The sequence below is a fragment of the Pithys albifrons genome, chromosome 7 (assembly GCF_047495875.1).
Source record: "Pithys albifrons albifrons isolate INPA30051 chromosome 7, PitAlb_v1, whole genome shotgun sequence".
Lineage (NCBI taxonomy): Eukaryota > Metazoa > Chordata > Aves > Passeriformes > Thamnophilidae > Pithys > Pithys albifrons.
Window position 1 is genome coordinate 57,272,802 of NC_092464.1, and position 1,022,988 is coordinate 58,295,789.

At 52.1% G+C, this 1,022,988-nt stretch overlaps 46 protein-coding genes and 4 pseudogenes across 65 annotated transcripts in view; 22 read left to right on the plus strand and 28 right to left on the minus strand.

Moving 5' to 3' along the window:
• LOC139673844 (class I histocompatibility antigen, F10 alpha chain-like) overlaps nt 1-3,853 on the minus strand; it is a 4,741-nt gene extending 888 nt beyond the window's left edge. For all 3 annotated transcript variants that reach the window (XM_071559716.1, XM_071559715.1, XM_071559717.1), the window contains exons 1-5: nt 3,742-3,853; nt 1,667-1,930; nt 666-941; nt 202-474; nt 1-85 (exon numbers count right to left, since the gene is read on the minus strand). The exon at nt 1-85 is cut by the window's left edge and continues 23 nt beyond it. In XM_071559716.1, the coding sequence (XP_071415817.1) occupies nt 1-85; nt 202-474; nt 666-941; nt 1,667-1,930; nt 3,742-3,817 (974 nt within the window). In that variant the 5' untranslated portion in view covers nt 3,818-3,853. The remainder of the gene's footprint in view (nt 86-201; nt 475-665; nt 942-1,666; nt 1,931-3,741) is intronic.
• An 8,949-nt stretch (nt 3,854-12,802) lies between these two features.
• LOC139673837 (class I histocompatibility antigen, F10 alpha chain-like) lies at nt 12,803-18,538 on the minus strand. Of its 4 annotated transcripts, none has more exons than XM_071559678.1 (8): nt 18,415-18,538; nt 16,032-16,295; nt 14,343-14,618; nt 13,886-14,158; nt 13,663-13,770; nt 13,526-13,564; nt 13,371-13,403; nt 12,803-13,041 (listed from the first exon to the last, which is right to left on the minus strand). In XM_071559678.1, the coding sequence occupies exons 1-7, from the start codon at nt 18,500-18,502 to the stop codon at nt 13,390-13,392; spliced, it is 1,062 nt and encodes a 353-aa protein (XP_071415779.1). In that variant the 5' UTR covers nt 18,503-18,538; the 3' UTR covers nt 12,803-13,041; nt 13,371-13,389. The 4 variants fall into 4 exon arrangements, with proteins under 4 accessions (XP_071415779.1, XP_071415778.1, XP_071415780.1 ...); XM_071559677.1 differs by having other exon boundaries at nt 12,803-13,044; XM_071559679.1 differs by having other exon boundaries at nt 12,803-13,107.
• A 15,339-nt stretch (nt 18,539-33,877) lies between these two features.
• On the minus strand, nt 33,878-35,160 carry LOC139674667 (olfactory receptor 14J1-like). Its single transcript, XM_071561274.1, has 2 exons — nt 35,062-35,160; nt 33,878-34,915 (listed from the first exon to the last, which is right to left on the minus strand). Exons 1-2 carry the CDS (start codon nt 35,158-35,160, stop codon nt 33,878-33,880), a joined length of 1,137 nt encoding a protein of 378 aa, XP_071417375.1.
• Nucleotides 35,161-43,988: 8,828 nt separating this feature from the next.
• LOC139674668 (olfactory receptor 14C36-like) lies at nt 43,989-44,945 on the plus strand. Its single transcript, XM_071561275.1, has one exon. It carries the CDS (start codon nt 43,989-43,991, stop codon nt 44,943-44,945), a length of 957 nt encoding a protein of 318 aa, XP_071417376.1.
• Nucleotides 44,946-52,603: 7,658 nt separating this feature from the next.
• LOC139674669 (zinc finger protein ZFP2-like) lies at nt 52,604-54,076 on the minus strand. The gene is made up of 2 exons (XM_071561276.1): nt 54,025-54,076; nt 52,604-53,677 (listed from the first exon to the last, which is right to left on the minus strand). The coding sequence occupies exons 1-2, from the start codon at nt 54,074-54,076 to the stop codon at nt 53,085-53,087; spliced, it is 645 nt and encodes a 214-aa protein (XP_071417377.1). The 3' UTR covers nt 52,604-53,084.
• A 7,934-nt stretch (nt 54,077-62,010) lies between these two features.
• Nucleotides 62,011-62,979, minus strand: LOC139674670 (olfactory receptor 14J1-like). The gene has a single exon (XM_071561277.1). It carries the CDS (start codon nt 62,977-62,979, stop codon nt 62,011-62,013), a length of 969 nt encoding a protein of 322 aa, XP_071417378.1.
• A 10,132-nt stretch (nt 62,980-73,111) lies between these two features.
• LOC139674671 (olfactory receptor 14C36-like) lies at nt 73,112-76,119 on the plus strand. The gene is made up of 2 exons (XM_071561279.1): nt 73,112-74,035; nt 76,030-76,119. Exons 1-2 carry the CDS (start codon nt 73,112-73,114, stop codon nt 76,117-76,119), a joined length of 1,014 nt encoding a protein of 337 aa, XP_071417380.1.
• A 22,524-nt stretch (nt 76,120-98,643) lies between these two features.
• On the plus strand, nt 98,644-99,582 carry LOC139674672 (olfactory receptor 10AG1-like). Its single transcript, XM_071561280.1, has one exon. It carries the CDS (start codon nt 98,644-98,646, stop codon nt 99,580-99,582), a length of 939 nt encoding a protein of 312 aa, XP_071417381.1.
• Nucleotides 99,583-129,545: 29,963 nt separating this feature from the next.
• LOC139674673 (olfactory receptor 14A16-like) lies at nt 129,546-141,584 on the minus strand (annotated as a pseudogene).
• Nucleotides 141,585-142,422: 838 nt separating this feature from the next.
• Nucleotides 142,423-148,471, plus strand: LOC139673828 (class I histocompatibility antigen, F10 alpha chain-like). Its single transcript, XM_071559649.1, has 8 exons — nt 142,423-142,645; nt 145,212-145,475; nt 146,663-146,938; nt 147,129-147,401; nt 147,510-147,617; nt 147,716-147,754; nt 147,870-147,902; nt 148,168-148,471. Exons 1-7 carry the CDS (start codon nt 142,438-142,440, stop codon nt 147,881-147,883), a joined length of 1,182 nt encoding a protein of 393 aa, XP_071415750.1. The 5' UTR covers nt 142,423-142,437; the 3' UTR covers nt 147,884-147,902; nt 148,168-148,471.
• A 10,464-nt stretch (nt 148,472-158,935) lies between these two features.
• LOC139673833 (class I histocompatibility antigen, F10 alpha chain-like) lies at nt 158,936-163,954 on the plus strand. Of its 4 annotated transcripts, none has more exons than XM_071559664.1 (8): nt 158,938-159,042; nt 161,058-161,321; nt 162,141-162,416; nt 162,602-162,874; nt 162,983-163,090; nt 163,189-163,227; nt 163,352-163,384; nt 163,713-163,954. In XM_071559664.1, exons 1-7 carry the CDS (start codon nt 158,967-158,969, stop codon nt 163,363-163,365), a joined length of 1,050 nt encoding a protein of 349 aa, XP_071415765.1. In that variant the 5' UTR covers nt 158,938-158,966; the 3' UTR covers nt 163,366-163,384; nt 163,713-163,954. The 4 variants fall into 4 exon arrangements, with proteins under 4 accessions (XP_071415766.1, XP_071415765.1, XP_071415764.1 ...); XM_071559663.1 differs by having other exon boundaries at nt 163,716-163,954; XM_071559665.1 differs by having other exon boundaries at nt 158,936-159,042; nt 163,189-163,384; nt 163,716-163,954.
• A 33,673-nt stretch (nt 163,955-197,627) lies between these two features.
• Nucleotides 197,628-198,560, plus strand: LOC139674674 (olfactory receptor 14J1-like). The gene has a single exon (XM_071561281.1). It carries the CDS (start codon nt 197,628-197,630, stop codon nt 198,558-198,560), a length of 933 nt encoding a protein of 310 aa, XP_071417382.1.
• A 24,404-nt stretch (nt 198,561-222,964) lies between these two features.
• LOC139673818 (zinc finger protein 850-like) lies at nt 222,965-413,346 on the minus strand. Its single transcript, XM_071559639.1, is given in 6 exon segments — nt 222,965-223,720; nt 347,886-347,889; nt 350,108-351,112; nt 410,397-411,081; nt 411,270-411,348; nt 413,207-413,346. Coding segments are annotated over 4 exon segments (1,971 nt in total). The 5' UTR covers nt 410,855-411,081; nt 411,270-411,348; nt 413,207-413,346; the 3' UTR covers nt 222,965-223,216.
• On the minus strand, nt 225,407-232,752 carry LOC139674159 (olfactory receptor 14C36-like; annotated as a pseudogene).
• On the plus strand, nt 242,728-243,693 carry LOC139674160 (olfactory receptor 14C36-like). Its single transcript, XM_071560308.1, has one exon. It carries the CDS (start codon nt 242,728-242,730, stop codon nt 243,691-243,693), a length of 966 nt encoding a protein of 321 aa, XP_071416409.1.
• Nucleotides 255,627-957,063, plus strand: LOC139673814 (zinc finger protein 850-like). The gene is given in 8 exon segments (XM_071559633.1): nt 255,627-255,758; nt 257,613-257,691; nt 257,880-258,558; nt 485,994-486,337; nt 590,420-591,007; nt 625,128-625,854; nt 627,365-627,368; nt 956,389-957,063. Coding segments are annotated over 7 exon segments (2,898 nt in total). The 5' UTR covers nt 255,627-255,758; nt 257,613-257,639; the 3' UTR covers nt 956,893-957,063.
• Nucleotides 309,930-310,907, plus strand: LOC139674161 (olfactory receptor 14A16-like). The gene has a single exon (XM_071560309.1). The coding sequence runs from the start codon at nt 309,930-309,932 to the stop codon at nt 310,905-310,907; it is 978 nt and encodes a 325-aa protein (XP_071416410.1).
• LOC139673889 (olfactory receptor 14J1-like) lies at nt 325,156-327,131 on the minus strand. The gene is made up of 2 exons (XM_071559823.1): nt 327,046-327,131; nt 325,156-326,093 (listed from the first exon to the last, which is right to left on the minus strand). The coding sequence occupies exon 2, from the start codon at nt 326,068-326,070 to the stop codon at nt 325,156-325,158; it is 915 nt and encodes a 304-aa protein (XP_071415924.1). The 5' UTR covers nt 326,071-326,093; nt 327,046-327,131.
• On the plus strand, nt 333,285-334,340 carry LOC139674162 (olfactory receptor 14A16-like). Its single transcript, XM_071560310.1, has one exon. It carries the CDS (start codon nt 333,285-333,287, stop codon nt 334,338-334,340), a length of 1,056 nt encoding a protein of 351 aa, XP_071416411.1.
• LOC139673871 (olfactory receptor 6F1-like) lies at nt 341,037-342,326 on the minus strand. Its single transcript, XM_071559801.1, has one exon. It carries the CDS (start codon nt 342,197-342,199, stop codon nt 341,216-341,218), a length of 984 nt encoding a protein of 327 aa, XP_071415902.1. The 5' UTR covers nt 342,200-342,326; the 3' UTR covers nt 341,037-341,215.
• On the plus strand, nt 366,371-367,360 carry LOC139674163 (olfactory receptor 14J1-like). Its single transcript, XM_071560311.1, has one exon. It carries the CDS (start codon nt 366,428-366,430, stop codon nt 367,358-367,360), a length of 933 nt encoding a protein of 310 aa, XP_071416412.1. The 5' UTR covers nt 366,371-366,427.
• Nucleotides 387,388-388,350, minus strand: LOC139674164 (olfactory receptor 14C36-like). Its single transcript, XM_071560312.1, has one exon. The coding sequence runs from the start codon at nt 388,348-388,350 to the stop codon at nt 387,388-387,390; it is 963 nt and encodes a 320-aa protein (XP_071416413.1).
• Nucleotides 398,321-400,959, plus strand: LOC139674169 (olfactory receptor 14A16-like; annotated as a pseudogene).
• On the minus strand, nt 419,251-420,219 carry LOC139674182 (olfactory receptor 14J1-like). Its single transcript, XM_071560359.1, has one exon. It carries the CDS (start codon nt 420,217-420,219, stop codon nt 419,251-419,253), a length of 969 nt encoding a protein of 322 aa, XP_071416460.1.
• On the minus strand, nt 435,870-525,037 carry LOC139673885 (zinc finger protein ZFP2-like). The gene is made up of 3 exons (XM_071559819.1): nt 524,426-525,037; nt 436,692-437,250; nt 435,870-436,042 (listed from the first exon to the last, which is right to left on the minus strand). Exons 1-3 carry the CDS (start codon nt 524,808-524,810, stop codon nt 436,030-436,032), a joined length of 957 nt encoding a protein of 318 aa, XP_071415920.1. The 5' UTR covers nt 524,811-525,037; the 3' UTR covers nt 435,870-436,029.
• On the plus strand, nt 449,823-450,791 carry LOC139674193 (olfactory receptor 14J1-like). The gene has a single exon (XM_071560377.1). It carries the CDS (start codon nt 449,823-449,825, stop codon nt 450,789-450,791), a length of 969 nt encoding a protein of 322 aa, XP_071416478.1.
• LOC139673835 (class I histocompatibility antigen, F10 alpha chain-like) lies at nt 455,724-461,387 on the plus strand. 2 transcript variants are annotated; one of them, XM_071559667.1, is made up of 8 exons: nt 455,724-455,832; nt 457,910-458,173; nt 458,968-459,243; nt 459,353-459,625; nt 459,741-459,848; nt 459,952-459,985; nt 460,112-460,144; nt 460,480-461,387. In XM_071559667.1, the coding sequence occupies exons 1-8, from the start codon at nt 455,757-455,759 to the stop codon at nt 460,532-460,534; spliced, it is 1,119 nt and encodes a 372-aa protein (XP_071415768.1). In that variant the 5' UTR covers nt 455,724-455,756; the 3' UTR covers nt 460,535-461,387. The 2 variants fall into 2 exon arrangements, with proteins under 2 accessions (XP_071415768.1, XP_071415769.1); XM_071559668.1 differs by lacking the exon at nt 460,112-460,144 and having other exon boundaries at nt 459,947-459,985; nt 460,477-461,387.
• LOC139674201 (olfactory receptor 14J1-like) lies at nt 472,681-480,335 on the minus strand. Its single transcript, XM_071560388.1, has 2 exons — nt 480,317-480,335; nt 472,681-473,660 (listed from the first exon to the last, which is right to left on the minus strand). The coding sequence occupies exons 1-2, from the start codon at nt 480,333-480,335 to the stop codon at nt 472,681-472,683; spliced, it is 999 nt and encodes a 332-aa protein (XP_071416489.1).
• On the minus strand, nt 486,364-495,237 carry LOC139674204 (olfactory receptor 10AG1-like). Its single transcript, XM_071560390.1, has 6 exons — nt 495,226-495,237; nt 490,668-491,578; nt 487,961-488,052; nt 487,147-487,202; nt 486,744-486,861; nt 486,364-486,473 (listed from the first exon to the last, which is right to left on the minus strand). Exons 1-6 carry the CDS (start codon nt 495,235-495,237, stop codon nt 486,364-486,366), a joined length of 1,299 nt encoding a protein of 432 aa, XP_071416491.1.
• On the minus strand, nt 571,122-572,045 carry LOC139674205 (olfactory receptor 14A16-like). The gene has a single exon (XM_071560392.1). The coding sequence runs from the start codon at nt 572,043-572,045 to the stop codon at nt 571,122-571,124; it is 924 nt and encodes a 307-aa protein (XP_071416493.1).
• LOC139674206 (olfactory receptor 14J1-like) lies at nt 581,510-582,478 on the plus strand. The gene has a single exon (XM_071560393.1). The coding sequence runs from the start codon at nt 581,510-581,512 to the stop codon at nt 582,476-582,478; it is 969 nt and encodes a 322-aa protein (XP_071416494.1).
• LOC139674208 (olfactory receptor 14A16-like) lies at nt 598,088-599,044 on the minus strand. Its single transcript, XM_071560396.1, has one exon. The coding sequence runs from the start codon at nt 599,042-599,044 to the stop codon at nt 598,088-598,090; it is 957 nt and encodes a 318-aa protein (XP_071416497.1).
• On the minus strand, nt 630,058-630,996 carry LOC139674211 (olfactory receptor 10AG1-like). Its single transcript, XM_071560400.1, has one exon. It carries the CDS (start codon nt 630,994-630,996, stop codon nt 630,058-630,060), a length of 939 nt encoding a protein of 312 aa, XP_071416501.1.
• LOC139674212 (olfactory receptor 14J1-like) lies at nt 640,015-640,980 on the plus strand. Its single transcript, XM_071560401.1, has one exon. It carries the CDS (start codon nt 640,015-640,017, stop codon nt 640,978-640,980), a length of 966 nt encoding a protein of 321 aa, XP_071416502.1.
• On the minus strand, nt 661,040-670,323 carry LOC139674213 (olfactory receptor 14C36-like). Its single transcript, XM_071560402.1, has 3 exons — nt 669,373-670,323; nt 663,631-663,682; nt 661,040-661,710 (listed from the first exon to the last, which is right to left on the minus strand). Exons 1-3 carry the CDS (start codon nt 670,321-670,323, stop codon nt 661,040-661,042), a joined length of 1,674 nt encoding a protein of 557 aa, XP_071416503.1.
• Nucleotides 692,960-693,862, plus strand: LOC139673911 (olfactory receptor 14J1-like; the record flags this gene model as incomplete). The annotated part of the gene is made up of 1 exon (XM_071559845.1): nt 692,960-693,862. A coding segment is annotated over one exon (903 nt), but the record flags the coding sequence as incomplete, so codon positions are not given.
• LOC139673860 (class I histocompatibility antigen, F10 alpha chain-like) lies at nt 716,108-721,167 on the plus strand. 6 transcript variants are annotated; one of them, XM_071559767.1, is made up of 8 exons: nt 716,108-716,207; nt 718,278-718,541; nt 719,381-719,656; nt 719,766-720,038; nt 720,154-720,261; nt 720,360-720,398; nt 720,525-720,554; nt 720,824-721,167. In XM_071559767.1, exons 1-7 carry the CDS (start codon nt 716,132-716,134, stop codon nt 720,533-720,535), a joined length of 1,047 nt encoding a protein of 348 aa, XP_071415868.1. In that variant the 5' UTR covers nt 716,108-716,131; the 3' UTR covers nt 720,536-720,554; nt 720,824-721,167. The 6 variants fall into 6 exon arrangements, with proteins under 6 accessions (XP_071415868.1, XP_071415867.1, XP_071415869.1 ...); XM_071559766.1 differs by having other exon boundaries at nt 720,887-721,167; XM_071559768.1 differs by having other exon boundaries at nt 720,890-721,167.
• Nucleotides 725,119-726,496, minus strand: LOC139674214 (C-type lectin domain family 2 member B-like; annotated as a pseudogene).
• Nucleotides 730,640-736,810, plus strand: LOC139673855 (class I histocompatibility antigen, F10 alpha chain-like). Of its 4 annotated transcripts, none has more exons than XR_011698220.1 (9): nt 730,640-730,750; nt 732,477-732,740; nt 734,337-734,612; nt 734,804-735,076; nt 735,192-735,296; nt 735,395-735,433; nt 735,549-735,581; nt 735,917-736,443; nt 736,523-736,810. XR_011698220.1 is itself a non-coding variant. In XM_071559754.1 (8 exons), the coding sequence occupies exons 1-7, from the start codon at nt 730,675-730,677 to the stop codon at nt 735,560-735,562; spliced, it is 1,047 nt and encodes a 348-aa protein (XP_071415855.1). In that variant the 5' UTR covers nt 730,640-730,674; the 3' UTR covers nt 735,563-735,581; nt 735,914-736,810. The 4 variants fall into 4 exon arrangements, 2 of the variants coding, with proteins under 2 accessions (XP_071415855.1, XP_071415854.1); XR_011698221.1 differs by having other exon boundaries at nt 735,917-736,247; nt 736,329-736,810; XM_071559754.1 differs by having other exon boundaries at nt 735,914-736,810.
• On the minus strand, nt 742,820-748,545 carry LOC139673850 (class I histocompatibility antigen, F10 alpha chain-like). 3 transcript variants are annotated; one of them, XM_071559737.1, is made up of 8 exons: nt 748,434-748,545; nt 746,101-746,364; nt 744,354-744,629; nt 743,890-744,162; nt 743,683-743,790; nt 743,546-743,584; nt 743,369-743,419; nt 742,820-743,058 (listed from the first exon to the last, which is right to left on the minus strand). In XM_071559737.1, the coding sequence occupies exons 1-7, from the start codon at nt 748,507-748,509 to the stop codon at nt 743,406-743,408; spliced, it is 1,050 nt and encodes a 349-aa protein (XP_071415838.1). In that variant the 5' UTR covers nt 748,510-748,545; the 3' UTR covers nt 742,820-743,058; nt 743,369-743,405. The 3 variants fall into 3 exon arrangements, with proteins under 3 accessions (XP_071415838.1, XP_071415837.1, XP_071415836.1); XM_071559736.1 differs by having other exon boundaries at nt 742,820-743,151; XM_071559735.1 differs by having other exon boundaries at nt 742,820-743,419.
• On the minus strand, nt 748,638-754,363 carry LOC139674215 (olfactory receptor 14A16-like). The gene is made up of 2 exons (XM_071560403.1): nt 753,413-754,363; nt 748,638-749,090 (listed from the first exon to the last, which is right to left on the minus strand). Exons 1-2 carry the CDS (start codon nt 754,361-754,363, stop codon nt 748,638-748,640), a joined length of 1,404 nt encoding a protein of 467 aa, XP_071416504.1.
• On the minus strand, nt 779,985-790,308 carry LOC139674216 (putative olfactory receptor 1F12P). Its single transcript, XM_071560404.1, has 4 exons — nt 789,271-790,308; nt 785,655-785,747; nt 782,577-782,628; nt 779,985-780,655 (listed from the first exon to the last, which is right to left on the minus strand). The coding sequence occupies exons 1-4, from the start codon at nt 790,306-790,308 to the stop codon at nt 779,985-779,987; spliced, it is 1,854 nt and encodes a 617-aa protein (XP_071416505.1).
• LOC139674217 (zinc finger protein 3-like) lies at nt 879,963-881,076 on the minus strand. Its single transcript, XM_071560406.1, has 2 exons — nt 881,025-881,076; nt 879,963-880,836 (listed from the first exon to the last, which is right to left on the minus strand). The coding sequence occupies exons 1-2, from the start codon at nt 881,074-881,076 to the stop codon at nt 880,166-880,168; spliced, it is 723 nt and encodes a 240-aa protein (XP_071416507.1). The 3' UTR covers nt 879,963-880,165.
• LOC139674218 (olfactory receptor 14J1-like) lies at nt 883,112-890,757 on the minus strand. Its single transcript, XM_071560407.1, has 3 exons — nt 889,720-890,757; nt 886,099-886,191; nt 883,112-883,192 (listed from the first exon to the last, which is right to left on the minus strand). Exons 1-3 carry the CDS (start codon nt 890,755-890,757, stop codon nt 883,112-883,114), a joined length of 1,212 nt encoding a protein of 403 aa, XP_071416508.1.
• On the plus strand, nt 900,869-901,783 carry LOC139673895 (olfactory receptor 14J1-like). Its single transcript, XM_071559829.1, has one exon. The coding sequence runs from the start codon at nt 900,869-900,871 to the stop codon at nt 901,781-901,783; it is 915 nt and encodes a 304-aa protein (XP_071415930.1).
• On the minus strand, nt 931,424-932,392 carry LOC139674219 (olfactory receptor 14A16-like). The gene has a single exon (XM_071560408.1). The coding sequence runs from the start codon at nt 932,390-932,392 to the stop codon at nt 931,424-931,426; it is 969 nt and encodes a 322-aa protein (XP_071416509.1).
• On the plus strand, nt 942,201-943,169 carry LOC139674220 (olfactory receptor 14C36-like). The gene has a single exon (XM_071560409.1). It carries the CDS (start codon nt 942,201-942,203, stop codon nt 943,167-943,169), a length of 969 nt encoding a protein of 322 aa, XP_071416510.1.
• Nucleotides 957,064-964,530: 7,467 nt separating the features above from the next.
• Nucleotides 964,531-965,487, minus strand: LOC139674675 (olfactory receptor 14C36-like). Its single transcript, XM_071561282.1, has one exon. The coding sequence runs from the start codon at nt 965,485-965,487 to the stop codon at nt 964,531-964,533; it is 957 nt and encodes a 318-aa protein (XP_071417383.1).
• Nucleotides 965,488-992,326: 26,839 nt separating this feature from the next.
• LOC139674676 (olfactory receptor 14C36-like) lies at nt 992,327-993,682 on the plus strand. Its single transcript, XM_071561283.1, has 2 exons — nt 992,327-992,983; nt 993,674-993,682. Exons 1-2 carry the CDS (start codon nt 992,327-992,329, stop codon nt 993,680-993,682), a joined length of 666 nt encoding a protein of 221 aa, XP_071417384.1.
• Nucleotides 993,683-1,001,144: 7,462 nt separating this feature from the next.
• On the minus strand, nt 1,001,145-1,007,931 carry LOC139673826 (zinc finger protein 436-like). The gene is made up of 3 exons (XM_071559646.1): nt 1,007,205-1,007,931; nt 1,003,652-1,003,735; nt 1,001,145-1,003,463 (listed from the first exon to the last, which is right to left on the minus strand). Exons 2-3 carry the CDS (start codon nt 1,003,701-1,003,703, stop codon nt 1,002,298-1,002,300), a joined length of 1,218 nt encoding a protein of 405 aa, XP_071415747.1. The 5' UTR covers nt 1,003,704-1,003,735; nt 1,007,205-1,007,931; the 3' UTR covers nt 1,001,145-1,002,297.
• Nucleotides 1,007,932-1,022,988: the final 15,057 nt, after the last annotated feature.

Below are 1,022,988 nucleotides of genomic sequence, written 5' to 3' on the forward strand. Positions count from 1 at the left end.
AATCCCATGAGGCTGATGATGATGATGGCAGCGATGACGGACAGGGCGACCACCACTGGGGTGGAATTCCAGATGGATTCTGGCTCTGGGAAAGGGTGGAAGTGTGAGGAGGGAAAGGGGAACCCCCATCTCACTGCTCCACATTCCCAAATTCTCTGTTCCCAAATGCCCAGTTCCCACATTCCACATTCCCAGCCTCACCCCAGGCAAAGATCCCGGGCTCCGGCATCCCGGCGTGCTCCACCCGGCACCGGTACTGCTCCCACTCCCCCGGCAGCGCCTCGATCCTGGCCCGGCTGTGGAAGGTGCCGTCGCTGTTGGGAACGATCCCGCCCCACTCTGTCTCCTGATCCCGGATTTCATCCCCCTTCATCCAGCTGATACCGATGATCCCGGGGTAGAATCCATATGCGTGGCAGGACAACATCAGAATCCCGTGTTCCTCTTTGCCGGACACATGGACATCAGGGGGCTCTGGAATGGGATAATGGTGACATCCAACCATGGAATTCCCATGAGCATGGGGAGATGATGTGATCTGCCCATGGAATTCCCATAGCAATGGGATGGGGCTGAGATCCACCCATGGAATTCCCATGCAAATTATCACATTCCCAAGTCCTCCATTCCCAAATCCCACATTTCGATGGAAATTCCATCCCCACCTTTGCGCTCCAGCGCCTCCCGCCCGTATCCAACGTATTTCTGGAGCCATTCTGGACAGATGTGCTCCAGGTAATTTGTCCACTTCTCTGCCACGATCCCTTCGTGTTCCCATTTCCTCTTGGTGACCTGGGCAGCGCCGTCGGCTGCCACGAAGCTCTTGGATCCCAGCTCGAAGGAGATGAAATCCCGCCCGTCGTAGCCAATCCGGGAGGATCCACGGACGGTCCCGTCGGACAGGAGGTCACAGCCATAAACCTGCTGCCGAGTGTGAACACCTGGGGGAGAAACGGACCCACAGAGACCCCTGGAATTGTGTCCCAGCCCCACAGAACCCCATCCAGAGTGTGATGGAGACCCACAGAGCTTCATCCCAGCCCCATGGATTCCCACCTAGCCCCACAGATCGCCGCCAGCCCCACAGATGCCCCCCAGCCACACAGGTCCCACCCCAGACCCACAGATTGCTCCCAGCCCCACAGAGCCCATCCCAGTCCCACAGACCCATATCCCAGTCCCACAAATCCTATCCCAGCCCCACAGATGCACCCCAGCCCCACAGATCCCATCTCAGCCCCACAGATCCACATCCCAGCCCCACAGATCTCCGCCAGACCCAGAGATTCCCCTTCCAGCCCAGAGATCTCTCATAGCTCCATGGATGGCAATCCAGCCCCACAAATACGTCCCAGCCCCACAGATCCCTCCCAGTCCCAAAGATCCCAGCCGAGCCCCAAAGATCCCTCCCAGCCCCACACATCCTCCCCAGCTCTAAAGATCCCCTTCCAGCACACAGATCTCTCATAGCACCACAGATTGGATCCCAGCCCCATAGATCTTCACCAGCCCCACAAATCCCATGCCAGTCCCACAGATCCCCCATAGCCCCACAGATCCCATCCCAGCCCCACAGATGCACCTCAGCTCCACAAACCCCATTCCAGTCCCATAGACTGTATCCCAGCCCCACAGATCCCCCCCATTCCCAGCTGCCCCCACTCACCCCCGCTCTGGTTGTACCGGCCCCGCTGTGTCTCCAGGTTGGCAGCATCAATGTGCTGGTTCCTCTCGTTGATCTCAGTCTGTCCATCCCAATATCCCGGCTCGGCTCCCTTCTCCATCCACGGCGTCTGTGGCTCCACCCGGCCCCGCTCGCTGTTGTAGCGCACAAAGGGGATCCCATCCAGGAACCCCATGGACATGTACTGGGGGATCCCCGGGCTGGGCTCCAACACCGCCACATTCAGGTACCGCAGAGAGTGGAGAACTGGGGGGACACAGAGATTTGGGTGTCTTGGGGGTCACAAGTAAAGGAAAGGGGGAACTGGGAGAGGCAGGAAGGGGCTTTGGGGATCCCAAGGAAGTTGGTGCAGGGAGTGTCGGTGCCAGGGTAGGGGGTCCCACTGCACAGGACTGGGGGCTCAGGGGGGTCCCAGAGTCAAGGAAAAGGAGGGTACAGGGATTGGGAAAGGTGGGATTTGGAGTCCAAGAGATACCTGTGTCCAGGAAAGGGGGATCCAGGGGCCCTCAGGGTCAGGGAAAGGGAATCACAGGGTGAGGAGACCCAGAATGGCTGAGAAAGGGGGTGCAGGGGGGTATTGGTGCAGGATAAGGGAGTGCAGGAGAGTCCTAATGTATGGGACTGGAATCTCAGGGGGGGTCTTGCTGCCACATAGGGGGGTGTAGGAGGGTACCCGTGCCCAGGAATGGGGGTACAGGGGGGTTCCAGTGCCCAATAAGGCTGTGCAGGGGGTCCCAGTCCCAAACAAAGGGGTTCAGTGGGGTCTGGGTGCTGACTAAGAGGTGCAGGGAGGTCCCCATGCCCAGGACTGGAGATTCAGGGGTGTCCCAGTGTCAAGTAAAGGGGAGTGAGGGCACGGGGAGATGTGTGATGGAGGTTCAGGGGTCCCTGTGCCCCTGAAAGGGCAATCCAGGGATCCCCCGGTTTGAGGAAAGTGGGGTCTGAGGGCTGGGAAAGGCAGGAATGGGGGTTCAGGGGGTCCCAGGGTCAAGGAAAAGGGGGGCTGGAAGACGTGGGATGGCTGGAAAAGGGAGCACAGGGTGATACTGGTGCAGGATAAGGGGGGTTTGGGAGGGTCCTGGTGCTGAACAAGGGAGAATCCAAGGGGATCCAAGGGTAAAGGAATGGGGGTGCAAGGACTGGAAGGGGTGAAATGAGAGGTCCAGGGGTCCCTGTGCCCAGGAAAATGGGGGTCCAGGGCTCCCCAATGTCGAGAAAACACAGGTCACAAGAAAGGAAGACCTGGGATGGCTGGGAATGGGGGTCCTAGAGATGCTTGGTGCAGATGAAAGGAGGGACTTCGGGGTGGGAAAGGCTGGAGTGGAGGTCAGAAGGTCTTAGGATCAAGGAAAAGGAGGGTCTGGGAGAGGTGGGATGGCCAAGAAAGGAGGTGCAGGGAGGTATTGGTACAGAATAAAGAGGTGTAGGACAGCCCTGGTGCTGGATGAGGGGGTTGCAGAGCATCCTCGTGCCAGGGAATGGGGGTGCAAGGGGGTCCAAGTGCCCAGGAACTGTAGCCGAGGGGGTTCCAGTGCCTGGGACCCCTTGGAGGAAGTACAGGAAGTGGAGAACTGGGGGGACCCTGAGACTGGCTGGCCTGGGAGGTTCAAGGAAGTGGAACTGGGTGAACTGGGAGAGCCAGGAAGGGTCCAAGGTTCAAGAAAAGAGGGGGATGGGACTGGGAAAGAAGAGACAGGGGGCCCAGGGGGTCCCTGCGCCCAGGAAAGGGCAGTCCAGGGGTCCCAGTGTTGAGGAAAGTGGGTCTGGGAGCTGGGAAGGGCAGGAATGAGGGTCCAGGGGGTCCCAGGGTCAAGGAAAAGGGAGGATTAGGGGGCTGGGAGAGGCAGGATGGCTGGAAAAGAAACTGCAGGGGAGTATTTCTTCAGAATAAAGGGGGTCAGGGGGGTCCTGGAGCCGGGGAGGGGGAGCAGGGGGGTTCCCTGTGCCCGGGAATGGGAGTTCAGGGAGGTTCCTGTGCCCGGGCATAGCGGTTCAAGGGATTCTCGGTGCCCAGGAATGGCAGTTCCGGAGCTCCCCACTCCGAGGGTCCCACTTACCCTCCGTCGCCCCCCCCGGGGCCCCCAGGAGCCCCAGCAGCCCCAGGAGCGCCCCCAGACCCAGCGCTGGGGCCATCGCGCTGCTCCGCTGCGGCCCCGCCCGGCCCGGACCCGTCCCTGGCCCCGCCCACAGAGCCGCCTCCGGCCGCACGATTGGCTCCGCTGTTTCTTGATCGCCAATGGCAGCCCGATATGCCTGTGACGTCATCAGTCTCCGGGCAGATCCTGGTGTTGCAGGTTGTGAGACGGGAAAGCGAAAGTGTCCGAGGGCGCGCGGGGGGGACGGGGACGGGGGAATTCCCGGGAATTCAACCGGATCTCCTTTGGGGCCCCTCCTGGGACCCCTCTGGATCCCCCCGGGACACTCTGGGACCTTCCACGGCCACGAATTGCGGGACCCCCGGGCCGGGCTGGGCTGGGCTGAACTCCCGCGCCCTGCGGTGAAACTCGGCCTTAAACCCGCTGGTTCGGGGGCGGGATCGGGAAAGGGCGGCGGTGCCGGGAAGGGACCGGGACGGAGCGGGACAGGCTGGGATGGACTGGGGTGGACTGGGATAGACTGGGGCACCGGGACCCAACGGGACCAGAACTGGGGAAACAGAGATCATACTGGGAACAACTGGGACCACACTGAGGGCAACTGCGGTCATACTTGCATCATACTGGGAGTGACTGGGAGCATTCTGAGAGCAGATGGGACCATGTTGGGGGCACCTGAGGTCATGCTAGAGGTGACTGGGATCATATGGGGGTGAGTGGGGCCACACTGGAGGTGACCGGGAGCCACTGGGCTCATGCTGGGAGTGCCCTGGGCCCCACTGGGTGGAACTGGGCGACTCTGGCCCAGCTGGGGCTCAGGGTTGTTCTCTCCCAGGGCCCCTCGGGCCCGGCCGGGGCCGCAGTTCTGAGCCAGGGTCGAGCAGGGACCCCCCGAGATCCACTGACACCCCCAGCCCTGCAGAGCTGAGGGACAGGGAATGGCTCAGGGACAGGGAATGGCCAGGGATAGGGAATGGCCAGAGACAGGGAATGGCCAGGGATAGGGAATGGCCAAGGATAGGGAATGGCCAGGGATAGGGATTGGCCAAGGATAGGGAATGTCTCAGGGAGAGGGCATGGCCAGGGACAGGAAATAGCCAGGGATAGGGAATACCCAGGGACAGGGAATAGTCCAGGGACAAGGAATGGCCAGGGATAGGGATTGGTCAGGGACAGGGAATGGCCAGGGACAGGGAATGGATAGGGATAGGGAATGGACAAGGACAGGGAATGGCAAGGGAATAGGGAATGGCCCAGGGATAGGGAGTGGTCCACGGACAGGGAATGGCCAGGGATAGGGAATGGCCAGGGACTTTGTTATGGGTTCACCGAGGTGGGCCAGATTTGGACTCTGAAGTCTGGACTAGGCCGAAGCTGTCACCTCACTTGAGCTGGGCTGAGCTAACAGCTGACCTCTTCTAGCCAGTAAGTTTGTATTCCATACCACATTATGACATCATCTCCAGGGAAGTAGGAACCAGTGTGGGAGTGGTTAAGGCAGTCGCTTCTCAGCCCTCCTCTTGGGAGGACACACGATGCTGTCCCAGGGGGGATGGAGAGGACCAGGCCCACCACTGGCTCACTGGGTACCTCAGGAAAGTAAATCGTGTTGTTCTGGGTCTCTCCTTTCTGCTTGAGTTTGTCTCCCTGGGGAATAAGTATGTTCTTAAGTAATGTGTAGTTAGGACAGTAGAATTTGTGTGTTTGTTGTGAAGTTGAAGTGGGGAACTTGTTGTTGCAGACTTGTGTGAGTGAATATTTGTACTCTCTTCTAATTGTCTCTTTCTTTCTGTAAAAATATATGTAGTTTTAGTATAAACGTGGTTTGAATTGTTTTTTTCCTTTCCCCTCTCTTTTCCTCCCTTTCCCTGGTGTTAGGAGGGAGGCTTTTCTCTCTGTGCTTGGGGGGGTTGGCAGTTGCTTATCTCGAACCAAGACAGTTACTGTTGCCGAAACCCGGGAGAGACAGAGGACCTTGGCGGGTGCCCCAGAATCTTGGCAGGCTTCCCGGGAGGATTGTTGTAGAAACACAGACTGATAACTGCCTTCTTTAGGTGCACCCAGAACAGAAAATGTAAACAACTCTCCCTTACTGCTGAATGCTCGTTTTCACTGTTTCACTGTCTTTGTGAGTTCAAACAGCTCGACTGGTGCCTGCTCTGACTGTAGCCACTGCAGAAAAGAGAGGCCCATGTAAGCTGTTCGTGTGTGGCAAGACACGGCTGTTTGAGTTGAATCCCTGAGGACTCATCATGTGAATGCTGATGTGCCCAGGAGCCGAGCTGATGAGGAGCATCTCACCTGGACTGGCATGGGGAGGAGTTGTTCCTGGCTCAATGGGCCCATCGTGCCTCAGGCCACCTGTAGGTGGATAAAGTCGAGGGGTGGATTTAACCGTGAACACTATTCTTAAGGTTATCCACAGTTGTGAAGTGTGTTTGCCATTGTGAGACCCCAGTGAACGGGGAAAAGAGGAGCTGCGGAACCCCCTGCAGAGAACCCGACAGATGTGGTGCCCGGAACCAGCGCCCGCAGTGCTGAGCGACCCGCAGGAGCCAGAGCTGTCGCTGGCGGGGCTGCCACCAGGGCTGCGAGCGAGCCGGGGGAGGCTGCGAGCCGTGAGAGGCTGTGAGCTGTGAGAGGCTGTGAGCTGTGAGAGGCTGCAAGCCATGAGAGGCTGCAAGCCATGAGAGGCTGTGAGCCGTGAGAGGCTGCGAGCTGTGAGAGGCTGTGAGCCATGAGAGGCTGCAAGCCATGAGAGGCTGCAAGCCATGAGAGGCTGTGAGCCGTGAGAGGCTGCGAGCTGTGAGAGGCTGTGAGCCATGAGAGGCCGTGAGCCGTGAGAGGCTGTGAGCCGTGAGAGGCCATCAGCCATGAGAGGCTGTGAGCCGTGAGTGGCTGCAAGCCGAGCCAGGGCTGCAAGCGAGCCAGGGCTGGCGAGCCGCCAGGGCTGCTTCTGCCTCTGCTGCTTGCTTGTGCTGCTGTTGGGGCTGCTTCCGAGGCTGCCAAAGCTGTTAGGACTGCTGCTAAGGGGGATGGGTCACATGGTAAACTGTAGTACTGCTGTGTGACTGAGGAGAAAGACATGAAGAGAAGCCTGTGTAAGCTGTTGATGTGTGGTGGGACACTGCTGTTTGAGTTGAGTCTTTGAAAACCCGTTGTGTGAGTGCTGATGTGCCCAAGGGCCGAGCCAATGAAGAACATCACACCCTGCACTGGCTGGGGGAGGGTTGTTCCTGGCTCGATGGGCCTATGATGCCTCAGACCACCTGTAGGTGGATGAGGGCAAGGGGTGGATCTGACTGTGAACACTATTCTAACCCCAGTGGGAAACTAGAGACTCCTGAGGAGAGGATGGTGACCCTAGTGAAAGACATGAACCATCAGATAAGATGACCTGAGTTGAACTGCTTTGTTCCCATCTGAAATATCTACCCCATCCTAATGGACTCTTAGACACATTATGGAGGGGTGGGAAACAGCCCTGGAAAAATAGAGTGTTTAAGCATGAGAACCTAAGATATGAGTGACATAATATGGTATGGAATAAGGGGTGGAGAATGTTATGGGTTCACCCAGGTGGGCCTAAATTTGGGCTCTGAAGTCTGGACTAGGCCGAAGCTGTCAGCTGACTTGAGCTGGGCTGAGCTAACAGCTGACCTCTTCTAGCCAGTAAGTTTGTACTCCATACCACATTATGACATCATCTCCAGGGAAGTAGGAACCAGTGTGGGAGTGGTTAAGGCAGTCGCTTCTCAGCCCTCCTCTTGGGAGGACGCACGATGCTGTCCCAGGGGGGATGGAGAGGACCAGGCCCACCACTGGCTCACAGGGTATCTCAGGAAAGTAAAATGTGTTGTTCTGGGTCTCTCCTTTCTCCTTGGGTTTGTCTCCCTGGGGAATAAGTATGTTCTTAAGTAATGTGTAGTTAGGACAGTAGAATTTGTGTGTTCGTTAAGAAGTTGAGGTGGGGAACTTGTTGTTGCAGACTTGTGTGTGTGTATATTTGTACTCTCTTCTAATTGTCTCTTTCTTTCTGTGAAAAATATATGTAGATTTAGTATAAATGCAGTTTGAAGTGTTTTTTTCCTTTCCCCTCTCTTTTCCTCCCTTTCCCTGGTGTTAGGAGGGAGGCTTTTCTCTCTGTGCTTGGGGGGGTTGGCAGTTGCTTATCTCAAACCAAGACATCTCCCCATAATTAAAGGTTTCTCCCCAATCTTACTTTTCTCCCCCAACTAAAATCTTCTCTCTCCGAGTAAAGCTTTCTCCCCTCATGATAGTTTTCTGCCCCAATTAAATTTCCTCTCCAGTTAAAATAATCTCCCCACATTAAAATGCCATCAATTAAAATTTCTCCTCATAATTAAACATTTCTCCTGCAATTAAATTTTCTCTTTCAACCCACCTGTTTTGGCTCCTCCCGGCACTGACCTTCAACAAAACCAAACCAGGAAGTATTCAAAGAATTAAAAATTATTTTGATTTATTCTTAATGGAATTTTTTCTTTTGGAGAATTTTCCTGCAGCTCCACCCTCCAGCTCCAGCTTCTTTTCAGCCCTTTCCCAACTTTTCCAGCTTTTCTCCTCAGCTGGGCAGGGCAGATTATCCAAAAATGTAGATTTGGGGGTGCAGGAGGGGGTCGCTCTGCTCGGAGGGTCCCCGAGGTGACCCCAGAGCGGCCACGAGGACCCAGCGCGGTTCCCTCCAGCCCTTTTGATCATTTCCTTAATGTAAACCCTTCAAAAATAAGTGTTTTGTAACTAAATCACCCACTGCGGGGTTTAACCACAAAGCCTCATTTATTTTAAATAGTTTTTGAGGTTTTTCTTGCAATCCGTGGCCTGACAGCACCAAAGAAAGGCTGTGGGAAGGGCAGGTCAGCACAGCATCTTCTGTAAGGGTGTAAAGGTGAACGTGAGAGGAAGAAAAATAAGAATAAACTTGAGAGTATGGGAAAAATACAAACTAAAAATGAAAAAAAATGAACACAAGACTAAAAAATAGAATGAAATATAACGACATAATAAAAAGAAATTATAATAAACTTTTAAAAAATAAAAGTAATGGCATAGTTTTTCCTACTGGGATTTTGGGGTTATCCTCTTTTATCCCGTTTCCTGCTACTGGAAGAAACTGGGGCAAATTCCTACTTTTACTTTTTTTTCCCGTTTTTTTCTTTCAAGTTTTGGATACATGAGGGAAAAAAATAGAAGTATTTTTACCTCTATAAAAAGATGGTTCTGGGCGTTCTGGGACTGGCCCTAAACTGGGATTACCACCCAAAAACGTGAAGAAAAAGGAGGGGGCAAGGTTGGGAATTGGTCATAAAATGGTCCAAGTGTCCCATGGATTTGGGATTCACATTTACTCCGTGGCTTTGCATCCCACAAAACTCTCCCCAGAGAGATTTTTGGAACAACTGGTCACCTCCATTCCCAGGAGAACCCCAAGGCTGTTCCAGGCAGGAACCTGCAGCCAGTGTGGGTTGGAGTGAGGGCAGGGCAGGAGTGGAGACGGGTGAACAACACACCCAGCACCCCCCAGGGGGGACTGTCCCAGGCCTGTTGGGATAAAAAGCAGTTTTGCTTCATTTCAGACCCATTTTGTGCCCTGATCCCTCTCCCTGAGTTTTTGGGGGTCCCTTTTGGATGCCTCACCTTGTCCCTGCAGCAGCCACACCACGATGCCCACCAGGACCAGTGTCCCAACCCCTCCAGGTCCCAGCAGAGCCCAGAACCAGTGAGGACCTGCAATGGGACCATACTGGGAGCGAGGGAGGAAGCAGCTCTTCTTCCTCTGTGCTCCATGCTCTGCTTTTAATGCTCTGCCTCAGCTGCAGGTCCCCCACATCCCTCTGCTCAGCGAGGAAACCTGCCCAGAGCTTACAAACATCTTTAACATTCTCAATCCTTCCCCCTCACAGCTCCCCGAGCTCATTTTTGCTGCCCACAACACACTAAACTCAACCACAACCCCAAAACAAGAACTGGTTCTTACTGGTCCCTTCCTCTGCCCTCCCCTGCAGTGTCTCCTTTGCAGCAGGTGAGACATCACTTGTGGAAACCAAGTGAATTCCTGCTCAGGGTGGGATTTGAGGAGTGGGAAATGCCTGATTTGGGGAATTTTCTTTCCAGGAATATCAAGCACTGTTTTCCCTTTGCCGGGTTTGGGTGATTTCAGCCTTCAGAGAACCAGCACTCATTTTCTTTTCCCAGCTCAGCCTTGGCTCTGCCATCTCTGTGACCTGGAAAGATTTTGTCTCAAGGACTTGCACAGCTGTGAGGTGTTTTCAGTCCAGGCCCCCTGGGTGACCCCACAAGGTGCTTCAGCCCCACCTGAGCCCACCCCCTGTCTCCCCACCCTGTGCAGGGCAGCTCATGGAGCCCCCAGGACAGGGGATGGTCCCTCTGGACCTGCCTCTTGAGGGGCTTCTGCCACCCCTGAGGGGCACAGAGGGGACAGGGGCACCCTCAGCTCCTCCTGCCACCCCTGGGGGGCACAGAGGGGACAGGGGCACCCTCAGCTCCTCCTGCCACCCCTGAGGGGCACAGAGGGGACAGGGGCACCCTCAGCTCCTCCTGCCATGAGCTGATCTCAGACAACACCCCGAGCTCTCAGGGCCTGCACAGCTCCTGCTCCATTTGCTCCTGGAATGGATGCGAGAGGTCTCCCAGATGATCTGATTCTCATTTGTGGACAAAGAGCATGGAAAGGTATCCCAGGAAAAGCTGTTGGAGGCCCTTATACCTTTGGATAATTAACTTTATTTCACCCACATAAATCAAAGCAAAAAAGACAAAAGCACAATACACATAAATTCACTCCAGACTGATTCTGATCTGGAATATAGCTCAAAGAATATCTGCAAATAGAAGTGCTCAGATGGGGACTGCTCAAGCTTTAGCTTCTTAAAATAAATTAGGATGCTGGTTGGCCAAAGAAGCCAATGCTGCCTCTGTAGCTTTAAGTGCCTTGTTTACAGATGTGGATTCAGTCAGGCATGCAAGTTGACAAAACAGAGCTGCTGTCGACTTTCCATTATCAGCACAAGGGCACAGTTGCCACGATTTCGAAGGCATGTGCTGCATGAATTTAAGTGACCATTCTGTCTGTCCATGCTGGCATCCAGAAATTAAAAGCCCCTACTCCCCAGTTACATGTTAACAACGAATAGAACCCCATCAGTGAATGGAAATGGGGGTGGCCCTGGTTACAAAAAGTGCTGTCAGGCTTGTTCCTAATTGCTTGTGTACTGATGTGTATTTTGTGTGTGCTTCCCTGTGTGCTGACCCCTGTACACCGTATGTTGAACACTCTGATACACACATTGCACTCTCGAGTAGTGCTGTATCACCCTCGGGCTACCCCTGATCACACGCTGGCATGTAAGGGGGTACTTTTAATTTATCTGATCAATGGAGCATAGAAGGGTGAGAAAGTACTTACACCGTGCTGGGAATCCAGGCAGAGTAACTGTGTAACACTGGATGTTCTCTATTATCAAGGCTCTCTGTTCCTCTCTGACTTGGCTGAGCCTCAGGATAGATACAAATACCCTGGGAACACAATGGTGAGGGTCTTACAGTGGGGTGAGGAGGCTGATGATGGAAGAATAGGTGGGCAGGGGTCGTACGACCACTACCCAACAGGTGACATGCACAGACTGTTGTCACTTACGCAATGAACAGGCGGTGTTTGGCTGCCTCCCAGGCATCACCTTACACTGTGTCCTGGCCCTCTGCAGTATGATGGATGGCTGATAAACAGGGACACAGGAGTGGGGGAGCTGAGCCACACCCACCCTTGCACCCAGCCCGTGTTGGCTCCGCGGGGACGCCGCTGAGCATGGATGGCGTCCCGCTGCTGCCGGGCCTGGCAGTGCTGGCCTGTCTGCTCGAGGGAGCATCGGGGATAGGGAGCAACCGCTGCAGCATCAACTATTTTGTATCCTTTTATTGATTTTTAAAGGATTTTATATTTTTATTCTCTTTTGTAGTAAGTATTTTATCCTTTTTATTCTCTTTTGCTAGTTGGTATTGCAATAAATGCTGTTTGTGGTATTTTATGACTGTGATTATCTTAATTCCAGACATATCTCCAAAATGAACTGGTACAAACTCCTGTCTGTTGAAACTCTTCCCAAAAAGGGATAGTCCATTGTAGGAATTTTCTACAGAGGCACTGATAAGCTGTACTAGTGAGGGATAGAATGAGCTCTTAGAGCTGCAAGGGCAACAGCTTCAGGTGGGAACACTCAGCTGTTCCAGGTGGGAACACACAGCTATTCCAGGTGGGAATACTTGGCAGCTCCAGGCATGAACACATGGTTGCTCCAAGTGGGAACATGCAGCTGTTCCAGGTGGGAACACGCAGAGCTCCAGGTGGGAAGCTGCGGTCACTCCATGTTGGAACACGCAAGTGTTCCAGGTGGGAATATGGAGAGCTCCAGGTGGGAACACACAGCTGCTCTGGGCTGCAGGAGCTGGGGGAGCTCCCATGGCAGGTTCACAGCCAGAGAGGGGCAGAGCCGGGAGCAGCATCACCTTTTACTCTTCCCATTCCCGAGCAGTTCCCGTGGGACCGTCCCCTGCTCCACTCACCCCTGCCCTGTCCGTGATTGGCCCCAGCCCGGTCCCGTTATTGGTGTCTGTGCCCTCATGGTGGTTCGGGGGATTACAGGAGACCCCAAACTAAAACCTGGGACACCTCCACCTCTGGGGTCCCCATCCCTGTTCCCATTCCCATTCCTGGTGTTTCCATTCCTGTCCCCATTCCAATTCCTGTCATCCCCCTTCCCATTCCTGCTGTTCACAATCTGCCGCCGATGGCCACAATCCCATTTCTGGTGTCCCCATTCCCATTCCTGGGGTTCCTATCCCATTCCTGGTGTCCCCACTCCCAGTTCCCGGTGTCCCCAAACTGCTTCCTGTGTCCCCATTCCTGGCCCGAGTGTCATCATATCCCTATCCCATTCTTCATGTCCCCATTGCCATTCCTGGTTCCTAAAGAGGAATTGCTGGATGCCAAAGGAGGGAAGAAGGATTTATTGCCAAAACAGGAGACTTAATTGAAGCATTGGGAATAATTGTGGTTCTTGATTTTCAGACAAGAAAAAGCAGGAAGTTGATCCATTGGGAAGAGGCACGGCAGTGCCAGGGTGGGTGGGAGCAGTGGGATGAGCTCTGCCAGCAGCTCCTGGCCTTCCCCAGGAAGAGGGAAGGGGCTGGATCCAGCTCCATGGATTGCTCAGGTGGTGATTCCTGCTGGGATGAGAGTAGGGGACAGAGTCACCATGTCCCTGTCCTCATCCCATGGGATTGATCCAGCTGTGGAAGACCATGGAGAGCAGGAGCTTCTCTGGAATCCATCATCATCTTGCTCCATCCATCCCACTCAGTCCCACTCTGGAATCCCATCTGTCTCACTCCATCCATCCAGACTGATATCGTTCCATAATCCCTGATCTCACTCCATAATTCTTTCTGATTTCACTCTGGAATCCTGCCCTGATCTGGAATCCCATCCCAATCCTTCTCCATCCATTATGCCCCGATTCCCCTTGGAATCCCACCTGGGTCCCACTCCATACCTGCTGGGGAGCCATCGGTTTATGCGTCTACTCCTGTGGAAAAAGATCTGTGAGATTCTGGCCTGGATCACACACCTGGATCCATCCTGGGATCCATCATGGGATCCACAAGGAGAAGATGTGGATTTGTATCCAGACACACTGCTGGTACTCACTGTTGGGTGTCGTGTTGTATCCCTTCTTCTCCCTCCTCCCTATGGAAATAAAGCGGGATCAGCACCTCTGGCACAGGATCCCTGGAATGCCACCGAGTGGATCCGTGCCTGTTCCCCACCCCCATCCCGTGAGTTACCAGACTGGAGCTTCCAGACACCGAATCCCATGAGGCTGATGATGATGATGGCAGCGATGACGGACAGGGCGACCACCACTGGGGTGGAATTCCAGATGAATTCTGGCTCTGGGAAGGGTGGGAGCGTGAGGAGGGGAAGGGGAACCCCCATCTCACTGCTCCACATTCCCAAATTCCCTGTTCCCAAATTCCCAGTTCCCACATTCCACATTCCCAGCCTCACCCCAGGCGAAGATCCCGGGCTCCGGCATCCCGGCGTGCTCCACCCGGCACCGGTACTGCTCCCACTCCCCCGGCAGCGCCTCGATCCTGGCCCAGCTGTGGAAGGTGCCGTCGCTGTTGGGAACGATCCCGCCCCACTCTGTCTCCTGATCCCGGATTTCATCCCCTTTCATCCAGCTGATCCCGATGATCCCGGGGTAGAATCCATAGGCATGGCAGGACAACGTCAGGATCCCGTGTTCCTCCTTGCCGGAGACATGGACATCAGGGGGCTCTGGAATGGGATAATGGTGATATCCAGCCATGGAATTCCCACGAGCATGGGGAGGTGATGAAATCTGCCCGTGGAATTCCCATGGCAATGGAATGGGGCTGAGATCCATCCATGGACTTCCCATGCAAATTACCACATTCCCAAGTCCTCCATTCCCAAATTTCGATGGAAATTCCATCCCCACCTTTGCGCTCCAGCACCTCCCGCCCGTATCCGACGTATTTCTGGAGCCATTCTGGACAGATGTGTCCCAGGTAATTTGTCCACCTCTCTGCCACGATCCCTTCGTGTTCCCATTTCCTCTTGGTGACCTGGGCAGCGCCGTCGGCCGCCACGAAGCTCTTGGATCCCAGCTCGAAGGAGATGAAATCCCGCCCGTCGTAGCCGTACCGTTCGGATCCACGGACGGTCCCATCGGACAGGAGGTCACAGCCAGAAACCCGCTGCCAAGTGTGGAGACCTGGGGGGGAAACGGACCCACAGAGACACCCCCTGGAATTGTGTCCCAGCCCCACAGAACCCCACCCAGAGTGGGATGGAGTCTTATCCCAGCCCCTTGGATCCCTATGGATTCCCACCCAGCCCCACAGGTAACATCCCAGCCCCACAGATCTCATCCCAGCCCCACAGATGCCCCCTAGACCCACAGATCTCATCCCAGCCCCACAGGTCCCAACCCAGCCCCACAGGTCCCATCTCAGTCCCACAGATCCCCCCCAGCCCCACAGGTCCTCCCTGGCTCACAGATTCATCCCAGACTCACAGATCACATCCCAGACCAACAGATCCATATCCCAGCCCCACAGGTCCCATCTCAGCCCCACAAATCCCAATCGAGTTCCACAGATCCTATCCCAGACCCACAGATGCCCAGTAGACCCATAGATCTCATCCCAGCCACACAGATCCCCCCAAGCCTCACAGATCTCATCCCAGCCTCACAGATCTCATCCCAGCCACACAGATCCCCCCAAGCCTCACAGATCTCATCCCAGCCTCACAGATCTCATCCCAGCCACACAGATCCCATCCCAGCCACACAGATCCCCCCCAAGCCTCAGAGATTCCATCCCAGCCCTAGAGATGTACCCCAACCCTACAGATCTCCCCCAGCCCCAAAGATTCCCCCTCCAGCCCAGAGATCTCCCATAGCTCCACAGATGGCATTCCAGCCCCACAAATACATCCCAGCCCCATAGATGCATCTCAGCCCCACAGATCCCATCTCAGTCCCACAGATCCTATCCCAGACTCACAGATCCCTCCCAGTCCCACAGACCCCATCCGAGCCCCACAGATCCTGCCCCCCGCTGCCCCACAGACCCCCTCCAGCCCAGAGATCTGCCATAGCACCATGGATTGCAACCCAGCCCCACAGATCCCATCTCAGTCCCACAGATCCCCTCCAGCCTCAAAGATCCACCTCAGTCCCACAGGTCTGCCCCAGACCCACTGATGGCCCTCAGCCCCTCATATCCCCCCAGCCCCACAGATCCCAGCCCAGCCTCTCATATCGCCCCCCCAGCTCCACAGATCCCAGCCCAGCCCCACAGATCCCCTCCCCCGACTTACAAACCCCATCTCCAGCAGCCCAGATGCCCCCCAGACCCACAGATGCCCCCCAGACCCACAGATCCCATCCCAGCCCAAGATCCCAGCACAGCCCCACAAATCCCCCTGACCTTCAGATCTAAGCCCAGACCCAAAGACCTCCTGAGACCCACAGATCGTCCCCAGACTCAAAGATCCCCCTCCAGTCCACAGATCTCTCATAGCACCACAGATCCCATCGCAGCCCCACAGATGCACCTCAACCCCACAGACCCCATCCCAGCCCCACAGATCCCCCCCATTCCCAGCTGCCCCCACTCACCCCCGCTCTGGTTGTACCGGCCCCGCAGTATCTCCAGGTTGTCAGCAGTCACGTGCTGGTTCCTCTTGCTCATCTCAGTCTGTCCATCCCAATATCCCGGCTCGGGTCCCTTCTCCATCCACGGCGTCTGTGGCTCCACCCGGCCCCGCTCGCTGTCGTAGCGGTCAATGGGGATCCCATCCAGGAACCCCATGGACATGAACTGAGGGATCCCCGGGCTGGGCTCCGACACTGCCACGAACTGGTACCGCAGGGAGTGGAGAACTGGGGGGACATAGAGAGTTGGGGGCCTGGGGGATCACGGGTAAAAGAAAGGGAGAACTGGGAGAGGCAGGAAGGGGCTTTGGGGATCCCAGGGAAGTTGGTGCAGGGAGTGTCGGTGCCGGGGTAGGGGGTGCAAGGGGGCCCCACTGAACAGGACTGGGGGCTCAGGGGGGTCCCAGAGTCAAGGAGAAGGAGGGTATAGGGACTGGGAGAAGTGGAACAGGGAGTCCAAGAGGTACCTTTGTCCAGGTAACGGGGATCCAGGGGCCCTCAGGGTCAGGGAAAGGGGATCACAAGGTGGGGAGATCCAGAATGGCCAAGAAACAGGGTGCAGGGGTTGTTGGTGCAGGATAAAGGAGTGCAAGGGGGTCCCTGTGTCCGGGAATGGAAGCTCAAGGGGGTCTTGCTGCCATATAGGGGGGTGTAGGAGGGTGCTCGTGCCCAGGAATGAGAGTACAGGGGTGTCCCAGTTGCAAACAAAGGGGTTCAGGGGGGTCTGGGTGCTGAATAAGAGGTGCAGGGAGTCCCCATGCCCAGGAATGGAGGTTCAGGGGGGTCCCAGTGTCAAGGAAAGGGGAGTGAGGGCACAGGGAGATGTGTGATGGAGGTTCAGGGGTCCCTGTGCCCCGGAAAGGGCAGTCCAGGGATCCCCAGTATTGAGGAAAGTGAGGTCTGAAGGCTGGTAAAGGCAGGAATGGGGGTCCAGGGGGTCCCAGGATCAAAGAAAAGGGGTGCTGGGAGAGGAAAAATGGCTGGAAAAGGGTGCACAGGACAATACTGGTGCAGGATAAGGGGGGTTCAGGGGAGTCCTGGTGCTGAACAAGGGAGGATCCAAGGGGATCCAAGGGTAAAGGAATGGGGGGTGCAGGGACTGGGAGACGTGGAATAGGAGGTCCAGGGGGTCCCTGTGCCCAGGAAGAGGGGAGGGGGGGAAGGGGTCCAGGGGTCCCCAGTGTTGAGAAGAGGGAAGTCATGAGAAGGAGAGACCTGGGATGGCTGGGAATGGGGGTCCTGGAGGTCCTTGGTGTAGAGGAAAGGAGGGGCTGGGGGCTGGGAAAGGCTGGAGTGCGGGTCAGGGGGTCTTAGGATCAAGGAAATGGAGGATCTGGGAGAGGTGGGATGGCCAGGAAAGGGGGTGCAGGGGGGTACTGGTACAGGAAAGGGGTGTAGGGGAGTCATGGTGCTGGATGAGAGATTGCAGAGGGTCCTGGTGCCAGGGAATGGAGGTGCAGCGGGGCCCCAGTGCCCAGGAATTGCAGCAGTTACAGTGCCTGGAACCCCCTGCAGGAAGAGCAGGGAGTGGAGAACTGGGGGAACTGTAAGATTGGCGGGTTTGGGAGGTCCAATGGTCAAGAAAGTGGGACTGGGAGAGCCAGGAGAGTCAGGAAGGGTCCAAGGTTCAAAGAAGGGGGGGGATGGGACTGGGAAAGGAGAGACAGAGGGCCCCGGGGGTCCCTGTGCCCAGGAAAGGGCAGTCCAGGGGTCCCCAGTGTTGAGGAAATTGGGATCTGAGGGCTGGGAAGTGCAGGAATAGGGATTCAGGGGGTCCCAGGGTCAAGGAAAAGGGAGAATGAGGGGGCTGTGAGAGGCAGGATGGCTGGAAAAGGGATTGCAGGGGGGTATTTGTTCAGAGTAAAGGGGCTCAGGGGGGTCCTGGAGCCGGGGATGGGGTGCAGAGGGGTCCCTTGTTCGGAAAGGTGTGTTCAGGTGGTCCAACTGAGGGATAAGGTGGCTCAGGGTGTCCCAGGAATGGGGGCTCAAGGGGTTTCCTGTGCCCGGGAATGGGGGTTCAGGGAAGTCTCCTTCCCAGGAGTGGAGATTTAGGGAGGATCAAGGGGGTCCCCATGTCCAGGAATTGCGGTTCAGGAAGTTTCCCGTGCCCAGGAATGGGCGTTCAGGTGTCCCGGTGCTGGACGAAGGTATTTAGGAGGGTCCCGGTACTGCGGGAGGGAGTTTGGGGAGAGGGGTTCCAGTGCCCAGGAATAGGGGGTTAAGGGGGTCCCGGTGCCCGAGAATGGGGGTTCAGGGAGGTTCCCGTGCCCGGGCATGGAGGTTCAAGGTGTTCTCGGTGCCCGGGCATGGCAGTTCAGGAGTTCCCCGCTCCGAGGGTCCCACTTACCCTCCGTCGCCCCCCCCGGGGCCCCCAGGAGCCCCAGCAGCCCCAGGAGCAGCCCCAGGAGCGCCCCCAGACCCAGCGCTGGGGCCATCGCGCTGCTCCGCTGCGGCCCCGCCCGGCCCTGACTCGGACCAGGCCCCGCCCACAGAGCCGCCTCCGGCCGCGCGATTGGCTGCGCTGTTTCTTGATCGCCAATGGCAGCCCGATTCACCTGTGACGTCATCTGTATCTGGGCAGATCCCGGCGGCGCAGGTTGTGAGACGGGAAAGCGAAAGTGTCCGGGGGAGCGCGGGGCGGGGGGGGGGGGGCCGGGGACGGGGGAATTCCCGGGAATTCACCTGGATCCCCTTTGGGACCCCTCCTGGGACCCCTCTGGATCCCCCCGGGACACCCCGGGACTCTCCATGGCCACGAATTGCGGGACCCCCGGGCCGGGCTGGGCTGAACTCCCGCGCCCTGCGGTGAAACTCGGCCTTAAACCCGCTGGTTCGGGGGCGGGATCGGGAAAGGGCGGCGGTGCCGGGAAGGGACCGGGACGGAGCGGGACAGGCTGGGATGGATTGGGGTGGACTGGGATACACTGGGACCAGAACTGGGGCAACAGGGGTCATACTGGCATCATACTGGGAGTGACTGGGAGCATTCTGAGGGCAGGTGAGACCATGCTGAGGGCACCTGAGATCATGGTGGAGGGGACTGGGATCATATGGGGGTGAGTGGGGCCACATTGGAGGTGACCGGGAGCCACTGGGCCCATGCTGGGAATGCCCTGGGCCCCGCTGGGTGGAACTGGGCGGCTCTGGCCCAGCTGGGGCTCAGGGTTGTTCTCCCCCAGGGCCCCTTGGGCCCGGCCGGGGCCGCAGTTCTGAGCCAGGGCTGAGCAGGGACCCCCCGAGTCCCACTGACACCCCCGGCCCTGCAGAGCCAAGGGACAGGGAATGGCTCAGGGACAGGGAATGGCCAGGGATAGGGAATGGCCAGAGACAGGGAATGTCCAGAGACAGGGTATGGCCAGGAATAGGGAATGGCCAGGGATAGGGAATGGCCAGAGACAGGGAATGGCCAGAGACAGGGTATGGCCAGGGATAGGGAATGGCCAGGGATAGGGAATGGCCAGAGACAGGGAATGGCCAGAGACAGGGTATGGCCAGGGATAGGGAATGGCCAGAGACAGGGAATGGCCAGGGTTAGGGAATGGCCAAGGATAGGGAATGGCTCAGGGACAGAGAATGGCTCAGGGAGAGGGCATGGCCAGGGACAGGAAATAGCCCAGGGAAAAGGAATGGCCAGGGATAGGGATTGGTCAGGGATAGGGAATGGCCAGGGACAGGGAATGGACAGGGATAGGGAATGGACAAGAACAGGGAATGGCAAGGGAATAGGGAATGGCCCAGGGATAGGGAATGGTCCAGGGACAGGGAATGGCCAGGGATAGGGAATGACCAGGGATTTTGTTATGGATTCACCTAGGTGGGCCTAAATTTGGGCTCTGAAGTCTGGACTAGGCCGAAGCTGTCAGCTGACTGAGCTGGGCTGAGCTAACAGCTGACCTCTTCTAGCCAGTAAGTTTGTATTCCATACCACATTATGACATCATCTCCAGGGAAGTAGGAACCAGTGTGGGAGTGGTTAAGGCAGTCGCTTCTCAGCCCTCCTCTTGGGAGGACGCACGATGCTGTCCCAGGGGGGATGGAGAGGACCAGGCCCACCACTGGCTCACAGGATACCTCAGGAAAGTAAAATGTGTTGTTCTGGGTCTCTCCTTTCTGCTTGAGTTTGTCTCCCTGGGGAATAAGTATGTTCTTAAGTAATGTGTAGTTAGGACAGTAGAATTTGTGTGTTCGTTAAGAAGTTGAGGTGGGGAACTTGTTGTTGCAGACTTGTGTGAGTGAATATTTGTACTCTCTTCTAATTGTCTCTTTCTTTCTGTAAAAATATATGTAGTTTCAGTATAAATGCCATCTGAAGTGTTTTTTCCTTTCCCCTCTCTTTTCCTCCCTTTCCCTGGTGTTAGGAGGGAGGCTTTTCTCTCCATGCTTGGGGGGGTTGGCAGTTGCTTATCTCAAACCAAGACAACTGTCTGCTCTTTTCTATGGGTCTGAATCCTGGGTCATCTACCGCCACCACCTGCGGCTCCTCGAACGCTTCCATCAGCGCTGCCTCCGTTCAATCCTAAACATCCACTGGTCTGATTACGTGACCAATGTGTCTGTTCTGAACAGGCAGGGTCACCAGTATGGAGGCCATGCTGCTGAGAACGCAGCTGTGCTGGGCAGGGCACGTCTCCAGGATGGAGGATCACCCACTGCCCCCTGAAGATTGTGCTCTATGGAGAACTCGCCACCGGCTGCCACAAGAGAGGAGCCCTGAAGAGGAGATACAAGGACTGCCTGAAACAACACCTCAGCCTTGGCCATATTGCCTGCCCCAATGGTCCACTCTGGCCTCCAATCAGGATTCATGGAGACACACCATTCACGACGCTGCTGCTTCCTTTGGGAACGCAGCACAGTCAGTCTGGAGGAGAAAAGACAACGCAGACAGAACTGTTCCTTGCCAATATGGCCAAAGGAGACCTTCCCCTGTGCCTTTTGTGACCAGACTTGTCTATCTCGCATCGACCTTTTTAGCCACCAGCAGCTTGCAGCAAGCGTGGGTAGTGACCTTCCCAAATCTTTGATCACAAAGCCTGGCCATGAGAATGCTTTATGCTTCAGGGCTGACCCCCAAGACACTCCTTCAATCAATCTCTTCAACAGTGCAAAGTCTCCCTGCTATCAGTCCAAGCTGTCAGTTCTGCTGCCCCTTCCTTCAGTCAGAATGGAAAATTCCATTATTTCATATTCTTTGTGCCCAACATTGCCCTGCCCACCATGTCACCCACAAGTCACAGAATAATAGAATGGTTTGGGTTGGAAAGGACTTTGAAGAGCATCTAATTCCCATCCACTGCCATGGGCAGGGACATCTTCCACTAGACCAGGTTGATCATCCAACCTGGCCTTGAACAACTTCTGGGGATGGGGCAGCCAGAACTTCTCTGAGCAACCTGTGCCAGGGCCCCACTTCTTTCCCAGTAAAGATTTTCTTCCTGATATCCCGTCTAACCGTTCCCTCTATCAGTGTGAAGCCATTGCCCCTTGTCCTGTCACTCCAGGCCCTTGTAAACAGTCTCTCTCCATCTTTCTTGTTGGTTCCCTTCAGGCACTAGAAGGGCACAATTAGGTCACTCCAACGCACAATTCTCTCAGCCTTCCCTCATGGCAGAGCTGCTCCATCCCTCTGATCATCTTGGTGGTCTCCTCTGGACTCGCTCCAACAGCTCCATGTCCTTGCTGTGCTGGGACCCCAGAGCTGGAGTCAGCTCTGCAGGTGGGGCAACATCCAACCAGGTGTGTTCCAGCAAGGACAGTGTGGAACCTCCTGGAACCAAAGGGGACATTGTGACACCACAGAACCTCCTGGAAGCAAAGGGGACATTGTGACATGGCACAACCTTTCAAAGCAAGAAGGGACCATGGACACTGCAGACTATCCTGGATTCAAGAAGCCCATTGAGGCACTTTTGAGGCTCATGAGACTGAAAGAATCCTGGGACACTCATCACAGACCAGCCCCTCCTGATGACAATTCTCCAACACTGGTTTGTTCCCCACCACTGAGAGGTGGTTTGTTCCTTCCCAGAGGGACATCAAGAGAGTGGGACAGAAGTCCAAGAGTTCCCAAGTCTTTGTCCCCTCGGGCACAGCATCATCTGTGCCACCAAGGGCTGTGAGCAGACCTCTTGTCCTGAGGCTCTGGGGCCTCATGGCCTCCTGGCACAGCGCCAGGAAGGCTGGGCACTGTCACCCCTTGTCCTGCCCTCAGCATCACCCCCCATGCCAGTGCCCCTGGCAGAGACCTGAGCAAGGTGTGAGGGACAGGATGTGCCTTCCCTGGGCTGGGGGTCAGGGCTGGGCCTTTCTGCTGCCTCCAGCCAAGCCAGGCTTTGCTCAGCACCTGAGCTGCTGCCCAGAGCCTTTGCCTCCCTGCAGTCGTGGCCTCCAAGGGTCTGCTGAGATGAGTCCCTGGGGAGGCTTTGTCAGGATTGGCCCTTGAGGGGCTCCTTAAAGCTTCAAGGGCTGCAGGTTTTTCAAGGTGCTTTGGGTTTTGGTTTTGACTTGGAATTGGTGAGAAGTTTGTACAATCATGACCTCCAATGATCTCCTGAGGGTCACAGGACTGGGAGGGAGCAGGGCCAGGACAGCTGAGCCCAACTGGCTCAAGGGATGTTCCCTTTGATGCAGGGCTGTGCTCAGGGTGTTAATGGAGGGTTGGTCAGGAAGGGTTGATCTGTGTCTGGGCTGGGCTGGGCATTGGACACTGAATGGTGAGCAATAGAGCAATGGTGATGTGCACCTCATGTGCTTCTTGTGGGGTTTATTGTTATAGTTCCAGCTTTTATTACTGCTGTTGTTGTCATGGGTAGCAACAGTGTGTTCACTGAGGGTAACACAGAACACTCACCAGATCATTTTCCCTGTTTCCTGCTGTAGCCCCTGCAGTTACAGGGCTCTGTTTGCTGGTTCACATGCAGATTTAGAGCCCCTGGAGAACAAGCAAACAAGGAGCCTCTATAGAGTCTATCCCTTGGCATGTTCTTGAGAGTGACTTTGCAAAAAGCCCTAAGACTGCATGTCCTGAGCTAAGGAGAAGCCCTTTCCTGATGGAACTGCTGTTGTGGAGCCCAGCTGTGTCCCAGCAGTGCCCATGGCCTGTCCCTGCCTGTGAGCTCAGGATGGACATGCAGCAGGTCTGTGTCCCAGCTGGCAGAGGACCAAGGCCTTAGTCCAGCCCAGGGGCTCTGCAGGAGAGTGTGCAAGTGGAAAGACAGCAGGTCAGCAAAGGCCCAGTGCTGGTGGTCCCTGGCAGTGCTGCTGTGCTGGGACTCTTTTGCCCTTCTCTGCACACATGAAACTGTACAGTAGGTCCCTGAAATTGTCAAAGGAAAAGTCCAATGATCTGCAATGATCTCCTCAGACACACAAGACTACAGCAAGAGTGCTTATTATGTTTAAATATAAAGCTGGCAAAATTACTTAGTGTCTCGGTTTGAGGCGAAAAAACCAAAATGTTTTACCCACAAGCAGGGGAGGGGCCTCCTCCACAATAATCACACCACTCTTTATCAAATTTAAGAAAAGGAATTTTAATACAAGAAGGATAACTACTATATATATATATATGTAAACAGACTAGTACAACCCACTTCCCCAACACCACAAGAGAGGAAAAAAAAAACAAACCAAAAGAAACAAAACAACAACAAAACCCAGCAGGTTTTTTTCTCTGGGAGAAAAGGTTATACTTAAGTGTCCTTGTCACAGCCCGGCTGGCTGCAGAGTGAGTTTCAGTCCCTCTCCAGCGAAACAGACGAGCAGTGGGCTTTCAGATGGACTCAGTCTCTTCCCCCTGTGTTCCCCGTCCAAGAAGCAGAAAAGGTACGAGCAACCAGCAGCAAATCCAAGGCAGGTAGCAACAGCAGCGCGGCACGAAAAGTAGTCCGAGGTGGGCAGCGGCAAGACAGCCGGGAAAAAACCCCAGCAGTAACCAGCAGGGCAGCCTGCCTCCTTCGAGCCCCCACTCCCCCGTTCCGCCGAGCCAAGACTCCCAAGAAATCCAAAAAAAAAAGAAACCAAAAGAGACAAACCTGCCCCCACCCCAGCCATCAACAGTTAACTACTTCTTTTGTTAACCGCTGGCCTGGGCAGTTAAGTGGCAGGGGAGAGAATTTACATAATAATCCCAAACTACAACATTATCCACCCCTAAATTCTCTTCCATGCCGATACTCTACATTAAACTTAAATTTTCTTTCAAATAATTAAGTGTTTACAAATACAGTAATATGAGTCGTTTACCCAGAGATAAGTTCCCCTTGAGGTACACATCGTGTCTCTCCATCTTCCTGCATCACCCACCAGGTGGAACCAGATCCTTGAGCAAAGACAACCCCACGAATGGGTTTGCCTTTGCCTGAGGCAGGGTTGATCCAGACTGTTTTCCCTAGCATACCTCTCAGGTGTATTACAGGGACTTTGTCTCCATCTACAGTGTGAAGGGGTTCTGATTGGGCAGGGCCGGCTCGATTGACAGAGCCTCTAGTGTTGACTAGCCATGTAGCCTTTGCTAAGTGTTGATCCCAGTGTTTGAAAGTCCCTCCACCCAACGCCTTCAAAGTGGTTTTCAACAGTCCATTACACCGCTCAACTTTCCCGGCAGCTGGTGCATGGTAGGGGATATGATACACCCACTCAATGCCATGTTCTCTCGCCCAGGTAGCAACTAAGCTGTTTTTGAAATGAGTTCCATTATCTGACTCAATTCGTTCTGGGGTGCCATGTCGCCACAGCACTTGTTTTTCCAGGCCTAGGATGGTGTTCCGAGCAGTGGCGTGAGGCACTGGGTGTGTCTCCAGCCACCCTGTGGTTGCTTCCACCATGGTGAGCACATAGCGCTTGCCTTGGCGGGTCTGTGGCAGTGTGATGTAGTCAACCTGCCAGGCCTCCCCGTACTTATACTTATCCCAGCGTCCACCATACCACAGGGGCTTCACTCTCTTAGCCTGCTTAATGGCAGCACATGTCTCACAGTCGTGGATAACCTGAGAGATAATGTCCATGGTTAAATCCACCCCTCGGTCTCGTGCCCATTTATAAGTGGCATCTCTGCCCTGATGGCCCGAGGCATAATGGGCCCATCGAGCCAAGAACAGCTCTCCCTTGTGCTGCCAGTCCAGATCTGTCTGTGATACTTTCACTTGCGCAGCTCGGTCTGTCTGTTGGTTGTTGAGATGTTCCTCATTGGCCCGATTTTTGGGCACGTGTGCGTCTACGTGGCGGACTCTCACAATCAGCTTCTCTACTCGGGTGGCAATATCTTGCCATATATCGGCAGCCCAGATGGGTTTCCCTCTGCGTTTCCAATTGGTTTTCTTCCATCGGTCTAACCATCCCCAGAGAGCATTGGCCACCATCCATGAGTCGGTGTAGAGGTAAAGCTTTGGCCGTTTCTCTCGTTCAGCAATGTCCAGGGCCAACTGCACGGCTTTAAGCTCTGCAAACTGACTCGACCCACCTTCTCCTTCAGTAGCTTCTGCAACTTGTCGTGTGGGACTCCATACAGCTGCTTTCCATTTGCGATTAGTCCCTACAATGCGACAGGAGCCATCGGTGAAGAGGGCGTAGCGTATTTCCTCTTTTGGCAATTGATTGTATGGTGGAGCTTCTTCCGCACGTGTCACCTGCTCTTCCTCTTCATCTGCTAGACCAAAATTTTCACCTTCAGGCCAGTTTGTGATGATTTCCAGGATCCCAGGGCGATTTGATTTTCCTATACGGGCACGCTGCGTAATCAGGGCAATCCACTTGCTCCAGGTAGCATCAGTGGCGTGATGTGTAGAGGCAGCCTGTCCTGACAACATCCACTTCAGCACTGGTAGTCGAGGTGCCAGAAACAGCTGTGCTTCTGTGCCAATCACCTCTGAGGCGGCTTGAACTCCTTCATAGGCGGCTAGGATCTCTTTCTCTGTGGGGGTATAGTTGGCTTCAGATCCTCTGTAGCCTCGGCTCCAGAATCCAAGTGGTCGGCCTCGAGTCTCACCAGGCACCTTCTGCCAAAGGCTCCAAGACAGGCCATTATTCCCGGCGGCGGAGTAGAGCATGTTCTGTATGTCTGGTCCTGTCCTGACTGGTCCCAGGGCTACAGCCTGAGCAATCTCATGCTTGATCTGGTCAAAGGCTTGTTGCTGCTCAGGGCCCCAGTGGAAATCATTCTTCTTACGGGTTACCAAGTAGAGAGGGCTTACGATCTGACTGTATGCTGGGATATGCATCCTCCAGAACCCTATGGCACCCAGGAAGGCTTGTGTTTCCTTTTTGCTGGTAGGTGGAGACATTGCTGTGATCTTATTGATGACTTCTGTTGGAATCTGACGGCGTCCATCCTGCCACTTCACTCCCAGGAACTGGATCTCTTGGGCTGGTCCCTTAACCTTACTCCGTTTGATGGCAAAGCCAGCTCCCAAAAGGATCTGGATGATTTTCTCTCCTTTCTGAAAAACCTCTTCTGCTGTGTCCCCCCACACAATGATGTCATCAATGTATTGCAGGTGTTCTGGAGCCTCACCCTTCTCCAGTGCAGTCTGGATCAGTCCATGACAGATGGTGGGACTGTGTTTCCACCCCTGGGGTAGTCGGTTCCAGGTGTACTGCACACCCCTCCAGGTAAAAGCAAACTGTGGCCTGCACTCTGGTGCCAGAGGAATGGAGAAGAACGCATTAGCAATGTCAATAGTGGCATACCACTTTGCTGCCCTGGACTCCAGTTCATACTGGAGCTCCAGCATGTCCGGCACAGCGGCACTCAGCGGTGGGGTAACTTCATTCAAGCCACGATAGTCCACAGTCAATCTCCATTCTCCATCAGACTTATGCACAGGCCAGATGGGGCTGTTGAAGGGTGAGTGGGTTTTGCTGACCACCCCTTGGCTCTCCAGTTCACGGATCATCTTATGGATGGGGATCACAGCATCACGGTTCGTTCGGTATTGCCGACGGTGCACTGTCGTGGTGGCAATTGGCACTTGCTGTTCCTCAACTTTCAACAGTCCAACAGCAGAAGGACTTTCTGAGAGACCTGGCAATGAGTTCAATTGTTCAATCCCTTCTGTCTGTACAGTGGCTATTCCAAAAGCCCATCTATGCCCCTTTGGGTCCTTAAAATATCCATTCCTGAGGTAGTCAATGCCCAGGATACATGGGGCGGCTGGACCAGTCACAATGGGGTGTTTCTGCCAATCTCTCCCTGTCAAGCTCACTTCAGCTTCTAGCACAGTCAACTCTTGAGATCCCCCTGTCACCCCAGAAATAGAAATAGTTTCTGAGCCCACATGTCCTGATGGCATTAATGTGCATTGAGCGCCAGTATCAACCAAAGCCTTATACTTTTGTGGGTCTGATGTACCAGGCCATCGAATCCACACAGTCCAATAGACACGGTTGTCCCGTGCCTCTACCTGGCTAGAGGCAGGGCCCCTCTAACACTGATCCTGGTCATAGCGGTCAGAACCTTTTCTCGATGAGTACACCTGGGAGGTGCCCTCCTGTGGGTCAGATTCTTGCCCGTGGGAAACTGGGACTGCACTTACTCTCACTGACCTTCTTCCATTCTCCTTCAGTTCTTGTACTCGGGCTGCAAGGGCACGGGTGGGTTTCCCATCCCACCGTCCCATGTCTTCTCCATGTTTGGCCAGGAAGTACCACATCTCAGTTCGTGAGGTCTGTCCACTTCCTCTGGCTGGGGGGCGTCTGGCTCTGACTTCAGAGGTTCTCATTCGCACTGGTGCCACTTGGAGACTTTCCCTAATTTCCTCTCTGATCGCTTTTACCTCTGCAGGCAGCGTCTTGAGACTCTCAACCAATGTCTCTACAGCAGAAATACGGGCCTGCATTGGGCTGTGGGTCATGCCTTCATATATCCGGAGCTTATTTGCTACAGCGCCCACTGTTTCTTGGTTCTCTTCCCTATACATGGATGCCAGGAAATCGGTGTATTCAGCTGGCCCCGTGCGTGAAAGGATCCACCACATATGTGGTGTGCATCTGACCTTGTCAGGGTCATTATTGGCTTGCCCACCTCTTCCAAAAAGCACGTCCATCATTGCCATCTCCCTCAGACGTAAAATTCCTTCTTCCATCGTCTTCCAAGTCTTCCTAATATGATGTTCCTGCAGGATTTCTCTATAAACAAACTTCTCTCTTACACTCGTTAGAAGTCGTGCCCAGAGTGAAAGGGGCTTTGATTCCCTCACGAACACCTGTTCAATAGCCACATCCTGGGCCAGAGCCCCCAAAAACCTGGCTTCAGCACCATCCAGTTGTAAGGTTTCACCCATAAGGTCCCAAACTCGGATCAACCAAGTCAGGATGGGCTCACCCGGGTGTCGAGCAATGTCTTTCCGCAAACTACGGAGATTATCAAATGACAATGACTCAGTGATGATCTCAGGCTCTGGGTCTGCTTGCTGTGGAGGTGCAGCAGCCCCCTCATCGTCCGCTGGATGGTCTAATTTGGTCTTATATTTCCTTTTCTGGATAGGGGCAACTTCCATAGGCTTGGCCTGTCCTCCTGGTTTAGCCTCATCCTGCATCACTGTAACATCAGAGGTTTTACCCTCTTCCCTTTTTTTAGCCCCATCCTGCATCACTGTAATGTCAGGGGTTTTACCCTCTTCCTTCTCCCTCTTCACTGTAACGTCAGGGGTTTTATTCTCTTCCTTTTCCCCCTTCACTGTGGCATCAGGGGTTTTATTCTCTTCCTTTTCCCCCTTCACTGTGGCATCAGGGGTTTTATTCTCTCGCTTTTCCCCCTTCACTGGGCTAGGTTTCTGAATGCATTCTGGAAAAACCCTGGCCCTACCTTCAAACATTCTGTAAGCCGCAGGGATACAACCTTGCAGAAAAACCATAAAGAGCAAGATATCTCTGGCATCCAGGGAGAATTTAAACATCTCAAAAGCTGTTGTAGCAGACTTGAATGGGGAATGGACAAAGGGTTGGGAGAAGAGATTCCCCTTTGTTCCTTCCCAAGGGTCCGTACTATTATCACTGAATCCCCAGAGGTAGCAGCTTAGGTTGCGGCAGGAAAACAGCCTGGAGAGCACCACCCACATGACATCCAAAGGCATCGAATTCATGGCACCATAAATCCAGAGTAAGAACTCAATAATAATTGCGGCTATTTGAGTTTTGCTCATTGATTTGTTGATAAGACTTAAACCTGCCGCTCCTTTTGGCATGAATTTGTACCAACAAAAAGCCAATATATTATACAGGATGGTCCTGATGAACCCTAAGCTCAAGACCCACATGGTGCCACAAAATAGCAGTTATCCTTCTTTGTTTACAAGCCCCACACGTTGGGCGCCAAGAAATGTCTCGGTTTGAGGGGAAAAACCAAAATGTTTTACCCACAAGCAGGGGAGGGGCCTCCTCCTCAATAATCACACCACTCTTTATCAAATTTAAGAAAAAGGAATTTTAATACAAGAAGGATAACTGCTATATATATATATATATATATATATATATGTAAACAGACTAGTGCAACCCACTTCCCCAACACCATAAGAGAAAAAAACAACAACAACAAAACCCAGCAGGTTTTCCTCCGGGAGAAAAGGTTATACTTAAGTGTCCTTGTCACAGCTCGGCTGGCTGCAGAGTGAGTTTCAGTCCCTCTCCAGCGAGACAGACGAGCAGTGAGCTTTCAGATGGACTCAGTCTCTTCCCCCTGTGTTCCCCGTCCAAGAAGCAGAAAGGTACGAGCAACCAGCAGCAAATCCAAGGCAGGCAGCAGCACGGCAGGAAAAAGTAGTCCGAAGTAGGCAGCGGCAAGACAGCCAGGGAAAACCCCAGCAGTAACCAGCAGGGCAGCTGCCTCCTTGGAGCCCCCACTCCCCCGTTCCGCCGAGCCAAGACTGAGGAGAATATCCAAAAAAAAACCAAAAGAGACAAACCTGCCCCCACCCCAGCGATCACAGTTAACTGCTTCTTTTGTTAACCGCTGGCCTGGGCAGTTAAGTGGCAGGGGAGAGAATTTACATAATAATCCCAAACTACAACAGAGGGCAAACTCAGAAAGAGCCATGATCTGTTAGGACTTGCTTTATCTTAACAAGCCCCGTGGTGCATTTGGTGCTGAGCCCTTGAACCTCAGGACCTGAGAGGAAATTGCACAAACCTTTCCATAAGTCAAAGCCAGAAGAAAATCACAAAGTATCTCAAAGCACTAATGGGTCCCACTGAGGGCCATTCCCAATACAGGCTCTTCACTGACTGGTAGGAGGAGATAATTGGAAGCCTTGATTGAACAAACCTCTAATAGACTCAGTTTCAAAAGGAAAGTATCTTAATAAATGTTGAGTCCCTTGAAGCATTAACAAGCCTCACCTTGGGCTGTTACTGACAAAGCCTCTCAAGGGACTAATTAAAGCAGATCATTGCAGGCCATGATTTCACAAACCTCTCACAGAATGGGTGTCAAAAAGAAGCACCTCAATAAGCTTTGAGTCCCTTGAAGCATTAACAAGCCCCACTGAATCTTCATACTGATCAAAAATCTCAGGGGACTCGTTACAGCTGATAATTGGAGGCCTTAATTGAGCAAACCTCTCAGAAACTCCAAACCAAAAGCAAAAGTCAAAGTACTTTGAAAATCCTGCAGTCCATTGGAGCTTTAAGTAGCCCCCAAGGGCCATTCCTGACAAAGCCTCCCCAGGGATTTGTCCCAGCAGATCCTTGGAGGCCACGACTGCAGGGAGGCAAAGGCCCTGGGCAGCAGCTCAGGTGCTGAGCAAAGCCTGGCTTGGCTGGAGGCAGCAGAAAGGCCCAGCCCTGACCCCCAGCCCGGGGAAGGCACATCCTGTCCCTCACACCTTGCTCAGGGTTCTGCCGGGGGCACTGGCATGGGGAGTGATGCTGAGGACAGGACAAGGGGTGAAAGTGCCCAGCCTTCCTGGGGCTGTGCCAGGAGGCCACGAGGTCCCAGAGCCTCAGGACAGCAGGTCTACTCACAGCCCTTGGTGGCACAGATGATGCTGTGCCCGAGGGGACAAGGACCTGGGATCTCTTGCCCTTCTGGCCCAGTCACTTGATGTCCCTCTGGGAAGGAACAAACCACCTCTCAGAGGTGGGTGACAAACCAGTGCTGGGAATGCTCACTGGGAGGGGCTGGTCTGTGATGGATGTCCCGGGACACCTTGAGATGAAAACAAGGCCAGTCTGGGCCACTCTCCATGGGAGGCTTTTCCCACTTGTCCCTCTAAACTCACCTCAGTCTCTAACACACACAGTTCCTGGCATCCCCTGCCACTCCAGAGATCCAGAGGGTTCTGCACTCCTGTGCTCTGATGCCATCAGTGTGCACTGGGCACCAGTGTCTACTAAAGCTTTACACCTCTGTGGATCTGCTGTGCCAGGCCATCGAATCCACACAGTGCAGTGTGCCTGGTCATCCCTTTCCTCCTCCTGGCCAAAGGCAGGGACCCTCTATTCCTGTTCTTCGCCAGAGTATTCACTGTCTGACCTCTGTGATGCCAGACCACGAGTCCTCTCACTAGGATCAAATGCTCTCATTTTGTCTTTTTATGCCTGGGAGATCCCTGATTGTCTTCTTGTGTCCCTGCAGCAACTACATGGACATCCTCCTTGGCTGACCCCTTCTCCACAGCTCTCTTCCCTCTCAGTTCACCTCCATGGGCTCCCAGCTCAAAGGTGGGTTCACCATCCCACTTCCTCATGTCTCCCTCTGGCCATGCAGAAAGAACCAGAGATCACCACGTGGCCTGTGCTTGGGACTCCCTTTCCCTCTTGTTGGGGCAGGAGAGGACTGATCTCCTGGGCTGCCCCTGAGAGCTGAGCTGCTGGGCCATGGGGATGAGGAAGTGCCCAGAGTTTCTACTACATTTCAGAGCCAGGAGGGTGCCATCTCCTGGTGTATCCCTTTGGGGGGAATACAATGCCATCAGGCTGTTGGAACGTGATCCAGGAGTTCTTTGAACCTCCTCATGCCCATTGTGCAAGGAACATCCTCTGAGTCTTTAGGGGTGTTTTCACTTTTTAGGTCACTATAGATGATTTCCAGCACAGGTAATTCCCTCAAGTACTGGATACCTTTGTTTTCAGAGCTCCACTTTCCTGGGGAGTTCACAACATCTTCCTGAAATGGATCTCTTGCCCTCACGCTTGAGAAGAGTCATCTCCAGAGACTGTAAATTTCTCCTCCTTTCCAATTCCTCTTTCAATTTCCTAATCTCTAGCAAAGGAATCTCAGCTTTTGGGCTTCATGACCTTGCAACTGCTCACTATCAGCCCCACTGTCCCAGCATGGAAGCAGCCAGGTGGAAATCCACTCACCTGGCTGGCAGCTGGAGTCTTTTCACAAGTTTGAAAGTTTTGTTGAGTTCAGGCACCAGGTAACTTGGGTTTCCTGTTTTCATTTGTGTCAATCCTTTCAATTCCTTTGTTGAAAGACTGGCTTCTTGATCTGCCCCGTCCCCTCCTGATTCTCTTTATCTTGTCCTGCCCTCAGCATCACCCCCCATGCCAGTGCCCCCAGCAGAGCCCTGAGCAAGGTCTGAGGGACAGGATGTGCCTTCCCCAAACTGTGGGTCAGGGCTGGGCCTTTCTGCTGCCTCCAGCCAAGCCAGGCTTTGCTCAGCACCTGAGCTGCTGCCCAGAGCCTTTGCCTCCCTGCAGTCGTGGCCTCCAAGGATCTGCTGGGACGAGTCCCTGGGGAGGCTTTGTCAGGATTGGCCCTTGGGGGCTCCTTAAATCTTCAGGGGCTGCAGGTTTTTCAAGGTGCTTTGGGTTTAGGTTTTGACTTGGAAGCTGTGAGAGGTTTGTTCAATCATGGCCTCCAAAGATCTCCTCAGGGTCACAGCACTGGGAGGGAGCAGGGCTAGGACAGCTGAGCCCAACTGGCCCAAGGGATGTTCCCTTTGATGTAGGGCTGTGCTCAGGGTGTTAATGGGGGGTTGGTCAGGAAGGGCTGATCTGTGTCTGGGCTGGGCTGGGCATTGGGCACTGAGTGGTGAGCAGTGGAGCAATGGTGTTGTGCACCTCATGTGCTTCTTGTGGGGTTTATTGTTATAGTTCCAGCTTTTATTACTGCTATTGTTGTCATGGGTAGCAGTAGTGTGTTCACTGAGGGTAACACAGAACACTCCACCAGATCATTTTCCCTGTTTCCTGCTGTAGCCCCTGCAGTTCCAGGGCTCTGTTTGCTGGTTCACACTCAGATTTAGAGCCCCTGGAGAACAAGCAAACAAGGAGCCTCTATAGAGTCTATTCCTTGGCATGTTCTTGAGAGTGACTTTGCAAAAAGCCCTAAGGCTGCATGTCCTGAGCTAAGGAGAAGCCCTTTCCTGATGGAGCTGCTGTTGTGGAGCCCAGCTGTGTCCCAGCAGTGCCCATGGCCTGTCCCTGCCTGTGAGCCCAGGATGGACATGCAGCAGGTCTGTGTCCCAGCTGGCAGAGGACCAAGGCCTTAGTCCAGCCCAGGGGCTCTGCAGGAGAGTGTACAAGTGGAAAGAGATCAGGTCAGCAAAGGCCCAGAGCTGGTGCTCCCTGGCAGTGCTGCTGTGCTGGGACTCTTTGCCCTTCTCCGCACACATGGAACTGTACAGTAGGTGCCTGAAAGTCTCAAATCAAAACCCCTAACCAGCCAGGCAGGGCTATTGCAAGAGAGTTTGTTTAAAATAGAGATAGTACAATTACTCAAGTACAGATTTAAAAGAGTAAAATTAATGAAAATAAAAAATTAATTAGATGAGATGATGAATAATTTAATTGAGCACAACATTATGACAAAAAGAACCTACTGACCAAGAAAAACCTGGGAAGGCAAACTGAGCCTGTCATGAGTTTTATTCTGAACAATGTACAGAAGAAAACTGGCAGGTTCTTGCTGCTGAGAAGCATCCAGTCATCATTTTCCTCAGGGCATCCTTGAGCTCCTGGTTCCTCAGACTGTAGATGAGGGGGTTCAGTACTGGAGGAACCACCGAGTACAGAACTGACAGTGCCAGATCCAGGGATGGGGAGGAGACGGAGTCAGGCTTCAGGTAGGAAAATGTGCCAGTGGTGACAAACAGAGAGACCACGGCCAGGTGAGGGAGGCACGTGGAAAAGGTTTTGTGCCGTCCCTGCTCAGAGGGGATCCTCAGCACAGCCCTGAAGATCTGCACATAGGAGAAAACTATGAAAATGAAACAACCAAAAGTTAAACAGATACTAACCACAAGAAGCCCAACTTCCCTGAGGTAGGAGTGTGAGCAGGAGAGCTTGAGGATCTGTGGGATTTCACAGAACTGACTTAGGGCATTGCCCTGGCACAGGGGCAGGGAAAATGTATTGGCTGTCTGCAGCAGAGCATTGAGAAATCCACTGGCCCAGGCAGCTGCTGCCATGTGGGCACAAGCTCTGCTGCCCAGGAGGGTCCCGTAGTGCAGGGGTTTGCAGATGGCAACGTAGCGGTCATAGCACATGATGGTGAGGAGGGAAAACTCTGTCACAACGAAGAAGACAAAGAAAAAGAGCTGTGCAGCACATCCCATGAAGGAGATGGTTGTGGTGTCCCAGAGGGAGTTGTGCATGGCTTTGGGGACAGTGGTGCAGATGGAGCCCAGGTCTGTGAGGGACAGGTTGAGCAGGAAGAAGTGCATGGGGGTGTGCAGGTGGTGGTCGCAGGCTACGGCGCTGATGATGAGGCCGTTGCCCAGGAGGGCAGCCAGGGAGATGCCCAGGAAGAGCCACAAGTGCAGGAGCTGCAGCTGCCGCGTGTCTGCCAATGGCAGGAGGAGGAACTGGCTGATGGAGCTGCTGTTGGACATTTGCTGTTTCTTGGTGCGAGGACCTGTTCTTGGGGGAAAAGACAGGGAGAAGTCAGAAGATGCATCTTTGAGCTAAACCGTGGCAAGTCAGGGTAGACATTTCTTAGATAAATCAAAACTCTTTCCCAATACCCCTCTCCCTCCTGCACACATCCATCACTTTTCGTATTTCAGGAAACTTCTTCTGATCCATGTCTGGAGCCCTGCTTGGTGCTCACTACATTTCCCATGAGGAGCAGTCCCTCTGCCCACTGGCTGGGAGGGTCAGCCCTGCTCTGCTCCAGTGGGGTCATGGGCATGGTGGGGGCAGGACCCATCCGGGTCTTCAGCTGTGTCAGATGAAACTGCTCCTAGCAAAACTGCTTGTCACCATCTGCATTTCCAGTTTCTGAGAAGAATCAGGATTTCAGAAGACAGTTTCAGAGTTTTTGGTGTTTTGTTTCTGACCCAGCTAATCTTCCCTGTGGAGTTTTCCTGGATGGCAGAACCCCTCACCATTTGTGCTGCCCTCAGGGAGAGCACAGCAGGTCTTGACAGGCAGGATGATTGTCTCTGGCTTAGTGCAGAGTGAAGGGAGTTGCTCTGTCCCTCTGCCTTGTTCCAGCTGCCCTGGACTTGAACTTTCCTCAGACAGAGAGTGATCACACTCCCATTTTTGTCTGAAATGCCACCAGACACTGTTGAGAGCAGAGAGATCCATCACAGAGCACTCAATGTCTCAGCCTGGCTCAAGGTCTCAAGGACACACATGGCTCATCTCACCAACTCAACAGCATTTCCTGGGATGGGCACAGCATCTCTGCCCCTCTGTACTGGGGATTTCAGATAACACAATTGTGTTGAGGGTGATTTGCATTCTTGAGGGCAGCTCCCAGCTTGGAAGGACATCTCAGAGAAGAGCCAAGTGTCCTGACAATGGGGTTTGATTCTGGGAAACACACCTCATTCTCCAGACACACAGAATTCACTACTGACAGCCCCACAGGTCAGAGGAAAATTGGAATGTCTCATTCCCAGGCACCCACCTGCCTGAGGGGGTAAACAGGATCAGTGATTGTAGCTTGAACTCCCATTCCCAGTGAACCTGACTGAGAGAAGGAGGAAAGAACCCCAGCAACATGAGGAAGTTGAGGAAAAAGGAAATGCACACTGAGGGTCCGGCTGAGAGAAGCCAGGACAGAACTAGGTGGACACTCAGGGCAGTGTCACCCTGAGCCAACTGTGCCACCTCCCAGACACCAACAATGCCAGGTAGTTCTCAGCCCCTGTGCAGCTTCTCACAGTTATTTCTGAATGAGAAACCAGCAGGCATGTGGCTTGAGAGCTTGATAGAATTCCCTCCTTTCACGTTCTCCTTGAAGTATCCCCTGGAAAATATCCTCCAGTGCTCTGGTTCTGTAAGCAGTCCTCACCTATGAAACTCTCATTTGATAGCTGAACAAACCTGCCCTGCCCTGCCCTGCCCTGCCCTGCCCTGCCCTGCCCTGCCCTGCCAGGGTTTGCTCTTTCCACCCACAGCCTCTCTCCCAGCACTGAGGGAGCTCCCCAGACCAGCTGAGAGCTGCCCCTGGCAGGTGGCAGAGCTCCTGCCCTGGCACAGCACCCTGGGGTGCAGGACCTTGATCTGCAGGACAGTTTGGGGCAGCCTGGGTGGTACACCCGGGTTTCAAGCCCTACAGCCATCCCTGGGAGGAGGGAACCCTGCTGGGATGTCCCTGGGATGGTGCAGCAGAGAGTCCCTGCTTTGCAGCCCGTCCTCCACTTCAGCACCAGAGACACTGTGATATCCCACATTAGAGACCCCCCAGGCTGTGGGATGTGCCAGCGTTGGGAGATCTTCCCACAGACTGCACATACATTGCCCTTCATGCAGACTTACCGTGTGAGAGTCTGGAAAGATTCCTCTTCTGTGGATCTTCCTCTCAACTTTCCTCACAGCCCAGACTGTGTGTAACCTCTCTCTGCCGTGCTTTTCTGCCCTCGGTGTGTGCAGGCAGTGCCCTGAGCCCTGCTGGGCTGTGCACAGGAGCTGCTCCTGGGCAGAGCTGTCTCTCTGCAGCGCTGCCCGCTTGCCAGGAGCTCCCTGTGTGCCAGGAGCCCGGCCCAGCTCAGCAGCACAGCAACAGCCCAGGGCATTTAATGGCCCTCTGGGGGGTTTGGTGCTGAGTCCCTGAACATCAGACCCTGAGGAAAGGTGCAGGAACCTCTTGAGAAACCAAAGTCAGAATCAACCTTTAAACTTTCTTTTGTTGTTAATGGGTCCCTCTGAGGGACATAACTGAGAAAGTGTCCCCAGATTCCAGTTAGAAAACAAAGAGACAATGTTGATAATTATGGACTAGGAAAGAAAGGTCACTCTGATGCTGAGGAAAGTAGGAAGCATTTCATTAACCCAAAGGTCCCAGCCCTGGGAAGGGAGATCCTGTCCATCCCTCATTCCTCGGGGCTCTTCCTTGGACACCGGGGTGTAGGATGTGGAAAACCAGGGACAGGATGCTGAGCGGGGACAAGGAGGCAATGAGGCCCCAGAGCTGCAAGGCTCACTTGTCTCCTCATGCCATCAGGGGCACACACAGCAGCCATGGCCAAAGGCCTACACAACTTGGCTCTGACAGCACCTTTCAGCTTCTGCACATCCCTGTCTCCTCTCCAGCCCAGGCTGTCCTACGGTGTCCATGCCCTGCCCCTTTCCCTGCAGGCTGTCGGCATCCCCCGGCTGCCCCACCTCGCTGGCCCCTTCCTGCACTGACATCTCTCCCTCCTCCCTGGCTCTGCCTTGGCACACAAAGCCTTGAGCGGATCCAGACTCCTTCTGGGTGATGCTTTGTATCAGAGCACTTTTCTTGGAGGGAAATTTCTTTCTTCCCATGTCCAGTCTGGACCTTCCCAGATGCCATTGGTGACATTATTTTTTTCTCATTCTATTTCTGACCACAAAAAGAAAAGCTCCACCATCTCTGACACCACCACTGTGACACTGTGGAACCTCATGGAATGAACAGCCCAGTGTGACACTGCAGAGTCTTATTGATACAATGGATTCATTGTCACTCTGTGGAACCTCATGGAATCAAGGGGTCATTTCAGGAATTATAGAGGGGTGATTGAATCACTTTTCCTCACAGGTTTTAATGATGGCAAATCAGATCTACTTATATAAATTGCATTATATATTATGATAAATGAGCAGACAGAACAGCAGACAAGTGAACGGATATATTCTTAAATATTTAATACACTGTGGAAAAGCTAAAGCCTCCTAGTAGAGTATATTATAGCATAAAATAGTGCAGTGCACTGTATCAAAACAATTATTTTAATGCAGTTGATCAAAAGCAGCAAAAATAAACAATCATTAAAAAGGGACTGATGTAACTCTCACACAACTAAATAGGGCAGATCTCTCTCCTTCCCTTAACCCCTGGGCAGTGACCATGAAGAGCCATCCCTGCTTCATGGGAGAAGCTCCACATGCTTCAAGACAGTCTGTGGAAGGATCTGCCATATGGAAGCTGGACTGAGCTTTTATAGTTACACTGTCAGGGATTGTTAGTCACATGTTTCCAGGCCAGTGAGCAGCTTCTCTGTCCAATGGTGCTTCAAAATGCAGGGTGAGCATTTGCAGTTTGGTGAACCAGGCTGGTTTTAGCAGAATTCAACACCAAATCAGCCCCTTGGTGCCAACAGTAACTCAGCCCAGAGAGCCTGCATTGTTTGCATTCTCTGAGTGGATTCTGGGCCTGATCAGGGCAGAACATCCTGCCATGGTCCATAAAGCTCTGCAGTGTCACAATGGCCCCTTGGTGCCATGAGGTTCCAAAATATTCTGGGGTTCATTTGGTTTCAGGAGTCCCCACAAGTCACAAAGGCCCCTTGGTTCCATGAGGTTCCACAGTGCCCCAGGGTCCCTTTGGCTCCATAAGGCTCTTCAGTGTCAAAATGGCCCCTTGATTCCAGGAGGTTTCAGTCTCCCAGGGTTCTTTCAGTTCCATTAACCCCTGCAGTATCACAATGGACTTTTGATTCCATGGTGTTCAGCAGCGGTCCCAGGGTAGTTTGGGCTCCATAACCCTCCGCAGTGTCACAAAGGCCCCTTCATTCCTGGAGGATCCAAAATATCTCAGGGTTCCTCTGGATCCATGAGGCCCAGTTTGTCACAATTGTCCTATGATTCCATGAGGTTCTGTGGTCTCATAATATCCCTTGAGTTCCAGGAACTTCTGTGGTGTCACAATGGCCCTTTGGTTCCAGGAGGTTCTGTGGTGTCACAATGTCCCTTTGGTTCCAGGAGGTTCCACACTGTCCTTGCGGGAACACACCTGGTTGGATGTTGCCCCACCTGCAGAGCTGCCTCCAGCTCTGGGGTCCCAGCACAGCAAGGACATGGAGCTGTTGGAGCGAGTCCAGAGGATGCACCAGGAAGATCAGAGGGATGGAGCAGCTCTGCCATGAGGGAAGGCTGAGAGAATTGGGATTGTTCAGCCTGGAGAAGAGAAGGCTCTGGAGTAACTTAATTGTGGCCTTCCAGGACCTAAAGGGAGCCAACAAGAAAGTTGGAAAGAGACTATTTACATGGGCCTGGAGTGACAGGACAAGGGGGAATGGCTTCACACTGATAGAGGAAAGGGTTAGATGAGATATTGGTAAGAAATTCTTTATGGTGAGTGTGGTGAGGCCCTGGCACAGGTTGCTCAGAGATGTTCTGGCTGCACCATCCCTGGAAGTTGTTCAAGACCAGGTTGGATGGGGCTCTGAACAACTTGGTCTAGTGGAAGGTGTCCCTGCCCATGATGGAGGTTGGAACGAGCTGTTCTTTAAGGTTCCTCCCAACACAAACCATTCTGTGATTCTGTGACTGGTGGGTGATGTGGTGGTTGGGGCCATCTTGGGCACAGAGACACTGAATGGCAGCATTTTCCATTTGGGTGAGGAAGGAGGGGGCAGCAGAACTGACACCTGGCACTGATGGTGGGCAGACTGTGGCCTCCCTGGGAGATTGATTGATGGAATCCCTTGGGAGTCAGTCCTAAAGAACAGAGGAGTCCAGGAAGGCTGGAGCTGCTTTAAGAAGGAAATATTAAGCTCCAGGAACAGGCTGTGTCCTAAAACAAGCAAGGGGGTTTGGTGAAACCGACAACTTAGTTTGGACCTCAGGGGGATAAAAAAGAGAGTGGAAGGAGGGACAGAAAACCTGGGGGACTACAGGGGTATCGTGAGGTTATGTTGGGGGAAAATATGAAGGGGCAGATAGAAACAGGGACATAGTTTGTCCACTGCAAATAAAGATAACAAAAAATGTGTCAATGAGACCCCCACAAGTCCCTGGCCTAGATGGGATGCACCTGAGGGTACTGAGGGAGCTGGAGGAAGAGCTGGCCAAGCCACTTTCACTCATTGCCCAGCAGTCCTGGTGAACTGGGGAAGTTCCAGCTGAAAAGAAATCAGAAACTGTGATTTACAGGCAGGGCCAGGAGGAGGATCTGGACAACTCCAGGCCTGTCAGGCCTGACCTTGGTACCAGGGAAGTCCATTGAGGAGATCATCCTGAGTGCCATCAGACACACAAACAGGACAGCCAGGGGATCAGGCCCAGTCAGTGTGGGTTTGGGAAAGGCAGGTCGTGCATGACCAAACTGATCCCCTTCTATTACAAAATGACCCACTCAGGGAGGGAAAGCTGTGGATGTGTCTCTCTGAAATTCAGTACAGCCTTTGGCACCACCTCCCACAGCATCTCCTGCAGAAACTGGCTGCTCATGGCTGGGATGAGGGAACTGTTTGCTGGGTGAAAAACTGGCTGATGGCCCAGAGAGTGGTGGGGAATGGAAACAAATCCAGGTGGGTTGGTCACTAGTGGTGTTCCCCAGGGCTCAGTGTTGGGGCTGGTCCTGTTTGACATTGTTTTAATGATCTGGATAGGGGGATCAAGTGCACCCTCAGAAAAGTTGTGGACAACACCAAGGTGGGAGTGATTGTGGATGTGCTGGAGGGCAGGAAGGCTCCGCAGAGGGATGTGGACAGGCTGGATAGATAAGGTCAAGAGTCAGATCCTGTCCTTGAGTCACAACAACCCCATGGAATGTTCCAGGCTGTGAGCAGAGTGGCTGGAGAGCTGCTGAGCAGGAAAAGACTTGGGGCTGCTGCTTGAGAGCAGCTGGGTATGAGCCAGAGTATGCCCAGGTGGACAAGAAGGCCAAAGGCATCCTGGCCAGTATGAGGAATAATGTGGCCAGCAGGACCACGGCAGGACTGTCCCCGTGCACTGGGCACTGATGAAGCCCCACCTTCAGTGCTATGTCCAGTTCTGGGCCCCTCACTTAAAAAAAGGACATTGAGGGCCCGGAGCATGTCCAGAGAACGGATTCGAGCTGGGAAGGGTCTGGAAAACATGTTGGATGAGGAACTGGCGTTTTTCAGTCTGGAGAAGAGGAGACTCAGGGAGGACCTTGTTGCTCCTCTACAAACACCCAAAAGGAGGTCTTAGTGAGGGGATTCTCCCTCGCTTCTGCAAAACCTATATGGACAGAAAGTGAGGAAACAGACTAGAATTGCATAGGTCAAGGTTCAGATTAAATGTTAAATAAAACTTTTATTCACTGAAAGGGTGCTTAGGCAATGAAATAAGTAGCCCAGGGTGGTGGTGGTATCTCCAAGTGCTCAGGTGGTGTTTGGATGTGGCACCTTGGAATACAATTTAGGGGTGATTGTGGGGGTGCTGGTTGACAGTTGGACTAGAAGATCTTGAAGGTGTCTTCCAACCTTGATGATCCTGTGGTTCTCTGACCTGTAACCACTGCCTCCATGTTTCTGCTCCAAAAATATCCTGGGGATGTTTTCTCAGTTGTGTCGCTCAGTGGGACCCATTTGCACTGCAAGAAACTTTTTACAGTTTGAATCTCACTTTAACTTTCCTCAGTATCTCATGTTCAGGGATTCAGCACCAAACCCCCCAGAGGGCCATTAAATGCCCTGGGCTGTTGCTGTGCTGCTGAGCTGGGCCGGGCTCCTGGCACACAGGGAGCTCCTGGCAAGCGGGCAGCGCTGCAGAGAGACAGCTCTGCCCAGGAGCAGCTCCTGTGCACAGCCCAGCAGGGCTCAGGGCACTGCCAGGGCAGCTCAGGGACACCAGCAGGGCACAGACAGAGCTTAAAGGGGCTCAGCATTGGGAGGATGACTCAGAGCTCATGGAGGAGAAATCTTTTCAGTGCTGGACACGGTGAGTCTGTGGGTGCAGGGCAATGTAGGGGCAGCACCTGGAGGCATCTCCTCAAGCTGGCACATCCCCAGCTGATGTGATGTGTGAGGAGGGGGCTGTTGGGGGGCACTTTGGAATAGCTGTGGAGCCAGGGGGTGCAGCCAGGTGTGCCCAGGGCTGTGGTGCACAGCAGGGTCCTGCAGCCCAGGGTGCTGTGCTGGGACAGGGACTCTGTTGCCTGCCAGGGTCAGCTCTCAGCCAGCCTGGGGAGCTGCTCACAGGGCTGGGGAAGAAGGGCTGTGGGGAAGGAGCGATGGCTGAGAGCTGGGTCCTTATGTGAATAAGGTTCTCTGTGGTTTGAAGGTGCTCAGAGCTGGACAGCAGTGCAGGAGATTTCACAGGATATTTTTCAAGAAGCACAGAAAGGCAGGGGCTGCTTCAAAGGGAATTATCCTGTTCTTACTTTTTTTTGTGGGCTATCTGGCCCATAAAAAGTAGAAATTAATTTCTTATTTCAGGAGGAGGCACTTCCATTTCAAATCGTTTACACCTACTGATGAATAAACCTGGGAGGATCAGAAATCTGCCAGGTACACACATCAACAGTGTTGCTTTTCCATTCTCCTCAGGGTTGCTTTGACATTGCCAGCAGAGCCTGCTCAGGCAGAGCTGTCCCTGGGCAGTGCCCTGTGCTGGGAGGGCTCTGCAGGGCAGAGCTGAGCACCCAGGGCTGGGATGGGCTCTGGGAGCACTGCCAGGGAAGCAGCTGCTGGCAGGGACAGCTCCAGGCAGCAGAGCCCTGGACAGGGAGTGAGAGGGAGCTGCTGCTGAGATGCTGTGGCAGAGGGGCTAGAGCAGCTCTGGGCCATCCCTGCTCTGCAGATTTCTGCCCAGAACAAGCCCCTGATCTCATCCACCACCCAGCAGAGTCCTTCCCTTTGGCCATCTGTAGGGTCTCCATAGGAGTGTGGAGGAATTTCTCTATTTTCCCTTCCTCTTCATGCTGCCTTTGCTCCCAGCTCAGGTGGGAGTTCTGGGCAATGGGTCTCCTGGACTCTCCAGTCAGGATGTAACATCTTTAGGACATTCAGTTCTTTCCCTGGATGATCCTGCTGTCCTGCAGGATACCTTCCTGAGGGGCAGAGCTGTGCTATTGCAGCTCTGTGTTCCCCACAGCCCCTCAGCACTGAGGCCATGGCAGTGGGGCTGCAAGGTGTGTGCAGGCAGCTGCAATGAGCCCTCTGTGCCCCTGGTGGGAGGGGAGAGCTGAGATATCTCTCTTCTGTAGGATGAGACAGGATGAGGAGTTTGAAGATGTGCCCTTGGAAACTGGAGTCACCAGCTCTCAGCAGTGTCCAGGTTCTCCTCAGGGGAACCCCTGGGTGCCTTTGACCTGCAGAACAGAGAGGTGACAGCCTTGGGCAGATGAGAGCAGGGCTGATGGAAACGCTGTCTGACCCACAGTGCAGGAATGGATGATCTCTTTGCCTTACAGGACACACAGGTTGTCTCTTAGATAGAAGTATAAATACCAAGGATTCCTGCCCCAAAAATTTCACTACTTGTGTTGGAGCAAATAGAAGCAAAAAAACAAAACTTTGCCCCCACAGCTCTGCTCTGCATTGGGGTGAAATGGGAGTGACAATGTTGAGAAGCTTTTTAGTACCATGGATGGCTTAAAACTAACATCAGTCTCAGTTCCTATTTGTCTTTTATTGTAGGACAGAACTGAGTATACCAGAACATAATCAGAGCTCCTTTTTCCCTGGAGCTTTCTGAGCCAGGCCTCAACAGAAGTCGTCAAATGGACCAGCTAAAGGGTTTTTGTGAAAAAGAAGAGGTGATCTGAGGGTGTTACATAAGGACTGGAAGAGTTTTTTTCTGAAACATGTACTGTCACTTGTTACTATATTTTTCTCCTTGGACAGGTGCTATACCCAGGAGAAGCTCATGTTCAACAGCAGCTCCGTCAGCCAGTTCCTCCTCCTGCCATTGGCAGACACGTGGCAGCTGCAGCTCCTGCACTTCTATCTCTTCCTGGGCATCTCCCTGGCTGCCCTCCTGGGCAACGGCCTCATCATCAGCGCCGTAGCCTGCGACCACCACCTGCACACCCCCATGCACTTCTTCCTGCTCAACCTGTCCCTCACAGACCTGGGCTGCATCTGCACCACTGTCCCCAAAGCCATGCACAACTCCCTCTGGGACACCGCAACCATCTCCTACATGGGATGTGCTGCACAGCTCTTTTTCTTTTTGTTCTTCATTGTCACAGAGATTTCCCTCCTCACCATCATGTGCTACGACCGCTACGTTGCCATCTGCAAACCCCTGCACTACGGGACCCTTCTGGGCAGCAGAGCTTGTGCCCACATGGCAGCAGCTGCCTGGGCCACTGCGTTTCTCAATGCTCTGCTGCACACAGCCAATACATTTTCCCTGCCCCTGTGCCAGGGTAATGCCGTGGGCCAGTTCTTCTGTGATCTGCCTCAGATCCTCAAGCTCTCCTGCTCACACTACTACCTCAGAGAACTTGGACTCATTGTGGTTACTGTCTGTTTAGTGTTTGGTTATTTTGTTTTCATAATTTTCTCCTATGTGCATATCTTCAGGGCTGTGCTGAGGATCCCCTCTGAGCAGGGACGGCACAAAGCCTTTTCCACGTGCCTCCCTCACCTGGCCGTGGTCTCCCTGTTTATCAGCACTTCCATGTTTTCCTACTTGAAGCCTCCCTCCATCTCCTCCCCATCCCTGGATCTGACATTGTCAGTTCTGTACTCGGTGGTGCCTCCAGCACTGAACCCCCTCATCTACAGCCTGAGGAACCAGGAGCTCAAGGATGCTGTGAGGAAAATGATGACTGGATGCTTTTCAGCAACAATAACCTGTCTGTTTTCTGCCCTATAGAGTTTGTAGTGTAACGCATTAGAAGCCCAGCACGCCTTCCCAGGGTTTTGGTGATGGTCAATTGGCTCTTCTTGTCAGGATGTTGTGCTCAATAAATTTTTTTATTAAATTCTTTTGTCATTCTTTGTTTTTCTGTGTGACTCAAAATCTCTGAGGAATTGTGTTCTCTTTATAGTCAAAGAAAATAAATTATCCTGAACTGTTCTTGTTCATCTGTGATCCTAACTGTGGGACCTTCATAAAGCTGCAGGGCAATTTCATATGTGCAGAGGAGAAGGGGAAAGAGTCCAGCACAGCAGCACTGCTGGGGACCAGCAGGACTATTTAGAGTTGCTTCCTTTCCACTTCCACACTCTCCTTCTAAGACCCCATGTTGGTGTAAGATCTGAGTGCTCTGCCAGTTTGGTCGGGCTGTTTCTGTGTGGTGATGCCCAAAGGGGCACAAAGAAACTGCTTAGAGACAGATTTTAATCTTTAAGCAGCAAGGTATTTATTGAAGCAACGTTGGGGAACCGTCCGATTCTCGTCGGACAATAGAGTTCCGAAGTCAGCAGTGTGAAGCCAGAGTATTTATACAGTTTCTGTGAGAGATTACATCATTTTTACATGCATATTCATGTTATTGCAACACTTGGTTATAATATATAGAGCAGGCGGAGTCCAGGCGGAGTCAGGGGTGGAGTCGTCATTTTGAGGAATATTATGGTGGGAGTTCCTGTTACCTCATCTGGTAGGGGTCTCATTTCACCTCCTCATCCTCGGTGAACTTTTCAACTTCTACTGAATTTTGCTGATTTTAATATAGATCGTGGCAAAATGCTGTGTTTGAAATTTCTTGTCTCTTCCTGCAGGTCACCGTGCCCTGTGCTCGGGCTGTGCTTCTCCCTTATATGTTATTGCCTGCATATTTCGTATTGGTTTGGACGGACCTCATGACCACCTTTGGAAGGCTCCCAAACCTGGTTTCTATCCAGCTATATTTCCTGTGGCTGGCTTGAGAGACTGTTTTGTGTTAATTCTTTGGGTCCTGTGCTTGCTCTGCTTCAGTGGGAGTGCTGTGACTGCCAGCAGACAATGGGCATTTTTGTGGCAGAGTTGGCCTCAAAACAGCAGTTCCATCATGAAAAGGGATCTCCTCAGCACAGTGTCTGCAGGCTTAGGTCTTCTTCTAAAGTCACTCTGAAGAACATGCACAGATAATGGACACTAAAGAGGCTCCTTTTTTGGCTTGTTTTCCAGGGGCTCAGTGTGATGAGATCAGGGGCTCAGGGTGGCCTTCGAGAAAATTAGATCTGCTTTTGCTTGTTGATGGCCAGAGCCCAAGCAGATGGAGAATGATCTGGGATTAACATTCCTGGGTCTCTGTAGCTTGTGACAGGAATGATGGCAGGAGAATGTTTTATTGAAGAGACCTGGGAACAGCCAGAAGAACTCAAAGGACCTGCAGGGACAGTTTGTGCCAAGGAGTCAGCAGGAAATTCAGCCCAGTGAGCATAGGCCTGTCAAGTGTGGGGTCACTCCATGATTATATTCTATATCTGGGTGTAAACTGAAAAACAAGAGCTCTGCAGATCCAGGGGACACATCAGGTACAGGGAAAGGAGTCTAAGTGACCTGTCTTACCCTCAGTGAAATTCCACCATTGGATCCAGTGTAGTACCCAGACCCATCTCCCAGCACTGGAACAAGGCAGGGCCCCTCTGAGCACCCTCCATGGCCACACAAGAGCTTGTGTGGCAGGGGGTCAGTGGCAGGGACCACCATCAGCTGGCTCTGCCTCCCAGCCTGACCAGCACAGCCCAGCAGAGCCCCCCATGGCCCAAGGCACCACAGCCCCTGTGCCCTGCAGAGCAGCACCCCCAGCTCGGGGGCTGTGGGGAGAACAGGGAGGGGCTGCAGGAATGGCTGGTCAGGCCAGCACAGACGTGTTCCCCTGGGGAAAGGCTCTGTGGGGAGATGGGATGTGCCAGGAGAAGAGCAGGACAGGTTGTGGGTGCCCATGAGGGTGGAAAGAGAAACACTTTGCTGAGGGTCCCAGCTTTGGGAAGGCTGCCCTGTCCCTTGAGCTGCCTGAGGAGCTGCTGGGTCAATTATCTCACTCCCCTGGGGAGCAAGTTTGGCTCTGGGGGCTGTGAAAGGCCTGGGGTGGGGAATTAAAGTAAACAATAAATAAACCACAGAGGAACTGGATCATTGTGATCAAGTGAATGCCCATTTGTTACACACTACACACTGTTTATATGGACCTAAGCCTCGTACTATTGGCTACATTGAACCTCACACCATATAACTGCAAATCCCAATTGGTTATAACCCATATCTCACAAGTCCAATGTTTACATTATCTCATCCTCCATGTTTTCAGGTGCACCTCTAGAATCCTGTGTGAAAGTCGAGGCAGTCCCATGAGAAACCTCTAGGGAGTTGCCAACTCCTCCAAGCAGCTGTGACTGTTTATTCTTAGCTGCCTTCAGTCTCACAGGGTTGATGCAGGCTGGATCGTTCATGAGCCCATTTTCTGAAAGAAACCCCTCAACATATCCCCTCTCTTTATTTTGAGTGATCCAGGCCTGCTCCACAGACTTGTGAACTGTATTAACAACACATTGCAATATACAAGGCAAGAAAACCAAAGCAGCTACAAAAAATACAAAAATTGTTTGGCCCTCTTTCAAAAAATCAAATGACCAACCATTAAATCCCAACTTTTTCAACCAATCACCAAAAGCAGATGTTGTTACACTCAGCTTTTTCATTTTGTCCTTCAACTGTCTCAAATGTGCATAAATGGACACAGAATGGTCTGATAAATTCATGCAGTACATCTATGAAATTCCTCAAAACTAAGGCCTTGAGGTAAAAGCTGTGCTGAAAGCAAAGACAAGCAAAAGCAACTCTATTTTGCAGTAATGCACGACTAATACTGTCTGCATCAGTGGCAAGACAAGGCATCTGCATTCTACAGGTAGTTCTTTGGTCCTTAAGGATGCATTGATCAGTCATTGCAGACGTCAGAGGAGACACAGAAACACACACACAGACACACAGACACACAGACACACAGACACACACACAGACACACACACAGACACACAGACACACACACACACACAGACACAGACACACACACAGACACACACACAGACACACAGACACACACACACACACACACACACAGACACACACAGACACACACACAGACACACACACACACACACAGACACACACACACACACACACACACACAGACACACACACACACAGACACAGACACACACAGACACACACAGACACACAGACACACACACAGACACACACACAGACACACAGACACAGGCACACACAGACACACACACAGACACACACACAAACAGACACACAAACAGACACACACACAGACACACAGACACAGACACACAGACACAGACACACAGACACAGACACACACACAGACACACACACAGACACACACACAGACACACACACAGACACACAGACACAGACACACAGACACAGGCACACACAGACACACACACAGACACACACAGACACACACACACACACACACACACACACACAGACACACACACAGACACACACACAGACACACACACAGACACACACACAGACACAGACACACACACACACAGACACAGACACACACAGACACACACAGACACACACACAGACACAGACACACACACAGACACACACACAGACACACACAGAGACACACACACAGACACACACACACAGAGACACACACACAGACACACAGGCACACACACACACACACAGACACACAGACACACACACACACACACAGACACACAGACACACACAGACACACAGACACACAGACACACACAGACACACACACAGACACACACACACACACAGACACACACACAGACACACACAGAGACACACACACAGACACACACACACACACAGACACACACACACACAGACACACACACACACACACAGGCACACACACACACAGGCACACACAGGCACACACACACACAGGCACACACACACACACACACACAGGCACACACACACACAGGCACACACAGGCACACACACACACAGACACACACACAGGCACACACACACACAGACACACACACACACAGACACACACACAGACACACACACAGACACACACACAGACACACACACAGACACACACACACACACACACAGACACACACACACACAGACACACACACACACAGACACACACACAGACACACACACACACACACACAGACACACACACACACAGACACACACACACACAGACACACACAGACACACACACACAGACACACACACAGACACACACACACAGAGACACACACACAGAGACACACACACACACACACACAGACACACAGACACACACACACACACACAGACACACACACACAGACACAGACACACACAGACACACACACACAGACACACACACACAGACACACACACACAGACACACACACAGAGAGACACACACACACAGAGACACACACACACAGAGACACACACACACAGAGACACACACACACAGAGACACACACACACACACACACACACACACACACACACTGTCAGCCTGACAATTCTCTCTAATTGTGCCACAAGATTGGCAGCAGCACTTCAGCATGGGCCCTTAGCAGAAGGCTACTACATCTGATGTTAACTGCAGCACAATTGTCACAATCACAGAAGGCACAAAAAAATCTATCTATTGTTCATCCTTAAAGCAATTTGTTTATCTAACTTCATCTATCATTCATTCATCACTTACTTTTTCACTTCTATTTTCTTTTTCTCTTTTTAATTTCATTATTGTTGTCCCTCGGAGTTTTTTTGTGAACCCTTTTTCATTTTTTCTTTTTCTCTTTTTTCTTATTCTTTTTTTTTCCACTGTTCATGCCCCCTTTTTATTTTTTGAACCAGGAACAGACACTTAATTGCTGCTCTGTTCTGTAATGTAGCAAGCTTAACCCTATTTACTATCAGTACCAGTTAACAGTACACTCAAAGCTACAAATGTAGCCTTACTCTAATGATTTAAACCTTTACCAAATTAACATTACTCTGCCGACTCAATTAACACTTTAAGTCTTAACATTAGTCTCCTTAACTTCTTAACCTCTTAACAAATTAAAAACACTATTGCAATAACTGAACATCCTCATTTGCTTAAGAAATGACAAACATTATTCTATTAGCTTAACAACTTAATTTTCTTAACCAAAGAAAAAACATTATTCTATCTGCTTAACGTCATTATTTCCTGAACAAATGAAAAAACATTCCTGCAGGCACTGTCATTGGTGCACCAAAGAGCTTAAAAACCTTATCAGAAATAAACCAACACCAAACAACATTATTTCTATAAACTGGTTATGTTGCATTAAGTCCTACATTCATAAGAACAGATCTTAACACGTCTAATTCTCATAATTCTAGTGTTACTTGTGGTAAATATGCATTTCTGCATCTAAAAGAACAAATCTTAACCAATCCAATGCTATATAACTAAAACCATTTTCTGCGTCAATTCACTTTGGTACTCCTACAAAGAGCTGTTTGAAAATGCTTAATACCATCAAATGGAAATACATCAATTACTATTTGGTGTTATGAATATGAATCTGAGGGATCAAATTAAAAACTTAGTCAGTCACTCAAAAGTTCTGCGGAAACAGCTGTTTACATCCATCTCTGATTTCAACCTGTGGAGAAAAAAATAGAACTTTTCTCCAAATTATTAAAAGCTTACAACACTCTATAACTTTTAAACAAGAGCCAAGTTAACAAAGGAATAAGTTCAAAAGGAGATTCCATCTAGGCTTCTTTGTTGCTCTCGGAATCTCTTGAGGAAGATGCTGCATTCTGACCTTGCATGATTCATTGTAGGTCTGTGACCGAAGGGTACAGGTGTCTGTGTTTCACTTGTGACAAAGACAGACTTTGGCTGGTATTTGTTAAAGTGAGTCCATTCAAGCCGCCTGCTTTTGCTAAACTGACAGGCTTTGAGACCCTTAGGTGTATGCTGGAACTACAACACCCAGAATCCTTTACAAATGGACTACATTACCCAGGAGTCTTTGCAAAAACTTGATGACGTGCAAAGCTCCACCTGACCAAACTACAATAACCATCAGTCGTTGTGAGACTCACGCACATGGCAAGAAGCTCGGTGACGTCATGCGAGGGAGCCCACCCTCTGCCTCGGGGGAGGCTGACCCCTCCCTACTCAAAGCAGGAAATCGCCATTTTTAAACTGCTCAGCAATAATTCTCTCCCATTGGCAGGGTAGAAAATGGCTGGAAACAAACTTTTGCAGCCTCCAAAGATGGGAAAAAAAGCAAAACAGTTGAGAGCAATTTTCGGCAACTTACGGCTTTTTAGCAGGCTGAGGAGAAAATGTGGAGCTTGAAGACAGAACAGGACAAAGCCCACGTGCTGTGAGATGGCCAACAGCTGCATTCAGGGTTATATTGTCCCTTGCAAGTACAGATTTGTGTCCCATTTCCCATTTTATGATGTCTGTCTTTCTATTGCCAACTCTGGAAGCCCCTGCACAGCTGTAGGGGGCTTGGGGGGCAAAAATCGGTGTTCCCAAGGCTACGAGAAACAGCAATGGCAAGCGGGAGGTGGGGAGGAAGCAACATTCCCAAGGCAGCAGGAGCTGAAGCCATGGCATGGCCGGAGCAGGCGGCGAGCTGGTGGAGAGCGGGAGTGGGGAAGCGGCGGCGGTGGCCAGGGCTGGGGGGAGGAGGTGGTGGCTCTGACAGCGAATGGAGCCGGACCCACGGCGTGCCCGGGGCGAGCAGAGAACGGTGCTTGGGGAGACGAGACCGGTGCTGTATGGCGGCGGCAGCCGACGGGAGGTGGGGCGGGACGGCAGCCCACAGAGAGACCAGGGCTGGAGCCGCAGCAATGGTGACCACAGGGTGGCAACCAGCAGGGAGGGTGGCGGTGGGAGCGGGAGCCGTTTGCAGCCAGCACAGAAAACACGTCAGTCCCTTCGGTTTTATTTCCCGCAACAAATCCCTTGTACCAGAGGCTTCTCCTCATGGCCTCCCACGTAAACAACTTAAACACTGTATTAACATTGGGGAAAAAGTCTCTATTTTGTGCCCACTTTAAAAAATATTTCAAAGCCCAAAAATTATGGCAAATCCCTTTCTCAGAACAGATGCATTGGAAGAGCTCACCCCCATCACCTCCCCAACTGCTCGCTCACCTGAATTTTTGAGCGAGATTTCCAGATGACTTGTCGTCACTCCGAGGTGCACCCCTTAACTCCAGACTCAATGGGGCACTGCAGGCCTGCTGACTGCCAGGGCAGCAGTCTCTTTGGTTGGAAAACTTCTCCGCTTTTTTCCTCTCATTCTACTGCTTCTTTTTCAGGATGCAGGGGTCGGGGATGCAGCAATCCAAGGGAAAATATTCATCTGTTATGAGAATCCACTGCCATTCGGGCACCAGTTAAAGTAAACAAAAAATAAACAGCAGAGGATATGGACACCACACACAGATCATTATGATCAAGTGAATGCAGATTTATTACACACCACACACAGTTTATATGGAACTAAAGCTACATACCATTGGCTAAATTGAACCTCACACCATGTGCCTGCAAATACCAGTTGGTTATAACCCATAACTCACAAGCCCAATGTTTATATTATCTCATCCTCGATCTTTTCAAGCACCTGCAGAGTCCTGTGAGAAACTACTGTGTGAATCCCTGGGGAGTAACCTCCTCCCTATCACCTACCAGCAGCTGTGCTCCTTGCTGCTTCTCAGCTGATAGCTACCCCAGTCTCACAGGGTCTGTATAGGTCTGAATTGCTCACCCCTGAATTTTCTGTACCTACAGGTCACCAGGGCTGTGCCCAGCATGGATCACCTGGAACGTGGGTCACCACGTCTGTCCTAAACAAGACTCATCAAGAATGTTGGTCATCAAATCTTTACCCAACATGGGTCACAAGGTCTGTGCCCAAAATGAGACACTGTGGATCATCCAACATGGGTCCTCCAATGGATGATGGAGATGGAGCAGCAGATAAAGCTTGTCCTGCAGTCGGGGCACTTGTAGGGCTTCACTTACTGGTGGGTCCGTTGGTGTAAAGTCAAGTGAGTGCTCCGGATGAAGCTCTTCCCACACTCCAAGCACTTGTCAGGCCTCTCCCCTGTGTGGATAAGCCAGTGGGAGATGAGGTGGGAGTTGCGTTTGAAGCTCTTCCCACACTCCCCATACTCATATGGCCTCTCCCCAGTGTGGATGCCCTGGTGGGTGATGAGGTGGGCCTTCTGGTTGAAGCTCTTCCCGCAGTGGGTGCAGCGGAAGGGCCTCTCCTCCGTGTGTGTGCGCTGATGCAGGAGGAGAGCTGAGCTGGTCTGAAACCTCTTCCCACACTGGGAACACTCGTAGGGACGTTCCCCAGTGTGGACCATCTTGTGCTGTATCAGGTTGGAGCTGGATCTGAAGCTCTTCCCACATTCCCCACAGGTGTAGGGCCGTTCCCCACTGTGGATGTGCTGGTGGCGAAACAGGTCGGAGCTGCTGCTGAAGCTCTTCCCACATTCCAAGCACTTGTAGCACTTTTCCTTTGTGTGAAGATTCTGCTGCACCACCAGGTTGGAGCTCTGGCTGAAAGTCTGGCTGCCTTCCTGCCTCTGGCTGCTTCTTTCCTCCTCTGAGCACAGTGGGCTGGGTTTGGAGCCCCTCCTGGCAGATCTCCGTGGATTTTCCTCCCCAGTGACTTCCTGTTCCCTGGAGCTGTTCAAAACAGCCTCTGCCAGCAGGTTCTGCCGGGGGGATTTGTCCTCCGTGCTCTCCGTGCTCAGCTCGGAGCCTGGGGCAGGAAGGAACAAGGACAGGCAGGGCATTTGCCTCCGGCCCACAGGGAAGGCCAAGGACATCCCCCCAAACCCAGCCCCGGCAGGACGGCGTCGGCAGCGGGGTTGTCCTGCAGCCGGGGCCATGCTGGGCTGGAAGATGCAGCACAAGGGAGGGGCAAAGGGGCACTGACTTCCTCCTCACCTGCCTGGGGGTCCTGCGGCATCTTCCTCTTCCTCGCAGCCTCTTCCTCCATCCTGACAAGCTTTGGGAAGGAGAAATCCTGGTCTGGGGCGAAAAATAAGGTTGGGGGATCCTCCTGCCCAAGTTCATATCTGGAATTCACCAGGCATCTTGTGCCCTTAAAACCCTCCAAAACAGTAAGATTAAGTAAAAAAAATCCCCTCTCAGGAGTTTCCTCTCTCTGGTCTCTTTACTTTGGGGTTCTGGGGGTCTCCCCTGTCTTGGCCGCTGGGGGTCCCACGTCAATTGAGGGTTCCCCCTCTCTGGGGTCCCTGCCCTCTCCAGGCTGCCGGGGGTCCTGGGAATCAAAAGGGGTCCCTCCTCTCTGCTCTCCCCACTTTGGGTTTCTTGGGGTCCCTCCTCTCTGGGGTCCCCCAGTTTGGGGATAGGGCCCCCCCTCCCCAGGATGCCAGGGGTCCTGAGGGTGCCCCATTTCCAGGGTCTCCTTTTTGGGATCCCAGGGGATCCCCGAGCACCCCGAGCAGAGAGTCAGGGCATAGGGGACCTCTGGCACCCTTGGCATCCCTAATTGGGACCCTCGAGAGGAGGAATCCCAGAACCCCAAAGGGGTCAGATCACAGAGTGGGGGACCTCTGGCATTCCCAGGATCTCCAGCAGCCTGGAAAAGGCAGAACCCCAGAGAGGGGCACCCAAAACACACGGCACCCCCAACAGCCTGGACAGGAGGGACCCCCAGAACCCCAAAGTGGAGAAACCAGAGAGAGTAAATTTGGAGGTGAATTTTGGTGCTTTGAATTTCTTTGGCCTTAATCTGCATATTTTGGAGGGGGTTTTGGCCAAATCTTGATGGTTTGGGGTTTTAGGGGTTCTGTGCCAGGCACCTCCATTTGAGGGCATGGGAGGATCCCAGGATTTTCCAGCATCCAGGGATGCTCCCCAAGCAAAGTCCCTTTGGGGGTGACTCCCTTTGTTCCCCACACTGAGGTCACTCCTCACTCGCTCACACCGATCCCTTTTCCAAGAGCATCATCCCCAATTTCCCCCTTTCAACTTCTAGAAATAAACAATAAATCAATCCCATTTTCCAGTTTTTTTGGACTGCCCACGTGTCTCACTCAGCTTCAGTTCTCTCTGTTCCAGCTGTCACTTCCAGATCCCAGTTTGGGGCTCCTGAGGTGTTTTAGGGGCCTCTTGGGGCAGTTTGGGGGTCCTGGGACAGTTTAGGGGGGTCCTAGGGTTGTTTTGGAGGGTCTGGCAGCAGTTTAGAGGTCCAGAAGTACTTTGGAGGGCCAGGGAAGGGTTTGGGGGGTCCTGGGGTGGTACGGGGGGGATCTGAGGGCATTGTGGGGGTCCTGGGAAAGGTTTGGGGGACCCAGGGATGCTTTGGGGGGATCTGAGAGCAGTATGGGGGTTCTGGGAGGGGGTTTAGGGGGATCCTGGCCTAGTTTGGGGAGTTCTGGAAGTAGTTTGAGGGCCTTGGGGCAGTTTGGAGAGACTGGGAGAGAATTTAGGAGGGGTTTGAGGTAGTTTGGGAGTCTTGGGGCAGTTTGGAGAGGTCTGGGTGGGGGTCTGGGGGGAGGTTGAGGGAATTTGGCAGGTCTGGTTGCTTCAGAAAGGGATTTTGGCGGGTCCTGCGGTGGTTTGGGGGGTCTGGGAGGAAATACAGGATAGCCTGAGGGTAGTTCGGTGGGTTCTGGGCAGTTTAGACGCTCTGAAAGAGGTTGGGGGGGTCTAGGAGGGGGTTTAGGGGGTCTCTGAGGCGTTTAGGTGGGGGCGAAGTGTTTCAAATGCTCCAGAGAGTTCAGAATGCGATTTGAGGCATCCTGGGGGGCCGAGACAGTTTGGGAGGTCCCAGGTGGGCGGTTTGGGGTCTCAGGGATTTTTTTGGGTGATTTTGGGGGGTCCCGAGGCGGATCCCGGGGTGGGGGGAGGGGCTTACCCGGCTCCTTCACCGTCACGGCCAACACGGCCCCGGGGGGGTCCCGCGGGTCTGTTGGGGGTGGGTGGGTCGTGAGGGATCCCCAAAGCCCGCCCCGAGTCCCCGAATATTTCCTAAATGTTCTCAATTATCTTCCAAACCTCCCTATGGCGCCGCCAGTGCTCATCTCTCCCGGCAGCGCCGTTGAGTCCCGCCCTCCGTCTGCGCTCCCTCTGATTGGGCGATGCGCCTGCCCGTCACCGCCTGCAGCCAATCAGCGTTCAGGAATGCAGCGGGCGGTGACGGGACATGGAGTCCGCGCCATTTTGAGCCTGTCCCGTACTACATCTCCCGTCATGCACCGCGGCCCGTTCTGGCCAATCACAGAGAGGACTACAACTCCCGCCCCCCCCCGCGCCCAATCGGGTCGGTCCCACCCCCATTGCAGCCCCCCAAGTGTCCCCCGGACCCCAAACTGCCCCAGAAGGGCCCCAGGAACCCCAAGTGCTCCCCCAATACCCACTCAGACTCCCAAATCACCTCCCTGGACCCCCACCTGACCCCCAAGTTCCTTCAGGACTTACAAGTGACCCCTAAAATCCTCGTTGGACCCCCAGATTCCGTGCCTGGACCCTCGAGTGACCCCCCAAGGGTCCCCTCGGACACCCAAGTTCTTTCCCAGTGCCCCATAAATGCCCCTCACACCCCAATGGGACCCCCAAGTGCCCCCCAAGTGCCTTCCAGGCCCCCAAATCCACCCCAACCTCCCCAAAGACCCGCAATCCCCCCTTCCCATGGGCCCTTTCCCGGGATTTGGGGCTCCAAAGGGACACTTGGGGGTCGGGGGGATTTGGGGGCACTTGGGGGGCTGTTGAGATGGGGAAGGGATTTTGTGTGGAATTGAGGGAATTCAGAGTGGAATTCAGTGGATTTGGGGTGAAATTAGGAGAGGTTGGGTGGAATTAAAGGAATTTGGGATGTAATTAAATAATCCTTATGTGAAATTAAGGGGATTTCTGTGGAACCTTCAGGATTTGGGATGAATTACTTCGGATTGTAAGAGGGATTAAGGTATTTTTGAGTGGAGGTCAGAGATTTGGGATGGGATTAGGGATATGTTGGGTAGAAATAAGGAAATTTTGCACGTAGTTAAGAAGATTTGAGGTGGAAATAAAGAGAATTGAGAAATTTTAGGTGAAATTAAAGTAATTTTTGGTGAAATATATGGGATTGGGGAGGTTATAGATGGAATTAAGGGAACTCTGGGCAAAAATAATGGAGATCTTCAGGAAAATTAAGTGGATTTGGGGGTAAATGAGAGGAGTTTTATGTGGAATTAATAGAATTTTGGGTGGAAGACACGGGAGATTTGGGGCAAAATCAGCAGGACTTTGATGGGTTTATAGAGATATGAGTTGGAATTAAAGCAACTTGGAGTAGAACCATTGTGGTATGAGGGGAAAATCAGGGTATCTTTCGGTGGAATTAAAGGAATTTTGAGGGTAATTATGGGATTTTGAGTGGAATCCTGGGGATTTGGGGTAAAATTGGGGGGATTTGAGGTGAAAGTCCGAGGAGTGTGTTTGTTTTCAATGGTGAAACTTATGAGTTTCAGATTGCAGGAAAAATAGAGGAAAAATCCCTCTTGCCTGTGTTCAGCCAGTTCTCAGAGCAAAGCAGGTCCCAGTTGACTGATGAGAGACATGATGGGGCTGGGGAGGTGTGGAGCAAGGTTGTCCACACTGTCAGACCTCAAGGGATCGCTCTCCAATTAGTCCAAACCTTTTCAGGAGGGAACCTTGGTCAACATCAATCAGAGAATGCTGCAATCACCTCTTCTCTAAAAAGAAAAGTAATTATCCATATAATTTAAAATAGAAATGCACATTTATTAGAAGCTCTTTGAAATCTTCCTTTAAAATTGTATTAGGGAAATTACTTAATTAACTCTCCTTGATTAGAGGGCAAACTCAGAAAGAGCCATGATCTGTTAGGTCTTGCTTTATCTTAACAAGCCCCCTGGTGCATTTGGTGCTGAGCCCCTGAACCTCAGGTCCTGAGAGGAGATTGCACAAACCTTTCCACCAGTCAAAGTCAGAAGAAAATCACAAAGTATCTCAAAGCACTAATGGGTCCCACTGAGGGCCATTCCCAATACAGGCTCTTCACTGACTGGTAGGAGGAGATAATTGGAAGCCTTGATTGAACAAACCTGTCATAGACTCAGTTTCAAAAGGAAAGGAAAAGTACCTTAATAAATATTGAGTCCTTTGAAGCCCTAACAAGCCTCACTGTGGGCTATTACTGTCAAAGCCTCTCAGGGGTCTAAATAAAGCAGATCATTGCAGGCCATGATTTCACAAACCTCTCACAGACTGGGTGTCAAAAAGAAGCACCTCAATAAGCTTTGAGTACCTTGAAGCATTAATGAGCCCCACTGAGTGTTGATACTGACTAAGACTCTCAAGGGACTCGTTACAGCTGATAATTGGAGGCCTTAATTGAACAAACCTCTCACAGACTCCAAACCAAAAGGAAAACTCAAAGTACTTTGAAAAACCTGCAGTCTCGTGGAGCTTTAAGGAGCCCCCAAGGGCCACTCCTGAAGAATCCTCCCCAGGGACTCGTTCCAGCAGACCCTTGGAGGCCACGACTGCAGGGAGGCAAAGGCTCTGGGCAGCAGCTCAGGTGCTGAGCAAAGCCTGGCTTGGCTGGAGGCAGCAGAAAGGCCCAGCCCTGGCCCCCAGCCTGGGGAAGGCACATCCTGTCCCTCACACCTTGCTCAGGGCTCTGCTGGGGGCACTGACATGGGGGGTGATGCTGAAGGCAGGACAAGGGGTGACAGTGCCCAGCCTTCCTGGGGCTGTGCCAGGAGGCCACGAGGCCCCAGAGCCTCAGCACAGCAGGTCTGCTCACAACCCTTGGTGGCACAGACGATGCTGTACCTGAGGGGACAAAGACTTGGGATCTCTTACACTTCTGACCCAGTCACTTGATGTCCCTCTGGGAAGGAACAAACCACCTCTCAGAGGTGGGTGACAAACCAGTGCTGGGAATGGTCATTGGGAGGGGCTGGTCTGTGATGAGTGTCCTGGAGCACCTTCAGCAGAGTGTCCAGAAAACAATGCCAGTCTGGGCCAGACACAATGTGGGGCTTTTCCCACTTGCCCCCTCCTAAACTCACCTCAGTCTCTAACACAGACAACTCCTGCCATCCCCCTGCCACGCCAGAGATCCAGAGGGTTGTGCACTCCTGTGCCCTGATGCCATCAGTGTGCACTGGGCACCAGTGTCTACTAAAGCTTTACACCTCTGTGGATCTGCTGTGCCAGGCCATCGAATCCACACAGTGCAGTGTGCCTGGTCATCCCTTTCCTCCTCCTGGCCAAAGGCAGGGACCCTCTATTCCTGTTCCTGGCCAGAGTATTCACTGTCTGACCTCTGTGATACCAGACCAGAAGTCCCATCACCAGGATCAAAAGAGTTGATTTTAGTCCTTTTATGCCTGGGAGATCCCTGATTGCCTTCTTGTGTCCCTGCAGCAACTCCATGGACATCCTTCTTGGCTGACCCCTTCTCCACAGCTCTCTTCCCTCTCAGTTCACCTCCATGGGCTCCCAGCTCAAAGGTGGGTTCACCATCCCATTTCCTCATGTCTCCCTCTGGCCGTGGACAAAGAACCAGAGATCACCACGTGGCCTGTGCTTGGGACTCCCTTTCCCTCTGGCTGGGGCAGGAGAGGACTGATCTCCTGGGCTGCCCCTGAGAGCTGAGCTGCTGGGCCATGGGGATGAGGAAGTGCCCTGAGTTTCTACTACATTTCAGAGCCAGGAGGATGCCATCTCCTGGTGTATCCCTTTTGGGGGGAATACAATGCCATCAGGCTGTTGGAACGTGATTCAGGAGTGCTTTGAACCTCCTCATGTCCATTGTGCAAGGAACATCCTCTGAGTCTTTAGGGGTGTTTTCCCTTTTTAGGTCACTATAGATGATTTCCAGCGCAGGTAATTCCCTCAAGTACTGGATACCTTTGTTTCCAGAGCTTCACTTTCCTTGGGAGTTCACAACATCTTCCTGAAATGGAACTCTTGCCCTCATGCTTGAGAAGAGTCATCTTCAGAGATTGTAAATTTCTCCTTCTTTTCCAATTCCTCTTTCAATTTCCTAATCTCTAGCAAAGGAATCTCAGCTTTTGGGCTTCATGACCTTGCATGACTATCAGCCCCACTATTCCTGCATGGAAGCAGCCAGGTGGAAATCCACTCACCTGGATGGCAGCTGAACTCTTTTCACAAGTGTGAAAGTTTTTATGAGTTCAGGGACCAGGTAACTTTGGTTTCCTGTTTTCATTTGTGTCACTCCTTTCAATTTCTTTGTTGAAAGATTGTCTTCTTGATCTGCCCCCTCCCCTCCTGATTCTCTTTCTCTTGTCCTGCCTTCAGCATCACCCCCCATGCCAATGCCCCCAGCAGAGCCCTGAGCAAGGTGTGAGGGACAGGATGTGCCTTCCCCGGGCTGGGAGTCAGAGCTGGGCCTTTCTGCTGCCTCCAGCCAAGCCAGGCTTTGCTCAGCACCTGAGCTGCTGCCCAGAGCCTTTGCCTCCCTGCAGTCGTGGCCTCCAAGGGTCTGCTGGGATGAGTCCCTGGGGAGGCTTTGTCAGGAATGGCCCTTTGGTGGGGCTTGTTAATCCTCCAAGGGACTGCAGGTTTTTCAGGTGCTTTGGGTTTTCCTTCCCACACTGAATGTCTGAGAGGTTTGTTCAATCATGGCCTCCAATGATCTCCTGAGGGTCACAGGACTGGGAGGGAGCAGGGCCAGGACAGCTGAGCCCAACTGGCCCGAGGGATGTTCCCTTTTATTCAGGGCTGTGCTCAGGGTGTTAATGGGCAGTTGGTCAGGAAGGGCTGATCTGTGGCTGGGCTGGGCTGGGCATTGGGCACTGAGTGGTGAGCAGTGGAGCAATGGTGTTGTGCACCTCATGTGCTTCTTGTGGGGTTTATTGTTATAGTTCCAGCTTTTATTACTGCTATTGTTGTCATGGGTAGCAGTAGTGTGTTCACTGAGGGTAACACAGAACACTCACCAGATCATTTTCCCTGTTTCCTGCTGTAGCCCCTGCAGTTACAGGGCTCTGTTTGCTGGTTCACACCCAGATTTAGAGTTTTATCTGTGTCAAGACCCTGGACAGGTCTGTGCTCACTGGCCTCCATTTATTGCTGATCCCTGGCACACACTGTCCCTGCAGGTCCCCTATGTTCTCCTGGCAGCTCCCACCTTGGTTCACTTAAACATTCACCTCCCACCACCACTGTCACCTTCTCTAAAGCCACTGAGAGAATGAAAATGATGATTTGCCGTCTCCATGCTCACTGGCCACCAACAAGCAAAACCTGAAGCAGACTTGAGTCCCTTGAAGGCCACACTAGGACCCCTATCTCAGCACAATGAGGCCGTGGAGAACAAGCCAAACAAGGAGCCTCTATAGAGTCTATCCCTTGGCATGTTCTTGAGAGTGACTTTGCAAAAAGCCCTAAGACTGCATGTCCTGAGCTAAGGAGAAGCCCTTTCCTGATGGAGCTGCTGTTGTGGAGCCCAGCTGTGTCCCAGCAGTGCCCATGGCCTGTCCCTGCCTGTGAGCCCAGGATGGACATGCAGCAGGTCTGTGTCCCAGCTGGCAGAGGACCAAGGCCTTAGTCCAGCCCAGGGGCTCTGCAGGAGAGTGTACAAGTGGAAAGAGAGCAGGTCAGCAAAGGCCCAGTGCTGGTGCTCCCTGGCAGTGCTGCTGTGCTGGGACTCTTTGCCCTTCTCTGCACACATGGAACTGCCCAGTAGGTGCCTGAAAGTCTCAAAGGAAAAAGATCAGATAATCAAGGCTACTGCAAAAGAATTAATTTTGTTTAAATATAAAGATAGCACAATTACTAAAAGATTTAAATATTCAAATTAATGAACTAGAATTAAGATGAGAGGATGAATAAAATAATTTCATTGACCACAACATTATGACAAAAAGAACCCTCTGACCATGAAGAAAAACCTGGGAAGGCAAACTGAGCTTGTCATGAGATTTATTGTGAACACTGTACAGAAGAAAACTGGCAGGTTCTTGCTGCTGAAAAACATCCAGTCATCATTTTCCTCAGGGCATCCTTGAGCTCCTGGTTTCTCAGGCTGTAGATGAGGGGGTTCAGTGCGGGAGGCACCACCGAGTACAGAACTGACAGTGCCAGATCCAGAGACTGGGATGAGATGGAGGGAGGTTTCAGGTAGGAAAATGTGCCAGTGCCGATAAACAGGGAGACCACGGCCAGGTGAGGGAGGCACGTGGAAAAGGCTTTGTGCCGTCCCTGCTCAGAGGGGATCCTCAGCACAGCCCTGAAGATCTGCACATAGGAGAAAACTATGAAAATGAAACAACCAAAAACTAAACAGATACTAACCAAAAGAAGCCCAGCTTCCCTGAGGTAGGAGTGTGAGCAGGAGAGCTTGAGAATCTGTGGGATTTCACAGAAGAACTGGCCTAGGGCATTACCCTGGCACAGGGGCAGGGAAAATGTATTGGTTGTGTGCAGCAGAGAGTAGAGAAAGCCACTGGCCCAGGCAGCTGCTGCCATGTGGGCACAAGCTCTGCTGCCCAGGAGGGTCCCATAGTGCAGGGGTTTGCAGATGGCAACGTAGTGGTCGTAGCACATGATGGTGAGGACACAATACTCTGTTGTTATGAACAACATAAAGAAAAGGAGCTGTGCAGCACATCCTATGAAGGAGATGGTTGTGGTGTCCCAGAGGGAGTTGTGAATGGCTTTGGGGACAGTGGTGCAGATGGAGCCCAGGTCTGTGAGGGACAGGTTGAGCAGGAAGAAGTGCATGGGGGTGTGCAGGTGGTGGTCGCAGGCTACGGCGCTGATGATGAGGCCGTTGCCCAGGAGGGCAGCCAGGGAGATGCCCAGGAAGAGCCACAAGTGCAGGAGCTGCAGCTGCCGCGTGTCTGCCAATGGCAGGAGGAGGAACTGGCTGATGAAGCTGCTGTTGGACATCTGTTTCCTCAGGGTATGGTTATCTGTTGAGAATGAAAAAGCAGAACTGAGTTAGGCCAGACGTCCTCAGCAAAACATATTGCATGTGTCATGGCAACTCTACATTCAGGGTCTTTTTTTCTTAAGAAGCCCTCTCTGCATCCCCCTCTCCTGAGCTCTGGTCCTTTCTGGCTGAGGGGGGCATTGGGAGCAGGGACCCTGTAATTGGCTCCTGAGAAGTCTTTGCTCTGCAGAGAGGGGGAACTTGAAATGCAGAGTGATCTCAAATTTAATGGACTTGGGATTCATCAAAGAGCTGTTCAAATTTTGTCCAAATTTAGAATTGATTTTAAGGAATTCTTTGTATTTGTTGATCTAGTTGCACCCACTACATTTAGCAGCTGTTGTGGATGTTTGAAATCCCTGAAATTTCTACTGCACTGCAGGTCAAGTCATGTGGGTCCTGAGGGTCAAAGGAAGGCTCCCTTAGGGCAGAGAGAAGAGCTGCTCTGCCTATCAGAGCTGTTCTCAGTTGCCCTGGGCTGACAGCTTGGAGCTGGATGAGCATCATGCTGGACTGTTCTCCTAAAACAAAACTGCACACTGCTGAGAGGAGAGGAATCCAGGAATCCAGGGTCAAAGAGCAGAGTGACAGACTCCTCACCTCTTTCATCCCACTGCTCCCAAATTGAGACTCAGAGCAATCCTTGCAGTTGCCAAGCAGTTCCATGGATTTAGCACAGAGGTGTTTTTCCGTGGGGATCAAAGGCAGCACTTTGTGAGACCTATGCCCCTCTAGAGTGCACCCTGCAGCCCTGCAGGACACCCAGGGAAGCAGCTGAATGTCCAAAAGTTGCCTGGAGGGCACTTGGGCACTTGGCTCCCACAGACATATTCCTCCCACAGGTCCAAAAGGGTTTGTGTCTGAACAGGAATCTGCCACCCCCAACCACCCTATATGGGCTCAGAAAAGCCAATGGTGAGAACAAGGACAGCACAGACAACAGGGGATGGCAGTGAAATGCCACAATGCCCCTGCCAAGGGAGGAGGGACACACAGAGACGGATGGAAATCAGAGGCTTATCCTTCCCTGGTCTCTGGCTGCTGCAGGGCAATGCCCACCTGAGCCCCCACGGGCCTGAGGGCAGAGGCTCTGCTTAGGCTGGGAAAGGAGCCCAGGGAGGAGTTGGTCAGGGGAAGGTGTCTGTGCCACAGGGCCAGCAGGGAGGTGCCCAGATGTCCCTTCCCAGCATTTGTGGCAGCAGGTCCCTCTCCCTCCCTGCCTGTCTGTGCTGTGAGGAGCTGTTCCTGCCAGCAGCCACCTCCCTGTGCCCAGCTCAGCTCCCTCCAGTGCTCACACAGCCCATGCCCATCCCACTGCCCAGGGGCAGCTCTGCATGTGCAGGGGCTGGAGAGCAGATCCCAGACAAGCTGAAGTGTCTGGGAAGGGGAAGGTGTTCTGAGTGGATGTGCTTCCTGAGAAGTGCCCTTGGACATGGCAGCAGGTAGAGCTGAAGGTGAGAGAAGCCCAGAGCCATTGCAGCTGAAGGACCCTGCCCTGCCCTGCTCAGCCCTGCCCTGCCAGGAGGGGGTCACCCCTTCCACCCACACCTTCGCCCTGCAGGGCCATGGGGAGCTCCTTGGCCAGGCTGAGCTGACCCTGGCAGGCAGCAGAGTCCCTGCCCCAGCAGACAAAGCCCTGGGCTGCAGGACCCTGCCCTGCAGGACAGCCCTGGGCACCCCTGGCTGCACCCCCACCCTCACACCCAACAGCCATCCCTGGAAGAAGGGAACCTTCTTGCCCTGTGCCTCTGATGCTCCACACCAGAAAATCCAGGAGAGCCATCCTGGCAGGTCTTCTCAGTGCTGGCATTTGGCAGGTGTAAGAGACACTTCAGGAACTCACCTGCACTGCTCTGCAGCCAGAGACTTACCCTGGCAAAGGGCTGTGAAGATTCCTCTCCTGACGAGCTCTGACCTGTCCTCCAACCCCAGGATACCTAAACCTCTTTCTCACTTCCCTTGTTTGCATTTAAAGCCTACAGGTCTTGCCCTGCTCTGCCATATGGCCACCTCCTCTCCACTAGAGGAACTGTGGGAGTCCTTCTGAAAGATCCTGGATGCTGTGGGATGTGCCAGCTTTAGGAGATCCTTGCAGGAAGAGAAGATTAACTTTCCTTAGTCAGAGAACTCTTCATTCAAATACTGTGGAGGTTTCTCCTGTAGTGAGAGCTCAGTCTCCTCCCAGCCCAGGCTGCCTCTCACCTCTGTCCCTTCTCTGCTATGCCCTCGGTGTGTGCAGGCAGTGCCCTGAGCCCTGCTGGGCTGTGCACAGGAGCTGCTCCTGGGCAGAGCTGTCTCTCTGCAGCGCTGCCCGCTTGCCAGGAGCTCCCTGTGTGCCAGGAGCCCGGCCCAGCTCAGCAGCACAGCAACAGCCCAGGGCATTTAATGGCCCTCTGGGGGGTTTGGTGCTGAGTCCCTGAACATCAGACCCTGAGGAAAGTTGCAGGAACCTCTTGAGAAACAAAAGTCAGATTCAAACTGTAAAGTTGCTTGCAGTGCTAATGGGTCCCACTGAGGAATCAAACTCAGAAAACTTTTCCAGTTTCTTGTAAAAGCACAAACCTGGAAACAGTGATGACAGGTCACAGAATCACAGAACCATCAGGGTTGGAATAGACCTTCAAGATCCTCTGGTCCAACTCTGAATGAAAAACCACCATAATCACCCCTAAACCACTTCCCAAGGTGCTAATCCAGATGCCACGTGAACACTTCCAGAGACACCACCACTTCACTGAGCTACTTATTCAAATGCCTATACACTCAGTGAAAAAACAATATAATATCTAATCTAAACCTCAACTGACGCAATTAAGAGCAGTTTTCTCTCATCTGGTCACTAACCCCTTGATAGCACAGAACAAATCCAACCCCACTAAAACCCCCTTTTGGGTCTTTGTAGAGAGGAATGACACCGTCTCTGGGCGTCTTCTTCTCCAGACTCCAGAACACCAGTTCCTTTAGCCATTCCTCATGACACATTATTTCCAGACTCTTCCCAAGCTCCACTCCCTTCACAGGACACACTCCAGGCCCTCAATGTCCTTTTTGCAGTGAGGGGCCCAGAATAGGACACATGACTTGAGGTGGGGCCTCACCAGTGTCCAGTGCAGATGGACAATCTCTGTCCTGGTCCTGCTGGCCCCACTATTTTCCATACAGGCCAGGACACCATGGGGCTTCTTGCCCACATGGGCACTCTCTGGCTCATATTCTGCTGCTCTCAAACAGACATCCCAAGGTCCGTCCGGCTGATCAGCTCTCAAGACACTCTGCCCACAGCCTGGAGCATTCCATGGGGTTGTTGGGACCCAAGGGCAGGACCTGACACTAGGCTTTATTGATCCAGCCTGTCCAAATCCCTCTGCAGAACCTTCCTGCCCTCCAGCAGATCCACAGTTAAATCGACCTTCGTCTTGGCCACAAATTTACTGAGGGTGCACTCCATCCCCTTGTCCAGATCATCAATAATGGTGTTAAAAAGGACCAGCCCCAACACTGAGCCCTGGGGAACCCCACTGGTGACCAGCCCCACCTCGATTTAGTTCCATTCCCCACCACTCTCTGGGCCATCAGACAGTTTTTCACCCAGCAAACAGTTCCCTCATCCCAGCCATGAGCAGCCAGTTTCTGCAGGAGATGCTGTGGCAGGTGGTGCCAAAGGCTTTACTGAATTCCAGAGAGACACATCCACAGCCTTTCCCTCATCTCCTGAGTGGGTCATTTTATAATAGAAGGGGGTCAGTGTGGTCATGCAGGATCTGCCTTTCCCAAACCCACAGTGACTGACCCTTATTCCTTGAGTTCCTTCACGTGCCGTGTGATGGCACTCAGGATGATCTGCTCCATGGACTTCCCTGCTACAGAGGTTGGGCTGACAGATCTTGAGTTATTCAGGTCCTTCTGGCTCTCTCTGTAAATGGGCATCACAGTGTGTCAGCTGGAACTTCTCCAGTTCACCAGGACTGCTGGGCAATGAGTGAGAGTGGCTTGGCCAGCTCTTTCTCCAGCTCCTTCAGCACTCTCAGGTGCATCCCATCTGGGCCCAGGGACTTGTGGGGGTCTCATTGGCAGAGCAGGTCACTCACGTTTTCCTCCTGGATTGCAGGGTCTTCACTCAGACTCCCATCACCAACTTCTAGTCAGGGAACTTGGGTATCCAAAAGACAACTAAGTTTCGGTGTTAAACACCAAGGCAAAGAAGACATTCATTCTCTCAGCCTTTTCCTCCTGCCCTGGCCCTGTCCTGCCTCTACATCCAGCAAAAAACAAAGACTCTGCTGAGCCCTCCTTTTGCTGCCCATGGGTTTAGACACACATTTTTTGCTGTCTTTAACTGCAGTGGCCAAATTCAGTTCCAGTTTGTCTTTGACCCTTCACATTTTAACCCTCCATAACTTCACTATATCCTTGTGGTGCCCCCATGGTTTCTGTCCCTCTTTCCAGTGGTGATACACTCTCTTTTTTTTTTTCCTGACATCCAGCCCATGGTCTGTGTTTAACCAGGCCATTCTCTTTGCCCCCTGGCTTGTCTTAGGTCACACAGGCACAGCTCTTGGAGCTTTGAGATTTCCTTCTTAAAACACCTGCATCCATCCTGCACTCCTTTCTCCTTCAGAACTGACTCCCAAAGGGACTCCATCCATCAGTTTCCCAAACTGGCCAAAGTCTGTCAGCTCTCAGTCCAAGGTGTCAGTTCTGTTGGTGCCCCTCCTTCCTTCACCCACAATGGAAATCCCCATTATTTCATGGTCTCTGTGCCCAAGACAGCCCTGACCACCACATCACCCACCAGCCACAGAATCACAGAATGCTTTGGGTCATGAGGGACCTTAAAGAGCATCTCGTTCCAACCCCAGGGGCAGGAACACCTTTGACTAGACCAGGTTGCTCAGAGCCACATTCTGCTTGGCCTTGAACAACTTCTAGTGATGGAGCAGCCAGAACGTCTCTGAACAACCTGTGCCAGGGCCTCACCACCCTCACTATAAAGAATTTCTTACCAATATCTCATCTAACCCTTCTCTCTATCAGTGTGAAGCCATTTCCCCCTTGTCCCGTCACTCCAGGCCCTTGTAAAGTCTCTCTCTGCATCTTTCTTCTTGGCTCCTTCCAGGTCCTGGAAGGCCACAATTAGGTGACCCCAAGGCCTTCCCTTCTCCAGGCTGAACAATCCCAATTCTCTCAGCCTTCCCTCATGGCAGAGCTGCTCCATCTCTCTGATCATCTTGGTGGTCTCCTCTGGACTCGCTCCAACCGCTCCATGTCCTTGCTGTGTTGGGACCCCAGAGCTGGAGGCAGCTCTGCAGGTGGGGCAACATCCAACCAGGTGTGTTCCAGCAAGGACAGTGTGGAACCTCCTGGAACCAAAGGGGACATTGTGACACCACAGAACCTCCTGGAACCAAAGGGGATATTGTGACACCACAGAACCTCCTGGAACCAAAGGGGACATTGAGACACTTTAGGGCCTCATGAGAACAAAGTAATCCAGGGAGACAGTGGAACCTCATGGAATCAAGAAGTCATTGTGACACTCCAGGGCTTTTGGAACCCAAGGAAACCTGGGACACTGTGGATCCTGACGGAGCCATGGCGAAATTGTGACATGTGGGAACCAAAGGAATCCTCAGATATTTTGGAACCTTCTGGAATCAAGGGGCCATTATTACTCTTCAGGGCCTCAAGGAACCAAAGGAACCCTGGAACATTTTGGAACCTCATGGAATGAAGAGGCCACTGTGACACCTGAGGCCTCATCAAACCAAATGAACACAGGGACACTGTGGAACCTCTTGGATATGAGGGGCCATTGTGACACTGCAGGGCCTCAGGGAACCCAGGGAACACTGAGACATTTCAGAACCTTCTGGAACAAGGGGCTGTTGTTACACTGAGGAGCCTGATGGAATGAAGGGGCTTTGTGACACTGCAGGGCATCATGGAGCCAAAGGGACTCTGGGGCACTGTGGAGCCTCATGGAATCAAAGGCCATTGTGACATTGCAGGGATTAATGGAACCAAAGGAACCCTGGGAGACTGGAACCTCATGGAATCAACAGGCCTTAGTGACTTGTGAAGAGCCTTATGGAGACAAAGGGACCCTGGGGCACTGTGGAACCTCATGGAACCAAGGGGCCCTTGTGACTTGTGGGGACTCCTGGAATCAAGTGAACCTCAGGACATTTTGGAACCTCATGGCATCAAGGGGCCATTGTGGCACTGCAGAACCTTATGGACCATGGCAGGATGTTCTGCCCTGATCAGGCCCAGAATCCACTCAGAGAAGGCAAACAATGCAGACTCTCTGGGCTGAGTTACTGCTGGCACCAAGGGGCTGTTTGGGTGTTGAATTCTGCTAAAACCAGCCTGGTTCACCAAACTGCAAATGCACATCCTGCTTTTTGGAACAGGATCTGACAGATAAGCTGCTCACTGGCCTGGAAATTCATGACTAGCAATCCCTCACTGTATAACTCTAAAAGCTCAGTCCAACTTCCATATGGCAGATCCTTCCACAGACTGCCTTGAAGCATGTGGAGCTTCTCCCATGAAGCAGGGACGGCTCTTCATGGTCACTGCCCAGGGGTTAAGGGAAGGAGAGAGAACTCCCCTCTTTAGTTGTGTGAGAGTTACATCAATCTCTGCTTAATGATACTTTCTTTTTGCTGGTTTCAACACAACTGTTATAAAATAACTGCTTTGACACAGTGCACTGCACTATTTTATGGTATAATATTCTCTAATAGGAGGTTTTTAGCTTTTTCACAGGATAGTAAATATTTAAGTAAAGGATTAAGATCTTTTATCTGTTCATTTGTCTGTTCTTTTGTCTACTCATTTGCCATAATAAGTAATTCATTTTACATAAGTATATCTGATTTGCCATCACTGAAACCTGTGGGAAAAAGTGATTCAATCACACCTCTATAATTTACACTGCACAGTAAATCTGAGGCTAAGATTGGATCCAGTCACACTCAGGCTCCTCTCTGAGAAGGAGTTTAGAAAGCAAGGGGTCCTTTCAGCCCCTCACAGCTCAATGAGGCAGCTTCTCTAGTAAATGTTGTCTGAGATTTCTATTTCCACCATCACCCCATGAGGTTCCACAGAGTCCCAAGATTCTTTTGGTTCTCTGAGTCCCTGCAGGGTCACGATGACCCTTTGATTCCATGAGGTTCTGCAGACAAACAATGATCCCTTTGGATCAGTAAGACTCTTCAGTGTCACACAGGGCCATTCATTCCATGACGTTCCACAGTGTCACACTGGTCCCTTATGCTCCACAAGACCCTGCACTGTTATAATGGCCCCCTAAATCCATGAGATTCCACAGTGATCCTTGGATTCCATGAGGTTCTGCAGTGTCACAATGTCCCTTTTTTTCCATGAGGCTCCGAAGAGTCACAATGACCCTTTGATTCCATGAGGTTGCACAGAGTGACAATGATCCCTTTGGATCAATGAGACTCTGCAGTGTCACAATTCCGTGAGGTCCCACAGTGTCACACTGGTCCCCTGTGCTCCACAAGGCCCTGCACTGTGACAAAGGTCCCTTAAATCCATGAGATTCCACAGTGACCTCGTGATTCCACAAGGTCCTGTGTCGGGGTAAGGTTGATTTACGGCGGTCAGAGGAGGCAGAGACAAACTCAGGCAGCAGTTAAATCAGAAGGCTTACACTGAAGACAAAGGACTTTATTTTTAGTTACAGCTTTACTTTTATCTACTTTCTTCCACAGCAAGTCATCTCAGAACTGGTCAGTCAGCTCAGTTAAGCATCCATGGAAATATTCTACTGGCCAAAAGGTCTCCTGCATTCTGTAGGTGGCTCCTTCCCCCTTAAGGGTGCACTGCAAACTTCTTTCATTCAAGAATACAATCTGAACTGCACCATATCAATCTCTTAATCAATTACCTCAGACATTCGCGGGTTCACAGATCCACTGAGTTAAACCCCGTAGTCCTGCAGTGTCACAGTGGTGGTTTCAGAGATGGTGGAGCTTTTACTTTTGTGGTCAGAAATAGAATGAGAAAGAAATAATGTCACCAAGGGCAGCTGGGGAGGAACAGCCAGGGAGGAGGGAGAGATGTCAGTGCAGGAAGGGGCCAGCGAGGTGGGGCAGCTGGGGGATGCCGACAGCCTGCAGGGAAAGGGGCAGGGCATGGACACCGTAGGACAGCCTGGGCTGGAGAGGAGACAGGGATGTGCAGAAACTGAAAGGCCCCAAGAGAGCCAACTTGTGCAGGCCTTTGGCCATGACTGCTGTGTGTGCCCCTGATGGCATGAGGAGACAAGTGAGCCTTGCAGCCCTGGGGCCTCATTGCCTCCTTGTCCCTGCTCAGCAGCCTGGGAGGTGCCACCCCATCCTACTGCCCTTGGCATTGCACATTCCCACATTCCAAGTGCCCCAGGAAGGGCCTGGAGGAAGGAGGGAGGGCCAAGATCACCCTTTCCAGGGCCTGTTGGTCAGGCCTTAGCCCTTTGAATTCTAAAACACAGCCAGTTTTATTGAAGATGAGAGTCATCTTTCCCTTCCTTGTCTATACTTGCCATCACTCCTTCCAGTTTTCTGCTCTAGCTGGAATCTGGGGACAATTTCTCAGTCTTGTCCCTTAGTGGGACCCATTAGCACTACAAGAAACTTTAGAGTTTCAATCTGCTTTGACTTCTTGAAAAGTTGTTTGAACTTAGTCTGATGGACTGAGTCTGTTGTAAACAACACAAACCCCCCAGAGGGCCATTAAATGCCCTGGGCTGTTGCTGTGCTGCTGAGCTGGGCCGGGCTCCTGGCACACAGGGAGCTCCTGGCAAGCGGGCAGCGCTGCAGAGAGACAGCTCTGCCCAGGAGCAGCTCCTGTGCACAGCCCAGCAGGGCTCAGGGCACTGCCAGGCCAGCTCAGGGACACCAGCAGGGCACAGACAGAGCTTAAAGGGGCTCAGCATTGGGAGGATGACGCAGAGCTCTTGGAGGAGAAATCTTTGCAGTGCTGGACACGGTGAGTCTGTGGGTGCAGGGCAATGCAGGGGCAGCTCCTGGAGGCAGCTCCTAGAGCTGACACAGCCCCAGCTGATGGGATGTGTGAGGAGGGGGCTGTTCGGTGACACTTTGGATTAGCTGTGGAGCTGGGGTTGCAGCCAGGGGTGCCCAGGGCTGTGGGGCAGAGCAGGGTCCTGCAGCCCAGGGTGCTGTGCTGGGGCAGGGACTCTGCTGCCTGCCAGGGTCAGCTCTCAGCAGCCTGGGGAGCTGCTCACAGGGATGGGGGAGAAGGCCTGCATGGAATAAGTAAACACTAATATCGGGGGCAAGGGTCTTTCATCTTTGGAGAGCAGGTTGCAGGGCTGGGGGCTGCTCACAGCTCTGTCTTAGAGAACATTTCCCAGGGATCTTTTTGAGAAGTGCAGCAGGTCAGGGGCCACCTCTAAGAGAAGGACCATATTCTTTCAGCCTTCTGTCCTGAGTATTAAGACTGGGACAGAAGCCTTAAAAATTGTCTAAGTTCAGGAAACTTCAAACTTATTATTTTTAGAGAAGAATAGAGTGAGAAATGTCAGTCATCAACACACCATGCCGTACAGACAGTGTCAGTGTCCCTTTTGCAGCCTCCTCAGGGTCATTCTTATGTTGCCATCAGAGTCTCCATAGCCAGAGATGCCACTGGACAGCTCCCTGCTGCTCCTTGGAGGAATTTTTACTTCTAAAAGGAACAATCAAGAGATGTTAAAGTGGAATACATAAAAAGTAGACTAAAGCCTTTCTTCTGCAGCCCAAAATCTTCCAAGTCATGGGAGCAGAGGCTGAATTTCCCACTGCAGGTGGGTTACATGCAACACCCATTGTGATTGTCAATGGTGCCACAAACCACCTCCATGTCCCCAGTGCAGCAAGGCAAAGCTGAGTGCTTGGCAGCACATGGCCAGAGCTCCTACTCCTCACACCACCCTCAGCCAGTAGAAACCAGAGAAGGGAATTACATCTCTGCTAGAGGAGATTTCTATGAAAAAAAGTGGCTTTTTGACAGGAATCTGTTTTACTTTTTCCCCTTCCTTTCCTGTGTTTGAACAGGCTCCATGCCAAGAAGCAGCAAATGTCCAACAGCAGCTCCATCAGCCAGTTCCTCCTCCTGCCATTGGCAGACACGCGGCAGCTGCAGCTCCTGCACTTGTGGCTCTTCCTGGGCATCTCCCTGGCTGCCCTCCTGGGCAACGGCCTCATCATCAGCGCCGTAGCCTGCGACCACCAGCTGCACACCCCCATGCACTTCTTCCTGCTCAACCTGTCCCTCACAGACCTGGGCTGCATCTGCACCACTGTCCCCAAAGCCATGCACAACTCCCTCTGGGACACCACAACCATCTCCTACATGGGATGTGCTGCACAGCTCTTTCTGTTTACGTTTTTTATGTCAGCTGAGTTTTTCCTCCTCACCATCATGTGCTATGACCGCTATGTTGCCATCTGCAAACCCCTGCACTATGGGACCCTCCTGGGCAGCAGAGCTTGTGCCCACATGGCAGCAGCTGCCTGGGCCAGTGGCTTTCTCAATGCTCTGCTGCACACAGCCAATACATTTTCCCTGCCCCTGTGCCATGGCAATGCCCTGGGCCAGTTCTTTTGTGAAATCCCACATATTCTCAAGCTCTCCTGCTCACACTCCTACCTCAGGGAAATTGGGCTTCTTGTGGTTAGTGCTTTTCCATTTGTGGGATGTTTCATTTTCATAGTTTTCTCCTATGTGCAGATCTTCAGGGCTGTGCTGAGGATCCCCTCTGAGCAGGGACGGCACAAAGCCTTTTCCACGTGCCTCCCTCACCTGGCTGTGGTCTCCCTGTTTCTCAGCACTGGCATATTTGCCTACCTGAAGCCTCCCTCCGTCTCTTCCCCATCTCTGGATCTGGGTCTGTCAGTTCTGTATTCGGTGGTTCCTCCAGTCCTCAACCCCCTCATCTACAGCCTTAGGAACCAGGAGTTTAAGGTAGCTCTCAGGGAAGTAATGACTGGATGCTTTACAGTGTTTTCTATTTCCCACAGTAGCATTCAGAGTTCTGTACTTTGCCTTAGGAGCTGGAAAGGTGCTTATAACACACCAGTGTTTCTGGTGCTGCTCAGCAGAGCTTGCACAGCACCAGCACTGTCCCTTTAACATTTCCACCATCAGGAGGCTGGAAAGGAGACATATCTAGGACATATAACCCAAATTAGCCAAAGGGATAGTCTGGACCGTATGACATCATTTGAGGAATAAAAGCTAAGGAAAGAAGGGGTGGACATTCATTATTTACAGAGTTTGCCTTCCTAAACAACCACCTCATATCCTGAAGCCCTGCTTCCCAGGAAGTACTGGACACTGCTAATGGGAAACAGAGAATATGGATTTTCTCTCTGTTTGGGCATGCAAACTTCTACTTTTGCTACAGTAACCTGTCTTATATGAGCCCATGAGTCATTTTATGAATTATTTTCTCTCTCATGTTGGTCTGGGAATGGAGAGTTGTCAGAACAGTTTGGTGGGCAGCTGTCATCCAACCAAGTGAACCGCCAGACTGCTTGAGTTCCTCTGTCAGTAGCCCCCAGTGTGTGTCACTGCAGGACAAGGCTCTCTCGTTTCTTTTTTTTAAATTTTTTTCCCTTTCTGATGCTGTTGTCTTCACAGAAGTGCTTCATCCCCTCCAACTTAATGATCCCTCCTTCCTGTGTAACCAAGACCCTTTCTGTATACAAGGAATCTCACTTTGTATTTAAGTGAAATAAATGAACGTGTATCAACTTTTTTCTGTTATTGTTTTTACTATCCTTAACAGAGCAGGAATGAACTGGAAATGAGAACAGCTTTCTAGCTGCCTGAGCCTTGGGATGCACCCTGTGCCTGGAGCAGGAAAAGCTCTCGAGGGCCACAAGGGTTGGGGGTTTTGTTCTATCCTGGGAAGATGGGATGGCAGAGAGAGGCTGAGAGCTCTCAAGATCTCTTGCAGAGGAGTGCAGGGCACACAGGTGCCTCCTGTTCCTCTTGCCAAGCACATTCACCACCAGTGGGGCTGAGCCCTCTCTGAGCTCCAGGTGCTGCTGTGCCTTCCCAGGGGCTGGGCTGTGGTGCCACTGCCCAGAGCACCCTGCCCTGAGCAGGGCTGTGGGGCCAGACCCACCTGGGCTGTGCTGGGAGAGGCCCTTGGTGCTGGAGAGAGCCCAGGGCAGGTGGGAGAGCTTGGAGGGAGCTGGACTGGGCTGGGATGGACCTGGGAGAGAAAACCATCCGTGTATCTCTGAAGTGCTGAGGCCTGAACAGGCCCTGAGCCAGAGGTGATCTTGAGATGAACATTCCAACCTAATGTTGAGTTGAACATTCCAACCAAATGCCCATCTTGGCAGGAACCTCCTGCAATGGCAGAGGGACACATGGCAGTGTGTGCCCCTGCAGGGCACTGCCCTGGCCATGGCACAGGCTGGGAGCTGCCTGGCTGGGAGCAGCCCCGTAAGGCAGCTGTGGGTGGGCAGGAGCTGGGCAGGAGGCAGCCGTGTGCCCTGGCAGCAAGGGAGGCCAGGAGCACCCTGGGCTGTGGGACCAGCACAGCAAGGACGTGGCTTATCCTGGTTGCTGGGGCTGAGGAAAGCTGCACAAAGAGCTGTGGAGTTTAGAAATTGTATCCTGTTTAATTTGTACTGTGGGCAATGAAGGGAAACTTTCTGTGCCTCTGAGTGTCACCAGTTCCTCATCCCCTAAAAAGCACAAACCTGATGGATTGTGGTTCCTACTCCAGTGGCACTTGGATCTCACTCCATACCCAGAGTATAAAGCTCCCTTATTCCAACAAGATCCTTGAAATGGAGGGATTAAGGACACAGGACAGGATGTGGGGAACAGTTACAGGGCATGACCAAGGATTTGGGGTAGTTGTGACCCCAGGGCAGGACCCAGCACTTGGCCTCGTTGAACCTCATCCAGTTGGCCTGGGCCCATTGATCCAGCCTGTCCAGACCCCTCTGCTCAGCCTTCCTGCCCTCCAGCAGATCAGCAATCCCACCCAGCCTGGTGTCATCTGCAAACTGACTGAAGGTGCACTTGATCTCCTCATCCAGATCATTGATAAAGATGTTTAACTGAACTGACCCCAATACTGATCTCTGGGAAAAATCCTGGATGTAATTCCATTCCTCACCAGTCCTTGGGCTTGGCCATCCAGACAGATTTTCCCCCACTGAACAGATGCTGCAGAGAGTGTCTGATAAAGTTCTTGTAACCCCAGAATATTGGGATTGATGCAGATTTAACTCAGCAGAATGCAGAATTTCATTCTCTTTCTCTCTTTTCCTCCCTCTCTGGATCAAGGGAAATTCTGACTGCAGTGTGTGACCTGTGTGTGAAGAGCAAATATGGACAGAATCGGGACAGGAAGTGTTTGGGAATATCTTGTGACCTGTACTTGACACAGAACATTTTCACCTTTGGTCTAAGACTACCTATTGTGGAAAGTGAACTTCAGTGGAAGCAACGTGGGCTTAACGTGCAGCTAAGGAAGGAGTTGTGGGGTTTGGTTTGTTTGTGCCTTCCTTTGTTTTGGTTTTTCTTTCTTTTTTTCTGAAGTAAATGAACATCCCTCTGTGTCTCCTGCAGCTCTTTCTCCAAGTACAGCAGGTGGGAGTTGGTGCCCAGGAGCTGAAACCTGCAGGTCCAGCCTTTAGTGGAGGAAGCTCAGATTGCACAAGGCTGCTTTGAGTGCCAGGCATGTGATGAGGGAAATGGTGGGGTGGGGATTAGGGATAACATTTGATTAAATGTAAGACATAAAGGGTCTTGATTTTCATACTTATTTAGACTGCATTAATTGGTACTCATGATCAAAGTAATTTGGGGATTGCTGACATTAATGTATAAACAGGAAAAAATAAAGAGGCCACAAAAATGCATCTTTTCTCTTTATTTTAATATAAGATATTCACTTTGAATGCATTTCTGAGATCTCTGTAACTGACCACAAAAGATTTGAAAATTTAAAAGAAAATTATTCCCAGGGGCTTGTCTTGTTGAAGATGCCATCACTGAGAAGAGACTATGGAGGGAACAAGCAGACAAGGAGACCATCTCTGGTGCTTGGGAACAATATAAATTAGGGATTGCTGCTATCAGTGTATAAACAGGAAAAAGGTAAACAGGACAAAAAGAAATCTTTGTTCATGCCTTTTGTTAATGTAGTACACTCACTTTGAATACACTTCTGAAATCTGTCTAATTAACCACAGAAGAATAGAAGAAAATAATAAATTATTCCCAGAGGCTTGTCTTGTTAAGATGTTTTAAATGTTAATGAGGCCTCTGGCACTGAATTCCTTAACTGAAGATTTGAAGACAGAACAAGTCTCTAAAAAAGTAAAATTCATCAGCAAACCTCCAGGTTCCTGAGGATGTCAGCAAGCTCTGCTCAGGCCATCACTGAAAAGAGACCCCAGAGGGGAAGAGCAGACAAGGAGAGCATTCCTGAGGACTGGGGAAGCAGCAACTCAGAGTCAGTGGTTACAGGTGGAAAATGGACTGTGGAATGTGGCTGTGAAAGTGCCTGATGGACTTTGCCAAGCAGGACAGCCAAGCCCTGCCACCCATCTCTGGTTCCTCACAGGATGCTCCTGGAGCAGAGTGATGTGGGGTGTGGAATGGGGAGTGCAGGAGAGCAGTAGGACACCTCCACAGCTCTGTGGAGTGGGTGAGGAGGTGACAAGCTCTGGGGCTGTAAGGAACTGGTGTCTTCTCATAGGCTGTCAAGCCCCAGGAAACTGCCCTGTTGCAGAAAAGCACAGTGAAGAGCCAAAGTGTGTGAGAGCAGGAGAGGGCACAGCAGTGTCCCTTCCACAGCCAGGCCTCCAGGGACACACCTGAAGGAGCAGCAGAGCAGGGTCTGGGCTTTGTCTTTGTTTCCTGGACACCCTGGGCAAGGGGCCCCAGGGCAATTGTCACAGATCACCCCCTGCAAACACCATTCCCAGCACTGGCCTCTCACCCACCACTGACAGGTTGTTTGTCCCTCCATGGGGACACCAAATGAGCAGCTCACAAGGCCATGCTGCAATTGTACAGAGGAGACTTCAGCATTCACAGTGTGTGTGTGGGGGAGATGAACCCAAGAGAACACAAAGACCATCAGCTAATCCTGGAGATGCTGGGAAGGGCTGTGGGACACACAGTGTCTCGAGGTCACTTCACTCTGGGCCCCACATCCCCTGGAAAACCCCCAGGATGCAGCACTGGGATGTGCTTCTGAGCACAGAGCTCCCCCTGTGTCCATCCCTCAGGCCGTGGGGCATCTCAGAGAGGGGCAGAGCAGGTGACACCCCACAGGGCTGAGGTACTTCCAGCCCCCAGCAGTGGCAGTGAGAGCCCAGGGAGAGACTGTGACTCCTGCAATGATCTCCCCATGGGTGTAAAAGGGAAAGACTCTCTGATCACCCCTGGGTGCATGAGAATCCCACAATCCCAGTTCAGAGGTGGATGCCTTGCTGGGCCTTGACATTTGTGTGAGTGACTCCAGGAACAAACTCCACTGGCCCAGTGAGATTCATCTCCGTGGTCTTGGACAGTTCATTGCAAGTGCTCCTGAATTGCTGCATCACCCCTGCCTGGGATTCTGGACTGTGCTCTCAAAAGGGCCAGAGCAATCTGAGAGGTTCTGGGGTCCTTGGAAAAGGCAGATGCCAAGCCCATCTTTAAGAGCAAAATGAGAATGGGGAAAATTTCTGCAGTGTCCCAGGGTTCCTTGCAGTCCATGAGGCCCTGGAGTGTCACAATGATCCCTGGATTCCATGAGGCTCCACAGGGTCACAGTGGGCTTCTGTTTCCTTGAGGTCCTGCAGAGTCACAATGGAACTTTGATTCCATGAGGTTCCCAAGTGTCAGAATGGCCCCTCTGTTGGCCAAGCCCCCCTTCCCTCCCCCAAATATCCCATCCCTTTTGTCCCAGTTCCTCCTGACCTCCCCAAATCCTTCAGCTGGATGGGCTCAGCTTTGTGACGCCCTTCATGACCCCTGAGCATCTGCCTGCCCAGCTTGGTCAGTCAGTTCTGGGAACACAACTGACAGCCCAGCCCCCAAGGGCACAGGATGTTCTGCTGTGCTGGAGAGGACCCTCCTCAGCCTGGCCAGCAGTGCTGCAGGGGGGGATTCCCTGCCCCTCCCCAGCTGGTCCTTCCTGCCCAGCAGCTCCTGCTCCAGAAGGGCTCACAGACACTCTGGGGGACTTTTCATACTTGGGTCCTTGAGCTGCCCTGGGGCATCTCTGGGGCAGTGGCCAACTCTGTGACTGCTCTGGGAAGTCATGGCCTGAAGCCAGGAGTGTGGGTTTTAGGAGGTAGTCGAAACCTCTGCAGACAAGAAATCCTGGTAATTGTTGAAGACTTTCTTGCCTATCATTATGATGTGCTGTTTATTTTTAATTTCAAGATTTTTTCATAATTTTCTTTTTACTGACAACACCACACACTTGTTCTATTAATCTGATTCACTCTCTGTTTATGTGAAAATATTTGTGCAGCTATTTATCAGAGTACATTTCCTACCAGTGTTTTGAATGCAGAAACATTGCTCAGAGGAGCTACTGAACTCTTTGGGATGGTTTCATATCCCTAATTTTGCCTCTTCTGTTCTTCCTCTCCCAATTTGCCTTCCAAGATCTCTCCAAGCTGTGTGTGCCTGGGAATGTTTTCACAGTCCTGAGCTCTGGGCCATGTCAAAGGGGACAAATGCACCTTCTGGAGAACACTGTCACTCCTGCTCACAGAGCCTCTCTGACTGCACAGGGGAGATTCCCCCAGGCTGTTTCCTGGTGTGGGAAGAAAGGGACATAAAGGCAGAGGAGAGGGATGGAGGAGACACGGACATTTGCATGCTTAAGGCTGATGAGATAAATGTCCCTGGGACAGGGAGGTTGTTCCTGCAGTCACACCCAGATATGTCAGGGCTCTGACAGGTGCCCACACCAGAGCTGGGCTCATGCCCTGCTCACACTCCCAGGGCTGTTCAGTGACCCGAGTCCTTCCCTTGCACACACACAGACAGTTCCTGGCAGCAGGTGCAGTGTCTCCCTGGGCTCCTCCTGCCACTGCCTGGGGCTGGAGGCACCTCAGCCCTGCAGAACCCCCACACTGCACACTCACACACTTCAGCTCAACATTGGGCTTTCCCTCTTCCTGGCATGGCCCAGTCCAACCTCCTCCTGGTCTCCCCATCTCCCTGTGCCTGTCCCAGCCCAGCAGAGCAGCACAGTCATGTCTGGCCCTCCAGCGAGAAATGAAGGAAATGGAGGTCAGGGACAGTGACCCTGTCTGTGGAATGCTCAGGAGATCTTCAGGTCAGGCATCTCCTACAGCCCCAGGGACAGGACAGCCTCTTTCCATGACTCCTCTGCACCCACAGCCTGTCCTGCTCTTCTTCTCACACATCCCATCTCCCCACAGAGACATTCCCCAGGGGAACACGTCTGTGCTGGCCTGACAAGCCATTCCTGCAGCCCCTCCCTGTGCTCCCCACAGCCCCTGAGCTGGGGGTGCTGCTCTGCAGGGCACAGGGGCTGTGGTGCCCAGGGCCATGTGGGGGCTCTGCTGGGCTGTGCTGATCAGGCTGGGAGGCAGAGCCAGCTGATGGTGGTCCCTGTCACTGAGCCCCTGCCACACAAGCTCTTGTGTGGCCATGGAGGGTGCTCAGAGGGGCCCTGCCTTGTTCGAATGTTGGGAGATGGGTCTGGGGGCTGCACTGGATCCAGACCATGAATGTTTATGGAAAGTAAAATGAATCACAAGACTCGTTTCCCTCAATCTGCTGTATTCCCTGGGGTTGCAGGGCTCTTTTCTTTCAATTCACACTCAGATGTAGATTATTATCTCTGGGTGACTCCGAGCTGGACAGGCCTGTTGTCCTTGGGCTCTATTCACTGTCAGCTCCTGCTCACACTGTTGCTGCAGGTCTCGTGTTCTCCTGGCAGCTCCAAAGTGTCTTAAGCAAACCACTTACCTGCCATCAGCCCTGTCACAAGCTGTTGAGCCCCAGGAAGGTTAATCTCATCTGCATGGTCTCTGGCCACCAACAAGTAAAACCTGAACCAGAACTAAGTCCTTTGAAAGTCACACTGGGACCCTGATCTCATCACACTGAGCCATGGGCAGACAAAGCAGCACAAGGAGCCTCTTGAATGTCTCTTCCTTAGGTATGTTCTTAAGATCAACTTCAGAGGAAGCCCAAAGCCTTCCTGTCCTGCTCTCAGGAGATGCCCTTTCCTGATGGAGCTGCTGTTGTGCAGCCCAGCTGTGTCCCAGCAGTGCCCATGGCCTGTCCCTGGCTGTGAGCCCAGGATGGACACATAGCAGGATGTGACCAACCTGGCAGAGGACCAAGGCCTTGGACCAACACAAGGGCTTAGGAGAGTGTGGAAGCAGAAAGGGCACCTCTGAAGAGTCCCCTCCTCTATGTAAACATGCACTGTCCTGCAGTGAGCTGTCCTTTCTGAATGCCTAAGAAGAAGGATCAAACAAGTCACTGCACTGTCCCTTATTTTGTGTAACTGCTCAAGTGGAACAAATCCTCATTTAGACCAGTCTATGGGTCAAACTCCAAAGAAAAACACTAGATTAGAATGGAGATTAATTGTGCACACACTTATCACAAGATGAACCCATGACCCCCAACAAATGCTGAGAAAACAGGATGGGGCTGTAATGAGTTGCAGTCCGAATACTATGCAGTCAGCAGCAGAAACAACAGTTTTATGTTTTTGGAGAGCATCAAGTCATCATTTTCCTCACAGCATCCTTGAGCTCCTGGTTCCTCAGGCTGTAGATGAAGGGGTTCAGTGTTGGAGGAACCACCGAGTACAGAACTGACACCACATCCAGAGATGGAGAGGACATGGAGGGAGATTTCATGTCGGCAACCACATCAGAGCTGAGAAACAGGGAGACCACGGCCAGGTGAGGGAGGCACGTGGAAAAGGCTTTGTGCCGTCCCTGCTCAGAGGGGATCCTCAGCACAGCCCTGAAGATCTGCACATAGGAGAAAACTATGAAAACAAAACAACCAAACACTAAACAGGCAGTAACCAGAAGGAGCCCAGGTTCCCTGAGGTAGGAGTGTGAGCAGGAGAACTTGAGGATCTGTGGGATTTCACAGAAGAACTGGCTCAGGGCATTGCCCTGGCACAGGGGCAGGGAAAATGTATTGGCTGTGTGCAGCAGAGCATTGAGAAAGCCACTGGCCCAGGCAGCTGCTGCCATGTGGGCACAAGCTCTGCTGCCCAGGAGGGTCCCGTAGTGCAGGGGTTTGCAGATGGCAACGTAGCGGTCGTAGCACATGATGGTGAGGAGGGAAATCTCTGTTCCAATGAAGAAAATAAGGAAAAAACCTGTGCAGCACATCCCATGTAGGAGATGGTTTTGGTGTCCCAGAGGGAGTTGTGCATGGCTTTGGGGACAGTGGTGCAGATGGAGCCCAGGTCTGTGAGGGACAGGTTGAGCAGGAAGAAGTGCATGGGGGTGTGCAGGTGGTGGTCGCAGGCTACGGCGCTGATGATGAGGCCGTTGCCCAGGAGGGCAGCCAGGGAGATGCCCAGGAAGAGACAGAAGTGCTGGAGTTGCAGCTGCCGCGTGTCTGCCAATGGCAGGAGGAGGAACTGGCTGATGGAGCTGCTGTTCGACATGAGCTTCATCTGGCAATGGAGCACTGTCCAAGAAGGAAAAGATAGTGACAATTTAGGACAGATTTCTAAGGACAAAATCAGCCAATATCTCATAGAATTTCCAGCCCACTCCCCCAGTTTCGGATTCTCTTGGTCTCTCTGGGCTGATTGTGGTGCTCCAGCGGGTTAGGTCAGCCCTGACGCAGTGGGTACACAGAATCTGGCTTGTGAAAGCTCCAGTACTCACAAGGAGTTCCAGGTGTAAGAACATTTCACTCTCTGCTCTTGTGGCAGAAGATTCTGTGCTGCAGAAACAGGTTTAGCTGAACGTAATAGCGAGTTTGTGATAAGCGAGAACGCCACAAAAATAACTGCTAAGAGAAGGTGTTTGCACCCGTTAGCAGCAGGTATTTATTTCTGCGAAGGAAGCAAGGCAGCAAAACTTCAAGCAGAGGCTTGCTCACCTGGCAGGTGTCAAAGGGGGCTGTATTCTAACTTTGAACATAATTGATTACAACATCTCATTGCATATTGATTACAGGTGGGGTCTGGGTGGAGCTGGGGCGGTGTTTTCTTCTGGCATCAGTTCTGTGGAGGGGTCCTTCTGTTCTTCATCCCCAAAAGGAGGGTCCCAGGTAGTCTTCCTCTTCTTGACCCAGCTTGGTTCCTTTCATAGGTGACCCAGCCAAAACTAGTAGAAAAAATCTTGGCTAGCTACCATTTTGCTCTATTCAACTGTCCACCATTACCTGATTAATTCGGCTCCAGGTTACAGTACAGAGAACTGAACAACAATCATGTCCTAAGAAAGAGAACAGAACATGCTTGGTAGTAAGGCTGGAGCAAACAGGTCTGGAACTTATGGAGGGGGTTTGGTTATTGGCCCTTGTTCCTTCTTGGTTTCTTTGAGGTTTTTGTTCTAGTTGTTTGATTTGTTGTTTTTTTTTCCATATCAATCAAGTGGTATTATTAAGTCTAGAAATTCTAATTTTTGGTGAATGAAAGTGTGAACATCCTTAGGACGGGACAGATAATAGTGCTCAGCTCTCAGTGTTTTAGTTCATAGTCAGCACAGATAGAAACAGTGTTGAATGCTCTGTTTCCCATCTGCCCTGCACTTCCATTTGTGGTGCCTCAGAGCTGATGAAAGAGAAAAATATCTGTTCAGGTTCTGGTGACAATGTCAGAGCAACCCTGAGGAGGCTGGAAATGTGTGCTGGTTTGAAGGTGAACCAGCAAGGGAAAATGAACTTACCACGAGAGAGATTATAAGTCAGAGCTAAAGTTTAATAATAATATTATTATAACAACACTGACACACAAGGGAAATTGCTTTCAACTCACAATACCCCAGCAGTATAACCCAGTGTCCTGGGGCACAAACCCAAGGGGGTTTGTTTGCCCTTGTGCTGAGACCCCTGTGGCTCCCCCAAGTCCAGAGCAAAAGGAAAAGAAAAACCTTTTGGTGCAGGCGAGGGCTGTGGTCTGGGCGAGAGCGGGGATCTCCTGCTGTCGAGGTCCTGCTGCTGCTCTGGATCCGACGAGAAGTACCCGAGGTCTTCTTACCCACCACTTATGTACCCTCAGGGAGCACTCAGTCCCTCCCCCTGGGCGGGGACTCACACAATGGGTGATTGACTCTGGGAGCCAGGGGGTGTTGAGCTGTTGATGGCCCATTAGCAGCTCCGCCCCCCTCAGGCTGGGTGTGAAGTGATAATGGCTCCCTGGGCAGCTGCTGCTAATGGCCCATTGTCCTTGGGGAATGAATAGAGGGGGTAGAATACACAGCTTTGATCACCCCCACACAGTGTTAACTGGTCCCTCCTGCTGAACTAGGACATTATCCACCCCTTATTCTACTCCATCTAGTCATTCCCAAATTAATCCCCTTTTTACCTATACATATATATATATATACATATATGCAATGAAACATTACAAACTCTTCTCGCTCAAAATTAGGTCCCCTTGTGGTACACAACGTGTTTCTCCATCTTTTTGCATTACCCACCAAGTGCAACCAGGTCCTTGAGCAAAGACAATCCCTCGGATGGGTTTGCCTTTGTTTGAGGTGGGACTAACCCAAACAGTCTTTCCTAACATACCTCTCATATGGACCACAGGGACTTTATCTCCATCTACAGTATTCAAGAGTTCTGATTGGGCAGGGCCAGCTCGATTGATGGAGCCCCGAGTGTTGACCAACCAGGTGGCCTTTGCCAAATGCAGCTCCCAGTGTTTGAAAGTTCCCCCACCCAACGCCTTCAAGGTTGTTTTCAGCAGTCCATTACATCGCTCAACTTTCCCGGCAGCTGGAGCATGGTAGGGGATATGATACACCCACTCAATGCCGTGCTCTCTGGCCCAGGTGTCTATGAGGCTGTTCTTGAAGCGGGTGCTGTTGTCAGACTCTATTCTCTCTGGGGTGCCGTGTCTCCACAGGACTTGTTTCTCAAGGCCCAGGATGGTATTCCGGGCAGTGGCGTGAGATACGGGGTATGTTTCCAGCCATCCAGTGGTTGCCTCTACCATGGTCAGCACATAGCGCTTGCCTTGGCGTGTTTGGGGAAGTGTGATGTAATCAACTTGCCAGGCTTCCCCATACCTGTATTTCGACCACCGTCCACCATACCATAGAGGCTTCACCCGCTTGGCCTGCTTGATGGCAGCACATGTGTCACAGTCATGGATAACCTGTGAGACACTGTCCATGGTTAGATCCACCCCTCGGTCACGAGCCCATCTGTATGTCGCATCTCTGCCCTGATGACCAGAGGCATCATGGGCCCATCGGGCTAGAAATAAGTCACCTTTATGCTGCCAATCCAGATCTACCTGAGAGACTTCAATCTTGGCAGCTCGATCCACCTGCTCGTTGTTACGATGCTCCTCATTAGCCCGGCTCTTGGGTACATGAGCATCTACGTGACGGACCTTCACACTCAGCTTCTCTACCCGGGCAGCGATGTCCTGCCACATCTCAGCCGCCCAGATGGGTTTCCCTTTGCGCTGCCAGCCGGCCTTTCTCCAGCGCTCCAGCCATCCCCACAGAGCATTGGCCACCATCCACGAGTCAGTGTAAAGGTAGAGTCTTGGCCACTTCTCTCGTTCAGCGATATCCAAAGCCAGCTGAACAGCTTTCAGCTCTGCAACCTGACTTGATCCACCTTGTCCTTCAGTCGCTTCTGCAACTCGACGTGTAGGACTCCATACAGCTGCTTTCCATTTCCGGCTTGTCCCTACAATGCGGCAAGAGCCATCTGTGAAGAGAGCATATCGCTTCTCCTCTTCTGGTAGCTGGTTATATGGTGGGGCCTCCTCAGCTCGTGTCACCTGCTCCTCTTCTTCTTCAGAGGACAATCCGAAACTCTCACCTTCTGGCCAGTTGGTGATGATTTCCAAAATCCCAGGGCGATTAGGATTCCCTATCCGGGTTCGCTGCGTGATCAGAGCGATCCACTTACTCCATGTGGCATCAGTGGCGTGATGGGTAGAAGGAGCTTTTCCTTTGAACATCCAGCCCAACACTGGTAGTCGGGGTGCCAGGATGAGCTGTGCCTCAGTGCCAATCACTTCTGAGGCAGCTCGAACTCCTTCATAAGCTGCCAGGATCTCTTTCTCAGTTGGGGTGTAGCTGGCCTCAGATCCTTTGTATCCCCGACTCCAGAATCCCAGCGGTCGTCCTCGAGTCTCCCCAGGTACTTTCTGCCAGAGGCTCCAGGATGGGCCATTCTCCCCGGCTGCAGTGTAGAGCACATTCTTCACATCCTGTCCTGTCCTGACTGGCCCCAAGGGCTACTGCATGGGTAATCTCCTGTTTAATCTGCTCAAAGGCTTGTTGTTGTTCAGGGCCCCACTGGAAATCATTTTTCTTCCGTGTCACAAGGTAGAGAGGGCTTACAATCTGACTGTACTCAGGGATATGCATCCTCCAAAAGCCCACGGCGCCTAGGAAAGCCTGAGTTTCCTTCTTGCTGGTCGGTGGGGACATAGCTGCTATTTTGTTGATCACCTCTGTTGGAATCTGACGACGCCCGTCTTGCCACTTCACTCCTAGGAACTGAATTTCCTGAGCAGGTCCCTTGACCTTACTTCGTTTAATGGCAAAACCAGCTCTTAGGAGAATCTGGATTATCTTCTTTCCTTTCTCAAAAACCTCCCCTGCTGTGTTCCCCCATACAATGATGTCATCGATGTACTGTAGATGTTCTGGAGCCTCACCCTTTTCCAATGCAGTCTGGATCAGTCCATGGCAAATGGTGGGACTGTGTTTCCACCCCTGGGGCAGTCGATTCCAGGTGTACTGCACCCCCTTCCAGGTGAAAGCGAACTGCGGCCTGCACTCTGCTGCCAACGGAATGGAGAAAAAGGCATTGGCAATGTCGATGGTGGCATACCACTTGGCTGCCTTGGACTCCAGCTCATACTGAAGCTCCAGCATGTCCGGCACAGCGGCACTCAGGGGGGGTGTGACCTCATTGAGACCACGGTAATCCACCGTCAGCCTCCACTCTCCACTGGACTTTCGTACTGGCCATATGGGGCTATTAAAGGGTGAGTGAGTCTTGCTGACCACCCCTTGGCTCTCCAGCTCACGAATCATCTTGTGTATGGGGGTCACAGAGTCTCGGTCAGTGCGGTATTGCCGACGGTGCACTGTGGCTGTGGCCAGCGGTACCAATTGTTCTTCAACTTTCAGCAGTCCTACAGCAGAAGGGTCCTCTGAGAGGCCAGGCAAGGTGCTCAGCTGTCTGATTTCCTCTGTCTCCACAGCAGCTATGCCAAAGGCCCAACGCAGTCCCTTTGGGTCTTTGAAATATCCATTCCTCAGGTAGTCTATGCCAAGGATACACGGGGCTTCTGGACCAGTCACAATGGGGTGTCTATGCCATTCCTTGCCAGTCAAGCTGACTTCAGCTTCCAGTACAGTCAGCTGTTGGGATCCCCCTGTTACCCCAGAAATAGAGATGGATTCTGCCCCGACGTATCCTGATGGCATCAACGTGCATTGTGCGCCAGTGTCCACTAAAGCTTTGTATTTCTGTGGGTCTGATGAGCCAGGCCACCGAATCCACACAGTCCAATAAACCCGATTGTCCCTCTCCTCTACCTGGCTAGAGGCAGGGCCCCCCTAGTTCTGGTCATGGTATTCACTGCGCTCTCCCTGTGAATATGACCGGGAGGTTCCTTCAAGAGGATCGGGCATAACATCATCATTCCTATACTGTCTGGAGCCTTGCCCACGAGAGACCGGAGCAGCCTTCAAGCTTGAAGAATTCCCTGTGTTAGTTGTGCCTCTTTGCAATTCACGTACCCGAGCTGCTAAGGAAGAGGTGGGTTTCCCATCCCACTTCCTCATATCTTCTCCATGCTCATGGAGGTAAAACCACAGATTGCCGCGTGGAGTGTACCCTTTCTCCTTAGCTGGAAGATGCCTGCTTCTGATGGCGGAGACTCTTGTTTGTTCTGGAGAGATATGGAAGAGTCCTTCCTTAATCTTCTCTTCCAGTTCAGCCAGTTTTGTTTCCACAGCTGAGACATGGGCTCGTAATGGAGCAGTGACAGTGTCTTCATAAATCCTGAGTTTGCTGACCAGTGCACCCACCTTGTCTTCTCCCTCTCTCCACTGCAATGTTGCAAGGTAGCGAGAATACATTTCTGGCCCAAGTCGTGCAAATTTTAACCACATCTGGGATGTGCACTGGACACCATCTGGACTTTTAGGGAATCTCTCATCCTCTGAAAAAATTATCTCCAGTACGGCTAATTCCCTTAAGCACCGGATACCTTGTTCCATCGTGTTCCACTGTCCCTGCTGTACGTGGAGGTCCTCCTTACAAAGATATCTCTCCCTCACGCTTGACAACAGTCGCCGCCAGAGGCTGAGAGTTTCCTGTCTCTTTCCAATGCCCTGATCAATGACAACATCTCGAGACAGGGATCCCAGCTGCCTTGCCTCACTCCCATCTAAAATGGTATCATTGGCTGCAGCATCCCAGATTCGAAGTAGCCAGGTCAAGATGGACTCATTTGCCTGTCGTGTGAACTCTCTCCGGAGCTCACGCAGCTCTCCCAGGGATAGGGACCGGGTGATTATTTCTGGCTCCATTTCTTCTGCTTGAGATGAAGGTCCTGACTCTTCCTCGTCATGCACTATATGAACTGATTTGGTCTTTGATTTTCTTTTCTGGACAGGGGCAACTGCTATCGGTTTCTGTTGTCCTTCTGGCTCCTCCATGGTTTGTGTGGACATGGTGCTGGTTGATGTATCTCTCTTCCTCTCTGGCTCAGTCATGGTCTGGGTGGACATGGCGCTAGTTGATGTATCTCTCTTCCTCTCTGACTCAGCCATGGTTTGGGTGGACATGGCGCTAGTTGATGTATCTCTCTTCCTCTCTGACTCAGCCATGGTTTGGGTGGACATGGCGCTAGTTGATGTATCTCTCTTCCTCTCTGACTCAGCCATGGTTTGGGTGGACATGGCGCTAGTTGATGTATCTCTCTTCCTCTCTGACTCAGCCATGGTTTGGGTGGACATGGCGCTAGTTGATGTATCTCTCTTCCTCTCTGACTCAGCCATGGTTTGGGTGGACATGGCGCTAGTTGATGTATCTCTCTTCCTCTCTGACTCAGCCATGGTTTGGGTGGACATGGCGCTAGTTGATGTATCTCTCTTCCTCTCTGGCTCAGTCATGGTCTGGGTGGACATGGTGCCTGGGGATTTGCTCCTTTTCTCCTCCTCCTGATGATGCTGTACCACACCAAGCAGTGTGCGGTAGGCAGTGGCCAGGGCCCAGCAGGTTGCTGTGAGCTGCACATCTCTGGGACTACCAGAGCATCTTCCTTTCACATAGCTTAGCATTTTGGCAGGGTCCTGCAGTTGTTCCGGGGTGAATTTCCAGATCATTTGAGGAGAGAAGGTCTCCAAATACTGGCCTATATCTTCCCACTTCCCATGCCACTCAACATCATCCGCTCCCAGGGCAGGCCTCCAGCAAGTCTCCTTAGAGAGCCCAGTTCTGACCCTAAACATGGTGTATACAGTACAGAGGAGACAAAGCAAAACTAACAGGACTAACAGTAGGATTATACTGTCCCTAACATCAAAAGGAAGCTCAATATTTTCAATGATTGTTGTAGCAGAGGTGAAAAGGTGGAAGTAACCATCTCCGCCTGTTTTCCCCACAGTCTGGGTGCTATTTTTAATGAGACCCCAGAGGTAACAACCCAAACCAGGACAGGCACACCAGACTGAATATACATTCACAATGAAATTCATTGCTTCTGATGTTATGACAACATAAACATAGTATATTAATAAAGCAATTTTGATCCTTCTCCCTGGTATTAAAGAGAGCATCAAAACAGGCACATAGTTCCCCATGTGTCGAAATATGAACAGGCCCAGATACACCATCCACATGAATACATCAAGCAACATGGTAGTCAGGGAGTTTCTGTACCCAAATACACAAAATGAAATTGTAGTTCTGACTTCTCTCTCGTGCCCCACGTTGGGCGCCAAAAGATGTGCTGGTTTGAAGGTGAACCAGCAAGGGAAAATGAACTCACCACGAGAGAGATTATAAGTCAGAGCTAAAATTTAATAATAATATTATTATAACAACACTGACACACAAGGGAAATTGCTTTCAACTCACAATACCCCAGCAGTATAACCCAGTGTCCTGGGGCACAAACCCAAGGGGGTTTGTTTGCCCTTGTGCTGAGACCCCTGTGGCTCCCCCAAGTCCAGAGCAAAAGGAAAAGAAAAACCTGTTGGTGCAGGCGAGGGCTGTGGTCTGGGCGAGAGCGGTGATCTCCTGCTGTCGAGGTCCTGCTGCTGCTCTGGATCCGACGAGAAGTACCCGAGGTCTTCTTACCCACCACTTATGTACCCTCAGGGAGCACTCAGTCCCTCCCCCTGGGCGGGGACTCACACAATGGGTGATTGACTCTGGGAGCCAGGGGGTGTTGAGTTGTTGATGGCCCATTAGCAGCTCCGCCCCCCTCAGGCTGGGTGTGAAGGTGATAATGGCTCCCTGGGCAGCTGCTGCTAATGGCCCATTGTCCTTGGGGAATGAATAGAGGGGGTAGAATACACAGCTTTGATCACCCCCACACAGTGTTAACTGGTCCCTCCTGCTGAACTAGGACAAAAAGGGACACTGATGTGCCTGTAGGGCACAGTGTGGTGATTTCTCATATTGCCTGTTTTATTCAGTTCTAATTGTAGAAGATGGAGAATTTTTGTGCCTGCTGCTGGACTGAGAAATTAATTTCTGTGTCCCATTGCCTACCTGGGCAAGCCAGAGCAGAAGACATAAAGAGCAGTATCAATTCCAGTCATGTGTCACAAAACCTTCTGTGCTTCTTTAAAACTCCATTCTTGAATGTCCTGTTGTGATTTGGAGCTGTGAGCAACCAGCCACCTTCAGCACCCTGAGAGTGGAAGGATCCTGCCATCACCAATCCTGGTTTGTTCCTTCTCCCCTAGCCCTGTGAGCAGCTCCCCAGGCTGGCTGAGAGCTGATCCTGGCAGGCAGCAGAGTCCCTGCCCCAGCACAGCGCCCTGGGCTGCAGGACCCTGCTCTGCCCCACAGGCCTGGGCACTCCTGGCTGCACCCCCCAGCTCCACAGCTATTCCAAAGTGTCCACCAACAGCACCCTCCTCACACATCACATCAGCTGGGGCTGCGCCAGCTTTAGGAGATGCCTCCAGGAGCTGCCCCTGCATTGCCCTGCACCCACAGACTCACCGTGTCCAGCACTGCACAGATTTCTCCTCCAAGAGCTCTGAGTCATCCTCCCAGTGCTGAGCCCCTTTAAGCTCTGTCTGTGCCCTGCTGGTGTCCCTGAGCTGCCCTGGCACTGCCCTGAGCCCTGCTGGGCTGTGCACAGGAGCTGCTCCTGGGCAGAGCTGTCTCTCTGCAGCGCTGCCCGCTTGCCAGGAGCTCCCTGTGTGCCAGGAGCCCGGCCCAGCTCAGCAGCACAGCAACAGCCCAGGGCATTTAATGGCCCTCTGGGGGGTTTGTGTTGTTTACATGAAACTCAGTCCATCAGACTAAGTTCAAACAACTTCTCAAGAACTCAAATTGACAATTAAACACTGAAGTTTCTTGTAGTGCTAATGGGTCCCATTGAGGAACAGGACTGAGAAAGTGTCCCCAGATTCCAGTTAGAGCAGAAAACTGGAAGGAGTGATGGCAAGGATAGACAAGGAAGGGAAGATGACTCTCATGGTTAATAAAACTGGCTGTGTTTCAGAATTCAAAGGGCTTAAGGCCTGAACCCCAGGACCTGGGAAGGGAGATCTTCGCCCTCCCTCATTCCTCCAGGCCCTTCCTGAGGCACTGGGATGTGGGATGTGCAATGCCAAGGGCAGCACAATGGGGTGGCACCTCCCAGGCTGCTGAGCAGGGACAAGGAGGCAATGAGGCCCCAGGGCTGCAAGGCTCACTTGTCTCCTCATGCCATCAGGGGCACACACAGCAGCCATGGCCAAAGGCCTGCACAAGTTGGCTCTCTTGAGGCCTTTCAGCTTCTGCACATCCCTGTCTCCTCTCCAGCCCAGGCTGTCCTACGGTGTCCATGCCCTGCCCCTTTCCCTGCAGGCTGTCGGCATCCCCCGGCTGCCCCACCTCGCTGGCCCCTTCCTGCACTGACATCTCTCCCTCCTCCCTGGCTCTGCCTTGGAACACAAAGCCTTGGACTGATCCAGACTCCTTCAGGGGGATGTGTTGCACCACAGCACTGCCCTTGGGCAGAAATTCCTTTCTCCTTGTGTGCAGGCTGGACCTCCCCAGTTGCCCTTGAAGTCCTCTCAAGTTTCTCTTGTTCCTTCTGAAATCTCAACACCACTTGTCCCACAGCTTGTGCTTGAGGTCTCCAAACCCCTCTCTGGTCACTCTCCAAGATGTTTAGCCATGAAAATGTGGTGCTCTTAGTGCAGGAGAAACAGAGTGACACTTTTTGCCAAGGGTTGTATTGGCAGAACAGGCACAGGAACTGGAACTCAATGAGGTGATGCCGTGAGTGCCCCCCACAAAGCAGGACTCTGAGCCAAGTAAATGTGGGATAAGATAAAAAGGTACATTCTTTAATGCCCAGGCTTAGGGATTGTAGGAATACATGATGACATCTTCGTGCACCCTCTCCTCAGAACACTGATTTCCATGGTTTTTATAATATTGCCCACCCAATCCCCAGTTTACACATCTCTCAGTCCAGCCCCAGTCCCACCCCTGTGCCATCTCCCAGGATTTGGGGGCTGGGGTCAGTGGGACCCTCTGTCTTCATTCGCTTCTTCCTCGGGCTTTGGAGTTTTTCCAGTGTTCTTAGACTCAAGGTTGTTGGTTTATGTTTGGTCTTGTTCTGCAGGCCTTTCTGATAGTCTGCACCTCTTGCATCTTGAAGAGAGCCTAAAGAGCTAAAAGAATTTGAGCTACTAGTCTGTGGTAGGGGTTAGGATGTATAAACAATGAACTTAAGCTGTTACAAATATGAACACTACATTTGCTACAGTTACTGTGTTCTTAAAATCTATAAAAGTGAAGAATCAGAAACCACTTCGGCATCAGAGTGGAGATTTGCACTGGATTTAAGGAAGAAATATTTTGTGCTGAGGGTGGCAGGAACCTGGGCCAGGTTACAAAGTGGAAACCCCATCTGTGAAGCTGTCCAAGGGTGGGATTTTTGTGCAGTCTGAACTTGTGGAAGGTGTCCCTGGCTAATGGAAGTGGACTTGGACTAGTGGTTGTTTTAGCTCTCTTCCAGCCCAAAAAGTTTTATTATTCTTTTATTCCTATGTCCCCAGTTCCTTCTCCACAGGGCTGCAAATACCTACATGCACCATGTTGGCATTTTAATGTGACCTAATCCCCAACACTTTGTGAAAATGGAAAAATTGGCATTTTAGGGTTATGAGGTTCTATGTTTTTGGAGGAACCTTTCAAAATTCAAAAGTTTCCATGAAACCAATAGAGATTTCCAACATCTCTGCATGAAAGGCTCCCCAAGTGATCAGTGATGGCCTTGCAGCTGAGGTTGGGGGTTTTCTCACTCAGGTACTGAGAGTCAGGATGGGCAGCCAGAATGTGCATTTGGGGACAGTGCAAGACTTGTCATGGGAAGTCTAGGGAAAGACCAAAGTGATTTGTGAAGGAACAGGTGTGAGTAAAGAGAGAGAAAAGGGGATGGAAGGAGCTGATCATGTGCAAACAGGTGACTGGTCAGTGACCGTCCCTGGCCATGCCCTGCAACTGACCTAATTGCCTGTCCCATTTTCTTAATCCCTCCATTCCCAAGAAATCTCTGGGACAAAAGAACTCTGTGTTCTGGGAACAGACGGCGGTTCAAGTTTCACTGGAGTTGGAACCACAAATCACCAGGTCTTGTGTCCTTTTTGTGCCCAGACACTGGTGAGACTGGTGTGTGTGCCTGTGGATATACCTTCCCTGGAAGACGAGGAAGAAACAGGCAGAAGTTTAGGTTTAGTTCACACTGTTCTAACCTGGTTCTGTTAGTCTGCATTGAGTTCCAAGCTTCCCGGGGAGGCTCCGTCCCTGTGTTGCCATGGTGACATCAAGGGATCCTGCCCGGTCCCCACCGAGCCCGGGACTGCCCCCGATGGGGGGGTCCCCCTGCCCACGTGTTCAGGTGGGGGCGGCTGGTGGTGGTGGTGCCCCGGGGGGAGCCGCCGGCCCCGGGATCGGCTGAGGTGTAGCGATAGCAGCGCCACACGGGGCCGCGGCAGATAAAAGCTGCGTAAAAGCTGCCATGGATGGCGCTGGCCCCGGTGGGGTTTGTGGGGGTTACGGACCCCCCAGGGCCCCCAGCGCCGGGCCGTGCGGTGTGGCACGGGCCCTGCTGGACCGGTGCTGGCTCTGAGGACCCAACAATGGGCTGCGGCGGGTCCCGGCCAGACAGAGACGCACGGCCGGCCGGCAGAGCCGGGTTGCACCCACCATGACCTCGCTACCGCCACGCGGTTTCACCTTCTCCACCAGTTTGGAACCCCCGTCCCGGAGTCAACCCCCAAGGGACTTGTTATTGGTTGTATTAAGTTATTGACTCTTGCATTGTCAAACCTCTTTCAAGTTTACACCCCTTTTGCCAAGCCACTCCCTCATCCTTGTCCTTATGCCTAGTCCCAAACCGAAAGAAAAGGCTTTTGGCAATTTTCCACCACTCCTCGTGTGCGTCTGGATTATTTCCCGGGAGCCGCTTCCCGATTCGGATCCCGAGACCCCTGTAGTACCACAGGATTTCTGTCCCTCCTTCCACAGGTAATATACTCTCTTTTTCCCGCTGAGTTCCAAACTAAGTTCTCTGTTTAATAAAGCCCCCTCATTTCTTTTAGGGTACATGGGGACACAGCCTGTTCCTGGAGCTTAATATTGCCTTCTTAAAGCAGGTCCAGCCTTCCTGGACTCCTCTGTTCTTTAGGACTGACTCCCAAGGGATTCCATCAATCAATCTCCCAGGCAGGCCACAGTCTGCCCACCATCAGTGCCAGCTGTCAGTTCTGCTGCCCCCTCCTTCCTCACCCAAATGGAAAATGCTGCCATTCAGTGTCTCTGTGCCCAAGATGGCCCCAACCACCACATCCCCCACCAGTCAGAGAATCACAGAATGATTTGTGTTGGGAGGAACCTTAAAGAACAGCTCGTTCCAACCTCCATCATGGGCAGGGACAGCTTTCACTAGACCAAGTTGTTCAGAGCCCCATCCAACATGACCTTGAACAACTTCCAGGGATGGTGCAGCCAGAACTTCTCTGAGCAACCTGTGCCAGGGCCTCACCACACTCACCATAAAGAATTTCTTCCTAATATCTCATGTAACCCTTTCCTCTATCAGGGTGAAGACATTCCCCCTTGTCCTGTCACTCCAGACCTGTGTAAATAGTCTCTTTCTAACTTCCTTGTTGGTTCCCTTAAGTCCTGGAAGGCCACAATTAGGTCACCCCAAAGGTCTTCCGTTCTCCAGGCTGTACAATCCCAATTCTCTCAGCCTTCCCTCATGGCAGAGCTGCTCCATCCCTCTGATCATCTTGGTGCCTCCTCTGGACTTGCTCGAACAGCTCCATGTCCTTGCTGTGCTGGGACCCCAGAGCCGGAGGCAGCTCTGCAGGTGGGGCAACATCCAACCAGGTGTGTTCCAGCAAGGACAGTGTGGAACCCCATGAAAACACCACAGAACCTGCTGGAACCAAGAGGCCCATCTGACATGTGGGGTCTCATGGAATCAAAGGAACCCTGAGAAACTGTGGAACCTCGTTGAATCAAGGGGTAATTGTGACACTTCAGCGTCAAATGGTCCTTGTCAAACTGCAGGGTGTCATGGAACCAAAGGAATTCTGGAGCACCACAGACCTCATGGATCCAAGGGGCCCCTGACACACTGCAGATACCTACGGAGCACAAGGAACCTGAGGACAACATGAAATACCATAGAAGCAAAAGGCCATTGTGACACTGCAGGGAGTTATGGAGCTGAAAAGGAAACCTCATTACCAGCACAGGCTCCTCATGGACTCACTGGAGGAGATCATTGGAGGCCATGATTGCACAAACCTCTCAAAAACTCACTATCAAAAGGAAAGCCCAACTAGCCCTAAAAAACTGAAGCACTTTGAAGAACTAATGAGCTCCACTGAGTGTCATTACTGACAAAGCCTCTCAAGGGACTAATTAAAGCAGATAATTGGAGGCTATAATTCCATAAATGTCTCATGGACTTAGTGTCAAAAAGAAAACTTTAATAAACCTTGAGTACCTTGAAGCATTAATGAGCCCCACTGAGTGTGGTTATTGACAAAAGAATCTCAAGGGATTCTCTACAGCAGGTCACAGGAAGACAAAATTGCACAAACCTTTCAGAGACACAAAGTCAAAAGCAAAACTCAAAGCAGTTTGAAAAACCTGCAGGCCCTTGAAACATTAAGGAGCCCACCCTGCCCCCAGGGGCCATTCCTGACAAAGCCTCCCCAGGGACTCCTTCCAGCAGATCCCTGGAGGCCACGATTGCTGGGAGGTAAAGGCTCTGTGCAGGCAGCTCAGATGCTGAGAAAAGCCTGGCTTGGCTGGATGAAGTTTCCTTAATTCCTTTTCACACTTCCTTCAGCATTAGGAAATGCTGTCAGTGAGACTGGCACCCCATAAGAAGGGCTCTGGCAGATTGCTGGGAGCAAAGACAGCCTGCCCTGGGCTCCACCCATGAGCTTGGCAGCACTGAGACACCTGAGAGTTAAAAATAGTAGGCTGTATCTTTGAGAACATTTGGCAACAAGCAGGGATTGCTGGTATGTGGATAACCTGCATGGAAATGTTTGCTTTGAGTTAAAGCATTACATTAAAATAAATGTGAGTATCTCAATGTCTTGGGTTGCAAAGAGAATATTTATTTTTTCTGTATATTTGTATCATTCAGTTGGTAGTTTAGAAAACAATCATGTGGTGAGTTTACTCTCATGTGAAGTCTGATTTTATATTGTAATTTTTGAATCACATCTCAATGAGACAGATAAAACTCACAGGAAAATGGCACAAGTACTATGGGAAAATAAGCAAAGTATTAGGACCATGTGTTTGTGTGAATTCAGGATTTTCTCTTGAAGAAATGCCCTGTGCTAATTGGACGCTCTCTTGCATGTTCTCTGACCTGCTTCTCATCAGTAATACCTCAGAGTTTAAGAAGACTTCTCCAAGGGTGTTGCTGCTGGCTGAGAGATGCAGCAGCATCCTCAGTCCTCACCTGGGAGAGGATATTCCCTCCCCAGGTCAAACTGAGTTTCTGAAACACCTCTCAGCTGAGCTGTCACTTCTTTAGAAGAAACCTGTGATGGAGGTGCTGCCTTGTAGCTCACACCCTGTCTGTGTGCCCTGCAGGGAGTCTCTGTGCTCTGGGAGGGTGGGGAATGCAAAGGAAAGGCTCAGCTCCCCAGGCAGCAAGAACATTGCTCTGCCTCTGTGGGGGCTTGCACGGGTCTGCAAAGTGTTGCAGGGCTGGGATCAGAGGGAATGAATCTCTGGCTGGATTTGTAAGGGGTCAGGAATCCAAGTGACAGAGAAGGAAGGTTAGGAATGTTGAACTATCTGTGATTCATCCAGAAATTATAAAAGCCTGACCTGTACAGGAAAATTGGATATTGTGGGGAAATCACCCACTTTGAAGCATTTCTTCCCTAAATGACTTGAAAAGTGCATCACTGAAAATGGGCATTGCTTGCAACAACCTGTGAAAACTTTTTATTTAGACATAAACTGTTGCTTATTTGTCTTGCTAAAATGCCCTGGGGATGCATCAGAGTAACCAAATTCACTGCAAGAGAGATGTCCCTGCCCAGGTAAAAGGGAAGGATTCAGATCTACAACGGTCTCCCAAATCTTTGTGGTCTGACAGAGCACCAGGGGGTGAGCTCTTACATGTGACGAGAGCTGGAATTAATCTCTCTGCCTAAGGTCTAAGAACTGAGTCATGCCTTGCCTTGCAGTGTTAGGATTGCCTCTCCTCCCCAGCCTTGCGTTGCTTTGTCTTCCCCGTTTTCATCACTTTCCTGCTTTTTCACCCTGTTTCTACTCAATGTTCTTACATTAAATGCATCTCTTAAAGATCTGGACAAGGAATGTAAACAACAGGGTTTTGCAAGGGACTGGTATTTATCCATTTCCTTCCGTTTTTCTCTTTTGTCCCCAGGCATCCTATTTAATAAAATCACCTCTGAAAAAGCAAGGCAAGATTCTCTTCTCTCTGTGGCATCGCCGGGTCCTGCAGGCTCAGGGATTCTGTTCCTCTCTCTCTCCCTCTGCAATCCTCCCTGCAGCAAACAGCCCTGTTAGATTTCCAGCTCTCCTGCAGCCACCTGTGTGTGGTGTTTGGAGTCTTTCTCTGGCCTTCAGGTGCGTGTGGTGGCAGAGAGGCCACAAGCACCCTCTGAGAGCTGCTGCTTGGATTGCTCTGCAGAGGGAAAATGTCCCAAAGGAGAGGCTTGGAGAACCACACCGTTGGATCTGGATTCGTTCTTCTGGCATTTTGTGACCACTCCAGCCTGCAGGGCCTGTGCTTCACTGTGCTCCTGGTCACCTACCTGGTGGTGCTGGCAGGGAACAGCCTGATTGCCCTCATCACAGTGCTGGACTGCAGCCTGCACAGCCCCAAGTACTTCTTCCTGAGGAACTTGTCCTTCCTGGAGATCTGCTACACCTCAGTCACTCTGCCAAAAATGCTGGTGGGTGTCCTGAGGGCAGATGGCAGGATCTCCTTCCTTGGCTGTGCTGCCCAGCTGTATTTCCTGGTCCTGTTGGGCAGCACCGAGTGCCTTCTCCTGGCTGCCATGGCCTACGACCGCTACGTGGCCATCTGCCACCCCCTGCACTACCCCCTGGCCATGAGCAGGGGGCTCTGCACCAGGCTGGTGCTGGGCTCCTGGGGGGCTGTCACACCAGTACAGGTAGGGCAGACCTACCAGCTGTTCACTTTGCCCTTCTGTGCCTCCCACGACCTTCGTCACTTCTTCTGTGACGTCCCTCCACTGCTGGACCTGGCCTGTGCAGACACATTCTGGAACCAAGTGGTGCTGCACACCATCATCCTGGGTTTTGCAGTTCTTCCCCTCTGCCTAATAGTTCTGTCTTATATCCAAATTATCAGGGCAATTCTGAAAATCCCCTCAGTTCTGGGCAGGCACAAAGCCTTTTCCACCTGCTCCTCACACCTCATGGTGCTGACACTCTTCTATGGCTCAGCCACAGTCATCTACTTAAAGGGACACTCGAGGGATTCTGGAGATCCTGACAAATACTTTGCCTTGTTTTACACAATTGTGACTCCCATGTTTAACCCTCTCATCTACAGTCTGAGGAATAAGGAAGTGAGAATTGCCCTGAAGAAACTCCTGTGGACAAAGTGATCCCACAGTGGATCCCAAACACAACTTTGTCAAGCTGTGTCTGACCAATGTCATGTGAGGTAGAAATAGTGCAATTGTGGCCAGTCATCAATGAGCCCCAGAGGGTGAGACAACCCATGAGGAGGTGACTCCTCTTGGATTTGAGCAATCACTTCCTAGACCTCATGGACTATGGGCAGTGTCCCTGCATGGAATCAGCTTCAAATGCTAAAAGATATGAAGGGCAACTTCCCCTGCTGTGATGTCTTGCACTGAGATCTGTAAAGCCGGACTACTTTATCATAAAGAATAAAAAAATAATAATTTTAAAAACCCATCAAGGGAACAATTCAGCACTGGAATAGCATCCCAGACACCTGTGGAGTTTCCATTTGTCAAGGTTGAGCAATGTCAGCCAGTACCTGAGCACTGCACAGTCGCTCACTCCCTTCTCATCAGTGGGATGGGGGGGAGAGTCAGAAGTGTAAAAGTAACAAAACTTCTGGGTTGAGTTAAAGTCATGCACACATGCAGAGGAAAACCAGGAATTCATTCCCTGCTTCCCATGGCTGGGCAGGTGTTCAGCCATCTCCAGGAGTGCAGGGCCCCATCCTGTGAAAGGGTGACTTGGAAAGACAAACACCATCACTCGAAACTTCCTCCCTCTTCAGATAGTGAGTGTGATGTCATATGGTCTAGGGCACCCCTGGGCTGGGAATGTGGAAATTGGAAATTGGGAATTTGGGAATGTGGAGAAGTCGCATGGGGGTTTCCCTCCCGCTCCTCACCATCCCAGACTTCCCAAAGCCAGAATCAGGATGAAATTTCATCCCTCATCTCTGCCATCATCATCCTCATCCTCATCGGATTCGGTGTCTGGAAGCTCCGAACCGGGAACACGTAGGATGGGGGTCAGGAAGGGACATGGATCACCCAGCAGCATCCCAGGGATCTCCCACCACATTTGCTGATCCCTCTTTATTTCCACAGGGAATAGAGAGAGGAATGGATACAACATGGTTCCAGTGGCACATCTGGCTCTGGATCCTCTCCATGTGGATCATGGAATGGATCCAGGGGTCTCCAGGCTGCCAAAGAGCCATGAGGTCCCACACTGTCCCAGGGGCTCCCTGGTGACCTCCCAGGGGTCTCTGGGGGTGACAAAGAGCTGTGTGGTCAGAGGCTGTCACAGCAGTTCCATGGTGACATCCCAGGGGACTTTGGGCTGCTCCAGCACCAACCTGTCTCAGGCACTCACAGGGCCTCCAAGGGACATTCCAAGGGTCTCCAGGTTGCCAAAGGACAGGGAGGTCACAGACAGTCACAGGGGCACTGTGGGGACATTCCAAACATCTCCAGGCTGCCAAAGGACAGAGCGGGTACAGTCACAGGATTCCTGTCACAGGCAGAGAGGGAGCTGCAGGCATAGTCTCTTAGAAAAGGTCCCGTTCAGTCACATGAAGCAGAAAGGACCCCCAACACCACCAGAGACCCCGAGTGCCTCCCAGCACCCCCTGGGTTTCTAAAGTCCTTCTCCCAGAGGAGCCTGGAAGTGGCTGCATCCAATCCCAGCCCCAGACTTTGTCAATGGTTTCTGTGTAAAGGATTATACAGGTGAGACTGAACCTTTGTACAACTTTGTCCTGCACAATCAAGGATGGAAAACCAGATATAGAAATGTATATGATTTACTATGGTAATGATTAGACAAAAAGATCTGACTCAGATTTATTCACTAGACAGCACAGAAGCTTTAGGAACTATTATCATACACTGCACTAGGAAGCAATATTGAAACACTTGGATTGAAGCAAACCCAATCATTAAGCAGAGAGTGATGTCACTCACCAAGACCAACGACCCTGGACAAAGCTCTTTGGCTCAGCCTCGAGGAGTGACCCCGAGGGGCATCCCCGCTCCAGGCAGGAACCTCCACACACACCCCAAGAAGGGATATGTCAGAAGACCCAATCTCTAAAATTTAGGCCTGGGCTTTTATAATAGAAAGCGCTGGCCTGTCAGTCAGGTGTGTCCAGGTTGTGCCAGCTCAGCAGCTTTGGAGTTCTCAGGGGTGTAACTTGTTAGTTCCTTTATCCAGGAATTTCCCAGCTCTGCCACATCTTCCCCTTCCTCTCAGGATGTTTCACTTTGGGAGTGTTGGTTGACTCAGGCCGCTTTCAGCTTTGTTCAACCCCAAAAGCAGGGTGACCCCCTTCTTCATTTCCCACTGGGGGCTTTGCAAACTGGGCCTTGTAGTAGTTATTTTCCCCCATTCCAGGCAGACCATGCTGCTACAGGACCCCCAAGATGCCCCTGCCCAGTTACCCACCTCTCCTTTCCCCACTATACCACTCCTTTCCCATTGTCTCAACAATCCCAAATTCCCCACACAGCTCATGTTGGGGGTGTCCCCCCCTGCTTGGTTTTGGGGTCTAAGCCCATTTCTGCTCAGTTTGGGGGTCCAAAGCCTTCCTTTTCCCCCCCTCTCCCCTCCTTTTCCTGTAAGACTTCAAACCCCTCCTCCCTCAGAGTGTGGTTTACAGCTGTCCCCCTCCCACTAAATTTGGGTGTCCCAACCCCCCTTTTCAATTGTCCCCCCAATCCCCAACCTCCTTCCCCCATTCCTGGTTTTGGGGGTTCCCACTCCCTTTGCAGCCCCACACCCAGTTTTTGCCCCCTTTTCCCCCCAGTTTCCACTGCCCCACCCCCCTTTCCCCACCCCCTCCCCCAAGAGCTCCTCACCCTCAACCAGGGGGGCTCCCAGCACCACCAGTGCCACCAGTATGGCCCCAGCTCCTCCCAGTCCCAGCATCAGGCTTTAAAATCAATATATATTGGTGATAAATAAAGTGTTATCCTTAAATCACACTTGGCCAGCATTTATCAAAGTTGTCTTAAGGTATTTTTGTGGGAAGAACTTGTGAAAAGTACCAGAACTTCAAGTTTTGATAAATTAACTCTGATCTGCCTCAGTGAACAAAGCCTGGAAGAGAGAGATGGGTGGTTGAGGTTGGACATCTGGAATGCAGAACATACAGACCACAGGGACATTTGGCAGAAACCAAAAGATGAGGCTACGAAAGACCCAGTATTTATTTTGGAAAGTCCCTACCCAAGAAAAAAGATACTGAAAACACTAAAAAATAATATAGAAAGCAAGAAATCGATAACCAACAGAGGAGAGACTACTAATTAATGAAAGGGAATTATCTAATTTAGAACCAATGAACATTTATTTGTTTGCTGAAAAATGTATAAATAGGTGAAAAAGTCTTCTCTCGGTGTCTCTGTGGAAGCTGCAATTTTGTCAGTCAAAGCCAGAATAAAGGAACGTCTGACTCTTCAACACTGAAAAGATGGTGTTGAGGGTTTATTGCCCCAATGGTTTCCAAGGATTTCAGTAACATTATAAAGGCAGAGTATGGGAGAGGTGGTGCTGGACATGGGGTCAGCTGCCAGCAAGATAAATGTTTATTTAATATTTCTATCTGCACAGGAACAGACGTGGTGGGACCAGACCCCAGTGTCTCCACTTTTCAGGGGATGGAATGCTGATGGTTCATGGCTCCAACATTATCCAGTTGCAAAAGCAGAGGGTGCTTTGCTGCTCATGGGCAAAAGAACCACCCAGGGGCAGAGTGAGGCACACCCACCCCTGGAGGGGACAGGCTGGGCTTGGAGCCAGGGAAGGGAAGGGTTATTTTTATGCTTTTATGTCACTACAGACAGGAAACAAAACTGCTCCAAACCTACTTTACATGCAAACAAAACTGTTCTAAACCCTACATATACATATATATTGATAAAGTAAATCTAATCTACTCCAAAGGTTGGGTTAACAAGAACCTGGGTCAGCCTCACCTTCAGGGGGGTCTGGACAGGTGCTGTACAAGGGGGAAGCTTCTGACAGCCGCTCACAGAACCCATCCCTGGAGCCCCCCCCCTACAAAATCTGGCCACACAAACGCAGTGCACTGCCCAGCATGGATCACCTGGAACGTGGGTCACCAGGTCTCTGCTAAACAGGCCTCATCAAGAATGTTGGTCATCAACTCTTTACCCAACTTGTGTCGTCAAGTCTGTGACCAACATGGGTCACTGTGGATCATTCAAGGTGGGTCGTCCAATGGATGATGGAGTTGGAGCAGCGGATGAAGATGTTCCTGCAGTTGGGGCACTTGTAGGTCTTCCTTTACCGGTGGGTCCGTTGGTGTTGAGTCAAGTTACGTCTAAAGTTGAAGCTCTTCCCACACTCCCCACAGTCATAAGGCCTCTCCCCGGTGTGGATACGCCGGTGGATGGTGAGGGTGAAGTTTCGGTTGAAGCTCTTCCCGCAGTCGGTGCAGCGGAAGGGCCTCTCCTCTGTGTGTGTGCGCTGATGCCTGAGGAGAGTTGAGCTCCTCTGATAACTCTTCCCACACTCCTCACACTTGTAGGGTCGCTCCTCTGTGTGTGTCTGCTGATGTTTGAGGAGATCTGATCTGCTCAGAAACATCTTCCCACACTCCCTACACTTGTGTGGTCTCTCCCCGGTGTGTTTGCACCGGTGGGTGATGAGGGTGTCATTGCGGCTGAAGCTCTTCCCGCAGTCTGTGCAGCGGAAGGGCCTCTCCCCGGTGTGTGTGCGCTGATGTGTGAGGAGATGCGAGATGGTCTGAAACAGCATCCCACACTCGGAACACTCATAGGGACGTTCCCCGGTGTGGATCATCTGATGGCGGATCAGGCTGTAGCTCTGGCTGAAGCTCTTCCCACATTCCAAGCACTTGTAGCGCTTCTCCTTTGCGTGAAGGTGCTGCTGCATCATCGGGTTGGAGCTCCGGCTCAAGCTGTGACTGCCTTCCCAGGAGATGGAGGGTTTCTCCTCTTTGGAGCACCCTGTCCTGAGTTTGGAGCTCCTCCTCCTATGGGATCTCCATGGATTTTCCTCCCCAGTCACTTCCTGTGCTGTAGAGCCACTCAAATCGACCTCTGCCAGCAGGTTCTGCCGGGGGGATTTGTCCTCTGTGCTCTCCATGCTCAGTTCGGGGCCTGGGACAGGAAGGAACAAGCACAGACAGGGCATTTGCCTCCAGCCCACAGGGAAGGCCAAGGACATCCCCCCAAACCCGGCCCCGGCAGGACGGCGTCGGCAGCGGGGTTGTCCTGCAGCCGGGGCCATGCTGGGCTGGAAGATGCAGCACAAGAGAGGGGCAAAGGGGCACTGACTTCCTCCTCACCTGCCTGGGGGTCCCGGGGCATCTTCCTCTTCCTCGCAGCCTCTTCCTCCATCCTGACAAGCTTTGGGAAGGAGAAATCCTGTTTTCTGGGGAAAAACAAGGTGTGAGTGCCTTGGGTTGGGGGTTCCTCCTCCCAAAGACCATCTCTAGAACTCGCTGAGCTTCCTGAGTCCAGAAAAATCTCCGAAATTCCAAGATTCAGGCAAGAAAACAATGAGAGGAGCTCCTCCTCTCTGGTCTCTCCATTTTGGAGTTGTGGGGGTCCCCCCTGTCCTGCCTGCTGGGGGTCTCCTGTCTGTTCAGGGTCCTCCCTCTCCAGGCTGCCGGGGCTCCAGAAACCCCTGCCCAGCCATTCTCAGGTTTCCTGTCCCCACACCCCTTAATTCTGTGACTCCAGGAACACCCTGACCCCCCTTTCCCACCCATCCTACACTCCCTTTTCCTTTAACCTGCCATCCCCTGGACTCCCCTTTTAGGGGCACAGGGACCCCCTGGACCCACCAACGCCCTCTCCCCACCCCAGTCCTGCCTGTCCTTCACCTTGGCACCCTCCTGATTGCCCACTCCCAGGCACTGGGATCCCCCTGCACCCCCTTATCCTGCACCAATACTCCCCTGCATACCCTTTCCTGGCCATTCCACCTCTTCCAGCTCCCACACCTCCTGTTTGTTATTTTTTTCACTCAGGGACCCCTGGATTTCCCAGACCACAGACTCCCCCTTCCCTTTTTGGAACACTGGGGGACCCTTTCAATCCCTTTCCCTGGACACTCTGGATCTCCCTACCCCATGATTCCCCTTTTCCCCAACCCCTGGACCCCCCTTTCCAGGGCACAGATTCCCCTGGACTCCCCATTTCCCTTCTCCAAGCTGCTACATCCCCCCTTCCTTGGACCTGTGGCCCCCTGAAAACCCCCTTCCCCAGCTCTGTGTCCCCCCTGCACAACAAAAGATTCAGCCCCAAAAAAGCCTCCCAGAAGTTCCTGCTCTCTGATCTCTCCACTTTGGGCTCTGGGGGGTCTCCCCTAATGGGCTTGCTGGGGGTCCTACAGGTATTGGGGGTCCGCCCTCTCCAGGCTCCTTGTTTTAGTGTTCCAGGGGGGTCTCTGAGCACCCCGAGCAGAGACTCAGGGCAGAAGCCGCCCCTGGGACCCTCGGCATTCCTTGGAGGGGTTTGGAGGGCCCTGGAGTTGTTTTGGGAGGTCTGGGAGGGAGCTTTGGGGGGATCCTGGGATAGTTGGGGTAGGTCTGGAAGCGGTTTGGGGGACCTGGTGTGGTTTGGAGGGACTGGGAGAAAGAATAGGGGGGGCCCTGAAGAGGTTTAGGAGGGTCTGGGTGGGGGTCTGGGAGGAGGTTGAGAGAATTTGGGCAGGTCTGGGTGCCCTAGAAGGGGGTTTGGTGAGTCCTGCGATTGTTTCGGGGGTCTGGGAGCTGAATTTAGGTGAGTATGGGGGCATTTTAGGGGTCCTGGGCAGTTTAGACGGTCTGGGAGAGGTTTGGGGGGTCTGGGAGGGGTTTAGGAGATCTCTGGGGTGTTTGGGGCAGCCCGGGGTGTTTCAGGGGCTCCAGAGAGTTCAGGACGGGATTTGGGGCATCCTGGGGCTCCAGGGCAGTTTGGGGGGTCCCAGGCGGTGGGTTAGGGGGGTCTCAGGGGTATTTTCGAGGGGGATTTGGGGCGTTCTGAGGCGCATCCCGGGGTGGGTGGAATGGCTTACCCGGCTCCTTCACCGTCACGGCCAACACGGCCCCGGGGGGGTCCCGGGGGGTCTGTGGGGGTGGGTAGGCCGTGAGGGACCCCCAAAACCCGCCCCGAGTCCCCGAATGCCCCCGAAATGCTCCGAAACTTTCCGAAATTACCCCAAAGTCGCCGCCATTGCTCAACTCTCCCGGCAGCGCCGTCCAGTCCCGCCCTCCATCTATGCCACCTGTGATTGGGCGTTACGCCTGCCCGTCACCGCCGGCAGCCAATCAACATTTAGGAATGCAGGGGGGCGGTGTCGGGACATGGACTCAGCGCCATTTTGAGCCTTTCCCGTACTACATTTCCCGTCATGCACCGCGTTCCGCTCTGGCCAATCACAGACGGGACTACAACTCCCGCCCCCCCCCGCGCCCAATCGGGTCGGTCCCACCCCCATTGCAGCCCCCCAAGTGTCCCCCGGACCCCAAACTGCCCCAGAAGGGCCCCAGGACCCCCAAGTGCTCCCCCAATACCCACTCAGGACTCCCAAATCACCTCCCTGGACCCTCACGTGACCCCCAAGTTCATGCAGGACTTACAAGTGACCCCTAAAACCCTAGCTGGACCCCCTGATTCTGTCCCTGGACACTCGAGTGACCCCCCAAGGGTCCCCTCGGACACCCAAGTTCTTTCCCAGTGCCCCAAAAATGCCCCTCAGACCCCAATGGAACCCCCAAGTGCCCCCCAAGTACCTTCCAGGACCCCAAATCCACGCCAACCTCCCCAAAGCCCCCCAGCTCCCCCTTCCCATGGGCCTTTTCCCGGGATTTGGAGCTCGAAAGGGACACTTGGGGGTCGGGGGCGATTTGGGGGCACTTGGGGGACTGGTGAGTTGGGGAAGGGATTTTGTGTGGAATTGAGGGAATTCAGAGTGGAATTCAGTGGATTTGAGGTGATATTAAGAGAGGTTGGGTGGAATTAAGGGAATTTGGGATGGAATTAAATAATCCTTATGTGAAATTAAGGGGATTTCTGTGGAACCTTCAGGATTTGGAATGAAATACTTGGGATTGTAAGAGGGATCAAGGTATTTTTGAGTGGAGGTCAGAGATTTGGGATGGAATTAGGGATATGTTGGGTAGAAATAAGGAAATTTTGCATGTACTTAAGAAGATTTGAGGTGGAAATAAAGAGAATTGAGAAATTTTAGGTGAAATTAAAGTAATTTTTGGTGAAATATATGGGATTGGGGAGGTTATAGATGGAATTAAGGGAGCTCTGGGCAAAAATAATGGAGATCAGGAAAATTAAGTGGATTTGAGGGTAAATCAGAGGAGTTTTATGTGGAATTAATAGAATTTTGGGTGGAAGACACGGGAGTTTTGGAGCAAAATCAGCAGGACTTTGATGGGTTTATAGAGATATGAGTTGGAATTAAAGCAACTTGGAGTAGAACCATTCTGGTATGAGGTGAAAATCAGGGTATCTTTCGGTGGAATTAAAGGAATTTTGAGGGTAATTATGGGATTTTGAGTGGAATCCTGGGGATTTGGGGTAAAATTGGGGGGATTTGAGGTCAAAGTCCGAGGATTCTCGGAGGGATTAAGGGACTTTTGAGTGGGATTAAGGGATTTGGGTTGGAATCAGGAGGCTTGATGCCACCAGAAGTAGTGATGGGAACGAGCAGGTGAGATTTTTGGGGTGTAAAGTCAACAAATCCAGTGATCCCAATGAATTCCCAATATCTGTCTGTGTCCTGATGGATGTTCCTCCCCCTGCACTCACCCAAGTGCCCACAGGGAACCAGGAGGGTGTGGAGTCCTCCAGCCAGGTGTGCTCCCAATGTGGGTCACTGGGAATGTGGGTCCCCAGGTGTGTTCCCAACGTGGGTCAGTGGGAATGTGGCTCCCAATGTTCCAGGTTCAGGACGATTCCCAGCACAAATTAAAAGACACAGAACCACAGCTGAGGCAGCAAAGCAGATATATTGGTGAGCAAAGCAAAAGGATCCTGTTCCCTGGCACACAAACAGCACATCCCCAGCCCTGCAATCTCCCCAAGCCAATGGATCCTGTTCCTTGGGACACACACAGCACATCCCCAGCCCTGAAATCTCCCCAAGCCAATGGATCCTGTTCCTTGGCACACAAACAGCACATCCCCAGCCCTGCAATCTCCCCAGGCCAATGGATCCTGTTCCTTGGCACACACACAGCACATCCCCAGCCCTGCAATCTCCCCAGGCCAATGGATCCTGTTCCTTGGCACACACACAGCACATCCCCAGCCCTGCAATCTCCCCAGCCCGTGGGGCAGGAGCAGCAGGTGCAGCGGCACTGGCACCAGGGCAGGCAGGCAGTGCCCCTTCAGGCCCTGCCCTGCACCAAACCAGGCCCAGCGGGGCCTCCTCACCCCCAGCCCAGCCCACCCCTCCTGTCCCCTCTCTCTGCAGGGCAGCTTTGCCAGCTGCAGCACCAGCCCCTGCGTGCCCATCGCACCAGCCCAGGCTGCAGCAGCTCAAGGGCTGACTCCGGGACAACAACGGCTCTGCCCTTTATTCTTCCTGGGGCACAGCCCAAGCTCTCAGCACTTCCAGCTCACACTGATGGGTCTTTCTCCAGGCCTGAGTTCTCCACAGGCAAACTCTGCAGTGTTTTCTCACACCAAATCAACAAGCACAAGCACAGACCAAACATGACAGGCCCAGAGACAACTCTGGTCCCTGACACAAAACCTCCTCAGAATACAAACCTTCCTCTGCCTCTGGGGATTTGGAGGATAAGGCTTAGCCACAGTCTGTTCTATTTCCATGCATTAGAGTTTGTCACATGATTATGGAGCACAAACACAGGCTGGGTGGAGAATGGACTGAGAGCAGCCCTGAGGAGAAGGACCTGGGGTGGTGATTGATGAGAAGCTCAGGCAGCCCTGCTTGGCTGGGCAGGGAAGCCACTGGCAAGAGCCCAGTGGTCCCTGAGCATCCCAGCGCGGGCAGTGGCTCCTCTGGGCCAGCGAGGGGCTGGGAGAGGGGTCTGGGGCAGTGTCAGAGCCCAGAGGGACCCCCCAGCAGAGATCAGATGGTGTAACTCCAGTGTGCTGGTGGGACCTGCTGGCAGCTGCCTGTCTCTCACTGAGAACTCTCTGGGCTCTCCCTCATTCAATCTCCTTTCAGAACGGGATTTAGGGAACAGATCTGAAGCCTCACTGCAGGGTCCCCTTTACTCCTGCAGCCCCTGACGCTGCAGGTGTGACAATGATGGGCTGAGCAGCACTTTCGGGCTCCCATGGAACCACAGGAACATCCATCTAAAACAGGCAGTGCACAAAGGCATTTCTGGAACAGATCTGATTTCTGTTAATAAAACTTTATGCTGTATAAATTTAGTTTTTAATTTTTTCCCCATGGCTACTGGTTGCCACCTGAATTTTATCAGTAAAATTGCAATTGCCTCTTTTGATCAGAGCCACCAGAGTGCATTTGTGACAGTGAGCTCGGTGTTTCTGTCTCAGCTGTCGCCATCAGCAGACATTGGAATGCCCACAAGCCCCTGAGCACTAAGTCAAGGACAATTAGGGCCATACAGGCCTCATTGCCAGCACTCAAACACAGCCCTGTTGCTGGTGCTCTTGAAATAGAATAAAATTCCAGAGGCCACCCCAGAAATTGCCTCTGTAGTGTCAAAAAAAATTAAAATATCTACCCTCCCCTCCTAGATGGACCTCTGGCCAACAGTTCCTGCCCACTCCTGTGCTGGTTGCTCCTGAATGACCTTGCTGGCAGGTCCTAAACAGATCTTTTCAAGGGTTCCTTGTTTAGAACCTACACCCTGACACCTTTGCCTTCACCAGAGATGTGTGAGAAAGGGCAGTGCTGGTGGCAGTCAGGGCAGGGCTGAACACTGGGGTGACTTGGAAGCTCCCTCTGCACTGTCTGTGCCACCTGGATTCCTTTGGGAAATATTTCTGCCTCCAAATGGAACACAACAGTGGCCTTTTGGACATGCTGCCCCCAAGGGGGTAACTCTAAACATTTGGAATAAAACAATGACCCCTGCCAAGAGCCAAGGAAAGCTTGTAGCTGTTTCCTAAAAGCATCATGTGTGGTGTCCCCAGTTGTGTCTCGGGGCCTGGTCTGGAGGGGCTGCTTTGTGCAGGGCAGCTCTGGGGGCCCATTGCCATGGGCAGGGCTGCACTCTGGGGGTCGAGGCTTTGGTTCTTTGGTGTCCAGGGGAGGATGGGGAGGATGGGGAGGGTGGGCTGTGCCATCCCAGAGGAGCTGCTGCCATGGTCAGCTCTGCAGGGATGGAGAGGAGGGGCTGTGCCATCCCAGAGGAGGTGCTGCCATGGGCAGCTCTGCAGGGATGGAGAGGAGGGGCTTTGCCATCCCAGAGCAGCTGCTGCCATGGGCAGCTCTGCAGGGTCCAGCAGGGCAGCTCAGTGTGGGGGTGATGCTGAGGGGCCCCCAAGGGAACCAGCACTGGGGGTGTCTGAGAAGGGGCAGCACAGGGGCTGGGGAGGGCCCTGGTCCTGCTGTCAGGGGCAGCAATGGGGTGTTCCCTTAGGATTTTATGGATCTGTAGATTTTATATAGCTATGGAGTTCCTTACCTTTAAAGTAGGAACTGGCAGCTTCTCAGCCCTGAGCTACATTCCTGCATTTTCTGTCTTGAGGCTCAGAGAGCAACTAGAATATATTCTAGTCCAAATAAGGTACCATTTAATCCTAGCAACACAGGCCCAGAAACCAGGCTGGCTGTGCCACTGCCTGGTCACTGTGGTTACCTCCCTCTCCTGCAAAGTTACTGCCAAAGTCAGCAAAGGGGGGGCAAAGAAGGTTTTGTTGCCATGGTTACAAGCACCATTGTTTTCTAAGGGTTTTACTGTCAGTTTAAACAGGCCAGAAAGGAAGTGGAAAGACTCCCAAAGGATGGATGGCTAATCTAATTCTAATAATATTGTCAAAACACCAGACAATACAGTGATTGTTAATTACTGTATTTCAGGTGTCTTTCATTGCTCTCCAGACTTTGACTGTTAGTTTGATTATTTGTGAACCTCCTTACACTGAACTGAGTTTTCCTTTTGCAGCTGATTCATGAAGAAGATAATGGAGCAATAGAATTGAAAGCTTGTATTGTTTTGTGATATTGATTATTTGCAGTGTTCATATTTTGTATATATTTTGTCCCAATAGTTTTGCAGCATTTTGTGAACACCATTGGGAATATTCCTGTGTCCTCTCCGATTGCTGCAACTTGTGAAAAAGACTGCCCTGAATTCAGTTTGAGAGTCAACACAAAAGTTCATGAGATTGTAAGATCAAATTCATCTACCTTGAATTTGTCTCTAAAATATTTAGTCATCTACTCAAACAGCGTGTGAGCTCACAGAAGCCTCACAGAGGAAGAGACCTGTGTTAAAAAGCACCAAGTGGTTTGTTTGCCACACTGCAGCTGAAGGATTAGTTTTGTGGACTCTCCCATGAGCACTGCCTCACATCCTGTTTGCAATCTTGGAGATAAATTGGTACCATCATGGTTTCCAATGGTTTGTTTAGCTTGTACCCAGCTGAAATGAATGCCCTGACTGGCTTTAATGTAATACCCAGTTACTGTGGTGTCTATCCCAGACACCAACATGTGAAAATGCCAAAGTCAGTGGCCAATTGGATACTGACTGGTGTGCCACGATAACACACACATGAGCATTTTGGTATGGATGGGGATGCTTTTCTAGCATGGAGGCAAGAGGGCCCTGCACAGCCACTGCAGGAGACAGAGAGAGGGTTGAGCACAGTCAGAGGGCAGAGTGTGGCAGGAGGGTTTGCCCTCCATGAGGCCTGGAATCTGCACAGAGAATGCAGGCTCTCTGTGGGAAGCAATTCTGAGGACCAAGATGTTGTTTGGTGTTCATCAAACTGCAGACACATCCTGCCTTCAGTGAGGTCCTAACGAGCATATAAATGTGTGGCTGGCACTCAACCACTCTAATTCTAGAAAAGCTTCATCCCTCGTCTTCTGAGAAACATTCATCTGAAAGGGAAAATTAATTTGAAACATTATTTAATGGTTTAGACTCTGTTTTGCAGAAACCCCAGAGATTCATTGTGTTATCCACACCCAAAGGATTGGACACTCCTGTTCATCTGTTCCAGCCTGAGGACTGAGTCTGTGTGAAATGGTGAGATAATGATCCCCTACAAGCCAGATGGAAGAGACTGTTCCAGGTTCTGTCAACTACCCACACCACAGTCAGAGACAGAAGGGAACTCCTGTGATTCACCTCACAGAGCCCATGGAAGATTAGCAACTTGATGTCATCTTGAGTAACAAAAGGATTATTTTGCATAGCTGGTTTCCTTCTCGAGTGGATCTCTGGACTTACTACTCTAGAGCTAAGGAGACCTCTGTTCCTGGAATGGGTGTAACAACAGAGACTGTTACAGATAGAAAAATGTGTTTTAAATTACTCTTTCTCTATGTATTGTTTATTGGTAGTAATCATGAATCAGATTTGGAATAAAAATTTGCATTTTGCTCTAGCCCCAAAGATAAAAAATAAATTATTAAAATTGTTATGAATTTGGCCAAAATTTGGAAACAAATGTGAGTTCTAAACCAGTGAACTCTTGGAGGTGTCTCACTGAGCTTGGAAATATCTTTGGCAAGGTTGTTCCATGGTTGCCAAACTGGACTTGGATAAAAGAGCTGATCATATTAATCATATTTGTTGTTAATGTTTGCTGAATAGCTGCAGGATCCAATGCTACTGTAGTCGCTCATTCTTATGCAACAATCTTAAGTAGAAGTAGAGAGACTCCACCAAATTCTCTCTTTTGCCAAGGCTTCAAGGGGAAAAAGGCTGCCATGGGATTTTATACATCTGTAGATTTTACAAAGTTATGTAGTTTCTTACATTTAAAGTAGGAACTGGCACCTTCTCAGCCCTGAGCTACATTCCTGCATTTTCTGTCTTAAGGGTCAGAGAGCAACTAGAACATACTCTAGTCCAAAGCAGGTACCATTTTAGTCGTAGTGACAGAAGGCCCAGAAACCCCTGGAGAAGCTCCAATAAGAGAAAGTGTCCTGAAGATGATGATGATGATGATGGATGAAGTAAGGGGTCCTGAGACCTCCCACTCAGTTCTAGGAGGGTGTACCAAGGGGCAGACCTAAGAGAGGTTCTGGAAACAGACCATTATTAGATTGGATGGAACCTTTAGTTATGATAATCAAGTAGTGTTATAAATCAGTAAAACCCATAGTGGTGACAAAGAGGGTGGAGGTGAAAAAGAGGTGCAGAAGTGAGGGAAGGCAGTGGGCTCGTCTGCCCATCCTCAGCACATCCACATCCTGGGGGGCTCCACCCTGCCCTGGGCGAGCCGTGAGGAACCTCAAGTCCTGCTTGAAGAAAATCAGGCTGGTACTGGGGGCAGGGTGTGCATCTCTCTGTGTGCTTTCCATCCTCTGTACACATCAAACCCTGTAAGTAAAGAACTCCTCTTGACCCTACTCAGAGAATGTGTCTCGGAAAGTTTTTCCAGAAATTCCAGGCAACAGGGGAAGGCGGGATGGCCTCGTTCTTGGTGGCCACCTGGGGTGGGGTGGGAGCCCGAAGAGGAAGGGAGCAGGCAAGATTGGGAAATTATGGGGAAGAGAATTGGGAAGGGAGAGGGCAGAGGAAAGGGAAAGGGATCCCAGGACACAGTGGAACATCATGGAATGACAGGGATATTGTGACTACAGAGGAACCTCATGGAACTGAAGGAACCCTGAGATGTGGAACCTCATGGAATGAAGGGGCCAGTGTGACACTGTGGAACTCATGGAGTCAAAGGGACCCTGGGACACTGGTAAAAACATGGAACTAAAGGAATCCTGGGACACTGAAGAACCTCATGGAGTCAAAGGTGCCCTGCGACACTGTAAAAAAATATGGAATCAAAGGTACCCTGAGACACTGCAGAACCACATGGATACTGACGGTCAGACAGAGGAGCTGCCTGAAATCCTGAGACATTTGACACATGTTGAAAAGTCTGAGCTTGATCTGATCAGCTGGAACAATGGAACACTTGTCATAAAATATTTGTGTTCTCTCATGGGATCACAAAGAGATGTTTTCAGGATGTGCATTAACAGCAAGGGCAGGACTGTTGCCCTCCCACCCTCTTGGCACTGTCAGCATTCTGTCCTTTGGGCTGCACATTTCACCTCCCTCACCTTTCACCTCTTCCCACCTGTCCTGCCTGAGCTGCCCGTGGCTGAAGTCCCCTTCCCAGCAGCCTGTCTGCACAGCAGCACTTGCCAGTGCTCTCTGCATTTCCCTTCCCCTCACTCTTGGGTTGCTCACACACCTCTCAAAGACCAACTTTGGGCTTTGAGCTTCAGGGAGTTAAAAGTTTGCCTGTCCCTCAGTAATTGGTCTAATTATGTATTCAGACAGCTTTGTAGTTGTGTTTGTTTCATTTCTTTTCTCTCTAATACATTTCATGCACAGTTTTGCTTTGGTGACGGTGAAGGCCAATGGTGGCACCTTGGACCTGGCACAGGGTTGAGGAGTGTGTTTGTTTACAATGGTGAAACTTATGAGTTTCAGATTGCTGCAAAAAGAGAGGAAAAATCCCTCTTGTCTGTGTTCAGCCAGTTGTCAGAGCGAAGCAGGTCCCAGTTGACTGATGAGAGACATGATGGGGCTGGGGAGGTGTGGAGCAAGGTTGTCCCCACTGTCAGACCTCAAGGGATTGCTCTCCAATGAGTCCAGACCTTCCTAGGAGAGAAACTGGGTCAATATCAATCAGAGAATGCTGCAATCACCTCTTCTCTAAAAAGAAAAGTAATTATCCATATCATTTAAAATAGAAATGCAAATTTCTTAGAAGCTCTTTCTAACCTTTCTCCAAAACTATATGAGGCATCTTTTTTAATTAACTCTCCTTGATTAGAGGACAAACTCAGAAAGAGCCATGATCAGTAGGGAATTGCTTTATCTTAACAAGCCCCATGGTGCATTTGGTGCTGAGCCCCTGAACCTCAGGACCTGAGAGGAGATTGCACAAACCTTTCCATAGGTCAAAGCCAGAAGAAAATCACAAAGTATCTCAAAGCACTAATGGGTCCCACTGAGGGCCATTCCCAATACAAGTTCTTCAGAGACTGGTAGGACGAGATAATTGGAAGTCCTGATTGAATAAACCTCTCATAGACTCAGTTTCAAAAGGAAAGGGAAAGTATCTTAATAAATGTTGAGTCCTTTGAAGCATTAACAAGCCTCACCTTGGGCTGTTACTGACAAAGCCTCTCAAGGGACTAATTAAAGCAGATAATTGCAGGCCATGATATTGCAAACCTCTCACAGACTGGGTGTCAAAAAGAAGCACCTCAATAAGCTTTGAGTCCCTTCAAGCATTAATGAGCTCCATTGAGTGTTGATACTGACTAAAGATCTCAAGGGACTCGTTACATCTGGTAATTGGAGGCCTTAATTGAACAAATCTCTAAGAAACTCCAAACCTAAAGCAAAAGTCAAAGTACTTTGAAAACCTGCAGTCCCTTGGAGCTTTAAGGAGGACCCCAAAGGGCCAGTCCTGACAAAGCCTCCCCAGGGACTCATCCCATCAGACCCTTGGAGGCCACGACTGCAGGGAGGCAAAGGCTCTGGGCAGCAGCTCAGGTGCTGAGCAAAGCCTGGCTTGGCTGGAGGCAGCAGAAAGGCCCAGCCCTGACCCCCAGCCTGGAGAAGGCACATCCTGTCCCTCACACCTTGCTCAGGGCTCTGCCGGGGGCACTGGCATGGGGGGTGATGCTGAGGGCAGGACAAGGGGTGACAGTGTCCAGCCTTCCTGGGGCTGTGCCAGGAGGCCACGAGGCCCCAGAGCCTCAGCACAGCAGGTCTGCTCACAGCCCTTGGTGGCACAGACGATGCTGTGCCCGAGGAGACAAGGACTTGGGATGTCTTGCACTTCTGGCCCAGTCACTTGATGTCCCTCTGGGATAGAACAAACCACCTCTCAGAGGTGGGTGACAAACCAGTGCTGGGAATGGTCATTGGGAGGGGCTGGTCTGTGATGAGTGTCCTGGAGCACCTTCAGCAGAGTGTGCAGAAAACATGGCCAGTCTGGGCCAAACACAATGTGGGGCTTTTCCCACTTGTCCCCTCCTAAACTCACCTCAGTCCCGAACACAGACAGCTCCTGGCATCCCCTGCCACTGCAGAGATCCAGAGGGTTCTGCACTCCTGTGCCCTGATGCCATCAGTGTGCACTGGGCACCAGTGTCTACTAAAGCTTTACACCTCTGTGGATCTGCTGAGCCAGGCCATCGAATCCACACAGTGCAGTGTGCCTGGTCATCCCTTTGCTTCTCCTGGCCAAAGGCAGGGAACCTCTATTCCTGTTCTTGGCCAGAGTATTCACCGTCTGACCTCTGTGATACCAGACCACAAGTTCCGTTACCAGGATCAAAAGAGTTGATTTTAGTCCTTTTATGCCTGGGAAATTTCTGATTGTCTTCTTGTGTCCCTGCAGCAACTCCATGGACATCCTTCTTGGCTGACCCCTTCTCCACAGCTCTCTTCCCTCTCAGTTCACCTCCATGGGCTCCCAGCTCAAAGCTGGGTTCACCATCCCACTTCCCCATGTTGCCCTCTGGCCATGGAGAAAGAACCAGAGATCACCACATGGCCTGTCCTTGGGGTTCCCTTTCGCTCTGGCCGGGGCAGGAGAGGACTGATCTCCTGGACTGCCCCTGAGAGCTGAGCTGCTGGGCCATGGGGATGAGGAAGTGCCCAGAGTTTCTACTACATTTCAGAGACAGGAGGATGCCATCTCCTGGTGTATCCCTTTTGTGGGAATACAATGCCATCAGGCTGTTGGAACGTGATCCAGGAGTGCTTTGAACCTCCTCGTGGCCACTGTGCAAGGAACATCCTCTGAGTCTTCAGGGGTGTTTTCACTTTTTAGGTCACTATAGATGATTTCCAGCACAGGTAATTCCCTCAAGTACTGGATACCTTTGTTTGCAGAGCTTCACTTTCCTTGGGAGTTCACAACATCTTCCTGAAATGGATCTCTTGCTCTCACGCTTGAGAAGAGTCATCTCCAGAGACTGTAAATTTCTCCTTCTTTTTCAATTCCTCTTTCAATTTCCTAATCTCTAGCAAAGGAATCTCAGCTTTTGGCCTTCATGACCTTGCAACTGCTGACTATCAGCCCCACTATCCCAGCATGGAAGCACCCAGGTGGAAATCCACTCACCTGGCTGGCAGCTGGAATCTTTTCACAAGTCTTAACGTTCTGATGAGTTCAGGGACCAGGTAACTTTGGTTTCCTGTTTTCATTTGTGTCACTCCTTTTAATTTCTTTGTTAAAAGACTGGCTTCTTGATCTGCCCCGTCCCCTCCTGATTCTCTTTCTCTTGTCCTGCCCTCAGCATCACCCCCCATGCCAGTGCCCCCAGCAGAGCCCTGAGCAAGGTGTGAGGGACAGGATGTGCCTTCCCCAGGCTGGGGGTCAGGGCTGGGCCTTTCTGCTGCCTCCAGCCAAGCCAGGCTTTGCTCAGCACCTGAGCTGCTGCCCAGAGCCTTTGCCTCCCTGCAGTCATGGCCTCCAAGGTTCTCTGGGACGAGTCCCTGGGGAGGCTTTGTCAGGAATGGCCGTTGGGGGGCTCCTTAAAGCTTCAGGGTCTGCAGGTATTTCATGGTGCTTTGGGTTTTGGTTTTGACTTGGAATCTGTGAGAGGTTTGTGCAACCATGGTCTCTAATGACCTCCTGTGGGTCACAGGACTGGGAGGGAGCAGGGCCAGGACAGCTGAGCCCAACTGGCCCAAGGGACGTTCCCTTTGATGCAGGGCCATGCTCAGGGTGTTAATGGGCTGTTGGTCAGGAAGGGCTGATCTGTGTCTCGGCTGGGCTGAGCATTGGGCACTGAGTGGTGAGCAGTGGAGCAATGGTGTTGTGCACCTCATGTGCTTCTTGTGGGGTTTATTGTTATAGTTCCAGCTTTTATTACTGCTATTGTTGTCATGGGTAGCAGTAGTGTGTTCACTGAGGGTAACACAGAACACTCACCAGATCATTTTCCCTGTTTCCTGCTGTCGCCCCTGCAGTTACAGGGCTCTGTTTGCTGGTTCACATGCAGGTTTAGAGCCCCTGGAGAACAAGCAAACAAGGAGCCTCTATAGAGTCTATCCCTTGGCATGTTCTTGAGAGTGACTTTGCAAAAAGCCCTAAGACTGCATGTCTTGAGCTAAGGAGAAGCCCTTTCCTGATGGAACTGCTGTTGTGGAGCCCAGCTGTGTCCCAGCAGTGCCCATGGCCTGTCCCTGCCTGTGAGCCCAGGATGGACATGCAGCAGGTCTGTGTCCCAGCTGGCAGAGGAGCAAGGCCTTAGTCCAGCCCAGGGGCTCTGCAGGAGAGTGTACAAGTGGAAAGAGAGCAGGTCAGCAAAGGCCCAGTGCTGGTGCTCCCTGGCAGTGCTGCTGTGCTGGGACTCTTTGCCCTTCTCTGCACACATGGAACTGCCCAGTAGGTCCCTCAAAGTCTCAAAGGAAAAATCCAATGATCTCCAATGACCTCCTCAGACACACAAGGCTACTGCAAGAGAGTTTATTTTGTTTAAATATAGAGGTAGCACATTTACTCAATTAAAGATTGAAAGAGTTAAATTAATAAATGAGACAGTGATTTAGATGAGAGGATGAATAAAATAATTTCATTGAGCACAACATTAGGAAAAAAACCCAACCACTGACCACCAAGAGAAACCTGGGAAGGCAAACTGAGCCTGTCATGAGTTTTAATATGAACACTGTACAGAAGAAAACTGGGAGGTTCTTGCTGCTGAAAAGCATCCAGTCATCATTTTCCTCAGGGCATCCTTTAGCTCCTGGTTTCTCAGACTGTAGATGAGGGGGTTCACTGCTGGGGGAATCACTGCATAAAGAATTGACACCACCAGGTTCAGGGATGGGGAGGAGATGGAGGGAGGCTTCAGGTAGGCAAACATGGCAGTGCTGAAAAACAGAGAGACCATGGCCAGGTGAGGGAGGCACGTGGAAAAGGCTTTGTGCCGTCCCTGCTCAGAGGGGATCCTCAGCACAGCCCTGAAGATCTGCACATAGGAGAAAACTAGGAAAATGAAACATCCCACAAATGGAAAAGCACTAACCACAATAAGCCCAAGTTCCCTGAGGTAGGAGTTTGATCAGGAGAGCTTGAGGATCTGTGGGATTTCACAGAAGAACTGGCCCAGAGCATTACCCTGGCACAGGGGCAGGGAAAATGTATTGGCTGTGTGCAGCAGAGAGTAGAGAAAGCCACTGGCCCAGGCAGCTGCTGCCATGTGGGCACAAGCTCTGCTGCCCAGGAGGGTCCCGTAGTGCAGGGGTTTGCAGATGGCAACGTAGCGGTCGTAGCACATGATGGTGAGGAGGGAAAACTCTGCTGAGATGAAAAAGGAAAAGAAAAAGAGCTGTGCAGCACATCCCATGAAGGAGATGGTTGTGGTGTCCCAGAGGGAGTTGTGCATGGCTTTGGGGACAGTGGTGCAGATGGAGCCCAGGTCTGTGAGGGACAGGTTGAGCAGGAAGAAGTGCATGGGGGTGTGCAGGTGGTGGTCGCAGGCTACGGCGCTGATGATGAGGCCGTTGCCCAGGAGGGCAGCCAGGGAGATGCCCAGGAAGAGACAGAAGTGCAGGAGCTGCAGCTGCCGCATGTCTGCCAATGGCAGGAGGAGGAACTGGCTGATGGAGCTGCTGTTGGGCATGAGCTTCCCGTTGGTATAGCACCTGTCCTAGGAGAAAAATATAGTAACAAGTCACAGTACATGTTTCAGAAAAAAACTCTTCCAGTCCTTATGTAACACCCTCAGATCACCTCTTCTTTTTCACAGAAACACTTTAGCTGGTCCATTTGAGGACTTCTGTTGAGGCCTGGCTCAGAAAGCTCCAGGGAAAAAAAAGCTCTGCTGATGTTCTGGTATACTCAGTTCTGTCCTACAACAAAAGATAAATAGGAACTGAGACTGATGTTAGTTTTAAACCATCCATGGTACTAAAAAGCTTCTCAACATTGTCACTCCCATTTCACCCCAATGCAGAGCAGAGCTGTGGGGGTACAGTTTTGTTTCTTTCCTTCCATTTCCTCCAACACAAGTACTGAAATTTTTGATGCAGGAATCCTTGGTATTTATACTTCTATCTAGGAGACAACCTGGGTGTCCTGTGAGGCAAAGAGATCATCCATTCCTGCAATGTTTGGCAAGATCCATCAGCCCTGCTCTCATCTGCCCAAGGCTGTCACCTCTCTGTTCTGCAGGGCAAAGGCACCCAGGGGTTCCCCTGAGGAGAAACTGGACACTGCTGAGAGCTGGTGACTCCAGTTTCCAAGTGCACATCTTCAAACTCCTCATCCCGTCTCACCCTACAGAAGAGAGATATCTCAGCTCTCCCCTCCCACCAGGGGCACAGAGGGCTCATTGCAGCTGCCTGCACACACCTTGCAGCCCCACTGCCATGGCCTCAGTGCTGGGGGGCTGTGGGGAACACAGGGCTGGAATGGAACAGCTGTGCCCCTCAGGAAGGCATCCTGCATGACAGCAGGATCATCCAGGGAAAGAACTGAATGTCCTAAAGATGTTACATCCTGACTGGAGAGTCCAGGAGACCCATTGCCCCAGAGCTCCCACCTGAGCTGGGAGCAAAGGCAGCATGAAGAGGAGGGGAAAATAGAGAAATTCCTCCACACTCCTATGGAGACCCTACAGAGACAATCAGATGGCCAAAGGGAAGGACTCTGCTGGGTGGTGGATGAGATCAGGGGCTTGCTCTGGGCAGAAATCTGCAGAGCAGGGATGGCCCAGAGCTGCTCTAGCCCCTCTGCCCAGCATTTCAGCAGCAGCTCCCTCTCACTCCCTGTCCAGGGCTCTGCTGCCTGGAGCTGTCCCTGCCAGCAGCTGCTTCCCTGGCAGTGTTCCCAGAGCCCATCCCAGCCCTGGGTGCTCAGCTCTGCCCTGCAGAGCCCTCCCAGCACAGGGCACTGCCCAGGGACAGCTCTGCCTGTGCAGGATCTGCTGGCAATGTCAAAGCAACCCTGAGGAGAATGGAAAAGCAGCACTGATGATGTGTGTACCTGGCAGATTTCTAATCCTCCCAGGTTTATTCATCAGTAGGTGTAAACGATTTGAAATGGAGGTGCTACCTCCTGAAATGAGAAATTAATTTCTACTTTTTATGGGCCAGATAGCCCACAAAAAAAAAGTAAGAACAGGATAATTCCCTTTGAAACAGCCCCTGCCTTTTTGTGCTTCTTGAAAAATATCCTGTGAAATCTCCTGTGCTGCTGTCCAGCTCTGAGCACCTTCAAACCACAGAGAACCTTATTCACATAAGGACCCAGCTCTCAGCCATTGCTCCTTCCCCACAACCCTTCTCCCCAGCCCTGTGAGCAGGTCCCCAGGCTGGCTGAGAGCTGACCCTGGCAGGCAGCAGAGTCCCTGCCCCAGCACAGCACTCTGGGCTGCAGGACCCTGCTCTGCACCACAGCCCTGGGCACCCCTGGCTGCAACCCCCGGCTCCACAGCTATTCCAAAGTGTCCACCAACAGCCCCCTCCTCACACATCCCATCAGCTGGGGCTGGGCCAGCTTTAGGAGATGCCTCCAGGAGCTGCCCCTGCATTGCCCTGCACCCGCAGACTCACCGTGTCCAGCACTGCAAAGATTTCTCCTCCAAGAGCTCTGAGTCATCCTCCCAATGCTGAGCCCCTTTAAGCTCTGTCTGTGTCCTGCTGGTGTCCCTGAGCTGCCCTGGCAGTGCCCTGAGCCCTACTGGGCTGTGCACAGGAGCTGCTCCTGGGCAGAGCTGTCTCTCTGCAGCGCTGCCCGCTTGCCAGGAGCTCCCTGTATGCCAGGAGCCCGGCCCAGCTCAGCAGCACAGCAACAGCCCAGGGCATTTAATGGCCCTCTGGGGGGTTTGGTGCTCAGTCCCTGAACATCAGAACCCTGAGGAAAGTTCAAGTGAGATTCAAACTGTGAAATTTCTTGTAGTGCTAATGGGTCCCACTGAGCGACACAACTGAGAAAACATCCCCAGGATATTTTTGGAGCAGAAACATGGAGGCAGTGATGACAGGTCAGAGAATCACAGGATCATCAAGGTTGGGAGAAACCTTCAAGATCTTCTAGTCCAACTGTCATTCAGCACCCCCATAATCACCCCGAAATCATATTCCAAGTTGCCACATCCAAACACCACCTGAGCACTTGGAGATACCACCACCACCCTGGGCTACTTATTTCATTGCCTAAGCACCCTTTCAGTGAAAAAAAGTATTATTTAATATCTAATCTGAACTTGACCTATGCAATTCAAGTCTCTTTCCTCTCTTTCTGTCCCTATAGGTTTGGCAGAAGAGAGGGAGAATCACCTCACTAAAACCTCCTTTTGGGTGTTTGTAGAGGAGCAACAAGTTCCTCCCTGAGCCTCCTCTTCTTCAGACTGAAAAACGCCAGTTCCTCATCCAACATGTTTTCCAGACCCTTCCCTAGCTCCGTTCCCTTCTCTGGACACACTCCAGGCCCTCAACATCCTTTTTTTCAGTGAGGGGCCCAGAACTGGACATAGCACTGAAGGTGAGGCCTCATCAGTGGCCAGTGCACAGGGACAGTCCTGCCCCAGTCCTGCTGGCCACATTATTCCTCATACTGGCCAGGATGCCATTGGCCTTCTTGTCCACCTGGGCACACTCTGGCTCATACCCAGCTGCTCTCAAGCAGCAGCCCCAAGTCTTTTCCTGCTGAGTAGCTCTCCAGCCACTCTGCCCACAGCCTGAAACATTCCATGGGGTTGTTGTGACTCAAGGACAGGATCTGACTCTTGACCTTATCAATCCAGCCTATCCACATCCCTCTGCAGAGCCTTCCTGATCTCCAGCACATCCACAATCACACCCACCTTGGTGTTGTCCACAACTTTTCTGAGGGTGCACTTGATCCCCTTATCCAGATCATTAAAACAATGTCAAACAGGACCAGCCCCAACACTGAGCCCTGGGGAACCCCACTAGTGACCACCCCACATGGATTTAGTTCCATTCCCCACCACTCTCTGGGCCATCAGACAGTTTTTCACCCAGTAAACAGTTCCCTCATCCCAGCCATGAGCAGCCAGTTTCTGCAGGAGATGCTGTGGGAGGTGGTGCCAAAGGCTGTACTGAATTCCAGAGAGACACATCCACAGCCTTTCCCTCATCTCCTGAGTGGGTCATTTTGTCATAGAAGGAGATCAGTTTGGTCATGCACGACCTGCCTTTCCCAAACCCACACTGACTGGGCCTGATCCCCTGGCTGTCCTGTTTGTGCTGTGTGATGGCACTCAGGATGATCTGCTCCATGGACTTCCCTGGCACCAAGGTGTCGCAAGCCTGCTCTAGCGGAGACTGCAGACACCAACGTGATGTAAAGCAAATCCCAAGTTTATTCAAAAACACAGGTATATATGACCTTAAGTGACCCCGCCCCAGGTGCGGTGGTCTGACTCCAATTGGTTGAGGCTGGAAACATGTCCTTTTAAGGGGAAAACGAAACCTGTAATGTGGTCACTCCAGACCCACCTGAATCGGGCTGCAACATCTCCCCCTTTTGTTTCAAAGAACAAAGCAAAAATGCAAAGAACATAATACACATCATGCATATTGCAACTTGAACAGAAAGGCTGAAAATTTTGAAAATTGAGAAATAACATTTTGAAAATCTCAAATTTTGCTAATTCAAGACTTAACAGGGTATTTGCAGGTTACACATACCTACTTCCCCCTCTCTTTTCAAAACAGAACTTTTGGAAGGAGGTACAGTAACCTTTGTAAACTAACACAAACTAATACATGACTAAGACATGTATGTTTGGAATTTGCAAACTTACAACTAGTGCAAAACAAGAAACTTTTCTTTTACGCGTGAAATTGTGGTCCTTCCTGTGCAGTCGTCACCGCACAGACCACTGTAAACAAAGTAGAATTTTATTAAACTTTGTGCAAAGTGTCCAAAAGTGCAGAGTGACTTAACTTAGCAAAGAAGCAAGTTCAGTCCAGCTGAACTAAATCTCCTTATGTTCAAGGTCCATTCTCAGAACTTCTGTGTGGCCATCACAGAGGTTTGAGAATGAAGCTTTGATTTTTAGTCCTTATACACCCTTGGTAAAGCAGCAAACAAGTGTGAATTCACAGAGGAAATTCACAAAGGCTAAACATAACTAACACTGAAAGAGAGTAAGTACTGATGATCTTACGCTCTCTAGAACATGTTCAGCAGCTTAGGGGGGCAGGTATCCTTACCCCTGCAGCCTGCTGGGCAACTTGGCAGTGCAATAAGCTCAAATCTGCACTTTAACTGAAAGTTAACAGAATTTCAAAATACAGGCTAAACAACATGTTAACTTGAACTGGACTGTTCTTGTTTGATTGGACAGTTAACGACTAGTCCTAGGCTATTGCTGCTTGTGGTTGTGGTTGCCATATGGGGAAGGCAGCCTGGCTCCAGTTTCCATGAGATATTTGACTGGCTGCGCCCCATGGCTTGCAGCCCCTCTGGTTTTTTGGAGGTCCAGCTCCCCACCCCATGTTTGTTAGAGGAGTACCATCCTTTTTATATTTAGAATGACAATCTTGGGCTTTGTGACCAAGTCTGTGACAACGGTTACATTCTCCAGTGAACCTTTGAGTTCTGCTATATTTTGGTTGTGCTGGACAAGATTTTGTTGTTAAACTCCAGGGTCTTTTCCCCCTTTTTTGGGTGGATTGTTTGCTAAGAGCTGTGGCTAGAGCAGAGGCATGTAGCTTTGCTTTTTCCTCCTCTTCTACCCAGGGCAACCTGGCACAGGCTTCTATTAACTGTACCAAAGTAGCTGTGGCTGGTAGAGAGGCTATGAGCTGTTTGCATTGAGGATTGGCATTATTAATTACCAGATCTTTCAATAAGGCTGGTTTAATGTCAGGGGTAATATTTGGAGCAGCATCCAAAGCTTCTGTTACTTTATCTACAAATTCCATGAATGTCTGTCCAGGTTTCTGCATTATTTGCATATAGGGTAGAGAAGGTTTTCCCTTCTTAGGCAGATTAGAGAATGCAGTCAAAGCAGCATTCTTTGACTGTTGCAAAATATGAAAATGTAATGCAGCTTGTGTTTGTGGGTCTTCATAAGCTCCTGATCCCATTAGCTGGTCTAAAGATGCTAATCTTAAGGGATGTCCAGTTTCTAAGTGTATATTTTTTGCCTGTTCCTCCGTTAACTGCTCTTTCCATTTCTGTAGAAATATCATATAAGCAGTAGGAGGTAGAATAAACTCCATTAAAGCCTTAGTGTCTGCTGGGATTAGGTTATTGTATTTTATGCAGGCTGTGATTTGGTTTTTTACCAAGGCATTGTCATAGCCGTATTGAAAGACTACACTGTGTATTTTTTGTGCAATTTTTCCAATCAAGTGGCTCCCATTTTGAGCCTTGTGTAGTGTTAATCACAGGCGCAGAAACCAGGGGTTGCAGGGAAGGTGAGGGTGTACCTACTTCTGCAGCTATGGATACTAACTCTTTGTACCTTTGCTGGGTATTAAATGTGAGGTCGCGAGGTGACTTTGTGACTCCATCTGCAGAATCTGGTACCTGGGTATCAGAAAGCTTTGAAATTAAGTTAGCAGCATTGCGATTCTCATCTGCCCCCAGCATATTCCAAACAGAGGCTTCTTTTTCTTTTGCTCTCCATTCTGGGATACTGCTGGTGGGTGTGGCTGTCGGTGATGGAGGCTGCAGGTACCAGGTTGCCGGCGCAGGGGCAGTCTCTACCGGCGCGGGGGGTTCCAGTGCCGGTGTTGGCAGCTGCGGGCAGCGCACGGCTATCGGGGAGGGAGTCCCCGCTGGTGCTGCAGAACTTGTCTCCTGCGCGACCGGCGCTGTGGGAACTCGCTCTCGGGACACTTGCGCTATGGATGGCAGGCAGTGAATGGAATGCACAGGGGGAGCTCCGGTGGCTCCGCTGCACTGGGGAGGAGTCTCTCCCCTCTCCATGACGCGGTCGATCCAAGGAGGAGGTGGTGGGGGTGGCGCGGGAACTGATTCGACCCCGGCCCCTGGAGGCTGCGGCGGACCCGCGCCTGGCGCATGCGCTGTGATTGGCAGGCAGTAGGGAGGGGGGTTGGGTGGTCCTTGCGCCTCGTGGTCAGGGCGCGCCGTTCCTTTGTTTGATTTCGCGGGCTTTGCCATCACGTGGTCTCTTTGTTTTCCTGGCCACGCGGTTATGCCGGGCGGCTGTAGCCCTGTTGGAATGTCTGCCTCAACAGTCTCCTGACGCAACAGAGCGACTCCGGCGTACCCACGGGGCGGCGGGGAGCGCGGCGGTGGGGAGACCCCAGCCCCGAGGTACCCGCAGGGCATTGGCGGCAGCGGTGGCGCCGAAGGTGGATGGACAGGGAGAGAACTGCCTTCCCTCATCTCTCTCTCGGCTGAGGGCATCCCCCATCACGCCTTCTCGGAGTTAGGATTTAAATAAAAGTCACTCATGGTTTGGTTTTCTGCGGCGTGTCTCGTGGGGTTCCAAGGTTGCTGCTGAGGTCCGGCCGCTTCTACAGCGGCAGCTGGTGGTCTCATTTGCTGTGCATAGGCTGTTTCTTGGTAGTTGTAAGGCGGTGCAAAGACGACTTCTTGGCTTTTCGCGGTGACGAACGGCGTTGAAAAGCTTTGATTCCATGGTTGCTGTGGTCTTGTCGGGTTTTCAAGAATGGGAGAGGGCGGTGCCGCGTGTGGGTACCGCGGCAGGGGGTCCCACAGGTGGCACGGGCGGAGAGGGGTACCGTGGCAGCGTTTCTGTGAGCGGCGGTGCCCATGGCGGTGTAGAAGGATGTTCAGGGGAAAAACTGCTCTGTAGAAACTGACTTTTTTCCCTTCTCTCTGGTAGCTCGAGGTTCTTACGGGCTCGTTCTACCTCTAACAGCATTTTCCTTACAGCTGCATATGATGGAATGAGCTGCAAAAATTCTTCAGGTGCAGTTTGCACTAAATTCCACAAATCTGCCCCAATTTTTTCCCATAATTCTATGGAAAGCGTGGAATTGGCATCTGTTAAGTGCCCTCGAATGAAACACCAATCCAAAAATTCCTGTAATGCTTGTCTTTCAATGTTTGTTTTGGTAACATGAGCTAATTTTTCAAATTTATCAAGCAATAAGTTCATTTTAGTCAACTTGGAATTTCCCATGTTTCTTTAACTCACCGGTTCGAAGGTCGTGGTTCCTTCAGTCCACGTTCTTCCAGCAGCTCTCAAGGCCACTACACAAAACTCCCAAGTTTCCGGGACACAGAAGCTCTTGGAGGCTTCTCCACAAAGCACCCAAAAAAAAAAACTGGGGCACAGCAGCTCTCAAGAGGCCACTTCTTAAGGCTCTAGGCAGGTCTGCAGGTGGCTTCATGTTCTGAGACACGTCGGGGTCCACCATTTGTTGCAAACCGGCGCTAGGGAGGACTGCACACACCAATGTGATGTACAAGCAAATCTCAAGTTTATTCAAAAACACAGGTATATATGACCTCAAGTGACCCCACCCCAGGTGCGGTGGTCTGACTCCAATTGGTTGAGGCTGGAAACATGTCCTTTTAAGGTGAAAACAAAACCTGTAAGGTGGTCCTTCAGACCCACCTGAATCAGGGCTGCAACAGTTGTGGACAGTCCCCATTTCGACCAGTAAAACCTCTGGGGCTGATGTCTGAATTTCCCAGTCCTTTTTATCAATGGAAATATTTACTCTTCCCTTTAACTTCTTTATCTCCTTTAAAATCTTCGTGTCCCCTCTGCCCTGCTTGGACACCTGTGACTGAGAGCATTTGTTTCTCTGTTGGGTGCTCACTGAAGCTGTGCAGGCAGCTCAGAGGGGTGACCCATGGAGGTGTGTGTGCCTCTGGCTGCATCCCACTGCCCAGCTGTGCTCTGTGCTCTGGGAAAGGGCAGGAATGTTACCTGCTGGAGGGCAAAGCTGCTCCTGCCTGCAGAGCCCTTTCTGCCTGCACAGGGGAAATGCTGCCCAGCCAGGCTGGTTTGCTGCTGGGAAGGGAAAGGGACAGGCCAGAAGGCAGGACAGGGAGATACAGAAGACATGCTGAAGTGCAAAGCAAACATGGACCTCTGACCTTGACATCCCTTCATGGAGACACAACCAACTCTTGCAGGTTGGATGAGAGGCCAGAGCTGGGAATGGGGCTTGCAGTAATTAGTCTGTGACAATTGCTGTGGGGCACCTCTCAAGACTCTCCAGGGAACAAAGAAATAGCCCAGACCCTGCTCTGCTGGTCCTTCAAGTCTGTCCTAGGACCTCTGGCTGTGCAAGGAAACTGCTACAAGCCCACATCCTGCACGCTCACACTCTGCAACTGGGCACTGGGATTTGCTTTGCCAGGGAACTTCCTTGGACACATTCCTGACAGTGACTATGGAAGAGGAGCAAAGCCTTCCTGCCCTGCCCTCAGGAGAACCCCTTTCCTGATGGAGCTGCTGTTGTGGAGCCCAGCTGTGTCCCAGCAGTGCCCATGACCTGTCCCTGCCTGTGATCCCAGGATGGACATGCAGCAGGATGTGACCAAGCTGGCAGAGCACTTGGGCCTGGCACCAAAATAAGGGCTGAGAAGGAGAGTGTGGAGCTGGAAAGAGAAGATGTGGAAAGAGTAAGTGCCCTTGTCCCTGGTTTTGCTGCTATGCTGGGATTTCTTCCCTCCCCCTGTGCACGCAGACACTGACCCTGCAGCACAGAGAAGGGTTTAGGAAGCATCTTGGACACCACAAGTCAGTGCAGGGAAGTTTATTTCATTAAAAATCACAGGACTCATGACTTTTGAACAATAACTGAATATCCGGAGACTTGTAGATATTGTGGTAACATTAATCATTATTTAGACATAACGTTCTTTTATGGAAACATTATGTTAACTAAGAAAAGAGAAAAAGAAAAACTAGCAGAAATAAAACAAACACAAAAGAGGACATGTGGCTAAAAGCAGACAGGGCTTGTAACGAGTTACATTCCGAATGCTCTAAGAAGAAAACTGGTACTTCATTATTTCTGAAAGAAACCAGTCATCAATTTCCTGAGACAATGCTTGAGCTCCTGGTTCCTCAGGCTGTAGATGAGGGGGTTCAGTGATGGAGGCACCACCGAGTACAGAACTGACACCACCAGGTCAAGGGATGGGGAAGAGATGGAGAGAGGCTTCAGGTAGGCAAAAAATGATGTGCTGACAAACAGGGAGACCACGGCCAGGTGAGGGAGGCACGTGGAAAAGGCTTTGTGCCGTCCCTGCTCACAGGGGATCCTCAGCACAGCCCTGAAGATCTGCACATAGGAGAAAACTATGAAAATGAAACAGCAAAAAGCTAAAATAAAACTAAACAAAAGAAGCCCAATTTCCCTGAGGTAGGAGTGTGAGCAGGAGAGCTTGAGGATGTGGGGGATTTCACAGAAGAACTGGCCCAGGGCATTGCCCTGGCACAGGGGCAGGGAAAATGTATTGGCTGTGTACAGCAGAGCATCGAGAAAGCCACTGGCCCAGGCAGCTGCTGCCATGTGGGCACAAGCTCTGCTGCCCAGGAGGGTCCCGTAGTGCAGGGGTTTGCAGATGGCAACGTAGCGGTCGTAGCACATGATGGTGAGGAGGGAAAACTCAGCTGACAGGAAGAAGACAAAGAAAAACACCTGAGCAGCACATCCCGTGTAGGAGATGGTTGTGGTGTCCCAGAGGGAGTTGTGCATGGCTTTGGGGACAGTGGTGCAGATGCAGCCCAGGTCTGTGAGGGACAGGTTGAGCAGGAAGAAGTGCATGGGGGTGTGCAGGTGGTGGTCGCAGGCTACGGCGCTGATGATGAGGCCGTTGCCCAGGAGGGCAGCCAGGGAGATGCCCAGGAAGAGCCACAAGTGCAGGAGCTGCAGCTGCCGCGTGTCTGCCAACGGCAGGAGGAGGAACTGGCTGATGGAGCTGCTGTTGGTCATCTGCTGCCTCTGGGTATGGGGACCTGTTCATGTGGAAAAAGTCAGGGAGAAGTCAGAACATGCTTCTTTGAGCTAAACCCTGGCAAGTCAGGGCAGACGTTTCTCAGATAAATCAAAACTATTTCCCAATACCCCTCTCCCTCCTGCACACATCCATCACTTTTCGTATTTCAGGAAACTTTGCTTCATATCCATGGCTGGAGCCCTGCTTGGTGCTCACTACATTTCCCATGAGGAGCAGCCCCTCTGCCCACTGGCTGTGAGGGTCAGCCCTGCTCTGCTCCAGGGGGGTCATGCCCATGGTGGGGGCAGGGCCCATCCTGGTGTTCAGCTGTGTCAGATGAAACTGCTCCTAAAGCAAAAGTTCTCATGGGCATCTGCACTCCCAATTTTGAGAAGATTTCAGGATTCCAGAAGACAGTTTCAGAGGTTTGGGTGTTTTGTTTCTGACTCCCCTCATCTTCCCTGTGGAGTTTTCCTGGATGGCAGAACCCCTCAGCATTTGTGCTGCCCTGAGGAAGAGTAGAGCAGGGCTTCCCAAACAGGACCATGTCTGTGGCTTAGTGCAGAGTGAGGGGAGCTGCTCTGTCCCTCTGCCTTCTTCCAGCTGCCCTGGACTTGCACCTTCCTCAGACAGAGAGTGATCACACTCCCATTTTTGTCTGAAATTCCACCAGACACAGTTGAGAGCAGAGAGATCCATCACAGACCACTCAATGTCTCAGCCTGGCTCAAGGTCTCAAGGACACACATGGCTCATCTCACCAACTCAACAGCATTTCCTGGGATGGGCACAGCATCTCTGCCCCTCTGCACTGGGGATTTCAGATAACACAATTGTGCTATGAAGATGATTTGCATTCTTGAGGGCAGCTCCCAGCTTGGAAGGACATCTCAGAGAAGAGCCAAGTGTCCTGACAATGGGGTTTGATTCTGGGAAACACACCTCATTCTCCAGGCACACAGAATTCACTACTGACAGCCCCACAGCTCAGAGGAAAATTGGAATGTCTCATTCCCAGGGACCCACCTGCCTGAGGGGGATCACAAGATCAGTGATTGACTCTGTAGCTTGAACTCCAATTCCCAGTGAGCCTGACTGAGAGAAGGAGGAAACAACCCCAGCAACATGAGGAAGTTGAGAAAAAAGGAAATGCACACTGAGGGTCCGGCTGGGAGAATCCAGGGCAGAACCAGGTGGGCACTCAGGGCAGTGTCACCCTGAGCCAGCTGTGCCACCTCCCAGACACCAACAATACCAGGTAGTTCTCACCTCCTGTGCAGCTCTTCAGTGTTCCCTCTGCATGACACACCACCAGGTATGTGGCTTGAGAGTTTGACAGAAATCCCTCCTTTCACCTTCTCCTTGATGAATCCCCTGGAAAATATCCTGCAGTGCTCTGGTTCTGTAAGCAATCCTCACCTATGAAACTCTCACTTGATAGCTGAACAAACCTGCCCTTCCCTGCCCTGCCCTGCCCTGCCCGGCCCTGCCCTGCCCTGCCAGGGTTTGCTCTTTCCACCCACAGCCTCTCCCCCAGCACTGAGGGAGCTCCCCAGAGCAGCTGAGAGCTGCCCCTGGCAGGTGGCAGAGCTCCTGCCCTGGCACAGCACCCTGGGGTGCAGGACCCTGCTCTGGAGGACAGTTTGGGGCAGCCTGGGTTGCACAGCCTGGATTCAAGCCCTGCAGCCATCCCTGGGAGGAGGGAACCCTGCTGGGATGTCCCTGGGATGGTGCAGCAGAGAGTCCCTGCTTTGCAGCTCGTCCTCCTCTTCAGCACCAGAGAAACTGTGATATCCCACATTAGAGCCCCCCCAGGCTGTGGGATGTGCCAGCATTGGGAGATCTTCCCACAAACTGCACATACATTGCCCTTCATGCAGACTTACCTTCTGAAAGCCTGGAAAGATTCCTCTTCTGTGGATCTTCCTCTCAACTTCCATCACACCCCAGACTGTGTGTAACCTCTCTCTGCCCTGCTTTTCTGCCCTCTGTGTGTGCAGGCAGTGCCCTGAGCCCTGCTGGGCTGTGCACAGGAGCTGCTCCTGGGCAGAGCTGTCTCTCTGCAGCGCTGCCCGCTTGCCAGGAGCTCCCTGTGTGCCAGGAGCCCGGCCCAGCTCAGCAGCACAGCAACAGCCCAGGGCATTTAATGGCCCTCTGGGGGGTTTGGTGCTGAGTCCCTGAACATCAGACCCTGAGGAAAGGTGCAGGAACCTCTTGAGAAACCAAAGTCAGAATCAAACTTTAAAGTTTCTTTTGTTGTTAATGGGTCCCTCTGAGGGACATAACTGAGAAAGTGTCCCCAGATTCCAGTTAGAAAACAAAGAGACAATGATGACAAATATGGACTAGGAAAGAAAGGTCACTCTGATGCTGAGGAAAGTAAGAAGCATTTCATTAACCCAAAGGTCACAGCCATGACCCCCAGCCCTGGGAAGAGAGATCCTCTCCCTCCCTCATTCCTCCAGGCCCTTCCTGGGGCACTGGGATGTGGGATGTGCAATGCCAAGGACAGGAGGATGGGGTGGCACCTCCCAGGCTGCTGAGCAGGGACAAGGAGGCAATGAGGCCCCAGGGCTGCAAGGCTCACTTGTCTCCTCATGTCATCAGGGCACACACAGCAGCCATGGCCAAAGGCCTGCACAAGTTGGCTCTCTTGGGGCCTTTCAGCTTCTGCACATCCCTGTGTCCTCTCCAGCCCAGGCTGTCCTACGGTGTCCATGCCCTGCCCCTTTCCCTGCAGGCTGTCGGCATCCCCCGGCTGCCCCACCTCGCTGGCCCCTTCCTGCACTGACATCTCTCCCCCCTCCCTGGCTCTGCCTTGGAGCACAAAGCCTTGGACTGATCCAGACTCCTTCAGGGGGATGTGTTGCACCACAGCACTGCCCTTGGGCAGAAATTCCTTTCTCCTTGTGTGCAGTCTGCACCTCTCCAGTTGCCCTTTAACTGCTCTTCAGCCCTCTCAGCTTCTCCTGTTCTTTCCTCAGTCTCCACAGCACTGGGTCCAGGGCTTGTGCTTGAGGCCTCCAAACCCCTCCATGGGATGTTTCTGGTCCCTCTCCAGGATGTTTATCCATGAAAATGTAGTGCTCTTAGTGCAGGAGAGACAGAGTGACACTTTCTGCCAAGGGTTGTATTGGCAAAACAAGGCACAGGAACTGGAACTGAATGAGGGGAGATTTCCATTGGATGTCAGGAAGAAATATTTTGTGATGAGGGTGGCAGGAACCTGGGCCAGGTTACAGAGTAAGTGGAAACCCCATTCCTGGAGCTGTCCAAGGTTGGGGGTTTTGTACGGCCTGAACTTGTGGAAGGTGTCCACGGCTAATGGAAAGGAGTTGTACTAGGGTCTGGTTTAGGTCTCTTCCAAACTAAAGAGTGTTTATTATTCTTTTATTTCTATGTCCCCAACTCCTTCTCCACAGGGTTGCATATACTGACATGCACCATGTTGGCATTTTAATGTGACCTAATCCCCAACACTTTATGAAAATGGAAAAACAGTCCTTTTAGGGACATGAATTTCAATGACTTTGGAGGAACCTTTCAAACCTCAAAAGTTACAAAGGAACTAATAGAGATTTCCAACATCTCTGCATGAAAGGCTCCCCGAGTGATCAGTGACAGCCCCCAAGATGACCTTGCAGCTGAGGTTGGGGGTTTTCTCACTCAGGTACTGAGACTCAGGGTGGGCAGCCACAAAGTGCATTTAGGGACTGTACAAGACTTGCCATGGGATGTCCAGGAAATGACCAAAGTGATTTGTGGAGGAAGATGTATGAGCAATCAGAGAGAAAAGGGTATGAAGGAGCTGGGCATGTGCAAAGAGGTGACTGGTCAGTGCCTTTTTCTGGCTGTGCCCTGTAACTGATCCCACAGTCTGTTCCATTTTCCTAATCCCTCCACTGCCAAGAACTTTCTGGGACAAGGGATCTCTGTACTCTGGGTATGGAGGGAGGTCTAAGTGCAAACGACTGCCAGGGGAAATTTAAGTTGGATATCAGAAAAAAATTTTTTACAGAGAGAGTAATCAGGCATTGGAATGGGCTGCCCGGAGAGGTGGTGGATTCACCATCCCTAGAGATCTTTAAATGCAGATTGGACGTGGCGCTGGGTGCCATGATCTAGTAAATGAGCTAGAGTTGGACCAAGGGTTGGACTCGATGATCTTGGAGGTCTTTTCCAACCCAATCGATTCTATGATTCTATGATTCTATGACTGGAGTGGGAGCCACAATACCATCAGATCTTGTGTTCTCTGGGGGCCCAGACACTGGTGAGACTGGTGTGTGTGCACAGAACACTGGTGGGGGTGGGGGTGGGTGGAACCACCAGAGAACATCAAACCAGAGAAACCAGTGACTGGCAGAGGCCTTGGAGCCCCTGTCTGAGATCATATCCTGAAGGATCCACATTGTCTGGATGTCTCTGGAGCTCTACGTCTTCTCCTGACATGGCAGAGCACACAAACAGCCCATCCTTGTGTCCCTTTCTCCACTGACTGTGCTTTGGCCCAGAAACCTCTTGAGGTCTCTTCCAGGATGATTCCCTGTGCATTTCCCTCTCCATGGGGCCTTCCCTTCCTGATGCAGCATCTGTGGGGCAGCAGAGCTGGGTCAGTGCAGGGCCAGGGCTGGCTGTGACAGGGGCCATGAAGCCCCTGCCAGGAGGTGACAGCAAGGACAGTTTGCAAAATAAAAAATTAGAAATGGCGACTCTTTTTGAGGGAGGGAAGGTTTGACTGGAGCTGGCATGTGAAGAGGATGAAAGACAAGGGGTGTTGAGGGAAACAGGGAATGCTCAGCCTGGAGATGAGGAAAAGACTTTTCCCCAGTTTCAGGGCCAGTGCAGAGCAGGGTGGCCACAAGCCCAGGCTGCCTTCCTGCCTGCCAGGGTTGGTGGGGTTGTGTGACAGAGCTGCCCCCAGAATCAGAACCTGGGGGCTCTCCCACCTGCCCCACTCTTTCACCTCCCCAAGGATGGAATTTCTGTTGTGTGGGTTCCCTGATGTGCTGGATGACCTCACAATGCTCCCTGGCCAGAATGTCTCCTGAGGGCCACCCAGGCTGCTGCAGTGGAAGTGACCTCACAACCACCACATTCCAGCCATATCCCCATGCCTGGCCTCCCCTTCCCTCTGCCCCTGTCTGATCTCTGCTCAGATTGTAGGAAATGATATAACTTTTCTAATTTCATCATGGTTTTAATTAGCCTTTTAATGAACTGCTTGAATTAAAGACAAGTTGTGTGTTGGGCCTTAAATCTCTTTCAGCCAGCACTCAGCAGAATTTAACCTACCACTGTGAGAACACAGCTTGGGAAAAGTACTAATTCTCTAAGTTTTGTTAAGTGAACCTTGATATGCTTTGATGAACAAAGCCTGGGATAGAAAGATGTACTGTTGATGTTGGACATCCGGAATGCAGAATTTATGGACCACAAGGACACTTGCAGAAACCAGCAGATAAAGAAGATGGCTAACAAGGACTTAGTAGATGTGATGGAAAGCCCCAACCAGGAGAAAAAGACTAAAAATATGGACTAATTAGCACAGAGAGGGAGAAGTCCATAACCAGTAGAAGATAAAAATTAATTCAATATTAATTCAAAATTACTTCAATAAAATTATGTCATTTAGATCCAATGAACATTGATTTCTTTGTGATGCATTGGTGTCTGTGTGAAAGGATTTCTGTTGGACACACAGAGAGAGCACTGGGAATAAAGTGATTCCTACCTTTGTAACACCAAATATGCAGTGTTAGGGGGTTTTATTACCCCAATCATTTCAGAGGGGTTTGGCAACAGCATGAGCAGGTTTGGATTAATATCTTGTCTCCAAGTTACTGGGGCCCAATTGCTTCCCCATGAGGCTCCTGTAGCAGAAGTGGCTTTGCAGAGCCCAGCAAGAAAGAACACCCTTAACCAGCAGCTCTGCAGTGCTGCCCACCAGGCTGGGCTGGCAAGGGAGGGCTTCTGGCCATGGACTGGCAGGACCTGCTGCTGCCAAGATGCATTTGGGGTTTCAGGCTCTCCCTGGCAGAGGTGCCACCAAGTCACTCTGCAGTTTTGCCTGTGGCCTTCAATGTGCTGGGCCTGGCCTGGGACTTTTCCTGCAGTGGGATGTGTCCTGGTCCTGGCACAGGAAAGGCAGTTCCTCCCCCAGCAATCTGCTCCTTCTGCGTGTCAGGCCCCCACTCACTGCCCCTCACTCTGCTCAGTGTTTGCCTTGGCTCATGGGTGCACTTGATCAGATCTGCTTGAGTGTTCTGAGGCACAACCCAACACCTACTGCCTTCTGCACCCACAGCATAAGAAATATGACTTTCCTTTTCTATGGGGCTGGACCTGATGGGTCTTTGCATTACTGACTTTAATTTCCATTTCTTGAAAATTACCTTTTCCCCAGTTGGGTCAAGATGTTGGGCTCTTTCACAGTTGCCTGAAGTAACTCAGAATCACAGAGTGTCCTGAGTTTCAAGGACCTTCAAAGATCATCTAGATCCAACCTCTGTGACATGAACAGGGGCACCTTGCACTAGACTGGGTTGCCCAAGAGCTCTGCCCAGCCTGGCCCTGAACACTCCAGGGATGGGGCATCCACAGCTTCTCTGGGAAACCTGTGCCAGCACCCTCAGAGGGAAAAATTTCTTCCTAATACCTCATCTAAACCTTCTGATTCAGTCATTCCCCTTTTTCCTGTCACTCCAGGCCCTGGTAAATAGTCTCTCTCCATCTTCCTTTTTGTTCTTTAAGGTACTGGAAGGCCACAGTTAGGCCACCCCAAAGGTTTCCTTCTCCCAGCCAAACAATCCCAGTTCTCTCAGCCATCCCTCATGGCAGAGCTGCTCCATCCCTCTGATCATCTTGGTGCCTCCTTTGGACTCACTCCAACAGCTCCATGTCCTTGCTGTGCTGGGACCCCAGAGCTGGAGAGAGCTCTGCAGGTGGGGTCTCACCTGAGAGGGCAGAATCCCCCTCCCCTGCTGCCCAGGCTGCTTTGGAGGCAGCCCAGGACACCACTGGTCACCACTTGCCTTGGTGACCAAAGATCCAGGAACACATCCCCCCTGGAAAGGCCTCCTATTACCTGGGTCAGGAAGTTTCCCCCCATTCCTTCCAGGAGTATCCCTTGACTGTTCCAGGTGTGTGGTGAAGTGTCCCTTGACTGTGCCAGGTGCTCCTGTATGATAAAGGTGGAGACAATCCTGACCATAACAGGTGGGGATCACAGGATAATCAGCCACTCTCTGAAAGCCTTGGAACATTCCCTACATGAATTGTATGTAGCAGAAGTGGAACAATTCCCAAACATTTTGGAATCTCCAGGAATTACTGACATGAGGATGGAAATTCAGCAGAGAACTAAAGCCAGTCACCCTGTGACCCCACAAACAGAGGTCCTGAGGGAGGCCCCTGGAGCTCCCCAGCACCTCCCTCTCAGTGGGCACCTCTGGGAGCCTCTCGGAGCTCGGGAACCCTCAAGTTTGCAACACTCCAAAGAGCGTCACTGATGTCCAGGACAATTCTCATCCCCCCTCAACAAACACACCTCTCCAGGTGCCCCCCTTGTCTCTTGGGAAACACAAAGGGATGGGATGGGAGTGTTTCACTGACAACCAGGAGAATTGTGGATGGGCACCTTTACACACACAGATATTGATGTGTCCACACATCTCTGCCTGTGTGTGTGTGAATTGAGTGTGGTGTGAATGTTGTTGTTGTGAATCTATAACTGAGTCACTGTTAAAATTATAGCAAATGGTGTCAATTCACTTGATAACTGTTAAACTTGTCAATGATAAAGAACTACTCTTCTGTTTTAACTCTTTTGTATCCAAATCCTTTGTATCCTGACCCTCTTGCAGCTCAACTCTGTGTAAATCATTCCCTTTAATGAAAAAAAAAAATTTTTGGCAGTCCACTTTGAAATTTCCTCCTTAGCAAAACTACAAAACAACTCCAATTAGTACAAGTCTTGAAGACGTGAAAACAATTAAAGAAAGAGAAATAAATTGTTTTTCTGTGTTTTAATGAGCCCCACTGTGTATTTGGAGATGAGTCCATGATCCTCAAGTAGTGAGACAAAGTTTGAAATACTGCTCAAGAAGTCAGAAGCCAAACTCCAAGTCCCTTGAAGCATCAATGGGCCCCACTGAGGGGAGGCACTGACAAAGCCTCCCCAGGGACTCCTTAGAGCAGATCCCTGGAGGCCCTGATTGCAGGGAGACAAAGGCTCTGTGCAGGCACCTGCAATGCTGAGAAAACCCTGGGCTGGTTGGAGGAAGCACAAAGGCCAAGGCCTGAGCCCCAGGCCCTGGGACAGCAGGTCCTGTCCTTCACAGGTGGCTCAGGGATGTTTGTGGGGCAGTGGGGTGGGAGGGGGAAGAACAACAAATGTTCAAATCTGTCACTCCCTAAAGTAAACAAACTTTCGTGGAGAGAAAGGACTTCACCAACAAGCTTATGAAGTTTATAGTGAAGCCCTTTTATTTCACACAGCACACGGTTTATACAGGGTTAGAGATACATCTTATTGGCTAAAAGAGTCTCACCCCAACACCCTAGAACTTCCAATTGGTTAACAGCCCATCTCTCACAAGCCCAGTGTTTGCATTATCTCATCCCGATGTTTTGAGGTCCATGTCCGGAGATCAGGAAGGCAGTTGAGACGTTCCCATGAAAACACTTGCAAGGAGTGACCGTCGCCTACAGGACAAACAGCAGGTGTGTGTCCTTGCAGGCTGAAGTATCAGCGTGATTCTCACGGAGCTGAAGCAGTTTGGATTGCTCAGAAATTCACTTTTTGCAAGCAATCTCACAACACTTTCCCTGGCCATGCTCTACCCCCAAGACAAAGTTAAAAATTAACAGGTTCAGCAAACCAAAACTGACCCCATGAGAACAGTTTGTAGAATCTTTATAAGAACATAAACAGAGAAAGAGGACAAGAACCCACTGGCACAGAATGTGGATGCTGCTGGTGGGTCACTGGGAGCTGCAAAGAGTTTCCACATTAATTAAAATTATACATAAACCCTGACATCAACAAATTCCAATTATTACCAGTCCTTATCCAGCAGTTCCTCCACAGGTAAATATTCTCCAGGTAAGAACCATCTACCTGTGCCTGCAAAGTAGGAACCAAATGGATACTTTTTCCCACCCAAACACTTGATTTTGAATAAGGTTTAATTGATGCAGAGTTTTTACTGTTCTCAGCCCCCAAATTCCTGCTGCCCCAGGCTGCACTTTAGGGCATTTTGGGGTGAAAAACAGGTGGGGGAGGAAGAGGAGGAGAAAACAGATCTAGTGGGGAACAGCAGAGAAACTTGTCATGGAAAATACTCCCAAAGACTCTGAGTTTGGAGCAAATACAGGACTTTTGTGCCCCAAAGAGCATTTCAAAACTATTACAGCCCAATATAGTTGTGGCCTTTTGTTTTGCTGCCCAGGGAAGGGAAATGAGTCCACAAGTGCATGTGGGAATTATTCAAAGGGGCTTTTCTCCAGTGACCAAAAGAGAGAGAATCCAAACAGTCGACAGGAATGTCCACTTTTTATCAGAAAACAAAAGAGTAATTCAGCCCTTACCTGAGGTGTCCCTGCAAGGAGACACCTGGGGGGGTCACTGGGACCCCAAGGTGGGACCCACAGGCTGGGCTGGGCTGGAGGGGGAGGGCCAGGGGAGATGGAGCAGGACATGGAGGAGAAATCTGCCTATTATTGCTCCCCTAGTGCCACATCCTCCTTCCCCCTCACAAATTCTCTCTGGATATGGCACAGCAATCTTGAGAACTGAACTCAAACCCAAACTTGCTTTATCCTGGTCCAGCCCAGCCCCCAGAGCCCCGATCCATCCCACATCCCCATCCCGCTCCATCCCACACCCCATCCCAGTCCATCCCAGCCCCCATCCCAGTCCATCCCACATCCCCATCTCGGGTCCATCCCAGACCGTGTCTGTGTTTCAGTCCCAGCATGGCTTGGGTTGGGAGGGACCATAAAGCCCACCCCGCCCCACCCGTGCCCCGCCGGGGACACCTCCCACCAGCCCAGGGGGCTCCAAGCCCGGTCCCACCGGCCGGGGACACTCCCGGGGACGGGGCGGCCAAACCTGTCGGGCCGAGCGGAACCGGGACGGGCCAGCGCTGCTGCGGCCCCGGCTCCGAGCGAGGGGGAAGGAGGAGCCCTCGGGCAGCCGCTCCCTCCGCGGGCCTGGGGAGGGGACACGGGGGGACACGGGGGGCGAGCCCTTCGGGTTCCACCTGCGCCGGGGCCGCGGCCGAGCCGAGCCGAGTGCCCGCCCCCCGCCCGCACTTTGTACAGAACCCGCCTCCCTCTCCGAAACCCCCGCGGTTTGCGGGAAAGAGCCTGGCGATGTGTCCGGAGCCGTCCCTGGAGCATTCCCACCCTGGCGATGTGCCCGGAGCCGCCCCTTGAGCATTCCCAGCCCTGGCGATGTGCCCGGAGCCGCCCCGTGAGCATTTACAGCCCTGGCGATGTGCCCGGAGCCGCCCCTTGAGCATTCCCATCCTGGCGATGTGCCCGGAGCCGCCCCTTGAGCATTCCCACCCTGGCGATGTGCCCGGAGCCGCCCCTTGGGCATTCGCACCCTGGCGATGTGCCCGGAGCCGCCCCTTGAGCATTCCCACCCTGGCGATGTGCCCGGGCTCCGGGAGCGCAGGGAATCGCTGCTATTCCGACCCGGCTGGAGCTCCGTGTCCCCTTGATCTGGAGCGACTGTGCCCTGCGGAGGAGCCCGGGATGGGGCAGAGACCCCCCCGCAGCCGGGGAGGAGCCCAGGCCGGAGCAGGGGATGCCCCAAGGAGGCCGAGGCCCCGGCGGGAGCCCCTGCAGAGCCCGAGGAGCAAAGCCCTGGTGTCCAGGGCTGCCCTCCCGGCCCAGCGGGGCGGGTTTAACCCCAAACTCTGCAGCCAAGCCTGTCCCGGGGCAGCGGCCGCTCCGTGACAGCGACACGGCCCGGAGCGGTGCCGGCAGGGACTGAGGGCAGGGGGGCACAGGGACCCTCCAGCGCCCCTCGCTGCCCACGGGGGAAAACGAACGTTCCCGGCGGTGACATCCAGGGCAGGAACCAGCCATGCCATGGCCCTCGGCTGCTCCCTGTCCCCGGGGCCATTCCCTGTCCCTGGCCATTCCCTGTCCCTGGCCATCCCCTGTCTCTGGCCATTCCCTATCCCTGGCCATTCCCTGTCCCTCAGCTCTGCAGGGCCGGGGGAGTCAGTGGGACTCGGGGGGTCCCTGTTCGACCCTGGCTCAGAACTGCAGCCCCGGCCGGGCCCGAGGGGCCCTGGGGGAGAACAACCCTGAGCTCCAGCTGGGCCAGAGCCACCCAGTTCCACCCAGTGGGGCCCAGGGCACTCCCAGCATGGGCCCAGTGGCTCCCAGTCACCTCCAATGTGGCCCCACTCACTCCCATATGATCCCAGTCCCGTCCACCATGACCTCAGGTGCCCTCAGCATGGTCTCACCTGCCCTCAGAATGCTCCCAGTCACTCCCAGTATGATGCCAGTATGACCTCAGCCACCCTCAATGTGGTCCCAGTTGTTCTCAGTACGATCCCTGTTGTCCCAGTTCTGCTCCCGGTGTATCCCGGTGTCCCAGTCTATCCCAGTCCACCCCAGTCCATCCCAGCCTACCCCGCTCCGTCCCGGTCCCTTCCCGGCACCGCCGCCCTTTCCCGATCCCGCCCCGAACCAGCGGGTTTAAGGCCGAGTTTCACCGCAGGGCGCGGGAGTTCAGCCCAGCCCGGCCCGGGGGTCCCGCAATTCGTGGCCGTGGAGGGTCCCAGAGTGTCCCAGGGGGATCCAGAGGGGTCCCAGGAGGGGTCCCAAAGGGGATCCAGGTGAATTCCCGGGAATTCCCCCCCCCGCGCTCCCTCGGACACTTTCGACTTTCCCGTCTCACAACCTGCGCCACCGGGATCTGCCCGGAGACTGATGACGTCACAGGCGGATCGGGCTTCCATTGGCGACCAGGGAACAGCGGAGCCAATCGCGCGGCCGGAGGAGGCTCTGTGGGCGGGGCCAGGGCCCGGGCCGGGCCCGGCGGGGCCGCAGCGGAGCAGCGCGATGGCCCCAGCGCTGGGTCTGGGGGCGCTCCTGGGGCTCCTGGGGCTCCTGGGGGCCCCGGGGGGGACGACGGAGGGTAAGTGGGACCCTCGGAGTGGGGAGCTCCTGAACTGCCATGCTCGGGCACCGAGAACACCTTGAACCCCCACGCCGGGGCACGGGAACCTCCCTGAACTCCCATTCCTGGGCATTGGGACCCCCCAGAACCCCCATTCCCGGGCAGGAGAATTCCCCTCCACCCCCATTTCCGGGCACTGGGACCCTCCTGCAGCCCCTCCCGCAGCACTGGGACCCCCCCTAAACCCCCTTATCTGGCACCGAGACCCCTGAAACCCCATTCGTGGGCACGGGAAACCTCATGAAGTGGAATTCCTGGACATGGGAACCCCCTTGAACCTCTGTTCCTGCGAAGGCAACTCCCCAAACCACATTCCCGGGATGGAGGCCCCCTGAAACCCCGTTCCTGGCCACGGGAAACCCCTTGAGCCCCCATTCCGTGGGCACGGAGACCACGGTGCACCCCCTTATCCAGCACTGGGATGCCCTGGATCCCCATTCCTGGGCAACGGGACCCCCCTGAGCCCCCATTCCCGGGCACAGAGAAATCCCTGAACCCCCATTCCCGGGCACCGGGACCCCCTTAACCCCCAATTCCTGGGCATTGGAACCCCTCTCCCCAAACTCCCTCCCGCAGTACCGGGACCCTCCTAAACACCCTTGTCCAGCACCGGGACCCCTGAACGCCCATTCCTGGGCACGGGAAACCTCCTGAACCGCAATTCCTGGACATGGGGACCTCCTTGATCCTCCCTAAATCTCCACTCCTGGGAAGGAGACTTCCCTGAACCCCCATTCCTGGGCACAGGAAACCCCTTGAGCCCCCATTCCTGGGCACTGGGACACCCTGAGCCACCTTATCCCTCACTTGGACCACCTGAATCCCCGTTTCCGAACAAGGTCCCCCATGCACCCCATCCCCGGCTCCAGGACCCCCCTGAGCCCCTTTACTCTGAACAAATACCCCCCTGCAATCCCTTTTCCAGCCATCCTGCCTCTCCCAGTCCCCTGATCCTCCCTTTTCTTTGACCCTGGGACCCCCTGAATCCCTATTCCTGCCCTTCCCAGCCCTCAGATCCCACTTTCCTCAACACTGGGGACCCCTGGACTGCCCTTTCCTGGGCACACGGACCCCCTGGACCCTCTGTCTCTCCTTTTCCAGTCCCATCCCCGCCTTTTCCTTGAAGCTTGGACCTTTCCTGACTCTCTTGGCTCTCCCAGTTCCACTTCCTTGACTCTTGGACCTCCCAAACCTGCCAGTCATGGGGTCCTCCCAGTTCTTCACTCTCTGCTCTTCCTGCAGGGAGTCCCAGGCACTGGAACCCCCTTGACCACAATTTCTGGGCACTGGGACCCCCCTTCACCCCCATTCCCGGGCACCCTCTGCAACCCCCTCATCTGGCACCAGGACCCCCCTATACCTGGTTATCCTGTACAAATATTCCTTGCACCCCCTTTCCTGGCCATCCCACCTCTCCCAGACCCTCCTTTTCCTTGATCCTAAGACCCGCTGACCCACACTCCTGCCTTTCCCAGCCCCCAGCCCCTCCTTCCCTCTACACCAAGGACCTCCAGGACCCCCATTCCCAGCCATCCCAGGTCTCTCCTTCTCATGACCTCCCTTTTCTCAACACTGGGGACCCCTGCCCCCCCTTTCCAGGGCCTAGGGACCCCCTGGACCTCCCATTCCACCTCTCCCAGTCCCTGCACCCCCCATTCCTTTACCCTTGGATCCCCTTGGATCCTCCCTTGTTCAGCACCAGGACACCTCTGACCCCCCCTTATCCTGCACCAGTATCCCCCTGCACCCCCTTTCCCAGCCATCCCACCTCTCCCAGCTCTCCTTTTCTTTTACTTTGGGACCCCCTGGACCCCCATTCCTACCCTTTCCTAGCCCTCAGACCCCACTTTCCTCAACACTGGGGACCCCTGGACTGCCCTTTCCGGGGCACAGGGACCCCTGAACCTCCATCACACATCTCCCCGTGCCCTCACTCCCCTTTCCTTGACACTGGGACCCCCCTGAACCTCCATTCCTGGGCATGGGAACCCTCCTGCATCTCTTATTCAGCACCCAGACCCCGTCTGAACCCCTTTGTTTGGGACTAGGACCCCTTGCACAGCCTTATTGGGCACTGGAACCCCGTGTACCCCCATTCCTGGGCAGGGGCACCCTCCTACATCCCCCTGAACTTCCATTCCCATACACAGGGACGCCCCTGCACCCCCTTATCCTGCACCAACACCCCCTTGCACCAGTTTTCTCGACCATTCTGGGTCTCCTCACCCTGTGACCCCCTCTCCCTGACCCTGTGGGCCCCTGGATTCCCGTTTCGTGGACACAGGTACCTCTTGGACTCCCCGTCCCAGCTCTCCCAATCCCTGTACCCTCCTTTTCCTTGACTCTGGGACCCCCCTGAGCCCCCAGTCCTGTGCAGTGGGACCCCCTTGCACCCCCTACCCCGGCACTGACACTCCCTGCACCAACTTCCCTGGGATCCCCAAAGCCCATTCCTGCCTCTCCCAGTTCCCCCTTTCCTTTACTTGTGACCCCCCACACCCCCCAAATCTCTGTGTCCCCCCAGTTCTCCACTCCCTGCGGTACCAGTTCGTGGCAGTGTCGGAGCCCAGCCCAGGGGTCCCCCATTTCATGTCCATGGGATTCCTGGATGGGATCCCCATCACCCGCTACGACAGCGAGCGGGGCCGGATGGAGCCACAGACGCCGTGGATGGAGAAGGGACCCGAGCCGGGATATTGGGATGGACAGACTGAGATCAACGAGAGGAACCAGCACGTGACTGCCGATAGCCTGGAGATACTGCGGGGCCGGTACAACCAGAGCGGGGGTGAGTGGGGGCAGCTGGGAATGGGGGGGATCTGTGGGGCTGGGATGGGATCTGTGATGCTATGAGAGATCTGTGAGCTGGAGGGAGATCTGTGGGGTTGGGGGAATCTCTGGGTCTGGGGGGATCTGTGGGGCTGGTCTGGGATCTGTGGGACTGAGAGGGGATCTGAGGGACAGGAAGGATCTGTGGGGCTGGTGGAGATCTGTGGGGCTGTGCTGGGATCTTTGGGTCTGGGGGGGCATCTGTGGGGCTAGGGTTTGTGGATCGGGGAGGGGATCTGTGGGACTGGGCTGAGATCTGTGGAGCCGGGAGGGGGAAAGGTGGGGCTGGCCTGGGATGTATGGAGCTGGGCTGGGATCTGTGGGACTGGGGGCCATCAGTGGGGCTGGGATGGATCTTTGAGGCTGAAAGGGGGATCTGTGGGACTGAGGTGGGATCCATGGGGCTGGGGTGCATCTGTGGGGTTGGGTTACAATCCATGGGGCTACGGGAGATCTCTGGGCTGAAGGGGGAATCTTTAGGACTGGAGGAGATCTGTGGGGCTGGGATCTAGGGAGTTGGGATGGGATCTGGGGATCTGGGAGGCATTTCTAGCGCGGTGAGGGGATCTGTGGGGCTAGAATGAATTAGTGGGACTGGGATGAGATCTGTGGGGCTATGGGGGATCTCTGGGACTGGGATGGGATTTGTGGGCCTGGGATGCAATCTTTGGTGCTACGAGAGATCTATGGGCTGGAGAGGGATCTTTGGAACTGGGGAGGATCTGTGGGTCTGGCTTGGGATCTGTGGGTCTGGGAGGGATCAGTGGGGCTGGGATAGGATCTGTGAGACTGAGATGGGATCTATGGGGCTGAGATGCATCTGTGGGGCTGGGATGTATCTGTGGGGCTGAGTTGTGATCTGTGGTGCTATGGATGATCTCTGGGCTGGAGGGGGAATCTTTGGGGCTGGGGGAGATCTGTAGGGCTGGAGTGCATCTGTGGGGCTGGGATGCATCTCTGGGGCTGGGATGTGGATCTGTGGGACTGGGATATGGATCTGTGGGGCTGGGATGCATCTTGGGCTGGGATGTGGATCTGTGGGACTGGGATGCAGTCTGTGGGGATGGGACCTGTGTGGCTGGAGTGAATCTGTGGGGCTGGGACACAATTCCAGGGGGTGTCTCTGTGGGTCTGTTTGCCCCCCAGGTCTCCACACTTGGCAGCGGGTTGTTGGCTGTGATGTCCTGTCCGATGGGACCGTCCGTGGATCCGAACGGTACGGCTACGACGGGCGGGATTTCATCTCCTTCGAGCTGGGATCCAAGAGCTTCGTGGCGGCCGATGGCACTGCCCAGGTCACCAAGAGGAGATGGGAACACGAAGGGATCATGGCGGAGAGGCGGACAAATTACCTGGAGCACATCTGTCCAGAATGGCTCCGGAAATACGTTGGATACGGGCAGGAGGCGCTGGAGCACAAAGGTGGGGATGGAATTCCCATCAAAATGTGGAATTTGGGAATGCAGGATTTGGGAATGTGGTAATTTGCATTGGAATTCCATGGATGGATCTTAGCCCCATCCCATTGTCATGGGAATTCATGGGCAGATCGTATTGCCACCCCATGCTCGTGGGAATTCCATGGTTGGATGTCACCATTATCCCATTCCAGAGCCCCCCGATGTCCATGTCTCCGGCAAAGAGGAACACGGGATCCTGACGTTGTCCTGCCACGCGTACGGATTCTACCCCGGGATCATCGGGATCAGCTGGATGAAGGAGGATGAAATCCGGGATCAGGAGACGGAGTGGGGTGGGATCGTTCCCAACAGCGACGGCACCTTCCACAGCTGGGCCAGGATCGAGGCGCTGCCGGGGGAGTGGGAGCAGTACCGGTGCCGGGTGGAGCACGCCGGAATGCCGGAGCCCGGGATCTTCGCCTGGGGTGAGGCTGGGAATGTAGGAACTGGGAATTTGGGAACAGGGAATTTGGGAATGTGGAGAAGTGGGTTGGGGGTTCCCTTCCCCCTCCTCACACTCACACTCTTCCCAGAGCCAGAATCCATCTGGAATTCCACCCCAGTGGTGGTCGCCCTGTCCGTCATCGCTGCCATCATCCTCATCAGCCTCATGGGATTTGGTGTCTGGAAGCTCCAATCCGGTAACTCATGGGATGAGGGTGGGGAAGGGGCACAGATCCACCTGACAGCATTCCAGGGATCCTGTGCCACAGGTGCTGATCCCGCTTTATTTCCATAGGGAACAGGGAGAGGAATGGATACAACACAACACCTATCAGTGAGTACCAGCAGTGTGTCTGGATACAAATCCAGATCCTCTCCTTGACGGATCCCAGGATGGATCCAGGTGTGTGATCCAGGCCAGAATCTCATGGATCTTCTGTTTTCCACAGGAGCAGATGCTTGAACTGATGGCTCCCGTGCAGGTATGGAGTGGGATCCAGGTGGGATTCCAGAGGGGAATCAGAGCATAGTGGATGGAGCAGGATTGAGATGGGATTCCAAATCAGGGCAGGATTCCAGAGTGAGATCAGAAGGAATTCTGGAGTGGGATCAGGGCTGGATTATGGAGCAGGATCAGGCTGGCTGGCTGGGGATAGAGGTGGGATTCCAGAGTGGGATTGGGTGGGATGGGTGGAGCAAGATGATGCTGGATTCCAGAGGAGCTCCTGCTCTCTGTGGGCTCCACAGCTGGATCCATCCTGTGGGATGGGGACAGGGACATGGTGACTCTGTCCCCCACTGTCATCCCTGCTGGAATTACCACCTGAGCAATCCATGGAGCTGGATCCAGCCCCTTCCCTCTTTCTGAGGAAGGCCAGGAGCTGCTGGCAGAGCTCATCCCGCATCTCTCACCCACCCTGGCACCCCATGGCTCTTCCCAATGGATCAACTTCCTGCTTTTTCATGTCTGAAAGCCAAGAACCACAATTATTCCTAATGCTTCAATTAAATCTCCTGCCTCGGCAATAAATTCTTATCCCCTCCTCTGGCATCCGGCAGTTCCTCTTTAGGAACCAGGAATGGCAATGGGGACATGAAGAATGGGAATAGGGATATGGAGACACTCGGGACAGGAATGGGGACACAGGAAACAGTTTGGTGACACCAGGAACTGGGAGTGGAGACACCAGGAACTGGGATGGGAACACAGGGGATGGGAACAGGGACACAATGGGGACAGGGATGGGGACACTGGGAGCAGGTTGGAGACACCAGGAACTGGGAGTGGGGCACCAGAATTGGGATAGGAACCCCAGGAATGGGAATGGGGACAGGGGTTGGGACACCAGAAATGGGAACGGGGCCATCGGCAGCAGGTTGTGAACAGCAGGAATGGGAATGGGAACGACAGGAATTGGAATGAGGACAGGAATGGGAACACCAGGAGACAACGGGACTGGGATGAAAACACCAGGAACGGGAATGGGGACAGGGATGGAGACCCCAGAGGTGGAGGTGTCCCAGGTTTTAGTTTGGGGTCTCCTGTAATCCCCCAAACCACCATGAGGGCGCACACGCCAATAACGGGACTGGGCTGGGGCCGATCACGGACGGGGCAGGGGCGAGCAGAGCAGGGGACGGTCCCACGGGAACTGCTCGGGAATGGGCAGAGTCAAAGGTGGTGCCGCTCCCGGCTCTGCCCCTCTCTGGCTGTGAACCTGCTATGGGAGCTCCCCCAGCTCCTGCAGCCCAGAGCAGCTGCATGTTCCCATCTGGAGCTCTGTGTGTTCCCACCTGGAGCTGTTGCCCTTGCAGCTCTAAGAGCTCATTCTATCCCTCACTAGTACAGCTTATTAGTGCCTCTCTAGAAAATTCCCAAAGTGGACTTTATCCCTCTTTGGGAAGAGTTTCAACAGACAGGAGTTTGTATCAGTTCATTTTGGAGATATGTCCAGAATTAAGATAATCACAGTACAAATAACCACAAACATCATTTATTGCAATACCAACTAGCAAAAGAGAATAAAAAGGAGTCACGGGCCGGCAGGGACCCCTCGGTGCCGCTTATCGAACCTTCACACCCCCCGGGGCCGCTCTTCAAGGTACCGGGTGGCACAACCCCCTTATCGCAAATGTTTTATTTTGTATATTTTTTTCTGTATATGTTATTCTATTTACACCTCGTAGGTCCTGCTGTGCAGGTCCTTCAGTGACACGGGGCGGCGGAGACTCCCCAGTGCGGTTCTTTACTTGTATTTTATTCAATGTTTTGTATTTCGTTCACACTTCCCGTCCCTCCGTGCCGCCCTTCTGTCCCCGCCCAGTGATGCGGCTTTTTCGGGGACACCGAACACCGTCCGACCTCCACGGTGCCATCCCCGCCGCTCCCTCGGGGCAGCTCTTTTTAGATACGGAGCGGAGACCGCTCGGCGCAGGTTTTTATTCCATTTATTTTATTGTCTCTAATCGATTGTATTCACAGCTCGCCTGTCCCGCTGTGCAGCTCCTTCAGTGACACGGGACGGCCGGGACGCCTCCGTGCCGGTCCCCAGCCCCTCACAGTCCCTGCTCCCTCGGGGCAGCTCTTTTAGGTCCGGGGCGGCGGGGACCCCCCGAGCGCGGCTTTTGATTCTATTGATTTTATTCTCTGTGCTTAATTCCAGTCACCCCTCGCCCTCCCCTCGGTGCGGCCCTTTGACAACACCCGAGAGCGGGTCCCTCGGGGCAGCTCTTCGGTGACTCGGGAAGGCTCTTTTAGTGTATTTTATTCTACTCTCTCTATTTTATTCCATTCCATTTTATTCCCGCACCCCACCCAGGGCGACTATTTCACCGCCGCTCCTCCTCGCTCGTCTCGCCGTGCAGTTCTTTCAGTTATTGGGCGGCGGAGACTCCTCCGGTGCGGCTCTTTTGTTTTACTTTGTTTTGTCCACTGCATTTTATTCTGTTCCGACCTCGCCCCCATCTCCGGTGACTCCCGACAGGGCCCGTCCCGCGGGGCGGCTCGTCAGTGCCGGCCGGGCCCCCTCAGTGCCGATCTCTGTTCCATTTCCTTCATTATGTGCTTTGTATTCGCACTTCGCTCGTCCCGCGGGGCGGCTCTTCAGTGACACGGCCTGGCGGGGACCCCTCGTAGCGGCGCCCCCAGGGCCCTTTCCCTTTCCCTCTCCCTCTGCCTCTCCTTTCCCCTTCCCCTTCCCCTCCCCGTTCCCGCCCGGCTCCCCCTCCCGCCCCTCCCCGTCACGACCCGGCGGTGCCGCTGCCGGAGCCGGAGCGGCTGCGACGCGACTTCCCCGCGCTCCAGGGCCCGACGGAGGGGGTCTCGCCTCAGTTCTCTTTGGTTTGTTCTTCCCAAGCTGGGGAAAAAGTTTTATGGTCCTTTCTTACGCAAGTCTGTTCCCTCCTCCGCTCGGCCAAAGGGATCTGCGGCTGTTTTCCCTTTTGGGGGCAAATAAAACCAATGCCCTGAGTGCTGGCAAGAGCAGCAGCCCTGCAGCCTGTGGAGCCCGTGCTGGCCTGTGCCTGTCAGACGAATAGAGAGTAATGAATCAGTGGTTAATTAACCTAATAAAGTGCTCCTAATTAGAGGGCAGGATAAAGGAGTCCCCAGGGCTTCCACTGAGCGTGTACCAGTTCCACAACACTCTTTTTGTATATTTTTTTTAAATAGACCTGACATTTCATTGATTCCAACATTTTATGAGTCTTTCAATTATATTTTATTGATTCTTCTCTCTTAGCCTTCAGAATCAACACCCTGATCTTTTATTTTCACCATTCTGGAAAGTGAGAAATACTTTTTTCCTCTTGGTACCTTGTGCTGGAACTCCTTGTCCTTTCTCCTGGTTTTCCTCCCTCTGGATACAAACCCCCCAGGCCCCATCCCAGGGGTGCAGGGACTGGGGGTCGTGTCTGCTGGCCCCCCAGATTGGTGGGGCAGAGGAACTCGAGGGGATGCTGATGGGGGTGGGCTAATGCCACCCCTTGGGTCCCCAAGGGCTGCTCAGGGTGGGCAAACTGAGGCCCGGACTGAGGGAGAAGGGGCTGGGGGGGCTTTTCTCCAGGCTCTGATTGGCTGCTGTCCCACCCCCCATGCTGGGACCCCCAAAGGAGATTTTTTTGGGAATGCTCAGCTCCTCCTGCCCCTGCTCAGGGGGGCTGCAGGGACTTGGGGTGTCTCCCCAGGGAGCTTTGCCCCAGGACACCCTGCCTCGGGCTCTGGGGGTGGGGAGTGATGGATGCCTTGAGTCTCTCCCTTTCCTATGCCTCTTCATTGAACAGGATCTGGCATTCCAGAGCCCGAGGGGTCCTTATCGCAGCCCGCCCCCCCCCCAACCCCCGCCACTGTCCCCACTGTCCCCTCGGGGCCCTCACGGCCACCCTGGTGCTCAGCACCCACAGCTGGGGCTGAGCTGGGGCTGCTTTTCTTTGCCCTCTTGTGCTGGGAGAGAGAAGGAGCCTTTCCCTGGAGCAGAGGGCCTGCCCAGGGCTGGGAAATGGTTCTGGGTGGGGAAGGCTGGTGGGTTCCATCCCCTGACCCACTGGGGGCTGGTGGGGGAAGGGCTGGAGGGGCCCTTGGGAGGGGTTTGGGAGCTGCTGTGCCCCCACCCAGAGGAATCTCCTGGAGCTTTGATCCAAAACAGGCCTGGGGGTGGGTGGGAGTCAATCAATCTGGGAGAGAGGAAAGGAGGGGAAATGTCTGAGGGAGAGACATTTCTGTGCCTCTATCAACTTTTTTCAACCTCTTTCCCCCCCACACTTGGTTTTCACTCCAAAATGCCCCAAGCTGCAGCCTGGAGCAGGAGGGATTTGGGGATGGGGGACAGGAACAAAATGCTGCATCAGTGAAACCTTATTAACAATTCCAGCATTTGGACAGGGAAAAACATCCTTTTGGGTCTTCCCTTTACAAACACAGGCAGGGGGTCCTCACCTGGAAAATCTTTACCTGTGGGGGAAGTACCAGGTGCAGGGGCTGGGAATAATTTTATTTACTGTGGTGATCGTAAGAACACCTGCTGGGCATTGATGGGGGGGGTTTATAGAGTTTTAATAAGTACAGAAACCCTTGCAGTTGCCACTGACTCGACAGCAGCAGCCACAGGTATTTCCGCTCTGTGTCAGTTGGTCCTCGTTCTGGTTTTTTGATTTTTATTTTTTCTTACAAATATTACAAGGATAACTTCTAGGGGATGAGTTTTCCTTTCCTGAGGAGAGCTGTGAGTGCCTGGGGGCATTATCAGCTCTCTGTGCTTTATTTTAGGAGCACAGGAGCATCCTGGCAAAGCCCTGGGCTGGAGCAGGAGCTGTGCAGGCCCCGGGAGCTCGGGGTGTTGTCCGAGCTGAGGTGGTGGCAGGAGGAGCTGAGGGTGCCCCTGTCCCCTCTGTGCCCCCCCAGGGGTGGCAGCGCCTTCCCCAGCCCTTCCTCCCTGCGGGCTGGCCTTGCCCAGCTGCCAGGCTGTGGCTCCAGGCCTGGCTGGCCCCGGGAGGGGCTGGCACTGCCTCCTGCTCCGGAGCAGCGCTGGGACCCCGGGGCACGTTCATCCCCCCGGGCTCTGCCTTGCCCAGGGTGCCCTGGGCGGGAGCACAGCCAGGCTGGTGCTGAGGGTGTCCCCGGGGCAGGAGCAGCTGGGAGGGTCCCAGCCCCGTGCTCAGCACCCCCCACACCCCACCCTGGCCTGGTTTAACCCCGGGGGCAGCTGATCCCTCCCAGCTGCTCACACACTCTGCTCCACCCTGGGCTGGGGGACACAATCCAAGGGGGAAATGCCAATCCCCACGGGCTCAGCTGGGACAGTTTAATAAGGAAACCAAACCCAATCACATGATGGAAAAAGCCACAGGGGCTCCATCCCCAGCTCATTTTCCACCCCCCAAACTCACATTTTCCTCAGATTTGAGACACTTGGACCATTTCATGAAACAACCACCAATTCCCAACATTGTCCTCTCCTTTTCCTTCATGTTTTTGGGTGTTAAGCCCAATTTTGGGCCAGCCCTGGAACCCTCCAGCAGTTCCTGTTTATAGAGGTAGAATGGGTTTTTACCTTATGTATCCAAAAGCTGGGGGGAAAAAATGGGAAATAAAAATCAGGACATTTCCGCAGTTTGTTTCAGCATCAAGAAAGAGGATAAAAGAGGATAATCCCAAAGCCACAGGGGAGCAGGGCAAGGATTCCAACCCCTCTCCCTGAGCAGCAGCACCAACAACTGGCTGGGCCCCCCATTCCCAGCTCCCTGCCCCGCTGAGGGGGGAGGAGGAGAACTGGGAAGGAGGGAGGGGTGGGGGGAAGGGCTTGGTCGGGTTTAGTTCTCCTTCTCCTGCTCTCATTCCGGGAGTACCAATTGAATTCCCACGCCCACTGGGAGTCTGATTTGCCCGCGCTGGTGCTCGGGGAGGGATCTCTCCCGCTCCCCACGCCAAGGGCCGAGCCCTCCGTTGGATTTTCCCTGCCCTGCCCGCCGGCAGAGGGAGGGAGAGCGGCTTTCGTGGGTGCCGCCCCCAGGCAGGGCCCCCGCGCCCCCCGAGCTGTCCCGCAGCTCCCTCCTCAGCCGGCCCGGATCCATCTGCTGGCAGAGCCCGGGCAGCATCTCGGCGGCTCCGCAGGGCACTCGCTGCTCCCTGCGGGCTCCCAGGGACCCCCCCGGCCTCCCCTGTGCCCCCCGCAGCCCCTCCCTGCCCATCCCCTCGGAGCGCCGAGCCCGGCCCCGCTCGCGGCTCCCTCGGCCCTCGACAGCAGCAGCGGAGCCCGCGGGGCCCGACCCAGCGCCAGGCCCGGCCCGGCAGCGGCGGAGCGGGGGCTGCGGCGGGGGGAGCGCCCGGGGCACCGCGGCGGGACTGACCGATCCTGCCTTACCCGGCCCTGTCTGGCCCTGCCCGGCCCCATCTAACCCGGCCCGGCCCTGCCCGGGCTCTTCTGCCGATCGGGGCGGGCGGGGAAGTTCCGCCCGGGAAACGATGGGCGGGCCCAGCGGGGCGGGGCTGGAAGAAAGCGCCGAACGCCCATTGGCTGCTGTGCCTGTCACTCTTCCGTCCTGAGTGTCTATTGGTTATTTCCGCCGTCACTCCTCGCATTTCCCGCGGTCCCGTCCCGGAGCTCTCCCCGGTCCCTCCCGCAGCTCCTTCTCGGACCCACAGCCTGACCCACAGCCTGTAAACAATTTAAACCTTCTTAATCCTTCTTTAACCTTCTTAATCCTTCCCCACAGCTGGCAAACAACCTTCACATTCTCTATCATTCCCCCTCACAGCTCTCTGATCCAATTTTAGCTGCCCTCAAAACCCTAAACCAGAACTCCAAAACAAGAACTGGTTCTTACTGGTCCCTTCCTCTGCCCTCCCCTGCAGTGGCTCCATCGCAGCAGCTGAGTCTCACCTGTGCAAACTAAGCCAGTTCCTGCTCAGGGTGGGAATTGGGGAGTGGGAAATGCCTGATTTGGGACTCTTTCCTCCCAGGAAAGTCAAGCACAATTTTCCCTTTGCCGGGTTTAGGTGATTTCAGCCTTCAGAGAACCAGGACTCGCTTTGTTTTCCCAGCTCACCCTTGGCTCTGCCATCTCTGTGTGCCCTGGAAAGATTTTGTCTCAAGGACTTGCACAGCTCTGAGGTGTTTTCAGCCCAGGCCCCCCAGGTCACCCCACAAGGTGCTTCAGCCCCACCTGAGCCCACCCCGTCTCCCCACCCTGTGCAGGGCAGCTCGTGGAGGCCCCAGGACAGGGGATGGTCCCTCTGGACCTGCCTCCCAAGGGGCCTCTGTCACCCCTGGGGGGCACAGAGGGGACAGGGGCACCCTCAGCTCCTCCTGCCACCCCTGGGGGGCACAGAGGGGACAGGGGCACCCTCAGCTCCTCCTGCCATGAGCTGATCTCAGACAACACCTCGAGCTCTCAGGGCCTGGACAGCTCCTGCTCCATCCCGGGGCTGTCCCATGATGCTCCCATGGCCGAAATATAAACCCACAAAAAGCTGATAATCCCCCAAACTCTCCCCCCACAGACATTTTTCTAAGCCTGTTTCTTTCCTCAAGGCTGTTTTTTGTTCAGTGTTTCCTGTCCCAGCCTGTGCTCAGCCCTGTTATTGCTGTGACCTCCCACATCAGCACATTTTCCCACCTTCTTCATTGCTTTTCCTAAACTCATTTCCTGCTTTCCCTGGCCATGCACTATCCCCAAGCCAAAGTTAAAAATTAACAAGTTCAGCAAACCAAAACTGACCCCATGAGAACAGTTTGTAGAATATTTATAAGAACATAAACAGAGAAAGAGGACAAGAATCCACTGGCACAGAATGTGGATGCTGCTGGTGGGTCACTGGGAGCTGCAAAGAGTTTCCACATTAATTAAAACTATGTATAAACCCTGACATCAACAAATTCCAATTATTACCAGTCCTTACCCAGCATTTCCTCCACAGGTAAATATTCTCCAGGTAAGAACCATCTACCTGTGCCTGCAAAGTAGGAACCAAAAGGATCGTTTTTCCCACACAAACACTTGATTTTGAATAAGGTTTCACTGATGCAGTGATTTTTACTGTTCTCAGCCCCCAAATTTCTGCTGCCCCAGGCTGCACTTTAGGGCATTTTGAGGGAAAAAACAGGTGGGGGAGGAAGAGGAGGAGAAAACATCTAGTGGGGAACAGCAGAGAAACTTGTCATGGAAAATACTCCCACAGACTCTGAGTTTGGAGCAAATACAGGACTTCTGTGCCCCAAAGAGCATTTCAAAACTATTACAGGCCAATATAGTTGTGGCCTTTTGTTTTGCTGCCCAGGGAAGGGAAATGAGTCCACAAGTGCATGTGGGAATTATTCAAAGGGGCTTTTCTCCAGTGACCAAAAGAGAGGGAATCCAAACAGTCAACAGGAATGTCCACTTTTTATCAGAAAATAAAAGAGTAATTCAGCCCTTACCTGAGGTGTCCCTGCAAGGAGACACCTGGGGGGTCACTGGGACCGCAAGGTGGGACCCACAGGCTGGGCTGGGCTGGAGGGGGAGGCCCAGGGGAGATGGAGCAGGACGGGGAGGAGAAATCTGCCTATTATTTCTCCTCTAGTACCACATCCTCCTTCCCCCTCACAAATTCTCTCTGGATATGGCACAGCAATCATGGGAAGAGAAAACTAAACTCAAATCCCAGTTTGCTTCATCCTAGTCCAGCCCAGCCCCCACAGCCCCAATCTGGCCCACACCCCCATCCCGGTCCATCCCACACCCCATCCCGGTCCATCCCACACCCCCATCCCGGTTTATCCCACACCCCCATCCCGGTCCATCCCACACCCCATCCCGGTCCATCCCACACCCCACCCCGGTCCACCCACACCCCCATCCCAGTCCATCCCACATCCCCATCTCGGGTCCATCCCAGATCGCGTCTGTGTTTCAGTCCCAGCAGGGCTTGGGTTGGGAGGGACCATAAAGCCCACCCCGCCCCACCCGTGCCCCGCCGGGGACACCTCCCACCAGCCCAGGGAGCTCCAAGCCCGGTCCCACCGGCCGGGGACACTCCCGGGGACGGGGCGGCCAAACCTGTCGGGCCGAGCGGAACCGGGACGGGCCAGCGCTGCTGCGGCCCCAGCTCCGAGCGAGAGGGAAGGAGGAGCCCTCGGGCAGCCGCTCCCTCCGCGGGCCTGGGGAGGGGACACGGCGGGGCACGGGCGACGAGCCCTTCGGGTCCCACCTGCGCTGGGGCCGCGTCCGAGCCGAGCCGAGCCGAGTGCCCGCCCCCCGCCCGCACTTTGTACAGAACCCGCCTCCCTCTCCGAAACCCCCGCGGTTTGCGGGAAACAGCCCTGGCGATGTGCCCGGAGCCGCCGCTGGAGCATTCCCACCCTGGCGATATGCCCGGAGCAGCCCCTTGAGCATTCCCAGCCCTGGCGATGTGCCCGGAGCCGCCCCGTGAGCATTCCCACCCTGGCGATGTGCCCGGAGCCGCCCCTTGAGCATTCCCACCCTGGCGATGTGCCCGGAGCCGCCCCTTGAGCATTCCCACCCTGGCGATGTGCCCGGGCTCCGGGAGCGCAGGGAATCGCTGCTATTCCGACCCGGCTGGAGCTCCGTGTGCCCCTGAGCTGGAGCGACTGTGCCCTGCGGAGGAGCCCGGGATGGGGCAGAGACCCCCTCGCAGCCCGGGAGGAGCCCAGGCCGGAGCAGGGGATGCCCCAAGGAGGCCGAGCCCCCGCGGGAGCCCCTGCAGAGCCCCAGGAGCAGAGCCCTGGTGTCCAGGGCTGCCCCCCCGGCCCAGCGGGGCGGGTTTAACCCCAAACTCTGCAGCCAAGCCTGTCCCGGGGCAGCGGCCTCTCCGTGACAGCGACACGGCCCGGAGCGGTGCCGGCAGGGACTGAGGGCAGGGGGGCACAGGGACCCTCCGGCGCCCCTCGCTGCCCACGGGGGGAACGAACGTTCCCGGCGGTGACATCCAGGGCAGGAACCAGCCATGCCATGGCCTCAGCTGCTCCCTGTCCCCGGGGCCATTCCCTGTCCCTGGCCATCCCCTGTCTCTAGGCATTCCCTTTTCCTGGCCATTCCCTATTCCTGGCTATTCCCTATCCTTGGCCATTCCCTGTCCCTGGCCATTCCCTGTCCCTGGCCATTCCCTATCCCTGGCCATTCCCTATCCCTGGCCATTCCCCATCCCTGGCCATTCCCTATCCCTGGCCATTCCCTGTCCCTGAGCTCTGCAGGGCCGGGGGTGTCAGTGGGACCCGGGGGGTCCCTGCTCGGCCCTGGCTCAGAACTGCGGCCTCGGCCGGGCCCGAGGGGCCCTGGGGGAGAACAACCCTAAGCGGCTCTGCCCAGTTCCACCCAGTGGGGCCCAGGGCACTCCCAGCATGGGCTCAGTGCCTCCCAGTCACCTCCAGTGTCGCCCCACTCACTCCCGTATGATCCCAGTCCCCTCCAGCATGATCTCAGGTGCCCTCAGCATGGTCTTACCTGCCCTCAGAATGCTCCCAGTCACTCCCAGTATGATGCCAGTATGACCCCAGCCACCCTCAATGTGGTCCCAGTTGTTCCCAGTACGATCTCTGTCACCCCAGTTCTGGTCTCGGTGTATCCCGGTGTCCTAGTCTATCCCACTCCACCCCAGTCCATCCCAGCCTGCCCCGCTCCGTCCCGGTCCCTTCCCGGCACCGCCGCCCTTTCCCAATCCTGCCCCCGAACCAGCGGGTTTAAGGCCGAGTTTCACCGCAGGGCGCGGGAGTTCAGCCCAGCCCGGCCCGGGGGTCCCGCAATTCGTGACCGTGGAGGGTCCCAGGGTGTCCCGGGGGGATCCAGAGGGGTCCCAGGAGGGGTCCCAAAGGGGATTCAGGTGAATTCCCGGGAATTTCCCAGTCCCCGCCTCCCCCGCGCTCCCTCGGACACTTTCGCTTTCCCGTCTCACAACCTGCGCCGCCGGGATCAGCCCGGAGTCCGATGACGTCACAGGCGGATCGGGCTTCCATTGGCGATCGGGAAACGGCGGAGCCAATCGCGGGCCGGAGGCGGCTCTGTGGGCGGGGCCAGGGACGGGTCAGGGCCCGGCGGGGCCGCAGCGGAGCAGCGCGATGGCCCCAGCGCTGGGTCTGGGGGCGGTCCTGGGGCTGCTGGGGCTCCTGGGGGCCCCGGGGGGGGGGACGAAGGGTAAGTGGGACCCTCGGAGTGAGGAACTCCGGAACTGCCATGCCTGGGCACTGGGACCCCCCTAAACCCCCCATTCCCGGGCACTGGGACACCCCCCCCCCCCCCCCCCCGCAGCACCAGGACCCCTCTAAACCCCCTTATCCGCACTGGGACCCTTGAACGTGCATTCCTGGGCACGGGAAACCTCCTGAACCGCAATTCCTGGACAGGGGGACCCCCTTGAACCTTCTTTCCCGCGAAGGGAACCTCCCCCAAACCCTATTCCCAGAAGGGAGGCCCCCTGATACTCCATTTCTGCCCACGGGAAACCCCTTGAGCCCCCATTCCTGGGCACTGGGACCACCCTGCACCCCCTTAACTGGCAGTGGGACCCCTTGGATCCCCATTCCTGGGCATTGGGACACCCTGAACCACCTTATTCCTCACTGGGACCACCTGAACTCCCATTTCCATATACGGGGACCCCCCTGCACCCCATCCCCGGCTCCAGAACCCCCCAGAACTCCTTTACTCTGAACAAATACCCCCCTGCAATCCCTTTTCCAGCCATCCTGCCTCTCCCAGCCCCCTGATCCTCCCTTTTCTTTGACTCTGGGAACCCCTGAGTCCCTATTCCTGCACTTCTCAGCCCTCAGATCCCACTTTCCTCAACACTGGGGACCCCTGGACTGCCCTTTCCTGGGCACAGGGACCCCCTGGGCCCTCTGTCTCTCCTTTCCCAGTCCCATTCCCGCCTTTTACTTGAACCTTGGACCCTTCCTGACTCTCTTGGCTCTCCCAATTCCACTTTCTTGACCCTTGCACCTCCCAAACCTGCCAATCTCAGAGTGCTCCCAGTTCTTCACTCCCTGCTCTTCCTGCAGGGGGTCCCAGGCACTGGAACCCCCTTGGCCACAATTTCTGGGCACTGGGACCCCCCTTCACCCCCATTCCTGGGCATGAGGACTCTCTGCAGCCCCCTCATCTGGCACCAGGACCCCCCTATACCTGGTTATCCTGTAGCAGTACCCCCCTGCACCCCCTTTCCTGGCCATCCCACCTCTTCCAGACCCTCCTTTTCCTTGATCCTAAGACCCCCTGACCCGCACTCCAGCTTTTCCCAGCCCGAAGTCCCTCCTTTGGTCTACACCAAACACCTCCAGGACCCCCATTCCCAGCCATCCTGGGTCTTCCTTTCTTGTGACTTCTGTTTTCTCGTCACTGGACGCCTGGACCCCCATTTTCCTGGGAACAGAGACCCCTGGACCTCTCATTTCACCCCTCCCAGTCCCTGCACCCATCATTCCTTTATCCTTGGATCCCCTTGGATCCCATCTTGTTCAGCACCAGGATCCCTCTGACCCCCCCCTTATCCTGCACCAGTATCACCCCCTGCCCCCTTTTCCAGCCATCCCACCTCTCCCATCCCCCCTTTTCCTTGACTCTGGGACCCCCTGAACCCCCATTCCTGGGCATGGGGACTCCCCTGCATGTCTCATTCAGCACCCAGACCCCCATAACCCTTTTTTTTTGGGACTGGGACCCCCTGCACATCCTTACTGAGCACTTTGACCCCCCTGTACCCCCTTTCCTGGGCACAGGCACCCTCCTACACCCCCCTGTGTACCAGCAAGACCCCCCTGAACTTCCATTCCCATACACTGGGACCCCCCTACAGCCCCTTATCCTGCACCAATACCCTCTGCACTCCCTTTCTCTACCATTCCGGGTCTCCCCACCCTGTGACCCCCTTTCCCTGACCCTGAGGGCCCCTGGATCCCCCTTTCCTGGACACAGGAACCTCTTGGACTCCCCGTCCCAGCTCTCCCAATTCCTGTACCCTCCTTTTCCTTGACTCTGGGACCCCCCTGAGCCCCCAGTCCTGTGCAGTGGGACCCCCTTGCACCCCCTACCCCGGCACTGACACTCCCTGCACCAACTGCCCTGGGATCCCCAAAGCCCTTCCTGGCTCTGTCAGCTCTCCCTTTCCTTTACCCTTGACCCCCCAGTTCCCCCAAATCTCCGTGTCCCCCCAGTTCTCCACTCCCTGCGGTACCAGCACATGGCGGTGTCAGAGCCCAGCCCGGGGGTCCCCCAGTTCCTGGCCATGGGATTCCTGGATGGGATCCCCATTATGCGCTATGACAGCGAGCGGGGCCGGATGGAGCCACAGACGCCGTGGATGGAGAAGGGACCCGAGCCGGGATTTTGGGATGGAGAGACCAAGATCGCTGAGGTGCACCAGCACTGGGCTGCCGACAGCCTGGAGACACTGCGGGTCCGGTACAACCATAGCAGGGGTACGTGGGGACAGCTGGGAATTGGAGAGTTCCATGGGGCTGGGCTGGGATCTGTGGGGCTGAGATGTGATCCATAGTGCTAGAAGAGATCTCTGGGCTGGAGGAGGATCTTTGGGTCTGGGATGGGATCTGTGGGCCTGGGGGGGGTCTGTGGGTCTCATGAGGATCTGTGGGACTGGGATGAGATTTGTGGGGCTGACGGACATTTTTGGGGCTGGAATGGGATCTGTTGTGCTATGAGAGATGTGTGGGCTGGAGGGGGATCTTTGGGGCTGGGGAGGATCTGTGGGTCTGAGATGGGATCTATGGGGCTGAGGTGCATCTGTGGGGCTGGGATGTATCTGTGGGGTTGGGTTGCAATCCATGGTGCTATGGGAGATCTCTGTGCTGGAGAGGGAATCTTTGGGGCTAGGGGAGATCTGTAGGGCCGGGGTGCATCTCTGGGGCTGGGATGTGTATCTGTGGGGCTGGGATGGAACCTGTGAAGCTGGGATGAATCTGTGGGCCTGGGGGACCTGAGGGGCTGGGGGCAATCTGTGGGGCTGGGCTGGGATCTTTGGGGCTAGGAGCGATCTGTGGGGCTGGGCTGGGATTTGTGGGTCTAGGGGGCATCTGTGAGTCTGGAATGGGATCTGTGTGGCTGGGCTGGGATTTGTGGGGCATTTGTGGGGCTGGGGGTGATCTGTGGGGCTAGGTGGAAATCCATGGGGATCCAAGGGGCTGGGATGAGGCTCTGTGGGTCTCCATCACACTCTGTATGGGGCTCTGTGGGGCTGGGACACAATTCCATGGGTCTCTCTGGGTCTGTTTGCCCCCCAGGTCTCCACACACTGCAGTGGGTTTCTGGCTGTGACCTCCTGTCCGATGGGACTGTCCAGGGATCGGACCGGTACGGCTACGACGGGCAGGATTTCCTCGCCTCCGAGCTGGGATCCAACAGCTTCGTGCCAGCCAACATCGCTTCCCAGGTCACCAAGAGGAAAGGGGAACACGAACAGATCGAGGTGGAGCAGTGGATAAAATACTTGGGGCTCACCTGTCCAGAATGGCTCCAGATATTCATCAGATACGGGCAGGAGGCGCTGGAGCGCAAAGGTGGGGATGGAATTCCCATCAAAATGTGGAATTTGAGAATGGAGGACTTAGGAATGTGGTAATTTGCAGGGGAATTCCATGGATGGATCTCAGCCCCATTCCCTTGCCTTGGGAATTCCAGATCACATCATCTCCCCATGCTCGTGGGAATTCCATGGTTGGATGTCGCCATTATCCCATTCCAGAGCCCCCTGATGTCCACGTGTCCAGCAAAGAGGAACACGGGATCCTGACGTTGTCCTGCCGTGTGTATGGATTCTACCCCGGGGTCATCGGGATCAGCTGGATGAAAGGGGATGAAATCCGGGATCAGGAGATGGAGTGGGACGGGGTCGTTCCCAACAGCGACGGCACCTTCCACAGCCGGGCCAGGATCGAGGCGCTGCCGGGGGAGTGGGAGCAGTACCGGTGCCGGGTGGAGCACGCCGGGATGCCAGAGCCTGGGATCTTTGCCTGGGGTGAGGCTGGGAATGTGGGAACTGGGAATTTGGGAACAGGGAATTTGGGAATGTGTCGTAGTGAGATGGGGGTTCCCCTCCCCCTCCTCACACTCCCACCCCTCCCAGAGCCAGATTCCATCAGGAATTCCACCCCAGTGGTGGTCGCCCTGTCCGTCATCGCTGCCATCATCATCATCAGCCTCATGGGATTCGGTGTCTGGAAGCTCCAATCTGGTAACTCACAGGATGGGGGTGGGGAAGGGGCACAGATCCACCTGACAGCATTCCAGAAATCCTGTGCCACAGGTGCTGATCCTGCTTTATTTCCATAGGGAACAGGGAGAGGAATGGATACAACACAACGCCTATGAGTGTACCAGCAGTGTGTCTGGATACAGATCCAGATACTCTCCTTGATGGATCCCAGGATGGATTCAGGTGTGTGATCCAGAATCTCATGGATCCAGAATCTCATGGATCTTCTGTTTTCCATAGGAGCAGATGCTTGAACTGATGGCTCCCCTGCAGGTATGGAGTGGGATCCAGGTGGGATTCCAAGGGGAATCAGAGCATAGTGGATGGAGCAGGATTGGGATGGGATTCCAGATCAGGGCAGGGTTCCAGAGTAGGATCAGAATTCTGGAGTGCTATCAGGGCTGGATCCATAGGTCAGGATCAGGCTGGATGGATGGAGTGGGATAGAGGTGGAATTCCACAGTGGGATTGGGTGGGATGGCTGGAGAAAGATGATGCTGGATTCCAGAGGAGCTCCTGCTCTCTGTGAGCTCCACAGCCAGATTCACCCCTTGGGATAAGGACGGAGACATGGTGACTCTGTCCCCCACTCTCATCCCAGCAGGAATCACCACCTAAGCAATCCATGGAGCTGGATCCAGCCCCTTCCCTCTGCCTGGGGAAAGCCAGGAGCTGCTGGCAGAGCTCATCCTGCTGCTTCCACCCACCCTGGCACCCCCGTGCCTCTTCCTGATGGATCAACTTCCTGCTTTTTCTTGTCTGAAAATCAAGAACCACAATTATTCCCAATGCTTTAATTAAATCTCCTGTTTTGGCAATAAATTCTTATCCCCTCCTCTGGCATTCGGCAGTTCCTCTTTGGGAACCAGGAATGGGATTGGGACACCAGAAATGAGAACGGGGCCAGTGGCAGCAGGTTGTGAACAGCAGGAATGGAAATGGGGATAACAGGAATTGGAATGGGGACAGGAATGGAAACACCAGGAGACAACGGGACTGGGATGGAAACACCAGGAATGGGAATGGGGACAGGGATGGGGACCCCAGAGATGGAGGTGTCCCAGGTTTTAGTTTGGGGTCTCCTGTAATCCCCCAAACCACCATGAGGGCACAGACACCAATAATGGGACCGGGCTGGGGCCAATCATGGACAGGGCAGGGGCGAGCAGAGCAGGGGACGGTCCCACGGGAACTGCTCGGGAATGGGAAGAGTAAAAGGTGATGCCGCTCCCGGCTCTGCCCCTCTCTGGCTGCGAACCTGCTATGGGAGCTCCCCCAGCTCCTGCAGCCCAGAGCAGCTGCGTGTTCCCATCTGGAGCTCTGTGTGTTCCCACCTGGAGCTGTTGCCCTTGCAGCTCTAAAAGCTCATTCTATCGCTCACTAGTACAGCTTATTAGTGCCTCTCTAGAAAATTCCTAAAGTGGACTTTATCCCTCTTTGGGAAGAGTTTCAACAGACAGGAGTTTGTATCCGTTCATTTTGGATCTATGTCCAGAATTAAGATAATCACAGTCATAAAATACCACAAACATCATTTGTTGCAATACCAACTAGCAAAAGAGAATAAAAAGGTGTCACGGGCCGGCGGGGACCCCTCGGTGCCGCTCATCGCCCCCTCACACCCCCCGGGGCCGCCCTGCTGATCGCTCGGGGCAGCTCTTTGAGGTACCGAGTGGCACAAACCCCTTGTCGCAAATGTTTTATTCCGTATATTTTTTCGCTATATTTTATTCTATTTACACCTCGTAGGACCTGCCGTGCAGGTCCTTCAGTGACACGGGGCGGCAGAGACTCCCCAGTGCGGTTCTTTACTTGTATTTTATTCAATGTTTTGTATTTCGTTCACACTTCCCGTCCCTCGGTGCCGCCCTTCTGTCCCCGCCCAGTGATGCGGCTTTTTCGGGCACACCGAACACCGTCCGAACTCCACGGTGCCATCCCCGCCGCTCCCTCGGGGCAGCTCTTTTTAGATACGGAGCGGAGACCGCTCGGCGCAGGTTTTTATTCCATTTATTTTATTGTCTCTAATCGATTGTATTCACAGCTCGCCTGTCCCGCTGTGCAGCTCCTTCAGTGACACGGGACGGCCGGGACCCCTCCGTGCCGGTCCCCAGCCCCTCACACTCCCCGCTCCCTCGGGGCAGCTCTTTTAGATCCGGGGCGGCGGGGACCCCCCGAGCGCGGCTTTTGATTCTATTGATTTTATTCTCTGTGCTTAATTCCAGTCACCCCTCGCCCTCCCCTCGGTGCGGCCCTTTGACAACACCCGAGAGCGGGTCCCTCGGGGCAGCTCTTTCGGTGACTCGGGGCAGCTCTTTTAGTGTATTTTATTCTACTTTCTATATTTTATTCCATTCCATTTTATTCCCGCACCCCACCCAGGGCGACTATTTCACCGCCGCTCCTCCTCGCCCGTCTCGCCGTGCAGTTCTTTCAGTTATCGGGTGGCGGAGACTCCCCCGGTGCGGCTCTTGGGTTTTACTTTGTTTTATCCTCTGTATTTTATTCTCTTCAGACCTCGCCCCCATCTCCGGTGACTCCCGACAGGGCCCGTCCCGCGGGGCGGCTCGTCAGTGCCGGCCGGGACCCCTCAGTGCCGATCTCTGGTCCATTTCCTTCATTATGTGCTTTGTATTCGCACTTCGCTCGTCCCGCGGGGCGGCTCCTCAGACACGGGGGGGGGACCGGGGACCCCTCGGTGCAGCGTTTTGTTTCACTTATTTTATTTTCTTTTCTGTAGTTTCCTCCATCCCCACCCCGCCGGTCCCTCGGGCAGCTCTTCCAGGCGCGGGCGGCGCAGACCCCCCGGGGCGGCTCTTTGGTTGTATTTCCCTCTGCTCGGTATTTCATTCCATCCCCTTCCGCCCGTCCCGCGAGGCGGCTCATTCAGTGCCACGGCCCGGCGGGGACCCGGCGGGGCGGCTCCCCCAGGGCCCTTCTCCTTCTCCTTCTCCTCGTTCCCGCCGGGATTCCCCGCCCGCCCCTCCCCAGCACGACCCGGCGGTGCCGCTGCCGGAGCCGGAGCCGAGCCGGGCCCTTCCCAGTACTCCCAGTCTGCCCAGCCATCGCCGAGCGCCCCAGGGAGGGCTTCGAGTGAGGACGGCATAGGAGCTGCTGGGGGGTCTCACCGCGGTTCTCTTTGGTTTGTTCTTCCTAAGCTGGGAAAAACACATTTTTGGAGTTTTCTGCCACAAATGTGTTCCCTCCTCCGCTCACCCAAAGGGATTTGGGGCTGTTTTCCCATTTTGGGGCGAATAAAACCAGTGCCATAAGTCTGTGCAGGACGCAGCATCCCTGCAGCCTGTGGAGCCTGTGCTGGCTTGTGCCTGGCAGTGGAATAAAGCGGGTCAGGGACCAATGAATCAGTGGTTAATCAGCCAAATAAATGGCTCCTAATTAGGGGGCGGGAGAAAAGAGACCCCAGGGCTTCTGCTGAATCGCTGCTCCCCAGCCGGGTATGAGCCCCACAACACGGTATTTGTGTCTATTTCTAAATAGGCATTTCATTCATTAATGTCTATTTCTAAATAGGCATTTCATTCATTAATTCTTGATATTTTATTCCTCTTTTATTGACATATTTTTGACTTTCTTAGAGATCAGTATCAACATCTTGCTCTTTCATTTTCCCCATTCTTGGGGAGCGAGGAGGTTTTTCCCTCTCAGTCTCTCGTGCTGCAGCTCCTTGTCCCTGCCCCGGTTTTCCTCCCTGTGCACACAAACCCCAGACCGGCCCCTCGGTGCCCTCCCCGGGCCGTCAGGGCGAGTCCCCCCGCACTGTGGGGCTGTGGCTGGGCAGGGAGCTCGGGCCCCGCTGCCAGTTCCCCCCAGGCCGGGCCAGCGCGGGGTCAGCGGGGCTTTGGCTCCCCGTGCCCTCCCCCGTGTCCCATCCCCGTGTCCCCAGCCCGGGTCTGTGTCCCCACCCTGTGCCCCCCCGGCTGTGCCGCCACATGCAGGACCAGGACGCCTGCAGGGTCTGAGCCCGACGGGGCAGGTGGGGGCTGCGGGGAGCCCCCCGTGCCCCCGGAGTGCAGGGACTGGGGGGTCGTGTCTGCTGGGCCCCCCAGATTGGTGGGGGAGAGGAACTGGAGGGGGTGCTGATGGGGGTGGGGTGATGCCACCCCTCGGGTCCCCAAGGTCTGCTCAGGGTGGGCAAACTGAGGCCCGGACTGAGGGAGGAAGGGCTGGGGCGGCTTTTCTCGAGGCTCTGATTGGGGGTCCCACGCTGGGACCCCCAAAGGGGAGAGGAGAGGGGTTTTGGGGGACACTGAGCTCCTTCTGCTCCTGTGCAGAGGGATGTGCAGGGACGTGGGAGGTGTCACCAGGGAGCTTTACCCCAGGACACCCTGCCTTGGGCTCTGGGGTGGGGGGATGACGGGTGCTCTTGAGTACCCTCTTTTTCCATGCCCCTTCCTTGAACAGGATCTGGCATTCCAGAACATGGGGGGTCTTCACCGCAGCCCCCCCCACTGTCCCCTCGGGGCCCTGATGGCCACCCTGGCGCTGTCCCTTGTGCTGGCAGAGGAGTTGCCCCCAGGGGCTATTCGGGGGGACGCTGCCCCTTCCCACCCGATCCCTGATGTCCCTGACGGGGCTCGGCATCCCCCTCTGCAGTGTCCTGGTGGGTGGCACAGAGGGGACAGCCCGCTTGTCCCAGCCTGAACGGCATCTCCGGGAGCTGTGCAGGATCCTGTGTCCCCTGCCAGGTCACCCACCCCCCCGGGGTCCCCTCAAGGCAGGGACAGGGTGTGACAGCCCGGGGAGAGCTCAGGGTCACACGGAGCCTGGAGAAAATGGGGCTGGGACAGATGCTCAGGGGGGATGTGGGAGCTGAGTAAGGGAATGTGGGAACCAGCGCTGCCATCCCTGTCCAACAATCACCTGCACAAACAAACGAGGCCCTTTCCTGGCTCTGCTCTCTGGTGGCCTCAAGCACCTGATGAACAGGGAGCAAAATCCCCTGACACCCTCCCACGTCCCTTCCCGGGGGTTTCTTCCCACCCCCCACCCCCGTGGGGTGTGTCCCACAGCTGCTTCCAGGGCTGCTGCAGCAGCACCTTTGGGGGGTCAGGGTTAGGGGTCCCTGAGAGCCCCGGATGCAGCCCCAGGTGAGCAAAGCCCCCCTGAGCACAGCCAGGGGTGTCCCCGCCCTGCTGCAGGGACAGACCCCCGGCCCCAGCACCACCTCTGCCCTCCCCAGCTCTGCCCCTCCTGCCCCTCCCTCTGCACTGGGCAGAGGGCACAGGAAGCATCTGCATCCCCCTCCTGCTTCCCAGCCCAGGAACAGCTTTGGAGCTGCAGCTGCTGCTCAGCACCCACAGCTGGGGCTGCGCTGGGGCTGCTTTTCTTTGCCCTCTTGTGCTGGGAGAGAGAAGGAGCCTTTCCCTGGAGCAGAGGCCCTGCCCAGGGCTGGGAAATGGTTCTGGGTGGGGAAGGCTGGTGGGTTCTATCCCCCTGACCCACTGGGGGCCGGTGGGGGAAGGGCTGGAGGGGCCCTTGGGAGGGGTTTGGGAGCTGCTGTCCCCCCACCCAGAGGAATCTCCTGGAGCTTTGATCCAAAACAGGCCTGGGGGTGGGTGGGAGTCAAGAAATCTGGGAGAGAGGAAAGGAGGGGAAATCTGTGAGGGAGAGACATTTCTGTGCTTCCATCACCTCTTTCCCCCCCTTCCCACCCCTTGGTTTCCACTCCAATATGCCCCAAGCTGCAGCCTGGAGCAGGAGGGATTTGGGGATGGGGGACAGGAACAAAATGCTGCATCAGTGAAACCTTATTGAAAATTCCAGCATTTGGACAGGGAAAAACATCCTTTTGGGTCTTCCCTTTGCAAACACAGGCAGGGGGTCCTCACCTGGAAAATCTTTACCTGTGGGGGAAGTACCAGGTGCAGGGGCTGGGAATAATTTTATTTACTGTGGTGATCGTAAGAACACCTGCTGGGCATTGATGTGGGGGGTTTATAGAGTTTTAATAAGTACAGAAACCCTTTGCAGTTGCCACTGACTGGACAGCAGCAGCCACAGGTATTTCTACTCTGTGTCAGTTGATCCTTGTTCTGTTTTTTTGAATTTTATTTTTCCTTACAAATATTACAAGGATAACTCCTATGGGATGAGTTTTCCTTTGCTGAGGAGAGCTGTGAGTGCCTGGGGGCATTATCAGCTCTCTGTGCTGTATTTTAGGAGCACAGGAGCATCCTGGCAAAGCCCTGGGCTGGAGCAGGAGCTGTGCAGGCCCCGGGAGCTCGGGGTGTTGTCCGAGCTGAGGTGGTGGCAGGAGGAGCTGAGGGTGCCCCTGTCCCCTCTGTGCCCCCCCAGGGGTGGCAGCGCCTTCCCCAGCCCTTCCTCCCTGCGGGCTGGCCTTGCCCAGCTGCCAGGCTGTGGCTCCAGGCCTGGCTGGCCCCGGGAGGGGCTGGCACTGCCTCCTGCTCCGGAGCAGCGCTGGGACCCCGGGGCACGTTCATCCCCCCGGGCTCTGCCTTGCCCAGGGTGCCCTGGGCAGGAGCACAGCCGGGCTGGTGCTGAGGGTGTCCCCGGGGCAGGAGCAGCTGGGAGGGTCCCAGCCCCGTGCTCAGCACCCCCCACCCCCCACCCTGGCCTGGTTTAACCCCGGGGGCAGCTGATCCCTCCCAGCTGCTCCCACACTCTGCTCCACCCTGGGCTGGGGGACACAATCCAAGGGGGAAATGCCAATCCCCACAGGCTCAGCTGGGACAGTTTAATAAGGAAACCAAACCCCAACACATGATGGAAAAAGCCACAGGGGCTCCATCCCCAGCTCATTTTCCACCTCCCAAACTCACATTTTCCTCAGATTTGAGACACTTGGACCATTTCATGAAACAACCACCAATTCCCAACCTTGTCCTCTCCTTTTCCTTCATGTTTTTGGGTGTTAAGCCCAGTTTTGGGCCGGCCCTGGAACCCTCCAGCAGTTTCTGTTCATAGAGGTACAAGGATTTATTTTCTCATGTATCCAAAACCTGGGGAAAAAAAAAGGGAAATAAAAATCAGGAAATTTCCGCAGTTTGTTTCAGCATCAAGAAAGAGGATAAAAGAGGATAATCCCAAAGCCACAGGGGAGCAGGGCAAGGACTCCAACCCCTCTCCCTGAGCAGCAGCACCAACAACTGGCTGGGACCCCCATTCCCAGCTCCCTGCCCCGCTGAGGGGGGAGGAGAAGAACTGGGAAGGAGGGAGGGGTGGGGGGAAGGGCTTGGTCGGGTTTAGTTCTCCTTCTCCTGCTCTCATTCCGGCAGTACCAATTTAATTCCCACGCCCACTGGGAGTCTGATTTGCCCGCGCTGGTGCTCGGGGAGGGATCTCTCCCGCTCCCCACGCCAAGGGCCGAGCCCTCCCTTGGATTTTCCCTGCCCTGCCCGCCGGCAGAGGGAGGGAGAGCGGCTTTCGTGGGTGCCGCCCCCAGGCAGGGCCCCCGCGCCCCCCGAGCTGTCCCGCAGCTCCCTCCTCAGCCGGCCCGGATCCATCTGCTGGCAGAGCCCGGGCAGCATCTCGGCGGCTCCGCAGGGCACTCGGGTGTGGGGGGGGGAGCGGCACAGACGGCGCAGCGGGGCATGACGGGAGTTGTAGTACCCGGGAACCTCAACATGGCGCGGGGCTCCGGGCTCCGCCCCGACCGCTGCAGTTCTGAACGCCGATTGGCTGCGAGCGCTGACGGGCGGGGGCGGCGGCCAATGGGAGCGGCGCAGGCGGAGGGCGGGACGTGGGAGCGCCACGTGGAGCGGAGAGGGGAGAGCGGCGAGTTTGGGGGGACTCGGGGCGGGTTTTGGGGGTCCCTCCTGACCCCCCCCACAGACTGCGGGACCCCCCGGGCCGTGTGGGCCGTGACGGTGAAGGTGGAGAAGCCGGGTAAGCCCCTCCCCCCACCCCGGGACTGCCGTCAGGGCCCTCCTAACACCCCCCAGAAATACCCCTGAGATCCCGAAACACCCACGTGGGACCCCCAAAACTCCCCCAGGATGCCCCAAATCCCCTCCTGGGCCCTTCAGAGTCCCCCGAAACACCCCAGAACCCCCTAAAACACCGCAGAGAACCTTCCAGATACTCAAAAACACCGCAGAGCCCCCCCCAAACTTTCGTCCAGATCCTGCAAACCGCCCCGGGCCCATCCAACCTCCCCACAGACCTCCCCAAGTTCCATCAACCTCAGGCTAAAACTTGGTGGTTTGAATTCCCTTGGCCTTAATCTGCATATTTTGGAGGGGGTTTTGCCTAATCTTGATGGTTTGGGGTTTTAGGGCATCTGTGCCAGGCGCCTCCATCTGGGGGGATGGGAGGATCCCAGGATTTTCCAGCATCCAGGGATGCTCCCCAAGCAAAGCCCTTCGCAGCCCAGACAAGGGAGAGCCCCCAGAACCTCAAAGTAGAGACACCAGAGAGGGGAAACTCTTGGCAGACCTTTTCGGGGCTTAAACTTCCTGTTTTGGGGTGACTGTTGTGGGTGCAGGGGGGACACAGTGCTGGGGAAGGGGGTTTGAAGGGGTCAGAGGGCCAAGGAAAGGGGGTCCAAGGGGACCCTGTGCCAAGGAAAGGGGGGTCCGGGAAAGGGGTTCGTGGGTTAAGGAGACCCAGAGTAGCCAGAAAAAGGGGTTCAAGGGGCCCCCCAGTGTTTCAAAAAGGGGAGGTCTGTGGTCTGGAAAATGCAGGATTGGGGGACCCAGGGGTCTCAGAGCGAAGGAAAAGCGGGAAGTGGGGGCGTGAAGAGGTGGAATGGCCAGGAAAGGGGTGCAGGGGGAGTGTTGGTGCAGGATAAGGGGGTGCAGGGGCATCTCAGTGCCTGGGAATGGGGGAACAGCAGGGTCCCAATGTCCAGGAAGGGCAGGACTGGGGGTGGGGAGAAGTGTTTGGGAAGTCCAGGGGGTCCCTGTGCCCAGAAAAGGGGAGTGCAAGGGGTGCCAGGGTAAAGGAAAAGGGAGCGTGGAGTCTGGGAGAGGCGGGATGGGTGGGAAAGACGGGGCAGGGAGGAGGGGTCCTAGAGTTAAAGAAACGGGGTCTGGTGTGAGGTGACCTGGGATGGCTGGGAATGGCGGCCAGAGGGTCCCTGGGATCAAAGAAAAGAGGGATCCAGGAGCTCAGAAAGGCAGGATGGGCAGGAAAGGGGGTGCAGGAGATCCTGGAGTGAGGAAAAGAGGTGTGTGGGGGCTGGAAAACCAGGAATGGCTGGGCAGGGGGATTCCAGTGCCCATGAAAAGGATGTTGTTGAAGTTTTAGTCTTAATGGAATTCTCTCTCCCTGCGAACACGGAATTTGGGAGCTTAGAAGTAGCCAACTTCTTTGAATTCCAACTTGACTGGTGAGAAGGTGAGGGGGGACGGAGAGGTGTCTGTGAGGGGCCCTTGGATTCTGCTACAGATTCCTTGTCCTGAGCCAGCTTTTCCATCTGCAGAGGAGTGTCTGAGTGCCAGCACCGCCAGCCCCTGTCCCCAGCCTGTCGTCCCTGACCAGAGGACGAGGAGAGGACTCTGCACTGCCAGAGGGTTCCACCCCATCCTCTTCTGTGACCTCCATCTCCCACCTGGGCTATTCGAAGCAGTCAGCACCTCACCTTTCCTCTTTGTTTTCCTGGAGGATCCTGAGTGACTTCTCGGCCAGGCGAGGCACAGCAGCACCCCCTGCTGTCTGCAAATATAATTGCACCAAAGGAAGTAGAGACAAAATATTCAGTTTTGTTTAAAGGGTTTGTTCTTCTCCTTGGGGATACGGTGTAGTTGTTTGTTCTGTCCTAGTTTTGGTTATATATATATTTGTATTTGTACTTAAGAACAGTTATCTTTTTTTCTATAATTTTTTCTGACTGAAACTCCTAAATTTCAAAGCTGGGGTGACTTTGTGGGAGGCCCTTCTTTTCTGGTCCTTGTACATATCTTGGTTTTCTTCTAAACTGAGAGATTAATTGGCTCCCAACGTGCAGCTTGAGCAAAGAAGGGTAACTGTTCTTGTGCCACCATGTGTGCACTGAGTTTAGGGTCCATCAGGACCATCCTGTACAATTTAATGGCTTTTTGTTGGTATAAATTCACGCCAAAGGGCGTGGCAGGTTTAAGTCTCATTAACAAGTCAATGAGTAAAACCCAAATAGCTGCAATTATTATTGAGTTCTTAGTCTGGATTTATGGTGCTATGAATTCAGTGCCTGTGGGTCTCATTTGGATGGTGTTCTCAAGGCTGTTTTCCTGCCCTAACCTAAAGTGTTACCTCTGGGGGTTTAGTGACAGTGGTATTGACCCTTGGGAAGGAACACAGGGGAGTGTTTTCTCCCAACCCTTCACCCATTCCCCTCTCAGGTTTGCTACAATGGCTTTTGAGAAGCTCAAAGTCTCTCTGGATGCCAGAGATACCTTGCTCTTTGTGGTGAGTCTGCAAGCTTGTGTCATTATGGCCTGTCTCATGTTTGGAGGTAGGGCCAGGGCTTTTTGGGAGTGCACTCAGAGGCCCAGCCCAGCACAGGGGGAAAAAGAAGAGAGTAAAAGCCCTGATGTCACAGTGAAGGGGGAAAAGGAAGGCAATAAAACCCCTGATGTCACAGTGAAGGGGGAAAAGGAGGAGAATAAAACCCCTGATGCCACAGTGAAGGGGGAAAAGGAAGACAATAAAACCCCTGATGCCACAGTGACACAGGATGGGGCTAAATCAGAAGCAGGATCCAAACCAACGGTAAGTGTCTTTATCCAGAAAAGGAAATATAAGACCAAACCAGCCCGTCCAGAGGACGATGAGGGGGCTGCTGCATCTTCACAGCAAGCAGACCCAGAGCCTGAGATCATCACTGAGTCATTGTCATTTGATTATCTCCGTAGTTTGCGGAAAGACATTGCTCGACACCCGGGCGAGCCCATCCCAACTTGGTTGATCCGAGTTTGGGACCTCATGGGTGAAACCTTACAACTGGATGGTGCTGAAGCCAGGTTTTTGGGGGCTCTGGCCCAGGATGTGGCTATTGAACAGGTTTTTGTGAGGGAATCGAAGCCCCTTTCACTCTGGGCACGACTTCTAACGAGTGTAAGAGAGACGCTGGTTTATGGAGAAATCCTGCAGGAACATCACGTGAAGAAGACTTGGAAGACCATGGAAGAAGGAATTTTACGTCTGAGGGAGATGGCAATGATGGATGTGCTTTTTGGAAGGGGTGGGCAAACCAATAATGACCCTGACAAGGTCAGATGCACACCATACATGTGGTGGATCCTTTCACGCGCGGGGCCAGCTGAATACACCGAGTTCCTGGCATCCATCTACAGGGAAGAGAACCAAGAAACAGTGGGCACTGTAGCAAATAAGCTCTGGATATATGAAGGCATGACCCACAGCCCAATGCAGGCCCGTATTTCTGCTGTAGAGACATTGGTTGCAGAGGTAAAGAATGAGCAAAGGAAACTTAGAGAGGAGATGAGAGAGATTAGAGAGGAGATCAAGGAAAGCCTCCAAGTGGCACCAGTGCCATTCAGAGCCTCGAAGGTCAGAGCCAGACGCCCCCCAGCTAGAGAAAGGGAACAGGCCTCATTAACTGAGATATCGTATTTCCTGGCCAAACATGAGATAAATTTCCTGTAATGCACCTGAGAGGTTTGTTAGGGGAAACAGTTTGGTTTAACTCTGCCTCAAGCAAAGGCAAAGCCATTTGTGGGACTGTGTTTGCTCAAGGATGAGGTTGCACATGGTGGGTGATGCAGGAAGGTGGAGAAACATATTGTATACCTGAAGGGGACCTTATCTCTGTAAACTCCCCACAGTACTGTACCTGTATGTCTGTATCTGCAAACGTGTATATACTTGAAATGTGTAAGTTTGATATGGGGTGTTGGTATGGAAGAGAATTCAGGGTGGATAATGGTGCAGTTTTGGCTGTTAAAGAAATTCTCTCTTCCTACCAGCACAGAATTTCAGGAGCTAAAGCCCAACCCCCATACCACTAGATTTAAAAAGAAGTAGCCAACTGCTTTGAATTCCAGCTTGATTGCTGAGGGGGTAACTGTGGAGGGAGAGGGGTTTGTTTTGGGGGGGAGTGGAACGACATCACTCTTCTTGGCCAGCTGCGGTGAGTGCAAGCCACCGTTTGCTGGACTCGTGAAGTTGTTTGGAGGGAGGCGAGTTGTCCTGGTTTTGGCCACCCACGACCCCAGCTCAGCTCTGGTGCTCTGTGCTGCTCATTGGAGGGAGAGAGAGGGAAGAGCCGTGGCCACTGCCCTGGATTCTTGCTACAGATCCCTTTCCTGAGCCAACTTTCAGTCTGCAGAGGAGTGAGCAGCAGCACCGCCAGCCCCTGTCCCCAGCCTCTCATCCCTGGGCAGAGGACAAGGAGAGGACTCTGCACTGCCTGCCAGAGGGTTCCACCCCATCCTCTTCTGTGGCCTCCATCTCCCACGGGAGTTATTTGGAGGAGTCGGCGCTTCACGGACCACCTTTCGTCTTTGTCTTACCAGAGAAACTGCGAGTCACTTCTCTGCCAGCCAAGGCTCGGCATCAGCCCCTGCTCCCATAAATACAATTGCACCAAGGGAGCAGAAACAAAAGATTCATTTAAAGGGATTTGTTCTTCTTTTTTCCTTTCAGGCTGCAGTGTAGTTGTTTGTTTTGTCCTAGTTTTGGTTATATATATTTGTAGTTAAGAACTGTTATTCTTTGTTCCTATACACTTTTTTTTTTTCCGATAAAAAACTCCTAAATTTCAGAGCTGTGGTGATTTTTGGGGAAGCCCTTCTTTTCTGGTCCTTAGAAATATCTTAGTTGTCTTCTAAACTAAGACAACCGTGCAGAGCATCACATCTGGTTTTGGTCTTGTGTGGGGGGCTGGCCCTGGGTGGACACCAGGGACCCACCACAGCTGCTCCCTCCCTCCTCTCTGCAGCTTGGCAGAGGACACAAAACACAACAAGGGATTCAGGAGTTAAAGGCTGGAGAGAGAGCACTTTAGGTGGAATTTTCAGTGGATTTAAGAGAATTTTGGGTGGATTTAAGGGAATTTTCTGTGAAGGTAAGAGGATTTTAGTGGAATCTTGAGGATTTGGAGTGAAATTCTGAGGATTCTAGGAAGGATTAAAGGTCTTTTGACTGGAATGATGAGATTTGGGGGCAATTAGGCATATGTTATGTGGAATTAAGTGAATTTGGGTGGATCTAAAGGGATTTGGGGTAAAATCAGCAAGATTTTGACAGGAATGTAGGGATTTGAGGTGGAATTAGGACAACTTTGAGTAGAACCGTAGTGATATGAGGTGAAAATCTGGGGAGTTGAAGTGGAATTAGGGAAGTTTTGGTCGAAAGAAAAGAACTTTGAGTGGAATTAAGGGGAGTTCCTGTGGAATGCTGGGGCTTTTAGATGAAATTGGGGGAATCTGGGATGAAAATTTGAGGGTTCTGGAAGGTATAAAGGGACTTTTGAGTGGAATTCAGTGATTTGGAGTGGAATTAGGGGGCTCAGTGCCCCAGAAGAAATGATGGGACGGAGCAGGTGTGTAAAGTCAACAGATTTGCTCTTCCCAATGAATTTCCAATGTTGGTCTGTGTCCTGATTAATGTTCCTCCTCCTGCATTCACCCAAGTGCCCACAGGGAACCAGGAGGATGTCAAGACCACCAGCCAGGTGTTTTCCCAACGTGGATCACTGGGAATGTGGGTCATCAGGTGTGTTCTCAGTGTGGGTCCTCCAGTGCATGATGGAGTTGGAGCAGCAGATGAAGCTCTTCCAGCAGTTGGGGCACTTGTAGCGCTTCCCTTATTGGTGGGTGTGTTGATGTCTCGTCAAGGTGCAGCTTCAGTTGAAGCTCTTCCCACACAACTGTAGGGCCTCTCCCCAGTGTGGATGAATCAATGCCTGACAAGGATGGATTTCTGGTTGAATCTCTTCCCGCAGTCGGTGCAGCAGAAGGGCCTCTCCCCCCGTGCGTCTGCTGATGCACGAGGAGATGGGAGCTGGTCTGAAACCTTCTCCCACACTCGGAACACTCATAAGGACGTTGCCTAGTGTGGATCTGCTGGTAGTGGATCAGGGTGAAGCTCTGGCAGAAGCCCTTCCCACATTCCCCACACATAGAGGCCCATTCTCCAGTGTGGATGATCTGCTGTTGAATTGTAAAAAAATGGATTGGGAATTGGTCACAAGTCAGTGTTTGAGTTGCTGAATATTTTGGATAGTTTACAGTTTGCACAGTTCTCTCAGTTTCACACAGTTTCATGTTTTAATAAAGAATTAATAAAGGGTAATAGAAAGGGGGGAGTGTGGAAGGGTTTGAGGGGAGGTGGGGTTTATCCCTTTAGCCAGGCATGAGGGCGGGAAGGCTGTGAGGTAACAGCTCCAATCAGGGGCTGTTGCCAGGGTCCAGGCAGCTGGGGATAGAGGTTGGAAGGGCAACAGGGCCACAAGTTACAATTAATGTCACAGTAAAAATTGGCCATGAATAGATCTCCAATCCAAAGACTGGACCAGCCCAGGGGCAGGAACAGGGCGGGGAAACAACAGTATAAAAGCAACAGTTTCTCTTTGGTTCAGGGGCTCCTGGAGCAGCTCTAGTGAGCTAGCCAAGCTGCTGCAGGTGTTTCCCAGAGTTCCCCAGTGCACATTGTTAAATAAGTTTTTCCTATTTCACTTCTATTTGGATTCTGCCTCTAAATTTTTGGATCGAGGGATTTTTCCCGCAGGTGGGGGCTCATCTGGGATCCAAAGTCCACTGCCCTGACTGGGAATTCAGAGGACCCGCATGGTGTGCCCCGCCAAATTCGGCGGTCCGGGGACCCAAATTCCTTCTTGGAGCAGAAGCGAACTGAGAACCTGAGACTGCTGGCATGAAATAGGAAATTATTTTAAACTAAAGTCTGGATCCAGTGAAGATAAAAGACCAGGAAGATGGATGATGATGGATTGGGTAGGAAGGGGATAAATTCCCAGGGTCTCTGGGAAAGGGAAGGTGGGAGGGTTAAAGTGATGGGAGTGCATGCAGTGTGGATGAGAGGAGACCTGGTCCCTCAGTGAGTGCAGAGCCCTTCTAGGTGCGATTCTGCACCCCAGTGATGGCCACCGAAGAGGTGAAGTGAGTGGACAGTGGTGCCTGTGTGAGCTCCTTCAGGAAGGGAGGGGAACGGGGAGATGACCCAATCCCTGGGTTTGAGGTCCAAGAGATGGTCCAGAGAAGGGGGGAAGCCTGTAAAAGGGCAAGTGGTCCCTGACGGGTTCTCAGGGTGGACTGTCCAAACTCCATCCTTGGGATTCTAATAAAGATTGACGGGTCTCCACGGGCTGTCCTGAGGCGGGTTGGTGGTACCTGGGACAAGCCATGTGTGTGTCTGTTTCTTTTGTTGGAGAACAGTTGGGTGGAGGTGTCTGAGGTCTAGAAGGGACAGCTTCCATTGATCGCTGCGGGAGGTCAGTTGAGTACCCCAGGGGTGGGACTCCGGGGACTGGCGGGTGGAGTCCTGGTCGTTGAGGGTGTTGCCCAAAATCCAGGGAAGGCAACCAGGAGGGGGTGGTGCCAGTAGTAGGCAAAGGATGGAGACGTAGCGGAGCAGGGGTGGGCTGAGGAAGGCCCATTGTGGGTAGGCACAACCCACCAGGAGATCACCAGCGAGGGGTGGGGGGGTACCCACCCATAGGCACACAGGCTGAGGCCAGGTCCTTGAGCGGTGGTGTGAGGGTGAATGTGAAGTGTGAGTGTGTGTGTCAGCTATTGGGGGAATAATAGGAAGGTGTGGAAGTAAAATGGGGTTTAGGAGAAGGCAAGGGGAAAGGGGAATGAGAAAGGGATTAACAGAAATACCATACGATAGTCCGTTAGGATGGATGTCAGATGGGTGGGAAAAGCACAATGGGCCAAGAACTTGAGGAAATGCAAAATGATAGAGTATTGTATTGCGGTAGGGGTGAGAGAGCCAATTCGGAGTGACGGTGTGATGTGGCCAGAATATGGATCGAGTGAGTTTTGGTTGTGTAAAGCCTTGAATCTGTATGTGAAAAGGAAGTGTGATATTGGGGATCAGGAAATTGTATACGCTGAGTGTTGGGTGAAATCAGTGCGGGTGTTTGTGGTGTGATTGGGAAAGGGTGGAGATGCAAATGACAGAAGTGATAAGAGAGGAAAGGGAAAGAATAAGAGAAAGAATGATAAATGGGACCCATTGAACTATCTCCTGGGAGAAGGGCCTCCCAATCCTCCACCTTATAACCTGAGATTTGAGGAGGATTCAGGGGAAGAGGAGTGGGGAGGGATCCCTGAGTCACCTAAGATTAGACCATCTAGGAACCCTAGCCCATCTTGTTCACCCTGCTATTAAGCAGATCCTAATCCAACCCCTTGTCCAGTAACTCAGTCCACCTTGACAGCCAGTCACTCGTAGTGCTGCTTGAAAAGAATGCAAAGGGGACGATGTGGCGGTAGAAATAGGGGAGTTGTATCCATTATGAGAAGTGCCCATGCAAGGGGCCCCAGGGGGAATCGGATTTGTAAGTGCTCCTCTCACGAGTTCTGAAGTAAGGGAGTTTAAGTCCACCATGAAAAAGTTGTTGGAGGATCCCCTTGTGCTGGCCGAGGAGCTTGATCAGTTCCTTGGCCCAAACAAATACACATGGAATGAGTTACAGTCCATTGCAGGTATCTTGTTTTGTTCTGAAGAAACAGAAATGATACAAGTGGCAGCAATTAGGGTTTGGAACCAAGGCCATCCCTATGATTGTGCAAGAGGAGAAGAAAAGTTCCCATTAGGCCGCCAATGTGGAACCAAAACACGATGAAGGGCAGACAGAATATGATGAATTATAGGATATACTTGATTAAAGGTATGAGAGAGGCGGCTCCCCGGGTTAAGAACATGCCATGGGCTTCTGAAGAGCAGCAAGAGAAGAATGAGACCTGGATGGAGTGGGTAGAGAGGTTGAAAGGGGCCATCCAGAAATACTCTGGTGTATCCATTGACACTCCAGAGGGGCAACAACTGCTAAAAATGTGTTTTGTTACTCATGCCTGGCCCAACATAAGAAGAAAATTAGAATAGTTAGATTATTGGAATGAGAGGGAGCTCAGTGAATTGCTAAAAAAGGCAGGGTTAGAGGGAACGTGGAGAACAGTGATTAACACGCTAAAAGTTATGAAAGCTGAATTGAAAGTGGCAGCTGCAGCTGTTACTGTACTTGCCCCAGAAAGGGAGAAGCGGGTTGAGCCTTCGACACCCCCGCTCCTGGCGGCGGAGCACGGAAAGAGCTGGAGGGCATTTCTAGGAATAGAGGGAAATGGCTTTGCTGTGAAAGGTATGACAGGGAAGATGCACCAATCTGTGAGCGAGTTCTTGTCCGATTGTGGCGCAGCAGCTTCTGATGAGGAAGTGAGCGGACCCACGGCTCCAAGCGAAGTTCCGAACAATATGGAAGTGACTACTGGGGCCATGGCTGAAGTGGGCAGTCCTAGCTGCCATCCCAAGGTTCCGCCTGCTGCTCCACCTCCACCAGAAGAGCCTGAGACCCCTGTGGGGAGGTCTAGAGGCAAACAAGAACAGACACTGACTCCATTGGAACAGCAGATGAGGGAGTTGTTAGAACAGATGTCTGAATCAAATAGACAAGCCATGAAAGCCCTTGAAGAAAAAGCAAAAGTACCACAATCACTGCCTAGAACGCTACCGTCTACTTTTCAAATGTATCGAGCCCCCTCTCTGACCTCAGGGGATGAGGAAGTAGGAGCACTTTGTCTGCCCCCCCGGAAGTCCAGAGAAACAGCAACAATGAGTAACGGACAGCCCTGATTGGGCCGATGGACCGGCTTTGTCCGAGATGCTGTGCTGGAAGAAGAATGGTCAGCTGCTGACTTTGTAGTGTGCCCCATTATAGTAGATAATAATGCACCAAAATATGAGCAGCATGACTGGAAAGTGCTGCAACAAGCAAAAGAGACTCTAAAGGAAGGAGGAATAAAACCAGAGAATGAGCGTGCAGTGTTAGATTGGCTCTTCACAGCAGATACTAATAGCCCTCATGACTGCAAAAATCTTGCACGCTATTTACTCACACCCTCTCAGCAAATAATTTGGCATAAGGAATGGAAACAACTTGCGCAACTAGAAGCTGCTCGCCCTTGTCCGGCCGGAGACCCTTTAGCAGGAGTTACTACAGAGATGTTTATCAGTGACGGAGCATATGAAAGTGTGCAAGTGCAGTTACACTATAGCTCCCAGCAAATATCACCCATACAGGAGGTACAAGTAACATACAAGGACTCAAAACAGGTCAGTGGGTAGGTCCTAAGCCTCTGTTATTCACTGGACGAGGTTATAGTTCTGTCTCCACAGATACTGGACCTGTGTGGGTGCCCAGCAAATGGACTCGACCTGCTTTAGCTGCCGCATCTCCGGATAAGCCTGCCCACACATCAAGCGCCAACGAGTGATACAGCAGCTGGCTGAGGAAGTGGCCGAATCCACCGGCATACCAGGCCTCTTCAGCGTAGACCCACGTGTCGTGACTTTAAAGACCCTTGGAGATGGGGGACCGGGTGGAGTGTGGGAATTAAACAGAGAATTATATAAATGGCGCAATCGCGTATGTCCCGCCTGTAAAGAGCGTTTGCTGCTACAGATACAGTGTGGTAAATGTAAAGCAATAATATTGTGTCACACATCAGCAATTGCCACCCAGGGCAGCCTTTGTGAAAGGTGCTGTGGAGACAGCCTGTCTGAATTTTATGGTGTAACTGGAACTCTTTACAATATCCCAGTTAAAGAAGTTAATCTCGCAACTTTTGGGGATTCCCAAGACTTTGAGCAAGCTCAACAAATATTTGCATTGAAGCTGGCTTTGTTGCAGGTACAATGGGCAAAGAAATCATCAATTGTTTCTGTCGTATGTGCTTGTTGTGGATCTTAGTTAGCCCCGGTACAGCCACAACCCTCCAAAAAATAGAGCCTAATAGCAACATTTTGGTTACTATTGCTAACGAAACTGGAGAAGATTCCTTTTGTCTCTCTATGGCAACACCCGGAGACCTGTTTAGGACATGTTTAATAGGAGTCCCAACATTTGCCCCTGAATGGTTTAAGGGATATGTAAATAATGAAACATTGTGTACAATGAATGATACCCCGGCCAAAGCCACCAAACCAATATCTGCACAAAATTACACCGCTTGGTGGCAAGGTGCATTGATTATAGCACTAAACAAGACTATGGTAGACCCACAAGGGTTAGATCTCATTGCATCAACACCCCCATGTTTTGGAGCTGTGCAGTTTAAAGGAAATGAAGAAATTGCCGCCCAATTAATTTCCAGTAGTGTTCGATCACCGAGATCCTCCATCTATAAAGAGATTAAAGAAGACGGCTATTGTCCTCCAAAATGTCTGTACTCCGACGTTTGGGGAAACAATACTATAGGACTGGCCTTACCAAGAGGATTGGTTTTGATCTGTGGAGATAGAGCATGGCCTGGTATCCCTGGTAATCCAGTAGGAGGCCCTTGCTATCTTGGTAAACTTACTCTGTTCAAACCTACCATATCGCAGATGTTGGATGATAACCTATGGAACTGCACCAGGGCATTGCGTAGTAAATGATCAGTGTACCAGCTTGGGTCAAAGTGTGATAGCAAAGTGACCTTTTGGAGCACTCCCGTCAATATCATTGCATCCATAGTATCTGGAATAGGCACTGCGAAATCTTTAAGGTTAATTCAACAACTGGCTTGTTGAACAGCAAAGGAACTAAACATAACATCAAAAATCCTTTCAGAATTGACCACTCATGTGAATAGCATCAAACATGCAGTTTTGCAAAATAGGGTGGCCATAGACCTCCTGCTGTTAGCTCAAAGCCATGGATGCAAAGACTTTGAAGGAACGTGTTGTATGAATCCCTCTGATCATTCCCAATCTGTACACAAGAGCCTTGAGCAACTCCAGGAAGGTTTTCGACAATTGACAGTTTCAACTTCTCCCTTCAGTGATTGGCTCGAATAGTTGGGCATTACTGGGAGGCTACAAAATTTACTTAAGCAAAGTGTTATGTGTTTAGTTACCATTTTAATCTGCTTGCTTGTGCTTAGCTGTGCCTTAAGTTGTGTAAAACGATTATTGTTGAAGGTACAACCAGGCCTGGGTTGTGCAAAAAGAAAAAGGGGGATTTGTAGAGAAATACTTGAACAGCCCAGGCCATGGCATGCTGCTAGAGGCCTGCATGCACAACCCAGCCTTTGGTGCAAGCTGTAAGGACACTGTGTCCTTGAGCTAGTTTCAAGAGGAGACAAATATGCAGTAAACAACTAAAGCAGACGGGCAGCAAGATGCAGGAGCTCGTGAAACAGGCAGGGACAGCGACGCAGAGGCGCATGGCTTGGAAGGAAGCACCAATTGAAAGGTTAGGTTAGGCGTGTGTACTGGGGGCAGGAGCCAATCAGGTTGTGCTGTGAGGCACATGCACACTGGCTATTAACCAATGATGTGCCTGTACTATTCACATGTTTAAGAAATATGTGATAAAAGTGTTTAGGTAAATAAAGTGAGCATTGATCATAACTCTATGAGGACTCATCTTTGACTCTGTGCCAAACTCCCAGGGCTCCTTACTTTTAAGAGGTCATTGTGACATTCAGGTATCTCATGGAATCAAGAGGTTGCTGTTACACTACAGGGTATGATGGAGCCAAAGGGGCCAAGGGACACTACAGAACCTCGTGGGAACAAAGAAGCACAGGGACACTGTGAAGGCTTGTGGAATCAAGGGGCCATTGTGACACAGGGCAAGCTCATTAAATGAAGGGGATTTTGTGGCACTGAGGGGCCTCATGGAGCCAAAGGAACCCTGTGACATGTTTGTAGCTTCGTGGATTGGAGGGGCCATTGTCACACTGCAGAACCTCTTGGAATCAAGGGGCCATTCTGGCACTGAGGAACCCTGTGGACACAAAAGGCCACTGTGACACTGGGGGCCCTCATGGAACCAAAGGAACCTGGGACTCAGTGGAACCTCATGGAACCAAAAGGTCATTGTGATGCAGAAAATCATGGAATCAAGGGGCCATTGTGACACTACAGGGCCTCATGGAACCAAAGGAATATGGGGACAGTGAGATATCTCAGGGAATCAGGGGGCCATTGTGACATGCAGAGCCTCATGGAAGAAAAGGGACACTGAGGCATTTCAGAACCTCAGGAACCAAGGGGCCACTGTGACCCCAGAACTGCATGGGATCAGCAGACCCGCTGCCTCCTTCCAGTGCCACCCGGACCAGAGTCACGACTCTGCTGCTTCTTGGGCCCCTCTGGAGTCAGCATTTGCTTCAGCAGCACAACTTGCCTTGGATGAGATAGTTTTCGGATTTTGCTTTGTCCCCTCTTTCCCGTGGTTTTCATAGAATCATAGAATCATAGAATCGATTGGGTTAGAAAAGACCTCCGAGATCATCAAGTCCAAACCTTGGTCCAACTCCAGTCCCTTTACCAGATCATGGCACTCAGTGCCACGTCCAATCTGTGTTTAAAAACCTCCAGGGATGGGAATCCACCCCCTCTCTGGGCAGCCCATTCCAATGCCTGATTACCTTCTCTGTAAAGAATTATTTTCTAATATCCAACTTAAATTTCCCCTGGCAGAGCTTAAGCCAGTGCCCCCTTGTCCTATTGGTGAGTGCCTGGGAGAGGAGACCAACCCCCACCTGGCCAGAACTTCCCTTCAGGTAGTTCTAGACAGTGATAAGGTCACCTCTGAGCCTCCTCTTCTCCAGGCTAAACAAACCCAGCTCCCTCAGCCTCTCCCCATAGGGCTTATGCTCCAGTCCCTTCTCCAGCCTTGTTGCTCTTCTCTGGACCCGCTCCAGCCCCTCAGACTCTTCCCTGAACTGAAGGGCCCAGAACTGAACACAACACTCAAGGTGTGGCCTCCCCAAGGCAGAGTCCAGGGGAAGCGTCACTGCCCTGGGCCTGCTGGCCATGCTATTTTTGATCCAGGCCAGGATCCCATTGGCCTTCTTGGCCACCTGGGCACACTGTTGGCTCCTGTTGAGCTTCCTGTCCCTCAGTCCCCCCAGGTCCCTCTGCCTGGCTGCTCTCCAGCCACTCTGTGCCCAGCCTGGAGCGCTGCAGGGGGTTGTTGTGGCCAAAGTGCACAAATCTTTCCTCTCTGTTGGCCAAGCCCCAATTCCCTTCCCCAGATATCCCATCCTTCTTGTCCCAGTTCCTCCTGACCTTCCCAAATCCTTCAGCTGCATGGACTCAGCTTTGCAATGCCCTTCATGACCCCTGAGCATCTGCCTGCCCAGCTTGGCCAGTCAGTTCTGGGAACACACCTGACAGCCCAGCCCCCAAGGGGACAGGATGTTCTGCTGTGCTGGAGAGGACCCTCCTCAGCCTGGCCAGCAGTGCTGCAGGGGGGGATTCCCTGCCCCTCCCCAGCTGGTCCTTCCTGCCCAGCAGCTCCTGCTCCAGAAGGGCTCACAGACACTCTGGGGGACTTTTCACACTTGGGTCCTTGAGCTGCCCTGGGGCATCTCTGGGGCAGTGGCCAACTCTGTGACTGCTCTGGGAAGTCATGGCCTGAAGCCAGGAGTGTGGGTTTTAGGAGGTAGTTGAAACCTCTGCAGACAAGAAATCCTGGTAATTGTTGAAGACTTCCTGGCCTATCATTATGTTGTGCTATTTATTTTTAATTTCATGATTTTTTTCATAATTTTCTTTTTACTGACAACACCACACACTTGTTCTATTAATCTGATTCACTCTCTGTTTATGTGAAAATATTTGTGCAGCTATTTATCAGAGTACATTTCCTACCAGTGTTTTGAATGCAGAAACATTGCTCAGAGGAGCTACTGAACTTCTTTGGGATGGTTTCATATCCCTAATTTTGCCTCTTCTGTTCTTCCTCTCCCAATTTGCCTTTCAAGATCTCTCCAAGCTGTGTGTGCCTGGGAATGTTTTCTCAGTCCTGAGCTCTGGGCCATGTCAAAGGGGACAAATGCACCCTCTGGAGAACACTGTCACTCCTGCTCACAGAGCCTCTCTGACTGCACAGGGGAGATTCCCCCAGGCTGTTTCCTGGTGTGGGAAGAAAGGGACATAAAGGCAGAGGAGAGGGATGGAGGAGACATGGACATTTGCAATGGGCATGCTCAAGGCTGGTGAGATAAATGTCCCTGGGACAGGGAGGTTGTTCCTGCAGTCACACCCAGAAATGTCAGGGCTCTGACAGGTGCCCATACCTGAGCTGGGCTCATGACCTGCTCACACCCCCAGGGCTCTTCGGAGATATGAGTCCTTCCCTTGCACACACACAGACAGTTCCTGGCAGCAGGTGCAGTGTCTCCCTGGGCTCCTGCTGCCACTGCCCGGGGCTGGAGGCACCTCAGCCCTGCAGAGCCCTCACCCTGCACACTCACACACTTCAGCTCAACACTGGGCTTTCCCTCTCCCTGGCATGGCCCAGTCCAGCCCCTCCCTGGTCCCACCAATCCACCTGCCCCAGCCTCAGCCCCACAGAGCAGCACAATCATGTCTGGCCCTGCAGCAAGAAATGGAGGCAATGGAGGTCAGGGACAGTGACTCTGTGTCTGGAATGTTCAGGAGACCATCATCTCAGGTATCTCCTGCAGCCCCAGGGACAGGACAGCCTCTTTCCATGGCTCTTTTGCACACACAACCTGTCCTGCTCTTCTCCTGGCACATCCCATCTCCCCACAGAGCCTTTCCCCAGGGGAACACGTCTGGGCTGGCCTGACCAGCCATTCCTGCAGCCCCTCCCTGTGCTCCCCACAGCCCCTGAGCTGGGGGTGCTGCTCTGCAGGGCACAGGGGCTGTGGTGCCCAGGGCCATGGCGGGGCTCTGCTGGGCTGTGCTGGTCAGGCTGGGAGGCAGAGCCAGCTGAGGGTGGTCCCTGCCACTGACCCCCTGCCACACAAGCTCTTGTGTGGCCATGGAGGGTGCTCAGAGGGGCCCTGCCTTGTTCCAGTGCTGGGAGATGGGTTTGAGGGCTGCGCTGGATCCAGACCATGAATGCTTATGGAAAGTAAAATGAATCACATGCCTCCTTTCCCTCAACCTGCTGTATTCCCTGGGGTTGCAGGGCTCTTTTTTTTCAGTTCACACTCAGGTGTAGAATATTATCTCTGGGTGACTCCGAGCTGGACAGGCCTGTTCTCCTTGGGCTCTATTCACTCTCAGCTCCTGCTCACACTGTTGCTGCAGGTCTCGTGTTCTCCTGGCAGCTCCAAAGTGTCTTAAGCAAATCACTTACCTGCCATCAGCCCTGTCACAAGCTGTTGAGCCTCAGGGAGGTTAATCTCATCTGCATGGTCTCTGGCCACCAACAAGGAAAACCTGAACCAGAATTAAGTCCTTTGAAAGTCACACTAGGAACCTGATCTCATCACACTGAGCCATGGGCAGACAAAGCAGCACAAGGAACCTCTTGAATGTCTCTTCCTTAGGCATGTTCTTAAGAGCAACTTCGGAGGAAACCCAAAGCCTTCCTGCCCTGCCCTCAGGAGTTGCCCTTTCCTGATGGAGCTGCTGTTGTGCAGCTCAGCTGTGTCCCAGCAGTGCCCATGGCCTGTCCCTGGCTGTGAGCCCAGGATGGACACACAGCAGGATGTGACCAACCTGGCAGAGGACCAAGGCCTTGGACCAACACAAGGACTTAGGAGAGTGTGGAAGCAGAAAGGGCAGCTCTGAACAGTCCCCTCCTCTCTGTAAACATGCACTGTCCTGCAGTTAACTGTCCTTTCTGAATGCCTAAGAAGAAGGATCAAACAAGTCACTGCACTGTCCTTTATTTTGTGCAACTACTCAGAGAGGAAAATGTTTCATTTAGACAGTCTCTGGGTCAAACTCAAAACATAGAGACTATATTAGAATGGAGACTAATTTAAAACTTAAATTGTGCACAAACTTATTCAGAAGATGAACCCATGACCTCCACAAAAATGCTGAGAAAAGAAGATATGGCTGTAATGAGTTTCAGTCTGAATGCTATGCAGACATCAACAGAAACAACAGTTTTGTGCTTCTGCAGAGCATCCAGTCATCATTTTCCTCACAGCATCCTTGAGCTCCTGGTTCCTCAAGCTGTAGATGAGGGGGTTCAGTGATGGAGGCACCACCGAGTACAGAACTGACAATGCCAGATCCAGGGATGGTGAGGACATGGAGGGAGGCTTCAGGTAGGAAAATGTGCCAGTGCTGATAAACAGGGAGACCACGGCCAGGTGAGGGAGGCACGTGAAAAAGGCTTTGTGCTGTCCCTGCTCAGAGGGGATCCTCAGCACAGCCCTGAAGATCTGCACATAGGAGAAAACTATGAAAATGAAACAGCCAAAAAATAAACAGGTACTAACCACAAGAAGTCCAATTTCCCTGAGGTAGGAGTGTGAGCAGGAGAGCTTGAGGATCTGGGGGATTTCACAGAAGAACTGGCCCAGGGCATTACCCTTGCACAGGGGCAGGGAAAATGTATTGGCTGTGAGCAGCAGAGCATTGAGAAAGCCACTGGCCCAGGCAGCTGCTGCCATGTGGGCACAAGCTCTGCTGCCCAGGAGGGTCCCGTAGTGCAGGGGTTTGCAGATGGCAACGTAGCGGTCGTAGCACATGATGGTGAGGAGGGAAAACTCTGTTCCAACAGAGAAAATAAGGAAGAAGAGCTGTGCAGCACATCCCATGTAGGAGATGGTTGTGGTGCCCCAGAGGGAGTTGTGCATGGCTTTGGGGACAGTGGTGCAGATGGAGCCCAGGTCTGTGAGGGACAGGTTGAGCAGGAAGAAGTGCATGGGGGTGTGCAGGTGGTGGTCGCAGGCTACGGCGCTGATGATGAGGCCGTTGCCCAGGAGGGCAGCCAGGGAGATGCCCAGGAAGAGCCACAAGTGCAGGAGCTGCAGCTGCCGCGTGTCTGCCAATGGCAGGAGGAGGAACTGGCTGATGGAGCTGCTGTTGGACATCTGTTGCCTCTGGGCATGGGGACCTGTTCAAGGAGGAAAGACAATTTAGGTTTGAATTCACTGTGAAAATTTAAAGCCCTTTCTCACCCAGCCATCCTTGCCACTCAATGTGTCTGCCTTTTCCGTGTCTGCCTTTTCCATGTCTAGGAGACCTTCCTTCACCTTGGTTGCTGTATCCCTGATTGCTGCTGGCCAAGGTTTCTGTGAGGAACTGGACCTCAGCCTGCAGCACAGTGGGGAGTCAGCCCTGCTCCTCCCAGGCAGTGCATGGGAATAGGGAGGAGAAGAGCCAGTCCTGATAGATGAACTTAGACAAGGAATGTGCTCCTAAGGCAGTGGAGCTTGTCAACAACAGCCTTGCCAGCATGAAGGAACAGGGATGGCAGAAGGCAGAATGAGAGATATTTCTGCACACAGGGAGAACAGTGAGCCCTGTGAGGCAGGAGGATTGTCTGAGGCTCAGTGTGGAGTGAGGGGAGCTGGTCTGTCCCCCTGTCCTCTTCCCAGCTGGTCTGGGCACACACCTTTCTGAGATCCAGTGCAGTTACACTCCTGTGTTACCCTGGAAAGACACTGCTGAGAGCAAGGCCATCCCAGGCAGAGAAATTTGCTCCCCATTTTTATAAAGTCTGGACAAATCGACTTGTTCCCAGCCTCCCAGAGCTCCACGGGGCAGAAGGAGCTTGGACACCTCATTGCTGTGCTCAAACCTGCACAGGAGGAGCCACAGGGGCTGGTACTGACTCTGCAGCTAAAACTGCCATTCCCAGAGAGCCTGCCAGCAATAGCAGGAGCACCTGAGCAAGGCAATGAGAGACAGATGAGCCCTAAAGGAAAGTCCTTCCCTTCCCAGCTCTGCACAGCCCCTCCCAGACAGCACCAGTGCAGGACAGTCCCCTCAGGGCCTGGTCAGCAGGAAATGGGCACTTTGCAGCAGAGATGCCCTTCATCCCCTTGTGCTGCTCTGCTGGCCCAGCAGGTGCCTGAGGGCCGAGAGCCCCCGGGCTGAGTCTGTGCTGGCTGGATGGGGACACAAGAACTGTGCTGCTCAGGGCAAGTGTCTGCACTGCAGGGTACGGCTGGGAGGTGCCACATGAGCCCTGCAGCAGGGCTGCCCTCAGCATTCCCTCCCTCCCTGCCCTTGTCTCTGCTGCCTGGAGCTGTCCCCGGTGCCTTGGTCCTGTTCCTTGGTCCTTCTCTGTCAGTGTTGCCAGAGCCGAGCCCAGCCCCTGAGCGCACAGCTCTGCCCTGCAGCCACTCCGAGTGTGCAGGGATTAAAGAACAGCTCACCCAAGCCTGGGGACAATGGGAAGGGGACCCTGACTGGATCTGCAGGCTCGTGGGGGCTGAAGGCACTTGCTGAGGTTCCCAGAAAACATCAGTCTGATGGTTTAAGAGTCTCAGCCCCTGCTCTAATCTGCCCAGCTGGGATTCCATTCCCACCAAACTGAGGCAGGAAAAGTGGAAGCACAGATTCAGGAAAGCAAGACTCAGGCAGAAAACTCCTGTCCTGAATGTGCTCATAAAAAGTCCTCTCAGAAATGGACTGGACATCTACTAGAGCTGTGAGACCTGAAACATGTAAAATAGTCTCAAAAGCACCGGGACCCAGCTCCACCATGACTTCCTCCTTCCACCCACAGCCTCTCCTCATTGCACTGTGTGTATCTCCCCGGGCAGGGCAAGAGCTGATGCTTGAGGCAAAGAGTCCCTTGCCTGGCACATAAAATCCTGGGCAGCAGGACCCTGCTCTGCAGGACAGCCCTGGGCACCCCTGGCTGCACCCCCACCCTCACACTCCACAGCCAGCCCTGCCAGAAGCAGCCACCCTGCCCTGTCCCTCTGATGGTGCCACAAGGAAGCCCTGCCCTGGAACTCATTCTCCTCCTCTGTAACACAAAAACTGTCAGAGTCCTCCTGACAGATGCCCAAAGCTCTAGGATGGGCCATCTTTAGGAAAATCTTCCAGGAACAAAAGAGACATTGCCTTGCATCCACATACTTACCAAGTACAGGCAGTGAATGTCTCTCCTCACTCTGCCTCACTCCTCTCCTCTCAGTGCCTGCAGGCAGTGCCCCAGCCCTGCTGGGCTGTGCAGAGGAGCTGCTCACCAGCAGAGCTGTCTCTTTGAAGCTCTTCTCGGTTGCCAGGAGCTCCCTCTGTGCCAGGAGCCCAGCCCAGCTCAGCAACACAGCAACAGCCCAAGGCAGCACTTTGCCCTCTCAGCCTCCCTCCAGGTGTCCCTGGGGCTCCAGGGGAACCTGCTGTAGAACAGGCTGAAGGAAGCAAAGATGTTCCCTCCCTCAGCTGGGAGAGACATTTCTCCTGTGCTGTCATTTCTCCCACTAGACTGAGTGAGATCCAAGAATCACCTTGTCATTGACTATCTTTAGTCAGAACATCAGACAGGGATGGGCAATTAGCCCAACTACTGATGAGGGAAGGGATCCAGCCCCCATTCATGACTGCAGTCCTTAGCTTCCTCACACACACACAACCTCACAGGAGGCAGGATTGCTCCTGCCTCAGGTCAGGTGTGCACACAACAGTCACCTGCCTGGGTGCCCCTGTTTCAGCTCCTGTGGGAATGGCTGGAGATATTAAGGTGCAAAGACCTGGTGACACTTGAGGTGCCGGGGTGGTCTAAGATACCTGGAGCTCCCTGCAAGCCTCAGCTGAGCAGTGCTGGGAGACAGGGCAGCACCTGTGGCAGGTTCTTGGAGGCTGGTGGAGAATCTCTTTGGTCAGTTGAGATGAGATCAGGTGCCCACCCTTTGAGCAGTAGAAATTGTTATGTTCTGGTCAGCCTTTTTCTGTACTTGATCTCTCCATAGGGAGAGCCAGGTTGATCTCTGTCTTTTCCATCAACAGGTTGATCAGATCTCTTTGACTATAATGGCAGTGGTGTCATGGACATCCTCACATGACCCAATCAAACCCAGAGCAGTTCCTCTATTTAACTCCAAACACAGCCCTAGAGTGGTACCTGAGGTTCCCAGGCTCTCACACACAGACATAGGTGGGTTCAGGGACACCACTGGTCCCGTATAGGAAAGACATCCCCATTCAGAGAGAATGACCACTTGAATCCATGAGATTCCACAGTCTCCAAGTGTTCATTTGGTTCTATGAGGCTTCAGTGTCACAATGGCCCCTTGGTTCTATGAGATACTGAAATGTCTCAGGGTTTCTTTGGTTTCATGAGGCCCTGACATGCCACAGGTGCCCCTCAATTCCATAAAGCTCCACAGTGCCGTGGTGGACCCTTTATACCAGGAGGTTCCACAGTTTTCCAGGTTTTCTTTGCATTCATTGAGCTCTACAGTGTCCCAGTGGCCCTTTCATTCCATGAGGTTCCACTTTGTCCCAAGGTTCCTTTGCTTCCATGAGCCACTGCATTGTCACAATGTCCCCTTGATTCCACAAGGCCCTGCAGTATATTAATGCCCTCTTTATTCCTTACTCCTTCAGTTCCATGAGGCTCTGCAGTGTCAAAATGGCCCTTTGATTCTATGGTGGTACCAAGTGTCACAAGACTCTCTAAGGTCTCTGGGGACCTGCAGTGTCCCAATGACCCCTTGATTTTCAGAGGTTCCACGGTGTCCCTGGGCCCATTTGTTTCCAGGAGGTTCCAGACTGTCACAATGGCTCATTGATTCCCACCAGTTCCACAGTGTTGCAGAGTTCCTGTGGTTCAAAGAGGCCCCACATGTCTGTATGGCCACTTGATTCCATGAATTTCCACAGTTTCAGAGTTTTCCTTTGGTTTCATGAGGCACTGCAGTGTCACAATGGTTCCTTGATTCCAGGTGGTTCCACAGTGTCAGAGACTCCCTTTGGTTCCATGAGATTCTCAGAGTCAAAAGGACTCCTTCATTCCATGAGGTTCCAAATTTTCTCAGTGTTCTTTTTTGTTCCATGAGGCTGTGAGAATCTGAATTGCCCCTTGATTCCAGGAAGTTCCACAGTGTCCCAGGGTTCGTTCCATGAGGCCGTGCAGTGTCACAATGGCCTCTTGATTCCATGATGCTCTGACAAGTCTCAAGTTTAATTTAGTTCCAGTAGGCCCTTGATTGTAGCAATGGCCTCTTGGTTCCATGAGGTACCGCAGTGTCCAAGGATTCCTTTGGTTTCATGAGGGTCTGGAGAGCTACAACAGACCCTTGACTCCTGATGCCAAGAAAAGGCTGGAATGAATCCTGCTAAGAGAAAATTTTATCTATTAGCACAAGGTATTTATTCGCTGTGCAGGGGAAGTGAAGCAGTGAGTACTGCTGGAGGCTCACTTCCAACTTTGGGTAGGAATTGGGGGGATTCTATACAGGGTTAGTATGGGGTGATGACATTTTCCATGCATATCCATAACAGGTGGAGTTCAGGCGGAGTTAGAGGAGGAGTTTTGCTAGAATATTCTTTTAGGGGACATATCTAGGGGTTGTTCCAGTTCTTCAGCTTCTCCTGGGGGTCTTCTTACTCATCTTCATTTTGAACTTTTCAACTTTGTTCACTTGACTCATGGTGCTTGACATTAGGGAGTTCTTCTGATTCATGTTCTCTTAAGTTAACATCTTATCAGTCTGTGACTGTAAGGATGTTTAAGTACATTCCTGTCATCAATCTCTAGGATAGAATGAGCTGATATTCACATAGTGCTGATGGTACAAGGCACAGTTCTTAACATGGAATGTGAATTTTACAGCATTTCAGTTAACTCTTTAAAATCAAATGCCTGTTTCACTCCATGGCTTTACACAGTGTCATAATGGTCCCTTTACTCCATGAGGTTCCACAGTGCTACACTGGCATCTTTAGTCCATTATGGTCCAAAATGTCTCAGGGTTCCTTTTGTTCCATGTCTCTCCACATTTCAGAAGGGTCCCTTGGTTCCATGAGGTTCTGTGGTGTCACAATGTCCCCTTTGGTTCCAGGAGGTTCTGTGGTGTCACAATGGCCCTTTGGTTCCGGGAGGTTCTGTGGTGTCAAAATATCTCTTTGGTTCCAGGAGGTTCTGTGGTGTCACAATGTCCCCTTTGGTTCCAGGAGGTTCCACACTGTCCTTGCTGGAACACACCTGGTTGGATGTTGCCCCACCTGCAGAGCTGCCTCCAGCTCTGGGGTCCCAGCACAGCAAGGACATGGAGCTGTTGGAGCGAGTCCAGAGGAGACCACCAAGATGATCAGAGGGATGGAGCAGCTCTGCCATGAGGGAAGGCTGAGAAAATTGGGATTGTACAGCCTGGAGAAGAGAAGGCCTTGGGGTGACCTAATTGTGGCCTTCCAGGACCTCAAGAGCAAACAAGAAAAATGGAGAGAGAGTATTTACAAGGGCCAGGGTTGAATGAGAAATGTAGTCCAGTGGAATGTGTCCAGACTCAGTTGTCCTCAAGTGATGGGGGTCTGAGTGAAGTCCCCATAATCCAGGAGTATATGCTCAGTGTCAGTGAGACCCCAGAAGTCCCTGAGCCCACATGAGATGCACCTGAGGGTACTGTGGGAGCTGGAGAAAGAGCTGGCCAAGCCACTTACACTCATTGCCCAGCAGTCCTGGTGAACTGGAGAAGTCCCAGCTGACTGGCAATCAGCAATTGTGATGCCCATCTACAAGAAGGGTTGCAAGGAGGATCTGGAAAACTCCAGGCCTGTCAGGCTGACCTTGCAGCCAGGAAAGTCCATGGAGCAGATCATCCTGAGTGCCATCAGACAGCACAAACAGGACAATCAGGGAATCACACCCAACTAGTGTGGGTTTGAGAAAAGCAGATCCTGCCTGACCAACCTGATCTCTTTCTATGACAAAATGACCCACTCAGGAGATGAGGGAAAGGCTGTGGATGTGTCTCTCTAGAATTCAGTACAGCCTTTGGCACCACCTCCCACAGCATCTCCTGCAGAAACTGGCTGCTCATGGCTTGGATGAGGGAACTGTTCGCTGGGTGAGAAGCTGTCTGATGGCCCAGAGAGTGGTGGGGAATGGAACTAAATCCATGTGGGGCTGGTCACTAGTGGTGTTCCCCAGGGCTCCGTGTTGGGACTGGTCCTGTTTAACATTGTTATTGATGATCTGGACAAGGGGATCGAGTGCACTTTCAGTAAATTCATGGTCAACAGCAAGGTGGGTGTGATTGTGGGTCTGCTGGAGGGCAGGAAGGTTCTGCAGAGGGATCTGGACAAGCTGGATCAATAAGACCAAGTGTCAGGTCCTGACCTTGGGTCACAACAACCTCATGGGATGCTCCAGGCTGGGACAAAGTGTCCTGAGACCTGCTCAGGGACTGCTGCTTGAGAGTGGCTGGATATAATTCAGAGTATGCCCAGGTGGACAAGAAGGCCAAAGGCATCCTGGCCAGTGTCAGGAATAATGTGACCAGCAGGACCAGGGCAGGACTGTCCCTCTGCACTGGGCACTGGAGAGGCCCCACCTTCAGTGCTGTGTCCAGTTCTGGGCCCCTCACTGCAAAAAGGACATTGAGGGGTTGGAGCATGTCCAGAGAAGGGAACGGAGCTGGGGAAGGGTCTGGAAAACATGTTGGATGAGGAACTGGTGTTCTTGAGTCTGGAGATGAGGAGGCTCAGGGAGGACCTTGTTGCTCTCTACAAAGACCCAAAATGAGGTTTTAGTGAGCAGGGGTCTCCCTCTCTTCTGCCAAGCCTATAGGGACAGAGAGGAAAGAGACTTGAATTGCATAGGTCAAGATTCAGATTAGATATTAAATAATACTTGTTTTCACTGAGAGGGTGTTTTAGGTAATGAAATAAGTAGCCCAGGGTGGTGGTGTTATCTCAAAGTGCCCAGGTGGTGTTTGGATGTGGCACCTGGAATACGATTTAGGCGTGATTATGGGGTGCTCGTTGACAGTTGAACTAGAAGATCTTGAAGGTGTCTTCCAACCTTGATGATCCTGTGATTCTCTGACCTGTCATCATTGCCTCCATGTTTCTGCTCCAAAAATATCCTGGGGATGTTTTCTCAGTTGTGTCCCTCAGTGGGACTCATTAGCACTACAAGAAATTTAACAGTTTGAATCTGACTTTGGTTTCTCAAGAGGTTCCTGTAACTTTCCTCAGAGTCTGATGTTCAGGGACTGAGCACCAAACCCCCCAGAGGGCCATTAAATGCCCTGGGCTGTTGCTGTGCTGCTGAGCTGGGCCGGGCTCCTGGCACACAGGGAGCTCCTGGCAAGCGGGCAGCGCTGCAGAGAGACAGCTCTGCCCAGGAGCAGCTCCTGTGCACAGCCCAGCAGGGCTCAGGGCACTGCCAGGCCAGCTCAGGGACACCAGCAGAGAACAGACAGAGCTTAAAGGGGCTCAGCATTGGGAGGATGTCTCAGAGCTCATGGAGGAGAAATCTTTGCAGTGCTGGACACGGTGAGTCTGTGGGTGCAGGGCAATGCAGGGGCAGCTCCTGGAGGCATCTCCTAAAGCTGACAGAGTCCCAGCTGATGGGATGTGTGAGGAGGGGGCTGTTGGGGGACACTTTGGAATAGCTATGGAGCCAGGGGTGCAGCCAAGAGTGTCCAGAGCTGTGGGGCAGAGCAGGGTCCTGCAGCCCAGGGCGCTGTGCTGGGGCAGGGACTCTGCTGCCTGCCAGGGTCAGCTCTCAGCTGGCCTGGGGAGCTGCTCACAGGGCTGGGGAAGAAGGGCTGTGGGGAAGGAGCAGTCAATGATAGGTGAGGGCAGGATCCTTCCACTCTCAGGGTGCTGAAGGTGGCTGGCTGCTCACAGCTCCAAATCACAACAGGACATTCAAGAATGGAGTTTTAAAGAAGCTCAGAAGGTTTTGTGACACATGCCTGGAATTGGTCCTGCTCTTTATGTCTTCTGCTCTGGCTTGCCCAGGTAGGCAATGGGACACAGAAATTAATTTCTCAGTCCAGCAGCAGGCACAAAAATTCTCCATCTTCTACAATTAGAACTGAATAAAACAGGCAATATGAGAAATCACCACACTGTGCCCTACAGGCACCATCAGTGTCCCTTTTCCAGCCTCCTCAGGGTTGCTCTGACATTGCCATCAGAACCTGTACAGATATTTTTCTCTTTAATCAGCTCTGAGGCACCACAAATGGAAGTGCAGGGCAGATGGGAAACAGAGCAGTCAGCACTGTATCTGTCTGTGCTGACTATGAACTAAAACACTGAGAGCTGAGCACTATCATCTGTCCCGCCCTAAAAATGTTCACATTTTCATTCACCAAAAAATAGAATTTTTACACTTAAAATTAGCATGTGACAGATATGACAGTAGAAAAAAATTAAGGGAAACAAGTAGAACAATACTCTGACAAAATCACTAATAAGTTCAGCTAACCCTGTCTTCTGCAGTCCAGATTCTTCTGCAATAAGAGCAGATAGCTTAATTCTGTTACACCTGCCATCCCTCGGGATTTCTGGAACTTTCATGAGCCAGCCTCCATGTGCCCACTGCAGCAGGGCTGAACGAGCTCTTTTTGGGCAGCATAGTCAGACCAGAGAGAGAAAATGAATCCAAAATTAGTGAAGTAGACGGGAAATTCTATGAGATATTAGCTGATTTTTTCCGTTAGAAGTCTGTTCTAAATTGTCTCTATCTTTTCCTTCTTGGACAGTGCTCCATTGCCAGATGAAGCTCATGTCCAACAGCAGCTCCATCAGCCAGTTCCTCCTCCTGCCATTGGCAGACACACGGCAGCTGCAGCTCCTGCACTTGTGGCTCTTCCTGGGCATCTCCCTGGCTGCCCTCCTGGGCAACGGCCTCATCATCAGCGCCGTAGCCTGCGACCACCACCTGCACACCTCCATGCACTTCTTCCTGCTCAACCTGTCCCTCACAGACCTGGGCTCCATCTGCACCACTGTCCCCAAAGCCATGCACAACTCCCTCTGGGACACCACAACCATCTCCTACATGGGATGTGCTGCACAGCTCTTTTTCTTTGTCTTCTTCATGTCAGCCGATTTTTCCCTCCTCACCATCATGTGCTACGACCGCCACGTTGCCATCTGCAAACCCCTGCACTACGGGACCCTCCTGGGCAGCAGAGCTTGTGCCCACATGGCAGGAGCTGCCTGGGTCAGTGGCTTTCTCTACTCTCTGCTGCACACAGCCAATACATTTTCCCTGCCCCTGTGCCAGGGAAATGCCCTGAGCCAGTTCTTCTGTGAAATCCCCCACATCCTCAAGCTCTCCTGCTCACACTCCTACCTCAGGAAGTTTGGGCTCATTGTGGTTAGTGCATGTTTATTATTTGGTTGTTTCATGTTCATAGTTTTCTCGTATGTGCAGATCTTCAGGGCTGTGCTGAGGATCCCCTCTGAGCAGGGACGGCACAAAGCCTTTTCCACGTGCCTCCCTCACCTGGTCGTGGTCTCCCTGTTTGTCAGCACTGGTGTGTTTTCCTACCTGAAGCCTCCCTCCATCTTCTCCACATCCCTGGATCTGACATTGTCAGTTCTGTACTCAGTGGTGACTCCAGCAATAAATCCCGTCATTTACAGCCTCAGGAACCAGGAGCTCAAGGGTGCTGTGAGGAAAATGATGACCAGATGCTCTCCAGATGCATGACACTAACTTTTGTTTTCTGCATAGTATTCAGAATGGAACTCATTTCAGGTCCATCCTGCCTTCTCAGCATTTTGATGCGGGGCATTGGTTCATCTTGTCATGAGTTTGTGCATAATTAATTTTTTTAATTAATCTCCAGTCCAGTCCAGTATCTTCCTTTTGTATTTGACCCAGAGACTGTCTAAATGAGGAATAGTTCTTGAGTAGTTACACAAAATAAAGGACTGTGGAGTCACTTGTTTGATCTTCTTAGGCATTTACAAAGGACAGGTCACTGCAGGGCAGTCCATGTTTACAGAGAGGAGGGGTCTGTTCAGAGCTGCCTTTTCAACTTCCACACTCTCCTTCTGAGTCCCTGTGTTGGTCCAAGGCCTTGGTCCTCTGCCAGGTTGGTCACACTCCTGCTGTGTGTCTGTCCTGGAATCACAGGTAGGGACAGGCCATGGGGACATTTGGGACACAGCTGGGCTGCCCAACAGCAGCTCCATCAGGAAAGGGCATCTCCTGAGGGCAGGGCAGGAAGGCTTTGGGCTTCCCTCAAAGTTGTTACTAAGAACATGCCAAAGGAAGAGACATTAAAGAGGCTCCTTGTGCTGCTTTGTCCTCCCTGGGATTCAGTGTGATGAGATGATTGTCCCAGTTTGGTCCTCAATGGACTTAGTTCTGCTTCAGGTTTTGCTTCCTGGTGACCAGTGTCCATGCAGACAGGAAATGGTTTATGATGGTCTATCCTGGGTTTCCATGGCTTTGTGACAGGGGTGATGGCAGGTGAATGTTTTTCCTAAAGACTTGGGAGCTGCCAGGAGAACTCAGGGGACCTGCAAGGACAATTTGTGCAGGGAGTCAGCAGGAAAGTTTTGGCACTGATCATGAGCCTGTCCAGCTTGGTGTGATCCAGTGATAAAATTTTAAAGTCTTGGTGTGAACTGGCAAATGGCTCTTCATGGATCATAGGCTGGATCCAGCGCAGCCCCCAGACCCACCTCCCAGCACTGGAACAAGGCAGGGCCCCTCTGAGCACCCTCCATGGCCACACAAGAGCTTGTGTGGCAGGGGGTCAGTGGCAGGGACCACCATCAGCTGGCTCTGCCTCCCAGCCTGACCAGCACAACCCAGCAGAGCCCCCCCATGGCCCTGGGCACCACAGCCCCTGTGCCCTGCAGAGCAGCATCCCCAGCTCGGGGGCTGTGGGGACCACGGGGAGGGGCTGCAGGAATGGCTGGTCAGGCCAGCACAGATGTGTTCCCCTGGGGAAAGGCTCTGTGGGGAGACGGGATGTGCCAGAAGAAGAGCAGGACAGGCTGTGTGTGCAGAGGAGCCATGGAAAGAGGCTGTCCGGTTCCTGGGGCAGTAGGAGATGCCTGAGGAGCCCCAGCACTGATTCTCTCCTGCTGTCCTGGGGAGTGGGGCTGGCCCTGGGGCTGCAGGAGATGCCTGAGATGATGGTCTCCTGAACATTCCAGACACAAAGTCACTGTCCCTGACCTCCATTGCCTCCATTTCTTGCTGCAGGGCCAGACATGATTGTGCTGCTCTGTGGGGCCGGGGCAGGTGGATTGGTGGGACCAGGGAGGGGCAGGACTGGGCCATGCCAGGGAGAGGGAAACCCCAGTGTTGAGCTGAAGTGTGTGAGTGTGCAGGGTGGGGGCTCTGCAGGGCTGAGATGCCTCCAGCCCCGGGCAGTGGCAGCAGGAGCCCAGGGAGACACTGCACCTGCTGCCAGGAACTGTCTGTGTGTGTGCAAGGGAAGGACTCGTGTCTCTGAACAGCCCTGGGGGTGTGAGCAGGGCATGAGCCCAGCTCAGGTGTGGGCACCTGTCAGAGCCCTGACATTTCTGGGTGTGACTGCAGGAACAACCTCCCTGTCCCAGGGACATTTATCTCACCAGCCTTGAGCATGCCCATTGCAAATGTCCATGTCTCCTCCATCCCTCTCCTCTGCCTTTATGTCCCTTTATCCCACACCAGGAAACAGCCTGGGGGAGTCTCCCCTGTGCAGTCAGAGAGGCTCTGTGAGCAGGAGTGACAGTGTTCTCCAGAAGGTGCATTTGTCCCCTTTGACATGGCCCAGAGCTCAGGACTGTGAAAACATTCCCAAGCACACACAGCTTGGAGGGATCTTGGAAGGCAAATTGGGAGAGGAAGAACAGAAGAGGCAAAATTAGGGATATGAAACCATCCCAAAGAAGTTCAGTAGCTCCTCTGAGCAATGTTTCTGCATTCAAAACACTGGTAGGAAATGTACTCTGATAAATAGCTGCACAAATATTTTCACATAAACAGAGAGTGAATCAGATTAATAGAACAAGTGTGTGGTGTTGTCAGTAAAAAGAAAATTATGAAAAAAATCTTGAAATTAAAAATAAACAGCACATCATAATGATAGGCAAGGAAGTCTTCAACAATTACCAGGATTTCTTGTCTGCAGAGGTTTCAACTACCTCCTAAAACCCACACTCCTGGCTTCAGGCCATGACTTCCCAGAGCAGTCACAGAGTTGGCCACTGCCCCAGAGATGCCCCAGGGCAGCTCAAGAACCCAAGTATGAAAAGTCCCCCAGAGTGTCTGTGAGCCCTTCTGGAGCAGGAGCTGCTGGGCAGGAAGGACCAGCTGGGGAGGGGCAGGGAATCCCCCCCTGCAGCACTGCTGGCCAGGCTGAGGAGGGTCCTCTCCAGCACAGCAGAACATCCTGTCCCCTTGGGGGCTGGGCTGTCAGGTGTGTTCCCAGAACTGACTGGCCAAGCTGGGCAGGCAGATGCTCAGGGGTCATGAAGGGTGTCACAAAGCTGAGCCCATCCAGCTGAAGGATTTGGGGAGGTCAGAAGGATCTGGGACAAAAGGGATGGGATATTTGGGGGAGGAAAGAGGGGCTTGGCCAACAGAGAGGAAAGATTTTGGTGAGGTAAAACCAAGTTCAGGTAATGCTGAGGGTGTTGAAACACTGACTGTGCAAACACTCCTGATGGACCTTTACCTATAATTTGTGTACCATTGCAACTTCTGTGAGGATAACTTGATACTCCTAATTTCACCCCCAGCAATCTTCTCTCAGGAACCAAAGGGACCCTGGGACTCTGTGGAATGCCTTGGAACCAAGGGGCCATTCTGACACTTGGGAACCTCATGGAATCAAAGTTCCATTGTGACCCTGCAGGACCTCAAGGAAACAGAAGCCCATTGTGACCCTGTGGAGCCTCATGGAATCCAGGGATCATTGTGACACTACAGGGCCTCATGGACTGCAAGGAACCCTGGGACACTGCAGAAATTTTCCCCATTCTCATTTTGCTCTTCTTAAAGATGGGCTTGGCATCTGCCTTTTCCAAGGACCCCAGAACCTCTCAGATTGCTCTGGCCCTTTTGAGAGCACAGCCCAGAATCCCAGGCAAGGGTGATGCAGCAGTTCAGGAGCACTTGCAATGAACTGTCCAAGACCACTGAGATGAATCTCACTGGGCCAGTGGAGTTTGTTCCTGGCGTCACTCACAGAAATGTCGAGGTCCAGCAAGGCATCCACCTCTGAACTGGGGTTGTGGGATTCTCATGCACCCAGGGCTGATCAGAGAGTCTTTCCCTTTTACACCCATGGGGAGATCATTGCAGGAGTCACAGTCTCTCCCTGGGCTCTCACTGCCACTGCTGGGGACTGGAGGCACCTCAGCCCTGTGGGGTGTCACCTGCTCTGCCCCTCTCTGAGATGCCCCACGGCCTGAGGGATGGACACAGGGGGAGCTCTGTGCTCAGAAGCACATCCCAGTGCTGCATCCTGGGGGTTTTCCAGGGGATGTGGGGACCAGAGTGATATGACCTCGAGACACTGTGTGTCCCACAGCCCTTCCCAGCACCTCCAGGATTAGCTGATGGTCTTTGTGTTCTCTTGGGTTCATCTCCCCCACATACACACTGTGAATGCTGAAGTCTCCTCTGTACAATTGCAGCATGGTCTTGTGAGCTGCTCATTTGGTGTCCTCATGGAGTGACAAACAACCTGTCAGTGGTGGGTGAGAGGCCAGTACTGGGAATGGTGTTTGCAGGGGGTGATCTGTGACAATTGCCCTGGGGCCCCTTGCCCAGGGTGTCCAGGAAACAAAGACAAAGCCCAGACCCTGCTCTGCTGCTCCTTCAGGTGTGTCCCTGGAGGCCTGGCTGTGGAAGGGACACTGCTGTGCCCTCTCCTGCTCTCACACACTTTGGCTCTTCACTGTGCTTTTCTGCAACAGGGCAGTTTCCTGGGGCTTGACAGCCTATGAGAAGACACCAGTTCCTTACAGCCCCAGGGCTTGTCACCTCCTCACCCACTCCATAGAGCTGTGGAGGTGTCCTACTGCTCTCCTGCACTCCCCATTCCACACCCCACATCACTCTGCTCCAGGAGCATCCTGTGAGGAACCAGAGATGGGTGGCAGGGCTTGGCTGTCCTGCTTGGCAAAGTCCATCAGGCACTTTCACAGCCACATTCCACAGTCCATTTTCCACCTGTAACCAGTAACTCTGAGCTGCTGCTTCCCCAGCCCCAGGGAGGGTCTTCTTGTCTGCTCATTCCCTCCGGGGTCTCTTTTCACTCATGGCCTCAGTGGGGCTTGCTGACACTCTCAGGAACTTGAAGGTTTGATGATGAATTTTGCTTTTTTAGAGTTTTTTTCAGTTTTCAAAGCTTCAGTTCAGGAATTCAGTGCCAGAGTGCTCATTAACATTCAAAACATCCTAACAAGACAAGCCTTGGGGAATAATTTAATATTAAGGCTTCAATTCTTCTCTGCTTCATTAGACAGATACCAGAAGTGTATTCAAAGTCAGTGTACTCCAGTGACAAAAAAATGAAGAAATATAACTTTTTGTCCCATTTCCTCTTTCCTGTTTATACACTGAGAGCAGCAAACCCTAATTGATATTGTCCCCAAGCACCAGGGATGGTCTCCTTGTCTGCTCATTCCCTTCATGGTCTCTTTTCACTGATGGCATTTTAACAAAACAAACCCCTGGGAATAATTTACTTTTACATTTTCAAATCCTCTGTGGTCAATTACAGAGATCTCAGAAATGCATTCAAAGTGAATATTTTATACTTTAAAAAAAAAAAAACCAAAACACAAGCAAAAATATGTCTTTTTTGTGGCCTGTTTATTTTTTCCTCTTTAAACATTATTATCAGCAATTCCCTATTGATATTGACCCAGAGCATCTCCTAATTCAGTGTGAATAAATATGAAAACCAAGACCCTTTTTGTCTGACAATCCATCAGACTTTATCCCTAATCCCCACCCCACCATTTCCTTCATCACACCCCTGGTACTCAAAGCAGCCTTGTGCAATCTGAGCTTCCTCCACCAAAGGCTGGACCTGCAGGTTTCAGCTCCTGGGCACCAACTCCCACCTGCTGTACTTGGAGAAAGAGCTGCAGGAGACACACAGGGATGTTCATGTATTGTCAGCAAACAAAACCAAAGGAAGGCACAGCTCAAAAATAGAAGAAATTCCTCTGCTGTATTTTAAGTTCACATCACTGACGTCCACCTTCCACAGCAGGCAATTTTAGACCAATGGAAAACATGTTATTTGTCAAGTACAGATCTAAAGGTCCCTCCAAGTGCTCCCTACCCCAATTCTGTCCATTTTGCTCTTTGCACAAAGTGAGTCACACACTGAAGTCAGAAGTTCCCTTGATCCAGAGCGGGAGGAAAAGAGAGAAAGTGAATGAATTACTTTGTTGTGCAGAGCTAAATCTCCACTAATCCAAATATTTTGGGGTTACAGGAACTTTATTGGGCATGTTCTGCAGCATTTGTTCAGATGACACCAGGCTGGGTGGGATTCTTGATCTGCTGGAGGGCAGGAAGGCTCAGCAGAGGGGTCTGGACAGGCTGGATCAATGGGCCCAGGCCAACTGGATGAGGTTCAACAAGGCCAAGTGCTGGGTCCTGCCCTGGGGTAACAACCACCCCAAATCCCTGGCCATGCCCTGCAACTGATCCACACAGTCTGTCCTGTGTCCTTCATCCCTCCATTTTCAAGAACTTTGAGGGACAAGGGAGCTTCATGCTCTGGGTGTGGAGGAAGATCTAAGTGCTACTGGAGTGAGAACCACAACTCATCAGGTTTGTGCTCTTTGGGAGGACCAGAAAGTGCTGAGATTTAGACCCATAGAAAGTTCCTTTTCATGGCCAAAACACAAAAATTAAAGAGGATACAATTTCTAAACTCCACAGCTCTTTGTGCAGCTTTCCTCAGCCACAGCAACCAGGATAAGCCACGTCCTTGCTGTGCTGCTCACACAGCCCAGGGTGCTCCTGGCCTCCCTTGCTGCCAGGGCACACGGCTGCCTCCTGCCCAGCTCCTGCCCACCCACAACTGCCTTACAGGGCTGCTCCCAGCCAGGCAGCTCCCAGCCTGTGCCATGGCCAGGGCAGTGCCCTGCAGGGGCACACACTGCCATGTGTCCCTCTGCCATTGCAGGAGGTTCCTGCCAAGACGGGCTCTCCTCCTCCCTGAAGCTTTCCCTGAGCACAGAGGCCTGAGCGACCTTTCCAGTAAAGACTCAGGCAGAGAAGCCATGGAGTCCCTCAGCCCCACAGCAGTGTCTGCTGGAATTAAATCCCCCTCCCCATCCCACAGCAGCCCTGCATTTCCCTCCTTCAGCCTTGGTCTCCAGCACAGCCACTGAGGCTCTTTTGGCTCTTGGCTTTTCCTGCAGCCACCAACTCCACGGGAGCTTTGTCTTCCCCACAGTCCCACGTGCACAGCACAGGCAATGCCCAGGAATTCCTTGTCTGTGCCTGGCCTTGCTGTCACCCCCTGGCAGAGATTCCATGGCCCCTTTGTGCCCCACTGCCCCACAGCTGGTCCCACAGTCCTCTGTGTACCCCCAGCTCAGGGCAGGAGCTTCCAGGGTGGGGAATGGCTCCTCTGATGGGATGCCCAGGGCAGTCCTTGGCCTTGGTCACAAAAGACTGGGTGGCTAATTAACGGGGATAAAATTAATAGTTACTTTTTTTTATTTGATAACAGCAAAGTTAGAAGGGAAAAAAAAGGAAAATTATATAAGTGTACAGATTTCGTCTCTCATGAAATGCACTGGGCGTCACTGACAGAGCAAAGCAGGCAGTCTCCTCCTGCTGAAAAGCATCCAGTCATCATTTTCCTCACAGCATCCTTGAGCTCCTGGTTCCTCAGGCTGTAGATGAGGGGATTCACTGCTGGAGGCACCACCGAGTACAGAACTGCCACCACCAGATCCAGGGATGGGGAGGACATGGAGGGAGGCTTCAGGCAAGCAAATGAGGCAGTGCTGAGAAACAGGGAGACCACGGCCAGGTGAGGGAGACACGTGGAAAAGGCTTTGTGCCGTCCCTGCTCAGAGGGGATCCTCAGCACAGCCCTGAAGATCTGCACATAGGAGAAAACTATGAAAATGAAACATCCCATAAATAAAAAAAAACTAGCCACAATAAGCCCAAATTCCCTGAGGTAGGAGTGTGAGCAGGAGAGCTTGAGGATCTGGGGCTCTTCACAGAAGAACTGGCCCAGGGCATTCCCCTGGCACAGGGGCAGGGAAAATGTATTGGCTGTGTGCAGCAGAGAGTAGAGAAACGCAGTGGCCCAGGCAGCTGCTGCCATGTGGGCACAAGCTCTGCTGCCCAGGAGGGTCCCGTAGTGCAGGGGTTTGCAGATGGCAACGTAGCGGTCGTAGCACATGATGGTGAGGAGGGAAAACTCTGCTGACATGAAGAAGACAAAGAAAAAGAGCTGTGCAGCACATCCCATGTAGGAGATGGTTGTGGTGTCCCAGAGGGAGTTGTGCATGGCTTTGGGGACAGTGGTGCAGATGGAGCCCAGGTCTGTGAGGGACAGGTTGAGCAGGAAGAAGTGCATGGGGGTGTGCAGGTGGTGGTCGCAGGCTATGGCGCTGATGATGAGGCCGTTGCCCAGGAGGGCAGCCAGGGAGATGCCCAGGAAGAGCCACAAGTGCAGGAGCTGCAGCTGCCGTGTGTCTGCCAATGGCAGGAGGAGGAACTGGCTGATGGAGCTGCTGTTGGACATTTGCTGCCTTGGGGGAATGTTGTCTGTTGAGGAGGAAAAGGCAGAACTAAGTTAGCTGTGACTATTGTAGCAAAACACATTGTCTCACAGCAACTTGACAATAAGGGTCTCTCTTTTTAAGACCTCCCTGCATCCTGCTCACCTGAGCTCTGGGTTTTGTTGGCTGATGAGGCCATTAAAACAGGGACACTGTAATGGACTCCTGAGGAGTCCTTTTTGCCTTGCAGAGAGAGGGAACTCAGAATGCAGGGTGAGCTCAAATTAATGTACTCGTGATACATCAAAGAGCTTCCAGCCCTACTGGTTGCAATTTGCCCAGCTGAGGAATTCGGCTGAGGGTATTCTTTGTATTTTTTCACCCAGTTCTACCTGCCACAATTACCAGTGGTTGTGGGTGTCTGAAATGCCTGAAATTTTTATTGCACTGCAGGTCAAGTCTTGTGGGTCAAGAGACATGACCCACATCCCTGCCCTGCTCATCCCTGCCCTGCCATGAGAGGGTCACTCCTTCCACCCACACCTTCTCCCTGCAGGGCCATGGGGAGCTCATTGGCCATGCTGAGCTGTCCCTGGCAGGGAGCAGAGCCCATGCCCCAGCACACAGAGCCCTGGGCTGCAGGACCCTGCTCTGCAGGACAGCCCTGGGCACCCCTGGCTGCACCCCCACCCTCTGCCACATCCCACAGCCATCCCTGGGAGAAGGGAACCTTCTTGCCCTGTGCCTCTGATGCTCCACACCAGGAAATCCAGGAGAGCCATCCTGGCAGGTCCTGTCAGTGCTGGCATTTGGCAGGTGTAAGAGACAATTCCAGGAACTCACCTGCACTGCTCTGCAGCCAGAGACTTACCCTGGCAAAGGGCTGTGAAGATTCCTCTCCTGATGAGCTCTCACCTGTCCTCCCACTCCAGGACACTTTAAAACTCTTTCTCACTTCTCTTGTCTGCCCTTGGTGCCTGCAGGTCCTGCCCTGCTCTGCCATATGGCCACCTCCTCTCCACTGAAGAACTGTGGGAGTCCTTCTGAAAGATACTGGATGCTGTGGGATGTGCCAGTTTTAGGAGATCCCTGCAGGAAGGGAAGATTAACTTTCCTGCAGACAGAGAATTCTTCATTCAAATACTGTGGAGGTTTCTCCTTTAATGAGAGCTCAGTCCCCTCCCAGCCCAGGCTGCCTCTCATCTCTGTCCCTTCTCTGCTGTGCCCTGGGCGTGTGCAGGCAGTGCCCTGAGCCCTGCTGGGCTGTGCACAGGAGCTGCTCCTGGGCAGAGCTGTCTCTCTGCAGCGCTGCCCGCTTGCCAGGAGCTCCCTGTGTGCCAGGAGCCCAGCCCAGCTCAGCAGCACAGCAACAGCCCAGGGCATTTAATGGCCCTCTGGGGGGTTTGGTGCTGAGTCCCTCAACATCAGACCCTGAGGAAAGTTAAAGTGAGATTCAAACTGTAAAGCTTCTTGCAGTGCTAATGGGTCCCACTGAGGAACACGACTGTGAAAACATCCCCAGGGTTTTTTTGAGCAGAAATTTGGAGGCAGTGATGACAGGTCTGAGACTCACAGATTCATCAAGGCTGGAAGAGACCTTCAAAGTCTTCTAGTCCAACTGTCATCCAAGCACCACTATAATCATCCCTAAATCGTATTCCAAGATGTCACATCCATACACCACATGAGCACTTCAAGATACCACCACCTCCCTGGGCTAATTATTTCATTGCATAAACACCCTCTCAGTGAAAAACATATTTTTAATATCTAGTCTGATTCTTGACATACTCAAGTCAAGTCTCTTTCCTCTCTTTCCCTCCCTACAGGGTTGGCAGAAGAGAGGGAGACCCCTGCTCACTAAGACCTCCTTTTGGGTCTTTGAAGAGAGCAATGAGGTCCTCCCTGAGCCTCCTCTTCTCCAGACTCAAGAACACCAGTTCCTCATCCAACATGTTTTCCAGACTCTTTTCCAGCTCCATTCCCTTCTCTGGACATGCTCCAGCCCCTCAATGTCCTTTCTGTAGTGAGCGGTTCAGAACTGAGCACAGGACTTGAGGTGGGGCCTCAGCAGTGCCCAGCACAGAGGGACAATCCCTGTCCTGGTCCTGCTGGCCACATTAGTCCTTACACTGGCCAGATGCCTTTGGCCTTCTTGCCCACTTGGGCACACTCTGACTCATATCCAGCCACTCTCCAGCAGCACCCCCAAGTCCCTTCCTGCTGAGCAGCTCTCAAACCACTCTGCCCACAGCCTGGAGTATTCCATGGGGTTGTTGGGACCCAAGGTCAGGATCTGACACTTGGTCTTATTAATCCAGCTTGTCCAGATGCCTCTGCAGAACTTTCCTGCCCTGCAGCAGACCCACAATCACACCCACCTTGGTGTTGTCCACCAATTTACTGAGGGTGCACTCCATCCCTTTTTCCAGATCCTCAATAATGATGTTAAACAGGACCAGCCCCAACACTGAGCCCTAGGGAACACCACTGGTGACCAGACCCATCTGGATTTAGTTCCATTCCCCACCACTCCCTGGGCCATCAGTCAGTTTTTCACCCAGCAAACAGTTCCCTCATCCCAGCCATGAGCAGCCAGTTTCTGCAGGAGATGCTGTGGGAGGTGGTGCCAAAGGCTTGACTGAATTCCAGAGAGACACATCCATAGCCTTTCCCTCATCTCCTGAGTGGGTCATTTTGTCATAGAAGGGGATCAGGTTTGTCAACCAGGACCTGCCTTTCCCAAACCCACACTGACTGTCCCTGATCCCCTGGTTGTCCTGTTTGTGTGTCTGATGGCACTCAGGATGATCTGCTCCATGGACTTCCCTGGCACCAAGGTCAGGCCTGACAGGCCTGGAGTTGCCAGATCCTTCTGGCCCTGCCTATAAATGGGTGTCACTTTGGCTGATTTCTTTTCAGCTGGGACTTCCCCAGTTCTCCAGGACTCCTGGGCAATGAGTGACAGTGGCTTGGCCAGCTCTTTCTCCAGCTCCCTCAGTACCCTCAGGTGCATCTCATGTGGGCAGGGACTTGTGGGGTTCTCATTGACACAGCAGGTCACTGACCATTTCTCTCTGGGTTATGGGGGCTTCACTCAGCTCCCCATCACCACCTTCCAGCCCTGGGATCTGGGTATCCTGAGCACAACTGTATTTGGTGTTAAAAGACTGAGACAAAGAAGTCATTAATTCCCTCAGCCTTTTCCTCCTGCCCTGACCCTGCGCTGCCTCTGCATCCAGCAAAGAATGGAGACTCTCCTGAGCCCTCCTTTTGCTGCCCATGGATTCAGAGACACATTTTTTGCTGTCTTTAACTGCAGTGGCCAAATTCAGTTCCAGTTTGTCTTTGGCCCTTCACATTTTAACCCTCCATAATTTCACCATATCCTTGTAGTCCCCCCAGGTTTTCTGCCCCTCTTTCCAGAGGTGATACACTCTCTTTTTTTTCCTGACATTCAGCCCATGGTCTGTGTTAAACCAGGCCAGACTTTTTGACCCCTGGCTTGTCTCAGGCCAGAGAGGCACAGCTCCTGGAGCTTTGAGATTTCCTTCTTAAAACACCTGCATTCATCCTGCACTCCTTTCTCTTTGAGGACTGACTCCCAAGGGACTCCATCCATCAGTTTCCCAAACTGGCCAAAGTCTGTCAGCTCTCAGTCCAAGGTGTCAGTTCTGCTGGTGCCTCTCCTTCCTTCACCCACAATGGAAATCCCCATTATTTCACGGTCTCTGTGCCCAAGACAGCCCTGACCACCACATCACCCACCAGCCACAGAATCACAGAATGCTTTGGGTCATGAGGGACCTTAAAGAGCATCTCGTTCCAACCCCAGGGGCAGGAACATCTTTGACAAGACCAGGTTGCTCAGAGCCACATTCTGCTTGGCTTGAAGAACTTCCAAGGATGGAGCAGCCAGAACTTTTCTGAGCAACCTGTGCCAGGGCCTCACCACTCTCACCATAAAGAATTTCTTACCAATATCTCATCTAACCCTTCTCTCTATCAGTGTGACACCAATGTCCCTTGTCCTGTCTGTCCAGATCCTTGTAATCAGTCTCTCTTCATCTTTCTTGTTGGCTCCCTTCAGCCACAATTAGGTCACCCCAAGGCCTTCCCTTCTCCAGGCTGTACAATCCCAATTCTCTCAGCCTTCCCTCATGGCAGAGCTGCTCCATCCCTCTGATCATCTTGGTGCCTCCTCTGGACTCGCTCCAACAGCTCCATGTCCTTGCTGTGCTGGGACCCCAGAGCTGGAGGCAGCTCTGCAGGTGGGGCAACATCCAACCAGGTGTGTTCCAGCAAGGACTGTGTTAACCTCCTGGAACCAAAGGGCCATTGTGACACCACAGAACCTCCTGGAACCAAAGGGGACATTGTGACACCACAGAACCTCCTGGAACCAAAGGGGACATTGTGACACTTTAGGCCCTCATGAGAAAAAAGGAATCCAGGGAGACTGTGGAACCTCATGGAATCAAGAAGTCATTGTGACACTCCAGGGCTTTTGGAACCCAAGGAAACCTGGGACACTGTGGATCCTCACGGAGCCATGGGGCAATTGTGACATGTGGGAATCAAAGGAATCCTCAGATATTTTGGAACCTCCTGGAATCAAGGGGCCATTGTGACACTTCAGGGCCTCATGGAACCAAAGGAACCCTGGAACCTTTTGGAACCTCATGGAATGAAGAGGCCACTGTGGCACCTGAGGCCTCATCAAACCAAATGAACTCAGGGACACTGTGGAACCTCTTGGATATGAGGGGCCATTGTGACACTGCAGGGCCCAGGGAACCCAGGGAACACTGAGACATTTCAGAACCTTATGGAACCAGGGGCTGTTGTCACACTGAGGAGCCTGATGGAATGAAGGGGCTTTGTGACACTGCAGGGCATCATGGAGCCAAAGGGACTCTGGGGCACTGTGGAGCCTCATGGAATCAAAGGCCATTATGACATTGCAGGGATTAATGGAACCAAAGGAACCCTGGGAGACTGGAATCAATGGGCCATAGTGACTTGTGAAGAGCCTTGTGGAGCCAAAGGGACTCTGGAGCACTGTGGAATCTCATGGAATCAAAGGCCATTGTGACATTGCAGGGATTAATGGAACCAAAGGAACCCTGGGAGACTGGAACCTCATGGAATCAACGGGCCATAGTGACTTGTGAAGAGCCTTATGGAGACAAAGGGACCCTGGGGCACTGTGGAATCTCATGGAACCAAGGGGCCTTTGTGACTTGTGGGGAATGCTGGAATCTAATGAACCTCAGGACATTTTGGAACCTCATGACATCAAGGGGCCATTGTGACACTGCAGAGCCTTATGGACCATGACAGGATGTTCTGCCCTGATCAGGCCCAGAATGGCTCAGAGAATGCAAACAATGCAGGCTCTCTATGCTGAGTTACTGCTGCCACCAAGGGGCTGTTTTGGTGTTGAATTCTGCTAAAACCAGCCTGGTTCACCAAACTGCAAATGCTCATCCTGCTTTTTGGAACAGGATCTGACAGATAAGCTGCTCACTGGCCTGGAAATTCATGACTAGCAATCCCTCACTGTATAACTCTAAAATCTCTGTTCAACTTCCATATGGCAGATCCCTTCACAGACTGTCTTGAAGCATGTGGAGCTTCTCCCATGAAGCAGGGATGGCTCTTCATGGTCACTGCCCAGGGGTTAAGGGAAGGAGAGAGATCTGCTCTCTTTAGTTGTGTGAGAGTTACATCAATCTCTGCTTAATGATAGTTTCTTTGCTGGTTTCAACACAACTGTTTTAAAATAACTTCTTTGACACAGTGCACTGCACTATTTTATGCTATAATATACTCTACTAGGAGGTTTTCAGCTTTTCCACAATGTACTGAATGTTTAAGTAAAGGATTAAGATCTTTCATCTGTTCACTTGACTGTTCTTTTGTCTGTTCATTTCTCATAACAAATAACTCATTTTTTAGATCTGACTTGCCATCATTAAAACCTGTGGAAAAAAGTGATTCAGTGACACCTCTATAATTCCTGAAATTTAAATTGCAGAGTAACTCTGAGGCTAAGATTGGATTCAGTCACCCCCAGGCTCCTCTCTGAGAAGGTGTTTAGAAAGCAAGGGGTCCTTTCTGTCCCAACAGCTCAATGAGACATCTTCTCTAATAAACTCTGTCTAAAACATCTATTACCTCTGTGACACCATGAGCTTCCACACTATCCAAGGATTCCTTTGGTTCTATGAGGCCCTGCAATGTCACAGTGATCCCTTCATTCCATGAGGTTGCAGAGTTACAATGATCCCATTGTTTCAATAAGACTCTGCAGTGTCACAATTCCATGAGGTTCCACAGTGTCACACTGGTCCCTTGTGCTAATCAAGGCCCTGCACTGAGACAAAGGTCCCTTAAATCCATGAGATTCCACAGTGACCCCGTGATTCCATGAGGTCCTGCAATGTCACAGTGGTGGTGTCAGAGGTGGTGGAGCTTTTATTTTTGTAATTAGAAAGAGAATGAGAAAGAAATAATGTCAACAAGGGCATATTGGAGGTCCAGACTGGACATGCAAAGAAAGGAATTTCCCTCCAAGAGAAATGCTCTGATACAAAGTGTCACAAAGATGGAGTCTGGATGAGCCCAAGGCTTTATGGAGGAGGCAGGGAGGAGGGAGAGATGTCAGTGCAGGAAGGGGCCAGCGAGGTGGGGCAGCCGGGGGATGCCGACAGCCTGCAGGGAAAGGGGCAGGGCATGGACACCGTAGGACAGCCTGGGCTGGAGAGGAGACAGGGATGTGCAGAAGCTGAAAGGCCCCAAGAGAGCCAAGTTGTGCAGGCCTTTGGCCATGGCTGCTGTGTGTGCCCCTGATGGCATGAGGAGACAAGTGAGCCTTGCAGCCCTGGGGCCTCATTGCCTCCTTGTCCCTGCTCAGCAGCCTGGGAGGTGCCACCCCATCCTCCTGCCCTTGGCATTGCACATCCCACATGCCAGTGCCCCAGGAAGAGCCCTGACCAATGAGGGAGGGAATGGATCTCCCTTCTCAGGGGCTGGAGGTCAGGGCTAGGACCTTTGAATTCTGAAACACAGCCAGTTTAACTCAGCATGAGAGACATCTTTGACTTGCTTGTCCGTAACTGTCATCACTGCCTCCAGTTTTCTGCTCTAACTGGAATCTGGGGACACTTTCTCAGTCCTGTTCCTCAGTGGGACCCATTAACACTACAAGAAACTTCAGTGTTTCAATCTCAATTTGAGTTCTTGAGAAGTTGTTTGAACTTACTCTGATGGACTGAGTTTAATGTAAACAACATCAACCCCCCAGAGGGCCATTAAATGCCCTGGGCTGTTGCTGTGCTGCTGAGCTGGGCCGGGCTCCTGGCACACAGGGAGCTCCTGGCAAGCGGGCAGTGCTGCAGAGAGACAGCTCTGCCCAGGAGCAGCTCCTGTGTACAGCCCAGCAGGGCTCAGGGCACTGCCAGGGCAGCTCAGGGACACCAGCAGGGCACAGACAGAGCTTAAAGGGGCTCAGCATTGGGAGGATGACTCAGAGCTCATGGAGGAGAAATCTTTGCAGTGCTGGACACGGTGAGTCTGTGGGTGCAGGGCAATGCAGGGGCAGCTCCTGGAGGCATCTCCTAAAGCTGGCGCAGCCCCAGCTGATATGATGTGTGAGGAGGGTGCTGTTGGTGGACACTTTGGAATAGCTGTGGAGCCAGGGGCTGCAGCCAGGGGTGCCCAGGGCTGTGGGGCAGAGCAGGGTCCTGCAGCCCAGGGCGCTGTGCTGGGGCAGGGACTTTGCTGCCTGCCATGGTCAGCTCTCAGCCAGCCTGGGGAGCTGATCACAGGGCTGGGGTAGAAGGGCTGTGGGGAAGGAGCAACCCCTGGTAGGGAAGGGCAGGGTCCTTCTGCTTTCAAAATTGTGCTGTAGGGGCAAGGGCTACTTATAGCTCCAGATCAATGCAGAAAAATTCCCAGGGGCATTTGCAGGAAGCACAGCATGAGGGAGGTTGCCTTATGGGGAAAACTCCTTTTCTTACAGTTTTCCCCTCTGGATTGTCTGGGTAGGAAATGAGACAGAAATTCATCTCGGAGCTGAGCAAGAGACACTAAAACCTGTAAATTGTTGCTTTTAGAGGTGCAGAAACCAGGGAATATCACAAACCACCACAGAGTGGCTCACAGGCAGCATCAGTGTTGCTTTTGCAGATTCCTCCAGGTTGCTCTGACACTGGCATCAGAGCCTGCCCAGCCAGAGCTTTCCCTGGGCAGTGCCCTGTGCTGGGAGGGCTCTGCAAGCCAGAGCTGAGCACCCAGGGCTGGGATGGGCTCTAGGAGCACTGCTAGGGACCAGCCCTGGGCACAAAGGAGCAGCTGCTGTCAAGGACAGCTCCAGGCAGCAGAGCCCTGGGCAGAGAGTGGGGCAAAAGTTACCCCAAACATTCCTGGGGGAGGGGGCATACAGGTCATTTTGGGGGCCCGTCCCTACAGTTCTACTGGGCACTGTGTGCTGGGCCAGGAAAATGAGGATTTCTCCAGGGGGACAGAACCTTCACCAGATGTGTCTTTTGAGTCATGAATGCAGAGGTGGAACTTTTGCATTCAAGGTGGGTTCCATCTGAATGTCCCTTTTGAATGTCAGAGCTGTAAGAAAAAATTTCCATGTCAGCAGATTGACTCCTTGACAGAACATTTGGTAACATTTGTCACATTGATTTTGGTTAAAAACAGACTGGTTTTGTCAGAGAGCTTTAGGCTTAATTAATCCCTGTGTTTTCCTTTTCGGAACAGACCGTCTTCTAAGAAACAACACATGTCCAACAGCAGCTCCATCAGTCAGTTCCTCCTCCTGCCATTGGCAGACACGCGGCAGCTGCAGCTCCTGCACTTGTGGCTCTTCCTGGGCATCTCCCTGGCTGCCCTCCTGGGCAACGGCCTCATCATCAGCGCCGTAGCCTGCGACCACCACCTGCACACCCCCATGCACTTCTTCCTGCTCAACCTGTCCCTCACAGACCTGGGCTGCATCTGCACCACTGTCCCCAAAGCCATTCACAACTCCCTCTGGGACACCACAACCATCTCCTACATGGGATGTGCTGCACAGGTCTTTTTGTTTACATTTTTTATGTCAGCTGAGTTTTCCCTCCTCACCATCATGTGCTACGACCGCTACGTTGCCATCTGCAAACCCCTGCACTACGGGACCCTCCTGGGCAGCAGAGCTTGTGCCCACATGGCAGCAGCTGCCTGGGCCAGTGGCTTTCTCTACTCTCTGCTGCACACAGCCAATACATTTTCCCTGCCCCTGTGCCAGGGCAATGCTCTGGGCCATTTCTTCTGTGAACTGCCTCAGATCCTCAAGCTCTCCTGCTCACACTCCTACCTCAGGGAAATTGGGCTTACTGTGGTTAGTGCCTGTTTAGTTTTTGGTTGTTTTGTTTTCATGGTTTTCTCCTATGTGCAGATCTTCAGGGCTGTGCTGAGGATCCCCTCTGAGCAGGGACGGCACAAAGCCTTTTCCATGTGCCTCCCTCACCTGGCCGTGGTCTCCCTGTTTGTCAGCACTGGCACATTTTCCTACCTGAAGCCTCCCTCCATCTCTTCCCCATCCCTGGATCTGACCTTGTCAGTTCTGTACTCGGTGGTGCCTCCAACACTGAACCCCCTCATCTACAGCCTGAGGAACCAGGAGCTCAAGGATGCTGTGAGGACAAGGATGACTGGATGCTTTTCAGCAACAATAACCTGTCTGTTTTCGTCTCTATAGAGTTCATAGTGTAACTCATTAGAAGCCCAGCATGCCTTCTCAGGTTTTTGGTGATGCTCAATTGGCTCTTCTTGTCAGGATGTTGTGCACAATAAATTTTTTTATTAATTTCTTTTGTCATTCTTTGTTTTCCTGTGTGACCCAGCATCTCTGTAAATGAGGAATTGTGCTCTCTTTATATTCAAAGAAAATAAATTATCCTGAACTGTTCTTGTTCATCTGTGATCCTAACTGTGGGACCTTTATAAAGCTGCAGGGCAATTTCATATGTGCAGAGGAGAAGGGGAAAGAGTCCAGCACAGCAGCACTGCTGGGGACCAGCAGCACTATTTAGAGTTGCTCCCTTTCCACTTCCACACTCTCCTTCTAAGACCCCATGTTGGTGTAAGATCTGAGTGCTCTGCCAGTTTGGTCGGGCTGTTTCTGTGTGGTGATGCCCAAAGGGGCACAAAGAAACTGCTTAGAGACAGAGTTTTAATCTTTAAGCAGCAAGGTATTTATTGAAGCAACGTTGGGGAACCGTCCGATTCTTGTCGGACAATAGAGTTCTGAAGTCAGCAGTGTGAAGCCAGAGTATTTATACAGTTTGTGTGAGAGATTACATCATTTTTACATGCATATTGATGTTATTGCAACACTTGGTTATAATATATAGAGTGGGTGGAGTCCAGGCGGAGTCAGGGGTGGAGTCGTCGTTTTGAGGAATATTATGGTGGGAGTTCCTGTTACCTCATCTGGTAGGGGTCTCATTTCACCTCCTCATCCTCGGTGAACTTTTCAACTTCTACTGAATTTTGCTGATTTTAATATAGATCGTGCCAAAATGCTGTGTTTGAAATTTCTTGTCTCTTCCTGCAGGTCACCATGCCCTGTGCTCGGGCTGTGCTTCTCCCTTATATGTTATTGCCTGCATATTTCGTATTGGTTTGGACGGACCTCAAGACCATCTTTGGATAGCTCCCAAACCTGGTTTCTATCCAGCTATATTTCCTGTGGCTGGCTTCAGAGACTGTTTTGTGTTAATTCTTTGGGTCCTGTGCTTGCTCTGCTTCAGTGGGAGTGCTGTGACTGCCAGCAGACAATGGGCATTTTTGTGGCAGAGTTGGCCTCAAACAGCAGTTCCATCATGAAAAGGGATCTCCTCAGCACAGTGCCTGCAGGTTGTGGTCTTCTTCTAAAGTCACTCTGAAGAACATGCACAGAGAATGGACTCTTAAAGAGGCTCCTTTTTCGGCTTGTTCTCCAGGGGCTCAGTGTGATGAGTTCAGGGGCTCAGGGTGGCCTTTGAGAAAATTAGATCTGCTTTTGCTTGTTGATGGCCAGAGCCCAAGCAGATGGAGAATGATCTGGGATTAACATTCCTGGGTCTCTGTAGCTTGTGACAGGAATGATGGCAGGAGAATGTTTTATTGAAGAGACCTGGGAACAGCCAGGAGAACTCAAAGGACCTGCAGGGACAGTTTGTGCCAAGGAGTCAGCAGGAAATTCAGCCCAGTGAGCACAGGCCTGTCAAGTGTGGGGTCACTCCATGATTATATTCTATATCTGGGTGTAAACTGAAAAACAAGAGCTCTCCAGATCCAGGGGACACATCAGGTACAGGGAAAGGAGTCTAAGTGACCTGTCTTACCCTCAGTGAAATTCCACCTTTGGATCCAGTGTAGTACCCAGACCCACCTCTCAGCACTGGAACAAGGCAGGGCCCCTCTGAGCACCCTCCATGGCCACACAAGAGCTTGTGTGGCAGGGGGTCAGTGGCAGGGACCACCATCAGCTGGCTCTGCCTCCCAGCCTGACCAGCACAGCCCAGCAGAGTCCCCACATGGCCCTGGGCACCACAGCCCCCGTGCCCTGCAGAGCAGCACCCCCAGTTTGGGGGCTGTGGGGAGCACGGGGAGGGGCTGCAGGAATGGCTGGTCAGGCCAGCACAGACGTGTTCCCCTGGGGAAACGCTCTGTGGGGAGATGGGATGTGCCAGGAGAAGAGCAGGACAGGCTGTGGGTGCCCATGAGGCTGGAAAGAGAAACACTTTGCTGTGGGTTCCAGCTTTGGGAAGGCTGCCCTGTCCCTTGAGCATCCTGAAGAGCTGTTGGGTCAATTCTCTCACTCTCCCCTGGGGAGCAAGTTTGGCTCTGGGGGCTGTGAAAGGCCTGGGGTGGGGAATTAAAGTAAACAATAAATAAACCACAGAGGAACTGGATCATTGTGATCGAGTGAATGGCCATTTATTACACACTACACACTGTTTATATGGAGCTAAAGCTACGTACTATTGGCTACATTGAACCTCACAACATATAACTGCAAATCCCAATTGGTTATAACCCATATCTCACAAGTCCAATGTTTATATTGTCTCATCCTCGATGTTTTCAGGTGCACCTCCAGAATCCTGTGTGAAAGTCGAGGCGGTCCCATGAGAAACCTCTAGGGAGTTGGTAACTCCTCCAAGCAGCTGTGACTGTTTATTCTTAGCTGCCTTCAGTCTCACAGGGTTGATGCAGGCTGGATTGGTCATGAGCCCATTTTCTGAAAGAAACCCCTCAACATATCCCCTCTCTTTATTTTGAGTGATCCAGGCCTGCTTCACAGACTTGTGAACTGTATTAACAACACATTGCAATATACAAGGCAAGAACACCAAAGCAGCTACAAAAAATACAATTGTTAGGCCCTCTTTCAAAAAATCAAATGACCAACCATTAAATCCCAACTTTTTCAACCAATCATCAAAAACAGATGTTGTTACAGTCAGCTTTTTCATTCTGTCCTTCAACTGCCTCAAATGTGCATAAATGGACACAGAATTGTCTGATAAATTCATGCAGTACATTATGAAATTCCTCAAAACTAAGGCCTTGAGGTAAAAGCTGTGCTGAAAGCAAAGACAATCAAAAGCAACTCTATTTTGCAGTAATGCACGACTAATACTGTCTGCATCAGTGGCAAGACAAGGCATCTGCATTCTACAGGTAGTTCTTTGGTCCTTAAGGATGCATTCATCAGTCATTGCAGACGTCAGAGGAGACACAGAGACACACACACAGAGACACACAGACACACACACTCACAGACACACACACACACACACAGACACACACACACACACACAGACACACACACACACACACACACACACACACACACACACACAGACACACACACACACACACACAGACACACACAGACACAGACACACACACACACACACACAGACACACAGAGACACACACACACAGACACACACACAGACACACACACACACACACACACACACACAGACACACACACAGACACACACAGACACACACACACACACACACACACGCACACACACAGACACACACACGCACACGCACACACACACAGTCAGCCTGACAATTGTCTCTAATTGTGCCACAAGATTGGCAGCAGCATTTCAGCACAGGCCCTTAGCAGAAGGCTACTGCACCTGATGTTAACTGCAGCACAATTGTCACAATCACAAAAGGCACAAAAAAAATCTATCTATAGTTCATCCTTAAAGCAATTTGTTTATCTAACTTCATCTATTATTCATTGATCACTTCCTTTTTCACTTCTATTTTCTTTTTCTCTTTTTATTTTCATTATTGTTCTCCCACAGAGTTTTTCTGTGAACCCTTTCTTTATATTTTTCTTTTTCTCTTTTTTTCTTATTCTTTCTTTTTCCACTGTTCATGCCCCCTTTTTATTTTTTGAACCAGGAACAGACACTTAATTGCTGCTCTGTTCTGTAATGTAGCAAGTTTAACCCTATTTACTATCAGTACTAGTTAACAATACACTCAAAGCTATAAATGTAGCCTTACTCTAATGATTTACACCTTTACCAAATTAACATTACTCTGCCGACTCAATTAACACTTTAACTCTTAAAATTATTCTGCTTAAGTTCTTAACCTCTTAACAAATTAAAAACATTATTGCAATAACTGAACATCCTTATTTGCTTAAGAAATGACAAACATTATTCTATTAGCTTAACAACTTCATTTTCTTAACCAAAGAAAAAACATTGTTCTATCTGCTTAACGTCATTACTTTCTTAACAAATGAACAAACCTTCCTGCAGGCATTGTCATTGGTGCACCAAAGAGCTTAAAAACCTTAACAGAAATATAACACCACCAAACAACACTTTGTCTATAAACCGATTATGTTGCATTAAGTTCTACATTCATAAAAACAGATCATAACACGTCTAATTCTCATAATTCTAGTGTTACTTGTGGTAAATATGCATTTCTGCATCTAAAAGAACAAATCTTAACCAATCTAATGCTATATAACTAAAAACATTATCTGTGTCAATTCACTTTGGTACTCCTACAAAGAGCTGTTTGAAAATGCTTAATACCATCAAATGGAAATACATCAATTACTATCTGGTGTTATGGATATGAATCTGAGGGATCAAATTAAAAGCTTAGTCAGTCACTCAAAAGTTCTGCGGAAACAGCTGTTTACATCCATCTCTGATTTCAACCTGTGGAGAAAAAAATAGAAATTTTCTCCAAATTATTAAAAGCTTACAACACTCTATAACTTTTAAACAAGAGCCAAGTTAACAAAGGAATAAGTTCAAAAGGAGATTCCATCTAGGCTTCTTTGTTGCTCTCGGAATCTCTTGAGGAAGATGTTACATTCTGACCTTGCATGATTCATTGTAGGTCTGTGACCGAAGGGTACAGGTGTCTGTGTTTCACTTGTGCCAAAGACAGACTTTGGCTGGTGTTCATTAAAGTGATTCCATTCAAGCCGCCTGCTTTTGCTAAACTGACAGGCTTTGAGACCCTTAGGTGTATGCTGGAACTACAACACCCAGAATCCTTTACAAATGGAATACATTACCCAGGAGTCTTTGCAAAAACTTGATGACGTGCAAAGCTCCACCTGACCAAACTACAATAACCATCAGTCGTTGTGAGACTCACGCACATGGCAAGAAGCTCGGTGACGTCATGCGAGGGAGCCCACCCCCTGCCTCGGGGGAGGCTGACCCCTCCCTACTCAAAGCAGGAAATCGCCATTTTTAAACTGCTCAGAAATAATTCTCTCGCATTGGCAGGGTAGAAAATGGCTGGAAACAAACTTTTGCAGCCTCCAAAGATGAGAAAAAAAGCAAAACAGTTGAGAGCAATTTTCGGCAACTTACGGCTTTTTAGCAGGCTGAGGAGAAAATGTGGAGCTTGAAGACAGAACAGGACAAAGCCCACGTGCTGCGAGATGGCCAACAGCTGCATTCAGGGTTATATTGTCCCTTGCAAGTACAGATTTGTGTCCCATTTCCCATTTTTTGGTGTCTGTCTTTCTATTGCCAACTCTGGAAGCCCCTGCACGGCTGTAGGGGGGTTGGGGGACAAAAATCGGTGTTCCCAAGGCTACGAGAAACAGCAACAGCGGGCGGGAGGTGGGGAGGAAGCAGCATTCCCAAGGCAGCAGGAGCCGAAGCCATGGCATGGCCGGAGCAGGCGGCGAGCCGGTGGAGAGCGGGAGTGGGGAAGCGGCGGCGGTGGCCAGGGCTGGGGGGAGGAGGCGGTGGCTCTGACAGCGAATGGAGCCGGACCCATGGCGTGCCCGGGGCAAGCAGAGAACGGTGCTTGGGGAGACGAGACCGGTGCTGTATGGCGGCGGCACCCGGCAGGAGGTGGGGCGGGACGGCAGCCCGCAGAGAGACCAGGGCTGGAGCCGCAGCAATGGTGACCACAGGGCGGCAACCAACAGGGAGGGTGGCGGTGGGAGCGGGAGCCGTTTGCAGCCAGCACAGAAAACACGGCAGTCCTTCGGTTTTATTTCCCGCAACAAATCCCTTGTACCAGAGGCTTCACCTCATGGCCTCCCACGTAAACAACTTAAACACTGTATTAACATCGGGGAAAAGGTCTCTATTTTGTGCCCACTTTAAAAAATACTTCAAAGCCCAAAAATTATGGCAAATCCCTTTCTCAGAACAGATGCATTGGAAGAGCTCACCCCCATCACCTCCCCAACTGCTCGCTCACCTGAATTTTTGAGCGAGATTTCCAGATGACTTGTCATCACTCTGAGGTGCACCCCTTAACTCCAGACTCCATGGGGCACTGTGGGCCTGCCGACCGCCGGGGCAGCCGTCTCTTTGGTTGGAAAACTCCGCTTTTATTCCTCTCATTGTACTGCTTCGTTTTCAGGGTGCAGGAGTCAGGGATGCAGCAATCCAAGGGAAAATCTTCATCTGTTATGAGAATCCACTGCCATTCGGGCACCAGTTAAAGTAAACAAAAAATAAACAGCAGAGGATATGGACACCACACACAGATCATTATGATCAAGTGAATGCAGATTTATTACACACCACACACAGTTTATATGGAACTAAAGCTACATACCATTGGCTAAATTGAACCTCACACCATGTACCTGAAAATCCCAATTGGTTATAACCCATAACTCACAAGCCCAATGTTTATATTATCTCATCCTCGATCTCTTCAAGCACCTGCAGAGTCCTGTGAGAAACTACTGTGTGAATCCCTTGGGAGTAACCTCCTCCCTATCACCTACCAGAAGCTGTGCTCATTGCTGCTTCTCAGCTGATAGCTACCCCAGTCTCACAGGGTCTGTATAGGTTGCTCACCCCTGAATTTTCTGTACCTACAGGTCACCAGGGCTGTGCCCAGCATGGATCACCTGGAACGTGGGTCACCACGTCTGTCCTAAACAAGACTCATCAAGAATGTTGGTCATCAAATCTTTACCCAACATGGGTCACAAGGTCTGTGCCCAAAATGAGACACTGTGGATCATCCAACATGGGTCCTCCAATGGATGATGGAGATAGAGCAGCAGATAAAGCTTGTCCTGCAGTCGGGGCACTTGTAGGGCTTCACTTACCGGTGGGTCCGTTGGTGTAAAGTCAAGTGAGTGCTCCGGATGAAGCTCTTCCCACACTCCAAGCAGTTGTAAGGCCTCTCCCCTGTGTGGATGTTCCAGTGGGAGATGAGGTGGGAGTTGCGTTTGAAGCTCTTCCCACACTCCCCACACTCACAGGGCCTCTCCCCAGTGTGGATGCCCTGGTGGGTGATGAGGTGGGCCTTCTGGTTGAAGCTCTTCCCGCAGTGGGTGCAGCGGAAGGGCCTCTCCTCCGTGTGTGTGCGCTGATGCAGGAGGAGAGCTGAGCTGGTCTGAAACCTCTTCCCACACTGGGAACACTCGTAGGGACGTTCCCCAGTGTGGACCATCTTGTGCTGTATCAGGTTGGAGCTGGATCTGAAGCTCTTCCCACATTCCCCACAGGTGTAGGGCCGTTCCCCAGTGTGGATGTGCTGGTGGCGGAACAGGTCGGAGCTGCTGCTGAAGCTCTTCCCACATTCCAAGCACTTGTAGCGCTTTTCCTTTGTGTGAAGATGCTGCTGCACCACCAGGTTGGAGCTCTGGCTGAATGTCTGGCTGCCTTCCTGGCCCTGGCTGCTTCTTTCCTCCTCTGAGCACACTGGGCTGGTTTTGGAGCTTCTCCTCCTGGCAGATCTCCGTGGATTTTCCTTCCCGGCGACTTCCTGGTCTGTGAAGCCCTTCAAAACGGCCTCTGCCAGCAGGTTCTGCCGGGGGGATTTGTCCTCCGTGCTCTCCGTGCTCAGCTCGGGGCCTGGGGCAGGAAGGAACAAGGACAGGCAGGGCATTTGCCTCCGGCCCACAGGGAAGGCCAAGGACATCCCCCCAAACCCGGCCCCGGCAGGACGGCGTCGGCAGCGGGGTTGTCCTGCAGCCGGGGCCATGCTGGGCTGGAAGATGCAGCACAAGGGAGGGGCAAAGGGGCACTGACTTCCTCCTCACCTGCCTGGGGGGGACCCAGGGACGGGACATCTTCCTCTTCCTCACAGCCTTTTCCTCCATTCTGACAAGCTTTGGGCAGGAGAAATCCTGATTTGGGGGGAAAAATAAGGTTGGGTGATCCTCCTGCCCAAGTCCATCTCTGGAATTCACCAGGCATCCTGTGCCCTTAAAACCCTCCAAAACAGTAAGATTAAGTAAAAAAAATCCCCTCTCGGGAGTTTCCTCTCTCTGGTCTCTTTACTTTGGGGTTCTGGGGGTCTCCCCTGTCTTGGCCGCTGGGGGTCCCACGTCAATTGAGGGTTCCCCCTCTCTGGGGTCCCTGCCCTCTCCAGGCTGCCGGGGGGCCCAGGAATCAAAGGGGACCCTCCTCTCTGGTCTCCCCACTTTGGGTTTCTTGGTGTCCCTCCTCTCTGGGGTCCCCCAGTTTGGGGATAGGCCCCCTCCTTCCCCAGGATGCCAGGGGTCCTGAGGGTGCCCCATTTCCGGGATCTCCTTTTTGGGATTCTAGGGGGATCCCCGAGCACACTGAGTAGAGAGTCAGGGCATAGGGGACCTCTGGCACCCTCGGCATTCCTAATTGGGACCCTGGAGAGGGGGAATCCCAGAACCCCAAAGGGGTCAGATCACAGAGTGGGCGACCCCTGGCATTCCCAGGATCTCCAGCAGCCTGGAAAAGGCAGAACCCCAGAGAGGGGCCCCCAAAACACAAGGCACCCCCAACAGCCTGGACAGGGGGGGACCCCCAGAACCCCAAAGAGGAGAGACCAGAGAGAGCAAATTTGGAGGTGAATTTTGGTGCTTTGAATTTCTTTGGCCTTAATCTGCATATTTTGGAGGGGGTTTTGGCCAAATCTTGATGGTTTGGGGTTTTAGGGGATCTGTGCCAGGCACCTCCATTTGGGGGGATGGGAGGATCCCAGGATTTTCCAGCATCCAGACATGCTCCCCAAGGAAAGCCCCCTTTGGGGATGACTCCCTTTGTTCCCCACACTGAGGTCACTTCTCATTCACTCACACCGTTCCCTTTTCCAAGAGCATCATACCCAATTTCCCCCTTTCAACTTCTAGAAATAAACAATAAATCAATCCCATTTTCCATTTTTTTTTCAGGCTGCCCACGTGTCTCACTCAGCTTCAGTTCTCTCTGTTTCAGCTGTCACTTCCAGATCCCAGTTTGGGGCTCCTGAGGTGTTTTAGGGGGCTCTTGGGGCAGTTTGAGGGTCCTGGGACAGAGTTTAGGGGGGGTCCTATAGTTGTTTTGGAGGGTCTGATGGCAGTTTATAGGTCCAGAAGTACTTTGGAGGGCCAGGGAAGGGTTTGGGGGGTCCTGGGGTGGTACAGGGGGGGTCTGACAGCAGTGTGGGGGTCCTGGGAAAGGTTTGGGGGACTCAGAGATGGTTTTGGGGGATCTGGGAGCAGTATTGGGGTTCTGGGAGGGGGTTTAGGGGGATCCTGGCCTAGTTTGGGGAGTTCTGGAAGTAGTTTGAGGGCCTTGGGGCAGTTTGGAGAGACCGGGAGAGAATTTAGGAGGGGTTTGAGGTAGTCTGGGAGTCTTGGGGCAGTTTGGAGAGGTCTGGGTGGGGGTCTGGGGGGAGGTTGAGGGAATTTGGCAGGTCCGGTTGCTTCAGAAAGGGATTTTGGCGGGTCCTGCGGTGGTTTGGGGGGTCTGGGATGAAATACAGGATAGCCTGAGTGTAGTTCGGTGGGTTCTGGGCAGTTTAGACGCTCTGAAAGAGGTTTGGGGGGGTCTAGGAGGGGGTTTAGGGGGTCTCTGAGGCGTTTGGGGGGGGGCAAAGTGTTTCCAATGCTCCAGAGCGTTTAGAATGGGATTTGGGGCATCCTGGGGGGCCGAGGCAGTTTGGGAGGTCCCAGGTGGGCGGTTTGGGGGGTCGCAGGGATTTTTTTTGGTGATTTTGGGGGGTCCCGAAGCGGATCGCGGGGTGGGGGGAGGGGCTTACCCGGCTCCTTCACCGTCACAGCCAACACGGCCCCGGGGTGATCCCGCGGGTCTGTGGGGGGTGGGTGGGTCGTGAGGGATCCCCAAAGCCCTCCCTGAGTCCCCGAATATTTCCTAAATGTTCCCAATTATCTTCCAAACCTCCCTATGGCGCCGCCACTGCTCATCTCTCCCAGCAGCGCCATTTTGAGCCTGTCCCGTACTACATTTCCCGTGATGCACCCCAGCCCGCTCTGGCCAATCACAGGCGGGACTACAACTCCCGCCCCCCCTCGCCCAATCGGGTTGGTCCCACCCCCATTGCAACCCCCCAAGTGTCCCCCAAACCCCAAACTGCCCCAGAAGGGCCCCAGGACCCCCAAGTGCTCCCCCAATACCCACTCAGGACCCACAAATCATATCCCTGGACCCCCAAGTGACCCCCAAGTTCCTCCAGGACTTACAAGTGACCCCTGAAATCCTCTTTGGACCCCCAGATTCCATCCCTGGACACTCGAGTGATCCCCCAGGGGTCCCCTCGGACACCCAAGTTCTTTCTCAGTGCCCCATAAATCCCCCTCAGACCCCAATGGGACCCCCAAGTGCCCCCCAAGTGCCCTCTAGGCCCCCAAATCCACCCCAACCTCCCCAAAGCCCCCCAGCCCCCCCTTCCCATGGGTCCTTCCCCAGAATTTGGGGCTCCAAAGGGACACTTGGGGGTTGGGGGGGATTTGGGGGCACTTGGGGGGCTGGTGAGTTGGGGAAGGGATTTTGTGTGGAATTGAGGGAATTCAGAGTGGAATTCAGTGGATTTGAGGTGAAATTTGGAGAGTTTGGGTGGAATTAAAGGAATTTGGGATGGAACTAAATAATCCTTATGTGAAATTAAGGGGATTTCTGTGGAACCTTCAGGATTTGGGATGAAATACTTGGGATTGTAAGAGGGATCAAGGTATTTTTGAGTGGAGGTCAGAGATTTGGGATGGAATTAGGGATATGTTGGGTAGAAATAAGGAAATATTGCACGTAGTTAAGAAGATTTGAGGTGGAAATAAAGAGAATTGAGAAATTTTAGGTGAAATTAAAGTAAATTTTAGTTAAATATATGGGATTGGGGAGGTTATAGATGGAATTAAGGGAACTCTGGGCAAAAATAATGGAGATATTCAGGAAAATTAAGTGGATTTGGGGGTAAATGAGAGGAGTTTTATGTGGAATTAATAGAATTTTGGGTGGAAGACACGGGAGATTTGGGGCAAAATCAGCAGGACTTTGATGGGTTTATAGAGATATGAGTTGGAATTAAAGCAACTTGGAGTAGAACCATTGTGGTATGAGGTGAAAATCAGGGTACCTTTCGGTGGAATTAAAAGGATTTTGAGGGTAATTATGGGATTTTGAGTGGAATCCTGGGGATTTGGGGTAAAACTGGGGGGATTTGAGGTGAAAGTCTGAGGAGTGTGTTTGTTTTCAATGGTGAAATTTATGAGTTTCAGATTGCAGCAAAAATAGAGGAAAAATCCCTCTTGCCTGTGTTCACCCAGTTCTCAGAGCAAAGCAGGTCCCAGCTGACTGATAAGAGACATGATGGGGCTGGGGAGGTGTGGAGCAAGGTTGTCCCCACTGTCAGACCTCAAGGGATTGCTCTCCAATTAGTCCAAACCTTTTCAGGAGGGAACCTTGGTCAACATCAATCAGAGAATGCTGCAATCACCTCTTCTCTAAAAAGTAAAGTAATTATCCATATCATTTAAAATAGAAATGCACATTTGTTAGAAGCTCTTTGAAATCTTTCTTCAAAACTGTATTAGGGAAATTACTTAATTAACTCTCCTTGATTAGAGGGCAAACTCAGAAAGAGCCATGATCTGGTAGGACTTGCTTTATCTTAACAAGCCCCGTGGTGCATTTGGTGCTGAGCCCTTGAACCTCAGGACCTGAGAGGAGATTGCACAAACCTTTCCATAAGTCAAAGCCAGAAGAAAATCACAAAGTATCTCAAAGCACTAATGGGTCCCACTGAGGGCCATTCCCAATACAGGCTCTTCACAGACTGGTAGGAGGAGATAATTGGAAGCCTTGATTGAACAAACCTCTCATAGACTCGGTTTCAAAAGGAAAGGGAAAGTACCTTAATAAATGTTGAGTTCCTTGAAGCATTAACAAGCCTCATTGTGGGCTGTTACTGACAAAGCCTCTCAAGGGACTAATTAAAGCAGATCATTGCAGGCCATGATATTGCAAACCTCTCACAGACTGGGTGTCAAAAAGAAGCACCTCAATAAGCTTTGAGTACCTTGAAGCATTAATGAGCCCCACTGAGTGTTGATACTGACTAAGAATCTCAAGGGACTCAATACAGCTGATAATTGGAGGCCTTAATTGAACAAATCTCTAAGAAACTCCAAACCTAAAGCAAAAGTCAAAGTACTTTGAAAATCCTGCAGTCCCTTGGAGCTTTAAGGAACCCCACAGGGCCATTCCTGACAAAGCCTCCCCAGGGACTTGTCCCAGCAGACCCTTGGAGGCCATGACTCCAGGGAGGCAAAGGCTCTGGGCAGCAGCTCAGGTGCTGAGCAAAGCCTGGCTTGGCTGGAGGCAGCAGAAATGCCCAGCCCTGACCCCCAGCCTGGGGAAGGCACATCCTGTCCCTCACACCTTGCTCAGGGCTCTGCTGGGGGCACTGGCATGGGGGGTGATGCTGAGGGCAGGACAAGGGGTGACAGTGCCCAGCCTTCCTGGGGTTGTGCCAGGAGGCCACATGGCCCCAGAGCCTCAGCACAGCAGGTCTGCTCACAGCCCTTGGTGGCACAGGTGATGCTGTGCCCGAGGGGACAAAGACTTGGGATCTCTTGCACTTCTGGCCCAGTCACTTGATGTCCCTCTGGGAAGGAACAAACCACCTCTCAGAGGTGGGTGACAAACCAGTGCTGGGAATGGTCATTGGGAGGGGCTGGTCTGTGATGAGTTTCCTGGAGCACCTTGAGCAGAGTGTCCAGAAAACAAGGCCAGTCTGGGCCAGACACAATGTGGGGCTTTTCCCACTTCTCCCCTCCTAAACTCACCTCAGTCTCTAACACACACAACTCCTGGCATCCCCCTGCCACTCCAGAGATCCAGAGGGTTCTGCACTCCTGTGCCCTGATGCCATCAGTGTGCACTGGGCACCAGTGTCTACTAAAGCTTTACACCTCTGTGGATCGGCTGTGCCAGGCCATTGAATCCACACAGTGCAGTGTGCCTGGTCATCCCTTTCCTCCTCCTGGCCAAAGGCAGGGACCCTCTATTCCTGTTCCTGGCCAGAGTATTCACTGTCTGACCTCTGTGATACCAGACCAGAAGTCCTGTTACCAGGATCAAAAGAGTTGATTTTAGTCCTTTTATGCCTGGGAGATTTCTGATTGCTTTCTTGTATCCCTGCAGCAACTACATGGACATCCTTCTTGGCTGACCCCTTCTCCACAGCTCTCTTCCCTCTCAGTTCACCTCCATGGGCTCCCAGCTCAAAGGTGGGTTCACCATCCCACTTCCTCATGTCTCCCTCAGGCCATGCAGAAAGAACCAGAGATCACCACGTGGCCTGTGCTTGGGACTCCCTTTCCCTCTGGTTGCGACAGGAGAGGACTGATCTCCTGGGCTGCCCCTGAGAGCTGAGCTGCTGGGCCATGGGGGTGAGGAAGTGCCCAGAGTTTCTACTACATTTCAGAGCCAGGAGGGTGCCATCCCCTGGTGTATCCCTTTGGAGGGAATACAATGCCATCACGCTGTTGGAATGTGATCCAGGAGTGCTTTGAACCTCCTCATGGCCACTGTGCAAGGAACATCCTCTGAGTCTTTAGGGGTGTTTTCACTTTTTAGGTCACTATAGATGATTTCCAGCGCAGGTAATTCCCTCAAGTACTGGATACTTTTGTTTCCAGAGCTTCACTTTCCTGGGGAGTTCACGAAATCTTCCTGAAATGGATCTCTTGCCCTCACGCTTGAGAAGAGTCATCTCCAGAGACTGTAAATTTCTACTTCTTTTCCAATTCCTCTTTCAATTTCCTAATCTCTAGCAAAGGAATCTCAGCTTTTGGGCTTCATGACCTTGCAACTGCTGACTATCAGCCCCACTATCCCAGCATGGAAGCAGCCAGGTGGAAATCCACTCACCTGGCTGGCAGCTGGAGTCTTTTCACAAGTTTGAAATTTTTGTTGAGTTCAGGGACCAGGTAACTTTGGTTTCCTGTTTTCATTTGTGTCACTCCTTTCAATTTCTTTGTTGAAAGACTGGCTTCTTGATCTGCCCCCTCCCCTCCTGATTCTCTTTATCCTGTCCTGCCCTCAGCATCACCCCCCATGCCAGTGCCCCCAGCAGAGCCCTGAGCAAGGTGTGAGGGACAGGATGTGCTTTCCCCGGGCTGGGGGTCAGGGCTGGGCCTTTCTGCTGCCTCCAGCCAAGCCAGGCTTTGCTCAGCACCTGAGCTGCTGCTCAGAGCCTTTGCCTCCCTGCAGTCGTGGCCTCCAAGGGTCTGCTGGGGCGAGTCCCTGGGGAGGCTTTGTCAGGATTGGCCCTTGAGGGCTCCTTAAAGCTTCAGGGGCTGCAGGTTTTTCCAGGTGCTTTGAGTTTTGCTTTTGGTTTGGAGTCTGTGAGAGGTTTGTGAAATCATGGCCTCCAATGATCTTCTCAGGGTCCCAGGAATGGGAGCAGGGCCAGGACAGCTGAGCCCAACTGGCCCAAGGGATGTTCCCTTTGATGCAGGGCCGTGCTCAGGGTGTTAATGGGGGGTTGGTCAGGAAGGGCTGATCTGTGTCTGGGCTGGGCTGGGCATTGGGCACTGAGTGGTGAGCAGTGGAGCAATGGTGTTGTGCACCTCATGTGCTTCTTGTGGGATTTTTTGTTATAGTTCCAGCTTTTATTACTGCTATTGTTGTCATGGGTAGCAGTAGTGTGTTCTCTGAGGGTAACACAGAACACTCACCAGATCATTTTCCCTGTTTCCTGCTGTAGCCCCTGCAGTTACAGGGCTCTGTTTGCTGGTTCACATGCAGGTTTAGAGCCCCTGGAGAACAAGCAAACAAGGAGCCTCTACAGAGTCTATCCCTTGGCATGTTCTTGAGAATGACTTTGCAAAAAGCCCTAAGACTGCATGTCCTGAGCTAAGGAGAAGCCCTTTCCTGATGGAGCTGCTGTTGTGGAGCCCAGCTGTGTCCCAGCAGTGCCCATGGCCTGTCCCTGCCTGTGAGCCCAGGATGGACATGCAGCAGGTCTGTGTCCCAGCTGGCAGAGGACCAAGGCCTTAGTCCAGCCCAGGGGCTCTGCAGGAGAGTGTACAAGTGGAAAGAGAGCAGGTCAGCAAAGGCCCAGTGCTGGTGCTCCCTGGCAGTGCTGCTGTGCTGGGACTCTTTTGCCCTTCTCTGCACACATGCAACTGGCCTGTAGGTGCCTGAAAATCTCAAAGGAAAAATCCAATGATCTCCAATAACCTCCTCAGACACACAAGGCTACTGTAAGAGAGTTTATTTTGTTTAAATATAAAGATAGCACAATTACTCAATTAAAGATTGAAAGAGTTAAATTAAAAAAAGAAACAGTGATTTAGATGAGAGGATGAATAACAAAATTTCATTGAGAACAACCTTAGGAAAAAAACCAAACAACTGACCACCAAGAAAAACCTGGGGAGGCAACTGAGCCTGTCATGAGTTTTATTGTGAACACTGTACAGAAGAAAACTGGCAGGTTCTTGCTGCTGAAAAGCATCCAGTCATCATTTTCCTCAGGGCATCCTTGAGCTCCTGGTTCCTCAGGCTGTAGATGAGGGGGTTGAGTGCTGAAGGAATCACTGCGTAAAGAATTGACACCACCAAGTCCAGGGATGTGGAAGAGATGGTGGGAGGCTTCAGGTGGGCAAACATGGCAGTGCTGAGGAACAGGGAGACCACGGCCAGGTGAGGGAGGCACGTGGAAAAGGCTTTGTGCCGTCCCTGCTCAGAGGGGATCCTCAGCACAGCCCTGAAGATCTGCACATAGGAGAAAACTATGAAAATGAAACAGCCGAAACCTAAACAGACACTAACCACAATGAGCCCAAGTTCCCTGAGGTAGGAATGTGAGCAGGAGAGCTTGAGGATCTGAGGGATTTCACAGAAGAACTGGCCCAGGGCATTGCCCTGGCACAGGGGCAGGGAAAATGTATTGGCTGTGTGCAGCAGAGCATTGAGAAAGCCACTGGCCCAGGCAGCTGCTGCCATGTGGGCACAAGCTCTGCTGCCCAGGAGGGTCCCGTAGTGCAGGGGTTTGCAGATGGCAACGTAGCGGTCGTAGCACATGATGGTGAGGAGGGAAAACTCTGTACCAATGAAGAAGACAAAGAAAAAGAGCTGTGCAGCACATCCTGTGTAGGAGATGGTTGTGGTGTCCCAGAGGGAGTTGTGAATGGCTTTGGGGACAGTGGTGCAGATGGAGCCCAGGTCTGTGAGGGACAGGTTGAGCAGGAAGAAGTGCATGGGGGTGTGCAGGTGGTGGTCGCAGGCTACGGCGCTGATGATGAGGCCGTTGCCCAGGAGGGCAGCCAGGGAGATGCCCAGGAAGAGCCACAAGTGCAGGAGCTGCAGCTGCCGCGTGTCTGCCAATGGCAGGAGGAGGAACTGGCTGATGGAGCTGCTGTTGGGCATCTGCTGCCTCTGGAGGTGGGGCACTGTCCAAGAAGGAAATAACAGTGACAAATCAGATGAGATATTTCTGAGAATAATCACAGATATATCCCAATACCCCTTTCCCTTCTGCTCACGCTCCCCACTTTTCCTTTTTCAGGAAACTTTGCTTCATATCCATGGCTGGAGCCCAGCTTTGTGCTCACTACATTTCCCATGAGGAGCAGCCCCTCTGCCCACTGGCTGTGAGGGTCAGCCCTGCTCTGCTCCAGGGTAGGTCATGGCCATGGTGGGGACTGAGCCCATCCTGGTGTTCAGCTGTGTCAGATGAAACTGCTCCTAAAGCAAAATTTCTCATGGGCATCTGCACTCGCAGTTTTGAGAATATTCCAGAAGACAGTTCAGAGGTTTGGGTGTTTTGTTTCTGACTCCCCTCATCTTCCCTGTGGAGGTTTCCTGGATTTCAGAACCCCTCAGCATTTGTGCTGCCCTGAGGAAGAGCAGAGCAGGGCTTCCCGAACAGGACCATGTCTGTGGCTTAGTGCAGAGTGAGGGCAGCTGCTCTCTCCCTCTTCCATGTTCCAGCTGCCCTGGACTTGGACCTTCCTCAGAGAGAGAGTGATCACACTCCCAGTTTTGTCTGAAATTCCACTAGACACTGTTGAGAGCAGAGAGATCCATCACAGACCACTCAGTGTCTCAGCCTGGCTCAAGGTCTCAAGGACACACATGGCTCATCTCACCAACTCAACAGCATTTCCTGGGATGGGCACAGCATCTCTGCCCCTCTGCACTGGGGATTTCAGATAACACAATTGTGCTATGAAGGTGATTTGCATTCTTGAGGGCAGCTCCCAGCTTGGAAGGACATCTCAGAGAAGAGCCAAGTGTCCTGACAATGGGGTTTGATTCTGGGAAACACACCTCATTCTCCAGGCACACAGAATTCACTACTGACAGCCCCACAGCTCAGAGGAAAACTGGAATGTCTCATTCCCAGGGACCCACCTGCCTGAGGGGGATCACAGGATCAGTGATTGACTCTGTAGCTTAAACTCCCATTCCCAGTGAGCCTGACTGAGAGAAGGAGGAAACAACCCCAGCAACATGAGCAAGTTGAGGAAAAAGGAAATGCACACTGAGGGTCTGGCTGGGAGAAGCCAGGGCAGAACCAGGTGGGCACTCAGGGCAGTGTCACCCTGAGCCAGCTGTGCCACCTCCCAGACACCAGCAATGCCAGGTAGTTCTCAGCCCCTGTGCAGCTCCTCAGTTTTCCCTCTGCAACACAAACCACCAGGTATGTGGCTTGAAAGCCTGATAGAAATCCCTCCTTTCACCTTGTCCTTGAAGTATCCCCTGGAAAATATCCCTGAGTGCTCTGGTTCTGTAAGCAGTCCTCACCTATGAAACTCTAACTTGATAGCTGAACAAACCTGCCCTGCCCTGCCCTTCCGTGTCAGGGTTTGCTCTTTCCACCCACAGCCTCTCCCCCAGCACTGAGGGAGTTCCCCAGACCAGCTGAGAGCTGCCCCTGACAGGGGGCAGAGCTCCTGCCCTGGCACAGCACCCTGGGGTGCAGGACCCTGCTCTGCAGGACAGTTTGGGGCAGCCTGGGTGGCACAGCCTGGATTCAAACCCTACAGCCATCCCTGGGAGGAGGGAAACCTGCTGGGATGTCCCTGGGATGGTGCAGCAGAGAGTCCCTGCTTTGCAGCCCGTCCTCCTCTTCAGCAACAGAGACACTGTGATATCCCACATTAGAGACCCCCCAGGCTGTGGGATGTGCCAGCGTTGGGAGATCTTCCCACAAACTGCACATACATTGCCCTTCATGCAGACTTACCTTCTGAAAGCCTGGAAAGATTCTTCTTCTGTGGATCTTCCTCTCAACTTTCCTCACACCCCAGACTCTGTGTAACCTCTCTCTGCCCTGCTTTTCTGCCCTGGGTGTGTGCAGGCAGTGCCCTGAGCCCTGCTGGGCTGTGCACAGGAGCTGCTCCTGGGCAGAGCTGTCTCTCTGCAGCGCTGCCCGCTTGCCAGGAGCTCCCTGTGTGCCAGGAGCCCGGCCCAGCTCAGCAGCACAGCAACAGCCCAGGGCATTTAATGGCCCTCGGGGGGGTTTGGTGCTGAGTCCCTGAACCTCAGACCCTGAGGAAAGTTGCAGGACCCTCTTGAGAAAGCAAAGTCAGAATCAAACTTTAAAGTTTCTTTTGTTGTTAATGGGTCCCTCTGAGGGACATAACTGAGAAAGTGTCCCCAGATTCCAGTTAGAAAACAAAGAGACAATGATGACAAATATGGACTAGGAAAGAAAGGTCACTCTGATGCTGAGGAAAGTAAGAGGCATTTCATTAAGCCAAAGGTCACAGCCATGACCCCCAGCCTCTGGGAAGGGAGATTCATTCCCTCCCTCATTCCTCAGGCTCTTCCTTGGGCACAGGGGTCCTGGGATGTGGAATAGCAGGGGCAGGAGGATGGGGTGGCACCTCCCAGGCTGCTGAGCAGGGACAAGGAAGCAATGAGGCCCCAGGGCTGCAAGGCTCACTTGTCTCCTCATGCCATCAGGGGCACACACAGCAGCCATGGCCAAAGGCCTGCACAACTTGGCTCTCTTGGGGCCTTTCAGCCTCTGCACATCCCTGTCTCCTCTCCAGCCCAGGCTGTCCTACGGTGTCCATGCCCTGCCCCTTTCCCTGCAGGCTGTCGGCATCCCCCGGCTGCCCCACCTCGCTGGCCCCTTCCTGCACTGACATCTCTCCCTCCTCCCTGGCTCTGCCTTGGCACACAAAGCCTTGGGCTGATCCAGACTCTTTCTGGGCGATGCTTTGTATCGGAGCACTTGTCTTGAAGAGAAATTTCTTTCTTCACATATCCAGTCTGGACCTTCCCAGACGCCATTGGTGACATTATTTTTTTCTCATTCTATTCTGACCACAAAAACAAAAGCTCCACCATCTCTGATACCACCACTGGGACACTGTGGAACCTCATGGAATGAGCGGCCCAGTGTGACACTGCAGAGTCTTATTGATACAATGGATTCATTGTCCCTCTGTGGAACCTCATGGAATCAAGGGGTCATTTCAGGAATTATAGAGGGGTGATTGAATCACTTTTCCTCACAAGTTTTAACGATGGCAAATCAGATCCACTTATATAAATTGCATTATATATTATGATAAATGAGCAGACAGAACAGTAGACAAGTGAACAGATATTTTCTTAAATATTTAATACACTCTGGAAAAGCTAAAGCCTCCTAGTAGAGTATATTATAGCATAAAATAGTGCAGAGCACTGTATCAAAACAATTATTTTAATGCAGTTGATCAAAAGCAGCAAAAAGAAACAATCATTAAAAAGGGACTGATGTAACTCTCACACAACTAAATAGGGCAGATCTCTCTCCTTCCCTTAACCCCTGGGCAGTGACCATGAAGAGCCATCCCTGCTTCATGGGAGAAGCTCCACATGCTTCAAGACAGTCTGTGGAAGGATCTGCCATATGGAAGTTGGACTGAGCTTTTATAGTTACACTATCAGGGATTGCTGGTCACATGTTTCCAGGCCAGTGAGCAGCTTATCTGTCATATCCTGTTCCAAAAAGCAGGATGAGCATTTGCAGTTTGGTGAACCAGGCTGGTTGTAGCAGAATTCAACACCCAAACAGCCCCTTGGTGGCAGCAGTAACTCAGCCCAGAGAGCCTGCATTGTTTGCATTCTCTGAGTGGATTCTGGGCCTGATCAGGGCAGAACATCCTGTCATGGTCCATAAGGCTCTGCAGTGTCACAGTGGCCCCTTGGGGCCATGAGGTTCCAAAATGTCCTGAGGTTCATTTGATTCCAGGAGTCCCCACAAGTCACAAAGGCCCCTTGGTTCCATGAGGTTCCACAGTGCCCCAGGGTCCCTTTGTCTCCATAAGGCACTTCAGTGTCAAAATAGCCCCTTGATTCCAGGAGGTTCCAGTTTCCCAGGGTTCTTTCAGTTCCATTAATCCCTTCAGTATCACAATGGACTTTTAATTCCATGGTGTTCAGCAGCAGCCCCAGGGTAGTTTGGGCTCCATAACCCTCTGCAGTGTCACAAAGGCCCCTTCATTCCTGGAGGTTCCAGAATATCTCTGGGTTCCTCTGGATCCATGAGGCCCCATTTGTCACAAGGTTCTGTCATCTCATAATATCCCTTGAGTTCCAGGAGGTTCTGTGGTGTCACAGTGTCCTCTTTGGTTCCAGGAGGTTCTGTGGTGTCACAGTGTCCCCTTTGGTTCCAGGAGGTTCCACACTGTCCTTGCTGGAACACACCTGGTGGGATGTTGCCCCACCTGCAGAGCTGCCTCCAGCTCTGGGGTCCCAGCACAGCAAGGACAAGGAGCGGTTGGAGCAAGTCCAGAGGAGATCACCAGGATGATCAGAGGGATGGAGCATCTCTGCCATGAGGGAAGACAGAGAGAATTGGGATTGTTCAGCCTGGAGAACGGAAGGCCTTGGGGTGACCTAATTGTGGCCTTCCAGGACCTGAAGGGAGCCAAGAAGAAAGATGCAGAGAGAGTATTTACAAGAGCATGGAGTGACAGGAGAAGGGGGAAATGGCTTCACACTGATAGCGGGAAGGGTTAGATGAGATATTGGTAAGAAATTCTTTATGGTGAGGGTGGTGACCCTCTGGCACAGGTTCTCAGAGAAGTTCTGGTTTCTCCATCACTAGAAGTTGTTTATGGCCAAGCAGAATGTGGCTCTGAGTAACCTGGTCTAGTGAAACTTGTTCCTGCCCCTGGGGTTGGAACGAGATGCTCTTTAAGGTCCCTCATGACCCAAAGCATTCTGTGATTCTGTGGCTGGTGGGTGATGTGGTGGTCAGGGCTGTCTTGGGCACAGAGACCATGAAATAATGGGGATTTCCATTGTGGGTGAAGGGAGGGGCACCAGCAGAACTGACACCTTGGACTGACAGCTTACAGACTTTGGCCAGTTTGGGAAACTGATGGATGGAGTGCATTGGGAATCAGCCCAGAAAGAAAAAGAAGTCCAGGAAGGCTGCAGGTGTTTTAAGAAGGAAACCTCAAAGCTCCGGGAGCTGTGCCTGTGTGACCTAAGACAAGCCAGGGGGCAAAAAGTATGGCCTGGTTAAACACAGACCATGGTCTGGAAGTTAGGAAAAAAAAAAGAGAGTGTATCACGTCTGGAAAGAGGGACAGAAATTATGGGGGCACCACAAGGATATAGTGAAGTTATGGAGGGTTAAAATGTGAAGGGTCAAAGACAAACTGGAACTGAATTTGGCCACTGAAGTTAAAGACAGCAAAAAAATGTGTGTCTAAACCCATGGGCAGCAAAAGGAAGGCTCAGGAGAGTCTTTGGTTTTTGCTGGATGTAGAGGCAGGACAGGGTCTGGGCAGGAGGAAATGGCTGAGAGAAAGAATGTCTTCTTTGCCTTGGTGTTTAACACCAAAACTTAGTTGTCTTTTGGATACCCAAGTTCCCTGACTAGAAGTTGGTGATGAGAGTCTGAGTGAAGCCCCTGCAATCCAGGAGGAAAATGTGAGTGACCTGCTCTGCCAATGAGACCCCCACAAGTCCCTGGGCCCAGATGGGATGCACCTGAGAGTGCTGAGGGAGCTGGAGAAAGAGCTGGCCAAGCCACTTTCACTCATTGCCCAGCAGCCCTGGTGAACTGGAGAAGTCCCAGCTGACAAACTGTGATGCCCATTTACAGACAGGGCCAGAAGGACCTGAACAACTCCAGACCTGTCAGCCCAACCTTCGTACCAGGGAAGTCCATGGAGCAGATCACCCTGAGTGCCATCACACGGCACGTGAAGGAACCCAAGGAGTAAGGGTCAGTCACTGTGGGTTTTGGAAAGGCAGATCCTGCATGACCACACTGACCCCCTTCTATTACAAAATGACCCACTCAGGAGATGAGGGAAGGCTGTGGATGTGTCTCTCTGGAATTCAGTCAAGCCTTTGGCACCACCTCCCACAGCATCTCCTGCAGAAACTGGCTGCTCATGGCTGGGATGAGGGAACTGTTTGCTGGGTGAAAAACTGGCTGATGGCCCAGAGATTGGTGGGGAATGGAACCAAATCCAGGTGGGGCTGGTCACTAGTGGAGTTCCCCAGGGCTCAGTGTTGGGGCTGGTCCTTTTTAACACCATTATTGATGATCTGGACAAGGGGATGGAGTGCACACTCAGTACATTTGTGGTCAAGACGAAGCTGGATTTAACTGTGGATGTGCTGGAGGGCAGGAAGGTTCTGCAGAGGGATTTGGACAGGCTGGATCAATAAAGCCTAGTGTCAGGTCCTGCCCTTGGGTCCCCACAACCCCATGGAATGCTCCAGGCTGTAGGCAGAGTGTCTTGAGAGCTGCTCATCAGGAAGGGACTTGGGATGTCTGTTTGAGAGCAGCAGAATATGAGCCAGAGAGTGCCCATGTGGGCAAGAAGCCCAATGGCATCCTGGCCTGTATGGAAAATAGTGTGGCCAGCAGGACCAGGACAGAGATTGTCCATCTGCACTGGTCACAGGTGAGGCCCCACCTCAAGTCCTGTGTCCAATTCTGGGCCCCTCACTGCAAAAAGGACATTGAGGGCCTGGAGTGTGTCCAGTGAAGGGAGTGGAGCTTGGGAAGAGTCTGGAAATAATGTGTCATGAGGAATGGCTAAAGGAACTGGTGTTCTGGAGTCTGGAGAAGAAGACGCCCAGAGACAGTGTCATTGCTCTCTACAAAGACCCAAAAGGAGGTTTTAGTGGGGTGGGATTTGTTCTGTGCTATCAAGGCTGTAGTGACTAGATGAGAGGAAACGGCTCTTAATTGCATCAGTTGAAGTTTAGATTAGATATTAAATTTTTTTTTCACTGAGTATATAGGCATTTGAATAAGTAGCTCAGTGAAGTGGTGGTGTCTCTGGAAGTGTTCACATGGCATCTGGATTAGCACCCTGAGAAGTGGTTTAGGGGTGATTATGGTGGTTTTTCATTCAGAGTTGGACAAGAGGATCTTGAAGGTCTATTCCAACCCTGATGGTTCTGTGATTCTGTGACCTGTCATCACTGTTTCCACGTTTGTGCTTTTACAAGAAACTAGAAAAGTTTTCTGAGTTTGATTCCTCAGTGGGACCCATTAGCACTGCAAGCAACTTTACAGTTTGAATCTGACTTTTGTTTCTCAAGAGGTTCCTGCACCTTTCCTCAGGGTCTGATGTTCAGGGACTGAGCACCAAACCCCCCAGAGGGCCATTAAATGCCCTGGGCTGTTGCTGTGCTGCTGAGCTGGGCCGGGCTCCTGGCACACAGGGAGCTCCTGGCAAGTGGGCAGCGCTGCAGAGAGACAGCTCTGCCCAGGAGCAGCTCCTGTGCACAGCCCAGCAGGGCTCAGGGCACTGCCTGCACACACCGAGGGCACAGCAGAGAAGGGACAGAGATGAGAGGCAGCCTGGGCTGGGAGGGGACTGAGCTCTCACTACAGGAGAAACCTCCACAGTATTTGAATGAAGAATTCTCTGGCTGTAGGAAAGTTAATCTTCCCTTCCTGCAAGGATCTCCTAAAGCTGGCACATCCCACAGCTTCCAGGATCTATGAGAAGGACTCTCACAGTTCCTCTAGCAGGCAAGAGGTGGCCATATGGCAGAGCAGGGCAGGACCTGCAGGCAGTAGAGACACAAGGGAAGTGAGAAAGAGGTTTAGATATCCTGGGGTTGGAGGACAGGTGAGAGCCCTTCAGAAGAGGAATCTTCACAGCCCTTTGCCAGGGTAAGTCTCTGGCTGCAGAGCAGTGCAGGTGAGTTCCTGGAAGTGTCTCTTACACCTGCCAAATGTTACCACTGAGAAGACCTGCCAGGATGGCTCTCCTGGATTTCCTGGTGTGGAGCATCAGAGGCACAGGGCAAGAAGGTTCCCTTCTCCCAGGGATGGCTGTTGGGTGTGAGGGTGGGGGTGCAGCCAGGGGTGCCCAGGGCTGTCCTGCAGAGCAGGGTCCTGCAGCCCAGGGCTCTGTGTGCTGGGACAGGGGCTCTGCTGCCTGCCAGGGTCATCTCAGCCTGGCCAAGGAGCTCCTCATAGCCCTGCAGGGCAAAGGTGTGGGTGGAAGGGGTGACCCCCTCCTGGCAGGGCAGGGCTGAGCAGGGCAGGGCAGGGTCCTTCAGCTGCAATGGCTCTGGGCTTCTCTCAGCTTCAGCTCCACCTCCTGCCATGTCCAAGGGCACTTCTCAGGACGCACATCCACTCAGAACACCTTCCCCTCCCCAGCCACCTCACCTTGTCTGGGATCTGCTCTCCAGCCCCTGCACATGCAGAGCTGCCCCTGGGCTGTGTGAGCATTGGAGGGAGCTGAGCTGGGCACAGGGAGGTGGCTGCTGGCAGGAACAGCTCCTCACAGCACAGACAGGCAGGGAGGGAGAGGGAGCTGCTGCCACAGATGCTGGGGAGGGGCATGTGGGCACCTCCCTGCTGGCCCTGTGGCACAGAAACCTTCTCCTGACCAACTCCTCCCTGGGCTCCTTTCCCAGCCTAAGCAGAGCCTCTGCCCTCAGGCCCATGGGGGCTCAGGTTTGCATTGTCCTGCAGCAGCCAGAGCCCAGGGAAGGATAAGCTTCTGATTTCCATCTATCTCTGTGTGTCCCTCCTCCCTTGGCAGGAGCATTGTGGCATATCACTGCCATCATCTATTGCCTGTGCTGTCCTTGTTCTCACCATTGGCTCTTCTGAGCCAGTGCAGGGGTTTGAGGGTGGCGGGTTCAGTTCCTGTCCGGGCACAAACCCTTTGGGTCCTGCTGTAGTGATGTTTCTGTGGGAGCAAAGTGCCCAGGACCCCTCCAGGCAACTTCAGGATATCCATCTGTTTCCCGGGGTCTCCTGCAGGGTTGCAGGATGCCCTCCAAAGGGGCACAGCTCTCCCACAGTATCTCTGTGCTGTCTAGGAACTCCATGGAGAAATCACCTCAGTGCTATATCCATGGAAATGCTCTGGGCATCTGCAATGATTGCTCTGTGTCTCAGCCTGGGAGGAGAGAGATGAAAAAGGTGAGGAGTTTGTCTTTCTGCTCTTTGGACCCAGATTTCTGGGTTCCTCTGCTCTCAGCCGTGTGCAGTTTTGTTTTGGGGGAACAGTTGTGTGTGATGCTCATCCAGCTCCAAGCTGCCAGCACAGGGCAGGTGAGAACAGCACTGATGGACAGAACAGCTCTTCTGTCTCCATTAAGGGACTGTCCCTTTGCCTCTCAGGATGCACAAGACTTGACCTACAGAGCAAATAGATTGTCAGTGATTTCAAGCATCCACAACCATTACTAACTATGGCAGGTGCAACTGGGTGAACAAATAGAAATAATTCCCTCAGCTCAGTTCTTCAGCTGGCAAAGTGCAAACAGCCATGCTGAGAAGCTCTTTGAAGTATCACAAGGGAGGAGAAAAAGGAAGGAGAGATACTGATCTCTTCTCTGTCACTGGCCAGTGACAAAACCCGAGGGAATGACTGAACATTCCAAGGGAAGTTAAGGTTGGATATTAGAAAAAGGTTCTTCTCCCAGAGAGTGATTGGGCACTTGAAGAGGCTCCCCAGGGCAGTGGTCACAGCACCAAGGCTGATAGAGCTCAGGATGCACGTGTAGAAAGCTCTCAGGACATGCTGTAATTCTTGGGAATGATTCTCTGCAGGCCTAAGGGTTGGACTCCATGATCCTTGAGGGTCCTTTCCAGCTCAGAATATTCTGCGATTCTGTGAGTACATTCAGAGATCACCCTGTGTTCCAAGTTCCCTCTCACTGATAAACAAGAAGGACTCCTCAGGAGCCCATCACAGAGTTACTGGTTCCAGTGGGCCCCTTATGTAGCAAACCCCAGAGCTCAGGGGAAGGAGCTGCAGGGAAGTGTGACTGTGGGGAGAGAGCCTGAGAGTGGAGTGGCTGTGACATATGCAGTGTTTTGCTTGTAGAAATCTGGCCTAAATAATTCCTGTCTTTTCCTCCTCAACAGATCAAAATATTCTGAGGAACAAAATGTCCAACAGCAGCTCCATCAGCCAGTTCCTCCTCCTGCCATTGGCAGACACGCGGCAGCTGCAGCTCCTGCACTTGTGGCTCTTCCTGGGCATCTCCCTGGCTGCCCTCCTGGGCAACGGCCTCATCATCAGCGCCGTAGCCTGCGACCACCACCTGCACACCCCCATGCACTTCTTCCTGCTCAACCTGTCCCTCACAGACCTGGGCTCCATCTGCACCACTGTCCCCAAAGACATGCACAACTCCCTCTGGGACATCACAACCATCTCCTACATGGGATGTGCTGCACAGGTCTTTTTCTTTGTCTTCTTCATGTCAACAGAGTTTTCCCTCCTCACCATCATGTGCTACGACCGCTACGTTGCCATCTGCAAACCCCTGCACTACGGGACCCTCCTGGGCAGCAGAGCTTGTGCCCACATGGCAGCAGCTGCCTGGGCCACTGGCTTTCTCAATGCTCTGCTGCTCACAGCCAATACATTTTCCCTGCCCCTGTGCCAGGGCAATGCCCTGAGCCAGTTCTTCTGTGAAATCCCTCAGATCCTCAAGCTCTCCTGCTCACACTCCTACCTCAGGGAACTTGGGCTTGTTGTGGTCAGTGCCTGTTTAGTTTTTGGTTGTTTCATTTTCATAGTCTTCTCCTATGTGCAGATCTTCAGGGCTGTGCTGAGGATCCCCTCTGAGCAGGGACGGCACAAAGCCTTTTCCACGTGCCTCCCTCACCTGGCCGTGGTCTCTCTGTTTATCAGCACATCCCTTTTTGCCTACGTTAAACCTCCCATGATCTCCTCCCCATCTCTGGATCTGGCATTGTCAGTTCTCTACTCAGTGATTTCTCCATCACTGAACCCCTTCATCTACAGCCTGAGAAATAAGGAACTCAAGGATGCTGTGAGGAAAGTAATGACTCGATGCATTTTTAAAGTAAATACCTGCCTGTTTTCATGTGCAAATCACTCATAAAGAAACTCATTACCTGTCCAAACATCTGTCTCAGGTTTTGGGTGATGATTATGGTGCTTATTTTTTCTTTTTTCTTTTTAAGCTCTGTGCAACTAAACTTTATTTTTGATCCTCAGTTTTTCTTTAATCCTTAAACTTTTGTGTTTTACTTGGAGATGGTGTAAATGAGAGAATGATCATTTTAATATTTAAAGCAAATAAAAGATATTGGTGCAATTTGTTTGTTCCAGTTCCTTCTTTTGTGGCCACAGGAAGGCCAGTGGCAGTGCCTGTGTGCAGAGGGAGAGAGTAAGACTATCACAGTGCAGCAGCATTGCCAGGGAGCACTAGCACTTTGTCTTTTTATATCTGCTCCTTTTCCACTTCCACACTCTTCTTCCAACCCTACTGTTGCTATAAGGCCTCAGTGCTCTTGCAGCTTGGTCACATCCTGCTGCATGTCCGTCCTGGGCTCACAGGCAGGGACAGGCCGTGGGCACTGCTGGGACACAGCTGGGCTGCACAACAGCAGCTCCATCAGGGAAGGGCATCTCCTGAGGGCAGGGCAGGAAGGCTTTCAGCTTTCTCCAAAGTTGCCAATAGGAATGTGCTCAAGGAAGTGTCCTGGTAACGTAAATCCCAGTGCCCAGTTGCAGAATGTGAGTGTGCAGGGTGGGGGCACAAAGCAGTTTCCTTGCACAGCCAGATTTCCTGGGATGGGTCCAAAGCACCAGCAGAGCAAGGTCTGGCCTGTGTCTTTGTTCCATGGACAGCCTGGGAAGGTGACCCAGAGCAATTCTCACAGACCAGCCCCTGAGAACACAATTCCTGGCACTGGCCTCTCACCCCACCTGCAAGAGGACATTTATCTCTCCACAGAGAGGCATCAAGGGATCAGGTCAGAAGTTCGTTTTGCTCCATACAGAGGTGACTTCAGCATGTATATCATGTCTGTGTGGGGACATGAACCTGAGTGAGCACAAACACCATCAGCTGTTCCTGGGGTGCCATAAATCTAATGGGACAGGCAGTGTCCTGATGTCACTTCCATTTTAGACTCATGTGCCCTGGGAAACCCCCTGGATGCAGCCCTGGGATGTGCTTCTGAGCACAGAGTTCCACGTGTCCATCCCTTGGGCCGTGGGGCATCTCAGAGAGGGGCAGAGCAGGTGACACCCCACAGGGCTGAGGTGCCTCCAGCCCCTGGCAGTGGCAGCAGGAGCCCAGGGAGACACTGCACCTGCTGCCAGGAACTGTCTGTGTGTGTGCAAGGGAAGGACTCGTGTCTCTGAACAGCCCTGGGGGTGTGAGCAGGTCATGAGCCCAGCTCAGGTGTGGGCACCTGCCAGAGCCCTGACATTCCTGGGTGTGACTTCAAGAATAACCCACTCTGTCCCAATAAGATTTCTCCCACTTGCCTCCTCAAATACACTGGACGTTTCCCTGTTTGTTCTGTCCCCCTGCCCTCCCTTCTGGCCTGTCCCTTTCCCTGCCCAGCAGGAAACCAGCCTGGCTGGGCAGCATTTCCCCTGTGCAGGCAGAAAGGGTTCTGCAGGCAGGAGCAGCTTTGCCCTTCAGCAGGCAGCATTCCTGCCCTTTCCCAGAGCACAGAGCACAGCTGGGCAGTGGGATGCAGCCACAGGAACACACCTCCATGGGTCACCCCTCTGAGCTGCCTGAACAGCTTCAGTGAGCACCCAACAGAGAAACAAATGCTCTCAGTCACAGGTGTCCAAGCAGGGGAGAGGGGACATGAAGATTAAAGGAGATAAAGAAGATAAAGGGAAGAATAAATATTTCCATTGATAAAAGGGATTAGGAAATTCAGACATCATCCATGGAGTTTTTACTGTTTGAAATGAGGACTCTCCACAACCTTCAGAAAATCTTGTTGTCTCCCTCATGGCCTGCCCCATGACTCTGTTGGGAACAGCCTCATCATGAGGCTGCAAGAGGAAAACTTTCAAACCTGTCACAGTTCCACTACCCTGAGTGTCCCCTGGCTGGGGACAGCAGAGTCTCTTCTCCCAGCACTGTCCCTGCCATTTCCTGTACCTTTGGCACATACAGAGTGTTTCCTGCTGGTGGCCACATCCCATGACCAGCACTGGGCTGTGTGCCAGCCCTGCTCTCTGCAAGACTCATGGACTGGAAGGGTTGTCTCCAGCAGAGCTGCACCCTGGCTCGAGGGAGTTCTGTCATCCACAGTCATGGTATCCTTTTTGTCCCACACACTGTTTGTGGCCCTGACTTTCTGCATCACGTCTTCTGTGGCCTGGTCGAGGTGTTGGAACTCTCCTGCAGTGACACCATGACACTCTTGCTCTGCTTTCCCAGCCTGATTTTTAGCTCCAGTCTTCCTTTTCCATTTACAGGAGCATCTTGTGTGTGCTTCAGAGCTGCCATCCTGGGGCAGCTCCTGCCCAGCACAGGCAGCCACAAGGTCTCTCCACCTGTCCCTCTCACCTCACCAGGGCCACTGTTTTCTGCAGCATCCCCATCCTTGCCCAGCACAGCCCTCCTGGGGTAGTTTCACACAGCCCTTGCTCTACATCATCCTCCTGCACCTGCTCACCCCCCTCACCTACAGCCTGATGCCCAGAAACATTCAGGGCAGGGAGGCACCAGGGAAAATGCTCAGGACAGTCATGGAGTGCACAGAGAGACCATTGGAGTGGTGTGTCTGTAGGAAGAAATCCCTGCTGCCTCCCTTCTGAATGGCTCCAAGGATCTGGCAAGGCTTGTATTCTTTTCTGGGCACTAAACTGGAACTGTGGGATATGGAAAAGGCCTTTGGTGCCAGGGATATTGAGCAGGCTGGGCAGGGTCATTGTGAGACCTCTCTCAACCCCTTGGGAAAGGCCAGATCCATCCCAGAGATTCTCAGGGACTTGGGAAAGGCAGACATGACAGCAGTTTGCAAACAGGGCAGGAGGGAGGATTGGGAGAGTTCCAGACTGGTCAGACTCAGCACTGAAGGGAACATGACAAGTTCTCCTGTAGCCATCTTCAGGCATGGGAAGGACAAGGGAAGGATTGCAGAACCCATGTGGAATGGAAAAGAAGGGGATGTTGTGTGCCCAGACTTTAGGAAGGCCTTAGACATGGTCTCCTGTGGTCTCCTTATGTCCAGATTGGTGACAGCTGGTCTGAAGAAATGGAACATGTGATGGGTGGGAATTTGACTGAACAAAGAGTGTCAAGTCAAATCCATGGTACAAAGTCTTCTTGGCAGCAACTTCCTGGTGAGACCCATCAGTGATCAGCCCTTGACCACAAATGCAGAACATCTTTATTATCTCTCTGTCCAATGGGACAAACTGCATTTTCAAGTCCTTAGTGGATGTTACCAAATTTCAGGGAGCCCTTGAGCAACCTGTCTTGGTTTAAAGACCAATATTGGAATGGGAACTCCAATAAAATGAACTCACTCCCCTTTTATTCACCATCAATATAAGAAGACAAAATACAAGGACATGTAAGTGAAATAATCATTTTACTGGCAGGAAATACTAGAAGCAAAACCAACACTATCAAGAGTGCAAATCAACAACACAGAGAGAAATCACTTTGTCTCTCCTCCCCCAACTCCCATTTGTGTACAAATAGAGCAGGGATCAACATGTGCTTCCAATCCCCCTTTTCCCCCCTTTTATGGGTTTGGCCAAATGGGCCTAAATTTAGGTGTTAAAGATCAGCTAGGCCTGGGATTGTCAGCTGACTTGAGCTGGGCTGAGCTAGCTAACAGCTGACTTCTTCTAGCCAATAATATTGTATTCCATACCATACTACATCATCTCAAAGGGTGTAAAACCCAGTGTGTGGGAGTGGCTTGGTTAGTTCCATCATGGCTGCACTAAGAGGAGGATGTCTGGCAGCTCCTCTACTATGCTGGGCCCTGCTCCTGTTGCCTCTGCTTGCATTTTGTTTGAGTTCAGGGAAGCAGAAATATTTTATTCTTGTACTTTCTCTTTCTTGCAGAGTGTCTTTTAGAGAGCTTATAGATTTAGAGTAATACACTTTGTATTACTGGGGAGTGGGAAGTTATGTCTTGTTATACCACACATAACTTGTGTAAGTGTGTGTTATATTGTAGTTTTCTCCTAACTTTCTCTTTTCTGTATAAATACATGTAGTTAGTTTCAGCATAAACCTGGTTTGAGGGGGTTTTTTCCTCTCCCTCTTCTTTTTACCATTAGCTGGTTGGGGGGGAGGAGGAACCCTCTTCACTCTGTCCTGGACAGTTGGCGTTTTGACAGCTCAACCCAAGACACTGTGGAAGGATCTGCCATATGGAAGTTGGACTGAACTTATATAGTTACACTGTCAGGGATTGCTGGTCACATGTTTCCAGGCCAGTGAGCAGTTTATCTGTCAGATCCTGTTCCAAAAAGCAGGATGAGCATTTGCAGTTTGGTGACCCAGGCTGGTTTTAGCAGAATTCAACACCCACACAGCCCATTGGTGCCAGCAGTAACTCAGCACAGAGAGCCTGCATTGTTTGCATTCTCTGAGTGGATTCTGGGCCTGATAGGGCAGAACATCCTGTCATGGTCCATAAGGCTCTGCAGTGCCACAATGGCCCCTTGATATTATGAGGTTCAAAAACGTCCTGAGGTTCATTTGGTTCCAGGAGTCCCCACAAGTCACAAAGGCCCCTTGGTTCCATGAGGTTCCACAGTGCCCCGGGGTCCCTTTGGCTCCACAAGGCTCTTCAGTGTCAAAATAGCCCCTTGATTCCAGGAGGTTTCAGTTTCCCAGGGTTCTTTCAGTTCCATTAACCCCTGCAGTATCACAGTGGACTTTTGATTCCATGGTGTTCAGCAGCGGCCCCAGGGTAGTTTGGGCTCCATAACCCTCTGCAGTGTCACAAAGGCCCCTTCATTCCTGGATGTTCCAAAATATCTCAGGGTTCCTATTGATCCATGAGCCCCCATTTGTCACAACTGCCCTATGATTCCATGAGATTGTCATCTCATAATATCCCTTGAGTTCCAGGAGGTTCTGTGGTGTCACAGTGTCCCCTTTGGTTCCAGAAGGTTCCACACTGTCCTTGCTGGAACACACCTGGTTGGATGTTACCCCACCTGCAGAGCTGCCTCCAGCTCTGGGGTCCCAGCACAGCAAGGATATGGAGCTGTTGGAGCGAGTCTAGAGGAGTCACCAGGATTCTCAGAGGGATGGAGCAGCTCTGCCATGAGGGAAGGCTGAGAGAATCGGGATTGTACAGCCTGGAGAAGGGAAGGCCTTGGGGTGACCTGAAGGCAGCCAAGAAGAAAGATGCAGAGCGAGTATTTACAAGGGCCTGGAGTGACAGGAGAAGGGGGAAATGGCTTCACACTGATAGAGGGAAGGGTTAGATGAGTTTTTGTAAGAAATTCTTTATAGTGAGGGTGGTGAGGCCGTGGCACAGGTTGCTCAGAGAAGTTCTGGCTGCTCCATCCTCGGAAGTCATTCAAGGCCAAGCAGAATGTGGCCCTGAGCAACCTGGTCTAGTGAAAGTTGTTCCTGCCCCTGGGGTTGGAACAAGATGCTCTTTAAGGTCCCTCATGACCCAAACCATTCTGTGATTCTGTGGCTGGTGGGTGATGTGGTGGTCAGGGCTGTCTTGGGCACAGAGACCATGAAATAATGGGGATTTCCATTGTGGGTGAAGGGAGGGGAGCCAACAGAACTGACACCTTGGACTGAGAGCTGACAGACTTTGGCCAGGCTGCAGGTCTTTTAAGAAGGAATCTCAAAGCTCCAGGAGCTGTGCCCACGTGGCCTGAGACAAGCCAGGGGCAAAAATTATGGCCTGGTTAAACAGAGAACATGGGCTAAAACTCAAAAGGAAAAGAAGAGTGTGTTGCCTCTGGAAAAAGGGGCAGAAATCTTGGGGGAACTACAAGGATATGGTGAAGTTACGGAGCGGGGAAATGTGAAGGGCCAAAGACAAAGTGGAACTGAATTTGGCTACTGCAGTTAAAGACAGCCAAAAATGTGTCTCTAAATCCATGGGCAGCAAAAGGAGGGCTCAGGAGAGTCTCCATCCTTTCCTGGATGCAGAAGAAGCACAGCGTCAGGGCAGGACAGAAAAGGCTGAGGGAATTAATGCCTTCCATGCCTTGGTGTTTAACACCAAAACTTAGTTGTCTTTTGGATACCCAAGTTCCCTGATGAGAAGTTGGTGATGAGAGTCTGAGTGAAGCCCCTGCAATCCAGGAGGAAAATGTGAGTGACCTGCTCTGCCAGTGAGACCCCCACAAGTCCCTGAGCCCAGATGGGATCCACCTGAGGGTACTGTGGGAGCTGCAGAAAGAGCTGGCCAAGCCAGTTTCACTCATTGCCCAGCAGTCCTGGTGAACTGGAGAAGTCCCAGCTGACAAATTGTGATGCCCATTTACAGACAGGGACAGAAGGATCTGAACAACTCCAGACCTGTCAGCCTGACCTCAGTACCAGGGAAGTCCATGGAGCAGATCATCCTGAGTGCCATCACACGGCATGTGAAGGAACCCAAGGAATAAGGGTCAGTCACTGTGGGTTTGGGAAAGGCAGGTCCTGCATGACCACACTGATCTCCTTCTATGATAAAATGACCCACTCAGGGAGGGAAAAGCTGTGGATGTGTCTCTCTGGAATTCAGTACAGCCTTTGGCACCACTTCCCTCAGCATCTCCTGGAGAAACTGGCTGCTCATGGCTGGGATAAGGGAACTGTTTGCTGGGTGGAAAACTGTCTGATGGCCCAGAGAGTGGTGGGGAATGGAACTAAATCCAGATGGGGCTGGTCACCAGCAGTGTTCCCCAGGGCTCAGTGTTGGGGCTGGTCCTGTTTAACATCATTATTGATGATCTGGACAAGAGGATCGAGGGCACCCTCAGTAAATTAATGGACAACACCAAGGTGGGTGTGATTGTGGATGTGCTGGAGGGCAGGAAGGCTCTGCAGAGGGATCTGAACAATCTGGATCAATAAAGCCAAGTGACAGGTCCTGTCCTTGGGTCCCAACAACCCCATGGAATGCTCCAGGCTGTGGGCAGAGTGTCTTGAGAGCTGCTCATCAGGAAGGGACTTGAGATGTCTGTTTGAGAGCAGCAGAATATGAGCCAGAGAGTGCCCATGTGGGCAAGAAGCCCAATGGCATCCTGACCTGTATGGAAAATAGTGTGGCCATGTTGTAGTTTGGGATTATTATGTAAATTCTCTCCCCTGCCACTTAATTGCCCAGGTCAGCGGTTAACAAAAGAAGCAGTTAACTGTTGATGGCTCGGGTGGGGGCAGGTTTCTCTCTTTTGGTTTTTTTTTGGATATACTTCCCAGTCTTGGCTCGGCGGAACGCGGGAGTGGGGGCTCCAAGGAGGCTGCCCTGCTGGTTACTGCTGGGTTGTTTTTTTTTCCTGGCTGTCTCGCTGCTGCCTACCCCGGACTACTTTTCGTGCCGCGCTGCTGCTGCTGCCTCCCTTGGATTTGCTGCTGGTTGCTCGTACCTTTCTGCTTCTTGGACGGGGAACACAGGGGGAAGAGACTGAGTCCCTCTGAAAGCTCACTGCTCATCTGTCTTGCTGGAGAGGGACTGAAACTCACTCTGCAGCCAGCCAGGCTGTGACATTGACACTTAAGTATAACCTTTTCTCCCGGAGGAAAACCTGCTGGGTTTTGTTGTTGTTTTTTTTTTTTCTCTTATGGTGTTGGGGAAGTGGGTTGCACTAGTCTGTTTACATATATATATATATATATAGCAGTTATCCTTCTTGTATTAAAATTCCTTTTCTTAAATTTGATAAAGAGTGGTGTGATTATTGTGGAGGAGGCCCCTCCCCTGCTTGTGGGTAAAACATTTTGGTTTTTCCCCTCAAACCGAGACACACCACACATGATGCTTTTAGGAAACAGCTACAAGCTTTCCTTGGCTCTTGGCAGGGGTCATTGTTTTATTCCAAATGTTTAGAGTTACCCCCTTGGGGGCAGCATGTCCAAAAGGCCACTGTTGTGTTCCATTTGGAGGCAGAAATATTTCCCAAAGGAATCCAGATGGCACAGACAGTGCAGAGGGAGCTTCCAAGTCACCCCAGTGTTCAGCCCTGCCCTGACTGCCACCAGCACTGCCCTTTCTCACACAGCTCTGGTGAAGGCAAAGGTGTCAGGGTGTAGGTTCTAAACAAGGAACCCTTGAAAAGATCTGTTTAGGACCTGCCAGCAAGGTCACTCAGGAGCAACCAGCACAGGAGTGGGCAGGAACTGTTGGCCAGAGGTCCATCTAGGAGGGGAGGGTGGATATTTTAATTTTTTTTGACACTACAGAGGCAATTTCTGGGGTGGCCTCTGGAATTTTATTCTATTTCAAGAGCACCAGCAACAGGGCTGTGTTTGAGTGCTGGCAATGAGGCCTGTATGGCCCTAATTGTCCTTGACTTAGTGCTCAGGGGCTTGTGGGCATTCCAATGTCTGCTGATCACTACACCTGAGACAGAAACACTGAGTTCACTGTCACAAATACACTGTGGGTGGCTGTGATCAAAAGAGGCAATTGCAATTTTACTGATAAAATTCAGGTGGCAACCAGTAGCCATGGGGAAAAAATTAAAAACTAAATATATACAGCATAAAGTTTTTAATAACAAAAATCAGATCTGTTCCAGAAATGCCTTTGTGCACTGCCTGTTTTAGATGGATGCTCCTGTGGTTCCATGGGAGCCCAAAAATGCTGCTCAGCCCATCATTGTCACACCTGCAGCGTCAGGGGCTGCAGGAGTAAAGGGGACCCTGCAGGGAGGCTTCAGATCTGTTCCCTAAATCCCATTCTGAAAGGAGATTGGATGAGGGAGAGCCCAGCGAGTTCTCAGTGAGAGACAGGCAGCTGCCAGCAGGTCCAACCAGCACACTGGATTTACACCATCTGATCTCTGCTGGGGGGTCCCTCTGGGCTCTGACACTGCCCCAGACCCCTCTCCCAGCCCCTCGCTGGCCCAGAGGACCCACTGCCCGTGCTGGGATGCTCAGGGACCACTGGGCTCTTGCCAGTGGCTTCCCTGCCCAGCCAAGCAGGTCTGCCTGAACTTCTCATCCATCAACACCCCCAAGTCCTTCTCCTCAGGGCTGCTCTCAATCCATTCTCCACCCAGCCTGTGTTTGTGCTCCATAATCATGTGACAAACTCTAATGCATGGAAATAGAACAGACTGTGGCTAAGCCTTATCCTCCAAATCCCCAGAAGCAGAGGAAGGTTTGTATTCTGAGGAGGTTTTGTGTCAGGGACCAGAGACGTGTCTGGGCCTGTCATGTTTGGTCTGTGCTTGTGCTTGTTGATTTGGTGTGAGAAAACACTGCAGAGTTTGCCTGTGGAGAACTCAGGCCTGGAGAAAGACCCATCAGTGTGAGCTGGAAGTGCTGAGAGCTTGGGCTGTGCCCCAGGAAGAATAAAGGGCAGAGCCGTTGTTGTCCCGGAGTCAGCCCTTGAGCTGCTGCAGCCTGGGCTGGTGCGATGGGCACGCAGGGGCTGGTGCTGCAGCTGGCAAAGCTGCCCTGCAGAGAGAGGGGACAGGAGGGGTGGGCTGGGCTGGGGCTGAGGAGGCCCCACTGGGCCTGGTTTGGTGCAGGGCACGGCCTGAAGCGGCAGTGCCTGCCTGCCCTGGCGCCAGTGCCGCTGCACCTGCTGCTCCTGCCCCGCGGGCTGGGGAGATTGCAGGGCTGGGGATGTGCTGTGTGTGTGCCAAGGAACAGGATCCATTGGCCTGGGGAGATTGCAGGGCTGGGATGTGCTGTGTGTGTGCCAAGGAACAGGATCCATTGGCCTGGGGAGATTGCAGGGCTGGGGATGTGCTGTGTGTGTGCCAAGGAACAGGATCCATTGGCCTGGGGAGATTGCAGGGCTGGGGATGTGCTGTTTGTGTGCCAAGGAACAGGATCCATTGGCCTGGGGAGATTGCAGGGCTGGGGATGTGCTGTTTGTGTGCCAAGGAACAGGATCCATTGGCCTGGGGAGATTGCAGGGCTGGGGATGTGCTGTGTGTGTGCCAAGGAACAGGATCCATTGGCCTGGGGAGATTGCAGGGCTGGGGATGTGCTGTGTGTGTGCCAAGGAACAGGATCCATTGGCCTGGGGAGATTGCAGGGCTGGGGATGTGCTGTGTGTGTGCCAGGGAACAGGATCCATTGGCTTTGCTCACCAATATATCTGCTTTGCTGCCTCAGCTGTGGTTCTGTGTCTTTTAATTTGTGCTGGGAATCCTCCTGAACCTGGAACATTGGAAACAACCTGGGGACCCACATTCCCAGCGACCCACATTGGGAGCACACCTGGCTGGAGGACTCCACACCCTCCTGGTTCCCTGTGGGCACTTGGGTGAGTGCAGGGGGAGGAACATCCATCAGGACACAGACAGATATTGGGAATTCATTGGGAACAGTGGATTTGTTGACTTTACACCCCAAAAATCTCACCTGCTCGTTCCCATCACTACTTCTGGTGGCATCAAGCCTCCTGATTCCAACCCAGATCCCTTAATTCCACACAAAAGTCCCTTAATCCCTCTGAGAATCCTCTGACTTTCACCTCAAATCCCCCCAGTTTTACCCCAAATCCCCAGGATTCCACTCAAAATCCCATAATTACCCTCAAAATTCCTTTAAATCCACCAAAAGATACCCTGATTTTCACCTCATACCACAATGGTTCTACTCCAAGTTGCTTTAATTCCAACTCATATCTCTATAAACTCATCAAAGTCCTGCTGATTTTGTCCCAGATCTCCCGTGTCTTCCACCCAAAATTCTATTAATTCCACATAAAACTCCTCTCATTTACCCTCAAATCCACTTAATTTTCCTGAAGAACTCCATTATTTTTGCCCAAAGTTCCCTTAATTCCATCTATAACCTCCCCAATCCCATATATTTCTCCAAAAATTACTTTAATTTCACCTAAAATTTCTCAATTCTCTTTATTTCCACCTCAAATCTTCTTAAGTACATGCAAAATTTCCTTATTTCTACCCAACATATCCCTAATTCCATCCCAAATCTCTGACCTCCACTCAAAAATACCTTGATCCCTCTTACAATCCCAAGTATTTCATTCCAAATCCTGAAGGGTCCACAGAAATCCCCTTAATTTCACATAAGGATTATTTAATTCCATCCCAAATTCCCTTAATTCCACCCAACCTCTCCTAATTTCACCTCAAATCCACTGAATTCCACTCTGAATTCCCTCAATTCCACACAAAATCCCTTCTCCAACTCACCAGCCCCCCAAGTGCCCCCAAATCCCCCCCAACCCCAAAATGTCCCTTTGGAGCCCCAAATCCCGGGAAGGGCCCATGGGAAGGGGGGGCTGGGGGGCTTTGGGGAGGTTGGGGTGGATTTGGGGTCCTGGAAGGAACTTGGGGGGCACTTGGGGGTCCCATTGGGGTCTGAGGGGCATTTATGGGGCACTGGGAAAGAACTTGGGTGTCCGAGGGGACCCCTTGGGGGGTCACTCGAGTGTCCAGGAACAGAATCTGGGGGTCCAAAGAGGGTTTTAGTGGTCACTTCTAAGACCCGGAGGAACTTGGGGGTCACTTGGGGGTCCAGGGAGGTGATTTGGGGGTCCTGAGTGGGTATTGGGGGAGCACTTGGGAGTCCTGGGGCCCTTCTGGGGCAGTTTGGGGTCCGGGGGACACTTGGGGGGCTGCAATGGGGGTGGGACCGACCCGATTGGGCGTGGGGGGGGGGGGGGGCGGGAGTTGTAGTCCCGCCTGTGATTGGCCAGAAAGGGCCGCGGTGCATGACGGGAGATGTAGTGCGGGACAGGGTCAAAATGGCGCATACGCCATGTCCCGTCACCGCCCGCTGCATTCCTGAACGCTGATTGGCTGCAGGCGACGACGGGCAGGCGCAGCGCCCAATCAGAGGCGGCGCAGACGGAGGGCGGGACTCGACGGCGCTGCCGGGAGAGGTGAGCAATGGCGGTGCCATAGGGAAGTTTGGAAGATAATTGGGAACATTTAGGAAATATTCGGGGACTCGGGGCGGGCTTTGGGGATCCCTCACGACCCACCCACCCCCCACAGACCCGCGGGACCCCCCCGGGACCGTGTTGGCCGTGACGGTGAAGGAGCCGGGTAAGCCCCTCCCCCCACCCCGGGATCCGCCTTGGGACCCCCCAAAATCACCCAAAAAAATCCCTGAGACCCCCAAACCGCCCACCTGGAACCTCCCAAACTGCCTCGGCCCCCCAGGATGACCCAAATCGCATTCTGAACGCTCTGGAGCATTTGAAACACTTCGGCCCCCCCCAAACGCCTCAGAGACCCCCTAAACCCCCTCCTAGACCCCCCCCCCCAACCTCTTTCAGAGCGTCTAAACTGCCCAGAACCCACCGAACTACCCTCAGGCTATCCTGTATTTCCTCCCAGACCCCCCAAACCACCGCAGGACCCGCCAAAATCCCTTTCTGAAGCAACCAGACCTGCCAAATTCCCTCAACCTCCCCCCAGACCCCCACCCAGACCTCTCCAAACTGCCCCAAGACTCCCAAACTACCTCAAACTCCTCCTAAATTCTCTCCCAGTATCTCCAAACTGCCCCAAGGCCCTCAAACTACTTCCAAAACTCCCCAAACTAGGCCAGGATCCCCCTAAACCCCCTCCCAGAACCCTCATACTGCTCCCAGATCCCCCAAAACCATCTCTGGGTCCCCCAAACCTTTCTCAGGACCCCCACACTGCTCTCAGACCCCCCCATACCACCCCAGGACCCCCCAAACCCTTCCCTGGCCCTCCAAAGTACTTCTGGACCTCCAAACTGCCGTCAGACCCTCCAAAACAACTATAGGACCCCCCAAACTCTGTCCCAGGCCCCCCAAACTGCCCCAAGAGGCCCCTAAAACACCTCAGGAGCCCCAAACTGGGATCTGGAAGTGACAGCTGAAAGAGAGAGAACTGAAGCTGAGTGAGACACGTGGGCAGCCTGAAAAAACTGGAAAATGGGGTTTATTTGTTTTTTTTTTCTGCAAGTTGAAAGGGAAAAATTGGGGATGATTTTCTTGAAAAAGGGAACGGTGTGAGTGAGTGAGGAGTGACCTCAGTGTGGGGAACAAAGGGAGTCACCCTCAAAGGGGCTTTGCTTCGGGAGCATCTCTGGATGCTGGAAAATCCTGGGATCCTCCCATCCCCCCAAATGGAGGTGCTTGGCACAGATCCCCTAAAACCCCAAACCATCAAGATTTGGCCAAAACCCCCTCCAAAATATGCAGATTAAGACCAAAGGAATTCAAAGCACCAAAATTCACCTCCAAATTTGCTCTCTCTGGTCTCTCCACTTTGGGGTTCTCGGGGTCCCCCCTGTCCAGGCTGTTGGGGGTGCCTTGTGTTTTGGGGGCCCCTCTCTGGGGTTCTGCCTTTTCCAGGCTGCTGGAGATCCCGGGAATGCCAGGGGTCCCCACTCTGTGATCTGACCCCTTTGGGGTTCTGGGATTCCCCCTCTCCAGGGTCCCAATTAGGAATGCCGAGGGTGCCAGAGGTCCCCTATGCCCTGACTCCCATCTCCGGGATCCCCCGTGGGATCCCAAAAAGGAGATCCCGGAAATGGGGCACCCTCAGGACCCCTGGCATCCTGGGGAGGGGGGACCCCAAACTGGGGGACCCCAGAGAGGAGGGACCCCAAGAAACCCAAAGTGGGGAGACCAGAGAGGAGGGACCCCTTTGATTCCCAGGACCCCCGGCAGCCTGGAGAGGGCAGGGACCCCAGAGAGGGGGAATCCTCAATTGACGTGGGACCCCCAGCGGCCAAGACAGGGGAGACCCCCAGAACCCCAAAGTAAAGAGACCAGAGAGAGGAAACTCCTGAGAGAGAATTTTTTTTTTTTACTTAATCTTACTGTTTTGGAGGGTTTTAAGGGCACAAGCTGCCTGGTGGATTCCAGAGATGGACTTGGGCAGGAGGATCCCCCAACCTTATTTTTGCCCCCAAACCAGGATTTCTCCTTCCCAAAGCTTGTCGGGATGGAGGAAGAGGCTGCGAGAAAGAGGAAGGTGCCCCGGAACCCCCAGGCAGGTGAGGAGGAAGTCAGTGCCCCTTTGCCCCTCCCTTGTGCTGCATCTTCCAGCCCAGCATGGCCCCGGCTGCAGGACAACCCCGCTGCCGACGCCGTCCTGCCGGGGCCGGGTTTGGGGGGATGTCCTTTGCCTTCCCTGTGGGCTGGAGGCAAATGCCCTGCCTGTCCTTGTTCCTTCCTGCCCCAGGCCCTGAGCTGAGCACGGAGAGCACAGAGGACAATTCCCCCCGGCAAAACCTGCTGGCAGAGGCTGTTTTGAACGGCTTCACAGACCAGGAAGTGAGTGGGGAGGAAAATCCACGAAGATCTGCCAGCAGGAGAATCTCCAAAACTAGACCTGTGTGCTCTGCGGAGGAAAAACCAACCCAGTGCCTCAAAGATGGCCGTGGCTTGAGCAGGTGCTCTGACCCAGTGATGCAGCAGCGACATCACTCAAGGGAGAAGCGCTACAAGTGCTTGGAATGTGGGAAGAACTTCAGCCAGAGCTACAGCCTGATCCGCCACCAAATGATCCACACTGGGGAATGGGCCTACAAGTGTGGGGAATGTGGGAAGGGCTGCAGCTGCACCTCTGAGCTGATCCGCCATCAAAGGATCCACACCGGGGAACGTCCGTACGAGTGTTCGGAGTGCGGGAAGAATTTTAGGACCATCTCACAACTCTTCTCACATCAGCGCACACACACGGAGGAGAGGCCCTTCTGCTGCACCCACTGCAGAAAGAGATTCAAACAAAACTCCCATCTCGTCACCCACTGGAGCACCCACACTGGGGAGAGGCCATACAGGTGTGAGGAGTGTGGGAAGAGCTTCACCCGGAGCTCTGTCTTGACCAAACACCAACGGACCCACCAATAAGGGAAGCCCTCAGAGTGCCCAAACTGCGGGAACAGCTTCGTCTGCTGGTCCAGCTCCATCACCCATTGGAGTACCAATGTTGAATGATCCACAGTGACCCACATTGAGCACAGACTTGGTAACCCATGTTGGGTAAAGACCTGGTGACCCACTTAGGGTAGAGTCTTGGTGACCAACATTCCTGGTGACTCACATTGGGAAAACACCTGGCTGGTGGTCTCCTCATCCTCCTGGTTCCCTGTAGGCACCTGGGTGAACAGAGTGGGAGGAACATCCATCAGGACACAGAGCTGACCTTGAAAATCCTGTGGGATGAGGGGATTTGATGGCTTTAGGCCTGTGGCAAGACATCCCTCATTGGAATGTCCAAGCAAACAATGCCCTGTTTGCAAATGTATCAGTGGTTGGCTGAGGGGACTCCACTCTGGTTTCAACCCCAGATTAACATCCTGATGGTGAGGCAACCCCAGGAGTCAAATGGCTGTCAGTCAATTCCTTTATACTCTAAAGGTCCAATCCCCTTTCACAGGGGCAGGTTCTTCCAACATATCCCTTCTTGGGGTGTGTGTGTGGAGATTCCTCCCTTAGGGTGGGAACCCCCACCAAGGTCACTCCTCGAGGCTGAGAGCAGAGATCTCCCCAGGTCCCTTGGGCTGGGTGAATTCCATTAATCTCTACTTAATAATTCTTTCTTTTGTGATAGCTTTAGTAGAATTGCTTCATCAGTTGCTGTAGAATGGTGCACTGTCCTGTCTCACACTATACTGCTGGTAGGTTTAGCATTTATATTGTGTAGTAAATAATTTTGATTGACATCTTCCTTTCCCCCTGCCCCAGGGTGCCTCCCCCTCTCCAGCAGCCCCAGCACCCCACACAGGTTGGGAGCTCAGGGAGACACCCCAGAGCCCCCTTTTCCAATCCCCCCTCTGCCCAAAGACCCCCATGGGACTGTCCATCCTGCCAGCCCAATCCCCATTTTCCACCCTTCTGCCTATTCCTCCCTTTTCCCATTGTCCCCTCAATCCCCAGCCCCCCCAAGATCAGTTTGGAGGTCACAGCTCACACTTTCCCTCTTCTCCCACCCCTTACAAGTCATGCCCCCAGTGTCCATCCACCTCCTGATCAGTTTTGGGGGTCCAACCCTCCCTTTTTTCCCACTTTTCTGACCTCCCCCATCCCTTTTCCCGTTCTCCCCAGTCCTCAGTTTCCAGCCCCACTCTGTTTTCAGAGGGGTCCCACTCCCCTCCCGCTCACTGTGGGAATCCAACCGCCCCTTTTATCCCGTTCCCCTCAGACCTTTCCCACCATCCCCTCCTCCCACCCCCCACCCTGCTCACCCAAGAGCTCCTCACCTACAGCCGGGAGGGTCCCAGCACCACCAGTGCCCCTAAAGGTCCCCCCAGAAGGGGGTTTGGTGGGGACCTTGGTGGGCTCTGAGTGTGTTTGGGGGGTCTTTGCATGTTTTGTGGCAGTTTAAGGGGGTGCAGCTAATTGAGAAGTATTTGGTGAGATTTGATGTATTTCTGGAGGATTGAGAGTTCTTTGAGAGTTCAGGGGGATTTGGGGGGAGTTCAGTGGTGTTTTAGAATAATTAAGAAATATCTGGGAGACCTCAGGTGTTTTTGGAGTGTTTGGGGAAGAATCAAAGGATTTTTGGGGAAGAATCAGGTATTCCAGGAGGTTTCAGTTATTCTGGGAGAATTCCGATACTGGGGGAGGGATCAGAGTTACTGTGGAATGAATTCAGGGATATTTTGGGATAATTGGTTTCTATTGGGATACTCCCACATGTGAGTCTCTGTCTGTGCTTCCCTCCCAGCTCAGATCTGCTCTGGCAGTCCCTGAGCCCTCAGTCCTGCCCCAAACTGCGGCCCTGGGGGCAGCTCTTTGGGTGATGTGGGGCAGCAGAGACCCCCCGGTGCGGCTCTTTCAGTGCAGGAAAGCCCAGGAGGGGCTGGAATCTCCCTTATCCCGGGCCATGGGATGGAGGGCCCGGCACAGCATCCTCGGGGCTTTGGCAGAAAGGCTGCAGTGGGGAGGGACAGAGCGAGGGGGAGGGACTGACACACACCACTCATCTCTTGTTTGTGCCACTGGTGTGACACCCCCTTGTCCCCCTGAGCCCCGAGACAGATCCAGCAGCTCAGCACCTGCTCCGCGCTCAGCCCCAAGCCCGGGATGGGCCGTGGGGTCTGGGACACAGCCCCGCTCTGGGGGGCACAGCCCCGCTCTGGGGGGCAGAGCCGCTGCTGGGGGCACCGGGAGGGCCGGGGGGCCTTTATCCCCCTGGTGCAGCTCCGAGCGCCCGAGGGCACAGCCCTGGTTTGTGGGGCTGAGTCACAGCAACCCACCCAGGGCCGCACTGTGAGCCAAAGTGCCTTTATTGACACCGTGGGCAGGCACAGGGGCTGTGTCTGACACGATGCAGCTCCCCAGGAGTCAAATTTGGGTCGATTTAGGAGGGGAATTTCAGTGAGGACACCGGACATTCCGTGGTGCAGATCCATCTGAGTGACATCAATCACTGCACATCCTTCCAAGGTACACAAACATCTTGTGAATCACCTGAGACACACATTTTTAGGGCTTAGGCAAATGGTTAAAAGACTGAATGTCTTGTGTCTATGCATTTCTTTTCTAACTAGACATTGTTTACTGGTTGCAGCCTCTGGGACAGAGGTGTTTTGATTTATTTCTTCCAAATGCAGGACTAAACTCTTTCAAGGTTTTCTTTATCTAAAACTCTGTATGGTTAAAAAAAATTTGTTTTATCGTTTTACTGTTGTTTGTTCAGAAATTCCTGTCTCCTGCTTATCTTTGATAGAAAAACAGAAAACATTTGTCTTTTCCCAGGGTTCAGGCCAGTTCCTAATGAACAAACCCTTCTAAGTCGCTCTCAGCAAGTCCCACTATAGCAAGCCTGGCTTCAGGGCTGCCCTCCCACCCCCAGGTTCCAGCTGGTTTGGGGGCTGCAGCCCTGCTGGGGATCGGGGCTCGCTGCGGGCAGGGGGGGGCAGGAGCGGGGTCCCCAGTGTCCCCCCGTGTCCCCTCCCTAGGGGCTGTGTCCCCCCAAGTCCCCCATGTCCCCTCCCCAGATACCATGTCCCCCTGTGTCCCCTCTGTATCCTCCCATGTCCCCCCGTGTCCCCTCCCCAGATCCCGCACAGGGAGTGGCTCCCCAACCTCTCCTTCCTGCGGACCCCCCGGCGGGCTCGGAGCGAGTTTGTGCCTCGGGGATGGCCGCAAACATCGCGTTCCTTCCCGGGTGTGACAGGCCGAGAGTGACACGCTCGGGACAGACATCGATTCTTTGTTACTGCAGAGCTGGCCCGGGGCTGCTTCACAAATTCAGCACCAACTGGCAAAGCTTTTTACCATTTCTACATCTTGGCAAACAAAGCTAAACAAGCTTGGAAGCATCTACGAGACATTAAAGCTCAACAGAACGCTTGTTATTTCAGGCTCAGCTCTTTCCCTCCTGCATCTTCTGGGAAAGGGGTCTCAAAGCACAAACTCTGCTCTGATCCTTCCAGGCGTTTCCTTCCTCTTGGAAGAAGCAGCTCCTGACCCTGAACAGGCTCCTGTGCCCTCGCAAACACTTCAGCTCCCTTTGAACTGTGAGCAGACAGTGACTTCTCTATTTATTTGAAATTTAAACTTGCCTTTTTCTCTTTTCTGTTTGTCTTTTTTGCCTCTTGATCTTTTTCAATCTCTCTCCCTCCCCTCTCTTTCCCTCCCCTGCCTTTTCCCCTCCCTCTGTCCTTTCTGCCACCTCCTCCCAGCACTGCCTGTTCAGCTCAGGGCAAACCCTGCCCTGCCAGGGCTTCCCGAGGTGCCTCTTGCCCCTCCAGCCCAGGGGCTGCAGAGCCCCAGCCAGGCTGTGCTGGCTCCATGGGATGTGGCACACGCGGGGGCTCGGCTGCCTGCAGGTCTCCTCAGCCTCTGCCTTGGCACAGGCGCCCCAGAGGATTCACCTGCAGGGGCCAGGAACGCCAGCCCTGGGCTCTGAGGCTTCTCTGCCACAAAGGGAAAAGAAACCCAGGAGACAAAGTGTTCAGGCCAAGAGGAAGCGTTGAACCCCTGCAGTGATCCGGAGGAACAGTCCAAGTGGGGTAATGCTGGGAAAACCAACTCCCTGGGTGAGGGCAGGGGGTGGGAAGAGCATCTCTCTCTTGGGAAGCACCAGTGGGATGGGGATGGAGCCCTGGGGTTGGTGTGGAGCACTCAAATTCCAGGCTGTGGTGACCTCTGGAGGCTGAAGATCCATCTCCATGTCCTCAGACACACCTTGGTGCCTGTGAAGGACCCGCCTCAGCTCTTTTGCCCTCTTGAGCCCCAAGAGGGTCCCTGTCCTGGATGGGGCTCAGGATGGACTGAGGATCCAGCACGGGAGGCCACAGCAGAGGGGAGAGGACCCAGCCCAGCCTTGTTCTGCTCTTCCCTTCCCCAGGGCCAGACTGGGAAACATCCCACCCGGTGTGTGTTCTCCTCCCTCTGAGTGTGTTCCTGCGAAGCCTCAGCTTCAGCCTGGCTGTGGCCCTGACTGGTGAGTCCCACCCAGGCACCCTCGTGGGGAGGATCTGGGCCAGGCACCTCCATTTTAGGGGATGGGAGGATCCCAGGATTTTCCCAGCATCTAGGCAGGCTCCCCAGGCAAAGCACCCTTTTGGGGTGACTCCCTTTTTGCCCTAAACTGTGGTCCAGGTGTCTGCTCCTCACTCCATCACAGGAATATCATTCCCAGTTTCTCCTTTACAGCTGCAAGGAAAAACCCCAATAAATTAATCCCATTTTCCTGCTTTTTAGGGCTGCCCATGTGTCTCCCTCAGCTTTCTCTATTTCATTCCTTGGAGACGCCATTTCCCTCAACCGGAATTCTGCTGTGTGTGCTCAGACACTTGGCCTGGTTTCGAAGGAAAATGCTGTTACTTTTCTGAGGCTGAGGGCAACTGGACCACAAGCCAGGAAAGGTGCAAGTCCCTGGAAGCTTCACTGGCCATGAGAAGCACCAGGGGTGAACTGGTGAGGACTGGGCTTGAGCCTCTGTGCCAGCACCAGAGTGGGAAATGTGGAGAAATAAAGAGTATAAACTGAGCCCCAAACCTGCCTGGCCCCAAACTGGTCCCAGTGCTGGAGCCTGGAGCCAAGCCCTTGGGAAAAGCCCCATCTCTGGGTGGGGGATGGACACAGGTGGGAAAGAGGAGGGGGGGAAGGCAAGACTGGCCACCCCTGATGTTTCTTTGCTTTACACAAGTTCATTCTATGCTCTATTACTGGCTTGTAAGAACATAACTAAGCCCTAAGAGCCACAAAGCTGATGGAAGACTTCCTGAGGTGCAGCTTGTATTCTTCAAACTGCCTTCCAGCCCCAAAAGCTCAGCAGCCTCTGTAAAGCAGGATGTGAAGCACTGCAGAGCTGCTTCTGTGTCAGCAACGAGGGTGGCACTGTCAGCAAAAAGCAGCTCTGGACAAGGTGATTCAGGGGCTTGGTGTGGGCCTTCAGTCACCTCAGGCTGAATGGGCTTCCATCGGTACGATATCGGATGGAGATGCCGTTTTCTTCATCGACCTCTGCCGTGGCTCTTTGGAGCATCATGCTGAAGAAGATTGTGAATAGACTTGGTGCAAGAACACAACCTTGTTTCACACCACTGGTTTTTGGGAAGGGCTCAGAGAGTGCATTGCCAGAATTGACTTGTCCACACTGATCCTCAGGATCCTCAGGATGATCATTTGGAGAAACCTGGGGGGACATCCTAAACATTCCAAGATCTGCCACAGGCCTTTTCTGCTCACAGCGTCCAAAGCTTTGGTGAGGTCAAGGAAAACTGCATGGAGTCCTTTGTTCCATTCCCTACACTTGCGAATCAGAGCGTAAGTCAGTCCAGCAGTTCCCCTACCTGGGAAGCATCATTTCCTCGGACAGTAAGATTGACAAAGAGACAACAGGCCAGCAATAGCTTACAGAGCCTTCTGAAAACTCCATAGAAGACCCTGGTCCAAAAACACCTGAAGAAAAGCACAAAGATCAGTGTCTACAGAGTCATTGTACTGTCTGCTCTTTTCTATGGGTCTGAATCCTGGGTCATCTACCGCCACCACCTGCGGCTCCTCGAACGCTTCCATCAGCGCTGCCTCCGTTCAATCCTAAACATCCACTGGTCTGATTACGTGACCAATGTGTCTGTTCTGAACAGGCAGGGGTCACCAGTATGGAGGCCATGCTGCTGAGAACGCAGCTGTGCTGGGCAGGGCACGTCTCCAGGATGGAGGATCACCCACTGCCTCCCGAAGATTGTGCTCTATGGAGAACTCGCCACCGGCTGCCACAAGAGAGGAGCCCCGAAGAGGAGATACAAGGACTGCCTGAAACAACACCTCAGCCTTGGCCATATTGCCTGCCCCAATGGTCCACTGTGGCCTCCAATCAGGATTCATGGAGACACACCATTCATGACGCTGCTGCTTCCTTTGGGAACGCAGCACAGTCAGTCTGGAGGAGAAAAGACAACGCAGACAGAACCGTTCCTTGCCAATATGGCCAAAGGAGACCTTCCCCTGTGCCTTTTGTGACCGGACTTGTCTATCTCGCATCGACCTTTTTAGCCACCAGCAGCTTGCAGCAAGCGTGGGTAGTGCCCTTCCCAAATCTTTGTTCACAAAGCCTGGCCATGAGAATGCTTTTTGCTTCAGGACTGACCCCCAAGACACTCCTTCAATCAATCTCTTCAACAGTGCAAAGTCTCCCTGCTATCAGTCCAAGCTGTCAGTTCTGCTGCTCCTTCCTTCCTTCACTCAGAATGGAAAATTCCATTATTTCCTATTCTTTGTGCCCAACATTGCCCTGCCCACCACATCACCCACCAGTCACAGAATAATAGAATGGTTTGGGTTGGAAAGGACCTTAAAGATCATCTAATTCCAATCCCCTGCCATGGGCAGGGACACCTTCCACTAGACCAGGTTGCTCATCCAACCTGGGCTTGAACAACTTCCAGGGATGGGGCAGCCAGAACTTCTCTGAGGAACCTGTGCCTGGGTCCTACCTCTTTCCCAGTAAAGATTTTCTTCCTGATATCCCATCTAACCGTTCCCTCTATCAGTGTGAAGCCATTGTCCCTTGTCCTGTCACTCCAGGCCCTTGTAAACAGTCTCTCTCCATCTTGCTTGTTGGCTCCTTTCAGACACTAGAAGGGCACAATTAGGTCACCCCAACGCCCAATTCTCTCAGCCATCCCTCATGGCAGAGCTGCTCCATCCCTCTGATCATCTTGGTGCCTCCTCTGGACTCGCTCCAACAGCTCCATGTCCTTGCTGTGCTGGAACCACAGAGCTGGAGTCAGCTCTGCGGGTGGGGCAACATCCAACCAGGTGTGTTCCAGCAAGGACAGTGTGGAACCTCCTGGAACCAAAGGGGACATTGTGACACCACAGAACCTCCTGGAACCAAAGGGACATTGTGACATGGCACAACCTTTGCAAGCAAGAAGGGACCATGGACACCGCAGAATGTCCTGGAATCAAGGAGCATTTTGAGGCACTTTAGAGGCTCATGGGAACAAAAGAATCCTGGGACACTGGTCATAGACCAGCCCCTCCCAATGACCATTCCCAGCACTGGTTTGTCACCCACCCCTGAGAGGTGGTTTGTTCCTTCCCAGAGGGACATCAAGTGACTGGGCCAGAAGTGCAAGAGATCCCAAGTCTTTGTCCTCTCGGGCACAGCATCATCTGTGCCACCAAGGGCTGTGAGCAGACCTGCTGTGCTGAGGTTCTGGGGCCTCGTGGCCTCCTGGCACAGCCCCAGGAAGGCTGGGCACTGTCACCCCTTGTCCTGCCCTCAGCATCACCCCCCTTGCCAGTGCCCCCAGCAGAGTCCTGAGCAGGACGTGAGGGACAGGATGTGCCTTCCCCAGGCTGGGGGTCAGGGCTGGGCCTTTCTGCTGCCTCCAGCCAAGCCAGGCTTTGCTCAGCACCTGAGATGCTGCCCAGAGCCTTTGCCTCCCTGCAGTCGTGGCCTCCAAGGGTGTGCTGGGGCGAGTCCCTGGGGAGGCTTTATGAGGAATGGCCCTTTGAGGTCCTCCTTAAAGCTTCAGGGGCTGCAGGTATTTCATGGTGCTTTGGGTTTGGGTTTTGACTTGGAAGCTGTGAGAGGTTTGTGCAATCATGGCCTCCAATGATCTCCTGAGGGTCACAGGACTGGGAGGAAGCAGGGCCAGGACAGCTGAGCCCAACTGGCCCAAGGGATGTTCCCTTTGAAGCAGGACCGTGCTCAGGGTGTTAATGGGGGGTTGGTCAGGAAGGGCTGATCTGTGTCTGGGCTGGGCTGGGCATTGGGCACAGAGTGGTGAGCAATGGAGCAATGGTGTTGTGCTCCACTTGTGCTTCTTGTGGGGTTTATTTGTTATAGTTCCAGCTTTTATTACTGCTATTGTTGTCATGGGTAGCAGCAGTGTGTTCACTGAGGGTAACACAGAACACTCACCAGGTCATTTTCCCTGTTTCCTGCTGTAGCCCCTGCAGTTACAGGGCTCTGTTTGCTGGTTCACATGCAGGTTTAGAGCCCCTGGAGAACAAGCAAACAAGGAGCCTCTATAGAGTCTATGCCTTGGCATGTTCTTGAGAGTGACTTTGCAAAAAGCCCTAAGACTGCATGTCCTGAGCTAAGGAGAAGCCCTTTCCTGATGGAGCTGCTGTTGTGGAGCCCAGCTGGGTCCCAGCAGTGCCCATGGCCTGTCCCTGCCTGTGAGCCCAGGATGGACATGCAGCAGGTCTGTGTCCCAGCTGGCAGAGGACCAAGGCCTTAGTCCAGCCCAGGGGCTGTGCAGGAGAGTGTACAAGTGGAAAGAGAGCAGGTCAGCAAAGGCCCAGTGCTGGTGCTCCCTGGCAGTGCTGCTGTGCTGGGACTCTTTGCCCTTCTCTGCACACATGGAACTGTACAGTGGCTCTCTGAAAGCCACCAAGGAAAAAGATCAGATAATCAAGGCTACTGCAAGAGAATTTATTTTGTTTAAATATACAGATAGCACAATTACTCAAAGATTTAAATATTCATATTAATGAACCATATTTAAGATGAGAGGATGAATAAAATAATTGAATTGAGCACAACATTATGACAAAAAGAACCCACTGACCACCAAGAAAAACCTGGGAAGGCAAACTGAGCCTGTCATGAGTTTTATTGTGAACACTGTACAAAAGAAAACTGACAGGTTCTTGCTGCTGAAAAGCATCCAGTCATCATTTTCCTCACAGCATCCTTGAGCTCCTGGTTCCTCAGGCTGTAGATGAGGGGGTTCAGTACTGGAGGCACCACTGAGTACAGAACTGACAGGGCCAGATCCAGGGATGGGGATGAGATGGAGTCAGGCTTCAGGTACAAAAATGTGCCAGTGCTGACAAACAGGGAGACCACGGCCAGGTGAGGGAGGCACGTGGAAAAGGCTTTGTGCCGTCCCTGCTCAGAGGGGATCCTCAGCACAGCCCTGAAGATCTGCACATAGGAGAAAACTATGAAAATGAAACAGCCAAAAGCTAAACAGGCACTAACCACAAGAAGCCCAACTTCCCTGAGGTAGGAGTGTGAGCAGGAGAGCTTGAGGATGTGGGGGATTTCACAGAAGAACTGGCTCAGAGCATTGCCATGGCACAGGGGCAGGGAAAATGTATTGGCTGTGTGCAGCAGAGAGTAGACAAAGTCACTGGCCCAGGCAGCTGCTGCCATGTGGGCACAAGCTCTGCTGCCCAGGAGGGTCCCGTAGTGCAGGGGTTTGCAGATGGCAACGTAGCGGTCGTAGCACATGATGGTGAGGAGAGAAAATTCTGCTGACATGAAGAAGACAAAGAAAAAGAGCTGTGCAGCACATCCCATGTAGGAGATGGTTGTGGTGTCCCAGAGGGAGTTGTACATGGCTTTGGGGACAGTGGTGTAGATCCAGCCCAGGTCTGTGAGGGACAGGTTGAGCAGGAAGAAGTGCATGGGGGTGTGCAGGTGGTGGTCGCAGGCTACGGCGCTGATGATGAGGCCGTTGCCCAGGAGGGCAGCCAGGGAGATGCCCAGGAAGAGCCACAAGTGCAGGAGCTGCAGCTGCCGCGTGTCTGCCAATGGCAGGAGGAGGAACTGGCTGATGGAGCTGCTGTTGGACATTTGCTGCTTCTGGAGGTGGGGCACTGTCCAAAGAGGAAATAACAGTGAGAAATCAGATGAGATATTTCTGAGAATAATCACAGCCATTTCCCAATACCCCTTTCCCTTCTGCTCACACTCCCCACTTTTCCTTTTTCAGGAAACTTTGCTTCATATCCATGGCTGGAGCCCTGCTTGGTGCTCACTACATTTCCCATGAGGAGAAGCCCCTCTGCCCACTGGCTGTGAGGGTCAGCCCTGCTCTGCTCCAGTGGGGTCATGCCCATGGTGGGGGCAGGGCCTATCCTGGTGTTCAGCTGTGTCAGATGAAACTACTCCTAAAGCAAAAGTTCTCATGGGCATCTGCACTCCCAGTTTTGAGAAGATTTCAGGATTCCAGAAGACAGTTTCAGAGGTTTGGGTGTTTTGTTTCTGACTCCCCTCATCTTCCTTGTGGAGTTTTCCTGGATGTCAGAACCCCTCAGCATTTGTGATGCCCTGAGGAAGAGCAGAGCAGGGCTTCCCAAACAGGACCATGTCTGTGGCTTAGTGCAGAGTGAGGGGAGCTGCTCTGTTCCTGTGCCTCCTTCCAGCTACGCTGGACCTGGGCCTTCCTCAGACAGAGAGTGATCACACTCCCATTTTTCTCTGAAAAGCCATCAGACACTGTTGAGAGCAAAGAGATCCATCACAGACCACTCAATGTCTCAGCCTGGCTCAAGGTCTCAAGGACACACATGGCTCATCTCAACAACTCAACAGCATTTCCTGGGATGGGCACAGCATCTCTGCCCCTCTGCACTGGGGATTTCAGATAACACAATTGTGCTATGAAGATGATTTGCATTCTTGAGGGCAGTTCCCAGCTTGGAAGGACATCTCAGAGAAGAGCCAAGTGTCCTGACAATGGGGTTTGATTCTGGGAAACACACCTCATTCTCCAGGCACACAGAATTCACTACTGACAGACCCATAGGTCAGAGGAAAATTGGAATGTCTCATTCCCAGGGACCCACCTGCCTGTGAGGAATCACAGGATCAGTAATTGACTCTGTAGCTTGAACTCCCATCCCCAGTGAACCTGACTGACAGAACAAGGAAACAATTCCAGTAACATGGGCAAGTTGAGAAACAAGGAAATACTGCTGGGAGAAGCCAGGGCAGAGCGCACTGGACATTCAGGGCAGCCTCGCCCTGAGCCAGCTGTGCCACCTCCCAGACAGCAACAATACCAGGTAGTTCTCAGCCCCTGTGCAGCTCCTCACAGTTCCCTCTGCAACATAAACCACCAGGCATGTGGCTTGAGATCGTCATAGAAATCCCTCCTTTCACCTTCTCCTTGAAGTATCCCCTGGAAAATATCCTGCAGTGCTCTGGTTCTGTAAGCAGTCCTCACCTATGAAACTCTCACTTGATAGCTGAACAAACCTGCCCTGCCCTGCCCTACCCTGCCCTGCCCTGCCCTGCCAGGGTTTGCTCTTTCCACCCACAGCCTCTCCCCCAGCACTGAGGGAGCTCCCCAGGCCAGCTGAGAGCTGCCCCTGGCAGGTGGCAGAGCTCCTGCACTGGCACAGCACCCTGGGGTGCAGGACCCTGCTCTGCAGGACACTTTGGGGCAGCCTGGGTGACACAGCCAGAGTTCAAACCTTTCACCCTAGGAGAAGGGAACCCTGCTGGGATGTCCCTGGGATGGTGCAGCAGAGAGTCCCTGCTTTGCAGCCTGTCCTCCTCTTTAGCACCAGAGAAACTGTGATATCCCACATTAGAGACCCCCCAGGCTGTGGGATGTGCCAGCGTTGGGAGATCTTCCCACAAACTGCACATACATTGCCCTTCATGCAGACTTACCTTCTGAAAGCCTGGAAAGATTCCTCTTCTGTGGATCTTCCTCTCAACTTTCCTCACACCCCAGACTGTGTGTAACCTCTCTCTGCCCTGCTTTTCTGCCCTCGGTGTGTGCAGGCAGTGCCCTGAGCCCTGCTGGGCTGTGCACAGGAGCTGCTCCTGGGCAGAGCTGTCTCTCTGCAGCGCTGCCCGCTTGCCAGGAGCTCCCTGTGTGCCAGGAGCCCGGCCCAGCTCAGCAGCACAGCAACAGCCCAGGGCATTTAATGGCCCTCTGGGGGGTTTGGTGCTGAGTCCCTGAACATCAGATCATGAGGAAAGTTAAAGAAACCTCATGAGAAACCAAAGTCAGAATCAAACTTTTCGTTTCTTTTGTTGTTAATGGGTCCCTCTGAGGGACATAACTAAGAAAGTGTCCCCAGATTCCAGTTAGAAAACAAAGAGACAATGATGACAAATATGGACTAGGAAAGAAAGGTCACTCTGATGCTGAGGAAAGTAAGAAGCATTTCATTAACCCAAAGGTCACAGCCATGACACCCAGGCCTGGGAAGAGAGATCCTGTCTCTCCCTCATTCCTCAAGGCTCTTCCTTGGGCACAGGGCTGCTGGGATGTGGAATACCAGGGTCAGGAGGATGGGGTGGCACCTCCCAGGCTGCTGAGCAGGGACAAGGAGGCAATGAGGCCCCAGGGCTGCAAGGCTCACTTGTCTCCTCATGCCATCAGGGGCACACACAGCAGCCATGGCCAAAGGCCTGCACAACTTGGCTCTCTTGGGGCCTTTCAGCTTCTGCACATCCCTGTCTCCTCTCCAGCCCAGGCTGTCCTACGGTGTCCATGCCCTGCCCCTTTCCCTGCAGGCTGTCGGCATCCCCCGGCTGCCCCACCTCGCTGGCCCCTTCCTGCACTGACATCTCTCCCTCCTCCCTGGCTCTGCCTTGGCACACAAAGCCTTGGGCTGATCCAGACTCCTTCAGGGGGATGTGTTGCACCACAGCACTGCCCTTGGGGGGAAATTCCTTTCTCCTTGTGTGCAGTCTGGACCTCCCCAGCTGCCCTTTAACTGCCCTTCAGCCCTCTCAGCCTTCTCCTCTTCTTTCCTCAGTCTCCACAGCACTGGGTCCAGGACTTGTTCTTGAGGCCTCCAAACCCCTCCATGGGATGTTTCTGGTCCCTCTCCAAGATGTTTAGCCATGAAAATATAGGGCTCTTAGTGCAGGAGAGACACAGTGACACTTTCTGCCAAGGGTTGTACTGGCAGAACAAGGCACAGGAATTGGAACTGAATGAGGGGAGATTTCCATTGGATGTCAGGAAGAAATATTTTGTGCTGAGGGTGGCAGGAACCTGGGCCAGCTTATTAAGTAACTGAAAACTCCATTTCTGGATCTGTCCAAGTTTGGGAATTTTGTACAGCCTGAACTTGTGGAAGGTGTCCGTGGCTAATGCAAAGGTCCTTGGACTAGTGTCTGGTTTAGGTCTCTTCCAATCCAAACAGTTTATTATTCTTTTTTCATATATCCCCAACTCCTTCTCCACAGGGTTGCAAACACCTACATGCACCATTTTGGCATTTTAATGTGACCTAATCCCCAACACTTTATGAAAATGGAAAAACAGTCCTTTTAGGGACATGAATTTCAATGACTTTGGAGGAACCTTTCAAACCTCAAAAGTTACAAAGGAACTAATAGAGATTTCCAACATCTCTACATGAAAGGCTCCCCAAGTGATCAGTGACAGCCCCCCAGGATGGCCTTGCAGCTGAAGTTGGGGGTTTTCTCACTCAGGTCCTGAGACTGAGGGTGGGCAGCTAGAAAGTGCATTTAGGGACTGTACAAGACTTGCCATGGGATGTCCAGGAAATGACCAAAGTGACTTGTGGAGGAACAGACATGAGAAAACAGAGAGAAAAGTGTATGAAGGACCTGGGCATGTGCAAAGAGGTGACTGGTCAGTGCCTTTCCCTGGCTATGCCCTGTAACTGATCCCACAGTCTGTTCCATTTTCCTAATCCCTCCACTGCCAAGAACTTTCTGGGAGAAGGGATCTCTGTGCTCTGGGTTCGAAGGGAGGTCCAAGTGCCAACCACTGGAGTGGGAGCCCCAAAATCATTAGATCTTTTGTTCCTTGGGGGCCCAAACACTGGTGAGACTGGTGTGTGTGCACAGAACACTGGTGGGTGTGTGGGTGGGTGATTGGGTGTAACCACCAGTGACCATCGAACCAGAACAAACAGGGATTGGCAGAAGCCTGGGAGTCCCTGTCTGAGATCATATCCTGGAGGGATCCACATTGTCTGGGTGTCTCTGGAGCTCTACATCTTCTCCTGACATGGTAGAGCACACAAACAGCCCATCCTTGTGTCCATTTCTCCACTCACTGTGCTTTGGTTTGGCCCAGAACCCGCCCGAGGTCCCTTCCAGGATGAGTCCCTGTGCATTTCCCTCCCCCATGGGCCTTCCCTTCCTGATGCAGCATCTGTGGGGCAGCAGGGCTGGGTCAGTGCAGGGCCAGGGCTGGCTGTGACAGGGGCCATGAAGCCACTGCCAGGAGGTGACAGCAAGGACAGTTTGCAAAGAAAGTGTTAAATATGGGGACTGTTTTTGAGGGAGGGAAGGTTTGGCTGGAGCTGGCATGTAAAGAGGATGAAAGACAAGGGGTGTTGAGGGAAAGAGGGAATGTTCAGCCTGGAGATGAGGAAAAGATTTTTCCCCAGTTGCAGGGCCAGTACAGAGCAGGGTGGCCACAAGCCCAGGCTGCCTTCCTGCCTGCCAGGGTTGGTGGGGTTGTGTGACAGAGCTGCCCCCAGAATCAGAACCTGGGGGGCTCTCCCACCTGCCCCACTCCTTCACCTCTCCCAGATGGAATTTCTGTTGTGTGGTTTCCCTGATGTGCTGGATGACCTCACAATGCTCCCTGGCCAGAATGTCTCCTGAGGGCCACCCAGGCTGCTGCAGTGGAAGTGACCTCACAACCACCACATTCCAGCCATATCTCCTTGGCCTGAGTCTCCCCTTTCCTCTGCCCCTGTCTGGTCTCTGCTTCTATTGTAGGAAATGATATAACTTTTCTAATATCATAATGGTTTTAATTAGCCTTTTAATGAACTGCTTGAATTAAAGACAAGTTGTGTGTTGAGCCTTAAATCTCTTTCAGCCAGAACTCAGCAGAATTTAACCTACCACTGAGAGAACACAGCTTGGGAAAAGTACTAATTCTCTAAGTTTTGTTAAGTGAACCTTGATATGCTTTGATGAACAAAGCCTGGGATAGAAAGATGTACTGTTGATGTTGGACATCTGGAATGCAGAATTTATGGACCACAAGGACATTTGCAGAAACCAGTAGATAAAGAAGATGGCTAACAAGGATTTAGTAGATGTGATGGAAAGTCCCAACCAGGAGAAAAAGACTAAAAATATGGACTAATTAGCAAGAGAGGGAGAAGTCCAAAACCAATAGAAGATAAAAATTAATTCAATATTAATTCAAAATTAGTTCAATAAAATTATGTCATTTAGAACCAATGGACATTGATTTCTTTCTTTGCTAACAATTTATAAATAGGTGAAAAAGTGATGCATTGGTGTCTGTGTGAAAGGATTTCTGTTGGACACACACACAGAGAATGGGAATAAAGTGATGCCTTCCATTCTAACACCAAACATGCAGTGTTAGGGGGTTTTATTACCCCAGTCATTTCAGAGGGGTTTGGCAACAGCATGAGCAGGTTTTGATTAATATCTTGTCTCCAAGTTGCTGGGGCCCAATTCCTTCCCCATGAGGCTCCTGTAGCAGAAGTGGCTTTGTAGAGCCCAGCAAGAAAGAACACCCTTAACCAGCAGCTCTGCAGTGCTGCCCACCAGGCTGGGCTGGCAAGGGAGGGCTCCTGGCCATGGACTGGCAGGACCTGCTGCTGCCAAGACGTATTTGGGGTTTCAGGCTCTCCCTGGCAGAGGTACCACCAAGTCACTCTGCAGTTGTGCCCGTGGCCTTCAATGTGCTGGGGCTGGCCTGGGGCTTTTCCTGCAGTGGGATGTGCCCTGGTCCTGTCACAGCAAAGGCAGTTCCTCCCCCAGCAATCTGCTCCTTCTGTGTGTCAGGCCCCCACTCGTTGCCCCTCACTCTGCTCAGTGTTTGCCTTGCCTCCTGGGTGCATTGACCAGATCTGTTTGAGTGTTCTGAGGCACAACCCAACACCTACTGCCTTCTGCACCCACAGCATAAGAAATATCATTTTCCCTTTCTGTGGGGCTGGATCTTATGGGTCTTTTTGCATTCCTGCTTTAATTCCCCTTTTTGGAAGGTGACGTTTTCCCCAGTGAGATGAAAATGTTGGGGTCTTTCATAGTTGCTTCAAGAAATTCAGAATCCTAAAATGTCCTGAATTTCAGGGACCTTAAAATATCACCAAGTTCCATCCCCAGTGATAAGAACAGAAGAACCTTCCACTAGACCAGGTTGCCCAGAGCTCTGTCCAATCTGGCCTTGAACACTCCAGGGATGAGGCAGTCACAGCTTCTTTGGGAAACATGTGCAAGTTCCTCCACACCCTTAGAGGAAAAAATTACTTCCTAAAGTCTCATCTAAACCTACTCTTTGTCAATGTCAAGCCACTCCCCCTTGTCCTGTCACTCCTGGCCGTTGTAAACAGTCTCTCTCCATCTCTTTGTTGGCTCCTTTCAGGTCCTGGAAGGCACAATTATGTCACCTCAAAGGTTGTCTTCTCCAGGCTGAACAATCCCAGCTCTCTCAGCCTTCCCTCTTGGCAGAGCTACTCCATCCCTCTCATCATCTTGGTGCCTCTTCTGGACTCACTCCAACAGGTCCATGTCCTTGCTGTGCTGGGACCCCAGAGCTGGAGGCAGCTCTGCAGGTGGGGTCTCACCTGAGAAGGCAGAGGGGCAGAATTCCCCTCCCGTGCTGCCCAGGCTGCTTTGGAGGCAGCCCAGGACACCACTGGTCACCACTTGACTGGGTGACCAAAGATCCAGGAACACATCCCCCCTGGAAAGGCCTCCTCTTACCTGGGTCAGGAAGTTTTCCCCCATGCATTCCAGGAGTCTCCTGCAGTGCCCAGAGCCCTCCTTGCTGCTTTCCCAGGAGGTGTTCAGAGGATTGAATTCCCTCAGCAGGACAAGGGCCTGTGAGCTCGATGCCTCCTGTGAGCTCCAAGTGAGACCATTCCCACCTATTTCATCTCCTAAACCAGAGTCACACATCCTGTACCCTGGAGGGGATGGAAAGGAAAAGTGATTTGATGATTTAGGGAGTCTTACAGGAAGCCACTGTAACAAATGTGTGAGATGAGTGCAAAGTTGATCATCCAAACCCCAGGGGTGTCACTGACACTGGTCACTGCTCCCCTGTGTCAGGTGAGAGAGCTCCACCTCAGAAACCTCAGGGAACTCCTTGTGTGAGGTGGGGCAGGGGCAGTGATGGGCAGAAAGGGTTTATCTGGGACACTGGGCACTTTCCTAGGCAGAAAGGTACCCAAAAACCATCCAGAGGGAAGAAAATGTTAAGCTCTTAATATTCTTTTTGATTCTTCTCCTTGTCTTACCAGGACACAGATACCTGATGCTCTTATGTAGGTTCCCTGGGACCCTCTGCCCAGGTTCCATCTGCAGCTTCAAAGAGATCCTGATGTCCTGCAGGTCCTCTGTGACAGCTGCCAGTGCCAGGCAAGGACCTCAAATACACCTGAGCCTCCAGCAGCACTGGGTACTGATGGTCAGTCAGTGCAGCTCAGTCTAAAAACTAAAGACTATTCTTTCATATTTTTAGTTTTAAATAGCATATTTTTATCAATTGAAATGCTTCAATACATTCAAGGAAATGTCTATACCATTTCTGTCATATCAGAATGTGATTGCAGGAGAAGAATTATCAAAATCATAGAGTTGATGAGTCATTGCATCAGAGAATCACTGAGGTTGGAAAAGGCCTCCAAGGTCACCGAGTCCAACCACAATCCAGCACTGCCAAGTCCACCAATAAACCATGTCCCCAGGTGTCACATCCACACCCCTTGTAAGCCCCTCCAGGGATGGTGACTCTGCCAGGTCCCTGGGCAGCCTGTTCCAAGGCCCAGCCCCATCCTCGGGCCTGACCTCAGAAGCTCCTCCTAAGCCTTGACTGACCCAGCTGAGCAGGGAAGTGTTCCTGGACTGTTCCAGTCAAGCCAGGAGGGACTCCCTGATGGCACCAGGAGCTCTTGCATGGTAGAGGTGGGAACAGGCAGAAACAGAAGGGGCCAAGAAGGGTGGGAAACCAAGGATGAGTCATTAGCCCTTGTAACCCTGATGAACTGTTTACCTGACTTGTAGCCCAAGTGGATCAGCACCACTGGGAATTGTTGTCACTGGAAATCAGAGGGAGTGTGGTGCAGAGCCAAGGCTTGTGGAAGGGATTGAAGACATGAGAGTGTCAGAGAGGAGGAACAAATGCCTCAAGGGATAACTATTTCAAGGCCAAAAAGGATGATCTTCCCTGAAAGAGCTGCCAAGCATTGAGTGAGTCTGCCCAGGGAAGGGGCTGAGCCACCATCCCTGAAAAAGTCCAAAAGATGTCTGGACATGGCACCTGGGGACATGGTTTAGTTGTTGGTGAAGGTGACAGTGATGATAACTTGTGTTCCATGATCTTAGAGGTCATTTCTATCCTTAACCACTCTGTGATTCCATGGTGACTCAGTCACTTCCCTGGACATTCTCTTCCAATGCTTGATAACCTCAGTTGCACAGACCCCACAGGCAGCCGAGCCCTGTCCTGCCAGCCTGCACAGCCCAGCTCTGCATCTCGCTGACCCTGGGGACAGCAGGGATTACTCCTTGGGGACACCTCAGTTGCTCTTTCATTGCCACCCACTGTTGCAAACCAGGGCCTAGGGAGACTGCACACACCAATGTGATGTAAAGGAAATCCCAAGTTTATTCAAAAACACAGGTATATATGACCTCAAGTGACCCCGCCCCACGTGCGGTGGTCTGACTCCAATTGGTTGAGGCTGGAAACATGTCCTTTTAAGGTGAAAACGAAACCTGTAAGGTGGTCCTCCAGACCCACCTGAATCAGGGGCTGCAACATCTCCCCCTTTTGTTTCAAAGAACAAAGGAAAAATGCAAACAACATAATACACATCATGCATATTGCAACTTGAACAGAAAGGCTGAAAATTTTGAAAATTGAGAAATAACATTTTGAAAGTCTTAAATTTTGCTACTTCCAGACTTAACAGGGTATTTGCAGGTTACACATTCCTACCTCCCCCTCTCTTTTCAAAATAGAACTTTTGGAAGGAGGTACAGTAACCTTTGTAAACTCACACAAACTAATACATGACTAAGACACGTATGTTTGGAATTTGCAAACTTACAACTAGTGCAAAACAAGAAACTTTTCTTTCACACGTGAATTTTTGGTATTTTGTGCAGTCGTCACCACACACACCACTGAAAACAAACTACAAATTTTATTAAATTTTGTGCAAAGTGTCCAAGAGTGCAGAGTGACTTAACTTAGCAAAGAAGCAAGTTCAGTCCAGCTGAACTAAATCTCCTTATGTTCAAGGTCCTTTCTTAGAACCTCTGTGTGGCCATCACAGAGGCTTGAGAATGAAGCTTTGATTTTTAGTCCTTATACACTCTTGGTAAAGCAGCAAACAAGTGTGAATTCACAGAGGAAATTCACAAAGGCTAAACATAACCAACACTGAAAGAGAGTAAGTCCTGATGATCTTACGCTCTCTAGAAAACGTTCAGCAGCTTAGGGGGCAGGTATCCTCATCCCTACATCCTGCTGGGCAACTTGGCAGTGCAATAAGCTCAAAATATTCCTTTAAACTCATCACATTGGTAACCATGAATCATCAACAAGAATCTTAGGGCTTCTCTGTTTTGTAATACTGCTTGTTCTATCCTATCAGCATCTGTTGAGAAATCATTAAGCATTTTGGCAATGATGTTTAGTTGCTCCTGCACCCAGTAGTTAAGCATTTGCACTAAACGTAATGCTCTGTCTACACCAACTGGGGAAAAAACTGCTGCTAGCAAATTTCCTGTATCACTCCAATGTTCTATGGTGTTTTCCTCAGCTTGAGGACTAGACCACTTAACATGCTCTTGTATTGATTGTGTAAATTTGGTCAGCTGGCCTAAGTAACAAGGTCCACTTTTTACCTGGGCAGGTATTCCAGGCCATGCTCTATTACCACAAATTAAGAAATATCCAGGAGGCAACGCTCTTCTCTGGTTACCTTTTGTGTGAACCAATCTTGTTTTGGGGTAACTTGTATTTTGTGAACCAATAACATTCCAACACCAACTGCTATTGGTGTAACTCTTATTATGAGGAGTGACATCTGTGCTTCCCACATGAAAATATTGCTGTGACCAGTGTTTGTTTGACCATTCAGATACACTGAAATGCACAGGGTGAAATTCAACACATGACTCATTTCCAGGGAGAGCTCCTACTAACCTTAGCTCTTGCGGATCTCTCTCTAAGTATTCAATTGTCATATGATATCTGCTATGGTTTCTCCAGTACCACTGCAGGACACTTTTGCTTCCTCAATACCAAAAGGAATGAAATCTTTGATGTTATGATAAGGTATTCCTATAAGGCACACTTTGTTTGGTTCTCCTGCTTTAACCATGTTATCTGAGCAGAAATTTTTTAGATTTTCCTGTTGAGAAAGCATTATCCATACATTTTGATTAGTAACAGCAACAAGACAAGTTACAAATGCAAGAGATACACTTAGATACTCTCTGGATTTAACTACCCTTTGAATTATGGTGGCTAGATGCTTTCCATCTGGCTTCACCATAGCTGTGAAGGCTTCTGAAATGGCCTTTTGAGTTACCAGAGGCTTCCCTGTTCTAGGAAGGTTAGAAAAGACAGCTAAAGCAGCATTTTTGGATCTTTCAAATCCCTTTTTTACTACATCGTGATTCCCAGCTCCCCCCAGCATGTCCCAAACAGAGGCTTCTTCCTGCGCTGTTGTTGAAGACTGCAGGTGCCAGTTTTCTGGCGCGGGGCAAGTCCCTACGGGCGCTGAGGGTTCCAGTGCCTGTGTTGGCAGCTGCGGGCAGTGCACGGCTATCGGGGAGAGGGTCCCCGCTGGTGCTGCAGAGCTTGTGTTCTGCGCGACTGGCGCTGTGGGAACTCGCTCTCGGGGCGCTCGCGCTGTGGATGGCGCACAGTGAAGGGAACGACCAGGGGGAGCTCTGGTGGCTCCGCTCCACTGGGGAGGAGTCTCTCCCCTCTCCATGACGCGGTCGATCCACGCAGGAGGTGGTGGGGGTGGCACGGGAACTGATCCGCCCCCCATCCCTGCAGGCTGCGGCGGACCCGCGCCTGGCGCATGCGCTGTGATTGGCAGGCAGTAGGGAGGGGGGTTGGGCGGTCCTGGCGCCTCGTGGTAAGGGCGCGCCGTTCCTTTGTTTGATTTCGCGGGCTTTGCCATCACGTGGTCTCTCTGTTTTCCTGGCCACGCGGTTATGGCGGGCGGCTGCAGCCCTGTTGGAATGTCTGCCGCGGCAGCCTCTTGCCGCAAGGGAGCGACTCCGGCGTGCCCTCGGGGCGGCGGGGAGCGCGGCGGCGGGGCGACCCCAGCCCCGAGGTACCCACAGGGCATTGGCAGCAGCGGCGGCGGAGCCGGCACCGAAGGTGGATGGACAGGGAGAGAACTGCCTTCCCTCATCTCTCTCTCGGCTGAGGGCATCCCCCATCACGCCTTCTCGGAGATAGGATTTAAATAAAAATCACTCACGGTTTGGTTTTCTGCTGCGTGTCTCGTGGGGTTCCAAGGTTGCTGCTGAGGTCTGGCCGCTTCTACAGCGGCAGCCGGTGGTCTCATTTGCTGTGCACAGGCTGTTTCTTGGTAGTTGTAAGGCGGTGCAAAGACGACTTCTTGGCTTTTTGCGGTGACGGACGGCGTGGAAAAGCTTTGATTCCATGGTTGCTGTGATTCCGTCGGGTTTTCCGGAGCGGGAGCAGACGGTGCCGCGTATGGGTACGGGAACGGCACAGCGCTGGCTCCGCGGCTCGGCTCCAGGTTCCGCTCTTGTGGATAGGGCGACAGCGATGCCAAAGGGAACGGCAGCGGGGGTCCAACGGACGGCGCGGGCGGAGAAGGGTACCACGGCGGGGGTTCCGCGAGTGGCACAGGCGGCAGCGGTGTGGCAGAGGGGTACCGTGGCGGGGGTCCGACTGGCGGCACAGGCGATGCCGAAGGGTACCACGGCGGGGGTTCCGCAAGCAGCGGTGCCCGCGGCTGTGCAGAAGGATGTTCAGGGGAAAAACCGCCCTACAGAAGAGGCTTTTTTCCTTTCTCTTCTGTAGCTCGAGGTTTTTGCGGGCTCGTTCTACCTCTAACAGCATTTTCCTTATAGCTGCATATGACGAAACGAGCGGCAAAAATTCTTCGGGTGCAGTTTGCGCTAAATTCCACAAATCTGCCCCAATGTTATCACACAATTCTATGGAAAACGTTGAATTGGCATCGGTTAAATGCCCCCGACTAAAGCACCAATCCAAAAATTCCTGTAATGCTTGTCTTTCAATGTCTGTTTTTGTAATATAGGCTAGTTTTTCAAATTTATCAAGCAATAAGTTCGTTTTAGTCGAGTTGGAATTTCCCATGTTTCTTTAACTCACCGGTTTGAAGGTGGTCATTCTTTCAGTCCACGTTCTTTCAGCAGCTCTCAAGGCCACTACACAAAACTCCCAAGTTTACGGGAGACAGAAGCTCTCGGGGGCTTCTCCACAAAGCACCCAAAAAAACTGGGGCATAGCAGCTCTCGGGGGCCACTTCTTAAGGTTCTAGGCAGGTCTGCAGGTGGGTTCCATGTTCTGAGACACGTTGGGGTCCACCAATTGTTGCAAACCTGCACTAGAGGAGACTGCACACACCAATGTGATGTAAAGCAAATCCCAAGTTTATTCAAAAACACAGGTATATATGACCTCAAGTGACCCCGCCCCAGGTGCGATGGTCTGACTCCAATTGGTTGAGGCTGGAAACATGTCCTTTTAAGGTGAAAACGAAACCTGTCAGGTGGTCCTTCAGACCCACCTGAATCAGGGCTGCAACAGCCCATGGCAGATGGTAGGACTGTGTTTCCACCCCTGGGGCAATCGATTCCACGTGTACTGGATGCCCCTCCAGGTGAAAGCAAACTGCGGCCTGCACTCTGCGGCCAAGGGAATGGAGAAGAATGCATTAGCAATGTCAACAGTGGCGTACCACTTTGCTGCTTTGGTCTCCAGCTCATACTGGAGCTCCAACATATCTGGCACGGCGACACTCAATGGTGGCGTGACCTCATTCAAGCCACGACAGTCCACTGTCAGACTTCATTCTCCTTCTGGTTTGTGTACAGGCCAGATGGGGCTGTTGAAGGGTGAATGTGTTCTACTGACCACCCCTTGACTTTCCAGCTTCTTGATCAACCTATGGATGGGGGTCACAGCATCTCGGTTTGTCCGATACTGTCGCCTATGTACAGTTGTGGTGGCCATTGGTACTTCTTGATCTTTGACTCAGAGTAATCCCACAGCAGAAGGGTCTTCTGAGAGGCCAGGAAGAGCAGACAACTGTTTGGACTTGTCTTCAATCACCGTGGCTACACCAAAAGCCCACCGGTACCCCTTTGGGTCCTTGAAGTGTCCTCTTTTCAAGTAGTCTATACCCAGGATGCAAGGGGCTTCTGTCCCTGTCACAATGGGATGTTTTTCCCATTGGTTTCCTGTCAAGCTCATGTCGGCCTCTACCACCGATAGGTCTTGAGACCCCCCCGGTTACTCCAGAAATAGAAACAGTCTCTGTACCCTCATGTTCCGATGGCATCAATGTACACTGGGCGCCAGTGTCGACCAGAGCTCGGTATCTCCGAGGAGCCGATGTGCCAGGCCATCGAACCCACATTGTCCAGAAAACTCGATTGTCCCTTTCCTCCTCCTGGCCGGAGGCAGGGCCCCTCTATTGCTGCTCCTGCTCCGAGCACTCGCTATCTGACCTCAGTGATGTTCTATCAGAGACTCCTCCATCGGAGGTGATGGAGTCTCTCCTTTTACGTCTTGGGGACTGATGTTTCCTTTGCAGGGTCTCTGCCTCAACTATATGGACAGCCTTTTTGCCAGCTTTCTTCTCTATTAACTCTTGCAACCGGGCTCCGAGCTTAAAGGTGGGCTCACCATTCCACCTTTCCATGTCTTCCCCCAGTGCACGTAGACTAGTCCACAACCATCCACGTTCACTACGTGGTTTACTCTTGGGGCTTCTCTTCTCGTGTGCACTACGAGGGGAATGCGGACGAGACCGGGATCGAAAATGAGACCGAGACCGTGGCCTTTCCTCGGTTCTGTCTTCGTCAGAGGTATCGGAGGGCACCCTTCTCTCAGTGACCTGTCGGCCACGAGACCTAGGGCTGCCCCTAGAGTCTGGAAGATCAGCCCGTAGAGCGTCAAGCCCCTCTTCTGTAGTCCGTAGCCAACTGCACATGTCACCCACTGTCCGGGGTACATGGTCACCACTCTTGGGAAGAACTGTTAGCAGGCAGCTGACTAACGATGGAGGGCAACCTTGTATTACTTTCCTCCACATTGGCATCATGCAGGGGACATGCTCTGGGTTAGTGGTAGCAAGTCCGTCCAGAGGATCAGCATAGAGAAGCTCTAACAGCGCCAGTTCCCGTAGGTATTGGCTGGCCTCATCTATGGTTGTCCACTTCTGTGGGGAACTCTGTAAAGACTCCCTATACGGGTATGCCCCAGTCACACCTCCAAAGAGTCGCAACAACAAATTGCAATCGCCCTCTGTCTTTGCCATCTCCTTTTGAATTTTATCATCTCTTGCAATAGTGCCCAGGTGTTGTGTTTCTTGACCATTCAACACGTAAGACCCAGCTCCTCCATCTCGGCATCGGAGCACCCATGTAAGAATTCGTTCACCAGGCAGGCGCCTGTATTCCTTCCGTATGTCCCGAAGTTCTGCTGGCGTCAGTGATCTGGATATTATGGTCTCCTGTCTAATTCCCCTTGGCCGTTCCTGTTTCCCAGGTGATTGTTTGGCCCCCTCTGTTGAAGGCCCTGCACCTGTATCATCTGTTGAAAAACTCGCACTTGTCCCCTCACCAGCTCCTTCTCCTACTGTTGCTCCCTCTCCTAATGTTGCTCCCTCTGATGTCCCTATCCATGACTTCCTTTTCACTACAGGAGCAATAATAGTTTTTCGCTGATTGATCTGGGCACCTGTCTGGTTTGGGGTGTCTGTAGTGTCCCCCACAATCTGGGTCCCTGTGTCCTCCCTTGTACCTTTTTGGCAATGCTCTATTGCAGCTCGGTAGGCATGGGCCAAACCCCAATAGAAGGCAAGCAGCTGGTGGTTTGGGTCAGAATAAGCAAGGCATCCTTCCTTCAGGCAATGTGCCAGCTTGTTAGGGTCGAGCACCTCCTCCGGAGTAAATTGCCAGGTAACAGGAGGTGCCAAACGTCCTATTAACATGCCCAGGCTACTCCATCTTCCCTGCCACCCAGGCAGTGGCTTCTTCAAGGGACATCCCAATAACGGTCTTTTAAAACCCCGATTTGAAGCTTGCTCTGGCCTGGACCAAAACCACCAGCATAACACCACCTTTTTCAAACCTATCAATGCACCAGGGGTTTTCACCAGTCCCACGATTGTCATCAAAAACACCAAGTAAGAACCCCCAAAAACTGTGTATGCTCCTGCTATGAAATCTTCTATGTTGAAATCAGGCAGATCTTGGAGGGAGAAAAGAAAATTGAAGTCAAAGGTTGTACCAGGCAGAGTAGCTCTCACCATGTGAAATAGTATAAGCACTATCACAGGCAAACTGACAGTTATAACTAAGAAAGGAATTAACAAAAGGCCTATTACCAATTTGCTCTCCATTTTGTTTTACGTTCAATGCCCAACGTGTTCCCAAAACACAAGATAATCTACACTAGTTTACCTAAACAATCCCCAGGAACACAGCCAAGCTCCCGGGAAACTTGCCAACACCCTTGGTCAGTTCCCGGGTTTCGGCACCAAAAGAATGTTATAGTTTGAGCTGGCAAAATGCCAACTGCCTGGTACCCAGTCAAAAAGTCCACTCCCAGAGCAGGAGAGTGAGGGAAAACAGCAGAAACGAGGCTTTAAACACAGTGAGGTTTTTATATTTATACAGAGAAGAGGAGAGCTTAACACAGAATATGAAATAGCACATAGTGACAGGAAACAACAACAGGCTCACCGAGGTCGCCCCAGCTAAAAGGTGAAACTCCAAACCAACCAAACCCCCTCCCCAAAGGAAACCTCCCAGCAAGAGGGAAAGAGGAATTAACAGGAATGTGCTCACGTCCCCAGCTAAACAGACGTGCCGACTGGCAGCAGGGCCTGATATCAGCAGTCAGGGAGCGGGAACCGTCCTGGTCAGAAGCATGGACCAGAGAGCGCAGAGACTCCTCCCACCTTGCTTGTTATACTCCCCGACACTTCCTGATGATGTCAGATGATATGAAATACCTCTATGGCTGCTTAAGTCAGATGATACCTGTCCCCTCTAATCTGTGTCACAACCTTTGAGGCCTGCTAAAAACTGAGGCCTAAATGGGGACCTATGCTGACTAAAGCCAAAACTACTACAATATCCACCCCTAAAGTGGATCTAAAGTGGATCCAGATCTAAGTGCCACTGGAGTGGGAACGACAACCCATCAGGTTTGTGCTCTTTGGGAGGACCAGAAAGTGCTGAGATTTAGACCACAGAAAGTTCCTTTTCATGGCCAAAACACAAAAGTTAAAGAGGATAAAATTTCTAAACTCCACAACTCATTGTGCATCTTTCCTCAGCCCCAGCAACCAGGATAAGCCACGTCCTTGCTGTGCTGGTCCCGCAGCCCAGGGTGCTCCTGGCCTCCCTTGCTGCCAGGGCACACGGCTGCCTCCTGCCCAGCTCCTGCCCACCCACAGCTGCCTTACAGGGCTGCTCCCAGCCAGGCAGCTCCCAGCCTGTGCCATGGCCAGGGCAGTGCCCTGCAGGGGCACACACTGCCGTGTGTCCCTCTGCCATTGCAGGAGGTTCCTGCCAAGATGGGCTCTCCTCCTCCCTGAAGCTTTCCCTGAGCACAGAGGCCTGAGAGACCTTTCCAGTCAAGACTCAGGTAGAGAAGCCATGGCGTCCCTCAGCGCCACAGCAGTGTCTGCTGGAATTAAATCCCCCTCCCCATCCCACAGCTGCCCTGCATTTCCCTCCCTCAGCCTTGGTCTCCAGCACAGCCACGGAGGCTCTTCTGGCTCCTGACTTTTCCTGCAACCACCAACTCCAGGGAAGCTTTGCCTTCCCCACAGTCCCACGAGCACAGCACAGGCAATGCCCAGGAATTCCTTGTCTGTGCCTGGCCTTGTTTTAAATCCCTGGCAGAGATTCCATGGCCCCTTTGTGCCCCACTGCCCCACAGCTGGTCCCACAGCCCCCTGTGCAGCCCCATCCCAGGGCAGGAGCATCCAGGGTGGGGAATGACCCCTCTGATGGGATGCCCAGGGCAGTCCTTGGCCTTGGTCACAAAAGACTGGGTGGCTAATTAACTGGGATAAAATGAATAGTTACTTTTTTTTTTTTTTGATAACAGCAATGTTAGAAGGGAAAAAAAGGAAAATTATGTAAGAGGACAGACTTGGTCTCTCATGAAATGCACTGGGTGTCACTGACAGAGCAAAGCACGCAGTCTCTTCCTGCTGAAAAGCATCCAGTCGTCATTTTCCTCACAGCATCCTTCAGCTCCTGGTTCCTCAGGCTGTAGATGAGGGGATTCACTGCTGGAGGCACCACTGAGTACAGAACTGCCACCACCAGATCCAGGGATGGGAAGGACATGGAGGGAGACTTCAGGCAAGCAAATGTGCCAGTGCTGAGAAACAGGGAGACCATGGCCAGGTGAGGGAGGCACGTGGAAAACGCTTTGTGCCGTCCCTGCTCAGAGGGGATCCTCAACACAGCCCTGAATATCTGCACATACGAGAAAACTATGAAAATGAAACATCCCATAAATAAAAAAAAAAAAACTAGCCACAAGAAGCCCAAATTTCCTGAGGTAGGAGTGTGAGCAGGAGAGCTTGAGGATCTGTGGGATTTCACAGAAGAACTGGCCGAGGGCATTGCCCTGGCACAGGGGCAGGGAAAATGTATTGACTGTGTGCAGCAGAGCATTGAGAAAGGCACTGGCCCAGGCAGCTGCTGCCATGTGGGCACAAGCTCTGCTGCCCAGGAGGGTCCCGTAGTGCAGGGGTTTGCAGATGGCAACGTAGCGGTCGTAGCACATGATGGTGAGGAGGAAAAACTCTGCTGACATGAAGAAGACAAAGAAAAAGACCTGTGCAGCACATCCCGTGTAGGAGATGGTTGTGGTGTCCCAGAGGGAGTTGTGAATGGCTTTGGGGACAGTGGTGAGGATGGAGCCTAGGTCTGTGAGGGACAGGTTGAGCAGGAAGAAGTGCATGGGGGTGTGCAGGTGGTGGTCGCAGGCTACGGCGCTGATGATGAGGCCGTTGCCCAGGAGGGCAGCCAGGGAGATGCCCAGGAAGAGCCACAAGTGCAGGAGCTGCAGCTGCCGCGTGTCCGCCAATGGCAGGAGGAGGAACTGGCTGATGGAGCTGATGTTGGACATTTGCTGTTTCTTAGCAATGGTTCTGTTTAGAAAAGGAAAATATGGGGAGTATTAAGGGCAGAGCTCTCTGACAAAGCCAATCTGTTTTTAACTAATATCAGTGTGTCAAACTATTACAAAATGTGCTGCCAAGGAGTCAATGTTCCTCTGCTGAAGTGGGACATGGAAATTTTTTATTACAGCTCTGACATTCAAAAGGGACATGAGATTGAACACACCTTGAATGCAAAAGTTCCATCTCTGCACTCATGACTTAAAAGAGACAATGGATGAAGGTTCTTTTCCACTGGAGGAGTCCTCATTTTCATGGCCCAGCACACAGTGCCCAGCAGAGCTGCACGGAAGAGCCCCCAGAGTGACCTGAATGCCCCCTCCCCCAGGGGTGCCTTGGGGGCACGTTCCCCCACTCCCTGCCCAGGGCTCTGCTGCCTGGAGCTGACCCTTCCAGCAGCTGCTTCCCTGTGCCCAGGGCTGGGCACTGGCAGTGCTCCCAGAGCCTATCCCAGCCCTGGGTGCTGAGCTCTGCCCTGCAGAGCCCTCCCAGCACAGGGCACTGCCCAGGGGCAGCTCTGGCTGGGCAGGCTCTGATGACAATTTCAGAAATCGGTAAGGAGATTAGAAAACAGACACTGATGCTGCCTGTAAGACACCATGTGCTGATTTGTTATACTGCCTGGTTTGTTCACCTCTGAATGGGAGAGAACTAGAATTGCAGTGTCTCCCCTTAAATGAGAAATTAACTTCTACTTTTCATTGGCCATGAAATAAAAAAAAGCATAAGGCTGAAAGAGCAGAATGATTCCCTCTGAGACTGCCTCTGCCTTCCTGAGCTTGTTGAAAGTCTCCTGTGAAATCTCCTGTTGTGCTTTGAAGCTGCAAACAAAAAAGATGCAGGGAACAGCATATTGATATAGGGACCCAACCCTCCAAATGGTTCCTCCTTCCCCACAGCCCTTCTCCCCAGCCCTGTGAGGAGCTCTGCAGGCCGGCTGAGAGCTGACCATGGAAGCAGCAGAGTCCCTGCCCCAGCACATCACCCTGGGCTGCAGGACCCTCATCTGCCACACAGCCCTGGGCACCCCTGGCTGCAACCCTGGCTCCACAACTATTCCAAAGTGTCCCCCAACAGCCTCCTCCTCACACATCCCTTCAGCTGGGGCTGTGCCAGCTTTAGGAGATGCCTCCAGGAGCTGCCCCTGCATTGCCCTGCACCCACAGACTCACCGTGTCCAGCACTGTAAAGATTTCTCCTCCAAGAGCTCTGAGTCACCCTCCCAGTGCTGAGCCCCTTTAAGCTCTGTCTGTTCCCTGCTGGTGTCCCTGAGCTGCCCTGGCAGTGCCCTGAGCCCTGCTGGGCTGTGCACAGGAGCTGCTCCTGGGCAGAGCTGTCTCTCTGCAGCGCTGCCCGCTTGCCAGGAGCTCCCTGTGTGCCAGGAGCCCGGCTCAGCTCAGCAGCACAGCAACAGCCCAGGGCATTTAATGGCCCTCTGGGGGGTTTGGTGTTGTTTACAATAAACTCAGTCTGTCAGATTAAGTTCAAACAACGTCTCAAGAAATTCAAAGTCCTATTGAAACACTGAATTTTGTTGTAGTGCTAATGGGTCCCACTGAGGGACACAAGAGAGAAAGCGTCCCCAGATTCCAGTTAGAGCAGAAAGCTGCAGACAGTGATGACAAGTTTAGACAAGAGAAGGAAAGATGTCTCTAATGCTGAGCAAACCTGTATGTATTTCACAATGCAATGGGTCAAGCGCTGACCCTCAGACCATGGGAAGAGATATCCTGTCCCTCCCTCATTCCTCAGGGCACTTCCTTGGGCACTGTGGTGTGGGATGTGGAATGTCAAGGGCAGGAGGATGGGGCGGCACCTTCCAGGCTGCTGAGCAGGGACAAGGAGGCAATGAGGCCCCAGGGCTGCAAGGCTCACTTGTCTCCTCATGCCATCAGGGGCACACACAGCAGCCATGGCCAAAGGCCTGCACCAGTTGGCTCTCTTGGGGCCTTTCAGCTTCTGCACATCCCTGTCTCCTCTCCAGCCCAGGCTGTCCTACGGTGTCCATGCCCTGCCCCTTTCCCTGCAGGCTGTCGGCATCCCCCGGCTGCCCCACCTCACTGGCCCCTTCCTGCACTGACATCTCTCCCTCCTCCCTGGCTCTGCCTTGGAATACAAACCACTGGTCTGATGCAGACTCCTTCTGTGTCACATGTTGCACCACAGCACTGCTGTCAGAGGGAAATTCCTTTCTCCTCATGTCCAGCCTGGACCTCCCCAGCTGCCCTTGTTGACATTATTTCTTTCTCATGCTGTTTCTCACTACAAAGAGAAGCTCCACCATCTCTAGGGGAGAGCACTTCAAGCACTCTCAGCCTTCTCCTGTGCTCTATTCAGTCTCCACACCACTGAGCCCAGGGCTTTCAGTCCTTGTATATTGCTCATGTGTTTGAGGCCTCCAAATGCCTTCATGGGCCCTCTCTGTGTCCTCTCCAAAGTGTTTAGCCATGAAAATGCAGTGCCCCTTGTCCAGGAAAGGCAGAGTGCTTTTTTTTTTGCTAAGGATTTTTTTGGCAGAACAAAACACAGTAATTGAAACATAATGAGGGGAGATTTACATTGGATGTCAGGAAGAAATATTTTCTCATGAAGGTGGTTGAAACCTGGAATAGGTTGCCCACCATGTGGAAATCCCATCCCTGGAGGTGTCCAAGGTGAGGAACTTTGTGCAGCCTGAACTGGTGGAAGGATTCCCTCGTTAATGGAGGGGAAGTTGGACTGGAGGTTCCTTTAGGTCTCTTTCAACCCAAACTATTTAATCATTCTTTCATTCCTGTATCTCCAATTCCTTCTCCACAGGGCTGCAAACACCTACGTACACCATGTTGAGCATTTAATGTGACGTAATCCCCAACACTTTATAAATATGAAAGAACTGCCATTTTAGGGACATGAATTTTCAGGTTTTTGGAGGAATGATTCAAAACTCAAAATTTCAAATGAAATAAGAGGGATTTCCAACCTCTCTGCATGAAAGGCTCACCAAGGGTTCAATGGCAGAGCCTCCCAGGATGACCTTTCAGCTGAGGTTGGCCATTTCTGTCTCAGAGTCTGAGAGTCATGATGGGCAACCAGAAAGTACATTTGGGGACTGTGCAAGACTTTTTTGGGGACATTTAGGAAAAAAAATCCTAGAATGGAAAGGGTGGGGGGAACATTGATGTCCTTGGTGCAACAAGCATAAGAAAACAGACAAAAAGGAGATGGAAGGAGCTGATCATGTGTTAACAGGTGACTGGGCAGTTCCTGTCCCTGGTCACGCCCTGCAACTGATCCCACTGCCTGTCCCATTTTCTGAATCCCTCCATTGTCAGAAACTTTCTGGGACAAGGGATCTCTGTGCCCTGAGTATGAAGGGAGGTCCAAATGCCAACCACTGGAGTGGGAGCCACAAATCATCAGGTCCTATGTCCTTTGTGGTGCCAGACACTGGTGAGACTGGTGTGTGTGCACAAAACACTGGGGGGGGCTGTGGGTGGGTGTAACCACCAGTGACCATCAAACCAGAGCAACCAGCGAGTGGCAGAGGCCTGAGAGCCCCTGTCTGAGATCATCTCCTGAGGGATTCACATTGTGTGGGTGTCTCTGGAGCTCTGCCTCTTCTCCTGACGTGACAGAGCACACAAACAGCCCATTCTTGTGTCCCTTTCTCCACTGAGATTTCCTCGACCCTCCATGATTTGTTTGTCTATCAGGGTCCCAGGAAATCCGTGACCCTCGTGCCCCACCAGTCTGTCAGTGTCCCGTTCTGGGGACCCTTCACCCAACAGTCCTGTGGGATTGGAGGGGGATTCGACTTCCCTTTCCAGGGGGCTGAGGCAACAGCACAAGGGAGACCCCTCAGTGTGTCTTCCCACTTTATTCCAGTGTGTTCCTGCTGGAGGAGCTGCAGTGCCCAGGAAGGACTCACAGAGACATTTCCCAGAATAACACTCTTTATGAATGTAAAATTGTGACAGGTTAAGGTTCAAAGGTTGTCAGTGACAGAATATGAGTGTAAATATGTATTTAGAGCAATACCCAGACCAGCTCTAATCCCAATAAAAGTATTCAGTGTGTGCAGAGCACAGTTCCTGCCCAAGAGGCCCCTGTGGGGCAGAGACAGGTCCAGCCCTGCAGTTATGATTAACTCTTCTCTTTCTTTTCTTCCATTCTCGAGTTACTTTTATACTATTTCTTTATGTTTAGGTGGAGCATGAGTGATTTTAGACACAAAGACCTTTGTTTATGGTTTGCATGAAATTGTCTCACTTTGCTGTTAAGGACAGAGGCAAAAAAATGCCCAGTGGTTGGTGGTTGTACCTTGGAGGGGCATAACTCGAGGTTGGAGGTGTGTGTTAATATTACAATTAGGCTTTAATGAACCAAGTTCACCTGAGGACAGAGATCTCCCCACAGCTGTTGGCTCAGCAGCAGGACATCTCCTCCTTTGCCCTTGGGCTGGCAGGGGCTGTGCAGTTTATCAGCTGCAAAGTCCCCTCGAGTTCCCCTCCCTGCAGGGATTCCCACAGAGCCCCCTGAGGAGTCTCCACTCCCCCCACCCTCCATTCCATCCCCTGGGCAGGTGTTGACTCTTGTGTGAGGAATCCTCATGGAGCTGCCCCCACATCCCATCCAGGGAGCAGCAGCTGCATTTTAGCCTGGAATTTCTGTATCACTACAACTTCTTTTGGGATGTGAATAGAACTGGAATCCCCTAATTTCACCCTCAGTAATCTTCCCTCAGGAACCAAAGGGACCATAGGAGTCTGCAAAACTTCATGGAATGCACTATGACACTCCAGGGCATCATGGAATCAAAGGAATCATTGGAAATATGGCGCCTCATGGAATCATCAGGCAATTGTGACATTGTGGAATGTCATGGAACCAAAAGGCCTTAGGGACACTGTGGAGCCCCATGGAATCACAGATGCCTTTGTGACACTGCAGAACCTCATGGACTCACGGGATCATTGTGAAACTACAGGGCCTTATGGAACCAAAGGAACCCTTGGACACTGCAGTGACCCCTGGAATCAAACAGCCTTTGTGACACTGCAGGGCCTTATGGAGCCAAAGGGACCATTGTGACACTCTGGAATATAAATGGTCTATTGTGACACTGTGGAATCTCGTGGAATCTAAAGGGCCATTGTGACACTCCAAGCCCTCATGGATTCAAAGGAATCCTGAGACACTTTGAATCCAGAAGTAATCATGAAAGAATTGTGAAACTATGGAGCTTCATGGAATCAATACAATTCATCCTTATATTAATTATGTATTATTATATTTATTATTTGCTTGAACCAACTCAAGTCTGTTTGTGGGGTTAAAGGGAAAAGTCCAATTTCCCAAACTGATGTAGTGCCCTGTTCCATACCCAGCCCCTTGGAACTTCCTTGGGCAGCCCTGGAGCAGCTGTCAGTGAAAAAGAGTCTGGGAGTACTGCCCCATAGCACTGCCCCATAGCTGTGCCCCATAGTATTGCCCCATAGCACTGCCCCATAGCTCTGCCCCATAGCACTGCCCCATAGCCCTGCCCCATAGCACTGCCAAATAACACTGCCCCACAGCACTGCCCCATAGCACTGCCCTATAGCACTGCCCCATAGCTCTGCCCTATAGCACTGCCCCACAGCACTGCCCCAAAGCACTGCACCATAGCCCTGCCCCATAGCACTGCCCTATAGCACTGCCCCATAGCCCTGCCCCATAGCACTGCCCTATAGCCCTGCCCTATAGCCGTGCCCCATAGCCCTGCCCCATAGCACTGCCCTATAGCCCTGCCCTATAGCCCTGCCTAATAGCACTGGCCCATAGCACTGACCCAGAGCACTGCCCTATAGCACTGCCCCATAGCTGTGCCCCATAGTATTGCCCCATATCACTGCCCCATAGCTCTGCCCCATAGCACTGCCCCATAGCCCTGCCCCATAGCACTGCCAAATAACACTGCCCCACAGCACTGCCCCATAGCACTGCCCTATAGCACTGCCCCATAGCTCTGCCCTATAGCACTGCCCCAAAGCACTGCCCCAAAGCACTGCACCATAGCCCTGCCCCATAGCACTGCCCTATAGCACTGCCCCATAGCCCTGCCCCATAGCACTGCCCTATAGCCCTGCCCTATAGCCGTGCCCCATAGCCCTGCCCCATAGCACTGCCCTATAGACCTGCCCTATAGCCCTGCCTTATAGCACTGCCCCATAGCACTGACCCAGAGCACTGCCCTATAGCACTGCTCCACAGCACTGCCAAATAACACTGCCCCACAGCACTGCCCCATAGCCCTGCCCCACAGCACTGCCAAGTAACACTGCCCCACAGCACTGCCCCACAGCACTGCCCCATAGCAGTGTCCCATAGCCCTGACCCATAGCACTGCCCCATAGCACTGCCCAGAGCACTGCCCCAAAGCACTGCCCCACACCACACCCTCTGGAACTCCTAATCCAGCCCCACACTGGCTATGCCACACCAGGAGCACTGCCCATCATCCTCCCCAGAGCCCCACAGTGGCCACTGGGCCAGAAGTCCCCCCTAGGGGATGTGGGTTGGGGTGGCCACAGGGAGCAGAACAAATAAAATGAACACTGTGTGGCCATTGCATGGTCAGACCCTCTCACCTGGACAGGTGGAAGCTGGACTTGCATGGGACTGTGGGTGGTAGCTCTAATTCTGTCTTTTTCTCTCTCTCTTTCTTTACATCACCTTCTCTTAAATCTCCCTTCTTCATTTTTAGGGTAACATAAAACCAAATGGGTTGGATTTTGCTGACTTGTATGGCTCAGCATGTGCTCAGTCAGTGCTCTGTGGGATGCTCTGTTCTGGTTGAATGCTGCCCTTTAAACTTTTGCCAAGCTCCCTCATTTTCTAAAATTTGCCAGTAAAAGTGTGTTATTTGACCTCCTGAGAAAAGGTGTAAATTTTCTCCCTTGTGGGGCCTCTCAAGATATTAAAAGAACTAAAGGACCTTTTAAAATAACTGATGGGAGAATATTTTTGGTGCCTTGTATATTTTTTAAACTAAAACCCCTGGGATGAGCTCATAGCTCAAACCTGGTGTCCTACAGTCACCATCTCTGGAAGTGTTCAAAAAACATGGAACTGTGACACTTGGGGACACGGTTCAGTGGGGAAGATGTCAGTGTCAGGTTAATGATTGGACTCCATCACCTTAGAGGTCTTTTCCAACCTTAACAATTCTATGATTCTTAATGATTAAGATCTTTCATCTTGTCACTTGTCTGTTCTTTTGTCTGCTCATTTGTCATAATAAATAATTCATTTTACATAAGTATCTGATTTGCCATTGTTAAAACCTTTGGGAAAAAGTGATTCAATCACACCTCTGTAATTTACACTGCAGAATAAATCTGAGGCTAAGATCGGATCCAGTCACACCCAGGCTCCTCTCTGAGAAGGAGTTTAGAAAGCAAGGGGTCCTTTCTGCCCCTCACAGCTCAATGAGGCAGCTTCTCTAATAAACTCTGTCTAAGTTTTCTATTTCCACTATCACCCTGTGAGGTTCCACACAGTCCCAAGGTTCCTTTTATCCTGTGAGCTTCCAGAGTGTCCCAGGATTCCTTTGGTTCTCTGAGGCCCTGAAGGGTCGTGATGATCCCTTCAATTCATGAGGTTCTGCAGATGACAATGACCTCTTTGGATCAGTAAGACTGTGCAGTGTCACACAGGGCCATTCATTCCATGAGTTTCCACAGTGTCACACTGGTCCCTTGTGCTCCACAAGGACCTGCACTGTTATAATGGCCCCCTAAATCCATGAGATTCCACAGTGATCCTTGGATTCCATGAGGTTCTGCAGTGTCACAATGTCCCTTTTGTTCCATCAGGCTCTGAGGAGTCACAATGATCCCTTGATTCCATGGGACTCTGCAGTGTCACAATTCCATGAGGTTCCACACTGGTCCCTTGTGCTACTCAGGGCCCTGCACTGTGACAAAGGTCCCTTAAATTCATGAGATTCCACAGTGACCTCGTGATTCCATGAGGTCCTGCAGTGTCACAGTGGTGGTGTCAGAGATAGTGGAGCCTTTACTTTTGTGGTCAGAAATAGAATGAGAAAGAAATTATGTTACCAAGGGCAGTTGGGGGAGGTCCAGACTGGACTTGTGCAGAAAGGAATTTCCCTCCAAGACAAGTGCTCCGATACAAAACCTCACCAAGAAAGAGCCTGGGTCAGTCCAAGGCTTTGTGTGCCAAGGCAGAGCCAGGGAGGAGGGAGAGATGTCAGTGCAGGAAGGGGCCAGCGAGGTGGGGCAGCCGGGGAATGCCGACAGCCTGCAGGGAAAGGGGCAGGGCATGGACACCGTAGGACAGCCTGGGCTGGAGAGGAGACAGGGATGTGCAGAAACTGAAAGGCCCCAAGAGAGCCAACTTGTGCAGGCCTTTGGCCATGGCTGCTGTGTGTGCCCCTGATGGCATGAGGAGACAAGTGAGCCTTGCAGCCCTGGGGCCTCATTGCCTCCTTGTCCCTGCTCAGCAGCCTGGGAGGTGCTACCCCATCCTCCTGCCCTTGGCATTGCACATCCCACATGCCAGTGCCCCAGGAAGAGCCCTGGGGAATGAGGGAGGGACAGGATCCCTCTTCCCAGGGTATGGGGCTCAGGGCTTGGACCTTTGAATTCTGAAACACAGCCAGTTTAACTCAGCATCAGAGACATCTTTGACTTGCTTGTCCCTACTTGCCATCACTGTCTGCAGTTTTATGATCTGACTGGAATATGGGGACACTTTCTCAGTCGGGTCCCTCAGTGGGACCCATTAGCACTACAAGAAACTTCAGTGTTTCAATCTCACTGATACTTCTTGAGAAGTTGTTTGAAGTTACTCTGGTGGACTGAATCTGATGTAAACAACACAAACCCCCCAGAGGGCCATTAAATGCCCTGGGCTGTTGCTGTGCTGCTGAGCTGGGCCGGGCTCCTGGCACACAGGGAGCTCCTGGCAAGCGGGCAGCGCTGCAGAGAGACAGCTCTGCCCAGGAGCAGCTCCTGTGCACAGCCCAGTAGGGCTCAGGGCACTGCCAGGGCAGCTCAGGGACACCAGCAGGGCACAGACAGAGCTTAAAGGGGCTCAGCATTGGGAGGATGACTCAGAGCTCTTGGAGGAGAAATCTTTGCAGTGCTGGACACGGTGAGTCTGTGGGTGCAGGGCAATGCAGAGGCAGCTCCTGGAGGCATCTCCTAAAGCTGGCCCAGCCCCAGCTGATGGGATGTGTGAGGAAAGGGCTGTTGGAATAGCTGTGGAGCCGGGGGCTGCAGCCAGGGGTGCCCAGGGCTGTGGGGCAGGGCAGGGTCCTGCAGCCCAGGGTGCTGAGCTGGGGCAGGGACTCTGCTGCCTGCCAGGGTCACCTCTCAGCTGGCCTGGGGAGCTGCTCACAGGGCTGGGGAGAAGCTGTGGGTGGAAGGAGCAACCCTGAGCAGGGCAGGGTCCTGTTGCTGAGAGGGAGCTGTGTGGGTCAGGGATGCTCACAGCTCCAGGTCTGTTTGGGGATGGGTATGGATGATGCTTCCCAAGAAGATGGTAAGTCAGGGATTATGGTAATGATAGGAAAATTTCTTGAGTATGTTTTCAATTTTCTTACTTGGAGAAGGGTGAGATGGTTTGGCAATGAAAGAAGAACAATAGGAGTTGCAATCACAGAATCAGACAATCTTCTGACTTGGAAGAGATACACAAGTAACCTCAACACAATGTTTGAACATTAACTGAGACTGCTGATGTGTAACTTTGAGTCAGTCAGTTTTCTGGGAGCCTTCTGAAGTGCCTCAGCTATGGACAGCACAATGATCACCTTTTCTGGGCCCATCAGGAATGGTCTGACCAGCCCTTTCCCACCTGCAGACAGAACATGCCCCAGGCAGTGCCCTGCAGACAGGCAGGTTCCTGTAGGGCCAGGGTGAGTGCACAGAGGTTGGGATGGGACTGGGAGTGCTGATAGGGAAAAGGCACCTCTCAGGAGGACATGTCCAGGCAGCAGGGACATGATCAAAGCATGCAGGGGAGCTAAAAAGAGAAATGCTGTGGGAAGGAGGGCACTGTTGGTGTCTGGCAGGTGGCACAGCTGGGTCAGGGTAACACTGTCCTCAGGGCCTGCTGTCTCTTCCCTGGCTTCTCACACAGAGTAGCATAATATTTTTCCCTTGTCTCTCCACTACTCTGATATTGTTCTTGTTGCCTTGTTCTCTCAGTGAGACTCTGGGATTTGCAGCTCCTGAGTCTGGCACTGCCCTTGTGAATCCAGCCATGCAGGTGGGTCCTTAGGAATGGAATGTCCAAGCTTTCCTCTAACTGGTGAGCTGTGAGCCAAGCAGTGTGTGTGACAGGAGAGTGAGCTGACTATCCTTTAATGACATACCATCCTCAGGGCACTCAGGTATCTCCTTGTCCTAATGTTCTGTAGCACACTGGTGTTACCTGAATGCCCCATGGTGATGTACAAAGACCTTACAACTGAGGAAATGCTGCTGAATTTGTCAAATGAACTTAGTATGTCTTTGGCAGAATTGAGTCTTCCTCAGGGACCTTAAGAAAGGCTGAGACATTTAGGGATCCCTCTTCTCTCAGAAGAGTCTGGTTGCTTGACAGTGTAACGTGTGAGGGTGATTGACCTCTGATCCTCGAAGGTCAAACACAGAGCAGTTGGGAACAAGCCTGTCCAGCCACTCACCTTGTCCTAAGCCACAGGAATCCCTTTGCCTCCCACACCTCTCAGGGTCTCACTCCAAGTGCAGCAGAAATGCTGTGGATTTCTGACCTTCGAGAACCAGGCATGGAAAATGGGTAGGAAAAAATTCCCTAAATCCACTTTGTGCCACCCACCTGGTTTAGACCTGGGAGTGGAGACGGTAACCAACCTTTCTGCATTAGGAGTGATTCCATGTGACAAATTCTGAATATCCAGCCTAGTCCCTCTGCCATGTAACCACAAACCCACGGCAGAGGTGCAGGGATGGCTCCTCCAGAGCCCACACACAATGGCCTGGCTGCTCATGGCACTCCCAGAAAGCACAAAGTAAGCTCAAGTTAGGGAGCTGGATGAAGGATTTTCCAAGAGAGGTAACAAGGGTGGATGAGTCAAAGTGAGACAGTCTGTGGGAAATGGCATCATTTAGCTCAAGGAAGCATGACATAACTTGTCTCTGTCTTTTTCTCCATGAACAGGTCCCCAAGCCCAGAGGCAGCAAATGCCCAACAGCAGCTCCATCAGCCAGTTCCTCCTCCTGCCATTGGCAGACACGCGGCAGCTGCAGCTCCTGCACTTGTGGCTCTTCCTGGGCATCTCCCTGGCTGCCCTCCTGGGCAACGGCCTCATCATCAGCGCCGTAGCCTGCGACCACCACCTGCACACCCCCATGCACTTCTTCCTGCTCAACCTGTCCCTCACAGACCTGGGCTGCATCTGCACCACTGTCCCCAAAGCCATGCACAACTCCCTCTGGGACACCACAACCATCTCCTACATGGGATGTGCTGCACAGGTCTTTTTTTATTTCTTCTTTATTTCAGCGGAGTTTTCCCTCCTCACCATCATGTGCTACGACCGCTACATTGCCATCTGCAAACCCCTGCACTACGGGACCCTCCTGGGCAGCAGAGCTTGTGCCCACATGGCAGCAGCTGCCTGGGCCACTGGCTTTCTCTACTCTCTGCTGCACACAGCCACTACATTTTCCCTGCCCCTGTGCCATGGCAATGTCCTGGGCCAGTTCTTCTGTGAAATCCCTCAGATCCTCAAGCTCTCCTGCTCACACTCCTACCTCAGGGAAGTTGGGCTTCTTGTGGTTAGTTTCTGTTTAACTTTTGGTTGTTTTATTTTCATAGTTTTCTCCTATGTGCAGATCTTCAGGGCTGTGCTGAGGATCCCCTCTGAGCAGGGACGGCACAAAGCCTTTTCCACGTGCCTCCCTCACCTGGCCGTGGTCTCCCTCTTTGTCAGCACTGGCACATTTTCCTACCTGAAGCCTCCCTCCATCTCCTCCCCATCCCTGGATCTAGCCCTGACATTTCTGTACTTGGTGGTGCCTCCAATACTGAACCCCCTCATCTACAGCCTGAGGAACCAGGAGCTCAAGGATGCTGTGAGGAAAATGATGACTGGATGGTTTTCAGCAGCAAGAACCTGCCAGTTTTCTTCTGTACAGCATTCACAATAAAACTCATGAGAGGCTTAGTTTGACTTCCCAGGATTTTCTTGGTGCTCAGTGGGTTCTTTCTGTCATAATGTTGTGCTCAATTAAATTATTTTATTCATCCTCTCATCTAATTAATTTTTTATTTTCCTTAATTTTTGTCCTTTAAATCTGTACTTGAGCAATTGTGCTATCTCTATTTAAAAAAAAACAACTCTCCTGCAACAGCCCTGGCTGGCTGCTTAGGGTTTTTTGATTTGAGACTTTCAGGCACCTACTGGGCAGTTCCATGTTTGCAGAGAAGGGCAAAGAGTCCCAGCACAGCAGCACTGCCAGGGAGCACCAGCACTGGGCCTTTGCTGACCTGCTCTCTTTCCACTTGTACACTCTCCTGCAGAGCCCCTGGGCTGGACTAAGGCCTTGGTCCTCTGCCAGCTGGGACACAGACCTGCTGCATGTCCATCCTGGGCTCACAGGCAGGGACAGGCCATGGGCACTGCTGGGACACAGCTGGGCTCCACAACAGCAGCTCCATCAGGAAAGGGCTTCTCCTTAGCTCAGGACATGCAGTCTTAGGGCTTTTTGCAAAGTCACTCTCAAGAACATGCCAAGGGATAGAGTCTATAGAGGCTCCTTGTTTGCTTGTTCTCCAGGGGCTCTAAATCTGAGTGTGAACCAGCAAACAGAGCCCTGTAACTGCAGGGGCTACAGCAGGAACAGGGAAAATGATCTGGTGAGTGTTCTGTGTTACCCTCAGTGAACACACTACTGCTAACCATGACAACAATAGCAGCAATAAAAGCTGGAACTATAACAAATAAACCCTACAAGAAGCACATGAGGTGCACAACACCATTGCTCTATTGCTCAGCACTCAGTGCCCAATGCCCAGCCCAGCCCAGACACAGATCAGCCCTTCCTGACCAACACCCCATTAACACCCTGATCACGGCTCTGCTTTAAAGGGAACATCCCTTGGGCCAGTTGGGCTCAGCTGTCCTGGCCCTGCTCCCTCCCACCCCTGTGACCCTGAGGAGATCTTAGGAGGCCATGATTGCACAAACCTCTTACAGACTCCAAGTCAAAACCCAAACCCAAAGCACCTTGAAAAACCTGCAGCCCTTGAAGCTTTAAGGAGCCCCTCAAGGGCCAATCCTGACAAAGCCTCCCCAGGGACTCATCTCAGCAGACCCTTGGAGGCCACGACTGCAGGGAGGCAAAGGCTCTGGGCAGCAGCTCAGGTGCTGAGCAAAGCCTGGCTTGGCTGGAGGCAGCAGAAAGGACCAGCCCTGACCCCCAGCCCGGGGAAGGCACATCCTGTCCCTCACACCTTGCTCAGGGCTCTGCTGGGGGCATTGGCTTGGGGGGTGATGCTGAGGGCAGGACAAGGGGTGACAGTGCCCAGCCTTCCTGGGGCTGTGCCAGGAGGCCACAAGGCCCCAGAGCCTCAGCACAGCAAGTCTGCTCACAGCCCTTGGTGGCACAGACGATGCTGTGCCCGAGAGGACAATAACTTCGGATTTCTTGGACTTCTGGCCCAGTCTCTTGATGTCCCTCTGGGAAGGCAGAAACCACCTCCCAGAGGTGGGTGACAAACCAGTGCTGGGAATGGTCATTTGGAGGGGCTGGTCTGTGATGAGTGTCCAAAGATGTCTTTGGTCTCACCAGGCTCTAAAGTGCCTCACGGGCTCCTTGATTCCAGGACATTCTTCAGTGTGCACGGTTCCTTCTTGCTTGCAAAGGTTGTGCCATGTCATGGTGTCCCTTTGGTACCAGGAGGTTCTGTGGTGTCACAATGGCCCTTTGGTACCAGGAGGTTCTGTGGTGTCACAATGGCCCTTTGGTTCCAGGAGGTTCTGTGATGTCACAATGTCCCTTTGGTACCAGGAGGTTCTGTGGTGTCACAATGTCCCCTTTGGTTCCAGGAGGTTCCACACCGTCCTTGCTGGAACACACCTGGTTGGATGTTGCCCCACCTGCAGAGCTGCCTCCAGCTCTGGGGTCCCAGCACAGCAAGGACATGGAGCTGTTGGAGCGAGTCCAGAGGAGACCACCAAGATGATCAGAGGGATGGAGCAGCTCTGCCATGAGGGAAGGCTGAGAGAGCTGAGATTGTTCAGCCTGGAGAACAGAAGGTCTTGGGGTGACCTAATTGTGGCCTTCCAGGACCTGAAGGGGCCAACAAGAAAGATGGAGAGAGAGACTGTTTACAAGGGCCTGGAGTGACAGGACAAGGGGCAATGGCTTCACAGTGATAGAGGGAAGGGTAAGATGAAGTATTAGAAAGAAAATCTTTACTGGGAAAGAGGTGGGGCCCTGGCACAGGTTGCTCAGAGAAGTTCTGGCTGCCCCATCCCCAGAAGTTGTTCAAGGCCAGGTTGGATAATCAACCTCGTCTAGTGGAAGGTGTCCCTGCCCATGGCAGGGGATGGGATTTAGATGCTCTTCAAAGTCCTTTCCAACCCAAACCATTCTATTATTCTGTGACTGGTGGGTGACATGGTGGGCAGGGCAATCTTGGGCACAAAGAATATGAAATAACGGAATTTTCCATTCTGAGTGAAGGAAGGAAGGGGCAGCAGAACTGACAGCTTGGACTGATAGCAGGGAGACTTTGCACTGTTGAAGAGATTGATTGAAGGAGTGTCTTGGGGGTCAGTCCTGAAGCAAAAAGCATTCTCATGGCCAGGCTTTGTGAACAAAGATTTGGGAAGGGCACTACCCACGCTTGCTGCAAGCTGCTGGTGGCTAAAAAGGCCAACACGGGATAGGCAAGTCCGGTCACAAAAGGCACAGGGGAAGGTCTCCTTTGGCCATATTGGCAAGGAACGGTTCTGTCTGCGTTGTCTTTTCTCCTCCAGACTGACTGTGCTGCGTTCCCAAAGGAAGCAGCAGCGTCGTGAATGGTGTGTCTCCATGAATCCTGATTGGAGGCCACAGTGGCCCATTGGGGCAGGCAACATGGCCAAGGCTGAGCTGTTGTTTCAGGCAGTCCTTGTATCTCCTCTTCGGGGCTCCTCTCTTGTGGCAGCCGGTGGCAAGTTCTCCACAGAGCACAATCTTCGGGAGGCAGTGGGTGATCCTCCATCCTGGAGACGTGCCCTGCCCAGCACAGCTGCGTTCTCAGCAGCATGGCCTCCATACTGGTGACCCCTGCCTGTTCAGAACAGACACATTGGTCACGTAATCAGAGCAGTGGATGTTTAGGATTGAACGGAGGCAGCGCTGATGGAAGCGTTCGAGGAGCCGCAGGTGGTGACGGTAGATGACCCAGGATTCAGACCCATAGAAAAGAGCAGACAGTTGTCTTGGTTTGAGATAAGCAACTGCCAACCCCCCCAAGCACAGAGAGAAAAGCCTCCCTCCTAACACCAGGGAAAGGGAGGAAAAGAGAGGGGAAAGGAAAAAAACACTTCAGATGGCATTTATACTAAAACTACATATATTTTTCACAGAAAGAAAGAGACAATTAGAAGAGAGTACAAATATTCACTCACACAAGTCTGCAACAACAAGTTCCCCACCTCAACTTCTTAACGAACACACAAATTCTACTGTCCTAACTACACATTACTTAAGAACATACTTATTCCCCAGGGAGACAAACACAAGCAGAAAGAAGAGACCCAGAACAACACATTTTACTTTCCTGAGATACCCAGTGAGCCAGTGGTGGGCCTGGTCCTTTCCATCCCCCCTGGGACAGCATCGTGTATCCTCTCAAGAGGAGGGCTGAGAAGCGACTGCCTTAACCACTCCCACACTGGTTCCTACTTCCCTGGAGATTATGTCATAATGTGGTTTGGAATACAAAATTACTGGCTAGAAGAGGTCAGCTGTTAGCTCAGCCCAGCTCAAGTCAGCTGACAGCTTCGGCCTAGTCCAAACTCCAGAGCCCAAATCTAGGCCCACCTCGGTGAACCCATAACATTCTCCACCCCTTATTCCATACCATATTATGTCACTCATATCTTAGGTTCTTGTGCTTAAACACTCCTCATTTTTCCAGGGCTGTTTTCCACCCCTCCATAATGTGGCTAAGAGTCCATTAGGATGGGGTAGATATTTCAGATGGGAACAAAGCAGTTCAACTCAGGTCATCTTATCTGATGGTTCATGTCTTTCAGTAGGGTTACCATCCTCTCCTCAGGAGTCTTTAGTTTCCCATTGGGGTTAGAATAGTGTTCACAGTCAGATCCACCCCTTGGCCTCATCCACCTACAGGTGGTCTGAGGCATCATAGGGCCATCGAGCCAGGAACAACCCTCCCCCAGCCAGTCCAGGGTGTGATGTTCTTCATTGGCTCGGCTCTTGGGCACATCAGCACTCACACGACGGGTTTTCAAAGATTAAACTCAAACGGCAGTGTCCCACCACACATCAACAGCTTACGCAGGCTTCTCTTCATGTCTTTCTCCTCGGTCACACAGAAGTACTACAGTTCACCATGTGACCCATCCCCCTTAGCAGCACTCCTAACAGCTTTGGCAGCCTCGGAAGCAGCCCCGACAGCAGCACAAGCAAGCAGCAGAGGCAGAGGCAGCCCTGGCTCGCTCGCAGCCCTGGCTCGCTCGCAGCCCTGGCTCGGCTTGCAGCCTCTCACGGCTCACAGCCCCTCACGGTTCACGGCCTCTCACAGCTCGTGGCCTCTCACAGCTCACGGCCTCTCACGGCTCACAGCCTCTCACGGCTCGCAGCCTCTCACGGCTCACGGCCTCTCACGGCTCACAGCCTCTCACGGCTCGCAGCCTCTCACAGCTCACAGCCTCTCACAGCTCACAGCCTCTCACAGCTCACAGCCTCTCATGGCTCACAGCCTCTCACAGCTCACAGCCTCTCACAGCTCACAGCCTCTCACGGCTCACAGCCTCTCACGGCTCACAGCCTCTCATGGCTCGCAGCCTCTCATGGCTCACAGCCTCTCACGGCTCACAGCCTCTCACGGCTCACAGCCTCTCATGGCTCACAGCCTCTCACGGCTCGCAGCCTCCCCCGGCTCGCTCGCAGCCCTGGCAGCAGCCCCGCCAGCGACAGCTCTGGCTCCTGCGGGTCGCTCAGCACTGCGGGCGCTGGTTCCAGGCGCCACATCTGTCGGGTTCTCTGCAGGGGGTTCCGCAGCTCCTCTTTTCCCTGTTCACTGGGGTTTCACAATGGCAAACACGCTTCACAACTGTGGATAACCTTAGGAACAGTGTTCACGGTTAAATCCACCCCTCGACTTTATCCACCTGCAGGTGGCCTGAGGCACCATGGGCCGATCGAGCCAGGAACAACTCCTCCCCATACTAGTCCAGGTGAGATGCTCCTCATCAGCTTCTGGGCACATCAGCATTCACATGATGAGCCCTCAGGGATTCAACTCAAACAGCCGTGTCTTGCCACACACGAACAGCTACATGAGCCTCTCTTTTCTGCAGTGGCTGCAGTCACAGCAGGCACCAGTCGAGCTGTTTGAACTCACAAAGACAGTGAAACAGTGAAAACGAGCATTCAGCAGTAAGGGAGAGTTGTTTACGTTTTCTGTTCTGGATGTACCTAAAGAAGGCAGTTATCAATCTGTGTTTCTACAACAATCCTCCCGGGAAGCCTGCCAAGATTCTGGGACACCCGCCAAGGTCCTCTATCGCTCCCGGGTTTCGGCAACAGTAACTGTCTTGGTTTGAGATAAGCAACTGCCAACCCTCCCCAAGCACAGAGAGAAAAGCCTCCCTCTTAACACCAGGGAAAGGGAGGAAAAGAGAGGGGAAAGAAAAAAAAACACTTCAAACCGCATTTATACTAAAACTACATATATTTTTACAGAAAGAAAGAGATGATTAGAAGAGAGTACAAATATTCACTCACACAAGTCTGCAACAACAAGTTCCCCACCTCAACTTCATAATGAACACACAAATTCTACTGTCTTAACTACACATTACTTAAGAAGAAGCTTATTCCCCAGGGAGACAAACACAAGCAGAAAGGAGAGACCCAGAACAACACATTTTACTTTCCTGAGGTATCCTGGGAGCCAGTGGTGGGCCTGGTCCTCTCCATCCCCCCTGGGACAGCATCGTGCATCCTCCCAAGAGGAGGGCTGAGAAGCGACTGCCTTAACCACTCCCACACTGGTTCCTACTTCCCTGGAGATGATGTCATAATGTGGTATGGAATACAAAATTACTGGCTAGAAGAGGTCAGCTGTTAGCTCAGCCCAGCTCAAGTCAGCTGACAGCTTCGGCCTAGTCCACACTTCAGAGCCCAAATCTAGGCCCACCTAGGTGAACCCATAACAACATGGTTGGATGTTTCCCCACCTACACAGCTGCTTCCAGCTCTGGGGTCCCAGCAAAGCAAGGAGATGTGTGATGGCTGCGGTTGCCTTGCTGTTGTGGGGTGATTGGGATATTCCCAAAGGTTATTAAGATGAGGGGAGGCTTCCTGACCCCACAACCCTGGATGAGATGCTACAGAGAGAAACCCACACCAACAAAACAGGAACCAAAAGCCCTTTATTGAGGCGAACTGCCTCCTTATATAGAGTTGGGAACAGAACGGTGGGTGGTACCCTGATCCTCATTGGATAAGAAGAGGATCAGGATACACACCAATAACAGAACAAATAAGAGCTTAAGTTACGAATGAGAAATGAACTATAACAGCCAATCACAGAACACGGCAGGAAAAAGTGGCAGGAAAGAGAGCCCAGCAGGGGATGGTGGAAGAAGAACCTGAATAGGGAATGACTAAGAGAAAAAACAACTGGGGAAGCCATATTAAACTTGTGATGCAGTTTATATTAAACAATTGCTGTGACCATCTCCTGGTCCTCTTCTGGAGCAGGTGCAGCCAGCTGATCATCATCGCTGGAAACCCATCGTTTGTAGTAGTGATTCCACTGTTGATAACAGAGGTCTTCTGCCACAAACATAGAGCTGTTGGAGCGAGTCCAGAGGAGACCACCAAGATGATCAGATCAGAGGGATGGAGCAGCTCTGCCATGAGGGAAGGCTGAGAGAATTGGGATTGTTCAGCCTGGAGAAGAGAAGGCCTTGGGGTGACCTGATTTTGGCCTTCCAGGACCTGAAGAGCCTACCAGAAAGATGGAGAGAGACTTTACAAGGGCCTGGAGTGAAAGGACAAGGGGGAATGGCTTCATACTGAAAGAGGGAAGGGTTAGATGAGATATCAGGAAGAAACCCTTTATAGTGGTGGTGGCACAGGTTACTCAGAGAAGTTCTGGCTGCCCCATCACTGGAAGTTGTTCAAGGCAGGGTTGAATGCAAAACATGGTCCAGTGGAAAGTGTCCAAACTCAGTTGTCCTCAGGTGATGGGGGTCTGAGTGAAGCCCACATAATCCAGGAGTATATGCTCAGTGCCAGTGACACCCCAGAAGTCCCTGGGCCCAGATGGGATGCACCTGAGGGTACTGAAGGAGCTGGAGAAAGAGCTGGCCAAGCCACTTTTACTCATTGCCCAGCAGTCCTGGTGAGCTGGAGAAGTCCCAGCTGACTGGAAATCAGCAAATGTGATGCCCATCCACAAGAAGGGTTGGAAGAAAGATCTGAGAAATTCCAGGCCTTTCAGGCTGACCTTGGTGGCACAGAAGTCCATGGAGCAGATCATCCTGAGTGCCCTAACACATCACAAACAGAACAAACAGGGGATCAGGCCCAGCCATTGTGGGTTTGGGAAAGGCAAGTCCTGCCTGACAAACCTGATCCCCTTCTATGACAAAATGACCCACTCAGGAGATGAGGGAAAGGCTGTGGATGTGTCTCTCTGGAATTCAGTACAGCCTTTGGCACCACCTCCCACAGCATCTCCTGCAGAAACTGGCTGCTCATGGCTGGGATGAGGGAACTGTTTGCTGGGTGAAAAACTGTCTGGTGGCCCAGAGAGTGGTGGGAAATGGAACTAAATCCAGGTGGGGCTGGTCACTAGTGGGATTCCCCAGGGTTGAATGTTGGGGCTGGTCCTGTTTGACATTGTTATTGATGATCTGGACAAGGGGATAGAGTGCAAACTCAGTATATTCATGGACAACTCCAAGTTGAGTGTAGTTGAGGATCTGCTGGAGGGCAGGAAGGCTCTGCAGAGGGATCAGGGCAGGTTGGATCAATTAGGTAAAGTGTCTGGTCCTGCTTTTGGGTCACAACAACCCCATGGAATGCTGGGTGCAGAGTGCCCTGAGAGCTGCTCATCAGGAAGAGACTTGGGGGTGCTCTTGAGAGCAGCTGGGTATGAGCCAGAGTGTGCCCAGGTGGACAAGAAGGCCAATGGCATCCTAGCCTGTATTGATACTAGTGAGGCCAGCAGGACCACGACACAGATTATCCATCTGCACTGGGCACTGGTGAGGCCACATCTCAAGTCCTGTGTCCAGATCTGGGCCCCTCACTGCAAAAAGGTCATTGAGGGACTGGAGCACGTCCAGAGAAGGGAATGGTGCTGGGTGAGGGTTTGGAAAAACTGCCTGAGGAAGAACAGCTGAGGGAATTGGTGTTCTTGAGTCTGGAAAAAAGGAGGCTCAAGGAGGAGCTCATTGCACTCTAGAAAGACCCAAAAGGAGTTTTTGGTGTTGTGGGGCTTGGTCTGTTCTACCAAGGCTACAGTGCCAGAAAGAGATGAAATGGCCCTAAATTGTGTCAGGAGAGGTTCAGATTAGATGTTTAAAAAGTTTTTTTTTTTCCCTAAGGCATTGAAATAAGTAGCCCAGGGAAGTGGTGGAGTCTCTGGAAGTCTTCACATGGTGTCTGGACGTAGCACTCTAGGATTTGGTTTAGGGGTGATTAAGGTGGTGCTGACTTGACAGTTGGACTAGAAGTTCTTGAAGGTCTCTTCCAACCCTGATGGTTCTGTGATTCTGCGACCTGTCATCACTGTTTCCAGGTTTGTGCTCTAACCAGATCCTGGGGATGTTTTCTGAGTTGGATTTCTCACTGGGATCCATTAGCAATAAAAGAAAATTTACAGTTTGAATCTCACTTTGGTTTCTCAAGAGGTTCCTGCATCTCTCTTCAGGGTCTGAGGTTCAGGGACTCAGCACCAAGCCCCCCGGAGGGCCATTAAATGCCCTGGGCTGTTGCTGTGCTGCTGAGCTGGGCCGGGCTCCTGGCACACAGGGAGCTCCTGGCAAGCGGGCAGCGCTGCAGAGAGACAGCTCTGCCCAGGAGCAGCTCCTGTGCACAGCCCAGCAGGGCTCAGGGCACTGCCAGGGCAGCTCAGGGACACCAGCAGGGCACAGACAGAGCTTAAAGGAGCTCAGCATTGGGAGGATGACTCAGAGCTCTTGGAGGAGAAATCTTTGCAGTGCTGGACACGGTGAGTCTGTGGGTGCAGGGCAATGCAGGGGCAGCTCCTGGAGGCATCTCCTAAAGCTGGCCCAGCCCCAGCTGATGGGATGTGTGAGGTGGGGGCTGTTGGAGGGCACTTTGGAATAGCTGTGGAGATGGAGGGTTGCAGCCTGGGGCGCCCAGGACTGTGGAGCAGAGCAGGGTCCTGCAGCCCAGGGTGCTGTGCTGGGGCAGGGACTCTGCTGCCTGCCAGGGTCAGCTCTCAGCCAGCCTGGGGAGCTGCTCACAGGGCCGGGGCGAAGGGCTGTGGGGAAGCAGCAAACTATGTTAGGGACAGGAAGATCCTTCTGCTGTCAGAAGTGAGCTGCAGGGGCAAGGGCTCCTTACAGCTCCAGATCAATACAGAAAATTTCCCAGGGACATTTTCAGGAAATATAGCATGAGGGGGGATACCTTATAGGGGACCCTCCTTTTCTTTCAGTACCATCTTCTGGATTGTCTAGGTATGAACTGAGACAGGAATTCATCTCTGAGCCCAGCAGAATACTCTGAAACCTGTAAGATGTTGCTTTTAGAGGTGAAGAAACAAGGGTCTATCACAAACCACCACAGAGTGGCTCACAGGCAGCATCAGTGTTGCTTTTCCAGCCTCCTCCGGGTTGCTCTGAAACTGGCATCAAAGCCTGCCCAGCCAGAGCTGCCCCTGGGCAGTGTCCTGTGCTGGGAGGGCTCTGCAAGGCAGAGCTGAGCACCCAGGACTGGGATGGGCTCTGGGAGCACTGCCAGGGCCCAGCCCTGGGCACAGGGAAGCAGCTGCTGGCAGGGACAGCTCCAGGCAGCAGAGCCCTGTGCAGGGAGTGGGGGGAAAGTGCCACTAAGGGATCCCTGGGACAGGGGGCATTCAGGCAGCTCTGGGGGCCCTTCCCTGCAGCTCTGCTGGGCACTGTGTGCTGGGCCATGAAAGTGAGGATTTCTCCAGTGGGTCAGAACCTTCACCAGATGTGTCTTCTGAGTCATGAGTGCAGAGGTGAAACTTTTGCATTCAAGGTGGGTTCCATCAGATATCACTCGTGAATGTCAGAGCTGTAATAAAAAAATTTCATGTCCTGTTGCAGCACAGGAGCACTGTCTCCTTGGCAGCACATTTGACAAATTGATTTTAGTTAAAAACAGACTGTTTATTTCAGAGACCTCTCCTCAATTAATCCCTGTGTTTTCCTTTTCTGAACAGAACGTCTTCTAAGAAACAGCAAATGTCCAACAGCAGCTCCATCAGCCAGTTCCTCCTCCTGCCATTGTCAGACACGCAGCAGCTGCAGCTCCTGCACTTGTGGCTCTTCCTGGGCATCTCCCTGGCTGCCCTCCTGGGCAACGGCCTCATCATCAGCGCCGTAGCCTGCGACCACCACCTGCACACCCCCATGCACTTCTTCCTGCTCAACCTGTCCCTCACAGACCTGGGCTGCATCTGCACCACTGTCCCCAAAGCCATTCACAACTCCCTCTGGGACACCACAACCATCTCCTTCATGGGATGTGCTGCACAGGTCTTTTTCTTTTTGTTCTTCATCGTGACAGAGTTTTCCCTCCTCACCATCATGTGCTACGACCGCTACGTTGCCATCTGCAAACCCCTGCACTACGGGACCCTCCTGGGCAGCAGAGCTTGTGCCCACATGGCAGCAGCTGCCTGGGCCACTGCGTTTCTCACTGCTCTGCTGCACACAGCCACTACATTTTCCCTGCCCCTGTGTCATGGCAATGCCCTGGGCCAGTTCTTTTGTGAAATCCCACAGATCCTCAAACTCTCCTGCTCACACTCCTACCTCAGGGAAATTGGGCTCCTTCTGGTTACTGCCTGTTTAGGATTTGGTTGTTTCTTTTACATAGTTTTCTCCTATGTGCAGATCTTCAGGGCTGTGCTGAGGATCCCCTCTGAGCAGGGACGGCACAAAGCCTTTTCCACGTGCCTCCCTCACCTGGCTGTGGTCTCCCTGTTTATCACCACTGGCTGGTTTACCTATTTGAAGCCACTCTCTGTCTCATCTCCAACACTGGACCTTGTGGTGTCAGTTCTGTACTCAGTTGTTTCCCCATCACTGAACCCCCTTATCTACAGCCTGCGGAACCAGCAGCTCAAAGAAGCTCTCAGGGAACTGATGGCTGGATGCATTTCAGTGTTTTTATTTTGCAGCAGACCTCACCGTGCTGAGCTTTGCCTTAGGAGCTAGAAAGGTGTTTATAACACACCAGTGTTTTGTCTGTTCCTGAGCAGAGCTTGCACAGCACCAGCCCTGTCTCCCCAACATCAATAGACTGGGGGTGGGCAACATCCTTGGGGAAACATATCTAGGCCAGCTCACCCAAATTAGCCACAGGGATTATTTCAGACTATATGATTTCATTTGAGATATGAAAGCTGAGGAAAGGAGGGGGAATAAGGGACACTCATTATCTACAGTGTTTGCCCTCCTGACCAACTGCTATATTTCCTGAAGTCCTTCTTTCCAGGAAGTGCTGGACATCACTTGCTGATGGGAAGCAGAGAATAAAACTGTATTTTTCTCTTTGCTTGTGCACACAAACTTTGCTTTTACATCAGTAAACCACCTTATCCCAACCTATGAGTTGTTTTTTGTATTATTTTTTCTCCCATGTCCATCTGGGAAGGGAGACTGTTAGAGTGGTTTGGTGGGCACGTGGCATCCAGCCAAGTGAACCCACTGCAAGTACCCACAGACTGCCTGCTTTCTTCTATCATTAACACCCCATGCATGTCAACACAGGGCTGTTATTTTTTTTTCCCACTTTCTGATGCTGTTGCCTTTATGCAAAAGCTTCATCCCCTCCAACTAATTATACCCCCTGCTGCGTGACCCACAGACTTTCTGTGAACAACGAGTCTCACTTTGTATTTAAGTGAAATAAAGGAACCTAATGCAGCTTGTTATCTTAGAGCTATCCTCAGCAGAGCAGGAACACACACAAAATGGCAACAGTTTTCTGGCTGCCCCAACTTTGGGACAGACACTGTACCTGGAGCAGGAAAAGTACTTGAGAGACACAAGGGTTGGGGGTTTTGTTCTGTCCTGGGGAGATGGGATGGCAGGGAGGGGCTACAGAGCTCTCAGGACCTCCTGCAGAGGAGAGCAGGGCACACAGGTGCCTCCTGTTCCTCTGGCCAATCATGTTCACCACAGGTGGGGCTTCCCTCTCTGAGCTCCAGCTGCTGCTGTGCCTTCCCAGGGGCTGGGCTGTGGTGCCACTGCCCAGAGCACCCTGCCCTGAGCAGGGCTGTGGTGCCAGACCCAGCTGGGCTGTGCTGGGAGAGGTCCTTGGTACTGGAGAGAGCCCAGGGCAGGTGGGAGAGCTTGGAGGGAGCTGGGCTGGGCTGGAAAGGACCTGGAAGAGAAAACCATCCATGCATCTCTCACAGTGTGACTGTGCAGGTGCAGGACTCAGCCCAGGGCTTGTGGTGCAGAGCCAGGACCTGTGGAAAGGATGGAAAACATGAAGTGCCAGAGAGAGGAGGCTGGTCTGTGCTCTAAGTGGCAGGAACAGACCAGGAAGGTGGCCCAGGACACTTGTCACCCCCAGCCTCTCTCTCCAGTCATTTCCAACCTTGGCTGCTCAGCCCAGGGTTATGGGTGGATTTTGCTGTGCCCACCTCCCCCCTCCTGCTGGCTCAGGGGTTGTCCCAGGGCAATGGCCAGCCCTGCCCAACCCCTCTCCTGGCCCAGAGCCTGGCAGAGCCTGAGCAGGGCTGTCTGTGAAGCCCCACAAGTGACAGAGCATCTCCAGGGACTGGGAGAGGTGTGGAACAAGATGGCCATGGGGTGACAAATCACATAGACTGCCCTGGGCATCCCATCAGAGGGGCCATTCCCCACCCTGGATGCTCCTGCCCTGGACTGGGGCTGCACAGGGGCCTGTGGGACCAGCTGTGGGGCAGTGGGGCACAAAGGGGCCATGGAATCTCTGCCAGGGGTTGACAGCAAGGCCAGGCACAGACAAGGAATTCCTGGGCATGGCCTGTGTTGTGCACGTGGGACTGTGGGGAAGGCAAAGCTCCCCTGGACTTGGTGCCTGCAGGAAAAGTCAAGAGCCAAAAGAGCCTCAGTGGCTGTGCTGGAGACCAAGGCTGAAGGAGGGAAATGCAGGGCTGCTGTGGGATGGGGAGGGGGATTTAATTCCAGCAGACACTGCTGAGGGGCTGAGGGACTCCATGGCTTCTCTGTCTGAGTCTTTACTGGAAAGGTCTCTCAGGCCTCTGTGCTCAGGGAAAGCTTCAGGGAGGAGGAGAGCCCATCTTGGCAGGAACCTCCTGCAATGGCAGAGGGACACATGGCAGTGTGTGCCCCTGCAGGGCACTGCCCTGGCCATGGCACAGGCTGGGAGCTGCCTGGCTGGGAGCAGCCCTGTAAGGCAGCTGTGGGTGGGCAGGAGCTGGGCAGGAGGCAGCCGTGTGCCCTGGCAGCAAGGGAGGCCAGGAGCACCCTGGGCTGTGGGACCAGCACAGCAAGGACGTGGCTTATCCTGGTTGCTGTGGTTGAGGAAAGCTGCACAAAGAGCTGTGGAGGTTTTAAATTATATCCTGTTTAATTTTTTACTGTGAGCAATGAAGGGAAACATTCTGTGCCTCTAAATGTGATCAGTTCCTGATTCCCTAAAGAGCACAAACCTGATGAGTTGTGCTTCTACTCCAGTCACACTTGGATCTCCCTCCATACCCAGAGTATGAAGCTCCCTTGTCCCATAGAGTTCTTGGAAAGGATGGATGAAGGACACAGGACAGGCTGTGGGGTTTAGTTGCAGGGCATGGCCAGGGATTTGGGGTGGTTGTGACCCCAGGACAGGACCCAGCATTTGGCCTTGTTGAACCTCATCCAGTTGGCCTGGGCCCATCGATCCAGCCTGTCCAGACCCCTCTGCAGAGACTTTCTGCCCTCCAGCAGATCAACAATCCCACCTAACCTGTTGTCATCTGAACAAATGCTGCAGAACATGCCCAATAAAGTTCCTGTAACCCCAAAATATTTGGAGTAGTGGAGATTTAGCTCTGCACAACAAAGTAATTCATTCACTTTCTCTTTTCCTCCCGCTCTGGATCAAGGGAACTTCTGACTTCAATGTGTGACTCACTTTGTGCAAAGAGCAAAATGGACAGAATTGGGGCAGGGAGGGTTTGGAGGGACCTTTAGATCTGTGCCTGACACATAACATGTTTACCATTGGTCTAAAATTGCCTGCTGTGGAAAGTGGACGTCAGTAATGTGAACTTAAAATACAGCAGAGGAATTTCTTCTATTTTTGAGCTGTGCCTTCCTTTGGTTTTGTTTGCTGACAATACATGAACATCCCTGTGTGTCTCCTGCAGCTCTTTCTCCAAGTACAGCAGGTGGGAGTTGGTGCCAAGGAGCTGAAACCTGCAGGTCCAGCCTTTGGTGGAGGAAGCTCAGATTGCACAAGGCTGCTTTGAGTGCCAGGGATGTGATGAGGGAAATGGTGGGGTGGGGATTAGGGATAAAGTCTGATGGATTGTCAGACAAAAAGGGTCTTGATTTTCATATCTATTCACACTGAATTAGGAGATGCTCTGGGTCAATATCAATAGGGAATTGCTGATAATAATGTATAAACAGGCAAAAATAAACAGGCCACAAAAAAGACATATTTTTGGTTTTTTTTTTGTTTTTAAGTATAAGATAATCACTTTGAATGCATTTCTGAGATCTCTGTAATTGACCACAGATGATTTGAAAATGTAAAAGTAAATTATTCCCAGGGGTTGGTTTTGTTAAAATGCCATCAGTGAAAAGAGACCATGAAGGGAATGAGCAGACAAGGAGACCATCCCTGGTGCTTGGGAACAATATCAATTAGGGTTTGCTGCTCTCAGTGTGTAAACAGGAAAAAGGAAATGGGACAAAAAGTTATATTTCTTCATTTTTTTGTCACTGTAGTGCACTCACTTTGAATACACTTCTGGTATCTGTCTAATGAAGCATAAAAGAATTGAAGCCTTAATATTAAATTATTCCCAAAGGCTTGTCTTGTTACGATGTTTTGAATGTTAATGAGCACTCTGGCACTGAATTCCTGAACTGAAGATTTGAAAACTGAAAAAACCTCTAGAAAAGCAAAATTCATCATCAAACCTTCAAGGTCCTGAGAGTGTCAGCAAGCCCCACTGAGGTCATGACTGAAAAGAGACCCCAGAGGGGAAGAGCAGACAAGAAGACCCTCCCTGGGGCTGGGGAAGCAGCAGCTCAGAGTCAGAAGTTACAGGTGGAAAAGGGACTGTGGAATGTGGCTGTGAAAGTGCCTGATGGACTTTGCCAAGCAGGGCAGCCAAGCCCTGCCACCCATCTCTGGTTCCTCACAGGATGCTCCTGGAGCAGAGTGATGTGGGGTGTGGAATGGGGAGGGCAGGAGAGCAGTAGGACACCTCCACATCTCTATGGAGTGGGTGAGGAGGTGACAAGCCCTGGGGCTGTAAGGAACTGGTGTCTTCTCATAGGCTGTCAAGCCCCAGGAAACTGCCCTGTTGCAGAAAAGCACAGTGAAGAGCCAAAGTGTGTGAGAGCAGGAGAGGGCACAGCAGTGTCCCTTCCACAGCCAGGCCTCCAGGGACACACCTGAAGGAGAAGCAGAGCAGGGTCTGGGCTTTGTCCTTGTTTCCTGGACACCCTGGGCAAGGGGCCCCAGGGCAATTGTCACAGATCACCCCCTGCAAACACCATTCCCAGCACTGGCCTCTCACCCACCACTGACAGGTTGTTTGTCCCTCCATGGGGACACCAAATGAGCAGCTCACAAGGCCATGCTGCAATTGTACAGAGGAGACTTCAGCATGCACAGTGTGTATGTGGGGGAGATGAACCCAAGAGAACACAAAGACCATCAGCTAATCCTGGAGGTGCTGGGAAGGGCTGTGGGACACACAGTGTCTCGAGGTCACTTCACTCTGGGCCCCACATCCCCTGGAAAACCCCCAGGATGCAGCACTGGGATGTGCTTCTGAGCACAGGGCTCCCCCTGTGCCCATCCCTCAGGCCGTGGGGCATCTCAGAGAGGGGCAGAGCAGGTGACACCCCACAGGGCTGAGGTGCCTTCAGCCCCCAGCAGTGGCAGTGAGAGCCCAGGGAGAGACTGTGACTCCTGCAATGATCTCCCCATGGGTGTAAAAGGGAAAGACTCTCTGATCACCCCTGGGTGCATGAGAATCCCACAATCCCAGTTCAGAGGTGGATGCCTTGCTGGACCTTGACATTTCTGGGAGTGACTCCAGGAGCAAACTCCACTGGCCCAGTGAGATCCATCTCAGTGGTCTTGGACAGTTCATTGCAAGTGCTCCTGAACTGCTGCATCACCCTTGCCTGGGATTCTGGGCTGCGCTCTCAAAAGGGCCAGAGCAATCTGAGAGGTTCTGGGGTCCTTGGAAAAGGCAGATGCCAAGCCCATCTTTAAGAAGAGCAAAGTGAGAATGGGGAGAATTACAGGCTGCCCATCAAGGTGCTCTATCACTGCCCTTCCCAGATGGACTGGGGAGAGAGAATAAGTTGGAAAATGACTGGTGGGTTGGGATAAGGCACTTTACTAAATCAAAAGTCAAAGTTTGCACACAAACAAGGAGGAAAATGACAAGATTTATTCTCTACTTCCCATCATCAGTGATGTCTGGCCATGTCCCAGCAAGCCAGGCTTCAGCACACGGAGCAGCTGCTCAGCAGGCAAACATTGGAAACAGTGAATGTCCCCCTTCCTTCTCCTTTCCTCAGCTTTTATATCTGAGCTGATATCCCATGGTCTGGAATATCCCTCTGGTCACTCTGGCTCAGCTGGCCTGGCAGTGTCCCTTCCCAGGACCTTGCCCTCAGTTGGGGAAGGAACGTTGCAGTGCTGGGGTTGTGCCAGCCCTGCTCAGCAGTAGCCAAAATATTGGTGTGTTCTCAGCACCTTTCCAGCTCCCAACACAAAGCCCAGCACTGGGAGGGCTGCTGTGGGGAAATGAGCTCCAGCTCAGCCAGACCAAAAATATTTCCATAATGTTCCATAGTGTTCCAGAATTCCTTTAGTTCTGTGAGGCCCTGCAGTGTCCAGGTGGCATCCTGGTTCCCTGAGGTTCCACAGTGTGATAATGACCCCTTGATTCTATTAAGTTAAAAACTGTCTCAAGACCCCTTTTGTTCCATGAGGCCCTACAAGTCACAATGAACCCTTTGGTTCCGTGAGCTCTGCAGTGTCCCAGGATACCTTTGGTTCCTTCTGGCCCTGCAGTGTCCCGAGGGCCCCTTGTTTCCATGAGTTTCCACAGTGTCCCAGGGTCCCTTTTGTTCCATGGGGCCCTGAAATGTCAAAATTGCCTCTTGGTTCCATAAGTTTCTGTAGTGTTACAATTGCACGATGATTCCATCAGATTCCAAAATATTCCAGGATTCCATTGAATCCATGAGACCCTGCGGAGTCATCATGGCCCCTTGATTCCATGAATTTCTGCAGTGTCCCAGGGTTCATTGGAGTCCATGAGGCCCTGGAGTGTCACAATGATCCCTGGATTCCATGAGGCTCCACAATGGGCTTCTGTTTCCTTGAGGTCCTGCAGGGTCACAATGGAACTATGATTCCATGAGGTTCCCAAGTGTCAGAATGGCCCCTTGGTTCCAAGGCTTTCCACAGTGTCCCAGGGTCCCTTTGGTTCCTGAGAGAAGATTGCTGGGGGTGAAATGAGGAGTATCAAGTTATCCTCACAGAAGTTGCAATGGTACACAAATTATAGGTAAAGGTCCATCAGGAGTGTTTGCACAGTCAGTGTTTCAACACCCTCAGCATTACCTGAACTTGGTTTTATCTCACCAAAATCTTTCCTCTCTGTTGGCCAAGCCCCCCTTCCCTCCCCCAAATATCCCATCCCTTTTGTCCCAGTTCCTCCTGACCTTCCCAAATCCTTCAGCTGGATGGGCTCAGCTTTGTGACACCCTTCACGACCCCTGAGCATCTGCCTGCCCAGCTTGGCCAGTCAGTTCTGGGAACACACCTGACAGCCCAGCCCCCAAGGGCACAGGATGTTCTGCTGTGCTGGAGAGGACCCTCCTCAGCCTGGCCAGCAGTGCTGCAGGGGGGGATTCCCTGCCCCTCCCCAGCTGGTCCTTCCTGCCCAGCAGCTCCTGTTCCAGAAGGGCTCACAGACACTCTGGGGGACATTTCACACTTGGGTCCTTGAGCTGCCCTGGGGCATCTCTGGGGCAGTGGCCAACTCTGTAACTGCTCTGGGAAGTCATGGCCTGAAGCCAGGAGTGTGGGTTTTAGGAGGTAGTTGAAACCTCTGCAGACAAGAAATCCTGGTAATTGTTGAAGACTTCATGGCCTATCTTACGATGTGTTGTTTATTTATTTTTAATTTCATGAATCTTTTTCATAATTTTCTTTTTACTGACAACACCACACACTTGTTCTATTAATCTGATTCACTCACTGTTTATGTGAAAATATTTGTGCAGCTATTTATCAGAGTACATTTCCTACCAGTGTTTTGAATGCAGAAACATTCCTCAGAGGAGCTACTGAACTTCTTTGGGATGGTTTCATATCCCTAATTTTGCCTCTTCTCTTCTTCCTCTCCCAATTTGCCTTCCATGATCTCTCCAAGCTGTGTGTGCTTGGGAATGTTTTCACAGTCCTGAGCTCTGGGCCATGTCCAAGGGGACAAATGCACCTTCTGGAGAACACTGTCACTCCTGCTCACAGAGCCTCTCTGACTGCACAGGGGAGATTCCCCCAGGCTGTTTCCTGGTGTGGGAAGAAAGGGACATAAAGGCAGTGGAGAGGGATGGAGGAGTCATGGACATTTGCAATGGGCATGCTCAAGGATGGTGAGATAAATGTCCCTGGGACAGGGAGGTTGTTCCTGCAGTCACACCCAGAAATGTCAGGGCTCTGACAGGTGCCCACACCTGAGCTGGGCTTATGCCCTGCTCACACCCCCAGGGCTGTTCAGAGACACGAGTCCTTCCCTTGCACACACACAGACAGTTTCTGGCAGCAGGTGCAGTGTCTCCCTGGGCTCCTGCTGCCACTGCCCGGGGCTGGAGGCACCTCAGCCCTGCAGAGCCCCCACCCTGCACACTCACACACTTCAGCTCAGCACTGGAGTTTCCCTCTCCCTGGCATGGCCCAGTCCAGCCCCTCCCTGGTCCCACCAATCCACATGCCCCAGCCCCAGCCCCAGAGAGCAGCACAGTCATGTCTGGCCCTGCAGCAAGAAATGGAGGAAATGGAGGTCAGGAACAGTGACCTTGTCTGTGGAATGCTCAGGAGATCTTCAGGTCGGGCATCTCCTACAGCCACAGGGACAGGGCAGACTCTTTCCATGGCTCCTCTGCACACACAGCCTGTCCTGCTCTTCTCCTGGCACATCCCATCTCCCCACGGAGCCTTTCCCCAGGGAAACACGTCTGTGCTGGCCTGACCAGCCATTCCTGCAGCCCCTCCCCGTTCTCCCCACAGCCCCCGAGCTGGGGATGCTGCTCTGCAGGGCATGGGGGCTGTGGTGCCTGGGGCCATGTGGGGACTCTGCTGGGCTGTGCTGGTCAGGCTGGGAGGCAGAGCCAGCTGATGGTGGTCCCTGCCACTGACCCCCTGCCACACAAGCTCTTGTGTGGCCATGGAGGGTGCTCAGAGGGGCCCTGCCTTGTTCCAATGTAGGGAGATGGGTCTGGGGGCTGCGCTGGATCCAGACCATGAATGCTTATGGAAAGTAAAATGAATCCCAAGACTCCTTTCCCTCAACCTGCTGTATTCCCTGGGGTTGCAGGGCTCTTTTTTTTCAATTCACACTCAGATGTAGAATATTATCTCTGGGTGACTCCGAGCTGGACAGGCCTGTTCTCCTTGGTCTCTATTCACTGTCAGCTCCTGCTCACACTGTTGCTGCAGGTCTTGTGTTCTCCTGGCAGCTCCAAAGTGTCTTAAGCAAATCACTTTCCTGCCATCAGCCCTGTCACAATCTGTTGAGCCCCAGGAAGGTTAATCTCATCTGCATGGTCTCTGGCCACCAACAAGTAAAACCTGAACCAGAACTAAGTCCTTTGAAAGTCACACTGGGAACCTGATCTCATCACATTGAGCCATGGGCAGACAAAGCAGCACAAGGAACCTCTTGAATGTCTCTTCCTTAGGCATGTTCTTAAGAGCAACTTCGGAGGAAGCCCAAAGCCTTCCTGTCCTGCCCTCAGGAGATGCCCTTTCCTGATGGAGCTGCTGTTGTGCAGCCCAGCTGTGTCCCAGCAGTGCCCATGGCCTGTCCCTGGCTGTGAGCCCAGGATGGACATACAGCAGGATGTGACCAAGCTGGCAGAGGACCAAGGACTTGGACCAACACAAGGCCTTAGGAGAGTGTGGAAGCAGAAAGGGCAGCTCTGAACAGTCCCCTCCTCTCTGTAAACATGCACTTTCCTGCAGTAAGCTGTCCTTTCTGAATGCCTAAGAAGAAGGATCAAACAAGTCACTGCACTGTCCTTTATTTTGTGTAACTGCTCAAGTGGAACAAATCCTCACTTAGACAATCTCTGGGTCAAACTCCAAAGAAACATACTAGATTATAATGGAGGTTAATTAAAAATTTAATTTTGCACATACTTATCACATGACCGCCACCAAAATACTGAGAAACCAGAATGGGGATGTAATGAGTTCCAGTCCGAATGCTATGCAGACAGCAACAGAAACAACAGTTTTATGTTTCTGGAGAGTATCAAGTCATAATTTTCCTCACAGCATCCTTGAGCTCCTGGTTCCTCAGGCTGTAGATGAGGGGGTTCAGTGTTGGAGGCACCACCAAGTACAGAACTGACACCACATCCAGAGATGGAGAGGACATGGAGGGAGACTTCAGGTGGGCAAACGCATCAGTGCTGATAAACAGGGAGACCACGGCTCAGAGAATGCAAACAATGCAGGCTCTCTGTGCTGAGTTACTGCTGCCACCAAGGGGCTGTTTGGGTGTTGAATTCTGCTAAAACCAGCCTGGTTCACCAAACTGCAAATGCCCATCCTGCTTTTTGAAGCACCATTGGACAGAGAAGCTGCTCACTGGCCTGGAAACATGTGACTACCAATCCCTGACAGTGTAACTATAAAAGCTCAGTCCAACTTCCATATGGCAGATCCTTCCACAGTGTCTTCGTTTCAGCTGGCAAAACGCCACCTGTCCAGGACAGAGTGAAGAGGGTTCCTCCTCCCCCCAACCAGCCAAGGGAAAAAGAAGAGGGAGAGGAAAAAAAACCCTCAAAACCAGGTTTATGCTAAAACTAACTACATGTATTTGTACAGAAAAGAGAAAGTTAGGAGAAAACTACAATATAACACACACTTACACAAGTTATGTGTGGTATAACAAGACATAACTTCCCACTCCCCAGTAATACAAAGTGTATTACTCTAAATCTATAAGCACTCTAAAAGACACCCTGCAAGAAAGAGAAAGAATAACAACAAAATATTTCAACTTCCCTGATCTCAAACAAAATGCAAGCAGAGGAAACAGGAGCAGGGCCCAGCATAGTAGAGGAGCTGCCAGACATCCTCCTCTTAGTGCAGCCATGATGGAACTAACCAAGCCACTCCCACACACTGGGTTTTACACCCTTTGAGATGATGTAGTATGGTATGGAATACAATATCATTGGCTAGAAGAAGTCAGCTGTTAGCTAGCTCAGCCCAGCTCAAATCAGCTGACAATCCCAGGCCTAGCTGATCTTTAACACCTAAATTTAGGCCCATCTGGCCAAACCCATAAAAGGGGGGAAAAGGGGGATTGGAAGCACATGTTGATCCCTGCTCTATTTGTACACAAATGGGAGTTGGGGGAGGAGAGACAAAGTGATTTCTCTCTGTGTTGTCGATTTGCACTCTTGATAGTGTTGTTTTTGCTTCTAGTATTTCTTGCCAGTAAAATGATTTTTTCACTTACATGTCCTTGTGTTTTGTCTTCTTGTATTGATGGTGAGTAAAAGGGGAGTGAGTTCATTTTATTGGAGTTCCCATTCCAATATTGGTCTTTAAGCCAAGACAGGTTGCTCAAGGGCTCCCTGAAATTGGTATCATACACTAAGGATTTGAAAATGCAGTTTGTCCCATTGGACAGAGAGGTAATAAAAATGTTCTGTATTGCTGGTCAAGGGCTGATCACTGATGGGTCTCACCAGGAAGTTGCTCCCAAGAAGACTTTGTACCATGGATTTGACTTGACACCCTTCGTACAGTCAAATTCCCACCCACCACATGTTCCATTTCTTCAGACCAGCTGTCACCAATCTGGACATAAGGAGACCACAGGAGACCATGTCTAAGGCCTTCCTAAAGTCTGGGCACACAACATCCCCTTCTTTTCCATTCCACATGGGTTCTGCAATCCTTCCCTTGTCCTTCCCATGCCTGAAGATGGCTACAGGAGAACTTGTCATGTTCCCTTCAGTGCTGAGTCTGACCAGTCTGGAACTCTCCCAATCCTCCCTCCTGCCCCGTTTGCAAACTGCTGTCATGTCTGCCTTTCCCAAGTCCCTGAGAATCTCTGGGATGGCTCTGGCCTTTCCCAAGGGGTTGAGAGAGGTCTCACAATGACCCTGCCCAGCCTGCTCAATATCCCTGGCTCCAAAGGCCTTTTCCATATCCCACAGTTCCAGTTTAGTGCCCACAACACAACACAGGCCTGTCCAGCTCCCTGGGGTCATTCAGAAGCGAGGCAGGAGGGATTTCTTCCTACAGACCCACCACTCCAATGGTCTCTCTGTGCACTCCATGGCTGTCCTGAGCATTTTCCCTGGTGCCTCCCTGCCCTGAATGTTTCTGGCCACCAGGTTGTAGGTGAGGGGGGTGAGCAGGTGCATGAGGATGATGTAGAGCAAGGGCTGTGTGAAACTATCCCAGGAGGGCTGTGCTGGGCAAGGATGGGGATGCTGCAGAAAACAGTGGCCCTGGTGAGGTGAGAGGGGCAGGTGGAGAGACCTTGTGGCTGCCTGTGCTGGGCAGGAGCTGCCCCAGGATGGCAGCTCTGAAGCACACACAGGATGCTCCTGTAAATGGAAAAGGAAGACTGGAGCTAAAAATCAGGCTGGGAAAGCAGAGCAAGAGTGTCATGGTGTCACTGCAGGAGAGTTCCAGCACCTCGACCAGGCCACAGAAGACGTGATGCAGAAAGTCAGGGCCACAAACAGTGTGTGGGACAAAAAGGATACCATGACTGTAGATGACAGAACTCCCTCGAGCCAGGGTGCAACTCTGCTGGAGACAACCCTTCCAGTCCATGAGTCTTGCAGACAGCAGGGCTGGCAAACAGCCCAGTGCTGGTCATGGGATGTGGCCACCAGCTGGAAACACTCTGTACGTGCCAAAGGTACAGGAAATGGCAGGGACAGTGCTGGGAGAAGAGACTGTGCTGTCCCCAGCCAGGGGACACTCAGAGTAGTGGAACTGTGACAGGTTTGAAAGTTTTCCTCTTGCAGCCTCATGATGAGGCTGTTCCCAACAGAGTCATGGGGCAGGTCATGAGGGAGACAACAAGATTTTCTGAAGGTTGTGGAGAGTCCTCATTTCAAAGAGTAAAAACTCCATGGATGATGTCTGAATTTCCTAGTCCATTTTATCAATGAAAATATTTATTCTTCCCTTTACCTTCTTTATCTCCTTTAATCTTCATGTCCCCTCTGCCCTGCTTGGACACCTGTGACTGAGAGCATTTGTTTCTCTGTTGGGTGCTCACTGAAGCTGTGCAGGCAGCTCAGAGGGGTGACCCATGGAGGTGTGTGTGCCTCTGGCTGCATCCCACTGCCCAGCTGTGCTCTGTGCCCTGGGAAAGGGCAGGAATGCTGCCTGCTGGAGGGCAAAGCTGCTCCTGCCTGCAGAGCCCTTTCTGCCTGCACAGGGGAAATGCTGCCCAGCCAGGCTGCTTTGCTGCTGTGCAGGGAAAGGGACAGGCCAGAAGGGAGGGCAGGGAGACAGAACAGACAGGGACATGTCCAGTGTATTTGAGGAGGCAAGTGGGAGAAATCTTATTGGGATAGAGTGGGTTATTCTTGAAGCCACACCCAGGAACGTCAGGGCTCTGGCAGGTGTCCACACCTGAGCTGGGCTCATGACCTGCTCACACTCCCAGGGCTGTTCAGAGACATGAGTCCTTCTCTTGCACACACACAGACAGTTCCTGGCAGCAGGTGCAGTGTCTCCCTGGGCTCCTGCAGCCACTGCCAGGGGCTGGAGGCACCTCAGCCCTGTGGGGTGTCACCTGCTCTGCCCCTCTCTGAGATGCCTCATGGCCCAAGGGAATGACACGGGGAACTCTGTGCTCAGAAGCACATCCCAGGGCTGCATCCAGGGGGTTTCCCAGGGCACATGAGTCTAAAATGGAAGTGACATCAGGACACTGCCTGTCCCATTAGATTTATGGCACCCCAGGAACAGCTGATGGTGTTTGTGCTCACTCAAGTTCATGTTCCCACACAGACATGATATACCTGCTGAAGTCCCCTCTGTATGGAGCAAAATGAACTTCTGACCTGATCCCTTGATGCCTCTCTGTAGAGAGATAAATGTCCTGTTGCAGGTGGGGTGAGAGGGCAGTGCCAGGAATTGTGTTCTCAGGGGCTGGTCTGTGAGAATTGCTCTGGGTCACCTTCCCAGGCTGTCCATGGAACAAAGACACAGCCCAGACCCTGCTCTGCTGGTGCTTCAGACCCATCCCAGGAAATCTGGCTGTGCAAGGAAACTGCTTTGTGCCCCCACCCTGCACACTCACATTCTGCAACTGGGCACTGGGATTTATGTTACCAGGACACTTCCTTGAGCACATTCCTATTGGCAACTTTGGAGAAAGCTGAAAGCCTTCCTGCCCTGCCCTCAGGAGATGCCCTTCCCTGATGGAGCTGCTGTTGTGCAGCCCAGCTGTGTCCCAGCAGTGCCCATGGCCTGTCCCTGCCTGTGAGCCCAGGACGGACATGCAGCAGGATGTGACCAAGTTGCAAGAGCACTAAGGCCTTATAGCAACAGTAGGGTTGGAAGAAGAGTGTGGAAGTGGAAAAGGAGCAGATATAAAAAGACAAAGTGCTGCTGCTCCCTGGCAATGCTGCTGCGCTGTGATAGTCTTACTCTCTCCCTCTGCACACAGGCACTGCCACTGGCCTTCCTGTGGCCACAAAAGAAGGAACTTGAACAAACAAACTGCACCAATATCTTTTATTTGCTTTAAATATTAAAATGATCATTCTCTCATTTACACCAATTCCAAATAAAACACAAAAGATTAAGGATTAAAGAAAAACTGAGGATCAAAAATAAAGTTTAGTTGCACACAAATTAAGAAGAAAAAAGAAAAAATAAGCACCATAATCATCACCCAAAACCTGAGACAGATGTTTGGACAGGTAATGAGTTTCTTTATGAGTGATTTGCACATGAAAACAGGCAGGTATTTACTTTAAAAATGCATCAATTCATTATTTTCCTCACAGCATCCTTGAGTTCCTTATTTCTCAGGCTGTAGATGAAGGGGTTCAGTGCTGGAGGAACCACTGAGTACAGAACTGAGAATGCCAGGTCCAGAGATGGGGAGGAGATCGTGGGAGGCTTAAGGTAGGCAAAAAATGATGTGCTGATAAAGAGGGAGACCACGGCCAGGTGAGGGAGGCACGTGGAAAAGGCTTTGTGCCGTCCCTGCTCAGGGGGGATCCTCAGCACAGCCCTGAAGATCTGCACATAGGAGAAAACTATGAAAATGAAACAGCCAAACAGTAAACAGACACTAACCAAAATGAGCCCAACTTCCCTGAAGTAGGAGTGTGAGCAGGAGAGCTTGAGGATCTGAGGGATTTCACAGAAGAACTGGCCTAGAGCATTGCCCTGGCACAGGGGCAGGGAAAATGTATTGGCTGTGTGCAGCAGAGCATTGAGAAAGCCACTGGCCCAGGCAGCTGCTGCCATGTGGGCACAAGCTCTGCTGCCCAGGAGGGTCCCGTAGTGCAGGGGTTTGCAGATGGCAACGTAGCGGTCGTAGCACATGATGGTGAGGAGGGAAAACTCTGTTGAGATGAAGAAGACAAAGAAAAAGACCTGTGCAGCACATCCCATGTAGGAGATGGTTGTGGTGTCCCAGAGGGAGTTGTGCATGGCTTTGGGGACAGTGGTGTAGATCCAGCCCAGGTCTGTGAGGGACAGGTTGAGCAGGAAGAAGTGCATGGGGGTGTGCAGGTGGTGGTCGCAGGCTACGGCGCTGATGATGAGGCCGTTGCCCAGGAGGGCAGCCAGGGAGATGCCCAGGAAGAGCCACAAGTGCAGGAGCTGCAGCTGCCGCGTGTCTGCCAATGGCAGGAGGAGGAAGTGGCTGATGGAGCTGCTGTTGGACATTTTGTTCCTCAGAATATTTTGGTCTGTTGAGGAGGAAAAGACAGGAATTATTTAGGCCAGATTTCTACAAGGAAAACACTGCACATGTCACAGCCACTCCACTCTCAGGCTCTCTCCCCACAGTCAGACTTCCCTGCAGCTCCTTCCCCTGAGCTCTGGGGTTTGCTGCATAAGGGGCCCACTGGAACCAGTAACTCTGTGATGGGCTCCTGAGGAGTCCTTCTTGTTTATCAGTGAGAGGGAACTCGAAACACAGGGTGACCTCTAAATGTACTCACAGAATCACAGAATATTCTGACCTGGAAAGGACCCTCAAGGATCATGGAGTCCAACCCTTAGCCCTGCAGAGAATCATTCCCAAGAATTACACCATGTCCCTGAGAGCTTTCTACAAGTGCATCCTGAGCTCTGTCAGCCTTGGTGCTGTGACCACTGCCCTGGGCAGCCTCTTCAAGTGCCCAATCAGTTTCTGGGAGAAGAACCTTTTTCTAATATCCAATCTTAACTTCCCTTGGAATGTTCGGTCATTCCCTCGGGTTTTGTCACTGGCCAGTGACAGAGAAGAGATCAGTATCTCTCCTTCCTTCTTCTCCTCACTGGTGATACTTCAAAGAGCTTCTCAGCATGGCTGTTTGCACTTTGCCAGCTGAAGAACTGAGCTGAGGGAATTACTTCTATTTGTTCACCCAGTTGCACCTGCCATAGTTAGTAATGGTTGTGGATGCTTGAAATCACTGACAATCTATTTGCTCTGTAGGTCAAGTCTTGTGCATCCTGAGAGGCAAAGGGACAGTCCCTTAGTGGAGACAGAAGAGCTGTTCTGTCCATCAGTGCTGTTCTCACCTGCCCTGTGCTGGCAGCTTGGAGCTGGATGAGCATCACACACAACTGTTCCCCCAGAACAAAACTGCACACGGCTGAGAGCAGAGGAACCCAGAAATCTGGGTCCAAAGAGCAGAAAGACAAACTCCTCACCTTTTTCATCTCTCTCCTCCCAGACAGAGACACAGAGAAATCATTGCAGATGCCCAGAGCATTTCCATGGATTTAGCACTGAGGTGATTTCTCCATGGAGTTCCTAGACAGTACAGAGATACTGTGGGAGAGCTGTGCCCCTTTGGAGGGCATCCTGCAACCCTGCAGAAGACCCCAGGAAAGAGATGGATTTCCTGAAGTTGCCTGGAAAGGTCCTGGGCACTTTGCTCCCACAGAAACATCACTACAGCAGGACCCAAAGGGTTTGTGCCCGGACAGAAGCTGAAACTGCAACCCTGAATCCCCCTCATTGGCTCAGAAGAGCCAGTGGTGAGAACAAGGACAGCACAGGCAACAGGGGATGGCAGTGAAATGCCACAATGCTCCTGCCAAGGGAGGAGTGACACACAGAGATAGATGGAAATCAGAGGTTTATCCTTCCCTGGGCTGTGGCTGCTGCAGGGCAATGCACACCTGAGCCCCCACGGGCCTGAGGGCAGAGGCTCTGCTTAGGCTGGGAAAGGAGCCCAGGGAGGAGTTGGTCAGGGAAAGGTGTCTGTGCCACAGGGCCAGCAGGGAGGTGCCCACATGCCCCTCCCCAGCATTTGTGGCAGCAGCTCCCTCTCCCTCCCTGCCTGTCTGTGCTGTGAGGAGCTGTTCCTGCCAGCAGCCACCTCCCTGTCACTCCTTCCACCCACACCTTCTCCCTGCAGGGCCATGGGGCAGCTCCTTGGCCGTGCTGAGCTGTCCCTGGCAGGCAGCAGAAGCCCTGTCCCAGCATGCAGAGCCCTGGGCTGCAGGACCCTGCTCTGCAGGACAGCCCTGGGCACCCCTGGCTGCAACCCGACCCTCACACCCCACTGCCATCCCTGGGAGAAGGGAACCTTCTTGCCCTGTGCCTCCGATGCTCCACACCAGGAAATCCAGGAGAGCCATCCTGGCAGGTCTTAGTGTTGGCACTTGGCAGGATTTAGAGACACTTCTAGGAACTCACCTGCACTGCTCTGCAGCCAGAGACTTACCCTGGCAAAGTGCTGTGAAGATTCCTCTCCTGATGAGCTCTCACCTGTTCTCCCACCCCAGGAGATGTAAACCTCTTTCTCACTTCTCTTGTCTGCCCTTGGTGCCTGCAGGTCCTGCCCTGCTCTGCCATATGGCCACCTCCTCTCCACTGAAGAACTGTGGGAGTCCTTCTGAAAGATCCTGGATGCTGTGGGATGTGCCACCTTTAGGAGATCCCTGCAGGAAGGAAAGATTAACTTTCCTGCAGCCAGAGAATTCTTCATTCAAATACTGTGGAGGTTTCTCTTGTAGTGAGAGCTCAGTCCCCTCCCAGCCCAGGCTGCCTCTCACCTCTGTCCCTTCCCTGCTGTGCCCTCGGTGTGTGCAGGCAGTGCCCTGAGCCCTGCTGGGCTGTGCACAGGAGCTGCTCCTGGGCAGAGCTGTCTCTCTGCAGCGCTGCCCGCTTGCCAGGAGCTCCCTGTGTGCCAGGAGCCCGGCCCAGCTCAGCAGCACAGCAACAGCCCAGGGCATTTAATGGCCCTCTGGGGGGTTTGGTGCTGAGTCCCTGAACATCAGACCCTGAGGAAAGTTGCAGAAACCTCTTGAGAAACCCAAGTCACATTCAAACTGTAAACTTTCTTGTAATGCTAATGGGTCCCACTGAGGAATCAAACTCAGAAAACATTTCCAGCATCTTGTAAAATCACAAAGCTGGAAAGAGTAATGACAGGTCACAGAATCACAGAATCATCACGGTTGGAATAGACCTTCAAGATCCTCTGGTCCAACTCTGAGTGAAAACCACCATAATCACCCCTAAACCACTTCCCAGAGTGTTACATTGATGCCAAAGTGGTTTTTGGTTTCTGATTTTTCACATTTTGTAGATTTAGGAACACAGTAGCTATAGATTTTTTGTAGGTTAATATTTCTAGCTTAAGTTTAATGTCTTTCTATCTCTACCCCTGCCCCAGAACAGGTAGCAAGATTCTCTAGCTGTTTAGTCTCTTTTCCATGGTAAAGAGCTGAAGGATATCAGAAAGCCTACGGAATGAAACATAAACACATGTCAGAGTGACCCAGAGGTCAGGACTGGAAGAACTTCAAAAGACCTTTGTGTGCCCGAAGAAGAGGAGGTGGATAAAGACAGAGGGTCTTGACCATCCCAGACCCAGTTCCAAGGGGTGGAACAGGGGTGGAACCAGGGCTGGACTGAGAAATATGTAAAGCAATGATTGGAGAGATCTTACTATAAAAGCCATGGAAACTAGAACTGGAGGGCACGTGCATGTCATGTATTCCTGTGGGCCGTAGGCCTGTGATATTAAAGGACCTTTACATTTTATCTTACCCTACACTAACGTGGCTTAGAGTCCTGCTATGGGGGGGCACTCATGGCATCAACACCCAGGTGCCATGTGAACACTTCCAGAGACAACACCACTTCACTGAGTTACTTATTCAAGCCTATACACTCAGTGAAAAAAACAATTAATATCTAATCTGAACCTCAACTGACACAATTAAGGGTCATTTTCTCTCATCTGGTCACTACAGCCTTGATAGAACAGAACAAATCCCACCCCACTAAAACCTCATTTTCAGTCTTTGCAGAGAGCAATGAGGTCCTCTCTGAGCCTCTTCTCCTCCAGACTCCAGAACACCAGTTTTTTAGGCATTCCTCATGACACATTATTTCCAGTCTCTTCCCAAGCTCCATTCCCTTCACTGGACACACTCCAGGCCCTCAATGTCCTTTTTGCAGTGAAGGGCCCAGAACTGGACACAGGACTTGAGGTGGGGCCTCACCAGTGTCCAGTACAGATGGACAATCTCTGTCCTGGTCCTGCTGGCCCCACTAATTTTCATACAGGCCAGGATGCCATTGGGCTTCTTGCCCACATGGGCACTCTCTGGCTCATATTCAGCTGCTCTCAAACAGACATCCCAAGTCCCTTCTGGTTGAGCAGCTCTCAGGACACTCTGCCCACAGCCTGGAGCATTTCATGCGGTTTGTTGGGACCCAAGGGCAGGACCTGACACTTGGCCTTATTGATCCAGCTTGTCCAGATCCCTCTGCAGAGCCTTCCTGCCCTGTTTTAAAATAAATGCTTTGACACAGTGCACTGCACTATTTTATGCTATAAGATACTCTACTAGGAGGTTTTTAGCTTTTCCACAGGAGAGTAAATATTTAAGTAAAGGATTAAGATCTTTTATCTGTTCACTTCTCTGTTCTTTTGTCTGCTCATTTGTCATAATAAGTAATTCATTTTACATAAGTGTATCTGATTTGTCATTGTTAAAACCTGTGGGAAAAAGTGATTCAATCACACCTCTATAATTTACACTGCAGTGTAACTCTGAGGCTAAGATTGGATCCAGTCACACCAGGCTCAACTCTGAGAAGGAGTTTAGAAACCAAGGGGTCCTTTCTGCCCCTCACAGCTCAATGAGGCAGCTTCTCTAATAAACATTGTCTGAGAATTCTATTTCCACCATCACCCCATGAGGTTCCACAGAGCCCCAAGATCCTTTTGGTTCTCTGAGTCCCTGCAGGGTCAAGATGACCCTTTGATTCCATGAGGTTCTGCAGACAAACAATGATCCCTTTGGATCAGTAAGACTCTTCAGTGTCACACAGGGCCATTCATTCCATGACGTTCCACACTGTCACACTGGTCTCTTGTGCTCCACGAGGCCCTGCACTGTGACAAAGGTCCCTTAAATCCATGAGATTCCACAGTGACCTCGTGATTCCATAAGGTCCTGTGTCGGGGTAAGGTTGATTTACGGCGGTCAGAGGAGGCAGAGACAAACTCAGGCAGCAGTTAAATCAGAAGGCTTACACTGAAGACAAAGGACTTTATTTTTAGTTACAGCTTTACTTTCATCTACTTTCTTCCACAGCAAGTCATCTCAGAACTGGTCAGTCAGCTCAGTTAAGCATACATGGAAACCTTCTACTGGCCAAAAGCTCTCCTGCATTCTGTAGGTGGCTTCTTCCACCTTCAGGGTGCCCTGCAAACTTCTTTCATTCAAGAATACACTCTGAACTCTTACATATCAATCTCTTAATCAATTACCTCAGACATTCAGGGGTCCACAGACACACTGAGTTAAACCCCCTAGTCCTGCAGTGTCACAGTGGTGGTTTCAGAGATGGTGGAGCTTTTACTTTTGTGGTCAGAAATAGAGTGAGAAAGAAATAATGTCACCAAGGGCAGCTGGGGAGGCAGAGCCAGGGAGGAGGGAGAGATGTCAGTGCAGGAAGGGGCCAGCGAGGTGGGGCAGCCGGGGGATGCCGACAGCCTGCAGGGAAAGGGGCAGGGCATGGACACTGTAGGACAGCCTGGGCTGGAGAGGAGACAGGGATGTGCAGAAGCTGAAAGGCCCCAAGAGAGCCAACTTGTGCAGGCCTTTGGCCATGGCTGCTGTGTGTGCCCCTGATGGCATGAGGAGACAAGTGAGCCTTGCAGTCCTGGGGCCTCATTGCCTCCTTGTCCCTGCTCAGCAGCCTGGAAGGTGCCACCCCATTGTCCTGACCTTGGCATTGCACATTCCCACATTCCAAGTGCCCCAGGAAGGGCCTGGAGGAATGAGGGAGGGCCAAGATCACCCTTTCCAGGGCCTGTTGGTCAGGCCTTAGCCCTTTGAATTCTAAAACACAGCCAGTTTTACTAAAGATGAGAGTCATCTTTCCCTTCCTTGTCTATACTTGCCATCACTCCTTCCAGTTTTCTGCTCTAACTGGAATCTGGGGACAATTTCTCAGTCTTGTTCCTTAGTGGGACCCATTACCACTACAAGAAACTTCAGTGTTTCAATCTGCTTTGACTTCTTGAAAAGTTGTTTGAAGTTACTCTGATGGACTGAGTCTGATGTAAACAACACAAACCCCCCAGAGGGCCATTAAATGCCCTGGGCTGTTGCTGTGCTGCTGAGCTGGGCCGGGCTCCTGGCACACAGGGAGCTCCTGGCAAGCGGGCAGCGCTGCAGAGAGACAGCTCTGCCCAGGAGCAGCTCCTGTGCACAGCCCAGCAGGGCTCAGGGCACTGCCAGGGCAGCTCAGGGACACCAGCAGGGCACAGACAGAGCTTAAAGGGGCTCAGCATTGGGAGGATGACTCAGAGCTCTTGGAGGAGAAATCTTTGCAGTGCTGGACATGGTGAGTCTGTGGGTGCAGGGCAATGCAGGGGCAGCTCCTGGAGCCCCAGCTGATGGGATGTGTGAGGAGGGGGCTATTGGGGGACACTTTGGATTAGCTGTGGAGCTGGGGTTGCAGCCAGGGGTGCCCAGGACTGTGGTGCAGAGCAGGGTCATGCAGCCCAGGGCGCTGTGCTGGGGCAGGGACTCTGCTGCCTGCCAGGGTCAGCTCTCAGCCAGCCTGGGGAGCTGCTCACAGGGCTGGGGAGAAGGCCTGCATGGAATAAGTAAACACTACTATGGGGGGGAAGGGTCTTTATCCTTTGGAGAGCAGGTTGCAGGGGTGAGGGCTGCTCACAGCTCTGTCTTAGAGAACATTTCCCAGGGATCTTTTTGAGAAGTGCAGCAGGTCAGGGGCCAACTCTAAGAGAAGGACCCTATTCTTTCAGCCTTCTGTCCTGAGTATTAAGACTGGGACAGAAGCCTTAAAAATTGTCTAAGTTCAGGAAACTTCAAACTTATTATTTTTAGAGAAGAATAGAGTGAGAAATGTCAGTCATCAACACACCATGTCGTATGGACAGTGTCAGTGTCCCTTTTGCAGCCTCCTCAGGGTCATTCTTATGTTGCCATCAGAGTCTCCATAGCCAGAGATGCCACTGGACTGCTCCCTGCTGCTCCTGGGAGGAATTTTTACTCGAAAAAGGAACAATCAAGAGATGTTAAGGTGGAATACATAAAAAGTAGACTAAAGCCTTTCTTCTGCAGCCCAAAGTCTTCCAAGTCATGGGTGCAGAGGCTGAATTTCCCACTGCAGGTGGGTTACATGCAACACCCATTGTGATTGTCAATGGTGCCACAAACCACCTCCATGTCCCCAGTGCAGCAAGGCAAAGCTGAGTGCTTGGCAGCACATGGCCAGAGCTCCTACTCCTCACACCACCCTCAGCCAGTAGAAACCAGAGAAGGGAATTAAATCTCTGCTAGAGGAGATTTCTATGAAAACAGAGTGGCTTTTTTGACAGGAAGCTGTTTTACTTTTTCCCCTTCCTTTCCTGTGTTTGAACAGGCTCCATGCCAAGAAGCAGCAAATGTCCAACAGCAGCTCCATCAGCCAGTTCCTCCTCCTGCCATTGGCAGACACGCGGCAGCTGCAGCTCCTGCACTTGTGGCTCTTCCTGGGCATCTCCCTGGCTGCCCTCCTGGGCAACGGCCTCATCATCAGCGCAGTAGCCTGCGACCACCACCTGCACACCCCCATGCACTTCTTCCTGCTCAACCTGTCCCTCACAGACCTGGGCTGCATCTGCACCACTGTCCCCAAAGCCATTCACAACTCCCTCTGGCACACCACAACCATCTCCTACATGGGATGTGCTGCACAGCTCTTTCTGTTTACGTTTTTTATGTCAGCTGAGTTTTTCCTCCTCACCATCATGTGCTACGACCGCTACGTTGCCATCTGCAAACCCCTGCACTACGGGACCCTCCTGGGCAGCAGAGCTTGTGCCCACATGGCAGAAGCTGCCTGGGCCAGTGGCTTTCTCTACTCTCTGCTGCACACAGCCAACACATTTTCCCTGCCCCTGTGCCATGGCAATGCCCTGAGCCAGTTCTTCTGTGAAATCCCACAGATCCTCAAGCTCTCCTGCTCACACTCCTACCTCAGGGAAATTGGGCTCATCATGGTTAGTGCTTTTCCATTTGTGGGATGTTTCATTTTCATTATTTTCTCGTATGTGCAGATCTTCAGGGCTGTGCTGAGGATCCCCTCTGAGCAGGGACGGCACAAAGCCTTTTCCACGTGCCTCCCTCACCTGGCTGTGGTCTCCCTGTTTCTCAGCACTGGCATATTTGCCTACCTGAAGCCTCCCTCCGTCTCTTCCCCGTCTCTGGATCTGGGCCTGTCAGTTCTGTATTCGGTGGTTCCTCCAGCCCTCAACCCCCTCATCTACAGCCTGAGGAACCAGGAGTTTAAGGTAGCTCTCAGGGAAGTAATGACTGGATGCTTGACAGTGTTTTCTATTTCCCACAGTAGCATTCAGAGTTCTGTACTTTGCCTTAGGAGCTGGAAAGGTGTTTATAACACACCAGTGTTTGTGGTGCTGCTCAGCAGAGCTTGCACAGCACCAGCACTGTCCCTTTAACATTTCCACCATCAGGGGTCTGGGAAGGAGACATATCTAGGACAGATAACCCAAATTAGCCAAAGGGATAGTCTGGACCATATGACATCATTTGAGGAATAAAAGCTAAGGAAGAAGGGGTGGACATTCATTATTTACAGAGTTTGCCTTCCTAAACAACCACCTCATATCCTGAAGCCCTGCTTCCCAGAAAGTGCTGGACACTGCTAATGGGAAACAGAGAATATGGATTTTCTCTCTGTTTGGGCATGCAAACTTCTACTTTTGCTACAGTAACCTGTCTTATATGAGCCCATGAGTCATTTTATGAATTATTTTCTCTCTCATGTCAGTCTGGGAATGGAGAGTTGTCAGAACAGTTTGGTGGGCAGCTGTCATCCAACCAAGTGAACCACCAGACTGCTTGATTTCCTCTGTCAGTAGCCACCAGTGTTTGTCACTGCAGGACAAGGCTCTCTCGTTTCTTTTTTTTAAATTTTTTTCCCTTTCTGATGCTGTTGTCTTCACAGAAGTGCTTCATTCCCTCCAACTTAATGATCCCTCCTTCCTGTGTAACCAAGACCCTTTCTGTATACAAGGAGTCTCACTTTGTATTTAAGTGAAATAAATGAACATGCATCAACTTTTTTCTGTTATTGTTTTTACTATCCTTAGCAGAGCAGGAATGAACTGGAAATGAGAACAGCTTTCTAGCTGCCTGAGCCTTGGGATGCACCCTGTGCCTGGAGCAGGAAAAGCTCTTGAGGACCACAAGGGTTGGGGGTTTTGTTCTATCCTGGGGAGATGGGATGGCAGGAAGGGGCTGAGAGCTCTCAAGATCTCCTGCAGAGGAGTGCAGGGCACACAGGTGGCTCCTGTTCCTCTTGCCAAGCACATTCACCACCAGTGGGTCTGAGTCCTCTCTGAGCTCCAGATTCTGCTGTGCCTTCCCAGGGGCTGGACTGTGGTGCCACTGCCCAGAGCACCCTGCCCTGAGCAGGGCTGTGGGGCCAGACCCACCTGGGCTGTGCTGGGAGAGGCCCTTGGTGTTGGAGAGAGCCCAGGGCAGGTGGGAGAGCTTGGAGGGAGCTGGACTGGGCTGGAACAGATTTGGGAGAGAAAACCATCCGTGTATCTCTGAAGTGCTGAGGCCTGAACAACAGGCCCTGAGCCAGAGGTGATCTTGAGATGAACATTCCAATTTAATGTTCTATTTAGCCTTGTGTCTGCTTATTGGCCAAAGCCTGTATATCCTCAGTGAAATACATAAGGCTGCACCTGTGTAAACATCTGTGCTTGTTAGTGAGATACATTGGTATTCACTTATTAGGGAAGATTAGGATCTGTTCTTTGATGAGATATGAATAGATCTGTCTTTCTGTATTTAGAGACAGGTCAAGGCCATGGCAGAGATGGCTGGGCTCGATTGACAGCAGATGGTCCAAACTGACTCCCTGATTTTCCTCTGAAGCCTTGGCCAGGATTTGGGTGAAAAACAAGGAGAGAAGAAAGTCAGATATTTTCCACACTGAATAAGTGATATAAGCTTGTTTGTTTAACATATAAAAGTTGGGCTCTTTTCACAGCAAAGATGGAGAGCTCACCCAGGAGTGGATGCACCAAGTGGGATTTCCCAGTTCCCGATAGTGGCTCTCTGACCCTCCACTACTATTGCGGCTCCGGGCAGGTCTGTGCTCTTGGTGGAAGGAACACACCAGGAAGGTGGCCCAGGACACTTGTCACCCCCACTATCTCTCTCCAGTCATTTCCATCCCTGGTTGCTCAGCCCAGGGTTATGGGTGGGTTTTGCTGTGCCCACCTCCCCCCTCCTGCTGGCTCAGGGGCTGTCCCAGGGCAATGGCCAGCCCTGCCCAGCCCCTCTCCTGGCCCAGAGCCCGACAGAGCCTGAGCAGGGCTGTCTGTGAGGCCCCACAGGTGACACAGTCTCACCAGGGGCTCGGAGAGGTGTGGAATAGGACAGGCATGGGGTGACCAAGCCCAGGAACTACCCTGGGCATTCCATCAGAAGGGCCATTCCCCACCATGGATGCTCCTGCCCTGGGCTGGGGCTGCACAGGGGGCTGTGGGACCGGCTGTGGGACCAGCTGTGGGGCAGTGGGGCACAAAGGGGCCATGGAATCTCTGACAGGGGGTGACAGCAAGGCCAGGCACAGACAAGGAATTCCTGGGCATGGCCTGCGTTGTGCATGTGGAACTGCAGGGAAGGCAAAGCTTCCCTGGAGCTGGTGTCTGCCAGAAAAGTCAAGAGCCAAAAGAGCCTCAGTGGCTGTGCTGGAGACCAAGGCTGAAGGAGAGAAATGCAGGGCTGCTGTGGGATGGGGAGGGGGATTTAATTCCATCAGACACTGCTGTGGGGCTGAGGGGCTCCATGGCTTCTCTGTCTGTCTTCACTGGAAAGGTCTCTCAGGCCTCTGTGCTCAGGGAAAGCTTCAGGGAGGAGGAGAGCCCGTCTTGGCAGGAACCTCCTGCAATGGCAGAGGGACACATGACAGTGTGTGCCCCTGCAGGGCACTGCCCTGGCCATGGCACAGGCTGGGAGCGGCCTGGCTGGGAGCAGCCCTGTAAGGCAGCTGTGGGTGGGCAGGAGCTGGGCAGGAGGCAGCCGTGTGCCCTGGCAGCAAGGGAGGCCAGGAGCACCCTGGGCTGTGGGACCAGCACAGCAAGGATGTGGCTTATCCTGGTTGCTGTGGCTGAGGAAAGCTGCACAAAGAGCTGTGGAGTTTAGAAATTGTATCCTCTTTCATTTGTACTGTGGGCAATGAAGGGAAACTTTCTGTGCCTCTAAGTGTCACCAGTTCCTGATCCCCTAAAGAGCACAAACCTGATGAGTTCCTACTCCAGTGACACTTGGATCTCCCTCCACACCCAGAGTACAAAGCTCCTTTATTCCAAAAGGTTCCTTGAAATGGAGGGATTAAGGACGCAGGACAGGATGTGGGGAACAGTTACAGGGCATGACCAAGGATTTGGGATAGTTGTGACCCCAGGGCAGGACCCACCACTTGGCCTTGTTGAACCTCATCCAACTGACCAGGGCCCATCGATCCAGCTTGCCCAGGCCCCTCTGCAGAGCCTTCCTGCCCTCCAGCAGATCAGCAATCCCACCTAAACTGTTGTCATCTGCAAACTGACTGAAGGTGCACTTGATCTCCTCATCCAGATCATTGATAAAGATGTTTAACTGAACTGACCCCAATACTGATCCCTGGGAAAAATCCTGGATGTAATTCCATTCCCCACCAGTCCTTGGGCTTGGCCATCCAGACAGATTTTCCCCCACTGAACAGATGCTGCAGAGAGTGTCTGATAAAGTTCTTGTCACCCCAGAATATTGGGATTGATGCAGATTTAACTCAGCAGAAGGCAGAATTTCATGCTCCTTCTCTCTTTTCCTCCCTCTCTGGATCAAGGGAAATTCTGACTGCAGTGTGTGACCTGTGTGCGAAGAGCAAATATGGACAGAATCGGGACAGGAAGTGTTTGGGAATATCTTGTGACCTGTACTTGACAAAGAACATTTTTGCATTTGGTCTAAGACTACCTATTGTGGAAAGTGAACTTCAGTGGAAGCAACGTGGGCTTAATGTACAGCTAAGGAAGGAGTTGTGGGTTTTGGTTTGTTTGTGCCTTCCTTTGTTTTGGTTTTTTTTCTTTTTTTTTTTTTTTTTCTGAAGTAAATGAACATCCCTGTGTGTCTCCTGCAGCTCCTTCTCCAAGTATAGCAGGTGGGAGTTGGTGCCAAGGAGCTGAAACCTGCAGGTCCAGCCTTTAGTGGAGGAAGCTCAGATTGCACAAGGCTGCTTTGAGTGCCAGGCATGTGATGAGGGAAATGGTGGGGCAGGGATTAGGGATAACGTTTGATTAAATGTAAGACGTAAAGGGTCTTGATTTTCATACTTATTTAGACTGCATTAATTGGTACTCATGATCAAAGTAATTTGGGGATTTCTGACATTAATGTATAAACAGGAAAAAATAAACAGGCCACAAAAAATACATCTTTTCTCTTTATTTTAACACAAGATATTAACTTTGAATGCATTTCTGAGATCTCTGTAATTGACCACAGAAGATTTGAAAATTTACAAGCAAATTATTCCCAGGGGCTTGTCTTGTTGAAGATGCCATCACTGAGAAGAGACTATGGAGGGAACAAGCAGACAAGGAGACCATCCCTGGTGCTTGGGAACAAAATCAATTAGGAATTGCTGCTATCAGTGTATAAATAGGAAAAAGGTAAACAGGACAAAAATAAATATTTCTTCATGCATTTTGTTAATGTAATACACTCACTTTGAATACACTTCTGGAATCTGTCTAATTAACCACAGAAGAATTGAAGACTTAATAATAAATTATTCCCAGAGGTTTGTCTTGACTGAACCAGCCTTTAGAAAAGGAAAATTCATCAGCAAACCTGCAGGTTCCTGAGGATGTCAGCAAGCTCTGCTCAGGCCTGGGCCGTACCTGTTCCCTTGCACACTTTATCTATCCCCTCTGCTTTTCAGCCTCACTCAGACCCAGGAACTCCTCAGCTTTACTGGCACCTCTCTGTTCTTGCTGTGTCTGTCTTCCAACATATTTTCTGAGTATCCGTCAGTTCCTGTGTTTCCCACAACTCACTCAGCTTCTTCCTGAGCTTTGCTAATGCTCCCTAAGCATCCACAGTGCCCTTGCCACTCCGTATCTCCACACAAATATCCTTCTGCTGCTTCAATTTACAAAATCATCAGCCTGTTTCAGTTCAGCATGAGCCCACCTCACCCTGCCAGTTCAGCTCTGTCCCCACCTTTAGCACCCCTGCAGCTGCACACACTCTGCTCTCTCTGCACTGTGCATTTAGGAAAGAGTAAAGCTGGGCACACGTGTAAGCTGGGAGAGGTGTGGCTGGAAACAGCCCCACAGAGAGGGACCTGGGGGTGCTGGTGGGCAGCAGGGTCAGTGTGAGTCAGCAGTGTGCCCTGGCAGCCAGGAGGGCAAACAGCACCCTGGGGAGCATCAAACAGTAAAACCAGCTGGTCACTGAGGTGATTGTCCTGCTGTGTTCAGTGCTGGGGTGGCCTCACCTTGAGTACTGTGTGTAGTCCTGGGCCCCACAACTTAAGAAGGATGTCAAGGTCCTGGAATGCTGCCAGAGAAGGGCAACAAAGCTGCTGAAAGGGCTGGAAGGCATGTTCTGTGAGAAGCATCTTAGGACTCTGGGCTGCTCTAGTTTTGAGTAAAGGAGGCTGAGACTCTCTACAGCTTCCTGAGGAGGGAGCATGGAGAGAGAGGTGCTGATCTCTTCTGCCTGGTATCCAGTGATAGAACATGTGGGAATGATTCAAAGCTGCACCAGGGAACGTTTAGTTTGAACAGGAACTATTTCTTTACTGACAGTGTAGTGAAACTCTGGAACAGACTTCCCAGAGAAGTGGGGGATACTCCAAACCTGTCAGTGGTTAAGAGACATTTGGAGAGTGCCCTTAATCACATGCTGTAATTTTGGTCCACACTGAAGGGGTCAGGCAGTTCGTTCATTGTAGATCCCTTTTAACAAAATTATTCTCATGTAGTCTGAACTCCTCTATTGCACAGGTGTACCTGTGCATGGTGGATCCCTCCAGCAGCTGTGCTCAGTCACCCACCTGCTCAGCAGCTTACACCAGTCTCACCAGTGGCAGACATTTGGACACATGAGCCCCTGGGGCCACAGTCCCATTCCAGGTGCCGGTACAGACCCTGCCAGTGACACATAGACACACAGAGACAGACACACACAGACAGACACAGACAGACACACACAGACAGACTCACACACACAGACAGACTCACACACACAGACACACACACAGAGACACACACGGGCAGACACACACACAGACACACACACACACAGACACACACAGATGGACTCACACAGACACACACAGACACACACAGACGGACTCACACACACAGACGGACTCACACACACACACAGACTCACACACAAAGACGGACTCACACACACACACACAGACACATAGACACACACAGACACAGACACACACACAGACACAGACACACACACAGACACACACACACACACACACAGACACACACACACACACACACACAGAGACACGCACACACACACACACACAAACCCTCAATTCCAGTCCCTCTGGTTGTTCAGTTTCACGTATTGACATACGGGCTGTTTGATGTCCTGGCCCTCCTCCAGCTGCTGCTCTCACACCCCCAGGCTCACACACTCATGCAGATTAGAGATTTGCTCACACAGGAGTTGCAGAATAGTTTAACTCCTACACAAAGAAGTTAAAAATTAAGTTTAATGAGAAGACAGGACAGGCTGCATGGATTGGGATCCTTCCCTCAACTTCCCACAAGTCCTGGGCTATCCAAAAATGCTCTTCCCCTGCATTCCAGAATGTGTCCTACACTCCTAGGCAACAATCCCCTTAATCCAAGTGGTGATCTGCTCTCACTGACTTAGAGGTTTCAAACTGAGACAACAGGGCTGACGACTCTCCCAGGGCAGCCTTGGAAGGAGCTGGGACAAGGAGTCCATTTCTCAGGAGCCTGTAATCTGGACTGTCACTCGGCACAGTTCCTCTGTGCTCTTCTCTGCTTGGGAGATGGATTCTTAGACACCTTATGGCTCCCCATTGATGGGTCTGGCAGCAGCCAGGGCAGAGGATTAAGTGAGTTACTCCTCCTACCACTGTTAGTGCCCTGTCTGTGTGTGGAGAGGAGCTTCTTATCACTTGGCCTGACACAGTCTGACAAGAGATTAAATCTCCCAAGGCATCCATGCGTGGTGGTTACATACATGGCATTGTTGAACATAGGATAGCATGTCCTTGGCATTTCTGTCCAGAAATGCATCCTGATTAGGGGAAAAGCTTTATTATTGTCCTGGCAAGGAATTTGTTCAGTGCCAGTATCACAGCCCTGTTCCTCAGGCTGTATATGAATGGATTTAAGAATGGGTACAGGACTGTGTTCAGCAAAGTCACAATTTTGTTGGTCTTCAAGGAAGCATCTTCTGAAGGACACATGTAGAGAGCAATACAGCTCCCATAGGCAATGGATAAGGTGATGAGATGGGAAGAACAGGTAGCAAAAGCTTTCTTCCTCTCAGAGGCTGCTGGAAGATGCAGAATACAGAAAAGGATGCACATGTAAAATGCCAGAGTGAAGCACAAGGAACCCATCAGGACACACGATGAGAAAACAGAGTCTATTTTCCAAAGCAGGCTGGTGTCAGAGCAGGACAGTTTGAACCAGGGGGTGTTGTCACAAAGAAAGTGGGGGATCCTGTTGGAGCCACAGAAAGACAGCTCAGGGAGGAAGAGCAGGCGGTAGCTCTGGAGGCTGAAGCCGATGGCCCAGGCAGCAACGAGCAGGCAGAGGCAGAGCTGAGGCTCCATGAGGGCAGCGTAGTGCAGGGGTTGGCAGATGGCAACACAGCGGTCACAGGACATGACCACAAGCAGGATGAACTCTGTGCAGCCCAGGGCAAAGTAGAAATAGGATTGGGCAAAGCAGCTGCTCAGTGAGATGGTTTTCTGATCAGAACTCAGGATTGCAAACAATTTGATGCTTGTGGAGGATGTAAACCAGATTTCCAGGAAGGCCAAGTTGCTGATGAAAAAGTACATGGGGGTTTGCAGGTGATGATCCACACACACAAGGAAAATGATGGTTGCATTCCCCAGCACTGTTGTCAGGTACATGAGCAGAAGGACCAGAGAGAGAAACAGCTGCAGTCTTTGATCAAGCCCTGGGAAACCCTCTAGGATGAACTCAGTAACTGCTGTTTCATTTTCTGGGCCCAGGCTGAATTTCAATCCATCCTGCTGAGACAGGAACATGGCAAAACTAAGGGTGATAATTTCACAGTCTGGACAAAAGTTCTATCCTTGCCTCTCTGCTCCTTTCTGTCCTGCAGTCTTCTGACATAGCACAGAGATTGTCCTTCAAGCAATTCTCACACCCTGAGTTTTCTGTTTCACATTTCACTTAAGAGTCCTCAGAGATTTTGTTGTCTTCTTTCTACCTCTTCCAAACACTCACAAAGAATTGTTCCACCAAAAGAGAGGATTTTAAGGGGACTGTTGGCTATTTCACCCCATTCCTGGGAAATTCCAAGCTCACTCAGACCTGTTGCAAACATCTGTCACACCTGCCCGCCAAAAGCCTCTCTTCTACTGCACAGATGCTAAACCACAAAATCACATCCACTCTGTATGTTTCTACTTTTCAGTACTTGCCTTTTGCACTGGGAATCCCTGAGAATCCATTCATTTCAAAATAAGCCATATCAAGTATTTTGCAATGCCCTGCTTTCTTCCACAGCTTCTTGCTGGCTGGTTCTTCAAGAAAGGAGAGTGGAGGGCAGAATAGGAACCAGGTATATCTTGTATTTTTAGTACTCTTCACAATCACTGGAATCTATTATGGATGACAGAGTGTTCCACACAGTCCCACCTCACACCTGTCTGCACCAGAATGCTCTTGTTTCCATTCAGCTGCTCATTGCTATTGCTGTCAGATGTTCTAACCTAAATGCAGGGCAAGAGAAGTGTGCCAGGAAGAGATTTGTAACCTTCCCTTTGCATGCCAGTTTTAGATTCAGAGAACTCAGACTCCAGAGTCTTGTCTTGTCTGCACTGACTATGGAGGGAGCCTGGAGAAAACAAGTTCCCATGAGTGCCTGCAGTGGAGTAAACTCACTATTCAAGCCTCAAATCTCTGATTAATTAAGTTGTTATGCTTTTAAATCAAAATACACAGTTCACAGAAGGAAGCATGAGGAAAATATATGCAGTAAAGTCTGGTGTTTTTCCTTTTATCTTTTGATTTTGTTTTTACACAGAGAGGAGCAGAGCAGATGACTCCAAAAACAGGGTGATTCAAAATGCCAGGGGGAGGAGAGGAGATGGTGGGTTTGAAGCAGTGAAACAAAGCTGTGTTGATGTGCCAGCAGAGCACTGAAGCCATTTGTCCCCTGGGTGGTGCAGGGACTCTCCCAGCTCATTGTGCACACAGACGAGAGGAGAGACTGAGCTGGGACAGTCTGTCAACTGGAAACCAAGTGATGGAGTTCAGTCAAGATCCTTCACAATTAACCAACTCCAAAAGGAGCATAAATGAGTCACTTTCCAAAGTAACTGTTGGACTGAATTGTGGGGGACCTCTCCAGATGGGAACTCCAGACAGTCCCAGGGATGAGCAGATCCTGCTGTGTCCAGGCCTGTTCTTGTGCATAAATGTAGTGATTCCATCCTGGGTGGAGAATCTGAGAGACTGAGATGTTTCAGAGATCCCTGTAACAGCTTCTGCTGCACAACTGAGTGAAGCTGAATAATTTGGAAGGATCTGACACCTGTCAGAGAGAAAAAGTGAGGAAGAAGTAGAGATACAAAATGTGCTGATACTAATTGAGAAGGTCCTCTGAGCATTGTTTCACCACCCAAACTGTTATAGGAACAGTATTTGGGAAAGCACTGCATAAAGAACAGTGAAGTACCTGGAAAGGGAGACTTGTCCAAAGAGTACATAAAAGTCTTCTTGTCAGAGGGTTCCACTACTTCCTAAAATTTACATTCAGGGCTAGAGTCAGTTGTTTGCAGAGAGCTCAGCCCCTTTCCAGGGAGGTGCCCCCCAAATCCCCCCGTTTCCTGAGCATTCCTGTGCCAGGCACTGGCACATCCCAGGCAGCCCCTGCCCAAAGCAGCCAGGAGTGGGGCCAGGACCAGGTTGGGGCAGGGGGGGCTGGAGGCTGTGGGGGCTTTGGCAGCGGCAGTCAGGATGGATCACAGAATGCCAGAATGTGCTGAGTGGGAAGGGACCCACAAGGATCATGGAGTCCAACTCTCAGCCCTGCACAGAACCATCCCTAAGAGTCACACCCTGTGCCCCAGAGCATCATCCAAACACCCCTGGGGCTCTGTCAGCCTTGGGGCTGTGCCCACTGCCCTGGGGAGCCTGGTCAGTGCCCACCACCCTCTGGGGGAAGAACCTCTTTCTAAAATCCAACCTAACCCTGCCCTGACACAACTCCAGGCCATTCCCTGGGTGCTGTCCCTGGTCCCCACAGAGCAGAGATCAGTGCCTGCCCCTCCTCTGCCCCTACCAAGGAAGTTGTACCTGCACTGAGATCTCCCCTCAGTCTCCTCTTGTGCAGCTCAACACACCAAGTGCCCTCAGCTGCTCCTCACACGCTTCCCCTGCAGGCCCTTCCCCATCTTGGTTGCCTCCTTTGGACACTCTCTAATGGCCCATTATCTTGCCTCTGTTGTGGTGCCCCAAAGTGCCCCATACTGCAGGTGAGGGAACTGCCAGGGCTGTGTGATGTGGGGCCTGAGGGTGCCCAGGGGACACTGTGACACTGCAGGGGACATTGTGACACTGCAGGCCCAGGGCACAAATCCTCTCCAGTCTGATTGGAGCAGTGTGGGGCTGTCACCTGGGATATCAAGTACAACCTCAGAGAGGAAAAGATTGGGAGATGCCCAAAGGAGTCTGCAGTGGATCCCAAAATAGAGAGCCACTTCCAAAAGGGCAAAACCAACTTGGAAGCTTCCCTGGAGGAGTTGAGGGCTGTTATCTGGGATTTCAGAGTCCAAAGTCAGGGACTGAGGCTCCAAGAGATGTCTGGGAGGAGTCTCAGGTGGATCCTGGAAGATGGAAGTCCCAGGAAAAAAAAGCAAACTCATCTCAGGTACCTGCCCTGGAGGAGTCTGGGGGTGTTCCCTGGGATCTCACCTGCCCTGAGGGGGGGGCAGGGCAGGGGCTGGGCCTGGGGAGGGGAATGAACTGAAGAATAATCAGGAAATTGTTGTTTTTTATTCTTCCTGTGTGGAAACCAAAGGCTTAATATGATGGAGGGAGGTAAAAATAGCATGAAATGACAACTTTGAGGACTCTGTCTGTGGTGTAGTAATTGTTCATAGTTAATAGTTATTAATTAGAACTAATAGAATTAATAGTATTATTACTTTGTTCATCTATTAATATGTTTCTATAGAATTATACCCAATACAACCATTGTACCTGTTACTGGTCATTGCCTGGGGACCTATAAAAGATCAGGTGACCTTGATGGGACATAAACAAGGGACATAAACAAGGGGTGTCAGGGGAATATCTGAGTGGAAATGGCCTCAAGTGGTTCCAGGGCAGGTTTAGGTGGATATCAGGAAAATGTTTCCATGGAAAGGGTTTTCCAGCCCTGGCTCAGGGCAGTGGTGGAGTCCCCATCCCTGGAGGTGCCCAAGGACACGTGTGGAGGTGGCACTTTGGGACGTGGTTCATTGGTGGCCATAGCAGGGGTGGGTTAATGGTTGGACTTAATGACCCCAGAGGGTTTTTCCAGCCCTGACCACTGAAGGGTCCTGAACACGAGACGGTCGTGACCATGAGATGATCATGAGATGACCATGAGCATGATGTGATCAGACCCATGAGAGGACACCGACCATTTGGCCATGAGGTTTACACTGACCATTTGACCATGAGCTGTGTCTTGGGTTGAGCTGGTAAAATGCCAACTGCCCAGTACAGATCCAGTCTCCCTCCCCTTCTTGCTGAGAAAAGGGAGGAAAAAAACCCCTCAAAGATTTAAACTTAATTATATGTATTTATACAGAAAAAAAAAAAGAGAAAACTATTAATATAAGACACATCTAGACAAGTTAGATATAACAACAATTTTCTACCTCCCATCAAAACAGACCTCATCACTCCATAAAGCACCTCAAAAGACACCCAGCAAGGCAAAAGAGAGAGAATGACAATAAAATGTTTTACTTCCCTGAACTCAAACAAAATGGGAAGTAGCAGTGGGCAGCAGCCAAGGCCCACTCCACCAAGGCAGCAGCTGCGTGTCTTGCCTCTACTTCGGCCAAGATGGGAACTGAGAGAACACCTCCTACTCTACTGCACTTCTATCTCAGTTTTGCATCATTGAGGATGAAATATTTCTTTGGTTGCTCATGTCAGGTGACACCTGCCCCTCCTAATCTACATAACATTATCAGGGCCTGCTAAAGGTAAGGCCCACATCTAGGCCTAACTAAAACTACTACAATCATACCAAAGGACATCAAACCCATATTCTACATCTGTCTATTTCATGTGCTTAAACAGTTTTTGTTTTTTCAGAGCCATCTTCCACCCCTCCATATTGTGGGCATTAGTCCATTAGGTGGGGTATTTGGGGCAATAAAAGAACAGTTCATCATTGGACACCAACATTGGTTCAGCTCAGGTCTTCTTCACCTGATGGTTCATGTCCTGCAACACACAACTCAAAATGCAAGTTATTTTGTTCTCCCAAGGTTAAATGTCCTTGAGGCACACACTGGGTCTCCATCCCCTTCTCAGGGGTCACCATCCCCTTCTCAGGGGTCACCATCTCCTCACTGGGGTCACTACATCCTCTTCAGGGGTTTTCACAATAGCAAGCACATGTTTCACAGCTGTGGATAACCTTAGAAATTGTGTCCATGGTTAAATCCACCCATCGGTCTTGCCCACCTACAGGTGGCCCAAGGCATCTGGGCCCACCAAGCCAGGAACAACTCTCCCTTATTCTAGTCCAGGTGTGATGTTCATTAGCTCTCAACACTTCCAATTGGTCTTCTTCCATCAATCTAGCCATCCCCACAGGGCATGGGCTATCATCACCAAGTCAGTGTAGAGGTAAAGCCTTGGCCACTGCTCTGGTTCTGCAATGTCCCACAGTCTCAGTTGTCCCTCTCCTCCTCCTGGCTGGAGGCAGGGCAGCCTTATTGCTGCTCTTGGCTCTTTTCTGAGGTCTCTGCGTCAACTACGTGGACAGCCTTTTTACCACCTTTCTTCCATTTTATATACAGAACTAGATCCACTGTCCCACCACCTCATGTCTTCCCCCATGTCACACAGGAAGGACCACAGTTCACCACATGACCCACACTTGGGGTTTGCTCTCTGTCTGGGTGGAGCAGGACAGAAAGCACAGTCTCTTCATCTGTACTCATATTCTTGGGGTGTTGACACAGGAAAGGTGTCTGAACTTAGAAGGGCAGTCAAAAGAGAGGTTAACACAAGCATCCAGCAGGGAGAAACCATTGTTTATGTTTTGATGTTCCACATGTACTAAAACTATGACAATAACTAGGTATGTTTATATAAACAAGGTCTGGTACAGCAGCCACAGCTCCCGGGAAGCCTCCAAGCTCCTGGGAGGCCAGCCAAGGTCCACTGGCCAAAACTGGGTAGACACACCAATCTTTGTTTTGGTTCGAAAGGTTGGCAAGATGCCAAGTATGAACCAAAGTGACAAAGACCCCTCTTCCCCACCCCGCCAAAAAAAAATGGAAAAAACCCTCAGAAACTTACACTTAACTTGTTTCTAGAAAGAGAGAAAATTAAAAGTAAACTACAATACAATACTCGCTCACACAAGTTAGATATAATGAACAATTTTTTCATCTCCCCACCCAACAGAAAACTGAACTTCTCAGGACACAAATCTCACTATTCTGGTTGCAAAATCACCCAAGAGAACTCCACCCCCCTAGGGACAGACCCAAGCAAAGAGAAAACTAAGAATAAACATTTCACTTTCCTGTAGGTAACATAGAGGTGAGGTGGTTCTGGACCCAACTCAGCGGATGACAGCAGCAGCATCCTGCCACTACCATGGCCAAGACCAAAGAGACAAGCACCTCCTCCTACACTGCATTTATATTTGAGATGACAGCAGAATATGGTACAGAATACCACTGGCCAGAAGAAGACAGCTGTCAGCTGGCCTGACCCAGCTCCAGTCAGCTGATAATCCCAGGCCTGCTCTAAAAACTAAAGCCTAAATTTAGGCCTACACCTACTTAAACACAGGACATGCAAGAACCTTAGTGACCCCTCCAAGTCAATACAGCAGAGCATTAAAAAGCTGAAAGAGTTTACTGTTCAACTTGAGAAAAGTGATGATCGAGGGATGAGCAGTTTAACTGGCCTGATACGTTTGACACAGGACCATGGTTAAAGAAAGCATTTATTGTTACATCAATGAGTTTGTTTGTGGTTTTTGCTATTATGCTTTGTGTTCTGTCTTTGTTTTCTTGCATGCAGCATATGATTAATCACAGTTTTGCACAAGTCTCTGTGTTACAGCCCAAAAATAAAAAGGGGGAGAGGTGGGACTGCAAGTATGGCGTGAAACCACAGAGATGCTTGCAGATGTCAGCAGGAAGCCATGGGCTTTGAGCAGAAACAAAGAAGAGCTGTTTGCACTCCAGATCTTAAGTCTGACCCTTTCTGTCTCAGAGTTTTGTCCTGCTTGCTGTATTTGTGGTGCTGCGCATGGCTTAAAAGACCGTTAACTTTCCTGGGTAGTGGAAAAGTACCAGCTGGCATGTCTCTCCCCCTAGTTTGCATGCTCCTCTCTCAAACCCTACAAATTGCAGAGTTCGTAACTAGTGAGGGTCTCAGTTTGTACAAGCAACCTGAGCCTGTGCCTCAGTTGCCAAAAAACAGCTTACAAGTCAGCAAAAACTACAAGCCACCAAAGCCTGCCCCCATCGAGACACCCAAACCAACCCCATGGTGGCAAAAGCCTCAATAAAACCAGCTGTAAAATTCTGACTTTTGGAGTTTATCGCCCCCTTCCCTTCAATGTGCCACATTTAATTAATCAGGTGGTTATTTCAACCCCTCAAAGACAAGACTATGATCTGGATGCTCAGCCTTGGCCCAGCTCCGGCATCGCTCCAGCCAGTGCTGACTCAACCAGCCCTGAGTTCTCCAGCCCAGAGTTCTTTTCAAGAACTCCCCCTCACAGTGGAGCTCAGGAGACTGGGATCAGCTTCCTGGTGCTGCTTAAACAGGAGCTCATGGAGACTGGGAGGAGACTTTTGGTACTGAGTAAGTTATTGGCACACCCAGAAAAGACACGAGAAATCACTAACCAGGACAGGAATTCCTTCTCAGTGGCCACAGTTGAATATTCGGGTGTTCCCCAGCAGCTTTGTAGTTCTGTTCTCAGTGTGTTTCCTTGCCAAAAGAAAGGGGTACGGAAACCAGCAGCAGAAACAGTTGTCTGCCTTAAACTTGATGTTTAAAAGTTTCTGACCAAGGGAGATGTGACTGGAATGTTCATGGTTCGTGGCTCCAACATGCTCCAGTTGCAAAAGCAGTGGGTGCTTTGCTGCCCTTGGGCAAAGGAACCACCCAGAGGCACAGGGGGGAACATCCAACCCCGGAGGTGACAGGCTGGGCTTGGAGCCACAGAAGGGAAGGGTTATTTTTATGCTTTTATATCACTACAGAAAGGATCCAAAACTGCTCCAAAGCTACTTTACATGGAAACAAAGTGTTCTAAACCCTACATATACACATATATCGATAACGTAAATCTAATCTGCCTCAAGGGGTGGATTAAAAAGTACCTGGGTCACCCTCAGCTTTAGGGGGGTCAGGACAGGTTCCAGACAAGGAGGAAGCTTCTGGCAGCTGCTCACAGAACCCACTCCTGAAGCCCACCCTGCTACCAAAATCTGGCCACACAAACCCAATGCACTGCCCAGCATGGATCACCTGGCAGGTGGGTCTCCAGGTCTCTGCTAAACAGGCTTCATCAGGAAGGCTGGTCGTCAAGTCTTTACCCAACATGGGTCATCAGGTCTGTGCCCAACGTGGGTCACTATGGATCATCCAACATGGGTCCACTGATGGAGTTGCAGCAGTGGACGAAGCTCTTCCTGTAGTCAGGGCACTCGGAGGGCTTCCCTTACTGGTGGGTCCGTTGGTGTTGGGTCAAGGTAGAGCTCTGGGTGAAGCTCTTCCCACACTCGTCACACCTGTAAGGCCTCTCCCCAGTGTGGATACGCCGGTGGGTGATGAGGCTGGAGCCCTGCTTGAAGCTTTTCCCACACTCCCCACACTTGTACGGCCTCTCCCCAGTGTGGATACGCTGGTGAAGGATGAGTTCGGAATTTTGGTTGAATCTCTTCCCACAGTCGGTGCAGAGGAAGGGCCTCTCCTCTGTGTGCCTCCGCTGATGCACAAGAGCTTCTGAGCTGGTCTGGAACCTCTTCCCACACTCAGAACACCTGTAGGGCCTCTCCCCAGTGTGGATGCGCTGGTGGGTGACGAGGGCGGAACTCTGCTTGAAGCCCTTCCCGCAGTCGGTGCAGCGGAAGGGTCTCTCCTCTGTGTGGGTCCTCTCATGCACGAGGAGATGTGAGCTGGTCTGAAACCTCTTTCCACATTGCCCACACTTGTATGGCCTCTCCCCAGTGTGAATGCGCTCATGAGTGATAAGGCCAGAGATATTCCTGAAGCTCTTCCCACATTCCCCACATGCATAGGGTCGTTCCCCAGTGTGGATGCGACTGTGGTTGATGAGGGTGGACTTGTCACTGAAGCTCTTCCCACATTCCGTGCACGTGTAGGGCCGTTCCCCAGTGTGGGTGCGCCGGTGAGTGACGAGATTGGAGTTGTGCTTGAAGCGCTTCCCACATTCCCTACATGTGTAGGGCCTCTCCCCAGTGTGCAGGCGCAGGTGGCTGAGGAGGGCAGAGCTGTCCCTAAAGCTCTTTCCACATTCCTTACATGGGTAGGGCCGTTCCCCACTGTGCATGCGCTGGTGCCGGAGCAGGTTGGAGGTGTTCCTGAAGCTCTTCCCACATTCCCTACATGTGTAAGGCTTTTCCCCAGTGTGGATGCGCTGATGGCAGATCAGCTCGGAGCTCTGGCTGAAGCTCTTCCCACATTCCAAGCACTTGTAGCGCTTCTCCCTTCTGTGAAGCCGCTGCTGCATCACCAAGTCAGAGCTCTGGTTGGAGCTCAGGCCGCCTTCCCGGGACAGGGTGGGTTGTTTATCCTCAGAAAGCCCTGGGCTAGGCTTGGAATGTCTCCTCCTGGCAGATCTCCGTGGCTTTTCCTCCCCAGTGACTTCCTGTGCCCTGGAGTCGTTCAAAACGGCCTCTGCCAGCAGGTTCTGCTGGGGGGATTTGTCCTCCGTGCTCTCCGTGCTCAGCTCGGGGCCTGGGGCAGGAAGGAACAAGGACAGGCAGGGCATTTGCCTCCGGCCCACAGGGAAGGCCAAGGACATCCCCCCAAACCCGGCCCTGGCAGGATGGCGTCGGCAGCGGGGTTGTCCTGCAGCCGGGGCCATGCTGGGCTGGAAGATGCAGCACAAGAGAGGGGCAAAGGGGCACTGACTTCCTCCTCACCTGCCTGGGGGTCCCGGGGCATCTTCCTCCTCCTTGCAGCCTCCTCCTCCATCTGGCCAAGGCTGAGGAATGAGAAATCCTGCTTTGGGGGGAAAACATGGTGTGAGTGCCTTGGCTTGGGGGATTCTCTTGCCCAAGTCCATGTCTAGAAGTCACTGGGCATCTTGTGATCCTAAAAACCTCCAAAACATCAAAATTTAGCCCAAAACAACCTTTGATTATACTGGCAGTAACTGGACATAACTGGGATCATCTGGGGCAATCTCTGGAACCATATTGGCAGTGACTGGGAACAAGTGGGACTATGCTGGAAGGGAACTGGGACCACACTGGGGGCAACTGGGAGCAAGTGGGAGTGGTTGGGTCTATACTAGTGGCTACTGGGCATGACTGAGACCATGCGAGACAGACTGGGGTCAAACTGGGAATGTACTAAGGGCAACTGAGGGGTATCAAATTGGGAGGACCAGGGAGCAAGTGGAACCATGTCGGGGGCAACTGGCATCATACTGGGCTCATACTGGGAGTGACAAGGAGCATGCTGGAGGATATTGGGACCCTGTTGGGTGCAACTGGGAGAAACTGGGAGCAAATGGCATCATGTTGGAGGCGATTGGGATCATACTGCAGGTGACTGGGAGCATGATGGTGGCACCTGCAATATACTGGGAGTGAGTGGAACCATACTGGGGATAAAAGGGAGTAACTGGAAGCATGTAGGGGGAACTGGTTTAATAATGGGAGCAACTGGATGCACACTGGAGTCATACTGGGGTCATACTGAGAGTATCTGAGAGTGTCGGATTATACTGGCAATGACTGGAAAAAACCTGGGAGTACACTTGGAGCTCATGGCATGATACTGGGCTGATACTGGAAGGAAGTGGAACCATGTTGAAGGCAACTGGGATAACACTAGGAGGAGCTGGGCCCAAGCTGGAGGACACGAGGGGCAGCAGGAGGCCTTGTGGGACCACCTTGTACTACCTGGGGTGGCTCTGGGGGGCCCTCAGCTACTCGGGGCTCTTCCTGCAGCCACAGAACTTGCAGGGACCCTCCTCCAGGTGGGTTCTCCATGTGTTCCAGGAGCTTTGGGCTCCTCCTGGCACAGACTGGGGCCAATTGGGATCATCCTGGCATCATATAGGAGCATGTCACAGGCAATTAGGACCCTCCTGGGGTTAACCAGAAGAATCTGGGAGCAAATGACATCATGCTAGAAGTGAGTGGGAGCATGATGGTGGTAACTGGGATACACTGGGGATGAATGGAATCATAGAATGGATTGGGTTGGAAAAGACCTCCAAGATCATCAAGTCCAACCCTTGGGCCAACTCCAGTCCATTTACCAGATCATGGCACTCAGCGCCACGTCCAATCTGCATTTAAAAATCTCTAGGGATGGTGAATCCACCACCTCTCTGGGCAGCCCATTCTAATGCCTGAGCACTCTCTTTGGAAAGAATTTTTTTCTGATATCCAACTTAAATTTCCCCTGGCAAAGCTTAAGCCAGTGCCCCCTTGTCCTATTGCTGAGTGCCTGGGAGAAGAGACCAGCCCCCACCTGGCTATAACTTCCCTTCAGGTAGTTATAGACGGTGATGAGGTCACCTCTGAGCCTCCTCTTCTCCAGGCTAAACACCCCCAGCTCCCTCAGCCTCTCCCCATAGGGCTTGTGCTCCAGCCCCTCAATATCCTTCCTGAATCATAGAGGAGGTAAAAGGAAGCAACTGAAAGCATGTGGGGGGCAACTGAGTTAATACTGGGAGCACACTGGGAGTGACTGGCACCATACTGGGGCCAATTTGGACAATGTTGTGGGCAAGCGACATCCAGTAGGAGCCACTGGGCTCATATTGGAGGTGACTGGGCTTTGAGAAGCACATGATGGGCAGCAGGGTGAGGGCGACCCCCCTCCCACTGCTCTGCATTCCCAAAATCCTTGTTGCCAGTTCCTGCTCTGGCCCTGAACACCAGATCTGCTCTGGGATCCCTTTCCCTGGGGACACCTCCCTGCCCTCTCCCCACCTTCATGCCTCTGGAAATCAGCACTTTGGGGCCTCATCTCACTGCTTTCTCCTTCTCTTCCCTATTATTATCATGATCCCCCTGCACCTCCTTTTCCAGGGCTCTGGGACACCCCTCTGTGGCCGTTCCCTGTTTTCCAGCCCCCACACCCCCCTTTCTTTGACTCCAGGATCCTCCTGCACCCCCTTTCCTGCCCATCTTGCCTCTCCCAGCCCCTGCATCCCCCTTTTCTTTGGCTCCAGGGACCACCAGGCCGCCATTCCCAGGCATCCCAGCTCACCTCACACCCACATTCCCCTTCTTTGGCTCCAGGACCCCCCTGCCCCCGCTTTCCCACTCATCTGTTATACACCAATAACTGAGAAATGGAATAAATATTATTCCCCCACTGTTCCCCTGTCATAAACATCCTATCAAAGAATTTTCTGGCAGCAGTTTGACAGAAAGCCACAATCCTCTTACAAACAAACACCTGCCAAAGCCTTTCACCAAGCTTCCTGCAAGTCATGGCAGCAAATTCAGCCAAACCTCTTGCCTGCTGAGAACTCACACAAGCATCCTCTTGTTGTAATAACTGGGCTAAAACTATATCCTGCTTCTGTGAAATTTGCAAGCTACGTGTAAAAATCAATGTCTGAACTGTCTTGGACTCCATAAAAGCTCCAGAAGAACCAGAAGAACACCTTGGAATTTCAGTGCATAGGGAGCGTGGAGAATGGAGAGAGAGAACCACAGTCAAGAACCTCTCCCACCTCCCCCTGCCTCACCCATCTCACCTTCTTACCCTCCTCCTTCCCCACCCAAGCTGCTTGCCTGCCTGCCCCTGCAGACTAAGGAGAAAGCTGAGCTCTGCCTTGCTCCCTGCGTCAATTCTGCTCCTGCTGACCCAGCCCTGGCCCTGTTCAGCCTGGGGTGGCTGCGCCGCTGCTGCCCGTGAGCGACAGCTCCGCGGAGCCTGAGAGCTCTGCAGAGAGCGAGGAGCAGCCCTGCTGCACAAGGGAGAGCAGCACAGACTGAGCATCACATCTGCACTGCAAGAGCTGCATTCCACACCTCTGCCTACAGGAACAGACACAACATCGCTTATCCCCCACACACACTAAGATGACGGAAAAATACTTTGTTTTGGTGGTAAACTCTTTTTTTTTGCTTCTCAAAAGTATTCTTATTGTTTTCCTAGCTGTTCTTATTTCCCTCTCCTGAATTTCTTAGCAATTCCTTAATAATAAAAAATCAGGCTTTTGAATTAACAGAGAACTTAGTTTAATTTTGTTGGGGAAAATATTTTGAACCTAACTTCTTTCAGTGATATTTAAGCAGTTTGTAACACCATCCTGCCTCTCCCAGACTCCACACTCCCTTTTCTTTTTCCCTGGCACCCCCTGGACTCCCCCTTTCTGGGCACAGAGACCCCCTGCACTCCCAAACCACCTCTCCCCACCCCTAATCCTTCCTTGTCCTTCAGCTTGGCACCTTCCTGATCCCAATTTCCTGAACTGGGACGTTCATGCACCCTCTTATCCTGCACACCCTTTCCTGGCCATCCCACCACTTCTCGCCCCCACACCCCCCTTTTCCTTGACTCTGGGACTCCCAGGATCCCCACTCCTGCATTTCCCAGACACCAGGCACCCCTTTTCTGAACAATGGGTGACATCTTGAACACCCTTTCCTGGCCATTCTGGGTCTCTGTAACCCATGATCCCCTTTCCCCAACATCGGGGAACCCTGGACCGCCCTTTTCTAAGCACAGGGTCTGCCTGGACCCCTCAACCCACTTATTCAAGCCCCTGCACCCCCCTTTCCTTGGCACTGGGACGCCCTGGAATATTTTTTTCCAGTACTGTCTTCCCCCTGCACCCCCGAAATTCAACCCAAAAACCACAAACATTGAGACTCCCAAAAAACCCTGCTAGGAGTTCCCCCTCACTGGTCTCCCCACTTTGGGGTTTAGGGTATCCCCCTCTCCGGGCTGCCAACGAAGGACCTGACCCAGGCACAACAATCCCCCAAGGGGGGTCCCCGCATCCCCCCGCCCACCAAGGGGCTCTGCCGGGAACCGACACTGGCACCCCCAATATCCCAAATAGCCCCCAGGGGGCATTGGCGGCTCAGCTTTGGGGTCCCTCAAGCCCCACCTATCCCCCCGAACACAACCCAACCCCCCAGAGCCCACCCAGGCTATTCAGGGCTCGGCTCGGGGGTCCCGCAGCACTTTGTCGGGGCCCTTTGCCGTCCCTGTGTGCAGCTCCGGCCCCGCCCCGCGGCAGCCCCAGCGCGGGCTCCAAGGAGCGGCACATCCTGGTGCCCTTGGGGGCTTTGGCCGGGCCCATCCCGGCTCTCGTGTTCCATGGCACAGCCCGCACGGCCCTTGGGGGGGCACTGTGCAGTTTGGGGTCCCAGCCCCTCTTTCCCCCTCTGCCCGTTTCCCCCCCCCCCCGTTTTCCCGCTCACCCGAGAGTTCCTGGCGCGCACTCGGAGCGGTGGAAAGGAAGAGGAAGAGGAGGAGCGTGGGTGTCCCCTCCCCTTGTGCCGGGGGTGTTCCTGGATTGGCAGCGCCCACTCCGTTGGAAGGCGGTCCCGGTGGGGCGGCCGGAGCGAGTTTGGGAGCGGCTGTGGGTGGCAGTGTGAGAGAGAACAGGTCTACCCGCCCGCCGCCGCTACCAGGTCTACCCGTGGACGCCCAGGCTCCGGAAACCAGCGGCTGAAGCGCAAAGTCCGGCGGAGACAGCAGGTCTACCGGCTGAGCTTAGAGAACAGATCTACCCGCCGCAGTGAAACAGGTCTACCCTCTGGACTGAGGTAGTGATCAGGTCAACCCGCCAGACCAAAAAGGCTTCCCGCCGGACTGGAAAAGTGAACAAGTCAACCCGCCGGACTAGGAGAGAGACCAGGTCTACCTGCCCCACTGAGCGAACAGTACTAGCCGTGCTTAGAACAGGTCTACCCGTCGGGCTGAGGAGTACCCGCTGGACGGGAAGAGAGAACAGGTCTACCTAGAGACTTGAAAATACCCGCCGACTGAGAGCAAACAGGTCTACCCACAAAACTGAAAGAGAACAGGTCTACCCGCCGGGCTGAGAGAACAGACATCCCCGCTGGAATGTTCAAGCAAACAATGCCCTGTTTGGACATGTATCCATCTGACTTCAGCACCTAATTAACATCCTGATGGTGAGGCAACCACTGGACTCAAATGACTGTCAGTCAATCCCTTTATACTATAGAAGTCCAGACTCCTTTCACAGAGGCAGGTTCTTCCCAGGTAACCCCTCCTGGGGGGTGTGTGTAGAGATTCCTCCCTTGGGTGGGGACCCCAGCTGAGGTCACTCCTGGAGGCTCAGAGCAGAGATCTCCCATGCAGCCTTGGGCTGTCTGAGCTACATCAATTGCTAATTAATAATTATTTCCTTTTTGGTAACTTTAGTAGAATTGCTTCAATAATTGCTTGAGGACAGTGCACTGTCCTCTCTTATACCATAGTTAATGAAGTTTTAGCATTTCTATTGCCTAGTAAATAATTTTGATTAATGTCTTTGATCTCATATTTGTAATAATAAGTAATTCCTTTGTTATAAACTTTGTCTAAGCTTTCCACTCCCCACTGCCCCAGCATGCCCGCCCACCCCCCACCCCGCAGCAGCCCCAGCACCCCACAGCAGGCTGGGAGCACAGGGAGCCAACCCTGAATCCCATTTTCTAAGTCCCCTCTGCCCAAAGACCCTCATGGGACTGTCCACCATAAAAGCCCACCCCTCCTTTTCCACCTTTCTGCTTATTCCCCCCTTTCCCATCATCTCCTCAATCCCCAAGCCCCCCAAGATCAGTTTGGGGGTCACAGCTCCCACTTTCCCTCTTCTGCAATCCCTTACACACCATCCCTCCAATGCCCATCCACCTTCTGATCAGTTTTGGGGGTCCCACCCTCTCCTTTTCCCTGCTCTTCTCACCTCTCCAACTTCTTGCCCACCATGAGTGGCAATGCTGTGAGGAGTCAGCTGGGCCTCAGCATCTCCAGGGGGCCATGGCTGGGAAGGGGCTGCCAGGTCACATCTGTCACCTCCCTGACAGGCAGCAGCAGCCTTGGGCACCCAGAGGCAGCTGAGCCACCTGTGCACACACCCTGAGAGCTGCCCCAGCTGGGAGTCCCTCTCAGGGGCCCTGAGGAGCTCTGGGCTCTGGCAACACAAACCTGCTGGAGTTTTAGAAGACAAAGAGGCCAGTCCTGCCCTGGGGACACAATGACCCAGAGAGGAGGGCAGGGACCTGAAAAGCTCTAGAGTGACCCTGAGGAGGAGGGCTGGGCTCTGTGAGGGATGCCCTAAGGCACAGGACATCAGGATCAAAGTTAATAAGGACAACAGAACATGGGAGGGAGTGTGGCAACCCAGACAAGGGAGGTGTCACCCCCTTGGACTGAGCCCTGGGGTAACACATCTGGACTGATGTGTCTGGGTTTGAGGTTCCCGATTGTGGAGGAATGAGGAAGAACTGGAGATGGTCCAAGGAAGATCTGGTTGGGCATTCGACAGTCACCCTGGGGCACTGGTCACAGCACCAAGCCTGACAGAGCTCAAGCAGTGCTTGGATGATCCTCACATGGTGTGACTCTTGGGGATGTTCCTGTGCAGGGTTAAGGGTTGGACTCAATTATCCTTACAGACCCCTTCCAACTAAGCATATTCTGCGATTCTGCCAAGATGACAGAGCTTTTCTTGGTACTGGAAAGAGGAAGAAAGTCACAAAGTGCAGCTTAGGAGTTTCTGAGTAGAAGGGAGGAAAAAGAAATGTCACACAGAGAGGAGCCTTGTGGTGCAAGGTTTCACCATGAGGGAGTCAGTATCATCCCATGGCTTTGTGTTCCAGGGAACAGCCAGAGATGGTGCAGAGACATCAGTGAGGGCACAGAAATGCTGCTGGGAGGGCTGGTGGCAAAGCAGGATGGGTGTGTGCAGCCTGCAAGGCCAGAGGAGCAGCAGGGACAGGGCAGGACATGCTGCAGGACAGATGGCCAAGGGCTCTGGCAGGGCTGGAAGGCACAAAGGCACCCAGGCCTTTGTCCCCTGGGCTCTGGCAGCTGCCTCTGCCACTGAGAACAGCAGAATGAACTTTCCTTTGAGGGTTCTGGACTTTGTTTCTTCCTCACCTCTCCCTGAGGAGGCTGGGAGGGGTTGCACAGGTATTGACATTTGTTGTTCCTCCCTCTCCCATCCCACTGTCCCACAAACAGCCCTGAGCCACCTGTGAGGGACAGGACCTGCTGTCCCAGGGCCTGGGGCTCAGGCCTTGGCCTTTGTGCTTCCTCCAACCAGCCCAGGGTTTTCTCAGCATTGCAGGTGCCTGCACAGAGCCTTTGTCTCCCTGCAATCAGGGCCCCCAAGGATCTGCTGTAAGGAGTCCCTGGGGAGGCTTTGTCAGTGCCTGCTCTCAGTGGGGCCATTGATGCTTCAAGGGACTTGGAGTTTTCCTTCTGACTTCTTGAGCCACTTTTTCAATCTCCTCTCACTTCCCGAGAATCATGGACTCATTTCCAAATACACAGTGGGGCTCATTAAAACACAGAAGAAAAAATTATTTCTCTTCCTTTGTCTTCAAGTCTTGAAGACCTGTAGTAAATGGAGTTTGGTAGTTTAAGTAAGAAGGAAAAGTTCAAAGTGAACCTCAAAAAGCCCATATATTTTTGAAGGAAAGGGGATGATTTACAGAGACTTGGGATGGAAGAGGGTCAGAAAGCAAAGGGTTTGCATACAAAAGGGGGAAAAGGGATTAATAGCACTTAATCATTGACCAATGTAACACTTACCAAGGGATTACACAGAATTTGCTGCAATCTCAACAGTGACTCAATTATAGATTCACAATAACAACATTCACATCACAGTCAATTCACACACACAAACACAGGCAGAGATGTGTGAACAAAACAATATCTGTGTGTGTAAAGGTGCCCACCCAAAATTCTCCTTGTTGTCAGTGAAACTCTCCCAGGGACCTGGGATGTGGACCTGGGGAAATTGGTGGACTTGGCAGTGCTGGGTTATGGTTGGACTGGGTGACCTTGGAGGGCTTTTCCAACCCAAGTGATTCTCTGATGCAATGACTCATCACCTCTATGATTCTGATAAATCCTCTCCTGCAATCAACACACATCCTGAAAATTCTCATTCTGACATGGCAGAAATTGTATTGACATTTCATTGAAAGTATTGAATCATTTCAATTGATAGAAAGAGGTTACTGAAAAATCAAGATATTGAAGGATACTGTTTGGGTTTCAGGCTGAGCTGCACTGACTGACCATCAGTACCCAGTGCTGCTGGAGGCTCAGGTGTATTTGAGGTCCTTGCCTGGCACTGGCAGCTGTCACAAAGGACCTGCAGGACATCAAGAGCTTTTATGGAGCTGCAGATGGAACCTGGGCAGAGGGTCCCAGGGAACCTACATAAGAGCATCAGGTATTTGTGTCCCTGTAACACAAGGAGGAGAACTAAAAAGAATATTAAGAGCTTAACATTTGTTTCCCTCTGGATGATTTTTTGTTACATTTCTGCCTAGAACTGTTCTCAGTGCCCCAGTTAAACCCTTCCTGCCCATCACTGCCCCTGCCCCACCTCACACAAGGCGTTCCCTGAGGTTTCTGAGGTGGAGCTCTCTCACCTGACACAGGGGAGCAGTGACCAGTGTCAGTGACACCCCTGGGGTTTGGATGATCAGCTTTGCACTCATCTCACACATCTCTTACAGTGGCTTCCTGTAAGACTCCCTAAATCATCAAAACACTTTTCCTTTCCATCCCCTCCAGGGTACAGGATGTGTGACACTGACTTAGGAGATGAAATAGGTGGAATGGTCTCACTTGGAGCTCACAGGAGGCATCGAGCTCACAGTCCCTTGTCCTGCTGAGGGAATTCAATCCTCTGAACACCTCCTGGGAAAGCAGCATGGAGGGCTCTGGGCACTGCAGGAGACTCCTGGAATGCATGAAGCAAAACTTCCTGACCCAGGTCAGGAGGCCTTTCCAGGCGGGATGTGTTACTGGATCTTTGGTCAGCAAGGCAAGTGGTGACCAGTGGTGTCCTGGGCTGCCTCCAAAGCAGCCTGGGCAGCAGGGGAGGGGGATTCTGCCCCTCTGCCCTCTCAGGTGAGACCCCACCTGCAGTGCTGTATCCAACTGTGGGGTCTCAGCACAGCAAGGACTTGAACCTGTTGGAGTGAGTCCAGAAGAGGCACCAAGATGATCAGAGGGATGGAGCAGCTCTGCTGTGAGGAAAGACTGAGAGAGCTGGGATTGTTCGGCCTGAAGAAGAGAAGGCCTTGAGGCGACCTAATTGTGGCCTTCCAGGACCTGAAAGGAGCCAACAAAGAGATGGAGAGAGACTGTTTACAAGGGCCAGGAGTGACAGGACAACGAGGAATGGCTTCACATTGAAAAAGAGTAGGTTTAGATGAGGCTTTTGGAAGTATTTTTTTCCTCTAAGAGTGCGGAAGAACTTTCACAGGTTTCCCAAAGAAGCTGTGACTGCCTCATCCCTGGAGTGTTCAAGGCCAGATTGGACAGAGCTCTGGGCAACCTGGTCTAGTGGAAGGTTCTTATATTCATATCACTGGGGATGGAACTCAGAGATATTTTAAGGCCCCTGAAATTCAGGATATTTTATGACTCTGAGTTTCTTGAGGCAACTGTGAAAGACCCCAATGTTTTGATCTCATTGGGGAAAAGGTCACCTTCCAAAAAGGGGAATTAAAAGCAGGAATGCAAAAAGACCCATAAGATCCAGCCCCATAGAAAATGACATTTCTTATGCTGTGGGTGCAGAAGGCAGTAAGTGTTGGGTTGTGCCTCAGAACACTCAAGCAGATCTAATCAATGCACCCACGAGCCAAGGCAAACACTGAGCAGAGTGAGGGGCAGTGAGTGGGGGTCTGACATGCAGAAGGAGCAGATTGCTGGGGGAGGAACTGCCTTTCCTGTGCCAGGACCAGGGCACATCCCACTGCAGGAAAAGCCCCAGGCCAGCCCCAGCACATTGAAGGCCACGGGCACAACTCAGAGTGACTTGGTGGCACCTCTGCCAGGGAGAGCCTGAAAGCCCAAATGCATCTTGGCAGCAGCAGGTCCTGCCAGTCCACGCCCAGGAGCCCTCCCTTGCCAGCCCAGCCTGGTGGGCAGCCCTGCAGAGCTGCTGGTTAAGGCTGTTCTTTCTTGCTGGGCTCTGCAAAGCCACTTCTGCTACAGGAGCCTCATGGGGAAGCAATTGGGCCCCAGCAACTTGGAGACAAGATATTAATCAATACCTGCTCATGCTGTTGCCAAACCCCTCTGAAATGATTGGGGTAATAAAACCCCCTAACACTGCATGTTTGGTGTTAGAAAGGAAGGCATCACTTTATTCTCATTCTCTGTGTGTGTGTCCAACAGAAATCCTTTCACACAGACACCAATGCATCAATTATTCACCTATTTATAAATTTTTACCAAACAAAGAAATCAATGTTCATTGGTTCTAAATGACATAATTTTATTGAAGTAATTTTCAGTTGATATTGAATTAATTTTTATCTTCTATTGGTTATGGACTCCTCCCTCTCTGTGCTAATTAGTCCATATTTTTAGTCTTTTTCTCCTTGTTGGGACTTTTCATCATATCTACTAAGTCCTTGTTAGCCAATTTCTTCATCTGCTGTTTTCTGCAAATGTCCCTGTGGTCCATAAATTCTGCATTCCAGATGTCCAACATCAACAGTACATCTTTCTATCCCAGGCTTTGTTCATCAAAGCATATCAAGGTTCACTTAACAAAACTTAGAGAATTAGTACTTTTCCCAAGCTGTGTTCTCTCAGTGGTAGGTTAAATTCTGCTGAGTGCTGGCTGAAAGAGATTTAAGGCCCAACACACAACTTGTCTTTAATTCAAGCAGTTCATTAAAAGGCTAATCAAAACCATGATGATATTAGAAAAGTTATATCATTTCCTACAATCGAAGCAGAGACCTGAGGGTGGCAGAGGAAAGAGGAGACTCAGGCCAAGGAGATATGGCTGGAACGTGGTGGTTGTGAGGTCACTTCCACTGCAGCAGCTTGGGTGGCCCTCAGGAGACCTTCTGGCCAGGGAACATTGTGAGGTCATCCAGCACATCAGGGAACCCACACAACAGAAATTCCATCTGGGGAAGGTGAAGGAGTGGGGCAGGTGGGAGAGCCCCCCAGGTTCTGATTCTGGGGGCAGCTCTGTCACACAGCCCCACCAACCCTGGCAGGCAGGAAGGCAGCCTGGGCTCGTGGCCACCCTGCTCTGCACTGGCCCTGAAATTGGGGAAAAAGGCTTTTCCTCATCTCCAGGCTGAGCATTCCCTGTTTCCCTCAACATCCCTTGTCATTCATCCTCTTCACATGCCAGCTCCAGCCAAACCTTCCCTCCCTCAAAAAACCAAGTCACCATATTTAATTTTTTATTTTGCAGACTCTCCTTGCTGTCACCTCTTGGCAGTGGCTTCATGGCCCCTGTCACAGCCAGCCCTGGCCCTGCACTGACCCAGCTCTGCTGCCCCACAGATGCTGCATCAGGAAGGGAAGGCCCATGGGGGAGGGAAATGCACAGGGACTCATCCTGGAAAGGACCTCGGGCGGGTTGTGGGCCAAACCAAATACAGTCAGTGGAGAAATGGACACAAGGATGGGGTGTTTGTGTGCTCTGCCATGTCAGGAGAAGATGTAGAGCTCCAGGGACAACCAGACAATGTGGAATTTTCCGGAGATGATCTCAGATAGGGGCTCCCAGGCCTCTGCCAGTCACTGGTTACTCTGGTTTGATGGTCACAGGTGGTTACATCCACCCATGCATACACCCACCAGTCTCACCAGTGTCTGGGCCCCCAAAGAACGCAAGATCTGATGATCTGTGGCTCCAACTCCAGTGGCAGGCACTTGGATCTCCCTGCAAACCCAGGGCACAGAGATCCCCTGTCCCAGAAAGTGGGGCGGTCCGGACTGCACACAAGGAGAAAGGAATTTCTGCCCAGGGGCAGTGCTGTGGTGCAACACATCCCCCTGAAGGAGTCTGGATCAGTCCAAGGCTTTGTGTGCCAAGGCAGAGCCAGGGAGGAGGGAGAGATGTCAGTGCAGGAAGGGGCCAGTGAGGTGGGGCAGCCGGGGGATGCCGACAGCCTGCAGGGAAAGGGGCAGGGCATGGACACCGTAGGACAGCCTGGGCTGGAGAGGACACAGGGATGTGCAGAAGCTGAAAGGCCCCAAGAGAGGCAACTTGTGCAGGCCTTTGGCCATGGCTGCTGTGTGTGCCCCTGATGGCATGAGGAGACAAGTAAGCCTTGCAGCCCTGGGGCCTCATTGCCTCCTTGTCCCTGCTCAGCAGCCTGGGAGGTGCCACCCCATCCTCCTGCCCTTGGCATTGCACATCCCACATCCCAGTGCCCCATGAAGAGCCCTGAGGAATGAGGGAGGGAGAGGATCTCTCTTCCCAGAGGCTGGGGGTCACGTCTGTGACCTTTGGGTTAATGAAATGCTTCTTACTTTCTCAGCATCAGAGTGACCTTTCTTTCCTAGTCCATATTTGTCATCATTGTCTCTTTCTTTTCTAACTGGAATCTGGGGACACTTTCTCAGTTATGCCCCTCAGAGGGACCCATTAACAACAAAAGAAACTTTAAAGTTTGATTCTGACTTGGGTTTCTCAAGAGGTTCCTGCAACTTTCCTCAGGGTCTGAGGTTCAGGGACTCAGCACCAAAGCCCCCAGAGGGCCATTAAATGCCCTGGGCTGTTGCTGTGCTGCTGAGCTGGGCCGGGCTCCTGGCACACAGGGAGCTCCTGGCAAGCGGGCAGCGCTGCAGAGAGACAGCTCTGCCCAGAAGCAGCTCCTGTGCACAGCCCAGCAGGGCTCAGGGCACTGCCTGCACACACCGAGAGCAGAAAAGCAGGGCAGAGAGAGGTTACACACAGTCTGGGATGTGAGGAAAGCTGAGAGGAAGATCCAGAGAAGAGGAATCTTTGCAGGCTTTCAGAAGGTAAGTCTGCATGAAGGGCAATGTATGTGCAGTCTGTGGGAAGATCTCCCAACGCTGGCACATCCCACAGCCTGGGGGGTCTCTAATGTGGGATATCACAGTTTCTCTGGTGCTGAAGATGAGGACGGGCTGCAAAGCAGGGACTCTCTGCTGCACCATCCCAGGGACATCCCAACAGGGTTCCCTTCTCCCAGGGATGGCTGTAGGGTTTGAACCCTGGCTCTGCCAACCAGGCTGCCCCAAACTGTCCTGCAGAGCAGGGTCCTGCACCCCAGGATGCTCTGCCAGGGCAGGAGCTCTGCCACCTGCCAGGGACAGCTCTCAGCTGGTCTGGGGAGCTCCCTCAGTGCTGGGGGAGAGGCTGTGGGTGGAAAGAGCATACCCTGGCAGGGCAGGGCAGGGCAGGGCAGGTTTATTGAGCTATCAAGTGAGAGTTTCATAGGTGAGGACTGCTTACAGAACCAGAGCACTCTGGGATATTTTCCAGGTGATACTTCAAGGACAAGGTGAAAGGAGGGATTTCTATCAGGCTCTCAAACCACATACCTGGTGGTTTGTGTTGCAGAGGGAACACTGAGGAGCTGCACAGGGGCTGAGAACTACCTGGCATTCTTGGTGTCTGGGAGGTGGCACAGCTGGCTCAGGGTGACAATGCCCTGAGTGCCCACCTGGTTCTGCCCTGGCTTCTCCCAGCTGGACCCTCAGTGTGCATTTCCTTTTTCCTCAACTTGCTCATGTTGCTGGGGTTGTTTCCTCCTTCTCTCAGTCTGACTCACTGGGAATGGGAGTTCAAGCTACAGAGTCAAACACTGATCCTGTGATCCCCCTCAGGCATGTGGGTCCCTAGGAATGAGACATTCCAATTTTCCTCTGACCTGTGGGGCTGTCAGTAGTGAATTCTGTGTGCCTGGAGAATGAGGTGTGTTTCCCAGAATCAAACCCCATTGTCAGGACACTTGGCTCTTCTCTGAGATGTCCTTCCAAGCTGGGAGCTGCCCTCAAGAATGCAAATCATCTTCATAGCACAATTGTGTTATCTGAAATCCCCAGTGCAGAGGGGCAGAGATGCTGTGCCCATCCCAGGAAATGCTGTTGAGTTGGTGAGATGAGCCATGTGTGTCCTTGAGACCTTGAGCCAGGCTGAGACATTGAGTGGTCTGTGATGGATCTCTCTGCTCTCAACAGTGTCTGGTGGCATTTCAGACAAAAATGGGAGTGTGATCACTCTCTGTCTGAGGAAGGTCCAAGTCCAGGGCAGCTGGAAGAAGGCAGAGGGACAGAGCAACTCCCCTCACTCTGCACTAAGCCACAGACAATCGTCCTGTTTGGATGCCCAGCTCTGCTCTTCCTCAGGGCAGCACAGATGCTGAGGGATTTTGACATCCAGGAACACTCCACAGGGAAGATGAGGGGAGTCAGAAACAAAACACTCAAACCTCTGAAACTGCCTTCTGGAATCCTGAAATCTTCTCAAAACTGGGAGTGCAGATGCCCATGAGAACTTTTGCTTTAGGAGCAGTTTCATCTGACACAGCTGAACACCAGGGTGGGCCCTGCCCCCACCATGGCCATGACCCCCCTGGAGCAGAGCAGGGCTGACCCTCACAGCCAGTGGGCAGAGGGGCTGCTCCTCATGGAAATGTAGTGAGCACCAAGCTGGGCTCCAGCCATGGATATGAAGCAAAGTTTCCTGAAAAAGGAAAAGTGAGGAGTGTGACCAGAAGGGAAAGGGGTATTGGGACATGGCTGTGATTATTCTCATAAATATCTCATCTGATTTGTCACTGTTATTTCCTCCTTGGACAGTGCCCCACCTCCAGAAGCAGCAAATGCCCAACAGCAGCTCCATCAGCCAGTTCCTCCTCCTACCATTGGCAGACACGCGGCAGCTGCAGCTTCTGCACTTGTGGCTCTTCCTGGGCATCTCCCTGGCTGCCCTCCTGGGCAACGGCCTCATCATCAGCGCCGTAGCCTGCGACCACCACCTGCACACCCCCATGCACTTCTTCCTGCTCAACCTGTCCCTCACAGACCTGGGCTGCATCTGCACCACTGTCCCCAAAGCCATGCACAACTCCCTCTGGGACACCACAACCATCTCCTACATGGGATGTGCTGCACAGGTCTTCTTCCTTATTTTCTTCATTGGAACAGAGTATTTCCTCCTCACCATCATGTGCTACGACCGCTACGTTGCCATCTGCAAACCCCTGCACTACGGGACCCTCCTGGGCAGCAGAGCTTGTGCCCACATGGCAGCAGCTGCCTGGGCCGTTGGCTTTCTCAATGCTCTGCTGCACACAGCCAATACATTTTCCCTGCCCCTGTGCCATGGCAATGCCCTGAGCCAGTTCTTCTGTGAAATCCCTCAGATCCTCAAGCTCTCCTGCTCAGACTCCAAACTCAGGGAAATTGGGCTCCTTCTGGTTACTGCCTGTTTAGTGTTTGGTTGTTTTGTTTTCATAGTTTTCTCCTATGTGCAGATCTTCAGGGCTGTGCTGAGGATCCCCTCTGAGCAGGGACGGCACAAAGCCTTTTCCACGTGCCTCCCTCACCTGGCCGTGGTCTCCCTGTTTCTCAGCACTGATGTGTTTGCCCACCTGAAGTCTCCCTCCATGTCCTCTCCATCTCTGGATGTGGTGGTGGCAGTTCTATACTTGGTGGTGCCTCAAACACTGAACCCCCTCATCTACAGCCTGAGGAACCAGGAGCTCACGGATGCTGTGAGGAAAATGATGACTGGATGCTCTCCAGAAGCATAAAACTGTTGTTTCTGTTGATGTCTGCATAGCATTCGGACTGGAACTCATTACAGCCCCATCCTGTTTTCTCAGTATTTTGGTGGGGGTCATGTGATAAGTTTGTGCACAATTAAATTTTTAATTAACCTCCACTATAATCTAGTATGTTTCTTTGGAGTTTGACCCAGAGACTGTCTAAATGAGGATTTGTTCCACTTGAGTAGTTACACAAAATAAAGGACAGTGCAGTGACTTGTTTGATCCTTCTTCTTAGGCATTCACAAAGGACAGCTCACTGCAGGACAGTGCATGTTTACAGAGAGGAGGGGACTGTTCAGAGCTGCCCTTTTTGCTTCCACACTCTCCTAAGCCCTTGTGTTCGTCCAAGGCCTTCGTCCTCTGCCAGCTTGGTCACATCCTGCTGTGTGTCCATCCTGGGCTCACAGCCAGGGACAGGCAATGGGCACTGCTGGGACACAGCTGGGCTGCACAACAGCAGCTCCATTAGGAAAGGGGATCTCCTGAGGGCAGGGCAGGAAGGCTTTGGGCTTCCTCCGAAGTTGCTCTTAAGAACATGCCGAAGGAAGAGACATTCAAGAGGTTCCTTGTGCTGCTTTGTCTGCCCATGGCTCAGTGTGATGAGATCAGGTTCCCAGTGTGACTTTCAAAGGACTTAGTTCTGGTTCAGGTTTTACTTGTTGGTGGCCAGAGACCATGCAGATGAGATTAACCTTCCTGGGGCTCAACAGCTTGTGACAGGGCTGATGGCAGGAAAGTGCTTTGCTTAAGACACTTTGGAGCTGCCAGGAGAACACGAGACCTGCAGCAACAGTGTGAGCAGGAGCTGAGAGTGAATAGAGCCCAATGAGAACAGGCCTGTCCAGCTCGGAGTCACCCAGAGATAATATTCTACATCTGATTGTGAACTGAAAGAAAAGAGTCCTGCAACCCCAGGGAATACAGCAGGTTAAGGGAAAGGAGTCTTGTCATTCATTTTACTTTCCATAAACATTCCTTGTCTGGATCCAGTGCAGCTCCCAAACCCATCTCCCAGCACTGGAACAAGGCAGAGCCCCTCTGAGCACCCTCCATGGCCACACATGGCCCCCATGGCAGGGGGTCAGTGACAGGGACCACCATCAGCTGGCTCTGCCTCCCAGCCTGACCAGCACAGCCCAGCAGAGCCCCCCATGGCCCCAGGCACTACAGCCCATGTGCCCTGCAGAGCAGCATCCCCAGCTGGGGGGCTGTGGGGAGCACGGGGAGGGGCTGCAGGAATGGCTGGTCAGGCCAGCACAGACGTGTTCCCCTGGGGAAAGGCTCTGTGGGGAGATGGGATGTGCCAGGAGAAGAGCAGGACAGGCTGTGTGTGCAGAGGAGCCATGGAAAGAGGCTGTCTGGTCCCTGGGGCAGCAGAAGCTGCCTGAGGAGCCCCAGGACTGATTCTCTCCTGCTGTCCTGGGGAGTGGGGCTGGCCCTGGGGCTGCAGGAGATGCCTGAGATGATGGTCTCCTGAACATTCCAGACACAGAGTCACTGTCCCTGACCTCCAATGCCTCCATTTCTTGCTGCAGGGCCAGACATGATTGTGCTGCTCTGTGGGGCTGGGGCTGGGGCAGGTGGATTGGTGGGACCAGGGAGGGGCTGGACTGGGCCATGCCAGGGAGAGGGAAACCCCAGTGCTAAGCTGAAGTGTGTGAGTGTGCAGGGTGGGGACTCTGCAGGGCTGAGGTGCCTCCAGCCCCGGGCAGTGGCAGGAGGAGCCCAGGGAGACACTGCACCTGCTGCCAGAAACTGTCTGTGTGTGTGCAAGGGAAGGACTCGTGTCTCTGAACAGCCCTGGGACTGTGAGCAGGGCATGAGCCCAGCTTAGGTGTGTGCACCTGTCAGAGCCCTGACATTCTGGGTGTGACTGCAGGAACAACCTCCCTGTCCCAGGGACATTTATATCACCAGCCTTGAGCATGCCCATTGCAAATGTCCATGTCTCCTCCATGCCTGTCCTCTGCCTTTATGTCCCTTTCTTCCCACACCAGGAAACAGCCTGGGGGAATCTCCCCTGTGCAGTCAGAGAGGCTCTGTGAGCAGGAGTGACAGTGTTCTCCAGAAGGTGCATTTGTCCCCTTTGACATGGCCCAGAGCTCAGGACTGTGAAAACATTCCCAGGCACACACAGCTTGGAGAGATCTTGGAAGGCAAATTAGGAGAGGAAGAACAGAAGAGACAAAATTAGGGATATGAAACCATCCCAAAGAAGTTCAGTAGCTCCTCTGAGCAATGTTTCTGCATTCAAAACACTGGTAGGAAATGTACTCTGATAAATAGCTGCACAAATATTTTCACATAAACAGTGAGTGAATCACATTAATAGAACAAGTGTGTGGTGTTGCCAGTAAAAAGAAAATTATGAAAAAATCTTGAAATTAAAAATAAACAGCACATCATAATGATAGGCAAGGAAGTCTTCAAGAATTACCAGGATTTCTTGTCTGCAGAGGTTTCAACTACCTCCTAAAACCCACACTCATGCCCTCAGGCCATGACTTCCCAGAGCAGTCACAGAGTTGGCCACTGCCCCAGAGATGCCCCAGGGTAGCTCAAGGACCCAAGTATGAAAAGTCCCCCAGAGTGTCTGTGAGCCCTTCTGGAGCAGGAGCTGCTGGGCAGGAAGGACCAGCTGGGGAGGGACAGGGAATCCCCCCCTGCAGCACTGCTGGCCAGGCTGAGGAGGGTCCTCTCCAGCACAGCAGAACATCCTGTCCCCTTGGGGGCTGGGCTGTCAGCTGAGTTCCCAGAACTGACTTGCCAAGCTGGGCAGGCAGATGCTCAGGGATCATGAAGGGTGTCACAAAGCTGAGCCCATCCAGCTGAAGGATTTGGGGAGGTCAGGAGAAACTGGGGCAAAAGGGATGGGATATTTGGGGGAAGGGAGGGGGGCTTGGCCAACAGAGAGGAAAGATGTTGGTGAGGTAAAACCAAGTTCAGGTAATGCTGAGGGTGTTCAAACACTGACTGTGCAAACACTCCTGATGGACCTTTACCTATAATTTGTGTACCATTGCAACTTCTGTGAGGATAACTTGATACTCCTCATTTCGCCCCCTACAATCTTCTCTCAGGAAGCAAAGGGACCCTGGGACACTGTGGAAAGCCTTGGAACCAAGGGGCCATTCTGACACTTGGGAACCTCATGGAATCAAAGTTCCATTGTGACCCTGCAGGACCTCAAGGAAACAGAAGCCCATTTTGACCCTGTGGAGCCTCATGGAATCCAGGGATCATTGTGACACTACAGGGCCTCATGGACTGCAAGGAACCCTGGGACACTGCAGAAATTCATGGAATCAAGGGGCCTTTATGACACTACAGGGTCTCATGGATTCAAAGGAATCCTGGAATATTTTGGAATCTGAGGTAATCATTGTTCAATTGTAACACTGCAGAAACTTATCGAACCAAGAGGCAATTTTGACATTTAAGGGCCTCATGGAACAAAAGAGACCCTGAAACACTGTGGAAACTCATGGAAACAAGGGGTCAATGGGATACTGCAGGGCCTGAAGGAGCCAAAGGTATCCTTGGACACTGCAGAGCTCACGGAACCAAAGGGTTCATTGTGACATGTGGGGCCACTTGGAACAAAAGGGGTCTTGAGACAGTTTTTAACCTCATAGAATCAAGGGGTCATTGTCACACTGTGGAACCTCAGGGAACCAGGATGCCACCTGGACACTGCAGGGCCTCACAGAACTAAAGGAATCCTGGGACAGCACCGAACACTGGAAATATTTTGGGTCTGGCTGAGCTGGAGCTCATTTCCCCACAGCAGCCCTCCCAGTGCTGTGCACTGTGTTGGGAGCTGGAAAGGTGCTGAGAACACACCAATGTATTGGCTACTGCTGAGCAGGGCTGGCACAGCCCCAGCACTGCAACGTTCCTTCCCGAACTGAGGGCAAGATCCTGGGAAGGGACACAGCCAGGCCAGCTGTGCCAGAGTGACCAGAGGGATATTCCAGTCCATGGGATGTCAGCTCAGATATAAAAGATGAGGACAGGAGGAGGAAGAGGGGCATTCATTGTTTACAATGTTTGCCTGCTGAGCAGCTGCTCCATGTGCCGAAGCCTGGCTTGCTGGGACATGGCCAGACATCACTGATGATGGGAAGTAGAGAACAAACCTGTTATTTTCCTCTTTGTTTGTGTGCAAACTTTGGCTTTTGATTTAGTAAAGTATTTTATCCCAACCCATGAGTCATTTTCCACCTTATTCTCTCTCCCCTGTCCATCTGAGAAGGGCAGTGATAGAGCGGCTTGATGGGCAGCCTGTAATTCTCCCCATTCTCATTTTGCTCTTCTTAAAGATGGGCTTGGCATCTGCCTTTTCCAAGAACCCCAGAACCTCTCAGATTGCTCTGGCCCTTTTGAGAGCACAGCCCAGAATCCCAGGCAAGGGTGATGCAGCAGCTCAGGAGCACTTGCAATGAACTGTCCAAGACCACTGAGATGAATCTCACTGGGCCAGTGGAGTTTGTTCCTGGAGTCACTCACAGAAATGTCGAGGTCCAGCAAAGCATCCACCTCTGAACTGGGATTGTGGGATTCTCATGCACCCAGGGGTGATCAGAGAGTCTTTCCCTTTTACACCCATGGGGAGATCATTGCAGGAGTCACAGTCTCTCCCTGGGCTCTCACTGCCACTGCTGGGGGCTGGAGGCACCTCAGCCCTGTGGGGTGTCACCTGCTCTGCCCCTCTCTGAGATGCCCCACGGCCTGAGGGATGGACACAGGGGGAGCTCTGTGCTCAGAAGCACATCCCAGTGCTGCATCCTGGGGGTTTTCCAGGGGATGTGGGGCCCAGAGTGAAGTGACCTCGAGACACTGTGTGTCCCACAGCCCTTCCCAGCATCTCCAGGATTAGCTGATGGTCTTTGTGTTCTCTTGGGTTAATCTCCCCCCACATACACACTGTGCATGCTGAAGTCTCCTCTGTACAATTGCAGCATGGCCTTGTGAACTGCTCATTTGGTGTCCTCATGGAGGGACAAACAACCTGTCAGTGGTGGGTGAGAGGCCAGTGCTGGGAATGGTGTTTGCAGGGGGTGATCTGTGACAATTGCCCTGGGGCCCCTTGCCCAGGGTGTCCAGGAAACAAAGACAAAACCCAGACCCTGCTCTGCTGCTCCTTCAGGTGTGTCCCTGGAGGCCTGGCTGTGGAAGGGACTCTGAGTTGCTGCTTCCCCAGCCCCAGAGATGGTCTTTTTGTCTGCTCATTCCCTCCGGGGTATCTTTTCAGTCATGACCTCAGTGGGGCTTGCTGACACTCTCAGGAACTTGAAGGTTTGATGATGAATTTTGCTTTTTTAGAGGTTTGTTCAGTTTTCAAATCTTCAGTTCAGGAATTCAGTGCCAGAGTGCTCATTAACATTCAAAACATCCTAACAAGACAAGCCTTTGGGAATAATTTAATATTAAGTCTTCATTTCTTTTATGCTTCATTAGACAGATACCAGAAGTGTATTCAAAGTGAGTGCACTACAGTGACAAAAAAATTAAGAAATAGAACTTTTTGTCCCATTTCCTTTTTCCTGTTTATACACTGAGAGCAGCAAACCCTAATTGATATTGTTCCCAAGCATCAGGGATGGTCTCCTTGTCTGCTCTTTCCCTTCATGGTCTCTTTTCACTGATGGCATTTTAACAAAACAAACCTCTGGGAATAATTTACTTTTACATTTTCAAATCTTCTGTGGTCAATTACAGAGATCTCAGAAATGCATTCAAAGTGAATATCTTATACTTTAAAAAAAAACACACAGCAAAAATATGTCTTTTTGTGGCCTGTTTATTTTTGCCTGTTTATACATTATTATCAGCAATTCCCTATTGATATTGACCCAGAGCATCTCCTAATTCAGTGTGAATAGACATGAAAATCAAGACCCTTTTTGTCTGACAATCCATCAGACTTTATCCCTAATCCCCACCCCACCACTTCCCTCATCACATCCCTGGCACTCAAAGCAGCCTTGTGCAATCTGAGCTTCCTCCACTAAAGGCTGGACCTGCAGGTTTCAGCTCCTGGGCACCAACTCCCACCTGCTGTACTTGGAGAAAGAGCTGCAGGAGACACACAGGGATGTTCATGTATTCTCAGCAAACAAAACCAAAGGAAGGCACAGCTCAAAAATAGAAGAAATTCCTCTGCTGTATTTTAAGTTCACATTACTGACGTCCACTTTCCACACCAGGCAATTTTAGACCAATGGAAAACATGTTATGTGTCAGGCACAGATCTAAAGGTCCCTCCAAGCACTCCGTACCCCAATTCTGTCCATTTTGCTCTTTGCACACAAGAAGTCACACACTGAAGTCAGAAGTTCCCTTGATCCAGAGCAGGAGGAAAAGAGAGAAAGTGAATGAATTACTTTGTTGTGCAGAGCTAAATCTCCACTAATCCAAATATTTTGGGGTTACAGGAATTTTATTGGGCATGTTCTGCAGCATTTGTTCAGATGACAACAGGTTAGGTGGGATTGTTGATCTGCTGGAGTCCAAGAAGGCTCTGCAGAGGGGTCTGGACAGGCTTGATTTATGGGCCCAGGCCAACCGGATGAGGTTCAGCAATGCCAAGTGCTGGGTCCTGCCCTGGAGTCACAACCACTCCAAATCCCTGGTCATGCCCTGTAACTGTTCTCCACATCCTGTCCTGTGTCCTTAATCCCTCCATTTCAAGGAACGTTTTGGAATAAGGGAGCTTTGTACTCTGGGTATGGAGTGAGATCCAAGTGTCACTGGAGTAGGAACTCATCAGGTTTGTGCTCTTTAGGGGTTGAGGAACTGGTGACACTTAGAGACACAGAAAATCTCCCTTCATTGCCCACAGTACAAATTAAACAGGATACAATTTTTAAACTCCGCAGCTCTTTGTGCATCTTTCCTCAGCCACAGCAACCAGGATAAGCCCCGTCCTTGCTGTGCAGGTCCCACAGCCCAGGGTGCTCCTGGCCTCCCTTGCTGCCAGGGCACACGGCTGCCTCCTGCCCAGCTCCTGCCCACCCACAGCTGCCTTACAGGGCTGCTCCCAGCCAGGCAGCTCCCAGCCTGTGCCATGGCCAGGGCAGTGCCCTGCAGGGGCACACACTGCCATGTGTCCCTCTGCCATTGCAGGAGGTTCCTGCCAAGACGGGCTCTCCTCCTCCCTGAAGCTTTCCCTGAGCACAGAGGCCTGAGAGACCTTTCCAGTGAAGACTCAGGCAGAGAAGCCATGGAGTCCCTCAGCCCCACAGCAGTGTCTGCTGGAATTAAATCCCCCTCCCCATCCCACAGCAGCCCTGCATTTCCCTCCTTCAGCCTTGGTCTCCAGCACAGCCACTGAGGCTCTTTTGGCTCTTGACTTTTCCTGCAGCCACCAACTCCAGGGGAGCTTTGCTTTCCCCACAGTCCAACGTTCACAACACAGGCCATGCCCAGGAATTCCTTGTCTGTGCCTGGCCTTGCTGTCAACCCCTGGCAGAGATTCCATGGCCCCTTTGTGCCCCACTGCCCCACAGCTGGTCCCACAGCCCCCTGTGCAGCCCAAACCCAGGCCAGGAGCATCCATGGTGGGGAATGGCCCCTCTGATGCGATGCCCAGGGCAGTCCTTGGCCTTGGTCACAAAAGACTGGGTGGCTAATTAGCTATGATAAAATTAATAGTTACTTTTTTTTTTATAACAGTGAAGTTACAAGGAGAAAAAAAAGGAAAATTGTATAAGAAGAGAGACTTGGTCTCTCATGAAATGCACTGGGTGTCACTGACAGAGCAAAGCAGGCAGTCTCTTCCTGCTGAAAAGCATCCAGTCATCATTTTCCTCATAGCATCCTTCAGCTCCTGGTTCCTCAGGCTGTAGATGACGGGATTCACTGCTGGAGGCACCACTGAGTACAGAACTGCCACCACCAGATCCAGGGATGGGGAGGACATGGAGGGAGGCTTCAGGTAGGAAAACATACCAGTGCTGACAAACAGGGAGACCACGGCCAGGTGAGGGAGGCACGTGGAAAAGGCTTTGTGCCGTCCCTGCTCAGAGGGGATCCTCAGCACAGCCCTGAAGATCTGCACATAGGAGAAAACTATGAAAATGAAACATCCCATAAATAAAAGAACACTAGCCACAAGAAGCCCAAGTTCCCTGAGGTAGGAGTGTGAGCAGGAGAGCTTGAGGATCTGAGGGATTTCACAGAAGAACTGGCCCAGAGCATTGCCCTGGCACAGGGGCAGGGAAAATGTATTGGCTGTGTGCAGCAGAGCATTGAGAAAGCCACTGGCCCAGGCAGCTGCTGCCATGTGGGCACAAGCTCTGCTGCCCAGGAGGGTCCCGTAGTGCAGGGGTTTGCAGATGGCAACGTAGCGGTCGTAGCACATGATGGTGAGGAGGGAAAACTCTGTCGACATGGAAAAGGAAAAGGAAAAGACTTGTGTGACACATCCTGCATAGGAGATGGTTGTGGTGTGCCAGAGGGAGTTGTGAATGGCTTTGGGGACAGTGGTGTAGATCCAGCCCAGGTCTGTGAGGGACAGGTTGAGCAGGAAGAAGTGCATGGGGGTGTGCAGGTGGTGGTCGCAGGCTACGGCGCTGATGATGAGGCCGTTGCCCAGGAGGGCAGCCAGGGAGATGCCCAGGAAGAGCCACAAGTGCAGGAGCTGCAGCTGCCACGTGTCTGCCAATGACAGGAGGAGGAAGTGGCTGATGGAGCTGCTGTTGGGCATTTGCTGCCTCTGGATGTGGGGCACTGTCCAAGGAGGAAATAAGAGTGACAAGTCAGGGGAGAGGGTTCTGAATGCCGACAGACACTGTTAAAAGCAGACAAAGCCATCACAGGCCACTAAATATCTCAGCCTGTCTCAAAGTCCCAAGATCCCAAGGATACACATGGCTCATATCACCAACCCAACAATATTTCCTGGGATGGGCACAGCATCTCTGCTCCTCTCTACTGGGGATTTCAGATAACATAATTGTGCCATGAGGATTATTTGCATTCTTGAGGGCAGCTCCCATCTTGGAAGAACACCTCAGGAGAGACACAAATGTCCTAACAAAGGAGATTGATTCTGGGAAAAACACCTCATTCTCCAGGCCCACAGTCTTCCCTGCCTATAGCCCCACTGGTCACAGGAAAATTGAAATGTCTCATTCCCAGGGAGAAAATTTTGAGGGGGATCACAGGATCAGTGATTGAGTCTGTAGCTCGAACTCCCCTTCTCTGTAAGCCTGACTGAGAGAACAAGGAAAGAACCTCAGTAACAAGGGCAAGTTAAGAAACCAGGAAATACACAGGGAAGGTCCAGTGGGGAGAGACCAGGGTAGAGCTCACTGGAAACTCAGGGCAGCATCACCCTGAGCCAGCTGTGCCACCTCCCAGATACCAGCAGTGCCAGGTAGTTGTTCTCAGCACCTGTTCAGCTCCTCAGAGTTCCCTCTGCTATTCAAACCACAAGGTATGTGGCTTGAGAGCTTGATAGAAATCCCTCTTTTCACCTTGTCCTTGAAGTATCCCCTGGAAAATATCCTGCAGTGCTCTGGTTCTGTAAGCAGTCCTTAACTATGAAACTCTCACTTGATAGCAGAGGAAACCTGTCCTGCCCTGCCCTGCCCTGCCAGGGTTTGCTCTTTCCACCCAGAGCCTCTCCCCCAACATTGAGGGAGCTCCCCAGACCAGCTGAGAGCTGCCCCTGGTAGGTGGCAGAGCTTCTGCCATGGCACAGCACCCTGGGGTGCAGGACCCTGCTCTGCAGGACAGTTTGGGCAAGCCTGGGTGGCACAGCCAGGGTTCAAACCCTACAGCCATCCCTGGGAGAAGAGAACCCTGCTGGGTTGTCCCTGGGATGGTGCAGCAGAGAGTCCCTGCTTTGCAGCACGTCCTCCTCTTCAGCACCAGAGACACTGTGATATCCCACATTAGAGACCCCCCAGGCTGTGGGATGTGCCAGCGTTGGGAGATCTTCCCACAAACTGCACATACATTGCCCTTCATGCCGACTTACCTTCTGAAAGCCTGGAAAGATTCCTCTTCTGTGGATCTTCCTCTCAACTTTCCTCACACCCCAGACTGTGTGTAACCTCTCTCTGCCCTGCTTTTCTGCCCTCGGTGTGTGCAGGCAGTGCCCTGAGCCCTGCTGGGCTGTGCACAGGAGCTGCTCCTGGGCAGAGCTGTCTCTCTGCAGCGCTGCCCGCTTGCCAGGAGCTCCCTGTGTGCCAGGAGCCCGGCCCAGCTCAGCAGCACAGCAACAGCCCAGGGCATTTAATGGCCCTCTGGGGGGGTTGGTGCCGAGTCCCTGAACCTCAGACCCTGAGGAAAGTTGCAGGAACCTCTTGAGAAAGCAAAGTCAGAATCAAACTTTAAAGTTTCTTTTGTTGTTAATGGGTCCCTCTGAGGGGCATAACTGAGAAAGTGTCCCCAGATTCCAGTTAGAAAACAAAGAGACAATGATGACAAACATGGACTAGGAAAGAAAGGTCACTCTGATACTGAGGAAAGTAAGAAGCATTTCATTAACCCAAAGGTCACAGCCATGACCCCCAGCCCTGGGAAGGGAGATCCTGTCCCTCCCTCATTCCTCAGGACTCTTCCTGGGGCACTGGGATGTGGGATGTGCCGTGCCAGGGGCAGGAGGATGGGGTGGCACCTCCCAGGCTGCTGAGCAGGGACAAGGAGGCAATGAGGCCCCAGGGCTGCAAGGCTCACTTGTCTCCTCATGCCATCAGGGGCACACACAGCAGCCATGGCCAAAGGCCTGCACAAGTTGCCTCTCTTGGGGCCTTTCAGCTTCTGCACATCCCTGTGTCCTCTCCAGCCCAGGCTGTCCTACGGTGTCCATGCCCTGCCCCTTTCCCTGCAGGCTGTCAGCATCCCCCGGCTGCCCCACCTCGCTGGCCCCTTCCTGCACTGACATCTCTCCCTCCTCCCTGGCTCTGCCTTGGCACACAAAGCCTTGGACTGATCCAGACTCCTTCAGGGGGATGTGTTGCACCACAGCACTGCCCTTGGGCAGAAATTCCTTTCTCCTTGTGTGCAGTCTGGACCTCCCCAGTTTCCCTTCAAAGCCTCTCAGGCTTCTCTGGTTCTTTCCTCAGTCTCCACCACACTGGGCCCAGGGCTTGGAGGCTTCCAAACCCCTTCATACGATATCTCTGGTATTTAGCCATGAAAATGTTGTGCTCTTTGTGCAGGAGAGACACAGTGACACTTTTGGCCAAAGGTTGTATTGGCAGAACAAGGCACAGGATCTGGAACTGAATGAGGGGAGATTTCCATTGGATGTCAGGAAGAAATATTTTGTTCTGAGGGTGGCAGGAACCTGGGCCAGGTTACAGAGTAAGTGGAAACCCCATCTCTGGAGCTGCCCAAGGTTTGGAATTTTGTACAACCTAAACTTGTGGAAGGTGTCCCTGAGTAATTGAAGTGCACTTGGACTAGTGGCTATTTTAGGTCTCTGCCAACCTAAACAGTTTATTATTCTTTTATTCTTATATTCCCAACTCCTTCTCCACAGGGTTGCAAATACCTACATGCACCATGTTGGCATTTTAATGTGACCTAATCCCCAACACATGAAAATGGAAAAACAGTCCTTTTAGGGACATGAATTTCAATGACGTTGGAGGAACCTTTCAAAACTCAAAAGTTACAAAGGAACTAATAGAGATTTCCAACATCTCTGCATGAAAGGCTCCCCAAGTGATCAGTGACAGCCCCCAGGATGGCCTTGCAGCTGAGTTTGGGGGTTTTCTCACTCAGGTCCAGAGACTCAGGATGGGCAGCCAGAAAGTGCATTTAGGGACAGTGTAAGACTTGTCATGGGTTGTCTAGGAAATGAATGAAGTGATATGTGGAGGAACAGGCATGAGAAAATAGAGAGAAAAGGGTATGAAAGGAGAAGAGCATGTGCAAGCAAGTGACTGGTCAGTGCCTTTCCCTTGCCATTTCCTGCAACTGATCCCAAAATCTTTCCCATTTTCTTAATCCCTCCATTGCTAAGAAATCTCTGGGACAAGGGATCTCTGTGCTGTGAGTGTGGGGGGACATCCAAGTGCCAACCTCTAGAGTGGGAGTCACAAACCATCAGGTCTTGAGTCTTTTGAGGGTCCGGACACTGGTGAGACTGGTGTGTGTGCACAGAACACTGGTGGGGGTGGGGGTGGGTGGAACCACCCGTGAACATCAAACCAGAGTAACCAGTGACTGGCAGAGGCCTGGAAGCCCCTGTCTGAGATCATCTCCTGAGGAATCCACATTGTCTGGGTGTCTCTGCAGCTCTTCCTATTCTCCTGACATGGCAGAGCACACAAACAGCCCATCCTTGTATCCCTTTCTCCACTCACTGTGCTTTGATTTGGCTCAGAAACCTCCCAGGGTCCCTTCCAGGATGAGTTCCTGTGCATTTCCCTCCCCATGGGCCTTCCTTTCCTGATGAAGCATCTGTGGGGCAGCAGAGCTGGGTTAGTGCAGGGACAGGGCTGGCTGTGACAGGGGCCATGAAGCCACTGCCAGGAGGTGACAGGAAGGACAGTTTGCAAAGACAAAAATTAAATGTGGGGATTTTGTTTTTTAAGGAAAGGAAGGCTTGGCTGGAGCTGGCATGTGAAGAGGATGAAAGACAAGGGATGTTGAGGGAAATGGAATGCTCAGCCTGGAGATGAGGAAAAGACTTTTTCCCAGTTGAAGGGCCAGTGCAGAGCAGGGTGGCCACGAGCCCAGGCTGCCTTCCTGCCTGCCAGGGTTGGTGGGACTGTGTGACAGAGCTGCCCCCAGAATCAGAACCTGGGGGCTCTCCCACCTGCCCCACTCCTTCACCTCCCCAAGGATGGCAATTTTTTGTTGTGTGGGTTCCCTGATGTGCTGGATGACCTCACAATGCTCCCTGGCCAGAATGTCTCCTGAGGGCCACCCAGGCTGCTGCAGTGGAAGTGACCTCACAACCATCACATTCCAGCCACATCCCCATGCCTGGCCTCCCCTTCCCTCTGCCCCTGTCTTGTCTCTGATTATATTGTAGGAATGGTTTTAATTAACCTTTTAATGAACTGCTTGAATTAATGACAAGTTGTGTGTTGGGCCTTAAATCACTTTCATCCAGCACTCAGCAGAATTTAACCAAAGCTGCCATTGTGAGAACACAGCTTGGGAAAAGCCTCCCTGAGTGGTCTGAGGCACAATCCATTGCCTTCTGCACCCACAGCACAAGAAATATCAGCTGCCCTTTGTGCCAATGGATCTGCAGTGTCTGGAAGGGAAGAAGTCTTGTCAGAAATGGACTTGTGAAGAAGATGAAAAAGCTTGCCCAAATGCCTTAAAAACAGAACTTTTACTGTTGTATAAATGCATGTCACAACATGGATTCTTTTGTTCTCTTTTGCCTAGTCACTGTCCTCTTCCCAAAATCCCACAAGATAACCGTTTCCTCGTCACTCAGGAATGCATGCAGTGTCCTGGAGGAAGCTTCAAGTTTTCTTATTGGTTCTTATTTACTCTTTGTCTTGGTTGTTAACCCTGGATTTCTATTGGTAATAGTCCAAATCCCCCCTTGCTCACTATTGGTGGTATTTTGAGTCCCCCAAAACCTTTATATACCCCTACCCTTTATCAATAAACTCTCTCTCTCATTCCTCTCCTGTGGTCTCTGTGTGGCTCTTTTTGGGCTCCCTGGAGACCTCGTGGTGGGGGACAGAGTGGGAGCACATCCCCTCCAGGTAACAGGCTGACTCCCGGGACCTGGAGTCCCTCTCAGCCATTGCATCCCTTTCTATGGGGCTGAACCTGGTGGGTCTTTCTGCAATACTCCCTTTAATTTCCCTTTTGGAAGGTATATATTTTCCCCAGCTGGGTCAAGATGTTGGGGTCTGTCACAGCTGCCTGAAGTAACTCAGAACCATAGAGTGTCCTGAGTTTCAGGGACCTTAAAAGATCACCTGGGTACAACCTCAGTGACATGGACATGCACAACTTCCACTAGACTAAGTTGCCCAGAGCTCTGCCCAGCCTGGTCTTGAACACTAGAGATGGAGCAGCCACAGCTTCTCTGGGAAACCTGTGCCAGACTCTCAGCACCCTCACAGGGAAGAATTTCTTCCTAATACCTCATCTAAACTTACTCTCTGTCAGTGTGAAGCCATTGCCTATTTTCCTGTCACTCCAGGCCCTGGTAAATGGTTTCTCTCCATCATTCTTGTTCTCTTGTTTCAGGTTCTGGAAGGCCACAATCAGGTCACCCCAAAGATTCTCTTCTCCCAGCCGAACAATCCCAGCTCTCCCAGCCTTTCCTCACAGCAGAGCTGCTCCATCCCTCTGATCATCCTGGTGCTTCATCTGGACTCACTCCAACAGGTCCAAGTCCCTCCTGTGCTGGGACCACAGAGATGGAGGCAGCACTGCAGGTGGGGTCTCACCTGAGAGGGCAGAGGGGCAGAATCCCCCTCCCCTGCTGCCCAGGCTGCTTTGGAGGCAGCCCAGGACACCACTGGTCACCACTTGCCTTGGTGACCAAAGATCCAGGAACACATCCCCCCTGGAAAGGCCTCCTCTTACCTGGGTCAGGAAATTTTCCCCCATGCATTCCAGGAGTCTCCTGCAGTGCCCAGAGCCCTCCATGCTGCTTTCCCAGGAGGTGTTCAGAGGATTGAATTCCCTCAGCAGGACAAGGGCCTGTGAGCTCGATGCCTCCTGTGAGCTCCAGGTGAGACCATTCCCACCTATTTCATCTCCTAAACCAGAGTCACACATCCTGTATCCTGGAGGGGATGGAAAGGAAAAGTGTTTTGATGATTCAGGGAGTCTTACAGGAAGCCACTGTAAGAGATGTGTGAGATGAGTGCAAAGTTGATCATCCAAACCCCAGGGGTGTCACTGACACTGGTCACTGCTCCCCTGTGTCAGGTGAGAGAGCTTCACCTCAGAAACCTCAGGGAACTCCTTGTATGAGATGGGGCAGGGGCAGTGATGGGCAGGAAAGGTTCAACTGGGTCCTGGGAACATTTCTAGGCAGAAATGTATCCAAAATCATCCAGAGGGAAACAAATGTTAAGCTCTTAATATTCTTTTTAGTTCTCCTCCTTGTGTTTCAGGGACACAAATACCTGATGCTCTTATGTAGGTTCCCTGGGACCCTCTGCCCAAGATCCATCTGCAGCTCCATAAAATCTCCTCACGTCCTGCAGGTCCTCTGTGACAGCTGCCAGTTCCAGGCAAGGACCTCAAATAAACCTGAGCCTCCACTGGCACTGGGTACTGATGGTCAGTCAGTGCAGCTCAGCCTGAAACCCAAACAGTGTCCTCCAATATCTTGATTTTTCAGTTACCTCTTTCTATCAATTTAAATGATTCAATACTTTCAATGAAATGTCAATACAATTTCTGCCATGTCAGAATGTGAATTTTCAGGATGTGTGTTGATTGCAGGAGAGGATTTATCAGAATCATAGAGCTGATGAGTCATTGCATCATAGAATCACTTGGGTTGGAAAAGCCCTCCAAGGTCACCCAGTCCAACCATAACCCAGCACTGCCAAGTCCACCAATGTCCCCAGGTCCACATCCCACGTCCCTGGGAGTGTTTCACTGACAACAAGGAGAATTTTGGGTGGGCACCTTTACACACACAGATATTGTTGTGTTCACACATCTCTGCCTGTGTTTGTGTGTATGAATTGACTGTGATGTGAATGTTGTTATTGTGAATCTATAATTGAGTCACTGTTGAGATTGCAGCAAATTCTTTGTAATCCCTTGATAAGTGTTACATTGGTCAATGATTAAGTGCTATTAATCCCTTTTTCCCCCTTTTGTATGCAAACCCTTTGCTTTCTGACCCTCTTCCATCCCAAGTCTCTCTGTAAATCATCCCCTTTCCTTCAAAAATATATGGGCTTTTTGAGGTCCACTTTGAAATTTTCCTTCTTACTTAAACTACCAAACTGCAATTACTACAGGTCTTCAAGACCTGAAGACAAATAAAGGAAGAGAAATAATTTTTTCTTCTATGTTTTAATGAGCCCCACTGTGTATTTGGAGATGAGTCCATGATTGTCAGGAAGTGAGAGAAGATTGAAAAAAGTGGCTCAAGAATTCAGAAGCCAAACTTCAAGTCCCTTGAAGCATCAATGGGCCCCACTGAGGGCAGGCACTGACAAAGCCTCCCCAGGGACTCCTTAGAGCAGATCCTTGGAGGCCCTGATTGCAGGGAGACAAAGGCTCTGTGCAGGCACCTGCAATGCTGAGAAAACCCTGGGCTGGTTGGAGGAAGCACAAAGGCCAAGGCCTGAGCCCCAGGCCCTGGGACAGCAGGTCCTGTCCCCCACAGGTGGCTCAGGGCTGTTTGTGGGGCAGTGGGATGGGAGGGGGAGGAACAACAAATTTCAAAACCTGTGCAACCCCTCCCAGCCTCCTCAGGGAGGGCTGAGGAAGAAACAAAGTCCAGAATCTCAAAGGAAAGTTCTTTCTGGTGACCTCACTGGCAGAGGCACCTGCCAGAGCCCAGGGGACAAAGCCCTGGGTGCCTTTGTGCCTTCCAGCCCTGCCAGAGCCCTTGGCCATCTGTCCTGCAGCCTGTCCTACCCTGTCCCTGCTGCTCCTCTGGCCTTGCAGGCTGCACACACCCATCCTGCTTTGCCACCAGCCCTCCCAGCAGCATTTCTGTGCCCTCACTGATGTCTCTGCACCATCTCTGGCTGTTCCCTGGAACACAAAGCAATGGGATGATACTGACTCACTCTTAGTGAACTCTTGTACCACAAGGCTCCTCTCTGTGTGACATTTCTTTTTCCTCCCTTCCACTCAGAAACTCCTAAGCTGCACTTTGTGACTTTCTTTCTTTCCACTACCAAGAAAAGCTCTGTCATCCTGGCAGAATCACAGAATATGCTGAGTTGGAAGGGATCTATAAGGATAATTGAGTCCAACCCTTAGCCCTGCACAGGACCATCCCAAAGAGTCACACCATGTGAGGATCATCCAAGCGCTGCTTGAGCTCTATCAGGCTTGGTGCTGTGACCAGTGCCCTGGGGAGCCTGTCGAATGCCCAACCAGATCTTCCTTGGACCGTCTCCAGTTCTTCCTCATTCCTCCACAATGGGGAACCTCAAACCCAGACACATCAGTCCAGATGTGCTACCCCAGGGCTCAGTACAAGGGGCTGACACCTCCCTTGTCTGGGTGGCCACACTCCCCCCATGGCAGCCTCATGTTCTGTTGTCCTTATTCACTTTGATCCTGAGCCCCTGTGCCTCAGGACATCCCTCACACAGCCCAGGCCCTTCTCCTCAGGGTCACTCCAGAGCTGTTCAGGTCCCTGCCCTTATTGTGCCCCCAGGGCAGGACTGGCCTCTTTGCCTTCCAAAACTCCAGCAGGTTTGTGTTGGCAGAGCCCAGAGCTCCTCAGGGCCCCTGAGAGGGACTCTCAGCTGGGGCAGCTCTCAGGGTGTGTGCACAGGTGGCTCAGCTGCCTCTGGGTGCCCAAGGCTGCTGCTGCCTGTCAGGGAGGTGACAGATGTGACCTGGCAGCCCCTTCCCAGCCACGGCCCCCTGGAGATGCTGAGGCCCAGCTGACTCCTCACAGCATTGCCACCCATCTGCTCCTTGTGTGCCATGAGCTGATCAGGTCCAGGTCACCTCACATTCCTCTCCAACACCTTGTGCCTGCTCTGGGCCCTCAAGGTCCTTGTCCTGCTCCCAGTACATGTTTGGGAGTAGTTAATGGTCAAGGGTTGGAGTTTAGAGCTCAGGGTAGGGATTAGGCAGAAGTTTAGGAGGTTTGGGGTTCTGCTGACAGAGTGTGGTTCATGATTAGGGGGAAAGATTTTTGGTCTGGGTTATGATTAAAGCTTGGGGGATTCATAATAATACTGCAGGTGTAGGTTTGGGATGGGCATTAGAGTACAAATAAGAGTCTGGAGTGCTGGGTTTGGCCTTTTCCTTTGAGGTCAGATTGAGATTGGGATTAGAGCAGTGGATTCCTTTGAATGGGAGTAGCAGCACTTTTAGGTTGGGGCTTGAGATTAGAAATTGGGTAAAGGTCTGTCAGAAGTGTTTTCAAAGTCAGCGTTTCAGAACCCTCAGCATGACCTGAACCTGTTTTGACATCATCAAAATGTTTCCTCTCTGTTGTCCAAGCTCTTCTTTCCTTCCTCAATTATCTCAGTTCCTCGCAGTCTCCCCAGAACTCCCATCTGGATGGGCTCAGCTTTGTGATGACACTGTGCAACCTCATGGAGTCAAAGGGCCATTGTGACATGCTGGGCCTCATGGACAAAATAACTGAAATGTTTCAGAACCTTATGGAATCAAGGGGTCATTTTGACACTGCTGAGTGTCATGGAAATAAAGGAACCCCGGAACACTGAGGAGCCTTTTCAAATCAAGAGGCAATTGTGGCACCACAGGGCCTGATGGAGCCAAAGGAACCCAGGAATGGTGTGGAAGCCCATGGGACCAGGAGGGCATTGGACATTCAGGGTGTCATGGAACCCGAGTGGCCTTGTGACATGGAGTAACCTCATGGACTCAAGGGGCCACTGTGACACTGCAGGGGCTCATGGAACCAAAGGAACCCTGGGACACAGTGGAACCTCATGAAATCAATGCCCCATTGTGACACTGCAGGGGCTCATGGAACCAAAGGAGTATGGGGACAGTGAGATATCTCAGGGAATGAAGGGGCCATTGTGACATGTTGGTCCTCATGGAAGAAAAGGGACCCTGAGTCATTTCAGAACCTCAGGAACAAAGGGGCCACTGGGACCCCAGAACTCCATGGGATCAGCAGACCCGCTGCCTCCCCCCCACTGCCACATGAACCAGAGTCGCGGCTCTGCCACCCCTTGGGCCCCTCTGGAGTCAGCGTTTGCTTCAGCAGCACAACTTGTCTCATATGAGGCATTTTCAAGATTTTGCTTTGCCCCCTTTCCTGTGGCTTTACTTTTTGTTCTTTGTTCCTCCAGAGGGGCAAAGGGGAATGGGAAGCACGTGTTGATCAGCATTTCTATCTGTACACAAAAGGGAGTTGGGACAAGGGTGGGGGAGAAATAAAAGCTATTTCTCTCTCTCTGTTGTTGGTTTGAACTGTTCCCTTGGTATTGTTGCTTTTGCTGCTGCATTTCTGGTCACTAAACTTATTTTTTTCATTTAATACCTCCTTGTATTTTGTCTCTGTGTATTTGTGGGGAATAAAAGGGGAGAGAGTTCATTTTCTTGGAGTTCCCATTCCAATATTGGTCTTTAAACCAAGGCTGGTGCTCAAGGGCTCCCTGAAATTGGTATCATACACAAAGGATTTGAAAATGCAGTTTGTCCCATTGGACTGGTGCTTCAGACCCATCCCAGGAAATCTGGCTGAGCAAGGAAACTGCTTTGTGCCCCCACCCTGCACACTCACATTCTGCAACTGGGCACTGGGATTCACGTTACCAGGACACTTCCTTGAGCACATTCCTATTGGCAACTTTGGAGAAAGCTGAAAGCCTTCCTGCCCTGCCCTCAGGAGATGCCCTTCCCTGATGGAGCTGCTGTTGTGCAGCCCAGCTGTGTCCCAGCAGTGCCCACGGCCTGTCCCTGCCTGTGAGCCCAGGACGGACATGCAGCAGGATGTGACCAAGTTGCAAGAGCACTAAGGCCTTATAGCAACAGTAGGGTTGGATGAAGAGTGTGGAAGTGGAAAAGGAGCAGATATAAAAAGACAAAGTGCTGGTGCTCCCTGGCAATGCTGCTGTGCTGTGATAGTCTTACTCTCTCCCTCTGCACACAGGCACTGCCACTGGCCTTCCTGTGGCCACAAAAGAAGGAACTGCAACAAACAAACTGCACCAATATCTTTTATTTGCTTTAAATATTAAAATGATCATTCTCTCATTTACACCATCTCCAAGTAAAACACAAAAGATTAAGGATCAAAGAAAAATTGAGGATCGAAAATAAAGTTTAGTTGCACAGAGCTTAAGACGAAAAAAGAAAAAAACTAAGCACGATAATCATCACCCAAAACCTGAGACAGAAGGTTGGACAGGTAATGAGTTTCTTTATGAGTGATTTGCACATGAAAACAGGCAGGTATTTACTTTAAAAATGCATCGAGTCATCATTTTCCTCACAGCACCCTTGAGTTCCTTATTTCTCAGGCTGTAGATGAAGGGGTTCAGTGCTGGAGGAACCACCGAATACAGAACTGACAATGCCAGATCCAGAGATGGGGAGGAGATCATGGGAGGCTTAAGGTGGGCAAATACAGCAGTGCTGATAAACAGGGAGACCACAGCCAGGTGAGGGAGGCACGTGGAAATGGCTTTGTGCCGTCCCTGCTCAGAGGGGATCCTCAGCACAGCCCTGAAGATCTGCACATAGGAGAAAACTATGAAAATGAAACAACCAAAGACAAAAAAGGCACCAACCACAACAAACCCAAGCTCCTTGAGGTAGGAGTGTGAGCAGGAGAGCTTGAGGATCTGTGGGATTTCACAGAAGAACTGGCCCAGGGCATTGCCCTGGCACAGGGGCAGGGAAAATGTATTGGCTGTGTGCAGCAGAGCATTGAGAAAGCCAACGGCCCAGGCAGCTGCTGCCATGTGGGCACAAGCTCTGCTGCCCAGGAGGGTCCCGTAGTGCAGGGGTTTGCAGATGGCAACGTAGCGGTCGTAGCACATGATCGTGAGGAGATAAAACTCTGTTCCAATAAAAAAGAATAGAAAGTAGACCTGTGCAGCACATGCAGTGGAGATGGTTGTGGTGTCCCAGAGGGAGTTGTGCATGGCTTTGGGGACAATGGTGCAGATGGAGACCAGGTCTGTGAGGGACAGGTTGAGCAGGAAGAAGTGCATGGGGGTGTGCAGGTGGTGGTCGCAGGCTACGGCGCTGATGATGAGGCCGTTGCCCAGGAGGGCAGCCAGGGAGATGCCCAGGAAGAGCCACAAGTGCAGGAGCTGCAGCTGCCGCGTGTCTGCCAATGGCAGGAGGAGGAACTGGCTGATGGAGCTGCTGTTCGACATGAGCTTCATCTGGCAATGGAGCACTGTCCAAGAAGGAAAAGATAGTGACAATTTAGGACAGATTTCTAAGGACAAAATCAGCAAATATAGAATTTCCAGCCCACTCCCCCAATTTCAGATTCATTTGGTCTCTCTGGGCTGATTGTGCTGCTCCAGCGAGTTAGGTCAGCCCTGATGCAGTGGGCACACAGAATCTGGCTTGTGAAAGCTCCAGTACTCACACCGAGTGCCAGGTGTAAGAACATTTCACTCTCTGCTCTTGTGGCAGAAGATTCTGTGCTGCAGAAACAGGTTTAGCTGAACGTAATAGTGAGTTTGTGATAAGGGAAAAAGCCACAAAAATAACTGCTAAGAGAAGGTGTTTGCACCCGTTAGCAGCAGGTATTTATTTCTGAGCAGGAAGCAAGGCAGCAAAACTTCAAGCAGAGGCTTGCTCACCTGGCAGGTGTCAAAGGAGGCTGTATTATACATTTGAACATAATTGATTAAAACATCTCATTGCATATTGATTACAGGTGGAGTCTGGGTGGAGCTGGGGCAGTGTTTTCTTCTGGCATCAATATTGTGGAGGGGTCCTTCTGTTCTTCATCCCCAAAAGGAGGGTCCCAGGTAGTCTTCCTCTCCTTGACCCAGCTTGGTTCCTTTCATAGGTGACCCAGCCAAAACTAGTAGAAAAAATCTTGGCTAGCTACCATTTTGCTCTATTCAACTGTCCACCATTACCTGATTAATTCGGCTCTAGGCTACGGTACAGAGAACTGAACAACAATCATGTCCTAGTAAAGAGAACAGAACATGCTTGGTAGTAAGGCTGGAGCAAACAGGCCTGGAACTTAGGGAGGGGATTTGGTTATTGGCCCTTGTTCCTTCTCAGTTTCTCTGAGGTTTTTGTTCTAGTTGTTTGCTTTGTTTCTGTTTTTTTTTTCTATTGCCATATCAATCAAGTGGTATTATTGAGTCTAGAAATTCTAATTTTTGGTGAATGAAAGTGTGAACATCCTTAGGACGGGACAGATAATAGTGCTCAGCTCTCAGTGTTTTAGTTCATAGTCAGCACAGACAGATACAGTGCTGACTGCTCTGTTTCCCATCTGCCCTGCACATCCATTTGTGGTGCCTCAGAGCTGATTAAAGAGAAAAATATCTGTGCAGGTTCTGATGGCAACGTCAGAGCAACCCTGAGGAGGCTGGAAAAGGGACACTGATGGTGCCTGTAGGGTACAGTGTGGTGATTTCTCATATTGCCTCTTTTATTCAGTTCTAATTGTAGAAGAAGGAGAATTTTTCTGCCTGCTGCTGGACTGAGAAATTAATTTCTGTGTCCCATTGCCTACCTGGGCAAGCCAGAGCAGAAGACATAAAGAGCAGTATCAATTCCAGTCATGTGTCACAAAACCTTCTGTGCTTCTTTAAAACTCCATTCTTGCAAGTCCTGTTGTGATTTGGAGCTGTGAGCAGCCAGCCACCTTCAATACCCTGAGAGTGGAAGGATCCTGCCCTCACCTATCATTGATTGCTCCTTCCCCACAGCCGTTCTCCCCAGCCCTGTGAGCAGCTCCCCAGGCTGGCTGAGAGCTGACCCTGGCAGGCAGCAGAGTCCCTGCCCCAGCACAGCACCCTGGGCTGCAGGACCCTGCTCTGCCCCACAGCCCTGGGCAGCCCTGGCTGCACCCCCAGGCTCAATAGCTATTCCAAAGTGTTCACCAACAGCCCCCTCCTCACACATCGCATTAGCTGGGGCTGGGCCAGTTTTAGGAGATGCCTCCAGGAGCTGCCCCTGCATTGCCCTGCACCCACAGACTCACCGTGTCCAGCACTGCAAAGATTTCTCCTCCAAGAGCTCTGAGTCATCCTCCGGGTGCTGAGCCCCTTTAAGCTCTGTCTGTGCCCTGCTGGTGTCTCTGAGCTGCCCTGGCAATGCCCTGAGCCCTGCTGGGCTGTGCACAGGAGCTGCTCCTGGGCAGAGCTGTCTCTCTGCAGCGGTGCCCGCTTGCCAGGAGCTCCCTGTGTGCCAGGAGCCCGGCCCAGCTCAGCAGCACAGCAACAGCCCAGGGCATTTAATGGCCCTCTGGGGGGTTTGTGTTGTTTACATCAGACTCAGTCCATCAGTAACTTCAAACAACTTCCTAAGAAGTCAAAGTGAGAGTGAAACTCTGAAGTTTCTTGTAGTGCTAATGGGTCCAATTAAGAGACAAGACTGAGAAAGTGTCCCCAGATTCCAGGTAGAGCAGAAAACTGCAGACAGTGGTGACAATTATGAAGAAGCAACGAAAGGTGTCTCTCATGCTTAGGAAACCTCTATATGTTTCCTTATTCCAAAGGGCCAAGCCCTGACACCCAGCCCCTGGAAATGCATATCCAGTCCCTTACTCATTCTCACGCCTTATCCTGGGGCACTGGGATGTGGGATGTCCAATGCCAAGGGCAGGAGGATGGGGTGGCACCTCCCAGGCTGCTGAGCAGGGACAAGGAGGCAATGAGGCCCCAGGGCTGCAAGGCTCACTTGTCTCCTCATGCCATCAGGGGCACACACAGCAGCCATGGCCAAAGGCCTGCACAAGTTGGCTCTCTTGGGGCCCTTCAGCTTCTGCACATCCCTGTCTCCTCTCCAGCCCAGGCTGTCCTACGGTGTCCATGCCCTGCCCCTTTCCCTGCAGGCTGTCGGCATCCCCCGGCTGCCCCACCTCGCTGGCCCCTTCCTGCAGTGACATCTCTCCCTCCTCCCTGGCTCTGCCTTGGAGCACAAAGCCTTGGACTGATCCAGACTTCTTCTTGGTGATGCTTTGTATCAGAGCACTTGTCTTGGAGGGAAACTCCTTTCTGCATATGTCCAGTATAGACCTTCCCAGATGCCATTGGTGACATTATTTCTTTCTCATTCTATATCTGACTACAAAAAGAAAAGCTCCACCATCTCTGACACCACCACTGGGACACTGTGGTACCTCATGGAATGAACGGCCCGGTGTGACACTGCAGAGTCTTATTTATACAATGGATTAATTGTCACTCTGGAACTTTCCTGCACTGATGTCTCTCCCTCCTCCCTGGCTCTTCTTGAGAGATAAAGCCATGGGCTAATTCAGACTTCTTGGTGTTGTGTTGCACCAAAGCACTGCTCTTGGAGGGAAATTCCTTTCTCCTCATGTCCGACCTGGACCTCCCCGGCTGCCCTTGGTGACATTATTTCTTTCTCATGCTGTTTCTCACTACAAAGAAAAGCTCCACCATCTCTAGGGGAGAGCACTTCAAGGACTCAACCTTCTCCTGTGCTCTACTCAGTCTCCACACCACTGAGCCCAGGGCTTTCAGTCCTTATACATTGGTCATGTGCTTTAGACCTCCAAATGCCTTCATGGCCCCTCTCTGGTCCCTCTCCAAGGTGTTTAGCCATGAAAATGCAGTGCCCCCTGTCCAGGAAAGACAGACTGACACACTTTGCCAAAGGTTGTATTGGCAGAACAAGGCACAGTAACTGCAACTCAGCAAGGGGAGATTTACATTGGATGTCAGGAAGAAATATTTTCTGATTAAGGGAGCAGGAACGTGGAGCAGGTTGCCCACTAAGTGGAAACCTCATCCCTGGAGGTGTCCAAGGTGAGGAACTTTGTGCAGCCTGAACTGGTGCAAGGATTCCCTCGTTAATGGGCAGGAAGTTGGACTGGAGGTTCCTTTAGGTCTCTTTCAACCCAAACTGTTTCATCATTCTTTCATTCCTGTATCTCCAATTCCTTCTCCACAGGGCTGCAAACACCTACGGACACCTTGTCAGCATTTTTATGTGACCTAATCCCCAAAACTTTATAAATGTGAAAGAACTGCCATTTTAGGGACATGAATTTTCAGGTTTTTAGAAGAATCATTCAAAACTAAAAGGTTACATGGGAACTAATAGAGATTTAAAACATCCCAGCATAAAAGGCTCTCCAAGTGGTCAATGGCAGAGCTTCCCAGAATGACCCTGATCTGAGGTTGGCCATTTGTGTCTCAGAGTCTGAGAGTCATGATGGGAAACCAGAAAGTGCATTTGGGGACTGTGCAAGACTTGCCATGGGACATTTAGGAAAAAAAATACTGGATTGGAATGGTTGGGGGGAACACTGTTGTCCATGGTGCAACAAGCATAAGGAAACAGAGACAAAAAGATGATGGAAGAGCTAATTATGTGTAAGCAAGTGACTGCTAAGTGTCTTTCTCTGGCCTTGCCCTGCAACTGATCCCACAGCCTGTCCTGTTTTCTCAATCTCTCCATTGTCAAGAACTTTCTGGGTCAAGGGATCTCTGTGCTCTGGCTAAGGAGGAGATCCAAGTGCCAATCACTGGAGTGGGAGCCACAAATCATCAGGTCTTCTGTTCTTTGGGGCCCAGACACTGGTGAGACTGGTGTGTGTGCACAGAACACTGGTGGGGGTGTGGGTGGGTGGAACCACCAGTGACCATCAAACCAGAGCAACCAGCACGTGGCAGAGGCCTGGGAGCCCCTGTCTGAGATCATCCCCGGGAGGGATCCACATTGTCTGGGTGACTCTGGAGCTCTGCATCTTCTGACATGGCAGAGCACACAAACAGCCCATTCTTGTGTCCCTTTCTCCACTGAGATTTCCTCGACCCTCCATGATTTATTTGTCTGTCAGGGTCCCAGCAAATCCATGACCCTCGTGCCCCACCAGTCTGTCAGTGTCCCGTTCTGGGGACCCTTCACCCAACAGTCCTGTGGGATTGGAGGGGGATTAGACTTCCCTTTCCAGGGGGCTGAGGCAACAGCACAAGGGAGACACCTCAGTGTGTCTTCCCACTTTATTCCAGTGTGTTCCTGCTGCAGGAGCTGCAGTGCCCAGGAAGGACTCACAGAGACATTTCCCAGAATAACACTCTTTATGAATGTAAAATTGTGACAGGTTAAGGTTCAAAGGTTGTCAGTGACAGAATATGAGTGTAAATATGTATTTAGAGCAATACCCAGACCAGCTCTAATCCCAATTAAAGTATTCAGTGTGTGCAGAGCACAGTTCTTACCCAAGAGACCCCTGTGGGGCAGAGACAGGTCCATCCCTGCAGTTATGATTAACTCTTCCCTCTCTTTTCTTCCATTCTCGAGTTACTTTTATACTATTTCTTTATGTTTAGGTGGAGCATGAGTGATTTTAGACACAAACACCTTTGTTTATGGTTTGCATGAAATTGTCTCACTTTGCTGTTAAGGACAGAGGCAAAAAAATGCCCAGTGGTTGGTGGTTGTACCTTGGAGGGGCGTAACTCGGGGTTGGAGGTGTGTGTTAATATTACAATTAGGCTTTAATGAACCAAGTTCACCTGAGGACAGAGATCTCCCCACAGCTGTTGGCTCAGCAGCAGGACATCTCCTCCTCTGCCCCTGGGCTGGCAGGGGCTGTGCAGTTTATCAGCTGCAAAGTCCCCCTGAGTTCCCCTCCCTGCAGGGATTCCCACAGAGCCCCCTGAGGAGTCTCCACTCCCCCCACCCTCCATTCTATCCCCTGGGCAGGTGTTGACTCTTGTGTGAGGAATCCTCATGGAGCTGCCCCCACGTCCCATCCAGGGAGCAGCAGCTGCATTTTACCCTGGAATTTCTGTATCACTACAACTTCTTTTGGGATGTGAATAGAACTGGAATCCCCTAATTTCACCCTCAGTAATCTTCCCTCAGGAACCAAAGGGACCATAGGAGTCTGCAAAACTTCATGGAGTGCACTATGACACTCCAGGGCATCATGGAATCAAAGGAATCATTGGAAAATGTGGCACCTCATGGAATCATCAGGCAATTGTGACATTGTGGAATGTCATGGAACCAAAAGGCCTTAGGGACACTGTGGAGCCCCATGGAATCACAGATGCCTTTGTGACACTGCAGAACCTCATGGACTCAAGGGATCATTGTGAAACTACAGGGCCTTATGGAACCAAAGGAACCCTTGGACACTGCAGTGACCCCTGGAATCAAACAGTCTTTGTGACACTGCAGGGCCTTACGGAGCCAAAGGGACCATTGTGACACTCTGGAATATAAATGGTCTATTGTGACACTGTGGAATCTCATGGAATCTAAAGGGCCATTGTGACACTCCAAGCCCTCATGGATTCAAAGGAATCCTGAGACACTTTGAATCCAGAAGTAATCATGAAAGAATTGTGAAACCATGGAGCCTCATGGAATCAAAACACTGGATCAATATATTAATTATGGATTGTTATATTTATTATTGGCTTGGACCAACTCAAGTGTGTTTGTGGGGTTAAAGGGAAAAGTCCAAATCCCAAAACTGAGGTAGTGCCCTGTTCCATACCCAGCCCCTTGGAACTTCCTTGGGCAGCCCTGGAGCAGCTGTCAGGGAAAAACAGCCTGGGAGTACTGCCCTATAGCACTGCCCCATAGCACTGCCCCATAGCACTGCCCCAGCACACTGCCCCACAGCACTGCCCCATAGCCCTGCCCCATAGCCCTGCCCCACAGCACTGCCCAATAACACTGCCCCATAGCACTGCCCTATAGCACTGCCCCATAGCACTGCCCCATAGCCCTGCCCCATAGCACTGCCCTATAGCCCTGCCCCATAGCCCTGCCCCATAGTTCTGCCCTATAGCTCTGCCCTATAGCACTGGCCCATAGCTCTGCCCTATAGCTCTGCCCTATAGCACTGGCCCATAGCTCTGCCCTATAGCACTGCCCCATAGCACTGCCCCATAGCACTGCCCCATAGCACTGCCCCATAGCTCTGCCCTATAGCACTGCCCCATAGCCCTGCCCCATAGCTCTGCCCTATAGCACTGCCCCATAACACTGCCCTATAGCACTGCCCTATAGCACTGCCCCATAGCCCTGCCCCATAGCCCTGCCCTATAGCCCTGCCCTATAGCCCTGCCTTATAGCACTGCCCCACAGCACTGCCCCACAGCACTGCCAAATAACACTGCCCCACAGCACTGCCCCATAGCCCTGCCCCACAGCACTGCCCCACAGCACTGCCCCACAGCACTGCCCCATAGCACTGCCCCATAGCACTGCCCAGAGCACTGCCCCAAAGCACTGCCCCAAAGCACTGCCCCACACCACACCCTCTGGAACCCCTAATCCAGCCCCACACCGCCTATGGCACACCAGGAGCACTGCCCCTCACCCTCCCCAGAGCCCCACAGTGGCCACTGGGCCAGAAGTCCCCCCTGGGGGGTGTGGGTTGGGGTGGCCACAGGGAGCAGAAAAATAAAATTAACACCATGTGGCCATTGCATGGTCAGACCCTCCCACCTGGACAGGTGGAAGCTGGACTTGCATGGGACTGTGGGTGGTAGCTCTAATTCTGTCTTTTTCTCTCTCTCTTTCTTTAATCACCTTCTCTTAAATCTCCCTTCTTCATTTTTAGAGTAACATAAAACCAAATGGGTTGGATTTTGCTGACTCGTATGGCTCAGCATGTGCTCAGTCAGTGCTCTGTGGGATGCTCTGCTCTGGTTGAATGCTGCCCTTTAAACTTTTGCCAAGCTCCCTCATTTTCTAAAATTTGCCAGTAAAAGTGTGTTATTTGACCTCCTGAGAAAAGGTGTAGATTTTCTCCCTTGTGGTCCCTCTCAAGATATTAAAAGAACTAAAGGACCTTTTAAAATACCTGGAGGGAGAATATTTTTGGTGCCTTGTATATTTTTTAAACTAAAACCCCTTGGATGAGCTCATAGCTCAAACCTGGTGTCCTACAGTCACCATCTCTGGAAGTGTTCAAAAAACATGGAACTGTGACACTTGGGGACACGGTTCAGTGGGGAAGATGCCAGTGTGAGGTTAATGATTGGACTCCATCATCTCAGAGGTCTTTTCCAACCTTAACAATTCTATGATTCTTAATGATTAAGATCTTTCATCTTGTCACTTGTCTGTTCTTTTGTCTGCTCATTTGTCATAATAAATAATTCATTTTACATAAATATATCTGATCTTTCATTGTTAAAACCTGTGGGAAAAAGTGATTCAATCACACCTCTATAATTTACACTGCAGAGTAAATCTGAGGCTAAGATTGGATCCAACCACACCCAGGCTCCTCTCTGAGAAGGAGTTTAGAAAGCAAGAGGTCCTTTCTGCCCCTCACAGCTCAATGAGGCAGCTTCTCCAGTAAACTCTGTCTATGTCTTCTATTTCCACCATCACCCCGTGAGGTTCCACACAGTCCCAAGGTTCCTTTTATCCTGTGAGCTTTCAGAGTGTCCCAGGATTCCTTTGGATCTCTGAGGCCCTGAAGGGTCGTGATGATCCCTTCATTTGATGAGGTTCTGCAGACTGACAATGATCCCTTTGGATCAATAAGACTCTGCAGTGTCACACAGGGCCATTCATTCCATGAGTTTCCACAGTGTCACACTCGTCCCTTGTGCTCCACAAGGCCCTGCACTGTGACAAAGGTCCCTTAAATTCATGAGATTCCACAGTGACCCCTTGATTCCATGAGGTCCTGCAGTGTCACAGTGGTGGTGTCAGAGATGGTGGAGCTTTTACTTTTGTGGTCAGAAATAGAATGAGAAAGAAATAATGTTACCAAGGGCAGCTGGGGGAGGTCCAGTCTGGACTTGTGCAGAAAGGAATTTCCCTCCAACACAACTGCTCCCTTACAAAACCTCACCAAGAAAGGGCCTGGGTCAGCCCAAGGCTTTCTGTGTCAAGAAGAGCCAGGGAGGAGGGAGAGATGTCACTGCAGGAAGGGGCCAGCGAGGTGGGGCAGCCGGGGGATGCCGACAGCCTGCAGGGAAAGGGGCAGGGCATGGACACCGTAGGACAGCCTGGGCTGGAGAGGAGACAGGGATGTGCAGAAGCTGAAAGGCCCCAAGAGAGCCAACTTGTGCAGGCCTTTGGCCATGGCTGCTGTGTGTGCCCCTGATGGCATGAGGAGACAAGTGAGCCTTGCAGTCCTGGGACTCATTGCCTCCTTGTCCCTGCTCAGCAGCCTGGGAGGTGCCACCCCATCCTCCTGCCCTTGGCATTGCACATCCAACATGTCAGTGCTCCAGGAAGAGCCCTGGGGAATGAGGGAGGGACAGGATCCCTCTTCCCAGGGTATCGGGGTCAGGGCTTGGACCTTTGAATTCTGAAACACAGCCAGTTTAACTCAGCATCAGAGACATCTTTGACTTGCTTGTCCCTACTTGCCATCACTGTCTGCAGTTTTATGATCTGACTGGAATATGGGGACACTTTCTCAGTCGGGTCCCTCAGTGGGACCCATTAGCACTACAAGAAACTTCAGTGTTTCAATCTCACTGATACTTCTTGAGAAGTTGTTTGAACTTACTCTGAGGGACTGAGTCTGATGTAAACAACACAAACCCCCCAGAGGGCCATTAAATGCCCTGGGCTGTTGCTGTGCTGCTGAGCTGGGCCGGGCTCCTGGCACACAGGGAGCTCCTGGCAAGCGGGCAGCGCTGCAGAGAGACAGCTCTGCCCAGGAGCAGCTCCTGTGCACAGCCCAGCAGGGCTCAGGGCACTGCCAGGGCAGCTCAGGGACACCAGCAGGGCACAGACAGAGCTTAAAGGGGCTCAGCATTGGGAGGATGACTGAGAGCTCTTGGAGGAGAAATCTTTGCAGTGCTGGACACGGTGAGTCTGTGGGTGCAGGGCAATGCAGGGGCAGCTCCTGGAGGCATCTCCTAAAGCTGGCCCAGCCCCAGCTGATGGGATGTGTGAGGAGGGGGCTGTTGGTGGACACTTTGGAATAGCTGTTGAGCCGGGGGGTGCAGCCAGGTGTGCCCAGGGCTGTGGTGCAGAGCAGGGTCCTGCAGCCCAGGTTCCTGAGCTGGGGCAGGGACTCTGCTACCTGACAGGGTCAGCTCTCAGCCAGCCTGGGGAGCTGCTCAGAGGGCTGGGGGAGAAGCTCTGGGTGGAAGGAGCAACCCTGAGCAGGGCAGGTTCCTGTTGCTGAGAGGGAGCTGTGTGGGTCAGGGATGCTCACAGCTCCAGGTCTGTTTGGGTATGGGTCTGGAGGATGCTTCCCAAGAAGATGGTAAGTCAGGGATTACGGAAATGATCGGAAAATTTCTTGAGTATGTTTTCAATTTTCTTACTTGGAGAAGGGTGAGATGGTTTGGCAATGAAAGAAGAACAATAGGAGTTGCAATCACAGAATAAGACAATCTTCTGACTTGAAAGAGATACACAAGTAACCTCAACACAATGTTTGAACATGAACTGAGACTGCTGATGTGTAACTTTGAGTCAGTCAGTTTTCTGGGAGCCTCCTGAAGTGCCTCAGCTATGGACAGCACAATGATCACCTTTTCTGGGCCCATCAGGGATGGTCTGAGCTGCCCTTTCCCACCTGCAGACAGAACATGCCCCAGGCAGTGCCCTGCAGACAGGCAGGTTCCTGTAGGGCCAGGGTGAGTGCACAGAGGTTGGGATGGGACTGGGAGTGCTGACAGGGAAAAGGCACCTCTCAGGAGGAAATGTCCAGGTCGCAGGGACATGATGAAAGCATGAAGGGGAGCTAAAAAGAGAAATGCTGTGGGAAGGAGGGCACTGTTGGTGTCTGGCAGGTGGCACAGCTGGGTCAGGGTAACACTGTCCTCAGGGCCTGCTGTCTCTTCCCTGGCTTCTCACACAGAGCACTATAATATTTTTCCCTTGTCTCTCCACTACTCTGATGTTGTTCTTGTTGCCTTGTTCTCTCACTGAGGCTCTGGGATTTGCAGCTCCTGAGTCTGGCACTGCCCTTGTGAATCCAGCCATGCAGGTGTGTCCTTAGGAATGGAATGTCCAAGCTTTCCTCTAACTGGTGAGCTGTGAGCCAAGCAGTGTGTGGGACAGGGGAATGAGGTGACTATCCTTTAATGACATACCATCCTCAGGGCACTCAGGTATCTCCTTGTAATGTCCTAATGTTCTGTAGCACACTGGTGTTACCTGAATGCCCCATGGCAATGTACAAAGATGTTACAACTGAGGAAATGCTTCTGGGTTTGTCAAATGAACTTCGTATGTCTTTGGCAGAATTGAGTCGCCCTCAGAGACCTTAAGAAAGGCTGAGACATTTAGTGATCCCTCTGCTCTCAGCAGGGTCTGGTTTCTACTCAGGGTAACGTGTGAGGGTGATTGACCTCTGATCCTCGAAGGTCAAACACAGAGCAGTTGGGAACAAGCCTGTCCAGCCACTCACCTTGTCCTAAGCCACAGGAATCCCTTTGCCTCCCACACCTCTCAGGGTCTCCCTCCAAGTGCAGTAGAAAGGCATAGAAAGTGGGTCAGAAAAAATTCCCTAAATCCACTTTGTGCCACCCACCTGGTTTAGACCTGGGAGTGGAAATGGTAACGAACCTTTCTGCATTAGGAGTGATACCATGTGACAAATTCGAATATCCAGCCTAGTCCCTCTGCCCCATGGCCACAAACCCACTGCAGAGGTGCAGGGATGGCTCCTCCAGTACCCACACACACAGGCCTGGCTGCTCATGGCACTCCCAGAAAGCACAAAGTAAGCTCAAGTTAGGGAGCTTGATGAAGGATTTTCCAAGAGAGGTAACAAGGGTGGATGAGTCAAAGTCAGACAGCCTGTGGGAAATGGCATCATTTAGCTCAAGGAAGCATGACATGACTTGTCTCTGTCTTTTTCTCTATGAACAGGTCCCCAAACCCAGAGGTAGCAAATGCCCAACAGCAGCTCCATCAGCCACTTCCTCCTCCTGCCATTGGCAGACACGCGGCAGCTGCAGCTCCTGCACTTGTGGATCTTCCTGGGCATCTCCCTGGCTGCCCTCCTGGGCAACGGCCTCATCATCAGCGCCGTAGCCTGCGACCACCACCTGCACACCCCCATGCACTTCTTCCTGCTCAACCTGTCCCTCACAGACCTGGGCTCCATCTGCACCACTGTCCCCAAAGCCATGCACAACTCCCTCTGGGACACCACAACCATCTCCTACATGGGATGTGCTGCACAGGTCTTCTTCCTTATATTCTTCCTTGGAGCAGAGTTTTATCTCCTCACCATCATGTGCTACGACCGCTATGTTGCCATCTGCAAACCCCTGCACTACGGGACCCTCCTGGGCAGCAGAGCTTGTGCCCACATGGCAGCAGCTGCCTGGGCCAGTGCCTTTCTCAATGCTCTGCTGTACACAGCCAATACATTTTCCCTGCCCCTGTGCCAGGGCAATGCCCTGGGCCAGTTCTTCTGTGAAATCCCCCAGATCCTCAAGCTCTCCTGCTCACACTCCTACCTCAGGGAACTTGGGCTTATTGTGGTTAGTGCCTGTTTAGCTTTTTGCTGTTTCATTTTCATAATTTTCTCGTATGTGCAGATCTTCAGGGCTGTGCTGAGGATCCCCTCTGAGCAGGGACGGCACAAAGCCTTTTCCACGTGCCTCCCTCACCTGGCCGTGGTCTCCCTGTTTGTCAGCACTGGCATATTTTACTACCTGAAGCCTGACTCCATCTCCTCCCCATCCCTGGATCTGGCCCTGTCAGTTCTGTACTCGGTGGTGCCTCCAGTACTGAACCCCCTCATCTACAGCCTGAGGAACCAGGACCTCAAGGATGCCCTGAGGAAAATGATGACTGGATGCTTTTCAGCAGGAGGAACCTGCCAGTTTTCTTCTGTACAGTGCTCACAATAAAACTCATGACAGGCTCAGTTTGCCTTCCCAGGTTTTCCTTGGTGCTCAGTGGGTTCTCTCATAATGTTGTGGTCAATGAAATTATTTTATTCATCCTCTCATCTAAATCACTGTATTCTTTATTAATTTGACTCTTTAAATATTTAATTGAGCAACCGTGCTATCTTTTTATTTAAACAAAATAACACTTTTGTAGTTCCCTTGCATACCTTGGATTTTTCCTTTGAGACTTTCAGGCACCTACTGGGCAGTTCCATGTGTGCAGAGAAGGGCAAAGAGTCCCAGCACAGCAGCACTGCCAGGGAGCACCAGCACTGGGCCTTTGCTGACCTGCTCTCTTTCCACTTGTACACTCTCCTGCAGAGCCCCTGGGCTGGACTGAGGCCTTGGTCCTCTGCCAGCTGGGACACAGACCTGCTGCATGTCCATCCTGGGCTCACAGGCAGGGACAGGCCATGGGCACTGCTGGGACACAGCTGGGCTCCACAACAGCAGCTCCATCAGGAAAGGGCTTCTCCTTAGCTCAGGACATGCAGTCTTAGGGCTTTTTGCAAAGTCACTCTCAAGAACATGCCAAGGAAGAGACTCTATAGAGGCTCCTTGTTTGCTTGTTCTCCAGGGGCTCTAAACCTGCATGTGAACCAGCAAACAGAGCCCTGTAACTGCAGGGGCTACAGCAGGAAACAGGGAAAATGATCTGGTGAGTGTTCTCTGTTACCCTCAGTGAACACACTACTGCTACCCATGACAACAATAGCAGTAATAAAAGCTGGAACTATAACAATAAACCCCACAAGAAGCACATGAGGAGCACAACACCATTGCTCCACTGCTCACCACTCAGTGTCCAATGCCCAGCCCAGCCCAGACACAGATCAGCCCTTCCTGACCAACACCCCATTAACACCCTGATCACGGCTCTGCTTTAAAGGGAACATCCCTTGGGCCAGTTGGGCTCAGCTGTCCTGGCCCTGCTCCCTCCCAGTTCTGTGACCCTGAGGAGATCTTAGGAGGCCATGATTGCACAAACCTCTCACAGATTCCAAGTCAAAACCCAAACCCAAAGCACCTTGAAAAACCTGCAGCCCTTGAAGCTTTAAGGAGCCCCTCAAGGGCAAATCCTGACAAAGCCTCCCCAGGGACTCATCTCGCAGACCCTTGGAGGCCACGACTGCAGGGAGGCAAAGGCTCTGGGCAGCAGCTCAGGTGCTGAGCAAAGCCTGGCTTGGCTGGAGGCAGCAGAAAGGCCCAGCCCTGACCCCCAGCCCAGGGAAGGCACATCCTGTCCCTCACACCTTGCTCACGGCTCTGCTGGGGTCATTGGCTTGGGGGGTGATGCTGAGGGCAGGACAAGGGGTGACAGTGCCCAGCCTTCCTGGGGCTGTGCCAGGAGGCAACAAGGCCCGAGAGCCTCAGCACAGCAAGTCTGCTCACAGCCCTTGGTGGCACAGACGATGCTGTGCCCGAGAGGACAATAACTTCGGATTTCTTGGACTTCTGGCCCAGTCTCTTGATGTCCCTCTGGGAAGGCAGAAACCACCTCCCAGAGGTGGGTGACAAACCAGTGCTGGGAATGGTCATTTGGAGGGGCTGGTCTGTGATGAGTGTCCAAAGATGTCTTTGGTCTCACCAGGCTCTAAAGTGCCTCACGGGCTCCTTGATTCCAGGACATTCTTCAGTGTTCACGGTTCCTTCTTGCTTGCAAAGGTTGTGCCATGTCATGGTGTCCCTTTGGTACCAGGAGGTTCTGTGGTGTCACAATGGCCCTTTGGTTCCAGGAGGTTCTGTGGTGTCACAATGTCCCCTTTGGTTCCAGGAGGTTCCACACTGTCCTTGCTGGAACACACCTGGTTGGATGTTGCCCCACCTGCAGAGCTGCCTCCAGCTCTGGGGTCCCAGCACAACAAGGACATGGAGCTGTTGGAGCAAGTCCAGAGGAGACCACCAAGATGATCAGAGGGATGGAGCAGCTCTGCCATGAGGGAAGGCTGAGAGAGCTGAGATTGTTCAGCCTGGAAAACAGAAGGTCTTGGGGTGACCTAATTGTGGCCTTCCAGGACCTGAAGAGGCCAACAAGAAAGATGGAGAGAGACTGTTTACAAGGGCCTGGAGTGACAGGACAAGGCACAATGGCTTCACACTGATAGAGGGAAGTGTTAGATGAGATATTAGGAAGAAAATCTTTACTGGGAAAGTTCTGGGGCCCTGGCACAGGTTGCTCAGAGAAGTTCTGGCTGCCCCATCCCCAGAAGTTGTTCAAGGCAAGGCTGGATGATCAACCTTGTCTAGGTCCTTTCCAACCCAAACCATTCTATTATTCTGTGACTGGTGGGTGACATGGTGGTCAGGGCAATCTTGGGCACAAAGAATATAAAATAATGGAATTTTCCATTCTGAGTGAAGGAAGGAAGGGGCAGCAGAACTGACAGCTTGGACTGATAGCAGGGAGACTTTGCACTGTTGAAGGGACTGATTGAAGGAGTGTCTTGGGGGTCTGTCCTGAAGCAAAAAGCATTCTCATGGCCAGGCTTTGTGAACAAAGATTTGGGAAGGGCACTACCCACGCTTGCTGCAAGCTGCTGGTGGCTAAAAAGGCCGATACGGGATAGGCAAGTCCGGTCACAAAAGGCACAGGGGAACGTCTCCTTTGGCCATATTGGCAAGGAACGGTTCTGTCTGCGTTGTCTTTTCTCCTCCAGACTGACTGTGCTGCGTTCCCAAAGGAAGCAGCAGCGTCGTGAATGGTGTGTCTCCATGAATCCTGATTGGAGGCCACAGTGGACCATTGGGGCAGGCAATATGGCCAAGGCTGAGCTGTTGTTTCAGGCAGTCCTTGTATCTCCTCTTCGGGTCTCCTCTCTTGTGGCAGCCGGTGGCGAGTTCTCCATAGAGCACAATCTTCGGGAGGCTGTGGGTGATCCTCCATCCTGGAGACGTGCCCTGCCCAGCACAGCTGCGTTCTCAGCAGCATGGCCTCCATACTGCTGACCCCTGCCTGTTCAGAACAGACACATTGGTCACGTAATCAGACCAGTGGATGTTTAGGATTGAACGGAGGCAGCGCTGATGGAAGCGTTCGAGGAGCCGCAGGTGGTGGCGGTAGATGACCCAGGATTCAGACCCATAGAAAAGAGCAGACAGTACAATGGCTCTGTAGACACTGATCTTTGTACTTTTCTTCAGGTGTTTTTGGACCAGGGTCTTCTATGGAGTTTTCAGAAGGCTCTGTAAGCCATTGCTGGCCTGTTGTCTGTCTCTTTGTCAATCTTACTGTCTGAGGAAATGATGCTTCCCAGGTAGGGGAACTGCTGGACTGACTTAAGCTCTGATTCGCAAGAGAAGTGGAGGGAACAGAACAAAGGACCCATAGAACTTTGCTTGACCTCACCAAAGCTTTTGACACTGTGAGCAGAAAAGGGCTGTGGCAGATCTTGGAATGTTTCGGATGTCTCCCCAGGTTCCTCCAAATGATCATCCTGAGGATCGTGAGGATCAGCGTGGACCAGTCAGATCTGGCAATGCACTCTCTGAGCCCTTTCCAGTAACCAGTGGTGTGAAACAAGGTTGTGTTCTTGCACCAACTCTATTCACAATCTTCTTCAGCAGGATGCTCCAAAGAGCCACGGCAGAGCTCGATGAAGAAAACGGCATCTCCATCCGATATCGTACCGATGGAAGCCCATTCAGCCTGAGGCGACTGCAGGCCCACACCAAGCCCCTGAATCACCTTGTCCAGACCTGCTTTTTGCTGACGGTGCCGCCCTCGTTGCTCACACAGAAGCAGCTCTGCAGCGCTTCACATCCTGCTTTGCAGAGGCTGCTGAGCTTTTGGGGATGGAAGGCAGCTTGAAGAATACAAGCTGCACCTCAGGAAGTCTTCCATCATCCCCACATCACCGTAGGCAAATCAAGCTCAAGTCAGTCCAGCAGTTGGTTTTCTCTATTGCAAAATTTAACCCCAGAACTGCTCCAGAAACCCTCTGTGTGAGCATGTCCTGCAGCACTGTGTATTCCTCCTGCAAATCCCCTGGGAGGGAATTTCTTTGTGATTATTCCATGTCTAGTTAGTGGCACACAAACTGCCCATCTTTGTGGCTCTTAGGGCTTAGTTATGTTATTACGAGCCAGTAATAGAGCATAGAATGAACTTGTGTAAAGCAAAGAAACATCAGGGGTGGCAGGTCTTGCATTCAGCCCCTCCTCTTTCCCACCTGTGTCCATCCCCTACACAGAGATGGGGCTTTTCCCAAGGGCTTGGCTCCAGGCTCCAGCACTGGGACCAGTTTGGGGCCAGGCAGTTTTGGGGATGGGTTTATTCTCTTTATTTCTCCACATTTCCCACTCTGGTGCTAGCACAGAGGCTCAAGCCCAGTTCTCATCAGTTCACTTGTGATGCTTCTGATGGCCAGGGAAGCTTCCAGGGCCTTGTACCTTTCCAGGCTTGTGGCCCAGTTGCCCTCAGCCTCAGAAAAGTAACAGCATTTTCCTTGGAAACCAGGCCACATGTCTGGGCACACACAGCAGAATTCCGGTTGAGGGAAACGACATCTCCAAAGAATGAAATAGAGAAAGCTGAGGGAGACACATGGGCAGCACTAAAAAGCAGGAAAATGGGATTAATTTATTGGCATTTTTCCTTGCAGCTGCAAGAGAGAAACTGGGGATGATATTCCTGTGATAGAGTGAGGAGCAGATGCCTGAGCCACAGTTTAGGGCAAAAAGGGAGTCACCCCAAAGGGTGCTTTGCCTGGGGAGCCTGCCTAGATGCTGGGAAAATCCTGGGATCCTCCCATCTCCTAAAATGGAGGTGCCTGGCCCGGATCCTCCCCACGGGATGCCTGGGTGGGACCCACCAGTCAGGGCCACAGCCAGGCTGAAGCTGAGGCTTCCCAGGAACACACTCAGAGGGAGAACACGCACCAGGTGTGATGTCTGCCATTCTGACCCTGGGGAAGGGAAGAGCAGAACAAGGCTGGGCTGGGTCCTCTCCCCTCTGCTTTGGCCTCCCTTGCTGGATCCTCAGTCCATCCTGAGTCTTACCCAGGACAGGGATCTTCTTGGGACTCAGGAGGGCAAGAGAGCTGAGGCAGGTCCTTCACAGGCACCAAGGTGTGTCTGAGGACCTGGAGATGGATCTTCAGCCTTCAGAAGTGACCACAGCCTGGAATTTGAGTGCTCCACACCAACCCCAGGGCTCCATCCCCATCCCACTGGTGCTTCCCAAGAGAGAGATGCTCTTCCCACCCCCTGCCCTTCCCCAGGGCATTGGTTTTCCCAGCATTGCCCCACTTGCACTGTTCCTCGGGATCACTGCAGGGGTTCAACGCTTCCGCTTGGCCTGAACACTTTGTCTCCTGGGTTTCTTTTCCCTTTGTGGCAGAGAAGCCTCAGAGCCCAGGACTGGTGTTCCCGGCCCCTGCAGGTGAATCCTCTGGGGCGCCTGTGCCAAGGCAGAGGCTGAGGAGACCTGCAGGCAGCCGAGCCCCCGTGTGTGCCACATTCCATGGAGCCAGCACAGCCTGGCTGGGGCTCTGCAGCCCCTGGGCTGGAGGGGCAAGAGGCACCTCGGGAAGCCCTGGCAGGGCAGGGTTTGCCCTGAGCTGAACAGGCATTGCCGGGAGGAGGGGGTAGAAAGGACAGAGGGAGGGGAAAAGGCAGGGGAGGGAAAGAGAGGGGAGGGAGAGAGATTGAAAAAGATCAAGAGGCAAAAAAGACAAATAGAGAAGAGAAAAAGACAATTTAAATTTTAAAGAAATAGAGAAGTCACTGCCTGCTCACAGTTCAAAGGGAGCTGAAATTTTTGCGAGGGCATAGGAGCCTGTTCAGGGGCAGGAGCTGCTTCTTCCAAGAGGAAGGAAACACCTGAAAGGATCAGAGCAGAGTTTGTGCTTTGACACCCCTTTCCCATAACCTGCAGGAGGGAAAGAGCTGAGCCTGAAATAACAAGCGTTCTGTTGAGCTTTAATGTCTCGTAGCTGCTTGCAAGCTTGTTTAGCTTTGTTTGCAAAGATGTGGAAATGGTAAAAAGCTTTGCCAGTTGGTGCTGGATTTGTGAAGCAGCCCCGGGCCAGCTCTGCAGTAACAAAGAATCGATGTCTGTCCCGAGCGTGTCACTCTCGGCCTGTCACACCCGGGAAGGAACGCGATGTTTGCGGCCACCCCCGAGGCACAAACTCGCTCCGAGCCCGCCGGGGGGTCCGCGGGAAGGAGCGGGCAGAGAGCCGCTCCCTGTGCGGGGTCTGGGGAGGGGACACGGGGGGACATGGGAGGATACGGAGGGGACACAGGGGGACATGGTCCCTGGGGAGGGGACATGGGGGACTCGGGGGGACACAGCCCCTAGGGAGGGGACACGGGGGGACACTGGGGCCGAGCTCCCCAGAGCCCGCTCCTCCCGCCCTCACCCGCACCAAGCCCCGAGCCCCAGCAGGGCTGCAGCCCCAAACCAGCTGGAACCTGGGGGTGGGAGGGCAGCCCTGAAGCCAGGCTTGCTATAGTGGGACTTGCTGAGAGCGACTTAGAAGGGTTTGTTCATTAGGAACTGCCCTGAACCCGGGGAAAAGACAAATGTTTCCTATTTTTCTATCAAAGATAAGCAGGACACAGGAATTTCTGAACAAACAACAGTAAAACGATAAAACAAATTTTTTTTTAACCAAACAGAGTTTTAGATAAAGAAAACCTTGAAAGAGTTTAGTCCTGCATTTGCAAGAAATAAATCAAAACACCTCTCTGTCCCAGAGGCTGCACCCAGTAAACAATGTTTAGTTAGAAGAAAAATACATTGCCAAAAGACATTCAGTCTTTTAACCATTTGCCTAAGCCCTAAAAATGTGTGTCTCAGGTGATTCACAAGATGTTTGTGTAGTTTGGAAGGATGTGCAGTGATTGATGTCACTCAGATGGATCCGCACCACAGAATGTCCGGTGTCCTCACTGAAATTCCCCTCCTAAACTGGCCCAAATTTGACTCCTGGGGAGCTGCATCGTGTCAGACACAGCCCCTGTGCCTGCCCACGGTGTCAATAAAGGCACTTTGGCTCACAGTGCGGCCCTGGGTGGGTTGCTGTGACTCAGCCCCACAAACCAGGGCTGTGCCCTCGGGCGCTCGGAGCTGCACCAGGGGGATAAAGGCCCCCCGGCCCCCTCGGTGCCCCCAGCAGTGGCTCTGCCCCCCAGAGCGGGGCTGTGCCCCCCAGAGCGGGGCTGTGTCCCAGACCCCTCGGCCCATCCCGAGCTTGGGGCTGAGCGCGGAGCAGGCGCTGAGCTGCTGGATCTGTCTCGGGGCTCAGGGGGACAAGGGGGTGTCACACCAGTGGCACAAACAAGAGATGAGTGGTGTGTGTCAGTCCCTCCCCCTCGCTCTGTCCCTCCCCACTGCAGCCTTTCTGCCAAAGCCCCGAGGATGCTGTGCCGGGCCCTCCATCCCACGGCCCGGGATAAGGGAGATTCCAGCCCCTCCTGGGCTTTCCTGCACTGAAAGAGCCGCACCGGGGGGTCTCTGCTGCCCCATGTCACCCAAAGAGCTGCCCCAGGGCCGCAGTTTGGGGCAGGACTGAGGGCTCAGGGACTGCCAGAGCAGATCTGAGCTGGGAGGGAAGCACAGACAGAGACTCACATGTGGGAGTATCCCAATAGAAACCAATTATCCCAAAATATCCCTGAATTCATTTCACAGTAACTCTGATCCCTCCCCCAATATAGGAATTCTCCCAGAATAACTGAAACCTCCTGGAATACCTGATTCTTCCCCAAAACAACTTTCATTCTTCCCCAAATACTCCAAAAATACCTGAGGTCTCCCAGATATTTCTGAATTGTTCTAAAATACCCCTGAACTCCCCCCAAATCCCCTGAACTCTTAAAGAACTCTCAATCCTCCAGAAATACATCAAATCTCACCAAATACTTCTCAATAAGCTGCACCCCCTTAAACTGCCACAAAACATGCAAAGACCCCCCAAACACACTCAGAGCTCACCAAAGTCCCCACCAAACCCCCTTCTGGGGGAACCTTTAGGGGCACTGGTGGTGCTGGGACCCTCCTGACTCTGGGTGAGCAGCTCTTGGGTGAGCAGCGTGGGGGGTGGGAGGAGGGGATGGTGGGAAAGGTCTGAGGGGAACGGGATAAAAGGGGTGGTTGGACCCCCACAGTGAGCGAGAGGGGAGTGGGACCCCTCTGAAAACAGAGTGGTGCTGGAAACTGAGGACTGGGAACAACGGGAAAAGGGATGGGAGAGGTCAGAAAAATGGGGAAAAAGGGAGGGGTGGACCCCCAAAACTGATCAGGAGGTGGATGGGCACTGGGGGGATGAGTTGTAAGGGGTGGGAGAAGAGGGAAAGTGTGAGCTGTGACCCCCAAACTGATCTTGGGGGGGCCTGGGGATTGAGGGGACAATGGGAAAGGGGAGGAATAGGCAGAAGGGTGGAAAATGGGGATTGGGCTGACAGGATGGACAGTCCCATGGGGGTCTTTGGGCAGAGGGGGCATTGGAAAAGGGGGCTCTGTGGTGGCTCCCTGAGCTCCCAACCTGCTGTGGGGTGCTGGGGCTGCTGGAGAGGGGGGGGCACCCTGGGGCAGGGGAATTATGGAAGGCTTAGGGTTTATTTATTATTACAAGTGATCAGATAAAAGATGTCAATCAAAATTATTTACTACACAATATAAATGCTAAACCTACCAGCAGTATAGTGTGAGACAGGACAGTGCACCATCCTAGAGCAACTGATGAAGCAATTCTACTAAAGCTATCACAAAAGAAAGAATTATTAAGTAGAGATCAATGGAACTCACCCAGCCCAAGGGACCTGGGGAGATCTCTGCTCTCAGCCTTGAGGAGTGACCTTGGTGGGGGCTCCCACCCTAAGGGAGGAATTTCCACACACACACCCCAAGAAGGGATATGTTGGAAGAACCTGCCCCTGTGAAAGGGGACTGGACCTTTAGAGTATAAAGGGATTGACTGACAGCCATTTGACTCCTGGGGTTGCCTCACCATCAGGATGTTAATCTGGGGTTGAAACCAGAGTGGAGTCCCCTCAGCCAACCACTGACACATTTGCAAACAGGGCATTGTTTGCTTGGACATTCCAATGAGGGATGTCCTGGCACAGGCCTAAAGCCATCAAATTCCCTCATCCCACAGGATTTTCAAGGTCAGGTCTGTGTCCTGATGGATGTTCCTCCCACTCTGTTCACCCAGATGCCTACAGGGAACCAGGAGGATGAGGAGACCACCAGCCAGGTGTTTTCCCAATGTGAGTCACCAGGAATGATGGTCACCAAGACTCTACCCAAAGTGGGTCACCAGGTCTTTACCCAACATGGGTCATCAGGTCTGTCCTCAACGTGGGTCACTGTGGATCATCCAATGTGGGTACTCCAATGGGTGATGGAGCTGGAGCAGCAGACGAAGCTCTTCCCGCAGTTGGGGCACTCTGAGGGCTTCCCTTATTGGTGGGTCCGTTGGTGTTGGGTCAAGGCAGAGCTCCGGATGAAGCTGTTCCCACACTCCTCACACCTGTCTGGCCTCCCCCCAATGTGGATGCGCCGGTGGGTGATGAGGTTGGATTTGCGGTTGAATCTCTTCCCGCAGTCAGTGCAGCAGAAGGGCCTCTCCCCGGTGTGTGTGCGCTGATGCCTGAGGAGAACTGAGCTGGTCTGAAACCTCTTCCCACACTCGGAACACTCATAGGGACATTCCCCAGTGTGGATCCTTTGATGGCAGATCAGCTCAGAGCTGCAGCTGCAGCCCTTCCCACATTCCCCACATGTGTAGGCCCATTTCCCACTGTGGATCATTTGGTGGCGGATCAGGGTGGAGCTCTGGCTGAAGCTCTTCCCACATTCCAGACACTTGTAGCGCTTCTCCCTTGAGTGGTGTTGCTGCTCCATCACCAGGTCAGAGCACCTGCTCAAGCCACGGACACCTTTGGGGCACTGGGTTGGTTTTTCCTCCTCAGAGCACACAGGTCTAGTTTTGGAGCTTCTCCTCCTGGGGTATCTCCGTGGATTTTCCTTCCCGGTGACTTCCTGGTCTGTGAAGCCATTCTAAACAGCCTCTGCCAGCAGGTTCTGCCGGGGGGATTTGTCCTCCGCGCTCTCCGTGCTCAGCTCGGGGCCTGGGGCAGGAAGGAACAAGGACAGGCAGGGCATTTGCCTCCGGCCCACAGGGAAGGCCAAGGACATCCCCCCAAACCCGGCCCCGGCAGGACGGCGTCGGCAGCGGGGTTGTCCTGCAGCCGGGGCCATGCTGGGCTGGAAGATGCAGCACAAGGGAGGGGCAAAGGGGCACTGACTTCCTCCTCACCTGCCTGGGGGTCCTGGGGCACCTTCCTCTTCCTCGCAGCCTCTTCCTCCATCCTGACAAGCTTTGGAAAGGAGAAATCCTGGTTTGGGGGGAAAAATAAGGTTGGGGGATCCTCCTGCCCAAGTCCATCTCTGGAATTCACCAGGCATCTTGTGCCCTTAAAACCCTCAAAAACAGTAAGATTAAGTAAATAAAAAACATCTCAGGAGTTTCCTCTCTCTGGTCTCTTTACTTTGGGGTTCTGGGGGTCTCCCCTGTCTTGGCCGCTGGGGGTCCCACGTCAATTGAGGGTTCCCCCTCTCTGGGGTCCCTGCCCTCTCCAGGCTGCCGGGGGTCCTGGGAATCAAAGGGGTCCCTCCTCTCTGGTCTCCCCACTTTGGGATTCTTGGGGTCCCTCCTCTCTGGGGTACCCCAGTTTGGGGATAGGGGTCCCCCCTCCCCAGGATGCCAGGGGTCCTGAGGGTGCCCCATTTCCAGGGTCTCCTTTTTGGGATCCCAGGGGATCCCTGAGCACCCCGAGCAGAGAGTCAGCGCATAGGGGACCTCTGGCACCCTCGGCATTCCTAATTGGGACCCTCGAGAGGGGGAATCCCAGAACCCCAAAGGGGTCAGATCACAGAGTGGGGACCCCTGGCATTCTCAGGATCTCCAGCAGCCTGGAAAAGGCAGAACCCCAGAGAGGGGCACCCAAAACACAAGGCACCCCCAACAGCCTGGACAGGAGGGACCCCCAGAACCCCAAAGTGGAGAGATCAGAGAGAGTAAATTTGGAGGTGAATTTTGGTGCTTTGAATTCCTTTGGCCTTAATCTGCATATTTTGGAGGGGGTTTTGGCCAAATCTTGATGGTTTGGGGTTTTAGGGGATCTGTGCCAGGCACCTCCATTTGGGGGGATCGGAGGATCCCAGGATTTTCCAGCATCCAGAGATGCTCCCCAAGCAAAGCCCCCTTTGGGGGTGACTCCCTTTGTTCCCCACACTGAGGTCACTCCTCACTCACTCACACCGTTCCCTTTTCCAAGAGCATCATCCCCAATTTCCCCCTTTCAACTTCTAGAAATAAACAATAAATAAATCCCATTTTCCAGTTTTTTCGGGCTGCCCACGTGTCTCACTCAGCTTCAGTTCTCTCTGTTTCAGCTGTCACTTCAAGATCCCAGTTTGGGGTGCCTGAGGTGTTTTAGGGGGCTCTTGGGGCAGTTTGGGGGTCCTGGGACAGTTTAGGGGGTCCTAGGGTTGTTTTGGAGGGTCTGGCGGCAGTTTGGAGGTCCACAAGTACTTTGGAGGACCAGGGAAGGGTTTGGGGGGTCCTGGGGTGGAACGGGGGGGATCTGAGGGCATTGTAGGGGTCCTGGGAAAGGTTTGGGGAACCCAGGGATGCTTTGGGGGGATCTGAGAGCAGTATGGGTGTTCTGGGAGTGGGTTTAGGGGGATCCTGGCCTAGTTTGGGGAGTTCTGGAAGTAATTTGAGGGCCTTGGGGCAGTTTGGAGAGACTGGGAGAGAATTTAGGAGGGGTTTGAGGTAGTTTGGGAGTCTTGGGGCAGTTTGGAGAGGTCTGAGTGGGGGCCTGGGGGGAGGTTGAGGGAATTTGGCAGGTCTGGTTGCTTCAGAAAGGGATTTTGGCGGGTCCTGCGGTGGTTTGGGGGGTCTGGGAGGAAATACAGAATAGCCTGAGGGTAGTTCGGTGGGTTCTGAGCAGTTTAGACGCTCTGAAAGAGGTTGGGGGGGTCTAGGAGGGGGTTTAGGGGGTCTCTGAGGCGTTTAGGTGGGGGCGAAGTGTTTCAAATGCTCCAGAGAGTTCAGAATGCGATTTGAGGCATCCTGGGGGGCCGAGGCAGTTTGGGAGGTCCCAGGTGGGCGGTTTGGGGTCTCAGGGATTTTTTTGGGTGATTTTGGGGGGTCCCGAGGCGGATCCCGGGGTGGGGGGAGGGGCTTACCCGGCTCCTTCACCGTCACGGCCAACACGGCCCCGGGGGGGTCCCGCGGGTCTGTGGGGGGTGGGTGGGTCGTGCGGGATTCCCAAAGCCCGCCCTGAGTCCCCGAATATTTCCTAAATTTTCTCAATTATCTTCCAAACCTCCCTATGGCACCGCCATTGCTCAACTCTGCCGGCAGCGCCGTCGAGTCCCGCCCTCCGTCTGCGCTCCCTCTGATTGGGCGATGCGCCTGCCCGTCACCGCCTGCAGCCAATCAGCGTTCAGGAATGCAGCGGGCGGTGACGGGACATGGAGTCCGCGCCATTTTGAGCCTGTCCCGTACTACATCTCCCGTCGTGCACCGCGGCCCGTTCTGGCCAATCACAGGCGGGACTACAACTCCCGCCCCCCCCGTGCCCAAGCGGGTCGGTCCCACCCCCATTGCAGCCCCCCAAGTGTCCCCCGGACCCCAAACTGCCCCAGAAGGGCCCCAGGACCCCCAAGTGCTCCCCCAATACCCACTCAGACTCCCAAATCACCTCCCTGGACCCCCACCTGACCCCCAAGTTCCTTCAGGACTTACAAGTGACCCCTAAAATCCTCGTTGGACCCCCAGATTCCGTGCCTGGACCCTCGAGTGACCCCCCCAAGGGTCCCCTCGGACACCCAAGTTCTTTCCCAGTGCCCCATTAATCTTCCTCACACTGCAATGGGACCCCCAAGTGCCCCCCAAGTGCCTTCCAGGCCCCCAAATCCTCCCCAACCTCCCCAAAGCCCCCAGCCCCCCCTTCCCATGGGCCCTTCCCGGGATTTGGGGCTCCAAAGGGACACTTGGGGGTCAGGGGGGATTTGGGGGCACTTGGGGGGCTGGTGAGTTGGGGAAGGGATTTTGTGTGGAATTGAGGGAATTTAGAGTGGAATTCAGTGGATTTGAGGTGAAATTAGGAGAGGTTGGGCGGAATTAAAGGGATTTGGGATGGAATTAAATAATCCTTATGTGAAATTAAGGGGATTTCTGTGGAACCTTCAGGATTTGGGATGAATTATTTGGGATTGTAAGAGGGATCAAGGTATTTTTGAGTGGAGGTCAGAGATTTGGGATGGAATTAGGGATATGTTGGGTAGAAATAAGGAATTTTTGCACATAGTTAAGAAGATTTGAGGTGGAAATACAGAAATTGAGACATTTTGGGTCAAATTAAAGTAATTTCTGGTGAAATATATGGGATCGGGGATGTTATAGATGGAATTAAGGGAACTTTGGGCAAAAATAATGGAGATCTTCAGGAAAACTAAGTGGATTTGGGGGTAAATGAGAGGAGTTTTATGTGGAATTAATAGAATTTTGGGTGGAAGACACAGGAGATCTGGGGCAAAATCAGCAGGACTTTGATGGGTTTATAGAGATATGAGTTGGAATTAAAGCAACTTGGAGTAGAACCATTGTGGTATGAGGGGAAAATCAGGGTATCTTTCAGTGGAATTAAAGGAATTTTGAGGGTAATTATGGGATTTTGAGTGGAATCCTGGGGATTTGGGGTAAAACTGGGGGGATTTGAGGTGAAAGTCCAAGGAGTGTGTTTGTTTTCAATGGTGAAACTTATGAGTTTCAGATTGCTGCAAAAATAGAGGAAAAATCCCTCTTGCCTGTGTTCAGCCAGTTCTCAGAGCAAAGCAGGTCCCAGCTGACTGATGAGGGACATGATGGGGCTGGGGAGATGTGGAGCAAGGTTGTCCCCACTGTCAGACCTCAAGGGATTGCTCTCCAATTAGTCCAAACCTTTTCAGGAGGGAACCTTGGTCAACATCAATCAGAGAATGCTGCAATCACCTCTTCTCTAAAAAGAAAAGTAATTATCCATATCATTTAAAATAGAAATGCACATTTGTTAGAAGCTCTTTGAAATCTTCCTTCAAAATTGTATTAGGGAAATTACTTAATTAACTCTCCTTGATTAGAGGGCAAACTCAGAAAGAGCCATGATCTGTTCAGTTTTGCTTTATCTTAACAAGCCCCGTGGTGCATTTGGTGCTGAGCCCTTGAGCCTCAGGTACTGAGAGGAGATTGCACAAACCTTTCCATAATTCAAAGTCAGAAGAAAATCACAAAGTATCTCAAAGCACTAATGGGTCCCACTGAGGGCCATTCCCAATACAGGCTCTTCACTGACTGGTAGGAGGAGATAATTGGAAGCCTTGATTGAACAAACCTGTCATAGACTCAGTTTCAAAAGGAAAGGAAAAGTACCTTAATAAATATTGAGTCCTTTGAAGCCCTAACAAGCCTCACTGTGGGCTATTACTGTCAAAGCCTCTCAGGGGTCTAAATAAAGCAGATCATTGCAGGCCATGATTTCACAAACCTCTCACAGACTGGGTGTCAAAAAGAAGCACCTCAATAAGCTTTGAGTACCTTGAAGCATTAATGAGCCCCACTGAGTGTTGATACTGACTAAGACTCTCAAGAGACTCGTTACAGCTGATAATTGGAGGCCTTAATTGAACAAACCTCTCACAGACTCCAAACCAAAAGGAAAACTCAAAGTACTTTGAAAAACCTGCAGACTCTTGGAGCTTTAAGGAGCCCCCAAGGGCCACTCCTGAAGAATCCTCCCCAGGGACTCGTTCCAGCAGACCCTTGGAGGCCATGACTGCAGGGAGGCAAAGGCTCTGGGCAGCAGCTCAGGTGCTGAGCAAAGCCTGGCTTGGCTGGAGGCAGCAGAAAGGCCCAGCCCTGACCCCCAGCCTGGGGAAGGCACATCCTGTCCCTCACACCTTGCTCAGGGATCTGCTGGGGGCACTGGCATGGGGGGTGATGCTGAGGGCAGGACAAGGGGTGACAGTGCCCAGCCTTCCTGGGGCTGTGCCAGGAGGCCACGAGGCCCCAGAGCCTCAGCACAGCAGGTCTGCTCACAACCCTTGGTGGCACAGACGATGCTGTACCTGAGGGGACAAAGACTTGGGATCTCTTACACTTCTGACCCAGCCACTTCATGTCCTTCTGTGAAGGAACAAATCACCTCTCAGAGGTGGGTGACAAACCAGTGCTGGGAATGGTCATTGGGAGGGGCTGGTCTGTGATGAGTGTCCTGGAGCACCTTGAGCAGAGTGTCCAGAAAACAAGGGCAGTCTGGGCCAGACACAATGTGGGGCTTTTCCCACTTGCCCCCTCCTAAACTCACCTCAGTCTCTAACACACACAACTCCTGCCATCCCCCTGCCACTCCAGAGATCCAGAGGGTTCTGCACTCCTGTGCCCTGATGCCATCAGTGTGCACTGGGCACCAGTGTCTACTAAAGTTTTACACCTCTGTGGATCTGCTGTGCCAGGCCATCGAATCCACACAGTGCAGTGTGCCTGGTCATCCCTTTCCTCCTCCTGGCCAAAGGCAGGGACCCTCTATTCCTGTTCCTGTCCAGAGTATTCACTGTCTGACCTCTGTGATACCAGACCAGAAGTCCCATCACCAGGATCAAAAGAGTTGATTTTAGTCCTTTTATGCCTGGGAGATCCCTGATTGCCTTCTTGTCTCCCTGCAGCAACTCCATGGACATCCTTCTTGGCTGACCCCTTCTCCACAGCTCTCTTCCCTCTCAGTTCACCTCTATGGGCTCCCAGCTCAAAGGTGGGTTCACCATCCCACTTCCTCATGTCTCCCTCTGGCCATGCAGAAAGAACCAGAGTTCACCACGTGGCCTGTGCTTGGGACTCCCTTTCCCTCTGGCTGGGGCAGGAGAGGACTGATCTCCTGGGCTGCCCCTGAGAGCTGAGCTGCTGGGCCATGGGGATGAGGAAGTGCCCTGAGTTTCTACTACATTTCAGAGCCAGGAGGGTGCCATCTCCTGGTGTATCCCTTTGGAGGGAATACAATGCCATCAGGCTGTTGGAACGTGATCCAGGAGTGCTTTGAACCTCCTAATGGCCACTGTGCAAGGAACATCCTCTGAGTCTTTAGGGGTGTTTTCCCTTTTTAGGTCACTATAGATGATTTCCAGCGCAGGCAATTCCCTCCAGTACTGGATACCTTTGTTTCCAGAGCTTCACTTTCCTTGGAAGTTCACAACATCTTCCTGAAATGGAACTCTTGCCCTCACACTTGAGAAGAGTCATCTTCAGAGATTGTAAATTTCTCCTTCTTTTCCAATTCCTCTTTAATTTCCTAATCTCTAGCAAAGGAATCTCAGCTTTTGGGCTTCATGACCTTGCATGACTATCAGCCCCACTATTCCTGCATGGAAGCAGCCAGGTGGAAATCCACTCACCTGGATGGCAGCTGAACTCTTTTCACAAGTTTGAAAGTTTTTATGAGTTCAGGGACCAGGTAACTTTGGTTTCCTGTTTTCATTTGTGTCACTCCTTTCAATTTCTTTGTTGAAAGATTGGCTTCTTGATCTGCCCCCTCCCCTCCTGATTCTCTTTCTCTTGTCCTGCCCTCAGCATCACCCCCCATGCCAGTGCCCCCAGCAGAGCCCTGAGCAAGGTGTGAGGGCAGGAGGTGCCTTCCCCAGACTGGGGGTCAGAGCTGGGCCTTTCTGCTGCCTCCAGCCAAGCCAGGCTTTGCTCAGCACCTGAGCTGCTGCCCAGAGCCTTTGCCTCCCTGCAGTTGTGGCCTCCAAGGGTCTGCTGGGATGAGTCCCTGGGGAGGCTTTGTCAGGAATGGCCCTTTGGTGGGGCTTGTTAATCCTCCAAGGGACTCCAGGTTTTTCAGGTGCTTTGGGTTTTCCTTCCCACACTGAGTGTCTGTGAGAGGTTTGTTCAATCATGGCCTCCAATGATCTCCTGAGGGTCACAGGACTGGGAGGGAGCAGGGCCAGGACAGCTGAGCCCAACTGGCCCGAGGGATGTTCCCTTTTATTCAGGGCTGTGCTCAGGGTGTTAATGGGCAGTTGGTCAGGAAGGGCTGATCTGTGTCTGGGCTGGGCTGGGCATTGGGCACTGAGTGGTGAGCAATGGAGCAATGGTGTTGTGCATCTCATGTGCTTCTTGTGGGGTTTATTGTTATAGTTCCAGCTTTTATTACTGCTATTGTTGTCATGGGTAGCAGTAGTGTGTTCACTGAGGGTAACACAGAACACTCACCAGGTCATTTTCCCTGTTTCCTGCTGTAGCCCCTGCAGTTACAGGGCTCTGTTTGCTGGTTCACAACCAGATTTAGAGTTTTATCTGTGTCAAGACCCTGAACAGGTCTGTGCTCACTGGCCTCCATTTATTGCTGATCCCTGGCACACACTGTCCCTGCAGGTCCCCTATGTTCTCCTGGCAGCTCCCAACTTGGTTCACTTAAACATTCACCTCCCACCACCACTGTCACCTTCTCTAAAGCCACTGAGAGAATGAAAATGATGATTTGCCGTCTCCATGCTCACTGGCCACCAACAAGCAAAACCTGAAGCAGACTTGAGTCCCTTGAAGGCCACACTAGGACCCCGATCTCAGCACAATGAGGCCGTGGAGAACAAGCCAAACAAGGAGCCTCTATAGAGTCTATTCCTTGGCATGTTCTTGAGAGTGACTTTGCAAAAAGCCCTAAGACTGCATGTCCTGAGCTAAGGAGAACCCCTTTCCTGATGGAGCTGCTGTTGTGGAGCCCAGCTGTGTCCCAGCAGTGCCCATGGCCTGTCCCTGCCTGTGAGCCCAGGATGGACATGCAGCAGGTCTGTGTCCCAGCTGGCAGAGGAGCAAGGCCTTAGTCCAGCCCAGGGGCTCTGCAGGAGAGTGTACAAGTGGAAAGAGAGCAGGTCAGCAAAGGCCCAGTGCTGGTGCTCCCTGGCAGTGCTGCTGTGCTGGGACCTTTTGCCCTTCTCTGCACACATGGAACTGCCCAGTAGGTGCCTGAAAGTCTCATAGGAAAAAGATCAGATAATCAAGGCTACTGCAAAAGAATTTATTTTGTTTAAATATAAAGATAGCACAATTACTAAAAGATTTAAATATTCAAATTAATGAACTAGAACTAAGATGAGAGGATGAATAAAATAATTTCATTGACCACAACATTATGACAAAAAGAACCCTCTGACCATGAAGAAAAACCTGGGAAGGCAAACTGAGCTTGTCATGAGATTTATTGTGAACACTGTACAGAAGAAAACTGGCAGGTTCTTGCTGCTGAAAAACATCCAGTCATCATTTTCCTCAGGGCATCCTTGAGCTCCTGGTTTCTCAGGCTGTAGATGAGGGGGTTCAGTGCGGGAGGCACCACCGAGTACAGAACTGACAGGGCCAGATCCAGAGATTGGGATGAGATGAAGGGAGGTTTCAGGTAGGAAAATGTGCCAGTGCCGATAAACAGGGAGACCACGGCCAGGTGAGGGAGGCACGTGGAAAAGGCTTTGTGCCGTCCCTGCTCGGAGGGGATCCTCAGCACAGCCCTGAAGATCTGCACATAGGAGAAAACTATGAAAATGAAACAACCAAAAGCTAAATAGACACTCACGACAAGAAGCCCAAGTTCCTTGAGATAGGAATGTAAGCAGGAGAGCTTGAGGATCTGTGGGATTTCACAGAAGAACTGGTCCAGGGCATTGCCATGGCACAGGGGCAGGGAAAATGCATGGGCTGTGTGCAGCAGAGAGTAGAGAAAGCCACTGGCCCAGGCAGCTGCTGCCATGTGGGCACAAGCTCTGCTGCCCAGGAGGGTCCCATAGTGCAGGGGTTTGCAGATGGCAACGTAGCGGTCGTAGCACATGATCGTGAGGAGGAAAAACTCTGCTGAGATGAAGAAGACAAAGAAAAAGACCTGTGCAGCACATCCCATGTAGGAGATGGTTGCGGTGTCCCAGAGGGAGTTGTGCATGGCTTTGGGGACAGTGGTGCAGATGCAGCCCAGGTCTGTGAGGGACAGGTTGAGCAGGAAGAAGTGCATGGGGGTGTGCAGGTGGTGGTCGCAGGCTACGGCGCTGATGATGAGGCCGTTGCCCAGGAGGGCAGCCAGGGAGATGCCCAGGAAGAGCCACAAGTGCAGGAGCTGCAGCTGCCGCGTGTCTGCCAATGGCAGGAGGAGGAACTGGCTGATGGAGCTGCTGTTGGGCATCTGCTGCCTCTGGAGGTGGGGCACTGTCCAAAGAGGAAATAACAGTGACAAATAAGATGAGACATTTTTCAAAGAGTCACAGCCATTTCCCAATACCCCTTTCCCTTCTGCTTACACTCCCCACTTTTCCTTTTTCAGGAAACTTTGCTTCATCTCCATGGCTGGAGCCCTGCTTGGTGCTCACTACATTTCCCATGAGGAGCAGCCCCTCTGCCCACTGGCTGTGAGGGTCACCCTGCTCTGCTCCAGTGGGGTGATGGGCATGGCGGGGGCAGGGCCCATCCTGGTGTTCAGCTGTGTCAGATGAAACTGCTCCTAAAGCAAAAGTTCTCATGGGCATCTGCACTCCCAGTTTTGAGAAGATTTCAGGATTCCAGAAGACAGTTTCAGAGGTTTGGGTGTTTTGTTTCTGACTCCCCTCATCTTCCCTGTGGAGTTTTCCTGGATGTCAGAACCCCTCAGCATTTGTGCTGCCCTGAGAAAGAGCAGAGCAGGGCTTCCCAAACAGGACCATGTCTGTGGCTTAGTGCAGAGTGAGGGGAGCTGCTCTGTCCCTCTGCCTTCTTCCAGCTGCCCTGGACTTGGGCCTTCCTCAGACAAAGAGTGATCACACTCCCATTTTTGTCTGAAATGCCACCAGACACTGTTGACAGCAGAGAGATCCATCACAGACCACTCAGTGTCTCAGCCTGGCTCAAGGTCTCAAGGACACACATGGCTCATCTCACCAACCCAACAGCATTTCCTGGGATGGGCACAGCATCTCTGCCCTCTGCACTGCGGATTTCAGATAACACAATTGTGCTATGAAGATGATTTGCATTCTTGAGGGCAGCTCCCAGCTTGGAAGGACATCTCAGAGAAGAACCAAGTGTCCTGACAATGGAGTTTGATTCTGGGAAACACACCTCATTCTCCAGGCACACAGAATTCACTACTGACAGCCCCAGAGGTCAGAGGAAAATTGGAATGTCTCATTCCCAGGGACCCACCTGCCTGAGGGGGATCACAGGATCACTGATTGACTCTGTAGCTTGAACTCCCATTCCCAGTGAGCCTGACTGAGAGAAGGAGGAAACAATTCCAGTAACAAGGGCAAGTTGAGGAAAAAGGAAATGCACACTGAGGGTCCAGCTGGGAGAATCCAGGGCAGAACCAGGTGGGCACTCAGGGCAGTGTCACCCTGAGCCAGCTGTGCCACCTCCCAGACACCAGCAATGCCAGGTAATTCTCAGCCCCTGTGCAGCTCCTCAGAGTTCCCTCTGCTACTCAAACCACCAGGTATGTGGCTTGAGAGCTTGATAGAAATCCCTCCTTTCACCTTCTCCTTGAAGTATCCCCTGGAAAATATCCCTGAGTGCTCTGGTTCTATAAGCAGTCCTCACCTATGAAACTCTCCCTTGATAGCTGAACAAACCTGCCCTGCCCTGCCCTGCCCTGCCCTGCCAGGGTTTGCTCTTTCCACCCACAGCCTCTTCCCCAGCACTGAGGGAGCTCCCCAGACCAGGTGAGAGCTGCCCCTGGCAGGTGGCAGAGCTCCTGCCCTGGCACAGCACCCTGGGGTGCAGGACCCTGCTCTGTAGGACAGTTTGGGGCAGCCTGGGTAGCACAGCCTGGATTCAAACCCTGCAGCCATCCCTGGGAGGAGGGAACCCTGCTGGGATGTCCCTGGGATGGTGCAGGAGAGAGTCCCTGCTTTGCAGCCCGTCCTCATCTTCAGCACCAGAGAAACTGTGATATCCCACATTAGAGACCCCCCAAGCTGTGGGATGTGCCAGCGTTGGGAGATCTTCCCACAAACTGCACATACATTGCCCTTCATGCAGACTTACCGTGGGAGACCCTGGAAAGATTCCTCTTCTGTGGATCTTCCTCTCAACTTTCCTCACACCCCAGACTGTGTGTAACCTCTCTCTGCCCTGCTTTTCTGCCCTGGGTGTGTGCAGGCAGTGCCCTGAGCCCTGCTGGGCTGTGCACAGGAGCTGCTCCTGGGCAGAGCTGTCTCTCTGCAGCGCTGCCCGCTTGCCAGGAGCTCCCTGTGTGCCAGGAGCCCAGCCCAGCTCAGCAGCACAGCAACAGCCCAGGGCATTTAATGGCCCTCTGGGGGGTTTGGTGCTCAGTCCCTGAACATCAGACCCTGAGGAAAGTTCCAGAAACCTCTTGAGAAAGAAAAGTCAGAATCAAACTTTTAAATTTCTTGTGTTTTTAATGGGTCCCTCTGAGGGACATAACTGAGAAAGTGTCCTGAGATTCCAGTTAGAAAACAAAGAGACAATGATGACAAATACGGACTAGGAAAGAAAGGTCACTCTGATGCTGAGGAAAGTAAGAAGCATTTCATTAACCCAAAGGTCACAGCCCTGGGAAGGGAGATCCTGTCTCTCCCTCATTCCTCGGGGCTCTTCCTTGGACATCGGGTTGTAGGATGTGGAAAACCTGGGGCAGGAGGATGGAGTGGCACCTCCCAGGCTGCTGAGCAGGGACAAGGAGGCAATGAGGCCCCAGGGCTGCAAGGCTCACTTGTCTCCTCATGCCATCAGGGGCACACACAGCAGCCATGGCCAAAGGCCTGCACAAGTTGGCTCTCTTGGGACCTTTCAGCTTCTGCACATCCCTGTCTCCTCTCCAGCCCAGGCTGTCCTACGGTGTCCATGCCCTGCCCCTTTCCCTGCAGGCTGTCGGCATCCCCCGGCTGCCCCACCTCGCTGGCCCCTTCCTGCACTGACATCTCTCCCTCCTCCCTGGCTCTGCCTTGGAGCACAAAGCCTTGGGCTGATCCAGACTCCTTCTTGGTGATGCTTTGTATCAGAGCGCTTGTCTTAGAGGGAAATTTCTTTCTTCCCATGTCAAGTGTGGACCTTCCCAGATGCAATTGGTGACATTATTTTTTCCTCATTCTATTTCTGACCACAAAAAGAAAAGCTCCACCATCTCTGACACCACCACTGGGACACTGTGGAACCTCATGGAATGAACAGCCCAGTGTGACACTGCAGAGTCTTATTGATGCAATGGATTCATTGTCACTCTGTGGAACCTCATGGAATCAAGGGGTCATTTCAGGAATTATAGAGGGGTGATTGAATCACTTTTCCTCACAGGTTTTAATGATGGCAAATCAGATCCACTTATATAAATTGCATTATATATTATGATAAATGAGGAGACAGAACAGTAGACAAGTGAACAGATATTTTCTTAAATATTTAATACACTGGTAAAGCTGAAGCCCGCTAGTAGAGTATATTATAGCATAAAATAGTGCAGAGCACTGTATCAAAACACTTATTTTAATGCAGTTGATCAAAAGCAGCAAAAATAAACAATCATTAAAAAGGGACTGATGTAACTCTCACACAACTAAAGAGGGCAGATCTCTCTCCTTCCCTTAACCCCTGGGCAGTGACCACGAAGAGCCATCCCTGCTTCATGGGAGAAGCTCCACATGCTTCAAGACAGTCTGTGGAAGGATCTGCCATATGGAAGTTGGACTGAGCTTTTATAGTTACACTGTCAGGGATTGCTGGTCACATGTTTCCAGGCCAGTGAGCAGCTTCTCTGTCCAATGGTGCTTCAAAAATCAGGATGGGCATTTGCAGTTTGGTGAACCAGGCTGGTTTTAGCAGAATTCAACACCCAAAAAGCCCCTTGGTGCCAGCAGTAACTCAGCCCAGAGAGCCTGCATTGTTTGCATTCTCTGAGTGGATTCTGGGCCTGATCAGGGCAGAACATCCTGCCATGGTCCATAAGGCTCTGCAGTGCCACAATGGCCCCTTGAAGTTATGGGGTTCCAAAATGTCCTGAGATTCCTTTGGCTCCAGGAGTCCCCACAAGTCACAAAGGCCCCTTGGTTCCATGAGATTCCACAGTGCCCCAGGGTCCCTTTGGCTCCATAAGGCTTTTTAGTGTCAAAATGGCCCCTTGATTCCAGGAGGTTCCAGATTCCCAGGGTTCTTTCAGTTCCATTAATCCCTGCAGTATCACAATGGACTTTGGATTCCATGGTGTTCAGCAGCGGGGCCCAGTTTGGGTTCCATAACCCTACTCAGTGTCACAAAGGCCCCTTCATTCCTGGAGGTTCCAAAATATCTCAGGGTTCCTCTTCTATGACAAAATGACCCACTCAGGAGATGAGGGAAAGGCTGTAGATGTGTCTCTCTGGAATTCAGTCAAGCCTTTGGCACCACCTCCCACAGCATCTCCTGCAGAAACTGGCTGCTCATGGCTGGGATGAGGGAACTGTTTGCTGAGTGAAAAACTGGCTGATGGCCCAGAGAGTGGTGTGGAATGGAAACAAATCCAGGTGGGGCTGGTCAATAGTGGGGTTCCCCAGGGCTCAGTGTTAGGGCTGGTCGTGTTTGACATTGTTTTAATGATCTGGATAAGGGGATCAAGTGCACTCTTAGTAAATTTGTGGAGAACAACAAGGTGGGTGTGATTGTGGATCTGCTGGAGAGCAGGAAGGCTCTGCAGAGGGATGTGGACAGGCTGGATTGATAAGGTCAAGAGTCAGATCCTGTCCTTGAGTCACAACAACCCCATGGAATGTTTCAGGCTGTGAGCAGAGTGGCTTGAGAGCTGCTCAGCAGGAAAAGACTTGGGGCTGCTGCTTGAGAGCAGCTGGGTATGAGCCAGAGTGTGCCCAGGTGGACCAGAAGGCCAAAGGCATCCTGGCCAGTATGAGGAATAATGTGACCAGCAGGACTAGGGCAGGACTGTCCCTCTGCACTGGCCACTGATGAGGCCGCACCTTCAGTGCTATGTCCAGTTCTGGGCCCCTCACTGCAAAAAGGACATTGAGAGGCTGGAGCATGTCCAGAGAAGGGAATGGAGCTGGGAAAGGGTCTGGAAATCATGTTGGATGAGGAACTTGTGTTCTTGAGTCTGGAGAAGAGGAGGCTCAGGGAGGACCTTGTTGCTCTCTACAAACACCCAAAAGGAGGTCTTAGTGAGGTGATTCTCCCTCTCGTCTGCCAAGCCTATAGGGACAGAAAGAGAGAAAACAGACTTGAATTGCATAGGTCAAGGTTCAGATTAGATATTAAATAATAATTTTTTCACTGAGAGGGTTTTCAGGTAATGAAATAAGTAGCCCAGGGTGGTGGTGTTATCTGAAAGTGCTCAGGTGGTGTTTGAATGTGGCACCTGGAATAAGATTTAGGGGTGATTATGGGGTGCTGGTTGACAGTTGGACTAGAAGATCTTGAAGGTCTCTTCCAACCTTGATGATCCTGTGATTCTCTGACCTGCCACCACTGCCTCCATGTTTCTGCTCCAAAAATATCCTGGGGATGTTTTCTCAGTTGTGTCCCTCAGTGGGACCCATTAGCACTGCAAGAAACTTCACAGTTTGAATCTCACTTCAACTTTCCTCAGGGTGTGATGTTCAGGGACTGAGCACCAAACCCCCCAGAGGGCCATTAAATGCCCTGGGCTGTTGCTGTGCTGCTGAGCTGGGCCGGGCTCCTGGCACACAGGGAGCTCCTGGCAAGCGGGCAGCACTGCAGAGAGACAGCTCTGCCCAGGAGCAGCTCCTGTGCACAGCCCAGCAGGGCTCAGGGCACTGCCAGGGCAGCTCAGGGACACCAGCAGGGCACAGACAGAGCTTAAAGGGGCTCAGCATTGGGAGGATGACTCAGAGCTCATGGAGGAGAAATCTTTGCAGTGCTGGACACGGTGAGTCTGTGGGTGCAGGGCAATGCAGGGGCAGCTCCTGGAGGCATCTCCTAAAGCTGGAATAGCCCCAGCTGATGGGATGTGTGAGGAGAGGGCTATTGGGGGACACTTTGGAATAGCTGTGGAGACGGGGTTGCAGCCAGGGGTGCCCAGGGCTGTGGTGCAGATCAGGGTCCTGCAGCCCAGGGTGCTGTGCTGGGGCAGGGACTCTGCTGCCTGCAAGGGTCAGCTCTCAGCCGGCCTGGGGAGCTGCTCACAGGGCTGGGGGAGAAGGGCTGTGGGGAAGGAGCGATGGCTGAGAGCTGAGTCCTGATGTGGATAAGGTTCTCTGTGGTTTGAAGGTGCTCAGAGCTGGATAGCAGTGCAGGAGATTTCACAGGATATTTTTCAAGAAGCACAAAAAGGCAGGGGCTGTTTCAAATGGAATTATCCTGTTCTTACCTTTTTTTGTGGGCTATCTGGCCCATAAAAAGTAGAAATTAATTTCTCATTTCAGGAGGTGGCACTTCCATTTCAAATCGTTTACACCTACTGATGAATAAACCTGGGAGGATTAGAAATCTGCCAGGTACACACATCATCAGTGCTGCTTTTCCATTCTCCTCAGGGTTGCTTTGACATTGCCAGCAGATCCTGCACAGGCAGAGCTGTCCCTGGGCAGTGCCCTGTGCTGGGAGGGCTCTGCAGGGCAGAGCTGAGCACCCAGGGCTGGGATGGGCTCTGGGAGCACTGCCAGGGAAGCAGCTGCTGGCAGGGACAGCTCCAGGCAGCAGACCCCTGGACAGGGAGTGAGAGGGAATTGCTGCTGAAATGCTGTGGCAGGGGAGTTGAGGCAGCTCTGGGCCATCCCTGCTCTGCAGATTTCTGCCCAGAACAAGCCCCTGATCTCACCCACTACCCAGCAGAGTCCTTCCCTTTGGCCATCTGATTGTCTCTGTAGGGTCTCCATAGGAGTGTGGAGGAATTTCTCTATTTTCCCTTCCTCTTCATGCTGCCTTTGCTCCCAGCTCAGGTGGGAGCTCTGGGCAATGGGTCTCCTGGACTCTCCAGTCAGGATGTAACAACTTTAAGACATTCAGTTCTTTCCCTGGATGATCCTGCTGTCCTGCAGGATGCCTTCCTGAGGGGCAGAGCTGTGCCATTCCAACCCTGTGTTCCCTACAGCCCCTCAGCACTGAGGCCATGGCAGTGGGGCTGCAAGGTGTGTGCAGGCAGCTGCAATGAGCCCTCTGTGCCCCTGGTGGGAGGGGAGAGCTGAGATATCTCTCTTCTGTAGGATGAGACAGGATGAGGAGTTTGAAGATGTGCACTTGGAAACTGGAGTCACCAGATCTCAGCAGTGTCCAGTTTCTCCTCAGGGGAACCCCTGGGTGCCTTTGCCCTGCAGAACAGAGAGGTGACAGCCTTGGGCAGATGAGAGCAGGGCTGATGGATCTTGCCAAACATTGCAGGAATGGATGATCTCTTTGCCTCACAGGACACAGAGTTTGTCTCTTAGATAGAAGTATAAATACCAAGGATTCCTGCCTCAAAAATTTCAGTACTTGTGTTGGAGCAAATAGAAGCAAACAAACAAAACTTTGCCCCCACAGCTCTGCTCTGCAATAGGGTGAAATGGGAGTGACAATGTTGAGAAGCTTTTTAGCACCACGGATGGCTTAAAACTAACATCAGTCTCAGTTCCTATTTATCTGTTGTTGTAGGACAGAACTGAGTATACCAGAACATCAGCAGAGCTCCTTTTTCCCTGGAGCTTTTTGAGCCAGGCCTCAACAGAAGTCCTCAAATGGACCAGCTAAAGGGTTTTTGTGAAAAAGAAGAGGTGATCTGAGGGTGTTACATAAGGACTAGAGAGATTTTTTCTGAAACATGTACTGTCACTTGTTACTATATTTTTCTCCTTGGACAGGTGCTATACCCAGGAGAAGCTCATGTCCAACAGCAGCTCCATCAGCCAGTTCCTCCTCCTGCCATTGGCAGACACGCGGCAGCTGCAGCTCCTGCACTTGTGGCTCTTCCTGGGTATCTCCCTGGCTGCCCTCCTGGGCAACGGCCTCATCATCAGCGCTGTAGCCTGCGACCACCACCTGCACACCCCCATGCACTTCTTCCTGCTCAACCTGTCCCTCACAGACCTGGGCTGCATCTGCACCACTGTCCCCAAAGCCATGCACAACTCCCTCTGGGACACCACAACCATCTCCTTCATGGGATGTGCTGCTCAGGTGTTTTTGTTTCTGTTCTTCATGTCAGCTGACTTTTATCTCCTCACCATCATGTGCTACGACCGCTACGTTGCCATCTGCAAACCCCTGCACTACGGGACCCTCCTGGGCAGCAGAGCTTGTGCCCACATGGCAGCAGCTGCCTGGGCCAGTGGCTTTCTCAATGCTCTGCTGCACACAGTCAATACATTTTCCCTGCCCCTGTGCCATGGCAATGCTCTTGCCCAGTTCTTCTGTGAAATCCCACAGATCCTCAAGCTCTCCTGCTCACACTCTGATCTCAGGGAACTTGGGCTTCTTGTGGTTAGTGCCTGTTTAGCTTTTGGTTGTTTCATTTTCATAATTTTCTCCTATGTGCAGATCTTCAGGGCTGTGCTGAGGATCCCCTCTGAGCAGGGACGGCACAAAGCCTTTTCCACGTGCCTCCCTCACCTGGCCGTGGTCTCCCTGTTTCTCAGCACTTCCATGTTTTCCTATCTGAAGCCTCCCTCCATCTCCTCCCCATCCCTGAATCTGGCACTGTCAGTTTTGTACTCCGTGGTGCCTCCAGCACTGAACCCCCTCATCTACAGCCTGAGGAATCAGGAGCTCAAGGATGCTGTGAGGAAAATGATGACTGGATGCTTTTCAGCAACAATAACCTGTCTGTTTTCTGCCCTATAGAGTTTGTAGTGTAACGCATTAGAAGCACAGCATGCCTTCTCAGGTTTTTGGTGATGGTCAATTGGCTCTTCTTGTCAGGATGTTGTGCACAATAAAATTTTATTAATTTCTTTTGTCATTCTTCGTTTTTCTGTGTGACTCAAAATCTCTGAGGAATTGTGCTCTCTTTATATTCAAAGAAAATAAATTATCCTGAACTGCTCTTGTTCATCTGTGATCCTAACTGTGGGACCATCATAAAGCTGCAGGGCAATTTCATATGTGCAGAGGAGAAGGGGAAAGAGTCCAGCACAGCAGCACTGCTGGGGACCAGCAGGACTTTTTAGAGTTGCTCCCTTTCCACTTCCACACTCTCCTTCTAAGACCCCATGTTGGTGTAAGATCTGAGTGCTCTGCCAGTTTGGTCGGGCTGTTTCTGTGTGGTGATGCCCAAAGGGGCACAAAGAAACTGCTTAGAGACAGAGTTTTAATCTTTAAGCAGCAAGGTATTTATTGAAGCAACGTTGGGGAACCGTCCGATTCTCGTCGGACAATAGAGTTCCGAAGTCAGCAGTGTGAAGCCAGAGTATTTATACAGTTTCTGTGAGAGATTACATCATTTTTACATGCATATTCATGTTATTGCAACACTTGGTTATAATATATAGAGCAGGCGGAGTCCAGGCAGAGTCAGGGGTGGAGTCGTCGTTTTGAGGAATATTATGGTGGGAGTTCCTGTTACCTCATCTGGTAGGGGTCTCATTTCACCTCCTCATCCTCGGTGAACTTTTCAACTTCTACTGAATTTTGCTGATTTTAATATAGATCGTGCCAAAATGCCGTGTTTGAAATTTCTTGTCTCTTCCTGCAGGTCACCGTGTCCTGTACTCGGGCTGTGCTTCTCCCTTATATGTTATTGCCTGCGTATTTCGTATTGGTTTGGACGGACCTCAAGACCACCTTTGGATAGCTCCCAAACCTGGTTTCTATCCAGCTATATTTCCTGTGGCTGGCTTCAGAGACTGTTTTGTGTTAATTCTTTGGGTCCTGTGCTTGCTCTGCTTCAGTGGGAGTGCTGTGACTGCCAGCAGACAATGGGCATTTTTGTGGCAGAGTTGGCCTCAAACAGCAGTTCCATCATGAAAAGGGATCTCCTCAGCACAGTGCCTGCAGGTTGTGGTCTTCTTCTAAAGTCACTCTGAAGAACATGCACAGAGAATGGACACTAAAGAGGCTCCTTATTTGGCTTGTTCTCCAGGGGCTCAGTGTGATGAGATCAGGGGCTCAGGGTGGCCTTCGAGAAAATTAGATCTGCTTTTGCTTGTTGATGGCCAGAGCCCAAGCAGATGGAGAATGATCTGGGATTAACATTCCTGGGTCTCTGTAGCTTGTGACAGGAATGATGGCAGGAGAATGTTTGATTGAAGAGACCTGGGAACAGCCAGGAGAACTCAAAGGACCTGCAGGGACAGTTTGTGCCAAGGAGTCAGCAGGAAATTCAGCCCAGTGAGCACAGGCCTGTCAAGTGTGGGGTCACTCCATGATTATATTCTATATCTGGGTGTAAACTGAAAAAACAAGAGCTCTGCAGATCCAGGGGACACATCAGGTACAGGGAAAGGAGTCTAAGTGACCTGTCTTACCCTCAATGAAATTCCACCATTGGATCCAGTGCAGCCCCCAGACCCACCTCCCAGCACTGGAACAAGGCAGGGCCCCTCTGAGCACCCTCCATGGTCACACAAGAGCTTGTCAGTGGCAAGAGGGGGTCAGTGGCAGGGACCACCATCAGCTGGCTCTGCCTCCCAGCCTGACCAGCCCAGCCCAGCCCAGCAGAGCCCCCCCATGGCCCTGGGCACCACAGCCCCTGTGCCCTGCAGAGCAGCACCCCCAGTTCGGGGGCTGTGGGGAGAACAGGGAGGGGCTGCAGGAATGGCTGCAGGAATGGCTGGTCAGGCCAGTACAGACGTGTTCCCCTGGGGAAAGGCTCTGTGGGGAGATGGGATGTGCCAGGAGAAGAGCAGGACAGGTTGTGGGTGCCCATGAGGGTGGAAAGAGAAACACTTTGCTGAGGGTCCCAGCTTTGGGAAGGCTGCCCTGTCCCTTGAGCTGCCTGAGGAGCTGCTGGGTCAATTCTCTCACTCTCCCCTGGGGAGCAAGTTTGGCTCTGGGGGCTGTGAAAGGCCTGGGGTGGGGAATTAAAGTAAACAATAAATAAACTACAGAGGAACTGGATCATTGTGATCGAGTGAATGCCCATTTATTACACACTACACACTTTATATGGAGCTAAAGCTACGTACTATTGGCTACATTGAACCTCACACCATATAACTGCAAATCCCAATTGGTTATAACCCATATCTCACAAGTCCAATGTTTATATTGTCTCATCCTCCATGTTTTCAGGTGCACCTCCAGAATCCTGTGTGAAAGTCGAGGCGGTCCCATGAGAAACCTCTGGGGAGTTGCCAACTCCTCCAAGCAGCTGTGACTGTTTATTCTTAGCTGCCTTCAGTCTCACAGGGTTGATGCAGGCTGGATCGTTCATGAGCCCATTTTCTGAAAGAACCCCCTCAACATATCCCCTCTCTTTATTTTGAGTGATCCAGGCCTGCTCCACAGACTTGTGAACTGTATTAACAACACATTGCAATATACAAGGCAAGAAAACCAAAGCAGCTACAAAAAATACAATTGTTTGGCCCTCTTTCAAAAAATCAAATGACCAACCATTAAATCCCAACTTTTTCAACCAATCATCAAAAGCAGAAGTTGTTACGGTCAGCTTTTTCATTTTGTCCTTCAACTGTCTCAAATGTGCATAAATGGACACAGAATGGTCTGATAAATTCATGCAGTACATCTATGAAATTCCTCAAAACTAAGGCCTTGAGGTAAAAGCTGTGCTGAAAGCAAAGACAATCCAAAGCAACTCTATTTTGCAGTAATGCACGACTAATACTGTCTGCATCAGTGGCAAGACAAGGCATCTGCATTCTACAGGTAGTTCTTTGGTCCTTAAGGATGCATTGATCAGTCATTGCAGATGTCAGAGGAGACACAGAGACACACACACACAGACACACACACACAGACACACACACAGAGACACACACACAGACACACACAGACACACAGACACACAGACACACACACAGACACACAGACACACAGACACACAGACACACAGACACAGACACACACACAGACACACACACACACACAGACACAGACACACACACAGACACACACACAGACACAGACACAGACACACAGACACACACACACACACAGACACAGACACAGACACACAGACACACACACACACACAGACACAGACACAGACACAGACACACACACAGACACACAGACACAGACACAGACACAGACACACACACACACACACACACACACACACAGACACACACACACACAGACACAGACACACACAGACACACACAGACACACAGACACACACACAGACACACACAGACACACACACAGACACACAGACACAGGCACACACAGACACACACACAGACACACACACACACACAGACACACACACAAACAGACACACACACAGACACACACACACACACACACAGACACACACACACACACAGACACAGACACACACACAGACACACAGACACAGACACAGACACACACAGACACACAGACACAGGCACACACAGACACACACACAGACACACACACAGACACACAGACACACACACAGACACACACACAGACACACACACAGACACACAGACACACAGACACACAGACACAGACACACACAGACACACACAGAGACACACAGAGACACAGGCACACACAGGCACACACAGACACACACACAGACACACACAGACACACACACAGACACACACACAGACACACACACAGACACACAGACACACACACACACACAGACACACACACACACAGACACACACACACACAGACACACACACAGACACACACACACACACAGACACACACACAGACACACACACAGACACACAGACACAGACACACAGGCACACACAGGCACACACACACACAGACACACACACACACAGGCACACACAGGCACACACACACACAGGCACACAGACACACACACAGACACACACACAGACACACAGACACAGACACACACAGACACACAGACACACAGACACACACACACACAGGCACACACAGGCACACACACACACAGGCACACACACACACAGACACACACACAGACACACACACAGACACACACACACAGACACACACACACACAGACACACACACACACAGACACACACACACACACACACAGACACACACACACAGACACACACACACAGACACACACACACAGACACAGACACACACACACACACACAACCTGACAATTCTCTCTAAATGTGCCACAAGATTGGCAGCAGCACTTCAGCATGGGCCCTTAGCAGAAGGCTACTACATCTGATGTTAACTGCAGCACAATTGTCACAATCACAGAAGGCACAAAAAATCTATCTATTGTTCATCCTTAAAGCAATTTGTTTATCTAACTTCATCTATCATTCATTCATCACTTACTTTTTCACTTCTATTTTCTTTTTCTCTTTTTAATTTCATTATTGTTCTCCCTCGGAGTTTTTTTGTGAACCCTTTTTCATTTTTTCTTTTTCTCTTTTTTCTTATTCTTTTTTTTTCCACTGTTCATGCCCCCTTTTTATTTTTTGAACCAGGAACAGACACTTAATTGCTGCTCTGTTCTGTAATGTAGCAAGCTTAACCCTATTTACTGTCAGTACCAGTTAACAATACACTCAAAGCTACAAATGTAGCCTTACTCTAATGATTTAAACCTTTACCAAATTAACATTACTCTGCCGACTCAATTAACACTTTAACTCTTAACATTATTCTCCTTAACTTCTTAACCTCTTAACAAATTAAAAACACTATTGCAATAACCGAACATCCTTATTTGCTTAAGAAATGACAAACATTATTCTATTAGCTTAACAACTTATTTTTCTTAACCAAAGAAAAAACATTATTCTATCTGCTTAACGTCATTATTTCCTTAACAAATGAAAAAACATTCCTGCAGGCATTGTCATTGGTGCACCAAAAAGCTTAAAAACCTTATCAGAAATAAAACAACACCAAACAACATTATTTCTATAAACTGGTTATGTTGCATTAAGTCCTACATTCATAAAAACAGATCATAACATGTCTAATTCTCATAATTCTAGTGTTACTTGTGGAAAATATGCATTTCTGCATCTAAAAGAACAAATCTTAACCAATCCAATGCTATATAACTAAAAACATTATCTGTGTCAATTCACTTTGGTACTCCTAAAAAGAGCTGTTTGAAAATGCTTAATACCATCAAATGGAAATACATCAATTACTATCTGGTGTTATGGATATGAATCTGAGGGATCAAATTAAAAACTTAGTCAGTCACTCAAAAGTTCTGCGGAAACAGCTGTTTACATCCATCTCTGATTTCAACCTGTGGAGAAAAAAATAGAACTTTTCTCCAAATTATTAAAAGCTTACAACACTCTATGACTTTTAAACAAGAGCCAAGTTAACAAAGGAAAAAGTTCAAAAGGAGATTCCATCTAGGCTTCTTTGTTGCTCTCGGAATCTCTTGAGGAAGATGTTGCATTCTGACCTTGCATGATTCATTGTAGGTCTGTGACCGAAGGGTACAGGTGTCTGTGTTTCACTTGTGCCAAAGACAGACTTTGGCTGGTGTTCATTAAAGTGATTCCATTCAAGCCGCCTGCTTTTGCTAAACTGACAGGCTTTGAGACCCTTAGGTGTATGCTGGAACTACAACACCCAGAATCCTTTACAAATGGACTACATTACCCAGGAGTCTTTGCAAAAACTTGATGACGTGCAAAGTTCCACCTGACCAAACTACAATAACCATCAGTCGTTGTGAGACTCACGCACATGGCAAGAAGCTCGGTGACGTCATGCGAGGGAGCCCACCCCCTGCCTCGGGGGAGGCTGACCCCTCCCTACTCAAAGCAGGAAATCGCCATTTTTAAACTGCTCAGCAATAATTCTCTCGCATTGGCAGGGTAGAAAATGGCTGGAAACAAACTTTTGCAGCCTCCAAAGATGGGAAAAAAAGCAAAACAGTTGAGAGCAATTTTCGGCAACTTACGGCTTTTTAGCAGGCTGAGGAGAAAATGTGGAGCTTGAAGACAGAACAGGACAAAGCCCACGTGCTGTGAGATGGCCAAAAGCTGCATTCAGGGTTATATTGTCCCTTGCAAGTACAGATTTGTGTCCCATTTCCCATTTTTTGGTGTCTGTCTTTCTATTGCCAACTCTGGAAGCCCCTGCATGGCTGTAGGGGGGTTGGGGGGCAAAAATCGGTGTTCCCAAGGCTACGAGAAACAGCAACGGTGGGCGTGAGGTGGGGAGGAAGCGGCATTCCCAAGGCAGCAGGAGCCGAAGCCATGGCATGGCCGGAGCAGGCAGCGAGCCGTCGGAGAGCGGGAGTGGGGAAGCGGCGGCGGAGACCAGGGCTGGGGGGAGGAGGCGGTGGCTCTGACAGCGAATGGAGCCGGACTCACGGCATGCCCTGGGCGAGCAGAGAACAGTGCTGGGGGAGATGAGACCGGTGCTGTATGGCGGCGGCAGCCGACGGGAGGTGGGGCGGGACGGCAGCCCACAGAGAGACCAGGGCTGGAGCTGCAGCAATGGTGACCACAGGGCAGCAACCAGCAGGGAGGGTGGCGGTGGGAGCGGGAGCCATTTGCAGCCAGCACAGAAAACACGTCAGTCCCTTCGGTTTTATTTCCCGCAACAAATCCCTTGTACCAGAGGCTTCTCCTCATGGCCTCCCACGTAAACAACTTAAACACTGTATTAACATTGGGGAAAAAGTCTCTATTTTGTGCCCACTTTAAAAAATACTTCAAAGCCCAAAAATTATGGCAAATCCCTTTCTCAGAACAGATGCATTGGAAGAGCTCACCCCCATCACCTTCCCAACTGCTCGCTCACCTGAATTTTTGAGCGAGATTTCCAGATGACTTGTCGTCACTCCGAGGTGCACCCCTTAACTCCAGACTCCATGGGGCACTGCAGGCCTGCTGACCGCCAGGGCAGCAGTCTCTTTGGTTGGAAAACTTCTCCGCTTTTTTCCTCTCATTCTACTGCTTCTTTTTCAGGATGCAGGGGTTGGGGATGCAGCAATCCAAGGGAAAATCTTCATCTGTTATGAGAATCCACTGCCAGTCGGGCACCAGATAAAGTAAACAAAAAATAAACGGCAGAGGATTTGGACACCACACATAGATCATTATGATCAATTGAATGCCGATTTATTACACACCACACACAGTTTATATGGAACTAAAGCTACGTACCATTGGCTAAATTGAACCTCACACCATGTGCCTGCAAATACCAGTTGGTTATAACCCGTAACTCACAAGTCCAATGTTTATATTATCTCATCCTAAATCTTTTCAAGCACCTGCAGAGTCCTGTGAGAAACTACTGTGTGAATCCCTGGGGAGTAACCTTCTTCCTATCACCTACCAGCAGCTGTGCTCATTGCTGCTTCTCAGCTGATAGCTACCCCAGTCTCACAGGGTCTGTACAGATCTGAATTGCTCACCCCTGAATTTTCTGTACCTAGAGGTCACCAGGGCTGTGCCCAGCATGGATCACCTGGAACGTGGGTCACCACGTCTGTCCTAAACAAGACTCATCAAGAATGTTGGTCATCAAATCTTTACCCAAAATGGGTCACAAGGTCTGTGCCCAAAATGAGACACTGTGGATCATCCAACATGGGTCCTCCAATGGATGATGGAGATAGAGCAGCAGATAAAGCTTGTCCTGCAGTCGGGGCACTTGTAGGGCTTCACTTACCGGTGGGTCCGTTGGTGTAAAGTCAAGTGAGTGCTCCGGATGAAGCTCTTCCCACACTCCAAGCACTCGTACGGCCTCTCCCCTGTGTGGATCAGCCAGTGGGAGATGAGGTGGGAGTTGCGTTTGAAGCTCTTCCCACACTCCCCACACTCATAGGGCCTCTCCCCAGTATGGATGCTCTGGTGGGTGATGAGGTGAGCGTTCTGGTTGAAGCTCTTCCCGCAGTGGGTGCAGCGGAAGGGCCTCTCCTCCGTGTGTGTGCGCTGATGCAGGAGGAGAGCTGAGCTGGTCTGAAACCTCTTTCCACACTGGGAACACTCGTAGGGACGTTCCCCAGTGTGGACCATCTTGTGCTGTATCAGGTTGGAGCTGGATCTGAAGCTCTTCCCACATTCCCCAGAGGTGTAGGGGCGTTCCCCACTGTGGATGTGCTGGTGGCGGAACAGGTCGGAGCTGCTGCTGAAGCTCTTCCCACATTCCAAGCACTTGTAGCGCTTTTCCTTTGTGTGAAGATGCTGCTGCACCACCAGGTTGGAGCTCTGGCTGAAAGTCTGGCTGCCTTCCTGGCTCTGGCTGCTTCTTTCCTCCTCTGAGCACAGTGGGCTGGTTTTGGAGTTTCTCCTCCTGGGGTATCTCTGTGGATTTTTCTCCTCACTCACTTCCTGCACCCTGGAACCGTTCAAAACAGCCTCTGCCAGCAGGTTCTGCCGCGGGGATTTGTCCTCCGTGCTCTCCGTGCTCAGCTCGGGGCCTGGGGCAGGAAGGAACAAGGACAGGCAGGGCATTTGCCTCTGGCCCACAGGGAAGGCCAAGGACATCCCCCCAAACCCGGCCCTGGCAGGACGGCGTCGGCAGAGGGGTTGTCCTGCAGCCGGGGCCATGCTGGGCTGGAAGATGCAGCACAAGAGAGGGGCAAAGGGGCACTGACTTCCTCCTCACCTGCCTGGGGGTCCCGGGGCATCTTCCTCGCAGCCTCTTCCTCCATCCTGACAAGCTTTGGGAAGGAGAAATCCTGGTTTGGGGGGAAAAATAAGGTTGGGGTATCCTCCTGCCAAGTTCATATCTGGAATTCACCAGGCATCTTGTGCCCTTAAAACCCTCCAAAACAGTAAGATTAAGTTAAAAAAATCCCCTCTCAGGAGTTTCCTCTCTCTGGTCTCTTTACTTTGGGGTTCTGGGGGTCTCCCCTGTCTTGGCCGCTGGGGGTCCCACGTCAATTGAGGGTTCCCCCTCTCTGGTGTCCCTGCCCTCTCCAGGCTGCCGGGGGTCCTGGGAATCAAAAGGGGTCCCTCCTCTCTGGACTCCCCACTTTGGGTTTCTTGGGGTCCCTCCTCTCTGGGGTCCCCCAGTTTGGGGATAGGGCCCCCCCTCCCCAGGATGCCAGGGGTCCCGACGGTGCCCCATTTCCAGGGTCTCCTTTTTGGGATCCCAGGGGATCCCCGAGCACCCCGAGCAGAGAGTCAGCGCATAGGGGACCTCTGGCACCCTCGGCATTCCTAACTGGGACCCTCGAGAGGGGGAATCCCAGAACCCCAAAGGGGTCAGATCACAGAGTGGGGGACCCCTGGCATTCCCAGGATCTCCAGCAGCCTGGAAAAGGCAGAACCCCAGAGAGGGGCACCCAAAACACAAGGCACCCCCAACAGCTTGGACAGGAGGGACCCCCAGAAGCCCAAAGTGGAGAGACCACAGAGAGAAAATTTGGAGGTGAATTTTGGTGCTTTGAATTCCTTTGGCCTTAATCTGCACATTTTGGAGGGGGTTTTGGCCAAATCTTGATGGTTTGGGGTTTTAGGGGATCTGTGCCAGGCACCTCCATTTGGGGGGATCAGAGGATCCCAGGATTTTCCAGCATCCAGAGATGCTCCCCAAGCAAAGCCCCCTTTGGGGGTGACTCCCTTTGTTCCCCACACTGAGGTCACTCCTCACTCACTCACACCGTTCCCTTTTCCAAGAGCATCATCCCCAATTTCCCCCTTTCAACTTCTAGAAATAAACAATAAATAAATCCCATTTTCCAGTTTTTTCAGGCTGCCCACGTGTCTCACTCAGCTTCAGTTCTCTCTGTTTCAGCTGTCACTTCAAGACCCCAGTTTGGGGTGCCTGAGGTGTTTTAGGGGGCTCTTGGGGCAGTTTGGGGGTCCTGGGACAGTTTAGGGGGTCCTAGGGTTGTTTTGGAGGGTCTGGCGGCAGTTTGGAGGTCCACAAGTACTTTGGAGGGCCAGGGAAGGGTTTGGGGGGTCCTGGGGTGGAACGGGGGGGATCTGAGGGCATTGTGGGGGTCCTGGGAAAGGTTTGGGGGACCCAGGGATGCTTTGGGGGGATCTGAGAGCAGTATGGGTGTTCTGGGAGTGGGTTTAGGGGGATCCTGGCCTAGTTTGGGGAGTTCTGGAAGTTGTTTGAGGGCCTTGGGGTAGTTTGGAGAGACTGGGAGAGAATTTAGGAGGAGTTTGAGGTAGTTTGGGAGTCTTGGGGCAGTTTGGAGAGGTCTGGGTGGGGGTCTGGGGGGAGGTTGAGGGAATTTGGCAGGTCTGGTTGCTTCAGAAAGGGATTTTGGCGGGTCCTGCGGTGGTTTGGGGGGTCTGGGAGGAAATACAGGATAGCCTGAGGGTAGTTCGGTGGGTTCTGGACAGTTCAGACGCTCTGAAAGAGGTTTGGTGGGGTCTAGGAGGGGGTTTAGGGGGTCTCTGAGGCGTTTAGGTGGGGGCGAAGTGTTTCAAATGCTCCAGAGAGTTCAAAATGCGATTTGAGGCATCCTGGGGGGCCGAGGCAGTTGGGAGGTCCCAGGTGGGCAGTTTGGGGACTCAGGGATTTTTTTGGGTGATTTTGGGGGGTCCCGAGGCGGATCCCGGGGTGGGGGGAGGGGCTTACTCGGCTCCTTCACCGTCACGGCCAACACGGCCCCGGGGGGGTCCCGCGGGTCTGTTGGGGGTGGGTGGGTCGTGAGGGATCCCCAAAGCCCGCCCCGAGTCCCCGAATATTTCCTAAATGTTCTCAATTATCTTCCAAACCTCCCTATGGCGCCGCCATTGCTCAACTCTGCCGGCAGCGCCCTCGAGTCCCGCCCTCCGTCTGCGCCGCCTCTGATTGGGCGATGCGCCTGCCCGTCACCGCCTGCAGCCAATCAGCGTTCAGGAATGCAGCGTGCGGTGACGGGACATGGAGTCTGCGCCATTTTGAGCCTGTCCCGTACTACATCTCCCGTCATGCACCGCGGCCCGTTCTGGCCAATCACAGACGGGACTACAACTCCCGCCCCCCCCGCTCCCAATCGGGTCGGTCCCACCCCCATTGCAGCCCCCCAAACTGCCCCAGAAGGGCCCCAGGTCCCCCAAGTGTTCCCCCAATACCCACTCAGGACCCCAGATCACCACTCCGGAGTCCCAAATGACCCCCAAGTTCCTTCAGAACTTACAAGCAACCCCTAAAATCCTCGTTGGACCCCCAGATTCCGTGCCTGGACCCTCGAGTGACCCCCCCAAGGGTCTCCTCGGACACCCAAGTTCTTTCCCAGTGCCCCATTAATCTTCCTCACACTGCAATGGGACCCCCAAGTGCCCCCCAAGTGCCTTCCAGGCCCCCAAATCCTCCCCAACCTCCCCAAAGCCCCCAGCCCCCCTTCCCATGGGCCCTTCCCAGGATTTGGGGCTCCAAAGGGACACTTGGGGGTCAGGGGGGATTTGGGGGCACTTGGGGGGCTGGTGAGTTGGGGAAGGGATTTTGTGTGGAATTGAGGGAATTCAGAGTGGAATTCAGTGGATTTGAGGTGAAATTAGGAGACTTTGGGTGGAATTAAGGGAATTCGGGATGGAACTTGATAATCCTTATGTGAAATTAAGGGGATTTCTGTGGAACCTTCAGGATGTGGGATGAAATACTTGGGATTGTAAGAGGGATCAAGGTATTTTTGAGTGAAGGTCAGAGACTTGGGATGGAATTAGGGATATGTTGGGTAGAAATAAGGAATTTATGTACATACTTAAGAAGATTTGAGGTGGAAATACAGAAATTGAGATATTATGGGTCAATTAAAGTATTTTTTGGTGAAATATATGGGATTGGGGAGGTTATAGATGGAATTAAGGGAACTCTGGGCAAAAATAATGGAGATCTTCAGGAAAATTAAGTGGATTTGGGGGTAAATGAGAGGAGTTTTCTGTGGAATTAATAGAATTTTGTGTGGAAGACACGGGAGATCTGGGGCAAAATCAGCAGGACTTTGATGGGTTTATAGAGATATGAGTTGGAATTAAAGCAACTTGGAGTAGAACCATTGTGGTATGAGGTGAAAATCAGGGTATCTTTCGGTGGAATTAAAGGAATTTTGAGGGTAATTATGGGATTTTGAGTGGAATCCTGGGGATTTGGGGTAAAACTGGGGGGATGTGAGGTGAAAGACCGAGGAGTGTGTTTGTTTTCAATGATGAAACTTATGAGTTTCAGATTGCTGCAAAAATAGAGGAAAAATCCCTCTTGCCTGTGTTCAGCCAGTTCTCAGAGCAAAGCAGGTCCCAGCTGACTGATAAGAGACATGATGGGGCTGGGGAGGTGTGGAGCAAGGTTGTCCCCACTGTCAGACCTCAAGGGATTGCTCTCCAATTAGTCCAAACCTTTTCAGGAGGGAACCTTGGTCAACATCAATCAGAGAATGCTGCAATCACCTCTTCTCTAAAAAGAAAAGTAATTATCCAAATCATTTAAAATAGAAATGCACATTTGTTAGAGCTCTTTGAAATCTTTCTTCAAAACTGTAGTAGGGAAATTACTTAATTAACTCTCCTTGATTAGAGGGCAAACTCAGAAAGAGCCATGATCTGGTAGGACTTGCTTTATCTTAACAAGCCCCGTGGTGCATTTGGTGCTGAGCCCTTGAACCTCAGGACCTGAGAGGAGATTGCACAAACCTTTCCATAAGTCAAAGCCAGAAGAAAATCACAAAGTATCTCAAAGCACTAATGGGTCCCACTGAGGGCCATTCCCAATACAGGCTCTTCACAGACTGGTAGGAGGAGATAATTGGAAGCCTTGATTGAACAAACCTCTCATAGACTCAGTTTCAAAAGGAAAGGGAAAGTATCTTAATAAATGTTGAGTCCTTTGAAGCATTAACAAGCCTCACCTTGGGCTGTTACTGACAAAGCCTCTCAAGGGACTAATTAAAGCAGATCATTGCAGGCCATGATTTCACAAACCTCTCACAGACTGGGAGTCAAAAAGAAATACTTCATTAAGCTTTGAGTACCTTGAAGCATTAATGAGCCCCACTGAGTGTTGGTACTGACTAAGACTCTCAAGGGACTTGTTAGAGCAGATAATTAGAGGCCTTAATTGAACAAACCTCTCAGAGACTCCAAGTCAAAAGCAAAACTCAAAGTACATGGAAAAACCTGCATTCCCTTGAAGCTACAAGGAGCCCCCCCCAGGGGCCAATCCTGACAAAGCCTCCCCAGGGACTCGTCCCAGCAGACCCTTGGAGGCCATGACTGCAGGGAGGCAAAGGGTCTGGGAGCAACTCAGGTGCTGAGCAAAGCCTGGCTTGGCTGGAGGCAGCAGAAAGGCCATGCCCTGACCCCCAGCCCGGGGAAGGCACATCCTGTCCCTCACACCTTGCTCAGGGCTCTGCTGGGGGCACTGGCATGGGGGGTGATGCTGAGGGCAGGACAAGGGGTGACAGTGCCCAGCCTTCCTGGGGCTGTGCCAGGAGGCCACGAGGCCCCAGAGCCTCAGCACAGCAGGTCTGCTCACAGCCCTTGGTGGTACAGACGATGCTGTGCCCGAGGGGACAAAGACTTGGGACCTCTTGCACTTCTGACCCAGTCTCTTGATGTCCCTCTGGGAAGGAAGAAACCACCTCTCAGAGGTGGGTGACAAACCAGTGATGGGAATGGTCATTGGGAGGGGCTGGTCTGTGATGGATGTCCTGGGACACCTTGAGATGAAATCAAGGCCAGTCTGGGCCACTCTCCATGGGAGGCTTTTCCCGCTCTTCCCTCTAAACTCACCTCTGTCTCTAACACAGACAACTCCTGGCATCCCCCTGCCACTCCAGAGATCCAGAGGGTTCTGCACTCCTGTGCCCTGATGCCATCAGTGTGCACTGGGCACCAGTGTCTACTAAAGCTTTACACCTCTGTGGATCGGCTGTGCCAGGCCATCGGATACACACAGTGCAGTGTGCCTGGTCAGCCCTTTCCTCCTGTTGGACAAAGGCAGGGACCCTCTATTCCTGTTCTTGGCCAGAGTATTCACTGTCTGACCTCTGTGATGTCAGACCAGAAGTCCCATCACCAGGATCAAAAGAGTTGATTTTAGTCCTTTTATGCCTGGAAAAGTTCTGATTGCCTTCTTGTGTCTCTGCAGCAACTACATGGACATCCTTCTTGGCTGACCCCTTTTCCACAGCTCTCTTACCTCTCAGTTCACCTCCATGGGCTCCCAGCACAAAGGTGGGTTCACCATCCCACTTCCTCATGTCTCCCTCTGGTCACGCAGAAAGAACCAGAGATCACCACATGGCCTGTGCTTGGGGCCCCCTTTCCCTCTGGCTGGGGCAGGAGAGGACTGATCTCCTGGGCTGCCCCTGAGAGCTGAGCTGCTGGGCCATGGGGATGAGGAAGTGCCCAGAGTTTCTTCTACATTTCAGAGCCAGGAGGATGCCACCTCTAGAGCTGGTGTATCCCCCTGGAAGGAACACAGTGCTGCCAGGCTGTTGGAATGTGATGCAGGGGTGCTTTGAACCGCCCTCCTCCCCATGCCCTTTGTGCAAGGAACATCCTCTGCATCTTTAGGGCTCTTATCACCTCTTAGATTACTACAGGTGATTCCCAGCACTGCTAATTCTCTCAAGTACTGGATACCTTTGTCTGCAGTGCTCCACTTTCCTGAAGAGTTCACAAGGTATCCCTTCAATGGATCTCTTGCCCTCACTCTGGAGAAGAGCCAACTCCAGAGACTGCAAATTTCTCTTTATTTTCCAACTCCTCTATCAATTTTCCCTTCTCTAGGAAGGGATCCCAGCTTTTGGGCTACATGACCTTCCAGTTGCTCACTATCAGCCCTCTTATCATGGCATCAAAGCAGCCAGGAAGGGATCCACTCACCTGGCTGGCAGCTGGAATCTTTTCACAAGTCCTGATGTTCTAATGAGCTCAGGGATTGGGTAACTTTGGTTTCCTCTTAGATTTGTCTCACTCCTTGACATTTCTTTGCAGTAGAACTGGCTTCTTGATCTCCCCCCTCCTCTCCTGATTCTCCTTCTTCTTGTGATTCTCCTTCTTCTTCTTCTTCTTCCTCCCTTACTAATTGATGATTCAGACCTGTCACTCACCTTACCCATCTTTTTCTTTTCACTTCTGGGGCAATTACTGTAGTTGTGATTTGAGTCTGTGTTTCAGCCACAGTGTCCTCCAATGCAGTTTGGGTCCCTGCCTCCCCTACAGTCCTCTGAGGGTACTCAACTGTGGCTCTACAGGCACAGGCCAGGCCCCAGGACAGGGGGAGAAGCTGCTGGTTTTCACTGGGGCAGGCAGGGCACCTTCCATCAGGTGACAGGTCAGTTGGCCAGGATTGATTATTTGTTGAGGTGTGAAGTCCCAGGTGATGGGAGGTGATAATTGCCCCAGGAACCTGCCCAAATCCTCCCACACCACCTGCCACTCAGGAACTGGATGACTCAGGACACATTTCAATATAATATCACCTAAAGTTTCTTTTCTCTTACACCAGGATGACACACCAGAATCCACAAACCCCACAGTGTGCCAACAGTATTAGTTAATATTATTACCAGTATCAAACAGCTCACATAAGGATGAGCAAAGACCATGGGAGACTTCATTATAAAGCCATTCACATCAATCTCAGGCAGGCAGGGAGGGTGAATTCCTCCATCATCCCCAGAAGATGCTTCCCCCAGCAGGACAAGGCCATCAGTGTATGGGCAAAGCATAGAGCCCTTGTTTATGCTGCTGTGTTCCCAAACTCAGCACAATAAAGAGATGAGCAGCCCAGCTGACAAACTCTGTGTCCAGTGACAAAAACACTGTGGTGGGTTGACTGATGCAGGGCTGTGAGGGCTGGTGTGGGGAAATGACCTCCAGCTCAGCCAGACCCAACACACATGGGGGTCTGAAATATCTCAGGGTTTGTTTGGTTCCATGAGGCCCTGCAGTGTCACATTGTCCCCTTCATTCCATGAGGTTCTACACTGCCCCAGGGTTCGTTTTGTTCCATGGGTTCCAGGGTGGCCATGGGTTCCTGTCGTTCTATGATAGAGGGCAGTGCCCTCTCTCGTAATGTTTTGCACTGTCCCAGAGTTGCTTTGGTTCCATGAGGTTCTGCACTTCCCCAGGGTTCCTTTGATTCCATGAGGTTTCTCAGTGTCCCACAGTTCCTTCACTTCCATGAGACCCTTCAGTGTCAAAATGGTCTCCTAGTTCTGTGAGGTTCAGCAGTCTCAGAATGGCCCCTTCCTTCTATGACGTTTCAAAACGTCTCAACATTCCTCTGGTTCCAGGAGGACCAATGGCCCTTTGTTTCCATGAGGTTTCACAGTGTCCCAGGCTTCTTTTGATTCACTGAGGCCCTACAGTGTCACAATGAGCCCTTCATTCCATGAGGATCCAAAGTGTGACCAAAATTCCTTTGTTTCCATGAGGCCCTGCAGTGTCACAATGACTCCTTTGGTTCCATGAGGTTCTGTGGTGTCACAATGTCCCTTTGGTTCCAGGAGGTTCTGTGGTGTCACAATGTCTCCTTTGGTTCCAGGAGGTTCCACACTGTCCTTGCTGGAACACACCTGGTTGGATGTTGCCCCACCTGCAGAGCTGCCTCCAGCTCTGGGGTCCCAGCACAGCAAGGACATGGAGCTGTTGGAGCGAGTCCAGAGGAGACCACCAAGATGATCAGAGGGATGGAGCAGCTCTGCCATGAGGGAAGGCTGAGAGAATTGGGGATATTCAGCCTGGAGAAAAGAAGGCCTTGGGGTGACCTAATTGTGGCCTTCCAGGACCTGAAGAGCCAAAAAGAAAGATGGAGAGAGAGTATTTACAAGGGCCTGGAGTGACAGGACAAGGGGGAATAGTTTTACACTAATAGAAAGAGGGTTAGATGAGATACCAGGAAGAAACTCTTCATGCTGCTGGTGGCACAGGTTGCTCAGTGAAGTTCTGGCTGCCCCAACCCTGGAAGTTGTTCAAGGCAGGGTTGAATGAGAAAAGTAGTCCAGTGGAATGTGTCCAAACTCAGTTGTCCTCAGGTGATGGGGGTCTGAGTGAAGCCCCCATAATCCAGGAGTATATGCTTAGTCACAGTGAGACCCCAGAAGTCCCTGTGCCCACATGAGATGCACCTGAGGGCACTGAGGCAGCTGGAGATAGAGCTGGCCAAGCCACTTTCACTCATTGCCCAGCAGTCCTGGTGAACTGGAGAAGTCCCAGCTGACTGGAAATCAGCAATTGTGGTGCCCATCCACAAGAAGGGTTGCAAGGAGGATCTGAAAAACTCCAGGCCTGTCAGCCTGACCTTGGTGCCAGGGAAGTCAATTCATGAGATCACCCTGAGTGCCATCACATGGCACGTGAAGGAACCCAAGGAATAAGGGTCAGTCACTGTGGGTTTTGGAAAGGCAGATCCTGCATGACCACACTGACCCCCTTCCATTACAAAATGACACACTCAGGAGATGAGGGAAAGGCTGTGGATGTGTCTCTCTGGAATTCAGTCAAGCCTTTGGCACCACCTGCCACAGCATCCCCTGCAGAAACTGGCTGCTCATGGCTGGGATGAGGGAACTGTTTGCTGGGTGAGAAACTGTCTGATGGCCCAGAGAGTGGTGGGGAATGGAACTAAATCCAGGTGGGGCTGGTCACTAGTGGGGTTCGTCAAGGCTCAGTGTTGGGGTTGGTCCTGGACAAAGGGATGGAGTGCACCTTCAGTAAATTTGTGGACAACACCAAGGTGGGTGTGATTGTGGGTCTGCTGGAGGGCAGGAAGGCTCTGAAGAGGAATCTGGACAAGCTGGATCAATAAGGTCAAGGGTCAGGTCCTGCCCTTGAGTCCCAAGAACCCCATGGGATGCTCCAGGCTGGGGCAAAGTGCCCTGAGACCTGCTCAGGGACTGCTGCTTGAGAGTGGCTGGATGTGACCCTAAGTGTGCCCATGTGGACAAGAAGGCCAAAGTCATCCTGGCCAGTGTCAGGAATAATGTGGCCAGCAGGACCAGGACAGGGATTGTCCCTCTGCACTGGGCACTGGAGAGGCCCCACCTTCAGTGCTATGTCCACTTCTGGGCCCCTCACTGCAAAAAGGACATTGAGGGGCTGGAGCATGTCCAGAGAAGGGATCCGAGCTGGGGAAGGGTCTGGAAAACATGTTGGATGAGGAACTGGCGTTTTTCAGTCTGGAGAAGAGGAGGCTCAGGGAGGACCTTGTTGCTCCTCTACAAACACCCAAAAGGAGGTCTTAGTGAGGGGATTCTCCCTCGCTTCTGCCAAACCTATTGGGACAGAAAGTGAGGAAAGAGACTTGAATTGCATAGGTCAAGATTCAGATTAGATATTAAATAATACTTTTATTCACTGAAAGGGAGCTTAGGCAATGAAATAAGTAGCCCAGGGTGGTGGTGGTATCTCCAAGTGCTCAGGTGGTGTTTGGATGTGGCACCTGGGAATACAATTTAGGTTTGTTTAAGGGGGTCCTGAATGACAGTTGGACTAGAAGATCTTGAAGGTTTCTCCCAACCTTGATGATCCTGTGATTCTCTGACCTGTCATCACTGCCTAAATGTTTCTGCTCCAAAAAAACCCTGGGGATGTTTTCTCAGTTGTGTCCCTCAGTGGGACCCATTAGCACTACAAGAAAGTTCACAGTTTGAATCTCACTTTAACTTTCCTCAGGGTCTGATGTTCAGGGACTCAGCATCAAACCCCCCAGAGGGCCATTAAATGCCCTGGGCTGTTGCTGTGCTGCTGAGCTGGGCCGGGCTCCTGGCACACAGGGAGCTCCTGGCAAGCGGGCAGCGCTGCAGAGAGACAGCTCTGCCCAGGAGCAGCTCCTGTGCACAGCCCAGCAGGGCTCAGGGCACTGCCAGGGCAGCTCAGGGACACCAGCAGGGCACAGACAGAGCTTAAATGAGCTAGCATTGGGAGGACGACTCAGACCTCATGGAGGAGGAATCTTTGCAGTGCTGGACACGGTGAGTCTGTGGGTGCAGGGCAATGCAGGGGCAGCTCCTGGAGGCATCTCCTAAAGCTGGCACAGGCCCAGCTGACGGGATGTGTGAGGAGGGGGCTGTTGGGGGACACTTTGGAATAGCTCTGGAGCCACGGGGTGCAGCCAGGGGTGCCCAGGGCTGTGGTGCAGAGCAGGGTCCTGCAGCCCAGGGTGCTGTGCTGGGGCAGGGACTCTGCTGCCTGCCAGGGTCAGCCCTCATCCGGCCTGGGGAGCTGCTCACAGGGCTGGGGAGAAGGGCTGTGGGGAAGGAGCAATGGCTGAGAGCTGGGTCCTTATGTGAATAAGGTTCTCTGTGGTTTGAAGGTGCTCAGAGCTGGACAGCAGTGCAGGAGATTTCACAGGATATTTTTCAAGAAGCACAAAAAGGCAGGGGTTGTTTCAAAGGGAATTATCCTGTTCTTACTTTTTTTTCTTCTGTGGACAATCTGGCCCATAAAAAGTAGAAATTAATTTCTTATTTCAGGAGGTGGCACCTCCATTTCAAATCGTTTACACCTACTGATGAATAAACCTGGGAGAATCAGAAATCTGCCAGGTACACACATCATCAGTGCTGCTTTTCCATTCTCCTCAGGGTTGCTTTGACATTGCCAGCAGATCCTGCACAGGCAGAGCTGTCCCTGGGCAGTGCCCTGTGCTGGGAGGGCTCTGCAGGGCAGAGCTGAGCACCCAGGGCTGGGATGGGCTCTGGGAGCACTGCCAGGGAAGCAGCTGCTGGCAGGGACAGCTCCAGACAGCAGAGCCCTGGACAGGGAGTGAGAGGGAATTGCTGCTGAGATGCCGTGGCAGAGGAGTTAAGGCAACTCTGGGCCATCCCTGCTCTGCAGATTTCTGCCCAGAACAAGCCCCTGATCTCATCCACCACCCAGCAGAGTCCTTCCCTTTGGCCATCTGATTGTCTCTGTAGGGTCTCCATAGGAGTGTGGAGGAATTTCTCTATTTTCCCTTCCTCTTCATGCTGCCTTTTCTCCCAGCTCAGGTGGGAGCTCTGGGCAATGGGTCTCCTGGACTCTCCAGTCAGGATGTAACATCTTTAGGACATTCAGTTCTTTCCCTGGATGATCCTGCTGTCCTGCAGGATGCCTTCCTGAGGGGCAGAGCTGTGCCATTGCAGCCCTGTGTTCCCCACAGCCCCTGAGCACCGAGGCCATGGCAGTGGGGCTGCAAGGTGTGTTCAGGCAGCTGCAATGAGCCCTCTGTGCCCCTGGTGGGAGGGGAGAGCTGAGATATCTCTCTTCTCTAGGATGAGACAGGATGAGGAGTTTGAAGATGTGCACTTGGAAAATGAAGTCACCAGTTCTCAGCAGTGTCCAGTTTCTCCTCAGGGGAACCCCTGGGTGCCTTTGCCCTGCAGAACAGAGAGGTGACAGCCTTGAGCAGATGAGAGCAGGGCTGATGGATCTTGCCAAACATTGCAGGAATGGATGATCTCTTTGCCTCACAGGACACACAGGTTGTCTCTTAGATAGAAGTATAAATACCAAGGATGCCTGCCTCAAAAATTTCAGTACTTGTGTTGGAGCAAATAGAAGCAAACAAACAAAACTTTGCCCCCACAGCTCTGCTCTGCAATAGGGTGAAATGGGAGTGACAATGTTGAGAAGCTTTTTAGCACCATGGATGGCTTAAAACTAACATCAGTCTCAGTTCCTATTTATCTTTTGTTGTAGGACAGAACTGAGTCTTCCAGAACATAATCAGAGCTCCTTTTTCCCTGGAGCTTTTTGAGCCAAGCCTCAACAGAAGTCCTCAAATGGACCAGCTAAAGGGTTTTTGTGAAAAAGAAGAGGTGATCTGAGGGTGTTACATAAGGACTAGAAGAGATTTTTTCAGAAACATGTACTGTCACTTGTTACTATATTTTTCTCCTTGGACAGGTGCTATACCCACGAGAAGCTCATGTCCAACAGCAGCTCCATCAGCCAGTTCCTCCTCCTGCCATTGGCAGACACGCGGCAGCTGCAGCTCCTGCACTTGTGGCTCTTCCTGGGCATCTCCCTGGCTGCCCTCCTGGGCAACGGCCTCATCATCAGCGCCGTAGCCTGCGACCACCACCTGCACACCCCCAGGCACTTCTTCCTGCTCAACCTGTCCCTCACAGACCTGGGCTCCATCTGCACCACTGTCCCCAAAGCCATGCACAACTCCCTCTGGGACACCACAACCATCTCCTACATGGGATGTGCTGCACAGGTGTTTTTTTATTTCTTCTTCATTTCGGCAGACTTTTGCCTCCTCACCATCATGTGCTACGACCGCTACGTTGCCATCTGCAAACCCCTGCACTACGGGACCCTCCTGGGCAGCAGAGCTTGTGCCCACATGGCAGCAGCTGCCTGGGCCAGTTGCTTTCTCTACTCCCTGCTGCACACAGCCAATACATTTTCCCTGCCCCTGTGCCAGGGCAATGCCCTGAGCCAGTTCTTCTGTGAAATCCCACAGATCCTCAAGCTCTCCTGCTCACATTCCTACCTCAGGGAAGTTGGGCTCCTTGTGGTTAGTGCCTGTTTAACTTTTGGTTGTTTAATTTTCATAGTTTTCTCCTATGTGCAGATCTTCAGGGCTGTGCTGAGGATCCCCTCTGAGCAGGGACGGCACAAAGCCTTTTCCACGTGCCTCCCTCACCTGGCCGTGGTCTCCCTGTTTGTTAGCACTGGCATATTTTCCTACCTGAAACCTCCCTCCATCTCATCCCCATCCCTCGATCTGGCACTGTCAGTTCTGTACTCAGTGGTGACTCCAGTACTGAACCCCCTCATCTACAGCCTGAGGAACCAGGAGCTCAAGGATGCCCTGAGGAAAATGATGACTGGATGCTTTTCAGCAGCAAGAACCTGCCAGTTTTCTTCTGTACAGTGTTCACAATAAAACTCATGACAGGCTCAGTTTGCCTTCCCAGGTTTTCCTTGGTGCTCAGTGGGTTCTTTTTGTCATAATGTTGTGCACAATGAAATTATTTTATTCATCATCTCATCTAATTAATTTTTTATTTTCCTTAATTTTACTCTTTTAAATCTGTACTTGAGTAATTGTCCTATCTCTATTTTTAAACAAACTCTCTTGCAATAGTCCTGCCTGGCTGCTTACTAGTTTTGATTTGAGACTTTCAGGGACCCACTGGGCAGTTCCATGTGTGCAGAGAAGGGCAAAGAGTCCCAGCACAGCAGCACTGCCAGGGAGCACCAGCACTGGGCCTTTGCTGACCTGCTCTCTTTCCACTTGTGCACTCTCTTGCAGAGCCCCTGGGCTGGACTAAGGCCTTGGTCCTCTGCCAGCTGGGACACAGACCTGCTGCATGTCCATCCTGGGCTCACAGGCAGGGACAGGCCATGGGCACTGCTGGGACACAGCTGGGCTGCACAACAGCAGCTCCATCAGAAAAGGGCTTCTCCTTAGCTCAGGACATGCAGTCTTAGGGCTTTTTGCAAAGTCACTCTCAAGAACATGCCAAGGAAGAGACTCTGTAGAGGCTCCTTGTTTGCTTGTTCTCCAGGAGCTCTAAATCTGAGTGTGAACCATCAAACAGAGCCCTGTAACTGCAGGGGCTACAGCAGAAAACAGGGAAAATGATCTGGTGAGTGTTCTGTGTTACCCTCAGTGAACACACTACTGCTACCCATGAAAACAATAGCAGTAATAAAAGCTGGAACTATAACAATAAACCCCACAAGAAGCACATGAGGTGCACAACACCATTGCCCCTCTGCTCACCACTCTGTGCCCAATGCCCAGCCCAGCCCAGACACAGATCAGCCCTTCCTGACCAACCCCCCATTAACACCCTGAGCAGGGCCCTGCATCAAAGGGAACATCCCTTGGGCCAGTTGGGCTCAGCTGTCCTGGACTTGCTCCCTCCCAGTCCTGTGACCCTCAGGAGAAAATTGGAGGTCATGATTCTACAAACGTCTCACAAATTCCAAGTCAAAACCCAAACCCAAAGCACCTTGGAAAACCTGCAGCCCCTGAAGCTTTAAGGAGCCCCTCAAGGGCCAATCCTGACAAAGCCTCTCCAGGGACTCATCCCAGCAGATCCTTGGAGCCCATGACTGCAGGGAGGCAAAGGCTCTGGGCAGCAGCTCAGGTGCTGAGCCAAGCCTGGCTTGGCTGGAGGCAGCAGAAAGGCCCAGCCCTGACCCCCAGCCTGGGGAAGGCACATCCTGTCCCTCACACTTTGCCCAGGGCTCTGCTGGGGGCACTGGCATGGGGGGTGATGCTGAGGGCAGGACAAGGGGTGACAGTGCCCAGCCTTCCTGGGGCTGTGCCAGGAGGCCACGAGGCCCCAGAGCCTCAGCACAGCAGGTCTGCTCACAGCCCTTGGTGGCACAGACGATGCTGTGCCCGAGGGGACAAAGACTTGGATCTCTTGCACTTCTGGCCCAGTCACTTGGTGTCCCTCTGGGAAGGAACAAACCACCTCTCAGAGGTGGGTGACAAACCAGTGCTGGGAATGGTCATTGGGAGGGGCTGGTCTGTGATGAGTCTCCCAGGATTCTTTCAGTCCCATGAGCCTCTAAAGTGCCTTAATGGGCTTCTTGAATCCAGGACATTCTGCAGTGTCCATGGTCCCTTCTTGCTTTGAAAGGTTGTGCCATTTCACAGTGTCCCTTTCGTTCCAGGAGGTTCTGTGGTGTCACAATGTCCCCTTTGGTTCCATGATGTTCTGTGGTGTCACAGTGTCCCTTTGGTTCCAGGAGGTTCTGTGGTGTCACAGTGTCCCTTTGGTTCCAGGAGGTTCCACACTGTCCTTGCTGGAACACACCTGGTTGGATGTTGTCCCACCTGCAGAGCTGCTTCCAGCTCTGGGGTCCCATCACAGCAAGGACATGGAGCTGTTGGAGTGAGTCCAGAGGAGACCACCAAGATGATCAGAGGGATGGAGCAGCTCTGCCATGAGGGAAGGCTGAGAGAATTGTGCGTTGGAGTGACCTAATTTTGGCCTTCTAGTGCCTGAAGGGAACCAACAAGAAAGATGGAGACTGTTTACAAGGGCCTGGAGTGACAGGACAAGGGACAATGGCTTCACACTGATAGAGGGAATGGTTAGATGAGATATTAGGAAGAAAATCTTTACTGGGAAACTGCTGGGGCCCTGGCACAGGTTGCTCAGAGAAGTTCTGGCTGCCCCATCCCTGGAAGTTGTTCATGGCCAGGTTGGATGATCAACCTCGTCTAGTGGAAGGTGTCCCTGCCCATGGCAGTGGATGGGAATTAGATGATCTTTAAGGTCCTTTCCAACCCAAACCATTCTATTATTCTGTGACTGGTGGGTGACATGGTGGGCAGGGCCATTTTGGGCACAAAGAACATGAATTAATGGAATTTTCCATTCTGAGTGAAGGAAGGAAGGGGCAGCAGAACTGACAGCTTGGACTGATAGCAGAGAGCGTTTGCGCTGTTGAAGAGATTGATTGGAGGAGTGTCTTGGGGGTCAGTCCTGAAGCAAAAAGCATTCTCATGGCCAGGCTTTGTGAACAAAGATTTGGGAAGGGCACTACCCACGCTTGCTGCAAGCTGCTGGTGGCTAAAAAGGCCAATACGGGATAGGCAGGTCCGGTCACAAAAGGCACAGGGGAACGTCTCCTTTGGCCATATTGGCAAGGAACGGTTCTGTCTGCGTTGTCTTTTCTCCTCCAGACTGACTGTGCTGCGTTCCCAAAGGAAGCAGCAGCGTCGTGAATGGTGTGTCTCCATGAATCCTGATTGGAGGCCACAGTGGACCATTGGGGCAGGCAATATGGCCAAGGCTGAGGTGTTGTTTCAGACAGTCCTTGTATCTCCTCTTCGGGGCTCCTCTCTTGTGGCAGCCGGTGGCGAGTTCTCCATAGAGCACAATCTTCGGGAGGCCGTGGGTGATCCTCCATCCTGGAGACGTGCCCTGCCCAGCACAGCTGTGTTCTCAGCAGCATGGCCTCCATACTGGTGACCCCTGCCTGTTCAGAACAGACACATTGGTCACGTCATCAGACCAGTGGATGTTTAGGATTGAACGGAGGCAGCGCTGATGGAAGCGTTCGAGAAGCCGCAGGTGGTGGCGGTAGATGACCCAGGATTCAGACCCATAGAAAAGAGCAGACAGTTGTCTTGGTTTGAGATAAGCAACTGCCAACCCCCCCAAGCATGGAGAGAAAAGCCTCCCTCCTAACACCTGGGAAAGGGAGGAAAAGAGAGGGGAAAGGAAAAAAACACTTCAGATGGCATTTATACTAAAACTACATATATTTTTACAGAAAGAAAGAGACAATTAGAAGAGAGTACAAATATTCACTCACACAAGTCTGCAACAACAACTTCCCCACCTCAACTTCATAACGAACACACAAATTCTACTGTCCTAACTACACATTACTTAAGAAAAACCTTATTCCCCAGGGAGACAAACTCAAGCAGAAAGGAGAGACCCAGAACAACACAATTTACTTTCCTGAGATACCCTGTGAGCCAGTGGTGGGCCTGGTCCTCTCCATCCCCCCTGGGGCAGCATCGTGCGTCCTCCCAAGAGCAGGGCTGAGAAGCGACTGCCTTATCCACTCCCACACTGGTTCCTCCTTCCCTGGAGATGATGTCATAATGTGGTATGGAATACAAAATTACTGGCTAGAAGAGGTCAGCTGTTAGCTCAGCCCAGCTCAAGTCAGCTGACAGCTTCGGCCTAGTCCAGACTTCAGAGCCCAAATCTAGGCCCACCTAGGGGAACCCACAACAAAGTCCCTGGTCATTCCCTATCCCTGGCTATTCCCTGTCCCTGAACCATTCCCTATCCCTGGGCCATTCCCTATTCCCTTACCATTCCCTGTTCTTGAACATTCCCTATCCCTGTCCATTCCCTCTCCCTGGCCATTCCCTGTCTCTGGCCATTCCCTCTCCCTGGCCATTCCCTCTCCCTGGCCATTCCCTGTCTCTGGCCATTCCTTGTCTCTGGGCATTCCCTGTCTCTGGGCATTCCCTGTCCCTGACCATTCCCTCTCCCTCGGCTCTGCAGGGCCAGGGGTGTCAGTGGGTCTCGGGGGGGTCCCTGCTCAACCCTGGCTCAGAACTGCGGCCCCGGCCGGGCCCGAGGGGCCCTGGGGGAGATAAACCCTGAGCCCCAGCTGGGCCAGAGCCACCCAGTTCCACCCAGTGGGGCCCAGGGCACTCCCAGCATGGGCCCAGTGGCTCCCGGTCACCTCCAATGTGGCTCCACTCACTCCCATATGATCCCAGTCACCTCCACCATGATCTCAGGTGCCCTCAGCATGGTCTCACCTGCCCTCAGAATGCTCCCAGTCACTCCCAGTATGATGCCAGTATGACCCCAGTCACCCTCAATGTGGTCCCAGTTTTTCCAAGTACGATCTCTGTCACCCCAGTTCTGGTCCCAGTGTACCCCAGTCCACCCCAGTCCATCCCAGCCTGTCCCGCTCCGTCCCGGTCCCTTCCCGGCACCGCCGCCCTTTCCCGATCCCGCCCCCGAACCAGCGGGTTTACGGCCGAGTTTCACCGCAGGGCGCGGGAGTTCAGCCCAGCCCGGCCCGGGGGTCCCGCAGTTCGTGGCCGTGGAGGGTCCCAGGGTGTCCCGGAGGGATCCAGAGGGGTCCCAGGAGGGGTCCCAAAGGGGATCCAGGTGAATTCCCGGGAATTCCCCCGTCCCCGGCCCCCCCGCGCTCCCTCGGACACGCGTTTCCCGTCTCACAACCTGCGCCGCCGGGATCTGCCCGGAGACCGATGACGTCACAGGCGGATCGGGCTGCCATTGGCGATCAAGAAAGAGCGGAGCCAATCGCGCGGCCGGAGGCGGCTCTGTGGGCGGGGCCTGGTCCGGGTCAGCGGCCGGCGGGGCCGCAGCGGAGCAGCGCGATGGCCCCAGCGCTGGGTCTGAGGGCGCTCCTGGGGTTCCTGGGGCTCCTGGGGGATCCGGGGGGGCCGACGGAGGGTAAGTGGGACCCTCGGAGTGGGGAACTCTGGAATTGCCATGCCCGGGCACGGAGAACTTCCTGAATCCCCATTCCTTGGGCATCGGGACCCCCCTGTACCCCATTCCTGGGCAGGAGAATTCCCCTTCCCCCCATTCCCAGGTACTGCGACCCCCCTGCACCCCCTCCCGCAGCACCGGGAACCCCAGCCCCTCCTCCCCTCCTTAGCCGGCACCGGGACCCCTGAACCCCCATTCCTGAGCACGGGAAACCTCCTGAACCGCAATTCCTGGACATGCGAACCCCCTGCAACCTCCGTTTCCAGGAAGGGAACCTCCCCCAAACCCCTATTCCAAGAAATAAGCCCCCCTCAACCCCCATTCCCGGCCACGGGAAACCCCTTGAGCCCCCATTCCTGGGCACTGGGACAGCCTGCACCCCCATTTCCGGCACTGGGACCCCCCCGGATCCTCATTCCTGGGACACCTTGGACCATCTTGTCCCTCACTGGGACCACCTGAACCCCCATTTCCGAAAACAGGGACCCCCCTGCACCCCATCCCCGGCTGCAGGACTCCCCGGAACCCCTTTGCTCTGAACAAATACTCCCCTGCAATCCCTTTTCCAGCCATCCTGCCTCTCACAGCCCCCTGATCCTCCCTTTTCCTTGACCCTGGGATGCCCTGAAACCCTATTCCTGCCCTTCCCAGCCCTTAGATCCCACTTTCCTCAACACTGGGGACCCCTGGACTGCCCTTTCCTGGGCACAGGGACCCCCTAGATCCTCTCTCTCTCCTTTCCCAGTCCCGTCCCCGCCTTTTACTTGAACCTTGGACCCTTCCTGACTCTCTTGGCTCTCCCAGTTCCACTTTCTTGTCCCTTGGACCTCCCAAACCTGCCAATCTGAGAGTCCTCCCAGTTCTTCACTCTCTGCTCTTCCTGCAGAGGGTCCCAGGCACTGGAACCCCCTTGGCCACAATTTCTTGGCACTGGGACCCCCCTTCACCCCCATTCCTGGGCATGAGGACTCTCTGCAGCCCACTCATATGGCACCAGGACCCCCCTATACCTGGTTATCCTGTAGCAGTACCCCCCTGCACCCCCTTTCCTGGCCATCCCACCTCTTCCAGACCCTCCTTTTCCTTGATCCTAAGCCCCCCTGACCCGCACTCCAGCCTTTCCCAGCCCGAAGTCCCTCCTTTGGTCTACACCAAACACCTCCAGGACCCCCATTCCCAGCCATCCCAGGTCTTCCTTTCTTGTGACCTCTGTTTTCTCGTCACTGGGGACGCCTGGACCCCCATTTTCCTGGGAACAGAGACCCCTGGACCTCCCATTCCACCTCTCCCAGTCCCTGCACTCACCATTCCTTTATCCTTGGATCCCCTTGGATCCCATCTTGTTCAGCACCAGGATCCCTCTGACCCCCCCTTATCCTGCACCAGTATCACCCTGTGGCCCTTTTCCAGCCATCCCACCTCTCCTATCCCCCCTTTTCCTTGACCCTGGGACCCCCTGAACCCCCATTCCTGGGCATGGGGACTCCCCTGCATGTCTCATTCAGCACCCAGACCCCCATAACCCTTTTTTTGGGGGACTGGGACCCCCTGCACATCCTTACTGAGCACTTTGACCCCCCTGTATCCCCTTTCCTGGGCACAGGCACCCTCCTACACCCCCCTGTGTACCAGCAAGACTCCCCTGAACTTCCATTCCCATACACTGGGACCCCCCTACAGCCCCTTATCCTGCACCAATACCCTCTGCACTCCCTTTCTCAGCCATTCCGGGTCTCCCCACCCTGTGACCCCCTTTCCCTGACCCTGAGGGCCCCTGGATCCCCATTTCCTGGACACAGGAACCTCTTGGACTCCCTGTTCCACCTCTCCCAATCCCTGTACCCTCCTTTTCCTTGAGTCTGGGACTCCCCTGAGGCCCCAGTCCTGTGCAGTGGGACCCCCTTGCACCCCCTACCCCGGCACCAACACTCCCTGCACCAACTTCCCTGGGATCCCCAAAGCCCTTCCTGGCTCTGTCAGCTCTCCCTTTCCTTTACCCTTGACCCCCCAGTTCCCCCAAATCTCCGTGTCCCCCCAGTTCTCCACTCCCTGCGGTACCAGCACATGACGGTGTCAGAGCCCAGCCCGGGGGTCCCCCAATTCCTGGCCGTGGGATTCCTGGATGGGATCCCCTTTATGCGCTATGACAGCGAGCGGGGCCGGGTGGAGCCGCAGACGCCGTGGATGGAGAAGGGACCCGAGCCGGGATTTTGGGATGGACAGACCAAGATCGCTGAGGTGCACCAGCACTGGGCTGCCGACAGCCTGGAGACACTGCGGGTCCGGTACAACCATAGCAGGGGTAAGTGGGGACAGCTGGGAATTGGAGAGTTCCATGGGGCTGGGCTGGGATCTGTGGGGCTGAGATGTGATCCATAGTGCTAGAAGAGATCTCTGGGCTGGAGGAGGATCTTTGGGTCTGGGATGGGATCTGTGGGCCTGGGGGGGATCTGTGAGTCTCATGAGGATCTGTGGGACTGGGATGAGATTTGTGGGGCTGACGGACATTTTTGGGGCTGGAATGGGATCTGTTGTGCTATGAGAGATGTGTGGGCTGGAGGGGGATCTTTGGGGCTGGGGAGGATCTGTGGGTCTGAGATGGGATCTATGGGGCTGAGGTGCATCTGAGGGGCTGGGATATATCTGTGGGGTTGGGTTGCAATCCATGGTGCTATGGGAGATCTCTGGGCTGGAGAGGGAATCTTTGGGGCTAGAGGAGATCTGTAGGGCTGAGGTGCATCTCTGGGGCTGGGATGTGTATCTGTGGGGCTGGGATGGAACCTGGGAATGGAACCTGTGAAGCTGGGATGAATCTGTGGGCCTGGGGGAACCTGAGGGGATGGGGGGAATCTGTGGGGCTGGGCTGGGATTTGTGGGTCTAGAGGGCATCTGTGAGTCTGGAATGGGATCTGTGGGGCTGGGTTGGGACTTGTGGGGCATTTGTGGGGCTGGGGGTGATCTGTGGGGCTAGGTGGAAATCCATGGGTATCCAAGGGTCTGGGATGAGGCTCTGTGGGTCTCCATCACACTCTGGATGGGGCTCTCTGGGGCTGGGACACAAGTCCATGGGTCTCTGTGGATCTGTTTGCCCCCCAGGTCTCCACACACTGCAGTGGGTTTCTGGCTGTGACCTCCTGTCCGATGGGACTGTCCAGGGATCGGACCGGTACAGCTACGACGGGCGGGATTTCCTCGCCTCCGAGCTGGGATCCAAGAACTTTGTGGCGGCCGACGTCGCTGCCCAGGTCACCAAGAGGAAAGGGGAATACGAATGGATCGAGGTGGAGGAGTGGACAAAATACCTGGGGCTCACCTGTCCAGAATGGCTCCAGATATTCATCAGATACGGGCAGGAGGCGCTGGAGCGCAAAGGTGGGGATGGAATTCCCATCGAAATGTGGAATTTGAGAATGGAGGACTTAGGAATGTGGTAATTTGCATGGGAATTCCATGGTTGGATGTCACCATTATCCCATTCCAGAGCCCCCCGATGTCCATGTCTCCGGCAAAGAGGAACACGGGATCCTAACTTTGTCCTGCCACGCGTACGGATTCTACCCCGGGATCATCGGGATCAGCTGGATGAAGGGGGATGAAATCTGGGATCAGGAGATGGAGTGGGGCGGGGTCGTTCCCAACAGCGACGGCACCTTCCACAGCCGGGCCAGGATCGAGGCGCTGCCGGGGGAGTGGGAGCAGTACCGGTGCCGGGTGGAGCACGCCGGGATGCCGGAGCCCGGGATCTTTGCCTGGGGTGAGGCTGGGAATGTGGAATGTGGGAAATGGGAATTTGGGAACTGGGAATTTGGGAATGTGTAGTAGTGAGATGGGGGTTTGTCTCTCTCTCCTCACACTTCCACCCTTCCCAGAGCCAGAATCCAACTGGAATTCCACCCCAGTGGTGGTCGCCCTGTCCGTCATCGCTGCCATCATCAGCAGCAGCCTCATCGGATTTGGTGTCTGGAAGCTCCAATCTGGTAACTCACGGGATGGGGGTTGGGAAGGGGCACAGATCCACCTGACAGCATTCCAGGGATCCTGTGCCACAGGTGCTGATCCTGCTTTATTTCCATAGGGAAGAAGGAGAGGAATGGATACAACACGACGCCTATGAGTGAGTACCAGCAGTGTGTCTGGATACAAATCCAGATCCTCTCCATGTGGATCCAGTGATGGATCTCAGGATGGATCCAGGTGTGTGATCCAGGCCAGAATCTCATGGATCTTCTGTTTTCCACAGTAGCATATGTGTGAACCGGCGGCTCCCCTGCAGGTACAGAGTGGGATCCAGGTGGGATTCCAGAGGGGAATCAGAGCATAGTGGATGGAGCAGGATTGGGATGGGATTCCAAATCAGGGCAGGATTCCAGAGTGAGATCAGAAGGAATTCTGGAGTGGGATCAGGACTGGATTATGGATCAGGATCAGGCTGGCTGGATGAAGGGGGATAGAGGTGGGATTCCACAGTTGGATTGGGTGGGATGGATGGAGCAGGATGATGATGGATTTCAGAGGAGCTCCTGCTCTCTGTGGGCTCCACAGCTGGATCAATCCCATGGGATGGGGACAGGGACATGGTGACTCTGTCCCCCACTCTCATCCCAGCAGGAATCACCACCTGAGCAATCCATGGAGCTGGATCCATCCCCTTCCCTCTTTCTGAGGAAGGCCAGAAGCTGCTGGCAGAGCTCATCCTGCATCTCTCACCCACCCTGGCACCCTGTAGCGTGTAAACAAGTCAAAAATATGTTTCTCCATTGTTTTCTGCCTCTCAGTACATTCTGCTAACATTGCTATGGCAGCTTTAGTGGAAAAGCTTTCTCAAGGAAATACTTCCTGCCAGAAGATCCTGCCTATGTGATCAGTTTCCCACATCTGGATGTGACTACGTGCCAAAGAACATGTGTAGAGATTAGGAAAGCATTATAAAAACCTGAAGGTGAATTCAGAAGTTGGAGGAACAAGAGACAAGGAGAAACCAGGACGCCTTGCCTAGTCTTCTTCTGATCTCTCTTCTCAGCTCGTCTTACTTTCCTTCCAACACCACCAGCCGTCATCTGCCGAGAGAGAGAGAGAGAGAGAGACTGCTTGTCAGCCTGGAGAGAGAGCATCGGCCTAGAGCGAGACTGCCTGGCAGCCTGAATGGTCTGTGACTGTCTGTGGAGGTATATCCTTTCTCTGAATTTTTCTCTTACAGGCTAAAATAAAGCACCCTCTTTTGCAGCTACTCCAGAAGCCGGTCGGGTTGTGAGGGGAAAAAAGGGCATTTTCATTTCAAAGACTCACCATCCTCTTGCAGCCATGAGATAACATCGTGGCAGAAACAGAGAGAGCATCTGCATCCCCCCCTTCCTCTCATTACATGGATAAGGCACTCAAGTAGTTTTTCATGGTGGTTTCTTTTCTCTGCTTCTATAAATAATCTTAAGCATTTTTCCTAACTTTTCTTATTTTTCCTCTTTTCCTTTCGCATCTCTCTCACAATCCATTAATAAAAATCAGTTTTTGGTATTTACAGATAACTTGAATTTTAATTTTGCTCAAGAGAATGATTCGAACTTGTAGTTCAATCTGCATCAAAAATTAAGCAGATCTGAACGTCACACCCCCAAATAGCCCCTGGGGGCAACTCCCTGCCCAGCACAAGGGACAGCACCAGGGTGGCCATCAGGGCCCCAAGGGGACAGTGGAGGGGATGCGGTGAGGACCCCCCATGTCGTGGAATGCCAGATCCTGTTCAAGGAAGGGGCATGGAAAAAGGGGGGGACTCAAGGCAACCATCACCCCCCACCCCCAGAGCCCGAGGCAGGGTGTCCTGGGGCAAAGCTCCCTGGGGAGACCCCCCAAGTCCCTGCAGCCTCCCTGAACAGGGGCAGGGGGAGCTGAGTGTCCCCGAAAAGACCTCTCCTCCCTCTTTCGGGGTCCCAGCTTGGGGGGTGGGACAGCAGCCAATCAGAGCCTGGAGAACAGCCCCCCAAGCCCCTCCTCCCTCAGTCTGGGCCTCAGTTTGCCCACCCTGAGCAGCCCTTGGGGACCCGAGGGGTGGCATCACCCCACCCCCATCAGCACCCCCTCGAGTTCCTCTCCCCCACCAATCTGGGGGCCCAGCAGACACGACCCCCCAGTCCCTGCACCCCTGGGATGGGGCGTGGGGGGTTTGTATCCAGAGGAAGGAAAACCAGGGGAAAGGACAAGGAATTGCAGCACAAGGTACTGAGAGGAAAAAAGTATTTCTCACTTCCCAGAATGGTGAAAATAAAAGATCAAGGTGTTGATCCTGACCTCTAAGAGAGGAGAATCAATAAAATATAATTGATTTATAAAACGTTGAAATCAAACAATAAATATTAGATGTATTTAAAAAAATATACAAACACACTGTTGTGGAACTAGCACGTATTCAGTTCAAGCCCTGGGGAATCCTTTTGCCTGCCCTCTAATTAGGAGCACTTTATTAGGTTAATTAACCACTGATTCATTACTCTCTATTCGTCTGACAGGCACAGGCCAGCACAGGCTCCACAGGCTGCAGGGCTGCTGCTCCTGCCAGGACTCAGGGCATTGGTTTTATTTGCCCCCAAAAGGGAAAACAGCCCCAGATCCCTTTGGCCGAGCGGAGGAGGGAACAGATTTGCGTCAGAAAGGACCATAAATCGTTTTTCCCCAGCTTTGGAAGAACAAACCAAAGAGAACTGAGGCGAGACCCCCTCAGTTGGGCCCTGGAGCGCGGGGAAGTCGCGTCGCAGCCGCTCCGGCTCCGGCAGCGGCACCGCCGGGTCCTGACGGGGAGGGGCGGGCGGGGAGGGGGAGCCGGGCGGGGAATCCCGGCGGGAACGAGAAGGGGAAGGGCAAGGGGAAGGGCCCTGGGGGAGCCGCTCCGAGGGGGCCCCGCCAGGCCGTGGCACTGAAGAGCCGCCCCGCGGGACGAGCGAAGTGCGAATACAAAGCACATAATGAAGGAAATGGAACAGAGATCGGCACTGAGGGGGCCCGGCCGGCACTGACGAGCCGCCCCGCGGGACGGGCCCTGTCGGGAGTCACCGGAGGTGGGGGCGAGGTCTGAAGAGAATAAAATGCAGAGGATAGAAATAGTAAAACAAAAGATCCGCACCGGGGGAGTCTCCGCCGCCCGATAACTGAAAGAACTGCACGGCGAGACGAGTGAGGAGGAGCGGCGGTGAAATAGTCGCCCTGGGTGGGGTGCGGGAATAAAATGGAATGGAATAAAATAGAGAGAGTAGAATAAAATGCACTCAAAGAGCCTTCCCGAGTCACCGAAAGAGCTGCCCCGAGGGACCCGCTGTCGGGTGGTGTCAAAGGGCTGCACCGAGGGGAGGGCGAGGAGTGACTGAAATTAAGCACAGAGAATAAAATCAATAGAATCAAAAGCCGCGCTCGGGGGGTCCCCGCCGCCCCGGATCTAAAAGAGCTGCCCCGAGGGAGCGGGGAGTGTGAGGGGCTGGAGACCGGCACGGAGGGGTCCCGGCCGTCCCGTGTCACTGAAGGAGCTGCACAGCGGGACAGGCGAGCTGTGAATACAATCGATTAGAGACAATAAAATAAATCGAATAAAACCCTGCGCCGAACGGTCTCCGCTCCGTATCTAAAACGAGCTGCCCCGAGGGAGCGGCGGGGATGGCACCGTGGAGGTCGGACGGTGTTCGGTGTGCCCGAAAAAGCCGCATCACTGGGCGGGGACAGAAGGGCGGCACCGAGGGACGGAAAGTGTGAACGGAATACAATACATAGAATAAAATACAATAAAAGAACCGCACCGGGGAGTCTCCAGTGCCCCGTGTCACTGAAGGAGCCGCACAGCAGTAACTACAGAATAAAATATAACGAAAAATATAAGGAATAAAACATCTGCGACAAGGAGTTTGTGCCGCCCGGTACCTCAAAGAGCTGCCCCGAGCGATCAGCGGGGCGGCCCCGGGGTGTGTGAAGGGGTGATGAGCGGCACCGAGGGGTCCCCGCCGGCCCGTGACACCCAAAGAGCCGCCCCGAGGGACCGGCCGGGGCCGAACGGCGGCAGAGCCGGAGCCGGGAAGCGACTGGAGCGGCGGAAACGAGCGGGGTGTGCCCAGCCGGCTCCGCTCAGCCCGAGGGCACCGGGGGGACATCGGGGGGTTGTTCCCAGCCGGCTCCGCTCAGCCCGAGGGCACCGGGGGGACATCAGGGTGTTGTTCCCAGCCGGCTCCGCTCAGCCCGAGGGCACCGGGGGGACATCGGGGGGTTGTTCCCAGCCGGCTCCGCTCAGCCCGAGGGCACCGCGCTGGGGCCGCCCCCCAGTTCCCAACCAGCTCCCCCAGCACGGCCCGGGCCCCGCCGAGCCGAGACACGCCGGGAAATCGCCTCCATGTACTAAAACCCCTTTCAATAAACGGTTTATCCCGTGACCTGCCCGGCCGAGCAGCCGCATCTCAGTGCCACAGCCCGGGCGGGGATTGGAGCAGCGGGGGAACCGCTGGCGGCAAATTCGGGGCACAACAGCGGCTTTGGATCGACTTGGGCAGGTTCGAGCTGGGAGGGAAGCGCGGACAGAGACCCACAAGTGTCTCGAGAGCCCTGAAGAATTCCTCCAAAATACACCCGAATTCCTCCCAGAATAGCTCTGAATTTCTCCCTCTCCGATATCTCTGAATTCTCACCAAATAACAGAAACCTCCTCAAATACTTGCGAGTGCTCCGAAATATTTGAAAGCTCCCGAAGTACTTCGGAATTCTCCCAGTATACCCCTGAATTCTTCCCAAAGCCGTCTCAGCTCCGCACAGGCTCCCACAGAGGCTCCTGTGTCTCTACGAGCGGGATTCGAGGGAGAATAAACAGAAGTTTCCTCCGAACGATTAAATTTACCCCCCGCCCCGAAATTAAAGTTTCATTATAATGATCAAACTTCCTCATTTTCTGCCTCCAATTAAACTTTTTGTTCCATAATTAACGTTTTCTCACTCAAACATTTTTCCTCCAATAAAGTTCCCCCCCCCGAAATAAAATTTCCTTTCTAATTACAACTAACTGAAAATTAAACTTTCTCCCCATAATTAAAGAGTCCTCCCCAATCTTACTTTTCTCTCCCAATTAAAATCTTCTCTCTCCAAGTAAAGTTTTCTCCCCTCATTAAGGTTTTCTGCCCCAATTAAATTTCCTCTCCAGTCAGAATAATCTTCCCGCATTAAAATCCCGTCAATTAAATTTTCTCCTTAATATTAAGTATTTCTCCCCCAATTAAATTTTGTCTTTCTAACCCCTCTTCTGGCTCCTCCTGGCCCCGACGTTCTGCAAAACCAAACCGAGAAGTATTCAAAGAAATAATAATTATTTTGATTTATTCTTACTGGAGTTTTTTCCTGGGGAATTTTCCTGCAGCTCCACCCTCCAGCTCCATCTGCTTTTCAGCCCTTTCCCAACTTTTCCAGCTTTTCTCCTCAGCTGGGCAGGGCAGATTATCCAAAAATGTGGATTTGGGGGTGCAGGAGGGGGTCGCTCTGCTCGGAGGGTCCCCGAGGTGACCCCAGAGCGGCCACGAGGACCCAGCGCGGTTCCCTCCAGCCCTTTTGATCATTTCCTTAATGTAAACGCTTCAAAAATAAGTGTTTTGTAACTAAATCACCCACTGCGGGGTTTAACCACAAAGTCTCATTTATTTTAAATAGTTTTTGAGGTTTTTCTTGTAATCCGTGGCTTGACAGCACCAAAGAAAGGCTGTGGGAAGGGCAGGTCAGCACAGCATCTTCTGTAAGGGTGTAAAGGTGACTGTGAGTGAAAGAAGAATAAGAATAAACTTGAGAGTATGGGGAAAATACAAACTAAAAAAGGAAAAAAATGAAAAAATCAGAAAAGTAAAAACTAGAATGAAATATAAAGACATAATAAAAAGAAATTATAGTAAACTTTTAAAAAATAAAAGTAATGGCATAGTTTTTCCTACTGGGATTTTGGGGTTATCCTCTTTTATCCCGTTTCCTGATACTGGAAGAAACTGGGAAAATTCCTACTTTTTCTTTTTTTCCCTTTTTTTTTTCCTTCAGGTTTTGGATACGTGAGGAAAAAAAATAGAAGTATTTTTACCTCTATAAAAAGATGGTGCTGGGCGTTCTGGGACTGGCCCTAAACTGGGATTACCACCCAAAAACGTGAAGAAAAAGGAGGGGACAAGGTTGGGAATTGGTCATAAAATGGTCCAAGTGTCCCATGGATTTGGGATTCACATTTCCTCAGTGGCTTTGCATCCCATCAAACTCTCCCCAGAGAGATTTTTGGAACAACTGGTCACCTCCATTTCCAGGAGAACCCCAAGGCTGTTCCAGGCAGGAACCTGCAGCCAGTGTGGGTTGGAGTGAGGGTAGGGCAGGAGTGGAGACGGGTGAACAACACACCCAGCACCCCGAGGTGGGACTGTCCCAGGCCTGTTGGGATAAAAAGCAGCTTTGCTTCATTTCAGACCCATTTTGTGCCCTGATCCCTCTCCCTGAGTTTTTGGGGTCTGTGCAAAGGTTTCCTGTTCCTCTGGCAACGCTCTGCAGACCAAGGGCTGGGGGCACAGGGTACAGTGGGGTTGGTTATTTGGTGTATGGGGGGCACAGGGCACAGTGGGATAATAATTAATCAACAAAAATTTAAAAATGCATAATTTAATTAAGAATACATTTAATAAGTCACAACTAAAGAAATTATAGATTGAATTTATCTGTGAATAAAAATGAATTATTAAAATAAAGAAATTAATTAAATAAAATATATAAATATATAAAAGGTATAAAAATATATAAATAACTAGGAAAATAAATAAATAACTAATAAAAAATCACATACTGAAAAGATAATCAAATACTTCGAATTAAAGTATTAGCAAAACTAGAATTTTATTTTATATATATTAAAATATATAAATAAATAAAGCAAATTATGCAATGAAAATATAATCAAATAATTAGAATTAAACTATATTTAAAATAGTATTTTAGTAATATTCTAATAAAATAACAATATTTCAGTAAGTATAATAATTATAGAATAATATGTAATATATTTACATCATAATGTCTATATTACTCCATGTCACTGAAAGGGAGGAGGAAGAAGAGGAGGAGGAGGAGGTGGGGGATGTACCTCCAGGAGCCCTTTCAGCTCCTTCCTCTCTCCCCCCACAGCCCCTTCACACCCCCCGGAGCAGCTTCACCCTCGGCAGTGGCTCTTTGTGGCTCCTGCGGCCGCGGTGACACATGGACAGCGACTCAGAGCCTGGAGGGACACGAGCCCACTCCCCTGCCGGGCTCTGCTCCTGCTCCAGAGAGGCCAAACCCCCCGTTATCCCGGATCCCAATGTCCCGGGGGCAGGGACAGGGCACTAACCCCCATCTGTGCCAGCCCTGCTGTGCCCCGGAGGGGCCCCGGTGAGTGACGTCCCTTGGCCCCTCTGCCCCATCCCAGGGGGGCTCTGCTTGGGGGGGGCGGGTTTGGAGGGGCCAATGTCCCTGATGGGGCTGGATCCCTTCCCTGCAGGAAATGCTGGGCAAGAAAAGGACCTTCTGTGCCTTTTCCTGAGCTGCTGGTGGCCAAACCCCAATGCTTTGCCCTCCAGAGGGTTTGCTGCCCACCCCCAGCCTGGGGCACAGTGTTGGCACCAGCAGGTTTTGTTCTTCTCACCCCATTTCCTTCGGAAGGATGGAAAATACAGCCAGTGCCCACGGACCCCGTGCAGGGCTTCACCTGCTCAGCAGGGCTGGGGGGCCCTGCAGCCCCCTCTGGGATCACTCCAAACATCCCCAGGGCTTGGCTTGGGGGTCTCTCCATCCCCAGGACACCTCTGGGTGCAACTCAGGGCAGGAGAGGGAGGGACTGAGCTCTGAGGCTCTGCAGCTTTGCTGGGACAAGTGAACAAAGAGGCACCTTGTGGAATTTCTGGGCTCCCAGAGAGCCTTGTGAGGTTTCCTCACTGAGCAGAGGGATGTGGGGGACCTTCAGCTGAGGCAGAGCATTAAAAGCAGAGCAGGGAGCACAGAGGAAGAAGAGCTGCTTCCTCCCTCGCTCCCAGTATGGTCCCATTGCAGGTCCTCACTGGTTCTGGGCTCTGCTGGGAGCTGGAGGGGTTGGGACACTGGTCCTGGTGGGCATCGTGGTGTGGCTGCTGCAGGGACAAGGTGAGGCATCCAAAAGGGATAAACCCCCCTTGAGTCCATGGTAAAATTCCCCAAATCCATGAGAGCCCAGCTCCAGGCAGGGACTGGAGCAGATTCCCCCTGAATTTCCAGCAGGGAGCAGCTCCTGGGCAGTGTCAATCCCTGAGGGGCAGGAGGGGAGAGCTGCCAGCAGGGGCTGATTGATGTGGGTTTGGGGGCTGAGCAGCTGCAGGTCCCTCTCTCCACCCTGATGGTGCTTGCAAATACCCAGGATTCCCTCTGTGTTGTCGCCAGGAGGAGTTTCCAGTGCTCCAAATTAAAAGTTAAATATAAACCAGAGGGAGACTCAGAGTTGTGTGAGATTAAGGGCAGCTGGTGGTGGATCTTTGTCAAGAGGGAAGTTTCAGGTGGAATTCTGGGTTCCTGGATCCTTCCAAACCCCACTGGGGCTCCTCTAGGGGTGGCTGCAGATGGAGAATTTCCTCTGGGAGCACCAGTCTCTGCTGATCCCATGGGAGTTGGTGTAGGCACATTGGCCATTGCCCTGGATGCCAAACCTGCACCCAGAACACAGCCAGAGCTCAGGGAAGGATTCCCAATCCCAGGGAGTGCTGCAGGAGCAGGGACCACCCTCCCCAGCAAACCTCCCCCAGGCAGAGCCCAAACTGCCTCCCACCCCTCAAAGGAGGGGATATTCCCATGGGCTTCATCCCGGCATGGCCTCAACCCCCACCAGCACCTGCATCCCACAAATCCATGGGCTGTGTCCCAGGGCTTTGGCACAACCAGGAAAAGCAGTTCCCACCTCCTTAGATCTGGACCTACCTGTGCCTTCCTGCACTCAGCCCCAGCCCAGCTCAACATTTTGCTCTCCAGGAGAAGATGGAATGTACAGGGCATTGAAGAGGGACCCATTGAACCATTCCCAAGGTTTGGAACCTTCCCTCTGGAGACCAATCCAGTGGTGCACAGACCTCCTGTAGCACAAGAGGAGAACCAGAGAGAACCAGAGAACCAGGACTTGCTTTGTTTTCCCAGCTCACCCTTGGCTCTGCCATCTCTGTGTGCCCTGGAAAGGTTTTGTCTCAAGGGCTTGCACAGCTGTGAGGTCTCGTCTCCCCCAGCACCGTTCTCTGCTCGCCCCGGGCACACCGCAGGTCCGGCTCCGTTCTCTGTCAGAGCCACCGCCTCCTCCCCCCAGCCCTGGCCAACGCCGCCGCTTCCCCACTCCCACTCTCCACCGGCTCGCCGCCTGCTCCAGCCATGCCATGGCTTCGCCTCCTGCTGCCTTGGGAATGTAGCTTCCTCCCCACCTCCCGCTTGCCATTGCTGTTTCTCGTAGCCTTGGGAACACCGATTTTTGCCCCCCAAGCCCCCTACAGCCGTGCAGGGGCTTCCAGAGTTGGCAATAGAAAGACAGACATCAAAAAACGGGATATGAGACACAAATCTGTACTTGCAAGGGACAATATAACCCTGAATGCAGCTGTTGGCCATCTCGCAGCACGTGGGCTGTGTCACATTCTGTCTTCAAGCTCCACATTTTCTCCTCAGCCTGCTAAAAGGCCGCAAGTTGCCAAAAATTGCTCTCTTGACTCTGTTCTGCTTTGTTCTTTCCCCTGGGAGGCTGTGTGTGTGTGTCTGTGTGTCTGTGTGTGTGTGTGTGTCTGTGTGTCTGTGTGTGTGTGTCTGTGTGTGTCTGTGTGTGTCTGTGTGTGTGTGTGCTTGTGTCTGTGTGTTTGTGTGTGTGTGTCTGTGTGTCTGTGTGTGTGTGTGTGTGTCTGTGTGTGTGTTTGTGTGTCTGTGTGTCTGTGTGTGTGTGTGTGTGTGTGTGTGCGTGTGTGTGTGTGTGTGTCTGTGTGTCTGTGTGTGTGTGTCCTAGTTCAGCAGGAGGGACCAGCTAACCCTGTGTGGGGGTGATCAAAGCTGTGTATTCTACCCCCTCTATTCATTCCCCAAGGTCAATGGGCCATTAGCAACAGCTGCCCAGGGAGTCATTATCACTTCACACCCAGCCTGAGGGGGGCAGAGCTGCTAATGGGCCATCAACAGTTCAATAACCCCTGGCTCCCAGAGTTAATCACCCATTGTGTGAGTCCCCACCCAGGGGGAGGGACTGGGTGCTCCCTGGGGGTACATAAGTGGTGGGTAAGAAGACTTTGGTGACTTAACGGTCAGATCCAGAGGAGCAGCAGGACCTCAAACAGGAGGAGATCACCGCTCTCGCCCAGACCACAGCCCTCGCCTGCACCAACAGATTTTTCATTTCCTTTCGCTCTGGATTTGGGGGAGCCACTGGGGCCTCAGCACAAGAGCAAACAAACCCCTTTTCGGTTTGCGCCCCAGGACACTGGGTTATACTGCTGGGTTTTTGTGAGTTGAAAGCAATTTCCCTTTTCTGTCAGTGTTTTTATTGTAATATTATTATTAAATTTTAGGTCTGACTTCTAATCTCTCTCATGGTGAGTTTATTTCCCCTGCTGGTTCGCCTTTAAACCAGCACAGTGTGTGTGTCTCCGTGTGTGTGTCTCCGTGTGTGTGTCTCCGTGTGTGTGTCTGTGTGTGTCTCCTGTGATGTCTGCAATGACTGATCAATGCATCCTTAAGGACCAAAGAACTACCTGTAGAATGTAGATGCCTTGTCTTGCCACTGATGCAGACAGTATTAGTCATGCATTACTGCAAAATAGAGTTGCTTTGGATTGTCTTTGCTTTCAGCACAGCTTTTACCTCAAGGCCTTAGTTTTGAGGAATTTCATAGATGTACTGCATGAATTTATCAGACCATTCTGTGTCCATTTATGCACATTTGAGGCAGTTGAAGGACAGAATGAAAAAGCTGACTGTAACAACATCTGCTTTTGATGATTGGTTGACAAAGTTGGGATTTAATGGTTGGTCATTTGATTTTTTGAAAGAGGGCCAAACAATTGTATTTTTTGTAGCTGCTTTGGTTTTCTTGCCTTGTATATTGCAATGTGTTGTTAATACAGTTCACAAGTCTGTGGAGCAGGCCTGGATCACTCAAAATAAAGAGAGGGGATATGTTGAGGGGTTTCTTTCAGAAAATGGGCTCATGAACGATCCAGCCTGCATCAACCCTGTGAGACTGAAGGCAGCTAAGAATAAACAGTCACAGCTGCTTGGAGGAGTTGGCAACTCCCCAGAGCTTTCTGATGGGACCGTCTCGACTTTCACACAGGATTCTGGAGGTGCACCTGAAAACATGGAGGATGAGACAATATAAACATTGGACTTGTGAGATATGGGTTATAACCAATTGGGATTTGCAGTTATATGGTGTGAGGTTCAATGTAGCCAATAGCACGAAGTTTTAGCTCTATATAAACAGTGTGTAGTGTGTAATAAATGGGCATTCACTTGATCACAATGATCCAGTTCCTCTGTGGTTTATTTATTGTTTACTTTAATTCCCCACCCCAGGCCTTTCACAGCCCCCAGAGCCAAACTTGCTCCCCAGGGGAGAGTGAGAGAATTGACCCAACAGCTCCTCAGGCAGCTCAAGGGACAGGGCAGCCTTCCCAAAGCTGGGACCCTCAGCAAAGTGTTTCTCTTTCCACCCTCATGGGCACCCACAGGCTGTCCTGCTCTTCTCCTGGCACATCCCATCTCCCCACAGAGCCTTTCCCCAGGGGAACACGTCTGTGCTGGCCTGACCAGCCATTCCTGCAGCCCTTCCCCTTGCTCCCCACAGCCCCAGGTTTGGGAGCTATCCAAAGGTGGTCTTGAGGTCCGTCCAAACCAATACGAAATATGCAGGCAATAACATATAAGGGAGAAGCACAGCCCGAGCACAGGACACGGTGACCTGCAGGAAGAGACAAGAAATTTCAAACACAGCATTTTGGCACGATCTATATTAAAATCAGCAAAATTCAGTAGAAGTTAAAAAGTTCACCGAGGATGAGGAGGTGAAATGAGACCCCTACCAGATGAGGTAACAGGAACTCCCACTATAATATTCCTCAAAACGACGACTCCACCCCTGACTCCGCCTGGACTCCGCCTGCTCTATATATTATAACCAAGTGTTGCAATAACATGAATATGCATGTAAAAATGATATAATCTCTCACAGAAACTGTATAAATACTCTGGCTTCACACTGCTGACTTCGGAACTCTGTTGTCCGACGAGAATCGGACGGTTCCCCAACGTTGCTTCAATAAATACCTTGCTGCTTAAAGATTAAAGCTCTGTCTCTAAGCAGTTTCTTTGTGCCCCTTTGGGCATCACCACACAGAAACAGCCCGACCAAACTGGCAGAGCACTCAGATCTTACACCAACATGGGGTCTTAGAAGGAGAGTGTGGAAGTGGAAAGGGAGCAACTCTAAAAAGTCCTGCTGGTCCCCAGCAGTGCTGCTGTGCTGGACTCTTTCCCCTTCTCCTCTGCACATATGAAATTGCCCTGCAGCTTTATGAGGGTCCCACAGATAGGATCACAGATGAACAAGAACAGTTCAGGATAATTTATTTTCTTTGAATATAAGGAGAGCACAATTCCTCATTTACAGAGATTCTGGGTCACACAGGAAAACAAAGAATGACAAAAGAAATTAATAAAAAAATTTATTGTGCACAACATCCTGACAAGAAGAGCCAATTGACCATCACAAAAACATGAGAAGGCATGCTGGGCTTCTAATGAGTTACACTATGAACTCTATAGATCAGAAAACAGACAGGTTATTGTTGCTGAAAAGCATCCAGTCATCATTTTCCTCACAGCATCCTTGAGCTCCTGGTTCCTCAGGCTGTAGATGAGGGGGTTCACTGCTGGAGGCACCACCGAGTACAGAACTGACAATGTCAGATCCAGGGATGGGGAGGACATGGAGGGAGGCTTCAGGTAGGAAAATATGCCAGTGCTGACAAACAGAGAGACCACGGCCAGGTGAGGGAGGCACATGGAAAAGGCTTTGTGCCGTCCCTGCTCAGAGGGGATCCTCAGCACAGCCCTGAAGATCTGCACATAGGAGAAAACCATGAAAATGAAACAACCAAACACTAAAGAGATACTAACCACAATGAGTCCAAGTTCTCTGCGGTAGTACTGTGAGCAGGAGAGCTTGAGGATCTGAGGCAGATCACAGAAGAATTGGCCCACGGCATTACCCTGGCACAGGGGCAGGGAAAATGTATTGACTGTGTGCAGCAGAGCATTGAGAAAGCAACTGGCCCAGGCAGCTGCTGCCATGTGGGCACAAGCTCTGCTGTCCAGGAGGGTCCCGTAGTGCAGGGGTTTGCAGATGGCAACATAGCGGTCGTAGCACATGATGGTGAGGAGGGAAATCTCTGTGACAATGAAGAACAAAAAGAAAAAGAGCTGTGCAGCACATCCCATGTAGGAGATGGTTGTGGTGTCCCAGAGGGAGTTGTGCATGGCTTTGGGGACAGTGGTGCAGATGCAGCCCAGGTCTGTGAGGGACAGGTTGAGCAGGAAGAAGTGCATGGGGTTGTGCAGGTGGTGGTCGCAGGCTACGGCGCTGATGATGAGGCCGTTGCCCAGGAGGGCAGCCAGGGAGATGCCCAGGAAGAGCCACAAGTGCAGGAGCTGCAGCTGCCGCGTGTCTGCCAATGGCAGGAGGAGGAACTGGCTGATGGAGCTGCTGTTGAACATGAGCTTCCCCTTGGGTATAGCACCTGTGCAAGAAGAAAAATATAGTAACAAGTGACAGTATATGTTTCAGAAAAAAACTCTTCCAGTCCTTATGTAACACCCTCAGATCACCTCTTCTTTTTCACAAAAACCCTTTAGCTGGTCCATTTGAGGACTTCTGTTGAGGCCTGGCTCAGAAAGCTCCAGGGAAAAAGGAGCTCTGCTGATGTTCTGGTATACTCAGTTCTGTCCTACAACAAAAGATAAATAGGAACTGAGACTGATGTTAGTTTTAAGCCATCCATGGTACTAAAAAGCTTCTCAACATTGTCACTCCCATTTCACCCCAATGCAGAGCAGAGCTGTGGGGGCAAAGTTTTGTTTGTTTGCTTCTATTTTCTCCAACACAAGTACTGAAATTTTTGAGGCAGGAATCCTTGGTATTTATACTTCTAAGAGACAACCTGTGTGTCCTGTGAGGCAAAGAGATCATCCATTCCTGCAATGTTTGGCAAGATCCATCAGCCCTGCTCTCATCTGCCCAAGGCTGTCACCTCTCTGATCTGCAGGGCAAAGGCACCCAGGGGGTCCCCTGAGGAGAAACTGGACACTGCTGAGAGCTGGTGACTTCATTATCCAAGTGCACATCTTCAAACTCCTCATCCTGTCTCATCCTACAGAAGAGAGATATCTCAGCTCTCCCCTCCCAGCAGGGGCACAGAGGGCTCATTGCAGCTGCCTGCACACACCTTGCAGCCCCACTGCCATGGCCTCAGTGCTGGGGGGCTGTGGGGAACACAGAGCTGCAATGGCACAGCTCTGCCCCTCAGGAAGGCATCCTGCAGGACAGCAGGATCATCCAGGGAAAGAACTGAATGTCCTAAAGATGTTACATCCTGACTGGAGAGTCCAGGAGACCCATTGTCCAGAACTCCCACCTGAGCTGGGAGAAAAGGCAGCATGAAGAGGAAGGGGAAAATAGAGAAATTCCTCCACACTCCTATGGAGACCCTACAGAGACAATCAGATGGCCAAAGGGAAGGCCTCTGCTGGGTGGTGGATGAGATCAGGGGCTTGTTCTGGGCAGAAATCTGCAGAGCAGGGATGGCCCAGAGCTGCTCTAGCCCCCCTGCCACAGCATTTCAGCAGCAATTCCCTCTCACTTCCCTGTCCAGGGCCCTACTGCCTGGAGCTGTCCCTGCCAGCAGCTGCTTCCCTGGCAGTGCTCCCAGAGCCCATCCCAGCCCTGGGTGCTCAGCTGTGCCCTGCAGAGCCCTCCCAGCACAGGGCACTGCCCAGGGACAGCTCTGCCTGTGCAGGATCTGCTGGCAATGTCAAAGCAACCCTGAGGAGAATGGAAAAGCAGCACTGATGATGTGTGTACCTGGCAGATTTCTAATCCTCCCAGGTTTATTCATCAGTAGGTGTAAACGATTTGAAATGGAAGTGCCACGTCCTGAAATGAGAAATTAATTTCTACTTTTTATGGGCCAGATAGCCCACAGAAAAAAAAAGTAAGAACAGGATAATTCCCTTTGAAGCAGCCCCTGCCTGTCTGTGCTTCTTGAAAAATATCCTGTGAAATCTCCTGCACTGCTGTCCAGCTCTGAGCACCTTCAAACCACAGAGAACCTTATTCACATAAGGACCCAGCTCTCAGCCATGGCTCCTTCCCCACAGCCCTTCTCCCCAGCCCTGTGAGCAGCTCCCCAGGCTGGCTGAAAGCTGACCCTGGCAGGCAGCAGAGTCCCTGCCCCAGCACAGCACCCTGGGCTGCAGGACCCTGCTCAGCCCCACAGCCCTGGGCACCCCTGGCTGCAACCCCGGCTCCACAGCTATTCCAAAGTGCCCCCCAACAACCCCCTCCTCCCACATCCCATCAGCTGGGGCTGTGCCAGCTTTAGGAGATGCCTCCAGGAGCTGCCCCTGCATTGCCCTGCACCCACAGACTCACCGTGTCCAGCACTGCAAAGATTTCTCCTCCATGAGCTCTGAGTCATCCTCCCAATGCTAGCCCATTTAAGCTCTGTCTGTGCCCTGCTGGTGTCCCTGAGCTGCCCTGGCAGTGCCCTGAGCCCTGCTGGGCTGTGCACAGGAGCTGCTCCTGGGCAGAGCTGTCTCTCTGCAGCGCTGCCCGCTTGCCAGGAGCTCCCTGTGTGCCAGGAGCCCGGCCCAGCTCAGCAGCACAGCAACAGCCCAGGGCATTTAATGGCCCTCTGGGGGGTTTGATGCTGAGTCCCTGAACATCAGACCCTGAGGAAAGTTAAAGTGAGATTCAAACTGTGAACTTTCTTGTAGTGCTAATGGGTCCCACTGAGGGACACAACTGAGAAAACATCCCCAGGGTTTTTTTGGAGCAGAAACATTTAGGCAGTGATGACAGGTCAGAGAATCACAGGATCATCAAGGTTGGGAGAAACCTTCAAGATCTTCTAGTCCAACTGTCATTCAGCACCCGCATAAACAAACCTAAATTGTATTCCCAGGTGCCACATCCAAACACCACCTGAGCACTTGGAGATACCACCACCACCCTGGGCTACTTATTTCATTGCCTAAGCACACTTTCAGTGAATAAAAGTATTATTTAATATCTAATCTGAATCTTGACCTATGCAATTCAAGTCTCTTTCCTCACTTTCTGTCCCTATGGGCTTGGCAGAAGAGAGGGAGAATCCCCTCACTAAGACCTCCTTTTGGGTGTTTGTAGAGGAGCAACAAGGTCCTCCCTGAGCCTCCTCTTCTCCAGACTGAAAAACTCCAGTTCCTCATCCAACATGTTTTCCAGACCCTTCCCCAGCTCGGATCCCTTCTCTGGACATGCTCCAGCCCCTCAATGTCCTTTTTTCAGTGAGGTGCCCAGAAGTGGACATAGCACTGAAGGTGGGGCCTCTCCAGTGCCCAGTGCAGAGGGACAATCCCTGTCCTGGTCCTACTGGTCACATTATTCCTGACACTGGCCAGGATGACTTTGGCCTTCTTGTCCACATGGGCACACTTAGGGTCACATCCAGCTACTCTCAAGCAGCAGTCCCTGAGCAGGTCTCAGGGCACTTTGCCCCAGCCTGGAGCATCCCATGGGGTTCTTGGGACTCAAGGGCAGGACGTGACCCTTGACCTTATTGATCCAGCTTGTCCAGATTCCTCTGCAGAGCCTTCCTGCCCTCCAGCAGACCCACAATCACACCCACCTTGGTGTTGTCCACAAATTTACTGAAGGTGCACTCCATCCCTTTGTCCAGGACCAACCCCAACACTGAGCCTTGACGAACCCCACTAGTGACCAGCCCCACCTGGATTTAGTTCCATTCCCCATCAGTCTCTGGGCCATCAGACAGTTTCTCACCCAGCAAACAGTTCCCTCATCCCAGCCATGAGCAGCCAGTTTCTGCAGGAGATGCTGTGGGAGGTGGTGCCAAAGGCTTGACTGAATTCCAGAGAGAAACATCCACAGCCTTTCCCTCATCTCCTGAGTGGGTCATTTTGTCATAGAAAGAGATCAGGTTGGTCAGACAGGATCTGCTTTTCTCAAACCCACACTAGTTGGGCCTGATCCCCTGGTTGTCCTGTTTGTGCTGTGTGATGGCACTCAGGATGATCTCATGAATTGACTTCCCTGGCACCAAGGTCAGGCTGACAGGCCTGGAGTTTTTCAGATCCTCCTTGCAACCCTTCTTGTGGATGGGCACCACAATTGCTGATTTCCAGTCAGCTGGGACTTCTCCAGTTCACCAGGACTGCTGGGCCATGAGTGAAAGTGGCTTGGCCAGGTCTTTCTCCAGCTGCCTCAGTGCCCTCAGGTGCATCTCATGTGGGCACAGGGACTTCTGGAGTCTCACTGTGACTGAGCATATACTCCTGGATTATGGGGGCTTCACTCAGACTCCCATCACCTGAGGACAACTGAGTTTGGACACATTCCACTGGACTACTTTTCTCATTCAACCCTGCCTTGAACAACTTCCAGGGTTGGGGCAGCCAGAACTTCACTGAGCAACCTGTGCCACCAGCAGCATGAAGAGTTTCTTCCTGGTATCTCATCTAACCCTCTTTCTATTAGTGTAAAACTATTCCCCCTTGCCCTGCCACTCCAGGCCCTTGTAAATACTCTCTCTCCATCTTTCTTTTTGGCTCTTCAGGTCCTGGAAGGCCACAATTAGGTCACCCCAAGGCCTTCTTTTCTCCAGGCTGAATATCCCCAATTCTCTCAGCCTTCCCTCATGGCACAGCTGCTCCATCCCTCTGATCATCTTGGTGGGCTCCTCTGGACTCGCTCCAACAGCTCCATGTCCTTGCTGTGCTGGGACCCCAGAGCTGGAGGCAGCTCTGCAGGTGGGGCAACATCCAACCAGGTGTGTTCCAGCAAGGACGGTGTGGAACCTCCTGGAACCAAAGGGGACATTGTGACACCACAGAACCTCCTGGTACCAAAGGGACATTGTGACACCACAGAACCTCCTGGAACCAAAGGCCCATTATGACACCACAGAACCTCATGGAACCAAAGGAGTCATTGTGACACTGCAGGGCCTCATGGAAACAAAGGAATTTTGGTCACACTTTGGATCCTCATGGAATGAAGGGCTCATTGTGACACTGTAGGGCCTCAGTGAATCAAAAGAAGCCTGGGACACTGTGAAACCTCATGGAAACAAAGGGCCATTGGTCCTCCTGGAACCAGAGGAACGTTGAGACGTTTTGAAACGTCATAGAAGGAAGGGGCCATTCTGAGACTGCTGAACCTCACAGAACTAGGAGACCATTTTGACACTGAAGGGTCTCACGGAAGTGAAGGAACTGTGGGACACTGAGGAACCTCATGGAACCAAAGGAACCCTGGGGAAGTGCAGAACCTCATGGAACCAAAGCAACTCTGGGACAGTGCAAAACATTACGAGAGAGGGCACTGCCAGGGCTCATAGAACGATAGGAACCCACGGCCACCCTGGAACTCATGGAACAAAAGGAACCCTGGGGCAGTGTAGAACCTCATGGAATGAAGGGGACAATGTGACACTGCAGGGCCTCATGGAACCAAACAAACCCTGAGATATTTCAGACCCCCATGTGTGTTGGGTCTGGCTGAGCTGGAGGTCATTTCCCCACAGCAGCCCTCACAGCCCTGCATCAGTCAACCCACCACAGTGTTTTTGTCACTGGACACAGAGTTTGCCAGCTGGGCTGCTCATCTCTTTATTGTGCTGAGTTTGGGAACACACCAACATAAACAAGGGCTCTGTGCTTTGCCCTTACACTGATGGCCTTGTCCTGCTGGGGGAAGCATCTTCTGGGGATGATGGAGGAATTCCCCCTCCCTGCCTGCCTGAGATTGATGTGAATGGCTTTATAATGAAGTCTCCCATGGTCTTTGCTCATCCTTATGTGAGCTGTTTGATACTGGTAATAATATTAACTAATACTGTTGGCACACTGTGGGGTTTGTGGATTCTGGTGTGTCATCCTGGTGTAAGAGAAAACAAACTTTAGGTGATATTATATTGTAATGTGTCCTGAGTCATCCAGTTCCTGAGTGGCAGGTGGTGTGGGAGGACTTGGGCAGGTTCCTGGGGCAATTATCGCCTCCCATCACCTGGGACTTCACACCTCAACAGATAATCAACCCTGGCCAACTGACCTGTCACCTAATGGAAGGTGCCCTGCCTGCCCCAGTGAAAACCAGCAGCTTCTCCCCCTGTCCTGGGGCCTGGCCTGTGCCTGTAGAGCCACAGTTGAGTACCCTCAGAGGACTGTAGGGGAGGCAGGGACCCAAACTGCATTGGAGGACACTGTGGCTGAAACACAGACTCAAATCACAACTACAGTAATTGCCCCAGAAGTGAAAAGAAAAAGATGGGTAAGGTGAGTGACAGGTCTGAGTCATCGATTAGTAAGGGAGGAAGAAGAAGAAGAAGGAGAATCACAAGAAGAAGGAGAATCAGGAGAGGAGGGGGAAGATCAAGAAGCCAGTTCTACTGCAAAGAAATGTCAAGGAGTGAGACAAATCAAAGAGCAAAGCAAAGTTACCCAACTGCTGAACTCATCAGAACTTGGAGACTTGTGAAAAGATTCCAGCTGCCAGCCAGGTGAGTGGATCCCTTCCTGGCTGCTTTGGCGCTGGGATACCAGGGCTGATAGTGAGCATGTAGCCCAAAAATTGGGATCCCTTGCTAGAGATGGGAAAATTGAAAGAGGAGATGGAAAAGGAGACATTTGCAGTCTCTGGAGATGGCTCTTCTCAAGAGTGAGGGCAAGAGATCCATTTAAGGGATATCTTGTGAACTCTTCAGGGAAGTGGAGCACTGCAGACAAAGGTATCCACTGTTTGAGAGAATTAGCAGTGCTGGGAATCACCTGTAGTAATCTAAGAAGTGATAAGAGCCCTAAAGATCCAGAGGATGTTCCTTGCCCAATGGGCATGGGGAGGAAGGTGGTTCAAAGTGCCCCTGCATCACATTTCAACCACCTGACAGCACTGTGTTCCCTTCAAAAACATACACGAGCTCTACAGGTGGCATACTCCTGTCTCTGAAATGTAGGAGAAACTCTGGGCACTTCCTCACCCCCACAGCCCAGCAGCTCAGATCTCAGGGGCAGTCCAGGAGATCAGTCCTCTCCTGCCCCAAGCGCAGGCCATGTGGTGATCTCTGGTTCTTTCTGCTTGACCAGAGGGAGACAGGAGGAAGTGGGATGGTGAACCCACCTTTGAGCTGGGAGCCCATGGACGTGAATTGATAGGGAAGGGAGTGTGGAGAAGGGGTCAGCCAAGAAGGATGTCCATGGAGTTGCTGCAGGGACACAAGAAGACAATCAGAAATCTCCCAGGCATCAAAGGACTAAAATCACCTCCTTTGATCCTGGTGATGGGAATTCTGGTCTGGCATCACAGAGGTCAGACAGTGAACACTCTGGCCAGGAACAGGAATAGAGGGTTCCTGCCTTTGGCCAGGAGGAGGAAAGGGCTGACCAGGCACACTGCACTGTGTGGATCCGATGGCCTAGCACAGCAGAACCACAGAGGTGTAAACCTTTAGTAGACACTGGTGCCCAGTGCACACTGATGGCATCAGGGCACAGGAGTGCAGAACCCTCTGGATCTCTGGAGTGGCAGGGGGATGCCAGGAGTTGTGTGTGTTAGAGACTGAGGTGAGTTTAGGAGGGGACAAGTGGGAAAAGCCCCTCATTGTGTCTGGCCCAGACTGGCCTTGTTTTCTGGACACTCTGCTCAAGGTGCCCCAGGACACTCATCAGAGACCAACCCCTCCCAATGACCATTCCCAGCACTGGTTTGTCACCAGCTCTGCGAGGTGGTTTGTTCCTTCCCAGAGGGACATTAAGAGACTGGGTCAGAATTTCAAGAGATCCCAAGTCCTTGTCCCCTCAGGCACAGCATCATCTGTGACACCAAGGGCTGTGAGCAGACCTGCTGTGCTGAGGCTCTGGGGCCTCGTGGCCTCCTGGCACAGCCCCAGGAAGGCTGGGCACTGTCACCCCTTGTCCTGCCCTCAGCATCACCCCCCATGCCAGTGCCCCCAGCAGAGTCCTGAGCAAGGTGTGAGGGACAGGATGTGCCTTCCCCGGGCTGGGGGTCAGGGCTGGGCCTTTCTGCTGCCTCCAGCCAAGCCAGGCTTTGCTCAGCACCTGAGCTGCTGCCCAGAGCCTTTGCCTCCCTGCAGTCGTGGCCTCCAAGGGTCTGCTGGGACAAATCCCTGGGGTGGATTCTTCAGGAGTGGCCCTTGGTGGGCTCCTTAAAGCTCCACGGGACTGCAGGTTTTTGAAAGTACTTTGAGTTTTGCTTTTGGTTTGGAGTCTGTGAGAGGTTTGTTCAATTAAGGCCTCCAATTATCAGCTGTAACGAGACCCTTGAGATTCTTAGTCAGTATCAACACTCAGTGGGGCTTGTTAATGCTTCAGGGTACTCAAAGCTTATTGAGGTGCTTCTTTTTGACACCCAGTCTATGAGAGGTTTGTGAAATCACGGCCTGCAATGATCTGCTTTAATTAGTCCCTTCATGGGCTTTGTCAGTAACAGCCCAAGGTGAGGCTTGTTAATGCTTCAAGGGACTCAATATTTATTAAGATACTTTCCCTTTCCTTTTGAAACTGAGTCTTTGAGAGGTTTGTTCAAGCAAAGCTTCCAATTATCTCCTCCTACCAGTCAGTGAAGAGCCTGTATTGGGAATGGCCCTCAGTGGGACCCATTAGTGCTTTGAGATACTTTGTGATTTTCTTCTGACTCTGACTCGTGGAAAGGTTTGTGCAATCTCCTCTCAGGACCTGAGGTTCAAGGGCTCAGCACCAAATGCACCACGGGGCTTGTTAAGATAAAGCAAGACCTAACAGATCATGGCTCTTTCTGAGTTTGCCCTCTAATCAAGGAGAGTTAATTAAGTAATTTCCCTAATACAGTTTTGAAGAAAGATTTCAAAGACCTTCTAACAAATGTGCATTTCTATTTTAAATGATATGGATAATTACTTTTCTTTTTAGAGAAGAGGTGATTGCAGCATTCTCTGATTGATGTTGACCAAGGTTCCCTCCTGAAAAGGTTTGGACTAATTGGAGAGCGATCCCTTGAGGTCTGACAGTGTGGACAACCTTGCTCCACACCTCCCCAGCCCCATCATGTCCCTCATCAGTCAGCTGGGACCTGCTTTGCTCTGAGAACTGGCTGAACACAGGCAAGAGGGATTTTTCCTCTATTTTTGCAGCAATCTGAAATTCATAAGTTTCATTATTGAAAACAAACACACTCCTTGGACTTTCACCTCAAATCCCCCCAATTTTACCCCAAATCCCCAGGATTCCACTCAAAATCCCATAATTACCCTCAAAATTCCTTTGATTCCGCCGAAAGTTACCCTGATTTTTACCTCATACCACAATGGTTCTGCTCCAAGTTGCTTTAATTCCAACTCATATCTCTATAAACCCATCAAAGTCCTGCTGATTTTGCCCCAGATCTCCCGTGTCTTCCACACAAAATTCTATTAATTCCACATAAAACTCCTCTCATTTACCCCCAAATCCACTTAATTTTCCTGAAGATCTCCATTATTTTTTCCCAGAGTTCCCTTAATTCCATCTATAACCTCCCAAATCCCTTATATTTCACCAGAAATTACTTTAATTTCACCTAAAATTTCTCAATTCTCTTTATTTCCACCTCAAATCTTCTTAACTACATGAAAAATTTCCTTATTTCAACCCAACATATCCCTAATTCCACCCCAAATCTCTGACCTCCACTCAAAAATACCTTGATCCCTCTTACAATCCCAAGTAATTCATCCCAAATCCTGAAGGTTCCACAGAAATCCCCTTAATTTCACATAAGGATTATTTAGTTCCATCCCAAATTCCCTTAATTCCACCCAACCTCTCCTAATTTCACCTCAAATCCACTGAATTCCACTCTAAATTCCCTCAATTCCACACAAAATCCCTTCCCCAACTCACCAGCCCCCCAAGTGCCCCCAAATCCCTCCCGACCCCCAAGTGTCCCTTTGGAGCCCCAAATCCCGGGAAGGGCCCATGGGAAGGGGGGGCTGAGGGGCTTTGGGGAGGTTGGGGTGGATTTGGGGGTCTGGAAGGAACTTGGGGGACACTTGGGGGTCCCATTGGGGTGTGAGGGGCATTTATGGGGCACTGGGAAAGAACTTGGGTGTCCAAGGGGACCCCTGGGGGTCACTCGAGTGTCCAGGGACAGAATCTGGGGGTCCAAAGAGGATTTTAGGGGTCACTTATAAGTCCTAGATGAACTTGGGTGTCACTTGGGGGTCCGGAGAGGTGATCTGGGTGTCCTGAGTGGGTATTGGGGGAGCACTTGGGGGTCCTGGGGCCCTTTTGGGGCAGTTTGGGGTCCGGGGGACACTTGGGGGGCTGCAATGGGGGTGGGACCGACCCGATTGGACGCGGGGGGAGGGGGGAGTTGTAGTCCCGCCTGTGATTGGCCAGGACGGGCCGGTGCATGACGGGAGATGTAGTGCTGGACTCCATGTCCCGTCACCGCCCGGTGCATCCCAATCAGAGGCGGCGGAGACGGAGGGCGGGACTGGACGGCACTGCTGGAGAGTTGAGCAATGGCGGCGAGTTTGGGGTAATTTCTGAAAATTTGGGAGCATTTCGGGGGCATTCGGGGACTTGGGGCGAGTTTTGGGGGTCCCTCAGGACCCACCCACCCACCACAGACCCCCCGGGACCCCCCCGGGGCCGTGTTGGCCGTGACGGTGAAGGAGCCGGGTAAGCCCCTCCCCCCACCCCGGGATGTGCCTCAGAACGCCCCAAATCCCCCCCGAAAATACCCCTGAGACCTCCCTAACCCACCGCCTGGGACCCCCAAACTGCCCCGGAGCCCCAGGATGCCCCAAATCCGGTCCTGAACTCTGCGGAGCCCCTGAAACACCCCGGGCGGCCCCAAACACCCCAGAGATCTCCTAAACCCCTCGCAGACCCCCCAAACCTCTCCCAGACCGTCTAAACTGCCCAGGACCCCTAAAATGCCCCCATACTCACCTAAATTCAGCTCCCAGACCCCTCAAACCACCGCAGGACTCACCAAACCCCCTTCTAGGGCACCCAGACCTGCCCAAATTCTCTCAACCTCCTCCCAGACCCCCACCCAGACCCTCCTAAACCTCTTCAGGACCCCCCCTATTCTTTCTCCTAGTCCCTCCAAACCACACCAGGTTCCCCAAACAGCTTCTAGACCTACCCCAACTATCCCAGGATCCCCCCAAAGCTCCCTCCCAGACCTCCCAAAACAACTCCAGGGCCCTCCAAACCCCTCCAAGGAATGCCGAGGGTCCCAGGGGCGGCTTCTGCCCTGAGTCTCTGCTCGGGGTGCTCAGAGACCCCCCTGGGACACTAAAACAGGGAGCCTGGAGAGGGGGGACCCCCAATACCTGTAGGACCCCCAGCAAGCCCATTAGGGGAGACCCCCCAGAGCCCAAAGTGGAGAGATCAGAGAGCAGGAACTTCTGGGAGGCTTTTTTGGGGCTGAATCTTTTGTTGTGCAGGGGGGACACAGAGCTGGGGAAGGGGGTTTTCAGGGGTCCACAGGTCCAAGGAAGGGGGGATATAGCAGCTTGGAGAAGGGAAATGGGGGGTCCAGGGGATTCTGTGCCCAGGAAAGGGGGGTCCAGGGGTCAGGGAAAGGGGAATCATGGAGTAGAGAGATCCAGAGTATCCAGAGAAACTGATTCAAGTGGACCCCCAGTGTTCCAAAAAGGGGGAGTCTGTGGTCTGGGAAATTCAGGAGTGGGGGTTCCAGGGGACCCAGAGTGAAAAAAAACAAAACAAAACAGGAGGTGTGGGAGCTGGAAGAGGTGGAATGGCCAGGCAAGGGTATGCAGGGGAATATTGGTGCAGGATAAGGGGGTGCAGGGGGATCCCAGTGCCTGGGAGTGGGCGATCAGGAGGGTGCCAAGGTGAAGGACAGGCAGGACTGGGGTGGGGAGAGGTAGTTGGTGGGTCCAGGGGATGGCAGGTTAAAGGAAAAGGGAGTGTGGGATGGGTGGGATAGGGGGGTCAGGGTGTTCCTGGAGTCAGAATTAAGAGGTGTGGGGACAGGAAACCTGAGAATGGCCGGGCAGGGGTTTCTGGAGCCCCGGCAGCCTGGAGAGGGAGGACACTGAACAGACAGGAGACCCCAAGCAGCCAGGACAGGGGGTACCCCCAGAACCCCAAAATGGAGAGGTCAGAGAGGAGGAGTTCCTTTCAGTATTTTCTTGGCTGAATCTTGGAATTTTGGAGATTTTTATGGACACAAGAAGCTTGTTAAGTTCTAGAGATGGTCTTTGGGAGGAGGAACCCCCAACCCAAGGCACTCACACCTTGTTTTTCCCCAAACCAGGATTTCTCCTTCCCAAAGCTTGTCAGGATGGAGGAGGAGGCTGCGAGGAAGAGGAAGATGCCCCGGGCCCCCCAGGCAGGTGAGGAGGAAATCAGTGCCCCTTTGCCCCTCTCTTGTGCTGCATCTTCCAGCCCAGCATGGCCCCGGCTGCAGGACAACCCCGCTGCTGACGCCATCCTGCTGGGACCGGGTTTGGGGGGATGTCCTTGGCCTTCCCTGTGGGCCAGAGGCAAATGCCCTGAGTGTCCTTGTTCCTTCCTGCCCCAGGCCCCGAGCTGAGCACGGAGAGCACGGAGGACAAATCCCCCCAGCAGAACCTGCTGGCAGAGGTCGATTTGAGTGGCTCCACAGCACAGGAAGTGAGTGGGGAGGAAAATCCATGGAGATCCCATAGGAGGAGGAGCTCCAAACTCAGGACAGGGTGCTCCAAAGAGGAGAAACCCTCCATCTCCTGGGAAGGCAGTCAGAGCTTGAGCCAGAGCTCCGACCCGGTGATGCAGCAGCACCTTCACACAAAGGAGAAGCGCTACAAGTGCTTGGAATGTGGGAAGAGCTTCAGCCAGAGCTACAGCCTGATCCGCCATCAGATGATCCACACCGGGGAACGTCCCTACGAGTGTTCAGAGTGTGGGATGCTGTTTCAGACCAGCTCGCATCTCCTCACACATCAGTGCACACACACTGGGGAGAGGCCCTTCCGCTGCACCGACTGCGGGAAGAGCTTCAGCCGCAACGACACCCTCATCACCCACCGGCGCAAACACACCGGGGAGAGACCATACAAGTGTAGGGAGTGTGGGAAGATGTTTCTGAGCAGATCAGATCTCCTCAAACATCAGCAGACACACACAGAGGAGCGACCCTACAAGTGTGAGGAGCTCAACTCTCCTCAGGCATCAGCGCACACACACAGAGGAGAGGCCCTTCCGCTGCACCGACTGCGGGAAGAGCTTCAACCGAAACTTCACCCTCACCATCCACCGGCGCATCCACACCGGGGAGAGGCCTTAAGAGTGTGGGGAGTGTGGGAAGAGCTTCAACTTTAGAAGTAACTTGACTCAACACCAACGGACCCACCGGTAAAGGAAGACCTACAAGTGCCCCAGCTGCATGAACATCTTCATCCGCTGCTCCAACTCCATCATCCATTGGACGACCCACGTTGGATGATCCACAGTGACCCATGTTGGTCACAGACTTTGCGACACAAGTTGGGTAAAGAGTTGATGACCAACATTCTTGACGAGGCCTGTTTAGCAGAGACCTGGTGACCCACGTTCCAGGTGATCCATGCTGGGCAGTGCACTGCGTTTGTGCAGCCAGATTTTGTAGTGGGGGGGCTCCAGGGATGGGTTCTGTGAGCGGCTGTCAGAAGCTTCCCCCTTGTACAGCACCTGTCCAGACCCCCCTGAAGGTGAGGCTGACCCAGGTTCTTGTTAACCCAACCTTTGGAGTAGATTACATTTACTTTATCAATATATATGTATATGTAGGGTTTAGAACAGTTTTGTTTGCATGTAAAGTAGGTTTGGAGCAGTTTTGTTTCCTGTCTGTAGTGACATAAAAGCATAAAAATAACCCTTCCCTTCCCTGGCTCCAAGCCCAGCCTGTCCCCTCCAGGGGTGGGTGTGCCTCCCTCTGCCCCTGGGTGGTTCTTTTGCCCATGGGCAGCAAAGTACCCTCTGCTTCTGCAACTGGATAATGTTGGAGCCATGAACCATCAGCATTCCATCTCCTGAAAAGTGGAGGCACTGGGGTCTGGTTCCACCACACGTGTTCCTGTGCAGATAGAAATACTAAATAAACATTTATCTTGCTGACAGCTGACCCCATGTCCAGCACCACCTCTCCCATACTCTGCCTTTATAATGTTACTGAAATCCTTGGAAACCATTGGGGCAATAAACCCTCAACACCATCTTTTCAGTGTCGAAGAGTCAGACGTTCCTTATTCTGGGTTTGACTGACAAAATTGCAGCTTCCACAGAGACAGTGAGAGAAGACTTTTTCACCTATTTATACATTTTTCAGCAAACAAATAAATGTTCATTGGTTCTAAATTGCATAATTCCCTTTCATTAATTAGTAGTTTCTCCTCTGTTGGTTATCGATTTCTTGCTTTCTATATTATTTTTTAGTGTTTTCAGTATCTTTTTTCTTGGGTAGGGACTTTCCAAAATAAGTACTGTGTCTTTCGTAGCCTCATCTTTTGGTTTCTGCAAAATGTCCCTGTGGTCTGTATGTTCTGCATTCCAGATGTCCAACCTCAACCACCCATCTCTCTCTTCCAGGCTTTGTTCACTGAGGAAGATCAGAGTTTATTTATCAAAACTTGAAGTTCTGGTACTTTTCACAAGTTTTTCCCACAAAAATACCTTAAGACAACTTTGATAAATGCTGGCCAAGTGTGATTTAAGGATAACACTTTATTTATCACCAATATATATTGATTTTAAAGCCTGATGCTGGGACTGGGAGGAGCTGGGGCCATACTGGTGGCACTGGTGGTGCTGGGAGCCCCCGTGGTTGAGGGTGAGGAGCTCTTGGTAAAGGGGGTGGGGAAAGGGGGGGTGGGACAGTGGAAACTGGGGGGAAAAGAGGGCAAAAACTGGGTGTGGGGCTGCAAAGGGAGTGGGAACCCCCAAAACCAGGAATGGGGGAAGGAGGTTGGGGATTGGGGGGACAATTCAAAAGGGGTGTTGGGACACCCAAATTTAGTGGGAGGGGGACAGCTGTAAACCACACTCTGAGGGAGGTGGGGTTTGAAGTCTTACAGGAAAAGGAGGGGAGAGGGAGGAAAAGGAAGGCTTTGGACCCCCAAACTGAGCAGAAATGGGCTTAGACCCCAAAACCAAGCAGGGGGGGACACCCCCAACCTGAGCTGTGTGGGGAATTTAGGATTGTTGGGACAATGGGAAAGGAGTGGTATAGTGGGGAAAGGAGAGGTGGGTAACTTGGCAGGGGCATCTTGGGGGTCCTGTAGCAGGATGGTCTGCCTGGAATGGGGGAAAATAACTATTACAAGGCCCAGTTTGCAAAGCCCCCAGTGGGAAATGAAGAAGGGGGTCACCCTGCTTTTGGGGTTGAACAAAGCTGAGAGTGGCCTGAGTCAACCAACACTCCCAAAGTGAAACATCCTGAGAGGAAGGGGAAGATGTGGCAGAGCTGGGAAATCCCTGGATAAAGGAACAAACAAGTTCCACCCCTGAGAACTCCAAAGCTGCTGAGCTGGCACAGCCTGGACACACCTGACTGACAGGCCAGCGCTTTCTACTATAAAAGCCCAGGCCTAAATTTTAGAGATTGGGTCTTCTGACATATCCCTTCTTGGGGGGTGTGTGGAGGTTCCTGCCTGGAGCGGGGATGCCCCTCAGGGTCACTCCTCGAGGCTGAGCCAAAGAGCTTTGTCCAGGGTCGTTGGTCTTGGTGAGTGACATCACTCTCTGCTTAATGATTGGGTTTGCTTCAATCCAAGTGTTTCAATATTGCTTCCTAGTGCAGTGTATGATAATAGTTCCTACAGCTTCTGTGCTGTCCAGTGAATAAATCTGAGTCAGATCTTTTTGTCTAATCATTACCATAGTAAATCATATACATTTCTTTAAGTATATCTGGATTTCCATCCTTGATTGGGCAGGACAAAGTTGTACAAAGGTTCAGTCTCACCTGTATAATCCTTTACACAGAAACCATTGACAAAGTCTGGGGCTGGGATTGGATCCAGCCACTTCCAGGCTCCTCTGGGAGAAGGACTTTAGAAACCCAGGGGGTGCTGGGAGGCACTAGGGGTCTCTGATGGTGTTGGGGGTCCTTTCTGCATCATGTGACTGAACGGGACCTTTTCTAAGAGACTATGCCTGCAGCTCCCACTGTGCCTGTGACAGGTATCCTGTGACTGTCTGTGACTGCTCTGTCCTTTGGCAGCCTGGAGACCCTTGGAATGTCCCTTAGAGGCCCTGTGAGTGCCTGAGACAGGTTGGTGCTGGAGCAGCCCAAAGTCCCCTGGGATGTCACCATGGAACTGCTGTGACAGCCTCTGACCACACAGCTCTTTGTCACCCCCAGAGACACCTGGGAGGTCACCAGGGAGCCCCTGGGACAGTGTGGGACCTCATGGCTCTTTGGCAGCCTGGAGACCCCTGGATCCATCCCAGGATCCACGTGGAGAGGATCCAGAGCCAGATGTGCCACTGGAACCATGTTGTATCCATTACTCTCTCTATTCCCTGTGGAAATAAAGAGGGATCAGCAAATGTGGTGGGAGATCCCTGGGATGCTGCTGGGTGATCCATGTCCCTTCCTGACCCCCATCCTACGTGTTCCCAGTTTGGAGCTTCCAGACACCGAATCCGATGAGGATGATGATGATGATGGCAGAGATGAGGGATGAAATTTCATCCTGATTCCGGCTTTGGGAAGTCTGGGATGGTGAGGAGCGGGAGGGAAACCCCCATGCGACTTCTCCACATTCCCAAATTCCCGATTCCCAATTTCCACATTCCCAGCCCAGGGGTGCCCTAGACCATATGACATCACACTCGGTATGTCAAGTGGGAGGAAGTTTGGGGATTTGGTGTTTGTCTTTCCAAGTCACCCTTTCAAAGGATGGGGCCCTGCACTCCTGGAGATGGCTGAACACCTGCCCAGCCATGGGAAGCAGGGAATGAATTCCTGGTTTTGCTCTGCATGTGTGCATGACTTTAACTCAACCCAGAAGTTCTGTTACTTTTACCCTTCTGACTCTCAACCCATCCCACTGATGAGAAGGGAGTGAGCGACTGTGCAGTGCTCAGGTACCGGCTGACATTGCTCAACCTTGACAAATGGAAACTCCACAGGTGTCTGGAATGCTATTCCAGTGCTGAATTGTTCCCTTGATGGGTTTTTAAATTATTATTTTTTTATTCTTTATAATAAATTAGTCAAGCTTTACAGATCTCAGTGCAAGACATCACAGCAGGGGAAGTTGCCCTTCATATCTTTTAGCATTTGAAGCTGATTCCATGCAGGGACACTGCCCATAGTCCATGAGGTCTAGGAAGTGATTGCTCAAATCCAAGGGGAGTCACCTCCTCATGGGTTGTCTCACCCTCTGGGGCTCATTGATGACTGGCCACAATTGCACTATTTCTACCTCACATGACATTGGTCAGACACAGCTTGACAGAGTTGTTGTGTTTGGGATCCACTGTGGGATCACTTTGTCCACAGGAGTTTCTTCAGGGCAATTCTCACTTCCTTATTCCTCAGGCTGTAGATGAGAGGGTTAAACATGGGAGTCACAATTGTGTAAAACAAGGCAAAGTATTTGTCAGGATCTCCGGAATCCCTGGAGTGTCCCTTTAAGTAGATGACTGTGGCTGAGCCATAGAAGAGTGTCAGCACCATGAGGTGTGAGGAGCAGGTGGAAAAGGCTTTGTGCCTGCCCAGAACTGAGGGGATTTTCAGAATTGCCCTGATAATTTGAATGTAAGACAGAACTATTAGGCAGAAGGGAAGAACTGCAAACCCCAGGATGATGGTGTGCAGCACCACTTGGTTCCAGAATGTGTCTGCACAGGCCAGGTCCAGCAGTGGAGGGACGTCACAGAAGAAGTGACGAAGGTCGTGGGAGGCACAGAAGGGCAAAGTGAACAGCTGGTAGGTCTGCCCTACCTGTACTGGTGTGACAGCCCCCCAGGAGCCCAGCACCAGCCTGGTGCAGAGCCCCCTGCTCATGGCCAGGGGGTAGTGCAGGGGGTGGCAGATGGCCACGTAGCGGTCGTAGGCCATGGCAGCCAGGAGAAGGCTTTCAGTGCTGCCCAACAGGACCAGGAAATACAGCTGGGCAGCACAGCCAAGGAAGGAGATCCTGCCATCTGCCCTCAGGACACTCACCAGCATTTTTGGCAGAGTGACTGAGGTGTAGCAGATCTCCAGGAAGGACAAGTTCCTCAGGAAGAAGTACATGGGGCTGTGCAGGCTGCAGTCCAGCACTGTGATGAGGCCAATCAGGCTGTTCCCTGCCAGCAGCACCAGGTAGATGACCAGGAGCACAGTGAAGCACAGGCCCTGCAGGCTGGAGTGGTCACAAAATGCCAGAAGAACGAATCCAGATCCAACGGTGTGGTTCTCCAAGCCTCTCCTTTGGGACATTTTCCCTCTGCAGAGCAATCCAGGCAGCAGCTCTCAGAGGGTGCTGGTGGCCTCTCTGCCACCACACGCACCTGAAGGCCAGAGAAAGACTCCAAACACCACACACAGGTGGCTGCAGGAGAGCTGGAAATCTAACAGGGCTGTTTGCTGCAGGGAGGATTGCAGAGGGAGGGAGGAACAGAATCCCTGAGCCTGCAGGACCCGGCGATGCCACAGAGAGAAGAGAATCTTGCCTTGCTTTTTCAGAGGTGATTTTATTAAATAGGATGCCTGGGGATAAAAGAGAAAAACGGAAGGAAATGGATAAATACCAGCCCCTTGCAAAACCATCTTGTTTACATTCCTTGTCCAGATCTTTAAGAGATGCATTTAATGTTAGAACATTGAGTAGAAACAGGGTGAAAAAGCAGGAAAGTGATGAAAACGGGGAAGACAAAGCAAGGCAAGGCTCGGGGAGGAGAGGCAATCCTAACACTGCAAGGCAAGTCATGACTCAGTTCTTAGACCTTAGGCAGAGAGATTAATCCCAGGTCTCCTCACATGTAAGAGCTCACCCCCTGGGGCTCTGTCAGACCACAAAGATTTGGGAGATTGTTGTAGATCTGAATCCTTCCCTTTTACCTGGGGAGGGGCATCTCTCTTGCAGTGAATCCGGTGACTCTGATGCATCCCCAGGGCATTTTAGCAAGACAGATAAGCAACAGTTTATGTCTAAATAAAAAGTTTCAATAGTGTTAAGACACAGGTTGGTGCAAGCAATGCCCCTTTTCAGCAATGCAGTTTTCAAGTCATTTAGGGAAGAAATGCTTCAAAGTGGGTGATTTCCCCACAATATCCAATTTTCCTGTGCAGGTCAGGCTTTTATAATTTCTGCATGAATCACAGATAGTTCAACATTCCTTACCTTCCTTCTCTGTCACTTGGATTCCTGACCCCTTACAAATCCAGCCAGAGATTCATTCCCTCCGATCCCAGCCCTGCAACACATTGCAGACCCATGCAAGCACCCACAGAGGCAGAGCAATGTTCTTGCTGCCTGGGGAGCTGAGCCTTTCCTTTGCATTCCCCACCCTCCCAGAGCACAGACTCCCTGCAGGGCACACAGACAGGGTGTGAGCTACAAGGCAGCACCTCCATCACAGGTTTCTTCTAAAGAAGTGACAGCTCAGCTGAGAGGTGTTTCAGAAACTCAGTTTGGCTTGGGGAGGGAATATCCTCTCCCAGGTGAGGACTGAGGATGCTGCTGCATCTCTCAGCCACCAGCAACACCCTTGGAGAAGTCTTCTTAAACTCTGAGGTATTACTGATGAGAAGCAGATCAGAGAACATGCAATAAAGTGTCCAGTTAGCACAGGGCATTTCTTCAAGAGAAAAACCTGAATTCACACAAACACATGGTCCTAATACTTTGCTTATTTTCCCATAGTACTTGTGCCATTTTCCTGTGAGTTTTATCTGTCTCATTGAGATGTGATTCAAAAATTACAATATAAAATCAGACTTCACATGAGAGTAAACTCACCACATGATTGTTTTCTAAACTACCAACTGAATGATACAAATATACATAAAAAATAAATATTCTCATTGCAACCCAAGACATTGAGATACTCACATTTATTTTAATGTAATGCTTTAAGTCAAAGCAAACATTTCCATGCAGGTTATCCACATACCAGCAATCCCTGCTTGTTGCCAAATGTTCTCAAAGATACAGCCTACTATTTTTAACTCTCAGGTGTCTCAGTGCTGCCAAGCTCATGGGTGGAGCCCAGGGCAGGCTGTCTTTGCTCCCAGCAATCTGCCAGAGCCCTTCTTATGGGGTGCCAGTCTCACTGACAGCATTTCCTAATGCTGAAGGAAGTGTGAAAAGGAATTAAGGAAACTTCATCCAGCCAAGCCAGGCTTTTCTCAGCATCAAAGCTGCCTGCACAGAGCCTTTACCTCCCTGCAATCGTGGCCTCCAGGGATCTGCTGGAAGGAGTCCCTGGGGAGGCTTTGTCAGGAATGGCCCCTGGGGGCAGGGTGGGCTCCTTAATGTTTCAAGGGCCTGCAGGTTTTTCAAACTGCTTTGGCTTTTCCTTTTGACTTTGTGTCTCTGAAAGGTTTGTGCAATTATGGCTTCCTGTGACCTGCTGCAGAGAATCCCTTGAGATTCTTTTGTCAATAACCACACTCAGTGGGGCTCATTAATGCTTCAAGGTACTCAAGGTTTATTAAAGTATTCTTTTTGACACTAAGTCCATGAGAGATTTATGGAATTATAGCCTCCAATTATCTGCTTTAATTAGTCCCTTGAGAGGTTTTGTCAGTAATGACACTCAGTGGAGCTCATTAGTTCTTCAAAGTGCTTCAGTTTTTTAGGGCTAGTTGGGCTTTCCTTTTGATACTGAGTTTTTGAGAGGTTTGTGTAATCATGGCCTCCAATGATCTCCTCCAGTGAGTCCATGAGGAGCCTGTCCTGGTAATGAGGTTGCCTTTTCAGCTCCATAACTCCCTGCAGTGTCACAATGGACTTTTGCTTCTATGGTATCTCATGTTGTCCTCAGGTTCCTTGTGCTCCGTAGGTATCTGCAGTGTGTCAGGGGCCCCTTGGATCCATGAGGTCTGTGGTAATCCAGAATTCCTTTGGTTCCATGACACCCTGCAGTTTGACAATGACCATTTGACCCTGAAGTGTCACATTTACCCCTGGATTTGATGAGGTTCCACAGTTTCTCAGGGTTCCTTTGATTCCATGAGACCCCACATGTCAGATGGGCCCCTTGGTTCCAGCAGGTTCTGTGGTGTTTCCATGGGGTTCCACACTGTCCTTGCTGGAACACACCTGGTTGGATGTTGCCCCACCTGCAGAGCTGCCTCCGGCTCTGGGGTCCCAGCACAGCAAGGACATGGAGCTGTTGGAGCGAGTCCAGAGGAGGCACCAAGATGATCAGAAGGATGGAGCAGCTCTGCCATGAGGGAAGGCTGAGAGAATTGGGATTGTTCAGCCTGGAGAAGGGAAGGTCTTGGGGAGACCTAATTGTGGCCTTCCAGGACCTCAAGATCCAACAAGAAAGATGCAGAGAGAGTATTTACAAGGGCCAGGGTTGAATGAGAAATGTAGTCCAGTGGAAAGTGTCCAGACTCAGTTGTCCTCAAGTGATGGGGGTCTGAGTGAAGTCCCCATAATCCAGGAGTATATGCTCAGTGCCACTGAGACCCCACAAGTCCCTGGCCCACATGAGATTCACCTGAGGGTACTGAGGGAGCTGGAGAAAGAGCTGGCCAAGCCACTTACACTCATTGCCCAGCAGTCCTGGTGAACTGGAGAAGTCCCAGCTGACTGGAAATCAGCAAATGTGATGCCCTCCACAAGAAGGGTTGCAAGGAGGATCTGGAAAACTCCAGGCCTGTTAGGCTGACCTTGGAGCCAGGAAAGTCCATGGAGCAGATCATCCTGAGTGCCATCACACAGCACAAACAGGACAACCAGGGGATCAGGCCCAACTAGTGTGGGTTTGAGAAAAGCAGATCCTGCCTGACCAACCTGATCTCTTTCTATGACAAAAAGACCCACTCAGGAGATGAGGGAAAGGCTGTGGATGTGTCTCTCTGGAATTCAGTCAAGCCTTTGGCACCACCTCCCACAGCATCTCCTGCAGAAACTGGCTGCTCATGGCTGGGATGAGGGAACTGTTTGCTGGATGAAAAACTGTCTGATGGCGCAGAGAGTGGTGGGGAATGGAACTAAATCCATGTGGGGCTGGTCACTGGTGGGGTTCCCCAGGGCTCAGTGTTGGGGCTGGTCCTGTTTAACATCATTATTGATGATCTGGACAAGGGGATCGAGTGCACCCTCAGTAAATTCATGGACAACACCAAGGTGGGTGTGACTGTGGATCTGCTAGAGGGATCTGGACAAGCTGGATCAATAAGACCAAGTTTCAGGTCCTGTCCTTGGGTACCAACAACCCCTTGGAATGCTCCAGGCTGGGGCAAAGTTCCCTGAGACCTGTTCGGCAGGAAGGGTCTTGGGAATGCTGCTTTAGAGTGGCTGGATGTGACCCCAAGTGTGCCCATGTGGGCAAGAAGGCCAAAGACATCCTGGCCAGTGTCAGGAATAATGTGACCAGCAGGACCAGGGCAGGACTGTCCCTCTGTACTGGGCACTGGAGAGGCCCCACCTTCAGTGCTATGTCCAGTTCTGGGCCCCTCACTGCAAAAAGGACATTGAGGGGCTGAAGCATGTCCAGAAAAGGGAATGCAGCTGGGGAAGGGTCTGGAAAACATGTTGGTTGAGAAACTGGTGTTCTTGAGTGTGGAGAAGAGGAGGCTCAGGGAGGACCTTGTTGCTCTCTACAAAGACCCAAAAGGAGGTCTTAGTGAGCAGGGGTCTCCCTCTCTTCTGCCAAACCTATTGGGACAGAAAGAGAGGAAAGAGACTTGAATTGCATAGGTCAAGATTCAGATTAGATATTAAATAATACTTTTATTCACTGAAAGGGTGCTTAGGCAATGAAATAAGTAGCCCAGGTAGATGGTGGTATCGCCAAGTGCTCAGGTGGTGCTTGGATGTGGCACCTTCGAATACGATTTAGGGGTGATTATGGGGTGCTGGTTGACAGTTGGACTAGAAGATCTTGAAGGTTTCTCCCAACCATGAAGATCCTGTGATTCTCTGACCTGTCATCACTGCCTCCATGTTTCTGCTCCAAAAAAATCCTGGGGATGTTTTCTCAGTTGTGTCCCTCAGTGGGACTCATTAGCACTACAAGCAATTTTAAAGTTTGAATCTGACTTTTGTTTCTCAAGAGGTTCCTGTAACTTTCCTCATGGTCTGATGTTCAGGGACTCAGCACCAAACCCCCCAGAGGGCCATTAAATGCCCTGGGCTGTTGCTGTGCTGCTGAGCTGGGCCGGGCTCCTGGCACACAGGGAGCTCCTGGCAAGCGGGCAGCGCTGCAGAGAGACAGCTCTGCCCAGGAGCAGCTCCTGTGCACAGCCCAGCAGGGCTCAGGGCACTGCCAGGGCAGCTCAGGGACACCAGCAGGGCACAGACAGAGCTTAAAGGGGCTCAGCATTGGGAGGATGACTGAGAGCTCTTGGAGGAGAAATCTTTGCAGTGCTGGACACGGTGAGTCTGTGGGTGCAGGGCAATGCAGGGGCAGCTCCTGGAGGCATCTCCTAAAGCTGGCCCAGCCCCAGCTGATGGGATGTGTGAGGAGGGGGCTGTTGGGGGACACGTTGGAATAGCTGTGGAGCTGGGTGTGCAGCCAGGGGTGCCCAGGGCTGGTGTGCAGAGCAGCGTCCTGCAGCCCAGGGTGCTGTGCTGGGGCAGGGACTCTGCTGCCTGGCAGGGTCAGCTCTCAGCCAGCCTGAGGAGCTGCTCACAGGGCTGGGGGAGAAGGAACAAACCATGATAGGTGATGGCAGGTTCCTTCCACTCTCAGGGTGCTGAAGTTGGCTGGCTGCTCACAGCTCCAAATCACAACAGGACATTCAAGAATGGAGTTTTAAAGAAGCACAGAAAGTTTTGTGACACATGACTGGAATTGATACTGCTCTTTATGTCTTCTGCTCTGGCTTGCCCAGGTAGGCAATGGGACACAGAAATTAATTTCTCGGTCCAGCCGCAGGCACAAAAATTCTCCATCTTCTACAATTAGAACTGAATAAAACAGGCAATCTGAGAAATCACCACACTGTGCCGTACAGGCACCATCAGTGTCCCTTTTCCACTCTCCTCAGGGTTGCTCTGACATTGCCATCAGAACCTGCACAGATATTTTTCTCTTTAATCAGCTCTGAGGCACCACAAATGGAAGTGCAGGGCAGATGGGAAACAGAGCAGTCAGCACTATCTGTCTGTGCTGACTATGAACTAAAACACTGAGAGCTAAGCAATATTTCCTATCCCATCCTAAAAATGTTCACATTTTCATTAACCAAAAATTAGAATATTTACACTTAAAATTAGCATGTGACAGATATGACTGTAGAAAAAAATTAAGGGAAACAAGTAGAACAATACTCTGACAAAATCACTATTAAGTTCAGCTAAGCTTGTCTTCTGCAGTCCAGAATCTTCTGCAATAAGAGCAGATAGTTTAATTCTGTTACACCTGCCATCCCTTGGGCTTTCTGGAACTTTCATGAGCCAGTCTCCATGTGCCCACTGCAGCAGGGCTGAACTAACTCTTTTTGAGCAGCATAGTCAGCCCAGAGAGAGAAAATGAATCCAAAATTAGTGAAGTAGACGGGAAATTCTATGAGCTATGGGCTGATTTTTCCGTTAGAAGTCTGTCCTAAATAGTCTCTATCTTTTCCTTCTTGAACAGTGCTCCATGCCCAGGGGAAGCTCATGTCGAACAGCAGCTCCATCAGCCAGTTCCTCCTCCTGCCATTGGCAGACACGCGGCAGCTGCAGCTCCTGCACTTGTGGCTCTTCCTGGGCATCTCCCTGGCTGCCCTCCTGGGCAACGGCCTCATCATCAGCGCCGTAGCCTGCGACCACCACCTGCACACCCCCATGCACTTCTTCCTGCTCAACCTGTCCCTCACAGACCTGGGCTGCATCTGCACCACTGTCCCCAAAGCCATGCACAACTCCCTCTGGGACACCACAACCATCTCCTACACGGGATGTGCTGCACAGCTCTTTTTCTTTGTCTTCTTCATTTCAGCAGAGTTTTCTCTCCTCACCATCATGTGCTACGACCGCTACGTTGCCATCTGCAAACCCCTGCACTACGGGACCCTCCTGGGCAGCAGAGCTTGTGCCCACATGGCAGCAGCTGCCTGGGCCAGTGGCTTTCTCAATGCTCTGCTGCACACAGCCAATACATTTTCCCTGCCCCTGTGCCAGGGCAATGCCCTGGGCCAGTTCTTCTGTGAAATTCCACAAATCCTCAAGCTCTCCTGCTCACACTCCTACCTCAGGAAGTTTGGGCTCATTGTGGTTAGTGCATGTTTATTGTTTGGTTGTTTCATTTTCATAGTTTTCTCCCATGTGCAGATCTTCAGGGCTGTACTGAGGATCCCCTCTGAGCAGGGACGGCACAAAGCCTTTTCCACGTGCCTCCCTCACCTGGCCGTGGTCTCCCTGTTTATCAGCACTGCTGTGTTTGCCCACCTGAAGCCTCCCTCCATCTCCTCCCCATTCCTGGATCTGGCCCTGTCAGTTCTGTACTCAGTGGTGACTCCAGCAATAAATCCCATCATTTACAGCCTGAGGAACCAGGAGCTCAAGGATGATGTGAGGAAAATGATGACCAGATGCTCTCCAGATGCATGACACTAACTTTTGTTTTCTGCATAGTATTCAGAATGGAACTCATTTCAAGTCCATCCTGCCTTCTCAGCATTTTGATGGGGGGCATTGGTTCATCTTGTCAAGAGTTTGTGCACAATTAATCTTTTTAATTAATCTCTATTCAAATCCAGTGTCTACCTTTTGTATTTGACCCAGAGACTGTCTAAATGAGAATAAAGGACTGTGGAGTCACTTGTTTGATCCTTCTTAGGCATTCACAAAAGACAGCTCACTGCAGGACAGTGCATGTTTACAGAGAGGAGGGGTCTGTTCAGAGCTGCCTTTTCCACTTCCACACTCTCCTTCTGAGCCCCTGTGTTGGTCCAAGGCCTTGGTCCTCTGCCAGCTTGGTCACATCCTGCTGTGTGTCCATCCTGGGCTCACAGCCAGGGACAGGCCATGGGCACTGCTGGGACACAGCTGGGCTGCACAACAGCAGCTCCATCAGGAAAGGGGTTCTCCTGACGGCAGGGCAGGAAGGCTTTGGGCTTCCTCCAGAGTTGTTCTTAAGAACATGCCAAAGGAAGAGACATTCAAGAGGCTCCTTGTGCTGCTTTGTCCTCCCTGGGATTCAGTGTGATTAGATGATTGTCCCAGTTTGGTCCTCAAGGGACTTAGTTCTGCTTCAGGTTTTGCTTGCTGGTGACCAGTGTCCATGCAGACAGGAAATGGTTTATGATGATCCATCCTGGGTTTCCATGGCTTGTGACAGGGCTGATGGCAGGTGAATGTTTTTCCAAACAGACTTGGGAGCTGCCAGGAGAACTCAGGGGACCTGCAAGGACAATTTGTGCAGGGAGTCAGCAGGAAAGTTTTGGCACTGATCATGAGCCTGTTCAGCTTGGTGTGATCCAGAGATAAAATTTTAAAGTCTTGGTGTGAACTGGAAAACGGCTCTTCAACCACTGGGACTACAGTGAGTTCAGGAGAGGCATTCTTTCAAATGATAATTTTCTCTTCATGGATCATAGGCTGGATCCAGTGGAGCCTCCAGACCCATCTCCCAGCACTGGAACAGGGCAGGGCCCCTCTGAGCACCCTCCATGGCCACACAAGAGCTTGTGTAGCAGGGGGTCAGTGGCAGGAACCACCATCAGCTGGCTCTGCCTCCCAGCCTGACCAGCACAGCCCAGCAGAGCCCCCCCATGGCCCCGGGCACCACAGCCCCTGTGCCCTGCAGAGCAGCACCTCCAGCTCGGGGGCTGTGGGGAGCACAGGGAGGGGCTGCAGGAATGGCTGGTCAGGCCAGCCCAGAGGTGTTCCCCTGGGGAAAGGCTCTGTGGGGAGATGGGATGTGCCAGGAGAAGAGCAGGACAGCCTGTGGGTGCCCATGAGGGTGGAAAGAGAAACACTTTGCTGTGGGTCCCAGCTTTGGGAAGGCCGTCCTGTTGTTATATGTTTGGAACTTTCCTCCATTTTTTTCTCTCTACCAACACGAAGGTTTTGGAGGCTGCAGCCCTGCCCCCCAGCGCCCACCCTTGGGGCTGGCTAACAATAGAATGGTTAATTGATGGGCATTCCAATTTGATTCCTGGGGGAGATGGAGTAGGGTGGGGATGGAGAAAGGGGTTTTTTTCAGGTTTTTTTGTGACAGTTCTCTGCTGCTTTCAGCTGCAGTGTGGGTAAGAGCTCCATTCTTTGCTGGTCTTGCAGAGGCATTTAGGGCTCTCTTAGTTCAGCTTCCCCCATCAGCTCGGCATGTCCGGTGCAGTGCTGTGCAGAGACAGAGAGCAGTCTCTGCTACCTTAGATTGACTGCAGACTTTCAGCTGTGGAGGAGTTACAAAGAACCACCACCTTCCACCCTGGCTTTTCTTTCTCTGAGAGGGGGAGGAGGAGTCCCTGTCCCCTTTTGCAGCCCACATTTCCAGGTGAGTCATCAGAGCCCGCATCCCTCCCGCCCTTTTGTCTCCACCTTGACAGGAAAAAGCAGGGACTGACCCGAGGTGAGAGATTGCCACTGCTGTCCGTGAATAGAACTGCACCGAAGGGACAGACAGCTCCAATGGACAGACGGATTCAGTCATATATATATTTGTAGTTAAGAACTGTTATCCTATTTTATACATTTTCTGATTAAAACCTCTGAAGTTCAAAGATTGTGGTAATTTTTGGGAGAAGACCTCTTTTTCTGGTCCATATAAATGTCTTAGTTTTCCTCAAAACTCAGAGACCTTTCTCTGGAGCTGCCTGGGGAGCTGGTGGGTCAATTCTCTCACTCTCTCCTGGAGAGCAAGTTTGGCTCTGGGGGCTGTGAAGGGCCTGGGGTGGGGAATCACTTCAGCCTGTGGCGGAATGCACATTCTCACTGACCTCCAGTTCCTGATGTGGGACCAGCACCAGTAAGCATGTTCTGCTGAGTTTTTCTGGGGTGAAGACAGGGAGGGGGCAAGATTCAGTGAAGAGTTGAGATGTCCAGGCTGGGAAATGTCCTGGGGAAGGAAAGCTTAGGGAAAAGTTCCTCTGCCCTCCCTTCTGGCCTGTCCCTTTCCCTGCCCAGCAGCAAACCAGCCTGGCTGGGCAGCATTTCCCCTGTGCAGGCAGAAAGGGCTCTGCAGGCAGCAGCAGCTTTACCCTCCATCAGGCAGCATTCCTGCCCTTTCCCAGAGCACAGAGTACAGCTGGGCAGTGGGATGCAGCCAGAGGCACACACACCTCCATGGGTCACCCCTCTGAGCTGCCTGAACAGCTTCAGTGAGCACCCAACAGAGAAACAAATGCTCTCAGTCACAGGTGTCCAAGCAGGGGAGAGGGGACAGGAGGACATAAACTTTCCATGGAAAGAGGACTAGGACAATCAGACATTGTCAATGAAGTTTCCCCTAGTGGGTATGGGGAATTTTCCCAACCTTCAGATAAATGTCTTCCTCCCCCTGTCATGACCTCCCCTGTATTGGGTTTGGGAACAGCCTCAGCCTGGGGCTAATGTTGGCTCAGGGAATTTAGGTCACCTACAGTTATCATTTCTTTTTTCCCAGATACATTTTGTGCCTCTGACAAACTGGACCACTTTTTGTGTGATTTTGTTCACCCCAGTGCCTGAAATCTCCTATAGTGACACCATGACACTCATGCTCTTTGTTTTCATAAGCTACTTTTTAGATCAGCCTTCCCCTTCTTGTTCATACTGTTGATTAACTGAGGAGGAAAATGAGAGGTAGTCTTCCCTTTTTAGCTCTTGAACATTACTTGTTGGAATCTCAGTTTAAGTTGAACAGTATTATGATTACTGGACTTCTGAAACATTCCAGTAATTATTGTCTTGGATTCCAGATAGGGATGACTAAAGCCAGTAAGTGATCCTACAAACAGCGCTCCTAAGTGAGACCCTTTGGGCTCTCCTGGGCTGCAGCAGCTGCACCAGAAGCTCCCTCTCAGTGGACACCTCCCAGACCTCCCAAGATCTCAAGTTTGAGATACCCAAAGGTCCATCCCTGAATGCTGACGAAGGGGCCTGGGCTGATGCCCTCACTCTTAAAGGCTCAACCCACACATTTTGAGAAGTTCAAATGCATTAGACCTGAGAATGTCACTGAACCCCAGAGGAAGTTCTAATAGGCAATTTGGTACATCGGTACATCCTTATGCAGATATACAGCTCTGTGTCTCTGTGTGCACATGCGAAGTGATTCAAGCACCCTCTGGCAAGTCCTGTTGCCATTTCAGATCTATAGTTAAGTCACTGCAGTTTTAGAATATCACAGAATCAGACTGGCAGAATGGTTCAGGTTGGAAAGAACCACTGGAGGACACCTTTTCCAACCTCCCTGCTCAAGCAGGATCCTCTCCAGCTCATTACTCCACACCCTCTCTGGGCAATCTGTTCCAGGGCATGGAACTCCACAGAGTTGTCACTCCCTGGACTCAGCACTGCTGTGGCCACGTCTGGACTGGTGTGTCGGGGAGTGGGGCTCCCCGTTCTGCAGGAATGAGGAGAAACAGGAGGGGCTCTGCAGGACTGACAAGATGGGGTTTGGGGCCTGTGTGGAGAAGCTGAGGGAAATGGGCTGCTGTACCTTTGGAAGGGGGTGCTCAGGGCTCTTTCTGCAACTGTTTGAAGGAGTGTGTCAGAGATACTGGAACTTTTCTTGGTAGTGGGAGAAGGAGGAAATATCCACAAAGTGCCACTTGGGTAGTTGAAGATGTAGGTGAGGAACAAAAATCCCATAAAAAGCATAGTTGTGTAGTATAAAGTCACCCAGAGGGTGTCAGTATCATCCCATGGCTTTGTGTTGCAGGGAAGAGCCAGAGATGGAGCAGAGACATCAGTGAGGGCACAGAAATGCTGCTAGGAGGGCTGGTGGCAAAGCAGGATGGGTGTGTGCAGCCTGCAAGGCCAGAGGAGCAGCAGGGACAGGGCAGGACAGGCTGCAGGACAGATGGCCAAGGGCTCTGGCAGGGCTGGAAGGCACAGAGACACCCAGGCCTTTGTCCCCTATTCTCTGGCAGGTGCCTCTGCCACTGAGGCCACCAGAAGGAACTTTCCTTTGAGGTTCTGGACTTTGTTTCTCCCTCAGCCCTCCCTGAGGAGGCTGGGAGGGGTTGCACAGCTTTGACATTTGTTGTTCCTCCCCCTCCCATCCCACTGCCCCACAAACAGCCCTGAGCCACCTGTGAGGGACAGGACCTGCTGTCCCAGGGCCTGGGACTCAGGCCTTGGCCTTTGTACTTCCTCCAACCAACCCAGGGTTTTCTCAGCATTGCAGGTGCCTGCACAGAGCCTTTGTCTCCCTGCAATCAGGGCCTCCAAGGATCTGCTCTGAGTCCCTGGAGAGGCTTTGTCAGTGCCTGCCCTCAGTGGGGCCCATTGGTGCTTAAAGGGACTTGGAGTTTGGCTTCTGACTTCTTGAGCTGTATTTCAAATTTTGTCTCACTACTTGAGGATCATGGACTCATCTCCAAATACACAGTGGGGCTCATTAAAACACAGGAAAACAAATTATTTCTCTTTCTTTAATTGTTTTCAAGTCTTCAAGACTTTTACTAATTCGAGTTGTTTTGTAGATTTGCTAAGGAGGAAATTTCAAAGTGGACTTCACAAAAAATTTATTTTTTTAGTGAAAAGGAATGATTTACACAGAGACTTGGGATGGAAGAGGATCAGGGTACAAAGGATTTGGATACAAAAGGGAGCAAAAGAAATTAGTAGTACTTAATCACTGAACAACTGAAGAGTTATCAAGTGATTCAATAGCATTGATTAGCAATGCTAACAGTGAATTAATTATAAATTTTCAATAACATTCACACCACACTCAATTCACACACAGACAGGCAGAGATGTTTGGACACATCAATATCTGTGTGTGTAAAGGTGCCCATCCACAATTCTCCTGGATGTCAGTGAAACACTCCCATCCCATCCCTTTGTGTTTCCCAAGAGACAAGGGGGGCACCTGGAGGGGTGTGTTTGTTGAGGGGGGATCAGAATTGTCCTGGGCATCAGCGACGCTCTTTGGAGTGTTGCAAACTTGAGGGTTCCCGAGCTCCGAGAGGCTCCCAGAGGTGCCCACTGAGAGGGAGGTGCTGGGGAGCTCCAGGGGCCTCCCTCAGGACCTCTGTTTGTGGGGTCACAGGGTGACTGGCTTTAGTTCTCTGCTGAATTTCCATCCTCATGTCAGTAATTACTGGAGTTTCCAAAATGTTAGGGAATTGTTCCACTTGTGCTACATACAATTCATGTAGGGAAATGTTCCAAGGCTTTCAGAGAGTGGGTGATTGTCCTGTGATCCCCACCTGTTATGGGCAGGATTGTCCCCACCTTTATCATACAGGAGCACTTGGCACAAACAAGGGACACTTCACCACACACCTGGAACAGTCAAGGGACCTTTCCTGGCTCATCTGGTTTGGACAAGGCTTGTCAGGAGCACCTGAAAGACTTTTCAGTAGGGCCTGGGCAGATGAGCTTGATGGGCTTGATGAGACAAGAGATAACAGTTTTAAACTTACAGAGGGCAGATTTGAACTAGATATAAACAAGAATCTTTTACACTGAGGGTGGTTGTCCAGAGCAGTGGTCGGTGCCCCACCCTTGGAAACATTCAAGGGCAGCTTAGATGGGGCTCTGAGCAACCTGACCTGGTTGAAAATGTCCCTTTTCACTGCAGGGAGTTGGATTGGACGACCTATAAGGGCCCTTCTGACTCAAACTGTTTATGATTCTGTAGTTCCTTATTGTCCTACAGGAGCCAAGGCTGACAAGGCTTACAGAGGTTTCAGCATCCCCTTTGCTGGCCCAGGTGGCAGCTCTGCTAAAAAGCTGCTGCAAAGAACCTCCAGACCTAAAGGAGCTTTTGTGCTGAGCTCAGCTGTGACTGTCAGGGACTGGGAGGTTGATGTGACTTCCTGGTGCCCACTGAGGATCTTTTTCACTCCTCACTGGAACACAGAAAGCTGGTACCAAGTGCCCAAAATCCCAGGCAAGCAACAGGTTTGCTCCAGAGCCTGCTGGGGTGGGTGGCAATGAAAGAGCAACTGAGGTGTCCCCAAGGAGTAATCCCTGCTGTCCCCAGGGCCAAAGAGATGCAGGGCTGGGCTGTGCAGCCTGGCAGGACAGGGCTTGGCTGCCTGTGGGGTCTGTGCAACTGAGGGTTGTAGAGCATTGGAGGAGAATGTCCAGGGAAGTGACTGAGTCACCATGGAATCAGAGTAGTTAAGGTTGGAAATGACCTCTAAGATCATGGAACCCAAGTTATCATCACTGTCACCTTCACCACTAAACCATGTCCCCAGGTGCCATGTCCAGACATCTTTTGGACGTTTGCAGGGATGGTGACTCAGCCCCTTCCCTGGGCAGACTCTTTCAATGCTTGGCAGCTCTTTCAGGGAAGATCACCCCTTGTGGTCTTTAAATATCCATTGAGGCATTTGTCCCTCCTCTCTGACACTCTCATGTCTTCAATCCCTTCCACAAGCCTTGGCTCTGCACCACAATCCCTCTGATTTCCAGTGACAACAATTCCCTGTGGTGCTGCTTCACTTGGGCTACAATTCAGGTGAATGGTTCACCAGGGCTACAAGGGATAATGACTCCTCCTTTGTTTCCCACCCTTCTTGGCCCCTTCTGTTTCTGCCTGTTCCCACCTCTACCATGCAAGAGCTCCTGGTGCCATCAGGGAGTCCCTCCTGGCTTGACTGGAACAGTCCAGGGACACTTCCCTGTTCAGCTGGGTCAGTCAAGGCTTAGGAGGAGCTTCTGAGGTCAGGCCCCAGGATGGGGCTGGGCCTTGGAACAGGCTGCCCAGGGACCTGGCAGAGTCACCATCCCTGGAGGGGCTTACAAGGGGTGTGGATGTGACACCTGGGGACATGGTTTGTTGGTGGACTTGGCAGTGCTGGATTGTGGTTGGACTTGGTGACCTTGGAGGGCTTTTCCAAGCTCAGTGATTCTATGATGCAATGACTCATCAACTCGATGATTCTGATAATTCTTCTGCAATCACATTCTGATATGACAGAAATGGTATTGATATTTCCTTGAATGTATTGAATCATTTCAATTGATAAAAATATGTTATTTAAAACTCAAAATATCAAAGAATATTCTTTGGTTTTCAGGCTGAGCTGCACTGACTGACCATCAGTACCCAGTGCTGCTGAAGGCTCAGGTGTTTTTGAGGTCCTTGCCTGGCACTGGCAGCTGTCACAGAGGACCTGCAGGACATCAGGAGCCCTTTGGAGCTGCAGATGGAACCTGGGCAGGGGGTCCCAGGGAAACTACATAAGAGTATCAGGTATTTGTGTCCCTGTAACACAAGGAGGAGAACTAAAAAGAATATTAAAAGCTTAAAATTTTCTTCCCTCTGGATGGTTTTTGGATACCTTTCTGTCTAGGAAAGTGCCCAGTGCCCCAGTTAAACCCTTCCTGCCCAGCACTGCCCCTGCCCCACCTCACACAAGGAGCTCTGTGAGGTTTCTGAGGTGGAGCTCTCTCACCTGACACAGGGGAGCAGTGACCAGTGTCAGTGACACCCCTGGGGTTTGGATGATCAGCTTTGCACTCATCTCACACATCTGTTACAGTGGCTTCCTGTAAGAGTTCCTAAATCATCAAATCACTTTTCCTTTCCATCCCCTCCAGGGTACAGGATGTGTGACACTGGTTTAGGAGATGAAATAGGTGGGAATGGTCTCACCTGGAGCTCACAGGAGGTATCGACCTCACAGGCCCTTGTCTTGCTGAGCGAACCTGCTCGACATCTCCTGGGAAAGTAGCATGGAGGGCTCTGGACACTGAATGAGACTCCTGGAATGAAAGGGGGAAAACTTCCTGACCCAGGTAATAGGAGGCCTTTCCAGGGGGGATGTGTTACTGGATCTTTGGTCACCAAGGCAAGTGGTGACCAGTGGTGTCCTGGGCTGCCTCCAAAGCAGCCTGGGCAGCAGGGGAGGGGGATTCTGCCCCTCTGCCCTCTCAGGTGAGACCCCACCTGCAGTGCTGTTTCCAGCTGTGGGCTCCCAGCACAGGAAGGGCATGGAACTGTTGGAGTGAGTCCAGAGGAGGCACCAAGATGATCAGAGGGATGGAGCAGCTCTGCCATGAGGGAAGGCTGGGAGAGCTGGGATTGTTTGGCTGGGAGAAGGGAACCTTTGGGGTGGCCTAACTGTGGCCTATCAGTACTTTAAAAAACAAAAAGAAAGGTGGAAAGAGATTATTGACCAGGGCCTGGAGTAACAGGAAGAGGGGGAATGACTGAGGGAGATGGTTTAGATGAGGTATTAGGAAGAAACCTTTCCCTCTGAGGGTGCTAGCACAGGTTTCCCAGAGAAGCTGTGGATGCCCCATCCCTGGAGTGTTCAAGGCCAGGCTGGGCAGAGCTCTTGGGCAACCCAGTCTAGTGAAAGGTGCCCCTGTTCATGTCACGGAGGTTGGATCTAGATGATCTTTGAAGGTCCCTGAAACTCAAGACACACTATGATTCTGAGTTACTTCAGACAGCTGTGAAAGAGCCCAACATCTTGACCCAGTTGGGGAAAAGGTAATTTTCAAAAAATGGAAATTGAAGACAGTAATGCAAAGAGACCCATAAGCTCCAGCCCCATAGAAAATGATATTTCTTATGCTGTGGGTGCAGAAGGCAGTAAGTGTTGGGTTGTGCCTCAGAACACTCAAGCAGATCTAATCAATGCACCCAGGAGCAAAGGCAAACACTGAGCAGAGTGAGGGGCAGTGAGTGGGGGCCTGACATGCAGAAGGAGCAGATTGCTGGGGGAGGAACTGCCTTTCCTGTGCCATGACCAGGGCACATCCCACTGCAGGAAAAGCCCCAGGCCAGCCCAGCACATTGAAGGCCACAGGCACAACTCAGAGTGACTTGGTGGCACCTCTGCCAGGGAGAGCCTGAAACCCCAAATGCATCTTGGCAGCAGCAGGTCCTGCCAGTCCATGGCCAGGAGCCCTCCCTTGCCAGCCCAGCCTGGTGGGCAGCACTGCAGAGCTGCTGGTTAAGGGTGTTCTTTCTTGCTGGGCTCTGCAAAGCCACTTCTGCTACGGGAGCCTCATCGGGAAGAAATTGGGCCCCAGCAACTTGGAGACAAGATATTAATCAAAACCTGCTCATGCTGTTGCCAAACCCCTCTGAAATGATTGGGGTAATAAAACCCCCTAACACTGCATGTTTGGTGTTACAAAGGAAGGTATCACTTTATTCCCATTCTCTGTGTGTGTGTCCAACAGAAATCCTTTCACACAGACACCAATGCATCACTTTTTCACATATTTATAAATTTTTAGCAAAGAAATCAATGTTCATTGGTTCTAAATGACATAATTTTATTGAACTAATTTTGAATTAATATTGAATTAATTTTTATCTTCTATTAGTTATGGACTTCTCCCTCTCTATGCTAATTAGTCCATATTTTTAGTCTTTTTCTCCTGGCTGGGACTTTCCATCACATCTCCTAAGTCCTTGTTAGCCATCTTCTTTATCTACTGGTTTCTGCAAAATGTCCTTGTGGTCCATAAATTCTGCATTCCAGATGTCCAACATCAACAGTACATCTTTCTATCCCGGGCTTTGTTCATCAAAGCATATCAAGGTTCACTTAACAAAACTTAGAGAATTAGTACTTTTCCCAAGCTGTGTTCTCACAGTGGTAGGTTAAATTCTGCTGAGTGCTGGCTGAAAGAGATTTAAGGCCCAACACACAACTTGTCTTTAATTCAAGCAGTTCACTAAAAGGCTAATTAAAACCATTATGAAATTAGAAGAGTTATATAATTTCCTACAATCTAAGCAGAGACCAGACAGGGGCAGAGGGAAGGGGAGGCCAGGCATGGGGGATATGGCTGGAATGTGATGGTTGTGAGGTCACTTCCACTGCAGCAGCCTGGGTGGCCCTCAGGAGACATTCTGGCCAGGGAGCATTGTGAGGTCATCCAGCACATCAGGGAACCCACACAACAAAATTTGCCATCCTTGGGGAGCTGAAAGAGTGGGGCAGGTGGGAGAGCCCCCCAGGTTCTGATTCTGGGGGCAGCTCTGTCACACAGCCCCACCAACCCTGGCAGGCAGGAAGGCAGCCTGGGCTTGTGGCCACCCTGCTCTGCACTGGCCCTACAACTGGGAAAAAGTCTTTTCCTCATCTCCAGGCTGAGCATTCCCTGTTTCCCTCAACACCCCTTGTCTTTCATCCTCTTCACATGCCAGCTCCAGCCAAGCCTTCCTTTCCTCAAAAAACAAAGTCCAAATTTCTATTTTTATTCTCTGCCAGCTGTGCTTGCTGTCACCTCCTGGCAGTGGCTTCATGGCCCCTGTCACAGCCAGCCCTGGCCCTGCACTGACCCAGCTCTGCTGCCCCACAGATGCTGCATCAGGAAGGGAAGGTCCATGGGGGAGGGAAATGCACAGGGACTCATCCTGGAAGGGACCTCGGGCGGGTTCTGGGCCAAACCAAAGCACAGTGAGTGGAGAAGGGGACACAAGGGTGGGCTGTTTGTGTGCTCTGCCATGTCAGGAGAAGATGTAGAGCTCCAGAGACACCCAGACAATGTGGATCCCTCCAGGAGATGATCTCAGACAGGGGCTCCCAGGCCTCTGCCACTTGCTGGTTACTCTGGTTTGATGGTCACTGGTGGTTACACTCATCCACACCCACCAGTGTTCTGCGCACACACACCAGTCTCACCAGTGTCTGGGTCCTCAAAGAACGTAAGAATTAATGATTTGTGGCCTCCACTCCAGTGGCAGGCACCTGGATCTCCCTCCATACCCAGAGCATAGAGATCCCTTCTCCCAGAAAGTTCCTGGTAATGGAGGTATTAGGAAAATGGAACAGCCAGTGGAGTCAGTTGCAGGGCATGGCCAGGGAAAGGCACTGACCAGTCACCTCTTTAAACATGTTCAGCTTCTTTCATCCATTTTTCGCTCTCTTTTCTCAGGTCTGTTCCTCCATAAATCACTTTAGTCATTTCCTGGACATCCCATGGCAAGTCTTGTACAGTCCCTAAATGCACTTTCTGGCTGCCCATCCTGAGTCTCAGGACCTGAGTGAGAAAACCCCCAACCTCAGCTGCAAGGCCATCCTGGGGGGCTGTCACTGATCAGTTGGGGAGACTTTCATGCAGAGATGTTGGAAATCTCTATTAGTTCCTTTATAACTTTTGAGTTTTGAAAGGCTCCTCCAAAGTCATTGAAATTCATGTCTCTAAAAGGACTGTTTTTCCATTTTCATAAAGTGTTGGGGATTAGGTCACATTAAAATGCCAACATGGTGCATGTAGGTATTTGCAACCCTGTGGAGAAGGAGTTGGGGATATAGGAAAAAAGAATAATAATCTGTTTGGGTTGGAAGAGACCTAAACCAGACACGAGTCCAAGGACCTTTGCATTAGCCATGGACACCTTCCACAGGTTCAGGTTGTACAAAATTCCCAAACTTGGACAGATCCACGGATGGAGTTTTCAGTTACTTAATAAGCTGGCCCAGGTTCCTGCCACCCTCAGCACAAAATATTTCTTCCTGGCATCCAATGAAAATCTCCCCTCATTCAGTTCCAGATCCTGTGCCTTGTTTTGCCAATACAGCCCTTGACAGAAAATGTCACTGTGTCTCTCCTGCACTAAGAGCACAACATTTTCATGGCTAAACATCTTGGAGAGGGACCAGAAACATCCCATGGAGGGGTTTGGAGGCCTCAAGCACAAGTCCTGGACCCAGTGGTGTGGAGACTGAGGAGACGTTTGAGAGGGCTGAAGGGCAGTTAAAGGGCAAATGGGGAGGTCCAGACTGCACACAAGGAGAAAGGAATTTCTGCCCAAGGGCAGTGCTGTGGTGCAACACATCCCCCTGAAGGAGTCTGGATCAGTCCAAGGCTTTGTGTGCCAAGGCAGAGCCAGGGAGGAGGGAGAGATGTCAGTGCAGGAAGGGGCCAGCGAGGTGGGGCAGCCGGGGGATGCCGACAGCCTGCAGGGAAAGGGGCAGGGCATGGACACCGTAGGACAGCCTGGGCTGGAGAGGAGACAGGGATATGCAGAAGCTGAAAGGCCCCAAGAGAGCCAACTTGTGCAGGCCTTTGGCCATGGCTGCTGTGTGTGCCCCTGATGGCATGAGGAGACAAGTGAGCCTTGCAGCCCTGGGGCCTCATTGCCTCCTTGTCCCTGCTCACAGCCTGGGAGGTGCCACCCCATCCTCCTGCCCCTGCTATTCCACATTCCGCACCCCTGGGCCCAAGGAAGAGGCCCGAGGAATGAGGGAGAGACCTTTAGGTTAATGAAATGTTTCTTAGTTTCCTCAGCATCAGAGTGACCTTTCTTTCCTAGTCCATATTTGTCATCATTGTCTCCTTGTTTTCTAACTGGAATCTGGGGACACTTTCTCAGTTATGGCCCTCAGAGGGACCCATTAACAACAAAAGAAACTTTAAAGAGACTTTAAAGTTTGATTCAGACTTTGCTTTCTCAAGAGGTTCCTACACCTTTCCTCAGGGTCTGATGTTCAGGGACTCAGCACCAAACCCCCCAGAGGGCCATTAAATGCCCTGGGCTGTTGCTGTGCTGCTGAGCTGGGCCGGGCTCCTGGCACACAGGGAGCTCCTGGCAAGCGGGCAGCGCTGCAGAGAGACAGCTCTGCCCAGGAGCAGCTCCTGTGCACAGCCCAGCAGGGCTCAGGGCACTGCCTGCACACACCGAGGGCATTAAAGCAGGGGAGAGAGAGGTTACACACAGTCTGGGGTGTGAGGAAAGTTGAGAGGAAGATCCACAGAAGAGGAATCTTCCCAGGCTTTCAGAAGGTAAGTCTGCATGAAGGGCAATGTATGTGCAGTTTGTGGGAAGATCTCCCAACGCTGGCACATCCCACAGTCTGGGGGGTCTCTAATGTGGGATATCACAGTTTCTCTGGTGCTGAAGGTGAGGACAGGCTGCAAAGCAGGGACTCTCTGCTGCACCATCCCAGGGACATCCCAGCAGGGTTCCCTCCTCCTAGGGATGGCTGTAGGGTTTGAACCCTGGCTGTGCCACCCAGGCTGTCCCAAACTGTCCTGCAGAGCAGGGTCCTGCACCCCAGGGTGCTGTGCCAGGGCAGGAGCTCTGCCACATGCCAGAGGCAGCTCTCAGCTGGTCTGGGGAGCTCCCTCAGTGCTGGGAGAGACGCTGTGGATGGAAAGAGCAAACCCTGGTGGAGCAGGGCAGGGCAGGGCAGGGCAGGGCAGAGCAGGTTTGTTCAGCTATCAAGTGAGAGTTTCATAGTTGAGTACTTCTTACAGAGCACTCAGGGATATTTTCCAGGGGATACATCAAGGGGAAGGTGAAAGGAGGGATTTCTATCAGGCTCTCAAGCCACATGCCTGGTGGTTTGAGTAGCAGAGGGAACTCTGAGGAGCTGAACAGGAGCTGAGAACAAATACCTGGCATTGTTGGTGTCTGGAGGTGGCACAGCTGGATCAGGATGGCAATGCCCTGAGTGCCCACCTGGTTCTGCCCTGGCTTCTCCCAGCCGGACCCTCAGTGTGCATTTCCTTTTTCCTCAACTTGCCCTTGTTACTGGGGTTGTTTCCTCCTTCTCTCAGTCAGGCTCACTGGGAATGGGAGTTCAAGCCACAGAGTCAATCACTGATCCTGTGATCCCCCTCAGGCAGGTGGGTCCCTGGGAATGAGACATTCCAATTTTCCTTTGACCTGTGGGGCTGTCAGTAGTGAATTCTGTGTGCCTGGAGAATGAGGTGTGTTTCCCAGAATCAAACCCCATTGTCAGGACACTTGTCTCTTCTCTGAGATGTCCTTCCAAGCAGGGAGCTGCCCTCAAGAATGCAAATCACCTTCATAGCACAATTGTGTTATCTGAAATCCCCAGTGCAGAGGGGAGAGATGCTGTGCCCATCCCAGGAAATGCTGTTGAGTTGGTGAGATGAGCCATGTGTGTCCTTGAGACCTTGAGCCAGGCTGGGACATTGAGTGCTCTGTGATGGATCTCTCTGCTCTCAACAGTGTCTAGTGGAATTTCAGACAAAAATGGGAGTGTGATCAGTCTCTCTCTGAGGAAGGCCCACGTCCAGGGCAGCTGGAACAAGGCAGAGGGACAGAGCAGCTGTCCTCACTCTGCACTAAGCCACAGACATGGTCCTGTTTGGGAAGCCCTGCTCTGCTCTTCCTCAGGGCAGCAAAAATGCTCAGGGGTTCTGCCATCCAGGAAAACTCCACAAGGAAGATGAGGGGAGTCAGAAACAAAACACCCAAACCTCTGCAACTGTCTTCTGGAATCCTGAAATCTTCTCAAAACTGGGAGTGCAGATGCCCATGAGAACTTTTGCTTTAGGAGCAGTTTCATCTGACACAGCTGAACACCAGGATAGGCCCTGCCCCCACCATGGCCACGACCCCACTGGAGCAGAGCAGGGCTGACCCTCACAGCCAGTGGGCAGAGGGGCTGCTCCTCATGGGAAATGTAGTGAGCACCAAGCAGGGCTCCAGCCATGGATATGAAGCAAATTTTCCTGAAAAAGGAAAAGTGGGGAGTGTGAGTAGAAGGGAAAGGGGTATTGGGATATGGCTGTGATTATTCTCAGAAATATCTCATCTGATTTGTCACTGTTATTTCCTCCTTGGACAATGCCCCACCTCCAGAAGTAGCAAATGCCCAACAGCAGCTCCATCAGCCAGTTCCTCCTCCTGCCATTGGCAGACACGCGGCAGCTGCAGCTCCTGCACTTGTGGCTCTTCCTGGGCATCTCCCTGGCTGCCCTCCTGGGCAACGGCCTCATCATCAGCGCCGTAGCCTGCGACCACCACCTGCACACCCCCATGCACTTCTTCCTGCTCAACCTGTCCCTCACAGACCTGGGCTCCATCTACACCACTGTCCCCAAAGCCATGCACAACTCCCTCTGGGACACCACAACCATCTCCTACATGGGATGTGCTGCACAGCTCTTTTTCTTTTTGTTCTTCATCGTGACAGAGTTTTATCTTCTCACCATCATGTGCTACGACCGCTACGTTGCCATCTGCAAACCCCTGCACTACGGGACCCTCCTGAGCAGCAGAGCTTGTGCCCACATGGCAGCAGCTGCCTGGGCCACTGGCTTTCTCCATGCTCTGATGCACACAGTCAATACATTTTCCCTGCCTCTGTGCCATGGCAATGCTCTGGGGCAGTTCTTCTGTGAAATCCCCCACATCCTCAAGCTCTCCTGCTCACACTCGTACCTCAGGGAAATTGGGCTTCTTGTGGTTAGTGTCTGTTTAACCTTTGGTTGTTTCATTTTCATAGTTTTCTCCTATGTGCAGATCTTCAGGGCTGTGCTGAGGATCCCCTCTGAGCAGGGACGGCACAAAGCCTTTTCCACGTGCCTCCCTCACCTGGCCGTGGTCTCCCTGTTTGTCAGCACTGGCACAATTTCCTACCTGAAGCCTGAGTCCATCTCATCCCCATCCCTGGATCTGGCACTGTCAGTTCTGTACTCAGTGGTGCCTCCAGCAGTGAATCCCCTCATCTACAGCCTGAGGAACCAGGAGCTGAAGGATGCTGTGAGGAAAATGATGACTGGATGCTTTTCAGCAGGAAGAACCTGTCAGTTTTCTTCTGTACAGTGTTCACAATAAAACTCATGACAGGCTCAGTTTGACTTCCCAGGTTTTCCTTGGTGGTCAGTGGGTTCTTTTTGTCATAGTGTTGTGCTCGATTAAATTATTTTATTCATCCTCTCATCTAATTAATTTTTTATTTTCATTAATTTTACTCTCTTAAATCTGTACCTGAGTAATTTTGCTATCTCTATTTTAAACAAACTCTCTTGCAATTGCCCTGTCTAGCTGGTTAGGGTTTTTGATTTGAGAGTTTCAGGCATCTACTGGGCAGTTCCATGTGTGCAGAGAAGGGCAAAGAGTCCCAGCACAGCAGCACTGCCAGGGAGCACCAGCACTGGGCCTTTGCTGACCTGCTCTCTTTCCACTTGTACACTCTCCTGCAGAGCCCCTGGGCTGGACTAAGGCCTTGGTCCTCTGCCAGCTGGGACACAGACCTGCTGCATGTCCATCCTGGGCTCACAGGCAGGGACAGGCCATGGGCACTGCTGGGACACAGCTGGGCTCCACAACAGCAGCTCCATCAGGAAAGGGCTTCTCCTTAGCTCAAGACATGCAGTCTTAGGGCTTTTTGCAAAGTCACTCTCAAGAACATGCCAAGAAATAGACTCTGTAGAGGCTCCTTGTTTGGCTTGTTCTCCAGGGGCTCTAAACCTGTGTGTGAACCAGCGAACAGAGCCCTGTAACTGCAGGGGCTACAGCAGGCACAGGGAAACAGATCCAGTGAGTGTTCTGTGTTACCCTCAGTGAACACACTGCTGCTACCCATGACAACAATAGCAGTAATAAAAGCTGAAACTATAACAAAGAAACCCCACAAGAAGCACATGTGGAGCACAACACCATTGCTCTACTGCTCACCACTCTGTGCCCAATGCCCAGCCCAGCCAAGACACAGATCAGCCCTTCCTGACCAACCCCCCATTAACACCCTGAGCATGGCCCTGCATCAAAGGGAACATCCCTTGGGCCAGTTGGGCTCAGCTGTCCTGGCCCTGCTCCCTCCCAGTTCTGTGACCCTCAGGAGATCATTGGAGGCCATGATTGAACAAACCTCTCATACCTTCCAAATCAAAACCCAAACCCAAAGCACCATGAAATACCTGCAGCCCCAGAAGTTTTAAGGAGCTCCCACGGGCCATACCTGACAAAGCCTCCCCAGGGACTCACCCCAGCAGATCCTTGGAGGCCACAACTGCAGGGAGGCAAAGGCTCTGGGCAGCAGCTCAGGTGCTGAGCAAAGCCTGGCTTGGCTGGAGGCAGCAGAAAGGACCAGCCCTGACCCCCAGTTTGGGGAAGGCACATCCTGTCCCTCACACCTTGCTCAGGGCTCTGCTGGGGGCACTGGCATGGGGGGTGATGCTGAGGGCAGGACAAGGGGTGACAGTGCCCAGCCTTCCTGGGGCTGTGCCAGGAGACTACCAGGCCCCAGAGCCTCAGCACAACAGGTCTGCTCACAGCCCTTGGTGGCACAGACAAAGTTGTGCCCGAGAAAACAAAGAGTTGGGATCTCTTGTACTTCTGGCCCAGTCACTTGATGTCCCTCTGTGAAGGAACAAACCACCTCTCGGAGGTGGGTGACAAACCAGTGCTGGGAATGGTCATTTGGAGGGGCTGGTCTGTGATGAGTGTCCCAGGATTCTTTTGTCCCATGAGCCTCTAAAGTGCCTCAAAGGGCTCCTTGATTCCAGGACATTCTGCAGTGTCCATGATCCCTGCTTGCTTTGAAAGGTTGTACCATGTCACAGTGTCCCTTTGGTTCCATGAGGTTCTGTGGTGTCACAGTGTCCCCTTTTATTCCAGAAGGTTCCACACTGTCCTTGCTGGAACACACCTGGTTGGATGTTGCCCCACCTGCAGAGCTGACTCCAGCTCTGGGGTCCCAGCACAGCAAGGACATGGAGCTGTTGGAGCGAGTCCAGAGAAGGCACCAAGATGATCAGAGGGATGAAGCAGTTCTGCCATGGTGGAAGGCTGAGAGAATTGGGCGTTGGGGTGACCTAATTGTGCCCTTCTAGTGCCTGAAAGGAGCCAGCAAGCAAGATGGAGAGAGACTGTTTACAAGGGCCTGGAGTGACAGGACAAGGGGCAATGGCTTCACACTGATAGAGAGAACGGTTAGATGGGATATCAGGAAGAAAATCTTTACTGGGAAAGAGGTGGGACCCTGGCACAGGTTGCTCAGAGAAGTTCTGGCTGCCCCATCCCCGGAAGTTGTTCAAGGCCAGGTTGGATGAGCAACCTGGTCTAGTGGAAGGTGTCCCTTCCCATGGGAGGGGATTGGAATTAGATGATCTTTAAGGTCCTTTCCAACCCAAACCATTCTATGATTCTGTGACTGGTGGGTGACATGGTGGTCAGGGCCATCTTGGGCACAAAGAATATGAAATAATGGAATTTTCCATTCTGAGTGAAGGAAGGGGCAGCAGAACTGACAGCTTGGACTGATAGCAGGGAGACTTTGCACTGTTGAAGAGACTGATTAAAGGAGTGTGTTGGGGGTCAGTCCTGAAGCAAAAAGCATTCTCATGGCCAGGCTTTGTGAACAAAGATTTGGGAAGGGCACTACCCACGCTTGCTGCAAGCTGCTGGTGGCTAAAAAGGCCGATACGGGATAGGCAGGTCTGGTCACAAAAGGCACAGGGGAACGTCTCCTTTGGCCATATTTGCAAGGAACGGTTCTGTCTGCGTTGTCTTTTCTCCTCCAGACTGACTGTGCTGCGTTCCCAAAGGAAGCAGCAGCGTCATGAATGGTGTGTCTCCATGAATCCCGAATGGAGGCCAGAGTGGACCATTGGGGCAGTCAATATGTCCAAGGCTGAACTGTTGTTTCAGGCAGTCCTTGTATCTCCTCTTCGGGGCTCCTCTCTTGCGGCAGCCAGTGGTGAGTTCTCCATAGAGCACAATCTTCGGGAGGCAGTGGGTGATCCTCCATCCTGGAGACGTGCCCTGCCCAGCACAGCTGCGTTCTCAGCAGCATGGCCTCCATACTGGTGACCCCTGCCTGTTCAGAACAGACACATTGGTCACGTAATCAGACCAGTGGATGTTTAGGATTGAACGGAGGCAGCGCTGATGGAAGAGTTCGAGGAGCCGCAGGTGGTGGCGGTAGATGACCCAGGATTCAGACCCATAGAAAAGAGCAGACAGTACAATGGCTCTGTAGACACTGATCTTTGTACTTTTCTTCAGGTGTTTATTGGACCAGACTCTTTTATGGCGTTTTCAGAAGGCTCTGTAAGTCATTGCTAGCCTGTTGTCTGTCTCTGTCAATCTTACTGTCTGAGGAAATGATGCTTCCCAGGTAGGGGAACTGCTGGACTGATTAAGCTCTGATTTGCAAGAGAAGTGTAGGGAACAGAACAAAGGACTCCATGTAATTTTCCTTGACCTCACCAAAGCTTTTGACACTTTGAGCAGAAAAGGGCTGTGGCAGATCTTGGAATGTTTAGGATGTCCCCCCAGGTTTCTCCAAATGATCATTCCGAGGATCCTGAGGATCAGTGTGGACCAGTCAGATCTGGCAATGCACTCTCTGAGCCCTTTCCAATAACCAGTGGTGTGAAACAAGGTTGTTTTCTTGCACCAACTCTATTCACAACCTTCTTCAGCAGGATGGTCCAAAGAGCCACGGCAGAGCTCGATGAAGAAAACGGCATCTCCATCCGATATGGTACCGATGGAAGCCCATTCAGCCTGAGGCGACTGCAGGCCCACACCAAGCCCCTGAATCACCTTGTCCAGAGCTGCTTTTTGCTGACGGTGTCGCCCTCGTTGCTGACACAGAAGCAGCTCTGCAGTGCTTCACATCCTGCTTGGCAGAGGCTGCTGAGCTTTTGGGGCTGGAAGGCAGCTTGAAGAATACAAGCTGCACCTCAGGAAGTCTTCCATCAGCCCCACATCACCGCAGGCAAATCAGAGCTCAAGTCAGTCCAGCAGTTGGTTTTCTCTATTGCAAAATTTAACCCCAGAACTGCTCCAGAAACCCTCTGTGTGAGAATGTCCTGCAGCACTGTGTATTCCTCCTGCAAATCCCCTGGGAATTTGTGATTATTCCATGTCTATTTAGTGGCACACAAACTCCCCATCTTTGTGGCTCTTAGGGCTTAGTTATGTTATTACAAGCCAGTAATAGAGCATAGAATGAACTTGTGTAAAGCAAAGAAACATCAGGGGTGGCAGGTCTTGCATTCAGCCCCTCCTCTTTCCCACCTGTGTCCATCCCCTACACAGAGATGGGGCTTTTCCCAAGGGCTTGGCTCCAGGCTCCAGCACTGGGACCAGTTTGGGGCCAGGCAGTTTTGGGGATGGGTTTATTCTCTTTATTTCTCCACATTTCCCACTCTGGTGCTGGCACAGAGGCTCAAGCCCAGTTCTCACCAGTTCACTTGTGATGCTTCTGATGGCCAGTGAAGCTTCCAGGGCCTTGCACCTTTCCTGGCTTGTGGCCCAGTTGCTCTCAGCCTCTGAAAAGTAACAGCATTTTCCTTGGAAAGCAGGCCAAATGTCTGGGCACACACAGCAGAATTCCAGGTTAGGGAAATGGCATCTCCAAGGAATGAAATAGAGAAAGCTGAGGGAGACACATGGGCAGCCTGAAAAAGCAGGAAAACGGGATTAATTTATTGTTTTTTTCCTAGCAGCTGCAAGGGAGAAACTGGGAATGATATTCCTGTGATGGAGTGAGGAGCAGACACCTGGACCACAGTTTAGGGCAAAAAGGGAGTCACCCCAAAGGGTGCTTTGCCTGGGGAGCCTGCCTTGATGCTGGGAAAATCCTGGGATCCTCCCATCCCCTAAAATGGAGGTGCCTGGCCCGGATCCTCCCCATGGGGTGCCTGGGTGGGACTCACCAGTCAGGGCCACAGCCAGGCTGAAGCTGAGGCTTCCCAGGAACACACTCAGAGGGAGGAGAACACGCACCAGGTGGGATGTTTGCCAGTCTGAACCTGGGGAAAGGAAGAGCAGAACAAGGCTGGGCTGGGTCCTCTCCCCTCTGCTTTGGCCTCCCTTGCTGGATCCTCAGTCCATCCTGAGCCCCACCCAGGACAGGGAACCTCTTGGGGCTCATAAGGGCAAGAGAGCTGAGGCAGGTCCTTCACAGGCACCAATGTGTGTCTGAAGACCTGGAGATGGATCTTCAGCCTCCAGAGGTGACCACAGCCTGGAATTTGAGTGCTCCACACCAACCCCAGGGCTCCATCCCCATCCCACTGGTGCTTCCCAAGAGAGAGATGCTCTTCCCACCCCCTGCCCATACCCAGGGTGTTGGTTTTCCCAGCATTGCCCCATTTGGACTGTTCCTTGAGATCACTGCAGGGGTTCAACACTTCCCCTTGGCCTGAACACTTTGTCTCCTGGGTTTCTTTTCCCTTTGTGGCAGAGAAGCCTCAGAGCCCAGGGCTGGCATTCCCGGCCCCTGCAGGTGAATCCTCTGGGGCGCCTGTGCCAAGGCAGAGGCTGAGGAGACCTGCAGGCACCTGAGCCCCCGCGTGTGCCACATTCCATGGAGCCAGCACAGCCTGGCTGGGGCTCTGCAGCCCCTGGGCTGGAGGGGCAAGAGGCACCTCGGGAAGCCCTGGCAGGGCAGGGTTTGGCCTGAGCTGAACAGGCATTGCCGGGAGGAGGTGTCAGAAAGGACAGAGGGAGGGGAAAAGGCAGGGGAGGGAAAGAGAGGGGAGGGAGAAAGATTGAAAAAGATCAAGAGGCAAAAAAGACAAATAGAGAAGAGAAAAAGACAAGTTTAAATTTTAAATAAATAGAGAAGTCACTGTCTGCTCACAGTTCAAAGGGAGCTGAAGTTTTTGCGAGGGCACAGGAGCCTGTTCAGGGTCAGGAGCTGCTTCTTCCAAGAGGAAGGAAACGCCTGGAAGGATCAGAGCAGAGTTTGTGCTTTGACACCCCTTTCCCAGAACCTGCAGGAGGGAGAGCTGAGTCTGAAATAACAAGTGTTCTGTTGAGCTTTAATGTCTCGTAGCTGCTTGCAAGCTTGTTTAGCTTTGTTTGCCAAGATGTAGAAATGGTAAAAAGCTTTGCCAGTTGGGGCTGGATTTGTGAAGCAGCCCCGGGCCAGCTCTGCAGTAACAAAGAATCGATGTCTGTCCCGAGCGTGTCACTCTCGGCCTGTCACACCCGGGAAGGAACGCGATGTTTGCGGCCACCCCCGAGGCACAAACTCGCTCCGAGCCCGCCGGGGGTTCCGCGGGAAGGAGGAGCCCGTGGGGAGCCGCTCCCTGTGCGGGGTCTGGGGAGGGGACATGGGGGGGCACGGGGGGATACGGGGGGGGGCACGAGGGGGCATGGGAGGATACAGGGGGTCCACGGGGCGACACAGCCCCTAAGGAGCGGACACGGGGGGACACTGGGGCCGAGCCCCCCAGACCCCGCTCCTGCCCCCCCCGCCCGCACCAAGCCCCGAGCCCCGGCAGGGCTGCAGCCCCCAAACCAGCTGGAACCTGGGGGTGGGAGGGCAGCCCTGAAGCCAGGCTTGCTATAGTGGGACTTGCTGAGAGCGACTTAGAAGGGTTTGTTCGTAAGGAACTGGCCTGAATCCTGAGAAAAGACAAATGTTTTCTGTTTTTCTATCAAAGATAAGCAGGAGACAGGAATTTCTGAACAAACAACAGTAAAACGATAAAACAAATTTTTTTTTAACCATAGAGAGGTTTAGATAAAGAAAACCTTGAAAGAGTTTAGTCCTGCATTTGGAAGAAATAAATCAAAACACCTCTGTCCCAGAGGCTGCAACCAGCAAACAGTGTCTAGATAGAAAAGAAATGCATAGACACAAGACATTCAGTCTTTTAACCCTTTGCCTAAGCCCTAAAAATGTGTGTCTCAGGTGATTCAGAAGATGTTTGTGTAGCTTGGAAGGATGTGCAGTGATTGATGTCACTCAGATGGATCCGCACCACGGAATGTCCGGTGTCCTCACTGAAATTCCCCTCCTAAACCAGTCCAAATTTGACTCCTGGGGAGCTGCATCGTGTCAGACACAGCCCCTGTGCCTGCCCACGGTGTCAATAAAGGCACTTTGGCTCACAGTGCGGCCCTGGGTGGGTTGCTGTGACTCAGCCCCACAAACCAGGGCTCTGCCCTCGGGCGCTCGGAGCTGCACCAGGGGGATAAAGGCCCCCGGCCCCCCTGGTGCCCCCAGCAGCGGCTCTGCCCCCCAGAGCGGGGCTGTGCCCCCCAGAGCGGGGCTGTGTCCCAGACCCCACGGCCCATCCCGGGCTTGGGGCTGAGCGCGGAGCAGGTGCTGAGCTGCTGGATCTGTCTCGGGGCTCAGGGGGACAAGGGGGTGTCACACCAGTGGCACAAACAAGAGATGAGTGGTGTGTGTCAGTCCCTCCCCCTCGCTCTGTCCCTCCCCACTGCAGCCTTTCTGCCAAAGCCCCGAGGATGCTGTGCCGGGCCCTCCATCCCACGGCCCGGGATAAGGGAGATTCCAGCCCCTCCTGGGCTTTCCTGCACTGAAAGAGCCGCACCGGGGGTCTCTGCTGCCCCACATCACCCAAAGAGCTGCCCCCAGGGCCGTAGTTTGGGGCAGGACTGAGGGCTCAGGGACTGCCAGAGCAGATCTGAGCTGGGACAGAAGCACAGACAGAGACTCACATGTGGGAGTATCCCAAAAGAAACGAATTATCCCAAAATATCCCTGAATTCATTCCACAGTAACTCTGATCCCTCCCCCAATATCGGAATTCTCCCAGAATAACTGAAACCTCCTGGAATACCTGATTCTTCACCAAAAATCCTTTGATTCTTCCCCAATTACTCCAAAAATACCTGAGGTCTCCCAAATATTTCTGAATTATTCTAAAACACCACTGAACTCCCCCCAAATCCCCCTAAACTCTCAAACAACTCTCAATCCTCCAGAAACACATCAAATCTTATCAAATACTTCTCAATTAGCTGCACCCCCTTAAACTGCCACAAAACATGCAAAGACCCCCCAAACACACTCAGAGCCCACCAAGGTCCCCACCAAACCCCCTTCTGGGGGGACCTTCCAGGGCACTGGTGGTGCTGGGACCCTCCTGGCTGTGGGTGAGGAGCTCTTGGGTGAGCAGGGTGGGGGGTGGGAAGAGGGGATGGTGGGAAAGGTCTGAGGGGAACGGGATAAAAGGGGTGGTTGGATTCCCACAGTGAGCGAGAGGGGAGTGGGACACCTCTGAAAACAGAGGGGGCTGGAAACTGAGGACTGGGGACAACGGGAAAAGGGATGGGAGAGGTCAGAAAAGTGGGGAAAAAGGGAGGGTTGGACCCCCAAAACTGATCAGGAGGTGGATGGACACTGGGGGGATGAGTTGTAAGGGGTGGGAGAAGAGGGAAAGTGTGAGCTGTGACCCCCAAACTGATCTTGGCAGGGGCTGGGGATTGAGGGGACAATGGGAAAGGGGAGGAATAGGCAGAAGGGTGGAAAATGGGGATTGGGCTGACAGGATGGACAGTCCCATGGGGGTCTTTGGGCAGAGGGGGGATTGGAAAAGGGGGCTCTGGGGTGGCTCCCTCAGCTCCCAATCTGCTGTGGGGTGCTGGGGCTGCTGGAGAGGGGGGGCACCCTGGGGCAGGGGGGAAAATGGAAGGCTTAGGGTTTATTTATTATTACAAGTGATCAGATAAAAGATGTCAATCAAAATTATTTACTACACAATATAAATGCTAAACCTACCAGTAGTATAGTGTGAGACAGGACAGTGCACCATCCTAAAGGAACTGATGAAGCAATTCTACTAAAGCTATCACAAAAGAAAGAATTATTAAGTAGAGATCAATGGAACTCGCCCAGCCCAAGGGACCTGGGGAGATCTTTGCTCTCAGCCTCGAGGAGTGACCTTGGTGGGGGTTCCCACCCTAAGGGAGGAATCTCCACACACACCCCAAGAAGGGATATGTTGGAAAAACCTGCCCCTGTGAAAGGGGACTGGACCTTTAGAGTATAAAGGGATTGACTGACAGTCATTTGACTCCTGGGGTTGCCTCACCATCAGGATGTTAATCTGGGGTTGAAACCAGAGTGGAGTCCCCTCAGCCAACCACTGATACATTTGCAAAGAGGGCATCGTTTGCTTGGACATTCCAATGAGGGATGCCCTGGCACAGGCCTAAAGCCATCAAATCCCCTCATCCCAAAGGATTTTCAAGGTCAGTTCTGTGTCCTGATGGATGTTCCTCCCACTCTGTTCACCCAGGTGCCTACAGGGAACCAGGAGGATGAGGAGACCACCAGCCAGGTGTTTTCCCAATGTGAGTCACCAGGAATGTTGGTCACCAAGATTACCCTAAGTGGGTCAACAGGTCTTTACCCAACATGGGTCACCAGGTCTGTGCTCAATGTGGGTCACTGTGGATCATTCAACATTGGTACTCCAATGAGTGATGGAGCTGGAGCAGCAGACGAAGCTCTTCCTGCAGTTGGGGCACTCTGAGGGCTTCCCTTATTGGTGGGTTCGTTGGTGTTTGGTCAAGTTAGAGCTGTCAGTGAAGTTCTTCCCACACTCCTCACACCTGTATGGCCTCTCCCCAGTGTGGATGCGCCGGTGGGTGACGAGGTGGGAGTTTTGTTTGAATCTCTTTCTGCAGTGGGTGCAGCAGAAGGGCCTCTCCTGTGTGTGTGTGCGCTGATGTGAGAAGAGTTGTGAGCTGGTCCTAAAATTCTTTCCGCACTCCGAACACTTGTAGGGCTGTTCCCCAGTGTGGATCCTTTGATGGCAGATCAGCTCAGAGCTGCAGCTGCAGCCCTTCCCACATTCCTCACATGTGTAGGCCCATTCCCCACTGTGGATCATTTGGTGGCGGATCAGGTGGGAGCTGAAGCTGAAGCTCTTCCCACATTCCCAGCACTTGTAGCGCTTCTCCCTTGAGTGAAGTCGCTGCTCCATCACCAGGTCGGAGCACCTGCTCAAGCCACGGCCACCTTCGGGGCACTGGGTTGGTTTTATCTCCTCAGAGCACCCAGGTCTAGTTTTGGAGATTCTCCTCCTGGGGTATCTCTGTGGATTTTCCTCCCCACTCACTTCCTACACTCTGGAGCTGTTCAAAACGGCCTCTGCCAGCAGGTTCTGCCAGGGGGATTTGTCCTCCGTGCTCTCCGTGCTCAGCTCGGGGCCTGGGGCAGGAAGGAACAGGGACAGGCAGGGCATTTGCCTCCGGCCCACAGGGAAGGCCAAGGACATCCCCCCAAACCCGGCCCCGGCAGGACGGCGTCGGCAGCGGGGTTGTCCTGCAGCCGGGGCCATGCTGGGCTGGAAGATGCAGCACAAGGGAGGGGCAAAGGGGCACCTGCCTGCGGGTCCCGGGGCATCTTCCTATTCCTCACAGCCTCCTCCTCCATCCTGACAAGCTTTGGGAAGGAGAAATCCTGGTTTGGGGAAAAACAAGGTGTGAGTGCCTTGGGTTGGGGGTTCTTCCTCCAAAAGACCATCTCTAGAACTTACTGAGCTTCTTGTGTCCAGAAAATTCTCCAAAATTCCAAGATTCAGCCAAGAAAATACTGAAAGGAACTCCTCCTCTCTGGCCTCTCCATTTTGGGGTTCTGGGGGTACCCCCTGTCCTGGCTGCTGGGGGTCTCCTGTCTGTTCAGGGTCCTCCCTCTCCAGGCTGCCGGGGCTCCAGAAACCCCTGCCCGGCCATTCTCAGGTTTCCTGTCCCCACACCTCTTAATTCTGTGACTCCAGGAACACCCTGACCTCCCTTTCCCACCCATCCCACACTCCCTTTTCCTTTAACCTGCCATCCCCTGGACCCACCAACTACCTCTCCCCACCCCAGTCCTGCCTGTCCTTCACCTTGGCACCCTCCTGATCGCCCACTCCCAGGCACTGGGATCCCCCTGCACCCCCTTATCCTGCACCAATATTCCTCTGCATACCCTTGCCTGGCCATTCCACCTCTTTCAGCCCCCACACCTCCTGTTTTGTTTTGGTTTTTTTCACTCTGGGTCCCCTGGAACCCCCACTCCTGAATTTCACAGACCACAGACTCCCCCTTTTTGGAACACTGGGGGTCCACTTGAATCAGTTTCTCTGGATACTCTGGATCTCTCTACCCCATGATTCCCCTTTCCCTGACCCCTGGACCCCCCTTTCCTGGGCACAGAGTCCCCCTGGACCCTCCATTTCCCTTCTCCAAGCTGCTATATCCCCCCTTCCTTGGACCTGTGGCCCCCTGAAAACCCCCTTCCCCAGCTCTGTGTCCTCCCTACACAACAAAAGATTCAGCCCCAAAAAAGCCTCCCAGAAGTTCCTGCTCTCTGATCTCTCCACTTTGGGCTTTCGGGGGTACCCCCTAATGGGCTTGCTGGGGGTCCTACAGGTATTGGGGGTCCCCCCTCTCCAGGCTCCCTGTTTTAGTGTCCCAGGGGGGTCTCTGAGCACCCCGAGCAGAGACTCAGGGCAGAAGCCGCCCCTGGGACCCTCGGCATTCCTTGGAGGGGTTTGGAGGGCCCTGGAGTTGTTTTGGGAGGTCTGGGAGGGAGTTTTAGGGGTATCCTGGGATAGTTGGGGTAGGTCTGGAAGCGGTTTGGGGGACCTGGTGTGGTTTGGAGGGACTGGGAGAAAGACCGGGGGGGGTCATGAAGTAGCCTGGGGGTCCTGGAGAGGTTTAGAGTGGTCTGGGTGGGGGTCTGGGAGGAGGTTGAGAGAATTTGGGCAGGTCTGGGTGCCCTAGAAGGGGGTTTGGTGAGTCCTGCGATGGTTTCGGGGGTCTGGGAGCTGAATTTAGGTAAGTATGGGGACATTTTAGGGGTCCTGGGCAGTTTAGACGGTCTGGGAGAGGTTTGGGGGGTCTGGAAGGGGTTTAGGAGATCTCTGGGATGTTTGGGGCGGCCCGGGGTGTTTCAGGGGCTCCGCAGAGTTCAGGACGGGATTTGGGGCATCCTGAGGCTCCAGGGCAGTTTGGGGGGTCCCAGGCGGTGGGTTAGGGGGGGTCTCAGGGGTATTTTCGGGGGGGATTTGGGGCGTTCTGAGCCGCATCCCGGGGTGGGGGGAGGGGCTTACCCGGCTCCTTCACCGTCACGGCCAACACGGCCCCGGGGGGGGTCCCGGGGGGTCTGTGGGGGGTGGGTGGGTCGTGAGGGACCCCCAAAACCCGCCCCGAGTCCCCGAATGCCCCCGAAATGCTCCCAAATTTTCAGAAATTAGCCGAAACTCGCCGCCATTGCTCAACTTTCCAGCAGTGCCGTCCAGTCCCGCCCTCCGTCTGCACCGCCTCTGATTGGGCGCTGCTTCTGCCCGTCACCGCCTGCAGCCAGTCAGCGCTCAGGAATGCAGCGGGCGGTGATGGGATATGGAGTCCAGCGCCATTTTGAGCCTGTCCCGTACTACATTTCCCGTCATGCACCGCGCTCCCGCTCTGGCCAATCACAGGCGGGACTACAACTCCCGCCCCCCCCGCGCCCAATCGGGTCGGTCCCACCCCCATTGCAGCCCCCCAAGTGCCCCCCGGACCCCAAACTGCCCCAGAAGGGCCCCAGGACTCCCAAGTGCTCCCCCAATACCCACCAGGACCCCCAAATCACCTCCCTGGACCCCCACGTGACCCCCAAGTTCATCCAGAACTTACAAGTGACCCCTAAAATCCTCTTTGGACCCCCAGATTCCGTTGCCGGACACTCGAGTGACCCCCCAGGTGTCCTCTCGTACCCCCAAGTGCCCCATAAATGCTCCCACAGACCCCCGTGGGATTCCCATTGTTTCCCAAGTGCCCCCCAGACGGCAATTCCACCCCAATCCCTCCAAAGCCCCCCAGCCCCCCGTTTCCCGTGGGGTTTTTTCCCAGGATTTGGCTCTCCAAGGGGGCACTTGAGAGGCCAGGGGGGATCTGGGGCCACTTTGGGGGCTGGTGAGCTGGGGAAGGGATCTGGGGTGGGGTTAAGAGATTTGAGGTGCGATTATAGGAATTTTGGGTGGAATTCAGTGGTTTTAGTGCAGAATTAAATGGGTTTATAGTGACATTAGGAGAGATTGGGTGGAATGAAAGGAACTTGAGACGTAATTCAATATTCCTTGTGTGAAATTAAGGGGATTATAGTGGAATCTTAATGATTTTGGATGGAATACCAGGGATTCTAAGAGGGATTAAGGAATTTTGGGGTGCAACTAAGAAATTTGGGGTAGAATTAGGAATACTTTGGGAAGAAATAAGAAAATTTTAGATAGAAAAAATGAGATTTTAATTGGAAATATGAAGATTTGGGGAATTTTAGGTGGAATTAATAGAATTTTCAGTAAAATAAATGCAATTATGAAGATTTTAAATGAAATTAAATGATTTGTGAGAAATATTATTAGGGATTTTCAGTAAAACTAAGGGGATTAGGTTTAAAATTCGTGATTTGGGTAGATATGAGAAGAATTTTATGTAGAATTAAGAAAATTTTGAATCAAATTCAGGGGATTTGAGGAAAAATCAGCAGGATTTTGATGGGTTTATAGGGATTAGAGGTGGAATTAAGGCAACTTTGAGGAGAATCAGTGTAAAATAAGGTGAAAATCAGGGAATGTTTTGGTGGAATTAAAAGAAATTTGGGATAGAATTAAGGGAACTTTGAGTGGAATCTTTAGGGGGTTTGGAGTAAAACTGGGGTGATTTGGGATGAAATTCTGGGCATTTCAGGAGACGTTCAGGGACTCTTGAGTGGAATTCAGGGATTTCAGGAGGAATTAGGAGGCTGGATGGCACCTTAAGAGATGATGGGATGGAGCAGGTGACATTTTTAGGGGTGTAAAGTCAATAAATCCCCTCTTCCCAATGAATTCCCAATGCTGGTCTGCGTCCTGATGGATGTTCCTCCCCCTGAACTCACCCAAGTGCCCACAGGGAACCAGGAGGGTGTGGAGTCCTCCAGCCAGGTGTGCTCCCAGTCTGGGTCACTGGGAATGTGAGTCCCCAGGTGTGTTCCCAACGTGGGTCACTGGGAATGTGGCTCACCAGGTTGTTCCCAATGTTCCAGGTTCACTAGGATTCCCAGAACAAAATACAAGACACTAAAACACAGCTGAGGTAGCAAAGCAAATTTATTGGTGAGCAAAGCCAATGGATCCTGTTCCTTGGCACACACACAGCACATCCTCAGCCCTGCAATCTCCCCAGGCCAATGGATCCTGTTCCTTGGCACACACACAGCACATCCCCAGCCCTGCAATCTCCCCAGGCCAATGGATCCTGTTCCTTGGCACACACACAGCACATCCCCAGCCCTGCAATCTCCCCAGGCCAATGGATCCTGTTCCTTGGCACACACACAGCACATCCCCAGCCCTGCAATCTCCCCAGGCCAATGGATCCTGTTCCTTGGCACACACACAGCACATCCCCAGCCCTGCAATCTCCCCAGGCCAATGGATCCTGTTCCTTGGCACACACACAGCACATCCCCAGCCCTGCAATCTCCCCAGGCCAATGGATCCTGTTCCTTGGCACACACACAGCACATCCCCAGCCCTGCAATCTCCCCAGGCCAATGGATCCTGTTCCTTGGCACACACACAGCACATCCCCAGCCCTGCAATCTCCCCAGGCCAATGGATCCTGTTCCTTGGCACACACACAGCACATCCCCAGCCCTGCAATCTCCCCAGGCCAATGGATCCTGTTCCTTGGCACACACACAGCACATCCCCAGCCCTGCAATCTCCCCAGGCCAATGGATCCTGTTCCTTGGCACACAAACAGCACATCCCCAGCCCTGCAATCTCCCCAGCCCGCGGGGCAGGAGCAGCAGGTGCAGCGGCACTGGCGCCAGGGCAGGCAGGCAGTGCCCCTTCAGGCCCTGCCCTGCACCAAACCAGGCCCAGCGGGGCCTCCTCACCCCCAGCCCAGCCCACCCCTCCTGTCCCCTCTCTCTGCAGGGCAGCTTTGCCAGCTGCAGCACCAGCCCCTGCGTGCCCATCGCACCAGCCCAGGCTGCAGCAGCTCAAGGGCTGACTCCGGGACAACAACGGCTCTGCCCTTTATTGTCCCTGGGGCACAGCCCAAGCTCTCACCACTTCCAGCTCACACTGATGGCTCTTTCTCCAGGCCTGAGCTCTCCACAGGCAAACTCTGCAGAGTTTTCTCACACCAAATCAACAAGCACAACCACAGACCAAACATGACAGGCCCAGACACGTCTCTGGTCCCTGACACAAAACCTCCTCAGAATTTATCCTTCCTCTGCTTCTGGGGATTGGGAGGATAAGGCTTAGCCACAGTCTGTTCTATTTCCATGCATTACAGTTTGTCACATGATTATGGAGCACAAACACAGGCTGGATGGAGAATGAACTGAGAGCAGCCCTGAGGAGAAGGACTTGGGGTGGTGATTGATGAGAAGCTCAGGCAGCCCTGCTTGGCTGGGCAGGGAAGCCACTGGCAAGAGCCCAGTGCTCCCTGAGCATCCCAGCACGGGCAGTGGCTCCTCTGGGCCAGCAAGGGGCTGGGAGAGGGGTCTGGGGCAGTGTCAGAGCCCAGAGGGACCCCCAGCAGAGATCAGATGGTGTAACTCCAGTGTGCTGGTTGGACCTGCTGGCAGCTGCCTGTCTCTCACTGAGAACTCTCTGGGCTCTCCCTCATCCAATCTCCTTTCAGAACGGGATTTAGGGAACAGATCTGAAGCCTCCCTGCAGGGTCCCCTCTACTCCTGCAGCCCCTGACGCTGCAGGTGTGACAATGATGGGCTGAGCAGCATTTTCGGGCTCCCATGGAACCACAGGAACATCCATCTAAAACAGGCAGTGCACAAAGGCATTTCTGGAACAGATCTGATTTTTGTTAATAAAACTTTATGCTGTATAAATTTAGTTTTTCATTTTTTCCCCATGGCTACTGGTTGCCACCTGAATTTTATCAGTAAAATTGCAATTGCCTCTTTTGATCACAGCCACCCACAGTGCATTTGTGACAGTGAACTCAGTGTTTCTGTCTCAGGTGTAGTGATCAGCAGACATTGGAATGCCCACAAGCCCCTGAGCACTAAGTCAAGGAGAGTTAGGGCCATACAGGCCTCATTCCCAGAACTCAAACACAGCCCTGTTGCTGTTGCTCTTGAAATAGAATAAAATTCCAGAGGCCACCCCAGAAATTGCCTCTGTAGTGTCAAATAAAATTAAAATATCCACCCTCCCCTCTTAGATGGACCTCTGGCCAACAGTTCCTGCCCACTCCTGTGCTGGTTGCTCCTGAATGACCTTGCTGGCAGGTCCTAAACTGGTCTTTTCAAGGGTTCCTTGTTTACAAACTAAACCCTGAGATCTTTTTCTTCACCAGAGCTGTGTGAGAAAGGGCAGTGCTGGTGCCAGTCAGGGCAGGGCTGAACACTGGGGTGACTTGGCAGCTTCCACTGCACCGTCTGTGCCACCTGGATTCCTTTGGGAAATATTTCTGCCTCCAAATGGAACACAACAGTGGCCTTTTGGACATGCTGCCCCCAAGGGGGTAACTCTGAACACTTAGAATAAAACAATGACCCCTCCCAAGAGTCAAGCTTAAACCTAAGTTTAAGTCCACCTGGCTAAACCCATAACAAGCTTGTAGCTGTTTCCTAAAAGCATCATGTGTGGTGTCCCCAGTTGTGTCTCTGGGCAGGTCTGGAGGGGCTGCTTTGGGCAGGGCAGCCCTGGGGGCCCATTGCCATGGGCAGGGCTCAGGGATGGACAGGAGGGGCTGTGCCATCCCAGAGGAGCTGCTGCCATGGGCAGCTCTGCAGGGATGGAGAGGAGGGGCTGTGCCATCCCAGAGGAGCTGCTGCCATGGGCAGCTCTGCAGGGATGGACAGGAGGGGCTGTGCCATCCCAGAGCAGCTGCTGCCATGGGCAGCTCTGCAGGGCCCAGCAGGGCAGCTCAGTGTGGGGGTGATGCTGAGGGGCCCCCAAGGGAACCAGCACTGGGGGTGTCTGAGCAGGGGCAGCACAGGGGCTGGGGAGGGCCCTGGTCCTGCTGTCAGGGGCAGCCAATGGGGTGTTCCCTTAGGATTTTATGGATATGTAGATTTTATAGAGCTATGGAGTTCCTTACATTTAAAGTAGGAGCTGGCACCTTCTCAGCCCTGAGATACATTCCTGCATTTTCTGTCTTAAGGCTCAGAGAGGAACTAGAACATATTCTAGTCCAAATAAGGAGCCATTTCAGTCCTGGTGACAGAATGCCCAGAAACCAGGCTGGCTGTGCCACTGCCTGGGCACTGTGGTTACCTCCCTCTCCTGCAAAGCTACTGCCAAAGTCAGCAAAGGGGGGGCAAAGAAGGTTTTGTTGCCATGGTTACAAGCACGATTGTTTTGTAAGGGGTTTAATGTCAATTTACTTTGAAACAGCCCAGAAGGGAAGTGAAAAGACTCCAAAAGGATGGATGGCTAATCTAATTCTAATAATATTGTCAAAACACCAGACAATACAGTGACTGTTAATTACTGTATTTCAGGTGTCTTTCATTGCTTTCCAGATTTTTACTGTTAGTTTGATTATTTGTGAACCTCCTTACACTGAACTGAGTTTTCCTTTTACAGCTGATTCATGAAGAAGATAATGCAGCAATAGAATTGAAAGCTTGTATTGTTTTGTGATATTGATTATTTGCAGTGTTCACATTTTGTATATATTTTGTCCCAATAATTTTGCAGCATTTTGTGAACACCATTGGGAATATTCCTGTGTCCTCTCCGATTGCTGCAACTTGTGAAAAAGCTTTCCCTGAATTCAGTTTGAGAGTAAAAACAGAAGTTCATGTGATTGTAAGATCAAATTCATCTACCTTGAATTTGTCTCTAAAATATTTTGTCATCTACTCAAACAGTGTGTGAGCTCACAGAAGCCTCACAGAGGAAGAGACCTGTGTTAAAAAGCACCAAGTGGTTTGTTTGCCACACTGCAGCTGAAGAATTAGTTTTGTGGACTCTCCCATGGGCACTGCCTCACATCCTGTTTGCAATCTTGGAGATAAATTGGTACCATCATGGTTTCCAAGGGTTTGTTTAGTTTGTACCCAGCTGAAATGAATGCCCTGACTGGCTTTAATGTAATACCCAGTTACTGTGGTGTCTATCCCAGACACCAACATGTGAAAATGCCAAAGTCAGTGGCCAATTGGATACTGACTGGTGTGCCACGATAACACACACATGAGCATTTTGGTATGGATGGGGATGCTTTTCTAGCATGGAGGCAAGAGGGCCCTGCACAGCCACTGCAGGAGACAGAGAGAGGGTTGAGCACAGTCAGAGGGCAGAGTGTGGCAGGAGGGTTTGCTCTCCATGAGGCCTGGAATCTGTTCAGAGAATGCAAGCTCTCTGTGGGAAGCAATTCCGAGGACCAAGATGTTGTTTGGTGTTGCATCAAACTGGGTACTGGGGGTAGGGTGTGCATCTCTCTGTGTGCTTTCCATCCTCTGTACACCTCAAACCTTGTAAGTAAAGAACTCCTCTTGACCCTACCCAGGGAACGTGCCTTGGAAAGCTTTTCCAGAAATTCCAGGCAACAGGGGAAGGCAGGATGGCCTCGTTCTTGTTGGCCAGAAGGGGTGAGGTGACAACCTGAACAGGAAGGGAGCAGGCAAGATTGGGAAATGGTGGGGGTGGGAATTGACAAGGGAGAGGGCAGAGAAAAGGGAAAGGGATCCCAAGACACAGTGGAATGTCATGGAATGAAAAGGATATTGTGAATACAGAGGAACCTCATGGAACTGAAGGAACCGTGAGATGTGGAACCTCATGGAATCAAGGGGCCAGTGTGACACTGTGGAACTCATGGAGTCAAAGTTACCCTGAGAGACTGGAAAACATCATGGAACCAAAGGAGTCGTGGGAAACTGCACCACCTCATGGAATCAAAAGGACCCTGGGACAATGCGGAACCACATGGATACTGATGGTCAGACAGAGAAGCTCCTGAAATCCTGAGACATTTGACACATGTTGAAAAGTCTGAGCATGACCTGATCAGCTGGAACAATGGAACACTTGTCATAAAATATTTGTGTTCTCCCATGGGATCACACTGAGATGTTTTCAGGATGTGCATTAACAGCAAGGGCAGAACTGTTGCCCTCCCACCCTCTTGGCACGGTCAGCATTCTGTCCTTTGGGCTGCACATTTCATCTCCCTCACCTTTCACCTCTTCCCACCTCTCCTGCCTGAACTGCCCATGGCTGAAGTCCCCTTCCCAGCAGCCTGTCTGCACAGCAGCACTTGCCAGTGCTCTCTGCATTTCCCTTCCCCTCACTCTTGGGTTGCTCACACACCTCTCAAAGACCAACTTGGGACTTTGAGCTTCAGGGAGTTAAAAGTTTTCCTGTCCCTCAGTAATTGGTCTAATTCTGTCTTCAGCCAACATTTTATTTGTGTTTGTTTCATTTCTTTTCTCTCTAATACATTTCATGCATGGTTATACTTTGGGAAGTTGAAGCCCAATGGTGGCATCTTGGACCTGGCACAGAGTTGAGGAGTGTGTTTATTTACAATGATGAAACTTATGAGTTTCAGATTGCTGCAAAAAGAGAGCAAAAATCCCTCTCTGCCTGTGTTCAGCCAGTTCTCAGAGCAAAGCAGGTCTCAGCTGACTGATGAGACACAGGATGGTGCTGGGGAGGTGTGGAGCAAGGTTGTCCACACTGTCAGACCTCAAGGGATCACTCTCCAATTAGTCCAGACCTTCTTAGGAGAGAAGGTGGACCAATATCAATCAGAGAATGCTGCAATCACCTCTTCTCTAAAAAGAAAAGTAATTATCCACATAATTTAAAATAGAAATGCACATTTATTAGAAACTCTTTCAAACCTTTCTCCAAAACTCTATGTGGCATCTTTCTTAATTAACTCTCCTTGATTAGAGGACAAACTCAGAAAGAGCCATGATCTGTTGGGACTTGCTTTATCTTAACAAGCCCCGTGGTGCATTTGGTGCTGAGCCCTTGACCTCAGGTCCTGAGAGGAGATTGCACAAACCTTTCCATAAGTCAAAGTCAGAAGAAAATCACAAAGTATCTCAACGCACTAATGGGTCCCACTGAGGGCCATTCCCAATACAGGCTCTTCACTGACTGGTAGGAGGAGATAATTGGAAGCCTTGATTGAACAAACCTTTAATAGACTCGGTTTCAAAAGGAAAGGGGAAGTACCTTAATAAATATTGAGTCCTTTGAAGCATTAACAAGCCTCACTGTGGGCTGTTACTGACAAAGCCTCTCAAGGGACTAATTAAAGTAGATCATTGCAGGCCGTGATTTCACAAACCTCTCACAGACTGGGTGTGAAAAAGAAATACTTCAATAAGCTTTGTGTACCTTGAAGCATTAACAAGCCCCACTGAGTGTTGTTACTGATGAAGAATCTCAAGGGACTCGTTACAGCTGATAATTGGAGGCCTTAATTGAACAACCTCTCAGAGACTCCAAACCAAAAGCAAAACTCAAAGTACTTTCAAAAACCTGCAGTCCCTTGGAGCTTTAAGGAGCCCCCCAAGGGCCACTCCTGAAGAATCCTCCGCAGGGATTTGTTCCAGCAGACCCTTGGAGGCCACGACTGCAGGGAGGGAAAGGCTCTGGGCAGCAGCTCAGGTGCTGAGCAAAGCCTGGCTTGGCTGGAGGCAGCAGAAAGGCCCAGCCCTGACCCCCAGCCTGGAGAAGGCACATCCTGTCCCTCACACCTTGCTCAGGACTCTGCTGGGGGCACTGACATGGGGGGTGATGCTGAGGGCAGGACAAGGGGTGACAGTGCCCAGCCTTCCTGGGGCTGTGCCAGGAGGCCACGAGGCCCCAGAGCCTCAGCACAGCAGGTCTGCTCACAGCCCTTGGTGGCACAGATGGTGCTGTGCCTGAGGGGACAAGGACTTGGGATCTCTTGAAATTCTGACCCAGTCTCTTAATGTCCCTCTGGGAAGGCAGAAACCTCCTCTCAGAGATGGTGACAAACCAGTGCTGGGAATGGTCATTGGGAGGGGCTGGTCTGTGATGAGTTTCCTGGGGCACCTTGAGCAGAGTGTCCAGAAAACAAGGCCAGTCTGGGCCAGACACAATGTGGGGCTTTTCCCACTTGTCCCCTCCTAAACTCACCTCAGTCTCTAACACAAACAACTCCTGGCATCCCCCTGCCACTCCAGAGATCCAGAGGGTTCTGCACTCCTGTGCCCTGATGCCATCAGTGTGCACTGGGCACCAGTGTCTACTAAAGTTTTACACCTCTGTGGATCTGCTGTGCAGGCCATCGAATCCACACAGTGGAGTGTGCCTGGTCAGCCCTTTCCTCCTCCTGGCCAAAGGCAGGGACCCTCTATTCCTGTTCCTGGCCAGAGTATTCACTGTCTGACCTTTGTGATGCCAGACCAGAAGTCCCATCACCAGGATCAAAGGAGGTGATTTTAGTCCTTTTATGCCTGGGAGATTTCTGATTTTCTTCTTGTGTCCCTGCAGGAACTACATGGACATCCTTCTTGGCTGACCCCTTCTCCACACTCTCTTCCCTATCAATTCACGTCCATGGGCTCCCAGCTCAAAGGTGGGTTCACCATCCCACTTCCTCATGTCTCCCTCTGGTCACGCAGAAAGAACCAGAGATCACCACATGGCCTGTGCTTGGGGCTCCCTTTCCCTCTGTCTGGGGCAGGAGAGGACTGATCTCCTGGGCTGCCCCTGAGATCTGAGCTGCTGGGCTGTGGGGGTGAGGAAGTGCCCAGAGTTTCTCCTACATTTCAGATCAAGGAGGATGCCACCTGTAGAGCTCGTGTATGTTTTTGGAGGGAACACAGTGCTGTCAGGTGGTTGAAATGTGATGCAGGGGCACTTTGAACCACCTTCCTCCCCATGCCCATTGGGCAAGGAACATCCTCTGGATCTTTAGGGCTCTTATCACCTCTTAGATTACTACAGGTGATTCCCAGCACTGCTAATTCTCTCAAACAGTGGATACCTTTGTCTGCAGTGCTCCACTTCCCTGAAGAGTTCACAAGATATCCCTTAAATGGATCTCTTGCCCTCACTCTTGAGAAGAGCCATCTCCAGAGACTGCAAATGTCTCCTTTTCATCTCCTCTTTCAATTTTCCCATCTCTAGCAAGGGATCCCAATTTTTGGGCTACATGCTCACTATCAGCCCTGGTATCCCAGCACCAAAGCAGCCAGGAAGGGATCCACTCACCTGGCTGGCAGCTGGAATCTTTTCACAAGTCCTGATGTTCTAATGAGCTCAGGGATTGGGTAACTTTCGTTTCCTCTTAGATTTGTCTCACTCCTTGACATTTCTTTGCAGTAGAACTGGCTTCTTGATCTCCCCCCTCCTCTCCTGATTCTCCTTCTTCTTGTGATTCTCCTTCTTCTTCTTCTTCTTCCTCCCTTACTAATTGATGATTCAGACCTGTCACTCACCTTACTCATCCTTTTCTTTTCACTTCTGGGGCAATTACAGTAGTTGTGATTTGAGTCTGTGTTTCAGCCACAGTGTCCTCCAATGCAGTTTGGGTCCCTGCCTCCCCTACAGTCCTCTGAGGGTACTCAACTGTGGCTCTACAGGCACAGGCCAGGCCCCAGGACAGGGTGAGAAGCTGCTGGTTTTCACTGGGGCAGGCAGGGCACCTTCCATCAGGTGACAGGTCAGTTGGCCAGGATTGATTATCTGTTGAGGTGTGAAGTCCCAGGTGATGAGAGGTGATAATTGCCCCAGGAACCTGCCCAAATCCTCCCACACCACCTGCCACTCATGAACTGGATGCCTCAGGGCAGATTTCAATATAATATCACCTAAAGTTTCTTTTCTCTTACACCAGGATGTCACACCAGAATCCACAAACCCCACAGTGTGCCAACAGTATTAGTTAATATTATTACCAGTACCAAACAGCTCACATAAGGATGAGCAAAGACCACGGGAGACTTCATTATAAAGCCATTCACATCAGTCTCGGGCAGGGAGGGAGGGTGAATTCCTCCCTCATCCCCAGAAGATGCTCCTCCAGCAGGACAAGGCCATCAGTGTAAGGGCAAAGCACAGAGCCCTTGTTTATGTTGGTGTGTTCCCAAACTCAGCACAATAAAGAGATGAGCAGCTCAGCTGACAAACTCTGTGTCCAGTGACAAAAAATCTGTGGTGGGTTGATTGTGGTTGGGCTGTGAGGGCTGCTGTGGGGAAATGAACTCCAGCTCAGCCAGACCCAACACACATGGCGGTCTGAAATATCTCAGGGTTTGTTTGGTTCCATGAGGCCCTGCAGTGTCACATTGGCCCCTTCATTCCATGAGGTTCTGCACTGTCCCTGGGTTCCTATAGTTCTATGAGCCCTGGCAGTGGCCCTTTGATTCCCTGAGGTTCCACAGTGTCCCACAGTTCCTTCAGTTCCATGAGGCCCTAAAGTGCCTAAATAGTCCCTTCATTCCATGATGTTCTCCTGTGTCCCTTCTTGCTTGCAAAGACTGTGCCATGTCAAAATGGCCCCTTTGGTTCCATGAGGTTCTGTGATGTCACAGTATCCCCTTTGGTTCCAGGAGGTTCTGTGGTGTCACAATGTCCCTTTGGATCCAGGAGGTTCTGTGGTGTCACAATGTCCCCTTTGGTTCCAGGAGGTTCCACACTGTCCTTGCTGGAACACACCTGGTTGGATGTTGCCCCACCTGCAGAGCTGCCTCCAGCTCTGGGGTCCCAGCACAGCAAGGACATGGAGCTGTTGGAGCGAGTCCAGAGGAGACCACCAAGATGATCAGAGGGATGGAGCAGCTCTGCCATGAGGGAAGGCTGAGAGAATTGGGATTGTTCAGCCTGGAGAACAGAAGGTCTTGGGGTGACCTAATTGTGGCCTTCCAGGACCTGAAGGGAGCCTAAAAGAAAGATGGAGAAAGACTACTTCCAAGGTCCTGGAGTGACAGGAGAAGGGGGAATGGTTTCACACTGACAGAAGGAAGGGTTAGATGAGATATTTAGAAGAAATTCTTTACAGTGAGGATGGTGAGGCCCTGGCACAGGTTGCTCAGAGAAGTTCTGACTGCCCCATCCTCAGAAGTTCTGGATGAGGCTCTGAGCAACCTGGTCTAGTGGAAGGTGTCCCTCCCCATGGCAGGGGGTTGGAAGGAGATGCTCTTTAAGGTCCCTTCTAACCCAAACCATTCTATGATTCTGTGACTGGTGGGCGATGTGGTGGTTGGGGCCATCTTGGGCACAGAGACACTGAATGGCAGCATTTTCCATGGTGGGTGAAGGAAGGAGCGGGCAGCAGAACTGACTCCTGGGACTGATAGCAGGCAGAATTTGGCCTCTTTGGGAGAATGATTGATGGAGTCCCTGGGGAGTCAATCCTCAAAGATGGGGTCCAGGAAGGCTGGAGGTACGTTAAGAAGAAAAATCTGAAAGCTCCAGGAGCTCTGCCTTTGTGCCATAAGACAAGCCAGAGGGCAAAAAGCATGGCCTGGTTAAACAGAGAACCCAGGCTGGAACTCAGGGTGGGAAAAAAGAGAGTGTGTCACCTCTGGGAAAAGGGGCAAGAAACATAGGGGAGTACAGGGATATTGTGAGGTTATGTTGGAAAAAAAATTAAAGGGCCAAAGGAAAATAGGAACTGAATTTTGCCACTGCAGTTAAAGACAGCAAAAAATGTGTCTCTGAATCCACAGGCAGAAAAAGGAGGGCTCAGGAGAGTCTCCATCCTTTGCTGGATGCAGGGGCAGCAGAGGGCAAGGGGAGGAAGAAAAAGCTGAGGGACCTCATGCCTTCTTTGCCTCTGTCTTTAACACATAACCCAGTTGTCCTCAGGATACCCAGATCCCAGGGCTGGAAGTTGGTGATGAGAGTCTGAATGAATCCCCTGTAATCCAGGAGGAAATGATGAGTGACCTGCTCTGCCAATGAGACCACCACAAGTCCGTGAGCCCAGATGGGATGCACCTGAGAGTGCTGAGGGAGCTGGAGGAAGAGCTGGCCAAGCCACTTTCACTCATTGCCCAGCAGTCCTGGTGAACTGGAGAAGTCCCAGCTGACTGGAAATCAGCAACTGTGATGCCCATTCACAAGAAGGGTTGGAAGGAGGATCTGGACAAGTCCAGGCCTGTCAGGCCTGACCTTGGTGGCACAGAAGTCCATTGAGGAGATCATCCTGAGTGCCATCAGACAGCACAAACATGAAAACCAAGGGATCAGGCGCAGCCCATGTGAGCTTGGGAAAGGCAGATCCTGGTTGACCAAACTGATCTCCTTCTATGACAAAATGACCCACTCTGGAGATGAGGGAAAGGCTGTGGATGTGTCTCTCTGGAATTCAGTACAGCCTATGGCACCACCTCCCACAGCATCTCCTGCAGAAACTGGCTGCTCATGGCTGGGATGAGGGAACTGTTTGCTGGGTGAAAAACTGTCTGATGACCCAGAGAGTGGTGGGGAATGGAACTGAATCCATGTGGGGCGGGTCACTAGTGGGGTTCCCCAGGGCTGAATGTTGGGGTTGGTCCTATTTGACATTGTTATTGATGATCTGAACAAGGGCATCATGTTCACCCTCAGAAAAGTTGTGGACAACACCAAGGTGGGAGTGATTGTGGATCTTCTGGAGAGCAGGAAGGTTCTGCAGAAGGATGTGGACAGGCTGGATTGATAAGGCCAAGAGTCAGATCCTGTCCTTGAGTCACAACAACCCCATGGAATACTCCAGGCTGGAGGCAGAGTTGCTTGAGAGCTGCTCAGCAGGAAGGGACCTGGGGGTGCTGGTGGAGAGTGGCTGGATATGAGTCAGAGTGTGCCCAGGTGGGTAGGAAGGCCAAAGGCATCTGGCCAGTGTAAGGAATAATGTGGCCAGCAGGACCAGGGGAGGGATTGTCCCTCTCAACTGGGCACTGCTGAGGCCACACTTTGAGGGCTGTGTTCAGTTCTGGGCCCTTCCCTGCAACAAGGACATTGAGGGGCTGGAGCATGTCCAGAGAAGGGAATGGAGCTGGAAAAGAGTCTGGAAAACAAATTGGATGAGGAACTGGTGTTCTTGAGTCTGGAGAAGAGGAGGCTCAGGGAGGACCTGAATGTTCTCTTCAAAGACCCAAAAGGAGGTCTTAGTGAGCAGGGGTCTCCCTCTCTTCTGCCAAGCCTATAGGGATGGGAAGAGAGGAAACAGACTTGACTTGAGTATGTCAAGGATCAGATCAGATATTAAAAATATGTTTTTCACTGAGAGGGTATTTATAAAATGAAATAATTAGCCCAGGGAGGTGGTGGTATCTTGAAGGGCTCACATGGAGTTTGGTCGTGAGATCTTGGAATATGATTTAGGGATGATTATAGTGGTGCTTGGATGAGAGTTGGACTAGAAGACGTTGAAGGTCTCTTTCAGCCTTGATAAATCTGTGAGTCTCAGACCTGTCATCACTGCCTCCAAATTTCTGCTCAAAAAACCCCTGGGGATGTTTTCACAGTCGTGTTCCTCAGTGGGACCCATTAGCACTGCAAGAAACTTTACAGTTTGAATCTCACTTTAACTGTCCTCAGGGTCTCATGTTCAGGGACTCAGCACCAAACCCCCCAGAGGGCCATTAAATGCCCTGGGCTGTTGCTGTGCTGCTGAGCTGGGCCGGGCTCCTGGCACACAGGGAGCTCCTGGCAAGCGGGCAGCACTGCAGAGAGACAGCTCTGCCCAGGAGCAGCTCCTGTGCACAGCCCAGCAGGACTCAGGGCACTGCCTGCACACACCGAGGGCACAGCAGGGAAGGGACAGAGGTGAGAGGCAGCCTGGGCTGGGAGGGGACTGAGCTCTCATTAAAGCAGAAACCTCCACAGTATTTGAAAGAAGAATTCTCTGGCTATAGGAAAGTAAATCTTCCCTTCCTGCAGGGATCTCCTAAAGCTGGCACATCCCACAGCTTCCAGGATCTTTCAGAAGGACTCCCACAGTACCTTTAGTGGAGAGGAGGTGGCCATATGCAGAGCAGGGCAGGACCTGCAGGCACGAAGGGCAGACAAGAGAAGTGAGAAACAGGTTGAAGGTGTCCTGGAGTGGGAGGACAGGGGAGAGCTCTTCAGAAGAGGAATCTTCACAGCACTTTGCCAGGGTAAGTCTGGCTGCAGAGCACTGCAGGTGAGTTCCTGGAATTGTCTCTTACACCTGCCAAATGCCAGCACTGACAGGACCTGCCAGGATGGCTCTCCTGGATTTCCTGGTGTGGAGCATCAGAGGCAGAGGGCAAGAAGGTTCCCTTCTGGCAGGGCTGGCTGTTGGGTGTGAGGGTGGGGGTGCAGCCAGGGGTGCCCAGGGCTGTCCTGCAGAGCAGGGTCCTGCAGCCCAGGGCTCTGTGTGCTGGGGCAGGGACTCTGCTACCTGTCAGAGACAGCTCAGCATGGCCAGTGAGCTCCTCATGGCCCTACAGGGAGAAGGTGTGGGTGGAAGGAGTGACCCCTCATGGCAGAGCAGGGATGAGCAGGGCAGGGATGTGGGTCATGTCTCTTGACCCACAAGACTTGACCTGCAGTGCAATAAAAATTTCAGGCATTTCAGACACCCACAACCACTGGTAACTGTGGCAGGTGCAACTGGGTGAACAAATACAAAGAATACCCTCAGCTGAATTCCTCAGCTGGGCAAATTGCAACCAGTAGGGCTGGAAGCTCTTTGATGTATCACGAGTACATTAATTTGAGCTCACCCTGCATTCTGAGTTCCCTCTCTCTGCAAGGCATAAAGGACTCCTCAGGAGTCCATTACAGTGCCCCTGTTTTAATGGCCTCATCAGCCAACAAAACCCAGAGCTTAGGTGAGCAGGATGCAGAGAGGTCTTAAAAAGAGAGACCCTTATTGTCAAGTTGCTGTCAGACAATGTGTTTTGCTACAATAGTCACAGATAACTTAGTTCTGACTTTTCCTCCTCAACAGACAACATTCCCCCAAGGCAGCGGATGTCCAACAGCAGCTCCATCAGCCAGTTCCTCCTCCTGCCATTGGCAGACACGCGGCAGCTGCAGCTCCTGCACTTGTGGCTCTTCCTGGGCATCTTCCTGGCTGCCCTCCTGGGCAACGGCCTCATCATCAGCGCCGTAGCCTGCGACCACCACCTGCACACCCCCATGCACTTCTTCCTGCTCAACCTGTCCCTCACAGACCTGGGCTCCATCTGCACCACTGTCCCCAAAGCCATGCACAACTCCCTCTGGGACACCACAACCATCTCCTACATGGGATGTGCTGCACAGGTCTTTTCCTTTTCCTTTTTCATGTCAGCAGAGTTTTCTCTCCTCACCATCATGTGCTACGACCGCTACGTTGCCATCTGCAAACCCCTGCACTACGGGACCCTCCTGGGCAGCAGAGCTTGTGCCCACATGGCAGCAGCTGCCTGGGCCAGTGGCTTTCTCTACTCTCTGCTGCACACAGCCAATACATTTTCCCTGCCCCTGTGCCAGGGCAATGCCCTGAGCCAGTTCTTCTGTGAAATCCCACAGATCCTCAAGCTCTCCTGCTCACACTCCTACCTCAGGGAACTTCGGCTTCTTGTGGCTAGTTTTTTTTTATTTATGGGATGTTTCATTTTCATAGTTTTCTCCTATGTGCAGATCTTCAGGGCTGTGCTGAGGATCCCCTCTGAGCAGGGACGGCACAAAGCCTTTTCCACGTGCCTCCCTCACCTGGCCGTGGTCTCCCTATTTCTCAGCACTGCCTCATTTGCTTGCCTGAAGCCTCCCTCCATGTCCTCCCCATCCCTGGACCTGGTGGTGGCAGTTCTGTACTCGGTGGTGCCTCCAGCAGTGAATCCCCTCATCTACAGCCTGAGGAACCAGGAGCTCAAGGATGCTGTGAGGAAAATGATGACTGGATGCTTTTCAGCAGGAAGAGACTGCCTGCTTTGCTCTGTCAGTGACACCCAGTGCATTTCATGAGAGACCAAGTCTCTCCTCTTATATAATTTCCTTTTTTTCCCCTTCTAACATTGCTGTTATCAAAAAAAAAAAAAGTAACTATTCATTTTATCCCCGTTAATTAGCCACCCAGTCTTTTGTGACCAAGGCCAAGGACTGCCCTGGGCATCCCATCAGAGGGGCCATTCCCCACCATGGATGCTCCTGCCCTGGGCTGGGGCTGCACAGGGGGCTGTGGGACCAGCTGTGGGGCAGTGGGGCACAAAGGGGCCATGGAATCTCTGCCAAGGTTGACAGCAAGGCCAGGCACAGACAAGGAATTCCTGGGCATGGCCTGTGCTGTGCACGTGGGACTGTGGGGAAGGCAAAGCTCCTCTGGAGTTGGTGGCTGCAGGAAAAGTCAAGAGCCAAAAGAGCCTCAGTGGCTGTGCTGGAGACCAAGGCTGAAGGAGGGAAATGCAGGGCTGCTGTGGGATGGGGAAGGAGATTTAATTCCAGCAGACACTGCTGTGGGGCTGAGGGACTCCATGGCTTCTCTGCCTGAGTCTTCACTGGAAAGGTCTCTCAGACCTCTGTGCTCAGGGAAAGCTTCAGGGAGGAGGAGAGCCCGTCTTGGCAGGAACCTCCTGCAATGGCAGAGGGACACATGGCAGTGTGTGCCCCTGCAGGGCACTGCCCTGGCCATGGCACAGGCTGGGAGCTGCCTGGCTGGGAGCAGCCCTGTAAGGCAGCTGTGGGTGGGCAGGAGCTGGGCAGGAGGCAGCCGTGTGCCCTGGCAGCAAGGGAGGCCAGGAGCACCCTGGGCTGTGGGACCAGCACAGCAAGGACGGGGCTTATTCTGGTTGCTGTGGCTGAGGAAAGCTGCACAAAGAGCTGTGGAGGTTTTAAATTGTATCCTCTTTAATTTTTGTGTTTTGGCCATGAAAAGGAACTTTCTGTGGGTCTAAATCTCAGCACTTTCTGGTCCTCCCAAAGAGCACAAACCTGATGAGTTTTGGTTCCCACTCTAGTGGCACTTAGATCTTGCTCCACACCCAGAGCATGAAGCGCCCTTGTCCCTCAAAGTTCTTGGGAATGGAGGGATGAAGGACACAGGACAGACTGTGGGGATCAGTTGCAGGGCATGGCCAGGGATTTGGGGTGGTTGTTACCCCAGGGCAGGACCCAGCACTTGGCCTTGTTGAACCTCATCCAGTTGGCCTGGGCCCATCGATCCAACCTGTCCAGACCCCTCTGCAGAGCCTTCCTGCCCTTCCTGCCCTTTCTGACCTCCAGCCAGGTGTGATCTGCAAACTGACTGAGGGCGTATTTAATCCCCTCATCCAGATCATTGATAAAGATGTTTAACTGAACTGACCCCAATACTGATCCCTGGGAACACCCCTGGGTGTAACTCCATTCCCCACCAGTCCTTGGGCTTGGCCATCCAGACAGATTTATCCCCACTGAACAGATGTTGCAGAGAATGTTTGATAAGGTTCCTGTAGCCCCAGAAAATTGGGGTAAGTGCATATTTACCTGTGTACAATAGATAATTTCATTCACTTTCTCTTTTTCCTCCCTCTATGGACCAAAGGATCTTTTGACCTCTGAGTGTCACTTTCTGGGTGCGAAGAGCAAATATGGGCAGAATTGGGGACAGGGCGTATTTGAGGGGACCTTGGGATCTGGGCTTGACACAGAAGGTGTTTGCCATTGATCTAAGGCTGCCTTTTGTGGCAAGTGGACTTCAGGGGACGCAATGTAGAGTTAATATACAGCAGAGGAAGGACTTTTTATTGAGCTGTACCTGCCTTTGGTTTTGTTTGCTGACAATACATGAACATCCCTGTGTGTCTCCTGCAGCTCTTTCTCCAAGTACAGCAGGTGGGAGGTGGTGTGCAGGAACTGAAACCTGCAGGTCCAGCCTTTAGTGGAGGAAGGTCAGATTGCACAAGGCTGCTTTGAGTGCCAGGGATGTGATGAGGGAAATGGTGGGGTGGGGATCAGGGATAAAGTCTGATTGATTATCAGACAAAAAAAGGTCTTGATTTTCATATCTATTCACACTGAATTAGGAGATGCTCTGGGTCAATATCAATAGGGAATTGCTGATAATAATGTATAAAGAGAAAAAAATAAACAGGCCACAAAAAAGACATATTTATTGCTGTGTGAGCTTTTTTTTTAAAGTATAGGATGTTCACTTTGAATGCATTTCTGAGATCTCTGTAATTGACCACAGAAGATTTGAAAATGTAAAAGTAAATTATTCCCAGGGGTTTGTTTTGTTAAAATGCCATCAGTGAAAAGAGACCATGAAGGGAATGAGCAGACAAGGAGACCATCCCTGGTGCTTGGGAACAATATCAATTAGGGTTTGCTGCTCTCAGTGTATAAACAGGAAAAAGGAAATGGGACAAAAAGTTCTATTTCTTCATTTTTTTGTCACTGTAGTACACTGACTTTGAATACACTTCTGGGATCTGTCTAATGAAGCATAAAAGAATTGAAGCCTTAATATTAAATTATTCCCAAAGGCTTGTCTTGTTAGGATGTTTTGAATGTTAATGAGCACTCTGGCACTGAATTCCTGAACTGAAGATTTGAAAACTGAAAAAACCTCTAAAAAAGCAAAATTCATCATCAAATCTTCAAGTTCTTGAGAGTGTCAGCAAGTCCCACTGAGGTCATGACTGAAAAGAGATCCCAGAGGGGAAGAGCAGACAAGGAGACCCTCCCTGGGGCTGGGGAAGCAGCAGCTCAGAGTTACTGGTTACAGGTGGAAAAGGGACTGGAATGTGGCTGTGAAAGTGCCTGATGGACTTTGCCAAGCAGGACAGCCAAGCCCTGCCACCCATCTCTGGTTCCTCACAGGATGCTCCTGGAGCAGAGAGATGTGGGGTGTGGAATGGGGAGTGCAGGAGAGCAGTAGGACACCTCCACAGCTCTATGGAGTGGGTGAGGAGGTGACAAGCCCTGGGGCTGTAAGGAACTGGTGTCTTCTCATAGGCTGTCAAGCCCCAGGAAACTGCCCTGTTGCAGAAAAGCACAGTGAAGAGCCAAAGTGTGTGAGAGCAGGAGAGAGCACAGCAGTGTCCCTTCCACAGCCAGGCCTCCAGGGACACACCTGAAGGAGCAGCAGAGCAGGGTCTGGGCTTTGTCTTTGTTTCCTGGACACCCTGGGCAAGGGGCCCCAGGGCAATTGTCACAGATCACCCCCTGCAAACACCATTCCCAGCACTGGCCTCTCACCCACCACTGACAGGTTGTTTGTCCCTCCATGAGGACACCAAATGAGCAGCTCACAAGGCCATGCTGCAATTGTACAGAGGGGACTTCAGCATGCACAGTGTGTATGTGGGGGAGATGAACCCAAGAGAACACAAACACCATCAGCTCATCCTGGAGGTGCTGGGAAGGGCTGTGGGACACACAGTGTCTTGAGGTCACTTCACTCTGGGCCCCACATCCCCTGGAAAACCCCCAGGATGCAGCACTGGGATGTGCTTCTGAGCACAGAGCTCCCCCTGTGTCCATCCCTCAGGCCGTGGGGCATCTCAGAGAGGGGCAGAGCAGGTGACACCCCACAGGGCTGAGGTGCCTCCAGTCCATGGCAGTGGCAGTGAGAGCCCAGGGAGGGACTGTGACTCCTGCAATGATCTCCCCGTGGGTGTAAAAAGGGAAAGACTCTGTTATCAGCGGTTTGTAAATAGCCCACTGATATGGTGAAGAGGTTTCTGCTTCCAGGAGCAAGGCTAGGAAAGCGGCAAGCAGGGCTCCCTAGGATCAGACCCCTTAGAAGCGAGGTCGGCTCCTCCCGCCCCCGGCCCGGCGACGGCCCCGAACGGATCAAGCCCGCACTTGCCAGGAGTCCATGAGGAAAAGCCAAGTTTATTGCCACGCGCCAGCTTTTGAGGAGAGCATGGGAATTCCCTGGATGTAGGTGGGGAAGAGGGGCGGAGATGGGGCGGAGTAACACAGTTCATTGGGTACATGCAAACGAAGGGAAGGAGGGAGGGGAGGAGCGGCAAAAGGACCAATGGGAGAATGAGATGGGCGGGGAAAGTCTACCATAGGGCTTGCGGCACTTCGAGGCAGGGACAGCCCCTGCCCAGGCTCGAGCGGCGCCTCATGGGCGCCCCACCGGCAACCACCCCCATGGCCGGGTCGGGCCAGGACAGGGGGATGCGACCCGGACGGTTTTGTGGGAAGAGGAAACTTGGATAAGGAACGACTAAGGGAAAAATAACCAGGGTAGCCACATTAAAGGTATAACATTTAGACTGGGGAAGCATCAATATAGGGTGTGAGCTTATTAGAGTCCTTATAAATCTCTCACAGAGCTTCCATATTTGGGGAGCCGGGTTCCTGGACTTCGGCGTCCTTGTCTATCCATCTCTTGTAGTATTTTTGCCACTGTGTAAACCCCGGGTCTCCTCCGACATCTCCTCCTTTTTTATCTTTTAATGCCGGGTAGGCACGAGGAGCCTGAAAAGCTTTAAAAACTTTGAAAAGACTTAAACATTCAAGGAAAAATACAGCAACGAGTAAGCAATATCCTTAACTGGAATAAACTGGGGCAGGAATTGGGTTTACAAATCATTGTAGGCTTGAAAAAGTAATCAGTTTTAAATAAAATTACATGAGGCATTAACTTATACATTAAAAAAATTAACGATATGTAAAGAAACACTGCAGATTCCGACTTAAATTTCTGATAAAAGGCAATACATGTAAATGAAACTCGAATGATAGCTGTCACTCTTCAGATATGTTCTTCTCTTCACAACCTTTTAATACTTCTTATCATTAACATTTTCATCAAACCTGTATCCCTTCTTTTTCTTTTTTCTCCTTTCTTTTTCTACCTCTCAGGTTCTTTCTCCTGCTCCTCTCTCCAACCTATACTTGCACTGGCCATCCTTATCTTACCCTACACAAACAAGCTTTCTTCTACCCTTTCACAGACCGTCTTTTGACCTGCTAACACTTTATTTTATTAAATCTTTACTCCAACCAAAAGGCTGTCAATAAAAAGAAGTCAAATGCATATAAAGTAAATGTTAGTACAATTAAAATGAGATATAAGTACTTGATTTAGGCAACGGTAAATTATGTTCAAGAAGTATTGATAATAAAGAAAATGTAGAATTACTAATTGAATTTAGATGGGTAAAGTTCAGTGAAATGCATGTGGCCATCAGAGAGCACCTCTAGGAAAACCATAACATTCACACAGGGGTGATAAATATAATAAGTGTAGGGATACATCTATACTTCAACCTTACTATCTCATTCACACTGGTGGCCACCACATTCAAGCAATCACACTCACAGACCTAAATGCATTCCTAGTACACCCATTTATGGCCCATGTTAATGATTATATGTTGTTCAGAGATCTGCAAAACATAATTAAAAGACAGTTACAATATGAACATATACAGGAAAAAATTCTCAACAGAAGACTTGTGCTTTCCAAACAGGATTTAAGCAAGATCATTGTCCTTCTCCTTTGCATGATGGCTTTTCTGGTGTTGTGATGGAGACAATCTACGTCGGTAACAACATCTCTGATAACCCAGGTACTTCTGGTCCATGGGCGCAGCCATCTTGGGCCGGATGTTGACAAAGGGAGGGGGTGGGGCCACTGTGGGAAAGAGGAAGTTGGGTGTGGCGTAAGGGCTCCCAGGGACCGCCTACCACAGAGATCGGCCCCTCCCCTTTTGACACCACGCCCAGGGGGTGGGCATCGGCTGCCTCCTCCCCCTTCCCCCAACCTCCATTTTGTGGCGGCCCTTCACCACGCTCTCCGTCGCCATCTTGTGGGCACCTAACACGTGCAAGTGGAGAGGCCCCAACCGCGGCCGTCACCGTGCTAGCAATAGATCCAGGGTTCGCCGGTGGATCGGTGGAGGGGGGCCCCTGAAACCGCGACGCAGGTACCGCGCTTTGACCGCAACTCCCTGCGCTACTCTGTCCTGGGGCCCCCTGGATCCCTGCGGCCTGGTCTGCTTCTAGGAGTGAGTTCATCAGTGTCCATCCTACTAATGCATGCGAGGCGTGTTTGCCGTTTCTGTTAGCCGCCGCCCACAATTTTCGTCTAAAACAGTCCCACTCCGTTGTAGTAAGATGAAAAGGCAGGGAGTAGTTCTCTTTAGCCATGTATTTCATTAACGATTTTACTGCTGCCTTGTCCACTTTACAGTTCGCCTGAGTTAGAAGGGACTTCAGGCGGCGGTAAGTCTCTTTTTCTCTCTTAGAGAGAAGTTTCCCCATTTTTAATAAATGAAATAAGGGTGATAGGGAGCAGGGTCTGCTCGGAGGGCTACCTACCCAGGGTAAAGGTAGGCTGAGGGTCAGTCCTTCGGTCCCACGTCGAAACAACGAGGGATTGCCAGCCGATAGCTGAAGAAATGCCGAGGTGCTCTGCCCGATCGCTTCCTCCGAGGTCCACTGATGACCGAGGGGCTCACCCGTCCCGCGGCTTATGCTGCCTTCGGCGTAGTGGGTACCACCACCGCATTGGGCGTCAATTATCAGCGGATTAAAAATAGCCCACCGATACGGTGGAGAGGTTTCCGCCTCCAGGAGCCAGGCTAGGAAAGCGACAAGCAGGGCTCCCTAGGATCAGGCCCCTTAGAAGTGAGGGACGGCTCCTCCCGCCCCCGGCCCGGCGACCGTCCCGAACGGAACAAGCCCACACTTGCCAGGAGTCCACGAGGAAAAGCCAAGTTCATTGCCGCGTGCTGGCTTTTGAGGAGAGCATGGGAATTCCCCGGATGTAGGCGGGGAAGAGGGGCGGAGGCGGGGCGGAGTAACACAGTTCATTGGGTACATGCAAACGAAGGGAAGGAGGGAGGGGAGGAGCGGCAAAAGGACCAATGGGAGAATGAGATGGGCGGGGAAAGTCTACCATAGGGCTTGCGGCACTTCGAGGCAGGCACAGCCCCCACCCGGGCTCCAGTGGTGCCCCATGGGCGGCCCCGCCGGCAACTGCCCCCATGGCCGGGTCGGGCCAGGACAGGGGGCTGCGACCCGGAGGGTTTTGTGGGAAGAGGGAACCCGGACAAGGAACTACCAAGGGAAAAACAACCAGGGTAGACACATTGGGGTGTATAAGATTCAAGCTGGGGAAGCATCAATATAGGGTATGAACATTAGAGTCCTTATAAATCTCTCGCAGAGTTTCCATATTCGGGGAGCCGGGTTCCTGGACTTCGGCGTCCTCGTCTTTCCATCTCTTGTAGTATTTTTGCCAGTGTATAAACCCTGGGTCTCCTCCGACACATGAGATTCCACAGTGTCCCAGTGGTGGTGTCAGAGATGGTGGAGCTTTTCTTTTTGTAGTCAGAAATAGAATGAGAAAGAAATAATGTCACCAAGGGCATCTCGGAAGGTCCAGACTGGACATGTGAAGAAAGAAATTTCCCTCCAAGAAAAGTGCTCTGATACAAAGTGTCACCCAGAAGGAGTCTGGATCAGTCCAAGGCTTTGTGCTCCAAGGCAGAGCCAGGGAGGAGGGAGAGATGTCAGTGCAGGAAGGGGCCAGCGAGGTGGGGCAGCCAGGGGATGCCGACAGCCTGCAGGGAAAGGGGCAGGGCATGGACACCGTAGGACAGCCTGGAATGGAGAGGAGACAGGGATGTGCAGAAGCTGAAAGGCCCCAAGAGAGCCAACTTGTGCAGGCCTTTGGCCATGGCTGCTGTGTGTGCCCCTGATGGCATGAGGAGACAAGTGAGCCTTGCAGCCCTGGGGCCTCATTGCCTCCTTGTCCCTGCTCAGCAGCCTGGGAGGTGCCACCCCATCCTCCTGCCCTTGGCATTGCACTTCCCACATCCCAGTGCCCCAGGAAGAGCCCCGAACAATATGGGAGGGACAGGATCAGCCTTCCGAAATCCTGGGGGTCACGGCTGCGACCTTGGGATTCATGAACCGCTTTCTACTTTCCTCAGCATCAGAGTGACCATGTCCATATTTGTCATCATTTTCTACAACTTTATGTTCTAACTGGAATCTGGGGACACTTTCTTAGTTATGTCCCTCAGAGGGACCCATTAACAACAAAAGAAACTTTAAAGTTTGATTCTGACTTTGGTTTCTCAAGAGGTTCCTGCACCTTTCCTCAGGGTCTGATGTTCAGGGACTCAGCACCAAACCCCCCAGATGGCCATTAAATGCCCTGGGCTGTTGCTGTGCTGCTGAGCTGGGCCGGGCTCCTGGCACACAGGGAGCTCCTGGCAAGCGGGCAGCGCTGCAGAGAGACAGCTCTGCCCAGGAGCAGCTCCTGTGCACAGCCCAGCAGGGCTCAGGGCACTGCCTGCACACACCGAGGGCAGAAAAGCAGGGCAGAGAGAGGTTACACACAGTCTGGGGTGTGAGGAAAGTTGAGAGGAAGATCCACAGAAGAGGAATCTTTCCAGGCTCTCACACGGTAAGTCTGCATGAAGGGCAATGTATGTGCAGTCTGTGGGAAGATCTCCCAACGCTGGCACATCCCACAGCCTGGGGGGTCTCTAAAGTGGGATATCACAGTTTCTCTGCTTTTGATGATGAGGACGTGCTGCAAAGCAGGGACTCTCTGCTGCACCATCCCAGGGACATCCCAGCAGGGTTCCCTCCTCCCAGGGATGGCTGTAGGGTTTGAACCCCAGCTGTGCCACCCAGGCTGTCCCAAACTGTCCTGCAGAGCAGGGCCCTGCACCCCAGGGTGCTGTGCCAGGGCAGGAGCTCTGCCACGTGCCAGGGGCAGCTCTCAGCTGGTCTGGGGAGATCTTTCAGTGCTGGGAGAGAGGCTGTGGGTGGAAAGAGCAAACCCTGGCAGTTCAGGGCAGGGCACAGCAGGTTTATTCAGCCATCAAGTGAGAGTTTCATAGGTGAGTACTTCTAACAGAACCAGAGCACTCAGGGATATTTTCCAGGGGATACTTCAAGGGGAAGGTGAAAGGAGGGATTTCTGTCAGGCTCTCAAGCCACATGCCTGGTGGTTTGTGTTGCAGAGGGAACACTGAGGAGCTGAAGAGGAGCTGAGAACAACTACCTGGCATTGTTGGTGTCTCGGAGGTGGCACTGCTGGATCAGGGTGACAATGCCCTGAGTGCCCACCTGGTTCTGTCCTGGCTTCTCCCAGCTGGACCCTCAGTGTGCATTTCCTTTTTCCTCAAATTGCTCATGTTACTGGGGTTTTTCCTCCTTCTCTCAGTCAGGTTCACTGGGAATGGGAGTTCAAGCTACAGAGTCAAACACTGATCCTGTGATCCCCCTCAGGCAGGTGGGTCCCTGGGAATGAGACATTCCAATTTTCCTCTGACCTGTGGGGCTGTCAGTAGTGAATTCTGTGTGCCTGGAGAATGAGGTGTGTTTCCCAGAATCAAACCCCATTGTCAGGGCACTTGGCTCTTCTCTGAGATGTCCTTCCAAGCTGGGAGCTGCCCTCAAGAATGCAAATCACCTTCATAGCACAGGAGGGTCCCGTAGTGCAGGGGTTTGCAGATGGCAACGTAGCGGTCGTAGCACATGATGGTGAGGAGGGAAAACTCTGCTGAGATGAAGAAGACAAAGAAAAAGACCTGTGCAGCACATCCCGTGTAGGAGATGGTTGTGGTGTCCCAGAGGGAGTTGTGAATGGCCTTGGGGACAGTGGTGAGGATGGAGCCCAGGTCTGTGAGGGACAGGTTGAGCAGGAAGAAGTGCATGGGGTTGTGCAGGTGGTGGTCGCAGGCTACGGCGCTGATGATGAGGCCGTTGCCCAGGAGGGCAGCCAGGGAGATGCCCAGGAAGAGCCACAAGTGCAGGAGCTGCAGCTGCCGCGTGTCTGCCAATGGCAGGAGGAGGAACTGGCTGATGGAGCTGCTGTTGGACATTTGCTGTTTTTTAGCAATGGTTCTGTTTAGAAAAGGAAAATATGGGGAGTATTAAGGGCAGAGCTCTCTGACAAAGCCAATCTGTTTTTAACTAATATCAGTGTGTCAAATTATTACAAAATGTGCTGCCAAGAGTCAATGTTCCTCTGCTGAAGTGGGACATGGAAATTTTTTATTACAGCTCTGACATTCAAAAGGGATATGAGATTGAACCCACCTTGAATGCAAAAGTTCCATCTCTGCACTCATGACTTAAAAGAGACAATGGATGAAGGTTCTTTTCCACTGGAGGAGTCCTCATTTTCATGGCCCAGCACACAGTGTCCAGCAGAGCTGCACGGAAGAGCCCCCAGAGTGACCTGAATGCCCCCTCCCCCAGGGGTGCCTTGGGGGCACGTTCCCCCACTCCCTGCCCAGGGCTCTGCTGCCTGGAGCTGACCCTTCCAGCAGCTGCTTCCCTGTGCCCAGGGCTGGGCACTGGCAGTGCTCCCAGAGCCTATGCCAGCCCTGGGTGCTGAGCTCTGCCCTGCAGAGCCCTCCCAGCACAGGGCACTGCCCAGGGGCAGCTCTGGCTGGGCAGGCTCTGATGACAATTTCAGAAATGGCTGAGAAGATTAGAAAACAGACACTGATGCTGCCTGTAAGACACCATGTGCTGATTCGTTATACTGCTTGGTTTGTTCACCTCTGAATGGGAGAGAACTAGAATTGCAGTGTCTCCCCTTAAATGAGAAATTAACTTCTACTTTTCATTGGCCATGAAATAAAAAAAAGCATAAGGCTGAAAGAGCAGAATGATTCCCTCTGAGGCAGCCTCTGCCTTCCTGAGCTTGTTGAAAGTCTCCTGTGAAATCTCCTGTTGTGCTTTGAAGCTGCAAACAAAAAAGATGCAGGGAACAGCATATTGATATAGGGACCCAACCCTCCAAATGGTTCCTCCTTCCCCACAGCCCTTCTCCCCAGCCCTGTGAGGAGCTCTGCAGGCCGGCTGAGAGCTGACCATGGAAGCAGCAGAGTCCCTGCCCAAGCACATCACCCTGGGCTGCAGGACCCTGCTCTGCACCACAGCCCTGGGCACCCCTGGCTGCAACCCTGGCTCCACAACTATTCCAAAGTGTCCACCAACAGCCCCCTCCTCACACATCCCTTCAGCTGGGGCTGTGCCAGCTTTAGGAGATGCCTCCAGGAGCTGCCCCTGCATTGCCTTGCACCCACAGACTCACCGTGTCCAGCACTGCAAAGCTTTCTCCTCCATGAGCTCTGAGTCACCCTCCCAGTGCTGAGCCCCTTTAAGTTCTGTCTGTGCCCTGCTGGTGTCCCTGAGCTGCCCTGGCAGTGCCCTGAGCCCTCCTGGGCTGTGCACAGGAGCTGCTCCTGGGCAGAGCTGTCTCTCTGCAGCGCTGCCCGCTTGCCAGGAGCTCCCTGTGTGCCAGGAGCCCGGCCCAGCTCAGCAGCACAGCAACAGCCCAGGGCACTTAATGGCCCTCTGGGGGGTTTGGTGTTGTTTACAATAAACACAGTCTGTCAGATTAAGTTCAAACAACGTCTCAAGAAATTCAAAGTCCTATTGAAACACTGAATTTTGTTGTAGTGCTAATGGGTCCCACTGAGGGACAGAAGAGAGAAAGCGTCCCCAGATTCCAGTTAGAGGAGAAAGCTGCAGACAGTGATGACAAGTTTAGACAAGAGAAGGAAAGATGTCTCTAATGCTGAGTAAACCTGTATGTATTTCACAATGCAATGGGTCAAGCCCTGACCCTCAGACCATGGGAAGAGATATCCTGTCCCTCCCTCATTCCTCAGGGCACTTCCTTGGGCACTGTGGTGTGGGATGTGGAATGTCAAGGGCAGGAGGATGGGGCGGCACCTCCCAGGCTGCTGAGCAGGGACAAGGAGGCAATGAGGCCCCAGGGCTGCAAGGCTCACTTGTCTCCTCATGCCATCAGGGGCACACACAGCAGCCATGGCCAAAGGCCTGCACAAGTTGGCTCTCTTGGGGCCTTTCAGCTTCTGCACATCCCTGTCTCCTCTCCATTCCAGGCTGTCCTACGGTGTCCATGCCCTGCCCCTTTCCCTGCAGGCTGTCGGCATCCCCCGGCTGCCCCACCTCGCTGGCCCCTTCCTGCACTGACATCTCTCCCTCCTCCCTGGCTCTGCCTTGGAATACAAACCACTGGTCTGATGCAGACTCCTTCTGTGTCACATGTTGCACCACAGCACTGCTGTCAGAGGGAAATTCCTTTCTCCTCATGTCCAGCCTGGACCTCCCCAGCTGCCCTTGGTGACATTATTTCTTTCTCATTCTATTTCTCACTACAAAGAAAAGCTCCACCATCTCTAGGGGAGAGCACTTCAAGCACTCTCAGCCTTCTCCTGTGCTCTACTCAGTCTCCACACCACTGAGCCCAGGGCTTTCAGTCCTTGTATATTGCTCATGTATTTGAGGCCTCCAAGTGCCTTCATGGGCCCTCTCTGTGTCCTCTACAAGGTGTTTAGCCATGAAAATGCAGTGCCCCTTGTCCAGGAAAGGCAGAGTGCTTTTTTTTGCTAAGGTTTTTTTTGGCAGAACAAAACACAGTAATTGAAACATAATGAGGGGAGATTTACATTGGATGTCAGGAAGAAATATTTTCTCATGAAGGTGGTTGAAACCTGGAATAGGTTGCCCACCATGTGGAAATCCCATCCCTGGAGGTGTCCAAGGTGAGGAACTTTGTGCAGCCTGTACTGGTGGAAGGATTCCCTCGTTATTGGGCAGGAAGTTGGACTGGAGGTTCCTTTAGGTCTCTTTCAACCCAAACTATTTAATCATTCTTTCATTCCTGTATCTCCAATTCCTTCTCCACAGGGCTGCAAACACCTACATACACCATGTTGAGCATTTAATGTGACCTAATCCCCAACACTTTATAAATATGAAGGAACTGCCATTTTAGGGACATGAATTTTCAGGTTTTTGGAGGAATGATTCAAAACTCAAAATTTCCAAATGAAATTAGAGGGATTTCCAACGCCTCTGCATGAAAGGCTCACCAAGGGGTCAATGGCAGAGCCTCCCAGGATGGCCTTGCACCTGAGGTTGGCCATTTCTGTCTCAGAGTCTGAGAGTCATGATGGGCAACCAGAAAGTACATTTGGGGACTGTGCAAGACTTACCATGGGACATTTAGGAAAAAAAATCCTAGAATGGAAAGGGTGGGGGGAACATTGATGTCCCTGGTGCAACAAGCATAAGAAAACAGAGAAAAAGGAGATGGAAGGAGCTGATCATGTGTAAACAGGTGAGTGGGCAGTTCCTGTCCCTGGTCACGCCCTGCAACTGATCCCACAGCTTGTCCCATTTTCTGAATCCCTCCATTGTCAGGGACTTTCTGGGACAAGGGATCTCTGTGCCCTGAGTATGAAGGGAGGTCCAAATGCCAACCACTGGAGTGGGAGCCACAAATCATCAGATCTTGTGTTCTTTGGGGCCCAGACACTGGTGAGACTGGTGTGTGTGCACAAAACACTGGGGGGGGCTGTGGGTGGGTGTAACCACCAGTGACCATCAAACCAGAGCAACCAGCGAGTGGCAGAGGCCTGGGAGCTCCTGTCTGAGATCATCTCCTGAGGGATTCACATTGTCTGGGTGTCTCTGGAGCTCTGCATCTTCTGACATGGCAGAGCACACAAACAGCCCATTCTTGTGTCCCTTTCTCCACTGAGATTTCCTCGACCCTCAGTGATTTATTTGTCTATCAGGGTCCCAGGAAATCCGTGACCCTCGTGCCCCACCAGTCTGTCAGTGTCCCGTTCTGGGGACCCTTCACCCAACAGTCCTGTGGGATTGGAGGGGGATTCGACTGCCCTTTCCACGGGGCTGAGGCAACAGCACAAGGGAGACCCCCACAGTGTGTCTTCCCACTTTATTCCAGTGTGTTCCTGCTGCAGGAGCTGCAGTGCCCAGGAAGGACTCACAGAGACATTTCACAGAATAACACTCTTTATGAATGTAAAATTGTGACAGCTTAAGGTTCAAAGGTTGTCAGTGACAGAATATGAGTGTAAATATGTATTTAGAACAATACCCAGACCAGCTCTAATCCCAATTAAAGTATTCAGTGTATGCAGAGCACAGTTCCTACCCAAGAGGCCCCTGTGGGGCAGAGACTGGTGCAGCCTTGCAGTTATGATTAACCCTTCCCTTTCTTTTCTTCCATTCTCGAGTTACTTTTATACTATTTCTTTATGTTTAGGTGGAACATGAGTGATTTTAGACACAAAGACCTTTGTTTATGGTTTGCATGAAATTGTCTCACTTTGCTGTTAAGGACAGAGGCAAAAAATGCCCAGTGGTTGGTGGTTGTACCTTGGAGGGGCGTAACTCGGGGTTGGAGGTGTGTGTTAATATTACAATTAGGCTTTAATGAACCAAGTTCACCTGAGGACAGAGATCTCCCCACAGCTGTTGGCTCAGCAGCAGGACATCTCCTCCTCTGCCCCTGGGCTGGCAGGGGCTGTGCCGTTTATCAGCTGCAAAGTCCCCCTGAGTTCCCCTCCCTGCAGGGATTCCCACAGAGCCCCCTGAGGAGTCTCCACTCCCCCCACCCTCCATTCTATCCCCTGGGCAGGTGTTGACTCTTGTGTGAGGAATCCTCATGGAGCTGCCCCCACGTCCCATCCAGGGAGCAGCAGCTGCATTTTACCCTGGAATTTCTGTATCACTACAACTTCTTTTGGGATGTGAATAGAACTGGAATCCCCTAATTTCACCCTCAGTAATCTTCCCTCAGCAACCAAAGGGACCATAGAAGTCTGCAAAACTTCATGGAATGCACTATGACACTCCAGGGCATCATGGAATCAAAGGAATCATTGGAAAATGTGGCACCTCATGGAATCATCAGGCAATTGTGACATTGTGGAATGTCATGGAACCAAAAGGCCTTAGGGACACTGTGGAGCCCCATGGAATCACAGATGCCTTTGTGACACTGCAGAACCTCATGGACTCAAGGGATCATTGTGAAACTACAAGGCCTTATGGAGCCAAAGGAACCCTTGGACACTGCAGTGACCCATGGAATCAGTCTTTGTGACACTGCAGGGCCTTATGGAGCCAAAGGGACCATTGTGACACTCTGGAATATAAATGGTCTATTGTGACACTGTGGAATCTCATGGAATCTAAAGGGCCATTGTGACACTCCAAGCCCTCATGGATTCAAAGGAATCCTGAGACACTTTGAATCCAGAAGTAATCATAAAAGAATTGTGAAACTATGGAGCCTCATGGAATCAATACAATGCATCATTATATTAATTATGTATTATTATATTTATTATTGGCTTGGACCAACTCAAGTCTGTTTGTGGGGTTAAAGGGAAAAGTCCAATTTCCCAAAACTGAGGTAGTGCCCTGTTCCATACCCAGCCCCTTGGAACTTCCTTGGGCAGCCCTGGAGCAGCTGTCAGTGAAAAAGTGTCTGGGAGTACTGCCCCATAGCACTGCCCCATAGCTGTGCCCCATAGTACTGCCCCATAGCTGTGCCCCATAGCTCTGCCCTATAGCACTGCCCCATAGCCCTGCCCCATAGCCCTGCCCCATAGCACTGCCCTGTAGCACTGCCCCATAGCTCTGCCCCACAGCACTGCCAAATAACACTGCCCCACAGTACTGCCCCATAGCACTGCCCTATAGCGCTGCCCCATAGCCCTGCCCCATAGCACTGCCCCATAGCACTGCCCTATAGCACTGCCCCATAGCTCTGCCCTATAGCACTGCCCCACAGCACTGCCCCAAAGCACTGCACCATAGCCCTGCCCCATAGCACTGCCCTATAGCACTGCCCCATAGCCCTGCCCCATAGCCCTGCCCCATAGCACTGCCCTATAGCCCTGCCCTATAGCCCTGCCTTATAGCACTGGCCCATAGCACTGACCCAGAGCACTGCCCTATAGCACTGCCCCACAGCACTGCCAAATAACACTGCCCCATAGCACTGACCCAGAGCACTGCCCCACAGCACTGCCAAGTAACACTGCCCCACAGCACTGCCCCACAGCACTGCCCCACAGCACTGCCCCATAGCAGTGTCCCATAGCCCTGCCCCATAGCACTGCCCCGTAGCACTGCCCAGAGCACTGCCCCAAAGCAGCGCCCCACACCACACCCTCTGGAACTCCTAATCCAGCCCCACACTGGCTATGCCACACCAGGAGCACTGCCCCTCACCCTCCCCAGAGCCCCACAGTGGCCACTGGGCCAGAAGTCCCCCCTAGGGGATGTGGGTTGGGGTGGCCACAGGGAGCAGAAGAAATAAAATGAACACCATGTGGCCATTGCATGGTCAGACCCTCCCACCTGGACAGGTGGAAGCTGGACTTGCATGGGACTGTGGGTGGTAGCTCTAATTCTGTCTTTTTCTCTCTCTCTTTCTTTAATCACCTTCTCTTAAATCTCCCTTCTTCATTTTTAGGGTAACATAAAACCAAATGGGTTGGATTTTGATGACTTGTATGGCTCAGCATGTGCTCAGTCAGTGCTCTGTGGGATGCTCTGTTCTGGTTGAATGCTGCCCTTTAAACTTTTGCCAAGCTCCCTCATTTTCTAAAATTTGCCAGTAAAAGTGTGTTATTTGACCTCCTGAGAAAAGGTGTAGATTTTCTCCCTTGTGGTCCCTCTCAAGATATTAAAAGAGCTAAAGGACATTTTAAAATACCTGGAGGGAGAATATTTTTGGTACCTTGTATATTTTTTAAACTAAAACCCCTTGGATGAGCTCATAGCTCAAACCTGGTGTCCTGCAGTCCATCTCTGGAAGTGTTCAAAAAACATTGAACTGTGACACTTGGGGACACGGTTCAGTGGGGAAGATGTCAGTGTCAGGTTAATGATTGGACTCCATCACTTTAGAGGTCTTTCCAACCTTAACAATTCTATGATTCTTAATGATTAAGATCTTTCATCTTGTCACTTGTCTCTTCTTTTGTCTGCTCATTTGTCATAATAAATAATTCATTTTACATAAGTATATCTAACTTGCCATTGTTAAAACTGTGGGAAACGTGATTCAATCACACCTCTATAATTTACACTGCAGAGTAAATCTGAGGCTAAGATTGGATCCAGTCACACCCAGGCTCCTCTCTGAGAAGGAGTTTAGAAAGCAAGGGGTCCTTTCTGCCCCTCACAGCTCAATGAGGCAGCTTCTCCAGTAAACTCTGTCTAAGTCTTCTATTTCCACCATCACCCCGTGAGGTTCCACACAGTCCCAAGGTTCCTTTTATCCTGTGAGCTTCCAGAGTGTTCCAGGATTCCTTTGGATCTCTTGAGGCCCTGAAGGGTCATGATGATCCCTTCATTTGATGAGGTTCTGCAGACTGACAATGATCTCTTTGGATCAATAAGACTCTGCAGTGTCACACAGGGCCATTCATTCCATGAGGTTCCACAGTGTCACACTCGTCCCTTATGCTCCACAAGGCCCTGCACTGTTATAATGGCCCCCTAAATCCATGAGATTTCACAGTGATCCTTGGATTCCATGAGGTTCTGCAGTGTCACAATGTCCCTTTTGTTCCATCAGGCTCTGAGGAGTCACAATGATCCCTTGATTCCATGGGACTCTGCAGTGTCACAATTCCATGAGGTTCCACAGTGTCACACTGGTCCCTTGTGCTCCACAAGGCCTGGGCTGTGCTGGGAGAGGCCCTTGGTGCTGGAGAGAGCCCAGGGCAGGTGGGAGAGCTTGGAGGGAGCTGGGCTGGCTGGAATGGACCTGGGAGAGAAAACTATCCGTGTATCTCTGAAGTGCTGAGGCCTGAACAACAGGCCCTGAGCCAGAGGTGATCTTGAGATGAACGTTCCAATTTAATGTTCTATTTAGCTTTGTGTCTGCTTATTAGCCAAAGCCTGTATATCCTCAGTGAAATACATAAGGCTGCACCTGTGTAAACATCTGTGCTTGTTAGTGAGATACATTGGTATTCACTTATTAGGGAAGATTAGGATCTGTTCTTTGATGAGATATGAATAGATCTGTCTTTCTGTATTTAGACACAGGCCAAGGCCATGGCAGAGATGGTTGGTCTTGATTGACAGCAGATGGTCCAAATTGACTCCCTGATTTTCCTCTGAAGCCTTGGCCAGGCTTTGGGTGAAAAACAAGGAGAGAAGAAAGCCAGATATTTTCCACACTGAATAAGTGATATAAGCTTGTTTGTTTAACATATAAAAGTTGGGCTCTTTTCACAGCAAAGATGGAGAGCTCACCCAGGAGTGGATGTACCAAGTGGGATTTCCCAGTTCCTGGGAGTGACTCTCTGACCCTTCACTGTTACTGCGGCTCCGGGCAGGTCTGTGCTCTTGGTGGAAGAAACAGACCAGGAAGGTGGCCCAGGACACTTGTCACCCCCACTATCTCTCTCCAGTTATTTCCAGCCCTGGCTACTCAGCCCAGTGTTATGGGTGGGTTTTGCTGTGCCCACCTCCCCACTCCTGCTGGCTCAGGGGCTGTCCCTGAGCAATGGCCAGCCCTGCCCAGCCCCTCTCCTGGCCCAGAGCCTGGCAGAGCCTGAGCAGGGCTGTCTGTGAGGCCCCACAGGTGACAGAGCCTCTCCAGGGGCTGGGAGAGGTGTGGAATAGGACAGCCATGGTGTGACCAAGCCCAGGGACTACACTGGGTATTCCATCAAAGGGGCCATTCCCCACCCTGGATGCTCCTGCCCTGCGCTGGAGCTGCACAGGGTGCTGTGGAACCAGCTGTGGGGCAGTGGGGCACAAAGGGGCCATGGAACCTCTGCCAGGGGATGACAGCAAGGCCAGGCACAGACAAGGAATTCCTGGGCATGGCCTCTACTGTGCAAGGAGGAAGGCAAAGCTCCCCTGGAGTTGGTGGCTGCAGAGAAAGACAAGAGCAAAAAGAGCCTCAGTGGCTGTGCTGGAGACCAAGGCTGAAGGAGGGAAATGCAGGGCTGCTATTGGATGGGGAGGGAGATTTAATTCAGGCAGACACTGCTGTGGGGCTGAGGGACTCCATGGCTTCTCTGTCTGAGTCTTCACTGGAAAGGTCTCTCAGGCCTCTGTGCTCAGGGAAAGCTTCAGGGAGGAGGAGAGCCCGTCTTGGCAGGAACCTCCTGCAATGGCAGAGGGACACATGGCAGTGTGTGCCCCTGCAGGGCACTGCCCTGGCCATGGCACAGGCTGGGAGCTGCCTGGCTGGGAGCAGCCCTGTAAGGCAGCTGTGGGTGGGCAGGAGCTGGGCAGGAGGCAGCCGTGTGCCCTGGCAGCAAGGGAGGCCAGGAGCACCCTGGGCTGTGTGACCAGCACAGCAAGGACGTGGCTTATCCTGGTTGCTGTGGCTGAGGAAAGCTGCACAAAGAGCTGTGGAGTTTAAAAATTGTATCCTGTTTAATTTGTACTGTGGGCAATGAAGGGAGACCTTCTGTGTCTCTAAGTGTCACCAGTTCCTGGTCCCCTAAAGAGCACAAACCTGATGGATTTTGGTTCCACTCCAGTGCCACTTGGATCTTGTCCCATATCCAGAGCACAGAGCTCCCTTGTCCAACAGAGTTCTTGGAAATGAAGGGATTAGAGACACACGACAGGCTGTGGGGTTCAGTTCCAGGGGATGGCCAGGGATTTGGGGTGGTTGTGACCCCAGGGCAAGACCCAGCACTTGGCCTTGTTGAACCTCATCCAGTTGGCCTGGGCCCATTGATCCAGCCTGTCCAGACCCCTCTGCAGAGCCTTCCTGCCCTCCAGCAGATCAGCAATCCCACCCAGCCTGGTGTGATTTGTGAGCTGACTGAGTGAGGCGCACTTGATGTCCTCATCCAGATCATTGATAAAGGTGTTTAACTGAGCTGACCCCAATACTGATCCCTGGGAATACCCCTGGGTGTAACTCCATTCCCCACCATTCCTTGGGCTTGGCCATCCAGACAGATTTATCCCCAGTGAACAGATGTTGCAGAGAATGTTTGATAAAGTTCCTGTAGCCCCAGAATATTGGGGTAAGTGCATATTTAGCTCTGTACAATAGGTAATTTCATTCACTTTTTCTCTTTTCCTCCCTTTGTGGACCAAGGGACCTTGTGACCACTGAGTGTGACTTGCTTGTGAAAGAGCAAATATGGGCAGAACTGGTGACAGGGAGTGTTTGAGGGGACCTTGGGATTTGGGCTTGACACAAAGTGTTTGCCATTGATCTAAGGTGTGGCAAGTGGACTACAGGGGATGCAAGGTAGACTTAATATACATCAGAGGAAGGACTTTTACTTTTAACTGAGCTGTGCCTTCCTTTGGTTTTGTTTGCTGACAATACATGAACATCCCTGTGTGTCTCCTGCAGCTCTTTCTCCAAGTACAGCAGGTGGGAGTTGGTGCCCAGGAGCTGAAACCTGCAGGTCCAGCCTTTAGTGGAGGAAGCTCAGATTGCACAAGGCTGCTTTGAGTGCCAGGGGTGTGATGAGGGAAATGGTGGGGTGGGGATTAGGGATAAAGTCTGATGGATTGTCAGACAAAAAGGGTCTTGATTTTCATGTCTATTCACACTGAATTAGGAGATGCTCTGGGTCAATATCAATAGGGAATTGCTGGTAATAATGTTTAAAGAGGAAAAAATAAACAGGCCAAAAAAAGACATATTTTCACTTGTGTTTAATTTAATAGTATAAGGTATTCACTTTGAATGCATTTCTGAGATCTCTGTAATTGACCACAGAAGATTTGAAAATGTAAAAGTAAATTATTCCCAGGGGTTGGTTTTGTTAAAATGCCATCAGTGAAAAGAGACCATGAAGGGAAAGAGCAGACAAGGAGACCATCCCTGGTGCTTGGGAACAATATCAATTAGGGTTTGCTGCTCTCAGTGTATAAACAGGAAAAAGGAAATGGGACAAAAAGTTCTATTTCTTCATTTTTTTGTCACTGTACTACACTGACTTTGAATACACTTCTGGTATCTGTCTAATGAAGCACAAAAGAATTGAAGACTTAATATTAAATTATTCCCAAAGGCTTGTCTTGTTAGGATGTTTTGAATGTTAATGAGCACTCTGGCACTGAATTCCTGAACTGAAGATTTGAAAACTGAACAAACCTTTAAAAAAGCAAAATTCACCATCAAACCTTCAAGTTCCTGAGAGTGTCAGCAAGCCCCACTGAGGCCATGACTGAAAAGAGACCCCAGAGGGGAAGAGCAGACAAGAAGACCCTCCCTGGGGCTGGGGAAGCAGCAGCTCAGAGTCACTGGTTACAGGTGGAAAAGGGACTGTGGAATGTGGCTGTGAAAGGGCCTGATGGACTTTGCCAAGCAGGACAGCCAAGCCCTGCCACCCATCTCTGGTTCCTCACAGGATGCTCCTGGAGCAGAGTGATGTGGGGTGTGGAATGGGGAGGGCAGGAGAGCAATAGGACACCTCCACAGCTCTATGGAGTGGGTGAGGAGGTGACAAGCCCTGGGGCTGTAAGGAACTGGTGTCTTCTCATAGGCTGTCAAGAGCCAGGAAACTGCCCTGTTGCAGAAAAGCACAGTGAAGAGCCAAAGTGTGTGAGAGCAGGAGAGGGCACAGCAGTGTCCCTTTCACAGCCAGGCCTCCAGGGACATACCTGAAGGAGCAGCAGAGCAGGGTCTGGGCTTTGTCTTTGTTTCCTGGACACCCTGGGCAAGGGGCCCCAGGGCAATTGTCACAGATCACCCCCTGCAAACACCATTCCCAGCCCTGGCCTCTCACCCACCACTGACAGGTTGTTTGTCCCTCCATGGGGACACCAAATGAGCAGCTCACAAGGCCATGCTGCAATTGTACAGAGGAGACTTCAGCATGCACAGTGTGTGTGTGGGGAGATGAACCCAAGAGAACACAAAGATCATCAGCTAATCCTGGAGGTGTGGGGAAGGGCTGTGGGACACACAGTGTCTCGAGGTCACTTCACTCTGGGCCCCACATCCCCTGGAAAAGCCCCAGGATGCAGCACTGGGATGTGCTTCTGAGCACAGAGCTCCCCCTGTGCCCATCCCTCAGGCCGTGGGGCATCTCAGAGAGGGGCAGAGCAGGTGACACCCCACAGGGCTGAGGTGCCTCCGGCCCCCAGCAGTGGCAGTGAGAGCCCAGGGAGAGACTGTGACTCCTGCAATGATCTCCCCATGGGTGTAAAAGGGAAAGACTCTCTGATCACCCCTGGGTGCATGAGAATCCCACAATCCCAGTTCAGAGGTGGATGCCTTGCTGGACCTCGACATTTCTGTGAGTGACTCCAGGAACAAACTCCATTGGCCCAGTGAGATTCACCTCAGTGGTCTTGGACAGTTCATTGCAAGTGCTCCTGAACTGCTGCATCACCCTTGCCTGGGATTCTGGGCTGTGCTCTCAAAAGGGCCAGAGCAATCTGAGAGGTTCTGGGGTCCTTGGAAAAGGCAGATGCCAAGCCCATCTTTAAGAAGAGCAAAATGAGAATGGGGAGAATTACAGGCTGCCCATCAAGCCGCTCTATCACTGCCCTTCCCAGATGGACAGGGGAGAGAGAATAAGGTGGAAAATGACTCATGGTTTGGGATAAGATACTTTACTAAAGCAAAAGCCAAATTTTGCACCCAAACAAAAAAAGAAAAAAATAACCAGGTTTTTTTTCTACTCCCCATCATCAGTGGTGTCTGGCCATGTCCCAGCAAGCCAGGCTTCAGCACACGGAGCAGCTGCTCAGCAGGCAAACATTGTAAACAATGAATGCCCCCCTTCCTCCTCCTTTCCTCATCTTTTATATCTGAGCTGACATTCCATGATCTGGAATACCCCTCTGGTCAGTCTGGCTCAGCTGGCCTGGCCGTGTTTCCTCCCAGGACCTTGCCCTCAGTTGGGGAAGGAACGTTGCAGTGCTGGGGCTGTGCCAGCCCTGCTCAGCAGTAGCCAAAACATTGGTGTGTTCTCAGCACCTTTCCAGCTCCCAACACAAAGCACAGCACTGGGAGGGCCACTGTGGGGAAATGAGCTCCAGCTCAGCCAGACCCAAAATATTTCCACAGTGTTCGGTGCTGTCCCAGGATTGCTTTAGTTCTGTGAGGCCCTGCAGTGTCCAGGTGGCATCCTGGTTCCCTGAGGTTCCACAGTGTGACAATGACCCCTTGATTCTATGAGGTTAAAAACTGTCTCAAGACCCCTTTTGTTCCATGAGGCCCCACATGTCACAATGAACCCTTTGGTTCCATGAGCTCTGCAGTGTCCCAGGATACCTTTGGTTCCTTCAGGCCCTGCAGTGTTTCAATGACCCCCTTTTTCGAAGAGTTTCCACAGTGTCCCAGGGTCCCTTTTGTTCCATAAGGCCCTTAAATGTCAAAATTGCCCCTGGGTTTCTGCAATGTTACAACTGAGCAATGATTTCATCAGATTCTAGAATGTTCCAGGATTCCTTTGAATCCATGAGGTCCTGCAGTGTCATAATGCCCCCTTGATTCCATGAATTTCTGCAGTGTCCCAGGGTTCCTTGCAGTCCATGAGGCCCTGTAGTGTCACAATGATCCCTGGATTCCATGGGGCTCCACAGGGTCACAAAGGGCTTCTGTTTCCTTGAGGTCCTGCAGGGTCACAATGGAACTTTGATTCCATGAGGTTCCCAAGTGTCAGAATGGCCCCTTGGTTCCAAGTCTTTCCACAGTGTCCCAGGGTCCCTTTGGTTCCTGAGAGAAGATTGCCGGGGATAAAATGAGGAGTATCAAGTTATATTCACATCCCAACAGAAGTTGCAATGGTACACAAATTATAGGTAAAGGTCCATCAGGATTGTTTGCACAGTCAGTGTTTCAACACTCTCAGCATTATCTGAACCTGATTTTACCTCACCAAAATCATGGAATCATAGAATAGATTGGGTTGGAAAAGCCTTCCGAGATCACCAAGTCCAACCCTTGGTCCAACTCCAGTCCCTTTACCAGATCATGGCACTCAGGGGTACGGCCAATCTGCGTTTAAAACCTCCAGGGATGTGGAATCCACCCCCTCTCTGGGCAGCCCATTCCAATGCCTGAGCACTCTCTCTGCAAATAATTTTTTTCTGCTCTCCAACTTCAATTTCCCCTGGCAGAGCTTGAGCCCACCGTGCCCCCTTGTCCTATTGCTGAGTGCCTGGGAGAAGAGACCAACCCCCACATGTCCAGAACTTCCCTTCAGGAAGTTCTAGACAGGGGTAAGATCGCCCCTCAGCCTCCTCTTCTCCAGGCTAAACACCCCCAGCTCCCTCAGCTTCTCCCCACAGCACTTGTGCTCCAGTCCCTTCTCCAGTCTCGTTGTTATTCTCTGGCCCCACTCCAGCCCCTGAATATCGTTCCTGGACTGAGGGGCCCAGAACTGAACACAACACTCAAGGTGTGGCCTCCCCAGTGCAGAGTCCAGGGGTAGGGTCACTGCCCTGGGCCTGCTGGCCACGCTAGTTTTTATCCAGCATAGGATCCCACTGGCTGTCTTGGCCACCTGGGCACATTGTTGGCTCATGTTGAACTTCCTGTCAGTCAGTCCCTCCAGGTCGCTTTCTGCCTGGCTGCTCTCCAGCCACTCTGTGCCCAGCCTGGAGCGCTGCAGGGGGTTGATGTGGCCAAAGTGCACAAATCTTTCCTCTCTGTTGGCCAAGCCCCCCTTCCCTCCCCCAAATATCCCATCCCTTTTGTCCCAGTTCCTCCTGACCTCCACAAATCCTTCAGCTGGATGGGCTCAGATCTGTGATGCCCTTCATGGCCCCTGAGCATCTGCCTGCCCAGCTTGGCAAGTCTGTTCTGGGAACACACCTGACAGCCCAGCCCCCAAGGGGACAGGATGTTCTGCTGTGCTGGAGAGGACCCTCCTCAGCCTGGCCAGCAGTGCTGCAGGGGGGGATTCCCTGTCCCTCCCCAGCTGGTCCTTCCTGCCCAGCAGCTCCTGTTCCAGAAGGGCTCACAGACACTCTGGGGGACTTTTCATACTTGGGTCCTTGAGCTGCCCTGGGGCATCTCTGGGGCAGTGGCCAACTCTGTGACTGCTCTGGGAAGTCATGGCCTGAAGCCAGGAGTGTGGGTTTTAGGAGGTAGTTGAAACCTCTGCAGACAAGAAATCCTGGTAATTCTTGAAGAATTCCTTGCCTATCATTATGATGTGCTGTTTACTTTTAATTTCAAGATTTTTTTCATAATTTTCTTTTTACTGACCACACCACACACTTTTTCTATTAATCTGATTCACTCACTGTTTATGTGAAAATATTTGTGCAGCTATTTATCAGAGTACATTTCCTACCAGTGTTTTGAATGCAGAAACATTGCTCAGAGGAGCTACTGAACTTCTCTGGGATGATTTCATATCCCTAATTTTGCCTCTTCTGTTCTTCCTCTCCCAATTTGCCTTCCAAGATCTCTCCAAGCTGTGTGTGCCTGGGAATGTTTTGACAGTCCTGAGCTCTGGGCCATGTCAAAGGGGACAAATGCACCTTCTGGAGAACACTGTCACTCCTGCTCACAGAGTCTCTCTGACTGCACAGGGGAGATTCCCCCAGGCTGTTTCCTGGTGTGGGATAAAGGGACATAAAGGCAGAGGAGAGGGATGGAGGAGACATGGACATTTGCAATGGGCATGCTCAAGGCTGGTGAGATAAATGTCCCTGGGACAGGGAGGTTGTTCCTGCAGTCACACCCAGAAATGTCAGGGCTCTGACAGGTGCCCACACCTGAGCTGGGCTCACGCCCTGCTCACACCCCCAGTGCTGTTCAGAGACACGAGTCCTTCCCTTGCACACACACAGACAGTTCCTGGCAGTAGGTGCAGTGTCTCCCTGGGCTCCTGCTGCCACTGCCCGGGGCTGGAGGCACCTCAGCCCTGCAGAGCCCCCACCCTGCACACTCACACACTTCAGCTCAGCACTGGGGTTTCCCTCTCCCTGGCATGGCCCAGTCCAGCCCCTCCCTGGTCCCACCAATCCACTTGCCCCAGCCCCAGCCCCACAGAGCAGCACAATCATGTCTGGCCCTACAGCAAGAAATGGAGGCAATGGAGGTCAGGGACAGTGACTCTGTGTCTGGAATGTTCAGGAGATCATCATCTCAGGCATCTCCTGCAGCCCCAGGGCCAGCCCCACTCCCCAGGACAGCAGGAGAGAATCAGTCCTGGGGCTCCTCAGGCAGCTTCTGCTGCCCCAGGGACAGGACAGCCTCTTTCCATGGCTCCTCTGCACACACAGCCTGTCCTGCTCTTCTCCTGGCACATCCCATCTCCCCACAGAGCCTTTCCCCAGGGGAACACGTCTGTGCTGGCCTGACTAGCCATTCCTGCAGCCCCTCCCCGTGCTCCCCACAGCCCCCGAGCTGGGGATGCTGCTCTGCAGGGCACACGGGCTGTGGTGCCCAGGGCCATGGGGGGGCTCTGCTGGGCTGTGCTGGTCAGGCTGGGAGGCAGAGCCAGCTGAGGGTGGTCCCTGCCACTGACCCCCTGCCACACAAGCTGTTGTGTGACCATGGAGGGTGCTCAGAGGGGCCCTGCCTTGTTCCAGTGCTGGGAGATGGGTTTGGGGGCTATGCTGGATCTGTACTATGAGTGTCCAAGAAGAATAAATGAATCACTTACAAGACTCCTTTCCCTGTACCTGCTGTGTCCCATGAGTTTGCAGAGCTGTTGTTTGTCAGTTCACACTCAGATGTAGAATATTATCTCTGGGTGACTACACCCTGAACATGCCTGGGCTCATTGGACTCTATTCACTGCTGACTGCCTGGCACCTGCTGGCACATCCCCTGTGTTTTCATGGCAGTTCCCAAGTCTCTTAAGAAAACATTCACCTGCCATCAGCCCTGTGAGAAACTGTAGAGCCCCAGAAAGGTTAATCAGAAACCATTCACCATCTACATGGGTTCTGGCCACCAACAAGCAAAACTTGAACCAGACCTGAGGCCTTGGAAGGCCACACTGGGACCCTGATCTCATCCCACTGAGCCCCTGGAAAACAAGCCAAACAAGGAAAGTCTTTAGAGTCGATTCCTTGAGCATGTTCCTGAGACTGATTTGCAAGAAGCCCAAAGCCTTCCTGCCCTGCCCTCAGGAGATGCCCTTTCCTGATGGAGCTGCTGTTGTGCAGCCCAGCTGTGTCCCAGCTGTCCCCATGGCCTGTCCCTGCCTGTGATCCCAGGATGGACACGCAGCAGGATGTGACCAACTTGTCAGAGTACTCAGGCCTTACAGCAATAACAGGGCTGGGAAGGAAAGTGTGAAAGTAGAAACAGCAGCTCTGAAAAGACCAAGCACTGCTGCTCACTGGCAGTGCTGCTGTGCTGGGACGCTTTTCCCCCTCCCCTCTGCCAACAGGCACTGTCCTGCAGTGACCTTTAAGAACTGCTGTGAATAAGAATCAAAATAGTTACAACAGAGTCACTTCTTTTGTTTAATTATTTAGACAGTCTCTGGGTCAAAATCAGTAGTGAGAAAAAAGATTAGAAGGGAATTTATTATCAAATTTCAGTGGGCACAATATTGTGACAAGATGAACCAAATGACCTCCACCAAAACCTGAGAAGGAAGGATGGGCCTGTCAGGAGTTCCATTCTAAAGGCTATGCAGAAGACAACTGGAAGTTTGAAGCTTCTCAAGACCATCCAGTAATCAAATTCTGCACAGCACCCTTGAGTTCCTTGTTCCTCAGGCTGTAGATGAGGGGGTTCAGTGTTGGAGGAACCACTGAGTACAGAACTGCCACCACCACATCCAGGGATGGGGAGGAGATAGAGGGAGGTTTCAGGTAGGCAAACACACCAGTGCTGATAAACAGGGAGACCACGGCCAGGTGAGGGAGACACGTGGAAAAGGCTTTGTGCCATCCCTGCTCAGAGGGGATCCTCAGCACAGCCCTGAAGATCTGCACATAGGAGAAAACTATGAAAATGAAACAACCAAAAGCTAAACAGACACTAACCACAATAATCCCAAGTTCCTTGAGGTAGGAGTGTGAGCAGGAGAGCTTGAGGATCTGAGGGATTTCACAGAAGAACTGGCCCAGGGCATTGCCATGGCACAGGGGCAGGGAAAATGTATTGACTGTGAGCAGCAGAGCATTGAGAAAGCCACTGGCCCAGGCAGCTGCTGCCATGTGGGCACAAGCTCTGCTGCCCAGGAGGGTCTCGTAGTGCAGGGGTTTGCAGATGGCAACGTAGCGGTCGTAGCACATGATGGTGAGGAGGGAAAACTCTGCTGAAATGAAGAAGACAAAGATAAAGAGCTGTGCAGCACATCCCATGTAGGAGATGGTTGTGGTGTCCCAGAGGGAGTTGTGCATGGCTTTGGGGACAGTGGTGCAGATGCAGCCCAGGTCTGTGAGGGACAGGTTGAGCAGGAAGAAGTGCATGGGGGTGTGCAGGTGGTGGTCGCAGGCTACGGCGCTGATGATGAGGCCGTTGCCCAGGAGGGCAGCCAGGAAGATGCCCAGGAAGAGCCACAAGTGCAGGAGCTGCAGCTGCCGTGTGTCTGCCAATGGCAGGAGGAGGAACTGGCTGATGGAGCTGCTGTTGGACATTTGCTGCTTCTGTACATCGGGACCTGTACAAGTAGGAACGACAACTTAGATTTGAATTCACAGTGAAAATTCAAAGCCCTTTCTCACCCAGCCATCCTTGCCACTCAATGTGTCTGCCTTTTCCGTGTCTGCCTTTTCCATGTCTAGGAGACCTTCCTTCACCTTGGTTGCTGTATCCCTGATTGCTGCTGGGCAAGGGTTCTGTGAGGAGCTGGACCTCAGCCTGCAGCACAGTGGGGAGTCAGCTCTCCTCCCCCCAGGCAGTGCATGGGAATAGGGAGGAGAAGAGCCAGTCCTGATAGATGAACTTAGACAAGGATTGTGCTCCTAAGGCAGTGGAGCTTGTCAGCAACAGCCTTGCCAGCATGAAGGAACAGGGATGGCAGAAGGCAGAATGAGAGATATTTCTGCACTCAGGGAGAACAGTGAGCCCTGTGAGGCAGGAGGATTATCTGAGGCTCAGTGTGGAGTGAGGGGATCTGGTCTGTCCCTCTGTCCTGTTCCCAGCTGGCCTGGGCACACACCTCTCTGAGATCCAGTGCAGTTACACTCCTGTGTTACCATGGGAAGACACTGCTGAGAGCAAGGCCATCCCAGGCAGAGAAATTTCCTCCCCATTTTTATAAAGTCTGGACAAATCGACTTGTTCCCAGCCTCCCAGAGCTCCACGGGGCAGAAGGAGCTTGGACACCTCATTGCTGTGCTCAAACCTGCACAGGAGGAGCCACAGGGGCTGGTACTGACTCTGCAGCTAAAACTGCCATTCCCAGAGAGCCTGCCAGCAATAGCAGGAGCACCTGAGCAAGGCAAGGAGAGAGACAGATGAGTCCTAAAGGAAAGTCCTTCCCTTCCCAGCCCTGCACAGCCCCTACCAGACAGCACCAGTGCAGGACAGTCCCCTCAGGGCCTGGTCAGCAGGAAATGGGCACTTTGTAGGAGAGATGCCCTTCATCCCCTTGTGCTGCTCTGCTGGCCCAGCAGGTGCCTGAGGGCCGAGAGCCCCCGGGCTGAGGCTGTGCTGGCTGGATGGGGACACAGGAGCTGTGCTGCTCAGGACAAGTGTCTGCACTGCAGGGCACGGCTGAGAGGTGCCACATGAGCCCTGCAGCAGGGCTGCCCTCAGCATTCCCTCCCTCTCTGCCCTTGTCTCTGCTGCCTGGAGCTGTCCCCGGTGCCTTGGTCCTGTTCCTCGGTCCTTCTCTGCCAGTGTTGCCAGAGCCGAGCCCAGCCCCTGAGCGCACAGCTCTGCCCTGCAGCCACTCCGAGTGTGCAGGGATTAAAGAACAGCTCACCCAAGCCTGGGGACAATGGGAAGGGGACCCTGACTGGATCTGCAGGCTCGTGGGGGCTGAAGGCACTTGCTGAGGTTCCCAGAAAACATCAGTCTGATGGTTTAAGAGTCTCAGCCCCTGCTCTAATCTGCCCAGCTGGGATTCCATTCCCACCAAACTGAGGCAGGAAAAGTGGAAGCACAGATTCAGGAAAGCAAAACTCAGGCAGGAAACTCCTGTCCTGAATGTGCTCATAAAAAGTCCTCTCAGAAATGGACTGGACATCTACTAGAGCTGTGAGACCTGAAACATGTAAAATAGTCTCAAAAGCACCGGGACCCAGCTCCACCATGACTTCCTCCTTCCACCCACAGCCTCTCCTCATTGCACTGTGTGTATCTCCCCGGGCAGGGCAAGAGCTGATGCTTGAGGCAAAGAGTCCCTTGCCTGGCACATAAAATCCTGGGCAGCAGGACCCTGCTCTGCAGGACAGCCCTGGGCACCCTTGGCTGCACCCCCACCCTCACACTCCACAGCCAGCCCTGCCAGAAGGAGCCACCCTGCCCTGTCCCTCTGATGGTGCCACAAGGAAGCCCTGCCCTGGAACTCATCCTCCTCCTCTGTAACACAAAAACTGTCAGAGTCCTCCTGACAGATGCCCAAAGCTCTAGGATGGGCCAGCTTTAGGAAAATCTTCCAGGAACAAAAGAGACATTGCCTTGCATCCACATACTTACCAAGTACAGGCTGTGAATGTCTCTCCTCACTCTGCCTCACTCCTCTCCTCTCAGTGCCTGCAGGCAGTGCCCCAGCCCTGCTGGGCTGTGCAGAGGAGCTGCTCCCCAGCAGAGCTGTCTCTTTGAAGCTCTTCTCGGTTGCCAGGAGCTCCCTCTGTGCCAGGAGCCCAGCCCAGCTCAACAACACAGCAACAGCCCAAGGCAGCACTTTGCCCTCTCAGCCTCCCTCCAGGTGTCCCTGGGGCTCCAGGGGAACCTGCTGTAGAACAGGCTGAAGGAAGCAAAGATGTTCCCTCCCTCAGCTGGGAGAGACATTTCTCCTGTGCTGTCATTTCTCCCACTAGACTGAGTGAGATCCAAGAATCACCTTGTCATTGTCCATCTTTAGTCAGAACATCAGACAGGGATGGGCAATTAGCCCAACTACTGATGAGGGAAGGGATCCAGCCCCCATTCATGACTGCAGTCCTTAGCTTCCTCACACACACACAACCTCACAGGAGGCAGGATTGCTCCTGCCTCAGGTCAGGTGTGCACACAACAGTCACCTGCCTGGGTGCTCCTGTTTCAGCTCCTGTGGGAATAGCTGGAGATGTTAAGGTGCAAAGTCCTGGTGACACTTGAGGTGCCGGGGTGGTCTAAGATACCTGGAGCTCCCTGCTAGCCTCAGCTGAGCAGTGCTGGGAGACAGGGCAGCACCTGTGGCAGGTTCTTGGAGGCTGGTGGAGAATCTCTTTGGTCAGTTGAGATGAGATCAGGTGCCCACCCTTTGAGCAGTAGAAATTGTTATGTTCTGGTCAGCCTTTTTCTGTACTTGATCTCTCCATAGGGAGAGCCAGGTTGATCTCTGTCTTTTCCATCAACAGGTTGATCAGATCTCTTTGACTATAATGGCAGTGGTATCATGGACATCCTCACATGACCCAATCAAACGCAGAGCAGTTCCTCTATTTAACTCCAAACACAGCCCTAGAGTGGTACCTGAGGTTCCCAGGCTCTCACACACAGACATAGGTGGGTTCAGGGACACCACTGGTCCCGTATAGGAAAGACATCCCCATTCAGAGAGAATGACCACTTGAATCCATGAGATTCCACAGTCTCCAAGTGTTCATTTGGTTCTATGAGGCTTCAGTGTCACAATGGCCCCTTGGTTCTATGAGATACTGAAATGTCTCACGGTTTCTTTGGTTTCATGAGGCCCTGACATGCCACAGGTGCCCCTCAATTCCATAAAGCTCCACAGTGCCGTGGTGGACCCTTTATACCAGGAGGTTCCACAGTTTTCCAGGTTTTCTTTGCATTCATTGAGCTCTACAGTGTCCCAGTGGCCCTTTCATTCCATGAGGTTCCACTTTGTCCCAAGGTTCCTTTGCTTCCATGAGCCACTGCATTGTCACAATGTCCCCTTGATTCCATAAGGCCCTGCAGTATATTAATGCCCTCTTTATTCCTTACTCCTTCAGTTCCTTTGGCTCCATGAGGCTCTGCAGTGTCAAAATGGCCCTTTGATTCTATGGTGGTACCAAGTGTCACAAGACTCTCTAAGGTCTCTGGGGACCTGCAGTGTCCCAATGACCCCTTGATTTTCAGAGGTTCCACGGTGTCCCTGGGCCCATTTGTTTCCAGGAGGTTCCAGACTGTCACAATGGCTCATTGATTCCCACCAGTTCCACAGTGTTGCAGAGTTCCTGTGGTTCAAAGAGGCCCCACATGTCTGTATGGCCACTTGATTCCATGAATTTCCACAGTTTCAGAGTTTTCCTTTGGTTTCATGAGGCACTGCAGTGTCACAACGGTTCCTTGATTCCAGGTGGTTCCACAGTGTCAGACAGTCCCCTTGGTTCCATGAGATTCTCAGAGTCAAAAGGACTCCTTCATTCCATGAGGTTCCAAATTTTCTCAGTGTTCCTTTTTGTTCCATGAGGCTGTGAGAATCTGAACTGCCCCTTGATTCCAGGAAGTTCCACAGTGTCCCAGGGTTCGTTCCATGAGGCCGTGCAGTGTCACAATGGCCTCTTGATTCCATGATGCTCTGACAAGTCTCAAGTTTAACTTGGTTCCAGTAGGCCCTTGATTGTAGCAATGGCCTCTTGGTTCCATGAGGTACCGCAGTGTCCAAGGATTCCTTTGGTTTCATGAGGGTCTGGAGAGCTACAACAGACCCTTGACTCCTGATGCCAAGAAAAGGCCGGAATGAATCCTGCTAAGAGAAAATTTTATCTGTTAGCAGAAGGTATTTATTCGCTGTGCAGGGGAAGTGAAGCAGTGAGTACTGCTGGAGGCTCACTTCCAACTTTGGGTAGGAATTGGGGGGATTCTATACAGGGTTAGTATGGGGTGATGACATTTTCCATGCATATCCATAACAGGTGGAGTTCAGGCGGAGTTAGAGGAGGAGTTTTGCTAGAATATTCTTTTAGGGGACATATCTAGGGGTCGTTCCAGTTCTTCAGCTTCTCCTGGGGGTCTTCTTACTCATCTTCATTTTGAACTTTTCAACTTTGTTCACTTGACTCATGGTGCTTGACATTAGGGAGTTCTTCTGATTCATGTTCTCTTAAGTGAACATCTTATCAGTGTATGACTGTAAGGATGTTTAAGTACATTCCTGACATCAATCTCTAGGATAGAATGAGCTGATATTCACATAGTGCTGATGGTACAAGGCACAGTTCTTAACATGGAATGTGAATTTTACAGCATTTCAGTTAACTCTTTAAAGTCAAATGCCTGTTTCACTCCATGGCTTTACACAGTGTCATAATGGTCCCTTTGCTCCATGAGGTTCCACAGTGCTACACTGGCACCTTTAGTCCATTATGGTCCAAAATGTCTCAGGGTTCCTTTCGTTCCATGTCTCCCCACATTTCAGAAGGGTCCCTTGGTTCCAGGAGGTTCTGTGGTGTCACAATGTCCCCTTTGGTTCCAGGAGGTTCTGAGGTGTCACAGTGTCCCTTTGGTTCCAGGAAGTTCTGTGGTGTCAAAATATCCCTTTGGTTCCAGGAGGTTCTGTGGTGTCACAATGGCCCTTTGGTTCCAGGAGGTTCTGTGGTGTCACAATGTCTCCTTTGGTTCCAGGAGGTTCCACACTGTCCTTGCTGGAACACACCTGGTTGGATGTTGCCCCACCCGCAGAGCTGCCTCCAGCTCTGGGGTCCCAGCACAGCAAGGACATGGAGCTGTTGGAGAGAGTCCAGAGGAGACCACCAAGATGATCAGAGGGATGGAGCAGCTCTGCCGTGAGGGAAGGCTGAGAGAATTGGGATTGTTGAGCCTGGAGAACAGAAGGTCTTGGGGTGAACTAATTGTGGCCTTCCAGGACCTGAAGAGCCGACAAGAAAGATGGAGAGAGAGTATTTACAAGGGCCTGGAGTGGCAGGAGAAGGGGGAATAGTTTTACACTAATAGAGAGAGGGTTAGATAAGATACCAGGAAGAAACTCTTCATGCTGTTGGTGGCACAGGTTGCTCAGTGAAGTTCTGGCTGCCCCAACCCTGGAAGTTGTTCAAGGCAGGGTTGAATGAGAAATGTAGTCCAGTGGAAAGTGTTCAAACTCAGTTGTCCTCAGGTGATGGGAGTCTGAGTGAAGCCCACATAATCCAGGAGTATATGCTCAGTGCCAGTGAGACCCCACAAGTCCCTGTGCCCACATAAGATGCACCTGAGGGCACTGAGGGAGCTGGAGAAAGAGCTGGCCAAGCCACTTTCACTCATTGCCCAGCAGTCCTGGTGAACTGGGGAAGTCCCAGCCGAAAAGAAATCAGAAACTGTGATTTACAGGCAGAGCCAGGAGGGGGATCTGGACAACTCCAGGCCTGTCAGGCCTGACCTTGGTGCCAGGGAAGTCCATTGAGGAGATCATCCTGAGTGCCATCACACAGCACAAACAGGACAGCCAGGGGATCAGGCCCAGTCAGTGTGGGTTTGGGAAAGGTAGGTCGTGCATGACCAAACTGATCTCCTTCTATGACAAAATGACCCACTCAGGAGATGAGGGAAAGGCTGTGGATGTGTCTCTCTGGAATTCAGTACAGCCTTTGGCACCATCTCCCACAGCATCTCCTGCAGAAACTGGCTGCTCATGGCTTGGATGAGGGAACTGTTTGCAGGGTGAAAAACTGTCTGATGGCCCAGAGAGTGGTGGGGAATGGAAAGAAATCCAGGTGGGGCTGGTCAATAGTGGGGTTCCCCCAGGGCTGAATGTTGGGGCTGGTCCTGTTTAACATCATTATTGATGATCTGGACAAGGGGATCGAGTGCACCTTCAGTAAAATCATGGACAACACCAAGGTGGGTGTGATTGTGGGTCTGCTGGAGGGCAGGAAGGCTCTGCAGAGGGATCTGGACAAGCTGGATCAATAAGACCAAGTGTCAGGTCCTGACCTTGGGTCACAACAACGCCATGGGATGCTCCAGGCTGGGACAAAGTGCCCTGAGACCTGCTCAGGGACTGCTGCTTAAGAGTGTCTGGATATGACTCAGAGTATGCCCAGGTGGACAAGAAGGCCAAAGGTATCTGGCCAGTGTCAGGTATAATGTGACCAGCAGGACTAGGGCTGGACTGTCCCTCTGCACTGGGCACTGGAGAGGCCCCACCTTCAGTACTGTGTCCAGTTCTGGACCCCTCACTGCAAAAAGAACATTGAGGGGCTGGAGCATGTCCAGAGAAGGGAACGGAGCTGGGAAAGGGTCTGGAAAACATGTTGGATGAGGAACTGGTGTTCTTGAGTCTGGAGATGAAGAGGCTCAGGGAGGACCTTGTTGCTCTCTACAAAGACCCAAAAGGACATTTTAGTGAGCAGGGGTCTCCCTCTATTCTGCAAAGCCTATAGGGACAGAGAGGAAACAGACTATAATTGCATAGGTCAAGATTCGGATTAAATATTAAATAATACTTTTTTTCACTGAGAGGGTTTTTAGGTAATGAAATAAGTAGCCCAGGGTGGTGGTGTTATCTCAAAGTGCCCAGGTGGTGTTTGGATGTGGCACCTGGAATACGATTAAGGGGTGATTATGGGGTGCTGGTTGACAGCTGGACTAGAAGATCTTGAAGGTTTCTCCCAACCTTGATGATCCTGTGATTCTCTGACCTGTCATCACTGCCTCCATGTTTCTGCTCCAAAAATATCCTGGGGATATTTTGTCAGTTGTGTCCCTCAGTGGGACCCATTAGCACTACAAGAAATTTCACAGTTTGAATCTCACTTTAACTTTCCTCAGGGTCTGATGTTCAGGGACTCAGCACCAAACCCCCCAGAGGGCCATTAAATGCCCTGGGCTGTTGCTGTGCTGCTGAGCTGGGCCGGGCTCCTGGCACACAGGGAGCTCCTGGCAAGCGGGCAGCACTGCAGAGAGACAGCTCTGCCCAGGAGCAGCTCCTGTGCACAGCCCAGCAGGGCTCAGGGCACTGCCAGGGCAGCTCAGGGACACCAGCAGGGCACAGACAGAGCTTAAAGGGGCTCAGCATTGGGAGGATGACTCAGAGCTCTTGGAGGAGAAATCTTTGCAGTGCTGGACACGGTGAGTGTGTGGGTGCAGGGCAATGCAGGGGCAGCTCCTGGAGGCATCTCCTAAAGCTGGAATAGCCCCAGCTGATGGGATGTGTGAGGAGAGGTCTATTGGGGGACACTTTGGAATAGCTGTGGAGCCTGGGGGTGCAGCCAGGGGTGCCCAGGGCTGTGGTGCAGAGCAGGGTCCTGCAGCCCAGGGCGCTGTGCTGGGGCAGGGACTCTGCTGCGTGCCAGGGTCAGCTCTCAGCCAGCCTGGGGAGCTGCTCACAGGGCTGGGGAGAAGGGCTGTGGGGAAGCAGCAATGGCTGAGAGCTGGGTCCTTGTGTGGATAAGGTGCTCTGTGGTTTGAAGGTGCTCAGAGCTGGACAGCAGTGCAGGAGATTTCACAGGATATTTTTCAAGAAGCACAGAAAGGCAGGGGCTGTTTCAAAGGGAATTATCCTGTTTATTACTTTTTTTTGTGGGCTATCTGGCCCATAAAAAGTAGAAATTAATTTCTCATTTCAGGACGTGGCACTTCCATTTCACATCTTTTACACCTACTGATGAATAAACCTGGGAGGATTAGAAACCTGCCAGGTACACACATCATCAGTGCTGCTTTTCCATTCTCCTCAGGGTTGCTTTGACATTGCCAGCAGATCCTGCACAGGCAGAGCTGTCCCTGGGCAGTGCCCTGTGCTGGGAGGGCTCTGCAGGGCAGAGCTGAGCACCCAGGGCTGGGATGGGCTCTGGGAGCACTGCCAGGGAAGCAGCTGCTGGTAGGGACAGCTCCAGGCAGCAGAGCCCTGGACAGGGAGTGAGAGGGAATTGCTGCTGAAATGCCGTGGCAGAGGAGTTAAGGCAACTCTGGGCCATCCCTGCTCTGCAGATTTCTGCCCAGAACAAGCCCCTGATCTCATCCACCACCCAGCAGAGTCCTTCCCTTTGGCCATCTGATTGTCTCTGTAGGGTCTCCATAGGAGTGTGGAGGAATTTCTCTATTTTCCCTTCCTCTTCATGCTGCCTTTGCTCCCAGCTCAGGTGGGAGCTCTGGGCAATGGGTCTCCTGGACTCTCCAGTCAGGATGTAACATCTTTAGGACATTCAGTTCTTTCCCTGGATGATCCTGCTCTCCTGCAGGATGCCTTCCTGAGGGGCAGAGCTGTGCCATTGCAGCCCTGTGTTCCCCACAGCCCCTGAGCACCGAGGCCATGGCAGTGGGGCTGCAAGGTGTGTTCAGGCAGCTGCAATGAGCCCTCTGTGCCCCTGGTGGGAGGGGAGAGCTGAGATATCTCTCTTCTCTAGGATGAGACAGGATGAGGAGTTTGAAGATGTGCACTTGGAAAATGAAGTCACCAGTTCTCAGCAGTGTCCAGTTTCTCCTCAGGGGAACCCCTGGGTGCCTTTGCCCTGCAGAACAGAGAGGTGACAGCCTTGGGCAGATGAGAGCAGGGCTGATGGATCTTGCCAAACATTGCAGGAATGGATGATCTCTTTGCCTCACAGGACACACAGGTTGTCTCTTAGATAGAAGTATAAATACCAAGGATGCCTGCCTCAAAAATTTCACTACTTGTGATGGAGCAAATAGAAGGAAAGAAACAAAACTATACCCCCACAGCTCTGCTCTGCAATAGGGTGAAATGGGAGTGACAATGTTGAGAAGCTTTTTAGCACCATGGATGGCTTAAAACTAACATCAGTCTCAGTTCCTATTTATCTTTTGTTGTAGGACAGAACTGAGTCTTCCAGAACATAATCAGAGCTCCTTTTTCCCTGGAGCTTTTTGAGCCAAGCCTCAACAGAAGTCCTCAAATGGACCAGCTAAAGGGTTTTTGTGAAAAAGAAGAGGTGATCTGAGGGTGTTACATAAGGACTAGAAGAGATTTTTTCAGAAACATGTACTGTGACTTGTTACTATATTTTTCTCCTTGGACAGGTGCTATACCCACGAGAAGCTCATGTCCAACAGCAGCTCCATCAGCCAGTTCCTCCTCCTGCCATTGGCAGACACGCGGCAGCTGCAGCTCCTGCACTTGTGGCTCTTCCTGGGCATCTCCCTGGCTGCCCTCCTGGGCAACGGCCTCATCATCAGCGCCGTAGCCTGCGACCACCACCTGCACACCCCCATGCACTTCTTCCTGCTCAACCTGTCCCTCACAGACCTGGGCTGCATCTGCACCACTGTCCCCAAAGCCATGCACAACTCCCTCTGGGACACCACAACCATCTCCTACATGGGATGTGCTGCACAGGTGTTTTTTTATTTCTTCTTCATTTCGGCAGACTTTTGCCTCCTCACCCTCATGTGCTACGACCGCTACGTTGCCATCTGCAAACCCCTGCACTACGGGACCCTCCTGGGCAGCAGAGCTTGTGCCCACATGGCAGCAGCTGCCTGGGCCAGTTGCTTTCTCTACTCCCTGCTGCACACAGCCAATACATTTTCCCTGCCCCTGTGCCATGGCAATGCCCTGAGCCAGTTCTTCTGTGAAATCCCACAGATCCTCAAGCTCTCCTGCTCACATTCCTACCTCAGGGAAGTTGGGCTCCTTGTGGTTAGTGCCTGTTTAACTTTTGGTTGTTTCATTTTCATAGTTTTCTCCTATGTGCAGATCTTCAGGGCTGTGCTGAGGATCCCCTCTGAGCAGGGACGGCACAAAGCCTTTTCCACGTGCCTCCCTCACCTGGCCGTGGTCTCCCTGTTTGTAAGCACTGGCATATTTTCCTACCTGAAACCTCCCTCCATCTCATCCCCATCCCTCGATCTGGCACTGTCAGTTCTGTACTCAGTGGTGCCTCCAGTACTGAACCCCCTCATCTACAGCCTGAGGAACCAGGAGCTCAAGGATGCCCTGAGGAAAATGATGACTGGATGCTTTTCAGCAGCAAGAACCTGTCAGTTTTCTTCTGTACAGTGTTCACAATAAAACTCATGACAGGCTCAGTTTGCCTTCACAGGTTTTCCTTGGTGCTCAGTGGGTTCTTTTTGTCATAATGTTGTGCACAATGAAATTATTTTATTCATCATCTCATCTAATTAATTTTTTATTTTCCTTAATTTTACTCTTTTAAATCTGTACTTGAGTAATTGTCCTATCTCTATTTTTAAACAAACTCTCTTGCAATAGTCCTGCCTGGCTGCTTACTAGTTTTGATTTGAGAGTTTCAGGCACCTGCTGTACAGTTCCATGTGTGCAGAGAAGGGCAAAGAGTCCCAGCACAGCAGCACTGCCAGGGAGCACCAGCACTGGGCCTTTGCTGACCTGCTCTCTTTCCACTTGTACACTCTCCTGCAGAGCCCCTGGGCTGGACTAAGGCCTTGGTCCTCTGCCAGCTGGGACACAGACCTGCTGCATGTCCATCCTGGGCTCACAGGCAGGGACAGGCCATGGGCACTGCTGGGACACAGCTGGGCTCCACAACAGCAGCTCCATCAGGAAAGGGCTTCTCCTTAGCTCAGGACATGCAGTCTTAGGGCTTTTTGCAAAGTCACTCTCAAGAACATGCCAAGGAAGAGACTCTGTAGAGGCTCCTTGTTTGCTTGTTCTCCAGGAGCTCTAAATCTGAGTGTGAACCAGCAAACAGAGCCCTGTAACTGCAGGGGCTACAGCAGAAAACAGGGAAAATGATCTGGTGAGTGTTCTATGTTACCCTCAGTGAACACACTACTGCTACCCATGACAACAATAGCAGTAATAAAAGCTGGAACTATAACAATAAACCCCACAAGAAGCACATGAGGAGCACAACACCATTGCCCCTCTGCTCACCACTCTGTGCCCAATGCCCAGCCCAGCCCAGACACAGATCAGCCCTTCCTGACCAACCCCCCATTAACACCCTGAGCACGGCCCTGCATCAAAGGGAACATCCCTTGGGCCAGTTGGGCTCAGCTGTCCTGGACTTGCTCCCTCCCAGTCCTGTGACCCTCAGGAGAAAATTGGAGGTCATGATTCTACAAACGTCTCACAAATTCCAAGTCAAAACCCAAACCCAAAGCACCTTGGAAAACCTGCAGCCCCTGAAGCTTTAAGGAGCCCCTCAAGGGCCAATCCTGACAAAGCCTCTCCAGGGACTCGTCCCAGCAGACCCTTGGAGGCCACGACTGCAGGGAGGGAAAGGCTCTGGGAGCAGCTCAGGTGCTGAGCAAAGCCTGGTTTGGCTGAAGGCAGCAGAAAGGCCCAGCCCTGACCCCCAGCCCGGGGAAGGCACATCCTGTCACTCACACCTTGCTCAGGGCTCTGCTGGGGGCACTGGCATGGGGGGTGATGCTGAGGGCAGGACAAGAGAAAGAGAATCAGGAGGGGAGGGGACAGGTCAAGAAGCCAATATTTCAACAAAGAAATTGAAAGGAGTGACACAAATGAAAACAGGAAACCAAAGTTACCTGGTCCCTGAACTCAACAAAACTTTCAAACTTGTGAAAAGATTCCAGCTGCCAGCCAGGTGAGTGGATTTCCACCTGGCTGCTTCCATGCTGGGATAGTGGGGCTGATAGTCAGCAGTTGCAAGGTCATGAAGGCCAAAAGCTGAGATTCCTTTGCTAGAGATTAGGAAATTGAAAGAGGAATTGTAAAAGAAGGAGAAATTTACAGTCTCTGGAGATGACTCTTCTCAAGCGTGAGGGCAAGAGATCCATTTCAGGAAGATGTTGTGAACTCCCAAGGAAAGTGAAGCTCTGGAAACAAAGGTATCCAGTACTTGAGGGAATTACCTGCACTGGAAATCATCTATAGTGACCTAAAAAGTGAAAACACCCCTAAAGACTCAGAGGATGTTCCTTGCACAATGGGCATGAGGAGGTTCAAAGCACTCCTGCATCGCATTCCAACAGCCTGATGGCATTGCATTCCCTCCAAATGGATACACCAGGAGATGGCATCCTCCTGGCTCTGAAATGTAGTAGAAACTCTGGGCACTTCCTCACCCCCATGGCCCAGCAGCTCAGCTCTCAGGGGCAGCCCAGGAGATCAGTCCTCTCCTGCCCCAGCCAGAGCGAAAGGGAGCCCCAAGCACGGGCCACGTGGTGATCTCTGGTTCTTTCTGCGTGACATGAGAAAGTGGGATGGTGAACCCACCTTTGAGCTGGGAGCTCATGGAGGTGAACTGAGAGGGAAGAGAGCTGTGGAGAAGGGGTCAGCCAAGAAGGATGTCCATGGAGTTGCTGCAGGGACACAAGAAGACAATCAGAAATCTCCCAGGCATAAAAGGACTAAACTCAACTCTTTTGATCCTGGTAACAGAACTTCTGGTCTGGTATCACAGAGGTCAGACAGTGAATACTCTGGCCAAGAACAGGAATAGAGGGTCCCTGCCTTTGGCCAGGAGGAGGACAGGGCTGACCAGGCACACTGCACTGTGTGGATTCAATGGCCTGGCACAGCAGATCCACAGAGGTGTAAAGCTTTAGTAGACACTGGTGCCCAGTGCACACTGATGGCATCAGGGCACAGGAGTGCAGAACCCTCTGGATCTCTGGAGTGGCAGGGGGATGCCAGGAGATGTCTGTGTTAGAGACTGAGGTGAGTTTAGGAGGGGACAATTGGGAAAAGCCCCACATTGTGTCTGGCCCAGACTGGCCTTGTTTTCTGGACACTCTGCTCAAGGTGCCCCAGGACACTCATCACAGACCAGCCCCTCCCAATGACCATTCCCAGCACTGGTTTGTCACCCACCTCTGAGAGGTGGTTTGTTCCTTCACAGAGGGACATCAAGTGACTGAGACAGAAGTGCAAGACATCCCAAGTCTTTGTCCCCTCAGGCACAGCATCATCTGTGCCACCAAGGGCTGTGAGCAGATCTGCTGTGCTGAGGCTCTGGGGCCTCGTGGCCTCCTGGCACAGCCCCAGGAAGGCTGGGCACTGTCACCCCTTGTCCTGCCCTCGGCATCACCCCCATGCCAGTGCCCCCAGCAGAGACCTGAGCAAGGTGTGAGGGACAGGATGTGCCTTCCCCAGGCTGGGGGTCAGGGCTGGGCCTTTCTGCTGCCTCCAGCCAAGCCAGGCTTTGCTCAGCACCTGAGCTGCTGCCCAGAGCCTTTGCCTCCCTGCAGTTGTGGCCTCCAAGGGTCTGCTGGGATGAGTCCCTGGGGAGGATTCTTCAGGAGTGGCCCTTGGGGGGCTCCTTAAAGCTTCAAGGGACTGCAGGTTTTTCAAAGTACTTTGAGTTTTTCTTTTGATTTGGAGTTTCTGAGAGGTTTGTTCAATTAAGGCCTCCAATTATCAGCTGTAACGAGTCCCTTGAGATTCTTGATCAGTAACAACACTCAGTGGGGCTTGTTAATGCTTCAAGGTACTCAAAGCTTATTGAAGTATTTCTTTTTGACTCCCAGTCTGTGAGAGGTTTGTGAAATCACGGCCTGCAATGATCTGCTTTAATTAGTCCCTTGAGAGGCTTTGTCAGTAACAGCCCAAGGTGAGGCTTGTTAATGCTTCAAGGGACTCAACATTTATTAAGGTACTTTCCCTTTCCTTTTGAAACTGAGTCTATGAGAGGTTTGTTCAATCAAGGCTTCCAATTATCTCCTCCTACCAGTCAGTGAAGAGCCTGTATTGGGAATGGCCCTCAGTGGGACCCATTAGTGCTTTGAGATACTTTGTGATTTTCTTCTGACTTTGACTGGTGGAAAGGTTTGTGCAATCTCCTCTCAGTACCTGAGGCTCAAGGGCTCAGCACCAAATGCACCACGGAGCTTGTTAAGATAAAGCAAAACTGAACAGATCATGGCTCTTTCTGAGTTTGCCCTCTAATCAAGGAGACTTAATTAAGTAATTTCCCTAATACAGTTTTGAAGAAAGATTTCAATGAGCTTCTAACAAATGTGCATTTCTGTTTTAAATTATTTGGATAATTACTTTTCTTTTTAGAGAAGAGGCGATTGCAGCATTCTCTGATTGATGTTGACCAAGGTTCCCTCACAAGAAGGTTTTGACTAATTGGAGAGCGATCCCTTCAGGTCTGACAGTGGGGACAACCTTGCTCCACACCTCCCCAGCCCCATCATGTCTCTCATCAGTCAGCTGGGACCTGCTTTGCTCTGAGAACTGACTGAACACAGGCAAGAGGGATTTTTCCTCTATTTTTGCAGCAACCTGAAACTCACAAGTTTCACCATTGAAAACAAACACACTCCTCGGACTTTCACCTCACATCCCCCCAATTTTACCCCAAATCCCCAGGATTCCACACAAAATCCCATAATTACTCTCAAAATCCCTTTAATTCCACCGAAAGATACCCTGATTTTCACCTCATACCACAATGGTTCTACTCCAAGTTGCTTTAATTCCAACTCATATCTCTATAAACCCATCAAAGTCCTGCTGATTTTGCCCCAGATCTCCCGTGTCTTCCACCCAAAATTCTATTAATTCCACATAAAACTCCTCTCATTTACCCCCAAATCCACTTAATTTTCCTGAATATCTCCATTATTTTTGCCCAGAGTTCCCTTAATTCCATCTATAACCTCCCCAATCCCATATATTTCACTAAAAATTACTTTAATTTCACCTAAAATTTCTCAATTCTCTTTATTTACACCTCAAATCTTCTTAACTACGTGCAAAAGTTCCTTATTTCTACCCAACATATCCCTAATTCCATCCCAAATCTCTGACCTCCACTCAAAAATACCTTCATCCCTCTTACAATCCCAAGTATTTCATCCCAAATCCTGAAGGTTCCACAGAAATCTCCTTAATTTCACATAAGGATTATTTAATTCCATCCCAAATTCCTTTAATTCCACCCAAACTCTCCAAATTTCACCTCAAATCCACTGAATTCCACTCTGAATTCCCTCAAATCCACACAAAATCCTTTCCCCAACTCACCAGCCCCCCAAGTGCCCCCAAATCCCCCCCAACCCCCAAGTGTCCCTTTGGAGCCCCAAATTCCGGGGAAGGACCCATGGGAAGGGGGGGCTGGGGGGCTTTGGGGAGGTTGGGGTGGATTTGGGGGCCTAGAGGGCACTTGGGGGCCACTTGGGGGTCCCATTGGGATCTGAGGGGCATTTATAGGGCACTGAGAAAGAACTTGGTTGTCCGAGGGGACCCCTGGGGGGTCACTCGAGTGTCCAGGGATGGAATCTGGGGGCCCAAAGAGGATTTCAGGGGTCACTTTTAAGTCCTGGAGGAACTTGGGGGTCACTTGGGGGTCCAGGGAGATGATTTGTGGGTCCTGAGTGGGTATTGGGGGAGCACTTGGGGGTCCTGGGGCCCTTCTGGGGCAGTTTGGGGTTTGGGGGACACTTGGGGGGTTGCAATGGGGGTGGGACCAACCCGATTGGGCGAGGGGGGGCGGGAGTTGTAGTCCCGCCTGTGATTGGCCAGAGCGGGCCGCGGTGCATCACGGGAAATGTAGTACGGGACAGGCTCAAAATGGCGCTGCTGGGAGAGATGAGCAATGGCGGCGCCATAGGGAGGTTTGGAAGATAATTGGGAACATTTAGGAAATATTCGGGGACTCAGGGCGGGCTTTGGGGATCCCTCACGACCCACTCACCCCCCACAGACCCGCGGGACCCCCCCGGGGCCGTGTTGGCTGTGACGGTGAAGGAGCCGGGTAAGCCCCTCCCCCCACCCCAGGATCCGCCTCGGGACCCCCCAAAATCACCAAAAAAAATCCCTGAGACCCCAAACCGCCCACCTGGGACCTCCCAAACTGCCTCGGCGCCCCAGGATGCCTCAAATCGCATTCTGAACTCTCTGGAGCATTGGAAACACTTCGGGCCCCCCCAAACGCCTCAGAGACCCCCTAAACCCCCTCCTAGACCCCCCCAAACCTCTTTCAGAGCGTCTGAACTGTCCAGAACCCACCGAACTACCCTCAGGCTATCCTGTATTTCCTCCCAGACCCCCCAAACCACCGCAGGACCCGCCAAAATCCCTTTCTGAAGCAACCAGACCTGCCAAATTCCCTCAACCTCCCCCCAGACCCCCACCCAGACCTCTCCAAACTGCCCCAAGACTCCCAAACTGCCTCAAACCCCTCCTAAATTCTGTCCCAGTCTCTCCAAACTGCCCCAAGGCCCTCAAACTACTTCCAGAACTCCCCAAACTAGGCCAGGATCCCCCTAAACCCCCTCCCAGAACCCCAATACTGCTCCCAGATCCCCCAAAACCATCTCTGAGTCCCCCAAGCCTTTCCCAGGACCCCCACACTGCTGTCAGACCCCCCCTGTACCACCCCAGGACCCCCCAAACCCTTCCCTGGCCCTCCAAAGTACTTCTGAACCTCTAAACTGCCGTCAGACCCTCCAAAACAACTATAGGACCCCCCAAACTCTGTCCCAGGACCCCCAAACTGCCCCAAGAGGCCCCTAAAACACCTCAGGAGCCCCAAACTGGGATCTGGAAGTGACAGCTGAAAGAGAGAGAACTGAAGCTGAGTGAGACACGTGGGCAGCCTGAAAAAACTGGAAAATGGGGTTTATTTGTTGTTTTTTTCTGCAAGTTGAAAGGGGAAAATTGGGGATGATTTTCTTGAAAAAGGGAACGGTGTGAGTGAGTGAGGAGTGACCTCAGTGTGGGGAACAAAGGGAGTCACCCTCAAAGGGGCTTTGCTTGGGGAGCATCTCTGGATGCTGGAAAATCCTGGGATCCTCCCATCCCCCCAAATGGAGGCGCCTGGCACAGATCCCCTAAAACCCCAAACCATCAAGATTTGGCCAAAACCCCCTCCAAAATATGCAGATTAAGACCAAAGGAATTCAAAGCACCAAAAATCACCTCCAAATTTTATTTCTGTGGTCTCTCCACTTTGGGGTTCTGGGGGTCCCCCCTGTCCAGGCTGTTGGGGGTGTCTTGTGTTTTGGGTGCCCCTCTCTGGGGTTCTGCTTTTTCCAGGCTGCTGGAGATCCTGGGAATGCCAGGGGTCCCCACTCTGTGATCTGACCCCTTTGGGGTTCTGGGATTCCCCCTCTCCAGGGTCCCAATTAGGAATGCCGAGGGTCCCAGAGGTCTCCTATGCCCTGACTCTGCTCTGGGATCCCCCTGGGATCCCAAAAAGGAGATCCCGGAAATGGGGCACCCTCAGGACCCCCGGCATCCTGGGGAGGGGGGGGCCCTATCCCCAAACTGTGGGACCCCAGAGAGGAGGGACCCCAAGAAACCCAAAGTGGGGAGACCAGAGAGGAGGGACCCCTTTGATTCCCGGGACCCCCGGCAGCCTGGAGAGGGCAGGGACCCCAGAGAGGGGGAACCCTCAATTGACGTGGGACCCCCAGCGGCCAAGACAGGGGAGACCCCCAGAACCCCAAAGTAAAGAGACCAGAGAGAGGAAACTCCTGAGAGGGGATTTTATTTACTTAATCTTACTGTTTTGGAGGGTTTTAAGGGCACAAGATGCCTGGTGAATTCCAGAGATGGACTTGGGCAGGAGGATCACCCAACCTTATTTTTCCCCCCAAATCAGGATTTCTCCTGCCCAAAGCTTGTCGGAATGGAGGAAAAGGCTGTGAGGAAGAGGAAGATGCCCCGGGACCCCCAGGCAGGTGAGGAGGAAGTCAGTGCCCCTTTGCCCCTCCCTTGTGCTGCATCTTCCAGCCCAGCATGGCCCCGGCTGCAGGACAACCCCGCTGCCGACGCCGTCCTGCCGGGGCCGGGTTTGGGGGGATGTCCTTGGCCTTCCCTGTGGGCCAGAGGCAAATGCCCTGCCTGTCCTTGTTCCTTCCTGCCCCAGGCCCCGAGCTGAGCACGGAGAGCACGGAGGACAAATCCCCCCGGCAGAACCTGCTGGCAGAGGCTGTTTTGAACAGCTCCAGGGAACAGGAAGTCACTGGGGAGGAAAAGCCACGGAGATCTGCCAGGAGGGGCTCCAAACCCAGCCCACTGTGCTCAGAGGAGGAAAGAAGCAGGGCCAGGAAGGCAGCCAGACATTCAGCCAGAGCTCCAACCTGGTGGTGCAGCAGAATCTTCACACAAAGGAAAAGTGCTACAAGTGCTTGGAATGTGGGAAGAGCTTCAGCAGCAGCTCCGACCTGTTCCGCCACCAGCACATCCACACTGGGGAACGGCCCTACACCTGTGGGGAATGTGGGAAGAGCTTCAGATCCAGCTCCAACCTGATACAGCACAAGATGGTCCACACTGGGGAACGTCCCTACGAGTGTTCCCAGTGTGGGAAGAGGTTTCAGACCAGCTCAGCTCTCCTCCTGCATCAGCTCACACACACAGAGGAGAGGCCCTTCCGCTGCACCGACTGAGGGAAGAGCTTCAACCAGAAGGCCCACCTCATCACCCACCAGAGCATCCACACTGGGGAGAGGCCCTATGAGTGTGGGGAGTGTGGGAAGAGCTTCAAACGCAACTCCCACCTCATGTCCCACTGGCTTATCCACACAGGGGAGAGGCCTTACAAGTGCTTGGAGTGTGGGAAGAGCTTCATCCGGAGCACTCACTTGACTTTACACCAACGGACCCACCGGTAAGTGAAGCCCTACAAGTGCCCCGACTGCAGGACGAGCTTTATCTGCTGCTCTATCTCCATCATCCATTGGAGGACTCATGTTGGATGATCCACAGTGACTCATTTTGGGCACAGACCTTGTGACCCATGTTGGGTAAAGATTTGATGACCAACATTCTTGATGAGTCTTGTTTAGGACAGACGTGGTGACCCACGTTCCAGGTGATCCATGCTGGGCACAGCCCTGGTGACCTGTAGGTACAGAAAATTCAGGGGTGAGCAATTCAGACCTGTACAGACCCTGTGAGACTGGGGTAGCTATCAGCTGAGAAGCAGCAAGGAGCACAGCTGCTGGTAGGTGATAGGGAGGAGGTTACTCCCCAGGGATTCACACAGTAGTTTCTCACAGGACTCTGCAGGTGCTTGAAAAGATCGAGGATGAGATAATATAAACATTGGGCTTGTGAGATATGGGTTATAACCAATTGGGGTTTGCAGGTACATGGTGTGAGGTTCAATTTAGCCAATGGTATGTAGCTTTAGTTCCATATAAACTGTGTGTGGTGTGTAATAAATCTGCATTCACTTGATCATAATGATCTGTGTGGTGTCCAGTTCCTCCGACGTTTATTTTTTGTTTACTTTAACTGGTGCCCGAATGGCAGTGGATCCTCGTAACAGATGAAGATTTTCCCTTGGATTGCTGCATCCCTGACCCCTGCATCCTGTAAAAGGAGCAGTAGAATGAGAGGAAGAAAAGTGGAGAAGTTTTCCAACCAAAGAGACCACTGCCCCGGCGGTCAGCAGGCCTGCAGTGCCCCATGGAGTCTGGAGTTAAGGGGTGCACCTCGGAGTGACGACAAGTCATCTGGAAATCTCGCTCAAAAATTCAGGTGAGCGAGCAGTTGGGAAGGTGATGGGGGTGAGCTCTTCCAATGCATCTGTTCTGAGAAAGGGATTTGCCATAATTTTTGGGCTTTGAAGTATTTTTTAAAGTGGGCACAAAATAGAGACTTTTTCCCCAATGTTAATACAGTGTTTAAGTTGTTTACGTGGGAGGCCATGAGGTGAAGCCTCTGGTACAAGGGATTTGTTGCGGGAAATAAAACCGAAGAGACTGCCGTGGTTTCTGCACTGGCTGAGAACAGCTCCCGCTCCCACCGCCACCCTCCCTGCTGGTTGCCGCCCTGTGGTCACCATTGCTGCGGCTCCAGCCCTGGTCTCTCTGTGGGCTGCCGTCCCGCCCCACCTCCCAGCGGCCACTGCCACGATACAGTGCCGTTCTCATCTCCCCCAGCACTGTTCTCTGCTCGCCCTGGGCACACCGCAGGTCCGGCTCCATTCACTGTCCGAGCCACCACCTCCTCCCCCCAGCCCTGGCCACCGCCGCCGCTTCCCCACTCCCGCTCTCCGCCGGCTCGCTGCCTGCTCCGGCCATGCCATGGCTTCGGCTCCTGCTGCCTTGGGAATGCCGCTTCCTCCCCACCTCCCGCCCGCCGTTGCTGTTTCTCGTAGCCTTGGGAACACCGATTTTTGCCCCCCAACCCCCCTACAGCCGTGCAGGGGCTTCCAGAGTTGGCAATAGAAAGACAGACATCAAAAAATGGGAAATGGGACACAAATCTGTACTTGCAAGGGACAATATAACCCTGAATGCAGCTTTTGGCCATCTCGCAGCACGTGGGCTTTGTCCTGTTCTGTCTTCAAGCTCCACATTTTCTCCTCAGCCTGCTAAAAAGCCGTAAGTTGCCGAAAATTGCTCTCAACTGTTTTGCTTTTTTTCCCATCTTTGGAGGCTGCAAAAGTTTGTTTCCAGCCATTTTCTACCCTGCCAATGCGAGAGAATTATTGCTGAGCAGTTTAAAAATGGCGATTTCCTGCTTTGAGTAGGGAGGGGTCAGCCTCCCCTGAGGCAGGGGGTGGGCTCCCTCGCATGACATCACCAAGCTTCTTGCCATGTGCGTGAGTCTCACAACGAGTGATGGTTATTGTAGTTTGGTCAGGTGGAGCTTTCCACGTCATCAAGTTTTTGCAAAGACTCCTGGGTAATGTAGTCCATTTGTAAAGGATTCTGGGTGTTGTAGTTCCAGCATACACCTAAGGGTCTCAAAGCCTGTCAGTTTAGCAAAAGCAGGCGGCTTGAATGGAATCACTTTAATGAACACCAGCCAAAGTCTGTCTTTGGCACAAGTGAAACACAGACACCTGTACCCTTCGGTCACAGACCTACAATGAATCATGCAAGGTCAGAATGCAGCATCTTCCTCAAGAGATTCCGAGAGCAACAAAGAAGCCTAGATGGAATCTCCTTTTGAACTTATTCCTTTGTTAACTTGGCTCTTGTTTAAAAGTTATAGAGTGTTGTAAGCTTTTAATAATTTGGAGAAAATTTCTATTTTTTTCTCCACAGGTTGAAATCAGAGATGGATGTAAACAGCTGTTTCCGCAGAACTTTTGAGTGACTGACTAAGTTTTTAATTTGATCCCTCAGATTCATATCCATAACACCAAATAGTAATTGATGTATTTCCATTTGATGGTATTAAGCATTTTCAAACAGCTCTTTTTAGGAGTACCAAAGTGAATTGACGCAGAAAATGTTTTTAGTTATATAGCATTGGATTGGTTAAGATTTGTTTTTTTAGATGCAGAAATGCATATTTACCACAAGTAGCACTAGAATTATGAGAATTAGACGTGTTATGACCGGTTTTTATGAATGTAGGACTTAATGCAACATAACCAGTTTATAGAAATAATGTTGTTTGGTGTTGGTTTATTTCTGATAAGGTTTTTAAGCTTTTTGGTGCACCAATGACAATGCCTGCAGGAATGTTTTTTCATTTGTTCAGGAAATAATGACGTTAAGCAGATAGAACAATGTTTTTTCTTTGGTTAAGAAAATTAAGTTGTTAAGCTAATAGAATAATGTTTGTCATTTCTTAAGCAAATAAGGATGTTCGGTTATTGCAATAATGTTTTTAATTTGTTAAGAGGTTAAGAAGTTAAGGAGAATAATGTTAAGAGTTAAAGTGTTAATTGAGTCGGCAGAGTAATGTTAATTTGGTAAAGGTTTAAATCATTAGAGTAAGGCTACATTTGTAGCTTTGAGTGTATTGTTAACTGGTACTGATAGTAAATAGGGTTAAGCTTGCTACATTACAGAACAGAGCAGCAATTAAGTGTCTGTTCCTGGTTCAAAAAATAAAAAGAGGGCATGAACAGTGGAAAAAAAAAGAATAAGAAAAAAGAGAAAAAGAAAAAATGAAAAAGGGTTCACAAAAAAACTCCGAGGGAGAACAATAATGAAATTAAAAAGAGAAAAAGAAAATAGAAGTGAAAAAGTAAGTGATGAATGAATGATAGATGAAGTTAGATAAACAAATTGCTTTAAGGATGAACTATAGATAGATTTTTTGTGCCTTCTGTGATTGTGACAATTGTGCTGCAGTTAACATCAGATGTAGTAGCCTTCTGCTAAGGGCCCGTGCTGAAGTGCTGCTGCCAATCTTGTGGCACAATTAGAGAGAATTGTCAGGCTGACAGTGTGTGTGTGTGTGTGTGTGTGTGTGTGTGTGTCTCTGTGTCTCTGTGTGTGTGTCTGTGTGTGTGTGTGTCTGTGTGTGTGTGTGTCTGTGTGTGTGTGTGTCTGTGTGTGTGTGTGTGTGTGTGTGTGTGTGTGTGTGTCTGTGTGTGTGTCTGTGTGTGTGTCTGTGTGTGTGTCTGTGTGTGTGTCTGTGTCTGTGTGTGTCTGTGTGTGTGTCTGTGTGTGTGTCTGTGTGTGTGTGTGTCTGTGTGTGTGTCTGTGTGTGTGAGTGTGTGCCTGTGTGTCTGTGTGTGTGAGTGTGTGCGTGTCTGTGTGTGTGTGTCTGTGTGTGTGTGTCTGTGTGTGTGTGTCTGTGTGTGTGTGTATGTGTGTGTCTCTGTGTGCCTGTTTGTGTGTGTCTGTTTGTGTGTGTCTGTGTGTGTGTGTATGTGTGTGTCTGTGTGTGTGTGTGTGTCTGTGTGTCTGTGTGTGTCTGTGTGTCTGTGTGTGTCTGTGTGTGTGTCTGTGTGTCTGTGTGTCTGTGTGTCTGTGTGTGTGTGTGTCTGTGTGTGTGTCTCTGTGTCTCCTCTGACATCTGCAATGACTGATCAATGCATCCTGAAGGACCAAAGAACTACCTGTACAATGCAGATGCCTTGTCTTGCCACTGATGCAGACAGTATTAGTCGTGCATTACTGCAAAATAGAGTTGCTTTGGATTGTCTTTGCTTTCAGCACAGCTTTTACCTCAAGGCCTTAGTTTTGAGGAATTTCATAGATGTACTGCATGAATTTATCAGACCTTTCTGTGTCCATTTATGCACATTTGAGGCAGTTGAAGGACAAAATGAAAAAGCTGACTGTAACAACATCTGCTTTTGATGATTGGTTGAAAAAGTTGGGATTTAATGGTTGGTCGTTTGATATTTTGAAAGAGGGCCTAACAATTGTATTTTTTGTAGCTGCTTTGGTTTTCTTGCCTTGTATATTGCAATGTGTTGTTAATACAGTTCACAAGTCTGTGGAGCAGGCCTGGATCACTCAAAATAAAGAGAGGGGATATGTTGAGGGGTTTCTTTCAGAAAATGGGCTCATGAACAATCCAGCCTGCATCAACCCTGTGAGACTGAAGGCAGCTAAGAATAAACAGTCACAGCTGCTTGGAGGAGTTGGCAACTCCCCAGAGGTTTCTCATGGGACCGCCTCGACTTTCACACAGGACTCTGGAGGTGCACCTGAAAACATGGAGGATGAGACAATATAAACATTGGACTTGTGAGATATGGGTTATAACCAATTGGGATTTGCAGTTATATGGTGTGAGGTTCAATGTAGCCAATAGTACGAGGCTTTAGCTCCATATAAACAGTGTGTAGTGTGTAATAAATGGGCATTCACTTGATCACAATGATCCAGTTCCTCTGTGGTTTATTTATTGTTTACTTTAATTCCCCACCCCAGGACTTTCACAGCCCCCAGAGCCAAACTTGCTCCCCAGGGGAGAGTGAGAGAATTGACCCAGCAGCTCCTCAGGCAGCTCAAGGGACAGGGCAGCCTTTCCAAAGCTGGGACCCTCAGCAAAGTGTTTCTCTTTCCACTCTCATGGGCACCCACAACCTTTCCTGCTCTTCTCCTGGCACATCCCATCTCCCCACAGAGCCTTTCCCCAGGGGAACACGTCTGTGCTGGCCTGACCAGCCATTCCTGCAGCCCCTCCCCGTGCTCCCCACAGCCCCCGAGCTGGGGGTGCTGCTCTGAAGGGCACAGGGGCTGTGGTGCCTAGGGCCATGGGGGGACTCTGCTGGGCTGTGCTGGTCAGGCTGGGAGGCAGAGCCAGCTGATGGTGGTCCCTGCCACTGACCCCTGCCACACAAGCTCTTGTGTGGCCATGGAGGGTGCTCAGAGGGGCCCTGCCTTGTTCCAGTGCTGGGAGGTGGGTCTGGGGGCTGCACTGGATCCAATGGTGGAATTTCATTGAGGGTAAGACAGGTCACTTAGACTCCTTTCCCTGTACCTGATGTATCCCCTGGATCTGCAGAGCTCTTGTTTTTCAGTTTACACCCAGATATAGAATATAATCATGGAGTGACCCCACACTTGACAGGCCTGTGCTCACTGGGCTGAATTTCCTGCTGACTCCTTGGCACAAACTGTCCCTGCAGGTCCTTTGAGTTCTCCTGGCTGTTCCCAGGTCTCTTCAATAAAACATTCTCCTGCCATCATTCCTGTCACAAGCTACAGAGACCCAGGAATGTTAATCCCAGATCATTCTCCATCTGCTTGGGCTCTGGCCATCAACAAGCAAAAGCAGATCTAATTTTCTCAAAGGCCACCCTGAGCCCCTGATCTCATCACACTGAGCCCCTGGAGAACAAGCCAAAAAAGGAGTCTCTTTAGTGTCCATTATCTGTGCATGTTCTTCAAAGTGACTTTAGAAGAAGACCACAACCTGCAGGCACTGTGCTGAGGAGATCCCTTTTCATGATGGAACTGCTGTTTGAGGCCAACTCTGCCACAAAAATGCCCATTGTCTGCTGGCAGTCACAGCACTCCCACTGAAGCAGAGCAAGCACAGGACCCAAAGAATTAACACAAAACAGTCTCTGAAGCCAGCCACAGGAAATATAGCTGGATAGAAACCAGGTTTGGGAGCTATCCAAAGGTGGTCTTGAGGTCTGTCCAAACCAATACGAAATATGCAGGCAATAACATATAAGGGAGAAGCACAGCCCGAGCACAGGGCACGGTGACCTGCAGGAAGAGACAAGAAATTTCAAACACAGCATTTTGGCACGATCTATATTAAAATCAGCAAAATTCAGTAGAAGTTGAAAAGTTCACCGAGGATGAGGAGGTGAAATGAGACCCCTACCAGATGAGGTAACAGGAACTCCCACCATAATATTCCTCAAAACAACGACTCCACCCCTGACTCCGCCTGGACTCTGCCTGCTCTATATATTATAACCAAGTGTTGCAATAACATGAATATGCATGTAAAAACGATGTAATCTCTCACAGAAACTGTATAAATACTCTGGCTTCACACTGCGGACTTCAGAACTCTGTTGTCCGACGAGAATCGGACGGTTCCCCAACGTTGCTTCAATAAATACCTTGCTGCTTAAAGATTAAAACTCTGTCTCTAAGCATTTTCTTTGTGCCCCTTTGGGCATCACCACACAGAAACAGCCCGACCAAACTGGCAGAGCACTCAGATCTTACACCAACATGGGGTCTTAGAAGGAGAGTGTGGAAGTGGAAAGGGAGCAACTCTAAAAAGTCCTGCTGGTCCCCAGCAGTGCTGCTGTGCTGGACTCTTTCCCCTTCTGCTCTGCACATATGAAATTGCCCTGCAGCTTTATGATGGTCCCACAGTTAGGATCACAGATGAACAAGAGCAGTTCAGGATAATTTATTTTCTTTGAATATAAAGAGAGCACAATTCCTCAGAGATTTTGAGTCACACAGAAAAACGAAGAATGACAAAAGAAATTAATAAAATTTTATTGTGCACAACATCCTGACAAGAAGAGCCAATTGACCATCACCAAAACCCTGGGAAGGCATGCTGTGCTTCTAATGCGTTACACTACAAACTCTATAGGGCAGAAAACAGACAGGTTATTGTTGCTGAAAAGCATCCAGTCATCATTTTCCTCACAGCATCCTTGAGCTCCTGGTTCCTCAGGCTGTAGATGAGGGGGTTCAGTGCTGGAGGCACGACGGAGTACAAAACTGACAGTGCCAGATTCAGGGATGGGGAGGAGATGGAGGGAGGCTTCAGATAGGAAAACATGGAAGTGCTGAGAAACAGGGAGACCACGGCCAGGTGAGGGAGGCACGTGGAAAAGGCTTTGTGCCGTCCCTGCTCAGAGGGGATCCTCAGCACAGCCCTGAAGATCTGCACATAGGAGAAAACTATGAAAACGAAACAACCAAAAGTTAAACAGGCACTAACCACAAGAAGCCCAAGTTCCCTGAGATCAGAGTGTGAGCAGGAGAGCTTGAGGATCTGTGGGATTTCACAGAAGAACTGGGCAAGAGCATTGCCATGGCACAGGGGCAGGGAAAATGTATTGACTGTGTGCAGCAGAGCATTGAGAAAGCCACTGGCCCAGGCAGCTGCTGCCATGTGGGCACAAGCTCTGCTGCCCAGGAGGGTCCCGTAGTGCAGGGGTTTGCAGATGGCAACGTAGCGGTCGTAGCACATGATGGTGAGGAGATAAAAGTCAGCTGACATGAAGAACAGAAACAAAAACACCTGAGCAGCACATCCCATGAAGGAGATGGTTGTGGTGTCCCAGAGGGAGTTGTGCATGGCTTTGGGGACAGTGGTGCAGATGCAGCCCAGGTCTGTGAGGGACAGGTTGAGCAGGAAGAAGTGCATGGGGGTGTGCAGGTGGTGGTCGCAGGCTACAGCGCTGATGATGAGGCCGTTGCCCAGGAGGGCAGCCAGGGAGATACCCAGGAAGAGCCACAAGTGCAGGAGCTGCAGCTGCCGCGTGTCTGCCAATGGCAGGAGGAGGAACTGGCTGATGGAGCTGCTGTTGGACATGAGCTTCTCCTGGGTATAGCACCTGTCCAAGGAGAAAAATATAGTAACAAGTGACAGTACATGTTTCAGAAAAAATCTCTCTAGTCCTTATGTAACACCCTCAGATCACCTCTTCTTTTTCACAAAAACCCTTTAGCTGGTCCATTTGAGGACTTCTGTTGAGGCCTGGCTCAAAAAGCTCCAGGGAAAAAGGAGCTCTGATTATGTTCTGGAAGACTCAGTTCTGTCCTACAAAAAAAGATAAATAGGAACTGAGACTGATGATAGTTTTAAGACATCCATGGTGCTAAAAAGCTTCTCAACATTGTCACTCCCATTTCACCCTATTGCAGAGCAGAGCTGTGGGGGCAAAGTTTTGTTTGTTTGCTTCTATTTGCTCCAACACAAGTACTGAAATTTTTGAGGCAGGAATCCTTGGTATTTATACTTCTATCTAAGAGACAAACTGTGTGTCCTGTGAGGCAAAGAGATCATCCATTCCTGCAATGTTTGGCAAGATCCATCAGCCCTGCTCTCATCTGCCCAAGGCTGTCACCTCTCTGTTCTGCAGGGCAAAGGCACCCAGGGGTTCCCCTGAGGAGAAACTGGACACTGCTGAGAGCTGGTGACTCCAGTTTCCAAGCGCACATCTTCAAACTCCTCATCCTGTCTCATCCTAGAGAAGAGAGATATCTCAGCTCTCCCCTCCCACCAGGGGCACAGAGGGCTCATTGCAGCTGCCTGCACACACCTTGCAGCCCCACTGCCATGGCCTCAGTGCTGAGGGGCTGTAGGGAACACAGGGTTGGAATGGCACAGCTCTGCCCCTCAGGAAGGCATCCTGCAGGAGAGCAGGATCATCCAGGGAAAGAACTGAATGTCTTAAAGTTGTTACATCCTGACTGGAGAGTCCAGGAGACCCATTGCCCAGAACTCCCACCGGAGCTGGGAGCAAAGGCAGCATGAAGAGGAAGGGAAAATAGAGAAATTCCTCCACACTCCTATGGAGACCCTACAGAGACAATTAGATGGCCAAAGGGAAGGACTCTGCTGGGTGGTGGGTGAGATCAGGGGCTTGTTCTGGGCAGAAATCTGCAGAGCAGGGATGGCCCAGAGTTGTCTTAACTCCCCTGCCACAGCATTTCAGCAGCAATTCCCTCTCACTCCCTGTCCAGGGGTCTGCTGCCTGGAGCTGTCCCTGCCAGCAGCTGCTTCCCTGGCAGTGCTCCCAGAGCCCATCCCAGCCCTGGGTGCTCAGCTCTGCCCTGCAGAGCCCTCCCAGCACAGGGCACTGGCCAGGGACAGCTCTGCCTGTGCAGGATCTGCTGGCAATGTCAAAGCAACCCTGAGGAGAATGGAAAAGCATCACTGATGATGTGCGTACCTGGCAGATTTCTGATCCTCCCAGGTTTATTCATCAGTAGGTGTAAACGATTTGAAATGGAAGTGCCACCTCCTGAAATAAGAAATTAATTTCTACTTTTTATGGGCCAGATAGTCCACAGAAAAAAAAAAAGTAAGAACAGGATAATTCCCTTTGAAACAGCCCCTGCCTTTTTGTGCTTCTTGAAAAATATCCTGTGAAATCTCCTGCACTGCTGTCCAGCTCTGAGCACCTTCAAACCACAGAGCACCTTATCCACACAAGGACCCAGCTCTCAGCCATCGCTCCTTCCCCACAGCCCTTCTCCCCAGCCCTGTGAGCAGCTCCCCAGGCTGACTGAGAGCTGACCCTGGCAGGCAGCAGAGTCCCTGCCCCAGCACAGCACCCTGGGCTGCAGGACCCTGCTCTGCACCACAGCCCTGGGCACCCCTGGCTGCACCCCCAGGCTCCACAGCTATTCCAAAGTGTCCCCCAACAGGCCCCTCCTCACACATCCCGTCAGCTGGGCCTGTGCCAGCTTTAGGAGATGCCTCCAGGAGCTGCCCCTGCATTGCCCTGCACCCACAGACTCACCGTGTCCAGCACTGCAAAGATTTCTCTTCCATGAGCTCTGATTCATCCTTCCAATGCTGAGCCCCTTTAAGCTCTGTCTGTGCCCTGCTGGTGTCCCTGAGCTGCCCTGGCAGTGCCCTGAGCCCTGCTGGGCTGTGCACAGGAGCTGCTCCTGGGCAGAGCTGTCTCTCTGCAGCGCTGCCCGCTTGCCAGGAGCTCCCTGTGTGCCAGGAGCCCGGCCCAGCTCAGCAGCACAGCAACAGCCCAGGGCATTTAATGGCCCTCTGGGGGGTTTGGTGCTGAGTCCCTGAACCTCAGACTCAGAGGTAAGTTAAAGTGAGATTCAAACTGTGAACTTTCTTGTAGTGCTAATGGGTCCCACTGAGGGACACAACTGAGAAAACATCCCCAGGATTTTCTTGGAGCAGAAACATTTAGGCAGTGATGACAGGTCAGAGAATCACAGGATCATCAAGGTTGGGAGAAACCTTCAAGATCTTCTAGTCCAACTGTCATTCAGCACCCCCATAAACAAACCTAAATTGTATTCCCAGGTGCCACATCCAAACACCACCTGAGCACTTGGAGATACCACCACCACCCTGGGCTACTTATTTCATTGCCTAAGCACACTTTCAGTGAATAAAAATATTATTTAATATTTAATCTGAATCTTGACCTATGCAATTCTAATCTGTTTCCTCACTTTCTGTCCCTATAGGTTTGGCAGAAGAGAGGGAGAATCCCCTCACTAAGACCTCCTTTTGGGTGTTTGTAGAGGAGCAACAAGGTCCTCCCTGAGCCTCCTCTTCTCCAGAATGAAAAACGCCATTTCCTCATCCAACATGTTTTCCAGACCCTTCCCCAGCTCGGATCCCTTCTCTGGACATGCTCCAGCCCCTCAATGTCCTTTTTGCAGTGAGGGGCCCAGAACTGGACATAGCACTGAAGGTGGGGCCTCTCCAGTGCCCAGTGCAGAGGGACAATCCCTGTCCTGGTCCTACTGGTCACATTATTCCTGACACTGGCCAGGATGACTTTGGCCTTCTTGTCCACATGGGCACACTTAGGGTCACATCCAGCCACTCTCAAGCAGCAGTCCCTGAGCAGGTCTCAGGGCACTTTGCCCCAGCCTGGAGCATCCCATGGGGTTCTTGGGACTCAAGGGCAGGACCTGACCCTTGACCTTATTGATCCAGCTTGTCCAGATTCCTCTGCAGAGCCTTCCTGCCTTCCAGCAGACCCACAATCACACCCACCTTGGTGTTGTCCACAAATTTACTGAAGGTGCACTCCATCCCTTTGTCCAGGACCAACCCCAAAACTGAGCCTTGACGAACCCCACTAGTGACCAGCCCCACCTGGATTTAGTTCCATTCCCCATCAGTCTCTGGGCCATCAGACAGTTTTTCACCCAGCAAACAGTTCCCTCATCCCAGCCATGAGCAGCCAGTTTCTGCAGGAGATGCTGTGGGAGGTGGTGCCAAAGGCTTGACTGAATTCCAGAGAGAAACATCCACAGCCTTTCCCTCATCTCCTGAGTGGGTCATTTTGTCATAGAAAGAGATCAGGTTGGTCAGACAGGATCTGCTTTTCTCAAACCCACACTAGTTGGGCCTGATCCCCTGGTTGTCCTGTTTGTGCTGTGTGATGGCACTCAGGATGATCTCATGAATTGACTTCCCTGGCACCAAGGTCAGGCTGACAGGCCTGGAGTTTTTCAGATCCTCCTTGCAACCCTTCTTGTGGATGGACATCACAATTGCTGATTTCAAGTCAGCTGGGACTTCTCCAGTTCACCAGGACTGCTGGGCAATGAGTGAAAGTGGCTTGGCCAGCTCTATCTCCAGCTGCCTCAGTGCCCTCAGGTGCATCTCATGTGGGCACAGGGACTTCTGGGGTCTCACTGGCACTGAGCATATACTCCTGGATTATGGGGGCTTCACTCAGACTCCCATCACCTGAGGACAACTGAGTTTGGACACATTCCACTGGACTACTTTTCTCATTCAACCCTGCCTTGAACAACTTCCAGGGTTGGGGCAGCCAGAACTTCACTGAGCAACCTGTGCCACCAGCAGCATGAAGAGTTTCTTCCTGGTATCTCATCTAACCCTCTTTCTATGAGTGTAAAACTATCCCCCCTTGCCCTGCCACTCCAGGCCCTTGTAAATACTCTCTCTCCATCTTTCTTTTCGGCTCTTCAGGTCCTGGAAGGCCACAATTAGGTCACCCCAAGGCCTTCTTTTCTCCAGGCTGAATATCCCCAATTCTCTCAGCCTTCCCTCATGGCAGAGCTGCTCCATCCCTCTGATCAACTTGGTGGGCTCCTCTGGACTCGCTCCAACAGCTCCATGTCCTTGCAGTGCTGGGACCCCAGAGCTGGAGGCAGCTCTGCAGTTGGGGCAACATCCAACCAGGTGTGTTCCAGCAAGGACAGTGTGGAACCTCCTGGAACCAAAGGAGACATTGTGACACCACAGAACCTCCTGGAACCAAAGGGGACATTGTGACACCACAGAACCTCCTGGAACCAAAGGCCCATTATGACACCACAGAACCTCATGGAACCAAAGGAGTCATTGTGACACTGCAGGGCCTCATGGAAACAAAGGAATTTTGGTCACACTTTGGATCCTCATGGAATGAAGGGCTCATTGTGACACTGTAGGGCTTCAGTGAATCAAAAGAAGCCTGGGACACTGTGAAACCTTATGGAAACAAAGGGCCATTGGTCCTCCTGGAACCAGAGGAACGTTGAGACATTTTGAAACGTCATAGAAGGAAGGGGCCATTCTGAGACTGCTGAACCTCACAGAACTAGGAGACCATTTTGACACTGAAGGGTCTCACGGAAGTGAAGGAACTGTGGGACACTGAGGAACCTCATGGTGTCCTAGTTCAGCTGGAGGGACCAGCTAACCCTGTGTGGTGGTGATCAAACCTGTGTATTCCACCCCCTCTATTCATTCCCCAAGGACAATGGGCCATTAGCAGCAGCTGCCCAGGGAGCCATTATCACTTCACACCCAGCCTGAGGGGGGCGGAGCTGCTAATGGGCCATCAACAGCTCAACAACCCCTGGCTCCCAGAGTTAATCACCCATTGTGTGAGTCCCCGCCCAGGGGGAGGGACTGAGTGCTCCCTGAGGGTACATAAGTGGTGGGTAAGAAGACCTCAGGAACCTCTCGTCAGATCCAGAGCAGCAGCAGGACCTTGACAGGAGGAGATCCCCGCTCTCGCCCAGACCACAGCCCTCGCCTGCACCAACAGGTTTTTCTTTTCCTTTTGCTCTGGACTTGGGGGAACCACAGGGGTCTCAGCACAAGGGCAAACAAACCCCCTTGGGTTTGTGCCCCAGGACACTGGGTTATACTGCTGGGGTTTTGGTGAGTTGAAAGCAACTTCCCTTGTCTTTCAGTGTTGCTATTGTAATATTATTATTAAATTTTAGGTCTGACTTATAATATCTCTCGTGGTGAGTTCATTTCCCCTGCTGGTTCACCTTCAAACCAGCACATCTTTTGGCGCCCAACGTGGGGCCACGAGAGAGAAGTCAGAATTACAATTTCATTTTGTGTATTTGGATACAGAAACTCCCTGACTACCATGTTGCTTGATGTATTCATGTGGATGGTGTATCTGGGCCTGTTCATATTTCGACACATGGGGAACCATGTGCCTATTTTGATGCTCTCTTTAATACCAGGGAGAAGGATCAAAATTGCTTTATTAATATACTATGTTTATGTTGTCATAACATCAGAAGCAGTGAATTTCATTGTGAATGTATATTCAGTCTGGTGTGCCTGTCCCGGTTTGGGCTGTTACCTCTGGGGTCTCATTAAAAATAGCACCCAGACTGTGGGGAAAACAGGCGGAGATGGTTACTTCCACCTTTTCACCTCTGCTACAACAATCATTGAAAATATTGAGCTTCCTTTTGATGTTAGGGACAGCATAATCCTACTGTTAGTGCTGTTAGTGTTGCTTTGTCTCCTCTGTACTGTATACACCATGTTTAGGGTCAGAACTGGGCTCTCTAAGGAGACTTGCTGGAGGCCTGCCCTGGGAGCGGATGATGTTGAGTGGCACGGGAAGTGGGAAGATATGGGCCAGTATTTGGAGACCTTCTCTCCTCAAATGATCTGGAAATTCACCCCAGAACAACTGCAGGACCCTGCCAAAATGCTAAGCTATGTGAAAGGAAGATGCTCTGGTAGTCCCAGAGATGTGCAGCTCACAGCAACCTGCTGGGCCCTGGCCACTGCCTACCGCACACTGCTTGGTGTGGTACAGCATCATCAGGAGGAGGGGAAAAGGAGCAAATCCACAGGCACCATGTCCACCCAAACCACGGCTGAGCCAGAGAGGAAGAGAGATACATCAACCAGCAGGATGTCCACCCAGACCATGACTGAGCCAGAGAGGAAGAGAGGTACATCAACCAGCACCATGTCCACCCAAACCATGGCTGAGTCAGAGAGAAGAGACACATCAACCAGCACCATGCCCACACAAACCACAGCTGAGCCAGAGAGAAAGGGAAACAAATCAACCAGCACCATGTCCACACAAACCATGGAGGAGCCAAAAGGACAACAGAAACCGATAGCAGTTGCCCCTGTCCAGAAAAGAAAATCAAAGACCAAATCAGTTCGTATAGTGAATGACGAGGAAGAGTCAGGACCTTCATCTCAAGCAGAAGAAATGGAGCCCGAAATAATCACCCGGTCCCTATCCCTGGGAGAGCTGCGTGAGCTCCGGAGAGAGTTCACACGACAGGCAAATGAGTCCATCTTGACCTGGCTACTTCGAATCTGGGATGCTGCAGCCAATGACACAATTCTAGATGGGAGTGAGGCAAGGCAGCTGGGATCCCTTTCTCGAGATGTTGTCATTGATCAGGGCATTGGAAAGAGACAGGAAACTCTCAGCCTCTGGCGGCGACTGTTGTCAAGCGTGAGGGAGAGATATCTTTGTAAGGAGGACCTCCACGTACAGCAAGGACAGTGGAACACGATGGAACAAGGTATCCGGTGCTTAAGGGAATTAGCCGTACTGGAGATAATCTTTTCAGAAGATGAGAGATTCCCTAAAAGTCCAGATGGTGTCCAGTGCACATCCCAGATGTGGTTAAAATTTGCACGACTTGGGCCAGAAATGTATTCTCGCTACCTTGCAACATTGCAGTGGAGAGAGGGAGAAGACAAGGTGGGTGCACTGGTCAGCAAACTCAGGATTTATGAAGACACTGTCACTGCTCCATTACGAGCCCATGTCTCAGCTGTGGAAACAAAACTGGCTGAACTGGAAGAGAAGATTAAGGAAGGACTCTTTCATATCTCTCCAGAACAAACGAGAGTCTCCGCCATCAGAAGCAGGCGTCTTCCAGCTAAGGAGAAAGGGTACACTCCACGCGGCAATCTGTGGTTTTACCTCCATGAGCATGGAGAAGATATGAGGAAGTGGGATGGGAAACCCACCTCTTCCTTAGCAGCTCGGGTACGTGAATTGCAAAGAGGCACAACTAACACAGGGAATTCTTCAAGGTTGAAGGCTGCTCCGGTCTCTCGTGGGCAAGGCTCCAGACAGTATAGAAATGATGATGTTATGCCCGATCCTCTTGAAGGAACCTCCCGGTCATATTCACAGGGAGAGCGCAGTGAATACCATGACCAGAACTAGGGGGGCCCTGCCTCTAGCCAGGTAGAGGAGAGGGACAATCGGGTTTATTGGACTGTGTGGATTCGGTGGCCTGGCTCATCAGACCCACAGAAATACAAAGCTTTAGTGGACACTGGCGCACAATGCACGTTGATGCCATCAGGATACGTCGGGGCAGAATCCATCTCTATTTCTGGGGTAACAGGGGGATCCCAACAGCTGACTGTACTGGAAGCTGAAGTCAGCTTGACTGGGAAGGAATGGCATAGACACCCCATTGTGACTGGTCCAGAAGCCCCATGTATCCTTGGCATAGACTACCTGAGGAATGGATATTTCAAAGACCCAAAGGGACTGCGTTGGGCCTTTGGCATAGCTGCTGTGGAGACAGAGGAAATCAGACAGCTGAGCACCTTGCCTGGCCTCTCAGAGGACCCTTCTGCTGTGGGACTGCTGAAAGTTGAAGAACAACTGGTACCGCTGGCCACAGCCACAGTGCACCGTTGGCAATACCGCACTGACCGAGACTCTGTGACCCCCATACACAAGATGATTCGTGAGCTGGAGAGCCAAGGGGTGGTCAGCAAGACTCACTCACCCTTTAATAGCCCCATATGGCCAGTACGAAAGTCCATTGGAGAGTGGAGACTGACGGTGGATTACCGTGGTCTCAATGAGGTCACACCCCCCCTGAGTGCCGCTGTGCCGGACATGCTGGAGCTTCAGTATGAGCTGGAGTCCAAGGCAGCCAAGTGGTGCCACCATCGACATTGCCAATGCCTTTTTCTCCATTCCGTTGGCAGCAGAGTGCAGGCCGCAGTTTGCTTTCACCTGGAAGGGGGTGCAGTGCACCTGGAATCGACTGCCCCAGGGGTGGAAACACAGTCCCACCATTTGCCATGGACTGATCCAGACTGCATTGGAAAAGGGTGAGGCTCCAGAACATCTACAGTACATCGATGACATCATTGTATGGGGGAACACAGCAGGGGAGGTTTTTGAGAAAGGAAAGAAGATAATCCAGATTCTCCTAAGAGCTGGTTTTGCCATTAAACGAAGTAAGGTCAAGGGACCTGCTCAGGAAATTCAGTTCCTAGGAGTGAAGTGGCAAGACGGGCGTCGTGAGATTCCAACAGAGGTGATCAACAAAATAGCAGCTATGTCCCCACCGACCAGCAAGAAGGAAACTCAGGCTTTCCTAGGTGCCGTGGGCTTTTGGAGGATGCATATCCCTGAGTACAGTCAGATTGTAAGCCCGCTCTACCTTGTGACACGGAAGAAAAATGATTTCCAGTGGGGCCCTGAACAACAACAAGCCTTTGAGCAGATTAAACAGGAGATTACCCATGCAGTAGCCCTTGGGCCAGTCAGGACAGGACAGGATGTGAAGAATGTGCTCTACACTGCAGCCGGGGAGAATGGCCCATCCTGGAGCCTCTGGCAGAAAGTACCTGAGGAGACTCGAGGACGACCGCTGGGATTCTGGAGTCGGGGATACAAAGGATCTGAGGCCAGCTACACCCCAACTGAGAAAGAGATCCTGGCAGCTTATGAAGGAGTTCGAGCCGCCTCAGAAGTGATTGGCACTGAGGCACAGCTCATCCTGGCACCCCGACTACCAGTGTTGGGCTGGATGTTCAAAGGAAAAGCTCCTTCTACCCATCACGCCACTGATGCCACATGGAGTAAGTGGATCGCTCTGATCACGCAGCGAACCCGGATAGGGAATCCTAATCGCCCTGGGATTTTGGAAATCATCACCAACTGGCCGGAAGGTGAGAGTTTCGGATTGTCCTCTGAAGAAGAAGAGGAGCAGGTGACACGAGCTGAGGAGGCCCCACCATATAACCAGCTACCAGAAGAGGAGAAGCGATATGCTCTCTTCACAGATGGCTCCTGCCGCATTGTAGGGACAAGCCGGAAATGGAAAGCAGCTGTATGGAGTCCTACACGTCGAGTTGCAGAAGCGACTGAAGGACAAGGTGGATCAAGTCAGGTCGCAGAGCTGAAAGCTGTTCAGCTGGCTTTGGATATCGCCGAACGAGAGAAGTGGCCAAGACTCTACCTTTACACTGACTCGTGGATGGTGGCCAATGCTCTGTGGGGATGGCTGGAGCGCTGGAGAAAGGCCGGCTGGCAGCGCAAAGGGAAACCCATCTGGGCGGCTGAGATGTGGCAGGACATCGCTACCCAGGTAGAGAAGCTGAGTGTGAAGGTCCGTCACGTAGATGCTCATGTACCCAAGAGCCGGGCTAATGAGGAGCATCGTAACAACGAGCAGGTGGATCGAGCTGCCAGGATTGAAGTCTCTCAGGTAGATCTGGATTGGCAGCATAAAGGTGAATTGTTTCTAGCCCGATGGGCCCATGATGCTTCTGGTCATCAAGGCAGAGATGCAACATACAGATGGGCTCGTGACCGAGGGGTGGATCTAACCATGGACAGTGTCTCACAGGTTATCCATGACTGTGACACATGTGCTGCCATCAAGCAGGCCAAGCGGTTGAAGCCTCTATGGTATGGTGGACGGTGGTCGAAATACAGGTATGGGGAAGCCTGGCAAGTTGACTACATCACACTTCCCCAAACACGCCAAGGCAAGCGCTATGTGCTGACCATGGTAGAGGCAACCACTGGATGGCTGGAGACATACCCCGTATCTCACGCCACTGCCCGGAATACCATCCTGGGCCTTGAGAAACAAGTCCTGTGGAGACACGGCACACCAGAAAGAATAGAGTCTGACAACGGCACCCACTTCAAGAACAGCCTCATAGACACCTGGGCCAGAGAGCACGGCATTGAGTGGGTGTATCATATCCCCTACCATGCTCCAGCTGCCGGGAAAGTTGAGCGATGTAATGGACTGCTGAAAACAACCTTGAAGGCGTTGGGTGGGGGAACTTTCAAACACTGGGAGCTGCATTTGGCAAAGGCCACCTGGTTGGTCAACACCCGGGGGTCCATCAATCGAGCTGTCCCTGCCCAATCAGAACTCTTGAATACTGTAGATGGAGATAAAGTCCCTGTGGTCCATATGAGAGGTATGTTAGGAAAGACTGTTTGGGTGAGTCCCACCTCAAACAAAGGCAAACCCATCCGAGGGATTGTCTTTGCTCAAGGACCTGGTTGCACTTGGTGGGTAATGCAAAAAGATGGAGAAACACGTTGTGTACCACAAGGGGACCTAATTTTGAGCGAGAAGAGTTTGTAATGTTTCATTGTATACATGTGTATATATATGTATAGGTAAAAAGGGGGGTTAATTTGGGAATGACTAGATGGAGTGGAATAAGGGGTGGATAATGTCCTAGTTCAGCTGGAGGGACCAGCTAACCCTGTGTGGTGGTGATCAAACCTGTGTATTCCACCCCCTCTATTCATTCCCCAAGGACAATGGGCCATTAGCAGCAGCTGCCCAGGGAGCCATTATCACTTCACACCCAGCCTGAGGGGGGCGGAGCTGCTAATGGGCCATCAACAGCTCAACAACCCCTGGCTCCCAGAGTTAATCACCCATTGTGTGAGTCCCCGCCCAGGGGGAGGGACTGAGTGCTCCCTGAGGGTACATAAGTGGTGGGTAAGAAGACCTCAGGAACCTCTCGTCGGATCCAGAGCAGCAGCAGGACCTTGACAGGAGGAGATCCCCGCTCTCGCCCAGACCACAGCCCTCGCCTGCACCAACAGGTTTTTCTTTTCCTTTTGCTCTGGACTTGGGGGAACCACAGGGGTCTCAGCACAAGGGCAAACAAACCCCCTTGGGTTTGTGCCCCAGGACACTGGGTTATACTGCTGGGGTTCTGGTGAGTTGAAAGCAACTTCCCTTGTGTTTCAGTGTTGCTATTGTAATATTATTATTAAATTTTAGGTCTGACTTATAATATCTCTCGTGGTGAGTTCATTTCCCCTGCTGGTTCACCTTCAAACCAGCACACATGGAATCAAAGGAACCCTGGGGAAGTGCAGAAGCTCATGGAACCAAAGCAACTCTGGGACAGTGCAAAACATTACGAGAGAGGGCACTGCCAGGGCTCATAGAACGATAGGAACCCACGGCCACCCTGGAACCCATGGAACAAAACGAACCCTGGGGCAGTGTAGAACCTCATGGAATGAAGGGGACAATGTGACACTGCAGGGCCTCATGGAACCAAACAAACCCTGAGATATTTCAGACCCCCATGTGTGTTGGGTCTGGCTGAGCTGGAGGTCATTTTCCCACAGCAGCCCTCACAGCCCTGCATCAGTCAACCCACCACAGTGTTTTTGTCACTGGACACAGAGTTTGTCAGCTGGGCTGCTCATCTCTTTATTGTGCTGAGTTTGGGAACACACCAGCATAAACAAGGGCTCTATGCTTTGCCCATACACTGATGGCCTTGTCCTGCTGGGGGAAGCATCTTCTGGGCATGAGGGAGGAATTCACCCTCCCTCCCTGCCTGCCTGAGATTGATGTGAATGGCTTTATAATGAAGTCTCCCATGGTCTTTGCTCATCCTTATGTGAGCTGTTTGATACTGGTAATAATATTAACTAATACTGTTGGCACACTATGGGGTTTGTGGATTCTGTTGTGTCATCCTGGTGTAAGAGAAAAAAAACTTTAGGTGATATTATATTGAAATCTGCCCTGAGACATCCAGTTCCTGAGTGGCAGGTGATGTGGGAGGATTTGGGCAGGTTCCTGGGGCTATTATCACCTCCCATCACCTGGGACTTCACACCTCAACAGATAATCAATCCTGGCCAACTGACCTGTCACCTGATGGAAGGTGCCCTGCCTGCCCCAATGAAAACCAGCAGCTTCTCACCCTGTCCTGGGGCCTGGGGCCTGGCCTGGGCCTGTAGAGCCACAGTTGAATACCCTCAGAGGACTGTAGGGGAGGCAGGGACCCAAACTGCATTGGAGGACACTGTGGCTGAAACACAGACTCAAATCACAACTACAGTAATTGCCCCAGAAGTGAAAAGAAAAAGATGGGTAAGGTGAGTGACAGGTCTGAATCATCGATTAGTAAGGGAGGAAGAAGAAGAAGAAGGAGAATCACAAGAAGAAGGAGAATCAGGAGAGGAGGGGGGAGATCAAGAAGCCAGTTCTACTGCAAAGAAATGTCAAGGAGTGAGACAAATCAAAGAGCAAAGCAAAGTTACCCAACTGCTGAACTCGTCAGAACTTGGAGACTTGTGAAAAGATTCCAGCTGCCAGCCAGGTGAGTGGATCCCTTCCTGGCTGCTTTGGTGCTGGGATACCAGGGCTGATAGTGAGCATGTAGCCCAAAAATTGGGATCCCTTGCTAGACATGGGAAAATTGAAAGAGGAGATGAAAAGGAGACATTTGCAGTCTCTGGAGATGGCTCTTCTCAAGAGTGAGGGCAAGAGATCCATTTAAGGGATATCTTGTGAACTCTTCAGGGAAGTGGAGCACTGCAGACAAAGGTATCCACTGTTTGAGAGAATTAGCAGTGCTGGGAATCACCTGTAGTAATCTAAGAAGTGATAAGAGCCCTAAAGATCCAGAGGATGTTCCTTGCCCAATGGGCATGGGGAGGAAGGTGGTTCAAAGTGCCCCTGCATCACATTTCAACCACCTGACAGCACTGTGTTCCCTCCAAAAACATACACGAGCTCTACAGGTGGCATCCTCCTTGATCTGAAATGTAGGAGAAACTCTGGGCACTTCCTCACCCCCACGGCCCAGCAGCTCAGATCTCAGGGGCAGACCAGGAGATCAGTCCTCTCCTGCCCCAGCCAGAGGAAATGGGAGCCCCAAGCACAGGCCATGTGGTGATCTCTGGTTCTTTCTGCGTGACCAGAGGGAGACATGAGGAAGTGGGATGGTGAACCCACCTTTGAGCTGGGAGCCCATGGACGTGAATTGATAGGGAAGGGAGTGTGGAGAAGGGGTCAGCCAAGAAGGATGTCCATGTAGTTCCTGCAGGGACACAAGAAGACAATCAGAAATCTCCCAGGCATCAAAGGACTAAAATCACCTCCTTTGATCCTGGTGATGGGAATTCTGGTCTGTCATCACAGAGGTCAGACAGTGAACACTCTGGCCAGGAACAGGAATAGAGGGTCCCTGCCTTTGGCCAGGAGGAGAAAAGGGATGACCAGGCACACTGCACTGTGTGAATTCGATGGCCTGGCACAGCAGATCCACAGAGGTGTAAAGCTTTAGTAGACACTGGTGCCCAGTGCACACTGATGGCATCAGGGCACAGGAGTGCAGAACCCTCTGGATCTCTGGAGTGGCAGGGGGATGCCAGGAGCTGTCTGTGTTAGAGACTGAGGTGAGTTTAGGAGGGGACAAGTGGGAAAAGCCCCACATTGTGTCTGGCCCAGACTGGCCTTGTTTTCTGGACACTCTGCTGAAGGTGCCCCAGGAAACTCATCACAGACCAGCCCCTCCCAATGACCATTCCCAGCACTGGTTTGTCACCATCTCTGAGAGGTGGTTTGTTCCTTCCCAGAGGGACATTAAGAAACTGGGTCAGAATTTCAAGAGATCCCAAGTCCTTGTCCCCTCAGGCACAGCACCATCTGTGCCACCAAGGGCTGTGAGCAGACCTGCTGTGCTGAGGCTCTGGGGCCTCGTGGCCTCCTGGCACAGCCCCAGGAAGGCTGGGCACTGTCACTCCTTGTCCTGCCCTCAGCATCACCCCCCATGTCAGTGCCCCCAGCAGAGTCCTGAGCAAGGTGTGAGGGACAGGATGTGCCTTCTCCAGGCTGGGGGTCAGGGCTGGGCCTTTCTGCTGCCTCCAGCCAAGCCAGGCTTTGCTCAGCAGCTGAGCTGCTGCCCAGAGCCTTTCCCTCCCTGCAGTCGTGACCTCCAAGGGTCTGCTGGGACAAATCCCTGGGGAGGATTCTTCAGGAGTGGCCCTTGGGGGGCTCCTTAAAGCTCCACGGGACTGCAGGTTTTTGAAAGTACTTTGAGTTTTGCTTTTGGTTTGGAGTCTCTGAGAGGTTGTTCAATTAAGGCCTCCAATTATCAGCTGTAACAAGTCCCTTGAGATTCTTGATCAGTAACAACACTCAGTGGGGCTTGTTAATGCTTCAAGGTACACAAAGCTTATTGAAGTATTTCTTTTTCACACCCAGTCTGTGAGAGATTTGTGAAATCATGGCCTGCAATGATGTGCTTTAATTAGACCCTTGAGAGGCTTTGTCAGTAACAGCCCACAGTGAGGCTTGTTAAAGCTTCAAGGGACTCAACATTTATTACGGTACTTCCCCTTTCCTTTTGAAACTGAGTCTATGAGAGGTTTGTTCAATCAAGGCTTCCAATTATCTCCTCCTACCAGTCAGTGAAGAGCCTGTATTGGGAATGGCCCTCAGTGGGACCCATTAGTGCGTTGAGATACTTTGTGATTTTCTTCTGACTTTGACTTATGGAAAGGTTTGTGCAATCTCCTCTCAGGTCCTGAGGTCAAGGGCTCAGCACCAAAAGCACCACGGGGCTTGTTAAGATAAAGCAAAACTGAACAGATCATGGCTCTTTCTGAGTTTGCCCTCTAATCAAGGAGAGTTAATTAAGAAAGATGCCTCATACAGTTTTGGAGAAAGGTTTGAAAGAGTTTCTAATAAATGTGCATTTCTATTTTAAATTATTTGGATAATTACTTTTCTTTTTAGAGAAGAGGTGATTGCAGCATTCTCTGATTGATATTGGTCCACCTTCTCTCCTAAGAAGGTCTGGACTAATTGGAGAGTGATCCCTTGAGGTCTGACAGTGTGGACAACCTTGCTCCACACCTCCCCAGCACCATCCTGTGTCTCATCAGTCAGCTGAGACCTGCTTTGCTCTGAGAACTGGCTGAACACAGGCAGAGAGGGATTTTTGCTCTCTTTTTGCAGCAATCTGAAACTCATAAGTTTCATCATTGTAAATAAACACACTCCTCAACTCTGTGCCAGGTCCAAGGTGCCACCATTGGCCTTCACCTTCCCAAAGTATAACCATGCATGAAATGTATTAGAGAGAAAAGAAATGAAACAAACACAAATAAAATGTTGGCTGAAGACAGAATTAGACCAATTACTGAGGGACAGGAAAACTTTTAACTCTCTGAAGCTGAAAGCCCAAAGTTGGTCTTTGAGAGGTGTGTGAGCAACCCAAGAGTGAGGGGAAGGGAAATGCAGAGAGCACTGGCAAGTGCTGCTGTGCAGACAGGCTGCTGGGAAGGGGACTTCAGCCATGGGCAGTTCAGACAGGACAGGTGGGAAGAGGTGAAAGGTGAGGGAGATGAAATGTGCAGCCCAAAGGACAGAATGCTGACAGTGCCAAGAGGGTGGGAGGGCAACAGTTCTGCCCTTGCTGTTAATGCACATCCTGAAAACATCTCAGTGTGATCCCATGGGAGAACAGGGACATTTTATGACAAGTGTTCCATTGTTCCAGCTGATCAGGTCATGCTCAGACTTTTCAACATGTGTCAAATGTCTCAAGATTTCAGGCAGCTCCTCTGTTTGACCATCCGTATCCATGTGGTTCCAGAGTGTCCCAAGGTCCCTTTGACTCCATGAGGCTCCACAGTGTCACACTGGCCCCTTGATTCCATGAGGTTCCACAGTGTCTCAGGGTACCTTTGACTCCATGAGGCTCCTCAGTGTCACACTGGCCCCTTGATTCCATGAGGTTCCACATCTCAAGGTTCCTTCAGTTCCATGAGGTTCCTCTGTATTCACAATATCCTTTTCATTCCATGACATTCCACTGTGTCTTGGGATCCCTTTCCCTTTCCTCTTCCCTCTCCCTTGTCAATTCCCATCCCCACCATTTCCCAATCTTGCCTGCTCCCTTCCTGTTCAGGTTGTCACCTCACCCCTTGTGGCCAACAAGGATGAGGCCAATCTGCCTTCCCCTGTTGCCTGGAATTTCTGGAAAAACTTTCCAAGGCACGTTCCCTGGGTAGGGTCAAGAGGAGTTCTTTACTTACAGGGTTTGAGGTGTACAGAGGATGGAAAGCACACAGAGAGATGCACAGCCTGCCCCCAGTACCCAGCTTGATGCAACACCAAACAACATCTTGGTCCTCAGAATTGCTTCCCACAGAGAGCTTGCCTTCTCTGAACAGATTCCAGGCCTCATGGAGGGCAAAGCCTCCTGCCACACTCTGCCCTCTGACTGTGCTCAACCCTCTCTCTGTCTCCTGCAGTGGCTGTGCAGGGCCCTCTTGCCTCCATGCTAGAAAAGCATCCCCATCCATACCAAAATGCTCATGTGTGTGTTATCGTGGCACACCAGTCAGTATCCAATTGGCCACTGACTTTGGCATTTTCACATGTTGGTGTCTGGGATAGACACCACAGTAACTGGGTATTACATTAAAGCCAGTCAGGGCATTCATTTCAGCTGGGTACAAGCTAAACAAACCATTGGAAACCATGATGGTACCAATTTATCTCCAAGACTGCAAACAGGATGTGAGGCAGTGCCCATGGGAGAGTCCACAAAACTAATTCTTCAGCTGCAGTGTGGCAAACAAATCACTTGGTGCTTTTTAACACAGGTCTCTTCCTCTGTGAGGCTTCTGTGAGCTCACACACTGTTTGAGTAGATGACAAAACATTTGAGAGACAAATTCAAGGTAGATGAATTTGATCTTACAATCACATGAAATTCTGTGTTGACTCTCAAACTGAATTCAGGGAAGGCTTTTTCACAAGTTGCAGGAATCAGAGAGGAGACAGGAATATTCCCAATGGTGTTCACAAAATGCTGCAAAACTATTGGGACAAAGTATATACAAAATGTGAACACTGCAAATAATCAATATCACAAAACAATACAAGCTTTCAATTCTATTGCTGCTTTATCTTCTTCATGAATCAGCTGTAAAAGGAAAACTCAGATCAGTGTAAGGAGGTTCACAAATAATCAAACTAACAGTAAAAATCTGGAAAGCAATGAAAGACACCTGAAATACAGTAATTTACAGTCACGGTATTGCCTGGTGTTTTGACAATATTATTAGAATTAGATTAGCCATCCATCCTTTTGGAGTCTTTTCACTTCCCTTCTGGGCTGTTTAAAAGTAAACTGACAGTAAACCCCTTACAAAACAATCGTGCTTGTAACCATGGCAACAAAACCTTCTTTGCCCCCCCTTTGCTGACTTTGGCAGTAACTTTGCAGGAGAGGGAGGTAACCACAGTGACCAGGCAGGGGCACAGCCAGCCTTGTTTCTGGGCCTTCTGTCACCAGGACTGAAATGGCTCTTTATTTGGACTAGAATATGTTCCAGTTGCTCTCTGAGCCTCAAGACAGAAAATGCAGGAATGTAGCTCAGGTCTGAGAAGGTGCCAGCTCCTACTTTAAATGTAAGGAACTCCATAGCTCTATAAAATGTACAGATCCATAAAATCCTAAGAGAACACCCCATTGGCTGCCCCTGACAGCAGGACTAGGGCCCTCCCCAGCCCCTGTGCTGCCCCTGCTCAGACACCCCCAGTGCTGGTTCCCTTGGGGGCCCCTCAGCATCACCCCCACACTGAGCTGCCCTGCTGGGGCCTGCAGAGCTGCCCATGGCAGCAGCTCCTCTGGGATGGCACAGCCCCTCCTCTCCATCCCTGCAGAGCTGCCCATGGCAGCAGCTCCTCTGGGATGGCACAGCTCCTCCTCTCCATCCCTGCAGAGCTGCCCATGGCAGCAGCTCCTCTGGGATGGCACAGCCCCTCCTCTCCATCCCTGCAGAGCTGCCCATGGCAGCAGCTCCTCTGGGATGGCACAGCCCCTCCTCTCCATCCCTGCAGAGTTGCCCATGGCAGCAGCTCCTCTGGGATGGCACAGCCCCTCCTCTCCATCCCTGCAGAGCTGCCCATGGCAGCAGCTCCTCTGGGATGGCACAGCCCCTCCTCTCCATCCCTGCAGAGCTGCCCATGGCAGCAGCTCCTCTGGGATGGCACAGCCCCTCCTCTCCATCCCTGCAGAGCTGCCCATGGCAGCAGCTCCTCTGGGATGGCACAGCCCCTCCTCTCCATCCCTGCAGAGCTGCCCATGGCAGCAGCTCCTCTGGGATGGCACAGCCCCTCCTCTCCATCCCTGCAGAGCTGCCCATGGCAGCAGCTCCTCTGGGATGGCACAGCCCCTCCTCTCCATCCCTGCAGAGCTGCCCATGGCAGCAGCTCCTCTGGGATGGCACAGCCCCTCCTCTCCATCCCTGAGCCCTGCCCATGGCAATGGGCCCCCAGGGCTGCCCTGCCCAAAGCAGCCCCTCCAGACCTGCCCAGAGACACAACTGGGGACACCACACATGATGCTTTTAGGAAACAGCTACAAGCTTTGCTTGACTCTTGGGAGGGGTCATTGTTTTATTCTAAGTGTTCAGAGTTACCCCCTTGGGGGCAGCATGTCCAAAAGGCCACTGTTGTGTTCCTTTTGGAGGCAGAAATATTTCCCAAAGGAATCCAGGTGGCACAGACGGTGCAGTGGAAGCTGCCAAGTCACCCCAGTGTTCAGCCCTGCCCTGACTGCCACCAGCACTGCCCTTTCTCACACATCTCTGGTGAAGGAAAAGATCTCAGGGTTTAGTTTGTAAACAAGGAACCCTTGAAAAGACCAGTTTAGGACCTGCCAGCAAGGTCATTCAGGAGCAACCAGCACAGGAGTGGGCAGGAACTGTTGGCCAGAGGTCCATCTAAGAGGGGAGGGTGGATATTTTAATTTTATTTGACAGTACAGAGGCAATTTCTGGGGTGGCCTCTGGAATTTTATTCTATTTCAAGAGCACCAGCAACAGGGCTGTGTTTGAGTTCTGGGAATGAGGCCTGTATGGCCCTAACTCTCCTTGACTTAGTGCTCAGGGGCTTGTGGGCATTCCAATGTCTGCTGATCACTACACCTGAGACAGAAACACTGAGTTCACTGTCACATATACACTGTGGGTGGCTCTGATCAAAAGAGGCAATTGCAATTTTACTGATAAAATTCAGGTGGCAACCAGTAGCCATGAGTAAAAAATGAAAAACTAAATTTATACAGCATAAAGTTTTATTAACAAACATCAGATCTGTTCCAGAAATGCCTTTGTGTACTGCCTGTTTTAGATGGATGCTCCTGTGGTTCCATGGGAGCCCAAAAATGCTGCTCAGCCCATCATTGTCACACCTGCAGCGTCAGGGGCTGCAGGAGTAAAGGGGACCCTGCGGGGAGGCTTCAGATCTGTTCCCTAAATCCCGTTCTGAAAGAAGATTGGATGAGGGAGAGCCCAGCAAGTTCTCAGTGAGAGACAGGCAGCTGCCAGCAGGTCCAACCAACACACTGGAGTTACACCATCTGATCTCTTCTGGGGGGTCCCTCTGGGCTCTGACACTGCCCCAGACCCCTCTCCCAGCCCCTTGCTGGCCCAGAGGAGCCACTGCCCGTGCTGGGATGCTCAGGGACCACTGGGCTCTTGCCAGCGGCTTCCCTGCCCAGCCAAGCAGGTCTGCCTGAACTTCTCATCCATCAACACCCCAAGTCCTTCTCCTCAGGGCTGCTCTCAGTCCATTCTCCATCCAGCCTGTGTTTGTGCTCCATAATCATGTGACAAACTGCAATGCATGGAAAAAGAACAGACTGTGGCTAAGCCTTATCCTCCCAATCCCCAGAAGCAGAGGAAGGATAAATTCTGAGGAGGTTTTGTGTCAGGGACCAGAGACGAGTCTGGGCCTGTCATGTTTGGTCTGTGGTTGTGCTTGTTGATTTGGTGTGAGAAAACTCTGCAGAGTTTGCCTGTGGAGAGCTCAGGCCTGGAGAAAGAGCCATCAGTGTGAGCTGGAAGTGGTGAGAGCTTGGCCTGTGCCCCAGGGACAATAAAGGGCAGAGCCGTTGTTGTCCCGGAGTCACCCCTTGAGCTGCTGCAGCCTGGGCTGGTGCGATGGGCACGCAGGGGCTGGTGCTGCAGCTGGCAAAGCTGCCCTGCAGAGAGAGGGGACAGGAGGGGTGGGCTGGGCTGGGGGTGAGGAGGCCCCGCTGGGCCTGGTTTGGTGCAGGGCAGGGCCTGAAGGGGCACTGCCTGCCTGCCCTGGCGCCAGTGCCGCTGCACCTGCTGCTCCTGCCCCGCGGGCTGGGGAGATTGCAGGGCTGGGGATGTGCTGTGTGTGTGCCAAGGAACAGGATCCATTGGCCTGGGGAGATTGCAGGGCTGGGATGTGCTGTGTGTGTGCCAAGGAACAGGATCCATTGGCCTGGGGAGATTGCAGGGCTGGGGATGTGCTGTTTGTGTGCCAAGGAACAGGATCCATTGGCCTGGGGAGATTGCAGGGCTGGGGATGTGCTGTTTGTGTGCCAAGGAACAGGATCCATTGGCCTGGGGAGATTGCAGGGCTGGGGATGTGCTGTGTGTGTGCCAAGGAACAGGATCCATTGGCCTGGGGAGATTGCAGGGCTGGGGATGTGCTGTGTGTGTGCCAAGGAACAGGATCCATTGGCCTGGGGAGATTGCAGGGCTGGGGATGTGCTGTGTGTGTGCCAAGGAACAGGATCCATTGGCCTGGGGAGATTGCAGGGATGGGGATGTGCTGTGTGTGTGCCAAGGAACAGGATCCATTGGCCTGGGGAGATTGCAGGGCTGGGGATGTGCTGTGTGTGTGCCAAGGAACAGGATCCATCGGCTTTGCTCACCAATAAATTTGCTTTGCTACCTCAGCTGTGTTTTAGTGTCTTGTATTTAGTTCTGGGAATCCTCCTGAACCTGGAACATTGGGAACAACCTGGTGAGCCACATTCCCACTGACCCACACTGGGAGCACACCTGGCTCGTGGGTCTCCACACCCTCCTGGTTCCCTGTGGGCACTTGGGTGAGTGCAGAGGGAGGAACATCCATCAGGACGCAGACCAGCATTGGGAATTCATTGGGAAGAGGGGATTTATTGACTTTACACCCCTAAAAATGTCACCTGCTCCATCCCATCATCTCTTAAGGTGCCATCAAGCCTTCTAATTCCTCCTGAAAACCCTGAATTCCACTCAAGAGTCCCTGAACGTCTCCTGAAATGCCCAGAATTTCATCCCAAATCACCCCAGTTTTACTCCAAACCCCTAAAGATTCCACTCAAAGTTCCCTTAATTCTATCCCAAATTTCTTTTAATTCCACCAAAACATTCCCTGATTTTCACCTTATATTACACTGATTCTCCTCAAAGTTGCCTTAATTCCACCTCCAATCCCTATAAACCCATCAAAATCCTGCTGATTTTTCCTCAAATCCCCTGAATTTGATTCAAAATTTTCTTAATTCTACATAAAATTCTTCTCATTTCTACCCAAATCACCAATTTTAAACCAAATCCCCTTAGTTTTACTGAAAATCCCTAATAATATTTCTCACAATTCATTTAATTTCATTTAAAATCTTCATAATTGCATTTATTTTACTGAAAATTCTATTAATTCCACCTAAAATTCCCCAAATCTTCATATTTCCAATTAAAATCCCATTTATTCTATCTAAAATTTTCTTATTTCTACCCAAAGTATCCCTAATTCTACCCCAAATGTCTTAGTTGCACCCCAAAATTCCTTAATCCCTCCTAGAATCCCTGGTATTCCATCCAAAATCATTCAGATTCCACTCTAATCCCCTTAATTTCACACAAGGAATATTGAATTATGTCTCAAGTTCCTTTCATTCCACCCAATCTCTCCTAATGTCACCTTAAACCCATTTAATTCTGCACTAAAAACACTTAATTCCAACCAAAATTCCTATAATCCCACCACAAATCTCTTAATCCCACCCCAGATCCCTTCCCCAGCTCACCAGCCCCCAAAGTGCCCCCAGATCCCCCCCGGCCTCTCAAGTGCCCCCTTGGAGAGCCGAATCCTGGGAAAAAGCCCCACGGGAAAGGGGGGCTGGGAGGCTTTGGAGGGATTGGGGTGGAATTGCCATCTGGGGGGCACTTGGGACACAAAGGGAATCCCACGGGGGTCTGTGGGGGCATTTATGGGGCACTTGAGGGTACGAGAGGACACCTGGGGGGTCACTCGAGTATCCAGGGACGGAATCTGGGGGTCCCAAACAGGATTTTAGGGGTCACTTGTAAGTCCTGAAGGAACTTGGGGGTCACTTGGGGGTCCAGAGAGTGATTTGGGAGTCCTGAGTGGGTATTGGGGGAGCACTTGGGGGTCCTGGGGCCCTTCTGGGGCAGTTTGGGGTCCGGGGGGCATTTGGGGGGCTGCAATCGGGGTGGGACCGATCCGGTTGGGCGCGGGGGGGGGGGGCGGGAGTTGTAGTCCCGTCTGTGATTGGCCAGGACGGGCCGCGGTGCATGACGGGAGATGTAGTACGGGAGAGGCTCAAAATGGCGCGGGAGTCCGTGGCCCGTCACCGCCCGCTGCATTCCTGAAAGCTGATTGGCTGCAGCTGGTCACGGGCAGACGCAGCGCCCAATCAGAGGCGGCGCAGTCGGAGGGCGGGACTCGACGGCGCTGCCGGGAGAGATGAGCAATGGCGGCGCCATAGGGAGGTTTGGAACATAATTGGAAACATTTAGGAAACAATCGGGGACTCGGGCGGGCTTTGGGGATCCCTCACGACCCGCCCACCCCCCACAGACCCACGGGACCCCCCCGGGGCCGTGTTGGCCGTGACGGTGAAGGAGCCGGGTAAGCCCCTCCACCCACCCCGGTATCCGCTTCGGGACCCCCCAAAATCACCCAAAAAAATCCCTGAGACCCCCAAACCGCCCACCTGGGACCTCCCAAACTGCCTCGGGCCCCCAGGATGCTCCAAATCGCATTCTGAACGCTCTGGAGCATTTGAAAAACTTCCGGCCCCCCAAACGCATCAGAGACCCCCTAAACCCCCTCCTAGACCCCCCCAAACCTCTTTCAGAGCGTCTAAACTGCCTAGAACCCACCGAACTACCCTCAGGCTATCCTATATTTCGTCCCAGACCGCCCAAACCACCGCAGGACCCGCCAAAATCCCTTTCTGAAGCAACCAGACCTGCCAAATTCCCTCAACCTCCCCCCAGACGCCCACCCAGACCTCTCCAAACTGCCCCAAGACTCCCAAACTACCTCAAACCCCTCCTAAATTCTCTCCCAGTCTCTCCAAACTGCCCCAAGGCCCTCAAACTACTTCCAGAACTCCCCAAACTAGGCCAGGATCCCCCTAAACCCCCTCCCAGAACCCCCATACTGCTCCCAGATCCCCCAAAACCATCTCTGGGTCCCCCAAACCTTTCCCAGAACCCCCACACTTCCCTCGGACCCCCCTGTACCACCCCAGGACCCCCCTTCCCTGGCCCTCCAAAGTACTTCTGGACCTCCAAACTGCCATCAGACCCTCCAAAACAACCCTAGGACCCCCCCTAGACTATCCCAGGACCCCCGAAACTGCCCCAAGAGGCCCCTAAAACACCTCAGGAGCCCCAAACTGGGATCTGGAAGTGACAGCTGAAACAGAGAGAACTGAAGCTGAGTGAGACAGGTGGGCAGCCCGAAAAAACTTGACAATGGGGTTTATTTATTGTTTTTTTCTGCAAGATGAAAAGGGGAAATTGGGGATGATGCTCTTGGAAAAGGGAACGGTGTGAGCGAGTGAGGAGTGACCTCAGTGTGGGGAACAAAGGGAGTCACCCCCAAAGGGGCTTTGCTTGGGGAGCATCCCTGGATGCTGGAAAATCCTGGGATCCTCCCATCCCCCCAGATGGAGGTGCCTGGCACAGATCCCCTAAAACCCCAAACCATCAAAATTTGGCCAAAACTCCCTCCAAAATATGCAGATTAAGGCCAAAGGAATTCAAAGCACCAAAATTCACCTCCAAATTTTCTCTCTGTGGTCTCTCCACTTTGGGGTTTGGGGATCTCCCCTGTCCAGGCTGTTGGGGGTGCCTTGTGTTTTGGGTGCCCCTCTCTGGGGTTCTGCCTTTTCCAGGCTGCTGGAGATCCTGGGAATGTCAGGGGTCCCCCACTCTGTGATCTGACCCCTTTGAGGTTCTGGGATTCCCCCTCTCCAGAATCCCGATTAGGAATGCCGAGGGTGCCAGAGGTCCCCTATGCCCTGACTCTCTGCTCCGGGATCCCCCTGGGATCCCAAAAAGGAGATCCCGGAAATGGGGCACCCTCAGGACCCCCGGCATCCTGGGGAGGGGGGGGCCTATCCTCAAACTGGGGGACCCCAGAGAGGAGGGACCCCAAGAAACCCAAAGTGGGGAGTCCAGAGAGGAGGGACCCCTTTGATTCCCAGGACCCCCAGCAGCCTGGAGAGGGCAGGGACCCCAGAGAGGGGGAACCCTCAATTGACGTGGGACCCCCAGCGGCCAAGACAGGGGAGACCCCCGGAACCCCAAAGTAAAGAGACCAGAGAGACGAAACTCCTGAAAGAGGTTTTTTTTTTACTTAATCTTACTGTTTTGGAGGGTTTTAAGGGCACAAGATGCCTGGTGAATTCCAGAGATGGACTTGGGCAGGAGGATCCCCGAACCTTATTTTTCCCCCCAAAACAGGATTTCTCCTTCCCAAAGCTTGTCAGGATGGAGGAAGAGGCTGCGAGGAAGAGGAAGATGCCGCGGGACCCCCAGGCAGGTGAGGAGGAAGTCAGTGCCCCTTTGCCCCTCTCTTGTGCTGCATCTTCCAGCCCAGCATGGCCCCGGCTGCAGGACAACCCCGCTGCCGACGCCGTCCTGCCGGGGCCGGTTTTGGGGGGATGTCCTTGGCCTTCCCTGTGGGCCGGAGGCAAATGCCCTGCCTGCTCTTCTTTTTTCTTCCTTCTTTTTCTCTTTGTTCCTCCCTCTTCTTCTTCCGTCTAATTTTTCCCTTCCTCTTTTCCTTCTTTTCTTTCTTTCCTACTTTTTTCTTTTTGTTCCTTCCTCCCTTTTTTTTTCATTGTTTCTTTTTCTCCTTTCTCATTCCTGCCTTTCTTCTTTCTCTTTGTTCTGTCTTCTTTCTTTTTCTGTTTCTTCCTTTTCCTATTTCCTTCATCTTGTTCTTCTCCTCCTCATTCCTTCCTCTCCCTCCTTTGTCTTTCTTATTCCTTCCTGTTCCTTCTTTCTTCTCCCACTTCCGTCTTCTTCTTTCTCCTTTATTGTCATCCTTCCTTTTCCTTCTCCTTTTTCCCTTCCTTTCCATATTCATTTCTTCTCCCTTCCTTTCCTTCATTTTCTTCCTTCTTACCTTTCCTTCTCCTCTGTCCTTCTTTCCTTCCTGCTTCTACTTGTTTTTCTTATTCTCCTTTCTTTTCATGTTCCTTCTTCTCCTTCTTCCTTTTCCTTCTGTTCTTTTTTTTTATTCTTAATCTTCCTTCTCCTTGTTCCTTTCTGTCTTTGTTTCTTCTTCTTTCTTTTCCTTGTTCCCTCCTCACCTTTTCCTTCTTTCCTCAGGCTCCAATCTGAGCACGGAGAGCACGGAGGACAAATCCCCCCGGCAGAACCTGCTGGCAGAGGCCGTTTTGAATGGCTCCAGGGCACAGGAAGTCAATGGGAAGCAAAAGCCACGGAGATACCCCAGAAGGAGAAGCTCCAACTCCAGCCCAGGTTGCTCCAAGGTAAAAACGCCAAACCTGTCCCAGGAAGGCAGGCAGAGTTTCAGCCAGAGCCCTGACCTGGTGGTGCCGCAGCAGCTTCACACAATGGAGAAGCGCTACAAGTGCTTGGAATGTGGGAAGAGCTTCAGCCAGAGCTCCAACCTGATCAAGCACCAGCACATCCACACTGGGGAACGGCCCTACACCTGTGGGGAATGTGGGAAGAGCTTCAGACAAAGCTCCAACCTGATCCAACACAAGATGGTCCACACTGGTGAACGGCCCTATGAGTGTTCTGAGTGTGGGAAGAGGTTTCAGAGAAGCTCAGATCTCCTCATGCATCAGCGCACACACACCGGGGTGAGGCCCTTCTGTTGCACCGACTGCGGGAAGAGATTCAGCCGCAACGACACCCTTGTCATCCACCGGCGCACCCACACCGGGGAGAGGCCGTACCAGTGTGCAGAGTGCGGGAAGAGGTTTCAGAGCAGATCAGATCTCCGCAAACATCAGAAGACGCACACAGGAGAACGACCTTACAAGTGTGAGGAGTGTGGGAAGAGGTTTCGGAGGAGTTCAGTTCTTCTCAGGCATCAGCGGACGCACACGGGAGAGAAGCCCTTCCACTGCACAGACTGCGGGAAGAGCTTCAACCGAAACTTCAGCCTCACCATCCACCGGCGTATCCACACTGGGGAGAGGCCTTATGAGTGTGGGGAGTGTGGGAAGAGCTTCACCCAGAGCTCTATCTTGACCCAGCACCAACGGACCCACCAGTAAGGGAAGCCCTACGAGTGCCCTGACTATGGGAACAGCTTCGTCCACTGCTGCAACTCCATCACCCACTGGAGGACCTACGTGGATGATCCACAGTGACCCATGCTGGATAAAGACTCGATCACACACATTCCTGAATAGGCCTGCTTAGCAGAGACCTGGTGACCCACATTCCAGGTGATCCATACTGGGCACAAGACCTGGTGATCCACGTTCCAGATGATCCATGCTGGGCAGTGCACTGCGTTTGTGTGGCCAGATTTTGTAGTGAGGGGGCTCCAGGGATGGGTTCTGTGAGCAGCTGTCAGAAGCTTCCCCCTTGTCCAGCACCTGTCCCCAGCCCCCTGCAGGTGAGGCTGACCTAGGTTCTTGTTAACCCAACCCTTGGGGCAGATTACATTTTCTTTATCAATATATATGTAGATGTAGGGTTTAGAACAGTTTTGTTTGCATGTAAAGTAGGTTTGGAGCAGTTTTGTTTCCTGTCTGTAGTGACATAAAAGCATAAAAATAACCCTTCCCTTCCCTGGCTCCAAGCCCAGCCTGTCCCCTCCAGGGGTGGGTGTGCCTCCCTCTGCCCCTGGGTGGTTGTTTTGCCCTTGGGCAGCAAAGCACCCACTGCTTTTGCAGCTGGATAATGTTGGAGCCATGAACCATCAGCATTCCATCCCCTGAAAAGTGGAGACACTGGGGTCTGGTTCCACCACACGTGTTCCTGTGCAGATAGAAATACTAAACAAACATTTATCTTGCTGACAGCTGACCCCATGTCCAGCACCACCTCTCCCATACTCTGCCTTTATAATGTTACTGAAATCCTTGGAAACCATTGGGGCAATAAACCCTCAACACCATCTTTTCAGTGTTGAAGAGACAGACGTTCCTTATTCTGGCTTTGACTGACAAAATTGAAGCTTCTACAGACACACCGAGAGAAGACTTTTTTACCTATTTATACATTTTTCAGCAAACAAATAAATGTTCATTGGTTCTAAATTAGATAATTCCCTTTCATTAATTAGTAGTCTCTCCTCTGTTGGTTATCGATTTCTTGCTTTCTATATTATTTTTTAGTGTTTTCAGTATCTTTTTTCTTGGGTAGGGACTTTCCAAAATAAATACTGGGTCTTTCGTAGCCTCTTCTTTTATCTTTTGGTTTCTGCAAAATGTCCCTGTGGTCTGTATGTTCTGCATTCCAGATGTCCAACCTCAACCACCCATCTCTCTCTTCCAGGCTTTGTTCACTGAGGCAGATCAGAGTTTATTTATCAAAACTTGAAGTTCTGGTACTTTTCGCAAGTTCTTCCCACAAAAATACTTTAAGACAACTTTGATAAATGCTGGCCAAGTGTGATTTAAGGATAACACTTTCTTTCTCACCAATATATATTGATTTTAAAGCCTGATGCTGGGACTGGGAGGAGCTGGGGCCATACTGGTGGCACTGGTGGTGCTGGGAGCCCCCCTGGTTGAGGGTGAGGAGCTCTTGGTAAAGGGGGTGGTGAAAAGGGGGGTGGGGCAGTGGTAACTGAGGGGGAAAAGGGGTAAAAAGGGGGTGTGAGGCTGCAAAGGGAGTGGGAACCCCCAAAACCAGCAATGGGGGAGGAAGGCTGGGGATTGGGGGGACAATTGAAAAGGGGGGTTGGGACACCCAAATTTAGTGGGAGGGGGACAGCTGTAAACCACTCAGAGGGAGGAGGGGTTTGAAGTCTTACAGGAAAAGGAGGGGAGAGGGGGGAAAAGGAAGGCTTTGGACCCCCAAACTGATCAGAAATGGGCTTAGACCCCAAAACCAAGCAGGGGGGGACACCCCCAACCTGAGCTGTGTGGGGAATTTGGGATTGTTGGGACAATGGGAAAGGAGTGGTATAGTGAGGAAAGGAGAGGTGGGTAACTGGGCAGGGGCATCTTGGGGGTCCTGTAGCAGGATGGTCTGCCTGGAATGGGGGAAAATAACTACTACAAGGCCCAGTTTGCAAAGCCCCCAGTGGGAAATGAAGAAGGGGGTCACCCTGCTTTTGGGGTTGAACAAAGCTGAGAGTGGCCTGAGTCAACCAACACTCCCAAAGTGAAACATTCTGAGAGGAAGGGGAAGATGTGGCAGAGCTGGGAAATCCCTGGATAAAGGAACAAACAAGTTACACCCCTGAGAACTCCAAAGCTGCTGAGCTGGCACAGCCTGGACACACCTAACTGACAGGCCAGCGCTTTCTACTATAAAAGCCCAGGCCTAAATTTTAGAGATTGGGTCTTCTGACATATCCCTTCTTGGGGGGTGTGTGGAGGTTCCTGCCTGGAGCGGGGATGCCCCTCAGGGTCACTCCTCGAGGCTGAGCCAAAGAGCTTTGTCCAGGGTCGTTGGTCTTGGTGAGTGACATCACTCTCTGCTTAATGATTGGGTTTGCTTCAATCCAATTGTTTCAATATTGCTTCCTAGTGCAGTGTATGATAATAGTTCCTACAGCTTCTGTGCTGTGTAGTGAATAAATCTGAGTCAGATCTTTTTGTCTAATCATTACCATAGTAAATCATATACATTTCTATAAGTTTATCTGGTGTTCCATCCTTGATTGTGCAGGACAAAGTTGTACAAAGGTTCAGTCTCACCTGTATAATCCTTTACACAGAAACCATTGACAAAATCTGGGGCTGGGATTGGATCCAGCCACTTCCAGGCTCCTCTGGGAGAAGGACTTTAGAAACCCAGGGGGTGCTGGGAGGCACTAGGGGTCTCTGATGGTGTTGGTGGTCCTTTCTGCATCATGTGACTGAACGGGACCTTTTCTAGGAGACTATGCCTGCAGCTCCCACTGTGCCTGTGACAGGAGTCCTGTGACTGTGACCGCTCTGTCCTTTGGCAGCCTGGAGATGTTTGGAATGTCCCCACGGAGCCCCTGTGACTGTCTGTGACCTCCCTGTCCTTTGGCAGCCTGGAGACCCTTGGAATGTCCCTTGGAGGCCCTGTGAGTGCCTGAGACAGGTTGGTGCTGGAGCAGCCCAAAGTCCCCTGGGATGTCACCATGGAACTGCTGTGACAGCCTCTGACCACACAGCTCTTTGTCACCCCCAGAGACCCCTGGGAGGTCACAAGGGAGCCCCTGGGACAGTGTGGGACCTCATGGCTCTTTGGCATCCTGGAGACCCCTGGATCCATCCCAGGATCCACATGGAGAGGATCCAGAGCCAGGTGTGCCACTGGAACTTTGTTGTATCCATTACTCTCTCTCTTCCCTGTGGAAATAAAGAGGGATCAGCAAATGTAGTGGGAGATCCCTGGGATGCTGCTGGGTGATCCATGTCCCTTCCTGACCCCCATCCTACGTGTTCCCAGTTTGGAGCTTCCAGACACCGAATCCGATGAGGATGATGATGATGATGGCAGAGATGAGGGATGAAATTTCATCCTGATTCTGGCTTTGGGAAGTCTGGGATGGTGAGGAGCGGGAGGGAAACCCCCATGAGACTTCTCCACATTCCCAAATTCCCAATTTCCAATTTCCACATTCCCAGCCCAGGGGTGCCCCAGACCATATGACATCACACTCAGTATGTCAAGTGGGAGGAAGTTTGGAGTGATGGTGTTTGTCTTTCCAAGTCATCCTTACACAGGATGGGGCCCTGCCCTCCTGGAGATGGCTGAACACCTGCCCAGCCATGGGAAGCAGGGAATGAATTCCTGGTTTTGCTCTGCATGTGTGCATGACTTTAACTCAACCCAGAAGTTTTGTTACTTTTACCCTTCTGACCCTCCCCCCCATCCCACTGATGAGAAGGGAGTGAGCGACTGTGCAGTGCTCAGGTACTGGCTGACATTGCTCAACCTTGACAAATGGAAACTCCACAGGTGTCTGGGATGCTATTCCAGTGCTCAATTGTTCCCTTGATGGGTTTTTAAATTATTATTTTTTTATTCTTTATGATAAATTAGTCCAGCTTTACAGATCTCAGTGCAAGACATCACAGCAGGGGAAGTTGCCCTTCATATCTTTTAGCATTTGAAGCTGATTCCATGCAGGGACACTGCCCATAGTCCATGAGGTCTAGGAAGTGATTGCTCAAATCCAAGAGGAGTCACCTCCTCATGGGTTGTCTCACCCTCTGGGGCTCATTGATGACTGGCCACAATTGCACTATTTCTACCTCACATGACATTGGTCAGAAACAACTTGACAGAATTGTTGTGTTTGGGATCCACTGTGGGATCACTTTGTCCACAGGAGTTTCTTCAGGGCAATTCTCACTTCCTTATTCCTCAGACTGTAGATGAGAGGGTTAAACATGGGAGTCACAATTGTGTAAAACAAGGCAAAGTATTTGTCAGGATCTCCGGAATCCCTGGAGTGTCCCTTTAAGTAGATGACTGTGGCTGAGCCATAGAAGAGTGTCAGCACCATGAGGTGTGAGGAGCAGGTGGAAAAGGCTTTGTGCCTGCCCAGAACTGAGGGGATTTTCAGAATTGCCCTGATAATTTGAATGTAAGACAGAACTATTAGGCAGAGGGGAAGAACTGCAAAACCCAGGATGATGGTGTGCAGCACCACTTGGTTCCAGAATGTGTCTGCACAGGCCAGGTCCAGCAGTGGAGGGACGTCACAGAAGAAGTGACGAAGGTCGTGGGAGGCACAGAAGGGCAAAGTGAACAGCTGGTAGGTCTGCCCTACCTGTACTGGTGTGACAGCCCCCCAGGAGCCCAGCACCAGCCTGGTGCAGAGCCCCCTGCTCATGGCCAGGGGGTAGTGCAGGGGGTGGCAGATGGCCACGTAGCGGTCGTAGGCCATGGCAGCCAGGAGAAGGCTTTCAGTGCTGCCCAACAGGACCAGGAAATACAGCTGGGCAGCACAGCCAAGGAAGGAGATCCTGCCATCTGCCCTCAGGACACTCACCAGCATTTTTGGCAGAGTGACTGAGGTGTAGCAGATCTCCAGGAAGGACAAGTTCCTCAGGAAGAAGTACATGGGGCTGTGCAGGCTGCAGTCCAGCACTGTGATGAGGGCAATCAGGCTGTTCCCTGCCAGCACCACCAGGTAGATGACCAGGAGCACAGTGAAGCACAGGCCCTGCAGGCTGGAGTGGTCACAAAATGCCAGAAGAATGAATCCAGATCCAACGGTGTGGTTCTCCAAGCCTCTCCTTTGGGACATTTTCCCTCTGCAGAGCAATCCAAGCAGCAGCTCTCAGAGGGTGCTGGTGGCCTCTCTGCCACCACACGCACCTGAAGGCCAGAGAAAGACTCCAAACACCACACACAGGTGGCTGCAGGAGAGCTGGAAATCTAACAGGGCTGTTTGCTGCAGGGAGGATTGCAGAGGGAGGGAGGAACAGAATCCCTGAGCCTGCAGGACCCAGCGATGCCACAGAGAGAAGAGAATCTTGCCTTGCTTTTTCAGAGGTGATTTTATTAAATAGGATGCCTGGGGATAAAAGGGAAAAGGAAGGAAATGGATAAATACCAGCCCCTTGCAAAACCCTGTTGTTTACATTCCTTGTCCAGATCTTTAAGAGATGCATTTAATGTAAGAACATTGAGTAGAAACAGGGTGAAAAAGCAGGAAAGTGATGAAAACAGGGAAGACAAAGCAAGGCAAGGCTCGGGGAGGAGAGGCAATCCTAACACTGCAAGGCAAGGCATGACTCAGTTCTTAGGCCTTAGGCAGAGAGAATAATCCCAGGTCTCCTCACATGTAAGAGCTCACCCCCTGGTGCTCTGTCAGACCACAAAGATTTGGGAGACTGTTGTAGATCTGAATCCTTCCCTTTTACCTGGGGAGGGGCATCTCTCTTCCAGTGAATCTGGTGACTCTGATGCATCCCCAGGGCATTTTAGCAAGACAGATAAGCAACAGTTTATGTCTAAATAAAAAGTTTTCACGGTGTTAAGACATAGGTTGGTGCAAGCAATGCCCCTTTTCAGCAATGCAGTTTTCAAGTCATTTAGGGAAGAAATGCTTCAAAGTGGGTGATTTCCCCACAATATCCAATTTTCCTGTGCAGGTCAGGCTTTTATAATTTCTGGATGAATCACAGATAGTTCAACATTGCTAACCTTCCTTCTCTGTCACTTGGATTCCTGACCCCTTACAAATCCAGCCAGAGATTCATTCCCTCCGATCCCAGCCCTGCAACACTTTGCAGACCCGTGCAAGCCCCCACAGAGGCAGAGCAATGTTCTTGCTGCCTGGGGAGCTGAACCTTTCCTTTGCATTCCAACCCTCCCAGAGCACAGAGACTCCCTGCAGGGCACACAGACAGGGTGTGAGCTACAAGGCAGCACCTCCATCACAGGTTTCTTCTAAAGAAGTGACAGCTCAGCTGAGAGGTGTTTCAGAAACTCAGTTTGGCCTGGGGAGGGAATATCCTCTCCCAGGTGAGGACTGAGGGTGCTGCTGCATCTCTCAGCCAGCAGCAACACCCTTGGAGAAGTCTTCTTAAACTCTGAGGTATTACTGATGAGAAGCAGGTCAGAGAACATGCAATAAAGTGTCCAATTAGCACAGGGCATTTCTTCAAGAGAAAAACCTGAATTCACACAAACACATGGTCCTAATACTTCGCTTATTTTCCCATAGTACTTGTGCCATTTTCCTGTGAGTTTTATCTGTCTCATTGAGATGTGATTCAAAAATTACAATATAAAATCAGACTTCACATGAGAGTAAACTCACCACATGACTGTTTTCTAAACTACCAACTGAATGATACAAATATACAGAAAAAATAAATATTCTCATTGTAACCCAAGACATTGAGATACTCACATTTATTTTAATGTAATGCTTTAACTCAAAGCAAACATTTCCATGCAGGTTATCCACATACCAGCAATCCCTGCTTGTTGCCAAATGTTCTCAAAGATATAGCCTACTATTTTTAACTCTCAGACGTCTCAGTGCTGCCAAGATCATGGGTGGAGCCCAGAGCAGGCTGTCTTTGCTCCCAGCAATCTGCCAGAGCCCTTCTTATGGGGTGCCAGTCCCACAGACAGCACTTCCTAAAGCTGAAGAAACTGTGAAAAGGAATTAAGGAAACTTCATCCAGCCAAGCCAGGCTTTTGTCAGCATCTGAGCTGCCTGCACAGAGCCTTTGCCTCCCTGCAATCATGGCCTCCAGGGATCTGCTGGAAGGAGTCCCTGGGGAGGCTTTGTCAGGAATGGCCCATGGGGGGGAGCTCCTTAATGTTTCAAGGGTCTGCAGGTTTTTCAAACTGATTTGGGCTTTGCTTTTGACTTTGTGTCTCTGAAAGGTTTGTGCAATTATGGCTTCCTGTGGCCTGCTGTAGAGAATCCCTTGAGATTCTTTTGTCAATAACCACACTCAGTGGGGCTCATTAATGCTTCGAGGTACTCAGGGTTTATTAAAGTATTCTTTTTGACACTAAGTCCATGAGAGATTTATGGAATTATAGCCTCCAATGATCTGCTTTAATTAGTCCCTTGAGAGGATTTGTCAGTAATGACACTCAGTGGAGCTCATTAGTTCTTCAAAGTGCTTCAGTTTTTTAGGGCTAGTTGGGCTTTGCTTTCGATAGTGAGTTTTTGAGAGGTTTGTGCAATCATGGCCTCCAATGATCTCCTCCAGTGAGCCCATGAGAAGCCTGTCCTGGCAATGAGGTTGCCTTTTCAGCTCCATAACTCCCTGCAGTGTCACAATGGCCTTTTGCTTCTATGGTATTTCATGTTGTCCTCAGGTTCCTTGTGCTCCGTAGGTATCTGCAGTGTGTCAGGGGCCCCTTGGATCCATGAGGTCTGTGGTGCTCCAGAATTCCTTTGGTTCCATGACACCCTGCAGTTTGACAATGACCATTTGACCCTGAAGTGTCACAATTACCCCTTCATTTGCTGAGGTTCCACAGTTTCTCAGGGTTCCTTTGATTCCATGAGACCCCACATGTCAGATGGGCCCCTTGGTTCCAGGAGGTTCTGTGGTGTTTCCATGGGGTTCCACACTGTCCTTGCTGGAACACACCTGGTTGGATGTTGCCCCACCTGGTTGGATGTTGCCCCAGCTGCCTCCAGCTCTGGGGTCCCAGCACAGCAAGGACATGGAGCTGTTGGAGCGAGTCCAGAGGAGGTACCAAGATGATCAGAGGGATGGAGCAGCTCTGCCATGAGGGAAGGCTGAGATAATTGGGATTGTACAGCCTGGAGAAGGGAAGACCTTTGGGGTGACCTAATTGTGGCCTTCCAGGACTTAAGGGAACCAACAAGGAAGTTAGAAAGAGACTATTTACACGGGCCTGGAGTGACAGGACAAGGGGGAATGTCTTCACCCTGATAGAGGAAAGGGTTAGATGAGATATTAGGAAGAAATTCTTTATGGTGAGTGTGGTGAGGCCCTGGCACAGGTTGCTCAGAGGAGTTCTGGCTGCACCATCCCTGGAAGTTGTTCAAGGTCATGTTGGATGGGGCTCTGAACAACTTGGTCTAGTGAAAGCTGTCCCTGTCCATGATGGAGGTCGGAATGAGCTGTTCTTTAAGGTTCCTCCCAACACAAACCATTCTGTGATTCTGTGACTGGTGGGGGATGTGGTGGTTGGGGCCATCTTGGGCACAGAGACACTGAATGGCAGCATTTTCCATTTGGGTGAGGAAGGAGGGGGCAGCAGAACTGACACCTGGCACTGATGGTGGGCAGACTGTGGCCTGCCTGGGAGATTGATTGATGGAATCCCTTGGGAGTCAGTCCTAAAGAACAGAGGAGACCAGGAAGGCTGGGCCTGCTTTAAGAAGGAAATATTAAGCTCCAGGAACAGGCTGTGTCCCCATGTACCCTAAAAGAAATGAGGGAGCTTTATTAAACAGAGAACTTAGTTTGGAACTCAGGGGGAAAAATAGAGAGTATATTACCTGTGGAAGGAGGGACAGAAATCCTGGGGTACTACAGGGGTCTCGGGATCCAAATCGGGAAGCGGCTCTCGGGAAATAATCCAGACGCACACGAGGAGTGGTGGAAAATTGCCAAAAGCCTTTACTTTCGGTTTGGGACTAGGTATAAGGACAAGGATGAGGGAGTGGCTTGGCAAAAGGGGTGTAAACTTGAAAGAGGTTTGACAATGCAAGAGTCAATAACTTAATACAACCAATAACAAGTCCCTTGGGGGTTGACTCCAGGACGGGGGTTCCAAACTGGTGGAGAAGGTGGAACCGCGTGGCGGTAGCGAGGTCATGGCGGGTGCAACCCGGCTCTGCCGGCCGGCCGTGCGTCTCTGTCTGGCCGGGACCAGCCGCAGCCCATTGTTGGGTCCCCAGAGCCAGCACCGGTCCAGCAGGGCCCGTGCCACACCGCACAGCCCGGCGCTGGGGGCCCTGGGGGGTCCGTAACCCACACAAACCCCACCGGGGCCAGAGCCATCCATGCCAGCTTTTACACGGCTTTTATCTGCCGCGGCCCTGTGTGGCGCTGCTATCGCTACACCTCAGCCGATCCCGGGGCCGGCGGCTCCCCCCGGGGCGCCACCACCACCAGCCGCCCCCACCCGAACACGTGGGCAGGGGGAGCCCCCCCAGTGGGGGCAGTCCCGGGCTCAGTGGGGACCGGGCAGGATCCCTTGATGTCACCATGGAAACACAGGGACGGAGCCTCCCCGGGAAGCTTGGAACTCAATGCAGACTAACAGAACCAGGTTAGAACAGTGTGAACTAAACCTAAACTTCTGCCTGTTTCTTCCTCGTCTTCCAGGGAAGGAATATCCACAGGCACACACACCAGTCTCACCAGTGTCTGGGCACAAAAAGGACACAAGACCTGATGATTTGTGGTTCCAACTCCAGTGAAACTTGAACCACCGTCTGTTCCCAGAACACAGAGTTCTTTTGTCCCAGAGATTTCTTGGGAATGGAGGGATTAAGAAAATGGGACAGGCAATTAGGTCAGTTGCAGGGCATGGCCAGGGACGGTCACTGACCAGTCACCTGTTTGCACATGATCAGCTCCTTCCATCCCCTTTTCTCTCTCTTTACTCACACCTGTTCCTTCACAAATCACTTTGATCTTTTCCTAGACTTCCCATGGCAAGTCTTGCACTGTCCCCAAATGCACATTCTGGTTGCCCATCCTGACTCTCAGTACCTGAGTGAGAAAACCCCCAAACTCAGCTGCAAGGCCATCACTGATCACTTGGGGAGCCTTTCATGCAGAGATGTTGGAAATCTCAATTGGTTTCTTTGAAACTTTTGAATTTTGAAAGGTTCCTCCAAAAACATAGAACCTCATAACCCTAAAATGCCAATTTTTCCATTTTCACAAAGTGTTGGGGATTAGGTCACATTAAAATGCCAACATGGTGCATGTCGGTATTTGCAGCCCTGTGGAGAAGGACTGGGGACATAGGAATAAAAGAATAATAAAACTTTTTGGGCTGGAAGAGAGCTAAAGCAACCACTAGTCCAAGTCCACTTCCATTAACCAGGGACACCTTCCACAAGTTCAGACTGCACAAAAATCCCACCCTTGGACAGCTTCACAGATGGGGTTTCCACTTTGTAACCTGGCCCAGGTTCCTGCCACCCTCAGCACAAAATATTTCTTCCTTAAATCCAGTGCAAATCTCCACTCTGATGCAGAAGTGGTTTCTGATTCTTCACTTTTACTGATTTTAAGAACACAGTAACTGTAGCAAATGTAGTGTTCATATTTGTAACAGCTTAAGTTCATTGTTTATACATCCTAACCCCTACCACAGACTAGTAGGTCAAATTCTTTTAGCTCTTTAGGCTCTCTTCAAGATGCAAGAGGTGCAGACTATCAGAAAGGCCTGCAGAACAAGAACAAACATAAACAAACAACCTTGAGTCTAAGAACACTGGAAAAACTCCAAAGCCCGAGGAAGAAGCGAATGAAGACAGAGGGTCCCACTGACCCCAGCCCCAAAATCCTGGGAGATGGCACAGGGGTGGGACTGGGGCTGGACTGAGAGATGTGTAAACTGAGGGTTGGGTGGGCAATATTATAAAAATCATGGAAATCAGTGTTCTGAGGAGAGGGTGCACGAAGATGTCATCATGTATTACTAAAATCCCTAAGCCTGGACATTAAAGAATGTACCTTTTTATCTTATCCCACATTAACTTGGCTCAGAGTCCTGCTTTGTGGGGGGCACTCACGGCATCACCTCATTGAGTTCCAGTTCCTGTGCCTCGTTCTGCCAATACAACCCTTGGCAAAAAGTGTCACTCTGTTTCTCCTGCACTAAGAGCACAACATTTTCATGGCTAAACATCTTGGAGAGTGACCAGAGAGGGGTTTGGAGACCTCAAGCACAAGCTGTGGGACAAGTGGTGTTGAGATTTCAGAAGGAACAGGAGAAACTTGAGAGGCCTTCAAGGGCAACTGGGGAGGTCCAGACTGCACAAAAGGAGAAAGGAATTTCTGCCCAAGGGCAGTGCTGTGGTGCAACACATCCCCCTGAAGGAGTCTGGATCAGTCCAAGGCTTTGTGTTCCAAGGCAGAGCCAGGGAGGAGGGAGAGATGTCAGTGCAGGAAGGGGCCAGCGAGGTGGGGCAGCCGGGGGATGCCGACAGCCTGCAGGGAAAGGGGCAGGGCATGGACACCGTAGGACAGCCTGGGCTGGAGAGGAGACAGGGATGTGCAGAAGCTGAAAGGCCCCAAGAGAGCCAAGTTGTGCAGGCCTTTGGCCATGGCTGCTGTGTGTGCCCCTGATGGCATGAGGAGACAAGTGAGCCTTGCAGCCCTGGGGCCTCATTGCCTCCTTGTCCCTGCTCAGCAGCCTGGGAGGTGCCACCCCATCCTCCTGCCCTTGGCATTGCACATCCCACATCCCAGTGCCTCAGGAAGGGCCTGGAGGAATGAGGGAGGGCGAAGATCTCCCTTCCCAGGTCCTGGGGTTCAGGCCTTAAGCCCTTTGAATTCTGAAACACAGCCAGTTTTATTAACCATGAGAGTCATCTTTCCCTTCCTTGTCTATCCCTGCCATCACTCCTTCCAGTTTTCTGCTCTAACTGGAATCTGGGGACACTTTCTCAGTCCTGTTCCTCAATGGGACCCATTAGCACTACAAGAAACTTCAGTGTTTAATTGTCAATTTGAGTTCTTGAGAACTTGTTTGAACTTAGTCTGATGGACTGAGTTTCATGTAAACAACACAAACCCCCCAGAGGGCCATTAATTGCCCTGGGCTGTTGCTGTGCTGCTGAGCTGGGCCGGGCTCCTGGCACACAGGGAGCTCCTGGCAAGCGGGCAGCGCTGCAGAGAGACAGCTCTGCCCAGGAGCAGCTCCTGTGCACAGCCCAGCAGGGCTCAGGGCACTGCCAGGGCAGCTCAGGGACACCAGCAGGGCACAGACAGAGCTTAAAGGGGCTCAGCATTGGGAGGATGACTCAGAGCTCATGGAGGAGAAACCTTTGCAGTGCTGGACACGGTGAGTCTGTGGGTGCAGGGCAATGCAGGGGCAGCTCCTGGAGACATCTCCTAAAGCTGGCGCAGCCCCAGCTGATATGATGTGTGAGGAGGGGGCTCTTGGGGGACACTTTGGAATAGCTGTGGAGCCGGGGGGTGCAGCCAGGGGTGCCCAGGGCTGTGGGGCAGAGCAGGGTCCTGCAGCCCAGGGCGCTGTGCTGGGGCAGGGACTCTGCTGCTTGCCAGGGTCAGCTCTCAGCCAGCCTGGGGAGCTGCTCACAGGGCTGGGGAGAAGGAACAAACCAGGATTGGTGATGGCAGGATCCTTCCACTCTCAGGGTGCTGAAGGTGTCTGGTTGCTCACAGCTCCAAATCACAACAGGACATTCAAGAATGGAGTTTTAAAGAAGCACAGAAGGTTTTGTAACACATGACTGGAATTGGTCCTGCTCTTTATGTCTTCTGCTCTGGCTTGCCCAGGTAGGCAATGGGACACAGAAATTAATTTCTCAGTCCAGCAGCAGGCACAAAAATTCTCCATCTTCTACAATTAGAAATGAAGAAAACAGGCAATATGAGAAATCACCACACTGTGCCCTACAGGCACCATCAGTGTCCCTTTTCCAGCCTCCTCAGGTTTGCTCTGACATTGTCACCAGAACCTGCACAGATATTTTTCTCTTTCATCAGATCTGAGGCACCACAAATGGAAGTGCAGGGCAGATGGGAAACAGAGCATTCAACACTGTATCTATCTGTGCTGACTATGAACTAAAACACTGAGAGCTGAGCACTATTATCTGTCCCATCCTAAGGATGTTCACACTTTCATTCACCAAAAATTAGAATTTCTAGACTTAATAATACCACTTGATTGATATGGAAAAAAAAAACCAAATCAAACAACTAGAACAAAAACCTCAAAGAAACCAAGAAGGAACAAGGGCCAATAACCAAACCCCCTCCATAAGTTCCAGACCTGTTTGCTCCAGCCTTACTACCAAGCATGTTCTGTTCTCTTTACTAGGACATGATTGTTGTTCAGTTCTCTGTACTGTAGCCTAGAGCCGAATTAATCAGGTAATGGTGGACATTTGAATAGAGCAAAATGGTAGCTAGCCAAGAATTTTTCTACTAGTTTTGGCTAGGTCACCTATGAAAGGAACCAAGCTGGGTCAAGGAGAGGAAGACTACCTGGGACCCTCCTTTTGGGGATGAAGAACAGAAGGACCCCTCCACAGAACTGATGCCAGAAGAAAACACCGCCCCAGCTCCACCCAGACTCCACCTGTAATCAATATGCAATGAGATGTTGTAATCAATTATGTTCAAATGTATAATACAGCCTCCTTTGACACCTGCCAGGTGAGCAAGCCTCTGCTTGAAGTTTTGCTGCCTTGCTTCCTGCTCAGAAATAAATACCTGCTGCTAACGGGTGCAAACACCTTCTCTTAGCAGTTATTTTTGTGGCGTTCTCGCTTATCACAAACTCACTATTACGTTCAGCTAAACCTGTTTCTGCAGCACAGAATCTTCTGCCACAAGAGCAGAGAGTGAAATGTTCTTACACCTGGCACTCGGTGTGAGTACTGGAGCTTTCACAAGCCAGATTCTGTGTGCCCACTGCATCAGGGCTGAACTAACTCGCTGGAGCAGCACAATCAGCCCAGAGAGACCAAATGAATCTGAAACTGGGGGAGTGGGCTGGAAATTCTATGAGATATTTGCTGATTTTGTCCTTAGAAATCTGTCCTAAATTGTCACTATCTTTTCCTTCTTGGACAGTGCTCCATTGCCAGATGAAGCTCATGTCGAACAGCAGCTCCATCAGTCAGTTCCTCCTCCTGCCATTGGCAGACACGCGGCAGCTGCAGCTCCTGCACTTGTGGCTCTTCCTGGGCATCTTCCTGGCTGCCCTCCTGGGCAACGGCCTCATCATCAGCGCCGTAGCCTGCGACCACCACCTGCACACCCCCATGCACTTCTTCCTGCTCAACCTGTCCCTCACAGACCTGGGCTCCATCTGCACCACTGTCCCCAAAGCCATGCACAACTCCCTCTGGAACACCACAACCATCTCCTACATGGGATGTGCTGCACAGCTCTTCTTTCTATTCTTTTTTATTGGAACAGAGTTTTCTCTCCTCACGATCATGTGTTACGACCGCTACGTTGCCATCTGCAAACCCCTGCACTACGGGACCCTCCTGGGCAGCAGAGCTTGTGCCCACATGGCAGCAGCTGCCTGGGCCAGTGGCTCTCTCAATGCTCTGCTGCACACAGCCAATACATTTTCCCTGCCCCTGTGCCAGGGCAATGCCCTGGGCCAGTTCTTCTGTGAAATACCACAGATCCTCAAGCTCTCCTGCTCATACTCCTACCTCAAGGAGCTTGGGTTTGTTGTAGTTGGTGCCTTTTTTGTCTTTGGTTGTTTCATTTTCATAGTTTTCTCCTATGTGCAGATCTTCAGGGCTGTGCTGAGGATCCCCTCTGAGCAGGGACGGCACAAAGCCATTTCCACATGCCTCCCTCACCTGGCTGTGGTCTCCCTGTTTATCAGCACTGCTCTATTTGCCCACCTTAAGCCTCCCATGATCTCCTCCCCATCTCTGGATCTGGCATTGTCAGTTCTGTATTCGGTGGTTCCTCCAGCAGTGAACCCCCTCATCTACAGCCTGAGAAATAAGGAACTCAAGGGTGCTGTGAGGAAAATGATGACTCGATGCATTTTTAAAGTAAATACCTGCCTGTTTTCATGTGCAAATCACTCATAAAGAAACTCATTACCTGTCCAACCTTCTGTCTCAGGTTTTGGGTGATGATTATCGTGCTTAGTTTTTTCTTTTTTCGTCTTAAGCTCTGTGAAACTAAACTTTATTTTTGATCCTCAGTTTTTCTTTGATCCTTAATCTTTTGTGTTTTACTTGGAGATGGTGTAAATGAGAGAACGATCATTTTAATATTTAAAGCCAATAAAAGATATGGGTGCAGTCTGTTTGTTCCAATTCCTTCTTTTGTGGCCACAGGAAGGCCAGTGGCAGTGCCTGTGTGCAGAGGGAGAGAGTAAGACTATCATAGCACAGCAGCATTGCCAGGGAGCACCAGCACTTTGTCTTTTTATATCTGCTCCTTTTCCACTTCCACACTCTTCTTCCAACCCTACTGTTGCTATAAGGCCTCAGTGCTCTTGCAACTTGGTCACATCCTGCTGCATGTCCGTCCTGGGCTCACAGGCAGGGACAGGCCGTGGGCACTGCTGGGACACAGCTGGGCTGCACAACAGCAGCTCCATCAGGGAAGGGCATCTCCTGAGGGCAGGGCAGGAAGGCTTTCAGCTTTCTCCAAAATTGCCAATAGGAATGTGCTCAAGGAAGTGTCCTGGTAACGTAAATCCCAGTGCCCAGTTGCAGAATGTGAGTGTGCAGGGTGGGGGCACAAAGCAGTTTCCTTGCTCAGCCAGATTTCCTGGAATGGGTCTGAAGCACCAGTCCAATGGGACAAACTGCATTTTCAAATCCTTTGTGCATGATACCAATTTCAGGGAGCCCTTGAGCACCAGCCTTGGTTTAAAGACCAATATTGGAATGCGAACTCCAAGAAAATGAACTCTCTCTCCTTTTATTCCCCACAAATACACAGAGACAAAATACAAGGAGGTATTAAATGAAAAAAATAAGTTTAGTGACCAGAAATGCAGCAGCAAAAGCAACAATACCAAGGGAACAGTTCAAACCAACAACAGAGAGAGAGAAATAGCTTTTATTTCTCCCCCACCCTTGTCCCAACTCCCTTTTGTGTACAGATAGAAATGCTGATCAACATGTGCTTCCCATTCCCCTTTGCCCCCTGGAGGAACAAAGAACAAAAAGTAAAACCACAGGAAAGAGGAGACAAAGCAAAATCTGGAAAATGCCTCATACGAGACAAGTTGTGCTGCTGAAGCAAACGCTGACTCCAGAGGGGCCCAAGGGGCGGCAGAGCCGCGACTCTGGTTCATGTGGCAGTGGGGGGGAGGCAGCGGGTCTGCTGATCCCATGGAGTTCTGGGGTCCCAGTGGCCCCTTTGTTCCTGAGGTTCTGAAATGACTCAGGGTCCCTTTTCTTCCATGAGGACCAACATGTCACAATGGCCCCTTCATTCCCTGAGATATCTCACTGTCCCCATACTCCTTTGGTTCCATGAGCCCCTGCAGTGTCACAATGGAGCATTGATTTCATGAGGTTCCACTGTGTCCCAGGGTTCCTTTGGTTCCATGAGCCCCTGCAGTGTCACAGTGGTCCCTTGAGTCCATGAGGTTACTCCATGTCACAAGGCCACTCGGGTTCCATGACACCCTGAATGTCCAATGCCCTCCTGGTCCCATGGGCTTCCACACCATTCCTGGGTTCCTTTGGCTCCATCAGGCCCTGTGGTGCCACAATTGCCTCTTGATTTGAAAAGGCTCCTCGGTGTCCCGGGGTTCCTTTATTTCCATGACACCCAGCAGTGTCAAAATGACCCCTTGATTCCATAAGGTTCTGAAACGTTTCAGTTATTTTGTCCATGAGGCCCAGCATGTCACAATGGCCCTTTGACTCCATGAGGTTGCACAGTGTCATCACAAAGCTGAGCCCATCCAGATGGGAGTTCTGGGGAGACTGCGAGGAACTGGGATAATTGGGGAAGGATAGAGGAGCTTGGACAACAGAGAGGAAACATTTTGATGATGACAAAACAGGTTCAGGTCATGCTGAGGGTTCTGAAACACTGACTTTGAAAACACTTCTGACAGACCTTTACCCAATTTCTGATCTCAAGCCCCAACCTAAAAGTGCTGCTACTCCCATTCAAAGGAATCCACTGCTCTAATCCCAATCTCAATCTGACCTCAAAGGAAAAGGCCAAACCCAGCATTCCAGACTCTTATTTGTACTCTAATGCCCATCCCAAACCTACATCTGCAGTATTATTATGAATCCCCCAAGCTTTAATCCTAACCCAGACCAAAAATCTTTCCGCCTAATCATGAACCACACACTGTCAGAAGAACCCCAAAAATCCCTAAACTTCTGCCTAATCCCTACCCTGAGCTCTAAACCCCAACCCTTGACCATTAACTACTCCCAAACAGCCCTTGGGAGCAGGACAAGGACCTTGAGGGCCCAGAGCAGGCACAAGGTTTTGGAGAGGAATGTGAGGTGATCTGGACCTGATCAGCTCATGGCACACAAGGAGCAGATGGGTGGCAATGCTGTGAGGAGTCAGCTGGGCCTCAGCATCTCCAGGGGGCCGTGGCTGGGAAGGGGCTGCCAGGTCACATCTGTCACCTCCCTGACAGGCAGCAGCAGCCTTGGGCACCCAGAGGCAGCTGAGCCACCTGTGCACACACCCTGAGAGCTGCCCCAGCTGAGAGTCCCTCTCAGGGGCCCTGAGGAGCTCTGGGCTCTGGCAACACAAACCTGCTGGAGTTTTGGAAGGCAAAGAGGTCAGTCCTGCCCTGGGGGCACAATGACCCAGAGATGAGGGCAGGGACCTGAACAGCTCTGGAGTGACCCCGAGGAGAAGGGCCTGGGCTGTGTGAGGGATGTCCTGAGGCACAGGGGCTCAGGATCAAAGTTAATAAGGACAACAGAACATGAGGCTGCCTTGGGGGGAGTGTGGCCACCCAGACAAGGGAGGTGTCACCCCCTTGGAATGAGCCCTGGGGTAGCACATCTGGACTGATGTGTCTGAGTTTGAGGTTCCCCATTGTGGAGGAATGAGGAAGAACTGGAGACGGTCCAAGGAAGATCTGGTTGGACATTCGACAGGCTCCCTGGGGCACTGGTCACAGCTCCAAGCCTGACAGAGCTCAAGGAGGGTTTGGATGATCCTCATATGGTGTGACTCTTTGGGATGGTCCTGTGCAGGGCTAAGGGTTGGACTCAATTATCCTTATAGAACCCTTCCAACTCAGCATATTCTGTGATTCTGCCAGGATGACAGAGCTTTTCTTGGTACTGGAAAGAGAAAGAAAGTCACAAAGTGCAGCTTAGGAGTTTCTGAGTGGAAGGGAGGAAAAAGAAATGTCACACAGAGAGGAGCCTTGTGGTGCAAGAGTTCAATAAGAGTGAGTCAGTATCATCCCATTGTTTTGTGTTCCAGGGAACAGCCAGAGATGGTGCAGAGACATCAGTGAGGGCACAGAAATGCTGCTGGGAGGGCTGGTGGCAAAGCAGGATGGGTGTGTGCAGCCTGCAAGGCCAGAGGAACAGCAGGGACAGGGCAGGACACGCTGCAGGACAGATGGCCAAGGGCTCCGGCAGGGCTGGAAGGCACAAAGGCACCCAGGGCTTTGTCCCCTGGGCTCTGGCAGGTGCCTCTGCCACTGAGGTCACCAGAAAGAACTTTCTTTTGAGGTTCTAAACTTTGTTTCTTCCTCAGCCCTCCCTGAGGAGGCTGGGAGGGGTTGCACAGGTTTTGACATTTGTTGTTCCTCCCCTTCCCATCCCACTGCCCCACAAACAGCCCTGAGCCACCTGTGAGGGACAGGACCTGCTGTCCCAGGGCCTGGGGCTCAGGTCTTGGCCTTTGTGCTTCCTCCAACCAGCCCAGGGTTTTCTCAGCATTGCAGGTGCCTGCACAGAGCCTTTGTCTCCCTGCAATCAGGGCCTCCAAGGATCTGCTCTAAGGAGTCCCTGGGGAGGCTTTGTCAGTGCCTGCCCTCACTGGGGCCCATTGATGCTTCAAGGGACTTGGAGTTTGGCTTCTGACTTCTTGAGCCACTTTTTCAATCTTCTCTCACTTCCTGACAATCATGGACTCATCTCCAAATACACAGTGGGGCTCATTAAAACACAGAAGAAAAAATTATTTCTCTTCCTTTATTTGTCTTCAGGTCTTGAAGACCTGTAGTAATTGCAGTTTGGTAGTTTAAGCAAGAAGGAAAATTTCAAAGTGAACCTCAAAAAGCCCATATATTTCTGAAGGAAAGGGGATGATTTACACAGAGACTTGGGATGGAAGAGGGTCAGAAAGCAAAGGGTTTGCATACAAAAGGGGGAAAAAGGGATTAATAGCACTTAATCATTGACCAATGTAACAGTTATCAAGGGATTACACAGAATTTGCTGCAATCTCAACAGTGACTCAATTATAGATTCACAATAACAACATTCACATCACAGTCAATTCACACACACAAACACAGGCAGAGATGTGTGAACACAACAATATCTGTGTGTGTAAAGATGCCCACCCAAAATTCTCCTTGTTGTCAGTGAAACACTCCCAGGGACCTGGGATGTGGACCTGGGGACATTGGTGGACTTGGCAGTTCTGGGTTATGGTTGGACTGGGTGACCTTGGAGGGCTTTTCCAACCCAAGTGATTCTATGATGCAATGACTCATCACCTCTATGATTCTGATAAATCCTCTCCTGCAATCAACACACATCCTGAAAATTCACATTCTGACATGGCAGAAATTGTATTGACATTTCATTGAAAGTATTGAATCATTTCAATTGATAGAAAGAGGTTACTGAAAAATCAAGATATTGGAGGATACTGTTTGGGTTTCAGACTGAGCTGCCCTGACTGACCATCAGTACCCAGTGCTGCTGGAGGCTCAGGTGTATTTGAGGTCCTTGCCTGGCACTGGCAGCTGTCACAGAGGACCTGCAGGACATCAGGAGCCCTTTGGAGCTGTAGATGCAACCTGGGCAGAGGGTCCAGGGAACCTACATAAGAGCATCAGGTATTTGTGTCCCTGTAACACAAGGAGGAGAACTAAAAAGAATATTAAGAGCATAACATTTGTTTCCCTCTGGATGATTTTTGATACATTTCTGCCTAGAAATGTTCCCAGTGCCCCAGTTGAACCCTTCCTGCCCAGCACTGCCCCTGCCCCACCTCACACAAGGAGTTCCCTGAGGTTTCTGAGGTGGAGCTCTCTCACCTGACACAGGGGAGCAGTGACCAGTGTCAGTGACACCCCTGGGGTTTGGATGATCAGCTTTGCACTCATCTCACACATCTGTTACAGTGGCTTCCTGTAAGACTCCCTAAATCATCAAATCACTTTTCCTTTCCATCCCCTCCAGGGTACAGGATGTGTGACTCTGGTTTAGGAGATGAAATAGGTGGGAATGGTCTCACCTGGAGCTCACAGGAGGCATCGAGCTCACAGGCCCTTGTCCTGCTGAGGGAATTCAATCCTCTGAACACCTCCTTGGAAAGCAACATGGAGGGTTCTGGACACTGCAGGAGACTCCTGGAATGAATGGGGGGAAACTTCCTGACCCAGGTCAGGAGGCCTTTCCAGGGGGGATGTGTTACTGGATCTTTGGTCACCAAGGCAAGTGGTGACCAGTGGTGTCCTGGGCTGTCTCCAAAGCAGCCTGTGCAGCAGGGGAGGGGGATTCAGCCCCTCTGCCCTCTCAGGTGAGACCCCACCTGCAGTGCTGCCTCCATCTCTGGGGTCCCAGCACAGGAAGGACTTGGACCTGCTGGAGTGAGTCCAGATGAAGCACCAGGATGATCAGAGGGATGGAGCAGCTCTGCTGTGAGGAAAGGCTGGGAGAGCTGGGATTGTTCGCCTGGGAGAAGAGAATCTTTGGGGTGACCTGATTGTGGCCTTCAAGAACCTGAAACAAGACAACAAGAAAGATGGAGAGAGACTGTTTACCAGGGCCTGGAGTGACAGGAAAATAGGCAATGGCTTCACACTGACAGAGAGTAAGTTTAGATGAGGTATTAGGAAGAAATTCTTCCCTGTGAGGGTGCTGAGAGTCTGGCACAGGTTTCCCAGAGAAGCTGTGGCTGCTCCATCTCTAGTGTTCAAGACCAGGCTGGGCAGAGCTCTGGGCAACTTAGTCTAGTGGAAGTTGTGCATGTCCATGTCACTGAGGTTGTACCCAGGTGATCTTTTAATGTCCCTGAAACTCAGGACACTCTATGGTTCTGAGTTACTTCAGGCAGCTGTGATAGACCCCAACATCTTGACCCAGCTGGGGAAAATATACACCTTCCAAAAAGGGAAATTAAAGGCAGTATTGCAGAAAGACCCACCAGGTCCAGCCCCATAGAAAGGGATGCAATGGCTGAGAGGGACTCCAGGTCCCGGGAGTCAGCCTGTTACCCGGAGGGGATGTGCTCCCACTCTGTCCCCCACCACGAGGTCTCCAGGGAGCCCAAAAAGAATCACACAGGGACCACAGGAGAGGAATGAGAGAGAGAGTTTATTGATAAAGGGTAGGGGTATATAAAGGTTTTGCGGGACTCAAAATACCACCAATAGTGAGCAAGGGGGGATTTGGACTATTACCAATAGAAATCCAGGGATAACAACCAAGAGAAAAGAGTAAATAAGAACCAATAAGAAAACTTGAAGCTTCCTCCAGGACACTACATGCATCCCTGAGTGCCGAGGTAACGGTTATCTTGTGGGATTTTGGGAAGAGGACAGTGACTAGGCAAAAGAGAACAAAAGAATCCATGTTGTGACATGCATTTATACAACAGTAAAAGTTCTGTTTTTAAGGCATTTGGGCAAGTTTTTCATCTTCTTCACAAGTCCATTTCTGACAAGACTTCTTCCCTTCCAGATACTGCAGATCCATTGGCACAAAGGGCAGCTGATATTTCTTGTGCTGTGGGTGCAGAAGGCAATGGATTGTGCCTCAGATCACTCAGGGAGGCTTTTCCCAAGCTCTGTTCTCACAATGGCAGCTCTGGTTAAATTCTGCTGAGTGCTGGCTGAAAGTGATTTAAGGCCCAACACACAACTTGTCATTAATTCAAGCAGTTCATTAAAAGGCTAATTAATACCATTCCTACAATATAATCAGAGACCAGACAGGGGCAGAGGAAAGGGGAGGCCAGGCATGGGGGATATCTCTGGAATGTGATGGTTGTGAGGTCACTTCCACTGCAGCAGCCTGGGTGGCCCTCAGGAGACATTCTGGCCAGGGAGCATTGTGAGGTCATCCAGCACATCAGGGAACCCACACAACAGAAATTCCATCTGGGGGAGGTGAAGGAGTGGGGCAGGTGGGAGAGCCCCCCAGGTTCTGATTCTGGGGGCAGCTCTGTCACACAGCCCCACCAACCCTGGCAGGCAGGAAGGCAGCCTGGGCTTGTGGCCACCCTGCTCTGCACTGGCCCTTCAACTGGGAAAAAAGTCTTTTTCTCATCTCCAGGCTGAGCATTCCGTTTTCCTCAACACCCCTTGTCTTTCATCCTCTTCACATGGCAGCTCAGCCAAACCTTCCTTTCCTTAAAAAACAAAGTCCCCACATCTAATTTTTTTCTTTGCAAACTGTCCTTGCTGTCACATCCTGGCAGTGGCTTCATGGCCCCTGTCACAGCCAGCCCTGTCCCTGCACTGACCCAGCTCTGCTGCCCCACAGATGCTGCATCAGGAAGGGAAGGTCCATGGGGGAGGGAAATGCACAGGGACTCATCCTGGAAGGGACCTCAGGAGGTTTCTGAGCCAAACCAAAGCACAGTGAGTGGGGAAAGGGACACAAGGATGGGCTGTTTGTGTGCTCTGCCATGTCAGGAGAAGATGTGGAGCTGCAGAGACACCCAGACAATGTGGATCCCTCAAGAGATGATCTCAGACAGTGGCTCCCAGGCCTCTGCCACTCGCTGGTTACTCTGGTTTGATGGTCACTGGTGGTTACACCCAGCCACACCCACCAGTGTTCTGTGCACACACACCAGTCTCAGCAGTGTCTGGGCCCCAAAGAACACAAGACCTGATGATTTGTGGCTTCCATTCCAGAGCCATGCACCTGGATCTCCCTCCATACCCAGAGCACAGAGATCTCTTGTTCCAGGAAATTCCTGGCAATGGAGGGATTAGGAAAATGGAACAGCCAGTGGAGTCAGTTGCAGGGCATGGTCAGGGAAAGGCACTGACCAGTCACTTCTTTAAACATGTTCAGCTTCTTTCATCCATTTTTTGCTCTATTTTCTCATGCCTGTTCCTCCACAAATCACTTTGGTCATTTCCTGGACATCCCATGGCAAGTCTTGTACAGTCCCTAAATGCACTTTCTGGCTGCCCATCCTGAGTCTCAGGACCTGAGTGAGAAAACCCCCAACCTCAGCTGCAAGGCCATCCTGGGGGCTGTCACTGATCACTTGGGGAGCCTTTCATGCAGAAATGTTGGAAATCTCTATTAGTTCCTTTGTAACTTTTGAGTTTTGAAAGGTTCCTCCAACGTCATTGAAATTCATGTCCCTAAAAGGACAATTTTTCCATTTTCATAAAGTGTTGGGGATTAGGTCACATTAAAATGCCAACATGGTGCATGTCAGTATATGCAACCCTGTGGAGAAGTAGTTGGGGATATAAGAATAAAAGACTAATAAACTGTTTGGGTTGGAAGAGACCTAAACCAGACACTAGTCCAAGGACCTTTGCATTAGCCACGGACACCTTCCACAGTTCAGGCTGTACAAAATTCTCAAACTTGGACAGATCCAGGAATGGAGTTTTCAGTTACTTAATAAGCTGGCCCAGGTTCCTGCCACCCTCAGCACAAAATATTTCTTCCTGACATCCAATGGAAATCTCCCCTCATTCAGTTCCAGTTCCTCTGCCTTGTTTTGCCAATACAACCCTTGGCAGAAAATGTCACTGTGTCTCCCCTGCACTAAGAGCATAATATTTTCATGGCTAAACATCTTGGAGAGGGACCAGAAACATCCCATGGAGGGGTTTGGAGGCCTCAAGCACAAGTCCTGGACCCAGTGGTGTGGAGACTGAGGAAAGAAAAGGAGACGTTTGAGAGGGCTGAAGGGCAGTTAAAGGGCAAATGGGGAGGTCCAGACTGCACACAAGGAGAAAGGAATTTCCCCCCAAGGGCAGTGCTGTGGTGCAACACATCACCCTGAAGGAGTCTGGATCAGTCCAAGGCTTTGTGTTCCAAGGCAGAGCCAGGGAGGAGGGAGAGATGTCAGTGCAGGAAGGGGCCAGCAAGGTGGGGCAGCCGGGGGATGCCGACAGCCTGCAGGGAAAGGGGCAGGGCATGGACACCGTAGGACAGCCTGGGCTGGAGAGGAGACAGGGATGTGCAGAAGCTGAAAGGCCCCAAGAGAGCCAACTTGTGCAGGCCTTTGGCCATGGTTGCTGTGTGTGCCCCTGATGGCATGAGGAGACAAGTGAGCCTTGCAGCCCTGGGGCCTCATTGCCTCCTTGTCCCTGCTCAGCAGCCTGGGAGGTGCCACCCCATTGTGCCGCCCTTGGCATTGCACATTCCACATGCCAGTGCCCCAGGAAGAGCCCTGAGGAATGAGGGAGGGAATGGATCTCCCTTCTCAGGGTCTGGAGGTCAGTGCTAGGACCTTTGAATTCTGAAACACAGCCAGTTTAACTCAGCATGAGAGACATCTTTGACTTGCTTGTCCATAACTGTCATCACTGCCTCCAGTTTTCTGCTCTAACTGGAATGTGGGGACACTTTCTCAGTCCTGTTCCTCAGTGGGACCCATTAGCACTACAAGAAACTTCAGTGTTTCGATGTCAATTCGAGTTCTTGAGAAATTGTTTGAACTTACTCTGATGGACTGAGTCTGTTGTAAACAACACAAACCCCCCAGAGGGCCATTAAATGCCCTGGGCTGTTGCTGTGCTGCTGAGCTGAGCCGGGCTCCTGGCACACAGGGAGCTCCTGGCAAGCGGGCAGCGCTGCAGAGAGACAGCTCTGCCCAGGAGCAGCTCCTGTGCACAGCCCAGCAGGGCTCAGGGCACTGCCTGCACACACCCAGGGCAGAAAAGCAGGGCAGAGAGAGGTTACACACAGTCTGGGGTGTGAGGAAAGTTGAGAGGAAGATCCACTGGAAGAGGAATCTTTCCAGGCTTTCAGAAGGTAAGTCTGCATGAAGGGCAATGTATGTGCAGTTTGTGGGAAGATCTCCGAACGCTGGCACATCCCACAGTCTGGGGGGTCTCTAATGTGGGATATCAGAGTTTCTCTAGTGCTGAAGAGGAGGACAGGGTGCAAAGCAGGGACTCTCTGCTGCACCATCCCAGGGACATCCCAGCAGGGTTCCCTCCTCCCAGGGATGGCTGCAGGGTTTGAATCCAGGCTGTGCCACCCAGGCTGCCCCAAACTGTCCTGCAGAGCAGGGTCCTGCACCCCAGGGTGCTGTGCCAGGGCAGGAGCTCTGCCACGTGCCAGGGGCAGCTCTCAGCTGGTCTGGGGAGCTCCCTCAGTGCTGGGGAAGAGGCTGTGGGTGGAAAGAGCAAACCCTGGCAGGACAGGGCAGGGCAGGGCAGGGCAGGGCAGGGCAGGTTTGTTCAGGTATCAAGCGAGAGTTTGATAGGTGAGGACTGCTTACAGAACCAGAGCACTGCAGGATAGTTTCCAGGGGATACTTTAAGGGGAAGGTGAAAGGAGGGATTTCTATCAGGCTCTCAAGACACATACCTGGTGGTTTGTCATGCAGAGAGAACACTGAGGGGCTGCACAGGGGCTGAGAACTACCTGACATTGTTGGTGTCTGGGAGGTGGCACAGCTGACTCAAGGTGACACTGCCCTGAGTGCCCACCTGGTTCCGTCCTGGCTTCTCCCAGCTTGACCCTCAGTGTCCATTGCTCAGTGATCAGTGATTGACTCAGCTACAGAGTCAATCACTGATCCTGTGATTCCCCCTCAGGCAGGTGGGTCCCTGGGAATGAGACATTCCAATTTTCCTCTGACCTGTGGGGCTGTCAGTAGTGAATTCTGTGTGCCTGGAGAATGAGGTGTGTTTCCCAGAATCAAACCCCATTGTCAGGACACTTGGCTCTTCTCTGAGATGTCCTTCCAAGCTGGGAGCTGCCCTCAAGAATGCAAATCATCTTCATAGCACAATTGTGTTATCTGAAATCCCCAGTACAGAGGGGCAGAGATGCTGTGCCCATCCCAGGAAATGCTGTTGAGTTGGTGAGCTGAGCCATGTGTGTTCTTGAGACCTTGAGCCAGGCTGAGACATTGAGTGGTCTGTGATGGATCTCTTTGCTCTCAACAGTGTCTGGTGGCTTTTCAGACAAAAATGGGAGAGTGATCACTCTCTGTCTGAGGAAGGTCCAAGCCCAGGGCAGCTGGAAGAAGACAGAGGGATAGAGCAGCTCCCCTCACTCTGCACTAAGCCACAGACATTGTCCTGTTCAGGAAGCCCTGCTCTGCTCTTCCTCAGGGCAGCACAAATGCTGAGGGGTTCTGACATCCAGGAAAACTCCACAGGGAAGATGAGGGGAGTCAGAAACAAAACACCCAAACCTCTGAAACTGTCTTCTGGAATCCTGAAATCTTCTCAAAATTGCGAGTGCAGATGCCCATGAGAACTTTTGCTTCAAGAGCAGTTTCATCTGACACAGCTGAACACCAGGATGGGCCCTGCCCCCACCATGGGCATGACCCCCCTGGAGCAGAACAGGGCTGACCCTCACAGCCAGTGGGCAGAGGGGCTGCTCCTCATGGGAAATGTAGTGAGCACCAAGCTGGGCTCCAGCCATGGATATGAAGCAATGTTTCCTGAGAAAGGAAAAGTTGGGAGTGTGAGCAGAAGGGAAAGGGGTATTGGGAAATGGCTTTGACTCTTTCAGAAATATCTCATCTGATTTGTCACTGTTATTTCCTCTTTGGACAGTACCCCACCTCCAGAAGCAGCAAATGCCCAACAGCAGCTCCATCAGCCAGTTCCTCCTCCTGCCATTGGCAGACACGCGGCAGCTGCAGCTCCTGCACTTGTGGCTCTTCCTGGGCATCTCCCTGGCTGCCCTCCTGGGCAACGGCCTCATCATCAGTGCCGTAGCCTGCGACCACCACCTGCACACCCCCATGCACTTCTTCCTGCTCAACCTGTCCCTCACAGACCTGGGCACCATCTGCACCACTGTCCCCAAAGCCATGCACAACTCCCTCTGGGACACCACAACCATCTCCTTCACTGGATGTGCTGCACAGGTCTTTTTCTTTTTGATCTTCATCGTGACAGAGTTTTCCCTCCTCACCATCATGTGCTACGACCGCCACGTTGCCATCTGCAAACCCCTGCACTACGGGACCCTCCTGGGCAGCAGAGCTTGTGCCCACATGGCAGCAGCTGCCTGGGCCAGTGGCTTTCTCTACTCTCTGCTGCACACAGTCAATACATTTTCCCTGCCCCTGTGCCAGGGCAATGCCCTGGGCCAGTTCTTCTGTGAAATCCCCCACATCCTCAAGCTCTCCTGCTCACACTCCTACCTCAGGGAAATTGGGCTTCTTGTGGTTAGTGTATGTTTAGCTTTTGGTTGTTTCATTTTCATAGTTTTCTCCTATGTGCAGATCTTCAGGGCTGTGCTGAGGATCCCCTCTGAGCAGGGACGGCACAAAGCCTTTTCCACGTGCCTCCCTCACCTTGCCGTGGTCTCCGTGTTTCTCAGCACTGCATTTTTTGCCTACCTGAAGCCTCCCTCCATCTCCTCCCCATCCCTGGATCTGGCCCTGTCATTTCTGTACTCGGTGGTGCCTCCGGTACTGAACCCCCTCATCTATAGCCTGAGGAACCAGGAGCTCAAGGATGCTGTGAGGAAAATGATGACTGGATGCTTTTCAGCAGCAAGAACCTGCCAGTTTTCTTCTGCACAGTGTTCACAATAAAACTCATGAGAAGCTCAGCTTGCCTTCAAAGGTTTTCTTTGGTGGCCAGTGGGTTCTTTTTGTCATAATGTTGTGCTCAATTAAATTATTTTATTCATCCTCTCATCTAATTAATTTTTTATTTTCATTAATTTTACTCTTTTAAATCTGTACTTGAGTAATTGTGCTATCTCTATTTTAAAAAACTCTCTTGCAATAGCCCTGCCAAGCTGGTTAGGGGTTTTGATTTGAGACTTTCAGGCACCTACTGGGCAGTTCCATGTGTGCAGAGAAGGGCAAAGAGTCCCAGCACAGCAGCACTGCCAGGGAGCACCAGCACTGGGCCTTTGCTGACCTGCTCTCTTTCCACTTGTACACTCTCCTGCAGAGCCCCTGGGCTGGACTAAGGCCTTGGTCCTCTGCCAGCTGGGACACAGACCTGCTGCATGTCCATCCTGGGCTCACAGGCAGGGACAGGCCATGGGCACTGCTGGGACACAGCTGGGCTCCACAACAGCAGCTCCATCAGGAAAGGGCTTCTCCTTAGCTCAGGACATGCAGTCTTAGGGCTTTTTGCAAAGTCACTCTCAAGAACATGCCAAGGAATAGACTCTATAGAGGCTCCTTGTTTGCTTGTTCTCCAGGGGCTCTAAATCTGAGTGTGAACCAGCAAACAGAGCCCTGTAACTGCAGGGGCTACAGCAGGAAACAGGGAAAATGATCTGGTGAGTGTTCTGTGTTACCCTCAGAGAACACACTGCTGCTACCCATGACAACAATAACAATAATAAAACTGGATCTGTAGCAAATAAACCCCACAAGAAACACATGAGGAGCACAACACCATTGCTCCACTGCTCACCACTCAGTGCCCAATGCCCAGCCCAGCCCAGACACAGATCAGCCCTTTCTGACCAACCCCGCATTAATACCCTGAGCACGGTCCTGCATCAAAGGGAACATCCCTTGGGCCAGTTGGGCTCAGCTGTCCTGGCCCTGCTCCCTCCCAGTCCTGTGACCCTCAGGAAATCATTTGAGGCCATGATTGCACAAACCTCTCACAGATTCCAAGTCAAAACCCAAACCCAAATCACCATGAAATACCTGCAGCCCCTGAAGATTTAAGAAGCCCTCAAGGGCCAATCCTGACAAAGCCTCCGCAGGGACTCGTCCCAGCAGACCCTTGGAGGCCACGACTGCAGGGAGGCAAAGGCTCTGGGCAGCAGCTCAGGTGCTGAGCAAACCCTGGCTTGGCTGGAGGCAGCAGAAAGGACCAGCCCTGACCCCCAGCCTGGGGAAGGCACATCCTGTCCCTCACACCTTGCTCAGAGCTCTGCTGGGGGCATTGGCATGGGGGGTGATGCTGAGGGCAGGACAAGGGGTGACAGTGCCCAGCCTTCCTGGGGCTGTGCCAGGAGGCCACAAAGCCCCAGAGCCTCAGCACAGCAGGTCTGCTCACAGCCCTTGGTGGCACAGACGATGCTGTGCCCGAGAGGACAATAACTTCGCATTTCTTGGACTTCTGGCCCAAACTCTTGATGTTCCTCTGTTAAGATAAAAACCACCTCTCAGAAATGGGTGACAAACCAGTGCTGGGAATGGTCATTTGGAGGGGATGGTCTGTGATGAGTGTCCAAAGATGTCTTTGGTCTCACCAGGCTCTAAAAGGGCTCCTTGATTCCAGGACATTCTTCAGTGTGCACGGTTCCTTCTTGCTTGCAAAGGTTGTGCCATGTCATGGTGTCCCTTTGGTTCCAGGAGGTTCTGTGGTGTCACAATGGCCCTTTGGTTCCAGGAGGTTCCACGCTGTCCTTGCTGGAACACACCTGGTTGGATGTTGCCCCACCTGCAGAGCTCCCTCCAGCTCTGGGGTCCCAGCACAGCAAGGACATGGAGCTGTTGGAGAGAGTCCAGAGGAGACCACCAAGATGATCAGAGGGATGGAGCAGCTCTGCCATGAGGGAAGGCTGAGAGAGCTGAGATTGTTCAGCCTGGAAAACAGAAGGTCTTGGGGTGACCTAATTGTGGCCTTCCAGGACCTGAAGGGGCCAACAAGAAAGACGGAGAGAGACTGTTTAGAAGGGCCTGGAGTGACAGGACAAGGGACAATGGCTTCACACTGATAGAGGGAAGGGTTAGATGAGATATTAGGAAGAAAATCTTTACTGGGAAAGTTCTGGGGCCCTGGCACAGGTTGCTCAGAGAAGTTCTGGCTGCCCCATCCCCAGAAGTTGTTGAAGGCAAGGCTGGATGATCAACCTTGTCTAGGTCCTTTCCAACCCAAACCATTCTGTGATTCTGTGGCTGGTGGGTGACATGGTGGTCAGGGCCATCTTGGGCACAAAGAATATAAAATAACGGAATTTTCCATTCTGAGTGAAGGAAGGAAGGGGCAGCAGAACTGACAGCTTGGACTGATAGCAGGGAGACTTTGCACTGTTGAAGTGATTGATTGAAGGAGTGTCTTGGGGGTCAGTCCTGAAGCAAAAAGCATTCTCATGTCCAGGCTTCATGAACGAAGATTTGGGAAGGGCACTACCCACGCTTGCTGCAAGCTGCTGGTGGCTAAAAAGGCCGATACGGGATAGGCAAGTCCGGTCACAAAAGGCACAGGGGAACGTCTCCTTTGGCCATATTGGCAAGGAAAGGTTCTGTCTGCGTTGTCTTTTCTCCTCCAGACTGACTGTGCTGCGTTCCCAAAGGAAGCAGCAGCGTCGTGAATGGTGTGTCTCCATGAATCCCGATTGGAGGCCACAGTGGACCATTGGGGCAGGCAATATGGCCAAGGCTGAGGTGTTGTTTCAGGCAGTCCTTGTATCTCCTCTTCGGGGCTCCTCTCTTGTGGCAGCCGGTGGCGAGTTCTCCATAGAGCACAATCTTCGGGAGGCAGTGGGTGATCCTCCATCCTGGAGATGTGCCCTGCCCAGCACAGCTGCGTTCTCAGCAGCATGGCCTCCATACTGGTGACCCCTGCCTGTTCAGAACAGACACATTGGTCACGTAATCAGAGCAGTGGATGTTTAAGATTGAAGGAAGCAGCTCAAGCCCAGTCCTCACCAATTCACCCCTGGTGTTTCAGATGGCCAGTGAAGCTTCCAGGTCCTTGCACCTTTCCTGGCTTGTGGTCCAGTTGCCCTCAGCATCCGAAAAGTAACAGCATTTTCCTTGGAAACCAGGCCAAGTGTCTGGGCACACACAGCAGAATTCCAGTTGAAGAAAATGTCATCTCCAAGGAATGAAATAGAGAAAGCTGAGGGAGACACATGGGCAGTCCTAAAAAGCAGGAAAATGGGATTAATTTATTGAGGTTTTTCCTAGCAGCTGCAAGGGAGAAACTGGGGATGATATTCTTGTGATGGAGTGAGGAGCAGACGCCTGGACCACAGTTTACAGGGAAAAAAGGGAGTCACCCCAAAGGGTGCTTTGCCTGGGGAGCCTGCTTTGATGCTGGGAAAATCCTGGGATCCTCCCATCCCCCTAAATGGAGGTGCCTGGCCTGGATCCTCCCCACGGGGGTGCCTGGGTGGGACTCACCAGTCAGGGCCACAGCCAGGCTGAAGCTGAGGCTTCCCAGGAACACACTCAGAGGGAGGAGAACACGCACCGGGTGGGATGTTTGCCAGTCTGAACCTGGGGAAGGGAAGAGCAGAACAAGGCTGGGCTGGGTCCTCTCCCCTCCGCTTTGGCCTCCCTTGCTGGATCCTCAGTCCATCCCCAGCCCCACCCAGGACAGGGACCCTCTTGGGGCTCATGAGGGCAAGAGATCCGAGGCAGGTCCTTCACAGGCACCAATGTGTGTCTGAGGACCTGGAGATGGATCTTCAGCCTCCAGAGGTGACCACAGCCTGGAATTTGAGTGCTCCACACCAACCCCAGGGCTCCATCCCCATCCCACTGGTGCTTCCCAAGAGAGAGATGCTCTTCCCACCCCCTGCCCACACCCAGGGCGTTGGTTTTCCCAGCATTGCCCCATTTGGACTGTTCCTTGAGATCACTGCAGGGGTTCAACACTTCCCCTTGGCCTGAACACTTTGTCTCCTGGGTTTCTTTTCCCTTTGTGGCAGAGAAGCCTCAGAGCCCAGGGCTGGCGTTCCTGGCCCCTGCAGGTGAATCCTCTGGGGCGCCTGTGCCAAGGCAGAGGCTGAGGAGACCTGCAGGCAGCCGAGCCCCCGCGTGTGCCACATCCCATGGAGCCAGCACAGCCTGGCTGGGGCTCTGCAGCCCCTGGGCTGGAGGGGCAAGAGGCACCTCGGGAAGCCCTGGCAGGGCAGGGTTTGCCCTGAGCTGAACAGGCATTGCTGGAAGGAGGTGGCAGAAAGGACAAAGGGAGGGGAAAAGGCAGGGGAGGGAAAGAGAGGGGAGGGAGAAAGATTGAAAAAGATCAAGAGGCAAAAAAGACAAATAGAGAAGAGAAAAAGACCAGTTTAAATTTTAAATAAATAGAGAAGTCACTGTCTGCTCACAGTTCAAAGGGAGCTGAAGTGTTTGTGAGGGCACAGGAGCCTGTTCAGGGGCAGGAGCTGCTTCTTCCAAGAGGAAGGAAACGCCTGGAAGGATCAGAGCAGAGTTTGTGCTTTGAGACCCCTTTCCCAGAAGATGCAGGAGGGAAAGAGCTGAGTCTGAAATAACAAGCGTTCTGTTGAGCTTTAATGTCTCGTAGCTGCTTGCAAGCTTGTTTAGCTTTGTTTGTCAAGATGTAGAAATGGTAAAAAGCTTTGCCAGTTGGGGCTGGATTTGTGAAGCAGCCCCGGGCCAGCTCTGCAGTAACAAAGAATCGATGTCTGTCCCGAGCGTGTCACTCTCGGCCTGTCACACCCGGGAAGGAACGCGATGTTTGCGGCCATCCCCGAGGCACAAACTCGCTCCGAGCCCGCCGGGGGTTCCGCGGGAAGGAGAGGTTGGGGAGCCGCTCCCTGTGCGGGATCTGGGGAGGGGACACGGGGGGACATGGGAGGATACAGAGGGGACACAGGGGGACATGGTATCTGGGGAGGGGACATGGGGGACTTGGGGGGACACAGCCCCTAGGGAGGGGACACGGGGGGACACTGGGGACCCCGCTCCTGCCCCCCCCTGCCCGCAGTGAGCCCCGAGCCCCAGCAGGGCTGCAGCCCCCAAACCAGCTGGAACCTGGGGGTGGGAGGGCAGCCCTGAAGCCAGGCTTGCTATAGTGGGACTTGCTGAGAGCGACTTAGAAGGGTTTGTTCATTAGGAACTGGCCTGAACCCTGGGAAAAGACAAATGTTTTCTGTTTTTCTATCAAAGATAAGCAGGAGACAGGAATTTCTGAACAAACAACAGTAAAACGATAAAACAAATTTTTTTTAACCATACAGAGTTTTAGATAAAGAAAACCTTGAAAGAGTTTAGTCCTGCATTTGGAAGAAATAAATCAAAACACCTCTGTCCCAGAGGCTGCAACCAGCAAACAATGTCTAGTTAGAAAAGAAATGCATAGCCACAAGACATTCAGTCTTTTAACCATTTGCCTAAGCCCTAAAAATGTCTGTCTCAGGTGATTCACAAGATGTTTGTGTAGCTTGGAAGGATGTGCAGTGATTGATGTCACTCAGATGGATCTGCACCACGGAATGTCCGGTGTCCTCACTGAAATTCCCCTCCTGAACCGGCCCAAATTTGACTCCTGGGGAGCTGCATCGTGTCAGACACAGACCCTGTGCCTGCCCACGGTGTCAATAAAGGCACTTTGGCTCACAGTGCGGCCCTGGGTGGGTTGCTGTGACTCAGCCCCACAAACCAGGGCTGTGCCCTCGGGCGCTTGGAGCTGCACCAGGGGGATAAAGGCCCCCGGCCCCGCCGGTGCCCCCAGCAGCGGCTCTGCCCCCCAGAGTGGGGCTGTGCCCCCCAGAGCGGGGCTGTGTCCCAGACCCCACGGCCCATCCCGGGCTTGGGGCTGAGCGCAGAGCAGGCACTGAGCTGCTGGATCTGTCTCGGGGCTCAGGGGGACAAGGGGGTGTCACACCAGTGGCACTAACAAGAGACGAGTGGTGTGTGTCAGTCCCTCCCCCTCGCTCTGTCCCTCCCCACTGCAGCCTTTCTGCCAAAGCCCCGAGGATGCTGTGCCGGGCCCTCCATCCCACGGCCCGGGATAAGGGAGATTCCAGCCCCTCCTGGGCTTTCCTGCACCGAAAGAGCCGCAAGACCTCCAAACTGATCTTGGGGGGGCTGGGGATTGAGGGGACAATGGGAAAGGGGAGGAATAGGCAGAAGGGTGGAAAATGGGGATTGGGCTGACAGGATGGACAGCCGCATGGGGGTCTTTGGGCAGAGGGGGGATTGGAAAAGGGGGCTCTGGGGTGTCTCCCTGAGCTCCCAACCTGTGTGGGGTGCTGGGGCTGCTGGAGAGGGGGAGGCACCCTGGGGCAGGGGGAAAATGGAAGGCTTAGGGTTTATTTATTATTACAAGTGATCAGATAAAAGATGTCAATCAAAATTATTTACTACACAATATAAATGCTAAACCTACCAGCAGTATAGTGTGAGACAGGACAGTGCACCATCCTAGAGCAACTGATGAAGCAATTCTACTAAAGCTATCACAAAAGAAAGAATTATTAAGTAGAGATTAATGGAACTCACCCAGCCCAAGGGACCTGGGGAGATCTCTGCTCTCAGCCTCGAGGAGTGACCTTGGTGGGGGTTCCCACCCTAAGGGAGGAATCTCCACACACACACCCCAAGAAGGGATATGTTGGAAGAACCTGCCCCTGTGAAAGGGGATTGGACCTTTAGAGTATAAAGGGATTGACTGACAGCCATTTGACTCCTGGGGTTGCCTCACCATCAGGATGTTAATCTGGGGTTGAAACCAGAGTGGAGTCCCCTCAGCCAACCACTGATACATTTGCAAACAGGGCATTGTTTGCTTGGACATTCCAATGAGGGATGCCCTGGCACAGGCCTAAAGCCATCAAATCCCCTCATCCCACAGGATTTTCAAGGTCAGCTCTGTGTCCTGATGGATGTTCCTCCCACTCTGTTCACCCAGGTGCCTACAGGGAACCAGGAGGATGAGGAGACCACCAGCCAGGTGTTTTCCCAATGTGAGTCACCAGGAATGTTGGTCACCAAGACTCTACCCAAAGTGGGTCACCAGGTCTTTACCCAACATGGGTTACCAAGTCTGTGCTCAATGTGGGTCACTGTGGATCATTCAACATTGGTACTCCAATGGGTGATGAAGCTGGAGCAGCAGACGAAGCTGTTCCCGCAGTTTGCGCACTCTGACGGCTTCCCTTATTGGTGGGTTCGTTGGTGTTTGGTCAAGTTAGAGCTGTCAGTGAAGCTCTTCCCACACTCCTCACAGCTGTGAGGCCTCTCCCCAGTGTGGATGCGCCGGTGGGTGACGAGGTGGGAGTTTTGTTTGAATCTCTTTCTGCAGTGGGTGCAGCAGAAGGGCCTCTCCTCTGTGTGTGTGCGCTGATGTGAGAAGAGTTGTGAGCTGGTCCTAAACTTCTTCCCGCACTCCGAACACTCGTACGGACGTTCCCCGGTGTGGATCCTTTGATGGCGGATCAGCTCAGAGGTGCAGCTGCAGCCCTTCCCACATTCCCCACATGTGTAGGCCCATTCCCCACTGTGGATCATTTGGTGGCGGATCAGGTGGGAGCTGAATCTGAAGCTCTTCCCACATTCCCAGCACTTGTAGCACTTCTCCCTTGAGTGATGTCGCTGCTCCATCACTGGGTCGGAGCACCTGCTCAAGCTACAGCCACCTTTGGGGCACTGGGTTGGATTTTCCTCCTCAGAGCACACAGGTCTAGTTTTGGAGATTCTCCTCCTGGGGTATCTCCGTGGATTTTCCTCCCCACTCACTTCCTGCACCCTGGAGTCGTTCAAAACAGCCTCTGCCAGCAGGTTCTGCCGGGGGGATTTGTCCTCCGTGCTCTCCGTGCTCAGCTCGGGGCCTGGGGCAGGAAGGAACAAGCACAGGCAGGGCATTTGCCTCCGGCCCACAGGGAAGGCCAAGGACATCCCCCCAAACCCGGCCCCGGCAGGACGGCATCGGCAGCGGGGTTGTCCTGCAGCCGGGGCCATGCTGGGCTGGAAGATGCAGCACAAGAGAGGGGCAAAGGGGCACTGACTTCCTCCTCACCTGCCTGGGGGGCCCAGGGCATCTTCCTCTTCCTCGCAGCCTCCTACTCCATCCTGACAAGCTTTGGGAAGGAGAAATCCTGTTTTCTGGGGAAAAACAAGGTGTGAGTGCCTTGGGTTGGGGGATCCTCCTCCCAAAGACCATCTCTAGAACTTAACAAGCTTCTTGTGTCCAGAAAAATCTCAAAAATTCCAAGATTCAGCCGAGAAAATACTGAAAGGAACTCCTCCTCTCTGGCCTCTCCATTTTGGGGTTCTGGGGGTACCCCCTGTCCTGGCTGCTGGGGGTCTCCTGTCTGTTCAGTGTCCTCCCTCTCCAGGCTGCCGGGGCTCCAGAAACCCCTGCCCGGCCATTCTCAGTTTTCCTGTCCCCACACTCCTTAATTCTGTGACTCCAGGAACACCCTGACCCCCCTTTCCCACCCATCCCACACTCCCTTTTTCTTTAACCTGCCATCCCCTGGACTCCCCTTTTAGGGGCACAGGGACCCCCTGGACCCACCAACTCCCTCTCCCCACCCCAGTCCTGCCTGTCCTTCACCTTGGCACCCTCCTGATCACCCACTCCCTGGCACTGGGATCCCCCTGCACCCCCTTATCCTGCACCCATACTCCCCTGCATACCCTTTCCTGGCCATTCCACCTCTTCCAGGTCCCACACCTCCTGTGCTGCTTTTGTATTTTTCACTCTGGGACCCCTGGAACCCCCACTCCTGAATTTCCCAGACCACAGACTCCCCCTTCCCTTTTTGGAACACTGGGGGACCCTTTCAATCCCTTTCTCTGGACACTCTGGATCTCCCTACCCCATGATTCCCCTTTCCCCGACCCATGGACCCCCCTTTCCTGGGCACAGATTCCCCTGGACCCTCCATTTCCCTTCTCCAAGCTGCTACATCCCCCCTTCCATGGACCTCTGGCCCCCTGAAAACCCCCTTCCCCAGCTCTGTGTCCCCCCTGCACAACAAAAGATTCAGCCCCAAAAAAGCCTCCCAGAAGTTCCTGCTCTCTGATCTCTCCACTTTGGGCTCTGGGGGGTCTCCCCTAATGGGCTTGCTGGGGGTCCTACAGGTATTGTGGGTCCCCCCTCTCCAGGCTCCCTGTTTTACTGTCCCAGGGGGGTCTCTGAGCACCCCGAGCAGAGACTCAGGGCAGAAGCCACCCCTGGGACCCTCGGCATTTCTTGGAGGGGTTTGGAGGGCCCTGGAGTTGTTTTGGGAGGTCTGGGAGGGAGCTTTGGGGGGATCCTGGGATAGTTGGGGTAGGTCTAGAAGCGGTTTGGGGGACCTGGTGTGGTTTGGAGGGACTGGGAGAAAGACTAGGGGGGGTCCTGAAGAGGTTTAGGAGGGTCTGGGTGGGGGTCTGGGAGGAGGTTGAGAGAATTTGGGCAGGTCTGGGTGCCCTAGAAGGGGGTTTGGTGAGTCCTGCGGTGGTTTGAGGGGTCTGGGAGCTGAATTTAGGTGAGTATGGGGGCATTTTAGGGGTCCTGGGCAGTTTAGACGGTCTGGGAGAGGTTTGGGGGGTCTGGGAGGGGCTTAGGAGATCTCTGGGGTGTTTGGGGCGGCCCGGGGTGTTTCAGGGGCTCCGCAGAGTTCAGGACCGGATTTGGGGCATCCTGGGGCTCCGGGGCAGTTTGGGGGTCCCAGGCGGTGGGTTAGGGGGGTCTCAGGGGTATTTTCGGGGGGGATTTGGGGCGTTCTGAGGCACATCCCGGGGTGGGGGGAGGGGCTTACCCGGCTCCTTCACCGTCACGGCCAACACGGCCCCGGGGGGGTCCCGGGGGGTCTGTGGGGGGTGGGTGGGTCGTGAGGGACCCCCAAAACCCGCCCCGAGTCCCCGAATGCCCCCGAAATGCTCCCAAATTTTCAGAAATTAGCCAAACTCGCCGCCATTGCTCAACTCTCCAGCAGTGCCGTCCAGTCCCGCCCTCCGTCTGCGCCGCCTCTGATTGGGATGCAGCGGGCGGTGGCGGTTCATGGAGTCCAGCACTACATCTCCCGTCATGCACCGCGCTCCCGCTCTGGCCAATCACAGGCGGGACTACAACTCCCGCCCCCCCCGCGCCCAATCGGGTCGGTCCCACCCCCGTTGCAGCCCCCCAAGTGTCCCCCGGACCCCAAACTGCCCCAGAAGGGCCCCAGGACCCCCAAGTGCTCCCCCAATACCCACTCAGGACTCCCAAATCACCTCTCCGGACCCCCAAGTGACCCCCAAGTTCATCCAGGACTTACAAGTGACCCCTAAAATCCTCGCTGGACCCCCAGATTCCATTGTCGGACACTCGAGTGACCCCCAGGGGTCCCCTCGGACACCCAAGTTCTTTCCCAGTGCCCCAAAAATGCCCCTCAGGCCCCAATGGGACCCCCAAGTGCCCCCCAAGTGCCTTCCAGGCCCCCAAATCCACCCCAACCTCCCCAAAGACCCGCAATCCCCCCTTCCCATGGGCCCTTTCCCGGGATTTGGGGCTCCAAAGGGACACTTGGGGGTCGGGGGGATTTGGGGGCACTTGGGGGGCTGTTGAGATGGGGAAGGGATTTTGTGTGGAATTGAGGGAATTCAGAGTGGAATTCAGTGGATTTGGGGTGAAATTAGGAGAGGTTGGGTGGAATTAAAGGAATTTGGGATGTAATTAAATAATCCTTATGTGAAATTAAGGGGATTTCTGTGGAACCTACAGGATTTGGGATGAATTACTTAGGATTGTAAGAGGGATTAAGGTATTTTTGAGTGGAGGTCAGAGATTTGGGATGGGATTAGGGATATGTTGGGTAGAAATAAGGAAATTTTGCACGTAGTTAAGAAGATTTGAGGTGGAAATAAAGAGAATTGAGAAATTTTAGGTGAAATTAAAGTAACTTTTGGTGAAATATATGGGATTGGGGAGGTTATAGATGGAATTAAGGAAACTCTGGGCAAAAATAATGGAGATCTTCAGGAAAATTAAGTGGATTTGGGGGTAAATCAGAGGAGTTTTATGTGGAATTAATAGAATTTTGGGTGGAAGACACGGGAGATTTGGGGCAAAATCAGCAGGACTTTGATGGGTTTATAGAGATATGAGTTGGAATTAAAGCAACTTGGAGTAGAACCATTGTGGTATGAGGTGAAAATCAGGGTATCTTTCGGTGGAATTAAAGGAATTTTGAGGGTAATTATGGGATTTTGAGTGGAATCCTGGGGATTTGGGGTAAAACTGGGGGGATTTGAGGTGAAAGTCCAAGGAGTGTGTTTGTTTTCAATGGTGAAACTTATGAGTTTCAGATTGCAGCAAAAATAGAGGAAAAATCCCTCTTGCCTGTGTCCAGCCAGTTCTCAGAGCAAAGCAGGCCCCAGTTGACTGATGAGGGACATGATGATGCTGGGGAGGTGTGGAGCAAAGTTGTCCACACTCTCAAACCTCAAGGGATTGCTCTCCAATTAGTCCAGACCTTCTTAGGAGAGAACCTGGGCCAATATCAATCAGAGAATGCTGCAATCACCTCTTCTCTAAAAAGAAAAGTAATTATCCAAAGCACTTAAAATAAGAATACACATTTTTTAGAAGCTCTTTCAAACCTTTTTCCAAGACTGTATGAGGCATCTTTCTTAATTAACTCTCCTTGATTAGAGGACAAACTCAGAAAGAGCCATGATCTGTTAGGACTTCCTTTATCTTAACAAGCCCCGTGGTGCATTTGGTGCTGAGCCCTTGACCTCAGGTCCTGAGAGGAGATTGCACAAACCTTTCCATATGTCAAAGTCAGAAGAAAATCACAAAGTATCTCAAAGCACTAATGGGTCCCACTGAGGGCCATTCCCAATACAGGCTCTTCACAGACTGGTAGGAGGAGATAATTTGAAGTTCTGATTGAACAAACCTCTCATAGACTCGGTTTCAAAAGGAAAGGGAAAGTACCTTAATAAATGTTGAGTCCCTTGAAGCATTAACAAGCCTCACTGTGGGCTGTTACTGACAAAGCCTCTCAAGGGACTAATTAAAGCAGATCATTGCAGGCCATGATATTGCAAACCTCTCACAGACTGGGTGTCAAAAAGAAGCACCTCAATAAGCTTTGTGTACCTTGAAGCATTAATGAGCCCCACTGAGTGTTGATACTGACTAAGAATCTCAAGGGACTCAATACAGCTGATAATTGGAGGCCTTAATTGAACAAATCTCTAAGAAACTCCAAACCTAAAGCAAAAGTCAAAGTACTTTGAAAAACCTGCAGTCCCTTGGAGCTTTAAGGAACCCCACAGGGCCATTCCTGACAAAGCCTCCCCAGGGACTGATCCCAGCAGATCCTTGGAGGCCATGACTCCAGGGAGGCAAAGGCTCTGGGCAGCAGCTCAGGTGCTGAGCAAAGCCTGGCTTGGCTGGAGGCAGTAGAAATGCCCAGCCCTGACCTCCAGCCTGGGGAAGGCACATCCTGTCCCTCACACCTTGCTCAGGGCTCTGCTGGGGGCACTGGCATGGGGGGTGATGCTGAGGGCAGGACAAGGGGTGACAGTGCCCAGCCTTCCTGGGGTTGTGCCAGGAGGCCACATGGCCCCAGAGCCTCAGCACAGCAGGTCTGCTCACAGCCCTTGGTGGCACAGATGGTGCTGTGCCCGAGGGGACAAAGACTTGGGATCTCTTGCACTTCTGGCCCAGTCACTTGAAGTCCCTCTGGGAAGGAACAAACCACCTCTCAGAGGTGGGTGACAAACCAGTGCTGGGAATGGTCATTGGGAGGGGCTGGTCTGTGATGAGTTTCCTGGAGCACCTTGAGCAGAGTGTCCAGAAAACAAGGCCAGTCTGGGCCATACACAATGTGGGGCTTTTCCCACTTCTCCCCTCCTAAACTCACCTCAGTCTCTAACACAGACAACTCCTGGCATCCCCCTGCCACTGCAGAGATCCAGAGGGTTCTGCACTCCTGTGCCCTGATGCCATCAGTGTGCACTGGGCACCAGTGTCTACTAAAGCTTTACACCTCTGTGGATCGGCTGTGCCAGGCCATGGAATCCACACAGTGCAGTGTGCCTGGTCATCCGTTTTCTCCTCCTGGCCAAAGGCAGGAAACCTCTATTCCTGTTCCTGGCCAGAGTATTCACTGTCTGACCTCTGTGATACCAGACCAGAAGTCCCGTTACCAGGATCAAAAGAGTTGATTTTAGTCCTTTTATGCCTGGGAGATTTCTGATTGCTTTCTTGTATCCCTGCAGCAACTACATGGACATCCTTCTTGGCTGACCCCTTCTCCACAGCTCTCTTCCCTCTCAGTTCACCTCCATGGGCTCCCAGCTCAAAGGTGGGTTCACCATCCCACTTCCTCATGTCTCCCTCTGGCCATGCAGAAAGAACCAGAGATCCCCATGTGGCCTGTGCTTGGGACTCCCTTTCCCTCTGGCTGGGGCAGGAGAGGACTGATCTCCTGGGCTGCCCCTGAGAGCTGAGCTGCTGGGCCATGGAGATGAGGAAGTGCCCTGAGTTTCTACTACATTTCAGAGCCAGGAGGGTGCCATCCCCTGGTGTATCCCTTTGGAGAGAATACAATGCCATCAGGCTGTTGGAATGTGATCCAGGAGTGCTTTGAACCTCCTCATGGCCACTGTGCAAGGAACATCCTCTGAGTCTTTAGGGGTGTTTTCAATTTTTAGGTCACTATAGATGATTTCCAGCGCAGGTAATTCCCTCAAGTACTGGATACCTTTGTTTCCTGAGCTTCACTTTCCTGGGGAGTTCACGAAATCTTCCTGAAATGGATCTCTTCCCCTCACGCTTGAGAAGAGTCATCTCCAGAGACTGTAAATTTCTCCTTCTTTTCCAATTCCTCTTTCAATTTCCTAATCTCTAGCAAAGGAATCTCAGCTTTTGGGCTTCATGACCTTGCAACTGCTGACTATCAGCCCCACTATCCCAGCATGGAAGCAGCCAGGTGGAAATCCACTCACCTGGCTGGCAGCTGGAATCTTTTTACAAGTTTGAAAGTTTTGTTGAGTTCAGGGACCAGGTAACTTTGGTTTCCTGTTTTCATTTGTGTCACTCCTTTCAATTTCTTTGTTGAAAGATTGGCTTCTTGATCTGCCCCCTCCCCTCCTGATTCTCTTTCTCTTGTCCTGCTCTCAGCATCACCCCCCATGCCAGTGCCCCCAGCAGAGCCCTGAGCAAGGTGTGAGGGACAGGATGTGCCTTTCACTGGGCTGTGGGTCAGGGCTGGGCCTTTCTGCTGCCTCCAGCCAAGCCAGGCTTTGCTCAGCACCTGAGCTGCTGCTCAGAGCCTTTGCCTCCCTGCAGTCGTGGCCTCCAAGGGTCTGCTGGGGCGAGTCCCTGGGGAGGCTTTGTCAGGATTGGCCCTTGAGGGCTCCTTAAAGATTCAGGGGCTGCAGGTTTTTCCAGGTGCTTTGAGTTTTGGTTTTGACTTGGAGTCTGTGAGAGGTTTGTTCAATCATGGCCTCCAATGATCTTCTCAGGTTCCCAGGAATGGGAGGGAGCAGGGCCAGGACAGCTGAGCCCAACTGGCCCAAGGGATGTTCCCTTTGATGCAGAGCTGTGCTCAGGGTGTTAATGGGGGGTTGGTCAGGAAGGGCTGATCTGTGTCTGGGCTGGGCTGGGCATGGGGCACTGAGTGGTGAGCAGTGGAGCAATGGTGTTGTGCACCTCATGTGCTTCTTGTGGGGTTTATTGTTACAGTTCCAGCTTTTATTACTGCTATTGTTGTCATGGGTAGCAGTAGTGTGTTCACTGAGGGTAACACAGAACACTCACCAGATCATTTTCCCTGTTTCCTGCTGTAGCCCCTGCAGTTACAGGGCTCTGTTTGCTGGTTCACACTCAGATTTAGAGCCCCTGGAGAACAAGCAAACAAGGAGCCTCTACAGAGTCTATCCCTTGGCATGTTCTTGAGAGTGAACTTGCAAAAAGCCCTAAGACTGCATGTCCTGAGCTAAGGAGAAGCCCTTTCCTGATGGAGCTGCTGTTGTGGAGCCCAGCTGTGTCCCAGCAGTGCCCATGGCCTGTCCCTGCCTGTGAGCCCAGGATGGACATGCAGCAGGTCTGTGTCCCAGCTGGCAGAGGACCAAGGCCTTAGTCCAGCCCAGGGGCTCTGCAGGAGAGTGTACAAGTGGAAAGAGAGCAGGTCAGCAAAGGCCCAGTGCTGGTGCTCCCTGGCAGTGCTGCTGTGCTGGGACTCTTTGCCCTTCTCTGCACACATGGAACTGGCCTGTAGGTGCCTGAAAATCTCAAAGGAAAAATCCAATGATCTCCAATAACCTCCTCAGACACACAAGGCTACTGCAAGAGAGTTTATTTTGTTTAAATATAAAGATAGCACAATTACTCAATTAAAGATTGAAAGAGTTAAATTTAAAAAAGAGACAGTGATTTAGATGAGAGGATGAATAACAAAATTTCATTGAGAACAAGCTTAGGAAATAAACCAAACAACTGACCACCAAGAAAAACCTGGGAAGGCAAACTGAGCCTGTCATGAGTTTTATTGTGAACGCTGTACAGAAGAAAACTGGGAGGTTCTTGCTGCTGAAAAGCACCCAGTCATCATTTTCCTCACAGCATCCTTGAGCTCCTGGTTCCTCAGGCTGTAGATGAGGGGGTTGAGTGCTGAAGGAATCACTGCGTAAGGAATTGACACCACCAGGTCCAGGGATGTGGAAGAGATGGTGGGAGGCTTCAGGTAGGCAAACATGGCAGTGCTGAGGAACAGGGAGACCACGGCCAGGTGAGGGAGGCACGTGGAAAAGGCTTTCTGCCGTCCCTGCTCAGAGGGGATCCTCAGCACAGCCCTGAAGATCTGAACATAGGAGAAAACAATGAAAATGAAACAGCCAAAACCTAAACAGACACTAACCACAGTGAGCCCAATTTCCCTGAGGTATGAATGTGAGCAGGAGAGCTTGAGGATCTGAGGGATTTCACAGACTAACTGGCCCAGGACGTTGCCCTGGCACAGGGGCAGGGAAAATGTATTGGCTGTGTGCAGCAGAGCATTGAGAAAGCCACTGGCCCAAGCAGCTGCTGCCATGTGGGCACAAGCTCTGCTGCCCAGGAGGGTCCCGTAGTGCAGGGGTTTGCAGATGGCAACGTAGCGGTCGTAGCACATGATGGTGAGGAGAGAAAATTCTGCTGAAATGAACAACATAAAAGAAAAGACCTGTGCAGCACATCCCATGTAGGAGATGGTTGTGGTGTCCCAGTGGGAGTTGTGCATGGCTTTGGGGACAGTGGTGCAGATGCAGCCCAGGTCTGTGAGGGACAGGTTGAGCAGGAAGAAGTGCATGGGGGTGTGCAGGTGGTGGTCGCAGGCTACGGCGCTGATGATGAGGCCGTTGCCCAGGAGGGCAGCCAGGGAGATGCCCAGGAAGAGCCACAAGTGCAGGAGCTGCAGCTGCCGCGTGTCTGCCAATGGCAGGAGGAGGAACTGGCTGATGGAGCTGCTGTTGGGCATTTGCTGCCTCTGTAGGTGGGGCACTGTCCAAGGAGGAAATAACAGTGCTAAATCAGATGAGATATTTCTCAAAGAGTTACAGCCATTTCCCAATACCCCTTTCCCTTCTGCTCACACTCCCCACTTTTCCTTTTTCAGGAAACTTTCCTTCATATCCATGGCTGGAGCCCTGCTTGGTGCTCACTACATTTCCCATGAGGAGCAGCCCCTCTGCCCACTGGCTGTGAGGGTCAGCCCTGCTCTGCTCCAGGGTAGGTCATCATGGCCATGGTGGGGACTGAGCCCATCCTGGTGTTCAGCTGTGTCAGATGAAACTGCTCCTAAAGCAAAATTTCTCATGGGCATCTGCACTCGCAGTTTTGAGAAGATTTCAGGATTCCAGAAGACAGTTTCAGAGGTTTGGGTGTTTTGTTTCTGACTCTCCTCATCTTCCCTGTGGAGTTTTCCTGGATGGCAGAACCCCTCAGTATTTGTGCTGCCCTGAGGAAGAGCAGAGCAGGGCTTCCCAAACAGGACCATGTCTGTGACTTAGTGCAGAGTGAGGGGAGCTGCTCTCTCCCTCTTCCATGTTCCAGCTGCCCTGGACTTGGACCTTCCTCAGACAGAGTGATCACACTCCCATTTTTGTCTGAAATTCCACTAGACACTGTTGAGAGCAGAGAGATCCATCACAGACCACTCAATGTCTCAGTCTGGCTCAAGGTCTCAAGGACACACATGGCTCATCCCACCAACTCAACAGCATTTCCTGGGATGGGCACAGCATCTCTGCCCCTCTGCACTGGGGATTTCAGATAACACAATTGTGCTATGAAGGTGATTTGCATTCTTGAGGGCAGCTCCCAGCTTGGAAGGACATCTCAGAGAAGAGCCAAGTGTCCTGACAATGGGGTTTGATTCTGGGAAACACACCTCATTCTCCAGGCACACAGAATTCACTACTGACAGCCCCACAGGTCAGAGGAAAATTGGAATGTCTCATTCCCAGGCACCCACCTGCCTGAGGGGGATCACAGGATCAGTGATTGACTCTGTAGCTTGAACTCCCATTCCCAGTGAGCCTGACTTAGAGAAGGAGGAAACAACCCCAGCAACATGAGCAAGTTGAGGAAAAAGGAAATGCACACTGAGGGTCCAGCTGGGAGAAGCCAGGGCAGAACCAGGTGGGCACTCAGGGCAGTGTCACCCTGAGCCAGCTGTGCCACCTCCCAGACACCAACAATGCCAGGTAGTTCTCAGCCCCTCTTCAGCTCCTCAGTGTTCCCTCTGCATGACAAACCACCAGGTATGTGGCTTGAGAGCTTGATAGAAATCCCTCCTTTCACCTTGTCCTTGAAGTATCCCCTGGAAAATATCCCTGAGTGCTCTGGTTCTGTAAGCAGTCCTCACCTATGAAACTCTCACTTGATAGCTGAACAAACCTGCCCTGCCCTGCCCTTCCCTGTGAGCGTTTGCTCTTTCCACCCACAGCCTCTCCTCCAGCACTGAGGGAGTTCCCCAGACCAGCTGAGAGCTGCCCCTGGCAGGGGGCAGAGCTCCTGCCCTGGCACAGCACCCTGGGGTGCAGGACCCTGCTCTGCAGGACAGTTTGGGGCAGCCTGGATGCCACAGACAGGGTTCAAACCCTACAGCCATCCCTGGGAGGAGGGAACCCTGCTGGGATGTCCCTGGGATGGTGCAGCAGAGAGTCCCTGCTTTGCAGACCGTCCTCCTCTTCAGCACCAGAGACACTGTGATATCCCACATTAGAGACCCCCCAGGCTGTGGGATGTTCCAGCGTTGGGAGATCTTCCCACAAACTGCACATACATTGCCCTTCATGCAGACTTACCGTGTGAGAGCCTGGAAAGATTCCTCTTCTGTGGATCTTCCTCTCAACTTTCCTCACACCCCAGACTGTGTGTAACCTGTCTCTGCCCTGCTTTTCTGCCCTCGGTGTGTGCAGGCAGTGCCCTGAGCCCTGCTGGGCTGTGCACAGGAGCTGCTCCTGGGCAGAGCTGTCTCTCTGCAGCGCTGCCCGCTTGCCAGGAGCTCCCTGTGTGCCAGGAGCCCGGCCCAGCTCAGCAGCACAGCAAGAGCCCAGGGCATTTAATGGCCCTCTGGGGGGTTTGGTGCTGAGTCCCTGAACATCAGATCATGACGAAAGTTGCAGCATCCTCTTGAGAAACAAAAGTCAGAATCAAACTTTAAAGTTTCTTGTGTTTTAATGGGCCGCTCTCAGGGACATAACTGAAAAGGTTTCCCCAGATTCCAGTTAGAAGAGAACATTATAGACAATGATGACAAATATGAAGAAGCAAAGAAAGGTCACTCTGATGCCGAGGAAAGTATAAAGCATTTCATTAACCCAAAGGTCACAGCCATGCCACCCAGCCTCTGGGAAGAGAGATCCTCTCCCTCCCTCATTGCTCTGAGCTCTTCCTGGGGCACTGGCATGTGGGATGTGCAATGCCAAGGGCAGGAGGATGGGGTGGCACCTCCCAGGCTGCTGAGCAGGGACAAGGAGGCAATGAGGCCCCAGGGCTGCAAGGCTCACTTGTCTCCTCATGCCATCAGGGGCACACACAGCAGCCATGGCCAAAGGCCTGCACAACTTGGCTCTCTTGGGGCCTTTCAGCTTCTGCACATCCCTGTCTCCTCTCCAGCCCAGGCTGTCCTATGGTGTCCATGCCCTGCCCCTTTCCCTGCAGGCTGTCGGCATCCCCCGGCTGCCCCACCTCGCTGGCCCCTTCCTGCACTGACATCTCTCCCTCCTCCCTGGCTCTGCCTTGGCACACAAAGCCTTGGGCTGATCCAGACTCCTTCTGGGTGATGCTTTGTATCGGAGCACTTGTCTTGGAGGGAAATTTCTTTCTTCCCATGTCCAGTCTGGACCTTCCCAGATGTCATTGGTGACATTATTTCTTTCTCATTCTATTTCTGACTACAAAAAGAAAAGCTCCACCATCTCTGACACCACCACTGGGACACTGTGGAACCTCATGGAATGAACAGCCCAGTGTGACACTGCAGAGTCTTATTGATACAATGGATTCATTGTCACTCTGTGGAACCTCATGGAATCAAGGGGTCATTTCAGGAATTATAGAGGGGTGATTGAATCACTTTTCCTCACAGGTTTTAATGATGGCAAATCAGATCTACCTATATAAATTGCATTATATATTATGATAAATGAGCAGACAGAACAGTAGACAAGTGAACAGATATTTTCTTAAATATTTAATACAATGGAAAAGCTAAAGCCTCCTAGTAGAGTATATTATAGCATAAATTAGTTCAGTGCACTGTGTCAAAACAATTATTTTAATGCAGTTGATCAAAAGCAGCAAAAAGAAACAATCATTAAAAAGGGACTGATGTAACTCTCACACAACTAAAGAGGGCAGATCTCTCTCCTTCCCTTAACCCCTGGGCAGTGACCATGAAGAGCCATCCCTGCTTCATGGGAGAAGCTCCACATGCTTCAAGGCAGTCTGTGGAAGGATCTGCCATATGGAAGTTGGACTGAGCTTTTATAGTTACACTGTCAGGGATTGTTAGTCACATGTTTCCAGGCCAGTGAGCAGCTTCTCTGTCAAATGGTGCTTCAAAAAGCAGGATGTGCATTTGCAGTTTGGTGAACCAGGCTGGTTTTAGCAGAATTCAACACCGAACAGCCCCTTGGTGCCAGCAGTAACTCAGCCCAGAGAGCCTGCATTGTTTGCATTCTCTGAGTGGATTCTGGGCCTGATCAGGGCAGAACATCCTGTCATGGTCCATAAGGCTCTGCAGTGCCACAATGGCCTCTTGATGACATGAGGTTCAAAAATGTCCTGAGGTTCATTTGGTTCCAGGAGTCCCCACAAGTCACAAAGGCCTCTTGGTTCCATGAGGTTCCACAGTGCCCCAGGGTCCCTTTGGCTCCATAAGGCTGTTCAGTGTCAAAATGGCCCCTTTATTCCAGGAGGTTCCAGTCTCCCAGGGTTCTTTCAGTTCCATTAATCCCTTCAGTATCACAATGGATTTTGATTCCATGGTGTTCAGCAGCGGCCCCAGGGTAGTTTGGGCTCCATAACCCTCTGCAGTGTCACAATGGCCACTTCATTCCTGGATGTTCCAAAATATCTCAGGGTTCCTCTGGATCCATGAGGCCCAGTTTGTAACAATTACCCTATGATTCCATGAGGTTCTGTTGTCTCATAATATCCCTTGAGTTCCAGGAGGTTCTGTGGTGTCACAATGTCCCTTTGGTTCCAGGAGGTTCCACACTGTCCTTGCTGGAACACACCTGGTTGGATGTTGCCCCACCTGCAGAGCTGCCTCCAGCTCTGGGGTCCCAACACAGCAAGGACATGGAGCTGTTGGAGCGAATTCAGAGGAGGTCACCAAGATGATCAGAGGGATGGAGCAGCTCTGCCATGAGGGAAGGCTGAGAGAGCTGAGATTGTTCAGCCTGGAGAACAGAAGGTCTTGGGGTGACCTAATTGTGGTTTTCCAGGACCTGAAAGGAGCCAACAAGAAAGATGGAGAGAGACTTTACAAGGGCCTGGAGTGACAGGACAAGGGACAATGGCTTCACACTGATAGAGGGAAGGGTTAGATGAGATAGTAGGAGGAAATTCTTTACTGTAAAAGTGGTGAGGCCCTGGCACAGGTTGTTCAGAGAAGTTCTGGCTGCTCCATCCTTGGAAGTTTTTCAGGGCCAAGCAGAATGTGGCTCTGAGCAACCTGGTCTAGTCAAAGGTGTTCCTGCCCCTGGGGTTGGAACAAGATGCTCTTTAAGGTCCCTCATGACCCAAAGCATTCTGTGATTCTGTGGCTGGTGGGTGATGTGGTGGTCAGGGCTGTCTTGGGCACAGAGACCATGAAATAATGGGGATTTCCATTGTGGGTGAAAGGAGGGGAGCCAACAGAACTGACACCTTGGACTGACAGCTGACAGACTGCAGGTGTTTTAAGAAGGAAATCTCAAAACTCCAGGAGCTGTGCCCACGTGGCCTGAGACAAGCCAGGGGCAAAAATTATGGCCTGGTTAAACAGAGAACATGGACTAAAACTCAAAAGGAAAAAGAGAGTGTGTCACCTCTGGAAAGAGGGGCAGAAATCTTGGGGGAACTACAAGGATATGGTGAAGTTATGGAGGGGGAAAATGTGAAAGGCCAAAGACAAACTGGAACTGAATTTGGTCACTGCAGTTAAAGACAGCAAAAAATGTGTCTCTGAATCCATGGGCAGCAAAAGGAGGGCTCTGGAGAGTCTCCATCCTTTGCTGGATGCAGAGGCAGCGCAGGGTCAGGGCAGGAGGAAATGGCTGAGGGAATTAATGCCTTCTTTGCCTCAGTCTTTTAACACCAAATACAGTTGTGCTCAGGATACCCAGATCCCAGGGCTGGAAGGTGGTGATGGGGAGCTGAGTGAAGCCCCCATAACCCAGAGAGAAATGGTCAGTGACCTGCTGTGTCAATGAGAACCCCACAAGTCCCTGCCCACATGGGATGCACCTGAGGGTACTGTGGGAGCTGAAGAAAGAGCTGGCCAAGCCACTTTCACTCATTGCCCAGCAGTCCTGGTGAACTGGAGAAGTCCCAGCTGAAAAGAAATCAGCCAAAGTGACACCCATTTGCAGGCAAGGCCAGAAGGATCTGGACAACTGCAGGCCTGTCAGGCCTGACCTTGGTGCCAGGAAAGTCCATGGTGCAGATCATCCTGAGTGCCATCACACAGCACAAACAGGACAACCAGGGGATCAGGCCCAGTCAGTGTGGGTTTGGGAAAGGCAGGTCCTGGCTGACAAACCTGATCCCCTTCTATGACAAAATGACCCACTCAGGAGATGAGGGAAAGGCTGTGGATGTGTCTCTCTGGAATTCGGTCAAGCCTTTGGCACCACCTCCCACAGCATCTCCTGCAGAAACTGGCTGCTCATGGCTGGGATGAGGGAACTGTTTGCTGGGTGAAAAACTGTCTGATGTCCCAGAGAGTGGTGGGGAGTGGAATGAATCCAGGTGGGTTGGTCACTAGTGGTGTTCCCCAGGGCTCAGTGTTGGGGCTGGTCCTGTTTAACATCATTATTGACGATCTGGACAAGGAGATGGAGTGCACCCTCAGTAAATTGGTGGACAACACCAAGGTGGGTGTGATTGTGGGTCTGCTGGAGGGCAGGAAAGTTCTACAGAGGGATGTGGACAAGCTGGATCAATAAGACCAAGTGTCAGATCCTGACCTTGGGTCACAACAATCCCATGGAATACTCCAGGCTGGAGGCAGAGTTGTTTGAGAGCTGCTCAGCAGGAAAGGACTTGGGGGTTGTTATGGGCTCACCTAGGTGGGCCTAGATTTGGGCTCTGAAGTCTGGACTAGGCCGAAGCTGTCAGCTGACTTGAGCTGGGCTGAGCTAACAGCTGACCTCTTCTAGCCAGTAATTTTGTATTCCATACCACATTGTGACATCATCTCCAGGGAAGTAGGAACCAGTGTGGGAGTGGTTAAGGCAGTCGCTTCTCAGTCCTCCTCTTGGGAGGACGCACGATGCTGTCCCAGGGGGGATGGAGAGGACCAGGCCCACCACTGGCTCACTGGGTATCTCAGGAAAGTAAAATGTGTTGTTCTGGGTCTCTCCTTTCTGCTTGAGTTTGCCTCCCTGGGGAATAAGTTCTTTCTTAAGTAATGTGTTCATTGAGAAATGGGGAATGTGTTGTTGCAGACTTGTGTGAGTGTATATTTGTACTCTCTTTTAATTCTCCCTTCCTTCCTGTAGAAATATATGTAGTTTTAGTATAAACGTGGTCTGAAGTGGTTTTCTCCTTTCCCCTCTCTTTTCCTCCCTTCCCTTAGTGTTAGGAGGGAGGCTTTTCTCTCTGGACTTGGGGGAGTCTGGCAGCTGCTTATCTCAAACCAAGACAGGGGTGCTGCTGGAGAGCAGCAGAATATGAGTCAGAGTGTGCCCAGGTGGGTGCAAAGGCCAAAGGGATCCTGGCCTGTGTGGAAATAGTGTGGCCAGCAGGACCAGGACACTGATTGTCCATCTGCACTGGTCACAGGTGGGGCCCAACCTCAAGTCCTGTGTCCAATTCTGGGCCTCTCACTGCAAAAAGGACTTTGAGGGCCTGGAGTGTGTCCAGAGAAGGGAATGGAGCTTGGGAAGAGTCTGGAAATAATGAGTCATGAGGAATGGCTAAAGGAACTGGTGTTCTGGAGTCTGGAGGAGAAGACGCCCAGACAGGACCTCATTGCTCTCTGCAAATACCCAAAATGAGGTTTGGGTGGGGTGGGATTTTCTCTAATCTATCAAGGCTGTAGTGACCAGATGAGAGGAAATGACCCTTAAATGCCTCAGTTGAGGTTCAGGTTAGATATTAAAAATATTTTTTCAATAAGTATATAGGCATTTGAATAAGTAGCTTAGGGAGGTTGTGGTGTCCCTGGAAGTGTTCACATGGCACCTGGATGTAACACTCTGGGAAGTGGTTTAGGGGTGATTATGGCGGTTTTTCATTCAGAGTTGGACAAGAGGATCTTGAAGGTCTATTCCAACCCTGATGGTTCTGTGATTCTGTGACCTGTCATCACTATCTCCGGGTTTGTGCTTTTACAAGAAACTGGAGATGTTTTCTCAGTTGGATTCCTCAGAAGGACCCATTAGCACTACAAGAAACTTTAAAGTTTGATTCTGACTTTGGTTTCTCAGGAGGTTCCTCAGGGTCTGATGTTCAGGGACTCAGCACCAAACCCCCCAGAGGGCCATTAAATGTCCTGGGCTGTTGCTGTGCTGCTGAGCTGGGCCCGGCTCCTGGCACACAGGGAGCTCCTGGCAAGCGGGCAGCGCTGCAGAGAGACAGCTCTGCCCAGGAGCAGCTCCTGTGCACAGCCCAGCAGGGCTCAGGGCACTGCCTGCACACACCGAGGGCACAGCAGGGAAGGGACAGAGGTGAGAGGCAGCCTGGGCTGGGAGGAGACTGAGGTCTCATTAAAGGAGAAACCTCCACAGTATTTGAAAGAAGAATTCTCTTGCTATAGGAAAGTTAACCTTCCCTTCCTGCAAGGATCTCCTAAAGCTGGCACATCCCACAGCATCCAGGATCTTTCAGAAGGACTCCCACAGTTCTTCAGTGGAGAGGAGGTGGCCATATGGCAGAGCAGGGCAGGACCTGCAGGCATTAAAGACAGACAAGGGAAGTAAGAAACAGTTTAAAGTTGTCCTGGAGTGGGAGGAGAGGTGAGAGCTCATCAGGAGAGAAATCTTCACAGCCCTTTGCCAGGGTAAGTCTCTGGCTGCAGACCAGTGCAGGTGAGTTCCTGGAAGTGTCTCTTACACCTGCCAAATGCTACCACTGAGAAGACCTGCCAGGATGGCTCTCCCGGATTTACTGGTGTGGAGCATCAGAGGCACAGGGCAAGAAGGTTCCCTTCTGGCAGGAATGGCAGTGGGATGTGGCAGAGGGTGGGAGTGCAGCCAGGGGTGCCCAGGGCTGTCCTGCAGGGCAGGGTCCTGCAGCCCAGGGCTCTGTGTACTGGGGCAGGGGCTCTTCTGCCTGCCAGGGACAGCTCAGCCTGGCCAAGGAGCTCCCCATGGCCCTGCCGGGAAGAGGTGTGGGTGGAAGGAGTGACCCCCTCCTGGCAGGCCAGGGATGAGCAGGGCAGGGCTGAGCAGGGCAGGGAGGGTCCTTCAGCTGCAATGGCTCTGGGCTTCTCTCAGCTTCAGCTCTACCTCCTGCCATGTCCAAGGGCACTTCTCGGAAAGCACATCCACTCAGAACACCTTCCCCTCCCCAGACACCTCAGCTTGTCTGGGATCTGCTCTCCAGCCCCTGCACAGGCAGAGCTGCCCCTGGGCAGTGGGGTGGGCATGGGCTGTGTGAGCACTGGAGGGAGCTGAGCTGGGCACAGGGAGGTGGCTGCTGGCAGGAACAGCTCCTCACAGCACAGACAGGCAGGGAGGGAGAGAGAGCTGCTGCCGCAAATGCTGGGGAGGGGCATGTGGGCACCTCCCTGCTGGCCCTGTGGCACAGACACCTTCCCCTGACCAACTCCTCCCTGGGCTCCTTTCCCAGCCTAAGCAGAGCCTCTGCCCTCAGGCCCGTGGGGCTCAGGTGTGCATTGCCCTGCAGCAGCCAGAGCCCAGGGAAGGATAAGGCTCTGATTTCCATCTATCTCTGTGTGTCCCTCCTCCCTTGGCAGGGGCATTGTGGCATTTCACTGCCATCCCCTGTTGCCTTTGCTGTCCTTGTTCTCACCATTGGCTTTTCTGAGCCAATATAGGGCGGTTGGGGGTGGCAGATTCCTGTTCAGACACAAACCCTTTTGGACCTGTGGGAGGAATATGTCTGTGGGAGCAAAGTGACCAAGTGCCCTCCAGGCAACTTTTGGACATTCAACTGCTTCCCTGGGTGTCCTGCAGGGCTGCAGGGTGCACTCTAGAAGGGCAGAGGTCTCCCAAAGTGCTGCCTTTGATCCCCATGCAAAAACACCTCTGTGCTAAATCCATGGAAAGGCTGATTGGCAACTGCAAGGATTGCTCTGAGTCTCAATTTGGGAGCAGAGGGATGAAAGAGATGAGGAGTCTGTCACTCTGCTCTTTGACCCTCGATTCCTGGATTCCTCTGCTCTCAGCAGTGTGCAGTTTTGTTTTAGGAGAACAGTCCAGCATGATGCTCATCCAGCTTCAAGCTGTCAGCCCAGGGCAACTGAGAACAGCTCTGATAGGCAGAGCAGCTCTTCTCTCTGCCCTAAGGGAGCCTTCCTTTGACCCTCAGGACCCACATGACTTACCTGCAGTGCAGTAGAAATTTCAGGGATTTCAAACATCCACAACAGCGGCTAAATGTAGTGGGTGCAATTAGATCAACAAACACAAAGAATTCCTTAAAATCAATTCTAAATTTGGACAAAATTTGAACAGCTCTTTGATGAATCCCAAGTCCATTAAATTTGAGATCACTCTGCATTTCAAGTTCCCCCTCTCTGCAGAGCAAAGACTTCTCGGGAGCCAATTACAGGGTCCCTGCTCCCAATGCCCCCATCAGGCAGAGAAGACCAGAGCTCAGGAGAGGGGGATGCAGAGAGGGTTTCTTAAGAAAAAAAGACCCTGAATGTAGAGTTGCCATGACACATGCAATATGTTTTGCTGATGACGTCTGGCCTAACTCAGTTCTGCTTTTTCATTCTCCACACATAACCATACCCTGAGGCAACACATGTCCAACAGCAGCTCCATCAGCCACTTCCTCCTCCTGCCACTGGCAGACACGCGGCAGCTGCAGCTCCTGCACTTGTGGCTCTTCCTGGGCATCTCCCCGGCTGCCCTCCTGGGCAACAGCCTCATCATCAGCGCCGTAGCCTGCGACCACCACCTGCACACCCCCATGCACTTCTTCCTGCTCAACCTGTCCCTCACAGACCTGGGCTGCATCTGCACCACTGTCCCTAAAGCCATGCACAACTCCCTCTGGGACACCACAACCATCTCCTACATGGGATGTGCTGCACAGGTCTTTTTCTTTTTGTTCTTCATCGTGACAGAGTTTTCCCTCCTCACCATCATGTGCTACAACCCCTACGTTGCCATCTGCAAACCCCTGCACTACGGGACCCTCCTGGGCAGCAGAGCTTGTGCCCACATGGCAGCAGCTGCCTGGGCCAGTGGCTTTCTCAATGCTCTGCTGCACACAGTCAATACATTTTCCCTGCCCCTGTGCAAGGGCAATGCCCTGGGCCAGTTCTTCTGTGAAATCCCACAGATCCTCAAGCTCTCCTGCTCACACTCCTACCTCAGGGAACTTGGGTTTATTGTGGTTAGTGCCTGTTTAGCTTTTGGTTGTTTCATTTTCATAGTTTTCTCCTATGTGCAGATCTTCAGGGCTGTGCTGAGGATCCCCTCTGAGCAGGGACGGCGCAAAGCCTTTTCCACGTGCCTCCCTCACCTGGCCGTGGTCTCCCTGTTTCTCAGCACAACTGTGTTTGCCCACCTGAAGCCTCCCTCCATCTCCTCCCCATCCCTGGATCTCACCCTGTCAGCTCTGTACTCGTTAGTTCCCCCAGCACTGAACCCCCTCATCTACAGCCTGAGGAACCAGGAGCTCAAGGATGCTCTGTGGATCACGATGACTGTACTTTTTCAGAAGAAATAAACTGTTCCTTTTTCTTCTGCAGAGCATTCAGAATTTAATGCATTTCATGTCTCAGCCTTAATTTTTTTTATTCGGTATTTTATTCTTTTGTGCATTTTCTTGTTCTTTTTCTACTTTTATAATAGTATTCACAAATGTATGTCATTACTCAGAATTTCTACATCAATATCTACCATTCTTTCGTAATGCAAAGAGTTTCAAACGGTTTGTTCTCTTTTCATTTGAGTTAAATAAACACCCTGCCCTGCTTTCTGTGTGTCCAAGATTCATTTGCCCCCTGACTACAGCATCAGTGCTTGTGTGCAGAGATGGGGCGAAGAGACTCCCAGCACAGCAGCACAACCAGGGCCAAGGGCACTTGCTCCTTCCACATCTGCTTTTTCCAACTCCACACTCTCCTTTCCAGCCCTGCTGGTGGTGCCAGGCCTGATTGCTCTGCCAGCTTGGTCACATCCTGCTGCATGTCCATCCTGGGATCACAGGCAGGGACAGGCCGTGGGCACTGCTGGGACACAGCTGGTCTGCACAACAGCAGCTCCATCAGGAAAGGGCATCTCCTGAGGGCAGGGCAGGAAGGTTTTGCTCTTTCTCCAAAGTCACTGTCAGGAAGGTGCCCAAGGAAGTTCCCCGGGAAAGCAAATCCCAGTGCCCAGTTGCAGAGTGTGAGTGTGCAGGATGTGGGCATGCAGCAGTTTGCTTACACAGCCAGAGCTGCTGGGACAGACCTGAAGGACCAGCAGAGCAGGACCTGGGCTCTGTCTTTGTTCCATGGACAGCCTGGGAAAGTACTCCTGGGCAGGTGACCCTGCAACTCCCATTACCAGCACTGGCCTCTCACCCCACCTACAAGAAGTTGGTTGTTTCTCCCTGGAGGGACATCAAGTAACCAGGTCAGAAGTCCATGTTTGCTTTGTACTGAGTTGACTTCAACATGTGAATTGTGTGTGTGTGTGGGAGATGAACCTCAGTGAGTAGAAACAACATCAGCTATTCCTGGGGGTGGGACAGGCAGTGTTGTGAGGTCACTTCACTTTGAGAGTCACATCCTCAGGGAAGCCCCCTGGATGCAGCCCTGGGATGTGCTTCTGAGTGCAGAGCTCCCCATGTCCATCCCTCAGGCCATGGGGCATCTCAGACGGGGCAGAGCAGGTGACACACAGCAGGGCTGAGGTGTCTCCAGCCCCTGGCAGTGGCAGCAGGAGCCCAGGGAGTCACTGCACCTGCTGCCAGGAGCTGTCTGTGTGTGTGCAAGGGAAGGACTCGTGTCTCTGAACAGCCCTGTGTGTGTGTGAGCAGGTAATGAGCCCAACTCAGGTGTGGACATCAGTCAGAGCCCTGACATTCCTGGGTGTGAATTCTGGAACAAGCCCCAAGATCCCAATCAGCTTTCTCCCACCTGCCTCATCCAGTTCACTGCAAACGCCCCTGTCTGTTCTGTCCCCCTGCCCTCCCTTCTGGCCTGTCCCTTTCCCTGCCCAGCAGCAAACCAGCCTGGCTGGGCAGCATTTCCCCTGTGCAGACAGACAGAGCTCTGCAGGCAGCAGCAGCTTTGCCCTCCAGCAGGCAGCATTCCTGCCCTTTCCCAGAGCACAGAGCACAGCTGGGCAGTGGGATGCAGCCAGAGGCACACACACCTCCATGGGTCACCCCTCTGAGCTGCCTGCACAGCTTCAGTGAGCACCCAACAGAGAAACAAATGCTCTCAGTCACAGGTGTCCAAGCAGGGCAGAGGGGACATGAAGATTAAAGGAGATAAAGAAGGTAAAGGGAAGAATAAATATTTCCATTGATAAAAGGGACTAGGAAATTCAGACATCATCCCTGCAGTTCTTACTGGTTGAAATGAGGACTGTCCAGAACCCTCAGAAAATCTCCTCCTCCTCTCTCTCTTGATCTGCCCCATGACTGTGCTTGGGAACAGCCTCATCATGGGGCTGCTGGAGGAAAACTTTCAAACCTACTCCAGCTCCAGCACCACTGCTGTAATCCCAACCTCAACCTGACCTCAAAGGAAAAGGCCAAACCAAGCATTCCAGACTCTTATTTGTACTCTAATGCCCATCCCAATCCCACATTTGTAGTATTAGTATGGAACCCCAAGCTTTAATCCTAATCCAGACCAAAAACTTGGTGTCTAAATATGAACAGTCAGTGTCAGTAAAACACCAAACCTCCCAAAACTTCTGCCTAATGCCTACCCTGAGCTCTAAACCCCAACCCTTGACCATTAACTGCCCACACACAGCCCTTGGGAGCAGGGTAAGGACCTTGAGGACCCAGAGCAGGCACAAGGTGTTGGGAGAGGAATGTGAGGTGACCTGGACCTGATCAGCTCATGGCACACAAGGAGCAGATGGGTGGCAATGCTGTGAGGAGTCAGCTGGGCCTCAGCATCTCCAGGGGGCCATGGCTGGGAAGGGGCTGCCAGGTCACATCTGTCACCTCCCTGACAGGCAGCAGCAGCCTTGGGCACCCAGAGGCAGCTGAGCCACCTGTGCACACACCCTGAGAGCTGTCCCAGCTGAGAGTCCCTCTCTGGGGCCCTGAGGAGCTCTGGGCTCTGGCAACACGAACCTGCTGGAGTTTTAGAAGGCAAAGAGGCCAGTCCTGCCCTGGGGGCACAATGACCCAGAGATGAGGGCAGGGACCTGAACAGCTCTGGAGTGACCCCGAGGAGAAGGGCCTGGGCTGTGTGAGGGATGTCCTGAGGCACAGGGACTCAGGATCAAAGTTAATAAGGACAGCTGGACATGGGGCTGTCCCGGCAACAGTGTGACAACCCAGACAAGGGAGTTGTCACCTCCCTGGACTCAGCTCTGGTGTCACCACAGATGGGCTGGTCTGTCTGTCAGTGACGTTTCCCATTGTGGAGGAATGAGGAAGAACTGGAGAGGGTCCAGAGCAGATCTGCCAAGATGGAGCTTTTCGTGGTAGTGGAATGGGAAGGAAACCCACAAAGTCAAACTTGGATGCTTCACAGTAGGGGTGTGGAAAAAGAAATGTAATTCAAAGTGTAGTCTTGAGGTGCAAGAGGTCACCCAGAGGGTGTCAGTATCATCCCATGGCTTTGTGTTCCAGGGAAGAGCCAGAGATGGAGCAGAGACATCAGTGAGGGCACAGAAATGCTGCTGGGAGGGCTGGTGGCAAAGCAGGATGGGTGTGTGCAGCCTGCAAGGCCAGAGAAGCAGCAAGGACAGGGCAGGACAGGCTGCAGGACAGATGGCCAAGGGCTCTGGCAGGGCTGGAAGGCACAAAGGCACCCAGGCCTTTGTCCCCTGGGCTCTGGCAGGTGACTCTGCCACTGAGGCCACCAGAAGGAACTTTCCTTTGAGGTTCTGGACTTTGTTTCTCCCTCAGCCCTCCCTGAGGATGCTGGAAGACGTTGCACAGATTTTGACATTTGTTGTTCCTCCCCCTCCCATCCCACTGCCCCACAAACAGCCCTGAGCCACCTGTGAGGGACAGGACCTGCTGTCCCAGGGCCTGGGGCTCAGGCCTTGGCCTTTGTGCTTCCTCCAACCAGCCCAGGATTTTCTCAGCATTGCAGGTGCCTGCACAGAGCCTTTGTCTCCCTGCAATCAGGGCCTCCAAGGATCTGCTCTAAGGAGTCCCTGGGGAGGCTCTGTCAGTGCCTGCCCTCAGTGGGGTCATTGGTGCTTCAAGGAACTTGGAGTTTGGCTTCTGACTTCTTGAGCAGTATTTCAAATTTTGTCTCACTACTTGAGGTTCATGGACTCATCTCCAAATACACAGTGGGGCTTATTAAAACACAGAAAAACAATTTATTTCTCATTCTTTAATTGTTTTCAAGTCTTCAACGCTTGTACTAATTGGAGTTGTTTTGTAGTTTTGCTAAGGAGGAAATTTCAAAGTGGATTGCAAAAAAAAAATTTTTTTTTTTAGTGAAAGGGAATGATTTATACAGAGACTTGAGCTGCAAGAGGGTCAGGGTGCAAAGGATTTGGATACAAAAATGTTAAAACAGATTAGTAGTACTTTATCATTGATGAGTTTATCAGTTATCAAGTCAATTGACACCATTTGCTACAATTTTAACAGTGACTCAATTATAGGTTCACAACAACAATCATTCACACCACACTCAATTCACACACACACAGGCAGAGATGTGTGGACACATCAATATCTGTGTGTGTAAAGGTGCCCATCCACAATTCTCCTAGTTGTCAGTGAAACACTCCCATCCCATCCCTTTGTGTTTCCCAAGAGACAAGGGGGGCACCTGGAGGGGTGTGTTTGTTGAGGGGGGATCAGAATTGTCCTGGGCATCAGCGACGCTCTTTGGAGTGTTGCAAACTTGAGGGTTCCCGAGCTCCGAGAGGCTCCCAGAGGTGCCCACTGAGAGGGAGGTGCTGGGGAGCTCCAGGGGCCTCCCTCAGGACCTCTGTTTGTGGGGTCACAGGGTGACTGGCTTTAGTTCTCTGCTGAATTTCCATCCTCATGTCAGGAATTACTGGAGTTTCCAAAATGTTTGGGAATTGTTCCACTTGTTCTACATACAATTCATGTAGGGAATGTTCCAAGGCTTTCAGAGAGTGGGTGATTGTCCTGTGATCCCCACCTGTTATGGGCAGGATTGTCCCCACCTTTATCATAGAGAAGCACCTGGCACAGTCAAGGGACACTTCACCACACACCTGGAAAAGTCAAGGGATACTCCTGGAAGGAATGGGGGAAAACTTCCTGACCCAGGTAATAGGAGGCCTTTCCAGGGGGGTTGTGTTACTGGATCTTTGGTCAGCAAGGCAAGGGGTGACCAGTGGTGTCCTGGGCTGTCTCCAAAGCAGCCTGGGCAGCAGGGGAGGGGGATTCTGCCCTCTCAGGTGAGACCCCACCTGCAGAGCTGCCTCCAGCTCTGGGGTCCCAGCACAGCAAGGACTAGGAGCTGTTGGAGCGAGTCCAGAGGAGGCACCAAGATGATCAGAGGGATGGAGCAGCTGTGCCGTGAGGGATGGCTGAGAGAGCTGGGATTGTTTCGCTGGGAGCAGGGAACCTTTGGGGTGGCCTAAGTGTGGCCTTCCAGTACCTTAAAGAACAAAATAGAAGATGGAGAGAGACTATTTACCAGGGCCTGGAGTGACAGGAAAAAGGGGAATGACTGAATCAGAAGGTTTAGATGAGGAATTAGGAAGAAATCTTTCCCTCTGAGGGTGCTAGCACAGCTTTCCCAGAGAAGCTGTGGATGCCCCATCCCTGGCGTGTTCAAGGCCAGGCTGGGCAGAGCTCTTGGGCAACCCGGTCTAGTGCAAGGTGCCCCTGTTCATGTCACGGATGTTGGATCTAGATGATCTTTGAAGGTCCCTGAAACTCAGGACACTCTGTGATTCTGAGTTACTTCAGGGAACTGTGAAAGAGCCCAACATCTTGACCCAACTGGGGAAAAGGTAATTTTCAAAAAGTGGAAATTAAAGTCAGTAATGCAAAGACCCATCAGGTCCAGCCCCATAGAAAAGGAAAGTGATATTTCTTATGCTGTGGGTGCAGAAGGCAGTAGGTGTTGGGTTGTGCCTCAGAACACTCAAGCAGATCTGATCAATGCAGCCACGAGCCAAGGCAAACACTGAGCAGAGTGAGGGGCAGTGAGTGGGGGCCTGACATGCAGAAGGAGCAGATTGCTGGGGGAGGAACTGCCTTTCCTGTGCCAGGACCAGGGCACATCCCACTGCAGGAAAAGCCCCAGGCCAGCCCCAGCACATTGAAGGCCACGGGCACAACTCAGAGTGATTTGGTGGCGCCTCTGCCAGGGAGAGCCTGAAACCCCAAATGCATCTTGGCAGTAGCAGGTCCTGCCAGTCCATGGCCAGGAGCCCTCCCTTGCCAGCCCAGCCTGGTGGGCAGCACTGCAGAGCTGCTGGTTAAGGGTGTTCTTTCTTGCTGGGCTCTGCAAAGCCACTTGTGCTACAGGAGCCTCATGGGGAAGCAATTGGGCCCCAGCAACTTGGAGACAAGATATTAATCAAAACCTGCTCATGCTGTTGCCAAACCCCTCTGAAATGGTCAGGGACAATAAAACCCCCTAACACTGCATGTTTGGTGGTACAAAGGAAGGCACCACTTTATTCCCAGTGCTGGGTTTGTGCATGGCCAGCAGAAATCCTTTCACAGAGACACCAATGCATCACTTTTTTACCTATTTATACACTTTTAGCAATCAAAAGAATCAATGTCCATTGGTTCTGAATCACAAAATTCCCTTGAATTAATTAATATTCTATCTTCTATTGATAAGTATTTCTTGCTTTCTCTCCTAATTAGTTGATGATTTTACTAGATTTTAGTATCTTTTTCTTCTAGTTGGGACATTCCATCATATACACCAAGTCTTTGTTAGTCATCTGATTTCACTGCTAATTTTTGCAAAGTATCTCTGTGGTCCAGAAATTCTGCATTCCAGATGTCCAACATCAACAGTACATCTTTCTATCCCAGGCTTTGTTCATTGAAGCATGTCAAGTTTAGCTTAACAAAACTTACAAATTTAGTGGTTTTTCCAACCTGTGTTCTCACAATAGCAGCTCGTGTTAAATTCTGCTGAATGCTGCCAAAAAGTAATTTAAGGCCCAACAGAGAACTTTTGATTAATTAAAACAGATAATTAAAATGTTAATTTAAACTGTTCAAAAATTAGTGAAGTTACATTATTTTCCACAATCTGAGCAGAGACCTGAGAGGGGCAGAGGAAAGAGGAGACTCAGGCCAAGGAGATATGGCTGGAACGTGGTGGTTGTGAGGTCACTTCCACTGCAGCAGCCTGGGTGGCCCTCAGGAGACATTCTGGCCAGGGAGCATTGTGAGGTCACCCAGCACATCAGGGAACCCACACAACAGAAATTCCATCCTTGGGGAACTGAAGGAGTGGGGCAGGTGGGAGAGCCCCTCGGGCTCTGATTCTTTGGGCACCTCTGTCACAGAACCCCACCAACCCTGGCAGGCAGGAAGGCAGCCTGGGCTTGTGGCCATCCTGCTCTGCACTGGCCCTGCAAATGGGGAAAAGACATTTCCTCATCTCCAGGCTGAGCATTCCCTGTTTCCCTCAACACCCCTTGTCTTTCATCCTCTTCACATGGCAGCTCCAGCCAAACCTTCCCTCCCTCAAAAAACAGTCCCCATTTCTAATTTTTTATTTCGCAAACTGTCCTTGCTGTCACCTCCTGGCTGTGGCTTCATGGCCCTTGTCACAGTCAGCCCTGGCCCTGCACTGACCCAGCTCGGCTGCTCCACAGATGATGTATCAGGAAGGGAAGGCCCATGGGGGAGGGAAATGCACAGGGAATAACCCTGGAAGGGAACTTGGGAGGTTTCTGGGCCAAAGCACAGTGAGTGGAGAAAGGAACACAAGGATGGGCTGTTTGTGTGCTCTGCCATGTCAGGAGAAGACGTAGAACTCCAGACACATCCAGACAATGTGAATCCTTCAGGAGATGATCTCAGACACCGACTCCCAGGCCTCTGCCAGTCCCTGTTTGCTCTGGTTTGATGGTCACTGGTGGTTCCACCCACCCCCACCAGTGTTCTGTGCACACACACCAGTCTCACCAGTGCCTGAACCCTCAAAAGACTCAAGACCTGATGGTTTGTGGCTCCCACTGTAGAGGCTGGCACTTGGATCTTCCCCCATACCCACAGCACAGAGATCCCCTGTCCCAGAGATTTCTTAGCAATGGAGGGATTAAGAACATGGGAAAGATTGTGGGATCAGTTGCAGGACATGGCAAGGGAAAGGCACTGACCAGTCACCTCTTTGCACATGCCCAGCTCCTTTCATACCCTTTTCTCTATTTTCTCATGCCTGTTCCTCCACAAATCACTTTGGTCATTTCCTGGACATCCCATGGCAAGTCTTGCATAATCCCTAAATGCACTTTCTGGCTTCTCACGCTGAGTCTCAGTATCTGAGTGAGAAAACCCCCAACCTCAGCTGCAAGGCCATCCTGGGGGCTGTCACTGATCACGTGGGGAGCCTTTCATGCAGAGATGTTGGAAATCTCTATTAGTTCCTTTGTAACTTTTGAGTTTTGAAAGGTTCCTCCAAAGTCATTGAAATTCATGTCTCTAAAAGGACTGTTTTTCCATTTTCATAAAGTGTTGGGGATTAGGTCACATTAAAATGCCAATATGGTGCATGTAGGTATTTGCAACCCTGTGCAGAAGGAGTTGGGGATACAGGAAAAAAGAATAATAAACTGTTTAGGTTGGCAGAGACCTAAAATAGCCACTAGTGAAAGTGCACTTCAATTACTCAGGGACACCTTCCACAAGTTTAGGTTGTACAAAATTCCAAAACTTGGGCAGCTCCAGGAATGGGGTTTCCACTTACTCTGTAACCTGGCCCAGGTTCCTGCCACCCTCAGCACAAAATATTTCTTCCTCACATCCAATGGAAATCTCCCCTCATTCAGTTCCAGTTCCTGTGCCTTGTTCTACCAATACAACCCTTGGCAAAAAGTGTCACTGTGTCTCTCCTGCACTAAGAGCACAACATTTTCATGGCTAAATACCAGAGATATCGTATGAAGGGGTTTGGAAGCCTCCAAGCCCTGGGCCCAGTGTGGTGGAGACTGGGGAAAGAACCAGAGAAGCCTGAGAGGCCTTGAAGGGAAACTGGGGAGGTCCTGACTGCACACAAGGAGAAAGGAATTTCTGCCCAAGGGCAGTGCTGTGGTGCAACACATCCCCCTGAAGGAGTCTGGATCAGTCCAAGGCTTTGTGTGCCAAGGCAGAGCCAGGGAGGAGGGAGAGATGTCAGTGCAGGAAGGGGCCAGCGAGGTGGGGCAGCCGGGGGATGCCGACAGCCTGCAGGGAAAGGGGCAGGGCATGGACACCGTAGGACAGCCTGGGCTGGAGAGGAGACAGGGATGTGCAGAAGCTGAAAGGCCCCAAGAGAGCCAAGTTGTGCAGGCCTTTCGCCATGGCTGCTGTGTGTGCCCCTGATGGCATGAGGAGACAAGTGAGCCTTGCAGCCCTGGGGCCTCATTGCCTCCTTGTCCCTGCTCAGCAGCCTGGGAGGTGCCACCCCATCCTCCTGTCCTTGGCATTGCACATCCCACACCCCGGTGCCCAGGGAAGAGCTCAGAGCAATGAGGGAGGGACAGGATCTCCCTTCCCAGGGCTGGGGGTCATGGCTGTGACCTTTGGGTTAATGAAATGCTTCTTACTTTCCTCAGTATCAGAGTGACTTTTATTTCCTGGTCCGTATTTGTCATCATTGTCTCTTTGTTTTCTAACTGGAATCTGGGGACACTTTCTCAGTTATGTCCCTCAGAGGGACCCATTAACAACAAAAGAAACTTTAAAGTTTGATTCTGACTTTGATTTCTCATGAGCTTCCTGCACCTTTCCTCAGGGTCTGATGATCAGGGACTCAGCACCAAACCCCCCAGAGGGCCATTAAATGCCCTGGGCTGTTGCTGTGCTGCTGAGCTGGGCCGGGCTCCTGGCACACAGGGAGCTCCTGGCAAGCGGGCAGCGCTGCAGAGAGACAGCTCTGCACAGGAGCAGCTCCTGTGCACAGCCCAGCAGGGCTCAGGGCACTGCCTGCACACACCGAGGGCAGAAAAGCAGGGCAGAGAGAGGTTACACACAGTCTGGGGTGTGAGGAAAGTTGAGAGGAAGATCCACAGAAGAGGAATCTTTCCAGGATCTCACACGGTAAGTCTGCATGAAGGGCAATGTATGTGCAGTTTGTGGGAAGATCTCGCAACGCCGGCACATCCCACAGCCTGGGGGGTCTCTAATGTGGGATATCACAGTGTCTCTGGTGCTGAAGAGGAGGACGGGCTGCAAAGCAGGGACTCTCTGCTGCACCATCCCAGGGACATCCCAACAGGGTTCCTTTCTCCCAGGGATGGCTGTAGGGTTTGAATCCAGGCTGTGCCACCCAGGCTGTCCCAAACTGTCCTGCAGAGCAGGGTCCTGCACCCCAGGGTGCTGTGCCAGGGCAGGAGCTCTGCCACCTGCCAGGGGCAGCTCTCAGCTGGTCTGGGGAGCTCCCTCAGTGCTGGGGAAGAGGCTGTGGATGGAAAGAGCAAAGCCTGGCAGGGCAGGGCAGGGCAGGGCAGGGCAGGGCAGGGCAGGGCAGGTTTGTTCAACTATCAAGTGAGAGTTTCATAGGTGAGGACTGCTTACAGAACCAGAGCACTCAGGGATATTTTCAAGGGGATACTTCAAGGACAAGGTGAAAGGAGGGATTTCTATCAAGCTCTCAAGTCACATACCTGGTGATTTGTGTTGCAGAGGGAACACTGAGGAGCTGCACAGGGGCTGAGAACTACCCGGCACTATTGGTGTCTGGGAGGTGGCACAGCTGGCTCAGGGTGACACTGCCCTGAGTGCCCACCTGGTTCTGCCCTGGCTTCTCCCAGCTGGACCCTCAGTGTGCATTTCCTTTTTCCTCAACTTGCTCATGTTGATGGGGTTGTTTCCTCCTTCTCTAAGTCAGGTTCACTGGGAATGGGAGTTCAAGCTACAGAGTCAATCACTGATCCTGTGATCCCCCTCAGGCAGGTGGGTGCCTGGGAATGAGACATTCCAATTTTCCTCTGACCTGTGGGGCTGTCAGTAGTGAATTCTGTGTGCCTGGAGAATGAGGTGTGTTTCCCAGAATCAAACCCCATTGTCAGGACACTTGGCTCTTCTCTGAGATGTCCTTCCAAGCTGGGAGCTGCCCTCAAGAATGCAAATAACCTTCATAGCACAATTGTGTTATATGAAATCCCCAGTGCAGAGGGGCAGAGATGCTGTGCCCATCCCAGGAAATGCTGTTGGGTTTGTGAGGTGAATCATGTGCGGCCTTGAGACCTTGAGTCAGGCTGAGACATTGAGTGGTCTGTGATGGATCTCTCTGCTCTCAACAGTGTCTGGTGGCTTTTCAGAGAAAAATGGGAGTGTGATCATTCTCTCTCTGAGGAAGGTCCAAGTCCGGGGCAGCTGGAACAAGGCAGAGGGACGGAGCAGCTCCCCTCACTCTGCACTAAGCCTCAGACATGGTCCTGTTTGGGAAGCCCTGCTCGGTTCTCCCTGAGGACAGCACAAATGCTGAGGGGTTCTGCCATCCAGGAACACTCCACAGGGAAGATGAGGGGAGTCAGAAACGAAACACCCAAACCTCTGAAACTGCCTTCTGGAATTCCAGTTCTTCTCTGAAACTGGGAGAGCAGCAGTTGACAAGCACTTTTGCTTTAGGAGCAGCTTCATCTGACACAGCTGAACACCAGGATGGGCCCTGCCCCCACCATGGCCATGACCCCCCTGGAGCAGAGCAGGGCTGACCCTCACACCAGTGGGCCAAGGGGCTGCTCCTCCTGGGAAATGTAGTGAGCACCAAGCAGGGCTCCAGCCATGGATATGAAGCAGTTTCCGGAAAAAGGAAAAGTGGGGAGTGTGAACAGAAGGGAAAGGGGTATTGGGACATGGCTGTGATTATTCTCAGAAATATCTCATCTGATTTTTCACTGTTATTTCCTCCTTGGACAGTGCCCCACCTCCAGAAGCAGCAAATGCCCAACAGCAGCTCCATCAGCCACTTCCTCCTCCTGCCATTGGCAGACACGTGGCAGCTGCAGCTCCTGCACTTCTGTCTCTTCCTGGGCATCTCCCTGGCTGCCCTCCTGGGCAACGGCCTCATCATCAGCGCCGTAGCCTGCGACCACCACCTGCACACCCCCATGCACTTCTTCCTGCTCAACCTGTCCCTCACAGACCTGGGCTCCATCCTCACCACTGTCCCCAAAGCCATGCACAACTCCCTCTGGGACACCACAACCATCTCCTTCATGGGATGTGCTGTACAGGTCTTCTTCCTTATTTTATTCATTGGCACAGAGATTTCTCTCCTCACCATCATGTGCTACGACCGCTACGTTGCCATCTGCAAACCCCTGCACTACGGGACCCTCCTGGGCAGCAGAGCTTGTGCCCACATGGCAGCAGCTGCCTGGACCACTGCTTTTCTCAATGCTCTGCTGCACACAGCCAATACATTTTCCCTGCCCCTGTGCCACGGCAATGCTGTGGGCCAGTTCTTCTGTGAAATCCCACAGATCCTCAAGCTCTCCTGCTCAGACTCCAAACTCAGGGAAATTGGGCTTCTTGCGGTTACTGTCAGTATACTGTTTGCTTGTTTCATTTTCATAGTTTTCTCCTATGTGCAGATCTTCAGGGCTGTGCTGAGGATCCCCTCTGAGCAGGGACGGCACAAAGCCTTTTCCACGTGCCTCCCTCACCTGGCCGTGGTCTCCCTGTTTCTCAGCACTGATGTGTTTGCCCACCTGAAGTCTCCCTCCATGTCCTCTCCATCTCTGGATGTGGTGGTGTCAGTTCTGTACCTGGTGGTGCCTCCCACACTGAACCCCCTCATCTACAGCCTGAGGAACCAGGAGCTCAAGGATGCTGTGAGGAAAATGATGACTTGATGCTCTCCAGAAGCATAAAACTGTTGTTTCTGTTGATGTCTGCATAGCATTCGGACTGGAACTCATTACAGCCCCATCCTGTTTTCTCAGCATTTTGGTGGGGGTCATGTGATAAGTTTGTGCACAAATAAATTTTTTAATTAACCTCCATTATAATCTAGTATGTTTCTTTGGAGTTTGACCCAGAGACTGTCTAAATGAGGATTTGTTCCACTTGAGTAGTTACACAAAATAAAGGACAGTGCAGTGACTTTTTTGATCCTTCTTCTTAGGCATTCAGAAAGGACAGTTCACTGCAGGACACTGCATGTTTACAGAGAGGAGGGGACTGTTCAGAGCTGCCCTTTCTGCTTCCACACTCTCCTAAGCCCTTGTGTTGGTCCAAGGCCTTGGTCCTCTGCCAGGCTGGTCACATCCTGCTATGTGTCCATCCTGGGCTCACAGCCAGGGACAGGCCATGGGCACTGCTGGGACACAGCTGGGCTGCACAACAGCAGCTCCATCAGGAAAGGGCATCTCCTGAGGGCAGGACAGGAAGGCTTTGGGCTTCCTCTGAAGTTGCTCTTAAGAACATGCCTAAGGAAGAGACATTCAAGAGGTTCCTTGTGCTGCTTTGTCTGCCCATGGCTCAGTGTGATGAGATCAGGTTCCCAGTGTGACTTTCAATGGACTTAGTTCTGGTTCAGGTTTTACTTGTTGGTGGCCAGAGACCATGCAGATGAGATTAACCTTCCTGGGTCTCAACAGCTTGTGACAGGGCTGATGGCAGGTAAGTGATTTGCTTAAGACACTTTGGAGCTGCCAGGAGAACACGAGACCTGCAGCAACAGTGTGAGCAGGAGCTGACAGTGAATAGAGCCCAATGAGAACAGGCCTGTCCAGCTCGGAGTCACCCAGAGATAATATTCTACATCTGAGTGTGAACTGAAAAAAAAGAGCCCTGCAACCCCAGGGAATACAGCAGGTTGAGGGAAAGGAGTCCTGTGATTCATTTTACTTTCCATAAGCATTCATGGTCTGGATCCAGTGCAGCCCCCAGACCCATCTCCCAGCACTGGAACAAGGCAGGGCCCCTCTGAGCACCCTCCATGGCCACACAAGAGCTTGTGTGGCAGGGGGGCAGTGGCAGGGACCACCATCAGCTGGCTCTGCCTCCCAGCCTGACCAGCACAGCCCAGCAGAGCCCCCCCATGGCCCTGGGCACCACAGCCCCTGTGCCCTGCAGAGCAGCACCCCCAGCTCGGGGGCTGTGGGGAGCACAGGGAAGGGCTGCAGGAATGGCTGGTCAGGTCAGCACAGACGTGTTTCCCTGGGGAAAGGCTCTGTGGGGAGATGGGATGTGCCAGGAGAAGAGCAGGACAGGCTGTGTGTGCAGAGGAGCCATGGAAAGAGGCTGTCCTGTCCCTGGGGCAGCAGAAACTGCCTGAGGAGCCCCAGGACTGATTCTCTCCTGCTGTCCTGGGGAGTGGGGCTGGCCCTGGGGCTGCAGGAGATGCCTGAGATGATGGTCTCCTGAACATTCCAGACACAGAGTCACTGTCCCTGACCTCCATTGCCTCCATTTCTTGCTGCAGGGCCAGACATGACTGTGCTGCTCTGTGGGGCTGGGGCTGGGGCAAGTGGATTGGTGGGACCAGGGAGGGGCAGGACTGGGCCATGCCAGGCAGAGGGAAACCCCAGTGTTGAGCTGAAGTGTGTGAGTGTGCAGGGTGGGGGCTCTGAAGGGCTGAGGTGCCTCCAGCCCCGGGCAGTGGCAGCAGGAGCCCAGGGAGACACTGCACCTGCTGCCAGGAACTGTCTGTGTGTGTGCAAGGGAAGGACTCGTGTCTCTGAACAGCCCTGGGGGTGTGAGCAGAGCATGAGCCCAGCTCAGGTGTGGGCACCTGTCAGAGCCCTGACATTTCTGGGTGTGATTGCAGGAACAACCTCCCTGTCCCAGGGACATTTATCTCACCAGCCTTGAGCATGCCCATTGCAAATGTCCATGTCTCCTCTATCCCTCTGCTCTGCCTTTATGTCCCTTTCTTCCCACACCAGGAAACAGCCTGGGGGAATCTCCCCTGTGCAGTCAGAGAGGCTCTGTGAGCAGGAGTGACAGTGTTCTCCAGAAGGTGCATTTGTCCCCTTTGACATGGCCCAGAGCTCAGGACTGTGAAAACATTCCCAGGCACACACAGCTTGGAGAGATCTTGGAAGGCAAATTGGGAGAGGAAGAACAGAAGAGACAAAATTAGGGATATGAAACCATCCCAAAGAAGTTCAGTAGCTCCTCTGAGCAATGTTTCTGCATTCAAAACACTGGTAGGAAATGTACTCTGATAAATAGCTGCACAAATATTTTCATATCAACAGTTAATCAGATTAATAGAACAAGTGTGTGGTGTTGTCAGTAAAAAGAAAATGATGAAAAAATCTTGAAATTAAAAATAAACAGCACAACATAATGATAGGCAAGGAAGTCTTCAACAATTACCAGGATTTCTTGTCTGCAGAGGTTTCAACTACCTCCTAAAACCCACACTCCTGGCTTCAGGCCATGACTTCCCAGAGCAGTCACAGAGTTGGCCACTGCCCCAGAGATGCCCCAGGGCAGCTCAAGGACCCAAGTGTGAAAAGTCCCCCAGAGTGTCTGTGAGCCCTTCTGGAGCAGGAGCTGCTGGGCAGGAAGGACCAGCTGGGGAGGGGCAGGGAATCCCCCCCTGCAGCACTGCTGGCCAGGCTGAGGAGGGTCCTCTCCAGCACAGCAGAACATCCTGTCCCCTTGGGGGCTGGGCTGTCAGGTGTGTTCCCAGAACTGACTGACCAAGCTGGGCAGGCAGATGCTCAGGGGTCATGAAGGGTGTCACAAAGCTGAGCCCATCCAGCTGAAGGATTTGGGGAGGTCAGAAGGAACTGGGACAAAAGGGATGGGATATTTGGGGGAGGAAAGAGGGGCTTGGCCAACAGAGAGGAAAGATTTTGGTGAGGTAAAACCAAGTTCAGGTAATGCTGAGGGTGTTGAAACACTGACTGTGCAAACACTCCTGATGGACCTTCACCTATAATTTGTGTACCATTGCAACTTCTGTCAGGATAACTTGATACTCCTAATTTCACCCCCAGCAATCTTCTCTCAGGAACCAAAGGGACCCTGGGACACTGTGGAAAGCCTTGGAACCAAGGGGCCATTCTGACACTTGGGAAGCTCATGGAATCAAAGTTCCATTGTGACTCTGCAGAACCTCAAGGAAACAGAAGCCCACTGTGACCCTGTGGAGCCTCATGGAATCCAGGGATCATTGTGACACTCCAGGGCCTCATGGACTCCAAGCAACCCTGGGACACTGCAGAAATTTTCCCCATTCTCATTTTGCTCTTCTTAAAAATGGGCTTGGCATCTGCCTTTTCCAAGGACCCCAGAACCTCTCAGATTGCTCTGGCCCTTTTGAGAGCACAGCCCAGAATCCCAGGCAAGGGTGATGCAGCAGTTCAGGAGCACTTGCAATGAACTGTCCAAGACCACTGAGATGAATCTCACTGGGCCAGTGGAGTTTGTTCCTGGAGTCACTCACTGAAATGTCAAGGTCCAGCAAAGCATCCACCTCTGAACTGGGATTGTGGGATTCTCATGCACCCAGGGGTGATCAGAGAGTCTTTCCCTTTTACAGCCATGGGGAGATCATTGCAGGAGTCACAGTCTCTCCCTGGGCTCTCACTGCCACTGCTGGGGACTGGAGGCACCTCAGCCCTGTGGGGTGTCACCTGCTCTGCCCCTCTCTGAGATGCCCCACGGCCTGAGGGATGGACACAGGGGGAGCTCTGTGCTCAGAAGCACATCCCAGTGCTGCATCCTGGGGGTTTTCCAGGGGATGTGGGGCCCAGAGTGAAGTGACCTCGAGACACTGTGTGTCCCACAGCCCTTCCCAGCATCTCCAGGATTAGCTGATGGTCTTTGTGTTCTCTTGGGTTCATCTCCCCCACATACACACTGTGCATGCTGAAGTCTCCTCTGTACAATTGCAGCATGGCCTTGTGAACTGCTCATTTGGTGTCCCCCTGGAGGGACAAACAACCTGTCAGTGGTGGGTGAGAGGCCAGTGCTGAGAATGGTGTTTGCAGGGGGTGATCTGTGACAATTGCCCTGGGGCCCCTTGCCCAGGGTGTCCAGGAAAAAAAGACAAAGCCCAGACCCTGCTCTGCTGCTCCTTCAGGTGTGTCCCTGGAGGCCTGGCTGTGGAAGGGACACTGCTGTGCCCTCTCCTGCTCTCACACACTTTGGCTCTTCACTGTGCTTTTCTGCAGCAGGGCAGTTTCCTGGGGCTTGACAGCCTAGGAGAAGACACCGGTTCCTTACAGCCCCAGGGCTTGTCACCTCCTCACCCACTCCATAGAGCTGTGGAGGTGTCCTACTGCTCTCCTGCACTCCCCATTCCACACCCCACATCACTCTGCTCCAGGAGCATCCTGTGAGGAACCAGAGATGGGTGGCAGGGCTTGGCTGTCCTGCTTGGCAAAGTCCATCAGGCACTTTCACAGCCACATTCCACAGTCCCTTTTCCACCTGTAACCAATGACTCTGAGCTGCTGTTTCCCCAGCCCTCAGGAATGGTCTCCTTGTCTGCTCTTCCCCTCTGGGGTCTCTTTTCAGTGATGGCCTGAGCAGAGCTTGCTGACATCCTCAGGAACCTGGATGTTTGCTGATGAATTTTACTCTTTTAGAGACTTGTTCTGTCTTCAGATCTTCAGTTAGGGAATTCAGTGCCAGAGGCCTCATTAACATTCAAAACAACCTAACAAGACAAGCCTCTGGGAATAATTTACTATTAAGTCTTCAAATTTTTGTGGTTAATTAGACAGATTTCAGAAGTGTATTCAAAGTGAGTGTAGTACAGTAACAAAAAAAAAAGGAAGACTTCTTTTTGTCCCGTTTACTTTTTTTCCTGTTAATACACTGAGAGCAACAATCCCTAACTGATATTGCTCCTCAGCACCAGGAATGGTCTCTTTTTCTGCTCATTCCCTCCATTTATTCAGTGATCTTAATCAGATAACCCCCAGGGAATAATTTACTTTCAATCTTTCAAATCTTCTGTGGTTAAATTCGCAGATAAAAGAAGCACATTCAAATTTAATATCTTACACTATTAAAAAAAAAGAGAAAATAAGTCTTTTTTGTAGCCTGTTTATTTTTTACTGTTTAAACATTAATATCAGCCATCCCCAAATGATAATCCTGAGTGTCTCTTAATGCAGTCTAAATAGACATGAAAATCAAGATATTTTATGTTTCACAATCAATGAAACATTATCCCTAATCCCTGACCGACCATTTCCCTCATCACATCCCTGGCACTCAAAGCAGCCTTGTGGAATCTGAGCTTCCTCCACTAAAGGCTGGACCTGCAGGTTTCAGCTCCTGGGCACCAACTCCCACCTGCTGTACTTGGAGAAAGAGCTGCAGGAGACACACAGGGATGTTCATGTATTGTCAGCAAACAAAACCAAAGGAAGGCACAGATCAAAAATAGAAGAAATTTCTCTGCTGTATTTTAAGTTCACATCACTGACGTCCACCTTCCACAGCAGGCAATTTTAGACCAATGGGAAACATGTTATATGTCAGGCACAGATCTAAAGGTCCCTCCAAGTGCTTCCTACCCCAATTCTGTCCATTTTGCTCTTTGCACAAAGTGAGTCACACACTGAAGTCAGAAGTTCCCTTGATCCAGAGCAGGAGGAAAAGAGAGAAAGTGAATGAATTACTTTGTTGTGCAGAGATAAATCTCCACTAATCCAAATATTTTGCGGTTTCAGGAACTTTACTGAGCATGTTCTGCAGCATTTGTTATGATTACAACAGGTTAGGTGGGATTGTTGATCTGCTGGAGGGCAGGAAGGCTCTGCAGAGGGGTCTGGACAGGCTGGATCGAGCCAGGGATGGGGAGTTCCTGTCAGTGCTGGCATTTGGCAGGTGTAAGAAACACTTCTAGGTACTCACCTGCACTGCTCTGCAGCCAGAGACTTACCCTGGCAAAGGGCTGTGAAGATTCCTCTCCTGATGAGCTCTCACCTGTCCGCCCACCCCAGGACACCTTCAACCTCTTTCTCACTTCTCTTGTCTGTCTTTAATGCCTGCAGGTCCTGCCCTGCTCTGCCATATGGCCACCTCCTCTCCACTGAAGAACTGTGGGAGTCCTTCTGAAAGATCCCGGATGCTGTGGGATGTGCCAGCTTTAGGAGATCCCTGCAGGAAGGGAAGATTAACTTTCCTATAGCCAGAGAATTCTTCTTTCAAATACTGTGGAGGTTTCTCCTGTAATGAAAGCTCAGTCCCCTCCCAGCCCAGGCTGCCTCTCTTCTCTGTCCCTTCTCTGCTGTGCCCTCGGTGTGTGCAGGCAGTGCCCTGAGCCCTGCTGGGCTGTGCACAGGAGCTGCTCCTGGGCAGAGCTGTCTCTCTGCAGCGCTGCCCGCTTGCCAGGAGCTCCCTGTGTGCCAGGAGCCCGGCCCAGCTCAGCAGCACAGCAACAGCCCAGGGCATTTAATGGCCCTCTGGGGGGTTTGGTGCTGAGTCCCTGAACATCAGACCCTGAGGAAAGTTAAAGTGAGATTCAAACTGTAAAGCTTCTTGCAGTGCTAATGGGTCCCACTGAGGAATCAAACACGACTGTGAAAACATTCCCAGGGTTTTTTTGAGCAGAAATTTGGAGGCAGTGATGACAGGTCTGAGACTCACAGATTTATCAAGGCTGGAAGAGACCTTCAAAGTCTTCTAGTCCAACTGTCATCCAAGCACCACTATAATCATCCCTAAATCGTATTCCAAGATGTCACATCCATACACCACATGAGCACTTCAAGATACCACCACCTCCCTGGGCTAATTATTTCACTGCATAAACACCCTCTCAGTGAAAAACATATTTTTAATATCTAATCTGATCCTTGACATACTCAAGTCAAGTCTGTTTCCTCTCTTTCCCTCCCTACAGGGTTGGCAGAAGAGAGGGAGACCCCTGCTCACTAAGACCTCCTTTTGGGTCTTTGAAGAGAGCAATGAGGTCCTCCCTGAGCCTCCTCTTCTCCAGACTCAAGAACACCAGTTCCTCATCCAACATGTTTTCCAGACTCTTTTCCAGCTCCATTCCCTTCTCTGGACATGCTCCAGCCCCTCAATGTCCTTTCTGTAGTGAGCGGTTCAGAACTGAGCACAGGACTTGAGGTGGGGCCTCAGCAGTGCCCAGCACAGAGGGACAATCCCTGTCCTGGTCCTGCTGGCCACATTATTCCTTACACTGACCAAATGCCTTTGGCCTTCTTGCCCACCTGGGCACACTCTGACTCATATCCAGCCACTCTCCAGCAGCACCCCCAAGTCCCTTCCTGCTGAGCAGCTCTCAAGCAACTCTGCCTCCAGCCTGGAGTATTCCATGGGGTTGTTGGGACCCAAGGTCAGGATCTGACACTTGGTCTTATTAATCCAGCTTGTCCAGATGCCTCTGCAGAACTTTCCTGCCCTCCAGCAGACCCACAATCACACCCACCTTGGTGTTGTCCACCAATTTACTGAGGGTGCAAACAGTTCCCTCATCCCAGCCATGAGCAGCCAGTTTCTGCAGGAGATGCTGTGGGAGGTGGTGCCAAAGGCTTGACTGAATTCCAGAGAGACACATCCACAGCCTTTCCCTCATCTCCTGAGTGGGTCATTTTGTCATACAGGGGGATAAGGTTTGTCAACCAGGACCTGCCTTTCCCAAACCCACACTGACTGCGTGATGGCACTCAGGATGATCTCCTCAATGGACTTCCCTGCAGACTGAGGAGAAAGCTGAGCTCTGCCTTGCTCCCTACGTCAGCTCCTGCTGACCCAGACCTGGCCCTGTTCAGCCTGGGGTGGCTGCGCCGCTGCTGCCCGTGAGCGACAGCTCCACGGAGCCTGAGAGCTCTGCAGAGAGCGAGGAGCAGCCCTGCTGCACAAGGGCGAGCAGCACAGACTGAGCATCACATCTGCACTGCAAGAGCTGCATTCCACACCTCTGCCTACAGGAACAGACACAACATCGCTTATCCCCCACACACTAACTTGGCAGAAAAATAGTTGGTTTTGATGATAAACTCTATTCTTTTGTTGTTCTAAAAAGCATTCTTAGTGTTTTTCTAACTGATCTTATTTCCCTCTCTTTTTGAATTTTTTAGCAATTTCTAGATAATAAAAAAATCAGTTTTTTGAATTAACGGAGAACTTAGTTTTAATTTTGATGGGGAAAATATTTTGAACCTAACTTCCTTCTGTGATATTTAAGCAGATTGTAACACCATCCCACCTCTCCCAGACTCCACACTCCCTTTTCCTTTTCCCTGGCACCCCCTGGACTCCCCTTTTCTGGGCACAGAGACACCCTGCACCCCCAAACCACCTCTCCCCACCCCTAATCCTCCCTGTCCTTCAGCTTGGCACCTTCCTGATCCCAATTTCCAGAACTGGGACGCTCATGCACCCCCTTATCCTGCACACCCTTTCCTGGCCATCCCACCACTTCTAGCCCCCACACCCCCCTTTTCCTTGACTCTGGGACTCCCAGGATCCCCACTCCTGCATTTTCCAGACCCCAGGCACCTCTTTTCTGAACAATGGGGGACATCTTGAACACCTTTCCTGGCCATTCTGGGTCTCTGTAACCCATGATACCCTTTCCCCAACATCGGGGAACCCTGGACCACCCTTTTTAAGCACAGGGTCTGCCTGGACCCCTCAACCCAATTATTCAAGCCCCTGCACCTCCCTGTCCTTGGCACTGGGATGCCCTGGAATATTTTTTTTCCAGTACTGTGTTCCCCCTGCACCCCCGAAATTCAACCCAAAAACCACAAACATTGAGACCCCCAAAAACCCTGCCAGGAGTTCCCCCTCACTGGTCTCCCCACTTTGGGGTTTAGGGTGTTCCCCCTCTCTGGGCTGCCAACGAAGGGCCTGACTCAGGCACACCAACCCCCCAAGGGGGGTCCCCGCATTCCCCCGCCCACCAAGGGGCTCTGCCGGGAACCGCACTGGGACCCCCAATATCCCCAATAGTCCCCAAGGGGCATTGGCGGCTCAGCTTTGGGGTCCCTCGAGCCCCAACCATCCCCCCGAACACAACCCAAACCCCCAGAGCCCCCCCAGGCTATTCGGGGCTCGGCTCGGGGGTCCCGCAGCACTTTGTCGGGGCCCTTTGCCGTCCCTCTGTGCAGCTCCGGCCCCGCCCCGCGGCAGCCCCAGCGCGGGCTCCAAGGAGCGGCACATCCTGGTGCCCTTGGGGGCTTTGGCCGGGCCCATCCCGGCTCTCGTGTTCCATGGCACAGCCCGCACGGCCCTTGGGGGGCACTGTGCAGTTTGGGGGTCCCAGCCCCCGTTTGCCCTCTCCCCCTTTCCCCCGCTGTTTTCCCGCTCACCCGAGAGTTCCTGGCGCGCAGGCCGAGCGGTGAAAAGGAAGAGGAAAAGGAGGAGCGTGGGTGTCCCCTCCCCTTGTCCCGGGGATGTTCCTGGGTTGTCAGTGCCCACTCCATTGGAAGGCGGTCCCGGCGGGGCGGCCGGAGCGGGTTTGGGAGCGGGTGTGGGCGGCGGTGTGAGAGAGAACAGGTCTACCCACCCGCCGCCGCTACCAGGTCTGCACGTGGACGCCCAGGCTCCGGAAACCAGCGGCTGAAGCGCAAAGTCCGGCGGAGACAGCAGGTCTACCGGCTGAGCTTAGAGAACAGATCTACCCGCCGCAGTGAAACAGGTCTACCCTCTGGACTGAGGTAGTAATCAGGTCAACCCGCCAGACTAAAAAGGCTTCCCGCCGGACTGGAAAAGTGAACAGGTCATCCCGCCGGGCTAGGAGAGAGACCAGGTCTCCCTGCCCCACTGAGCGAACAGTCCTAGCCGTGCTTAGAACAGGTCTACCCGTTGGGCTGAGGAGTACCCGCTGGACGGGAAGAGACAACAGGTCTACCTAGAGACTTGAAAATACCCACCGACTGAGAGCAAACAGGTCTACCCACAAAACTGAAAGAGAACAGGTCTACCCGCCGGGCTGAGAGAACAGACATCCCCGCTGGAATGTTCAAGCAAACAATGCCCTCTTTGCACATGTATCGGCCTGACTTCAACACCTAATTAACATCCTGAAGGTGAGGCAACCACTGGACTCAAATGACTGTCAGTCAATCCCTTTATACTATAAAAGTCCAGATTCCTTTCACAGAGGCAGGTTCTTCCCAGGTAACCCCTCCTGGGGGGTGTGTGTAGAGATTCCTCCCTTGGGTGGGGACCCCAGCTAAGGTCACTCCTGGAGGCTGAGAGCAGAGCTCTCCCCAGCAGCCTTGGGCTGTCTGAGCTACATCGATTGCTAATTAATAATTATTTCCTTTTTGGTAGCTTTAGTAGAATTGCTTCAAGAATTGCTTGAGGACAGTGCACTGTCCTGTCTTATACCAGAGTTACTGTAGTTTTATCATTTCTATTGTGTAGTAAATAATTTTGATTAATATCTTTTATCTCACCATTTCTAGTAATAAGTAATTCTTTTGTTATAAACTTTGTCTAAGCTTTCCACTCCCCCCTGCCTCAAGTTGCCCCCTCCCCCCAGCAGCCCCAGCACCCCACAGCAGGTTGGGAGCTCAGGGAGCCACCCCTGAGTCCCCTTTTCCAAGAACCCTCTGCCCAAAGACCCCCATGGGACTGTCCATCCTACCAGCCCACCCCTCCTTTTCCACATTTCTACCTGTTCCCCCCCTTTCCCATCATCCTCTCAATCCCCAAGGCCCCCCTAAGATCAGTTTGGGGGTCACAGCTCACACTTTCCCTCTTCTCCCATTCCTTACACATACCCCGAATGCCCAGTCACATTCTGATCAGTTTTGCGGGTCCCACCCTCTCCTTTTCACTGATCTCACCTCTCCAGCTTCTTTCCCATCATGGGTGGCAATGATGTGAGGAGTCAGCTGAGCCTCAGCGTCTCCCGGGGCCCGTGGCTGGGAAGGGGCTGCCAGGTCACATCTGTCACCTCCCTGGCAGGCAGCAGCAGCCTTGGGCACCCAGAGGCAGCAGAGCCACCTGTGCACACACACTGAGAGCTGCCCCAGCTGAGAGTCCCTCTGTTGTAGTTTGGGATTATTATGTAAATTCTCTCCCCTGCCACTTAACTGCCCAGGCCAGCGGTTAACAAAAGAAGCAGTTAAGTGTTGATCGCTGGGGTGGGGGCAGGTTTGTCTCTTTTGGGTTTTTTTTTTGGATATTCTTCCCAGTCTTGGCTCGGCAGAACGGGGGAGTGGGGGCTCGAAGGAGGCAGGCTGCCCTGCTGGTTACTGCTGGGGTTTTCCTGGCTGTCTTGCCGCTGCCTACTCCCGACTACTTTTCGTGCCGCGCTGCTGCTGCTGCCTGCCTTGGATTTGCTGCTGGTTGCTCGTACCTTTCTGCTTCTTGGGCGGGGAACACAGGGGGAAGAGACTGAGTCCATCTGAAAGCTCACTGCTCATCTGTCTCGCTGGAGAGGGACTGAAACTCACTCTGCAGCCAGCCGGGCTGTGATATGAACACTTGAGTATAACCTTTCCTCCCGGAGAAAAAACCTGCTGGGTTTTGTTGTTGTTTTGTTTTTTTGTTTTTTTTTTCCTCTCTTGTGGTGTTGGGGAAGTGGGTTGCACTAGTCTGTTTACATATATAAATATATATATATATATATATAAGTTATCCTTCTTGTATTAAAATTCCTTTCCTTAAATTTGATAAAGAGTGGTGTGATTATCGTGGAGGAGGCCCCTCCCCTGCTTGTGGGTAAAACATTTTGTTTTTTTCCCCTCAAACCGAGACATTTCTTGGCACCCAACGTGGGGCTTGTAAACAAAGAAGGATAACTGCTATTTTGTGGCACCATGTGGGTCTTGAGCTTAGGGTTCATCAGGACCATCCTGTATAATATATTGGCTTTTTGTTGGTACAAATTCATGCCAAAAGGAGCGGCAGGTTTAAGTCTTATCAACAAATCAATGAGCAAAACTCAAATAGCCGCAATTATTATTGAGTTCTTACTCTGGATTTATGGTGCCATGAATTCGATGCCTTTGGATGTCATGTGGGTGGTGCTCTCCAGGCTGTTTTCCTGCCGCAACCTAAGCTGCTACCTCTGGGGATTCAGTGATAATAGTACGGACCCTTGGGAAGGAACAAAGGGGAATCTCTTCTCCCAACCCTTTGTCCATTCCCCATTCAAGTCTGCTACAACAGCTTTTGAGATGTTTAAATTCTCCCTGGATGCCAGAAATATCTTGCTCTTTATGGTTTTTCTGCAAGGTTGTATCCCTGCGGCTTACAGAATGTTTGAAGGTAGGGCCAGGGTTTTTCCAGAATGCATTCAGAAACCTAGCCCAGTGAAGGGGGAAAAGCGAGAGAATAAAACCCCTGATGCCACAGTGAAGGGAGAAAAGGATGAGGCTAAACCAGGAGGACAGGCCAAGCCTATGGAAGTTGCCCCTATTCAGAAAAGGAAATATAAGACCAAATTAGACCATCCAGCGGACGATGAGGGGGCTGCTGCACCTCCACAGCAAGCAGACCCAGAGCCTGAGATCATCACTGAGTCATTGTCATTTGATAATCTCCGTAGTTTGCGGAAAGACATTGCTCGACACCCGGGTGAGCCCATCCTGACTTGGTTGATCCGAGTTTGGGACCTTATGGGTGAAACCTTACAACTGGATGGTGCTGAAGCCAGGTTTTTGGGGGCTCTGGCCCAGGATGTGGCTATTGAACAGGTGTTCGTGAGGGAATCAAAGCCCCTTTCACTCTGGGCACGACTTCTAACGAGTGTAAGAGAGAAGTTTGTTTATAGAGAAATCCTGCAGGAACATCATATTAGGAAGACTTGGAAGACGATGGAAGAAGGAATTTTACGTCTGAGGGAGATGGCAATGATGGACGTGCTTTTTGGAAGAGGTGGGCAAGCCAATAATGACCCTGACAAGGTCAGATGCACACCACATATGTGGTGGAACCTTTCACACTCGGGGCCAGCTGAATACACCGATTTCCTGGCATCCATGTATAGGGAAGAGAACCAAGAAACAGTGGGCGCTGTAGCAAATAAGCTCCGGATATATGAAGGCATGACCCACAGCCCAATGCAGGCCCGTATTTCTGCTGTAGAGACATTGGTTGAGAGTCTCAAGACGCTGCCTGCAGAGGTAAAAGCGATCAGAGAGGAAATTAGGGAAAGTCTCCAAGTGGCACCAGTGCGAATGAGAACCTCTGAAGTCAGAGCCAGACGCCCCCCAGCCAGAGGAAGTGGACAGACCTCACGAACTGAGATGTGGTACTTCCTGGCCAAACATGGAGAAGACATGGGACGGTGGGATGGGAAACCCACCCGTGCCCTTGCAGCCCGAGTACAAGAACTGAAGGAGAATGGAAGAAGGTCAGTGAGAGTAAGTGCAGTCCCAGTTTCCCACGGGCAAGAATCTGACCCACAGGAGGGCACCTCCCAGGTGTACTCATCGAGAAAAGGTTCTGACCGCTATGACCAGGATCAGTGTTAGAGGGGCCCTGCCTCTAGCCAGGTAGAGGCACGGGACAACCGTGTCTATTGGACTGTGTGGATTCGATGGCCTGGTACATCAGACCCACAAAAGTATAAGGCTTTGGTTGATACTGGCGCTCAATGCACATTAATGCCATCAGGACATGTGGGCTCAGAAACTATTTCTATTTCTGGGGTGACAGGGGGATCTCAAGAGTTGACTGTGCTAGAAGCTGAAGTGAGCTTGACAGGGAGAGATTGGCAAAAACACCCCATTGTGACTGGTCCAGCCGCCCCATGTATCCTGGGCATTGACTACCTCAGGAACGGATATTTTAAGGACCCAAAGGGGCATAGATGGGCTTTTGGAATAGCCACTGTACAGACAGAAGGGATTGAACAATTGAACTCATTGCCAGGTCTCTCAGAAAGTCCTTCTGCTGTTGGACTGTTGAAAGTTGAGGAACAGCAAGTGCCAATTGCCACCACGACAGTGCACCGTCGGCAATACCGAACGAACCGTGATGCTGTGATCCCCATCCATAAGATGATCCGTGAACTGGAGAGCCAAGGGGTGGTCAGCAAAACCCACTCACCCTTCAACAGCCCCATCTGGCCTGTGCATAAGTCTGATGGAGAATGGAGATTGACTGTGGACTATCGTGGCTTGAATGAAGTTACCCCACCGCTGAGTGCCGCTGTGCCGGACATGCTGGAGCTCCAGTATGAACTGGAGTCCAGGGCAGCAAAGTGGTATGCCACTATTGACATTGCTAATGCGTTCTTCTCCATTCCTCTGGCACCAGAGTGCAGGCCACAGTTTGCTTTCACCTGGAGGGGCGTGCAGTACACCTGGAACCGACTACCCCAGGGGTGGAAACACAGTCCCACCATCTGTCATGGACTGATCCAGACTGCACTGGAGAAGGGTGAGGCTCCAGAACACCTGCAATACATTGATGACATCATTGTGTGGGGGGACACAGCAGAAGAGGTTTTTCAGAAAGGAGAGAAAATCATCCAGATCCTTTTGGGAGCTGGCTTTGCCATCAAACGGAGTAAGGTTAAGGGACCAGCCCAAGAGATCCAGTTCCTGGGAGTGAAGTGGCAGGATGGACGCCGTCAGATTCCAACAGAAGTCATCAATAAGATCACAGCAATGTCTCCACCTACCAGCAAAAAGGAAACACAAGCCTTCCTGGGTCCCATAGGGTTCTGGACGATGCATATCCCAGCATACAGTCAGATCGTAAGCCCTCTCTACTTGGTAACCCGTAAGAAGAATGATTTCCACTGGGGCCCTGAGCAGCAACAAGCCTTTGACCAGATCAAGCATGAGATTGCTCAGGCTGTAGCCCTTGGACCAGTCAGGACAGGACCAGACATACAGAACATGCTCTACTCCGCTGCCGGGAATAATGGCCTGTCTTGGAGCCTTTGGCAGAAGGTGCCTGGTGAGACTCGAGGCCGACCACTTGGATTCTGGAGCCGAGGCTACAGAGGATCTGAAGCCAACTATACTCCCACAGAGAAAGAGATCCTAGCCGCCTATGAAGGAGTTCAAGCCGCCTCAGAGGTGATTGGCACAGAAGCACAGCTGTTTCTGGCACCTCGACTACCAGTGCTGAAGTGGATGTTGTCAGGACAGGCTGCCTCTACACATCACGCCACTGATGCTACCTGGAGCAAGTGGATTGCCCTGATTACGCAGCGCGCCCGTATAGGAAAATCAAATCGCCCTGGGATCCTGGAAATCATCACAAACTGGCCTGAAGGTGAAAATTTTGGTCTAGCAGATGAAGAGGAAGAGCAGGTGACACGTGCGGAAGAAGCTCCACCATACAATCAATTGCCAAAAGAGGAAATACGCTACGCCCTCTTCACCGATGGCTCCTGTCGCATTGGAGGGACTAATCGCAAATGGAAAGCAGCTGTATGGAGTCCCACACGACAAGTTGCAGAAGCTACTGAAGGAGAAGGTGGGTCGAGTCAGTTTGCAGAGCTTAAAGCCGTGCAGTTGGCCCTGGACATTGCTGAACGAGAGAAATGGCCAAAGCTTTACCTCTACACCGACTCATGGATGGTGGCCAATGCTCTCTGGGGATGGTTAGACCGATGGAAGAAAACCAATTGGAAACGCAGAGGGAAACCCATCTGGGCTGCCGATATATGGCAAGATATTGCCACCCGAGTAGAGAAGCTGATTGTGAGAGTCCGCCACGTAGACGCACACGTGCCCAAAAATCGGGCCAATGAGGAACATCTCAACAACCAACAGGCAGACCGAGCTGCGCAAGTGAAAGTATCACAGACAGATCTGGACTGGCAGCACAAGGGAGAGCTGTTCTTGGCTCGATGGGCCCATGATGCCTCGGGCCATCAGGGCAGAGATGCCACTTATAAATGGGCACGAGACCGAGGGGTGGATTTAACCATGGACATTATCTCTCAGGTTATCCACGACTGCGAGACATGTGCTGCCATTAAGCAGGCTAAGAGAGTGAAGCCCCTGTGGTATGGTGGACGCTGGGATAAGTATAAGTACGGGGAGGCCTGGCAGGTTGACTACATCACACTGCCACAGACCCGCCAAGGCAAGCGCTATGTGCTCACCATGGTGGAAGCAACCACAGGGTGGCTGGAGACACACCCAGTGCCTCACGCCACTGCTCGGAACACCATCCTAGGCCTGGAAAAACAAGTGCTGTAGCGACATGGCACCCCAGAACGAATTGAGTCAGATAATGGAACTCATTTCAAAAACAGCTTAGTTGCTACCTGGGCGAGAGAACATGGCATTGAGTGGGTGTATCATATCCCCTACCATGCACCAGCTGCCGGGAAAGTTGAGCGGTGTAATGGACTGTTGAAAACCACTTTGAAGGCGTTGGGTGGAGGGACTTTCAAACACTGGGATCAACACTTAGCAAAGGCTACATGGCTAGTCAACACTAGAGGCTCTGTCAATCGAGCCGGCCCTGCCCAATCAGAACCCCTTCACACTGTAGATGGAGACAAAGTCCCTGTAATACACCTGAGAGGTATGCTAGGGAAAACAGTCTGGATCAACCCTGCCTCAGGCAAAGGCAAACCCATTCGTGGGGTTGTCTTTGCTCAAGGATCTGGTTCCACCTGGTGGGTGATGCAGGAAGATGGAGAGACACGATGTGTACCTCAAGGGGAACTTATCTCTGGGTAAACGACTCATATTACTGTATTTGTAAACACTTAATTATTTGAAAGAAAATTTAAGTTTAATGTAGAGTATCGGCATGGAAGAGAATTTAGGGGTGGATAATGTTGTAGTTTGGGATTATTATGTAAATTCTCTCCCCTGCCACTTAACTGCCCAGGCCAGCGGTTAACAAAAGAAGTAGTTAACTGTTGATGGCTGGGGTGGGGGCAGGTTTGTCTCTTTTGGTTTCTTTTTTTTTTGGATTTCTCGGGAGTCTTGGCTCGGCGGAACGGGGGAGTGGGGGCTCGAAGGAGGCAGGCTGCCCTGCTGGTTACTGCTGGGGTTTTTTCCCGGCTGTCTTGCCGCTGCCCACCTCGGACTACTTTTCGTGCCGCGCTGCTGTTGCTACCTGCCTTGGATTTGCTGCTGGTTGCTCGTACCTTTTCTGCTTCTTGGACGGGGAACACAGGGGGAAGAGACTGAGTCCATCTGAAAGCCCACTACTCGTCTGTTTCGCTGGAGAGGGACTGAAACTCACTCTGCAGCCAGCCGGGCTGTGACAAGGACACTTAAGTATAACCTTTTCTCCCAGAGAAAAAAACCTGCTGGGTTTTGTTGTTGTTTTGTTTCTTTTGGTTTGTTTTTTTTTTCCTCTCTTGTGGTGTTGGGGAAGTGGGTTGTACTAGTCTGTTTACATATATATATATATATAGCAGTTATCCTTCTTGTATTAAAATTCCTTTTCTTAAATTTGATAAAGAGTGGTGTGATTATTGTGGAGGAGGCCCCTCCCCTGCTTGTGGGTAAAACATTTTGGTTTTTTCGCCTCAAACCGAGACACTAAGTAATTTTGACAGCTTTATATTTAAACATAATAAGCACTCTTGCTGTAGTCTTGTGTGTCTGAGGAGATCATTGGAGATCATTGGACTTTTCCTTTGACAATTTCAGGGACCTACTGTACAGTTTCATGTGTGCAGAGAAGGGCAAAAGAGTCCCAGCACAGCAGCACTGCCAGGGAGCACCAGCACTGGGCCTTTGCTGACCTGCTCTCTTTCCACTTGCACACTCTCCTGCAGAGCCCCTGGGCTGGACTAAGGCCTTGGTCCTCTGCCAGCTGGGACACAGACCTGCTGCATGTCCATCCTGGGCTCACAGGCAGGGACAGGCCATGGGCACTGCTGGGACACAGCTGGGCTCCACAACAGCAGTTCCATCAGGAAAGGGCTTCTCCTTAGCTCAAGACATGCAGTCTTAGGGCTTTTTGCAAAGTCATTCTCAAGAACATGCCAAGGGATAGACTCTATAGAGGCTCCTTGTTTGCTTGTTCTCCAGGGCCTCTAAATCTGCATGTGAACCAGCAAACAGAGCCCTGTAACTGCAGGGGCTACAGCAGGAAACAGGGAAAATGATCTGGTGAGTGTTCTGTGTTACCCTCAGTGAACACACTACTGCTACCCATGACAACAATAGCAGCAATAAAAGCTGGAACTATAACAATAAACCCCACAAGAAGCACATGAGGTGCACAACACCATTGCTCCATTGCTCACCACTCAGTGCCCAATGCCCAGCCCAGCCCAGACACAGATCAACCCTTCCTGACCAACCCTCCATTAACACCCTGAGCACAGCCCTGCATCAAAGGGAACATCCCTTGGGCCAGTTGGGCTCAGCTGTCCTGGCCCTGCTCCCTCCCAGTCCTGTGACCCTCAGGAGATCATTGGAGGTCATGATTGTACAAACTTCTCACCAATTCCAAGTCAAAACCAAAACCCAAAGCACCTTGAAAAACCTGCAGCCCTTGAAGCTTTAAGGAGCCCCTCAAGGGCCAATCCTGACAAAGCCTCCCCAGGGACTCATCTCAGCAGACCCTTGGAGGCCACGACTGCAGGGAGGCAAAGGCTCTGGGCAGCAGCTCAGGTGCTGAGCAAAGCCTGGCTTGGCTGGAGGCAGCAGAAAGGCCCAGCCCTGACCCCCAGCCCAGGGAAGGCACATCCTGTCCCTCACACCTTGCTCAGGTCTCTGCCAGGGGCACTGGCATGGGGGGTGATGCTGAGGGCAGGACAAGGGGTGACAGTGCCCAGCCTTCCTGGGGCTGTGCCAGGAGGCCATGAGGCCCCAGAGCCTCAGGACAAGAGGTCTGCTCACAGCCCTTGGTGGCACAGATGATGCTGTGCCCGAGGAGACAAAGACTTGGGAACTCTTGGACTTCTGTCCCACTCTCTTGATGTCCCTCTGGGAAGGAACAAACCACCTCTCAGTGGTGGGGGACAAACCAGTGTTGGAGAATTGTCATCGGGAGGGGCTGGTCTGTGATGAGTGTCCCAGGATTCTTTCAGTCTCATGAGCCTCAAAAGTGCCTCAATGGGCTTCTTGAATCCAGGATAGTCTGCAGTGTCCATGGTCCCTTCTTGCTTTGAAAGGTTGTGCCATGTCACAATGTCCCCTTTGGTTCCAGGAGGTTCCACACTGTCCTTGCTGGAACACACCTGGTTGGATGTTGCCCCACCTGCAGAGCTGCCTACAGCTCTGGGGTCCCAGCACAGCAAGGACATGGAGCTGTTGGAGCAAGTCCAGAGGAGACCACCAAGATGATCAGAGGGATGGAGCAGCTCTGCCATGAGGGAAGGCTGAGAGAATTGGGCGTTGGAGTGACCTAATTGTGCCCTTCTAGTGCCTGAAAGGAGCCAACAAGCAAGATGGAGAGAGACTGTTTACAAGGGCCTGGAGTGACAGGACAAGGGGCAATGGCTTCACACTGATAGAGGGAACGGTTAGATGGGATATCAGGAAGAAAATCTTTACTGGGAAAGAAGTGGGGCCCTGGCACAGGTTGCTCAGAGAAGTTCTGGCTGCCCCATCCCCAGAAGTTGCTCAAGGCCAGGTTGGATGAGCAACCTGGTCTAGTGGAAGATGTCCCTGCCCATGGCAGTGGATGGGAATTAGATGCTCTTCAAAGTCCTTTCCAACCCAAACCATTCTATTATTCTGTGACTTGTGGGTGACATGGTGGGCAGGGCCATCTTGGGCACAAAGAATATGAAATAATGGAATTTTCCATTCTGACTGAAGGAAGGGGCAGCAGAACTGACAGCTTGGACTGATAGCAGGGAGACTTTGCACTGTTGAAGAGATTGATTGAAGGAGTGTCTTGGGGGTCAGCCCTGAAGCAAAAAGCATTCTCATGGCCAGGCTTTGTGATCAAAGATTTGGGAAGGGCACTACCCACGCTTGCTGCAAGCTGCTGGTGGCTAAAAAGGTCGATGCGAGATAGACAAGTCTGGTCACAAAAGGCACAGGGGAAGGTCTCCTTTGGCCATATTGGCAAGGAACAGTTCTGTCTGCGTTGTCTTTTCTCCTCCAGACTGACTGTGCTGCGTTCCCAAAGGAAGCAGCAGCGTCGTGAATGGTGTGTCTCCATGAATCCTGATTGGAGGCCAGAGTGGACCATTGGGGCAGTCAATATGGCCAAGGCTGAGGTGTTGTTTCAGGCAGTCCTTGTATCTCCTCTTCAGGGCTCCTCTCTTGCGGCAGTCGGTGGCGAGTTCTCCACAGAGCACAATCTTCGGGAGGCAGTGGGTGATCCTCCATCCTGGAGACGTGCCCTGCCCAGCACAGCTGCGTTCTCAGCAGCATGGGCTCCATACTGGTGACCCCTGCCTGTTCAGAACAGACACATTGGTCACGTAATCAGACCAGTGGATGTTTAGGATTGAACGGAGGCAGCGCTGATGGAAGCGTTCGTGGAGCCGCAGGTGGTGGCGGTAGATGATCCAGGATTCAGACCCATAGAAAAGAGCAGACAGTTGTCTTGGTTTGAGATAAGCAACTGCCAACCCCCCCAAGCACAGAGAGAAAAGCCTCCCTCCTAACACCTGGGAAAGGGAGGAAAAGAGAGGGGAAAGGAAAAAAACACTTTAGATGGCATTTATACTAAAACTACATATATTTTTACAGAAAGAAAGAGACAATTAGAAGAGAGTACAAATATTCACTCACACAAGTCTGCAACAACAAGTTCCCCACCTCAACTTCATAACGAACACACAAATTCTACTGTCCTAACTACACATTACTTAAGAAAAACCTTATTCCCCAGGGAGACAAACTCAAGCAGAAAGGAGAGACCCAGAACAACACATTTTACTTTCCTGAGGTACCCTGTGAGCCAGTGGTGGGCCTGGTCCTCTCCATCCCCCCTGGGACAGCATCGTGCGTCCTCCCAAGAGCAGAGCTGAGAAGCGACTGCCTTAACCACTCCCACACTGGTTCCTACTTCCCTGGAGATGATGTCATAATGTGGTATGGAATACAAAATTACTGGCTAGAAGAGGTCAGCTGTTAGCTCAGCCCAGCTCAAGTCAGCTGACAGCTTCAGCCTAGTCCAGACTTCAGAGCCCAAATCTAGGCCCACCTCGGTGAACCCATAACAAAGTCCCTGGTCATTCCCTATCCCTGGCCATTCCCTGTCCCTGGATGATTCCCTATCCCTGGGCCATTCCCTATTCCCTTGCCATTCCCTGTCCTTGAACATTCCCTATCCCTGTCCATTCCCTCTCCCTGGCCATTCCCTGTCTCTGGCCATTCCCTGTCTCTGGCCATTCCCTCTCCCTGGTCATTCCCTGTCTCTAGCCATTCCCTGTCTCTGGCCATTCCCTGCCCCTGGCCATTCCCTGTCCCTGGCCATTCCCTGTCCCTGAGCCATTCCCTGTCCCTCGGCTCTGCAGGGCCAGGGGTGTCAGTGGGTCTCGGGGGGTCCCTGCTCGACCCTGGCTCAGAACTGCGGCCCTGGCCAGGCCCGAGGGGCCCTGGGGGAGAACAACCCTGAGCCCCAGCTGGGCCAGAGCCACCCAGTTCCACCCAGTGGGGCCCAGGGCACTCCCAGCATGGGCCCAGTGGCTCCCAGTCACCTCCAATGTGGCTCCACTCACTCCCATATGATCCCAGTCACCTCCAGCATGATCTCAGGTGCCCTCAGCATGGTCTCACCTGCCCTCAGAATGCTCCCAGTCACTCCCAGTATGATGCCAGTATGACCCTAGTCACCCTCAACGTGGTCCCAGTTTTTCCAAGTACGATCTCTGTTACCCCAGTTCTGGTCCCAGTGTATCCCAGTCCACCCCAGTCCATCCCAGCCTGTCCCGCTCCGTCCCGGTCCCTTCCCGGCACCGCCGCCCTTTCCCGATCCCGCCCCCGAACCAGCGGGTTTAAGGCCGAGTTTCACCGCAGGGCGCGGGAGTTCAGCCCAGCCCGGCCCGGGGGTCCCGCAATTCGTGGCCGTGGAGGGTCCCAGGGTGTCCCGGGGGGATCCAGAGGGGTCCCAGGAGGGGTCCCAAAGGGGATCCAGGTGAATTCCCGAGAATTCCCCCGTCCCCGGCCCCCCCGCGCTCCCTCGGACACGCGCTTCCCGTCTCACAACCTGCGCCGCCGGGATCTGCCCGGAGACCGATGACGTCACAGGCGAGTCGGGCTGCCATTGGCGATCGGGAAACAGCGGAGCCAATCGCGCGGCCGGAGGCGGCTCTGTGGGCGGGGCCTGGTCCGGGTCCGGGCCGGGCGGGGCCGCAGCGGAGCAGCGCGATGGCCCCAGCGCTGTGTCTGGGGCCGCTCCTGGGGCTGCTGGGGCTCCTGGGGACCCCGGGGGGGGCGACGGAGGGTAAGTGGGACCCTCGAAGTGGGGAACTCTGGAACTGCCATTCCCGGGCACGGAGAACTTCCTGAATCCCCATTCCTTGGGCATCGGGACCCCCCTGTACCCCATTCCTGGGCAGGAGAATTCCCCTTCCCCCCATTCCCAGGTACTGCGACCCCCCTGCACCCCCTCCCGCAGCACCGGGAACCCCAGCCCCTCCTCCCCTCCTTATCCGGCACCGGGACCCCTGAACCCCCATTCCTGAGCACGGGAAACCTCCTGAACCGCAATTCCTGGACATGCGAACCCCCTTGAACCTCCGTTCCCAGGAAGGGAACCTCCCCCAAACCCTATTCCCAGGAAATAAGCCCCCCTCAACCCCCATTCCCGGCCACGGGAAACCCCTTGAGCCCCCATTCCTGGGCACTGGGACAGCCTGCACCCCCATTTTCGGCACTGGGACCCCCCCGGATCCTCATTCCTGGGACACCTTGGACCATTTTGTCCCTCACTGGGACCACCTGAACCCCGATTTCCGAAAACGGGGACCCCCCTGCACCCCATCCCCGGCTCCAGGACCCCCCAGAACCCCTTTACTCTGAACAAATACCCCCCTGCAATCCTTTTTCCAGATATCCTGCCTCTCCCTGATCCTCCCTTTTCCTTGACCCTGGGACCCCCTGAATCCCTATTCCTGCCCTTCCCAGCCCTCAGATCCCACTTTCCTCAACACTGGGGACCCCTGGACTGCCCTTTCCTGGGCACAGGGACCCCCTGGATCCTCTCTCTCTCCTTTCCCAGTCCCATCCCCGCCTTTTACTTGAACCTTGGACTCTTCCTGACTCTCTTGGCTCTCCCAGTTCCACTTTCTTGTCCCTTGGACCTCCCAAACCTGCCAATCTCAGAGTCCTCCCAGTTCTTCACTCTCTGTTCTTCCTGCAGGGGGTCCCAGGCACTGGAACCCGCTTGGCCACAATTTCTGGGCACTGGGACCCCCCTTCACCCCCATTCCTGGGCATGAGGACTCTCTGCACCCCCCTCATCTGGCACCAGGACCCCCCTATACCCGGTTATCCTGTACCAATACCCCCTTGCACCCCCTTTCCTGGCCATCCCACCTCTTCCAGACCCTCCTTTTCCTTGATCCTAAGCCCCCCTGACCCGCACTCCAGCCTTTCCCAGCCCGAAGTCCCTCCTTTCCTCTACACCAAGGACCTCCAGGACCCCCATTCCCAGCCATGCCGGGTCTTCCTTTCTTGTGACCTCTGTTTTCTCGACACTGGGGACACCTCGACCCCATTTTCCTGGGAACAGAGACCCCTGGACTTCCCATTCCACCTCTCCCAGTCCCTGCACCCACCATTCCTTTATCCTTGGATCCCCTTGGATCCCATCTTGTTCAGCACCAGGATCCCTCTGGCCCCCCCTTATCCTGCACCAGTATCAACCTGTGGCCCTTTTCCAGCCATCCCACCTCTCCCATCCCTCCTTTTCCTTGACCCTGGCACCCCCTGAACCCCCATTCCTGGGCATGGGGACTCCCCTGCGTGTCTCATTCAGCACCCAGACCCCCATAACACTTTTTTTTGGGGACTGGGACCCCCTGCACATCCTTACTGAGCACTGGGACCCCCCTGTACCCCCTTTCCTGGGCACAGGCACCCTCCTACACCCCCCTGTGTACCAGCAAGACTCCCCTGAACTTCCATTCCCATACACTGGGACCCCCCTACAGCCCCTTATCCTGCACCAATATCCTCTGCACTCCCTTTCTCCACCATTCTGGGTCTCCCCACCCTGTGACCCCCTTTCCCTGACCCTGAGGGCCCCTGGATCCCCCTTTCCTGGACACAGGAACCTCTTGGACTCCCTGTCCCACCTCTGCCAATCCCTGTACCCTCCTTTTCCTTGACTCTGGGACCCCCATGAGCCCCCAGTCCTGTGCAGTGGGACCCCCTTGCACCCCCTACCCCGGCACCGACACTCCCTGCACCAACTTCCCTGGGATCCCCAAAGCCCCTTCCTGGCTCTGTCAGCTCTCCCTTTCCTTTACCCTTGACCCCCCAGTTCCCCCAAATCTCTGTGTCCCCCCAGTTCTCCACTCCCTGCGGTTCCAGCACGTGACGGTGTCAGATCCCAGCCCGGGGGTCCCCCAGCACTTGTCCGTGGGATTCCTGGATGGGATCCCCTTTATGCGCTATGACAGTGAGCAGGGCCAGATGGAGCCACAGACGCCGTGGATGGAGAAGGGATTTGAGCAGGGATTTTGGGATGGACAGACCAAGATCGCTGAGGTGCACCAGCACTGGGCTGCCGACAGCCTGGAGACACTGCGGATCCAGTACAACCAGAGCAGGGGTAAGTGGGGACAGCTGGGAATTGGAGAGTTCCATGGGGCTGGGCTGGGATCTGTGGGGCTGAGATGTGATCCATAGTGCTAGAAGAGATCTCTGGGCTGGAGGAGGATCTTTGGGTCTGGGATGGGATCTGTGGGGCTGGGATGGGATCTGTGGGCCTGGGGGGGATCTGTGGGTCTCATGAGGATCTGTGGGACTGGGATGAGATTTGTGGGGCTGACGGACATTTTTGGGGCTGGAATGGGATCTGTTGTGCTATGAGAGATCTGTGGGCTGGAGGGGGATCTTTGGGGCTGGGGAGGATCTGTGGGTCTGAGATGGGATCTATGGGGCTGCAGTGCATCTGTGGGGCTGGGATGTATCTGTGGGGTTGGGTTGCAATCCATGGTGCTATGGGAGATCTCTGGGCTGGAGAGGGAATCTTTGGGGCTAGGGGAGATCTGTAGGGCCGAGGTGCATCTCTGGGGCTGGGATGTGGATCTGTGGGGCTGGGATGGAACCTGTGAAGCTGGGATGAATCTGTGGGCCTGGGGGACCTGAGGGGCTGGGGGGAATCTGTGGGGCTGGGATGGGATCTCTGGGGCTAGGAGCAATCTGTGGGGCTGGGCTGGGATTTGTGGGCCTAGGGGGCATCTGTGAGTCTGGAATGGGATCTGTGGGTCTGGGTTGGGACTTGTGGGGCATTTGTGGGGCTGGGGGTGATCTATGGGGCTAGGTGGAAATCCATAGGGATCCAAGGGGCTGGGATGAGGCTCTGTGGGTCTCCATCACACTCTGGATGGGGCTCTCTGGGTCTGGGACACAATTCCATGGGTCTCTGTGGGTCTGTTTGCCCCCCAGGTCTCCACACACTGCAGTGGGTTTCTGGCTGTGACCTCCTGTCCGATGGGACTGTCCAGGGATCGGACCGGTACGGCTACGACGGGCGGGATTTCCTCTCCTCCGAGCTGGGATCCAAGAACTTCGTGGCGGCCGACGTCGCTGCCCAGGTCACCAAGAGGAAAGGGGAACACGAACGGATCGAGGTGGAGCAGTGGACAAAATACCTGGGGCTCACCTGTCCAGAATGGCTCCAGATATTCATCAGACACGGGCAGGAGGCGCTGGAGCGCAAAGGTGGGGATGGAATTCCCATTGAAATGTGGGATTTGGGAATGGAGGACTTGGGAATGTGGTAATTTGCATGGGAATTCCATGGTTGGATGTCACCATTATCCCATTCCAGAGCCTCCTGATGTCCATGTCTCCGGCAAAGAGGAACACGGGATCCTGACATTGTCCTGCCACGCGTACGGATTCTACCCCGGGATCATCGGGATCAGCTGGATGAAAGGGGATGAAATCCGGGATCAGGAGATGGAGTGGGACGGGGTCGTTCCCAACAGCGACGGCACCTTCCACAGCCGGGCCAGGATCGAGGCGCTGCCGGGGGAGTGGGAGCAGTACCGGTGCCGGGTGGAGCACGCCGGGATGCCGGAGCCCGGGATCTTCGCCTGGGGTGAGGCTGGGAATGTGGAATGTGGGAAATGGGAATTTGGGAACTGGGAATTTGGGAATGTCTAGTAGTGAGATGGGGGTTTGTCTCTCCTTCCTCACACTCCCACCCTTCCCAGAGCCAGAATCCATCTGGAATTCCACCCCAGTGGTGGTCGCCCTGTCCGTCATCGCTGCCATCATCATCATCAGCCTCATGGGATTCGGTGTCTGGAAATTCCAATCCGGTAACTCACGGGATGGGGGTTGGGAAGGGGCACAGATCCACCTGACAGCATTCCAGGGATCCTGTGCCACAGGTGCTGATCCTGCTTTATTTCCATAGGGAAGAAGGAGAGGAATGGATACAACACAACGCCTATGAGTGAGTACCAGGAGTGTGTCTGGATACAAATCCAGATCCTCTCCATGTGGATCCAGTGATGGATCCCAGGATGGATCCAGGTGTGTGATCCAGGCCAGAATCTCATGGATCTTCTGTTTTCCACAGTAGATGTGTGAACCGGCGGCTCCCCTGCAGGTATGGAGTGGGATGCAGGTGGGATTCCAAAGGGGAATCAGAGCATAGTGGATGGAGCAGGATTGGGATGGGATTCCAAATCAGGGCAGGATTCCAGAGTGAGATCAGAAGGAATTCTGGAGCGGGATCAGGGCTGGATTATGGAGCAGGATCAGGCTGGCTGGATAAAGGGGGATAGAAGTGGGATTCCACAGTGGGCTTGGGTGGGATGGGTGCAGCAAGATGATGATGGATTTCAGCGGAGCTCCTGCTCTCTGTGGGCTCCACAGCTGGATCGATCCCATGGGATGGGGACAGGGACATGGTGACTCTGTCCCCCACTCTCATTGCAGCAGGAATTGCCACCTGAGCAATCCAGCCCCTTCCCTCTTCCTGGGGAAGGCCAGGAGCTGCTGGCAGAGCTCATCCTGCATCTCTCACCCACCCTGGCACCACTGCACCTTTTCCTGATGGATCAACTTCTGCTTTTTCATGTTGGAAACTGTCTTGGTTTGAGGGGAAAAAACCAAAATGTTTACCCACAAGCAGGGGAGGGGCCTCCTCCACGATAATCACACCACTCTTTATCAAATGTAAGAAAAGGAATTTTAATACAAGAAGGATAACTGCTGTATATATATTTATATATATATTTATATATTTATATATGTAAACAGACTAGTGCAACCCACTTCCCCAACACCACAAGAGAAAGAAAAAAACAACAACAAAACCCAGCAGGTTTTCCTCCAGGGGGGGAAAAGTTATACTTAAGTGTCAATGTCACAGCCTGGCTGGCTGCAGAGTGAGTTTCAGTCCCTCTCCAGCGAGACAGACGAGCAGTGGGCTTTCAGATGGACTCAGTCTCTTCCCCCTGTGTTCCCCGTCCAAGAAGCAGAAAAGCACGAGCAGCCAGAAGCAATTCCAGGGCAGGCAGCAGCAGCAACGGGGCCAGAACCAGTCAGGGGAGGCAGCAGCAGCAGCAGCAGCAGCAGCAACGCGGCCAGAACCAGTCAGGGGGAGGCAGCAGCAGCAGCAGCAGCAGCAGCAACGCGACCAGAACCAGTCAGGGGAGGCAGCAGCAGCCGCGTGGCCAGAACCAGTCAGGGGAGGCAGCAGCAGCAGCCGCGTGGCCAGAACCAGTCAGGGGAGGCAGCAGCAGCCGCGTGGCCAGAACCAGTCAGGGGAGGCAGCAGCAGCCGCGTGGCCAGAACCAGTCAGGGGGAGGCAGCAGCAGCAGAAGCGCAGCCAGAACCAGTCAGGGGGAGGCAGCAGCAGCCGCGTGGCCAGAACCAGTCAGGGGAGGCAGCAGCAGCAGCGCAGCCAGAACCAGTCAGGGGGAGGCAGCAGCAGCAACGTGGCCAGAAAGCAGTCCGGGCACAGCGGCAGCGAGACAGCCAGGAAAGCCCCAGCAGTAACCAGCAGGGCAGCCTCCTCGGAGCCCCCACTCCCGCGTTCCGCCGAGCCAAGACTGGGAAGAATATCCGAAAAAAAAAACCAAAAGAGACAAACCTGCCCCCACCCAAGTGATCAACAGTTAACTGCTTCTTTTGTTAACCGCTGGCCTGGGCAGTTAAGTGGCAGGGGAGAGAATTTACATAATAATCCCAAACTACAACATAAAAACTGGAATGAAATATAAAGACATAATAAAAAGAAATTACAATAAACTTTTAAAAAATAAAAGTAATAGCATAGTTTTTCCTACTGGGATTTTGGGGTTATCCTCTTTTATCCTGTTTCCTGCTACTGGAAGAAACTGGGAAAATTCCTATTTTTCCTTTTTTTTTCCTTTTTTTTTCTTTCAAGTTTTGGATACATGAGGGAAAAAAATAGAAGTATTTTTATCTCTATAAAAAGATGGTGCTGGGCATTCTGGGACTGGCCCTAAACTGGGATTACCACCCAAAAACGTGAAGAAAAAGGAGGGGGCAAGGTTGGGAATTGGTCATAAAATGGTCCAAGTGTCCCATGGATTTGGGATTCACATTTACTCCGTGGCTTTGCATCCCACAAAACTCTCCCCAGAGAGATTTTTGGAACAACTGGTCACCTCCATTTCCAGGAGAACCCCAAGGCTGTTCCAGGCAGGAACCTGCAGCCAGTGTGGGTTGGAGTGAGGGCAGGGCAGGGGTGGAGACGGGTGAACAACACACCCAGCACCCCCCAGGGGGGACTGTCCCAGGCCTGTTGGGATTAAAAACAGCTTTGCTTCATTTCAGACCCATTTTGTGCCCTGATCCCTCTCCCTGAGTTTGTGGGGTCTGTGCAAAGGTTTCTGTTCCTCTGGCAACGCTCTGCAGACCAAGGGCTGGGGGCACAGGGCACAGTGGGGTTGGTTATTTGGTGTATGGGGGGCACAGGGCACAGTGGGGTTGGTTATTTGGCATATGGGGGTCATGGGGCACAGTGGGGTTGGTTATTTGGCATATGGGGGGCACAGGGCACAGTGGGGTTGGTTATTTGGTGTATGGGGGGCACAGGGCACAGTGGGGTTGGTTATTTGGCATATGGGGGTCATGGGGCACAGTGGGGTTGGTTATTTGGCATATGGGGGGCACAGGGAACAGTGGGGTAAAAGTTAATCAACAATTTAAAAATAAGTCAACAACAGCTTTAATAAGTGGAAAAAATAAATATTGATTTAATTAATAATTGCATAAAAAAATTATTTAAATAAATAAATAATAAACTTTAAATACATAAATATATAAATTATAAAAAGATTATTACAATATAATAAAAAATTGAAATAAATAAATAAGAAACATAAACTATGCAATGAAAGTATAATCAAATAATTCTAATTAAAATGTTATTTGAAATCATATTTTACACACAAAATATATAAAATATACTAATAAATACATAAGATTATGCAACGAAAATATAATAAAAAAATTTAAATAAACTGCTATTGAAAATATTTTATTAATATTCTAATAAAATTTTTATATTTTATTTAGTATAATAATGATAGAATAATATAGATAATACATAATATATATTATATTCACATCATAGTATCGATATTAGTGCATTCCAGTGAAAGGGAGGAGGAAGGGGATGAGGATGAGGAGGAGAAGAATTTGGGGGATGTACCTCCAGGAGCCCTTTCAGCACCTTCCTCTCTCCCCCCACAGCCCCTTCACACCCCTCGGAGCAGCTTCACCCTCGGCAGTGGCTCTTTGTGGCTCCTGCGGCCGCGGTGACACAAGGACAGCGACCCAGAGCCTGGAGGGACACGAGCCCACCCCCCTGCCAGGCTCTGCTCCTGCTCCAGAGGGGCCAACCCCCCCGTTATCCCGGATCCCAATGTCCCGGGGGCAGGGACAGGGCACTGACCACCATCTGTGCCAGCCCTGCTGTGCCCCGGAGGGGCCCCGGTGAGTGACGTCCCTCAGCCCCTCTGCCCCATCCCAGGGGGGCTCTGCTTGGGGGGACGGGTTTGGAGGGGCCAATGTCCCTGATGGGGCTGGATCCCTTCCCTGCAGGAAATGCTGGGCAAGAAAAGGACCTTCTGTGCCTTTTCCTGAGCTGCTGGTGGCCAAACCCCAATGCTTTGCCCTCCAGAGGGTTTGCTGCCCACCCCCAGCCTGGGGCACAGTGTTGGCACCAGCAGGTTTTGTTCTTCTCACCCCATTTCCTTGGGAAGGATGGAAAATACAGCCAGTGCCCACGGACACTGTGCAGGGCTTCACCTGCTCAGCAGGGCTGGGGGGGCCCTGCAGCCCCCTCTGGGATCACTCCAAACATCCCCAGGGCTTGGCCTGGGGGTCTCCCCATCCCCAGGACACCTCTGGGTGCAGCTCAGGGCAGGAGAGGGAGGGACTGAGCTCTGAGGCTCTGCAGCTTTGCTGGGACAAGTGAACAAAGAGGCACCTTGTGGGATTTCTGGGCTCCCAGAGAGCCTTGGGAGGTTTCCTCACTGAGCAGAGGGATGTGGGGGACCTGCAGCTGAGGCAGAGCATTGAAAGCAGAGCAGGGAGCACAGAGGAAGAAGAGCTGCTTCCTCCCTCGCTCCCAGTATGGTCCCATTGCAGGTCCTCACTGGTTCTGGGCTCTGCTGGGATCTGGAGGGGTTGGGACACTGGTCCTGGTGGGCATCGTGGTGTGGCTGCTGCAGGGACAAGGTGAGGCATCCAAAAGGGATAAACCCCCCTTGAGTCCATGGTAAAATTCCCAAAATCCATGAGAGCCCAGCTCCAGGCAGGGACTGGAGCAGATTCCCCCTGAATTCCCAGCAGGGAGCAGCTCCTGGGCAGTGGCAATCCCTGAGGGGCAGGAGGGGAGAGCTGCCAGCAGGGGCTGATTGATGTGGGTTTGGGGACTGAGCCGCTGCAGGTCCCTCTGTCCACCCTGATGGTGCCTGAAAATACCCAGGGACTCCCTCTGTGTTGTCGCCAGGAGGAGTTTCCAGTGCTCCAAATTAAAATTTAAATATAAACCAGAGGGACACTCATGGTTGTGTGGGAATAAGGGCAGCCAAAAACAAGCTCTAAACCAGCCCTAAAACCTGCCCTAAAACTCCTGGTTGTGTGAGATTAAGGGCAGCTGGTGGTGGATCTTTGTCAAGAGGGAAGTTTCAGGTGGAATTCTGGGTTCCTGGATCCTTCCAAACCCCACTGGGGCTCCTCTGGGGGTGGCTGCAGATGGAGAATTTCCTCTGGGAGCACCAGTTGCTGCTGATCCCATGGGATTTGGTGTAGGCACATTGGCCATTGCCCTGGATGCCAAACCTGCACCCAGAGCACAGCCAGAGCTCAGGGAAGGATTCCCATTCCCAGAGAGTGCTGCAGGAGCAGGGACCACCCTCCCCAGCAAACCTCCCCCAGGCAGAGCTCAAACTGCCTCCCACCCCTCAAAGGAGGGGATATTCCCATGGGCTTCATCCTGGCATGGCCTCAACCCCCACCAGCACCTGCATCCCACAAATCCATGGGCTGTGTCCCAGGGATTTGGCACAACCAGGAGAAGCAGTTCCCACCTCCTTAGATCTGGATCTACCTGTGCCTTCCTGCACTCAGCCCCAGCCCAGCTCAACATTTTGCTCTCCAGGAGAAGATGGAATGTACAGGGCATTGAAGAGGGACCCATTGAAGCATTCCCAAGGTCTGGAACCTTCACTCTGGAGACCAATCCAGTGGTGCACAGACCACCTGTAGCACAAGAGGAAATTCTGGAGGTGGGCAAAACAAGGATCACAGGCACCTCCACCCCACTCCCCACAGGGAATTCCCAAACCTGCTCCCCCAAAACCATCCCACACTGGGGATTCCTCTCCCCAGCTCCTCACAGGTATTGATGGTGGTCAGGTGGGCTGGGTGGGAGAGGCAGGAGGCCTCATTCCCGTTCCATCCCATTCCTGCTCCATGACATAAAAGAACTTGCCCTCGAGGCCAATCCCACTCTCCAGGCAGCCAGGCAGGGCAGGACTGGGGCAGGATGGGCATTTCTTAGCTGGAATCAAGGACAGTGCACCCACCAGGTGGATTACTCCAGGGGGTTTGCCAGGAGGAGGCTGTGGGGTGGCTCCTCCACCCTCAGCACTCACCCAGCTGGGCAATGAGGGTGAGGAGCAGCCCCACAACGAGCAGGGTGACCCTGATGGGCACCTTTTTGTCCTTGATGCACTTTCAACACCTCCTCCCAACACAGCTCAAAGCACATGGGGGGCTCCAGGCTAGGTTTGAGGGGGGCCCATTCCATTTTTGGGGCTGCATTCCCTTTGTGCCCCTCTCCACCATGGGATGGGCACCATCCCCCTGACCCACAGCCTGTAAACAATTTAAACCTTCTTAGTCCTTTTCCACAGCTGGCAAAGAACTTTAACATTCTCAATCATTCCCCCTCACAGCTCTCTGAGCTCATTTTAGCTGCCCTCAAAACCCTAAACCACAACCCCAAAACAAGAACTGGTTCTTACTGGTCCCTTCCTCTGCCCTCCCCTGCACTGGCTCCATCGCAGCAGCTGAGTCTCACCTGTGCAAACTAAGCCAGTTCCTGCTCAGAGTGGGAGTTGGGGAGTGGAAAATGCCTGATTTGGGGCACTTTCCTGCCAGGAAAGTCAAGCACAATTATCCCTTTGCCAGGTTTGGGTGATTTCAGCCTTCAAAGAACCAGCACTCATTTTCTTTTCCCAGCTCAGCCTTGGCTCTGCCATCTCTGTGTGCCCTGGAAAGGTTTTGTCTCAAGGACTTGCACAGCTGTGAGGTGTTTTCAGCCCAGGCCCACCAGGTCACCCCACAAGGTGCTTCAGCCCCACCTGAGCCCACCCCCTGTCTCCCCACCCTGTGCAGGGCAGCTCGTGGAGGCCCCAGGACAGGGGATGGTCCCTCTGGACCTGCCTCCCGAGGGGCTTCTGCCACCCCTGGGGGGCACAGAGGGGACAGGGGCACCCTCAGCTCCTCCTGCCACCCCGGGGGGCACAGAGGGGACAGGGGCACCCTCAGCTCCTCCTGCCACCCCTGGGGGGCACAGAGGGGACAGGGGCACCCTCAGCCCCTCCTGCCATGAGCTGATCTCAGACAACACCCCAAGTTCTCAGGGCCTGGACAGCTCCTGCTCCATCCCGGGGCTGTCCCAAGATGCTCTCATGGCCGAAATATAAAACCACAAAAAGCTGATAATCCCCCAAACTCTCCCCCCACAGGCATTTTTCTAAGCCTGTTTCTTTCCTCAAGGCTGTTTTTTGTTCACTGTTTCCTGTCCCAGCCTCTGCTCAGCCCTGTTATTGCTGTGACCTCCCACATCAGCACATTTTCCCACCTTCTTCATTGCTTTTCCTAAACTCATTTCCTGCTTTCCCTGGCCATGCACTATCCCCAAGACAAAGTTAAAAATTAACAGGTTCAGCAAAGCAAAACTGACCCCATGAGAACAGTTTGTAGAATATTTATAAGAATATAAACAGAGAAAGAGGACAAGAATCCACTGGCACAGAATGTGGATGCTGCTGGTGAGTCACTGGGAGCTGCAAAGAGTTTCCACATTAATTAAAACTCTATATAAACCCTGATATCAACAAATTCCAATTATTACCAGTCCTTACCCAGCAGTTCCTCCACAGGTAAATATTCTCCAGGTAAGAACCATCTACCTGTGCCTGCAAAGTAGGAACCAAAAGGGTCATTCTTCCCACTCCAACACTTGATTTTGAATAAGGTTGAATTGATGCAGTGATTTTTACTGTTCTCAGCCCCCAAATTCCTGCTGCCCCAGGCTGCACTTTAGGGCATTTGGGGGTGAACACCAAGTGGGGGAGAAAGAGGAGGAGAAAACATCTAGTGGGGAACAGCAGAGAAACTTGTCAAGGAAAATACTCCCAAACACTCTGGGTTTGGAGCAACTACAGGACTTTTGTGCCCCAAAGAGCATTTCAAAACTATTACAGCCCAATATAGTTGTGGCCTTTTGTTTTGCTGCCCAGGGAAGGGAAATGAGTCCACGAGTGCATGTGGGAATTATTCAAAGGGGCTTTTCTCCAGTGACCAAAAGAGAGGGAATCCAAACAGTCAACAGGAATATCCACTTTTTATCAGAAAATAAAAGAGTAATTCAGCCCTTACCTGAGGTGTCCCTGCAAGGAGACACCTGGGGGGTCACTGGGACCCCAAGGTGGGACCCACAGGCTGGGCTCGGCTGGAGGGGGATGCCCAGAGGAGATGGAGCAGGATGTGGAGGAGAAATGTGCCTATTATTGCTCCTCTAGTCCCACATCCTCCTTCCCCCTCACAAATTCTCTCTGGATATGGCACAGCAATCTTGAGAACTGAACTCAAACCCATACTTGCTTTATCCTGGTCCAGCCCAGCCCCCAGAGCCCCGATCTGGCGCACACCCCCCCACCCCGGTCCATCCCACACCCCCATCCCGGTCCATCCCACACCCCATCTCGGTCCATCCCAGACCGCGTCTGTGTTTCAGTCCCAGCATGGCTTGGGTTGGGAGGGACCATAAACCCCACCCCGCCCCACCCGTGGCCCGCCGGGGACACCTCCCACCAGCCCAGGGGGCTCCAAGCCCGGTCCCACCGGCCGGGGACACTCCCGGGGACGGGGCGGCCAAACCTGTCGGGCCGAGCGGAACCGGGACGGGCCAGCGCTGCTGCGGCCCCGGCTCCGAGCGAGGGGGAAGGAGGAGCCCTCGGGCAGCCGCTCTCTCCGCGGGCCCTGGGAAGGAGACACGGCGGGGCACGGGGGGCGAGCCCTTCGGGTCTCACCTGCGCCGGGGCCGCGTCCGAGCCGAGCCGAGTGCCCGCCCCCCGCCCGCACTCTGTACAGAACCCGCCTCCCTCTCCGAAACCCCCGCGGTTTGCGGGAAACAGCCCTGGCGATGTGCCCGGAGCCGCCCCTTGAGCATTCCCAGCCCTGGCGATGTGCCCGGAGCCGCCGCTGGAGCATTCCCACCCTGGCGATGTGCCCGGAGCCGCCCCTGGAGCATTCCCACCCTGGCGATGTGCCCGGAGCCGCCGCTGGAGCATTCCCACCCTGGCGATGTGCCCGGAGCCGCCGCTGGAGCATTCCCACCCTGGCGATGTGCCCGGAGCCGCCCCTGGAGCATTCCCACCCTGGCGATGTGCCCGGGCTCCGGGAGCGCAGGGAATCGCTGCTATTCCGACCCGGCTGGAGCTCCGTGTGCCCCTGAGCTGGAGCGACTGTGCCCTGCGGAGGAGCCCGGGATGGGGCAGAGACCCCCCCGCAGCCCGGGAGGAGCCCAGGCCGGAGCAGGGGATGCCCCAAGGAGGCCGAGCCCCCGCGGGAGCCCCTGCAGAGCCCCAGGAGCAAAGCCCTGGTGTCCAGGGCTGCCCCCCCGGCCCAGCGGGGCGGGTTTAACCCCAAACTCTGCAGCCAAGCCTGTCCCGGGGCAGCGGCCGCTCCGTGACAGCGACCCGGCCCGGAGCGGTGCCAGCAGGGACTGAGGGCAGGGGGGCACAGGGACCCTCCAGCGCCCCTCGCTGCCCACGGGGGGGAACGAACGCTCCGGGCGGTGACATCCAGGGCAGGAACCAGCCATGCCATGGCCCTCAGCTGCTCCCTGTCCCCGGGGCCATTCCCTGTCCCTGGATATTCCCTGTCCCTGGCCATTCCCTGTCCCTGAACATTCCCTGTCCATGTCCATTCCTGGTCCCTGGCCATTCCCTGTCCTCCGCCAGTCCCTGTGTCTGGCCATTCCTTGTCCCCAGGGCCATTCCCTATCCCTGGCCATTCCCTGTCCCTGGCTATTCCCTGTCCCTCGGCTCTGTGGGGCCGGGGGTGTCAGTGGGACCCGGGGGGTCCCTGCTCGGCCCTGGCTCAGAACTGCGGCCTCGGCCGGGCCCGAGGGGCCCTGGGGGAGAACAACCCTGAGCCCCAGCTGGGCCACAGTCACCCAGTTCCACCCAGTGGGGCCCAGGGCACTTTCACCATGGGCCCAGTGGCTCTCAGTCACCTCCAGTGTGGTCCCACTCACCCCCATATGACCTCAGTCACCTCTAGCATGACCTCAGGTGCCTCCAACATGGTCCCATCTGCTCTCAGAATCCTCCCAGTCACTCCCAGTATGATGCCAGTATGACCCCAGTTGCCCTCAGTGTGGTCCCAGTTGTTCCCAGTACGATCTCTGTTACCCCAGTTCTGGTCCCGTTGGGTCCCGGTCCTGGTCCCGGTGTATCCCGGTGTCCCAGTGTATCCCAGTCCACCCCAGTCCATCCCAGCCTGTCCCGCTCCGTCCCGGTCCCTTCCCGGCACCGCCGCCCTTTCCCGATCCCGCCCCCGAACCAGCGGGTTTAAGGCCGAGTTTCACCGCAGGGCGCGGGAGTTCAGCCCAGCCCGGCCCGAGGGTCCCGCAATTCGTGGCCGTGGAGGGTCTCAGGGTGTCCCGGAGGGATCCAGAGGGGTCCCAGGAGGGGTCCCAAAGTGGATCCAGGTGAATTCCCGGGAATTTCCCAGTCCCGCCTCCCCCACGCTCCCTCGGACACTTTCGCTTTCCCGTCTCACAACCTGCGCCACCGGAATCTGCCCAGATACCGATTGCGTCACAGGCGGATCGGGCTGCCATTGGCGGTCGAGAAACAGCGGAGCCAATCGCGCGGCCGGAGGCGGCTCTGTGGGCGGGGCCTGGTCCGGGTCAGGGCCGGGCGGGGCCGCAGCGGAGCAGCGCGATGGCCCCAGGGCTGGGTCTGGGGGCGCTCCTGGGGCTGCTGGGGCTCCTGGGGGCCCCGGGGGGGGCGACGGAGGGTAAGTGGGACCCTCGGAGCGAGAAACTCCGGAACTGCCATGTCCGGGCACCGAGAACCTCCCTGAACTCCCATTCCTGGACATCGGGACCCCCTTGAACCCCCATTCCCGGGCAGGAGAATTCCCCTCCACCCCCATTCCCGGGCACTGGGGCCCCCCTGCAACCCCTCCCGCAGCACTGGGACCCCCCATAAACCCCATTATGTGCCACCGGGACCCCTGAACCCCCATTCCTGGGCACGGGAAACCTCCTGAAGGGCAATTCCTGGACATGGAAACCCCCTTGAACCTCTGTTCCCGGGAAGAGAACCCCCAAGACCACATTCCCGGGATGGAGGCCCCCCTGAAACCCCATTCCCGGCCACGGGAAACCCCTTGAGCCCCCATTCCGTGGGCACGGGAACCATGCTGCACCGCCTTATCCAGCACTGGGATGCCGTAGATCCCCATTCCTGGGCAACGGGACCCCCCCTGAGCCCCCATTCCCGGGCACAGAGAAATCCCTGAACCCCCATTCCCTGGCACCAGGACCCTCTGCAACCTCCCATCCAGCACCATAACTCCCCTAAACCCCGTTATTCTGTACCAGTACCCCCCTGCACCCCCTTTCCTGGCCATCCCACCTCTTCCAGACCCTCCTTTTCCTTGATCCTAAGACCCCCTGACCCGCACTCCTGCCTTTCCCAGCCCCTCCTTTCCTCTACACCAAGAACTTCCAGAACCCCCATTCCCAGCCATCCCAGGTCTCTCCTTCTCATGACTTCCCTCTTCTCAACTCTGGGGACCCCTGGACCCCTCCACCCCCCCTTTCCTGGGCACAGGGACCCCCTGGACCTCCCATTCCACATCTCCCAGTCCCTGCACCCCCCATTCCATTACCCTTGGATCCCCTTGGATCCTCCCTTGTTCAGCACCAGGACCCCCCTGAACCCCCCTTATCCTGCACCAGCATTGTCCTGTGCGCCCTTTTCCAGCCATTTTTCATCTCCCAGTACCCCTTTTCTTTGACCCTGAGACCCCCTGAACCCCCATTCCTGCCTTTCCCAGCCTTCAGACCTCACTTTCCTCAACACTGGGGACCCCTGGACTGCCCTTTCCTGGGCACAGGGACCCCTGAACCTCCATCACACATCTCCCCGTGCCCTCACTGCCCTTTCCTTGACACTGGGACCCCCCTGAACCTCCATTCCTGGGCATGGGGACCCCCCTGCACCTCTTACTCAGCACCCAGACCCCCTAGCCCCCTTTGTTTGGGACTGGGACACCCCTGTACTCCCATTCCTGGGCACAGGCACCCTCCTACACCCCCCTATATGGCAGCAAGACCACCCTGAGCTTCCATTCCCTTACACAGGGACCCCCTTGCACCCCTTTATCCTGCACCAACACCCCCTGCACCCTGTTTCTTGGGCATTCTGGGTCTCCCCACCCTGTGATTCCCTTTCCCTGACCCTGAGGGCCCCTGGATCCCCCTTTCCTGGACACAGGAACCTCTTGGACTCCCTGTTCCACCTCTCCCAATCCCTGTACCCTCCTTTTCCTTGACTCTGGGACCCTCCTGAGCCCCCAGTCCTGTGCAGTGGGACCCCCTTGCACACCCTACCCAGGCACTGAGACTTCCTGCGCCAACTTCCCTGGGATCCCCAAAGCCCCTTCCTGGCTCTCCTAGTTCCCCCTTTCCTTTACCCATGACCCCCCAGGCCCCCAAATCTCTTTTTCCTCCCAGTTCTTCACTCCCTGTGGTACCTGGATGTGGCAGTGTCGGAGCCCAGCCCGGGGGTCCCTCAGTTCTTGTCCATGGGGTTCCTGGATGGGATCCCCTTTGTGCGCTACGACAGCGAGCGGGGCCGGGTGGAGCCACAGACGCCGTGGATGGAGAAGGGAGTCGAGCCGGGATATTGGGATGAAGAGACCGAGATCAACGAGGGGAACCAGCACTGGGCTGCTGACAACCTGGAGATATTGCGGGGCCGGTACAACCAGAGTGGGGGTGAGTGGGGTCAGCTGGGAATGGGGGAGTTCTGTGGGGCTGGGATGGGATCTGTGGGGTTCAGGTGCATCTGTGGGGCTGGGATGGGATCGGTGGTGCTATGTGAGATCTGTGGGCTGGAGGGGGATCTTTGAGGCTGGGGATGATCTGTGGGTCTCGGGAGGTCTTTGGGTCTGGGCTTAGATCTGAAGGTCGGGGGGTTTTGTGGGGCTGTGCTGTGATCTTGGGCTGGGCTGGGATCTTGGGCTGGGCTGGGATCTGTGGGTCTGGGGGCTATCTGGGCTGCTGGAGATGGGGTTTGTAAGTCGGAGGAGGGGATCTGTGGGACTGGGCTGGGATCTGTGGAGCTGGGGGCGATATGAGAGGCTGGGCTGGGATCTGTGGGGGTGGGGGGATATGAGGGGCTGAGGGCCATCAGTGGGTCTGGGGCAGACCTGTGGGACTGAGGTGGATCTTTGAGGCTGGAGTGGATCTGTGGGACTGAGATGGGATCTGTGGGGCTGGGTTGCAATCCATGGTCCTATGGCAGATCTCTGGGCTGTAGGGGGTCTGTGGTGCAGCGGGGGGCAGGATCTGTGGGGCTCAGATGGGGTCTGTGGGACTGGGAGGGATCTGTGGGGATGGGATGGGATCTGTGGGGCTGAGATGGGATCTGTGGGGCTGGAATGGGGTCTCTGGGGCTGGGTTGCGATCCATGGGGCTACTCGAGATCTCTGGGCTTAAGAGGGAATCTTTAGGACTGGAGATCTGTGAGGCTGGGATGTGGATCTGTGGGACTGGGGTGCATCTCTGGGGCTGAGATGTGGATCTGTGGGACTGGGATGGGATCTGGGGGGCATTTCTAGGGCTGTGAGGGGATCTGTGGGGCTGGTATGGGATCTGTGGGGCTGGGATGGGATCTGTGAGACTGGGAGGGATCTGTGAGTCTGGGATAGGTTCTGTGGGACTGAGATGGGATCTGTGGGGCTGAGGTGCATCTATGGGGCTGGGATGTATCTGGGGGGCTGGAATGCCATCTGTGGACCTATGGGAGATCTCTGGGCTGGAGGGGGAATCTTTGGGGCTGGGGGAGATCTGTAGAGTTGGGGTGCATCTCTGGGGCTGGGATGGAATCCGTGAGGCTTGGGGGAATCTGTGTGGCTGGGATGGGATCTGTGTGGCTGGGATGAGATCTATGGGTCTAGTAGGCATCTGTGGGTCTGGGATGGGATCTGTGGGACTTGAATGGGATTTGTGGGGCTGGGATGGGACCTGTGGGGCTGGGATATGGATCTGTTGGTCTGGGATGTGATCTGTTCAGTCTGGGATGAATCTGTGGGGCTGACGGGGATCTGTGGGACTGAGATGGGATCTGTGCGGCTGGGGTGAGACCTGTGGGGCTGGGGTGAGATCTGTGGGTCTAGGGGGCATCTGTGGGGCTGGAATGAGACCTGTGGGGCTGGAATGAGATCTGTGGGGCTGGGGTGTTACCTGTGGGGCTGAGTGGGTATCCATGGGGATCCAAGGGACTGGGATAAGACTCCATCACACTCTGGGTGGGGCTCTGTGGGGCTGGGACACAATTTCAGGGGTCTTTGTGGCTCCATTTCCCCTCAGGTCTCCACACACTGCAGCGGGTTGTTGGCTGTGCCCTCCTGTCTGACGGGACCGTCCGTGGATCCTTCCGGCATGGCTACGACGGGCAGGATTTCATCTCATTAGAGCTGGGATCCAAGAGCTTTGTGGCGGCCGACAGCGCTGCCCAGGTCACCAAGAGGAAATGGGAACACGAAGGGTTCGAGGCGGAGAGAATAACAAATTATCTGGGGCACATCTGTCCAAAAGGGCTCCGGAAATACGTCGGATACGGGCAGGAGGCGCTGGAGCGCAAAGGTGGGGATGGAATTCCCATTCAAATGTGGAATTTGGGAATGGAGGACTTGGGAATGTGGTAATTTGCATAGGAATTCAATGGATGGATCTCAGCCCCATCCCATTGCCATGGGAATTCCATGGGCAGATCGCATTGCCACCCCATCCTTGTGGGAATTCCATGGTTGGATGTCACCATTATCCCGTTCCAGAGCCCCCTGATGTCCATGTCTCCGGCAAAGAGGAACACGGGATCCTGATGTTGTCCTGCCACGCGTACGGATTCTACCCCGGGATCCTCGGGATCAGCTGGATGAAAGGGGATGAAATCTGGGATCAGGAGACAGAGTGGGGCGGGGTCGTTCCCAACAGCGACGGCACCTTCCACAGCTGGGCCAGGATCAAGGCGCTGCCGGGGGAGTGGGAGCAGTACCGGTGCCGGGTGGAGCACGCCGGGATGCCGGAGCCCGGGATCTTCGCCTGGGGTGAGGCTGGGAATGTGGAATGTGGGAACTGGGCATGTGGGAACAGGGAATTTGGGAATGTGGAGAAGTGGATTGGGGGTTCCCTTCCCCCTCCTCACACTTCCTCCCTTCCCAGAGCCAGAATCCAACTGGAATTCCACCCCAGTGGTGGTCGTCCTGTCCGTCATCGCTGCCATCACCAGCAGCCTCATCGGATTCAGTGTCTGGAAGCTCCAATCCGGTAACTCACGGGATGGGGGTTGGGAAGGGGCACAGATCCACTTGACAGCATTCCAGGGATCCTGTGCCACAGGTGCTGATCCTGCTTTTTTTCCATAGGGAACAGGGAGAGGAATGGATACAACACAACACCTATCAGTGAGTACCAGCAGTGTATCTGCTTCCAGATCCAGATCCTCTCCATGATGGATCCCAGGATGGATCCAGGTGTGTGATCCAGGCCAGAATCTCATGGATCTTCTGTTTTCCACAGGAGCAGACGCTTGAACTGACGGCTCCCCTGCAGGTATGGAGTGGGATCCAGGTGGGATTCCAGAGGGGAATCAGAGCATAGTGGATGGAGCAGGATTGGGATGGGATTCCAAATCAGGGCAGGATTCCAGAGTGAGATCAGAAGGAATTCTGGAGTGGGATCAGGGCTGGATTATGGAGCAGGATCAGGCTGGCTGGATGAAGGGGGATAGAGGTGGGATTCCACAGTTGGATTGGGTGGGATGGATGGAGCAGGATGATGATGGATTTCAGCGGAGCTCCTGCTCTCTGTGGGCTCCACAGCTGGATCAATCCCATGGGATGGGGACAGGGACATGGTGACTCTGTCCCCCACTCTCATCCCAGCAGGAATCGCCACCTGAGCAATCCATGAAGCTGGATCCATCCCCTTCCCTCTTTCTGAGGAAGGCCAGAAGCTGCTGGCAGAGCTCATCCTGCATCTCTCACCCACCCTGGCACCCTGTAGCGTGTAAACAAGTCAAAAATATGTTTCTCCATTGTTTTCTGCCTCTCAGTACATCCTGCTAACATTGCTATGGCAGCTTTAGTGGAAAAGCTTTCTCAAGGAAATACTTCCTGCCAGAAAATCCTGCTTTTGTGATCAGTTTCCCACATCTGGACCTGACTACGTGCCAAAGAACATGTGTAGAGATTAGGAAAGCATTATAGAAACCTGAAGGTGAATTCAGAAGTTGGAGGAACAAGAGACAAGGAGAAACCAGGACGCCTTGCCTAGTCTTCTTCTGATCTCTCTTCTCAGCTCGTCTTACTTTCCTTCCAACACCACCAGCCGTCATCTGCCTCGAAGGAGAGACTGCTTGTCAGCCTGGAGAGAGGGCATCGGCCTAGAGCGAGACTGCCTGGCAGCCTGAATGGTCTGTGACTGTCTGTGGAGGTATATCCTTTCTCTGAATTTTTCTCTTACAGGCTAAAATAAAGCACCCTCTTTTGCAGCTACTCCAGAAGCTGGTCTGGTCGTGAGGGGAAATAAGGGCATTTTTCATTTCAAAGACTCACCATCCTCTGGCAGCCATGAGATAACATCGTGGTGGAAACAGAGAGAGCATCTGCATCCCCCCTTCCTCTCAGTTACATGGATAAGGCACTCAAGTAGTTTTTTATGGTGGTTTCTTTTCTCTGCTTCTATAAATAATCTTAAGCATTTTTCCTAACTTTTCTTATTTTCCCTCTTTTCCTTTCGCATCTCTCTCGCAATCCATTAATAAAAATCAGGTTTTGGTATTTACAGATAACTTGAGTTTTAATTTTGCTCAAGAGAATGATTCGAACTTGTAGTTCAATCTGCATCAAAAATTAAGCAGATCTGAACGTCACACCCCCAAATAGCCCCTGGGGGCAACTCCCTGCCCAGCACAAGGGACAGCACCAGGGTGGCCATCAGGGCCCCGAGGGGACAGTGGAGGGGCTGCGGTGAGGACCCCCCATGTCCTGGAATGCCAGATCCTGTTCAAGGAAGGGGCATGGAAAAAGGGGGGGACTCAAGGCAACCATCACCCCCCACCCCCAGAGCCCGAGGCAGGGTGTCCTGGGGCAAAGCTCCCTGGGGAGACCCCCCAAGTCCCTGCAGCCTCCCTGAACAGGGGCAGGGGGAGCTGAGTGTCCCCGAAAAGACCTCTCCTCCCTCTTTTGGGGTCCCAGCTTGGGGGGTGGGACAGCAGCCAATCAGAGCCTGGAGAACAGTCCCCCAAGCCCCTCCTCCCTCAGTCTGGGCCTCAGTTTGCCCACCCTGAGCAGCCCTTGGGGACCCGAGGGGTGGCATCACCCCACCCCCATCAGCACCCCCTCGAGTTCCTCTCCCCCACCAATCTGGGGGCCCAGCAGACACGACCCCCCAGTCCCTGCACCCCTGGGATGGGGCGTGGGGGGTTTGTATCCAGAGGAAGGAAAACCAGGGGAAAGGACAAGGAGTTGCAGCACAAGGTACTGAGAGGAAAAAAGTATTTCTCACTTCCCAGAATGGTGAAAATAAAAGATCAAGGTGTTGATCCTGACCTCTAAGAGAGGAGAATCAATAAAATATAATTGATTTATAAAACGTTGAAATCAAACAATAAATATCAGATGTATTTAAAAAATATACAAACACAGTGTTGTGGAACTGGCAGGTATTCAGTTCAAGCCCTGGGGAATCCTTTTGCCTGCCCTCTAATTAGGAGCACTTTATTAGGTTAATTAACCACTGATTCATTACTCTCTATTCGTCTGACAGGCATAGGCCAGCACAGGCTCCACAGGCTGCAGGGCTGCTGCTCCTGCCAGGACTCAGGGCATTGGTTTTATTTGCCCCCAAAAGGGAAAACAGCCCCAGATCCCCTTTGGCCGAGCGGAGGAGGGAACAGATTTGCGTTAGAAAGGACCATAAATCGTTTTTCCCCAGCTTTGGAAGAACAAACCAAAGAGAACTGAGGCGAGACCCCCTCAGTTGGGCCCTGGAGCGCGGGGAAGTCGCGTCGCAGCCGCTCCGGCTCCGGCAGCGGCACCGCCGGGTCGTGACGGGGAGGGGCGGGCGGGGAGGGGGAGCCGGGAGGGGAATCCCGGCGGGAACGAGAAGGGGAAGGGCAAGGGGAAGGGCCCTGGGGGAGCCGCTCCGAGGGGGCCCCGCCAGGCCGTGTCACTGAAGAGCCGCCCCGCGGGACGGGCGAAGTGCGAATACAAAGCAGAGAATGAAGGAAATGGAACAGAGATCGGCACTGAGGGGGCCCGGCCGGCACTGACGAGCCGCCCCGCGGGACGGGCCCTGTCGGGAGTCACCGGAGATGGGGGCGAGGTCTGAAGAGAATAAAATGCAGAGGATAGAAATAGTAAAACAAAAGATCCGCACCGGGGGAGTCTCCGCCGCCCGATAACTAAAAGAACTGCACGGCGAGACGAGTGAGGAGGAGCGGCGGTGAAATAGTCGCCCTGGGTGGGATGCGGGAATAAAATGGAATGGAATAAAATAGAGAGAGTAGAATAAAATGCACTCAAGGAGCCTTCCCGAGTCACCGAAAGAGCTGCCCCGAGGGACCCGCTGTCGGGTGGTGTCAAAGGGCCGCACCGAGGGGAGGGCGAGGAGTGACTGAAATTAAGCAGAGAGAATAAAATCAATAGAATCAAAAGCCGCGCTCGGGGGGTCCCCGCCGCCCCGGATCTAAAAGAGCTGCCCCGAGGGAGCGGGGAGTGTGAGGGGCTGGGGACCGGCACGGAGGGGTCCCGGCCGTCCCGTGTCACTGAAGGAGCTGCACAGAGGGACAGGCGAGCTGTGAATACAATCCATTAGAGACAATAAAATAAATCGAATAAAAACCTGCGCCGAACGGTCTCCGCTCCGTATCTAAAAAGAGCTGCCCCGAGGGAGCGGCGGGGATGGCACCGTGGAGGTCGGACGGTGTTCGGTGTGCCCGAAAAAGCCGCATCACTGGGCGGGGATAGAAGGGCGGCACCGAGGGACGGGAAGTGTGAACGGAATACAAAACATTGAATAAAGTACAATAAAAGAACCGCACCGGGGAGTCTCCAGTGCCCCGTGTCACCGAAGGAGCCGCACAGCAGGACATACAGAATAAAATATAGCGAAAAAATATACGGAATAAAACATTTGCGACAAGGGGGTTGTGCCGCCCGGTACCTCAAAGAGCTGCCCCGAGCGATCAGCGGGGCGGCCCCGGGGGGTGTGAGGGGGCGATGAGCGGCACCGAGGGGTCCCCGCCGGCCCGTGACACCCAAAGAGCCGCCCCGAGGGACCGGCCGGGGCCGAGCGGCGGCTGAGCCGGAGCCGGGAAGCGACTGGAGCGGCGGAGACGAGCGGGGTGTGCCCAGCCGGCTCCGCTCAGCCCGAGGGCACCGGGGGGACATCGGGGGGTTGTTCCCAGCCGGCTCCGCTCAGCCCGAGGGCACCGGGGGGACATCGGGGGGTTGTTCCCAGCCGGATCCACTCACCCCGAGGGCACCGGGGGGGCATCGGGGGGTTGTTCCCAGCCGGCTCCGCTCACCCCGAGGGCACCGCGCTGGGGCCGCCCCGCAGTTCCCAACCAGCTCCCCCCGCACGGCCCGGGCCCCGCCGAGCCGAGACACGCCGGGAAATCGCCTCCATGCACTAAAACCCCTTTTAATAAAGTGTTTATCCCGTGACCTGCCCGGCCGAGCAGCCGCATCTCAGTGCCACAGCCCGGGCGGGGATTGGAGCAGCGGGGGAACCGCTGGCGGCAAATTCGGGGCACAACAGCGGGTTTGGATCAACTTGGGCAGGTTCGAGCTGGGAGGGAAGCGCGGACAGAGACCCACGCGGGTCTCGAGAGCCCTGAAGAATTCCTCCAAAATACGCCCGAATTCCTCCCAGAATAGCTCTGAATTTCTCCCTCTCCGCTATCTCTGAATTCTCACCAAATAAAAGAAACCTCCTCAAATACTTGCGAGTGCTCCGAAATACTTGAAAGCTCCCCAGGTACTTCGGAATTCTCCTAAAATACCCCTGAATTCTTCCCAAAGCCGTCTGAGCTCCGCACAGGCTCCCACAGAGGCTCCTGTGTCTCTACGAGCGGGATTCGAGGGAGAATAAACGGGTGAAATTTCCACTGAACAATCAAATTTACCACAAACCCCTCCCCGTAATTAAAATTTTCTTCTGATAATCGAACTTCCTCATTAAATTTTCAGTCTCCCATTAAATTTTTTGTTCCATAATTAAAGTTTTATCTCTCAAAATTTTCTCCTCCATTAAAATTTTTTTCCGCAAATGAAGTTTCCCGCTAATTAAAATTAAGTGAAAATTAAAATTTCTTTTCATAAATTAAAGGTTCCTCTCCAATCTTACTTTTCTCCCCCCCCAGTTAAAATCTTCTCTCTACGAGTAAAGTTTTCTCCCCTCCTTAGAGTTTTCTGCCGCCATTAAATTCCCTCCCCAATTAAAACAATCTCCCCCTATTATAATCCTGTCAGTTAAATTTTCTCCTCATAATTAAACCCTTCTCCCCCAATTAAATTTTCTCTCTCAACCCTCCCTCTTCTCGTTCTTTTCCGCCCCGACATTCTGCAAATCCAAAGCAGGAAGTATTCAAAGAATTAATAATTATTTCGATTTACTCTAAATGGAGTTTTTTCCTTGGGGAACTTTCCTGCAGCTCCACCCTCCAGCTCCATCTGCTTTTCAGCCCTTTCCCAACTTTTCCAGCTTTTCTCCTCAGCTGGGGAGGGCAGATTATCCAAAAATGTAAATTTGGGGGTGCAGGAGGGGGTCGCTCTGCTCGGAGGGTCCCCGAGGTGACCCCAGAGCGGCCACGAGGACCCAGCGCGGTTCCCTCCAGCCCTTTTGATCATTTCCTTAATGTAAACCCTTCAAAAATAAGTGTTTTGTAACTAAATCACCCACTGTGGGGTTTAACCACAAAGCCTCATTTATTTTAAATAGTTTTTGAGGTTTTTCTTGCAATCCGTGGCCTGACAGCACCAAAGAAAGGCTGTGGGAAGGGCAGGTCAGCACAGCATCTTCTGTAAGGGTATAAAGGTGACTGTGAGAGGAAGAAAAATAAGAATAAACTTGAGAGTATGGGAAAAAATACAAACTAAAAAAGGAAAAAAAATGAAAAAATCAGAAAAGTAAAAACTAGAATGAAATATAAAGACATAATAAAAAGAAATTATAATAGACTTTAAAAAAAAAGTAATGGCAAATTTTTTCCTACTGGGATTTTGGGGTTATCCTCTTTTATTGTCTTTCCTGCTACTGGAAGAAACTGGGGCAAATTCCTACTTTTTTTTTTTTTTCCCTTTTCTGTTTGTTTTTTTTTTCAGGTTTTGGATACATGAGGAAAAAAAAAAAAAGTATTTTTACCTCTATAAAAAGATGGTGCTGGGCGTTCTGGGACTGGCCCTAAACTGGGATTACCACCCAAAAACGTGAAGAAAAAGGAGGGGGCAAGGTTGGGAATTGGTCATAAAATGGTCCAAGTGTCCCATGGATTTGGGATTCACATTTACTCCGTGGCTTTGCATCCCACAAAACTCTCCCCAGAGAGATTTTTGGAACAACTGGTCACCTCCATTCCCAGGAGAACCCCAAGGCTGTTCCAGGCAGGAACCTGCAGCCAGTGTGGGTTGGAGTAAGGGCAGGGCAGGAGTGGAGACGGGTGAACAACACACCCAGCACCCCCCAGGTGGGACTGTCCCAGTCCTGTTGGGATTAAAAACAGCTTTGCTTCATTTCAGACCCATTTTGTGCCCTGATCCCTCTCCCTGAGTTTGTGGGGTCTGTGCAAAGGTTTCTGTTCCTCTGGCAACGCTCTGCAGACCAAGGGCTGGGGGCACAGGGCACAGTGGGGTTGGTTATTTGGCATATGGGGGGCACAGGGCACAGTGGGGTTGGTTATTTGGCATATGGGGGGCACAGGGCACAGTGGGGTTGGTTATTTGGCATATGGGGGGCACAGGGAACAGTGGGGTTGGTTATTTGGCACATGGGGGGCACAGGGCACAGTGGGATAATAATTAATCAACAAAAAATTACTAATGCATAATTTAATTAAGAATACATTTAATAAGTCGCAACTAATGAAATTATAGATTAGATTTATCTGTGAATAAAAATGAATTATTAAAATAAAAATATTAATAAATAAAATATATAAATATATAAAAGGTGTAAAAATATGTAAATTACTAGGAAAATAAATAACTATTAAAATCACATACTGAAAAGATAATCAAATATTAGAATTAAAGTATTAGTAAAACTAGAATTTTATTTTATATATATTAAATTATATAAATAAATAAAGCAAATTATGCAATGACAATATAATCAAATAATTAGAATTAAACTATATTTTAAAATAGTATTTTAGTAATATTCTAATACAATAACAATATTTTAGTAAGTATAATAATGATAGAATAATACATATAATATGTAATATATTTACATCATAATGTCTATATTACTCCACGTCACTGAAAGGGAGGAGGAAGAAGAGGAGGAGGAGGTGGGGGATGTACCTCCAGGAGCCCTTTCAGCTCCTTCCTCTCTCCCCCCACAGCCCCTTCACACCCCTCGGAGCAGCTTCACCCTCGGCAGTGGCTCTTTGTGGCTCCTGCGGCCGCGGTGACACACGGACAGCGACTCAGAGCCTGGAGGGACACGAGCCCACCCCCCTGCCGGGCTCTGCTCCAGTGTGCCCATCCCTGTCCCCATTGTGCCCCTGTTCCCATTTCTGTTGATCCCATCCCATTCCTGGTTCCCAAAGAGGAACTGCCGGATGCCAGAGGAGGGAAGGATTTATTGCCAAAACAGGATAATTAATTAAAACATTGGGAATAATTGTGGTTCTTGATTTTCAAACAAGAGAACGCAGGAAGTTGATCCATCAGGAAGAGGCACAGGGGTGTCAGGGTGGGTGGAAGCAGCAGGATGAGCTCTGCCAGCAGCTCCTGGCCTTCCTCAGGCAATGGGAAGGGGCTGGATCCAGCTCCAAGGATTGCTTAGGTGGTGATTCCTTCTGGGATGAGAGTGGGGGACAGAGTCACCATGTCCCCGTCCTTATCCCAAGGGGTGAATCCAGCTGTGAAGCCCACGGAGAGCAGGAGCCCCTCTGGAATCCATTGTCATCTTACTCCATCCATCCCACTCAATCCCACTCTGGAATCCCACCTCTATCCCACTCTTTCCATCCAGCCTGATCCTGCTCTATATATCCAGCCCCGATCGCACTCCAGAATTCTGATCCTACTCTGGAACCCTGCCCTGATCTGGAATCCCATCCCAATCCTGCCCCATCCACTATGCTCTGATTCCCCTTGGAATTCCACCTGGATCTCACTCCATATCTGCAGGGGAGCCATCAGTTCAAGCATCTGCTCCTATGGAAAACAGAAGATCCATGAGATTCTGGCCCGGATCACACACCTGGATCCATCCTGGGATCCATCCTGGAATCCACATGGAGAGGATCTGGATCTGTATCCAGACACACTGCTGGTACTCACTGATAGGCGTTGTGTTGTATCCATTCCTCTCCCTCTTCCCTATGGAAATAAAGCAGGATCAGCACCTGTGGCACAGGATCCCTGGAATGCTGTCAGGTGGATCTGTGCCCCTTCCCAACCCCCATTCCGTGAATTACCAGATTGGAGCTTCCAGACACCGAATCCCATGAGGCTGATGATGATGATGGCAGCGATGACGGACAGGGCGACCACCACTGGGGTGGAATTCCAGTTGGATTCTGGCTCTGGGAAGGGTGGGAGTGTGAGGAGAGGAGGGAAACACCCATCTTACTGCTCCACACTCCCAAATTCCCAGATCCCACATTCCACATTCCCAGCCTCACCCCAGGCAAAGATCCCGGGCTCCGGCATCCCGGCGTGCTCCACCCGGCACCGGTACTGCTCCCGCTCCCCCGGCAGCGCCTCGATCCTGGCCCAGCTGTGGAAGGTGCCGTCGCTGTTGGGAACGATCCCGCCCCACTCTGTCTCCTGATCCCGGATTTCATCCCCCTTCATCCAGTTGATCCCGATGATCCCAGGGTAGAATCCATACGCGTGGCAGGACAACGTCAGGATCCCGTGTTCCTCTTTGCCGGACACATGGACATCAGGGGGCTCTGGAATGGGATAATGGTGACATCCAACCATGGAATTCCCACGAGCATGGGGAGGTGATGCGATCTGCCCATGGAATTCCCATAGCAATGTGATGGGGCTGAGATCCATCCATGGAATTCCCATGCAAATTACCACATTCCCAAGTCCTCCATTCCCAAATCCCACATTTTTATGGGAATTCCATCCCCACCTTTGCGCTCCAGCGCCTCCCGCCCGTATCCGACGTATTTCTGGAGCCCTTCTGGACAGATGTGCCCCAGATAATTTGTTATCCTCTCCGCCTCGAACCCTTCGTGTTCCCATCTCCTCTTGGTGACCTGGGCAGCGCTGTCGGCTGCCACGAAGCTCTTGGATCCCAGCTCCAAGGAGATGAAATCCCGCCCGTCGTAGCCATCCCGGCGGGATCCACGGATGGTCCCATCAGACAGGACATCACAGCCAGAAATCCGCTGCCAAGTGTGGAGACCTGGGGGGGAAACGGACCCACAGAGACCCCTGGAATTGTGTTCCAGCCCCACAGAACCCCACCCAGAGTGTGATGGAGTCTTACGCCAGCCCCTTGGATCCCCATGGATTCCCACCCAGCCCCACAGGTAACACCCCAGCCCCACAGATCTCATCCCAGCCCCACAGATCTCCCCTAGACCCACAGATGTCATCTCAGCCCCACAGATCTCCCCCAGCACCACAGGTCCCCCCAGGCCCACAGATTCATCCCAAATTCACAGATCATATCCCAGACCAACAGATCCATATCCCAGCCCCACAGGTCCCATCCCAGCCCCACAAATCCCGAGTCCCACAGATCCCACCCCAGACCCACAGATTGCTCCCAGACCCACAGATCCCATCCCAGCCTCACAGATCCACATCCCAGCCCCAGAGATGCACCCCAACCCTACAGATCTCCCCCAGCCCCAAAGATTCCCCCTCCATCCCAGAGATCTCCCATAGCTCCATGGATGGCATTCCAGCCCCACAGATACAACCCAGCCCCATAGATGCACTTCAGCCCCACAGATCCCATCTCAGTCCCACAGATCCTATCCCAGACTCACAGATCCCTCCCAGTCCCACAGATCCCATACCAGCCCCAAAATCCCATCCCAGCCCCACAGATCCCCTCACAGCCCTAGAAATACCCCCCAGATCCCATCCCAGTCCCACAGATCCACATCTCAGCCCCAGATAAGCACCCCAGCCCCACAGATCCACATCCCAGCCCCACAGATCTCCAGTCCTAAAGATTCCCTCTCAAGCCCAGAGATCTCCCGTAGCCCCATGGATTGCAACCCAGCCCCAGAGATGCACCCCAGCCCCAGAGACCCCATTCCAGCCCCACAGATCCTCCCAGTCCCACATATCTCCCTCAACCCCACAGATCCCTCACAGTCCCACAGACCCCATCCGAGCCCCACACATCCTGCCCCCCGCTGCCCCACAGACCCCCTCCAGCCCAGAGATTTGCCATAGCACCATGGATTGCAACCCAGCCCCACAGATCCCACCTCAGTCCCACAGATCCCCTCCAGCCTGAAAGATCCACCTCAGTCCCTCAGATGTGCCTCAGGCCCACTGATGGTCCCCAGCCCCTCATATCCTCCCCAGCCCCACAGATCCCCTGCCCTGACTTACAAACCCCATCTCCAGCAACACAGATGCCCCCCAGACCCACAGATCCCAGCCCAGCCCAAGATCCCATTCCAGCTGCACAGATCCCAGCACAGCGCCACAAATCCCCCCAACCTTCAGATCTAAGCCCAGACCCACAGACCTCCCCAGACCCACAGATCGTCCCCAGCCTCAAAGATCCCCCTCCAGCCCACAGATCTCACATAGCACCACAGATCCCATCCCAGCCCCACAGATGCACCTCAACTCCACAGATCCCATCCCAGTCCCACAGAGCTCCCCCATTCCCAGCTGCCCCCACTCACCCCTACTCTGGTTGTACCGGCCCCGCAGTATCTCCAGGCCGGTGGCAAACATGTGCTGGTGCCTCTCAGCTTTCTGGGTCTCTCTGTCCCAATATCCCGGCTCAACTCCCTTCTCCATCCACGGCGTCTGCGGCTCCATCCGGCCCCGCTCGCTGTCGAAGCGGTCAATGGGGATCCCATCCAGAAACCCCACGGACATGAACTGAGGGACCCCCGGACTGGGCTCCGACACCGCCACGTACTGGTACCGCAGGGAGTGGAGAACTGGGGGGACACAGAGATTTGGGGGGTCTGGGGGGGTCACCGGTCAAGGAACGGGGGAACTGGGAGAGGCAGGAAGGGGCTTTGGGGATCCCAGGGAAGTTGGTGCAGGGAGTGTCGGTGCCGGGGTAGGGGGTGCAAGGGGGTCCCACTGCACAGGACTGGGGGCTCATGGGGGTCCCAGAGTCAAGGAAAAGGAGGGTACAAGGATTGGCAGAGGTGGGACAGGGAGTCCAAGAGGTTCCTGTGTCCAGGAAAGGGGGATCCAGGGGCCCTCAGGGTCAGGCAAAGGGGGTCACAGGGTGGGGAGACCCAGAATGGTCGAGAAAACTGGTGCAAGGGGGTGTTGGTGCAGGGTAAGGGGCTGTAGGGGGGTCCCAGTGTATGGGAATGGAAGTTCAGGGGAGTCTTGCTGGTACACAGGGGGGTGTAGGAGGGTGCCTGTGCCCAGGAAAGGGGGTACAGGGGGGTCCCAGTGCTCAGTAAGGATGTGCAGGGGGTCCCAGTCCCCAAAAAAAAGTGTTATGGGGGTCTGGGTGCTGAATGAGACACGCAGGGGAGTCCCCATGCCCAGGAATGGGGGTTCAGGGGGTCCCAGGGTCAAGGAAAAGGAGGGATGGGAGAGGTGGGATGGCTGGAAAAGGGCCACAGATTGATACTGGTGCAGGATAAGGGGGGGCCAGAGGGATCCTGGTGCTGAACAAGATGGGATCCAAGGGGATCCAAGGATAAAGGAATGGTGGGTGCAGGGACTGGGAGAGGTGGAATGGGAAGTCCAGGGGTCTCTGTTCCCAGGAAAATGGGGTCGAGGTGTCCCCAGTGTCGAGAAAACAGAGGTCACAAGAAAGGAAGACCTGGGATGGCTGGGAATGGGGGTCCTGGAGGTCCTTGGTGTAGAGGAAAGGAGGGACTTCGGGCTGGGAAAGGCTGGAGTGCGGGTCAGGGGGGCTTAGGATCAAGGAAAAGGAGGGTCTGGAAGAGGTGGGATGGCCAGGAAAGGGGGTGCAAGGGGGTATTGGTACAGGATAACCGGGTATAGGGGGGTCCTGGTGCCAGATGAGGGGGCTGCAGAGTCCTCATGCCCAGGAATGGGGGTGAAGGGGGGTCCCAGTGCCCAGAAATTGTGGCCAAGCGGGTTCCAGTGCCTGGGACCCCCTGCAGGAAGAACAGAGAGTGAAGAACTGGGAGGACTCTGAGATTGGCAGGTTTGGGAGGTCCAAGGGACAAGAAAGTGGAACTGGGAGAGCCAAGAGAGTCAGGAAGAGTCCAAGGTTCAAGTAAAAGGCGGGGATGGGACTGGGAAAGGAGAGAGAGAGGATCCAGGGGGTCCCTGTGCCCAGGAAAGGGCAGTCCAGGGGTCCCCAGTGTTGAGGAAAGTGGGATCTGAGGGCTGGGAAGGGCAGGAATAGGGATTCAGGGGGTCCCAGGGTCAAGGAAAAGGGAGGATCAGGGAGAGGCAGGATAGCTGGAAAAAGGATTGCAGGGGGGTATTTGTTCAGAGTAAAGGGGTTCCGGGGGGTCCTGGAGCCGGGGATGGGGTGCAGGGGGGTCCCCGTTTTCGGAAATGGGGGTTCAGGTGGTCCAAGTGAGGGACAAGATGGTCCAAGGTGTCCCAGGAATGAGGATCCGGGGGGGTCCCAGTGCCGGAAATGGGGGTGCAGGCTGTCCCAGTGCCCAGGAATGGGGACTCAAGGGGTTTCCCGTGGCCGGGAATGGGGGTTGAGGGGGGCTTATTTCCTGGGAATAGGGTTTGGGGGAGGTTCCCTTCCTGGGAACGGAGGTTCAAGGGGGTTCGCATGTCCAGGAATTGCGGTTCAGGAGGTTTCCCGTGCTCAGGAATGGGGGTTCAGGGGTCCCGGTGCCGGCTAAGGAGGGGAGGAGGGGCTGGGGTTCCCGGTGCTGCGGGAGGGGGTGCAGGGGGGTCGCAGTACCTGGGAATGGGGGGAAGGGGAATTCTCCTGCCCAGGAATGGGGTACAGGGGGGTCCCGATGCCCAGGAATGGGGATTCAGGAAGTTCTCCGTGCCCGGGAATGGCAGTTCCAGAGTTCCCCACTTCGAGGGTCCCACTTACCCTCCGTCGCCCCCCCCGGGGCCCCCAGGAGCCCCAGCAGCCCCAGGAGCGGCCCCACACCCAGCGCTGGGGCCATCGCGCTGCTCCGCTGCGGCCCCGCCGGGCCCTGACCCAGACCAGGCCCCGCCCACAGAGCCGCCTCCGGCCGCGCGATTGGCTCCGCTGTTTCCCGATCGCCAATGGCAGCCCGATCCACCTGTGACGTCATCGGTCTCCGGGCAGATCCCGGCGGCGCAGGTTGTGAGACGGGAAGCGCGTGTCCGAGGGAGCGCGGGGGGGCCGGGGACGGGGGAATTCTCGGGAATTCACCTGGATCCCCTTTGGGACCCCTCCTGGGACCCCTCTGGATCCCCCCGGGACACCCTGGGACCCTCCACGGCCACGAATTGCGGGACCCCCGGGCCGGGCTGGGCTGAACTCCCGCGCCCTGCGGTGAAACTCGGCCTTAAACCCGCTGGTTCGGGGGCGGGATCGGGAAAGGGCGGCGGTGCCGGGAAGGGACCGGGACGGAGCGGGACAGGCTGGGATGGACTGGGGTGGACTGGGATACACTGGGACCAGAACTGGGGTAACAGAGATCGTACTTGGAAAAACTGGGACCACGTTGAGGGTGACTAGGGTCATACTGGCATCATACTGGAAGTGACTGGGAGCATTCTGAGGGCAGGTGAGACCATGCTGAGGGCACCTGAGATCATGCTGGAGGTGACTGGGATCATATGGGGGTGAGTGGAGCCACATTGGAGGTGACTGGGAGCCACTGGGCCCATGCTGGGAGTGCCCTGGGCCCCACTGGGTGGAACTGGGTGTCTCTGGCCCAGGTGGGGCTCAGGGTTGTTCTCCCCCAGGGCCCCTCGGGCCTGGCCAGGGCCGCAGTTCTGAGCCAGGGTCGAGCAGGGACCCTCCGAGACCCACTGACACCCCTGGCCCTGCAGAGCCGAGGGACAGGGAATGGCTCAGGGACAGGGAATGGCCAGGGACAGGGAATGGCCAGAGACAGGGAATGGCCAGAGACAGGGAATGGCCAGGGAGAGGGAATGGACAGGGATAGGGAATGTTCAAGGACAGGGAATGGCAAGGGAATAGGGAATGGCCCAGGGATAGGGAATGGTCCAGGGACAGGGAATGGCCAGGGATAGGGAATGACCAGGGACTTTGTTATGGGTTCACCTAGGTGGGCCTAGATTTGGGCTCTGAAGTTTGGACTAGGCCGAAGCTGTCAGCTGACTTGAGCTGGACTGAGCTAACAGCTGACCTCTTCTAGCCAGTAATTTTGTATTCCATACCACATTATGACATCATCTCCAGGGAAGTAGGAACCAGTGTGGGAGTGGATAAGGCAGTCGCTTCTCAGCCCTCCTCTTGGGAGGACGCACGATGCTGTCCCAGGGGGGATGGAGAGGACACAGGCCCACCACTGGCTCACAGGGTACCTCAGGAAAGTAAAATGTGTTGTTCTGGGTCTCTCCTTTCTGCTTGAGTTTGTCTCCCTGGGGAATAAGGTTTTTCTTAAGTAATGTGTAGTTAGGACAGTAGAATTTGTGTGTTCGTTCAGAAGTTGAGGTGGGGAACTTGTTGTTGCAGACTTGTGTGAGTGAATATTTGTACTCTCTTCTAATTGTCTCTTTCTTTCTGTAAAAATATATGTAGTTTTAGTATAAATGCCATCTGAAGTGTTTTTTTCCTTTCCCCTCTCTTTTCCTCCCTTTCCCTGGTGTTAGGAGGGAGGCTTTTCTCTCTGTGCTTGGGGGGGTTGGCAGTTGCTTATCTCAAACCAAGACAACTGTCTGCTCTTTTCTATGGGTCTGAATCCTGGGTCATCTACCGCCACCACCTGCGGCTCCTCGAACGCTTCCATCAGCGCTGCCTCCGTTCAATCCTAAACATCCACTGGTCTGATTACGTGACCAATGTGTCTGTTCTGAACAGGCAGGGGTCACCAGTATGGAGGCCATGCTGCTGAGAACGCAGCTGTGCTGGGCAGGGCACGTCTCCAGGATGGAGGATCACCCACTGCCTCCCGAAGATTGTGCTCTATGGAGAACTCGCCACTGGCTGCCACAAGAGAGGAGCCCTGAAGAGGAGATACAAGGACTGCCTGAAACAACACCTCAGCCTTGGCCATATTGCCTGCCCCAATGGTCCACTGTGGCCTCCAATCGGGATTCATGGAGACACACCATTCATGACGCTGCTGCTTCCTTTGGGAACGCAGCACAGTCAGTCTGGAGGAGAAAAGACAACGCAGACAGAACCGTTCCTTGCCAATATGGCCAAAGGAGACGTTCCCCTGTGCCTTTTGTGACCAGACCTGCCTATCCCGTATCGGCCTTTTTAGCCACCAGCAGCTTGCAGCAAGCGTGGGTAGTGCCCTTCCCAAATCTTTGTTCACAAAGCCTGGCCATGAGAATGCTTTATGCTTCAGGACTGACCCCCAAGACACTCCTTCAATCAATCTCTTCAACAGCGCAAAGTCTCCCTGCTATCAGTCCAAGCTGTCAGTTCTGCTGCCCCTTCCTTCCTTCACTCAGAATGGAAAATTCCATTATTTCCTATTCTTTGTGCCCAAGATGGCCCTGCCCACCATGTCACCCACCAGTCACGGAATAATAGAATGGTTTGGGTTGGAAAGGACTTTGAAGAGCCCAAGACCTTCTGTTCTCTTCTGTTCTCCAGGCTGAACAATCTCAGCTCTCTCAGCCTTCCCTCATGGCAGAGCTGCTCCATCCCTCTGATCATCTTGGTGGTCTCCTCTGGACTCGCTCCAACAGCTCCATGTCCTTGCTGTGCTGGGACCCCAGAGCTGGAGGCAGCTCTGCAGGTGGGGCAACATCCAACCAGGTGTGTTCCAGCAAGGACAGTGTGGAACCTCCTGGAACCAAAGGGACACTGTGACACCACAGAACCTCCTGAAACCAAAGGGGACATTGTGACACCACAGAACCTCATGGAACCAAAGGGACATTGTGAAATGGCACAACCTTTCAAAGCAAGACGGAACCATGGACACTGCAGAATGTCCTGGAATCAAGGAGCCCTTTGAGGCACTTTAGAGGCTCATGGGAACAAAAGAATCCTAGGACAGTAATCAGAGACCAGCCCCTCCAAATGACCATTCCCAGCACTGGTTTGTCACTCACCACTGAGAGGTGGTTTCTTCCTTCACAGAGGGACATCAAGTGACTGGGCAGAAGTGCAAGAGGTCCCAAGTCTTTGTCCCTTCGGGCACAGCATCGTCTGTGCCACCAAGGGCTGTGAGCAGACCTGCTGTGCTGAGGCTCTGGGGCCGCATGGCCTCCTGGCACAGTCCCAGGAAGGCTGGGCACTGTCACCCCTTGTCCTGCCCTCAGCATCACCCCCCATGCCAGTGCCCCTGGCAGAACCCTGAGCAGGACGTGAGGGACAGGATGTGCCTTCCCCGGGCTGGGGGTCAGGGCTGGGCCTTTCTGCTGCCTCCAGCCAAGCCAGGCTTTGCTCAGCACCTGAGCTGCTGCCCAGAGCCTTTGCCTCCCTGCAGTCGTGGCCTCCAAGGATCTGCTGGGATGAGTCCCTAGGGAGGCTTTGTCAGGATTGGCCCTTTGGGGGATCCTTAAAGCTTCAAGGGGCTGCAGGTTTTTCAAGGTGCTTTGGGTTTAGGTTTTGACTTGGAATCTGTGAGAGGTTTGTTCAATCATGGCCTCCATTGTCTCCTCAGGGTCACAGGAAGTTGGGAGGGAGCAGGGGCAGGACAGCTGAGCCCAACTGGCCCAAGGGATGTTCCCTTTGATGCAGGGCCGTGCTCAGGGTGTTAATGGAGGGTTGGTCAGAAAGGGCTGATCTGTGTCTGGGCTGGGCTGGGCATTGGGCACTGAGTGGTGAGCAGTGGAGCAATGGTGTTGTGCATCACATGTGGGGTTTATTTACTTACTGCTATTGTTGTCATGGGTAGCAGTAGTGTGTTCACTGAGGGTTACATGGAACACTCACTGGATCTGTTTCCCTGTGCCTGCTGTAGCCCCTGCAGTTACAGGGCTCTGTTTGCTGCTTCACAGAAAGATTTAGAGTACAATCTCTGGGTGACATGACCCTGGACAGGTCTGTGCTCACAGACCTCCATTTATTGCTGATCCCTGGCATGCACTGTCCCTGCAGGTCCCCTGTGTTCTCCTGGCAGCTCCCAACTTGGTTCACTTAAACATTCACATGCAGCCAGCTCTGTCACCTTCTCTATAGCCACTGAGAGTTTAAAAATGATGACTTGCCATCTCCAAGCTCACTGGCCATGAACAAGCAGTACCTGAAGCAGATCTGAGTCTGTTAAGACCTCACTGGAACCCTGATCTCATCACAATGATCCCCTGAAGAACAAGCAAACAAGGAGCCTCTATAGAGTCTATTCCTTGGCATGTTCTTGAGAGTGACTTTGCAAAAAGCCCTAAGACTGCATGTCTTGAACTAAGGAGAAGCCCTTTCCTGATGGAGCTGCTGTTGTGGAGCCCAGCTGTGTCCGAGCAGTGCCCATGGCCTGTCCCTGCCTGTGAGCCCAGGATGGACATGCAGCAGGTCTGTGTCCCAGCTGGCAGAGGACCAAGGCCTTAGTCCAGCTCAGGGGCTCTGCAGGAGAGTGTACAAGTGGAAAGAGAGCAGGACAGCAAAGGCCCAGTGCTGGTGCTCCCCGGCAGTGCTGCTGTGCTGGGACTCTTTGCCCTTCTCTGCACACATGGAACTGTACAGTAGGTCCCTGAAACTCTCAAATCAAAACCCCTAACCAGCTAGGCAGGGTTATTGCAAGACAGTTTGTTTAAAAATAGAGATAGCACAATTACTCAACTACAGACTTAAAAGAGTAAAATTAATGAAAATAAAAAATTAATTAATGAGAGGATGAATAAAATAATTTAATCGAGCACAACATTATGACAAAAAGAACCCACTGAGCACCAAGGAAAACCTGGGAAGTCAAACTAAGCCTGTCATGAGTTTTATTGTGAACACTGTACAGAAGAAAACTGGCAGGTTCTTGCTGCTGAAAAGCATCCAGTCATCATTTTCCTCAGGGCATCCTTGAGCTCCTGGTTCCTCAGGCTGTAGATGAGGGGGTTGAGTACTGGAGGAACCACTGCATAAATAACTGACAGTGCCAGATCGAGGGATGGGGAGGAGATGGAGGCAGGCTTGAGGTAGGCAAACATGACAGTGCTGACAAACAGGGAGACCACGGCCAGGTGAGGGAGGCACATGGAAAAGGCTTTGTGCCGTCCCTGCTCAGAGGGGATCCTCAGCACAGCCCTGAAGATCTGCACATAGGAGAAAACTATGAAAATGAAACAACCTGATGTTATACAGGCACTAACCAGAAGGAGCCCAATTTCCCTAAGGTAGGAGTGTGAGCAGGAGAGCTTGAGGATCTGTGGGATTTCACAGAAGAACTGGCTCAGGGCATTGCCCTGGCACAGGGGCAGGGAAAATGTATTGGATGTGTGCAGCAGGGAGTAGAGAAAACCACTGGCCCAGGCAGCTGCTGCCATGTGGGCACAAGCTCTGCTGCCCAGGAGGGTCCCGTAGTGCAGGGGTTTGCAGATGGCAACGTAGCGGTCGTAGCACATGATGGTGAGGAGATAAAATTCTGCTGACATGAAAAAGGAAAAGGAAAAGACCTGTGCAGCACATCCCATGTAGGAGATGGTTGTGGTGTCCCAGAGGGAGTTGTGCATGGCTTTGGGGACAGTGGTGCAGATGCAGCCCAGGTCTGTGAGGGACAGGTTGAGCAGGAAGAAGTGCATGGGGGTGTGCAGGTGGTGGTCGCAGGCTACGGCGCTGATGATGAGGCCGTTGCCCAGGAGGGCAGACAGGAAGATGCCCAGGAAGAGCCACAAGTGCAGGAGCTGCAGCTGCCGCGTGTCTGCCAATGGCAGGAGGAGGAACTGGTTGATGGAGCTGCTGTTGGACATGTGCTGCCTCTGTAGGTGGGGCACTGTCCAAGGAGAAAATAACAGTGACAAATCAGATGAGATATTTCTGAAAGAGTCAAAGCCATTTCCCAATACCCCTTTCCCTTCTGCTCACACTCCCCACTTTTCCTTTTTCAGGAAAATTTGCTTCATATCCATGGCTGGAGCCCTGCTTGGTGCTCACTACATTTCCCAGGAGGAGCAGCCCCTCTGCCCACTGGCTGTGAGGGTCAGCCCTGCTCTGCTCCAGGGGGGTCATGCCCATGATGGGGACTGAGCCCATCCTGGTGTTCAGCTGTGTCAGATGAAACTGCTCCTAAAGCAAAAGTTCTCATGGGCATCTGCACTCCCAGTTTTGAGAAGATTTCAGGATTCCAGAAGACAGTTCAGAGGTTTGGGTGTTTTGTTTCTGACTCCCCTCATCTTCCCTATGGAGTTTTCCTGGATGTCTGAACCCCTCAGCATTTGTGCTGCCCTGAGGAAGAGCAGAGCAGGGCTTCCCAAACAGGACCATGTCTGTGGCTTAGTGCAGAGTGAGGGGAGCTGCTCTGTCCCTCTGTCTTCTTCCAGCTGCCCTGGACTTGGGCCTTCCTCAGAGAGAGAGTGATCACACTCCCATTTTTGTCTGAAAAGCCATCAGACACTGTTGAGGGCAGAGAGATCCATCACAGACCACTCAATGTCTCAGCCTGGCTCAAGGTCTCAAGGACACACATGGCTCATCTCACCAACTCAACAGCATTTCCTGGGATGGGCACAGCATCTCTGCCCCTCTGCATTGGGGATTTCAGATAACACCATTGTGCTATGAAGGTGATTTGCATTCTTGAGGGCAGCTCCCAGCTTGGAAGGACATCTCAGAGAAGAGCCAAGTGTCCTGACAATGGGGTTTGATTCTGGGAAACATACCTCATTCTCCAGGCACACAGAATTCACTACTGACAGCCCCACAGCTCAGAGGAGAATTGGAATGTCTCATTCCCAGGGACCCACCTGCCTGAGGGGGATCACAGGATCAGTGATTGACTCTGTAGCTTGAACTCCTATTCCCAGTGTACCTGACTGAGAGAAGGAGGAATCAACCCCAGTAACATGGGCAAGTTGAGAAACAAGCATATGCTTAGTGAGGGTCCAGCTGGGAGAAGCCAGGGCAGAACCAGGTGGGCACTCAGGGCAGCGTCACCCTGAGCCAGCAGTGCCACCTCCCAGACACCAACAATGCCAGGTAGTTCTCAGCCCCTGTGCAGCTCCTCAGTGTTCCCTCTGCATGACAAGCCACCAGGTATGTGGCTTCAGAGCCTGATAGAAATCCCTCCTTTCAGCTTCCCCATGAAGTATCCCCTGGAAAATATCCTGGAGTGCTCTAGTTCTGTAAGCAGTCCTCACCTATGAAACTCTCACTTGATAGCTGAATAAACCTGCCCTGCCCTGCCCTGCCCTGCCAGGGTTTGCTCTTTCCACCCACAGCCTCTCCCCCAGCACTGAGGGAGCTCCCCAGAGCAGCTGAGAGCTGCCCCTGGCACGTGGCAGAGCTCCTGCCCTGGCACAGCACCCTGGGGTGCAGGACCCTGCTCTGCAGGACAGTTTGGGACAGCCTGGGTGGCATAGCCTGGATTCAAACCCTGCAGCCATCCCTGGGAGGAGGGAACCCTGCTGGGATATCCCTGGGATGGTGCAGCAGAGAGTCCCTGCTTTGCAGCCTGTCCTCCTCTTCAGCACCAGAGAAACTGTGATATCCCACATTAGAGACCCCCCAGGCTGTGGGATGTGCCAGCGTTGGGAGATCTTCCCACAAACTGCACATACATTGCCCTTCATGCAGACTTACCTTCTGAAAGCCTGGAAAGATTCCTCTTCTGTGGATCTTCCTCTCAACTTTCCTCACACCCCAGACTGTGTGTAACCTCTCTCTGCCCTGCTTTTCTGCCCTCGGTGTGTGCAGGCAGTGCCCTGAGCCCTGCTGGGCTGTGCACAGGAGCTGCTCCTGGGCAGAGCTGTCTCTCTGCAGCGCTGCCCGCTTGCCAGGAGCTCCCTGTGTGCCAGGAGCCCGGCCCAGCTCAGCAGCACAGCAACAGCCCAGGGCATTTAATGGCCCTCTGGGGGGTTTGGTGCTCAGTCCCTGAACATCAGACCCTGAGGAAAGGTGCAGGAAGCTCATGAGAAAGCAAAGTCAGAATCAAACTTTAAAGTTTCTTTTGTTGTTAATGGGTCCCTCTGAGGGACATAACTGAGAAAGTGTCCTGAGATTCCAGTTAGAAAACAGAGAGACAATGATGACAAATATGGACTAGGAAAGAAAGGTCACCCTGATGCTGAGGAAAGTAAGAAGCATTTCATTAACCCAAAGGTCACAGCCATGACCCCCAGGCCCTGGGAAGAGAGATCCTGTCTCTCCCTCATTCCTCAGGGCACTTCCTTGGGCACCGGGGTATGGGATGTGGAATAGCAGGGACAGGAGGATGGGGTGGCACCTCCCAGGCTGCTGAGCAGGGACAAGGAGGCAATGAGGCCCCAGGGCTGCAAGGCTCACTTGTCTCCTCATGCCATCAGGGGCACACACAGCAGCCATGGCCAAAGGCCTGCACAACTTGGCTCTCTTGGGGCCTTTCAGCTTCTGCACATCCCTGTCTCCTCTCCAGCCCAGGCTGTCCTACGGTGTCCATGCCCTGCCCCTTTCCCTGCAGGCTGTCGGCAAACCCCTGGCTGCCCCACCTCGCTGGCCCCTTCCTGCACTGACATCTCTCCCTCCTCCCTGGCTCTGCCTTGGAGCACAAAGCCTTGGACTGATCCAGACTCCTTCAGGGGGATGTGTTGCACCACAGCACTGCCCTTTGGGGGTAATTCCTTTCTCCTTGTGTGCAGTCTGGACCTCCCCAGTTTCCCTTCAAGTCCTCTCAGGCTTCTCCTGTTCTTTCCTCAGTCTCCACACCACTGGGCCCAGGGCTTGGAGGATTCCAAACCCCTTCATATGATATCTCTGGTATTTAGCCATGAAAATGTTGTGCTCTTAGTGCAGGAGAGACAGAGTGACACTTTTTGCCAAAGGTTCTATTGGCAAAACAAGGCACAGGAACTGGAACTGAATGAGGGGAGATTTCCATTGGATGTCAGGAAGAAATATTTTGTGCTGAGGGTGGCAGGAACCTGGGCTAGGTTACAGAGTAAGTGGAAACCCCATTCCTGGAGCTGCCCAAGGTTTGGAATTTTGTACAGCCTGAACTTGTGGAAGGTGTCCGTGGCTAATGCAAAGGTCCTTGGACTAGTGTCTGGTTTAGGTCTCTTCCAATCCAAACAGTTTATTAGTCTTTTATTCTTATATGCCCAACTCCTTCTCCAAAGGGTTGCAAATACCTACATGCACCATGTTGGCATTTTAATGTGACCTAATCCCCAACACTCCATGAAAATGGAAAAACAGTCCTTTTAGGGACATGAATTTCAATGACTTTGGAGGAACCTTTCAAACCTCAAAAGTTAGAAAGGAACTAATAGAGATTTCCAACATCTCTGCATGAAAGGCTCCCCAAGTGATCAGTGACAGCCCCCAGGATGGCCTTGCAGCAGAGGTTGGGGGTTTTCTCACTCACGTACTGAGACTCAGGATGGGCAGCCAGAAAGTGCATTTAGAGACTGTACAAGAGTTGCCATGGGATGTCCAGGAAATGACCAAAGTTATTTGTGGAGGAAGAGCCATGAGAAAACAGAGAAAAAAATGGATGAAAGAAGCTGAACATGTTTAAAGAGGTGGCTGGTCAGTGCCTTTCCCTCGCCATGCCCTGCAACTGACTCCACTGGCTGTTCCATTTTCCTAATCCCTCCATTGCCAGGAACTTTCTGGGATAAGAGATCTCTGTGCTCTGGGTATGGAGGGAGATCCAAGTGTCTGCCACTGGAGTGGAAGCCACAAATCATCAGATCTTGTGTTCTTTGGGGGCCCAGACACTGGTGAGACTGGTGTGTGTGCACAGAACACTGGTGGGTGTGTGGGTGGGTGGAACCACCAGGGAACATCAAACCAGAGTAACCAGTGAGTGGCAGAGGCCTGGGAGCCCCTGTCTGAGATCATCTCCTGGAGGGATCCACATTGTCTGGGTGTCTCTGGAGCTCTACATCTTCTCCTGACATGGCAGAGCACACAAACAGCCCATCCTTGTGTCCCTTTCCCCACTCGCTGTGCTTTGGTTTGGCCCAGAAGCCTCCCGAGGTCACTTCCAGGATGAGTCCCTGTGCATTTCCCTCCCCCATGGACCTTCCCTTCCTGATGCAGCATCTGTGGGGCAGCAGAGCTGGGTCAGTGCAGGGCCAGGGCTGGCTGTGACAGGGGCCATGAAGCCACTGCCAGGAGGTGACAGCAAGGAGAATCTAAAAAATAAATATTAAATATGGTGACTTTGTTTTTTGAGGGAGGGAAGGCTTGGCTGGAGCTGGCATGTGAAGAGGATGAAAGACAAGGGGTGTTGGGAGAAACAGGGAATGTTAAACCTGGGTATGAGGAAAAGATTTTTCCCCTGTTTCAGGGCCAGTGCAGAACAGGGTGGCCACAAGCCCAGGTTGCCTTCCTGCCTGCCAGGGTTGGTGGGGCTGTGTGACAGAGCTGCCCCCAGAATCAGAACCTGGGGGGGCTCTCCCACCTGCCCCACTCCTTCTCCTCTCCCAGATGGAATTTCTGTTGTGTGGGTTCCCTGATGTGCTGGATGACCTCACAATGCTCCCTGCCCAGAATGTCTCCTGAGGGCCACCCAGGCTGCTGCAGTGGAAGTGACCTCACAACCACCACGTTCCAGCCATATCTCCTTGGCCTGAGTCTCCTCTTTCCTCTGCCACCCTCAGGTCTGTGCTTAGATTGTAGGAAATGATATAACTTTTCTAATACCATAATAGTTTTAATTAGCCTTTTAATGAACTGCTTGAATTAAAGACAAGTTGTGTGTTGGGCCTTAAATCTCTTTCAGCCAGCACTCAGCAGAATTTAACCTACCACTGTGAGAACACAGCTTGGGAAAAGTACTAATTCTCTAAGTTTTGTTAAGTGAACCTTGATATGCTTTGATGAACAAAGTCTGGGATAGAAAGATGTGCTGTTGATGTTGGACATCTGGAATGCAGAATTTATGGACAACAAGGACTTGCAGAAACCAGTAGATAAAGAAGATGAGTAACAAGGACTTAGTAGATGTGATGGAAAATCCCAACGAGGAGAAAAAGACTAAAAGTATGGACTAATTAGCATAGAGAGGGAGAAGGCCATGACCAATAGAAGATAAAAATTAATTCAATATTAATTCAAAATAAGTTCAATAAAATTATGCCATTTAGAACCAATGAACATTGATTTGTTTGCTAAGAATTTATAAATAGGTGAAAAAGTGATGTATTGGTGTCTGTGTGAAAGGATTTCTGTTGGACACACAGAGAGCACTGGGAATAAAGTGGTGCCTTCCTTTCTAACACCAAACATGCAGTGTTAGGGGGTTTTATTACCCCAATCATTTCAGAGGGGTTTGGCAACAGCATGAGCAGGTTTTGATTAATATCTTTTCTCCAAGTTGCTGGGGCCCAATTGCTTCCCCATGAGGCTCCTGTAGCAGAAGTGGCTTTGCAGAGCCCAGCAAGAAAGAACACCCTTAACCAGCAGCTCTGCAGTGCTGCCCACCAGGCTGGGCTGGCAAGGGAGGGCTCCTGGCCATGGACTGGCAGGACCTGCTGCTGCCAAGATGCATTTGGGGTTTCAGGCTCTCCCTGGCAGAGGTGCAACCAAGTCACTCTGCAGTTGTGCCCGTGGCCTTTGATGTGCTGGGGCTGGCCTGGGGCTTTTCCTGCAGTGGGATGTGCCCTGGTCCTGGCACAGGAAAGGCAGTTCCTTCCCCAGCAATCTGCTCCTTCTGCGTGTCAGGTCCCCACTCACTGCCCCTCACTCTGCTCAGTGTTTGCCTTGGCTTGTGGCTGCATTGATCAGATCTGCTTGAGTGTTCTGAGGCACAACCCAACACCTACTGCCTTCTGCACCCACAGCATAAGAAATGTCATTTTCTATGGGGCTGGACCTGATGGGTGTTTGCATTACTGACTTTAATTTCCACTTTTTTGAAAATTACCTTTTCCCCAACTGGGTCAAGATGTTGGGCTCTTTCACAGTTGCCTGAAGTAACTCAGAATCATAGAGTGTCCTGAGTTTCAGGGACCTTCAAATATCATCTAGATCCAACCTCTGTGACATGAACAGGGGCACCTTGCACTAGACTGTGTTGCCCAAGAGCTCTGCCCAGCCTGGCCTTGAACACTCCAGTGATGGGGCATCCACAGCTTCTCTGGGAAACCTGTGCCACCACCCTCAGAGGGAAAGATTTCTTCCTAATACCTCATCTAAACCTTCTGATTCAGTCATTCCCCCTTTTCCTGTCACTCCAGGCCCTGGTAAATAGTCTCTCTCCATCTTCCTTTTTGTTCTTCAAGGTACTGAAAGGCCACAGTTAGGCCACCCCAAAGGTTCTCTTCTCCCAGCCAAACAATTCCAGCTCTCTCAGCCTTCCCTCATGGCACAGCTGCTTCATCCCTCTGATCATCTTGGTGCCTCCTCTGGACTCGCTCCAACAGCTCCATGTCCTTGCTGTGCTGGGACCCCAGAGATGGAGGGAGCTCCGCAGGTGGGGTCTCACCTGAGAGGGCAGAATCCCCCTCCCCTGCTGCCCAGGCTGCTTTGGAGGCAGCCCAGGACACCACTGGTCACCACTTGCCTTGCTGACCAAAGATCCAGTAACACATCCCGGCTGGAAAGGCCTCCTATTTCCTGGGTCGGGAAGATTCCCCCCATGCATTCCAGGAGTCTCCTGCAGTGCCCAGAGCCCTCTATGCTGCTTTCCCAGGAGATGTCAAGCAGGTTCCCTCAGCAGGACAAGGCCCTGTGATCTTGATGCCTCCTGTGAGGTCCAGGTGAGAACATTCCCACCTATTTCTTCTAAACCAGAGTCACACATCCTGTACCCTGGAGGGGATGGAAAGGAAAAGTGATTTGATGATTTAGGGAGTCTTACAGGAAGCCACTGTAACAGATGTGTGAGATAAGTGCAAAGCTGATCATCCAAACCCCAGGGGTGTCACTGACACTGGTCACTGCTCCCCTGTGTCAGGTGAGAGAGCTCCACCTCAGAAACCTCAGGGAACTCCTTGTGTGAGGTGGGGCAGGGGCAGTGCTGGGCAGGAAGGGTTTAACTGGGGCACTGGGAACTTTCCCTTCCAGAGGGAAGAAAATGATAAGCTTTTAATATTCTTTTTAGTTCTCCTCCTTGTGTTACAGGGACACAAATTCCTGATACTCTTATGTAGTTTCCCTGGGACCCTCTGCCCAGGCTCCATCTGCAGCTCCAAAGGGCTCCTGATGTCCTGCAGCTCCTCTGTGACAGCTGCCAGTGCCAGGGAAGGACCTCAAATACACCTGAACCTCCAGCAGAACTGGGTACTGATGGTCAGTCAGTGCAGCTCAGCCTGAAACCCAAACAGTGTTCTTCAATATCTTGATTTTTCAGTAACTCTTTCTATCAATTGAAATGATTCAATACCTTCAATGAAATGTCAGTGCAATTTCTGCCATGTCAGAATGTGAATTTTCAGGATGTGTGTTGATTGCAGGAGAGGATTTATCAGAATCATAGAGGTGATGAGTCATTGCATCAGAGAATCACTTGGGTTGGAAAAGCCCTCCAAGGTCACCGAGTCCAACCATAACCCAGCACTGCCAAGTCCACCAATGTCCCCAGGTCCACATCCCAGGTCCCTGGGAGTGTTTCACTGACAACAAGGAGAATTTTGGGTGGGCACCTTTACACACACAGATATTGTTGTGTTCACACATCTCTGCCTGTGTTTGTGTGTGTGAATTGACTGTGATGTGAATGTTGTTATTGTGAATCTATAACTGAGTCACTGTTGAGATTGCAGCAAATTCTGTGTAATCCCTTGATAACTGTTACATTGGTCAATGATTAAGTGCTATTAATCCCTTTATCCCCCTTTTGTATGCAAACCCTTTGCTTTCTGACCCTCTTCCATCCCAAGTCTCTGTAAATCATCCCCTTTCCTTCAAAAATATATGGGCTTTTTGAGGTTCACTTTGAAATTTTCCTTCTTATATAAACTACCAAACTCCAATTACTAAAGGTCTTTAAGAGTTGTAGACAAATAAAGGAAGAGAAATATTTTTTTCTTCTGTGTTTTAATGAGCCCCACTGTGTATTTGGAGATGAGTCCACGATTCTCAGGAAGTGCGAGAAGACTGAAAAAGTGGCTCAAGAAGTCAGAAGCAAAACTCCAAGTCCCCTGAAGCATCAATGGGTCCCACTGAGGGCAGGCACTGACAAAGCCTCCCCAGGGACTCCTTAGAGCAGATCCCTGGAGGCCCTGATTGCAGGGAGACAAAGGCTCTGTGCAGGCACCTGCAATGCTGAGAAAACCCTGGGCTGGTTGGAGGAAGAACAAAGGCCAAGGCCTGAGCCCCAGGCACTGGGACAGCAGGTCCTGTCCCTCACAGGTGGCTCAGGGCTGTTTGTGGGGCAGTGGGATGGGAGGGGGAGGAACAACAAATATCAAAACGTGTGCAACCTGTTGCAGCCCCTGATTCAGGTGGGTTTGGAGGACCACCTTACAGGTTTCATTTTCACCTTAAAAGGACATGTTTCCAGCCTCAACCAATTGGAGTCAGACCACCGCACCTGGGGCGGGGTCACTTGAGGTCATATATACCTGTGTTTTTGAATAAACTTGGGATTTGCTTGAACATCCTATTGGTGTGTGCGGTCTCACTAGTGCCCGGTTTGCAACAATTGGTGCACCCTCGATGTGATTTGAGGACATGGAAGCCACCTGCAGACCTGCCTAGAACCTTAAGTGGTGGCCCCCAAGAGCTGCTATGCCCCAGTTTTTTTGGGTGCTTTGTGGAGAAGCCTCCGAGAGCTTCTGTCTCCTGTAAACTTGGGAGTTTTGTGTAGTGGCCCTGAGAGCTGCTGGAAGAACGTGGACTGAAGGAACCACGACCTTCGAACCGGTGAGTTAAAGAAACATGGGAAATTCCAACTCGACTAAAACGAACTTATTGCTTGATAAATTTGAAAATCTAGCTCGTGTTACAAAAACAAACATTGAAAGACAAGCATTACAGGAATTTCTGGATTGGTGCTTCACTTGAGGGTAGCTAACAGATGCCAATTCCACGCTTTCCATAGAATTGTGTGATAAAATTGGGACAGATTTGTGGAATTTAGTGCAAACTGCACCCGAAGAATTTTTACAGCTCATTCCGTCATATGCAGATGTAAGGAAAATGCTGTTAGAGGTAGAACGAGTCTGTAAAATCCTCGAGCAACCGAAGAGAAGGGAAAAAAGTCAGCTTCTACAGAGCAATTTTTCCCCTGAACATCCTTCTGCACCGCCGTGGGCACCGCTGCTTGCAGAAACGCCGCCGTGGTACCCTTCGGCATCGCCCGTGCCGCCTGCGGGACCCCCGCTGCGGTACCCACACGAGGCACCGCCCGCTCCCGCTCCGGAAAACCCGGCAAGACCACAGCAACGATGGAATCAAAGCTTTTCCACGCCGTTCGTCGCCGTAAAAAGCCAAGAAGTCGTCTTTGCACCGCCTTACAACTACCAAGAAACAGCCTATGCACAGCAAATGAGGCCACCAGCTGCCGCTGTAGAAGCGGCCGGACCTCAGCAGCAACCTTGGAACCCCACGAGACACGCCGCAGAAAACCAAACCGTGAGTGACTTTTATTTAAATCCCAACTCCGAGAAGGCGCGATGGGGAATGCCCTCAGCCGAGAGAGACATGTGGAGGGGGGGACAAACCACATGGAGTTTCTCTCTCCCTGTCCATCCACCTTCGGCGCCGGCTCCGCCGCCGCCGCCGCCAATGCCCTGCGGGTACCTCGGGGCTGGAGTCGCCCCGCCGCCGCGCTCCCCGCCGCCCTGCGGGTACGCCGGAGTCGCTCCGTTGCGGCAAGAGGCGGCCGTGGGAGACATTTCGGCAGGACTCGAAACCGCGTGGCCAGGAAAACAAAGAGACCACGTGATGGCAAAGCCCGCGAAATCAAACAAAGGAACAGCGCGCCCTTACCATGAGGTGCAAGGACCGCCTGACCCCCCTCCCTACTGCCTGCCAATCACAGCGCATGCGCCAGGCGCGGGTATGCCGCAGCCTGCAGGGGTCAGGGGAGGATCAGTTCCCGTGCCACCCCGACCACCTCCTGCGTGGATTGACCGCGTCATGGAGAGGGGAGAGACTCCTCCCCAGTGGAGCGGAGCCACCGGAGCTCCCCCTGGTCGTTCCCTTCACTGTGCGCCAACCACAGCGCGAGCGCCCCGAGAGCGAGTTCCCACAGCGCCAGTCGCGCAGAACACAAGCTCTGCAGCACCAGCGGGGACCCTCTCCCCGATAGCCGTGCGCTGCCCGCAGCTGCCAGCACAGGCACCGGAACCCTCAGCACCCGCAGGGACTTGCCCCGCGCCAGAAAACTGGCACCTGCAGTCTTCAACAACAGCGCAGGAAGAAGCCTCTGTTTGGGACATGCTGGGGGGAGCTGGGAATCATGATGTAGTAAAAAAGGGATTTGAAAGATCCAAAAATGCTGCTTTAGCTGTCTTTTCTAACCTTCCTAAAACAGGGAAGCCTCTGGTAACTCAAAAGACCATTTCAGAAGCCTTCACAGCTATGGTGAAGCCAGATGGAAAGCATCTAGCCACCATAGTTCAAAGGGTAGTTAAATCCAGAGAGTATCTAAGTGTATCTCTTGCATTTGTAACTTGTCTTGTTGCTGTTACTAATCAAAATGTATGGATAATGCTTTCTCAACAGGCAAATCTAAAAAATTTCTGCTCAGATAACATGGTTAAAGCAGGAGAACCAAACAAAGTGTGCCTTATAGGAATACCTTATCATAACATCAAAGATTTCATTCCTTTTGGTATTGAGGAAGCAAAAGTGTCCTGCAGTGGTACTGGAGAAACCATAGCAGACATCATATGGCAATTGAATACTTCCTTAGAGAGAGATCCGCAAGAGCTAAGGTTAGTAGGAGCTCTCCCTGGAAATGAGTCATGTGTTGAATTTCACCCTGTGCATTCCAGTGTATCTGAATGGTCAAACAAACACTGGTCACAGCAATATTTTCCTGTGGGAAACACAGATGTCACTCCTCATAATAAGAGTTACACCAATAGCAGTTGGTGTTGGAATGTTATTAGTTCACAAAATACAAGTTACCCCAAAACAAGATTGGTTCACACAAAAGGTAACCAGAGAAGAGCGTTGCCTCCTGGATATTTCTTAATTTGTGGTAATAGAGCATGGCCTGAAATACCTGCCCAGGCAAAAAGTGGACCTTGTTACTTAGGCCAGCTGACCAAATTTACACAATCAATACAAGAGCATGTTAAGTGGTCTAGTCCTCAAGTTGAGGAAAACACCATAGAACATTGGAGTGATACAGGAAATTTGCTAGAAGCAGTTTTTTCCCCAGTTGGTGTAGACAGAGCATTACGTTTAGTGCAAATGCTTAACTACTGGGTGCAGGAGCAACTAAACATCATTGCCAAAATGCTTAATGATTTCTCAACAGATGCTGATAGGATAGAACAAGCAGTATTACAAAACAGAGAAGCCCTAAGAGTCTTGTTGATGATTCATGGTTACCAATGTGATGAGTTTAAAGGAATATGTTCCACAGAATTAAGCAAACACTCCAAAGAAGCACAAGCAGTGAAAAATAATCCTGACAAGCTACCTATATTTTGAAATTCTGTTAACTTTCAGTTAAAGTGCAGTTTTGAGCTTATTGCACTGCCAAGTTGCCCAGCAGGCTGTAGGGATAAGGACACCTGTCCCCTCAGCTGCTGAACATTTTCTGCAGAATGTAAGTAGTTATGTTTAGCCTTTGTGAATTTCCTCTGTGAATTCACACTTGTTTACTGTTTTACCAAGAGTGTATAAGGACTAAAAATCAAAGCTTCATTCTCAAACCTCTGTGATGGCCACACAGAAGTTCTGAGAATGGACCTTGAACATAAGGAGATTTAGCTCAGCTGGACTGAACTTGCTTCTTTGCTAAGGGAAGTCACTCTGCACTCTTGGACACTTTCCACAAAATTTAATAAAATTTGTAGTTTGTTTACAGTGGTCTGTGCGGTGACGACTGCACAAAAAGACCACAATTTCACGCATGAAAGAAAAGTTTCTTGTTTTGCACTAGTTGTAAGTTTCAAATTCCAAACATACGTGTCTTACTCATGTATTGGTTTGTGTTAGCTTACAAAGGTTACTGTACCTCCTTCCAAAAGTCTATTTTGAAAAGAGAGGGGGAGGTAGGGATGTGTAACCTGCAAATACACTGTTAAGTCTTGAATTAGCAAAATTTAAGACTTTCAAAATGTTATTTCTCAATTTTCAAAATTTTCAGCCTTTCTGTTCAAGTTGCAATATGCATGATGTGTATTATATTGTTTGCATTTTTGCTTTGTTCTTTGAAACAAAAGGGGGGGATGTTGCAGCCCGATTCAGGTGGGTCTGGAGGACCACATTACACGTTTTGTTTTCACCTTAAAAGGACATGTTTCCAGCCTCAACCAATGGGAGTCAGACCACCACACCTGGGGTGGGGTCGCTTGAGGTCATATATACTTGAGTTTTTGAATACACTTGGGATTTGCTTGAACATCACATTGGTGTGTGCAGTCTCCCTAGGCGCTGGTCGGCAACAGAGCATTGTGAGGTCATCCAGCACATCAGGGAACCCACACAACAGAAATTCCATCTGGGGGAGCTGAAGGAGTGGGGCAGGAGGGAGAGCCCTCCCGGGTTCTGATTCTGGGGGCAGCTCTGTCACACAGCCCCACCAACCCTGGCAGGCAGGAAGGCAGCCTGGGCTTGTGGCCACCCTGCTCTGCACTGGCCCTGCAACTGGGGAAAAATCTTATCCTCATCTCCAGGCTGAACATTCCCTGTTTCCCTCAACACCCCTTGTCTTTCATGCTCTTCACATGCCAGCTCCAGCCAAACCTTCCCTCCCTCAAAAACAGTCCCCATATCTAACACTTTGTTTGCAAACTGTCCTTGCTGTCACCTCCTGGCAGTGGCTTCATGGCCCCTGTCACAGCCAGCCCTGTCCCTGCACTGACCCAGCTCTGCTGCCCCACAGATGCTGCATCAGGAAGGGAAGGTCCATGGGGGAGGGAAATGCACAGAGACTCATCCTGGAAGGGACCTCGGGCGGGTTCTGGGCCAAACCAAAGCACAGTGAGTGGAGAAAGGGACACAAGGATGGGCTGTTTGTGTGCTCTGCCATGTCAGAAGATGTGGAGCTGCAGAGACACCCAGACAATGTGGATCCCTCAGGAGATGATCTCAGACAGCGGCTCCCAGGCCTCTGCCAATCCCTGTTTGCTCTGGTTTGATGGTCACTGGTGGTTACACCCACTCACCCACCCACACACCCACCAGTGTTCTGTGCACACACACCAGTCTCACCAGTGTCTGGGCCCCCAAAAAACACAAGATCTGATGATTTTGGGGCTCCCACTCCAGTGGTTGGCACTTGGACCTCCCTTCAAACCCAGAGCACAGAGATCCCTTGTCCCAGAAAGTTCTTGGCAGTGGAGGGATTAGGAAAATGGAACAGACTGTGGGATCAGTTACAGGGCACAGCCAGAAAAAGGCACTGACCAGTCACCTCTTTGCACATGCCCAGCTCCTTCATACCCTTTTCTCTCTGTTTTCTCATACTTCTTCCTCCACAAATCACTTTGGTCATTTCCTGGACATCCCATGGCAAGTCTTGCACTGTCCCTAAATGCACTTTCTGGCTGCCCATCCTGAGTCTCAGTACCTGAGTGAGAAAACCCAACCTCAGCTGCAAGGCCATCCTGGGGGCTGTCACTGATCACTTGGGGAGCCTTTCATGCAGAGATGTTGGAAATCTCTATTAGTTCCTTTATAACTTTTGAGTTTTGAAAGGTTCCTCCAAAGTCATTGAAATTTATGTCCCTAAAAGGACTCTTTTTCCATTTTCATAAATTGTTGGGGATTAGGTCACATTAAAATGCCAACATGGTGCATGTAGGTATTTGCAACCCTGTGGAGAAGGAGTTGGGGATATAGGAAAACAGAATAATAAACTGTTTGGGTTGGAAGAGACATAAAATAGCCACTAGTCAAAGTGCACTTCAATTACTCAGGGACACCTTCCACAAGTTTAAGTTTTACAAAATTCCAAACCTTGGGCAGCTCCAGGAATGGGGTTTCCACTTACTCTGTAACCTGGCCCAGGTTCCTGCCACCCTCAGGACAAAATATTTCTTCCTGACATCCAATGGAAATCTCCCCTCATTCAGTTCCAGTTCCTGTGCCTTGTTCTACCAATACAACCTTTGGCAAAAAGTGTCACTGTGTCTCTCCCGCACTAAGAGCACAACATTTTCATGGCTAAATACCAGAGATATCGTATGAAGGGGTTTGGAAGCCTCCAAGCCCTGGGCCCAGTGGTGTGGAGACTGAGGAATGAACAGGAGAAGCCTGAGAGGCCTTGAAGGGAAACTGGGGAGGTCCAGACTGAACACAAGGACAAAGAAATTTCTGCCCAAGGGCATTGCTGTGCTGCAAGATATCCCCCTGAAGGAGTCTGGATCAGTCCAAGGCTTTGTGTGCCAAGGCAGAGCCAGGGAGGAGGGAGAGATGTCAGTGCAGGAAGGGGCCAGCGAGGTGGGGCAGCCGGGGGATGCCGACAGCCTGCAGGGAAAGGGGCAGGGCATGGACACCGTAGGACAGCCTGGGCTGGAGAGGAGACAGGGATGTGCAGAAGCTGAAAGGCCCCAAGAGAGCCAAGTTGTGCAGGCCTTTGGCCATGGCTGCTGTGTGTGCCCCTGATGGCATGAGGAGACAAGTGAGCCTTGCAGCCCTGGGGCCTCATTGCCTCCTTGTCCCTGCTCAGCAGCCTGGGAGGTGCCACCCCATCCTCCTGTCCTTGGCATTGCACATTCCACACCCCGGTGCCAAAGGAAGAGCCCTGAGGAATGAGGGAGGGACAGGATCTCTCTTCCCAGGGCCTGGGGGTCATGTTTTTTGGCTTTGGGTTAATGAAATGCTTCTTACTTTCCTCAGCATCAGAGTGACCTTTCTTTCCTAGTCCATATTTGTCATCATTGTCTCTTTGTTTTCTAACTGGAATCTGGGGACACTTTCTCAGTTATGTCCCTCAGAGGGACCCATTAACTACAAATAAACTTTAAAGTTTGATTCTGACTTTGCTTTCTCAAGAGGTTCCTGCATCTTTCCTCAGGGTCTGATGTTCAGGGACTGAGCACCAAACCCCCCAGAGGGCCATTAAATGCCCTGGGCTGTTGCTGTGCTGCTGAGCTGGGCCGGGCTCCTGGCACACAGGGAGCTCCTGGCAAGCGGGCAGCGCTGCAGAGAGACAGCTCTGCCCAGGAGCAGCTCCTGTGCACAGCCCAGCAGGGCTCAGGGCACTGCCTGCACACACCGAGGGCAGAAAAGCAGGGCAGAGAGAGGTTACACACAGTCTGGGGTGTGAGGAAAGTTGAGAGGAAGATCCACAGAAGAGGAATCTTTCCAGGCTTTCACAAGGTAAGTCTGCATGAAGGGCAATGTACGTGCAGTCTGTGGGAAGATCTCCCAACGCTGGCACATCCCACAGCCTGGGGGGTCTCTAATGTGGGATATCACAGTGTCTCTGGTGCTGAAGAGGAGGACAGGCTGCAAAGCAGGGACTCTCTGCTGCACCATCCCAGGGACATCCCAACAGGGTTCCCTTCTCCCAGGGATGGCTACAGGGTTTGAATCCAGGCTGTGCCACCCAGGCTGTCCCAGGCTGTCCTTCACAGCAGGGTCCTGCAGCCCAGGGTGCTGTGCCAGGGCAGGAGCTCTGCCACCTGCCATGGGCAGCTCTCAGCTGGTCTGGGGAGCTCCCTCAGTGCTGGGGGAGTGGCTGTGGGTGGAAAGAGCAAACCGTGGCAGGGCAGGGCAGGGCAGGGCAGGGCAGGGCAGGTTTGTTCAGCTATCAAGTGAGAGTTTCATAGGTGAGGACTGCTTACAGAACCAGAGCACTGCAGGATATTTTTCAGGGGATACTTCAAGGAGAACGTGAAAGGAGGGATTACTATCAAGCTCTCAAGCCACATGCCTGGTGGTTTATATTGCAGAGGGAACTCTGAGGAGCTGCACAGGGGTTGAGAACAACTACCTGGCACTGCTGGTGACTGGGAGGTTGCACAGCTGGCTCAGGGTGAGGCTGCCTTGAATGTCCAGTGAGCTGTGCCCTGGCTTCTCCCACCTGTATTTCCTTGTTTCTCAACTTGCCCATGTTACTGGAATTGTTTCCTTGTTCTCTCAGTCAGACTCACTGGGGATGGGAGTTCAAGCTACATAGTCAATCACTGATCCTGTGATCCCCCTCAGGCAGGTGGGTCCCTGGGAATGAGACATTCCAATTTTCCTCTGACCTGTGGGGCTGTCAGTAGTGAATTCTGTGTGCCTGGAGAATGAGGTGTGTTTCCCAAAATCAACCCCATTGTCAGGACACTTGGCTTTTCTCTGAGATGTCCTTCCAAGCTGGGAGCTGCCCTCAAGAATGCAAATCACCCTCAGCATAATTGTGTTATCTGAAATCCCCAGTGCAGAGGGGCAGAGATGCTGTGCTCATCCCAGGAAATGCTGTTGAGTTGGTGAGATGAGCCATGTGTGTCCTTCAGACCTTGAGCCAGGCTGAGACACTGAGTGCTCTGTGATGGATCTCTCTGCTCTCAACAGTGTCTAGTGGAATTTCAGACAAAATTGGGAGTGTGATCACTCTCTGTCTGAGGAAGGCCCAAATCCAGGCCAGCTGGAAGAAGGCAGAGGGACAGAGCAGCTCCCCTCACTCTGCACTAAGCCACAGACATCGTCCTGTTTGGGAAGCCCTGCTCTGTTCTCCCTGAGGGCAGCACAAATGCTGAGGGGTTCTGACATCCAGGAAAACTCCACAGGGACGATGAGGGGAGTCAGAAACAAAACACCCAAACCTCTGAAACTGCCTTCTGGAATCCTGAAACCTTCTCAAAACTGGGAGTGCAGATGCCTATGAGAAGTTTTGCTTTAGGAGCAATTTCATCTGACACAGCTGAACACCAGGATGGGCCCTGCCCCCACCATGGCCATGACCCCCCTGGAGCAGAGCAGGGCTGACCCTCACAACCAGTGGGCAGAGGGGCTGCTCCTCATGGGAAATGTAGTGAGCACCAAGCAGGGCTCCAGCCATGGATATGAAGCAAAGTTTCCTGAAAAATGAAAAATGGGGAGTGTGAGCAGTAGGGAAAGGGGTACTGGGACATGGCTGTGATTATTCTCAGAAATATCTCATCTGATTTGTCACTGTTATTTCCTCCTTGGACAGTGTCCCACCTCCAGAAGCAGCAAATGTTCAACAGCAGCTCCATCAGCCAGTTCCTCCTCCTGCCATTGGCAGACACTCGACAGCTGCAGCTCCTGCACTTGTGGCTCTTCCTGGGCATCTCCCTGGCTGCCCTCCTGGGCAACGGCCTCATCATCAGCGCCATAGCCTGCGACCACCACCTGCACACCCCCATGCACTTCTTCCTGCTCAACCTGTCCCTCACAGACCTGGGCTGCATCTGCACCACTGTCCCCAAAGCCATGCACAACTCCCTCTGGCACACCACAACCATCTCCTACACAGGATGTGCTACACAGGTCTTCTTTCTATTCTTTCTTATGGGAACAGAGTTTTTCCTCCTCACCATCATGTGCTACGACCGCTACGTTGCCATCTGCAAACCCCTGCACTACGGGACCCTCCTGGGCAGCAGAGCTTGTGCCCACATGGCAGCAGCTGCCTGGGCCAGTGGCTTTCTCAATGCTCTGCTGCACACAGCCAATACATTTTCCCTGCCCCTGTGCAAGGGCAATGCCGTGGGCCAGTTCTTCTGTGAAATCCCCCACATCCTCAAGCTCTCCTGCTCACACTCCTACCTCAGGAAAGTTGGACTTCTTGTGGTTAGTGTCTGGTTAACTTTTGGTTGTTTCATTTTCATAGTTTTCTCCTATGTGCAGATCTTCAGGGCTGTGCTGAGGATCCCCTCTGAGCAGGGACGGCACAAAGCCTTTTCCACGTGCCTCCCTCACCTGGCCGTGGTCTCCCTGTTTATCAGCACTGGCACATTTTCCTACCTGAAGTCTGACTCCATCTCATCCCAATGTCTGGATCTGGCCCTGTCAGTTCTGTACTCGGTGGTGCCTCCAGTACTGAACCCCCTCATCTACAGCCTGAGGAACCAGGAGCTCAAGGATGCCCTGAGGAAAATGATGACTGGATGCTTTTCAGCCGCAAGAACCTGCCAGTTTTCTTCTGTACATTGTTCACAATAAAACTCATGACAGGCTCATTTTGCCTTCCCAGGTTTTTCTTGGTGATCAGTGGGTTCTTTTTGTCATAATGTTGTGGTCAATTAAATTATTTTATTCTTCCTCTTATCTAATTAATTTTTTATTTTCATTAATTTTACACTTTTAAATCTGTACTAGAGTAATTGTGCTATCTCTACTTTTAAAAAAACTCTCTTGCAATAGCCCTGTCTAGCTGGTTAGGGGTTTTTGATTTGAGACTTTCAGGCACCTACTGTACAGTTCCATGTGTGCAGAGAGGGGCAAAGAGTCCCAGCACAGCAGCACTGCCAGGGAGCACCAGCACTGGGCCTTTGCTGACCTGCTCTCTTTCCACTTGTACACTCTCCTGCAGAGCCCCTGGGCTGGACTAAGGCCTTGGTCCTCTGCCAGCTGGGACACAGACCTGCTGCATGTCCATCCTGGGCTCACAGGCAGGGACAGGCCATGGGCACTGCTGGGACACAGCTGGGCTCCACAACAGCAGCTCCATCAGGAAAGGGCTTCTCCTTAGCTCAAGACATGCAGTCTTAGGGCTTTTTGCAAAGTCACTCTCAAGAACATGCCAAGGAATAGCTTCTATAGAGTCTCCTTGCTTGCTTGTTCTCCAGGGGCTCTAAATCTGAGTGTGAACCAGCAAACAGAGCCCTGTAACTGCAGGGGCTACAGCAGGAAACAGGGAAATGATCTGGTGAGTGTTCTGTGTTCTCAGCAGCATGGCCTCCATACTGGTGACCCTGCCTGTTCAGAACAGACACATTGGTCACGTAATCAGACCAGTGGATGTTTAAGATTGAACGGAGGCAGCGCTGATGGAAGCGCTCGAGGAGCCGCAGGTGGTGGCGGTAGATGACCCAGGATTCAGACCCATAGAAAAGAGCAGACAGTACAATGGCTCTGTAGACACTGATCTTTGTACTTTTCTTCAGGTGTTTATTGGACCAGACTCTTTTATGGAGTTTTCAGAAGGCTCTGTAAGCCTTTGCTGGCCTGTTGTCTGTCTCTTTGTCAATCTTACTGTCTAAGGAAATGATGCTTCCCAGGTAGGGGAACTGCTGGACTGACTTAAGCTCTGATTCGCAAGAGAACTGTAGGGAACAGAACAAAGGACTCCATGGAACTTTCCTTGACCTCACCAAAGCTTTTGACACTGTGAGCAGAAAAGGGCTGTGGCAGATCTTGGAATGTTCAGGATGTCCCCCCATGTTCCTCCAAATGTTCATCCTGAGGATCCTGACGATCAGCATGGACAAGTCAGATCTGGCAATGCACTCTCTGAGCCCTTTCCAATAACCAGTGGTGTGAAACAAGGTTGTGTTCTTGCACCAACTCTATTGACAACCTTCTTCAGCAGGATGGTCCAAAGAGCCACGGCAGAGCTCGATGAAGAAAATGGCATCTCCATCCGATATCGTACCGATGGAAGCCCATTCAGCCTGAGGCGACTGAAGGCCCACACCAAGCCCCTGAATCACCTTGTCCAGAGCTGCTTTTTGCTGATGGTGCCGCCCTCGTTGCTGACACAGAAGCAGCTCTGCAGCGCTTCACATCCTGCTTTGCAGAGGCTGCTGAGCTTTTGGGGCTGGAAGGCAGCTTGAAGAATACAAGCTGCACCTCAGGAAGTCTTCCATCAGCCCCACATCACCGTAGGCAAATCAAGCTCAAGTCAGTCCAGCCGTTTGTCTTCTCTATTGCAAAATTTAACCCCAGAACTGCTCCAGAAACCCTCTGTGTGAGCATGTCCTGCAGCACTGGGTATTCCTCCTGCAAATCCCCTGGGAGGGAAGTTCTTTGTGATTATTCCATGTCTGTTTAGTGGCACACAAACTGCCCATCTTTGTGGCTTTTAGGGGTTAGTTATGTTATTACAAGCCAGTAATAGAGCATAGAATGAACTTGTGTAAAGCAAAGAAACATCAGGGGTGGCAGGTCTTGCATTCAGCCCCTCCTCTTTCCCACCTGTGTCCATCCCCCAAACAGAGATGGGGCTTTTCCCAAGGGCTTGGCTCCAGGCTCCAGCACTGGGACCAGTTTGGGGCCAGGCAGTTTTGGGGATGGGTTTATTCTCTTTATTTCTCCACATTTCCCACTCTGGTGCTAGCACAGAGGCTCAAGCCCAGTTCTCATCAGTTCACTTGTGATGCTTCTGATGGCCAGGGAAGCTTCCAGGGCCTTGTACCTTTCCAGGCTTGTGGTCCAGTTGTCCTCAGGCTCAGAAAAGTAACAGCATTTTCCTTGGAAACCAGGCCAAGTGTCTGGGCACACACAGCAGAATTCCAGTTGAGGGAAACGGCATCTCCAAGGAATGAAATAGAGAAAGCTGAGGGAGACACATGGGCAGCCCTAAAAAGCAGGAAAATGGGATAAATTTATTGGCATTTTTCCTTGCAGCTGCAAGAGAGAAACTGGGGATGATATTCCTGTGATAGAGTGAGGAGCAGATGCCTGGGCCACAGTTTAGGGCAAAAAGGGAGTCACCCCAAAGGGTGCTTTGCCTGGGGAGCCTGCCTAGATGCTGGGAAAATCCTGGGATCCTCCCATCCCCTAAAATGGAGGTGCCTGGCCCGGATCCTCCCCACGGGATGCCTGGGTGGGACCCACCAGTCAGGGCCACAGCCAGGCTGAAGCTGAGGCTTCCCAGGAACACACTCAGAGGGAGAACACGCACCAGGTGGGATGTCTGCCATTCTGACCCTGGGGAAGGGAAGAGCAGAACAAGGCTGGGCTGGGTCCTCTCCCCTCTGCTTTGGGCTCCCTTGCTGGATCCTCAGTCCATCCTGAGTCTCACCCAGGACAGGGATCTTCTTGGGGCTCAGGAGGGCAAGAGAGCTGAGGCGGGTGTTTCACAGGTACCAAGGTGTGTCTGAGGACCTGGAGATGGATCTTCAGCCTCCAGAGGTGACCACAGCCTGGAATATGAGTGCTCCACACCAACCCCAGGGCTCCATCCCCATCCGACTGGTGCTTCCCAAGAGAGTGATGCTCTTCCCACCCCTTGCCCTCGCCCAGGGCGTTGGTTTTCCCAACATTGCCCCATTTGGACTGTTCCTCGGGATCACTGCAGGGGTTCAACGCTTCCTCTTGGCCTGAACACTTTGTCTCCTGGGTTTCTTTTCCCTTTGTGGCAGAGAAGCCTCAGAGCCCAGGGCTGGCGTTCCCGGCCCCTGCAGGTGAATCCTCTGGGGCGCCTGTGCCAAGGCAGAGGCTGAGGAGACCTGCAGGCAGCCGAGCCCCCGCGTGTGCCACATCCCATGGAGCCAGCACAGCCTGGCTGGGGCTCTGCAGCCCCTGGGCTGGAGGGGCAAGAGGCACCTCGGGAAGCCCTGGCAGGGCAGGGTTTGCCCTGAGCTGAACAGACATTGCTGGGAGGAGGTGGCAGAAAGGACAGAGGGAGGGGAAAAGGCAGGGGAGGGAAAGAGAGGAGAGGGAGAGAGATTGAAAAAGATCAAGAGGCAAAAAAGACAAATAGAGAAGAGAAAAAGACAATTTAAATTTTAAAGAAATAGAAAAGTCACTATCTGCTCACAGTTCAAAGGGAGCTGAAATTTTTGCGAGGGCACAGGAGTCTGTTCAGGGGCAGGAGCTGCTTCTTCCAAGAGGAAGGAAACACCTGAAAGGATCAGAGCAGAGTTTGTGCTTTGACACCCCTTTCCCAGAACCTGCAGGAGGGAAAGAGCTGAGCCTGAAATAACAAGCGTTCTGTTGAGCTTTAATGTCTCGTAGCTGCTTGCAAGCTTGTTTAGCTTTGTTTGCCAAGATGTAGAAATGGTAAAAAGCTTTGCCAGTTGGTGCTGGATTTGTGAAGCAGCCCCGGGCCAGCTCTGCAGTAACAAAGAATCGATGTCTGTCCCGAGTGTGTCACTCTCGGCCTGTCACACCCGGGAAGGAACGCGATGTTTGCGGCCACCCCCGAGGCACAAACTCGCTCTGAGCCCACCGGGGGGTCCGCGGGAAGGAGCGGGCAGAGAGTCGCTCCCTGTGCGGGGTCTGGGGAGGGGACACGGGGGGACATGGGAGGATACGGAGGGGACACAGGGGGACATGGTCCCTCGGGAGGGGACATGGGGGACTTGGGGGGACACAGCCCCTAGGGAGGGGACACTGGGGCCGAGCCCCCCAGACCCCGCTCCTGCCGCCCCCACCCGCACCAAGCCCCGAGCCCCAGCAGGGCTGCAGCCCCAAACCAGCTGGAACCTTGGGGTGGGAGGGCAGCCCTGAAGCCAGGCTTGCTATAGTGGGACTTGCTGAGAGCGACTTAGAAGGGTTTGTTCATTAGGAACTGCCCTGAACCCGGGGAAAAGACAAATGTTTCCTATTTTTCTATCAAAGATAAGCAGGAGACAGGAATTTCTGAACAAACAACAGTAAAAGGATAAAACAAATTTTTTTTTAACCAAACAGAGTTTTAGATAAAGAAAACCTTGAAAGAGTTTAGTCCTGCATTTGCAAGAAATAAATCAAATCACCTCTCTGTCCCAGAGGCTGCACCCAGTAAACAATGTCTAGTTAGAAGAAAAATACATTGCCAAAAGACATTCAGTCTTTTAACCATTTGCCTAAGCCCTAAAAATGTGTGTCTCAGGTGATTCACAAGATGTTTGTGTAGCTTGGAAGGATGTGCAGTGATTGATGTCACTCAGATGGATCTGCACCACGGAATGTCCGGTGTCCTCACTGAAATTCCCCTCCTGAACCGGCCCAAATTTGACTCCTGGGGAGCTGCATCGTGTCAGGCACAGCCCCTGTGCCTGCCCACGGTGTCAATAAAGGCACTTTGGCTCACAGTGCGGCCCTGGGTGGGTTGCTGTGACTCAGCCCCACAAACCAGGGCTGTGCCCTCGGGCGCTCGGAGCTGCACCAGGGGGATAAAGGCCCCCGGCCCCCCCGGTGCCCCCAGCAGTGGCTCTGCCCCCAAGAGCGGGGCTGTGCCCCCCAGAGCGGGGCTGTGTCCCAGACCCCTCGGCCCATCCCGGGCTTGGGGCTGAGCGCGGAGCAGGCGCTGAGCTGCTGGATCTGTCTCGGGGCTCAGGGGGACAAGGGGGTGTCACACCAGTGGCACAAACAAGAGATGAGTGGTGTGTGTCAGTCCCTCCCCCTCGCTCTGTCCCTCCCCACTGCAGCCTTTCTGCCAAAGCCCTGAGGATGCTGTGCCGGGCCCTCCATCCCACGGCCCGGGATAAGGGAGATTCCAGCCCCTCCTGGGCTTTCCTGCACTGAAAGAGCCGCACCGGGGGGTCTCTGCTGCCCCATGTCACCCAAAGAGCTGCCCCCAGGGCCGCAGTTTGGGGCAGGACTGAGGGCTCAGGGACTGCCAGAGCAGATCTGAGCTGGGAGGGAAGCACAGACAGAGACTCACATGTGGGAGTATCCCAATAGAAACCAATTATCCCAAAATATCCCTGAATTCATTTCACAGTAACTCTGATCCCTCCCCCAATATAGGAATTCTCCCAGAATAACTGAAACCTCCTGGAATACCTGATTCTTCCCCAAAACAACTTTCATTCTTCCCCAAATACTCCAAAAATACCTGAGGTCTCCCAGATATTTCTGAATTGTTCTAAAATACCCCTGAACTCCCCCAAATCCCCTGAACTCTTAAAGAACTCTCAATCCTCCAGAAATACATCAAATCTCACCAAATACTTCTCAATAAGCTGCACCCCCTTAAACTGCCACAAAACATGCAAAGACCCCCCAAACACACTCAGAGCCCACCAAAGTCCCCACCAAACCCCCTTCTGGGGGAACCTTTAGGGGCACTGGTGGTGCTGGGACCCTCCTGACTCTGGGTGAGCAGCTCTTGGGTGAGCAGCGTGGGGGGTGGGAGGAGGGGATGGTGGGAAAGGTCTGAGGGGAAGGGGATAAAAGGGGTGGTTGGAACCCCACAGTGAGCGAGAGGGGAGTGGGACCCCTCTGAAAACAGAGTGGTGCTGGAAACTGAGGACTGGGAACAACGGGAAAAGGGATGGGAGAGGTCAGAAAAATGGGGAAAAAGGGAGGGGTGGACCCCCAAAACTGATCAGGAGGTGGATGGACACTGGGGGGATGAGTTGTAAGGGGTGGGAGAAGAGGGAAAGTGTGAGCTGTGACCCCCAAACTGATCTTGGGGGGGCCTGGGGATTGAGGGGACAATGGGAAAGGGGAGGAATAGGCAGAAGGGTGGAAAATGGGGATTGGGCTGACAGGATGGACAGTCCCATGGGGGTCTTTGGGCAGAGGGGGGATTGGAAAAGGGGGCTCTGGGATGGCTCTCTGAGCTCCCAATCTGCTGTGGGGTGCTGGGGCTGCTGGAGAGGGGGGGCACCCTGGGGCAGGGGGGAAAATGGAAGGCTTAGGGTTTATTTATTATTACAAGTGATCAGATAAAAGATGTCAATCAAAATTATTTACTACACAATATAAATGCTAAACCTACCAGTAGTATAGTGTGAGACAGGACAGTGCACCATCCTAAAGCAACTGATGAAGCAATTCTACTAAAGCTATCACAAAAGAAAGAATTATTAAGTAGAGATCAATGGAACTCGCCCAGCCCAAGGGACCTCGGGAGATCTCTGCTCTCAGCCTCAAGGAGTGACCTTGGTGGGGGTTCCCACCCTAAGGGAGGAATCTTCACACACACACCCCAAGAAGGGATATGTTGGAAAAACCTGCCCCTGTGAAAGGGGACTGGACCTTTAGAGTATAAAGGGATTGACTGACAGTCATTTGACTCCTGGGGTTGCCTCACCATCAGGATGTTAATCTGGGGTTGAAACCTGAGTGGAGTCCCCTCAGCCAACCACTGACACATTTGCAAACAGGGCATTGTTTGCTTGGACATTCAAATGAGGGACGCCCTGGCACAGGTCTAAAGCCATCAAATCCCCTCATCCCAAAGGATTTTCAAGGTCAGTTCTGTGTCCTGATGGATGTTCCTCCCACTCTGTTCACCCAGGTGCCTACAGGGAACCAGGAGGATGAGGAGACCACCAGCCAGGTGTTTTCCCAATGTGAGTCACCAGGAATGTTGGTCACCAAGACTCTACCCAAAGTGGGTCACCAGGTCTTTACCCAACATGGGTCACCAGGTCTGTGCTCAATGTGGGTCACTGTGGATCATTCAACATTGGTACTCCAATGGGTGATGGAGGTGGAGCAGCAGACGAAGCTCTTCCCGCAGTTGGGGCACTCTGAGGGCTTCCCTTATTGGTGGGTTCGTTGGTGTTGGGTCAAGTTAGAGCTGTCAGTGAAGCTCTTCCCACACTCGCCACACCTGTAGGGCCTCTCCCCAGTGTGGATGCCCCGGTGGGTGACAAGGTGGGAGTTTTGTTTGAATCTCTTTCTGCAGTGGGTGCAGCAGAAGGGCCTCTCCTCTGTGTGTGTGCGCTGATGTGAGAAGAGTTGTGAGCTGGTCCTAAAATTCTTTCCGCACTCCGAACACTTGTAGGGCTGTTCCCCAGTGTGGATCCTCTGATGGCAGATCAGCTCAGAGCTGCAGCTGCAGCCCTTCCCACATTCCCCACATGTGTAGGCCCATTCCCCACTGTGGATCATTTGGTGGCGGATCAGGTGGGAGCTGAAGCTGAAGCTCTTCCCACATTCCAAGCACTTGTAGCGTTTCTCCCTTGAGTGAAGTCGCTGCTCCATCACTGGGTCGGAGCACCTGCTCAAGCCACGGCCACCTTCGGGGCACTGGGTTGGATTTTCCTCCTCAGAGCACCCAGGTCTAGTTTTGGAGAGTCTCCTCCTGGCAGATCTCCGTGGATTTTCCTCCCCACTCACTTCCTGCACCCTGGAGTCGTTCAAAACAGCCTCTGCCAGCAGGTTCTGCCAGGGGGATTTGTCCTCTGTGCTCTCCGTGCTCAGCTCGGGGCCTGGGGCAGGAAGGAACAAGGACAGGCAGGGCATTTGCCTCCGGCCCACAGGGAAGGCCAAGGACATCCCCCCAAACCCGGCCCCGGCAGGACGGCGTCGGCAGCGGGGTTGTCCTGCAGCCGGGGCCATGCTGGGCTGGAAGATGCAGCACAAGAGAGGGGCAAAGGGGCACTGACTTCCTCCTCACCTGCCTGGGGGTTCCGGGGCATCTTCCTCCTCCTCCCAGCCTCCTCCTCCATCCTGACAAGCTTTGGGAAGGAGAAATCATGTTTTCTGGGGAAAAATAAGGTGTGAGTGCCTTGGGTTGGGGGTTCCTCCTCCCAAAGACCATCTCTAGAACTCACTGAGCTTCCTGTGTCCAGAAAAATCTCCAAAATTCCAAGATTCAGCCGAGAAAACACTGAAAGGAACTCCTCCTCTCTGGCCTCTCCATTTTGGGGTTCTGGGGGTACCCCCTGTCCTGGCTGCTGGGGTTCTCCTGTCTGTTCAGTGTCCTCCCTCTCCAGGCTGCCGGGGCTCCAGAAACCCCTGCCCGGCCATTCTCAGGTTTCCTGTCCCCACACCCCTTAATTCTGTGACTCCAGGAACACCCTGACCCCCCTTTCCCACCCATCCCACATTCCCTTTTCCTTTAACCTGCCATCCCCTGGACTCCCCTTTTAGGGGCACAGGGACCCCCTGGACCCACCAACTACCTCTCCCCACCCCAGTCCTGCCTGTCCTTCACCTTGGCACCCTCCTGATCGCCCACTTCCCGGCACTGGGATCCCCCTGCACCCCCTTATCCTGCACCAATACTCCCCTGCATACCCTTTCCTGGCCATTCCACCTCTTCCAGGTCCCACACCTCCTGTGCTGTTTTTGTATTTTTCACTCTGGGACCCCTGGAACTCCCACTCCTGAATTTCCCAGACCACAGACTCCCCCTTCCCTTTTTGGAACACTGGGGGACCCTTTCAATCCCTTTCTCTGGACACTCTGGATCTCCCTACCCCATGATTCCCCTTTCCCCGACCCATGGACCCCCCTTTCCTGGGCACAGATTCCCCTGGACCCTCCATTTCCCTTCTCCAAGCTGCTACATCCCCCCTTCCTTGGACCTCTGGCCCCATGAAAACCCCTTTCCCCAGCTCTGTGTCCCCCCTGCACAACAAAAGATTCAGCCCCAAAAAAGCCTCCCAGAAGTTCCTGCTCTCTGATCTCTCCACTTTGGGCTCTGGGGGGTCTCCCCTAATGGGCTTGCTGGGGGTCCTACAGGTATTGGGGGTCCCCCCTCTCCAGGCTCCCTGTTTTACTGTCCCAGGGGGGTCTGTGAGCACCCCGAGCAGAGACTCAGGGCAGAAGCCGCCCCTGGGACCCTCGGCATTCCTTGGAGGGGTTTGGAGGGCCCTGGAGTTGTTTTGGGAGGTCTGGGAGGGAGCTTTGGGGGGATCCTGGGATAGTTGGGGTAGGTCTAGAAGCGGTTTGGGGGACCTGGTGTGGTTTCGAGGGACTAGGAGAAAGAATAGGGGGGGTCCTGAAGAGGTTTAGGAGGGTCTGGGTGGGGGTCTGGGAGGAGGTTGAGAGAATTTGGGCAGGTCTGGGTGCCCTAGAAGGGGGTTTGGTGAGTCCTGCGGTGGTTTGAGGGGTCTGGGAGCTGAATTTAGGTGAGTATGGGGGCATTTTAGGGGTGCTGGGCAGTTTAGACGGTCTGGGAGAGGTTTGGGGGGTCTGGGAGGGGTTTAGGAGATCTCTGGGGTGTTTGGGGCGGCCCGGGGTGTTTCAGGGGCTCCGCAGAATTCAGGACGGGATTTGGGGCATCCTGGGGCTCCAGGGCAGTTTGGGGGGTCCCAGGCGGTGAGTTAGGGGGGTCTCAGGGGTATTTTCGGGGGGGATTTGGGGCGTTCTGAGGCGCATCCCGGGGTGGGGGGAGGGGCTTACCCGGCTCCTTCACCGTCACGGCCAACACGGCCCCGGGGGGGTCCCGGGGGGTCTGTGGGGTGTGGGTGGGTCGTGAGGGACCCCCAAAACCCGCCCCGAGTCCCCGAATGCCCCCGAAATGCTCCCAAATTTTCAGAAATTAGCAAAACTCGCCGCCATTGCTCAACTCTCCAGCAGTGCCGTCCAGTCCCGCCCTCCGTCTGCGCCGCCTCTGATTGGGATGCAGCGGGCGGTGGCGGTTCATGGAGTCCAGCACTACATTTCCCGTCAAGCACCGCGCCCCTGCTCTGGCCAATCACAGACGGGACTACAACTCCCGCCCCCCCCGCGCCCAATCGGGTCGGTCCCACCCCCGTTGCAGCCCCCCAAGTGTCCCCCGGACCCCAAACTGCCCCAGAAGGGCCCCAGGACCCCCAAGTGCTCCTCCAATACCCACTCAGGACACCCAGATCACCTCTCCGGACCCCCAAGTGACCCTCAAGTTCATCCAGGACTTACAAGTGACCCCTAAAATCCTCTTTGGACCCCCAGATTCTGTCCCTGGACACTCGAGTGACCCCCAAGGGTCCCCTCGGACACCCAAGTTCTTTCCCAGTGCCCCATAAATGCCCCTCACACCCCAATGGGACCCCCAAGTGCCCCCCAAGTGCCTTCCAGGCCCCCAAATCCACCCCAACCTCCCCAAAGCCCCCCAGCCCCTCCTTCCCATGGGCCCTTCCCGGGATTTGGGGCTCCAAAGGGACATTTTGGGGTTGGGGGGGATTTGGGGACACTTGGGGGGCTGGTGAGTTGGGGAAGGGATTTTGTGTGGATTTGAGGGAATTCAGAGTGGAATTCAGTGGATTTGAGGTGAAATTAGGAGAGGTTGGGTGGAATTAAAGGGATTTGGGATGGAATTAAATAATCCTTATGTGAAATTAAGGGGATTTCTGTGGAACCTTCAGGATTTGGGATGAAATACTTGGGATTGTAAGAGGGATGAAGGTATTTTTGAGTGGAGGTCAGAGATTTGGGATGGAATTATGGATATGTTGGGTAGAAATAAGGAACTTTTGCATGTAGTTAAGAAGATTTGAGGTAAAAATAAAGAGAATTGAGAAATTTTAGGTGAAATTAAAGTAATTTTTGGTGAAATATGTGGGATTTGGGAGGTTATAGATGGAATTAAGGGAACTCTGGGCAAAAATAATGGAGATCTTCAGGAAAATTAAGAGGATTTGGGGGTAAATGAGAGGAGTTTTATGTGGAATTAATAGAATTTTGGGTGGAAGACACGGGAGATCTGGGGCAAAATCAGCAGGACTTTGATGGGTTTATAGAGATATGAGTTGGAATTAAAGCAACTTGGAGTAGAACCATTATGGTATGAGGTGAAAATCAGGGTACCTTTTGGTGGATTTAAAGGAATTTTGAGGGTAATTATGGGATTTTGTGTGGAATCCTGGGGATTTGGGGTAAAACTGGGGGGATTTGAGGTGAAAGTCCGAGGAGTGTGTTTGTTTTCAGTGGTGAAACTTATGAGTTTCAGATTGCAGGAAAAAGAGAGGAAAAATCCCTCTTGCCTGTGTTCAGCCAGTTCTCAGAGCAAAGCAGGTCCCAGTTGACTGATAAGAGACATGATGGGGCTGGGGAGGTGTGGAGCAAGGTTGTCCCCACTGTCAGACCTCAAAGGATTGCTCTCCAATTAGTCCAGACCTTTTCAGGAGGGAACCTTGGTCAACATCAATCAGAGAATGCTGCAATCACCTCTTCTCTAAAAAGAAAAGTAATTATCCATATCATTTAAAATAGAAATGCACATTTGTTAGAAGCTCTTTGAAATCTTTCTTCAAAACTGTATTAGGGAAATTACTTAATTAACTCTCCTTGATTAGAGGACAAACTCAGAAAGAGCCATGATCTGGTAGGTCTTGCTTTATCTTAACAAGCCCTGTGGTGCATTTGGTGCTGAGCCCTTGAACCTCAGGTACTGAGAGGAGATTGCACAAACCTTTGCATAAGTCAAAGCCAGAAGAAAATCACAAAGTATCTCAAAGCACTAATGGTCCCACTGAGGGCCATTCCCAATACAGGCTCTTCACTGACTGGTAGGAGGAGATAATTGGAAGCCTTGATTGAACAAACCTCTCATAGACTCAGTTTCAAAAGGAAAGGGAAAGTACCTTAATAAATATTGAGTCCCTTGAAGCATTAACAAGCCTCACCTTGGGCTGTTACTGACAAAGCCTCTCAAGGGACTAATTAAAGCAGATCATTGCAGGCCGTGATTTCACAAACCTCTCACAGACTGGGAGTCAAAAAGAAATACTTCAATAAGCTTTGAGTACCTTGAAGCATTAATGAGCCTCACTGAGTGTTGATACTGACTAAGACTCTCAAGGGACTTGTTAGAGCAGATAATTGGAGGCCTTAATTGAACAAACCTCTCAGAAACTCCAAACCAAAAGCAAAACTAAAAGTACTTGGAAAAACCTGCAGTCCCTTGAAGATTTAAGGATCCCCCAAGGGCCATTCCTGACAAAACCTCCCCAGGGACTCGCCCCAGCAGACCCTTGGAGGCCACGACTGCAGGGAGGCAAAGGCTCTAGGCAGCAGCTCAGGTGCTGAGCAAGCCTGGCTTGGCTGGAGGTAGCAGAAAGGCCCAGCCCTGACCCTGTAAGGGGGGTACGTTTAATTTAGATGATCAGTGGAGCACAGAGGGGTAAGAAAGTTTTTCCTGAGAAACTAGAATGTACATGTTTGGAAACTAGGCAGAGTAGTATACAAAGTAACTGTATAACACCCGAAGTTCTCCATTATCAAGGCCGTTTTCCTCTCTGACCTGGGCACACGCATGAGAACACACTGGTGAAGGTTGTCCAGTGGGGTGAGGAAGCTGATGATGTGATGAAAATAATGTGGGCAGGAGTCGTACGACCACTGCCCAACAGGCGACATGTGCAGACTGTTGCCACTTATGCAATGAACAGGCGGTGTTTGGCTGCCTCCCAGGCATCACCTTACACTGTGTCCTGGCCCTCTGCAGTATGATGGATGGCTGATAAACAGGGACACAGGAGTGGGGGACCTGAGCCACACCCACCCTTGCACCCAGCCCGTGTTGGCTCCGCGGGGACGCTGCTGAGCATGGATGGCGTCCCGCTGCTGCCGGGCCTGGCAGTGCTGGCCTGTCTGCTCGAGGGAGCATCGGGGATAGGGAGCAACTGCTGTAGCATCAACTACATCTCAACTATATTGTATCCTTTTGTATCCTTTATGAGTATTGAGAATTTTCTTTCTTTTATTCTCTTTTGCTAACCTGTTTTAACAAATAGTAAGTAAGTTAAACTTGTTTTAATTCTTTGAATGAACTATTCAAGATTTGATGTTTTTGGTCCTTGCCAGTAACTAGTATCATAATAAAAGTAGTTTTTAGCGTATTACTCTCTGTATTTATCTTTGTCTTGGCCATGTATCCAAAATGAACTGTTACAGACTCCCAGCCCGGGGAAGGCAGATCCTGTCCCTCACACCTTGCTCAGGTCTCTGCTGGGGCACTGGCATGGGGGGTGATGCTGAGGGCAGGACAAGGGGTGACAGTGCCCAGCCTTCCTGAGGCTGAGCCAGGAGGCCACGAGACCCCAGAACCTCAGCACAGCAGGTCTGCTCACAGCCCTTGGTGGCACAGACGATGCTGTGCCTGAGGCGACAAAGACTTGGGATGTCTTGCACTTCTGGCCCAGTCACTTGATGTCCCTCTGGGAAGGAACAAACCACCTCTCAGAGCTGGTGACAAACCAGTGCTGGGAATGGTCATTGGGAGGGGCTGGTCTGTGATGAGTGTCCTGGGGCACCTTGAGCAGAGTGTCCAGAAAACAAGGCCAGTCTGGGCCAGACACAATGTGGGGCTTTTCCTACTTGTCCCCTCCTAAACTCACCTCAGTCTCTAACACAGACAGTTCCTGGCATCCCCTGCCACTCCAGAGATCCAGAGGGTTCTGCACTCCTGTGCCCCGATGCCATCAGTGTGCACTGGGCACCAGTGTCTACTAAAGCTTTACACCTCTGTGGATCTGCTGTGTCAGGCCATCGAATCCACACAGTGCAGTGTCCCTGGTCATCCCTTTCCTCCTCCTGGCCAAAGGCAGGGACCCGCTATTCCTGTTCCTGGCCAGAGTATTCACTATCTGACCTCTGTGATGCCAGATTAGAAGTCCACTCATAAAGTTCACAGGAGGTGATTTTGGTCCTTTTACATCTGGGAGATCCCTGATTTTCTTCTTGTGTCCCTGCAGCAACTCCATGGACATCCTCCTTGGGTGACCCCTTCTCCACAGCTCTCTTCCCTCTCAGTTCAGCCCCATGGGCTCCCAGCTTAAAAGTTTTTTCACCATCCCACTTCCTCATGTCTCCCTCTGGTTACACAGAAAGAACCAGAGATCACCACATGGCCTGTGCTTGGGGCTCCCTTTCCCTCTGGCTGGGGCAGGAGAGGACTGATCTCCTGGACTGCCCCTGAGAGCTGAGCTGCTGGGCCGTGGGGGTGAGAAAGTGCCAGAGTTTCTTCTACATTTCAGAGCCAGGAGGGTGCCATCTCCTGGTGTATCCCTTTGGGGGGAATACAATGCCATCAGGCTGTTGGAATGCGATGCAGGAGCGCTTTGAACCTTCTCATGCCCATTGTGCAAGGAACATCCTCTGAGTCTTTAGGAGTGCTTTCACTTTTTAGGTCACTATAGATGATTTCCAGCACAGGTAATTCCCTCAAGTACTGGATACCTTTGTTTCCAGAGTTTCACTTTCCTTGGGAGTTCACGACATCTTCCTGAAATGGATCTCTTGCCTTCACGCTTGAGAAGAGTCATCTCCAGAGATTCTAAATTTCTCCTTCTTTTCCAATTCCTCTTTCAATTTCCTAATCTCTAGCAAAGGAATCTCATCTTTTGGGCTTCATGACCTTGCAACTGCTGACTATCAGTCCCACTATCCCAGCATGGAAGCAGCCAGGTGGAAATCCACTCACCTGGCTGGCAGCTAGAGTCTTTTCACAAGTTTGAAAGTTATGATGAGTTCAGGGACCAGGTAACTTTGGTTTCCTGTTTTCATTTGTGTCACTCCTTTCAAATTCTTTGTTGAAAGATTGGCTTCTTGATCTGCCCCCTCCCCTCCTGACTCTCTTTCTCTTGTCCTACCTTCTCCATCACCCCCCATGCCAGTGACCCCGGCAGAGCCCTGAGCAAGGTGTGAGTGACAGGATGTGCCTTCCCCAGACTGGGGGTCAGGGCTGGGCCTTTCTGCTGCCTCCAGCCAAACCAGGCTTTGCTCAGCACCTGAGCTGCTGCCCAGAGCCTTTGCCTCCTTGCAGTCGTGGCCTCCAAGCATCTCCTGGGACGAGTCCCTGGGGAGGCTTTGTCAGGAATGGCCCTTGAGGGGTCTTTAAAATTTCAGGGGACTGCAGGTGCTTTCGGTTTGGATTTTGGTTTGGTGTCACTTAGAGGTTTGTGCAATCATGGCCCCCAATGATGTGCTTCAATTAGTCCCTTGAGATTCTTTATCAGTATTGACGCTGAGTAGGGCTCTTCAGTGCTTCAAGATACTTCAGGGTTTTAAGGTGTTTTGTGTTTTCTTTTCCACACTGAGTATCTGAGAGGTTTATTCAATCATTCCCTCCAATGGTCTCCTCAGGGTCACAGGACTGGGAGGGAGCAGGGCCAGGACAGCTGAGCCCAACTGGCCCAAGGGATGTTCCCTTTGATGCAGGGCCGTGCTCAGGGTGTTAATGGGGGGGTGGTCAGGAAGGGCTGATCTGTGTCTGGGCTGGGCTGGGCATTGGGCACTGAGTGATGAGCAATGGAGCAATGGTGTTGTGCACCTCATGTGCTTCTTGTGGGGTTTATTGTTATAGTTCCAGCTTTTATTACTGCTATTGTTGTCATGGGTAGCAGTAGTGTGTTCACTGAGGGTAACACAGAACACTCACCAGATCATTTTCCCTGTTTCCTGCTGTAGCCCCTGCAGTTACAGGGCTCTGTTTGCTGGTTCACAGGCAGGTTTAGAGCCCCTAGAGAACAAGCAAACAAGGAGCCTCTATAGAGTCTATTCCTTGGCATGTTCTTGAGAGTGACTTTGCTAAAAGCCCTAAGACTGCATGTCTTGAGCTAAGGAGAAGCCCTTTCCTGATGGAGCTGCTGTTGTGGAGCCCAGCTGTGTCCCAGCAGTGCCCATGGCCTGTCCCTGCCTGTGAGCCCAGGATGGACATGCAGCAGGTCTGTGTCCCAGCTGGCAGAGGACCAAGGCCTTAGTCCAGCCCAGGGGCTCTGCAGGAGAGTGTACAAGTGGAAAGAGAGCAGGTCAGCAAAGGCCCAGTGCTGGTGCTCCCTGGCAGTGCTGCTGTGCTGGGACTCTCTGCCCTTCTCTGCACACATGGAACTGCCCAGTAGGTGCCTGAAAGGAAAAATGCAATGATCTCCAATGACCTCCTCAGACACACAAGGCTAATGCAAGAGAGTTTATTTTGTTTAAATTTAAAAATAGCACAATTACTCAATTAAAGATTGAAAGAGTTACATTAATAAATGAGACAGTGATTTAGATGACAAGATGAATAAAACAATTTCATTGAGCACAACATTATGGCAAAAAGGCTCCACTGACCACCAAGTAAAACTGGGAAAGCAAACTGAGCATGGCATGAGTTTTATTCTGAACACCGTACAGAAGAAAACTGGCAGGCTCTTGCTGCTGAGCAGCATCCAGTCATCATTTTTCTCAGGACATCCTTGAGCTCCTGGTTCCTCAGGCTGTAGATGAGGGGGTTGAGTACTGGAGGAACCACTGCATAAAGAACTGACAGTGCCAGATCGAGGGATGGGGAGGAGATGGAGGGAGGCTTCAGGTAGGCAAACACGGCAGTGCTGAGAAAGAGGGAGACCACGGCCAGGTGAGGGAGACACGTGGAAAAGGCTTTGTGCCGTCCCTGCTCAGAGGGGATCCTCAGCACAGCCCTGAAGATCTGCACATAGGAGAAAACTATGAAAATGAAACAACCAGATGTTAGACAGGCACTAACCAGAAGGAGCCCAATTTCCCTGAAGTAGGAGTGTGAGCAGGAGAGCTTGAGGATCTGAGGGATTTCACAGAAGAACTGGCTCAGGGCATTACCCTGGCACAGGGGCAGGGAAAATGTATTAGCTGTGTGCAGCAGAGAGTAGAGAAAGCCACTGGCCCAGGCAGCTGCTGCCATGTGGGCACAAGCTCTGCTGCCCAGGAGGGTCCCGTAGTGCAGGGGTTTGCAGATGGCAACGTAGCGGTCGTAGCACATGATGGTGAGGAGGGAAAACTCTGTTCCCATAAGAAAGAATAGAAAGAAGAGCTGTGCAGCACATCCCATGTAGGAGATGGTTGTGGTGTCCCAGAGGGAGTTGTGCATGGCTTTGGGGACAGTGGTGCAGATGCAGCCCAGGTCTGTGAGGGACAGGTTGAGCAGGAAGAAGTGCATGGGGGTGTGCAGGTGGTGGTCGCAGGCTACGGCGCTGATGATGAGGCCGTTGCCCAGGAGGGCAGCCAGGGAGATGCCCAGGAAGAGCCACAAGTGCAAGAGCTGCAGCTGCCGCGTGTCTGCCAATGGCAGGAGGAGGAACTGGCTGATGGAGCTGCTGTTGGGCATTTCCTGCTTCTGGAGGTGGGGCACTGTCCAAGGAGGAAATAACAGTGACAAATCAGATGAGATATTTCTGAGAATAATCACAGCCATATCCCAATACCCCTTTCCCTTCTGCTCACAATCCCCACGTTTCCTTTTTCAGGAAACTTTGCTTCATCTCCATGGCTGGAGCCCTGCTTGGTGCTCACTACATTTCCCATGAGGAGCAGCCCCTCTGCCCACTGGCTGTGAGGGTCAGCCCTGCTCTGCTCCAGTGGGGTCATGGCCATGGTGGGGGCAGGGCCCATCCTGGTGTTCAGCTGTGTCAGATGAAACTGCTCCTACAGCAAAAATTCTCATGGGCATCTGCACTCCCAGTTTTGAGAAGATTTCAGGATTCCAGAAGACAGTTTCAGAGGTTTGGGTTTTTTGTTTCTGACTCCCCTCATCTTCCCTGTGGAGTTTTCCTGGATATCAGAACCCCTCAGAATTTGTGCTGCCCTGAGGAAGAGCAGAGCAGGGCTTCCCAAACAGGACCATGTCTGTGGCTTAGTGCAGAGTGAGGGGAGTTGCTCTGTCCCTCTGCCTTCTTCCAGCTGCCCAGGACTTGGGCCTTCCTCAGACAGAGAGTGATCACACTCCCATTTTTGTCTGAAATGCCACCAGACACTGTTGAGAGCAGAGAGATCCATCACAGACCACTCAATGTCTCAGCCTGGCTCAAGGTCTCAAGGACACACATGGCTCATCTCACCAACTCAACAGCATTTCCTGGGATGGGCACAGCATCTCTGCCCCTCTGCACTGGGGATTTCAGATAACACAATTGTGCTATGAAGATGATTTGCATTCTTGAGGCAGCTCCCAGCTTGGAAGGACATCTCAGAGAAGAGCCAAGTGTCCTGACAATGGGGTTTGATTCTGGGAAACACACCTCATTCTCCAGGCACACAGAATTCACTACTGACAGCCCTACAGGTCAGAGGAAAATTGGAATGTCTCATTCCCAGGGACCCACCTGCCTGAGGGGGATCACAGGATCAGTGATTGCCTCTGTAGCTTGAACTCCCATTCCCAGTGAGTCTGACTGAGAGAAGGAGGAAACAACCCCAGCAACATGAGCAAGTTGAGGAAAAAGGAAATGCACACTGAAGGTCTGGCTGGGAGAAGCCAGGGCAGAACCAGGTGGGCACTCAGGGCATTGTCACCCTGAGCCAGCTGTGCCACCTCCCAGACACCAAGAATGCCAGGTAGTTCTCAGCCCCTGTGCAGCACCTCAGTGTTCCCTCTGCATGACAAACCACCAGGTATGTGGCTTGAGAGCTTGATAGAAATCCCTCCTTTCACCTTCTCCTTGAAGTATCCCCTGGAATATATCCCAGAGTGCTCTGGTTCTGTAAGAAGTACTCAACTATGAAACTCTCACTTGATAGCTGAACAAACCTGCCCTGCCCTGCCCTTCCCTGCCAGGGTTTGCTTTTTCCACCCTCAGCCTCTCCCTCAGCACTGAAGGAGCTCCCCAGACCAGCTGAGAGCTGCCCCTGGCAGGTGGCAGAGCTCCTGCCCTGGCACAGCACCCTGGGGTGCAGGACCCTGCTCTGCAGGACAGTTTGGGACAGCCTGGGTGGCACAGCCAGGGTTCAAACCCTACAGCCATCCCTGGGAGAAGGGAACCCTGCTGGGATGTCCCTGGGATGGTGCAGCAGAGAGTCCCTGCTTTGCAGCCTGTCCTTGTCTTTAGCACCAGAGACACTGTGATATCCCACATTAGAGACCCCCCAGGCTGTGGGATGTGCCAGCGTTGGGAGATCTTCCCACAGACTGCACATACATTGCCCTTCATGCAGACTTACCGTGGGAGAGCCTGGAAAGATTCCTCTTCTGTGGATCTTCCTCTCAGATTTCCTCACACCCCAGACTGTGTGTAACCTCTCTCTGCCCTGCTTTTCTGCCCTCGGTGTGTGCAGGCATTGCCCTGAGCCCTGCTGGGCTGTGCACAGGAGCTGCTCCTGGGCAGAGCTGTCTCTCTGCAGCGCTGCCCGCTTGCCAGGAGCTCCCTGTGTGCCAGGAGCCCGGCCCAGCTCAGCAGCACAGCAACAGCCCAGGGCATTTAATGGCCCTCTGGGGGGTTTGGTGCTCAGTCCCTGAACATCAGACCCTGAGGAAAGGTGCAGGAACCTCATGAGAAAGCAAAGTCAGAATCAAACTTGAAAGTTTCTTTTGTTGCTAATGGGTCCCTCTGAGGAACATAATTGAGAAAGTGTCCCCAGATTCCAGTTAGAAAACCAAGAGACAATGATGACAAATATGGACAAGGAAAGAAAGGTCACTCTGATGCTGAGGAAAGTAAGAAGCATTTCATTAATCCTAAGGTCCTAGCCCTGGGAAGGGAGATCTTGTCTGTCCCTCATTCCTCAGGGCTCTTCCTTGGACACCGGGGTGTGGGATGTGGAATAGCAGGGACAGGAGGATGGGGTGGCACCTCCCAGGCTGCTGAGCAGGGACAAGGAGGCAATGAGGCCCCAGGGCTGCAAGACTCACTTGTCTCCTCATGCCATCAGGGGCACACACAGCAGCCATGGCCAAAGGCCTGCACAAGTTGCCTCTCTTGGGGCCTTTCAGCTTCTGCACATCCCTGTCTCCTCTCCAGCCCAGGCTGTCCTACGGTGTCCATGCCCTGCCCCTTTCCCTGCAGGCTGTCGGCATCCCCCTGGCTGCCCCACCTCACTGGCCCCTTCCTGCACTGACATCTCTCCCTCCTCCCTGGCTCTGCCTTGGAGCACAAAGCCTTGGACTGATCCAGACTCCTTCAGGGGGATGTGTTGCACCACAGCACTGCCCTTGGGGGGAAATTCCTTTCTCCCTGTGTGCAGTTTGGACCTCCCCAGTTTCCCTTCAAGGCTTCTCAGGCTTCTCCTGTTCTTTCCTTAGTCTCCACCACACTGGGCCCAGGGCTTGGAGGCTTCCAAACCCCTTCATACGATATCTCTGGTATTTAGCCATGAAATGTTGTGGTCTTAGTGCAGGAGAGACACAGTGACACTTTTTGCCAAAGGTTGTATTGGCAGAACAAGGCACAGGAACTGGAACTGAATGAGGGGAGATTTCCATTGGATCTCAGGAAGAAATATTTTGTGATGAGGGTGGCAGGAACCTGGGCCAGGTTACAGAGTAAGTGGAAACCCCATCCCTGTATCTGTCCAAGTTTGAGAATTTTGTACAGCCTGAACTTGTGGAAGGTGTCCGTGGCTAATGCAAAGGTCCTTGGACTAGTGTCTGGTTTAGGTCTCTTCCAACACAAACAGTTTATTATTCTTTTTTCCTATATCCCCAACTCCTTCTCCACAGGGTTGCAAATACCTACATGCACCATGTTGGCATTTCAATGTGACCTAATCCCCAACACTTTATGAAAATGGAAAAACAGTCCTTTTAGGGACATGAATTTCAATGACTTTGGAGGAACCTTTCAAAAGTCAAAAGTTACAAAGGAACTAATAGAGATTTCCAACATCTCTGCATGAAAGGCTCCCCAGGTGATCAGTGACAGCCCCCCAGGATGGCCTTGCAGCTGAGGTTGGGGGTTTTCTCACTCAGGTCCTGAGACTCAGGATGGGCAGCCAGAAAGTGCATTTAGGGACAGTGCAAGACTTGCCATGGGATGTCCAGGAAATGACCAAAGAGATTTGTGGAGGAACAGGCATGAGAAAACAGAGAGAAAAGGGTATGAAGGAGCTGGGCATGTGCAAAGAGGTGACTGGTCAGTGCCTTTTTCAGGCTCTGCCCTGTAACTGATCCCACAGTCTGTTATATTTTCCTAATCCCTCCACTGCCAAGAACTTTCTGGGAGAAGGGATCTCTGTGCTCTGGGTTTGAAGGGAGGTCCAAGTGCCAACCACTGGAGTGGGAGCCCCAAAATCATCAGATCTTGTGTTCTTTGGGGGCCCAGACACTGGTGAGACTGGTGTGTGTGCACAGAACACTGGTGGGTGTGTGGGTGGGTGAGTGGGTGTAACCACCAGTGACCATCAAACCAGAGCAAACAGTGAGTGGCAGAGGCCTGGGAGCCGCTGTCTGAGATCATCTCCTGGAGGGATCCACATTGTCTGGGTGTCTCTGGAGCTCTACATCTTCTCCTGACATGGCAGAGCACACAAACAGCCCATCCTTGTGTCCCTTTCCCCACTCACTGTGCTTTGGTTTGGCCCAGAACCCGCCCGAGGTCCCTTCCAGGATGAGTTCCTGTGCATTTCCCTCCCCATGGACCTTCCCTTCCTGATGCAGCATCTGTGGGGCAGCAGAGCTGGGTCAGTGCAGGGACAGGGCTGGCTGTGACAGGGGCCATGAAGCCACTGCCAGGAGGTGACAGCAAGGACAGTTTGCAAAGAAAGTGTTAGATATGGGGACTGTTTTTGAGGGAGGGAAGGTTTGGCTGGAGCTGGCATGTGAAGAGGATGAAAGACAAGGGGTGTTGAGGGAAACAGGGAATGCTCAGCCTGGAGATGAGGAAAAGACTTTTCCCCAGTTTCAGGGCCAGTGCAGAGCAGGGTGGCCACAAGGCCAGGCTGCCTTCCTGCCTGCCAGGGTTGGTGGGGCTGTGAGACAGAGCTGCCCCCAGAATCAGAACCCGGGGGGCTCTCCCACCTGCCCCACTCCTTCACCTCCCCCAGATGGAATTTCTGTTGTGTGGGTTCCCTGATGTGCTGGATGACCTCACAATGCTCCCTGGCCAGAATGTCTCCTGAGGGCCACCCAGGCTGCTGCAGTGGAAGTGACCTCACAACCACCACGTTCCAGCCATATCTCCTTGGCCTGAGTCTCCCCTTTCCTCTGCAACCCTCAGGTCTGTGCTTAGATTTTAGAAAATGATATAATTTTTCTAATATCATAATGGTTTTAATTAGCCTTTAATGAACTGCTTGAATTAAAGACAAGTTGTGTGTTGGGCCTTAAATCTCTTTCAGCCAGCACTCAGCAGAATTTAACCTACCACTGTGAGAACACAGCTTGGGAAAAGTACTAATTCTCTGTTTTGTTAAGTGAACCTTGATATGCTTTGATGAACAAAGCCTGGGATAGAAAGATGTACTGTTGATGTTGGACATCTGGAATGCAGAATTTATGGACCACAAGGACATTTGCAGAAACCAGCAGATGAAGAAGATGAGTAACAAGGACTTAGTAGATGTGATGGAAAGTCCCAACCAGGAGAAAAAGACTAAAAATATGGACTAATTAGCATAGAGAAGGAGAAGTCCATAACCAATAGAAGATAAAAATTAATTCAATATAAATTCAAAATTAGTTCAATAAAATTGTGTCATTTAGAACCAATGAACATTGATTTCTTTGTTTGCTAAAAATTTATAAATAGGTGAAAAAGTGATGCATTGGTGTCTGTGTGAAAGGATTTCTGTTGGACACACACACAGAGCACTGGGAATAAAGTGATGCCTTCCTTTCTAACACCAAACATGCAGTGTTAGGGGGTTTTATTACCCCAATCATTTCAGAGGGGTTTGGCAACAGCATGAGTAGGTTTTGATTAATATCTTGTCTCCAAGTTGCTGGGGCCCAATTGCTTCCCCATGAGGCTCCTGTAGCAGAAGTGGCTTTGCAGAGCCCAGCAAGAAAGAACACCCTTAACCAGCAGCTCTGCAGTGCTGCCCACCAGGCTGGGCTGGCAAGGGAGGGCTCCTGGCCATGGACTGGCAGGACCTGCTGCTGCCAAGATGCATTTGGGGTTTCAGGCTCTCCCTGGCAGAGGTGCCACCAAGTCACTCTGCAGTTGTGCCCGTGGCCTTCAATGTGCTGGGGCTGGCCTGGGGCTTTTCCTGCAGTGGGATGTGCCCTGGTGATAGCACAGGAAAGGCAGTTCCTCCCCCAGCAATCTGCTCCTTCTGCATGTCAGGCCCCCACTCACTGCCCCTCACTCTGCTCAGTGTTTGCCTTGGCTCGTGGGTGCATTGATTAGATCTGCTTGAGTGTTCTGAGGCACAACCCAACCCCTACTGCCTTCTGCACACACAGCATAAGAAATATCACTTTCCCTTTCTGTGGGGCTGGATCTTATGGGTCTTTTTGCATTCCTGCTTTAATTCCCCTTTTTGGAAGGTGACATTTTCCCCAATGAGATCAAAATGTTGGGCTCTTTCACAGTTGCCTCAAGAAACTCAGAATCCTAAAATGTCCTGAATTTCAGGGACCTTAAAATATCACCGAGTTCCATCCCCACTGACATGAGCAGAGGAACCTTCCACTAGACCAGGTTACCCAGAGCTCTGTCCAATCTGGCCTTGAACACTCCAGGGATGAGGCAGTCACAGCTTCTTTGGGAAACCTGTGAAAGTTCCTCCGCACCCTTAGAGGAAAAAATTACTTCCTAAAGTCTCATCTAAACCTACTCTTTGTCAATGTGAAGCCATTCCCCCTTGTCCTGTCATTCCTGGCCCTTGTAAACAGTCTCTCTCCATCTCTTTGTTGGCTCCTTTCAGGTCCTCAAAGGCCACAATTAGGTCACCCCAAGGCCTTCTCTTCTCCAGGCTGAACAATCCCAGCTCTCTCAGCCTTCCCTCATGGCACAGCTGCTCCATCCCTCTGATCATCTTGGTACCTCTTCTGGACTCACTCCAACATCTCCATGTCCTTACTGTGCTGGGGCCCCAGAGCTAGAGGCAGCTCTGCAGGTGGGGTCTCACCTGAGAGGGCAGAGGGGCAGAATACTCCTCCCCTGCTGCCCAGGCTGTTTTGGAGGCAGCCCAGGACACCACTGGTCACCACTTGCCAGGGTGACCAAAGATGCAGTAACACATCCCCCCTGGAAAGGCCTCCTATTACCTGGGTCAGGAAGTTTTCCTTCATGCATTCCAGGAGTCTCCTGGAGTGTCCAGAGCCCTCCATGCTGCTTTCCCAGGAGGTGTTCAGAGGATTGAATTCCCTCAGCAGGACAAGGGCCTGTGAGCTCGATGCCTCCTGTGAGCTCCAGGTGAGACCATTCCCACCTATTTCATCTCCTAAACCAGTGTCACACATCCTGTACCCTGGAGGGGATGGAAAGGAAAAGTGATTTGATGATTTAGGGAGTCTTACAGGAAGCCACTGTAACAGATGTGTGAGATAAGTGCAAAGTTGATCATCCAAACCCCAGGGGTGTCACTGACACTGGTCACTGCTCCCCTGTGTCAGGTGAGAGAGCTCCACCTCAGAAACCTCAGGGAACTCCTTGTGTGAGGTGGGGCAGGGGCAGTGATGGGCAGGAAGGGTTTAACTGGGGCACTGGGAACTTTCCTAGGCAGAAAGGTACCCAAAAAACATCCAGAGGGAAGAAAATGTTAAGCTTTTAATATTCTTTTTGATTCTTCTCCTTGTGTTATCAGGACACAAATACCTGATGCTCTTATGTAGGTTCCCTGCGACCCTCTGCGCAGGTTCCATCTGCAGCTTCAAAGAGTTCTTGATGTCCTGCAGGTCCTGTGTGACAGCTGCCAGTGCCAGGGAAGGACCTCAAATACACCTGAGCCTCCATCAGCACTGGGTACTGATGGTCAGTCAGTGCAGCTCAGCCTGAAAACCAAACAGTATCCTTTCATATTTTGAATTTTAAATAACATATTTTTATCAATTGAAATGATTCAATACATTCAAGGAAATGTCAATACCATTTCCGTCATATCAGAATGTGATTGCAGGAGGAGAATTATCGGAATCATAGAGTTGATGAGTCATTGCATCAGAGAATCACTGAGGTTGGAAAAGCCCTCCAAGGTCACTGAGTCCAACCACAATCCAGCACTGCCAAGTCCACCAATAAACCATGTCCCCAGGTGTCACATCCACACCCCTTGTAAGCCCCTCCAGGGATGGTGACTCTGCCAGGTCCCTGGGCAGCCTGTTCCAAGGCCCAGCCCCATCCTGGGGCCTGACCTCAGAAGCTCCTCCTAAGCCTTGACTGACCCAGCTGAGCAGGGAAGTGTCCCTGGACTGTTCCAGTCAAGCCACAGGGACTCCCTGATGGCACCAGGAGCTCTTGCATGGTAGAGGTGGGAATAGGCAGAAACAGAAGGGGCCAACAGGGGTGGGAAACAAAAGAGGAGTAATTAGCCCTTATAACCCTGATGAACTGTTTACCTGACTTGTAGCCCAAGTGGATCAGCACCACAGGGAATTGTTGTCATTTGAAATCAGGGAGATTGTGGTGCAGAGCCAAGGCTTGTGGAAGGGATTGAAGACATGAGAGTGTCAGAGAGGAGGGACAAATGCTTCAAGGGATATTTCAAGGCCAAAAGGATGATATTCCCTGAAAGAGCTGCCAAGCATTGAAAGAGTCTGCCCAGGGAAGGGGCTGAGTCACTATCCCTGAAAAAGTCCAAAAGATGTCTGGACATGGCACCTGGTTTAGTTGTGAAGGTGACAGTGATGATAACTTGGGCTCCATGATCTTAGAGGTCATTTCCAACCTTAATTACTCTGATTCCATGGTGACTCAGACACTTCCCTGGACATTCTCCTCCAATGCTTGATACCCTCAGTTGCACAGACCCCACAGGCAGCCAAGCCCTGCCCTGTCAGCCTGCACAGGCCATCCCTGTGCCTCTCAGGTCCTGGGGACAGCAGGGATTACTTCTTGGGGACACCTCAGTTGCTCTTTCATTGCCACCCACCCCAGCAGGCTCTGAATCAAACCTGTTGCTTGCCTGGGACTTTGGGCACTTGGTACCAGCTTTCTGTGTTCCTGTGAGGAGTGAAAAAGATCCCCAGTGAGCACCTGGAAGTCACATCAACCTCCCAGTCCCTTGACAGTCACAGCTGGGCTCAGCACAAAAGCTCCTTTAGGTCTGGAGGTTCTTTGCAGCAGCTTTTTAGCAGAGCTGCCACCTGGGCCAGCAAAGGGGATGCTGAAACCTGTGTGAGCCTTGTCAGCCTTGACTCTGTAGGACAATAAGGAACTACAGAATCATAAACAGTGTGAGTCAGAAGGGCCCTTATAGGTCATCCAATCCAGAACCCTGCAATGAAAAGCAACATTTTCAACTAGGTCAGGTTGCTCAGAGCCCCATCCAAGCTGCCCTTGAATGTTTCCAAGGGTGGGGCACCGACCATCTCTCTGGGCAACCACCCTCAGTGTAAAAGATTCTTGTTTATATCTAGTTCAAATCTGCCCTCTGTAAGTTTAAAACCATTATCTCTTGTCTCATCAAGCCCATCAAGCTCATCTGCCCAGGACCTACTGAAAAGTCTTTCAGGTGCTCCTGACAAGCCTTGACCAAACCAGATGAGCCATGAAAGTTCCCTTGACTGTTACAAGTGTGTGGTAAAGTGTCCCTTGACTGTGCCAAGTGCTCCTGTATGATAAAGGTGGGGTCAATCCTGCCCATAACAGGTGGGGATCACAGGAGAATCACCCACTCTCTGAAAGCCTTGGAACATTCCCTACATGAATCGTATGTAGCACAAGTGGAACAATTCCCAAACATTTTGGAAACTCCAGTAATTACTGACATGAGGATGGAAATTCAGCAGAGAACTAAAGCCAGTCACCCTGTGACCCCACAAAGAGAGGTCCTGAGGGAGGCCCCTGGAGCTCCCCAGCACCTCCCTCTCAGTGGGCACCTCTGGGAGCCTCTCGGAGCTCGGGAACCCTCAAGTTTGCAACACTCCAAAGAGCGTCGCTGATGCCCAGGACAATTCTGATCCCCCCTCAACAAACACACCCCTCCAGGTGCCCCCTTGTCTCTTGGGAAACACAAAGGGATGGGATGGGAGTGTTTCACTGACAACCAGGAGAATTGTGGATGGGCACCTTTACACACACAGATATTGATGTGTCCACACATCTCTGCCTGTGTGTGTGTGAATTGAGTGTGGTGTGAATGTTGTTGTTGTGAATCTATAACTGAGTCACTGTTAAAATTGTAGCAAATGGTGTCAATTCACTTGATAACTGAGAAACTCATCAATGATACAGTACTATTACTGTGTTTTAAATCTTTTGTATCCAAATCCTTTGTACCCTGACCCTCTTGCAGCTCAAGTCTCTGTATAAATCATTCCCTTTCACTAAAAACAAAAATTTTTTTTTCAGTCCACTTTGAAATTTCCTCCTTAGTAAAACTACAAAACAACTCCAATTAGTACAAGTCTTCAAGACTTGAAGACAATTAAAGGAAGAGAAATAAATTGTTTTCCTGTGTTTTAATAAGCCCCAATGAGTATTTGGAGATGAGTCCATGATCCTCAAGTAGTGAGACAAAATTTGAAAAACTGCTCAAGAAGTCAGAAGCCAAACTCCAAGTCCCTTGAAGCATCAATGGGCCCCACTGAGGGCAGGCACTGACAGAGCCTCCCCAGGGACTCCTTAGAGCAGGTCCTTGGAGGCCCTGATTGCAGGGAGACAAAGGCTCTGTGCAGGCACCTGCAATGCTGAGAAAACCCTGGGCTGGTTGGAGGAAGCACAAAGGCCAAGGCCTGAGCCCCAGGCCCTGGGACAGCAGGTCCTGTCCCTCACAGGTGGCTCAGGGCTGTTTGTGGGGCAGTGGGATGGGAGGGGGAGGAACAACAAATGTCAAAACCTGTGCAACCCCTCCCAGCCTCCTCAGAGAGGGCTGAGGCAGAAAAAAAGTACAGAACCTCAAAGGAAAGTTCCTTCTGCTGTTCTCAGTGGCAGAGGCAGCTGCCAGAGCCCAGGGGACAAAGGCCTGGGTGCCTTTGTGCCTTCCAGCCCTGCCAGAGCCCTTGGCCATCTGTCCTGCAGCCTGTCCTGCCCTGTCCCTGCTGCTCCTCTGGCCTTGCAGGCTGCACACACCCATCCTGCTTTGCCACCAGCCCTCCCAGCAGCATTTCTGTGCCCTCACTGATGTCTCTGCTCCATCTCTGGCTGTTCCCTGGAACACAAAGCCATGGGATGATACTGACTCACTCTTAGTGAACTCTTGCACCACAAGGCTCCTCTCTGAGTGACATTTCTTTTTTCTCCCTTCTACTCAGAAACTTCTAAGCTGCACTTTGTGACTTTCCTTCACTTTCCAGTACCAAGAAAAGCTCTGACATCCTGGCAGAATCACAGAATATGCTGAGCTGGAAGAGGTCTGTAAGGATAATTGAGTCCAACACTTAGCCCTGCACAGGACCATCCATAGGAGTGAAACCATGTGAGGATCATCCAAACCCTCCTTGAGCTCTCTCAGGCTTGGAGCTGTGACCAGTACCCCAGGGAGCCTGTCGAATGCCCAACCAGATCTTCCTTGGACCATCACCAGTTCTTCCTCATTCCTCCACAATGGGGAACCTGAAACCCAGACACATCAGTCCAAATGTTTTACCCCAGGGCTCATTCCAAGGGGGTGACACCTCCCATGTCTGGGTGGCCACACTCCCCCAAGGCAGCCCCATGGCCTGTTGTCCTTATTAGCTTTGATCCTGAGCCCCTGTGCCTCAGGACATCCCTCACAGAGTCCAGGCCCTTCTCCTCGGGGTCACTCCAGAGCTGTTCAGGTCCCTGCCCTCATCTCTGGGTCATTGTTCCCCCAGGGCAGGACTGACCTCTTTGCCTTCTAAAACTCCAGCAGGCTTGTGTTGCCAGAGTCCAGAGCTCCTCAGGGCCCCTGAGAGGGACTCTCAGCTGGGGCAGCTCTCAGGGTGTGGGCACAGGTGGCTCAGCTGCCTCTGGGTGCCCAAGGCTGCTGCTGCCTGTCAGGGAGGTGACAGATGTGACCTGGCAGCCCCTTCCCAGCCACGGCCCCCTGGAGATGCTGAGGCCCAGCTGACTCCTCACAACATTGCCACCCATCTGCTCCTTGTGTGCCATGAGCTGATCAGGTCCAGGTCACCTCACATTCCTCTCCAACACCTTGTGCCTGCTCTGGGCCCTCAAGGTCCTTGTCCTGCTCCCAAGGGCTGTTTGGGAGTAGTTAATGGTCAAGGGTTGGGGTTTAGAGCTCAGGGTAGGGATTAGTCAGAAGTTTAGGGATGTTTGGGATTCTGCTGACAGAGTGTGGTTCATGATTAGGGGGAAAGATTTTTGGTCTGGGTTAGGATTAAAGCTTGGGGGTTTCATAATAATACTGCAGGTGCAGGTTTGGGATGGGCATTAGAGTACAAATAAGAGTCTGGAGTGCTGGGTTTGGCCTTTTCCTTCGAGGTCAGATTGAGATTGGGATTAGAGCAGTGGATTCCTTTGAATGGGAGTACCAGCACTTTTAGGTTGGGGCTTGAGATCAGAAATTGGGTAAAGGTCTGTCAGAAGTGTTTTCAAAGTCAGCGTTTCAGAACCCTCAGCACAACCTGAACCTGTTTTGACATCATCAAAATGTTTCCTCTCTGTTGTCCAAGCTCCTCTTTCCTTCCCCAGTTATCCCAGTTCCTCGCAGTCTCCCCAGAACTCCCATCTGGATGGGCTCAGCTTTGTGATGACACTGTGCAACCTCATGGAGTCAAAGGGCCATTGTGACATGCTGGGCCTCATGGACAAAATAACTGAAATGTTTCAGAACCTTATGGAATCAAGGGGTCATTTTGACACTGCTGGGTGTCATGGAAATAAAGGAACCCCGGGACACTGAGGAGCCTTTTCAAATCAAGGGGCAATTGAGACACCACAGGGCCTGATGGAGCCAAAGGAACTGAGGGATGCTGTTCAGCCTCATGAAATCAAGATGCCATAGGGACACTGGAACCTCATGGGATCAAGGGGCCATTGTGACATGCAGGGAAACTCATGGAAGAAAAGGGACCCTGAGTCATTTCAGAACCTCAGGACCCAAGGGGCCACTGGGACCCCAGAACTCCATGGGATCAGCAGACCCGCTGCCTCCCCCCACTGCCACATGAACCAGAGTCGTGGCTCTGCCGCCCCTTGGGCCCCTCTGGAGTCAGTGTTTGCTTCAGCAGCACAACTTGTCTCATATGAGGCATTTTCCAGATTTTGCTTTGCCCCCTTTCCTGTGGTTTTACTTTTTGTTCTTTGTTCCTCCAGGGGGGCAAAGGGGAATGGGAGGCACATGTTGATCAGCATTTCTATCTGTACACAAAAGGGAGTTGGGACAAGGGTGGGGGAGAAATAAAAGCTATTTCTCTCTCTCTCTGTTGTTGGTTTGAACTGTTCCCTTGGTATTGTACTTTTGCTGCTGCATTTCTGGTCACTAAACTTATTTTTTTCATTTAATACTTCCTTGTATTTTGTCTATGTGTATTTGTGGGGAATAAAGGGGAGAGAGTTCATTTTATTGGAGTTCCCATTCCAATATTGGTCTTTAAACCAAGGCTGGTTGCTCAAGGGCTCCCTGAAATTGGTATCATACACAAAGGATTTGACAATTCAGTTTGTCCCATTGGACAGAGAGATAATAAAAATGTTCCATATTGCTGGTCAAGGGCTGGTCACTGAGGGATCTCACCAGGAAGTTGCTGCCAAGAGGACTCTGTATCATTACTTTTATTTGACACTTCTCCTTCAGCCAAATTCCCACCTATCACACGTTCCACTTCTTTAGTCCAGCTGTCACCAATCTGGCCATAAGGAGACTATGGCAGACCATGTCAAAGGCCTTGCTAAAGTCTGGGCACACAATGTCCCTTTCTTTTCCCCCCCAAATGGATTCTGCAATCTCTTCCCTTGTCCTTCTCATGACTGGAAATGGCTGCAGGAGGACTTGCCATATCCCCTTCCCTGTTGAGCCTGACCAGTCTAGAACTCTCCCAATACTCCGTCCTACCCTGTTTGCAAACTAGTTCCATGTCTGCCTTTCTGAAGTCCCCAGAAATGTCTGGGATTACTCCGGCCTTTCCAAGGTGTTGAGAGAGGTCTCACAGTAACCCTGCCCAGCCTGCTCAATATCCCTGGCACCAAAGGCCTTTCCATATCCCACAGTTCCAGTTTAGTGCCCAGAAAACAATACATGCGTTGCCAGCTCCTTGGAGCCATTCAGAAAGGGAGGCAGCAGGGATTTCTTCCTACAGACCCACCACTCCAATGGTCTCTCTGAGCACTCCATGGCTGTCCTGAGCATTTTCCCTGGTGCCTCCCTGCCCTGAATGTTTCTGGCCACCAGGCTGTAGGTGAGGGGGGTGAGCAGGTGCATGAGGATGATGTAGAGCAAGGGCTGTGTGAAACTATCCCAGGATAGCTGGGCAAGGATGGGGATGCTGCAGAAAACAGTGGCCATGGTGAGGTGAGAGGAGCAGGTGGAGAGACCTTGTGGCTGCCTGTGCTGGGCAGGAGCTGCCCCAGGATGGCAGCTCTGAAGCACACACAAGATGCTTCTGGAAATGGAAAAGGAAGACTGGAGCTAAAAATCAGGCTGGGAAAGCAGAGCAAGAGTGTCATGGTGTCACTGCAGGAGAGTTCCAACACCTCGACCAGGCCACAGAAGACGTGATGCAGAAAGTCAGGGCCACAAACAGTGTGTGGGACAAAAAGGATACCATGACTGTGGATGACAGAACTCCCTCGAGCCAGGGTGCAACTCTGCTGGAGACAACCCTTCCAGTCCATGAGTCTTGCAGAGAGCAGGGCTGGCAAACAGCCCAGTGCTGGTCATGGGATGTGGCCACCAGCAGGAAACACTCTGTATGTGCCAAAGGTACAGGAAATGGCAGGGACAGTGCTGGGAGCAGAGACTGTGCTGTCCCCAGTCAGGGAACACTCCGGGTGGTGGAGCTGTGGCAGGTTTGAAAGTTTTCCTCTTGCAGCCTCATGATGAGGCTGTTCCCAACAGAGTCATGGGGCAGGTCATGAGGGAGACAACAAGATTTTCTGAAGGTTGTAGAGAGTCCTCATTTCAAACAGTAAAAACTCCATGGATGATGTCTGAATTTCCTAGTCCCTTTTATCAATGGAAATATTTATTCTTCCCTTTACCTTCTTTATCTCCTTTAAAATCTTCATGTCCCCTCTGCCCTGCTTGGACACCTGTGACTGAGAGCATTTGTTTCTCTGTTGGGTGCTCACTGAAGCTGTGCAGGCAGCTCAGAGGGGTGACCCATGGAGGTGTGTGTGCCTCTGGCTGCATCCCACTGCCCAGCTGTGCTCTGTGCTCTGGGAAAGGGCAGGAATGCTGCCTGCTGGAGGGCAAAGCTGCTCCTGCCTGCAGAGCCCTTTCTGTCTGCACAGGGGAAATGCTGCCCAGCCAGGCTGCTTTGCTGCTGGACAGGGAAATGGACAGGCCAGAAGGGAGGGCAGGGGGACAGAACAGACAGGGAAATGTCCAGTGTATTTGAGGAGGCAAGTGGGAGAAATCTTACTGGGACAGAGTGAGTTATTCTTGAAGCCACACCGAGGAATGTCAGGGCTCTGACAGGTGCCCACACCTGAGCTGGGCTCATGACCTGCTCACACACCCAGGGCTGTTCAGAGACACGAGTCCTTCCCTTCCACACACACAGACAGTTCCTGGCAGCAGGTGCAGTGTCTGCCTGGGCTCCTGCTGCAACTGCCAGGGGCTGGAGGCACCTCAGCCCTGTGGGGTGTCACCTGCTCTGCCCCTCTCTGAGATGCCCCACAGCCCAAGGGAATGACACGGGGACCTCTGTGCTCAGAAGCACATCCCAGGGCTGCATCCAGGGGGTTTCCCAGGGCACATGAGTCTAAAATGGAAGTGACATCAGGACACTGCCTGTCCCATTAGATTTATGGCACCCCAGGAACAGCTGATGCTGTTTGTGCTCACTCAGGGTCATGTCCCCACACAGACATGATATACATGCTGAAGTCCCCTCTGTATGGAGCAAACATGAACTTCTGACCTGATCCCTTGATGCCTCTCTGTGGAGATATAAATGTCCTCTTGCAGGTGGGGTGAGAGGCCAGTGCCAGGAATTGTGTTCTCAGGGGCTGGTCTGTGAGAATTGCTCTGGGTCACCTTCCCAGGCTGTCCATGGAACAAAGACACAGCCCAGACCCTGCTCTGCTGGTGCTTCGGACCCATCCCAGGAAATCTGGCTGTGCAAGGGAAGTGCTTTGTGCCCCCACCCTGCACACTCACATTCTGCAACTGGGCACTGGGATTTACGTTACCAGGACACTTCCTTGAGCACATTCCTATTGGCAACTTTGGAGAAAGCTGAAAGCCTTCCTGCCCTGCCCTCAGGAGATGCCCTTCCCTGATGGAGCTGCTGTTGTGCAGCCCAGCTGTGTCCCAGCAGTGCCCACGGCCTGTCCCTGCCTGTGAGCCCAGGATGGACATGCAGCAGGATGTGACCAAGTTGCAAGAGCACTAAGGCCTTATAGCAACAGTAGGGTTGGATGAAGAGTGTGGAAGTGGAAAAGGAGCAGATATAAAATGACAAAGTGCTGGTGCTCCCTTGCAATGCTGCTGCGCTGTGATAGTCTTACTCTCTCCCTCTGCACACAGGCACTGCCACTGGCCTTCCTGTGGCCACAAAAGAAGGAACTTGAACAAACAAATTGCACCAATATCTTTTATTTGCTTTAAATATTAAAATGATCATTCTCTCATTTACACCATCTCCAAGTAAAACACAAAAGTTTAAGGATTAAAGAAAAACTGAGGATCAAAAATAAAGTTTAGTTGCACACAACTTAAGAAGAAAAAATAAAAAATAAGCACCATAATCATCACCCAAAACCTGAGACAGAAGGTTGAACAGGTAATGAGTTTCTTTATGAGTGATTTGCACATGAAAACAGGCAGGTATTTACTGCAAAAATGCATCTCAAGTCATTATTTTCCTCACAGCATCCTTGAGTTCCTTATTTCTCAGGCTGTAGATGAAGGGGTTCAGTGCTGGAGGAACCACCGAGTACAGAACTGAGAATGCCAGATCCAGAGATGGGGAGGAGATGGAGGGAGGCTTCAGGTAGGCAAAAAATGTTGTGCTGATAAATAGGGAGACCGCGGCCAGGTGAGGGAGGCACATGGAAAAGGCTTTGTGCCGTCCCTGCTCAGAGGGGATCCTCAGCACAGCCCTGAAGATCTGCACATAGGAGAAAACTATGAAAATGAAACAGCCAAACAGTAAACAGGCACTGACCACAACAAGCCCAAGTTCCCTGAGGTAGGAGTGTGAGCAGGAGAGCTTGAGGATCTGAGGGATTTCACAAAAGAACTGATTCAGGGCATTGCCCTTGCACAGGGGCAGGGAAAATGTATTGACTGTGTGCAGCAGAGCATTGAGAAAGCCACTGGCCCAGGCAGCTGCTGCCATGTGGGCACAAGCTCTGCTGCCCAGGAGGGTCCCGTAGTGCAGGGGTTTGCAGATGGCAACGTAGCGGTCGTAGCACATGATGGTGAGGAGGCAAAACTCTGTTGAAATGAAGAGCATAAAGGAGAAGACCTGTGCAGCACATCCCATGTAGGAGATGGTTGTGGTGTCCCAGAGGGAGTTGTGCATGGCTTTGGGGACAGTGGTGCAGATGCAGCCCAGGTCTGTGAGGGACAGGTTGAGCAGGAAGAAGTGCATGGGGGTGTGCAGGTGGTGGTCGCAGGCTACGGCGCTGATGATGAGGCCGTTGCCCAGGAGGGCAGCCAGGGAGATGCCCAGGAAGAGCCACAAGTGCAGGAGCTGCAGCTGCCGCGTGTCTGCCAATGGCAGGAGGAGGAACTGGCTGATGGAGCTGCTGTTGGACATTTCGTTCCTCAGAATATTTTGATCTGTTGAGGAGGAAAAGACAGGAATTATTTAGGCCAGATTTCTACAAGCAAAACACTGCATATGTCACAGCCACTCCACTCTCAGGCTCTCTCCCCACAGTCACACTTCCCTGCAGCTCCTTCCCCTGAGCTCTGGGGTTTGCTGCATAAGGGGCCCACTGGAACCAGTAACTCTGTGATGGGCTCTTGAGGAGTCCATCTTGTTTATCGGTGAGAGGGAACCCAGAACACAGGGTGATCTCTAAATGTAATCACAGAATATTCTGAGCTGGAAAGGACCCTCAAGGATCATGGAATCCAACCCTTAGCCCTGCAGAGAATCATTCCCAAGAATTACAGCATGTCCCTGAGAGCTTTCTACAAGTGCATCCTGAGCTCTGTCAGCCTTGGTGCTGTGACCACTGCTCTGGGCAGCCTCTTCAAGTGCCCAATCACTCTCTGGGAGGAGAACCTTTTTCTAATATCCAACCTTAACTTTCATTGAAATGTTCGGTCATTCCCTCGGGTTTTGTCACTGGCCAGTGACAGAGAAGAGATCAGTACCTCTCCTTCCTTCTTCTCTTCACTTGTGATACTTCAAAGAGCTTCTCAGCATGGCTGTTTGCACTTTGCCAGCTGAAGAACTGAGCTGAGGGAATTACTTCTATTTGTTCACCCAGTTGCACCTGCCATAGTTAGTAATGGTTGTGGATGCTTGAAATCACTGACAATCTATTTGCTCTGTAGGTCAAGTCTTGTGCATCCTGAGAGGCAAAGGGACAGTCCCTTAGTGGAGACAGGAGAGCAGTTCTGTCCATCAGTGCTGTTCTCACCTGCCCTGTGCTGGCAGCTTGGAGCTGGATGAGCATCACACACAACTGTTCCCCCAAAACAAAACTGCACACTGCTGAGAGCAGAGGAACCCTGAAATCTGGGTCCAAAGAGCAGAAAGACAAACTCCTCACCTTTTTCATCTCTCTCCTCCCAGACAGAGACACAGAGCAATCACTGCAGATGCCCAGAGCATTTCCATGGATTTAGCACTGAGGTGATTTCTCCATGGAGTTCCTAGACAGCACAGAGATACTGTGGGAGAGCTGTGCCCCTTTGGAGGGCATCCTGCAACCCTGCAGGAGACCCCGGGAAACAGATGGATATCCTGAAGTTGCCTGGAGGGGTCCTGGGCACTTTGCTCCCACAGAAACATCACTACAGCAGGACCCAAAGGGTTTGTGTCCGGACAGAAGCTGAAACTGCAACCCTGAATCCCCCTCATTGGCTCAGAAGAGCCAGTGGTGAGAACAAGGACAGCACAGGCAACAGGGGATGGCAGTGAAATGCCACAATGCTCCTGCCAAGGGAGGAGGGACACACAGAGATAGATGGAAATCAGAGGCTTATCCTTACCTGGGCTGTGGCTGCTGCAGTGCAATGCACACCTGAGCCCCCATGGGCCTGAGGGCAGAGGCTCTGCTTAGGCTGGGAAAGGAGCCCAGGGAGGAGTTGGCCAGGGGAAGGTGTCTGTGCCACAGGGCCAGCAGGGAGGTGCCCACATGCCCCTCCCCAGCATTTGTGACAGCAGCACCCTCTCCCTCCCTGCCTGTCTGTGCTGGGAGGAGCTGTTCCTGCCAGCAGCCACCTCCCTGTGCCCAGCTCAGCTCCCTCCAGTGCTCACACAGCCCATGCCCACCCCACTGCCCAGGGGCAGCTCTGCCTGTGCAGGGGCTGGAGAGCAGATCCCAGACAAAGTGAGGTGGCTGGGGAGGGGAAGGTGTTCTGAGTGGATGTGTTTCCTGAAAAGTGCCCTTGGACATGGCAGGAGGTCAGCTGAAGCTGAGAGAAGCCCAGAGCCATTGAAGTTGAAGGACCTGCCCTGCCCTGCTCATCCCTGCCCTGCTCATCCCTGCCCTGCCAGAAGGGGGTCATTCCTTCCACCCACATTTCTCCCTGCAGGGCCATGGGGAGCTCCTTGGCCAGGCTGAGCTGACCCTGGCAGGCAGCAGAGCCCCTGCCCCAGCACACAGAGCCCTGGGCTGCAGGACCCTGCTCTGCAGGACAGCCCTGGGCACCCCTGGCTGCACCCCCACCCTCACACCCAACAGCCAGCCCTGGGAGAAGGGAACATTCTTGCCCTGTGTCTCTGATGGTGCAGAAGGCAAGTCCTGCTCTGGAGCATGTTCTCCTGATGCACACCAGGAAATCCAGAAGAGCCATCCTGACAGGTCCTGCCAGTGGTGGCATTTGGTAGGTTTAAGACATACTTCCAGGAACTCACCTGCAGTCAGAGACTTACCCTGGCAAAGGGCTGTGAAGGTTTCTCTCCTGATGAGCCCTCAGCTGTTCTCTCATCCCACGATACCTAAAACTCTTTCTTACTTCTCTTGTCTGCCCTTGCTGCCTACAGGTCCTTCCACTGGAAGAACTGTGGGAGTTCTTCTGAAAGATCCTGGATGCTGTGGGATGTGCCAGCGTTAGGAGATCCTTGCAGGAAGGGAAGATTTACTTTCCTATAGCCAGAGAATTCTTCATTCAAATACTGTGGAGGTTTCTCCTGTAATGAGAGCTCAGTCCCCTCCCAGCCCAGGCTGCCTCTCATCTCTGTCCCTTCTCTGCTGTGCCCTCGGTGTGTGCAGGCAGTGCCCTGAGCCCTGCTGGGCTGTGCACAGGAGCTGCTCCTGGGCAGAGCTGTCTCTCTGCAGCGCTGCCCGCTTGCCAGGAGCTCCCTGTGTGCCAGGAGCCCGGCCCAGCTCAGCAGCACAGCAACAGCCCAGGGCATTTAATGGCCCTCTGGGGGGTTTGGTGCTCAGTCCCTGAACATCAGACCCTGAGGAAAGTTGCAGGAACCTCTTGAGAACCCAAAGTCAGATTCAAACTGTAAAGTTTCTTGTAGTGCTAATGGGTCCCACTGAGGGACACAACTGAGAAATCATCTTACAGGATCTTGTAAAAGTGCAAACCTGGAAACAGCGATGACAGGTCACAGAATCTTAGATCCATCAGGGTTGGAACAGACCTTCAAGATCTTTTTGTCCAACTCTGAATGTAGCACCACCATAATCACCCGTAAACCATATCCAGTAGTGATGTATCCAGACGCCATGTGAACACTTCCAGAGACACCACCACCTTCCTGGGCTACTTATTTCAGTGCATAAACACTCTCTCAGTGAAAAAAGGTTTTTTTAAATACGTAATCTGAACCTTGATCGATGCACTTTAAGGCCATTTCCTCTCTTCCTCTCACTGTAGCCTTGGTAGAACAGATCAAATTCCACCCCACTAGAACCTCCTTTTGGGTCTTCATAGATAGCAACAGGTCCTTCCTGACCCTCCTCCTCTCCAGACTCAAGAACACCAGTTCCCTCAGCTGTTCCTCATGACCCATTTTCCCGAACCCTCCCCTCTAGGGGGAGCCCCCTACACCCAGCTGGGCTGTGGACTGGTGGGCAGAAGAGCTCCAGCACAGCAGACATCAGAAGGCTTGATCAGAAGGCTCACATCTTAGGGAGTTTATTCAGATAGGTTAACAGACAGTTCTCATAGCTCATAGTAGAAGAAGTTAGTTCCTTTTACATCAGTAGATCTAGATCTGACTCACTCTCACATCCTAGTAAGTCTCTCTCTCATACAGTAATGTCCACACCTTTTAAGCACTCTCATATCCAACCTGCCAACACATCATTGGTTAACCAATTCACCTGGCATACACCACAGCCTCTCATTGGTCACCGGCCACCACACATACTCCAGGTAGCTCTGTTCTCTTTAAGGTAGAACTCCAAACAGCTTTCCTTAAGGGATGCACTTACACTCACCCCCACACTCCCCCAGCTCCATTCCCTTCCCTGGACACACTCCAGCCCCTCAATGTCCTTTTTGCAGTGAGGGGCCCAGAACTGGACATAGCACTGAAGGTGGGGCCTCACCAGTGACCAATGCAGATGGAAATCACTGTGCTGGTTGTGCTGTCCACCTTATTCCTGACACTGGTCCGGATGCCCCTGCCCTTCTTGCCCACCTGAGAACACACTGGCTCATATACAGCCACTCTCAACCATCACCCCTAAGTCGCTTCCTGCTGAGCAGCTCTCAAGCTACTCTGCCCCCATCCTGGAGCATTCCATGGGGTTGTTGTGATCCAAAGGCAGGACCCGACACTTGGTCTTATTGATCCAGCTTGTCCAGATCCCTCTGCAGAACTTTCCTGCCCTCCAGCAGACCCACAATCACATAAAACTTGGTGCTGTCCATGAATTTACTGAGGGTGCACTCCATCCCCTTGTCCAGATTATCAATAATGATGTTAAACATGACCAACCCCAACATTGAGCCCTGGGGAACCCCACTGGTGACCAGCCCCACCTCGATTTAGTTCCATTCCCCACCACTCTCTGGGCCATCAGACAGTTTTTCACCCAGCAAACAGTTCCCTCATCCCAGCCATGAGCAGCCAGTTTCTGCAGGAGATGCTGTGGGAGGTGGTGCCAAAGGCTTGACTGAATTCCAGAGAGACACATCCACACCCTTTCCCTCATCTACTGTGTGGGTCATTTTGTAATAGAAGGAGATCAGGTTGGTCAACCAGGATCTGCCTTTCCCAAGCTCACAGGGGCTTGGTTTTCATGTTTGTGCTGTCTGATGGCACTCAGGATGATCTCCTCAATGGACTTCCCTGGCACCAAGGTCAGGCTGAGAGGCCTGGACTTGTCCAGATCCTCCTTCCAACCCTTCTTGTGGATGGGCATCACAGTTGCTGATTTCCAGTCAGCTGGGACTTCTCCAGTTCACCAGGACTGCTGGGTAATGAGTGAAAGTGGTTTGGCCAGCTCTTTCTCCAGCTCCCTCAGCACTCTCAGGTGCGTCCCATCTCAGCCAGGGACTTGTGGAAGTCTCACTGGCAGAGCAGGTCACTCATCATTTACCCCTGGATTTTACAGGAGCTTCATTCAAACTCTCATCACCAACTTCTAGCCCTGGGATCTGGGTATCCTGAGGATAACTGGGTTTAGTGTAGAGGCAAAGAAGGCATGAGGTCCCTCATCTTTTTCCTCCTTCCCTGACCCTGTGCTGCCTCTGCATCCAGCAAAGGATGGAGACTCTCCTGAGCCCTCCTTCTGCTACCCATGGATTTAGAGACACACTTTGTTTTCTTTAAGTGCAGAGCAAAACTCAGTTCCTGTTTGTCTTCAGCCCTTCAAATTTTCTCCCAACATAACCTCACAATACCCCTGTACTCCCCTATGTTTCTTGCCCCTTTTCCCAGAGGTGACACACTCTCTTTTCCCCCCCCCCCTGAGTTCCAGCCTGGGTTCTCTGTTTAACCAGGCCATGCTTTTTGCCCTCTGGCTTGTCTTATGGCACAAAGGCAGAGCTCCTGGAGCTTTCAGATTTTTCTTCTTAACGTACCTCCAGCCTTCCTGGACCCCATCTTTTGAGGATTGACTCCCAGGGACTCCATCAATCATTCTCCCAAAGAGGCCAAATTCTGCCTGTTATCAGTCCCAGGTGTCAGTTCTGCTGCCCTCTCCTTCCTTCACCCACCATGGAAAACGCTGCCCTTCAGTGTCTCTGTGCCCAAGATGGCCCCAACCACCACATCGCCCACCAGTCACAGAATCATTGAATGGTTTGGGTTGGAAGGGACCTTAAAGAGCATCTCGTTCCAACCCCCTGCCATGGGCAGGGACACCTTCCACTAGACCAGGTTGCTCAGAGCCTCATCCACAACTTCTGAGGATGGGGCAGTCAGAACTTCTCTGAGCAACCTGTGCCAGGGCCTCACCATCCTCACTGTAAAGAATTTCTTCTAAATATCTCATCTAACCCTTCCTTCTGTCAGTGTGAAGCCATTTCCCCCTTCCCCTGTCACTCCAGGACCTTGGAATTAGTCTTTCTCCATCTTTCTTTTAGGCTCCCTTCAGGTCCTGGAAGGCCACAATTAGGTCACCCCAAGACCTTCTGTTCTCCAGGCTGAACAATCTCAGCTCTCTCAGTCTTCCCTCATGGCAGAGCTGCTCCATCCCTCTGATCATCTTGGTGGTCTCCTCTGGACTCGCTCCAACAGCTCCATGTCCTTGCTGTGCTGGGACCCCAGAGCTGGAGGCAATTCTGCAGGTGGGGCAACATCCAACCAGGTGTGTTCCAGCAAGGACAGTGTGGAACCTCCTGGAACCAAAGGGCCATTGTGACACCACAAAATCTCCTGGAACTCAAGGGATATTATGAGATGACAGAACCTCATGGAATCGTGACAAATGGGGCCTCATGGATCCAGAGGAACCCTGAGATATTTTGGAACCTCCTGGAATGAAGGGGCCTTTGTGACACTGCAGAGGGTTATGGAGCCCAAACTACCCTGGGGTCGCTGCTGAACACCATGGAATCAAAAGTCCATTGTGATACTGCAGGGATTAATGGAACTGAAAGAACCCTGGGAGACTGAAACCTCCTGGAATCAAGGGGCCATTTTGATACTGAAGAGCATTATGGAGCCAAAGGGACCCTGGGGCACTGTGGAACCTCATGGAACTAAGAGGCCTTTGTGACTTGTGGGGACTCCTGGAACCAAATGAACCTCAGGACATTTTGGAACCTCATGGCACCAAGGGGCCATTGTGGCACTGCAGAGCCTTATGGACCATGGCAGGATGTTCTGCCCTGATCAGGCCCAGAATCCACTCAGAGAATGCAAACAATGCAGGCTCTCTGGGCTGAGTTACTGCTGCCACCAAGGGGCTGTTTGGGTGTTGAATTCTGCTAAAACCAGCCTGGGTCACCAAACTGCAAATGCCCATCCTGCTTTTTGAAGCACCATTGGACAGAGAAGCTGCTCACTGGCCTGGAAACATGTGACCAGCAATCTCTGACAGTGTAACTATAAAAGCTCAGTCCAGCTTCCATATGGCAGATCCTTCCACAGACTGCCTTGAAGAATGTGGAGCTTCTCCCCTGAAGCAGGGATGGCTCTTCATGGTCACTGCCCAGGGGTTAAGGGAAGGAGAGAGATCTGCCCTCTTTAGTTGTGTGAGAGTTACATCAGTCCCTTTTTAAGGATTGTTTCTTTTTGTTGCTTTTGATCAACTGCATTAAAATAATTGTTTTGATACAGAGCACTGCACTATTTTATGCTATAATATACTCTACTAGGGGGCTTTAGCTTTTCCACAGTGTATTAAATATTTAAGAAAATATCTGTTCACTTGTCTACTGTTCTGTCTGCTCATTTATCATAATATATAATGCAATTTTTATAAGTAGATCTGATTTGCCATCGTTAAAACTTGTGAGGAAAATAGATTTCATCACCCCTCTATAATTCCTGAAATGACCCCTTGATTCCATGAGGTTCCAAAGCGTGACAATGAATCCATTGTATCAATAAGACTCTGCAGTGTCACACTGGGCTGTTCATTCCATGAGGTTCCACAGTGTCCCAGTGGTGGTGTCAGAGATGGTGGAGCTTTTCTTTTTGTAGTCAGATATAGAATGAGAAAGAAATAATGTCACCAATGGCATCTGGGAAGGTCCAGACTGGACATGTGAAGAAAGAAATTTCCCTCCAAGACAAGTGCTCTGATACAAAGCATCACCAAGAAGGAGTCTGGATCAGCCCAAGGCTTTGTGTGCCAAGGCAGAGCCAGGGAGGAGGGAGAGATGTCAGTGCAGGAAGGGGCCAGCGAGGTGGGGCAGCCGGGGGATGCCGACAGCCTGCAGGGAAAGGGGCAGGGCATGGACACCGTAGGACAGCCTGGGCTGGAGAGGAGACAGGGATGTGCAGAAGCTGAAAGGCCCCAAGAGAGCCAAGTTGTGCAGGCCTTTGGCCATGGCTGCTGTGTGTGCCCCTGATGGCATGAGGAGACAAGTGAGCCTTGCAGCCCTGGGGCCTCATTGCCTCCTTGTCCCTGCTCAGCAGCCTGGGAGGTGCCACCCCATCATCCTGCCCCTGGTTTTCCATATCCCACACCCCGGTATCCAAGGAAGAGCCCTGAGGAATGAGGGAGAGACAGGATCTCCCTTCCCAGGACTGGGACCTTTGGGTTAATGAAATGCTTCTTACTTTCCTCAGCATCAGAGTGACCTTTCTTTCCTAGTCCATATTTGTCATCATTGTCTCTTTGTTTTCTAACTGGAATCTGTGGACACTTTCTCAGTTATGTCCCTCAGAGGGACCCATTAACAACAAAAGAAACTTTAAAGTTTGATTCTGACTTGGGTTTCTCAAGAGCTTCCTGCACCTTTCCTCAGGGTCTGATGTTCAGGGACTCAGCACCAAACCCCCCAGAGGGCCATTAAATGCCCTGGGCTGTTGCTGTGCTGCTGAGCTGGGCCGGGCTCCTGGCACACAGGGAGCTCCTGGCAAGCGGGCAGCGCTGCAGAGAGACAGCTCTGCCCAGGAGCAGCTCCTGTGCACAGCCCAGCAGGGCTCAGGGCGCTGCCTGCACACACCGAGGGCAGAAAAGCAGGGCAGAGAGAGGTTACACACAGTCTGGGGTGTGAGGAAAGTTGAGAGGAAGATCCACAGAAGAGGAATCTTTCCAGGCTTTCACACGGTAAGTCTGCATGAAGGGCAATGTATGTGCAGTCTGTGGGAAGATCTCCCAACGCTGGCACATCCCACAGCCTGGGGGGTCTCTAATGTGGGATATGACAGTGTCTCTGGTGCTGAAGAGGAGGACGTGCTGCAAAGCAGGGACTCTCTACTGCACCATCCCAGGGACATCCCAGCAGGGTTCCCTCCTCCCAGGGATGGCTGTAGGGTTTGAACCCTGGCTGTGCCACCCAGGCTGCCCGAAACTGTCCTGCAGAGCAAGGTCCTACACCCCAGGGTGCTGTGCCAGGGCAGGAGCTCTGCCACCTGCCAGGGGCAGCTCTCAGCTGCTCTGGGGAGCTCCCTCAGTGCTGGGGGAGAGGCTGTGGATGGAAAGAGCAAACCCTGACAGGGAAGGGCAGGGCAGGGCAGGGCAGGGCAGGGCAAGGCAGGTTTGTTCAGCTATTAAGTGAGAGTTTCATAGGTGAGGACTGCTTACAGAACCAGAGCACTCCAGGATATTTTCCAGGGGATACTTCAAGGAGAAGGTGAAACGAGGGATTTCTATCAAGCTCTCAAGCCACATGCCTGGTGGTTTGTCATGCAGAGGGAACACTGAAGAGCTGCACAGGGGCTGAGAACTACCTGGCATTGTTGGTGTCTAGGAGGTGGCACAGCTGGCTCAGGGTGACACTGCCCTGAGTGCCCACCTGGTTCTGCCCTGGCTTCTCCCAGCTGGACCCTCAGTGTGCATTTCCTTTTTCCTCAACTTGCTCATGTTGCTGGGGTTATTTCCTCCTTCTCTCAGTCAGACTCACTGGGGATGGGAGTTCAAGCTACAGAGTCAATCACTGATCCTGTGATCCCCCTCAGGCAGGTGGGTCCCTGGGAATGAGACATTCCAATTCTCCTCTGACCTCTGGGGCTGTCAGTAGTGAATTCTGTGTGCCTGGAGAATGAGGTGTGTTTCCCAGAATCAAACCCCATTGTCAGGACACTTGGCTCTTCTCTGAGATGTCCTTCCAAGCTGGGAGCTGCCCTCAAGAATGCAAATCACCTTCATAGCACAAATGTGTTATCTGAAATCCCCAGTGCAGAGGGGCAGAGATGCTGTGCCCATCCCAGGAAATGCTGTTGAGTTGGTGAGATGAGCCATGTGTGTCCTTGAGACCTTGAGCCAGGCTGAGACATTGAGTGGTTTGTGATGGATCACTTTGCTCTCAAAACTGTCTGGTGGCATTTCAGACAAAAATGGGAGTGTGATCACTCTCTCTCTGAGGAAGGCCCAAGTCCAGGGCAGCTGGAAGAAGGCAGAGGGACAGAGCAGCTCCCCTCAATCTGCACTAAGCCACAGACATCGTCCTGTTTGGGAAGCCCTGCTCTGCTCTTCCTCAGGGCAGCACAAATGCTGAGGGGTTCTGCCATCCAGGAAAACTCACAGGGAAGATGAGGGGAGTCAGAAACAAAACACCCAAACCTCTGAAACTGTCTTCTGGAATCCTGAAATCTTCTCAAACTTGGAAGTGCAGATGCCCATGAGAACTTTTGCTGTAGGAGCAGTTTCATCTGACACAGCTGAACACCAGGATGGGCCCTGCCTCCACCATGGCCATGACCCCCCTGGAGCAGAGCAGGGCTGACCCTCAGAGCCAGTGGGCAGAGGGGCTGCTCCTCATGGGAAATGTAGTGAGCACCAAGCTGGGCTCCAGCCATGGATATGAAGCAAAGTTTCCTGAAAAAGAAAAGTGGGGAGTGTGAGCACAACGCAAAGGGGTATTGGGAAATGGCTGTGACTCTTTCAGAAATATCTCATCTGATTTGTCACTGTTATTTCCTCCTTGGACAGTGCCCCACCTCCAGAAGCAGCAAATGCCCAACAGCAGCTCCATCAGCCAGTTCCTCCTCCTGCCATTGGCAGACACGTGGCAGCTGCAGCTCCTGCACTTGTGTCTCTTCCTGGGCATCAACCTGGCTGCCCTCCTGGGCAACGGCCTCATCATCAGCGCTGTAGCCTGCGACCACCACCTGCACACCCCCATGCACTTCTTCCTGCTCAACCTGTCCCTCACAGACCTGGGCACCATCTGCACCATTGTCCCCAAAGCCATGTACAACTCCCTCTGGGACACCACAACCATCTCCTACATGGGATGTGCTGCACAGGTCTTCTTCCTTATTTTCTTCATTGGAACAGAGATTTCCCTCCTCACCATCATGTGCTACGACCGCTACGTTGCCATCTACAAACCCCTGCACTACGGGACCCTCCTGGGCAGCAGAGCTTGTGCCCACATGGCAGCAGCTGCCTGGGCCAGTGGCTTTCTCTACTCTCTGCTGCACACAGCCAATACATTTTCCCTGCCCCTGTGCCAGGGCAATGCCCTGGGCCAGTTCTTCTGTGAAATCCCACAGATCCTCAAGCTCTCCTGCTCACACTCCTACCTCAGGGAAATTGGGCTTCTTGCTCTTAGTGCCTGTTTAGGTTTTGGTTGTTTCATTTTCATAGTTTTCTCCTATGTGCAGATCTTCAGGGCTGTGCTGAGGATCCCCTCTGAGCAGGGACGGCACAAAGCCTTTTCCACGTGCCTCCCTCACCTGGCCGTGGTCTCCCTGTCTGTCAGCACTGGCACATTTTCCTACCTGAAGCCTGACTCCATCTCCTCCCCATCCCTGGATCTGGCCCTGTCAGTTCTGTACTCGGTGGTGCCTCCAGTACTGAACCCCCTCATCTACAGCCTGAGGAACCAGGAGCTCAAGGATGCGCTGAGGAAAATGGTGACTGGGAGCTTTTCAGCAGCAAGAACCTGCCAGTTTTCTTCTGTACAGTGCCCATATTAAAACTCATGACAGGCTCAGTTTGCCATCCCGGATTTATCTTGGTGGTCAGTGGGTTCTTTATGTCATAATGTTGTGCTCAAGTAAATTATTTTATTCATCCTCTCATCTAAATCACTGTATTGTTTATTAATTTGACTCTAAATATTTAATTGAGCAACTGTGCTATCTTTTTATTTAATGAAAATAACACTTTTGCAGTTGCCTTGCGTACCTGGGATTTTTCCTTTGAGACTTTCAGGGACCTACTGTGCAGTTCCATGTGTGCAGAGAAGGGCAAAGAGTCCCAGCACAGCAGCACTGCCAGGGAGCACCAGCACTGGGCCTTTGCTGACCTGCTCTCTTTCCACTTGCACACTCTCCTGCAGAGCCCCTGGGCTGGACTAAGGCCTTGGTCCTCTGCCAGCTGGGACACAGACCTGCTGCATGTCCATCCTGGGCTCACAGGCAGGGACAGGCCATGGGCACTGTTGGGACACAGCTGGGCTCCACAACAGCAGCTCCATCAGGAAAGGGCTTCTCCTTAGCTCAGGACATGCAGTCTTAGGGCTTTTTGCAAAGTCACTCTCAAGAACATGCCAAGGAAGAGACTCTATAGAGTCTCCTTGTTTGCTTGTTCCCCAGGGGCTCTAAATCTGCACGTGAACCAGCAAACAGAGCCCTGTAACTGCAGGGGCTACAGGAGGAAACAGGGAAAATGATCTGGTGAGTGTTCTGTGTTACCCTCAGAGAACACACTACTGCTACCCATGACAACAATAGCAGTAATAAAAGCTGGAACTATAACAATAAACCCCACAAGAAGCACATGAGGTGCACAACACCATTGCTCCATTGCTCACCACTCAGTGCCCAATGCCCAGCCCAGCCCAGACACAGATCAGCCCTTCCTGGCCAACCCCCCATTAACACCCTGAGCACGGTCCTGCATCAAAGGGAACATCCCTTGGGCCAGTTGGGCTCAGCTGTCCTGGCTCTGCTCCCTCCCAACTGCCTGTGACTCTGAGAATATCATTTGAGGACATCATTGAACAAACCTCTCACAGATTCCAAGTCAAAACCAAAACCCAAAGCACCTTGAAAAACCTGCAGCCCCTGAAGCTTTAAGGAGCCCCTCAAGGGCCAATCCTGACAAAGCCTCCCCAGGGACTCGTCCCAGCAGACCCTTGGAGGCCATGACTGCAGGGAGGCAAAGGCTCTGGGCAGCAGCTCAGGTGCTGAGCAAAGCCTGGCTTGGCTGGAGGCAGCAGAAAGGCTCAGCCCTGACCCCCAGCCTGACGAAGGCACATCCTGTCCCTCACACCTTGCTCAGGTCCTTGCCAGGGGCACTGGCATGGGGGGTGATGATGAGGGCAGGATAAGGGGTGACAGTGCCCAGCCTTTCTGGGGCTGTGCCAGGAGGCCACGCGGCCCCAGAGCCTCAGCACAGCAGGTCTGCTCACAGCCCTTGGTGGCACAGAGGGGACAAAGACTTGGGATCTCTTGCACTTCTGCCCAGTCACTTGATGTCCCTTTGGGAAGGAAGAAACCACCTCTCAGTGGTGAGTGACAAACCAGTGCTGGGAATGGTCATTTGGAGGGGCTGGTCTGTGATTACTGTCCCAGGATTCTTTTGTTCCCATGAGCCTCTAAAGTGCCTCAAAGGGCTCCTTGATTCCAGGACATTCTGCAGCGTCCATGGTCCATTCTTGCTTTGAAAGGTTGTACCATGTCGCAATGTCCCTTTGGTTCCAGGGAGTTCTGTGGTGTCACAATGTCCCCTTTGGTTCCAGGAGGTTCCACACTGTCCTTGCTGGAACACACCTGGTTGGATGTTGCCCCACCTGCAGAGCTGCCTCCAGCTCTGGGGTCCCATCACAGCAAGGACATGGAGCTGTTAGAGCGAGTCCAGAGGAGACCACCAAGATGATCAGAGGGATGGAGCAGCTCTGCCATGAGGGAAGACTGAGAGAACTGGGCGTTGGAGTGACCTAATTGTGCCCTTCTAGTGCCTGAAAGGAGCCAACAAGAAAGATGGAGAGAGACTGTTTACAAGGGCCTGGAGTGACAGGACAAGGGGCAATGGCAGTGGCTTCACACTGATAGAGGGAACGGTTAGATGGGATATCAGGAAGAAAATCTTTACTGGGAAAGAAGTGGGGCCCTGGCACAGGTTGCTCAGAGAAGTTCTGGCTGCCCCATCCCCAGAAGTTGTTCAAGGCCAGGTTGGATGATCAACCTGGTCTAGTGGAAGGTGTCCCTGCTCACGGTAGGGGATTGGAATTAGATGATCTTTAAGGTCCTTTCCAACCCAAACCATTCTGTGATTCAGTGACTGGTGGGTGACATGGTGGGCAGGGTCATCTTGGGCACAAAGGATATGAAATAATGAAATTTTCCATTCTGAGTGAAGGAAGGAAGGGGCAGCAGAACTGACAGCTTGGACTGATAGCAGGGAGACTTTGCACTGTTGAAGAGATTGATTGAAGGAATGTCTTGGGGGTCAGTCCTGAAGCAAAAAGCATTCTCATGGCCAGGCTTTGTGAACAAAGATTTGGGAAGGGCACTACCCACGCTTGCTGCAAGCTGCTGGTGGCTAAAAAGGCCGATACAGGATAGGCAGGTCCGGTCACAAAAGGCACAGGGGAACGTCTCCTTTGGCCATATTGGCAAGGAACGGTTCTGTCTGCGTTGTCTTTTCTCCTCCAGACTGACTGTGCTGCGTTCCCAAAGGAAGCAGCAGCGTCGTGAATGGTGTGTCTCCATGAATCCTGATTGGAGGCCAGAGTGGACCATTGGGGCAGGCAATATGGCCAAGGCTGAGCTGTTGTTTCAGGGAGTCCTTGTATCTCTTCTTCGAGGCTCCTCTCTTGCGGCAGCCGGTGGCGAGTTCTCCACAGAGCACAATCTTCGGGAGGCAGTGGGTGATCCTCCATCCTGGAGACGTGCCCTGCCCAGCACAGCTGCGTTCTCAGCAGCAGGGCCTCCATACTGGTGACCCTGCCTGTTCAGAACAGAAACATTGGTCACGTAATCAGACCAGTGGATGTTTAGGATTGAACTGAGGCAGCGCTGATGGAAGCGTTCGAGGAGCCGCAGGTGGTGGCGGTAGATGACCCAGGATTCAGACCCATAGAAAAGAGCAGACAATACAATGGCTCTGTAGACACTGAACTTTGTACTTTTCTTCAGGTGTTTATTGGACCAGACTCTTTTATGAAGTTTTCAGAAGGCTCTGTAAGCCATTGCTGGCCTGTTGTCTGTCTCTGTCAGTCTTACTGTCCGAGGAAATGATGCTTCCCAGGTAGGGGAACTGCTGGACTGACTTAAGCTTTGATTTGCAAGAGAAGTGGAGGGAACAGAACAAAGGACCCCATGTAACATTCTTTAACCTCACCAAAGCTTTTGACACTGTGAGCAGATAAGGCCTGTGACAGATCTTGGAACATTGCTGCTTCTTGCTGACGATGCCGCCCTCGTTGCTGACACAGAAGCAGCTCTGCAGCGCTTCACATCCTGCTTTGCAGAGGCTGCTGAGCTTTTGGGGCTGGAAGGCAGCTTGAAGAATACAAGCTGCACCTCAGGAAGTCTTCCATCAGCCCCACATCCCCGTAGGCAAATCAGAGCCTAAGTCAGTCCTGCAGTTTGTTTTCTCTATTGCAAAATTTAACCCCAGAACTGCTCCAGAAACCCTCTGTGTGAGCATGTCCTGCAGCACTGTGTATTCCTCCTGCAAATCCCCTGGGAGGGAATTTCTTTGTTATTATTCCATGTCTGTTTAGTGGCACACAAACTGCCCATCTTTGTGGCTCTTAAGGCTTAGTTATGTTATTACAAGCCAGTAATAGAGCATAGAATGAACTTGTGTAAAGCAAAGAAACATCAGGGGTGGCCAGTCTTGCATTCAGCCCCTCCTCTTTCCCACCTGTGTCCATCCCCCACACAGAGATGGGGCTTTTCCCAAGGGCTTGGCTCCAGGCTCCAGCACTGGGACCAGTTTGGGGCCAGGCGGGTTTGGGGATGGGTTTATTCTCTTTATTTCTCCACATTTCCCACTCTGGTGCTGGCACAGATGCTCAAGCCCAGTCCTCACCAGTTCACCCCTGGTGTTTCTGATGGCCAGTGAAGCTTCCAGGGCCTTGCACCTTTCCTGGCTTGTGGCCCAGTTGCTCTCAGCCTCTGAAAAGTAACAGCATTTTCCTTGGAAAGCAGGCCAAATGTCTGGGCACACACAGCAGAATTCCAGGTTAGGGAAATGGCATCTCCAAGGAATGAAATAGAGAAAGCTGAGGGAGACACATGGGCAGCCTGAAAAAGCAGGAAAACGGGATTCATTTATTGTTTTTTTCCTAGCAGCTGCAAGGGAGAAACTGGGAATGATATTCCTGTGATGGAGTGAGGAGCAGACACCTGGACCACAGTTTAGGGCAAAAAGGGAGTCACCCCAAAGGGTGCTTTGCCTGGGGAGCCTGCCTTGATGCTGGGAAAATCCTGGGATCCTCCCATCCCCTAAAATGGAGGTGCCTGGCCCGGATCCTCCCCACGGGGTGCCTGGGTGGGACTCACCAGTCAGGGCCACAGCCAGGCTGAGGGTGAGGCTTCCCAGGAACACACTCAGAGGGAGGAGAACACGCACCGGGTGGGATGTTTGCCAGTCTGACCCTGGGGAAGGGAAGAGCAGAACAAGGCTGGGCTGGGTCCTCTCCCCTCTGCTTTGGCCTCCCTTGCTGGATCCTCAGTTCATCCTGAGCCCCACCCAGGACAGGGACCCTCTTGGGGCTCATAAGGGCAAGAGAGCTGAGGCAGGTCCTTCACAGGCACCAATGTGTGTCTGAGGACCTGGAGATGGATCTTCAGCCTCCAGAGGTGACCACAGCCTGGAATTTGAGTGCTCCACACCAAACCCAGGGCTCCATCCCCATCCCACTGGTGCTTCCCAAGAGAGAGATGCTCTTCCCACCCCCTGCCCACACCCAGGGCATTGGTTTTCCCAGCATTGCCACACTTGAACTGTTCCTCTGGATCACTGCAGGTGTTCAACGCTTCCTCTTGGCCTGAACACTTTGTCTCCTGGGTTTCTTTTCCCTTTGTGGCAGAGAAGCCTCAGAGCCCAGGGCTGGCGTTCCCGGCCCCTGCAGGTGAATCCTCTGGGGCGCCTGTGCCAAGGCAGAGGCTGAGGAGACCTGCAGGCAGCTGAGCCCCCGCGTGTGCCACATCCCATGGAGCCAGCACAGCCTGGCTGGGGCTCTGCAGCCCCTGGGCTGGAGGGGCAAGAGGCACCTCGGGAAGCCCTGGCAGGGCAGGGTTTGCCCTGAGCTGAACAGGCATTGCCGGGAGGAGGTGGCAGAAAGGACAGAGGGAGGGGAAAAGGCAGGGGAGGGAAAGAGAGGAGAGGGAGGAAGATTGAAAAAGATCAAGAGGTAAAAAGACAGAGAAGAGAAAAAGGCAAGTTTAAATTTTAAATAAATAGAGAAGTGACTGTCTGCTCACAGTTCAAAGGGAGCTGAAGTGATTGCAAGGGCACAGGAGCCTGTTCAGGGTCAGGAGCTGCTTTTTCCAAGAGGAAGGAAACACCTGGAAGGATCAGAGCAGAGTTTGTGCTTTGAGACCCCTTTCCCAGAACCTGCAGGAGGGAAAGAGCTGAGTCTGAAATAACAAGTGTTCTGTTGAGCTTTAATGTCTCGTAGCTGCCTGCAAGCTTGTTTAGCTTTGTTTGCCAAGATGTAGAAACGGTAAAAAGCTTTGCCAGTTGGTGCTGGATTTGTGAAGCAGCCCCGGGCCAGCTCTGCAGTAACAAAGAATCGATGTCTGTCCCGAGCGTGTCACTCTCGGCCTGTCACACCCGGGAAGGAACGCGATGTTTGCGGCCACCCCCGAGGCACAAACTCGCTCTGAGCCCGCCGGGGGGTCCGTGGGAAGGAGCAGGCGGGGAGCCGCTCTCTGTGCGGGGTCTGGGGAGGGGACATGGGGGGGCACAGGGGGGAACAGGGGGACACAACCCCTGAGGAGGGGACACGGGGGGACACTGGGACCGAGCCCCCCAAGTCCCGCTCCTGCCCCCCCGCCCGCAGCGAGCCCCGAGTCCTGGCAGGGCTGCAGCCCCCAAACCAGCTGGAACCTGGGGGCGGGAGGGCAGCCCTGAAGCCAGGCTTGCTATAGTGGGACTTGCTTAGAGCGACTTAGAAGGGTTTGTTTGTAATAGAACTGGCCTGAATCCTGGGAAAAGACGAATGTTTTCTATCTGTTTTTTCTATCGAAGATACGCAGGAGACAGGAATTTCTGAACAAACTGCACAAATACCATAAAACATATATTTATTTAACAATGCAAAGTTTAGATAAAGAAAACCTTGAAGAAGATTAATCCTACAGCTGTGAGAAATAAAACAAAAGACCTCTCTGTGACGGAGGCTGCAACCAGTAAACAATGTCTAGTTAGAAAAGAAATACATTGCCACAAGACATTCAGTCTTTTAACCCTTTGCCTAAGCCCTAAAAATGTGTGTCTCAGGTGATTCACAAGATGTTTGTGTAGCTTGGAAGGATGTGCAGTGATTGATGTCACTCAGATGGATCTGCACCACGGAATGTCCGGTGTCCTCACTGAAATTCCCCTCCTGAACCGGCCCAAATTTGACTCCTGGGGAGCTGCATCGTGTCAGACACAGCCCCTGTGCCTGCCCATGGTGTCAATAAAGGCACAGGGGCTCACAGTGCAGCCCTGGGTGGGTTGCTGTGACTCAGCCCCACAAACCAGGGCTGTGCCCTCGGGCGCTCAGAGCTGCACCAGGGGGATAAAGGCCCCCGGCCCCCACCGGTGCCCCCAGCAGCGGCTCTGCCCCCCAGAGCGGGGCTGTGCCCCCCAGAGCAGGGCTGTGCCCTCCAGAGTGGGGCTGTGTCCCAGACCCCACGGCCCATCCCGGGCTTGGGGCTGAGCGCGGAGCAGGCGCTGAGCTGCTGGATCTGTCTCGGGGCTCAGGGGGACAAGGGGGTGTCACACCAGTGGCACAAACAAGAGATGAGTGGTGTGTGTCAGTCCCTCCCCCTCGCTCTGTCCCTCCCCACTGCAGCCTTTCTGCCAAAGCCCCGAGGATGCTGTGCCGGGCCCTCCATCCCACGGCCCAGGATAAGGGAGATTCCAGCCCCTCCTGGGCTTTCCTGCACTGAAAGAGCCGCACCGGGGGGTCTCTGCTGCCCCACGTCACCCAAAGAGCTGCCCCCAGGGCCGCAGTTTGGGGCAGGACTGAGGGCTCAGGGACTGCCAGAGCAGATCTGAGCTGGGAGGGAAGCACAGACAGAGACTCACATGTGGGAGTATCCCAATAGAAACCAATTATCCCAAAATATCCCTGAATTCATTCCACAGTAACTCTGATCCCTCCCCCAATATAGGAATTCTCCCAGAATAACTGAAACCTCCTGGAATACTTGATTCTTCCCCAAAACAACTTTCATTCTTCCCCAAATACTCCAAAAATACCCAAGGTCTCCCAGATATTTCTGAATTATTCTAAAATACCACTGAACGCCCCCCAAATCCCCTGAACTCTCAAACAACTCTCAGTCCTCCAGAAATACATCAAATCTCACCAAATACTTCTCAATTAGCTGCACCCACTTAAACTGCCACAAAACATGCAAAGACCCCCCAAACACACTCAGAGCCCACCAACGTCCCCACCAAACCCCCTTCTGGAAGGACCTTTCAGGGCACTGGTGGTGCTGGGACCCTCCTGGCTGTGGGTGAGGAGCTCTTGGGTGAGCAGGGTGGGGGGTGGGAGGAGGGGATGGTGGGAAAGGTCTGAGGGGAAGGGGATAAAAGGGGTGGTTGGACCCCCACAGTGAGCGAGAGGGGAGTGGGACCCCTCTGAAAACAGAGTGGTGCTGGAAACTGAGGACTGGGAACAACGGGAAAAGGGATGGGAGAGGTCTGAAAAGTGGGGAAAAAGGGAGGGTTGGACCCCCAAAACTGATCAGGAGGTGGATGGACACTGGGGGGATGAGTTGTAAGGGGTGGGAGAAGAGGGAAAGTGTGAGCTGTGACCCCCAAACTGATCTTGGGGGGGGGCTGGGGATTGAGGGGACAATGGGAAAGGGGAGGAATAGGCAGAAGGGTGGAAAATGGGGATTGGGCTGACAGGATGGACAGTCCCGTGGGGGTCTTTGGGCAGAGGGGGGATTGGAAAAGGGGGCTCCGGGGTGGCTCCCTGAGCTCCCAACCTGCTATGGGGTGCTGGGGCTGCTGGAGAGGGGGGGCACCCTGGGGCAGGGGGGAAAATGGAAGGCTTAGGGTTTATTTATTATTACAAGTGACCAGATAAAAGATGTCAATCAAAATTATTTACTACACAATATAAATGCTAAACCTACCAGCAGTATAGTGTGAGACAGGACAGTGCACCATCCTAGAGCAACTGATGAAGCAATTCTACTAAAGCTATCACAAAAGAAAGAATTAATAAGTAGAGATCAATGGAACTCACCCAGCCCAAGGGACCTGGGGAGATCTCTGCTCTCAGCCTCGAGGAGTGACCTTGGTGGGGGTTCCCACCCTAAGGGAGGAATCTCCACACACATACTCGAAAAAGGGATATGTTGGAAAAACCTGCCCCTGTGAAAGGGGACTGGACCTTTAGAGTATAAAGGGATTGACTGACAGGCATTTGACTCCTGGGGTTGCCTCACCATCAGGATGTTAATCTGGGGTTGAAACCAGAGTGGAGTCCCCTCAGCCAACCACTGATACATTTGCAAACAGGGCATCGTTTGCTTGGACATTCCAATGAGGGATGTCCTGGCACAGGCCTAAAGCCATCAAATCCCCTCATCCCACAGGATTTTCAAGGTCAGCTCTGTGTCCTGATGGATGTTCCTCCCACTGTGTTCACCCAGGTGTCTACAGAGAACCAGGAGGATGAGGAGACCACCAGCCAGGTGTTTTCCCAATGTGAGTCACCAGGAATGATGGTCACCAAGACTCTAACCAAAGTTGGTCACCAGGTCTGTGCTCAATGTGGGTAACTGTGGATCATTCAACATTGGTACTCCAATGGGTGATGGAGCTGGAGCAGCAGACGAAGCTCTTCCCGCAGTTGGGGCACTCTGAGGGCTTCCCTTATTGGTGGGTTCGTTGGTGTCGGGTCAAGGTAGAGCTGTCAGTGAAGCTCTTCCCACACTCGTCACATATGATGGCCTCTCCCCGGTGAGGATGCGCCGGTGGGTGACGAGGTGGGAGTTGTGTCTGAAGCTCTTCCCGCAGTCGGTGCAGCAGAAGGGCCTCTCTGTGTGCGTTGATGCTTGAGGAGAACTGAGCAGATCTGAAACCTCTTCCCACACTTGGAACACTCATAGGGACATTCCCCGGTGTGGATCCTTTGATGGCGGATCAGCTCAGAGCTGCAGCTGCAGCCCTTCCCACATTCCCCACATGTGTAGGCCCATTCCCCACTGAGGATCATTTGGTGGCGGATCAGGTGGGAGCTGAAGCTGAAGCTCTTCCCACATTCCAAGCACTTGTAGCGCTTCTCACTTGAGTGAAGTCGCTGCTCCATCACCAGGTCAGAGCACCTGCTCAAGCCACGGCCACCTTCGGGGCACTGGGTTGGTTTTATCTCCTCAGAGCACCCAGGTCTAGTTTTGGAGCTTCTCCTCCTCGGGTATCTCCGTGGATTTTCCTTCCCAGTGACTTCCTGCAACCTGGAGCCATTCAAAATGGCCTCTGCCAGCAGGTTCTGCCGGGGGGATTTGTCCTCCGTGCTCTCCGTGCTCAGCTTGGGGCCTGGGGCAGGAAGGAACAAGCACAGGCAGGGCATTTGCCTCTGGCCCACACGGAAGGCCAAGGACATCCCCCCAAACCCGGCCCCGGCAGGACGGCGTCGGCAGCGGCGTTATCCTGCAGCCGGGGCCATGCTGGGCTGGAAGATGCAGCACAAGAGAGGGGCAAAGGGGCACTGACTTCCTCCTCACCTGCCTGGGGGTCCCGGGGCACCTTCCTCTTCCTCGCAGCCTCCTCCTCCATCCTGACAAGCTTTGGGAAGGAGAAATCCTGTTTTCTGCGGAAAAACAAGGTGTGAGTGCCTTGGGTTGGGGGTTCCTCCTCCCAAAGACCATCTCTAGAACTGACTGAGCTTCTTGTGTCCAGAAAAATCTCCAAAATTCCAAGATTCAGCCAAGAAAATACTGAAAGGAACTCCTCTCTGGCCTCTCCATTTTGGGGTTCTGGGGGTCCCTCCTGTCCTGGCTGCTGGGGGTCTCCTGTCTGTTCAGGGTCCTCCCTCTCCAGGCTGTCGGGGCTCCAGAAACCCCTGCCTGGCCATTCTCAGGTTTCCTGTCCCCACACCCCTTAATTCTGTGACTCCAGGAACACCCTAACCCCCCTTTCCCACCCATCCCACATTCCCTTTTCCTTTAACCTGCCATCCCCTGGACTCCCCTTTTAGGGGCACAGGGACCCCCTGGACCCACCAACTCCCTCTCCCCACCCTAGTCCTGCCTGTCCTTCACCTTGGCACCCTCCTGATCGCCCACTCCCAGGCACTGGGATCCCCCTGCACCCCCTTATCCTGCACCAATACTCCCCTGCAAACCCTTGTCTGGCCATTCCACCTCTTCCAGCTCCCACACCTCCTGTGCTGTTTTGGTTTTTTTCACTCTGGGACCCCTGGAACTCCCACTCCTGAATTTCCCAGACCACAGACTCCCCCTTTCCTTTTTGGAACACTGGGGGACCCTTTCAATCCCTTTCTCTGGACACTCTGGATCTCCCTATCCCATGATTCCCTTTCCCCGACCCCTGGACCCCCCTTTCCTGGACACAGATTCCCCTGGACTCCCCATTTCCCTTCTCCAAGCTGCTACATCCCCCCTTCCTTGGATCTGTGGCCCCCTGAAAACCCCCTTTCCCAGCTCTGTGTCTCCCCTGCACAACAAAAGATTCAGCCCCAAAAAAGCCTCCCAGAAGTTCCCCCTCTCTGGTCTCTCCACTTTGGGCTTTGGGGGGTCTCCCCTAATGGGCTTGCTGGGGGTCCTACAGGTATTGGGGTCCCCCCTCTCCAGGCTGTTTTAGTGTCCCAGGGGGGTCTCTGAGCACCCCGAGCAGAGACTCAGGGCAGAAGCCGCCCCTGGGACCCTCGGCATTCCCTGGAGGGGTTTGGAGGGCCCTGGAGTTGTTTTGGGAGGTCTGGGAGGGAGTTTTAGGGGGATCCTGGGATAGTTGGGGTAGGTCTAGAAGCGGTTTGGGGGACCTGGTGTGGTTTGGAGGGACTGGGAGAAAGAATAGGGGGGGTCCTGAAGAGGTTTAGGAGGGTCTGGGTGGGGGTCTGGGAGGAGGTTGAGAGAATTTGGGCAGGTCTGGGTGCCCTAGAAGGGGGTTTGGTGAGTCCTGCGATGGTTTCGGGGGTCTGGGAGCTGAATTTAGGTGAGTATGGGGGCATTTTAGGGGTCCTGGGCAGTTTAGACGGTCTGGGACATGTTTGGGGGGTCTGGGAGGGGTTTAGGAGATCTCTGGGATGTTTGGGGCGGCCCGGGGTGTTTCAGGGGCTCCGCAGAGTTCAGGACGGGATTTGGGGCATCCTGGGGGTCCGGGGTAGTTTGGGGGGTCCCAGGCGGTGGGTTAGGGGGGTTTCAGGGGTATTTTCGGGGGGAATTTGGGGCGTTCTGAGGCGCATCCCGGGGTGGGGGGAGGGGCTTACCCGGCTCCTTCACCGTCACGGCCAACACGGCCCCGGGGGGGTCCCGGGGGGTCTGTGGGGGGTGGGTGGGTCGTGAGGGACCCCCAAAACCCGCCCCGAGTCCCCGAATGCCCCCGAAATGCTCCCAAATTTTCAGAAATTAGCCGAAACTCGCCGCCATTGCTCAACTCTCCAGCAGTGCCGTCCAGTCCCGCTCTCCGTCTCCGCCGTCTCTGATTGGGATGCAGCGGGCGGTGACGGTTCATGGAGTCCAGCACTACATCTCCCGTCAAGCACCGCGCCCCCGCTCTGGCCAATCACAGACGGGACTACAACTCCCGCCCCCCCCCGCGCCCAATCGGGTCGGTCCTACCCCCGTTGCAGCCCCCCAAGTGTCCCCCGGACCCCAAACTGCACCAGAAGGGCCCCAGGACCCCCAAGTGCTCCTCCAATACCCACTCAGGACACCCAGATCACCTCTCCGGACCCCCAAGTGACCCTCAAGTTCATCCAGGACTTACAAGTGACCCCTAAAATCCTCTTTGGACCCCCAGATTCTGTTCCTGGACACTCGAGTGACCCCCCAGGGGTCCCCTCGGACACCCAAGTTCTTTCCCAGTGCCCCATAAATGCCCCTCACACCCCAATGGGACCCCCAAGTGCCCCCCAAGTGCCTTCCAGGCCCCCAAATCCACCCCAACCTCCCCAAAGCCCCCCAGCCCCCCCTTCCCATGGGCCCTTTCCTGGCATTTAAGGCTCCAAAGGGACACTTGGGGGTCGGGGGGGATTCGGGGGCACTTGGGGGGCTGGTGAGTTGGAGAAGGGATTTTGTGTGGAATTGAGGGAATTTAGAGTGGAATTCAGTGGATTTGAGGTGAAATTAGGAGAGGTTGGGTGGAATTAAGGGAATTTGGGATGGAACTAAATAATCCTTATGTGAAATTAAGGGGATTTCTGTGGAACCTTCAGGATTTGGGATGAATTACTTGGGATTGTAAGAGGGATCAAGGTATTTTTGAGTGAAGGTCAGAGATTTGGGGTTGAATTAGGGATATGTTGGGTAGAAATAAGGAAATTTTGCATGTACTTAAGAAGATTTGAGGTGGAAATAAAGAGAATTGAGAAATTTTAGGTGAAATTGCAGTAATTTTTGGTGAAATATATGGGATTGGGAAGGTTATAGATGGAATTAAGGGAACTCTGGGCAAAAATAATGGAGATCTTCAGGAAAATTAAGTGGATTTCGGGGTAAATGAGAGGAGTTTTATGTGGAATTAATAGAATTTTGGGTGGAAGACACGGGAGATCTGGGGCAAAATCAGCAGAACTTTGATGGGTTTATAGAGATATGAGTTGGAATTAAAGCAACTTGGAGTAGAACCATTGTGGTATGAGGTGAAAATCAGGGTATCTTTCGGTGGAATTAAAGGAATTTTGAGGGTAATTATGGGATTTTGAGTGGAATCCTGGGGATTTGGGGTAAAACTGGGGGGATTTGAGGTGAAAGTCTGAGGAGTGTGTTTGTTTTCAATGATCAAACTTGTGAGTTTCAGATTGCAGGAAAAATAGAGGAAAAATCCCTCTTGCCTGTGTTCAGCCAGTTCTCAGAGCAAAGCAGGTCCCAGTTGACTGATGAGGGACATGATGGGGCTGGGGAGGTGTGGAGCAAGGTTGTCCCCACTGTCAGACCTCAAAGGATTGCTCTCCAATTAGTCCAAACCTTTTCAGGAGGGAACCTTGGTCAACATCAATCAGAGAATGCTGCAATCACCTCTTCTCTAAAAAGAAAAGTAATTATCCATATCATTTAAAATAGAAATGCACATTTGTTAGAAGCTCATTGAAATCTTTCTTCAAAACTGTATTAGGGAAATTACTTAATTAAGTCTCCTTGATTAGAGGACAAACTCAGAAAGAGCCATGATCTGGTAGGACTTGCTTTATCTTAAGAAGCCCCCTGGTGCATTTGGTGCTGAGCCCTTGAGCATCAGGTCCTGAGAGGAGATTGCACAAACCTTTCCATATGTCAAAGTCAGAAGAAAATCACAAAGTATCTCAAAGCACTAATGGGTCCCACTGAGGGCCATTCCCAATACAGGCTCTTCACAGACTGGTAGGAGGAGATAATTGGAAGCCTTGATTGAACAAACCTCTCATAGACTCAGTTTCAAAAGGAAAGGGAAAGTACCTTAATAAATGTTGAGTCCTTTGAAGCATTAACAAGCCTCACTGTGGGCTGTTACTGACAAAGCCTCTCAAGGGACTAATTAAAGCAGATCATTGCAGGCCGTGATTTCACAAACCTCTCATAGGCTGGCTGTCAAAAAGAAATACGTCAATAAGCTTTGAGTACCTTGAAGCATTAATGAGCCCCACTGACTGTTGGTACTAAGACTCTCAAGGGACTCATTACAGCTGATAATTGGAGGCCTTAATTGAACAAACCTCTCACAGACTCCAAACCAAAAGCAAAACTAAAAGTACTTGGAAAAACCTGCAGTCCCTTGAAGATTTAAGGATCCCCCAAGGGCCGTTTCTGACAAATCCTCCCGAGGGACTCGCCCCAGCAGAGCCTTGGAGCCCACGACTGCAGGGAGGCAAAGGCTCTAGGCAGCAGCTCAGGTGCTGAGCAAAGCCTGGCTTGGCTGGAGGCAGCAGAAAGGCCCAGCCCCGACCCTGTAAGGAGGGTACTTTTAATTTAGATGATCAGTGGAGCACAGAGGGGTAAGAAAGTTTTTCCTGAGAAACTAGAATGTACATGTTTGGAAACTAGGCAGAGTAGTATACAAAGTAACTGTATAACACTCAAAGTTCTCCATTATCAAGGCCGTTTTCCTCTCTGACCTGGCCACATGCATGAGAACACACTGGTGAAGGTTGTACAGTGGGGTGAGGAAGCTGATGATGTGATGAAAATAATGTGAGCAGGAGTCGTACAACCACTACCCAACAGGCGACATGCACAGACTGTTGCCACTTATGCAATGAACAGGCGGTGTTTGGCTGCCTCCCAGGCATCACCTTACACTGTGTCCTGGCCCTCTGCAGTATGATGGATGGCTGATAAACAGGGACACAGGAGTGGGGGAGCTGAGCCACACCCACCCTTGCACCCAGCCCGTGTTGGCTCCGCGGGGACGCCGCTGAGCATGGATGGCGTCCCGCTGCTGCCGGGCCTGGCAGTGCTGGTCTGTCTGCTCGAGGGAGCATCGGGGATAGGGAGCAACTGCTGCAGCATCAACTACATCTCAACTATATTGTATCCTTTTGTATCCTTTATGAGTATTGAGAATTTTCGTTCTTTTATTCTCTTTTGCTAACCTGTTTTAACAAATAGGAAGTAATTTAAACTTGTTTTAATTCTTTGAATGAACTATTCAAGATTTGATTTTTTTGGTCCTTGCCACTAAATGGTATCATAATAAAAGTAGTTTTTAGTGTATTACTCTCTGTATTTATCTTTGTCTTGGCCATGTATCCAAAATGAACTGTTATAGACTCCCAGCCCGGGCAAGGCAGATCCTGTCCCTCACACCTTGCTCAGGGCTCTGCTGGGGGCACTGGCATGGGGGGTGATGCTGAGGGCAGGACAAGGGAATGACAGTGCCCAGCCTTCCTGGGGCTGTGCCAGGAGGCCACGAGGCCCCAGAGCCTCAGCACAGCAGGTCTGCTCACAGCCCTTGGTGGCACAGACGATGCTGTGCCTGAGGGGACAAAGACTTGGGATCTCTTGGACTTCTGGCCCAGTCACTTGATGTCCTTCTGTGAAGGAACAAACCACCTCTCAGAGGTGGGTGACAAACCAGTGCTGGGAATGGTCATTGGGAGGGGCTGGTCTGTGATGAGTTTCCTGGAGCACCTTGAGCAGAGTGTCCAGAAAACAAGGCCAGTCTGGGCCACTCTCCATGGGAGGCTTTTCCCACTTGTCCCTCTAAACTCACCTCAGTCTCTAACACACACAACTCCTGGCATCCCCCTGCCACTCCAGAGATCCAGAGGGTTCTGCACTCCTGTGCCCTGATGCCATCAGTGTGCACTGGGCACCAGTGTCTACTAAAGCTTTACACCTCTGTGGATCTGCTGTGCCAGGCCATCGAATCCACACAGTGCAGTGTCCCTGGTCAGCCCTTTCCTCCTCCTGGCCAAAGGCAGGGACCCTCTATTCCTGTTCCTGGCCAGAGTATTCACTGTCTGACCTCTGTGATACCAGACCAGAAGTCCCATCACCAGGATCAAAAGAGTTGATTTTAGTCCTTTTATGCCTGGGAGATCCCTGATTGCCTTCTTGTGTCCCTGCAGCAACTCCATGGACATCCTTCTTGGCTGACCCCTTCTCCACAGCTCTCTTCCCTCTCAGTTCACCTCCATGGGCTCCCAGCTCAAAGGTGGGTTCACCATCCCATTTCCTCATGGCTCCCTCTGGTCACGCAGAAAGAACCAGAGTTCACCACGTGGCCTGTCCTTGGGACTCCCTTTTCCTCTGGCTGGGGCAGGAGAGGACTGATCTCCTGGGCTGCCCTGAGAGCTGAGCTGCTGGGCCGTGGGGGTGAGGAAGTGCCCAGAGTTTCTACTGCATTTCAGAGCCAGGAGGATGCCATCTTCTGGTGTATCCCTTTGTGGGGAATACAATGCCATCAGGCTGTTGGAACGTGATCCAGGAGTGCTTTGAACCTCCTCATGGCCACCGTGCAAGGAACATCCTCTGAGTCTTCAGGGGTGTTTTCACTTTTTAGGTCACTATAGATGATTTCCAGCGCAGGTAATTCCCTCAAGTACTGGATGCCTTTGTTTCCAGAGCTTCACTTTCCTTGGGAGTTCACAACATCTTCCTGAAATAGTTCTCTTTCCCTCACGCTTGAGAAGAGTCATCTCCAGAGACTGTAAATTTCTCCTTCTTTTCCAATTCCTCTTTCAATTTCCTAATCTCTAGCAAAGGAATCTCAGCTTTTGGCCTTCATGACCTTGCAACTGCTCACTATCAGCCCCACTATCCCAGCATGGAAGCAGCCAGGTGGAAATCCACTCACCTGGCTGGCAGCTGAAATCTTTTCACAAGTTTGAAAGTTTTGTTGAGTTCAGGGACCAGGTAACTTTGGTTTCCTGTTTTCATTTGGGTCACTCCTTTCAATTTCTTTGTTGAAAGACTGGCTTCTTGATCTGCCCCCTCCCCTCCTGATTCTCTTTATCTTGTCCTGCCCTCATGCGAATACCCCCAGCAGAGCCCTGAGCAAGGTGTGAGGGACAGGATGTGCCTTCCCCGGACTGGGGGTCAGGGCTGGGCCTTTCTGCTGCCTCCAGCCAAGCCAGGCTTTGCTCAGCACCTGAGCTGCTGCCCAGAGCCTTTGCCTCCCTGCAGTTGTTGCCTCCAAGGATCTGCTGGGACAAGTCCCTGGAGAGGCTTTGTCAGGAATGGCCCTTTGGTGGGGCTTGTTAATGCTCCAAGGGACTGCAGGTTTTTCCAGATGCTTTGGGTTTTCCTTCCCACACCGAGTGCCTGAGAGGTTTGTTCAATCATGGCCTCCAATGATCTCTTGAGGGTCACAGGACTGGGAGGGAGCAGGGCCAGGACAGCTGAGCCCAACTGGCCCAAGGGATGTTCCCTTTGATGCAGGGCTGTGCTCAGGGTGTTAATGGGGGTTGGTCAGGAAGGGCTGATCTGTGTCTGGGCTGGGCTGGGCATTGGGCACAGAGTGGTGAGCAGTGGAGCAATGGTGTTGTGCACCTCATGTGGGGTTTATTTACTTACTGCTATTGTTGTCATGGGTAGCAGCAGTGTGTTCACTGAGGGTTACACGGAACACTCACTGGATCTGTTTCCCTCTTTCCTGCTGTAGCCCCTGCAGTTACAGGGCTCTGTTTGCTGCTTCACAGAAAGATTTAGAGTACAATCTCTGGGTGACATGACCCTGGACAGGTCTGTGCTCACAGACCTCCATTTATTGCTGATCCCTGGCACACACTGTGCCTGCAGGTCCCCTGTGTTCTCCTGGCAGCTCCCAACTTGGTTCACTTAAATATTCACCTGCAGCCAGCTCTGTCACATTCTCTATAGCAATGAGAGTTTAAAAATGATGACTTGCCATCTCCAAGCTCACTGGCCATGAACAAGTAGTACTTGAAGCAGATCTGAGTCTGTTGAAGACCTCACTGGAACCCTGATCTCATCACAATGATCCCCTGAAGAACAAGGAAACAAGGAGCCTCTATAGAGTCTATCCCTTGGCATGTTCTTGAGAGTGACTTTGCAAAAAGCCCTAAGACTGCATGTCCTGAGCTAAGGAGAAGCCCTTTCCTGATGGAGCTGCTGTTGTGGAGCCCAGCTGTGTCCCAGCAGTGCCCATGGCCTGTCCCTGCCTGTGAGCCCAGGATGGACATGCAGCAGGTCTGTGTCCCAGCTGGCAGAGGACCAAGGCCTTAGTCCAGCCCAGGGGCTCTGCAGGAGAGTGTACAAGTGGAAAGAGAGCAGGTCAGCAAAGACCCAGTTGCTGGTGCTCCCTGGCAGTGCTGCTGTGCTGGGACTCTTTGCCCTTCTCTGCACACATGGAACTGCCCAGTAGGTGCCTGAAAGGAAAAATCCAATGATCTCCAATGATCTCCTCAGACACACAAGGCTAATGCAAGAGAGTTTATTTTATTTAAATATAGAGATAGCACAATTACTCAAGTAAAGATTAAAAGAGTTGCATTAATAAACGAGACAGTGATTTAGATGACAAGATGAATAAAACAATTTAATTGAGCACAACATTATGGCAGAAAGGCCCCACTGACCACAAAGAAAAACTGGGAAAGCAAACTGAGCCTGGCATGAGTTTTATTCTGAACACCGTACAGAAGAAAACTGGCAGGTTCTTGCTACTGAACAGCATCCAGCCATCATTTTTCTCAAGACATCCTTGAGCTCCTTGTTCCTCAGGCTGTAGATGAGGGGGTTGAGTACTGGAGGAACCACTGCATAAAGAACTGACAGTGCCAGATCGAGGGATGGGGATGAGATGGAGGGAGGCTTCAGGTAGGCAAACATGACAGTGCTGACAAACAGGGAGAACACAGCCAGGTGAGGGAGGCACGTGGAAAAGGCTTTGTGCCGTCCCTGCTCAGAGGGGATCCTCAGCACAGCCCTGAAGATCTGCACATAGGAGAAAACTATGAAAATGAAACAACCAAGTCCTAAAAAGACACTAACCACAATAAAGCCAACTTCCCTGAGGTAGGAATGTGAGCAGGAGAGCTTGAGGATCTGAGGGATTTCACAAAAAAACTGGCCCAGGGCATTGCCCTGGCACAGGGGCAGGGAAAATGTATTGGCTGTGTGCAGCAGAGAGTAGAGAAAACCACTGGCCCAGGCAGCTGCTGCCATGTGGGCACAAGCTCTGCTGCCCAGGAGGGTCCCGTAGTGCAGGGGTTTGCAGATGGCAACGTAGCGGTCGTAGCACATGATGGTGAGGAGATAAAATTCTGCTGAAATGAAAAAGGAAAAGAAGAAGACCTGTGCAGCACATCCTGTGTAGGAGATGGTTCTGGTGTCCCAGAGGGAGTTGTGCATGGCTTTGGGGACAGTGGTGCAGATGCAGCCCAGGTCTGTGAGGGACAGGTTGAGCAGGAAGAAGTGCATGGGGGTGTGCAGGTGGTGGTCGCAGGCTACGGCGCTGATGATGAGGCCGTTGCCCAGGAGGGCAGCCAGGAAGATGCCCAGGAAGAGCCACAAGTGCAGGAGCTGCAGCTGCCGCGTGTCTGCCAGTGGCAGGAGGAGGAACTGGCTGATGGGGCTGCTGTTGGACATGTGTTGTTTCTTAGCACAGGGTCTGTTCAAAAAAGGAAAATACAGGGAGTATTAAGGGCAGAGCTCTCTGAAAAAACAGTGTGTTTTTAGCTAAAATAAGTGTGTGAAATATTACCAAATGCGCTGCCAATGAGTCAGTGCTCCTCTACTGCATTGGAATATGCAAATTTTTTATTACAGCTCTGGCATTCAAAAGGAACATCAGATTTAACCCACATTTAATGCAAAAGTTCCATCTCTGCACACATCTGGTGAAGGTTCTTTCCCACTGGAGAAATCCTCATTTTCATGGCCCAGCACACAGTGCCCAGCAGAGCTGCAGGGAAGGGCCCCCAGAGCTGCCTGAATGCCCCCTGTCCCAGGGATCCCTTAGTGGCACTTTCCCCCCACTCCCTGCCCAGGGCCCTGCTGCCTGGAGCTGTCCCTGCCAGCAGCTGCTTCCCTGTGCTCAGGGCTGGGCCCTGGCAGTGCTCTCAGAGCCCATCCCAGCCCTGGGTGCTCAGCTCTGCCCTGCAGAGCCCTCCCAGCACAGGCCACTGCCCAGGGGCACCTCTGCCTCTACAGGCTCTGATGGCAATGCAGAACAACCCTGAGGAGGCTGGAAAAGCAACACTGATGCTCCCTGTGAGCCACTCTGTGGTCGTGTCTGATGGACCCTGGTTTCTTCACCTCTAGAAGCAAAAGCTTATAGGTTTTAGAGTCTCCTACTGGGCTCAGAGATGAATTTCTGTCTCAGTTAATACCCTGACAATCCAGAAGACGGTACTGAAAGAAAAGGAGTATTCCCCATCCTTAAGGTATCCCTCCTCATGCTCTATTTCATGAAAATATCCTTGGGAAGTTTTCTGTATTGATCTGGAGTTGTAAGGAGCATTCATGTCTGTAGCTCACTTTTGACAGGAGAAGGACCTTCCTCTTCTCCACTAGGGGCTGCTCCTTCCCCACAGCCCTTCTGCCCCAGCCCTGTGAGCAGCTCCCCAGGCTGGCTGAGAGCTGACCCTGGCAGGCAGCAGAGTCCCTGCCCCAGTACAGCACCCTGGGCTGCAGGACCCTGCTCTGCACCACAGCCCTGGGCACACCTGGCTGCATCCCCAGCTCCACAGCTATTCCAAAGTGTCCCCCCTCAGCCCCCTCCTCACACATCCCATCAGCTGGGGCTGGGCCAGCTTTAGGAGATGCCTCCAGGAGCTGCCCCTGCATTGCCCTGCACCCACAGACTCACCATGTCCAGCACTGCAAAGATTTCTCCTCCATGAGCTCTGAGTCATCCTCCCAATGCTGAGCCCCTTTAAGCTCTGTCTGTGCCCTGCTGGTGTCCCTGAGCTGCCCTGGCAGTGCCCTGAGCCCTGCTGGGCTGTGCACAGGAGCTGCTCCTGGGCAGAGCTGTCTCTCTGCAGTGCTGCCCGCTTGCCAGGAGCTCCCTGTGTGCCAGGAGCCCGGCCCAGCTCAGCAGCACAGCAACAGCCCAGGGCATTTAATGGCCCTCTGGGGGGTTTCTGTTGTTTACATCAGACTCAGTCCTTCAGAGTAACTTCAAACAACTTCTCAAGAAGTCAAAGTGAGAGTGAAACTCTGAAGTTTCTTGTAGTGCTAATGGGTCCAATTAAGAGACAAGACTGAGAAAGTGTCCCCAGATTCCAGGCAGAGCAGAAAACTGCAGACAGTGGTGACAATTATGAAGAAACAAGGAAAGGTGTCTCTCATGCTTAGGAAATCTCTATATGTTTCCTTATTCCAAAGGGCCAAGCCCTGACACCCAGCCCCTGGAGAGGCATATCCAGTCCCTTACTCATTCTCTCATCTTATCCTGGGGCACTGGGATGTGGGATGTGCAATGCCAAGGGCAGGAGGATGGGGTGGCACCTCCCAGGCTGCTGAGCAGGGACAAGGAGGCAATGAGGCCCCAGGACTGCAAGGCTCACTTGTCTCCTCATGCCATCAGGGGCACACACAGCAGCCATGGCCAAAGGCCTGCACAAGTTGGCTCTCTTGGGGCCTTTCAGCTTCTGCACATCCCTGTCTCCTCTCCAGCCCAGGCTGTCCTACGGTGTCCATGCCCTGCCCCTTTCCCTGCAGGCTGTCGGCATCCCCCGGCTGCCCCACCTCGCTGGCCCCTTCCTGCACTGACATCTCTCCCTCCTCCCTGGCTCCTCCATAAAGCCTTGGGCTGATCCAGACCCCTTCTGGGTGACACTTTGTATCAGAGCATTTCTCTTGGAGGGAAATTCCTTTCTTCGCATGTCCAGTCTCCACCTCCAAGGTGCCCTTTGTGACATTATTTCTTTCTCATTCTCTTTCTAACTACAAAATTAAAAGTTCCACCATCTCTGACACCACCACTGTGACACTGCAGCACCTCATGGAATCACGGGGTCACTGTGAAATCTCATGGATTTAAGGGACCTTTGTCTCAGTGCAGGGCCTTAAGTAGCACAAGGGACCAGTGTGGAACCTCATGGAATTGTGACACTGCAGAGTCTTATTGAAACAATGGGATCATTGTAACTCTGCAACCTCATGGAATTAAGGGCTCATTGTGACTCTCTGCAGTGATGGAACAAAAGGGACACTCTGACACTTCAGAACCCCATGGAATCAAAGGGTCATTTTGGTGCTCTGGGACCTTATGGAACTGAAGGGAACCTGGGACACTGCAGAACCTCATGGAATGAAGGGATCACTGTGACATTGCAGGGCCTCATAGAACCAAAGGAGTCCTAGGATAGTGTGGAAGCTCATGGTGTCACAGAGGTAATAGAAGTTTTAGACAGAGTTTATTAGAGAAGATGTCTCATTGAGCTGTTGGGGCAGAAAGGACCCCTTGCTTTCTAAACTCCTTCTCAGAGAGGAGCCTGGGGGTGACTGAATCCAATCTTAGCCTCAGATTTACTGTGCAATTTAAATTTCAGGAATTATAGAGTTGTGATTGAATCACTTTTTTCCACAGGTTTTAATGATGGCAAATCAGATCTATAAAATGAGTTATTTGTTATGAGAAATGAACAGACAAAAGAACAGTCAAGTGAACAGATGAAAGATCTTAAGCATTTACTTAAACATTCAGCACACTGTGGAAAAGCTGAAAACCTCCTAGCAGAGTATATTATAGCATAAAATAGTGCAGTGCACGGTGTCAAAGCACTTATTTTAAAACAGTTGTTTTGAAGCCAGCAAAAAGAAATGATCATTAAGCAGAGATTGATGTAACTCTCACACAACTAAAGAGGGCAGATCTCTCTCCTTCCCTTAACCTCTGGTCAGTGACCATGAAGAGCCATCCATGTTTCATGGGAGAAGCTCCACATGCTTCAAGACAGTCTGTGAAAGGATCTGCCATATGAAAGTTGGACAGAGCTTTTAGAGCTATGCAGTGAGGGATTGCTAGTTATGAAGTTCCAGGCCAGTGAGCAGCTTCTCTGTCAGATCCTGTTCCAAAAAGCAGGATGTGCATTTGCAGTTTGGTGAACCAGGCTGGTTTTAGCAGAATTCAACAACAAAGCAGCCCCTTGGTGCCAGCAGTAACTCAGCATAGAGAGCCTGCATTGTTTGCATTCTCTGAGTGGATTCTGGGCCTGATCAGGGCAGAACATCCTGCCATGGTCCATAAGGCTCTGCAGTGCCACAATGGCCCCTTGATGCCATGAGGTTCCAAAATGTCCTGAGGTTCATTTGATTCCAGGAGTCCCCACAAATCACAAAGGCCCCTTAGTTCCATGAGATTCCACAGTGCCCCAGGGTCCCTTTGGCTCCACAAGGCTCTTCACAAGTCACTATGGCCCGTTGATTCCATGAGGTTCCAGTCTCCCAGGGTTCATTTGGTTCCATTAATCTCTGCAGTGTCACAATGACCTTTGATTCCATGAGTCTCCACAGAGCCCCAGAGCCCCTTTGGCTCCATGATGCCCTGCAGTGTCACAAAGCCCCTTCATTCCATCAGGCTCCTCAGTGTAACAACAGCCCCTTGTTCCATAAGGTTCTGAAATGTCTCAGTGTTCCCTGGGTTCCCTGAGGCCCTGCAGTGTCACAATGGCCCCTCATATCCAAGAGGTTCCACAGTGTCCCTGAGTTCATTTGGTTTGATGAGACCTCAGGTGTCACAGTGGCCTCTTCATTCCATGAGGTTCCAAAAGGTTCCAGGGTTCCTTTGGTCCCATGAGGCCCTGAAGTCTCACAATGCCCCCTTGATTCCAGAAGGTTCCAAACTATCTGAGGATTCCTTTGGTTCCCACATGTCACAATTGCCCCATGGCTCCGTGAGGATCCACAGTGTCCCAGGTTTACTTGGGTTCCAAAAGCCCTGGAGTGTCACAATGACTTCTTGATTCCATGAGGTTCCACAGTCTCCCTGGATTCCTTTGTTCCTATGAGGGCCTAAAGTGTCTCAATGTCCCCTTTGGTTCCAGGAGGTTCTGTGGTGTCACAGTGTCCCTTTGGTTCCAGGAGGTTCTGTGGTGTCACAGTGTCCCCTTTGGTTCCAGGAGGTTCTGTGGTGTCACAGTGTCCCCTTTGGTTCCAGGAGGTTCTGTGGTGTCACAATGGCCCCTTTGGTTCCAGGAGGTTCTGTGGTGTCACAATGGCCCCTTTGGTTCCAGGAGGTTCCACACTGTCCTTGCTGGAACACACCTGGTTGGATGTTGCCCCACCTGCAGAGCTGACTCCAGCTCTGGGGTCCCAGCACAGCAAGGACAAGGAGCTGTTGGAGCAAGTCCAGAGGAGACCACCAAGATTATAAGAGTGATAGAGCAGCTCTGCCATGAGGGAAGGCTGAGAGAATTGGGATCTTTCAGCCTGGAGAAGGGAAGGCCTTGGTGTGACCTAATTGTGGCTGAAGGGAGCCAGCAAGAAAGATGAAGAGAGACTGCTTACAAGGATCTGGAGAGACAGGACAAGGGACAATGGTTTCACACTGATAGAGAGAAGGGTTAGATGAGATATTGGTAAGAAATTCTTTATGGTGAGGGTGGTGAGGCCCTGGCACAGGTTGTTCAGAGAAGTTCTGGCTGCTCCATCCTTGGAAGTTGTTCAAGGCCAAGCAGAATGTGGCCCTGAGCAACCTGGTCTAGTGAAAGTTGTTCCTGCCCCTGGGGTTGGAATGAGAAGCCCTTTAAGGTTCCTTATGACCCAAAGCATTCTGTGATTCTGTGGCTGGTGGGTGGTGTGGTGGTCAGGGCTGGCTTGGGCACAGAGACCATGAAATAATGGGGATTTCCATTGTGGGTGAAGGAAGGAGGGGCACCAGCAGAACTGACACCTTGGACTGAGAGCTGACAGACTTTGGCCACTTTGGAAAATTGATGGATGGAGTCCCTTGGGAGTCAGTCCTGAAGGAGAAAGGAGTGCAGGATGGATGCAGGTGTTTAAGAAGGAAATCTCAAAGCTCCAGGAGCTGTGCCTCTGTGGCCTGAGACAAGCCAGGGGGAAAAGGTATGGCCTGGTGAAACACAGACCATGGGCTGGATATCAGGAAAAAAAAGAGAGTGTGTCACCTCTGGAAAGAGGGGCAGAAAACTTGGGGGAATTACAAGGATATGGTGAAGTTATGGAGGAGGAAAATGTGAAGGGCCAAAGACAAACTGGAACTGAATTTGGCCACTGCAGTTAAAGACAGCAAAAAATGCGTCTCTGAATCCATGGGCAGCAAAAGGAGGGCTCAGGAGAGTCTCCATCCTTTGCTGGATGCAGAGGCAGCACAGGGTCAGGGCAGGAGGAAAAGCCTGAGGAAATTAATGACTTCTTTGTCTCAATCTTTTAACACCAAATACAGTTGTGCTTAGGATTCCCAGATCCCAGGGCTGGAAGTTGGTGATGGGGAGCTGAGTGAAGCCCCCATAACCCAGGGAGAAATGGTCAGTGACCTGCTGTGTCAATGAGACCCCCACAAGTCCCTGCCCACATGAGATGCACCTGAGGGTACTGTGAGAGCTGGAGAAAGAGCTGGCCAAGCCACTCTCACTCATTGCCCAGCAGTCCTGGTGAACTGGAGAAGTCCAAGCTGAAAAGAAATCAGCCAAAGTGAGACCCATTTATAGGCAGGGCCAGAAGGATCTGGACAACTCCAGGCCTGTCAGGCCTGAACTTGGTGCCAAGGAAGTCCATTGTGGAGATCATCCTGAGTGCCTACAGACATACAAACAAGACAGTCAAGGGACCAGGGACAGTCAGTGTGGGTTTGGGAAAGGCAGGTCCTGGTTGACAAAACTTATCCCTCTATGACAAAATGACCCACTCAGGAGATGAGGGAAAGGCTGTGGATGTGTCTCTCTGGAATTCAGTCAAGTCTTTGGCACCACCTCCCACAGCATCTCCTGCAGAAACTGGCTGCTCATGGCTGGGATGAGGGAACTGTTTCCACCCTCAGTAAATTTGTGGACAACACCAAGGTGAGTGTGATTGTGGGTCTGCTGGAGGGCAGGAAAGTTCTGCAGAGGCATCTGGACAAGCTGGATCAAGAAGACCAAGTGTCAGATCCTGACCTTGGGTCACAACAACCCCATGGAATACTCCAGGCTGGAGGCAGAGTTGCTTGAGAGCTGCTCAGCAGGAAGGGACATGGGGGTGCTGGTGGAGAGTGGCTGGATATGAGTCAGAGTATGCCCAGGTGGGCAAGAAGGCCAAAAGGCATCTGGCCAGTGTAAGGAATAATGTGGCCAGCAGGACCAGAGCAGGGATTGTCCCTCTGTGCTGGGCACTGCTGAGGCCCCACCTCAAGTCCTGTGCTCAGTTCTGAGCCTCTCACTACAGAAAGGACATTGAGGGGCTGGAGCATGTCCAGAGAAGGGAATGGAGCTGGAAAAGAGTCTGGAACCCATGCTGGATAAGGAACTGGTGCTCTTTAGTCTGGAGAAGAGGAGGCTCAGGGAGGACCTCATTGCTCTCTTCAAAGACCCAAAAGGAGGTCTTAGTGAGTAGGGGTCTCCCTCTCTTCTGCCAAGCCTATAGGGACGGAAAGAGAGGAAACAGACTTGACTTGAGTATGTCAAGGATCAGATCAGATATTAAAAATAAGATTTTCACTGAGAAGGTGTTTATGCAATAAAATAATTAGCCCAGGGAGGTGGTGGTATCTTGAAGGGCTCAAGTGGTGTATGGATGTGACATCTTGGAATACAATTTAGGGATGATTCTAGTGGTGCTTGGATGACAGTTGGACTAGAAGACTTTGAAGGTCTCTTCCAGGCTTGATAAATCTGTGAGTCTCAGACCTGTCATCACTGCCTCCAAATTTCTGCTCAAAAAAACCCTGGGGATGTTTTCACAGTCGTGTTCCTCAGTGGGACCCATTAGCACTGCAAGAAACTTTACAGTTTGAATCTCACTTTAACTTTCCTCAGGGTCTGATGTTCAGGGACTCAGCACCAAACCCCCCAGAGGGCCATTAAATGCCCTGGGCTGTTGCTGTGCTGCTGAGCTGGGCCGGGCTCCTGGCACACAGGGAGCTCCTGGCAAGCGGGCAGCGCTGCAGAGAGACAGCTCTGCCCAGGAGCAGCTCCTGTGCACAGCCCAGCAGGGCTCAGGGCACTGCCTGCACACACCGAGGGCACAGCAGAGAAGGGACAGAGATGAGAGGCAGCCTGGGCTGGGAGGGAACTGAGCTCTCATTAAAGGAGAAACCTCCACAGTATTTGAAAGAAGAATTCTCTGGCTATAGGAAAGTTAATCTTCCCTTCCTGCAGGGATCTCCTAAAGCAGGCACATCCCACAGCTTCCAGGATCTTTCAGAAGGACTCCCACAGTTCTTGAGTGGAGAGGAGGTGACCATATGGCAGAGCAGGGCAGGACCTGCAGGCACCAAGGGCAGACAAGAGAAGTGAGAAAGAGTTTGAAGGTGTCCTGGGGTGGGAGAACAGGTGAGAGCTCATCAGGAGAGGAATCTTCACAGCCCTTTGCCAGGGTAAGTCTCTGGCTGCAAAGCAGTGCAGGTGAGTTCCTAGAAGTGTCTCTTACACCTGCCAAATGCCAGCACTGACAGGAACTCCCCATCCCTGGCTCGATCCAGCCTGTCCAGACCCCTCTGCAGAGCCTTCCTGCCCTCCAGCAGATCAACAGTCCCACCCACCATGGTGTCATCTGAACAAATGCTGCAGAACATGTCCAGTAAAGTTCCTGTAACCCCAAAATATTTGGATTAGTGGAGATTTAGCTCTGCACAACAAAGTAATTCATTCACTTGCTCTCTTTTCCTCCCTCTCTGGATCAAGGGAACTTCTGACTTCAGTGTGTGACTCACTTTGTGCAAAGAGCAAAATGGACAGAATTGGGGTAGGGAGCGCTTGGAGGGACCTTTAGATCTGTGCTTGACACATAACATGTTTTCCATTGGTCTAAAATTGCCTGCTGTGGAAAGTGGACGTCAGTGATGTGAACTTAAAATACAGCAGAGGAATTTCTTCTATTTTTGAGCTGTGCCTTCCTTTGGTTTTGTTTGCTGACAATACATGAACATCCCTGTGTGTCTCCTGCAGCTCTTTCTCCAAGTACAGCAGGTGGGAGTTGGTGCCCAGGAGCTGAAACCTGCAGATCCAGCCTTAGTGGAGGAAGCTCAGATTCCACAAGGCTGCTTTGAGTGCCAGGGGTGTGATGAGGGAAATGGTCGGTCAGGGATTAGGGATAATGTTTCATTGATTGTGAAACATAAAATATCTTGATTTTCATGTCTATTTAGACTGCATTAAGAGACACTCAGGATTATCATTTGGGGATGGCTGATATTAATGTTAAAACAGGAAAAAATAAACAGGCTACAAAAAAGACTTATTTTCTCTTTTTTTTTTTAATAGTATAAGATATTCAATTTGAATGTGCTTCTTTTATCTGCGAATTTAACCACAGAAGATATGAAAGATTGAAAGTAAATTATTCCCAGGGGGTTATCTGATTAAGATCACTGAATAAATGGAGGGAATGAGCAGAAAAAGAGACCATTCCTGGTGCTGAGGAGCAATATCAGTTAGGGATTGTTGCTCTCAGTGTATTAACAAGAAAAAAAGTAAACGGGACAAAAAGAAATCTTTCTTTTTTTTTGTTACTGTAATACACTCACCTTGAATACACTTCTGAAATCTGTCTAATTAACCACAAAAATTTGAAGACTTAATAGTAAATTATTCCCAGAGGCTTGTCTTGTTAGGATGTTTTGAATGTTAATGAGGCCTCTGGCACTGAATTCCCTAACTGAAGATCTGAAGACAGAACAAGTCTCTAAAAGAGTAAAATTCATCAGCAAAGCTCCAGGTTCCTGAGGATGTCACCAAGCTCTGCTCAGGCCATCACTGAAAAGAGACCCCAGAGGGGAAGAGCAGACAAGGAGACCATTCCTGAGGGCTGGGGAAGCAGCAGCTCAGAGTCACTGGTTACAGGTGGAAAAGGGACTGTGGAATGTGCCTGTGAAAGTGCCTGATGGACTTTGCCAAGCAGGACAGCCAAGCCCTGCCACCCATCTCTGGTTCCTCACAGGATGCTCCTGGAGCAGAGTGATGTGGGGTGTGGAATGGGGAGTGCAGGAGAGCAGTAGGACACCTCCACAGCTCTATGGAGTGGGTGAGGAGGTGACAAGCCCTGGGGCTGTAAGGAACTGGTGTCTTCTCATAGGCTGTCAAGCCCCAGGAAACTGCCCTGTTGCAGAAAAGCACAGTGAAGAGCCAAAGTGTGTGAGAGCAGGAGAGGGCACAGCAGTGTCCCTTCCACAGCCAGGCCTCCAGGGACACACCTGAAGGAGCAGCAGAGCAGGGTCTGGGCTTTGTCTTTGTTTCCTGGACACCCTGGGCAAGGGGCCCAAGGGCAATTGTCACAGATCACTCCCTGCAAACACCATTCCCAGCACTGGCCTCTCACCCACCACTGACAGGTTGTTTGTCCCTCCATGAGGACACCAAATGAGCAGCTCACAAGGCCATGCTGCAATTGTAGAGAGGAGACTTCAGCATTCACAGTGTGTGGGAGGGGAGATGAACCCAAGAGAACACAAAGACCATCAGCTAATCCTGGAGGTGCTGGGAAGGGCTGTGGGACACACAGTGTCTCGAGGTCACTTCACTCTGGGCCCCACATCCCCTGGAAAACCCCCAGGATGCAGCACTGGGATGTGCTTCTGAGCACAGGGCTCCCCCTGTGCCCATCCCTCAGGCCGTGGGGCATCTCAGAGAGGGGCAGAGCAGGTGACACCCCACAGGGCTGAGGTGCCTCCAGCCCCCAGCAGTGGCAGTGAGAGCCCAGGGAGAGACTGTGACTCCTGCAATGATCTCCCCATGGGTGTAAAAGGGAAAGACTCTCTGATCACCCCTGGGTGCATGAGAATCCCACAATCCCAGTTCAGAGGTGGATGCCTTGCTGGACCTCGACATTTCTGTGAGTGACTCCAGGAACAAACTCCACTGGCCCAGTGAGATTCATCTCAGTGGTCTTGGACAGTTCATTGCAAGTGCTCCTGAACTGCTGCATCACCCTTGCCTGGGATTCTGGGCTGTGCTCTCTAAAGGGCCAGAGCAATCTGAGAGGTTCTGGGGTCCTTGGAAAAGGCAGATGCCAAGCCCATCTTTAAGAAGAGCAAAATGAGAATGGGGAAAATTTCTGCAGTGTCCCAGGGTTCCTTGTAGTCCATGAGGCCCTGGAGTGTCACAATGATCCCTGGATTCCATGAGGCTCCACAGGGTCACAATGGGCTTCTGTTTCCTTGAGGTCCTGCAGGGTCACAATGGAACTTTGATTCCATGAGGTTCCCAAGTGTCAGAATGGCCCCTTGGTTCCAAGGCATTCCACAGCGTCCCAGGGTCCCTTTGGTTCCTGAGAGAAGATTGCTGGGGGTGAAATTAGGAGTATCAAGTTATCCTCACAGAAGTTGCAATGGTACACAAATTATAGGTAAAGGTCCATCAGGAGTGTTTGCACAGTCAGTGTTTCAACACCCTCAGCATTACCTGAACTTGGTTTTACCTCACCAAAATCTTTCCTCTCTGTTTGCCAAGCCCCTCTTTCCTCCCCCAAATATCCCATCCCTTTTGTCCCAGTTTCTTCTGACCCCCCCAAATCCTTCAGCTGGTTGGGCTCAGCTTTGTGACACCCTTCATGACCCCTGAGCATCTGCCTGCCCAGCTTGGCCAGTCAGTTCTGGGAACACACCTGACAGCCCAGCCCCCAAGGGGACAGGATGTTCTGCTGTGCTGGAGAGGACCCTCCTCAGCCTGGCCAGCAGTGCTGCAGGGGGGGATTCCCTGCCCCTCCCCAGCTGGTCCTTCCTGCCCAGCAGCTCCTGTTCCAGAAGGGCTCACAGACACTCTGGGGGACTTTTCACACTTGGGTCCTTGAGCTGCCCTGGGGCATTTCTGGGGCAGTGGCCAACTCTGTGACTGCTCTGGGAAGTCATGGCCTGAAGCCAGGAATGTGGGTTTTAGGAGGTAGTTAAAACCTCTGCAGACAAGAAATCCTGGTAATTGTTGAAGACTTCCTTGCCTATCATTATGATGTGCTGTTTATTTTTAATTTCAAGATTTTTTCATAATTTTCTTTTTACTGACAACACCACACACTTGTTCTATTAATCTGATTCACTCCCTGTTTATGTGAAAATATTTGTGCAGCTATTTATCAGAGTACATTTCCTACCAGTGATTTGAATGCAGAAACATTGCTCAGAGGAGCTACTGAACTTCTCTGGGATGGTTTCATATCCCTAATTTTGTCTCTTCTGTTCTTCCTCTCCCAATTTGCCTTCCATGATCTTTCGAAGCTGTGTGTGCCTGGGAATGTTTTCACAGTCCTGAGCTCTGGGCCATGTCAAAGGGGACAAATGCACCTTCTGGAGAACACTGTCACTCCTGCTCACAGAGCCTCTCTGACTGCACAGGGGAGATTCCCCCAGGCTGTTTCCTGGTGTGGGAAGAAAGGGACATAAAGGCAGAGGAGAGGGATGGAGGAGACATGGACATTTGCAATGGGCATGCTCAAGGCTGGTGAGATAAATGTCCCTGGGACAGGGAGGTTGTTCCTGCAGTCACGCCCAGAAATGTCAAGGCTCTGACAGGTGCCCACACCTGAGCTGGGCTCATGCCCTGCTCACACCCCCAGGGCTGTTCAGAGACACGAGTCCTTCCCTTGCACACACACAGACAGTTCCTGGCAGCAGGTGCAGTGTCTCCCTGGGCTCCTGCTGCCACTGCCCGGGGCTGGAGGCACCTCAGCCCTGCAGAGCCCCCACCCTGCACACTCACACACTTCAGCTCAGCACTGGGGTTTCCCTCTGCCTGGCATGGCCCAGTCCTGCCCCTCCCTGTCTCACCAATCCACCTGCCCCAGCCCCAGCCCCACAGAGCAGCACAATCATGTCTGGCCCTGCAACAAGAAATGGAGGAAATGGAGGTCAGGGACAGTGACTTTGTGTCTGGAATGTTCAGGAGATCATCATCTCAGGCATCTCCTGCAGCCCCAGGGCCAGCCCCACTCCCCAGGACAGCAGGAGAGAATCAGTGCTGGGGCTCCTCAGGCATCACCTACAGCCCCAGGGACAGGACAGACTCTTTCCATGGCTCCTCTGCACACACAGCCTGTCCTGCTCTTCTCCTGGCACATCCCATCTCCCCACAGAGCCTTTCCCCAGAGGAACACGTCTGTGCTGGCCTGACCAGCCATTCCTGCAGCCCCTCCCTGTGCTCCCCACAGCCCCTGATCTGGGGGTGCTGCTCTGCAGGGCACAGGGGCTGTGGTGCCCAGGGCCATGGAGGGGCTGTGCTGGGCTGTGCTGGTCAGGCTGGGAGGCAGAGCCAGCTGATGGTGGTCCCTGCCACTGAGCCCCTGCCACACAAGCTCTTGTGTGGTCATGGAGGGTGCTCAGAGGGGCCCTGCCTTGTTCCAGTGGTGGGAGATGGGTCTGGGGGCTGCACTGGATCCAGACCATGAATGCTTATGGAAAGTAAAATGAATCACAGGACTCCTTTCCCTCAACCTGCTGTATTCCCTGGGGTTGCAGGGCTCTTTTTTTTCAATTCACACTCAGATGTAGAATATTATCTCTGGGTGACTCCGAGCTGGACAGGCCTCTTCTCATTGGGCTCTATTCACTGTCAGCTCCTGCTCACACTGTTGCTGCAGGTCTCGTGTTCTCCTGGCAGCTCCAAAGTGTCTTAGCAAACCACTTACCTGCCATCAGCCCTGTCACAAGCTGTTGAGCCCCAGGAAGGTTAATCTCATCTGCATGGTCTCTAGCCACCAACAAGGAAAACCTGAACCAGAACTAAGTCCTTTGAAAGTCACACTGGGAACCTGATCTCATCACACTGAGCCATGGGCAGACAAAGCAGGACAAGTTGCCTCTTGAATGTCTCTTTGTTAGGCATGATCTTAAGAGCAACTTTGGAGGAAGCCCAAAGCCTTCCTGTCCTGCCCTCAGGAGTTGCCCTTTCCTGATGGAGCTGCTGTTGTGCAGCTCAGCTGTGTCCCAGCAGTGCCCATGGCCTGTCCCTGGCTGTGAGCCCAGGATGGACACACAGCAGGATGTGACCAACCTGGCAGAGGACCAAGGCCTTGGACGAACACAAGGGCTTAGGAGAGTGTGGAAGCAGAAAGGGCAGCTCTGAACAGTCCCCTCCTCTCTGTAAACATGCACTGTCCTGCAGTGAGCTGTCCTTTGTGAATGCCTAAGAAGAAGGATCAAACAAGTCACTGCACTGTCCTTTATTTTGTGTAACTACTCAAGTGGAACAAATCCTCATTTAGACAGTCTCTGGGTCAAACTCCAAAGAAACATACTAAATTAGAAAGGAGGATAATTAAAAAATTTATTTGTGCACAAACTGATCACATGACCCCCACCAAAATGCTGAGAAAACAGGATGGGGCTGAAATGAGTTCCAGTCCCAATGCTATGCAGACATCAACAGAAACAACAGTTTTATGCTTCTGGAGAGCATCAAGTCATCATTTTCCTCACAGCATCCTTGAGCTCCTGGTTCCTCAGGCTGTAGATGAGGGGGTTCAGTGTGGGAGGCACCACCAAGTACAGAACTGACACCACCACATCCAGAGCTGGAGAGGACATGGAGGGAGACTTCAGGTGGGCAAACACATCAGTGCTAAGAAACAGGGAGACCACAGCCAGGTGAGGGAGGCACATGGAAAAGGCTTTGTGCCGTCCCTGCTCAGAGGGGATCCTCAGCACAGCCCTAAAGATCTGCACATAGGAGAAAACTATGAAAGCAAAACAACCAAACACTAAACAGGTAGTAACCAGAAGGAGCCCAATTTTCCTGAGTTTGGAGTCTGAGCAGGAGAGCTTGAGGATCTGTGGGATTTCACAGAAAAACTGGCTCAGGGCATTGCCATGGCACAGGGGCAGGGAAAATGTATTGGCTGTGTGCAGCAGAGCATTGAGAAAAGCAGTGGCCCAGGCAGCTGCTGCCATGTGGGCACAAGCTCTGCTGCCCAGGAGGGTCCCGTAGTGCAGGGGTTTGCAGATGGCAACGTAGCGGTCGTAGCACATGATGGTGAGGAGGGAAATCTCTGTTCCAATGAATAAAATAAGGAAGAAGATCTGTGCAGCACATCCCACGAAGGAGATGGTTGTGGTGTCCCAGAGGGAGTTGTGCATGGCTTTGGGAACAATGGTGCAGATGGAGCCCAGGTCTGTGAGGGACAGGTTGAGCAGGAAGAAGTGCATGGGGGTGTGCAGGTGGTGGTCGCAGGCTACGGCGCTGATGATGAGGCCGTTGCCCAGGAGGGCAGCCAGGTTGATGCCCAGGAAGAGACACAAGTGCAGGAGCTGCAGCTGCCACGTGTCTGCCAATGGCAGGAGGAGGAACTGGCTGATGGAGCTGCTGTTGGACATTTGCTGCTTCTGGAGGTGGGGCACTGTCCAAGGAGGAAATAACAGTGACAAACCAGATGAGATATTTCTGAGAATAATCACAGCCATGTCCCAATACCCCTTTCCCTTCTGCTCACACTCCCCACTTTTCCTTTTTCAGGAAACTGCTTCATATCCATGGCTGGAGCCCTGCTTGGTGCTCACTACATTCCCATGAGGAGCAGCCCCTCTGCCCACTGGCTGTGAGGGTCAGCCCTGCTCTGCTCCAGGGGGGTCATGGCCATGGTGGGGGCAGGGCCCATCCTGGTGTTCAGCTGTGTCAGATGAAACTGCTCCTGAAGCAAAAGTTCTCATGGGCATCTGCACTCCCAGTTTTGAGAAGATTTCAGGATTCCAGAAGACAGTTTCAGAGGTTTGGGTGTTTTGTTTCTGACTCCCCTCATCTTCCCTGTGGAGTTTTCCTGGATGGCAAAACCCCTCAGTATTTGTGCTGCCCTGAGGAAGAGCAGAGCAGGGCTTCCCAAACACGACCATGTCTGTGGCTTAGTGCAGAGTGAGGGGAGCTGCTCTGTCCCTCTGCCTTCTTCCAGCTGCCCTGGACTTGGACCTTCCTCAGACAGAGAGTGATCACACTCCCATTTTTGTCTGAAATACCACCAGACTCTGTTGAGAGCAGAAAGATCCATCACAGACCACTCAATGTCTCAGCCTGGCTCGAGGTCTCAAGGACACACATGGCTCATCTCACCAACTCAACAGCATTTCCTGGGATGGGCACAGCATCTCTGCCCCTCTGCACTGGGGATTTCAGATAACACAATTGTGCTATGAAGGTGATTTCCATTCTTGAGGGCAGCTCCCAGCTTGGAAGGACATCTCAGAGAAGAGCCAAGTGTCCTGACAATGGGGTTTGATTCTGGGAAACACACCTCATTCTCCAGGCACACAGAATTCACTACTGACAGCCCCACAGCTCAGAGGAAAATTGGAATGTCTCATTCCCAGGGACCCACCTGCCTGAGGGGGATCACAGGATCAGTGATTGACTCTGGAGCTTGAACTCCCATTCCCAGTGAACCTGACTGAGAGAAGAAGGAAACAACCCCAGCAACATGAGCATGTTGAGGAAAATGGAAATGCACACTGAGGGTCCGGCTGGGAGAAGCCAGGGCAGAACCAGGTGGGCACTCAGGGCAGTGTCACCCTGATCCAGTTGTGCCACCTCCCAGACACCAACAATGCCAGGTAGTTGTTCTCAGCCCCTCTTCAGCTCCTCAGCGTTCCCTCTGCTACTCAAACCACCAGGCATGTGGCTTGAGAGCTTGATAGAAATCCCTCCTTTCACCTTCTCCTTGAAGTATCCCCTGGAAAATATCCCTGAGTGCTCTGGTTCTGTAAGAAGTACTCAACTATGAAACTCTCACTTGATAGCTGAATAAACCTGCTCTGCCCTGCCCTTCCCTGTCAGGGTTTGCTCTTTCCACCCACAGCCTCTCTCCCAGCACTGAGGGAGCTCCCCAGACCAGCTGAGAGCTGCCTCTGGCACGTGGCAGAGCTCCTGCCCTGGCACAGCACCCTGGGGTGCAGGACCCTGCTCTGCAGGACACTTTGGGACAGCCTGGGTGGCACAGCCAGGGTTCAAACCCTACAGCCATCCCTGGGAGGAGGGAACCCTGCTGGGATATCCCTGGGATGGTGCAGCAGAGAGTCCCTGCTTTGCAGCACATCCTCAACTTCAGCACCAGAAAAACTGTGATATCCCACATTAGAGACCCCCCAGGCTGTGGGATGTGCCAGCGTTGGGAGATCTTCCCACAGACTGCACATACATTGCCCTTCATGCAGACTTACCTTCTGAAAGCCTGAAAGATTCCTCTTCTGTGGATCTTCCTCTTAAATTTCCTCACATCCCAGACTGTGTGTAACCTCTCTCTGCCCTGCTTTTCTGCCCTCGGTGTGTGCAGGCAGTGCCCTGAGCCCTGCTGGGCTGTGCACAGGAGCTGCTCCTGGGCAGAGCTGTCTCTCTGCAGCGCTGCCCGCTTGCCAGGAGCTCCCTGTGTGCCAGGAGCCCGGCCCAGCTCAGCAGCACAGCAACAGCCCAGGGCATTTAATGGCCCTCTGGGGGGTTTGGTGCTGAGTCCCTGAACCTCAGACCCTGAGGAAAGGTGCAGGAAGCTCATGAGAAACCAAAGTCAGAATCAAACTTTAAAGTTTCTTTTGTTGTTAATGGGTCCCTCTGAGGGACATAACTGAGAAAATGTCCCCAGATTCCAGTTAGAAAACAAAGAGACAATGATGACAAATATGGACTAGGAAAGAAAGGTCACTCTGATGCTGAGGAAAGTAAGAAGCCTTTCATTAACCCCAAGGTCACAGCCGTGACCCCCAGCCTCTGGGAAGAGAGATCCTGTCTCTCCCTCATTCCTCAGGGCTCTTCCTTGGGCACTGGGGTGTGGGATGTGGAATAGCAGGGACAGGAGGATGGGGTGGCACCTCCCAGGCTGCTGAGCAGGGACAAGGAGGCAATGAGGCCCCAGGGCTGCAAGGCTCACTTGTCTCCTCATGCCATCAGGGGCACACACAGCAGCCATGGCCAAAGGCCTGCACAACTTGGCTCTCTTGGGGCCTTTCAGCTTCTGCACATCCCTGTCTCCTCTCCAGCCCAGGCTGTCCTACGGTGTCCATGCCCTGCCCCTTTCCCTGCAGGCTGTCGGCATCCCCCGGCTGCCCCACCTCGCTGGCCCCTTCCTGCACTGACATCTCTCCCTTCTCCCTGGCTCCTCCATAAAGCCTTGGGCTGATCCAGACCCCTTCTGGGTGACACTTTGTATCAGAGCATTTCTCTTGAAGGGAAATTCCTTTCTTCGCATGTCCAGGCTCCACCTCCAAGGTGCCCTTTGTGACATTATTTCTTTCTCATTCTCTTTCTAACTACAAAATTTAAAGTTCTACCATCTCTGACACCACCACTGTGACACTGCAGCACCTCATGGAATCACGGGGTCACTGTGGAATCTCATGGATTTAAGGGACCTTTGTCTCAGTGCAGGGCCTTGAGTAGCTCAAGGGACCAGTGTGACACTGTGGAACCTCATGGAATTGTGACACTGCCGAGTCTTATTGAAACAATGGGATCATTGTAACTCTGCAACCTCATGGAATTAAGGACTCATTGTGACTCTCCGCAGTGATGGAACAAAAGGGACACTCTGACACTTCAGAACCCCATGGAATCAAAGGGTCATTTTGGTGCTCTGGGACCTCATGGAACTGAAGGGAACCTGGGACACTGCAGAACCTCATGGAATGAAGGGATCACTGTGACATTGCAGGGCCTCATAGAACCAAAGGAGTCCTAGGATAGTGTGGAAGCTCATGGTGTCACAGAGTTAATAGAAGTTTTAGACAGAGTTTATTAGAGAAGATGTCTCATTGAGCTGTTGGGGCAGAAAGGACCCCTTGCTTTCTAAACTCCTTCTCAGAGAGGAGCCTGGGGGTGACTGAATCCAATCTTAGCCTCAGATTTACTGTGCAATTTAAATTTCAGGAATTATAGAGTTGTGATTGAATCACTTTTTTCCACAGGTTTTAATGATGGCAAATCAGATCTATAAAATGAGTTATTTGTTATGAGAAATGAACAGACAAAAGAACAGTCAAGTGAACAGATGAAAGATCTTAAGCATTTACTTAAACATTCAGTACACTGTGGAAAAGCTGAAAACCTCCTAGTAGAGTATATTATAGCATAAAATAGTGCAGTGCACTGTGTCAAAGCGGTTATTTTAAAACAGTTGTGTTGAAACCAGCAAAAAGAAATGATCATTAAGCAGAGATTGATGTAACTCTCACACAACTAAAGAGGGCAGATCTCTCTCCTTCCCTTAACCTCTGGTCAGTGACCATGAAGAGCCATCCCTGCTTCATGGGAGAAGCTCCACATGCTTCAAGACAGTCTGTGAAAGGATCTGCCATATCAAGGTTGGACAGAGCTTTTAGAGTTATACAGTGAGGGATTGCTAGTTATGAATTTCCAGGCCAGTGAGCAGCTTATCTGTCAGATCCTGTTCCAAAAAGCAGGATGAGCATTTGCAGTTTAGTGAACCAGGCTGGTTTTAGCAGAATTCAACACCCAAACAGCCCCTTGGTGCCAGCTGTAACTCAGCCCAGAGAGCCTGCATTGTTTGCATTCTCTGAGTGGATTCTGGGCCTGATCAGGGCAGAACATCCTGCCATGGTCCATAAGGCTCTGCAGTGCCACAATGGCCCCTTGATGCCATGAGGTTCCAAAATGTCCTGAGGTTCATTTGATTCCAGGAGTCCCCACAAGTCACAAAGGCCCCTTGGTTCCATGAGGTTCCGCAGTGTCCCAGGGTCCCTTTGGCTCCACCAGGCTCTTCACAAGTCACTATGGCCCATTGATTCCATGAGGTTCCAGTCTCCCAGGGTTCCTTTGGTTCCATTAATCCCTGCAATGTCACATAGGCCTTTGATTCCATAAGTCTCCACAGTGCCCCAGAGTCCCTTTGGCTCCATGATGCCCTGCAGTGTCACAAAGCCCCTTCATTCCATCAGGCTCCTCAGTGTAACAACAGCCCCTGGTTCCATAAGGTTCTGAAATGTCTCAGTGTTCCCTGGGTTCCCTGAGGCCCTGCAGTGTCACAATGGCCCCTCATATCCAAGAGGTTCCACAGTGTCCCTGTGTTCATTTGGTTTGATGAGGCCTCAGGTGTCACAGTGGCCTCTTCATTCCCTGAGGTTCCAAAATGTTCCAGGGTTCCTTTGGTTCCATGAGGCCCTGAAGTGTCACAATGGCCCCTGGATTCCAGGAGGTTCCAAACTATCTGAGGATTCCTTTGGTTCCCACATGTCACAATTGCCCCATGGCTCCATGAGGATCCACAGTGTCCCAGGTTTACTTGGGTTCCAAAAGCCCTGGAGTGTCACAATGACTTCTTGATTCCATGAGGTTTCATAGTCTCCCTGGATTCCTTTGTTCCCATGAGGCACTAAAGTGTCTCAATGTCCCCTTTGGTTCCAGGAGGTTCTGTGGTGTCACAATGTCCCCTTTGGTTCCAGGAGGTTCTGTGGTCTCACAATGTCCCTTTGGTTCCAGGAGGTTCTGTGGTGTCACAGTGTCCCTTTGGTTCCAGGAGGTTCTGTGGTGTCACAATGTCCCCTTTGGTTCCAGGAGGTTCCACACTGTCCTTGCTGGAACACACCTGGTTGGATGTTGCCCCACCTGCAGAGCTGCCTCCAGCCCTGGGGTCCCAGCACAGCAAGGACAAGGAGCTGTTGGAGCAAGTCCAGAGGAGGCACCAGGATGATCAGAGAGATGGAGCAGCTCTGCCATGAGGGAAGGCTGAGAGAATTGGGATCTTTCAGCCTGGAGAAGGGAAGGCCTTGGGGTGACCTAATTGTGGCTGAAGGGAGCCAACAAGAAAGATGAAGAGAGACTGCTTACAAAGATCTGCAAAGACAGGACAAGGGACAATGGTTTCACACTGATAGAGAGAAGGGTTAGATGAGATAGATATTGGTAAGAAATTCTTTATGGTGAGGGTGGTGAGGCCCTGGCACAGGTTGGTCAGAGACGTTCTGGCTGCTTCATCACTAGAAGTTGTTCAAGGCCAAGCAGAATGTGGCTCTGAGCAACCTGGTCTAGTCAAAGGTGTTCCTGCCCCTGGGGTTGGAACGAGATGCTCTTTAAGGTCCCTTATTACCCAAAGCATTCTATGATTCTGTGGCTGGTGGGTGATGTGGTGGTCAGGGCTGTCTTGGGCACAGAGACCATGAAATAATGGGGATTTCCATTGTGGGTGAAGGAAGGAGGGGCACCAACAGAACTGACACCTTGGACTGAGAGCTGACAGACTTTGGCCAGTTTGGGAAACTGATGGATGGAGTCCCTTGGGAGTCAGTCCTGAAGGAGAAAGGAGTGCAGGATGGATGCAGGTGTTTTAAGAAGGAAATCTCAAAGCACCAGGAGCTGTGCCTCTGTGGTCTTAGACAAGCCAGGGTTTTGCAGCCTCTGACTCAGGTGGGTCTGGAGGACCACCTCACAAGTTTCATTTTCACCTTAAAAGGACATGTTTCCAGCCTCAACCAATTGGAGTCAGACCACCGCACCTGGGGCGGGGTCACTTGAGGTCATATATACCTGTGTTTTTGAATAAACGGGGGATTTGCTTTACATCACATTGGTGTGTGCAGTCTCACTAGGCCTGGTTTGCAACAATTGGTAGGACCTCGACGTGACTTGAGGACATGAAACCCACCTGCAGACCTGCCTAGAACCTTAAGAAGTGGCCCCTGAGAGCTGCTATGCCCCAGCTTTTTCGGTGCTTTGTGGAGAAGCCTCCGAGAGCTTCTGTCTCCCGTAAACTTGGGAGTTTTGTGTAGTGGCCCTGAGAGCTGCTGGAAGAACGTGGACTGAAGAAACCATGACCTTCGAACCGGTGAGTTAAAGAAACATGGGAAATTCCAACTCGACTAAAACGAACTTATTGCTTGATAAATTTGAAAAACTAGCTCGTGTTACAAAAACAAACATTGAAAGACAAGCATTACAGGAATTTTTGGATTGGTGTTTCACTCGAAGGCACCTAACAGATGCCAATTCCACGCTTTCCATAGAAGTGTGTGATAAAATTGGGGCAGATTTGTGGAATTTAGTGCAAACTGCACACGAAAAATTTCTGCCGCACATTTTGTCATATGCAGCTGTAAGGAAAATGCTGTTAGAGGTAGAACGAGGCCGTAAAAACCTCGATCTACCGGAGAGAAAGGAAAAAAGTCAGCTTCTACATAGCAGTTTTTCCCCTGAACACCCTTCTGCACCGCCGTGGGCACCGCTGCTCGAAGAAACGCTGCTGTGGTACCCCTCTCTGCCCGTGCCGCCTGCGGAACTCCCGCCGCGGTACCCACACGAGGCACCGCCCGCTCCCGCTCCGGAAAACCCGGCAAGACCACAGCAACGATGGAATCAAAGCTTTTCCACGCCGTTCGCCGCCGTAAAAAGCCAAGAAGTCGTCTTTGCACCGCCTTACAACTACCAAGAAACAGCCTATGCACAGCAAATGAGGCCACCAGCTGCCGCTGTAGAAGCGGCCGGACCTCAGCAGCAACCTTGGAACCCCACAAGACACGCCGCAGAAAACCAAACCATGAGTGACTTTTATTTAAATCCCAACTCCGAGAAGGCGCGATGGGGAATGCCCTCAGCCGAGAGAGACATGTGGAGGGGGGGACAAACCCCATGGAGTTTCTCTCTCCCTGTCCATCCACCTTCGGCGCCGGCTCCGCCGCCGCCGCCGCCAATGCCCTGCGGGTACCTCGGGGCTGGAGTCGCCCCGCCGCCGCGCTCCCCGCCGCCCTGCGGGTACGCCGGAGTCGCTCCGTTGCGGCAAGAGGCGGCCGTGGGAGACATTTCGGCAGGACTCGAAACCGCGTGGCCAGGAAAACAAAGAGACCACGTGATGGCAAAGCCCGCGAAATCAAACAAAGGAACAGCGCGCCCTTACCATGAGGTGCAAGGACCGCCTGACCCCCCTCCCTACTCCATGGCAATCACAGCGCATGCGCCAGGCGCGGGTATGCCGCAGCCTGCAGGGGTCAGGGGAGGATCAGTTCCCGTGCCACCCCGACCACCTCCTGCGTGGATTGACCGCGTCATGGAGAGGGGAGAGACTCCTCCCCAGTGGAGCGGAGCCACCGGAGCTCCCCCTGGTCGTTCCCTTCACTGTGCGCCAACCACAGCGCGAGCGCCCCGAGAGCGAGTTCCCACAGCGCCAGTCGCGCAGAACACAAGCTCTGCAGCACCAGCGGGGACCCTCTCCCCGATAGCCGTGCGCTGCCCGCAGCTGCCAGCACAGGCACCGGAACCCTCAGCACCCGCAGGGACTTGCCCCGCGCCAGAAAACTGGCACCTGCAGTCTTCAACAACAGCGCAGGAAGAAGCCTCTGTTTGGGACATGCTGGGGAGAGCTGGGAATCATGATGTAGTAAAAAAGGGATTTGAAAGATCCAAAAATGCTGCTTTAGCTGTCTTTTCTAACCTTCCTAGAACAGGGAAGCCTCTGGTAACTCAAAAGACCATTTCAGAAGCCTTCACAGCTATGGTGAAGCCAGATGAAAAGCATCTAGCCACCATAATTCAAAGGGTAGTTAAATCCAGAGAGTATCTAAGTGTATCTCTTGCACTTGTAACTTGTCTTGTTGCTGTTACTAATCAAAATGTATGGATAATGCTTTCTCAACAGGCAAATCTAAAAAATTTCTGCTCAGATAACATGGTTAAAGCAGGAGAACCAAACAAAGTGTGCCTTATAGGAATACCTTATCATAACATCAAAGATTTCATTCCTTTTGGTATTGAGGAAGCAAAAGTGTCCTGCAGTGGTACTGGAGAAACCATAGCAGACATCATATGGCAATTAAATACTTCCTTAGAGAGAGATCCACAAGAGCTAAGGTTAGTAGGAGCTCTCCCTGGAAATGAGTCACGTGTTGAATTTCACCCTGTGCATTCCAGTGTATCAGAATGGTCAAACAAACACTGGTCACAGCAATATTTTCCTGTGGGAAGCAGAGATGTCACTCCTCATAATAAGAGTTACACCAATAGCAGTTGGTGTTGAAATGTTATTGGTTCACAAAATACAAGTTACCCCAAAACAAGATTGGTTCACACAAAAGGTAACCAGAGAAGAGCGTTGCCTCCTGGATATTTCTTAATTTGTGGTAATAGAGCATGGCCTGGAATACCTGCCCAGGCAAAAAGTGGACCTTGTTACTTAGGCCAGCTGACCAAATTTACACAATCAATACAAGAGCATGTTAAGTGGTCTAGTCCTCAAGTTGAGGAAAACACCATAGAACATTGGAGTGATACAGGAAATTTGCTAGAAGCAGTTTTTTCCCCAGTTCGTGTAGACAGAGCATTACGTTTAGTGCAAATGCTTAACTACTGGGTGCAGGAGCAACTAAACATCATTGCCAAAATGCTTAATGATTTCTCAACAGATGCTGATAGGATAGAACAAGCAGTATTACAAAACAGAGAAGCCCTAAGATTCTTGTTGATGATTCATGGTTACCAATGTGATGAGTTTAAAGGAATATGTTCCACAGAATTAAGCAAACACTCCAAAGAAGCACAAGCAGTGAAAAATAATCCTGACAAGCTACCTATATTTTGAAATTCTGTTAACTTTCAGTTAAAGTGCAGTTTTGAGCTTATTGCACTGCCAAGTTGCCCAGCAGGCTGTAGGGATAAGGACACCTGTCCCCTCAGCTGCTGAACATTTTCTGCAGAATGTAAGTGGTTATGTTTAGCCTTTGTGAATTTCCTCTGTGAATTCACACTTGTTTACTGCTTTACCAAGGGTGTATAAGGACTAAAAATCAAAGCTTCATTCTCAAACCTCTGTGATGGCCACACAGAAGTTCTGAGAATGGACCTTGAACATAAGGAGATTTAGCTCAGCTGGACTGAACTTGCTTCTTTGCTAAGGGAAGTCACTCTGCACTCTTGGACACTTTGCACAAAATTTAATAAACTTTGTAGTTTGTTTACAGTGGTCTGTGCGGTGACGACTGCACAAAAAGACCACAAATTCACGCGTGAAAGAAAAGTTTCTTGTTTTGCACTAGTTGTAAGTTTCAAATTCCAAACATACGTGTCTTAGTCATGTATTGGTTTGTGTTAGTTTACAAAGGTTACTGTACCTTTTTCCAAAAGTCTATTTTGAAAAGAGAGGGGGAGGTAGGGATGTGTAACCTGCAAATACGCTGTTAAGTCTTGAATTAGCAAAATTTAAGACTTTCAAAATGTTATTTCTCAATTTTCAAAATTTTCAGCCTTTCTGTTCAAGTTGCAATATGCATGATGTGTATTATGTTGTTTGCATTTTTGCTTTGTTCTTTGAAACAAAAGGGGGGGATGTTGCAGCCCGATTCAGGTGGGTCTGGAGGACCACATTACACGTTTTGTTTTCACCTTAAAAGGACATGTTTCCAGCCTCAACCAATGGGAGTCAGACCACCGCACCTGGGGCGGGGTCACTTGAGGTCATATATACCTGTGTTTTTGAATAAACTTGGGATTTGCTTGAACATCACATTGGTGTGTGCAGTCTCCCTAGGCGCTGGTCGGCAACAGAGCATTGTGAGGTCATCCAGCACATCAGGGAACCCACACAACAGAAATTCCATCTGGGGTAGGTGAAGGAGTGGGGCAGGAGGGAGAGCCCCTCGGGTTCTGATTCTGGGGGCAGCTCTGTCACACAGCCCCACCAACCCTGGCAGGCAGGAAGGCAGCCTGGGCTTGTGGCCACCCTGCTCTGCACTGGCCCTGCAACTGGTGAAAAATCTTATCCTCATCTCCAGGCTGAACATTCCCTGTTTCCCTCAACACCCCTTGTCTTTCATGCTCTTCACATGCCAGCTCCAGCCAAACCTTCCCTCCCTCAAAAACAGTCCCCATATCTAACACTTTCTTTGCAAACTGTCCTTGCTTTCACCTCCTGGCAGTGGCTTCATGGCCCCTGTCACAGCCAGCCCTGTCCCTGCACTGACCCAGCTCTGCTGCCCCACAGATGCTGCATCAGGAAGGGAAGGTCCATGGGGGAGGGAAATGCACAGAGACTCATCCTGGAAGGGACCTCGGGCGGGTTCTGGGCCAAACCAAAGCACAGTGAGTGGAGAAAGGGACACAAGAATGGGCTATTTGTGTGCTCTGCCATGTCAGCAGAAGATGTGGAGCTGCAGAGACACCCAGACAATGTGGATCCCTCAGGAGATGATCTCAGACAGCAGCTCCCAGGCCTCTGCCAATCCCTGTTTGCTCTGGTTTGATGGTCACTGGTGGTTACACCCACTCACCCACCCACACACCCACCAGTGTTCTGTGCACACACACCAGTCTCACCAGTGTCTGGGCCCCCAAAAAACACAAGATATGATGATTTTGGGGCTCCCACTCCAGTGGTTGGCACTTGGACCTCCCTTCAAACCCAGAGCACAGAGATCCCTTCTCCCAGAAAGTTCTTGGCAGTGGAGGGATTAGGAAAATGGAACAGACTGTGGGATCAGTTACAGGGCACAGCCAGAAAAAGGCACTGACCAGTCACCTCTTTGCACATGCCCAGCTCCTTCATACCCTTTTCTCTCTGTTTTCTCATACCTCTTCCTCCACAAATCACTTTGGTCATTTCCTGGACATCCCATGGCAAGTCTTGCACTGTCCCTAAATGCACTTTCTGCCTGCCCATCCTGAGTCTCAGGACCTGAGTGAGAAAACCCCCAACCTCAGCTGCAAGGCCATCCTGGGGGGCTGTCACTGATCACGTGGGGAGCCTTTCATGCAGAGATGTTGGAAATCTCTATTAGTTCCTTTGTAACTTTTGAGTTTTGAAAGGTTCCTCCAAAGTCATTGAAATTCATGTCCCTAAAAGGACTATTTTTCCATTTTCATAAAGTGTTGGGGATTGGGTCACATTAAAATGCCAACATGGTGCATGTAGGTATTTGCAACCCTGTGGAGAAGGAGTTGGGGATATAGGAAAAAAGAATAATAAACTGTTTGGGTTGGAAGAGACCTAAAATAGCCACTAGTCAAAGTGCACTTCAATTACTCAGGGACACCTTCCACAAGTTTAGGCTGTACAAAATTCCAAACCTTGGGCAGCTCCAGGAATGGGGTTTTCACTTACTCTGTAACCTGGCCCAGGTTCCTGCCACCCTCAGCATAAAATATTTCTTCCTGACATCCAATGGAAATCTCCCCTCATTCAGTTCCAGTTCCTGTGCCTTGTTCTGCCAATACAACCTTTGGCAAAAAGTGTCACTGTGTCTCTCCTGCACTAAGAGCACAACATTTTCATGGCTAAATACCAGAGATATCGTATGAAGGGTTTGGAAGCCTCCAAGCCCTGGGCCCAGTGTGGTGGAGACTGAGGAAAGAAATGGAGAAGCCTGAGAGGACTTGAAGGGAAACTGGGGAGGTCCAGACTGCACACAAGGAGAAAGGAATTTCTGCCCAAGGGCAGTGCTGTGGTGCAACACATCCCCCTGAAGGAGTCTGGATCAGTCCAAGGCTTTGTGTGCCAAGGCAGAGCCAGGGAGGAGGGAGAGATGTCAGTGCAGGAAGGGGCCAGCGAGGTGGGGCAGCCGGGGGATGCCGACAGCCTGCAGGGAAAGGGGCAGGGCATGGACACCATAGGACAGCCTGGGCTGGAGAGGAGACAGGGATGTGCAGAGGCTGAAAGGCCCCAAGAGAGCCAAGTTGTGCAGGCCTTTGGCCATGGCTGCTGTGTGTGCCCCTGATGGCATGAGGAGACAAGTGAAACTTGCAGCCCTGGGGCCTCATTGCCTCCTTGTCCCTGCTCAGCAGCCTGGGAGGTGCCACCCCATCCTCCTGCCCCTGGTATTCCACATCCCACACCCCGGTGCCCAAGGAATAGCCCTGAGGAATGAGGGAGGGACAGGATCTCTCTTCCCATATCCTGGGTGTCATGGCTGTGACCTTTGTGTTAATGAAATGCTTCTTACTTTCCTCAGCATCAGAGTGACCTTTCTTTCCTAGTCCATATTTGTCATCATTGTCTCTTTGTTTTCTAACTGGAATCTCAGGACACTTTCTCAGTTATGTCCCTCAGAGGGACTCATTAACAACAAAAGAAACTTAAAGGACCTGGAGTGACAGGAAAATAGGCAATGGCTTCACACTGACAGAGAGCAAGTTTAGATGAGGTATTAGAAAGAAATTCTTCCCTGTGAGGGTGCTGAGAGTCTGGCACAGGTTTCCCAGAGAAGCTGTGGCTGCTCCATCTCTAGTGTTCAAGACCAGGCTGGGCAGAGCTCTGGGCAACTTAGTCTAGTGGAAGTTGTGCATGTCCATGTCACTGAGGTTGTACCCAGGTGATCTTTTAAGGTCCCTGAAACTCAGGACACTCTATGATTCTGAGTTACTTCAGGCAGCTGTGACAGACCCCAACATCTTGACCCAGCTGGGGAAAATATATACCTTCCAAAAAGGGAAATTAAAGGCAGTATTGCAGAAAGACCCACCAGGTCCAGCCCCATAGAAAGGGATGCAATGGCTGAGAGGGACTCCAGGTCCTGGGAGTCAGCCTGTTACCTGGAGGGGATGTGCTCCCACTCTGTCCCCCACCACGAGGTCTCCAAAGAACCTAAAAAGAGCCACACAGAGACCAAAGGAGAGGAATGAGAGAGAGAGTTTATTGATATAGGGTAGGGGTATATAAAGGTTTTGGGGGACTCAAAATATGACCAATAGTGATCAAGGGGGGATTTGGACTATTACCAAAGGAAATCCAGGGTTAAGAACCAAGACAAAAGAGTAAATAAGAACCAGTAAGAAAACTTGAAGCTTCCTCCAGGACACTACATGCATTCCTGAGTGGTGAGGTAAAGGTTATCTTGTGGGATTTTGGGAAGAGGACAGTGACGAGGCAAAAGAGAACAAAAGAATCCATGTTGTGACATGCATTTATACAACAGTACAAATTCTGTTTTTAAGGCATTTGGGCAAGTTTTTCATCTTCTTCACGTGTCCATTCCTGACAAGAGTTCTTCCCTTCCAGACACTGCAGATCCATTGGCACAAAGGGCAGCTGATATTTCTTGTGCTGTGGGTGCAGAAGGCAATGGGTTGTGCCTCAGACCACTCAGGGAGGCTTTTCCCAAGCTGTGTTCTCACAATGGCAGCTTTGGTTAAATTCTGCTGAGTGCTGGCTGAAAGTGACTTAAGGCCCAACACACAACTTGTCATTAATTCAAGCAGTTCATTAAAAGGCTAATTAAAACCATTCCTACAATATAATCTGAGACCAGAGAGAGGCAGAGGGAAGGGGAGGCCAGGCATGGGGGATATGGCTGGCATGTGATGGTTGTGAGGTCACTTCCACTGCTGAAGCCTGGGTGGCCCTCAGGAGACATTCTGGCCAGGGAGCATTGTGAGGTCATCCAGCACATCAGGGAACCCACTCAACAAAAAATTGCCATACTTGGGGAGCTGAAGGAGTGGGGCAGGTGGGAGAGCCCCCCAGGTTCTGATTCTGGGGGCAGCTCTGTCACACAGCCCCACCAACCCTGGCAGGCAGGAAGGCAGCCTGGGCTCGTGGCCACCCTGCTCTGCACTGGCCCTTCAACTGGGAAAAAGTCTTTTCCTCATCTCCAGGCTGAGCATTCCATTTCCCTCAACACCCCTTGTCTTTCATCCTCTTCACATGGCAGCTCCAGCCAAACCTTCCTTTCCTTAAAAAACAAAGTCCCCACATCTAATTTTTGTCTTTGCAAACTGTCCTTGCTGTCACCTCCTGGCAGTGGCTTCATGGACCCTGTCACAGCCATCCCTGGCCCTGCACTGACCCAGCTCTGCTGCCCCACAGATGCTGCATCAGGAAAGGAAGGCCCATGGGGAGGGAAATGCACAGGAACTCATCCTGGAAGGGACCTCAGGAGGTTTCTGGGCCAAACTAAAGCCCAGTGAGTGGGGAAAGGGACACAAGGATGGGCTGTTTGTGTGCTCTGCCATGTCAGGAGAAGATGTAGAGCTGCAGAGACACCCAGACAATGTGGATCCCTCAGGAGATGATCTCAGACAGCGGCTCCCAGGCCTCTGCCAGTCACTGGTTACTCTGGTTTGATGTTCACGGGTGGTTCCACCCACCCACACACCCACCAGTATTCTGTGCACACATACCAGTCTCACCAGTGTCTGGACCCTCAAAAGACTCAAGACCTGATGGTTTGTGGCTCCCACTCTAGAGGTTGGCACTTGGATGTCCCCCCATACACACAGCACAGAGATCCCTTGTCCCAGAGATTTCTTAGCAATGGAGGGATTAAGAAAATGGGAAAGATTGTGGGATCAGTTGCAGGACATGGCAAGGAAAGGCACTGACCAGTCACCTCTTTGCACATGATCAGCTCCTTTCATACCCTTTTCTCTTTATTTTTTCATGCCTGTTCCTCCACATATCACTTCATTCATTTCCTGGACATCCCATGGCACGTCTTGCATAATCCCTAAATGCACTTTCTCGCTTCTCACGCTGAGTCTCAGTACCTGAGTGAGAAAACCCAACCTCAGCTGCAAGGCCATCCTGGGGTTGTCACTGATCACTTGGGGAGCCTTTCATGCAGAGATGTTGGAAATTTCTATTAGTTCCTTTGTAACTTTTGAGTTTTGAAAGGTTCCTCCAAAGTCATTGAAATTTATGTCCCTAAAAGGACTATTTTTCCATTTTCATAAAGTGTTGGGGATTAGGTCACATTAAAATGCCAACATGGTGCATGTCAGTATATGCAACCCTGTGGAGAAGGAGTTGGGGATATAGGAAAAAAGAATAATAAACTGTTTGGGTTGGAAGAGACCTAAAATAGCCACTAGTCAAAGTGCACTTCAATTACTCAGGGACACCTTCCACAAATTTAGGTTGTACAAAATTCCAAACCTTGGGCAGCTCCAGGAATGGGGTTTCCACTTACTCTGTAACCTGGCCCAGGTTCCTGCCACCCTCAGCACAAAATATTTCTTCCTGACATCCAATGGAAATCTCCCCTCATTCAATACCAGTTCCTGTGCCTTGTTCTGCCAATCCAACCTTTGGCAAAAAGTGTCACTGTGTCTCTCCTGCACTAAGAGCACAACATTTTCATGGCTAAATACCAGAGATATCGTATGAAGGGGTTTGGAAGCCTCCAAGCCCTGGGCCCAGTGGTGTGGAGACTGAGGAATGAACAGGAGAAGCCTGAGAGGCCTTGAAGGGAAACTGGTGAGGTCCAGACTGCACACAAGGAGAAAGAAATTTCTGCCCAAGGGCATTGCTGTGGTGCAACACATCCCCCTGAAGGAGTCTGGATCAGTCCAAGGCTTTGTGTTCCAAGGCAGAGCCAGGGAGGAGGGAGAGATGTCAGTGCAGGAAGGGGCCAGCGAGGTGGGGCAGCCGGGGGATGCCGACAGCCTGCAGGGAAAGGGGCAGGGCATGGACACCGTAGGACAGCCTGGGCTGGAGAGGAGACAGGGATGTGCAGAAGCTGAAAGGCCCCAAGAGAGCCAAGTTGTGCAGGCCTTTGGCCATGGCTGCTGTGTGTGCCCCTGATGGCATGAGGAGACAAGTGAGCCTTGCAGCCCTGGGGCCTCATTGCCTCCTTGTCCCTGCTCAGCAGCCTGGGAGGTGCCACCCCATCCTCCTGCCCCTGGTATTCCACATCCCACACCCCGGTGCCCAAGGAATAGCCCTGAGGAATGAGGGAGGGACAGGATCTCTCTTCCCAGGGCCTGGGGGTCATGTTTGTTGGCTTTGGGTTAATGAAATGCTTCTTACTTTCCTCAGCATCAGAGTGACCTTTCTTTCCTAGTCCATATTTGTCATCATTGTCTCTTTGTTTTCTAACTGGACTCTGGGGACATTTTCTCAGTTATGTCCCTCAGAGGGACCCATTAACTACAAAAGAAACTTTAAAGTTTGATTCTGACTTTGCTTTCTCAACAGGTTCCTGCACCTTTCCTCAGGGTCTGATGTTCAGGGACTCAGCACCAAACCCCCCAGAGGGCCATTAAATGCCCTGGGCTGTTGCTGTGCTGCTGAGCTGGGCTGGGCTCCTGGCACACAGGGAGCTCCTGGCAAGCGGGCAGCGCTGCAGAGAGACAGCTCTGCCCAGGAGCAGCTCCTGTGCACAGCCCAGCAGGGCTCAGGGCACTGCCTGCACACACCGAGGGCAGAAAAGCAGGGCAGAGAGAGGTTACACACAGTCTGGGGTGTGAGGAAATCTGAGAGGAAGATCCACAGAAGAGGAATCTTTCCAGGCTCTCACACGGTAAGTCTGCATGAAGGGCAATGTATGTGCAGTTTGTGGGAAGATCTCCCAACGTTGGCACATCCCACAGCCTGGGGGGTCTCTAATGTGGGATATCACAGTGTCTCTGGTGCTGAAGATGAGGACGGGCTGCAAAGCAGGGACTCTCTGCTGCACCATCCCAGGGACATCCCAGCAGGGTTCACTCCTCCCAGGGATGGCTGTAGGGTTTGAATCCAGGCTGTGCCACCCAGGCTGTCCCAGGCTGTCCTTCACAGCAGGGTCCTGCAGCCCAGGGTGCTGTGCCAGGGCAGGAGCTCTGCCACGTGCCAGAGGCAGCTCTCAGCTGGTCTGGGGAGCTCCCTCAGTGCTGGGAGAGAGGCTGTGGGTGGAAAGAGCAAACCCTGACAGGGCAGTGCAGAGCAGGTTTGTTCAGCTATCAAGTGAGAGTTTTATCGGTGAGGACTGCTTACAGAACCAGAGCACTGCAGGATATTTTCCAGGGGATACTTCAAGGAGAACGTGAAAGGAGGGATTACTATCAAGCTCTCAAGCCACATGCCTGGTGGTTTATGTTGCAGAGGGAACTCTGAGGAGCTGCACAGGGGTTGAGAACAACTACCTGGCACTGCTGGTGTCTGGGAGGTTGCACAGCTGGATCAGGGTGAGGCTGCCTTGAATGTCCAGTGAGCTGTGCCCTGGCTTCTCCCACCTGTATTTCCTTGTTTCTCAACTTGCCCATGTTACTGGAATTGTTTCCTTGTTCTCTCAGTCAGACTCACTGGGGATGGGAGTTCAAGCTACAGAGTCAATCACTGATCCTGTGATCCCCCTCAGGCAGGTGGGTCCCTGGGAATGAGACATTCCAATTTTCCTCTGACCTATGGGGCTGTCAGTAGTGAATTCTGTGTGCCTGGAGAATGAGGTGTGTTTCCCAGAATCAACCCCATTGTCAGGACACTTGGCTCTTCTCTGAGATGTCCTTCCAAGCTGGGAGCTGCCCTCAAGAATGCAAATCACCCTCAGCATAATTGTGTTATCTGAAATCCCCAGTGCAGAGGGGCAGAGATGCTGTGCCCATCCCAGGAAATGCTGTTGAGTTGGTGAGATGAGCCATGTGTGTCCTTGAGACCTTGAGCCAGGCTGAGACACTGAGTGGTCTGTGATGGATCTCTTTGCTCTCAACAGTGTCTGGTGGAATTTCAGGCAAAAATGGGAGTGTGATCACTCTCTGTCTGAGGAAGTGCCAAGCCCAGGGCAGCTGGAAGAAGGCAGAGGGACAGAGCAGCTCCCCTCACTCTGCACTAAGCCAGAGACATTGTCCTGTTTGGGAAGCCCTGCTCTGTTCTCCCTGAGGGCAGCACAAATGCTGAGGGGTTCTGACATCCAGGAAAACTCCACAGGGAAGATGAGGGGAGTCAGAAACAAAACACCCAAACCTCTGAAACTGCCTTCTGGAATCCTGAAATCTTCTCAAAACTGGGAGTGCAGATGCCCATGAGAACTTTTGCTTCAGGAGCAGTTTCATCTGACACAGCTGAACACCAGGATGGGCCCTGCCCCCACCATGGCCATGACCCCCCTGGAGCAGAGCAGGGTTGACCCTCACAGCCAGTGGGCAGAGGGGCTGCTCCTCATGGGAAATGTAGTGAGCACCAAGCAGGGCTCCAGCCATGGATATGAAGCAAAGTTTCCTGAAAAAGGAAAAGTGGGGAGTGTGAGCAGTAGGGAAAGGGGTACTGGGACATGGCTGTGATTATTCTCAGAAATATCTCATCTGATTTGTCACTGTTATTTCCTCCTTGGACAGTGTCCCACCTCCAGAAGCAGCAAATGCCCAACAGCAGCTCCATCAGCCAGTTCCTCCTCCTGCCATTGGCAGACACACGACAGCTGCAGCTCCTGCACTTGTGGCTCTTCCTGGGCATCTCCCTGGCTGCCCTCCTGGGCAACGGTCTCATCATCAGCGCCGTAGCCTGCGACCACCACCTGCACACCCCCATGCACTTCTTCCTGCTCAACCTGTCCCTCACAGACCTGGGCTCCATCTGCACCACTGTCCCCAAAGCCATTCACAACTCCCTCTGGGACACCACAACCATCTCCTACATGGGATGTGCTGCACAGGTCTTCTTTCTATTCTTTCTTATGGGAACAGAGTTTTTCCTCCTCACCATCATGTGCTACGACCGCTACGTTGCCATCTGCAAACCCCTGCACTACGGGACCCTCCTGAGCAGCAGAGCTTGTGCCCACATGGCAGCAGCTGCCTGGGCCAGTGGCTTTCTCAATGCTCTGCTGCACACAGCCAGTACATTTTCCCTGCCCTTGTGCAAGGGCAATGCTGTGGGCCAGTTCTTCTGTGAAATCCCACAGATCCTCAAGCTCTCCTGCTCACACTCCTACCTCAGGGAAGTTGGGCTTCTTCTGGTTAGTGTCTGGTTAACTTTTGGTTGTTTCATTTTCATAGTTTTCTCCTATGTGCAGATCTTCAGGGCTGTGCTGAGGATCCCCTCTGAGCAGGGACGGCACAAAGCCTTTTCCACGTGCCTCCCTCACCTGGCCGTGGTCTCCCTGTTTGTCAGCACTGGCACATTTTCCTACCTGAAGCCTGACTCCGTCTCATCCCAATCTCTGGATCTGGCCCTGTCAGTTCTGTACTCGGTGCTGCCTCCAGTACTGAACCCCCTCATCTACAGCCTGAGGAACCAGAAGCTCAAGGATGCCCTGAGGAAAATGATGACTGGATGCTTTTCAGCAGCAAGAACCTGCCAGTTTTCTTCTGTACATTGTTCACAATAAAACTCATGACAGGCTCATTTTGCCTTCCCAGGTTTTTCTTGGTGATCAGTGGGTTCTTTTTGTCATAATGTTGTGGTCAATTAAATTATTTTATTCTTCCTCTTATCTAATTAATTTTTTATTTTCATTAATTTTACTCTTTTAAATCTGTACTAGAGTAATTGTGCTATCTCTACTTTTAAAAAAACTCTCTTGCAATAGCCCTGCCTGGCTGGTTAGGGGTTTTTGATTTGAGACTTTCAGGCACCTACTGTACAGTTCCATGTGTGCAGAGAAGCGCAAAAGAGTCCCAGCACAGCAGCACTGCCAGGGAGCACCAGCACTGGGCCTTTGCTGACCTGCTCTCTTTCCACTTGTACACTCTCCTGCAGAGCCCCTGGGCTGGACTAAGGCCTTGGTCCTCTGCCAGCTGGGACACAGACCTGCTGCATGTCCATCCTGGGCTCACAGGCAGGGACAGGCCATGGGCACTGCTGGGACACAGCTGGGCTCCACAACATCAGCTCCATCAGGAAAGGGCTTCTCCTTAGCTCAAGACATGCAGTCTTAGGGCTTTTTGCAAAGTCACTCTCAAGAACATGCCAAGGAATAGACTCTATAGAGGCTCCTTGTTTGCTTGTTCTCCAGGGGCTCTAAATCTGAGTGTGAACCAGCAAACAGAGCCCTGTAACTGCAGGGGCTACAGCAGGAAACAGGGAAAATGATCTGGTGAGTGTTCTGTGTTCTCAGCAGCATGGCCTCCATACTGGTGACCCCTGCCTGTTCAGAACACACACATTGGTCACATAATCAGTCCAGTAGATGTTTAGGATTGAACGGAGGCAGCGCTGATGGAAGCGTTAGAGGAGCCGCAGGTGGTGGCGGTAGATGACCCAGAATTCACACTCACAGAAAAGAGCAGACAGTACAATGGCTCTGTAGACACTGATCTTTGTACTTTTCTTCAGGTGTTTCTTGGACCAGACTCTTTTATGGAGTTTTCAGAAGGCTCTGTAAGCCTTTGCTGGCCTGTTGTCTGTCTCTGTCAATCTTACTGTCTAAGGAAATGATGCTTCCCAGGTAGGGGAACTGCTGGACTGACTTAAGCTCTGATTCGCAAGAGAACTGTAGGGAACAGAACAAAGGACTCCATGGAACTTTCCTTGACCTCACCAAAGCTTTTGACACTGTGAGCAGAAAAGGGCTGTGGCAGATCTTGGAATGTTCAGGATGTCCCCCCAGGTTCCTCCAAATGATCATCCTGAGGATCCTGAGGATCAGCATGGACAAGTCAGATCTGGCAATGCACTCTCTGAGCCCTTTCCAATAACCAGTGGTGTGAAACAAGGTTGTGTTCTTGCACCAACTCTATTGACAACCTTCTTCAGTAGGATGCTCCAAAGAGCCATGGCAGAACTCGATGAAGAAAACGGCATCTCCATCCGATATCATACCGATGGAAGCCCATTCAGCCTGAGGCGACTGCAGGCCCACACCAAGCCCCTGAATCACCTTGTCCAGAGCTGCTTTTTGCTGACGGTGCCGCCCTCGTTGCTGACACAGAAGCAGCTCTGCAGCGCTTCACATCCTGCTTTGCAGAGGCTGCTGAGCTTTTGGGGCTGGAAGGCAGTTTGAAGAATACAAGCTGCACCTCAGGAAGTCTTCCATCATCCCCACATCACTGTAGGCAAATCAGAGCTTCAGTCAGTCCAGCAGTTGGTTTTCTCTATTGCAAAATTTAACCCCAGAACTGCTCCAGAAACCCTCTGTGTGAGAATGTCCTGCAGCACTGTGTATTCCTCCTGCAAATCCCCTGGGAGGGAAGTTCTTTGTGATTATTCCATGTCTGTTTAGTGGCACACAAACTGCCCATCTTTGTGGCTTTTAGGGGTTAGTTATGTTATTACGAGCCAGTAATAGAGCATAGAATGAACTTGTGTAAAGCAAAGAAACATCAGGGGTGGCAGGTCTTGCATTCAGCCCCTCCTCTTTCCCACCTGTGTCCATCCCCCAAACAGAGATGGGGCTTTTCCCAAGGGCTTGGCTCCAGGCTCCAGCACTGGGACCAGTTTGGGGCCAGGCAGTTTTGGGGATGGGTTTATTCTCTTTATTTCTCCACATTTCCCACTCTGGTGCTAGCACAGAGGCTCAAGCCCAGTTCTCATCAGTTCACTTGTGATGCTTCTGATGGCCAGGGAAGCTTCCAGGGCCTTGTACCTTTCCAGGCTTGTGGCCCAGTTGCCCTCAGCCTCAGAAAAGTAACAGCATTTTCCTTGGAAACCAGGCCACATGTCTGGGCACACACAGCAGAATTCCGGTTGAGGGAAACGACATCTCCAAAGAATGAAATAGAGAAAGCTGAGGGAGACACATGGGCAGCCCTAAAAAGCAGGAAAATGGGATAAATTTATTGGCATTTTTCCTTACAGCTGCACGAGAGAAACTGGGGATGATATTCCTGTGATAGAGTGAGGAGCAGATGCCTGAGCCACAGTTTAGGGCAAAAAGGGAGTCACCCCAAAGGGTGCTTTGCCTGGGGAGCCTGCCTAGATGCTGGGAAAATCCTGGGATCCTCCCATCTCCTAAAATGGAGGTGCCTGGCCCGGATCCTCCCCACGGGATGCCTGGGTGGGACCCACCAGTCAGGGCCACAGCCAGGCTGAAGCTGAGGCTTCCCAGGAACACACTCAGAGGGAGAACACGCACCAGGTGGGATGTCTGCCATTCTGACCCTGGGGAAGGGAAGAGCAGAACAAGGCTGGGCTGGGTCCTCTCCCCTCTGCTTTGGCCTCCCTTGCTGGATCCTCAGTCCATCCTGAGTCTTACCCAGGACAGGGATCTTCTTGGGACTCAGGAGGGCAAGAGAGCTGAGGCAGGTCCTTCACAGGCACCAAGGTGTGTCTGAGGACCTGGAGATGGATCTTCAGCCTTCAGAAGTGACCACAGCCTGGAATTTGAGTGCTCCACACCAACCCCAGGGCTCCATCCCCATCCCACTGGTGCTTCCCAAGAGAGAGATGCTCTTCCCACCCCCTGCCCTCCCCCAGGGCATTGGTTTTCCCAGCATTGCCCCATTTGGACTGTTCCTCGGGATCACTGCAGGGGTTCAACGCTTCCTCTTGGCCTGAACACTTTGTCTCCTGGGTTTCTTTTCCCTTTGTGGCAGAGAAGCCTCAGAGCCCAGGACTGGTGTTCCCAGCCCCTGCAGGTGAATCCTCTGGGGCGCCTGTGCCAAGGCAGAGGCTGAGGAGACCTGCAGGCAGCCGAGCCCCCGCGTGTGCCACATCCCATGGAGCCAGCACAGCCTGGCTGGGGCTCTGCAGCCCCTGGGCTGGAGGGGCAAGAGGCACCTCGGGAAGCCCTGGCAGGGCAGGGTTTCCCTGAGCTGAACAGGCATTGCCAGGAGGAGGTGGCAGAAAGGACAGAGGGAGGGGAAAAGGCAGGGGAGGGAAAGAGAGGGGAGGGAGAGAGATTGAAAAAGATCAAGAGGCAAAAAAGACAAATAGAGAAGAGAAAAAGACAATTTAAATTTTAAAGAAATAGAGAAGTCACTGTCTGCTCACAGTTCAAAGGGAGCTGAAATTTTTGCGAGGGCATAGGAGCCTGTTCAGGGGCAGGAGCTGCTTCTTCCAAGAGGAAGGAAACACCTGAAAGGATCAGAGCAGAGTTTGTGCTTTGACACCCCTTTCCCATAACCTGCAGGAGGGAAAGAGCTGAGCCTGAAATAACAAGCGTTCTGTTGAGCTTTAATGTCTCGTAGCTGCTTGCAAGCTTGTTTAGCTTTGTTTGCAAAGATGTGGAAATGGTAAAAAGCTTTGCCAGTTGGTGCTGGATTTGTGAAGCAGCCCCGGGCCAGCTCTGCAGTAACAAAGAATCGATGTCTGTCCCGAGCGTGTCACTCTCGGGCTGTCACACCCGGGAAGGAACGCGATGTTTGCGGCCACCCCCGAGGCACAAACTCGCTCCGAGCCCGCCGGGGGGTCCGCGGGAAGGATCGGGCAGAGAGCCGCTCCCTGTGCGGGGTCTGGGGAGGGGACTCGGGGGGACACAGCCCCTAGGGAGGGGACACGGGGGGACACTGGGGCCGAGCTCCCCAGACCCCGCTCCTCCCGCCCTCACCCGCACCAAGCCCCGAGCCCCAGCAGGGCTGCAGCCCCAAACCAGCTGGAACCTGGGGGTGGGAGGGCAGCCCTGAAGCCAGGCTTGCTATAGTGGGACTTGCTGAGAGCGACTTAGAAGGGTTTGTTCATTAGAAACTGCCCTGAACCCGGGGAAAAGACAAATGTTTCCTATTTTTCTATCAAAGATAAGCAGGAGACAGGAATTTCTGAACAAACAACAGTAAAACGATAAAACAAATTTTTTTTTAACCAAACAGAGTTTTAGATAAAGAAAACCTTGAAAGAGTTTAGTCCTGCATTTGCAAGAAATAAATCAAAACACCTCTCTGTCCCAGAGGCTGCAACCAGCAAACAATGTCTAGTTAGAAGAAAAATACATTGCCAAAAGACATTCAGTCTTTTAACCATTTGCCTAAGCCCTAAAAATGTGTGTCTCAGGTGATTCACAAGATGTTTGTGTAGTTTGGAAGGATGTGCAGTGATTGATGTCACTCAGATGGATCTGCACCACGGAATGTCCGGTGTCCTCACTGAAATTCCCCTCCCAAACCGGCCCAAATTTGACTCCTGGGGAGCTGCATCGTGTCAGACACAGCCCCTGTGCCTGCCCACGGTGTCAATAAAGGCACTTTGGCTCACAGGGCGGCCCTGGGTGGGTTGCTGTGACTCAGCCCCACAAACCAGGGCTGTGCCCTCGGGCGCTCGGAGCTGCACCAGGGGGATAAAGGCCCCCCGGCCCCCCCGGTGCCCCCAGCAGCGGCTCTGCCCCCCAGAGCGGGGCTGTGCCCCCCAGAGTGGGACTGTGCCCCCCAGAGTGGGGCTGTGTCCCAGACCCCACGGCCCATCCCGGGCTTGGGGCTGAGCGCGGAGCAGGCGCTGAGCTGCTGGATCCGTCTCGGGGCTCAGGGGGACAAGGGGGTGTCACACCAGTGGCACAAACAAGAGATGAGTGGTGTGTGTCAGTCCCTCCCCCTCGCTCTGTCCCTCCCCACTGCAGCCTTTCTGCCAAAGCCCCGAGGATGCTGTGCCGGGCCCTCCATCCCACGGCCCGGGATAAGGGAGATTCCAGCCCCTCCTGGGCTTTCCTGCACTGAAAGAGCCGCACTGGGGGGTCTCTGCTGCACCACGTCACTCAAAGAGCTGCCCCCAGGGCCGCAGTTTGGGGCAGGACTGAGGGCTCAGGGACTGCCAGAGCAGATCTGAGCTGGGAGGGAAGCACAGACAGAGACTCACATGTGGGAGTATCCCAATAGAAACCAATTATCCCAAAATATCCCTGAATTCATTCCACAGTAACTCTGATCCCTCCCCCAATATAGGAATTCTCCCAGAATAACTGAAACCTACTGGAATACCTGATTCTTCCCCAAAACAACTTTCATTCTTCCCCAAATAGTCCAAAAATACCTGAGGTCTCCCAGATATTTCTGAATTGTTCTAAAATACCCCTGAACTCCCCCAAATCCCCTGAACTCTCAAACAACTCTCAATCCTCCAGAAATACATCAAATCTCACCAAATACTTCTCAATAAGCTGCACCCCCTTAAACTGACACAAAACATGGAAAGACCCCCCAAACACACTCAGAGCTCACCAAAGTCCCCACGAAACCCCCTTCTGGGGGAACCTTTAGGGGCACTGGTAGTGCTGGGACCCTCCTGGCTGTGGGTGAGGAGTTCTTGGGTGAGCAGGGTGGGGGGTGGGACAAGGGGATGGTGGGAAAGGTCTGAGGGGAAGGGGATAAAAGGGGTGGTTGGACCCCCACAGTGAGCGAGAGGGGAGTGGGACCCCTCTGAAAACAGAGTGGTGCTGGAAACTGAGGACTGGGAACAATGGGAAAAGGGATGGGAGAGGTCAGAAAAATGGGGAAAAAGGGAGGGGTGGACCCCCAAAACTGATCAGGAGGTGGATGGACACTGGGGGCATGAGTTGTAAGGGGTGGGAGAAGAGGGAAAGTGTGAGCTGTGACCCCCAAACTGACCTTGGGGGGGGGCTGGGGATTGAGCGGACAATGGGAAAGGGGAGGAATAGGCAGAAGGGTGGAAAATGGGGATTGGGCTGACAGGATGGACAGTCCCATGGGGGTCTTTGGGCAGAGGGGAGATGGGAAAAAGGGGCTCTGGGGTGGCTCCCTGAGCTCCCAACCTGCTGTGTGGTGCTGGGGCTGCTGGAGAGGGGGAGGCACCCTGGGGCAGGGGAATAATGGAAGGCTTAGGGTTTGTTTATTTATTATTACAAGTGATCAGATAAAAGATGTCAATCAAAATTATTTACTACACAATATAAGTGTTAAACCTACCAGCAGTATAGTGTGAGACAGGACAGTGCACCATCCTAGAGCAACTGATGAAGCAATTCTACTAAAGCTATCACAAAAGAAGGAATTATTAAGTAGAGATCAATGGAACTCACCCAGCCCAAGGGACCTGGGGAGATCTCTGCTCTCAGCCTCAAGGAGTGACCTTGGTGGGGGCTCCCACCCTAAGGGAGGAATCTCCACACACACACCCCAAAAAGGGATATGTTGGAAAAACCTGCCCCTGTGAAAGGGGACTGGACCTTTAGAGTATAAAGGGATTGACTGACAGCCATTTGACTCCTGGGGTTGCCTCACCATCAGGATGTTAATCTGGGGTTGAAACCAGAGTGGAGTCCCCTCAGCCAACCACTGACACATTTGCAAACAGGGCATTGTTTGCTTGGACATTCCAATGAGGGATGTCCTGTCACAGGCCTAAAGCCATCAAATCCCCTCATCCCAATTGATTTTCAAGGTCAGGTCTGTGTCCTGATGGATGTTCCTCCCACTCTGTTCACCCAGATGCCTACAGGGAACCAGGAGGATGAGGAGACCACCAGCCAGGTGTTTTCCCAATGTGAGTCATCAGGAATGTTGGTCACCAAGACTCTACCCAAAGTGGGTCACCAGGTCTTTACCCAACATGGGTCACCAGGTCTGTCCTCAACGTGGGTCACTGTGGATCATCCAATGTGGGTACTCCAATGGATGATGGAGCTGGAGCAGCAGACGAAGCTCTTCCCGCAGTTGGGGCACTCTGAGGGCTTCCCTTATTGGTGGGTCCGTTGGTGTTTGGTCAAGGCAGCGCTCCGGGTGAAGCTCTTCCCACACTCCTCACACCTGTCTGGCCTCTCCCCAATGTGGATGCGCCGGTGGGTGATGAGGTTGGATTTGTGGTTGAATCTCTTCCCGCAGTCAGTGCAGGAGAAGGGCCTCTCCCCGGTGTGTGTGCGCTGATGCTTGAGGAGAACTGAGCTGGTCTGAAACCTCTTCCCACACTCGGAACACTCATAGGGACGTTCCCCGGTGTGGATCCTTTGATGGCGGATCAGCTCAGAGCTGCAGCTGCAGCCCTTCCCACATTTCCCACATGTGTAGGCCCATTCCCCACTGTGGATCATTTGGTGGCGGATCAGGCTGTAGCTCTGGCTGAAGCTCTTCCCACATTCCAAGCACTTGTAGCGCTTCTCCCTTGAGTGAAGTCGCTGCTCCATCACCAGGTCAGAGCACCTGCTCAAGCCACGGCCACCTTTGGGGCACTGGGTTGGATTTTCCTCCTCAGAGCACCCAGGTCTAGTTTTGGAGATTCTCCTCCTGGGGTATCTCTGTGGATTTTCCTTCCCGGTGACTTCCTGGTCTGTGAAGCCGTTCAAAACGGCCTCTGCCAGCAGGTTCTGCCGGGGGGATTTGTCCTCCGTGCTCTCCGTGCTCAGCTCGGGGCCTGGGGCAGGAAGGAACAAGGACAGGCAGGGCATTTGCCTCCGGCCCACAGGGAAGGCCAAGGACATCCCCCCAAACCCGGCCCCGGCAGGACGGCGTCAGCAGCGGGGTTGTCCTGCAGCCGGGGCCATGCTGGGCTGGAAGATGCAGCACAAGGGAGGGGCAAAGGGGCACTGACTTCCTCCTCACCTGCCTGGGGGTCCCGGGGCACCTTCCTCTTCCTCGCAGCCTCCTCCTCCATCCTGACAAGCTTTGTAAAGGAGAAATCCTGGTTTGGGGGGAAAAATAAGGTTGGGGGATCTTCCTGCCCAAGTCCATCTCTGGAATTCACCAGGCATCTTGTGCCCTTAAAACCCTCTAAAACAGTAAGACTAAGTAAATAAAAAACATCTCAGGAGTTTCCTCTCTCTGGTCTCTTTACTTTGGGGTTCTGGGGGTCTCCCCTGTCTTGGCCGCTGGGGGTCCCACGTCAATTGAGAGTTCCCCCTCTCTGGGGTCCCTGCCCTCTCCAGGCTGCCAGGGGTCCCGGGAATCAAAGGGGTCCCTCCTCTCTGGTCTCCCCACTTTGGGATTCTTGGGGTCCCTCCTCTCTGGGGTCCCCCAGTTTGAGGATAGGCCCCCCCCTCCCCAGGATGCCAGGGGTCCTGAGGGTGCCCCATTTCCGGGATCTCCTTTTTGGGATCCCACGGGGATCCCTGAGCAGAGAGTCAGGGCATAGGGGACCTCTGGCACCCTCGGCATTCCTAATTGGGACCCTGGAGAGGGGGAATCCCAGAACCCCAAAGGGGTCAGATCACAGAGTGGGGACCCCTGGCATTCCCAGGATCTCCAGGAGCCTGGAAAAGGCAGAACCTCATAGAGGGACCCCCAAAACACAAGGCACCCCCAAGAGCCTGGACAGGAGGGACCCCCAGAACCCCAAAGTGGAGAGACCACAGAGAGAAAATTTGGAGGTGAATTTTGGTGCTTTGAATTCCTTTGGCCTTAATCTGCATATTTTGGAGGGGGTTTTGGCCAAATCTTGATGGTTTGGGGTTTTAGGGGATCTGTGCCAGGCACCTCCATCTGGGGGGATGGGAGGATCCCAGGATTTTCCAGCATCCAGGGATGCTCTCCAAGCAAAGTCCCTTTGGGGGTGACTCCCTTTGTTCCCCACACTGAGGTCACTCCTCACTCGCTCACACCGTTCCCTTTTCCAAGAGCATCATCCCCAATTTCCCCCTTTCAACTTGCAGAAAAAAACAACAAATAAACCCCATTTTCCAGTTTTTTGGGCTGCCCACGTGTCTCACTCAGCTTCAGTTCTCTCTGTTTCAGCTGTCACTTCCAGATCCCAGTTTGGGGCTCCTGATGTGTTTTAGGGGCCTCTTGGGGCAGTTTGGGGGTCCTGGGACAGTTTAGGGGGGTCCTAGGGTTGTTTTGGAGGCTCTGACGGCAGTTTGGAGGTCCAGAAGTACTTTGGAGGGCCAGGGAAGGGTTTGGGGGGTCCTGGGGTGGTATGGGGGGGTCTGAGGGCAGTGTGGGGGTCCTGGGAAAGGTTTGGGGGACCCAGAGATGGTTTTGGGGGATCTGAGAGCAGTATGGGGGTTCTGGGAGGGGGTTTAGGGGGATCCTGGCCTAGTTTGGGGAGTTCTGGAAGTAGTTTGAGAACCTTGGGGCAGTTTGGAGAGACCGGGAGAGAATTTAGGAGGGGTTTGAGGTAGTTTGGGAGTCTTGGGGCAGTTTGGAGAGGTCTGGGTGGGGGTCTGGGGGGAGGTTGAGGGAATTTGGCAGGTCTGGTTGCTTCAGAAAGGGATTTTGGCGGGTCCTGCGGTGGTTTGGGGGGTCTGGGAGGAAATACAGGATAGCCTGAGGGTAGTTCGGTGGGTTCTGGACAGTTCAGACGCTCTGAAAGAGGTTTGGGGGGGTCTAGGAGGGGGTTTAGGGGGTCTCTGAGGCGTTTGGGAGAGCCCGAAGTGTTTCAAAAGCTCCAGAGCGTTTAGAATGGGATTTGGGGCATCCTGGGGGGCCGAGGCAGTTTGGGAGGTCCCAGGTGGGCAGTTTGGGGTCTCAGGGATTTTTTTTGGTGATTTTGGGGGGTCCCGAGGCGGATCCCGGGGTGGGGGGAGGGGCTTACCCGGCTCCTTCACCGTTCGGGCAACACGGCCCCGGGGGATCCCGCGGGTCTGTGTGGGGTGGGTGGGTCGTGAGGGATTCCCAAAGCCCGCCCTGAGTCCCCGAATATTTCCTAAATGTTCCCAATTATCTTCCAAACCTCCCTATGGCGCCGCCATTGCTCATCTCTCCCGGCAGCGCCGTCGAGTCCCGCCCTCCGTCTTCGCCGCCTCTGATTGGGCGCTGCGCCTGCCCGTCACGGCCTGCAGCCAATCAGCGTTCAGGAATGCAGGGGGGGCGGTGACGGGCCATTGAGTGCCGCGCCATTTTGAGCCTGTCCAGTACTACATTTCCCGTCATGCACCGCGGCCCGCTCTGGCCAATCACAGACGGGACTACAACTCCCGCCCCCCCCGCGCCCAATCGGGTCGGTCCCACCCCCATTGCAGCCCCCCAAGTGTCCCCCGGACCCCAAACTGCCCCAGAAGGGCCCCAGGACCCCCAAGTGCTCCCCCAATACCCACTCAGACTCCCAAATCACCTCCCTGGACCCCCACGTGACCCCCAAGTTCATCCAGGACTTACAAGTGACCCCTAAAATCCTCTTTGGACCCCCAGATTCCGTCCCTGGACACTCGAGTGACCCCCCCAAGGGTCCTCTGAGACACCCAAGTTCTTTCCCAGTGCCCCATAAATGCCCCTCACATCCCAATGGGACCCCCAAGTGCCCCCCAAGTGCCTTCCAGGCCCCCAAATCTACCCCAACCTCCCCAAAGCCCCCCAGCCCCCCCTTCCCATGGGCCCTTTCCCGGGATTTGGGGCTCCAAAGGGACACTTGGGGGTCGGGGGGGATTCGGGGGCACTTGGGGGGCTGGTGAGTTGGGGAAGGGATTTTGCGTGGAATTGAGAGAATTTAGAGTGGAATTCAGTGGATTTGAGGTGAAATTAGGAGAGGTTGGGTGGAATTAAAGGGATTTGGGATGGAACTAAATAATCCTTATGTGAAATTAAGGGGATTTCTGTGGAACCTTCAGGATTTGGGATGCAATACTTGGGATTGTAAGAGGGATCAAGGTATTTTTGAGTGGAGGTCAGAGATTTGGGATGGAATTACGGATATGTTGGGTAGAAATAAGGAAATTTTGCACATACTTAAGAAGATTTGAGGTGGAAATAAAGAGAATTGAGAAATTTTAGGTGAAATTAAAGTAATTTTTGGTGAAATATATGGGATTTGGGAGGTTATAGATGGAATTAAGGGAACTCTGGGCAAAAATAATGGAGATCTTCAGGAAAATTAAGAGGATTTGGGGGTAAATGAGAGGAGTTTTATGTGGAATTAATAGAATTTTGGGTGGAAGACACGGGAGATCTGGGGCAAAATCAGCAGGACTTTGATGGGTTTATAGAGATATGAGTTGGAATTAAAGCAACTTGGAGTAGAACCATTGTGGTATGAGGTGAAAATCAGGGTATCTTTCGGTGGAATTAAAGGAATTTTGAGGGTAATTATGGGATTTTGTGTGGAATCCTGGGGATTTGGGGTAAAACTGGGGGGATTTGAGGTGAAAGTCCGAGGAGTGTGTTTGTTTTCAGTGGTGAAACTTATGAGTTTCAGATTGCTGCAAAAAGAGAGGAAAAATCCCTCTTGCCTGTGTTCAGCCAGTTCTCAGAGCAAAGCAGGTCCCAGTTGACTGATAAGAGACATGATGGGGCTGGGGAGGTGTGGAGCAAGGTTGTCCCCACTGTCAGACCTCAAAGGATTGCTCTCCAATTAGTCCAGACCTTTTCAGGAGGGAACCTTGGTCAACATCAATCAGAGAATGCTGCAATCACCTCTTCTCTAAAAAGAAAAGTAATTATCCAAATCATTTAAAATAGAAATGCACATTTGTTAGAAGCTCTTTGAAATCTTTCTTCAAAACTGTATTAGGGAAATTACTTAATTAACTCTCCTTGATTAGAGGACAAACTCAGAAAGAGCCATGATCTGGTAGGTCTTGCTTTATCTTAACAAGCCCCGTGGTGCATTTGGTGCTGAGCCCTTGAACCTCAGGACCTGAGAGGAGATTGCACAAACCTTTCCATAAGTCAAAGCCAGAAGAAAATCACAAAGTATCTCAAAGCACTAATGGGTCCCACTGAGGGCCATTCCCAATACAGGCTCTTCACTGACTGGTAGGAGGAGATAATTGGAAGCCTTGATTGAACAAACCTCTCATAGACTCAGTTTCAAAAGGAAAGGGAAAGTACCTTAATAAATATTGAGTCCCTTGAAGCATTAACAAGCCTCACCTTGGGCTGTTACTGACAAAGCCTCTCAAGGGACTAATTAAAGCAGATCATTGCAGGCCGTGATTTCACAAACCTCTCACAGACTGGGAGTCAAAAAGAAATACTTCAATAAGCTTTGAGTACCTTGCAGCATTAATGAGCCTCTCTGAGTGTTGATACTGACTAAGACTCTCAAGGGACTTGTTAGAGCAGATAATTGGAGGCCTTAATTGAACAAACCTCTCACAGACTCCAAACCAAAAGCAAAACTAAAAGTACTTGGAAAAACCTGCAGTCCCTTGAAGATTTAAGGATCCCCCAAGGGCCATTCCTGACAAAACCTCCCCAGGGACTCGCCCCAGCAGACCCTTGGAGGCCACGACTGCAGGGAGGCAAAGGCTCTAGGCAGCAGCTCAGGTGCTGAGCAAGCCTGGCTTGGCTGGAGGTAGCAGAAAGGCCCAGCCCTGACCCTGTAAGGGGGGTACGTTTAATTTAGATGATCAGTGGAGCACAGAGGGGTAAGAAAGTTTTTCCTGAGAAACTAGAATGTACATGTTTGGAAACTAGGCAGAGTAGTATACAAAGTAACTGTATAACACTCGAAGTTCTCCATTATCAAGGCCGTTTTCCTCTCTGACCTGGCCACACGCATGAGAACACACTGGTGAAGGTTGTACAGTGGGGTGAGGAAGCTGATGATGTGATGAAAATAATGTGGGCAGGAGTCGTACGACCACTGCCCAACAGGCGACATGTGCAGACTGTTGCCACTTATGCAATGAACAGGCGGTGTTTGGCTGCCTCCCAGGCATCACCTTACACTGTGTCCTGGCCCTCTGCAGTATGATGGATGGCTGATAAACAGGGACACAGGAGTGGGGGACCTGAGCCACACCCACCCTTGCACCCAGCCCGTGTTGGCTCCGCGGGGACGCTGCTGAGCATGGATGGCGTCCCGCTGCTGCCGGGCCTGGCAGTGCTGGCCTGTCTGCTCGAGGGAGCATCGGGGATAGGGAGCAACTGCTGTAGCATCAACTACATCTCAACTATATTGTATCCTTTTGTATCCTTTATGAGTATTGAGAATTTTCTTTCTTTTATTCTCTTTTGCTAACCTGTTTTAACAAATAGTAAGTAATTTAAACTTGTTTTAATTCCTTCAATGAACTATTCAAGATTTGATGTTTTTGGTCCTTGCCAGTAACTAATATCATAATAAAAGTAGTTTTTAGTGTATTACTCTCTGTATTTATCTTTGTCTTGGCCATGTATCCAAAATGAACTGTTACAGACTCCCAGCCCGGGGAAGGCAGATCCTGTCCCTCACACCTTGCTCAGGTCTCTGCTGGGGCACTGGCATGGGGGGTGATGCTGAGGGCAGGACAAGGGGTGACAGTGCCCAGCCTTCCTGAGGCTGAGCCAGGAGGCCACGAGACCCCAGAACCTCAGCACAGCAGGTCTGCTCACAGCCCTTGGTGGCACAGACGATGCTGTGCCTGAGGCGACAAAGACTTGGGATGTCTTGCACTTCTGGCCCAGTCACTTGATGTCCCTCTGGGAAGGAACAAACCACCTCTCAGAGCTGGTGACAAACCAGTGCTGGGAATGGTCATTGGGAGGGGCTGGTCTGTGATGAGTGTCCTGGGGCACCTTGAGCAGAGTGTCCAGAAAACAAGGCCAGTCTGGGCCAGACACAATGTGGGGCTTTTCCTACTTGTCCCCTCCTAAACTCACCTCAGTCTCTAACACGGACAGTTCCTGGCATCCCCTGCCACTCCAGAGATCCAGAGGGTTCTGCACTCCTGTGCCCCGATGCCATGAGTGTGCACTGGGCACCAGTGTCTACTAAAGCTTTACACCTCTGTGGATCTGCTGTGTCAGGCCATCGAATCCGCACAGTGCAGTGTCCCTGGTCATCCCTTTCCTCCTCCTGGCCAAAGGCAGGGACCCGCTATTCCTGTTCCTGGCCAGAGTATTCACTATCTGACCTCTGTGATGCCAGATTAGAAGTCCACTCATAAAGTTCACAGGAGGTGATTTTGGTCCTTTTACATCTGGGAGATCCCTGATTTTCTTCTTGTGTCCCTGCAGCAACTACATGGACATCCTCCTTGGGTGACCCCTTCTCCACAGCTCTCTTCCCTCTCAGTTCAGCCCCATGGGCTCCCAGCTTAAAAGTTTTTTCACCATCCCACTTCCTCATGTCTCCCTCTGGTTACACAGAAAGAACCAGAGATCACCACATGGCCTGTGCTTGGGGCTCCCTTTCCCTCTGGCTGGGGCAGGAGAGGACTGATCTCCTGGGCTGCCCCTGAGAGCTGAGCTGCTGGGCCGTGGGGGTGAGAAAGTGCCAGAGTTTCTTCTACATTTCAGAGCCAGGAGGGTGCCACCTCTAGAGCTGGTGTATCCCTTTGGGGGGAATACAATGCCATCAGGCTGTTGGAATGTGATCCAGGAGTGCTTTGAACCTTCTCATGCCCATTGTGCAAGGAACATCCTCTGAGTCTTTAGGAGTGCTTTCACTTTTTAGGTCACTATAGATGATTTCCAGTGCAGGTAATTCCCTCAAGTACTGGATACCTTTGTTTCCAGAGCTTCACTTTCCTTGGGAGTTCACGACATCTTCCTGAAATGGATCTCTTGCCTTCACGCTTGAGAAGAGTCATCTCCAGAGATTCTAAATTTCTCCTTCTTTTCCAATTCCTCTTTCAATTTCCTAATCTCTAGCAAAGGAATCTCATCTTTTGGGCTTCATGACCTTGCAACTGCTGACTATCAGTCCCACTATCCCAGCATGGAAGCAGCCAGGTGGAAATCCACTCACCTGGCTGGCAGCTAGAGTCTTTTCACAAGTTTGAAAGTTATGATGAGTTCAGGGACCAGGTAACTTTGGTTTCCTGTTTTCATTTGTGTCACTCCTTTCAAATTCTTTGTTGAAAGATTGGCTTCTTGATCTGCCCCCTCCCCTCCTGACTCTCTTTCTCTTGTCCTACCTTCTCCATCACCCCCCATGCCAGTGACCCCGGCAGAGCCCTGAGCAAGGTGTGAGGGACAGGATGTGCCTTCCCCAGGCTGGGGGTCAGGGCTGGGCCTTTCTGCTGCCTCCAGCCAAACCAGGCTTTGCTCAGCACCTGAGCTGCTGCCCAGAGCCTTTGCCTCCTTGCAGTCGTGGCCTCCAAGCATCTCCTGGGACGAGTCCCTGGGGAGGCTTTGTCAGGAATGGCCCTTGAGGGCTCTTTAAAATTTCAGGGGACTGCAGGTGCTTTCGGTTTGGATTTTGGTTTGGTGTCACTTAGAGGTTTGTGCAATCATGGCCCCCAATGATGTGCTTCAATTAGTCCCTTGAGATTCTTTATCAGTATTGACGCTGAGTAGGGCTCTTCAGTGCTTCAAGATACTTCAGGGTTTTAAGGTGTTTTGTGTTTTCTTTTCCACACTGAGTATCTGAGAGGTTTATTCAATCATTCCCTCCAATGGTCTCCTCAGGGTCACAGGACTGGGAGGGAGCAGGGCCAGGACAGCTGAGCCCAACTGGCCCAAGGGATGTTCCCTTTGATGCAGGGCTGTGCTCAGGGTGTTAATGGGGGGGTGGTCAGGAAGGGCTGATCTGTGTCTGGGCTGGGCTGGGCATTGGGCACTGAGTGATGAGCAATGGAGCAATGGTGTTGTGCACCTCATGTGCTTCTTGTGGGGTTTATTGTTATAGTTCCAGCTTTTATTACTGCTATTGTTGTCATGGGTAGCAGCAGTGTGTTCACTGAGGGTAACACAGAACACTCACTAGATCATTTTCCGTGTTTCCTGCTGTAGCCCCTGCAGTTACAGGGCTCTGTTTGCTGGTTCACAGGCAGGTTTAGAGCCCCTAGAGAACAAGCAAACAAGGAGCCTCTATAGAGTCTATTCCTTGGCATGTTCTTGAGAGTGACTTTGCAAAAAGCCCTAAGACTGCATGTCCTGAGCTAAGGAGAAGCCCTTTCCTGATGGAGCTGCTGTTGTGGAGCCCAGCTGTGTCCCAGCAGTGCCCATGGCCTGTCCCTGCCTGTGAGCCCAGGATGGACATGCAGCAGGTCTGTGTCCCAGCTGGCAGAGGACCAAGGCCTTAGTCCAGCCCAGGGGCTCTGCAGGAGAGTGTACAAGTGGAAAGAGAGCAGGTCAGCAAAGGCCCAGTGCTGGTGCTCCCTGGCAGTGCTGCTGTGCTGGGACTCTCTGCCCTTCTCTGCACACATGGAACTGCCCAGTAGGTGCCTGAAAGGAAAAATGCAATGATCTCCAATGACCTCCTCAGACACACAAGGCTAATGCAAGAGAGTTTATTTTGTTTAAATTTAAAAATAGCACAATTACTCAATTAAAGATTGAAAGAGTTACATTAATAAATGAGACAGTGATTTAGATGACAAGATGAATAAAACAATTTCATTGAGCACAACATTATGGCAAAAAGGCTCCACTGACCACCAAGAAAAACTGGGAAAGCAAACTGAGCATGGCATGAGTTTTATTCTGAACACCGTACAGAAGAAAACTGGCAGGCTCTTGCTGCTGAGAAGCATCCAGTCATCATTTTTCTCAGGACATCCTTGAGCTCCTGGTTCCTCAGGCTGTAGATGAGGGGGTTGAGTACTGGAGGAACCACTGCATAAAGAACTGACAGTGCCAGATCGAGGGATGGGGAGGAGATGGAGGGAGGCTTCAGGTAGGCAAACACGGCAGTGCTGAGAAAGAGGGAGACCACGGCCAGGTGAGGGAGACACGTGGAAAAGGCTTTGTGCCGTCCCTGCTCAGAGGGGATCCTCAGCACAGCCCTGAAGATCTGCACATACGAGAAAACTATGAAAATGAAACAACCAGATGTTAGACAGGCACTAACCAGAAGGAGCCCAATTTCCCTGAAGTAGGAGTGTGAGCAGGAGAGCTTGAGGATCTGAGGGATTTCACAGAAGAACTGGCTCAGGGCATTACCCTGGCACAGGGGCAGGGAAAATGTATTAGCTGTGTGCAGCAGAGAGTAGAGAAAGCCACTGGCCCAGGCAGCTGCTGCCATGTGGGCACAAGCTCTGCTGCTCAGGAGGGTCCCGTAGTGCAGGGGTTTGCAGATGGCAACGTAGCGGTCGTAGCACATGATGGTGAGGAGGGAAAACTCTGTTCCCATAAGAAAGAATAGAAAGAAGAGCTGTGCAGCACATCCCATGTAGGAGATGGCCCTAGTGTCCCAGAGGGAGTTGTGCATGGCTTTGGGGACAGTGGTGCAGATGCAGCCCAGGTCTGTGAGGGACAGGTTGAGCAGGAAGAAGTGCATGGGGGTGTGCAGGTGGTGGTTGCAGGCTACGGCGCTGATGATGAGGCCGTTGACCAGGAGGGCAGCCAGGGAGATGCCCAGGAAGAGCCACAAGTGCAGGAGCTGCAGCTGCCGCGTGTCTGCCAATGGCAGGAGGAGGAACTGGCTGATGGAGCTGCTGTTGGGCATTTCCTGCTTCTGGAGGTGGGGCACTGTCCAAGGAGGAAATAACAGTGACAAATCAGATGAGATATTTCTGAGAATAATCACAGCCATATCCCAATACCCCTTTCCCTTCTGCTCACAATCCCCACGTTTCCTTTTTCAGGAAACTTTGCTTCAGTTCCATGGCTGGAGCCCTGCTTGGTGCTCACTACATTTCCCAGGAGGAGCAGCCCCTCTGCCCACTGGCTGTGAGGGTCAGCCCTGCTCTGCTCCAGGGGGGTCAAGGCCATGGTGGGGGCAGGGCCCATCCTGGTGTTCAGCTGTGTCAGATGAAACTGCTCCTAAAGCAAAAGTTCTCATGGGCATCTGCACTCCCAGTTTTGAGAAGATTTCAGGATTCCAGAAGGCAGTTTCAGAGGTTTGGGTGTTTTGTTTCTGACTCCCCTCATCTTCCCTGTGGAGTTTTCCTGGATGGCAGAACCCCTCAGCATTTGTGCTGCCCTGAGGAAGAGCAGAGCAGGGCTTCCCAAACAGGACCATGTCTGTGGCTTAGTGCAGAGTGAGGGGAGCTGCTCTGTCCCTCTGCCTTCTTCCAGCTTCCCTGGACTTCCTCAGACAGAAAGTGGTCACACTCCCATTTTTATCTGAAATTCCACTAGACACTGTTGAGAGCAGAGAGATCCATCACAGACCACTCAGTGTCTCAGCCTGGCTCAAGGTCTCAAGGACACACATGGCTCATCTCACCAACTCAACAGCATTTCCCGGGATGGGCACAGCATCTCTGCCCCTCTGCACTGGGGATTTCAGATAACACAATTGTGCTATGAAGGTGATTTGCATTCTTGAGGGCAGCTCCCAGCTTGGAAGGACATCTCAGAGAAGAGCCAAGTGTCCTGACAATGGGGTTTGATTCTGGGAAACACACCTCATTCTCCAGGCACACAGAATTCACTACTGACAGCCCCACAGGTCAGAGGAAAATTGGAATGTCTCATTCCCAGGGACCCACCTGCCTGAGGGGGATCACAGGATCAGTGATTGACTCTGTAGCTTGAACTCCCATTCCCAGTGAGCCTGACTGAGAGAAGGAGAAAACAACCCCAGTAACAAGGGCAAGTTGAGGAAAAAGGAAATGCACACTGAGGGTCCAGCTGGGAGAATCCAGGGCAGAACCAGGTGGGCACTCAGGGCATTGTCACCCTGAGCCAGCTGTGCCACCTCCCAGACACCAACAATGGCAGGTAATTCTCAGCCCCTGTGCAGCTCCTCAGTGTTCCCTCTGCAACACAAACCACCAGGTATGTGGCTTGAGAGCTTGCTAGAAATCCCTCCTTTCACCTTCTCCTTGAAGTATCCCCTGGAAAATATCCTGGAATGCTCTGCTTCTGTAAGCAGTCCTCACCTATGAAACTCTCACTTGATAGCTGAACAAACCTGCCCTGCCCTGCCCTGCCCTGCCAGGGCTTGCTCTTTCCACCCACAGCCTCTTCCCCAGCACTGAGGGAGCTCCCCAGACCAGCTGAGAGCTGCCTCTGGCAGGTGGCAGAGCTCCTGCCTTGGCACAGCACCCTGGGGTGCAGGACCCTGCTCTGCAGGACAGTTTGGGGCAGCCTGGGTGGCACAGCCTGGATTCAAACCCTGCAGCCATCCCTGGGAGGAGGGAACCCTGCTGGGATGTCCCTGGGATGGTGCAGCAGAGAGTCCCTGCTTTGCAGCTCGTCCTCCTCTTCAGCACCAGAGACACTGTGATATCCCACATTAGAGACACCCCAGGCTGTGGGATGTGCCAGCGTTGGGAGATCTTCCCACAGACTGCACATACATTGCCCTTCATGCAGACTTACCGTGTGAGATCCTGGAAAGATTCCTCTTCTGTGGATCTTCCTCTCAACTTTCCTCACACCCCAGACTGTGTGTAACCTCTCTCTGCCCTGCTTTTCTGCCCTCGGTGTGTGCAGGCAGTGCCCTGAGCCCTGCTGGGCTGTGCACAGGAGCTGCTCCTGGGCAGAGCTGTCTCTCTGCAGCGCTGCCCGCTTGCCAGGAGCTCCCTGTGTGCCAGGAGCCCGGCCCAGCTCAGCAGCACAGCAACAGCCCAGGGCATTTAATGGCCCTCTGGGGGGTTTGGTGCTGAGTCCCTGAACCTCAGACCCTGAGGAAAGGTGCAAAAACCTCTTGAGAAAGAAAAGTCAGAATCAAACTTTAAAGTTTCTTTTGTTGTTAATGGGTCCCTCTGAGGGACATAACTGAGAAAATGTCCCCAGATTCCAGTTAGAAAACAAAGAGACAATGATGACAAATATGGACTAGGAAAGAAAGGTCACTCTGATGCTGAGGAAAGTAAGAAGCCTTTCATTAACCCAAAGGTCCCAGCCCTGGGAAGGGAGATCCTGTCTCTCCCTCCTTCATCGGGGCTCTTCCTTGGACATTGGGTTGTAGGATGTGGAAAACCAGGGGCAGGAGGATGGAGTGGAACCTCCCAGGCTGCTGAGCAGGGATAAGGAGTCAATGAGGCCCCAGGGCTGCAAGGCTCACTTGTCTCCTCATGCCATCAGGGGCACACACAGCAGCCATGGCCAAAGGCCTGCACAACTTGGCTCTCTTGGGGCCTTTCAGCTTCTGCACATCCCTGTCTCCTCTCCAGCCCAGGCTGTCCTACGGTGTCCATGCCCTGCCCCTTTCCCTGCAGGCTGTCGGCATCCCCCAGCTGCCCCACCTCGCTGGCCCCTTCCTGCACTGACATCTCTCCCTCCTCCCTGGCTCTGTCTTGGAGCACAAAGCCTTGGGCTGATCCAGACTCCTTCTGGGTAACACTTTGTATCAGAGCACTTCTCTTGGCGGGAAATTTCTTTCTTCACATGTCCAGTCTGGACCTTCCCAGATGCCATTGGTGACATTATTTCTTTCTCATTCTGTTTCTGACCACAAAAAGAAAATCTCCACCATCTCTGACACCACCACTGGGACACTGTGGAACCTCCTGGAATGAACGGCCCAGTGTGACACTGCAGAGTCTTATTGATACAATGGATTCATTGTCGCTCTGTGGAACCTCATGGAATCAAGGGGTCATTTCAGGAATTATAGAGGGGTGATTGAATCACTTTTCCTCACAGGTTTTAATGATGGCAAATCTGATCTACTTATATAAATTGCATTATATATTATGATAAATGAGCAGGCAGAACAGTAGACAAGTGAACAGATATTTTCTTAAATATTTAATACACTGTGGAAAAGCTAAAGCCTCCTAGTAGAGTATATTATAGCATAAAATAGTGCAGTGCTCTGTATCAAAACAATTATTTTAATGCAGTTGATCAAAAGCAGCAAAAAGAAACAATCATTAAAAAGGGACTGATGTAACTCTCACACAACTAAATAGGGCAGATCTCTCTCCTTCCCTTAACCCCTGGGCAGTGACCATGAAGAGCCATCCCTGCTTCATGGGAGAAGCTCCACATGCTTCAAGGCAGTCTGTGGAAGGATCTGCCATATGGAAGTTGGACTGAGCTTTTATAGTTACACTGTCAGGGATTGCTAGTCACATGTTTCCAGGCCAGTGAGCAGCTTCTCTGTCCAATGGTGCTTCAAAAAGCAGGATGGGCATTTGCAGTTTGGTGAACCAGGCTGGTTTTAGCAGAATTCAACACCAAAACAGCCCCTTGGTGTCAGCAGTAACTCAGCCCAGAGAGCCTGCATTGTTTGCATTCTCTGAGTGGATTCTGGGCCTGATCAGGGCAGAACATCCTGTCATGGTCCATAAGGCTCTGCAGTGTCACAGTGGCCCCTTGGTGCCATGAGGTTCCAAAATGTCCTGAGGTTCATTGATTCCAGGAGTCCCCACACGTCACAAAGGCCCCTTAGTTCCATGAGGTTCCACAGTGCCCCAGGGTCCCTTTGGCTCCACAAGGCTCTTCAGTGTCAAAATGGCCCCTTGATTGCAGGAGGTTCAAGTTTCTCAGGATTCTTTCAGTTCCATTAATCTCTGCAGTATCACAATGGACTTTTGATTCCATGGTGTTCAGCAGCGGTCCCAGGGTAGTTTGGGCTCCATAACCCTCTGCAGTGTCACAAAGGCCCCTTCATTCCTGGATGTTCCAAAATATCTCAGGGTTCCTCTGGATCCATGAGGCCCCATTTGTCACAATTTCCCTATGATTCCATGAGGTTCTGTTGTCTCATAATATCCCTTGAGTTCCAGGAGGTTCTGTGGTGTCACAATGTCCCCTTTGGTTCCAGGAGGTTCCACACTGTCCTTGCTGGAACACACCTGGTTGGATGTTGCCCCACCTGCAGAGCTGCCTCCAGCTCTGGGGTCCCAGCACAGCAAGGACATGGAGCTGTTGGAGCGAGTCCAGAGGAGGCACCAGGGTGATCAGAGGGATGGAGCAGCTCTGCCATGAGGGAAGGCTGAGAGAATTGGGATTGCTCAGCCTGGAGAACAGAAGGCCTTGGGGTGACCTAATTGTGGTGTTCCAGGACCTGAAAGGAGCCAACAAGAAATATGGAGAGAGACTTTAAAAGGGCCTGGAATAACAGGACAAGGGACAATGGCTTCACACTGATAGAGGGAAGGGTTAGATGAGATAGTAGCAAGAAATTCTTTACTGGGAAAGTGGTGAGGCCCTGGCAAAGATTGTTCAGGAAAGTTCTGGCTGCTCTATCATTGCAAGTTCTTCAAGGCCAAGCAGAATGTGGCTCTGAGTAACCTGGTCTAGTCAAAGTTGTTCCTGCCCCTGGGGTTGGAACAAGATGCTCTTTAAGGTCCCTCATGACCCAAAGCATTCTGTGATTCTCTGGCTGGTGGGTGATGTGGTGTTCAGGGCTGCCTTGGGTACAGAGACCATGAAATAATGGGGATTTCCATTGTGGGTGAAGGAAGGAGGGGCACCAGCAGAACTGACACCTTGGACTGACAGCTGACAGACTTTGGCCAGTTTGGGAAACTGATGGATGGAGTCCCTTGGGAGTCAGTCCTGAAGGAGAAAGGAGTGCAGGATGGATGCAGGTGTTTTAAGAAGGACAAGCCAGGGGGCAAGAAGTATGGCCTGGTGAAACACAGACCATGGGCTGAATGTCAGGAAAAAAAAGAGAGTGTGTCACCTCTGGAAAGAGGGGCAGAAAACCTGGGGGGACTACAAGGATATGGTGAAGTTATGGAGGGGGAAAATGTGAAGGGCCAAAGACCCAGCTGGAACTGAATTTGGCCACTGCAGTTAAAGACAGCAAAAAATGTGTCTCTGAATCCATGGGCAGCAAAAGTAGGGCTCAGGAGAGTCTCCATCCTCTCCTGGATGCAGAGGCAGTGCAGGGTCAGGGCAGGAGGGAATTAATGCCTTCCGTGCCTTGGTGTTTAACACCAAAACTTAGTTGTGTTTTGGATACCCAATTCCAGGGTTAGAAGTTAGTGATAAGAGTCTGAGTGAAGCCCCTGCAATCCAGGAGGAAAATGTGAGTGACCTACTGTACCAGTGAGACCAACACAAGTCCCTGGGCCCAGATGGGATGCACCTGAGGGTACTGTGGGAGCTGGAGAAAGAGCTGACCAAGCCACTCTCACTCATTGCCCAGCAGTCCTGGTGAACTGGAGAAGTCCCAGCTGACTGGAAATCAGCAACTGTGATGCCCATTCACAAGAAGGGTTGGAAGGAGGATCTGGACAAGTCCAGACCTGTCAGGCCTGACTTTGGTGCCAGGGAAGTCCATGGAGCAGATCATCCTGAGTGCCATCAGACAGCACAAACATGAAAACCAAGCCACTGTGAGCTTGGGAAAGGCAGATCCTGGTTGACCAACCTGATCTCCTTCTATGACAAAATGACCCACTCAGGAGATGAGGGAAAGGCTGTGGATGTGTCCCTCTGGAATTCAGTAAAGACTTTGGCACCACCTCCCACAGCATCTCCTGCAGAAACTGGCTGCTCATGGCTGGGATGAGGGAACTGTTTGCTGGGTGAAAAACTATCTGATGGCCCAGAGAGTGGTGGGGAATGGAACTAAATCCATGTGGGGCTGGTCACCAGTGGGGTTCCCCAGGGCTCAGTGTTGGGGCTGGTCCTGTTTAACATCATTATTGTTGATCTGAACAAGGGGATGGAGTGCACCCTCAGTAAATTTGTGGAGAACACCAAGGCAGGTGTGATTGTGGGTCTGCTGGAGGGCAGGAAGGCTCTGCAGAGGGATCTGGACAATCTGGATCAATAAGGCCAAGTGTCAGGTCCTGCCCTTGAGTCCCAACAACCCCATGGAATGTTTCAGGCTGTGGGCAGAGTGTCCTGAGAGCTGCTCATCAGGAAGGGACTTGGGATGTCTGCTTGAGAGCAGGTGAATATGAGCCAGAGAGTGCCCATGTGGGCAAGAAGCCCAATGGCATCCTGGCCTGTATGAAAATTAGTAGGGCCAGCAGGACCAGGACAGAGATTGTCCATCTGTACTGGACACTGGTGAGGCCCCACCTCAAGTCATGTGTCCAGTTCTGGGCCCTTCATTTCAAAAAGGACATTGAGGGCCTGGAGTGTGTCCAGTGAAGGGAATGGAGCTTGGGAAGAGACTGGAAATAATGTGTCATGAGGAACGGCTAAAGGAACTGGTGTTCTGGAGTCTGGGGGAGAAGAGGCTCAGAGAGGACCTCATTGCTCTCTGCAAAGACTGAAAATGAGGTTTTAGTGGGGTGGGATTTGTTCTGTTCTATCAAGGCTGTAGTGGCCAAATGAGAGAAAATGACCCTTAATTGCATCAGTTGAGGTTCAGAATAAATATTAATTTTTTTTTCCCTGAGTGTATAGGCTTGAATAAGTAACTCAGTGAAGTGGTGGTGTCTCTGGAAGTGTTCACATGGCACCTGGGTGTTGATGCTGTGAGTGCCCCCCCATAGCAGGACTCTGAGCCACGTTAGTGTAGGGTAAGATAAAATGTAAAGGTCCTTTAATATCACAGGCCTACGGCCCACAGGAATACATGACATGCACGTGCCCTCCAGTTCTAGTTTCCATGGCTTTTATAATAACATCTCTCCAATCATTGCTTTACACATTTCTCAGTCCAGCCCTGGTCCCACTCCTGTTCCACCCCCTGGAATTGGGTCTGGGATGGTCAAGACCCTCTGTCTTCATCCATCTCCTCTTCTTCGGGCACACAAAGGTCTTTTGTAGTTCTTCCAGCCCTGACTTCTGGGTCACTCTGACATGTGTTTATGTTTCGTTCTATAGGCCGTCTGATGTCCTTCAGCTCTTTACCTTGGAAAAGAGACTAAACAGCTAGAGAATCTTGCTGCCTGTTATGGGGCAGGGGTAGAGATAGGAAGACATTAAACTTAAGCTAGAAATATTAACCTACTAAAAATCTATAGCTACTGTGTTCCTAAATCTACAAAATGTGAAAAATCAGAAACCAAAAACCCCTTTGGCATCAATGTAACACTCTGGGAAGTGGTTTAGGGGTGATTATGGTGGTTTTCACTCAGAGTTGGACCAGAGGATCTTGAAGGTCTATTCCAACCCTGACGGTTCTGTGATTCTGTGACCTGTCATTACTCTTTCCAGCTTTGTGATTTTACAAGGTGGTGGAAATGTTTTCTGAGTTTGATTCCTCAGTGGGATCCATTAGCATTACAAGAAAGTTTACATTTTGAATCAGACTTGGGTTTCTCAAGAGGTTTCTGCAACTTTCCTCAGGGTCTGATGTTCAGGGACTCAGCACCAAACCCCCCAGAGGGCCATTAAATGGCCTGGGCTGTTGCTGTGCTGCTGAGCTGGGCCAGGCTCCTGGCACACAGGGAGCTCCTGGCAAGCGGGCAGCGCTGCAGAGAGACAGCTCTGCCCAGGAGCAGCTCCTGTGCACAGCCCAGCAGGGCTCAGGGCACTGCCTGCACACACCGAGGGCACAGCAGAGAAGGGACAGAGATGAGAGGCAGCCTGGGCTGGGAGGGAACTGAGCTCTCATTAAAGGAGAAACCTCCACAGTATTTGAAAGAAGAATTCTCTGGATATAGGAAAGTTAATCTTCCCTTCCTGCAGGGATCTCCTAAAGCTGGGACATCCCACAGCATCCAGGATCTTTCAGAAGGACTCCCACAGTTCTTCAGTAGAGAGGAGGTGACCATATGGCAGAGCAGGGCAGGACGTGCAGGCACCAAGGGCAGACAAGAGAAGTGAGAAAGAGGTTTAAAGTGTCCTGGAGTGGGAGTACAGGTGAGAGCTCATCAGGAGAGGAATCATCACAGCCCTTTGCCAGGGTAAGTCTCTGACTGCAGAGCAGTGCAGGTGAGTTCCTGGAAGTGTCTCTTACACCTGCCAAATGCCAGCACTGAGAAGACCCGTCAGGATGGCTCTCCTGGTTTTCCTGGTGTGCAGCATCAGAGCCACAGGGCATCTCCCAGGGCTGGCTGTTGGGTGTGAGGGTGGGGGTGCAGTCAGGGGTGCCCAGGGCTGTCCTGCAGAGGAGGGTCCTGCAGCCCAGGGCTCTGCGTGCTGGGACAGGGATTCTGCTGCCTGCCAGGGACAGCTCAGCACGGCCAAGGAGCTGCCCCAGCCCTGCAGGGAGAAGGTGTGGGTGGAAAGAGTGAGAGGGAGGTGGCTGCTGGCAGGAACAGCTCCTCCCAGCACAGACAGGCAGGGAGGGAGAGGGAGCTGCTGCCACAAATGCTGGGGAGGGGCATGTGGGCACCTCCCTGCTGGCCCTGTGGCACAGACACCTTCCCCTGACCAACTCCTCCCTGGGCTCCTTTCCCAGGCTAAGAAGAGCCTCTGCCCTCAGGCCCGTGGGGGCTCAGGTTTGCACTGCCCTGCAGCAGCCACAGCCCAGGGAAGGATAAGCCTCTGATTTCCATCTATCTCTGTGTGTCCCTCCTCCCTTGGCAGGAGCATTGTGGCATTTCACTGCCATCCCCTGTTGCCTGTGCTGTCCTTGTTCTCACCATTGGCATTTCTGAGCCAATGCGGGGGATTCAGGGTTGCAGTTTCAGCTTCTGTCCGGACACAAACCCTTTGGGTCCTGCTGTAGTGATGTTTCTGTGGGAGCAAAGTGCCCAGAACCCCTCCAGGCAACTTCAGGATATCCATCTGTTTCCCGGGCTCTCCTGCAGGGTTGCGGGATGCCCTCCAAAGGGGCACAGCTCTCCCACAGTATCTCTGTGCTGTCTAGGAACTCCATAGAGAAATCACCTCAGTGCTAAATCCATGGAAATGCTCTGGGCATCTGCAGTGATTGCTCTGTGTCTCAGACTGGGAGGAGAGAGATGAAAAAGGTGAGGAGTTTGTCTTTCTGCTCTTTGGACTCAGATTTCTGGGTTCCTCTGCTCTCAGCCGTGTGCAGTTTTGTTTTGGGGGAACAGTTGTGTGTGATGCTCATCCAGCTCCAAGCTGCCAGCACAGGGCAGGTGAGAACAGCAGTGATGGACAGAACAGCTCTTCTGTCTCCACTAAGGGACTGTCCCTTTGCCTCTCAGGATGCACAAGACTTGACCTACAGAGCAAATAGATTGTCAGTGATTTCAAGCATCCACAACCATTACTAACTATGGCAGGTGCAACTGGGTGAACAAATAGAAATAATTCCCTCAGCTCAGTTCTTCAGCTGGCAAAGTGCAAACAGCCATGCTGAGAAGCTCTTTGAAGTATCACAAGTGAGGAGAAGAAGGAAGGAGAGGTACTGATCTCTTCTCTGTCACTGGCCAGTGACAAAACCCGAGGGAATGACCGAACATTTCAAGGGAAGTTAAGGTTGCATATTAGAAAAAGGTTCTTCTCCCAGAGAGTGATTGGGCACTTGAAGAGGCTGCCCAGGGCAGTGGTCACAGCACCAAGGCTGACAGAGCTCAGGATGTACTTGTAGAAAGCTCTCAGGGACATGCTGTAATTCTTGGGAATGATTCTCTGCAGGGCTAAGGGTTGGACTCCATGATCCTTGAGGGTCCTTTCCAGCTCAGAATATTCTGTGATTCTGTGAGTACATTTAGAGATCACCCTGTGTTCCGAGTTCCCTCTCACTGATAAACAAGAAGGACTCCTCAGGAGCCCATCACAGAGTTACTGGTTCCAGTGGGCCCCTTATGCAGCAAACCCCAGAGCTCAGGGGAAGGAGCTGCAGGGAAGTCTGACTGTGGGGAGAGAGCCTGAGAGTGGAGTGGCTGTGACATATACAGTGTTTTCCTTGTAGAAATCTGGCCTGAATAATTCCTGTCTTTTCCTCCTCAACAGATCAAAATATTCTGAGGAACAAAATGTCCAACAGCAGCTCCTTCAGCCAGTTCCTCCTCCTGCCATTGGCAGACACGCGGCAGCTGCAGCTCCTGCACTTGTGGCTCTTCCTGGGCATCTCCCTGGCTGCCCTCCTGGGCAACGGCCTCATCATCAGCGCCGTAGCCTGTGACCACCACCTGCACACCCCCATGCACTTCTTCCTGCTCAACCTGTCCCTCACAGACCTGGGCTGCATCTGCACCACTGTCCCCAAAGCCATGCACAACTCCCTCTGGGACACCACAACCATCTCCTACATGGGATGTGCTGCACAGGTCTTCTCCTTTATGCTCTTCATCACAACAGAATTTTGCCTCCTCACCATCAAGTGCTACGACCGCTACGTTGCCATCTGCAAACCCCTGCACTACGGGACCCTCCTGGGCAGCAGAGCTTGTGCCCACATGGCAGCAGCTGCCTGGGCCAGTGGCTTTCTCAATGCTCTGCTGCACACAGTCAATACATTTTCCCTGCCCCTGTGCAAGGGCAATGCCCTGAATCAGTTCTTTTGTGAAATCCCTCAGATCCTCAAGCTCTCCTGCTCACACTCCTACCTCAGGGAACTTGGGCTTGCTGTGGTCAGTGCCTGTTTACTGTTTGCCTGTTTCATTTTCATTATTTTCTCCTATGTGCAGATCTTCAGGGCTGTGCTGAGGATCCCCTCTGAGCAGGGACGGCACAAAGCCTTTTCCATGTGCCTCCCTCACCTGGCCGCGGTCTCCCTCTTTATCAGCACATCATTTTTTGCCTACCTGAAGCCTCCCTCCATCTCCTCCCCATCTCTGGATCTGGCATTCTCAGTTCTGTACTCGGTCGTTCCTCCAGCACTGAACCCCTTCATCTACAGCCTGAGAAATAAGGAACTCAAGGATGCTGTGAGGAAAATAATGAATTGATGCATTTTTAAAGTAAATACCTGCCTGTTTTCATGTGCAAATCACTCATAAAGAAACTCATTACCTGTTCAACCTTCTGTCTCAGGTTTTGGGTGATGATTATGGTGCTTAATTTTCTTTTTTCTTCTTAAGTTGTGTGCAACTAAACTTTATTTTTGATCCTCAGTTTTTATTTAATCCTTAATCTTTTGTGTTTTACTTGGAGATGGTGTAAATGAGAGAATGATCATTTTAATATTTAAAGCAAATAAAAGATATTGGTGCAGTTTGTTTGTTCAAGTTCCTTCTTTTGTGGCCACAGGAAGGCCAGTGGCAGTGCCTGTGTGCAGAGGGAGAGAGTAAGACTATCGCAGAGCAGCAGCATTGCCAGGGAGCACCAGCACTTTGTCTTTTTATATCTGCTCCTTTCCCACTTCCACACTCTTCTTCCAACCCTACTGTTCCTATAAGGCCTTAGTGCTCTTGCAGCTTGGTCACATCCTGCTGCATGTCCGTCCTGGGCTCACAGGCAGGGACAGGCCGTGGGCACTGCTGGGACACAGCTGGGCTGCACAACAGCAGCTCCATCAGGGAAGGGCATCTCCTGAGGGCAGGGCAGGAAGGCTTTCAGCTTTCCCCAAAGTTGCCAATAGGAATGTGCTCAAGGAAGTGTCCTGGTAACGTAAATCCCAGTGCCCAGTTGCAGAATGTGAGTGTGCAGGGTGGGGGCACAAAGCAGTTTCCTTGCACAGCCAGATTTCCTGGGATGGGTCTGAAGCACCAGTCCAATGGGACAAACTGCATTTTCAAATCCTTTCTGTATGATACCAATTTCAGGGAGCCCTTGAGCACCAGCCTTGGTTTAAAGACCAATATTGGAATGGGAACTCCAATAAAATGAACTCACTCCCCTTTTATTCCCCACAAATACACAGAGACAAAATACAAGGAAGTATTAAATGAAGAAAATAAGTTTAGTGACCAGAAATAGAGCAGCAAAAGTACAATACCAAGGGAACAGTTCAAACCAACAACAGAGAGAGAGAGAAATAGCTTTTATTTCTCCCCATCCTTGTCCCAACTCCCTTTTGTGTACAGATAGAAATGCTCATCAACATGTGCTTCCCATTCCCCTTTGCCCCCCTGGAGGAACAAAGAACAAAAAGTAAAACCACAGGAAAGGGGGCAAAGCAAAATCTGGAAAATGTCTCAGATGAGACAAGTTGTGCTGCTGAAGCAAACGCTGACTCCAGAGGGGCCCAAGGGGCGGCAGAGACGCGACTCTGGTTCATGTGGCAGTGGGGGGGAGGCAGCGGGTCTGCTGATCCCATGGAGTTCTGGGGTCCCAGTGGCCCCTTGGGTCCTGAGGTTCTGAAATGACTCAGGGTCCCTTTTCTTCCATGAGGACCAACATGTCACAATGGCCCCTTCATTCCCTGAGATATGTCACTGTCCCCATACTCCTTTGGTTCCATGAGCCCCTGCAGTGGACTCAATGAACCATTGAGTCCATGAGGTTCCACTGTGTCCCAGGGTTCCTTTGATTCAATGAGCCCCTGCAGTGTCACAGTGGCCTCTTGAGTCCATGAGGTTACTCCATGTCACAGGGTCACTCGGGTTCCATGACACCCTGAATTTCCAATGCCCTCTTGGTCCCATGGGCTTCCACATCGTTCCTGGAGTCCTTTGGCTCCATCAGGCCCTGTGGTGCCACAATTGTCCCTTGATTTGAAAAGGCTCCTCAGTGTTCCGGAGTTCCTTTATTTCCATGACACCCAGCAGTGTCAAAATGACCCCTTGATTCCATAAGGTTCTGAAACATTTCAGTTATTTTGTCCATGAGGCCCAGCATGTCACAATGGCCCTTTGACTCCATGAGGTTGCACAGTGTCATCACAAAGCTGAGCCCATCCAGATGGGAGTTCTGGGGAGACTGCGAGGAACTGGGATAACTGGGGAAGGAAAGAGGAGCTTGGACAACAGAGAGGAAACATTTTGATGATGTCAAAATAGGTTCAGGTCATGCAGAGGGTTCTGAAACACTGACTTTGAAAACACTTCTGACAGACCTTTACCCAATTTCTGATCTCAAGCCCCAACCTAAAAGTGCTGCCACTCCCATTCAAAGGAATCCACTGCTGTAATCCCAATCTCAATCTGACCTCGAAGGAAAAGGCCAAACCCAGCACTCCAGACTCTTATTTGTACTCTAATGCCCATCCCAAACCTACACCTGCAGTATTATTATGAAACCCGCAAGCTTTAATCCTAACCCAGACCAAAAATCTTTCCCCCTAATCATGAACCACACTCTGTCAGCAGAACCCCAAACATCCCTAAACTTCTGCCTAATCCCTACCCTGAGCTCTAAACCCCAACCCGTGACCATTAACTACTCCCAAACATGCACTGGGAGCAGGACAAGGACCTTGAGGGCCCAGGGCAGGCACAAGGTTTTGGAGAGGAATGTGAGGTGACCTGGACCTGATCAGCTCATGGCACACAAGGAGCAGATGGGTGGCAATGCTGTGAGGAGTCAGCTGTGCCTCAGCATCTCAGGAGAGCCCATAGCTGGGAAGGGGCTGCCAGGTCACATCTGTCACCTCCCTGACAGGCAGCAGCAGCCTTGGGCACCCAGAGGCAGCTGAGCCACCTGTGCACACACCCTGAGAGCTGCCCCAGCTGAGGGTCCCTCTCAGGGGCCCTGAGGAGCTCTGGGCTCTGGCAACACAAACCTGCTGGAGTTTTGGAAGGCAAAGAGGCCAGTCCTGCCCTGGGGGCACAATGACCCAAAGATAAGGGCAGGGACCTGAACAGCTCTGGAGTGACCCCGAGGAGAAGGGCCTGGGCTGTGTGAGGGATGTCCTGAGGCACAGGGGCTCGGGATCAAAGTTAATAAGGACAACAGAACATGGGGCTGCCTTGAGGAAGTGTGGTCACCCAGACAAGGGAGGTGTCACCCCCTTTGAATGAGCCCTGGGGTAACACATCTGGACTGATGTGTCTGGGTTTGAGGTTCCCCATTGTGGAAGAATGAAGAAGAACTGGTGAAGGCTCAAGGAAGATCTGGTTGGGCATTGAACAGTCACCCTGGGGCACTGGTCACAGCTCCAAGCCTGACAGAGCTCAAGCAGCGCTTGGATGATCCTCACATGGTTTCACTCCTATGGATGGTCCTGTGCAGGGCTAAGTGTTGGACTCAATTATCCTTATAGGCCCCTTCCAACTAAGCATATTCTGTGATTCTGTCAGGATGACAGAGCTTTTCTTGGTACTGGAAAGAGAAGGAAAGTCACAAAGTGCAGCTTGGAAGTTTCTGAGTAGAAGGGAGGAAAAAGATATTTCACTCAGAGAGGAGCCTTGTGGGCCGAGAGGTCACCCAGAGGGTGTCAGTATCATCCCATGGCTTTGTGTTCCAGGGAACAGCCAGAGATGGTGCAGAGACATCAGTGAGGGCACAGAAATGCTGCTGGGAGGGCTGGTGGCAAAGCAGGATGGGTGTGTGCAGCCTGCAAGGCCAGAGGAGCAGCAGGGACAGGGCAGGACAGGCTGCAGGACAGATGGCCAAGGGCTCTGGCAGGGCTGGAAGGCACAAAGGCACCCAGGCCTTTGTCCCCTGGGCTCTGGCAGGTGCCCCTGCCACTGAGAACAGCAGAAGGAACTTTCCTTTGAGGTTCTGTACTTTTTTCTGCCTCAGCCCTCCCTGAGGAGGCTGGGAGGGGTTGCACAGGTTTTGACGTTTGTTGTTCCTCTCCCTCCCATCCCACTGCCCCACAAACAGCCCTGAGCCACCTGTGAGGGACAGGACCTGCTGTCCCAGGGCCTGGGGCTCAGGCCTTGGCCTTTGTGCTTCCTCCAACCAGCCCAGGGTTTTCTCAGCATTGCAGGTGCCTGCACAGAGCCTTTGTCTCCCTGCAATCAGGGCCTCCAGGGATCTGCTCTAAGGAGTCCCTGGGGAGGCTCTGTCAGTGCCTGCCCTCAGTGGGGCCCATTGATGCTTCAGGGGACTTGGAGTTTGGCTTCTGACTTCTTGAGCAGTTTTTCAAATTTTGTCTCACTACTTGAGGATCATGGACTCATCTCCCAAATACACAGTGGGGCTTATTAAAACACAGAAAAACAAATTATTTATCTTCCTTTAATTGTTTTCAAGTCTTCAACGCTTGTACTAATTGGAGTTGTTTTGTAGTTTTGCTAAGGAGGAAATTTCAAAGTGGATGTCACAAAAAATTTATTTTTTTAGTGAAAGGGAATGATTTACACAGAGACATGGGATGGAACAGGATCAGGGTACAAAGGATTTGGATACAAAAGGGAGCAAAAGAAATTAGTAGCACTTAATCTTTGACCAACTCAACAGTTATCAAGTGAATAAGTAGCATTAATTAGCAATATTAACAGTGACTCAATTATAGATACACAACAACAACATTCACACCACACTCAATTCACACACACACAGGCAGAGATGTGTGGACACATCAATATCTGTGTGTGTAAAGGTGCCCATCCACAATTCTCCTGGATGTCAGTGAAACACTCCCATCCCATCCCTTTGTGTTTCCCAAGAGACAAGGGGGGCACCTGGAGGGGTGTGTTTGTTGAGGGGGGATCAGAATTGTCCTGGGCATCAGCGACGCTCTTTGGAGTGTTGCAAACTTGAGGGTTCCCGAGTTCCGAGAGGCTCCCAGAGGTGCCCCCTGAGAGGGAGGTGCTGGGGAGCTCCAGGGACCTCCCTCAGGACCTCTGTTTGTGGGGTCACAGGGTGACTGGCTTTAGTTCTCTGCTGAATTTCCATCCTCATGTCAGTAATTACTGGAGTTTCCAACTGCAGAGTGACTTGGTGGCACCTCTGCCAGGGAGAGCCTGAAACCCCAAATGCATCTTGGCAGCAGCAGGTCCTGCCAGTCCATGGCCAGGAGCCCTCCCTTGCCAGCCCAGCCTGGTGGGCAGCCCTGCAGAGCTGCTGGTTAAGGGTGTTCTTTCTTGCTGGGCTCTGCAAAGCCACTTCTGCTACAGGAGCCTCACGGGGAAGCAATTGGGCCCCAGCAACTTGGAGACAAGATATTAATCAAAACCTGCTCTTGCTGTTGCCAAACCCCTCTGAAATGATTGGGGTAATAAAACCCCCTAACACTGCATGTTTGGTGTTAGAAAGGAAGGCATCACTTTATTCCCAGTGCTCTGTGTGTGAGTCCAACAGAAATCCTTTCACACAGACACCAATGCATCACTTTGTCACCTATTTATAAATTTTTAGCAAACAAATCAATGTTCATTGGTTCTAAATGACATAATTTTATTGAACTAATTTTGAATTAATATTGAATTAATTTTTATCTTCTATTGGTTATGGACTTCTCCCTCTCTATGCTAATTAGTCCATATTTTTAGTCTTTTTCTCCTGGTTGGTACTTTCCATCACATCTACTAAGTCCTTGTTAGCCATCTTCTTTATCTGCTGGTTTCTGCAAATGTCCTTGTGGTCCATAAATTCTGCATTCCAGATGTCCAACATCAACAGTACATCTTTCTATCCCAGGCTTTGTTCATCAAAGCATATCAAGGTTCACTTAACAAAACTTAGAGAATTAGTACTTTTCCCAAGCTGTGTTCTCTCAGTGGTAGGTTAAATTCTGCTGAGTGCTGGCTGAAAGGGATTTAAGGCCCAACACACAACTTGTCTTTAATTCAAGCAGTTCATTAAAAGGCTAATTAAAACCATCATGTTATTAGAAAAGTTATATCATTTCCTACAATCTAAGCACAGACCTGAGGGTGGCAGAGGAAAGAGGAGACTCAGGCCAAGGAGATATGGCTGGAACGTGGTGGTTGTGAGGTCACTTCCACTGCAGCAGCCTGGGTGGCCCTCAGGAGACATTCTGGCCAGGGAGCATTGTGAGGTCATCCAGCACATCAGGGAACCCACACAAGAGAAATTCCATCCTTGGGGAGCTGAAGGAGTGGGGCAGGTGGGAGAGCCCCCCAGGTTCTGATTCTGGGGGCAGCTCTATCACACAACCCCACCAACCCTGGCAGGCAGGAAGGCAGCCTGGACTTGTGGCCACCCTGCTCTGCACTGGCCCTGAAACTGGGGAAAAAGGCTTTTCCTTATCTCCAGGCTGAGTATTCCCTGTTTCCCCCAACACCCCTTGTCTTTCATCCTCTTCACATGCCAGCTCCAGCCAAGCTTTCCCTCCCTCAAAAAGCAAAGTTCCCACATCTAATTTTTTTCTTTGCAAACTGTCCTTGCTGTCACCTCCTGGCAGTGGCTTCATGGCCCCTGTCACAGCCAGCCCTGGCCCTGCACTGACCCAGCTCTGCTGCCCCACAGATGCTGCATCAGGAAGGGAAGGTCCATGGGGGAGGGAAATGCACAGGGACTCATCCTGGAAGTGACCTCGGGAGGTTTCTGGGCCAAACCAAAGCACAGTGAGTGGAGAAAGGGACAAAGGATGGGCTGTTTGTGTGTTCTGCCATGTCAGGAGAAGATGTGGAGCTGCAGAGACACCCAGACAATGTGGATCCCTCCAGGATATGATCTCAGACAGGGGCTCCCAGGCCTCTGCCACTTGCTGGTTGCTCTGGTTTGATGGTCACTGGTGGTTACACCCACTCACCCACCCACACACCCATCAGTGTTCTGTGCACACACACCAGTCTCACCAGTGTCTGGGCCCCCAAAGAACACAAGATCTGATAATTTTGGGGCTCCAGGTCCAGTGGTTGGCACTTGGACCTCCCTTCAAACCCAGAGCACAGAGATCCCTTCTCCCAGAATGTTCTTAGCAGTGGAGGGATTAGGAAAATGGAACAGACTGTGGGATCAGTTACAGGGCACAGCCAGAAAAAGGCACTGACCAGTCACCTGTTTGCACATGCCCAGCTCCTTCATACCCTTTTCTCTCTGCTTTCTGATGCCTGTTCCTCCACAAATCTCTTTGGTCATTTCCTGGACATCCCATGGCAAGTCTTGTACAGTCCCTAAATCCACTTTCTGGCTGCCCACCCTCAGTCTCAGGACCTGAGTGAGAAAACCCCCAACCTCAGCTGCAAGGCCATCCTGGGGGCTGTCACTGATCACTTGGGGAGCCTTTCATGTAGAGATGTTGGAAATCTCTATTAGTTCCTTTATAACTTTTGAGTTTTGAAAGGTTCCTCCAACGTCATTGAAATTCATGTCCCCAAAAGAACAATTTTTCCATTTTCATAAATTGTTGGGGATTAGGTCACATTAAAATGCCAACATGGTGCATGTCAGTATATGCAACCCTGTGGAGAAGGAGTTGGGGATATAGGAAAAAAGAATAATAAACAGTTTGTATTGGAAGAGACCTAAACCAGACACTAGTCCAAGGACCTTTGCATTAGCCACGGACACCTTCCACAAGTTCAGGCTGTACAAAATTCCCAAACTTGGACAGATCCAGGGATGGAGTTTTCAGTTACTTAATAAGCTGGCCCAGGTTCCTGCCACCCTCAGCACAAAATATTTCTTCCTGAGATCCAATGGAAATCTCCCCTCATTCAGTTCCAGTTCCTGTGCCTTGTTTTGCCAATACAACCTTTGGCAAAAAGTGTCACTGTGTCTCTCCTGCACTAAGAGCACAACATTTTCATGGCTAAACATCTTGGAGAGGGACCAGAAACATCCCATGGAGGGGTTTGGAGGCCTCAAGAACAAGTCCTGGACCCAGTGCTGTGAAGACTGAGGAAAGAACAGGAGAAGTTTGAGAGGGCTGAAGGGCAGTAAAAGGGCAAATGGGGAGGTCCAGACTGCACACAAGTAGAAAGGAATTTTCCCCCAAGGGCAGTGCTGTGGTGCAACACATCCCCCTGAAGGAGTCTGGGCCAGCAGAAGGCTTTGTGTTCCAAGGCAGAGCCAGGGAGGAGGGAGAGATGTCAGTGCAGGAAGGGGCCAGCGAGGTGGGGCAGCCGGGGGATGCCGACAGCCTGCAGGGAAACGGGCAGGGCATGGACACTGTAGGACAGCCTGGGCTGGAGAGGAGACAGGGATGTGCAGAAGCTGAAAGGCCCCAAGAGAGCCAAGTTGTGCAGGCCTTTGGCCATGGCTGCTGTGTGTGCCCCTGATGGCATGAGGAGACAAGTGAGCCTTGCAGCCCTGGGACCTCATTGCCTCCTTGTCCCTGCTCAGCAGCCTGGGAGGTGCCACCCCATCCTCCTGCCCCTGATATTCCACATCCCACACCCCTGTGCCCAAGGAAGAGCCTTGAGGAATGAGGGAGAGACAGGATCTCTCTTCCCAGGGCTGGGGGTCATGGCTGTGACCTTTGGGTTAATGAAATGTTTCTTACTTTCCTCAGCATCAGAGCGACCTTTCTTTCCTAGTCCTTATTTGTCATCATTGTCTCTTTGTTTTCTAACTGGAATCTGGGGACACTTTCTCAGTTATGTCCCTCAGAGGGACCCATTAACAACAAAAGAAACGTAAAGTTTGATTCTGACTTTGCTTTCTCATGAGGTTTCTTTAACTTTCCTCATGATCTGATGTTCAGGGACTCAGCACCAAACCCCCCAGAGGGCCATTAAATGCCCTGGGCTGTTGCTGTGCTGCTGAGCTGGGCCGGGCTCCTGGCACACAGGGAGCTCCTGGCAAGCGGGCAGTACTGCAGAGAGACAGCTCTGCCCAGGAGCAGCTCCTGTGCACAGCCCAGCAGGGCTCAGGGCACTGCCTGCACACACCGAGGGCAGAAAAGCAGGGCAGAGAGAGGTTACACACAGTCTGGGGTGTGAGGAAAGTTGAGAGGAAAATCCACAGAACAGGAATCTTTCCAGGCTTTCAGAAGGTAAGTCTGCATGAAGGGCAATGTATGTGCAGTCTGTGGGAAGATCTCCCAACGCTGGCACATCCCACAGCCTGGGGAGTCTCTAATGTGGGATATCACAGTGTCTCTGGTGCTGAAGAGGAGGACTGTCTGCAAAGCAGGGACTCTCTGCTGCACCATCCCAGGGACATCCCAGCAGGGTTCCCTTCTAGGGTGAAAGGTTTGAACTCTGGCTCTGCCACCCAGGCTGCCCCAAACTGTCCTGCAGAGCAGGGTCCTGCACCCCAGGGTGCTGTGCCAGGGCAGGAGCTCTGCCACCTGCCAGGGGCAGCTCTCATCTGGTCTGGGGAGCTCCCTCAGTGCTGGGAGAGAGGCTGTGAGTGGAAAGAGCAAACCCTGGCAGGGCAGGGCAGGGCAGGGCAGGGTAGGGCAGGGCAGGGCAGGTTTGTTCAGCTATCAAGTGAGAGTTTCATAGGTGAGGACTGCTTACAGAACCAGAGCACTCAGGGATATTTTCCAGGGGATACTTCAAGGAGAAGGTGAAAGGAGGGATTTCTATGAAGCTCTCAAGGCACATGCCTGGTGGTTTATTTTGCAGAGGGAACTGTGAGGAGCTGCACAGGGGCTGAGAACTACCTGGTATTGTTGCTGTCTGGGAGGTGGCAGAGCTGGCTCAGGGCGAGGCTGCCCTGATTGACCAGTGCACTCTGCCCTGGCTTCTCCCAGCAGTATTTCCTTGTTTCTCAAGTTGCCCGTGTTACTGGAATTGTTTCCTTGTTCTCTCAGTCAGGTTCACTGGGGATGGGAGTTCAAGCTACAGAGTCAATCACTGATCCTGTGATTCCTCACAGGCAGGTGGGTCCCTGGAAATGAGACATTCCAATTTTCCTCTGACCTGTGGGGCTTTGGCCAGGGAAGTCTTTGGTCCTGGAGAATGAGGTGTGTTTCCCAGAATCAAACCCCATTGTCAGGACACTTGGCTCTTTTCTGAGATGTCCTTCCAAGCTGGGAGCTGCCCTCAAGAATGCAAATCATCTTCATAGCACAATTGTGTTATCTGAAATCCCCAGTGCAGAGGGGCAGAGATGCTGTGCCCATCCCAGGAAATGCTGTTGAGTTGGTGAGATGAGCCATGTGTGTCCCTGAGACCTTGAGCCAGGCTGAGACATTGAGTGGTCTGTGATGGAACTCTCTGCTCTCAACAGTGTCTGGTGGAATTTCAGACAAAAATGGGAGTGTGATCACTCTCTGTCTGAGGAAGGCCCAAGTCCAGGGCAGCTGGAAGAAGGCAGAGGGACAGAGCAACTCCCCTCACCCTGCACTAAGCCACAGACCTGGTCCTGTTCAGGAAGCCCTGCTCTGCTCTTCCTCCGGGTAGTACAAATACTGAGGGGTTCTGCCATCCAGGAAAACTCCACAGGGAAGATGAGGGGAGTCAATAACAAAACACTCAAACCTCTGAAACTGTCTTCTGGAATCCTGAAATCTTCTCAAAACTGGGAGTGCAGATGCCCATGAGATTTTCTGCTTCAGGAGCAGTTTCATCTGACACAGCTGAACACCAGGATGGGCCCTGCCCCCACCATGGCCATGACCCCACTGGAGCAGAGCAGGGCTGACCCTCACAGCCAGTGGGCAGAGGGGCTGCTCCTCATGGGAAATGTAGTGAGCAACAAGCTGGGCTCCAGCCATGGATATGAAGCAAAGTTTCCTGAAAAAGGAAAAGTGGGGAGTGTGAGCAGAAGGGAAAGGGGTATTGGGATATTGCTGTGATTATTCTCAGAAATATCTCATCTGATTTGTCACTGTTATTTCCTCCTTGGACAGTGCCCCACCTCCAGAAGCAACAAATGTCCAACAGCAGCTCCATCAGCCAGTTTCTCCTCCTGCCATTGGCAGACACGCGGCAGCTGCAGCTCCTGCACTTGTGGCTCTTCCTGGGCATCTCCCTGGCTGGCCTCCTGGGCAACGGCCTCATCATCAGCGCCGTAGCCTGCGACCACCACCTGCACACCCCCATGCACTTCTTCCTGCTCAACCTGTCCCTCACAGACCTGGGCACCATCTGCACCATTGTCCCCAAAGCCATGCACAACTCCCTCTGGGACACCACAACCATCTCCTACATGGGATGTGCTGCACATCTCTTTTTCTTTGTCTTCTTCATGTCAGTAGAATTTTATCTTCTCACCATCATGTGCTACGACCGCTACGTTGCCATCTGCAAACCCCTGCACTACGGGACCCTCCTGGGCAGCAGAGCTTGTGCCCACATGGCAGCAGCTGCCTGGGCCAGTGGCTTTCTCTACTCTCTGCTGCACACAGCTAATACATTTTCCCTGCCCCTGTGCCAGGGCAATGCTCTGGGCCAGTTCTTCTGTGAAATCCCCCAGATCCTCAAGCTCTCCTGCTCACACTCCTACCTCAGGGAAGTTGGGCTTCTTGTGGTTAGTGCCTGTTTAGCTTTTGGTTGTTTCATTTTCATAGTTTTCTCCTATGTGCAGATCTTCAGGGCTGTGCTGAGGATCCCCTCTGAGCAGGGACGGCACAAAGCCTTTTCCACGTGCCTCCCTCACCTGGCCGGGGTCTCCCTGTTTGTCAGCACTGGCACATTTTCCTACCTGAAGCCTGACTCTATCTCCTCCCCATCCCTGGATTTGGCCCTGTCAGTTCTGCACTCGGTGGTGCCTCCAGTACTGAACCCCCTCATCTACAGCCTGAGGAACCAGGAGCTCAAGGATGCCCTGAGGAAAATGATGACTGGATGCTTTCCAACAGCAAGAACCTGCCAGTTTTCATCTGCACAGTGTTCACAAGAAAACTCATGACAGGCTCAGTTTGCCTTCCCAGGTTTTCGTTGGTGGTCAGTGGGTTCTTTTTGTCATAATATTGTACTTGATTAAATTATTTTATTCATCCTCTCACCTAATTAAATTTTTATTTTCATTAATTTTACTCTTTTAAATCTGTACTTGATTAATTGTGCTATCTCTATTTTTAAACAAACTCTCCTGCAATAGCCCTGCCTAGCTGGTTAGGGGTTTTCATTTGAGACTTTCAGGCACCTACTGGGCAGTTCCATGTGTGCAGAGAAGGGCAAAGAGTCCCAGCACAGCAGCACTGCCAGGGAGCACCAGCACTGGGCCTTTGCTGACCTGCTCTCTTTCCACTTGTACACTCTCCTGCAGAGCCCCTGGGCTGGACTAAGGCCTTGCTCCTCTGCCAGCTGGGACACAGACCTGCTGCATGTCCATCCTGGGCTCACAGGCAGGGACAGGCCATGGGCACTGCTGGGACACAGCTGGGCTCCACAACAGCAGCTCCATCAGGAAAGGGCTTCTCCTTAGCTCAGGACATGCAGTCTTAGGGCTTTTTGCAAAATCACTCTCAAGAACATGCCAAGGGATAGACTCTATAGAGGCTCCTTGTTTGGCTTGTTCTCCAGGGCCTCATTCAGATGAGATCAGGGTTCCACTGTGGCCTTCAAGGGACTCAGGTCTGTTTCAGGTTTTGCTTGTTGGTGATCAGTGAGCTTGGAGATGGCAAGTCATCATTTCTAAACTCTCATTGCTATAGAGAATGTGACAGAGCTGGCTGCAGGTGAATGTTTAAGTGAAACAAGTTGGGAGCTGCCAGGAGAACACAGGGGACCTACAGGGACAGTGTTTGTCAGTGATCAGCAATAAATGGAGGTCTGTGAGCACAGACCTGTCCAGGGTCATGTCACCCAGAGATTATACTCTAAATCTTTCTGTGAACCAGCAAACAGAGCCCTGTAACTGCAGGGGCTACAGCAGGCACAGGGAAACAGATCCAGTGACTGTTCTGTGCTACCCTCAGTGAACACACTACTGCTACCCATGACAACAACAGCAGTAAGAAAATGAACTCCACATGAGGTGCACAACACCATTGCTCCATTGCTCACCACTCTGTGCCCAATGCCCAGCCCAGCCCAGACACAGATCAGCCCTTCCTGACCAACCCCCCATTAACACCCAGAGCACAGCCCTGCATCAAAGGGAACATCCCTTGGGCCAGTTGGGCTCAGCTGTCCTGGCCCTGCTCCCTCCCACCCCTGTGACCCTGAGGAGATCATTGGAGGTCAAGATTGCACAAACCTCTCACAGATTCCAAGTCAAAACCCAAACCCAAAGCACCTTGAATAACCTGCAGCCTCTGAAGCTTTAAGGATCCCCCAAAGGGCCATTCCTGACAAAGCCTCCACAGGGACTCATCCCAGCAGATCCTTGGAGGCCACGACTGCAGGGAGGCAAAGGCTCTGGGCAGCAGCTCAGGTGCTGAGCAAAGCCTGGCTTGGCTGGAGGCAGGAGAAAGGCCCAGCCCTGACCCCCAGCCCGGGGAAGGCACATCCTGTCCCTCACACCTTGCTCAGGGCTCTGCTGGGGGCACTGGCATGGGGGGTGATGCTGAGAGCAGGACAAGGGGTGACAGTGCCCAGCCTTCCTGGGGCTGTGCCAGGAGGCCACGAGGCCCCAGAGCCTCAGCACAGCAGGTCTGCTCACAGCCCTTGGTGGCACACATGATGCTGTGTCGGAGGGGACAAGGAATTGGGATCTGTTGCACTTCTGGCCCAGTCACTTGATGTCCCTCTGTGAAGGAACAAACCACCTCTCGGAGGTGGGTGACAAACCAGTGCTGGGAATGGTCATTGGGAGGGGCTGGTCTGTGATGAGTGTCCCAGGATTCTTTTGTTCCCATGAGCCTCTGAAGTGCCTCAATGGGCTCCTTGATTCCGGGACATTCTGCAGTGCCCTTGGTCCCTTCTGGCTTACAAAGTTTGTGCCATGTCACAATGTCCCTTTGGTTCCATGAGGTTCTGTGGTGTCACAATGGCCCTTTGGTTCCAGGAGGTTCTGTGGTGTCACATTGTCCCCTTTGGTACCAGGAGGTTCTGTGGTGTCACAATGGCCCTTTGGTTCCAGGAGGTTCTGTGGTGTCACAATGTCCCCTTTGGTTCCAGGAGCTTCCACACTGTCCTTGCTGGAACACACCTGGTTGGATGTTGCCCCACCTGCAGAGCTGCCTCCAGCTCTGGGGTCCCAGCACAGCAAGGACATGGAGCTGTTGGAGCGAGTCCAGAGGAGACCACCAAGATGATCAGAGGGATGGAGCAGCTCTGCCATGAGGGAAGGCTGAGAGAATTGGGCGTTGGGGTGACCTAATTGTGCCCTTCTAGTGCCTGAAAGGAGCCAACATGCAAGATGGAGAGAGACCGTTTACAAGGGCCTGGAGTGACAGGAGAAGGGGCAATGGCTTCACAGTGATAGAAGGAATGGTTAGATGAGATATTAGGAAGAAAATCTTTACTGGGAAAGTGCTGGGGCCCTGGCAGTGGTTCCTCAGAGAAGTTCTGGCTGCCCCTTCCCTGGAAGTTGCTCAAGGCCAGGTTGGATGATCAACCTGGTCTAGTGGAAGGTGTCCCTGCTCATGGCCGGGAATTGGAATTAGATGATCTTTAAGGTCCTTTCCAACCCAAACCATTCTATGATTCTGTGACTGGTTGGTGATGTGGTGGGCAGGGCAATCTTGGGCACAAAGAACATGAATTAATGGAATTTCCAATTCTGAGTGAAGGAAGGAAGGGGCAGCAGAACTGACAGCTTGGACTGATAGCAGGGAGACTTTGCGCTGTTGAAGAGATTGATTGAAGGAGTGTCTTGGGGGTCTGTCCTGAAGCAAAAAGCATTCTCATGGCCAGGCTTTGTGAACAAAGATTTGGGAAGGGCACTACCCACGCTTGCTGCAAGCTGCTGGTGGCTAAAAAGGCCGATACGGGATAGGCACGTCCGGTCACAAAAGGCACAGGGGAACGTCTCCTTTGGCCATATTGGCAAGGAACGGTTCTGTCTGCGTTGTCTTTTCTCCTCCAGACTGACTGTGCTGCGTTCCCAAAGGAAGCAGCAGCGTTGTGAATGGTGTGTCTCCATGAATCCTGATTGGAGGCCACAGTGGACCATTGGGGCAGGCAATATGGCCAAGGCTGAGCTGTTGTTTCAGGCAGTCCTTGTATCTCCTCTTCGGGGCTCCTCTCTTGCGGCAGCCGGTGGCGAGTTCTCCATAGAGCACAATCTTCGGGAGGCAGTGGGTGATCCTCCATCCTGGAGACGTGCCCTGCCCAGCACAGCTGCGTTCTCAGCAGCATGGCCTCCATACTGATGACCCCTGCCTGTTCAGAACAGACACATTGGTCACGTCATCAGATCAGTGGATGTTTAGGATTGAACGGAGGCAGCGCTGATGGAAGCGTTCGAGGAGCCGCAGGTGGTGGCGGTAGATGACCCAGGATTCAGACCCACAGAAAAGAGCAGACAGTACAATGGCTCTGTAGACACTGATCTTTGTACTTTTCTTCAGGTGTTTATTGGACCAGACTCTTTTATGAAGTTTTCAGAAGGCTCTGTAAGCCATTGCTGGCCGGTTGTCTGTCTCTGTCAATCTTACTGTCCGAGGAAATGATGCTTCCCAGGTAGGGGAACTGCTGGACTGACTTAAGCTCTGATTCACAAGAGAAGCGTAGGGAACAGAACAAAGGACTCCATGGAACTTTCATCGACCTCACCAAAGCTTTTGACACTGTGGGCAGAAAAGGCCTGTGACAGATCTTGGAACATTGCTGCTTCTTGCTGACGGTGCCGCCCTTGTTGCTCATACAGAAGCAGCTCTGCAGCGCTTCACATCCTGCTTTGCAGAGGCTGCTGAGCTTTTGGGGCTGGAAGGCAGTTTGAAGAATACAAGCTGCACCTCAGGAAGTCTTCCATCATCCCCACATCACCATAGGCAAATCAGAGCTTAACTCAGTCCAGCAGTTTGTTTTCTCTATTGCAAAATTTAACCCCAGAACTGCTCCAGTAACCCTCTGTGTGAGCATGTCCTGCAGCACTGTGTATTCCTCCTGCAAATCCCCTGGGAGGGAAGTTCTTTGTGATTATTCCATGTCTATTTAGTGGCACACAAACTGCCCACCTTTGTGGCTCTTAGGGCTTAGTTATGTTATTACAAGCCAGTAATAGAGCATAGGATGAACTTGTGTAAAGCAAAGAAACATCAGGGGTGGCCAGTCTTGACTTCCCAAACCTCCTCTTTCCCACCTGTGTCCATCCCTCAAACAGAGATGGGGCTTTTCCCAAGGGCTTGGCTCCAGGCTCCAGCACTGGGACCAGTATGAGGCCAGGCAGGTTTGGGGCTGGGTTTATACTTTTTATGTCCCCACATTTCCCACTCTGGTGCTGGCACAGAGTTCAAGCCCAATTCTCACCAGTTCACCCCTGGTGCTTCTGATGGCCAGTGAAGCTTCCAGGGCCTTGCACCTTTCCTGGCTTGTGGTCCAGTTGCCCTCAGCCTCCGAAAAGTAACAGCATTTTCCTTGGAAACCAGGCCACCTTTCTGGGCACACACAGCAGAATTCCAGTTGAGGGAAATGGCGTCTCCAAGGAATGAAATAGAGAAAGCTGAGGGAGACACATGGGCAGCCCTAAAAAGCAGGAAAATTGGATTAATTTATTGAGGTTTTTCCTTGCAGCTGCAAGAGAGAAACGAGAGTGATATTCTTGTGATGGAGTGAGGAGCAGATGCCTGGGCCACAGTTTAGGGCAAAAAGGGAGTCACCCCAAAGGGTGCTTTGCCTGGGGAGCCTGCCTTGATGCTGGGAAAATCCTGGGATCCTCCCATCCCCTAAAATGGAGGTGCCTGGCCCGGATCCTCCCCACGGGGTGCCTGGGTAGGACTCACCAGTCAGGGCCACAGCCAGGCTGAAGCTGAGGCTTCCCAGGAACACACTCAGAGGGAGGAGAACACGCACCGGGTGGGATGTTTACCAGTCTGAACCTGGGGAAGGGAAGAGCAGAACAAGGCTGGGCTGGGTCCTCTCCCCTCTGCTTTGGCCTCCCTTGCTGGATCCTCAGTCCATCCTGAGTCCCACCCAGGACAGGGACCCTCTTGTGACTCAGGAGGGCAAGAGAGCTGAGGCAAGTCCTTCACAGGCACCAAGGTGTGTCTGAGGACCTGGAGATGGATCTTCAGCCTCCTGAGGTGACCACAGCCTGGAATTTGAGTGCTCCACACCAACCCCAGGGCTCCATCCCCATCCCACTGGTGCTTCCCAAGAGAGAGATGCTCTTCCCAACCCCTGCCCTCCCTCACAGCGTTGGTTTTCCCAACATTGCCCCATCTGGACGGTTCCTCCGGATCACTGCAGGGGTTCAACGCTTCCTCTTGGCCTGAACACTTTGTCTCCTGGGTTTCTTTTCCCTTTGTGGCAGAGAAGCCTCAGAGCCCAGGGCTGGCGTTCCCGGCCCCTGCAGGTGAATCCTCTGGGGCGCCTGTGCCAAGGCAGAGGCTGAGGAGACCTGCAGGCAGCCGAGCCCCCGCGTGTGCCACATCCCATGGAGCCAGCACAGCCTGGCTGGGGCTCTGCAGCCCCTGGGCTGGAGGGGCAAGAGGCACCTCGGGAAGCCCTGGCAGGGCAGGGTTTGTCCTGAGCTGAACAGGCATTGTCGGGAGGAGGTGGCAGAAAGGACAGAGGGAGGGGAAAAGGCAGGGGAGGGAAAGAGAGGGGAGGGAGAAAGATTGAAAGGATCAAGAGGCAAAAAAGACAAATAGAGAAGAGAAAAAGACAAGTTTAAATACATATATAAGTCACTGTCTGCTCACAGTTCAAAGGGAGCTGAAGTGTTTGCGAGGGCACAGGAGCCTGTTCAGGGACAGGAGCTGCTTTTTCCAAGAGGAAGGAAACGCCTGGAAGGATCAGAGCAGAGTTTGTGCTTTGACACTCCTTTCCCAGAACCTGCAGGAGGGAGAGCTGAGCCTGAAATAACAAGTGTTCTCTTGAGCTTTAATGTCTCGTAGCTGCCTGCAAGCTTGTTTAGCTTTGTTTGCCAAGATGCAGAAATGGTAAAAAGCTTTGCCAGTTGGTGCTGGATTTGTGAAGCAGCCCCGGGCCAGCTCTGCAGTAACAAAGAATCGATGTCTGTCCCGAGCGTGTCACTCTCGGCCTGTCACACCCGGGAAGGAACGCGATGTTTGTGGCCACCCCCGAGGCACAAACTCGCTCTGAGCCCGCCGGGGGGTCCGCGGGAAGGAGCGGGCGGTGAGCCGCTCCCTGTGCGGGGTCTGGGGAGGGGACACGGGGGGATACGGCGGAGACACAGGGGGACATGGCCCCTGGGGAGGGGACATGGGGGACTCGGGGGGACACAGCCCCTAGGGAGGGGACACGGGGGGACACTGGGGCCGAGCCCCCCAAGTCCCGCTCCTGCCCCCCCACCTGCAGCGAGCCCCGAGCCCCAGCAGGGCTGCAGCCCCCAAACCAGCTGGAACCTGGGGGTGGGAGGGCAGCCCTGAAGCCAGGCTTGCTATAGTGGGATTTGCTTAGAGCGACTTAGAAGGGTTTGTTTGTAAGGAACTGGCCCGAATCCTGGTAAAAGACAAATGTTTTCTGTTTTTTATCAAAGATAAGCAGGAGACAGGAATTTCTGAACAAACAACAGTAAAACGATAAAACAAATTTTTTTTGACCATACAGAGTTTTAGATAAAGAAAACCTTGAAAGAGTTTAGTCCTGCATTTGTAAAAAATAAATCAAAACACCTCTGTTCCAGAGGCTGCAACCAGCAAACAATGTCTAGTTAGAAAAGAAATGCATAGACACAAGACATTCAGTGTTTTAACCATTTGCCTAAGCCCTAAAAATGTGTGTCTTACGTGATTCACAAGATGTTTGTGTAGCTTGGAAGGATGTGCAGTGATTGATGTCACTCAGATGGATCTGCACCACGGAATGTCCGGTGTCCTCACTGAAATTCCCCTCCTAAACCGGCCCAAATTTGACTCCTGGGGAGCTGCATCGTGTCAGACACAGCCCCTGAGCCTGCCCACGGTGTCAATAAAGGCACTTTGGCTCACAGTGCGGCCCTGGGTGGGTTGCTGTGACTCAGCCCCACAAACCAGGGCTGTGCCCTCGGGCGCTCGGAGCTGCACCAGGGGGATAAAGGCCCCCCGGCCCCCCCGGTGCCCCCAGCAGTGGCTGTGCCCCCCAGAGCGGGGCTGTGTCCCCCAGAGTGGGGCTGTGTCCCAGACCCCACAGCCCATCCCGGGCTTGGGGCTGAGCGCGGAGCAGGCGCTGAGCTGCTGGATCTGTCTCGGGGATCAGAGGGACAAGGGGGTGTCACACCAGTGGCACAAACAAGAGATGAGTGGTGTGTGTCAGTCCCTCCCCCTCGCTCTGTCCCTCCCCACTGCAGCCTTTCTGCCAAAGCCCTGAGGATGCTGTGCCAGGCCCTCCATCCCACGGCCCGGGATAAGGGAGATTCCAGCCCCTCCTGGGCTTTCCTGCACTGAAAGAGCCGCACCGGGGGGGTCTCTGCTGCCCCACGTCACCCAAAGAGCTGCCCCCAGGGCCGCAGTTTGGGGCAGGACTGAGGGCTCAGGGACTGCCAGAGCAGATCTGAGCTGGGAGGGAAGCACAGACAGAGACTCACATGTGGGAGTATCCCAATAGAAACGAATTATCCCAAAATATCCCTGAATTCATTCCACAGTAACTCTGATCCCTCCCCCAATATAGGAATTCTCCCAGAATAACTGAAACCTCCTGGAATACCTGATTTTTCCCCAAATACTCCAAAAATACCCAAGGTCTCCCAGATATTTCTGAATTATTCTAAAATACCCCTGAACTCCCCCCAAATCTCTCAAACAACTCTCAATCCTCCAGAAATACATCAAATCTCACCAGATACTTCTCAATTAGCTGCACCCCCTTAAACTGCCACTAAACATGCAAAGACCCCCCAAACACACTCAGAGCCCACCAAAGTCCCCACCAAACCCCCTTCTGGGGGGACCTTTCAGGGCACTGGTGGTGCTGGGACCCTCCTGGCTGTGGGTGAGGAGTTCTTGGATGAGCAGGGTGGGGGGTGGGACAAGGGGATGGTGGGAAAGGTCTGAGGGGAACGGGATAAAAGGGGTGGTTGGATTCCCACAGTGAGCGGGAGGGGAGTGGGACCCCTCTGAAAACAGAGGGGGCTGGAAACTGAGGACTGGGGACAATGGGAAAAGGGATGGGAGAGGTCAGAAAAGTGGGAAAAAAGGGAGGGTTGGACCCCCAAAACTGATCAGGAGGTGGATGGGCACTGGAGGGATGAGTTGTAAGGGGTGGGAGAAGAGGGAAAGTGTGAGCTGTGACCCCCAAACTGACCTTGGGGGGGGCTGGGGATGGAGGGGACAATGGGAAAGGGGAGGAATAGGCAGAAGGGTGGAAAATGGGGATTGGGCTGACAGGATGGACAGTCCCATGGGGGTCTTTGGGCAGAAGGGGGATTGGAAAAGGGGGCTCTGGGGTGGCTCCCTGAGCTCCCAACCTGTGTGGGGTGCTGGGGCTGCTGGAGGGCGGGGGGGCACCCTGGGGCAGGGGGGAAAATGGAAGGCTTAGGGTTTATTTATTATTACAAGTGATCAGATAAAAGATGTCAATCAAAATCATTTACTACAAAATATAAATGCTAAACCTACCAGCAGTATAGTGTGAGACAGGCCAGTGCACCATCCTAGAGCAACTGATGAAGCAATTCTACTAAAGCTATCACAAAAGAAAGAATTATTAAGTAGAGATCAATGGAACTCACCCAGCCCAAGGGACCTGGGGAGATCTCTGCTCTCAGCCTCAAGGAGTGACCTTGGTGGGGGTTCCCACCCTAAGGGAGGAATCTCCACACACACACCCCAAAAAGGGATATGTTGGAAAAACCTGCCCCTGTGAAAGGGGATTGGATCTTTAGAGTATAAAGCGATTGACTGACAGGCATTTGACTCCTGGGGTTGCCTCACCCATCAGGATGTTAATCTGGGGTTGAAACCAGAGTGGAGTCCCCTCAGCCAACCACTGATACATTTGCAAACAGGGCATTGTTTGCTTGGACATTCCAATGAGGGATGTCCTGCCACAGGCCTAAAGCCATCAAATCCCCTCATCCCAAAGGATTTTCAAGGTCAGCTCTGTGTCCTGATGGATGTTCCTCCCACTCTGTTCACCCAGGTGCCTACAGGGAACCAGGAGGATGAGGAGACCACCAGCCAGGCGTTTTCCCAATGTGAGTCACCAGGAATGTTGGTCACCAAGACTCTACCCAAAGTGGGTTCCCAGGTCTTTACCCAACATGGGTCACCAGGTCTGTGCTCAATGTGGGTCACTGTGGATCATTCAACATTGGTACTCCAATGGGTGATGGAGCTGGAGCAGCAGACGAAGCTCTTCCCGCAGTTGGGGCACTCTGATGGCTTTCCTTATTGGTGGGTTCGTTGGTGTTGGATCAAGTTAGAGCTGTCAGTGAAGCTCTTCCCACACTCGCCACACCTGTAGGGCCTCTCCCCAGTGTGGATGCGCCGGTGGGTGACGAGGTGGGAGTTTTGTTTGAATCTCTTTCTGCAGTGGGTGCAGCAGAAGGGCCTCTCCTCTGTGTGTGTGCGCTGATGTGAGAAGAGTTGTGAGCTGGTCCTAAAATTCTTTCCGCACTCGGAACACTTGTAGGGCTGTTCCCCAGTGTGGATCCTCTGATGGCAGATCAGCTCAGAGCTGCAGCTGCAGCCCTTCCCACATTCCCCACATGTGTAGGCCCATTCCCCACTGTGGATCATTTGGTGGCGGATCAGGTGGGAGCTGAAGCTGAAGCTCTTCCCACATTCTAAGCACTTGTAGCGTTTCTCCCTTGAGTGAAGTCGCTGCTCCATCACTGGGTCAGAGCACCTGCTCAAGCTACAGCCACCTTCGGGGCACTGGGTTGGATTTTCCTCCTCAGAGCACCCAGGTCTAGTTTTGGAGATTCTCCTTCTGGCAGATATCCGTGGATTTTCCTCCCCACTCACTTCCTGCACCCTGGAGCTGTTCAAAACAGCCTCTGCCAGCAGGTTCTGACAGGGGGATTTGTCCTCCGTGCTCTCCGTGCTCAGCTCGGGGCCTGGGGCAGGAAGGAACAAGGACAGGCAGGGCATTTGCCTCCGGCCCACAGGGAAGGCCAAGGACATCCCCCCAAACCCGGCCCCGGCAGGACGGCGTCGGCAGCGGGGTTGTCCTGCAGCCGGGGCCATGCTGGGCTGGAAGATGCAGCACAAGATAGGGGGAAAGAAGCACTGACTTCCTCCTCACCTGCCTGGGGGTCCCGGGGCATCTTCCTCCTCCTCCCAGCCTCCTCCTCCATCCTGACAAGCTTTGGGAAGGAGAAATCATGTTTTCTGGGGAAAAATATGGTGTGAGTGCCTTGGGTTGGGGGTTCCTCCTCCCAAAGACCATCTCTAGAACTCACTGAGCTTCCTGTGTCCAGAAAAATCTCCAAAATTCCAAGATTCAGCCGAGAAAACACTGAAAGGAACTCCTCCTCTCTGGCCTCTCCATTTTGGGGTTCTGGGGGTACCCCCTGTCCTGGCTGCTGGGGTTCTCCTGTCTGTTCAGTGTCCTCCCTCTCCAGGCTGCCGGGGCTCCAGAAACCCCTGCCCGGCCATTCTCAGGTTTCCTGTCCCCACACCCCTTAATTCTGTGACTCCAGGAACACCCTGACCCCCCTTTCCCACCCATCCCACATTCCCTTTTCCTTTAACCTGCCATCCCCTGGACTCCCCTTTTAGGGGCACAGGGACCCCCTGGACCCACCAACTCCCTCTCCCCACCCCAGTCCTGCCTGTCCTTCACCTTGGCACACTCCTGATCGCCCACTCCCCGGCACTGGGATCCCCCTGCACCCCCTTATCCTGCACCAATACTCCCCTGCATACCCTTTCCTGGCCATTCCACCTCTTCCAGGTCCCACACCTCCTGTGCTGTTTTTGTATTTTTCACTCTGGGACCCCTGGAACTCCCACTCCTGAATTTCCCAGACCACAGACTCCCCCTTCCCTTTTTGGAACACTGGGGGACCCTTTCAATCCCTTTCTCTGGACACTCTGGATCTCCCGACCCCATGATTCCCCTTTCCCCGACCCCTGGACCCCCCTTTCCTGGACACAGATTCCCCTGGACTCCCCATTTCCCTTCTCCAAGCTGCTACATCCCCCCTTCCTTGGATCTGTGGCCCCCTGAAAACTCCCTTCCCCACTCTGTGTCCCCCCTGCACAACAAAAGATTCAGCCCCAAAAAAGCCTCCCAGAAGTTCCCCCTCTCTGGTCTCTCCACTTTGGGCTTTGGGGGGTCTCCCCTAATGGGCTTGCTGGGGGTCCTACAGGTATTGGGGGTCCCCCCTCTCCAGGCTCCCTGTTTTACTGTCCCAGGGGGGTCTCTGAGCACCCCGAGCAGAGACTCAGGGCAGAAGCCGCCCCTGGGACCCTCGGCATTCCCTGGAGGGGTTTGGAGGGCCCTGGAGTTGTTTTGGGAGGTCTGCGAGGGAGTTTTAGGGGGATCCTGGGATAGTTGGGGTAGGTCTAGAAGCGGTTTGGGGGACCTGGTGTGGTTTGGAGGGACTGGGAGAAAGAATAGGGGGGGTCCTGAAGAGGTTTAGGAGGGTCTGGGTGGGGGTCTGGGAGGAGGTTGAGAGAGTTTGGGCAGGTGTGGGTGCCCTAGAAGGGGGTTTGGTGAGTCCTGCGATGGTTTCGGGGGTCTGAGAGCTGAATTTAGGTGAGTATGGGGGCATTTTAGGGGTCCTGGGCAGTTTAGACGGTCTGGGAGAGGTTTGGGGGGTCTGGGAGGGGTTTAGGAGATCTCTGGGATGTTTGGGGCGGCCCGGGGTGTTTCAGGGGCTCCGCAGAGTTCAGGACGGGATTTGGGGCATCCTGGGGGTCCGGGGTAGTTTGGGGGGTCCCAGGCGGTGGGTTAGGGGGGTCTCAGGGGTATTTTCGGGGGGGATTTGGGGCGTTCTGAGGCGCATCCCGGGGTGGGGGGAGGGGCTTACCCGGCTCCTTCACCGTCACGGCCAACACGGCCCCGGGGGGGTCCCGGGGGGTCTGTGGGGGTAGGTGGGCCGTGAGGGACCCCCAAAACCCGCCCCGAGTCCCCGAATGCCCCCGAAATGCTTTCAAATTTTCAGAAATTAGCCAAACTCGCCGCCATTGCTCAACTCTCCAGCAGTGCCGTCCAGTCCCGCCCTCCGTCTGCGCCGCCTCTGATTGGGATGCAGCGGGCGGTGGCGGTTCATGGAGTCCAGCACTACATCTCCCGTCAAGCACCGCGCTCCCGCTCTGGCCAATAACAGGCGGGACTACAACTCCCGCCCTCCCCGCGCCCAATCGGGTCGGTCCCACCCCCGTTGCAGCCACCCAAGTGTCCCCCGGACCCCAAACTGCCGCAGAAGGGCCCCAGGACCCCCAAGTGCTCCCCCAATACCCACTCAGGACTCCCAAATCACCTCTCCGGACCCCCAAGTGACCCTCAAGTTCATCCAGGACTTACAAGTGACCCCTAAAATCCTCTTTGGACCCCCAGATTCCGTTGTCGGACACTCGAGTGACCCCCAGGGGTCCCCTCGGACACCCAAGTTCTTTCCCAGTGCCCCAAAAATGCCCCTCAGGCCCCAATGGGACCCCCAAGTGCCCCCCAAGTGCCTTCCAGGCCCCCAAATCCACCCCAACCTCCCCAAAGCCCCCCAGCCCCCCCTTCCCATGGGCCCTTTCCCGGGATTTGGGGCTCCAAAGGGACACTTGGGGGTCGGGGGGATTTGGGGGCACTTGGGGGGCTGGTGAGTTGGGGAAGGGATTTTGTGTGGAATTGAGGGTTATTCAGAGTGGAATTTAGTGGATTTGGGGTGAAATTAGGAGAGGTTGGTGAAAGGAATTTGGGATGTAATTAAATAATCCTTATGTGAAATTAAGGGGATTTCTGTGGAACCTTCAGGATTTGGGATGAATTACTTGGGATTGTAAGAGGGATTAAGGTATTTTTGAGTGGAGGTCAGAGATTTGGGATGGGATTAGGGATATGTTGGGTAAAAATAAGGAAATTTTGCATGTAGTTAAGAAGATTTGAGGTGGAAATAAAGAGAATTGAGAAATTTTAGGTGAAATTCAAGTAATTTTTGGTGAAATATATGGGATTGGGGAGGTTATAGATGGAATTAAGGGAACTCTGGCCAAAAATAATGGAGATCTTCAGGAAAATTAAGTGGATTTGGGGGTAAATGAGAGGAGTTTTATGTGGAATTAATAGAATTTTGGGTGGAAGACACGGGAGATTTGGGGCAAAATCAGCAGGACTTTGATGGGTTTATAGAGATATGAGCTGGAATTAAAGCAACTTGGAGTAGAACCATTGTGGTATGAGGTGAAAATCAGGGTATCTTTCGGTGGAATTAAAGGAATTTTGAGGGTAATTATGGGATTTTGAGTGGAATCCTGGGGATTTGGGGTAAAACTGGGGGGATTTGAGGTGAAAGTCCGAGGAGTGTGTTTGTTTTCAATGGTGAAACATATGAGTTTCAGATTGCTGCAAAAATAGAGGAAAAATCCCTCTTGCCTGTGTTCAGCCAGTTCTCAGAGCAAAGCAGGCCCCAGTTGACTGATGAGAGACATGATGGGGCTGGGGAGGTGTGGAGCAAGGTTGTCCACACTGTCAGACCTCAAGGGATCGCTCTCCAATTAGTCCAAACCTTTTCAGGAGGGAACCTTGGTCAACATCAATCAGAGAATGCTGCAATCACCTCTTCTCTAAAAAGAACAGCAATTATCCATATCATTTAAAATAGAAATGCACATTTGTTAGAAGCTCTTTGAAACCTTCCTTCAAAACTGTATTAGGGAAATTACTTAATTAACTCTCCTTGATTAGAGGACAAACTCAGAAAGAGCCATGATCTGTTAGGTCTTGCTTTATCTTAACAAGCCCCGTGGTGCATTTGGTGCTGAGCCCTTGAACCTCAGGTACTGAGAGGAGATTGCACAAACCTTTCCACCAGTCAAAGTCAGAAGAAAATCACAACGTATCTCAAAGCACTAATGGGTCCCACTGAGGGCCATTCCCAATACAGGCTCTTCACTGACTGGTAGGAGGAGATAATTGGAAGCCTTGATTGAACAAACCTCTCATAGACTCAGTTTCAAAAGGAAAGCAAAAGTACCTTAATAAATATTGAGTCCTTTGAAGCCCTAACAAGCCTCACTGTGGGCTATTACTGTCAAAGCCTCTCAGGGGTCTAAATAAAGCAGATCATTGCAGGCCGTGATTTCACAAACCTCTCACAGACTGGGTGTCAAAAAGAAATACTTCAGTAAGCTTTGAGTAGCTTGAAGCATTATCGAGCCCCACTGAGTGTTGATACTGACTAAGACTCTCAAGGGACTCAATACAGCTGATAATTGGAGGCCTTAATTGAACAAACCTCTCACAGACTCCAAACCAAAAGGAAAACTCAAAGTACTTTGAAAAACCTGCAGTCTCTTGGAGTTTTAAGGAGCCCCCAAGGGCCACTCCTGAAGAATCCTCCCCAGGGACTCGTTCCAGCAGACCCTTGGAGGCCACGACTGCAGGGAGGCAAAGGCTCTGGGCAGCAGCTCAGGTGCTGAGCAAAGCCTGGCTTGGCTGGAGGCAGCAGAAAGGCCCAGCCCTGACCCCCAGCCTGGGGAAGGCACATCCTGTCCCTCACACCTTGTTCAGGGCTCTGCTGGGGACACTGGCATGGGGGGTGATGCTGAGAGCAGGACAAGGGGTGACAGTGCCCAGCCTTCCTGGGGCTGTGCCAGGAGGCCACGAGGCCCCAGAGCCTCAGCACAGCAGGTCTGCTCACAACCCTTGGTGGCACAGACGATGCTGTACCTGAGGGGACAAAGACTTGGGATCTCTTACACTTCTGGCCCAGTCACTTGATGTCCTTCTGTGAAGGAACAAATCACCTCACAGAGGTGGGTGACAAACCAGTGCTGGGAATGGTCATTGGGAGGGGCTGGTCTGTGATGAGTGTCCTGGAGCACCTTGAGCAGAGTGTCCAGAAAACAAGGCCAGTCTGGGCCAGACACAATGTGGGGCTTTTCCCATTTGTCCCCTCCTAAACTCACCTCAGTCTCTAACACAGACAACTCCTGCCATCCCCCTGCCACTCCAGAGATCCAGAGGGTTCTGCACTCCTGTGCCCTGATGCCATCAGTGTGCACTGGGCACCAGTGTCTACTAAAGCTTTACACCTCTGTGGATCTGCTGTGCCAGGCCATCGAATCCACACAGTGCAGTGTGCCTGGTCATCCCTTTCCTCCTCCTGGACAAAGGCAGGGACCCTCTACTCCTGTTCCTGGCCAGAGTATTCACTGTCTGACCTCTGTGATACCAGACCAGAAGTCCCATCACCAGGATCAAAAGAGTTGATTTTAGTCCTTTTATGCCTGGGAGATCCCTGATTGCCTTCTTGTGTCCCTGCAGCAACTCCATGGACATCCTTCTTGGCTGACCCCTTCTCCACAGCTCTCTTCCCTCTCAGTTCACCTCCATGGGCTCCCAGCTCAAAGGTGGGTTCACCATCCCACTTCCTCATGTCTCCCTCTGGCCATGCAGAAAGAACCAGAGATCACCACATGGCCTGTGCTTGGGGCTCCCTTTCCCTCTGGCTGGGGCAGGAGAGGACTGATCTCCTGGGCTGTCCCTGAGAGCTGAGCTGCTGGGCCATGGGGATGAGGAAGTGCCCAGAGTTTCTACTACATTTCAGAGACAGGAGGATGCCATCTCCTGGTGTATCCATTTGGGGGGAATACAATGCCATCAGGCTGTTGGAACGTGACCCAGGAGTGCTTTGAACCTTCTCATGCCCACTGTGCAAGGAACATCCTCTGAGTCTTCAGGGGTGTTTTCACTTTTTAGGTCACTATAGATGATTTCCAGTGCAGGTAATTCCCTGAAGTACTGGATACCTTTGTTTCCAGAGCTTCACTTTCCTGGGGAGTTCACAACATCTTCCTGAAATGGATCTCTTGACCTCACGCTTGAGAAGAGTCATCTCCAGAGACTGTAAATTTCTCCTTCTTTTACAATTCCTCTTTCAATTTCCTAATCTCTAGCAAAGGAATCTCAGCTTTTGGCCTTCATGACCTTGCAACTGCTGACTCTCAGCCCCACTATCCCAGCATGGAAGCAGCCAAATGGAAATCCACTCACCTGGCTGGCAGCTGGAATCTTTTCACAAGTTTGAAAGTTTTGTTGAGTTCAGGGACCAGGTAACTTTGGTTTCCTGTTTTCATTTGTGTCACTCCTTTCAATTTCTTTGTTGAAAGACTGGCTTCTTGATCTGCCCCGTCCCCTCCTGATTCTCTTTCTCTTGTCCTGCCCTCAGCATCCTCCCCCATGCCAATGCCCCCAGCAGAGCCCTGAGCAAGGTGTGAGGGATAGGATGTGCCTTCCCCGGGCTGGGGGTCAGGGCTGGGCCTTTCTGCTGCCTCCAGCCAAGCCAGGCTTTGCTCAGCACCTGAGCTGCTGCCCAGAGCCTTTGCCTCCCTGCAGTCGTGGCCTCCAAGGGTCTGCTGGGATGAGTCCCTGGGGAGGCTTTGTCAGGAATGGCCCTTTGGTGGGGCTTGTTAATGCTCCAAGGGACTCCATTTTTTCAGGTGCTTTGGGTTTTCCTTCCCACACTGAGTGTCTGAGAGGTTTGTTCAATCATGGCCTCCAATGATCTCCTCAGGGTCACAGGACTGGGAGGGAGCAGGGCCAGGACAGCTGAGCCCAACTGGCCCAAGGGATGTTCCCTTTGATGCAGGGCTGTCCTCAGGGTGTTAATGGGGAGTTGGTCAGGAAGGGCTGATCTGTGTCTGGGCTGGGCTGGGCATTGGGCACTGAGTGATGGGCATTGGGGCAATGGTGTTGTGCTCCACATGAGCTTCTTCTGGGGTTTATTGTTATAGTTCCAGCTTTTATTACTGCTATTGTTGTCATGGGTAGCAGTAGTGTGTTCACTGAGGGTAACGCAGAACACTCACCAGATCATTTTCCCTGTTTCCTGCTGTAGCCCCTGCAGTTACAGGGCTCTGTTTGCTGGTTCACAACCAGATTTAGAGTTTTATCTGTGAGTGTCAAGACCCTGGACAGGTCTGTGCTCACAGACCTCCATTTATTGCTGATCCCTGGCACGCAGTGGGCCTGCAGGTCCCCTGTGTTCTCCTGGCAGCTCCCAACTTGGTTCACTTAAACATTCACCTCAAACCAGCTCTGTCACCTTCTCTAAAGCCACTGAGAGGTTAAAAATGATGACTTGCCATCTCCAGGCTCACTGGCCATGAACAAGCAGTACTTGAAGCAGATCTGAGTCTGTTGAAGACCTCACTGGAACCCTGATCTCATCACAATGGGCCCCTGGAGAACAAGCAAACAAGGAGCCTCTACAGAGTCTATCCCTTGGCATGTTCTTGAGAGTGACTTTGCAAAAAGCCCTAAGACTGCATGTCCTGAGCTAAGGAGAAGCCCTTTCCTGATGGAGCTGCTGTTGTGGAGCTCAGCTGTGTCCCAGCAGTGCGCATGGCCTGTCCCTGCCTGTGAGCCCAGGATGGACATGCAGCAGGTCTGTGTCCCAGCTGGCAGAGGACAAAGGCCTTAGTCCAGCCCAGGGGCTCTGCAGGAGAGTGTACAAGTGGAAAGAGAGCAGGTCAGCAAAGGCCCAGTGCTGGTGCTCCCTGGCAGTGCTGCTGTGCTGGGACTCTTTGCCCTTCTCTGCACACATGGAACTGCCCAGTAGGTGCCTGAAAGTCTCAAAGGAAAAAGATCAGATAATCAAGGCTACTGCAAAAGAATTTATTTTGTTTAAATATAAAGATAGCACAATTACTAAAAGATTTAAATATTCAAATTAATGAACTAGAATTCAAATGAGAGGATGAATAAAATAATTTAATCAAGCACAACATTATGACAAAAAGAACCCTCTGACCATGAAGAAAAACCTGGGAAGGCAAACTGAGCCTGTCATGAGTTTTATTGTGAACACTGTACAGAAGAAAACTGGCAGGTTCTTGCTGCTGAAAAACATCCAGTCATCATTTTCCTCAGGGCATCCTTGAGCTCCTGGTTCCTCAGGCTGTAGATGAGGGGGTTCAGTGTTGGAGGAATCACCGAGTACAGAACTGACAATGCCAGGTCCAGAGATGGGGAGGAGATAGTGGGAGGCTTAAGGTAGGCAAAAAATGATGTGCTGACGAACAGGGAGACCACGGCCAGGTGAGGGAGGCACGTGGAAAAGGCTTTGTGCCGTCCCTGCTCAGAGGGGATCCTCAGCACAGCCCTGAAGATCTGCACATAGGAGAAAACTATGAAAATGAAACAGCCAAAAGTTAAACAGATACTAACCACAAGAAGCCCAAGTTCCCTGAGGTAGGAGTGTGAGCAGGAGAGCTTGAGGATGTGGGGGATTTCACAGAAGAACTGGCCCAGAGCATTGCCCTTGCACAGGGGCAGGGAAAATGTATTAGCTGTGTGCAGCAGAGCATTGAGAAAGCCACTGGCCCAGGCAGCTGCTGCCATGTGGGCACAAGCTCTGCTGCCCAGGAGGGTCCCATAGTGCAGGGGTTTGCAGATGGCAACGTAGCGGTCGTAGCACATGAGGGTGAGGAGATAAAATTCTGCTGAAATGAAAAAGGAAAAGAAGAAAACCTGTGCAGCACATCCCATGTAGGAGATGGTTGTGGTGTCCCAGAGGGAGTTGTGCATGGCTTTGGGGACAGTGGTGCAGATGGTGCCCAGGTCTGTGAGGGACAGGTTGAGCAGGAAGAAGTGCATGGGGGTGTGCAGGTGGTGGTCACAGGCTACGGCGCTGATGATGAGGCCGTTGCCCAGGAGGGCAGCCAGGGAGATGCCCAGGAAGAGCCACAAGTGCAGGAGCTGCAGCTGCCGCGTGTCTGCCAATGGCAGGAGGAGGAACTGGCTGATGGAGCTGCTGTTGGACATCTGTTCCCTCAGGGTATGGTTATCTGTGGAGAATGAAAAAGCAGAACTGAGTTAGGCCAGACGTCATCAGCAAAACATATTGCCTGTGTCATGGCAACTCTACATTCAGGGTCTTTTTTTCTTAAGAAACCCTCTCTGCATCCCCCTCTCCTGAGCTCTGGTCTATTCTGCCTGATGGGGACATTGGGAGCAGGGACCAGGTGATGGGCTCCCGAGAAGTCTTTGCTCTGCAAAGAGGGGGAACTTGAAATGCAGAGTGATCTCAAATTAAATGGACTTGGAATTCATCAAAGAGCTGTTCAAATTTTGTCCAAATTTAGAATTGATTTTAAGGAATTCTTTGTATTTGTTGATCTAATTGCACCCACTACATTTAGCAGCTGTTGTGGATGTTTGAAATCACTGAAATTTCTACTGCACTGCAGGTCAAGTCATGTGGGTCCTGAGGGTCAAAGGAAGGCTCCCTTAGGGCAGAGAGAAGAGCTGCTCTGCCTATCAGAGCTGTTCTCAGTTGCCCTGGGCTGACAGCTTGGAGCTGGATGAGCATCATGCTGGACTGTTCTCCTAAAACAAAACTGCACACTGCTGAGAGCAGAGGAGTCCAGGAATCCAGGGTCAAAGAGCAGAATGACAGACTCCTCACGTCTTTCATCCCTCTGCTCCCAAATTGAGACTCAGAGCAATCCTTGCAGTTGCCAATCAGCCTTTCCATGGATTTAGCACAGAGGTGTTTTTGCATGGGGATCAAGGGCAGCACTTTGGGGACCTATGCCCTTCTAGAGTGCACCCTGCAGCCCTGCAGGACACCCAGGGAAGCAGCTGAATGTCCAAAAGTTGCCTGGAGGGCACTTGGGTGCTTTGCTCCCACAGACATATTCCTCCCACAGGTCCAAAAGGGTTTGTGTCTGAACAGGAATCTGCCACCCCCAACCGCCCTATATGGGCTCAGAAAAGCCAATGGTGAGAACAAGGACAGCACAGACAACAGGGGATGGCAGTGAAATGCCACAATGGCCCTGCCAAGGGAGGAGGGACACACAGAGATAGATGGAAATCAGAGGCTTATCCTTCCCTGGGCTGTGGCTGCTGCAGGGCAATGCACACCTGAGCCCCCACGGGCCTGCGGGCAGAGGCTCTGCTTAGGCTGGGAAAGGAGCCCAGGGAGGAGTTGGTCAGGGGAAGGTGTCTGTGCCACAGGGCCAGCAGGGAGGTGCCCACATGCCCCTCCCCAGCATTTGTGGCAGCAGCTCCCTCTCCCTCCCTGCCTGTCTGTGCTGTGAGGAGCTGTTCCTGCCAGCAGCCACCTCCCTGTGCCCAGCTCAGCTCCCTCCAGTGCTCACACAGCCCATGCCCACCCCACTGCCCAGGGGCAGCTCTGCCTGTGCAGGGGCTGCAGAGCAGATCCCAGACAAGCTGAGGTGTCTGGGGAGGGGAAGGTGTTCTGAGTGGATGTGCTTCCTGAAAAGTGCCCTTGGACATGGCAGGAGGTCAGCTGAAGGTGAGAGAAGCCCAGAGCCATTGTAGCTGAAGGACCCTGCCCTGCTCTGCTCAGCCCTGCCCTGCTCATCCCTGCCCTGCCATGAGGGGGTCACTCCTTCCACCCACACCTTCTCCCTGCAGGGCCCTGGGAAGCTCCTTGACCAGGCTGAGCTGTCCCTGGCAGGCAGCAGAGCCCCTGCCCCAGCACACAGAGCCCTGGGCTGCAGGACCCTGCTCTGCAAGACAGCCCTGGGCACCCCTGGCTGCACCCCCACCCTGACACCCAACAGCCATCCCTGGGACAAGGGAACCTTCTTGCCCAGTGCCTCTGATGCTCCACACCAGGAAATCCAGGAGAGCCATCCTGGCAGGTCTTCTCAGTGGTAACATTTGGAAGTTTAAGAGACCCTTCCAGAAACTTACCTGCACTGCTCTGCAGCCAGAGACTTACCCTGGCAAAGGGCTGTGAAGATTCTTCTTCTGAAGAGCTCTCACCTGTCCTCCAACCCCAGGATATCTAAACCTCTTTCTCACTTCCCTTGTGTCTCTACTGCCTGCAGGTCTTGCCCTGTTCTGCCATATGGCCACCTCCTCTCCACTGAAGGTACTGTGGGAGTCCTTCTGAAAGATCCTGGAAGCTGTGGGATGTGCCAGCTTTAGGAGATCCTTGCAGGAAGGGAAGATTATCTCTCCTATAGCCAGAGAATTCTTCATTCAAATACTGTGGAGGTTTCTCCTTTAATGAGATCTCAGTCCCCTCTCAGCCCAGGCTGCCTCTCATCTCTGTCCCTTCTCTGCTGTGCCCTCGGTGTGTGCAGGCAGTGCCCTGAGCCCTGCTGGACTGTGCACAGGAGCTGCTCCTGGGCAGAGCTGTCTCTCTGCAGCGCTGCCCGCTTGCCAGGAGCTCCCTGTGTGCCAGGAGCCCGGCCCAGCTCAGCAGCACAGCAACAGCCCAGGGCATTTAATGGCCCTCTGGGGGGTTTGGTGCTGAGTCCCTGAACATCAGATCATGAGGAAAGGTGCAGGAACCTCATGAGAAGCCAAAGTCAGAATCAAACTGTAAAGTTTCTTGTAGTGCTAATGGGTCCCACGGAGGAATCCAACTGAGAAAACATCTCCAGTATCTCGTAAAACCAGAAAACTGGAGACAGTGATGACAGGTCACAGAATCACAGAACCGTCAGGGTTGGAATAGACCTTCAAGATCCTCTTGTCCAACTCTGAATGAAAACCACCATAATCACCCCTAAACCACATCCCAGAGTGTTACATCCAGATGCCATGTGAACACTCCCAGAGACACCACCACTTCACTGCGCTACTTATTCAAGTACACTCAGTGAAAAAAAAAAATTAATATCTAATCTAAACTTCAACTGACGCAATTAAGGGTCATTTCCTCTCATCTGGTCACTTTAGACTTGATAGAACAGAACAAATCCAACCTCATCAAAACCTCCATTTGGGTCTTTGTAGATAGCAATGGGGTCCTCTCTGAGCCTCTTCTCCCCCAGACTCCAGAACACCACTTCCTTTAGCCATTCCTCATGACACATTATTTCCAGACTCTTCCCAAGCTCCATTCACTTCTCTGGACACACTCCAGGCCCTCAATGTTCTTTTTGCAGTGAGGGGCCCAGAACTGGTCACATGACTTGAGGTGGGACCTCACCAGTGACCAGTGCAGATGGACAATCAGTGTCCTGGTCCTGCTGGCCCCACTATTTGCCATACAGGTCAGGATGCCTTTGGCCTTTGCACCCACCTGGGCACACTCTGATTCATATTCAGCTGCTCTCCAGCAGCACCCCCAAGTCCCTTCCTGCTGAGCAGCTCTCAAAACACTCTGTCCACAGCCTGGAGGATTACATGGGGTTGTTGGGACCCAAGGGCAGGACCTGACACTTGGTCTTATGGATCCAGCCTGTCCAAATCCCTCTGCAGAGCCTTCCTGCCCTCCAGCACATCCACAATTACACCCACCTTGGTGTTGTCCACAAACTTACTGAGGGTGCCCTCGATCCCCTTGTCCAAATCATCAATAACAGGACCAGCCCCAACACTGAGCCCTGGGGAATCCCACTAGTGACCAGCCCCACCTGGATTTAGTTCCATTCCCCACCACTCTCTGGGCCATCAGACAGTTTTTCACCCAGCAAACAGTTCCCTCATCCCAGCCATGAGCAGCCAGTTTCTGCAGGAGATGCTGTGGGAGGTGGTGCCAAAGGCTGTACTGAATTCCAGAGAGACACATCCACAGCCTTTCCCTCATCACCTGAGTGGGTCATTTTGTCATAGAAAGGGATCAGGTTGGTCAGCCAGGACCTGCCTTTCCCAAAACCACACTGACTGGGCCTGATCCCCTGGTTTTCTTGTTTGTGCTGTGTGATGGCACTCAGGATGATTTATTTCCTCCATGGACTTCTCTGGACCCACGCTAAAACTGACAGGCCTGAAGTTGGCTGAAACCCCCATCCAACCCTTCTCATAAATGGGCATCACAGTTGCTGATTTCTTGTCAGCTGGGACTACTCCAGTTCACCAGAACTGCTGGGCAATGAGTGAAAGTGGCTTGGCAAGCTCTTTTTCCAGCTCTCTCAGTACCCTCAGGTGCATCTCATGTGGGCAAGGGACTTGTGGGGTTCTCATTGACACAGCAGGTCACTGACCAATTCTCCCTAGGTTATGGGGGCTTCACTCAGCTCCCCATCACCACCTTCCAGCCCTGGGATCTGGGTATCCTGAGGAAAACTGCATTTGGTGTTAAAAGACTGACGCAAAGAAGTCATTAATTCCCTCAGCCATTTCCTCCTGCCCTGACCCTGCGCTGCCTCTGCATCCAGCAAAGGATGGAGACTCTCCTGAGCCCTCCTGTTGCTGCCCATGGATTCAGAGACACATTTTTTGCTGTCTTTAACTGCAGTGGCCAAATTCAGTTCCAGTTTGTCTTTGGCCCTTCACATTTTCCCCCTCCATAACTTCACCATATCCTTGTAGTTCCCCCAAGATTTCTGCCCCTCTTTCGAGAGGTGACACACTCTCTTTTTCCTTTTGAGTTTTAGCCCATGTTCTCTGTTTAACCAGGCCATAATTTTTGCCCCTGACTTGTCTCAGGCCACGTGGGCACAGGTCCTGGAACTTTGAGATTTCCTTCTTAAAACACCTGCAGCCTGGCCAAAGTCTGTCAGCTGTCAGTCCAAGGTGTCAGTTCTGTTGGTTCCCCTCCCTTCACCCACAATGGAAATCCCCATTATTTCATGGTCTCTGTGCCCAAGACAGCCCTGACCACCACATCACCCACCAGCCACAGAATCACAGAATGCTTTGGGTCATGAGGGACCTTAAAGAACTTCTCGTTCCAAGCCCAGGGGCAGGAACAACTTTCACTAGACCAGGTTGCTCAGAGCCACATTCTGCTTGGCCTTGAACGACTTCCAAGGATGGAGCAGCCAGAACTTCTCTGAGAAACATGTGCCAAAGCCTCACCACCCTCACTATAAAGAATTTCATACCAATATCTCATCTAACCCTTCCCTCTATCAGTGTGAAGCCATTTCCCCCTTGTCCTGTCACTCCATGCCCTTGTAAATACTCTCTCTGCATCTTTCTTCTTCGCTGCCTTCAAGTCCTGGAAGGTCACAATTAGGTCACCCCAAGGCCTTCGCCTCTCCAGGCTCAACAATTCCAATTCTCTCAGCCTTCCCTCATGGCAGAGCTGCTCCATCCCTCTGATCATCTTCGTGGTCTCCTCTGGACTCGCTCCAACAGCTCTGTGTCCTTGCTGTGCTGGGACCCCAGAGCTGGAGGCAGCTCTGCAGGTGGGGCAACATCCAACCAGGTGTGTTCCAGCAAGGACAGTGTGGAACCTCCTGGAACCAAAGGGACACTGTGACACCACAGAACCTCCTGGAACCAAAGGGGACATTGAGACACTTTAGGGCTTCATGGGAACAAAGGAATCCAGGGAGACTGTGGAACCTCATGGAATCAAGAGGTCATTGTGACACTCCAGGGCTTTTGGAACCCAAGGAAACCTGGGACACTGTGGATCCTCATGGAGCCATGGGGAAATTGTGACATGTGGGAACCGAAGGAATCCTCAGATAGTTTGGAACCTTCTGGAATCAAGGGGCCATTGTGACACTTCAGGGCCTCATGGAACCAAAGGAACCCTGGAATATTTTGGAACCTCATGGAATGAAGAGGCCACTGTGACACCTGAGGCCTCATCAAACCAAATGAACTCAGGGACACTGTGGAACCTCTTGGATATGAGGGGCCATTGTGACACTGCAGGGCCTCAGGGAACCCAGGGAACACTGAGACATTTCAGAACCTTATGGAACAAGGGGCTGTTGTTACACTGAGGAGCCTGATGGAATGAAGGGGCTTTGTGACACTGCAGGGCATCATGGAGCCAAAGGGACTCTGGGGCACTGTGGAACCTCATGGAATCAAAGGCCTTTGTGACATTGCAGGGATTAATGGAACCAAAGGAACCCTGGAAGACTGGAACCTCATGGAATCAATGGGACATAGTGAATTGTGAAGAGCCTTGTGGAGCCAAAGGGACCCTGGGGCACTGCGGAATCTCATGGAACCAAGGGGCCATTGTGACTTGTGGGGGCTCCTGGAATCAAATGAACCTCAGGACATTTTGGAACCTCATGGCATCAAGGGGCCATTGTGACACTGCAGACCTTATGGACCATGGCAGGATGTTCTGCCCTGATCAGGCCCAGAATCCACTCAGAGAATGCAAACAATGCAGGCTCTCTGGGCTGAGTTACTGCTGCCACCAAGGGGCTGTTTGGGTGTTGAATTCTGCTAAAACCAGCCTGGTTCACCAAACTGCAAATGCACATCCTGCTTTTTGAGGCATCATTTGACAGGGAAGCTGCTCACTGGCCTGGAAATTCATGACTAGCAATCCCTCACTGTATAACTCTAAAAGCTCTGTCCAACTTTCATATGGCAGATCCTTCCACAGACTGTCTTGAAGCATGTGGAGCTTCTCCCATGAAGCAGGGACGGCTCTTCATGGTCACTGCCCAGGGGTTAAGGGAAGAAGAGAGATCTGCCCTCTTTAGTTGTGTGAGAGTTACATCAATCTCTGCTTAATGATTATTTCTTTTTGCTGGCTTCAACACAACTGTTTTAAAATAACTGCTTTGACACCGTGCACTGCACTATTTTATGCTATAATATACTCTACTAGGAGGTTTTTAGCTTTTCCACACTGTACTGAATATTTAAGTAAATGATTAAAATCTTTCATCTGTTCACTTGTCTGTTCTTTTGTCTGTTCATTTCTCATAACAAATAACTCATTTTATGTATCTGATTTGCCATCATTAAAACCTTTGGGAAAAAAGTGATTCAATCACACCTCTATAATTCCTGAAATTTAAATTGCACAGTAAATCTGAGGCTAAGATTGGATTCAGTCACCCCCAGGCTCCTCTCTGAGAAGGTGTTTAGAAAGCAAGGGGTCCTTTCTGCCCCAACAGCTCAATGAGACATCTTCTCTAATAAACTCTGTCTTAAACTTCTATTACCTCTGTGACACCATGAGCTTCCACACTGTCCTAGGATTCCTTTGGTTCTATGAGGCCCTGCAATGTCGCAGTGATCCCTTCATTCCATGAGGATCTGCAGTGTCCCAGGTTCCCTTCAGTTCCATAAGGTCCCAGAGCATCAAAATGACCCTTTGATTCCATGGGGTTCTGAAGTGTCAGAGTGTCCCTTTTGTTCCATCACTGCAGAGTCACAATGAGCCCTTAATTCCATGAGGTTGCAGAGTTACAATGATCCCATTGTTTCAATAAGACTCTGCAGTGTCACAATTCCATGAGGTTCCACAGTGTCACACTGGTCCCTTCTGCTACTCAAGGCCCTGCACTGAGACAAAGGTCCCTGAAATCCATGAGATTCCACAGTGACCCCGTGATTCCATAAGGTCCTGCAGTGTCAAAGTGGTGGTTTAAGAGGTGGTGGAGCTTTTCTTTTTGTAATTAGAAAGAGAATGAGAAAGAAATAATGTCACCAAGGGCAGCTGGGGGAGGTCCAGACTGCAGTTGTGCAGAAAGGAATTTCACTCCAAGACAAGTGCTCTGATAAAAAGTGTCACCAAGTATGAGTCAGGATCAGCCCAAGGCTTTGTGTGCCAAGGCAGAGCCAGGGAGGAGGGAGAGATGTCAGTGCAGGAAGGGGCCAGTGAGGTGGGGCAGCCGGGGGATGCCGACAGCCTGCAGGGAAAGGGGCAGGACATGGACACTGTAGGACAGCCTGGGCTGGAGAGGAGACAGGGATGTGCAGAAGCTGAAAGGCCCCAAGAGAGCCAAGTTGTGCAGGCCTTTGGCCATGGCTGCTGTGTGTGCCCCTGATGGCATGAGGAGACAAGTGAGCCTTGCAGCCCTGGGGCCTCATTGCCTCCTTGTCCCTGCTCAGCAGCCTGGGAGGTGCCACCCCATCCTCCTGCCCTTGGCATTGCACATCCCACATGTCAGTGCCCCAGGAAGAGGCCTGAGGAATGAGGGAGGGAATGGATCTCCCTTCTCAGGAGCTGGAGGTCAGGGCTAGGACCTTTGAATTCTGTAACACAGCCAGTTTAACTCAGCATGAGAGACATCTTTGACTTGCTTGTCCATAACTGTCATCACTGCCTCCAGTTTTCTGCTCTAAACTGGAATCTGGGGACACTTTCTCAGTCCTGTTCCTCAGTGGGACCCATTAGCACTGCAAGAAACTTCAGTGTTTCAATGTCAATGTGAGTTCTTGAGAAATTGTTTAAACTTCTTCTGATGAACTGAGTCTTATGTAAACAACATCAACCCCCCAGAGGGCCATTAAATGCCCTGGGCTGTTGCTGTGCTGCTGAGCTGGGCTGGGCTCCTGGCACACAGGGAGCTCCTGGCAAGCGGGCAGCGCTGCAGAGAGACAGCTCTGCCCAGGAGCAGCTCCTGTGCACAGCCCAGCAGGGCTCAGGGCACTGCCAGGGCAGCTAAGGGACAACAGCAGGGCACAGACAGAGCTTAAAGGGGCTCAGCACTGGGAGGATGACTCAGAGCTCATGGAGGAGAAATCTTTGCAGTGCTGGACACGGTGAGTCTGTGGGTGCAGGGCAATGCAGGGGCAGCTCCTGGAGGCATCTCCTAAAACTGGCCCAGCCCCAGCTGATGGGATGTGTGAGGAGGGGGCTGTTGGGGGGCACTTTGGAATAGCTGTGGAGCCGGGGGGTGCAGCCAGGGGTGCTCAGGGCTGTGGGGCAGAGCAGGGTCCTGCAGCTCAGGGTGCTGTGCTGGGGCAGGGACTCTGCTGCCTGCCAGGGTCAGCTCTCAGCCGGCCTGGGGAGCTGCTCACAGGGATGGGGAGAAGGGCTGTGGAGAAGGAGCAACGACTTGGAGGTTTGGGTCCCTGTGTCATTATGCTGCTCCCTTAATAGGATCTGCTTGCAGCTTCAAAGCACAAGAGGAGATTTCACAGGAGACTTTCAACAAGCTCAGGAAGGCAGAGGCTGCCTCAGAGGGAATCATGCTGCTCTTTCAGCCTTGTGTTGTTTTTTATCTCATGGACAATGGAAAGTAGAAATTAATTTCTCATTTAAGGGGAGGCACTGCAATTCTAGTTCTCTCCCTTTCAGAGGTGAACAAACCAGGCAGTATAACAAATCAGCACATGGTGTCTTACAGGCAGCAACAGTGTCCGTTTTCTGATCTCCTCAGCGATTTCTGAAATTGCCATCAGAGCCTGCCCAGCCAGAGCTGCCCCTGGGCAGTGCCCTGTGCTGGGAGGGCTCTGGAGGGCAGAGCTGAGCACCCAGGGCTGGGATGGGCTCTGGGAGCACTGCCAGGGCCCAGCCCAAAGCACAGGGAAGCAGTGGCTGGCAGGAACAGCTCCAGGCACCACAGCCCTGGGCAGGTAGTGGGGGGAAGTGCCCCCAAGACACCGCTGGGGGAGGGGGCATTCAGGAAGGTCTGGGGGCCCTTCCCTGCATCTCTGCTGGGCACTGTGTGCTGGGCCATGAAAATGAGGGCTCCTCCAGTGGCAAAGAACCTTCATCCGTTGTCTCTTCTAAGTCATGAGTGCAGAGATGGAACTTTTGCATTCAAGGTGGGTTCAATCTCATGTCCCTTTTGAATATCAGAGCTGCAACAAAAAATTTCCATATCCCCCTGCAGCAGAGTAACACTGAGTCCTTGGCAGCACATTTTGAAATACTTGACATACTGATTTTAGTTAAAAACTGATTGGCTTTGTCAAAAAGCTCTGCCCTTAATAATCCCCATATTTTCCTTTTCTAAATAGAACCACTGCTAAGAAGCAGCAAATGCCCAATAGCAGCTCCATCAGCCAGTTCCTCCTTCTGCCATTGGCAGACACGCGACAGCTGCAGCTCCTGCACTTGTGGCTCTTCCTGGGCATCTCCCTGGCTGCCCTCCTGGGCAACGGCCTCATCATCAGCGCTGTAGCCTGTGACCACCACCTGCACACCCCCATGCACTTCTTCCTGCTCAACCTGTCCCTCACAGACCTGGGCTGCATCTGCACCACTGTCCCCAAAGCCATGCACAACTCCCTCTGGGACACCACAACCATCTTCTTCACTGGATGTGCTGCACAGCTCTTTTTCTTTTTGATCTTCATCGTGACAGAGTTTTCTCTTCTCACCGTCATGTGCTACGACCGCTACGTTGCCATCTGCAAACCCCTGCACTACGGGACCCTCCTGGGCAGCAGAGCTTGTGCCCACATGGCAGCAGCTGCCTGGGCCAGTGGCTTTCTCTACTCTCTGCTGCACACAGCCAATACATTTTCCCTGCCCCTGTGCCATGGCAATGCCCTGGGCCAGTTCTTCTGTGAAATCCCCCACATCCTCAAGCTCTCCTGCTCAGACTCCAAACTCAGGGAAATTGGACTTCTCGTGGTTAGTATCTGTTTAACTTTTGGTTGTTTCATTTTCATGGTTTTCTCCTATGTGCAGATCTTCAGGGCTGTGCTGAGGTTCCCCTCTGAGCAGGGACGGCACAAAGCCTTTTCCACGTGCCTCCCTCACCTGACCGTGGTCTCCCTGTTTGTCAGCACTGGCACATTTTCCTACCTGAAGCCTCCCTCCATCTCATCCCCATCCCTGGATCTGGCCCTGTCAGTTCTGTACTCAGTGGTGCCTCCCACACTGAACCCCCTCATCTACAGCCTGAGGAACCAGGAGCTCAAGGATGCTGTGAGGAAAATTACGACTGGACGTTTTTCAGCAGCAAGAACCTGCACGTTTTCTTCTGTACAGTGTTCCCAATAAAACCCATGACAGGTTCATCTTGCCTTCCCAGGCTTTTCTTCATGGTCAGTAGGTTCTTTTTTGTCATATCATTGAGGTCAATGAAATTATTTTATTCATCCTCTCATCTTAATTCTAATTCATTAATCTGAATGTTTAAATCTTTGAGTAATTGGTCTATCTGTATATTTAAACTAAATAAATTCTCTTGCAGTAGCCTTGATTATCTGATCTTTTTCCTTTGTGGCTTTCAGACAGTCACTGGCCAGTTCCATGTATGCAGAGAAGGGCAAAAGAGTCCCAGCACAGCAGCACTGCCAGGGAGCACCAGCACTGGGCCTTTGCTCACCTGCTCTCTTTCCACTTGTACACTCTCCTGCACAGCCCCTGGGCTGGACTAAGGCCTTGGTCCTCTGCCAGCTGGGACACAGACCTGCTGCATGTCCATCCTGGGCTCACAGGCAGGGGACAGGCCATGGGCACTGCTGGGACACAGCTGGGCTCCACAACAGCAGCTCCATCAGGAAAGGGCTTCTCCTTAGCTCAAGACATGCAGTCTTAGGGCTTTTTGCAAAGTCAGTTGTTGTAGACGGGTCCAATGGAGACCGCAATACACCAATATGATGTTCAGGCAAATCCCAACTTTATTCAAATTAGACAACATTTATAACCTTAGATAAGTTTGCCCTGGGCATAGCACATCTGACTCCATTGGCGAAGGTAAGAATCATGTACTTTTAAGGTAAAGTCCAAACCTTCTTCCAGGTGAGAGGCTGGACTCGTTATTGTTTGACTTCTGTGTCCAGTGTCATGTGGTTCCTCTGGACTCACCAGAGTCAGTGGGCGGCAACATCTCCCCCTCTTGTTTCAAAAAACAAAACAAACATGCAAACAACATAATGCACATAATAACACAATAATTCTAAGTCTTAGCTCCTTAGCTACTTATCCAATGGGGAAATTGTTACCATTAGGATATTACCTAGATTCATGTACACTGCAACTTGAACATCAAAAGCTGAAAAATTGAAAAATGGGAAAAACATTGTGAAAGATCTTAGATTGTGCCAATTCAAGACTTAACAGGGTATTTGCAGGTTACGCATCCCTACCTCCCCCTCTCTTTTCAAAATAGACCTTTGGAAGGAGGTACCGTAACCTTTGTAAACTAACACAAACTAATACATGATCAAAACATGTAGGCTTGGGATTTACAAACTTACAACCAGTACAAAACAAGAAACTTTTCTCTCCCGCGTGAGGTTGGGGTCTTTCTGTGTAGTCGTCACTGCACAAACCACTGTAAACAAAACTACAAATTCTTTTACAATGTCTATTTTGTGCAAAGTGTCTTAAGAATGCAGAGTGACTTTACTTAGCAAAGAAGCAAGTTCAGTCCAGCTGAGCTAAATCTCCTTATGCAATAGTTCAAGGTCAATTCTCAAAAACTTCTGTGTGGCCATCACAGAGGTCTGAGAGTAGCCTTGAGTCTCAGTCACTTTAGACACTCTTGGTACTGCAGTAATGCTGTGTGGAAACAAGTGTGAATTCACGGAGAAAATTCACAGAGAATAAACATAACCAACACTGAAAGAGAGCAAGTACTGATGATCTTACGCTCTTTAGAAAATGTTCAGCAGCTGAGGGGGGCAGGTGCCTTTACCCCTGTAGCTCTGCTGCACAACTTGACAGTGCAATAAGCTTAAAACTGCACTTCAACAGAAAATTAACAGACTTAACAAACTTTCAGACACCTTTGTGCTTTTAGGATTTGTTTGTAACTTGGAGATACAGGCTAAGAAACATGCCCTTGAACTGGACTGTTCTTGTTTGATTGGACAGTTAACGACTAGTTCTGAAAATAAGAGCAATCAAACAAATCATAATAACAATCAGAATTAATACTCCCTGTGTCAGCACTGCTTCTTGCCAGCTGATTAGGCTCAGGGAATGAACCTATTTTTTAAAGGAGAAATGTTAACTTAGCTTGTCCAGATTATTTTTCACCACTTGTATTTTATCATGGACTTCTTTGGAGTGTTTGCTTAATTCTTTGGAACACATCCCTTCAAACTCATCACATTGGTAGCCATGAATCATTAGCAAGAATTTTAGGGCTTCTCTATTTTGTAATACTGCTTGTTATATTTTATCAGCATCTGTTGAAAAATCATCAAGCATTTTGGCAATGATGTTTACTTGTTCTTGCACCCAGCTATTCAGCATTCGTACCAAACGTAATGCTCTGTTTACACCAACTGGGGCAAACACTGATGCTATCAAGTTACTTGTATCACTCCAATGTTCTATGGTGTTTTCCTCAGTTTGAGGACTGAAATCTTTAGACCATCAGACATGCTTTTGCATTGACTGTGTAAATTTGGTCAGCTTGCCTATATAGCACGGGCCACCTCTCACTTGAGTAGGTATTCCAGGCCATGCTCTATTACCACAGATTAAGAAATAGCCAAAAGGCAAAGCTCTTCTTTGGTTACCTTTTGTGTGAACCAATCTCGTTTCTGGGTAACTTGTATTTTGTGAACCAACAACATTCCGACACCAACTGCTATTGGTGTAACTCTTATTATGAAGAGTGACATCTGTGCTTCTCACAGGAAAATATTGCAGTGACCAATGATTTTCTGATCATTCTGATACACTAGAATGCACAGGGTGAAACTCAACACATGATTCATTTCCAGGGAGTGATCCCACTAACTTTAGCTCTTGGGGATCCCTCTCTAAGGAAGTATTTAATTGTTATATGATATCTGCTATGGTTTCTCCAATACCACAGCAGGACCCTTTTGCTTCCTCAATAACAAAAGGAATGAAATCTTTGATGTTATAATAAGGTATTCCTATAAGGCACACTCTGTTTGGTTCTCCTTCTCTAACCATGTTACCTGAACAGAAATTTTCCAGGTCTGCCTATTGAGAAAACATTATTGTTATGGGTTCACCTAGGTGGGCCTAGATTTGAGCTCTGAAGTTTGGATTAAGCTGAAGCTGTCAGCTGACTTGAGCTGGGCTGAGCTAACAGCTGACCTCTTCTAGCCAGTAATTTTGTATTTCATACCACATTATGACATCATCTCCAGGGAAGTAGGAACCAGTGTGGGAGTGGTTAAGGCAGTCGCTTCTCAGCCCTCCTCTTGGGAGGACGCACGATGCTGTCCCAGGCGGGATGGAGAGGACCAGGCCCACCACTGGCTCACTGGGTATCTCAGGAAATTAAAATGTGTTGTCCTGGGTCTCTCCTTTCTGCTTGAGTTTGTCTCCCTGGGGAATAAGTATGTTCTTAAGTAATGTGTAGTTAAGACAGTAGAATTTGTGTGTTCGTTAAGAAGTTGAGGTGGGGAACTTGTTGTTGCAGACTTGTGTGAGTGAATATTTGTACTCTCTTCTAATTGTCTCTTTCTTTCTGTGAAAAATATATGTACATTTAGTATAAATGCAGTTTGAAGTGTTTTTTTTCTTTCCCCTCTCTTTTCCTCCCTTTCCCTGGTGTTAGGAGGGAGGCTTTTCTCTCTGTGCTTGGGGGGGTTGGCAGTTGCTTATCTCAAACCAAGACAGTTACTGTTGCCGAAACCCGGGAGCGACGGAGGACCTTGGCAGGTGTCCCAGAATCTTGGCAGGCTTCCCGGGAGGATTGTTGTAGAAACACAGATTGATAACTGCCTTCTTTAGGTACATCCAGAACAGAAAATGTAAACAACTCTCCCTTACTGCTGAATGCTCATTTTCACTGTTTCACTGTCTTTGTGAGTTCAAACAGCTCGACTGGTGCCTGCTGTGACTGTAGCCACTGCAGAAAAGAGAGGCCCATGTAAGCTGTTCGTGTGTGGCAAGACATGGCTGTTTGATTTGAATCCCTGAGGACTCATCATGTGAATGCTGATGTGCCCAGGAGCCGAGCTGATGAGGAGCATCTCACCTGGACTGGCATGGGGAGGAGGTGTTCCTGGCTCAATGGGCCCATGGTGCCTCAGGCCCCCTGTAGATGGATAAAGTCGAGGGGTGGATTTAACCGTGAACACTGTTCCTAAGGTTATCCACAGTTGTGAAGCGTGTTTGCCATTGTGAGACCCCAGTGAACAAGGAAAAGAGGAGCTGTGGAACCCCCTGCAGAGAACCCGACAGATGCGGCGCCCGGAACCAGCGCCCGCAGTGCTGAGCGACCCGCAGGAGCCAGAGCTGTCACTGGCGGGGCTGCCGCCAGGGCTGCGAGCGAGCCGGGGGAGGCTGCGAGCCGTGAGAGGCTGCAAGCCATGAGAGGCTGCGAGCCGTGAGAGGCCGTGAGCCGTGAGAGGCTGCGAGCTGTGAGAGGCTGTGAGCTGTGAGAGGCTGCAAGCCATGAGAGGCTGTGAGCTGTGAGAGGTTGTGAGCTGTGAGAGGTTGCGACCCATGAGAGACCGTGAGCTGTGAGAGGCCGTGAGCTGTGAGAGGCTGCAAGCCGAGCCAGGGCTGCAAGCGAGCCAGGGCCGGCGAGCCGCCGGGGCTGCCTCTGCCTCTGCTGCTTGCTTGTGCTGCTGTCGGGGCTGCTTCCGAGGCTGCCAAAGCTGATAGGACTGCTGCTAAGGGGGATGGGTCACATGGTGAACTGTAGTACTGCTGTGTGACCGAGGAGAAAGACATGAAGAGAAGCCTGTGTAAGCTTTTGATGTGTGCTGGGACACTGCTGTTTGAGTTGAATCTTTGAAAACTCGTCATGTGAGTGTTGATGTGCCCAAGAGCCGAGCCAATGAAGAACATCACACCCTGGACTGGCTGGGGGAGGGTTGTTCCTGGCTCAATGGGTCTATGATGCCTCAGACCACCTGTAGGTGGATGAGGCCAAGGGGTGGAACTGACTGGGAACACTATTCTAACCCCAACTCCAGTGGGAAACTAGAGACTCCTGAGGAGAGGATGGTAACCCTAGTGAAAGACATGAACCATCAGATAAGATGACCTGAGTGGAACTGCTTTGTTCCCGTCTGAAATATCTACCCCATCCTAATGGACTCTTAGACACATTATGGAGGGGTGGGAAACAGCCCTGGAAAAATAAAGAGTGTTTAAGCATGAGAACCTAAGATATGAGTGACATAATATGGTATGGAATAAGGGGTGGAGAATGTTATGGGTTCACCTAGGTGGGCCTAGATTTGGGCTCTGAAGTGTGGACTAGGCCGAAGCTGTCAGCTGACTTGAGCTGGGCTGAGCTAACAGCTGACCTCTTCTGGCCAGTACTTTTGTATTCCATACCACATTATGACATCATCTCCAGGAAAGTAGGAACCAGTGTGGGAGTGGTTAAGGCAGTCGCTTCTCAGCCCTCCTCTTGGGAGGACGCACGATGCTGTCCCAGGCGGGATGGAGAGGACCAGGCCCACCACTGGCTCACTGGGTATCTCAGGAAAGTAAAATGTGTTGTTCTGGGTCTCTCCTTTCTGCTTGAGTTTGTCTCCCTGGGGAATAAGTCTTTTCTTAAGTAATGTGTAGTTAGGACAGTAGAATTTGTGTGTTCGTTAAGAAGTTGAGGTGGGGAACTTGTTGTTGCAGACTTGTGTGAGTGTATATTTGTACTCTCTTCTAATTGTCTCTTTCTTTCTGTGAAAAATATATGTAGATTTAGTATAAATGCCATTTGAAGTGTTTTTTTTCTTTCCCCTCTCTTTTCCTCCCTTTCCCTGGTGTTAGGAGGGAGGCTTTTCTCTCTGTGCTTGGGGGGGTTGGCAGTTGCTTATCTCAAACCAAGACAGGGGGATTTGTCAGGAATGGCCCTTGGGGGATCCTTAAAGCTCCAACGGACTGCAGGTTTTTCAAAGTACTTTGACTTTTGCTTTTGGTTTGGAGTTTCTGAGAGATTTGTTCAATTAAGGCCTCCAATTATCAGCTGTAACGAGTCCCTTGAGATTCTTCATCAGTAGCAACACTCAGTGGGGCTCATTAATGCTTCAAGGTACTCAAAGCTTATTGAGGTGCTTCTCTTTGACACTGAGTCTATGAGAGGTTTGTGAAATCATGGCCTGCAATTATCTGCTTTAATTAGTCCCTTGAAAAGCTTTGTCAGTAATAGCCCAAGGTGAGGCTTGTTAAAGCCTCAAAGGACTCAATATTTATTAAGGTACTTTTCCTTTCCTTTTGAAACTGAGTCTATGAGAGGTTTGTTCAATCAAGGCTTCCAATTATCTCCTCCTACCAGTCAGTGAAGAGCCTGTATTGGGAATGGCCCTCAGTGGGACCATTAGTGCGTTGAGATACTTTGTGATTTTCTTCTGACTTTGACTTATGGAAAGGTTTGTGCAATCTCCTCTCAGGACCTGAGGTCAAGGGCTCAGCATCAAATGCACCATGGGGCTTGTTAAGATAAAGAAAGTCCCAGCTGATCATGGCTCTTTCTAAGTTTGTCCTCTAATCAAGGAGAGTTAATTAAGAATAATGCCTAATACAGTTTTGGAGAAAGGTTTGAAAGAGTTTCTAATAAATGCGCATTCCTATTTTAAATTATGTGAATAATTACTTTTCTTTTTAGAGAAGAGGTGATTGCAGCATTCTCTGATTGATATTGGCCCAGGTTCACTCCTAAGAAGGTCTGGACTAATTGGAGAGTGATCCTTTGAGGTCGGACAGTGTGGACAACCTTGCTCCACACCTCCCTAGCCCCATCCTGTGTCTCATCAGTCAACTGGGACCTACTTTGCTCTGAGAACTGGCTGAACACAGGCAAGAGGGATTTTTCCTCTATTTTTGCTGCAATCTGAAACTCATACGTTTCACCATTGTAAACAAACACACACCTCAACTCTGTGCCAGGTCTAAGATGCCACCATTGGGCTTCACCTTCCCCAAAGCATAACCATGCATGAAATGTATTAGAGAGAAAATAAATGAAACAAACACAAATAAAAAGCTGGCAGATGACAGAATTAGACCAATTACTGAGGGACAGGAAAGCTTTTCACTCCCTGAAGCTCAAAGCCCAAAGTTGGTCTTTGAGAGGTGTGTGAGTAACCCAAGAGTGAGGGGAAGGGAAATGCAGAGAGCACTGGCAAGTGCTGCTGTGCAGACAGGCTGCTGGGAAGGGGCCTTCAGCCACGGGCAGTTCAGGCAGGACAGGTGGGAAGAGGTGAAAGGTGAGGGAGATGAAATGTGCAGCCCAAAGGAAAGAATGCTGACAGTGCCAAGAGGGTGGGAGGGCAACAGTTCTGCCCTTGCTGTTGATGCACATCCTGAAAACATCTCAGTGTGATCCCATGGGAGAACAGGGACATTTTATGACAAGTGTTCCATTGTTCCAGCTGATCAGGTCATACTCAGACTTTTCAACATGGAACCCTTGAGAAGATCTGACTGGGACCTGACAACAAGGTCACTCAGAAGCAACCAGAACAGGAGTGGGCAGGAACTGTTGGTCAGAGGTCCATCTAGGAGGGGAAGGTGGATGTTTTAATTTTATTTGACACTACAGGGGCAATTTCTGGGGTGGCCTCTGGAATTTTATTCTATTTCAAGAGCACCAGCAACAGGGCTGTGTTTGAGTGCTGGGAATGAGGCCTGTATGGCCCTAATTGTCCTTGACTTAGCGCTCAAGGGCTTGTGGGCATTGCAATGTCTGCTGATCGCTACACCTGAGACAGAAACACTGAGTTCACTGTCACAAATGCACTGTGGGTGGCTGTGATCAAAAGAGGCAATTGCAGTTTTACTGATAAAATTCAGGTGGCAACCAGTAGCCATGGGAAAAAAATGAAAAACTAAATTTATACAGCATAAAGTTTTAATAACAAAAATCAGATCTGTTCCAGAAATGCCTTTGTGCACTGCCTGTTTTAGATGGATGTTCCTGTGGTTCCATGGGAGCCCGAAAATGCTGCTCAGCCCATCATTGTCACACCTGCAGCATCAGGGGCTGCAGGAGTAAAGGGGGCCCTGCAGGGAGGCTTCAGATCCGTTCCCTAAATCCCATTCTGAAAGGAGATTGGATGAGGGAGAGCCCAGCAAGTTCTCAGTGAGAGACAGGCAGCTGCCAGCAGGTCCCACCAGCACACTGGAGTTACACCATCTGATCTCTGCTGGGGGGTCCCTCTGGGCTCTGACACTGCCCCAGACCCCTCTCCCAGCCCCTCGCTGGCCCAGAGGAGCCACTGCCCGTGCTGGGATGCTCAGGGACCACTGGGCTCTTGGCAGTGGCTTCCCTGCCCAGCCAAGCAGAGCTGCCTGAGCTTCTCATCAATCAACACCCCCAAGTCCTTCTCTTCAGGGCTGCTCTCAATCCATTCTCCACCCAGCCTGTGTTTGTGGTCCATAATCATGTGACAAACTGCAATGCATGGAAATAGAACAGACTGGGGCTAAGCCTTATCCTCTCAAACACCAGAAGCAGAGGAAGGTTTGTATTCTGAGGAGGTTTTGTGTCAGGGACCAGAGACGTGTCTGGGCCTGTCATGTTTGGTCTGTGCTTGTGCTTGTTGATTTGGTGTGAGAAAACTCTGCAGAGTTTGCCTGTGGAGAACTCAGGCCTGGAGAAAGAGCCATCAGTGTGAGCTGGAAGTGCTGAGAGCTTGGGCTGTGCCCCAGGGACAATAAAGGGCAAAGCCGTTGTTGTCCCGGAGTCAGCCCTTGAGCTGCTGCAGCCTGGGCTGGTGCGATGGGCACGCAGGGACTGGTGCTGCAGCTGGCAAAGCTGCCCTGCAGAGAGAGGGGACAGGAGGGGTGGGCTGGGCTGGGGGTGAGGAGGCCCAGCTGGGCCTGGTTTGGTGCAGGGCAGGGCCTGAAGGGGCAGTGCCTGCCTGCCCTGGTGCCAGTGCCGCTGCACCTGCTGCTCCTGCCCCGCGGGCTGGGGAGATTGCAGGGCTGGGGATGTGCTGTGTGTGTGCCAAGGAACAGGATCCATTGGCCTGGGGAGATTGCAGGCCTGGGGATGTGCTGTGTGTGTGCCAAGGAACAGGATCCATTGGCCTGGGGAGATTGCAGGGCTGGGGATGTGCTGTGTGTGTGCCAAGGAACAGGATCCATTGGCTTTGCTCACCAATATATCTGCTTTGCTGCCTCAGCTGTGTTTTAGTGTCTTTTATTTTGTGCTGGGAATCCTCCTGAACCTGGAACATTGGGAACAACCTGGTGAGCCACATTCCCAGTGACCCACATTGGTAGCACACCTGGCTGGAGGACTCCACACCCTCCTGGTTCCCTGTGTGCACTTGGGTGAGTGCAGGGGGAGGAACATCCATCAGGACACAGACAGATATTGGGAATTCATTGGGAACAGTGGATTTGTTGACTTTACAACCCAAAAATCTCACCTGCTCGTTCCCATCACTACTTCTGGTGGCATCAAGCCTCCTGATTCCACCCCAGATCCCTTAATTCCACTCAAAAGTCTCTTAATCCCTCCTAGAATCCTTGGACTTTCACCTCAAATCCCCCCAGTTTTACCCCAAATCCCCAGGAATCCACTCAAAATCCCATAATTGCCCTCAAAATTCCTTTAATTCCACCGAAAGATACCCTGATTTTCACCTCATACCGCAATGGTTCTACTCCAAGTTGCTTTAATTCCAACTCATATCTCTATAAACCCATCAAAGTCCTGCTGATTTTGCCCCAAATCTCCCGTGTCTTCCACCCAAACTTCTATTAATTCCACATAAAACTCCTCTGATTTACCCCAAATCCACTTAATTTTCCTGAAGATCTCCATTATTTTTGCCCAGAGTTCCCTTAATTCCATCTATAACCTCCCCAATCCCATATATTTCACCAAAAATTACTTTAATTTCACCTAAAATTTCTCAATTCTCTTTATTTCCACCTCAAATCTTCTTAACTACGTGCAAAATTTCCTTATTTCTACCCAACATATCCCTAATTCCATCCCAAATCTCTGACCTTCACTCAAAAATACCTTGATCCCTCTTACAATCCCAAGTATTTCATCCCAAATCCTGAAGGTTCCACAGAAATCCCCTAATTTCACATAAGGATTATTTAGTTCCATCCCAAATCCCTTTAATTCCACCCAACCTCTTCTAATTTCACCTCAAATCCACTGAATTCCACTCTAAATTCCCTCAATTCCACACAAAATCCCTTCCCCAACTCACCAGCCCCCCAAGTGCCCCCAAATCCCCCCCAACCTCCAAGTGTCCCTTTGCAGCCCCAAATCCCGGGAAGGGCCCATGGGAAGGGGGGGCTGGGGGGCTTTGGGGAGGTTGGGGTGGATTTGGGGGCCTGGAAGGCACTTGGGGGGCACTTGGGGGTCCCATTGGGGTCTGAGGGGCATTTATGGGGCACTGGGAAAGAACTTGGTTGTCTGAGGGGACCCCTGGGGGGTCACTCGAGTGTCCAGGAACAGAATCTGGGGGTCCAACGAGGGTTTTAGGGGTCACTTGTAAGTTCTGAAGGAACTTGGGGGTCACTTGGGGGGTCCTGAGTGGGTATTGGGAGAGCATTTGGGGGTCCTGGGGCCCTTCTGGGGCAGTTTGGGGTCCGGGGGGCACTTGGGGGGCTGCAATGGGAGTGGGACCGACCCGATTGGGCGCGGGGGGGGCGGGAGTTGTAGTCCCGCCTGTGATTGGCCAGAACGGGCCGCGGTGCATGACGGGAGATGTAGTACAGGACAGGCTCAAAATGGCGCGGGACTCCATGTCCCGTCACCGCCCGCTGCATTCCTGAACTTTGATTGGCTGCAGGCGGTGACGGGCATTCTTAGCGCCCAATCAGAGGCGGTGGAACCGGGGGGCGGGACTCGAGGGCGCTGCCGGGAGAGATGAGCACTGGCGGCGCCATAGGGAGGTTTGGAAGATAATTGGGAACATTTAGGAAATATTCCGGGACTCGGGGCGGGCTTTGGGGATCCCTCACGACCCACCCACCCCCCACAGACCCGCGGGACCCCCCCGGGGCCGTGTTGGCCGTGACGGTGAAGGAGCCGGGTAAGCCCCTCCCACCACCCCGGGATCCGCTTCGGGATCCCCCAAAATCACCCAAAAAAATCCCTGAGACCCCCAAACCGCCCACCTAGGACCTCCCAAACTGTCTCGGGCCCCCAGGATGCCCCAAATCCCATTCTGAAGTCTCTGGAGCATTTGAAACACTTCGGACCCCCCCAAACGCCTCAGAGACCCCCTAAACCCCCTCCTAGACCCCCCCAAACCTCTTTCAGAGCGTCTAAACTGCCCAGAACCCACCGAACTACCCTCAGGCTATCCTGTATTTCCTCCCAGACCCCCCAAACCACCGCAGGACCCGCCAAAATCCCTTTCTGAAGCAACCAGACCTGCCAAATTCAATCAACCTCCCCCCAGACTCTCACCCAGACCTCTCCAAACTGCCCCAAGGCCCTCAAACTACTTCCAGAACTCCCCAAACTAGGCCAGGATCCCCCTAAATCCCCTCCCAGAACCCCCATACTGCTCTCAGATCCCCTAAAACCATCTCTGGGTCCCCCAAACCTTTCCCAGGACCCCCACACTGCCCTCAGACCCCCCCCATACCACCCCAGGACCCCCCAAACCCTTCCCTGGCCCTCCAAAGTACTTCTGGACCTCCAAACTGCCATCAGACCCTCCAAAACAACCCTAGGACCCCCCTAAACTCTGTCCCAGGACCCCCAAACTGCCCCAAGAGGCCCCTAAAACACCTCAGGAGCCCCAAACTGGGATCTGGAAGTGAAGCTGAAACAGAGAGAACTGAAGCTGAGTGAGACACGTGGGCAGCCCGAAAAAAACTTGACAATGGGGTTTATTTGTTGTTTTTTTCTGCGAGATCAAAGGGGGAAATTGGGGATGATGCTCTTGGAAAAGGGAATGGTGTGAGCAAGTGAGGAGCGACCTCAGTGTGGGGAACAAAGAGAGTCACCCCCAAAGGGGCTTTGCTTGGGGAGCATCCCTGGATGCTGGAAAATCCTGGGATCCTCCCATCCCCCCAAATGGAGGCACCTGGCACAGATCCCCTGAAACCCTAAACCATCAAGATTTGGCCAAAACCCCCTCCAAAATATGCAGATTAAGGCCAAAGGAATTCAAAGCACCAAAATTCACCTCCATAATGCCCTGTGAAAAATTTACTCTCTCTGATCTCTCCGCTTTGGGGTTTGGGGGTCCCTCCTGTCCAGGCTGTTGGGGGTGCCTTGTGTTTTGGGGGCCCCTCTCTGGGGTTCTGCCTTTTCCAGGCTGCTGGAGATCCCGGGAATGCCAGGGGTCCCCCACTCTGTGATCTGACCCCTTTGGGGTTGTGGGATTCCCCCTCTCCAGGGTCCCAATTAGGAATGCCGAGGGTGCCAGAGGTCCCCTATGCCCTGACTCTCTGCTCGGGGATCCCCCTGGGATCCCAAAAAGGAGACCCCGGAAATGGGGCACCCTCAGGACCCCCGGCATCCTGAGGAACAGAGGGCCCTATCCCCAAACTGGGGGACCCCAGAGAGGAGGGACCCCAAGAAACCCAAAGTGGGGAAACCAGAGAGGAGGGACCCCTTTGATTCCCGGGACCCCCGGCAGCCTGGAGAGGGCAGGGACCCCAGAGAGGGGGAACCCTCAACTGACGTGGGACCCCCAGCGGCCAAGACAGGGGAGACCCCCAGAACCCCAAAGTAAAGAGACCAGAGAGAGGAAACTCCTGAGAGGGGATTTTTTTTACTTAATCTTACTGTTTTGAAGGGTTTTAAGGGCACAAGATGCCTGGTGAATTCCAGAGATGGACTTGGGCAGGAGGATCCCCCAACCTTATTTTTCCCCCCAAACCAGGATTTCTCCTTCCCAAAGCTTATCGGAATGGAGGAAGAGGCTGCGAGGAAGATGTCGCGGGACCCCCAGGCAGGTGAGGAGGAAGTCAGTGCCACTTTGCCCCTCCCTTGTGCTGCATCTTCCAGCCCAGCATGGCCCCGGCTGCAGGACAACCCCGCTGCCGACGCCGTCCTGCCGGGGCCGGGTTTGGGGGGATGTCCTTGGCCTTCCCTGTGGGCCGGAGGCAAATGCCCTGCCTGTCCTTGTTCCTTCCTGCCCCAGGCCCCGAGCTGAGCACGGAGAGCACGGAGGACAAATCCCCCCGGCAGAACCTGCTGGCAGAGGCCGTTTTGAACAGCTCCAGGGAACAGGAAGTCACTGGGGAGGAAAAGCCACGGAGATCTGCCAGGAGGGGCTCCAAACCCAGCCCACTGTGCTCAGAGGAGGAAAGAAGCAGCCAGGGCCAGGAAGGCAGCCAGACATTCAGGCAGTGCTCGAACCTGGTGGTGCAGCAGCATCTTCACACAAAGGAAAAGTGCTACAAGTGCTTGGAATGTGGGAAGAGCTTCAGCAGCAGCTCCGACCTGTTCCGCCACCAGCACATCCACACTGGGGAACGGCCCTACACCTGTGGGGAATGTGGGAAGAGCTTCAGATCCAGCTCCAACCTGATACAGCACAAGATGGTCCACACTGGAGAACGTCCCTACAAGTGTTCCCAGTGTGGGAAGAGGTTTCAGACCAGCTCAGCTCTCCTCCTGCATCAGCGCACACATACGGAGGAGAGGCCCTTCCGCTGCACCCACTGCGGGAAGAGCTTCAACCAGAAGGCCCACCTCATCACCCACCAGAGCATCCACAGTGGGGAGAGGCCCTATGAGTGTGGGGAGTGTGGGAAGAGCTTCAAACGCAACTCCCACCTCATCTCCCACTGGCTTATTCACACAGGGGAGAGGCCTTACAAGTGCTTGGAGTGTGGGAAGAGCTTCATCCGGAGCACTCACTTGACTTTACACCAACGGACCCACCGGTAAGTGAAGCCCTACAAGTGCCCCGACTGCAGGACAAGCTTTATCTGCTGCTCCATCTCCATCATCCATTGGAGGACCCATGTTGGATGATCCACAGTGTCTCATTTTGGGCACAGACCTTGTGACCCATGTTGGGTAAAGATTTGATGACCAACATTCTTGATGAGTCTTGTTTAGGACAGACGTGGATCACGTTCCAGGTGATCCATGCTGGGCACAGCCCTGGTGACCTGTAGGTACAGAAAATTCAGGGGTGAGCAATTCAGACCTGTACAGACCCTGTGAGACTGGGGTAGCTATCAGCTGAGAAGCAGCAAGGAGCACAGCTGCTGGTAGGTGATAGGGAGGAGGTTACTCCCCAGGGATTCACACAGTAGTTTCTCACAGGACTTTGCAGGTGCTTGAAAAGATCGAGGATGAGATAATATAAACATTGGGCTTGTGAGTTATGGGTTATAACCAATTGGGGTTTGCAGGTACATGGTGTGAGGTTCAATTTAGCCAATGGTATGTAGCTTTAGTTCCATATAAAGTGTGTGTGGTGTGTAATAAATCTGCATTCACTTGATCATAATGATCTGTGTGTGGTGTCCAGTTCCTCCGCCTTTTATTTTTTGTTTACTTTAACTGGTGCCCGAATGGCAGTGGATTCTCATAACAGATGAATATTTTCCCTTGGATTGCTGCATCCCTGACCCCTGCATCCTGAAAAAGAAGCAGTAGAATGAGAGGAAGAAAAGTGGAGAAGTTTTCCAACCAAAGAGACCGCTGCCCCGGCGGTCAGCAGGCCTGCAGTGCCCCATGGAGTCTGGAGTTAAGGGGTGCACCTCGGAGTGACGACAAGTCATCTGGAAATCTCGCTCAAAAATTCAGGTGAGCGAGCAGTTGGGGAGGTGATGGGGGTGAGCTCTTCCAATGCATCTGTTCTGAGAAAGGGATTTGCCATAATTTTTGGGCTTTGAAGTATGTTTTAAAGTGGGCACAAAATAGAGACTTTTTCCCCGATGTTAATACAGCATTTAAGTTGTTTACGTGGGAGGCTGTCCTAGTTCAGTAGGAGGGACCAGCTAACCCTGTGTGGGGGTGATCAAAGCTGTGTATTCTACCCCCTCTATTCATTCCCCAAGGTCAATGGGCCATTAGCAGCAGCTGCCCAGAGAGCCATTATCACCTTCACACCCAGCCTGAGGGGGGCGGAGGTGCTAATGGGCCATCAACAGCTCAACATCCCCTGGCTCCCAGAGTTAATCACCCATTGTGTGAGTCCCCACCCAGGGGGAGGGACTGGGTGCTCCCTGAGGGTACATAAGTGGTGGGTAAGAAGACCTCGGGAACCTCTCGTCGGATCCAGAGCAGCAGCAGGACCTTGACAGGAGGAGATCCCCGCTCTCGCCCAGACCACAGCCCTCGCCTGCACCAACAGGTTTTTCTTTTCGTTTTGCTCTGGACTTGGGGGAACCACAGGGGTCTCAGCACAAGGGCAAACAAACCCCCTTGGGTTTGTGCCCCAGGACACTGGGTTATACTGCTGGGGTTTTGTGAGTTGAAAGCAATTTTCCCTTGTGTGTCAGTGTTGTTATTGTAATATTATTATTAAATTTTAGCTCTGACTTATAATCTCTCTCGTGGTGAGTTCATTTCCCCTGCTGGTTCACCTTTAAACCAGCACAGAGGCCATGAGGAGAAGCCTCTGGTACAAGGGATTTGTTGCGGGAAATAAAACCAAAGGGACTGATGTGTTTTCTGTGCTGGCTGAGAACGGCTCCCGCTCCCACCGCCACCCTCACTGCTGGATACTGCCCTGTGGTCACCATTGCTGCAGCTCCAGCCCTGGTCTCTCTGTGGGCTGCCGTCCTGCCCCACCTGCTGCTGACTGCTGCCGCCATACAGCGCCGGTCTCGTCTTCCCCAGCACGGTTCACTGCTCACCCCAAGCACGCCACAGGTCCAGCTTCATTCTCTGTCAGAGCCACCGCCTCCTCCCCCCAGCCCTGGCCAACGCCGCTGCTTCCCAACTCCAGCTCTCCCCCAGCTCGCTGCCTGCTCTGGCTATGCCATTGCTTCCGCTCCTGCTGCCTTGGGAATGCCGCTTCCTCCCCACCTCCTGCTCACCGTTGCTGTTTCTCATAGCCTTGGGAACACCGATTTTACCTCCCCCACCCCCCCACGCCTCCATGTGGGGTCTTCCAGAGTTGGTGATAGAAAGACAGCAAAAAATGGGAAATGGGACACAAATCTGTACTTGCAAGGGACAATATAACGCCAAATGCAGCTGTTGGCCATCTCGCAGCACGTGGGCTTTGTCCTGTTCTGTCTTCAAGCTCCACATTTTCTCCTCAGCCTGCTAAAAAGCCGCAAGTTGCCAAAAATTGCTCTCTTGACTCTGTTTTGCTTTGTTCTTTCCCCTGGGAGGCTGCAAAAGTTTGTTTCCAGCCGTTTTCCAGTTTGCCCATGCGAGAGAATTTTTGCAGCGCAGTTTAAAATTGCAAATTCCCGCTCCGAGCAGGGAGGGGCCAGCCTGCCCTCCGATGGGGAGAGGGCGGCTCCCTCACATTATGTCACCGAACTTTCTGCCATGCACGAGTTTGCAAAGGCTCATGGTTATTGTAGTTCGGACAGGTGGAGCTTTGCACTACATCATCAGGTTCTTGTACAGACTCCTGGGCAATGTAGTCCATTCATAAAGGACTCTGGGTATTGTAGTCAAAACAAACCCAGTCGGACTCACTTTAACAAGCAACAGCCCAGCCTGTCTTCGGCACAGCGAAACACAGACCTGGTGCCCTTCGATCACAGCTCTACAATACATCATGCAAAGACAGAACGCAGCACCTTCCTTGAGCAACGCAGAGAGCAACACAGAAGCCTTGAAGAAATCTCCTGTTGAATTGATTCCTTTGTTAATTTGGCTCTTGTTAAAAAGTTATAGGTATTGTAACCCTTTAATAATTTGGAGAAAAGTTTCTATCCCTCAGATTCAAATCCATAACACCAGATAGTAAATTATGTATTTCCATCTGATGGTATTAGGAACTTTCAAAAAGCTGTTTCTATGAGTACCGAAGTGAATTAAAACAGATAATGGTTTTAGTTATATGGCATTAGAATGGTTAAGATTTGTTCTTTTAGATACAGAAATGCATATTTATTGCAAGAAACACTAGAATTACAAGAATTAGAAGTGTTAAGATCTGTTCTTATGAATGTAGAACTTAATGCAACATAATCAGTTTATAGAAAGGTGTTGTTTGGTGGTGTTATATTTCTGTTAAGGTTTTCAAGCTCTTTGGTGCACCAAAGACAATGCCTGCAGGAATGTTTGTTCATTTGTTAAGAAAATAATGATGTTAAGCAGATAGAACAATGTTTTTTCTTTTGTTCAGAAAATTAAGTTGTTAAGCTAATAGAATAATGTTTGTCATTTCTTAAGCAAATAAGGATGTTCGGTTATTGCAATAATGTTTTTAATTTGTTAAGAGGTTAAGAAGTTAAGGAGAATAATGTTAAGAGTTAAAGTGCCAATTGAGTTGGCAGAGTAATGTGAATTTGGTAAAGGTTTAAATCATTAGAGTAAGGCTACATTTATAGCCTTGAGTGTATTGTTAACTGGTACTGACAGTAAATAGGGTTAAGCTTGCTACATTACAGAACAGAGCAGCAATTAAGTGTCTGTTCCTGGTTCAAAAAATAAAAAGGGGGCGTGAACAGTGGAAAAAGAAAGAATAAGAAAAAAGAGAAAAAGAAAAAATAAAAAAAGGGTTCACAAAAAAACTCCGGGGGAGAACAATACTGAAAAAAAAAAGAGAAAAATAAAATAGAAGTGAAAAAGTAAGTGATGAATGAATGATAGATGAAGTTAGATAAACAAATTGCTTTAAGGATGAACTATAGACAGATTTTTTTGTGCCTTTTGTGAATGTGACAATTGTGCTGCTGTTAACATCAGATGCAGTAGCCTTCTGCTAAGGGCCCATGCTGAAGTGCTGCTACCAATCTTGTGGCACAATTAGAGACAATTGTCAGGTTGTGTGTCTGCGTGTGTCTGCGTGTGTCTGTGTGTGTCTGTGTGTGTCTGTGTGTGTCTGTGTGTGTGTCTGTGTGTGTGTCTGTGTGTGTGTCTGTGTGTGTGTCTGTGTGTGTGCCTGTGTGTGTGCCTGTGTCTGTGTGTGTGCCTGTGTCTGTGTGTGTGCCTGTGTCTGTGTGTGTGCCTGTGTCTGTGTGTGTGTGTGCCTGTGTCTGTGTGTGTGTGTGCCTGTGTGTGTGTGTGCGCCTGTGTGTGTGTGTGCGCCTGTGTGTGTGTGTGCGCCTGTGTGTGTGTGTGCGCCTGTGTGTGTGTGTGCGCCTGTGTGTGTGTGTGCGCCTGTGTGTGTGTGTGCCTGTGTGTGTGCCTGTGTGTGTGTGTGCCTGTGTCTGTGTGTGTGCCTGTGTCTGTGTGTGTGCGCCTGTGTCTGTGTGTGTGCGCCTGTGTGTGTGTGTGCGCCTGTGTGTGTGTGTGCGCCTGTGTGTGTGTGTGCGCCTGTGTGTGTGTGTGCGCCTGTGTGTGTGTGTGTCTGTGTGTGTGCCTGTGTGTGTGTGTGCCTGTGTCTGTGTGTGTGCCTGTGTGTGTGTGTGTCTCCTCTGACGTCTGCAATGACTGATCAATGCATCCTTAAGGACCAAAGAACTACCTGTAGAATGTAGATGCCTTGTCTTGCCACTGATGCAGACAGTATTAGTCGTGCATTACTGCAAAATAGAGTTGCTTTGGGTTGTCTTTGCTTTCAGCACAACTTTTACCTCAAGGCCTTAGTTTTGAGGAATTTCATAGATGTACTGCATGAATTTATCAGACCATTCTGTGTCCATTTATGCACATTTGAGACAGTTGAAGGACAGAATGAAAAAGCTGAGTGTAACAACATCTGCTTTTGATGATTGGTTGAAAAAGTTGGGATTTAATGGTTGGTCATTTGATTTTTTGAAAGAGGGCCTAACAATTGTTGTACTTTTTGTAGCTGCTTTGGTTTTCTTGCCTTGTATATTGCAATGTGTTTTTAATACAGTTCACAAGTCTGTGGAGCAGGCCTGGATCACTCAAAATAAAGAGAGGGGATATGTTGAGGGGTTTCTTTCAGAAAATGGGCTCATGAATGATCCAGCCTGCATCAACCCTGTGAGACTGAAGGCAGCTAAGAATAAACAGTCACAGCTGCTTGGATGAGTTGGCAACTCCCCAGAGGTTTCTCATGGGACTGCCTCGAATTTCACACAGGATTCTGGAGGTGCACCTGAAAACATGGAGGATGAGATAACATAAACATTGGACTTGTGAGATATGGGTTATAACCAATTGGGATTTGCAGTTATATGGTGTGAGGTTCAATGTAGCCAATAGTACGTAGCTTTAGCTCCATATAAACAGTGTGTAGTGTGTAATAAATGGGCATTCACTCGATCACAATGATCCAGTTCCTCTGTGGTTTATTTATTGTTTACTTTAATTCCCCACCCCAGGCCTTTCACAGCCCCCAGAGCCAAACTTGCTCCCCAGGGGAGAGTGAGAGAATTGACCCAGCAGCTCCTCAGGCAGCTCAAGGGACAGGGCAGCCTTCCCAAAGCTGGGACCCACAGCAAAGTGTTTCTCTTTCCACCCTCATGGGCACCCACAGCCTGTCCTGCTCTTCTCCTGGCACATCCCATCTCCCCACAGAGCCTTTCTCCAGGGGAACACGTCTGTACTGGCCTGACCAGCCATTCCTGCAGCCCCTCCCCGTGCTCCCCACAGCCCCTGAGCTGGGGGTGCTGCTCTGCAGGGCACGGGGGCTGTGGTGCCTGGGGCCATGTGGGGACTCTGCTGGGCTGTGCTGGTCAGGCTGGGAGGCAGAGACAACTGATGGTGGTCCCTGCCACTGACCCCCTGCCACACAAGCTCTTGTGTGGTCATGGAGGGTGCTCAGAGGGGCCCTGCCTTGTTCCAGTGCTGGGAGATGGGTCTGGGTACTACACTGGATCCAAAGGTGGAATTTCACTGAGGGTAAGACAGGTCACTTAGACTCCTTTCCCTGTACCTGATGTGTCCCCTGGATCTGCAGAGCTCTTGTTTTTCAGTTTACACCCAGATATAGAATATAATCATGGACTGACCCCACACTTGACAGGCCTGTGCTCACTGGGCTGAATTTCCTGCTGACTCCTTGGCACAAACTGTCCCTGCAGGTCCTTTGAGTTCTCCTGGCTGTTCCCAGGTCTCTTCAATAAAACATTCTCCTGCCATCATTCCTGTCACAAGCTACAGAGACCCAGGAATGTTAATCCCAGATCATTCTCCATCTGCTTGGGCTCTGGCCATCAACAAGCAAAAGCAGATCTAATTTTCTCGAAGGCCACCCTGAGCCCCTGATCTCATCACACTGAGCCCCTGGAGAACAAGCCAAAAAAGGAGCCTCTTTAGTGTCCATTCTCTGTGCATGTTCTTCAGAGTGACTTTAGAAGAAGACCTAAGCCTGCAGGCACTGTGCTGAGGAGATCCCTTTTCATGATGGAACTGCTGTTTGAGGCCAACTCTGCCACAAAAATGCCCATTGTCTGCTGGCAGTCACAGCACTCCCACTGAAGCAGAGCAAGCACAGGACCCAAAGAATTAACACAAAACAGTCTCTGAAGCCAGCCACAGGAAATATAGCTGGATAGAAACCAGGTTTGGGAGCTATCCAAAGATGGTCTTGAGGTCCGTCCAAACCAATACGAAATATGCAGGCAATAACATATAAGGGAGAAGCACAGCCCGAGCACAGGACACGGTGACCTGCAGGATGAGACAAGAAATTTCAAACACAGCATTTTGGCACGATCTATATTAAAATCAGCAAAATTCAGTAGAAGTTGAAAAGTTCACCGAGGATGAGGAGGTGAAATGAGACCCCTACCAGATGAAGTAACAGGAACTCCGACCATAATATTCCTCAAAACGACGACCCCACCCCTGACTCCGCCTGGACTCCGCCTGCTCTATATATTATAACCAAGTGTTACAATAACATGAATATGCATGTAAAAATGATGTAATCTCTCACACAAACTGTATAAATACTCTGGGTTCACACTGTTGACTTCGGAACTCTGTTGTCCAACGAGAATCGGACGGTTCCCCAACGTTGCTTCAATAAATACCTTGCTGCTTAAAGATTAAAACTCTGTCTCTAAGCAGTTTCTTTGTGCCCCTTTGGGCATCACCACACAGAAACAGTCCGACCAAACTGGCAGAGCACTCAGATCTTACACCAACATGGGGTCTTAGAAGGAGAGTGTGAAAGTGGAAAGGGAGCAACTCTAAAAAGTCCTGCTGGTCCCCAGCAGTGCTGCTGTGCTGGACTCTTTCCCCTTCTCCTCTGCACATATGAAATTACCCTGCAGCTTTATGAAGGTCCCACAGTTAGGATCACAGATGAACAAGAACAGTTCAGGATAATTTATTTTCTTTGAATATAAAGAGAGCACAATTCCTCATTTACAGAGATTCTGGGTCACACAGGAAAACAAAGAATGACAAAAGAAATTAATAAAAAAATTTATTGTGCACAACATCCTGACAAGAAGAGCCAATTGACCATCACCAAAAACCTGAGAAGGCATGCTGGGCTTCTAATGAGTTACACTATGAACTCTATAGATCAGAAAACAGACAGGTTATTGTTGCTGAAAAGCATCCAGTCATCATTTTCCTCACAGCATCCTTGAGCTCCTGGTTCCTCAGGCTGTAGATGAGGGGGTTCACTGCTGGAGGCACCACCGAGTACAGAACTGACAATGTCAGATCCAGGGATGGGGAGGACATGGAGGGAGGCTTCAGGTAGGAAAATATGCCAGTGCTGACAAACAGAGAGACCACGGCCAGGTGAGGGAGGCACGTGGAAAAGGCTTTGTGCCGTCCCTGCTCAGAGGGGATCCTCAGCACAGCCCTGAAGATCTGCACATAGGAGAAAACCATGAAAATGAAACAACCAAACACTAAAGAGATACTAACCACAATGAGTCCAAGTTCTCTGCGGTAGTACTGTGAGCAGGAGAGCTTGAGGACCTGAGGCAGATCACAGAAGAACTGGCCCACGGCATTACCCTGGCACAGGGGCAGGGAAAATGTATTGACTGTGTGCAGCAGAGCATTGAGAAAGCCACTGGCCCAGGCAGCTGCTGCCATGTGGGCACAAGCTCTGCTGCCCAGGAGGGTCCCATAGTGCAGGGGTTTGCAGATGGCAACGTAGCGGTCATAGCACATGATGGTGAGGAGGGAAATCTCTGTGACAATGAAGAACAAAAAGAAAAAGAGCTGTGCAGCACATCCCATGTAGGAGATGGTTGTGGTGTCCCAGAGGGAGTTGTGCATGGCTTTGGGGACAGTGGTGCAGATGCAGCCCAGGTCTGTGAGGGACAGGTTGAGCAGGAAGAAGTGCATGGGGGTGTGCAGGTGGTGGTCGCAGGCTACGGCGCTGATGATGAGGCCGTTGCCCAGGAGGGCAGTCAGGGAGATGCCCAGGAAGAGCCAGAAGTGCAGGAGCTGCAGCTGCCGCGTGTCTGCCAATGGCAGGAGGAGGAACTGGGTGATGGAGCTGCTGTTGGACATGAGCTTCTCCTGGGTATAGCACCTGTCCAAGGAGAAAAATATAGTAACAAGTCACAGTACATGTTTCAGAAAAAACCTCTTCCAGTCCTTATGTAACACCCTCAGATCACCTCTTCTTCTTCACAAAAACCCTTCAGCTGGTCCATTTGAGGACTTCTGTTGAGGCCTGGCTCAGAAAGCTCCAGGGAAAAAGGAGCTCTTCTGATGTTCTGGAAGACTCAGTTCCGTCCAACAACAACAGATAAATGGGAACTGAAACTGATGTTAGTTTTAAGGCACCCATGGTACTAAAAAGCTTCTCAACATTGTCACTCCCATTTCACCCCAATGCAGAGCAGAGCTGTGGGGGTATAGTTTTGTTTCTTTCCTTCCATTTGCTACAACACAAGGAGTGAAATTTTTAAGGCAGGAATCCTTGGTATTTATACTCCTGTCTAAGAGAAAACCTGTGTGTCCTGTGAGGCAAAGAGATCATTCCTGCACTGTGGGTCAGACAGCGTTTCCATCAGCCCTGCTCTCATCTGCCCAAGGCTGTCACCTCTCTGATCTGCAGGGCAAAGGCACCCAGGGGTTCCCCTGAGGAGAAACTGGACACTGCTGAGAGCTGGTGACTCCAGTTTCCAAGTGCACATCTTCAAACTCCTCATCCTGTCTCATCCTACAGAAGAGAGATATCTCAGCTCTCCCCTCCCACCAGGGGCACAGAGGGCTCATTGCAGCTGCCTGCACACACCTTGCAGCCCCACTGCCATGGCCTCAGTGCTGAGGGGCTGTGGGGAACACAGAGCTGCAATGGCACAGCTCTGCCCCTCAAGAAGGCATCCTGCTTGACAGCAGGATCATCCAGGGAAAGAACTGAATGTCCTAAAGATGTTACATCCTGACTGGAGAGTTCAGCAGACTCATTGCCCAGAGTTCCCACCTGAACTGGGGGCAAAGGCAGCATGAAGAGGAAGGGAAAATAGAAAAATTCCTTGCCACTCCTTTGGAGGCCCTACAGGGATAATCAGATGGCCAAAGGGAAAGGCTCTACTGGGTGATGGAGCTCAGAGGCTTGTTCTGGGCAGAAATCTGCAGAGCAGGGATGGGCCAGAGCTGCCCTAACCCCCCTCCCGAGGAATTGCAACAGCAGCTCCCTCTCACTCCCTGTCCAGGGCGGCTGCCTGGAGCTGTCCCTGCCAGCAGCTGCTTCCCTGGCAGTGCTCCCAGAGCCCATCCCAGCCCTGGGTGCTCAGCTCTGCCCTGCAGAGCCCTCCCAGCACAGGGCACTGCCCAGGGACAGCTCTGCCTGTGCAGGCTCTGCTGGCAATCTCAAAGCAATCCTGAGGAGAATGGAAAAGAAGCACTGATGATGTGTGTACCTGGCAGATTTCTAATCCTCCCAGGTTTATTCATCAGTAGGTGTAAACGATTTGAAATGGAAGTGCCACCTCCTGAAATGAGAAATTAATTTCTACTTTTTATGGGCCAGATAGCCCACAGAAAAAGAATGTAAGAACAGGATAATTCCCTTTGAGGCAGCTGCTGCCTTTCTGTGCTTCTTGAAAAATATCCTGTGAAATCTCCTGCACTGCTGTCCAGCTCTGAGCACCTTTGAACCACAGAGCACCTTATCCACACAAGGACCCAGATCTCAGCCATTGCTCCTTCCTCACAGCCCTTCTCCCCAGCCCTGTGAGCAGCTCCCCAGGCTGGCTGAGAGCTGACCCTGGCAGGCAGCAGAGTCCCTGCCCCAGCACAGCACCCTGGGCTGCAGGGCCCTACTCTGCCCCACAGCCCTGGGCATCCCTGGCTGCAGCCCCCGGCTCCACAGCTATTCCAAAGTGCCCACCAACAGCCCCCTCCTCACACATCCCATCAGCTGGGGCTGGGACAGCTTTAGGAGATGCCTCCAGGAGCTGCCCCTGCATTGCCCTGCACCCACAGACTCACCGTGTCCAGCACTGCAAAGATTTCTCCTCCAAGAGCTCTGAGTCATCCTCCCAATGCTGAGCCCCTTTAAGCTCTGTCTGTGCCCTGCTGGTGTCCCTGAGCTGCCCTGGCAGTGCCCTGAGCCCTGCTGGGCTGTGCACAGGAGCTGCTCCTGGGCAGAGCTGTCTCTCTGCAGCGCTGCCCGCTTGCCAGGAGCTCCCTGTGTGCCAGGAGCCCGGCCCAGCTCAGCAGCACAGCAACAGCCCAGGGCATTTAATGGCCCTCTGGGGGGTTTGTGTTGTTTACATCAGACTCAGTCCATCAGAGTGAGTTCAAAAAACTTCTCAAGAAGTCAAAGTCATATTGAAACACTGAATTTTCTTGTAGTGCTAATGGGTCCCACTGAGGGGCAAACTGAGAGTGTCCCCAGACTATAGTTAGAGTAGAAAATGGAGGCAGTGATGACAGTTGTGGACAAGCAAAGGAAAGGTGGCTCTGATGGTGAGTTATGCTGAAAGTGTTCCATTAATCCAGAGGGTCAAGCCCTGACACCCAGCACCTGGGAAAGCAGATTCTGTTCCTCCCTCATTCCTCAGGGGTCTTCCTGGGGCAGTGGGATGTGGGATGTGCAATGCCAAGGGCAGGACAATGAGGTGGCGCCTCCCAGGCTGCTGAGCAGGGACAAGGAGGCAATGAGGCCCCAGGGCTGCAAGGCTCACTTGTCTCCTCATGCCATCAGGGGCACACACAGCAGCCATGGCCAAAGGCCTGCACAAGTTGCCTCTCTTGGGGCCTTTCAGCTTCTGCACATCCCTGTTTCCTCTCCAGCCCAGGCTGTCCTACAGTGTCCATGCCCTGCCCCTTTCCCTGCAGGCTGTCGGCATCCCCCGGCTGCCCCACCTCGCTGGCCCCTTCCTGCACTGACATCTCTCCCTCCTCCCTGGATCTGCTTTGGAATATAAAGCCTTGGGCTGATCCAGGCCCTTTCTTTGTGTCACATTGCATCAGAGCATTTCTCTTGGAGTGAAATTCCTTTCCGCACAACTCCAGTCTGGACCTCCAAGGTGCCCTTGGTGACATTATTTCTTTCTCATTCTGTTTGTAACTACAAAAAGAAAAGCTCCACCATCCCTGACACCACCATTGTGACACTGCAGGACCTCATGGAATCACGAGGTCACTGTGGAACCTCATGGATTTCAGGGACCTTTGTCTCAGTGCAGGGCCTTGAGTAGCACAAGGGACCAGTGTGACACTGTGGAACCTCATGGAATTGTGACACTGTAGAGTCTTATTGAAACAATGGGATCATTGTAACTCTGCAACCTCATGGAATTAAGGGCTCATTGTGACTCTGCAGTGATGGAACAAAAGGGACACTCGGACACTTCAGAACTCCATGGAATCAAAGGGTCATTTTGGTGCTCTGGGACCTCATGGAACTGAAGGGAACCTGGGACACTGCAGAATCTCATGGAATGAAGGGATCACTGTGACATTGCAGGGCCTCATAGAACCAAAGGAGTCCTAGGATAGTGTGGAAGCTCATGGTGTCACAGAGGTAACAGAAGTTTTAGACAGAGTTTATTAGAGAAGATGTCTCATTGAGCTGTGGGGACAGAAAGGACCCCTTGCTTTCTAAACTCCTTCGCAGAGAGGAGCCTGGGGGTGACTGAATTCAATCTTAGCCTCAGATTTACTCTGCAATTTAAATTTCAGGAATTATAGAGGTGTGATTGAATCCCTTTTTTCCACAGGTTTTAATGATGGCCAATCAGATCTATAAAATGAGTTATTTGTTATGAGAAATGAACAGACAAAAGAACAGTCAAGTGAATAGATGAAAAATCTTAATAATTTACTTAAATCTTCAGTACACTCTGGAAAAGCTAAAATCCTCCTAGTAGAGTATATTATAGCATAAAATAGTGCAGTGCACTGTGTCAAAGCAGTTATTTTAAAACAGTTGTGTTGAAGCCAGCAAAGAAACTATCATTAAGCAGAGATTGATGTAACTCTCACACAACTAAAGAGGGCAGATCTCTCTCCTTCCCTTAACCCCTGGGCAATGACCATGAAGAGCCATCCCTGCTTCATGGGAGAAGCTCCACATGCTTCAAGACAGTCTGTGAAGGGATCTGCCATATCAAAGTTGGAGTGAGCTTTTAGAGCTATACAGTGAGGGATTGCTAGTCATGAATTTCCAGGCCAGTGAGCAGCTTCTCTGTCAGATCCTGTTCCAAAAAGCAGGATGAGCATTTGCAGTTTGGTGAACCAGGCTGGTTTTAGCAGAATTCAACACCCAAACAGCCCCTTGGTGCCAGCAGTAACTCAGCACAGAGAGCCTGCATTGTTTGCATTCTCTGAGTGGATTCTGGGCCTGATCAGGGCAGAACATCCTGTCATGGTCCATAAGGCTCTGCAGTGCCACAATGGCCCCTTGGTGCCATGAGGTTCCAAAATGTCCTGGTGTTCATTAGATTCCGGGAGTCCCCACAAATCACAAAGGCCCCAGGGTTCCATGAGATTCCACAGTGCCCCAGGGTCCCTTTAGCTCCACAAGGCTCTTCACAAGTCACTATGGCCCGTTGATTCCATGAGGTTCCAGTCTCCCAGAGTTCCTTTGGTTCCATTAATCTCTGCAGTGTCACAATGGCCTTTGATTCCATAAGTCTCCACAGTGCCCCAGAGTCCCTTTGGCTCCATGATGCCCTGCAGTGTCACAAAGCCCCTTCATTCCATCAGGCTCCTCAGTGTAACAACAGCCCCTTGTTCCATAAGGTTTTGAAATGTCTCAGTGTTCCTTGGGTTCCCTGAGGCCCTGCAGTGTCACAGTGGCCCCTCATATCCAAGAGGTTCCACAGTGTCCCTGAGTTCATTTGGTTTGATGAGGCCTCAGGTGTCACAGTGGCCTCTTCATTCCATGAGGTTCCAAAATGTTCCAGGGTTCCTTTGGTTCCATGAGGCTTTGAAGTGTCACAATGGCCCTTGATTCCAAAAGGTTCCAAAATATCTGAGGATTCCTTTGGTTCCCACATGTCACAATTGCCCCATGGCTCCGTGAGGATCCACAGTGTCCCAGGTTTACTTGGGTTCCAAAAGCCCTGGAGTGTCACAATGACCTCTTGATTCCATGAGGTTCCATAGTCTCCCTGGATTCCTTTGTTCCCATGAGGGCCTAAAGTGTCTCAATGTCCCCTTTGGTTCCAGGAGGTTCTGTGATGTCACAATGTCCCATTTAGTTCCAGGAGGTTCTGTGATGTCACAATGTCCCCTTTGGTTCCAGAAGGTTCTGTGGTGTCACAATGTCCCCTTTGGTTCCAGGAGGTTCCACACTGTCCTTGCTGGAACACACCTGGTTGGATGTTGCCTCACCTGCAGAGCTGCCTCCAGCTCTGGGGTCCCAGCACAGCAAGGACATGGAGCTGTTGGAGCGAGTCCAGAGGAGACCACCAAGATGATCAGAGGGATGGAGCAGCTCTGCCATGAGGGAAGGCTGAGAGAATTGGGATCTTTCAGCCTGGAGAAGGGAAGGCCTTGGGGTGACCTAATTGTGGCTGAAGGGAGCCAACAAGAAAGATGAAGAGAGACTGCTTACAAGGATCTGCAGAGACAGGATAAGGGGGAAATGGCTTCACACTGATAGAGAGAAGGGTTAGATGAGATATTGGTAAGAAATTCTTTATGGTGAGGGTGGTGGGGCCCTGGCACAGGTTCTCAGAGAAGTTCTGGCTGCTCCATCATTAGAAGTTGTTCAAGGCCAAGCAGAATGTGGCCCTGAGCCACCTGGTCTAGTGAAAGGTGTTCCTGCCCCTGGGGTTGGAACGAGATGCTCTTTAAGGTCCCTTATGACCCAAAGCATTCTGTGATTCTGTGGCTGGTGGGTGATGTGGTGGTCAGGGCTGTCTTGGGCACAGAGACCATGAAATAATGGGGATTTCCATTGTGGGTGAAGGAAGGGGAACCAACAGAACTGACACCTTGGACTGAGAGCTGACAGACCTTGGCCAGTTTGGGAAACTGATGGACGGAGCGCATTGGGAATCAGCCCTGAAAGATAAAAGAAGTCCAGGAAGGCTGCAGGTGTTTTAAGAAGGAAATCTCAAAGCTCCAGGAGCTGTGCCTCTGTGGCCTGAGACAAGCCAGGGGGCAAAAAGTGTGGCCTGGTGAAACACAGACCATGGGCTGGATGTCAGAAAAAAAAAGAGAGTGTATCACCTCTGGAAAGAGGGGCAGAAAACCTGGGGGGGACACTACAAGGATATGGTGAAGTTATGGAGGGGGAAAATGTGAAGGGCCAAAGACAAACTGGAACTGAATTTGGCCACAGCAAAAAATGTGTCTCTGAATCCATGGGCAGCAAAAGGAGGGCTCAGGAGAGTCTCCATCCTTTGCTGGATGCAGAGGCAGCGCAGGGTCAGGGCAGGAGGAAAAGGCTGAGGAAATTAATGACTTCTTTGCCTCAGTCTTTTAACACCAAATGCAGTTGTGCTCAGGATACCCAGATCCCAGGGCTGGAAGGTGGTGATGGGGAGCTGAGTGAAGCCCCCATAACCCAGAGAGAAATGGTCAGTGACCTGCTGTGTCAATGAGAACCCCACAAGTTCCTGCCCACATGAGATGCACCTGAGGGTACTGTGGGAGCTGGAGAAAGAGCTGGCCAAGCCACTTTCACTCATTGCCCAGCAGTTCTGGTGAACTGGAGTAGTCCCAGCTGAAAAGAAATCAGCAACTGTGATGCCCATTTATGAGAAGGGTTGGATGGAGGTTCCAGCCAACTTGAGGCCTGTCAGGTTGAGCTTGGGTCCAGAGAAGTCCATGGAGCAAATAAATCATCCTTAGTGCCACTGGACAGCACAAACAGGACAACCAGGGGATCAGGCCCAGTCAGTGTGGGTTTGGGAAAGGCAGGTCCTGGCTGACCAACCTGATCCCCTTCCATGACAAAATGACCCACTCAGGAGATGAGGGAAAGGCTGTGGATGTGTCTCTCTGGAATTCAGTCAAGCCTTTGGCACCACCTCCCACAGCATCTCCTGCAGAAACTGGCTGCTCATGGCTGGGATGAGGGAACTGTTTGCTGGGTGAAAAACTGTCTGATGGCCCAAAGAGTCGTGGGGAATGGAACTAAATCCAGGTGGGGCTGGTCACTACTGGGATTCCCCAGGGCTCAGTGTTGGGGCTGGTCCTGTTATTGATGATTTGGACAAGGGGATCGAGGACACCCTCAGTAATTTTGTGGAGAACACCAAGGTGGGTGTGATTGTGGGTCTGCTGGAGGGCAGGAAGGCTCTGCAGAGGGATCTGGACAAGCTGGATCAATAAGACCAAGTGTCAGGTGCTGCCCTTGGGTCACAACAAACCGCATGAAATGCTCTAGGCTGTGGGCAGAGTGTCCTGAGAGCTGCTCATCAGGAAGGGAATTGGGATGTCTGTTTGAGAGCAGGTGAATATGAGCCAGAGAGTGCCCATGTGGGCAAGAAGCCCCATGGTGTCCTGGCCTGTATGAAAATTAGTGTGGCCAGCAGGACCAGGACAGAGATTGTCCATCTGTACTGGACACTGGTGAGGCCCCACCTCAAGTCCTGTGTCCAGTTCTGGGCCCTTCACTGCCAAATGGACTTTGAGGGCCTGGAGTGTGTCCAGAGAAGGGAATGGAGCTTGGGAAGAGTCTGGAAATAATGTGTCATGAGGAATGGCTAAAGGAACTGGTGTTCTGGAGTCTGGGGGAGAAGAGGCTCAGAGAGGACCTCATTGCTCTCTGCAAAGACCGAAAATGAGGTTTTGGTGGGGTGGGATTTGTTCTGTTCTATCGAGGCTGTAGTGACCAGATGAGAGAAAATGACCCTTAATTGCGTCAGTTGAGGTTCAGATTAGATATTAATTTTTTTTTTCCCTGAGTGTATAGGCTTGAATAAGTAACTCAGTGAAGTGTTGGTGTCTCTGGAAGTGTTCACATGGCACCTGGGTGTTGATGCTGTGAGTGCCCCCCCAAAGCAGGACTCTGAGCCATGTTAGTGTAGGGTAAGATAAAATGTAAAGGTCCTTTAATATCACAGGCCTACGGCCCACAGGAATACATGACATGCACGTGCCCTCCAGTTCTAGTTTGCATGGCTTTTATAATAAGATCTCTCCAATCATTGCTTTACACATTTCTCAGTCCAGCCCTGGTTCCACCCTGTTCTACCCCCTGGAACTGGGTCTGGGATGGTCAAGACCCTCTGTCTTTATCCATCTCCTCTTCTTCGGGCACACAAGGGTCTTTTGGAGTTCTTCCAGTCCTGACTTCTGGGTCACTCTGACATGGTTTATGTTTCGTTCTATAGGCCTTCTGATGTCCTTCAGCTCTTTACCTTGGAAAAGAGACTAAACAGCTAGAGAATCTTGCTGCCTATTCTGGGGCAGGGGTAGAGATAGAAAGACATTAAACTTAAGCTAGAAATATTAACCTACTAAAAATCTATAGGTTCTGTGTTCCTAAATCTACAAAATGTGAAAAATCAGAAACCAAAAACCCCTTTGGAATCAATGTAACACTCTGGGAAGTGGTTTAGGGGTGATTATGGTGGTGCTGCATTCAGAGTTGGACCAGAGGATCTTGAAGGTCTATTCCAAGCCTGATGGTTTGGTGATTCTGTGACCTGTCATTACTCTTTCCAGCTTTGTGATTTTACAAGATGCTGGAAATGTTTACTGAGTTTGATTCCTCAATGGGACCCATTAGCATTACAAGAAAGTTTACAGTTTGAATCTGAGCTGGGTTTCTCAAGAGGTTTCTGCAACTTCCCTCATGATCTGATGTTCAGGGACTGCGCACTAAACCCCCCCAGAGGGCCATTAAATGCCCTGGGCTGTTGCTGTGCTGCTGAGCTGGGCCGGGCTCCTGGCACACAGGGAGCTCCTGGCAAGCGGGCAGCGCTGCAGAGAGACAGCTCTGCCCAGGAGCAGCTCCTGTGCACAGCCCAGCAGGGCTCAGGGCACTGCCTGCACACACCGAGGGCACAGCAGAGAAGGGACAGAGGTGAGAGGCAGCCTGGGCTGGGAGGGGACTGAGCTCTCATTAAAGGAGAAAACTGCACAGAATTTGAAAGAAGAATTCTCTGGCTGCAGGAAAGTTAATCTTCCCTCCCTGCAAGGATCTCCTAAAGCTGGCACATCCCACAGCTTCCAGGATCTTTCAGAAGGACTCCCACAGTACCTTCAGTGAAGAGGAGGTGGCCATATGGCAGAGCAAGGCAGGACCTGCAGGCACCAAGGGCAGACAAGAGAAGTGAGAAAGAGGTTTACGTCTTCTGGGGTGGGAGGACAGGTGAGAGCTCATCAGGAGAGGAATCTTCACAGCACTTTTCCAGGGTAAGTCTCTGGCTGCAGAGCAGTGCAGGTGAGTTCCTGGAAGTGTCTCTAATTCCTGCCAAATGCCAGCACTGAGAAGACCTGTCAGGATGGCTCTCCTGGATTTCCTGGTGTGGAGCATCAGAGGCAGAGGGCAAGAAGGTTCCCTTCTCCCAGGGATGGCTGTGGGGAGTGAGGGTGGCAGTGCAGCCAGGGGTGCCCAGGGCTGTCCTGCAGAGCAGGGTCCTGCAGCCCAGGGATCTGTGTGCTGGGACAGGGACTCTGCTGCCTGCCAGAGACAGCTCAGCACGGCCAAGGAGCTGCCCCAGCCCTGCAGGGAGAAGGTGTGGGTGGAAGGAGTGACAGGGAGGTGGCTGCTGGCAGGATCAGCTCCTCCCAGCACAGACAGGCAGGGAGGGAGAGGGAGCTGCTGCCACAAATGCTGGAAAGGGGCATGTGGGCACCTCCCTGCTGGCCCTGTGGCACAGACACCTTCCCCTGACCAACTCCTCCTTGGGCTCCTTTCCCAGCCTAAGCAGAGCCTCTGCCCTCAGGTCCGTGGGGGCTCAGGTGGGCATTGCCCTGCAGCAGCCAGAGCCCAGGGAAGGATAAGCTTCTGATTTCCATCTGTCTCTGTGTGTCCCTCCTCCCTTGGCAGGAGCATTGTGGCATTTCACTGCCATCCCCTGTTGCCTGTGCTGTCCTTGTTCTCACCATTGGCTCTTCTGAGCCAATGAGGGGGATTCAGGGTTGCAGTTTCAGCTTCTGTCGAGACACAAACCCTTTGGGTCCTGCTGTAGTGATGTTTCTGCGGGAGCAAAGTGCCCAGGACCCCTCCAGGCAACTTCAGGATATCCATCTGTTTCCCGGGGTCTCCTGCAGCGTTGCAGGATGCCCTCCAAAGGGGCACAGCTCTCCCACAGTATCTCTGTGCTGTCTAGGAACTCCATGGAGAAATCACCTCAGTGCTAAATCCATGGAAATGCCCTGGGCATATGTAATGATTGCTCTGTGTCTCAGTCTGGGAGGAGAGAGATGAAAAAGGTGAGGAGTTTGTCTTTCTGCTCTTTGGACCCAGATTTCTGGGTTCCTCTGCCCTCAGCAGTGTGCAGTTTTGTTTTGGGGGAACAGTTGTGTGTGATGCTCATCCAGCTCCAAGCTGCCAGCACAGGGCAGGTGAGAACAGCACTGATGGACAGAACAGCTCTTCTGTCTCCACTAAGGGACTGTCCCTTTGCCTCTCAGGATGCACAAGACTTGACCTACAGAGCAAATAGATTGTCAGTGATTTCAAGCATCCACAACCATTACTAACTATGGCAGGTGCAACTGGGTGAACAAATAGAAGTAATTCCCTCAGATCTTCAGCTGGCAAAGTGCAAACAGCCATGCTGAGAAGCTTTTTGAAGTATCACAAGTGAGGACAAGAAGGAAGGAGAGATACTGATCTCTTCTCTGTCACTGGCCAGTGACAAAACCCGAGAGAATGACCGAACATTTCAAGGAAAGTTAAGGTTGGATATTAGAAAAAGGTTCTTCTCCCAGAGAGTGATTGGGCACTTGAAGAGGCTGCCCAGGGCAGTGGTCACAGCACCAAGGCTGACAGAGCTCAGGATGCACTTGTAGAAAGCTCTCAGGGACATGCTGTAATTCTTGGGAATGATTCTCTGCAGGGCTAAGGGTTGGATTCCATGATCCTTGAGGGTCCTTTCCAGCTCAGAATATTCTGTGATTACATTTAGAGATCACCCTGTGTTCTGAGTCCCCCCTCACTGATAAACAAGAAGGACTCCTCAGGAGCCCATCACAGAGTTACTGGTTCCAGTGGGCCCCTTACGCAGCAAACCCCAGAGCTCAGGGGAAGGAGCTGCAGGGAAGTCTGACTGTGGGGAGAGAGCCTGAGAGTGGAGTGGCTGTGACATATGCAGTGTTTTGCTTGTAGAAATCTGGCCTAAATAATTCCTGTCTTTTCCTCCTCAACAGATCAAAATATTCTGAGGAACAAAATGCCCAACAGCAGCTCCATCAGCCACTTCCTCCTCCTGCCATTGGCAGACACGCGGCAGCTGCAGCTCCTGCACTTGTGGCTCTTCCTGGGCATCTCCCTGGCTGCCCTCCTGGGCAACGGCCTCATCATCAGCGCCGTAGCCTGCGACCACCACCTGCACACCCCCATGCACTTCTTCCTGCTCAACCTGTCCCTCACAGACCTGGGCTGCATCTGCACCACTGTCCCCAAAGCCATGCACAACTCTCTCTGGGACACCACAACCATCTCCTACATGGGATGTGCTGCACAGGTCTTTTTCTTTGTCTTCTTCATCGTGATAGAGTTTTCCCTCCTCACCATCATGTGCTACGACCGCTACGTTGCCATCTGCAAACCCCTGCACTACAGGACCCTCCTGGGCAGCAGAGCTTGTGCCCACATGGCAGCAGCTGCCTGGGCCAGTGGCTTTCTTAGTGCTCTGCTGCACACAGTCAATACATTTTCCCTGCCCCTGTGCCAGGGCAATGCCCTGAATCAGTTTTTTTGTGAAATCCCTCAGATTCTCAAGCTCTCCTGCTCACACTCCAACCTCAGGGAAATTGGGCTCATTTTGGTTAGTATCTGTTTACTGTTTGTCTGTTTCATTTTCATAGTTTTCTCCTATGTGCAGATCTTCAGGGCTGTGCTGAGGATCCCCTCTGAGCAGGGACGGCACAAAGCCTTTTCCACGTGCCTCCCTCACCTGGCCGTGGTCTCCCTATTTATCAGCACATCATTTTTTGCCTATCTTAAGCCTCCCTCCATCTCCTCCCCGTCTCTGGATCTGACATTGACAGTTCTGTACTCGGTGGTGCCTCCATCACTGAACCCCCTCATCTACAGCCTGAGAAATAAGGAACTCAAGGATGCTGTGAGGAAAATAATGACTTGATGCATTTTTAAAGTAAATACCTGCCTGTTTTCATGTGCAAATCACTCATAAAGAAACTCATTATCTGTCCAACCTTCTGTTTTGGGTGATGATTATGGTGCTTATTTTTTTCTTTTTTCTTCTTAAGTTGTGTGCAACTAAACTTTATTTTTGATCCTCAGTTTTTATTTAATCCTTAAACTTTTGTGTTTTACTTGGAGATGGTGTAAATGAGAGAATGATCATTTTAATATTTAAAGCAAATAAAAGATATTGGTGCAGTTTGTTTGTTCAAGTTCCTTCTTTTGTGGCCACAGGAAGGCCAGTGGCAGTGCCTGTGTGCAGAGGGAGAGAGTAAGACTATCGCAGAGCAGCAGCATTGCCAGGGAGCACCAGCACTTTGTCTTTTTATATCTGCTCCTTTTCCACTTCCACACTCTTCTTCCAACCCTACTCTTGCTATAAGGCCTCAGTGCTCTTGCAACTTGGTCACATCCTGCTGCATGTCCGTCCTGGGCTCACAGGCAGGGACAGGCCGTGGGCACTGCTGGGACACAGCTGGGCTGCACAACAGCAGCTCCATCAGGGAAGGGCATCTCCTGAGGGCAGGGCAGGAAGGCTTTCAGCTTTCTCCAAAGTTGCCAATAGGAATGTGCTCAAGGAAGTGTCCTGGTAACGTAAATCCCAGTGCCCAGTTGCAGAATGTGAGTGTGCAGGGTGGGGGCACAAAGCACTTCCCTTGCACAGCCAGATTTCCTGGGATGGGTCTGAAGCACCAGCAGAGCAGGGTCTGGCCTGTGTCTTTGTTCCATGGACAGCCTGGGAAGGTCACCCAGAGCAATTCTCACAGACCAGCCCCTGAGAACACAATTCCTGGCATTGGCCTCTCACCCCACCTGCAAGAGGACATTTATCTCTCCACAGAGAGGCATCAAGGGATCAGGTCAGAAGTTCATGTTTGCTCCATACAGAGGGGACTTCAGCAGGTATGTCACGTCTGTGAGGGGACATGAACTTGAGTGAGCACAAACAGCATCAGCTGTTCCTGGGGTGCCATAAATCTGATGGGACAGGCAGTGTCCTGATGTCACTTCCATTTTAGAATCATGTGCCCTGGGAAACCCCCTGGATGCAGCCCTGGGATGTGCTTCTGAGCACAGAGGTCCCCTTGTCCATCCCTTGGGCCGTGGGGCATCTCAGAGAGGGGCAGAGCAGGTGACACCCCACAGGGCTGAGGTGCCTCCAGCCCCTGGCAGTGGCAGCAGGAGCCCAGGGAGACACTGCACCTGCTGCCAGGAACTGTCTGTGTGTGTGCAAGGGAAGGACTCGTGTCTCTGAACAGCCCTGGGTGCGCGAGCAGGGCATGAGCCCAGCTCAGGTGTGGGCATCTGTCAGAGCCCTGACATTCCTCGGTGTGATTCCAAGAACAACTCTGTCTATACCAATAAGATTTCTCCCACTTGCCCCCTCAAATACACTGGACGTTTCCCTGTCTGTTCTGTCCCCTTGCCCTCCCTTCTGGACTGTCCCTTTCCCTGCCCAGCAGGAAACCAGCCTGGCTGGGCAGCATTTCCCCTGTGCAGGCAGAAAGGGCTCTGCAGGCAGGAGCAGCTTTACTCTCCAGCAGGCAGCATTCCTGCCCTTTCCCAGAGCACAGAGCACAGCTGGGCAGTGGGATGCAGCCAGAGGCACACACACCTCCATGGGTCACCCCTCTGAGCTGCCTGAACAGCTTCAGTGAGCACCCAACAGAGAAACAAATGCTCTCAGTCACAGGTGTCCAAGGAGGGCCGAGGGGACATGAAGATTAAAGGAGATAAAGAAGGTAAAGGGAAGAATAAATATTTCCATTGATAAAAGGGACTAGGAAATTCAGACATCATCCATGGAGTTTTTACTCTTTGAAATGAGCACTCTCCACAACCTTCAGAAAATCTTGTTTTCTCCCTCATGACCTGCCCCATGACTCTGTTGGGAACAGCCCCATCATGAGGCTGCAAGAGGAGAACTTTCAAACCTGCCACAGTTCCGTCCCGAGTGTCCCCTGAGTGGGGACAGCAGAGTCTCTTCTCCCAGCACTGTCCCTGCCATTTCCTGTACCTTTGGCACATACAGAGTGTTTCCTGCTGGTGGCCACATCCCCTGACCAGCACTGGGCTGTTTGCCAGCCCTACTCTCTGCAAGACTCATGGACTGGAAGGGTTGTCTCCAGCAGAGCCGCACCCTGGCTCGAGGGAGTTCTGTCATCCACAGTCATGGCATCCTTTTTGTCCCACACACTGTTTGTGGCCCTGACTTTCTGCATCACGTCTTCTGTGGCCTGGTCGAGGTGCTGGAACTCTCCTGCAGTGACACCATGACACTCTTGCTCTGCTTTCCCAGCCTGATTTTTAGCTCCAGTCTTCCTTTTCCATTTACAGGAGCATCCTGTGTGTGCTTCAGAGCTGCCATCCTGGGGCAGCTCCTGCCCAGCACAGGCAGCCACAAGGTCTCACCACCTGCCCCTCTCACCTCACCAGGGCCACTGTTTTCTGCAGAATCCCCATCCTTGCCCAGCACAGCCCTCCTGGGATAGTTTGACACAGCCCTTGCTCTGCATCATCCTCAGGCACCTGCTCACCCCCCTCACCTACAGCCTGGTGGCCAGAAACATTCAGGACAGGGAGGCATCAGGGAAAATGCTCAGGACAGCCATGGAGTGCACAGAGAGACCATTGGAGTGGTGGGTCTGTAGGAAGAAATCCCTGCTGCCTCCCTTTCTGAATGGCTCCAAGGATCTGGCAAGGCATGTATTGTTTTCTGGGCACTAAACTGGAACTGTGGGATATGGAAAAGGTCTTTGGTGCCAGGGATATTGGGAATGATGGGCAGTGTCATTGTGAGACCTCTCTCAACCCCTTGGGAAAGGTCAGATCCATCCCAGAGTTCTCCGGGACTTGGGGAAGGCAGACATGGAAGCAGTTTGCAAACAGGGCAGGAGGGAGGATTGGAAGAGTTCTGGACTAGTCGGGCTCAGCAGGGAAGGGGATATGGCAAGTCCTCCTGCAGCCATTTCCAGGCATGGGAAGGACAAGGGAAGAGATTGCAGAATCCATTTGGGAGGAAAAAGAAAGGGACATTGTGTGCCCAACCTTTAGCAAGGCCTTTGACATGGTCTGCCATAGTCTCCTTACGGCCAGATTGGTGACAGCTGGACTAAAGAAGTGGAACGTGTGATAGGTGGGAATTTGGCTGAAGGAGAAGTGTCAAATAAAAGTAATGGTACAGAGTCGTCTTGGCAGCAACTTCCTGGTGAGATCCCTCAGTGATCAGCCCTTGACCACCAATACAGAACATTTTTATTACCTCTCTGTCCAATGGGACAAACTGCATTTTCAAATCCTTTGTGTATGATACCAATTTCAGGGAGCCCTTGAGCAACCAGCCTTGGTTTAAAGACCAATATTGGAATGGGAACTCCAATAAAATGAACTCTTTCCCCTTTTATTCCCCACAAATACACAGAGACAAAATACAAGGAAGTATTAAATGAAAAAAATAAGTTTAGTGACCAGAAATACAGCAGCAAAAGCAACAATACCAAGGGAACAGTTCAAACCAACAACAGAGAGTGAGAGAAAAAGCTTTTATTTCTCCCCACCCTTGTCCCAACTCCCTTTTTGTACAGATAGAAATGCTGATCAACATGTGCTTCCCATTCCCCTTTGCCCCCCTGGAGGAACAAAGAACAAAAAGTAATACCACAGGAAAGAGGGGGAAAAGCAAAATCTGGAAAATGCCTCATATGAGACAAGTTGTGCTGCTGAAGCAAACGCTGACTCCAGAGGGGCCCAAGGGGCGGCAGAGCCGTGACTCTGGTTCATGTGGCAGTGGGGGGGAGGCAGCGGGTCTGCTGATCCCATGGAGTTCTGGGGTCCCAGTGGCCCCTTGGTTCCTGAGGTTCTGAAATGACTCAGGGTCCCTTTTCTTCCATGAGTTTCCCTGCATGTCACAAGGGCCCCTTGATCCCATGAGGTTCCAAGTGTCCCTATGGCATCTTGATTTCATGAGGCTGAACAGCATCCCTCAGTTCCTTTGGCTCCATCAGGCCCTGTGGTGTTTCAATTGCCCCTTGATTTGAAAAGGCTCCTCAGTGTCCCGGGGTTCCTTTATTTCCATGACACCCAGCAGTGTCAAAATGACCCCTTGATTCCATAAGGTTCTGAAACATTTCAGTTACTTTGTCCATGAGGCCCAGCATGTCACAATGGCCCTTTGACTCCATGAGGTTGCACAGTGTCATCACCAAGCTGAGCCCATCCAGATGGGAGTTCTGGGGAGACTGCGAGGAACTGGGATAACTGGGGAAGGAAAGAAGAGCTTGGACAACAGAGAGGAAACATTTTGATGATGTCAAAACAGGTTCAGGTCATGCTGAGGGTTCTGAAACACTGACTTTGAAAACACTTCTGACAGACCTTTACCCAATTTCTGATCTCAAGCCCCAACCTAAAAGTGCTGCCACTCCCATTCAAAGGAATCCACTGCTCTAATCCCAGTCTCAATCTGACCTCGAAGTAAAAGGCCAAACCCAGCACTCCAGACTCTTATTTGTACTCTAATGCCCATCCCAAACCTACACCTAAAGTATTATTATGAAACCCCCAAGCTTTAATCCTAACCCAGACCAAAAATCTTTCCCCCTAATCATGAACCACACTCTGTCAGCAGAACCCCAAACATCCCTAAACTTCTGCCTAATCCCTACCCTGAGCTCTAAATCCCAACCCTTGACCATTAACTACTCCCAAACAGCCGTGGGAGCAGGACGAGGATCTTGAGGGCCCAGACCAGGCACAAGGTGTTGGGAGAGGAATGTGAGGTGACCTGGACCTGATCAGCTCATGGCACACAAGGAGCAGATGGGTGGCAATGCTGTGAGGAGTCAGCTGGGCCTCAGCATCTCCAGGGGGCCATGGCTGGGAAGGGGCTGCCAGGTCACATCTGTCACCTCCCTGACAGGCAGCAGCAGCCTTGGGCACCCAGAGGCAGCTGAGCCACCTGTGCACACACCCTGAGAGCTGCCCCAGCTGAGAGTCCCTCTCAGGGGCCCTGAGGAGCTCTGGGCTCTGGCAACACAAACCTGCTGGAGTTTTAGAAGGCAAAGAGGCCAGTCCTGCCCTGGGGGCACAATGACCCAGAGATGAGGGCAGGGACCTGAACAGCTCTGGAGTGACCCCGAGGAGAAGGGCCTGGGCTGTGTGAGGGATGTCCTGAGGCACAGGGGCTCAGGATCAAAGTTAATAAGGACAACAGGACATGGGGCTGCCTTGGGGGAGTGTGGCCACCCAGACAAGGGAGGTGTCACCCCCTTGGACTGAGCCCTGGGGTAGCACATCTGGACTGATGTGTCTGGGTTTGAGGTTCCCCATTGTGGAAGAATGAGGAAGAACTGTATCATCCCATGGCTTTGTGTTGCAGGGAACAGCCAGAGATGGTGCAGAGACATCAGTGAGGGTACAGAAATGCTGCTGGGAGGGCTGGTGGCAAAGCAGGATGGGTGTGTGCAGCCTGCAAGGCCAGAGGAGCAGCAGGGACAGGGCAGGACAGGCTGCAGGACAGATGGCCAAGGGCTCTGGCAGGGCTGGAAGGCACAAAGGCCCTCAGGGCTTTCTCCCTTTGGCTCTGGCAGCTGCCTCTGCCACTGAGGCCACCAGGAGGAACTTTCTTTGGAGGTTCTGGACTTTCTTTCTTCCTCCTCCTCCCCAACCAGGTTGGGAGGGGTTGCAGAGATTTTGGCATTTGTTGTTCCACCCCTTCAGATCCCACTGCCCCACAAACATCCCTGAGCCACCTGTGAGGGACAGGGCCTGCTGTCCCAGGGCCTGGGGCTCAGGCCTTGGCCTTTGTGCTTCCTCCAACCAGCCCAGGGTTTTCTCAGCATTGCAGGTGCCTGCACAGAGCCTTTGTCTCCCTGCAATCAGGGCCTCCAGGGATCTGCTCTAAGGAGTCCCTGGGGAGGCTTTGTCAGTGCCTGCCCTCAGTGGGGCCCTTTGGTGCTTCAGGGGACTTGGAGTTTTCCTTCTGACTTCTTGAGCCACTTTTTCAGTCTTCTCTCACTTCCTGAGAATCATGGACTCATCTCCAAATACACAGTGGGGCTCATTAAAACACAAAACAAAAAATTATTTCTCTTCCTTTATTTGTCTTCAAGTCTTGAAGACCTGTAGTAATTGGAGTTTGGTAGTTTAAGTAAGAAGGAAAATTTCAAAGTGGACCTCAAAAAGCCCATATATTTCTGAAGGAAAGGGGATTATTTAAACAGAGACTTGGAATGGAAGAGGGTCAGAAAGCAAAGGGTTTGCATACAAAAGGGGGAAAAAGGGATTAATAGCACTTAATCATTGACCAATGTAACAGTTATCAAGGGATTACACAGAATTTGCTGCAATCTCAACAGTGACTCAGTTATAGATTCACAATAACAACATTCACATCACAGTCAATTCACACACACAAACACAGGCAGAGATGTGTGAACACAACAATATCTGTGTGTGTAAAGGTGCCCACCCAAAATTCTCCTTGTTGTCAGTGAAACACTCCCAGGGACGTGGGATGTGGACCTGGGGACATTGGTGGACTTGGCAGTGCTGGGTTATGGTTGGACTCGGTGACCTTGGAGGGCTTTTCCAACCCAAGTGATTCTATGATGCAATGACTCATCACCTCTATGATTCTGATAAATCCTCTCCTGCAATCAACACACATCCTGAAAATTCACATTCTGACATGGCAGAAATTGTATTGACATTTCATTGAAAGTATTGAATCATTTCAATTGATAGAAAGAGGTTACTGAAAAATCAAGATATTGGAGGACACTGTTTGGGTTTCAGGCTGAGCTGCACTGACTGACCATCAGTACCCAGTGCTGCTGGAGGCTCAGGTGTATTTGAGGTCCTTGCCTGGCACTGGCAGCTGTCACACAGGACCTGCAGGACATCAAGAGCTTTTATGGAGCTGCAGATGGAACCTGGGCAGAGGGTCCCAGGGAACCTACATAAGAGCATCAGGTATTTGTGTCCCTGTAACACAAGGAGGAGAACTAAAAAGAATATTAAGAGCTTAACATTTGTTTCCCTCTGGATGATTTTGGATACATTTCTGCCTAGAAATGTTCTCAGTGCCCCAGTTAAACCTTTCCTGCCCAGCACTGCCCCTGCCCCACCTCACACAAGGAGTTCCCTGAGGTTTCTGAGGTGGAGCTCTCTCACCTGACACAGGGGAGCAGTGACCAGTGTCAGTGACACCCCTGGGGTTTGGATGATCAGCTTTGCACTCATCTCACACATCTGTTACAGTGGCTTCCTAGAAGAGTTCCTAAATCATCAAATCACTTTTCCTTTCCATCCCCTCCAGGGTACAGGATGTGTGACTCTGGTTTAGGAGATGAAATAGGTGGGAATGGTCTCACCTGGAGCTCACAGGAGGCATCGAGCTCACAGGCCCTTGTCCTGCTGAGGGAATTCAATCCTCTGAAAACCTCCTGGGAAAGCAGCATGGAGGGCTCTGGGCACTGCAGGAGACTCCTGGAATGCATGAAGCAAAACTTCCTGACCCACGTAATAGGAGGCCTTTCCAGGGGAGATGTGTTCCAGGATCTTTGGTCACCCAGGCAAGTGGTGACCAGTGGTGTCCTGGGCTGCCTCCAAAGCAGCCTGAGCAGCAGGGGAGGGGGATTCTTCCCCTCTGCCCTCTCAGGTGAGACCCCACCTGCAGAGCTGCCTCCAGCTCCGTAGTCCCAGCACAGCAAGGACATGGACCTGTTGGACTGAGTCCAGAAGAAGTACCAAGATGATCAGAAGGATGGAGCAGCTCTGTCATGAGGGAAGGCTGAGAAAGCTGGGATTGTTCAGCCTGGAGAAGAGAAGGCCTTGGGGTGACCTAATTGTGCCTTCCAGGACCTGAAAGGAGCCAAAAAAGAGATGGAGAGAGACTGTTTACCAGGGCCAGGAGTAAGAAGACAAGGGGGAATGGCTTGACATTGACAAAGAGTAGGTTTAGATGAGACTTTTGGAAGTAATTTTTTCCTCTAAGGGTGCGGAGGAACTTTCACAGGTTTCCCAAAGAAGCTGTGACTGCTTCATCCCTGGAGTGTTCAAGGCCAGATTGGACAGAGCTCTGGGTAACCTGGTCTAGTGGAAGGTTCTTCTGTTCATGTCACTGGGGATGGAACTTGGTGATATTTTAAGGCCCCTGAAATTCAGGACATTTTATGATTCTGAGTTTCTTGAGGCAACTGTGAAAGACCCCAAAGTTTTGATGTCATTGGGGGAAATGTCACCTTCCAAAAAGGGCAATTAAAAGCAGGAATGCAAAAAGACACATAAGATCCAGTCCCATAGAAAGGGAAAGTGATATTTCTTATGCTGTGGGTGCAGAAACAGTAAGTGTTGGGTTGTGCCTCAGAACACTCAAGCAGATCTAATCAATGCACCCACGAGCCAAGGCAAACACTGAGCAGAGTGAGGGGCAGTGAGTGGGGGCCTGACATGCAGAAGGAGCAGATTGCTGGGGGAGGAACTGCCTTTCCTGTGCCAGGACCAGGGCACATCCCACTGCAGGAAAAGCCCCAGGCCAGCCCCAGCACATTGAAGGCCACGGGAACAACTCAGAGTGACTTGGTGGCACCTCTGCCAGGGAGAGCCTGAAAGCCCAAATGCATCTTGGCAGCAGCAGGTCCTGCCAGTCCATGGCCAGGAGCCCTCCCTTGCCAGCCCAGCCTGGTGGGCAGCACTGCAGAGCTGCTGGTTAAGGGTGTTCTTTCTTGCTGGGCTCTGCAAAGCCACTTCTGCTACAGGAGCCTCATTGGGAAGCAATTGGGCCCCAGCAACTTGGAGACAAGATATTAATCAAAACCTGCTCATGCTGTTGCCAAACCCCTCTGAAATGATTGGGGTAATAAAACCCCCTAACACTGCATGTTTGGTGTTAGAAAGGAAGGCATCACTTTATTCCCAGTGCTCTCTGTGTGTGTCCAACAGAAATCTTTTCACACAGACACCAATGCATCACTTTGTCACCTATTTATAAATTTTTAGCAAACAAATCAATGTTCATTGGTTCTAAATGACATATTTTATTGAACTAATTTTGAATTAATATTGAATTAATTTTTATCTTCTATTGGTTATGGACTTCTCCCTCTCTTTGCTAATTAGTCCATATTTTTAGTCTTTTTCTCCTGGTTGGGACTTTCCATCACATCTACTAAGTCCTTGTTAGCCATCTTCTTTATCTGCTGGTTTCTGCAAATCTCCTTGTGGTCCATAAATTCTGCATTCCAGATGTCCAACATCAACAGTCCATCTTTCTATCCCAGGCTTTGTTCATCAAAGCATATCAAGGTTCACTTAACAAAACTTAGAGAATTAGTACTTTTCCCAAGCTGTGTTCTCACAGTGGTAGGTTAAATTCTGCTGAGTGCTGGCTGAAAGAGATTAAAGGCCCAACACACAACTTATCTTTAATTCAAGCAGTTCATTAAAAGGCTAATTAAAACCATTATGATATTAGAAAAGTTATATCATTTTCTACAATCTAAGCACAGACCTGAGGGTGGCAGAGGAAAGAGGAGACTCAGGCCAAGGAGATATGGCTGAAATGTGATGGTTGTGAGGTCACTTCCACTGCAGCAGCCTGGGTGGCCCTCAGGAGACATTCTGGCCAGGGAGCATTGTGAGGTCATCCAGCACATCAGGGAACCCACACAACAGAAATTCCATCTGGGGTAGGTGAAGGAGTGGGGCAGGTGGGAGAGCCCCCCCAGGTTCTGATTCTGGGGGCAGCTCTGTGACACAACCCCACCAACCCTGGCAGGCAGGAAGGCAGCCTGGGCTTGTGGCCACCCTGCTCTGCACTGGCCCTACAACTGGGAGAAAATCTTTTCCTCATCTCCAGGCTGAGCATTCCATTTCCCTCAACACCCCTTGTCTTTCATCCTCTTCACATGCCAGCTCCAGCCAAGCCTTCCTTTCCTCAAAAAACAAAGTCCCAATTTCTATTTTTATTCTCTGCCAGCTGTGCTTGCTGTCACCTCCTGGCAGTGGCTTCATGGCCCCTGTCACAGCCAGCCCTGGCCCTGCACTGACCCAGCTCTGCTGCCCCACAGATGCTGCATCAGGAAGGGAAGGTCCATGGGGGAGGGAAATGCACAGGGACTCATCCTGGAAGGGACCTCGGGCAGGTTCTGGGCCAAACCAAAGCACAGTGAGTGGGGAAAGGGACACAAGGATGGGCTGTTTGTGTGCTCTGCCATGTCAGGAGAAGATTTAGAGCTCCAGAGACACCCAGACAATGTGGATCCCTCAGAAGATGATCTCAGACAGCGGCTCCCAGGCCTCTGCCAATCCCTGTTTGCTCTGGTTTGATGGTCACTGGTGGTTACACCCACTCACCCACCCACATACCCACCAGTGTTCTGTGCACACACACCAGTCTCACCAGTGTCTGGGCCCCCAAAGAACACAAGATCTGATGATTTTGGGGCTCCCACTCCAGTGGTTGGCACTTGGACCTCCCTTCAAACCCAGAGCACAGAGATCCCTTCTCCCAGAAAGTTCTTGGCAGTGGAGGGATTAGGAAAATGGAACAGACTGTGGGATCAGTTACAGGGCACAGCCAGAAAAAGGCACTGACTAGTAACCTCTTTGCACATGCCCAGCTCCTTCATACCCTTTTCGCTCTGTTTTCTCATGCCTGTTCCTCCACAAATCACTTTGGTCATTTCCTGGACATCCCATGGCAAGTCTTGCACAGTCCCTAAATGCACTTTCTGGCTGCCCATCCTGAGTCTCAGGACCTGAGTGAGAAAACCCCCAACCTCAGCTGCAAGGCCATCCTGGGGGGCTGTCACTGATCACTTGGGGAGCCTTTCATGTAGAGATGTTGGAAATCTCTATTAGTTCCTTTGTAACTTTTGAGGTTTGAAAGGTTCCTCCAAAGTCATTGAAATTCATGTCCCTAAAAGGACTGTTTTTCCATTTTCATAAAGTGTTGGGGATTAGGTCACATTAAAATGCCAAAATGGTGCATGTAGGTGTTTGCAACCCTGTGGAGAAGGAGTTGGGGATATATGAAAAAAGAATAATAAACTGTTTGGATTGGAAGAGACCTAAACCAGACACTAGTCCAAGGACCTTTGCATTAGCCACGGACACCTTCCACAAGTTCAGGCTGTACAAAATTCCCAAACTTGGACAGATCCAGGAATGGAGTTTTCAGTTACTTAATAAGCTGGCCCAGGTTCCTGCCACCCTCAGCACAAAATATTTCTTCCTGACATCCAATGGAAATCTCCCCTCATTCAGTTCCAGTTCCTGTGCCTTGTTCTGCCAATACAACCCTTGGCAGAAAGTGTCACTGTGTCTCTCCTGCACTAAGAGCCCTATATTTTCATGGCTAAACATCTTGGAGAGGGACCAGAAACATCCCATGGAGGGGTTTGGAGACCTCAAGAACAAGTCCTGGACCCAGTGCTGTGGAGACTGAGGAAAGAACAGGAGAAGGCTGAGAGGGCTGAAGGGCAGTTAAAGGGCAGCTGGGGAGGTCCAGACTGCACACAAGGAGAAAGGAATTTCCCCACAAGGGCAGTGCTGTGGTGCAACACATCCACCTGAAGGAGTCTGGATCAGCCCAAGGCTTTGTGTTCCAAGGCAGAGCCAGGGAGGAGGGAGAGATGTCAGTGCAGGAAGGGGCCAGCGAGGTGGGGCAGCCGGGGGATGCCGACAGCCTGCAGGGAAAGGGGCAGGGCATGGACACCGTAGGACAGCCTGGGCTGGAGAGGAGACAGGGATGTGCAGAAGCTGAAAGGCCCCAAGAGAGCCAAGTTGTGCAGGCCTTTGGCCATGGCTGCTGTGTGTGCCCCTGATGGCATGAGGAGACAAGTGAGCCTTGCAGCCCTGGGGCCTCATTGCCTCCTTGTCCCTGCTCAGCAGCCTGGGAGGTGCCACCCCATCCTCCTGACCCTGGTATTCCATATCCCAGCAGCCCTGTGCCCAAGGAAGAGCCTTGAGGAATGAGGGAGAGACAGGATCTCTCTTCCCAGGCCTGGGTGTCATGGCTGTGACCTTTGGGTTAATGAAATGCTTCTTACTTTCCTCAGCATCAGAGTGACCTTTCTTTCCTAGTCCGTTTTTGTCATCATTGTCTCTTTGTTTTCTAACTGGAATCTGGGGACACTTTCTTAGTTATGTCCCTCAGAGGGACCCATTAACAACAAAAGAAACGTAAAGTTCGATTCTGACTTTGGTTTCTCAAGAGGTTTCTTTAACTTTCCTCATGATCTGATGTTCAGGGACTCAGCACCAACCCCCCCAGAGGGCCATTAAATGCCCTGGGCTGTTGCTGTGCTGCTGAGCTGGGCCGGGCTCCTGGCACACAGGGAGCTCCTGGCAAGCGGGCAGCGCTGCAGAGAGACAGCTCTGCCCAGGAGCAGCTCCTGTGCACAGCCCAGCAGGGCTCAGGGCACTGCCTGCACACACCGAGGGCAGAAAAGCAGGGCAGAGAGAGGTTATACACAGTCTGGGGTGTGAGGAAAGTTGAGAGGAAGATCCACAGAAGAGGAATCTTTCCAGGCTTTCAGAAGGTAAGTCTGCATGAAGGGCAATGTATGTGCAGTCTGTGGAACGATCTCCCAACGCTGGCACATCCCACAGCCTGGGGGGTCTCTAATGTGGGATATCACAGTTTCTCTGGTGCTGAAGAGGAGGACTGGCTGCAAAGCAGGGACTCTCTGCTGCACCATCCCAGGGACATCCCAGCAGGGTTCCCTTCTCCTAGGGTGAAAGGTTTGAACTCTGGCTGTGCCACCCAGGCTGCCCCAAAGTGTCCTGCAGAGCAGGGTCCTGCACCCCAGGGTGCTGTGCCAGGGCAAGAGCTCTGCCACCTGCCAGGGGCAGCTCTCAGCTGGCCTGGGGAGCTCCCTCAGTGCTGGGGGAGGGGCTGTGGGTGGAAAGAGCAAACCCTGGCAGGGCAGGGCAGGGCAGGGTAGGGCAGGGCAGGGCAGGGCAGATTTATTCAGCTATCAAGTGAGAGTTTCATAGGTGAGGACTGCTTACAGAACCAGAGCACTGCAGGATATTTTCCAGGGGATACTTCAAGGAGAAGGTGAAAGGAGGGATTTCTATGAAGATCTCAAGCCACATGCCTGGTGTTTTATGTTGCAGAGGGAACTGTGAGGAGCTGCACAGGGGCTGAGAACTACCTGGTATTGTTGCTGTCTGGGAGGTGGCATAGCTGGCTCAGGGCGAGGCTGCCCTGAATGTCCAGTGCGCTCTGCCCTGGCTTCTCCCAGCAGTATTTCCTTGTTTCTCAACTTGCCCATGTTACTGGAATTGTTTCCTTGTTCTGTCAGTCAGGTTCACTGGGGATGGGAGTTCAAGCTACAGAGTCAATCACTGATCCTGTGATTCCTCACAGGCAGGTGGGTCCCTGGGAATGAGACATTCCAATTTTCCTCTGACCTATGGGTCTGTCAGTAGTGAATTCTGTGTGCCTGGAGAATGAGGTGTGTTTCCCAGAATCAAACCCCATTGTCAGGACACTTGGCTCTTCTCTGAGATGTCCTTCCAAGCTGGGAGCTGCCCTCAAGAATGCAAATCACCCTCAGCATAATTGTGTTATCTGAAATCCCCAGTGCAGAGGGGCAGAGATGCTGTGCCCATCCCAGGAAATGCTGTTGAGTTGGTGAGATGAGCCATGTGTGTCCTTGAGACCTTGAGCCAGGCTGAGACATTGAGTGGTCTGTGATGGATCTCTCTGCTCTCAACAGTGTCTAGTGGAATTTCAGACAAAAATGGGAGTGTGATCACTCTCTGTCTGAGGAAGGCCCAAGTCCAGCGTAGCTGGAAGGAGGCACAGGAACAGAGCAGCTCCCCTCACTCTGCGCTAAGCCACAGACATGGTCCTGTTTGGGAAGCCCTGCTCTGCTCTTCCTCAGGGCATCACAAATGCTGAGGGGTTCTGACATCCAGGAAAACTCCACAGGGAAGATGAGGGGAGTCAGAAACAAAACACCCAAACCTCTGAAACTGTCTTCTGGAATCCTGAAATCTTCTCAAAACTGGGAGTGCAGATGCCCATGAGAACTTTTGCTTTAGGAGCAGTTTCATCTGACACAGCTGAACACCAGGATAGGCCCTGCCCCCACCATGGGCATGACCCCAATGGAGCAGAGCAGGGCTGACCCTCACAGCCAGTGGGCAGAGGGGCTGCTCCTCATGGGAAATGTAGTGAGCACCAAGCAGGGCTCCAGCCATGCATATGAAGCAGTTTCCTGAAAAAGGAAAAGTGGGGAGTGTGAGCAGAAGGGAAAAGTGTATTTGGAAATGGCTGTGATTATTCTCAGAAATATCTCATCTGATTTGTCACTGTTATTTCCTCTTTGGACAGTGCCCCACCTCCAGAAGTAGCAAATGTCCAACAGCAGCTCCATCAGCCAGTTCCTCCTCCTGCCATTGGCAGACACGCGGCAGCTGCAGCTCCTGCACTTGTGGCTCTTCCTGGGCATCAACCTGGCTGCCCTCCTAGGCAACGGCCTCATCATCAGCGCCGTAGCCTGCGACCACCACCTGCACACCCCCATGCACTTCTTCCTGCTCAACCTGTCCCTCACAGACCTGGGCTGGATCTACACCACTGTCCCCAAAGCCATGTACAACTCCCTCTGGGACACCACAACCATCTCCTACATGGGATGTGCTGCACAGCTCTTTTTCTCTGTCTTCTTCATGTCAGCAGAATTTTCTCTCCTCACCATCATGTGCTACGACCGCTACGTTGCCATCTGCAAACCCCTGCACTACGGGACCCTCCTGGGCAGCAGAGCTTGTGCCCACATGGCAGCAGCTGCCTGGGCCAGTGACTTTGTCTACTCTCTGCTGCACACAGTCAATACATTTTCCCTGCCCCTGTGCCATGGCAATGCTCTGAGCCAGTTCTTCTGTGAAATCCCACAGATCCTCAAGCTCTCCTGCTCACACTCCTACCTCAGGGAAGTTGGGCTTCTTGTGGTTAGTGCCTGTTTAGCTTTTGGCTGTTTCATTTTCATAGTTTTCTCGTATGTGCAGATCTTCAGGGCTGTGCTGAGGATCCCCTCTGAGCAGGGACGGCACAAAGCCTTTTCCACGTGCCTCCCTCACCTGGCCGTGGTCTCCCTGTTTGTCAGCACTGGCACATTTTTGTACCTGAAGCCTGACTCCATCTCATCCCCATCCCTGGATCTGGCCCTGTCAGTTCTGTACTCAGTGGTGCCTCCAGTACTGAACCCCCTCATCTACAGCCTGAGGAACCAGGAGCTCAAGGATGCTGTGAGGAAAATGATGACTGGATGCTTTTCAGCAGCGAGAACCTGTCAGTTTTCTTTTGTACAGTGTTCACAATAAAACTCATGACAGGCTCAGTTTGCCTTCCCAGGTTTTTCTTGGTGGTCAGTGGGTTCTTTTTGTCATAATGTTGTGCTCAATTCAATTATTTTATTCATCCTCTCATCTTAATTATGGTTCATTAATTTGAATATTTAGATCTTTGAGTAATTGTGCTATCTGTATATTTAAACAAAATAAATTCTCTTGCAGTAGCCTTGATTATCTGATCTTTTTCCTTGGTGGCTTTCAGAGAGCCACTGTACAGTTCCATGTGTGCAGAGAAGGGCAAAGAGTCCCAGCACAGCAGCACTACCAGGGAGCACCAGCACTGGGCCTTTGCTGACCTGCTCTCTTTCCACTTGCACACTCTCCTGCAGAGCCCCTGGGCTGGACTAAGGCCTTGGTCCTCTGCCAGCTGGGACACAGACCTGCTGCATGTCCATCCTGGGCTCACAGGCAGGGACAGGCCATGGGCACTGCTGGGACACAGCTGGGCTCCACAACAGCAGCTCCATCAGGAAAGGGCTTCTCCTTAGCTCAGGACATGCAGTCTTAGGGCTTTTTGCAAAGTCACTCTCAAGAACATGCCAAGGCATAGACTCTATAGAGGCTCCTTGTTTGCTTGTTCTCCAGGGGCTCTAAACCTTCGTGTGAACCAGCAAAAAGAGCCCTGTAACTGCAGGGGCTACAGCAGGAAACAGGGAAAATGACCTGGTGAGTATTCTGTGTTACCCTCAGTGAACACACTACTGCTACCCATGACAACAATAGCAATAATAAAACTGGATCTATAACAAATAAACCCCACAAGAAGCACAAGTGGAGCACAACACCATTGCTCCACTGCTCACCACTCATTGCCCAATGCCCAGCCCAGCCCAGACACAGATCAGCCCTTCCTGACCAACCCCCCATTAACACCCTGAGCACGGTCCTGCTTCAAAGGGAACATCCCTTGGGCCAGTTGGGCTCAGCTGTCCTGGCCCTGCTTCCTCCCAGTCCTGTGACCCTCAGGAGATAATTGGAGGCCATGATTGCACAAACCTCTCACAGCTTCCAAGTCAAAACCCAAACCCAAAGCACCATGAAATACCTGCAGCCCCTGAAGCTTTAAGGAGGACCTCAAAGGGCCATTCCTGATAAAGCCTCCCCAGGGACTCGCCCCAGCAGATCCTTGGAGGCCACGACTGCAGGGAGGCAAAGGCTCTGGGCAGCAGCTCAGGTGCTGAGCAAAGCCTGGCTTGGCTGGAGGCAGCAGAAAGGCCCAGCCCTGACCCCCAGCCTGGGGAAGGCACATCCTGTCCCTCACACCTTGCTCAGGGCTCTGCTGGGGGCACTGGCAAGGGGGGTGATGCTGAGGGCAGGACAAGGGGTGACAGTGCCCAGCCTTCCTGGGGCTGTGCCAGGAGGCCACGAGGCCCCAGAACCTCAGCACAGCAGGTCTGCTCACAGCCCTTGGTGGCACAGACGATGCTGTGCCTGAGGGGACAAAGACTTGGGATCTCTTGCACTTCTGGCCCAGGCACTTGATGTCCCTCTGGGAAGGAACAAACCACTTCTCAGGGGTGGGTGACAAACCAGTGCTGGGAATGGTCATTGCGAGGGGCTGGTCTATGACCAGTGTCCCAGGATTCTTTTGTTCCCATGAGCCTCTAAAGTGCCTCAAAAGGCTCCTTGATTCCAGGACATTCTGCAGTGTCCATGGTCCCTTCTTGCTTGCAAAGGTTGTGCCATGTCACAATGTCCCTTTGGTTCCAGGAGGTTCTGTGGTGTCACAATGTCCCCTTTGGTTCCAGGAGGTTCCACACTGTCCTTGCTGGAACACACCTGGTTGGATGTTGCCCCACCCGCAGAGCTGACTCCAGCTCTGTGGTTCCAGCACAGCAAGGACATGGAGCTGTTGGAGCGAGTCCAGAGGAGGCACCAAGATGATCAGAGGGATGGAGCAGCTCTGCCATGAGGGATGGCTGAGAGAATTGGGCGTTGGGGTGACCTAATTGTGCCCTTCTAGTGTCTGAAAGGAGCCAACAAGCAAGATGGAGAGAGACTGTTTACAAGGGCCTGGAGTGACAGGACAAGGGACAATGGCTTCACACTGATAGAGGGAATGGTTAGATGGGATATCAGGAAGAAAATCTTTACTGGGAAAGAGGTAGGACCCTGGCACAGGTTCCTCAGAGAAGTTCTGGTTGCCCCATCCCCGGAAGTTGTTCAAGCCCAGGTTGGATGAGCAACCTGGTCTAGTGGAAGGTGTCCCTGCCCATGGCAGAGGATTGGAATTAGATGATCTTTAAGGTCCTTTCCAACCCAAACCATTCTATGATTCTGTGACTGGTGGGTGATGTGGTGGGCAGGGCCATCTTGGGCACAAAGAATATGAAATAACGGAATTTTCCATTCTGAGTGAAGGAAGGAAGGGGCAGCAGAACTGACAGCTTGAACTGATAGTAGGGAGACTTTGCACTGTTGAAGAGATTGATTGAAGGAATGTCTTGGGGGTCAGCCCTGAAGCAAAAAGCATTCTCATGGCCAGGCTTTGTGAACAAAGATTTGGGAAGGGCACTACCCACGCTTGCTGCAAGCTGCTGGTGGCTAAAAAGGTCGATGCGAGATAGACAAGTCCGGTCACAAAAGGCACAGGGGAACGTCTCCTTTGGCCATATTGGCAAGGAACGGTTCTGTCTGCGTTGTCTTTTCTCCTCCAGACTGACTGTGCTGCGTTCCCAAAGGAAGCAGCAGCGTCGTGAATGGTGTGTCTCCATGAATCCTGATTGGAGGCCAGAGTGGACCATTGGGGCAGGCAATATGGCCAAGGCTGAGGTGTTGTTTCAGGCAGTCCTGTATCTCCTCTTTGGGGCTCCTCTATTGCAGCAGCCGGTGGCGAGTTCTCCATAGAGCACAATCTTCGGGAGGCAGTGGGTGATCCTCCATCCTGGAGACGTGCCCTGCCCAGCACAGCTGTGTTCTCAGCAGCATGGCCTCCATACTGGTGACCCCTGCCTGTTCAGAACAGACACATTGGTCACGTAATCAGACCAGTGGATGTTTAGGATTGAACGGAGGCAGCGCTGATGGAAGCGTTAGAGGAGCCGCAGGTGGTGGCGGTAGATGACCCAGGATTCAGACCCATAGAAAAGAGCAGACAGTACAATGGCTCTGTAGACACTGATCTTTGTACTTTTCTTCAGGTGTTTTTGGACCAGGGTCTTCTATGGAGTTTTCAGAAGGCTCTGTAAGCCATTGCTGGGCTGTTGTCTGTCTCTTTGTCAATCTTACTGTCTGAGGAAATGATGCTTTCTGGTAGGGGAACTGCTGGACTGACTTAAGCTCTGATTCGCAAGAGAAGTGTAGGGAATGGAACAAAGGACTCCATGCAGTTTTCCTTGACCTCACCAAAGCTTTGGACGCTGTGAGCAGAAAAGGCCTGTGGCAGATCTTGGAATGTTTAGGATGTCCCCCCAGGTTTCTCCAAATGATCATTCTGAGGATCCTGAGGATCAGTGTGGACAAGTCAATTCTGGCAATGCACTCTCTGAGCCCTTCCCAATAACCAGTGGTGTGAAACAAGGTTGTGTTCTTGCACCAACTCTATTCACAATCTTCTTCAGCATGATGCTCCAAAGAGCCACGGCAGAGCTCGATGAAGAAAACGGCATCTCCATCCGATATCGTACCGATGGAAGCCCATTCAGCCTGAGGCGACTGAAGGCCCACACCAAGCCCCTGAATCACCTTGTCCAGACCTGCTTTTTGCTGACAGTGCCACCCTCGTTGCTGACACAGAAGCAGCTCTGCAGTGCTTCACATCCTGCTTGGCAGAGGCTGCTGAGCTTTTGGGGCTGGAAGGCAGCTTGAAGAATACAAGCTGCACCTCAGGAAGTCTTCCATCAGCTTTGTGGCTCTTAGGGCTTAGTTATGTTATTACAAGCCAGTAATAGAGCATAGAATGAACTTGTGTAAAGCAAACAAACATCAGGTGTGGCAGGTCTTGCCTTCCCCCCCTCCTCTTTCCCACCTGTGTACATCCCCCTCACAGAGATGGGGCTTTTCCCAAGGGCTTGGCTCCAGGCTCCAGCACTGGGACCAGTTTGGGGCCAGGCAGGTTTGGGGATGGGTTTATTCTCTTTATTTCTCCACATTTCCCACTCTGATGCTGGCACAGAGGCTCAAGCCCAGTCCTCACCAATTCACCCCTGGTGTTTCTGATGGTCAGTGAAGCTTCCAGGGCCTTGCACCTTTCCTGGCTTGTGGTCCAGTTGCCCTCAGCCTCCGAAAAGTAACAGCATTTTCCTTGGAAAGCAGGCCAAATGTCTGGGCACACACAGCAGAATTCCAGGTTAGGGAAATGGCATCTCCAAGGAATGAAATAGAGAAAGCTGAGGGAGACACATGGGCAGCCTGAAAAAGCAGGAAAACGGGATTAATTTATTGTTTTTTTCCTAGCAGCTGCAAGGGAGAAACTGGGAATGATATTCCTGTGATGGAGTGAGGAGCAGACACCTGGACCACAGTTTAGGGCAAAAAGGGAGTCACCCCAAAGGGTGCTTTGCCTGGGGAGCCTGCCTTGATGCTGGGAAAATCCTGGGATCCTCCCATCCCCTAAAATGGAGGTGCCTGGCCCGGATCCTCCCCACGGGGTGCCTGGGTGGGACTCACCAGTCAGGGCCACAGCCAGGCTGAAGCTGAGGCTTCCCGGGAACACACTCAGAGGGAGGAGAACACGCACCAGGTGGGATGTTTGCCAGTCTGAACCTGGGGAAGAGAAGAGCAGAGCAAGGCTGGGCTGGGTCCTCTCCCCTCTGCTTTGGCCTCCCATGCTGGATCCTCAGTCCATCCTGAGCCCCATCCAGGACAGGGAACCTCTTGGGGCTCAGGAGGGCAAAAGAGCTGAGGCAGGTCCTTCACAGGCACCAAGGTGTGTCTGAGGACCTGGAGATGGATCTTCAGCCTCCAGAGGTGACCACAGCCTGGAATTTGAGTGCTCCACACCAACCCCAGGGCTCCATCCCCATCCCACTGGTGCTTCCCAAGAGAGAGATGCTCTTCCCACCCCCTGCCCACACCCAGGGTGTTGGTTTTCCCAGCATTGCCCCATTTGGACTGTTCCTTGAGATCACTGCAGGGGTTCAACACTTCCCCTTGGCCTGAACACTTTGTCTCCTGGGTTTCTTTTCCCTTTGTGGCAGAGAAGCCTCAGAGCCCAGGGCTGGCGTTCCCGGCCCCTGCAGGTGAATCCTCTGGGGCGCCTGTGCCAAGGCAGAGGCTGAGGAGACCTGCAGGCAGCCGAGCCCCCGCGTGTGCCACATCCCATGGAGCCAGCACAGCCTGGCTGGGGCTCTGCAGCCCCTGGGCTGGAGGGGCAAGAGGCACCTCGGGAAGCCCTGGCAGGGCAGGGTTTGCCCTGAGCTGAACAGGCATTGCCGGGAGGAGGTGTCAGAAAGGACAGAGGGAGGGGAAAAGGCAGGGGAGGGAAAGAGAGGGGAGGCAGAAAGACTGAAAAAGATCAAGAGGCAAAAAAGACAAATAGAGAAGAGAAAAAGGCAAGTTTAAATTTTAAAGAAATAGAGAAGTCACTGTCTGCTCACAGTTCAAAGGGAGCTGAAGTTTTTGCGAGGGCACAGGAGCCTGTTCAGGGTCAGGAGCTGCTTCTTCCAAGAGGAAGGAAACGCCTGGAAGGATCAGAGCAGAGTTTGTGCTTTGACACCCCTTTCCCAGAACCTGCAGGAGGGAGAGCTGAGTCTGAAATAACAAGTGTTCTGTTGAGCTTTAATGTCTCATAGCTGCTTCCAAGCTTGTTTAGCTTTGTTTGCCAAGATGTAGAAATGGTAAAAAGCTTTGCCAGTTGGTGCTGGATTTGTGAAGCAGCCCCGGGCCAGCTCTGCAGTAACAAAGAATCGATGTCTGTCCCGAGCGTGTCACTCTCGGCCTGTCACACCCGGGAAGGAACGCGATGTTTGCGGCCACCCCCGAGGCACAAACTCGCTCCGAGCCCGCCGGGGGGTCCGCGGGAAGGAGGAGCCCGTGGGGAGCCGCTCCCTGTGCGGGGTCTGGGGAGGGGACATGGGGGGGCACGGGGGGATACGGGGGGGGGCACGAGGGGGCATGGGAGGATACAGGGGGTCCACGGGGCGACACAGCCCCTAAGGAGCGGACACGGGGGGACACTGGGGCCGAGCCCCCCAGACCCCGCTCCTGCCCCCCCCGCCCGCACCAAGCCCCGAGCCCCGGCAGGGCTGCAGCCCCCAAACCAGCTGGAACCTGGGGGTGGGAGGGCAGCCCTGAAGCCAGGCTTGCTATTATGGGACTTGCTGAGAGCGACTTAGAAGGGTTTGTTCATTAGGAACTGGCCTGAATCCTGGGAAAAGACAAATGTTTTCTGTTTTTCTATCAAAGATAAGCAGGAGACAGGAATTTCTGAACAAACAACAGTAAAACGATAAAACAAATTTTTTTTTAACCATAAAAAATGGTTTAGATAAAGAAAACCTTGAAAGAGTTTAGTCCTGCATTTGGAAGAAATAAATCAAAACACCTCTGTCCCAGAGGCTGCAACCAGCAAACAATGTCTAGATAGAAAAGAAATGCATAGACACAAGACATTCAGTCTTTTAACCATTTGCCTAAGCCCTAAAAATGTGTGTCTCAGGTGATTCACAAGATGTTTGTGTAGCTTGGAAGGATGTGCAGTGATTGATGTCACTCAGATGGATCCGCACCACGGAATGTCCGGTGTCCTCACTGAAATTCCCCTCCTAAACCGGCCCAAATTTGACTCCTGGGGAGCTGCATCGTGTCAGACACAGCCCCTGTGCCTGCCCACGGTGTCAATAAAGGCACTTTGGCTCACAGTGCGGCCCTGGGTGGGTTGCTGTGACTCAGCCCCACAAACCAGGGCTGTGCCCTCGGGCGCTCGGAGCTGCACCAGGGGGATAAAGGCCCCCGGCCCCCCCGGTGCCCCCAGCAGCGGCTCTGCCCCCCAGAGCGGGGCTGTGCCCCCCAGAGCGGGGCTGTGTCCCAGACCCCACGGCCCATCCCGGGCTTGGGGCTGAGCGCGGAGCAGGTGCTGAGCTGCTGGATCTGTCTCGGGGCTCAGAGGGACAAGGGGGTGTCACACCAGTGGCACAAACAAGAGATGAGTGGTGTGTGTCAGTCCCTCCCCCTCGCTCTGTCCCTCCCCACTGCAGCCTTTCTGCCAAAGCCCCGAGGATGCTGTGCCGGGCCCTCCATCCCACGGCCCGGGATAAGGGAGATTCCAGCCCCTCCTGGGCTTTCCTGCACTGAAAGAGCCGCACCGGGGGGTCTCTGCTGCCCCACGTCACTCAAAGAGCTGCCCCCAGGGCTGCAGTTTGGGGCAGGACTGAGGGCTCAGGGACTGCCAGAGCAGATCTGAGCTGGGAGGGAAGCACACACAGAGACTCACATGTGGGAGTATCCCAAAAGAAACGAATTATCCCAAAATATCCCTGAATTCATTCCACAGTAACTCTGATCCCTCCCCCAATATAGGAATTCCCCCAGAATAACTGAAACCTCCTGGAATACCTGATTCTTCACCAAAAATCCTTTGATTCTTCCCCAAATACTCCAAAAATACCTGAGGTCTCCCAGATATTTCTGAATTATTCTAAAATACCACTGAACTCCCCCCAAATCCCCCTGAACTCTCAAACAACTCTCAATCCTCCAGAAACACATCAAATCTCATCAAATACTTCTCAATTAGCTGCACCCCCTTAAACTGCCACAAAACATGCAAAGACCCCCCAAACACACTCAGAGCCCACCAAGGTCCCCACCAAACCCCCTTCTGGGGAGACCTTTCAGGGCACTGGTGGTGCTGGGACCCTCCTGGCTGTGGGTGAGGAGCTCTTGGGTGAGCAGGGTGGGGGGTGGGAAGAGGGGATGGTGGGAAAGGTCTGAGGGGAACGGAATAAAAGGGGTGGTTGGATTCCCACAGTGAGCGGGAGGGAAGTGGGACCCCTCTGAAAACAGAGGGGGCTGGAAACTGAGGACTGGGGACCATGGGAAAAGGAATGGGAGAGGTCAGAAAAGTGGGGAAAAAGGGAGGGTTGGACCTCCAAAACTGATAGGGAGGTGGATGGACACTGGGGGGATGAGTTGTAAGGGGTGGGAGAAGAGGAAAAGTGTGAGCTGTGACCCCCAAACTGATCTTGGGGGGGGGGGCTGGGGATTGAGGGGACAATGGGAAAGGGGAGGAATAGGCAGAAGGGTGGAAAATGGGGATTGGGCTGACAGGATGGACAGTCCCATGGGGGTCTTTGGGCAAAGGGGGGATTGGAAAAGGGGGCTCTGGGGTGGCTCCCTGAGCTCCCAACCTGCTGTGGGGTGCTGGGGCTGCTGGAGAGGGGGAGGCACCCTGGGGCAGGGGGGAAAATGGAAGGCTTAGGGTTTATTTATTATTACAAGTGACCAGATAAAAGATGTCAATCAAAATTATTTACTACACAATATAAGTGCTAAACCTACCAGCAGTATAGTGTGAGACAGGACAGTGCACCATCCTAGAGCAACTGATGAAGCAATTCTACTAAAGCTATCACAAAAGAAGGAATTATTAAGTAGAGATCAATGGAACTCACCCAGCCCAAGGGACCTGGGGAGATCTCTGCTCTCAGCCTTGAGGAGTGACCTTGGTGGGGGTTCCCACCCTAAGGGAGGAATCTCCACACACACACCCCAAAAAGGGATATGTTGGAAGAACCTGCCCCTGTGAAAGGGGATTGGACCTTTAGAGTATAAAGGGATTGACTGACAGTCCTTTGACTCCTGGGGTTGCCTCACCATCAGGATGTTAATCTGGGGTTGAAACCAGAGTGGAGTCCCCTCAGCCAACCACTGACACATCTGCAAACAGGGCATCGTTTGCTTGGACATTCCAATGAGGGATGCCCTGGCACAGGCCTAAAGCCATCAAATCCCCTCATCCCAAAGGATTTTCAAGGTCAGGTCTGTGTCCTGATGGATGTTCCTCCCACTCTGTTCACCCAGGTGCCTACAGGGAACCAGGAGGATGAGGAGACCACCAGCCAGGTGTTTTCCCAATGTGAGTCACCAGGAATGTTGGTCACCAAGACTCTACCCTAAGTGGGTCACCAGGTCTTTACCCAACATGGGTTACCAGGTCTGTGCTCAATGTGGGTCACTGTAGATCATTCAACATTGGTACTCCAATGGGTGATGGAGCTGGAGCAGCAGACGAAGCTCTTCCCGCAGTTGGGGCACTCTGAGGGCTTCCCTTATTGGTGGGTTCGTTGGTGTTTGGTCAAGGTAGAGCTGTCAGTGAAGCTCTTCCCACACTCGTCACACCTGTAGGGCCTCTCCCCAGTGTGGATGCGCCGGTGGGTGACGAGGTAGGATTTGTATTTGAAGCTCTTCCCGCAGTCGGTGCAGCGGAAGGGCCTCTCGTCTGTGTGTGTGCGCTGATGGTTGAGGAGATTGGAGCTGGTGTGAAACCTCTTCCCACACTCGGAACACTCGTAGGGACGTTCCCCGGTGTGGAAGTGCCGGTGGGTGACGAGGTGGGAGTTGAGTTTGAAGCTCTTCCCGCAGTCGGTGCAGCGGAAGGGCCTCTCCCCGGTGTGCGTGCGCTGATGCACCAGGAGATATGAGCTGCTGTGAAACCTCTTCCCACACTCGGAACACTCGTAGCGAGGTTCCCCGGTGTGGATGAGCTGGTGGGCAACGAGGTGGCAGTTGTATTTGAATCTCTCCCCGCAGTCGGTGCAGCAGAAGGGCCTCTCGTCTGTGTGTGTGCGCTGATGCAGGAGCAGATTGGAGCTGGTGGGAAACCTCTTCCCGCACTGGGAACACTCGTAGGGCCTCTCCCCAGTGTGGATGCGCCGGTGGGTGACGAGGTTGCATTTGCGGTCGAACCTCTTCCCGCAGTCGGTGCAGCAGTAGGGCCTCTCCCCGGTGTGTGTGCGCTGATGCACCAGGAGATATGAGTTGGTCTGGAACCTCTTTCCACACTCGGAACACTCGTAGGGCTTCTCCCCAGTGTGGATCTTCTGGTGGCTGATCAGGCTGGAGCTGCATCTGAAGCTCTTCCCACATTTCCTGCACGTATAAGGCCGTTCCCCAGTGTGGATGTGCTGGTGGCAGATCAGGTGGGAGCTCTGGCTGAATCCCTTCCCACATTCCAAACACTTGGAGTGCTTCTCCCTGGTCTGAAGCACCATCAGGTCAGAGCTCTGGCTCAAGCTCTGGCCGCCTTCCAAGAACAGGCTTGGGTGTTCCTCCTCACAGCACACTGGGCTGGGTTTGGAGCTTCTCCTCCTGGGGCATCTCCGTGGCTTTTCCTCCCCACTCACTTCCTGTGCCCTGGAGCTGTTCAAAACGGCCTCTGCCAGCAGGTTCTGCCGGGGGGATTTGTCCTCCGTGCTCTCCGTGCTCAGCTCGGGGCCTGGGGCAGGAAGGAACAAGGACAGGCAGGACATTTGCCTCCGGCCCACAGGGAAGGCCAAGGACATCCCCCCAAACCCGGCCCCGGCAGGACGGCGTCGGCAGCGGGGTTGTCCTGCAGCCGGGACCATGCTGGGCTGGAAGATGCAGCACAAGAGAGAGGCAAAGGGGCACTGACTTCCTCCTCACCTGCCTGGGGGTCCCGGGGCATCTTCCTCTTCCTCGCAGCCTCCTCCTCCATCTGGTCAATGTCTGGGAAGGAGAAATCCTGGTCTGGGGGAAAAACAAGGTGTGAGTGCCTTGGCTTGGGGGATCCTCTTGCCCAAGTCCATCTCTAAAATCACCAGGCATAAAAACCTCCAAAACACCAAAATTCAACCCAAAGCAACCCGTGATTATACTGGGAGACACTGGAAGTGCCTGGGATCATCTGGGGAATGTCTGGAACCATACTGGGGCTGACTGGGACCACAGTGGGAGCAAGTGGGACTACACTGGCAGGAAACTAGGACCATACTGGGGGCAACTGGGAGCAAGGAAGAGTGACTGGATCTATACTGGTGACTACTGGGCATGACTGAGACCATGGAGGGACAGACTGGGATCATACTAGGAATGTTCTGGGGCAACTGAGTGGGATAAAACTGGGAGGACTAGGGAGAAACTGGAACCATGCCGGGGGCAACAGGCATCATACTGGAATCACACTGAGAGCAGCCAGGACCGTGCTGGGGTTGACTGGGAGATACTGGGAGCAAATGGCATCATGTTGGAGGTGACTGGGGTCATACTGCCTTGACTGGGAGCATGCTGGTGGCAACTGGGATATACTGGGACTGACTAGAACCATAGTGGGAGTAAAAGGAAGCAACTGGGAGCATGTGGGGGGCAACTGGGTTAATGTTGGGAGATACTGGATGCAGACTGGGGTCGTACTAGGATCATACTAGGAGTGACTGGAATCATACCGGGAGTATCTGGGAGTGACTGAAAAAAAAACTGGGGGCACCCTGGGAGCTAATGGCATCATACTGGGCTAATACTGGGAGCAAGTGGAACCATGTCGGAGGCAACTGGGATAAGACTGGGAGAACACGAGGGGGAGCTGGGCCCACGCTGGGGCAGACTGGGATCACAGTGAAGGGGATTGGGACCATACTGTGAGTGACTGAGATGAGACCGGGTTGGGGGGAACTGGGATATATTGGGAGCAAGTGAGAATATGCTGGAGGTTACTGGGACAGCACTGAGAGTGACTGGAAGGGGCTATGAGCAACTGGAATAATGCTGCAGGCAACAGAGAAGGAACTGGGAGGAACTGGGACTCACTGGGGGCCATGTACTAAGACCACAACTGGGGCAACTGGAATCGTAGAAAGAAAAACTGGGCCTATATCGGGGTACATAGTGGGAGTGTCTATAACCATACTGGGGGGGACTGGGATTAAATGGTAGTTACTGGGTCTAAACTGGGGCAATCAGGGAGTGACTAGGACCCTCCTGGGAGAAACTGGGATCACACTGGGACTGACTGGCACTATTACTGGGGCCAATTGGGACCATGCTGTGGGCATGTGAGATACAGTGGGAATAGCTGGGCTCATACTGGGAGTAAGTGGGCTCATCCTGGAGGTGACTGGGCACATACTGGGAGTGACTGGGCTCTGGGAAGCACAGAATGGGCAGCAGGGGGAGGACAACCTCCCTCCCACTGCTCTGCATTCCCAAAATCCTTGTTGCCACTTCCTGCTCTGGCCCTGAACACCAGATCTGCTCTGGGATCCCTTTCCCTGGGGATACCTCCCTGCCCTCTCCCCACATTTCTGCCTCTGGAAATTGGCACTTTGGAGCCCCATCCCATTGTTTTCTCCATCCCTTCCCTATTACTTTTGGGATCCTCCTGCACCTCCCTTTCCTGGGCTCTGGGAACCCCCTGTCCAGCAATTCCCAGTTTTCCAGGCCCCAGATCACCCTTTCTTTGACTCCGGGATCCTCCTGCCCCCCCTTTCCTGACCATCTTGCCTTTACCAGCCACTGGATTCCCCTTTTCTTTGGCTCCAGGGACCCCCAGGCCCCCAATCCCAGCCATCCCAGCTCACCTCACCCCACACCCCCTTTCTTTGACTCCAGGACTCCCCTGCCTCACCTTTCCCACCCATCTAACCTCTCCCACAGTCCTTTACCCTGGCACCCCCTGGACTCCCCTTTTCTGGGCACAGAGACCCCCTGCACCCCCCAACCACCTCTCCCCAACCCCAAGTCCTGCATGTTCTTCACTTTGGGATCCTCCTCAGCCCTCATTTCCAGGCACTGGGATGCCCCTGCACCCCCTTATCCTGCATCAATATCCCCCTGCACCCCCTTTCCTGGCCAACCCTTCTCTTACATTCCCACACCCCACTTTTCCTTGACTCTGGGACCCCCAGGACCCCCACTCCTGCATTTCCCAGACATCAGGCACCCCTTTTCTGAACACTTGGGGACATCTTGAACGCATTTTTCTGGCCATTCTGGGTCTCCCTACGCCATGATCCCCCTTTCCTGACATCGGTGACCCCTGGACCCCCATTTTCTAAGCACAAGGTTACCCTGGACCTCCCACCCTGCTTATTCAAGCCCCTTCACCCCCTCTTTTCTTGCCCCTGTGACCCCGTGGAAACTTTTTTCCCCAGCACTGTGTCACCCCTGCACCCCTAAGATTCAGCCCAAAACACCAAGATTCAGCCCCCAAAAAACCTTGCCAGAAGGTCCTCCTCTCTGGTCTCCCCACTTTGGGGTTTGGGGAGTCTTCCCTGTCTGGGCTGTTGGGGGTCCCACATGTATTGGGGGTACCCCCTCCCCAACCTGTCCAAGAAGGGCCTGACCAAGGCACACCAACCCCCCCCAAGGGGGGTCCCCACATCCCCCCGCCCACCAAGGGGCTCTGCTGGGAACCGACACCGGCACCCCTAAAAACACCGCCCGGAGACCCCCCAATAGCCCCCAAGGGGCATTGGCGGCTCAGCTTTGGGGTCCCTCAAGTCCCACCCATCCCCCCGAACACAACCCAACCCCCCAGAGCCCCCCCAGGCTATTCGGGGCTCGGCTCGGGGGTCCCGCAGCACTTTGTCGGGGCCCTTTGCCGTCCCTGTGTGCAGCTCCGGCCCCGCCCCGCGGCAGCCCCAGCGCGGGCTCCAAGGAGCGGCACATCCTGGTGCCCTTGGGGGCTTTGGCCGGGCCCATCCCGGCTCTCGTGTTCCATGGCACAGCCCGCACGGCCCTTGGGGGGGCAGCGGGGGCACTGTGCAGTTTGGGGGTCCCTTTCTCCTTCCCAGCCTGTTCTCCCGCTCACCAGAATACTCCTCGCGTGCAGCTGGAGCGCCGGACAAAGGAGGAAAAGGAGGAGCGTGGGTGTCCCCTCCCCTTGTCCCGGGGGTGTTCCTGGGTCAGCCCCAGCCACCCCATCGGCAGGGCAGGCCCTGGCGGGGCAGCCGGAGTGGGTTTAGGAGCAGGTGTGGGCACCGGGCTGAGAGAGAACAGGTTTACCCACGTGGTCACAGGACTATGAGGGAACAGGTCTACCCGCTGGACTGGGTGAGAACAGGTCTAGAACAGGCTAAAAGAGAACAGGTCTACTCGAGGGATGGCGAGAACCAGTATGCCTGACGGACTGAGAGAGAACAGGTCTACCCGCTGGACAAAGAGAGCAGTCCTTGGTGGACTGGGGAAAGGTGCACCCAACGCAGAGAGCAGGTCTACCCGCCGAGCTGAGAGAGCAGCTCCACCCTCCGGACTCAGCGAGGTCTCCAGGACGTGCTGACAGAACAGGTCTGCCCAACGGACTAGAAGAGAGAACAGGTCTACCCGCCGGACTAGGAGTACCTGCTGGACTCGGGTGTGCTCAACGGAGAGAACAGTCTGTCCGCCAGACTGGGAGCACCTGCTGGACTCGGGTGTACCAAACAAAAAGGTCTCTCCGCCGAGCTGAGAGAGAGAACAGGTCTGCCCGCCGAGCTGAGAGAGAGAACAGGTCTGCCCGCCGAGCTGAGAGAACAGGTCTTCCTGCTGAGCTGAGAGAGAGAACAGGTCTACCCGCCGAGCTGAGAGAGAGAACAGGTCTACCCGCCGAGCTGAGAGAGAGAGAGAACAGGTCTACCCGCCGAGCTGAGAGAGAGAGAGAACAGGTCTACCCGCCGAGCTGAGAGAGAGAGAGAACAGGTCTACCCGCCGAGCTGAGAGAGAGAGAGAACAGGTCTACCCGCCGAGCTGAGACAAGCCTACCAGAAGGACAGACAGAACAGTCTCCCCTCCAGGCTGAAAGAACAGGCCCGTCCTAATACACGTGGGTCCCCCGGCAGCCGAAACAGAACCCTAAAGTGGAAAGACCAAAGAAAGAGAACTTCTGGGAGGGATTGTTTGGTTTTATCTCCATATTTTGGAGTGGGTTTTGGCTGAATCTTGATGTTTTGCAGTTTTGACATCTGTGAGGGATTTTTACCTGACTCTCGGTATTTTGGAGCTTTTCATGGACACCACATGCCTGGTGACTTCTAGAGATGGGGAGCAGAGAGGGGCCATAGCTGAGCTGGGGGACCCCCGGCAGCCTGGAGAGGGGGCAGTGTGGAAAAGGGGGAGCCCCAGGGCCCTGAAGGGGGGCCTGGAGAAGGGGGAGCCTGGACAGCGGGACCCCTGTGCATTCGGGTGGGATGAGATGCCATCATTTTTGGTCCATGACTGGCCTTGCCACCTGCCAAGTGATAGAAAAGAAGAGCTTGTAACTGGGACTTGGGCCTTGAAGGAGAAACATTTTGTGTACACTGAGAAGTTTCCAGCTTGAATGTTACACATTGGCTGGTTTCAGCCTGGAAACCCCATGAACCCTCCCTGAACAACTGGTCAAGGAACTTGGAAGGTAATTAACAATGAACTAATTTTCCAGAAAAAATGCACAATTTTAAAGGCAATTCCCTCAGAGGAGCTGTTATTATACAGTTTAGAAGGCCTTGAACTGACTGAAAATTGCACTGGGCTTTACTTGCATCTCCAAAGAATTAGCAAATAAAGAAAAGAATGTTCTGAAACATGTAGGGGGTGACAAAAGCAGTGGATAAAACAAAGGAAGTGATTTAGAAATTAAAAATAAAATATTGGAAGAGTCTGGTGGGGAAAGAAAATAGTAATTGAATATCCTGAATAAAAAGTACTTAGAGATCTGGGAAAAAAAAGAAAGAAATAAAGAAATAGTAGTTTTTCTCAGTGCAAAAGGTTTTTCCTGGATGTTGTGGGTTACAAATGCTGATTTGGAAGTTATAACAACATATAATTATAGTAACATTGTAAAATACTATAATAAGTCATAAAAAATAATAGAGAAATTAATGCAAAAATTGACTATTTTTGAACAATAAGTTGGTATTTATACAGGCATTGAAAACATTGACACTGATATTTAACAACAAATGTGGTGCCCCAAATTTATCTGGGAGATAAATATCCCTTAACTCTCCCTGAGATCTCTGGGACAAGTCTCAGCACCATCTGCAGTCCCTCAGCTCACCAGTCTGACCTCCCTCGGGACTTCATTGCTTTGGTCCCCAAGCCCAGGGCTGAGGGCAGAGCAGCACCAGAGGAGCAGAAAGTCCCAGCTTGGCCCAGGAAACCAACACAGGGACTTGCCAATCATGCAACATAAATCTCCCATTTTCTACCAGCTTTTAGAATCCAAAAGCTTTGCCTGGGGAACTTTTGTCGGGACCTGTCGGGACCTGGATTGTAATGAACTTTTTAAATTTAATTCTTTTCAATGTTGATGTGGGACTGGGGGAATAACTTGGAGCAGCCAGTGACATCCACACCCTCAGCTGGTCACATTTCCCTGGGATAGAAAAAACTTCTCAGACTCCAAGTCTAAAATTACAGTTCAGGCATCAGCTTTTACCCACTGAGGTTTTCTCTCCTGGTTGTGAGGAGAGTGAAATTGGGTGTGCAGATTGAGAACTGATTAATCCTAATTAATATTTACACCCTGGACCTTCTCATGGCTGGAGCTGCCTGAGACAGAACACACATATTTTTGAGTTTTCTTCCTGTCACCCAGAAGTCAAACTGTGGAACTCAGTCCCTCAAATATCCTTTTCCATTGGCACATCACAGGCCTGAGACACCACCCCAAAATGTGGGGGGGCAGTTTTTAATGCCACACTTTTCAGTGCTTTCAGCTGGGGTGAGGGACTGGAGCAGTTCTAGTAAGAAATAATTATAATAATATTGTCAAATACTATAATAAAGAATATAATAATTCTGATAAATTCATGTGTCAAATTGACTTTTTGAGTGCTGAGAGCACTTGAAAAATAATTTGGTATTTCTACAGATATTGAAAACCAGCCCTAAAACTACACTTAAAACCAGCACTAAACCAGCTCTTCAAATGTACTAAAACCAGCCCTAAACCAGCCCTTAAAGGAGCCCTCAAGGAGAAATAAGTGAGCCCTAAAGCAGCCCCAAACCAGCTCTAAATTAGCTCTAAACCCAACCCTAAACCCAGACCTAAATCCAGCCCTAACCCAGCCCTAAACTGGCAGGGGGTTTGAACTGGATCCAAGGCCAGAGGAGGAGTTTGGTGTTTAACTAATTCCTCAAGCTCAACTCAAAGGATCCCAGGATTGTTTGGGTGGGAAGGGCCCTTAAAGCTCATCCCTTTCCAAGCCCTGCCGTGGGCAGGGACACCTTCCCCTGGCCCAGGTTATTGGCACGTTTTCCTCTTTCCAAGCACTGAAGGATTTACAAGATTTCCAAATCAAACCTCTGACTCTCCAAAGTCTCGGCTCTGACTCTCCAAAAGGTGCCCAAAAGCTGCAGAACTGCAGGGTGTGACCCTTCCCCCCTAACCAGGCAGGGCATTTGGGGTTGGAAATGGTTTGGGGGGTCTGTGCGGTGTTTTGGGGGTCTCTGACAGGTTCTCTGGGGTGTTTTAGGAAGTTCTGGGCTGTTTTGGGAGCCTCTGAGAGAGTCTTGGAGGTTGGGGAGGGGAAATCTGGGGAGTTTTGAGGGGCTCTGGCCGGTCCAGAAGAAGATTTGGGGCATCCTGGGGTAGTTTTGGGGGTCCCAGGTGGGGGGTTCGGGATCTGAGGGTGCTTTGGGGGGTGGGGGCTTGGTGGGAGGGCCCTGAGAGCAGTCCCGGGGTGGCGGGAGGGGCTTACCCGGCTGTTCCACGTTCTCCGTCACGGCCCACACGGCGCTGGGGGTCCCGAGAAGGAGCTGCGGGAGGGACCGGGGAGAGCTCCGGGGAGGGACCGGGGAGAGCTCCGGAACAGGACCGCGGGAAAGGCGAGCAGTGACGGCAGAAATAACCAATAGACTCTCAGGACGGAAGAGTGACAGGCAGAACAGCCAATGGGCGTTCGGCGCTTTCTTCCAGCCCCGCCCCGCTGGGCCCGCCCATCGTTTCCCGGGCGGAACTTCCCCGCCCGCCCCGATCGGCAGAAGAGCCCGGGCAGGGCCGGGCCGGGTTAGATGGGGCCGGGCAGGGCCAGACAGGGCCGGGTAAGGCAGGATCGGTCAGTCCCGCCGCGGTGCCCCGGGCGCTCCCCCCGCCGCAGCCCCCGCTCCGCCGCTGCCGGGCCGGGCCTGGCGCTGGGTCGGGCCCCGCGGGCTCCGCTGCTGCTGTCGAGGGCCGAGGGAGCCGCGAGCGGGGCCGGGCTCGGCGCTCCGAGGGGATGGGCAGGGAGGGGCTGCGGGGGGCACAGGGGAGGCCGGGGGGGTCCCTGGGAGCCCGCAGGGAGCAGCGAGTGCCCTGCGGAGCCGCCGAGATGCTGCCCGGGCTCTGCCAGCAGATGGATCCGGGCCGGCTGAGGAGGGAGCTGCGGGACAGCTCGGGGGGCGCGGGGGCCCTGCCTGGGGGCGGCACCCACGAAAGCCGCTCTCCCTCCCTCTGCCAGCGGGCAGGGCAGGGAAAATCCAACGGAGGGCTCGGCCCTTGGCGTGGGGAGCGGGAGAGATCCCTCCCCGAGCACCAGCGCGGGCAAATCAGACTCCCAGTGGGCGTGGGAATTAAATTGGTACTGCCGGAATGAGAGCAGGAGAAGGAGAACTAAACCCGACCAAGCCCTTCCCCCCACCCCTCCCTCCTTCCCAGTTCTCCTCCTCCCCCCTCAGCGGGGCAGGGAGCTGGGAATGGGGGTCCCAGCCAGTTGTTGGTGCTACTGCTCAGGGAGAGGGGTTGGAGTCCTTGCCCTGCTCCCCTGTGGGTTTGGGATTATCCTCTTTTATCCTCTTTCTTGATGCTGAAACAAACTGCAGAAATTTTCTGATTTTTTTTTCCCGTTTTTTACCCCCAGCTTTTGGATACATGAGAAAATAAATCATTGTACCTCTATGAACAGGAACTGCTGGAAGGTTCCAGGGCCGGCCCAAAACTGGGCTTAACACCCAAAAACATGAAGGAAAAGGAGAGGACAAGGTTGGGAATTGGTGGTTGTTTCATGAAATGGTCCAAGTGTCTCAAATCTGGGGAAAATGTGAGTTTGGGGGGTGGAAAATGACCTGGGGATGGAGCCCCTGTGGCTTTTTCCATCATGTGGTTGGGTTTGGTTTCCTTATTAAACTGTCCCAGCTGAGCCCGTGGGGATTGGCATTTCCCCCTTGGATTGTGTCCCCCAGCCCAGGGTGGAGCAGAGTGTGTGAGCAGCTGGGAGGGATCAGCTGCCCCCGGGGTTAAACCAGGCCAGGGTGGGGGGTGGGGGGTGCTGAGCACGGGGCTGGGACCCTCCCAGCTGCTCCTGCCCTGGGGACACCCTCAGCACCAGCCTGGCTGTGCTCCCGTCCAGGGCACCCTGGGCAAGGCAGAGCCCGGGGGGATGAACGTGCCCCGGGGTCCCAGCGCTGCTCCGGAGCAGGAGGCAGTGCCAGCCCCTCCCGGGGCCAGCCAGGCCTGGAGCCACAGCCTGGCAGCTGGGCAAGGCCAGCCCGCAGGGAGGAAGGGCTGGGGAAGGCGCTGCCACCCCTGGGGGGGCACAGAGGGGACAGGGGCACCCTCAGCTCCTCCTGCCACCACCTCAGCTCGGACAACACCCCGAGCTCCCGGGGCCTGCACAGCTCCTGCTCCAGCCCAGGGCTTTGCCAGGATGCTCCTGTGCTCCTAAAATAAAGCACAGAGAGCTGATAATGCCCCCAGGCACTCACAGCTCTCCTCAGCAAAGCAAACTGATGCCATAGGAGTTATCCTTGTAATATGTGTAAGGAAAAATAAAATTACAATAAAACAGAACAAGGATCAACTGACACAGAGCAGAAATACCTGTGGATGCTGCTGTCGAGTCAGTGGCAACTGCAAAGGGTTTCTGTACTTATTAAAACTCTATAAACCCCCCACATCAATGCCCAGCAGGTGTTCTTACAATCACCACAGTAAATAAAATTATTCCCAGCCCCTGCACCTGGTACTTCCCCCACAGGTAAAGAGTTTCCAGGTGAGGACACCCTGCCTGTGTTTGCAAAGGGAAGACCCAAAAGGATGTTTTTCCCTGTCCAAATGCTGGAATTTTCAATAAGGGTTTCACTGATGCGGCATTTTGTTCCTGTCCCCCATCCCCAAATCCCTCCTGCTCCAGGCTGCAGCTTGGGGCATTTTGGAGGGAAAACCAAGTGCGGGGGGGGGGGGGGGAGTGGGTGGAAGAGGTGGGAAAATGGTGCTGGAGACACAGAAATGTCTCTCCCTCACAGATTTCCCCTCCTTTCCTCTCTCTCAGATTTGTTGACTCTCACCCACCCCCAGGCCTGTTTTGGATCAAAGCTCCAGGAGATTCCTCTGGGTGGGGGCACAGCAGCTCCCAAACCCCTCCCAAGGGCCCCTCCAGCCCTTCCCCCACCGGCCCCCAGTGGGTCAGGGGGGGATGGAACCCACCAGCCTTCCCCACCCAGAACCATTTCCCAGCCCTGGGCAGGGCCTCTGCTCCAGGGAAAGGCTCCTTCTCTCTCCCAGCACAAGAGGGCAAAGAAAAGCAGCCCCAGCGCAGCCCCAGCTGTGGGTGCTGAGCAGCAGCTGCAGCTCCAAAGCTGTTCCTGGGCTGGGAAGCAGGAGGGGGATGCAGATGTTTCCTGTGCCCTCTGCCCAGTGCAGAGGGAGGGGCAGGAGGGGCAGAGCTGGGGAGGGCAGAGGTGGTGCTGGGGCCGGGGGTCTGTCCCTGCAGCAGGGCGGGGACACCCCTGGCTGTGCTCAGGGGGGCTTTGCTCACCTGGGGCTGCATCCGGGGCTCTCAGGGCCCCCTAACCCTGACCCCCCAAAGGTGCTGCTGCAGCAGCCCTGGAAGCAGCTGTGGGACACACCCCACGGGGGTGGGGGGTGGGGGGTGGGAAGAAACACCCGGGAAGGGACGTGGGAGGGTGTCAGGGGATTTTGCTCCCTGTTCATGAGGTGCTTGAGGCCACCAGAGATCAGAGCCAGGAAAGGGCCTCGTTCATTTGTGCAGGTGATTGTTGGACAGGGATGGCAGCGCTGGTTCCCACATCCCCTTACTCAGCTCCCACATCCACCCCCTTTGGCTCCCACATCCCCCCTGAGCGTCTGTCCCAGCCCCATTTTCTCCGGGCTCCGTGTGACCCTGAGCTCTCCCTGGGCTGTCACACCCTGTCCCTGCCTTGAGGGGACCCCGGGGGGGTGGGTGACCTGGCAGGGGACACAGGATCCTGCGCAGCTCCCGGAGATGCCATTCAGGCTGGGACAAGCGGGCTGTCCCCTCTGTGCCACCCACCAGGACACTGCAGAGGGGGATGCCGAGCCCCGTCAGGGACATCAGGGATCGGGTGGGAAGGGGCACCATCCCCCCAAATAGCCCCTGGGGGCAACTCCTCTCCCAGCACAAGGGATAGTTTGGGGGTGGCCATCCGGGCCCCGAGGGGACAGTTGGGAGGGGCTGCGGTGAAGACCCCCCCATGTTCTGGAATGCCAGATCCTGTTCAAGGAAGGGGCATGGAAAAAGAGGGTACTCAAGAGCACCCATCATCCCCCCACCCCCAGAGCCCAAGGCAGGGTGTCCTGGGGTAAAGCTCCCTGGTGACACCCGACACGTCCCTGCAGACCCCTCTGCACAGGAGCAGAAGGAACTCAGTGTCCCCTAAAAACCCTCTCCTCTCCCCTTTGGGGGTCCCAGTGTGGGACCCCCAATCAGAGCCTCGAGAAAAGCCCCCCCAGCCCCTCCTCCCTCAGTCCGGGCCTCAGTTTGCCCACCCTGAGCAGCCCTTGGGGACCCGAGGGGTGGCATCACCCCACCCCCATCAGCACCCCCTCCAGTTCCTCTCCCCCACCAATCTGGGGGCCCAGCAGACACGACCCCCCAGTCCCTGCACCCCGGGGGCACGGGGGGCTCCCCGCAGGCCCCGCCTGCCCCGTCGGGCTCAGACCCTGCAGCCGTCCTGGTCCTGCATGTGGCGGCACAGCCGGGGGGGCACAGGGTGGGGACACAGACCCGGGCTGGGGACACGGGGCTGGGACACGGGGGAGGGCATAGGGAGCCAAAGCCCCGCTGACCCCGCGCTGGCCCGGCCTGGGGGGAACTGGCAGCGGGGCCCGAGCTCCCTGCCCAGCCACAGCCCCACAGTGCGGGGGGACTCGCCCTGACGGCCCGGGGAGGGCACCGAGGGGCCGGTCTGGGCTTTGTGTGCACAGGGAGGAAAACCGGGGCAGGGACAAGGAGCTGCAGCACAAGAGACTGAGAGGGAAAAAACCCTCCTCGCTCCCCAAGAATGGGGAAAATGAAAGAGCAAGATGTTGATACTGATCTCTAAGAGAGTCAAAAATATGTCATTAAAAGAATCATAAAATATCAAGAATTAATGAATGAAATGCCAGATCGATTTAGAAATAGACACAAATACCGTGTTGTGGGGTTCCTGTCCGGCTGGACAGCACTGGTTCAGCAGAAGCCCTGGGGCCTCTTTTCTTCTACCCCCTAATTAGAAGCAATTTATTTCTCCAATTAACCACTGATTCGTTAGTTCCTGACCTGCTTTGGTCCACTACCAGGCTCAGGCCAGCACAGACTTCACAGGCTCCTGCCAGGACTCAGGGCATTGGTTTTATTCGCCCCAAAATGGGAAAACAGCCCCAAATCCCTTTGGCCGAGCGGAGGAGGGAACAGATTTGCGTAAGAAAGGACCATAAATCGTTTTCCCCAGCTTGGGAAGAACAAACCAAAGAGAAATGAGGCGAGACTCCCTCAGTCCGGCCCTGGAGCGCGGGGAAGTTCCGTCGCAGCCGCTCCGGCTCCGGCAGCGGCACCGCCGGGTCGTGCCGGCGAGCGGTGGGAGGGGGAGCCGGGCAGGAACGAGGGGGAGGCGAAAGGGAAATGGAAGGGAAAGGGGAAGGGGAAGGGCCCTGGGGGAGCCGCTCCGAGGGGTCCCCGCCAGGCCGTGGCACTGAATGAGCCGCCCCGCGGGACGGGCCCTGTCGGGAGTCACCGGAGATGGGGGCGAGGTCGGAACAGAATAAAATGCAGAGGACAAAACAAAGTAAAACCCAAGAGCCGCACCGGGGGAGTCTCCGCCGCCCGATAACTAAAAGAACTGCACGGCGAGACGGGCGAGGAGGAGCGGCGGTGAAATAGTCGCCCTGGGTGGGGTGCGGGAATAAAATGGAATGGAATAAAATAGAGAGAGTAGAATAAAATGCACTCAAAGAGCCTTCCCGAGTCACCGAAAGAGCTGCCCCGAGGGACCCGCTGTCGGGTGGTGTCAAAGGGCTGCACCGTGGGGAGGGCGAGGAGTGACTGAAATTAAGCAGAGAGAATAAAATCAATAGAATCAAAAGCCGCGCTCGGGGGGTCCCCGCCGCCCCGGATCTAAAAGAGCTGCCCCGAGGGAGCGGGGAGTGTGAGGGGCTGGGGACCGGCACGGAGGGGTCCCGGCCGTCCCGTGTCACTGAAGGAGCTGCACAGCGGGACAGGCGAGCTGTGAATACAATCGATTAGAGACAATAAAATAAATCGAATAAAAACCTGCGCCGAGCGGTCTCCGCTCCGTATCTAAAAAGAGCTGCCCCGAGGGAGCGGCGGGGATGGCACCGTGGAGGTCGGACGGTGTTCGGTGTCCCCGAAAAAGCCGCATCACTGGGCGGGGACAGAAGGGCGGCACCGAGGGACGGGAAGTGTGAACGGAATACAAAACATTGAATAAAGTACAATAAAAGAACCGCACCGGGGAGTCTCCAGTGCCCCGTGTCACCGAAGGAGCCGCACAGCAGGACATACAGAATAAAATATAGCGAAAAAATATACGGAATAAAACATCTGAGACAAGGGGTTTGTGCCGCCCGGTACCTCAAAGAGCTGCCCCGAGCGATCAGCGGGGCGGCCCCGGGGGGTGTGAGGGGGCGATGAGCGGCACCGAGGGGTCCCCGCCGGCCTGTGACACCCAAAGAGCCGCCCCGAGGGAGCGGCCGGGGCCGAGTGGCGGCTGAGCCGGAGCCGGGAAGCGGCTGGAGCGGCGGAAACGAGCGGGGTGTTCCCAGCCGGGTCCCCTCAGCCCTCGGGCACCGGGGGGACATCGGGGGGTTGTTCCGAGCCGGCTCCGCTCAGCCCGAGGGCACCGGGGGGGCATCGGGGGGTTGTTCCCAGCCGGCCCCGCTCACCCCGAGGGCACCGCGCTGGGGCCACCCCGCAGTTCCCAACCAGCTCCCCCCGCACGGCCCGGGCCCCGCCGAGCCGAGACACGCCGGGAAATCGCCTCCATGCACTAAAACCCCTTTTAATAAACTGTTTATCCCGTGACCTGCCCGGCCGAGCAGCCGCATCTCAGTGCCACAGCCCGGGCGGGGATTGGAGCAGCGGGGGAACCGCTGGCGGTAAATTCGGGGCACAACAGCGGGTTTGGATCCACTTGGGCAGATTCGAGCTGGGAGGGAAGCGCGGACAGAGACCCACGCGTGTCTCGAGAGCCCTGAAGAATTCCTCCAAAATACACCCGAATAGATCTGAATTTCTCCCTCTCCGCTATCTCTGAATTCTCACTAAATAACAGAAACCTCCTCAAATACTTGTGAGTGCTCCAAAATACTTGAAAGCTCCCGAGGTACTTCGGAATTCTCCCAAAATACCCCTGAATTCTTCCCAAAGCCGTCTGAGCTCCGCACAGGCTCCCACAGAGGCTCCTGTGTCTCTACGAGCGGGATTCGAGGGAGAATAAACGTGTGAAATTTCCTCCGAACGATTAAATTTACCCCCCGCCCCGAAATTAAAGTTTCATTATAATGATCAAACTTCCTCATTAAATTTTCTGCCTCCAATTAAACGTTTCGTCCCATAATTAACGTTTTCTCGCTCAAACTTTTTTTCTCCAATAATGTTTCCCCCCCGAAATAAAATTTCCTTTCTAATTACAACTAACTGAAAATTAAACTTTCTCCCCATAATTAAAGGGTCCTCCCCAATCTTACTTTTCTTTCCCAATTAAAATCTTCTCTCTCCGAGTAAAGCTTTATCCCCTCATGACAGTTTTCTGCCCCAATTAAATTTCCTGTCCAGTCAGAATAATCTTCCTGCATTAAAATCCCGTCAATTAAATTTTCTCCTTAATATTAAGTATTTCTCCCCCAATTAAATTTTGTCTTTCTAACCCCTCTTCTGGCTCCTCCTGGCCCCGACGAGCTGCAAAACCAAACCGAGAAGTATTCAAAGAATTAATAATTATTTCGATTTACTCTAAATGGAGTATTTTCCCTGGGGAATTTTCCTGCAGCTCCACCCTCCAGCTCCAGCTGCTTTTCAGCCCTTTCCCAACTTTTCCAGCTTTTCTCCTCAGCTGGGGAGGGCAGATTATCCAAAAATGTAGATTTGGGGGTGCAGGAGGGGGTCGCTCTGCTCGGAGGGTCCCCGAGGTGACCCCAGAGCGGCCACGAGGACCCAGCGCGGTTCCCTCCAGCCCTTTTGATCATTTCCTTAATGTAAACCCTTCAAAAATAAGTGTTTTGTAACTAAACCACCCACTGCGGGGTTTAACCACAAAGTCTCATTTATTTTAAATAGTTTTTGAGGTTTTTCTTGCAATCCGTGGCCTGACAGCACCAAAGAAAGGCTGTGGGAAGGGCAGGTCAGCACAGCATCTTCTGTAAGGGTGTAAAGGTGACTGTGAGTGAAAGAAGAATAAGAATAAACTTGAGAGTATGGAAAAAAATAGAAACTAAAAAAGGAAAAAAATGAAAAAATCAGAAAAGTAAAAACTAGAATGAAATATAAAGACATAATAAAAAGAAATTATAATAGACTTTAAAAAAAAAGTAATGGCAAATTTTTTCCTACTGGGATTTTGGGGTTATCCTCTTTTATCGTCTTTCCTGCTACTGGAAGAAACTGGGGCAAATTCCTACTTTTTTTTTTTCCCTTTTCTGTTTTTTTTTTTTTTTTTTCAGGTTTTGGATACATGAGGGAAAAAAATAAAAGTATTTTTACCTCTATAAAAAGATGGTGCTGGGCGTTCTGGGACTGGCCCTAAACTGGGATTACCACCCAAAAACACGAAGAAAAAGGAGGGGACAAGGTTAGGAATTGGTCATAAAATGGTCCAAGTGTCCCATGGATTTGGGATTCACATTTACTCTGTGGCTTTGCATCCCACAAAACTCTCCCCAGAGAGATTTTTGGAACAACTGGTCACCTCCATTCCCAGGAGAACCCCAAGGCTGTTCCAGGCAGGAACCTGCAGCCAGTGTGGGTTGGAGTGAGGGCAGGGCAGGAGTGGAGATGGGTGAACAACACACCCAGCACCCCCCAGGGGGGACTGTCCCAGTCCTGTTGGGATTAAAAACAGCTTTGCTTCATTTCAGACCCATTTTGTGCCCTGATCCCTCTCCCTGAGTTTGTGGGGTCTGTGCAAAGGTTTCTGTTCCTCTGGCAACGCTCTGCAGACCAAGGGCTGGGGGCACAGGGCACAGTGGGGTTGGTTATTTGGCATATGGGGGGCACAGGGCACAGTGGGGTTGGTTATTTGGCATATGGGGGGCACAGGGCACAGTGGGGTTGGTTATTTGGCATATGGGGGGCACAGGGCACAGTGGGATAATAATTAATCAACAAAAATTTAAAAATGCATAATTTAATTAAAAATACATTTAATAAGTCGCAAGTAAAGAAATTATAGATTGGATTTATCTGTGAATAAAAATGAATTATTAAAATAAAGAAATTAATTAAATAAAATATATAAATATATGAAAGGTATAAAAATATATAAATAACTAGGAAAATAAGTAAATAACTAATAAAAAATCACATACTGAAAAGATAATCAAATACTTAGAATTAAAGTATTAGTAAAACTAGAATTTTATTTTATATATATTAAATTATATAAATAAATAAAGCAAATTATGGAATGACAATATAATCAAATAATTAGAATTAAACTATATTTTAAATAGTATTTTAGTAATATTCTAATACAATAACAATATTTTAGTAAGTATAATAATTATAGAATAATATGTAATATATTTACATCATAATGTCTATATTACTCCATGTCACTGAAAAGGAGGAGGAAGAAGAAGTCGAGGAGGAGGAGGAGAAGAATTTGGGGATGTACCTCCAGGAGCCCTTTCAGCACCTTCCTCTCTCCCCCCACAGCCCCTTCACACCCCTCGGAGCAGCTTCACCCTCGGCAGTGGCTCTTTGTGGCTCCTGCAGCCGCGGTGACACAAGGACAGCGACTCAGAGCCTGGAGGGACACGAGCCCACCCCCCTGCCGGGCTCTGCTCCTGCTCCAGAGGGGCCAAACCCCCCGTTATCCCGGATCCCAATGTCCCGGGGGCAGGGACAGGGCACTGACCCCCATCTGTGCCAGCCCTGCTGTGCCCTGGAGGGGCCCCGGTGAGTGACATCCCTCGGACCCTCTGCCCCATCCCAGGGGGGCTCTGCTTGGGGGGGCGGGTTCGGAGGGGCCAATGTCCCTGATGGGGCTGGATCCCTTCCCTGCAGGAAATGCTGGGGAAGAAAAGGACCTTCTGTGTCTTTTCCTGAGCTGCTGGTGGCCAAACCCCAATGCTTTGCCCTCCAGAGGGTTTGCTGCCCACCCGCAGCCTGGGGCACAGTGTTGGCACCAGCAGGTTTTGTTCTTCTCACCCCATTTCCTTGGGAAGGATGGAAAATACAGCCAGTGCCCACGGACACCGTGCAGGGCTTCACCTGCTCAGCAGGGCTGGGGGGCCCTGCAGCCCCCTCTGGGATCACTCCAAACATCCCCAGGGCTTGGCTTGGGGGTCTTCCCCTCCCCAGGACACCTCTGGGGGCAGCTCAGGGCAGGAGAGGGAGGGACTGAGCTCTGAGGCTCAGCAGCTTTGCTGGGACAAGTGAACAAAGAGGCACCTTGTGGCTTTTCTGGGCTCCCAGAGAGCCTTGGGAGGTTTCCTCGCTGAGCAGAGGGATGTTGAGGACCTTCAGCTGAGGCAGAGCATTAAAAGCAGAGCAGGGAGCACAGAGGAAGAAGAGCTGCTTCCTCCCTCGCTCCCAGTATGGTCCCATTGCAGGTCCTCTCTGGTTCTGGGCTCTGCTGGGAGCTGGAGGGGTTGGGACACTGGTCCTGGTGGGCATCGTGGTGTGGCTGCTGCAGGGACAAGGTGAGGCATCCAAAAGGGATAAACCCCCCTTGAGTCCATGGTAATACTCCCCCAAATCCATGAGAGCCCAGCTCCAGGCAGGGACTGGAGCAGATTCCCCCTGAATTTCCAGCAGGGAGCAGCTCCTGGGCAGTGGCAATTCCTGATGGGCAGGAGGGGAGAGCTGCCAGCAGGGGCTGATTGATGTGGGTTTGGGTGCTGAGCCACTGCAGGTCCCTCTCTCCACCCTGATGGTGCCTGAAAATACCCAGGGACTCCCTCTGTGTTGTCGCCAGGAGGAGTTTCCAGTGCTCCAAATTAAAATTTAAATATAAACCAGAGGGACACTCATGGTTGTGTGAGATTAAGGGCAGCTGGTGGTGGATCTTTGTCAAGAGGGAAGTTTCAGGTGGAATTCTGGGTTCCTGGATCCTTCCAAACCCCACTGGGGCTCCTCTAGGGGTGGCTGCAGATGGAGAATTTCCTCTGGGAGCACCAGTCTCTGCTGATCCCATGGGAGTTGGTGTAGGCACATTGGCCATCGCCCTGGATGCCAAATCTGCACCCAGAGCACAGCCATAGCTCAGGGAAGGATTCCCAATCCCAGGGAGTGCTGCAGGAGCAGGGACCACCCTCCCCAGCAAACCTCCCACAGGCAGAGCAAACTGCCTCCCACCCCTCAAAGGAGGGGATATTCCCATGGGCTTCATCCTGGCATGGCCTCAACCTCCACCAGCACCTGCATCCCACAAATCCATGGGCTGTGTCCCAGGGCTTTGGCACAACCAGGAAAAGCAGTTCCCACCTCCTTAGATCTGGATCTACCTGTGCCTTCCTGCACTCAGCCCCAGCCCAGCTCAACATTTTGCTCTCCAGAAGATGGAATGTACAGGGCATTGAAGAGGGACCCATTGAACCATTCCCAAGGTTTGGAACCTGCCCTCTGGAGACCAATCCAGTGGTGCACAGACCTCCTGTAGCACAAGAGGAGAACCAGAGAGAACCAGAGAACCAGGACTTGCTTTGTTTTCCCAGCTCACCCTTGGCTCTGCCATCTCTGTGTGCCGTGGAAAGGTTTTGTCTCAAGGGCTTGCACAGCTGTGAGGTCTCGTCTCCCCCAGCACCGTTCTCTGCTCGCCCCGGGCACACCGCAGGTCCGGCTCCGTTCTCTGTCAGAGCCACCGCCTCCTCCCCCCAGCCCTGGCCAACGCCGCCGCTTCCCCACTCCCACTCTCCACGGGCTCGCCGCCTGCTCCAGCCATGCCATGGCTTCGGCTCCTGCTGCCTTGGGAATGTTGCTTCCTCCCCACCTCCCGCTTGCCATTGCTGTTTCTCATAGCCTTGGGAACGCCGATTTTTGCCCCCCAACCCCCCTACAGCCGTGCAGGGGCTTCCAGAGTTGGCAATAGAAAGACAGACATCAAAAAACGGGATATGGGACACAAATCTGTACTTGCAAGGGACAATATAACCCTGAATGCAGCTGTTGGCCATCTCGCAGCACGTGGGCTGTGTCACATTCTGTCTTCAAGCTCCACATTTTCTCCTCAGCCTGCTAAAAGGCCGCAAGTTGCCAAAAATTGCTCTCTTGACTCTGTTTTGCTTTGTTCTTTCCCCTGGGAGGCTGCAAAAGTTTGTTTCCAGCCGTTTTCCAATTTGCCCATGCGAGAGAATTTTTGTAGCGCAGTTTAAAATGGCAAATTCTTGCTCTGAGGAGGGCGGGGCCAGCCTGCCCTCCGATGGGGAGAGGGCGGCTCCCTCGCATTATGTCACCGAGCTTTCTGCCATGCACGAGTCTTGCAAAGGCTCATGGTTATTGTAGTTCGGACAGGTGGAGCTTTGCACTACATCATCAGGTTCTTGTACAGACTCCTGGGCAATGTAGTCCATTCATAAAGGACTCTGGGTATTGTAGTCAAAACAAACCTCGGTTGGACTCACTTTAACAAAGAGCCCAGCCTGTCTT

What these genes read in the sequence shown, in the direction of transcription:
- LOC139674205 (XM_071560392.1), bottom strand. Translation starts at nt 572,045, where the DNA reads ATGTCCAACAGCAGCTCCATCAGCCAGTTCCTCCTCCTGCCATTGGCA.
- LOC139673837 (XM_071559676.1), bottom strand. Translation starts at nt 18,502, where the DNA reads ATGGCCCCAGCGCTGGGTCTGGGGGCGCTCCTGGGGCTGCTCCTGGGG. An exon ending in CCGGTACAACCAGAGCGGGG is followed by an intron (nt 14,619 to 16,031) that starts GTGAGTGGGGGC and finishes TTTCCCCCCCAG; the next exon opens with GTCTCCACACTTGGCAGCGG. An exon ending in GGAGGTGCTGGAGCGCAAAG is followed by an intron (nt 14,159 to 14,342) that starts GTGGGGATGGAA and finishes ATCCCATTCCAG; the next exon opens with AGCCCCCTGATGTCCATGTC.
- LOC139673871 (XM_071559801.1), bottom strand. Translation starts at nt 342,199, where the DNA reads ATGTTCCTGTCTCAGCAGGATGGATTGAAATTCAGCCTGGGCCCAGAA.
- LOC139674204 (XM_071560390.1), bottom strand. An exon ending in CAGCACCACCAGTGCCACCA is followed by an intron (nt 487,203 to 487,960) that starts GTATGGCCCCAG and finishes TCCACTTTTCAG; the next exon opens with GAGATGGAATGCTGATGGTT. An exon ending in CAGCATGGATCACCTGGAAC is followed by an intron (nt 486,474 to 486,743) that starts GTGGGTCACCAG and finishes CACACTCTTAAG; the next exon opens with GCCTCTCCCCGGTGTGGATG.
- LOC139674162 (XM_071560310.1), top strand. Translation starts at nt 333,285, where the DNA reads ATGTCCAACAGCAGCTCCATCAGCCAGTTCCTCCTCCTGCCATTGGCA.
- LOC139674671 (XM_071561279.1), top strand. Translation starts at nt 73,112, where the DNA reads ATGTCCAACAGCAGCTCCATCAGCCAGTTCCTCCTCCTGCCATTGGCA. An exon ending in TAATGACTGGATGCTTTACA is followed by an intron (nt 74,036 to 76,029) that starts GTGTTTTCTATT and finishes GCCCTCCAGCAG; the next exon opens with ATCAGCAATCCCACCCAGCC.
- LOC139674219 (XM_071560408.1), bottom strand. Translation starts at nt 932,392, where the DNA reads ATGTCCAACAGCAGCTCCATCAGCCAGTTCCTCCTCCTGCCATTGGCA.
- LOC139674670 (XM_071561277.1), bottom strand. Translation starts at nt 62,979, where the DNA reads ATGTCCAACAGCAGCTTCATCAGCCAGTTCCTCCTCCTGCCATTGGCA.
- LOC139674672 (XM_071561280.1), top strand. Translation starts at nt 98,644, where the DNA reads ATGTCCCAAAGGAGAGGCTTGGAGAACCACACCGTTGGATCTGGATTC.
- LOC139674161 (XM_071560309.1), top strand. Translation starts at nt 309,930, where the DNA reads ATGTCCAACAGCAGCTCCATCAGCCAGTTCCTCCTCCTGCCATTGTCA.
- LOC139674182 (XM_071560359.1), bottom strand. Translation starts at nt 420,219, where the DNA reads ATGCCCAACAGCAGCTCCATCAGCCAGTTCCTCCTCCTGCCATTGGCA.
- LOC139674193 (XM_071560377.1), top strand. Translation starts at nt 449,823, where the DNA reads ATGTCCAACAGCAGCTCCATCAGCCAGTTCCTCCTCCTGCCATTGGCA.
- LOC139674160 (XM_071560308.1), top strand. Translation starts at nt 242,728, where the DNA reads ATGTCCAACAGCAGCTCCATCAGCCAGTTCCTCCTCCTGCCATTGGCA.
- LOC139674217 (XM_071560406.1), bottom strand. Translation starts at nt 881,076, where the DNA reads ATGGAGGAGGAGGCTGCGAGGAAGAGGAAGGTGCCCCGGGACCCCCAG. An exon ending in GCCCCGGGACCCCCAGGCAG is followed by an intron (nt 880,837 to 881,024) that starts GTGAGGAGGAAG and finishes TTCCTGCCCCAG; the next exon opens with GCCCCGAGCTGAGCACGGAG.
- LOC139673833 (XM_071559665.1), top strand. Translation starts at nt 158,967, where the DNA reads ATGGCCCCAGCGCTGGGTCTGGGGGCGGTCCTGGGGCTGCTGGGGCTC. An exon ending in CCGGTACAACCATAGCAGGG is followed by an intron (nt 161,322 to 162,140) that starts GTACGTGGGGAC and finishes TTTGCCCCCCAG; the next exon opens with GTCTCCACACACTGCAGTGG. An exon ending in GGAGGCGCTGGAGCGCAAAG is followed by an intron (nt 162,417 to 162,601) that starts GTGGGGATGGAA and finishes ATCCCATTCCAG; the next exon opens with AGCCCCCTGATGTCCACGTG.
- LOC139674674 (XM_071561281.1), top strand. Translation starts at nt 197,628, where the DNA reads ATGTCCAACAGCAGCTCCATCAGCCAGTTCCTCCTCCTGCCATTGGCA.
- LOC139674675 (XM_071561282.1), bottom strand. Translation starts at nt 965,487, where the DNA reads ATGTCCAACAGCAGCTCCATCACCCAGTTCCTCCTCCTGCCATTGGCA.
- LOC139674212 (XM_071560401.1), top strand. Translation starts at nt 640,015, where the DNA reads ATGTCGAACAGCAGCTCCATCAGTCAGTTCCTCCTCCTGCCATTGGCA.
- LOC139674211 (XM_071560400.1), bottom strand. Translation starts at nt 630,996, where the DNA reads ATGTCCCAAAGGAGAGGCTTGGAGAACCACACCGTTGGATCTGGATTC.
- LOC139674668 (XM_071561275.1), top strand. Translation starts at nt 43,989, where the DNA reads ATGTTCAACAGCAGCTCCGTCAGCCAGTTCCTCCTCCTGCCATTGGCA.
- LOC139674206 (XM_071560393.1), top strand. Translation starts at nt 581,510, where the DNA reads ATGTCCAACAGCAGCTCCATCAGCCAGTTCCTCCTCCTGCCATTGGCA.
- LOC139674216 (XM_071560404.1), bottom strand. Translation starts at nt 790,308, where the DNA reads ATGGCTGTGATTATTCTCAGAAATATCTCATCTGATTTGTCACTGTTA. An exon ending in GAGCCTGCCAGTTTTCTTCT is followed by an intron (nt 785,748 to 789,270) that starts GTACGGTGTTCA and finishes TCCCTCGAGCAG; the next exon opens with ACAGGCCAGCACTGCCAGGC. An exon ending in CGGGCTGGGTGCAAGGGTGG is followed by an intron (nt 782,629 to 785,654) that starts GTGTGGCTCAGG and finishes CACACCCCACAG; the next exon opens with ACCCCCCGGGACCCCCCCGG.
- LOC139674669 (XM_071561276.1), bottom strand. Translation starts at nt 54,076, where the DNA reads ATGGAGGAAGAGGCTGCGAGGAAGAGGAAGATGCCGCAGGACCCCCAG. An exon ending in GCCGCAGGACCCCCAGGCAG is followed by an intron (nt 53,678 to 54,024) that starts GTGAGGAGGAAG and finishes CACTGTGCTCAG; the next exon opens with AGGAGGAAAGAAGCAGCCAG.
- LOC139673885 (XM_071559819.1), bottom strand. Translation starts at nt 524,810, where the DNA reads ATGGAGCAGCGACTTCACTCAAGGGAGAAGCGCTACAAGTGCTGGGAA. An exon ending in GCCATACAGGTGTGAGGAGT is followed by an intron (nt 437,251 to 524,425) that starts GTGGGAAGAACT and finishes AGAGCCAGGAAG; the next exon opens with GCAGCCAGACTTTCAGCCAG.
- LOC139674208 (XM_071560396.1), bottom strand. Translation starts at nt 599,044, where the DNA reads ATGTCCAACAGCAGCTCCATCAGCCAGTTCCTCCTCCTGCCATTGGCA.
- LOC139674220 (XM_071560409.1), top strand. Translation starts at nt 942,201, where the DNA reads ATGCCCAATAGCAGCTCCATCAGCCAGTTCCTCCTTCTGCCATTGGCA.
- LOC139673855 (XM_071559754.1), top strand. Translation starts at nt 730,675, where the DNA reads ATGGCCCCAGGGCTGGGTCTGGGGGCGCTCCTGGGGCTGCTGGGGCTC. An exon ending in GGAGGCGCTGGAGCGCAAAG is followed by an intron (nt 734,613 to 734,803) that starts GTGGGGATGGAA and finishes ATCCCGTTCCAG; the next exon opens with AGCCCCCTGATGTCCATGTC. An exon ending in TGTCTGGAAGCTCCAATCCG is followed by an intron (nt 735,297 to 735,394) that starts GTAACTCACGGG and finishes TTTTTTCCATAG; the next exon opens with GGAACAGGGAGAGGAATGGA.
- LOC139674667 (XM_071561274.1), bottom strand. Translation starts at nt 35,160, where the DNA reads ATGGGTCCTGCCCCCACCATGCCCATGACCCCACTGGAGCAGAGCAGG. An exon ending in TGCTCCTCATGGGAAATGTA is followed by an intron (nt 34,916 to 35,061) that starts GTGAGCACCAAG and finishes GCCACGGTTTAG; the next exon opens with CTCAAAGATGCATCTTCTGA.
- LOC139674163 (XM_071560311.1), top strand. Translation starts at nt 366,428, where the DNA reads ATGCCCAACAGCAGCTCCATCAGCCAGTTCCTCCTCCTACCATTGGCA.
- LOC139673860 (XM_071559767.1), top strand. Translation starts at nt 716,132, where the DNA reads ATGGCCCCAGCGCTGTGTCTGGGGCCGCTCCTGGGGCTGCTGGGGCTC. An exon ending in CCCGGGGGGGGCGACGGAGG is followed by an intron (nt 716,208 to 718,277) that starts GTAAGTGGGACC and finishes GTGTCCCCCCAG; the next exon opens with TTCTCCACTCCCTGCGGTTC. An exon ending in CCAGTACAACCAGAGCAGGG is followed by an intron (nt 718,542 to 719,380) that starts GTAAGTGGGGAC and finishes TTTGCCCCCCAG; the next exon opens with GTCTCCACACACTGCAGTGG.
- LOC139673835 (XM_071559667.1), top strand. Translation starts at nt 455,757, where the DNA reads ATGGCCCCAGCGCTGGGTCTGAGGGCGCTCCTGGGGTTCCTGGGGCTC. An exon ending in CCGGTACAACCATAGCAGGG is followed by an intron (nt 458,174 to 458,967) that starts GTAAGTGGGGAC and finishes TTTGCCCCCCAG; the next exon opens with GTCTCCACACACTGCAGTGG. An exon ending in TGTCTGGAAGCTCCAATCTG is followed by an intron (nt 459,849 to 459,951) that starts GTAACTCACGGG and finishes TCCATAGGGAAG; the next exon opens with AAGGAGAGGAATGGATACAA.
- LOC139673895 (XM_071559829.1), top strand. Translation starts at nt 900,869, where the DNA reads ATGTCCAACAGCAGCTCCTTCAGCCAGTTCCTCCTCCTGCCATTGGCA.
- LOC139674218 (XM_071560407.1), bottom strand. Translation starts at nt 890,757, where the DNA reads ATGGCTGTGATTATTCTCAGAAATATCTCATCTGATTTGTCACTGTTA. An exon ending in GAGCCTGCCAGTTTTCTTCT is followed by an intron (nt 886,192 to 889,719) that starts GTACGGTGTTCA and finishes TCCCTCGAGCAG; the next exon opens with ACAGGCCAGCACTGCCAGGC. An exon ending in CGGGCTGGGTGCAAGGGTGG is followed by an intron (nt 883,193 to 886,098) that starts GTGTGGCTCAGG and finishes GATTGGCTGCAG; the next exon opens with GCCGTGACGGGCAGGCGCAG.
- LOC139674164 (XM_071560312.1), bottom strand. Translation starts at nt 388,350, where the DNA reads ATGTCGAACAGCAGCTCCATCAGCCAGTTCCTCCTCCTGCCATTGGCA.
- LOC139673826 (XM_071559646.1), bottom strand. Translation starts at nt 1,003,703, where the DNA reads ATGGAGGAGGAGGCTGCGAGGAAGAGGAAGATGCCCCGGGACCCCCAG. An exon ending in GCCCCGGGACCCCCAGGCAG is followed by an intron (nt 1,003,464 to 1,003,651) that starts GTGAGGAGGAAG and finishes TTCCTGCCCCAG; the next exon opens with GCCCCGAGCTGAGCACGGAG.
- LOC139673828 (XM_071559649.1), top strand. Translation starts at nt 142,438, where the DNA reads ATGACGTCACAGGCGGATCGGGCTTCCATTGGCGACCAGGGAACAGCG. An exon ending in CCGGTACAACCAGAGCGGGG is followed by an intron (nt 145,476 to 146,662) that starts GTGAGTGGGGGC and finishes TTTGCCCCCCAG; the next exon opens with GTCTCCACACTTGGCAGCGG. An exon ending in GCCCGGGATCTTCGCCTGGG is followed by an intron (nt 147,402 to 147,509) that starts GTGAGGCTGGGA and finishes CACTCTTCCCAG; the next exon opens with AGCCAGAATCCATCTGGAAT.
- LOC139673850 (XM_071559737.1), bottom strand. Translation starts at nt 748,509, where the DNA reads ATGGCCCCAGCGCTGGGTGTGGGGCCGCTCCTGGGGCTGCTGGGGCTC. An exon ending in CCCGGGGGGGGCGACGGAGG is followed by an intron (nt 746,365 to 748,433) that starts GTAAGTGGGACC and finishes GTGTCCCCCCAG; the next exon opens with TTCTCCACTCCCTGCGGTAC. An exon ending in CCGGTACAACCAGAGTAGGG is followed by an intron (nt 744,630 to 746,100) that starts GTGAGTGGGGGC and finishes TTTCCCCCCCAG; the next exon opens with GTCTCCACACTTGGCAGCGG.
- LOC139674215 (XM_071560403.1), bottom strand. Translation starts at nt 754,363, where the DNA reads ATGTCCAACAGCAGCTCCATCAACCAGTTCCTCCTCCTGCCATTGGCA. An exon ending in GAACCTGCCAGTTTTCTTCT is followed by an intron (nt 749,091 to 753,412) that starts GTACAGTGTTCA and finishes ACCTGCCCTCAG; the next exon opens with AATGCTCCCAGTCACTTCCA.
- LOC139673889 (XM_071559823.1), bottom strand. Translation starts at nt 326,070, where the DNA reads ATGTCCAACAGCAGCTCCATCAGCCACTTCCTCCTCCTGCCATTGGCA.
- LOC139674676 (XM_071561283.1), top strand. Translation starts at nt 992,327, where the DNA reads ATGTACAACTCCCTCTGGGACACCACAACCATCTCCTACATGGGATGT.
- LOC139674213 (XM_071560402.1), bottom strand. Translation starts at nt 670,323, where the DNA reads ATGCCCAACAGCAGCTCCATCAGCCAGTTCCTCCTCCTGCCATTGGCA. An exon ending in GAACCTCCCAGTTTTCTTCT is followed by an intron (nt 663,683 to 669,372) that starts GTACAGCGTTCA and finishes CACCCCCCACAG; the next exon opens with ACCCCCCGGGACCCCCCCGG. An exon ending in CGTGACGGTGAAGGAGCCGG is followed by an intron (nt 661,711 to 663,630) that starts GTAAGCCCCTCC and finishes TTCCTGCCCCAG; the next exon opens with GCCCCGAGCTGAGCACGGAG.